At 38.7% G+C, this 1,152,727-nt stretch overlaps 6 protein-coding genes, 1 long non-coding RNA gene, 1 other non-coding gene and 2 pseudogenes across 11 annotated transcripts; 6 read left to right on the forward strand and 4 right to left on the reverse strand.

Annotated features, from left to right (window-relative positions):
• Positions 1–328: 328 nt before the first annotated feature.
• On the forward strand, positions 329–113,563 carry LOC102416591 (melanoma-associated antigen B16). Of its 3 annotated transcripts, XM_044936913.1 has the most exons (4): positions 329–596; positions 817–1,006; positions 102,970–103,198; positions 111,749–113,563. In XM_044936913.1, the coding sequence occupies exon 4, from the start codon at positions 111,780–111,782 to the stop codon at positions 112,842–112,844; it is 1,065 nt and encodes a 354-aa protein (XP_044792848.1). In that variant the 5' UTR covers positions 329–596; positions 817–1,006; positions 102,970–103,198; positions 111,749–111,779; the 3' UTR covers positions 112,845–113,563. The 3 variants fall into 3 exon arrangements, with proteins under 3 accessions (XP_044792848.1, XP_025132421.1, XP_044792850.1); XM_025276636.2 differs by lacking the exon at positions 817–1,006; XM_044936915.1 differs by lacking the exons at positions 329–596; positions 817–1,006 and adding an exon at positions 68,479–68,500.
• A 6,280-nt stretch (positions 113,564–119,843) lies between these two features.
• Positions 119,844–120,959, reverse strand: LOC102389149 (annotated as a pseudogene).
• A 32,945-nt stretch (positions 120,960–153,904) lies between these two features.
• Positions 153,905–156,875, forward strand: LOC112582145 (melanoma-associated antigen B16). The gene is made up of 2 exons (XM_025276396.2): positions 153,905–154,520; positions 155,335–156,875. The coding sequence occupies exon 2, from the start codon at positions 155,926–155,928 to the stop codon at positions 156,361–156,363; it is 438 nt and encodes a 145-aa protein (XP_025132181.2). The 5' UTR covers positions 153,905–154,520; positions 155,335–155,925; the 3' UTR covers positions 156,364–156,875.
• Positions 156,876–238,062: 81,187 nt separating this feature from the next.
• CFAP47 (cilia and flagella associated protein 47) lies at positions 238,063–735,784 on the forward strand. Its single transcript, XM_006066421.4, has 64 exons — positions 238,063–238,340; positions 243,398–243,549; positions 246,667–246,782; positions 252,953–253,091; positions 255,276–255,504; positions 255,931–256,091; positions 258,285–258,406; positions 260,638–260,873; positions 277,178–277,367; positions 278,082–278,295; positions 283,328–283,480; positions 284,141–284,327; positions 284,428–284,524; positions 291,147–291,363; positions 291,657–291,898; positions 296,689–296,819; positions 297,534–297,656; positions 300,575–300,706; positions 304,357–304,434; positions 309,449–309,593; positions 315,640–315,734; positions 339,685–339,826; positions 351,986–352,080; positions 357,365–357,524; positions 363,182–363,377; positions 371,682–371,891; positions 407,585–407,685; positions 412,352–412,477; positions 414,365–414,593; positions 416,512–416,733; positions 433,991–434,072; positions 437,048–437,176; positions 443,541–443,733; positions 463,570–463,667; positions 464,197–464,313; positions 471,370–471,504; positions 476,527–476,642; positions 487,821–487,971; positions 491,377–491,465; positions 503,603–503,689; positions 514,768–514,838; positions 516,128–516,273; positions 527,446–527,554; positions 528,915–529,141; positions 533,444–533,618; positions 564,298–564,494; positions 565,289–565,432; positions 566,013–566,186; positions 573,198–573,309; positions 605,208–605,348; positions 613,068–613,165; positions 620,476–620,651; positions 622,182–622,289; positions 623,404–623,512; positions 628,633–628,737; positions 633,993–634,149; positions 637,653–637,751; positions 675,266–675,425; positions 677,381–677,475; positions 680,956–681,108; positions 693,380–693,551; positions 698,713–698,874; positions 727,636–727,795; positions 735,556–735,784. Exons 1-64 carry the CDS (start codon positions 238,146–238,148, stop codon positions 735,766–735,768), a joined length of 9,495 nt encoding a protein of 3,164 aa, XP_006066483.4. The 5' UTR covers positions 238,063–238,145; the 3' UTR covers positions 735,769–735,784.
• LOC123331958 lies at positions 423,519–424,177 on the forward strand (annotated as a pseudogene).
• A 224,699-nt stretch (positions 735,785–960,483) lies between the features above and the next one.
• Positions 960,484–960,589, reverse strand: LOC112582387. The gene has a single exon (XR_003106926.1). It is a non-coding gene; the product is annotated as a U6 spliceosomal RNA (small nuclear RNA).
• An 89,421-nt stretch (positions 960,590–1,050,010) lies between these two features.
• LOC102390134 (melanoma-associated antigen 10-like) lies at positions 1,050,011–1,051,181 on the reverse strand. Its single transcript, XM_006066438.3, has one exon. It carries the CDS (start codon positions 1,051,145–1,051,147, stop codon positions 1,050,350–1,050,352), a length of 798 nt encoding a protein of 265 aa, XP_006066500.2. The 5' UTR covers positions 1,051,148–1,051,181; the 3' UTR covers positions 1,050,011–1,050,349.
• Positions 1,051,182–1,070,859: 19,678 nt separating this feature from the next.
• Positions 1,070,860–1,122,954, forward strand: LOC123331766. Of its 2 annotated transcripts, none has more exons than XR_006548536.1 (3): positions 1,070,860–1,072,094; positions 1,117,890–1,117,987; positions 1,122,260–1,122,954. It is a non-coding gene; the product is annotated as an uncharacterized LOC123331766 (long non-coding RNA). The 2 variants fall into 2 exon arrangements; XR_006548537.1 differs by lacking the exon at positions 1,122,260–1,122,954 and adding an exon at positions 1,119,162–1,119,800 and having other exon boundaries at positions 1,071,960–1,072,094.
• On the forward strand, positions 1,103,474–1,104,999 carry LOC102412097 (histone H2A-beta, sperm-like). Its single transcript, XM_025276438.3, has one exon. It carries the CDS (start codon positions 1,104,517–1,104,519, stop codon positions 1,104,865–1,104,867), a length of 351 nt encoding a protein of 116 aa, XP_025132223.2. The 5' UTR covers positions 1,103,474–1,104,516; the 3' UTR covers positions 1,104,868–1,104,999.
• A 6,000-nt stretch (positions 1,122,955–1,128,954) lies between the features above and the next one.
• LOC102412410 (SRA stem-loop-interacting RNA-binding protein, mitochondrial-like) lies at positions 1,128,955–1,129,343 on the reverse strand. Its single transcript, XM_044936785.2, has one exon. It carries the CDS (start codon positions 1,129,331–1,129,333, stop codon positions 1,128,998–1,129,000), a length of 336 nt encoding a protein of 111 aa, XP_044792720.1. The 5' UTR covers positions 1,129,334–1,129,343; the 3' UTR covers positions 1,128,955–1,128,997.
• Between the last annotated feature and the right edge of the window lie 23,384 nt (positions 1,129,344–1,152,727).

A 1,152,727-nucleotide genomic window follows, 5' to 3' on the forward strand; every position in this document is an offset into this window, starting at 1 on the left:
AGCAGCAGCATAATATCCATAATGCTCATCCATATTGTTGCCTTTGACAGGATTTTCTTCTGTTTTTAAGGCTGAATATTATTCTACTGTATGTATATACCATATACATTACTGACCGTTTACAGTTGGGCCCCCACAAGGGTTCTCCTGTCTAATGTCCTTCAAGCCAATAGAAGGAGGTGACATTCAGTTCAGAAGCAATGGAAAGCTGTATTCTTTAATTAAAAGGTGGAGAGGTATGAGCCCCTGCTCTTGAGCATGCTCTCCCTGACAGGCCAGGCCATGGGCGGGGCTGCTTTAATGGGATCAGCGAGGAAGGGTCAGAGTTCTCACGTGGCGGAGTGCTCTAGTGCTGGAGATCTCGCGAGATGGAGATCTCTTGAGGAGTTCTTGCAGGATAGCGGTGTTGCTTATGCTCCAGGTCCTAGCGGGCAGCACAGCGTTTCTGCTCACAACCCCGGAACAGGGGTCGGATGCAGCCACCTTGCACTAGAGAACCCTGGTCTGAAGAGCCAAGTGCGGGCTGCATGGGCTCTTCACATGGCACCCTATGAGCAAGAGAAAGAAGACAAAACACAGACGGGAAAAAAAAAAAGGTTAGACCCCATTGTATTGTCTAGATTGTGTTTCCCAGGAATTGTTAATAAGCTTTGCTGGTAACACATCCCTCCTCTGGCCTTTGGTGGGCTCCTTATTGTCAAGCGGCGCTGAGGGACGGTGGTTTGCCTTCTTTAACTGCTTTATACTGATTCATAGCCCGGGGAGAGGAGCGGAGCTTCTCCCCAGCTGCCTTTAGTTATGTTCGATTTTCCTTAGGTCTTAGCCCTGTTTGCGTCTCTGAGCGACCACCCTTGGAAGTTTTATAGATTCTAACCTTTTGGAGACAAAGGACACTCGACAGCTTAAGATACACGCGCAAATGTCAGCAAGAGAAGGATGGTTATTAAGGGGCCCAGGAAAAAGGCAGAAACCAGCAAGGCTGGGGAGGAGCTCTTTGACCCTTCAGGTAAGGCTAGCTGCCTTCTGTTTGCCAAGTTGCTGTTACCAGTGGCTCCTGCACACTTTCTTCAGTCAGGCCACTCACATTGAAGTAAAAGCAACATTGCGTATTGGTCAGTGCACAGACCCCTCCCTTGGCAGCTAACATCCTAAAATCTCTACTGCTGGGTGCAGCATATAAGCTTACTTATCATTCGCTGTTTTTTGGGAAAGGAGTTTTATGTAGGACAGAGTCTCCATGTGTGGTTTGTCCAGATTCCCTGGCTGACCAGTTGACATTGGAGGGCAACAGCCAGTAGATGGGCTTGTGCCCAGGCCATTTTATGCTGACTTTTCCTCCTCTGTGTCTCAGTTATTAAACACTCTGTGGGCAACCTTAACTGGGCAAGAGGTAGAGATATCTGGTTCTATTTCCAGTTTCTGAAGTTTATGCCTGATGTCAGGGACACTTTGAGAAATGAAATATGACCTCAGGATTGTGTCCCCTTCCAAAGACTCCGAGTCAGCTGTTACGTGGATTTGGAGGCATTCCCTAAGGCTCTAGCAATGCCAAAGGGTTTTCTGTTAGTTGCTGATTTCTTTTATCTATTCCAGTTGACAGATTTCTTTCCTGTTGCCTAGATTCCCTTTAGGATCATGTTTTTAAAATGAGTCCATCTTTCTTCCACCCTCTTTTTCATTGGTGGTCCCAGTTGAGTTCATTATCTGGGGGCACTTAATTCCAAGGTCTGAAAATGACACAAACTACATTGTTTCTATTCCCTTTGTCTCTTGCTCTGGGACTTTTAAAAAGACCATGGCCTTTTCTTTCCTGTTAGGAGTACATTGAGGAGGCCAGGTGGGGTCATGGATCCGAAAGATTCCCCTAATCAAATTCAGAAACCCTTCTGGATCTTACCTCCACCCTTACTATGACTTGTGTGGTTATAGAGATCAGAAGTGGTAAATGGATGTGTATACCTGGATGAGTCCTTCTCCATCAGGAAACTGCCTCAAAAGAAGTCCTTTTCCTTGTGGGTTGTTGGGCCCTGGCTGGTAATTAGAAGACCCAGTGACAGGCCAGCTTCTCACATCTCCTAGCAAGCATTGTAGGCAGGCTGTATTACATAGGAAAATTAAACATTTTCATACATGAAAAACTTCCAGTTCTGTAGGATGCACCTTAATTGGATGTGCTTAGGTATGATGGACGTTTGGTTCCCCATACCTTAGATGTTCTGTTTTGAATTCGTTACCAGTTACCAAGGGGGCAGCTGGAGTGATTTGTTGGCACACAAATGCCACGAGATTTGACCCAGATAAGATTTCGAATTCAGGAAATTTGGAACCAGCAAGCAAACTATTAATGGATTCCTCAAGAGACTGAAATAGACATGAAATGTGATAGAGTTGGGGGTCCTCTTTGAATTCATGGTGGCCTGTGCTTGAAATAGTCTGTTCTTCCTCAGTCAGAATGTCCCACAGGAGGATAGACGTGACTGCTTCCAGGCCAGAGTAGCTTAGTGATGTTCGTTTCAGACCACCTTGGTCTTTTAGGGAGTGGCACAGCTGTCTGAGACAGGGCTCTTCTCTTTCCTCCTTTTGGCCAAAGAGAACGAATTTTCAGACTTCTCACTCAGTGAGAAGGACCACTAAAAGCATGAAGGATTCCCATGGGACACTCACCAGATCACTGGAGCAGCTGGTATTTTGTGCAGATATTTTGAGGATAGCCTATGGAACCTTAGGGGTCAATAAAGAATCACCTTGTCTCACAAGCTAAGGGCAGGGGGAGGAGAGGTTGGGCAGTGGGTGTTTCCTGTTCTTGCCAGCAGCTTACTGGGCTTCCCAGTAACGGGGTTCCTGGTTTTGGCAGCAGCTCACAGGGCTCCCCAGCCCACTTCAGAGAAACTAGCACTGACCAGAAGAGGTCAAGTCACTGGTCACCTTCCTTGGGAACCTTTCACACTCTGGTGTCCCCAATGCCTTTTTCCTAAACTCAAATGGAGCATTTTCATTCCATTTTGTCATGTGGTCCTTATTACCTGGTCCTTGTCCTGGTCTCACCTCTTAGCTCACAGGGCTAGCCACTTTCCTTTACCAAACCAAAAGTGACTATGGAGAATGCTACTGTTGACCCCTGGAGGTTGGCAAGGAGAGCAAAAAGCCTTGGTTTGGTTGCCACTGCCTTTTGTACTTGGATTAAGAGGGCAATACTACTGGTGAGACAGTGGGCAAAATGGCCACAATTCCCTTTAGTCCACAGATCCTCACTTTTCCTGGTTGTCTGGCACTGTGGGAAGGCCAGTCAGGGGCAGTGGACTGGGAAGATACACATGAGTTTCCATCTCTAATCCCCAGTAATGACACAGTATGATTCCCTCAAGGGGTTACAGTCCAGATTATTCTGGGAGCTATGCTGCATGCACACCACACCTGACTGTTGAGTTGTTGAGCAGAGTTGCTCTGAATTCTGCCACCATTTTACCCCATCAGAGTGTAGTCAGAGGTCACAGTCAGTCATCCTCACTCAAACCTCCCAAAACCTCTGCCATCCTCCTTCTGGAACCTGGGTGAGCCCAGAGCCTAGCGGATAGCTGCAGGCAAAAAGGCCATGGTCCATCACACCTGGGTCACCAAAATTTGTTAACCTTTCAAGTTAGGTTTCAATAAGAATCCTCCTGCCCTGTGTCACTTGCTCCAACAGAAGGAGACCAAGTTTGGTTCAGAAGCAAAAGAAAGCTTTATTCTTTGATTAAAGAATGGAGATGTGAGCTCTTGCTCCAAAGTGAATGCTCTCCTGAAAAGGGCTGCTCCATAGGGTTCTCACCTGCGGAGGAAAGGCCGAGTCCTTGAGGGTCAGGCACAGCTATTTTCCTCAGGACATTTCAAACTGAAGTGCTGGGTGCTGCATCTCTGCACATGGTATGCCATTGCCATCTTGAATTGAGGTGTCCTATGAGGTACTTCTGCACAAAACATGCCAATTGGGGTATCAGGCACAGAGGTTCTGGACTAGGAGCTCTAATGTGATAGATTAGGATCAAGGCCTCTGCACAGGGCTTCCTGTAGGCAAGTGAAACTAGACTAACTACAAAAGAAGTTAAACTTTATCTTATCACCTAGATTCCATCTTATTTTTCCAGGGACCCAGTGGGCATTACTGATGACATAGTCTCTCTTCATTCATCCACCCAAGGATGTTTCTGTTGTTGCTGGGTGTTGTCTTATTGCTTGCTAGAGATGAGTATTTCTTTCTCTGTGAACAGTGGCCCTTCTTCCTTGACGCTGGGCCTATGTAATAATTGATATTGATAAGCAACAGGGAAGACAGGCCAGGAGTCCCACGAGTAGTGAATGTGGGTGTGCAGCTTCAATTATGTCTTGTTTTTCCACTTCTAAATTAGAGGGATACATGGATGCTAAGTACCTCAGTAACTCAACAGATGTGAGGGTGAGTGTGGATGATGTGTCTTCTGAATCAATCCAGATGGTGTCTTCAACTCAGACTTCTTTCTGTGGTTTCTGAGCCTTTGGCACACTAGAGAGTGGGTGTTCTGTCCTGGAGTAGGAAGTTGGCTCAAGGTATAACTGTTTGCAGATTGGATGCTGAACCCATGAAGATGGCACATGTTCTTAAATTGACTGGGATAATAAGGATGTGTGTAGTGCAACGTAAAAAGCATAATACATTGTCCTGTTGTACACACTCTCACCTCTAAAATGAAGAGCTTAGGGCCTGAGAATGAGATGTTCATTATGACATTCAGGGTGGTAGTTTCACATAGGAATTTTCAAGTTAGATGAGCAGCTTTGTTGCAGGAGAGGGAAATGTCACATCCTGGGACCCGCAGGAGTCCTTAGGACAGACTGCCAAGTGGCTTTGCACAGGAAAGAATTCAAGAGGGAGCCAAAGAAAGGCAAAAAAGAGTTTACTTGATAAAATAGAGGGATACACATTTCATAGGCAGAATACAGACCTTGGAAGGTGAGAGCAACCCCAGGGCATGGGGGTCATCTCAGAAAATGAGAGGGGCCCTAGGGCATGGGGTCACTGGTTTTTATGGGCTGAATAATTTTATATGCTAATGAGTAGAAGGAATATTCTTGCTATTTCAGGGAAGGGCAAGGATTTCCCAGGAATTGGGTCACTGCCCACTTTTTTTGCCTTTTATGGTTCATCTTGGAATTGTCATGGCATAAGGAGGAGTGATCTTGTAGTATTGTAATGAAGGTATAATGAGATAAAAGTCAATGACTGGACTCCTCTCAAAGCCACCTTCGTTTCAGCTGGTTCCAGGTTTTTATTGCATCCCAATAGCTGTGTCCCTTCCTCACTTATCCAGCGTTTGTGTCCTGTCCCTTTCCCTCCTGCCTCATCTGTAGTACTTCGTGTTTCTTCAGTGGAGGCAGAGGTGAGTCTCTACATTTTGAATTAGGGAATTTGAGCTTTAGTACTTTAATTGATTGATAGATTCCTTCACTCAAAAAACACTGATTATATGCCGATTGTGAAACATAGACAATGGGATCAGCATGTGTAGAAAAAGGAAATTAACTACTTTGACAGTTTCACAGGAACTCTGGCAACTTCTGAAAAAAAAAAATGTGTTACTAAAATTCCTACCTTCTTTTTCTTGAGTATTTGGGCATTTTTTTCTGCTCACTTACTTGTACACATCAGTTTAAAAGAGGACAAGGCTACCCCAGCAGGTTTGTTTTTTTTTTTCTTTCAATTAATTAGCTAGTTTTTTTCCTCTGGTGTTCATTAAGAGAGCAGGTATTTTAAACCTCAGACATTTATTTGCAGCATTATTTAGGCTGCTATTTCTATTTTCAGGAAGTTATGATAACCATACTAGACCCAACAGCAGTTCACTACTACTGTTTGATAGTCCATAACCACTCCTAAAACCTTAGGGAGGCCACTGTCTCATTGTGTCTGTGACACAAAGATGTTGTGCTCATCTGATTTCAAACTGTCCTGTCAATTATAATAGCAATTTCTTGATAGTTCTTTTTAATCTGTGTAAGGAGTTTGAAAGTGTTGGTAAGAATGACATTCTGCAACTTAGACACTACCACCTCATGGTATTGGTTCACAAGGGTAAATTGTGCCAAAGAATCTCTGCAATTTCAAATTAGTGATTTTCTTAAGTGAAATTTAATAACAAATGTAGTAACAAAATAATTCATGTTTGCCATTTTCATTCATTTCTAATTTTCTTCCTTTAAAGAATCTTACCTTACATTTATGTCTTCATAAAGATTATTGTCTCTATAATACATCTATATTCTTTAGGTCTAAACATTATTTCTAGTAAAAGGCTAAATAAATTATTAATCTAGTCAAATACACTTTCATTTGATTTTTATATCATAATTAAAATTTGTGTTTAAATGTTAACTAGCGTAAACTCTTGTGCTTATGAAACTTATCTTGAAGTCAAAAGTCACTGGAATGTAATTACAGCACTAAGGCTATTAGCATCCTCAGACCTTGAATGTGATTGCAGTTAGGGTATTAGTAAATAGTGCTAAAGAAATTTTCTTATAAGCTTTATATGTCTTCTTCTGACAAAAACAGAAAACTAAAATCAAGTACAAGAGAACACATTTTAATATTTCTTAGCAGAAAATGGGGAGGGAGATGCTTTTCCTCTCTAATCTGAGCCCTTTACTTTTTGAGACAAGAATTTTTTTTTTTTTTTTCCAATTTATAACTGAATCCTTTTCAGGCATTGCTCGCACCCTCTTGCAGCGTACACATTTTTTATTTTTCTCAAGGACATTACAGTTACAACTTAAAGTTCACCAGAACATACTTCCAAAGGCCAGTATGAACAAGTCTTCAACATGAGAATAAAATTATGTTATCCTAATAAAAATATGAATAAGAATACACAGAACAGCCTGAAGTAATGAACATGAATCGATCAAAATGGTAAAATATTTATAATACAAAATAAGATTATATTTTCCCATAATATGCTGAGGAAAAAAAATATGGTTGAAGATATTATAAAAACTAGTAGTGGGAAAGTGTTAGATAAATATAAGCAATTTAAAACCGTGTGCTAGAAAATATTTCTTAAGTCCTAATATGGAACAAATAATTTGGGAAAAAATGAGTTCAATGTACAAGATATTGTCCCATCATGGATGACACTTGGAAGCATTAACATAGTTATTTAGAAATGTTACCAGTACACCAGACTCAGAAATTTCATTTTCAATTTCTTCTGCAAGTTGACAAATGTATACTACCCTTTTAGTAGTTCCAATGTATACAAAAACCTTTAGAAATTAGGTGGCCCTGGTCAGGATACATCCCTTTTTAAAATCTTCATTTGAAAAACAATTTCTTCTAGTGTGTGAATGTCTAAAGAAAAGCTGAACACACTCAGATCACTAGATTCCCCTTTAAGTGTCAGTCCTTTCAAACATGAAATAGATCTCAACAAGCCCGGAGGGATTGGACCTTCAAAAGTACTAAACTGTCATTTCCTATGTCACCAGACTCCTTTAATTTTATGAATAACAATGGACCATGATTCATTGTTAGCGGTTATTGAATTTAAGTGTAAATGTTTCTTTTACTCTTATAAATCCTGTGTGTAGAAGAAGCATATTTGCTAAGTCATTCAACTTGAATAAAACTGTTTTGTATTAATAATTGTTGTTACTTTGGTCATATGAAGGAAATATCTAAAACACAACTTATATGCTTAAGTAACATGTATTTTGTTCCCAAAGGTACCCATGCCTGTCCCATCACACTGTTGTGTAGAGTACAGTTAAAGAATGTCACCTTCTTTGGCAGATGTATTGGGTAGGGCAAAAAGTTCATTCGGGTTTTCCTTAGCATCTTACAAAAAATCCAAACAAACTTTTTGGCCAACCCAATATTAGTAACAGTTCACACATGTAGGCAGAAAGCATGAGCATTGGGATTGGATTCAGGTCACAAATGTTAGTGCCCCACTTTTATAAAAGAAAAATATAAATTTAGAGGGTATACAAATTAGTTAAATGTATAAAAATGAGTTAAAACATGGCACTGAAACTTGTATAATATCTTATATGAAACGAATCGCCAGTCCAGGTTTGATGCATGATACTGGATGCTCAGGGCTGGTGCACTGAGACGACCCAGAGGGATGGTAAGGGGAGGGAGGTGGGAGGGGTGTTCAGGATGGGGAACATGTGTACACCCGTGGTGGATTCATGTTGATGTATGGCAAAACCAATACAATATTGTAAAGTAATTAGCCTCCAATTAAAATAAATAAATTTATATTTAAAAAATAGTATACCAAATATTGCACTATTTTTAAGTCAGTTATGGTCAATAGTGCTGGCCTATAGAAACAGCAAACTGCAAATTGAAGTAAATCAGAAGATGTTGCAGTATATATTGAAAGATTAGAATCACTAAAAGATAAATTATTTGTATTCTAAGGAGAACACTGATCTGACAGCCTCAAGGACTCTATAGCTAGTCAGAAGGCAGAATACTATTATAGACTCCAGAAACAGCTAAAGTGACAAAGACAGTATCCCTGCCTTATAGAATCATATAATGCAATAAAGTACGAATGGCAAGTAGATAAACTGTTGTGCAGTGAAGAAAGGATGGCAAGAGATTTTCAAGGAAAAGCCCCTCTGAGGAGGCTGTGTTTGAGATGTGCCTTGAAGAATGCTCAGATATTGAATAGGTTAAGTTTGGAGCAAGGAAAATTGTGAATTCTAACAGAAAGGAAAGGCTGTGTAATATAATACATAAAGATGTAAAGATTGTGTAAGCTGTATAAAGCACTTTAAGACAGGGAAATAGGTAAGCATGATGTTTGTTTAGGAAAGAAAAAGTATAATTTGAATCATGCATAAGATAAGAGGGGACAAGTCATGGGTGAAAAAACAAAATGTCAGCAGTTCAGTCGCTCAGTCGTGTCTGACTCTTTGTGACCCCATGAACCACAGCACGCCAGGCCTCCCTGTCCATCACCAACTCCTGGAGTTCACCCAAACCCATGTCCATCGAGTTGATGATGCCATCTAACCATCTCATCCTCTGTCGTCCCCTTCTCCTCCTGCCCTCAGTCTTTCCCAGCATCAGGGTCTTTTCCATTGAGTCAGTTCTTCACATCAGGTGGCCAAAGTATTGGAGTTTCAGCTTCAGCATCAGTCTCTCCAATGAACACCCAGGACTGATCTCCTTTAGAATGGACTGGTTGGATCTCCTTGCAGTCCGAGGGACTCTCAAGAGTCTTCTCTAACACCACAGTTCAAAAACTCCAATTCTTCGGCGCTCAGCTTTCTTTATAGTCCAACTCTCACATCCAAATATGACCACTGGAAAAACCATAGCCTTGACTAGACGGACCTTTGTTGGCAAGGTAAAGTCTTTGCTTTTTAATATGCTGTTTAGATTGGTCATAACTTTCCTTCCAAGGAGTAAGCATCTTTTAATTTCATGGAAAAAGTGTACACAAAAGTGTAGCAGGACCTTATTATGGAGGGCTGGATGGCAGAGGAAAGGACTTGATATGTGAACAAGAATAACAACATGAGTAACAGTTCAGGCAGATCAAACGAAGCCACTGGGGAAAGAAAGTACTTTCCCAGAAAAGACACACTGTAACAAGGTAGACATGATAATTATGTTAAAAACAAATTTGAGTAGGAATAAATTTGAGAAAAAAATCCAAAAGTGTATAGGAATACCAAACAGTAGGACCACACATAAATATAGCCACATGTAAGTTGGAGCCAAAAATATAATGAGGGTCAGGAAAAGGAAAGGTTCTTTCTATCAGTCTATGTAGTGACTAAAATCTCCTGGAAAAGGGTAGAGGGACTGGGGGAGGCTTATTCAGAGCAAAAAAAAAAAAAAAAAATATTGAGGTTGCTGTGAAGTAAGGATTAAGACACACATAGACACTGAATGAACCATCATCTCTCTGCACTTCCACGAAATGAAGATTTTCTATAAATTAAAAGCACACATATAGTCAAAGCTATGGTTTTTACAGTAGTCATGTATGGATGTGAGAGTTGGACCATAAAGAAGGCTGAGTGCCAAGAATTGATGCTTTTGAACTGTGGTGTTGGAGAAGACTCTTAAGAGTCCCTTGGACTGCAAGGAGATCACACCAGTCAATCGTAAAGGAAATCTCCAATACTTTGGCCACCTGATGCGAAGAGCTCACTCATTGGAAAAGACCTGATGCTGAGAAAGATTGAAGGCAGAAGAAGGGGGCAACAGAGGATAAGATGGTTGGATAGCATCACTGACTCAATGGACATAAATTTGAGCAAACTCCAGGAGATAGTGAAGGACAAGGAAGCCGGGCATGCTGCCGTTCATGGAGTCACAAAGAGTCAGACATGACTTAGTAACTGAACAAAAACAGACATTCAAATTAGCAACTGAAAATGATCTGGATCTGGCCTGGGAATGCAAATAGTAAAATGTTAGAGGAGACCTAAAGGGTCTTGTGGAAGGAATGCACTTGATGATGATGTTTGGTAGTAGTTATTGGAGAATAACACTATTCCCTCTGATAATCCAGTATTTCACACATCCTTATAAGCTCCTCTCCTTGTAAAGAAGAGAAGGGCTTGTTCTTTTCTTTTATTTATTTTTTTGGGGGGGCAGTGGTCAATAAGCAGTAAGGTTTACCAAGGCATTTTTAAGTGCCTGGAGAAGGGATTGTTGGTCAAAAATAAATGAATAAGGTAGCTCACCTGCTTCAACAGAGTAGAAAGCTGCTTATGATTATAGTTTAAGGAAAACTAAGAAATATACCAGGACCCCACAGTTTCTCATTAGTATTCTGTGATTCCATAGTTTTCATTAGAGACACTGTTAGGCAACAGACATAGATAGGTAAAAGATTTCAGAGAGGAACAGAATAAAAGAATTTGATTCTTTAGGCTACACTTTTGTAGCCTAAGAATGTTAATTTCAAAATTAAAATCTATGTCCCTGCTTAGCCCTTTGTGATGGACCAGCCTATAGGTCTGATCTAAAGAGTGCTGTTTGGGATGATAGGAAATGTGTTTATTGGGGAAATGGGAAAACTAGTAGCAAAACACTCTGGGCTCAAGCCTGGGGCTAATAAAATTCTTTTGAAACCTGTCTTAGTATACATGACTTAAAATAGATAACAATATAAAAATTATTTCAAAAACCAATCTTTAAAAATATATGAATATATGCAGTTATTTGATAAACGAAAAAAGTTTATCTCAAAGAGAAAATATACTTGATAATTAAGACAATAAAGTGAGTAACCTTGTTAAACTCTTTAAGTGAAAGAACGTTCATAAATTTTCTTTTTTCAATGACAAAAGCAAAAAAATTGACATTTTTGTCACTCCCACATTTAAAAAATGTTAGATCAAGTTTCTCCTAAACATTATTCACATGTGAAATATCTTTCAGAACATAAAATTCCCAGTCTCTCTTTATCCAGAAAAAATGTAGTTGTTTAGATCTTTATTTTTTTTCTCCTAAAGATAGTGTTTTGCTATTGGCCTCATGAAAGACAGAATTACAACAACACATGATGGGGGAGGGGGGAACCTCATAATAGAAAAGATCCTGGAGTCAAAAATCTGATAAACTAGATGTAAGTTCTATTACTACACAGTACCATGACCTTGAATTGGATTTCCTAGGCTTCAGTTTCCTCATTGATAACTAGAAGAGAAGGATGATCATGAGCTTCATGGTGGATTTAATATGCTGTGATTTCATAATGATATCACCAGCTTTCACACTCTATTTGAACTGTAACTAGCAGTACCCATTGATATGCTGTAATTCTAGAGAGGACTCTGTTGATTGCCTTAATGGCCATTCCTCCTTTCTGCTTCACTAATCCCACTTCTTGTGCGTGTATCATTTCCTTTGTCAAAGACTGGTTTTTCCACAGATGTAGTACACAATTCTGGACAATGAGAGAGGCAAGGGAAACTCTGCTTCATGGCCACTGGGGAAGGAGATTTCCTTTATGAATGTCTCTTACTAAAGAGTAACTTCTGTTTGGTTTTCAGAGCCTGTCCCATTTCTGCTTTTTTTTAAAAAAATAATCAACTTAAAATAATCCTTGCACCAAAGAGGCATATTTTGGGATAAATTCTGCTCCCCACACAATGATCAAGCAATTGGGCAGATACTGTTTAGGACTATTCTATCTCTGCCTATATTTACCAAATGAGGGTCTGGGAAACACAATATTCCATCTTTTAGTAACAGAAGCAAGTTGCCACTTCATTAGCTTTCTTTGTAGTTCAAGGTATTTGAAGGTTAACACTTAGGCCATTTACATTAAATGCAAAATGCAAGAATAAATTAAAGCATCCATAGCACAGTTTGAGAAGAATGGGTATTAATTCTCTAAGAGTTGGGTAGAATTCACCTGTGAAGCCATCTGGGCCTGCACTTTTTTTGTTGGGTTTTGTTAAATTACTGATTACTTTTCATTACTGGTAATAGGTCTGTTTGTATTTACTGTTTCTTTCTGGTTCAGTCTTGGGAGACTGTGCATTTCTAGGAGTTGGTCTGTTTTTTCTGAAAGTGAAAAAAAAAGTGAAATTTATATCTTTTCCAATAATCACCTCTTAGATTCATTGATCTTTTTTTGTTCTAACTTTTTAATTTTTCTAATTTATTTTATCCAAGTGTAATTGATTTACAATGTGTTAATTTCTGCTATATGGCAAAGTGATTCAGTTATATATATATACACACATTTTTTATGTGGCTTTTATTATGGCTTACCACAGAATATTGAATATAGTCCCCTGTGCTATACAGTAGGATCTTATAATTTATCCATTGTATATATAACAGTTTTCCTCTGCTAATCTCAAACTCCCAGTTCTTCCCACCCCCCACCACCCTTGGTCTATTCTATTGTGTCTGTGAGACCTTCTGTTTCAGAGAAAAGTTGATTTGTGTCCTATTTTAGATTCTACAATAAGTGATATCATATGGTATATCTTTCTGACTTACTCCATTTAGTGTGATAATCTCTAGGTCCATCCATATTGCTGCAAATGGCATTCCATTTTTTATGGCTAAGTAGTATTCCATTGTATATATGTACCATATCTTTTTTTATCCATTCATCTGTCAGTGAACATTTAGGTTGTTTCCATGTCTTGACGATTGTGAATAGTGCTGCTGTAAACATAGGGATGTGAGCATCCTTTGAATTTTATACACACACACATACATACATACACATACATCCACACCCAGGAGTGGGATTCCTGGATCATATGGAAACTCTATTTTTAGTTTTCTAAGAAACATCCATACTGTTTTGCATAGTGGCTGCACCAATTCATATTCCCACCAACAGTGTAGGAGGGTTCCATTTTCTCTACACCCTCTCCAGCATTTATCATTTGTAGACATTTTAATGATGGACATTCTGACTAGTGTGAGGTGGTACCTTATTGTAGTTTTGATTTGCATTTCTCTAATAATTAGTGATGATGAGCATCTTTACATGAACCTGTTGGGCATTTATATGTCCTCTTTGGAGAATTGTCTATTTAGATCTTCTGCCCATTTTTCAGTTGGATTATTTGGGTTTTTTGTTATTCAGTTGTATGAGTTGAAAACTTGGCTATAGATCAATGAAGCTAATTTTCATTTGTGGTTTATATGATTATTCTTATTGCTTTGAAGTCATATATAGTGTATTAATGATTTTTTTTTGGCCTGAGGAGCTAAAAATTCAAAGATAGCATATAGTGGTTTAACCATTCTTATAAGAACCAAATCCTATCCTTTTTGTAAACAGTTTTTCCAAGCACTTTTGCATCACTTCACTGTCATGATGGCCTCATTATGAATCCTAGTTTATCTGAAAACAAATATTCTTTGAGTGTCTACTATGTATCAGGCACTCTTTGAGGCTCTAGAATTATAGGTAACAATCTCTGTTATCAGGTTGCCAATAGACTAATAAGGAAGGCAGATAAGCAAAGAGTTATACTGCTGCTGCTGCTAAGTCGCTTCAGTCGTGTCCAACTCTGTGTGACCCCATAGACAGCAGCCCATCAGGCTCCCCCATCCCTGGGATTCTCCAGGCAAGAACACTGGAGTGGGTTGCCACTTCCTTCTCCAATGCATGAAAGTGAAAAGTGAAAGTGAAGTTGCTCAGTCATGTCCAACTCTTAGCGACCCTATGGACTGCAGCCTACCAGGCTCCTCTGTCCATGGGATTTTCCAGGCAAGAGTACTGGAGTGGGGTGCCATCGCCTTCTCCGGAAGAGTTAATACTAGTTGTGTGTAAATTCTAAATGACTGACTACATGCAAAGTCCTGTGGGAGCAGAGTGGCAGCATTCCTGAGCTTTGATTTTATCTATGTTATTTATAGGTATGTAACAGATTAACAGAGATTTAGCAATACCCTTTATTATCTTACAGTTTCCTTCTTGGATTAAGAGTCATCTGCTTACAGTCTCACACATTTTCAGTCAAAGCATCAGCCAAATTTACCTAATATATAGAGGATCATTTAAACCTGAAAAATAATATAGAATATTAAATATGTAAAATAAAGTTTAATTTTACACATACAGTTGCACATATATTGTATAGTATTAGGAAATGGCAACCCACTCCAGTCTTCTTGCCTAGAGAATCCAGTGGATGGAAGAGCCTGGTGGGCTGCTATCCATAGGGTCACACGGAGTCAGACACGACTGAAGCAACTTAGCAGCAGCAGCAGTATTAGTAAATCTTGTTTATCTTGTCTTTAGTAACATTTGACTTAACTGAATTTTCCTGTATAGAACTTTGTGAAAAAAATAAACTGCAGTGTGAAAGTGAAAGTTGCTCAGTCGTGTCCAGCTCTTTGCAACCCCATGGACTATACAGTGCATGGAATTCTCCAGGCCAGAATACTGGAATGGGTACCCTTTCCCTTCTCCAGGGGATCTTCCCAACCCAGAGATCAAACCCAGATGCATTGCAGATGGATTCTTTAACAACTGAGCCACAAGGGAAGTCCAGCCATATAGATCCATCCCATAATTGTGGGAGTTTTCCTTTTAATGGATGAGAATTTAGTATTTTTTATTGAAACTTAGCTTGTCACTCTGAATGAGTTTGAATGACCCTAAGAGAAAATTTATGGCCAGCATAAGAGCAGCTATTATTAATTGGCCAGGTGAGAGGATCCCATCTATTAATATCTGAATAGATAGAATAAGACTGAACTCTCATCTAAAATAAATTGCCTATGGGGTATCCAATCAGAGCCCTGGAGAACAGAAATCCACCGAGGTAACCCAAAACTACTAGACACAGATAATTGGCCACAACCCAACAATTGGATTGAGTTTTAAACTAGCATAGAGTTGTGTCTATGATAGAAAATATTTGCTTGATTGGCATAGGTCCAAGGAATCAAGAAAGCATTATAAATGATCATACAAGTCAGATCAGCATCTTGTACAAGCTGTCTACTTCTGATGTCATCGTCTTGTCCTAATGTAGTGGTTTCCTCTGTTTGAGCATTGTTTTAAGGTGAGTTTGAGGTCGGCAGGCCTCTTTATAGACCAATCCAGCTTAGGGGACTTTGGAAGTGGGAGTTAATCCAAGAGTCAATATCCCTTCAATTTCACTGGGTATGAGCTAGTTAAGAGTACCTGGTAGAAAGGTCCTTCCATCCAGGTTGGAGACAGTTTCTTAAATTATGTGTTTTTCCATTCTTGGTTGCAGGTCATGCGTGAGACAACTGATCTTTATCCAAACTGCAGTGTGATCAGTGGTTTAATCAGATGGTTCTGAATCCTCTTGTGTTAATTCATAATATAGCCTTAGAAAAATACTAATGTTAATTTATAGTAGCATAGTAATGAAGTCAGTTTTATTCTTTGAACTAGACAATTGGAATATTAATATTTTACTCCCTAATTTTGCATCAGTCAAAATACAATTACACTTATTTTGACATCTAAATGTATTTAAACATATCTTGATCACATATACTTTGTTTTGGTAGAAAAATTAGGAAAAAGTGAGAATTATAAAATTATATTAATGTCAAGAAATACTGCTGTCAATCTAACGGATTATATTGAATTATAAATACTTATGTAGGAAATATCCACCCTTATGGCAGAAAGTGAAGAGGAACTAAAAAGCCTCTTGATGAAAGTGAAAGTGGAGAGTGAAAAAGTTGGCTTAAAGCACAACATTCAGAAAACGAAGATCATGGCATCCGGTCCCACCACTTCATGGGAAATAGATGGGGAAACAGTGGCAGACTTTATTTTTTGGGGCTCCAAAATCACTGCAGTTGGTGACTGCAGCCATGAAATGAAAAGACGCTTACTCCTTGGAAGGAAAGTTATGACCAACCTATATAACATATTCAAAAACAGAGACATTACTTTGCCAACAAAGGTCCGTCTAGTCAAGGCTATGGTTTTTCCTGTGGTCATGTATGGATGTGAGAGTTGGACTGTGAAGAAGGCTGAGCACCGAAGAATTGATGCTTTTGAACTGTGGTGTTGGAGAAGACTCTTGAGAGTCCCTTGGACTGCAAGGAGGTCCAACCAGTCCATTCTGAAGGAGATCAGCCCTGGGATTTCTTTGGAAGGAATGATACTAAAGCTGAAACTCCAGTACTTTGGCCACCTCATGCGAAGAGTTGACTCATTGGAAAAGACTCTGATGCTGGGAGGGATTGGGGGCAGGTGGAGAAGGGGACGACAGAGGATGAGATGGCTGGATGGCATCACTGACTCAATGGACGTGAGTCTGACTGAACTCCGGGAGTTGGTGATGGACAGGGAGGCCTGGCGTGCTGCGATTCATGGGGTCACAAAGAGTTGGACACAACTGAGTGACTGAACTGAACTGAACTGTTGTAGGAAATATATGTACTAATTTATGTACTGAATTATATTGGTAAGCATATTTTAAAAAGCAATAATGCACTTAAATATATAATCAAATCAATGTCTAAGCCTGCTTAGTCAGTTCTTATTCTAATTAAATGTGCAGTAACTTCTTTGCTCATAAGAACTACATATTGAAACCTGTAAAGTAATTAGGCTTCTATTTGATGGTTTTACATATGTACAGCAGAAACATTTCTACTTAACAAGGAAAGGCCATTGGGTTCATTTTAGCTCTTTGAACTTTCAAGTAATAATCAAATAATTTATTTAAAAGCTCTTTGAAAATAGAAATTGTTCTACAAAACTCTGACTGAGATTCATAGAAACTCTAAAATTAGGGGAAAACATACAAAAGCCCTGAAAATCCATGCTCTCAAATGCTAGAAATTCAAAGAAATTTCCACTCATGCTTTAATCCCAGGGACAGATTGAATGAAGGAACCTGGAGCAGAACCATGACCCAGTCCCTGAGAAACTGTATTCTCTGGGAGGAGGGATTGACACATGCCCCCCACACAAAGCATAAAAACACTGCACAGCACAAAGCCATGTATTGACAAAACACTGGTATTCTGTCCTCACTTGTGGTGCCGGTGTGAACATCTGTGTAGTCCTGAGTTCTAAAGTAGGAAATCAGCCAGCCTTGCTGGGCTTATCTCTATGGGAAAGGTATCTATCTTCAAGTATGGGCATCAGTTATTATCTCTAATAATAATCCCTTGCAGGAGAGGCAAGGGATTCTTGAGCTTTGTCTAGGTTAAGAGAGGGTTCCTGTTTGAGCTGTTTGCTGTGGCCTAACCAGCTCTTTCCCACCAATCTTTGGGCCTGTTTGAGGTAAAACTAGATTCCTCTTTCCCCCATAGATTTCTCTACCAAATCTTTTCTGTCTACATATGTTGATCAGGAACAACTCCATTATGTTCTTTGCTTCTGTGAATTTGACTCTTTTAAATACTTCATATTAGTGGAACTATATAAGATTTATCTTTTTGTGACTGGCTTCTTTCACTTACCATAATGTCCTCAAGGTTTATCCATGTTGTCTTATATCCCAGCATTTCCTTACTTTTTAAGGTTTAATATTTACTTTTATGGTTTTGTTCTTATTTAAGGAACAATATTCCATTGTGTGAATATACACCATGTTCATTATCCATTTATCCATCAGTGGACATTAAGCTTGTTTTCACTTCTTGGCTATCGTGAATATTCCAGTAAACATCGGAGTATAAATACCTCTTTGAGATCTTGGTTTCAATTCTTTTAGATATATCCCACCTAGAAGTGGGATTGTAGAATCAGTGGAAGTTCTATTTTCAGTTTTTTTTGAGAAACCTCCAAACTGCTTTTCATAATGCTGCTGCTGCTGCTAAGTTGCTTCTGTTCTGTCCAACTCTGTGAGACCCTATGGACAGCAGCCCAGCAGGCTCCCCTGTCCATGGGATTCTCCAGGCAAGAACACTGGAGTAGGTTGCCATTTCCTTCTCCTGCTTTCCATAATACCTTATACTTGATGAAAGAACAGTAGTTCATATTTTCCCCAAATACTAGTTTTATAGACCCATGTACTCTTGAATGAAACTATAGAATATGGGGAAAGACTGTTGCAATTTTTAAATTTTGCCATTTCAAATCGAATTCTCAGTAAGTTTAATTTATTATTGTGTTCACTACTCCCAACACAATTTAATAAATTAAATTGGGAAAATAAGTGAAAGAGAAAGAGCATGAACCCTACTCTGAAGGTTGTCACAATCAAGTGAAGAAAGCAAGCTTGTCTATTGATTCCCCATGGGGTAGATGCCCCTTCCACATGGATGAGAAAAGCTTGCTGAGCATGTATCACATTCACAAGAATAAGAAAAATGCCTCTCTTGTTTCGGTGGATGGAGCCTTGTGCTGGGACAACTTTGCCGTCCACAAGATGCCCCTTCTCAGGTATGATCTTTGCTAGTGTACATGGTATCCCAGACTGACAGTTTCTGGAATAGAGGTAAAAATTCATTTATATATAATGGTAGAAATAGGGATAATTGATGAATAAAGGAATTTGATCAAGGAAGATGAATAGAAATTTGCCAATAAAATAATGTGATGGTAAGGGACAGATGTGCTTGGAAGAAGATTGTAAAAAGAGCAGCTAAGCCTGAAATCTCATGGACACTTGAGTGGATAATTCCAAGAGTCATCTGTAAGCAGTGTCAATAAATTGGCTGCATAGATAAGACAAAATGAAATTGAGATCAGATCAGATCAGATCAGTCGCTCAGTCATGTCCCACTCTTTGCGACCCCATGAATCGCAGCACGCCAGGCCTCCCTGTCCATCACCAACTCCCGGAGTTCAGTCAGACTCACGTCCATCGAGTCAGTGATGCCATCCAGCCATCTCATCCACTGCTGTCCCCTTCTCCTCCTGCCCCCAATCCCTCCCAGCATCAGGGTCTTTTCCAATGAGTCAACTCTTCGCATGAGGTGCAGAGACCAGTAAATTATAAGGCAAATAAGTTTTGTTTTACTTAAAGTAGGAACTCAGTGAAAGATATTGATCACAGGGAAATTCTGATTACATCTGTGTTTTAGAAAGGGTCTCTGGAGCCAGTGGTGAAAGTACATTAAAAGTTTGGAGACAGAAATCACAGTCAGGCATACTGGCTAAGAAGCTCTGGCAATCTATCTCTGTTGCCCTTTGGTTTTCCTTCTGCGATTCTGGCAAGGGCCATAATTTGATTACTAGCAGCAGAAACAAGGATGTGAGAAGCAATAGTGAAAAAAGAAGTGACAATAGGAATAGGAAGGACAGAGAAACAGGAACAACTGTAAAGATGAATCTGGATATAAAGATGAATTCTAATGATGATTTGGTTGATATTCACACTTAAAGGAAAGAAAATTTTAATTTACTTGCAGAGCAAATTGTTGGCATTTTAAAAGTAGAAAAAAAAATTTTTTCCCCAAGAAATGTGGCAAGAGTGAGGAGCAGAAGTACTAATTTTATCTCCACAGTGACTTCTGGAGTCTAAGCACAGTTTCCTGATATTTGTTGAGATAATGTCATATAGCACACTACATTTTTATTAAGAAATCCATCTGTATGTTTTTCCATTTAAGTATATATTACCTTCACAAAATGTCTGTGGAATGATCTCTGAGACATGCAGTTAAGATTGTGTTATGTTCAAATGGCTGAATTTCTCACTGCACTCTTAGAAATTTTTTTACCCTCACTGAGTTTTCTGACACATTCCTCTGAGTTAATTATTATTAATTATTCAATTTAAATTATTCTTTTCAAAATAACAGCAATTATTCTGCCCTGGTCATGTTATTGTATAATTTTTTAAAGTCAAATAGTCATCTTGAATGAGTAATGTCTTCTTTCTAGGGTATGCAGTTTACCATTTTATAATTTCAGTTTAGTGCTCTCATTTGCCTATCTAGCTTTCAAACTCATATAATTTGCCTACATAATTCAAACAAATTACAAAACCTGGCATGATCTAGGCTCAAAGTAAAAGAATAAGTAGAATTTCAGATCTGTAAGACAATATGGGTATCTGTCTAGGACAGTATCTTTTTATAGGATTGAAGTTATTTGTGTCTAGAGGACATCCATGACATGTCCAAGGTTACCCAGATAATTAGTTATAGACCTGGGATTAGACCTTTCCTGCCCATTCTGTTTTGTGTCCTTCCTTTCTGGGTCATTAATAGTTGGTCGTCTTGCAAAATTACATGCAGCTGTGCTATCTGAGAATTACCTAGATACATAGAATGAACAAAATGTTTCCTGAGTGTTTCTTAGTTTTTCCCAGGATAATATAATTAAAATAATCATGTACAATAAGAATATGAAATTAAGAGCAGGAAGGAACTTGCACAGATGACTCTAAAAATAGCTCACATGACAAGTGTCTGTTATATTTTAGAGAATTTCATTTCTCTGGCCATGACCTCTAGACTTAGAATTTAAGAAACTTTTTTCCTCAGCATTATTGAGATATAATTGACATATAACATTGAGTTCATTTAAGGTGTATGGTGTGGTGATTTGATAAATTTAAATATTTCAAAATGATTATTACAGTAAGATTAGTTTACACATCTGTCACCTCACATAGTTATAATTGTGTGTGTGTGTTGAAAGCTTTTAAGATATTGAACTATAGTTGATTTACAATATTGTGTTAGTTTCAGGTGTACAGCTTCAGATTATTTTCTATTGTAAGGTATTACAAACTATTGAATGTAGTTCTCTGTGCTATACAGTAAATCCTTGTTGTTTATCTATTTTATATACAATAATGCATATCTGTTGATCCCAAACTCCTAATTTATACCTCCCCTTCCTCTTCCCCCATTGGTAACCATAAGTTTGTTTTCTGTGTGAATCTGTTTATGTTTTGTAAATAAATCAATTTGTATATATATTTTTAGATTCCATATGTAAATGATATCATGTGTTTGTCTTCCTCTGTATGACTTATTTTACCTAGTATGATAATCTCTAGGACTAGCTGCTGTGTTAAGTCATTTCAGTCGTGTCTGACTCTTTGCGACCCTATGGACTGTAGCTAGCCAGGCTCCTCTGTCCGTGGGGTTCTCCAGGCAAGAATTCTGAAGCGGGTTGCCATGCCCTCCTCCAGGGGATCTTCCTGAATGAGAGATTGAACTCGCATCTCTTATGTCTCCTGCATTGGCACACCTTGGAAGCCCTAGGTCTGTCTATGTTGCTTTAAATGGCATTATTTTATTCTTCTTTATGGGCATCTGTATGTCTTCTTAAGAGAAACTTTATTTAGGTCTTCTGACCATTTTTTAATATAGCACAGTATTTTTAACTATAGTCACCATATTGTAATTACATCTTCAGAACTTATTAATCTTATGACTTATAATACTTTTATTACATCTGCATTCTCTTTCAGAAAAGTGGAGAAAAATAATTATATCATGCTACAGGTTATAGTTACCTGAATAACTTCTCTTCTGTGACATAAGCAGAACAAGAATTATTTGTATTTGTGTTGTTTTTATAAAATAAGAGAGCATATTGAAAATGAACAAGTTAGATAAAATAATTTTTAGAGAAATGGTAACACACCATCTGTGTAAGAAATGGAATTGAATGCAGACTAGTTTATTGATATCTTAATAAAAATTGACTAATCAATGACTGGGAAACAGTTGTATTAGAGAAATTGTGGAAATACCAATTTGCTCCCTTTATATAGACAGTCATGGTCTGATACTCATTTGCATGAGGTTGAGAAATTTCAGCTCAGGTTTTATTCAGCCATACACAAAACCGCTGAAAATTATGATAATATTTTAATCACTGAGTCTAATTGCTTAATAATACTATATTTTGGAAAAAAAACTGAATTTTAAATTAAAATAAGGATGCTATGACAATTCAAATAAAACTAATAGAATAGTTTCTTGTTTTCTCAAGCCTCTGCTTTTTTGAGCTGATGATTTTGTCCTCTATTGTAATTACTGTTGAAAGTCTTCCATCATGAGCATTGATTACTCAGCTGTATTTATACTTTAAAAAAAAATGTTTTTTTGTTCCCTGCAAAATACATGGCTGCTTAGGAAATATTCTATATACAGATTTTATAAACTATACTATAGATTTCTTGAAGTAACTGAACTTAATGAAATTATCCTATGGATGTAGACCACTAAATGAATTATAAACAGATACCAATTTGGGAAGAGCGTAAGGAAGCTAGGAATGTGAACTTAAAAATTATTTATCTCTACATTTTCTTCCTACCTGATTTTCAATTTCCACTGTTTCACTTCTTATCTAAGATACACTATTTTGGGATATTTAAAAATAGATTGCATAAAGATATCCATGGAAGACTATGATGTACTTCAGGTGAGTTTCAAGCCCTCTTCAGAGCTGGATTTGATACTCTGTTGATTCTCTAGTAGTTATTTGAATGCCTGTCACAAGCCCATGTAGTTGCAAGATTCTTCACTGTAGGCCCAAACCTAAATTTTTCTAGCCTTTGTTTTCATTGATCCTTTCTAGTCTTGGTCCGTCTAGACCTTTTGTGTCAGAATCTGTATTGCACAAGATCCCCTGGTGATGTGTATGCTCATGAAAGTTTATGAAGCACTGCTCTCAATAAATGGTTCCATTCTATTTAAATGGATCCCTTAAGTACTTAGTGCATGCCTGGAAAAGGGTTAGGTTTCTAATATGTGTTGCTTCAGGTAGTCCTCACCATATCCTTTCTATCATTCCACTTCTAAAGATGTAAGGATTTTAAAAAAAATTTTAAATATATATATATATATATATATATAATTGTTGCAGAGATAAAATGGCAACAAACCTCTCATAGCCTTTACCCAGATTCCAGTGCATGGCCAAGCATTTTTTATGATTATGTTGAAGCACTTCCTAGTCATCACATCATTTTATCCTTAAATAGTGCTGTTTCTAAAACACTAGTTTTGATGCCACCATTATGCCATTACTACTAAAAAATATTTAAGTTATTCCTTAGTATTCTCAAACATCCAGGCATTGTTCATATTTTCATAATTGTCTCATAATTATGTTTGTGTTATTGTTGCCATTTATTTTTAAGTAACTGTTTCAATTAGCATCTAAATAAAGTTCATACATAGTGATTGTATGTTTTGTCTTTTGACTGTCTCTGTCTGCAATATACATTTGGTCGTTCAGATGATCAAAATCTATTTCTCATCGACAGTTCCTGGCTAAGAGCTCCCCAAACCCTTGTAATTTCCTGAAAGATAAGACAGAAGGGGACATCTTTTGTTAAAATATTTAGTTTCGTTCTCAATTTCTCAAAATGCTTCAGAGTCATAAAGGTGAAGTGGACATCTTGTTGTTTGTAATATAGGGAAGGAAAACTTTTTCCCTTTTCCCCTTCTGGGTTCTTTGGCTGATCTAATAATTAAATTGACATAAGACAGAGTAACAGGAAAAACAAAGTTTAATTCTGTATGTACAGGAGCTCATAGAAATATGAGCTAAAATAGTGACTAAAGCAAGTGGCTTTTATACCTTTTAAACAAAGAAACCGTTTTTGGTTTTTGTGTTTTGTTTTTTTTTTTTTTTTTTTTTGTATGTGTGTGAAGAACTGGCAAAGGGATTTGGGCTTTCCTTAGCAAATTAATGAAAAAAGTGTTTGTATAGTCTTCAAGGGCCTTTAATTCCCTATCTCTGGATAAGGATGCCTTTTACCTCTAGGTGCAGAGAAAGTATCTTTCGTTTGTGTGTCTACGTGTGCACTTGTGCTCAGTCATGTCCTTTTATGGGGCACTGTCTATATTTCCTGCTTTCAGTGGGTGGGACTAAGGAGGGTCAGAGTGCCCTTCTTACACTGGGTGTTTCTTGAGTAACTTTAATTCAAAATAATCAATATACCAAATTGGCATATTTGGGGATGGCCTGCTGTGAGCTCTATCAATAACACACCCCTTCACCACAGCCAGGTTAATGTTAATGAGGTGACTTTTGAAAAGCACCTAACGTTGGGGGCTGGTTCCCAGGAGAATCAGTCATGAATAGAGGGATGAAACTTTCAGTCCTATCTCCTGAGTGCGGAGAGAGGCTGGAGGTTGAATTTGTTGCCAGTGGTTAGTAACTTAATTAGTCATGCCAGTGTAATGAAGCCTCCACAAAACCTCCAAAGGACAGAGGTTGATGAGCTTCTGGGTTGGTGAACACGTGGTGATTTGAGGCAAGGGAAGTTCCTGGAGAGAGCTTGGAAGATCCAAGCAATTTTCCCATACTGTGTCCTCTAGACATCTCTTTCATTGGCTGTTCCTGAGTTGTATCTTTTTATAATAAACTGGTAATCTAGCAAGTAAAATGTTTCTCAGAGTTCTGTGAGTCACTCTCGCAAATTAATCCAACCCTAGGAGGGAGTTGGTGGAACCTTTGATCTATAGTCCCAGGTGACAGAAGCATTGACTAGCATCTGCAGTATGTGTGTGTTGGGGAGAATCTTGTGGGACCCTTAGCCTGTGGAATCTGACACTGTCTCCCAGAAGATAGTGTCAGAATTGAGTTAAATTTTAGGATACCCAACTGGTGCCCCAGTATTTGCTTGGTGATGTTGGGGAGGACACCTGCTCCACACATTAGAATTGGTTGTGTGGAATCTAAAAACTCCTTAAAGCCCATTTGATCTCTAGGTTACTGCAAATGAAGGTATTTTTTATTCCAATTTACAAAGGACAAATCTAGAACTCAGAAATGAAGTACATTGCCTGAGATTAAGTAGCTGGTAAATGGCAATGCCAGAATTGAATTCGAGCCTGTCCACTGCCATTAAATCTTCTCTACATCATGTTACTGCCCTTACATTGTCCCCAGTTTTATTTCACTCTCATTTAGCTCTCTGACTTCTTGCCTTTTTCTTAAGTTTTTGTTCTTTCTTTTGTTCATCCACAGATTTTTGTGTGGATTTTTCATATCTCCGCATGTCCATTTAGGGAACCAGGAGTTTAAAGTCTAGTTTCCTGGGAAATCAGACATACCCTGGAATGATGTCAGTACCCTCCAACCAAATGTTACCAAATGAGGGAAAGGGGTTGTGTACGTGTATATGTGTGTGTGTTTTACTTGCTTTCTTGATTGTTCATTAGTTTTAAGCTTGCATTCTTTCAAAGATTATATGTATCGGTAAAGATTCAGTTATTGTTGGTGCCATCCTGGGACCTTTTAAATCCATTCCCATGTTCTGGTTGCATGCAGAGTTTCCTCCACACTATGGCTATATTTATGTCTTACCTTTTCTCCACCTATTTAGGGTATATACATAATGTATATGTTACTGTCATAGGCTGAGTCATTCTCAGCAACTACTTAGTTCTGCCTTTAATATGGAAACATAGTTTTATGACTTACCATAATTTTTCTGATCTTTAAAAAAAGATCGTCTAGTTGTGTTATATATTGCAGAATTCATATATATTGTGCAAGGAACAAGTATGATCCCCTTGCCTTCTACCTTCCTTCCAATAAATGTTTTAGTCTACTTAACTACATCACTGTAGCAGAGTAAGTTAGAGTACATATACATTATATTTCATTTATAGTGCTGAGGGAAGGGAGTAGTCTTCATATAGTCACCAAACCAGCTTCATAGCAAACGTTTCCAGTATGTGATTGGTTTTTTTGGAAGGCATCCTTTTGACTTTATTATACCAGCATGTATGTAATAGAACAACATTTCACCAGTTTTAAAAAGTATTAATTACAGTGCTCTTGTAAAACTTTAATTTTTGTTCTTAAGATTGACATCAAAATTTGGTATATAAATTATTTAATCAGCAAAACTTTTCCATTTCTCAAATGATTAGGAAACCACTATATTCTCAAAATTTATGTGTTCCAAGATTTGAATTCTATTCTGTGTTTTATTTGCTTAATTATTAACCAATAAAGAAGTATTAAATGGTAAAGTTGTGACCAGATGTATAATATTGCCCATTTCATACCCTCTACCTTACCTTAATTAACATTTAGTCAAAGTTTTCTCCACCCTAAAAGCCCCTGAACTTTGGCTTGCCCTCAAATTTAATTAATCATTAAAATGCAAAACATTTCCCCTTAACATCTCATTGTGAGAACTAACTGAGCACATTGAAAAAGACAGCCCTGGTAACTCCCACTTATTCCCCCATTCTCCCTTCAAAAGTTCCAGCTAGCCCTGCTTACCCTCCTCTCGTTAAGAGAAAAGCATTTTTAAATTTGATTTTGAGTCATGTTCAGATCCTAAATTGGAGCATTCTCCCTATTGCAAAACTGTTTTTGAGTAAAGAAAGAAAAGAAAGTGAAAGTAAAGTTGCTCAGTTGTGTCCAACTCTGCGACCCCATGGACGGACTGTAGCTTACCACTCTCCTCTATCCATGGGATTTTCCAGGCAAGAGTACTGGAGCGGGTTGCCATTTGCTTCTCCAGAGGATCTTCCTGACCCAGGGATCGAACCCAGGTCTCCTGCATTGTAGGCAGACGCTTTACTGTCTGAGCCAGCAGGGAAGCCCAGATTTATTTTTATTTGACAATTATTAGCATCTACAACTTGTTATATTTCCATACATTTATTTCTACTCTCCCTGCCTTCTAAATGCCTAATAAAAGCATAATAGTCACTAAATTTTGAGTACATTGATGTTTCTTTGAGAGAACCGTTTGACTAGAATGCATATTTGATATTGTCAATAAAATGCCTCTTCCCTAATTCTTCTTGAATCACTAAATTAGAACTACTGGAAAAGGGTTATCCATTTATCCCTGTTAGTGAAGTTCATGACTGTACTTTTATGTTTTATATCTCCCAAGTCCATCCTGGATAATAATAACGAGGATATAAATGTTCACTGCAGTCACCAATGTTTTTGCTTCCCCTAGTGTTTAATACGGAGAAGGCAATGGCACCCCACTCCAGTCCTTTTGCCTGGAAAATCCTACGGATGGAGGAGCCTGGTAGGCTGCAGTCCATGGGGTTGCAAAGAGTCGGACACGACTGAAGGGACTTCACTTTCACTTTTTACTTTCATGCATTGGAGAAGGATATGGCAACCCACTCCAGTGTTCTTGCCTGGAGAGTCCCAGGGATGGCGGAGCCTGGTGGGCTGCCGTCTATGGGGTCCCACAGAGTTGGACACTACTGAAGCAACTTAGCAGTAGCAGCAGCAGCAGCAACATTTAATAAGGAAGACCTGTTGCTGTATTTGGGATGTGAATTCCTTCAAATCTTGGATGTGGAGCTCAAATTGCTGCTGACTAATAAAGCCAAGGGAAAGGTTTTGGCTTTTGCAGCACAGCAACAGATGTCAGATATGAAGTATGAGCAAAGGTTAATGATAGGCACTGTGGAGAGTGACAGTATCCAAGTGGTCATTGCCCTTCTGAGGTTGACCCAGGTCCTGATGGGCTGAAGAATGAATGATGCACTTAAATTACTCACTCATCAAAAATGTATACACAGCTGTTACCACTTCATCAATACCAATATTTTTGATAGAAAATTTTGAGTTTACACTGAAGGCTTTTTTCTCCAGAAAGCTCTTTTGTTTTTAACCTCACTAATTAATATGGTTGAAACAAATTGTTTTGCTAGGTCACTCAGTCGTATTTGACTGTTTGTGATCTCATAGACTGTAGCCCATCAGTCTCTTCTGTCCAGGGGATTCTCCAGGCAAGAATACTGGAGTGGGTTGCCATGCCCTTCTCCAGGGCATCTTCCCAACCTAGGGATTGAACCCAGGTCTCCCGCCTTGCAGGCAGATTCTTTACCTTCTGAGCCAGCTGGGAATTAGACATTATGGTATGATAGAGTATGGTTCTTATTTCACAATAGTTCTCAATTCTGGCTGTGTATTAGGGTGCCCTAGAGAACTAATACCAGTTCAGTTACCAGAAAAATTCAGTATAATCTCTGGAAAGGGGTGAGTGGGGACATGTTCTAAAAGTTGCCTAGGATATTCTGTTCATCCAGAGAGGATCAATTTTGGGGTCAGATTACCAGGCTGAGAATCCAGACTCTAACACTGTTCAGCTGTGTGACTATGAGCTGATAACTTAAAACTCCTCCAACCTTGATTTTTATATTTATAATAAGGAATGAATGATCATTAATGAAAACTAAGTGAGATAATTATGTAAAATGTTTAGCATAGTACCTGGCATGTATTAAGTACTCTCTAGATGTATGACTTTGTTGTTATTACTGTTATTGTAGACTCTATTATTATAGCTTGATCTCTGTCTCATAACTGAAATAAGGTACAGTTGAATCTCCACAGAGCCACCAAAGCAATTCTTCTGAAATGTAAACCTCTGCACTTTGCTTCTTTTCTTCCCTGAATTTTCCAACTTGTGTCAGAATGAAAACCAGCATCCTTAGATAGTCTTTATGACCCTCCTGATCAATCTCATCCCCTTCCCTGACCTTAGCATCTCCACTGGAGCCCATTTACTCCCATCCCTCCCTGTGCACAGGCCTCCCTGCTGTTCTTCATGTGCCCAAGGAAGGCCTGCTCCCTGTGGTCTGTGTGTGTCTGTCCTTTGCTCCTTTTCCCTGGATATGAGAGGCTGTGTCCCTCAGTTACTTCAGGTCTGCTGGAATGCTACCCTGAGGTTCTGCTTTACTGACGTATTGGAGTATAATTGATTTACAATGTTGTATTAGTTTCAGTTGTACAAGTATCCATTCTATTTCAGATTTTTTTCCTGCATAGGTTATTACAGAGTATTGAGTAGAGTTCCCTATGCTATACCATAGGTCTTTGTTAGTTATCTGTTTTATGTATAGTAGTGTGTATTTGTCAATTCCAATCTCCTAATTTATCCCCCCTTCCCCACTTTTCCCCTTTGGTAACCATAAGTTTATTTTCAAATTCTGTGAGTCTGTCTCTGTTTTCTAAATAAGTTCATTTGTATCATCTTTTTAGATTCTGCATATAAGTGATATCATATGGTTTATGTCTTTCTGACTTAGTATGATAATCTCCTAGTCCATCTATGTTGCTGCAGATGACATTATTTAATTCTTTTTTATGTTTGAGTAATACTCCATTGTGTATACATGGCACATCTTCTTTATCCATTCCTCTGTCAATGGACCTTTAGGTTGCTTCCATGTCTCAGCTATTTTAAATAGTGCTTCAATGAACACTGGGGTCTGTGTATTTTTTTGAATTATCGTTTTCTCTGGATATATGCCTGCCTAGGAGTGGAATTTCTGAATGATGGTAGTCCTATTTTTTAGTTTTTCAAGGAACTTCCATACTGTTCTCCATAGTGGTTTTACCAATTTACATTCCCACCAACAGTGTAAGAGGGTTCCCTTTTCTCCACATCCTCTCTAGCATTTATTGTTTGTAGACTTTTTGGTGATAACCACTATGACAGATGTGAGGTGATACCTCATGGAGTTTTGATTTGCATTTCTTTAATAACTATTGATGTTGGGCATCTTTTCATGTGCCTCTTGGTCATCTGTATGTCTTTTTGGGAGAAATGTCTATTTAGATCTTCTCTCATTTTTTTTAAAGTTAATTAATTTATTTATCTTTGGCTGTGCTGGGTCTTCATCACTGCACATGGACTTTCTTTAGTTGCAGTGAGCAGGGACTACTCTAGTTGTGTGTGGGCTTCTCATTGCTATGGTTTCTCTTGTTGCAGAGCATGGACTCTAGGGTGTATGAGCTTCAGTAACTGTGGTGCATGGGCTCAGTAGTTGTGGTACATGGGCTTAGTTTCCCCGAAGCATGTGGAACCTTCCTGGACCAAAGATTAAACCTGTGTCCCCTGCATTGTCAGGCAGATTTTTAACCACTGGACCACCAGAGGTTTTGGAATTGAGCTACATGAGCTGTTAGTATATTTTGAAGATTAAGCCCTTGTCTGTCACATCATTTGCAAATATTTTCTCCCATCCTGTGGGTTGTCTTTTCATTTTGCTTATGGTTTCCTTTAGGTGTGCAAAAGCTTTTAAGTTTAACTAGGTCCCATTTGTTTATTTTTGCTTTTATTTTCATTACTTGAGGAGGTGGACCCAAAAAGATATTGCTGCAATTTATGTCTTAGTGTTCTGCCTATATTTATCATAGATTAACTGATGATAGTGTGTGGGTTTGTTTCTGGACTTTCTAACCTGTTCCATTGATCTATATTTCTGGTTTTGTGCCAGCACCATGCTGTTTTGATGACTGTAGCTTTGTAGTATAGTCTGAAGTCAGGGAACCTGATTCCTCTAGCTCTGTTTTTCTTTCTCAGTATTGCTTTTGCTCTTTTGTGTCTCCATACAAATTTTAAATTTTTTTGTTCCAGTTCTGTGAAAAATGCCATTGGTAATTTAGTAGGAATTGCATTGAATCTGTAGATTTCCTTGGGCAGTGTGATCATTTTAACAATACTGATTCTTCTAATCCAAGAATGTTGTCTATCTTTCCATCTGTTTGTATTGTCTTCACTTTGTTTCATCAGTGTCTTGCAGTTTTTGGAGTACAGCTCTTTTGCCTCCTTAGGTGGGTTTATTCCTAGGTATTTTATTCTTTTTGATACAATGATAAATGGGATTGTTTCTTTAATCTTTCTTTCTGATCTTTCATTGTTAGTGTCTAGAAATGCAAGAGAGTTCTGTGTATTAATTTTGTATCTTGCAACTTTACTGAATTCGTTGATGAACTCTAGCACTTTTCTGGAGAAGGCAATGACACCCCACTCCAGTACTCTTGCCTGGAAAATCCCATGGATGGAGGAGCCTAGTAGGCTGCAGTCCATGGGGTCGCTAAGAGTCAGACACGACTGAGCGACTTCACTTTCATTTTCACTTTCATGCATTGGAGAAGGAAATGGCAACCCACTCCAGCGTTCTTGCCTGGAGAATCCCAGGGACGGGGGAGCCTGATGGGCTGCCGTCTATGGGGTCGCACAGAGTCGGACACGACTGAAGTGACTTAGCAGCAGCAGCAGCAGCAGCAGCACTTTTCTGATAGCATTTTTAGAGATTTTCTATGTATCGTATCATGTTGTCTGTGAACAGTGACCATTTTAGTTCTTCTTTTATAATTTGGGTTCCTTTTATTTCTTTTTATTTTCTGATTGCTATAGCTAGGACTTCCAAAACTATATTGAATAAAAGTGGTTAAGAGTGGAAATTCTTGTCTTATTCCTGATCTTAGGGGAAATGCTTTCAGTTTTTCACTGTTGAGTACGATGTTGGCTGCAGGTTTGCCATATACAGATTTTATTTTGTTGAGGTAGATGCCCTCTATGCCCACTTTCTGGAGAGTTTGAAGAGTTGTTATCATAAATAGGAGTTGGATTTTGTCAAAAGCTTTTTCTGCACCTGTTGAGATTATCATATGGTTTTTATTCTTCAGTTTGTTAATGTGATATATCACGTTGATTGACTTGTGGCAATTGAATAATCCTTGCATCCCTGGGATAAATCCCACTTTATCATGGTGTATGATCCTTTTGAAGTATTATTGGATTTGGCTTGCTAGTATTTTGTTGAGGAATTTTGTGTCTATGTTCATCAGTGATACTAGCCTGTAATTTTCTTTTTTTGTGTGGTATCTTTGTCTAGTTTTGATATCATGGTGATGGTGGCCTCATAGAATGAATTCAGGAATGTTCTTTCCTCTGCAATTTTTTGGAATAGTTTCAGAAGAATAGGTGTTAAGTCTTCTCTATGGGTCTGATAGAATTTGCCTGTGAAGCCATCTGGTCCTGAAATTTGTTTGCTGGAAGTTTTTAAATCCCAGTTTCAATTTCAGCACCAACTTACATTTTTTTTAAAACAACCCTGCTTCTACCAGCCACCCTCCAAACCCTAAACTTCTCTCAGTTTTCTCTGTAAGTTAGCATTTACCATCCGAGAGTAGTATATTTATATATTTACTCTTTATCTGCAGCAAGGGAATTGGTGAGAAGATAATGTGTTTAGTCAACTCTCATATTACCAGCACTGAGAAAAATGTACACTGTGCCAAAGATAGACAATAAATCTTTGTTTACAGATAAAATAAGTAGTAATTCTAAAAATCCTGCTAATTTAATGTTAGCTTTAATTTAGATAAGTTACAACAAAACCCTTGGCATTGTGGGGATAGTTTCTTTTGCATTTGTGAGAATTCTAGAATAAATACAGGGGAGAATAAAAGCTTCTCAGCCATTAATGATGGCTTTTTAAGAATGTCCCAAAACATCAAGGCCTCGGGTTCTGACGCCCACTTAATTGATTCATCCATTCTGTGCTACTGAGAAGCCGATGGCTCTCTTCAGCTCATATCTAAAAGACGACTTGTGTCATAGAACAGTGCATTTGGGAAGGTTTATGTTCAACTTTTGGTGAACTTTTGCAGTAAAAATGTTCAATGAGTGGCCATTTAAAACTTTAAGCCTATCTTAAGAGTGCTCTCTCACTTTCCTTTTAAATTCATTTTCTTCATTCTTATCTCTTTTCAAGAGATTTTATTGAACTAGAAAATGGTTGAAGGAGATGATTTTGTACAAGGACCAACTTTCTATGATGAATGTACTTACACTGTGAATTTTCTCCCTCTCTCTTTGACCCTCTCCCTGGAACCCAATATGCAGTGAAGTGATGTGAAGTGAAAGTCACTCAGTCATGTCCAACTCTTTGCAACTCCATGGACTATATAGTCCATGGAATTCTCCAGGCCAGAACACTGGAGTGGGTAGCCTTTCTCTTCTCCAGGGGATCTTCCCAACCCAGGGATCGAACCCAGGTCTCCCACATTGCAGGTGGATTCTTTACTAGCTGAGTCATAAGGGAAGCCCAAGAATACTGGAGTGGGTAGCCTATCCCTTCTCCAGCAGATCTTCTCGACCCAGGAATCAACCCAGGGTCTCCTGTATTCCAGGCAGATTCTTTATCAACTGAGCTATGAGAGAAGTATACTTACTGTATTAATTACTTTGTTATTGCATTGATCAAATTATGTTTTATATTGATTTACTTTTACACTTACCTGTACTTCCCACCAGGTTATGAATTCCTGGAAATCTAAAGAGGTTTTTTTTATGTACATTTTGTCTCTCTCACAATGTTTTGTGCATGATATCTGCTCTGTCATTTTTTAACTGAATTGAACATATGCCTGAATAAAAAATGACTTTTTTAACCTAGTTGACTCACACTCTTTGGGCTGAATTTATCTACAGTGTCCCATTTTAGACAGAACTTTGTTGAAATAGATTATGTCTAATGAAGTATTATGCATGGGGGCATTATGTGAGTAATGGTGAATGGAAGTAAAAATGTCTGATCTAGATATGAAGAATTTTGGAGAGCTGTGAAAGGGTGGGAATTAGTTGCTTTTATATATTTATAAAATTGCCATTAGTGAAAGAGGAGTCTCACTCTATACTGCTAATAAGAATATATCTGTTGGGTAGATGTTAAGGAGCACAAGTTTAAACTCAGGAAAGAAAGCACTTTATCAATGCCATTCATCAGTAAAACAGTTTCCTTCCAAGTCATTGGATTCCTCCACACTGAAAACATTAGAGCAAGGAACATTCCACACCTCTTGGTAAGAGTGACTCCATTAGTTCTGTGAAATGTGTTTGTGTTACTTTCCAGTAATTAAATAAAATGTTGGCTTAAGAAATGAATCGATTCAGTCTCTTGGTAGATCTCTTCCCTAAATATTAAGGCCTGAATATATAATGCTTTTTGTGGGGGAAGTAGAAGATAATTAAGATAATTCCATTCTGATTTTACTCTATTTATTTGTGGTCCTTTATCTCTTTATTTTCAATGAGCCGACCCATTGGAAAAGACCCTGGTGCTGGGAAAGATGAGGGCAGGAGGAGAAGAGGGTGACAGAGGATGAGATGGTTGGATGGCATCACTGACTCAGTGGACATAAGTTTGAGCAAATTTCAGGAGATGGTGAAGAACAGGGAGGCCTAGTGTGCTGTAGTCCTTTGGGTTGCAAAGAGTCAGACATGACTTAGTGACTGAACAACAAAAATTCTTTTGAATATCTCAAAGTTGAGGAAGCCTAAGTTTATTTTATACGTGATAGAGGTGAGCCTTCTAGGATATATCAGTATCTCCAGAAAGTCTACATCCCTCATATTTTGGAAATTCAAGCCACATTGACTAAATATCAAGGAGGTAAACTTCAAAGAAAACAGATTATCTTTTAAACAAGGGGTTTGTAATATAATTGAGGAGAGGTTCTACTACCTGAATGCCAGTTATTGAATGATACTTTACATTATAAAAAAGCAACACATGACATCACATTAACCTAAATTATATACTGAATTTAAGTGCTCAATTCTGGTACTAAAATTTGCAGATTTATCTTAAAGAATAGTTATCTGATAAAGACCATAGAGAGATGAGCTCTTGATCTGACAGTGAACTTGGTTACAGAAGTTGTGAATATTTGAGTGATTCATTCATTCAGCAAATATTCTCTACTGTGTGCCAGACTGTGTTATTAGCACTCAGATTACATCAGAGATCAAAACAAAAATCTGTGCCCTGTAGAGCTTAGAGTCTTTACTAAGGGGGATACAGACAATAAACAGTATGCATAATAAAAGGTAAATTTTCTTGTATGTGGTAAGTGATAGAGGCCAGGTGGAAAAAAAAAAAGGAGCAGGGTAAGGTAATGGGGAGTGTCAGGGAGTGAGTATAGTTGGCAATATGATGTAGACTGGTAAGGAGTAATCCTTTAAGAAGATGAGAATGAGGTATATGAAAAAAAGGAGGGAGTTAGATATCTGTTGATAGAATCTTCTAGAAAGAGGGAACAGTTGTGAGATTATCAAAGAGAATGTTATAAGGAGGCCAGTGTGGCATCAGTGGAGTGAACAAAGAGGGAGGAAAGTAAGCGAAATGGTGAGAAAAATAACCAAGCATTGGGTCTTCTAATTTCATGACTGCAGTCACCATCTGCAGTGATTTTAGAGCCCAAGAAGAGAAACTGTCACTACTTTTACCTTTTCATCCTCTATTTGCCATGAAGTAATGGGGCCGGATGCTATGATCTTAGTTTTTTTAATATTTAATTTTAAGCCGGCTCTTTCACTTTCCTCCTTCACCCTCATCAAGAGGCTCTTTAGTTCCTCTTCGCTTTTTGCCATAAGAGTGGTCTCATCTGCATATCTGAGGTTGTTGATGTTTCTTCTGCCTATCTTGATTCCAGCTTGTAACTTATCCAGCCCGGATGGGCTCTATCTATCTATCTGTCTATCTATATGGGCTTCCCTGGTGGCTCAGTGGTAAAGAACCAGCCCTGACAATGCAGGAGATGTGGGTTCAGTCCCTGGGTCAGGAAGATCCCCTAGAGTAGGAAATGGCAGCCCGCTCTAGTATTCTTGCCTGGGAAATCCCATAGACAGAGGAGCCTGGAGGGCTACTGTCCATGGGGTCACAAAAGAGTTGGGCACAACCTAGCAACTATACAACAAAATATACGTGATTAAGTTGTTTAAAACTTATTTCATGATATAATGATTGAAGAAACACAATTAACATTTAAAAAATAAACACTGTAATCCTAAACACATTCCAAACTGACTGAAGATCAAGTAGAGCAGGATGGGACAGGCAGGTGCCAGATGTGGAGCACTCTCTGGCACAGAATTGCTGGTGCCCACATCAGTCAGTGCCCAGTCAAGGTATTAAAGTGCTCATTCTCTACAGTGTTGCCAGAAATGTGTCAACCATTTGGAGAGAAGGGAAAATCCTAAGAAAACCAAATTTAAGAAAGTTAGACCCCACTGTCCTCATACTTGCTCAAGGATCCTCCTGAGGCCAAAGATAAAAAGCTGTGTCTCCTGGCCACAATAAATTACCAGCTTTTAATGAGATATAGTAAAAAAAAAAAACAAAAAAAACAAAAACTGATTACTAAACATATAATACATGGAGGGATGATATTAATGTATGTACAGAAAATATCACTGCTGAAGGAGGGCTGTGGGGCAGTATAGACGAGTATGTTGGATAATTTTACATGATCAGTGTTGGGTTATCAATCACGGCATCTTCACTCACAGCCGTGTGGGCAGTGAAATGTCCCATCATCTGCTCTATGGCCCTCTTGGGCTCTGGCCGCCTCCTAGCCCCAGGAGTCTTCTAGGAACCCTGGGATACTCATTGGCTAATTTTTATGAAAGAAATCAGAAGCTATGGGAGTGACTGAGAAACAGAATACAGCCAGACTTTCCAATACCAAGTAGTAGTGAAACTTCCTGATGGTGATGAAGGATGGACAGAAACATGCAAGGGACCCAGAATAGTGGGTTAGGAGGTAGGGATGACTCTGAAGCCTACTGTTGGTGGTCCTCTACCCATAACAAAAGAGTTGTTAGAAAGACTTCTAGAGCTTAATATGCAATAGCTAAGTGAATGAAAAGACCACAAACTAATCTGTATTTTGTTCTGTCTTCAAAATTCTAGTGTGGATGAGAACAATAAACACCTTCTTATTCCAAGACTTCAGGAAAACAGCTTCAGAAAATAGGAAAAAAGTCTATTGTCTGAGGCATAGAGTGTCCACATGTCTCATTCCAAATGAGACATGCAGTCATCTAGAGGCAGAGTTGAACACAAGCCCTAATAGGCCACTCAATTTGTTCTGAATAGAAGATATGCAGCAAGGCGGCCTTTCAAGGGCAAACGTGCCAGTGTTGCTTCATATCGGTGCAGAAGAGTGGCTCTTATCTTCCACTATGGAATGATGTGACCTAAAATTGATTATAATAATAAATATTTTCTTCCTGTTCATATTTGCTAATTAGTTCTACATTTCCTTAAACAACAGTAAAGGTTCAGTCTCAACTTTGGCACTGACCTGACCATGAGGAGCCATAGAACAAGCAGCTTCAGATTTCACAGGACAGTTGCTCCACATCTTCTAGTGGAATCTGGCTCTTTGTCTCTGATCCATTCAATGAGAGCCTTGAATTATACACCTTTTTCTGGACTGAGCCTACTGAGAAAAATTGGCTGGAGCAAGAACTAGCCTTTCCTCTAGTGAGGGAAGCAAAACATTTGCAATGAGAGCCATGAGGACTTGCATTCCTTACCCAGGCCCCATGTGAGTCACATAGTTGAACCTGGTTAGGTTGATATGGTTTTGGAGCTCATTTTGGTTCTCTAGGCATCGCTCACCCACATTGTAATCTCTCACTCTGGAAACTTCGCAAGTGTCTGACACCCTTAGAACTTCTCCAGAGGACTTGTTCTTAGAATAAGCATGGACACTCACATTTGAGGAGGTTTGACAGTCTGTTAAAAGTTTAGTGGTTTTATCCTTCTCAGGCCAGTTATTTGAGGGATATATTAGCTCCTGCATGCATGACCTTTGATGTGAGTCTTATGTGCAACCTTATCTGACTGAAACAAAGCTGGTATTTCTCATCGTAGAGCTCCACAGAACAAATAGCATCAAAAGATTACAGTGAGGGGCTGTAACTAACTGAGGGCCTTTGGAATTTACCAGGCTTAGAGATTGCTCATCTTTATGGATGGTCAACAGAGAGAACCCAGAAGGGTAGCCAACACAGAGCTTTTCTTTGAACATTGTCATGCACCACATGCTTCCTGGAGCCACAGTCTCATTGAACTGTCTGTGAGAAGGTTTAGTTCTGTGGATTTCATAGCAAAAGATCAGGCATTTCACTGCTACAAACAAGATAGGTCAAAGAACTCTCCCTATGAGTTGAACTTAGGACGAGCAGGCAGCCCTTTATTTCTGGAAGCTTGATGTGAAATCTCCCTTCCATTCACTGCCTCAAAGGAAGAGTATGGATACAGCAGCGCATGGTCCCAGCAACACAGCTATTCCAGTAACAGAAAAGAGCTACAATTCCCTTTTGGGGAAGAGTAAGTTCAGTATTATATACTTTCTTACCAACTGTAGCTTGAATGATCATATCACACATAATCTCTATTATGTACACATCTTCCTTTAAACCAGCTGTAGTCTTAGATGATCTTCCATAACAGGTGTCAGAACTGCTTTAATAAGAGGCAATATCCTATTGTAAACTTCTAGTGGAATACGTAGAACTTGATTATTCACTCTGGTTTTATATTGGATAGATTAGAGTCCGTCTAGAAACCTACTCAGTTTCCTCATTTCTTTCTCATTTTCTGTAGGAATTAGTAAAGAACTAGTCTTCAAGTTATATCTAAGCGAGAAGCTGTCACCCTGAATTTGCAAGGGATATCTCAGCTCAGATCACATATAATAGCTAAAGCTAGGATAAAGCTCATCAAAAAATCCTCATCTCTAAGATACAAGATTGACTCACAATAACTCCAGGCTGGGTAGATTTTCCTTCAGGCAAATCATACAAAAAGAGTATACAGGTATATACAGTCATCCCTGGTGGCTCAGATGGTAAAGAATCTGCCTGCAGTGCAGGAGACCTGGGTTCAATCCCTGGATTGAGAAGATCCCCTGGATTAGGAAATGGCTACCCACTCCAGTATTCTTGCTTGGATAATTCCATGGAAAGAGGAGCCTGGGAAGCTACCATCCATGGGGTCGCAAAGAGTTGGACACGACTGAGCAACTAACACTTCTTTCAAACCTGTCATCCTTTCTCCACACTGGTATATTTTTGCACCCTAAAGTAAACTTTGTAGGATGTTCCTAGGCCTTTCTGCCTATCCACTTCAAGAAGCCTCTGGGACTGCCTAGAGGTTGTACAGACCTTGGGAACACTGTCTTTGCAGGATACATGGCATGTGAATGAGCACACCTCCAGGTCATAGGTTTGTTAAATTAGTCCAACTGTAAGTGGGGTACAATGGCTACATCGAGTAAGACTGGAAACAAAACTTTATGCTAAATCAATGAACTTTTGGCTTTGCTTCAGCCACTAAGAGGGTCTGTGTGGTGACAGTGGCACAGCGGCTGGTCTTTGCTGCAGCTGAGACACATCTTACTGTTCTGGGCTTATGGGTGTGAAAGTTGATGGGGACAGTTCTGGGTTTGCAGTTGGTGTTTCTTACTAGCTCAGCTGGTTCTAAGTTTCAGATCATGTGCAGGAGGTGCCGAGTTGAAATACTTACAAATAGAATCACAAAACCCTAGAATTCTGAGTATCCATTACTGTTTTCAGAATTTCCATTCTCCCTTCATTGCTTCAGACTCCTTTAGCTTACTTCCAAAAAAGAAGTTTGTATTTTGACTTCTGTCAGTCAGTTTTGAACAAGTTGCCTGGTCTGGTTGCTCACCTCCAAAGCAGACTGAAAGCCCTGCAGGTATGCTCAGCTTCTCACTATGATGACTTTTCCAAAGTTGATTCAACATTCTTGATCCCAAATGAGACCTTTTCAGTTTCAAACTCTTTGGTCATTTTAGAAATAACAGCTTCAAAATACTCCTGGACATTTTTCTCATTGCTGATCCAATTCATGGTTTCTGCAATCTAAGCTTTCCAGCAGGCAGCCTACCCTTAGCTACCAAATCCTTAACCTCAACTTAATGTGTATTTTGAGCTGTTAGGTTATCCATGCATATGTGTGCTCAGTCATGTCTGACTCTTTGCTACCTCATGGACTGAAGGCTTCTCTGTCCATGGGATTTTCCAGACAAGAATACTGGAGTGCGTTGCCATTTTCTTCCTCAGGGGATCTTCCCAACCCAGGTGTCAAACCTGCATCTCCTGCATTGGCAGGTGGATTCTTTACCACTGAGCCACCAGAGAAGCTCTGTTAAGTTATCCACAATGGGTCAAAGCCTTGAATTTTCACTAATTTCTTATTTTCTTTGCACCTCATTGCACTTTCTTTTTCAAAAATACACCTTTAAAAAAAAAATACACCTTTTACCGTGCCTTCTGCCTCCTCCATTTCATTGGAGGAGGCAGAAATAAAATTCGTTTTCTGACTTTCATTATTTCTCTTTTAACTGTAGCTTGTTTGTTTTTTCCTATAGGATACGCTGATAGCTCTCTGAATCACACATCTTGTTTTTTGAATTTTGTTTTTGTGGCTTCTAAAACATGGGATGTTTCATGTCCAATGCATCCCTTTTCATAAGACAAGACTTTGTTCTCAAGTCCATATTTTATTTTAGAAGTCTGTTGCTGGTATTCCAAAGTGGAACCTGGAACTTAACCGTCTTTGTTACGGAGACCTCAACCTCACTTTCTATTTGGTTCAAAAGTTCTGTCTGCTTTTCATGACACCTGTGCTTCTGTGAAGCCTTGGCAAAAGTATCCTCAAGCTGAGCTTCCATCTCTTTCCTGAGCATCTTGGATTCAGAGATTTCCTGTTCCATGAAGTCAGTCTTTCACATGGCCACTTGCATCTTTCTCTCTTTGTCATTAAGCTTTCAGAAAGTCTTCTGCTTTTGTAAGCCACACATGCTTTTATCTCTGAGTATTCTCACAGGGTCATCTTTTAGTGCTGATGAGTATCTTTATGGGTTTTTTTGGGGGGAAGGGAGGATGCTTAAGAATTTGAGTGTCTGAAGGTTCAACCAGTTGCTTATGAAAAATCTAATTTTTATTGCCTCATAAGATGTTACTGAGTCTTGGATCTTTATGTCTAGGGGTAGATCTTCATGTTCTTGACAAAAATGTTTACTGTATTCTCAAGCTGTTGATTGAGCCTATTTGAATTAGATACCCATCTTTTAAATAAACACTTTATTCATCTTATTTTTAAATTTCTTTTTCTTGGTTTGAATTTCTGTGGCTCAAAGTAAACAATGTAGAGTCCGTGCAGCCTTGTAACTCCCTATTCAGTTTCAGTTTCTCTTGGTCTAGTTTCATACTCTTCTTTCATCTTCTATTTTTAATTCTTGACTGCTATAGATGTGGCTGTTTTTGTTGGCACTGAAATCAGGGTAATAAACAAGATAAAGAAGCCCCTGCCCTCATAGAGCTTCTGTTCCAGTGCTGATAACACAGAAAACAGCAAATAAATGAATAATATATCACAATCTAAAAAGAAAACTAAATGAGTTCAAGGAGTAAGGGATAGCTCTGTGTGGCGGGCAGATAAGGCATTCTGAAGATATATTTGAGCAGTTGGTTGTTGTGCAATTTAATGAGAATTTCATTCCAAGTGCTATTAACAGTCCCTGGCTAGTTACAATAACTGAGTCAAAGTTTTAATACTGTCATTAATAATAGAATTGAATATTTCAGCTTTCCAAAATGATGTCAGTGGCTACTATAGAGATATGGCCCTTGTACTATGAATAGTTTTGTTGGGTCTACCCTGGGTTATAAGAGATACTATCATAGAGACAGAGTTTGGGTAGGAAGGGAAGAAGGGGCAGAGGCAGAAATGCAATTCATGGGAAGTGAGGAGTGCCTTGGATACCCTCTAAATAATTTACATTGTGTTTTACATTTAATGTTTATTTTTACATTGAAAAATGTGTCTGATTTGGGAATGCACTGAGATCACATGGCTTAAGAGATGCCAGAATGTTGAAATCTCCAATTTCTCACTGTAGTTTCCACAGTAGACAAGGAAGGGAAAGATTACATCCTGAAGGAGCTTATAGTAATCAGAATGAAGTCTTTCTGCCTCCTCCTATGTTATGATAAGTTTACTGCCTGACTGGCACTTTGCCTAGACCTCTCAAGGGACTCAAGTAATATCTCTGGGTGATTATTTTTACTAGAATTCTAAAAATGCCAAAGAAGCCTAATCTTTTCTGATAATTGACCCCAAACCTAGGGTGTTTACTTTTGAAAAGTCAAGAGTTGATTTCAACTGCTTGGTTCTGGTACCATGAAAGTAACCTAACTTCAGAGTGCCTCTGTGTTAAAAATGGTGGAGCTTCCCAGGTAAGCTCAGCAGTAAAGAATCCACCTGCAATGCAGGAGATGAAAGAGACACAGGTTTGATCCCTGGGTCAGGAAGATCCCCTGGAGTCAGAAATGGCACCCACTCCAGTAAGAGGAGCCTGGTGGGCTATACAGTCTGTGGGGTTGCAAAGAGTCGGACATGACTGAGCACAAGCACATGATCTCTGTTAAAATACTGGGTGGGCCACCCAGTACCAACACAATCAAGGGTTCATTGATTGTTCATTAATCAGCAGAGGGGAGGAGAGAACCTGAAGGTTTACCACGAGTTATTTTCTTCATCCCACAAACTTGTAAGATATAGTCATTCTATTGAAAGCAGATTATATAATCCCTACATTTTAGTACTCAGGTTTAAAGTGAATAAATTTAGACCAAAAGAAAAAATTAAGCTGGTTTTTAAGAGAACTAAAGCAGGTTATTGGAAAATAAAATTTAAATGATAGAATTCTAAATTATTGGACTAGATAACATAAAACATATATGGGCTGATTTTTTTCAGATAATAACTGTTTTCCCATTCTAGAGAAGGGGGTCTCAACTTTGGCTGGGCATTGGAATCACCTGGGGAATTTTAAAACTACACATGTCTTCTTGTGACCCCAAAATGCTGATACTAATTATCTGAAGGGTGACCGAAAGCACTGAAGTTTTAAATGCTTCCCAAATGATTATAATGGCAAGCCAAAGTTGAGAATCCTTGCTCTAGAACACTGGTTCTCAAACTTTATCATGCATATGACTTACCTGGAAAGAAAGAAAGTGAAAGTGTAGTCGCTCAGTGTTTGAGACCCCATGGACTATTGCCCACCAGGCTCCTCTGTCCATGGAATTCTCTAGGCAAGAATACTGGAGTGGGTTGCCAGGGCTTGTTAAAACAGATTCTGAGTCCCATGTCCTGAGTTCCTGGTGTAGCAAGTCTTTGGTGGGACCTGTAAATTTGTCTGCTGAGGCTGCTAGTTTGAGGACAGACTTTAAGCATGTTTGCAAGATGGAATTTCAGGTCCTACTCTAGATCTAAGGAATCAACAGTATCTGTATTTTAAAAATATCACTGGATGATTCAGGTTCTCAATAAAGTTAGTGAAGCATGGGGACCTATAAAGACCGAATAAGGAGCAATGCCATCAGGAGATATCCGAATAAACATTTTAGCAGGAAATGACATTAGTACTAGAAATGATGCTGCTGTGGGAATCTTTAGACTCAATACATATGTTTATGACATTAGAGTAGATTTTGTTTCTCCTATTCATGATTCTGTCTTTATATATAAGTACAAAAGCATTATTAACGTTGCCCTTCAAATAACTCCACATTGTGCAATATATAGTCTGCAAATTACAGAGAGAATAGAAACATTATTAGGCTATTTACCTTTTATTCTTTCAACCAACTCTTAGATGAAAGAAGCTAGATCTGAGATCAAGTGTTATTATCTAGTCCAATATTTTGCATCTTTCTAACTTTATCTTAATAAAATTTTATAACAGCTTTAGATGTATGGGAAAGTTTTGGAAATACAGTGTTAAGGAGAGTTTCCATACCACTCACATCCAGTTTCTCCTATTTTTATTGTTGTTGTTCAGTCACTCAGTCATGTCTGACTCTTTACGACCCCATGGACTGTAGCACTCCAGGCTTCCCTGTCCTTCACTATCTCCTGGAGCTTATCTGACATTAGTGTGGCACATTTGTCACAACTAATGAACCTATATGGATATATTATTGCTGACTAAATTTTATACTTTTTCCAGATTGCCTCAGATTTTCCCTAGTGTTGTTTTACTCCTTGAAGATCCTCACTAGGATCCCAGATTATATTTTAGTTATCATGTCTCTTTTGACTCCACTTTATTTTGACAGTTTCTCAGTCTTGACTTATTTTAGATTTGAGTTGACTTTGAGAGTATTGAGGAGTACTTGTCAGGTATTTTGTACGGTGTTCCTCAATTTGGTTTTGTCTACTGTGTTTCTCATTACTGGACTTGAGTTATAGATTTTGGGGTAGAAGACCACTGAGATAAAATACCATTATCATCCTGTCCTATCAAGGGAACTTGCTATCAGTAGGTCTTAATATCACTTAACCTGAGTTATTGTTTATCAGGTTTCTCCACTGAAGTTAATCTCTCATCTCTTTCTGAACTGTACTCTGCTGCTGCTAAGTCGCTTCAGTCGTGTCCGACTCTGTGCGATCCCATAGACTGCAGCCCACCAGGCTCCCCCGTCCTTGGGATTCTCCAGGCAAGAACACTGGAGTGGGTTGCCATTTCCTTCTCCAATGCATGAAAGTGAAAAGTGAAAGGGAAGCTGCTCAGTCGTGTCCAACTCTTAGCGACCCCATGGACTGCAGTCTACCAGGCTCCTCCATCCATGTGATTTTCCAGGCCAAGAGTACTGGAGTGGGGTGCCATTGCCTTCTCCGACTGTACTCTTTGGAATGAGGTTATTATACTGAAAGGTTGCTGTGCTCTTTGGAATGAGGTTATTATACTGAAAGGTTGCTGCTACCTGTGAATGTCCTATGAATGACGCTGGGATCTGTGGCCTATGGAGGAGAGGAATTCGATCCAGGGCCAGTGACGAGGCTTGATCTCTCAGAGCTTTTTGTGTAATAAAGTTTTATTAATGTGTAAAAGAGATAGAGAAAGTTTCTGACATAGACAGAAAGAGTGCCCCCTTGTTAGTTTTTAGCAAGGAATTATATACCTATTTGCATGCTGCTAATTAGAGAAAGGAAGCACCTCAAAACTGAGAGAGTTGCACCAGGCCCCTCACCCACAACATGCATTTTGAGATAACATTGGCACGAGGTGAGTCATCCCTGCCATAAAACAATTGACAAGAATCAAAGAAAGGCAGATTTCCAAGCAAATACAGAGTTCATTAGCATATCTTAAGGAAGACATTTCCATGAGAAAAATGCATTGGTTAGCTAAAGGTTTGAGATAAAGTTAAGTTTGGGCAGAATCAGGTGTCACCATGACAACACAGGATTAGAAGAGAAAAGAAAAAAAAGTCTGTCACTTGCCATTTTATTTCTTCCTGCTGCTTGGGGACCTCTGGCCTCCCTACTCAGGCTATTAGCACTCTCAATACTCTGCCTCCACTTAAGGAACAGGATTTATGTGCTGCCTCTTTGAAGGGCCTGACTATCCACATAAATTATTTGAAATTGTTCTGCAAAGGAGATTTGTCTATTTTCTTCAGTTTACTTATTTTTATTTATCTGATCTTTTATTTATTTATATCACTATAGACTCTTGGATATTTATTTTAAACATTGGATTATGATCTTATACTACCTTTTGTATTTTGTTGCTCAAATTGTTCCAGCTTTATTGACAGCTCTTTCTTTTAACTCCTTTGTTGCTTTGACACATCCTTATCTGTGCTTATTTTTGAGAATTTCCATAATATCTGTCACTACAAGATGGTCCACAGTCATCAGGTATATTTCTTTTCCCAACCCTAGAGTTAGCCATTTCTTCAGGGAATTCTGGTTGCTTTTATAGGCGAATGTTTTTCTTTATTAGAGAATGGGTGCCAAGTTGGCTTATTGCAACTGGGGTGTCAGTGCTTCTGGGCGCTCTCAGCTGACAGAGCAAGGAAATATATGTGTATATACTAACCCCAACCCCCACACACACACCTTTATAAATACTTCTATTTATATCTGTACATGTCTATTTTAAGCTAAAACATGAATTCTTTCTGCTATCTCCAATTCTAACCTAGTACCACATGAGTTATTCTAACTTTTCCCCATTGCTTTTCTGTAGCCTCCCAATCCAACAATAAGAGACCTGTATCTATCATTTTCTATCTATTTAATAGTTAAATTTGGCTTACATGTATAGTTATCTCCAATGTTGGTAACCTCTACCACCATGAGAACCAACTTTATCAACCAATGTTTTTACTGCTGTTACATGATCAGTTTACTAAGAAATGTATAAAATTGTTTTAAGTTGTGAAAATCTGTTACTTACATAGTAAGACTTTGGGGTTTTAATGGATTATGTTCTAAATGAGGGACCAATTAGAAAGACACAGTAAGAATTATATAGGCAATGTTTGGTAGATTAAAGTGAACTAGACTCAGGGATGCTTTTGAACTGACACAAAATTAATACATATTTGCCACCAGTTAAAATCTTGACATACTTCTTCGTTAGGTGGTAACTAACCACTGTCCTCAGTGCCCATACCTGATACCTGGGCTGCATACCCACTCCGTCTAGACTTCATACCTACTCAAGGCCTAGCAACTGAAGGGTTAATGTCTGGCATAGTCAGGATTCTTCAGGATCCTATGCTATTATCTATTTATCTGTGTCCCTTTTACCTTGTAGGACTTATTAGCATTAAAAGCTAACTATTTTGATTGCACAATATGAGAGTTGTGAGTTGTTTCATTTGGGGCAAAATGAGGACTGCAACCCAGGAGACAGCTCTTCAGATAGCTTTGAGAAACTGCTCGAATGAGGCAGGGGGTAAGGTCAGTATATATGAGATTTTGCTGAAGGGGGAAAGTGAAAGTGAAGTCACTCAGTCGCGTCCAGCTCTTTGTGACCCCATGGACTGTAGCCCACCAGGCTCCTCTGTCCATGGGATTCTCCAGGCAAGAATACTGGAGTGGGTTGCCATTTCCTTCTCCAGGGGATCTTCCTAACCCAGGGATCGAACTCAGGTCTCCTGCATTGCAGGCAGATGCTTTAACCTCTGAGCCACCAGGGAAGCAATTCCTGCTGAAGGGGGAGTACATGTTCCTCATGACTAGCAAAAGCTTCTCAAGACTAGTAGAAATCTTCAGGAAAAATATGTGCTCAGTTGCTGAAGGGGGAGTACATGCAATTGAGCACATATTTTTCCTGAAGATTTCTACTAGTCTTGAAAAGCTTTTGTTAGTCATGAGAAACAGTCATCACTGTGAAGGATGTTAGTGCTTTTCTAGATACAAGGTGATATAAGAATTGGGCTCATAAAATCAGCTCCTGAAAGTATCTGTCTGAAGACCTGTCTTGCCAGTTTTTCCCCAAGCACAGAATGCCTCATTTCTGCTCTTCTCCCTGAACTCCTTTCAGGGGGTGTTGAAATTCAGCAGCTGCAGCAGCACAGGTTTTAATTCTTGTAGAGGTAAATGACAAGTGCCATTTGTAGTTGACACTGACTGTCACTCCTTTTCCATATAAAACATGATCGTGATTGCAAAGACATAGTAGTTATATTTCTAATGCTTATATTCCAAGTTATACTCCAAGGAGGAGTGGCCCTACACATTTGCAGATGGCTGGTGTGCAGTAGCTTCAGTGTCATTCACAGCAAAGCTGTCACTCTAATGTCTCCTCTATGAATATATTGGCACACAAACTCTTGCATTGTGTCTGGTTTGGTTACCCACTCTAAACTAATATCAATTACTGCTTTTCCTAATAACGAGTGAGATTTAACAGAATTATTGGATTTTTCTTAAAAATAATTTGACTCAGTCTTATTTATTTTGGAGTTCTGAAGTTAACGTAATACATTATATAATTTTTTTTTTCTGTTTAGAACACATGTAAGAAACCTCTATACTGTTCCCTATAGTAATTGTATCAATTTACATCCCCACCAACAGTATAAGAGGGTTCCCTTTTCTCACACCCTCTCCAGCATTTATTGTTTGTATATTTTTTTAATGGTGGCCATTCTGACAGTGTGAGGTGATACCTCATTGTAGGTTTGATTTGCATTTCTCTAATAGTGATGTTGAGCTTCTTTTCATGACTCTTAGCTGTGTTCTCTTAGGAGAAAAGTCTGTTTAGGTCTTCTGCCCATTTTTTTGTTTGGGTTGTTTGTATTTTTGATATTAAGCTATATATAGCACAGGGCTGGGGGAAGGAAGGTATAGTCTATTTGTAGGACATATATTAAGTTAACCTTAAAAATGCATTGCAATATACATTAGCTGCAGACAAATACAGTTTTATTCCAACTATATGAGGTATCTGCTGCTGCTAAGTCACTTCAGTTGTGTCCGACTCTGTGCGACCCCATAGACAGCCACCCACCAGGCTCCCCCATCCCTGTGATTCTCCAGGCAATAACACTGGAGTGGGTTGCCATTACCCTCTCCAGTGCGTGAAAGTGAAAAGTGAAAGTGAAGTCGCACAGTCGTGTCCAACTCTTAGCGACCCCATGGACTGCAGCCCACCAGGCTCCTCCATCCATGGGATTTCCCAGGCAAGAGTACTGGAGTGGGGTGCCATCGCCTTCTCCGATATGAGGTACCTAGAATAGTCAAATTCATGGAGTCAGAAAGTACAATGATAGATGCCAGGGGCTGGGGAGTTTCAAGGTGGTTAGGGGGGATGGGGAGTTAGTGTTTAATGGGGAGAAGGTTTCAATTTAAGAACGTGAAAAATTCAGGAGATAGATAATGCTGAGAAGAGTTGCACAACAATGTAAATTTGCTTAGTGTAACTGAACTGTACAGTTAAATATGGTTAAAATAGTATGTTTTATATTATGTGACTTTTACCACAGTAAAAAAAACTGTAAAAGATAAAGTGATCCTGTCACCAAAATTTTAAAAAAATGTAAATAGAATTTTGCACATATACTTTAATATGTTACTTAATAGGGAGCTTAAATAATAAAATGTAATTTAGACTTCATTTATTGATATGATAATTAAGTATTCCATTCTGGCTTGAGAGTTAAAGTACTTAAAAGTCTTTATCATAAAAGTGTAGAATATTATATTGATGAGAAATGTATTTTAAAATATGTAACTATGATGTTAAATCTGAGAATGGAAAGCTGTTAGTTATATTTAGTGTTTTTTTATATGGCAGACACATTTTGTCAACCTTGTTATAGAATCATAAAACTTTTGGATGCATAATAAACCTTCTTATGCTGGTCTCATTAATATGTTAAGTCTTTGCCATTCAAATGGTAATTATATTATTTAAAAACTGTCAATGCATACTATCATACTTGTGATGGGTGCATCTGGGCATATTGGGTTGGATTCTAGTACTTATTAAATTATTTTAACACATTATTGACCAGAGACATACTCATACATCTTTTGTTACCCAAATGTTACTGACTGGAAATGTTTCAGTATACACTTACATATAAATCACTGGCCACAGGCGTTAGTTTCTGCAAAAATTGTCTGGTCAATAATGTGTTAAGCATTCCTCTTCTAGATATTTTACAGTTTTTGAAAGAGGAGGAGCCTGCATCACATAGAGGAGACCAGCAGAAAATGAATTTGACCGAGAGTTAATCTACTTGGAATGGCAGGTTTGCAACAGCAGGGTAACTGTAATGTAGGTAAAGCAAGGAAAAAAAAAAAAAAAGACAAATCTGCTTCATTAACTGTACTAAAGCCTTTGTGTGGGTCACAACAAACTGTGGAAAATTCTTTAAAAGATGGGAATACCAGACCACCTTACCTGTCTCCTAAGGTAAGGTTATATTTAACCTTAAGAAATACCTGTCTCCTAAGAAACCTGTATGCAGGACAAGAAGCAACAGTTAAAACTGGACATTGAACAGTGGACTGGTTCAAAATTGGGAAAGGAGTCCTACAAGGCTGTATATTGTCACCCTGCTTATTTAACTTATATGCAGAGTACATCATGCACAATGCCGGGCTGGATAAATCACAAGCTGGAAACAAGATTGCCGGGAGAAATATCAACAACTTCAGATATGCAGATGATACTACTCTAATGGCAGAAAGCTAAGAGGAACTCAAGAGCCTCTTGATGAGGGTAAAAGAGGAGAGTGAAAAGGATGGCTTCAAATCAACATTCAGAAAACCAAGATCATAGCATTTGGTCCCATCTATTTTATGGCAAATAGATGGAGAAAAAGTGGAAACAATGACAGATTTTATTTTCTTGGGCTCCAGAATCACTCTGGATGGTAACTGCAGCCATGAAATTAAAAGAAACTTGCTCCTTGGAAAGAATGCTATGACAAACCTAGACAGCATATTATAAAGCAGAGACATTACTTTGCTAACAAAGATCCATATAGTCAAAGTATGGTTTTTCCAGTAATCATGTACAGATGTGAGAGCTGGACCATAAAGAAGGCTGAGCACCAAAGAATCAGTGCTTTTGAACTGTGATGTTGGAGAAGACTCTTGACAGTCCCTTGGATTGCAAGGAGATCAAACTAGTCAATCCTAAAGGAAATCAACCCTGACTATTCATTGGGAGGTCTGATGCAGAAGCTGAAGCTCTAATACTTTGGCCACAATTAAAAAGAAGTTAGTCTGTAAGTCATGAGCTGCACCTCCTAGTGCCTCTTCAAGGTAGAGTATGTTGTCCAACTATGTGGAATGTTGTCAACTGACTGCTTCTATTTTCCACCTCCTACAAAGTCTATTTCAGCTGCCTGGCCTGAAGTTACATCCTACTCATGCAGCCTCCTGTGACAATTAGCACAGAATTGTACACTTTGAGGGTATCCTTGCTGATAACTACAATGCAGTTTTTTCTGGTGTTTAAAATTTTCCTTAAAAAAGCGTGTCGTGATCTCATCTGCCATCCATTCTTCCATGCATCCTTCCATCCAATTCCATGTAGCATTCAAAACTTCCAAGTAACTTTTATGTGCTGTGTGCTGCTCTCTGCCTTTAAGGAACTTCCAACCAGATGAAAGTAATATGATATTGATGAACAAAGTGACTATGAAGGGAGAGAATACAACTCTATCAGATTGAGGCCATAAAGAGGTACAGATCTAAAAAGTGAAATGAATAGAAATGGAATGGATGGGAAAAAAAGAGTGTGTGTGTGTGTGTGTGTGTGTTTTATAGAATAAATAATAGGATTAATGGCAATGTAGAACATCTAAAATCCTTTGAAGGGAAAGAACTAAAAGCATCATATATGCATGTGCCTAGGCATTCATAGACCAATCTCTGCAGCTGGCTCTAAACATCTCAAAAACTTAATCATAAAAAAAGACCTTCAAGTCTTGATAATGCATCATGTTCTGTTTCTAATCAGTACATGGTTTCAAAAATGGCAGGATTTTTTTCTTGTTGGTTTGTTGTGATTAATGGAGTATTTCTTTTATTTTTTGTTAATAGTATACCATAAATCTAACTAAACTCCTAATTAAAACCCTTGCAGTGGTTAGCAAAACTTCAAAACTTATCATTCAATTTACTGAAACAGGTGTACAAATTGATTTGACTTTATATTCTTTTTGATAGCTCTGTTATTCTCTTGGTAATTGTTAACCTCAGTGTTTATTTAAGGGATTATTTTCCAATTTCCAAGTTCAGCAGTAAATCTTAGCTCGATGGTTTTAATAACCTATTCCCTGTAACTGTGAGAGTCAGTCTTCAACTGTATTTTGTAGCCATTGACCACTTGGATGTTTGTAAACACTCACATCCAACCTTTTTCAGTCTCAGTACTAGACTTAGTGCTATCTTGCAATCATCACGAAAGTTTATAAAAAAAAAAAAAAGGCATCAATTACAGGAATTAAATTCATTTTGCCCCTGCTGAAATGCAAAAGTTAGTTCAGAATTACAATTTTGAGCTTGAAGGTATAGTTGTCGTCCATGCACTTTAAATGATCCTTATCTCAGTCTTGCATAAACTAATGGGTTCCTAGTGTGTTCTATCCTAGACTATATTCCAGCTAAAGAGCACTGGTTTCATGCTTTTCAAGTACTGCAGACACTTTTAACCTCAAACCATTGGGCTTCCCTGGTGGCTCAGAGGTTAAAGCGTCTGCCTGGAATTCAGGAGACCTGGGTTCGATCCCTGGGTCGGGAAGATCCCCTGGAAAAGGAAATGGCAACCCACTCCAGTACTCTTGCCTGGAGAATCCCATGGAGGGAGAAGCCTGCTAGGCTACAGTCCATGGTGTCGCAAAGAGTTGGACATGACTGAGCGACTTCACTTTCACTTTCACTTTCTATACATGACATGGGCTTCCCTTGTGGCTCAGAGGGTCAAGTGTCTGCCTGCAATACAAGAGACCATGGTTTGATCCCTGGGTCAGGAAGATCCCCTGGAGAAGGGAATGGCAACTCACTCCAGTACTTTTGCCTGGAAAATCCCATGGATGGAGAAGCCTGGTAGGCTACAGTCCATGCAGTCACAAAGAGTCAGACATGACTGAGTGACTTCACTTTCACTTTCATACGTGACATTGCTTGCATTTTACCGGGTTCTTTTGCAAAAACATAATGACCAAGTGAAAGTCACTCAGTTGTGTCCAACTCCTTGTGACATGGACTGTATAGTCCATGGAATTTTCCAGGTCAGAATACTGGAGTGGGTAGCTGTTACCTTCTCCAGGGGATCTTCCCAACCCAGGGATGGAACCCAGGTCTCCCACAGTGCAGGTGGATTCTTTACCAGCTGAGCCACAAGGAAAACCCAAGTTACTCTAAATTCAGCAACTCTTTAAAGTAAAAATTCCACTTGATTATTAATAACTATGAAAGTATACATTCACATGTATAAGATCATATTTAAAAACATGTGTTAGGCAAATTATCAGACTGTTTGTACATAAGGCAATACAGAAGCAAAACTGTTTGCTGTGATTCTGCTGCCACTCAGGTTTGTGCAGCCCAGGGATCAGAAACTTTTCAAAGATGTTAGAAATCTGCTAATAATTTTGCCACTGCAAGTCTATAATTGATATTGAGCTGAGATATTTTGGATCCATTTCACTGACCTCTTATTGGAAAGCAACAAAACAGTGCAATACAAACATAATTTGTCTATTTTCCTATCATTGGACTTAAAACCAATGGGAATAGTCTAGGAAAGATTATCTATCTTGAAAAAATTAAATGAGATAAGCTTGCCTTATTCTTTACTTGGCACATGATAGTTCCTGTTATTTATTTCTTTTTTAATGTCCCTTCTAAGTCACTCCTATGTGGTCAGGAATCCCTGAGTAATCATGCCATCTACAAGCATAATCTCTCTGATACTGATGCCAGACCATCTCCTGGCTTCCCAAGCTGCTAGAGTCATTTGTTACAACTTAATTGATCTTTAATAACCCTTTCCTTGGTTAGACATCAATATTTAACTTCAAAGCTACAAATTTATAATAAAAAATCTTCTTTAGCATCACTCTAGTCAATGAGAACACACGTTTCAGAGGCATTTGACTGAATGGGAAATATATTTTCAATAAATGTTTCTATCTGTGGAAGCTCTATTATGACACAGGATCAGTGACCTCCTTTAATAACTCGTGGGCTTCCCTGGTGGCTCAGATGGTAAAGAATCCATCTGCAATGTGGGAGACCTGGGTTCAATCCCTGGGTTGGGAAGATCCCCTGGAAGAGGGCATAGCAACCCACTCCAGTATTCTTGCCTGGAGAACTCCATGGACAGAGGAGCCTGGTGGGCTACAGTTCATGGAGTCACAAAGAGTCAGACACAACCGAGTGATTAAGTACACACAATAACTTGTAAGGTCAGTGCTGACCTTAGCCTGTGCCACTATTTGTTTCTAAAAGCTTCTTCAATAGAATAGCTTGATTCCAGGTATTTTAAGTGTAACTATGATTTCTTTTGTTATGTTCATTAAAAAAAGTCCTAAAATCCAACAGATATAATGGGGATAGTCTATAAATATTGGGCTTCCCGGGTGTCATAGTGGTAAAGAATCCACCTGCCAATGTAGGAGATGCAAGAGACATGGGTTTGATCTCTGGGTAGGGAAGATCCCCTGGAGTAGGAAACGGCAACCCACTCCAGTATTCTTGCCTGGGAAATTCCGTGTACAGGGAGGCCTGGCAGGCTACCGTCCATGGGGTCACAAAGAGTTGGATATGACTGAACACACACACACACACACACACACACACACAATAAATATTACCTAGTCTGTGTTTTAGCTAGATCATAGCTGCCTTAAAATAAAATGCATTTAAATATATGAAGGAATGGTATAATGAAAATGAGCTTACTGTGTTCATGAGTTTATGTCATCACAGTGGGAGTTTTAGCTTTTGGTTACCGGCAGGATACTGATAGATTCACATAATATATTTAATGGCTTTTACCTCTGCTCAGAATTCTTTGGGATTAACCATTAAAGATGTAAGGATGCAAACAGAAGAAAAGCTATTGGATCATATAATTTACAAATAATTTTCAGACAGCTTTATTAGGTATCATAAGGCTGATCGTGTTACCAGAGCAATCTACCATATATCACATTTCTATTCTTTGGGCATGAAGGCAATACTATTTAGTACTGTGTTGAAGTACTCTGTATAGCTTTCTGAATACTTAAAGTTTAAATTTTGCCTTTATATCTCTTTGTAATGATAATTATTTAGAGACAAAGAAAAAAGTTTGTAAATTTAAAGTATACACATAAACTTACATAAAATACATACACATGCATATGGGGTTTTGGCCAAACTTAAACATGTTTGTGTGCATGTGTCACTTCAGTTGTGTCTGACTGTTTCCAACCCTGTCGACTGTAGCTTGCCAGGCTCCTCCGTCTGTGGGATTCTCTAGGCAGGAATACTGGAATGCATTGTCATGCCCTCCTAGGGGATCTTCTTGACCCAGGGATCAAAAGATTGGCAATTTCTCCTTTTTGTCACATTTCTGTCCTAGAAACCCTATTTTGAACCTTACACTATATATAATAGTGTTTATAATACTATTATATAATACATAATGTATATAGTATTTTTCTCCAGGAACACTCTGTTGAAAAAAAAAGTAGTGGTAGATATTAATCAAAGGTAATGTTTCTAAATACTTAAAATAAGCTCTAAGATATCCAGGTTTCTCAAATGTTTTATAAAATTGCAGTTTATGTTTATTTTACTAGATTATTGAGTAACCAGAAACTTACCTGATTCATGTGAAAAATAGCATATAAATTTAAGTTATTGCTAAATGGGTATATATTTCTATACTTGATGAATATCTATGGATCTCTTACGTGATCTAAACAAATAATTCTTTACCCTTATTCTGCTGTGATACAAATCAATGGAAGACTTTCACATATGCAACATACTTCCATGGATTTAGGAAATGTTAGGGTAAACCAAAAAGTCTGTGTTGGGGCACTATGTTAGTTAATGTGTTAGCTAGAAGTAGTATTTTTCATAAATAATGGTGACTTTATGGCCTGTAAATATTAATAACATATATTCTGAGCTATTGCAGTGCCTAGAAGAATAACTATACTCTTTCCCCGCTACCCTCCACCAAAGTAGGTATATTGAAAGATAAAGTGAAAGTCACGTTCTCATCAGGAATATTCGAGCCTGCTTTTATTATTGAAAATAAATGAAAGAAATTAAAACTATGGAACTTCATTCCTCATTAATAACATGACTTGTGATTGAGACATTCTTATGTTTTACAACACCGTGGATGGATGTCATTATAAATATACGTTATTGCAGCAGAAATACAATTTACTCATCCCAACTTAAATATTCTATCTATAGTAAGCATTACGTATTTAAATAAGCAGACTTCCCTGGTACCTCAGCTGGTAAAGAATCCACCTGCAATACAGGAGACCCTGGTTCAATTTCTGGGTTGGGAAGATCCGCTGGAGAAGGGATAGGCTACCCACTCCAGTATTCTTTGGCTTCCCTGGTGGCTCAGTTGGTAAATAATTCACATGCAATGCAGAGACCTGGATTCTATCCCTGGGTTGGGAAGATTCCCTGGAGGAGGACATAGCAACCCCCTCCAGTACTCTTGCCTGGAAAATCCCCATGAACAGAGGAGACTAATGGGCTACAGTCCATGGGGGTCGCAAAGAGATGGACATGACTGAGTGACACACACACGTACATTTAAATAAGGATTAATTAACACTTGTGTGTGAAAGTAATTTTGCATTGAGTATTTGCTGTGAAGTGAAAGTTGCTCAGTTGTGTCCAACTCTCTGTGACCCAATGGACTGTACAGTCCATGGAATTCTCCAGGCCAGAATACTGGACTGGGTAGCCTTTCCCTTCTCCAGGGATCTTCTCAACCCAGGGATTGAACCGAGGTCTCTTGCATTGCAGGAAGATTCTTTACCAGCTGAACTATCAGGGAAGCCCTAGTTATTAAATTGAAAAATATTTTACATAAATGTGAATAGTGCAATCTGCTTTAGAAAGCTTTCTGGAACTTCCCTGGTGGAGCAGTGGATAAGAATCCACCTGCCAATGCAGGGGACATGGGTTCCATCCCTCGTCCAGGAAGATTCCACATGCTGAGGGGCAACTAAGCCTGTGTGCCACAACTACTGAGACCTTGCTCCACAATAACAGAAGCCACCACAATGAGAATCCCATGCAGTGCAAAAAAAGAGTAGCTCTTGCTCACTGCAACTAGAGAAAGCCTACGCACAGCAGACCCAGGACAGCCAAAAAAAAAAAAAAAGGTTTCTGAACGAAATTTGTTTTCTGTAATAACTTTCTTTGAAACATGAACAGTCAATCAAAATCATTCTACTAATTTTATGTTCTTTACCTATGTACTAAACAGATAGTAATAAGCATTTGTTTTGGATGGTGATGCTGGTGGTAGTAAATTTCATAATATAAAGCATTTTCAAAGGATTGACCCAGCATATATTCTTTTCCTTTTCCTATTTATATTTTATTTAGCCCTATAAAATGATTTGTCTATCAATGAAGCAGTGTTAGCAGTGAACGTTCTGGTAACCATTCATTGCCACTGCCGAATTTTGGCCCTGTAATTTTGGTTGACTTGCATTGCAGAGAAAGTTTAGACACAAAATCATTTTGAGACTAGAGATATGTTTCTCAAAACCACATCCTGGAGCCTTGCCCCTTCCTCTCACTCTGATGATATTTCTATGAATTAAAGCCATGTTCAGTTGAATTTCATTTTGAACACAAACATAAATATGTTTAGGGATGGGGAATGTCTCTTTTTTGTCACATTAATATATATGGGAACAGAGCATTAGTTAAGAGCAGAAAGATACAAAGAATATCACAATCTTACACACATATTTTTGGTAGGATATCACAGTACTTTCTATGCTGCTGCTGCTAAGTTGCTTCAGTCGTGTCCGACTCTGTGCGACCCCATAGATGGCAGCCCACCAGGCTCCCCCGTCCCTGGGATTCTCTGGGCAAGAACACTGGAGTGGGTTGCCATTTCCTTCTCCAATGCATGAAAGTGAAAAGTGAAAATGAAAGTGAAGTCACTCAGTCGTATCCGACTCTTAGCGACCCCATGGACTGCAGCCCATCAGGCTCCTCCATCCATGGGATTTTCCAGGCCAGAGTACTGGAGTGGGGTGCCATTGCCTTCTCTGACTTTCTATGCTATTAGAAAGCAATAAAATACTGTAACTGCAAAACACTTTAACACAAATATTTACTATAAAGCTTCAAAATTTCAAACATAGCAAACACCCTCTTGCAACAACACAAGAGAAGACTCTACACATGGACATCACAGATGATCAATACCAAAATCAGATTGATTATATTCTCTGTAGCCAAAGATGGAGAAGCTCTATACAGTCAGCAAAAACAAGTCCAGGAGCTGACTGTGGCTCAGATCATGAACTCCTTATTGCCAAATTCAGACTGAAATTGAAGAAAGTAGGGGAAACCACTAGACCATTCAGATATGATCTAAATGAAATCCCTTATGATTATACAGTGGAAGTGACAAAAAGATTGAATGAATTAGATCTGATAGACAGAGTGCCTGGAGAACTATGGACAGAGGTTTGTGACATAGCACAGAAGGCAGTGTTCAAGATCCACAAGAAAACGAAATGCAAAATGGTAGTCTGAGGAGGCCTTTCAAATAGCTGAGAAAAGAAGAGAAGCTAAAGGCAAAGGAGAAAACGAAAGATATGCCCATTTGAATGCAGAGTTCCAAAGAATACCAAGGAGAGATAAGAAAGACTTCCTCAGTGATCAGTGCAAAGAAATATAGGAAAACAATAGAATGGGAAAGACTACAGATCACTTCAAGAAAATCAGAGATACCAAGGGAACATTTCATGCAAAGATGGGCACAATAAATGACAGAAATGGTATGGACCTAACAGAAGCAGAAGATATTAAGAAGAGGTGGAAAGAATACACAGAAGACCTGTACAAAAAAGATCTTCACGTCCCAGATAACCACGATGGTGTGATCAGTCACCATCCTGGAATGCAAAGTCACTATGAACAAAGCTAGTGGAGGTGATGGGATTCCAGTTGAGCTATTTCAAATCCTAAAAGATGATGCTGTGAAAGTGCTTCACTCAATATGCCAGCAAATTTGGAAAACTGGGCAGTGGCACCAGGACTGGAAAAGGTCAGTTTTCATTCCAATCCCCAAGAAAGGCAGTGCCAAAGAATGTTCAAACTGCCACATAATTGCACTCATCTCACACGCTAGTAAAGTAATGCTCAAAATTCTCTAAGCCAGGCTTCAACAGTACATGAACCATGAACTTTCAGATGTTCAAGCTGGATTTAGAAAAGGCAGAGGAACCAAAGATCAAATTGCCAATGTCCGTTGAATCATCAAAAAAGCACAAGAGTTCCAGAAAATCATCTATTTCTGCTTTATTGACTATGCCAAAGCCTTTGACTGTGTGGATCACGATAAACTGTGGAAAATTCTGAAAGAGATGGGAATACCAGACCAGCCGACCTGCCTCCTGAGAAATCTGTATGCAGGTCAAGAAGCAACAGTTAGAACTGGACATGGAACAATAGACTGGTTCCAAATCAGGAAAGGAGTACGTCAAGGCTATACATTGTCACCTTGCTTCTTTTAACTTATATGCAGGTTACATCATGTGAAATGCCAGGCTGGATGAAGCACAAGCTGGAATCAAGATTGCCGGGAGAAATATCAGTAACCTCAGATATGCAAATGACACCACCCTTATGGCAGAAAGCAAAGAAAAACTAACGAGTCTCTTGATGAAAGTGAAAGAGGAGAGTGAAAAAGTTGGCCTAAAACTCAACATTCAGAAAACTAAGATCATGGCATCTCGTTCCCATCACTTCATGGCAAATAGATGGATAAATAATGGAAACAAGTGAGAGACTTTATTTTCTTGGGCTCCAAAATCACTACAGATGGTGACTGCAGCCATGAAATTAAAAGACGCTTGCTCTTTGGAAGAAAAGCTATGACCAACCTAGACAGCATATTAAAAAGCAGAGACATTACTGTGCCAACAAATGTCCATCTAGTCAAAGCTTTTCTAGTAGTCATGTATGGATGTGAGAGTTGGACCATAAAGAAAGCTGAGTGTCAAAGAATTGATGCTTTTGAACTATAGTGTTGGAGAAGACTCTTGAGAGTCCCTTGGACTGCAAGGAGATCCAACCAGTCCATCCTGAGGGAAATCAGTCCTGAATATTCATTGGAAGGACTGATGCTGAAGCTGAAACTCCAGTACTTTGGCCACCTGATGCGAGTAACAGACTCATGTGAAAAGACCCTGATGCTGGGAAAGATTGAAGGCGGGAGGAGAAGGGGACAACGAAGGATGAGATGATTGGATGGCATCACTGACTCGATGGCAATGAGTTTGAGCTCTGGGAGTTGGTGATGAACTGGGAAGCTTGGCATTCTGCAGTCCAGGGGTTGCAAAGAGTCAGACACGACTGAGTGACTGAACTTTACTGAACATGATTTGGAAAGACAAGGATAAAGGTAGGTTTTTTTCATTAATGATGGGGAAAGACTTACAGATGTAAAATTTGAGTGTTGTTATTTCCCAGTTAATGACTGAGATGATGAATGATGAGACTTTACATACCTTCTCTAATGTGTTACATATACTCATCATATCATTCAGCTTTGAAATCATGATGCTTAAAATCATTATTTGCATTGTATTGGTTATTCTCTACTTTGAACTTAATTTTTTTGTGTGATTTTTTTTTTTCGCCTGTAAAAGATGTTTTTGTTTGTTTGCTTTGTTTTCATAGAAAAGATAGGGCCTTCTTTCCTATAATTTGTTAATGAGGAGAAATGGAAAGTAGAATTAAGAGAGTAATGTGTGCCTAGGCCTGGGGAGAGGGATGTGATATTTATGTATGCATGCAAGTCTGTGTGTGTGTGCATTATAATGGGAAAACAAATGTATTAGTTGAATCAAATTAAACTGCCATTTATGTAATTGGCAATTTCGTGTGCTTCAACCCAATATTTAAACATTCATTTGATGCAAGCAACCTTAGCACTGATGTAATAGTGCCACTACAGCTTCAGGGATATTTCATAATTGTAGAGTCCAGAAGTATCATTTTTTAATATGAGGAAATAGAAGCCCCAAATAACATCATGAGGATATTAAAATACAAGTGAATGAGAGTTACACTATTGTCAGGAAACTTTTGAGTATGCTTTAGTTCAATAAAAAGAAATACATATTTCAAAACCTCTGATACTTTATTATTGACTAAAAAGAATTGTTATACCATCATGAAGAGTTTGAGATGTGCTTAAATATTATAACAATCAGAAACTACTTATTTGGTATTAAACTGATAAACTCATTGAAAGAAAATTTTAATATCGTTATATATTTTGTTTAAAAATTATACAGACATTGGAACAATATAATAACTGAAGTCTTTACAAATAAAATTGAAGTAATCATTTCCATAATAGCATTTTAAAATATTTACTAATTTTTATAGCTCTTAAATTTCATTCAAAAACTGTTCTAATGAAAGTGTTCTGATCTGAAACAGATCTGAATTATCATTCTTTAATTGCTTCCTTGATTATTTATATAAAAAAACTACAAAACATTCTAAGGCAGGGGTCACTAACCTCCAGGCTGCAGACCAGTACCTCCTGTCAGATCAGCAGTGACATTAGATTAGAAATAAAGTGCACAATGAATGTAATTTACATGAATCATCCCCAAACCATCCCCCCTACCCCTGGTCCATGGAAAAATCATCCTCCACGAAATTGGTTCCTGGTGTTAAAAAGGTTGGGAACTGCTGCTCTAAGGCATGGGAATTACAAAGTCAGTGTCTCATAATCCTAGTTTTCTGTATTTAATAGGAGATTGAAAGCATCTATGCTGTGAAAGCGTAATCATTGTAAGTGTATATTTTACTATCATGATATTTGAACTGTCATTCCAACTATAAATCAATGACGTCTATTGTGTACTGATTTATAAACATGATTTTTATCATAGAATCTTTAGCAGAAGTAGCCTCATGATTTTGTTGGATAAACTAACTTGACTCCTATAAAATGAGAACCAACAAGAGATTAATACAATTATTTAGAAATGAAGTTATACAAAAAGGATACATCATATTAAAAATATTAACATAAGAGTAATTGATTTGTACTGAATAAAGATGAGGTGTCTTCATAATTCTCAGTTTCATGTGGCTCTGAAAGACTGCTGTTCTTAATCCCTTGTGTGTGTATGTACTAAGTCACTTCAGATGTGTCCAACTCTTTGCAATCCTATGGACTAGCCCACCAGGTTCCTCTGTCCATGGGATTCTCTAGGCAAGAATACTGGAATGGGTTGCCATGCCCTCCTCCAGGGAATCTTCCCAACCCAGGGATCGTACCTGCATCTCTTATGTCTCCTGCATTGGCAAGCAGGTTCTTAACCACTAGCGCCACCTGGGAAGCCGCTTGGAGAAATTGATTTCCAGTAGTTCTCAACCAGAGGATTATGTACATGACCTGAAATATGTAGAAAAAGGCAATTTCTGGCTGTGTTACTTAAAATCAGATATACTGGTTCTATAAATTTATATTTATAGAATGTGTAGCAAATTTATACACCCACTCCTCATACTGCTATAAAAAGCACCTGGGTTCTTTTCCATCTTCTGATGCTACTGTCTTGCACTGCACTTTTCATTTTGAGGATATGGTTCAATAGTTTTTACTCCTGAGAACCACTGAACTAACTGTTTGGAGGAGCCCTTCCAAAGGGCTTTATGCAACCCAAACATAGAGTGTATACTTCATATGCAGACCATTAAGGGAAAGGTTGATAAGGAAATGGGTATTCACACAATCTCAAAGTCTAATCTACAGGTTAGTTATTAACTACCAAGGGAGAAAGCTAGCTTTAACATGGAGACATCTGGTGGACACCACCATAACAGGTGACCAAATTTAGCATCACAGATAATTTGGCACTCTGATCTGCTGTGCTGCTGCTACACACTAGAACTATACCATAGTACATATTCACTTTTCTTGAAAAAAAATTTACAAAGGTTCGTCTAGTCAAGGCTATGGTTTTTCCAGTGGTCACGTATGGATGTGAGAGTTGGACTGTGAAGAAGGCTGAGTGCCAAAGAATTGATGCTTTTGAACTGTGGTGTTGGAGAAGACTCTTGAGAGTCCTTGGACTGCAAGGAGATCCAACCAGTCCATTCTGAAGGAGATCAGCCCTGGGATTTCTTTGGAAGGAATGATGCTAAAGCTGAAACTCCAGTACTTTGGCCACCTCATGTGAAGAGTTGATTCATTGGAAAAGACTCTGATGCTGGGAGGGATTGGGGGCAGGAGGAGAAGGGGACAGCAGAGGATGAGATGGCTGGATGGCATCACTGACTCGATGGACATGAGTCTGAGTGAACTCTGGGAGTTGGTGATGGACAGGGAGGCCTGGCGTGCTGCGATTCATGGGGTCGCAAAGAGGCGGACACGACTGAGCAACTGAACTGAACTGAACTGAATCATAAAGAGACAACCAGAGATTTCAGACAACTGGCATCAGTTCTTTAAAAATGTCATTGTCATGAAGGACCAAACAAGGCTAGGGGACTGTCCTAGATTAAAGGAGCCTAAAATCAGTGGATGGTCCAAGCTGGAACATTGACATTACTGGGACTTTTGAACATGAACTGCAATTTAGATAATGTTGTTATGTAATTGTTAAATGTGTTGGTTGAAATGTTGTAATTGCTATCATATAGAAGACTTTTTTTTTTCCTTACAAGATGCATGCTGAATAATTAGGGATGTATATGCCTATATGTATGTGAGCATGTGCACATGCACACAGGCAAATACCTTAATAAAATAAATTGTAAATGAAAGAAGACAAAAGAGAGGAAAGGGAAAAGCAGATATGCCAACATGTTAATTGGTGAGCTAATGGAGGATGTGTATGTGTTTCCTGTTCTAGTCTTCAACTCTTGCACAAATATGGAATATTTTAAAGTACAAAGTTGGGGTGGGGTAGGGAGAAGAAATCATTGATAAGATTGGATGGGTCTGAACATGAAAACAATAAAAGCTATATCGTACATTACAGAAATGTCTTTCCACGTATTTTGATATTTGTCATTTGATTTATTAGACTGAAATACCAAGTTTATGTGAGAATCATATGTGAATCAGCATTAGACATAAATTAGCCAGAGTATCTTTTCTATTGTCATATATTATGTATAACATTTGTTAGGATTCAAGAGTACCTTTTTTCTATATAAAACTTCAGACTTTCTGTCTTTGTAAGAATTTATCACGTGCTCTGTAGAAGTACTTGGTCAAGTCAGGTTTGAAAGGATTAGTTTTCCTTTCCTCTGGGGAACATTTAAATAAAATGTGTTTCTTCCTGGGAACCAAAGGAATATTTATAGCTTCCAAAAAGGCTGCTATTTAAACTACTTTTTACTATGAACATATAGAATCACACATGTATTAGAATAGCTAGAAATTATTTGCTTGGGCTCCAAAATCACTGCAGATGGAGACTGCACCCATGAAATTAAAAGGTGATTGCCCCTTGGAAGAAAAGCTAAGACAAACCTAGACAGCGTATTAAAAAGCAGAGACATTACTTTGCCGACAAAAGTCCATCTAGTCAAAGCTCTGATTTTTCCAGTAGTCATGTACGGATGTGAGAGTTGGACCATAAAGCAGGCTGAGCACCAAAGAATTGATGCTTTTGAACTGTGGTGTTGGAGAAGACTCTTGAGAGTCCCTTGGACTGCAAGGAGATCCAACCAGTCCATCCTAAAGGAAATCGGTCCCAAATATTCATTGGAAGGACTGATGCTGAAGCTGAAGCTCCAATACTTTGGCCAGCTGATTCAAAGAGCTGACTCATTAGAAAAGATCCTCATGCTGGGGAAGATTGAGGGCAGGAGGAGAAGGGGACGACAGAGGACGAGATGGTTGGATGGCATCACTGACTCCATGGACATGAGTTTGAGCAAGCTCTGGGAGTTGGTGATAGACAGGGAAGCCTGGTGTGCTGCAGTCCATGAGGTTGCAAAGAGTCAGACATGACTGAGCGACCAAACATCAACAAATAACTAAAATGCATGTTAGTTAATGATAAAATTGAGAAAATAAATTAGTCAAAAAAGGGTTATAAATGTTTACATTCATCATTGTAAGGTTTTATTCAGACTTCCTAAGTTTAAACATCTGTGCAGCCACAGGTCTGAAAACTAACCATTCCCCTGCAGTGACTAAGAACATACCTTTGTTTCAGGCAGGTTCAGCTCAAACCTGGCCCCACTATTTTCCTAATTGTGGAATTTTAAACCGTTAATGACCTTTTCAAAGCCATATTATCAGAAACAAAGTCCATGGAAGATATTAACATCTGCCCTCTAAGACTGTTAAAAGGATTGATAGAAATGAGATAATGTACAGTAGGTACTCAATATTTGGCACAAATAGTACAAGCCCATTATCACCACTTTTAACTACATCCACACCAGCTTGCCCCCTCATTGTCACCAGGATTGTCTTTCCTGATTTATTCCCAGGGGAAACATTCGAAATCATTCATGCTAGAAGTATGTTATTTAAATCCCAGAATGGCATTAAAATTCATGGTGTCATGTACATTTTCATTTTACTGTCACTCTAATACTGAGTAATTTTAAATAAATTTCTTCATACTAATTGTTTTTTCTTCTACATGGCATAGTGAATCCATAAATAGTACTATTTGTTCCTGGTGAGGTACCATAAATTGTCCAACATAGCAGAAAATATTTTTATTTAAATATTTTGCTTAAATTTAGAGTGTTTTTAATTTAATAATATTTATTATAACTTAATGATGGCATTATTATGGTATAATATGTAAATATAAATAAAATATAAATTTAGTTTTCTTTCAGTCAGTTCAGTCACTTAGTCATGTCTAACTCTTGGCAACCCCATGGACTACAGCATGCCAGGCTTCCCTGTCCATCATCAACTCCCAGGGCTTGCTCAAACTTATGTCCTTGAGATGGTGATGCCATCCAACCATCTCATCCTCTATTGTCCCCTTCTCCTCTGGCCTTCAATCTTTCCCAGCATAAGGGTCTTTTCCAATGAGTCAGTTATTCGCATCAGGTGGTCAAAGTATTGGAGTTTCAGCTTCAGCATCAGTCCTTCCAATGAATGTTCAGGACTGATTTCCTTCAGGATGGACTGGTTGGATCTCCTTGCAGTCCAAGGGACACTCAAGAGTCTTCTCCAACATGACAGTTCAAAAGCATCAATTTTTTCGTGCTCAGCCTTCTTTATGGTTCAACTCTCACATCCATAAATGACTACTGGAAAAACCAGAGTTTTGACTAGATGGACCTTTGTTGGCAAAGTAATGTCTCTGTTTTTTAATATGCTGTCTAGGTTTGTGATAACTTTTCTTCCAAGGGGCAATTGTCTAAAAATTGCATGGCTGCAGTCACCATCTGCAGTGATTTTGGAGCCCAAGAAAATAAAGTCTGTCACTGTTTCCATTGTTTCCCCATCTATTTGCCATGAAGTGATGGGACTGGATGCCATGATCTTCGTTTTTTGAGTGTTGAGTTTTAAGCCAGTTTTTTCCAATCTATTCTTTCACTTTCATCAAGAGGCTCTTTAATTCTTCTTTGCTTTCTGCCATAAGGAAGGTGTCATCTGCATATCTGAGGTTCTTGATATTTCTCCCTGCAGTCTTGATTCCAGCTTGTGCTCCATCTAGTCTAGCCTGGCATTTCACATGATGTACTCTGCATATAAGTTCAATAAGAAGGGTGACAGTATACAGCCTTTATGTACTCCTTTCCCAATTTGGAACCAGTCCATTGTTCCATGTCCAGTTCCAACTGTTGCTTCTTGACCTTCATACAGATTTCTCAGGAGGCAGGTAATGTGGTCTGGTATTCCCATCTCTTTAAGAATTTTCCAGTCTGTTATGATTCATACAGTCAAAGGCTTTAGCATAGTGAATAAAGCAGAAATAGATTTTTTTCTGGAACTCTCTTGCTTTTTCTATGATGTTGGCAATTTGATCTTTGGTTCTTCTACCTTTTCTAAATCCAGCTTGAACATCTGGAAGTTTTTGGTTCACAGACTGTTGAAGCCTCGCTTGGCGAATTTTGAGCATTACTTTGCTAGCATGTGAGATGAGTGCAATTGTGTGGTAATTTTGAACATTCTTTGGTATTGACTTTCTTTGCGGTTGGAATGAAAACTGACCTTTTCCAGTCCTGTGGCCACTGCTGAGTTTCCCAAATTTGCTGGCATATTGAGTGTAGCACTTTCACAGCATCATCTTTTAGGATTTGAAATAGTCAGCTAGATTTCCATCACCTCCACTAGCTTTGTTTGTAATGATGCTTCAAAGGCCCACTTGACTTGGCATTCCAGGATGTCTGGCTCTAGGTGAGTGATCACACCAAAGCTGTGCGCTGAGGAATTGATGCTTTTGAACTGTGGTGTTGGAGAAGACTCTTGAGGGTTCCTTGGACTACAAGGAGATCAAACCAGTCTATCCTAAAGGAAATCAGTCCTGAATATTCATTTGAAGGACTGATGCTGAAGTTGAAACTCCAATACTTTGGCCACCTGATGTGAAGAGCTGACTCATTGGAAAAGACCCTGATGCTGGGAAAGTTTGAAGGTGGGAGGAGAAGGGGACGACAGAGGATAAGATGGTTGGATGGCATCACCGACTCAATGGACATGAGTTTGAGTAAGTTCTGGGAGTTGGTGATGGACAGGGAATCTTGGCATGCTGCAGTCCATGGGGTTGCAAAGAGTCAGACACGACTGAGTGACTGAACTGAACATCTTTTTTTGTCCAGCGTTGAGGTCCTTTAATGGACTGGAACCTGGTGGTCCGGAGCCGACCGATAAGAATGTAAAGGAAAGAGTAAGAGGCTGATATTCCTTGGTTTACGCAGAAAGCCAATAAAGCCCTTGGCATGGGGTTGCTCTGTTCACGGAGGCCTCAGACGCCCTCTAGATGAGATGCAGGTGCAGAGCACCTTCTCAGGGGGGTCTTAGAAGCCTGGGCAGGAAAGTCAACTCAGAGGGCCTCTGTGCTCCAAAGAAATAGCCTGAGAGAGAGAGAGAAAGAGAAAGAAATACACGGGGACCAGAGCTCTGATGCAGCAAAGGTGTTTTAATCAACATGGTGTGGGCATATATACTGTAGTTATTCTCAGCAAAGATAAAGATTAAAATTCCAGACTTACAAAGCATAGGCAAGCCATATTAAAGAGAGAGAGAGTTGTAAATAATCACTTTTACCATATGGTCCACAAGAAGGAAGAGGGTACTTATCACCATATAGAAAAACTAATGAAGGAAATGCCTGGATCCCTCAGCCCCGGGAGAGGCTTGCCTCTCCTCTTAATTTCTGAATATTCAGGAATTAATAAGGAACAGAGGATTCCTGAGAGATCCAAAACAGCACACAGGAAGCCTCCTGTTAAATGCTTGCTGACAATTTCCTCTATTTTATTATATTTGTAAAATGAAATTTGATTTGTATCCAGTTGTAGGCACTATGATTAAAATGAATCAAGAGTAACACAAAATTGAGGTAATCTGGAAGCAAGTCCAACCATGGGACCTTCTTCCCAGGGTCGTTGGAGATTTACTGGTAACTACAAATTACATCGAGATTGAAGAATCAAAAGGGAATCATTTCTTAAATAGAGAAATTAAGACAAGTATATAGTTTAAAATTAATACAAGTTACAGTATGTAAAGTCTTATTGTAAATTTCCTATGGCTATAACAAAAGGAAGTGGGACATAGGCCTGTATAAAATATGACTGATTATAGACATAGTTACTATGACCATGACTGGTCCCTGTAAAATGTCCAGTCCAAGTTCCAAGTTTTTCGGTGCTCATAGCCAAAGTGTCCCATTGTTTAGGCCTACTCTGTTTATCGAGGACGATTTGAGGAGGAGGAGGGGCTGCCATTCCACTGTGAAGCCAGCCAAGAAGTCCTTTGTCATGGTAATGTTTCATTAGTAACCTTTTACATAATGTTTTTTGTTCTTTCCCTAAAGTTTCAGTAGTGTAAACATGGTTCACAGTAAATAACCCAAGCAGTTATTTGGGTTATTTATAAATAACCCAAGAAGTCCGAAGGTCTTCTTTTGGAGGCAGGACGAAAACCCAAGTTTGTTGGCTGACGTTTATGGGTAGTTTCCCTGGGCCCCTGCACAAGGGAAGGACTTCATATCCTAAAGAAATGTTAATTAGTTTTCCCTCCTTCCCAGGGTGTGAAGGCCCTTTAATGTACTAGGGAGAAGGCATATGTATAGAATCATTAGCTGAAACAATTGGTCCTCTCTCTGTCCATTCGACCACCTGTAATAGAGGGGGGTTGAGTATTAGTCTGAGCTCGAGCAGGGGGAGGTACAGGCCAAAAGACTGAGCATTGCCAGGAGAATGTATTCAGGACTCTGAGACAATCCCTGTTGAGAGACCAAATTTTCAGCTCAATTAGTAAGGGTTTTTATTTGTCCCCAAGTGGGGAGATCATAGGGGTGATGCCGCCAAGGGTGGTGCTTCCTGGAGATCTTTAGAGCCGCCATGGCCCATATTGGAATTTCTTCCTCCTTGGAAGAATGGAGATGGGACAACAACAGGGTCCTTGTTGTCCCGTCTCCATTTTGAAGGCCGGGGACCCCCTTGGGTCTAATCTTCTGAAGAGGAAGCCTTGTGAGTTCGTTGGATCCATCTGGGGAAATACAAGCATACCCCTTTGCCTGTAAGATTAGTTTCCCAAATTTCTGTTGTTTCGTTAACCCGTCTTGGTACCAAATGGGCAGAGGAGAAGTGTCCTTCAATTCCTCGAAATGCCTTTTTGCTCTCATTAAGATATCTCCCTGTGGTAAGTTTAAAAAATTTAAAACAAATAAAGCTGTATTAACAATAGTTATAGGTTTAGAAAATATGTTGGAATCTAGTAAAGTCTGCTTTAGATAATGAAGACAGTAGTGTTCCTGTGTATTCCCCCTTTTAAAATTTTTTTTATTTGCAACTTTAGCGTGTGATGTGCTCGTTCGACTATGCCTTGTGCCTGTGGATTATAAGGAATACCTGTAATATGTTTAATAGAAAAAGATTGTAAAAATTGTTTAAAGTGTCTAGAAATATAGGCAGGGCCATTGTCTGTTTTTATAGAACTAGGAGTTCCCATTACAACAAAACAAGCTAATAAGTGAGTTATAACGTGTTGTGTAGCCTCACCATGAAGAGGTGTGGCCCAAATAAAAGAAGAATTAGTATCGATACAGACATGCAAGAAAGAAGATAGAGAGAGTTCAGGGAAATGAGTTACATCCATTTGCCATGGTTCATTAGGTTGCAAACTGTGAGGATTAATACCTTGTGCAATGGGTCAAAGATGTAGGGGTCTACAAGTAGAGCAATTACTAATAATTTCTTTAGCCTGGCAGTATGGGATTTTCCATAGCTGGTGTAGGGAGCCAGCATTGTTATGCAACAGAACATGCTGTTCCTCTGGAGTAGCAAAGGAAACCAGTTTATCAGCTTGTTCATTATCATAAGTCATGGGGCCCGGAAGACAAGAACTTGTTCGAATATGTGTAATATAAATGGGAGAATTGAGGTTTCTAACAACAGATTGTAGTTCGAAAAAGAGTTGTTGAATAACAGGTTGATTGGAGTTTATGGTGGAGGTTTCTATATTTTTTAACACAAAAACAGAATATATAGAGTCAGAGAATATATTAATGGGGTAAGGATGTAGGCAAATAACTTAAATAAGAGCATGTAATTCATTTTGTTGAGCAGAATGAAATTTAGTATAAAAGTCTTTATATTCCTTAAGAGACCAGAATGAAGCTTTGGCATTTTCAGTCCCATCTATATAAAAAACCTCGGCCTGTGGTATAGGCTGTGAGCTGATAATGCAAGAAATAATAAATTCAGTATTTTTGAAGAAATTCCACAGCTTACCAGAAGGATAATGAAATGAAATTTCTCCAAAATATTCCAGATATACCAATTTTGAGGAATAGTGGTAGGTGATGGGATTCCAGGTTGTAATACACCCATAGGTTTCATAGATGCATTAACTTTTCTAAGGTCTGTTAGGAGATGCCATTTGTTAGATTTCTTTTTTATAACAAAAATAGAGTTCCAAGGAGAACAAGATTCTTAAATATGCTTTAATTCTAGTTGTGTATCTATAAGTTTCTTAGCCACCTGTAATTTCTTTTTTGTGAGGGGCCACTGCTCTGTCCAAATAGGCTCGTCATTCTTTTAAGTTATTTTAATAATTGTATTGTTTGTTAAATGAGCAGTGGCCCTTAGGAAAAATGTGGAATGTATATCTGAGTTTGCCATATCTTATATCTTTTTATTAAAAGCATATATCTTATCTTTGTTAGCAACTATGAAGTGTCTTGTATATTAGCATTTTATAGATTGGTGAATATATTTATTATATTATATTATAATATATATTCATTATATATATTTATATATATCAATATATTATACATTATATATTTATTAATAGTTTAAAATCTCTTTAGTTTTTCTGTAAGAAAAACTTTTTGTAAGAGGAAATTAATGTTTAGTAATTAATGTTTTAAAATCTTATTTTATTTGGAAATGACCTAGCTATTTAATAAACTTTTATTATTTAGTTTAGTACAACTCTAGAAATTTAAGTTATCTCAAACATAAGAGATTATTTTAGATAGAGTTTTGAGATAAAAACTTTTAGATAAACTCTATCTAAGGCAGTGGCACCCCACTCCAGTACTCTTGCCTGGAAAATCCCATGGATGGAGGAGCCTAGTAGGCTGCAGTCCATGGGGTCGCTAAGAGTCGGACACGACTGAGGGACTTCACTTTCACTTTTCACTTTCATGCATTGGAGAAGGAAATGGCAACCCACTCCAGTGTTCTTGCCTGGAGAATCCCAGGGACGGGGGAGCCTGGTGGGCTGCCGTCTATGGGGTCGCACAGAGTCGGACACGACTGAAGTGGCTTAGCTTACATAAAGAGTTACCTTTTTGTTGACAAATTTAGTTTACCTTAAACCTAGGCATAATAAAAGTATTATATAATGTTGATGACTTAAGACATGTCTTAATTAGATTAGCAAACAATTTTATTTAAATTATATTTATATTTAAATAAACATTATATTTAATATTAAATATTTTTTAGTTCACGTGAATTTGGATTTAAATAGAGCTCATTAACTTCATATTATCTAAAAACAAAGCTGGTATATCGATGGCAGCACTGCCGGATGTTGAGTGTTTCAGGTAAAAGATGGAATTTGCCCCAGGTTTTTGTTGAAGGGGACCTGGGGGGATCCCCTGCTTGGAGTTTCCTGGAATAGGTTTTCCTTCAATGTCAAATTTAGACTTACAATCTTTGGCCCAATGTATTCCTCTACAGCAGCAAGGGCAGATTTTTGGAGGTTTTTTATTTTTATTTTTTCCTTTATTTTTTTTTTTTTTAGCTTTCTTAGGGCAGCCCCTTTTTAAATGGTTCTTATTTCCACTTGTAAAGCATCCTTCATTTCCCTTTCTTAAGGCAGCAACCATTGTTTCAGCTAGCATTTGCATCTTTTGAGTTTCTAATCCTAGATTGCCACAAGCCTTCAAATAATCAATAATAGTCCCTGTCTCACGAATTGGAGCTATGGCTTTTTGACATTCCTGATTTGCATTTTCATAAGCAAGTAATTTCTCTAGTTGCCTTTTGGCTTCTTCTCCAATTACAGTATGGGAAATAGCAGTTTGTAATCTACCTAAAAAATCAGCATACGTTTCATTGGGCCCCTGTAATATTTTAGTATAGCTACCTGTAGGCTCCCCTTGAGGAGTAATTCGATCCCAAGCTTCAAGGGCCACTTTTTTTAATTGTTCATGTAACAAGGGAGGGCACTGTATTTGAGCTTCTATAGCGTCAAATTGTCCTGTGCCAGTTAGCATTTCAAAAGTAATTTGATTTTGAGGAGCGCCAGCTCGAGCATTTCTGTTAGCATGTTCTCTGGCTATATCATGAAACCACATCATCCATTGAAGATATTCTCCTGATTTAAGGAGAGCTTTTATTAAAGTTCGCCAATCATGGGGAATAAAATTTCCAGTAGAGGATGTTATAGAATTTAGAAGTACTTTCGTAAAAGGTGAATGTGGCCCGTACATAGTTATAGCTTTTTTAATTTGTTGCATGTGATAGAAGTTAATACCCTCATATTGAAGCATTATGTGCCCTTGAGCATCAGGATTTCTTAAAATTGGAAAGGCAGAGAAACCATCAGCTTCAGAGACCTGTGATTCAAAGCCAGCAATTCAGAGAGCCTCTGTTGTGAAGGATATTGAGTAGGTAAATTATTGTTATTCAGAAAGGTGTTGTTGGTTTTAATATCAAAAGGTGTCTTAGGGGAGTAGTTGCCAGAATCATTAGGTTCTAGCATGGGAGAGATGTTGGGATTTGTGTCCGCTGGCAGGGGAGGAGTGCTTGGAGCAACCAGGGCAGGGCTTGTAGGAAAATTCTGAAATATTTTATGTTGTTCTAATTGGGCCTTTCATAAGGTATCATCATCTAATTAACATTCATGTAATAAGTGTTCTGCCTGTTGCTGAGTATTAGGAGGGCTAGAATTATCTTGTAATTGCAAAATCATGGCTTCAATACGAGCCCACAGGGGCCAAAAATCTATCAGGATATTTTTTCCCTGTTTGGCGGCACGTTCAGCATTCTCTGTGGCCCAGCGCCAAATTTCTAAATCAAAACTACCTTCTTCAGGGAACCAAGGGTTGCATTCAACCACTGTCTGAAGGCAAGCCTCTATTTGCTGAGGCAAAACTGAAAATCCCTGAACTTTAAATAAATGCTGAAGTAAAGTAGAAAAGTGAAGGGGCTTTCCAGCCGTTTGACCCATGTCTTAGTACTTACCAGCCTCAATAGGCCCTCGAGGTCACTACGTCCAATCTGCCAAGTGTACCAGGCTTGTGTTCGGGCACCACTTGTTGAGGTCCTTTAATGGACTGGAACCTGGTGGTCTGGAGTCAACCAATAAGGAAGTAAAGGAAAGAGTAAGAGGCTGATATTCCTTGGTTTACGCAGAAAGCCAATAAAGCCCTTGCACGGGGCTTGCTCTTTTCACGGAGGCCTCAGGTGCCCTCTCAATAGGGTGAAGGCACAGAGTGCCTTCTCGAGAGGGTCTTAGAAGCCTGGGCAGGAAAGTGAACTCAGAGGGCCTCTGAGAAATAGCCTGAGAGACAGAGAGAGAAAGAGAAAGAAAGACAGGGGGACCAGAGCTCTGATGGAGCAAAGATGTTTTAATCAACATGGTGTGGGCATATATACTATAGTTACTCTCAGCAAAGATAAAGATTAAAATTCCAGACTTAAAAAACATAGCCGATCCATATTAGAGAGAGAGTTGTAAATAATCACTTTTACCATATGGTCCACAAGAAGGAAGAGAGTACTTATCACCGTATAGAAAAACTAACGAAGGAAATGCCTGGATCCCTCAGCCCCAGGAGAGGCTTGAATATTCAGGAATGAATAAGGAACAGAGGATTCCTGAGAGATCCAAAACAGCACACAGGAAGCCTCCTGTTAAATGCTTTCTGACAGTCTGGTTCTGTGTATTCTTGCCACCTCCTCTTAATATCTTCTGCTTATTAGATCCATACTGTTTATGACCTTTATTGTGCCCGTATTTTCATGAAACATTCCCTTATTATCTCTGATTTTCTTGAAAAGATATCTAGTCTTTCCATTCTATTGTTTTCTTCTATTTCTTTGCATTGATCACTGAGGAAGACTTTCTTTTCTCTCCTTGATATTCTTTGGAACTCTGCATTCAGATGGGTATATCTTTCCTTTTCTCCCTTGTCTTTAGTTTTAATATAAACTAAAACACATTTAAAATTAAAATATAATATTAAGGCAAAGAGTATTAGTATTACCACCTGCATGTCCCTTTTCTTTTATAACATTTTTTTAATAATAATCTTACCAATGATGGTGACTGCAGCCATGAAATTAAAAGACGCTTGCTCCTTGGAAGAAAAGTTATGTCCAACCTAGATAGCATATTCAAAAGCAGAGACATTACTTTGCCAACAAAGGTCCGTCTAGTCAAGGCTATGGTTTTTCCAGTGGTCATGTATAGATGTGAGAGTTGGACTGTGAAGAAAGCTGAGCACCAAAGAATTTATGCTTTTGAACTGTGTTGTTGGAGAAGACTCTTGAGAGTCCCTTGGACTGCAAGAAGATCCAACCAGTCCATTCTGAAGGAGATCAGCCCTGGGATTTCTTTGGAAGGACTGATGCTAAAGCTGAAACTCCAGTACTTTGGCCACCTCATGCAAAGAGTTGACTCATTGGAAAAGACTCTGATGCTGGGAGGGGTTGGGGGCAGGAGGAGAAGGGGACGACAGAGGATGAGATGGCTGGATGGCATCACTGACTCGATGGACGTGAGTCTGAGTGAACTCCGGGAGTTGGAGATGGACAGGGAGGCCTGGTGTGCTGTGATTCATGGGGTCGCAAAGAGTTGGACACGACTGAGTGACTGAACTGACTGACTTACCATGTATAAAGTGCCCATGTGACCATGCAATATAACTTGTTAGATTTCTGTATCATGTGCTTCGTGGAAGAATGTGTCAAGTCAGTTTTGTCTATGTTGGTTATGAAACCAAGCAGGACTGTGTGGGGCTCCTGGGCACAGAAACCTTTCTGTGTTCTCCATTCCTTGTTTGTAGGGAACAGACTCCAGCCCCTGTGACCTTCCCAGAGTTTCAAAAGGCAGATTTGAATAACAGCTAATCAGGGAAGGGAAGTGATGCAGGGACAAGGGAGGAGACCCCCTGAGGCCAGATTAAAGGAGTGCAGGTCCTTCTCACACCCTGATCCTTATCAGCAACCATATCCTTGTACCATTGCTATAAAAGTCCTCACCAAATCCCCCTCAATTGGGACACATTTTTTCAGGGCTGAGCCTGTTGTGTCCTCCTTCGCCTGGCAAAGCAATAAAACTATTGTTTTCTGCTTCACCCAAAATTCAGTCTCTGAAATTTGATTTGGCACTAGCTCACAGAGGCTGAGTTTTCAGTCAGCATCAGTTGTTACTACTTTGAGGAACATTTGAAATCAAATGCTATCTTAAACTGATTTTTTATTTCCATTTTTTTTCCTTTAATCCTTTATCATTTTACATCCATTCAGCAGTGCTTCGTCCATTCGTTCATTTGGTAGTTGTCTTGGGTAGCTGCTTATGGATTGTTCCTAAGTGTTGGCAGATTCTGGGTATGTGGTTTATTAAGGGGGCTTCCCAGGTGGCACTAGGGTAAAGAACCTGCCTGCCAGTACAGTAGATATAAGAGCTGTGGGTTCAATTCCTGGATCAGGAAGATCCCCTGGAGGAGGAAATAGCAACCCACTCCAGTATTCTTGCCTCGAGAATCCCATGGACAGAGAAGCCTAGCAGGCTGCAGTCCATGGGGTCACAGAGTCAGACACGACTGTCCTAAGGGAAAAAACAACAAACAGCGGAGTAGGGGAAACAAACAGAGAATCAGTCACCTTGAATAAAAGTGACATTTCAAAGTTCAAGCCTCACCATTATACTGTGGATTCTCAGGAACTGAAATTGCACAATTGAGTTTTTAGACTATCTGAGGCAAGGGAGCTGGACTTTTAAACTCCCATACTACATGAGCATCGGCTTTGACTGAAGGGCACAAAAACTCCCAGGCACTTCAGGCTTTGAACAGCTACAGGAGAACAAGGGAGGTTCTCTGAAGAAGTTTACAGGCATCAGCTTAGGACTGTCAACAAAAATTAACTAGTCAACCTGAGAAAGAAATGAGAATTTTATTCAAGCCAAATTGAGGATTATAACCCAAGAACAGCCTCTCAGAAAGCCCCAAGAACTGTTCCATTGGTTAAAAGTCAAAGCATTCTTAATATTAGTTTTTGAGACAGGAGCTGCACATCAAAGTACTTACTATTGACAGTTTTTACACAATCTAGGGAGTAGTGGATCATGTATCATCCTGGCCCCTTTCAGGATTCAGAAGGAATGCTTTCTTTTGAGGAGTTGTCTTGTTGATGCTAGGAGAATGTTGTTTTTTATGGTTGAGCAGGTATTTTTGCTGATGAGGGAGGTTTGGTCAATGCATAATGCAGAACACAATGCACAGTAGAGGGGAGAGAGGGGCCAGAGGGCAGTGAAATTTTTTTTGTGTTTAAATTTTTCTTAAAAAAAAACATAAATAAATAAATTTTTCTTGTCTTGCCATAAAATATTAATTTTATTTCATGGAAGTAAGATTGTGGAAGCTGGAGGATAGGAGCATTTCACAGGTGATCTGGGCTGAATATTGATAACATTTGCTAGAGTGGTCTTTTTTTCTTTCTGAAGTTGTTAGAACAAAAAAAAATTTTTTTTTTTTGATTCAGTGACAGCATTGGTGATGACACCATAAATAAAATATTTTATTTGATCTAGATAATTATTGGTTAAAAACAGATGCTTAGGTAGTGGAATATTTGGATATTATGTTTAGCATAAATATACTGTAAGCAATACTACTAATTTGTGATGTCAAGGAATTTTAAGCTTTATTTGTAAGGAGAACAACACAGAAAATAGTCACACATATTTATTTTCTATTGCTGCCATACCGAATAAGCATAAGCTCAAGGGCTTAAAATATCCACTTACTGTCTCACAGTTATGTATGTCAGAAGTCCAATATAGCATGACTGGGTTTTCTACTCAGGTCTCACAAACTGAAGTCAAGGAATTAACCAAAACTACAGTGCACCCCACTCCAGTACTCTTGCCTGGAAACTCCCATGGACGGAGGAGCCTGGTGGGCTGCAGTCCCTGGAGTCTCGAAGAGTCGGACAGGACTGAGCGACTTCACTTTCACTTTTCACTTTCATGCATTGGAGAAGGAAATGGCAACCCACTCCAGTGTTCTTGGCTGGAGAATCCCAGGGACGGGGGAGCCTGGTGGGCTGCCGTCTATGGGGTCACACAGAGTCGGACACGACTGAAGTGACTTAGCAGCAGCAGCACAGTGCTTATCTGAGGCTTGGGTAGGTCCTTTTCTAAACACAGTGGTTGTTGTTAGAATTTATTTTCTTTTTGTCAGGGGAGTGTAATCTCCTTGGTTCTGTCTCATCACAACAAAGATTTGAAGCGAGGGACATTAAAGCCCTTGGTGCGTCACAGCTCTTGGACAGTCCATGTTATAGTTCTTGGACAGATCATTTTTATTTCGAAAATAAAGGAAAATACATCCTTGAGGTGTGAGGGCATGCTGACCCAAAAGATACAAAGAGGAGAGAGAGAGAGTGTGTGCATGTGGGGGAGAGAGAGAGACCCCCTGGCCCTTTGGCTCCTCTTTTTATGTGTTTTTTCCTCCCCCTGGGCCTGCCCTACATAAATTGGGCCAGCCAGGAGTGCTGTTTGTCCCACCTGAGGCCCTCACTCTGGTCCTCAGACCTTTCTTTGTTCTATTTTCGTGGGCTTTTCCTTTCCTTGTCTTTTAGCCACTGCCATTCTGGACTCCTGTTTCCTATTCTAACTACATAACATTTTGTTTGTGGAACTTAGGCCTATTTTCTTGTTGGCAGTCAGGCAGGGGTGGCTGTCTGTTGTTAAAGGCCTCCTGCTCACAAGCCATCTTACAAGATGGCATTTTATACCTTCTTCCTTCAGGTTAGCAGGAGTACCTCTTTTCTGACTGCCACACATCCAGAGAAACTCTACTGTTTAGCTTCTCACCTGATTGAGTTAGGCCCACATAGATAGTTTCCATATCTTAAGATAAACTGACTTGTGACTTCAATTACTTCTGTAAAAATCTTTCCCTAGGAGGACATAAATTACTGTTTGATTGAACAACCAGGGGGCTGAAATCTTGGGGGACCATCTTTAGAATACTCCCTGTCACAGTATACAGATACAAATTAATACTCATGGAAATTTGATGTATGTGCTTAGGATGCAGAGAATAGAATGACTGGTTTGATAAAGGGTTTTAAAAACTTTTTTCAGTGTAGTGAATTTTGCACAAAATTTTGAAGAATGTTAAATGTTAAATAGATAATGCACTCTGTAAGGAGGAAATAGCATATATAGGAATATTAAAGAAATAACAGTGTAGTTATATGTAACAAATGTATAGGTTTAATATCCCTGATAACTCCTTGTGTTGTAGCCACGCATTCTGGGAAACAAAGTCACTCAGAAGGACAATGCAGATAGTGGAGTGCAGTTTATTACACCGGCAGGCCCAAGGCAGAGTCTCCTCTTAGCCAAGGACCCTGACCAGTTTTTCTGAAAACCTTATATACCCTAAGTGTACATGCCCAAATCCACCTCCCCAAATTCCCTGAAACTAGTCTGAACAAGGAGAAGGCAATGGCATTCCACTCCAGTACTCTTGCCTGGAAAATCCCATGGACAGAGGAGCCTGGTAGGCTGCAGTCCATGGGGTTGCAAAGAGTTGGACACGGCTGAGCGACTTCACTTTCACTTTTTACTTTCATGCATTGGAGAAGGAAATGGCAACCCACTCCAGTGTTCTTGCCTGGAGAATCCCAGGGATGGGGGAGCCTGGTGGGCTGCCCTCTATGGGGTCGCACAGAGTAGGACACGACTGAAGCGACTTAGCAGCAGCAGCAGCAGTCTAAACAAAGGAAAAGAAAGATACAATCAAAGTTAACCCATGATTCATATGCCTTAAGCCTAGGTTCTGTCTGTTTCCTCCTTCACTTGTATTAGAGATAAGATATTTATCTTAGTTTTGTGAGGAGTGAGTTAAAGTAGTGGTAGGAAGTTGGTGAGATAAATTTAGTTTTTAAATTAATTGATAAAACAAGTTTACATCACTGTTTCTGCAATATGTATACTGACTTTCTCTTTTCTTTCCCACATACAACAATCATATGTGCATGTGCACACAAATGTGGACAGATGCATACATCTGCACACACATACACATTCACTGGTATAGTGTAGTGTAGTGCATGCTTAGTCTTGTCTGACTCTTTGAAACCCTATAGACTGTAGCCCGCCGGGCTCATCTGTCCATGGGATTCTCCAGGCAAGAATACTGGAGTGGGTTGCCATTTCCTCCTCCAGGGGATCTTCCAAACCCAAAAAGAAGTTTCTTAGTCCATTGATTATACATCTATCACAAGGCATCCAGTTGCACAGTCATTCAGTAAACTATTCCAATAAATAAATTGACTCTCTGCTCAGTTAGAAAATTTGTCACTCAGTGGCTGGGCTAATCCACAACTGAAAAAATAGATTATGCTCTTGTGAGGAAAAAGAAGAATGATAGGAATCAAAGGACTGTTCTAAACGAGTAATGTAAACAGAATTTGAAATTTTTATCATGGCAGCAACAAAACTGGAAATATTTGAAAGTTGAATTAAGTTTCTGAAGGGTACCAGAATATGCCACTGCAAAATACACCTCTTTGAAGTAAGAATTGTTTAGAGCTGATTGCTTTGAGAAACTGCAGACACAGGAAAAACCCTGAAAACAGAGTAGAATTTACTCTGTAATGGGAATCTACATTTATAAAAAAAATTTGCATTTTTAAAAAGGAGGCCTTGCTGGAAAGACAGTTCTTATCAGAGATAACTTTTTCACCTGAGAGACTTACCTGCAGGGCTGGGCATCTTTTGTTGACCACACATTTTCTTCTTTTACCTTTTCATGAATTGCCTATCCCCAACCCCCAACAACATTTTTCCTTTGTCTTTAGCTGAAAATGGGATTTAAGGTGGTACCTTGGGCAATTTGAGGTAGCAACTCAGTTTTCCTGATATCTTCTAGGTATACAAGAGGTATACACATTAATAAACTTTTTCCTCTTGTTAATCCATTTTTTATTACAGGGAGTCTTAGCCAAGAATTCAGAAGGATAGGGAGAAAACGATTCAGCATATGCTTCATTCAGCAAAGAACTTATTAATTATCGTCCAAGGATTATGAGGACTGGAATAAAGTCTGGCTCCAAATTAAGGACAAGAGAATGGCAGGGGAAGCAACCATCGGTTAATTGGAAGAGGGCAATGAAACCACTAAAATCTCAGTGATTTTGAAACAGGAGGGAAGGGGCCAGGGCACAACTGTTAAAAGAATAACATAGCCATAGGACATGACAAAAACTGATTAGAACCAACTAGATCCAAGATGGGCTTCCCTTGCAGCTCAGTCGCCTGAAGTGCAGGAGACCTGGCTTCAATCCCTGGATTGGGAAGATCCCCTGGAGAAGGGAATGGTGACCCACTCTAGTATCCTTGCCTGGGAAATCTCATGGACAAAAGAGACTGGTGGGCTGCAGTCCATGGGGTCGCAAAGAGTCGGGCACAACTGAGTAACTAACACTTACTTAGATCCAAGATGGTGGAAGAATCGACATCTAATGGACCTTGAGTTTCATTATATCCTCATTGTTTTACATCAACATACCCACAGGTGACACTACAGTTTCATGGATGAACATAAAAGATCAAAAAGTGGGCAGTGGCCCAATTCCTAGAAATCCCTACCCCTTCCCTCACTTATTAGCCTATGAAATTGTTCACCTCTATACAAACTGATAACCCTCAAACCCTGTGGCCTCTTGCTTTCTGAGATGGCCACACTCTGTGAAGTATGTTTCCCTCTAAATAAATCCACTTCTTACCTATCACGTTGTCTCTAACTGAATTCTTTATACATTGAATTCTTTGAGACATCAAGAACCTGAGATTCATTAAGTCCTGAGACCAGATGTGTGTTTTCAATTAAAAGACCATGGGTTAGAGTTTGAATTTGGGTTGCAGTTTCAAAGTGTTTCAGTCTGGCTAATGTATCTTAGGTCTTAATGTAAATTAGTTAATAGACCAATTACTGTAAAGTTCAGTGGACTGATTTGAGGCTATTGGAGGACAATGGTGAATCAAGGATTGTTTTTGCATCCAGGTCCCTGTGCCTGACACACTGTAAGGCCAAAAAGACATAAACATCTGAGGTTTGAGCAAAGGAAGTGTTGCAGGAAGACAGATCCCTTCCAGGGCCCAGAAGTAGGCTCTTGTCTAACACTTGAAAATGAATTGTTCGAGGAGACACATGCTAACAAAGTAAGAGACTTTATTGGGAAGAGGCTTCTGGGAGGAGGGCAGGAGGGTAACAAAACCCAGGAGAACTACTCTGCCATGTGGCTCACAGTTGCGGGTTTTATGGTAATGGGATTAGTTTCTGGGTTGTCTCTGACCAATCATTCTGACTCAGGGTCCTTCCTGGTGGCACATGTATCACTCAGCCAAGATGGATTCCAGACATAAGGATTCTGGGAGGTTGGTAGGACACATGGACTGGTGTCACCTCTCTGTTTTTGCTCTTTCCTGAATTCTTCTGGTTGGTGGTAGCTGGTTTGTTCTGCATTCCTTACCAGGACCTCCTGTTGTAAGATAATTCATGCAAGTGATTATTATCACATCTGGTTAGGATGGGCACTTTTGGTCAGTGGTTCACCTAACAAAAGGTTTATTGCATGGGGCCAAGCAAGTAGAATGGGCAGCTTGTTCTCAAAAGGCCCAAACTCCCTGAAGGTTTTCAGGGAAGAGTTTTTAAAGGCAGTATTTGGAGTTGTCACCAAACTTAAGTTTTTGTGTGCCCAATGCATGTTGAAGCCAAACAAACTGAAACGTCAAGAGTTTGGAGCAGATAAACGTTTACTGCAGGGCCATGCAAGCAGAATGGGTGACTCATGCCCCCCCCCCCCCCCCCCCCCCCCCCCCCCCCGCCAAGCCCAAACTCCCCCAAGGGTTTCAGGAAAGTGCTTTTAAATGCAATGTGAGAGAGGGGCATCCCCAGGTATGTGATCAACTCATGCACAATTCTCTGATTAATTGATAGTGAGTTCACAGGATGGTGTCACAGGAGTTAAAGTTATTAGTCCTTAGGCTCCAGAAGGTCTGGGGAGCTTTGTCCATATGATCATCAAGTAGTTAAATAGGTGGTGATTTTTAGCATCTGAAAAACTCAGGAAATATGCATAAAATACTATCTTGGTACTTCAGTGAGGAGCTACAGCAGAGGATGTGGGTAGAGTCTGTCTGTTTAGGGAAGACCCCATAGGGTCCTGCTCAGTTACAGGGTGGCTGCTACAGGGTATATGACTTTTTTCTGACTGGTTGATGGTGAGGTAACAGGGTGATAGTCCAGAAATCTCAATCATCAGTCTTCTGGTTCTAGGGTCTCATCATGTAGTTAACATTCTCCACCTGGGTGGGCGCCTTAGTTCCTGCAAAACCCAAAGATACACATCCATCTGTTATGTATATCCCTTGAGAAGGCACTAGGATTCTGTTTTATCTCTGAATTATTGTTTCTGGATTGCTTTTCCTTTGTGTCTGCATTCCCTCACTTCCCCTAATTAGTAACTGCTTGAATCTTCTCTTTGAAACTCTGGGAAGGTCTAGGAGACTAAAGCCTATATCTACAAGCAACAAATGGAGAAACACAGAAAGGTTTCCTTACCCAAAAGAGCTGTGCAGTGTCCTGCTTGGTTTCAGGATGTAAGAAAAACTGTTAGACTGCTTGGTTTCAGGATGTAAGAAAAACTGTTAGACGTCAGTAAAGCCATAGAAGAGACTTAGAATTGGTTGTTTAAAAAGAAGGTCCCAGAAAAATGACTGATTTTATCTGTTGTAATAAGTCTATGTTTCTGTGACCATTCTATTAGTTACATTTTTCTAACCAAATCATATTATCTCATAAAGTACTCATACATTGTAGCTTCCTTAAGAAATCTGAAGTAAAGGTAAAGCAAGAGCAAATAAATTTTGTTGACTAAAAACAAAAAAAATAGATGTCAGACATAAAAAACAAAAACAAAAAACAAATAGACACTGTGTGATGCAGTTGCATGCAGATGTTATGACAGCAAAGGTCAGGAATAACAAGTTTTCAATTTCTTGGCTAATTCTGTAATAAGTAATGTTGACAAGCACTCAATATCCTGAAGATTATTAAAACACTGAGATTGAGTTTAAATGAGTAGTTTTCAATGATTATGCTGTCCTCATATCCATCCCAATGATCATTAAGAAAGAAAAATGTTTTTATGAAGTACCTGAGTTGACTGGTCATGTTTATTATATGATGGATTACTTAGAGTCTTTGGAAACTGGAAGTATGCAAAGAAAAATCAATTAGGTTAACCAAAAGATGCAGATAGCTTATGATTTATTTTGCAATTATGAATGAAAAATGCAATCCATTCCCTGTATAATTTAAAAGCTCATATAGACATTTTCCACTTGGATGACATTTATCATATAACTCGACATGGCTAACATTTGTTATGTTCATGGATTCCTTTTGTTACAAGTCCCAGTTGCATGTCCCCAGCTCATGGCTTCATTCTCAGCTGTGGATACCTTTCCCTCTACATCCATGACACACTTGGTGGGAGTCAGCCTGTTTGGTTCATGTAAGTGATCTATTCTCAAAAAACAGCTCTGCGAAGAATGTAAGTTTTGTTTCCATAAATTACTTCTCAGGGGCCATGGACCTTTAGGACTCCCTTGTTGTTTATTCACTCAGTCGTGTCCAACTCTTTGTGACCCCCAAGGACTGTAGCCCACCAAGCTTCCCTCTGTCCATGAGATTTTCCAGGCAAGAATACTGGAGTGGGTTACCATTTCCTTCTTCAGGGGATCTTCCTGACCTAAGGATCAAACCCGCATCTCCTGCATTAGCAGGCAGATTCCTTACCACTGAGACACCAAGGAAAGCCTTAGGACCTCCTACAGATAGTCAAATCAACAATTTGTTAAATTAATTAGTGCCAAGGTTTTTCTGATCTCTTTGTGTGTCTATCTGTACATGTGTGTATTTATATAGTTGCTATATGTCTATTATATGGCAAACAGGCTAATAACAGTGCCAATCTGAATCTCTACTCCAACACATTATAAATGAGTAGCTGTGGGATACCAGGGAAATTTTTAGTAAAGTAGGAAGGAGTGTGCGACTATAAAGTGATAATACGAGGCAGCTTTGTTTTTTTTTTACCAGTGGACCAGTTCTGTATTTTGAATGTGGTGGGAATTACATGAATTAATACACACACACACACACACACACACACACACACACACACTTTTATTTTAGAACATTTACCTGCTACAGGACATTTTGGTTGTTTCCCATTTTCAGTTATTACAAACAAAGCTGCTGTGAACAATTGTGTGCAGGTTTCTTTGTTAACATAAGATTTCACTTTCTAGGATAAATATCCAATTGTGCTATTTCTGGGTCACATAGTAAGTGTATGTTTAGTTATTTTCTTTAAACTTTCCAACTATTTTTCAAAGTCACTGTACCTGTTGACAGAAATAATCAATGAACCAATCGATCATGGAATTAAAAAGAGTTTTATCTGAGCCAAACTGAAGCCTGAATAGCCCAGGAGACACAGAGTCAAGAAGCACTTAAATTGTGTTCCAGTGGACTACAAAATGGGGGAGTTTATAAAGGCAAAACCCACAAAATTACAGTTTCTCATGAGTTATAGTTGGAGCTGCCAAGCAGTAAGAGTGCTTGTTAAGCAAGAATTGTCTGGGGTATGGAATGGTTGTAGGGTAACATGGTTGTAGAGTTACACAAGGAAGCCTTGAGACCATAAAGTTGAAGCTAGCAGCTGCAAACAGGCAGTATTTTGAGACTAGCTGGTGGTGTCTTTGAGTCTAATACAATCCAGAAAATTCAAGTTTTTAGTGATGCAGGAATGTGTCTGAAAGCACATTCCAAATGGCCACTCAGCTCCATCTTGGGTGCCTGAACCACAGTTGCTCCATTTTGATTTTTAAACGCATTCTTCAAAACAGGCTATTCTAATTAGCTTAAGTTAAAATCATGTATAAACTAGAACAAGTTCCCCATACCTCAATATGTGAAAATGTCTTCCATCAATTCCCACCAGCAGTGTTGAATGATCCAGTTTCTCTGCCTTATTGCCAACATTTGATACTGTTACTTCTCTTTTTATTGATAGCTGTTCTAATAAGTATGTAGTGATATCTCATCATCATCCTTAAATCACATTTACCTGAAACCTAGTGGAGTTGAACTTCTTTTAATGTGCTTATTTACTATCTGTATGTATTTTTTAGTGAAATCATTCTTTAGGTCTATATAAGAAAAAACTCAAAATTTTTCATATTCTTGTGTAAGGAAAACCCCAGTTTGTCCCTACTGTGTGTTTCTTTACTGTGTCCTTTACTAATCACAGAGAACATTTACACTTCTGACATCTTTGATCACCAAATGTTTGGAGGGGTTTTTTTTTTTTTTTACCCCCCTCAAAAAACAATTCTCTGTGACATCAGCTGGGTGTCCTACAATTTAACTAGGACACTACCTGGATAGAGCATCATATCGCACAGATTAAAGTCTCAGTCCCACAAGAGTGCCTGCCCCTCAACTTCAGATGCCAGTGGCAAGCCCAGGCTGTCACTCGTGCTTCTGACTAACTGGCTGTAGTTCAGAGGTTCCCAAGATCCCTTCCTTGCATTTGATTAATTTGCTAAAAGGGCTCACAGAATTCAAGGAACCACTTATTTACACTTACTGGTGTATTAAAGGATATAAACGGTGCAGATAAATAGCCAGATGAAAAGATACATAGGGCAAGGTCTGGAAGGGTCCTGAGTGTAGGTGCTTCTGTTCCCATGGAGTTGGGACCAGTGTGGATGTGCTCTCCAGTCTGGAAGTTCCCTGAACACTGTACTATTGGGAATTTATGAATTCTTACTCATGGAATAAGGATTATTAACTCTATTTACAGCCCTCCTCCCCTCTCTGGAGGATAAGGGGTGGGACTGAAACTTCCAAGCTTCTAATCATGGTTTGGTCTTTCTGGTGACCAGCCACCATCCAGGAGCCCACCTAGACTCACCCCAATAGAACAAAGGATGTTCCCAGTACTCTTCTTATTACTTTGAAATTTACAAGAGTTTTAGCAGTCCTGTGTTAGGGATGGAGTCAAAGACAAATATAACAAGAAATGTTCCTAATATACTTACCACTTAGAAAATTATATCCGTTTTAGGAACTCTGTGCCAGGAACTGGGGGCAGAGGCCAGTATTTATATATATTACTTGATAATGCCTTTTGCCCATTTTCTAATTGTTTCCTTTTAAAAATGGTTTTAGATGTCTTTAGATATTCTCTATATGAATCCTTTGTACATATTTGGTTTGGCAAATATTTCCTTTGGTTTCTATTTTCATTCTCTTGAGAAGATTTTGTATGGATATATATTTTTTTAATTTGATGAAGTCTAATTTATCAATCTTTTATGGATTGTGTTTTTGGTATAATGTCTAAATTCTTTGGTAGACCCCCAAAGCTTGCCCCTATTTTTTCTTCTAGAAGTTTTATAGCTTTACATTTTATATTCCCTATTGGCTCAGATAGTCCAGAATCTGCCTGCAATGCAGAAGACCCATGATAGATCCCTGGGTGGTGAAGATTCCCCGGAGAAGGGAATGGCAGTCTACTCCAGTACTTTTGTCTGGGTAATCCTATGAACAGAGGAGCCTAGAGGGCTACAGTCCATGGGCTTGCAAAGAGTCAACACGACTGAGCAAATTTCACACACAACATTGAATTTATTTTTGTATAAGGTCTGAGGTTTAGGTCAAAATGCATTTTTTTCCTAGTAGATATTCAATTGTTCCAGCACCAGCTTTTAAAAAACCTATCCTTCCTGCATTTAATTGCTTTTGCAACTTTATTGAAAATCAATTTCCCTACTTATATGGGTATATTTCTATGGTCTCTTTTCTGATCTCTTTATCTATATGTCCATCCAGCTACCGATGTCACAGAGTCTTGATTACCACAGCTAATTAATGTCTTGAAATCTGATAAAAGAGATTCCTCCCATTTTTACCCTTTTTAAACATTGTTTTAGCTCTTCTAGTTCAAATTCACTATACATGGAAAAAAATCTTGCTGAAATAGTTATAGGAATTACCTTAAACTAGTTTGTCAATTTAACAAAAATTGAGATTATTACTATATTAGGTCTTTTAATCCATGAACATATTTTATATCACTCCACTTATTTAGATATTCTTTTATTCATTAGTGCTTAGTACTTTTCTGCATACAATGCTTGTGCATATTTTGTTAGATTTATACTTAGGTATTGCATAGCTTTTTTTTTTTTTTTCTGAGTGTCAGTGATATTGCATTTATAGTTTCCATGTGTTCATTACTACTATATAGAAATACAACTGATTTTTGCATATTGATCTCAAAGTCTGCAACCTTGCTGTGGTCACTTGCTAGATCTAGGAGTTGTTTTGTAGGTTTCTTGGGTTTTTTAACATACACAGTCATGACTTCTTCTAAGAGAGACAGTTTTATCTATTCATATATGATCCTTATGACTTTTATTTCTTTTATTACCTTATTGTGCTGGCTAGACATCCTAGTGCTGGTGAGAGTGAACATTCTTGCCTTATTCCTGATCTTACAGAAAAGTCATTCAGTTTTTCACCATTAAATATAATGTTACATTTAAGTATTTTTTACATGCTCATTATCCAGTTGAGAGAATTGAGAAAATTTTTTATATCTTAAGAGTGCTATTATAAATAAGTGCAGAATTTTGTCGGTAGTAATAATTATCATCATCATTATTTTCTGTCTGTATGATATTCTACTATTCATTTCAGACTTTGGTAAATTCTGTCTGTTCTCTGTTTTTCTTTGTCATTCTTACTAGAGATGTGTCAACTTTTTTTTGGTACTTCCAAAAAAACCAAAACAAAACAAAAAAGAACAGTGGGTTTTAGTTTCATTAATTATCTGCATTTTTTGTTTTTTTGTTTATAATTTAATTAAGTTCTGCTCTTATCTTCATCATTTTCTTTTCTTTTTTTTTTGCTTTGAGTTTATTTTGGTCTTCTTTATCTAGGTTCTTGTGGTATGACTTTAAATTACTGATTTGAGACTTTACTGTCTATTTAATTTACTATTATGTACTATATTTTAGTCTCTGCATTGCTTTAACTGTGCCCCACAAATATTGAAGTGTTACATTTTCATTTTTATTTGGTTCAGCATATTTTTAAATTTCTTTTGAGACTTCTTCTCTGACCCATGAATGATTTAAAAGTGTGTTTTTAGTTTCCAAATATTTAGAGTTTTTCTGTTATCCTTGTTATTGATTTCAGTATTGACTCCATGATCATTAGAGAGTATAATGTATATGACTATAGTTATTTTCAATTTGTTAAGGTTTGTTTTCTTTTTTTTCTTTTTTTTTAATTTTCTTTATTAACTAGAATAGGATCTATCTTGGTTGATGTCGTATGAGGTCCTGAAAAGAATATTCACTCTCTTGTTTTTGTGTATAATGTTCTATAAATGTTAGTTAGATTCTATTAATATTAGTTGATGGCTCTTCTATATCCTTGCTGATTTTGTATCTAGTTGTTCTATCATTTGTTGAGAGACAATAGTGTTCAATACTCCTGGTATGTCTTTGTTAAATTAATTAAAAGGAGCATAAGATAAAGGTGCTAAATAGTGAGCAGTGGCGCAACAGCAGACCACAAGAGAAATTGAAACAGAGAAGTTTATTACTCACAGGTCCTGGGGAGAGAACATCCAAGCCTTCAGAGACCACATGGGGAGATCAAGGCAGAGTGCAGACAGAGTCAGAACCTGGGGCACATACCTTTATTAGGGACTGGGGGTAGAATGCTTTGGGTTTTTCAGGCTAAGGCTGGATTAGTCAATTCAAAACAAAAGAGTAAAAGTTATGTGGAGTCTCATCTAAGGCGTATAGAAGCGGGTGACCCAGGGAGGCAGAGGAGACTGTTGATGACAAAGTCTATTGCAGAAGTCATATCACGAACTTAATTTGCTTGTGGCTCTGTGGGATGCTGTCTAGAACATGCACTTGTCTGAGGGGCTAGAATCAGTTTAAGGTCTCTGCAGGCTGCTTGGCTGAACAAAATGGATGCTGAGGCAATAATACCATGGAGTAGCTTAGCTAACCTTTAACAACTCCAAACATAATTATAGATTTATCTATTTTTGTTTTCAATTCTGTTGGTTCTGTTTCACATACTTTTTAGCTATGCACTTTGGTGAATCCACAATGAGCATTGTAGTAGCTTATTGGTAGATTGACCCTAAAACTTTCAGAAAGTAATGTGGTCCTGTCAACACATAGATTTTTGCCTCATAAGATGTATGTCAGACTTTAGAACTACAGAATCATAAAATAATACACTTGCGTTGGTTTTAACTGCTACATTTGTGGATATTTGTTAAAGCAATAAAGTCAAACTAATATGCTAGTATAAGCAATTAGTGCTATAAATTCTTCTAATCACTGCCTTACCTGAATCCCATAGGTTCTGATACATTACATTTTAGTTTTCATTGATTCATTTGAACATACTTAAAAAATTAACCTTAAGAAATCCTGTTTGACCCATATATTCTTTATGGGTATGTTGTTTAATTTCCAATAATTTGAAGATTTTCCTGATGAGTTTGTTATTGATTTATATAATAGTTTCATTCCATTACATTCAGAGAACACACTCTGTGTGATTTCATTCTTTTACCTTTTTAATGTTTCTTTCTTTTTTTTTCTTTCCTTTTTTTTTTTTTTTACACAGGGTATGGTTTAGCTTGTCAATATTCTATGTGTTTGAAAGCAAGGTGTGTTCTGTTGTGTTGGATCATGTTCTATAAAGATTAATTGGATCCCGTTAGATTATAATGCTGTTTAGTTCTATATCCTTTATACTATATTTGTTGTTATTGTTCAGTCACTAAGTCATGTCTGACTGTTTGCAACCCCATGGACTGCAGCATGCCAGGCTCCTCTGTCCTCCACAATCTCCCGGAGTTTGCGCAAACTCATTCATGTCCATTGAGTCTGAGATGCTATCTAATCCTCTCATCTTCTGTGCTCCCCTCACCCCTTCTCCTTTTGCCTCCAATCTTTCTAAGCATCAGGGTCTTTTCCACTGAGTTGACTCTTTGCAATAGGTGGCCAAAGAATTGGAGCTTCAGCTTCAGCATCAGTCTTTCCAATGAATATTCAGGGTTGAATTCCTTTAGGACTGACTGGTTTGATCTCCTTGCTATACGAGGGACTCACAAGAGTCTTCTCCAGCACCACAGTACGAAAGCATCAATTCTTTGGCATTCAGCCTTCACGAGGGTCCAACTCTCACATCTGTACATGGCTACTGGAAAAACCACAGCTTTGATTATACAGACCTTTGTCGGTAAAGTGATGTCTCTGCTTTTTAATATACTGTCTAGGTTTGTTATAGCTTTTCTTCCAAGGAGCAAGCATCTTTTAATTTCATGGCTGCAGTCACCATCTGCAGTGATTTTGGAACCCAAAACCATTACAGTGGTATCATCTATGTATCTGAGGTTATTGATATTTTTCTTGCCAATCTTGATTCCAGCTTGTGAATCATCAAGCCTGGCATTTCACGTGATGTACTCTGCATATAAGTTTAAAAAGCAGGGTGACAATACACAGCCTTGTAACTCCTTTCCCAATTTTGACCCAGTCAGTTGTTCCATGTCTGCATCTAATTGTTGCTTCTTGACCCACATACAGGTTTCTTGGGAGACAGGTTAGGTAGTCTGGTATTCCCATCTCTTTAAGAATTTTCCACAGTGTGTTCTGATCCACACAGTCAAAGGCTTTAGCGCAGTCAATGAAGCAGAAGTAGATATTTTTCTGTAATTCCCTTGCTTTCCTCTATGATCCAGCGAATGTTGGCAATTTGATCTCTGGTTCCTCTGCCTTTTCTAAACCCAGCTTATACATATGGAAGTTCTCAATTCACATACTGCTGAAGCATAGCTTGAAGGATTTAGAGCATAACTACTAGCATATGAAATAGGTGTATGGTAGTTTGAACATTCTTTGGCATAGCCCTTCTTTGGGATTGGAATGATATCTGACCTTTGCCAGTCCTGTGGCCACTGCTGAGTTTCCAAATTTGCTGGCATATTGAGTGCAGCACTTTAACAGCATAATCTTTTAGGATTTGAAATAGCTCAGCTGGAATTCCATCATGTCCACCGGCTTTCTTTATAGTAATGCTTCCTAAGGCCTGCTTGATTTCACACTCCAGGATGTCTGGCTCTAGGTGAGTGATCACACCATCGTGGTTACCCAGGTCATTAAGACTTTTCTTGTATAATTCTGTGTATTCTTGCCACCTCACTTCTTCTTAATATCTAATGTTTCTGTTAGGTCCTTACCATTTCTGTCCTTTATTGTACCATGCCTGCATGAAATGTTACCTTGGTATCTCCAATTTTCTTGAAGAGATCTCTAGTCTTTCCCATTCTATTCTTTTCCTCTGTTTCTTTGCATTATTCATTTAAGAAGGCTTTCTTATCTCTCCTTGCTATTCTTTGGAACTCTGCATTCAGTCGGGTATATCTTTCCCTTTCTCCTTTGCCTTCCACTTCTTTTCTTTCCTCAGCTATTTGTAAAGCCTCCTCAGATAACCACTTTGCCTTCTTGCATTTCTTTTTCTTTGGGATCTTTTCGGTCACTGTCTCCTGTGCAGTGTTACGAACCTCCATCCATAGTTCTACTGGCACTCTGTCTACTAGATCTAATCCCTTGAATCTATTAATTACCTTCACTGTATAATCATAAGGGATTTGATTTAAGTCATACCTGAATAGCCTAGTGGTTTTCCATACTTTCTTCAATTTAACCCTGATTTTTCCAATAAGGAGTTCATGATCTGAGCTACAGTCAGCTCCAGGTCTTGTTATTGCTGACCTTATAGAGCTTCTCCATCTTTGGCTGCAAAGAATATAATCAATCTGATTGCGATATTGACCATCTGGTGATGTCCATGTGTAGAGTTGTCTTTTGTGTTGTTGGAAAAGGGTGTTTGCTTTGAACAATTTGTTGTCTTGACAAAACTCTGTTAGCTTTTGCCCTGCTTCATTCTGTGCTCCAAGGCCAAACTTACCAGTTATTCCAGGTATCTCTGGACTTCCTACATTTGCATTCCAATCCCCTATGATGAAAAGGACATCTTTTTTGGTGTTAGTTCTAGAAGGTCTTGTAGATCTTCATAGAACTGGTCAACTTCAGCTTCTTCAGCATCAGTGGTTGGGGCATAGACTTGAATTACTGTGATCTTGAATGGTTTGCCCTGCAACGAATCTAGATCAGTCTTCGTTTTTGAGATTGCACCCAAGTACTGCATTTCAGACACTCTTGTTGACTCTGAGGGCTACTCCATTTCCTCTAAAGGATTTCTTTCCCACAGTAGTAGATACACTGGTCATGTGAATTAAATTCGCTCATTCCCATCCATTTTAGTTCACTAATGCTCAAGATGTTGATGTTCATTCTCGCCATCTCCTGCTTAACCATGTCCAGTTTACCTTGATTCATGGACCTAACATTCCAGGTTCTTAAGCAATAATGTTCTTTACAGCTTGGGCCTTACTTTCACAACTAGCCACATCCACAACTGAGTGTTGTTTCAGCTTTGGCCCATCAGCTTCATTCCTTCTGGAGCCATTAGTAATTGCCATCAACTCTTCCCCATTAGCATATTGGACACCTGCCGACCTGGGAGGGCTCATCTTCCAGTGTCATACTTTTCTGCCTTTCATACTGTTCATGGGGTTCCTGTGTCAAGAATACTGGAGTGGTTTGCCATTCCCTTCTCCAGTGGACCACGTTTTGTCAAAACTCTTCACTATCACCCATCTGTCTTGGGTGGTTCTACATGTCATGGCTCATAGCTTCATTAAGTTATGCAAGCCTCTTTGCCACAACAAGGTTATGATCCATGAAGGGGATACTGATTTATATCTTCTAAATCCTTGATGAGTTCCTTTCTGTGGTTGCTGTTGATTCCTTAGAGAAAGGTGTTTAAAACCCTGACTATCGTGTAAATTTGTCTGCAAGTCTGTTCAGTTCCCTGAGTTTTTATGTCTTTGAAACTCTTCTTTGAGGGCCTGCATATTAGGATTGTTGTGTCTTTATAATTTCTGTGGTAAGCCCTTGAATACCCTGGACCAGACTGTCACTTCTTTACATCAGGTCTAAGGGGATGATGGTGTAGCCGTTGGTTACTAAAGGGAGCAGCTGCAGGCCCTATGAGGAGCCAAGGTGAGGACACTTCTTCAATAATTGGGAACCAGGCATGCCAGGACTAAGACAGACCAACAGATTAGTCAATACTAGATATCCCATTGTAGGGGTTGTGGCTGACACACCCCTTCACTTTCTTTTTTTTTTTCCTGGTGTTCCAGGGAAGCGAGTGCCTTGGTTTGAAGTGGCAACTTCACAGCAAGGGAAGGGACCAAAGCCTAGTTAATAGTTAAAATGATGATCTTGAATGTGTCCTAAGACTCACTCGAGGGAACAGGGAGCCTGAATGCCAGCCTCTTCTGTCAGTCCAGTATACCTCAGGCAGGGATAAAAGGCCTCATCCCCAAACTCCCTGTGACTTCTGCCCTAGGTATATTAGCTTCTAGGACTTCCATAACAAGTACCACAACTTTGGTGGCTACAATATCCATAAATTTATTCAATCACAGTTCTGGAGGCCAGAGGTTTGAAATCAAGTTGTTAGCAGTGTTGGTTCCTTCTGGAAGCTCTAAGGCAGAACTTACTCTATGCTTTTCTCCTGGCTTCTGGTGGTTTGCCAGAAATCTTTGCCTGCCTCTGATGTCAGATGACCTTTTTCCCCTCTGTGTCTCTTCTATGTCTCTAGTGTCTCTTCTGTGTCTCTATATCCAAATCTTTTTCTCTTTTCTGTTACAAAGATACCAGTCATTGCATTTAAGGCTCACCCTATTCCAGGATGACCCCACCTTAATTTGATCACATTTGCAAGGATCCTGTTTCCAGTTATGGTCACATTCACAGCTAGTGGAGAATAAGACTTGAACACATCTTTTGGGGACACACAATTCAGTCCACTATACCAGAGGCCTTAGGGGGCAGGAGGAAGAACAGCCCTGTGGGTACATAGAATAGCACCCTCAAGGAAACCTGCAAAGATTGTCTTTATTACAACTAAGGAAGTATCTCCCTGTTGAAGATGAGCACACCCTCTACCTTCTTCCTGGTGGACTGGTATTACCTGTTCTCCTGCCCACACTTCTGCCTCATGTCCCTGGCCAGTGTCACCATACCTTGGGAGCAGAGGAGTAAGAAGTTTGGTGAGAAACACCACAAATCCCAAAGTCAGACACCTCCCCTCCTATTTGGGGGGATATTCTCCAGGGCCCCCCTGCTGCTGGCATTCTTAGGAACTTCAGAGAGCCACACCCACTACCATTGTTTCTGCAAGTGCTTCAGCATGAGATCAGATGAAGGTGCCAGGAGCCAAGATGAGAAAAGGATAAGCACCTCTCATATAAGAGCTGACCCAGAGACCTTCTAATGAGGAAGCATAGTACAGTTGACAGTACAGTTCCTGCTGCACAAGTATAAAATAAGAGACCCACTACAAAAGCAGATGTGTTCAAGATTGTCAACAAAAAGCACAAGCACTACTTCCCTGAAATCTTCACGAGCACTTCAAGCTGATTTTTGGCATGAATGTAGAAAAACCACCCCCAGAAGTCATTCCTATGCCTTTGTCAGCAAGTTGGACATAACCCACAAAGGGAGTTTGACTAGTGACAGGGAAATGCAAAGACTGGACTCTTGATGCCTCTCCTGGGTTCGGTCTCCATGAATGGCAGTTATGCCACTGAGGAGGAGATCTTAGGATTCCTGAATAGTGTAGGGGAATATATTGGGAGGAGGCATTTAATTTGAGGGGAGCCCAAGAAACTCCCCACCAGAGATTTGATGCAGGGAAAATACCTGGAGTAGGGGCAGATGACCAGCAGTGATCCTTTACGCTGTGATCATTGGGGTCCAAGAGCCTGGTTGAAACCTGCAAGATAAAAATCCTGGAAGTTTTGGCCAAGGTCAACATTGCTGTCCCAGTGCCTTCCAGTCCTGGTATGAAGAGGCTAGGAGAGAAGAGAAAGAGAGAGCTTGAGCAAGAGTTGCAGCCAGGACTGGCACTACTGCCATGGCCAGTTCAAATTCCAGGGCTATGTCAGTAGCTTTTCCTGCCTCTGGTGAAGTCTGAGGCAGATTCTTCATGTTGTGGATGAAGAATGAATCTTTTTAGTAATGGAGGGCCAAAGTGGGGCTGTAGGTGTCTCTGCATTCCTGTTCTGTGTGGAGAACTTTGTCATTTACCTTTTTTCTTTCTTTCTTTCTTTCTTTCTTTTTTTTTTTAATGTTGTCTTTGTTTTTACAGAAAGTTTATTTAGCATCAGAATCTAAGTTTATGAATGGCATGGATCACAGGTTTGTTGCTGTTTATCAGGCTTAAGAGTCTTGGTATTTTCTTGGAAATAATAAAAAAAAATCACATAGTGAAATAATTAGGATCACAAAATAGAAGGGAAATAAAATAGTTAATTATTGGTTTTTTATATTTTAGTATTTCTTTTAGTAGAAGTAAAGACACAGATGTGCTTAGCTTATTCAAGAATATAGGAGAAATAAAACCATAGTTAATTAACCTTTAGGTCATAAGCCCTTTCATCCTTTAGACATTATTAGGCATCTGTTCTTTAGAAGCCTCCTTATTAGTACAAGGAATGCTACAATAAAGATGGTCCAACCCTTGCCCATGGAACTTTAGAGTCTAGGAACAGCTTTCACATGATGAAGATGGTGAAACACTGCACAAATCAAATAGAACAAAAGGAAGGAGTTAAGCAGGATGAGCTGTAGATGAGAACAGTCAAATATAAATCTCAGAAAGGAAGAAGGTTTGAGGTTTTGGACCTGACTGTTTCTTCAGTGGGAGGTATTTTTTAAGTTAAGTTGGATAGTGGGCTAGATGAGGCTGTCAGTGTTGTGAGCAGAAGCCAGACACTCATATGTATCTTAGAGTTGAGAGACTAAGCCTGAAATGAAAAACTGTTCGTAACAGTTCTTTTGATATTTTAGGTAAGCCAGAGAGAACTTCTACCTGTGACAGTAACAGAAGGTGTCCTGTACTTTGTCCCAGTGCAGCTGAATCTAGTACAAAAGCTAGGTGTTTTATGTATATTGTATAGAGAGAGTTGAGCATGATGGCCACTCGATTTCTTCTGAGGGATTCCTGCCTGCAGTAGTAGATATAATGGTCATCTGAGTTAAATTCACCCATTCCAGTCCATTTCAGTTCGCTGATTCCTAGAATGTTGACATTCACTCTTGCCATCTCTTGTTTGACCACTTCCAATTTGCCTTGATTCATGGACCTGACATTCCAGGTTCCTATGCAATATTGCTCTCTACAGCATCGGACCTTGCTTCTATCACCAGTCACATCCACAGCTGGGTATTCTTTTTGCTTTGGCTCCATCCCTTCATTCTTTCTGGAGTTATTTCTCCACTGATCTCCAGTAGCATATTGGGCACCTACTAACCTGGGGAGTTACTCTTTCAGTATCCTATCATTTTGCCTTTTCATACTGTTCATGGGGTTCTCAAGGAAAGAATACTGAAGTGGTTTGCCATTCCCTTCTCCAGTGGACCACATTCTGTCAGATCTCTCCACCATGACCCTCCCATCTTGGGTTGCCCCACGGGCATGGCTTAGTTTCATTGAGTTAGACAAGGCTGTGGTCCTAGTGTGATTAGATTGACTAGTTTTCTGTGAGTATGGTTACAGTATGGTTTCAATTTAACTCAGATGACCATTATATCTACTACTGCGGGCAGGAATCCCTCAGAAGAAATGGAGTGGCCATCATGGTCAACAAGAGTCCAAAATGCAGTACTTGGATGCAATCTCAAGAACGACAGAATGATCTCTGTTCGTTTCCAAGGCAAACCATTCAATATCACAGTAATCCAAGTCTATGCCCCAACCAGTAACACTGAATAAGCTGAAGTTGAACGGTTCTATGAAGACTTACAAGACCTTTTAGAACTAGCACCCAAAAAAGATGTCCTTTTCATTATAGGGGACTGGAATACAAAAGTAGGAAGTCAAGAAACACCTGGAGTAACAGGCAAATTTGGCCTTGGAATACAGAATGAAGCAGGGCAAAGACTAATAGAGTTTCGCCAAGAAAATGCACTGGTCATAACAAACACCCTCTTCCAACAACACAAGAGAAGACTCTACACGTGGACATCACCAGATGGTCAACACGGAAATCAGATTGATTATATTCTTTGCAGCCAAAGATGAAGAAGCTCTATACAGTCAGCAAAAACAAGACCAGGAGCTGACTGTGGCTCAGACCATGAACTACTTATTGCAAAAATTCAGACTTAAATTGAAGAAAGTAGGGAAAAACCATTAGACCATTCAGGTATGACCTAAATCAAATCCCTTATGATTATACAGTGAAAGTGAGAAATAGATTTAAGGGCCTAGATCTGATAGATAGAGTGCCTGATGAACTATGGAATGAGGTTCGTGACATTGTTCAGGAGACAGGGATCAAGACCATCCCCATGGAACAGAAATGCAAAAAAGCAAAATGGCTGTCTGGGGAGGCCTTACAAATAGCTGTGAAAAGAAGAGAAGTGAAAAAGGAGAAAAGGAAAGATTTAAGCATCTGAATGCAGAGTTCCAAAGAATAGCAAGGAGAGATAAGAACGCCTTCTTCAGCGATCAATGCAAAGAAATAGAGGAAAACAACAGAATGGGAAAGACTAGGGATCTCTTCAAGAAAATCAGAGATACCAAGGGAACATTTCATGCAAAGATGGGCTTGATAAAGGACAGAAATTGTATGGACCTAACAGAAGCAGAAGATATTAAGAAGAGATGGCAAGAATACACAGAAGAACTGTACAAAAAAAGATCTTCACTACCCAGATAATCATGATGGTGTGATCACTGACCTAGAGCCAGACATCCTGGAATGTGAAGTCAAGTGGGCCTTAGAAAGCATCACTACGAACAAAGCTAGTGGAGGTGATGGAATTCCAGTTGAGCTATTCTAAATCCTGAAGGATGATGCTTTGAAAGCGCTGCACTCAAAATGCCAGCAAATTTGGAAAACTCAGCAGTGACCACAGGACTGGAAAAGGTCAGTTTTCATTCTAATCCCAAAGAAAGGCAATGCCAAAGAATGTTCAAACTACCGCACAGTTGCACTCATCTCACAGGCTAGTAAAGTAATGCTCAAAATTCTCCAAGCCAGGCTTCAGCAATACATGAACCATGAACTTCCAGATGTTCAAGCTGGTTTTAGAAAAGGCAGAGGAACCAGCGATCAAATTGCCAACATCTGCTGGATCATGGAAAAAGCAAGAGAGTTCCAGAAAAGCATCTATTTCTGCTTTATTGACTATGCCAAAGCCTTTGACTGTGTGGATCACAATAAACTGTGGAAAATTCTGAAAGAGATGGGAATACCAGACCACCTGATCTGCCTCTTGAGAAATTTGTATGCAGGTCAGGAAGCGACAGTTAGAACTGGACATGGAACAACAGACTGGTTCCAAATAGGAAAAGGAGTTCGTCAAGGCTGTATATTGTCACTCTGCTTATTTAACTTGTATGCAGAGTACATCATGAGAAATGCTGGACTGGAAGAAACACAAGCTGGAATCAAGATTGCCGGGAGAAATATCAATAATCTCAGATATGAAGATGACACCACCCTTATGGCAGAAAGTGAAGAGGAACTGAAAAGCCTATTGATGAAAGTGAAAGTGGAGAGTGAAAAAGTTGGCTTAAAGCTCAACATTCAGAAAATGAAGATCATGGCATCTGGTCCCATCACTTCATGGGAAATAGATGGGGAAACAGTGGAAACAGTGTCAGACTTTATTTTGGGGGGCTCCAAAATCACTACAGATGGTGACTGCAGCCATGAAATTAAAAGACGCTTACTCCTTGGAAGGAAAGTTATGACCAACCTAGATAGCATATTGAAAAGCAGAGACATTACTTTGCCAACAAAGGTTCGTCTAGTCAAGGCTATGGTTTTTCCTGTGGTCATGTATGGATGTGAGAGTTGGACTGTGAAGAAGGCTGAGCGCCGAAGAATTGATGCTTTTGAACTGTGGTGTTGGAGAAGACTCTTAAGAGTCCCTTGGACTGCAAGGAGATCCAGCCAGTCCATCCTAAAGGAGATCAGTCCTGGGTGTTCTTTGGAAGGACTGATGCTGAAGCTGAAACTCCAGTACTTTGGCCACCTCATGCGAAGAGTTGACTCATTGGAAAAGACTCTGATGGTGGGAGGGATTGGGGGCAAGAGGAGAAGGGGACGACAGAGGATGAGATGGCTGGATGGCATCACTGACTTGATGGACGTGGGTCTCAGTGAACTCCGGGAGTTGGTGATGGACAGGGTGGCCTAGCGTGCTGCAATTCATGGGGTTGCAAAGAGTCGGACATGACTGAGTGACTGATCTGATCTGATCTGATACAGAGAGTTTCTGTGGGAAAAAGTCTGTGACTTGATTGAGGTATGATGTGAAAAAGACGCTGGGCCTGCAGTCTTTGTCTTTGGACTGAGAACTAGAGCCTACTGCATTAAAAAGGACATTTGAATTGTTATCTTTTGTAAGTCTACAAATGGCTAGATTTCTGCTTGTGGTGGAATGAATGAAAATAGGTGTGGTTTGGATGGAATGGCAGCTGGGAGGAGTAGAAGACGGTGGCCCTTCACACAAATTTTAGGAGCTGTGAATTGTATCCAAATGGAGAAGACTCTTCACCACTCAAATAATATTTTACTAAATGAAAGTCCTTGTGCCCAACACACAGTGAGGCCAAACAACACCAAAAGGCTGGAGTCTGGAGCAGAGAAAGGCTTATTACAGGGCCTTGCAAGGAAATGTGTGGTGGCTCATGCCTTAAAAATCCAGAAGTCATGGTCTGTCAGATCACACAATCTTCCTGTAAACTCCAACAGCACAAATGTTTTCTTGTCAGGTCATGGTCAGGTTATCCTGTATATTTCAAGCTATAGGCAATATTCTTTTAAAGAAGGTGCAGAGCCAGCATGACTAAGCACAGGCACCAGAGCACAAAAGTTACAGTAAGGTTAAAGTAAAAAGTGAAGTGAAGTAAAGTAAAAGGAACACATCTAATATGGAGTCAGATTTGTTCTTCCCTACCACATTATGTCTTCAAATGGGGGAAGTTGACATTTTACTTGCAAATCAGCATTTTGGTTGATTTACTATTCCATGTCCTTCATGAGCTCTGAGAAATGCATTCACAAACTGTTAATCATCTCAGATATTCCAGGCACTATGATATATGCTTTATATATATTACCTATATTCCAGCAGTCCTAGAATACAGGGCTTATCAAACCCATTTAACAGATGAACAGCCTGAGGCTCATAGAGTTTGGTAATATGCCCATGTTGACAGGGCTAGAATATAACAGAGCTGGGACTAGAAAGGTGATCTGAATTCTTCTAGAACCAACTGTTCTGCTGTCATTTCTTCATAAAAATAGTGCTTTTTCCCCACTTCTCTGCAAAGGCTTTTTTTTTTTTTTAAATCAAGCAACATATACAAGTGGTCTGTTTGGAGACACTCTGTTTGGTTACTTTGGTCTATTTGCCTATGCCTGTGCTCACTTTCACTTTTCACTTTCATGCATTGGAGAAGGAAATGGCAACCCACTCCAGTATTCTTGCCTGGAGAATCCCAGGGATGGGGGAGCCTGGTGGGCTGCCATCTATGGGGTCGTACAGAGTCGGACACGACTGAAACGACTTAGCAGCAGCAGTGCTTATTCCATAAACTCTAAAATGTTAAAAAGTTAAGTTTCTAATCCACTTGGAATTGGAATTTGTGTTAATCCATTTGCAAATGAAATCTGTGTTGTGTGAGGGACAGTTTTATTTCTAAACATCACATTTTGTGTTTAATGTGGATATCAAACTATTGTGTTGTAATTTTTTATTAAACACTGTTCTTTCCCCCCGCTTCTCAATAGTAGCTAACTTTCAATAAACCAGGTTATGTACAATGAGTCTGTTTTGGAACATGCCCATATCTATACCACAAACTCTCATTACTGTCATGTTTTCACAATTCTTAATATAATATCTTTTTTTTCAAGAGTATATTGGCTATTCATAGACTTTTGCAAGTCAATTTAAATTTTAGAATTACTTTGTCAAGGTTTGCACACATACACACATACATAAACATTCACACATAAATTATGTGGCTTCATTGAGAAAGAGACATTATAGTTACTAGTAGATTAAATTTGGGGAAGATGAATATGTTTATGCTTACCTGGTGGCTCAGATGGTGAAGAACCTGCCTGCAACGCAGGAGACCTGGGTTTGATCCCTGGGTTGGGAAAATCCCCTGGAGAAGGGAATGGCTACCTACTCTAGTATTCTTGCCTAGAGAATTCCATGGACAAAGGAGCCTGGTGGGCTACAGTCCATGGGGTCACAAAGAGTTGGACACAACTGAGTGACTAACACTGAATAACATGCTTATAATATTGAATCTTACATAGAAATGCATATAATATTTCTCCATTTAGTTAGGATGTAAGCAATTTCAAGAAATATCTGTATCATTTTTCTGTGGAGTTCTTATACTTATTTTTAGGAATGAGGTATTTATCATTATAGTTTAAAAGTTATTTTTATTTGAATTCACCTTAATACTGTTTGTTGCTACAGAAAAAGGTGCATTTTTATATATTTATCTTATACCTAGAAATTTTGTTTAAAACCATTTTATTACTTTAACAGTTTTTCATTAGTAGATTTACCTCCTACATGCTCTATTGATGTTTAATTATATTAGCATTGTTTTTGTTTTCTGATGCTTATCTCTTTGGTAGCTCTGTTTCACATTACTTTCCTATATAGAATCTTCGTTAAAGAGTAGGCTGGTGGCTCAGACAGTTAAGCGTCTGTCTACAATCCGGGAGACCCAGGTTCGATCCCTGGGTCGGGAAGATCCCCTGGAGAAGGAAATGGCAATCCACTCCAGTACTATTGCCTGAAAAATCCCATGGACAGAGGAGCCTGGTAGGCTACAGTCCATGGGGTCGCAAAGAGTCGGACACAACTGAGTGACTTCACTTCACTTCACCCACTCTAGTATTCTTGGGCTTCCCTTGTGGCTCAGCTGGTAAAGACTCTGCCTGCAATGTGGGAGACCTGGGTTTAATCCCTGGGTTGGGAAGATCCCCTAGAGAAGGAAAAGGCTACCTACTCTAGTATTCTGGTCTGGAGAATTTCAGGGACTGTATATTCCATGGGGTCGCAAACAGTCCGACACCACTGAGTGACGTTCACTTTAAGAATAAAATGATGATAGACATTTTTGATTACTCAATATTAAAAGATGTCAACGTTCCCACAGCCTGGCAAAAGCTTTTGTAAAAACTTCGAGCAAGACCAGCAGCCACGTCCTCTGAAACTGAGCGCATGCGCACAACGCCCACCCAGCTTGCTGGGTGACCCCGGAAGCTATAGGCTGACGTCAGCGGAGGTTATGCCCCCTGATTTTCCGTTGGAACCACAAGGCTGTGAGAGCTTGGATCAGAAGCGCGAAGTCCCACAGTGGAGCCACAGGTGCCGTTAACTGTCAGGTAAGCCTCTAAATGAGGTAAACCTCTAAATGAGTACCAAGGGGACCCCCCTGTCCCAGAACGGAGGGCGCCCACCTAATGAGAACACCAACAGAACCCTGGTAAGGTTCCTGCGCAGGCAGGTTCATGGCTGACCTATCAGTGCTTTCTGTTTGGCCGTCTGAGGTGGTGTCTTTTAGGTGCGGGGCTCAGAGTCCCCGACGTACAGGTCCAAAAACAAACGCCCCTTAGTAAGTTTAAGTTTAGAGGTGACCCGGCCCCACAGAATAGCAGTGAGTCAATGATTCTCGTCAGGGCAATCGGCCCAGGGAGCCTCTTAACCCCTTTACCCGCCCTACCCCCACCCCAACGCCCCACCCCCACCCCTGACACCCCACCCGCCCTATCCCCACCCCGACACCCCACCTGCCCTATCCCCACCCAGACACCACACCTGCCCTACCCCCACCCTGACACCCCACCCGCCCTACCCCCACCTCGAACCCCACCCCCACCCCCGAAACCCTACCCACCCTACCTCCACCCGACACCCCACCCCCACCCCTGTTGCCCCACCCGCCCTACCCCCACCCCGCCACACCCGACACCCCACCCGCCCTACCCCCACACACCCTGCCACCCCCGACACCCCACCTGCCCTACCCCCACCTCGAACCCCACGCCCACCCCCGAAACCCTACCCACCCTACCTCCACCCGGCAGCCCACCCCCACACACCATCTGCCATACCCCCACCCCCACCTGCCCTACCCCACCACCCCACCCCCACCCCGCCACGCTACCACACCCGCCACCCCTGACCCCCAACCCGTCCTACCCCCACGTCGAACCCCACCCCCACCCCCGAAACACCATCCACCCTACGCCCACCTCAAACCCCACCCCCACCCTGACACCCAACCTGCCCTACCTCCACCCGACACCCCCACCCCCACACCCCACCCGCCCTACCCCCACCCCAGACGCCCCACCTGCACTACCCCCATCCCCACCCTGACACCCTGACACCCCACCTGCTGAACCCCACCCCCAGCCGCCCTACCCCCACCCTGACACCCCACCCGCCCTACCTCCACCCGACACCCCACCCCCACACCCCACCCGCCCTACCCCCACCCCCACTGCCGATGCCCCACCCACCCTACCCCCACCCTGACGCCCCACCCACCCTACCCCCACCCTGACACCCCACCCACCCTACCTCCACCCGACATCCCACCCCCACACCCCACCCGCCCTACCCCCACCCTCACCCCCACCCCGATGCCTCAACCGCACTACCCCCACCCCCACCTGACACCCCGCCACCCCAAACACCCCACCTGCCCTACCCCCACCATGAACCCCACCCCCACCCCTGACGCCCCAGCCGCCTTACCCACACCCTGACACCCCACCCGCCCTACCTCCACCTCGACACCCCACCACCACCCCCAACACTCCATCCGCCCTACCCCCACCTTGACACCCCACCCCCACCCCCAATGCCCCACCTGCCCTGACCCCACCCCAACACCTCCCCACCCCACCCGCCCTACCCCACCTCGAACCCCACCCGCCCTACCCCACCTCGAACCCCACCCCCACCCCCGAAAACCCTACCCACCCGCCCTACCCCCACCACGCCACACCCTGACACCCCACCCGCCCTACCCCCACCCTGACACCCTGCCACCCCTGACACCCCACCCGCCCTACCCCCACCTCGATACCCCACCCCCACCCCGATGACCCACCCGCCCTACCCCCACCCCGCCACACCCGACACCCCACCCGCCCTACCTCCACCTCAACACCCCATCCCCAACCCCAACATCCCATCTGCCTTACCCCTACCCCGACACCCCACTCGCCCTACCCCCACCCCGACATCCCACACCCCACCCGCCCTACCCCCACCCTGACACCCTGCCACCCCTGACACCCCACCCGCCCTGCCCCCACCTCGACACCCCACCCCCACCCCCGATGACCCACCCGCCCTACCCCCACCCCGCCACACCCAACACCCCACACCGCCCTATCCCCACCCCGACACCCTGCCACACCCAACACCCCACCCGCCCTACCTCCACCTCAACACCCCATCCCCAACCCCGACAATCCATCTGCCCTTCCCCCACCCCGACACCCCACTCGCCCTATCCCCACCCCGACATCCCACACCCCACCTGCCCTACCCCCACCCTGACACCCAACCCCCACACCCCACCCGGCCTACCCCTACCCTGACACCCCACCCCCAACCCCAATGCCCCTCCCGCCCTACCCCACTCCGACACCCCGCCACACCCTACAACCCACCCGCCCTACCCCCACCCCGACATCCCACACCCCACCTGCCCTACCCCCACCCCGACACCCTACTCGCCCTACCCCCATCCTGACACCCAACCCCCACCCCCACACCTCACCCGCCCTACCCCCACCTCGACACCCCACCCCCACCCCGACACCTCCCCCCCACCCCCAACACCCCACCAGCACACCTCATTCGTACCACCCCACCCTCACGTGCCCACCATGACCCCCAACACCCCACCCACCAATACCACCCTACCCCCACCCCTAGGGGTGTAGGGGTGTAATAGCCTAGGGCTATTAGGGTCACAGGATCCCTCTAAAATTTTAAATAGATTTTGTAAGGCATAGGTGGGGATGCCAACAGATGGCCATAGCCAATTAATATCTCCTAGCAATTTTTGAAAATCATTCAATGTGCATAGAGATTGCATAGAAGTTTGAGTTTTTTGAGGTTTGATTTTAGATTCTTCCAGAATATGTCCTAAATAATTAAAGGGTGCTTTCCATTGAATTTTATCTGGTGCTACAAGCAGGCCATGATTTTGAAGAGTAGTAGTAACTTCATTATATAACTGTTGTAAACAGAGTTCAGATTTCATAGAGAGAAGTATATCATCCATGTAATGAATTATAAACGCAGTAGGATGTTTATCTATAATGGATTGTAATAAAACAGATATGAGATATTGGCAAATGGTAGGGGAGTTCATCATTCCCTGAGGTAGCACCTTCCATTGAAATCTTGTAACAGGAGCCATGTGATTTATAGAAGGAACTGCAAAGGCAAAATGTTTTCTATCTTTAGGGTGCAAAGGTATAGTAAAAAAAACAGTCTTGTAAGTCAATAATAACTCTAGACCATCCTTTTGGTACCATAGAGGGGGAGAGCAATCCGGGTTGTAAGGGCCCCATAGGTAACATGGTATTATTAACATTTCTTGAATCTATCAACATTTGCCATTTTCCTGATTTCATTTTTATTACAAAAACGGGAATTCCATGGGGAAGATGAAGGTTCTATATGAGCTTTTTGTAATTCTTCATTAACTAATTGCGTAAGAGTTGCCAATTTTTCTTTAGTTAGGGGCCATTGAGGTGTCCATACTGGGGTATCAGATTCCCAATCAAGGGGCAGCAGTGTTAACTCAGTGGCCCCCATTAAAAGGGTTCATTTAAAGAAATTGTGGCTTTCGTTTGTTCAAGAAAATCTCTTCCCCATAAATTGATAGGGATATTAGTAATATATGGTTTAAGATAAGCTACAATTTGATCAGGGCCATACACTTGTAAATAGGATGCATTGACAAAAGTTTGTTTGGCATCAGTTTCACCCACTCCTAATAGTCTAGAAGGAGCCATAACCTTACCCCAATCGAGGGGCCATTCTGCAGCTCTAATGATTGAAATGTTAGCTCCGGTATCTAACATGCCTGTGAAATTCTTTCCCCATATGCGTAAAGTAAGCATGGGTTTCTGATGTTCCTTTAATAAGGTGGATAGTGCAGCAGTAAGGTTGGTACTGCCAAAGCCTCCCTGCCGAACTTTATCAGATGCCTTTATTGGTTTAACATATGGCAAAAGTAATAATTGTGCAAAACATTCCCCTTTTTGTAAGTATACATTTCCCATTTTCACAACATTTACCATAACATGTATTTCCCCTTCATAATATTTGTCCATAACACCGGTCAATACCATTAAACCTCTCATTGTGCAGCTAATATGTCCTGCAGGAATCCCGATGAGGACCCCAAATAAATTCTTAGGAATCCTCTGACCCCAGGAGGGAGGGTGTACACAGCATCTACCCTTCTTGTCAGCTCTCCATGTCCTGTCATGAGGTTTTTCTCACTTGCATTTCTGGGGTCTCACACAGATGGGGCCTTATTTGAACTTCAGGACCTTAGGCAGCACATGGCACTGGACACATTACCTACCTGGATTCAGTTTGGGGAATGCATGGGAGGATTGTGGGACTAACCAAGTAATGGCAGAGGGGGCTCCACAGCCCTGAGAGATCCAGGGAGTGAAACAGGCAGAGGCCATCCTTCCTTTCCTTCTCTGAGTCTCAGGAAGGTAAAGATTTATTCTAAATTTTATGTTGCTGTTCAGTCTCTAAGTTGTGTCTGACTCTGTGTGACACCATGGACTGCAGCACGCTAGGCTTCCTGGTCCTCTTACTATCTCCTACACTTTGCTCAAACTCATGTCCCTTGAGTCAGTGATGCTGTCCAACCATTTTGTCCCCTGTAGCCCCATTCTCTACCTTCCATCAATCTTTCCTAGCATCAGGGTCTTTTCCAAGGAGTCTGCTCTTTGCATCAGGTGGTCAAAGTATTGCACTTCAGCTTCAGCATCAGTCCTTCCAATGAATATTCAGGGTTGACTTTTTTTTAGGATTGACTGGCTTGATCACCTTGCAGTCCAAGGGACTCTCGAGAGTCATCTCCAGCACTGCACTTCAAAAGCATCAATTCTTCAGCTCTCAGCCTTCTTTGTGGTCCATTTTTCACGTCTGTACATGAATACTGGAAAAAGCATAACTCTTTACTATATGGACCTTTGTCAGCAAACTGATGTCTCTGCTTTTTAATATGCTATCTAGGTTTGTTACAGCTTTCCTTCCAAGGAGCAAGATCTTTTAATTTCATGGCTGCAGTCGCTGTCCACAGTGATTTTGAAGCACACATATAATCAAAGCTATGGTTTTCCCAGTAGTCATGTAGAGATATGAGAGTTGTACCATAAAGAAGGCTGAGTGCTGAAGAATTGATGCTTTAGAACTGTGGTGCTGGGGAAAACTCTTGAGAGTCCTTTGGACTGCCCAAGGAGATCAAACCAGCCAGTCCTAAAGGAAATCAACCCTGTTGGAAGGACTGATGCTGAAGCTGAAGTGCAATACTTTGACCACCTAATGTGAAGAGCCACCTCCTTGGGAAAGACCGTGACACTGGGAAAGATTGAGGGCAGGGGGAGAAGGGGTATGCAGAGGATGAGATGGTTGGATGGCATCACTGACTCAAGGGACACGAGTTTGAGCAAACTGCGGGAAATAGTGAAGGAGAGGGTAGCTTGGCATGCTGCAGTTCATGGGGTCACAGAGTTGGACACAACTGAGTGACTGAACAGCAGCAACAATTCCAGAACAGCCCATTAACATCAAGCTCGTCTATTCCCCTGTGGCTAAGCATGTGAGATCTCTAGAAAGGTTGAGGTAGAAAGGTTGACCATGTATCAGATAATTTCATCATTTTTAGTTTTAGGAATTTGTGAGCCTTGGTCTGAAAAAGGAAGTTGGTTATCAGAAGGAGGATTCCCAGGTGCTTAAAGTATACACAGTAAGAGCCCAGAGTTATCAGTGAGGAAACATTCACTTCCAGATACATGTGATCCCACAGTGTCCACAGATATTGTCACCCTAGGAAGTTGTGGACAGGGATATCCAGAGGAAATATTCCCTTGCTTCCTCTTTGGAAGTCATGAAAGAATGGGCATCAGGTCAGAAGAGAAGAGGAGTCTTATACAGTGCCAAGAGCAATGTAGGAATTGAATGAGGACTAATGGGGCACACCATTCCAGTGCAGGTGTGATCTCCATGAACTTCACTCTGCCTCTGCATTTAGCCCTTGTAAGCCTGAGGAAAGAGTGGTCAGAATTCCTGCATTCTACTTTAGTCTTCTGAGGGCTCAGGGAAGTGATTTGTGTTTATCTGAGTGGGGTCCTTGGGATTACAAAGGACAGAGTAGAAGGAGTTCCAGAAACTTAAGACACAGATTTAGGACCCAGAGCCTAAGTTACCCTAGGACGGGGTAGAAGGGGGGTGGCAACAAGGATACACTCTTAACCATCAGTCCAGGGAAGCAGACAGGATGATATGCCTCTCCTCTTCCTTCTTGGGCTTTCAGTGAGGAGAGTGTTGGGATATACAGGGCTTAGCACATGAAGTGAGCAAAAGATGAGTCCCAAGGCCTGTTAAGACCAAAGTAAGGTCCCTAAATGAGGTTTGAGGGGCCTGCCAGCCCCAGAACAGAGGGGTCCAGATTATCTTAACCATACTGTCAACACTGGTAAGCCTGCTATGGTGATTGTGTAGGATTCCCCATCCTTTATTTCTCAGTTGTCTCAGTGAATAGATCTCGCTTTTTGAGGGGGTGGGCAGGGATGGCCTTTGGTATCAGAAGGTGATGACTAAGGCTCTGCTGCTAAGCTAAGTCACTTCAGTCGTGTCCGACTCTGTGCGACTCCATAGACGGCAGCCCACCAGGCTTCCCCATCCCTGGGATTCTCCAGGCAAGAACACTGGAGTGGGTTGCCATTTCCTTTTCCAATGCGTAAAAGTGAAAAGTGGAAGTGAAGTCGCTCAGTCGTGTCCAACCCTCAGCGACCCCGTGTACTGCAGCTTTCCAGGCTCCTCCGTCAATGGGATTTTCCAGGCAAGAGTACTGGAGTGGGGTGCCATTACTAGTTGCCAAAGTAAAGCCCCCGAGAAAGGACTGAGAGAGTTTCCCGTCCCAGAAGATAGGAGCCAAAGTCATTTTAGATCTGCTGTCAGCTTTGCGAGGCCCCATGCAAAGCTATCAGACTGAAACATCGCCACATTTACTGCTTAGTGAATTCAGGGTTATGAAGATTGGTTTGTGAACATAATGTGGGATCCCACTACTTGTTATAAGTCAAGGAAAGTATCCTAATTGAGGCTTATGGGGATATCAACTCTAGAACCTTATGATCTCAACAAAACTGTATTTGTCTCATGTTTGGGAACTCTGCATGTCAGATCCTCTTAATACTTCCTCAGAGGTTGCAGGGTCATGACTCTCTAGTGTGAGGAACAACTTCTGGTCATCAGAGGGAAGGATTCTCATACACTGTCAAAATTCAAAGTAAAGACATTTTTTTAAGCAAAGAGCTGACTACCTACTTGAACATAGATGGGACACTCTCATATACCTGTCATGACTTTGTAGTCATTCCCTGGGATGTCCTAGACAAGGCTAGCCGGAAGTCTCATCAGCTCACTTCTAGGGAGGTGGCAGTCATGGTCTGAAGGAGGTGGCACAAATCAGGAGGCAGTACAATAGTCTGTGTGGAGACATAGAGAAAGACACAATGGAATCCAGCCCAGAACATAGGGTTGTCAAAGAGCCCCAGAACTTTATCAGCTTAGGGAACCTGGTCAAAGATCTCACGACAACTTCCCTGCTTTCTTCCTTCTTGGATGGTACAGACAGCTGATGTCCTTGGCCTATGTCCTATATCATATGAGGTCAGCAAAGGAAGGAGACCAGGGTCTGTCACAGTAAGGATGAAGAATAAGGTCTGAGGAGTCAATCCACCCAAGAAAAAAGGGAGCTCCACATTGTCTAGTTCTTATTATTGGCCTAAGGAAGACCTAGTAGAGGTAGTTAGAAAGTGTACTTCCTCAGTTCATCCTGGGCTGACTCTGAAAGATAGGGAACTCTTGGATGCAGACAGATTGGCACCAGTTTGCAGAGTGATCAAGTCTGAGGCCCTGCCAGTAGTCAGGACAAAGACACTGAATACTGAGGGAACACTGACCCCAGTAGAAGAGGGATAACAAAGAGTTCAGCCCTGCACTGTTGTCAGTGCTGAGAGTCTATGGGCAAAGATGTCAAGGGGCTGTGTCCTCTAATTACCCCAATTAGATCTCAGTAGGTCAGGGCTTTGTTCTGAGTGGCAGTGTTATGGCAGCAAGCAGAGATCCCCAGACTTACGTAGATTCAAAGTAACATACCAAGTGAAACTAGGGGGACCACAACACCAACAGAGATAGCATCTACAATTTTAACTTTGTTGTCATCCCTGGGAAATCACAGATTCTGGAGAAGGTACCTCAGCACATCCTCCTCAGTCATTTTAGGGGATGTGACATTAGTTGGTCTTAGGAGAAAAGCCTCATATTTAAGCATGGGAGAAGAGATCCTGGCACAGGCCAAGGTAATGAAACTGAGTGAGAACCAATGGAACCACCCTTTTCAGAAGGGTAATGGTGCTACAGAGACACAATACACCTGCCTATGTGATCCCTGAGAATTTTTAGCCTGGGTTGACTGCCTGGTCCCTGAGGAACATTAAGATTCCTCCTTCATGAGGGACACAGCAGCCAGGAGATCTGTGAGACCCTAAAGCACTGTTAGCAAAAGTCCATTGAAGGCAACTTTTATCTGAGCCAGCACAGTTGAGTATACCAGCTGAGGCCACTCATATCTGCTTTCTTTCCCTTAGGTGGTGATTTCTCACTGCCCACTGCTGCCAAATGCCACCCGTAAGAATCAAACTGTCTAAGCGTCACACGAGTTCACGACGTGCACAGCATCAATCCCATCAAGCCTCCACTCAGTCCCAGAACCTGGAGATGGCACAGCTCTCCAGGGCTCTGGAGGAGACCCATCTCCTCCCCCATCCTCAAATGCCTGGAAATTCGAAGGAGGCTCCTGGTGGTGATAAACCCAGTACTCCTGAGGGTCCTCAGAGTTTCTCTGCATCTTCCATTGGCATCACAGCCTCTGCATCCAGCAAATCAAGTGAGGTCTCCATGAATCAAGGTGAGGAGAATAGTCCAGGCACCTCAGAGGCTGTGCCAGGCTCCTCAGAGGCTGTGCCAGGCACTTCAGAGGCTGTGCCAGATTTCATGAATGTGCCTGTGGATGCCCTAGATAGTAAAATAGCTGTGTTGGTGAATTTCCTGCTGTTCAAGTATCAAATGAAAGAGCCAGTAACAAAAGCAGATATGCTCCAGGTTGTCAATAACGATTGTGAAGTCCATTTTCCTGAGATCCTCCTGAGAGCCTCTGAGCGCATAGAGATGCTCTTTGGCCTTGATCTGAAGGAAGTGGATCCCACCAACCACTGCTATGGCATTTTCATTAAATCAGGTCTCACCTATGATGGCATGATGCATGGTGAAGCAGGCGTGCCCAAGGTCGGCATCCTGATACTTATCCTGGGTGTGATCTTCATGAAGGGCAACTGTGCCACCGAAGAAGAAGTTTGGGAAGTTCTGAATGTGACCGGGCTATATTCTGGGAAGAAGCACTTCATCTTTGGGGAGCCCAAGCAGCTCATCACCGAACATTTCGTGAGGGAAGGATACCTAGAGTTCCGACAGGTGGCCAGCGCTGATCCTGCGCAGTCTGAGTTCCTGTGGGGCCCCAGAGCTCATGCCGAAACCACCAAGATGAAGGTCTTGAAGTTCATCGCCAAGGTTCATGGGACTGACCCAAGTTCTTTCCCATCTCAGTATGAGGAGGCTTTGCAAGAGGAAAAAGAGAAAGCTCAGGCCAGCATTTCAGCCAAGGGTCTCCGCCACTCCAAGGTCTAGTGTCGAGACTAGCAGCTTCTTCCTCAACTAGGGATAGTTTCTTCGTGCATTGTTCAAAGAGGCAGTTAGTATTCATAGAATTTAGATTTGAGGTGAGGCTGAAAGGAGAGCAGTATATATGACCGTGTGTCCCTATTTTGTATGTGTAACATGAAAGTTTATTCTTTTTCATATATACATTATTCGAATGATTCTTTTCATATAGGTTTAATTGCTTTCAAAACTTTATGAGTGATTATTGATGTTGCATTTCATGTTATGATAAGATTTAATTGTAAGAGCTCTTTTGTTTTAGAAATTGTGAATCCATCCATTTTGTTTTGTCATCTGAAACAAGATAACATGATACTGCTGTAGGTGTGCATGTAAATGTGCTAAGTCACTTCATTTGTGTCTGACCGTTTGCGACCCTATGGGCTGTGGCCCACTAGGCTCCTTTGTCCATGGGATTCTCCAGATAAGATTACTGGGATGGGTTGCTGTGCCCTCCTCCAGGGGATCTTCCAGACCAGAGATCAAGCACAAGTCTGCATCTCCTGTATTTCAGGAAGATTCTTCATCTGCTGAGCCACCAGGGAAGCCCACTGCTATAGACATTTCCTTGCAAATGTGAAAGAAACCGACTTTAAGATAGTTGAACTCCAAAGAAAAAATGTTACTGCAATCCTAGTTCTCTTTTCAATGCTTATTTTATAAAGTTAAATGATAAGTACAATGAATTTGCCTCATTCTTTCAAGAATATGTATGAAATGTTCTTATTTAGTTGCTAACTTGTGTCTGACCCTTTTGCAACCCTATGAACAGTAGCCCGCCAGGCTAACTCTGTCCATGGAATTTCCCAGGCAAGAATACTGGAGTGGGTTGCAGTTTCTTTCTCCAGGGAATCGTCCTGACCCAAGGATTGAACCTACTTCTCCTGTGTGGAAGGTGGATTTTTTATATTGCTGAGCCACTGGGGAAGCCCAGTTACCTGTGTGTGGGCGGGGAGCAATTAGGGGTGGAGAATTAGGAGACACCAAGTGTTGGCTGTAAGATAGGATCAAAGATGCATTGTACAACATAGGGAATACAGCCAATACTTTGTAATAACTGAAAATGGAAAGTAACCTTTAAAATTGTATAGAATATTTTTTCAATTGAAATACAATCTTCCTAAAAAGTTTAAAAATAATAGAGTATAATTCTAAAAAATATATAAAAAATAATATTGAAGGACGGGGGAAAAAAAAAACTTTTAAGTCCTTCTGTGGTAATTAATTTTACATGAAACTGAATGGTGGGTCAGATGAGGCTGATGGCATCATGAGCAGGAACAAAACCCTCAGATGATGTGTTTCAAGTGTTAAAACGACAATGTCAAGAGATAAAGTGCTTTTAGCTGTTACTTTTTGATCTCAGGTAAACCAGACAGAAATTCTCACTTGGAGCAGGAACGGAATGTGACCTTCATTCTTGTCCCAGTGCATCTGAACTCATGCACAAACTTAAGTTTTTTTTTTTGTTTGTTTCTTTTGTATATGTGACCTCTAAGGAGTTTCTGAGAAATATAGAAGATACTCCCTTGAGATTAGACACAGAAGCCACTGGGCTAACAGTTGGCCATCACCTAGGAGAGCCAGCACTCACTCCATTCAAAGGGTAATTTAATCAAGCTGTCTTGAGTGTAATTTGGCAAGGGATTTGAGAGCTAAAGTTTTGGTCTGGTTGAAATTAATGTTAAAGTGGGGGAAGGGTTGCATGGGAGGTATAGAGGAGAAAAAAATAATTTTCCCTGTCCCCTTTTAAGTTCTTGGCTGAAACTTCCTTGTAATAAAAGGAGAGATTAATAGGGGGAAAACAAATTAATTTTGTATATATGGGAGCACCACAAAAAATGAGACTCAAAGAAGTAACTCGAGCAGGAAGCTTTTAGACAAATTTGTGAAGCATTGACATGACAAAGGCTTTGGACTAAGTGTAGTTAATGGCCAAGTAGTAACAATGTTTGTTTAGACTGTCTTTTTGGCTCTCAGTTCTCTGTCTCTACTGATACAGATGTCTTCTCTCCTCCTGGTAAGGGAGAGTACATTTCATATTGGAGATTTATCTCCTGCTTTCAGGGGGACAAAGAAGAGCCAACTATTTCTCAAGTACCTTCAATTCAAAATAACCAATATACCAAAGTGGAATTTTGAGGGTGAGATATTGTCATGCCCCTTATCCTGGTGGTTTTTTAAATTTTATTTATTTGTGCCAGATCTTAGTTGTGGCATGTGGGATCTTTTGATTGTTGCATATGGGATCTTTAATTGCAACATGTGAACTCTTAACTGCAGCATGCACAATTTAATTTCCTGACCAGGGATCAGACCCAGATCTTCTGTATGCCCTGGGATCACGGAGTCTTAGCCACTGGATCACCAGGGAAGGCTTCTGGTTGTGCTTTTTAATATTTCACTTACCCACAGTCAACTGTGGTCCTAAATATTAAAATATAAATTAAAAATTTCAGAAATACATGATGCACAAAATTTAAATTGCTTGCAGTTCTGAGTATTGTGATTAAATCTCATTCTGTCCTGCTCCATCCCTCCTGGGACAGGATTCCCTTTGTGCTGCATATTACTCCTTTTAGTCACTTAGTAGACTCCTAGACTGTTATCACATTGACTACTGAAGTTTCACAGTGCTCGTGTTCAAATAAGCCTTATTTTATTTAGTAGCCCAAAGTATAAGATTAGTGATGCTGGCGGGTTTGTGCTGGTTTGTGAGTTGAACTCTAGTATGGGCATGAATGGGAAGAAACATATATATATATGGTTTCAGTCATCTACTGTAAGTAACACACAGAGAAGAAGGACTAATATATTATGAAGCCCTACAAATGGTGACTGGGAGAGATGGAAGAGGTTCATCCTTGACACAATTCTAGGAAATTTCAGTTACATCTAGCTGGGAAGACAGTCCCACTGTCTGATTTGGTCTGATTTGACATACTATATCCCATAGCACTTTATGTTTTCTGAGAAAGCCTATACCTAGACAGTGCATACTCATACACACACATGCACAAAGACAGGTGGGGGGTTAGGATTTGCAGACAACTTAGTCACAGCAATAACTCTCATTCATCAAAGCCCTATGATATGCCAGGCACTGTGCCGTGTGTTTTGTATACTTCATACACATTACAAAAGTCTTATAAAACCAAATTCACATATGAAGATTCTCAGGCTCAAAGAGCCTGTGATTTTTTCTGATTTCATATGTCTAGCCTGTGACAGAGCTGCCCCTAGACCTCTTATCTGAATTCATCCAGAGCGGACTCTACTCCACTCTCCCCAGCCTGAGGCAGACCTTCTGCCTCTTACCTCTCTTCTCACTACCCCTTAGTGCCTCTCAGGATAAAGTAAGAAGAATGTAGTAGCCAGGAACTTAAAGCAGATTTAAAGAATAAAGATTGAAACAAGAAACACAATTTGAGGATTGTCTGTGCGCTTCATCTACCTAAGGTCTTCTATCCCAGCCCCTCAGAGGGTTCCTTGAGAGCCCACTCTGCCCAGAGGCTAGCATTTTATCAGCTCCTGTTCTCTCTGCAATACAGTGTCTATCCCCTGAGTCTTCTCCAGTGCACTTTGTTGTCCAAACTGAAAACTGACCTGCTGGCCAGTTTTTCAGCTCCTCTGTAAGCTATACCTGTTTCCAGTGGAACAAACAGGGCAAAATTCAACAGAACAAATGAAATACAGTTATAATGACTGCTCTGTTGTTCTTCTCTACTCATTCTATCACCCATATCATTTCCAGGTCAGTTTTTCTGTTTGTTTTAGAATACATCTATAATTTTATTACAAAACCATTCTTTTGGCATTAGTTGGTTACAGTGAGAGCAAGATGGCAAGTATGGCAGAGCAGCTCTAATGTAACAACTGCATTCCCTGCTTTCTGAACCGGAGGTAAGTTACTTATATCCTTTCAGTTCAGTTCAGTCCCTCAGTCATGTCCAACTCTTTGTGACCCAATGAATCACAGCACGCCACCCTTCCCTGTCCATCACCAACTCCCAGAGATCATGCAAACTCATGTCCATTGAGTCAGTGATGCCATCCAGCCATCTCATCCTCTGTCGTCCCCTTCTCCTCCTGCCTCCAATCCCTCCCAGCATCAGAGTCTTTTCCAATGAGTCAACTCTTCGCATGAGGTGGCCAAAGTATTGGAGTTTCAGCTTCAGCATCAGTCGCTCCAATCAACACCCAGGACTGATCTCCTTTAGGATGGACTGGTTTGATCTCCTTGCAGTCCAAGGGACTCTCAGGAGTCTTCTCCAACACCACAGTTCAAAAGCATCAATTCTTTGGCACTCAGCTTTCTTCACAGTCCAGCTCTCACATCCATACATGACCACTAGAAAAACCATAGCCTTGACTAGATGGACCTTTGTTGGCAAAGTAATGTCTCTGCTTTTGAATATGCTATCTAGGTTGTTCATAACTTTCCTTCTAAGGAGTAAGTGTCTTTTAATTTCATGGCTGCAATCACCATCTGCAGTGATTTTGGAGCCCCCCAAAATAAAGTATGACACTGTTTCCATTGTTTCCCCATCTATCTGCCATGAAGTGATGGGACCAGGTGCCATGATCTTTGTTTTCTGAATGTTAAGCTTTAAGCCAACTTTTTCACTCTCCTCTTTCACTTTCATCAAGAGGCTTTTTAGTTCCTCTTCACTTTCTGCCATAAGGGTGGTATCATCTGCATATCTGAGGTTATTGATATTTCTCCCGGCAATCTTGATTCCAGCTTGTGCTTCTTCCAGCCCAACATTTCTCATGTTGTACTCTGCATATAACTTAAATAAGCAGGGTTTACAATATACAGCTTTGACGTACTCCTTTTCCTATTTAGAACCAGTCTGTTGTTCTATGTCCAGTTCTAACTGTTAATTCCTGACCTGCATATAGGTTTCTCAAGAGGCAGATCAGGTGGTCTGGTATTCCCATCTCTTTCAGAATTTTCCACAGTTTATTGTGGTCCACATAGTCAAAGGCTTTGGTATAGTCAAAGCAGAAATAGATGTTCTGGAACTCTCTTGCTTTTTCAATGATCCAGCAGATGTTGGCAATTTGTTCTCTGGTTCCTCTGCCTTTTCTAAAACCAGCTGGAATATCTGGAAGTTCACGGTTCACGTACTGCTGAAGCCTGGCTTGGAGAATTTTGAGCAGTACTTTACTAGCGTGTGAGATGAGTGCAGTTGTGTGGTAGTTTGAACATTCTTTGGCATTGCCTTTCTTTGGGATTGGAATGAAAACTGACCTTTTCCAGTCCTGTGGTCACTGCTGAGTTTTCCAAATTTGCTGGCATATTGAGTGCAGCACTTGCACAGCATCATCTTTCAGGATTTGGAATAGCTCAACTGGAATTCCATCACCTCCACTAGCTTTGTTCGTAGTGATGCTTTCTAAGGCCCACTTGACTTCACATTCCAGGATGTCTGGCTCTAGGCGAGGGATCACACCATTATCTGGGTCATGAAGCTCTTTTTTGTACAGTTCTTCTGTGTATTCTTGCCACCTCTGCTTAATATCTTCTGCTTCTGTTAGGTCCATACCATTTCTGTCCTTTATTGAGCCCATCTTTGCATGAAATGTTCCCTTGGTATCTCTAATTTTCTTGAAGAGATCTCTAGTCTTTCCCATTCTGTTGTTTTCCTCTATTTCTTTGCATTGATTGCTGAAGAAGGCTTTCTTATCTCTTCTTGCTATTCTTTAGAACTCTGCATTCAGATGCTTATATCTTTGCTTTTCTCCTTTGCTTTTCACTTTTCTTTTCACAGCTATTTGTAAGGCCTCCCCAGACAGCCATTTTCCTTTTTTGCATTTCTTTTCCATGGGGATCGTCTTGATTCATGTCTCCTGTACAATGTCACGAACCTCTATCCATAGTTCATCAGGCACTCTGCCTATCAGATCTAGTCCCTTAAATCTATTTCTCACTTCAACTGTATAATCTTATGGGATTTGGTTTAGGTCATATCTGAATGGTCTAGTGGTTTTTCCTACTTTCTTCAATTTAAGTCTGAATTTGGCAATAAGGTGTTCATGATCTGAGCCACAGTCAGCTCCTGGTCTTGTTTTTGGTGACTTTATAGGGCTTCTCCATCTTTGGCTACAAAGAATATCATAAATATTATATTGATTATAATATAATTATATTGATTATATTATATATATATTTATTATATATTGGTTATAATATATATTTTGGCTGCACCAAAATAATCAATTTTGGTGTTGACCATCTGGTGATGTCCATGTGTAGAGTCTTCTCTTGTGTTGTTGGAAGAGGGTGTTTGCTATGATCAGTGTGTTCTCTTGGCAAAACTCTGTTAGCCTTTGCCCTGCTTCATTCCGTACTCCAAGGCCAAATTTGCCTGTTACTCCAGGTGTTTCTTGACTTCCTACTTTTGCATTCCAGTCCCCTATAATGAAAAGGACATCTTTTTTGGGTGTTAGTTCTAAAAGGTCTTGTAGGTCTTCATAGAACCATTCAACCTCAGCCTCTTCAGCATTAATGGTTGGGCCATAGGCTTGGATTACCGTGATATTGAATGGTTTGCCTTGGAAACAAACAGAGATCATTCTGTCGTTTTTGAGATTGCTTATATCCTTTACATACCTACAAATATTAACACTGCACATCCTGACACACAAATCATTTAGGGAGGAGTTGATGCTAAGCGGTTAGAGTAAATGTTGATAAGACTACAAAAGTTCCTTTATGGGACTTTCTGCTTCCTCTTCCTCCCCCAAATTCTCTGCTAAAAAAAAAAAAAAATGAAGTTACTTGTAACTAGTCTGAATAGCAGCAGCACCCAAGGAGCACATATTTAGTTCATGTTAAAAAGCAGACCTGTGTGCTGTGTGTTTTACACCACAGGCAAAAGAAATGATCGCTCTAGTTTTTAACTCCTTCATTAGAGTCTCAAAAAATAAAAGCATCCCATCAAGTTCGTGAAGATGGTGTTATTGGTATACATTTGTAGGTGGGTCACTTTCTGTGCTGTGTTTGCTTTGAAGGGATCTTCCAATGCATTTCCAGTATTCCTTTCTTACAGTGTCCTTTTCTTTAGCTAGGATTTCACATAACACTAATGCTTTATTAAGAATGTCCTCCTTGTTGTCACCTTGGTTTTCTAGCATGTCTTCATAGATATCCACCAGAAACGCAATTAGGTAGGGGGAGCTGTGACTTGGTTGTAAGTCAAGTAGTTGATTTAACAGATAGGGGTATTTGGAAAGACCACGATCCTGCAAAATCCTTTTCAAATAATTCCACGCACTTTCATTATGTGGGACTAGTTTGATCATTTCCAAAGTGTACTGGACTTCTCTCTCCAATATAGCATGATCATTGTAGCCCACAGTGTTAAAAATTACAAAATATCTTTGGTTCCAGACAGAGTTATTTCTCATGTGCTCTTTGAGAAGTTGGTCTACATACGGCAGCTCATTATCCGAAAGTTTGAATTCCTGAATAACCCACTGTCTGGTGTTGCCAGGCGTGGTAATTCTTTGCATCCTGAGTAAGAATATCAGCAATAAATTCAAGCTCCTGTGATGGGTCTCTCAGCCATTCCACTAGCACTCGCCTACGATTCCAAACTTGACAGTTTTGGGGCTGCTTCTCAACTACTGCCGAGATGTAGTTCATTTCCTCATGTAGTTCCTTCTGGAGTGACTTTAAGAGAACTCTCCAGAAATGCCACACTGCGTAATTGGCTGAATTTAACTCAGTAGCATCTCTGGTTAATTTAAAAGCCCATTCCCTTCTCTTGTCATGCTGCAGGACAGCCCGGAAATAATCATAGATGTCCTGAAATTTCTCACTATAAATGATCTGGACCACTGGATTAGGGCCATCATTCTACGGCACTGGATCTATATCAGCCCATTCTGCCCTGTCCCTGTACAGGACATAGGTGGGTGAGTCCAGGTTCAGAAACCCATCGTCCATAGTGGACGCCGCCGCCTTTTCCTGCATTGGCTGGGAGGCGGAGGATGCGGCTGGGGCGGCGGCAGCTCCGGCTGACCCGGCTCCCCGCCCTGTGCAGCCTCCTCGACCCCGTGGGCAGACGCCATCTCTGCTCTGCCCTGAGCGGAATCCAGGTCAGTTTTGATGGATTAATTTTCTCTTAATATTATATTCTTCCTTCTCCCCAGTCCTGGTAATATTTGATTTAATGCCAGATGTTGTGAAATTGCAATTTTACCTAATTTACACTTTCCTGTAAGAAAGCTTTTTAAAAATTATTTTCTATTGATGTATGATGTAATATTCGTTTCAGGTTAACTATATACTGATTCAACCTTTACATGCACTGTAAAATGATCACCGCAGTAAGTCTAGTAACTCTCTCGTCCCATAAAAAGTTACTGTAATAGTGTGGACCAAATTCCTTATGCTATATAATACATCACCAGGGCTTACTTATTTTATAACTGGGAGTTTGTATCTCTTAATCCTCTTCACTTATTTTGCCTAACACCCCACCACCTCCATTTTGGCAACCACCCTTTTGTTCTCTGTATTTATGACCCTTTTTATTTTGTTTTTTTAGGTTACATGTATAAATGGAATCCTATATTTATCTTTCTCTGTCTCACAATTTCACTTAGCATAATACTCTTTAGATCCATCCATGTTATCCTAAATGGCAAGATTTCATTTTTTAATGATTGAATAATATTCTCTTGTGTATGCCACGTCATTTTTATCCATTTATCAATTAATGAGCGCTTAGGTTGCTCCCATATCTTGGCTATTGTAGATAATGCTGCAGTAAACATTGATGTGACTGTATCTTTTAGAATTACTGGTTGTGTTTTCTTCGGGTAGATAACCAGAAGTGAAATTGTTGAATGATACAATAGTTCTATTTTCAATTTTGGGGGAAATCTTCATACTTTTTCCCATAGTGGTTGTACCAATTTACAATTCCAACAAATGTCTGAAGTTTTCCTTTTTTTCACATACTCAGCAAGATTTGTTGTTTATTGTCTTTTTGATGATAGCCATTCTGACAAATGGGAGGTGGTTTTTTATTGTGGTTTTTAGTTGCATTTCTCTGATGAATAGCAATATTGAGCATTTTTTCATGTACCTATTAGCAATCTCCATGTCTTCTTTGGAAAAATGTCTATTTGGGTCCACTGCAAATCTTTCACTTGAATGTTGAATTGTGTGAGTTCTTTCTCAATCTTGAATAGTAACCCCATATCAGACATATTATTTGCAAATATCTTCTACCATTTAGTAGGTTTCCTTTTCATTTTGTTGATGATTTCCTTCTCTATGCAGATGCTTTTTAGTTTAATAGAGGAAAAGAATAGAATGGGAAAGACTAGAGATCTCTTTAAGAAAATTAGAGATACCAAGGGAACATTTCATGTAAAGATGGACACAATAAAGGACAGAAATGGTATGGACCTAAGAGAAGCAGAAGATATTGAGAAGAGGTAGCAAGAATACAAAAAAGATCTTCATGTCCCAGATAACCAGGATGGTGTGATCACTCACATAGAGCAGGAAATCCTGGAATGCTAAGTCAAGTGGGCCTTAGGAAGCATCACTACGAACAGAGCTAGTGGAGGTGATGGAATTGCAGGTGAGCTATTTCAAATCCTAAAAGATGATGTTGTGAAAGTACTTCACTCAATATGCCAGCAAATTTGGAAAACTTGGCAGTAGCCACAGGACTGGAAAAGGTCAGTTTTCATTCTAATCCCAAAGAAAGGCAATGCCAAAGAATGTTCAAACTACCACAGAATTACACTCAAAATTCTCCAAGCCCTGCTTCAACAGTGCATGAACCATGAACTTCCAGATATTCAAGCTGGATTTAGAAAAGGCAGAGGAACCAGAGATCAAATTGCCAACATCCATTGGATCATCAAAAAAGCAAGAGAGTTCCAGAAAAACATCTACTTCTGCTTTATTGACCATGCCAAAGCCTTTGACTGTGTTGATCACAGCAAACTATGGAAAATTCTGAAAGAGATGGGAATACCAGACTACCTGACCTGCCTCCTGAGAAATCCATATGCAGATCAGGAAGCAACAGTTAGAATTGGACATGGAACAACAGACTGTTTCCAAATCAAGAAAGGAGTATGTCAAAGCTGTATATTGTCACCCTGCTTACTTAACTTATATGCAGAGTACATCATGTAAAATGCCAAGTTGGATGAAGCACAAGCTGGAATCATGATTGCTGGGAGAAATATCAATAACCTCAGATATGCAGATGACACCACCCTTATGGCAGAAAGTGAAGAAAAACTAAAGAGCCTCTTGATGAAAGTGAAAGAGGAGAGTGAAAAAGATGGCTTAAAACTCAACATTCAGAAAACTAAGACCATGGCATCTGGTCCCATCACTGGCAAATAGATGGAGAAATAATGGAAACTGAGAGACTATTTTTTTGAGCTCCAAAATCACTGCAGATGGTGACTGCAGCCATGATATTAAAAGATGCTTACTCCTTGAAAGAAAAGCTATGACCAACCTAGACAGCATATTAAAAAGCAGAGACATTACTTTGCCAACAGAGGTCCATCTAGTCAAAGCTGTGATTTTTCCAGTAATCATATATGGATGTGAGAGTTGTACTATAAAGAAAGCTGAGCACTGAAAAATTGATGCTTTTGAAATGTGGTGTTGGAGAAGACTCTTGAGAGTCCCTTGGACTGCAAGGAGATCCAGCCAGTCCATTCTAAAGGAAATAGTCCTGAATATTCATTGGAAGTACTGATGTTGAAGCTGAAACTCCAATGCTTCAGCCACCTGATGCGAAGAGCTGACTCATTTGAAAAGACCCTGATGCCAGGAAAGAATGAAGGCAGAAGGAGGAGATGTCAGAGGATGTGATGGTTGGATGGCATCACCAAACCAATGGACATGAGTTTGAGTAAACTCCGGGAGTTGGTGATGGACAGGAAAGCCTGGAGTGCTGTAGTCCATGGGGTCGCAAAGAATCAGACATGACTGAGCGACTGAACTGAGTCCCATTTGGGTTTTTTGTTTTTGTTTGTTTTTCTTTTTTCCCCCCCTTGACTTATGAGATAGGTCCTAAAAATATTGTTAAGACTGATGTTAAAGAATATACTGTTTCCTTCTAGGAGTTTTATGGTTTCAGGTCTTATGTTTAAGTTTTTGGTCCATTTTTTGGTTTTGTATATGGTATGAGAAAGTGATCGAGTTTCATCCTTTTGCATGTAGCTGTTCATTTTTTCCAACAGCATTCATTGAAGATGCTATCTTTTCTCCATTGTATACTCTTTATTCCTTTGTCATAGATTAATTGGGCCTAAAAATGTGGGTTTATTGCTGGGCTCTATTTTGTTGTAGTGAACTATGTATCTTGTTTTTTTGACATGCTATTCTATTTAGATTACTGTAGCTTTGTAGTATAGTTTGAAATAGGGCAGCATGATATTCCAGCATTGTCCTTATTTTTGAAGATGGTTTTAACTATTCAGTGAAATATACATTTACTTTAAATTTCAATACATCAGTATACTCAAGATTTGTTTTGTAATGCTATGAAGCTACTTAGAAACAAAATAATCTTTTCTTTTTCTTTTTGTTTATTTTAGTTACACAGGCTTTCTCTAGTTGCAGCAAGTGGGGACTATTCTTTGTTATGGTGTACAGCTTTCATGTGGTGGCTTCTCTTGTTGCAGAGCATAGGTTCTAGGCTCACGGGCTTCAGGAGTTGCAGCATGTGGCCTCAGTCATTGTGTCCCACAAGCTTAGTTGCTCTGTGGCATGTGGAATCTTCCCAGACCAGGGATTGAGCCTGTGTCCTCTGCATTGGCAGGCTGATTCTTATCTTCTGTACCACCAGGGAAGTCCCCTTTCTGTTCTTGCTTTCAAGTTTTGTTAGTTGGGACCAGAGCAAAATTAGCTATGGCTTAACTCACCACACTACTGAGATAAAACAATTTTCAGTACTCTTGCTGATGCCCCATGAATCCTATTGTTATCACTCTGATAGGAAGTACTCCCTGCCCTGTGTGGGCACCACAGTTCTTTCTCTGTGCAGCGCTGTCCTCTCTGGTACTCTCTCTTAGGAACTGTACCTGAGTAGTCCTTCCCAGACACTTAGCTTCATCTCATCAACTCATAGAGAACTCAGGTTCCACCTGGTCCAGGCAGTAAGCTTGGGAAATTATAGGGTCACATCCTTTGTTTTCCTCTCAGTGATCACTGTCTTTCATGGAATGATGTCCAATATATTGACTATTGTTCTCATATATTTTATCTATTTTTCCATTGTTTCAGACAAGTTGATAAATCTAGTCACAGTTACTCCATCTTCACCACAAGTTGTATTAGTCATAAGTAATATCTAAATAATTACAGCATGCTAATGTCTTAAAAGAGCAAACCAAATTTTTATATGCATTAAAATAAAATTAAGATTCAAAGACTGAGTAAACCTGCAAACACACATACCTATGTAATTTTGTCCTTTTGAGAATTGTAAAGGAAATTAGAAAATATAAGGTTTCTTATTTTAGAGAAGGTAAGATACCTTTAAGATTGGCACTTTTTTCCACTCATCATTATAAGCTCCATATTGATCCCATTTGTAACATGTACACTTGTCTCTTCTTTCTTATTGTGACATAATATCCTGTGATATGTATCACAGTCTTATCCATTCCTAATAAAAGGGAATTTGATTTGCTTCTAGTATTTAGCTATTACAAATTAAGCAGCTATAAAAATTAAGATGCAGATTTTTTGTGTGAGTATAAATTTTTATTTCTCTATGAAAATATACAGTTTGAATATACCTGTTCAAACATAAGTTTACTGTATTAAAAACTTCTGAAAGATTTTCCAGAGAACATGGACTATTTCATATTTCCACCAGTTCCTCCACATCCTCACCCGGACAGGGTAGTTTTAGTATTTTTAAAGCCATTTGCATAGATACGTAATGTTATCTCAGTAGTTTAAGTTTACATTTCCTTAAAGGATATGTAATGTGTTTTCAGATTTTTCATCTGCTTATCTGGTATCCACATGTCCTCTTTGGTAAAGCATGTATTTAGGCCTTATGCCAATTTTTAAATTAGACTCTGTTTATTACCACTGGATTTAGAGAGTTCTTTTTTTTTATTTAGGGAAAAAGCCCTTTTGCAGATATGTGATTTGCAAATATTATCTCCCACTCTATGTATTGCAATTTTCTTTTCTTAATGCTGTTCACAGAGCAAAAATATTTCAGGGTTCATTAAGTCTAATACAGAGATACTTGATTTGATGGATTGAAGTCAAGTATGAGTACTTTTCACAGTGGAGAGGAGGGGCATGCCATGAAGTTGCGGTAAGACTGAAGTCTACAGTATAAGACAGATGATAAGATAGTTTGGAGCATACATTTTAAAGTTCCTCTTCAGCTATTGCAATTGTATCTTAGTACAGTGAATTTCTATTTTTCACTGCAGGAATATGAGGTGGCAACACAGCTGCCATCAAGTATCAATAGCAGCATATCAGGAAAGTATAAAATTTGAACTGCTGGAGGCAGTATGAGTGACTCCAGAGGATGCAATAACCACCTGAAGTCTCTTTAATGGGTGAGAACTGATATTTTATTATTATTATCTTAATAGAATATAAAAGAATGATCTTGAATATAGCGACTAGAATAGGACAGAGAATATCAGAAAGAAACATATATAATAAGGCTAGGTGTTTTTATTATATACATATTCTTATGGATAATGGTCATTTTAAATATTTTTATTTATTTGTTTTGGCTGCACTGGTTCTTGGTTGTGACATGTGGGATCTTCATTGTTGTGGCATGTGGGTTCTTTAGTTTGCAGGATATTTAGTTGTGTCATGTGAACTCTTAGTTGAACAATGCAGGATCTAGTTCCCCGACCAGGGATTGAAACCAAGTCCCCTGCATTTGGAGCATGAAGTCTTAGCCCCTGGACTACCAGTGAAGTCCCAATAATGGTAATTTTAAAAGTCACTACACTAGACAATGCAATGTTGTAAAATGCATGCAAAGTTGCTTCAGTCGTATCCGAGTCTTTGCAACCCCATGAACTGTAGCCCACCAGGCTTCTCTGTCCATAGGATCTTCTAGGCATGAATACTGGACTGGATTGCCATGGCCTTCTCTAGGGTATTTTCCCACCCAGGGATCAAAACCAGGTCTCCCGCATTGCAGGTGGATTCTTTACCATCTGAGCCACCAGGGAAGCCCATAGTGAAAGTGAAGTCGCTCAGTCATGTCCGACTCTTTGCGAGCCCATGGACTGTAGCCTACCAGGCTCCTCTGTCTATGGGATTTTCCAGGCAATAGTACTGGAGTGGGTTGCCATTTCCTTCTCCAGGGGATCTTCCCGACCCAGGGATCGAACCTGGGTCTCCCGCATTGTAGACAGATGCTTTACATTAATGCGTATATATGGAATCTAGAAAAATGGTACAGATGAAGCAACTTTCAGGGCAGGAATAGAGATGCCAGTGTAGAAAACAGACATGTGGACACAGGTGGAGAAGGGGAGAGTGAGACAAACTGGGAGATGAGGATTGATATATATATACACTACCACGTGTAAAATAGAGAGCTAGTGGGAAGCTGCTGTATAGCACAGGGAGCTCAGCTCGGTGCTCTGTGATGACCAAGATGAGTAGGGTTGGCAGGAGGCTCAAAAGGGAGGGTTTACACATATATATGTGTATAGGTATAGTTGTTGTTGTATAGTCACCAAGTTGTGTCTGACTCTGCAACCCTATGGACCAGAGCATGCCTGGCTTCCCTGTACTTTACTATCTCCCAGAGTTTGCTCACACTCATGTGCATTGAGTCAGTGATGGCATCCAACCATCTCATCCTCTGTTACCCTCTTCTCCTCCTGCCCTCAATCATACATACATATAGTTGATATATGTTGTTGTACAGCAGAAACTAACACAACATTGTAAAGCAATTATACTCCAATAAAAATAAAATAAATTTTACATTAAAAAAATGTACAGGCTCACAAAATCCTGTGTATCTGCCTTTTCTATGTAGCAAATACATCTTTGGGTTTCCCAGGTGGCTCAGTAGTAAAGAATCTGCCGCCAATGTGGAGACAGGGCTTTGATACCTGGGTTGGGAAGGTCCCATGGAGAAGGAAATGGCAACCCACTCCAGTATTCTTGCCTGGGAAATCCCATGGACAGAGGAGCTTGGCAGGCTATAGTCCATGGGGTACAAAAGAGTTGGACACGACTTGATGACTAAATAACAACAACAAATACATCTTTAAGCAAGAAGGTCTTTAGGATAGTAAATCTACAGGATAAAAAGAAAGAATAGATCAACATGTTTTTTTCTCTGACAGCCCATCCTTGATCTTAGGGCTCCTGCCTTGTGCTTCAGCTTCTCTACTGTGCTTGGGACCCTGACTCATGCTGTGTAAGAGTTGGGCAAAAATCTCAGCCCATACAGGGAAGGTAATACTATCCACAGCTTATCAGCAGTCAGAACTCCTAACAGAGATCTGAGTAGACCACATGCTCCAGAACTTGAGTCATGAGGAGCAAAGATCTGCCCCTGCTGGTAGTCTGGAAAGGCTGTAGGCTGCTGTGGCTACATACATCTGAGGTGAGAGGTAGCATCTGGGAGGTCTGATGCTCCTTCACAGCTGGAGAAGAGTCCTACTCCTCCCTCTTACTTCTTTTTAAGAGTATTCCTCAGACTTGCCTGTTTTAAGGACAATTAGCACTAGGCAGGGATCTTGGAGGGTCACATCCACCATCACTGCTCCTGCAGCTGTATCATGTACAATAAGTGATTAAGGCACCAACAGAGCCAGGAAGAGAAAAAAAGCACTTTATAAGCTTTCTTGTACAAAGTGAAAGTGAAACTGTTGGTCGCTCAGTTGTGTCCAACTCTTTGCCACCCCATGGATTACAGCCCATCAGGCTCCTCTATACATGGGATTTCCCAGACAAGAATACTGGAGTGGGTTGCCATTCCCTTTTCCAGGGTATCTATCTGACCCAGGGATCAAACCCGTGTCTCCAGCAGTACAGGCACATTCTTTACTGCCTGAGCCACCAGGAAAGCCCATTCTTGTAGAGGCACCCTGTAATTAAGAAAGTGTCTTCTTTAGTACCATTTCTATAGCTGAAATATAAAATGAAAGAGCCTATTATGGAAGCACAAATGCTTTTGAATGTCAACAAAAAGAACAAGCCAGAATGTCAGGCAGAGCTATCTGTCCTTCCTTGGCCACTGCAAGTTCAATGCCAAGGCTAGGAGCGTCTTCCAGAGCTAGGGAAGTCCAGGGGTAGTTTCTTCATGCATTTTTAGAAGAGGAACTTAGTGTTTAATAGAATTTAAGTCTGAGGTGAGAGTGAAAGGAAAACAGTATATAAGCCTGTGTCTTCCTATATTATATGTGTTACTTCAGAATTTATTCTTTTTTTGATGTATATATTATTCAAATATTGTTTCTTAAATATATATTACCATCAGCATCTTCAAGTTTATAAATTACATTGGTCACACATTTCATGCTATAATGACGTTTACAAATAAGAGATTTATTGTTTTGTAAAACAGACTGTGAAACCGTCCATCTTATTTTGTCATCTGGAGTAAGATAACATGGCATTGCTATAGGCTTTTCCTTGTAAATGTGAAAGAAGTCTAAGATAGTTGAGATGAATAGAGAAAAATAGAGAAGAAAATCTAAAAGATATTGAAATCTTGGCTTTCTTATTCCTTTTAGCTCTTGTTCTCTAAAATTAAATGACATGTATATGAATTTGCTTGGCTCTTTCAAGAATGTAAAACAACAAATATTAAGAAATTATACCTTAAGCTCACTGGGTCATTCGTTTCCCAAAGCTTTATTGAATACCTGCTTTTTGAACAGAACGGCCCTAGTAGTGAGAATTTTAGGATTAATGACTCAGGACCTGCCCACAGTGTTTTGATATATGAGCGGTAATCCATTAAGGATGATGGCAGGGTCTTCTAATGCCCAAAGGACAAGTTAAATGAAGGAGTGAGTAGGTCCAGGTGGACAGTCCTATGAGACTGCCAAAGTGTTGATGCAGTTAGGCATGGCAGTTTGGATCTTGAGGAAACTTTAGGTCCTTCAGGAGTTAATTTCACACTAAGCTGCGTGATGGGCCAGATGAGGCTGAGGGCATCATGAGCAGTGAGTAGACCCTCGGATGATATGTCTCCAACTTGAAATCCAGATTTCTAAAGTGGTCAACTTCTGTTAGCTGTTACTTTTGAATCATAGTTAAGAAGAGAGAGATTCTCACCTGGAACAGGAATGGAAAATGATCTGCACTCTTATCCAGTGCACTTGAACACATGCACAAACTAAGTCTTTTATATATATATTATCATCACTAAAGAGTTTTTGAAAATATAGATGATAATCCCTTGAGATAGAATTTGGAACTGACATAATCATAGCAGTAACTCTTAAAAATTTTTTATTTATTTGGCTGTGCCAGGTTTTAGTTGTGACATGCGGGATTTTCAGTCTTCATTGCAGCATGTGGGATCTTTAGTGACGGCTTGTGAACTCTTAGTTGTGACATGAGGGATCTATTTCCCTGACCAGGGATGGAACCCAGGCCCCTGCATTGGGGGTGCGGAGTCTTAGCCATTGAACAATCAGGGACATCCCCATAGTAACTCTTATTCATTAAAGCTTTAAGAAATGCAAGGCACTGTGCCTGCCATGTGCTTTATATACTACATGCACATTCTAACAGTCCTAGAAGACAGGACTTGTAAAACCAAATTTATATAAAAGAAGAGCCTCAGGCTCAAAGAGCTTGTGATTTTTTTCTGATTTCACATGTCTAGTCTGTGACAGAGCTGCCGCTAGACCTCTTCTCTGAACTCATCTGGAATCCACTAGGTTCCACTCTTTCCGGCCTGAGGCAGACCTTCTGCCTCTTACCTTTCTTCTCACTACTCCTTAATGCCTCTCAGGATATATTATAGAAAGAATGTAGCAGCCAATGTCTTAAAACAGGTTTAAAGAATAAAGGTCAAAACAAGAAACAGAATTGGGAGATTGTGGGTTTTATTATTCTAGGGTCTTCTACTTTGGCCCCAGGGCTTCTTGAGAGCTGAGCCTGCCTAGAGAATGGCATTTTTATCACCTCCTGTTCTCTCTGCAATACAGTGTCCTTCCCCTGGGTCTTCTCCATCGCACCTTCTTGTCCAAACTGAAACCTGCCCTGTTGGCCAGCTCTTCAGTCCTTCTCTTGAAAGTTGCACCTGCTCCCAGTGGAACAAACGGCAAAATTCACCTGCTTTCCCCTGACTTGGAACATTCCAGCTCCCTGGTGGTCCCCTCCCTCACCTGTACCTCTATGACAGTAACATCCTGTATCACATAAAAGGTAGCTTTAACATTGAAATTTAGGCCTGACCACCCACTGGGCATCTCCTCCACATTCTCAAAATGTTTTCCTAAAGAGCTGGTGGATATAGTCTAATTTGTCATAGAATATATCAATTTGGTGCATAAAACCTTGAAGTTGCAGAGGAGGTTTTGAAATCCCCTTGATATTTGCAAGATAGAATAGAATTTTAATTTTTTATTTGTTTTTGACACTGGCCACTGCACACACACACACACACACATATGAGCGTACCCATGTGGTCCGTAAGAAAAACTTCCCTCATATGTGATAGTTGAAAACAGATTGTTCTGGGACAGAGTAGGCTGCCCCCAAATACACCTCAATGGTGTATTGATTATTTTGAATTAAAATTACTTAAGAAATCACCAAACCTTGAGGGACATTTTGACCCTCCTCTCTGAAAGCAGGAAATAAATCTCTCATGTGAAAGATACACTCCTTTTATCTTTTATTTAAAGGTAAAAGAGCATCCTCATTGCCAGAGATAGGGAATTCTAGGCAGAGGCCTATGTAAACAACCCTTGTTACTTCTTTAATTTACAACCCAAAGCCCCAGTTCTTGTAAGTTTCTTCACTAACGAAGCACCCAAAGCCTAGAATTCTTGGTCCTGACAGTTCCTCACATGTGTATTGTTTTGTGTCTGAAAAGTATAAAAGTATAAAAGCTGCCTGGCCACTACATAGGTCTCCATGCACATGAATTAAACTTGTTTCTTTTCCTCCTGTTAATCTGCTTTGTGTCACCAGCCATAGAACTCAAGAGTCATGGGGGCAGTGGCGGTGAGGGGGGGGGGTGGTGGATGGAGTGGTAATTTCCCCTTCCTGGAAGAGATCAAAGACCATGGAAATCATTGCAAAGCAAGCATAAGGGTTAACTTCTTAAAGTCCTCAGGTCCTTCCAGGAGGTAAAAAATTGTTTATTGACAGACACACTGTCTTTGGTTAGCAGAAATAAAAAATCCTGGTTTTTCTTTGTGCCTCAGGACACCAGTTCAAGTCTTCAGAATTTGATCAGGCACCAACGGCAAATCCCATGGACGGAGGAGCCTGGTCGGCTGCAGTCCATGGCGTTGCTAGGAGTCGGACACGACAGAGCAACTTCACTTTCACTTTTCACTTTGATGCATTGGAGAAGAAAATGGCAACCCACTCCATTGTTCTTGCCTGGAGAATCCCAGGGACTGGGGAGCCTGGTGGGCTGCCGTCTCTGGGGTCGCACAGAGTCGGACACGACTGAAGCAACTTAGCAGCAGCAGCAGCAACAACAAGAAGAAAATTCACATCCTATTAAGATTTTTTAAAGTTATGGTTTAGGTCAGTGCAGGAAGGTACTACTGAGTGAAGAAGACAAAATCTTCCATCTGATATTTTGCAGGATCCTTTTGAAAATTTGGTGTAAGCCTGTGATTGGAAACAACTGTCACATAGTAGGACCTCAAAAAATTGAGGAATTACAAGGAAATTTGTCCCCTTCAGAAACTCTGCCAGGAAATAAAGAAAGTGGTTATAATAAATTCTACTTGTAGTCTGTTGAGGACCTACTATGTAACAGGTCATAGGGGAGAAAGAGTGTTCATCCATTTCTTGTTTTCCTCACCTTCCTAGGCTCAGGGGAAACTGTATGACCAAGAGCACTTATAGTTAGAAAGATCATGACTAGCCCTTGCCATTGATCTATGAACAGAAGCAATATTTATCATTTTGAGGCCAAAGCATTTGCTATCCAGTTTACCATATATAATCTGTTGTTTTTGCATTCATCTGTAAACATGGAAGTTTTGTGTTTATTTGTGGACCTAGAGGCAGCAAACAACCTGGACTCCAGTATCATGTGTTAGCACAGAATGTCTACCAGTCCACATGGAGACATAAGCTTTTGTTATACTATACTATTCATATTTCAGGTTGTGTCTGTTATATCATTTAGCAGTCACTTTTTCTGGCTAAAACATAGCTATTCATTCTTTTATTAGGCTTATTTAAATATTTTAATCATTTAAATATTTTAAGGTAATTGTGCATATATTCTTTTTGCAAGAAATTCTAACAGTACTGGGGAATCCCAAGTGGTGCAGTGATAAAGAATCCGCCTGCCAATGCAGGAGATACAAGAGACATGGGTTCAATCCCTTGGTCAGGAAAATCCACTGGAGAAGGGAATGGCGACCCACTCCAGTATTCTTCCCTGAAAAATTTCGTGGACAGAGGAGTCTAGCGAACTACAGTCCATGGGGTCTGAAAGAGTCAGACATGACTGAATGACTTGAGCACACACACAGGCTAACAGAACTGATAAATTATAATTATCTTCCTTTAAAACTTAAAAGTTCTTCCACTTCCTCAAAGGTGAATACAAGAAACATCTGATATATAGAATTATAAAGCTGATCATAGTTTTTTTCCTCCCATAATAGATGTACTATAAAAATGTGTTCAGATATTTTTTAATGCATGGGTTCACTGAAGTTTTACTCCTTCATTATTCCTAACCAATGTATATTTTTATTGCAGATATTGTATTTTTCATCTCTTCAGTTGCATTTTGAATCTTTTTATATCTTCTATGTCACTAACAAGTTTAATCTGTCTTCTTCTTTCTTAAAATACAGTTATAATAAATTTTGTGATGTCCTTATCTACTCTTTCTGTCATCTATATCATTTCCAGGTCAATTTTGACTGATGAAATTTCTCCTAGTTATTGGTTATATATTTATATTTCTTTCCATGCTTGGTAATATTAGATTGGATGTCAGACATTGTGAAATTGTGATTTTACTTTCTTCACACCTGTGCAGAGCAAAAATACATCTTTTCACTTTAGTAAATCAGTATTCTCAAGCTCTGTTCTGTAATGCTATTAAGTTAACTTAGAAACAAAATAATATTTTCAGTTCTTGCTTTTAAGCTTTATTAGTTGGGACCAGAGCAGCATGAACTATAGCTTATTTCACCACACTACTTAGACAAAGTTTCCCTTGTAGCTTACAAGGGCTTCCCTTGTAGCTCAGTTGGTAAAGAATCTGCCTGCAAAGGGGGAGACCTGGGTTCAATCCCTGGGTTTGGAAGAACCCCTGGAGAAGGGAAGGGTTTCCCACTTCAGTATTCTGGCCTGGAGAATTCCATGGACGTGTATAGTCCATGGGATCACAAAGAGTTAGACACAACTGAGCAGCTTTCACTTTCACTTCACTTTCACTTAGACAAAACACTTCTGAGTACTCTGGCTGATACCCAATGAATTATATGGTTTATCACTCTGAAAGGAAGTACTCCCAGTCCTGCATGGGCTCCACAGTTCTTTGTGCAATTGTCTTTTGTCCAGTACTCTCTCTTAGGAACTCTAACTGCTCAGTCTTCCCCAGATCCTCAGCTTTATCCCGTCAACTCACAGAGTCTCCATGCTCCACCTAGGTCCATGCAGTAGGTTGGAGAACTTACAGGCTCACACCATTTGTTTCTGTCTTTCAATGATCACTTGTTTTTATGGTCTAATGTTCAACATATTGAATATTATTATCATAATTTATCTGATTTTTAAATTGTTTCAGTTACGTGGATAAATCTGGTCTCAGCTACTACATCTTCACCAGAATCAGAAATTTCATGAGTCATAAGTAACATCTAGATTTTTGGACAATGCAAATACCTTAAAATAACAAAACAACACTTCAAATGCATTAAAATAACAGGATTGAGAGAGAGAGGCAAACCCACAAACACATATGCCTATATAATTTTGTCCTTTGGAGAAGTTTATACAAATGAAATTATACAGTAGATAAGGCTGACTTTTAACACTGGCTTTTTTTTTTTTTTTTCCACTCAGCATGATTTCGTGAGATTGATCCCAGTTGTAATATGTACACTTGTCTCTCTATTATTGTGGTGTAATATCCCATGGTGTGGATAACTGTCTTTTATTCCTCACTGAAGGACATTTAGTTTGTTTCAGGTTTTTGGCTATTACACATAAAGCTTCTACAAGCATTCGGATGCATTTTTGTGTGCACTTGAGTGTGGGTGGCACTAGTGGTGAAGAACCCGCCTGCCAATGCAGAAGACATGAGATGCAGATTCGATCTGAGTTGGAAAGATCCCCTGGAGAAGGGAACAGCCACACACTCCAGTATTCCTGCCTGGAGAATCCATAGATAGAAGGGCCTGGCAGGCTGAAGTCCATAGAGTCACAAAGAGTCAGGCATGACTGAAGCAACTTAGCATGTGTAGATGCACAAGTGTAAGTTTTCATTTCTCATTTAAAGTACATAGCAGGAGCCTGTTCAACATAAGTGCAAGTTAACTTTCTAAGAAACTTCTGATTGATTATTCAGAGATGTTACTGACCCTTTCCAGTTGGGCCCCCACAAGGGGTCCTTCAGCCTGGTGTCACTTGAGCCAACAAGGGAAAAAAAAAAATTGGTTCAGAAGCAAAGCTGACAGTCCAGGCCATGGGCAGGGCTGGTCTATAGAGATCAGCAGGGAGGGGTCGGATTTCTTGCTGGGAGGGGCAGAGTTCTCCTGTGGTGGGCAAATGTGTTCCTCATGCTCCAGATTGCAGTGTAGGTGCAGCGTCTCTGCACATGGCCCTCTGCCGCCATCTTGAATCGAGGCATGAGGTTCAGACTTTTTGCAGCTGGAACTCTGGCCTAAAATGCCAGCTGCAAGGACTCTCCATGAGGCACCATATGAGCAAGGCTGAGTTCAAAGTCTATTTTATGCCAAGGGCACTCATTATCCCCTTTGTCACTTGAGACACAAATACTGGACCATTATTGCTTTGTAGGGATACTGGGAGTCCAAACGTGGGGATTATTTCTTGTGGTAATATCTTAGCCACTTAGAGCCACCATTTCAGTTCTAGCAGGGAATGCTTCCTTCCACCCAGAAAATGTATCTACTCATACTAGCACCAAGAGACAGCTGAAATTGCCTGATACTCTCTGCCTGACTGATACTCTCAACCTTCCAACCAGGATATGTCTCTTCGGTTTCAGTGGGCTTTATCTGGGGGCTCCGGGGAGTATGGTGTTGGAGTTGTTTCTTGTGCAGATGAGGAATGTCTCAATTCTCCAACTGAGAATACTTACCATGTGAAGAGTTACCATGATTTCAACTAACGAATTATATAGGGCTTCTCTCCCATAGTGAGTTCCTTGATGGGCCTCCCTGATGGCTTCACAAGCTCCAGCTGGTGAAAGAGGTCTTGGCCATGTTTTTTAACGAGCCATCCATGACTTCCTATATCTCTAATGAAGCTCCATTTTCAGACTTTGTCTTATTCTCTCTATGTGTAGTTTGGGGAATAATTGGATGGATCTGGCCTTCAAAGTATGAGGGGTTATTGTCAAGTTAGTAGTTCCAGAGCCACTCTTGTGGCAACTGCACCCGCCTTGTTTCCCTTTACTACCTCTGCAGCCCCCTTTTGGTGAGCTCTACAATGAATCACTCGGAGAAGGCAATGGCACCCCACTCCAGTACTCTTGCCTGGAAAATCCCATGGATGGAGGAGCCTGGTAGGCTGCAGTCCATGGGGTCACTAAGCGTCGGATACGACTGAGCAACTTCACTTTCACTTTTCACTTTCATGCATTGGAGAAGGAAATGGCAACCCACTCCAGTGTTCTTGCCTGGAGAATCCCAGGGACGGGGGAGCCTGGTGGGCTGCCATCTATGGGGTCGCACAGAGTCGGACACGACTGAAGTGACTTAGCAGTTAGCACAATGAATCACTGCCATATTTTTTTAAAGCTGTACTACTTCTCAGAGCTTCAGTATGCTTAAGCCATGTTTCACCTGTTTATTCTCTGCAGTAAGCAAACTTCTTTCCTTCCAAATAGCCCCATGTGCCCATAGGCATGTGCATACTGTAAATCTGCGTAAACATTTAAGATCTTCCTTGTCCTGAGCTCTAAGGCTCAGATGAGGACTCTCTCATAAAACTACTCCCTTCTGTGAATCATTCCTCTTCAGCATTCAGGAGAGGCTCACTTCCTAGGTCTGGGTGACTGGAATAGATCACGTCTAGGGTTTCTATTGGAGAAGGCAATGGCCCCCCACTCCAGTACTCTTGCCTGGAAAATCCCATGGATGGAGGAGCCTGGTAGGCTGCAGTCCATGGGGTCACTAAGAGTCGGACACGACTGAGCGACTTCACTTTCACGCATTGGAGAAGGAAATGGCAACCCACTCCAGTATTCTTGCCTGGAGAATCCCAGGGGCGGAGGAGCCTGGTGGCCTGCCATCTATGCGGTCACACAGAGTCGGACACAACTGAAGCAACTTAGCAGCAGCAGCAGCATGGTTTCTATACAGCCATGCTCCAGGGGCCCCGTTTCCGTGGATAGCACAGTGGAAGGATTCAGCATGTAACAGGTTTCTGTGGTAACCACTTATTTGTCTAAAAGCAGAGTCTGAACTCTAATCAACCTTCTAGGGGATAGCCGTTCTGTTCCCTAATAACTTACTAAAGCCTGAAACTGATGTGGAATCCATATAGTGATTGGCTGATTGAACGTTAACTTTTCAGCTTCAAGAGGGTTGTAGTAGCTGCTGGTAGGCAAGGAGGCCATCCTTTAGTGGTTCGATCTAATTATTTAAAGAAAAAAGCAACCACCAAGTAAAGGGTCCTGGATTTTGAGCTAATGCCCCGAGGGTGATTCCTCTTCTCTCCTGAATGTGAAGGTCAAAGGCTTTAGCTAAATCTTGGAGGGCTGGGGCAGGGCCTGAAGTAAATACTTTTTCAGTTCTTGAAAGGCCCCTTCATATTATAACTTCCACTCAAAAGGATCATCATTCTTTCCTTTCAACTTTTCACATAGAGTCCCAGCTATTAGACCATACCAGATGTACCAAAACCCAGCCATCTCCAGGAAATCCCTAAGCTGTCTTGTAATTTTAGAAGTGAGGCTACAAATGGCTCTTTCCTTTCCTGGGGTGGACTTCTCTGACTTTCTATGAGAATGAAGTCTAGGTACTTCACCCTAGTTTGTGATATTTGAGTCTTTATCTTGAATACCTTATATTCTTTATCAGCTAGGTGATTCAGGGTGGTTACAGTATTTTTGTCAAAGGACTCCTAAGTAGGGCTGGTGGTCATAATGTTGCTGACATACTGGCTGCTAAGTCGCTTCAGTTATGTCCGACTCTGTGCGACCCCAGAGATGGCAGCCCACCAGGCTCCCCCGTCCCTGGCATTCTCCAGGCAAGAACACTGGAGTGGGTTGCCATTTCCTTCTCCAATGCATGAAAGTGAGAAGTCAAAGTGAAGTTGCTCAGTCGTGTCCAACTCTTAGCAACCCCATGGACTGCAGCCTACAGGCTCCTCCGTCCATGGGATTTTCCAGGCAAGAGTACTGGAGTGGGGTGCCATTGACATACTGGAGGAGGGTCCTTTTCTCTAGATGTAAGTCTTTTATATGTTTAGCTCAATTTTCCCCAAAGATGGTGGGGGATTTCTGAGCCCCTGGAGCAGGGCTATCCAGAAGTATTATTTTCATTGCCTATTTGAATCCTACCACTTAAAAGCAAACATTTCTTGTGAGTTTTGAGGCTAATGGAATACAGAAGAAGGCATCTTTTAAATCTAATACAAAATACCAGGTCCTGGTGGGTAAAAGAGTGGCCAGCAGGGTGCAGGGATTGGGGACGACTGGATGCATATTCTCAGTGACTTTATTGACTGCTCTGAGGTCCTATACCATCTTACGTTCTCCTTTGGATTTCTTTATGGGAAGAATGGGGTATTACAGGCTGATTGACACACTCTAATAAGGCCCTGGTCAATTAGACCTGTATAACAGGTCTAATAATAAGACTTCTTGACAGAGAAGATACTGGTTTTTAATTGGGCCATGTATGTTGCGATTTTAGATAGATTATCACAGAACTGGCTGCTACAGTTTATCCCCTGGTCTCTGGGCCTAGACCTTGTGATTTACTCCAGGTAAGTCAACTTATCATCTTGTACCCTTTGTCTAAGGGGACAACAATCTCCAGTTTGTCTTTTATTAGGTGGATAGTAGTCCCCAGTTTATGTAATATCTGTCTTCCTAGTAGAGGTATAGGGCATTCAGAGACATACAGGAAGGAATGGGGAAGTGTGTGTTCATCAAATTTACATTCTAATGACTCTATGAATGCCTGTTCTTGGGCCTTCCCTAATACCTCCATAATTTTACAACTCTTGTGACCTAGCATGCCTGATGTGGTGTTTAGAACTGAGTGAGTGGCATGGATCTCAACTAAGAATTTGACAGACTTTCTCCCCATGTCCATTGTCAGCTGGGACTCCTCAAGGATCAGTTGGAGTGTCAGTTTAGGAGCCTCCTGGCCCCATCATTCTTCATCTATTTAGATTCATCTACCTTTGAGGGTAGTGGCCAAGATCTGCCATTTCTGTCTCCCCTCAGGGGCAGTGAGGGCGGTCTGTCTTCCAGTCCCTTGGTGACATATGGTGCACTGATTGGTCCTAGTTTCCTTGGCTTTTGCTATCTTTCAGTGGGATTCCGGGATTACTCACCAAAGTCAAGAGTCTCTGCGGGTGGTTAGTCCAGATTCCCATGCTGACCAGTTGACATTTGAGGGCAACAGCCAGTAGGTAGGCTTACCTCCAGGCCTTTTTATCCTCTAACTTTTTATCCTTTATATCTCAGTTATTGAATACCCAGTAGGCAACCTCAACCAGGCTAAGTGAGGTTTCCAAGAAATAAAATATCATATGATATCACTAATATTAGAATCTAAAGAAATTATACAAGTGAACTTATTTACAAAACAGAAATAGACACACAGACATAAAAAACAAACTTCATTGGTGGCTCAAATGGTAAAGAGTTCACCTGCAATGCAGGAGACCCAGGTTCAATCCCTGGGCCAGGAAGATCCCCTGGAGAAGGGAATGGCAACCCACTCTAGTATTCTTGTCTAGAGAATTCCATGGACACAGGAGCCTGGTGGGCTACAGTTCATGGGGTTGCATAGAGTTGGACACGACTGAGTGACTAACACTTTCACTTTCGTGGTTACCAAAGGGGATGGGGAAAGGGGATAATTGGGAATATGTATTTAACAGATAAACACTGCTATATATAAAGGGTAGTTGCTCAGTCCTGTCCAACTCTTTGCGACCCCACGAACTGGGGCCTACCAGGATCCTCCATCCATGGGATTTTCCAGGCAAGAGTACTGGAGTGGGTTGCCATTTCCTTCTCCAGGGGATCTTCCAGACCCAGGGATTGAACCCGGGTCTCCTGTATTGTAGGCAGATGCTTTACCATCTGAGCTACCAGGGAACTCCAACTCTTTTGTGATGCCATCGACTGTTGCCCACCAGGCTCCTCTTGTCCATGGGATTGCCTAGCCAACAATACTGGAGTGGGTAGCCACTCCCTTCTCCAGGGAATCTTCCTGACCCAAGGATCGAACTTGCATCTTCTGTATTGGCAGGTGCCTTCTCTACCACTAGTGCCACCTGGGAATTCCTGCTATATATAAAAGATTAAAATAAATAAGGACCTGCTGTATACCACAGGGAACTGCATTATCTTATAATAACCCATGATGAAAAAGAGTCTGAAAAAGAATATCTTTGCATAACTTAATCACTTTGCTGTGAAACATCAACTATATTTCATTTCTTTTAAAAAAAAAAGTGGTAAATGGAATGTATACCTGGATGAGTCCTCCTCTACTGGAGAGCTGCCTCAAAGGGAGTACTTTTCCTGGCAGGTTGTTGGGCCCTGGCTTGTAATTAGTCTCTGTGTACTTGCTGGATTGGGTTCTGGGGAATGGGGCTAGTATGATGGGGGCCCCTCAGGCCTGTGGCCTGAATTGGGATTTATGAGGGAACGGAATAGGGAGGGACCAGTAGGAGGAGGGTTAGGGAAGAGATAAAATGGTCCTCAGGGGGAGGGTCAAAGACTGATATTACTTTAGTGGACTAGCTGAACATCCCTTTCAAAGGCCTTCATTCTGATAAAAGGTCATAAAAACCTGGACATTGGGAAATTCATCTCATTTCTTTTTTTCTGTGGCATAGCAGATTCAATTGTAAAATGGTGTTCTAATTAAAAGACCCATTGACAGGCCAGCTTTCCCTATATCCTAGCTAGTATTGGGGTCAGATTGTATTTCATAGGGGGGCCTCCCTGATGGCTCAGACGGTAAAGCATCTGCCTGCAATGCAGGAGATGCTGGTTCGATTCCTGGGTGGGAAGATACCCTGGAGAAGGAAATGGCAATCCATTCCAGCACTCTTGCCTGGAAAACCCCATGGATGGAGGAGCCTGATAGGCTACAGTCCATTCATAGTAAGATAAAGTGTTTTTGAGTCAGGGAGTGATAGCCAAAAAACTTCCAATTCTATGAGATATGCCTTAGCAGGCTATCCTTATGATGGACATTTGGTTCCCTATACCTTAGACGTTCTGTTTTGGATTTGTTTCTAACTACCGAGGGGACAGTTGGAATGATTTCAGTTCAGTTCAGTTCAGTTCAGTCCAGTCGCTCAGTCATGTCCAACTCTTTGTGACCCCATGAACCACAGCAAGCCAGGCCTCCCTGTCCATCACCAACTCCAGGAGTCCACCCAAACCCATGCCCATCAAGTCGGTGATGCCATTCAGCCATCTTATCCTCTGTCGTCCCCTTCTCCTCCTGCCCTCAATCTTCCCCAGCATCAGGATCTTTTCAAACGAGTCAGCTTTTCACATCAGGTGGCCAAAGTATTGGAGTTTCAGCTTCAACATCAGTCCTTCCAATGAACACCCAGGACTGATCTCCTTTAGGATGGACGGGTTGGATCTCCTTGCAGTCCAAGGGACTCTCAAGAGTCTTCTCCAACACCACAGTTCAAAAGCATCAATTCTTCAGCACTCAGCCTTCTTTATGGTCCAACTCTCACATCCATATATGACCACTGGAAAAACCATAGCCTTGACTAGATGGACCTTTGTTGGTGAAGTAATGTCTCTGCTTTTAATATGCTGTCTAGGTTGGTCATAACTTTCCTTCCAAGGAGCAAGCGTCTTTTAATTTCATGGCTGCAATCACCATCTGCAGTGATTTTGGAGCCCAGAAAAATAAAGTCTGACACTGTTTCCCCATCTATTTCCCATGAAGTGATGGGACCAGATGCCATGATCTTAGTTTTCTGAATGTTGATCTTTAAGCCAACTTTTTCACTCTCCCCTTTGACTTTCATCAAGAGGTTCTTTAGTTCTTCTTCACTTTCTGCCATAAGGGTGTTATCATCTGCATATCTGAGGTTATTGATATTTCTCCCAGAAATCTTGATTCCAGCTTGTGCTTCCTCCAGCCCAGCATTTCTCATGATGTACTCTGCATATAAGTTTAATAAGCAGGGTGACAATATACAGCCTTGACGTACTCCTTTCCCGATTTGGAACCAGTCTGTTGTTCCATGTCCAGTTCTAACTGTTGCTTTCTGACCTGCATACAAGTTTCTCAAGAGGCAGGTTAGGTGGTCTGGTATGCCCATCTCTTTCAGAATTTTCCACAGTTTATTGTGATCCACACAGTCAAAGGCTTTGGCATAGTCAATAAAACAGAAATAGATGTTTTTTTCTGGAACTCGCTTGCTTTTTGGATGATCCAGCAGATGTTGGCAATTTGATCTCTGGCTCCTCTGCCTTTTCTAAAACCAGCTTGAACATCTAGAAGCTCACGGTTCACATATTGCTAAAGCCTGGCTTGGAGAATTTTAAGCATTACTTTACTAGCATGTGGGATGAGTGCAATTGTACAGTAGTTTGGAATGATTTGTTGGCATGTAAATAACACAAGATTTGACCCAAATAAGATTTCATGTTCAGGAAATATGGAACTAGTGTCAAACTGTTAGTGGATTCCTCAAAAGACCAAAATAGGAGGCATCCAAATGTCAGACTATGATGTATTAATAACTGGGGGTTCCACTTAAATCTGTGATGGGCTGTGCTTGAGATAGTCCCTCCTTGGTCAGAATATCCCACAGGAGTTTGGACAGGGGTGCCTCCAGGCTAGAGCAGCTTAGCCACCTTAGTTCCAGACCAACTTGGCCCTTGGGGAGTTGCACAGCTATTGAAAGCGAATGTCTTCTCTCTCCTTTCAGCTAAAAAGGAAGAGTTTTCGAAATTCCCCCCAGTTGGGATCTAAAAGCATGAGAGATTCCCATGGGGTACTCACCAGATCATTGGAGTAGCTGGTATTCTGTGCTGATACCCAGCAGGACAGCCTAGAGAACCTCAGTCAGTAAAGAATCACTCAAGGTTCACCTTAGAAGCAGAGGCGGGGAGGAGATTTAGGTGTTGGGTGTTTCCTGCTCTTGCCAGCAGCTCACAGGGCTCTCTAGCCCAGTTCAGAGAAACTAGCACTGACTAGAAGAAGTCAAGTTCCTGGTTGCATATCTATCTTGGGACCATTCACATTTGGGCATCCCTGGTGCCTTTTCCTAAACTCAGATTAAGCATCCTCATTCCCTTTAGTCAAATATTTTTTATTACTTGGGCCTTTTCTCAGTCTCACCCCTTGGCTCATGAAATTGGCCACTTGCCTTTACCAAACTGAGTGTGACTATACAGAGTGCTACTTTTGACCCCTGGGGGTTGGCAAGCAGGGCAAAAAGCCTAAGTGTGGTCCCTACTGCCTTCTACTGGGCTCAAGAGGACAGAGTTACTGGCAGACAGTGGGCAAGACTCCTGTAGCTTCTTGTCCACAGGTCTCCACCATCCGTGGGTGTCCAGTACCTCAGGAAGGCCAGCCAGGCAGATATGTATGAGTTTTAGTTTCTGATCCCCAATGATGCCATGGTATGACTTCTTCAAATGGGTCACAGTCCACATTAACCTGGGGACTACAATATATGCACCCCACACCTGGGTATGGAGTTGCTGGGTACAGTTGCTCTGAATTCAACCAAAGGTTGCTAACATCCTACCCCATCAGAGTGTAGGCAAAGATCAGAATCAGTCATCCTCATGTGAACCTCCCAAAGCCTCCATCGTCCTCCCACTGGAGCCAAGTGAGCCCAGAGCCTAGTAAATAGGTGCAGGCAAAAAGGCCGTGGTCCATCACATCTTGGTTGCCAAAATTTGTTAGCAACGTTTTTGAGTCAGGCCCCAGTAAGGGTGCTCCTGCCCAGAATTACTCATTCCAATAGAAGAAATCTGCATCTGATTGAGAAGCAAAGGAAAGCCTTATATTGTGATCAAAGAATGGAGAGGTGTGAGCTCTTGCTCCAGAGTGCATGCTCTCCTGAAAGATCATCAGCAGGGCTGCTTTATAGGGTTTTTGTCAGCCGGATAAATTCAGGCTGATTATTTTTAAGACACAAAAAACTCACAAAATATTTCTTTTTATCTCCCTCTTTGCTGCCTAAAGAATTTAGATAAAGGGCCTGTTTCTGGAATAGAGCTATTGCCGGAAGTATCTGCAAAAACTATGGGCTAGATGTAAAGGGAGAAACTCAACAGGGCTTAGAGATCAGAGTTGACTCTGTGTTGCATTGTCTCTGCACGGTCCATCAAACATTTATCAAATATATGTTTTCCATCTCCATGTGAATTGCATTCCTTTACTTTGAAGTTCCAAACCACTGCCCTGAATATTCTCAAGAAGCTGAAGATGGCACTTAATGTGAGAGTTTCAATCATTTTAGGAAGTTATTCTATTGTCCTGTGTATATCCCATGTATACATATTATTGAATGTTGATTTTCTTTTATTAATCTGTCTAATGTCTATATAATTCTTAGACCAGACTGAAAAACCTTCAAAAGTAGAGGGAAAATTTTTTTCTCTCTAACATAAGGCAATAGTTCAAGGGAGAACAGTCACCCAGAAATATCCCAAGCCATGATGTTTTGTGTATTCAGTAAGCTCCTTGTTCTTCAGTGAGAATGAAGTTTGAATTTAGCTTTGGGGTGGACAAATCATATGTGTTTAAGTGTTCAACAGAGAACAGATCCCTCAGATATTGTCTCACAGTTGTGAGACTAAAGCCTGAGGTGCAAAATGGGACCTGGTATTTACTCTTGAATCCTAAATAAACTAGAGAGGACCTGTTAACTGACAGAAATAAAGTAGATGTTTTGGGCCTTGTCTTGTTGCATTTGATTGCAGTTTGCAAAGTTATTGTTTTGCATACTCAGTTGTAAACACATGCTATCTTTCATAATAAAGGAAAGGTAACTCCAAAAGAGAAACAAAAGCCCCTAGAGTGGCCTTTGAAAAATTATATGAAGGCTGTCAGAGAGGGAGAAACTTTCTTCTACCTTTCTAGGTTCTCTGGCTGGTCTAAGAATGAAACTGGTGTAAGACAGATTAAAAAGAGGAACGTTTAATAACATGTTCCAAAATAGACACAAGAGAACTAAGTAGCTCCCCAATATGGCTGAAACACATACCTCAAATTCCATCTTCAGCTAAAGACAAAACAGGATGTTAGAGATAGCAGTTAGTCTCTAAAAAGGAAGAAGGCAATTCATATGGATATGCAATAGCAAATATTTGTTAAGCAAATATTTGCTGGTCCACGAAGAGGCATTTGGACACAGAGTTGACTGATGGCTAGGGTCTGCTGGGTTTAACCCATCACATCTAGCCCATAATCTTTACAGATACTCTAGTGATAGCGGTATTCTGGGAACAAGTCCTTTAGCTGAATTTTAGGCAGCTAAGGGGCAGACAAAAAGGAACACTTCCTGACTCTTCTGCCTCTTAAAAATAATCTACCTAGATTAATTCTCATGCTAAAAAGAAACATTTTAGGGTGGAAAATTTTGCTCCCCTACAATGCCTTAAAATCTATTCAAGTAATTCCTATTTGTCAAATAGGATTTCACAATATTATGAGACAGGGAATGTTTTACACTTGCCATTTTTCCTATTTTTGAACAGAAATGCTTATAGCCATTGTTCTATGCCTTTTCCAGTATTATATATATGGTGTCTAAGGGCCACATAATTTGTTCCTTTTATTTCAGGGGTCCACAAAGACAGAAGTATTTGCCCCATTTGGCATACTTAACTATGTACTTTCTAAGAGTCTCATCTGCACATGAGTCTTATTTTGATGATAAGATTTAGATTTTTAATTACTGTTATAGTGGATTCAGATTTGGGGGGATCTTGGGAAAGGGTGAATGTATTTGGCATGAGGAAGAGATTTGGATGTTTGAGTCCAGAGCATAAGTTGTGGTAGACAGAGTGTAAAGGCATCACAACGATCCTGACTTTTTGGTGTTCATACCTCTGTATATTACTTCTCTTGAGTGTGGGCAAGGCCTGTGACTTGCTTCTAACTGATAGAACATGGCACTAATAGATATATCACACCCATGACTATATTTGATGTCCAAGAAGCTGGAATGTTATTCATTTGATTACAGACAACCTGACTCCATTTTGCTGAAAGACTTCTTACACTCTCCTGCTGGCACTGAAGAAGAAATATGCTATGTCAAAAATAAAGCTGTGAAAAGGGTCACATGACCTGGAAATGCAGGTTACCTTTAGAAACCATAAAAACTGATTTATAGAATTAGGAAAAACCAAAAAAAGCTCTTAGTTGTACAGGTAAAAAGAAATGAACTGTGACACCAAACTGAATGAGTTTGGCAGTTGATTTTTCTCCAGTCAAGCCTTCTATTAGAACACAGCTATGTAAACATCATAATTTCAACCAGGAAACAACCTAAAGCAGAGAGGGCAGTTGAGCTATGCTTGGACTACTGATACTAAGAGATAATAAATTTGCATTGGTTTTTTTACTGTTACGTTTGCAGTAATTTGTCACATAACAAAACTAAGCATGATGAGTAGTTTACAATATTTTCCCAGAAATTAACTCTTCATTTTTCTCTTTCTTCATTCCTATATTGCATGTCTCTAATCTAAAGTGGTTACCTTATGACAAGCAGTAATAGGTTCATGTAACTTTTAAAACAAAATGTATGTATTTATTTGGCTTGGTTGGGTCTTAGTTGCTGCATGCGGGCTCTTTTATTATGGCAGGCCAGCTCTAGAGTGCATGCTCAGTAGTTGCAGAGTGCTGGCTTAGTTGTCCCGCGGGATGGTTAAATCTTCCCAGACCAGGATCAGACCTGTGTCTCTTGCACTGAAAGTTAGACTCTTAACCACTGGACCACCAGGGAAGTCCCAGGTTCATATAACTTTTGAGTAAGTAGTTGTTGTTCCTTGACTATAAAGGATGAGTGCAGCTGGAATGAAGTATGTGAAGCAGACAGGGATGGTTGCATGACTTGCTCTGTGCTAGTAAATATCCGTGACTGACATGGTGACCAACATTGTGCTGATTCTCTTCAAGTTCTTCCTCAGTTTAGGGCTGTGTGGACCTATTTCTTGGTCTTCTTCTTGCAGTTATTGTTGTTCAGTCCCTCAGTCTGGTCTGATTCCTTGCAACCCCATGGACTGTATCACACCAGGCATCCTTGTCCTTCACTATCTCCTGGAGTTTGCTCAAACACATGTCCATTGAGTCAATGATGCCATCAAACCATCTCATCCTCTGTCACCCGCTTCTCCTCCTGCCCTCAGTCTTTCCCAGCACTGGGGTCTTTTCCAATGAGTCAGCTCTTTGCTATCAGGAGATCAAAGTAGTGGAGCTTCAGCTTCAGCATCAGTCCTTCCAATGAATATTTGGGTTGATTTCTTTTAGGATTGACTGGTTTGATCTCCTTGCAGCCCAAGGGACTCTCAAGAGTCTTCTCCAGCACCACAGTTCGAAAGCATTGATTCTTCAGTGCTCAGCCTTCTTTATGGTCCAACTCTCACATCTATACATTATTACTGGAAAAACCATATATTTGACAATATGGACCTTTGTCAGCAGAGTGATATCTGTGTTTTTAATATGCTGTCTAGGATTGTCATAGCTTTTCTTCCAAGGAGCAAGCATCTTTTAATTTCCTGGCTGCAGTCACCTGCAGTCACAGTGCCTTTTGAGCCCAAGAAAATAAAGTCTGTCACTGTTTCAATTGTTTCTCCATCTTTTTGCCATGAAGCAATGGTACTGGATGCCATGATCTCAGTTTTCTGAATGTTAAGTTTTAAGCCAGCTTTTCCACTCTCCTCTTTTACCTTCAGCAAGAGGCCCTTTAGTTCCTCTTTGCTTTCTGCCATTAGGGTGGTGTTATATGAGGTTGTTGATATTTCTCCCTGCTTGATTCTGGCTTGTGCTTCATCCAGCCTGGCATTTTGCATGATATACTCTGCATAGAAGTTAAATAAGCAGGGTGACAGTATACAGCCTTGACATACTCCTTTTCCAATTTTGAACTAGTCTGTGGTTCCATGTCTGGTTCTAATTGTTGCTTCTTGACCCACATACAGGTTTCTCAGGAGGCAGGTATGGTGGTCTGATATTCTGATCTCTTTATGAATGTTCTGCAGTTTGTTGTGATCCACATATTCAAAGGCTTTAGCATAGTCAATGAAGCAGAAGTAGATTTTTTTTCTGGAATTTTATTGCCTTTTCTATATCTGTTGGATGTTGGCAATTTGATCCCTGGTTCCTCTGTCTTTTCTAAATCCAGCTTGTATATCTACAAGTTCTTGATTCACATACTGCTGAAGCCTAGCTTGAAGGATTTTGAGCATTACCTTGTTAGCATGTGAAATGAGTACAATTATGCAGTAGTTTGAGCATTCTTTGGCATTGCCTTTCTTTGGGATTGGAATGAAAACTGACCTTGTCCAGTCCTGTGGCCACTGCTGACTTTTCCAAATTTGCTGGCATATTGAGTGCAGCACTTTAACTGCATCATCTTTTAATATTTGAAATAGCTCCATTGGAATTCCATCACCTCCACTAGCTTTGCTTGAAGTACTGTTTCCAAAGGCCCATTTGAATTCACACTGCAAGATGTCTGCTTCCTGCAGAGTATGGTGATAATTTATCTTCTGAAGGAGCCCTTTTACTTGATTCACTAAATCTGCCTGCCCACTGTTCCCATCACATTCAGACACCCTGGCATGGCACTGCATCTAAGTCATATAATGTCCTCTTGATTCTCAGTGAGTCCATAATCAACATGGTTTTCTCTGATAATTCTTCTCTGGAACAATACCATGCAGGTTATAATTATTAGTGATACAGAACAATTCAAATCACTATGGAAGATGCTGTAGTGGGAGGGAAATGAACAGATCATTTGCTCAGACAGCATTCTTTCAGTACAGCCTCAGTCCCAGTTTCCACCTTTTAAAAATGAATGCCCAAGAAGGAAAACTATATGGAGAACTTGGGGAAGAAGATTTGCCAATTCCTCTGCTCCCTTGCTCAGTTCAGTTCAGTTGCTCAGTCATGTCCCATGACTTTGCAACCCCATGAATCGCAGCATGCCAGGCCTCCCTGTCCATCACCAACTCCCAGAGTACCCAAACCCATGTCCATTGTGTCAGTGATGCCATGCACCCATCTCATCTTCTGTCATCCCCTTCTCCTCCTGCCCTCAATCTTCCTCAGCATCAGGGTCTTTTCAAATGAGTCAACTCTTTGCATCAGGTGGCCAAAGTATTGGAGTTTCAGCTTCAGCATCAGTCCATCCAATGAACACCAAGGACTGATATCCTTTAGGATGGACAGGTTGAATCTCCTTGCAGTCCAAGGGACTCTCAAGAGTCTTCTCCAACACCACAGTTCAAAAACATCAATTCTTCAGCACACAGCCTTCTTTATGGTCCAGCTCTCACATCCATACATGACCACTAGAAAAACCATAGCCTTGACTAGATGGACCTTTGTTGGCAAAGTAATATCTCTGCTTTTTAATATGCTATCTAAGTTAGTCATAACTTTCCTTCCAAGGAGTAAGCGTCTTTTAATTTCATGGCTGCAAACACCATATGCAGTGATTTTTGGAGCCCAGAAAAATAAAGTCAGCCACTGTTTCCCCATCTATCTGCCATGAAGTGATGGGACCTGATACCATGATCTTAGTTTTCTGAATGTTGAGCTTTAAGCCAACTTTATCACTCTCCTCTTTCACTTTCATCAAGAGGCTCTTTAGTTCTTCACTTTCTGCCATAAGGATGTTATCATCTGCATATTTGAGGTTATTCATATTTCTTCTAGCAACGTTGATTCCAGCTTGTGCTTCCTCCAGCCCAGCGTTTCTCATGATGTACTCTGCATATAAGTTAAATAAGGAGGGTGACAATATATAGCCTTGACGTACTCCTTTCCCGATTTGGAACCAGTCTGTTGTTCCACGTCCAGTTCTAACTGTTGCTTCCTGATCTGCGTATAGGTTTCTTAAGAGGCAGGTTAGGTGGTCTGGTATTCCCATCTCTTTCAGAATTTCCCACAGTTTATTGTGATCCACACAGTCAAAGGCTTTGGCATAGTCAATAAAGCAGAAATAGATGTTTTTCTGAAACTCTCTTGTTTTTTGGATGATCCAGCGGATGTTGCAATTTGATCTCTGTTTCCTCTGCCTTTTCTAAATCCAGCTTGAACTTCTGGAAGTTTACTGTTCATGCATTGCTGAAGCCTGGCTTGGAGAATTTTGAGCATTACTTTACTAGCATGTGAGATGAGTGCAATTGTGCACTAGTTTGAGCATTCTTTGGCATTGCCTTTCTTGGGATTGGAATGAAAACTGACCTTTTCCATTCCTGTGACCACTGCTGAATTTTCCAGATTTGCTGGCATATTGAGTGCAGTACTTTCACAGCATCATCTTTCAGGATTTGAAATAGCTCAACTGGAATTCCATCACCTCCACTAGCTTTGTTCATAGTGATGCTTCCTAAGGCCCACTTGATTTCACATCCCAGGATGTCTGGCTCCATTGCTCATATCACCTCAATTCTTTCTGTTACTGACCAAATGTATTTCTCTAGACTTTTCATTCTTTATCTACCAGATTTACTGATGCCCTTGATGACTGTTGCTCACTCTCTAGCTGATAGAATATGTTGTTTCTTTATGCTGTCTCTTCTGTTACATAAGATCTATATGGCAGATAATTTTACAAGTATTATCAATTACAAAAGAAAAAATAGAAATGAGTGATAATAGTTATATAATATTATGTAAAATATCAATGCAGAAATTTAGATATTACAAGAGAACACTAGAAATAGGTTATAACAATATCTCAGGATAAACTAATGGCATATAAGGAAAGAGTTCCATCTATAGAAAAATTAATAAAATAAAAACTGAGAGGATAAAAGAATTTTCATTCTACAGCCCATAATGAAGAATGGAAAAATTATAATTATTATCAGAGTGTGAAGATGACCAAACAGGAGCACACAGACATTGGGTATTTTCCTAATGGACATATGAATCATCACCTCTAGAGTGATCTTGCTAAAGAACAAGCATATTGGCCAAAAAATTACTAATCTGATCAGGCTTCTACTTCCAACTCTTGATGACTGTTATGCTGAATGTTCAGTGAACAGGGTTCCTTGTACTCATTTGTGTACTATAGTATAAAAATTTCCATGAGAAATCATTTATTATAAATGTGGGTGTGTGCTAAGTTGTGTCCAGCTCTTTGCAACCCCATGGACTGTAGCCCACTAGGCTGTTCATGGGATTCTCCAGGCAAGAATACTGGAGTGGGTTGCCATTTCCTCCTCCAAGGGATCTTCCCAACCCAGGGATTGAACCTGCATATCTTGTGTCTCCTGCATTGCAGGTAGATTCCTTACCTGTTGAGCTGTCAGTATCGTACCTTTAATTTTGAATATTCAGATGAGATTCTGTTTTTCAGCAAAATATAAATAGCAAAGGAGAACAGTCAGAAAGAGATAATTGTAATCAACAGAAACTGAAACTCTAGGCCTAGACACCTAGATCAGATTAGATTTAGAGGCCAACTATACCATATAATCGTCAAAGCCTTTGACTGTGTGGATCACAATAAACTGTGGAAAATTCTGAAAGACATGGGAATACCAGACCACCTGGCCTGCCTCTTGAGAAATTTGTATGCAGGTCAGGAAGCAACAGTTAGAACTGGACACGGAACAACAGACTGGCTCCAAATAGGACAGGGAGTATGTCAAGGCTGTATATTGTCACCCTGCTTATTTAACTTATGTGCAGAGTACATCATGAGAAACTCTGGGCTGGAAGAAGCATAAGCTGGAATCAAGATTGCCGGGAGAAATATCAATAACCTCAGATATGCAGATTACACCACCCTTATGGCAGAAAGTGCAGAGAAACTAAAAAGCCTCTTGATGAAAGTGAAAGAGGAGAGTGAAAAAGTTGGCTTAAAGCTCAACATTCAGAAAATGAAGATCATGGCATCTGTCCCATCACTTCATGGGAAATAGATGGGGAAACAGTGGAAACAGTGTCAGACTTTATTTTCTTGGGCTCCAAAGTCACTGCAGATGGTGATTGCAGCCATGAAATTAAAAGATGCTTACTCCTTGGAAGGAAAGTTATGACCAACCTAGATAGCATATTAAAAAGCAGAGACATTACTTTGCCAACAAAGGTCCGTCTAGTCAAGGCTATGGTTTTTCCAGGGGTCTTGTATGGATGTGAGAGCTGGACTGTGAAGAAAGCTGAGCGCCGAAGAATTGATGCTTTTGAACTGTGGTGTTGGAGAAGACTCTTGAGAGTCCCTTGGACTGCAAGGAGATTCAACTAGTCCATCCTAAAGAGGGTCAGTCCTGGGTGTTCACTGGAAGGACTGATGCTGAAGCTGAAACTCCAATACTTTGGCCACCTCATGCGAAGAGTTGACTCATTGGAAAAGACTCTGATGCTGGGAGGGATTGGGGACAGGAGGAGAAGAAGGTGAAAGAGGATGAGATGGCTGAATGGCATCACCGACTTGATGGACATGAGTTTGGGTAAACTCTGGGAGTTAGTGATGGACAGGGTGGCCTGGTGTGCTGTGATTCATGGGGTCGCAAAGAGTCGGACACGACTGAGCGACTGAACTGAAATGATACCATATAATCAGGGCTTCCCTGGTGGCTCAGACGGTAAAGTGTCTGCCTACAATGTGGGAGACTTGGGTTCGATCCCTGGGTGGGGAAGATCCTCTGGAGGAGGAAATGGCAACCCATTGCAGTATTCTTGCCTGGAGAATCCCATGCACAGAAGAGCCTGGTGGGCCACAGTCTATGAGGTTGCAAAGAGTTGGACATGACTGAGCGACTAATACACACACACCCAAACACACACCCCCATATAATCAGAGAAAAACTAATTGGCATGTTATGTAAAGTTTTTTTAATCACAAAAAAATTGAAATTACTCCACATAGCAAACAGGTTCTCTTTGATACAAAAACAAGATATATAAGGAGAACCCCCCAAAAGAGTATTTGACCCAAGTCCACTCCATTGTTCCAGAGTGCACTGGAAAACATAAGCAGAGCAATAGCAAAATAAATGAGAAGAAAGATGCAGAAAGAAAGAGAATATTTATCATCTGCATATGATTTCTGATATGCAGTGTCCAATAACCTCAAAGAATCAGGTACTTTCCAAATCATTCATTTCAGTCCCTTCCTAAGAAAGTAAACTTTGTAGAACAGAATGTGTATGGGAGGCTGAGTCAGCCTGGTGAAGAGAAGGAAGACTGTGATTTGTCTCTGACAGCCCAACCCCTGACCTGGTCCCTGACTGCCTCATGCTCCAATTTCCCCATTTCCCATTGAGGATGGAACATGACTCATTCCAAGCAGTGCAGGATTGTGGTAAGAGAACTCATCAAGATTTTGCTGGCATTTCCCAGGAGGCCTTAAGTCATGAAAAACAAGCCAAAAAAGAGAACCCCATGAATGGGAACACAGGAGAAGAACAACAGAGAATGAAGCGGGATCACAGGCAAACGGGCTACTGGCTGCTTTTCATACTAAAAGCTCCAGGCAACGCTGTCTGGCTGAGATATGCCCTCAGTTACTCTAAAGGGTTCTTGGGTAGGACGACCTTGGTATGAGGGTCAAGATGTCAGCTCAACAGAGGGAGGCATCCGGGGCTTGGCAGAACCCAATGTGAGGACTGCATACAATACCCGCAGCCACCTCTGCTCGGAAACAGAGCCAGACAAGTGCCCGCCACTGCTGGTTGCCCTGGGTGACCTCAGGGCAGGGGTCACCAGAAGTCACGCCCCCTGACTTCCGCCTCCCGAGAGCCAGGCTGAGAGTGCTTCGATCTGAGGTGCGGACTCCACTCAGCAGCCAGAGGAGCCACAGGTGCCATCCGGTATCAGGTAAGCCTCTAAGTAAGGACTTAGGGGACCCCCCCCGTCCCAGAAAGGAGGGCACCCAGCTGATGAGAGCTCCATCCCAACCACAGGAAGCACACAGGCAAGTTCAGGCAGAGCTACCACACACTTCCTGTTTAGCAGTCTGATTGAGGTGGCCGCTTTTGTGTGCGGGGCTCGGGGTCCAAAAGTGAAGGCTTCTGAGTGAGTGTTGAGGGGATCCACCCCCCACAGAATAGCAGTAACCACCTGAACCTCAGCCGGGCGATCAGCCCTGGGAGTCCCCGGACAGGGGCGGCCAGAAGTGCTGCTGATTTGCTTGGCCGTTGTAGTCTGAGGGAGTAGAAGCCTTAGTCTGGGGCAAGCAGTGTCATATCGCCACAGGAAGGCATCTCAGGCCACGCAGGAATTCTGATGAGGACCCCCAAGTGAGTTTTTAGGGAATCCCTCTGACCCCAAGACAAAGGGTGTGCACAGCATCTACTCCTCTTGTCAGCTCTCCATGTCCTATCATGAAGTTCTCCTCACTTCCATTTTGGAGTCTCACAGAGATGAAGCCTTGATTGGAGGCCTCAAGCAGTAAATAAAGCGGGCACGTAACCAACCAGAATTCAGTTTGAGGAACAGATGTGAGGATTGTTGCGCTAATCAACCCAAGGCCAGGGGGCTTCCTAGAGCCCTTGCCCTGTTTTCAGTCCTGAGAGGCCCAGGGAATTAGGCAGGCAGCTCCCCTCCCCACTTCCAGCCCCATGTCTCGGGAAGTAAAAAGCCACCATAGTTTAGCATCTGAGGCCACTCATATACACCCTGTTTATCTTAGGTGGTGAATCTCATTGCCCATCCTCCTGTCTACCTACTGCCATCCACAAGAGTCATCATGCCTCGGCATCAGAAGCACGGTCAATGCCGTAAGACCTTCAATAAGTCCCACGGTTGGGAGGTTACGCAGGTATCCAGGACACTGAAGAAGACCAATATACCCTCCCAATCTCTAATGCCTGGTGATTTTCCCAGTACTTCTGAGAGTTGTCAGAATTTCTACTCATCTGTTGCAACCACCACCACCACCTTATTGATCAAATCAGATGAGTTTTCCCCTAGCCAAAATGTAGATTATAGTCTAAGCACCTCACAGGCTATGTCATACCCTGTGAGTATGCCCAGAGATCCTCTAAATGAAGAAGTGGCTTTGTTGGTGAATTTCTTGCTGCTCAAGTATCAAATGAAACAGCCAGTAACAAAAGCTGATATGGTGAAGGTTTTCATCTACAAGTGTGAAGTCCATTTCCCTGATATCCTCCAGAGAGCCTCTGAGTGCATAGGAATTCTCTTTGGCCTTGATCTGAAGGAAGTGGATCCCTTCAACCACTGCTATGTCCTTTTAATTTAATTGGGCCTCACCTATGATGGCATGATGCACGGTGAAGCAGGCGTGCCCAAGACTGGCATCTTGACACTTATCCTGGCTGTGATCTTCATGAAGGGCAACTGTGCCACCGAAGAAGAAGTCTTGGAGGTTCTGAATGTTACCAGGATGTGTTCTGGAAGGAAGTACTTCTTCTTTGGAGAGCTCAAGCAGCTCCTCAGAGATTTCGTGAGGGAAGGATACCTAGAGTTCCAGCACGTGGTCAATGCTGATCGTTGGCAATCTGAGTTCCTGTGGGGCCCCAGAGCTTATGCTGAAACCACCAAGATGAAGATCCTGGAGTTTCTGGCCAAGGTTAATGGGACTGACTCAAGTTCTTTCCCATCTCAGTATGAGGAGGCTTTGGAAGATGAAAAAGAGAAAGCTCAGGCCAGAGTTTCAGCCAATTGTCTCTGCTACTACCGGTTCTTGTATTCAGACTAGCAGCTTCTTCCCCAACTAGGGGAGTCAAGGATAGTTTCTTCATGCATTGTTCAAAGAGGCAGTTAGTGTTCATAAAATTTAGGTCTGAGGTGGGACTGAAAATAAGATAGTATGCATGCCTATGTGTCACCATTTTGTATATGTAACTCAAGAATTTTTTCTGTGTATTATTCAAATATTGTTTCTTTTAATATATATTTAGTTGCCTTCATAATCTTCAAGTTTGTGAATAATGTTGGTTACGGACTTAATCTTACAATGAGACTTAATAGTAAGAATTTTATAAAACAGATTGTAAAACCATCCGTCATCTGTAACAATATAACATGGCATTACTATAGGCATTTACTGGAAATGTGAAGGAAATCAGTATTAAAATAGTTGAGTTCAATAAACAGAGAACATGTAAAAGAATTTCAATCCATGGCCCTCATATCTTTTATTAAATTAAAAATGCTTGAATTTGCTAACATGCTTATAAAATTATAAGAAATAAAGTTCAATCAATTAGATCCTGTTCTCACTGTTTGTTTTTATTTCTTACTTTTATTGAATGTTTGCTCTTTGGAAATCACCATGTTAGTACTGGAGATTGTAGGATAAATAAGATCTAAAACTTCCTCTTATAATTTTTACTTCTAGGATTGACAGTCCGATAATAATAATGGTGGAATGTCTCATAATATCTAACACACAAGCAAAAGGAGTTAGCAGGAGTTTGAGGTATTCCATGTGAGGCTGTCAAGTATAAATGCTCTGGGGCAAGGAAATTTAGGATTTGGGGAAGATGGAATTCATTCTGTGAGAGTTCATTTTAAGTTAAAATTGGATATATAGCAAGATGGACTGATAGAGTGGTAATCAGTGATCAGACCTCCAGATGGTGTGTCTCAGAGTTGAGACTCAAAAGGCAGGAGTGGAAAACTGTTCCTTGCAGTTACTTCGGGGTCATGGTAGAAAGAGAAATCTTTACTGGGGTAGGAATGGAAGTTTTTTCTAATCTTGTCCCTGTGCCAGTTAACATAATTCACAAAGTGAGTCTTACGAATATTGTCTTTAAGGGATTTTTAAGAGATAACAATGAAACTTTCTCTAGGTGAGAAACCACTGGGTTGGCAAATGTTGTCCTGGACTGGGAGAGCCAGAGACTACTCCGTTTAAGGGATATTTAAATAGATTATTTTCTGTGTAAGTTTGCATAGTCTGAGAAATGCTTATGTTTTGATAAATGTGAAATTAATGAAGATAAGGGTGATTTGAATGGAAAAAAAAAAAAAAACTAAGGAGATCCACCCTCTGTCTCTTGATTCATTTCTGTTCTCACTACTTCCTAATGCCTCTTGGGATAAAAAGGACCTGGAATCCAAAGTACTAAAAGCACATATAAAGAAGAAAGGTGAAAATGATAATGAAATACAATTTGGAGATAGTCTAAAGGGCATCATTTACCTAGAATATTGCTATCATTAACCCTGGGGTTCCTTGAGAGCTGACTTTGCCCAGGCGATAGCATTTCCATCTTTTGTGTGTAGGGGTTCAGAATATATCACCCCAGAATATGCCACTTTGGAATATTGATTATTTTGAATTAAAAGTACTTGAGAAACTGTATAGGAGGGACACTGTGACCCCCCCTGAAAGTAGGAGATAAGTCTCTACTGTGAAAGGTACTCTCCCTGTACCAGGAAGGTAGAAGGCATTTTTATAAGAATAAAAAAGGAATTGAGAGCCAAGGAGATGATGTAAAGAAATCTTGTTACTCTTTCACCATTTACTACTTCTAGCCCAAACCCTTCTGCCTTGTCAATTCTTTACAAATTTATTGTTTGTGTAAAAGTTACCAAAGTTTCCTGATTTGATCACTCCTTTGAGTCTCATGTCTTTGTGGGGCTCCTATAACTACGTATATATGTAATTAAATTTGTTTTCTCCCTATTAATCTGTCTTTTTATTACAAGGGATTCTCAGCCAAGAACCTAAAAGGGTAGATGGAAGATTATTTTTATTCCCCTACATGTGCATTATAGCAGCCTTCCCCTGGGTCTACTGTAGTGTGCCCTCATGTCCAAATTGGAGGTCCTTAACCTGCTTACCAGCTCTTCTCTGTATCCTCCTCTGTAGCCTGCACCTTCTCCCAGTGCAACAGCCAAGAATCACCTGCCCTTCCTTTGATTTAAGAGTATTCCAATTCACTGGCACTCCCATTCCTCACCATGGAATCCCTGTTAGCAATATACTATTCCATGTGTAAGATCATTTTGACAGTGAAATTTGGACCTGATCATCACCACTGGGCATCTTCATCACATTCTCAAAATGATTTCCAGATAACCTGGTGAGTAAAGACTGATGTGTGGGCTTCCCTGGTGGCTCAATGTCAAAAAATCTTCCTGTCAATGCAGGAGACATAAGGTTGGATTCCTGTGTCAGGAAGATCCCCTGGATAAAGAAATGGCAACCCACTCCAGTATTCTTGCCTGGGGAATCCCATGGACAGAGAAGCCTGGTGGGCTACAGTTCATGGCGTCGCAAAGGGTTGGACATGACTTAGTGATTAAACAAACGACAAAGTCTAATTTGGCAAAGAATCCACTAGTTGTGGTACTATATTTCCAAGAGATGAGATTTTGGTACTTTCAGTAGAATTTTAATGGTACCTCTTATTTGAGAATAGGGGAAAAAACCCATTTCTTTGATGAGAGTTAATTTTAAGTTACATATGGATGTAAGACAAAATGGGGCTAAGGGAGTGTGAGGGTTATAAGGCTATTGAACATATAAATTGATAAATGAGCTTACCTCGGTGGTTAAAAACCAAAACCTTTCCTATAAGTGATAAATGGGGAAAGACTCTGAAACAAGTAAGCAAACATCTCCAGTATCTAAATTTCTGTAAACTCTGGACTCTTCCTGGGAGGTAGAATATGGTTCCTTAGTATTACATTTGGATGATAGATAAATACATGTATTATGTATTTCTATTACATAGAAGATGGATAGATAATGTAGGGACCGAGAGAGAGTCTTGGTTTTCAATACGTATAACTGCATCTGTGCAGTTGTCCAGGTATTTTCAGTCACATAGCAAATTGTAGAGAATCACAAGTTAAAGTTTTGTCAGTGCACCAGTAGGAAGGAGAAAATTCTCAGTATACTATGATCATGGTGAAAGAAAGTGAAAGTGAAGTCGCTCAGTCATGTCCACTCTTTGCAATCCCATGGACTGTATCCTACCGGGCTCCTCTGTCCATGGGATTTTCCAGGCAATAGTACTGAAGTGGATTGCCATTTCCTTCTCCAGGGGATCTTCCCAACCCAGGGATTGAACCCAGGTCTCCCGAATTGTAGACAGACGCTTTACCATCTGAGCCACCAGGGAAGGATCATAGTGGTTATTGAAGAAAACAGTGCAGAACAATACTTTTGAGTGAAGTATAGGAAGCCCTTCCTGCAGAGATTTACAAAGTCTTTTTGAAACGTGTATGTGACCCTTTATTGGAAAGCACCTGTTACACAGAAAGATCACATATAATTGGAGAACTGCAATGAACATTTGGCTTCCTCAGAAACTCTATCAGCAAATGAAGAGGATCATTGACATAAATTCTAGTAGTTGCTCTCTACTACTGCTGCTGCTGCTGTTAAGTCACTTCAGTTGTGTCCTACTCTGTGTGACCCCATAGATGGCAGCCCACCAGGCTCCCCCGTCCCTGGGATTCTCCAGGCAAGAGTACTGGAGTGGGGTGCTATTGCCTTCTCCACTACTACTGCTACTGCTACTGGGCACCTACTATGTAACAGCATATGAAATAGACTACAAGTGCTCATCTATAACTTGACTTCCTTCCTGGCTTCATGGGAAGGCTATATTGCCCAGTTTGCTTGTTCTTAGAAGGGATCATGTGACTAGCCCCTCTAGCTGAGATATGAGCAGAAGCAATGTTTGTCACAGGACCACACATTTGAGAACCAGTATACCACTAAAATGATTTCTCTTCCATCCACTAGCAAACATGGGGACCTTATGTTAAGATGTGGAAGTACAAGATGGAGGCAGCGTAAATCTCTGGGTTACCTGGTAGCAAAAATTCCTTACCAAATCGATCAGGTTTTATGTGTACAAGAAATAAACTCATTATATTAAGATATTCAGATTTCACCTGTTGCCTATTCCATCAGCTAGCAGAAATTTTATCTGATTCATGCACAACTACTATTTCTGTTGTTAGACTTAAATAATAATAAAGCTAATCATGTATTCTTGGTGCAAAAATTCTAAATATAGGCAAATCATAATCTCTTTCCCACTTAACATGAATACAGGATTTCTCCAAGACAACACATATAGATTGTCTTAACTTTTATAACTGTCCCATAGCATATATTGAGGAGGGCATGGCAACCCACTCCAGTATTCTTGTGTGGAAAATTCCATGGACAGAGGAGCCTGCTGCTGCTGCTGCTAAGTCGCTTCAGTCATGTCCGACTCTGTGCTACCCCATAGACGGCAGCCCACCAGGCTCCCCCGTCCCTGGGATTCTCCAGGCAAGAACACTGGAGTGGGTTGCCAGTTCCTTCTCCAATGCATGAAAGTGAAAAGTGAAAGTGAAGTCGCTCAGTCGTGTCCAACTCTGTGTGACCCCATAGACAGCAGCCTACCAGGCTCCTCCTGTCCATGGGATTTTCCAGGCAAGAGTACTGGAGTGGGGTGCCATTGCCTTCTCCAACAGAGGAGCCTGGTGGGCTGAGCCTGGTGGGCTGTAATCCATAGGTTTGCACAGAGTCGGACATGACTGAGCGACTAAACACAAGCACCATAGCATGTATTGGCATATTTAACCATCTCCCTGGACAGACATATTATTTGTTTCCCATTTGTTACTGTGACTTATAGAACTGAAAGATTTTGAACATGACTTCTTGGGCTAAAGTCTCCTGTTCTGATAGCAAGGTATAAATTGGATTACAGTGGATAGTGTGTTGAGATTGTAAATTTTTATAAATATTGCAGAAATTTCTTCCTCCAAATAATCTAGCAATTCATAGTCCAACAGATTAATGCATGTGATTACCATAAACACTATACTTAAATTACTTTGTAAGTCAAAAGTGCTTAATTTGAAAAGCAAAGATTTGATCAAAATAGCCAGTTGACAGGGGATAGGGACAGACAGGACATTTACACTTAGTGAAGGATAAGGATTCAGGGAAAGAGCAATGAAAGAGACAGCATATAGATCCAAGTCCAGAGAGCCCAGAGCAGGCCGATAGTCAAAGTTCTGAATACACGTGTAGACTGGAGAAAGAACAAGAGGGAGAGGAAGTTGTGAATCTGGGTGGAGAGTCCAAGAGAACTCACATGAATAGACTGGAAAAAATCTCTGAATCACCACTAGCGGCTGGAAATTGTATGACTAAGTGGGGAGTTCTGATGAAAGTATCAGAATTATCTACCATCCTGTGGAATTCCCCCACCTTCTGTTATGTCAAACATAGCTGTCTTTCCTGCATCATTTAACAGTGTTACTGGTGGATTCTGGGAAAGCTACCTGTCTTGACTACTCTGGTTATCCACTGAACCTTTGCCAGTGTACCAAGCTGAGATCTGTCTTGATTCCTGCTGGCAACAGGTATTGTTTTCTGTGTACAGTGAACCCTCTCCACTGAGGTTGGGGCTACATGAATGTTAATGAGTGATGATGGACAGTTGAGATAGGCCAGAAGTACCAGTGAGCAGTGGAAGGCACTATGCAACTGCAAGGAGGAGGAAATTTAAAGGGAGACATCCTAGTACTCGTTTCCTCAGTTTCGCTTCAGATAAAGCACAGGTGTGGACATGTCTCCTGAAATAATCCAGATGGTGTCCCTAACACAGACTGCTTCTTATTTTTCTGAGTTTGTGGTACACCAGAGAGTGGGTATCTTCTGACTATAATCAGTAGTCATATTACCAACAGGTACTGCCTAGGGGACAGGGTTAACCTGAGGTTCAGAGATTTGCAGATTGGATTCAGAGCCTGTGGAAATTGTACTCTTCTATTTTGATATGCAGATACCACCCTTATGGCAGAAAGTGAAGAGGAACTAAAAAGCCTCTTGATGAATGTGAAAGTGGAGAGTGAAAAAGTTGTCTTAAAGCTCAACATTCAGAAGACAAAGATCATGGCATCCGGTCCCATCACTTCATGGCAAATAGATGGGGAAACAGTGGAAACAGTGTCAGACTTTTTTTGGCTCCAAAATCACTGCAGATGGTTATTGCAGCCATGAAATTAAAAGACTTTTACTCCTTGGAAGGAAAGTTATGACCAACCTAGATAGCATATTCGAAAGTAGAGACATTACTTTGCCAACAAAGGTCCGTCTAGTCAAGGCTATGGTTTTTCCAGTGGTCATGTATGGATGTGAGAGTTGGACTGTGAAGAAAGCTGAGCGCCGAAGAATTGATGCTTTTGAACTGTGGTGTTGGAGAAGACTCTTGAGAGTCCCTTGGACTGCAAGAAGATCCAACCAGTCCATTCTGAAGGAGATCAGCCCTGGGATTTCTTTGGAAGGAATGATGCTAAAGCTGAAACTCCTACTTTGGCCACCTCATGCGAAGAGTTGACTCATTGGAAAAGACCCTGATGCTGGGAGGGATTGGGGGCAGGAGGAGAAGGGGATGACAGAGGATGAGATGGTTAGATGGCATCACCAACTTGATGGATGTGAGTCTGAGTGAACTCCGGGAGTTGGTGATGGACAGGGAGGCCTGGTGTGCTGTGATTCATGGGGTCACAAAGAGTCGGACACGACTGAGTGACTGAACTGGACTGACTGATTTTGAACTGACTGTGGGTTATGGGACTGTGAAAAGTCTCATATAAGAAGCATCATATATACTGTTGTAAGCATTCCCAACTCCAAGACATCATTTGAGCCTACAACCATAAAAGACTGTTCAAATAACTATAAATATCATTTATAATGGGAGAACTTTTTTAGTTAGTTTATTTCTAGTGTTTGTTTTAAATAGCAGATAATTTTAATATCTGCAACATGATTTAAGTTGCTAATTTCCATTTTTAGTAAGAAAATCTTAAAAATCATAGTAGACTCAGAGTGAACTATTATTAGTTGATAGGCTTGGAAAAACCATAACCAGCCCCGAGAACTTAAGGAAGCCACCCAGTCTAATTATGTCTAATGGCACAATGGCATGAAGACATTAAATTCATCTGTTCCATCAAGGTTAGTATTTCATGCAGTGATAGAGGTGGATGAGAAAAAGGAAAACTTTTCATGAGAAGGAGAAAAAAAATTGGAGCCTCAATTTCTCTTTGACAATGAAAGACATTTTTAACTACTGGGCTTCTGTGTAAATTTTGATTTAAAGAGAAAAAAATTATAATTGTTCAGTGTTTAGAAAAACAGTATCAGAAAACCACTGAACAACACAATCACTATTTTTTTAGGGCGCAGCATTTTGTATTTCCATTAGTGGCATATACTTACTGAAATACTTTCTCATTTATAATAACTATTTTATGATGTGTTTCTATATTCTAGAGGGTTGGATGAGTTGGTAAGAATGACATGCTGTGACTTAGGCACTATCATTTCATGGTGTTGGTTCACAGGGGCAAACTGTGCCAAACATTTCAGGTGGCAATTTCCAATTAAGTTATTTTTAATAGAATTTGAAATAAATTGATGTTTTATTTCACATTTATTTTTATTTAATTTTTAAAAAAAATTATTGTTTGTTTACAATGTTATATTACTGTCTTCTGTATATCAAAGTGACTCAGTTTTATATTTATATATAATATATATTCTTTTCCATTATGGGTTGTCACAAGATATTGAATATAGTTCCTTGTTCTATACAGTAGAACCTTGTTGTTTATCCATCCTATATATAATAGTTGGCCTCTGTTAATCCCAAACTCCCAGTCCTTTCTTCCCTTACCCCTCCACCCCGACTCCTTGGCATCAGCAATCTGTTCTCTCTATCTGTGAGTCTGTTTTGTAGATATGTTAATTTGTGTCATATTTTAGTTCCATGTATAAGTGAAATCCGGAGAAGGCAATGGCACCCCACTCCAGTACTCTTGCCTGGAAAATCCCATGGACAGAGGAGCCTGTTGGGCTGCAGTCCATGGGGTCACTAAGAGTCGGACACGACTGAGCGACTTCACTTTCACTTTTCACTTTCATGCATTGGAGAAGGAACTGGCAACCCACTCCATTGTTCTTGCCTGGAGAATCCCAGGGACGGGGGAGCCTGGTGGTCTGCTGTCTATGGGGTTGCACAGAGTTGGACACGACTGAAGCAACTTAGCAGCAGCAGCAGCAGCAGATTTTTTGATGATAGCCATTCTGACTGTTATGAGATAAAACCTCATTGTAGTTTTGATCTGCATATCTCTATCTGTATGTCTTCTTTGGAGAAATGTCTATCTATTTATTTAAAAATTTTAATTTTTCCTTCAAAGAAACTCACCCTATATTTGTGAAAGATAAAAGCCATATCTGTCTAATTTCATCTATAGTCTTAAAGTCTAAACATTATTTCTAGTAAAAAGATAAATGGGAAAAGAAAGCATGTTTCCACTTAAATATGCTTTAATTTTATTTTAATATCACAGTTGATATTTAAACATTAGCATTAATATTACTTTTCAAATGATAAAAATTAAATATTAAGAAATACAAATGTATAGATAGCAATAGAGAAGTTATAATATATAACTTAACTGTAATAATACTTAACAGTCTTCTCTAGTCACCCATAAACTTGAACAGGATACTTTGAACTCTTCTGAAGAATTATCTTGAAGTCAAAGCTCTCTGCAATGTAATTGCAGCTTTAGGCCAGTTACCCTAAGGACATGAAGTCTTTAAATAGGATTGAATTTAAAGAATTATCCTAGGAAATGCTGCTGAAAAAAATTTCTAGTAAAGTTTACATGTTTTATTTTAATTAAAATGAAAAAACTCAGGATAAGAAAACACATCTTAATATTTGCTAGCAAAAAATCAGATGTTTGCTTTCTTCTCTTAAACAGATGTTTCCATATGTTTCAAAACTCATCAAAGTTTTTTCACTCTTCTAAACTTTTCACCTAGAAGTAGCAACATATAAGTACTTGTAGTGAACTTGGGCTTATGAAAAAATCTAAAATTCTACTTAAAAATCTAAAACCCTTCCCCTTCTTGGAGAAATATGTGGGCAAACTTTTATATATGGAGACAAAAACATGAACATCAGGATTGGATTTGGGTTACAGATATGGACATCTTAGTTTCAAAGACAAAAAATATAAACTAAAAGGATATACAAATGAATTAAAATATATTTCAAGAGTTAAACATAATATATCGATCCCTGTATTACTTTTAAAATGTCACTAATTGACCGTGACTGAAATGTAGACACAGCAAACAGTGTATTGAGATGAATCACAAGATCTAAGCTTAAGTGTTACAGAGTAAATTATAAGAGGTAAAACATGCATTAGAGTATTCTAAAATAACACTGACCTCAGAGTCTCCAAGGGAGAAGGCAATGGCACCCCACTCCAGTACTCTTGCCTGGAAAATCCCATGGATGGAGGAGCCTGGTGGGCTACAGTCCATGGGGTTGCTAAGAGTCAGACACGACTGAGCGACTTCACTTTCACTTTTCACTTTCATGTACTGGAGAAGGAAATGGCAACCCACTCCGGTGTTCTTGCCTGGAGAATCCCAGAGACGGGGGAGCCTGGTGGGCTGCCGTCTATGGGGTCGCACAGAGTCGAACACGACTGAAGTGACTTAGCAGAGTCTCCAAGACCTCATAAAAGCCAGTCAGATATCAGAGTGACTCAGACACCATCCCTTGCTTTAAAGAAATCTGTAATTAAGAAAAAGAACAATGACAAGTAGACAGACTACTGTATTACTAAGTAAAAAATGATGAAGTATTCAAGCAGAAGCCCAGAGGAGGAAGTGGCATTTGAGATGGGCAATGGAGAATGCTAAAATGTTGAATATATTGTGTTTGGAGCAAGGCAGAAGATACATTCTTTCAGAATGGAAATGTGGTATAAGGCGAGAGGTAAGCATAGTGTTTGTTCAGGAAAGAAGTACCATTTGGGTCATGCATAGGAATAGAGGAGACAAGAAGTGGGTGATGAGACTAAGGGATGCAGTGGTCCACAAGCGAAGCCCAAGGATACTGAAGTGGGTAGCCTATCCCTTCTCCAGCGGATCTTCCCAACCCAGAAATTGAACCAAAGTCTCCTGTGTTGCAGATTGCAGACGATTCTTTACCAACTGAGCTATCGGAGAAGCCCTGTAAATAGTGCTGCAATGAACAAATCAAATTATGGTTTTCTCCAGATATATGCCTAACTAGAAATCAGATTGCTAGATCATATGGTAGCTCTATTTTTAGTTTTTTAAGTAACCTCCATACTGTTCTCCATAGCAGCTGTACCAATTTATATTTGTACCAACAGTGTAAGAGGGTTCCATTTTCTCTATACTTTCTCCAGCATTTATTGTTTGTAGACATTTTGATGATGGCCATTCTGACCAGTGTGATATGATACGTCACTGTAGTTTTGATTTTCATGTTGGAGAAGACTCTTGAGAGTCCCTTGTACTGCAAGGAGATTCAACCAGTCCTAAAGGAGATCAGTCCTGGGTGTTCATTGGAAGGACTGATGCTGAAGCTGAAACTCCAATACTTTGGCCACCTCATGCAAAGAGTTGACTCATTGGAAAAGACCCTGATGCTGGGAGGGATTGGGGGCAGGAGGAGAAGGGGACAACAGAGGATGAGATGGCTGGATGGCATCACTGACTCGATGGACGTGAGTTTGAGTGAACTCTAGGAGTTGGTGATGGACAGGGAGGCCTGGTGTTCTGGGATTCATGGGGTCGCAAAGAGTCAGGCACGACTGAGCAACTGAACTGAACTGAATAATTAGTGATGTTGAACATGTTTTTATATGTTTTTTGGCCATGTGTATACTTCTTGAGAGAAATGTCTATTTAGATCTGTTCATTTTTTGATTGGGTTGTTTTCTTTCTTGATATGGAGCTACATGAACTATTTCTATATTTTGGAGATTAATCCCTTGTTGGTCATTTCATTTGCAAATATGTTCTCCCATTCTGTGGGCTGTCTTTTCATGTTGTTTATGGTTTCCTTTGCTGTATAAAAACTTTTATGTTTAATTAGGTCCAAGTAAATTTTTTTTATTTTCATTATTCTAGAAGGTGGATCCAAAAAGATACTGCTGTAATTTATGTCAAAGAATGTTCTGCCTCTTTTCCTCTAATAATTTTATAATTTCCAGCCTTACATTTAGGCCTTTAATCCATTTTGAGTTTATTTTTGTGTGTGGTATTAGAGAATGTTATAATTTCATTCTTTTTACACATATCTATCTAGTTTTTCCAGCATTGCTGATTGAAGAGATTATCTTTTCTCCATTGTCAAAGGCTTTAGCATTGTCAGTGAAGCAAAAGTAGATGTTTTTCTGGAATTTTCTTGCTTTTTCTGTAATCCAACTGATGTTGGCAATTTGATCTCTGGTTCTTTTGCCTTTTCTAAATCCAGCTTGTGCATCTGGAAGTTCTCAGTTCACATACTATTGAAGCCTAGCTTGAAGGATTTTGAGCATTACCTTGCTAGCATGTGAAATGAATGCAATTTTGAAGTAATTTGAACATTCTTTGGCATTGCTTTTCTTTGGTATTGGAATGAAAACTGACTTCTCCAGTCCTGTGGCCATTGCTGAGTTTTTCAAATTTGGTCGCATATTGAGAGCAACACTTTAGTAGTATTTTCTTTTAGGATTTGAAATAGCTCAACTGGAATTCCATCACTTCCACCAGCTTTGTTCATACTAATGCTCTCTAAGGCCCACTTGATTTCACACTCCAGGATGTCTGGCTCTAAGTGAGTGATCACACCATCGTGGTTATCCGGGTCATTAAGATCTTTTTTGTATAGTTCCTATGTGTATGCTTGCCACCTCTTCTTATTATCTTCTGCTTCTATTAGGTCCATACTGTTTCTGTCCTTTATTTTGCCCATCTTTGCATGAAATGTTCCCTTGGTATCTCTAATTTCCTTGAAGAGATCTCTATTCTTTCCCATTCTGTTGTTTCCCTCTATTTTTTGCATTGATCGCTGAGGAAGGCTTTCTTATTTCTCCTTGCTGTTCTTTAGAACTCTGAATTCAAATGGGTATATCTTTTCCTTTTCTCCTTTGCCTTTCACTTCTCATCTCAGGTATTTTTAAGGCCTCCTCAGACAACCATTTTGCCTTTTTGCATTTCTTTTTCTTGGGGATGATCTTGATCACTGCCTCCTATACAATGTCATAAACCCCATCTGTAGTTCTTCAGGCACTCTGTCTATCAGATCTAATCCCTTGAATCTATTTGTCACTTCCACTGTGTAATCATAAGAAGGTCATACCTGAATTGCCTAGTAGTTTTCCATACTTTTTGCAAACATTTGTTTAGCAAATATTTATTTTTCCATCACCATGTGAATTGCTTGCCTCCCTTTTGAAGGGACCCCTACTTCTCCTTCCATCAGATGGCACATAAAGCCTCAATTGCCTAACTTGTGTTGTGTCTCATTTTTCTGATGGGGTCCCTATATATATGTGATTAAATTTTATTTTTTCCTGTTAATCTGTCTCATGTCAATTTAATTCTTAGACTAGCCAAAATAGCTAGTGGACTTCCCTGGTGGCTCAGATGGTGAAGAATCTGCCTGCAATTTGGGCGACTGAAGTTTGATCCCTGGGTCAGGAAAATCCCCTAGAGAAGGGCATGGTAACCCACTCTAGTATTCTTGCTGGGAGAATTCTATAGACAGAGGTGCCTGGCAGGCTACAGTCCATGTTTGCAAAGAGTCGGACATGACTGAGCAACTAACACAAACAACCAAAATAACCTAGAAAAGGTAGAAGGACATTTCTTCCTCCCCTAATACTTTTTTCAGGCAATTCTCTTGGGAGGGATCCAAACAGTATCACACTAGCTTCCTTCTGCATTTCCCGTATCTAAAGAATGTTCGGGCATCCTGGCCTTATCATTAGTGAAATGTTGTTGGCTCTCCAAGTAACCCTTTTTCTCTCTGTTTATTATATCCTTTCAGACCCTGATAGCTCAGTTGGTTAAAAATCTGCCTGCAATGCAGGAGACCCTGGTTCGATTCCTGGGTCAGGAAGATCCACTGGAGAAGGGATAGACTACCCACTCCAGTATTCTTGGGCTTCCCTTGTGGCTCAGCTGGTAAAGAATCCTCCTGCAATGTGGGAGACCTGGGTTCGATCCCTAGGTTGGGAAGATCCCCTAGAGAAGGGCATGGCAACCCACTCTAGTATTCTGGCCTGGAGAATTCCATGGACTCTATAGTCCATGGGATCACAAAGAGTCAGAGATGACTGAACGACTTTCACTTTCAGACCTTCTAGCCATTGTTTCTAATATTGGGATTTATGACCCCCAGATTCTGGGGAATGTCATATGTAAAGTTCCCTAAATAGTTTATTACAGCCCCTTCTATCACTTGCCTTCATGAGAGATGGGCACAAACAACAGCACACAAATAACTCTCTAAAAGAAACAGTCTCCTCCCCTCTTCAGCTACTACCTTTGTATACCTTTGAATTATATGGTACAATTGTTTGGTTCTTGACTTTTGAGCCCTTAAACAAAACTGAGTCAGAGAGCATCCCATTTCAATGCCTTGCTATGTTATTATATTATTATTCCTATCCCCCACACTGTCCGTGGATAAAGAGTTAAGCTACAAGTATAATTATTGGCAAAACTTTATGTGGCTCATTTAATCTTAATAAATAATGCTCATAATGGTTTTTAATAGTAACAGAAGCTCTCATCTATTTAATTTTCTTTTCCAGACAGTTCAAGGTTCACAGAAAAATTAACAGGAAGATACAGAGATTTTCCAAAATATCTTGCCATCTCATTTATTTAAAACATTTTAGTATTTATCCATGCAGTTCCTTGTTATTATTTATATATCCCAATGATTCAGACAGATACAGTCATAGTTCAGATAGAGTTTTGATTCATTCTATTTGGTGATGATAGGCAGTGTGAATATTAGATAATGGCATCTGATAGTTGGTCTACTTTTACATCCTCCATTTTCCAGGACCCATGATTATTGCCTTGTTAATCAAGGCTTATTGAACCATGCTACTAGTCCACTGGAGGTAGTTGGCCCTTTTGTTCTCACATTCATTTTGTCTCCTTGGCGCTTCTCTGAATTTAGTGCTGAGCTTTCTACTAATCACACCATCCAGCTATTGACTAATGGTCACACTACTGAAATAAAAGTATAAACATAATGCAACAATGTCAGATTACCCATTTCTATTGTCTATGTGCCTTCAAATCTTGAAACATCAATGATAAATATTGAATGCTGAAATTTAAATAAATAATTTATAATGTCTGGAAGAATTACAAACTTCTTTGTAAGTAATGATTACTTTTTGGTTCAATGAAATTGAATTAGACACGTTGAAAGAACACGATGCATACAGATTTAAGACTTCAGCACCACCTTAATTTTAAAAATATATAAAATAACTGAAAGACTAGTGTCACAAACATTGATTGAATATTCTTTGCTTGAGCAAACTGTTTAAAAATGAACACATATTTCATTCAGGAAGTGTGGGGGCATCTTCAGATGGTACATAAAATTAAACATTGTTTTTTGTTGTTCAGTAGCTAAGTCGCGTCGGAGTCTTTGTGACCCTGTGGACTGCTGCACACTTCCCTGTCCTTCACTACCTCCTGGAGTTTGCTCAGACTCTTGTCCATCGAGTCGATGATGCCATCCAACCATCTCATACTCTGCCACCCCCTTCTCCTCCTGCCCTCAATCTTTCCCAGCATTAGGGTCTTTCCAATGAGTTATTACCAAATATACCTACACTCTGCTCCTCTAAAGAAAATAGCAAAGCAGCAGTATTGTTCATTCATAAGAACTACAGCTATTAGCTTTGTGCAAATATAATTTCTGTTTCAGACTGAATTTAAAATCATTATAACTAGGCTCAAACACATCTTTATTAATAATCAAAATAGGAATCATTGCAACCAACACTTTTTGTCAATGAGAAGTAAGTTTGTTTATTCCTATAGTGTAAAAATCTGTGCTTTAGGCTTCAGTGAACTCTTGGAAAGAATTTTCTGCCCCCCTGCTAGTTGTGGAAGTGTTTTCCCTGCAGAAAGTTGTCAGATGCTTGAAGAAGTGGTAGTCAGTTGGCGAGAGGTCAGGTGAATATAGTGGATGAGACAAAACTTCATAGCCCAGTTCATTCAACTTTTGAAGCATTGGTTGTGTGACATGTGGTGTTGTGGAGAAAAGTTGGGCCCTTTCTGTTGACCACTGCTGGCTGCAGGTGTTGCAGTTTTTGGTGCATCCCATCGATTTGCTGAGCCTACTTCTCAGATGTAATGGTTTCGCTGAAATTCAGAAATCTGTAGAGGATCAGATGGGCAGTGGACCACCAAACAGTGACCATGATTGCTTTTTGGTGCAATTTTGGCTTTGGGAAGTTCTTTGGAGCTTCTTCTTGGTCCAACCACTGAGTTGGTCAATGCTGGTTGTCGTATAAAACCCTCTTTTTGTTGCGCATCACAATCTGATCAAGAAAGAGTTCATTGTTGTTGCATAGAAGAGAAGATGACTCTTCAAAATGACAATTTTTCTTTTGATTTTCAGTCAGCTCATGAGGCACCCGCTTATTGAGCTTTTTCACCTATTCAGTTTGCTTCAAGTGTCGGATGACCATAGAATGGTAGACACTGAGTTCTTTGGCAACTTCTCATGTAGTTGTAAGGGATCCACTTCATTGATCCTCTCAGATGGTCGTTGTCAACTTCCAATGGCCGGGCACTCTGCTTCTCATCTTCAAGGGTCTCATCTCCTTTGCAAAACTTCTTGAACCACCACTGCACTGTACATTCATTATCAGTTGTTGCTGTTGTGAGTTGTCTCTGCTTCTTTACAACCCATTTTGAAGTGGAGTAAGAAAATCATTTGAATTTGCTTTTTGTCTAACATCATTTCCCTAATCCAAAATAAATATAAACTAAACAGCAAGTAATGTCATTAGCAGAAAAACAAAGTGAGAAATGTACATTAAAGTGATGCATAATATAACCACATTTATGAATGTACTCCAATATCAAATGGCAAATTTCAACAATGCAAAACTACAGTTACTTTTGCACTAACCTAATATTATTTCATTAAAAATATTGAAGTAGCATAAGGTAAATAGTAATACTTTCTTTTCTTTTGGAACAGTAGTTCTTTGAAGAAACAGTTCAAAATGCCCCAAATGCCAGATTTTGCTAAGACTGTAGTCAAATGAAAGTACTTAGCCTTGTTAGAAATTCCACTTAATATTACAAAATGGTCCATTGTTGCTTTCAGAACCACTACAAGGTTACAGGGTGACAAAATTTCCATTAGCAATCCAATGTAGTAACTGAAGCAAAGGGTCCCAAGAGGACATTATCATAGCCATGATCTATTGAAGAAGACTCTGTTACTAAGGTGTGAAAAAATGTTAATCAGTGAAAAATGTTAATTATAGTGTTAAAAGGCTTTATGCATATACACAAAAATGAGCTACTGGGAACAGAAGGATTAGGATGTGAGCAAGGACTAGCAAGCATTCCAAAGGTCCCTTATTCACATGAGACAGGGTCTCTTTATTAAATAGAGCATATGTATTTTTTTCTTTTGCCACAGTTAAATCACCACGTTATGAATTTTCAAACACAAACTAGATATTTGGTATTTTTTCTTCTTATTGTTATTTTTACTGTGGCTTCCAACAACCATCTTTGTTAAGAATGGAAATTTCTCCAAACAGTAATTGACTGTACCTTGTGTTTTGGGGCAAGTCCACAGAAGGCTCAGGCCTAAGACATTTTGGTTGGTTTTCAGTTCTGCTGCCAGCTCGAACTCTGGTTTTATCACAGTCACCAGCTCATTCATCTTCTGTGACTTTTCAGTGCTGGTATTTTGAGAGTTGGTTTTCTTTGTTTACAAGTAAATGGTCTGCTTAAACTAACTGTAGGTCTGTCACAACGGTAAGCTTGTTAAAAAGGAGATTGTTGTTGCTGTCTAGTCACTCAGTCATGTCTGACTCTGAGATTCCATGGACTGTAGCCCGCCAGGCTCCTCTGTCTATGAAATTTTCCAAGCAAGAGTACTGAAGTGGGTAGCCTTTCAGAAGGATCTTCCCATCCAAAGAATTGAACCCAGGTCTCCCACATTGCAGAGTCTTTACTCTCTGAGCTATCAGGGAGCCACCAGGAAAGCCCCCAAAAGGAGGTTATCAGATGATAAACCCTGAATTTCTAATTTAGGCGATCTTGGGTAAAGCCTCAGTATTGCATCTTAATAAGCATTCTCAAATAATTCTATGCCTGAAGTCTGTGGTGTATATTTTAAGTTAAATTGTTAAATTACTTTAGGTTCTGGCCCTGCACTAATCCTCACATCAGCACCTCCTGAGTTCTAGAGGCATAGTTCAATAACAGAAACCATTTCCTTTACATGTAGATATATCCTAGGTTTAATTTTTTAACCTGGACTCCACTGAATATACTGACAAATTTATTAAAACGTTCCTCTATTTGTGTGCTCTAAATCTCCTTCAGTAATTTTACTCTAAAATGAGCAAGAGGTACAGCTGGTGTTGGCCACAAGGTGACCTGATTTGGGACTTTTCACTTTATGACATAGGCACTATATTTGGTTTTTGGCCATGGAGAAACATTCAGAAAGAACCAATTTTAATATCATTCCTTAACATTTTAAAATGTCCAGTGAACAAAAATTCTGAACCATCTAATATTTTATTTTGTAATGCAGTCCATGGTATCTACATTGTCATCTCTCCAACACACCTGGGCTCTTTAATTAGTACATAGTTAAATGTATTTTAATGGCATGTATATCAAAACTGTTATTATAAAATGTAACTGCAATAGTTCTGTTTATGAGCAAATTTTCCCTAATATATACTACATGGCCTATGTCAAAATAAAGTGACAATGGAGAAGAGAAAAGAGAGAAGGAAGAGAGGGGTTGACTGAGATTTGTTCTGATTCTAGAGAAGAAGTAAGAGAGTTATTTGATCTTGATCTCCAGATGGGAAACTGCAGATTTGTCTCTTATTACTCTCACCTATTTTTCTGCAGAATCTGTGATGAATGAATCTTTGTGTGGGGAGTCACATTTTAAGTGCATAAGAATGCATCAATGGCTTCAGTAAAGATAATAATTATATTAATTTTATATCTGTTAGCCCTTTTATATATTAATCCACATTTTAACCATCAACTTTTTTTTTACAGCTAAACTTGTTTGTAACTTTATTCTCTATTTCCTGCCATTTGTAGATATTCTTGACAATGATAAGCCATAATTTGACCATGACAGTGCCACCTTCCAAATTTGTCTGTCTATATAACATGTCAAATTTTATCCCAGTACCCCCTCATCAAAGATACTATGCTGTTGCGATACTTCGCCAAATAAGATTGACTTATTTAATGTTTATTCTCCTCATAGTATTTTTTTTGAAAGGAGAGACACCCAGAAGATATATTATTCTTTGACATTTTTGATCATTTAACTGAGCTAAAATTTACCTCACCTACAGTATTTTAACTATTTTAAATACACAGTCCAGTGGCTTTGGGTACATTCAAAATATCGTGTAACCATCATCACCATCCAATTCAAGAATATTTTCATCAGCCTGAAAAGACAACCAGCTCAGACAGTAAAGAATCTGCCTGCAATGCAGGAGACCTGGGTTCGATCCCTGGGTCAGGAAGACTCCTGGAGAAGGAAATGGCACCCTGCTCCAGTATTCTTGCCTGGAGAATTCCATGGATGGAGGAACCTGGAGGGCTGCAGTCCATGGGATCACAGAGTCAGACACGACTGAGTGATTCACACTTTCACTTTCATATTCAATAAATGGTCACTCACTATTCTTCCCCTCCCCTCAGCTACTTGTGACCAGTAATCTGTATTCTACATCTGTGAATTTGCCCCTTAGGGACATTTCATATAAACAGAAACATAATTTGGTGTTCTGGATTCTTTTGCTTAGCACACTATCTGCAAAGATGACCCATGCTATAACATGTATCTGTACTTCTTTCCTTGTTATGATTGAATAATATTCCACTGTGGGAATATACCACATTTGTTTATTCATTTACCAGTTGAGTTGTTTTTACTTTTTGACTGTTATACATAATGCTGCTATGAATGTTTTTGTTTGATCCTCTGTTCTCAATTCTCTTGGGTATATACCTAGGCGTGGAGTTTCTGAGTCATATGGAAATTCTCCAGTTAACTTTTTGGAGGAAATTCCAAAATTTGCCAAGCACTTAACCATTTTACATTCCCATCAGCAACGTATTAGTTTTGCAGTTTATCTGCATCCTCACCAGCACCCATTATTTTCCTTTTGTGTTTTTAACTATTGTAGCCACTCAAATGGGTGTGGAGTGGGATCTCATTGTGCTTTCCCCTCAATGACAAGTACTGCTGAGCATTTTTTATGTGTTTTGGGGGGCAATTTGTTCATCTTCTTTGGAGAAATATCTCTTCAAGTCCATTGTTCATGTTTAATTAGCATTTTTGTCTTTTAAAATCAAAAATATTTTATTGGAGTATAGTTGATTTACAATGTTAGTTTCTGCTAATGTAACATTCACATTGTACAGCAACGTGAATCAGTTATACATACATATACCCACTCTTTTTTTAGATTCTTTCCCATATAGGTCATTGCAGAGTATTGAGAAGAGTTTTATGTGCTATACACTAGGTCCTTATTAGATATCTATTTTATATATAGTATTGTGTATATGTCAATCCCAGTCTCCCAATTTATCCCTCTCCTTGTCTTAAATGGCAACCCACTCCATTATTCTTGCCTGGAAAATCCCAGAGACAGAGGAGCCTGATAGGCTACAGTCCATGGGGTCGCAAAGAGTCGGACACTACTGAGCGACTTCACTCACTCACTCACTCACTCACTTGTCTTATCCCCTGGTAACCATAAGATTGTTTTCTACATCTGTAACTCTGTCTTTTTTAAAAATAAATAAGATTTAATTGATATTTTTGTCATTTTAAAATTTGAGGTATAACACAAAAAACTGCACATATTTAATACATACAATTTTATGAGTTAGGATATATGCATACACTTGTGAAACCCCCACCACAATCAAGGTAATAGACATACATATCACTTCCAAAAGTTTCCTTGTGTCTCTTTGAATTGTTTTTTATCATAAGAATATTTAACATGAAATCGACCCTTTTAACAAAATGTTAAGTACACAATACAGTACTGTTGACTATAGCACTATGCCATAGAGAGGATTTCTAGAACAAATTTAACTTAACTGAAATTTTATACACATTGAAAAACAGCTCCCCATTTCCCTCTTAACAATTTTAAATACCTCACAGAAGTGGAACCAAGCAATATAGCATTATTTGTCTTTCTGTGACTGGATTTTGTTGAATTGGGAGTGTTTTTCTTTAATATATCCTGGATGCTAGATCATTATCAAATATATGATTTGCAAATATTTTCTCCCATCCCATGGGTTGTTTTTTCACTCTCTTTATAGTATCCCTTAATGCACAAAAATATGTTCTTTTGATTAAATCAATAGATCCATTTTTATGTAGTTTTCTTTAAGCAGCTTATGCTTTTTTTTTTTTAGTTCTACCAACTTATTGCTACCAACCCTTTTCCCTCCACCCTCATGCACACATGCTCAGTCATGTAACCCCATGGACTGCAGCCCCCCAGGTTCCTCTGTCCATGGACTTTTCCAGGCAAGAATACTGGAGTGGGTTGCCATTTCTTTCTCCAAGTAGGTTGAGCTTTTAGTGTCATATCTAAGAATCCATTGTCAAACCCATTGGCTTAAATGTTAACTTTTTTTTCTAAGAATTTTATAATTTTAGCTATTACCTTAAATTTTTATCTATTTTGAGTTAATTTTTATATGTGTAATGAAGGAAGAGTCTAGCTTCATTCTTTTCCATGTGAATATCAGTTGTCTATCTCAACAACATTGGTTAAAAAGACTATTCTTTCCCCATTGAATTGTCTTGTCACTCTTGTGGAAGATCAACCAGCTATAGATGTATGGCTATTTGTGGACTCCTAAAGGAGATCAGCCCTGGGTGTTCTTTGGAAGGAATGATGCTAAAGCTGAAACTCCAGTACTTTGGCCACCTCATGTGAAGAGTTGACTCATTGGAAAAGACTCTGATGCTGGGAGGGATTGGGGGCAGGAGAAAAAGGGGACAACAGAGGGTGAGATGGCTGGATGGCATCACTGACTCAATGGACATGAGTTTGAGTGGACTCCTGGAGTCGGTGATGGACAGGGAGGTCTGGCATGCTGCGATTCATGGGGTCACAAAGAGTCGGACATGACTGAGCAACTGAACTGAACTGAACTGAATTCTATTCCATTGATCTATATGTTTACTCTATGCCAATAATATATAGTTTTGAAATTGAGAAATATATGTCACCTAATATCATTTTCTTTTCAAGATTATTTTAGCTATTTGGGGTCCATGGTAATTCCACATAAATTTTAAGATCAGCTTGTCCATTTCTGATAAAGAGGCAGTTGGATTTTTGGCACAGATTATATAGAATCTACAGATCAGTTTTGGAGCATATTACCATTTTGCCAGGCTTCAGCAATATGTGAACCGTGAACTTCCAGATGTTCAAGCTGGTTTTATAAAAGGCAGAGAAACCAGAGATCAAATTGCCAACATCTGCTGGATCATGGAAAAAGCAAGAGAGTTCCAGAAAAACATCTATTTCTAATTTATTGACTATGCCAAAGCCTTTGACTGTGTGGATCACAATAAACTGTGGAAAATTCTGAAAGAGATGGGAATACCAGACCACCTGACCTGCCTCCTGATAAACCTGTATGCAGGTCAGGAAGCAACAGTTAGAACTGGACATGGAACAACAAAATGGTTCCAAATAGGAAAAGGAGTACATCAAGGCTGTATATTGTCACCCTCCTTATTTAACTTATATGCAGAGTACATCGTGAGAAACGCTGGACTGGAAGAAGCACAAGCTGGAATCAAGATTGCTGGGAGAAATATCAATAACCTCAGATACGCAGATGACATCACCCTTATGGCAGAAATTGAAGAGGAACTGAAAAGCCTCTTGATGAAAGTAAAAGATGAGAGTGAAAAAGTTGGTTTAAAGCTCAACATTCAGAAAACTAAGATCATGGCATCTGGTCCCATCACTTCATGGGAAATAGATGGGGAAACAGTGGAAACAGTGTCAGACTTTATTTTGGGGGGCTCCAAAGTCACTGCAGATGATGATTGCAGCCATGAAATTAAAAGACACTTACTCCTTGGAAGGAAGCTTATGACCAACCTAGACAGCATATTCAAAAGCAGAAATATTACTTTGCCAACAAAGGTCCATCTAGTCAAGGCTATGGTTTTTCCAGTGGTCATGTATGGATATGAGAGTTGGACTGTGAAGAAAGCCGAGCGCCAAAGAATTGATGCTTTTGAACTGTGGTGTTGGCGAAGATTCTTGAGAGTCCCTTGGACTGCAAGGAGATCCAACCAGTCCATTCTGAAGGAGATCAGTCCTGGGTGTTCTTTGGAAGGACTGATGCTGAAGCTGAAACTCCAATACTTTGGCCACCTCATGCAAAGAGTTGACTCATTGGAAAAGACCCTGATGCTGGGAGGGATTGGGGGCAGGAGGAAAAGGGGACGACAGAGGCTGAGATGGCTGGATGGCATCACTGGCTCAATGGACATGAGTTTGGGTGAACTCCAGGAGTTGGTGATGGACAGGGAGGCCTGGTATGCTGTGATTCATGGGGTCACAAAGAGTCTGACATGACTGAGCGACTGAGCTGAACTGAACTGAACTGAACGATTTTAACAATATTAATCAATGAATATGAGATGTCTTTCTGTTCATTTAGTTCTTTTAGTTCTTTCATTTTTTTCAACACTGTTTGGTTGTACCAGTACAACCAAAGTGTACAATCTGTACACCAAGACTGGGTGTACCAGTCTTGCACATTCATTTTAAACTTATTTCTCAAGTATTTTTTGATTTTCTTATAAATATAATAATTTTCTTGTTTCATTTTAGATTGTTAATTATTATAGAAATAAAATTTATTTTTGTATGTTGATCTTACATACTGCAACTATGTTGAATTCATCTATCATCTTTGACAATCTTTTGGTAAACTCTTTAGGATTCCTCTATATGATATCATGGGCTTCCACCAGTTACCATCTGGTGACTCAGATGGTAAAGAATCTGCCTGCAATGAAGGAGACCTGGGTTTGACCCCTGGCTTGCTTGGGAAGATCTCTTGGAGAAGGGAATGACTACCCACTCCAATATTCTTGCCTGAAGAATTCCATGACTAGAGGAGCCTGGTGGGCTACATCAAGTCATTTGTGTATAGAAATAGTTTCACTTACTACTTTCCAGTTTGTTAATGACTTCCTTTTGATTGCCTCATTTACCTGCCTGAAATTTCCAGTGCACTGTTGAATAGAAATAACAAGATGAACATCCTTATTTTCATTGTGATAGGGGGGGGCAGGGGGGATGGAACGTTCCATCTTTCTCCATTTAATATATTGTTAGCTGTGGATTCTTCAGAGATGTCTTTTACCGATTGAGAACGTTGCATTCTATTCCTATTTTATTGAATTATCAATAAAGGGTATTGGACTTTGTCAAATGTTTCTTCTGCAGCAATTGAAATGACTTTTTTCTCTTTGATTTTTATTAATAAGGTATATTAAATTCATTTTCTTATTAAACCCACCCTTGTAGTCCAGGGATAAATTCTACTTGATCATGGTGTATAATCCTTTCAATATGCTGTTAGATTCAGTTTACAAGTATTATGTTGAGGATTTTTGTATCATATACTTAGGGGACATTGGTTTGTAGTTGTTTGTTTCTAATAATATCTTTATCTGATTTTTGTACCAGAGTAGTGCTGATCTTATAAAATGAGGTTAAAGTAATCACTCCACTATTTTGGGGGAGAATTTGAGAAGCATTGATGTTAGGTCATCTATTTTGTCCTGGGGTTTTCTTTGTTGGAAATTATTTGAATGATGATTTAATCTCTTTACTTGTTATAGATTTATTTATGTTCAGTTAATTTATATCTTTTTTGTGAATGGGCAACTGATGGGGTTCAGGGCAGGCTGCCCTAGAATATGCTACTTTGACATGTAGATTATTTCGAGCTGAAGACTATCAAGGCCCAATAGACCTAAGAAAACCTTTTAAACCTCTCCCTTAACTGCCTAAAAAGAATTCAGAAAAGGAGCTAATACCAGGAAAAAATCTATAACCAGAGGTAACTTTTTACTTTACAAAGACTTATCTGCATCTGCTCTTCTGATCTTTCTGTAAATTGCATTCCTCCCTTTTGAAGTTCCAGATCATTACCCACTTCTCCTTAGCTCAGGATGGTATATACGCCTCAAATGCCTGTCAGAGAGTTTTATATTTTGGGGGCTTTACATACAAAATTTATTTTGTTTCTCTCCTTTTAATCTGTCTTATGTTGATTTAATTATTAGGCCAGCCAAAAATCCTAGAAGGAAAGAAGGGGAAAGTTTTCCTCCCCTACCCAAAGAAAAAATATGATGATTTTAATCTTTGAATTGTCAATAAAAACCTCTACTTTTACTTAGACTATTTAAAAAGTTGACTTGATTTTATCTTGAATAGTCTTATTCTGACCAGAAGGAAATGACTAATAGCCAGTTTGTGACCTTTCTTTTAGATTTGGGAATACCTGAGGGCTTGACCTTTAGTTGGCATCTCTTTATACCATTAACTCCAGGAACTTAGAGGAGTATGCCAGATCTAAGTTATTGAGAACTCAGTTGAGGATTGTGTACTGGGCCAACCACCCATACTTTATTGTCAAGATTGTTTATTGAGTAACGGATATTTATTTTTTACTCCAAGGGTGATGCTTGACTATAAAGAATAAAAACTGAAAGGATCACAGACTTGAAGGCATTCCTGAGTTGAAATGCCCCATGCCCCATCTCTTGTGATCATTTGTGACTTGAGAGTGGAGTGAATAAGACACTGGAAGCTATGCCTTGAGTCAAGCACACTCCACTTTTCAGTTGTGCATTTTGTGTGATTTCCAAATAGTATCACCATAGGTCACTTAATAGAGCTTCCCAGTTGGCACTAGTGGTAAAGAACCTCCCTGCCAATGCAGCAGACCTTAGAGATGTGGGTTCGATTCCTAGGTCAGGAAGATCCCCTAGAGGAGGGTGTGGCAACCCACTCCAGTATTCTTGCCTGGAGATTCCCATGGACAGAGGAGCCTGGCAGGCTACAGTCCATAGTTTTGCAAAGAATCAGACACAACTGAAGCGACTTAGCACAGCACAGGACAGGTCACTTAATATGTATTCATCAACCACAAAGACTGTTTATTTTGGTAAAAAAAAGATTCAATATAATTTTAGATAGTAGGAAAAAGCATTATTACAAAAGTAGTGTTAACAATAATAATGGCTTCATATCAGTGAGAGGAGTGATATTGTTAGAGTCTCCAAAAAAAAAAGCATATTTATTCACCTCAGTGGTGGATGCATTGAGCTTGTAGATCATTCTACATATTCTATGTTTGCCTTTCCATGCTCTATTTCTGCTAAGTATGGAAAAACATTGTCTCACAATTAGGGGTTAATAAGAATGGTGGTTCTGGAAGATAATTCTAGATATTCAAATGAAACATGAAGTGAGGCATTCTATAGAAGTATCTCATGGAAATCTACTATCCAGATTCCATTAGATACTGAGCTGTGATGATAAGCACAATTAACAGAAGGTAAAATAGATCAGGATAGGTAAAATAGATCAGGATAGATAAAATAGAGATAGAGTGGCAAAGATAAGAATAATTTTCGTGTTATTCAATGTTTATTCAGATTCTGTTACCAGAACTTTATTAATCTGTACAAAACCTTTGTATAAAATTTTTAAATGCAGCCCAATCCTCTCAGAAAGGACATAGTCCTGTATTTACAGTTGAAGCTTGAATAACACAAGTTTGAACTGATGGTTCCATTTATATGTGGATTTTTTTCCAATGAATACATACTGTGGTACTACAGGATTCACTGTTGGTTGAATCTGCACATGTGGAACCAGGGGTATAAAGGGCCGATGGTAAAGTCATGTGCAGATTTTCCATTGTGCAGAGGGACAGTGTTGCTCAAGGGTCTGTTGTGCATAGTTTGACCTAATGGTATTTTTGAGGATGCTTTTGAACTGTGGTGTTAGAGAACACTCTTGAGAGTCCCTTGGGCTGCAAGGAGATAAAACCAGTCAATCCTAAAGGAAATCAGTCCTGAATATTCATTGCAAGGACTGATGCTGAAGCTTCAATACTTTGGCCACCTGATGCGAAGAACTGACTCATTGGAAAAGACCCTGATGCTGGGAAAGATTGCAGATGGGAGGAGAAGGGGATGACAGAGGATGAGATGGTTGGATGGCATCACCAAATTGATGGACATGAGTTTGAGTAGGCTCTGGGAGTTGGTGATGGACAGGAAAGCCTGGGGTCGCAAAGAATCAGACACGACTGAGTGATTGAACTGATCTTTGTGCAAAGAAAGATTCATCTGTTCTTCTAAGTCAGGCACGTTTTAAAATAAGTTTATTGACTTAGCAAGTAGTATGTAGGTTAGATAGCAAAATTTATAACCTCAGTTGTGACTGAATGACGTACTGATCAATAAGTTATGCCCATTAAGTATTTAGAGTTTATAACCTATATTTTCACAGAGCAGATGAAAATATGTAACTATTCACAACTTCACTATTTCATTAACACTGAATAGAGAGAATAAAACTGGTTGCCATCTTTTCCCTGTGAATAAGGTTTCAATTGCAGCCTTCCTTATTCACATAAACACCCTTTTCCTTTCTATGCTCATGGCTCGTGCTCTAGCATACGTATCCCAAAGTCTCTTTTCTGTATTGTGAGTTCATTTTTAACTTAATGACAAAAATTCCTCCTCCTATATCATGGACTTTCAATAAGAAATAAAACAAAATGTTGTCAAATAATTCTCTCACATATGTGTACCACACACATACAAACAGGTGTCAGTGTATTTCCACTGGTTTCATCCAGTGAAATGACTGGTAGCATATGTGAATAGTTGTTCTTCTACATTGTATGTTAATAATATTGTGAGACATCTTACAGAGACATTTAAGAAAATGCTTTAACCAATTTCATCTTCTCCAGAATCATATTTTGGAATTGATATTGCAGTATGAGGTCCATATGTTATCATCTTTATTTTATTTTTGCTGCATTTTTATAAACCTCATTATGCCTCTGTAGTTTTTGTCTCATCTCCCTATATTCAGCAACAGAACGCTTCAATTGAATTCTATAAGTCATAATTTAATACAGGTTCTGAGGAAATTTCATTGATTTACCAGAGGAATCCCTTTCCTTTGTTTGAAAGTATCTAACTTTATGATGGAACTGTGCCACTATTTGACAAAACTTTGTAACAGACAATACTTGGAAACAATCAGTCAACGATCTACTTAAACCTGCCTTTCAGATATTTATTGCTATATTCCCTGTCATATTTTTCTTTTCTAACTCCTTCTGTAAAATCATTGTATGTACAGATGCTCTTCTTTAATCATGTGCAGATTTTCCTTTCTATTCATGTTGTAGGTCTATTTACATTTATATTCCAAATTAGAGTGTTTCTATTATCCTTTTTTCATCTCTCTTTTGCTTCAGTGAACAAGTTTTCAGTTATCAGTGTGTGTGTGTTGGGTTTTTTTTGTGTGTGTGAATTTTAGAATACAATGCAAGACAATAGCTGCAATTGAACAATAAAATTTAATAAGCAAAAACAGCCAAATAACACAAAGTCAAATTGGGTGAGACAAGCTATATCCTGTTATCTAAACTATTAGTCAAGGAGAACTGCAAAGGCAGTCCTAAAGGGCATGCATGACCACTAGGAAAGGGATAATTAGAAGCTAAAATGATTTGTGTGAAAATCACAGTATTCCATAGCTTCTTAAAATTACTTATGCAAAAACTTGGATATTTTTAAGGTGTACACCTTTATCCATGAAATTGTCAGTGCAGTCTATGCCATAAACATATCCAACATCCCTAAGAGTTTTCTCCCATCCTCTTTATTTGTAATTATTTTTGTGTGTGATAAGAAAACATAAGTTCTACCCTCTAGCAAAATTTTAAGTATGCAGTACAAATATAGTTAACTACAGGCACTATGTTGTACACAGAATAAGTTTGGTAGAACTTATTCCTCTTGTGTAGCAAATTTTGTACTCTTTTGCTGGGGTCCAGCCCCAGCAGCATCCAGGGGTACCCTCAGGATGACAGCCTAGGCGAAAGGATAGAAAAGCAGAGAGCAGGGCTTGATCTTCCTTGATTAACACAGAAAGCCATAAAGCTCCTGTGTTCCAAGGAGTCATCCTGAAAGAAGAACAGAGAGAGAAAAAGAGGGAAAAGGAAAAAAAAGAACAACACGGGGAGACCAAGCTTCGGTGAGCGAGGCCCATAACTTTATTTTCAAAAGGAACGTTTATACCTTGACTTGTACATAGAGGGAAATGAAAGATGCAAAGTCGTATAGAGTCAGCCCAAACATTACCTCTGTCTTGTCTTTATCAAAACCAGGATTTTTTCTGCATACCTTTCCCATAAACAATGTTGTGTACATTATCTTCTGGCTTTGGAGGCCTGTGGACATTTTATGACCTTTTTTTGATAAAGGCTGCTCAACCAGAAAACTTCTTTTCCCTTGAAGTGTTTTTTCTTTATTTCTCCCAGCCTCAGAAAATACTAAATAAAGTTACATTCTAAGGGAGCAAAGGTGCAGTGGGTCACAACAAAGAAAGAACCAATTAGCTCAAAGGTCTGATGTGGTTAATTCCAAGGCTGCTACTTGTTTTTCTTACATTCCAACTGTGTTAACTAATGCACTCTCAGGTGCACAATGGATAAGGGATATGGGCACTTGGCAGCAAGCATTGGCCCAATAATGAAGGCCTTTACCAGGATGATCTATTCTAATAATTTTTCATCCCTTAAAGGACTCTATGCTCATTAGGACTTTTAGAATGCTTTGGCTTCCTGTGCCTTTCAAGGCTGGGGAGTTGTGATCAATCATGTGTGTTAATTGCAAGAGTATGGATAAACCTGTCAAGCAAGCTAGAATGCCAACAGAGGGGTTAAAATAGAAATATTCCTTTCATGCCCAGGAGACTTATTAACTAAAGCCCTAAGTTGACTTTTTCCAGAGAAAGGTGGTCGGGGATAGCCCCCTGTTAATGTCAGAAGAGTTGATGAAAGGCACAAATTAGTAAGACAGACAGATTTTGGTTTGGGGGTAGATGCTCAAGCAGATTCAGGAGGTCCCTCGAGCCATGATCAGCCTTGCTTGTCATGGCTCTTCCACATGACCTTGTCATGGGTGGGATCTCCCGTGGTGGCTCCCGGCACTCTTTGACTAATACCTCCCCATTTTCCCCTTTCTCCCAGGCTCTAGCAACCACCATACTCTCTGCTTCTATGAGTTTGACTCTTTTAGATTTCTCCTATAAGTTCCTCATGTGGTATTTATTTGTCCTTCTGTATCTGGCTTATTTTGTTTAGTATAATGTTTTCAAGATTCATCCATGTTGCCACAAATGTCATGATATCCTTTTTTATGACTGAATAGTATTCTTGAGTGTAGCACATCCTCTATCCATTTGTCTGTTGATGGACACTAGGTTGTTTCTGTGTCTTGGCTATTGTAAATAGTGCTACAAAGAACATGGGGTGCAGATATCTTTTCAAAATAGTGATTTCATTTCCCTTGGATAACTACCTGTAAGTGAGATTGCTTGATCATATGGTAGTTCAATTTTTAGTTTTTTGAGAAACCAACATACTGTTTTTCATAATGACTGTACTACTTCACATTCCCACCAACAGTGCCTAAGAGTTCCTTTTTATCCACATCTTTACCAACACTTAATGTCTCTTATCTTTTTGATAATACTCATTTTAACAGGTGTGAGGTGATGTCTTATTATTCTAATTGAGTATTTTATATGGTTCACTTTTTCCCCTCCTTTCTTAATATATCAGCTAAACTTTTTTTCTTTAACTTTTTTACTGTTTGCCTTGAATTTACAATATACATTTTTAATTAATCCAGGTCAACTTTCAAATAACACTGTACCATTTCACAGGTAGTGCAGATACATTATAATAATAAAATATTTCTAATTCTTCCCTCTCATCCCCTGTGTTAGGTGAAGAAAAAACAATGTAAAAGTGATTTTTTTTAAAAAAATGAGACTATAGGTTACAATCTGAATGCCCAATGAATGCTTTCCCCCAAAATGAAAGTATGTTAAAAGCTACTTCAAATAAGTAAAACTTTCAATAAATCAAACAGAAAATTGAAGTTAGAATTAATTCTTGGAAAAAAAATTCCCAGATTAAGATAATTTTATGATGATCTGAATGTTGAGCTTTACGTCAACTTTTTCGCTCTTCTTTTTCACTTTCATCAAGAGGCTCTTTAGTTCTTCTTCACATTCTGCCATAAGGGTGGTATCATCTGCATATCTGAGGTTATTGATATTTCTCCCGGCAATCTTGATTCCAGCTTGTGCTTGTTCTAGCCCAGCGTTTCTCATGATGTACTCTGCATATAAGTTAAATAAGCAGGGTGACAATATACAGCCTTGACGTACTCCTTTCTCTATTTGGAACCAGTCTGTTGTTCCATGTCCAGTTCTAACTGTTGCTTCCTGACCTGCATACAGCTGAGCTAAAGTGAAAGTGAAAGTGAAGTCGTTCAGTCGTGTCCGACTCTTTGTGACCCGGTGGACTGTAGCCCACCAGGCTCCTCCATCCATGGGATTCTCCAGGCAAGAATACTGGAGTGGGTTGCCATTTCCTTCTCCAGGGGATCTTCCCGACCCAGGGATCAAATTTAGGTCTCCTGCATTGCAGGCAGACGCTTTAACCTCTGAGCCACCAAGTGTCAAAAAGGAGATAATGTCCCCCAAAGTGACTGGTCCCTGTTCATTGATACTACTATGTATCTACTTTGACCATATGATAGATTTAAGATTGGTATTTTACTTATATAGAAATGTATAGCTTCTAAAATTTGTAGGTTTAAATGGACTTTACTTGCTCTAATTCAACTTTCTCTTTTACAAATGAGAAAACTGATACTCAGTTTTTCATTTCTTGCCTGTCACAAGATGTTCAGAATAAATGAAAAGTACATGAGTATTAAACAATTTATATTTGCAAATTTTTGCTTTTCTTAACAACTCCTTCATAATTTATAGTTTAGCACAAAATAAATATGAAATAGAGTAACACAAATTAAAAAATATTTAATATATGTAAAAGATGATTCCAAATGATGCACTATATTTTATTATATGACACAAAATAAGGTTTCTTGAATATTATAAAATATTCTGAGTTGTTACTACTTGAATGTGAGAAATAAACCCCATTGTACTTATTTTATTTTCTCTAAGAAGAAATTCTAATTCAATTAACTGTCTGTTAAAAAGAATGTGTCTCTTTTCAAAGATCTAACAGAAATATCCAGTAAACAGGTTAATTTTAACAAACCATTTTTTTCTTATCATCAAAATAGTATATACAAACATCTCCTTCAAAATGTTCTTATATATTCAACTACTTTCAAAATATCTTGAAACTTCCTAGCATTCCTAATTAACCCAAATAAGACTTTGGCTGCAGACACGATAGAGGAAAAAGCAGCTTCAGTTTCAAAATAACGTTGTGCATGAGTGCTAAGTCACTTCAGTCGTGTCCAACTCTTTGCGACCCTATGGACTGTAGCCCTCCAGGCTCCTCTGTCCATGGGATTCTCCAGGCAAGAATACTGGAGTGGGTTGCCATGCCCTCCTCCTGGGGATCTTCCCAACCCAGGGATCAAACCCGAGTCTCTTACGTTTCCTTCATTGGCAGTGGATTCTTTACCACTAGTGCCTCCTTTATATCCAAATAAAATAATTGAAACAGAATATTTCTCAGTTAACATTTTCTAGCCAAAATATGGTTTAATCACAATGTACACGCATACACACACACACGCATATGTCCATCTCTTCATAAGACAACCAGTCACCTATCTAGCTAAATCACAGTCACTATAAACATAAGCTTCCCAATCTCTCTAGGATGCAGTTTCTTAGTCTGTAAAATGGGATCAATAAAGTTATCTAGTTTAAAATTGTTGGGATGGCTAAGTGAACCAATGAATGTAAGGCATATAGCAGAGCACCTCATGCCAGGAAAACACTAAATATATTAATATATTAGTGATTATTATTACATGTATTTCTAAAGTTCTTCTAAAATATTTAAGACTCATGATGTTCATCTTCAGAAGTATTTCTCCAAACAGATGCATTATTTGGAGAATTTTTCCCCATTAATCAAAGGAAAACAAAGATTTTATTCATATAAGAATGTTATTTATTGTATAGTAATTCCTCACTGGTTTTTGTGGAGGAATTTTATAAAAAATGAAACAATAAAAAACAATAATATTAATAATAACAGTTATAACAGCAATAATAATAAAATTATAGTAATAACACTTTCCAACATTTTACAGTCTATGATTCCTCACAAAAGCCTTCAAATATATAAAACAAACATTACAAATATCCTGTTACCCTTCCTATCAATGCACACATTTTGTTTTAATAACAAATGAGAAATTTGAGGCTCTAAGAGATAAAGATGAAATTACATGGCAAATTAATAAGGTTAGCACAGAAAATAGAATTTCCATCCAGATTCTGTAACAGTGCTATTTCACTGTTATCTGAAATCTTCCTTCTAATATATTAGAATACAACATTAGGATTAGTCAGAAAATCCTTTTAATTTTGACAATGTTTATAAAATTGTGATATGTATAGATATATAGATATAGATAAAGGTCCCAACCTGCTAGCAGGATTATGAATAAATTACTTCAAAATCAATTTTTTATCACTCATCACACACTATTCCACATAAAATCCACTCCCTTATGAAATTGCATTGCTAATATGTCTTCCTAGTAGTCCATAATTCAGACTATCCATTCTATAGTATTGATTGAATACCTTTTATATGCTGGACACTGTGCTAAGTACTATGGATACAAGGATGAAAGGGGGAGATATGGTTTCTGTTCTCATTATTTAGAATGGATATGGATAATAGAATGGTTAAGTCATAGTGTGGTCAAGGGCCATGACAGAAGAACTGCAGAGCTATGTTTCCCTGGTATTACAGAGCTACAGCAGGGAAACAAAATCCCTACATGCAAAGGCATGAATCTTCTGTATATATATATAGATTATGGTAGGGGAAAATACCTCAGTTATAAGAAAGACCATCAGCAAAAATATAGATGCTAGAAGAATTCAGTGAAGTATAATATGGCCTCAGCACAGAGGGAAAGAGAACCAGAAATGAGAATGAAGCCATTGGCTGGGGCCATGACACTGGGGCCTTGTAGACTTCATCATATAGGCAGTGGGGTTCTGCAGACAGATTTTAGGCCTGGTAATGACAAGACTGGATTTCATTTTAGAAATGCCACTGTGTCCAGAGTGTGAAGGATGGTGTGGGAAATGTGGGGAACATTGTAGATGGCAAAAAAACAGTTTGGAGACTTAGCAGTAATCCTGGAAAGATATCATGGCTGCCTGAATATGGGGAGTTGCAGTGGAGAGGGAGAGAAATGAATGTATTTGGTAGAGATTTAGGAGACAAAAGGGATGGGAATTGTGGACTGGAAGTGGAGTGTGAGCGAGAAGACACTGTTTAGGATGGCACTCAGGTTTCTGGACTGAATACCAGGATGGATAGTACATAGAAACACAGAGTTAGAGTGTTTGAAAGGAGAAGATGATTTTGGAATGGGAGTTCAGTTTGCACCATGTCCTTGAAATGCCTATGGGAATCCAAGGAAAGACATTCATAGATTCCTGAATCTCTGGACTGAGATCTAGGTTGTAGATATAGCCCAGAAATTATAGCTGAAATCATGGAAGGGAGAAGAGAAAAGGAGCTAGGAGACAATACACATTGACACAAAGAATTTAACAGGACAGGTAGAGGACGTGTATCCCATGAGGGATGCTCAGAAAGCATAGTCAGAGGGATGAGAGGAGACCCAAGGCAGTAAGATATGTGGAAGCCCAGAGAGCTTTTGAAGCAAGAATAGTCACAGTATCAAATGCTGCTTATAAGTCCAATTACTAAAGCATATATTCTAACTGCCTCTTTCCTCTGCTAGTTTCCTCTTTCTTCCTGGGAAATAGAGTGGTTAGTTTGATTGATAAATTTGGAAAGAGTAAATTGGGCATGTATGGTCTGAATCGGCCCCCTTTCGTGTCTGGGAATGAGTCTGTTACTGATGAAAGAATTTAAAGGCACTTCTCTCCTTCCTGCTGCCATATCTGGACACTCTCCCAAAGAAGCCTAGACAGAGGCAGAAGTTGAAGGTTAAGAGTAAGCAAGGATTATTGAAATGAGGCCTTTGGGTAAAGTGATTCATTCTATTAGGGGAAGGGTTGGCTTAAGGCAACAGACAGTTCAGCTCCCTGCTTTGTGACAGGAGCCAAAGGACAGATCGTGAGTTTCTATTAGTATTTGGTAGTTAGAAATTCAGAGTATTCCTGCCTGCTGCTGCTGCTGCTAAGTCGCTTCAGTTGTGTCCGACTCTGTGAAACCCCAGAGACGGCAGCCCACCAGGCTCCCCTGTCCCTGGGATTCTCCAGGCAAGAATGCTGGAGTGGGTTGCCATTTCCTTCTCCAATGCATGAAAGTGAAAAGTGAAAGTGAAGTCGCTCAGTCATGTCTGACTCTTTGCCACCCCATGGACTGTAGCCTACCAGGCTCCTCCGTCCATGGGATTTTCCAGGCAAGAGTACTGGAGTGGGTTGCCATTTCCTTCAGTGGTCTTTATTTGTTCTAAAATTTAGAGAAAAAGGCATCCTGAGATTGAAGCAGAAGGGTGAAATAAATTACATAAGAGTGAAATTTGAAGAAACAAGTATAGACAATCAGAGAAAACTGGAAAGAATACAGAGACCTTCTAATCAACACTGAACATTAAGGCCTAGACAATCTACATTCTCAGCAGCTGAGAGACAGTCTGGATTTTCAAAGATCCATGGGTGGAGTTTCACCAGACAATTGTGAATAAAAACTGAACCAAGGAGGTTCAGGTCCATCAAGAGAGATAATAAAGTGATAGTTGCATCTAATTTGACAAGAATAGGGTTAGAAGCAAGGGACTCATAGGTAAGAGAGCTGGCAAAATAGGGATTGCTCAGTGAGAGTGAGAGGACGAGAGTTGGAGTTACAGGTGTGAAGTATCAATGCATGATGTCAGAAGTATAGCAGTTCTAGGGAGAGATGTGGTCTATGATATCGCCATGGAGTTGGTGGTGAAGTAGAACATACATAAGAGACATCAACAGTTAAAAAACTGAGGAAATGTGTTTAAAGTCCTGAAAGTTGCAGTAATCCAGAGCACAGCAGAAATCAGCATAAAGACACAAAGAACAAATGTGCAGTTAGTCTTTCGATGAAAGGAGTGAAGAGACTGAGTTGGTTGAATCCATGAATGAAATTGGTAGAGGCCAGTAGAGTCAGATGGCTTAAGAGAAAATGTAATAGGAGCCTTCAGATAACAGTAGAGGTGTGATAGTCTGAAAGTGGCAATGAGTGGCAATGGAGTTTAAAGGGGAAGCTATAACGACTTCGTGACATAAGGTATCTGAAGTTTGGGAGAAAAAATGCTCACTTCATGAGGAGATGGCATGTGTCTTTGAGGAGCTAGGGAAGGGAGGTGAAAGGGGCTTTCTGTAAAAATTTGAGGAATAAGATGGTTTGCACACACATGTGTATTTATAAGTTGAATAGCTGTGTGTGCCCATAGGTACTGTATAGATAGGTAAGTGTGTACGGATAGGCAGAGATATCCAAAATACTAAAATATTAACTGTGGGTATCTTAGAAAGGTAGTGTTATGATAACTTTACCTCTATAATTTTCTGTAACTTCCAAATGTTTACAAAGAGTGTATACTACTTTTATACCCAGAAAAGAAATGCCAGTTTTTTTTTTTTCCAGTTTATATTTTTTTGAGTCTCTACAGTGATATCATGAACAAGACTGGTTACTTTACCTTCATTGTAAGTAAATCAAAAGTATTTGATTCAGCTGTGGTTTATAAGAGTGAAAGTGAAAGTTGCTCAGTCATGTCCGACTCTCTGCAACCCCAGGGACTATACAGTCCATGGAATTCTCCAGGCCAGAATACTGGAGTGGGTAGCCTTTCCCTTCTCCAGGGGATCTTCTCAACCCAGGGATCGAACCCAGGTCTCCCACATTGGAGGCAGATTCTTTACCAGCTGAGCCACAGGGGAAGATTTTGGTTTACAAGAGGGTATATATGATAAAAGAGGGTGTATATGATAAAGGGCTTCCTTGGTGACTCAGATGGTAAAGAATCTATCTGCAATGCAAAAGACCTGGGTTCGATTCCTGTGTTGGGAAGATCCCCTGGAGAAGGGGATGGCAACCCACTAGTATTCTTGCCTGGAGAATTCCATGGACAGAGTAGCCTGGTGGGCTACAGTTCTTGGGGTTGCAAAGAGTCAGACACAACTGAACGACTAACACTTCAAAAAAAAAATAAAAAGATAAATGCCATTCAAATAGTACAAATCTATATGTACTTGTAAATTACTTAGGGAATATATTACATTTAGTATTTATAATTGCAAAATAGCTCAAATTTTTTGCCTTTTTTGGTTAACCTATTCTTTCTCTTTGCATACTTCTGGTTTCCAAAGCCCTTAATGATTTAAATATGCTAAGCCATCCATCAGACATAAACATAACCAGTACACTTCAGGTAAAAATTATAAAACTATATTTTTTTAACACTAGAATGAAGATGCAGATGCTCTCTAATTAATGAAAACCATTCATTTAAACTCAATCTAGATGTTGTAATTAACTATCTGTAGAGTACTGAGTGCTAATGAACAACAACAGCAGCAACAACAAGTGTGCCTAAGTCCCTGCAAGTGAATATCTTCCACTGACTTCATTATAGCAGAAAAAGATCTTAGAACATGTCTTTAGGCCATCTATGATTTCCCATAAATATTCGCCATGTATAGAAATATATGTCCACTTATCAAAACCATACATTTACATAAATTATTGTCACATCTATCATCTCACATGTTGTGCGTGCTAAGTCGCTTCAGTCATGTCTGACTCTTTGCAACCCTATGGACTGTAGCACGCCAGGCTCCTCTGTCTATGGGATTGTCCAGGCAAGAATACTGGAGTGGGTTGCCATTTCCTCCTCCAGGGGATCTTCCTGACCCAGGGATCAAACCCAGGTCTCCTAAATCTCCTACATTGGCAGGCAGGTTCTTTACCACTAGTGCCACCTGGGAAGCCCCAAAGTGAAAGTGAAAGTCTCTCACTCATGTCCTACTCTTTGCGACCCCATGGACTATACAGTCCATGGAATGCTCCAGGCCAGAATACTGGAGTGGATAGCCTTTCCCTTCTTCAGGGGATCTTCCCAACCCAGGGATCAAACCCAGGTCTCCCGCATTGTAAGCACATTTTTTACCAGCTGAGCCACCAGGCGTTGGATACCCAATAATCTGGTAAGTAAGAAAAGACTACAATTTCTTCAAAACATTTGAGAAATTGGAAAAATCTCTGTTAGGGCCTACTTTCACTATTTCAAACTAATTACCTACAATTAACACCTATCTGTATATATTTTCTTTCCAAGGGACTATATCTATGGAAAAATTTTTTAATCTAGTGTTAACACAGTTTAAAATGTTGTTTCCAGGAATGAATTGTGGCAAAAATAATTTTAAAATTTATCATTTCTTAAACATACTTAAGTTTGAGCCAAATATTTCACATGTGTCTATGTATATGTATACTCTATAATGTTTTTGGCTTAATGTATATAAATAAATATGATTACAAAAAATATACAAGGGCAAAACATAAATATTCAGAAAGAAACACAGATTACTTCAAACAGTAAATAGCGTTGCCTTAGCTCCCAAAGAGTAGAACTTCTGTATATGGTAGATTGCTCTGATAATGCAATCAACCTTATAATACCCAATAAAGCTGAGTTGAAAAGTTATTTGTAAACCATAGGAACCATTAGCTGTTCTCCTGTTTATATCTTTAATGGTTATTTCCAAAGAATTCTGAGCAGAAGCAACAGCCTTTAAACATATTATGTGAATCAACATCCATACCCTGCTGATAACCAAAAGCTGAAACTTCTACTCTTATGGCATGTATCCACATAAACACAGCAAGCTCATTTTCATTAAGCTATTTTTTAGAAATATGTAATGCACTTATTTTAGAAGACAGCCTTGAACTAGCTAAAACATAGACTAGATACTTTTTATAGGTTATTTTCATCTTATCTCTTAGAAAGTTTCAGAATGTCTTCAATGAGCACAAAAGAAGGGGTAGTTAGGTTTTGAAATACCTGGAATCGATGTATTCTAATGTAGGGATTTTTAGAAACAGGTAGTAACACAGACTAATGTCAGAGCTGGCCTTATCAGGAGGCCATCAGCAAGGAGTTAAGATGGAATTCCCTCTGATAGAATCCCTTGTTAAGATGTATTTCCTCAATCATCTGCACAAATATCTGAAATCTCATCATAAAATGTGTGTTCTCATTAGTTAGAGTAATGCTAAAGATGGAATTTTAGTTGACTATAAATTAATAGCTTGAAGGTTAAAAGTGAATACCTAAGCAAGGGAAAAAATGCACCATGATGAGATAAGCACCTGGACTTGAGAAACCAGAAAATTGGCCACTTTCATAATGAGTATGGTTGCAAAGGATTAGTAGCTCAAAAGGAAAGGGAAAAAGTAAATTAAGCATGAACTATGATATACCAAGACATTGACATAAGACACACGCATAAGACATTCTTAGCATATTTAATGCTTAAAGTTGCATGATCTCTTTCAGAATATACCCATCGTATGTAAGTCTAATGTTAGGAAACTAGACAAAGTAATTTGCTTTGTATTGTTTTGTACATATCTAATAAGATGTCAGTGAAATCCATACAAAACATCTCTACTCAATATCAGTAAGTCTTGAAATGGCAAAATTACCAATAGGTTTCCATCATCAATGAGTATGGAGCCCTATGTCTAGGCTGCAGACAAATGAGAGGCAACAGAAATATAGGTACCAGTTGAGGATATCTACATCCTAAGACAGTCACAACAAACAGAAAAATAGTTTGTCCAATACATGTATTTAAACACAAGATTACAAAATGTCAATGCCTGCTCTAATAGTTAACAAAATGAAAATTTTAAGTGCTGATGAATTTAGAGTAACTTTTGGTCCATCTTTTTTCAAACAATGCAGTAAAATGAAAGCATTCTAATACAGTGAAAGTCACTCAGTTGAGTCTGACTCTTTGTGTCCTCATTGATGATACAGTCCATGGAATTCTCTAGGCCAGAATACTATGGTGGAAATTCCCTTCTCTAGGGGATCTTCCCAATCCAGGCATTGAACCTAGGTTTCCCGGATTGCAGGCAGAGTCTTTACCAGCTGAGCCACAAGGGAAGCCCAAGAATACTGGAGTGGGTAGCCTATCCCTTCTCCAGCAGATCTTCCCAACCTAGGAATCAAACCGGGGTCTCCTGCATTGCAGGTGTATTCTTTACCAACTGAGCTGTAAGGGAATCCCATCCTAATTTAGAGGGTCTAGTCAATGGTTTGAAGTTAAAAGTGCTTAAAGGATTTGAAAAACAGGGAACTACTGCTCTTCAGTTTGAATAAATAGTCTAAAATAAAGCACAGTAGGATCCCAGAAGACAGAAGATAAAGATCATTTAGAATAGAATGAAGACAAATGTCATCAGAAGTATTAATGTATTCCTGAACTACCTTTTGCTTTTTAGTAGGAAACAGGTGAATTCAGCTTCTTTCCATTGAGGTTTCTTTCTGTAGACATATCTAGTAGTAACACAAAAGCAGTGCTATGTCTAGCAAGGTTTTGGGAAAGGTCAGGTTCCAATATCTCCAAACAACTATGGACTTGCAGTTTGATACTGATTCCCACAGCTACAAGGGATATGTTTTTTAAGGTCAGGGATGTAACATTTCCTGAACTTGGATACTGGAGAATACAACCCTTATAATAAACTCTGAGGTCAACTACAACCACTGTAATTCTATACCTTCTTCTTCCATAATCAATTTTGTTTATTTGCTTCAACTTGGTTTATTTATTTACAGATATCTGTACTGATGCCCTTTCTTCTTTCTTATTCAACTTGCACTAAATATCTTATTTCTTCCATCTGACCAAAAGCTCCTTAAAATCAAAGACCAGCACAAGATAAATGTATTTGCAAACGTGTCTCAAAAATAGATGAATGGGTAGATAGATGATTGGTTGGAGTCTGACATTGTCATTGAAGATAAATTTCAACTACCAGAAAAGACTGCTTTGTAACCATCAGTGGGTACATGGTGTGTGCATGCTCAGTCATGTATGACTCTTGTGACCTCAAGGACTGCAGGCTCCTCTGTCCATGGAAATTCCCAGGCAAGAATACTGGAGTGGATTGTCATTTCCTACTCCAGGGATCTTCCTAGCCCAGGGATTGAACCTGCGTCCCTTACATCTCTTGCATTGGCAGGCAAATTCTTTACCACAATGCCACCTGAGAGGCGCTGTAACCATCAGTAAGGACCCCAAAAGTATAACATTTAATCCCTAATTGTCACTGATTGAGTTTAGTATAAGCAGAGAGAGTCTGGGGTGTAAGAGGTTTATTAGAGATCAATTTCTGTGTAAGGAATGGAGAAGAAGGAGATTGGGTCAGATGAAGTAATACAGCTACACAGACCTCATAAGGCCTTGACCAATATGACAGGGAGCTCTGGATTGCCATGCAGAATATTTGGCACTGATCTGAACTGTCTGAGCTTCTAAACTCTGACTCAGTCAGGCAGAGGATGCAGGCTTGCGTGGTGGGGTGTAACCTACGGCCAAGTGGCTGAGACACCCACTCTTGACAAATGGAGGCACTCACCTGAAGACAGTCCACATGGGCAGCATGTCCTACCTTGAAGGAGCACTAGAAGGTATAGCGCCATGTCTTCCATACTAATAAACCAATTTTTATCTTGATTTCCAAATCAGAAAAATTTAACAGGTGAGATGATCATCTACTGTACTATTTTTCCTCTACATAAGTCAACCCCAATGATTATGTCACATATCACTCAGCTGTGCTGTGCTTGGTCACTCAGTCATGTCCAACTCTTTGTGACCCCATGGACTGTAGCCTGCCAGGCTCCTCTGTGCCAGGCTCCTCTGTCAGTGGGGATTCTCCAGGCAAGAATACAGGAGTGGGTTGCCATACCCTCCTCCAAGGGATCTTCCCAACCCAGGGATCAAACCCATGTCTCCGGCATTGCAGGCAGATTCTTTACCATCTAAGTCACAAGGGAAGCCCAAGAATACTGGAGTGAGTAGCATGTCCCTTCTCCAAAGGAACTTCATGACCATCTGAGCTACCCAGGAAGCCCTATCACTCAGCTACTACAGTATTATTTGAATGCTTAGTGATTGAGATGGTGTAGCATGGTATTTTAAATGCAGAGTTTAAGAGGAGAAAAAAAATAATGCAAATAGAGAATACTTTTATTCTGAAAGTGAGGGCATGAATAAGTCCTCCGAGTTTCTTCAAATTGACATTCATCTTTGAGTAAAATCCAAGAATTTAAATAATGAAATTTAAGTAGTCTGATGGAATTCTGAAACACTTATTGAAGCATTTTTGTATTGATTTCTTTTCGATTGGAGTGCTGAAAATGTTCACACTATAGGTAAAGGTCAAACTAAATTAAAATATTGCCATTAAATAAAATTAAAGATATTAAAATAAGATAGTTCAATATCCTTAATAAAAGTAATTAAATGAAAAATACATTTAGTTGTATATTGAATACTTATAAATAGAGCCAAATATTTCTTTCAGTTATATCATATTCTATTTTTATTTTTAATCTGAGAGAAGTAGAAAAATTTTTATTTCCTATAACACAATCTTAAAAAAAAAAAACAAAAAACTGAAGTATTGTTGATTTACAATATTGTGTTACTTTCCTGTACTTCAAAGTGATTCAGTTAGGTTGGTGCAAAAGTAATTGTGGTTTCAGACCATGAATTTTAAATCATTATAATTAGGCTTAGACACATCTTTGTTAATCAAAATGGAAGCCATTACAATGAGCACATTTTTGCCAACGAGAAGTTAATTCCTGTAGTGTAAAAAGTCTGTGCTTTGGGATTCCACGAATTCTTGGAAAACATTTTCTGCCTCCTGCTGGTTGCAGAAGTGTTCTCCCTGCAAAAAGTTGTTGAGATGCTTGAAGAAATGGAAATTGGTTGGCGAGAGGTCAGGTATTTGAATTTGGCAGATGAGGCAAAACTTCAGAGCCCACTTTGTTCAACATTTGAAGCACTGGTTATGTGATGTACGCTCTGGGAAGGGAATTGGCTCCTTTCTGTTGACTAATACTGGCTGCAGATGTTGCAGTTTTAGTGGATCTCATCGATTTGCTGAGCATACTTCTCAGATGTGATGGTTTTGCTGGGCTTCAGAAAGCTGTAGTGGATCACATGGGCAGCAGACCACCAAGCAGTGATCATGGTCTTTTTTTGGTACAAATTTGGCTTTAGAAAGTGCTTTGGAGTTTCTTCTTGGTCCAGCCACTGAGCTGGTCATCACTAGTTGTCATATATAATCCACTTTTTGTCGCACATCACAATCCAATTGAGAAATGGTTCACTGTTGCATAGAATAAGAAAAGATGACTCTTCAAAATGCCATTTTTTTAAAATTTCCAGTCAGCTCATGAGGCACCCACTTATTGAGTTTTTTCACCTTTCCAATTTGCTTCAAATGCCAAACAACCATAGAATAGTTGACATTGAGTTCTTGGGCAGCTTCTTGTGTAGTTGTAAGAAGATCAGCTTCAATGATTGCTCTCCATTGGTTGTCACCTTCTGAAGACCAGCCACTATGCTCATCTTCAAGGCCCTCGTCTCCTTTGCAAAACTTCTTGAACCACCACTGCACTATACGTTCATTAGCAGTTCCTGGGCCAAATGCGTTGTTGATACTGTGAGTGGTCTCTGCTGTTTTACAACCCATTTTGAACTCAAATAAGAAAATCGCTCAAATTTGCTTTTTGTCTAACAACTTTTCCATGGTCTAAAATACAGTTTAAATAAACAGCAAATAATAAGTCATTAGCAAAAGATGTAAAGCAAGAGATGTACTTTAAAATGATGTATAACGTAGCCACATTTATTTAAGAATGTATTCCAATATCAAATGGCGAATTTCAACCATGTAAAAACCACAGTTACTTTTGCACCAACCTAAAATATATTTTTTCAGTTTCTTTTCTGTTATAGATTATTGCAAAATATTGAATATAGTTCCCTGTGCTGTATAGCAGGTCCTTGTTGGTTATCTATTTTATATACAGCAGTGTGAGTCTGTTCCTGTTTTGTAAATAAATTCATGTCTTATTTTTTAGATTCTACATTTAAGTGATATCATATATTTGTCTTATTTCACTCAGTATGATAATCTTTAGGTCTATCCATGTTGCTGCAAATGACATTATTTCATTTTCTTTATGACCAAGTGATGTTTTATTGTGTGTGTGTACACACATGTATTTCACGTCTTCTTTATCTCTTCATCTGTTGACAGATACTTAGGTTGCTTCCATGTCTTGGTTATTGAAAGTAGTGCTGCTGTGAAAATTGAGGTGCATATATGTTTTTTAATTAGAGTTTTTGTATTTTCCAGATATATGTCCAGGGGTGGGAGTGCTGGGTCATATTTCTTTTCCATAGTTTCTGCTCCAGTTTAGATTCCCATCAAGAGTGTAGAGAATTCCTTTCTTTACACATCCTCTCCAGCATTTATTATTTGCAGACTTTTTGATGATGGCCATTCTGATGGGTGTGAAATGATACCTCATTATAGTTTTTATTTGCATTTCTCTAATAATTAATGTTGAGCATATTTCTTGTGCCTATTGACCATCTGTATGTCTTTTCCAGAGAAATGTCTGTTGAGGTCTTCTGTCCATTTTTTGATTGTTGTTTTGTTTTTTGGTATTGAGTTGTATGAGTTGTTTGTATATTTTAGAAATTAACCCCTTCTTGGTAGCATTATTTGCAAATATTTTCTCCCAGTCTGTAAGTTGTCTTTTTGTTTCGTTTATGGTTTCCTTTGGGCTTCCCTTGTAGCTCAGTCAGTAAAGAATCTGCCTGCAGTGCAGGAGACATGGGTTTGATCCCTGGGTTGGGAAGATCCCCTGGAGAAGGAAATGGCAACCCACTCCAGTATCCTTGCCTGGAAAATCTCAGGGACAGAGGAGCCTGGTGGGCTACAGTCCATGGGGTGGCAAAGAGTCAGGCGTGACTGAGCAACTAACACTTGTCTTGCAAAAGCTTACACGTTTGATTAAATCATGTTTGTTTATTTTTGCTTTTATTTCTTTTGCATTGCAAAGCTCACCTAAGAAAATATTGCTGTGATTTATGTTTAAGGATGTTTTCTAGGAGTCTTATGCTGTCATGCTTATATTTAAGTCTTCAAACTATTTTGAGTTTTTTTTTTTTTTTAATAAGCATAAAACTTTAGGAGGGATAATTTTTCCTTTATACTTCTAGGTTCTTGGCTGAGCACCACCCCCACCCCAAGACATATTAACAGGAGAAAGACAAAAAGAATTTTAATAAAATGTCTACCTCCTATATACATGGGAGATACCCAGAAAAGTTGGGTAACTTCCTGAACAGCCCAATTCACTGCCTTAAATACCATTTCCAGCTAAAGACAAAGGAAAATGGCAGGAGACGGGGAGACCAGTTATGGGAGGTTACCAAGCCAGGCACAGTAAACTAGGGTAAGGTTGTTGCGCAGATCTAAGTTGGTACTTTTTCCACTGGTAAGACTTTCTAGAGATAAACTTACCTTCTTCCTGGTATAGAGCAGGAGTCACCCTTACAAATGGAGATTTGCCTTGTAAATGTAAATGTCCCTTACAAAAGGGTAGCTCCTACTTGGTTTTCAGAATTCCTCCTTTATCTGCTATTTCTCAAAACAATCAGCTCAAGATAATCCTATGCCAAAGAGACATATTTGGGGTGGCATAGTCTACCATCCTTCAGATTTTAAAAGACCAATAATGGAAGCATGATGTGTTCAAAGAGCATATGCAAGATATGGTGTTCCAAATATTACATCATAAGTAAGCCCAACTATGAAGAATAACAAGTTATTATATGACTCTTTCATATAGAAAAAATAGTGTGAAAATGGCATTTAATATCCTTATTCTGGTATGGGCTATAAACTGTTAAGGGACTAAGGAAGATGCTTTAAATAAAAGATACGTATCAGTATAAACTTCCTCAAAAAGAGAAAGAAAAAAACAAAAAACTTAGTGCTTTTCTCAGCTATTACCTGCTGTCTTACCAGAGCAAAAGAGCAGGAGGAAATAGCTTGGAAAAGCATTGAGGAGAGTTTTTTTAGGAGCCTGGCAGGCTACAGTCCATGAGGTTGTAAGAGTTAGACACCACTGAGTTACTAAACAGCAACAACAAAAAAGTAGCTTGTTGTCAGTGTTCTCAGTGTCTGAGGCTTATTACAGGAGACATTTTGTTTTTTTATGTAGCAGGGTTTCTTAGCTTGAGAATTTTCCAAGCTATATACACCCTAGGTGTTTGGCTTCTGAAACATTGGAGCTATTTAAAAGAGAAATAAGAAGCTCTGAGAACAAGCTTTCCAAGGAGAGTGAAAGTCTATCCACATAAATGCGATTCAAAGAACAGTATCTCAGCATTGGAAGAGGTTGGCGTTTTGGGAAAAACTCGAGATGGGTCATGTGGGGGCTCATAATAAGCCTCCCCCAAATGTGCTACTTTTGCATGGGGGCTATTTTGAGCTAAGGGCTTCCCTGGTGGCTAAGACGGTAAAGAATCTGCCTCCAATGCAGGAGACCCAGGTTAGATCCCTGGGTCAGGAAGATCCCCTGGAGAAGGGAATGACAACTCACTCCAGTATTCTTGTCTGGAGAATCCCATGGACAGAGGAGCCTGGCAGGCTACAGTCCCTGGGGTCGCAAAGAGACAGACATGACTGAGCAATTAATGTAGACACATTTTGAGCTAAAGGCAATTGAGACCTTGTGGGTTCATGAGAAACTACTATCCCTCCCTTAACTACCTAGAATTTAAATTGATAATATCTGCCAGAAAAGAGTTTTTACATGAGATTAATTTCATCTAAGTGACCTCATCTATATGGCCGGACAGATGTCTAATTACCAAACATCTGGTCTGCTTATCACCCTGTGAATGACCCTCCTGTCCTTGGAAGCCCCACCCAGGCCCCTATCTCTTTTCTTAGCTCAGAGTAGTGTATACCTTATTTTAGCTTTCTGTCTCTGAACTTCTTGTGTATGTGGAATTCCCATACTGCAAGATTAAATTTGACTTTCTCTTGTTACTTGTTGTCTTGTCAACTTGATTCTTGGACCAGCCAGAAGAACATAGAAGGGGAGAGGAAAGTTTTTTCCTTCCCGACAGTCATAGCATTCTAGCCCCTGTGGAAATCCAATGAAGGGGCAAGAAAGAAGGGATGAAAAATAAAACCTACCATGGTTAAACTCCTAAAAGCCTGCTTGGTGGCCAGTATAACAGTTTAGTCAAAATGGAGATGAAATATATCAGATCCCTTTTAAGGCAGTATTAATAGCAAAATTTGCATCTATTAATACAATGAAAAGAAAATGGAGCATTTCTGTTTAAAGGGACATCAAGGCTTTGATCATGGCATGAGATAGGTTCACATCACAGCCAGATTAGGAGAGGAGATAATGGCAGAACAGAAGTGTAATCAGTCATCAATGCATGCCAGAGGGAAATGGCATATGCTATGTGATAGCTTGAAGAACAAGGATAGACTCCATCCACCATGTGTAATTGGAAGGAATTTTAAATCAGTTAGAGATCCACAGTTCTCAGTCACAAGGGAAAAGGAGAAAACAAACTCTTTGCTGTGCTATTTATGCCATTATTTTTACCCCCCAGGCTCTTATGATCTGGGAGTGAAATACAAAGTTCTATTCATAATATTGTTGAAATCATGGTTTGAACACAGGCGGGGATGTCATGTAAAAGGATTGGAAATGGATATGATTTAGAGGAACTAGAAAACTGAATTTTAATTTTCAGAAGGAAAATGGTGCTATTGAATGTTGTTAGGTAGAGAATTGGTCTAGTATAAGAGCTTTGGTTTTATTTCCCAAAACAAACATTTGAAACAATTATGCTTCATCTAAAGTGTGCAGATACACAGAAATATTTCTGGTTTCTATGCTTTTTAGAAGAAAATGAATGCTGCAATTTGTAACATGAAAGATAAAGATCCATTGTTCAAACTCCTAAAGTGAATAATAGTTATATGTTAAATAAAAAAGAAATAATATTCGGGATGTTCATCTATGGCAACAGAACAGAGTTTGGTGAGAAAAGGCAACATATGGGTCACTCTATCCTGAATCTAGTACATATCCTTGCCTTGCCATCACTATGGTAACCAAGATAGTTCATTATAACAGCTTCTCCCAGTGCCTCTGCTATCCTATCCTTTGTCCTATTTCTCTAGGACTTCAGCTACCAGACTACTTTTCTGGAAACATACCATAAATCTTCCCGTCTCTTGCTCAAGAACTTGAAACGGTTCCTTAGTGCTTACTAATTTTGGCAAATAAATGACTCGATAATTCCTAATTAATTGTATTCCTCATTTCCTAGCCCCTTCCTTATCTTTATTTCCACCAAATCCATTTCAAAGTTGCTTCCACCTATTCCACTTTTAGGACTGTTTAAAAACTTGCCCAACCTTTTCCCTCCACCTTCCAAATCTTGTCCATGCCTCCCGTTTTCATCAAGCCATCTCTGATAAGCTGTGCTCTTGATACTGTAGGGAAGTAAAGTTTGCTATCCCCAAATATGTCTCTTTGGCTTATAGATTATTTTGAGCTGAAAAGAAATCAAGGCCCAAAAGATGCAGGAAGAACCTTTGACCATCCCCCTACTTGCCTAAAAGAATTTATATAGTGGGCCTGTTCCCAGAAAAGAGCTATCATCAGAGTATCTGCAAAGAACATGAGTTAGGTGTGGTGGGGAAAGTCAACAGGGCCTAGAGCTCAGGGTCCACTCTGTGTCCCAGCAAAGATTTGTTTACCAGATATTTGCTTTTCCATCTCCATCTGAATTGCCTATCTCCTCTTTGAATCCCCAAACCACTACTCTCCAACAGCCTCTTAGTTAAAGATGATATTTAAGGTGAGGATTTCAGCCGCTTTGTAGAGTTACTCAGTTTTCCTGGGTCCCTCCTACAAAAAGCAGATATACATGTTATTCAAGTTGCTTGTTTTTCTTCTTTTAATTCGTCTTTTATTGCAAGGTGGTCTCAGCCAAAAACCTAGAAGGGTAGAGGGAAAATTATTTTCTCCTCTGGTACAAGATACACATAGGAAGATCATTTTTCTGGGCTTTCAGTCCTCACGGGTCTGGCACTTGACTTTTAGCTTCTTCTGTTTTAGTGGTGTTGTGTCTCCAAAGTATAGCTTCCTCATAATTAAAATGAGCATAAGAGCTATTCTCATCTGAGTACATAATGTGACACCGCATGCCTGACAAATAATGAGTGGTCAATAAATGTGCTATTAGTAGCCTATAAATACACAATTGAAAGCATAGTTTTTAAAAGCCTGTTCCAGTAGTTCCTGTCATTGTTAAGGACTCATGGTCAGATAGTGGTGGACTAGGATTCCAACCTGGTCAGACCATCACTAAACCTGTACTCTTTATACATAGGGCAAAAAATTATCTTGCCAGTATTTTATTTTTTTTTTGTAGTTTTTAAAATTGAATTTTGCCTTGTTAATTTCAGTCCATTATTCCAGTCTATCAAGATTTGAATCTTGATTCTCTCATTCATCTATTACGTTAGGTAACCTGCCAAGTTCTCCAGCACCTGCAATTTGAGGTTTAAATTGCAGTTTTTTTCCTTAGCTTTATTGAGATATAATTGACAATTAAAAACTGTATATATTTAACATATACAACATGATATTTTAAAATACACATCCTGTATTGTGAAGTACTACCACAATCAGGCTATTTGACACATCCATCACTTCACATAGTTACCATTTGTGTCTGTGTCTGAATTTAGTAAGAACACTTAAGATTTATTCTCTTAGCAAATTACAAGTACACAGTTCAAGTATACAGTTAGGTATAGTCATCATAGAACCCCAGAACTCATTCATCTTATCACTGAAAGTTTGTACCCTTGACCAACATCTCCCCATTTTCCCCACTCCACTGGCAGCCACCATTCTCGTCTCTGGCTCTATGAGTTTAACTTCTTTAGATTCTACATAGAATACTGAACTGAACTGAACTGAACTGGCTTATTTCACTTACCATAATGTCTTCCAGGTTCATTCATGTTGTCACAATGGCAGGATTTCTTTCTTTTTATGGCTGAATAATATTCCATCATATATCACATTTTCTTTATTCAGTCACTCATCAATAGACACTTAGCTTGAATTGCATTTACTCTGCTTAGCAACAGAATTAAATTCTGAACATTAATAAAGCTCCAATAAAATTCTCTCTTTCTCTCTCTCCAAGCACACAGAGACCCCATACTTAGGCACTCATACACATGCACACAACAAACTAATCACTGAACAATATATGGTATAAGTGACTAAATCTTGGATAATTTATCATTCACAATAATCACAAATTAATTTTATTCTATATTCATGTATGACAAAATTCTGTTTTAGAATCTAACAGATTGAGTTGCTAATAAGTTCCAAAATTATTCAGATATACAGCTAGCACAACATCTCATTTCCTAAGACTAAGTACATATACTTTATACTTGACTTTTCAGACTTAATGTTTCTTCATTGCATTTCCATATATATCCTTAGGTTATTTGTAATATCTCTGTGATTTAGGCATTTGTTCGAGTATCTTAAGATATATGGTAGTGTTTACTTTTGAACATACAGTGATGTTCAAGTGACAATTGCTATGGCCTGAATACATGAACAAGCAATACACTTTCATTTTTTAAATTTTTATTTAAAATTATATGGAAATAATTACAGACACATAAGAAGTTGCAAGAATACTACAGAGGCCTGTGTACCCTTCCTCCCTCCAGCTTCCCATGCAATTAATGACATTACAGGTTCAGATTTCACTAATTTTTTCATGAGTAGATTTGTGGTGTGTGTATGCATATGTGTATGTATATTTTCAGTTCTATGCATTTTTTAAAATGTGTAGATTCATGTAACTACTATTACATTCACGGTACAGGAAAACCCATCATGACAAAGAAATTCCTTTTTACCACCCCATTATAGTCATATTCTTGCCTACATCACTATCCTCTGGCAACCACTAATCAAGTCTTCATCTGTAAAATTTTATCATTTGAAGAGTGTTATATAACTGTAAGCCCAAGCAGTATTTAACTTTTTCTCTGTACCTGTCAGCTTTCCTGGGCTGTGAACTTCTCCAGTATGCTGTCTGGGGCATACAGGAGGCAAAATGAAAATGAAAACCCAGGAGCTCACTTCTGTACTGTTCTTCAAGTCCCAAGGACTCTAACAAATTTGCCTCAGTTTCCCCAACATTTTGGAAGGTCTTTCTGTGTTTGTTTTATGTATTATGTATAGGGATCTTAGCAGAACAGAGAGAAGTAAGTCCAGAATTTGAAGTCCAAGCATGCTTTTAAAAACAAAATTATATGCTGTTTGATTATAGCTCACACACAGAGAATGCATGAAAGGAGAGCTATTAACAGTGGTTGTATCAGAGTACTAAGATTATTCCTCTCTTTTACCAATATTTTACTATGGCACTTAGGTTACTTCAAAGAAGACAGAATTAAGTTCCTTTTTTAAAAACCACTTTATTAAAGTATAATTGATGTAAGAAAACTGCACATATTTTAGTGTATGTAGTTTGATGAGTTTGGACATGTTTATAATATGTTTCAAAAATGTGTTTTATGGTTGATACTGTTTAGTTAGATTCAGTTTTGCTTACTGTCCTTACCACCTGGGTCAACTTCCCTATTTAGCAGCAGCTCATAGCTGATTTTTCTTTTGAGAATGTAGATATATTTAAAGAAGTAACATATTCCATCTTTTCTGGAATGTATCAGTCAAGGTCAGATCAGAGAGGCAGGACAAATAGGAATTAATGTTAAGAGATTTATTGCAAGGAATTTGCTTACACAGTTGTGGGAGTTGGCTTGGCAAGTTTGAGATCTAAAGGGCTGATGTTAGGAAAGGAAGACTGAAACTCTGGAGCCTGAACTGAAGCTGTTGTATGCAGGCAGAATCTATTCTTCTTCAAGGAAGCACCAGCTCTGCGTTCAGATGATTCAATGAGTCTCATCCCAATTATCTTTGATAATCTACCTTATTTACAAATCATCTGATTATGGACTTAAATCACATCTACAAACTACCTTTATAACAATACCTAGATTAATGTTTAGATAAATGGGGACATTAGCCTAGCCAACATGATGCATCCAAAAGACAACACACTAAATAATCTAATACAAAATTTGCTAATAAATATTTTATTTCAAATATTTCAAAGCCAAGTATCAAAACTATATCAGAGAATAGATCAAGTTGCAAATGTTAGTTTAAAATGAAGAATGTTATTTAATCATTATGAGTGTACTAGATGGAGCAGAAATTGAATTCTGGGATAGCATGTTCTGGTTTTAAGATTTAAAAAAAAACAAAACTGGAAAATGATACTGTGAAAAGCACCTGCTAAATTTTCTTTGTAATCAGTAATATTATCTTAGCTATCTTTTTATCAAAATTAGTTAATGCAGTATATTATGTAATCTGTGAAATTTATTATTTTTTAAAATTAATTTTAAAACAACTAAATGAAACATTACATTTAGGAAAATTTTTAAATAATAACATGGTTTTCAGTTAAAAATATAAGATGGAAAATTTTATGCATATGTTATAAACTCAATGCTAATAATAAAATGTTGACTATTACTAAAACTCAGCAATATATTAAAAAATTGTATTTTATTTATGCACAATGTATCTAATCCTCATAACAAACCTATTAGATATTATCATCTACGTATTGGAGATGAGAATTGAAATTCCAGGAGCTTCACTAGCTTTCTGGGATTAAATCTAATCCTTTCCATGTTATATGTTCTGGTACTGATTATCAATTTATTATTCCAAACGCACCATGTTTGGAAAATGAATGTGGGCTCTTTTAAGTATTTTTCGTTTGCTGATACAGAATCTTTGTCAACAGAGGGCGCTAGAGATACACTGCCGAGGAACGTTTTGCTTCTGGGTTCTAGCGTGCTGAATCCTCTGGCTCCTACAACTGACATGGTGTTCTCTGTCATCAGGCTCCTATAGCACAAACACTTTCTCCAGCACCCAGCTCTTGCAGTAGGAGGTGGGCAGCAGCAGCAGCAGCCACCAATAACTTCCCCAGCACCCTCCTTCAAGCAGTTTTGTACCAAGTGTTTCTTATGAGACACTTAACTCTGAACTACTTTTCTCAAGAGGGAAGATTTCCAGTAAGTTTCTGCTAGTGTCCCACCACAGCAAATTCTCTGTCATTCAGTGACCCATGCCTGCACCCTCTGATTCCCAGCCCTACAAGGAGTGGCAACTTCCTGGTGTGCTGTATCTTAGTCTTAGCATTGTGGCTGTTCCTTGTACCTACTATTTCAATATTCTTTAGTTATCTTTCCTTCTTGCCAATGTATCAACATGCCAATCCCACTATAGTAAATGATTCTTTATATTAATCTTTCCCTGTTCAAATTAGTCTCTTGTTTTCTTCTCTGGATTGAATCTAGATTGATACGCATTTGGTACTCGGTAGGGTTTCCCTTGTGGCTCAGATGGTAAAGAGTCTGCCTGCAATGTGGGAGACCCAGGTTTGATCCCTGGGTCAGGAAGATCCCTGAAGAAGGAAATGGCAACACAGTCCAGTATTCTTGCCTGAGCGCCAAAGATTTGATGCTTTTGAACTGTGGTGTTGGAGAAGACTCTTGAGGGTCCCTTGCACTGCAAGGAGGTACAACAAGTCAATCCTAAAGGAGATCAGTCCTGAATATTCATTGGAAGGACTGATGCTGAAGCTGAAACTCCGATAGTTTGGCCACCTGATGTGAAGAACTGACTCATTTGAAAAGACCCTGATGCTGGGAAAGATTGAAGGCGGGAGGAGAAGGGGACGACAGAGGATGAGATGGTTGGATGGCATCACCGACTCGATGGACATGAGTTTGAAAGTAAGTTTGAGTAAGCAGGAGTTGGTGATGGACAGGGAAGCCTGGCGTGCTGCAGTCCATGGGGTCCCAAAGAGTCAGACACGACTGAGCGACTGAACTGACTGATTCTTGCCTGTACAATTCCACGCACAGAGGAGCCTGGAGGACTACAGTCCATAGGGTTACAAAGAGTCGGACATGACTGAGTGACTAACACACACAGTGATCCCAGGAGGCAGATCCTCAAAGATAGTTTAGTTTGATCATTCCTTTGGCCTTGGGTACAATGCTGAGCTCCTTGCCAGTGGGAAACAGGATACTAGTAAAACAGCAAGTGTTGACTTCACAGTTTGTCCAGCTTTCATTTGTGTTTGATTGTGATGAAATGCCAAATGAAACTTGTGCTTTCACGGCCCAGGTGGCTGCTGTATTTGATTATAATGGCAGTAGTGACAACTGAAGGGGCAATGATATGAGATAGATTCTTTTGAGTTCACTGAGTGCTCACAAAGAGAAAATGATCAGAGTTTCCTTGTTAGTCTTAGAAGAAGCTTTTACTTCTGTGATCACAGGGCTGATACTGCTGAAAATCAAGTGCACAATTTCACTGTGTGGGCTGCTGAATCACACTGACCATTAAAGTCAGAGGCTTACAAAGTTTCCCATGTGAAAGTTTGGGCACTGATTGACAAAAACTGAGATCCTGAAACTTGGAGTGAGAACAATTGGTTGCATCTACTTGAAACTGACCCAGCCTTGGACTTTTTCTAAAGCATTCATCACAAAAACTGGGAAGAAAAGCTATGACAAACCTAGACACAGCATATTAAAAAGCAGAGACATTACTTTGCCAACAAAGATCCATCTAGTCAAGGCTATGGTTTTTCCAGTGGTCATGTATGGATGTGAGAGTTGGACCATAAAGAAAGCTGAGCACTGAAGAATTGATGCTTTTGAACTGTGGTGTTGGAGAAGACTCTTGAGAGGTCCTTGGACTGCAAGGAGATCCAAGCAGTCCATTCTAAAGGAGAGCAGTCCTGAATATTCATTGGAAGGACTGATGCTGAAGCTCCATTACTTTGGCCACCTGATGCGAAGAATAGACTCATTGGAAAAGACCCTGAAGCTGGGAAAGATTGAAGGCAGGAGGTGAAGGGGACAACAGGATGAGATGGTTGGATGGCATCACCAACTCGATGGACATGAATTTGAACAAGCTCTGGGAGTTGGTTATGGACAGGGAAGCCTGGCATGCTGCATTCCATGGGGTCACAGAGAGTCAGACATGACTGAGTGACAAACTGAACTGATGGGCAAGAGCCAACAGGCCAGGCTTGGGGGTGTGTATGATAGAAGGGACCACAGGCTACAGACTTTACCTGTAGTGCTCCTGAACATTTTCAGAGACGGAAGGTATCACCTTATAGGATCAATTCCAGGAATTTGTCCCTGGACTAGAAAACTCTGAGAGAGGATCTCTCATGAAGAGAAAAGAGATCTGTCCTCTATAGGACATTTGGAGGAAGAGCCCTGAGGCGAGTAGAGAAATGGAATTAATTAGGAAAAAGGGGTCTTAAGGAAGCCCAGGTAGAAGGGTATTTAAAAATCATAGAAGAGATCAGTGGTATCAAATACCACAGTATCTTCATTAGCAAAGCAGACTGAAAATGATCCCATGGATTTGCCCTTGGGGACTTTTTCAAGAGAGTTTGAGAAGAGAAGAGTAGAGGGTAGAATGAGAGATGAGGAGATAGGGATCCAGACTGTAGTGAATTAACCCGCTGTGAAAATTACTCCCTTTGAGTTTGCCACATTTCTTAAACTGGCATAATAATTCTGAAACACTATTAAGTATTCCCTTCCAGGAGGGAACAAGGTCAGGATGCCTAACATTAACACAAAAATTTGACATAATTCTAAATATTCTAGCCATAAAGAAGAAGAAGGGAAAAAAGAGGAAGAAGAAACAGAAGAGACAGAATGAGAAGAAGAAACATAAGTTTCCATTATATGAGATCAGCAAACTGTTTACTTAGAAAATCTTGAAGAATAACTGAAAATATGCTAGAACTAATCACTTAAATTCAGTAAGAGAACCAGATGCAAGATGAAATACAAATACATCAAGCTGTCTTTGGACTAGAAACAACTAATTAAGACGAATAATGGAAAAATATTTTCATAACACTTACGGATATAATGTGCATGCTTAATCGCTCAGCTGTGTCCAGCTCTTTGTGACCCTTTGGACTGTAGCCTGTCAGTCTCCTCTGTCCATGGGATTTTTCAGGCAAGAATACTGGCGTGGGTTGCCATTTTCTCCTCCACGGGAATCTTTCCAACACAGGAATTGAACCTGTGTCTCCTAGGTCTCCTGCATTGCGGGTGGATTCTTTACCCTCTGAGCCATAAAGATAAATTTAATGGATGAACATGCTTTCTTGAATGGAAAACTCACTATTTTAAATGTATGTTTCCCCAAACTTACACATACATAAGGTTATCCCAATTCAATATCTTAAAGAGCCTTTTTTTTTCTTGAAATAAGAAAAAAAATATTCTATTGTTTATGTTTCATCCAGACAAGTAAATGGGTGAGAAGAGTCAATAAATTTGTATAATGGATATCTTTGGGGTAAGAATTTTTGTACCAAGGAACAAAGAAAAGTCTAGAATTGCTGTAATTCAAGACAAAAAAATAAAATGCCAGGATTTAAATGGACTGATAGATCAAAGGCATATAATTCATATCCTATAAATAGATCTAAGTATATAAAATAATTTAGTATATCATAAAGGAATAATTTTAAATCACTGTAAATACTGAATGTCATTTAATAAATGCTGGGATATCAGAAAAAATTTAAGGAACAAATATTACTAGATACCCACCCTCACAGCCTCTGTAAGAATAGATTTCAATACTTCTCACCATTATAAATGTGTATGCATATGCGTTTCCTCTAAGGAATTAATCATAAGAAAAACATATGGATAAGTATGAAAACAAATGTCAATAAAAAGCAATAGATTGTAGTAATATTATAACACTAAATAGATGGAAACAGCTTAAATGTCCAAAGAAAGAATTGGTAAAATATATTAGGGTATATCTATAAAATTGAGTACTATAGAGCCATCAAAGCAATTAGTTAGTTATGTATGTATAGTCCAACGATAACCGCTATATAGGTAAAGAAAAAAAATAAAACAGTATTAGAGTATATACATATTTTTATAAAAATGTATATATTAGTGTATGTTTGGAAAAAAATCAGAATGCTGAGAGTGATTACACTTAGGTATGATACATAGTGTCTGTGATTTTTGTGCGATTTCTCCCTTACATTTTTTGACATAGATTCCCTGGTAGCCCAGAGGATAAAGCATCTGCCTGCAATGCAGGAGACCCATGTTCGATCCCTGGGTTGGGAAGATCCCCTGGAGAAGGAAATGGCAACCCACTCCAGTACTCTTGCCTAGAAAATTCCATGAATGGAGGATCTTGGTGGGCTACAGTCCATGGGGTCACAAAGAGTCGGACACAGCTGAGCAACTTCACTTGTTCACTTTCATTTATATGAAGTAACAAATTTATTTTATAAATGACAGTAATATTTATATAGAAACCATTTTTGTCCATTAACAGAAGCTGCATTTCAGATTATCTGTAATTAAAATGTTTGTATTAGTTAGATACTGCTGCATAAAAAATTATACCAAAACAGACAATTCTATCGATCATAATTACTCTGGATCAGAGATTTGGGAGCAGCCTAGAGCATCACTTATGGGTTTGGGTCCCCTGTGTGGTCTCTATCAGGACTCAGATTGCAGAGCTTCAGTCATGTGAAGGCTTGACCTGAACTGAAAGACCAGATTCCAAGGTGACTCATTCACATGGCTGGGAAGAAGGTGCTGGCTCCTGGAAAAAGACTTCAGTTTCTCTCCTCATGGGGTTTTCTACAGGGCTGCTATGTGTCCTCAGTATATACCTGCCAGCTTTTCCCACAATTTGTGATCCAAGAGCACAAGGAAGAAGATGCAATGACTATTATGATCTAGCTTGGAAATTACAGCATTGTATCCATAGTATCCCCTAAGTCACAGGTTTGCCCTAGTCAGTATTAGAGGGGATTCCATAAAAGTATGAATATTAGGAAATGAGGATCATTGGGGGCCATCTTGGAAGCTAACATAATTATATTAATAAAAATAAAATATATTTCTAAAAATCATGAGATATAGAATATTTATATTTTACTAGCATAGCAAACTGATGGACTTTGTGCATCAACTGAAATATTAAAAGTGATAATTATAGAGAAAATTTTGAAAAATTAGTATTAGGTAAATAAACATACTTACAAATAAATAAATAGGCTATTAACTACTATTTCGAGTGATCTGTAGACAAAGATTAGGTAATATGAAGACATTCAAATGATTATAGCAGAGGATAGGATTGTTGTTGTTCAGTCACCCATTTGTGTCCAACTCTTTGCAACCCCATGGACTGCAGCACTCCAGGCCTCTCTGTCCCTCACCATCTCCCGAAGTTGGCCTAAGTTCATGTCCATTGCATCAGTGATGCCATCCAGCCATCTCATCTTCTGATGCCCTCTTCTCCTTCTGCCCTCAATCTTTCCCAGCATCAGGGACTTTTCCATTGAGTTGGTTGTTTGCATTGGGTGACCAAAATATTGGAGCTTCAGCCTCATCATCAGTCCTTCCAATGAGTATTCAGGGTTGATTTCCTTCGAGATTGACTGGTGTGATCTCCTTGCAATCCAAGGGACTCTCAGGAATATTCTCCAGCACCACAGTTCAAAGGCATCAAGTTTTTGGTGCTTTGCCTTCTTAATGGTCCAGCTTTCACAACTGTACATGACCACTGGGAAGACCATAGCCTTGACTATATAGAGCTTTGTCGCAAGAGTAACGTCTCTGCTTTTCAACACACTGTCTAGGTTTGTCATAGCTTTCCTGCCAAGAAGCAAATGTCTTCTGATTTCATGGCTGCTGTCACCATCCGCAGTGATTTTAGAGCCCAAGAAGAGGAACTCTGTCACTACTTCCGCCTTTTCCCCTTCTATTCGCCATAAAGTAAAGGGGCCGGATCCATGATCTTAGTTTTTTTTTTTTTTAATATTTAGTTTTAAGCCAGCTTTTTCACTTTCCTCCTTCACCCTCATCAAGAGGCTCTTTAGTTCCTCTTCGCTTTCTGCCATAAGAGTGGTATCATCTGCATATCTGAGGTTGTTGATGTTTCTCCCTCCTATCTTGATTCCAGCTTGTAACTCATCCAGCCCAGAATTTCTCACAATGTGCTCAGCATATAAGTTAAATACACAGGGTGACAACAGACAGCCCTGTCATATTCCTTTCTCAACCCTGAACCAATCAGTTGTTCCATACAGGGTTCTAATTGTTACTTCTCCCACATACAGCTTTTTCAAGAGAGAGGTAAGATGGTCTGGGATTCCCATCTCTTTAAGAGCTTTCCACATTTTATTATGATCTACACAGTCAAAGGCTTTAGCAGTCAGTGAAACAAAGGTAGATGTTTTTCTGGAATTCCCTTGTTTTCTCTATAATCCAATGAACAATGGCAATTTGATCTGTGGTTTCTCTACCTGAGGGTAGAATTATGGGTAGATGAAAATTTTTCTAATTTTTTTTTAATGGTGCACTACGTTTTTTTTAGTAAGACATATTTAAAACAAATAAAATTAGTATTACATTAGAGTTTAAATCATTGAAAATTAATTCTGTTACTTTATAGTTGAAGTAATGAATTAGTAATTTTAAAAATACATTAAAATATTTAAAAATGCAAAATCCTAAAAATCAATGACATATATAGTTTACAAGAAAATCTTACAAACATCAAAGAGCAAACATAACCCAATGAATGATATATATTTAAAAAAACAATATTGAATATGCTTTTACAAAATTTAAGGATTCATTTCTAACAGACTAATAGATTTTTAAAATATGAGTTGGTCTCAATCCCAAAATTCTAGCTGGAAATTTCCTCCCTCACTCCAGGCTCCTTAGAGGAGAATTAATAATTGAGGAATTAGGCAGTCAGAAGAATGAAGAACTATTAGTCTGCCTTGACGCTGGGGGAAGCATGAAGGTGATTATTCTTTCTCTTTCTATTTCTCTGTGTGAGGACTACAGAGGAATTTCATCCCCAAATCTCAACTTTGGAAAGTTATTATCATTTACTAGACCAACTGTTCTAGTGACTGACTTAATTTTCTTATGCATGTGCTAATTTTATTTAAACCTAACACAGATATGTTAAAATTAAGTTTAAAAAAATCAACTCTATAACTCTTCCTTCATGGTTTCTCGGTCAGAGTCTAAAAGTAGGAGGAGGAAAATGAGAAAGAATGACACATATTTAAAAAGTAGGAAAAAGAAGAAGAATAAGCTGACACACCTAAGTCTTAAAGTTCATAACAAGCTTTTATGGTTTCAGAGATACATATACCTAGTGTTGTGCTATACTCATAAATCCCATGCTAACAGCCTGAAAAGTTTTTTTTTTCCTAATAAAATGAAGAGCTAAATAATATAAAGGGAATACTTTGAGCTCCAGTCAAATGTATTGCCTACTGGGCAAAACACTTGAGTTTTCATTTTTGTTTTGATTTAACATGAACTGGTCAATTCCTTCTCTTGTCATATAATTTTTTGGAAATAGTTTGTTCTCCTAACAGCTATAGAAACAAAATATCAGAACACTTATTACTATTTACACAGCTCTTAAAATATGACTGTTGCAATGGAGGAACTACATTTTTATTTCACTCAGTTGTAATTAATTTAAGTGTTCATTTAAATCATTACATATGACTAGTGGCTAACATATAAGGAAACATAACACTATACACTGGCCCAGAAGACATGTGAGTGGCCCACAAGGAAAGGAGGGGCTTGAGTGACTTAAACAAGCCAGTCCAGGCAAGATACCAAATACAACTGCAGTTGTCCACTGCTCTTTTTGATTGTACCCAAACCTGATGCAGCATAGGAAAGGAAAGGTTACAACAAGAAATAAATCAAGTCCTTTATTGCTGATTTCACATTTTTCTGCTATTCAGGTCAATGGAGAGAGCACCTACTGGCTATTTACATTTCCACAAGAAAACAACAGACAACTTACAGCTATCTATAAATATAGTGAAGGACATCTGAAATGACTAGAAACCAGGTAATCAATCTGCCTCACTGGCACAAATTTAGTGACCAAATTCTCACAGGGTGTGCTGTCTCTGCAGGATTTTATATGTTCTTCTCACTGTCTGGCTGAATTACACTCCTATACAAGAAGTAAATCTGCCTTTAAATGCACAACAAAAATCAAATGATTTAGAATTTTGAGTAAAAGTGTGACACTTGCCATACAAAGTATTATGAACAAACACATTGAGTTTATTTTGGTTTTAGATTTCATATATACTATATCCAGATAGCCCAATGGTAACATTTTGATGTGGGTTAGGGAATTCCATAAAACTTACTTATTTGCATTTATTTAAAATTCTGTTTTATTTAAATTTTCTTTAAAATTTAAATTTTGTATTAAGATAACTGTAGAGTCACATGCAATTGTGAGAAATAATACAGAGGTGTCTCCTGTAATATTGTCCTAGTTTTCATCAGTGGTAACATTTTGCAAAACTATAACCAGGATTTTGACATTGATATAATGCATTGATATTATTCAGATTGCCAGTTTTATCCATATTCGTGTGTGTGTGTATTCAGTTCTATATAATTCTATTACCTGTTTAGGTTCACATATCTACCACTACAGTCAAGATATTGAACCATTCCAACATCACAAGGATCCCTTCTCTTGCTTTTTTAGAACCACTTTCAGCTCTCTTCTGCTTTGCCTCATGTCTAACCACTAATATGCCCTCCATTTCTAAAATGTTATCACTTTGTTGTTGTTCAGTCACTAAGTCATGTCCACCTCTTTGTGACCCCATGGACATAGGCACCCCAAGCACACCAGGCTTCCCTGTCCATCACCAACTCCTGGAGCGTACTCAAACTCATGTCCATCGAGTCGGTTATGCTATCCAACCATCTCATCCTCTGTCTCCCTCTTCTCCTTTTGTCTTTAATCTTTCCCAGCATTAGGGTCTTTTCCGGTGAGTTGGTTCTTCGTATCAGGTGGCCAAAGTATTGTAGCTTCAGCTTCAGCATCAGTCCTTCCAATGAGTATTCAGGGTTGATCTACTTTAGGATTAACTGGTTTGATCTTGCTGTTCAAGGGACTCTCAAGACTCCTCCAGCAACACGATTTGAAAGCATCAATTCTTTGGCACTCAGACTTCCTTATGGTCCAGCTCTCACTGGAAAGACCGTAGTTTGGCCTATATGTACCTTTGTCAGCAAAGTGATGTCTTTGCTTTTTAGTATGCTGTCTAGGTTTGTTATAGCTCTTCTTCCAAGAAACAATCGTCTTCTAATTTCATGGCTGCAGTCACCATCTGCGGTGATTTTGGAGCCCAAGAAGAGAAAATCTGTCACTGCTTCCTCTTTTTCCCCTTCTATTTGCCATGAAGTGATGGGACTGGATGCCATGATCTTAGGTTTTTGAATGTTGAGTTTTGAGCCAGCTTTTTCACTCTCCTCTTTCACCCTTATCAAGAGGTTCTTTAGTTCCTCTTCACTTTCTGCTATTAGAGTAGTATATTATCTGTGTATCTGAGGTTGTTGATATTTCTCCTGGCAATCTTGATTCCTGCTTGTAAAACATCACTTTAAAACATATTATAAAAAGGAATCATATGCTATGTAACCTTTTGGGATGGACTTATTTCACTCACCGCAGCCTTCTGAAGATTTTTCCCAAGTTTGTTGTGTATATCAATAGTTTTTTTTTTTTTTCCCCACTGCTGAGTAGCACCCCACTATAAGGATATATCAGAGTTTATTTGCCTGTTGAAGGCATATAGACTGGTTTTAGTTTTTAATTATTATGAATAATGCTAGTATGAGTACTCAGTTATTGTGTGAGCATAGTTTGCATTTCTCTAGAATGAATGCCTATGAGTACAATTGGTTGGTCATATTCAGACACGACTGAAGTGACTTAGCATGCATGCATGCATGGTAGTCACATGTTGAGTTAGTAAGAAAATGCCAAACTGCTCTCCAGAGTAGCTGTACTATTTTGCATTCCCACCAGAAATCTATCATTCAGATGATTCATTTGAATGATTCATTTGATTCAAATGACGCAATGATTCATTTGCTCTACATTTTCACCAGCATTTTTGTGTTGCCGTTATTTTTATTTTAGAAGGTAATCTCTTATCAACCAGCCCACCAGCATATACATATACCATCTTCCTGATACAGTTATATTATAATTTTATTTGGATCAGTATTCTGCTTTTATTATTATTATATCTCAATAAATAGCAATCACATTTAAGCCAAGTAACATTTTGATTTTCATGCAAAGCTTTACATTTTTGCAAGTAATTGAACTTTTACTGTTTTTATTTTGCTTCTATTTGTTCTTCACTAATAATGTATCCTCCCACACCTCCTTCAGTTGTTTAAATGATTTTTCAACACATTCAAATTTGTCAAACACTCCATTTATTCAGTCTTCTTGGAGACATCTGTTGCCTTCTGGCCTTCAATCTGCATTGGTTGCTTACTAGGCCTGTTGCATAGCTATTATCTCCCTGAGGTGTTCCATCACCACTCTCTTAAGTTGGATGCCCTGTTTCCTGAACACTGTTTCTTTTTTCCCTTGGCCTCATTTGAGTACAACATAATTTCTTAGTTTCCTGGGAAAATGGCCTGTGAGGTAAAGTTTTAAGGCCTCAATTGTCAGAAAATACTATCAATTTACCCATGCATTTAATCAGTAGTTTAATTTCAGATATAATATCCCTTATATCTTGAAGCTATTGCTGCAGCATTTTCTAGTAGCCAGTATTCTGCTGAAGAAGACCCAAACCATTTTGATTTCTTGTTCTTTGCATGTGTACCTCCCCTTCCTCCACACCTTTGGAAACTTTTGGAATGTTCTCCTTACTCCTTTTCTTTGAAAATTCCACAGTTTTACCTTGTCATAGATGTGTTTGGATCCATGGTAGTGAGAAATAATGAGACCTTTCAATCAGGAAAATCATATCCTTAAATTCCAGAAAACTGTGTTAAATATGCTTTTGATTATGGGCTTTTTTTTTTATTTTGCTTTTCCTTTTTTTGGAATACCTATTATGTGGCTATTGCACATATTAAAAGTGAAAGTCACTCAATCGTGTCCGACTCTTTGTGACCCGATGACCTATACAGTTCATGGAATTCTCCAGGCCAGAATTCTGGAGTGGGTAGCCTATCCCTTCTCCTGGGGATCTTCCTGACCCAGGAATCAAACCAGGGTCTCCTGCATTGCAGGTGGATTCTTTACCAACTGAGCTATAGGGATGTCTTCTAATCTTTTTTCTGTGTTTTTTTTTTTTTTTCCTTCCTTTTTTTCCATCCCTTAGGCTTCTAAAAGTATGTTCTAGATTAAGGCTAATTAATTAAAGATTAGCAAACTGTGACCCATAATATAGCTTCCCATTTTTCTACATAAAGTTTTACGGGAACCCAGCCACATCCATGGGATTCCCTCGCAGCTCAGTTGGTAAAGAATTTGCCTGCAATATAGGTAGACCTGGGTTCAGTTCCTGGGTCAGGAAGATCCCTTGGAGAAGGAAATAGCAACCCACTCCAGTATTCTTGCCTGGGAAACCCCATGGACCGAGGAGCCTGGTGGGCTACAGTCCATACGGTCGCAAAGAGTTGGACACAACTTGGCGACTAAACCACCAGCCACATCCATTCTGTTATAACTGCATAGTTGAGTTGCAACAGAGACAATATACCTCACAGGCCTAAAATATGTAATATCTGATCATTTAATGCAAAGTTTATTGACATCTTTTATAAGAGATTAATTTTTTCAATTTTGTCTTCCAGATTTTCTATTGAATTTCTCATATATATGTTCATATTTTCAACTTCCATTAATTCTATTTATAACATCCTGTTCTTAATTCATGGCTATAATATTTTCTGTTATCTTTCTAAAGATATTAACATTCTTTTCTCTGTTCTTAAGATTTTATCATCCAGTATGGCCTCTCTGGGAGAAGGCAATGGCACCCCACTCCAGTACTCTTGCCTAGAAAACCCCATGGATGGAGGAGCCTGGTGGGCTGCAGTCCATGGGGTCGCTAAGAGTCAGACATGACTGAGCGACTTTACTTTCACTTTTCACTTTGATGCACTGGAGAAGGAAATGGCAACCCACTCCAGTGTTCTTGCCTGGAGAATCCCAGGGACGGGGGAGCCTGGTGGGCTGCCGTCTATGGGGTCGCACAGAGTCGGACACGACTGAAGCTACTTAGCAGCAGCAGCATGGCCTCTCTTTCCTGTAAGTTGTTTATGCCTTATGTCTTTGGTGTTTGTAATGTCAGCATTTTTCAAATTATGATAGGAGAGTCTTAACCACTTGCTCATATTTAAGACTGAGACATTAAAATGCAATTTCTGTACACATAGATGAATTTTGTAAATTGTGGGCTTTCCAGAACCACAAGCTAGTAAGATTATTTTCTTAGGGATATGCTGTATGCAAAGGTAATGCACAATGGCAGTATTTTCCTTTGGAGTAGTCAGATTCGTTCCATCTTTTATAAACTTGCTGATACTATATCCAAATGAAGTAAGAGGGCTGAGAGATTATAACAGGCTTTAGCACAGTACTCTGCCCTCAACAGTGTCTGGTATCTCTCAATTGGAAAGTCTCTATTTTATACTCCCCTGGAAATAAATATGCAATCTTATGCCTGAATAGGGGTCAGGGTCAATAGATCTAAGTCTTGTAAATCCCTAGATTTAGACAAGTTCATAGATAATATTTTGTTGGCCTGCTTTATTTTACCAAAATTTTTGTTAAATAATTTTTCTACAATGTTAACATTTTTCAAAGTATGTTATCCAGGTTTTAAAATTATAGTTTGTTAAATCTGAGTGATGCTACCATTACCCTTTTAAACCAGAACACATTCAATTCTAAGTATCAGAAAATTCAATGCAAGCAAAATTAACAAATGACATTATTGACTAAAGTAACTAAAAGTCGAGCTATAACATAGACCTAATTTTTATTTGATTCAGTAGATCATAGATTACAATAAATATGTGTAACTTATTTCAGTCCCAGCTTCATGACGCCAAATGCATTTTTAGAATGCCTTTCTTCTTGGTGGCAAAATAGCTAGAGCAGTCATCACATCCACCCACCACACCATCCAAAAGGGAAGAGCAGTGACCCCTTCCAGTAATCCTTTCAAAAATAGCATAGACATTTTACTTTAAGAGGCCTTCAGCAAACCACTGATTGAAACATAATGAATCAAATAGAGTGCTGAACCAATCTTGTCAACTAGGAGACTATCACAGATTAATTGACTTTCCTTGGGATACCTGAATCAGTTGCTTTGGCAAGAAAGTGGGATAATCCTGACAGACTTTCACTCATCACTGCTTGCTCCTAGAGCTTTGGATATGTTCAATCCCTTCCAAACCATGTGATTTTTACACCATGGCACAGTGGGGTAGAAGGAAATGTGGATTTGGCAGAAATGAAGTATTCACTTCCCTCCCCATCTTTCTCCAAATCAACAATTATAGATGAACATTTTAATACCTCTTAGTCAATAATCGATTGGCTAAGTACTTAGAAAGTTGGTAGGAATAAAGAAGCCCTGAGGAATGCTATCAGCCAATTTGTACTAATTGACATTTATAGAACTCTCTACCCAACAACAGCAAACTGCTCATTTTTTTTCATGTGCACATGATATGTTTACCAAAATAGGTCATAGCATGGATCATAAAACAAGTTTTATTCAATTTAAATAATTCTATTCATACAAAGTATGTTCTCTGATCACAATTAAATTAGAAATAAAAAACAAAAGTATGAAAAATCTCAAAATATTTGAAAACTAATATACATAATCCATGTATCAAAAGAGAAATTAGAAAGTATTTTTACCTTTATGGAAATTAAAAAGGAAGAATGTATTATACTTGTGTGATGCAGCTAAAGCCATGTTTAGTGAGAAAATTATATAAAATATTAAATTCCTATATTAGAAAATGTCTCAAAGCAATGTCTTCAGTTTCCTTTTTAAGAAACTAGATAAAGAAAGGCTAATTATCATAAAATAAGCAGAAGAAAGGAAATAATGTCATAACAGAAATCAATGATGTTTAAAACAAAACAAAGAAAATCAGTGAAACTAAAAGCTGGTTATTTAAGATGCTCAATAAAAATAATAAATTTGTATTCAGGCTGAACACAAAAATAGAAAAGACACAAATTTCCAGCGTCAAGAATGAGAGAGGTGGCACCACTACAAACTTTTTGGATATTAATTTGATAAGGAGTTATGATAAATAACTTTATGTTAATAAACTCAATAGCTTATATGAGTATGTATGTTGCTGAAAGACAGAAACTACCAAACGTTCACATAAGAAAAACATTGCCTGAATAACCCTATATCTAGTACATTAATGGAATGTGTAAAGTTTTCTACAGTGAAAACTGCAGGCTAACTTTACTTTCCTGGTGAATTCTCAAACATTTAAAGAAGAAATAAAACCAATATCAATAATACCAATTATGTAAAATCTCTTTCTACAAATTAAAGAGGAGGGAATACTTCTCAATTCATTGTACATGGTCAGCATTAATCTGATACCAAAAATTAGAGAAAGGTACCGTAATAAAGAAATTTATAGGCCAGTATCTCTTATGAACTTACTTATTCCTTCTTTAGCTTTCAGGAAAACATTAATTATCTCTTCAGGGCAGCCTTTGTGATTTCTTTGACTAGCTAAATCTCAATTTATAGTCTTGTAGCAACATATATCTCTTCTTCATTAGACTTATATCAAATATATTTATTTTATGATAACATGTAATTAGAATCTTTCTCCCACACTAGACTCTAAAATTTTGTTAGGATGAGAATGTTCCTAGCCTGCTTTTGAATATTTTTTTTTTCACAATTGTTGAGCAGAATATCAGGCACATAGAAAGTGTTTAGTAACATTAAATATATATATGTTTTAATTAATGAATGACACATTGTTAATGAGATACTGTCACACTCTATTATGCATAGTGGTGATCTTGGGATGTGTATAGAATGGGATGAAGGTAGTGAATAAACTAGGGACATAGCTGGTTGGTTACCATTTTATTAGTTGGGTAATTAAATTCAGTATATTAAGGGCCTGGGATCTCCTTGGTAATATTGATTGGATATGTTTTCTGATACAAGTAACAGAAATCCATACCAACAGGGACTTAAACAAGTGTGAGTTTTCTCACAAAGCATGAACTCTGGAGGTAGTTCATCTGCTATTTCTATTCATGCAATTTCTTCCTGTTCTACATACTTAGTGTATTCATCTTTTTTTCTTTATACTTGTTGATTCATGGCTGAAAGATGACTATTCCATCTTCAATCACTGTACCTCATCTTAAGGCAGGAAGGATGAGGAAGGGTGGCACCACTCAAATTTGGCCCTATCATAAGCAAAACTTTCTCAGAGGCCTCTGTTCTTCTTCCAGACTTTTTCTTAAATGGTATTAACACAAAGTGGTCTCATTAATGAAGCCTAGATACAAGGTAGACTGGAAAATTGATGATCTAAAGAATGTTTGTCATAGTTGCATAGTCTATGACCAATCATCATTTATTTACTAGGGAACTTTATCCAAGCACTGCTTCATCTATTTTTTTTACTTTCTTTCAGCAAAAATTTAGCAATGAAGAAGTTTGTTATCAATTAATAACTATCGGGTAAGCAAATAACAATGTTGGCTACTTTTGCTCAGGTACTGAGTGGGGTTAAATTCCAAAAGGTTTCATGACTTTCACATGGTTGGGTCATGGTAAGGGCAGACAAATATTTTATTCAAAAGTGGTGAGAAAAGGGAAGATGAATTCTTAACCGGATTTGGGTATATAAAATAAATGGCTTAGGTTACTCATGTTAAAAAATCATTTAGTAAGTATATGGTATATGCATACCTTTACTACAATATATTGTCTTAGCCAGCATCAAATAAGCCTATTGTACATCATAAACACTGGTCAAAAATTGCTTGTATTACATTTTATGACCTCTATCCGACACAATAAGACATGACATATGTAACATGTAATTCAAGACAGGAAAATGTAGAAAAAGGTCAATGAGATTTGAGCACTATTTCTGACCATAGTTTGGTGGGCCTGAGCTATAATATATTAAGACCTTAAAATATCTAAGTAGGAACAAAGGCTATTACAATCATATTGTGTGTGAGTGCACTCAGTCATGTCCAACTCTTTGTGACCTCATGGACCCTAGCCCACCAGGCTCCTCTGTCCATGGGATTCTCCAGGCAAGAATACTGGAATGGGTTGCCATTCCCTACTCTAGGGAATCTTCCCAACCCAGGGATCGAACCCACATTTCCTGTATCTCCTGCACTGCAGGCAGATTCTTTACCTGCTAAGCCATTGTGTTAAGTGATTGAATAGTATAATATGTATTTTAATGCATAAGAGTATGTATTAAGACCATATGTTGACATATGTATTAATAATATACTTTCCTGGTGGCTCAGCTGGTAAAGAATCCACCTGCAATGTGGGAGACCTGGGTTTGATCCCTGGGTTGGGAAGGTCCCCTAGAGAAGGGAAGGCTACCCACTCCAGTATTCTGGCCTTGAGAATTCCATGGACTGCATCGTCCATGGGGTCAAAGAGTTGGACACGACTGAGTGACTTACACTTCACTTCACTTAAACATATAATACATGCATATTATAGTGTATCTCTTTATAATGTATAAGAATATATTGATCTCTCCAACTGGTTTTATTCATAGGCTAAGTGGCTAGCTACCTACATAGCATGATTTATGAGATTTTAATAGAATGCTCCTTTTCTACTCTGGCATAGAGGTTATCCTATAGCAAGCAGCATAATGTAATGATTATGGAGAACAAACTCTAGAGCCATACTATCCAGCTACAAATCCTGGCTTTGCTACTTACTAGCATTGTGACCTGGAGCAATGTGTTTAACCATTTTGTGCCTCAGTTTCTTCTACTGTGATGTAGGGAAAATAACAGTACTTCCATGGGGTTTTATGGGAGAATAAAATAATTATTTTTCATAAAGCCTTTAAATAAATGTCTGATACCCAGTACCATATAAGTATTTCTTGAATAAAATTTAAAATATCATTAAATAAATGATAGCAATTATTAAGGTATACAGTCAGTTATTTGGACCTCCTGGTTGAGGTCCATTCCATTACCTACAAATTGGGGTCAAATTCCAATTGAAAGAGCTGGCTTTCATAGGGTGCTTTAGAAAGAGATATTATTTCTTTCCCATTTATGTAGATTGCATCTGGAATATATTTATAAGTGACTTCTCAAGAACACTAATTTCCTGAACTGATTGCATCCATCTGCAGCATCTCATTAAATAAGAATTAAAAGAATGTAGTGAACTCTTGTCTATGCCCTCCCAGTACAATGGACATTTAAGTGGAATAACTCTTTCAGTCCACTGAAATCAAACTTACTAAGTAGGATGATTGTGTATAATCATCCTACTTATTCCCTAGATGTGAATTTACGGTCTGAGAAGACCCCACTTCTGTAGACTTTTAAGTTTATGTCTATGGCTGAAAAATTCCATAATGGGACAGAGGAGGTGAAGGGAGGGAGATCTGGGAATCTCAAGAGACTCATAAGCCAAAGACATGACATGACATACATACTGTTTTTAAAGAATAATGGAACCAATGAAATCAATGAAAATTTATACCTAAATTATTTTAGTGCATGTGCATGCATACAGACACACACACACACACACACACACACACACACACAAACCCAATTCCCAGAACACAACTATTTGTTTCATGTGGAGTGAAAACTTAAGCTAAGTCAATTTCCCATAAAAATATCTCTTCTCCAGCTATTTTTCAGAATTGACAAGTATACTGCCTCCTGTACTCCCAGACAATATTTTAAGTTTCTTTTTCTAAGGTCTTGCTTCCATTCTTTTTGTCATGCTTGAGGATACTCTTCAAGACAGAACAGCTGCTGTGTCCTGTACCTACTCTGAAGACCTTAAGGAGGAACACTGCCATAGGTGATATTTAAAATATTAACTTCTGGTACAGAAAGGTTACCAATCAATCAGAATGGATACAAGTTAAAATGAACCCCTTATGGGTCCATGAAAACTGAAATTTAGTTCCAAATAAATGAATTCCTAACAGCACAAAGGGGATCCAGGCTGTGTTTTTAAACTAGACTCATAATAACTAGGCTTATTATTAGGGAAGATTGCTTTCCTATTTTCTTCCTAAAAGAAGCCACTTTTAGGGCCCCAGGAATCTGACCTGTTCTTTTTTTCCCCCCCTACATGTTGTTCTTGCACTCTATTAATTTTATTCCCAAGGAATTCTGAGCATAAGAATGGAGCCACTTTTTATGAAAAAACAATATTGGTGTATAGTGATTCCATCAGGCTTTCACATAGGGTGCTAGCTCAGTTTTCACACATGGAATTCTCTAGTCAGCCTTACCCATATGGGAGTCGAGGTCTATCTGTTCTTTGGCCCTACAGAAAGGTGTAAACTTCCCTCTTTGCTGTCAGAACTTACCTCTTCCTCTGTATTACGATTATAAATGTTTAAGGACATCGCACTCTTCCACGGGATATGGCTTGGCCCATTAATGAGTTGACCAGTTTAGTCACACCGATCAAAAACTCATTTCCAAAAATCTGGCTTATTCAGTTTTAAATGAAACCATGTGTGGAATATCAGCAGTTCAGAACATAATGTCCTATGGCAAATGCAGTGAAATAACTTGTCAGAAGATTTCCTTCATCATAAGAGAGAGAACATAAGGTTTGACAATATCAAATTGCTATTAACGTGTCTAAACTCTCCCTTTCAATTTCTGTACTCATCATGGACCAGAAACAAAATGTTCATTGACAGGCCCTTCCATGAACCATGCTTTAAAATGCACTATTCAAATATTTTTAATCAGATACTTAGCTAAGAGCATACACACACACACAATTCTCAAGAATAGCACAATATTTTAGGTAAAGGACTGATTTATAGGTAAAAAATTCCATTTTAGGAAGAGGCAGATCCATCTAATTCCCATCACTAAGTACATAAATTAACATCTCATCTTGAAAAAGGACTATTTCATTGGTTCAGAAATTCCCTGAAAAGAGGCTCTCAAATCTGTTTTCATATTGTGGCACACATAGAAAATACTATCTGTAAGTTACTTGAAGATGTGATACACATATATTTCTGTTGAGCACTGGAGATTGAGTGAGAACTAGATTTTAAAGCTTCTGAACTCAGAAACATTTTCTCTTTTTCCAGCAACTTTTTTCTTTCTTATCAGAAATTTTTAAATTATTCTACTTAACATGTACCATAGCATCCCTTCATATTACATCAAGAAAGTCTTGGTATCCTAATTTCTTTTTTATTGTATTAATATAAAAGAAATGTCTGTCATTTGTGAAAATTGCATGCAAATTCGGTTGCAAGAGAGATTATTGAAGGTTAAGCTTGAAAACAAAGAAGAATAAGGAGGAGAAGGGAGAGTGGGATGGTTGGGGAGATGGGGAAGAAGACACAAAGTAAGAAAATTTAGAAAAACTCCTTCATGGAGGGGGGCAGAGGACAGTTTCTGCTATATGCTTAAAAGGTTCAAAAAGATAGTTTATCCAACATTTATCCATATGATGGAATTGGATACAGTACAAGTTATATTTTTTCTAACTATTTAACAGGAACAAAACTTCCTTTTCTCATCCCCATCATCCCATGCCTGTCCCAAAGTTGTAATTGTGGAATTCCTGGTATACTTTAGTCTCAAAAGTGTCCGTTTAAAGACTCACTCTTTATTATGAAAAATCAGCTATTTATAAATTTATGATAGCTTATGGTGAATGGTGTCGGATTTGTGATCTCTGAAGAAGAGAATTTAGTTTCAGGACCAAAGACGAGGCTTGATCACTCAGAGCTTTTGTGTAGCAGAGTTTTATAAAACTCTGTATAAAAATAAAGTATAAAAAGGGACAGAGAAAGCTTCTGACAGACATCAGAAGCGGGCAGAGAGTGCCCCACTGGTTAGTCTTATGAAGGCCTTACATACTTTTTCAGCTGGTTACTAACAATAGAAAGGTCTTACCACACTCACAAGATAAGAAGATTAGTTATAAGATTAGTTCTAACTAGATAAGAAGATTAGTTCTTCCTGTTAAGAAGGAAAAACATTTCCTGGAGCAAGATACATTGTTATTATATAATCATTAGCACAGAGCTTAAGGCCATGGTCCCAGTGATCAGATTGGCTAGTTTTCTGTGATTATGGTTTCAGTGTGTCTGCCCTCTAATGCCCTCTTGCAACACCTACCTTCTTACTTGGGTTTCTCTTGTCTTGGATGTGGGGTATCTCTTCACAGCTGCTCCAGCAGAGCGCAGCTGCTGCACCTTACTTTGGACGAGGTCACCCCTCATGACCTTGAATGTAGAGTAGCTCCTCTTGCTTGCAGCCGCCACTCCTTGGACGTGGGGTTGGATGCTCCTTGGACTCAATGATACTAATATTATAATATTGATTATATTCTTTGCAGTCAAAGATGGAGAAGCTCTATACAGTCAGAAAAAACAAGACCAGGAGCTGACTGTGGCTCAGACCATGAACTCCTTATAGCCAAATTCAGACTTAAATTGAAGTAGGGAAAACCACTAGACCATTCACGTATGACCTAAATCAAATCCCTTATGATTATACAGTGGAAGTGAGAAATAGATTTAAGGGACTAGATCTGATAGACAGAGTACCTGATGAACTATGGATGGAGGTTCATGACATGGTACGGGAGACAGGGATCAAGACCATCCCCATGGAAAAGAAATGCAAAAAAGGAAAATGGCTGTCTGAGGAGGCCTTACAAATAGCTGTGAAAAGAAGGGAAGCGAAAAGCAAAGGAGAAAAGGAAAGATATACCCATTTGAATGCAGAGTTCCAAAGAATAGCAAGAAGAGATAAGAAAGCCTTCCTCAGTGTTCAATGCAAAGAAATAGAGGAAAACAACAGAATGGGAAAGACTAGAGATGTCTTCAAGAAAATTAGAGATAACCAAGGGAACATTTCATGCAAAGATGGGCTTGATAAAGGACAGAAATGGTATGGACCTAACAGAAGCAGAAGATATTAAGAAGAGGTGGCAAGAATACACAGAAGAACTGTACAAAAAAGAGCTTCATGACCCAGATAATCACGATGGTGTGATCATTCACCTAGAGCCAGACATCCTGGAATGTGAAGTCAAGTGGGCCTTAGAAAGCATCACTATGAACAAAGCTAGTGGAGGTGATGGAATTCCAGTTGAGCTATTTCAAATCCTGAAAGACGATGCTGTGAAAGTGCTGCACTCAATATGCCAGCAAATTTGGAAAACTCAGCAGTGGCCACAGGACTGGAAAAGGTCAGTGTTCATTCCAATCCCAAAGAAAGGCAATGCCAAAGAATGCGCAAACTACTGCACAGTTGCACTCATCTCACAAGCTAGTAAAGTAATGCTCAAAATTCTCCAAGCCAGGCTTCAGCAATACGTGAACCGTGAACTTCCAGATGTTCAAGCTGGTTTTAGGAAAGGCAGAAGAACCAGAGATCAAATTGCCAACGTCTGCTGCATCATGGTAAAAGCAAGAGAGTTCCAGAAAAACATCTATTTCTGCTTTATTGACTATGCCAAAGCCTTTGAATGTGTGGATCACAATAAGCTGTGGAAAATTCTGAAAGAGATGGGCATACCAGACCACCTGACCTGCCTCTTGAGAAACCTATATGCAGGTCAGGAAGCAGCAGTTAGAACTGGACATGGAACAACAGACTGGTTCCAAATAGGAAAAGGAATACATAGAGGCTGTATATTGTCAACCTGCTTATTTAACTTCTGTGCAGAGTACATCATGAGAAACGCTGGGCTGGAAGAAGCACAAGCTGGAATCAAGATTGCCGGGAGAAATATCAACAACCTCAGATATGCAGATGACACCACCCTTATGGCAGGTGAAGAGGAACTAAAAAGCTTCTTGATGAAAGTGAAAGAGAAGAGTGAAAAAGTTGGCTTAAAGCTCAACATTCAGAAAACTAAGATCATGGCATCTGGTCCCATCACTTCATGGGAAATAGGGAAACAGTGGTAAAACAGTGTCATACTTTATTTTTCTGGGCTCCAAAATCACTGCAGATGGTGATTGCAGCCATGAAATTAAAAGACGCTTACTCTTTGGAAGGAAAGTTATGACCAACCTAGATAGCATATTCAAAAGCAGAGACATTACTTTGCCAAAAAGGTCCATCTAGTCAAGGCTATGGGTTTTCCTGTGGTCATGTATGGATGTGAGAGTTGGACTGTGAAGAAAGCTGAGAGCCAAGAATTGATGCTTTTGAACTGTGATGTTGGAGAAGACTCTTGAGAGTCCCTTGGACTGCAAGGAGATCCAACCAGTCCATTCTAAAGGAGATCAGTCCTGGGTGTTCTTTGGAAAGACTGATGCTGAGGCTGAGGCTCCAGTACTTTGGCCATCTCACGCGAAGAGTTGACTCATTGGAAAAAACCCTGATGCTGGGAGGGATTGGGGGCCAGAGGAGAAGGGGACGACAGAGGATGAGATGGCTGGATGGCATCACCAACTCGATGCACATGAGTTTGGGTGAACTCCGGGAGTTGGTGATGGACAGGGAGGCCTGGCATGCTGCAATTCATGGGGTCGCAAAGAGTCAGACACGACTGAGCAACTGAAGTGAACTGACAGAGCTTAAGGAAAAACATACCGTTGAGCAAGATTAGTTGTTTTGTCCTATAATCATTAGCTCTGAACTTTAAGAAAATTTGTCTTAAAGATTGTTGTCTTACCAACTCAGAGTTTAAGACAAAATGTCTTAACTAAGATGAAGGAATGTAGAAAAAACAAAAAAGTTCCTCCTTTCACCTCCTCAAGAGCCCCAGACTCCTTTTCAACCTACCTAAGAATAAGCTCTCTGATTTATAGATAAGGAAAGCTTACTGAAAATGAATATATCAAATTATATATACATTGACACATATTTCTTGTTGAACCAGTAATTGAAAAGATTTTTTTCATTACCTGTTTTACAGGTTTTTCCTCCCGTTTGGTTACAGAATGGATTTTTAAATTGTCTCATTCATTTCACCAGTCTCACAAGCCCTTTGGAAACAGATTTTTAAATTGTATTTGAAATAAGTAATACCAAAGGGGTTTGGGGGTTCACTGGGGTCAAACAGGAAATAAAGTATATATAGAGATATAAATGAGTTGAGGAATGAAGGTATCTTAAATCATTTGATGAAAAATACCCTTTCATAATCACCACTTGGAGACTTTTTTTCACATTGATTTCAGTCATCAACTAGTCACATTTATCAGGTCCTGATTGGATGGTGGTTGCATTTTATAGTTCAATAAACATCAGTTTCTTATTGCCCAATAAAATTTGATTCAAAGCCTATACTATGAGACTAGCCCTGTCTAAAGCCCTGGTGCTACATGGTTCACCAATCAAATACTGAACTCAAATAAAAGGACAGAAAGAAATGGCAATTTTTACTTTAGCCAAAGCATAAACTTAAAGGAAGAAATGAGGAAAATGGAATTGAATATGTAGGACAAAGGGAAAGGGCAAAAATGCAGGGTATGTTGGAACTGTGAAAAAGAGTGAAAGATAATTAAAATAATTATTTTTAATAAAAATTTCAAGCAGTTTCCTCTATATATTAAATAATAACAGAGAAATGCAATTATGAATACAAATGGAAGAGAAAAAAATAGGTAAATCAGTGTATGAAACTGATAATGTCTTTGACAGAAGTATTGAATCTCAACAAGAAATTCCCAGGGAAAAAATAAGGGAAAGTGCTATCGAGAGAATTTATGTCCAATTGCTAAGTGCAGCTAATGCAGCACTAAATAAAACTTTTTAGGGACTGTATTTTGTAATTTTTATTGGTAATTATTCATTAAATGATGTAGAGTTTTTCTGGATCAATATATCACTTTTATACCAGGGTACATTTCAGCATCAGCACTGATGCTGAAGCTCCAATACTTTGGACACCTGATGTGAACAGCTGACTCATTGGAAAAGACCCTGATGCTAGGAAAGATTGAAGGCAAAAGGAGAAGAGGGCAGCAGAGGATGAGACAGTTGGATAGCATCACTGATTCAATGGACATGAACTTGGGCGAACTCTGGGAGATGGTGAGGGACAGGGAGGCATGGTGTGCTACAGTCCATGGGGTTGCAACGAGTCAGATACAACTTAGCAACTGAACAACAACAACAATGAACAGTGTTGTATATCTTTCAGTGTGTGTATTTGTCATTATATCTTCTATAAGGAAGGAAGCACACTACTTGTTCAGTCATCAGGCTTCCCTGTCCTTCACTATCTTCTGGAGTTTGCTCAAATTCATGTCCATTGAGTCGGTGATGCTATCTAACCATCTCATCCTCTGCTATCTGTTTTCTCCTCCTGCCTTCAATCTTTCCCAGCATCAGAGTCTTTTCCCATAAGTCAGCTCTTTGCATCAGGTGGCCAAAGTATTGGAGCTTTAGCATTAGTCCTTCCAATGAATATTCAGGGTTGATTCTGTAAGGTTTGACTGCTTTGGTCTCCTTGCAGTCCAAGGGACTCTCAAGAGCCTTCTCCAGTCCAAGGGACTCTCAAGAGCCTTCTCCAGCACCACAATTTTAAAGCATCAATTCTTCAGCACTCAGCCTTCTTTATGGTCCAACTCACATCCGTACATGACTACTGGAAAAACCATACAGATCTTTGATTTCACAGACATTTGTCAGCAAAGTGATGTCTCTGCTTTTTAATACACTGTCTAGGTTTATGCAGGATACATCATGCAGAATGCCAGGCTGGATGAATCACAAGCTGGAATCAATACAGCTGGGAGAAATAACAACAACCTCAGATATTTAACTTTCTTTCCAAGGAGCAAGTGTCTTTTACTTTCAGGCTGCAGTCACCATCTGCAGTGATTTTGGAACCTGAGGAAATACTGTCACTGTTTCCACATTTTCCCCATCTATTTGCTATGAAGTTATGGGACCAGATGCCATGATCTTAATTTTTAAATGTTGAGTTTTAAGCCAGCTTTTTCACTTTCCTCTTTCACCCTCATTAAAAGGCTCTTTAATTCCTCTTCACTTTCTGTCATTAGAGTGGTATCATCTGCATATCTGAGGTTGTTGATATTTCTCCCAGCTGTATTGATTGCAGCTTGTGATTCATCCAGCCTGGCATTTTGCATGATGTATTCTGCATATAAGTTAAATAAGCAGGGAGACAATATACAGCTTTGTCATATTCTTTTCCCAATTTGGAACCAGTCCATTGTTTCATGTCTAGTTATAACTATTGCTTCTTGGCCTGCATACAAGTTTCTCAGGAGACAGGTAAGGTGGTCTGGCATTCCCATCTCTTTAAGAATTTTCCACAGTAAATGGAAATTTATGTAAATGGAAAATGTATATAAATGAATACTGAGGCACAATTAGCAACCTCTGCAATGACATCTGGGTATAGTAAGACACACTTGCTTTTAGTGATAGAGAAACTTGTATCCTTTGACCTGGGTTGGTTAGTTGCTTTATGTCATTCACTATATGCTTTGTGAAAATGGTAATTTTTCTGTTTTATGTTTCTGCCAAGTAATTAATGCTGTTCTACTCTATTCAGACATTAGTCTGGTCAATCTATTCTTATTGGCATGGCTTTTCATTATCGTGAAGAATTTTTTATATGTAACTTTAGTGAATCTCATTGTATACTATCGACTTTTAAATTATTTTATAAACATGATGGTTACCACACTTTTAATACTCTTGTACTTAAGAGAGTTCTTTTTGCCCTCTCACAATAACTCCTGTTTCTTAGTCAATATTCTAACCACTGTAATATATTTTCCTGGATTTCATTCAAACTCTTTTCAAAAAATGGTATGGAACTTTTGAAGATTTTAAATTATTAAAATAATATCTGGTGTTTTCCCTTTGTCATCAAATTTTTTCAGTCCCTTAAAGATGTATAGACACAAACATCCAAAAATTTTACTAGGGATCATTTCATTTACTTCCTCTTGTTATCCCTTGCTTGGTGTTCAGAGATTCTACCCACCAGTAGAGGCTTCCCTGGTGGCTCAGATGGTAAAGAATCCATCTGCAATGCAGGAGACCCTAGTTTGATCGCTGGGTCAGGAAAATCCCCTGGAGGCAGGCATGACAGCCCACTTCAGTATTCTTGCCTGGAGAATCCCATGGACAGAGGAGTCTGGTGGGCTACAGTCCATGGGGTCGCAAAGAGCTGGACACTACTGAGAGACTAACACACACTAACACACACATTCACCATTAGAGTTTCCACTAGTTAAGTATGAATTAGGACTTCTGATTTCTGTTTCATATGGCGAAATTTATAGTTAATTGATAGGAGTTACATTTTTTTCTCTTAAACTAATTCAGAGTAGAAGAATGGCAAGTCTGCAGGGAACATTTAGCATGTCCACTTAATCTTCAAGTCCTAATTTTAGTTAGTTCATCATTAGTATAATGAGGAATAAAATTAAACCTTACTTATAATATATAAAGTGTTCCAGTCAGAGTGCCTACTTTGATTTTTATATAAAAGTCCTGCCAACCATGCTGCCTTGGAAATCTGGCAAAGATGAACACACACATTTCATCCATGATATATAATGAAAATTATTCTCCATGAAGCCTCCATATTAGAAAATTATACACACACACACACAGAAAAGGTACTGTTTATATTTTTTATCACTGTTATGTAAAAATCTCTTGTTATGTTATTTGTCCAACCTTAAAGTAACTACATAATCATGAATAGTTTAAAATTTTGACTAAAAACAGCCTACAATTCACCCAACTACGCCTTCATATGTCCATTATTTGATAATAGAATTTGGATAAGATACTTTGGAGTTAAACACATGATGCACGTGTTAAGAGTACTTTATCTAAAGTTTATATTTAGGGTAGGTTAAAAAAAAAGGTAAAGACTCAAGAAGGTTTAATTATAGTTACTAAGGGCAACAGATTGAGCTGTAGGCTTGGGGAAGTTGGAGAGAGCTATGTGACATTGTTGATGAGAGTTTGAACAGAACAGGGAAACATTGTTCTGCATTTGATTTGCATCACTGTATCTTTAGGATCTATACAGAAGTCTAGACTTGAGACAGTCTGCTTGAGAATGGGCAGTAGGCAATTTTGAGACCTCTTTGGAATTTCCAGTTTTGGCAGAAGTTGATGACAGGGCTTTGTATGGACTATGGTCTTGATTCAGTCAAGTTCCCTGGGCCACTGTTGTCTTCTCTGTACTGTAAAGGTGTCCTGCATAGGGGCTACAAGATACACACCGGATTTGAACTGTGATATCATAGTAGTGATTAGCACAAAAATCCAGGTGTGACTCACATCTCCCACTTGTGAAGTCATAATATAGAAAAATCTGAAAAATTATGCAGGTGCTTTTATTCAGTTCATAAGAATCTGTAAATCACAATGTCCACCACCACTACTTCCACTATTTTCAACTATTGACAATTCCAAGAAATTTTAAAAATTGTCTTTATAGTGAAGTAATAACTTACTGATCATCTTAGAACTGTGAGAATCTTGTAAAACAATTGTGGGAAAGTTTTCTACAAAGATATTTAGGTCCTGAAGGATGAGTAACGGTTTGACCAGGAGATGGAAAGGCTAGTCCATTCAGAGTGAAAGTCATGTGCCATGGCAGTGAGGAAATGAAAGCACCTAATTATAAATAAATTTTTATGTGAGTGGGAAATTCTATATGGTTTTTAAAATAAGGGGTGGAGGGGGAAGCCATTTCTGCACTGCTTGGCTGTAAATTAATAAAGGTCTGTGGAAGAAACTGTTGTGAAGTTATCAGAGGCAATTAAGTCAGGGAAATGGCACTCACCTAATGTTTTGAAACCAAGGACTACCACAGCAGATGAAAGATGAGGAGAGATTATGGATTGGACAGTGTGAATTTAGACCTGTTGGAAAGGTGCTCAGCTAAATAGCCATGAAGATGTTTGATCTGAATCTCCTGAGCAGCGCCTTCTTTCACAAATGAAGAAACTTAAACCTAGACGACTTAAAATTTTTATAGCCTCTCTTCAGTGTGTGGTCCTTGAACCTGCACCATTGGAATCACCTGGAACTGTGTTAGACCCTGACCCAGATCTACTGAAAACAGATTATGAATTTTAACAAAAACCCAGAGGATTGCTAGTAGATTTTTAGAAACACTAGCCTAAGGCAACTGAGCCGGAGTCAGGGGGATCTGGCTGTGTTTCCATCGCCTTCCTCCATTACCGTTACATCTTGTTTAGTACTTGGGCACATACTTTCACTGCTCTTTAAGCTTAATCTTGAGAGGTCTAGGAAAATGCCCGCCCCGCCAGTGGTCTCTTAAAATCCTGCCAGGCTGGGATTTGGGTGACCAAAGCACGTTTTACAGTTACTCTGATGACACCTGGGATACTGGGTACTTTCACCAGAAGCTTGCAGCTTCTGTGAGGTTGCCGACTCGCGCAGCTTGGGCGGCGCCAAAGCCGGCTGGGCTGGAGGAGATCGCGTGGCGTCGGGCGGTTGCCTAGCGACGGCGTCCACGCTAGTCGGTGGTCAAGTCCGCGAAGGTTTGCGGGCTACATAGGGCACGGCCATGGAGACCGAGAGGAGCTCCCTCGTGGCCCGGGACTTGGACACCACAAAGAAGGACATGCAGCTGCGGGTGACCCCGTCGGAAATGAAATTTCGGAACGCGCTGGCAGGGAGGGTCTACCGCCTCCCACTTACCGTACACAATCTCAGCCGAAGCAGCCAAAAAATCCGTTTTCAGGAGCCTGTCAAGCCACAGGTAACACACCCAGGGGAGTTCAGAGCAGGGCCTCAGGAGGGCCTGGGGAGGGTGCGGGCAGAATTGAGCTTCCTGTGAAGCGGTGATTTGGTGGGCTGGCCTGTTTGTTTGTTTCTTTTTTTTTTTTCCCCCTTTTTGCTTGGGTCTGGGAGACAGGGGAGAAAAGTCGATCTGGAATCTCCCAGTTCCTTCATTTGGAGTTTGGGGAAAAAAGGGAAGAGGATTTTATGCGTCTCTCCTCTTTAACAGCCAAGAATCTATGCTTCATAATGTTGTAGAATTATGACAACTTATTCTCTATTAACTCCCCTTTGGGTCATAAAGTGCCTGATTACTCCAGCTACTGTAGGATAGCAGGAAGGTTTATTATTTCATACTGTAACAAACATTTGTTTAGCAACTGCTACAAAATAGAAAGTAGGTGTGAGGCATGTAAAATGGAGACAGTTCTGCCCTCAAAAAACTTAGAAATTAATGAGGGAGGGGACTTCCCTGGTGGTCCAGTAGTTAAGACTCCATGCTTCTACTGCAGGGGTCACAGGTTTGATCCCTGGTGAGATGGCAGCCACCAAAAACAAAACAAAACTAATGAGGGAGTTAGTACAAGTTGAATAATCAGCAAAATTAATGTTCTAAGAGGCTATCCCTATCTTTTCACCTTTCTTTTGATTTAAAAGTTGACAGAACTTCATCTCTGTCACTGTTATTTTAGACTATCTGTGTGAATAAATGGATATTAATTTATTATGATCACATGTTCTCAGGGAGACTTGATATAGGACAGGTGAAGATAATTTTTGATATGTAAGTGATGCATAACTGCATTTTCTCCTGAAATAGTCCTAATAATGATACTGGATGCAGCTGGACTTCTATATACAGATATGGAAAGGTTCACTTAAAATTATGTATGTTTCTAACTACTGTGGGTTGCTGTTAGAAAATGAATACACAGTCCTGTCTTCAGTGTTTGGTTGACTCGTGTGGCCTATGGTTCAGTCAGGCCAGTCTTATGCTCTACTTTTTACACTTAAAAAACTGATGTACTATTTACCTACCCTAAAGTGCACAGAAACTGAAAGTAAAGCTTGATGAATTTTTATATGCATTTATCTCCATTTATCTCCATGTCGGAGAAGGCAATGACACCCCACTCCAGTAATCTTGCCTGGAAAATCCATGGACAGAGGAGCCTGGTAGGCTGCAGTCCATGGGGTTGCTAAGAGTCGGACACGACTGAGCAACTTCACTTTCACTTTTCTCTTTCATGCATTGGAGAAGGAAATGGCAATCCACTCCAGTATTCTTGCCTGGAGAATCCCAGGGACGGCGGAGCCTGGTGGGCTGCCATATATGGGGTCGCACAGAGTTGGACACCACTGAAGCGACTTAGCATAGCATAGCATCTCCATGTAGCTACCACTTAGATCAAATCATAGAATATTTCCAACACTACAGAAGTTTCTCTGTAGTACCTGGAGTAATCACCCCATGGAGGTAGGTGACCACTATACTGACTTGTAATGAACCAGATTAATAGTCAGTTCTTCAGTTTCATATAAATGGAATCATTCTTTATAGATTTTTGTATTTACATGTTTTGACAGTAGTAATGTGTTTATTTTGTAATAAAATCGTACAGAGCCTAACCCTTTAAATCAGGAAGTACCTGATTGCTACAAACACTGTAAAATTAGAGAAATCATTTATTATTTCACTAATTCACTACATATTTATTAAACAATTGAATGTTCATCTGAATATATTTTCTTTTTTTTCTTTTTTTTAATTCTATTTTATTTTAAAAGTCAAGTTGGCAGTAAATCCCAGATGTGGGCAAACACTATTTCATGGATGTCTATGGGGTCACACAGAGTCGGACATGACTGAAGTGACTTAGCAGCAGCAGCAGGAGACACTTTGTATGAGCGGTTTTTGTGCAGTCAGAAGAAAAATAATATATTTTATTTTAGTGTGATTTTTATTTAGAACACAGGTCTTTACATTAGCAAGAGAATGGCCAGACAGGTTTACTAGTTAGAGGCGAAAGCCATGAGCTCGATGTCAGTATGAACTTATATTTGTTGCTAGATCATGATGTGTACTCCTGGACCTTCCTAGGTGTAAAGGGAATTAAGGAAGGGATAGATTAGTAAAAAATATATTAGCTGTCTTGGAGGAAACAAAAAACAGGGTGCTATGTAAAGAGCATTGCCGTCGTCACTATTGTAGTTCCTTAGGAAACAATTCTCTTAACATGCATCAGTGCTTGTTTTCCAGTTTGTTTTCTGAGGTCCACATTACCTACTATTTGCCATATGCAGTGATGTATGCCACCTCCTGTGGGTTGATGTTAGAAAACTAAGACCCAGTCCTATCTTCAGTGTTCTGCTGACTCTTGTGGCCTCTGGTTCTGTCAGGCCAGTCTTTCTTGTCATTGTCCTCTTACCCATGTTAGCTCAGACTTCCTGTTCTTTTGACCCATGTTTTTATTCTTCCCTCCTGTAAGAATCACTGCCTTCCAAATCCTGTCCATCTCTGAGAGTCAAAAGTGAGTTTTCATTTTTCTCAAACAAATCTTCTCTTATCTCCAAGTTCTTTCTCCCCACTGCTGCTGCTTCTGCTAAGTCGCTTCAGTCGTGTCTGACTCTGTGTGACCCCATAGGCGGCAGCCCACCAGGCTCCCCCGTCCCTGGGATTCTCCAGGCAAGAATACTGGCGTGGGTTGACATTTCCTTCTCCAATGCATGCATGCACGCTAAGTCGCTTCAGTCGTGTCTCTTTCTCCCCTCAGTTCAGTTCAGTTCAGTTGTGACCAACCTAGATAGCATATTGAAAAGCAGAGATATTACTTTGCCAAAAAGGTCTGTCTAGTCAAGGCTATGGTTTTTCCAGTGGTCATGTATGCATGTGAGAGTTGGACTGTGAAGAGAGCTGAGCGCCAAAGAATTGATGCTTTTGAACTGTGGTGTTGGAGAAGACTCTTGAGAGTCCCTTGGACTGCAAGGAGATCCAACCAGTCCATTCTAAAGGAGATCAGTCCTGGGATTTCTTTGGAAGGAATGATGCTAAAGCTGAAACTCCAGTACTTTGGCCACCTCATGCGAAGAGTTGACTCATTGGAAAAGACTCTGGTGCTGGGAGGGATTGGGGGCAGGAGGAGAAGGGGACGACAGAGGATGAGATGGCTGGATGGCATCACTGACTCAATGGATGTGAGTTTGAGTGAACTCCGGGAGTTGGTGATGGACAGGGAGGCCTGGCGTGCTGCGATTCATGGGGTCGCAAAGAGTCGGACACGACTACTGGATACTAATTGCATATACAGACATTCATTAGAGTTACTTGTGTCTGCTAAGTGTTACTTTCACCTCAGTGGTCACATGATAAGTTCCTAAGAGTAGGATTGGTGCCTTTGACACCTTTGCAGACCACCCAGAGTGCTCAGACGCTTGTAGTTTGGGTATGTGCTGCTGAAGCACTCCTTGTCCTTCTTTTCTAAAGGAAGATGATCAAACCTGCTATGTGGACTTTCGGCACCCAAAGGCCTATACTTATCCCTTGTTTTTTCAAGTAATTGATGAGGGTTGAAAGTTGGGCTGTGGTAGTTATGAGGTCTCAGAGTTATTGTTTGCTGGAAGGATGACACTTTCAAACCAATTGTATCAACACATCTTTCCAGTACTCTTATTACCCTCATTGCTGGAAAGCACTGCTTGTACTCAGTCTGGCATTAAAAGCCCTGAATAGTTAATTTCAACGTGACCTCCATTGTTACTCATTGAAGCTCTTTGCCCAGCTAGACTAGCTTATTAGCTACCTGCTGAAAGATTATTTTGCTTATTCTTTTCTCTGCATGTGCCTGAGATATTCCTGCCTCCATAGGGAGCATCTTTCTTGCTTCTTCTCTACCCTATACATCCATCCTTTAAACCTGCATTGAATGTGCTCATTCCTAGCCCACAGTTATCATGTTTTCTCTTGGATTTTCATACTTAGGTCTGCATCACTCATATGACACCTGATTAGTCCCTGGCCTAAACATTATGTAATTTTCAAAGGATATATAATATGCTTCTTTTAAGAGATTATATATTCAGGAGTTTCTAGTTGTGGGGAAAGAGCTTAAGTTTTAGAGTCAGATAGATGTATGTTTGAAGTCCTCACTGACCCTCTTGAACCTACAGGCCCTAGTTTCTCATCTCTACACTGGGAGCCTTAATATCAGCCTTACAGGGCTATAGAAGTATATTAAGTGAGCTAATAGTTGTCGAATGCTTGACCTACCAGAAGTACTTAATACATAGAAGTTCTTCTCTTTCCCTCTTCAGGTCTTCCTGGAGTCTAGCAAATGTTTTTCAAGAACAAAAGTAACAAAAGTTCTTTTTCCTTGGTCTATTCCTTTTTGTATTTCCTCCACGTTCTGAAGTCCAAGTCCTCATGCAAAAAGTATATAAAATGCTATATGTATTTATGAATGTATGTGTGCTTGTACATGTATGTTATATATGTATTTAGATTGAATGATATTTTTATTAGATTAGTATTCCCTTTTCCTAGTACCTCATACTTCTAAAGGTGTATGTTGAGTGGCTCAGACGGTAAAGAATCTGCCTGCAATGTGGGAGACCTGGGTTCGATCCCTGGGTTGCAAAGATACCCTGGACGGGGGCATGGCAAACCACTCCAGTATTCTTGCCTCGAGAATCCCCATGAACAGAGGAGCCTGGCAGGCTACAGTGTGTGGGGTTGCAAAGAGTCGGAGATGACTGAGTGACTCAGCACAGCTCTCTTCCCTTTTTTTTTTTTTTTTTCCTGTTTTTTAGTACCTCATACTTCTAAACATATTACATATTTCTCGACTGACTGCATTTTCAGTTTCAGTTCATTTACCATTAAAAGTATATCTGAAGCATATAGAATCATTAGGGCAGAAATATTGCCTGTATCTTAATATATCTCTTGAAATAATGTACACTCCTTACTACAGTTGCTCATATTATTTTCTTAGTAGGAGTTAAGATGTGTAATTATTATTATTTTTTCTTCCACTGAAGTTCAAACTGATTTTGACCAATCTGGATAAATCACTTGCTTCTGGCCTTCAGACAACAGCTATGGTGGAGTATCACCCTGATAAGAATGAAGACATGTGTGACCAACTTCTTATTTCAATAGGAAATAAAACAATAGAGGTCCCTCTAATTGGGTATGTATTGTTCATAATTGAGCCTAACATTTTGAGCATCTTTCAGATGAAAATAAGAGTCATAGTAATATTTTCTATTTTCTCTAATAGGGCTTTTTGTATCTATAGTATCCTTAAACTGAACTTCAAGAACAAATTTTTTAGCAAATTGTAGTGTTCAAAACAAATGAAAGACTAGTTTTCTGGTTTTTATTAAAATCACTTAGAAATATTCAACAATTGCTTGTATTCTTTTATTTCCCTTGAATTCACATCCTATTTTATTTCTGCCATATTTTTTGTACCTTTTGATGCAAGATTTATTTTTAAAATGCTATTTTTACTGTCTCCACAATCATACTTTTCATTCTCACTCCAACAAAATTCTGTCTAACTATCTTCCCCAGCTTTCCAGTGAAGTAGTACTCTTGCCTGGGAAATCCCATGGACGGAGGAGCCTGGTGGGCTGCAGTCCATGGGGTCGCGAAGAGTCGGACATGACTGCGCGACTTCACTTTCACTTTTCACTTTCATGCATTGGAGAAGGAAATGGCAACCCACTCCAGTGTTCTTGCCTGGAGAATCCCAGGGACGGGGGAGCCTGGTGGGCTGCCATCTATGGGGTCGCACAGAGTTGGACACGACTGAAGTGACTTAGCAGTCACATTTTAATATAATTTTAAATTATTGCTGTATTTGCTTCACAGAATTTTAAATAATGCAGACGTTTGGCTTCAAGAAAGTCAAAATGGTGCTCTTCTGAGATTGGCTAAAGAATATGGATTAGTATAATGAATATAATATAGAATTAAATAACTGATTTGGATTAGTATAATGAATATAATATAGAATTAAATAACTGATTTGGAGATTAACTTTAATACAAATAATTTATTTGACCAACACATTGTGCTTTTCATTTTACATTGAAAAAAGTATAGTTCTGTTCATTATAAATTACCTGTTAAAGCTATTATAGAATTTTTAGGTATTTTTAATATATATACATGCACAATTCTTCTTTTTACAGCAAAATATTATTCTATAGGTATTTTCTTTGTTTCTATTTGTCCACCACTAGCAGAATTAATATTGAAATATTAGTATTAGATATAAGCCTTTTAATAGTTTCCCTTGTGTGTTTTTTTTTTTTTCATTTTCATGAACTAAATTTAGATGTCCAATTATTTGGGTTCTCCATGTTGAGAAATTCTGCTTTAGCACAGCATCCCATTTTGCATAGGAATCAAACAGTTGACACATTTTAGGCAAGGAATAAGCTATTCCTTTGCACCATTGGAAGGTATTTATTTAGCTTTTGAGAGCATTTCCAAGTTTGGAGATAACTGGTACTTGATATTAGTGTGTTGGTCATTCATTCCCTTCTCCAGAATTTCCTTCAAGGGTGACCCTTAGATAGGGTTCAACTGGTAACTCATTTTGTAGAGAGCATTTGGAGTCAAGAGGCAATTCTCCCAATAGGTGGCTTGATTCTTTTCATCCTTAGAGGTCAAATGTCTTGACATGTTGTGGTTCATATGGGCCAGAGAATTTTTTTTATACAAGAGGAAGACAAACCAGTAGGAAAGCCAGAGAAACTATTAAATATTACCATATCACCACACCCTTACTCCTTAAACCATGTATATGTGTATGCATGTATGTACATTTATATGTATGTGTATGTGTGAAAGATTTTCAAGAAATTATTAAGAGTCTTTTTCACACCTAGCTAGAGAAAAAGCTTGAAAAAATGTTCAGCTTTTCATTTTATATTGTTTGCATTATTATTCTTTTAGATCTTATAAACTCTTTATTAACACAATTATGTATATACATATAAGTATATTGTAAAGAGATGTACAAGGTCATTGATCTTTTTCTGTTACAAAATTACAGTCTCTTTATGAGAAGAACATGGGTGTTTCTTAGAATATGCAGCATAAACAGGACAGTCCTAGCTGATCTCTGGAATGTTTGTACCTATCCAATAATACAAAAACATGTATAAACACAGATCCCAGAAAGAAGGCCCAGACCATCAATGAGTAACACAGTATTTGTGAATGTTTTCTTCATGTATTTTTATTTGTGAATTTTGTTATGTTTGTATGTATATATGATTGTATGCATGCATGTATGTATTTATATCTTGGAGGTTGTATCCTAAGTGGAGTGAATTAATTCACGTGTCTGGCATATAACCTAAAGATTCAGTAAAGATCTGTTATTACTACATTTATTATTGATGTTGTTGTCATCATTGTTAGGTTTCTAAGGTAATGTATACGAAATCTAACAAAATGGATTCAAGGTTAAGTTCCTCAATGTTATATCTAGATAATTCCTTGGATAAATAAATTAGGCTTTTTAAGTCTTTTGTTTTTCATCTGTAACATAGGAGCCATAGTATTTACCTATCTTTCAGAAAATTTGTTAATATTGAACAGCATATTTTTAATGATGCCTTATAAACTAAACTAGTATCCAGATTAAAAACATATATGTGTATATATATCCTTATGAGACATGTATATAGGATTAGAATGGATTTTTTAAATGCTTATGAAAACATGTGCTACAGATATGCACATGAAAAATCAATTGTATCCTTTTGTTGTTACACCTTTTCTTAGTCTCCAAGTGATATTTTATAGTATCCCACCTTCTTTTATTTCATCAGATATGGCATCATCCAAACGACTTACTTTGTTAAGATAACTGGTACCCTTTTGAAAGAGGGGGCAAAAGAACATATGGTGTATGTATGCCCCCTCCCCTTCTGAGGGGGGTGGGCAAAATAATGTATGGTTTAGGTGGAGATTTCAAGACAGAGTTCCAAGTATGTTTTGAGCTGCAAAAAAAATTGAGATACATGGGTAACCTTTCAAGGTGAGTACTTGGGAGAGTATTCCATGTATTTATGCACAAAATCTGATTTTTAAATTTAAAATGTCTCTCATTATCTTTTTTTGTGTCTTCATTTCACAATTTTGTTTACTGACAAATGTCCCACCAGCAGACCTGTAAGGAAACTGAAGTCTCTTTTAAGGAGTTAAGATAAAAGTCCCTGTGGATTTAACCATGAGATTATAGTTGTTAAAATTCATCATATGGTCCTCTTTTCTCCTCTTCTAGGTTGATTCCATCATGTCAATTGGAAATTGAGCCAGAAGTTGATTTTGGGACATTGGTTCCCAGTAGTAAAGTGTATTGTAAAGAGATTAATATCATTAACCATGGCAGTGTGCCAGGTAAATACTTTCTCTTCTATAAATTAACTTACACTTTTGGAAGAAAATTGATAATGTTTGAAATATATTGTTGTTGTTCTCTCACTCAGTAATGTCCAACTCTTTGTGACCCCATGGACTGCAGCATGCCAGGCTTCCCTGTCCACTATCTCCTGGAGTTTGCTCAAACCCATGTCCATTGAATTGGTGATGCCATCCAACCATTCATGCTCTGTCGTCCCCTTCTCCTCCTGCCTTCAATCTTTCTTGTGCAATTAATGTATTCTCTGATTTACCCTGCTCCTCAAAAATTAGGTCTGTCATTTGGAAAAACTCAAAACTGAAGGTCCTTAAGTAAGATTACTATTTTAGAAACTAATAGGCAATATCAGGAAAGATGAATCTACATCCTTATGATTCTTATTAATATAACTTGACTCAGATGACTGATGACCTCCTTGAGGATAGACATAGAGTGGTATCATAGAAGTGACACAGTCCTTAGAGCTTTCCAGAAATAGAATCAGGGCCCAATGCCTTCCAAGCTGTGTGATCTGAGATGAGTATCTTTAAGAACATTGAACTTAAGATTCCTCATTTATAAACTGACTAATAAAATATACTGTGGTTAATTATGTATGTACCAAAGGCTGTAATATGGTACTTGACTTATCACAGGTACTCAGGAAAGATTTGTTCCTTTTCTCTATCATATTCAACTTTGAATTCACATACTGATCCCTAGCAGGCTTTTACTAACATTTTGTTGAAAGAAAAAGTGCTTCTCTCTTCTCCATGAGATTATTTCTAGAGATTCTTACTGTGATCTAACAGTTTGCGTAAAGGCATGGGGTGTGTGTGTGTGCGTGCGTGCGTGCACGCACACATGTGCTTGTGTCTGCATGACCACACACTCGTCATTGATATATAGTAGGCATACAATCATTTATCCTTTCATTCTCTTGATTGAATGGTCAGCATCTGGGATAAGACTAACATTTTTCTCAAGCTGAGATGAGGACAAGCTCCAGACAGGCAGGACATTTCTCTCTTGAGATTGCTTGTTGGGTACATGAAACAGGTCTTATATCTAAACCTGTCTTATACTAAGTGAGTGCATTCTCTGGGGCTGCTTGAATGAACAGTGGAAATTATTAAGACAAAAGGAAGTCTGATACTTTACTGATTTCTTCCTGGGATATAAACAGATAAAACTGATAATTGTTCCTCACTGAGTGTTACTTATTTCACTTTCCATACTTTGTTTTTTAAATGATTGAATTTCTGAATTCTGTGAGATTGTGAAATATTAGGCTCATTTATGCCTGACTCCAGTGTTAAGGATGAACTCTCTTATGGTGAGTTACTCTGGTCTAAATAGTCCTTTAGATCTGATTATGGAGCAGTGATATGTAATTGATAGAATTTTATTTGTATTATTTTACTTTCCAAAATTTTTCATAACTGTTGTCCATTACAAATTCTTTAATGCTTTGATCATATCCTCTCTTTATTTTAAATTGATTCTAAATTGATTCTAACTTCTAGATTTTATTCTAAAATCTTACCAAATTGTACATTTTTATTACATATAAAAACTCTCTATAAGTAAAAAATATGTTTGAATTTTAATTGACTATTTAATATTACTTTACTTAATAAAAGTACATATATGGACCTGAGTCCATACATTTTAGGAAGAGTAATTCACATTAACTTTTAGTATGTGTGCATGGTATTGTAGTTAATACTATTTTTGGTAAATTATAATTGAGTATTATGAAGTGTTAATTGCCATTACCTTACAAACTGAAGCACATTGTTATCAGTGAAACACATTTTCTTTCTGCTGCCTTTGTCCTTCATTTTTGGAGATGAATATTTTTTTCTACCCTTACCAAAATTGATAGTACGTTTTATATTCACAGTAGCAAGTGCCCATAAAGTGTCATAAAGTCCTCATTACCCATAAGCACAATATATAAATATTCATGAGAATTATGTATTTTCATGAAGAAAAACACTTAAGCAGAAAATAGATTCAGAAACCAAAGATGATTTTAATAAAACTTTCCAAAAGGATTTTATGTGACAAATATTTTATAGTTTTAGAGTCAAAGATTAAGTGTTTACAAATACTCAGTGAAAGTGTTAGTTGCTCAGTCATGTCCTGCTCTTTGCGACCCCTTGGACTGTAGCCAGCCAGGCTCCTCTGTCCATGGAATTCTTCAGGTAAAAATACTGGAGTGGGTTGTCATTCCCTTCTCCAGAGGATCTTCCTGACCCAGGGATTGAACCTGGGTGTCCCACATTGCAGGCAGATTCTTTACCATTCGAACCACCAGCGAAGCCCTTATATATACTTAAGAAAACATCAAAAAGCCACACTCGGCAAGTTCATGACTTATATAGTTGTGTTTTCTCTCTGTGGTACTCTCTCTGAGATAGATACTAGAGTTTATCTATGTAACAACTTCATGATGTTTTATGTTAATAATCTATTGCTGCTGCTGCTGCTGCTGCGTTGCTCTAGTTGTGTCCGACTCTGTGTGACCCCATAGACGGCAGCCCACCAGGCTCCTCCGCCCCTGGGATTCTCCAGGCAAGAACACTGGAGTGGGTTGCCATTTCCTTCTCCAATGCATGAAAGTGAAAAGTGAAAGTGAAGTCGCTCAGTCGTGTCCGACCCTTCGCAACCCCATGGACTGCAGCCCACCAGGCTCCTCCATCCATGGGATTTTCCAGGCAAGAGTACTGGAGTGGGGTGCCATTGCATTCTCTTTAATAATCTATTATGGAGTAACTATCCATGGATTTAGCTGCATGTTGTCAAATACATTTTGTTGTATTGCCTCTTGTAAGAATGTTTGCCTAACTTACCAAGTAGTGCTTATCTTTTCACTTTGAAAAAACATAGTTTAGTCTTTAAGATGTTTCTAATATTAGTATTTTGTGCTTTGGTAAACTCCATTTCTTCGTTTATGTTTTTATTGTTTCTTAGTTTTTAATCATTGAAGATTGAAAAAAAATCTTAGCATTTTTTGAATTGCAATCATTTCCCTCTTCCCCTCTTGAATCTTTGGGTACTTTTTCTACTACCATGTTATTATGTGGAATAGTCTTAAAAGTCCATACAGTGATCTTTACACACTATTTCTGGATTTCAATGGCTACCTTGGTTTATTTTACCGCAAATATATGACCTTTCTCTTGCTCTTAATGCCTGCTGCCTCTCTTCCCCTGATCATCAGCATCATCTCTCTACATCACTGTCTAGAAAAGCCTAGCATCATCTCTAAAGCAGGAAATTTGCTAAATTGGATCAGACCCAGAAGTGGTCCTAAGAACCCTCTCTTACCCAGAGAAGCACGCACTACTTATTCTCAGTGTATTTTTTGTTTGTTTGTTTGTTTTCTTGGAAATCCATGCCATGAGATTTCAACATACTTTTCATGTGTGACACAGCGTTGGGCATATACTAAGCATTCAGTGAGCCTTCATTTAATTGATTTGACCCAGAGTGAGGTCTTCCAGAGTCCAAATCTTGGTTACAGTATTAACTGGCTGGGAGGCCCTGGGCAAATAATTTATACTTCCCGAATATTCATTGCCTCACTTATACATTAGGGATAAACATAGTACCTTCCTTGTATAATTGTGGTGATGATTAATAAAATGCTTAACACACTCTCTGACATATATTAAATGTTCAGTAAATACAGTTGATGTTAGAATTATTCTTTTTCTCCATCTTCCTTAATTCTCTTGTGGACCGCTGTTCCTTTTCTCAGTACATTAGAAGTGAGTGTTCCTTAGCATTTGTCATGAACCCTAATGTTTTCTCAGTCACTCTGCTCTCCCTGGGCAATCACTTCCATTCCTGTTACTTAACCGACGTCTATACAAGACTGCATTTATTTCAGGTTTTTCAGACTTAACACGTCTAAAACTAAACTACTCAACTTCTCCCCCAAAGTTCTCCGTTTCTGTTTTTCATTGAATGTCACCACCATGTAGATGGCCAAGTCAAAAATTTGGCAAAATCCTTGACACCTCCCTCCTTTTCACCCTCTACCCCCTTACTGAGTCAATTATTAAATCATGTCTATCCACATCCTTATGTCAGTAATCCTATTTTTCTTTGTCCCATTGTCACTTTTTTTTTTTACAACAGGTCATCATCTTTTTTTGCCTTATAGTTATATCAACCTAAATTATTTCTCTGAAGTCTCTTCTTATCTGCTTGTAGTTCATTCTCCACACATTGGCCAATTTCATATCTTTAAAAAAATGAAAATTTGATGACAAAAATTCTATCTGTAACATCTTTCCTTCAATGACATCCTTCTCCTAGGATGATGTCCTTGCTCCTGTTGTTAACATTAAAAAAAATAAAACAGTCAAATATTTCATTATTACTGATGGCATTAAAGTTAAATAAGACACAGTTATGTTTGTGTACTCACTATTTTAATATATTTAAAATATTCAATAATGTTCTTTTGTTAGGGGTTGTTCCTGGATAAGCTTTTGGACCATTGACTTTAGACTCAGCCTTAACTGAACTTATATAGTTTTATTTTCTTGGAGAACTGAGTCAATGATACTTGTTTATTTGTAATGGATATAATTTTACAGATTTTTGCTTTATATTATGATAGAAAAAATAAATATTTATGTCCTTACCATGTCTCTAAAAATTATTGGATTAACACATTTTGTTACTGTGAGTTTGTTTACCTTTTTTCATCAGGTCATTTCTGGACTTAAAGTTTTATTATTTTTTTATATTTTCAGTACTTTTATTATGCTAATATTTTCATTATCCTAAGTTAAATGAATAATTTTGGAAAATGTCATCAAATGTGATTTAAAACTGGTAAGTTAGGAATCTTCAAAGTTGTTTATGTGGGCAGAATGCTCATTTGTGTTAATATTGTATAGTGATATCAAAGACACTCACGACTGGCTGCTTCCCATTTGTTGGACATTTTGAACACTGCTTGGTGCTAGGCACTGTGTGGGGTGCCAGGACTACAGAGATGAAAAGGAGATGGTATCTGATATAGACTGCATGCTCTAATATAGGCACCAGACATTACCATAAACTATGGACCATTTCTGCTTTCAGAATAAGAAATACTTGTGCCCTCCTTCTCATATGCTTTTTTATTCTAGAAATTCATTCTTTTCACCCTTTTCCTCTGTGAACTACATTAACTACATAATGAGTAGTAGTGGTGGCTATAAGTATAAGCCCTGTGGTCAGAAACATCCAGGTGAAAATCCCAGCTCTATTAGTTATTAGCTGTAGTAGTCAGCTATTGATGTGGAAGGAGCCATGCCATAATTCTGTAGCTTAAAAAAGCAATATTCTTTCCTGGAGAACTCCATGGACAGAGGACCCTGGCAGTCTACAGGCCATGGGGTTGCAAAGAGTTGGACTAATGCTTTTGTGCACATTAGCAGGAACTTGACTAAACTGGGTTACTCTGCTTCAGGTTGAGGCAGCCAGGCTGATCTGTTACTCACTGCAGGTCTGTGAGTCAGTTGGGTGGCTCTCTCTGCTCCACATTTGCTCCTTATGGGGTATAGGCCAAAGGGACAGCAGTTTCTCAAAAGAAACACTTTCAATGGTAAGAGAGCAGGAGAACATCTGGGGTTGGAGCTGTCTTGTCACTTCTAGCTCCATGCTATTGGCCAAAGTGAATCACATGATCAGGCCCAGTCAAGGGGTAGGAAAACATACTTAATCCATGGGAGTGTGACATTAAGCATGCAGAGAAGATTGAAGAATTGGAGTTGATCATCTAATCTATCATAATAATTGTGTATTTTTGGACAAGTGACTTGACCTATCTATTTCCTTATTTATAAAATGGAGGTAATGCTTGAGCCTGTATCATTGATTTCATTTTGAGGACTAAGTAGAATAATATATGCATAGCTCTTAGCATAAGTGTCTGAGCAAAGTAAGCAGACAGTATATTTTAGCTATTGGTGAGGGTTGAGTCTTAAAACTAGGCTGAAATTTATTGGATGACCCTGGAGACTGGACTTACAATCAAAGCTGTGATTCTTGGTCCACAGTAGACCATATACTCTGTAATGTGTGTCTGTCCCCTACTAAGTGAGTGAATGTTAACATTATAAGGATCCAAATGTAAACCATCTGCTCTCATTCTCCTTAGGTATCTTTAAAACAGAATACCAGGGCCAACTATCCATTGCCATTTTTCCAACCAGTGGTGTTGTGCAGCCCAAGTCATCAGTGGTTATTAAAGTGGATTTCTGTGCAGACCAGCCTGTAGTTGTAAACGAATTGGCAAAGTGAGTATATACTATGGTTCTTAATTCTAGTGTAGTGCTTAATAGTTTCCTGTTTCTCTTTTCATATATGCCTGTTGTCTTTGAATGTATGTTAGCTTCTTTGACTTTGAGTCAGCATTAATTCATTGAGTATCTGCTGTTTGCCAAGTACTAGAGACTGAAAAAATGGGAAGAACTGGAGAATGGCATATGGGTACACCTAGTAGGAGCTCCTAGTTTGAATTTTGTGGGGGTGAGGGAATGGATCAAGAAAGAGCTCCACTAAGGAGGTAGTAGTTGAACAAAACACCTGTTGTTGAGTAGAAATTGGCCAGCAAAGAGCAGTGGTGTGATTTGGGCTGAGTGTGTGTGTGTGCGTGTGCGTGTGTTTGTGTGTAGGAGAGGTGGATATTGGTGATGGGAGAAGGTTAGAGAAATGATTTCAGGCAGAGCAGGTAGAAGATGACTTTCTAGAGGTTAATAGACAGTGTTACACATCTTGAGATCTGAGGCAAAGAGATGGAGGTGAGGAGTGATGAAACCAGAAAAACAGAATGGTGCAGGGTCCAGTTAAGTGCCTTATAGGAAAGCTTTTTTTTTTTTTGCTATACTTCTCAGTTCATTAGCAGGATATGCAGTCAGTATAGTGAGTCACCACTAGTATTAAAACAATGATATAGAAAACATCAGAATGCATCTCACATACTAAGTTCAAATGGCATTTTGTAAAACTTGTTTCATGTGTATGTGTGTATGTGTGTGTGTGTGTGTGTATTTTGCATTGCAGTGTAAAATACATTTCTCACTGAAGGCTACAGCTCAATAAAAAATGTTTGAGAAACAATTGTGAGCCCTGATACAAACTTAGGTTTTATTGTAAAGGCCGTGGAATCTCAGGAAAGTTTTAGGATGGGGTGTCCTAATTAGTTTTCATTTTAGAAAGCTCACATTAATAGCAGTGTACAAAATCAAGGAGTACAGATGTGGAGTGGATAGCCTGACTACAAACTATAATAGTAAGGCAGAAGAGAAATAATGAAGGCCTCAGCTAAGGTACAGATTGAGAATATGGACAGAAGTGTGCAGAATGGAGGTATGTTACGGAGGTAGATTTGACTAGATTTAGTAACTGGTTATAGAAAGACAAAGTAAGAGGAGGTTCAGGTCTGTGGTAGAAGATCTTGACTCCAGTCGTAACGTTGGAATTGATTTGCTTTGCAGAATCCTTTGGAGCCTATTAGATTTACTTATATTGAGTCCCATAAAAAATTTTGGTCTAGGTATATTGCTTTGAGAGTTGTTATTACATAAATTGTAGATGAAGCATGAAGTGTTAAAAATAACTTTGAGAAAGAGAGTAGAGTATAAAAGAGTAGGAGAGAAATAGCATTATTCATGAAATTTACAAAATACTCAAGTCTTAGGAGAATAAGAAGGTAGAGTCTAAATAAGTTGAAGGAAAAGCATGAAAGTATGGTGTCAAGAAAGCTAAGTGAGGGGACATGTGTAAAGACATGCTATGAACCATGCCCAGTGTGACGGAGATAGAGTGTAAGTTAAGGACTTTGGTGATGGCTGTGGTTTGGTCATTGAGTTGTGCTATCTGATGGGGCAAGATTCAAAAGGATTGTGTTTATGCCAGAGAGGGATAAATGTAAGGTAAAGGAAGTTTCAACAGTAAATTCAGATTAGTCTGAAAAATGAAGTTTTATGAGGGGAGATATTCATTTCAGCAAATAAATGGAGTTTTGCCAAGATACTTTGCTTCATAGAGAATTGGGTTATTAGGATGAAGATGAAGTTGGTGAGTGGACTTGTGGAAATGGGATGATTAGAAAAGAATCTCAGAATTCTAGAACTAGAGGTGGCCATATAAATCTTCCTATATAACTCTAGTATTTACAGAATAATTGGTGATATGGAAATATCAATAAATGTTTTTAGGTCAATTCATGCAGTTATTTTCCATCTTTGTTGTTTCCCAGAGACAATAAATTAGGTTGCACATATGCCATTCTACTGTGCAGGTTCAGACAGACAGGAGGACATGACAGTCTCTGTCACATACATGAAAGGAACTTCCCTTAGGTCTTTGAATTTTAATTATAATGTGATTTTATAAAATTTCTGTTTATATAAACATTTAGGAGAAAAAGTGTATAGAATTCTAATTAAAATATATATGTATAATTCATTATCTTGTAGAGTGAGTTTGCAAGATCGTCCAGACATATTCTTGAATATCAGAGCTCATGTGATTGAGCAGATTATTGAATTGTTAAACATAAATAATGATAAAAAGTTGGAATGCATAAGCTTTGGTTCTGTTTTCTTTGGAACGTCCAAGATTGAACGTGCACTTCTGTACAATAATAGCCCAGAACCTATAAACTGGGTAGCCATAATGCAAGATGATTCCACTGGAGAAGAATTGGTAAGTAAATAATGGAACGGAGGAAGATCAGGTATTATGTTTTGAAACAGATTGTTTTGAACTTACTAATAACCAACAAGCTGCTTAATTACTCTAAAAATGTTTTAACGTGAAGATATGATTTCATTTCATGTGTTTCCAAGGGTGACCTCAAAAAGTTTAGTAAATCAACCTGACAATGATAGTAATAGATGGGTATTAATATATCTTAGTGGCTAATTGTGGGGGTTTATGTTCTCATCAATTTTTCAATAGTTCTTTAAGTTTTATGAGGTGCCTTGATCAAATTTACCTATGTTACTTTAAAGACATACATTTTCTCTATATCTAGCCTCTGGAATTTCAATTATTATTTTATGACCACATTTTAAAATAATTTTTGTATATTTGCCTTAATATTCTTTTATTTCTGATTTTATATTACAGGGTACAAATATTAAACAAAGAACAAATGTTGCTTTAAATAATCTCACCTACTTAAGGAAAATAAAGAGCATAGATATTACCACAATTATCTCCTGTGTTCCTAATGAAGGGAGGTTACTACCTTATCAAAAGAGTTTAATTACATTTTGTTTCAGCCCAAAGTAAGCAAAAATTAATTTCATTATGGTGTTATTGATCAATGGAAAGTATATTAATGGTGCATTCATCAGATTGATTTTAATAGTAAAACTTGGCAGAAGGCACAAATTGGATTTTTCTTATTATGGTTCTAAATATTTCTAACACGGTTAACATTATTTCCAATATTTAAAAATGTTTGTAAACACTTTCAGTTCAGTTCAATTCAGTTCAATTCAGTTCAGTCGCTCAGTCGTGTCCGACTCTTTGCAACCCATGAATTGCAGCACGCCAGGCCTCCCTGTCCATCACCAACTCCCAGAGTTCACCCAAACTCATGTCCATCGAGTCGGTGATACCATCCAGCCATCTCATCCTCTGTCGTCCCCTCCTCCTCCTGCCCCCAATCCCTCCCAGCATCAGGGTCTTTTCCAGTGAGTCAACTCTTCGCATGAAGTGGCCAAAGTAAACACTTTATTTTAAATTAAAAATCTCTCCAGACCTTGTGGAAATGAGATGGTGAAAGTTTGGGGTTGCTTTGAATTGTGCCCACAGACCAGTCTGTTCGACCAAGACCTTATTGTCCTTCCAGAAATAGTCACGCAGTGGCTAGGAGCATGGAGTTTGTTGTAGATGCCTTCAGAGAGGATGCAGTGCTCCTGCCAGGGCCAAATACTTAGACTGAATATCAGAAATATTAAGCCTTTAGTAGCTGCTGGGATCAACCACACTTGGTTGCGAAAATTCATACAAATGTTTAGGACTTTTGCCAATGTGTAGTTTTCCCTGTGCTTGGTTTGGTTATTTAGTTTGAAAAATATAATTGACAATGCTGTTTTAAATATACAGTAGCAATTGCAGGTACACTTGAGAGATTGTAGTGTATGACAATAATTGATCCAGTTGTCAGTATGTTGACCTTTGTAAGAAGGCAATGTTTAATGTACTTCTCTCTGTGACAATGGGGTCACTTGGTGATACCAATTGTCTGATGAAGACTGAGTTGTGGTTTAATTTAAGGAGAGTAATAAATCAAGTAATTGTTCTATTTGTACAATCTATAATTGCCTTATTAATCATCCCTTCATGCAGGAAATTTCTTTGGTGAATCTGTAAGATTCTGTTTAATACACAATCTTTGAAATTCTAAATTTCTTTTCATGGCAATATGTTCATTTTATTTGAGAGTCTAGCATGAACTGAGAAATAAATATGATTTGTAGTCTTAAAGCTGTTCTCAATATGCTATTTGAATTCCTATGTAATATTTCACATCAACCTTCTGTGTATATATATGAGTATCCAGTGCTAAAAAGCTGAGCTCTAGGTACGGCAATGGAGAAGGCAATGGCAACCCACTCCAGTACTCTTGCCTGGAAAATCCCATGGACGGAGGACCCTGGTAGGCTGCAGTCCATGGGGTCGCGAGGAGTCGGACAGGACTGAGCGACTTCACTTTCACTTTTCACTTTCATGCATTGGAGAAGGAAATGGCAACCCACTCCAGTGGTCTTGCCTGGAGAATCCCAGGGACGGGGTAGCCTGGTGGGCTGCCCTCTATGGGGTCGCACGGAGTCGAACACGACTGAAGCGACTTAGCAGCAGCAGAAGCAGCAGGTAAGGCTTGTGTCAGGGCACAAGCCTGTGACATAACCCATCTGTGTCTTTGGTCCTACTTCCTTTCTTCTCATCTTTCCTTTGCTTTTCTCCTGTGCCAATATTTGGCTGTTACCAAATCCTATTCTCCAAATTGCCTTTTCTCCTCTAACAAGAATGTGGCTAGAAATATATGCTTAGTTCATGGGAGGACACAGATATGTACCAGAGATTTGCAGTTACACCCGGGTTGTAGGAAGGACCACTATAGAGACTTGAACAGAGACCTTAGTTAGCAATGAAGTTTGCCTGGAAAGAAAATCCTTTACACAAAAAGTGACATTGGAGGCAAGAGTTTGACAGTTTAGTATATTTGAATCCCACTTATCTTGCAAATATCATCATGAACTCAGTGTTTTTGACTTCACATATATGAGTGTGGCCTTCTTTTGCAAGTCTCAGTATCTTGTGTGGGAATTTTGGAAAATGGATCACAGTTATCTTTTTATTGCTGAATTCCATCTGTGTAGATTTAGGTATTGGGTTGATATTCCCTTTTGAGAGATTAATAAAATGTGTCATCTTTGCTTTAGAAATAATTGATTGTAATTTTTTCACAGGCTAATCATTGATGTTCAAAAGAATGATCCTTCACATAGGCAAGACTATGCTGTTTTTTTGAGATTTGAGTCTGTAGCAAGTAAAGATGGGTTTTTGAGAGATGATAATCAGATCATCAAAAGTAAGTGTGAAATGAACATTATGATCAAATATATAGCTGTTTAAATTCTTTAAAAGTTTGGACAGCAATATATGTAGAGGCAATTTAATGAAATGTATAATTATTGATTAGAATGAAAATGCAAACATTCGAAAGACCTTAACATGTCTTCTGTGGAACATTGAGAAAAGTCATCCTCAGAATCATTTATATAGTAATTTTCCAATTTAAAAGTTAAATGACTTAATTATTTTCAGATAACAGTAGATAAACATGGTGATGTAGGATTAAAGAAATAAAATAAAAACAAAAAACAACCTTGTTTCTTTTCTTCGTAAGCCTAGATTTTCTCTTAGAGATTAATATAGGAACAAACGATCTATTTCATTTTTACCAAACCTTTAGCTCTCTTAGAATCTACATAAAGTAACAGTCAAAGAATAAGACCTAGAGTTATAGTATCAATAAATAGGATGCAGTATCTTGTTATAGGATATTCATAAGTGCATGTGCTTTGTAGGTCACATGTAAAAATGCAGTGAACTCTGTACATTTCAGGTAATGTTGGATGAGTTGCAGTGAGTAAAATGGAATTGAAGTTTAGTTTAGCAAGAAAGATCAAAGAGAAAATAAAAATATAGGCAGATGAGTGATGAAATCCAGAAAGATGACCATGGCAAGATAAGAGTCTAGAAGATTTGCGTGTTGGTATGAGTGATGTCATTGAGCAGAGTTGAACAGTGTTCCTAGGGCATAAATTGATTACTCTGTTACTATTTATGCCATAGTTGGTGATACTGAGCTCTGTCTGCTGATCATAGACAGAACATTTATTCTAGGCTTTCAAGTTAATCTAGTTTTCAATGGCTAGAGATAGAGATGCTAGGTTTGCCTTAGAATCTTGGATTGGCTAGTAAGAGTATGGGTGAAGAAATATAAACCCTACTTTTGGCATTCTAGTTATAATACTTTCTCTGCAAAACTATTCTTTCACTCAATCAGAGCCCTCATTTCATAGTGACTACCTTCTTTTCTAGTACTCTATCTCCAAAACTTCATATTTACATTGTTGCTCAGCTTATATTCCATTGTTCATAATTTTAATCACTTTCCCCCAAGTATATGTAAACCTCTTGGCTCAACTCCCACTGTGGCTGAGTGGAAAACCTCTAATCTGATTCAATTCAACTCTCAGCTTACTCCAGGGCTGCACCTCAGAAGCTAATTGGGCCAGTGAAAAACACAAAACCGTTAATCCCAACTGAGTCCTGGTATTTGCCATTACTACTACATTCCTCCACTCATTCACTTTCTCCTGATCTGAGATTAGTATTCACCCAGCTTCTCTTCTCCCCTGACAACCCCAGTCCTTCCTTCTTCATTTTCACTCTAAGCTGACAAATACAATAAGTGACCTAATAAGACATTTCCACTTGGATTTCTACCAGATGTCTCAAAATTAACATGTCCAAAAAGAACTATTGGTTCCCCATAGCCTGTCCCTCCTGAAGTCTTTCCTGCCTCAAAAAATGACTTCATTTCTTACATCACTTCATTCCATTTCATTCCATCACTTCAGTTGCTTATGCCAAAAACCTTAGCATCATCATTTATTGTGTTCAATCTCCAATTCTACTGCAATCAGTCAGCAAATTTTGTTATCTCTACAGTCAAAAGTATATCTTATGTCAGATCTTTTCTTACCATTCTTCTACTACTCTTCTGCAGCCATACTTCATTCCTGAGGGTTTTTTTTTTTCCTTTTTTTTCTTTTCTTCTTTTTTTGAGCATGCCAAGTCATTCCTACATTAGAGTCTTTGTATTTGCTGTTTTCTGTATTTAGAATAGACTTAAAAAAAATTTTTTTCCCATGATTTTCTTCCAGGGTCCTTTATATCTTTGCTCACATCTCCCTATCAATTCTTTTTGGAGTTCCCCATATAAATGAGCATCCTCAAGACATTGTACTCTGTCTTACCTTACTTTACCTATTTATTTTATTGTCAGTGTCACCTCACTAGAATGTAAAATCCATGAGAGCAAGGACATCACCTGTTTTATTCACTACTGTACTCCCAAGGTCTAGAAAAATACTGACACAGAGAAGGCATTCAGTAACTTTGTTGAATGAAAGATTGAATTAGATACCCATGTCTCATCAAGTCTTTCAGATGACACTCTTTGGACTGAGCAAATATATTCTGGGTTCCCAAAACACTTTTAATATTAACAAACTATTATTGCTTTTACAGGTGGCTCATTTCAGAAAATAGAATTAGCCCTGACAGGCTCAGGACTTCCAGTCTTACTACAGTTTGATCCTGGAAGGATTCTTAATTTTGCACCTTGTTTCATGGGTGGACATTCAGAGATTCATTGTGTTATGCAAAATCGATCCAAATCCCTTCCTCTGATGTACCACTTTAAAAAAACTGCACATTTTAAAATTGATCCTCAAAAGGGCAAGATTGATGAAGGATGTATGCAGGTAAGATTATCATTCTATGTTTCACATGCTTTAAATATTTTAAGGTTGACTAAAAAGCCATGCAGAGGATTAAAACCTACATTTGTTGTACCAGTGTTTAGAAAGTTAATCTCTTTTGTGGCCTAGTTATGAATACTTTTGTATTGGTGAAAGTCAAAGTGAAGTCGCTCAGTTGTGTCTGACTCTTTGCGACCCCATGAACTGCAGCCTACCAGGCTCCTCTGTCCATGGGATTTTCCAAGCAAGAGTGCTGGAGTGGGTTGCCATTTCCTTCTGCAGGGGATCTTCCCGACCCAGGAATTGAACCCGGGTCTCCCACATTGCGGGAAGACGCTTTACCGTCTGAGCCACCAGGGAAGCCTGTATTGGTTTGTATCGGTACCTGTACAATATTCGTAATTATTTCTTACCTGCCTTTCATGTGCCAAAAAAAAAACAACAAAAAAACCTGTAGAGAAAGCAAAGAAGTGCAAAACATAGTTCTGCTTCTATGGATTTTTTTTTTTTTTTCTGAGAGAGTATTTATTTATGTGCCCAGGATGTTGACCCCTAAACTTAAATATCCAGCACAGAGCTTTGACCCTCTCTCACGAGGGTGGATCCAGGCATGGTCCTGGAGCCCGTGTCTAGGGCAGTGGAACCCAGGGACCAGAGGCGGGAAGCCTCTGAGCCAGCGGCTGCTAATAGCAGCAAATGGTGAAACGGTGGTGGGAACCAGGCCCTCTTCCCCATCCCAAGAGCTGAGGATGGTTGGCCAAGCTTGAGTGCACACATGTGGGGGAAGTGGAAGTCCAGTGCCATGTGCAGAGGCTGCAGCCTGGTTTCCGGCCCCAGTGCCAGGAGAGAGGTGGTGGCAGCAGTTTTGCCACCAAGAGGCCCAGGTCTATGCACTCCTGTGAGGCGAGGCGGTAGGGGGAAAGCAGGCACTAGAGTCTGAGGACTTGCTGAGAGATGCATCCTCCCAGGCCAGCTCTTAAGAGGCTGATGTGGAAAGCGCCCTGCAACTGCCGTTCATGGGCACCATGCATCGGGGGCACAGTGAGGGGTAGGGCGGGGAGTCGAGGCTGGCGTCAGGAGGCTTGCTGTCATCAGCTGAGTGCAGGGAGAAGTCTTGGCACCGGTGCTGGTAGTTCAGGATTGAGTCATACAGCGCCTCCCGCTGGAGAGGCAGGATCACATCGAACGCCGCTGCCAGGTCGCCACCTGCGGCCCATCCAGGTGGGCGGTGTACCGGGGCTGCTCCCGGATGTTGGCGGCTTGGGTCCAGCTGGCCGCGGCTGCGTGGGCAGTGGATGCGCCACGAGCCCCGGGCGATGAGCGGACCCACGGGGTCGCGCGGTAGCGGAGGGAGCCCGGCGCGGACCCAGCCCGTGCCTCCAGGTGCCTGGCCTGGAACAGCCCGGGGGAATGAACCCAGGACGCCGCCTCCTTCCCTCCAACGTTCTGCCGGGTAAGAAATATTTTAATGCATTACGGAAGCGTAAGACACACACACAAACAGGTCGAGTTCAAGAAGAATGTCAAATGTCTTAAAACAGATCTGTAACAAGGTGATATAGAACCTCCAGCCAGATAGAAAGGTCTGCCAAGATGGCAACGTATGAGCCAGACCATGAAGGTTGAGTTGAATTTTCAAATTGAAAACAAAATGCTTAATTGGCCAAGGCCTTGTAGAACTATCGATGCAGAGCACAGAAGTTGAATGCCAAGACATACCTCTGAGCGCTAAGGACAGCTTGTGGATGTCGGGTTTGCTTTTTCTCACTACTCAGACAGTTCTGTCCCAGACCCTCTGCCACTTGTTTTTTGTTTGTTTTGTTTTAAGTAAACTGTTATTGGAATGTAGCCGCTCTTATTTGTTACCTATTGTCTATAACTGCTTTCATGCTACAAGGGCAGGTTAAATGGTTGTGAGTTGTATGGTTCATAAAGCCTAAATAGTTACTGTCTGATAATTAACAGAAAAAGTTTGCTGAGTCTTGCTCTAAACACCATTAGACAGGAGTGGTTTGTTTCACCTCAGGTTCTTACTTTATCATCTTTCCTCCGATGCATAGTGGTATGGTTCATAAAATTATTGATGGAAGCTTTCTCCCAGTTGCAATCAAGAGCTATAGTATATATGTTTAAATGCATGCAGTTCATATGTATGAGCTTCCCTGGTAGCTCAGCGGTTAAAGCGTCTGCCCGCAATGCGGGAGACCTGGATTCGATCCCTGGGTTGGGAAGATCCCCTGGAGAAGTAAATAGCAACCCACTCCAGTATTCTTGCCTGGAGAATACCATGGAGGGAGGAGCCTGGTGGGTTACAGTCCACTGGGTTGCAAAGAGTCTGACACGACTGAGCGACCTCACTTTCACTTTCATATGTATAACTCTTCCTGCTTCATTAGAATGACACTCCCTCCCCCCCATTTTCAATAGAGCTAATTAGTCTTCAGAGAATAACACATGCTAACCACCTTATGCAAAACATTTTCTTTTTTTTTTTTAAAAAAAAAAAAATTTTTCTTTTAAATGGCTACTTAGACTAAGCACAGCACAGCACAGAGACTTCCTTCAGTCTGTCTCTTGACCTTACCAGCGTAATTCATTTTCTCCAGTAACCTGCATATCTTTCAAAATGTAGCTGATTTTCTCTGATCAGAGAAGCTGGCAAGGATCACAGGAATCTGGTCAATTTTTCTTAGCAGCCAGCTCTGAGTGTTAAAGAGTTTGAAGCTGAAAGACCGATTATCAATTTCCTACAGAAGTGCTTTACATGAGGAAGAGAGAGTGGAGATGGAAGTTGATAAAGACTGTAGTGAGAGGAACAAAATGAGTGAAAGATTTTAAAATAGCAGTGTTTTAGAAAAGATGGAAAATAATAGCCCAAAGAAAATAAAGGCTCTGGTGAATATATAATGTGGGAGCATATATCCTACATCCTTTTGATACTTTACTTTTGCTAGTTGAAATAAGATGTTTCAGAACTTATCGCAGCATCCAACTTCAATTTTGATTAGGATTATCTTAGGAATGGGCCAAGTACCAAGGAAACAGGAAAAATATTAGAGCATGAAATATAGAGGGAAATGATAGTAATAGGCTATTTTTAAGTTTGTGTGTATGTGTGTGTGTGTAAGTCGCTTCAGTCATGTCCGACTCTTTGCGACCCAATGGACTGTAGCCCACCAGGATCCTCTGTCCATGGAATTTTCCAGGCAAGAATGCTAGAGTGGGTTGCCATGACCTTATCCACAGAATATTCCCAACCCAGGTGTTGAACCTGTATCTTATGTCTCCTGCATTGGCAGTCGTGTTCTTTACCACTAGTGCCACCTGTTCAGTTCAGTTCAATCGCTCAGTCATGTCTGACTCTTTGTGACCCCAAAGACTGCAGGATGCCAGGCTTCCCTGTCCATCACCAACACCCTGAGTTTACTCAAACTCATGTCCATCAAGTCGGTGATGCCATCCAACCATCTCATCCTCTGCCATCCCCTTCTCCTCCTGCACTCAATCTTTCCCAGCATCAGGGTCTTTGCAAATGAGTTAGCTCTTTGCATCAAGTAGCCAAAGAATTGGAGTTTCAGCTTCAACATCAGCCTTTCTAATGAATATTCAGGATTGATTTCCTTTAGGATGGACTGGTTGGATCTGCTTCCAGTCCAAGGGACTCTCAAGAGTCTTCTCCAACACCACAGTTCAAAAGCATCAATTCTTCCGCACTCAGCATGCTTTATAGTCCAGCTCTCACATCCATACATGACTACTAGAAAAACCATAGCCTTGACTAGACGGACCTTTGTTGGCAAAGTAATGTCTCTGCTTTTGAATATGCTATCTAGGTTGGTCATCACTTTCCTTCCAAGGAGTAAGTGTCTTTTAATTTCATGGCTGCAGTTACCATATGCAGTGATTTTGGAGCCCCCCAAAATGAAGTCTGCCACTGTTTCCACTGTTTCCCCATCTATTTGCCATAAAGTGATGGGACCGGATACTATGATCTTAGTTTTCTGAATGTTGAGCTTTAAGCCAACTTTTTCACTCTCCTCTTTCACTTTCATCAAGAGGCTCTTTAGTTCTTCTTCACTTTCTGCCATAAGGGTGGTGTCATCTGCATATCTGAGGTTATTGATATTTCTCCCAGCAATCTTGATTCCAGCTTGTGCTTCATCTAGCCAAGCATTTCTCATGATGGACTCTGCATATAAGTTAAATAAGCAGGGTGACAATATACAGCCTTGACGTACTCCTTTTCCTATTTGGAACCAGTCTGTTGTTCCATGTCCAATTCTAACAGTTGCTTCCTGACCTGCATACATATTTCTCAAGAGGCAGGTCAGGTGGTCTGGTATGCCCATCTCTTTCAGAATTTTCCACAGTTTGTGGTGATCCATACAGTCCAGGGCTTTGGCATAGACAATAAAGCAGAAATAGATGATTTTCTGGAACTGTCTTGCTTTTTTGATGATCCAACCAATGTTGGCAATTGGATCTCTGGTCCCTCTGCTTTTTATAAAACCAGCTTGAACATCTGGAAGTTCACAGTTCGCATATTGCTGAAGCCTGGCTTGGAGAATTTTGAGTATTACTTTACTAGCATGTGAGATGAGTGCAGTTGTGTGGTAGTTTGAGCATTCCTTGGCATTGCCTTTCTTTGGGATTGGAATGAAAACTGACCTTTTTCAGTCCTGTGGCCATTGCTACGTTTTCCAAATTTGCTGGCATATTGAGTGCAGCACTTTCACAGCATCATCTTTCAGGATTTGAAATAGCTCAACTGGAATTCCATCATCTCCACTAGCTTTGTTCATAGTGATGCTTCCTAAGGCCCACTTGACTTCACATTCCAGAATGTTTGACTCTAGGTGAGTGATCACACCATTGTGATTATCTGGGTCGTGAAGATCTTTTTTGGATAGTTACTCTCTGTATTCTTGCCACCTCTTCTTAATATCTTCTGCTTCTGTTAGGTCCATACCATTTCTGTCCTTTATTGAGCCCATCTTTGCATGAAGTGTTCCCTTGGCATCTCTAATTTTCTTGAAGGGATCTCTAGTCTTCCCCATTGTATTGTTTTCCTCTATTTCTTTGCATTGATCACTGAGGAAGGCTTTCTTATCTCTCCTTCCTATTCTTTGGAACTCTACATTTAAATGGATATATCTTGTCTTTTCTCCTTTGCTTTTGGCTTCTCGTCTTTTCACAGCTATTTGAAAGGCCTCCTCAGCCAGCCATTTTTATTTTTTGCTTTTCTTTTTCTTGAGATGGTTTTGATCCCTGTCTCCTGTACAGTGTCACAAATCTCTCTCAATAGTTCATCAGGCACTGTATCAGATCTAGTCCCTTTAAATCTATTTCTGACTTCTACTGTAAAATCATAAGGATTTGATTTAGGTCGTACCTGAATGGTCTAGTGGTTTTCCCTAGTTTCTTCAATTTAAGTCTGAATTTGGCAATAAGGAGTTCATGATCTGAGCCACAGTCAGCTCCTGGTCTTGTTTTTGCTGACTGTGTAGAGCTTCTTCACCTTTGGCTGCAAAGAATATAATCAATCTGATTTTGGTGTTGACCATCTGGTGATGTCCATGTGTAGAGTCTTTTCCTGTGTTGCTGGAAGAGGGTTTTTGCTATGACCAGTGCGTTCTCTTGGCAAAACTCTATTAGCCTTTGCCCTGCTTCATTCTGTACTCCAAGGCCAAATTTGCCTGTTACTCCAGGTATTTCTTGACTTCGTACTTTTGCATTCCAGTCCCCTACAATGAAAAGGACATCTTTTTTGGGTGTTAGTTCTAGAAGGTCTTGTTGGTCTTGATAGAACCGTTCAACTTCAGCTTTTTCAGCATTAGTGGTTGGGGTATAGACTTGGATTACCTTGATATTGAATGGTTTGCCTTGGAGATAAACAGAGATCATTATGTCATTTTTGGGATTGCACCCAAGTACTGCATTTCAGACTCTTTTGTTGACTATGATGGCTACTCCGTTTCTTCTAAGGGATTCTTGCACACAGTAGTAGATATAATGGTCATCTGAGTTAAATTCATCCATTCCAGTCCATTTTAGTTCGCTGATTCCTAAAATGTCGAGGTTCACTCTTGCCATCTCCTGTTTGACCACTTCTGATTTGCCTTGATTCATGGACCTAACATTCCAAGTTCCTATACAATATTGCTCTTTGCAGCTTTGGACCTTGCTTCCATCACCAGTCACATCCACAACTGGTGTTGTTTTTGCTTTGGCTTGGTCTCTTCATTCTTTCTCAGAGAAGGTAATGGCACCCCACTCCAATACTCTTGCCTGGAAAATCCCATGGACAGTGGAGCCTGGTGGGCTGCTGTCTATGGGGTTGCACAGAGTTGGACAAACTGAAGTGATTTAGCAGCAGCAGCAGCTTCATTCTTTCTGGAGTTATTTCTCCACTGATCTCCAGTAGCATATTGGGCACCTAGGAACCTCGGGAGTTCATCTATCAGTGTCCTATCTTTTTGCCTTTTCATACTGCTCATGGGGTTCTCAAGGGAAGAATACTGAAGTGGTTTGCCATTCCTTTCTCCAGTGGACCATGTTTTGTCAGAACTCTCTACCATGACCCGTCCATCTTGGGTGGCCCTACATGGCATGGCTCATAGTTTCATTGAATTAGACAAGGCTGTGGTCCATGTGATCAGTTTGGTTAGTTTTCTGTGATTGTGGTTTTCAGTCTATCTGCCCTCTGATGGAGAAGGATAAGAGGCTTATGGAAGCTTCCTGATGAGAGAGACTGACTGAGGTGGAAACTGGGTCTTGTTCTGATGGACAGGGCCATGCTCAGTACATCTTTAATCCAATTTTCTGTTGATGGGTGGAGCTGTGTGTCCTCCCTGCTATTTACCTGGGGCCAAACTATAGTGGGAGGTAATGAAGATAATGGCAACCTCCTTCAAAAGGTCCCATGCACGCACTGCTACACTCAGTGCTCCCTACCCTGCAGCAGGCTACTGCCAACCCACGCCTGCACTGGAGACTCCTGGACACTCACAGGCAAGTCTAGGTCAATCTCTTGTGGGGTCACTGCTCCTTTCCCTGGGTCCTGGTGCACATAAGGTTCTCTTTGTGCCCTCCCAGTTTATTTCCCAGTCCTGTGTAAGTTCTGGTAGCTCTATGATGGGGTTAATGGCGACCTCCTTGAAGAGGGCTTATGCCATACCCAAGTCTGCTGCACCCAGAGCTCCTGCCCCTGCGGCAGTCCACTGCTGACCCATACTTCTACAGGAGATGCTCAAACACAGTTCTGTCTCAGTCTCTGTGGAGTCCCCGGGTCCTAGTGCACACAAGGTTTGTTTGAGCCCTCTGAGCGTCTCTGGCAGGAATAGGGTTTGATTCCAAATGCAAATCCGCCCCTCCTACTGTCTTGCTGGGGCTTCTCCTTTACCCTTGTGCGTGGGGTATCTCCTCACAACCACTCCAGCGAAGTGCAGCCACCTGGGAAGGCTTTTAATTTATGGTAGGAATAAAATTAGTTGCAGTTGATTAGGGATGGGCTGTCCCTAGTGGTTATGTTGAGAAAATATGTAGGATGGCCAACAATTTAAGTGGACGCCATATGAAAATGTTAATTCAGTTTGAGTGTAGAGGGCATATCTGAGTGTTTAGAGAAGATACATGGGTGAGAGTTGATAAATATGTGGGTGAAGAGATAATGAATCACTGTTGAGAAAGGAACATTTAAAGAGGATGTAGTAAAGGGTCTTTCCTTTCATATTACATGAATTTTTTTTCTGTTCACATAGGTTTTTAATTTCTTTAATGCAAGACAGACCTGAAGTATATTTGCCACTTAAATTTTGGTCAGCATATAATCTTCTGGGCATAGAAAGGAATATATACTTGTGTACATCTCTGAAACCAATTTGGAAATTCACATTGAGTGGAACTCCTGGGAACTCCCTATGCTATATAAAATTTTCAAACTCAAAAAATCCCATCAGTTCAGTTCAGTCCAGTCGCTCAGTCGTGTTCGACTCTTTGCGACCCCATGAATCGCAGCACGCCAGGCCTCCCTGTCCATCACCAACTCCTGGAGTTCACTCAGACTCACGTCCATTGAGTCGGTGATGCCATCCAGCCATCTCATCCTCTGTTGTCCCCTTCTCCTCCTGCCCCCAATCCCTTCCAGAGTCAGAGTCTTTTCCAGTGAGTCAACTCTTCGCATGAGGTGGCCAAAGTACTGGAGTTTCAGCTTTAGCATCATTCCTTCCAAAGAAATCCCAGGGCTGATCTCCTTCAGAATGGACTGGTTGGGTCTCCTTGCAGTCCAAGGGACTCTCATAGCTGATAGTTAATTTCCTAACATAATTTTTGGGGCTTCCCTGGTGGCTCAGAGGTTGAAGCGTCTGCCTGCAATGTGGGAGATCTGGGTTTGATCCCTGGGTCAGCCCTCTACATTTGTAGATTTCTTGAGCAGTTATAAGTTTCAAATTAATAAAAAATGAATGTGAGAAATGTAGGGGACACTGGAGAACTATGACTTCCACAGGCTGGTCAACTAGCCTCTAAGTATTTGGAAGTATGGTAAAATTATTATTTTCCTTTAATACCAACTGTATTGAAGCATCATTCACGTACCATAAAATTTACACACTTAAAGTATACAATTCAGTGGTAATTAGTGTATTCACTGAATTGCATGACTATTAGCACTGTCTAATTTCACAATGTTAGCATCACCCCAAAGAGAAACACAGTGTCCTTTAGTGGTCACTCCCCCTGCTCCCCATTCCTCAGCCCCTGGTAACCACTAATCTCATCTATCCCTATAAGTTTTTCCTGTTCTTGACATGTCATATAAATATAGTCATATAGTATGTAGACTTGTTTCTGGTTTCTTTGATTTAGCATAATATCTTCAAGATTCATCAATGTTGAAGTATCAGTACCCCATTGCTTTTTATGGCCAAATCATATCCCATGGTATGGCTATACTACCTTTTGTTTATCTATTCATCAGTTGATAGCCATTTGAATTGTTTCTACCTTTTGGCTGTGGTGAAGAATGCTGCTATAAACATTCATATGGAAGTTTTTATATGCATAAGTTTTCTTATGTATGTAGTTTTTACTATAGAAACAAAGTGTAATAGAACAAAGGGGGAACTTTAAAACTTTGAATACAGATCAAGGTGCTCTGAGGGATGTAGCAGTAAATATACAGTTTATAATTGCCCCAAACATTCCCAGTTTTATGCTCAATGTTATTTGCCCTCAGCTTTATTGAGGTATAATTGACAAATAGGAATAAGGTGCACACTGGTGAAAGAAATCAAAGAGGACACTAATAGATGGAGAAATATACCATGTTCATGGATTAGAAGAATCAATATAGTGAAAATGAGTATACTACCCAAAGCAATCTATAGATTCAATGCAATCCCTATCAAGCTACCAACAGCATTCTTCACAGAGCTAGAACAAATAATTTCACAATTTGTATGGAAATACAAAAAACCTCGAATAGCCAAAGCAATCTTGAGAAAGAAGAATGGAACTGGAGGAATCAACCTGCCTGACTTCAGGCTCTACTACAAAGCCACAGTTATCAAGACAGTATGGTACTGGCACAAAGACAGAAATATAGATCAATGGAACAAAATAGAAAGCCCAGAGATAAATCCACGCCCATATGGACACCTTATCTTTGACAAAGGAGGCAAGAATATACAATGGATTAAAGACAATCTCTTTAACAAGTGGTGCTGGGAAATCTGGTCAACCACTTGTAAAAGAGTGAAACTAGAACACTTTCTAACACCATACACAAAAATAAACTCAAAATGGATTAAAGATCTAAACGTAAGACCAGAAACTATAAAACTCCTAGAGGAGAACATAGGCAAAACACTCTCTGACATACATCACAGCAGGATCCTCTATGACCCACCTCCCAGAATATTGGAAATAAAAGCAAAAATAAACAAATGGGACCTAATTAACCTTAAAAGCTTCTGCACATCAAAGGAAACTATTAGCAAGGTGAAAAGACAGCCTTCAGAATGGGAGAAGATAATAGCAAATGAAGCAACTGACAAACAACTAATCTCAAAAATATACAAGCAACTCCTACAGCTCAACTCCAGAAAAATAAATGACCCAATCAAAAAATGGGCCAAAGAACTAAATAGACATTTCTCCAAAGAAGACATACAGATGGCTAACAAACACATGAAAAGATGCTCAATATCACTCATTATCAGAGAAATGCAAATCAAAACCACTATGAGGTACCATTTCACACCAGTCAGAATGGCTGCAATCCAAAAGTCTACAAATAATAAACGCTGGAGAGGGTGTGGAGAAAAGGGAACCCTCTTACACTGTTGGTGGGAATGCAAACTAGTACAGCCACTATGGAGAACAGTGTGGAGATTCCTTAAACAACTGGAAATAGAACTGCCTTATGATCCAGCAATCCCACTGCTGGGCATACACACTGAGGAAACCAGATGGGAAAGAGACATGTGTACCCCAATGTTCATCGCAGCACTGTTTATAATAGCCAGGACATGGAAGCAACCTAAATGTCCATCAGCAGATGAATGGATAAGAAAGCAGTGGTACATATACACAATGGAGTATTACTCAGCCATTAAAAAGAATACATTTGAATCAGTTCTAATGAGGTGGATGAAACTGGAGCCTATTATACAGAGTGAAGTAAGCCAGAAAGAAAAACAGCAATACAGTATACTAACGCATATATATGGAATTTAGAAAGATGGTAACAATAACCCTGTGTACGAGACAGCAAAAGAGACACTGATGTATAGAACAGTCTTATGGACTCTGTGAGAGAGGGAGAGGGTGGGAAGATTTGGGGGAATGGCATTGAAACATGTAAAATATCATGTATGAAACGAGTTGCCAGTCCAGGTTCGATGCACGGTACTAGATGCTTGGGGCTGGTGCACTGGGACGACCCAGAGGGATGGAATGGGGAGGGAGGAGGGAGGAGGGTTCAGGATGGGGAACACATGTATACCTGTGGTGGATTCATTTTGATATTTGGCAAAACTAATACAATTATGTAAAGTTTAAAAATAAAATTAAAAAAAAAAAAAGAATAAGGTGCACATGGGTTGGGAAGCTCCCCTGGAAGAGGGCATGTCAACCCGCTCCAGTATTCTTGCCTGCAGAAACCCCATGGACAGAGAAGCCTGGTGGGCTGCAGTCCATAGAGTTGCAGAGACAACTGGAGTGACTTAGCATGCATACATGCAAGGTGCACAATTGTTTTGATAAATGTGTACATTGTGAAATGATCAGCACAGTTAATATAATTAACATATTCATCACCTCAAATTTTAAATCTTGTTTTTATGGTGAGAACATATAAGATTTACCCTCTTTGTAAACTGCAGGTATAGTATTGTTCCCTATAGTCATCAATATAGTAGTCAAAATATAGTATTGTTCACTATAGTCATCATGCTGTGCATTAGATCTCCAGAATTGACTCATCTTGAGCTACTGAAACTTTGTACTCTTTTGACCAACATCTCCCTATTTCCATCCCCCTCCACCCCTGGCCCCAGGCAGCCACCATTCTACTCTGTCCTTCCAAGAGTTTGACTATTTTAAACTCACATATATTTCACAGGTAAAATTCATGTAATATTTGTCTTTCTGTGTCTGGCTTGTTTCATTCAGAATAATGTCCTTCAAGTTCATCCATGTTGTCAGCAATGACAGTATTTCCTTCTTTTTTAAGGCTGAATGACATTCCACTGTGTGTGTACTATATCTTCTTTATTCATTCATTGATGAACATTGAGGTTATTTTTGATTCTTGGCTATTGCAAATAATGTTGCAATGAACATGGGAAAGCAGATATTTCTTGGAGATACGGGTATCATTTCCTTTGGATATATGCTTAGAAGGGGGATTCCTGGATCATATGGTAGTTCTATTTCTAATCTTTTTGAGATGTCCTCATACTATTTTCCCTAATTACTTTCTAATTGCTATATCAGTTTACATCCCCACCAACAGCAAACACCAAAAAAGGTTCCTTTTTCTTCATAACCTCAGCAATGTTTGTTATCTGATTTTTTTTGATAAATGACCATTTCAACAGGTGGGATGTAATAGCTCATTGAGGTTTTGATTTGCATTTCCCTGATGATTAGTGATGTTGAGCACCTTCTCTTATACTTTTTGCCATTCATATGTCTTCTTTGGAGAAATGTGTATTCAAGTGCTCTGCCTGATTTTTTTTTTTCTTCATTATAAAATGTTCCATATCTTATTCATTTAATCTCTTTTGATATTTGTGTGGCTTTCAGCATTTTGATATAACCAGAGTGGTTTTCACATTTTTGCTAGTAATATATTAAGAAATTCTTTTCTAGGTTCCATTTTTTCCTTTTTCTTTTTTTTAAATTTATTTTAATATAAATTTATTTATTTTAATTGTAGGCTAATTACTTTACAATATTGTATTGGTTTTTCCATACATCAACATGAGTCTGCCACAGATGTACACGTGTTCCCCATCCTGAACCCCCCTCCCACCTCCATCCCTGTACCATCCCTCTGGGTCATACCAGTGCACCAGCCCCAAGCATCCTGTATCATTCTGCCTGTTTTTTAACTGGGTTATTAGTTTGCTTTTGATTTGTAAGTGTTCCTTATATATTCTCCATATTAACCCTTTATCACATATATGGTTCACAAGTATTTTTTCCCATTCTGTAGGATGTCTCTTCACTATGTGGACTGTTTCTTTTGCCATGCAAAAGCTTTTTAGTTTGATGTAGTCTTGTCTATTTTTCACTTTTGTTGCCTGTGCTTTGGAAGTCTTATCCAAAAAATTGTTCTCAAGACCAAATATGTGATGTTTCATGGCAAAGGAGTTGTGCATAGTTGGACATAGTGATTGATCCTTTGTGTCCGTTGCTGCTGCTGCTGCTAAGTCACTTCAGTCGTGTCTGACTCTGTGTGGCCCCATAGACGGCAGCCCACCAGGCTCCCCCGTCCCTGGGATTCTCCAGGCAAGAACACTGGAGTGGGTTGCCATTTCCTTCTCCAATGCATGAAAGTGAAAAGTGAAAGGGAAGTGGCTCAGTCATGTCTGACTCTTCGAGACCCCATGGACTATAGCCTACCAGGCTCCTCCGCCCATGGGATTTTCCAGGCAAGAGTACTAGAGTGGGGTGCCATCGCCTTCTCCTTGTGTGTGTTACTGAATTCAATTTGATAGTATTTGGTAGAGTTTTGCACATACATTCATAAAAGACATTAGTCTGTAGTTTTCTTGAATGCCTTTTTACATTAGAGTGAAACTGGTATCATGGAAGGAGTTAGAAAATGTTATCTTTAATTTTTGAAATACTTTGTGAAGAATTGGTGCTTATTCTTCTTTAAATGTCCAGTAAAAGTCACCATCAAATCCATCTGATTCTGGACTTCTCTTTGTCAGAAGTTTTCAGATTTCTGTTTCAATCTCTAGTTATCCTATGGCTATTCAGATTTTCTGTTTCTTCTAGAACCATGTTCAGAAGTTTGTGTCTTAGGATTTGTCCATGTCATCTAGGTTATCTAATTGGTTGGCACGTGATTATTTATTGTTTTATTATTCTGTCATACTCCTTTTTATTGATGTAGAGTGGTAGTGATATCCTTTCTTTTATTCCTGATTTTAAGAAATTGAGTTTTTGCTGTTGTTGATTGTGGCCTGGTGAGTCTAGCTCACATTTTTTTCAATATCGTTAATCATTACAAACACATAGTTTCAGGTTTGTTGATTTTCTCCATTGCTTTCTGTTCTCTATTTCATGGTTATTCCTTTCCTTTTGTTTGCTTTGTTTACTTCCTTTTGCTCTTCTTTTTTCTATTTCCTAAAATGGAGGTTAGGTTATTGATGAAAGGCCTTTATCTTTTTTTAATATTGATGCTTACTGCTATAAATCTACTTCTAATCACTTCTTTTGCTGCATCCCATAAGTTTTGGTATGTTTAGTTTTAGTTTTTCTTTATCTCAAAGTTTTCTCTAATTTCTCTTGAAATTTCTTCTTTGACCTATTGGTTACTTAGAAATGTATTATTTAATTTCCACATATTTGTGAGTTTCCTGCATTCTCTTGTCTTTATTTGTTCTTTTAAACAATTTCTATATTGATATGCTCTAGTTTGTGAGATGTTCTCATACTGCCTTTAAGTTTTTAGACATGTTTTTCTTCGGTTTTTTTGAACATATTTATAATAGTTGACTTATTGTCATTGTTTAATAACTCTAACAGTTGTGTTTCCTTGGGACAGTTTCTATTTATTCAGTTCACTTCAGTCACTCAGTCGTGTCCGACTCTTTGTGACCCCATGAATTGCAGCACGCCAGGCCTCCCTGTCCATCACCAACTCCTGGAGTTCACTCTGACTCACGTCCATCGAGTCAGTGATGCCATCCAGCCATCTCATCCTCTGTCATCCCCTTCTCCTCCTGCCCCCAACCCCTCCCAGCATCAGAGTCTTTTCCAATGAGTCAACTCTTCACATGAGGTGGCCAAAGTACTGGAGTTTCAGCTTTAGCATCAGTCCTTCCAAAGAACACCCAGGACTGATCTCCTTTAGAATGGACTGGTTGGATCTCCTTGCAGTCCAAGGGACTCTCAAGAGTCTTCTCCAGCACCACAGTTTAAAAGCATCAATTTATTAGCGCTCAGCTTTCTTCACAGTCCAACTCTCACATCCATACATGACTACTGGAAAAACCATAGCCTTGACTAGACGGACCTTTGTTGGCAAAGTAATGTCTCTGCTTTTGAATATGCTATCTAGGTTTGCTTCTGCTGCTGCTAAGTCGCTTCAGTGGTGTCCGACTCTGTGCAACCCCATAGACGGCAGCCCTCCAGGCTCCCCCGTCCCTGGGATTCTCCAGGCAAGAACACTGGAGTGGGTTGCCATTTCCTTCTCCAATGCATGAAAGTGAAAAGTGAAAGTCAAGTCGCTCAGTCGTGTCTGACTCTTCGCGACCCCATGGACTGCAGCCTACCAGGCTCCTCCGCCCATGGGATTTTCCAGGCAAGAGTACTGGAGTAGGGTGGCATCGCCTCCTCTGTATCTAGGTTTAGGTTGGTACAAAAGTAACTGTGATTTCAGACCATGAATTTTAAATCATTATAACTAGGCTGAAATACATCTTTATTAATCAAAATAGAAATCATTGTGATTAACACATTTTGCCAACGAGAAATAAGTTTGTTTATTCCTGTAGCATAAAAATCCATGCTATGAAATTTGACGAACTCTTGGAAAGCATTTTCTGCCTCCTGCTGTTTGTGGAAGTGTTTTCCCTGCAAAAAGTTTTCAAGATGCCTGGAGAAGTGGTAGTTGGTTGGCAAGAGATCAAGTGAATGTGGCGAATGAGGCTAAACTTTGTAGCCTGATTCATTCAACTTTTGAAGTGTTCGTTGTGCGATATTTTAGGTAATTTTCAACTAGCTGAGAAGTTAATTTTGACAATTTTCCCAGTGTTCTCTTTCTGTTTGTGAAGGAGTAACTTTTTGGAGGCCTTTATTCTGCCATTCTGGAATTATTTCAGTACCATTAATCTTAATTTTTTTCTTAAATAGTTTTCTAATAATGTGTATCTTAAAGATTTGTCAGAGCTGTATATGATGTTTCTAAAGACTTTCATTTCACCATCAATAAACTAGCCTGCCTTAAAATTTTGTAAGCAACATTTTTTATTTGCTTTTTATTTAATCCTAACATTTTTCTGTTTTCTTAATCCATTTCAGCTGCTATAAGAATATACCGTAGACTGCACAGTTTATAAGCAACTGAAATTTATTTCTAATTGTTCTGGAGGCTGGAAATCCCAGATTGGAGTGTTTGCATGGTCAGGTGTGGGCCCTCTTCCTGGGCACAGACTTCTTCTGATATCCTCACATGGTGGAAGGATTAAGGAGCTCTGTGGACCCTCTTTTATAAGGACACTAATCCCATTCAGGCTTCAATCGCCTAATTCTATTTTATAGAGCATTAGAATTTAACATAAGTTTCAGAACTTCCCTGGTGGTTCAGTGGTTAAGACTCCTTACTTCCACTTCAGGGACATGAGTTCAGTCCCTGGTTGTGGAACTAAGATCATGTATGTTGTATGACATGGCAAAAATAGAAAAAGAACAACAACCCAAAACATGAGTTTTAGGGATTCGCAAATATTACCCAGGGATCGAACCCAAGTCTCCTGCATCGCAGGCAGGTTCTTTACCTGCTGAGTCACAAGGGAAGCCCAAAATATTCAGCCTATAGCAATTGATCACTTTTCTTCTGTTTTCAGAATGTGACATGTTCATTCATTCCACATCAAGTTGGAGTCTTTAAAGTGAAGCAATTTATAGAGATTATTGGCTCAGTGGCAGATGAAAATTTGCAGTCTTCATCACTGAAGCCTTTCCATCATATATATTTATATTTTAATAGTGTCTGCAAGCCTTCTACCAAGAAAGTTGTGATGAAAGTTAATCCTGGTATGCTATTAGGGGCACTTATCAACTATTAGTTTACTTTTGGTTACTCTAGGATTATCTTAACACATTAATGTTTAGCTGTGTATATCAAATGTGATCTAATCTAATGCTTCTAAACTTTTGCATGCATCTGGGCCTGTAAAAATATGTCACTGTCTTACATCCCATCATTGATTATTAAGCAGATCTTTGTTGGAGCCCAAATATTTGAATTTCCAGCATGTTTCCAGTAGATGCTGATGCTACCATTTTGAAGATCTCACTTTGACTAGCACTGGTTTGGTGGTATATAAAATTTATTAAATATTTTAATATTTTATTCTTTTACTTTTTTGTATCTATAATATAAACCATTTTGACCATTTCATAGATTTTCTGATTGCTACTGTTTCAACTAATTCTCAGTTATCTCTTATACATTGAACCATACGAAATTGCTGATATTCAGTTCTCTTTATAAAAATTTCAGTTTCATGTGGGACAACCCAGTCCTTCAAGTTATCAGGTTTTAGTATTTTTGCATACATTTTTATCACTTATGCATGCATTATCTTACTAAATTGTTTTATGTAGATCCATTTATTAATTATTTGTATTTTCTGAATTTGCTTAGGGATTTAGTTTTAAGTTGGAAGCAGCACTCTAGTGTAATTGTTAATTCATGGAAGTTCAAAGAAAAAACATGTTTAAACTTAATATTCAATTCTCTAACAGGTATATCCCCTTTGGTCAGTAATCCTGCGGGACAGTTTGTGGTGAAAGACTTGGTGCAGTACAAGGACCATGCACCTGTTGCGATGCTTCAGTCAACCATGACACGCATTCACAATCATAAGATAAATAAAGAGTTATTAAAGGGTGCACTGATAGCCTTTCCCAATGACCGAGCTGCAAGTATCCGGTCTGGAGAAGACCATGAAAATTTCAGGTAATGTACTATATTAAAAACCTGAAATTTTGTAAGACACAATAACCAGCATGACATGCAGAGATCTCATCAGATCCTGCATAATAAATTAGTGATGGTAATAATAATAGTAGTAAAATTTTATTTTCAATTTTTTTTTTACATTGAAGAAGTTGTTGTGGAATGCTACTCTGTTTCCTTCATCTAACCTTTCATCTCTAATGTGAATGGTTTACCCAGTGATTCTTAAAATAGGCTGTTGACAAGTAGAGAAAAATAATAGATATAATCATATTTGGAAATGTATACAGTCCTCAGAATAGTCATGTTGATTAATTATGGCCGAGAGCTTGAATTTATCTAAGATAAAACATTTTAAACTGTGATAAATCAGTCGTTCTCATCTTCATTGTCATTATTGTCTTCATCCTTAGCATCACCTTTGTTCAATCTCCTCAAAGTCACATTTCCAACAACTTTTCCCAAAATGAACTAAAATCTCCCCTGTTATAAGAATTATAAGTCAATGCTTAGTGAGAATAAATTCAGTCATCCTGACATCTTTATTTTAGTCATTAGCTCAGGAATGGTTTTTATATATTTGAGGATGAACTGTACTTCTTTTCTGCATGCTTGTATGTTACTGAACAACTGTCTAAACTTGATCATGTCCCATAAAATTCTTTACTTGTCTCTTTACCTTTGGTGAATCTTTAAGCTCACTTAATTTTACAGTTATTTTCTTAAAATACAATTTGATTTTTTATGCCATGATTGTTTTATTATCCACAATTGGAAAATTCTAAGTTTTTATTAATATATAGTCTATTTTATGATTTTATTTTACAAATTCCATCCATATCAGTCTTTTTCTTTCTGTAGTTGACAAGTACTATAAAACACACAAGCATGAAGATTATGCAGACTCCATTTTAAGTAATTATACAGTATAAGAAAAGGAAAACACGCAAAGATAGCTGTGGAAATAATTTTTAAATGTATTATTTTTGATTATTTCCAATGCTTATATAAATATATCTATATACAGATATAGTGTGTTAATTTAACATTAATACTTTATTGGTAAGGCAGTATTAATCAGATGATCTAAACTCTCAGGATTTTTTTTTTTTTGAGGAAGGCTAATCTAAGCATTTTATATTTATCCCATGGCCATAATTATATTTTTTCTCTCAATTTACTCTTTTCCATACTAACAGAAATACAAAATTTAGTTATTTTCTGGCTAGCAATTAGTAGTGAAAATTCAGGTAATGACATTTTACAGTGTGTTAACTTGGTAATTATAATTGCTATTTTATTTTTTAATGCATTTTACCTTCTCAACTTTTGAGAAGAAAATAAGGTAAGAATTTTGTCTAGTTTTATTTAATGCAGTATATATCTTGTGTTTAGAATAGTGTGTTATAATAGGCACTCAGTAAATATTTCTTTAATGAATGAGGGAAAATGTCTTATTTACATAGTAATTTTTTTTGCCTGTACTTTGCACACTTTAAAAAATCACCTACTCAAAGATTCAGAGGTATTTCTTAAAGTTTATTCTTTAAGGATCTCGTAAGCATTTAGATATGTTAGTCACCAGCATTTGTCACTTCAGGCACCTACTCTACTACTTACTTCTAAGTCCTGCCTTTTCTTCTTGCTACAGACAGAGGGACTTCAGATATAGGAATTATTTCTAGATTCTAAGGTAAAGAATCTACCTGCAATACAGGAGACCTGGGTTCAATCCCTGGGTTAGGAAGACCCCCTGGAGCAGGGCATGGCAACCCACTCCAGTATTCTTGCCTGGAGAATTCCATGGACAGAGGAGCCTGGAAGTCTACAGTCTGTGGGGTTGCAAAGAGTTGGACATGACTGAGCGACTAACACATACAAAGGTAGTTCAAGATCCCAGAGTCTGAAGGGAGATTTAAATATATCAACAACTATCCTTGGAGAAATATCAACAACCTCAGATATGAAGATGGTACCACTCTAATGGCAGAAAACAAAGAGGAACTAAAGAGCCTCTTGATGAGGGTGAAGCAGGAGAGTAAAAAAGCTGGTTTGAAACTCAACATTCAAAACACAAAGATCATGGCAGAGAGTTCCATCACTTCATGGCAAATAGATGCGGAAAATGTGGAAACAGAGACAAATTTTATTTTCCTGGGCTCCAGCATCACTAAAGATGATGACTGCAGCCATGAAATTAAAAGATATTTGCTCCTTGGAAGGAAAGCTATGACAAACCTAGACAGTGTATTAAAAATCAGAGATATCACTTTGCCAACAAAGGTCCATATAGTCAAAGCTATAGTTTTTCCAGTAGTCATGTATGACTGTGAGAGCTGGACGATAAGAAAGCTGAGTGCCAAAGAATTGATGCTTTGGAACTGTAGTGTTGGAGAAGACTCTTGAGAGTCCCTTGGACTGCAAGGAGATCAAACCAGTCAATCCTAAAGGAAATTAACCCTGAGTATTCATTGGGAGGACTGATGCTGAAGCTGAAGCTCCAATACTTCGGCCACCTGATTCGAAGAGCCAACTCATTTGAAAAAACCCTGATGCTGGGAAAAATTGAGGGCAGGAGGAGAAGGGGGCAGCAGAGAATGAGATGGTTGGATGTCATCACCAGTTCAGTGAGCATGAATTTGAGCAAACTTCAGGAGATAGTGGGCTTCCCTGGTGGCTCAGCTGGTAAATAATCCACCTGCAAAGTGGGAGACCTGGGTTTAATCCCTGGGTTGGGAAGATCCACTGGAGAAGGGATAGGCTACCAACTCCGGTATTATTAGGCTTCCCTGGTGACTCAGATGGTAAAGAATGTGCCCATGATTCAGGAGACCTGGGTTTGGTCCCTGGGTGGGAAAGATCCCCTGGAGAAGGGAATGGCTACCCACTCCAGTATTCTGGCTTGGAGAATTCCATGGACTGTATAGTCCAGGTCACAGAGTTGGACACCACTGAGCAACTTTCACTTTCACTTTCCAGGAGATAGTGAAAGGCAGGGAAGCTTGGCATGCTGCAAAGAGTCAGACAGGACTTAGTGACTGAACAGCAACAGTCCTTGAGTAGCAAAGCATTTGTTTCTCTCTTATTGCTTCACTCTCTTAAAGAGTTTAACTCAGTTAAAAAAAGTCTTACTGTAACCACTGAGGAATTATTGAAAACAGGAAGACATATTAGATTAAATTGCATTTGACTGTGTAAGACTACTAGGTTTATACTTATGATTTAATTATTGAGAGTGATAATCTCAATAATTAATAATATTTGCTGAAGACTGAAGTAGCCTAAGGCCAAAGGATATGAATAATTGTACTTCTTGTTTTTATGGAAAATATGTGGTAGGCCAAAGTAAAAGCATGAACACAGTTGAGTGAATATTAGATATTGAGTAGTTTGTAGTTCTTTTTTGGATTTTTTTTCTTTGTATAGGTTTGTTGCTGATGGTTACTTTATAAACTCTGAAATATTAAGAAAGCAGCATTATTTTAAAAAAGGATTCCTTATTCTTTCTATATAATTTTTTTCTGGTTTTGAATACAGTGATCTAAAAGTAATTAACTATTAGGAAACACTAATAAGATTCAGATCTAATTCCATCTGAAACCTCAGTTCAGTTCAGTTGCTCAGTTGTGTCCGACTCTTTGCGACCCCATGAATCGCAGCACTCCAGGACTCCCTGTCCATCACCAACTGCTGGAGTCTACCCAAACCCATGTCCATCGAGTCAATGATGCCATCCAGCCATCTCATCCTCTGTCATCCCCTTCTCCTCCTGCCCCCAATCCCTCCCAGCATCAGGGTCTTTGCCAATGAGTCAACTCTTCACATGAGGTGGCCAAAGTATTGGAGTTTCAGCTTCAACATCAGTCCTTCCAATGAACACCCAGGACTGATCTCCTTTAGAATGGACTGGTTGGATCTCCTTGCAGTCCAAGGGACTCTCAAGAGTCTTCTCCAACATCACAGTTCAAAGGCATCAATTCTTCGGCACTCAGCTTTCTTCACTGTCCAACTCTCACATCCATACATGACCACAGGAAAAACCATAGCCTTGACTAGATGGACCTTTGTTGGCAAAGTAATGTCTCTGCTTTTGAATATGCTATCTAGGTTGGTCATAACTTTCCTTCCAAGGAGTAAGTGTCTTTTAATTTCATGGCTGCAGTCACCATCTGCAGTGATTTTGGAGCCCCCAAAAATAACATCTGCCACTGTCTCCCCATCTATTTCCCATGAAGTGATGGGACCTGATGCCATGATCTTCATTTTCTGAATGTTGAGCTTTAAGCCAACTTTTTCACTTTCCTCCTTCTCTTTCATCAAGGGGCTTTTTAGTTCCTCTTCACTTTCTGCCATAAGGGCAGTGTCATCTGCATATCTGAGGTTATTGATATTTCTCCTGACAATCTTGATTCCAGCTTGTGCTTCTTTCAGCCCAGCATATCTCATGATGTACTCTGCATATAAGTAAATATGCAGGGTGACAATATGCAGCCTTGACGTACTCCTTTTCCTATTTGGAACCAGTCTGTTGTTCCATGTCCAGTTCTAACTGTTGCTTCCTGACCTGCATACAGGTTTCTCAAGAGGCAGGTCAGGTGGTCTGGTATTCCCATCTCTTTCAGAATTTTCCACAGTGTATTGTGATCCACACAGTTAAAGGCTTTGGCATAGTCAATAAAGCAGAAATAGATGTTTTTCTAGAACTCTCTTGCTTTTTCAATGATCCAGCAGATGTTGTAACCTGGAACTGCCCAAATTATTACCTCCTTGACTAATACCCCATGAATAGGTGGTATTACATCCCAATGACCTTAGAGATTTTCTGTCATTAGTTTATGAAGAAAATTAGACATAATTTTAATCCTACATGTAATAATGTCTCCGTATATAATAGGATATGAGGACAATATCAGTCCTGTTCATCAGGCTGTGCCCAGCTCCTGGTATAGGAGGCACTCAATAAAAATACTGATTGAATAAATGTACATGTATAAATATACATAAATATTCACATGACTTCTTCATATTCTAGGACGATTTTCACAAAGATTCCAAGATATAACTATGTGGATCCTGATTTTGCATATACTAAATTTGAAAAAATAGTAAATAAATCTCATGAAAACTATTATGTGGGATACATTAAATTTTTAAGAAATGTCCGCCTGCAGAAAGAAGCACACAGGTAAAGTTCACTTTCTCAAACAATATGAAACAAACAGATCATGGTACCTATAAAGCCAGAATTTTTTTCTTTAGGTTCTTTTTCATGATTTAAAGGATGTGTTTATGTATGAAAATAAGAAAACATTGAACTACTTAAACTGTATTTATTTCCTTTTTTACTTTTGATTTGGGAATGTCTTAGATGGACTTCCCTAGAAGCATATTATGAGACAGAAGTTCCAGCACATGTGATTTTCGGAGGATATTCTTTTGAGAGAAACGTGTACAATGTGAGGAAGCAGGATAGGGCAGGAGAGGGAGCTCAGAACTAATGTGTTTCAAATAAAGTTTATTCTCAGACTGATGCCTGCAGTCTCTTGGGCCTCAGGAACAACAACAGTTGTTGTTCCTGCCTTGAGTCAAAGGAACTTTTGTGCTCCATACCAGTCATTGCCTGTGAACTGTCATTGGGTATGGTAGGGTAGAACTTTCTTGGGGTGGTATTTGAGAATGGGGTCCTCTTAACAGAGGGCAATTTTATGTGGAAAGTGCTTTTTCCTGCTTCAGTGGATCTCAGTGGGTCAGTAACAGCATCTAATATGGGGAATATTTGAATTTACCGATGTATATATTTTCTAAAAGACTTAGCCTCAATTAGTTATTATTATGATTTCCCTAGGAAGCACATGTATTCATATAATGACATAGACATAGGATTACATCCTGCATCTGGTCTAAAATCACCCACTGTCTCAGAAGTGGAAAGGGAAGAGGAGTTACCTTCAACACAGTGTTGGATCAAAAACAACCAATTGCTAAGAACCAGAAATATAGCAGTCAAGGAGACAAAGTCTCTGAGAAGAAAGGCATGTGCAATATTTCACATTTGATTATACCATGATAATTCTTAAAATATCTTTTGCTAGTATTGAACAGTTAATTTTGGAATAATGTGATTTCTCACAGGTTCTTAAAGGACTTAAATCAGACCCATCCACACCCTGTGAAAAACATGATTGCAGCTTAACTTTGACACCAAAGCAAATTTATCAAGTAATTGTTGGTAAGAATCTGTAAAAACTTACTGAAGTCTTTTTAAAAAATAGATTTATGGAAGTATAATTCATATTTCATGAAATTCACCAGGTCAAAGCATGCAAATCAGTGAATTTCAATGAATTTACAGGTTTATTCAGCCATCATCACAATTCCGTTTTTACAATGATGCCATCACCCTCATCACTGTTATGCTGTCACTTCCAGTTCCCACCCCTAGCCCCAGGCAACCAGTAATCAGCTTTCTGTCACTATAGATTTGCCCATTCTGAACATTTCATGTAAAAGGAATCACATAATATGTGGTCTCTCTTACATTACTTCTTTTACTTAGCATAATGTTCGTAAGGTCCATCCCTGTAGTGTTAGGTATAAATATTTTGTTTGTTGTTATGCATAAATAGTATCTCATTTTATTAGGAATGGACTTCCCTGGTGGCTCAACTGGTAAAGAATCTACCTGCAATGCAGGAGACCCTGGTTTGATTCCTGGGTCAGGAAGATACACTGGAGAAGGGATAGGCTATCCTCTCCAGTATTCTTGGGCTTCCCTGGTGGCTCAGCTGGTAAAGAATCTGCCTGCAATGTGGAAGACCTGGGTTTGATCCCTGGGTTGGGAATATTCCCTGGAGTAGGGCATGGCAACCCACTCCAGTATTCTTGCCTGGACAATCCCCATGGACAGAGGAGCGTACAGTCCAAAGAGATGGATATGACTGAGCAACTAAGCACACACACATTTTGTTCACCCATTTACAGTTGATGGACACTGAGCTGTTTCCAGTTTGAGGCTATTGTGAATAATGCTGCTTTAAATAGTCACATGTAATTCTTTGAGTGAACATATGTTTTTATTTCTTTTGGTTAGATTCCTATGAGTAGAATTGCTGACTGGTATGGTAACTGGTTCCACATTGGGAAAGGAGTACATCAAGGCTGTATAGTGTCACCCTGCTTATTTAACTTATATGCAGAGTACATCATGCAAAATGCTGGGCTGGATGAAGCACAAGCTGGAATCAAGATTGCTGGGAGAAATATCAATAATTTCAGATAGATACCACCCTTATGGCAGAAAGTGAAGAACAACTAAAGAGCCTCTTGATGAAAGTGAAAAAGGAGAGTGAAAAGTTGGCTTAAAGCTCAACGTTCAGAGAACTAAGATCATGGCATCCAATCTCATTACTTCATGGCAAAGAGATGGGGAAACAGTGAGATACTTTATTTTGGGAAGCTCCAAAATCACTGCAGATAGTGACTATAGCCATGAAATTAAAAGATGCTTGCTACTTGAAAGAAAAGCTATGATCAACCTAGACCACATATTAAAAAGCAGAGATATTACTTTGCTAACTAAAGTCCATCTAGTCAAAGTTATGGTTTTTCCAGTAGTCATTTATGGAATGTTAGAGTTGGACTGAAAAGAAAGCTGAGTGCCAAAGAATTGATGCTTTTGAACTGTGGTGTTGGAGAAGATTCTTGAGAGTCCCTTGGACTGCAAGGAGATCAAACCAGTCACTCCTAAAGGAAATCAGTCCTGAATATTCATTGGAAGGACTGATATTGAGGCTGAAACTCCAGTACTTTGGCCAGCTGATGTGAACAACTGACTCATTGGAAAAGATCCTGATGCTGGGCAAGATTGAAGGCAGGAGGAGAAGGGGACAACAGACGATGAGATGGTTGGATGGCATCACTGACTGATGGACATGAGTTTGAATAAACTCCGGCAGTTGGTGATGGACAGGGAAGTCTGGAGTGCTGCAGTTCATGGGGTTGCAAAAAGTCAGACATGACTGAGAGACTGAACTGAACTGATGGTAACTTTGTGTGTAACTTTTAATGAAATTGCCAAAACTTGTCTGTAGTGACTGCACTAGGTTGCAATCCCTCCAACAGTTGTTCAGTCACTAAGTTGTGTCATACTCTTTGCGACCCCCTGGACTACAACATACCAGACTCTTCTGTTGTCCACTATCTCACAGTTTGCTCAAATTCATGTCCATTGAGTTGGTGATGCTATCTAACCATCTCATCCTCAGCTGTCCCCTTCTTCTCCTGCTTCAGTCTTTACCAGCATCGGGGTCTTTTCCAATGAGTCCGTTGTTCCTATCAGGTAGCCAAAGTATTGGAGCTTCAATAACCATCTTTCTAATGAATGTGCAGGGTTGATTTCCTTTAGGATTGACTGGTTTAATCTCCTTGCAATGCAAGGGACTCTCAAGAGTGTTCTCCATAACCACAATACAAAAGCATCAATTCTTCGCCTCTCAGCCTTCTTTATGGTCCGACTCTCACATCCGTACATGACTACTGGACGCACCATAGCTTTGACTACGTGGACCTGTGTCAGCAAAGTGAAATCTCTGATTTTTAATACACTGTCTAGGTTTGTCATAACTTTTCTTTCAAGGAGCAAGTGTCTTTTAATTTCATGGATGCAGTGTTTTGGAACCCAAGAAAATAAAGTCTGTCACTGTTTCCATTGTTTCCCCATCTATTTTCCATGAAGTAATGGGACTGGATGTCATCCATGATCTTAGTTTTTTGAATGTTGAGTTTCAAGCCAGCTTTTTCACTCTCTTCTTTCACCCTCATCAAGAGGCTCTTTAGTTCCTCTTTACTTTCTGCCATTAGAGTGGTATCATCGCCATACCAGAGGTTGTTGATATGTATATGAGGGTTGCAGTTTCTCCATGTTTTCATCAACAATTGTTTTTTTCTGTCTTTTTGATTACAGCCAACTAGTGGGTGCAAAATGTTCTCTCATTGTGCTTTTGATTTGCATTTTCTTTTTGACAAAGTGTTGAATATATATTGATGTATTTACTTAGAGATACAACTATTTAAATTGTCTATCTTATCTGGAGAAATGTCTTTCCCCAATTTTTAATTTGGATGTTTGCCTCCTCAGTATAGAGTTTAAGAATCGTTTATGTATTTTGAATACACATCTTTTTTCAGATATGATTTCCAAATATTTTCCTTAAATCTGTGGCTTTTTTTTTTCATTTTCTTAATAATGTTATTTAAAGCACAGCAATTATTAAACAAAATTGAATTAGCTTAATTTTTTCATTTCATTGATCATGCTTTTAATATCATGCCGAACAATCTTTAGCTAGCCCAATTTGCAAATATTTTCTCCTAAACATTTTGTATTGTTAGATCTTATGTTTAGGACTACAATTCCTTTTAATGTTTTTTAAAATCTTTGTTTATGGTAAGAGTTAAGAGTCTAAATTCATATTGTTATATGTGGATATTCAGTTGTCCCAGCACCATTTGTTGAAAATACTATCATTTCTTATTAAATTGCCTTGGCACCTTTTTCAAAAATCAAATGACCAAATATGTCAAGGCTTGTTTCTGGAGTCTTAATTCTGTTCCATTGATCTGTATAGTGGCAGTTCTACACTGTCGGTAAGTAGCTTTCTGATAAGTTTTGAAATCATTGAGTGTAAGTCTTCCAAATTAGCTCATCCTGTTCAGGATTGCTCTGGCAATCCTAAGTATAAATTGAATCTTATTAGCCACACTTTGTCTTTCTTGTTCTTGGATCTCTGTCTTAATATTTCTAGCACACCTCTGTATTATTTGCCTCAACCAGTACTTAAACCTCATGATTCATGGGATGTTGAGGAAGAGTACTGAGGAAGTTCTTGCCTGAGTACTGGAGGATAATTATTACTAGTTAGAGCAATACTCTGGACCCAGGTAACATTCATAAAAGAAGGATCTGGAAGCACCAGTCTGTTTTAAGGTAACTTCCTTACAGAGTAGAGCTTGAGAAAATTATAAGAATATGAAAAATTGTCTATTACCTAATGAGGTAAAATTTACTATATCTGACATCCAAGTAAATATTACAACACATAAAAATAATCAGGGAAATATGAGCCATAATAAATAGAATTATTAACCAGTTAAATCATTAATACTGATACTTATGTTAAAATTATCAGACAATGACACTGAAACTGTATTCCTTTTATTCAAAAAGTTATGCAGAGACATAAAGGATATGCAAAAATGATCCAAAGAATATACAGATTCACCACAATTCCAACCAAAATCCCATCAGGATCTTTTGTAGAAATTGACAGGCTCATTTTAAAATTAACATAGGAATACAAAGTAGTTAGAATAGTCAAAAAAATTTTGGAAAAGGAAAATGTGTTGAAGATAATATACTGCTTGATTTCAAGATATATTAGTAAGCAAAACAGTATGTTATTGGCATAAATATAGACCAATGACTGATACATAAGGTTCAGAAATAGATCTGTGTATATTGGACAACTGCCTTTTGACAAAGGTGCAAATGCAGTATGGTGCAGAAAACCTAGTCTTTGCAATAAATAGTGCTGGGACAGAGAAGTCACAAGCCAAAAAAACAATGACAAAAAAAAACACTTGAATTTGTGGTCATACCTAACGTGATATGCCAAAAGTAAATCAAAATAGATAGATCATTAAGTCATATGCTTCCTTCCTTATAAAAGATATAACAACAAATATGCACATGGAAAGAGATGTACCATTGTTCATTGCTGTTGTTGTTCAGTCACTAAATCATGTCCAGCTCTTTGCGACCCCATGAACTACAGCATGTCAGACCTCCCTGTCCCTCACCATCTCCTGTAATTCATCCAAGTTCATGTCCATTGAATCAGTGATGCCATCCAACCATCTCATCCTCTGCTGCCCTCTTCTCCTTTTGCCTTCAATCTTTCCCAGCATCAGGGTCTTTTCCAATGAGTCAGCTGTTCACATCAGTGGCCAAAGTATTGGAGCTTCAGCTTTAGCAATAGTCCTTCCAATGAGTATTTAGGGTTAATTTCCCTTATGATTGATTGGCTTGATCTCCTTGCAGTCCAAGGGACTCTCAAGCATCTTCTCCAGTACCACAATTCGAAAGCATCAGTTCTTCAGCATTCAGCCTTCTTTACGGTCCAACTCTCACATCCATATACGACTACTGGGAAACTATGGCTTTGACTGTACGGACCTTTGTTGGCAAAGTGATGTGTTTACATTTTAATACACTGTTTAGGCTTTACATGGCCTTCCTTCCAAGAAGCAAGCATCTTCTATTTTTGTGACTGAAGTCACCATCCACAGTGATTTTGGAGCTCAGGAAGAGAAAATTTGTCACTGCTTCCACTTTTTCCCCTTCTATATTTGTCATGAAGTGATAGCACTGGATGCCATGATCTTTGTTTTTTAACATTCATTGTTAGGGAAACAAAATAAAACCAAAATGAGATACTGCTATATAAATCTATTAGAATGGCTAAAAAATTTACCAGTTCAATTGTTGTTGAAGATTTGGGGAAACTGAGACTCTTGTATACTGCTAGTGGGAATGTGAAATTAAATTGGGTTGGCCAAAAAGTTCTTTTGGGTTTTTCCTTAAGATATTATACAAAAGTCAGAACAAACTTTTTGGCCAACTCAATACAACCATTTTGAAGTTTGGCAGTTTCTTATACATTTAAGCACACATCTACCATATTATCCATTCATTATACTCCTAAATATCTAAAGGAAATGAAGGTATATTTTAAATAAAATACTTGTTTGCAAATATTTTAGCATCCTTAATTTTAATAGGCCATACCTGGGAAGAATCCAAGTGGTAACAGGTGATGTGTAAACATTCACCTATAATGGACAGCTGCTGCTGCTGCTAAGTCGCTTCAGTCGTGTCCAACTCTGTGCGACCCCATAGATGGCAGCGCACCAGGCTCCGCCGTCCCTGGGATTCTCCAGGCAAGAGCACTGGAGTGGGTTGCCATTTCCTTCTCCAATGCGTGACAGTGAAAAGTGAAAGTGAAGTCGCTCAGTCATGTCCAACTCTTAGCGACCCCATGGACTACAGCCTATCAGACGCCTCCATCCATGGGATTTTCCAGGCAAGAGTACTGGAGTGGGGTGCCATTGCCTTCTCCGTAATGGACTGCTACTTAGTAATATAAAGGAATAGACTATTGACACATGAAACATCTTAAATGGATCTCCAGAGAACTTTCTGAATGAAAGAAATCAGAGAAAAAAACACACTTTCTGTATTATTCCACTCATATTAAAGTCTGGAAAATGCAACCTGATCTATCGTGACATAAAGCAAATGAGTGGTTGTCTGGAAAGGGGGAATACAGAGGATGGTGGTAGGGAGAAACTATGAAAGGGTACAAGAATAGTTTTTGGAGTTATATAAAAATTTGGGGCATTTAAAGAGAAAAACAAAATTTAAATAATGAGTCATGGGAAAGTTGCCAGTTTCTGTAAATTCTGGATAAGTGAACATAGATGCATTCATGAGAGTGGAGAGTGTGTTGGAGTATGCAAATTTGTGTACTGAGATGAGTTATAATTAGTGTTAGTAATTTTGTCATGTAATTTTCCATATCAGAATCTATTTGAATTTTGGCCAATAACCTCTAGCCATCAAGTTATGAACATCTTTATAAAACACTCTCTTAATAATTTCTGATATTATAGTAAGTATTTTAAGTGCTATTTTAAATGAATTAATTGATCAAAATATAGTGTGAATACTTGCAAAAATAAGTCAATGAATACATTTGTCAGCAATTAAACTTAGTAACTTTTTGTTTTTTCAGGGCCCTCTGTCCTTAACTTTGGTGATGTTTGTGTGAACTCAACAAATACTCATCTACTACATATTATTAATATGCTACCAATTCACATTCTGATCCAATTGGATGTCAATTTGGAAGAACTTAAGAAAACCAGCCAATTTTCATATGTGATTCCACCTACAACTAATACTTATATTTCAGTGATATTTGAATCTCCCACCATTGGAAAATTTTGGAAGTAGGATTTATTTTCAAATTTCTATTTGCTAGAATCAAAAATGTCCTTTTGTGTATTTGCCCCAATTATTTTTGTATATGTCATATTTGGTTCTAAAAGGTAGGAACTATATGTGCAGCAATTCGTGGAATCATATTTCAGTGTAATTACCTTTCATAATTATTTTGATTTATTTTTTTACTAAGAATTGTAGATATCAATCCATAATATATGCATTTTTACATGTACCTGAAGTCTGTCATTCAGTTAAGAGCTGTTATCCATTCATTCTGGATGCTTTTGCTGTGTTACAGGTATTTCACCTTCACAGTGAACAATATGCCTGGTGGACACATCCTAGTGAGGGCAGTTGTCCTGCCAGTAAGACTTCAGCTGTCTTCTAATGAGCTGATACTGAGACAACGAGGCTTCTTGGTGAAAACATGTTTTAGGGGGACGGTTAGGATGTATAATCATCAGAATTACTTTGTCAAATTTGAATGGCAACCGGTAAATACAGGAAAGGGGATGGCATTTTCCATTCATCCAGCTAAAGGTAAGTTTATTCTGTTTGTTTGATTTAGACATTCATTTATTCGTGTGTTCAGGCCTTAGTTATATCTTAAGTGTATACTGTATAAAGGTGCTAAGAATGTATAAGTACATCACATATGATCTTGTGACAATGGGACATTCCTGCCCTCTTAGCTTCCCTGTGTCCTTTCCTCCCCCTCCCTCTCCCTCCCTCTTTATATCTAATTTAGGAATAGTCTTCATTTGAGATCTAAGTAGACTATACTTCAGATCACAAAGGAGTCCTGGCATTTAGAATTCTTGTCTTAGGTGATTTTCCTGGGAAAATCATTTCCAAATCATGACTTTTGTATAACTCTACTGGCACAGTGCTAAAGAATTTACCTACAATACAGGAGATGCAGGAGATGTGGATTTGATCCCTGGTTTGGGAAGATCCCCTGGAGGAGGAAATTGCATCCTACTCCAGTATTCTTGCCTGAAAAATCCCATGGACAGAGGAGCCTAGCAGGCTACATACAGTCCATAGGGTCACAAAGATTCAGACATGACTGAGTGTGCACCAGTGTTGTTAATGGGGAGTGTTATAAACAAGCTTGAGTATTAATTTAAGGGGCTTTGCTGGTGGCTCAGATGGTAAAGAATCTGCTGGTAATGCAGGAGACCCAGGCTCAATCCCTGGGTTGGGAAGATCCCCTGGAGAAAGAAATGGCAACCCACTCCAGTATTCTTGCCTGTAGAATTCCATGGACAGAGGAGCCTGGCAGGCTATACCCCTTGGGATCGCAAAGAGTTGGACACTGAGCGACTGAACACTTTAATACTTCACTTAATTTTAGGGCAGATATATGCAGAGATGGTAACAACAAGTGGAGGAGGAGAACTGTTCTTTTATTATGACTGGAGATCATTGATATAACCATATTTAATCTTTTTATTAATCTGGATAGATTTAGCGCAATCCCAGATTATAATTTATTAAGGATTTGAGATATACTTCCTCTGAATATTCAGCAGATTCATTTGACCAAGCTCTTTTTGTTGTTGTTGTTACTAATGCTGGAAATATTGGGTCCTGCCCCAATCTACGGAGAAGGCGATGGCACCCCACTCCAGTACTCTTGCCTAGAAAATCCCATGGACGGAGGAGCCTGTTAGGCTGCAGTCCATGGGGTCACGAAGAGTCGGACACAACTGAGTGACTTCACTTTCACTTTTCACTTTCATGCATTGAAGAAGGAAATGGCAACCCACTCCAGTGTTCTTGCCTGGAGAATCCCAGGGACGGGGGAGCCTGGCGGGCTGTTGTCTATGGGGTTGCACAGAGTCGGACACGACTAAAGCAACTTAGCAGCAGCAGCCCCGATCTAGAGAAAAGCTGAGTAAATGATCAGAGAAGAAAAAGAAATTATTTCTGAAGATTTCAGAGATTCTAGATAAACCTTCTCCAGTTTTTTTCAGCAGGTGTCAGATGTAGTTATATTATCTGCATTCCAGATATAGGTTTTGATCAAGCATGTGATACGGCACTAAAGGTATCTGAAAAGCACTGCACATAGGCACTTTTCCTTGTATTTCTCCATCCTAGCCACGGTTGAGTGGTTGGGCTTCCCCCTTATGGCTACCATGAAAATGCTGTGACAAAGATTCGTTAGTCAAAAGTGGAATTGCAGTGCAGTGGTAAAAGAATCTGCTTGCCAATGCACAGGATGCAAGAGACACTATTATAGAATTAACAAGTTTTTAACTTAGAGGTTTTCCTGGTGGCTCAGGGGTAAAAATTCCACCTGCCAATGCAAGAGATACAAGTTTGATCACTGAGTCAGGAAGATTCCCTAGAGGAGGAAATGGTAGCCCATTCCAGTATTCTTGCCTGGAGCCTGGTGGGCTATAGTCTATGGGGTCACAGAGAATCAGACACGACTGAGCACACACATACACAAACTTCTCATGGTTTTTAGTGCTATGTTTTACAGAAAAAAATTAATTGCTTTTCTTTGGGTTGCTCATAGCATGTCTTACTTTTTTTTTTTAATCAAAGCAAAACCAAAGACATTTAATTCCAAATACAGTATGAGTAGGCCACGACTGAGCATGCAATGAACAAAAATAACAGACAGTGTTTCTGTGAATTATATCATTAGCCTTTAAGTACTTTTAGTTTTTTTTTAGAACACAAATGCTACAATACTTCAGTGTATTTCATATATTATTGAGGAAAGTATGCATGATTTATACACATAGATTTCTCATATCATTTTCTGTTTAATGCTCAGAATTTTCATAAAATAATTACTCAATTTTATTTTTGCCTCTTTGTATAGATCATTTTATTGAGTCACATTTTTTATGTCCCTTTTGTTATATTACCATCTGAGCCATGGTGGCCCAGAGGTTAAAGCATCTGCCTGCAATGCGGGAGACCTGGTTCGATCCCTGGGTCATGAAGATCCACTGGAGAAGGAAATGGCAACCCACTCCAGTATTCTTGCCTGGAGAATCCCATGGACAGAGGAGCCTGGTGGGCTACAGTCCATGGAGTCGCAAAGAGTCAGACACAACTGAGCGACTTCACTTTCACTTTTGTTATATTGTGTTGGGGAAGAAGACATTTTCTCCTACCCTTAAGTCATGTCTGACTCTTGGTGACCCCATGGCCTCCCTGACGATCACCAACTCCCGGAGTCTACTCAAACTCATCTCCATTGACTTGGTGGTGACATCCAACCATCTCATCCTCTGTCATCCCCTTCTCCTCATGCCTTCAAACTTTCCCAGCATCAGGGTCTTTTCCAGTGAGTCAGCTCTTCGTATCAGGTGGCCAAAGTATTGGAGTTTCAGCTTCAACATCAGTCCTTCCAATGAACACCCAGGACTGATCTCCTTTAGGATGGACTGGTTGGATCTCCTTGCAGTCCAAGGGACTCTCAAGAGTCTTCTCCAACACCACAGTTCAAAAGCATCAATTCTTCGGCACTCAGCTTTCTTTATAGTCCAACTCTCACATCCATACGTGACTACTGGAAAAACTATAGCCTCAATGAGACGGACCTTTGTTGGTAATGTCTCTGCTTTTTAATATGCTGTCTGGGTTGGTCATAACTTTCCTTCCAAGGAGTAAGTGTCTTTTAATTTCATGGCTGCAGTCACCATCTGCAGTGATTTTGGAGCCCAAAAAAATAAAGTCTGACACAGTTTCCACTGTTTCCCCATCTATTTCCCATGAAGTGATGGGACCAGATGCCATGATCTTCGTTTTCTGAATGTTGAGCTTTAAGCCAACTTTTTCACTCTGTTCTTTCACTTTCATCAAGAGGCTCTTTAGTTCTTCACTTTCTGCCATAAGGGTGGTGTCTTCTGCATATCTGAGGTTATTGATATTTCTCCTGGCAATCTTGATTCCAGCTTGTGCTTCCTCCAGCCCAGCATTTCTCATGATGTACTCTGCATATAAGTTAAATAAGCAGGGTGACAATATATAGCCTTGATGTACTCCTTTCCCAATTTGGAACCAGTCTGTTGTTCCATGTTCAGTTCTAACTGTTGCTTCCTGACCTGCATACAGATTTCTCAAGGGGCAGGTCAGGTGGTCTGGTATTCCCATCTCTTTTAGAATTTTCCACAGTTTATTGTGATCCACACAGTCAAAGGCTTTGGCATAGTCAATAAAGCAGAAATAGGTGTTTTTCTGGAAATCTCTTGTTTTTTCAATGATCCAGCAAATGTTGCCAATTTGATCTCTGGTTCCTCTGCCTTTTCTAAAGCTAGCTTGAACATCTGGAAGTTCACAGTTCACATACTGTTGAAGCCTGGCTTGGAGGCTGTTAAGCATTACTAGCATGTGAGTGCAATTAAGAATTAAATTGACAGATTAACAGGAGAAAAGCAAAAGTTTAGTAACATATATTGATGAGAGAGACCCAGGAAAACCCAATAACTTGACAGAGTGGCCAAAATCCTCAGCTTAAATATCATCTTCAACTAAAGGCAAAGTGGATGTTTGAGATAGTGGCTTGGGGCTTCAAAGGAGAGAAAACAAATTCACATGGAGATGGGATAGCAAATGTTTGGGAAACCAATATTCGCTGTGTCATGCAAAGACCAGAATTGAGGAAACTGCCATCATATGTGAGTCAGCCTGACTCAAGGCAAAGTTTGCTGTGATTGTCACTCATCTCTCTGTCCGGTGTCCTGTGCCTTTGAATCTCAGATGATCCTACCTTTCTGAGGGAACAGCTTCTAATTCATTCTTTCCATCAAGTATTATTTTCTTAGTCCAAAGGAGATGATAATTTAACACGTAAAGCAACTCACAGCAAATGTGCCTGATCCCTCCTGGGTTCTAAATCTATTTGAATTACAGAAATGTGTTAGTAAAAACTACACCAGAAGTTACATATCTCGGTATGTGAACATTGAAACAAACAAGCAAAAAGAAGCCTCTTGTTAATGATAATTCCTTCCTTGAAAAAACTGGATGAATGGTGTATTTCAGAGTGGTGAGAAATGTGGAGGGGATGTTTGAATAGGGATCACAAATAATTTTATACCATCTAGATATAAAGTAATTTCTAATCCTAGAGTGTCACTTCATTGATAAATTTTAATTTTTTCTAAATATTACCATATTTTTTATCAAATATTGTGATATGTCTATTAAAGTTAGAGTATAAGGTGTTCCCTGTAGTTTGTTTAATTCAAATAGTTTTTAAATGTCATTATATTTATATGCCAGTTCTTATTTTAGATATTAAAAAATAAATATAATAAAGATGTGGTATAACTTTCTTATTCTCTCTAAATTCTCTGTAGGCACTGTTGAACCATACTCCTCATTGGAATGTGAAGTAACATGGCAGCCGGGTTTTGATTCTCCAGAAAGGGGAGAATTTATTCTTCATATCAGTGAAGGAAACACGCTGAAACTGAAATGTCTTGCACATGTAATGATTTTTATTTTGAGGGCTCTAAATTGGTTGGTATGCGTATGTGTATATGAAAGTGAAAGTGTTAGTCGCTGTCGTGTCTGGCTCTGTGCGTCTCCATGGACTGTAGCCCACAAGGCTCCACTGTCCGTGGAATTCTCCAGGCAAGAATAATGGAGTGGGTTGCCATGTCCTTCTCCAGGGGATCTTCCCTACCCAGGGATCGAACCCAGGTCTCCTGCATTGCAGGCAGATTCTTTACTGTTTGAGCTACCCTGGAAGCCAAACAGCTGTGTGTATATATGCTGCTGCTGCTAAGTCGCTTCCCCACTCTCAGATAAGCAAAGTATGCATTATCAGTATGTTAAGCTCTTTGAGAAGATTTCTAGTAGAAACTTGCCTGGATAATATTTTGACACACACATTATTTCCCACCTTGTACATAGTGGGGTAGGTGATCTCTAATATCCCCTACAGTGACTATTCTACACGATTCTCAGTCATGGATTTACCTCCTCCTTAGAGTTTTCTTGCTTTCCCTGCCTTCTTCAGTTTAGGATTACATTATAAATATTCAATTCTTTTCTCTTAAACACACCATAAAATCTGATAACACTTCATATTTTAGAAATTTCTGTGAAGCTGAAAAAGCTTGAGTTATCTGATGGGGGATTAAAAGAAAACATGTTTACAATTATTTCAATTTCACGTTCTGTCTTTTCTTATTATTAGCTTGGACACCCCAAGGTAACATTTTTAGAGCCACGGATACTCTTTAGCCATAGCCCTCAAGGGCTAACAACTTGGAGGAAAGCCATTCTTCACAATGTAGGACAAAACCATGCTTATTTCAAGGTAATGTAGAATCTTGGAATCTTACTTGAATCAGATCATATTATAACTTGAAATATGTGTTTGCTATGAGTTCTGTGCCATTAATACTTTAGCCTTTATACATTGGCTAATGTTAATATTTTGATTTTTCATATGAGATTTATCTGAATACATTTCATCTATTGTAATACTTTGTCCTTTTAATTTCCCATAAAATTTGCCTCTTTCTGTTTCTCTCTTCCTTAGTCTCTCCTTTTTTTCTGCTCTTACCCCTCTTTTTCTTTCTTTCTGTTATTTTGTTTTATTGGAAAAAAAAAGATGATGTAGAAAAAAATTGAAAAAAAACGTACATTTTTGTTATATTCAGTATATGCTTTTCCTTTTTTCACTCATTTTCACTCTGTCATTAAGACTGTTACGGTAGCAAGTGGGACCTAGATAAAGATCATTCTAAAGATACTCTGTTCATAGTTATTACTCCTGATTTAATTTGTGTGGTGTGTGATATTTAAATTGGGCTTCCCTGGTGGCTCAGATAGTTAAGAATCTGACTGCAATGCAGGAGACCCAGGTTCAATCCCTGGGTTGTGGTGGTGGTTGTTTAAACCAACATTAAAATCTCCTAATAGTGACAGTAGAGGTTAGTATTTGAGAGCTTTCTTTCAAGCTTTATATTTACATGTCTTCTACCCAAACAAGCAAAGGAGAATACCCTTTTCTACTCTGTTGTTCAGAATTAGTTCTTAGATCTTAGGGGGTGTTCTCTCATCCTAAAAATATCTTAACCAATTTCCCTTCAAATTATTCTGACTTAAGGAATGACCAGATCAGATCAGTCGCTCAGTCGTGTCCAACTCTTTGCGACCCCATGAATTGCAGCACACCAGGCCTCCCTGTCCATCACCAACTCCGGGAGTTCACTCAGACTCACGTCCATTGAGTCAGTGATACCATCCAGCCATCTCATCCTCTGTCATCCCCTTCTCCTCTTGCCCCCAATCCCTCCCAGCATCAGGGTTTTTTCCAATGAGTCAACTCTTGGCATGAGGTGGCCAAAGTACTGGAGTTTCAGCTTTAGCATCATTCCTTCCGAAGAAATCCCAGGGCTGATCTCCTTCAGAATGGACTGGTTGGATCTCCTTGCAGTCCAAGGGACTTTCAAGAATCTTCTCCAACACCACAGTTCAAAAGCATCAATTCTTCGGCACTCGGCCTTCTTCACAGTCCAACTCTCACATCCATACATGACCACAGGAAAAACCATAGCCTTGACTAGACGAACCTTTGTTGGCAAAGTAATGTCTCTGCTTTTGAATATGCTATCTAGGTTGGTCATAACTTTCCTTCCAAGGAGTAAGCGTCTTTTAATTTCATGGCTGCAGTCACCATCTGCAGTGATTTTGGAGCCCCCAAAAATAACATCTGCCACTGTTTCCACTGTTTCCCCATCTATTTGCCATGAAGTGATGGGACCGGATGCCATGATCTTCGTTTTCTGAATGATGAGCTTTAAGCCAACTTTTTCACTCTCCTCTTTCACTTTCATCAAGAGGCTTTGTAGTTCCTCTTCACTTTCTGCCATAAGGGTGGTGTCATCTGCATATCTGAGGTTATTGATATTTCTCCTGGCAATCTTGATTCCAGCTTCTGTTTCTTCCAGTCCAGCGTTTCTCATGATGTACTCTGCATATAAGTTAAATAAACAGGGTGATAATATACAGCCTTGATGTACTCCTTTTCCTATTTGGAACCAGTCTGTTGTTCCATGTCCAGTTCTAACTGTTGCTTCGTGACCTGCATACAGGTTTCTCAAGAGGCAGGTCAGGTGGTCTGGTATTCCCATCTCCTTCAGAATTTTCCACAGTTTATTGTGATCCACACAGTCAAAGGCTTTGGCATAGTCAATAAAGCAGAAATAGATGTTTTTCTGGAACTCTCTTTCTTTTTCCATGATCCAGCAGATGTTGGCAATTTTGTCTCTGGCTCCTCTGCCTTTTCTAAAACCAGCTTGAACATCAGGAAGTTCATGGTTCACATATTGCTAAAGCCTGGCTTGGAGAATTTTGAGCATTACTTTATTAGCATGTGACATGAGTGCAACTGTGTGGTAGTTTGAGCATTCTTTGGCATTGCCTTTCTTTGGGATTGGAATGAAAACTGACCTTTTCCAGTCCTGTGGCCACTGCTGAGTTTTCCAGATTTGCTGGCATATTGAGTGCAGCACTTTCACAGCATCATCTTTCAGGATTTGGAATGGCTCAACTGGAATTCCATCACCTCCACTAGCTTTGTTCGTAGTGATGCTTTCTAAGGCCCACTTGACTTCACATTGCAGGAAGTCTGGCTCTAGGTGAGTGATCATACCATCGTGATTATCTGGGTCGTGAAGATCTTTTTTGTACAGTTTTCTGTGTATTCTTGCCATGATAGATAAACCTAAATTAGCTTCTGACAAACCATACCTTAACTCTTTTGGTAAGTTACTTTTTTGAAGGTTGAAATGATATCTTAGACACCAGGCTATGAAGTAAATAATAAAGAAGAGGAGGTTACCTCATCATCTTGCCTTTCCACTAACTTTGCTTTCAGTTTTTTAGGATCAGGGCAAAGGCAAGCTATCAAAATAGTATCTAGAATTTTGGCATCTCTCCAACAGATACATCTCACTCTTTTGTAAGTTTTTCAAAGTCTCAAAACGACTTCATTGTCCTGTTTGAATTGGAAGATGTCACTGCTGAAAGTTCTGTTTGTGGGTTAGGGGTGCAAATCCTTGTTGAACTTCAAAATGTTTGTCTGCTGTTTGAAAATCTATTCAAATCATCTCAAGCCCTGTATCTATAGGTCATCTCTCTATGTAGTGGTGTAGAAGCAAACTATGAAAATTTTGGAATGATAACTTTAAAGGATAATGTCACATTTCTACAAATTTTTGATTATAGGTTTGTGACCAGAGTCTTTTGTCTATGATTCATATTGTTCCATCACAAGGAATCATTCCACTGGGGGGACTAACTGTTCTCAACATCTCCTGTACTCCTACCATTAAAGAAAAATTTGACACAAGAGCAAAGGTATGTTTATGCATATGTGTTCTCACTTCTTATATACGTCTCTATGGATTTGTTTGGTTATGATATTTATAATAGTAGGTATAATGCTCTAAAATGTTGTGTACTTGTTCATTCTTAGAAAGCTTGTTTTAATGGTTTCTTCTAATGGGGATGGGTTTTAATATTATGATACTAAAGAGTAGTTTAAAGCATTTCCTTTGTTTTTCTATTCTAAATTTCTAATTGAGTTAGCTCTAAAGAAGTGCAGTTTGTAAAGATCTAAAAAATAAGCAACCTTATCTATACCATCTGTTGTGAAAATGGTTAGCAGAACTTGACAAGAGGATTTGTAGAAAATATTTTTGATGAAAGTTGCTAATGGAAGTTTCTACTAAGTTGACATGGATACCTTTCATCAATTCCAGGCCTTTTTCACATGAACTTGGAATATTTGACATCTCTAACTTGTGACAAGCCCTCACTAGTCACAAAGCAAAGGATTGTTTTCTCCATGGTATTAAAAGATAACTAAGGAAAAAATAATCAATTTTGGGTGTTAATTCTAAATAGCTTTAATAACTATGGGAATTAGAGATAAATTATATATGAATTTCTTAGTATTTTATGTTCTTGGAATTATGTGAATAAAAAGATACTATCTTGATTTTAAGGATTTCTCTAAGAGTTCATTAAACAGAAAAAAAAAACATGTAAGATGAGTCTGTAATAAATTTTATTTATTAAATAAACTCATGGAATACTCTTCAATTTGATGATCAACTGTGTACATTAACCCACATTAAAAAAATAGCATGTATGCTATCATCAGATCAAAATTAATAGCTTAAGATGTATCCCCCATTTTATCCTTCAATTTCTCATAACTGTTAGTTCTTAAATAACATGTAGCTTAATATAATAAATATCAATTTGCTTGGCCCTGAAATAAATAACCTAATAATTATATCCTACCTTTATAAAGAATTATATACTGAAATGTTTATAAATTACATATTATGATATATGGTCTGATATTTGGACAGAATTTTTTATATTTTTATATGTTTATGGAAAAAGTAAAAAATATAGCCACTAAAATATAGGTTTTACTGAGAGATTAATTGGCACTGTATTTCAAAGAATTATACTGCTTTTACAAAGTTTATCTTTTTAGCATTATAATATAATGAGATTCATTTATTCATCTATTCCCTGGGTATTTATTGGGCATACATTATGTGTTAGGCTCTTCTGTACATGCTAGGAATGTAAAATTGAACAAGATAACTAGAGTCCTTGTTCTCTGAGAGTGTGCAATCTGATGGGGGATGCAAACAACTCAAAATTAAAAGATAGTATGGTAAGTATAATGATGGAGAAATGCAGTAGGCTAAGGGAGTACACAGGAGAGGTTTGCAGCCCAGGCTTAACATGGTCAGGGGCAGTTTCCAAGGGGAAGATGCATCTAAAAGACACCAAAGTTAAAAGTCACCCAGAGGAAAGGGATAGTAGTGGGGTGAAGGAGGAGAAGAAAAAAAAGTACTTAAGGAACCATGATCAGATATAGGAAAGAGCGAGCTATGAGGCAGATATGAAAAAACTTAGTTTAACATGGCTTTATAGATTGAATGATAGTGGAGAAAGATATAAATATTTAGAGACCTGTATAAATTTTAGGTCATACAGGTCCTTATCAACAACTTAGGAACTCAGAATTTTGTTTTAAGAACTAGGAGTCTTTAAGCATGGAGAGTTTCACAATCAGATTTGCATTTTTCAGATATCACTTGGGTTATAGAGTAGCGTTAAACTGGGACTAGTGCAGTTATTAGTCTGGTAATGATGTCCAGGAAGGAGAAGATTGTGTTCTTTGTTAGGAGACAGGATTCTAGACAAATTCTGTCAAATTTAAGAGATGAACATTTAGGGTTTGATGATTGGAAGGGGTCACATATAAGTAAAATAAGTAAGTCAAGAGTTAGATGAACTACATTCAATGAGAAAGAGATTAGAGGATGAGTAGCAGATTTCAGAGGGAAATCATGAGTTTGAAGCACCTTTTGCATCCCTGTGCAGAGATGTCTAATATGTCCAATAAAGAGGCCATTGCTTATGCATATTGGTCTGAAGGCTAAGGATTAATCTTAGAGATGATAGAGATTATTTCTGTTACCCATATAAAGACCAAGAATGAGTGTAAGTGGGCTGAATATATTGATGAGAAGTTAAAATGATAAAGTTTGTAAGAAGTTAAATAAAAAAGGAAATAGAGACAGGTAAATTGGGACTGATCTGGAAAGAAATCACATATCACAGACTTAGATGTCCCTGTGACATGTAACATCCTAGAATTCATGTCTCTGAAAATGGGCAAGAAAACAGGGATGATAGAGGGTTGTGAGAAATAGAGGCATAGATGAGTGTATGATTTCTGGGGCCATGAATTTGTGAGGAGTGAGATCAGTTAGATGAAGTCTTGGGAGATAGAAAGGTCAAGCAAGCAATGAGTGAGGGTAGTGAATGTGTTACGGTAGCCCGGAATTTTTCATGACCCGCGATTGTAGAGGTTAGTAAAAGGGAGCCATGGGGGTTGAGACTTACGTGCAGCATTCATCAGTGAAGCACATACTGATTTGTAATTACTTCTGAAGCATTGGCTTATGCTTCTTATGATTTTAGTCATGTATTTTGTTTATGTACTATATATTCTATAAATAAAATATAGAAATCATGAAGTATTATGAATTAAGCAGTTCAGTTAATAAGACTGTCTAGATGGCACTCTGAAACAATGGTATTTTATGGTTTGTCTATAAACAATGTCACTGATTCTGTTGAAAGAGTGAAAAACATCCATGACTCTTTCTTAATTATAGTATACATTTAGATTTAAATCTTGAAGTTGACTGCTACCAATCTCATGTAGGTAGGGCTTTCAAGGAATGATATTTTCATGCTTCTGAGATTTTGATTAGACAATTATGTGTTCATGTAATCTTCAGGCTTTGTTTTTTAGGAGTTATACACCTAAATTCTTATTTCATTATCTTAATTTTCTTGAAAGAGATTGTTCAGGCAGTTCTTGGTCCACGGTTAGCAACTGCTACTTGCAACCTTTGTGACCTCAAGCCTCAGTTTTCCTCACTTGGAAATTAGGGTATTAAGAAAATACTGAAGATTAAAAAAAAAGATAATGTATTTAGCAGTGTGCTTGGCCTGTATACTCAGCAATTTTTAGCTGCTCTCATTAGAATTATGGTTGTTTCAGATGTTAGTATCTTTCTATGGAAAGAAGCATGGTGTACTTAGTTTCTTACTTGTTTTAATTTTGAATATCCTGTTGAAATTAGGTCAATACAAAAGGCTTACATGGAGTTTGAGGCAGTAATGTCAAGGCAAATGGGTAGAACTCTTCAATCAAATTCACAAGCTGTCACTTAGTCCCATTTGTGGTGGAAGTTTTTAAGAGTTGAAAATTCACTTTTCTTAATTTCAATTCCACATCACAAGAAATGATGACAACTGCCAGAATAAATCTTGTGACATTTATAGTATGTTATGATTATTTAAATCCTAAAATGTTATATAAATGTCAGGTAATATTGTACCTGAGAAGTATATGAGTATATTTTAGTGCGGTTTCTGAAGAATTTTATGTTTCTCCTAAATAGGTTGCTATTCGCTGTGCAAAAGACATAGACCTTAGGATTTGTGGATCTGTTGAGGTTGCTGATGTTGAAATCCATCCGGTAAGTATGTTACCTTTTTGTAGAATCAGTGTATGAGTGTAGTGATTTTTATTGATGTGTCCCTAGTCAGCCCATGTAGGTTAAAAAATTTTATTATATAGTAACGTGATATAGAAATTAATATATGTAATATAAATGTAAGTAATGAAGCAGAGTATTGAACAGATTAAATGAAGGTTTAAGAATTCACCACTGAATTTAAGTATCAGAACAGTACCACAACCATTAAATTATCTGTAGACTTCATCCTGATCCTACCCCTCTTAAGAGATAACTACTTTCCTGAATTTTGTCATTATTATCTCTTTATTTTTTCTAATTGGGTTGCCACATATGTATGAATTCCTTAACTGTTTATTATTTAGTTTAGTTTATTGGTTTCTCAGCTTTATAACAAAGATATATTATCTTTGGTGTGTTACTTTTAATTGAATGTTATGTTTTTAAACTTCATCTTAATTATGTGTAGCTGTATGTTATTCATTATCCCTGCTGCTTAATAATCCATTATGTAGACATACTGTAATTTGTAGACTTGTTTCATTGTCCATTCAGTTAGTGTATCTGTTTTTTTTTTTTTTAATTACAAATACTATAGCTATGAACTTTCCTCATAGCTCAGTTGGTAAAGAATGTGTCTGCAATGCAGGAGACCCAGGTTCGATTCCTGGGTTGGGAAAACCCCCTGGAGAAGGAAATGCTAACCCACTCCAGTATTCTTGCCTAGAAAATTCCGTGGGGTGAGGAGCCTGGCAGGCTACAGTCCATGGGGTCACAAGAGTTGGACACAACTTAGTGACTAAATCACCACCACCACCATAGCTATGAACATTCATGTACATATGTTTAAGGTACTTATGTAAGAGTTTCCCTAGAGGTAGAGTTGCTGAGATTATATATATTTGACTTCACAAGATAATTTCCATGTTTTTTCTCAGGTTTCCATTGTTCCATGTTCCATTGCTCCATAATTTCTTTGTAAGACTTAATATTTGCCAGTCTATTGAGTGTAAAATGGTACCTAACTGTGGTCTTGATTTGCATTTTAAAAAATTTATTTATTTTAAATTTTTGGTTGCTCTGGGTCTTTGTTGCTTTGTGCAGGCTTTCTCTAGTTGCTGCAAATGGGGGGCTGCTCTAGTTATGGCGCTTGGGCTTCTTGTTGCAGTGGCTTCTCTTGTTGTGAAGCATGGCTCTAGGGCATTCAGGCTTCAGTAGTTAAAGCTCATGGACTCAACAGTTGTGCCTCGGAGACTCAGTAGTTGTGACACATGGGCTTAGTTGCTCTGTGACAGTGGAATCTTCCCAGACCAGGGATCAGATCGAACCCCTGTCTCCTGCATGGACAGGTGGATTCTTATTCACTTTGCCACCAGAAAGTTCTGTATTTTCTGAACTATAATCAAATTAATTTTTTGAACTATTGTTCTGTACCCTGATAAAATTCTGTTCTACATTCGGTAGAGTACACATGCATGCTATTTTTCTTTCAGGCCAGACCTTCAGATCTGTTCTTATCTATCCAAAGAAACTTTCCCTGATCCTTTAAAAAGCCCATATGCCCCTCCTTTGTGACATTTATGTTACAAACATCTTAAAATCTGGGAACATGTCCATTGTAGCTGTAGTCATATTATTTTCAGCTTATTTTCCCTTTTGTTTTTCTCTCCCCCATGACTGGTACAATTCAGGTTCTGAACTGCTGGTTGTCTCAGGTAGGGCCTTACCACCAGTCTGGACTTGAACAACGTCACCACAATTTTAGGCTTTAAGTTACAATTTTCTAAACTTTCTTTTATTCAGCGTTGAAGGCATGGTAAGCCCAGACAGACCAACAGATACTAAGCTAGCTTGGCTATGATAATGGTGATTTCTGGAGTATCCAGATTGCTTTTTTTCCATTGCTATGGTGTCCTCCTTTGTACAACATTAGACAAATATGGAGACTTTTAGTACTATATTTCTTTGTGGCAGGCTTTGCATGTTATATTACAACTGAGTAATTCATAGGACTTTACATTAATGTATATTTATCAATATTCCCTAATTATTTTGGATTTTTAAACATTGCTGCCTAGTTACCATTTTAAAACAGTATTCTAGTGTTTCCAGACATTGTTAGCAATATATCTAATAATTATGAGGAGAAGGAAATGGCAACCCACTCCAGTATTCTTGCCTGGAGAATCCCATAGACGGAGGAGCCTGGCGGGCTATAGTCCATGGGGTCGCAAAGAGTCAGACACGACTGAGCAACTGGAGACAGAGAGAGAATGTGTGTCTTAATAACAATTAGGGAATCTTATCCAAATGAGCCTATGGGAAAGACCAGAGTGGGATAAGAGGAATGGTTTGTTGCATATATGAGGCATCAAATTTTTGCTACCTGTTTTGGATTTTACAAATTTCACTTGTAGAACTGAGTTGATATTTTCTGTGCTAAGTTGTTTCAGTCATGTCCGACTCTTTGTGACCCTATGGACTGTAACCTGCCAGGCTCCTCTGTCCATGGGATTTCCCAGGCAAAAACACTGGAGTGGGCTGCCGTGCCTTCCTCCAGAGGATCTTTCTGACTCAGGGATCGAAACTGCATCTCTTACATCTCCCGCATTGGCAGACAGGTTCTTTACCACTAGCACCAACAACTGAAGCAAATAGTGGACAGTTGACTTTAATGCCGTGTTTTTCTCAACATCAGGATACTGTTGTCTCTTTCTCTTTTAATGCTGTATATGATTCTTTTACTAGGAACTATAGGGTATCTATAGTTACTCCACCAGAAGAGGAATCCTGCAGAGTTTTTTTGGTATAGGCGCATGCCTGTCATATAAGTTAAAGTTAAGATACATTCAATTAGCATTCCTATATATTTAAGCTAGATGTCAGATAGATACAAGGCAAAAATGAATGAGACATAAGATTCACTAGGAGACACAGATAAATATACAAATCAATGGATTTGTGATGTCATAATGTAAGTAAACATGAGGAACAGAAGTAGTCTTGAGCAGACTGTAATTAACTGGCTTATCCAGCTGGTGTTTGAAGGATGCATAGTATTTTATCAAGCAATTGCAAGTTAGAGAAGTGTCTTCCTGATAGAAGAGATACCTCGTTTTTCTCCACACCCTCTCCAGCATTTATTACTTGTAGACTTTTGGATCGCAGCCATTCTGACTGGTGTGAAATGGTACCTCATAGTGGTTTGATTTGCATTTCTCTGATAATGAGTGATGTTGAGCGTCTTTTCATGTGTTTGTTAGCCATCTGTATGTCTTCTTTGGAGAAATGTCTATTTAGTTCTTTGGCCCATTTTTTGATTGGGTCATTTATTTTTCTGGAGTTGAGCTGTAGGAGTTGCTTGTATATTCTCGAGATTAGTTGTTTGTCAGTTGCTTCATTCATTTTGATATTTGGCAAAACTAATACAATTATGTAAAGTTTAAAAATAAAATAAAAAAAAAAAAGAAAAGTAAAAAAAAAAAAAAAAAAAAGATGACCAGTGCAAATTCAATGCATGAAGCAGGGCACCCAAAGCTGGTGCTCTGGGACAACCTAGAGAGATAGGGTGGGGAGGGAGGTCGGAGGTTTCAGGATGGAGGGACACATGTATACCATGGCTGATTTATGTTGATGTATGGACTGCAAAGAGATCCAACCAGTCCATCCTAAGGGAGATCAGTCCTGGGTGTTCATTTGTAGGACTGATGTTGAAGCTGAAACTCCAATACTTTGGCCACCTGATGCAAAGAGCTGACTCATTGGAAAAGACCCTGATGCTGGGAAAGATTGAGGGCAGGAGGAGAAGGGGACAACAGAGGATGAGATGGTTGGATGGCATCACTGACTCAATGGACATGGGTTTGGGCGGACTCCGGGAGTTAGTGATGGACAGGGAGGCCTGGCGTGCTGCGGTTCATGGGGTCACAAAGAGTCGGACATGACTGAGAGACTGAACTGAACTGAACTGATGGCAAAAATCATCACAATATTATAAAGTAATTATACTCCAATTAAAATAAATTACTTAATTTTTAAAATTAAAAAAAAAAAAGAAGAGATACCTCGATAAAGACACAGAGGGTAGAAGCGTCAGTAGGTTGGAAATGACAGGTATACAGCTTGCTGAAATACAAAGTGGTAGGGGTGAGAGTAGAGCTCAGTGAGGCTGGAACATGAGGAGGGGGAAGGTCATGGTGAACTTTATGAGCCCTCCTAATGAACTTGACATTGTCCTGTAGATGGAGGAGAATCATCACATTTTAAGACAAGAAGTCATGTGGTCAGATTTTCAATTAGTTTACTTGTGACTTAGTTGTGGAATGGAGAATTAGAGAAAGTCAAAATCTAGAAATGAAATGAAAAGTGACCAGTTGCTAACTTTATATAATTGCAATAAACATAAGAGGTGGAAGAGGCAGAATTAATGGGATTGATAACTGATTACATGCAGGAGAGAGGAAGAAGAAAAATATAATGAATTTGTATAGTTCTCATTTAGTTGCTAAATCATGTCGGATTCTTTTGCGACCCCATAGACTGTAGTCTGCCAGGCTCCTCTGTTCTTGGAATTTCCCAGGCTAGAATACTGGAATGGGTTGCCATTTCCTGCTCCAGGAGATCTTCCCAACCCAGGAATCAAACCTGTGTCTCCTGCATTGGTAGGTAGTTTCTTTACCACTGAGCCTCCTGGGAAGCCCAGTTTTGTAGAGTGTGCCACCGTTAATAATGTCCTTGAAAAACGTAAGAGTGTAATTTTTTATTGAGGTATAATTGACATATAACATTATGTTAGTTTCAGGTGTACAATATGATTCAATATTTTTATATATTGTGAAGTGTTCACCATGGTAAGTCTAGTTATCATCTGTCACCAAGCATAATCTTTTTTTTTTTTCTAGTGATAAGGGCTTTTAAGATCTCGTGTCTTACAGTATAATTTTTAGTTTACATTGTCTTTATTAACTGTTACTCTGCCTTCTATTTATTATTTCTTTTTTTGTTTGTTTTTTAGAATAAATTTAACTTCATTGATACCTACATTGGTTCTACTCAGATTATGCCATTTTTAGTAAAAAACAAAGGTATAACACGTGCCAGAGTAGAGTTTAATCTGAAAGATGCTGATGATTTTTCACTGGATTTTAAAGGCAAATCAGGTACATATTTTATACCATGATGATATTATTATAAAAGTAAAAGAATTTTAAGTTGCTCAAAGAAATAATGTTGAGTACTGTGAAGGGCTGCTGCTGCTAAGTCACTTCAGTTGTGTCCAACCCCACTTCAGTCTGTGCAACCCCAGCAGTTGTTCTTAATATTTTTAAAAGTGCATGCTTTTCTTATATCCTGTAACAAATCTTGGTTCTATTTTTATAAATATACCTGTATTAATATCAGAAGACTGGTAATACATGGCCATTAACTATGCTTACTAATATATATAATAGGTTAAGTATGTTATATATAAGTATATACTATAAATGAAAATAAAATTATTAATTGCTAGTTTTAATTGCTTAAGAATTTTAGGTAAATATTTTAGAGAGCTCTCTCTGTGTGTTTAACTACATATTAGGTATCTTTATGTTAAAATTGTTTGAAAAAATACACTTATAAATATATTTCAATTGTTTACCTCAGGTGTTGTCAAACTAAGATCTACGGGCTAAATCTGGCCTGGCCCCTCTTTTTATAAATAAAGTTTTATTAGAACACAGGCATACTCATTTGTGTGTATATTGTTTATGGATACTTGTATAATGGCAGAGTTGAATAGTTGTGACAGAAACCATATGGCTTGCAAAACCTAAAATATTTACTGTCAAAACCCTTACAGCAAACTGTTCGCCAACCATTGCTTTAGTCATTTTTTATTCAGCACATATTTGTTGAATACCAATTATAGGTCAGATACTAGCTTATGAGTCTATAAAGACAAGACATTTTACTTATTCTCCAAAAGTGAGCAGTAAGTTTATCAGTCAAGGTCTTAGTAATAAATAAATGACTCACTTCAAGCATTTAACTGAAAATTATTTAATGAAGGAATTATGTATGGCCATGGGAACCAAGTTTAAAGGAACTGACAAGGATAGAAGCTGCTTCTACCTCTACCTCAAGGAGCAAAATGAGGCAAGATATCGGAGCCCTATGAGTGGTGAAACTGTAAAAGAGAGGCCATCTGATAAAAGCTGTAATTATTAAAAACATAAAAAATCCTTGCCAGAATTGTAGGTGAGGTAGGGAAAATGTGAGGGCATAAATACCTCCTATCCTCTGATACCTTGCTGGCATCTCCCTGTGGTTGAACCAAATCAGAGGCAGAAGAGCAAGGAGCCTCAATAAATCAATCTGTAGAGGTTAGGACAGAGGAGAGCAGAGAAAGATGGCTGTTGGATCTAAGTGACAAATGAATACCACCTGTATAACACTAGGAGAAAGAGAAATGAAGTATTGGGTTATTACCATATAGTATGGTGGATGCTTCAAGACAAGTCAGTACATGGTGCTAAGTAACATATGTTAAGGGGAACTAGCTGAGAATCAGCACTAGGAAAAATTTCTTGGAGAAATTGATGCCTCATCTGGATTTCGAAGAATGAGGAGCGATACAGAGAAGGGGGCAGAAAAGATGAGCACCAAAGAATTGATGCTTTTGAACTGTGGTGTTGGAGAAGACTCTTGAGAGGTCCTTGGACTGCAAGGAGATCCAACCAGTCCATTCTGAAGGAGATCAGTCCTGGGTGTTCTTTGGGAGGAATGATGCTAAAGCTGAAACTCCAGTACTTTGGCCACCTCATGAGAAGAGTTGACTCATTGGAAAAGACCCTGATGCTGGGAGGGATTGGGGGCAGGAGGAGAAGGGGACGACAGAGGATGAGATGGCTGGATGGCATCACTGACTTGATGGACGTGAGTCTGAGTGAACTCCGGGAGTTGGAGATGGACAGGGAGGCCTGGTGTGCTGCGATTCATGGGGTCGCAAAGAGTCAGACACGACTGAGCGACTGAACTGAAGTGAACTGAAAGGCGTAGATATGAGTCAATATGGCAAGTAGTTGGGAATATCTAGAGTATAGGAGTATAGGAGTACAGGACTAGAGGGGCAAGTGAGACCCAGGTAACTAACGTTCTTTTCTGGACATTTATTCTAGGGGTTGTTGTTGTTTAGTCCCGAAGTTGTTTCCAACTCTTTTGTGACCCATGGACTATAGCTGGCCAGGCTCCTCTGTCCATGGGATTTCCCAGGCAAAAATACTAGAATGGGTTGCTCTTTACTTCTCCAGAGGATCTGCCTGACCCAGGGATCAAACCCACATATCCTGCATTGGCAGGCAGATTCTTTACCACTGAGCCACCAGGGAATCCATTCTAGAGGTTAGACAGTTTGGTTAAAGGATTGATACCTAGGCAATGGTGTGAGTTGGCTTGCCCTTCACTAATTTTCCTTTTGGACTGAAGTTTAAAATAGCCTGGGGAAAAACATGGGTGTGGAAAGGGCAAGACCAGAGACAGGGAGATCAGTTAGGTGTGGTGGCCATACAGGTGAGAAATGATAAGAGCCTGAGCTCAGATTTTGATGTTGGGAAGGAAAGGAGGAGATTTCCAAAGATACTTAGAAATTCTCCGATGTGGTTATCAAGTGGACGTGTGTATTAGGGAAGAGGAAGAAATTTTGGATCATTCCCAGTTTTTGACTGTAAGAGACAGATGTCTGGATGAACAATTCATAGTTGATATAATGCGGGAGCATTAAAAAGCAAGAGACATTACTTTGCCAACAAAGGCAAAGTAATGTCCATATAGTCAAGGCTTGTCCATATAGTCAAGGCTATGGTTTTTCTATTAGTCATGCATGGATGTGAGAGTTGGACCATAAAGAAAGCTGAGTGCCAAAGAATTGATGCTTTCAAACTATGGTGTTGAGAAGACTCTTGAGAGTCCATTGGACTGCAGGGAGATCAAACCAGTCAATCCTAAAGGAGATCAGTCCTGAATATTCATTGGAAGGACTGATGCTGAAGCTGAAGCTCCAATAGTTTGGCCACCTGATGTGAAGAACTGACTCATTGGAAAAGACCCTGATGCTGGAAAAGATTGAAGACAGGAGGAGAGCGGAGAAGGCAATGGCACCCCACTCCAGTACTTTGCCTGGAAAATCCCATGGATGGAGAAGCCTGGTGGGCTGCAGTCCATGGGGTCGCTAAGGGTTGGACATGACTGAGCGACTTCACTTTCACTTTTCACTTTCATGCATTGGAGAAGGAAATGGCAACCCACTCCAGTGTTCTTGCCTGGAGAATCCCAGGGACGGGGAGCCTGGTGGCTGCCGTCTGTGGGGTCACACAGAGTCAGACACGACTGAAGTGACTTAACAGCAGGAGGAGAAGGGGACGACAGAGGATTAGATGGTTGTATGTTGTCACTGATTCAATGGGCATGAGTTTGAGCAAGCTCTGGGATTTAATGATGGACAGGGAAGCCTGGCGTGCTGCAGTCCATGGGGTCTCAGAGTCAGACATGACCAAGCGACTGAACTGAATAATGTGGGAAATGGAATAGGTCTAGGTGAGCATGCTGTTTTTGCAGAGACTGTGAAATAGCCCAGAATGATAACAGTAGACACTAGGAAATCTATATGAATTTTATATTCATTTTTGAAAAATTTGGATGTTGAAACTTTATTTGCTTTAACATTTTTGCTCTGATTGCCTCATATGGTTTCATGCACCTTGTTAATGGTTCACAGACTCTTCCTGTTTATTCTGTAGAGCTACTCAGCAAAGTGCGTTTCTTTCCACAGTTCTGCCTTAGCCCTAGCTCAAACTTCCCTTTTAGGCCACTGCATCTTCTTTTAAAGTGCTTTCCCAGCCTCCAAGCCTTTTTCCCTCACACCTATACCAGAGAGTGATCTCCTTCAAATTAAGATCTTATTCCATCTGAAAAGCTCTGTTGGTTTTCTATTTCCAGTAGCATTGGGTCTTACAGCAGACTGCTGACACAGTCTTAGGATGTACATAAGTTGATCTTGATAATTATTAATAATTTGCAATAAAGTTTATACTTAAAATGTCCAGAAAATACATTTTATTAATATGAGTATGTTAATACATAAACGTCCTTCTGTGACAAAAATTGCAGCTTGTATTAAAAAGAGCCTTGTACCTGTTTGTCTTCTTTACTGTGAGATCATGAGCTCAACGACTACAGTTCCAAATTTTGCTTTCTGCTAGAGATGTCTGATGTAACTCCCTGCACATTGTAGGCACTCAGGAAGTATTTATTGATGCTATGTTGGATTATTGCATTTCATAGTCTATATGTTTATATATATTACAGATAATTTAAGAATATCTGTTTTATTATATTTTATATTTTATATATTTGACATATATAGTCATTCTAGGTGGATATTCTTTGCTGTATAATTTGTATTTTTTTCCCCACACCACAAATATGTTTGTGTTAATTAACACTTAATAGATTTTTTTGGTTCATTTGTCTAATGGTTTTTATATCATACATCAAGTTGAGTGAGATTTTACCTGGATGGAGAAGGGTGGAATGAATTATTTAAGTTTATTTCCAGACAGGAATAATTGAAATTATCGTTCCTTGGATTAATCTGAAATCTTCAGAGAGAAAAAGGGTTTTTAGAATTGTTTAGATGAAGATAGATGTTCCATTGTAGCTAACATTCAGTCTTTAAGAACTTATTTTAGAGGTTTATTTAAATGATTATAATTTTCTACCCTGAAGTTTGTGTTGCTTTTTGACAATTGTCTGTATTTTCACCCAATGCCTTTGTTTTTCAAGTTATGCCATTACATTGAAATGTTTCCTTGTACAAAATTGTGTTTATCTTCTTTGTGAATTCTGTAAGGCATCAGAGGAGGTCTGGCTCTTCCTCTCTCCATTTTTGCTGGAGAGGGAGTCTCAATTCTCTCAGACCTAAGATTCAGTCAGTTATTTGACCTTGACCTTTACACCTTTTTATACTCATCTAAATAAGACTGTGATAACGTTCTTAAGCTTTGGAAATTTTTAAAATAGGTTTACCATCTCTTTTTGCTGATTGAATATATGTCCCACTCTTTGTGACTCCATGGACTGCAGCACACCAGGCTTCCCTGGCCATCACCATCTCCCGGAGTTTGCCCAAGTTTATGTCCATTGAGTCAGTGATGCCATCCAACCATCTCATCCTCTGTCATCCCCTTCTCCTCCTGCCTTCAATCTTTCCCAGTGTCAGGGTCTTTTCCAATGAGTCAGCTGTTCTCATCAGGTGGCTAAAGTATTGGAGCTTTGGCTTCAGCATCAGTCCTTCCAATGAGTATTCAGGGTTGATTTCCTTTAAGATTGACTGGTTTGATCTCCTTGCACTCCAAGGGACTCTCAAGAGTCTTCTTCAGCACCACAGTTCGGAAGCATCAATTTTTTGGCACTCAGCCTTCTTTATGGTTCAGCTCTCACATCTGTACATGACTACTGGAAAGACGATAGCCTTGACTATATGGACCTTTGTTGGCAAAGTGATGTCTTTGCTTTTTAATACACTGTCTAGGTTTGCCATAGCTTTCCTGCCAAGAGGCAGTCATCTAATTTCATGGCTGCAATCACCATCTGCAGTGATTTTAGAGCCTAAGAAGAGGAAATCTGTCACTGCTTCTACCTTTTCCCCTTCTATTTGCTGTAAAGTGATAGAACCAGATGCTATGATCTTAGTTTTTCTTTTTTTTTAATATTGAGTTTTAAGTCATTGTTTTCACTCTCTTTCACCCTTATCAAAAAAGTCTTTTGTTCCTCTTTGTTTTCTGCCATTAAAGTGGTATCATCTGCATATCTGTGGTTGTTGATTTTTCTCCCAGAAATCTTGATTCCAGCTTGTAACTCATCCAGCCTGGCATTTTGCATGATGTGTTCTGCATATATGTGATCTGTTAAATAAACAGAATGGCAATAAACAGCCTTGTACTCCTTTCTCAATTTTGAACCAGTCAGTTGGTCCATATGAGGTTCTAACTGTTGAGATAGCTTAATGAAGCAGCCTTATGCAGCCCTACACAGATGATTCAGCAACTACTTTTTAATTGTTATGAATGTTTTGCTGAGGTTTCTCAAAGTTTCATCTCCACATTTAGCAGTAATACCATAGATATTTATCTGGCATTTTTTAAAAGTGTCTTTTTTCTGGTCTTACAGGGAAATTCACAGACCCTGCGTTTCCTAACATATTTTTCTTGGAGTTAGAGAAAGAGACATCTGTGGAGTGTGGCATAGCATTTTGTCCCAAAGAAGTAAGTTCAGCATTCTATTACTCATATTACTGGAGACCAGTGGAGGTAAAATAATCCTAACTAAGAAGCTATCAAAAGTGGCTAAGCTCTTTTTGTAGTGGATCATTTTCTACTTGTGAGCATGCCTGCGTATATCCTTTTATTCAGTAAAAGGGTTGCTAGTGGGGACTGACTTCATGCTTGCAGTGTATCTCAGGAGGTACAGAGGACACACCCAAGGATTCTATATGGGTTTTTGGTCTCAATTATGCTTTCTGGAAAATTTAAGATATGACATGTTGTGAAGGAGAGCAAAGTTGAAGCTAACCCCCAAATCACTGATATTCGAGCAAGCATGTGCTTTGTGGTTATCTTTGAGTAGGGTGTGCCTGAGGCTGTTGGAACCATCACCTGAAAACACCAAAGACATGCAGTGAAGATTTAAGAGGGGTTGCTATGACAGTGGTTATTGGATAGCATTCCTTGATATTTGGTGATTTAAAAACGTCAACAAAAATAACAAAGGAAGAAAATCAAAGGAAAAAAAAACCTTTCCTAGAATGTGCCCATGAGGAAAGGATACCACTGGAAACGTTTCAGGGACAATCTGTGATATGCTTTTTCTTTGAAGGCAATAGAAGTGCCAAAGAGAGAACTTCTTGCTACCATTATATGGAAAGGCATGTTGCCGTATCCCTCCAAACAAGAATCAAACTGCTTATATGGCAATTACAGTACAAGACTCTTATGTCAAAACATTTTTTTATGTCCCAGCATAACTGGCATGATGCCTTGTACCCAACTGGTATAGATAGAATAAGTGAAAGGAATTAATAACACAATAAGAAGATGTAGTGAATGCTAACAAAGTATATATTTAATGACACATTTCTAAGTAGTGTTACTAAACTACAGAGTTTACTGAGATTAAAATCTTATTTTTGAAGCAATAATAGCTGTTATTTAGCTTTCAGGAGGAAAAAGTTAAGAAACTTGAACGATACATTAAGATTTGAGAAAATGCTAAAGATTAATTTTGCTTTCTTAGTTGCAATACATTAATTGGGATATATGCTGTGGGTACACATATGGGTCACATGGAATTATACTGTCTACAGAGTTCACTATGATCTGTTCTATTTTTTATCAATATATTTTCTTATTAATGGATAATTGCTTTACAGAATTTTGTTTTCTGTCAAACCTCAACATGTATCAGCCATAGGTATATATGTATATATATCCCCTCCCTTTTGAACCTCCCTCCTGTCTCCCACCCCATCCCACCCCTCTAGATGGATACAGAGCCCCTGTTTGAGTTTCCTGAGCCATACAGCAAATTCCCATTGGCTATCTGTTTTACATATGGTAATGTAAGTTTCCATGTTACTCTTTCCACACATCTAACCCTCTCTTCCCCTTGCCCCATGTCCATAAGTCTATTCTATACGTCTGTTTCTCCATTGCTGCCCTGTAAATAAATTCTTCAGTACCATTTTTCTAGATTCTGTATATATATATATTAGAATACGATATTTATCTTTCTCCTTCTGACTCACTTCACTCTGTATAATAGGTTCTAGGTTCATCCACCTCATCAGAACTGACTCAAATGCATTCCTTTTATGGCTGAGTAATATTCCATTGTGTATATGTACCACAACTTCTTTCTCCATTCATTTGTTGATGGACATCTAGGTTGCTTCCATGTTCGAGCTATTGTAAATAGTGCTGCACTAAACAATGGGATACATGTGTCTCTTTCAATTTTGGTTTCCTCAGGGTATATTTCTAGGAGTGGGATTGCTGGGTCATATGGTAGTTTATTCCTAGTTTTTTAAGGAATCTACATACAGTCTTCCATAGTAGCTGTATCAATTTACATTCCCACCAACAGTGCAAGAGTGTTCCCTTTTCCCCACACCCTCTCCAGTATTTATTGTTTGTAGACTTTTTGATGATGACCATTCCGACTGATGTGAGGTGATATCTCATTGTAGTTTTGATTTGTATTTCTCTCATAATGAGCAGTGTTGAGCATCATTTCATATGTTTGTTAGCCAGCTGTATGTCTTCTTTGGAGAAATGTCTGTTTAGGTCTTTTTCCCACTTTTTAATTGGGTTGTTTATTTTTTGGGATTGAGTTGTGTGAGCTGCTTGTATATTTTGGAAATTAATGCTTTATCAGTTGTTTCATTTGCTATTATTTTGTCCCATTCTGAGGGTTGTCTTTTCACCTTGCTTCTAGTTTCCTTTGCTGTGCAAAAGCTTTTAAGTTTAATCAGGTCCCACTTGTTTACTTTTGTTTTTATTTCCATTACTCTAGGAGGTGGGTCATAGAGGATCTTGCTTTAATTTATGTCGAGTGTTCTGCCTATGTTTTCCTCTAAGAGTTTTATAGTTTCTGTTTTTACATTTGGGTCTTTAATCCATTTTGAGTTTATCTTTGTGTAAGGTGTTAGGAAGTGTTCTAATTTCATTTTTTTACATGTAGCTGTCCAGTTTTTTCATCACCATTTATTGAAGAGGCTTTCTTTGCCTCATTGTATATTCTTGCATCCTTTGTCAAAAATAAAGTACCCATAGGAGCATGGGTTTATTTCTGGCCTTTCTATCTTGTTCCATTGGTCTATTTTCTGTTTTTGTGCCAGTACCATACTGTCTTGATGACTTTAGCTTTATAGTATAATCTGAAGTCAGGAAGGTTGATTCCACCAGCTCCATTCTTCTTTCTCAAGACTGCTTTGGCTATTCGGGGTCTTTTGTGTTTCCATATGAATTGTGAATTTTTTTTGCTCTAGTTCTGTGAAAAATGCCATTGGTAATTTGATAGGGGTCACATTGAATCTGTAGATTGCATTTGGTAGTATAGTCATTTTCACAATATTGATTCTTCCTATCCAGGAACATGGAATATCTCTCCATCTGTTTATGTCATCTTTGATTTCTTTCATCAGTGTCTTATACATTTCTGTGTACAGTTCTTTTGCCTCCTTAGGTAAGTTTATTCCTAGATATTTATTTCTTTTTGTTGCAATGGTGAATGGGATTGATTCCTTAATTTCTCTTTCTGATTTTTCATTGTTAGTATATAGAAATGCAAGTGATTTCTGTGTATTGATTGTGTATCCTGCAACTTTGCTAAATTCACTGATTAGCTCAAGTAATTTTCTGATACTATCTTTAGGGTTTTCTATGTACAGTATCATGTCATCTGCAAACAGTGAGAGCTTTGCTTCTTCTCTTCTGATCTGGATTCTTTTTATCTATTTTTCTTTTCTGATTGCTATAGCTAGGACTTCCAGAACTATGTTGAATAGCAGTGGTGAAAGTGGACACCCTTGTCTTCTTTCTGATCTAAGGGAGAATGCTTTTAGTTTTTCACCATTGAGAGTAATCTTTGCTGTAGGCTTATCATATATGGCCTTTACTATGTTGAGATAGGTTCCTTCTATGCCCATTCTTTGAAGAGTTTTAATCGTAAATGGGTGCCAAATTTTGTCAAAGGCTTTTTCTGCATCTATTGAGATTATCATATGGTTTTTATCTTTCAGTTTGTTAATATGATATATCACATTGATTGATTTGCATATATTGAAGAATCCTTGCATCCCTGGAATAAACCCAGCTTGATCATGGTGTATGAGCTTTTTGATGTGTTCCTGAATTCTGATTGCTAAAATTTTGTTGAGGATTTTTGCATCTATGTTCATCAGTGATATTGACCTGTAGTTTTCTTTTCTTGTGTTGTATTTGTCTGGTTTTGGTATCAGCGTGATGGTGGCTGCATAGAATGAGTTTGGAAGTGTTCCTTCCTCTGCAATTTTTTGGAAGAGTTTTAGAAGGATAGGTATTGCTGCTGCTGTTGCTAAGTCGCTTCAGTTGTGTCCAACTCTGTGTGACCCCATAGATGGCAGCCCACCAGGCTCCCCCTTCCTCTTCTCTAAATATTTAATAAAATTATCCCATGAAGCCATCTGGTCCTGAGCATTTGTTTTCTGGGAGATTTTTGAACACAGCTTCAATTTCAGTGCTTGTAATTGGGTTGTTCATAATTTCTATTTCTTCCTGGTTCAATATTAGAAGATTGAACTTTTCTAAGAATCTGTACATTTCTTCCAGGTTGTCCATTTTATTGCCATATAGTTGTTCATAATAGTCTCTTATAATCCTTTGTATTTCTGCATTGTCTGTTGTAACCTCTCCTTTTCCATTCTAATTTTGTTGATTTGATTCTTCTCTCTTTTTTTTTTTTTCTTGATGAGTCTGGCTAAAGGTTTGTCAATCTTCTCGAAGAACTAGCTTTTAGTTTTATTAATCTTTACTATTGTTTTTTTCATTTCTTTTTCATTTATTTCTGCTCCGATCATTATGATTTCTTTCCTTCTACTAATTCTGGGGTGTTTTTGTTCTTTTTCCATTTGCTTTAGGTGTAAAGTTAGGTTGTCTATTCAATGATTTTCTTGTTTCTTGAGGTAGGATTGTATTGCTATAAAATTCCCTCTTAGAACTGCTTTTGCTGCATCCCATAGGTTTTGAATTGTCATGTTTTCATTATCATTTGTTTCTAGAAATTTTTTGATTTCCCTTTTGATTTCTTCAGTAACCTGTTATTTAGAAATGCATTGTTAATCTCCATGTGTTTGTGTTTTTTTCTTGTAATTGATACCTAGTCTTATAGCATTTTGGTCAGGGAAGATGCTTGATATGATTTCAATTTTCTTAAATTTACTGAGGTTTGTTTTGTGACCCAAGATGTGATCTATCCTGGAGAATGTTCCATGTGCACTTGAGAAGGTGTATTCTTCTGCATTTGGATGGAAGGTCCTGAAGATTTCAGGGAGATCCATCTCATCTAATGTATCACTTAAGACTTGTGTTTCTTTATTCATTTTCTGTTTTATTGATCTGTCCATTGGTGTGAGTGGGGTGTTAAAGTCTCCTGCTATTATTGTGTTACTGTCAATTTCTCCTTTTATGTCTTTTAGTGTTTGTCTTATGTATTGAGGTGCTCCTATGTTGGCTACATAGATATTTACAATTGTTATGTCTTCCTCTTGGATTGATCCCTTGACTATTATGTAGTGTCCTTCCTTATCTCTTGTAATCTTCTTTATTTTAAGGTCTATTTTGTCTGATATGAGGATTGCTCCTCCAGCTTTCTTTTGCTTCCCATTTACATGGAATATATTTTTCCCTCCTCTCACTTTCAGTCTATATGTGTCTTTAGGTCTGAAGTGGGTTTCTTGTAGACAGCATGTATATGGGTCTTATTTTTATATCCATTCAGCCAGTCTGTGTCTTTAGATTGGAGCATTTAATCTAATTACATTTAAAGTAATTATTGATATATATGTTCCCATTGCCATTTTCTTAATTGTTTTTTGTTAATTATGTGGATCTTTTCCTTCTCTTCTATTTCTTGACCATCAGTTCAGTTCAGTCGCTCAGTAGTGCCTGATTTTGTGACCCCATGGAGTGCAGCATGCCAGGCTTCCCTGACCATCACCAACTCCTGGAGTTTACTCAAACTCATGTCCATTGAGAGAGCAATGCCATTTAATCATTTCATCCTCTGTCATCCCCTTCTCCCACCTTCACTCTTTCCCAGTATCAGGGTCTTTTCAAATGAGTCAGTTCTTCACATCAGGTGGCGAAAGAATTGGAGTTTCAGCTTCAGCATCAGTCCTTCCAATGAATATTCAGTACTGACTTCCTTTAGGACTGGTTGGATCTTCTTGCAGTCCAAGGGACTCTCAAGAGTCTTCTCCAACACCACAGTTCAAAAGCATCAATTCTTTGGCACTCAGCTTTCTTTATAGTCCAACTCTCACATCCATACATGACTACTGGAAAAACCGTAGCTTTGACTAGATGGACCTTTGTTGGAAAAGTAAAGTCTTTGCTTTTTAATATGCTGTCTAGGTTGGTCATAACTTTTCTTCCAAGGAGCAAGAATCTTTTCATTTCATGACTGCAGTCACCATCTGCAGTGACTTTGGACCCCCCAAAATAGTCTGTCATAAAACCCTTTAACATTTGTTGTAAAGCTAGTTTGATGGTACTGAATTCTTTTAACTTTTGCTTGTCTGAAAAGCTTTTTATTTCTCTATCAATTTTGAATGAGAACCTTGACGGGTATAGTAATCTTGCTTGTAGATTTTTCCTTTTCAGTTCTTTAAATATATCCTGCCATTCCCTTCTGGCCTGCAGTTTCTGCTGAAACATCAGCTGTTAAACGTGTGGGGTTTCCCTTGTATGTTACTTGTTGCTTTTCCCTTGCTGCTTTTAATATTCTTTCTTTGTGTTTAGTCTTCGTTAGTTTGATTAGTATGTATCTTGGCGTGTTTCTCCTTGGGTTTATCCTGTATGGGACTCTTTGCGGCTCTTGGACTTGATTGACTATTTCCTTTTCCATGTTGGGGAAATTTTCAACTATAATCTCTTCAAAAATTTTGTCATACCCTTTATTTTTCTCTTCTTCTTCTGGGACCCCTATAATTTGAATGTTAGTGCATTTGATATTGTCCCAGAGGTCTGTACGATTATCCTCAGTGGTTTTTATTCTTTTTACTTTATTCTGCCCTTCAGAAGTTATTTCTACCATTTTATCTTCCAGCTCACTGATTCATTCTTCTGTTTCAGATATTCTGCTATTGATTCCTTCTAGAGTATTTTTAATTTCAATAATTGTGTTGTTTGTCTCTGTTTGTTTATTCTTTAATTCTTCTAGGTCTTTGTTAATTGATTCTTGCATTTTTCCATTTTGTTTCCAAGGTTTTTGATCATCTTTACTATAATTTTTCTGAATTATTTTTTTGGTAGTTTGCCTATTTCCTCTTCAGTTATTTGGACTTATGTATTTCTAGTTTGTTCCTTCATTTATGTAGTATTTCTCTGCCTTTTCTTTATTTTTTTTTTAACTTGTTGTATTTGAAGTCTCCTTTTCCCAGGATTCAGGGTTGAATTCCTTCTTCCTTTTGGTTTCTGCCCTCCTAAGGTTAGTCCTGTGGTTTGTGTAAGCTTCCTATAGGATAAGATTTGTGCTGAGTGTTTGTTTGTTTTTCCTCTGATGAGCAAGGCTGAGTGAGGTGATGATCCTGTCTGCTGATGATTGGGTTTGTATTTTTGTTTTGTTTGTTGTTTAGATGAGGTGTCCTGCACATGGTGCCTCTGGTGATTGGGTGATGCCAAGTGTTGTATTCAAGTGGTTTCCTTTGTGTAAGTTCTCACTATTTGATACTCCCTAGAGCCACCTCATGTGAAGAGTTGACTCATTGGAAAAGACTCTGATCCTGGGAAGGATTGGGGGCAGGAGGAAAAGGGGACGACAGAGGATGAGATGGCTGGATGGCATCACTGACTCGATGGACGTGAGTCTGAGTGAACTCCGGGAGTTGGTGATGGACAGGGAGGCCTGGCATGCTGCGATTCATGGGGTCGCAAAGAGTCGGACACGACTGAGCCACTGAACTGAACTGAACTCAGTCTTAGAGTCAGTGCTCCCACTCCAAAGGATCAGGGCTGGATCTCTTATGTTAAAAAGTGAATCCATATGTTTCTGACTCCAAGTCACTGGACTGGCAGGAAAGCCACCTGATTTGACAGCAGAACTCACCCCAGGCAGGAAGTATCAGGTACCTGATACTGAAGAAGAGTATCCATATGATGATGAAAGGTTGTTGCTGAACCATGAAAGACTCCAGGATTCTTGGCTTTCAGAGGAAAAGAATTCAATCTGGGGCCAGAGACAAGGCTTGATCACTCAGAGCTTTTGTGTAATAAAGTTTTATTAAAGTATAAAAGAGATAGAGAAAGCTTCTTACATAGACATCAGAAGAGGGCAGAAAGAGTGTCCCCTCACTAATGTTAGCAATGGAGTTATATACTTTTAATTAGTTATTAACAGTGAATCAAAAGAATGTCTGGAGGTTGTACTTACTAGACCCACTCCCATAATTTACATTTTAAGCTAACAGAATTAGCCAGAAGGTTTTTTCCAGAAACTGTCCTCAAGCAGGATACATTATTGTTATATAATCCTAAGGAATGTAGAGGGAAAAAGTTTGTCCTTTCCTCCTCCTTAAGAATTTCAGATCCCTCTCTCCTTGGGGACCTCCAGACTTCTTATCAACCTGCCTAGGAATTGACTCTGTCAATGGGATTTAAGGTGCTGCTGCTGCTGCTAAGTCGCTTCAGTCATGTCCGACTCTATGTGACCCCATAGACAGCAACCCACCAGTCTCCCCCATTCCTGGGATTCTCCAGGCAAGAATACTGGAGTGGGTTGCCATTTCCTTCTCCAATGCATGAAAAATGAAAGTGAAGTCACTCAGTTGTGTCTGACTCTTAGCGACCCCATGGACTGCAGCCTACCAGGCTCCTCCGTCCATGGGATTTTTCAGGCAGGAGTACTGGAGTGGGTTGCCATTGCCTTTTCCGATTTAAGGTGCTAATGCAGGGGAAAAAAGCAGCAGCAGCTCACACGGAGTAGGTACTCAGGTGCGGTCATCACTTGCTTCCTTCCTCCTTCTAGTTCCGGGTATGTGTTTTATTCTGGAGCATGATGCCACATTACTGCTCTGTGTTCCCAGCTTCCATTGTAGCTTGTCAAGGTGTCACTGACATTCTTAAGAGGAAGAATTAATTAGCCTGTCCCTTCTTCATGTTTCATCACAAGGTTGGTTCTGGGTAGCCATGAGATGAGTAGCTCTCCATTCCTGCCTGCCAAAATCTTAGAAGTTTCTGTAGAGGACTTAACTGGATTCAGTCAAATATACTGTCCAGATGGTCTTGACAACACCTACTCTCCCAAGGCTAGGTGTGAGGCAGCATCCAGCCCTGGAAAAGCCAGAGGAACTCCTATCACAAAGACAGAGGACAGGGTCAGACCCTCGGGTTAAGCTGTGGAAATCCGGTGTCAGCCAGCAGTCCTGTTCTAGTTTTGACTAGTATAGGCTACTTTTCTGATATTAAAGAAGATGAAAATTTTTAATTTTACATACATTGTTGCATTATACAACATTATGGTGTATACGATACTATGTTTTATTTCCACAGGTTTACTATATAATATTCATCTATTCAATACATCCATGGACCAATGACATTTAGACAGATATACTGTTTAGCAAGGTTAACCAGAAGAAAGAGAACATCTTTGCTTTTTTTGAAATCATTTTAGGAATAATTTCCTTTGGCCTAATTTAGGCTGTCAGATAATATCAGAATACTAATGTTATTTAGATTTTCCTTTTATCTTTTCAGCAGAGGATTTTGAAGTGCATGGAATATTGTCAAAGTGTTACAATTATTTGTTGAATAACACAATCTGTGACTTTCTTATTTTAGACAGAAGCACAATTAACAAGTTATTTGAAGAGATTCAGAGGATGTTTATCTTCTTAATTTTTGCAGTATTTTAATATCTTTCAAAGCCTGCTCAACTCTCACATTTCCTAACCGTTTGCAAATTTTCTCAGCATCAACTTATATTTCAATCTTGGATATCAATAATGTTCTCCTGATTATTTAAGTCTTTTGTCAAAATTAAATGGGAATTTTAGAAGGCAGAAAGAAAACATAAACAATAAATAAATCCTGATAAATAACAATAACTGCTGCTTGTAGTTTGGAGTATCTTTGTTTCTTCTATCTCTGTAATTATAATGAAATAATACTTCATGAACATTTTTAACCTGTACTGTTTTTAGTGAATGTATTAATTTAAATGTTATGAGTTGCTTTTTGTATTATCAAATATTCTAAGTGCAGTTTAATTTTTAAGGATGATATTTTATGGCTATACTTGTTAGAATTATTAAACTAAGATTTTTTTGCAAACTAATTATTATACTTAAGATTTTTCCATTTTTTGACTTTATAAATGAGTCTATAAGAAATCTCCTTGTTTTCATATTATATGACTTTATAAATGAGTCTATAAGAAATCTCCTTGTTTTCATATTATATGCTTTCATTATATTTTCCTAGAAGTAAAAAAACTGGATCAAACTCTATGTACATATTTTAGACTGTTGATATATGTTGTCAATTTGCTCTTTAAAAAGGTTATACCAATAGTATTAACCACTAGTAACAGAAAATATTGCTTAATTTCTTCTTTCATTGTGCAACTAGGATGCATAAATTATATATATAATTGGTGTATAGTATATATATACAGTGTATATGTAGTGTAGTATATACATCATCAGTGTATATAGTATTCTGCCAGCCCCATAGATGAAAGGTGAATTTTTAAATTGCGTTTAATATTCTTTGATGCCAACATCCACTGGATCACAGAAAAAGCAAGAGAGTTCCATAAAAACATTTACTTCTGCTTCATTGACTATGCCAAAGCCTTTGACTGTGTGGATCACAACAAACTGTGGAAAATTCTTTAAGAGATGGGAATACCAGACCACCTTACCTCCTCCTGAGAAATCTGTATGCAGGCCAAGAAGCAACAGTTAAAACTGGACGTGGAACAATGGACTGGTTCCAAACTGGGAAAGGAATACGTCAAGATTGTATATTGTCACCTTAGTTATTCAACTTATATGCAGAGTACATGATGAGAAATGCGGAGCTGGATGAAGAACAAGCTGGAATCAAGACTGGCGGCAGAAATATCAATAACCTCAGATATGCAGATGACACCACCCTTATGGCAGAAAGTGAAGAGGAATTGAGGAGCCTCTTGATGAAAGTGAAAGAGGAGAATGAAAAAGCTGGCTTAAAACTCAACATTCAGAAAACTAAGAACATGGCATCCGGTCCCATCATTTCATGGCAAATAGATGGGTTAACAATGGAAACAGTGACAGACTTTCTTTTCTTGGGCTCCAAAATCACTGCAGGTGGTGACTGCAGCCATGAAATTAAAAGATGCTTGCTCCTTGGAAGAAAAGCTATGACCAACGTAGACAGAATATTAAAAATCAGAGGCATTACTTTGCTAACAAAGGTCCATCTAGTCAAAGCTATGGTTTTTCCAGTAGGCATGTATGGATCTGAGAGTTGGACCATAAAGAAGGCTGAGTGCCAAAGAATTGATGCTTTGAACTGTGGTGTTGGAGAAGACTCTTAAGAGTCCTTTGGACTGCAAGGAGATCAAACCAAGTCAATCTGGTGGTTTTATTTCCTATAAATATGTACTGAACACTCCACAGTTGGTTAAATCTGTGAATATGGAACCATGAGTATGAAGTTGATTGCAACTTATACATGAAGTTTATACATGAAGCTAGCATGTAACTTTTTGCTTGGTTCCTCTGATCCCTGTGCTGTTCAAGGGTCAACGGAACTGTACATATATATAATATACAGTAGGATTAATACATGCCAAATATAGAGAGAAAAAAAAATATTCTTTGATTCTTCTTGCATAAGACACCATACAGTAGTAATGATTTATTGGCTAACAATTTGACCTGCTTGCTACTATTAATAATGGTAACATTATATTGATTGATTTTTGTATATTATGGACTATAATCCTTTTTATATATTCCTGGATAGCTTCCTAGTATTATCTTTACAAATTTTGCATCCCTATTCATAAGGAATATCGGTCTATAGTTTTCTTTCCTTCAGTTGTCTTTGTCTGGTTTTAGTATCAGGGTAATAGTGACTTCTTAGAATGAGTTGAGAAGAGTTTTCTTCTGTTCTATTTTTGAAACAGTTATGAAGGATTGTTCAGTTCAGTTCAGTCGCTCAGTCGTGTCTGACTCTTTGCGACCCCATGAACCGCAGCATGCCAGGCCTCCCTGTCCATCACCGACTGCCAGAGTCTACCCAAACCCATGTCCATTGAATCAGTGATGCCATCCAGCCATCTCATCCTCTGTCGTCCCCTTCTCCTCTTGCCCCCAATCCCTCCCAGCATCAGAGTCTTTTCCAATGAGTCAACTCTTCGCATGAGGTGGCCAAAGTACTGGAGTTTCAGCTTTAACATCAGTCCTTCCAATGAACACCCAGGACTGATCTCCTTTAGGATGGACTGGTTGGACCTCCTTGCAGTCCAGGGGACTCTCAAGAGTCTTCTCCAACACCACAGTTCAAAAGCATCAATTCTTCGGTGCTCAGTTTTCTTTATAGTCCAACTCTCACATCCATACATGAACACTGGAAAAACCATAGCCTTGACTAGACGGACCTTTGTTGACAAAGTAATGTCTCTGCTTTTGAATATGCTATCTAGGTTGGTCATAACTTTCCTTCCAAGGAGTAAGCGTCTTTTAATTTCATGGCTGCAATCACCATCTGCAGTGATTTTGGAGCCCCCAAAAATAAAATCAGCCACTGTTTCCATGGTTTCTTGCCATGAAGTGATGTGACCGGATGCCATGATCTTAGTTTTCTGAATGTTGAGCTTTAAGCCAACTTTTTCACTCTGTTCTTTCACTTTCATCAAGAGGCTCTTTAGTTCTTCTTCACTTTCTGCCATAAGGGTGGTATCATCTGCATATCTGAGGTTATTTATATTTCTCCTGGCAATCTTGATTCTAGCTTGTGCTTCTTCCAGCCCAGTGTTTCTCATGATGTACTGTGCATATAAGTTAAATAAGCAGGGTGACAATATACAGCCTTGACATACTCCTTTTCCTATTTGGAACCAGTCTGTTGTTCCATGTCCAGTTCTAACTGTTGCTTCCTGACCTGCCTACAGGTTTCTCAAGAGGCAGGTCAGGTGGTCTGTTATTCCCGTCTCCTTCAGAATTTTCCACATTTTATTGTGATCCACACAGTCAAAGGCTGAAGGATTGTATTCTTCTTTAGTGATATATTTCATCATTGAAGTCATCTGGTATTGGGCTTTATCTCTCATCAGTTCAGTTCTGTTCAGTAGCTCAGTCATATCTGACTCTTTGCAACCCCATGGACTGCAGTGTGTCAGGCTTCCCTGTCCATTACCAACTCCTGGAGCTTACTCAAACTCATGTCCATTGAGTTGGTGATGCCATCCAACCATCTCGTCCTCTGTTGTCCCCTTCTCCTCCTATCTTCAATCTTTCCTAGCATCAGGGCCTTTTCCAATGAGTCAGTTCTTCACATCAGGTGGCCAAAATACTGGAGCCTCAGCTTCAGCATCAGTCCTTCCAATGAATGTTCAGGACTGTTTTCCTTTAGGATGGACTGGTTGGATCTCTTTGCAGTCCAAGGGACTCTCGAGTCTTCTCCAACACCACAGTTCAAAAGCATCAATTCTTTTGGCTCTCAGCTTTCTTTATGGTCCAACTCTCACATCCATGCATGACTCCTGGAAAAACCATGTTTTGTCATATGTTTACTAAATAATTCAATCTATTAGCTATATTAAGATTTTATTTTTTTAAATTATAATAGTCCTTTAATTGATAATTACATAGTACTTAGAATTTATAAAGTACCCTCCTGCTGCTACTGCTAAATCACTTCAGTCGTGTCTGACTCTGGGTGACCCCATAGACCGCAGCCCACCAGGCTCCCCCGTCCCTGGGATTCTCCAGGCAAGAACACTTGAGTGGGTTACCATTTCCTTCTCCAATGCAGGAAAGTGAAAAGTGAAAGTGAAGTCGCTCAGTCGTGGCCAACTCTTCACAACCCTGTGGACTGCAGCCTATAGGCTCCTCCGCCCATGGGATTTTCCAGGCAAGAGTACTGGAGTGGGTTGCCATTGCCTTCTCCAAAGTACCCTCCTATCTGATATCAATTTCCATTTGAATCCAATAAGACAAGCATTGAGACCTTAGATTTTTCTCCTTTTTCCAGTTGTAGAAGCTGATGCACAGTGAGTCTAAGGGACTTGTCAAGACTACGTGTTGGTGAGGTATAGAGCTTAGATGTAAATGTTATATTCTCAGCCTCCTGGCCTGTCATGATACCATGTTAGGAATCCAAATATGATGAAGAATACTATATATTTCTGTAGCCTATAGAGAAAAAAATTTCATATACTTTTTTGAGACTTATTACTTTCCTCCTAGTCATTAGCATTCAGAATCTTCAATTTCATAAAGTTGCCTTCATCAAAATGTTAGTGACCATTTTTATATAATCTCTTTTCTGTTCCATTTTGCATATTCATAGGGAGAAATTTGTAGCCATAATTTGTTTGTTTGGCTTCCCTGGTGGCTCAGACAGTAAAGTGTCTGCCTGCAATGCAGGAGACCCGGGTTCAATCCCTGGGTCAGGAAGATCCCCTGGAGAAGGAAATGGCAACCCACTCCAATACTCTTGCCTGGAAAATTTCCATGGACTAAGGAGTCTGGTTGGCTACAGTCCATGGGGTCGCAAAGAGTTGAACATGACTGAGCAACTTCACTTTGTTTCTTCTGGTTGTTGGTGGATAATTATCCGATGCTTAAGCCTTTAATTGAATATACAAGAGTATTTGTAGAAATTTATAAAACCTATAATACAGTGGAAAGAAAGAAAAGTAATGACAGAAATTGTCAGGATTTTGTAGAATATTGGGAAATACTATTGTGAATTAAAAAGATACAAATCTGAACAAGACAACTCAGAAAACCAAATCTATGTCATTGATGTTATGATTTTATTAGTCAGTACAGTATATTTGCCATCCCAGGCCATAAATATGAATATCATTTCTGTGTCAGATCAAATCATACATAATGTTTTGTTTTTAACTTTTGCATATATTTCTCTTAGTAAAAATTTATAGCATCCACAACAAAAAGAGAGTTCCTCTTCTTTCTCATTTTTCAATTCTTTCTTTGTCGGTATTGCTTCTTAGATTTTAGATAGGTTTTACATGATTTTCCTCTGTCTAATGCCCTGCTTAGGATGGGGTCCATTGAATGTTGGTTTAATTTACTATCACTCATTCTGGTATGAACAGATGTTCCTTTAGTATTTATATTTTCTCTTTTGAGAACTTTCTGTTCTGCTGAAAGTATTCTGACTTCCCTTGATAAACTAAGGCCAGGAGTTCTTCCCTACTTTCCCCTGCCCCCAGCTTCATCTTTATTTTAATAGTTTTCTCTTTTCTTCTTCTGAGTGAGTTTCCATGTTTATTTATTGAGATATAATTAACATAAAACATGCATTAGTTTTCAGGGTATGACATGGTATTTTGATATATGTATATATTATGGAATGATTACCACAATAAGTTTAGCTAACATCCATCACCACAAGTAGTTATAATTTCTTTCCTTGTGATGAGAACTTTTTAAAACATTAATTTATTTATTTTAATTGGAGACTAATTACTTTACAATATTGTAGTGGTTTTTGCCATACATTGACATGAATCTGCCATGGGTGTACATGTGTCCCCCATCCTGAATCCCCCTCCTACCTCCCTCCCCATCCCATCCCTCAGGGTCGTCCTAGTGCACCGGCCCTGAGCGCCCTGTCTCATGCATTGAACCTGGACTGGTGATCTGTTTCACATATGGTAATATACATGTTTCAGTGCTATTCTCTCAAATCATCCCACCCTAGCCTTCTCCCACAGAGTCCAAAAGTCTGTTCTTTACATCTGTGTCTCTTTTGCTGTCTCACATATAGGATCATCATTACCATCTTTCTAAATTCCATATATATGCGTTAATATATTGTATTGATGTTTTTCTTTCCGACTTACTTCACTCTGTATAATAGGCTTCAGTTTCGTGCACCTCAGTAGAACTGATTCAAATGCATTCTTTTTAAAAGCTGAGTAATATTCCATTGTGTATATATGAACCACAGCTTTCTTATCCATTTGTCTGCCGATGGACATCTAGGTTGCTTCCATGTCCTGGCTATTGTAAACAGTGCTGCGATGAACACTGGGGTACACGTGTCTCTTTCACTTCTGGTTTCCTCGGTGTGTATGCCCAGCAGTGGGATTGCTGGGTCGTATGGCAGTTCTATTTCCAGTTTTTTAAGGAATCTCCACACTGTTCTCCATAGTGGCTGTACTAGTTTGCATTCCCACCAACAGTGTAAGGAGGGTTTCCTTTTCTCCGCATCCTCTCCAGCATTTATTGTTTGTAGACTTTTTGATAGCAGCCATTCTGACCTGTGTGAGATGGTACCTCATTGTGGCTTTGATTTGCATTTCTCTGGTAATGAGTGATGTTGAGCATCTTTTCATGTTTTTGTTTGCCATCTGTATGTCTTCTTTGGAGAAATGTCTGTGTAGTTCTTTGGCCCAGTTTTTGATTGGATCACTTATTTTTCTGAAATTGAGCTGCAGGAGTTGCTAGTGCATTTTTGAGATTAATTCTTAGTCAGTTGCTTCATTTGCTATTATCTTCTCCCATTCTGAAGGCTGTCTTTTCACCTTGCTTATGGTTTCCTTTGTTGTGCAAAAGCTTTTAAGTTTAATTAGGTCCCATTTGTTTATTTTTGCTTTTATTTCCATTACTCTGGGAGGTGGGTCATAGAAGATCCTGCTGTGATTTATGTCAGAGAGTGTTTTGCCTCTGTTTTCCTCTAGGAGTTTTATAGTTTCTGGTCTTACATTTAGATCTTTAGTGATGAGAACTTTTAAGATGTTCTCTCTTAGCCACTTTCAAGTATACAATACAGTATCATTAACTATAGTCATGTGCTATATGCTGTATCCCCAGGACTCATTTATCTTGTAACTGAAAGTTTGTACCTTTTGACCATCTTCACCCCATTTCAAGGATGAGGGTGATCAAATTTTCTATTTCTTCCTGAGGAATTTTGCCTAAGTCACCTAATTTGGCAGCATGAAATTATTCATAGTGTTCTCTTGGTATTTTTATTTCAGTAAGGCAAATAGTAATTTCCCCTATTTCATTTCTGATTTTAATAAATTATCTCACCTTTTGTCTTAGCCTATGTAAAGGTTTGTCCATTTTGTCTATATTTTTAAGATTCAGCTTTTGGTCAATTTTCTATACTTTTTTATTGTTTATTTTATTTTCACTTTAGCTTTTATTATTTACTTCCTTCTGCTTTGAGTTTAGTTTACTTTTCTTTTTTCTTGTTTTTTTTTTTTTAATTTTTATTGTAGTGTAGTTGATTTACAATGTTGTTAATTATACAGCAAAGTCAATCTGTTATACATATACATATATCCTCTCTTTTTCAGATTCTTTTCCCATATAGACTATTACAGAGTATTGAGTAGAGTTCCCTGTGCTTGCTAGCAATCTGTTAGTTATGTATTTTATGTATAGTAGTGTGTGTGTTAATTCCAATCTTCCAATTAATCCCTTACCCTCTGGTAACCACAAGTTTATTTTCTATGTTTATAACTCTATTTCTGTTTTTATACATAAGTTTATCTGTTGCCTTTTTTAGATTCTACATATAAGCAATATCATATGATATTTGTTTTTCTCTGACTTGCTTTACTCAGTATGACAGTCTTATTCTTGTTTTTCAAGGTAGAAAGTTAGGGTATTGATTTGAGATTTAAAATTTTTATATAGATTTTACAGGCTTTAGATTTCCCTCTAAGCATTGCTTTACTTGTATCTTAAAAGATTTGGTATTTTGTGTTTTCCATTCCTCAGGTTTGCATTTTCTCATATAATTTCTTCTTAAACCTGTGGTTATTTAGGATGTTATTAAATTTCTACATATTTGTGCATTTACCAAACTTCATTGTGTTATTGATTTTTAATATAATTCCATGTGATTAGAGAATATCCTTTGTATTATTTAATTAGATGTAAATTTACTGAAGCTTTATTTATTGTTTTATGACACTCTATGTAGGTTATTTAGCTGTGTTGAGGTAAATCCAAAAGAAATAACTCTAAGAGTTGAAAATGATTACATCTGTATGTGTGTGTGTGTGTGTGTGTGTGCGGTGTGAGTATACAGTGGTGGAGAGAAGGGACTTCTGATTTTCAAAATAAGCTTTGTATGATTATTTTTGTTTTATTTTTGCAAGTATGTACCCTTATAATTTTGATAAAAACAAAAATTCAAAATTAAAAGAAAATAATCCTTTTGTGACAAGTTATTATTTTAAAGCATTCAATTATATCATTCTCTTACCCAGTTCCTGCATCTGTATCTTTCATGTGTACCAATATATGCAGACACACACACACACATACACACATTGTTCAGTAAAGAAAAGAAATGTAAGTTTGACAGTAATTTATAGGTTTTTAAGTATACTGAGATCAAGTTACATCTTTCTTAATAAGTCAGTGTTGTGATTTTATATTTTTATACAGTGGGTATATGTACTATGCTTTTAATGACACCCTTCATCCACAAAAGCATGTAGCTTAATGGTTACTAAAGATTAGAAAAAATACATAATCGGATTTAAATCTGTTACATGATTTTTTGGGAAGATGCATATGCTTGTCAAGTGGCTCATTGGTAAAGAATCTGCTTGCCAATGCAGGAGATGTGGGTCAACAAGATCCCCTGGAGAAGGAAATGGCAGCCCACTCCAGTATTCTTGCCTGGGAAATCCCATGAACAGAGGAGCCTGGTAGACTGCAATCCATGGGGGTCACAAAAGAGTCAGACACGACTTAGTGACTGAACAGCAACAATAAAATATTCAATTTGTCATTTTTTTAGTCCAATTTACTATTTAACACTTTCAACAATTAGAAACTCAGAAATCTATTTCTTTATGTTTGGACCATGACTCTTCAAGGATTCCTAAATTCAGTATGAAATTAAATTATACATATTTATAGTTTTCTGGAGTGCCACACATTGCTTAACATTTTTAATTGTTCTATGTTTACTAGGTAGTTTAAAGGAGATTTACCTAGTGTATCACAGTGTAATTCAGTCCAATAAGAAGAACATAAAAATGCTGCAGAGACAGCACACCCTGTGAGATTTTGCTCACTAAATTTGTGCCAGTGAGGCAGATTGATTATGTGGCTTCCAGCATTTCAGATGTCCTTCACTATATTTATAGCTACTTATAAGTTATGTGTCTTCATGTGTGTGTGTGTGTGTGTGTGTGTAGATATAAATAGCCAGTGGTGCTTTCTTGGCTGACCTATGCAGCAGGAAAATGTGAAATCAGCAGTAAAGGACTTGATTTATTTCTAGTTGTAACCCTTCCTTTCCTACATTGCACCAGGTTTGGATACAGTCAGAACTGCTGATGGACAATTTCTATTTTATTTGGCATCCTTGACTAGACTTGTTTGTTTACACTAAGTCACTCAAGCCCTTCCTTTCCTTATGGGCCACTTATATGTCTTCTGGGCCAGTGTGCAGAGTTGTGCTTCCTTACATGGTAATCACTAGTCATATATATTTACATGAAGCTGAAGTTAATTAAAATTAATTATTTTCTCAGTTAACATAGCCACATTTCAAGTTCTCAGTATCCATATGTGACTGTTAGATAGTATAGAACATTTCCATCATCACAGAAAGTTGTATTTGACTGTGTTAGTATACATCTTTCCTTCTTTTTTATCCTTCCTGTTCCTGCTCTATATTTTCCTGCTTTATATTTTCCCTAAAGCTCTTGAAAATGAGTGAACATTGTTCACTATTTCCACCAACTTTTTTTTTTTTTAATCCACCATCCTTTTTCTGCCTTTCAAGGATATGCAACCTTTGGGTAAACATTTTGTAGTATTTATTCTGGATTTACAGCCATTTTTACAGGAAGGTAAGAAAAATCCTTCAAGTATTAAAAGAGAAGACTTTCGAATGACACCTGCCCCTTTTCTATTCATAAAAATTTTTTCTACCAGTACTGAACAGGAACTAAAATCTTTTCTATATCAGAATATCATTCTTCTCTTGGAAATATGTCTATTTGAATGACAGCTTCTCAGTTCAGTTCAGTCGCTCAGTCGTGTCCGACTCTCTGAGACCCCATGAATCGCAGCACACCAGGCCTCCCTGTCCATCACCAACTCCCAGAGTTCACTCAGACTCACGTCCATTGAGTCAGTGATGCCATCCAGCCATCTCATCCTCTGCCATCCCCTTCTCCTCTTGCCCTCAATCCCTCCCAGCATCAGAGTCTTTTCCAGTGAGTCAACTCTTGGCATGAGGTGGCCAAAGTACTGGAGTTTCAGCTTTAGCATCAGTCCTTCCAAAGAAATCCCAGGGCTGATCTCCTTCAGAATGGACTGTTTGGATCTCCTTGCAGTCCAAGGGACTCTCAAGAGTCTTCTCCAACACCACAGTTCAAAAGCATCAATTCTTCAGTGCTCAGCTTTCTTCACAGTCCAACTCTCACATCCATACATGACCACAGGAAAAACCATAGCCTTGACTAGACGGACCTTTGTTGGCAAAGTAATGTCTCTGCTTTTGAATATGCTATCTAGGTTGGTCATAACTTTTCTTCCGAGGAGTAAGCGTCTTTTAATTTCATGGCTGCAGTCACCATCTGCAGTGATTTTGGAGCCCAAAAAATAAAGTCTGCCACTGTTTCCACTGTTTCCCTATCTATTTCCCATGAGGAAAGTATATAGAATGGCACACATCACAAAACTTTCAGTTTTCCCTCTTCATTAGTTACCTTAGTGGGGTCACAAAGATTAGGACTCATCTTCTTGGTTCTCTTCATGTATCACTGAGTTTTAGTGTAAAAAGTGTTGTAGACTCATAGTTCTGTTGACGTGATAAAACTTACATGAGTGAAAAAATCATGGACCTCTCAATTTTGTAATTACAGGGCTACTTGGGTAAACCCCTTACGTTTTGAGGGGTAAATTCTTTGTAAAGATTTGAGTTAAGAGAGGGCAAGACCAGTATGACTTCCCACCTACACACAGTTGACAATTAAAGAAGGTGGGGATTGGTTCTTAGCTCTGTAAATTCATCACACAGTATTTTAGAAAACATGTTACAGGAAGGGAGAAAGGCCTCATGCTTAAAATAAAAGAGAAGGTTAAGGGCTAAAATCAGTACATTGAATTATCTTGATAATCACTATCACCATCATCAGTGATAGTATCAAACATCTTGAATGAAGCCTACAGTCATGTTCTGTGTTAAACCTCTCCCATCAATGCAGTCTTCCACTCCTACCATCCCTGATTTTGGGACACAACACAGATCCAATGACAGTTAAGACTCAATATCCAGCAACTGTTGGGATTTAATCCATCATGATCACTCTTTACCTTGATCATCCCCGAAAATGGAGCCCTCTGCGTATACACTGCCATTCCTGCTAGCTCTGTGCTCCCTCCCGCCTTTTTTTTTTCTCTTCCCCTCTGCCTTCTAGGATATCTACATTTACATAAGCCCTTGATGTTTTGGGGGATTCCTTTCCCTTCACTATTTCTTCTCGCTATGACCATGGCTATCTCTAGGGCTTTACTTCTTATTTAGCTTTTTCTGTGGATCAGGATGTAGCTCTAGAGGTGAAGTTTTCTGGAAGCCTTGCTCCCTGGGTTGATTTTTCTAGATGGTCTTTGTTACAAATGGCTGCCTCTTTGAACTTTGCATTATGTGAGTTTACCACTCTCTGGACATTGCTACCAGCTGGGTGCATTGCACATTCTGCTCCCTACTCTTCTCATTTTCTGAGTGATCTCAGTGTCCATATGGAGGTCCATCCAGAACCCTGGCCTCTCAGTTCCTTGTCTTCATGTTTCCATTGATTTCCTTTATTCCCCTCAGCTCTTCTATTGGGAACCCATGTCCATCAACCATAATCAGATGACGATGATGGTTTGGGAAACATACTTTTAGATATTACTTGACTTTAAAATGAGTTCATATTATGTTAATTAAAAAAAAGAATAAGATAGTACCTAGTGTTAGGTGCTCAGCTGTGTCTGACTCTGCTACCCCATGGACTGTAACCCACCAGACTCCTCTGTCCATGGAATTCTCCAGGCAAGAACAGTGGAGTGAGTTACCATTTCCTTCCCCATGATAGTACCTAAAAGTAATATAAATACTATTAAAATATGTGTGAGCAAAAGTATTGATATCTGTTAATACGATAAGCAAAAAAATGAAGGAAAAAAAACAGAAGCGGTAAAATATAAATGAGACAAAATATAACTGGTTATTTATAATTAATAATGAGAAATTCCAGGAGAAATAAGATCAAATGAAGTTTTAAGAGCTGGAATATGGAAGGGTAGTATTTGTATGTGAACTCTATCTTTGCTCAGTTTAACCCTTGACATCTGTGTGCTGGTATCACTACAGATGAGTTGCTTGCTCAAAATAAATGAAACATCCATGAAAATAATATATTTTACAGTATTTTTATGCTTTTATAATTATGTTATAAGAACAGATTATTTACAAAAGACTGTGTGATGTGAGATGGTATTGGTAATGAGGTGGTCAGTGTCTTAGTCTGTTCAGACTGCTGTAATGCAGTACCACAGAGTGGTTGATTTATAAGTGACAAAAATTTATTTCTTACAGTTCAGGAGGCTGGATTTCTTAAGATTATGGCACCAGCCTATTAGGGTGAGGGCTCCCTTCTGAGTTGCAACTTCTTGATGTGCCCTCACGGGGTGGAAGAGGCTAAGAATCTCTCTGGAGTGTGATTTTAAATTGCATTTTTCTCATATCTGATGATGTTAAATACATTTTTATACGGTAACATGTCATATGTACATTTTCTTTTCTGAACTCTCTTTTCAAATCTTTTACATAGTTTTTCATTAAGTTTTTCTCTTAATCTTTGTGCGTTATTTATATATTTAGGATGCAAATTGAGTTTTTTCAGAAATAATGTTTTTTGACTAGTAATTTTATTTTTTAACATTATCATTAACAGAACTGTTTAAAATTTGATAAAGTACACTTTAGTTATTTTTTATAGATGATTATTTTGATATTGCACTTAAGAAATATTGTTCTCCTACATTTTCTTCTGCAGAGTTTATAGTTTTAGGCTTTATATTTAGGTCTTTGGTCCATTTTGAATTAATAGGAATTATTTCTAATGTCACTTATTTTTTTATTTTTAAGAATTCTATTTGGACTCATGAAAAATAAGCCAAGTCTTATGGTGAAAAAAAAATGTGCTTTCAATGTTACAAGGCAACTTTTTTTGAAACTGTCTTTTTTGAAACTGCTGTTTTGCAAAATCCATAATATCTCATTAGATATCCTGAACTTATTCATCTGGCATAACTGAAACTGTACCCTTTGACCAACATCTCCCCATATCTTCCTTCCCCCAACCCTTGACAACCACCATGTACTCTCTGCTTCTGAGTTTGACTGTTTTAGATTCCACGTGTAAATGACATCATACATTATTTGTGTTTCTGTGCATGGTTTGTTTCATTTAGTATAATGTCCTTCAGCCCCATCCATGTTGTTGAGAATGGCAGAATTTCCTGCTGCTTTTAAAGTTGAGAAACATTCCATTGTATGTGTGTATCACCTTTACTTTTTTATCCATTCATCCTTTCATGAATATGTGGGCTATTTCCACATCATGACTATTGTGAATAATGTTGTAGTGAAGATAGGAGTGCAGGTAATACTCTTGAGATCCTGATTCCAGTTCCTTTGGCTAAATACTCAAAAGTGATATTGCTGGATAATATGTTAGTTCTGGTAACAGTATTGTACTTTATACTTGAAATTTGCTTAGAGTGTGGATCCTAAGTGTTCTTTCTCTCTCTCTCATACATACATACACACACACACATACACACAGTAACTACATGACGTGATGGATATATTAATAGCCTGATTGTGTTATTTCATTATGTATATCAAATTATCAAGTTGTAAACTTTAAATATGTACAATAAAAAATAGTATAAAATGAAATAGGTGAAGGGAATAAAGAGATACACATCTCCAATTATAAATAAACCACAATAATATAATAATCTACATAAGGAAAATGGTCAATGACATTGTAATAACTTTGTATGGTGACAGTTGATTACTAGACTTAAGGTGCTCATCTCATAATATATGCAAATATCAAATCACTATGTACTACACCTGAAACAACATAATAATATACCCTGTTTTTAAATTCTAAAATATCACAATTTTTATACCAAAAATAGCCAGTTATAATGTATTTTTTGTCTAACAGGTGGCAACGTACAACTTTAGAATTCAAGTTCGAGTTAATTTCTTTGCAGCTTCAGAACTTGACTCTCAATGTCGTTTGTCAGACTCTCATGTGATTCCAAATAGACCACCAGTTCTTCGACCATGTCATATTCAAGCTACTGGTATGTAATATGAAACATTCAACTGATATGCGTATCAACTATTTATTTTTATATAGCTAGAAGTTTAAAAATTATAGCATGATATTCATTTTTTAAAAATAGAAATGCTAGAAAGTAAATTTATTATATGGTTCTTGTGTATGTTTGTGAGTCTGTGAGACTGAATTTTGATAAATAGCATGGATATACTGTCACATGATTTACCTTTGCTTAAAAAATAGGATGTAATTAAAAACAGAGGTCAGGTTAGTACTTTGTTTTTTTGTGTGGGCAATTTAAATGATTATTTCAAAATAGAAATTATTAAAATAAAATACATTTGTTATAAAATAAAATGATGAAAATTTTATTTAAGGGAATGTTTTCCCTCAAAAGAGATGAGTTACCAAAGAACTAAGTACAAGTAAAGAAGGATAATTATTTTAAAATTTTGAATTATTTATTGAATATTTATTTATCCATTTTCTTCAAGTATTCAAATATAAAACTGATGCCCTCTGCAGACTATACTTTTGACTGGCTTAGGCTTGCATTGTATTATGTGCTTAAGTATTTTTCTTGAAAATTTAAGTCTAGTTTATATTATACTGTATTTTGTTTTTATTGTTCTGACATTAGTTGTCTTTAATAATAAGATAGTGATCAGTTAATAATTGTACTTGGCACCGAGTTAGAGAAGCCTCATTAAAGTAGCATATACACTATAGGGATTTATTTCACTCCCATTTAAAATACAGAATTAGTAATTGCACAACTGGTAGAGAAGTTCTATGAAATTAAAAATTTATGCCTTGTTTTAAGATATCTTTTTAGATTAGGCAAATTACTTTAATGAAAAAGAAAATATAATTCACTTATTTTATAAATAAAAATTAATGTATCATCATTAAGGAAAATTGGAAAATGTAGAAACACAGAAAACATCATCTGGAATGTGACTATTTATAATATACCATTATTAATAATTTGGTGTCTCACTCTTCTTTTGTTCCATATTTAGCTTTTATTAGTTGATTTATAGCATAGTGGAGATCTTACTGCCTATGTTAAGTTGAAATCTGATCATCCGATAGAAACTTTACCACTGTCCTAAGTTCTTGTGGGTTTTTTCACTCTGGAAGTTAATGTTCTTGAGTTTTATAATGTTTTCCTAAATTGCTTCCTCAAAAAGCACTTTGCCATTACTTTCCATATTTCTTTTTCTGACTCCTATTGGTTAGATTTTGTACCTCTTTGATTGTATTGTATATTTTAATTATTTTATATATTCTCCCTTAGTGTCCTTTTCCTCATCTTTTTATTTTATTTCCCAGAATTTTTTTTCTGAACTATTTTATCTCTTCAAAAATTATCTTGGTGATTATAAACTAACAGGATTTTCAAACATTTTTTCTTATTGTTTCTTTACTTATGGAGTTTTTAAAAATGAAAGCAATACTTTATGTCTGTAATTATAGTATAAATTATTTGAGCTTTTCTTCAGTTGAGTACATTGTCTCAATTTTTGCTGAAATATTTTTCCTTCATATCTGTCTCCCTCATGTTGAGGAGTTCCTTAAATGTCGATTGAGTCTTGCCTGTTCTCTTATGTTTCTTAGGGAGTCTCACAGTGTTGGCTTCAGCACCAACTGTTATATCTTTTCGTGACAAACTGGATGCCAGTGAATGTTTTAATTTAGAGGGGGAACCAAAATATTAGTATGTGAGACCTTAATCTTGAAGAAGTTTCTCCAGAAAATGTTTCTCTAATAATCTGTATTGGGTAGAATGTAGCTTTGTATAAGCAAAATTTGTTGTTCAGTCACTCAGTCGTGTCCAACATGTTGCAACCCCATGGACTGCAGCATGCCAGGCTTCCCTGTCCTTCACCATCTCCTGGAGCTTGCTCAAACTCATGTTAGTTAAGTCGGTGATGCCATCCAACCATCTCGTCCTCTGTAGTCCCCTTCTCTTCCTGCCTTCAATCTTTCCCAGCATCGGGGCCTTTTCTAATGAGTTAGCTCTTTGCATCAGGTAGCCAAAGTATTGAAGTTTCAGCTTCAGCATCAGTCCTTTCAATGAATATTCAGGACTGGTTTCCTTTAGGATGGACAGGCTTGATATGCTTGCATTCCAAGGGACTCTCAAGAGCCTTCTCTGACACCACAGTTCAAAAGCATCAATTCTTTATCTAATTGATAAAATAGATAAAATTATCTTATATCAATTTTTCTAATTGATAAGTGAAATAGAGATCACTAAAATGTGTCATAATATGGCAAAAGAGTGATTTGTTTTAAAAGATACAACCAGTCTATTACTTTCACTGTTAATCCCCAATTGTCAATTTGAAAATAGGCAGAATATCTTAGCCATTTCTTGTATATGGGCCATAACATTGTCTTTTCCTAAGATTACTCATGACAAGAGTTAGGGGTAACACAGTGATGGAAATTATCTGTGCCTTTCTCTTATTCTACATATCCTAATTTTCTGCCAAGGTATCTATTAATTCTACTGGTAAAATAAAATTGCTTATAAGATATATGAGCTTTTGCATCAGAAATTGGTTTCTTTCCAGGGAGTTATATTGCCATAAACATGTAAGATTCTTTAGTTTTCATTAAGGATTATAAACATCCTCAAGGTAAGTTTCAAAAAGTATAGATTTTTCAACTCTGGTTTCTGGTTCAGCGTATAAGAAGCTTAGAAGTCACCACTCCATCCTTACAGCAAGTTAAAAACCTAAGCAAACTGAAAAATCAACAGATCTTATTAGATCTATAAGAAAAGTGAGATCACAGGGCAAACTCATGCCTCTGAAAATGGAGAGACTCATGGGCAAATACAGAGAATCACAACTTATTGAATGGAACAGAAACTCCAACGTAGAAGTTCCTTTGGGAGTCAATGCCTGGATAAGGAAGCCTGTACTGTAACTGAGGAATTTCTGGAAGTTCAGCATGGACAAGTCTGAGAGCAACAGTGTCTATGGGGCCCTAGTCATACCCCATGGGGCCCCTTTCATACTTTTGTGAATTTTACCTCTAGGAGCTTGACTTGATTCTCTTAAGTGATTATGAGAGAAAAATACCCTCATGTTTCTGGCAAGGGTGAGGAAAAGGAATTTTGAAATATACCAAAGCATTCTGTTCTGCTTAACAAGGTATGCCCTCTGCAGAAACTCGTTGACCAGATCTTGCTGGGGTTTTATCAGAAACTCCCTGATCTCAGGGAAGGGAAATATCCAACTCCAGTCTCCTCTAACCTTCTCTGTGTGAGAAAAGAAATATTAATACTCAACTCAGCCCACTCTAACCATTTAGTCCCAAATTGGTAGTGGTGGTGTGCAGATTGAGAAAGACATGTAAAGTTCATATTCTAGAGACATGGACTCACCAAAAGACTGAGGTCTAATCATAGGATTATAGAATGTTTCTGCCCCCCACAACCTACTACTTTATTACTAAAGGTCTGTTCAGAGCAGTTCCTTTTACCCAGTACATCATATCTAAGAGTCAAGGAAAAATGTATAAGACATACTAAAATGTGAAAAACACAGTTTTTAGAGACAGAACAAGAGTTGAAAACCAAATGCAGTTATGGCATAGATGTTGGAATTATCATATTGAGAATGTAAAATAACTGATTAATATGCTTAGGACTCTAATGGATAAAGTAGACACCATGCAGGAACAGATGGGCAATATAAGCGAAGAGATTAAAATTCTAAGAAAGATCCAGAAGGAATGCTGTGGAGCAAAAACAGTGGAACAAAAATAAAGAATCTCATGAATAGGATTATTAGTGGACTGGATGTGGCTGGGGAAAGAATCTCTGAGCTTGAGGATATCTCAATAGATATCTCCAAAGGAAAGCAAATATTAAAAAAAAAAAAGACTGAAAAAAAAGAGAAAAAAGAACAGACTGAATACTGTGGGACAACTACAAAATATTAATATGTGCATACTTGAAATACCAGAGGGAGAAGAAAAAGTGACAAGAAATATTTGAAACATAATGACTGAGAATTTCCTCCAAATTAATGTCAGACACCAAGCCATAATCCAAAAAGCTCAGAGAATACCACACAGGATGAATGGCAAAAAACAACACTTAGGAATATTACTTTCAAACTGCAAAAAAATCAAAGATTGAAAACATCCTCAGGATGCATGCACCTCAGTGTTCCTTGCAGCACTGTTTACAATAGCCAGGACATGGAAGCAACCTAAATGTTCATCAACAGGGGAATGGATATAAAAGATGTGCTACACACACACACAATGGAATATTACTCAGCCATAAAAGGAGCAAAAGAATGCCATTTGTAGTGACATGGATGGACCTAGAGATTTTCATACAGAGTGAAGTGAGTCAGAAAGAGAAAGACACATTGTATAATTTAATTTATATGTAGAATCTAAAAAAATGGTACACATGACCTTACTTGCAAAGCAGAAATAAATAGAGTCACAGATGTAGAAAACAAACTTACAGTTACTAAGGTGGGAAAAGGGGCTAAGATGAATTGGGAGACTGTAACTGGCATATACAGACTAAAATAGACAATAGAGAACCTGCTGTGTAGTACAGGGAACTCTACTCAGTTCTCTGTTGTAGCCTAGATGGGAAGGGAATCTAAAAAAGAGGGGATATATGTATATAACTCATTCACTTTGCTGAATAGCAGAAGCTAACACAACACAGTAAAGTAACTATACTCCATAAAAATTAATTTTATAAAACTCTAAAGTAATTCAGAGGAAAAGACACCTTAATATACAAAGGAGCAAAGATAAAAGTAACATGTGACTTCTCCTGAGAAACTATGCAAACAAAAAGAGAATGGACGGATTATATAAAGTGTTGAGAGACAGAAAAATACCAACCTAGAATTCTGTACCTTGAGAAATTATCATTCAAAAGTAAAGGAGAATTAAAGCCTTTTACAAACAAACAAAACTTGAGGGGATCTGTTGCCAAAATACCAGTCTTGAAAGAAATTTTTTTAAATTAATAAATTTATTTTAATTAGAGGCTAATTACTTTGCAATATTGTGGTTTTTGCCACACATTGACATGAATCAGCCACAGGTGTTAAAAGTTCTTTAGTGGGAAGAAATATGATATAGGTGAAAAACTTGGATCTATAAAGAAAAGAGCACTGGAAACAAAATAAAGGTAAAATAAGAGTTTTAGCACTGGAAACAAAATAAAGGTAAAATAAGAGTTTTTAGTTTTCATATTCTTAATCTAACATTTAAGTTTATACAGTATAATAGCAGCAGTGTATTTATATGCTTATGTGTACTTATATATAAGTGAAATTAATGACAGTAATGACACAAGCAGTGGTAGAGAGGGATTAAAATTATTTTGTTATTAAAAGGTCCTTGCAGATAAAGACAAATGCTCTGATATCACTTGCATATGGAATATAAAAATAAATAAATATATATTAAAAAAATAGAAACAGACCCACATATATAGAGAATGAGCTAGTGATTACCAGTGGGGAGGGGTGATGTAGAGGTATACGGGTATCTCACGTATGCAAGTCTGGTTCACATTCAAAACTCAATTAACCAGTTTTCTTATCAGTAAAAAAGGACAGTTGATAGCTTCTTTATGTACTTGGCAAAGTGGAAAGCACCATGGAAAGCACTAGTCAAGTAGAAGGTATATTTTAAATTAGCAAACTGTGACTTAAACCAAGGAAATTATAAATATTATAGATACAGCCCCCAAATATCGGTTTTCTCTATTAAGAATATTCCCTAGGAATTTATTCTAAGAAAGGAAACAAAGGAATATATAAAGATATTCATCAGAGCATTACCAATGATGGTGAAATACTGGGAGTAGACTAAATGTCCAGTAATAGGGGATTGGCTAATTAGGTTATTCTTTGACTATGTTAAGGAACGTTATACCTCTATGAAAATTCATGACAGCTTGTTAAATAAGAAAAAGTGCAGATTACAAAACCTATGGTTGGATGGCCCTACTTTTGGGTTATGTCAAAATATATATAGGAAAAAATATATGTAGACAAAACATGAACAGTAATGGTTACTGAGTAGATATAGTATAGGTAATTTTGAGGTGTGATTTTTTCTGTTCTTACAGTTTTCTTTATAACGAACATACAACCAAGTTATTAGAAAAAAACTCACTGTAATCCATGACATTAATGGATTTCCCCAGTTGATCAGTGGTAAAGAACAGTTCTATGAAGTCAAATGCTATGAAGTCAATCCCTTATGACTATACAGTGGAAGTGAGAAATAGATTTAAGGGACTAGATCTGATAGACAGAGTGCCTGAAGAACTATGGAGGGAGGTTCGTGACATTATACCGGAGACAGGAATCAAGACCATCCCCAAGAAAAAGAAATGCAAAAAAGCAAAATGGCTGTCTGAGGAGGCCTTACAAATAGCTGTGAAAAGAAGGGAAGGGAAAAGCAAAGGAGAAAAGGAAGGACACACCCATTTGAATGCAGAGTTCAAAAGAATAGCAAGGAAAGATAAGAAAGCCTTCCTCAGAGATCAATGCAAAGAAATAAAGGAAAACAATGTAATAGGAAAGACTAGAGATCTCTTCAAGAAAATTAAGGATACCAAGGGAACATTTCATGCAAAGATGGGCTCAATAAAGGACAGAAATGGTAGGGACCTAACAGAAGCAGAAGATATTAAGAGGTGGCAAGAATACACAGAAGAACTGTACAAAAAAGATCTTCACAACAAAGATAACTACAATGGCGTGATCATTCAGATAGAGCCAGACATCCTGGAATGTGAAGTCAAATGGGCCTTAGGAAGCATAACTGTGAACAAAGCTAGTGGAGGTGATGGAATTCCAGTTGAGCTATTTCAAATCCTGAAAGATGATGCTGTGAAAGTGCTGCACTCAATATGCCAGCAAATTTGGAAAACTCAGCAGTGGCCTCAGGACTGGAAAAGGTTCATTTTCATTCCAATCCCAAAGAAAGGCAATGCCAAAGAATGCTCAAACTACCACACAATTGCACTCATCTCACACGCTAGTAAAGTAATGCTCAAAATTCTCCAAGCCAGGCTTCAGCAATACGTGAACCATGAACTTCCAGATGTTCAAGCTGGTTTTAGAAAAGGCAGAGGAACCAGAGATCAGATTGCCAACATCCTCTGGATCATGGAAAAAGCAAGAGAGTTCCAGAAAAGCATCTATTTCTGCTTTATTGACTATGCCAAAGCCTTTGACTGTGTGGATCACAATAAACTGTGGAAAATTCTGAAAGGGATGGGCATACCAGACCACCTGACCTGCCTCTTGAGAAACCTGTATGCAGGTCACGAAGCAACAGTTAGAACTGGACATGGAACAACAGACTGGTTCCAAATAGGAAAAGGAGTACATCAAGGCTGTATATTGTCACCCTACTTATTTAACTTCTATGCAGAGTACATCATGAGAAACACTGGGCTGGAAGAAGCACAAGCTGGAGTCAGGATTGCCGGAGAAATATCAATAACCTCAGATATGCAGATGATACCACCCTTATGGCAGAAAGTGAAGAAGAACTAAAGAGCCTCTTGATGAAGGTTTACAAGGAGAGTGAAAAAGTTGGCTTAAAGCTCAACATACAGGAAACTAAAATCGTGGCATCTGGTCCCATCACTTCATGGCAGATTGATGGAGAAACAGTGGCTGACTTTATTTTTCTGGGCTCCAAAATCACTGCAGATGCTGACTGCAACCATGAAATTAAAAGACGCTTGTTCCTTGGAAGGAAAGTTATGACCAACCTAGACAGCATATTGAAAAGGAGAGGCATTACTTTGCCAACAAACGTCCATCTAGTCAAGGCTATGGTTTTTCCAGTGGTCATGTATGGATGTGAGAGTTGGACTATAAAGAAAGCTGGATGCCAAATAATTCATGCTTTTGAACTGTGGTGTTAGAGAAGACTCTTGAGACTCCCTTGGACTGCAAGGAGATCCAACCAGTCCATCCTAAGGAAAATCAGTCCTGAATATTCATTGGAAGGACTGATGCTAAAGCTGAAACTCCAATACTTTGGCCACCTGATGTGAAGAACTGACTTATTGGAAAAGACCCTGATGCTGGGCTTAAAGATTGAGGGCAGGAGGAGAAGGGGATGACAGAGGATGAGTTGGTTGGATGGCATCACTTACTCAATGGACGTGGGTTTGGGTGAACTCCAGGGTTTCATGATGGACAGGGAGGCCTGGTTTGCTGCGGTTCATGGAGTCGCAAAGAGTTGGACACGACTGACCGACTGAACTGAATGGTTTTCTTTATTTAAAAAAAACATACAACTAAATTATTAGAAAAAAACTCAATGTAATCCATGACATTAATGGGTTTCCCCCGTTCCTCAGTGGTAAAGAATCCACCTGCAATGCTGGAGACACAAGAAATGCAGGTTTGGTCTTTGTGTCAGGGATATCCCCTAGAGGAGAGCATTTCAACCCACTTCAATTTTCTTGCCTGGAAAATTCCATGGACAGAGGAGCCTGGCGGGCTGCAGTCCATGGAGTCACAAAGAATCGAATACAACTGAAGTGACTAAGCATGCATGCATGCATCACATTAATAACTTAAAGATAAAAATACCATATGTTCATATCAATAGATGCAGGAAAAAAAGCATTTTACAAAATCCATTACCCATTAAAAAAAAAAAAACAGTAAATGAATGATGGAAAGGAAGTTTCTCTAGTTGATAAAAAATATCTACATAAAAACCTCACAAATAACATTCTTTTTTTTTAATATTGAAGTATAGTTGATTAACAATGGTGTCTTAGTTGCATATGTAAAGCAAAGTGATTAAGTTATACATAGACATGTATCTATTCTTTTTCAAATTGTTTTCCCAATTAGGTTGTTACAGAATATTGAACAGAGTTCCCTGTACTATACAGTAGGTCCTTGTTGGTTATCCATTTTAAGTGTAGCTTGAAGCTTTCTCGTTAAGGTCAGAAACCAGGCTAGGCTATCCCCTCTCACCCCTCTTTCTCAACATTGTATAAGAAGACCTAGGTAATGTAATAAGACAGAAAAAGGATTTGAAAAGTATACAGATTGGGAAGGAAGAACTAAAACTGCCTTTTAGTTCACAGATGACATGATTGTCTGTAGAAAATCTGAGTCAATTAAAAAAAAAAAGCCTCATGGAACTAGTAAGCTATTATAGTAAGGTTTCAGGATACAGGTTACTAAACAAAAGTCAGTTGCTTTTCTGTATGCATGCCCACTCAGTCATGCCCAACTCTTTGCAACCCCATGGACTGTAGCCAGCCAGAGTCCTCTGTTCATTTGATTTTTCAGGCAAGAATACTTAAGTAGGTTGTCATTTCCTCCTCCAAGGGATCTTCCTGACCCAGGAATCAAACTGACGTCTCTTGGGTCTCCTGCATGGCAGGCGGATTCTTTACCACTGAGCCACCTGAGAAAACAAGTAGTGAAAAATGAAATTTAAAGTTAAATACAAAATACCATTTATATTAGCACCCAACAAAAATGAAGTACTTAGGTATAAATTGAACAATATAGTTACAGATCTGTATGAGAACTGTAAAACTCTGGTGAAAGATATCAAAGGAGAATTAAATGGAGCAATCATTCTGTGTTAATGCATGGGAAGACTCAATATTGTCATGTTGGCTGTCCTTCCCAACTTGATCTAGAGATTCAATGCATTCCCAGTCAAAATCTCAGCAAGTTATTTTGTGGATATTGATAGACATGAAAAAAGAAAAGACCCACAATGACCAGTGTGGTATTGAAGGAACAGAACAAAACAGACAGACACTACCTGACTTCAAGACATACTTCAATGGTGCAATAATCAAGAGAGTTTATTGACAAAGCTAGACAAATAGATCAATGGAACAGGAAAGAGCCCAGAAACAGCCCCACATAAATATAGTAAGCTCATCTTTGACAAAGGAACAGAGGCAATACAACTCAGAATAAATCGTCTTTTTTAAAGAATGTAACTGAAAAAGTAGACATCCATAAGTTAAAAAAATGAATCTAGATACAGATTTTATATACTTCACAAAAATTAACTCAAAATGATTACAGACCTAAATGTAAAAGGCAAAACTATAAAACTCATAGAAGATAACATAGGAAAACATCCCTAAAATGACCTTGGGTTTGGCAGTGACCTTTTAGTTACAAGAAAAAAGATATGATCTGTGAAAGAGAGAATTAATAAGCTAGACCTCATAATAATAAAGATTTCTGCTCTGCAAAATATGCTATCAAGATACCAAAATGAAAAGCCACTGACTGGAAGAAAATATTTGCAAAAGACATATCTAATAAAGAACTATTATCCAAAATAAAGAACTCTTTAAATTCAACAGTAAGAAAAACAAACCATTTGAAACCTGGGCCAATGATATGAGCATACAACTTAACCAATGGCAATACACCAAAGGTAGATAAGCATGTGAAAAAATGCTCCACATCATATGTTATCAAGGAAATTAAAATTAAAACAACAGTACGATAGCACTATGCATCTATTAGAATGGCCAAAATCCAGAGCATTGACAATGTTAAATGCTGATGAGGATGTGGACAATAGAACTGGTGTGAATGCAGTTGCTAGTGAGATTGCATTGCTGATGGAATTGAAAGATGGTACTACTACTTTGGAAAACAGTTGGTCATTTGGTGGTTTTTTTCCCAATGCTAAACATATTCTTACCATACAATGTGGCAGATGGCTGTCCTTTGTATTTACCCAAATGAGTTGAAAACTCATATTTACACAAAAATGTGCATGTAAGTTTTTATGGCAACTATGTTAATCATTTCCAAAATTTGGAAGCAACCAAGGTGTTCTTCAGTAGCTGAATGGGTAAACTGCAATATTGAGTTGGCCAAAAAGTTGTTAGAATTTTTGCAGACAATGGAACATTATTTAATGCTAAAAAGAAATGAGCTATCAGGTCATGAAAAGACATGGATGAACCTTAAATGTATAGCACTGAGTGAAATAATCTAATCTCATAAGACTATATGCTGTATCATTCCAACTATATGACATTTTGGAAAATGCAAAACCATGGAGGCAATAAAAAGATCAGTGGCTTCCAAGGATTGTAGTAGAAAGAGACAAATAGGTAGACCACAGAGGATTTGGGGGGCAGTGAATCTCCTCTGTATGAAACAGTAATGCTGGATGTCATTATACATTTGTTCAAACCTATAAAATGTACAACACTATGAATGACCCCTAATGTAAACAGTGAACATTACGTTATAATAATGTATCATTGCAGGTTCCTGTATAATGAATGTACCACTGTGGTAGAGGATGTTGATAATGGAAGAGGCTGTGTGTGTGTGGCAGTGGGGAAGGGGATATAAAGGATATCTCTGTATTTTCTGCACAATTCTGTGAACTAAAATTACTCTAACAATCTATTTAAAAATACAAGAGTTTCCAGCAGATAATAATTCCTTATCTAATGTATTTTTATAGATAATTGTATTCCTGATCTTCCATAGAATAACCGTTTTCTCCCTGGAGCTTTTTGTTTCATGTATGTTTCATGATATGCCATATATATATTTTCCCTTTATTACAATAATTTTTATTTCTGTATTTCTCTTCACTTCTCTACTTCTGCATTGGTCAAACTTTACTGTGGAGATCATTTTAATTTTGTCTACTTTTTGTCCTGAGATAAATATTTAGTATATTTTATGTTCTTTTATTGTCTTAAGGGTACATTTTATATTTACTTGTAATTAACTACCATTACCAAATTGGAACTTATGATAATCCAAGTTATTCCTGAAATGTTTTTAAAAATAATTTTGTTTCCTGGCTGGAAATATAGCAATAGGTAGAAAATTTAAGGTAAAGTAAGAATTATCTGTGAGCTTATGTCATTAATATTTTAACAGTATGTTCCCTGGTGACTCAGATGGTAAAGAATATGCCTGCCAATGCAGGAGGTGTGGGTTTGATCCCTGAGTCGGGAAGATCCCCTGGAGAAGGGAATGGCTACCTACCCCATTATTCTTCCCTGGAGAATTCCATGGACAGAGGATCCTGGCAGGATCCAGTCCTTGAGGTCGCAAAGAGTCAGACACAACTGAGCAACTAACACTTTCACTTTACTTTTACTTTCCTTTCGCAGTGTTGCAAGCACCAGTGACATTATCCAGCACTCATTTTATCTTTGAAATCCCATTACATAGTCTGGATCCTAATAACAGGGTCACAAAAACTCAGGTATGTATAGAGAATTGATGCAGTTTACTTTTTTTTTTTCTGATTATGGTTTTTAGCTTATTAAGATGATTATTCTGAAGCCTGTGTTGTAAGAATATGTGTGTGTGTGTGTATATATATATATATATATATATATAGAGAGAGAGAGAGAGAGAGAGAGAGAGAGCGAGCCTATTTCTCATAAGTAATAATCAAAGTACATAAACACATATAAAGTCATTTATATATTTATATTTTAATGTAAAACTAAAATATAAAATAAATTGAATGGTTATCTGTCTTATACAAATAGAAGCTATGGTTAAAATTCACATGAAATATGTTTCATACAGGTGAGGAAATTAATTGAGAGGCAATAATATAAATTGAAAGAGTCCAGATATAGTCACTTCTATGATAATATGCTCTTTTTTATTAGATATTTCTGCCTTTCTTCTAATTATGAATCCATCTGAAAATATAAAGATATGCATAAGAAAGAAGCTCAGGCATACATTGTAGAAATTTGTATTTGTGGTGCTCCTTTTTTGTCTTCTATATCACTTTTCCTGCATTTGTGAATAGAATCCTTTATATTGTAAAAGACACTTTGCCGATGTATAATGTAATTAAGATTAATGATCCTGAGCACGAAGGATTATCTGAGATTATGCAGGTGGCCCCAGTTTTATCACATGAGAAGTTATAAACAGAGAACTTTTCTTGACTGTGGTCAGAAGTCGTGATGACAGAAGAGCGGTCAGAGAGATGTGATGTTGCTGGTGCAAGGAGGCCACCAGCCAAAGATGCCTGAACTGAGAATGGCAGGAAAACAGATTCTTCTCTAGAGCCTCTGGAAAGTATCACAGTTCCTCTATGATTTTAGTCTTGTGATTTTAGTCTTCTTGATTTTAGTCCAGTGATATTTGCATTGACCTTCTAATCAATAAGACTCTAATGTGACACATTTGTGTTGTTTTAAACCACTGTTTGTGGTAATTTGTTGTGGAAGCAATTAAAAACCTAAAGTAAGCTATATTAGCATCACACAGAATTAACTATAACTATTTTAGAGAAAATTGAAATAAGAATTGGTTAAAATTGGTTGCTTCTGGGAAACAGGAGTGTTGATGAGGAAGAGTTGAGTGGGCCAACTTTTTGATAAGTATATTTTCCCTATTTGTGTAAACTATGTACATGTATCATTATGATGAATTTATAAAGAAAAATAGCACAATGCTACATATACTTGGAGAAGGAAATGGCAACCTACTCTGATGTTCTTGCCTGGTATATCCCACGGACAGAGGAGCCTGGAGGCCTGCAGTCCATGGGGTCATGAGAGTCGGACATGACTTAGCGACTAAACCACCACTTATACTAAATTAATTAACCAATGTTTCTCCCTTGATGAATGCATCAGTTCTATTATTAGGATAGGATATAGAAAGAAGTGGATTGTATTTTGGAGATACCATTTCCTCAAATTCAGAATGAGAAAAATGAGGCATTCACATAACTAGCATGATACCATGCCCACCTTCTGTGTTAAGAAAAGGAAAAAAAAAGATGTTTTCTTTACAAGGTGCAAAGGAACTTCTTTACAGAGTACACAAATATTAGGACTAAATAGATGTCTCAGTACATACAGACATTTCGGAATAAAATTGACTCATTTTTAAAATCCTGATTATTTTAAATCAATCATGCTTTGAAAGAAACAAAGTATGCTATTTTATTGTGGTGATGATTACATAGATCATTCTATACTCTTCAAATTTTGAAGAGCAGGGTTTTTAAAAACCTGGTTGAAGGTTTTATTTTCATAATGATTAGCACTGGAAAGATGAGTCTGCATACAAGTCATGTACATAGCTCCCAGATTCACAGAAACTTCACAAAGACAGTGCAGAGAGATTTGGCATACACTTTACACAACTTTCCCTAGTGTTAACACCTTATACAGCCAGAAAACATTTTTTAACACTAACAAATTAGCATTAGTAAGCTCAACATTCAGAAAATGAAGATCATGGCATCCGGTCCCACTACGTCATGGGAAATAGATGGGGAAACAGTGGAAACAGTGGCAGACTTTATTTTTCTGGGCTCCAAAATCACTGCAGATGGTGACTGCAGCCAGGAAATTAAAAGACGCTTACTCCTTGGAAGAAAAGTTATGACCAACCTAGATAGCATATTTAAAAACAGAGACATTACTTTGCCAACAAAGGTCCATCTAGTCAAGGCTATGGTTTTTCCAGTAGTCATGTATGGATGTGAGAGTTGGACTGTGAAGAAAGCTGAGCACCGAAGAATTGATGCTTTTGAACTGTGGTGTTGAAGAAGACTCTTGAGAGTCCCTTGGACTGCAAGGAGGTCCAACCAGTCCATTCTGAAGGAGATCAGCCCTGGGATTTCTTTGGAAGGACTGATGCTAAAGCTGAAACTCCAGTACTTTGGCCACCTCATGCGAAGAGTTGATTCATTGGAAAAGACTCTGATGCTGGGAGGGATTGGGGGCAGGAGGAGAAGGGGACAATAGAGGATGAGATGGCTGGATGGCATCACTGACTCAATGGACGTGAGTCTGAGTGAACTTCCGGAGTTGGTGATGGACAGGGAGGCCTGGCGTGCTGCGATTCATGGGGTCACAAAGAGTCAGACACGACTGAGCAACTGAAGTGAACTGAACTGAACTGAAAATATTATTAGCTAAACAACAGACTGCATTCGGATTTCACCAGTTATTCACTAAGGGTCTTTTACTGCCCAGGGTCCAATCCAGCATACCATATGGCATTTAGTCTCTTCTATTACATGATAGGTCCTCAAACTTGCTAATATTTTATGACTTTGTTAATTTTAAAGAATACTGGTCTGGTAGTTTTTTTTTTGTTTGTTTTGTTTTTTTTCAGAATGTTCTTTAATTTTGGTTTTTCTTATATTTTTCACCTGACTGGTCTCTGTTCTTATTTTCTATGGACTTTGGGGAAGAAAATGTCACATAGTGAAATGTTCATTTTGTCACATCATGTGAAAGGAGTACATGTTATCAGTAAACACACCGTGTTTCTGTACTGTAAAGCTGGAGAAGCTATTTTTCCCCTTTGCACACTATACTGTGGAAGTGAGTCATCAATTTCAGCCCACACTCAAGGGGTAGGGGTCAAGGTCCATCTTCTGGAGGGGACATTTACGTATATTCTTTGGAATTTTTCTGTAAGAAAGGTTATTCCCTTCCTCCCTCCCTTTATTTATTTGTCAGTATGAACCCACATATATTTATTTCCTACTCTCAGTTTTAATCCAATGTTCATTTTTGTTTATGCTGCTAAAATTGTTCCAACTTTGGCTATTAGAACATCTTTTAGATTGACCCTTTGACGTGCTCTTGTTCTTAGGATTTTTAAACATTTCTCTTACTTTCTATGACTACAAAATGGTCCAGGGCCACTTTTATTTTAGTTGTTCCAGCTCTCGAGTCAACATTTTCTCCAGGAAACCTCAGTGTGTTTTATGGGAGAATGGTATTTAGAAAACAAGGTGTATATACAGGGTGTGCTAGCTGCTGCTGTGGCGTCACGTGTTGTAGGTCCTTTTGGCAGATTGTGCCAGGAAATGTTTGTATGGTAAAAATCCATGAATACACATATATTGCTAATTTTTCTATCTGTCTACCTGCCTATCATCTATTTATATCTACCTGTTCCTGTCTACCTATCTAAACATGAGTTTTAACTTATAGCTCTTACTCTAATCCTGCACCACAAGGTTCATTCCATCTTTCTCCCTTGTTCATTTTTAACTCTTCTCTGACAATGAGAAGTCTGACTCTCTTATTTATAATGTATTTACTTATTTTTTTAACCCTGGTGTACTTAGTAAAGAAGTTTCAGCATTTTTAACCTGTACTCTCACCCCACTCCAGTACTCTTGCCTGGAAAATCCCATGGGCGGAGGAGCCTGGTAGGCTGCAGTCCATGGGGTCGCTAAGAGTCGGACACGACTGAGCGACTTCACTTTCACTTTTCACTTGCATGCATTGGAGAAGGAACTGGCAACCCACTCCAGTGTTCTTGCCTGGAGAATCCCAGGGATGGGGGAGCCTGGTGGGCTGCTGTCTATGGGATTGCACAGACTCGGACACAACTGAAGCAACTTAGCAGCAGCAGTAGCAGCAGCAACCTGTACTCTGTTAGAATTATTAGCATATTTTCCAACTAGAGTACAGTGTTTATAAAGAGTATCTTTTTGTCTTTAGCTTTATATAGTTTCCAGTCAAAACACAATTTTCCAGAATTACGTAGGCCATTCTTTACCCAGTACCTTCAGTGAGGTTATTTCATTCTTTTGTGATATAATTTGTCACAGTCTACAATCCATCCTGGGATTCCTGACATCTTGGTTGATTCCTTTTAATTGTCATATCTTTAAGTCTACTCCTTGCAGTATATAAGTATTTGGCTTTTTGGAAATTGTATAGAAGGGTTTACCACTTCAATGCCATATAGAACAGTTTTATTACACTGAAAAATCTCTCTATAACCCCTTGGCAATTAACTACTGCTCCTTCCACCAACATTTGGCAGCAATTGATTTTATTTTCCATCCACAAAATTTTGCATTTCCAGACTGACAGGTAATTTAATTATACAATATGTAGAGATTTGGACTTAGCATCTTTCACTTAAAATTAAGTAAATATGTAATATTCACTTATGTTTTTACTTGAATTAATATTTTACTTATTTTATCACTGAATTTTATCCTATTTTATGGCTATACTACAGTTTGTTTATGCATTCATTTGTTGATATAAACCATGTTTGTTTCGACTTTGAGTGGTTCGTGATTATGAGCAAAGCCATTGTAAACATTCACATACAGATTTTTGTATAAACATAAATTTTCAATTTACTTAGGAAAATAATTAAAACTAGGTTTAGTGGGTCATTTGGAAAGTGTATGTTTAGCATTATACGAAGCTGTCAAACTGTCTTCCAACATGACTGTACCAATTTGCATTCTACCATCATGAATGAAGGTTCTTGTTACTCTGCATCCTTTCTAGCTAGCATAGCTCCTTTGAGTACTTTCATAGTTGTTAACAGGCTATGGACATATTCATGTACCTCTTTGTTTGCCTAATATTCACTTTTAAAACATTTTATCTGTGATTACCACTTTTAATTGCTTACTTTGTGCATAGGACCATCAAGTTGCTATGGCAATACAAACTAAATTTTAGATTGCATATTGTAATCTTTATAAATTTCTTCTTTTATTTTTTATGTGTGAACAGAATCTGGTCTTACATAATACTTCAAGAAAAGATGTAGAGTGGAATTTGAATATTAGAAATACTGGCAAGCTTTTCAAATATGGTATATTCAAATTTAGCACACTCAGTGGAACTCTGCAACCAAATGAAGAGTGTAATGTTGCTGTAAATTTCTGTCCAAGTAGGTACTTTTTTCCTGTATTTGTTGTTATTTCTACATCAGTTTATCATTCACATATTTTATTTTCCTATGTATATGAAACTTTATATTATTATATGTACTTAAAACAGTTTTAAGAAATTTCTTACTAAAATTTTGTCGTAACTATCATTATAAATGACTCCCTTTGATCCTTTCCTCCTGGTGTTCATGCTGTTATATACTCCCCTCCTACATCAAATAAGGTTAATATATGACTTGTGGGATTTTATGGATGTGATGGTGTCTGACCTCTAAGGGTTTATCAGAAAAGGCATCGCAACCTCTGACTTACATGGATTACTTGCTTTGGGGAAAGCTGGCCAGAATGTTTGTTTATCTATATTTCTACTTTCCTGTTTTTTTTTAATTGCAAAAATATAACTGTACCTTTTAATAATTGGTATGACAGTTTTCTTTCATTAAATATCTATTTGAAAAAAATTTGGAAGCTTTACACATTTAATTTTCTAATGAACTACAGATTATTTTTTCTAGTTTCTAGAAAAAGGCATATAATTGAGTTTTTCCCTTCAAGAATAATATGCTTTTCCAGCAATCAAGGTGTTGTTTTATATGCATCACTGTATAAAGAACAAAAATGTATTTCCCACCTGAATTATCTTGGTACCTTGTTGAAAATCAACTAACCATAAACATGATTCTTTATTTCTCTTGGTCTTAGAGAATGGCTTGTGAAGTATTTTATTCCCTTCATTTCTGTTTTTGTGAAGATTGATATTAATTATTCATGAAATGTTTGGTAAATTCCGCCAATGAAGTTGTTTCGGCTTTGGCTGTTCCATGTGGGAAATGTTTTGATTCCTACTTTGATTCCTTTAAGTATATTCATATTTGTAGTTCATATTTAGTTCATATTTTATATTTCTTCTTATAATTATGATTCTTATAATTACATATTATAATATGTAGTTCATATTTTATATTTCTTCTTTCATCAATTAAAGTAGTTTATATCTTTCTAGAAATTTATCCATTTGTTCTAGGTTATCTAATTTGTTTGTATATAGTTGTACATTGTGTTCTCTTATAATTCATTTATTACATTTCTGTAAAGTGAGCATTTTCCCTTTTTTTTTCATGATTTTTGAATCTTTTCTTTCTTTATTCTTGGTCATTCTTGCTAATGAGTTTTAAAATTTGTTATTTTCAAAGAACAACTTTTGATTGCCTAATTTTTTTCCTGTGCTTAAATTCAATTAATTTCTGTTCTAATATTTATTATTTTCTCTATTCTGCTTTGTTTGGCTGTAATTTTTTTCTTATCTCTTAGGGTGCAAGGTGTTAGGTATTGATTTGAAACATCTTTTTATATATAGACATTTATAGCTATAAATTTCACTCTGAGCACTGATTTAGGTGTATCACATAAATTTTGGCATGTTTTGTTTTCCTTTTAATCTCAAAGTATTTTTTTTTAATTTACCTTACCATTTCTTAACAATTAGTTTTTTGTGGAGTGTGCTGATTAATTCTCATGTATTTGAGAATTTCCCATATTTCACTTTAATATTGAGTTCTATTTTTATTACATTTTTGTTGCAGAACGTAGTTTATATGGTTTTAGTCTTTTTTTAATGGAGTGAAAGTCACTCAGTCATGTCTGAGTCTTTGTGACTCCATGGACTATACAGTCCATGGAATTCTCCAGGCCAGAATACTGGAGTGGGTTGCCGTTCCCTTCTCCACGGGATCTTCCTGACCCAGGAATCAAACAGGGGTCTCCTGCATTGCAGGCAGATTTTTACCAGATCACCTTATACCCTAAAATATGATCTACCCAAGAGAATGTTCCACATACACTTGAGAAGTTTATGTATTTTGATTTTGTTAGAGGAAATGTTCCATAGATGTGTGTTAGGTCTACTTCATTTATAATGTTGTTTAAGTCTTTTTATTCCTTTAGTGATCTACCTACTTGACTTTCCCACAATTGAGAGTGGTGTGTTGAAGTTTTAAAGGGTTTTTATTTAATTATTTATTTCTCCTTTCAATTCTGTCAGATTTTTCTTAAGTACTTTGTGGCTCTGTTAAGTACATATATGTTTATAATTGTTTTATATTCTTGATGGGCTTCCCTGATAGCTCAGTTGAAAAATAATCCGCCTGCAATGCAGGAGACCCTGGTTCAGTTCCTAGATTGGGAGGATCCTCTGGAGAAGGGATAGGCTACCCACTCCAGTATTCTCGGGCTTCCCTTGTGGCTCGGCTGGTAAGGAATCTGCCGGCAATGTGGGAGACCTGGGTTCGATCCCTGAGTTGGGAAGATCCCCTGGAGAAGGCAAAGGCTACCCACTCCAGTATTCTGGCCTGGAGAATTCCATGAACTGTATAGTCCGTGGGGTCAAAAAGAGTTGGACACAACTGAGCAACTTTCACTTCACTTCACTACTTCACATTCCTTCTTGATAGCTTATCCTGTTATTAGTACATATAGCACCCTTATTTGTCTATAGTAGCAATTCTTAATATTTATTTTCTGTTATTGTTGTAGTCACTGCAGTTCTCTTTTAGTTGCTACTTGCATGTATATTATTTCTCTGTCCTTTTACTTTCAACTGAATTGTTTTTTGAATCTAAAAATATCTCCTGTAGATGACATGAATTTGGATTGTTTTTATTTTTATAATTTATTTATTTTTGGCTATGCTGGGTCTTTGTTGCTCTGTGAGCTTTCTGTAGTTGTGGAGTGAGAGATACTCTCCAGTTGCAGTTACATGGGCTTCTCATTGAGGTGGTTTCAGTAGCTGAGGTGTGAGGGCTCAGTAGTTGTGGTTCCTGGGCTCTAGAGCATAGGCTCAATAGTTTTCAGGGAGGCCCTGGATTTTTTTTTTTAATCTAAATTTTACTTATCTCAGCCTTTTTGTTGCTGTATTGAATTACTTTACTTTTACTGATTAATTACTAATGAAGTGAAGGAAAGATTTACATCTTTTTGTTATTTGATTTCTGTATGTCTTTTAGTTTAACATTTTACTTCTCTTATTTCTTTCACAAATTTTGAGGTATTTTCATGGTGATTTTCCTGAAAAATACAACTAACATCTTAGTTTTTAAAATATAATTGAGATAAATACCAAGTTTTTGTCGATAGTATGCAAAAACTTTGCTCCAATATAGCATCCCTGCTTGAAGCTCAACATTCAGAAAACTAAGATCATGGCATCTGGTCCCATCACTTCATGGCAAATCAATGGGGAAACAGTGGAAACAGTGACTGACTTTATTTTTCTGGGCTCCAAAATCACTGCAGATGGTGATTGCAGCCATGAAATTAAAAGACGCTTACTCCTTGGAAGGAAAGTTATGACCAACCTAGACAACATATTAAAAAGCAGAGATGTTATTGTGTCAACAAAGATCTGTCTAGTCAAGGCTATGGTTTTTCTAGTAGTCATGTGAGAGTTGGACTATAAGAAAGCTGAGAGCAGAAGAATTGATGCTTTTGAACTGTGGTGTTGGAGAAGACTCTTGAGAGTCCCTTGGACTGCAAGCATATCAAACCAGTCCATCCTAAAAGAGATCAGTCTTGGGTGTTCATTGGAGGGACTGATGTTGAAGCTGAAACTCCAATACTTTGGCCACCTGATGTGGAGAGCTGACTCATTTGAAAAGACCCTGATGCTGGGAAAGATTGAGGGCAGGAGGAGAAGGGGATGATAGAGGATGAGATGGTTAGTTGGCATCACTGACACAATGGACATGGGTTTGGGTGGACTCCGGGAGTTGGTGATGGACAGGGAGGCCTGGTTTGCTGCAGTTCATGGGGTCGCAAAGAGTCGGACATGACTGAGCAACTGAACTGAACAGGAAGATGCCTCATGCACAGATACCTAGGAAATTAAGTCTAACCAACACTAGTCTATCAGCTAACCCAACCCACTCCCCACCCACGCACCCCATCTGACCCCATGAGATCAGGTTGAGTCTGTATTCTAAAACGACACCTTCTCATAGCTTCTTGCCCTTCCCTATTCTGCTTCCCTCCTTTACCCACAGGTTCCTCTGAGAGCACTCCCTCAGTAAATCACTTGCATCGGGATCTCTCGGACACTACCATATTTTACACTACTGGCAATCTAATACCAGTGATTAGCTATGTTAATAGTAGAAAAGGCAGTATAAGAACCTGTTACTACTTTTAAGGTCTTAAGAATTCATTAAGCTGTGTGTTCTCTCTCAGTAATATTCTGTAAGACAGTGTTGCAGTAAATGTACATCCAGCATACCTTTTATCCTGGCCTTGTATATTCAGTGTAGATTTATAGGTGAGAGAGAAGACATCAGATACTGTGATTAGTAGACTTTAAAAATCTTTTTTATTTTGTATCCCCTCTGTTTAGAACTCTGAAAATATGATAGAAAGCATCAAATATTCCCTGCAATCTAAAGTTTACTTTGTAAAACTTATTAGGTCTCGTTGTATATTTCTGTGAATTTCTTCTTAGTTTCTAATGTGTCTGGTACTAAAAGAAATAGCATAAAAACTAGTCCAGCCAAAGCTACCATCTGTATTTCTATTCAGAGCTTTGCCTTTATGTCCCAAATGAACATTTATATCCAGATGAAGTAGTCTGGATCATTTAGATGGAAATAAGAAAAATTTCCATTTGACTTTTTTTTTCAGTGTGAGACTGAGCCCATGCAGTCAGATCCGTTGGTTCCCTCCATAGGATACAATCCTAACTCTTAAAAAATCAAGCATGCCTATAACACTTTTAAATAAATTACCTCTTAGGTGAGAGAGAAGGCATACCTGGGCTTAAAAACATACATTATTGAAGCCACAGTGGTCTTAGATTATATAAGGAGCCTCATTCTCCATTACCCCAGAAACCTTTAAATTTTCTGAAACCCAGAAATAATCTCAAAGCAGCCCATTCAAAAATCAGAATTCAGTAAGTTTTTGAATTCTAAAATACAACATTGAGTTCATACTCACAAGATCATATTTTTCTGCCTATGAGATTTATGTTTGGAGATTTGAGTCTTAAAAGACATTGGCACCTGTTGTCGGACACCAGCCTGCTGCCTCTGTGCTGAGCCCTTTTCTCCAGCACAAACTGCCTTTCCTCCTGTGAGTTGCCACGTGGTAATTTGCTATCTTTTCCTATGAGGTGAGATTAACCAGTCAATCCTAACAGCCTGTCATAAACCTAAAAATCTGAGAGAAAGCATGTTTGATTCCTCTCAGTATATCCTTTTCTCAGTAGTCCCCTAAGATCCTTACAGCAGTTATCTGACCTCATCTTCGTACTGCCTATATTAAAGAGATGGGTAGCTCCTGTTAAGGCACAGAAAGCAGTTAAAAAATAGAAGTCTTGTTGTACTGTGTCCCCACAGTATATGTATTTTCCGATAATAATGAAAATCTGTTTTAAGGGAACATGCTCTATTTCTACACAGAGTGCTCTTTAAAAGAGTTTTATTTCCGTGACACCTCATTACATGTCTTAAGTTCCTTAGCAGGATAAATTCAGTTTCCAGGTAATCTATTCTGCTCCACTAAACTGTAACTTCATAGTACATCTTAATATTTAGTAAGGTTTAAATTATATAAACTTTTTGCTGTGTGTGTACTAATCTAAAATACTTTAAAAATGTTTTTCTTTCATTAGAACAGCCTAGAGAATACACAGCTGATATCCCTATTCATTTAAATGATCATCCAGTTTGCTATCGAATGTTACATCTGGTTGGAAAGATAAAATCACCCAAGTTATTATTTGTTCCTCCTTTCGTATTTTTTACTCCTGTTCCTTTGGATGTACCAGCTGTGATGGATGTCAACATTTTACCTCAGAACTATTTCAGGTAAACACCTAATGTGAATTTACCACATCTTCTTCAAGTACTTTTTTGTTTCTGTCTGTGTTATACGAGTCATGAGCAATGTCTGACTGTTTCTATAGATGGAGTGAACTTTTAAAATATTTAACTGTATATTTAAATTAAAAATACCCCCCAAGAGCTCATTTAGTTATCTCAGTTTTTAAATTTTCTTATAAAAATTTTTGCTATGTCTAATTTTGTGATTTAAGAAGCAAGCTTAAAACTTCAGTGTATTACTTTTCTTTTACTCCATGACCAATTACCACAGATCTAGTGCCTTTTAAAATATGAATTTGTTCTCAAGTTTCATCGGTGGTCAGTAGTCCCGGTTAGTTTAGTGTTCACTGCTTAAGATCTCGGTAGGCAGAAATCAGGTGTGCACTACAGCAGCGCATCATCTGTGACTCAGTCCTCCTCCAAGTTGGCAGAATTAATCCTTGTAGTTGTAGGACTCCGGCGTCATTTTTTTTTTTTTTTTTTTTTTTGCTGGCTGTTTGCTTGGGCAACTCTCAGCTCTTATGGGCCACCCTCAAGTCCTAGACCGGAGAAGGTGATGGCACCCCACTCCAGTACTCTTGCCTGGAAAGTCCCATGGACGGAGGAGCCTGGTGGGCTGCAGTCCATGGGGTCGCTAAGAGTCAGACACGACTGAGTGACTTCACTTTCACTTTTCACTTTCATGCATTGGAGAAGGAAATGGCAACCCACTCCAGTGTTCTTGCCTGGAGAATCCCAGGGACAGGGGAGCCTAGTGGGCTGCCATCCATGGGGTCGCACAGAGTCGGACACGACTGAAGCAACTTAACAGCAGCAGCAGCAAGCCCTAGACATGTGGTTCCCTTCTTACAACGTGGTATTTAACCCATTCAAAGCCAGAAGTACACCATCTCTTTGACTTTTCTCTCTCACCTGATTAAATTTGATTCACCCATGATTGTCTCCCTTTTGCATACTCAAATTCCATTAGCTAGGGATCGTCATTACATATGGAACTTCCCTTTACCATTGCCATATAGCATAACTTAATCATCAAAGTTTGAGAAGGCGATGGCACCTCACTCTAGTTCTCTTGCCTGGAAAATCCCATGGACGGCGGAGCCTGGTAGGCTGCAGTCCATGGGGTCGCTAAGAGTCAGACACGACTGAACGATTTCACTTTCACTTTTCACTTTCACGCATTGGAGAAGGAAATGGCAACCCACTCCAGTGTTCTTGCCTGGAGAATCCCAGGGATGGGGGAGCCTGGTGGGCTTCCATCTATGGGGTCGCACAGAGTCGGACACGACTGAAGCTACTTAGCAGCAGCAGCAATCATCAAAGTAAGTGTCTCATCATATTTATAGGTTCTGCCACCCAAGGAATGGAAATTATGCAGTTTATACACCAAGGAACAGGACTCTTGGTGGCCATCACAGAATTCTGCCTATCATAGTGCACATGCTATAGAGAAATATCATCTGTTTGCATTTTTAAAAAATTGATAAGCAGCTCAAGCCCCAGTACTCTATTGGACTAGATACATTATGAGTCCTCACATTACGAAACAGAGCTTGTGATTGTGTATGTGTGTGTGTGTGCATGTATAAAACTGTTGGAGTACCGAGAAGTGTGGGAGGCTTCTAAAGGACTGAGAGCAAACCAAAACAATACATACTTATAAGCTGAAACCAGAGTAGGAGCGGTGAACTGGATTAACATACCAAGGGTAGGCTTGTTTTTAAATTTTAAGACAATTTCAAGATAGGAAAACTTAATCTCAGATTCCTGGATTAATCCAGGGACACTGGAAGAGGCTAAAATGATTCCATGTCAGTAAGTCCTTCTATCTTTCAGTAGAAACAAGCAAATCTTCTCTAGATCAGTGGTTCTTAAACTTTGAGATATATATATAATATATATATATATATCACATATATATATTAGCTAGTCTTCCTAGCTAATGGAATTTGAGTATGCAAAAGGAAGACAATCATGGGTGAATCAAATTTAATCAGGTGAGAGAGAAAAGTCAAAGAGATGGTATACTTCTGGCTTTGAATGAGTTAAATACCATGTTGTAAATACCATGTTTTTATATATATATATATATATATATATATATATATCTCAGAATTTTCTGATGGATTTTTCAAAAGCAGAGGTTTTTAGATCCTATATCTAGAATTTATGATTCAGTAAGCCTGGAATGGGATATAGTAATTTGTATTTCTAATAAGTTTCCAAATTATATTGATACTCCTGTTCACAAAGTGAACTGGAATTTCTACTTAAAATGAAGCCATCCTCAATTTTGGCCTATATTTCAGTTTTCACAGATTGCTAACAGCTAGACAGGAGCAGTGTCAAGCATTACAAAACTCACCAGGAGGGAAGACATCATAACTTAGAGTCAGCACAAGCAGTCTTAAGATTTAGACTCTTAAGTAATTCAGATATTGGATTTATCAGATATAAAGTATAAATAATTTGTTAAAAAAATAAAAGATGGCATTATAAAAATTAGTAATTAACATGGGATTCTATAATATAGATTGGAAAATGAACCTAATATAACTTTTAGAAATTTTAAAATAAAGCATGTAAGGTTAAATTTTAAGGGCATCCATTAAACCTAAACATAGAAACAGACAAAACTTCAGTTAACTTTACAAGAGAAACACACTTTTTAAATGAAGGGGAAACTGAACAAAAATGATGGCAAAAACTCGAAATAACTGAGTAATGCAATGGAATGTAAATAAATCGACCAGTTAAAAGACAGAGGCTCATAGAGGGAATAAGAAAAAATTATAACTTCCTATTTTAAAAAGTATTTATGAAATGTAAGGACAAAAAGATTAAAATAAAGTGGGGTTTCTCAACTTCAGAACTCTTGATATTTTGACAATAATAATTCCTTTTTTTTTTATTAAAGTCTCTCCTATACTTTATAGGATATTAAGCAGCCTCCCCCCCCCCAACCCCACAGTTGTGAAAGAAAAAAAAATAATAAAATGTCTCCACACATTGCTACATTTCTCCTTGGGAGCAAAACCATTCCTAGTTGAGAACCACCAAGTTAAAATATTGATTTACATTACATTAAAATAGTGATTATGATCATTTCCATAGATGCAGGGAAAAAAAGAATTTCACAGAATTCAAAAATAATTTATAAAACTCTTAAACAGTAATAAAAGAGAAGTTATTTAAGTTGGCAAAGTTTTCTGTCATAAACCTAGAGGAGACATTATTATGGATATTGGAATATAAATAAATTGCCTTTAAATAAAATAGAAAAGGCAAGGATGCCTATTATCACTGTCTTTCGAACATGTTTTAATAGAGAACCTAGTCCATGCCGGAATTAAGAAAAATAAAATATGTGAGGATAGGAAAATAAGCTTCAGAACCAGCATTATCTGTTGATTAGGAGATTTTCCATATAGGAAATGAAAAGAATTTATACACAGATATTTAAAGCTATGAAGATCATTTATCAAGTTAAACAAATGTAAGTCCAATATTTAAGGTTCAATAGTATTTCAGCACACAACATTTAGAACATGCAACTGTAAAACTACTATCCTTAAAAACATTAACAATTGAAGGTAATAGGAAGAATTGTATGTGACTATATGGATAAAATTATAAATCTTAAATCGAAGAACTCATAAATAAATGAAGATTTACACCATATTCATGAATTGTGATATTCAGGATTTTAGAAAGCACAGTTCTCCACAAATCAACTTAGATTTTTCATGCAACTGCAATAAAAATTCAAATAAAAATTTTCATCAAGATTGACAAGTAAAATTCTAAATCTTATATGGAAAAATCAAGGGTCAAGAATAGCCACACCACCCCTGAAGAAGAAGAAGGTGAGAAAGGCTTGCCTGCCCAAATACCAAGAGTGAATCAATGTCACAGTGGTGCAATGATAGATTAAATGAGCAAAGGAATCCAGTAGACTTGAAAATGGCCCACACATGGACAGATACTGAATATATGACAAAGGCAGTATAGATCTTTGGAGAAAAAAGATTACTATTCAATAAATGGTGCTGAGATAATTAACTGTATAAAATAGTTCAAACTGGATTCCTGTCTACTTAATACATGAAAATTCATTACACATCGATTAAAAGGCAAAATGTAAAAAAAGAAAACAATTTTAATGTCTGTAGCTAGGGAAAGATTTCTTAAACATGACTTAAAATTATGCTAACAGTAAAATAAATAGCTGGTAAGAATTAATCAGAAAAAATACCAAATAACAGAAATGTTGGCAAAAAGTTTCAATAGATATTTCACAGATAAAATATAAAACACATGAAAAAATATACAGTAATTGACCTCTTTGTAAACTTGAAAGTAAGAATTAGTGACTACAGCAAGATATCATTTTGCTTGTCCTAGATAGGCAATCGTTAGGAAGTCAGGCTACCAGTTAGAGTATCAATGAATAAGAACATAGTAGATAATACTATGTAAGGTGTAATATCTGCATATTTCACAGCCCAACATTTCCACTTCACAGTATATACAAGAAAAATTCATCAGGGAAATGCAAATCAAAACCACAATGAGGTATCACCTCATACTTATCAGAATGGCTGTTGTCAAAAAGGCAATGAATAGTAAATGTTGCCAAGGATATGGAGAAAAGGGAACTCTAGTTCACGGTTGGTGGGAGTGGACATTGCTGCAGCCACTAGGGCACACAGCATGTTGGGTCCTCAAAAAATTAAAAATAGAGCTATCATATGATTCAGTAATTCCACATCTGGGTATATATCCAAAGAAAACAAAAATGCTAATTCAAAAAGATACATGCACCCCAGTGTTCATAGCAACATTATTTATAATAGCCAAGGTATGGGAGCAACCTGAGTGCCCATCGATAGACTAATGGATAAAGAAGATGTGTATATATTTTACATATTCAATGGGATATTATTTGGCCATAAAAAAGAATTAAATTTTACCATTCACAGCAAACATGAATGGGCCTGGAACGTATTATGCTTAGTGAAGTAAGTCAGACAAAGACAGATACTGTATCTTTTCACTTATATGTAAAATCTAAAAAATAAAACAAATGAATATAACAAAAGAGAAACAGATTTATAGATACAGAGGAAAAAATAGTGATGGGGAAGGGTCAAGATAAGGGAAGCGGATTAAAAGGTACAAACCACTATGTATAAAATAAATAAGCTACAAAGATATATTTTACAACACAGGAAATATAACTAATATTTTATAATAACATAAGTATTGAATCAGTATGCTGTACATCTGAAAATAATATAACATTGCAAATAAACTATACTTAAAAGAAAAACTCTTGCACATGTGTACTACAAGGTATGTTTGAAATTATTCATAGTTGTATTATTCAGAATAGTGAAATCTGGGAACTACACAAATGTCCAGTGACATGTGAGGGTATAATTAATTTGTGATATATATGCACTTGAATGAATATTCTATATCTGTGATGTGGAGGAATTTTAATAAGACAACTGTATTAGGAATCTTAGAAAACATACTGAGATTAATTAAAAGAAAGTCAAAGAAGGCTGCATATATTGATATCCTGTATATAAAATGGCAAAAAAGGACAATTAAACAAATTTATATTTAAAAATGTATGCCTCTTTATAGATATAAAGTAATAGATGTAAAGAGTGGTCAGTTGACATGTTAAAAATATGTAAATTGTGGGGATTTGTGTACCATTATTTTCGTAAACTACCAAATCTTAGACCCACCTCAGAGCTTCTCTAGTTCAGTACTTTATTTTGCAGTTAATCATTCTGAGATCCAGAGAAAACAAGTTCTGAGTGTGACAGAAATCAATGAAAATCATCAAAGTTGAAAAGCATAGAATGGCCATTGGCTTCTAACATTTGGCTTACAAGATATGATGAGTGCTTACTTGTGCCTCAGGGAATTGCTCTAAATGCCATTTTGTGAGAGAGTATAGTTCTTCAACATTAACTTGGCAACTCTGGGAGTCACAGTTTTTTCAAGATCCAATCTTATAAGTAGATAGTAAACTCTGTTGCTTGAATAGGAAATAAAAATGACTTGAATTATATTGTTCTAGAAATTACTTTTTTTGACAACAAACATTGTCTCATATATGAATTAATCTTTACTCTTTCAGCTTTTGAATTAATGTATAATGGTATCAATTTTAAAACTACTTCAAGTTAAAATCAGAGTCTTAATATGATATAATGAACATGTAAAAGGGACTGTAGCCTTTTCTTATTATATATGCAATAGAACTAATAGTATTAATGACTTATCCAAAGACATTTAGTTAATTAGCAACAGAATTGGACTCAAACCTGATTTATAAACTGCTTTTTCATGTTTTATCCAGTGAACCATATGAGTTTAAACTAGTTCAAGTTGAGAGCTTGTTTTACTTTTTCTAGTTAATTAGCAGAATAATCATTCTAATTAAAATACTAGGGAAATAGGATTCACATTTGATAGCATATCTTATTTGCTATATGAACCTGCATATATAATAAAGCAAAGTAATACAGTGAAATATTTATTGACAGCTAAAAGTTATCAAGTATGAATTAAAATTAGAAGTGAATAATAGGGCTTCCCTGGTGGTCCAGTGGTTAAGAATTCGCCTTGCAATATACAGATGGTGATTGTAGCCATGAAATTAAAAGATGCTTACTCCTTGGAAGGAAAGTTATGACCAGCCTAGACAACATTATTAAAAAGCAGAGACATTACTTTGTCAACAAAGGTCCGTCTAGTTAAGGCTATGGTTTTTCCAGTGGTCATGTATGGATGTGAGAGTTGGACTATAAAGAAAGCTGAGCACCAAAGAATTGATGCTTTTGAACTGTGGTGTTGGAGAAGACTCTTGCGAGTCCCTTGGACTGCAAGGAGATCCAACCAGTCCATCCTAAAGGAGATCAGCCCTGGGTGTTCATTGGAACAACTGATGTTGAAGCTGAAACTCCAATATTAGGCCACCTGATACAAAGAGCTGACTCATTTGAAAAGACCCTGATGCTGGGAAAGATTGAGGGCAGGAGGAGAAGGGGAGACAAAGGATGAGATGGTTGTATGGCATCACCGACTCTATGGACATGGGTTTGGGTGAACTCTGGGAGTTGGTGATGGACAGGAGGCCTGGCGTACTGCAGTTCACGGGGTCACAAAGAGTCTGACACGACTGAGCAACTGAACTGAACTGAATAGGGCTTCCCTGGTGGTCCAGTGATAAAGAATTCACCTTGTAATATACAGGACGCTGGTTTGATCCCTGGTGCTGGAAGATCCCACATGCCGCAGAACAGTTAAGCCCATGTGCCACAAACTACTGAGCCAGTGTGCTAGAACCCACAGGCTGCATTTGTTGAAGCCTGTGCACCCAGAGCACATGCTCTGCAACAAGAGAAACCACCACAATGAGAAGCTCACACACCCCAACTAGAGAGTGGCTCCCACTCTTCACACCTAGAGAAAGCCCACACAGCAACCAAGACCAAGCATAGCTATAAATAAATAAATAAATAAACCTTAAAAAAGAAGTGGGTACTATATACTATGCTATTAAAAATCACAAACACTTTAACCTGGCTAAATTATAGTAAATGAAATATAGTGTATAGTATACTATATAGTATATTAGTATATATAGTATAGTACATATTAGTATAGTATTATTAGGATTAGTATATAGTCTTAGTATAGTATATAGTACATATAGTATATAATGAAATGTATAGTATATAGTATATAATGAAGTATGTGAACATCAAGTATTAATAGAATATTTTAATAGTAATGATTGAAAAATATTCATGTCATATGTACAGTGCTTAACTGTATGCAGATTAAAAATAGGTATGTGTATATGTATTTGTTAGTAATACTTAGTCTACATCCAATGAAGCTTTAGCTTTTAAAGGGATGATTTTTAGTAAATTTTTGTTAGGACATATTTTAGACAATACTGTTTTTATCATGGCTGTGACTAAAAACACATTGTACTTGATCAGGTATTTAAACCCTGTTTTTTAATCCTGAGAGGACAAAATGAATTTTTCATCATCTCATGCAGATTACCATATTATCAATTTTACTTATATTGTGACCAGAAAATGAGAGATGATATAAAAACATATTTAGGAGTTGGGTATGTTATTGTAAATATTTGTTTTAATTTTTCTAATGATTCAAAAAACAGAAGAAAGCACATTTAAACCCAATTACTTGCACATACTTTCAGCTACTTTTTTTTTTAATTTTAAACAGGGATTCAACTTTAAGTGTCCACTTATCCCCAGCAAAGCTTCTTGATGGTCATGAGATTCAACCTCTTTCTGTGAATTTTCCAAAAGACAGAGTCATTGTGGGCTCTTCCATTGGAATTAATGCTGCGCTCACCTGCCGTCTCAGCTTCAAGTCATCTAAACCTGTGTCATTTTTCACCAATGTTCTTTTCTGCGATAGCAAAGATAACTGGTAAGATATTTAAATGTAGATTCCTTTGTATCTGACAGTGAAGAATAATAGGTTTATATTCTACGCTATTATAAAATGTTAAAAAAGACATCTAAAATAATGACTTTGGACATAACCTTTTTTTTTTTAAGTTCCAAATGCAATGTTGCTTTCATGAGAAACAGCATGATGGTGGCTGCCAGCATATACTCTGGGGCTCGGCTGCCTGCATTTGAGTCCTGGCTCTGTTAACTTTGGTGAAGTTAGGTAATCTTCCTAGCCTCTTGGTTCTCTCATCTGTAAAATGGGGATCATAGCAGAACCTGTCTGTTCTCTAATAATGAGAAACTCATTGAGTTAATTATTATTGTGTTATTGTGCAGGAACTGGCACAAAGTAAATGCTAGGGTATTATTTAATGAAAATGAGAAACATCAGCGTAACAAGTTTCCAGACAATATGATTTTGTTACATGTTTCTTTGACAGGTTCAGGAAATTAAAATACACCTTGGTTAAGCCATGTTTCTAGATTTCTTAAGATGTAGGACCAGAAATTTCACTTTTACATTATACCTTGAGATGATTTGACTTGCCAGATGGCAAGTGGTGAATGTATAGAGCAATGACATGTGTTAAAAAAAAAAAAAAAAGTTCATGGTGTAGAGTGAATTGTATACTAAAAATGAGTATGTACTCCATGTGATAATTTATTAACTTTTAGTGATGTCATTATATAGTATATTCATAGTCAAAGGATTGATTCATGCATTAAGAATTAGAAGGGTGAGATACAGATGTACTGAAATGTTGCATCCAAGGAAAAGCATGGCCGGATCCAGGACCTGGCTCATGGAGTTCTGAGCTCCAGCTGCTACGTCCCTTTCTCACATATGTTGATGGATAAAATTACCTAAATTATACCTCTCAGACTATTTTTCTCTTTTCATGCTAGCAGTCCATCTTTTCTTGACATTTAAAAAACAACAGCAGCTTCTTTTAATGGCATTGCTTTAGACTTCTATCAAGAACTGAATTCTAGGCCTCCATCCTGGGATACTTCTGTCTTTTTGTATGTTGCTGACCTTGTTCATAGAAGTTTAACTTTACTTTGCTCTAGTCCACAAATTTGCACTTTGCCAAAAGCATTAAGTAACGTGTACCTTTGAACTCACTAATAAAAATCATGAATAACTTCTCCATGAATGCCTTAAAGGTAATGAAGGCTCAGACTGCATTCACAGGGTGAGGAAAGAAAGAGTTTCAATAAATGCTGTGTGAACTAGATGGCATCTTGGACAGTGGTACAACTGCCTCTAAGAGAGATATGCATAGGTTTCGCTGTTACAGTGTGTTGATGTCTAGTCAGCAACTAAGATGTTAGGAGACCTGAAAACAGCTGCTAGAAAGAGGAGAGTCATATATTTGAACATGATGATTTTCTTGTCTCTTTGTGTTGTACGTTTCCTTTCAGCCTTGAGACTCATTTACTCTCCACTAGATTTCCCCACCCTTTTTCCCTTACCTTAAACTCCATTTCAATCTTCAGCGGGTTTAAGATAAGGTAGAGATTTTAAAACTAATTTAGAAACTTCAAAAATCATACATGGGCTATAAAAGCATTTTCCATATACAAAAAAACATTCCCTGGAACCTTAATACTGGCAAATCCTTTTATTAATGCCCTGTTAACTCCTTATTTGGTTTCCCATAGCGCATATGATCAGCTCTTCATTCTCTTCTTAATTCTCTAAAGCTGTCTTTGCCTTTCTCTCACTATGTAATTTTGATTCTATTCAGATAAATTATGTCTTCTAGTAAGAACTTCCTCAAGAGCCTCCCTTTCACCTCTGACTGTTTGAAATAGATTTGATTCTTTTGGTTCTTTTATTGCTTTTCATCATTCAGTTAAGTTCAGTCTCTCAGTTGTGTCCGACTCTTTGCGATCCCATGGACTGCAGCATGCCAGGCCTCCCTGTCCATCACCAACTCTTGGAGTTTACCCAAACTCGTGTCCATTGAGTTGGTGATGCCATCCAACCATCTTATCCTCTTTTGAACCCTTCTCCTGCCTTCAATCTTTCCCAGCATCATGGTCTTTTCAAATGAGTCAGCTCTTCACATCAGGGGCCAAAGTATTGGAGTTTCAGCTTCAATATCAGTCCTACCAATGAATATTCAGGACTAATTTCCTTTAGGATGGACTGCTTGGATCTCCTTGCAGTCCAAGGGACTCTCAAGAGTCTTCTCCAACACCACAGTTCAAAAGCATCAATTCTTCGGTGCTCAGCTTTCTTTATAGTCCAACTCTCACATCCATACATGACCATTGGAAAAACCATAGCTTTGACTAAATGGACCTTTGTTGACAAAGTAATGTCTCTGCTTTCTAATATGCTATCTAGGTTGGTCATAACTTTCCTTCCAAGGAATAAGCATCTTTTAATTTCATAGCTGTAGTCACCATCTGTAGTGATTTTGGAGCCCCCCAAAATACTCAGCTACTGTTTCCACTGTTTCCCCCTCGATTTGCCATGAAGTGATGGGACCGGATGGCCATGATCTTAGTTTTCTGAATGTTGAGCTTTAAACTAACTTTTTCACTCTCCTCTTTCACTTTCATCAAGAGGCTTTTTAGTTTCTCTTCACCTTCTGCCATAAGGGTGGTGTCATCTGCATATCTGAGGTTATTGATATTTCTCCCAGCAGTCTTGATTCCAGCTTGTGCTTCCTCCAGCCCAGCATTTCTCATGATGTACTCTGCATGTAAGTTCAATAAGCAGGGTGACAATATACAGCCTTGACATATTCTTTTTCCTATTTGGAACCAGTCTGTTGTTCCATGTCCAGTTCTAACTGTTGCTTCCTGACCTGCATACAGATTTCTCAAGAGGCAGGTCAGGTGGTCTGGTATTCCCATCTCTTGAAGAATTTTCCACTGTGATCCACACAGTCAAAGGCTTTGGCATAGTAAATAAAGCAGAAATAGATGTTTTTCTGGAACTCTCTTGCTTTTTCCATGATCCAATGGATGTTGGCAATTTGATCTCTGGTTCCTCTGCCTTTTCTAAACCCAGCTTGAACATCTGGAAGTTCACGGTTCATGTATTGCTGAAGCCTGGCTTGGAGAATTTTGAGCATTACTTTACTAGCGTGTGAGATGAGTGCAATTGTGCGGTAGTTTGAGCATTCTTTGGGATTGGAATGAAAACTGACCTTTTCCAGTCCTGTGGCCACTGCTGAGTTTTCCCAATTTGCTGATATATTGAGTGCAGCACTTTCACAGCATCATCTTTCAGGATTTGAAATAGCTCAACTGGAATTCCATCACCTCCACTAGCTTTGTTCATAGTGATGCTTTCTAAGGCCCACTTGACTTCACATTCCAGGATGTCTGGCTCTAGGTGAGTGATCACACCATCGTGATTATCTGGGTCATGAAGATCTTTTTTGTACAGTTCTTCTGTGTATTCTTGCCACCTCTTCTTAATATCTTTTGCCTCTGTTAGGTCCCTACCATTTCTGCCCTTTATTTAATCCGTCTTTCAGCAGCCATCAATTAACACAGGTCAGATCCCAGGTCATAGGCTAGATGTCATGGAATCCACACAACAGCTCTGAGATGTGGATGCTTTTAGATCTGCATCTCTTTTTTACAAAAGAGATATAAGGCCTATAGTGTGATATAACTTGCTAAAGCTCGCTCATATGTGAGGCGAAAGAGCCAGGAATTTGAAGCAGATTTCTGTTACCAATGATCATGTACTCAGTCACCTTGTTTTAACACCACTTTGACTGTATAGAATTGTATAGAAGTTTTTATGGTAGGTATTCTTTTTTGAGAGTAGCACTGTTGTATGTCATATATAAACTTTACAAAGAATAAGAAATTGAAACTTTGCATTTTCCTCTTATTCTATTCCTTTGCATCGTTCTCTCACTCTCTCATAAACACACACACACACACACACACACACAGGCACATGCACACACCTGTCTTATAAGTACCTATATATAATTATGTTGTTTTTAAGTAAATCGCATTTTAGTTTCTATTTTGCCCTTAAGTACCAAGAAATTTAGTTAATAATTAAAAGTGCATTTTGGGTTACAGGTTTTAAAAAGTCTATATGCTCCTGAATTAGGGAATTGATAAAGAAATATCCATTGAATAGAATATGTTAATGAATATTCCATGTTTGATGATTAGTAATGATAGTAATTCAAGTCTGCTCAGTGAAATTTATGATATCATTCATTTATTTCTATTGATGTGTTAATTTATTGATGAGGCAAAAGTCCATAAATTGTCTCCATAGTTATAGCATGAGTAAAGTGAAAGTTTATAGTTTCACTGAAGAGGTCTGTTTTACAACTACCATCAATAAACAACCCTACAGAAGATATTTACATAAAAATAAATTTATTATATATGGGTCCTGACAAGATTTCATTTTAGATATTTTAGATATTTTAAATTAATAGTGTTTGCAAAAGACTTCAAATCAGTATGTGAAATTGAAACCCAGTATCAAAACAACAGCTAAAGTATGTTCTTTTGAAACTGTACATTTCACAAAAATAAAATTTCAAAATGAAAAACACATTCCTTGTAAAAATTGAAATATCTTCTTTTCCTACAAAAAAAGCATGTGCTTATTATTGAGCAAATATATGTGTTATTTAGAAGTTTATAGTTTAATGTTGGATTTTTGTGTCCATTTTTAGTTACTTTAGTTACTTATATGTTATAAAGAGTGGTTTTTGAGGGAGTCAAGGAACCCAGTAGTAAAATACAGTTCCTTTCCTTGCCGCTATTTGAATTAATGTCTATTTTAGGTTAATATCTTTCTCATGTGCTCATAAATGTTTTTTACTTTCTGACTTTCCTTATTTTTACTTTTGACATATGAAGTAACAATGTAGGGGTGTGTGTGTATATGTTTGTGAGAGAGAATGAAGAAATATATATAATTCTATTAATTATATAAGTAAAATGGCTTATTGAGTATTTAGATTATGTTTTCTGTTTTTTTCCCTGAACTTAACAATTTAGTTTCTGTATTGCCTTTAGGTACTGAGGAATTTAGTTTATAATTATGTTAAGTACATTTTGAGCTAAAAGTCTTAAATAAGCTATACTCTCTAGAATTAGGAGATTAATCAGCACATATCCCCTGAATTGAAAAACAGAAATTTCCTTACATAGATAAGAGTTGTGGAAAGCATTCTGAGAAATAATTCTCCTTGAATGGGGGGTGTTTGTTATATTGTAAGGTTAGTGAACTTCTAAAATGTCTGCTGGTGGCCTCTAAATCTCTTTAAAATGAATTCATTGATATAAAATAACTAAGGGGAAGATACACTTTTATAAATCATAATAAGTGTATAATAACACCTACTTTGGATAAGTGATAAACATTTAATTTGGAACTGGAAAATAAAAAAGTCCAGGTGTTCAGTTTGCACAACCCAATGTCAAGCGTGGTCTTGAACAATCATTGTGAAATTCAGTCACCCAGATATCTTTAACAGTATTAGCAATTAGTCTGACATTGTGAGTAAAGATTTAGTCATTCACTCCTTAATTTAAATATTTATTGAATGTGTACCATGTACCAGATACCTACCAGGCACCATTTAAGCAAGAGGGGTTATGTCAGAAATCACAGCATGATCCCTGCCTTGTGGAGCTTAGAGTTTGGCAGGGGGAAAAGAGACAGTAAACAGTAATCCTGCTAAAGAGTAAGTCTGTGATAAAGGGTAAGTGTGTGATAATTGATGGAGGGCATAGGAAAAAGAATAAGTGCAGGGTAAGTTCACAGGGAAGGCCAGAGAGGGAATGAGTAAATCTCAGTGTGATAAATAAGTTGATAAGGAGAGCTTCCCCTAAGAGGATAGGATCTAAGGAGAGATTTGAAGGACTGAGTGGGGTTAGAAAGATACCTGGGAATATCCTTTCAGATCAAGGGAATGGCTGGTGCAAGATCTTTGAGGTGGGTGCTTACAAGGAGGCAACCTGAGTAGAATGAGCAAGGGGTGAGGAGTTTAGGAGAAGGGACTGGAGAAGTAACACAGCAGTACTGGATCCTGTAGGGCCTTTGAGGTGAATGGTAAGGATTTGGACCTTTACCCTGAATGAAATGAGGAGCCATTGCACAGTAGCCAGTGAAAGAATGCAGTAGCCATACTTCTGAACAGTGATGAGGTCAGTCAGTCATTCTGTACCACCGAAAACTTGAGCTTCCTATATATGTATTTTATTCCCTTTGTTCATGAAAAGGCTTCTTGTTTCTCAGGTTTTTTTTCATTCATTCATTCAGTATTTACAAAGTGAAAAAAGTACACCTGTCTTTCTTCTGGTGGTGGGGTCAGAACAATGCTCCAGAATTCATGGAGCTTCTATTGTAATGGAGAAGACAAAAATTGATAAATAGTATCACAGTTTAATAAGGAAATCATATGAGTTTAATGGGATAGAGAGTAAAGGATACCTTCATGTATTAGACAGATAAGGCATCTCTTAGGATATGATATTTGACCAGATGGTGATATGAAAATTTAATGAAAAAATACTTATGAGGCACTCAGAACAGTCCCTGTTGGTAGTGTGTAACTAAGTAAAGACTTGGCATTTCGTTTAAAATCAGTAGTTTACATTTACAGAATGATCTCAGTGCCTGCTTCAGAGATAAGAGGGTGATTGTGTGAGTGAGTGAAAGTTGCTCAGTTGTATCTAACTCTTTACAATTCCATGGACTATACAATCCATGGAATTTTCCAGGCCAGAATAGTGGAGTGGGTAGCCATTCCCTTCTCCAGGGTATCTTCCCAACCCAGGGATCGAACCCAGCTCTCTTGAATTGTGGGCAGATTCTTTACCGTCTGAGTCACCAGGGAAGCCCAATAATACTGGAGTGGGTAACCTATCCCTTCTCCAGCAGATCTTCTGGACCCAGGAATTGAACTGGGGTCTCCTGCATTGCAGGTGGATTCTTTACCAGCTGAGCTATCAGGGAAGCCCCTTGAGAGTGATTGCATTTCTTCTATTAAGACAGTAATTGAATTCACCCTATTTATAAAAAAATATATTTCTGCTTTATTAATTATGCCAAAGCCTTTGACTGTGTGGTTCACAATAAACTGTGGAAAATTCTTCAAGAGATGGGAATACCAGACCACCTGACCTGCCTCTTGAGAAACCTCTATGCAGGTCAGGAAGCAACAGCTAGAACTGGACATGGAACAACAGACTGGTTCCAAATAGGAAAAGGAGTACATCAAGGCTGTATATTGTCTCCCTGTTTATTTAACTTATATGCAGAGTACATCATGAGAAATGCTGGACTGGAAGAAACACAAGCTGGAATCAGGATTGCCGGGAGAAATATCAATAACCTCAGATATGCAGATGACACCACCCTTATGGCAGAAAGTGAAGAGGAACTAAAAAGCCTCTTAATGAAGGTGAAAGTGGAGAGTGAAAAAGTTGTCTTAAAGCTCAACATTCAGAAAACGAAGATCAACATTCAGAAAATGAAGATCATGGCATCCGGTCCCATCAATTCATGGGAAATAGATGGGGAAACAGTGGAAACAGTGTCAGACTTTATTTTTCTGGGCTCCAAAATCACTGCAGATGGTGACTGCAGCCATGAAATTAAAAGACGCTTACTCCTTGGAAGGAAAGTTATGACCAACCTAGATAGCATATTGAAAAGCAGAGACATTACTTTGCCAACAAAGGTTAGTCTAGTCAAGGCTATGGTTTTTCCTGTGGTCATGTATGGATGTGAGAGTTGGACTGTGAAGAAGGCTGAGCTCCAAAAAATTGATGCTTTTGAACTGTGGCGTTGGAGAAGACTCTTGAGAGTCCCTTGTACTGCAAGGAGATCCAACTAGTCCATTCTTTTTTTTTTTATTTTATTTTATTTTTAAACTTTACATAATTGTATTAGTTTTGCCAAATATCAAAATGAATCCGCCACAGGTATACATGTGTTCCCCATCCTGAACCCTCCTCCCTCCTCCCTCCCCATTCCATCCCTCTGGGTCGTCCCAGTGCACCAGCCCCAAGCATCCAGCATCGTGCATGGAACCTGGACTCAACCAGTCCATTCTGAAGGAGATCAGCCCTGGGATTTCTTTGGAAGGAATGATGCTAAAGCTGAAACTCCAGTACTTTGGCCACCTCATGCGAAGAGTTGACTCATTGGAAAAGACTCTGATGCTGGGAGGGATTGGGGGCAAGAGGAGAAGGGAACGACAGAGGATGAGATGGCTGGATGGCATCACTGACTTGATGGACATGAGTCTGAGTGAACTCTGGAAGTTGGTGATGGACAGGGAGGCCTGGCATGCTGCGATTCATGGGGTCGCAAAGAGTCAGACACGACTGAGCGACTGGTCTGATCTGATCTGGATTCACCCTGGGGTAACAGATAAATCCTCAGCAGACATACAGCAAGAGGGGAAGAAGGGTGTCTGTGTGGGAGGCGGGGTGGGTAGTAGAGAGACAGGAGTTCAGCTCTCATGAGGGTGAGGGAGTCTTTGGATAATATACAAATGATTTATATTGTATTTCAGAATTATTTTTTCCTATATTTAAAAATGTATCTTATCTGGGAATTCACACAGAGATCGAATGGATTAAGAAGTGGCAGAATGGTGTACTCCCCTATTTTGCACTGTGCTTTCCACTCCAGATTGAGGAGAAGGAAACATTATACACTGAAGGAATTTGTAATTATGAGGATGAAGTGTAACCACTTGCTCTTGCTTTGTAAGTCCACTAAATGATACTTCAGACTAAACATAGAATGAAAGGTATGGCTTTGGGTGATTAATTTTATAGAAATACTAAGAATTCCAAAGTGAATAAAGTGAAGTTGCTCAGTCATGTCAGACTCTTTGTGACCCCATGGACTGTAGCCTACCAGGCTCCTCCCTCCATGGGATTCTCCAGGCAAAAGTACTGGACTAGGTTGCCATTTCCTTCTCCAGGGTATCTTCCCAACCCAGGGGTTGAACCCGGGTCTCCCACATTCCAGGCAGACGCTTTAACCTCTGAGCCACCAGGGAAGCCCACGCCAAGGTAAGAGAAACCCAAGTAAGATGGTAGGTGTTGCGAGAGGGCATCATAGGGCAGACACACTGAAACCATAATCACAGAAATCTAGTCAATCTAATCACATGGACCACAGCTTTGTCTAACTCAATGAAACTAAGCCATGCTGTGTGGGACCACCCAAGACAGGCAGGTCATGGTGGAGAGATCTGACAGAATGTGGTCTACTGGAGAAGGAAATGGCAAACCACTTGAGTATTCTTGCCTTGAGAACCCTATGAACAGTATGAAAAGGCAAAATGATAGGATACTGAAAGAGGAACTCCCCAGGTTGGTAGGTGCCCAATATGCTACTGGAGATCAGTGGAGAAATAACTCCAGAAAGAATGAAGGGATGGAGCCAAAGCAAAAACAATACCCTGTTGTGGATGTGACTGGTGATAGAAGCAAGGTCCAATGCTATAAAGAGCAATATTGCATAGGAACCTGGAATGTCAGGTCCATGAATCAAGGCAAATTCGAAGTGGTCAAACAAGAGATGGCAAGAGTGAACATTGACATTCTAGGAATCAGGGAACTAAAATGGACTGGAATGGGTGAATTTAACTCAGATGACCATTATATCTACTACTGTGGGCAGGAATCCCTTAGAATAAAAGGAGTAGCCATCATGGTCAACAAAAGAGTCCGAAATGCAGTACTTGGATGCAATCTCAAAAACAACAGAATGATCTCTGTTCGTTTCCAAGGCAAACCATTCAATATCACAGGAATCCAAGTCTATGGCCCAACCAGTAACGCTGATGAAGCTGAAGTTGAACGGTTCTATGAAGACCTACGAGACCTTTTAGAATTAACACCCAAAAAAGATGTTCTTTTCATTATAGGGGACTGGAATGCAAAAGTAGGAAGTCAAGAAACACCTGGGCTAACAGGCAAATTTGGCCTTGAAATACAGAATGAAGCAGGGCAAAGGATAATAGAGGTTTGCCAAGAGAACACACTGGTCATAGCAAACACCCTCTTCCAACAACACAAGAGAAGACTGTACACATGGACATCACCAGATGGTCAACACTGAAATCAGATAGATTGTATTCTTTGCAGCCAAAGATGGAGAAGCTCTATACAGTCAGCAAAAACAAGACCAGGAGGTGACTGTGGCTCAGATCATGAAATCCTTATTGCCAAATTCAGACTTAAATTGAAGAAGTAGGGAAAACCACTAGACCGTTCAGGTATGACCTAAATCAAATCCCTTATGATTATACAGTGGAAGTGAGAAGTAGATTTAAGGGCCTAGATCTGATAGATAGAGTACCTGATGAACTATGGAATGAGGTTTGTGACATTGTACAGGAGACAGGGATCAAGACCATCCCCATGGAAAATAAATGCAAAAAAGCAAAATGGCTGTCTGGGGAGGCCTTACAAATAGCTGTGAAAAGAAGAGAAGCGAAAAGCAAAGGAGAAAAGCAAAGATATAAGCATCTGAATGCAGAGTTCCAAAGAATAGCAAGAAGAGATAAGAAAGCCTTCCTCAGTGATCAATGCAAAGAAATAGAGGAAAACAACAGAATGGGAAAGACTAGAGATCTCTTCAAGAAAATTAGAGACACCAAGGGAATATTTCATGCAAAGATGGGCTCGATAAAGGACACAAACTTTATGGACCCAACAGAAGCAGAAGATATTAAGAAGAGGGGGCAAGAATACACAGAAGAACTGTACAAAAAAGATCTTCATGACCCAGATAATCATGATGGTCTGATCACTGACCTAGAGCCAGACATCCTGGAATGTGAAGTCAAGTGGGCCTTAGAAAGTATCACTATGAACAAAGCTAGTGGAGGTGATGGAATTCCAGTGGAGCTCTTTCAAATCCTGAAAGATGATGCTGTGAAAGTGCTGCACTCATTATGCCAGCAAATTTGGAAAACTCAGCAGTGGCCACAGGACTGGAAAAGGTCAGTTTTCATTCCAATCCCAAAGAAAGGCAATGCCAAAGAATGCTCAAACTACCACACAATTGCACTCATCTCACACGGTAGTAAAGTAATGCTCAAAATTCTCCAAGCCAGGTTTCAGCAATACGTGAATCTTGAACTTCCAGATGTTCAAGCTGGGTTTAGAAAAGGCAGAGGAACCAGAGATCAAATTGCCAACATCCGCTGGATCATGGAAAAACCAAGAGAGTTCCAGAAAAACATCTATTTCTGCTTTATTGACTATGCCAAAGCCTTTGACTGTGTGGATCACAATAAACTGTGGAAAATTCTGAAAGAGATGGGAATACCAGACCACCTGACCTGCCTTTTGAGAAATCTGTATGCAGGTCAGGAAGCAACAGTTAGAACTGGACATGGAACAACAGACTGGTTCCAAATAGGCAAAGGAGTACATCAAGGCTGTATATTGTCACCCTGCTTATTTAACTTATATGCAGAGTACATCATGAGAAGCACTGGTCTGGAAGAAGCACAAGCTGGAATCAAGATTGCTGGAAGAAATATCAATAACTTCAGATGTGCAGATGACACCACCCTTATGGCAGAAAGTGAAGAGGAACTAAGAAGCCTCTTGATGAAAGTGAAAGAGGAGAGTGAGAAAGTTGGCTTAAAGCTCAACATTCAGAAAACGAAGATCATGGCATCCGGTCCCATCACTTCATGGGAAGTAGATGGGGAAACAGTAGAAACAGTGTCAGACTTTATTTTTGGGGGCTCCAAAATCACTGCAGATGGTGACTGCAGCCATGCAATTAAAAGATGCTTACTCCTTGGAAGGAAAGTTATGACCAACCTAGATAGCATATTTAAAAGCAGAGACATTACTTTGTCAACAAAGGTACATCTAGTCAAGGCTATGTTTTTCCAGTGGTCATGTATGGATGTGAGAGTTGGACTGTGAAGAAAGCTGAGCACCAAAGAATTGATGCTTTTGAACTGTTGTGTTGGAGAAGACTCTTGAGAGTTCCTTGGACTGTGAGGAGATGCATTCTAAAGGAGATCAGCCCTGGGTGTTCTTTGGAAGGAATGATACTAAAGCTGAAACTCCAGTACTTTGGCCACCTTATGCGAAGTGTTGACTCATTGGAAAAGACTCTGATGCTGGGAGGGATTGGGGACAGGAGGAGAAGGGGACGACAGAGGATAAGATGGTTGGATGGCATCACCAACTGAATGTACATGTGTTTGGGTGGACTCTGGTAGTTGGTGATGGACAGGGAGGCATGGCGTGCTGCAATTCATGGGGTTTCACTTAACTGAAGAATTCCAAAAACAATTTGATATTTTCTTATGATTAACCCCAAATATAGGATGTTTACTTTGTAAAATCAATAATTAATTTCAACTGCATGTTTCCAATAACCAGGAAGTTAACCTGAGTTAGCAGTGCCTCATTACTAAAATGGCAAATATTAGTTGTTGTTATTGTTCAGTTGCTCAGTCGTGTCCAATTGCAACCCCATGGACTGCAACACGCCAGGCTTCCCTGTCCTTCACTATCTCCTGGAGTTTGCTCAGACTTATGTCCATTGAGTCAATGCTGCCATCCAACCATCTCGTCCTCTGTCGCCCCCTTCTCCCCCTGTCCTCAATCTTTCCCAGCACCTGGGTCTTTCCCAGTGAGTCTGCTCTTTGCATCAGGTGGCCAAAGGTTCTCCATACATTTTTTAATCTCCTAAATATTTAACATATTCATCATACTCAAAACTGAGTATATCTTCCATCAGTTTTTAGTACCCAAATTTAAGTTCAATAACTTTAAAGCAAAGGAACGGAGAAGGCAATGGCACCCCACTCCAGTACTCTTGCCTGGAAAATCCCATGAATGGAGAAGCCTGGTAGGCTGCAGTCCATAAGAGTCAGACACGACGGAATGACTTCACTTTCTCTTTTCACCTTCATGCATTGGAGAAGGTAATGGCAACCCACTCCAGTGTTCTTGCCTGGAGAATCCCAGGAATGGGGGTGCCTGGTGGGCTGCTGTCTATGGGGTCGCACAGAGTCGGACACGCCTGAAGCGACTTAGCAGCAGCAGAGCAAAGGAAAACATTTCAGCTCTTCTGTAAGAGAGCTAACATGAGTCATTGAAAATGAATAAAAGAAATCTAAATGGCTTATTTATCAAAAAAAATATGTGAATGTGCTATTCAGATATCAGCTGTTTTCTTCTAGAAAGTGGTCCTTTTGTCTGAACACTAGAATCACCTTAGGAGTTTTAAAAACTGCCTATGTGTGCATTCTCAGTTGTGTCCAAGTCTTCATGACCCCATTGACTGTAGCCTGCCAGGCTCTTCTATCCATGGGATTCTCCAGGCAGGAATACTGAAGTGGATTGTCATTTCCTTCTCCAAGGGATCTTCACTACCCAGGGATGGAACCTGTGTCTTCTGCATTGCAGGCAGATTCTTTGCTGCTGGGCCTTTAGCCTCCTTCTAATTCAGAGATTATAATATAATTTTTCTGGAAAGTGGCCTAAGCATTGCAAGTTTAAAAGCTTCCTGATAGCTTATGGTTAACCGTGTTGGATTTGTGATCTCCGAAGAATAAGATTTAGCTTTGTGACAAGGGACCAGGCTTGATTATTCAGAACTTTCATGTGGCAGAAGTTTTATTATAGTGAAAAAGGGCAGAGAAAGCTTCTGAGGAAGAAGAGTGTCCCCCTTGCTAGTCTAATCAAGGCATTATATGCTTTTACCAGACCCACTCCCACAACATACATCTTAGATTAACAAGATTAGAACTAACAATAGAAATCTCTTACCAGACCCACTCCTACAACATAAAATAACACGATTAGTCAGAAGGTTCTTGTTAATAAGGAGAAATATGTCCTTTAGCAAGATAGATTGTTGTTATATAATCATTAGTACAAAGCTTAAGGCAAAGCATACCCTTGAGCAAGATGAGTTTTGTTGTGTAATCATTAGCTCTGGGCTTAAAGAAAATAATGTCTTATGTGACTAGGACAAAGAAATGTAGGAAAAAAAGTTTGTCCTTTTCTCCTCCCTGAGAGCCCCAGACCCCTTTCTCCTCCTCAGGGACCCTGACTTCTTATCAGCCTTACCTAAGAATTAACTCTCTCACCCCCATGTGGTTCTAATTGGAAGCCACAATTGAGAACCCTTGCTCTAGGTTGTCAAACATTACCCTGCATTTGCCTCACTTGCAGGATTTGTTAAAACAGTTTCTGAACCTCATCCCCAGAGTTACTGATTTATTTCAGTCTTGAATGGGGCTTGCAAGTGGCATGTGTACCAGTTTCCCATTTGATGCTGAGGAGAAACTGAGGTTGTTTGAGAGCCAGAATGTCAGGTCCACTCCAGATCTAAGAAATCGGGGGTGGATGGGTGTGTGTGTGTATGTGTGTGTCCAGGTCATTCATGTGCACAGTAAAGCTTGTGAACCACTGGATCTAAAAAGAATGAATAAAGGAAAATCCTATTTAGAAAGACTAAACAGTGGAACACTTCAACATTTATCAGGAAATAAAATTACCACTAGAAAATGGTATTGTTGTGAGATCCTTAGAAAAATACCCATCTTTCTTTTAGAGTAAGTTTGGTTTAGTTTACTAATACATTATTTAACTTAACCTATTTAAGATACCTATATTGTAAAGTATAATGCCAAATTCATAGTGGAGGAAATTGAAGTACTACTATGTTAATCTTTTAGACCTTCACCCATTTGTAGAGTGAGAGAACCAACATTTTGAGATCAAGTCTTGTTATCGCTATCACACAACTTTATTTCCCTTTAACATTTCAAGTTCTAGGACTTTATTGCTGTAACATGGTCTTAGTAAGTAAGTTTACTGAATAGTTTAGTAAGAATACTGAATAAAATTTAGTAATGATACATCATATAGTGATGTATAATTGATTACATGAATAGGAAAATTTTGATGTTTTAATACAAGTTAAACCACAGGTTTTGTTTTAAATGAGAGGCCATTCAGGAATATACATTAGGAATGACACAGGGATATTTGGTAAATGAGGTTGAACTGAAATTAAGACTACTAGTCAGCTTGTATATCCTCACCAGTGTATAAAATATTGAAACAATTTTTGGTTGGTTGGTAACCAGGCACTGTCCTGAGTACTCATGCCCTATACCTGGCCTGCCCTGATAACTCCTACTGGACCTTGGAGCCAGTCAGGACCTAATAACTAAAGAACTAAATGCTGTCATAGTCAGAGTTCTAAGCATCTGGTAGTATTTTGTTTTGGGTCCGTCTCAGTGTGTCAATAATGATACTATTGGCTAGGAATGCTGGAGGCACTCACCTGGTCCCTTAGTACTTATGGTAGCCCCCACAGACATTTCCTCTTTCAGAACCAATATTGTGGCTGGACATGCCTTTTTGGGTCCTCTTGTGGTCCTAAGATATACCTCAGCAACAGCCATCAGGGAACTTTGAAAAAACAAGGTATTTTACTCATAGAGTGTACCTGGCTTGCCTAGGGCCATGCATTGAGGTGGTGGGTAGGTGGAGATGGGGAACAATTGAGCAAAGGCCTGAGTTCTGCCTTTATTAGGATCTTGGGTGGGACACCTAGGGTTTTGCACATTCACTCTTCATTGATGAATTTAAAACATAAGTGCGGGAACTAAAGCTCAGGAGAGGAAAAACTAGTGGTCTGTCTGGTTGGTTATCTAGGTCAACCAGAACTTTCTAAGAAGGAGAATTTCATGGCTGCAGCAGCCTGGCTCTGCATCTCTTGGGAGCATGGCAGTTTATTTATTCCAAATGGATGTCTTCAGAAGGGAATGCCCAACAGTCAACAATTTAATGTGAGGCATTTACATTACAATCAAGCAAGCTCATTGTCAGTCCCTTAAACAACATATTAACATACACCTCCCTTTTAGATTGTATGGTTCATTGATATTAAAAAATGAACATTTTGAAGATCATCCCTATTTTCACATGAAACGTGATTGTCTTTCCAAAGAACATAATTAATGTGGTTCTAACGACAGCAGGATCCGGGTTCCAGTACATTCCCTGTTGGCTGGTGTTCAGAAGGTTCAGTGGTCTTAGCTCTAAAGCTGCCACAGAAGTGTCTGCTCTATGTATTTCTTGGCAGACAAACTTCTGAGTAATGCCTGATTTAGTTGTTCACTTGAAACCAACACAAATTTGTTGTTTTCTTAATCATGAACAAGATATGATTTAGCAAAATTCTTGGCCTTTTCTTAAAAAAAAATTAGTCACAATCATTTGTTTCATGATACAAATTTTAAGGCACTGGGTTATATGTATCTTTGACATTAAAACAAGTGTAATAAGGATTTGCATATATAGATAAATTAATGCATTAATAAGAGTTTAAATGCTAAACTGTAATTTCTCCCTTATTCATTGATATATGTTAGTCATTTCAGTCTAACTTTAGAGATGAACCACCTAGTGTTAATTCCAAATGTATTTAACATTTTGCTGGTGAAGAAATATATTTTAAAATGTGCAGACCTGTTGTTTAAAACTGAGAACATACAGCTCTTAATTATATCAACTCTCTCTATGTACAGTAGAATTTCATCAGTCTTATTATGGGTTAAAAAATATTTTTGATGCATAATAAAGCTAGTTATGCTTACCTCATTAAAGTAATAGGGCATTGACAGTAACTTAAATTGAAATTATGTATTTTTGAAAGCATTCAGTATAATAAACAGGAAATGAGGAATAATGAGATCTGATTCTAATTTACTCAGTGAATAATTTGGTATTTGTGTAAGATGTATTTGGCAACTTTGGGTTGGTTGCTAGTATTTTAAAAAGTTTTATTATCACACCTTTTCCAGAGACATTACTCTTTTCAAAAGAGTAGGAATCTGCATTACATAGAGGAGACCAGCAAAGAATGAGTCAGACCTAGAGGCTTGTGAAGCATTAATGCATTCAGTTTGGCAAGGCCACCTTAGTAACCATAGTGTGAATTCATATCTACTCTTTCTGTGCTTTTCTGGGATATTTGGATATTTAAAATAAGGCTGTAGATGCATATTTAAAATACATATAGAAAGTGATTCACAAACCTTTAAGAGACACTACCAGTTAAGTAGAAGCAGCTTTTGAGGTATTCAGAGCTCCCCTTATGGATTAACAAGAGCAGTATTTAGAATGTGTGTGTTCACCTTTTGGAGACTCCATTCTTAGCATAAACCTGCTGCCCATGGTCAGGTGCCGGGGTCCAGCCCCAGCAGGACCAGGGATACCCTCAGGATGAACGGCATCAGCGAGAGAGTAAAGGAGAGAGAAAGAGGCTGATATTCCTTGGTTTACACAGAAAGCCAATAAAGCCCCAGACACGGGACTTGCTCTGTTCACAGAGGCCACAAGCGCCCTCTCGATGGGGTGAAAACGCAGAGCACTTTCTTGAGAGGGTCTTAGAAGCCAGGGCAGGAAAGTGAACTCAGAGGGCCTCTGCGCTTCAGGGGATCAGCCTGAAAAAGAGAGAGAGAGAGAGAGAGAGAGAGAGAGAGAGAGAGAGAGAATGACAAGGGGAGACTAAGCTTAGGTGGAACAGGGTCTGCAGCTTTATTTTCAAAAGGAGCTTTTATACCCTGAGTTACACATTTCCAGAAATGAAATATGCAGGGTCATGCAGAGTCAGCTCAACATTCCATCAGTTTTACCTTTATCGAAACCAAGACATTTTCTGCATACCTTTTCATAAACAAGGGTCTTAAGTTATGTACATTATCTTCTGGCCCGGAGGCCTGTTGACATTTTATGACCCTTTTCTGATAAAGGTTAGTAAACCAGAAGACTTGTTATTTCCCTTAAAGTGTTTTTTCTTTATTTTTCCAATCTGCATCACCCTCAGAAAGTACTAAATAAAATTACATTTCATGGAGCAAAGGTATAGTGGGTTACAACAAAGAAAGAACTTATTAACTCAAGGTCTTATGTTGCTAATGTCAAGGCTATTACTTATTTTTCCTACATTCCAACTATATTATGGAATACACTCCCAGGCACACCATGGGTAAGGGATGCGGAGACTTGGCGGCAAGCATTGGCTCAACAATGAAACCCTTCATTAGTACTATCTAATAATTTTTCACCCCTCAAAGGGGTCTCTGCTCAATAGGACTTTTAGAATGCTTTAGCTTCCCACACCTTTCATGGTTGGGAAGTTGTGAGCAATCGTGTGCATTAGTTGTATGAGTATGGATAAACCTGCCAAGCAAGTTAGAATGCCAACAGAAGTGTTTGAATTGAAATACTCCTTTCATGCCTGGTAGCCTTACAGGAATAATTAGAGCCCTAAATTGATTTTCTTCAGGGAAAGGTGATCGGGGTTAGCCCCCTGTTAATGTCAGAAGAGTTGGTGAAAGGCATGATATAGTAAACAGTAGACAGACAGACTTTGGTTTCGGGGTAGATGCTCGAGCAGGTCCAGGGAGTCCCTTGAGTCCTGATCCACCTTGCCTGTCAGGTCTCCTCCGCATGACCTTGTCATGGGTGGGATCTCCTGTGCTGGCTCCCGGCAGTCAGGGAACCACCTAGAGTTTTAGCATTGTGGTGGCTGAAAGGCAAGTAGTTGGAAATTTCAAGAGGATTTCAGTAATCATCTAACAGATGAAGCTGAAGGCAGTGTTGAAATATTGCCCTAAACTTTATTTGTTGTGTTTTGGGGGCTAGGTTATGCATGACACCATGTATTTGTCCACCTTTCTTCATGATGTGTGTGTAAATAGAATAGACAGGAAGCAGGGTTGGGGGAATAAAAAATTTATAAGGAGCCATGCTTTGTCCTGAGATAATCATCATTTGTTCCTTATTGCTTGACCTAATCTTAAAGAAGGCTGTTTGTAATGACACCTAAATTCTATGAAGAATGTTATTTTCATGATAGATCTATTAAATCAAATCATAGGATTATAACAGAGTCTCATTGGTAAAGTAGAATGTTTACTTATACTTAGCCAAAACATAGGTATTAACAGATGGGGAAACAGTGGCTGACGTTATTTTTCTGGGCTCCAAAATCACTGCAGATGGTGATTGCAGCCATGAAATTAAAAGATGCTTACTCCTTGGAAGGAAAGCTATGACCAACCTAGACAGCATATTAAAAAGCAGAGATATTACTTTGTCAACAAAGGTCTATCTAGTCAAGGCTATGGTTTTTCCAGTGGTCATGTGTGGATGTGAGAGTTGGACTATAAAGAAAGCTGACACCTAAGAATTGATGCTTTTGAACTGTGGTGTTGGAGAAGACTCTTGAGAGTCCCTTGGAGTGCAAGAAGGTCCAACCAGTCCATCCTAAAGGAGGTCAGTCCTGGGTGTTCATTGGAAGGACTGATGATGAAGCTGAAACTCCAATACTTTGGCCACCTGATGTGAAGAGCTGACTCATTGGAAAAGACCCTGATGCTGGGAAAGATTGAGGGCAGGAGGAGAAGGGGACGACAAAGGATGAGATGGTTGGATGGCATCACTGACTCAATGGACATGGGTTTGGGTGGACTCCGGGAGTTGGTGATGGACAGGGAGGCATGGCGTGCCACGGTGCATGGGGTCGCAAAGGGTCAGACACGACTGAGCGACTGGATTGATTGATAAATAGCCAGGGTATTATTTATTATAAAATAAACCAGGGTGTTATAATAAACTATAAACAGGCTGGGAAAGATTGAAGGCAGGAGGAGAAGGGGACGACAGAGGATATGTTTGGATGGCATTACCGACTTAATGGACATGAGTTTGGGTAAACTCTGGGAGTTGGTGATGGACAGGGAGGCCTGGCGTGCTGTGGTCCATGGGGTTGCAAAGAGTCGGACATGACTGAGTGAGTGAAATGAACTGATAAACAGGAAAATATTCTTAATTATGATTTGTTTGTCATCCACTTGTGGCAAATGGTGGTATTTAAAATTTGTATAGAAATTGCAAAAGCCCCAAACTTCCAAGGTAATACTTACCATGTCATCTCAGATTATTAAAATCATACTGCTTTTAACACTGGGTTGCAGAATAAAAGTTAACCATAGATGATGTGATTTTTGCTCTTTTCTTCCTTTTTATTCTCCACCTCCCCTCTCCCTTCTCTTTGGAGTCAGTGACGGTTGGAGAGCCTCTGCCCTGCTTATAGATTTTTAATTTTGGAAGAAGCTCCAGTGTTTGCCCTTTGTCTCTCCCTTAGTGACTGTGAGCACTTGCCCAGTTGCTGATCTTTTCAGCACTTCTGGAAGTTGGATGCAGTTGACAGAGTCCTCTCCATCTTTTCTTCCTCATACCCTGTCTGACTACTCAGTTCTTCAACTATTTGTAAATATGAATTGATTTATCATGGAACTACCTTAACAGGAATATAATGTTTGATTGCAACATTTACTTTATTCATAGAATATCAGGCATTTAAATAACAAAATGGAATTCCTGCTCATTATAACAATTCACAATAAAAAAGTTAAAAATACCATTAATAGCTTAACTTCTTCACCTTTCAATTTTACGCAGTCACATCATGTGTTAAAATTTTGATATCTTTTCATGTATTACCTTTGGCTATACAAATATATGCAATTCTTATCTATGTATGTATATGTTTATGCATGAATATACATATATAGATGTATTAGTTTTAAGATAACATAATATTATACATATTAATTGTGAGGTTTTCCCCTGTATATGTTACACAATTGAATGGAGTCAGAAGGCAATCTGGGGCTTATGGGCCAACTCTATCATTTTTGACTCCTAGTTTCTGAGGTGGCTTCCTGCTGTAGTCATTTCAAGGCTAATGAAATAGAATGAAGAGAGTATAAGACAAAAGCTTTTAAGTAGATGAACCAGAGCTCATTACCTTTGCTAATCTGTCACTGACACAAACTTAGTCCCGTGGGCTTGGGTACGTGCACATGCAGGTTCCTGTGTGGCAGTGCGTCCTGCTGATACTTGGGAAGGAGTCTCCATTTCTTTGATGAAGAGGATGGCCTCTGGGTGATAGCAGGCTCTACTCCAAGTCATAATGACACTTTCTCCTTTTCAGTACTTTGACAATTTTATTAAATTTTAACTTTTTATGCTTTATAAACGCTTCTTGGTATTCTAATTGCATTTCATACAATCAGGCCCTTTAGGCAATTGCATATTTGGCCTTCTTTACCAGAAGTTTCACAAGACCCACAGGGCTCTGACTCTGGTGCCCTGCAGTCTGGGTAGTTGTTTTAGTAGGGTCTGTAATGGAAGAGGGTGGCAGGAAGGCATGTGGGCCCCAACTTTCCTGAATTTTCCTTTTGCTGCCCAGATATATCCATCCTTTTTGTTGGTATTAAATCCTTGGATTTGTTTTTAAACATACCCTAACTTCTAGGTTTGTCCATTCAACACCAGATTGTTTCAAAGAAGTACACCAATAATTGTATACTGATCTGTTACTAATAAAAAGAAGTTTGTTCAGATACTTCATGGTATGGCAGTTGGGGGTTTTGTCTCTTGACAGCTAAAGGTTGCTTCTTACTGTCTTTGCCCTTTATAATCATAGCTTGGGGATAGCGTGGGGAGATATTTGTGCTAACATTCCCAATTCTTAACTGCCAGCATTGATTCCACATTTGCAAGGAAATTTCCAATCTCTTCAAAATTTGTACTCAGTGGAGGTGATAATTCCATGGTGATAACTTTCAACTACCCCAGCAGTATCAATTTGAAGGCATTTGGTTTACAAGTTGCTTTTTCAATTAATTGTCCTGTTTTGAAGTTTTGTTATGTTTTTTCCTTACTGAAATAATACAGATCAAAGTATATAAAACTAATATTTTAAAAAATCATTGCAAAGTAAACCTTCTTGTATTTACCACTATGGTCAGAAAACACACCACCACTGATGCCTCAGAGATCTCTTGTATCTGTATCCTTCCAGGTCATGCCAAGGCAAATGTTAGTTGCTCAGCTGTGTCTGACCCTGTGACCACATGGACTGTATGTAACCTGCCAGGCTCCTCTGTCCATGGAATTCTCCAGGCAAGAATACCAGAGTGGCTTGCCATTCCCTTCTCCAGGGGATCTTTCTGACCCAGGGTTCAAACTTGGGTGTCTGGTATTGCAGGCAGACTCTTCACCATCTGAGCCTCCAGGGAAAGCCATAACTTTAAATACCATACTGTATCCCCTTGCTTATTAGATATTTGAATAATAGCTATTGCTGAAGATTTGTGATATGTGATATATACAGAGAGTTCATACTAACAAATAAATGCTAGGCATGAGGAAAATTGAATGAGAAGTGCATTTCCCATTTATAGTCAATAGAATTCCAATGAAAACCTCAAAGTTCTGTGCTCTCCAGATGGCTTTATAGATTTAGTGGATATGAAGTCCTTGACTGATCACTCAGTCTTTCCTTACTTGAACAGGGCTGCTTAAATTATGTGTTGAACTACGTGTATCTGTTCTGTCATAACATACACCAAGAGTTTTAGGTTAGCAATTTGTACAGCTTGCTATACCAGGTGATTGTCTCACCTGTTTGAGTTTTCTGATTTAGAAATTAAGATCAAACTGCATTGGTAATTCCCTGGTTGTCCAGTGGTTAGGACACTGAGCTTCCAATGCCAGGGGCATGGGTTCAATGCCTAGTTTAGGAACTAAGATCCTGCAAGCTGCATGGCCAAAGAAAGAAAGGAAAAAAAAAAAAGGGAAAACATGGAACTACACCTCCTAGTGCCCCTTTAAGGAGTGAAGTGAGATTAGCCGACAGCCTCCATTTGTCAGCTTCTACAGGATCTGTCTTAACTTCTTGGTACTACTTGGCCTGGGTTGCACCCCACCAGCTGGCGTCTACTTACTGATTTATTGAGACAGGTTTAGAGGGCCAGGCATTTCAGCCTAAAACTAGAAACTGTGAAGGGCAGTCCAGAACTCCCTGCCCAGTTGGTCAACGCCTCATCAGGCCTGTTCTACATCATCCTATTCTCCACACCCTGCAGCCCTGGAACTTCTTGCTCTCGTCTCCAGCCTGCTTCCTTCCCCTTTCTTATACAGATGCTGATCCTAATAAACCTCTTAAACCCCACAATGTCTTCTTCCAGTAACCCCAACCTATGATAATTAGAGATTGGATATTATGCTTGTGGGGTCTTTTAGTTCAGCTGGATCTTGAATACAGATGTCAGTCACTCCATCCATCTGCCATGTATGCAGGCAAAACTCCGAGTATTTATGTGCTGTGTGGTGGTCTTTGCCTTTAAGGAGCTTAGTTAGATGAAAGAGATAAGTGTTAGGTGACTATAAAACACAGTTAAGCCATTTACTGAACCCTCTACAAGAGAAGTACTTATATTTTACTCCATTTTTGAGAAAGCATAATGCCAAAAGTTACTCTGCATTCAGTAACATTTTGAAGTAAAATTTATTTATTTATTTTGATTTACTATTAGAGCACATACAGAAATCCCTTAGTTCATTTTTTAAAAACAAATGTAAGCATTTGCAGCATAAAAGTTGGGAACCATTTTCATAGATTATGGACACCTCTTAGTAGTTTTAGTGTTCCAAGTCTGTTAATGAAATTGAGGAGATAATCTATGGATGAATTTTATTTACATTTTTGGAAAGGAATAAAGCAGTGCAATTAATATATGTTTTCTATTTTCCTATTACTGGAATTGCATTCAATGGGAGTATTCTGAAAGAGATCATACAACTTTAGAATATTAATGAGAGAAGAGTGTTTTATGCTATACTTAGTGGACTGTAGTTTCTGATTAGTTTACTTTTTCCCTTCCCTCTGGATCATTTCTCTAATGACAGGAGTCCTTAGCGAATACTGACATCTGTAACCACGTTCCCTTTGAAAGCAATACCAAGCTATCTCCTGGTTTCCCAAGCCCTTGTGATCTTTCATCATACCCTAGTTGATCATTAATGAGTGTTCTCTTGCCTAGGTGTTAATATTTAACTTCCAAGCTACTAATTTATAATCAAAAATATTCTTCTGCCTTATGTTTATCTAACCAATGAAAAACACATATCTCATGGTGGGAATTCAAACCTTTGGCCAGATGGTTGGTAAAAGGATTTTTCACAAGGAATTCTATTAGAGAAAGTTCCATCATGACAGAGATGGTCTTCAATTCTGACCAACTCTGATCTTAGTTTGTGTTACTATTTGTTTCTTAAAATCCCTTCCTTAGAATAAATTAATTCCAGATGTTTCAAATCACAAATATCCATTCTTTTCTGTTCAGTTCAGTTCAGTTGCTCAGGTGTGTCCGACTCTTTGTGACCGATTGGACCGCAGCACACCAGGCCTCCCTGTCCATCACCAGCTCCCAGAGTTCACCCAAACCCATGTCCATTGAGTTAGTGATGCCATCCAACCATCTCATACTCTGTCGTCCCCTTCTCCTCCTGCCTTCAATCTTTGCCAGCATCAGGCTCTTTTCCAATGAGTCAGTTCTTCACATCAGGTGGCCAAGTAGTGGAGTTTCAGCTTCAACATCAGTCCCTCCAATGAACACTCAGGACTGGTCTCCTTTAGAATGGACAGGTTGGATCTCCTTGCAGTCCAAGGGACTCTCAAGAGTCTTCTCCAACACCACAGTTCAAAAGCATCAATTCTTCTGCACTCAGCTTTCTTTATGGTCCAACTTTCACATGCATACACGACTACTGGAAAAACCATAGCTTTGACTAGATGGACCTTTGTTGGCAAACTAATGTCTCTGCTTTTTAATATGCTGTCTAGGTTGGTCATAACTTTTCTTCCAAGGAGTAAGCATCTTTTAATTTCATGGCTGCAGTCATCATCTGCAGTGATTTTGGAGCCCCCCCAAAATAAAGTCTGTCACCATTTCCACCGTTTCCCCATCCATTTGCCATGAAGTGATGGGACTAGATGCCATGATCTTAGTTTTCTGAATGTTGAGCTTTAAGCCAACTTTTTCACTCTCCTCTTTCACTTTCATCAAGAGTCTCTTTAGTTCTTCTTTACTTTCTGTCATAAGGGTGGTGTCATCTGCATATCTGAGGTTATTGATATTTCTCCTGGCAATCTTGATTCCAGCTTGTGCTTCCTCCAGCCCAGTGTTTCTCATGATGTACTCTGCATATAAATTAAATAAGCAGGGTGACAATATACAGCCTTGAAGTACTCCTTTTCCTATTTGGAACCAGTCTGTTGTTCCATGTCCAGTTCTAACCATTGCTTCCTAACCTGCATACAGATTTCTCAAGAGGCAGGTCAGGTGGTCTGGTATTGCCATCTGTTTCAGAATTTTCCACAGTTTATTGTGATCCACACAGTTAAAGGGTTTGGCGTAGTCAATAAAGCAGAAATAGATGTTTTTCTGGAACTCTCTTGCTTTTTCAGTGATCCATCAGATGTTGGCAATTTGATCTCTGGTTCCTCTGCCTTTTCCTAAACCAGCTTGAACATCTGGAAGTTCACGGTTCACATATTGCTGAAGTCTGGCTTGGAGAATTTTGAGCATTACTTTACAAGTGTGTGAGATGAGTGCAATTGTGCGGTAGTTTGAGCATTCTTTGGCATTGCCTTTCTTTGGGATTGGAATGAAAACTGACCTTTTCCAGTCCTGTGACCACTGCTGGGTTTTCCAAATTTGCTGGTATATTGAGTGCAGCACTTTCAGAGCATCATCTTTTAGCATTTGAAAGAGCTCAACTGGAATTCCATCAGCTCCACTAGCTTTGTTCTTAGTGATTCTTCCTAAGGCCCACTTGACTTCACATTCCAGGATGTCTGGCTCTAACTGAGTGATGTCACCATCATGATTATCTGGGTCATGAAGATCTTTTTTGTACAGTTCTTCTGTGTATTCTTGCCACCTCTTCTTAATATCTTCTGCTTCTCTTAAGTTCATACCATTTCTGTCCTTTATTGAGCCCATCTTTGCATGAAATGTTCCCTTGGTATCTCTAATTTTCTTGAAGAGATCTCTAGTCTTTCCCATTCTATTGTTTTCCTGTATTTCTTTGTACTGATCACTGATCATTGATATCTTTGCACTGATATCTTTTCTGTTAGGTTCATTAAAAAAACTGTATATGTGTGTATACAATATGTGCATATGTGTGTGTGTGTGTATATGTGTGTGTACATATATATATATATGTGCTTATATATCCCGAAATATTCTAAGAGCTACAGTGAAAATATCCTGAAAAATTCCCTACTCTATTTTTTAGCCAGGTCATGGCTATCTTCTAAACAAAGTGCACTATAGTAGTTTAGAAATTGCTTAATGAAAATGAGCTTATAGTTTTATATGAGTTCATGTCATCATGGAGGGTGTTTGGTTCCATCAGGTTGCAAATGTTGACCTACATAACATATCTAATAGCTGGAGCTTCAGCTCTAAGTGTTTTGGAATTAACCATTAATTATATAAGCATGTAAGTAGCAAAATATCTAATGGTTGACCCAACTTAGAAATAATCTCAACTCAGTTTTATTAGGTATTATTGCAATAATCACATTATAGAGCAGCCACCTTTTTAGCAGTTCTGTTTTTGAAGGGTTACATTACTGGGTTAAAGTAATCTGTATTTCTTTCTGGTTAAAGTTTAAAATTTTTCCTGTGTATTCTTAGAATGTAATAAATTTACATACTTTTGTGAATGTAGACATGGTTTATACATTAATAGTATATATGTGTAACTGAAATATGTCCATATGTAAATATATGTGTTTAATTTTTTCAAACATTTCAGTGCTGACAAATTTTGCTTTTTGCCATAATTCTTTCCTGGAAACCCCATTTTAAATTGTATTAACAACTATAGTATTTTCCCATAAGAACCCTGGATTAAAAATTAAACATAATATATGTATTAACCAAAGTTAATGATCTTGAATTGTAAAAATAGGCCCTAAAGAGAGATTTAAGATTTCCAAAATGGTTTATATCAATTATAAAATTATTTCCAGATTATTGGACAGACTAAAAATGAGATGACTCTTGTATAAAAGAATTAATATATATTTAAAATTTTGCTGAATGGACATATATTTCTAGACTTGATGAATATTTATAGAGCTCTTATGTGTCTAAAGAAGAATTCTCTGCCCTTATCTCATTCTACTGTGATACAAATCAATGGAATACATTTATATGTGAAACATAGCTCTGTGGATTTATGCACATTTAGGTCAAACCTACAGAGAAGGCAATGGCACCCCACTCCAGTACTCTTGCCTGGAAAATCCCATGGACAGAGAAGCCTGGTAGGCTGCAGTCCATGGGGTGGCTAGGAGTCTCGGCCACAACTGAGCGACTTCACTTTCACTTTTCACTTTCATGCATTGGAGAAGGAAATGGCAACCCACTCCAGTGTTCTTGCCTGGAGAATCCCAGGGACAGGGGAGCCTGGTGGGCTGCCGTCTATGGGGTTGCACAGAGTCGGACATGACTGAAGCGACTTAGCCGCAGCAGCAGCAGCTGCCTTGTAGAGAAAGATTTGGACAGACAACCAAGACTGAAAATATGTGCTTCTAAAACCCACACCCTGTCCCTTCTTGCTCTGCTCATCTCTTTGTGAATTAAAAACATGTTCAGTAGGGCTGTTTTTAGAGTGTAAGATCTGCCTATAAATAGTGTGTATATAGGAGCAGATCCTTAGTTAAGATGAGAAGTATATAAATTATATCATAATATTTCTCATGGTGTTTGACATATGGTTGACAGACCATCACAGTACTTCATATGCTGTTGGAAAGTGATAAAGTACTATAATTACTAGGAAATTTATCACAGAGATTTAACATGGAACTTCAGTGTTTCATTTCTAAAATGATTTGGGATGACAAGCATAAGAGTCTCTTATCTTTGCTATTGATTGGGACAGATTTACAGATGTGTAATTAGAGTTTTAATTATCCACCAGCTAACAACCGGATAGATGAATGATCATACTTCCCACACCTTATTTAATGAATTGACGTGGTCACCATGCAATTCAATATAAAAATTGTAATTTGTAAAAATATAATCTGCGTCTTACTTTTGTTGTTGTTGTTGGTTTTATGTGTTTTAGCTTGCAGTGACTTCCTTCCTAGAATCCAGTAGTGTAGAAAATAATCAAAAGGGACTAAGACAATAATGGCTGTTTGGGTATGAGGAAAGGTATATAGTATGTGGTATGTGTGTATGCCTGTGTGTATACATGGACACATGCACTGTATATATAGATTAGATTAAAGGAGACTGATGTATTAGGCTGATTTTATAAAGATGCCAGTATCATAGATGAAAAATTATGAATAGTGGCAGTTTCATTTCAGTCAGTGTAATGTTTAGAGACATTTTTATGATACTTATAGATGTAGTAAAAATCAAATGAATCCAGTGACACTATAGGAATGTCTTGTTCTTAAACTTATAGTATCTGGAGGCATCCTTTTTGTAGTAACAGAAAATAAAGATAAGTCCAAAACAGCATCATAGGAATATTGAAATGAAAGTAAATGAGAATTCCTTTATGATCCTGAAACTTGAGTCAGTTGATATTCCAAAAAAATATATCAATCACAACTCTGGAACTTTATGACTACACTGCAGTATATTTATTCTGTTAATTGATTCTTAAAAACACTTGTACAAAATAATATAATGTGGTATAGTTGAACTAATAACAATATAGAGATACTTTGTAAGTAACATTACAAAGCAGGGCAGTAGAAATAAAGCTATATTGGAAAAAGGATATGACACTCTATAGTAAATTGAGTCCACAAGAAGAAAAGATGAGAATAAGAAATCTAATGTTAATGAAATCTAATATAAAAACCTATATAAATCAATTTTCCTTTCTTCTCAACATCTTTAGAAGACATAAGATTATATAAAACAACAATTATAGCACTAGATTGTTGGATTTTTAACACATAAAGATGTAGTTCTATGTGACAATAAAAAAAAGGAATGGAGCTATATTGCAGCAACATTTCATAATATAGTGGAATTGAATTAGTTTAAATCTGGAGTAGATGCTAAGTTAAGATGCATATTATAATCCTGAAAGCAATCAATAAGAAAATAACTTAAAATGCAGTTAAATATCTTTGAGAAATTAACATGGTATACTAGAAAGAATCCACTTAATGTAGAATAAGGCAATAAAGAAGACACAAAAGAAAACATGTATAAATCATACAGAAAACAAAATAGGAGATATAAACCCCAAAATATTGATAATAACTCTACATGTGAATGTATTAAGCAATCTAATCAAAAGAGAGAAATTGTCAGGCTAAATTTAGAAAAAAAAAAAACTGCAACTATATAGATTCAAAGATATGATAAGGTTGAAATTAAAAGGATGTAAAAAGGTATACCCTGCAATTCACAACTATTAGAGAATTGGAATGGTTATACTAATATTTTTAAAAATAGACTGAACACAATTGCTAAAGAAAAAGATGAGTATTTTATAATGGTAATTATAAATTCTCAATCCATCAGGACCATATAAAAATTATAAACATATAAGTACCTAATAAGTGATCCTTGAAGTCTACAAAACAAATAGATTTTAAAGGAGAAATAAATAATTTAGAAATTTCAAGACCCCAATGTCAATAATGGAGAAAACATCTAGACAAAAAATCTATGAGGATATTAAGGACTTGAAAAGCACCATCAACAAGTGGTCTTAATAGACATCTTTAGAGCATTACCACTTAACAGCAGCAGAAAACACACTTTATTTCAAGTGCATATGTAACATTCTCTAGGCTAGATTAAATGCTAGACTATAAAACAAGTCTCAAGATTTTTTTAAATTTTATTTTGTTTTATTTAGTTTGCCTGCACTGGGTCTTTGTTGCTTTTTCATGGGCTTTCTCTGGTTGCGGCAAGCAGGGGCTAGTCTCTAGTTGTGGTGCACAGGGCTTCTTCTTGTGGTGGCTTCTTTTGTTGCAGAGCACAGGCTCTAAGATGTTTGGCCTTCAGTAATTCCGGCTCATGGGCTCAGTAGTTGCAGCTCGAGGTTTCTAGAATGTGGGCTCAGTGGTTATGGTACACTGGCTTAATTGTCCTGTGGCATGTGGGATCTTCCTGGACCAGAGATCGAACCCATGTCCTCTGCACTGGCAGGCAAATTCTTAACCACTAGACAACCAGGGAAGTCCATGGTCTCAATATTTTTAAACATGATTGAAATCATACAAAATATGAACTCCATCACAATGAAATAAAATTAAAAACACAACAGAAGGAGATGTGGGAATTTCACAAATGTGAGGGAATTAAGCTACATACTCCTAAATAAACTAGAGTCAAAGAACAAATCAAAAGGAAAGTTAAGAAATATTCTGAGATAAGAGAAAATGAAAACATACATCAAAATTTATGGGATACAGCTAAAGCAATACTTGGAAATTTATAGTTTTAAATACCTATATTAAATACTATGAAAGATTTCATATAATAGTCTAACCTTCCACCTTGCACAACTGGGAGAAGCAACTTAAATTCAAATAAAGTAGAAGGAAAGGAATACTTAATCTATATTCTAACAAATTAGATGATTTAGATGAAACTGACAATTTCCTAAAAAAATGAAGACTATCCATACTGTAGAAGAAATAGAAAATCAGAACATTTTATAATTCTTATCAAAAGTTGAATAGTTATTTAAAAATCTTCCCACAAAGAAAAGTCCAGTCCCAAATGGTTTCATTGCAGAATTCTACTGAACATTTAAAAAATCAAGACTAATTCTTCACAAACTCTCATGCACGGTACAGTTTTGAGACTTGGCTCAGTGGTTGTCAACCTTTCGAGCCACTGACCTATCTCCTTGGAGGAGCCTGTCCAGAAGGCTTTACACAACCCAGACAGAGTATATATACTTTGCATGAAAGGTTGATGAGGATGAGATGTCCACATGGTCTCAACATCTCATCCACCAATTACTACTTTTAATTACAAGTAATTATTCTAATTAATTATTTAATATTCAGGATGGGCAAATCCGTGGAGACAGAAAGTAGATTAGTGACTTCTAGGATCTAAGAGAAGGGGCAAATGGGGAATGAATGCTAATGTATATGGGTTTTATTCATGGATGATGAAAATATTTTAAAATTAGGTAGTGGTGATATTATACAACTCTCTAAATATATTAAAAACTACTGCATTACACATCTTAAAACTATGGATTTTATTATATGTAAATTATATTTATATATGATTATATGTAAATTATATTTTTAGAAATACTGCTATAAAAAATGACTACATCTGATGGGCAACACCATATTAAATGACCATATTCAGCATCACAAATAATGAGGAACACTAACCTTCTGTGCTTCCTGATGCAATTAAACTCGAAGCATGCCACAACACATAAGGATTTCTTGCTACAAATGTTTAAATCTTTTCCAGTCATGAGAGGAAAGTCAGAGCAATTCAGACAGCTTGACTCTTTAAAATGTCAGTGCCGTGAAGGAAGGATCAAACAAGGCTCAGGGATTGTCCTGGAATAAAAGAGACAAATTTCAATGACTGATCCCAATTTGGACCCTGGCAATATTGGGACTCTTGAATAAGGACTATAAAGTAGATAATATTCTTGTACTAATGTCAAATGTAATGGTAATAATGACAGAATTGTGATTATATGAAAGAATGCTCTTGCTCTTAGGGGTTATATGCCAATATTTAAAGGTAAATTTGTGTACACATACTTTTTAAGAAAATTAATTGCAAATAAAAACGAAAGAGAGAGAGAAATGTAGCAAAACGGTAATTGATGAACTAGGTACAGGGTATATACACGTGTAAGTTCTTCTGTAAGTTTAGAAGAATTTAAAGTACATAATTGGAAACAGAGGAAATAAATCATTAATGAGAATTATCAGATGAACCTGAAATAACAGAGAAAAAAAATGTGCACTCCGTGCATGACTTTCTATACATTATGGTATTTACTGTTTGATTTATCACAGTAAAATATCAGTAGTTTGTCCATAAAAATTCTGTTTAAAAGAGTGACTCAAGTTTTTCTTAACATATTTTGCATTGTCCCTTAGGGTACAGAAGTACCTTTTGTTTCTGTATACAGCTACAGAATTTCCACCTCTAGAATTTGCATGTGTCCAACAGGAGAATTTGTTTACATCAGTTTTGTAAATGCTGGTTATGGTTTACTTAGAAGCGCATCTGAATTCAAATATTTCTTACTGAGAACCCAGGAAAATATTTATAGCTTTTAAAAAAGGCTCTTATTTAAACCAGTTTTTAATAAGGACTTATGTAATTTAACATTATTAGAATAGCTAGAAGTATTATAGTGTGTGGTTTTTAATGACATAATTGATAAAAACTATTGAAAAACATTTATGTTTATGTTCATCATCACCTATGTGATTTTATGCAGACTTCCCAGCTTTGAGCATCTGTGCAAGACAGATCTGGAAGCTAACCATTCCTACACAGTGGCTAATATCAGAGCTTTGTTTCAGGCAGATTGAATTTGAACTTGGACCCTCTCTGAACAATTATTGACTTTTTCTGGACTTTGCTATTTTAACCAAAGGCTGAGAAAATTAATAATACACATCCTCTGGGACTGTTGAGAGGATTTAGGTAAATTAAATAATGCATGTTAGATGCTCAGCACAGTAGCTGCCACATTTCCACAATGTTCATCAACATCTGCATCGTGTCAACTCTGTTGTTACCACGGATGTCCATCCCAATTTCGGTCCAGTGGAACTGTTCTATTTCACTCATGCCTGAAATTTTCTACTTAAATCCCAGAATAGAATTGAAATCCATAATGTCAGAGTGCCTTTTCATTTCACTGTTACTGTAATATTGAGTATTTTTAGAGTAAATCCTTTACCACACATAGTTCCTGTCTGTGTGCATTGGCATAGAGAATCCATAAATAACACCATTATTCTTTGATAAAATGCCATGAAGTACCCAATTTTCTCAGAAATATTTTTAATATAATGTGTTAGTATTACCAACTGAAAGTCCTTTTTCTGTTTAAATGAATTTTTAATAATATCAATGTATAAAGTGTTCTTGGAGAAGGCAATGGCACCCCCACTCCAGTACTCTTGCCTGGAAAATCCCATGGATGGAGGAGCCTGGTAGGCTGCAGTCCATGGGGTCGCTAAGAGTTGGACACGACTGAGTGACTTCACTTTCACTTTTCCCTTTCACGCATTGGAGAAGGAAATGGCAGCCCACTCCAGTGTTCTTGCCTAGAGAATCCCAGGGACGGGGGAGCCTGGTGGGCTGCTGTCTATGGGGTTGCACAGAGTCAGACACGACTGAAGCGACTTAGCAGCAGCAGCAGCAACTGTATAACTTGTCCAGTTTCTGTATTGCATGCTCCAAGAAGAATGTGGTCAAATGAATTTTGCATATGTTGGTTATTCTTTAAGGAGCATCTGAAATCATATCTTATTATCTCTGACAAACTAGTTTTATAAGGGAAAAACAATTGGTATTTATTCCCATTTCATTCTCATAGTGAAATTTTATTTCAAAATATATTTTCCTTAGTTTTGTACCATTTCATAAATATTTCAAGTGATAGTGCTTCTTTTGTTTGTTCGTTTGGTTAATTGTCATGGGTAGTGTTGTCCACAAGCTAACCTTTAGATGAGACCTCATAGATATGTTATTTATTAGGGAAGAAGTCCCAGAAAAAAAAAAAAAAAAGTAAGGAGGTAAGGGAAGCAGCACCAGGAATCAGTCATCCCAAATAATTATGAAAATTAAGTCCCAACCTCACTTTGATCCCTGGAGTTCTTTGCAGATGAGGTTACCATTGTACAGTTTTTGTGCTATTTGAAGCAAGATTGTCGGACTATCAAACTCCCACACCATACAGGCTTGGGCTGCAGGATTACTCTGAGGACCATAAGCTCCTAAGAACTTTCAGTAGCTCCAGTAGCCCAGTTGTAATTGTCTGAAGAAAGTAACCGTTACCCCACCATGCCCACCCAGAGGATGGGAGTCCAGCACAAAGAACTACTTCCTGGGGGATAAGAACTTAAGGACAGAGCACCCACAGGATTTGCTAGAGTTGTCTTTTTTTCTTTCCTTTTTTTTTTTTTTTCCTCCTTTTATAATGACTGTTAAAGCAAAATTAACATTTTTGGTTCTAAGATAGCAATGATGATGCTGTCTGTTGATAAACTATATTATTTAATCTGAAAAATATCCTTAAACATAGTTGGTCAGTTAGTGGAGTTTTGATTGGTCTCTATACTTGGCATAAATGCATAGTATGTAGAAGTAATGATTCATGCTATTAAGGAATTTAAAGTTTCATTTTAAGAGGGAAATCATGTGGAAAAAGTTACATATAAAAATACAACCTAATCCTGAAGAGGACAATCTAATGCATGTGTTTAGGATGAGGCAAGGGAATGACTAGGGTTGGTTAAACAAGACAATGTTGAATCTGTATATTTTGCATAATATTTTAATACACACTAATTAGTAAAGGTAAAAACAATGCATATGCAGAGCTGAGGTGAAAATCAATTCAATTACATATAACATGTTTATTTTAATGTCCCTTGACAACTCATTATATTTCAGCTACAGATTTTTATTAGTCTCATCCTATTCTATATTTTACTTGCATTCTATATTTAACTTAGATTATAAAATGAGATTTTATCATTTCACCTTGGCCAGTGACCATAATAAGCTAGATAGAAGAGCTAGTTTGATAGCCGATTCAAGAATAAAATTATCTTTATATGCTATAATGCAGAACTGAAACCAATAAAGTGGTATTACAATGATATAGATATAAAATATAGTATTTATATTAAAAAATCAGTTGCACAAGGATAGAGTTGTCACCTAAGCTAGGCCCAGTATCATCTAAGAGTGTTTTGTGACTGGTGAAAATGACAATTTCACAATGCTTTCATAAAATAGAGTATGCAGATTGTGGAAGGTAATATTACTTTGTACTGGTTGAACAGCTTTTACAATATTACTTTCAATTCTCAGACACATTTAAAGGATAAACACAAAACAAAAGAGTGTCTAAAGAGTGGTATGTGAAATATTTAAAGGCCTTGGAGTTGAAAGAACCCTTGAACGTTCTAAATGTTTTTAATATGGAAAAGAGGGCTTAGAGAAGATATAGTGAACTGTATTTAAAATTTGAAGGAATGTAATGGAGATTGTAGGTTGTAGATATGATTTTGTGTTGCCCTGAAATAGAATTTGTGAGGTTACAGTTCTCTAGATATGAAATGAGTTGTTTCTGAGTCATGAGTGTCATGCTGGTCCTCTGAAGCTAGATTCCATTTGTCACAGATTCTGTGAAAGAAGGTGAGTGGATTAACTCTGAGACTCCTGTAACTCTAAAATTTCCTGAATCTGTTTGTGAACCTGCGTAATTACAAGCTGTGTTTTAGTGCACACTTGACAGTGAAATTTGCCATCTCTGCTAAAAGCTTTAAAAGTAAATATTCTTACACCATTAAGCTAGATACAATAGGTAGTTAAGAAAACCAGAGTGTTGATAGAGGAAAGAAAAATGATGACTAATTCATGTCTTGATTATTATAGACATCCAGGATAGTTAAAAATTTTTTTTCATTGTGTTTACTGCATCTGAAGATTTTAATTTACTGAAATGCAATATTTTCACTTTTAGGTTTTCACTTCCAGTTAGTGCAACAGCAGAAAACTGCATGCTTACTATTTATTCATATATGGCAATTCATCTTGATGAGCAAAAAATTATTGTAAAAAATGGTAAGTTGTTATAAATTGGATTTTTCATTCCAATTTCATAATAGAATGACTATTATTTCTTTTTTATTGAAGTATAGTTGATTTACACTGTTGTTTGATTTACACTGTTGTGCCAATATCTGCTGTATGTATTTTATATGTATGCCATATCTCCTTTATCCACTCATCTGTTGATGGACATTTAGGTTGTTTCCATGTCTTGGCTATTGTGAGTAATGCCGCTATGAACATAGGGGTATATGTATCTTTTTGAATTAGTTTCATCTGAGTATCTGCCCAGAAGTGGGATTGCTAGATCACATGGTAATCCTATTTTAGATTTTTGAGGAACCTCCACACTGTTTTCCATAGTGATTGTACCAACTTACACTCCTACTGACAGTGTAGAAGGTCTCTTTCTACACAGCCTCTCCAGCATTTTCAACTGTTAAATTGAGAACAATGGATAGTGTGAACATTTTTTTGTGTATAGATTATTAAAGGCTTAAGTTGCAGCACTGAATTGCAGCTCTTTCTGTTTTCAAGTTTTCTCATCTTCACCACTTGCTTCAAATGTTTACCACTCCTGTGAAACCTATTCAATCTGTTCTGCCTCATTCTTGGGGGACTGAGACTTTTCAGAAGAACTGGAGAACATCTGGCAGGAACACACTGACTTTTCAAGTTCCATACATGCCTTACCCACCATCTCTCCCATCACAAAGCCAAGGAAAGAAGACTCTTTCTTGCCTTAGGCTGTTCCTTTATCTTAATCTCATTGTCCAGGGACTTTATTTAATCAACTAACTTTGCTCACTCTTGCCCTTCAACTTCTGCTTCCCTCTCTTAGCTACTTTGGGTGAGTGTGCAGGATGACAATAGGGAGGAAAGAGAAGACTGTATCCCTTCATTGAACAGGCTTGTTCCCAAAGAGGAAAAAGAGTGAATTCAAGCTATGCTTGCCTATTTACCAATCCAATAAACCACTCTATTTTCCACAGAGAGGAAGACAAATAGCAGAGGAAAGTAGGAAGTTAGATCCATTAAACTGTTGTCACTGCACTACTGAAGAGCAGTTTATACTGTTGACCCACCCTACTCCCCTCATCAGACTCTCAGTTCAGTTCAGTAGCTCAGTCGTGTCCGACTCTTTGCAACCCCGTGAATCGCAGCACGCCAGGCCTCCCTGTCCATCACCAACTCCGAGTTCACTCAATATCACATCCATCGAGTCAGTGATGCCATCCAGCCATCTCATCCTCTGTCGTCCCCTTCTCCTCCTGCCCCCAATCCCTCCCAGCATCAGAGTCTTGTACAATGAGTCAGCTCTTCGCATGAGGTGGCCAAAGTACTGGAGTTTCAGCTTTAGCATCGTTCCTTCCAAAGAACACCCAGGGCTGATCTCCTTCAGAATGGACTGGTTGGATCTCCTTGCAGTCCAAGGAACTCTCAAGAGTCTTCTCCAACACCACAGTTCAAAAGCGTCAGTTCTTCGGTGCTCAGCTTTCTTCACAGTCCAGCTCTCACATCCATACATGACCACAGGAAAAACCATAGCCTTGACTACATGGACCTGTGTTGGCAAAGTAATGTCTCTCTGCTTTTGAATATGCTATCTAGGTTGGTCATAACTTTCCTTCCAAGGAGTAAGCGTCTTTTAATTTCATGGCTGCAGTCACCATCTGCAGTGATTTTGGAGCCCCCAAAAATAAAGTCTGACACTGTTTCCCCTGTTTCCCCATATCTTTCCCATGAAGTGATGGGACCAGATGCCATGATCTTCGTTTTCTGAATGTTGAGCTTTAAGCCAACTTTTCACTCTCCACTTTCATTTTCATCAAGAGGCTTTTTAGTTACTCTTCACTTTCTGCCCTAAGGGTGGTGTCATCTGCATATCTGAGGTGATTGATATTTCTCCCAACAATCTTGATGCCAGCTTGTGCTTCTTCCAACCCAGCGTTTCTCATGATGTACTCTGCATATAAGTTAAATAAGCAGGGTGACAATATACAGCCTTGACATACTCCTTTTCCTATTTGGAACCAGTCTGTTGTTCCATGTCCAGTTCTAGCTGTTGCTTCCTGACCTGCATAGAGGTTTCTCAAGAGGCAGGTCAGGTGGTCTGGTATTCCCATCTCTTGAAGAATTTTCCACAGTTTATTGTGATCCACACAGTCAAAGGCTTTGGCATAGTCAATAAAGCAGAAATAGATGTTTTTCTGGAACTCTCTTGCTTTTTCCATGATCCAGCAGATGTTGGCAATTTGATCTCTGGTTCCTCTGCCTTTTCTAAACCCAGCTTGAACATCTGGAAGTTCACGGTTCACGTATCGCTGAAGCCTGGCTTGGAGAATTTTGAGCATTACTTTACTAGCATGTGAGATGAGTGCAAACTCTCTCTAGGCTTCCAATACCCTGGTGTCTCTCCTTACTGCTCTGATTGTTCCTTCTCAGCACATATGTATTACAAATTTTGCACACATTTTCAGAATTTTTAAGATTTGTCTGACAAATTTTGATGTTATATTCTTCTAATATACTGGATGGATGGGGTGTGAGATATCAAATAAGACAATGTAATAGAAAGAGCAGAGGATGAAAAGTTGCAGAACCTGGGTAGAGATTCTATTTTGTGTTCTCACCTCACCATTTTAGCATTTGCTTTTATCTTTAGTACCCAGATCCTTAAACATCTGTTATTAAACAAAATGTGCTTTATGGGGGAGCAGCATACTACCGGTGTGTTTATAAAAAAAAAAAAGGCTTTTGTGAAGATTCCTAGACTATAAATAACTGGAATGTATTATTATTATTGTCATTTTATTATTATTGGTATTATAACTTATTATTACTTTACCACTTTTTTGTATTTTTCATAATGCCCCTCCCCAAATAATGAGGAATTACTGTACACAATACTGCTATCTCTTTAGAAGGAAAAAAAATGGAGTCTTTGTATTTGTATGATAATTTTTTAAAATAATATATGCATTTGGGTAAACATTACTATAGAAAGATATCATGATTCTTAAATAGTTTAAAATATCTTCAGAAATATGCATGTAGTAATTTATAACATATATTTAGTGCCTTCCAGGCATATGACATTCTGTGCTGAGTGCCTTGTATTTGTTATTTCATTTAGTCTTCCCAACAACCATGGTTCAGTACTCTTATTAATCTCACTTTGCAGATTAAGAAACTGAGTCATAGATGACCAAAATTTGATAATGTTCATATCCAATAAATTTATTTTCTTAATTAAAAAAAATGAGTCATAGGAAGGATGAGCACATTGCTCAGGGAATTCTAACCAAATGTATGAGAACTCAGAGCCTCCATATGTAGCTACTGTGCTCTAGAGAATGATACATTCAGTAAAGGTGAAATCTTAAAACATACTAAGTATACCCAAAAGTAAAGGAGTATGACTTATATGTAATAAAAATTATTAAGTTGTTATACTTAATATGCCAAATAAAAAAGTATCGTATGAATCACTGAGTTTAGTTGAAGTGTCCAGATGTGGGTTTGTACCCCACTAGGAACCTTTTGTAATTTGATGTTGACTTGAAAAGGTACTGTCTAATGCAGTATCATTCTGTCAAAATGAATCATTCTGTCATTGAATTTCCTAAGGCTTCCTTCTATGGAGTCTGCAGTGGCTTAGCATTGTGGATATGTGCATACCTACTGGGCAAAGGTTCTCTGGCAAATTCTGAATGGCTTTGTACTGAAAGGGTGGAAGAAACTTAGTATATACCAGATTATTTATATGTGTTGTTGGCTAAAAAGTAATCCTCAAAACAAACACATGAGTTCAGAGCCCTTGATTTCATTTTATGGATAAAAAACAGATGTTTCAGAGAAGTTGTATAATGTACCCATGGTTTACTAGCTCGGGAGCTGTGATGCTAAGCTTTCATGTTAGATCTTTTTAATTGCACAGGCCATGCTTCTCTGATGGAATAACATTCTGAATATATGTGTTGTATTAAATATTTTATTGTTATATAATATATATTGTATCCTTATATAATATACATACACATATATATGTACATGCATATGTCGATATGTAGGTAGGTAGATATCTGGTAGTAGGTTATATCTGCTTCCTTTTCTTGTTCAGCATTGCCTGTGGTTGTTTGAATTACCATGGTGGCCAAGTATACTGTATGCACAGCAGCTCTAACTGGAATAGAGATCAAAAGCTATACAAAATGGAATCATAACCAAGCAAGGCTTTCATTTCAGAAAATTAACTAGAAATTACTTTCCTTAGTGACAGTCTTTTTATATATGATTTTGAGCACTATATATAATAATTCTAAAAATTGGGTGTAGAAACATTTAAAAGACTATATATACTTGTTTATGCTAAAGTTGAACATTGTTCATTCTCCAATAACTTTGATATATCATAATAATTGCCTTATTAATAAAGTTCATTCAGTTCAGTTCATATCACTCTTTATTTTCTTCTTATTTTACATCTTATTCATGAGTAATGGGAACTTAGATTTTTTATTTTGTAGTGTATGTATGTGTGTATGTATATATATATATACATATTTACTATAATGTTTTTATATATATATATAATTATAAAATTCAGGTTCAGTAATTTGAGAGTGAATTCACAAATGCTTGTTTGACCTACTCTAATCCAATGTGTCATTTGTAGAAAAGGATGTCAGTTCTGTGAAGGCCAAAAGCAAGAGTCTGCTTGCCAGTCGAGAAACTGGCTTGCCCTCTACTGCTCCTAGTAAATTTAGTGATGCTGAGCCTGCAAAGAGAAGATTGTTTGTTGGTATGTAGTAAATACATAGTGTACCTCTCCAGCCCAATCCAAAACATTATCTGTTTAATATTATTTGATGCAAAACTTAGACTTTTTTCAAGTAATAACAAATCCATGAAGAAAGCTGAATTTGTCACTAGTTTTGAGAGGGTCATCTGCTTTGAAGGGCTTCCCTGGTGGCCCAGACAGTAAAGAATCTTCCTGCAATGCAGGAAACCTGGGTTTGATGCCTGAGTTGGGAAGATCCTCTGGAGGAGGAAATGGCTACTCACTCCAGTATTCTTGCCAGGAGAATTCCATGGACAGGGGAGCCTGGCAGGCTACAGTTCATGGGATAGCAAAGAGTCAGACACGACTGAGTGACTAACACTTTCATTTTCTGCTTTGGGTGCTCTTTCCAATGATTTAGAGTAGAAATTCTCTGGTTTTGGCTCATGATATGCTTAATATCTTAAGATTTTTCTCTTAAGCCAAAAGCTATACCAAGCAGTTCCATTTATTAGATTGTTTGGTAGAAAAACCTAGGGTGGTAGTTTATATGATATGAAGCAGATGTTATAGTGGTATTTAACTAAAATGTTAAATATCTGGTAGAGCCCCTGTGAATTTGCTGAGACTGTCTGTACAGATACCCTTTGTACATAATTCACAAACTGCTGAACTAGGGGGGGTTGTTGCCTAATTAGCTTGGTCCAATGTTGCTTAGGAGAAGGCAGTGGCACCCCACTCCAGTACTCTTGCCTGGAAAATCCCATGGAAGGAGGAGCCTGGTAGGCTGCAGTCCATGGGGTCGCTAAGAGTTGGACACGACTGAACGGCTTCACTTTCACTTTTCACTTTCATGCATTGGAGAAGGAAATGGCAACCCACTCCAGTGGTCTTGCCTGGAGAATCCCAGGGATGGGGGAGCCTGGTGGGCTGCCGTCTATGGGGTCGCACAGAGTCGGACATGACTGAACCGACTTAGCAGCAGCAGCAGCTATGTTGCTTGTCTTAGAAATAGATGTACGTGCTAAGTCGCTTCAGTCATGTCTGACTCTTTATGACCCTATGACTGTAGCCCACTAGGCTCCTCTGTCCATGGGATTTTCCAGGCAAGAATACTGGAGTAGGTTGCTATGCCCTCCTCCAGGGGATCTTCCTGGCCCAAGGATTGAATCTGCAGCTCCTGTGGCTCCTGCATTGCAGATAGGTTCTTTACCACTGAGCCACCGGGGAAGAGCCATTGTACACAGATAAATATGTGAACTTGATATTGTTATTTGCAGTTAACTTTTCAAATATTCCTTTCTCTGGGTGTGGATAATATTGAAAATTTTCCCTTAATTGAATGGACCAAGCCAAATTAAATATTGAGAGGTTTTGAAATGAGTGTGTGCTTGTATGATTACATTGGCAGATATTTTTGAAAAATAAAACATGATAAAATCATTTTATATTCTTGAAAATTTCTTTAGCTAGAGCATGTTTTGTTTTATCCAAGTGCTTCACTTGGACAGAAAGTCATTTTGAATCCGAAACCAATTTTTTGTTTTTATAAGTTATTCAGCTAAGGTTTAATTCTGTCTAATAAGTAAAACTGAAGAATTGTCTAAATGTTTTATATATGTAATATAAAATGAAGGTTCCATTTTGGGGAATGTTTAATACACTGTTATGACATGGAGAAAATTTAATAGTTTTCTTTATTGAACATATCTTCTTAAAGTATTTCTGTTGGCCATTTGAAAATAATGTTTAATTTTAAGCTATAGTAAATTGATCAGTGTTTCTTTGAGAACATAGAATTATTTGTAGAATGAGCTCCATTTGTCTACATACAGATAGGTCTAGCTGACAGATTATTTTACCTTATTGTCAAGTAATCCTTTTTATATAAACAAATGTGAATTTTAGGAATGGAAATAATACCTGAAGGATTGAAATCAAGCAAATGTGAAATGCCAAAGACAGACAACAGATCTTTGAAAAAGGAGGCTGAAGACAAGGAATTCTTTTCTCCTAAAGAAGGAACAAGAACATATGACTTCTTTCTGAAGACTGTAAATGCAGCTCAGACCTGGTTCAGTCTCTTCGGTTGGCCTGAAGGACCCCATTCTCTTAATATTCCAGAGACTGTAAGAAGGTAACAGCTATATGTTTCTCTAACATTTCTCTATGTTTGCCTTGTATCATATAAATGTCTGTTTATTGAGATTGTTTGAAGTGAAACTCAATTTTAATTTATTCTAAACTAATAAATTATGAGGAGACGATTAGAAAAGCAAAAGGATGCAAATAGAAATTTTTGAGTATGCATGTGCGTTTTAATTTCTTCAAAACATCCAATGATTTGGGGCAAGCACTGAAAGTCTCTGAACCTCCGTTTCCTCATCTGTGAAATGAGAATGGATGATATGGTCAAGGTATCCTTTTAAACTTGAAAAATTTAGAAACTGTATAAAACAGGATTATTTTAATTCTGTATAAATGAAATTCAGCTGTCTATCAAGAGTATCATCAGGGTGATGGATAGTAAATAGTGTTAGTGAAGAGGGAAGACACAATTTCTTTGATACTATCTCCTGTTTGACAGTATCTTTACCTCTTTCATGTGTTGTTTTATTACTCAGAATGTTTAAAACAGTTAACTGCATTGGTCATATCAAGTCACTTAATTATAGTGTTAATTTTGACAGGAATTTAGGCGCCTCCATTGTTAATACTGGTGTCGTGGTTCTTAGAGTTTTGCTACCTCCTTTTTCATCACTGGGGTAACTGGCTGCCACCATAGGGGCAAGTACTAATCTATATAACTAGATGGGCTGTATTAGAAGTTTTGCATCTATAACAGGCGTGAGCTTGGTTACTCTAACTGTTTAGTTTTCCTATAAGATATCTTTTTCAGTTTTTTAATAAATATTTTCAGCATCATAGATTGAATTACTGATTTATAGACTCAATCATAAATCATCTGACTCCAGGGAAGTTTTTAGAGAAATTATTCCCTAGTTTTCAGTTTTCTGTTTTGTTGTTTTTTCCTACTGAAAAGTGTATCTAGTTTTAGTGTATTCTAATTATTATGTTTTTAATTTTCAGAGAAATCATTGAGCATTTACAATTCATTATGTAATACTTGTAACTAGTAGTAGTATGGTTTGTATGTTTAAGATCTCTATAACTTTAATTTTATATTTTCTTGATTTAGATATTTTACTTTTATGTCTTATAATGAATAAGCTATTAGATAGATTTATTCTTCTCTGCATTTTCTAAATAATGCTGATTGGTTTTCTTTGTGATTTACTTTTCCTTTAAACTTGAATGGTATGCTTAATTATTTTCAGGTCTATAAATTTGTTTCTATCCCACATTGACTGCATCCCAGAATTTTTGCTATTAAGCATTCTCATTTTTGTTGTTTTTGATAGAGCTTATGATTTTAATTTTCAGTTTCTAACATTTTACTATAATATTGATTGCTAATTTGTTGTATGTTATTGCATTCATGTGTCATTATTTACTTGCCTGTTCTCACTAATTGTTGGGCATTTACTTCTGTTATTTTGTTTGGTATTTTCTTAAAAACAATGCCAAGATTGAATGTGTCTGTTTATAGATGGTAGCAAACATTTCTAGATGTTATATAGGAAGGTTCTCAGAGGTGGGATCACTTGATCAAATAATATAAGCCTACCAGGCTCCTCCATCCATGGGATTTTCCAGGCAAGAGTACTAGAGTGGAATTTACTCACACAATTGTAGGTAGTGGGTCTAGAATTTAACCTTTATTCTGTTTTTCGAAAGCCCTTAGCATTTTCTAATCACAATCCAATCTTTCAGACTTGACAGCATCACCATTATATAATGATGTGTGCTTAAAGCAAGTTACTGGAAAGTTCTGGGGTTATTAAGAAAATCTAATTTTTACTCTCAAAAAATAGGTAAATGAAGTGAATTGTATAATTTCTCATTTGATTTTAAATAGAACTGTATTTGGTCATTGAGAATGGTTTTTTATAACATTTTAAGATGTTTTTAATTTTAATATTATTTTCCCATAGGGATGTGTATAAAATACCAGTGTACTCATCAACCCTATTGGCCAAAAAATTTTCCAGACAGAGTGACTTTTCCAAATATAATAAGACCATTTACGATGTGCTGATCCACCTGTGTGGAAAAATGCCACCTGGAATTAATTTAAGTCAGTCTTTACCTGTGGATTACCCTGAAAGGGTGATTCAGCTTCATTGGCAACATTCTTTACTTCTTGACTTTCTCAGGTAAGAGAATGGGTATACTAATTTAAAAATGTCATTATGGCTTGGATGGATAGATAAGTAAGTAGATGGGTGGGTAGATAGATAAACAGACTTTGATATTATTTGTCCTTTTGTAAAATATTTCCTGTTTCTATAATATATATATATATATATTTATATGAAACCCTGTAATATATACCTTAGAGAAGTCATAGAAAATAAGCATTTTATGACCTATTGAATTTATAATCTAAGGCAATCATTCTCAAACTTTATCATGCATCCAAATCATTGACATAGTGTGTTAAGCAGGTTACTGACTCTTTCTCACAGAGTTTATGATGCTAATTTGCATTTATAACACGTTTCCAAATGATACTGATACTTCTGATCTATGACTTCATCTTGAGAATCTTCATGTAAGGCAACTATAGAAATCTGTTGAACTAAAAAAAGGATGAAATCAATAAATGTATTCCTCAGACTACTGTTAGTATAATCTGAAATTCTGGATACTGTGAACTTTTAGTCTGCATATTAAAGTGTTTTAATATTTAAAAAGGTAAGCATATGAAAGGTTCCATAAATGACTGATAGAAAATACCAGAAAAATACTTGTCAGCATAATGTCTATGTTCCTCTGCAAAGATTAAATGGCAAGTGGCTTTCATTAAAAGTCTCAGCGGAATGTTGGTGAATTTATAACACTTCCTCTGCCTATATTTGCAGTATCTTGGTCCACTGGAACTCTCCCCATCCATAGGCAGTGTTACTACTCCAACTTCTATGCTCCTGTAACCACTAAATTACTAACTACCACTAAGTTACCATTTGTTACTTTTAACTATTTATGGGCTTTATGAAATAAATAATATATTTTGAAATATAATATTGTGTTTTTCTATGTTGCTACTTTGTATATGGAATCTACTCCATAGTTGGCCAGAGATGTTCATTCACCTTCTTTGGCAGAGATAGGGGTGGAGGGTAAGAAAAGGAAACTTACAATAGGAATGCAAATGAAAGGTTTGGTGTTCAGTTTTTTTTTTTTTTTTTTTTTAATTTCCAGATAAGAATTTTTCAGTCCCTAGCAATACTATAGTCTTAAAAATTAGATGGTACTGGGCAAAATATTTTTTCTTTGTGTCTTAGGCTCTCACTATCATGTCAGTAACCAAAACTGGCTTAAGTTTCTTGTCGCTTGAAAGGGATATAGGAATTTCAAAGTCACTGAAGGTGACTGAGTTAAAACCCAGGCAATCTGTTATGGAGGCTGACTGAATCAGAGGGACTCCACTGAACAGGCGGAAGAGCAGGAGATGGCTGTTTCTGCAGCCATAGTATTAATGAAAAACATGTGACAACTGGGAAGTGACTGGGGCAGTTATGAGAGACCCTCTTGGTTCTGGGTGGGACTAAGAGGAGAGGTTCAAGATCCCCATCTCAGGCCTCAGCAGCAGATGGCCACATGTCAACTAGGCTCCAGGTGGAGAGGGAGAGGTCATTGCCAAAGAGACTGAGGATCCAGAAAAGTAATGCCACATGCATGCAGGTGTAAGAGTCCCTCTCCCCTACCTCATGGAAGCCCACTTCAGGGCTGACCCACTTTCTGAGAGGCCTTACACAATGTGGAGATCCTTCCTTTATAAAATAATATCAAGTTCAAATTACAAAAATTATATACATAGCTTTAGAAGAAACTCACAAAAGTGAGGCAACCTGAAATTGAAGCTTTATTTGCTCTTCCATGATGCCATCTTGTTGAGGGGATGGGAAGGTCTGAAATTTTGACTGTTTATCCCAAAGAACAGAGTTGCTGTAAAGAGACTGTTCAGGGTAGAAAAGACTAAGATATGTGAAGATCCAAGACTGCATTCCACCCTGTTTCTCTACAACCAGTCTGGGTGGGAGAATGAGAAAGATGCTGTCAGTTAAGGAAAACAGCACATTTATGTGTGACTATATAAATTACTTTGAACACCACAGACTTACTCATGAATCTGTGTATCCCATTACTATGTAAGCATGCTGAGGACAGGAAGCATCTCTGATTCATCTGGCATCTCTAACACCCAGGGTCATTGATAACATGGAATAGATCCAAAGTTCCTTAAATATTTATTTATTAATATTGTCTCTCACAGAGATTTGCTTTTTGAACTTATGTAGTGAAAGAAATAAAACCTTGAAATTGGATCTCAGGACAGTCATAAAACAATATGGAAACTTTTGTGAAATATAAAAATTAGGACTAAAAGGAGAAAAGGTAATGAGTTTGCATTCTAAAAGAAGTATAACCAGTAAGAAAGGGTCAAGTTGGAGAAAGGTAGGGTATATAATACTATGACTGCTGTACTTTGAACACTGTGTATAATGTTAAACCATAAAGTCTTAAAAATAACTTTTAAGGCTCTTATTACATAATATCTGTTAGTCTGCTAAGCCTTTAACAATAGAAATTTGTTTTCTCACTGTTTTGGAACCTTAAAGTACAAGATCAAGGTGTCTGCAAATTGATTCTCTTCTGAGGCCTCTGGCTTGGCTTGCAGACAGACTCCTCCTCTCTATATCCACATGGTCTTTTCTCTGTGTGCACAAGTCCTTGGTGTCTCTCTGTGTGTCTAAACTCCATATTCTTATAAGGACACCAGTCAGATTGTATTAGGCCCAGTCTGAGGGCTTCCTTTTACCTTAATTACCTCTTTAAAGGCCTTAACTCCCAATGCAGTCAACATTCTGAAATACTGAGGGTTAGGGTTTTAACATATGACTTTTGGAAGCACATACTTCAGACCACAATAATATAGTATGATGCTGGGAGCCAGCAAGAGACATTCCACTCGTGACAAAGGTCATGAGGAAGGAGGCTCGGCATACGCAAAGGCGGGATCGAGCCTCGGGAGTGCCCCCGGATATTCTCAAGCATCTACCCCCAAAAAGCCAGAGTCTGCCTACTTTATTGCTTTGTGCTCTCACCTCTGACTTTACTGGGGGCTGTCCCCCACCACCATCTCGCTCTCTCTGTCAAAGAGTTAACTTACAGCTCCAATTAATAAAGTTCTTGGGCAATTAGGAGTGTTTAAATCCAAACCCCTCGATGGCTCTCTAACTCGCCTGACAAGTTTACCCAGACACCTACAGCTATGCATACGATTGTTTACAGTCTCCCAGCCTCGAGAGGCACAGGAAGCTTAAGATATTCAAATAGCTTAGAGCCTCTCAGAGAGTTAGAAACTGTCAGAATAAAACTAGTAAAAGATTTCATTGATGAGCCAATGTTTGTTGCCAAGTTTCCACATCCCCTGAATTGTATCCTTGAATATGTATTAATTAATAGTTGGTATGTAGAAAAAATAAGTAGTGGCCTTGGTGCTAGTAACTTTAGACCCTTAAGGTAATAAATTCTTTCCTTTGTTGTAAACCCATTACACATCCGCCCTATAGGAATGTAATTTTATCTTCGGCAGATGGTGCCAAACCTTAAAATAATTACTCTTAGAAAAAATAAGTCTTTGTTGATAAGTCTTTGTCAAGAGTCATAAAATGTTAATAGGCCTTCTGGCCAGAAGATGATGTAAATCACCTAAACCATTTGTATACGATAAATTTGCAGGAAAGAAACCCTGGTTTTTGATAAGGATCAAAAACTGCTGACTTTGCATCCCCTATTATCCTCTATGTGTAACTTAGGGTATAAAAGACCCTGTTGAAAATAAAGCTCATCAACGCCTTGCTCATCAATGCTTGGTCTCCCCATGTCATTCTTCCCCTTAACCTCCAGCTGAGTCTCTATCTGGAGCGCGGATATCCTCTGCGACCATTTATTTGCCTGGGCTTCTAAGACCCACTCAAGAAGGTGTCTAAGGTGGGGCACCTTCCGCTATTCAAGAGGGCGCCTGCGGCCTCCGTGGTCAGAGCTAACCTGGTGTCATGGGTTATATTGATTTTCCGTGTAAACCAAGCTACTCAGCTTCTTTTCTCCACTGAATTTTCCTACTGAGCTATCCTCATTCTATTACTCTTTATATCTCTAATTAACATTTGAATAGGTCACCTACGCCGTCTCTCCTTCGAATACCCTGGATCAGCCGGGGCTGGACCCTGGCAGTATGTCTTCTATTTTTTTTTTAAATATCCTGTAAGTGAGTATTATATTTTATAATAAATTTATATTTTATATTTGAAATAATATGCTTAAGGTCTTTTGTGTCTGTTATGGAATGAATCATGTCTCCCTAAAGTTCACACTTGTTGAAACCCTAACCCCCAATGTGACTGTGTTTGGAGATAGGGCCTTTTTGATGTAATTATGGTTAATGGTGTCATAAAGGTGGGACCCAAAGCTATCTCTAAGGAAGAAGGGTCTCACCAGAAACAGAACTGGTTGGCACCTTGCTTATTCTTGGAATTCTTGCCTATAGAATTGTGAGAAAATAAATTTCTGTTGTGCAAGAGACCCAGCCTGTGGTATTCTCTTATGATAGCCTGAGTTGACTAATACAGTGCCATAGAGAATGATGCTGAAGCTGAAACTCCAGTACTTTGGCCACCTCATGCGAAGAGTTGACTCATTGGAAAAGACTCTGATGCTGGGAGGGATTGGGGGCAGGAGGAGAAGGGGACGACAGAGGATGAGATGGCTGGATGGCATCACTGACTCGATGGACATGAGTCTAGGTGAACTCCGGGAGTTGGTGATGGACAGGGAGGCCTGGTATGCTGCGATTCATGGGGTCGCAAAGAGTCAGACACGACTGAGCAACTGAACTGCCTGAACTGAACTGAATATCCTTTGATATACTTTAATTTGTTTATATTCAGTAATCATTTTTATAATGTGATTTTCATTGAAAAAATAAACTTTTTTATTTGTAATTTCTATAATATAAAAATATAAAAGCAGAATATAAACATCAGATGTCCTACATTGAAACTGTAAAGTAGGATATCACATAAAATGAAACTACTATAACTGTTACTTTCTAATTTCATTGACTATTTTTTAACTTTGGTTAACATTTTACTGTATTTCCTTCAAGTCAAGTTTATGGGATTTATTTCTTAGTTGAAATTTCCTTCAAAATGTATTTTTTAAATTTTTATTTATTTATTTTATTTTTGGCTGTATTGGGTATTCATTGCCACATGGGCTTTTCTGCAGAGGGCTTCTCTCTAGTTGCAGTGTGTGGACTTCTCATTGAAGTGGCTTCGTTTGTTGCAGAGCATGAGCTCTAGAGCTTATGGGCTTCAGTGGTTGCAGTGCATGGGCTGGGTAGTTGTGGTTCCCAAGCTCTGGAGTATAGACTCACTTGTGACACATGGACTTAGTTGCTCCTAGGTATGTGGAATATTCCCAGACCAGGGATCGAACCTGTGTCTCCTGCATTGGCAGGTGGACCCACCTTGGTGGAGCCACCAAGGAAGCCCCCGCGCTCCACCCCACCTTCCAAACATATTGTAATCCTGCTTGTTTTAAACTTAAACTTTTCCCCATGTTGTTAAAAACTCTTCATAAACCTCACTTGCAATGAGATACCATTGTTTTCAGAACTATTCCCAGTCTGTTGAACTCATTGATTTTTAAAATAAATTGTTCATGTACTAAAAATATATACTTAGAAAAACTAACCCTTTATCCTTTATAAGTAAATTTTATTTCATTTGTGATTTCTCTTTTTTTCTCTTTAAAAATTTATATCAGTATTTCTGAGCAACAGCATAAAGAAGTGATTCTGGAAGAGTACACTGAAGTAGATTAAAAGCATAGACTTTTGAATCAGACAGATGAAGGCTTAAACTGTAAATTTTTTGTACTTTTGTGGCTTTGCATAAGTTATTAATACTTAACGTGTTTAAGATCCAATTTCAGTATCTATAAAATTGATGATGATAATTACTAAATTTCTTTGGTTGATAAAAAGTATTAGAAATAGAGACTTCCCTGGTGGTTCAATGCTAAGACTCCACGCTCCCAATGCAGGGGGCCAGGGTTCGATTCCTGGTCATGAAGCTAGATCCTACATATGGCAACTAAGAGTTCACATGCCAGAACTAAGACCTGGTAGAGCCAAATAAATATTTTTTTTAAGTAATAGAAATAATAAAATGTATATTAGATGACCCATAGTAGATTTTTATTATTAATTTAAATAAATTATGATCTATGGATAATAGATCCATACACCACTCCAGTACTCTTGCCTGGAAAATCCCATGGAAGGAGGAGCCTGGTAGGCTGCAGTCCATGGGGTCGCTAAGAGTCGGCCACGACTGAGCAACTTCACTTTCACATTTCACTTTCATGCATTGGAGAAGGAAATGGCAACCCACTCCAGTGTTCTTGCCTGGAGAATCCCAGGGATGGGGGAGCCTGGTGGGCTGCCGTCTATGGGGTCGCACAGAGTCGGACATGACTGAAGCAACTTAGCTTAGCTTAGCTATGATCTGTGGCTTTGATATGCCAAAATGTTTTCTTAAATTACTGCAGTATGGTAATCATTCATGACATACCATAAAATGACTCTTGTGATATTTCAGGAAATAGAATATTTTAAGAATCTCTTCATCTATTAGAAATAAATGTTTTGTTGAAATAAGAATGCCAGAAGGGACTTCCCTGGCAGTCCAGTGGTTAAGATTTTGCTTTCCAGTGCAAGGGTGTGTGGGCTCAATCCCTGGTTGGGGACCTAAGAACCAAAAGACATAAAGCAGAAGCAATATTGTAACAAATTCAGTAAGGACTTGGTGCACAAGTGCACGTCAAAAAAAATGGTGCACATCCAAAAAAAATCTTTGAGGGGTTCTTTATGGTCTGGCAGCTGAAACTCAGTGCTCGGGTTGCCCCTGCAGTGATGCCCTCTGGTCCCACCGGTACCACTGCTGCTCCCACCCCTTCACTTCTAGGCTGCACAGTGGGCACCCACGACGACAACTACAGCTACCTCTTCAAAGCTGTCCTTATTGGAGATTCTGGTGTTGGAAAGAGTAATCTCCTGTCTCGATTTGCTCAAAATGAGTTTAGTCTTGAAAGCAAGAGCACCATTGGAGTAGAGTTTGCAACAAGAAGCATCCAGGTTGATGGGAAAAAAAATAAAGGTACAGATACAGGACTTGCCAGGGCAAGAACGATACCATGGTACAATATCAGCATACTATTGTGGAGCTGTAGGTGCCTTATTGGTTTATGACATTGCTAAACATCTCACATATGAAAATGTAGAGCGATGGCTAAAAGAACTGAGAGATCATGCTGATAGTAATATTGTTATCATGCTTGTGGGCAATAAGAGCAATTTGTACCATCTCAGGACAGTTCCTGCAGATGCATCAAGAGCTTTTGCAGAAGAAAATGGTTTGTCATTGAGACATCTGCTCTAGACCCTACAAATGTGGAAGCTGGTTTTCAGATAATCTTGACAGAGATATACCACATTGTTTCTCAGAAGCAAATGTCAGACAGATGTGAAAATGACATGTCTCCAGGCAACAATGTGGTTCCTATTCATGTTCCACCAAGCAATGAAAACAAGCCAAAGGTGCAGTGCTGTCAGAACACATAAGGTGTTTCTCTTTTCCCCTAGAAGACTGTGTATAATCCAATTGCCAGGTCTGAGATTTAAATATATTTGTAATTCTTGTGGTCATTTTTGTGTTTATTACTTCCACATACTTATGAATTTTTCCATGTCTTAAGTCTTTTGATTTTAGCTTTATAAAAACATCCATTTGTTCCAAATGACTGCAGCTTTTTTTCATGCTATGGCTTCACTAGCCTTAGTTTAATAAGCTGAATGTTTGGATTCCTCAATTATTGTTTACTTTTCATCATGGAAGCTGTCACTGTAGGACATAAAAGAACTTGATCCCTTGAAGTTCAGACCTATTGGTCTTGATTAAATCAAATTAAGAAGACTGTAGAAATAAGCTATCATTTTGCCACAGAGCAGCTTATAATTAACATACTGTCCTCTCAGTGCAGAGTATATTTCCATAAATCTAAGAATTGTCCTATAAACATAGCAGACTTTTGAGAGCGTATAAATTTTCCATAATTCTGGAAGTCAATTTCTAAAATTCCTTAATAGGGTTATGCAGTTTAGTAAATTTTGTTTTTTAATTTTTGTAAACATCAAAGTTGATTATAGAGGGGCAAACACTTTTTTCTGGAGAAGAATTATCTTAATCAACACAAAAGACTGTGATGATTTCAGTAGTAGCTGGGAACTGGAGAGAATGGTGGAATTCTGCCTGAGGTGCCTCTGTTACAGTAATCAGGCAGCCCAAGTCATTTAACTTATCTAATTTCCCAGCAGTATATAACATGGCATTTTATTGCTCAGGCAATAATGCTCTTAGTATCCGAAGGCAAAATGTTAATTTTGTCTTAAAACCTTCCAGTAAATGCAACCTAGTTTTACCACCATAGCCACCAGCAGGCATGGACAATTATTTTAACAATGCTGATTTTTGAGTTTTGTAGTATATTATGGAATATAGTCCAGTTAAATATCTGGTTTCAGTATGTCTAAAGAATACAAGAGAGGTTAATTTCTGCTCAAGTGGTACCACTTGAAGGCATGCATTCTTTTGGCATGTAAGATGAAATAGTACCTTGAGTTTAAATAGAATGCATTGTACAAACCTGAAAGTTTTCTTCCACTACATTATTGAAATCAATGGAGCAGCTCATTTCTCATTCTGAACTGTGCACACTAATATTTAGTTTTATTTTTTGTGGATAATATTAAGCACTTAACTCTGAAGTGTCTGAAAGTTGTGTCAACTAAATTGATACTGTTCAGGATGGTGGAATATCCCCAAAATATACATGTGTGTGGGCTTGCCTAGATTGCTATGTTTCATAGTTAATCTTCTGTCTTTTGCGGTGCTCTTGACTTGAAGGGTGCACGAAAGGCATTGCTGTCGATTTAGTTTTCCTCTGTAGCCATTTTATTATTTTGGTGTATTGGTTATGAAGATACTACTGCTGCTGCTGCTGCTAACTCGCTTAAGTCGTGTCCGACTCTGTGCGACCCCATAGACGGCAGCCCACCAGGCTCTGCCGTCCCTGGGATTCTCCAGGCAAGAACACTGGAGTGGGTTGCCATGTCCTTCTCCAATGCATGAGAGTGAAAAGTGAAAATGAAGTCGCTCAGTCGTGTCCAACTCCTAGCGACCCCATGGACTGCAGCCCACCAGGCCCCTCCATCCATGGGATTTTCCAGGCAAAAGTACTGGAGTGGGGTGCCATTGCCTCCTCATAAATTGCTCTTTTGTATTTTATGCATGCTCTGTAACTTGATTTTTTTTTAAGTTATTGATTTGGAATATATTCACATTCTAATAAACAGTTACAGGGGACTATTAAAAAAATCTTTAAAAAAAGAATTCCAGAAAACAACTATTTGTCAAAGATGTCTGCCTTTTTTTAAATTTTTAAAAATGTTATTGAAGTATAGTTGATTTACAATGCTGTGTTAATTTCTCCTATACAGCAAAGTGACTCATATATATATATATGCATATATATGTATATTTCATATTCTTTTCCATTATGGTTTATCACAGGATATTGAATATAGTTCCCTGTGATATATAGTAGAACCTTGTTGCTTATCCATTGTATATATGATAGTTTTTATCTACTAATCTCAAACTCCCAATCCTTCCCTCCCTATCCCTGCTTTGGAAAGCACAAGTTTATTCTCTCTGTCTATGAGTATGTTTCTGTTTCATAAATATGTTCATTGTATTTGTCTTTCTCTTTCTCACTTACTTCACTAGTAATGATAATAGGATGATAATCTCTATTTCCATTCATGTATGCTGCAAAGGGCATTATTTCATTCTTTTTAGGGCTTCACTCATAGCTCAGTTGGTAGAGAATCCGCCTATGATGTAGGAGACCCCAGTTCAATTCCTGGGTCAAGACAATCAGCTGGAGAAGGGATAGGCTACCTACTCCAGTATTCTTGGGCTTCCATTGTGGCTCAGCTGGTAAAGAATCTGCCTGCAATGTGGGAGACCTGGGTTCGATCCCTGGGTTGGGAAGATCCTCTGGAGAAGGCAAAGGCTACACCCTCCAGTATTGTGGCCTAGAGAATTCCATGAACTAAGTCCATGGGGTCACAAAGAGTCGGGCATGACTGAGTGACTTTCACTTTCATTCTTTTTATGCCTGACTAATATTCCATTGTGTAAATATATACATATATATATTCCATGTTTTGTTTATTCATCTTTTAATGAACATTTAGGTTGTTTCCATGTTTTGGCTATTGCAAGTAGTGCTACAATGAACACTGGGGCCCATGTACTTTCTTAAATTTAGTTTTGTCTCAATATAGGCTTCCCTCATAGCTCAGTTGGTGAAGAATCTGCCTACAATGCAAAAGACCTGAATTCAATTCCTTGGTCAGGAAGATCCCCTGGGGAAAGAATAGGCTACCCACTCCAGTATTCTTGGGCTTCTCTTGTGGCTCAGCTGGTAAAGAATCCACCTGCAATGTGGGAGACCTGGGTTCGATCCCTGGGTTGGGAAGAACTCTTGGAGAAGGGAAAGGCTACCCACTCCAGTATTCTGGCCTGGAGAATTCCATGGACTACAGTTCATGGGGTCACAAAGAGTCTGATATGACTGAGTGACTTTCACTTTCAGGAATAGGCCCAGGACTAGGATTGCTGGATCATACGGCAGCTTTAGTTTTACTTTTTTAAAGAGCTGTTTTCCATAGTGGGGTTACCAATTTACATTCCCACCATGAATGCAGGAGGGTTCCCTATTCCCCACTCCCTCTCCAGGATTTATTATTTGTAGACTTTTTAACGATGTCCATTCTGACTGGTATGAGGTGATATCTCATTGTAGTTTTGATTTCAGTTAGTTCACTTCAGTCGTTCGTTCAGTCGTGTCCGACTCTTTGCGACCCCATGAATCGCAGCACGCCATGCCTCCCTGTCCATCACCAACTCCCGGAGTTCACACAGACTCACGTCCATCGAGTCAGTGATGCCCTCTAGCCATCTCATCTTCTGTCATCCCTTTATCCTCCTGTCCCCAATCCCTCCCAACATCAGAGTCTTTTCCAATGAGTCAACTCTTCGCATGAGGTGGCCAAAGTACTGGAGTTTCAGCTTTAGCATCATTCCTTCCAAAGAAATCCCAGGCTGATGTCCTTCAGAATGGACTGGTTGGATCTCCTTGCAGTCCAAGGGACTCTCAAGAGTCTTCTCCAACACCACAGTTCAAAAGCATCAATTCTTCGGTGCTCAGCTTTCTTCACAGTCCAACTCTCACATCCATACAAGTTTTGATTTACATTTCTCTAATTCTCAATTAGTGATGATGAGAATCTTTTCAGGTATCTGTTGACCATCTGTACATCTTCTTTGAAGAACTGTCTATTTAGGTCTTCTGCCCATTTTTCAATTGAGGTGTTTTTTTATTATTATTATTTAGTGTTGTTGTTGTTATTGAGTTGTAGGAGTCATTTGTGTATTTTGGAAATTAAGTTTTTGTTTGTCACATCATTTGCAAATATTTTCTTCCAGTCTGTAAGGTTGTTCAAGTGTGTCTTTATTTGGTAAAATGGGAACTTTATTTAAATTTTTTGAGTTTAAAACAGAAAATACATGACTTGTCTTTTAATTTTACCACTTCCTACACTTGGTCCTTGATGATTCATTCAGTAAAAATGCTCTAATTCAATAAGGCAAAAATCATAATGCCATTATTTTAGAAGTTTAGTTTTGCTTTTAAAATCTAATGGAATATTAAATGTGAACCAAAACAACTCTAGATATTTAAATAACTCCTTATTACTTGCACATTATAAAAATCAAAGTTTTCTGATAGCATCATTAAACTCTATGCACTTGTGATCATCATGTTATTCTTGGAGCATTGTTATTGGCACAGCTCCCAGTAGGGTTAACATTAACATGAGTAGTTTCTGTTTTGACAGTTTATGGTATGAGGATGCAGGTATGGAAGAATAATTTTGGCATTAAAGCCAAGGTATTCAAATTTATTGCTCTTTTATCAGCAAATACATGCCTATCAGTATATGTTGGCTGTGATAAAATTCTTCAACATTTAGAGAATGACAGTATAGGTAATAAAATTGGGCCATTAATCCAAGATATGTGTATATGTTTCATTATGGAAATAATGTATTAAAGTTCAGAATAATCATAAATGTTATTAGCCCCCCCATGTAAATTTGATGTCAGCGAGTGAGAACCTTTGTACAACTAAAATTGTGTGTTTTATGTAGTAAATAAGAAAGTAAAATTTTGCAGATTAAATTTTAATAAGTCATTTCAATTAATTTTGTTTTGTTCTACTCAGTGTAAACCCAGAAGAAGATTCACATAGAAAACTTTGCATAAATGTAATCAAATCAATGGAGAGTCAATCCTATAAAACTACTGACCACACATGAAATCTATTGGCAAAAGATAAATATTGTCTTATCAATTGATGAAATTAAGCCTTGCAATATATTAAAAATGAAAAGAATGAAACGAGACTTATACAGAGGAGGAAAACTAATTATCCCTTTACCCCTCTAAGTTTTTCGCTGAACTTCAAGAATAAAAGACAGATTCAGTTCAGTTCAGTCACTCAGTTGTGTCTGACTCTTTGCAACCGCATGAACTGCAGCACGCCAGGCCTCCCTGCCCATCACCAACTCCCAGAGTCCACCCAAACCCATGTCCATTGAGTCGGTGATGCCATCCAACCATCTCATCCTCTGTCATCCCCTTCTCCTCCTGCCTTCAATCTTCCCCAGCATCAGGGTCTTTTCCAATGAGTCAGCTCTTCACGTCGGATGGCCAAACTATTGGAGTTTCAGCTTCAACATCAGTCCTTCCAATGAACACCCAGGACTGATCTCCTTTAGGATAGACTGGTTGGATCTCCTTGCCATCCAAGGGACTCTCAAGAGTTTTCTCCAACACCACAGTTCAAAAGCATCAATTCTTAGGTGTCAGCTTTCTTTATAATCCAGCTCTCACATCTATACATGATTACTGGAAAAACCATAGCCTTGACTAGACGGACCTTTGTTGACAAAGTAATATTTATGCTTTTCAATATGCTATCTAGGTTGGTCATAACTTTCCTTCCAAGGAGTAAGCATCTTTTAATTTCATGGCTGCAATCACCATCTGCAGTGATTTTGGAGCCCAGAAAAATAAAGTCAGCCACTGTTTCCACTGTTTCCCCATCTATTTGCCATGAAGAAAGACAGATTAACATGAGGAAAAAAACCCAGGTTTAATTATGTATGTAAGTAGTATGGTAGCCTCACAAAGTTATGACTCAGAAGGCAGCCAGAATATTGAAATTCATATGCAGTCCTGACCTAAGGTGCTTAAGGGTCTAGGGCTTCAAAGGGTAAGTCAGAGGAGTGGGGGTGGGTGGGATTTACTGGAAGATGAGAGGAGGCAATGTTTGATAAAGAAAGCTTACTCTGCCATACATATGGGTCTCATGGATGCAAAAGTTATCCCTGGTAATAGCTCTCTTCCTGGTACAGTCCCTTTTTCTAATGTAAATTTTGTTTATAAATGTAGATTTCCCTTACAAATGGAGAACTTTTCTCTGTTTTCAGATTTTCTCCTGTCTACAGTTTTTCCAAATAATCACTATGCAAAAGAGGCATATTTTAGCATGGCTTATTCTATTACCCCTCACTTCATAACAGCCTCTATAAAGTGCCGTTAAAGAACAAAGTAGCCAGTGGGAACTTGCTGTATGGCACTGCTGCTACTGCTGCTAAGTCGCTTCAGTCGTGTCCGACTCTGTGCGACCCCATAGACGGCCGCCCACCAGGCTCCCCCGTCCCTGGGATTCTCCAGGCAAGAACACTGGAGTGGGTTGCCATTTCCTTCTCCAATGCATGAAAGTGAGAAGTGAAAGTGAAGTCACTCAGTCGTGTCCGACTCTTAGCAACCCCATGGACTGCAGCCTACCAGGCTCTTCCATCCATGGGATTTTCCAGGCAAGAGTACTGGAGTGGGGTGCCATTGCCTTCTCCGGCTGTATGGCACAGGGAACCCAAAATCAGTGCCCTGTCACAACCTAGAGTGGTGGGGTGGGGAGGGAGGTGGCAGGGAGGTTTAAGAGAGAGGGGGCATGTGTATACCTATGGCTGATTCCTGTTGATGTATAGCAAAAACCATTACAATATTGTAAAGTAATTATCCTCCAATTAAAAATAAAGTAAAATTTAAAAAGAAGAACAATGTTTGGATCATACTTTACTAAATAAATATTTCTATGTTTAAAAAATAAAGCAACAACACAATTCAGCTGAGTAAATTTTAAAGTCCTTACTGCTATGCTAAGTCACATCAGTCTTGTCTGACTCTTAGTGAGCCTATGAGCCTCCCAGGCTCCTTTGTCCATGGGCTTCTCTGGGCAAGAATATTAGAGTGGGTTGCCATGCCCTCCTCCAGGGTACCTTCCCAACCCAGGGATCAAAGCTGTGTCTCCTGCATTTGCAGGTGTGTTCTTTACCATTATTGCCACCTGGGAAGATCTGGCTTTCAGCAATTCATCAGTTAGTCAGCATTCAGACTAGCACAGATAAAGAAGCTCTGAAGAAGTATACAGGGCAAGAGATGTTTATAGGCAGAAGGGGGCAAGAAATCAAGTTGAACTGAGGCAATGAGAGGGAACATAATAAGTCATCCCCAAATGTCCCACTTTGGTATGGGAATTGTTTTGAGCAGATGGCAACTGAGAACCAGCAGACTCATGAAAAGCTTTCTACCTCTCCCTTAACTGCCTAAAAGAATTTAGGTGGGGGGCCTGTACCAGGAAGGGAGCTATTACTAGCAACCACTTTTTACATCAGAAAGCCTGATTTGCATGGCATGGCACAGGTTTGTTTACCAACATTTATACTTCCTATCTTCCTGTGAATTTTTTTCCTCCTCCTTGAAGCCCCAGATCCCTACCTCCTTCTCCTTAACTCAGGTTAGTATGTAAGCCTCAACTGCCTGACTACCTTTGAGTCTTCATGTCTTTGTGGGGCTCCCATAAGGGTTTCCCTTGTAGCTCAGCTGGTAAAGAATCTGCCTGCAATGCTGGAGACCTGGGTTCAGTCCCTGGGTTGGAAAGATCCCCTGGAGAAGGGAAAGGCTACCCACTCCAGTATTCTGGCCTGGAGAATTCCATGGACTCTATAGTCATCCCAACCCGGGGATGAAAGCTGTGTCTCTTGCATTGGCAGGCATGTTCTTTACCACTAGTGCCACCTGGGAAGATCATACTGGCTTTCAGCAATTCATCGGCTAGTCAGCATTCAGTGTAGCACAGAGAAAGGAGCTCTGAAGAGGTATACAGGGCAAGAGATGCTGCAGAGTCAGACACGACTGAGCGACTTTCACTTCACTTCACAGTTATGTAGTTAAATTTGTTTTGTTCCCTGTTAATCTGTTCTATGTCAATTTGATTATTAGACAAGCCGACAAATTTAGAAGGGAAGAAAGAAAAAATTTTCTGCCCTTACAGCAAAAAAAAAAAAAAAAAGATTAGTTATTCCAAGTTAACTTTCCTTTAGGGGAAGCAGGTCTGTCAGGCAAGTGACCTAAGTAGTGCTGATCAGGCGATTCCTGATTGACTGGTTTACAATTCCATTTCTGGGGGGAGCCAAAAGTAATTCAGTCTTGATTTGGTGGCATGAGGTTTAGTATAGGCAGCTCCATTTGGGGCTTGTTGCCTTGCCTTTAACAATGCAAAAATGCATTCTTTAGCCTCAATTTGTTACTGAGGGCCTACTCTCTGGTGAGCACTGGGGAATATTCAGATGAATACCCTGTGGTCTCCCTCTTCAAGCAACTCTCAGTTTAGTGGTTCCCTGATAGTTTTCCTTAGGCTCTCAGTTGCATTTGATAGAAGTGACTATTTTTTCCTCAGATCCTGTCTTGGCTTTGCATGCAAGGAAGTATTACAGTTTCTTCATAAGTCTCTGAGTTGTTGTCTTTGTTTTACCTCTAGGATTTCAACTTATTGGGGCATCATCTCACTGAGTTCTTACATAGGCTTTAGTGTGGCTACTTCTAAGTAGTGGTGTACCATTAAAATTAGATTTTATTTAAACCTATAGTAATTCCAGTGTAATGAAGATTCATAGGAATAATGTAAATGCAGATGGGAAATGAGAAGAGAAGAAATGACATTTATTTTCCAAACAAAGGAGCTTTATGTTTGTAGCATGATTTCTTCCAATAGCTTTTTCTGGCCCTGGGTCACAGCAAACTTGACAACTCTGGAACCATGCTCTCTGCCTCACCTCCCACAAACAGGCCCTACCTCTTTTCATTCATCTGTGTTATCTTCAAGATTTGAGCTTTCAGCATAATCTTTCTGCTTTTTCTTGTCCCCACTTGTCACTAGTTACAGGACTGCAAGCTGCTGAGGGTGTTTATAGAGTTAAATACTAGATCTGGCATTCTCTGTAAAATGCTAATGGTAAATTCTCTGTTAAATGCTTATAGTAAGCAGTGTTCTCTGCTCACTAAATGAGTTAGTGACACCCAAAATCCCACTGAGAAACACTCCTGCTAAAATTATATTAAAGGTCTATAAAGAGGTTCTTGTAATAGTGTACATGCATATGAAGATTTTTGATAAAAGTATTTCAAGAAATGTGACAGTGGAAAAAAATACTATAAAATATTATAAAGTATATACATATATATTCTTTTAAATGTATAAAATAATATAAGTAGATATTTGCCATTTAAGATACTACAAGTTTATATAATCAAAGAGTCTGCAATTTTTGCATATACTCTGGAAAAATAGGCGATGGTTTATGTTATTCTAATATATTCAGGCATATGTGGTGATAGGCATTCAATGAACATAGGGTAACTAATGATCTATCTAATTAATATTGTATTGTGTTCAAACTTTTTGCATGTACTTTTCAGTTTTATAATATTATAACAACAATAAAGCGGTCTTGACAATAGGGTCCAAGTCATATAACTCTCTATGTCCCATTAGCATGTAAATGTGTATGTGTATGGTTATAGACAGTAAGTTATTTCTCATTATTAATTCTCTGAAGGAGACATTATATGCACATTTCATTGGTAAGGGAAGTTTTAAAATTATATAAGTTTTAAATTTTAAAATTAAAATTCAGTACATGTATAAACTATATGACATTGAAGTAATTTCATTAAAGTTCACATGAAAGTGATAGATGGATTGTGAGTATTCTATAATAATTTGTTTTTCCTTTTTTTATTTTAGTGCTCAAGGAGCTTGTATTTCTCATGTACTGCCAGAATTTCTGCTTGAACCGGAAGATTACAAGAAGTGGATTGAAATTAAAGTAAGAGAATTTAATTTCTGAGAAATTATTGAATTCACTATTATTGAATTTAATGGATTTTGGTTTAGAATCCTTGATTTTTTTATTTATGAAATATCCTAAGGATTACGCCTCTCCAGACAGTATGTATGTGTGTGTGTGTATACACACACACATAGACATATATATAATCAGTTCAGTTCAGTCGCTCAGTCATGTCCGACTCTTTGCGACCCCATGAATTGCAGCATGCCAGGCCTCCCTGTCCATCACCAACTCCTGGAGTTCACTCAGACTCACGTCCATCGAGTCAGTGATGCCATCCAGCCATCTCATCCTCTGTCGTCCCCTTCTCCTCCTGCCCTCAATCCCTCCCAGCATCAGAGTCTTTTCCAATGAGTCAGCTCTTTGCATGAGGTGGCCAAAGTACTGGAGTTTCAGCTTTAGCATCAGTCCTTCCAAAGAACACCCAGGGCTGATCTCCTTCAGAATGGACTGGTTGGATCTCCTTGCAGTCCAAGGGACTCTCAAGAGTCTTCTCCAACACCACAGTTCAAAAGCATCAATTCTTCAGCACTCAGCCTTCTTCACAGTCCAACTCTCACATCCATACATGACCACAGGAAAACCATAGCCTTGACTAGACGGACCTTTGTTGGCAAAGTAATGTCTCTGCTTTTGAATATGCTACCTAGGTTGGCCATAACTTTCCTTCCAAGGAGTAAGCATCTTTTAATTTCATGGCTGCAGTCACCATCTGCTGTGATTTTGGAGCCCCCCAAAAAAAGTCTGACACTGTTTCCCCTGTTTCCCCATCTATTTCCCATGAAGTGATGGGACTGGATGCCATGATCTTCGTTTTCTGAATGTTGAGCTTTAAGCCAACTTTTTCACTCTCCACTTTCACTTTCATCAAGAGGCTTTGTATTTCCTCTTCACTTTCTGCCATAATGGTGGTGTTATCTGCATATCTGAGGTTATTGATATTTCTCCTGGCAATCTTGATTCCAGCTTGTGTTTCTTCCAGTCCAGCGTTTCTCATGATGTACTCTGCATATAAGTTAAATAAGCAGGGTGACAATATACAGCCTTGACGAAGTCCCTTTTCCTATTTGGAACCAGTCTGTTGTTCCATGTCCAGTTCTAACTGTTGCTTCCTGACCTGCATATAGGTTTCTCAAGAGGCAGGTCAGGTGGTCTGGTATTCCCATCCCTTTCAGCATTTTCCACAGTTTATTGTGATCCACACAGTCAAAGGCTTTGGCATAGTCAATAAAGCAGAAATAGATGTTTTTCTGGAACTCTCTTGCTTTTTCCATGATCCAATGGATGTTGGCAATTTGATCTCTGGTTCCTCTGCCTTTTCTAAAACCAGCTTGAACATCAGGAAGTTCACGGTTCACGTATTGCTGAAGCCTGGCTTGGAGAATTTTGAGCATTACTTTACTAGCATGTGAGATGAGTGCAACTGTGCGGTAGTTTGAGCATTCTTTGGCATTGCCTTTCTTTGGGATTGGAATGAAAACTGACCTTTTCCAGTCCTGTGGCCACTGCTGAGTTTTCCAGATTTGCTGGCATATTGAGGGCAGCACTTTCACAGCATCATCTTTCAGGATTTGAAAGAGCTCCACTGGAATTCCATCACCTCCACTAGCTTTGTTCATAGGGATGCTTCCTAAGGCCTACTTGACTTCACATTGCAGGATGTCTGGCTCTAGGTCAGTGATCACACCATCGTGATTATCTGGGTCATGAAGATCTTTTTTGTACAGTTCTTCTGTGTATTCTTGCCACCTCTTCTTAATATCTTCTGGTTCTGTTAGGTCCATACCATTTCTGTCCTTTATCGAGCCTATCTTTGCATGAAATATTCCCTTGGTATCTCTAATTTTCTTGAAGAGATCTCTAGTCTTTCCCATTCTGTTGTTTTCCTCTATTTCTTTGCATTGATTGCTGAGGCAGGTTTTCTTATCTCTCCTTGCTATTCTTTGAACTCTGCATTCAGATGCTTATATCTTTCCTTTTCTCCTTTGCTTTTCGCTTCTCTTCTTTTCACAGCTATTTGTAAGGCCTCCCCAGACAGCCATTTTTTATTTGTCTAAAAATCTCTGTGAAGTTCCCATACAAAATAGATTACATAGCTTTCTTAAATATACAGGTGATTGCTTCTTTTAAGGGACTTAGAAATGAAGAATGGTCTGTACTTATGTGAATTTTTTCTTAAAATACATGTTTAGAATATATATCTTTCAAAGAAAATATTGTGTTTTTTTTCCAATTACCTGAAAATTGCCACTTCCCTTCTTAAGTTTTAGTGGAGAATAGGGAGAAATTAAGCAAGATAGTCATTTTTTTGCATATTATGCAATTCATTTTATGGAGACCTATTGAGAAGAGTAATTGTCTTGAGAAGTCTGTAGGCTTTGAGGAAACTCTCTGTTAGTTGTAACACTGTTACTATAGTCGCCACATTATATTAGCACAAGATCCAGAGGCCTGTTCTTCAGCACTCTGCTGAGTTCCAGTGGCTTCATCCAAAGGGTATGGCTCTTTGGGGGTTCAGAATTCAGAATAATTTTGCGTCTATTTGGCATCACCGACTTGATGGACATGAGTTTGAGCAAGCTTCAGGAGTTGGTGATGGACAGGGAAGCCTGGCATGCTGCAGTCCATGGGATTGCAAAGAATCAGACAATACTGAGCGACTGAACTCATTTAACTGCCACTGTTGCCACAGAGTGACCTATCAGGTACAATAAATGAGTAACTCTATGACCTCAAATAGAGGCTGCGAGTTCCAGAAAGCTATCTATGTTGATAGTTTCTGTTACTGGCACATGGAGAGTTGGAAATCTGCATGAATGGGTATCAAGGACATGTAAATGTTTTATAAAAAGAAAATGTGTATATATATATATATATGCTAAGTTATTAAAACTTTGGATTCACATTTCCCTTGCATTGTAATTAATATTTTAATATATTATTTCTTATAGTCTTCCACTACTACCTCAGCCAAGTTTTCCCACATACCTAAGGGAAAGCATTCTGTTGTTATAGATATGACAGATTTTGAAGCCTGGAGTAAACGATCATGGACTGATGTATTCCTTCAGATATACAAGGTAACTGTTTTGGGGTTTTTTTGGTTGATTTATAGGAATAGTGTATTAGTTAAGGTACAGGTAATCCTGCTGTAAAAAATCACAGTGGCCCAAATAAGATAGAATAATTATTTTTCTTTCCCATGAAATTGTGGAGAAGTGGTTTAGAAATAGTAGATGACTCTTCCATCCTCAGTACTGGACTTTTATTTCTGGGTCCATTTCTCAGAACAGGGAAGAGCAGATAAAAGAGTAGAAGACAAGTAAATACCTTTTAAGGATATCATCTGAAAAGGGCATCATTTCCATTTCATGTTCCACTGGGCAGAATTTGGTCATATTGCTGCACCTAACTTCAAGGAAAGTTGAAAAACATAGTCTCAAATTTGTTGTGAAGTGAAGTGAAAGTCGCTCAGTCGTGTCCGACTCTTTTCGACTCCATGGACTATACAGTCCATGGATTTCTCCGGGACTGAACACTGGAGTGGGTAGCCTTTCCCTTCTCCAGGGGATCTTCCCAGTCCAGTGATTGAACCCAGGTCTCCTGCATTGTGGGTGGATTCTTTACCAGCTGAGCCACAAGGGAGGCCCAAGAATACTAGAGTGGGTAGCCTATCCCTTCTCAGTGGATTCCCAACCCAGGAATCGAACCAAGGTCTCCTGCATTGCAGGTGGATTCTTTACCAACTGAGCTATCAGGGAAGCCCCCTAAATTTGATAAGTACAGGCATTTTCTAGTACCTAAAAAAGGAAATATTAAAGAATAGATGTTGGCGAAAATTATAGTATCTGCCTCTAATGCTTAGTTCAGTTCAGTTCAGTCGCTCAGTTGTATCCGACTCTTTGCAACCCCATGAATTGCAGCATGCCGGGCCTCCCTGTCCATCACCAACTCCCAGATTTCACCCAAACTCATGTCCACTGAGTTGGTGATGCCATCCAGCCATCTCATCCTCTGTCATATCCTTCTCCTCCTGCCCCCAATCCCTCCCAGCATCAATCTTTTCCAATGAGTCAACTCTTCACATGAGGTGGCCAAAGTACCGGAGTTTCAGCTTTAGCATCAGTCCTTCCAAAGAAACCCCAGAGCTGATCTCCTTCAGAATGGACTGGTTGGATCTCCTTGCAGTCCAAGGGACTCTCAAGAGTCTTCTCCAACACCACAGTTCAAAAGCATCAATTCTTCGGCACTCAGCTTTCTTCACAGTCCAACTTTCACATCCATACATGACCAGTAATCCCCAGTTTAGAAATGAGGAAAGGTTAACATGCATACATACTTTCTTCCAAGATTACCTGATGTAGTTTTCTGCTTTCTTCCTTATTGTTCTCTACTGGGGAGCAATAGCCCAGGCCCAAGAGCCCAGGTGCCCTCTGGCACTCTGAACTCCTCCACTGCAGCCAGCCCCCTAGGCCTACCCTCTACAGAGTTCGTTGTGCTCTTTGATTCCCAGTTATTCCCCCATCTCTACCTTTTCTTCCCCAAGCAACCTGCCCTGTCTATATTGCTGGATGTCAAGAGGAGAAATCCTGTATTTTTTTTTTTTAGTAATTCCCACAGGAATGATGGGGGTATTAGTGACTCTCACCCAAAGATAGATTTGGAGGGGGAAAAAAAAAGCTATCTTCTTTACTTTCTTAACTCCACACTGCATCATATATAATTTTGTCTACTGATAAAAAGGAGCAACTCCAAAACAGAAAAGCTGCATATAGTTTATGGACAAACTAGTCCTACTCTTGGTTGTAGGCTTCTTTCACTCACCCATTCATTTATTCACTCCCGCATGCATTCATGTGTATGTCTAGTTCATTTAACCCATCTTTCCCTACTAAAAGTCTATGAATTTAGATACCACTTATTACTTGTGAACTCAAAACTTAATAGTGTGCCTGCTACATAGCAGAGGCTCAGCAAATATTTGTTGAATAAATTTATTCAACAGCTATTATGATCCAGGTACTATACTAGACCCTGGGGGTATAAAAGTAAACTTGATATAGCCTGTCTTTTCAAGGATTTTGTGTCCTGGAGTGTGTGAGCAATTAAATAAATACAATTACAAAAAACTATGACAAATGTTATGACAAGGTAAACCCAAAGAACTAAGGATGAGTACACATAGAAAGGAACCTAACTTGCCTGTGCCTTGGAGAAGGTTTCTAGGAAAAAGATGAATTTAAACTGAGCCCTGAACAATGAGGAGGATTTAGTAGGCAAGGTGAGGCATAGGTTAGAGAGAAAGATAATACAATTTGTGTGACAGAGGTAATAGATGAGTTTTATTGGAGGATGGGGCAATAACATTTTTCAAGATAACGGAAATTCAAAGTGGAAATGCCTGGGGTTTGATAGAGCATTGTATATTCTGAGGAATAAACACAGTATGGCTGGGACTAAGAGGAGTAGACTATGAGCACGGTCAGAAAATAGATCGTGGTTGACTTCATAAGTCAAACTAAGGCATCTGAACTTCATGGATTTTAGCACAAGGTCAGTAAAGAAATCTTGAAGGATTTTAAACACAAGATTGACATAATCAGTTTTGCATTCTATAGAAATCACTCTGGTACACTATGGAAACTGGGAATTTTTTTTTAATTATTGAAGTACAGTTGATTGACAATGTTGTGTTAGTTTCAGGTGTACAGCAAAGTGAGATCTATATATATATACACACACATATATATACACACACAGACATACATACACACACATACATGCATACACACACACACACACACACACACACACACATAATTTCTTTTTCAGATTCTTTTCCCTTATAGGTTAGTATACAATATTGAGTATAGTTTCCTGTGCTATATGGTAGGTCCTTGTTGGTTATCTACCTTATGTATAGTTGTGTGTATATGTTAATCCTATCCTAATTTATCCTTCCCCTCCCTCCCCTTTCCCCCTTGGTAACCATAAGCATGTTTTCTATGTCTGTGGCTCTATTTCTGTTCTGAATATAAGTTCATTTATATTATTTGTTTCTTAGATTCCACATATAAACAATATTATCTAATATTCATCTTTCTCTGCCTGACTTCATTTAGCATTATACTCTCTAGGTCCGTCCATGTTGCTGCAAATAGCATTATTTTGTTCTTTTTCATGGCTGAGTAATATTCCATTATGTTTCATATAATATTCCACGTCTTCTTTATCTATTCATCTGTTGATGGACATATATGTTTCCATGTTTTGACCATTGTGACTAGTGATGGTACTGAGAATACTTGAGGTAGTAGGAAAGATGAGAAAAGAGCAGCTTTCATAAATATCAGGCATAAAAATCAGGAATTGGTGAATGACAATAACTTATGGAAGTGAAGGAGACAGAGGGGTCAAAGACCACAGTGAGCTTCTGGCTTGGGTGACTGTGTGGAATTTGTTCCCAGTCACTGAAAGACAAGACAAAGGATGTTAACAGGATTTTGTTCAGGGCAGACAGAGGGACATAGCAAGAGAGCATGATAAATTAATGTTGGTCCTGCTGTATCATGGTGCTATGTGTAATTACCAGGTGGGTTGATCCTTTTGTCTGGAAACTGATCTGAATGGCAGCTGTAGTTGAGATTCTTCACTGATTCAGTGATAGACTCATAGGCATGGATGATTGCCCTGTAGATCATCTGCAGAGCAGTGTTTCTCCATAGATTGTGTCTGAAGCATGTAGCTCTCAGCACTCTATTAAATCAGTCGTGGATTGACAGTTTCACTTTAAAAAAGCAAGCAGTGTTGTTGAGATATTTCACAAGTTAGAAATAGAAGACTGTGGTTTTCACACAAATCCCTTTAGTTTTTAATTGTCTCTTTCCTATAGGTCATACGTGCACTTCAAGAATGCCTTTGTCATTTCTTCTTTGCTAATAGTTTAGATAACAGGATATAGCTTGTCTTAACCAATTTGATTTTATGTCATTTGGTTATTTTTGCTTGTTAAATTTGCATGTTTAGTTGTTGCTATTTCCTTGCATTATATTCCCAATTCACAAAAATGTGTTGATAGCTAAAAAATGGGTCACTGAAGCATAAGAGAGGTGAAAACAATAAGAGAAACACTTAAACTCAGAATGCTCTTCTAAATATAAACTATATTACATAAAGAGGGCTTTTATGTACAATAAAGGATGAATCTGTATGTGCTATAAGAATTGAATGTCATACTTCTACAAAAGAACCTGGAAAATAAAAAGGTGATCAGATGAATAACTGAATAATAAGTTTAATTATACTGTTTATTCAGGAGAAGGCAATGGCACCCCACTCCAGTACTCTTCCCTGGAAAATCCCATGGATGGAGGAGCCTGGTAGGCTGCAATCCATGGGGTCGCTACGAGTTGGACACGACTGAGCGACTTCACTTTCACTTTTCACTTTCATGCACTGGAGAAGGAAATGGCAACCCACTCCAGTGTTCTTGCCTAGAGAATCCCAGGGACGGGGGAGCCTGGTGGGCTGCCGTCTTTGGGGTCGCAACAGAGTCGGACACAACTGAGGTGACTTAGCATAGCATAGCATACTGTTTATTCATTTGTTCCCAGTGTATTATCTGTCAGAAAGGTTTTGTTTTTTTTTTTAATAGTACACAGTTCTGTCAAATATATTGATATTTTTAAACTAAGAGCAATGATTTTTCTGGTTAATTAAACACATTTTCCCCAAACCAATTTAAAATCTCCCTATAATAAAATAGGAATATTTGTTAGTAAAGGAGGCAAGATACCAATTATACCAAAACATTATTCAGAATTATATACCTCTGTAGAAAACAAACAAAAATGGTACAAGGGATCATATTGCTGAAGAGTGTTTTAAATGAGCTTCAGTAAAATATTACTGGCATGAAAGCAAAATTGGTGAAATTATTTTATTAAATAGATTTGCAGGATGGTCCATAATGTCACTGGAATGCAATGTGTTAACACAATTATTCTCACATGCGGTAACAGATATTGCAGTTTATTTGGATATAGCCATGTATAGGGAATATATGAATAACTCTCCACATCTGTAATAAGTATATAGTCACCCCTGGATATTGAAGGGTGATTGATTTTAGGATCCCCTACAGAAACCAAAATGTAAGCATGCTCAAGTCTTTTATATACAGTGGCATGGTATTTGTGTAAAACCCAGGCACGTTCTCATATATACTTTAAATCTCCCATATACTTAAAATTATCTCTAGATTACTTATCATACCTAATGCAATATAAATGCTCTGTAAACTGTTGTGAATACAGTTTAAATGTTATATAAATAGCTGTCAGCATGGGACAAATTGAATTTTTTGCTTTTTGTATTAATAATTTTGAGTATTTTCTATCTGTGTTTGGTTGAATTTAAGGATGTGGAACCCACAATGGGGAACCAGTGGATATGGAGGGTCAACTGTATGTGCAAGAAGTATATGATGGCATTTTCTTCTCTTTACCAGAGAAAGTCCATGCTTTATGTAGAGTGATCTTTTGTTATTTAAAGATTAATTTGTAAGATTCCTAGAGAATGAGTCATTGGTCACAAGAAGAAAAGGTGTTGCAAATGAACTCTTATTCATAGGGAAATGTGGGATTAAAAATATGCCTCTGTCATGAATACAGTGTAAAAGGAAATAGAAAAAAAGTTATGAACACTGTCAAAATAGCACTACTGAATTAAATATTTTTATTGTGACCTCTGTGAATTTAACAGCCTTCTTTCCAATGTTGAGATGTACTAGTTTTGCAGGGAAGGTCACTCTCATGCATTATTCCAATACGAGTGAGATTAAAAATAATATTTTCATAGCACTGATGTTTTTCTGTGTATCCATTTCCATTTTAAATGACTGGCTCAAATGACACATCAAGTTATGCATTCCATGTCCTGGATATGCTGTACATATATCTATAGGATTTGAGATGGTTTTTAATGTGGTACAAATTACTAGGCATTAAGAGTTTGTTTCCAAGGATTTATTTATGTATCTCCTCATCTGACTGTTAATTCCTGTCTCTTAATATCCTTTGTAATAAACTAGTTCTGAGTTCTTTGAGCTGCTCTCACAAATTAATTGAACCCAAAGAAGGGGTTGTTGGAACCTCCAACAGATAGCTCATTAGTCAGAAGCACAGGTGACCTGGGCTTGTGATTGACATCTGAAATGGAGGACAGTCTTATGAGACAGCTCTCTTAACCTGTGGGCACTGATGCACCCTTTGCATAGATGGTGTCAGACTTGAGTTGAACTGTAGGACATCCAGTTGATGCCAGAGAATTGCTTGGTGGTGTCTGTTTACTCTCTGCTTGGTAGTATTTACTCTCTAAATACTAATTTTTATTTTGCCATTCCAGTAGTAAAAATTATCTCTCTCTCTTTTATCCAAATTTCAGGTTCTGGTACTATCCCAAATTGTACCATATAGCATCAATAATCTGCCCCCTGTATATATGCAAAATTCACCAAAAGTCAATGCTTATTTTGCATCCAGCAACATATATTCTGATCCTGAAAGGATTCTGCTTAGCTGGATGAACACAAATTATGAGAACGCCCGACATGTTATTTGGAAAAACTGTCAAAAAGGTGAGATTTTTTTTTTGCTTTAATGATCACAGATTGTAGTCTGAGAATATGGAAGGAGCCATAGAACTGAACGCAGAATCCATGGATTCTAGGCCCGAGTGCAGCATGTATTCTGTTCTACAAGTAGGATGTCCTATAACATTTTCAAAACCAGTTTCCTTACATGTGTCAGGGAGGGGAAAGTTCCTCTCTACTTGTCTTGAATTCCTGTGGCTGGACTAATAATAAAATTAACACAAGACAGATTTAACAGGAGAATAACAAAATTTAATCATGTGCGAAGGTCTCATAGAAATGGGACTTAAAAAGTGGTCAAAGCACAAACCTTTTATACTTTTTAGACAAAGAAGCAATAAATTTGTGAGGAATTGACAGGACAAAGAAACTTAGGCTTTGGGTCCTTAATTAGTGAGGAATCTGAACAGAGTGTGGGTAGAGGCAGGGAGAGCATCTTACACATGAAGGATTTACCTTCTGCTTGCAGGGAGACAAGCGGTGGGGGGATCAAAGTGTCCCTCTTTCATTGGCTGTTTCTTAAGCAATTTGAATTCAGAATAATCAGTATGCATTGAGGCACATTTTGAAACAGCCTGCCCTGGGGCCCAACACATTTAAAATGGAAATAATAAAAGATGCATCTTTAATTTATTTTGAAGAATAAATGATAAAAATTATGTAGAAATGCTCTAGAAATGAAAGATTGCCTTAATAACGCTGATGATATTTTCAACTCTATAAAGTATTAAATTTAGTTGACACTACTGAAACTTTGTATGTTATTAGTTGAGATCAAGCGAAACTTGACTAGACAGTGTCTTACATCTATTTCATTGTGATGGTCATGTTGGAAATCACTAAGTATGAATTTTGAGGAGGTAGGTCATATGGAGAAGGCAATGGCACCCCACTCCAGTACTCTTGCCTGGAAAATCCCATGGATGGAGGAGCCTGGTAGGCCGCAGTCCATGGGGTCGCTAAGAGTCGGACACGACTGAGTGACTTCACTTTCACTTTTCACTTTCATGCATTGGAAAAGGAAATGGCAACCCACTCCAGTGTTCTTGCCTGGAGAATCCCAGGGACGGGGTAGCCTTGTGGGCTGCTGTCTATGGGGTCACACAGAGTTGGACACGACTGAAGTGACTTAGCATAGCAGAGCATATGTCATATAGGTCATATTAGGTCCATATACCAAGACCAAGGCAAGTACGTGATCATAGATAGACCTATTTCAGTGTTCAGGTGGACACTCCCTGGTTCTACTCTTGAGTAATAAGACTTTATACATTTCTTACATTCTTTGAGAGCCTTACATTCTTTGAAATATTTCCAATTGGCTAGTATAGCTGTGCATTCTTTTCTTCATCATAAGCTTTGCTTGTCTTGAGAAAACAACATGTGCACTTTGGTTGTTTCTTTGACTTCCATTCAGCTCCCCTCTTCCAAGTACATACAAACCATTCATATTCAGAATGGGTTTTGTTTTATTTTTTTATACAGAATCCTCAGAGTTTAATCTAAACTTTAGCTAGAAAAGATTAAAAGTGTGATTTAAAATGAGACTTTGAATTACAGTTGCTCCGAACTTAAAGGCATTACTTTGTAAACATAATGACATCAAGGTAGAAGATATATTGATACATTAGTATTAGAGAACAGTAAACATTAATATTTTATTACCTTCCAATTGACATGCTGATAATATCAAGCAATTTCCCTTGAAACTGCAATTTAATAAGATTCACATCTTATAAACATGTATTTGACCTGTTCAAAAATGTAAAAAAAAACAAGGTGTAAATAAATAGTTTGAATACTGAGGAGTAACACTTTAACCATAGTGTTATAAAATATGTATATATATTAGAAATGAATATGTTCTTTTGTTATAAAATTATTATGGTTCTATTTTTACCAACAGAATGGTATACACAAGTTGTTTTCAAGGACTTTGCTGCATTTTTTAGAATAATGCATTATGGACACTGGCCTAGTTCCTGCTTTTTAAAACACTGAGTCTCATGCCTTTGCAAAGCCCTTGTACTTCCTGTTCCCTCTGCTTGGAGCTTTATTTTCTTGGATATCTTCACGATTCCTTTGCCCACTTCACTCAAGATCCTGCTCAAATATCATATTATCTGAGAAGCTTTCCCAATACCCTCTCTAAATTAGTGCCTCCTTCAGTCCTTCTCTTTCTTGCTTCATTCTTCTCAGTGGTGTTGATCCCCAGTAATATATTTTTTTAATTTTATTTTATTTTTAAAATTTACATAATTGTATTAGTTTTGCCAAATATCAAAATGAATCCGCCACAGGTATACATGTGTTCCCCATCCTGAACCCTCCTCCCTCCTCCCTCCCCATACCATCCTTCTGGGTCGTCCCAGTGCACCAGCCCCAAGCATCCAGTATCGTGCATCGAACCTGGACTGGCAACTCGTTTCCCTCCTCCTGGAGAATGTGAGCTTCTTAACAGAAACAGTCTCTTCTGTTTTGTTGTTCACTGCTGCTTTCTCCGAAAATTGCATGGAAAACATAAGATATCAAATACTGTTTGAGAAATTAAATAAATGAATGAAAGAAGGAGAGCATAAAGGGACACACTCAGGTTTTATATATTTCTCTATCCTATTCCAGACAACTGAGTGTATATTAAGCTACTACTGTGTACCTTCTAGAACCAATGCGGGGATCAGATTGAATGGTTGAGTTAGAAGGGAACACTTTCTGAGTTCAGTATGTGAAGTAAAGAAGTGAGGTCACTCAGTCATATCCGACTCTTTGCGACCCCATGGACTGTAGCCTACTAGGCTCCTCCGTCCGCAGGATTTTCAAGGCAAGAAGGCTGGAGTGGGTTGCCATCTGAGTACAGCTCGGCCTGGTTAATAACTGTGGAGGTCCATGAGAAGGAGCTCTGTGAAGGACTCCACTTAGGTTAATTTGGACTGAGAAAAGAGTCATACTCAGTATCCCAGATTTAAAATTTTCAACATTGATGCTCCACTCATCCCCACTCCATTGATAAATTCTCACCATGGTTGCAACTTGGTGCAGTGGTATTGTGGAGGGTAGATGGATAAGGCTACACCTCACACCTTATGATTAAGAAACTCTGAGGGTGGGGCCTAGCAATCTGTATTTTAAAAAACCTGCCATGTGATTCTGATGCACTCTAAGGGATGAAGCAGTTAGGTCATAGTAACACAACAAGCAATCGGCGCTTTTAAATTGTTCATAGAACAGTATTTATTTACCAATTATATTTGAAAAATAAATCCCTTCTATAAACAAATTTCCTTGGAAGTAAATAATGACTCATTGGAAAAGACCCTGATGCTGGGAAAGATTGAAGGCAGGAGGAGAAGGGGACTACAGAGGATAAGATGATTGGATGGCATCACCAACATGCTGGACATGAGTTTGAGAAGGCTCCAGAAGTTGGTGATGGACAGGGAAGCCTTGCATGCTGCAGTCTGTGGGGTCACAGAGTCGGACATGACTGAGCAACTGAACTGAACTGAAATAATGACTGAAAGAAAAAAAAGTGAAAGTCTCTCAGTCATGTCCATCTCTGTCTCTTTGTGACCCTATGGCCTGTAGCTTGCAGGGATCCTCTGTCCATGGAATTCTCCAGGCAAGAATACTAGAGTGGGTTGCCATTCCCTTCTCCAGGGAATCTTTCCAACCCAGGGAACAAATTCAGGTCTCCTGCATTATAGGTAGATTCTTTACTTTCTGAGTCACCACGGAGGCCCCAAAATAATGACTGAAAACTTCCCCATATTAATGTCAGACATCACACCACAGATCCGGGAAGCTCAGGGTAAATGTCCCAAAACATTTATACCTAGGCATATTATATTCAAATTGTAGAAAAATTAAAGAAAACATCTTGAAAAAAAGCCAAAGGAAAAACACCTAACCTGTAGACAGACAAAGATAAGAATTATATCCAACTTCTCAGAAATCATGCATTCAGGAAGAATGTGGAGTGAAATATTTAAACTGAAAAGGAGAAACCTTGCAGAGAATAGATAGTGGGCCTTGCTTACACACTTTTTGGGTAAACTGATCAGTTGGCAGCTTGTAGAGTCAAACTTAAGGACAGTGTGTCCTTGGTCAACCTGATGAGACAACAAATAAAGAGTATTTTAGTTGATTATGGATTTCTCAGAAACTCTTGAGAGTTTAGCATTGGAACTGACATGACAGGTTGTATGCTTATTAGATATCTGCTGTGGTCTTTCTTTCAGTATCTTCACCTCAGGACAGGTCTGCTATATTTCTGTCATTAGTATTAAAAAAAAAAAATCAGTTTATTTAAACAAAACAAAAACCAGCCATTTATTTTACTTCCGTATCCCTCTCTTGTAACCATGTCTGTTTTCTGTGTCCATGAGTTTGTTTTTTGTTATCGTTGTTGTTGTTTTAGATTCTACATACAAGAGAGATCATATGGTATTTGTCTTACTCTGTCTGACTTATTTTATGTATCATAATATCCTCAAGGCCCATCTGTGTTGTGACAAATGGAAAGCTTTCTTTTTTTTTAATGGCTGAATAACATTCCATTTTATGTGTATGTGTGTGTGTGTGTATGCCACAATTTCTTTATTCATTTATCCATTAATGGACATCTAGGTTTTTCCATGTTTTAGATATGATACATAATGCTGCAGTGAACAGCAGAGTGCATATATCTTTTCAAAGTAGTGTTTTCATTTTTTTAGATAAATACCCAGAAGTGAACTTGCTGGACTGTATGATGGTTCTCTTTTTAGCTTTTTTGAGGACCCTGTATATTGTTTTACATAGTGGTTGCGTCAATGTACATTCCTACTAACAGTGCGCCATGATTCCCTTTCTCTACATCCTCACCAACACTTATTATTTCCTGTCTTTTTGATAGTAGCCCTTCTAACAGGTGTGAGGCCATATCTCATTGTAATTTTGATTTGCATTTCACTGATGGTTAGTGATGTTGCCAGGACTGGGTGTTCTCATGATGGTTTTACTACTTTGTTTTTCTACTTTGAAGGGTAAAAAATAGTTTCATCTTGTCATTTGCTTGTTAGCCAGTTGGATTTCCTCTTCTGTGATATACTTATTCATGTACTTTGCCCATTTTTCTATTATTTTGTTTGAATTTTTCTTATCAATTTGTAGCATTCTTTATAACAAAGACTAAACTACAACTATATTTTGTGTATATATGTATATACATATATATATATATACATACATCCCACAGTATTATTTGCTTTATCACTATTCACAGAAAATTCTGCCTTACAAAATGTTTATATTACTATACATTCATGACTAATCGGTGACCTCTCCCTTTCTTTAGAAATTCTCCTGAAATTCAAAGTTACTGACATGTTTTCTTGTATTTGTTTTTTTTAATTTTGTTCTTAGGTCTTATAAGCAATTTGAAATTTTTATAAATAATAGCTAAGAATCTAGTTTTGCTTCTCTGGATTGAGAATGAGATAGTCTAGCATATCTATTCTGGAGAAGGCGATGGCACCCCACTCCAGTACTCTTGCCTGGAAAATCCCATGGACGGAGGAGCCTGGTGGGCTGCCGTCTATGAGGTCGCACAGAGTCGGACACGACTGAGCGACTTCACTTTCACTTTAGTGACGTTGAGCACATATACGTGTTGGTCATCTGTATGCCCTCTTTGGAAAAATATCTATTTAGGTCTCCTGCCCATTTTTCAATGGAATTGTTTGTTTGTTTTTTGCCAAAGACTTGTATGGATTTTTTTTAATATATATATTTTTGATATAAGCCCCTTATCAGATATATGATTTGCAATTATTTTCTCCCATCCAGTAGGTCTCCCATTCAGTCTTTTCATTTTGTTGATGATTTCCTTTGCTGCACTCTCTCATTAGAATTTCTTTGCTATGATGGAATGGAGAGGGATAAGACAAATAGGGATTCTACCTCTTGCTACAGGAAGGCATGTTGGAGAGTAGTGAGTAGTAAAGTTGGAATCAGATGACCTAGAGCCCCAGCCACCTGATAAGCTATGAATATCAGAGTAGTGCTTTAGGATTTCATTCCTCTAGTCTTGGAGAGTCATGCGAGATGGCTGAGCTAGTGACTCCTATGATAAAATAGGCATCTGGTCTGGCAGCAGCAAGTCCATGGATTGAAGTGCACCATAGCCACATGCTTTTGGCCAGGGCACCTGAATTCAGCACTGAAGGCACACTGAGATATCTTAACCCTGGACTTGCTATTAACTTGTCCAAGAGCACATGCTACCAGGCAGTCCATTGGAGTTTCAAAAAAGTTCATTCTCTAATTACAGATGGTTTCTGGGAGCCACTATTTTAAAAAAGAAATAAAAAAGACATGCCCATTCTGTGTTTGAAAATCCCTAACACATGAGGATTTGTTCTAAGTGTAGTGAAAGTCAAAAAGCGTTTTTCAAGTGATAAGTGGACACCTGTCTCATGTATATCAGTGACCTTTTTAGTGCTTGCCAGGAGATAGTGAATTTGCTTTTATACACTCATCCTTCTGCCTTCTGTTCCCAGTAATGCTTTGTGTTATATGTACTTAAGCCCTTTTATCATTAACACTTTAGTTGAGGTTCTTTCATAGATGAACCATATTTTACACCTTAATGATAGTATCTTCTTCAGTGGATCATGCCTATGATCAAGTATCCCCCTATGTCATCCCTTTGGACCCTTTGCTTCAACTGCTACATTTGATTGCTAATGGGAATTTTATCATCCTGTAATCACCTGGTGATTTTGAGAGCAGCAATGGACCATTTTATAGCATAAAGTGTAATTTCTAACAGGACTAAGTACTTTCATTTTGGTACACTTTCAACAAAATCCACAAATTGGAGCATTTTGAATTGTCTGTTCAAAGGAGCTTTGTTCTACAGAATGACGTCTTATTATTTAAGCCATGCTTATTTCAACATTTTTTGATGAAGTAACAATTGTAGGTCTTGTGAATGAAAAATACAATTTTTTATTCTATTTACTTTAGTGGAACAGAGTTATAAGTATGTTTGGCAATAATTGTATTTTATGTACCATGTAAAGGTGCCCCTAATTTCTTTATTTTGTGCTAGTTTAAGTAAACAATACGTGCGTGTATGCTAAGTTACTTCAGTTGTGTCCAACTCTGTGCGACCCTTTGGACTGTAGCCCACAAGGCTCCTCTGCCCATGGGATTTTCCAGACAAGAAAACTGGAGTGAGTTGCCATTTCCTACTCCAGGAGATCTTCCCGACCCAGGGTTGAACCCACATCTCTTATGTCTCCTGCATTGGCAGGCGGGTTCTTTACACTAGCACCACCTGGGAAGCCCAAAGTAAACAATATTCAGTACATATTTGAGAGATTGCATTGGTCTTATAATAATGCTCCCTATTCTTAAAACTAATGTGGTCTTGAGGTCTTAAATTTGTATGTATTGTTGTTTCAAATGTGCTGAATGTTCAACTTCATTAAACCAGAAAACAGTTATTCTTTATGAAGAAGTTTACATTTTTCCCAGACATTCAAATTAGTCCTTTAATATTTAGCATTAAATATTTATCATCACGATGGTGTGATCACTCACCTAGAGCCAGACATCCTGGAATGTGAAGTCAAGTGGGCCTTAGGAAGCATCACTACCAACAAAGCTAGTATAGATGATGGAATTCCAGTTGAGCTATTTCAAATCCTGAAAGTTGACGCTGTGAAAGTGTTACACTCAATATACCAGCAAATTTAGAAAACTCAGCAGTGGCCACAGGACTGGAAAAGGTCAGTTTTCATTCCAATCCCAAAGAAAGGCAATGCAAAAGAATGCTCAAACTACCACACAATTGCACTCATCTCACATGCTAGTAAAGTAATGCTCAAAATTCTCCAAGCCAGGCTTCAGCAATACGTGAACTGTGAACTTCCAGATTTTCAAGCTGGTTTTAGAAAAGGCAGAGGAACCAGAGATCAAATTGCCAACATCCGCTAGATCATGGAAAAAGCAAGAGAGTTCCAGAAAAACATCTATTTCTGCTTTATTGACTATGCCAAAGCCTTTGACTATGTGGATCACAATAAACTATGGAAAATGCTGAAAGGGATGGGAATACCAGACCACCTGACCTGCCTCTTGAGAAACCTGCATGCAGGTCAGAAAGCAACAGTTAGAACTGGACATGGAACAACAAACTGGTTCCAAATAGGGAAAGGAGTACATCAAGGCTGTATATTGTCACCCTGCTTATTTAACTTCTATGTAGAGTACATCATGAGAAACGCTGGGCTGGAAGAAGCACAAGCTGGAATCAAGATTGCCAGGAGATATATCAATAACCTCAGATATGCAGATGACACCACCCTTATGGCAGAAAGTGAAGAGGAACTACAAAGCCTCTTGATAAAAGTGAAAGAGGAGAGTGAAAAAGTTGGCTTAAAGCTCAACATTCAGAAAACGAAGATCATGGCATCCAGTCCCATCACTTTATGGCAAATTGATGGGAAAACAGTGGAAACAGTGGCTGACTTTATTTTTCTGGGCTCCAAAATCACTGCAGATGGTGATTGCAGCCATGAAATTAAAAGACGCTTACTCCTTGGAAGGGAAGTTATGACCAACCTAGACAGCATATTAAAAAGGAGAGACATAACTTTGCCAACAAAGGTCCATCTAGTCAAAGCTATTGTTTTTCCAGTGGTCATGTATGGATGTGAGAGTTGGACTGTGAAGAAAGCTGAGCACCAAAGAATTGATGCTTTTGGACTGTGGTGTTGGAAAAGACTCTTGAGAATCCCTTGGACTGCAAGGAAATCAACCAATCCATCCTAAAGGAGATCAGTCCTGGGTGTTCATTGGAAGGACTAATGTTAAAGCTGAAACTCCAGCACTCTGGCCACCTGATGCAAAGGACTGACTCATTGGAAAAGACCCTGATGCTGGGAAAGATTGAGGGCAGGAGGAGAAGGGGATGACAGAGAATGAAATGGTTGGATGGCATCACCAAGGCCATGGACATGGGTTTGGGTGGACTCCGGAAGTTGGTGATGGACAGGGAGGCCTGGCGTGCTGCAGTTCATGGGGTCGCAAAGAGTCAGCCATGACTGAGCGACTGAACTGAACTGATTTATCATCAATATTGCTAAAATGCACACAGACAATAGAAATGGTATCATATGACATTTTAATGTTTTATCTTGAATGTTTTATTTTGGGAATGTGACAGTCAGTATATATAAGTCATGATTTTAGTGTAAAGCTCAGCACTAAATTCAAAGAAATGTCAAGCAGTTAAACAAATGTGAGAACAAATAGTTAAATCATTTCCAATGGATTAACAGCGTGATTCAATAAATCGATGCAAACTAAGACAATAACCATGTGTCTAGAAAAATGGAGGGTATAAAAATTGCCCAATACCTAGACCACATTCTTCCTCTCTTTTTCATATTCATACCTACTCAGGGTGGTTGCCTTTCAGTCAGAGACCACTAGTTCAACAAATTCCTGTTAATGCTCATTGCAACCAGGGAGACCACACATTATGGAGAATCATGAGCTGTCTCACAGTAAAGGATATTATGAAAGACATTGCAGGATTTGTCCATTAGATAGGTAAACTGGGAAAGGTTCAAGGGATGCATATGTGCTCAGTTGCTCAGTCATGTCTGACTCTGCTACCCCATGGACTGTTGGCTGTCATGCTCCTCTGTCCATGGAATTTTCCAGGCAAGAATACTGGAGTGGGTTGCCATTTTGTTCGTAAGGGGATCTTCTTGACCCAGGGATTGAAACTGCGTGGCCTGTATCTCCTGCATTGGCAGGTATATTCTTTACTACTGCACCACCTGGAAAGCCAAAATGTGTCTCTTTGGAATATTATTTTAAAAGAGTTATCCAATACAATATTGTAAAGTAATTAGCCTCTAATTAAAATAAATAAATTTAAATTAAAAAAAAAGTTATCCATTTGTGAGAAACATTTACCTTTGTAAGGGAACTCTGCATTTGTAAGATTTTCTCCATTTCTATACCAGGAGGAGGAAGGTGACCAAATCTCTGGAAACTTATCAGTGGAAAAGACTTGTTGTTCAGTCACTCAGTCGTGTCTGACTCTTTGCAGCCCCATGGACTGCAGCATGCCAGGTTTCCCTGTCCTTCACTGTTTCCCTGAATTTGCTCAAACTCACCTCCATCAAATCAATGATGCCATCCAACCATCTCATCCTCTGTCACCCTCTTGTCCTCCTGCCTTCAGTTTTTCCCAGCATCAGAATCTTTTCCAGTGAGTTGGCTCTTCACATCAGGTGGCCAAAGCATTACAGCTTCAGCTTGAGCATCAGTCCTTCCAATGAATATTCAGGATTGATTTCCTTTAGGATTGACTGGTTTGATCTCCTTGCAGTCCAAGGCATTCTCAAGAGTCTTCTCCATCACCACAGTTCAAAAGCATCAATTCTTTGGCACTCAGCCTTCTTTATGGTCCAACTCTCACATCCATACATGACTACTTGGAAAACCATAGCTCTGCATTAAAACTTTACCCTTGTTTACTGTGGTTTTCCATGTCACCTCCCAGAACTGACTCTCTCGCCATCCTCTTTTGTCTTTAGCTGAGGATGCTATTTAAGATGAGGGCTTCAGCCATTTTGGTGAGTTTTTTGGGGGGGTCTTTCCCATGTATATATGTAATTTAACTTTTGTTTGATTTTCTGCTATTAATCAGTCATGTCAAATTAATTCTTAACTGAGCCAGAATAATCTATAAGAATAGACAGAAATTTCTACCTCCCCAACAAAGGAAACAGGTATTTGTTTTTACTGTATGTTTTCAGGGACAGTGGAAATCTTATAAATCAGTTACAGTAAATCTCATCCAGTGGAAGAAGACTACAGTGAGGGTAATTCTTTAATTGGCAAAGAAGCAGTGTTCACTCATATTAACCAGGAGAGGGGGATATTGATGTTTCATGGTTTACACCATGAGCTTGTTTTTGTTCTGGGCTTAGGCAGGATTATGAAATGCTCTTGTTTTGTCTCCTTCATCACAGAAGCAGAGTGACCTTGTATGTCAGTGGTGTTCTGTTAGATTGTTTGTGTCCAATAAGAGGATAACGTGACCCAGCTGTGAGTGTCAGCTCTACTCCTACCAGTATCAAAGCCCAGCTGATACTGGGTAAGGTCTCACATTTCAGGGGCTGTTTTTCATCAAAATCACCAAATGAAATAGATTAAAAATTATGCTTGAAACATGACTTCATTTGCAATGAACCATTAGGAGTTGTAAGAAATTATAAATTATTGCAAAAACTGCCACTAATATTTTGCAATATTGTGAATTATAGTAAGAATTATGTTTGGTCTTCCTTCTGGTTTCTAGCACAGAGCTTCTAAAATGCTTGGAATTTCCTAAGTGGAGGGACACAGAAGGGTATCTTTTGTTATGTTAATGAAGTAACTTCTGGAATGCCCGCTAGATCTCCTAAAGGTGGTGCTGGTTGCTTGGGGAACCAACCTTGTGATTGGAGGGCTGGAACCTTCAGTCCCACCCCCTGTCTTCTGGGAGGGGAGAGGACCTGGAGATTGAATTGATCACTAGAGGCTAAGGATTTAATTAAGCATGCCTGTGTAATGAAGCCACCATAAAACTCAAAAGGACAGGGATCAGAGAGTTTCTGGGTTGGTGAATACATAGACTGAGATATGGAGAAAGTAGTCCACTTGGAGAGGGCATGGAAACTCTACCCCTCTTCCCACATACCTTGCCCTGTGCATCTCTTCCATCTGGATGTTCATACATATTCCTTATCATATCCTTTTGTAATAAACTGATAAACATGAGTAAATGTTTCCCTGATATCTGTGATTACTCTAGCTAATAAATTGAACCCGAAGGGGGAAAGGGTCATGGGAACCTCTGATTTATAGCTAGTTGAATAGAAGTACAGGTAGCAACCTGGACATGTGACTGGCATCTAAAGTGAAGGGCAGCCCTGTGAGTCTGAGCATTTTATCTGTCTCTGAGTAGATAGTGTAGGAATTGAGTTGAATTATAGAACACCCAGCTGGACTCCTGAGCATTGCTTGGTGGTGTGGGAACCCTCCTTCCCAACATACATGCACATTCATGTTGGAATTGATCTCAGAACCATTTTACAGTTGTAAATAGCAAGAGCATATATTTTTAAGAGCAGTACTTAACAAGCATCCACCAGGGAAGCCCCAAGAATATTGGAGTGGGTAACCATTCCCTTCTCCAGGGGATCTTCCTGACCCAGGGATCAAACCTGGGTCTCCTGCATTGCAGGCAGATTCTTTACCATCTGAGCCACCAGGGAAGCCCTCCCTAACATTTACTTAGTTTAAATAATCAATATTAAAATGTATCTGCTAATAATTTACAGCTTAACTCTTTATTGTGGCAGTAGAAACTGTAATCCTGTAACTGACTACTGACTTGACTGACTCAGTATTGAGTCAGTATAGTATTGACTAAGGTCTTAAATGTAAAGAACCATGAAATTAGTGTCAAGTCCCTTAAATATGTAAAGGATTGATAAATGACAACATAGAGATAGAACTTTTTTCTTTTTGGAGAGAAGAGAGTTGTTAGTCTTGAATTTGTTGACTTCAGTGAGTGTTCTCTAATTTATTTATATATATATATATTTTTATATATTTATATATATATAAAATAACTTCTTTATTCCTTAGCTGAATGACAGACATATGAATTATTTCCATTTTTGGCTATTATGAATAAAGCCTCTATGGACATTCATATACTAGTCTTTTATAGACATATGCTTCCATTTTTCTGAAGTAAATATTAGAATTGGGGTTTCTGAATCATGTGTTAAGTGTATTTTTAATAATTTATTGAGATATAATTCTAATACCATAAAATTTATCCATTTACAGTGTATGATTCAATAGTTTTCAGTATGTTGATAGATATATGTGCAATTGTTGTCACAGTCTAATTATAGAATATCTTCATCATCCCCCAGTGCATATGGAATGTTCCTATTAGCAGTCACTTCTCACTCCCCCAGCACCAGGAAACTAACCAGGCTACATCTTATCTCTATAGATTTACCTATTCTGGATATTCCCTGTAAATGGAATCATATGACAAATATCTTTGAAGCTGATTTTTCTTTTTTTTACTTATTCCTGGTTCAGACATTTACAGATAATATTCCATTGTATGCCTATATCACATTTTCTTTATCCAGTTTTCATTTAATGACTAGTTGGATTATTTCCATTTTGGGGGCTGTTATTAATAATGCTGCCATGAACATTCATGGAAAGATTTTTATGGACATACATTTTTATTTTACTTGAGTATGACATTGGGCTTCCCTGGTGGCTCAGAGGTTAAAGTGTCTGCCTGCAATGCGGGAGACCTGGGTTCAATCCCTGGGTCGGGAAGATCCCCTGGAGAAGGAAATGGCAACCCACTCCACTATTCTTGCCTGGAGAATCTCATGGATGGAGGAGCCTGGTGGGCTACAGTCCATGGGGTCTCAAAGAGTTGGACACGACTGAGCAACTTCACTCACTCATGACATAGGAGTGGAATCTCTGGATGATATGATAAACTGAAAGTTTGCCATTTGAGAAATTTCTAAAGTGCTGGTACCATTTTACTTTCCCACTATCAGTATGTGAAGGCTCTAATTTGCACACATCCTCACCAACACTTGTAACTGTCTTTTGGACTATAGTCATTAGGTGTGTGTGAAGTGGTATTTTATTTGGGGTGTGAATTGCATTTCTTAGTGATTAATGGTGTTGTGAAGTCAGTATTTTCAATTTGTAATCTTTTTTCTGTAACTTTTTATTTTACTTAAATATGTGATATGATCCTCTTACCCCTAGCCCCACAACTATGTTCTACTAAAATTAGATTGTTTATTTGCCTGCTAGCTCTCCAGTATTGGCATTGTAATAATAAAATTTGGAAAGAATAATACAGAGGAAAAAATTAAGGAAAACATTTGACAAAACGTGACAAAAATAAATATTCAGTGATTAATATTAATATTAAAATATTTTTAAAGAATCAGGAATATTCATAATTGTATAGCATAATAGGGGACTCAGAAAAATGAGAATATATAATAGAATTTAATATACATGTGACATTCCAAAATCTATAATAAATATATTAATTCATTTGGTAAATAGTGCTGGATCAGTTGGCTGATGTTTTGTAATTAAGGTAAAGTTAACTTTGTACTATATGCTATATAACATAAATGAATTCCGGATGTATTAAAAAGTATTAAGTATAAAATCAAAGATTATAAAATAACTTGAAAGAAGTTTATCCAAGTTTGGTATAATCATTTTTAAAAACTGTAACAAGAATGGAAGCATCTAAATATATTATTTGTTTAGCACATATTTAATAAGCATAAGTTGATATGCCCAGGACTGTTATGAGGATTAAAGATGCAACAGAGAACAAAAAAGCCCAAATCCCTTCTAACATGTAAGTTATATTCTAGTAAAAAAAGTCAACTGCCTGGGCCTTGAAAATAAATCTAGTCTCTTAGGTGGCAGGTGAGAATTTTTTGTCATTCCCAATTTCTTCACAAGTTGATTAATTAAAACCCTATTGTCTTTGTGGTTGGAGCTCTTGGTTGCTCACTGAACTAAAAAAATAGTTTAAGAAATAGAATTGTAAGCAGTATATATATATATATATATATATATATATATATATATATATTTGTGTGTATATACGTATATAAAAAATTATACACATATAATTTAGCATTTTTAAAATGCAGAACAAGTTTGTAAATAGATACACATCAGTTTACCATTTTTTACCAGTAATTCTACTTCCATGATTTCCCATTCTGTCATCTTCTGTTCCTAGCCCCGTGATCAGGACAAACTGTCAGTTACCATATCTGATGGTCCAAGAAGAATCAGTGCTTGTGATATCACTGTAATAGGAAGTTAAGGAATGAGGCAGACAGCAATCCATCCTTTTCTGTAATGCTCAGAGTTATCATGTAGATAATTCATTTAGGGGAAGTTCTTAATCTTTTTTCTGCATTTCATAATTTTGGCTGTAACATTATAGGGGACTTCAGACAGTCCCAGACATTAGGTATCTGATATAAATTCTTTTAATGTTTAGCTTTTTTCAAAATGCTCTAAAAAGTTTCACAATTATTATTCATCTCTTTGAAGGAAGGGGGACTCAAGACTATAAAATAGCTAGTATGGGATTTTCAGCCTTGTGGAAGGAAAACATTTTTAAAATAGGACAAAATGAAAAATTCAGCTATCATCTTCTCTTCATTGCAGTGAGCCACAGTTCTAATTGGATATTTGACAAAACCATGATTAATAATAATAATAATAATAGCCAACATTTGTGGTATGCCAATTAAAGGCCTACATTTATGTGTTCATTTAAACTTCAAAGCAAACACCTTGATCAGGTCACTCTTATTACCATTATTAAAAAACAAAGCAGAGAGATTAGCATGTTTTCCTAGAAGAAGTTGTGGTTGGGATTTGAATCTAAGTGGTTTGACTCCAAGGCTCAAGTTAAGTAGCATTGGGTAATGCTGTTTCTTCAAAATATTAATTCTTCAGTAACTTAGATCTGTGTAGTTCTTGCTAATTCTTTTCAGCTATTCAGAGAGATATCTTGTTCTCTTTTTCATCCACAGTAGTGGATTTTCAAATCTGGATACCCATTGGAATCACCTAGGGAACTGAAAATAAAATAAACTTTAAAAAAACCTGATGTCCCCACCTCTGGCCAGTTGACATGGAATTTTTGGATTGTTGCCTGCTCATGTAGCTTTGCAAAACTCTCAAAGTGGTTCTATTGCACAGTGAAGGTTAAAAACTCTAATGTGTACAAATACAGAAACAGGAAATAAGATTAAATAATACAGAAGTACCATATAAAATACTTGTCCACCACAAGAAATAATATTTCCCAATATATATCTCCACTTTAAAAGAAGAAATTTATGAATAAGTTCTGAGGTTTCTCGGTTTTGTTTGGTTGCTACCTGTTTTGATTTTACATAACATTAATAGTCATTGCTCTGACAAGAGAGGTAATTATTACTCTTGTTTCCTCTCACCTTCCTGCCTTAGTATCATCATTTTGTTAGACTTATTATGCCTACATAGTCAGTGCTTATAACACTCATATCCATTCTGTCAGTGTTAGACTGTGTCATTTTAACTGGATTCTCCATTATTAATTATTTTTGACTCAGCTGTTAGATGGTTGGATTTCATAATTATTGTGTTTTTTCTAATTATCATTTCAGGGACTCTGATCTCTGAGTTCTTTTTGTAAACATTTTCATTTTCTTTACATATGGATTGCATCTTGAGTGAGAATCAAACTTGGGAATCACTGTGTTTCTCTGAACTCTAACTCCATTGTGTTATGCCAGCAAAATAGCTTTGGAAAAATTAAGATCAGCTTGCAACTCCTCCCCTATAAGTGAATTGCTTTCTTTGGCTTTAATTTTTTTTTTTTTAATATTCTTAAAGTGAGTGAGATATTCAAGAGTGTGAAACCTGTTCTACAACATTTCCTTAGTAAATTTGGCATATTTTGTATTTTTTGTACTTCTTTTGAAGTGTAAGATATTGGTTGAAACTGAGACATGAAGTGACTTTTTCTAGCCTTCTATTGAGTATAGATAATCTTACATTATACCTGACCTTTTTCATATTTAATCTTAGAGTATATTCCACATTTCTTCATTAACTGTGATATTTACTGTAGGATTATTTTTCAGATTATGTTCATTGTGTTCTGGAATTTACATTCTCTCCTTAGGTTTATAGAAATTTTATGATGAATACTACAGAACTATTTAGATATGTAGATAGATATATATCTGTGTATTTTAATATGATGTTAAATTGATTGTTAACTGTAAACTACACTTGCAGTCCTGGCACAAATTCAATTTTGCCATGATAGCTAAACTTTTTTAATACCTTCCTAGAATTAGCTTACTAATATTTTAATTTTTGCTTCAGTTTACATGAGTGATAATTTATAAATATTTTCTATACATTTTAGGATTTTTTTGTTATAATTTTATGCAAACCTCAGTGATTACTTAAGAAGTCCCACTTATTTAAGAGTTTCTATATTGGTGAAATTGCTTAGTTCCTAAATTTTGCAGAATTTACTGGTAAAACCATCTAGGCCTATTAATTATAAAAGAAATGATTAAAGAACTTAATCAGTTCTTTAATTGTAATAAGATTATTATTTTCTATCTTCCATTGAGATTTTATAACTCATTTAATTACATTAATATCATCTAAAATTTTAAATATATTAACATAATATTATTATTTGTGTCTTTTCCCTTGTATGTAACTGCTATAATTACTTTTTCTTACAGTTGATATTGTTTTCTTAGGCCTTCTTTTATTTTTAATCAATCTTCTCCATAGTAAAGAGCCTTTACTTTCTTTCTAGTTTAATGATGCACTTATATGGAGGTTCTTCAAGTACTGTATATATTATTTCAATCTCAAGTGGCTGGTCTGATAATTATTATATGCAACTGATCTTATAATTAGTGAATATCATATTGTTGAGAGGTCAAAATGATCTATAGATTCAATGTAACCCCAGTGAAAATCCTGCCACACTTTTTTTTTGGTAGATTATCGATAAGTTGACTCTAAAATGCCCATATGAATTTTGGGAGTGATAAAACTTTTCTGTATGGAAATGTGGTGTTGAGTACATGATAATGTATCTTTCAAAATCCTAAGACTCTGTCAAAATCCACAAAGAGTAAGTGTGTGTGTGTGTGTGTGTGTGTATACATATATATATATTTATTTTTTTAATCAACGAACAGATAAATTAGTAATCCAGGATGGAATGCAGACTGTGAGAAATGAATCTAACTGCCTTACAGATGTTTGACAGCCTCACTGAATGTAATGGAGGAGAAAGGAGCTGACTTACCATACCATGATTGCATAGTGTAGAACTAAAAGACCAGTAGACCTATACCTATGCATGTAACTGTGGTTTCTTACAGGAGACAGATTTGCAATTCTGAAAGTAGTTTTTTATGTTTACTGTGGCTGAACAAATAAGTGAATTTCTTTTAAATAGTGAGAGATGGATTTTTCACTGTTGAAAAAAGAAGTTAGAAATAAGCAAAGGGGGATGGTCATCATGAATCCTGTGGTGGTGGATTGTAGTTGGTGGAATTGGAAGTAACAATATAATGCTTAGGTTCTGTTCATTAACTTCTAGTTAAGAAATTTTTAATTAGTTGTTTTCCTCTTGTGAGTGTAATCTTTCATGATAAGATGTTAAACTCTCTCAAGGAAATTTCTATCCCTTCTCTGATAAGGATGGGATGTTTAGAGGACACAGTCTATATATCCATTGCCAACTGACTGTTTCACTATAAGCTAATAAATTGTGTTTTTCAGATTAAAGTTAGAATTGTTTCTAGTTTGTAGAAAAAATGAATTTTGGCTACAAAAGTAAGACCCTTTGTTTTTGTTAAAAGCTGTGAGTGGCAGATAGAAATGGAGAAGTACATTTAGGTTATAATTACTCAGCCAACTAGAAAAGTACATTTACAAATAATTACTTTGGTTGTATCAAATCTTATATCAGACATACAACTATTTATAGCTTTCTGTCAGGAAAAAAAATCATTTGAAAAATATAGTGCAAAATAGTGTTTGCTCTATGTTAGTTGAAAATTCCTAGTGACCTTTGTTTGCTAGACTGATTTTGCAATAACATGCTGTAGAAATCCTAAGGAAATGTTCAGTGTTGTATCATCTCAGATGAAAAAGTACTGGGCACTGTTTCTGTGAAGTATGCAGGACATCTGTGGTTCCTTCCTGAGAAAACTAAGTCTTCCAGATGTAAAACAGTCCTACTTTGTGAAGTTATATACGTGTCATGAACATATCCCATCATGGTTTATTCTTCACAGAAAATGAGAATCAAGGGATTAGAGGAGATTTATGAAGATCACCAATTTTTCCTCTTGTTTTCAGTTAATAAATCATCTCAAACCATTAAGAGATGGTTCTACTAGGCCCTTTTGGAAACATTTTGAAAAAGGAAATGTCACATTCATCATGTCAGTAATTTCTGATGTTTAAATCACCTTTCATTCCTCCCTAATATAGGACAAGTTTGTTTGTTGTTGCTTGTTTTTTCTTACTAAATATCCAGATGCTTTCACTTTTTTTTTCCCCTTGTGTCAGCGTAGTAGTCGTCTCTGTAACTGAAAATTCCTTTTATTATTCCTCCATCTTGTATTATCTTTTATAGGTTATTTCTAGTTTCTTTAAGCCATAAATTCCAAAACCCTTTCACATACTTACCCTACATGTGAAGGAATTTCTGCAACAAATAGTGAAACTGGCACTAAAACTTTAGAGTTACTGGAAACCTCATGCCTTCTGAGCCTCCTTACCCAAGTTGATGATCAAACATTTGAACTGCACAGTGTGTAATTTTGAAATGTCAGATTTTTCTTCCATTATTTCATGGTAGTACATTATTCAAAGTGATTCCAGTGGAAATAAAGGACAGTCTGCAGTTTCCTGTAATACCTTATAGATACATTTCATATTACTAAGCTTCTGAGGTTAGTTTTATGTTTTTTTTTGTTTTTTTTTTTTTCTTTTTCCAAAATATAATGCTTTTTCTTTTCTAAGCAAAGGCAAATCTTTCTTTGACTCTTGCTCAAATTTCCATAAGAGGTATTTTTTAAAAAGTAAAACTGTTATTATATTTACTCTCTCTCTTTTTTGGAACAGGTGTTATTCCCCCTGAGAGATGGATAGTAAATTTTGACAAAGACCTTTTAGACGGCCTTGTTTTTGCAACAGTATTGGGAGCCTATTGTCCATTTTTGGTAAGTCTTTTTTTATGTAGAGTGGTCTTCTTTTATTTAAAGAACATAGAAATTAAAATTTGAAATATTTTCTGCAAACTGATTCTGTTAAATGTTTTAATTTTAAATCATACAATACTTTGGCCACCTGATGGGAAGAACTGACTCATTTGAAAAGAGCCTGATGCTGGGAAAGATTGAAGATGGGAGGAGAAGGGGACGACAGAGGATGAGATGGTTGGATGGCATCACTGACTCAATGGACATGAGTTTGAGTAAACTCTGGGAGTTGGTGATGGACAGGGAAGCCTGGCGTGCTGCAGTCCATGGGGTCACAAAGAGTTGGACACGACTGAGCGACTGAACTGAAGTGAACTGAACCTACATCTGAATGGCTAGCATTCCCTTTTTATTTATTCTTTTATTTTGATTATAATAACCTATTGATTAATGTTAGTATTGAAATGATTGTTTACTGAACTACAGAGAACAATTAAAAAGCAGTTATTTTTATTCTATTAATAAAAAATTTGATTGTTATCTTTTCCAGATTGAGTCTCATTTCATAAACATGTACACACAACCAAAAAGTTCTGAACAGTATCTCCACAATTGCCTGATTGTTGTGAATGTTCTTCGTGAAATTGGCTTTGACATGGACATACAGGTGGGTGCCTTAAAATCACATATTCTATAAATATTTTATTAATTCCTTATTTTTTCCAATTTTTTAAGGTGTGATTGGCAAATAAAACCTGTGTATACTTAGCTTGTACAATGCTATTTTTTAGGATGTACAGGGTGATAATTTAATATATGTTTACCATGTGAAATGATTATCATGATCAAGTGAATTAACACATCAGTATCAACCATCTCACACGTGTTGTGTGCTAAATTGCTTCAGTTGTGTCCAACTCTTTGCAACCCTATAGACTGTAGCCCACCAGGCGTAGTTACCTGTTTTTTGTGATGAGAATGCTTAAGATCTACTCTCTCAGCAAATTTCAAGTACACAGTCCAATATATCACTAACTATAATGACCATACTTTACACTACCTCCCCAGAACTCAGTCATCCTATAAATAATGATTTGTACCCTTTGACTAGCATCTCCCCATTTCCCCTATCTCCATCCCCTGGCTACTACCATTTAATTCTCTGGTTCTTTGAGCATGCCTTTTTAATTCCACATATAGTTGAAATCTAAGGACTTCCCTGGTGCCTTAGATGGTAAAGCATCTGTCTACAATGAGGGAGATCTGGGTTCGATCCCTGGGTCAGGAAGATACCCTGGAGAAGGAAATGGCAACCCACTCCAGTACTATGCCTGGAAAATCCCATGGACGGAGGAGCCTGATAGACTACAGTCCATGGGGTTGCAAAGAGTCAGACACGACTGAGCGACTTCACTCACTTCACTCATAGTTGAAATCATACAAATATTTATCTTTCTGTGTCTGGCTTGCTTCAGGTATCATAATGTCCTCCAGGTTCATTCATATTGTCACAAGTGGCAGGATTTCCTTCTTTTTTATGATTAAATACTATTCCATTGTAAGAATATACCACACTTTATTTATCCATTCATCCGTCAACAGATACTTACGTTGATCCTATTTTTTGGCTTTTGTGAATAATTGTGCAGTTGAATGTAGAATAAGAGATAGCTGTGATGTAACTGATTTTATTTCCTTTGGATATATACCCAGAAGTGGGATTGCCAGACCACATAGTAGTTCTATTTTTAATTTTTTGGGGGGAACCAACATACTATTTTCCATAGTGGCTGCACCAGTTCACATTCCCACCAACAGTGTGCATGTGATCCATTTTCTCCACACCCTTAGCAACCTTTGACATCGCTTGTCTTTTCAATAATAGCCATTCTAACAGGTGTGAGGTGATGTCTCCTCGTGATTTTGATTTACATTTCCCTAGTGGTTAGTGATGTTAAACGGGCTTTTACATATCTGTTGGCCATTTTACATCTTCTTTGGAAAAATGTTAATTGACTCCTTTATAATATTCCTTTGTTCATATATTTTAACTCTAAATTGAAACAGTCTTTTCATGGAATATTGCTAAAATGTGAAAATTGAACTATGACTTCATAGAAATCTACTGGATACTTTTTAATGGTATAATTATGTATATCTGACTGCATAATAAGTAAGTAGTTCTAGTTTTCAAGTCACAGCAGTGCTTTCTTAATATTATCTGAGCCCTAAGAATTAAAGAACAGATTATTTGAATATGAATATAGATGTTATATTGTTTTCCTATTTAGTAGCAAAAAGAAAAATTTTCACCTTAGTCTTAAAATAAATATTAATGTAGAAGTCACAGTGGCAATGTAGCTTTTCATTATGTTTAGACCTCCAAGTTACAATTCCATCTGGCCTTTCTCATTGTTCTCTATAGCGACAATAAAAAACATTATCTGCTTATCATTTTCTGAGCCCTTTGTTACTTCAGAGTAATGAAGCAGTACAATAAATGATTCGTGACTTCTAAGAATATACAAACTCATTGAATTGACAAGATATATGCAAGTTCAATAATAAATGACATTCCACTAATTTAGTTGACAATGTAGGAAAATAATGGAATAAGAATTCAGATAAAAGAAGAGATCAGTGTGATCCAGATTAATCCACCAAAGACTGTGAAGAAAGCAAGACTTATTTTGGGTCTTGAATGGATTTGAGTTGGTAGTGGTAAGAGAGAAAGGTGTTTATTCAGAGGCATAAGCAGACTATAAAATGTAGACAAATGGCATACATTAAGGAAATTATGTGAATAGCCTGACTTAGTTGAAGTTTGGGACTGAAAAAATAGATATAGGCATATATTGGGATCTTGGATATCAGCATAACAATTTAGGAGTTTACTGTGTTGGTGTCATGGGAATAAATGTGATTATTTTTACAGCAGTGGTGAGGATGAACTGAAAGGAAAGGGACTGGAGACAGGGAACACAGAACCAAAAAAATGCCATTTAACTTGGTCAAGTAGCAAAATATTTTCTCTACTCAGTTCATTTTAATGGGGGCTTAAATAATAAACTGATAGAGGAGACATTGTGAGGTTTGCCAGACCTGGTAACCAGCCACAAAAGGACACAAAAAGACCATTACAACAAACTCTGAGTTTTCCATTCTGTGACTCAGAGAGATTGATGACACCAGTGCCCACACGTGGCTTGGTACAAAGTGCTTCCTTGCACCTGCCAAAGAAATGATGCTTCATAATGGCTTGCTTTTTCCTTGTATTAAAGTCATTTACATGTTAAAATCCCTTTGTACCAGGTCTGAAATTTATCTTTTATATTGGTAGAGCTATAAGGAGATACTGTAATCAGGCATTTTGGTCAGAGAGTTCTTTTATAAGACTTTTAAGGATAAACTCTAAATGCTTTATTGTGAAAAAATAAAAGTATTACAGTTCCTGTCAGTTTGACTGATTGAATCTCCTCCATAAAATATGCTGGATAGACCTGCAAGTGATACAGATGTGGTAAAACCACACTCATGCCTTCAAATATGTTAATGACTAATAGTGACTTGTATATGAAAAGATCCAGTACAAAGCAGCCAGTGCATGCCAGGAAGACATAGAAACTGTGGACTGTGGGAATCAAAGGGGAAAGAAATCATTCCGAAAAGGGAACCAGCAAGAGTTGCATGGGGCATTTGGTGTTTAAGGTGACCTTTGAGAATTTGATAAGGGTTTATAGGAAACTTAAAATATCTTTGTTTAGAAAATATAATTCATCTTGCATTGTGATTCTCTCCTTTGCTTTTTGACCCTCTCTGATAAATTGGCTCAAAATGTTTATTTTATTGTGTAGCAAAAAATAGATCCTAAGATTTTAGTATCTACTACATAAAAATGTAGAGAAGATGTCTAAGATTTGATGAATGGAGAAATTAGCAATTAACTTAGCTGATAATTAACAAGATTTTACCAGTCAGCTCCAATTCCCTAACTTTTTATCAGCCCGAATTTACCCACTGCATCAAATGTCAAAGTTCAAAAAAAATCACGCTTAAATTAACTTAACCATAGTGAATTAATACTAATGATTAGCACTGGTTCACATTTGAATACTGTGAAACTTACCACTGGACTTATTTATTAATGTTTGAGTTTTCTATTTATTATGTCGTTCTTTGCAACTGTTGAGTCAGTTCAATAAGTTCTGTGCCAGTGTTATATCATGTGGAATCCTAGCATCTGGAATGTAACTATTATTACATATCCTCCCTTTAGAGCAAAGCTATTGTGCAATTTATTTGAACTCAGCATAGAATGTATTTTTATTCCCTCATGTAGAGACATGGAGATATTTATATATAGATAGATAGATAGGTATAGCTAATACTTAGATTCTGCTACATATAATTCACTGAGTAATGATAGAAGCTAAGGGTGAATAGATATCTAACTTCTCTGAAAAATTTTGTTTCTTTATGTCAACTTGGATGCTTTCAGTCTTAATAACAATTCATGAATAAAAGTATTTTAAAAATAAATTCTATATTTTATATAAGATGAATCAGGCAGTAAAATATTATAGGGATATTTATTAATTTCATCAACAAAATTATCAAAGATTCATTTTTGCTCAGTTCTTCTTAGCCTGTTGGCTTTGTTTTAAGCATGTGCACTAATAACTATAAAGTTCCTACTGAAATTCTTACATAACACCATTATACAGCTATTCTTGGGTCTGGTTGAACAGTACCACTTCTTGTGCTTCTCATTTTCCTTTAGGTAAACTTTCCCAGTGGTCCCACAGCATACATCCCATTGCATATCATTGACCATAATTGCATCTCATGCTTGTAGTTAAACGAGTGTTTGATAAAAGTAATGGAAGAGCCACAAAAATTTGAATTCTTGGTAAAGAAGGGAGAAAAATGCTGTTGGGAAGGCAGTCAGTAGTGTTCTGTGTCAGATTATGGTATGTCTTTGGGTACTACTAGTTTTGATTGGTATCTAGTTTGGAAGCTGGAATATCTTGACATCAGAGCAAATTAAACCCACCATGAAGCTCCAGGACCATCTCATCTCTTCTTGTTACTGATGCAGACACTGAGACCTAGGGAAACCAATTGATTTGGTAAAGATCATGGTACTTTGTGGTAGCAGGATGTGAGTTTAGTTTACTAGATTTTTACTACACCATTTTCCTCTATTATGGCATTACAAAAATTCCCTGTCTTTTGTTAGTTCAGTAGGAAAATATTATCAGGAGAAAAATGGATAAATATAAGTAAAGTTCTTCTAGGTTAGAACCGTGTAGAGAAAGTAATGATTATATCTTTGAAATATATTTCACATGAAAATCTTGTTTTAAATAAACATAACTTATTTTGACATTTGGCTTTTTAAGCCTAGAATTGACTAAAATGTGATTTCTTTAGATTATTTTCATTGAATTTTATCATAAAGCTGAGTGATCTTTTCTCTAGTTTTTCACTCTAATACTCTAATTATCAAATTTTTTCAGTTAAGGTAAACATTTTTTTCATTTCCAAAATACTGCCCCATTACATATTTTTCAAAGATGGACTTTTGGAATAGTTTTATATTGCTACCTGTATATTTTATGCTGTAGTCACTAAAATAGTATTCAGAAGAGTTTTACAGACCTCAGACTTGGGGCCCAGAGTATCCTGCCACTGCTACTGCTGCTAAGTCACTTCAGTCGTGTCCGACTCTGTGCGACCCCATAGACGGCAGCCCACCAGGCTCCCCCGTCCCTGGGATTCTCCAGGCAAGAGCACTGGAATGGGTTGCTATTTCCTCCTCCAATGCATGAAAGTGAAAAGTGAAAGGGAAGTCGCTTAGTCAGGTCCGACTCTTAGCGACCCCATGGACTGCAGCCCACCAGGCTCCTCCGTCCATGGGATTTTCCAGGCAAGAGTACTGGAGTGGGGTGCCATTGCCTTCTCCAATGAATACATTTCCCATCACCATAGAGAGCTCTCTTTGGATCACACCCAGAGGCTGACCAATCATGCAGGGATATATCCTTCACTTTGTGGAAATTAAACTCTGTATTCCATTTTTTAGTTTGTTCTTATGTTGAATGATGATCCTGTATATGTTGACTAACATTGTCTTCAGTGAAGCCATGTGAGATGTCACAATACTGATGAGAAACTTTGGGGTCCTGATATATGTCTCAGTTTTCCTCACATCATACTCACTAGCAGCTTTCAACTCTGCCAAGACTGGCAACTTCTTCCACTTTTCCCCCCTAATAATCCCCTTCCCAGGTACCTTTATTGGTTAGCCTTACTGCTTATTGACAAAACAAGAAAGAATAAACCTTTCTGTTCTTCCAAAGGAAGGAAAGACTATATTTGGGAATGTGTACTAGCAGATGATCAATGGGGTCTCAGTAGTTTCTTATAACTGCTGCCAGATTTCAGAGTCAAGTGCTTTAGTTCCAGATAACCATTGGTATCCTGAGTTCTGGCACTATTTGCATTTCCAGGCCAGGCCCAGATCGTTTTCAGTTGCTAACTTGAATGTGCACCATTAAATCACAGTAGATCTCCAGTTTATGAAAGTGCAGAGAGGTCCCTGTTGACTGACAATGACAGAGATGCTTGTGTGTCAGTGGTGTTTTATGTCTTTGAGTCTTTGCCTCAGACCAATCCCAGTACTTTATTGCTATGAATAATTCTTCCTCACTACCTCTGCCTTTTTCTAGGAGATCATAGGCACAACATATACTGATAGAAATAATCCTTCCTCCTCTGCTCCTGACTTGACATTTTGGGCTCAGTGCCCATTCTGGCTATGTTGATCATCCCTGCTCTTATTCCTCTATAATTCTAGATTTTATCTCAGATATTGGCCAACAACCATCTCTAATTTATCTCATTTATCAGTGTAATTACATTTTCTGCCATACTGTGATTTGTTCTAGGATAAGAACTTCTCCAACCACCTCCCCCCAACCCACCTGATCTGCATGAATTGTTGCACTTGTGTTATTTCTTGTTCCGAAATCAAGTCCCTCTTCCTGGTATCCACACCCTCCTGTAAATGACTGTTGCACTCCTTTGTCTTTTCTTCTACCACTTGTCCCTTCTGATCTTATGTGTGATTCACATTGTACTTTTTCTTTCCCAAATCAATACTATACTCCCTATATCCTTGCCCGAGATTTCTTTACTTTTCTGATAGGATATACCTTTTCCTCACTCCAGATACCAACCTATTTAAAACCCTTCAAGTATTCTTCAAGGCCATCTCATGTGTTACCTCTTCCTTTGGGCTTTTGTTAAAAAAAAGCCTCTTGCCATCTTTTACTTCAGTAGTTTGTCTACTTCTATTATCTTTTACTGCATTATACACTTTAAGTCATGGATGATATTGTAATCACATTTGTCCGTATTTCTCGTGCATAATATTCTTCTGACCTCTAGTATTATTCTGACTAGCTTTTATGGAGTCTTTGAGGCTGTGGGGTCATTATTATATTTATGATATATCTAATTCATCCTCTAACACATAGGTCAAGTTATTCTGATTCACAGCAATATTTTGTTTGCTCATAGCAACATTTCAATGTCATTGTCAATCAATAGCATTTTAAGATGTTTTAAGTAATTCAGCGGCTGATGTACTGGGTTTTAGCTCTTTTAATATATTTTATTTGTATATCCTGTAATTTATAATTCTCTTCTTTGGAACTAGGCTACTGACATCTGTGATCCCAATCCAATCCTGATGCTCATGTTTTGTGTCTACATGTATGAAAGACTTCCTACATATCTCCCCGAGAAAGTGGTGCCTTTTCATTGTGCTCTACATGACACAGTGTTTAGAGAGGTAAGGATATCTTTGAGATCAAAATATATGTGGAATTAAACACTTATGTAGGTTTTAGATATTTCTCTCCCAACCCAAAATGAACAAATATATCAGTATGATAAAATAAGCCTTAACAAATGTTTTTCCTTCTAAACCAAAGGTATAGCACAGTGAAAGGGAGGATTGATTTTTCCTTAATAGTAATCACTAACTACTTGCAATGAAATAATGGTTCTTTTATTCATCTAAAGAATGGAATGGGGAGATAGAAAATGAAAGTTAAGCACTTTGAAGGGCAAATCTTTTAGGAAAGTTGAGATCCATTTCATGTATGAGAGAACTTGATGCTATAAGTAGAAAAATGATCAGAGTATGCTTGGCATTCCTTTAGGGAACCTTACACATCTAGATGGATTTTGTTCAAGTAAGGATGGGTTTCCCAGGTGGCACAGTAGTAACAAATCCACCTACCAATGCAGGAGACATAAGAGACACAGGTCTGTCTGGATCTTGAAGATCCCCTGCAGGAGGAAATGACAACCCAGTCCAGTATTCTTGCTTGGAAAATCCCACAGACAGACGAGTCTAGTCACAAAGAGTCGGAAACAGCTGAGCAACTGAGAACAGCATGCACATATCCAGATGCATTGTGTTCAAAATAAGGATATGGAAAGGGAAGTAATAATGAAAGCACTCCTGATCAGGGTCACCATTAATGCCCACTCAGTCAGTTCAGTTCAGTTCAGACTAAAAGGCTGTATATATGCTGGAGCTGCTAATTGCATAACAGTGATTTTTTTTTTAATATCATGTTTTTTTTCCTTTATTTTTTAACTTTACAATATTGTATTGGTTTTGCCATATATCAACATGAATCCGCCACAGGTATACACATGTTCCCCATCCTGGGAAAAATTGAAAATGAAATTTTAAGTCCTGTGACCATAACAAATCTATATAAATATGTCCATGTTTTGCAAGTATTTTCTTTGATTGAGAAATATATTGCCAGGGATCATCAACCCAACTTTGGTTTTCAAACAATATGTTTCATATGAATACTTGAGAAATATTTTCTAGCATATAGTTTTATTTCTTATATTTGTCTGAGACTTTTCCTTCTATTAGTTTTATGGTTGAACATTTCATGAAATCTCCTTTTTTCTTTCTCTGTACAGTATAGGCTGTTAGAATCTTACTGTGTATAAAAGTTAATTTATCTCTTTGGTCAGATCATTTCTATTCCTTTTCCTCAGGCTGTTTTATGTATTCCTCTTCATATTAAGTTTTTGTTGTTGTTGTTTAGTCACTCAGTCATGTCTGACTCTTGCAACCCCATGGACTGTGGCCCTCCAGGCTCCTCTCTCCATAGGATTTTTCTGGCAAGAATACTGGAATAGATTTCCATTTCATCCCCTAGGAGATATTCCCAATTTGGGGGTTGGGGGTGGGGTGTGTTAATTTTATACTTTCAATGCAAAACATGTCCATATGTAGTCTTCAAAAGTTATGTCCTGGTGATTTGTAGATGTATCCTTTTTGAGAAAATAACAATGTGCCCTCTGACTGTATTAGAGATGGTTAATAAGGATTCAGTTAAAAAGCAGAAAAAACTCAGATACTTGTCTGAGTGTAAAGGGCTCAATTTAGGGAAAAGAAAGCCATTCCTCCTGATTTTCTGTTAGCAAACATTGATATATGATCTTCTTTAAAAAAAAAATTGTTCCTGTTTTTGTTGGAAAAAGAAATAGAAAACTCTTCAGAGAACTTTTTCAACACTATTCACTACAGTAATTCACTAAGTGCAATGCTATTTAAGGGCCTTGGGTACTAACTGGCCTAGAGCTATAATTACAGTGGGGTGGACTTTTGATTTAAGATTCAAATTTCTAAAAAGTTAGAAATGCTTTGCTTAAGCCTGCAGAAGATAGGAGGGGTCTGAATTAGATTTAAACAGTGATTTAATTCATTTGAGTATTATCACTGGTTTTCTAATTCTGTACACATGTTTGAATTTCTTTATGTCATTTGATTATGTTGAAAAAGCTAATTTTTAAACATAGATTTTATTTGTGATGTTAAAAATCAGATTGAATCATTAGAATAGAAACAATTTCTTTTCATATTTAACTCCTTATTGGGAATAATATTCTCACTTTAAGCTTATAGGTGACATTGTACATAGAGCTTTTATTTTTCAGAAATGTAAGGAACATCTTTTGAAGGAAACAATAAAAACTGAATAAAAATGCAAAATAGAACATCAAATACAACAAGCTTTGATTCTAAATTTCATTCAAGAAAATCACTGATCTGGAAATTGCTAAGAATCTATGGCATAGTTTGCCCATATGCATCAACACTATAAATGGCAGTGCCTAAGTAGTGAAATGTCATTGTTGTCAACTTTTTTGACCTCCCAGTATAAAGAAAAATCTCAAGAAATGGCTACTATAATTGAAACAGTATATTTTGTAGCTATATATCACAAATAGAAACAGAATACTGGGACCATGAAACAATACAATGATCAGTGAAAAAATGTCAAGTTCAGTGATCTTCTGAGATACTTTTAAAAGTAATTGAACTATTTTTTTTCCTTTCTGAAACAAAATTTACACAGGAACACAACAGTTAAATAATAGCTGTCATTGCAAAAGGAGAATTGAGGATCCAAGCTTGGTTTCTTTCCTTGAACAGCTTTTTCTTCTCCGTACCATTAACATGACCCCTACATGAAATTCTTGAGTTGGGTGGAATAATCTGACCACAGATGGGCCCAATATTTTTGCATCATTTATTTACTTACTTATTTTTATATAAATGTATTTATATATACATGTTTGTATGTGTATATATGTGTTTATGTCATATATGTGATATATATATATATATATGTGATTATTATATTATATATTTGTTGTATCAGTTCAGTTCAGTCGCTCAGCCATGTCTGACTCTTTGCGACCCCATGGACTGCAGCACACCAGGCCTCCCTGTCCATCACAAACTCCCAGAGCTTACTCAAACTCATGTCCATTGAGCCAGTGATGCCATCCAACCATCTCATCCTCTGTCGTCCCCTTCTCCTCCCACCATCAGTCTTTCCCAGCATCAAGTCTTTTCAAATGAGTCAGTTCTTCCCATCAGGTGGCGAAAATATTGGAGTTTCAGCTTCAGCATCAGTCCTTCCAAAATATTCAGGACTGTTTCCCTTTAGGATGGACTGGTTAGATCTCGTGCAGTACAAGGGACTCTCAAGAGTCTTCTCCAATACCACAGTTCAAAAGCATCTTTATAGTCCAACTATAGTTCCTGCCTAAGTGCCATTGCCCTTTCTGTACTCTAATTTGGCCAAACATCCACCTCTCTCAGATATTTTCTTTCCTCTGGGTCTATACTTTCTATACATCCATACATGACTACTGGAAAAACTAAAGCTTTGACTACATGGACCTTTGTTGACAAAGTAATGTCTTTGCTTTTTAATATGTTGTCTAAGTTGGTCATAACTTTTCTTCCAAGGAGCTAGCGTCTTTTAATTTCATGGTTTCAGTCACCATCTGCAGTGATTTTCGAGCCCAAAAATAATAAAGTCAGCCACTGTTTCCACTGTTTACCCATCTATTTGCCATGAAGTGATGGGACCAGATGCCATGATCTTCGTTTTCTGAATGTTGAGTCTTAAGCCAACTTTTCACTCTCCTCTTTCACTTTCATCAAGAGGCTCTGTAGTTCTTCACTGTCTGCCATAAGGGTGGTGTCATCTGCATATCTGAGGTTATTGATATTTCTCCCGGCAATCTTGATTCCAGCTTGTGCTTCCTCCAGCCCAGTGTTTCTCATGATGTACTCTGCATAGAAGTTAAATAAGCAGGGTAACATAACAAGAATGAGTAGCTACCTTAAGATCTCAAGGCTGATTATGTAAGTTCCAGGACTATAAACCAATAATAGTTCATAGTGAATCTACTATTATTTTCAACATTTCCTTCCAGAAAATGGAAATTAGCTCCCTGTGACTTAAAATCACTAGATCTGTTAATTAATAGTTTAAATGCACACATGCATACATACAAAAATAGGACAGTAGAGTAGTCTTGCCTCCATTGTTACTGAGATCCATAAGCAGGTTATCAACATGAAAGCCCCAAATTTAGGGGTAAACTGAGGGTAGAAGCTCAACATGTTTGTCCTGCTGGTTACAAAAGTTCTTATTGAAATATAAAAGTAGTTAATTTAATCTTTCAACAGATGTCTGCCATATTCTATCTCTGACTATGTTCCTGAACTATGACTATAGTTCCTTACTATAGTTCCTGCCTAAGTGCCATTGCCCTTTCTGTACTCTAATTTGGCCAAACATCTACCTCTCTCAGATATTTTCTTTCCTCTGGGTCTATACTTTCTATAACTTTGTGTCTTTCTAATGTGTATATTTTAAAATCCCCATTGTATTCTGCATAAATACTTACATACTCACATTTCTCATGAAATGCTCTCTAAAAATGAAGTAGCTCATTCTCAAATATTCTCCGTATCTTGACATCAGGAAGGAAGGGGAAGCCAACCCCTAACTCTACTACCACTTCTAGATGAGGCCACCATTGTTTTCAGCCTGGATTTCTGATTCCACTCCTTACAACACTTTCCACACTGAGCAGCCAGAGTAACCTTTTGTAAATTGGAATCTGTTTAAAATTCTTTAAAGGTTTCCCTTTGCAGTGAGATTAAAATCCAAGTTGCTAACTTTGGATTTCAAATCTTTGATGATCAGGTGTTTTTACATCTGTCATTTCCTTGTCTGATAGCGTCTTCTCTTTGCCTACTTCTGAATAAAAGAAGACACACACACACACACACACACACACACAGAGTCTTTAAATACAAACTGCTTTCTTCCAGCTACTATACTAGGGTATATTTTCATCATATATTTTCATGATAAAAATATATGATTCTCTTTGATAAAAATAAGAAATATTAAGTTGTATATCTTTAAAATTCATGATCTCATTTATACTCTCTTCTTCAACATAGATTCAACTGAAAAATCCAAGCTTGAAAAGCTTAGTTTATAGTGCTACAATTGTTGGAAGAGATGCCAGTGACTTCTCCCTCTCCCAAGCAGGGAACACTGTGACAATTTCTGCAGAGTAAGTGTGTTGTTTTTTTCTTTTAATTTTGCTTCATTGAATACATCAACCCTAGAGATTTAATGTGCATTATAATTACAAAAGAATGGTCTGGATTTATTTTTAATAGCTACGTGTATGTAATGAAAAGATCACCATTGCTGATATAGATAAATTATTTATATGTTAGTGAGATTTCTCAACAATTTTATGAAAACAATTCTAACAATATAAAGGAGCTGCTTTTTATGTATGTGTTTATTTTAGTTTATTTTGTATGCATATGGTCCATAGAAAATAACTCTTTAAAGTTCTTTATGTACTACAATTCTGTTTCCTATAGGAAATTGGAACCAGTGTGTGCTAAATATATATTTAGTTGTTTCTAATTATAGAAGCACTATCTGCTCATTGTAAAAAAATTAGAAACTATGAAAATATGAAGAAAAATAAAAGTAAAAGCTAGTAATTTTACCTCAAAGATACCCCCCCAGTGTTGTCATTTTTTTCTATCCCTTTATAATCATTGTATATCAATGTTTGTTGTATGCAGACATGCATACACTCTCCCACATTGTGGTGAAAGTCTGAAAAGTCTCATTTTTACTTGATTCTATTCACATGATACTTGTTTAATGTTTCTACTACTAGTCCATTCCCTAAAATAAGGAACAAATGAAACTCTCAGAGAATAGTCTTAAGAAATTAAATGAGCATAATATATGACTCCTCTTGGATCAACAAATCCTAATTCATATGCCGATAAGTGTTAATGATGGCAGATACTCTTATTATATTAATATAATACTAGGATGATGTGAGAATAGCTGTATCAGTATCACAAGGGTTGACAAATATAATAACCACTAATGGACTTTAACGAGTCCTGAATTTTAGTCATTGCCTTTATATTCAATTATTTTTTTCCTTGTGCAAAGCAACAGATTATAACTACTAATTATCCTTTTGGTTATCTTTTTGGTTTTTGAACTATATATTAACCTGAATTATTTTTAACATTATAGTCTTTATTCTAGTGTGTTAAACACAGAAATAATTGGAACGGGGAGCCAGTTTTAACTGTATTAAAATGCAAAGAAATCCAGTTGCTATACTGCCCTTGGCTGATGTCATCAGCCACTGTTAGTTTTCTTCAGTTGCTGCTCCATGCTAAAGGAGTACATAATTTATAAAATATGACTTTTCATCATTGGGACTACATCCAATTTGAATTAAATATGAGAAAACATTTCTCCACTTACCTGTATCTATATTATAAATCAAATCCCAGAATAAAGCTCCTTGTAAAAACATCCCACTCATCTTCCAAATTATACTTCTTATATATCTGTTATAAAACACAATGTTAGTAATATAGTTCTTTTGGACATTGTCAGAGTACCATTTGTTTTCCCTCAATACTTTGATCATTGAGATCTAGTCTCTGCCCTTCAAATAGGATGCTAATAAGTGAGCGGTGGTGGTGGTTTAGTCGCTAAGTCGTGTTCGACTCTTGCAACCCCATTGACTGTAGCCCGCCAGGCTCCTCTGTCCATGGGATTCTCCAGGCAAGAATAATGGAGTGGGTTATCATTCCCTTCTTCAAACAAGTGAATAATAAGTGAAAAGAATTAAGGTCCCCACCCTACCCCACCCTTTGTTCTTTCATAAACCTAATAGCCTGTTCCAGTGTTTCAAAGCTCTCATTATGTGAAAATTCTTTCAAACAACCACACTAGACCTATGATGTTTTAGGTTAAGACCATTTTTTTTTGGCTTTGCTGTACAGCTTACAGTATCCTCATTCCCTGACGAGGGATCAAACTTAGGTCACAACAATGAAATCACCACTGAACTGCTATGGAATTCCCAAGACCATATGTCTTGTTAGTTTAATTAGCATTTATAGTTTTCATATAAATATGAATATAAATATGAAATCTGTATGCTTCCATTGCTGAAAATTTGTTACAGAAAAGCATTAAAAAAATGAAAATTACCTAGAATTCCATCTGATAAACACATTTATTAGTTGATTTCTTTCTAGTATTTTATATGAATATTATAGCATATGTATAATTAAATATTTACAAAATAAATGTATTATAAATGCAAATGTTAAAGTACTTAATATCTGTTAAATATTTGCTATGTACAAAACCTATAAAATATACACTTTTAGTACCTTTTCATATCTAATCATCCTGGCAGCCATATTAGTGTCCTCCTTTTACAAAAGAAGACATTGGGCATAGAGACATTAAATTACTTACCCAATTTTCCCTGTTCTTAACTTGTGAAATAGAGATTCAAAACCAGCCAATCTAAACCCAGAGTTAAGACTCTTTTTAACTGACACCTGTACATACTGTGTGTGTATATTGTATTCATACAAAGCCCTTGGCATTCAAAGAAAATATAGCTTGAACTGTTTGTAAGAAATCCTACAGATCCATAACATACAATTGCATCAATATTTTGACCATATTTGACTTGTACATATATTCTTGTTGTCAATTTCTTTATCTTTTTAAATCAAAATGTAACTTGCACCTGCTTTAACAATTCAACTATGCAGGAAAGTTTAACGTGCAAAGAAGTCCTTCTCGCCTGATATTCCCATCTCTAGAGATGCACTTCTTGAGTGCCTACTTTTAACTCTTTCAGCTATGTCTAATTTTAATTCTTCCAATGGTTACCTCCGTAAATACAAATAATCTGTATATCCTGCCAATATTTTTGTTTTATCAACCTCAGAAATAGTGTCTTGACATATGGCATGATATTGACATAATATTTTATGATGTTGCTTACTTACCCCTCTAGATGTATCACCCTCCCACTAAACATCACTATTTTTTTTAAACATCACTATTTTTATCTTTTATTCATTACTGTTCCAAGAGTAAAAATTCTTTTTGTAAATATTTCCTTTATATACCATTAGTAGATACAAAGTATCTTTTGACTCCCTTTTAAGTTGAGAAAAATTAATAAATTCTAAAGAAATATGTAAAACCTTTCCTTCAAGTGTATCACATTCTAGACCATGTTACCTTTTGTTCTTATTTGGGCTGATTGCTTTCCAGACCTACTGAAAAGCTGTCAGTATTGGACACTCTGTATTTCTCTTTGTATAGAAACTAATTATATTTCTCTTTCTTAGTGTACTCACTTCTTTATTAAAAAAAAACTTCCTTTATGAAACCGTCTAATAAAAAGTATAGGAGAGGTAAATTTGCCAAAATTTTGATTTTTAAGCATGTTTTTTGACTATCCTTACACTTGATTTAAATTTCGCATCATGTATTTTTCTAAGATGAAAGAGTTTTTCCTTATAGGTTGAGATAATTGTTCCACTTGCCTCATAGTATTCAGTTTTTGTGATACTGTAATTTCTACTATAATTCTGCTTTCCCACACCCCTGGACATTTTTAGGATCTTCCATTGTGTTTTGATATTGTTCCAGAATGAATCAAAAAGGATCTTATATTCACTGTCTGGGAGCACAGTGAGTCCTTTAATTATGAGGGTTTTTTTTTTTAATAAGCTTTGGAAAATTCTCATAAATTACTTTTCATCATTTTCTCTTCTCCATTTTCTCTGTTCTCATTTTCCAGCCTTTGGTTGTTGGATGCTGTTAACTGGATTCTCTATTTATCCTATCTCATCACTCATTTTTCAGCTCACTGTTTTTTCTTTTTTGATCAACATGCCTTCATTTCTGTTTCCTTTAAGAGATAGACAAATAGGTAGGTAAATAGTTAATTCCCTATATATATATATATATATATATATATATATATATATGTAAGAATACTTTGTTTTTCATTGGGTATCTATTTCATAGCATCCCATTGTTAAATTGGAGTTACAACATCTTCATAAATGTCTCTGACTTTTACATTCTGACTTTTATGTTCTCATCTATTACCTATATTATTTTTATTTTCTTTGAGGTCATTTGGTATGTTTTTTTATCTTGGTCTCGTGTTTCATGTGGGAGGATTTATTATAATGACTTGTGATACTTGTTTATTCATTTATATGTAATAATATGGCAGTAGAAAAGTAAATTGTGATTCTGTATGTGGACAGGTTTGTCAATTGGCCAACTTAATTTTAGGGTAAAAACAATTTTGCTTTTATGTCCAGTTGCCTGACATCATACACTGACTTTTGGAAGAGTAAGGTTGTCTGAAACTCATTTTGCCCTCCATTTACATATGTATTTCTGGAAATGGCTTCTCCACAAGTCTATAGGCAGCTTTGTTTCTTTTATTAGCCTCTATGCTGATTCTCTTCAATGATTTCCTTCAACTAGTAGCTTAAAAAAACTTTATTATAATCTTAATGAGATTTATCTTAGAGACAGAGACAGTGAATCTGAGTTTCAGATGTCAGTGTGGCCTAGAACCCTTTTATCATGTCATTTAACAATTAAATACTGAGCTTAAATAGTGACACATACAGATTTTATATCAAGCTTCATTTTTCTTATTTGGAAAATGGAGATCAGAATATTTGCCTATAGTCTTCAGTAATGTAGTTATATAGGGACAACACCTAGGACTGTAACTGGCACTTATAGGAAGCAGTCAGTAAGTATTTGCATTCCTCCTCTAAATTTGAAGTACTATGATTCATAGATGAAAATATATCAAAACTACTCACAAAGGTTTATAATCTGGCAGAGTGTCACACAAGCAAATACATAATAAGGATGTAATTTGATAGTTGTTTTATTTATCATGTGTGTATAAAATGAGAGGAAAATAGGGAAAAATGAAGCACCTCCATGTTCTTAGGAAGGATTCCCAGAAAATGTAATGCTTAATTCTCAATGTATATGAAAACCAGATATTCACTTCTGCAGGTACATTTCAATTTGTAGGTTTCAATGCCATTTTTAGGTGTTTTTAAAAATAACTTTTTAGCTAATTTCAAAGCTTTGGTTTTTACACAGAGGGTTCAGAAAATATTTTATTTAAAAAATCTGTAGGTTTATCATTATCATATATTACCTAATTATCTATGTTGCACCACATCCTATCTTAGAATCTGTCTAAATCATGATTAATAATAGTTTGTTCTGCCAGTTGTGGATTTAAATTCCCTGAGATATGATTTATATAGAAAAGATTAAATGGCTATACCAGCATATAAGCAAACATTTCTGCATCTAACTTGATGACTTTATTTAGCTATAATCATAGAGTGACTGTCATAAAAGTGAAAGTATACTTTTAGAAAACCATTCTGTTTCTTTTTTCCTCATTATTCTCATTGAGCCATCTGGGCACTGACATTGATGTTTCATATATTTATTCCCCATCTCTTCTGAAAGCCAAGTTGAAGTAGTTGATGAGGTACATGTAATATCAAGGAGACCTTTTTTTTTTTTAAATGAGGGGGAGGCAATTGGAAGAAAAAGAAAATAAATGGTAAGACAATTAAGATAAAGTCCATAATTATGATACACATGTCTGGAGACCTAAGACGTATACCTGAAGTCAACAACCAACTTGATTCTGAACTTTCTAACACACTTAGGAAGGCCCTGGTCATTTACATGCTTAAATATGTCTACAAACTTTATAAAAGGAATATCTATACTCAAGACAAGCTCAAAATCTTGATGGTTCTAAAACCAGCTGTGGGCTTCACAAAAAGGATACTGTATTTTTAAATGTTTCATAAAAGTTAAGTATAGTTCCATTAATTTATTTACTAAGTGCGTGTTATTTAGATTATGATCATTCTTTTTATTTATTTCTTTTTGACTGTGCTGGGTCTTTGTTGTGGTGCCTGAGCTTTCTCTACTTGCGGCGAGAAGGAGCTACTCTCTAAGTTGTGGTGCACAGGCTTCTCATTGTGGTGGCCTCTTTTATTGAGGAGCACAGGCTCTAGGGCACATGGGCTTATTAGTTGCAGCATGCAGACAGAGTTGCTGCATGACATGTACAATCTTAGTTCCCTGACCAGGGATTGAGCCTGCATTCCCTGCATTGCAAGGCGGATTCTTATCCACTGGACCACCATGGAAGTCCCATAGATTATGGTCATTCTTGAACTCCTTTTTTCATCATCTTCCACAGAGAGCCAATCCATTACCTAGGCTTACTGATTTTACACAGTATATCTTAAATTTGGCATCCTTTCCTTTATCTACCTCATCAAGCTAATCTCATGTACCTTTAAAAAGCTGAACGGTTGAATGGTTCTATGAAGACCTACCAGGCCTTTTAGAACTAACACCCAAAAAAGATGTCCTTTCATTAGAGGGGACTGGAATGCAAAAGTAGGAAGTCAAAAGACACCTGGAATAACAGGCAAATTTGGCCTTGGAGTACAGAATGCAGCAGGGCAAAGGCTAATAGAGTTTTGCCAAGAGAATGAACACACTGGTCACAGCAAACACCCTCTTCCAACAACACAAGAGAAGACTCTATACATGGACATCACCAGATGGCCAACACTGAAATCAGATTGATTGTATTCTTTGCAGTCAGAGATGGAGAAGGTCTATAGAGTAAGCAAAAACAAGATCGGGAGCTGACTATGGCTCAGATCATGAACTCCTTATTACCAAATTCAGACTTAAATTGAAGAAGTAGGGAAAACCACTAGACCATTCAGGTATGACCTAAATCAAATCCTTTATGATTATACAGTGGAAGTGAGAAATAGATTTAAGGGACTAGATCTGATAGATAGAGTGCCTGATGAACTATGGACAGAGGTTCATGACATTTTAGAGGAGACAGGGATCAAGACCATCCACAAGATAAAGAAATGCAAAAAAGCAAAATGACTGTCTGAGGAGGCCTTACAAATAGCTGTGAAAGGAAGAGAAGCAAAAAGCAAAGGAGAAAAGGGAAGATATACCCATTTGAATGCAGAGTTCCAAAGAATAACAAGGAGAGATAAGAAGGCCTTCCTCAATCATCAATGCAAAGAAAGAGAGGAAAACAATAGAATGGGAAAGACTAGCAGTCTCTTCAAGAAAATTAGAGATACCAAGGGAACATTTCATGCAAAGATGGGCTCAATAAAAGACAGAAATGGTATGGACCTAACAGAAGCAGAAGATATTAAGAAGAGGTGGCAAGAATACACAGAAGAACTGTACAAAAAAGATCTTCATGACCCAGATGATCATGATGGTATGATAACTCACCTAGAGCCAGACATCCTGGAATGTGAAGTCAAGTGGGCCTTAGGAAGCATCACTATGAACAAAGCTAGTGGAGGTGATGGAGTTCCAGTTGAGCTATTTCAAATCCTAAAAGATGATGCTGTGAAAGTGCTGCACTCAATATGTCAGCAAATTTGGAAAAGTCAGCAGTGGCCACAGGACTGGAAAAGGTCAGTTTTCATTCCAGTCCCTAAGAAAGGCAAGGCCAAAGAATGCTCAAACTACTGAACAATTGCACTCATCTCACACGCTAGTAAAGTAATGCTTAAAATTCTCCAAGCCAGGCTTCAGCAATACATGAGCCGTGAACTTCCAGATGTTCAAACTGGTTTTAGAAAAGGCAGAGGAACCAGAAATCAAATTGCCAACATCTGCTGGATCATCAAAAAAGCAAGAGAGTTCCAGAAAGAGCATCTATTTCTGCTTTATTGACTATGCCAAAGCCTTTGACTGTGTGGATCACAATAAACTGTGGAAAATTCTGAAAGAGATGGGAATACCAGACCACCTGACCTGCCTCTTGAGAAACCTATATGCAGGTCAGGAAGCAACAGTTAGAACTGGACATGGAACAACAGACTGGTTCCGAATAGGAAAAGGATTATGACACTGCTGTATATTGTCACTGTGCTTATTTAACTTATATGCAGAGTACATCATGAGAAACGCTGGGCTGGAAGAAGAATAAGTGGGATTGCTGGGAGAAATATCAATAACTTCAGATATGCATATAACACCACTCTTATGGCAGAAAGCGAAGAAGAACTAAAGAGCTTCTTGATGAAAATGAAAGAGGAGAGTGAAAACGTTGGCTTAAAGCTCAACATTCAGAAAACTAAAATCATGGCATCAGTCCCATACAGTGGAAACAGTGTCAGACTTTATTTTTTGGGGCTCCAAAAGCACTGCAGATGGTGATTGCAGCCATGAAATTAAAAGATGCTTACTCCTTGGAAGGAAAGGTATGACCAACCTAGACAGCATATTAAAAAGCAGAGATATTACTTTGCCAACAAAGGTCCATCTAGTCAAGGCTATGGTTTTTCCAGTAGTCATGTATGGATGTGAGAGTTGGACTATAAAGAAAGCTGAGTGCCGAAGAATCGATGCTTTGGAACTGTGGTGTTGGAGAAGACTCTTGAGAGTCCCTTGGACTGCAAGGAGATCCTACCAGTCCATCCTAAAGGAGATCGGTCCTGGGTGTTCATTGGAAGGACCGATGTTCAAGCTGAAACTCCAGCACTTTGGTCACCTGATGCGAAGAGCTGACTCATTTGAAAAGACCCTGATGCTGGGAACGATTGAGGGCAGGAGGAGAAGGGGATGACAGAGGATGAGATGGTTGGATGGCATCACCAATTCAATGGACATGAGTTTGCGTAAACTCCAGGAGTTGGTGATGGACAAGGAGGCCTGGTGTTCTGCAGTTCATGGGGTTGCAAAGAATCAGACATGGCTGAGCAACTGAACTGAAATGATCACCTTTAACCTGGCCTGCTACAATCTATTCCTAAAAGGATTCTTTGCAGCCCATCCTTTATATTAGACTAGCAATAATGTTTTTAACGTAAATTTGGTCATGTTACTCTTTGGCTTGCTGCTGCTGCTGCTGCTAAGTTGCTTCAGTCATGTCCGACTCTGTGCAACCCCATAGATGACAGCCCGCCAGGCTCCCCCGTCCCTGGGATTCTCCAGGCAAGAATACTGGAGTGGTTTCCCATTTCCTTCTCCAGCACATGAAAGTGAAAAGTGAAAGCGAAGTCATTCAGTCGTGTCCGACTTTTCGCAACCCCATGGACTGCAGCCTACCAGGCTCCTCTGTTCTTGGGATTTTCCAGGCAAGAGTACTGGAGTGGGGTGCCATTGCCTTCTTCAACTCTTTGGCTTAAAATATTCTAGTAGCTTCCCATCACCATTGTGATATAGACCGAATATCTCAACATAGCCCACGTGGCCTTTCATGGCTGGCTCTTAACCACATCTTGTATCACTAACACCTTTGCTCTCTAAGCTTCAACACCACTGGCCTTTGATAGATTATTTAAAATCATCAGAAGTCCTCATACTAGAGTACTTGCCTTCTTTCATCCCATGCAAATCCTACCTAACTCATTCTCATCCTCCTAACATATCACTTCCTCTGACCCTTCAGACTGTATCACACTCTCTATTACATGCCCTTATATCACTTCATAGCACATACATAGTTTGTTTTCAAATTTATTTTATTATGACATAATTAATGTCTGCCATGTCATATAAAATGAAAGATCCAGGAGTTCAGGAATAGTGTGTGTTTTTTTTTTTTTTCTAATTATCCCCCAAACCTAAAACAAAGTCTGAAACATTATAAATTTTAATTGAACATATGGCTTTATCTAGTAATGAATTTTTGAATATCTACAAAAATCCTAAATCACAGGCATCCTAACACAGAGTTTGAAAAACACCCAGAAAAAGATTTCAAGGTCAAATATTCTCTTTTCAGTTAAATTTAAGTACATGAGCTTTTTATAATAGTCATGAAAATGTCCTTTTGCAGTAGTTGAGATTAGTGATATTATATCTGAAAAAAATTCTCCCATTCCTGCTAGTTCTGAGTTGTAATTTTCCCTAAAAATCAATTTTGAGAATTTTTCAATTGATTTTGAAAGTCCTCCATTCACTTTACTCTATGCTGCACCCTAAGCTCGCCTATTCAAAAGAGATTCTTCAAAGATTCTGGGGAAGTTAAACCATAGTTTAATGCTGAGAGAAGCTATTGCCATTTCTGTTCCCAACTGTGTGTATCCTAAGGGAAAATGACAGGTGATAGTTTGTGCAAAGAATAACTGTGATATGATGCATAGCGCTAACTATGCTAAAAGTCAGAGAAAAAGCAAAGATAAAAGTCTCCAAGGTTTACCACCTACAGCTGTGGAAAGGTAAGGCAGAAAGATTCAGCCAGTAAAGAAACATTGAGCCCATTTTTCATTCGGAGAGCTCATTACTTACATAAACAGTGAAAGCAAAAGTTACCAGAGGGGCAGATCTCCATGCCCCTTATGCAGAGTGATGCCAAAACAAAAGGGGCCAGAAGACTGCACCATGAAGGGGAGGACACCAGTTGCTGACAGTCAGTTTCATGCTGCAATTAAGCAGTTTTCTAGCCTGTAACACTGTGCTGGAGGGGGCTACGCGGAGTCAATGGGAAACTCTCTGCTAACAGCCTCTCAGCGAAGATAGAGAGGCAAATGAGAAATGTTCTTGTCGCAGTTTTTCCTGAAACTCCATGCTCTCATGTTATGGGAGGATCACAGAACTTTCTGGCAACACTTATAGCCACTGCAGTTAAACTTTGCATATGTATGGCCTGTGTGGTTATGCAAGATTGCCAGGGTGCCATGGCTTAGTCATTCCCCTAAAAACTGGGAAATAAAGTTTCCAAATCCATAGATTCTTTAACTGTTTTACTATGGTTTAAACTAGAAAGTTGAAGATTAAAGGAGATACATGTTTTCTTTATTCTTTCCTTTAATTTTGTCTTTCAAATAAAAATCATGCTACTTATATGCTGTTATTTTGATTTGAGGTTTGAATTTTATTTTCAACCACAGTTTGAAGTATTTTTTTTTAATTTGTCTTTCTCATTTTTTCCTCCATGTAATCAAAAGTCATTGATGTAACTAAGAATGTGCCTAACCAGTAGCCCAGAATGTCCTATAAAATTCACATAAAAAATGCATACGTGATTTCCTATGGCTAACTCTTAGAAAATCAAATACTCGGTAGATAATATATGCATTTGGAAGTTAACTCTAGGTTTTAGAGACTGGATCAATATGTTTTGACTGACAGCAATAACTAGATTATAGGCTTTCTAAAATCTACACCAATCTTAATTTTACTGTAGAAGTGAGTATTTTGCAGGGTGTGTGTACTGGGTATATGTTCTTCACTGATAGATGCTTGTTGTCTTTTTTCATTACAGTAGTTTTTATTTTTATCTTTTGTTAAATAGAAACCAAATTACTATCACTCTGAAATTTACCAGTCGCTTCCTCCATCCTGCTGAAGCTTCACTGCTATTAATTTCAAGACCTAAGAATGGAATAGGAGGCACTACGATGACTTTTGCTCTCAAGGGTGAAGTCCTCAATTTTAAAACCATTGTAAGTAAATCTTACCTCTTTTATGATATATTTTTTGCTTCTCTTCTCAAGCCATGGAGTGTTCCAAGTACAACTGTTCTTCCAAGTTTTATCTCCTGGCAGCTCTTGTTTGAGATCATGTGCATATGCAGACACAGATGTGTACTTACTTACATTTGTGCAGTTTTTGGTTTCTGTATCTCTGATATTTTTGCTTTGATACTCTTTCTTTGGAAATAAGTCTCAATTTTATAATAGAAGTTGAAAGGACTTGTACTTTTAAAATTTTGGTTTTGTTTATTAATTTTGTATGCAATGTTTAAACATTACTTTCAATTTACAGTTATTACAAAATGTTTTATATTCCCTTTGTTGTACAATGCATCCCTGGACCTATCTTACACCCAAGAGTTTGTACCTCCCACCCCTACATTGCCCCTCCCCACTCTCATCACTGTTGCTGCTGCTGCTAAGTCGCTTCAGTCGTGTCCGACTCTGTGCAACCCCATAGACGGCAGCCCACCAGGCTCCCCCGTCCCTGGGATTCTCCAGGCAAGAACACTGGAGTGGGTTGCCATTTCGTTCTCCAATGCATGAAAGTGAAAAGTGAAAGTGAAGTTGCTCAGTCATGTCCGACTCTTAGCGACCCCATGAACTACAGCCTATCAAGCTCCTCCATCCATGGGATTTTCCAGGCAAGAGTACTGGAGTGGGGTGCCATTGCCTTCTCCGACTCTCATCACTCGTAACCATTAATTTGGTCTCTGTATCAGTGAGGCTGTTTCCTTTCTTTATTATATTCACTAGTTGCATTTTTTAGATCTCACATATAAGTGATATCATGCAGTGTTTGTCTCTTTCTGACTTATTTCACTTAGCATAATGCCCATAATGCCTTACCATAATACATCCTGCCCCTGCTAAGTTGCTTCAGTTGTGTCCAACTCTTTGCAACCATATGGACCGTAGCCTTCCAGGTCCTCTTTCCATGGGATTCTCTAGGCAAGAATATTGGAGCAGTTGCCATGCCCTCCTCCAGGGGATCTTCCCTACCCAAGGATCAAACTTGCATCTCTTGTATCTTCTGCATTGGCAATTGGGTTCATTACCACTAGCACCACCTGCAAAGCCCAAGTACATCCATGTTGCTGCAAATGGCTATATATATATATGTGTGTGTGTGTGTGTGTGTGGCTTCACAGGTGGCGCTAGTAATAAAGAATCTACCTGCCAATGCAGGAGACACAAGAAATGTGGGTTCAATCTCTGGGTTGGGAAGATCCTCTGGAGAAGGAAGTGGCCAGCCACTCCAGTATTTTTGCTTGGAAAATCCCATGGACAGAGGAGCTTGGTGTGCTACAGTCCATGGAGTCGCAAAGACTTGGATATGACTAAGCAACTGAGCACACATATACTGACACACATATAAATAAATAAATATTATATATATGTATTACACACACACATACACACACACACACACACACACACACACACACACATACACCCCACATCTTCATTATCCATTCATCTGTTTATGGACACTTAGGTTGCTTCCATATCTTGGCAATTGTAAATAATGCTGCTATGAATGTTGGGGTGCATGTATTTATTCAAATTAGTATCTTCATTTTCTTTGGCTATATGCCCAGAGTGGAATAGCTGGATCATATGGTAGTTCTATTTTTGGTCTTTTGAGAAACCTCCATACTGCTTTCCACAGTGACTGTGGTGATTTACCTTCCCACCAACCGTAAAAGGGTTCCCTTTACTCCACACCCTTGCCAGCATTTGTTATTTGTGTTCTTTTTGATAATGGCCATTCTGACAGATGCTAGATGATATCTCATTGTGGTTTTGATATGCGTTTCTCTTATGATTAGCATCTTCTCATGTGCCTGTTGGCTATCTGCATTTTGAAAAGACTTGTATTGAGTACTGTTTTAAGGTTGTCTTTTTAGGATTATATTTGTGCTTTATATCAAGGAGTCATTCACTATGTGTATAGCAATTTACATGACCTTCTGCCATGGAGACTTGTGATTTAGGTTAAAGCACTCCCTGGGCCTATGTCTGTTTTTTATTTGAATTAAGATTTGGTGATTTACATAGCAAAGAAAATGTTTCTGTTTCTGAGAGGAACATTTATCAATTTATCTTTAGGGTGCTCTGGAGCAAATCCATTACAAAGATAATGCTAAGACCGGCATTTAGTGAGAGGTAATGATGTTCCAGTCAGAGTTCTAAAGTGTTACTACCTCAAAGGATGGGGGAGAAGGATTTTTAAATCTCTGTAAAATAGTTGTGATATTGTTATGATTGACTTTGTGTAGCCATAGTTTGTCTACATATTATTTTCTACCTTGGCTGTATGGCAAAGAAATAAATTTATCTTGCCAGATTTTCATATGGATTATGAAAAATCATAGGTGTGCAGTGGCTTGAGTGGGAGGTAAAGAGAATGACTCTAGAAGGCCACTTTGTGTGAGGAGAGCATTAAGATGCTCACCTGGACAGAATGGCTTATTCAATAAGGACACCCCGAACAGAAAGCACATGTTTGATTGTCACTGAGATACTATTGTGATCTTCTGATTTCCTCCTGAATTCTTACATTTCCTAACCCTCTCACACAAATTCTCTGAAAAAAAAAAACATTGCTTTGCCACGTGTGTTTAAGAGACGTGGATGGATGGTGTTAGCCTGTCATTATGGCTCTGGGGCAGAAAAGCTGACACTTGGATCTTATATGATCTCTGTTTACTTCTCCATTTGGCCACTCATGGTCTTAGACATCAGGAAATAATTGGATAATAATGGAGAAATAAGGTAAGATCCTGATTAGTCTACAAGTGTAGAATTCCTAAAATCTTTTCTTTCATGGAAGTCTTGAGTAATTTAAGTTTTATATTTGTGCTTTTATTACAGTAAAAATATATCAGTACAGCCACTACATTAGAAACACAGGCATGCCACCGTCACACATGTTCCAACACTGATATCACAGATATTCTTGCACTCGCACACCAGTGTGCATATGTGCACACACACCTTCCTCTTCCTTATGTCATATGTATTCAGTGTGTGTATGTGTGTGTGTGTATATATATATATATATGATGGATTAATTTGCAAATGTAAAATCATGCTCAGTCACGAACAAAATGAATTTTAAGGAAATAAATTTAGAAGACAGTATTGTGACAATCATTCAGTTGTTAGCATAGTACTATGGATCAGTGATGAGGTAAAATCTATTTTTATTTTTTCCCACTCAGATTTTGGCAGTATAATGTTTATATAAATTAATATCTCTGAAATGTTTAAATGGACAGGTTTTCAGATACTTTAAGCCTATATTTTATAGTTGAGGATATTCTTTTTTGTTATTATCATATACTATGTTTTATTTCTTTTTTACTTTAGGCAACTATAAAATGCAAATCGCCATGTTATAAATGGAAAGAAGTTACTGTGAAAGTTAAAAATCCCTTCCAAGCTTCTGGGGACTTCAAGTAAGTTATTGTTTTGGTGTAAATTCATTGCAATTAGCCATATCCAGTCTTAAGAGAAGTTATGTAGTTTTCTTAAATGTGAACTGTTTTGAGGAGAAATTTTGCATATTTATATTACTATAAATGTATAAGCATCAGCAGATAAAATAGAACAAATAATGAAGGTAAATCAGTTTCCCTTGAAATGCTGTTTGATCTCTACAAAGCTAATGCTGATTGTGTCAAATTTATTAATTTTGCCAATAAGCTTTATCTTTATTGAAATGTATAGTTCTTTCAATTTCTAAAAATTTATAAGTAATAGACTTTTAAACTTATTATTTCTTCTTATCTGTTAATTTCCAAAAGTGAAATGTTGATTCAAGCAGAAAATTTATTTTCACCTAAAGCATCATGACTAATTAAAACTGCACATCAAATGTTCATTTGTACATCTTTAGATTTAACAACAACAATAACAACAAAATATATTTGGAACAAAAAGACAATAAAATGCTTAAGTTTTATTCAAGGTCCCAAATAGAAAATATCTTTCTATGTATTTACATGTTGAGGGAGAAGATGGATAATTGTACCTTATTGTTGTTGTTTAGCTGCTAATTCGTGCCCCACTCTTCTGCAACCCCATAGACTGTAGCCAGCCAGGCTCCCCTGACCATGGGATTTCCCAGGCAAGAATACTGGAGTGGGTTGCCATTTCCTTCACCAGGGAAACTTCCTGTCCCAGGGATTAAATCAGTGTTTCGTGCATTGGCAGGTGGATTCTTTATCACTGAGCTATCTGGAAAGCCCTTAATGATACCTTGTGCTGCGCTTAGTCACTCAGTCATGTCTGACTTTGCGACCCCATGGACTGTAGCCCGCCAGGTTTCTCTGTCCATGAGGATTCTCCAGGCAAGAATACTGGAATGGGTTGCCATACCCTCCTCCATACCTTACATACTGCTTGAATTATGAACTCTGTTTCTACCAACTTTAAAAGTCAAATTCTTACAGCAATACTTGTGTTGCTTGGAAATTGTATGTATGCTTATTATATTAGTATTTGATAATTTTCAGTTTTTAAATTACTATATATCTAGGCTTTTGGTAATTTCTTATTAACAATATCATTTATTGTTGACAAAACAAAAATTCTTTTGTTAAAACAGTTATTGGTGAATTTATGGTTCCCATCTTCAGTGAGGGAGAATTTTATTTACTATAATTTTATTAAAATGTTATATCAGAATGTAAGGAACAAAAAAAAATCAGAATATATGGCATTAATCCAGTATTAAAATATACCCTTAAATGAACCAAATGACTGACTGCAGTTCTTCAGAGAAAATCAAGATCGAATATGTTAACTCTTATTCTGGTGGTAAAATTGAAAGAAAATCTCAAAGTTCCTGGCATTGGTAGAATATTATAATTGTATGTTTCTCCAAAAATAATAATATGTCATTGTTATTTTATGGTTTGTGTGTATGCATGCGTGCTAAGTCACTTCAGTCATGTCCTACTCTTTGGGACCCTATGGACTATAGCCTGCCAGGCTCCTCTGTCCATGTGATTCTCTAGGCAGAACTACTAGAGTGGGTAGCCATGCCCTCCTCCAGGGAATTTTCCTGTCCCAGGAATCAAACCTGTGGCTCCTACATTGCAGGCAGAATGTTTACCGCTGAGCCATCAGGGAAGCCAATTTTATGATTTATCTCAGATGTAATTAAAATTGTTACTTGTGAGGAATACATGATTTGGTAGAGGACAAGATTATTTGTTGGAGACTTTTGATTCCTTCATCTCTTATGTGAATGTGGCCCTCAAACTTAGGTAATGGGCATATAATCATGAAAATTTAAGGCCACTCACAAAATCTGTAAAATCACTATTTTATGGTAAACATACATTACTTTTAAAGATAAAATGCGATAAAAGAGAATGAGAGGAAATTTAATGCCAAATAATTCACATAGACTATTTTAATGTTATAAACAATAAAACAAATTATCAAGTTTTTCATATTACTTGCAAAAATGATCAGAATTTTATTATGAATAATCTCATATTAAATGTATTTTCAAATACAATTTAAAATTTCAGAAAATTTTCCAAAAAATTGTATGCAGCCCACTGACCAGATTTGTTCCTACTTTATCAAAATTTAACAACACTTTTAGCAAAAAAGGTGACCCAGTCTAAATTTAAACATTTATTTTTTATTGAGATATGCTTGATATACAATATTATATATTCAGAAATGCAATATAGTGATTCACAGTTTTTAAAGGTAATGCTCCATTCATAGTTATTATAAAATATTTGCTCTATTCTCTGTGCTGTAAAACATATACTTATAGTTTACTTATACATAATAGTTTACATTTCTTAATCCCCTATCCGGTGCAGATTTAACAGAGATAGAATTAGCTCTCACACCTCTGTGGACCAGATCTGAAATTCCTCTTTGGCAGAACACAAGTATTTCATGCTGCTACTGCTACTGCTAAGTCACTTCAGTCGTGTCCGACTCTGTGTGACCCTATAGACGGCAGCCCACCAGGCTCCCCCGTCCCTAGGATTCTCCAGGCAAGAACACTGGAGTGGGTTGCCATTTCCTTCTCCAATGCATGAAAGTAAAACCTGAAAGTGAAGTCGCTCAGTCATGTCCAACTCTTAGCAACCCCATGGACTGCAGCCTACCAGGCTCCTCTATCCATGGGATTTTCCAGGCAAGACGACTGGAGTGGGGTGCCATTGCCTTCTTCGTGCTGTATAATGCTTTTTTTACATGTTGTAAAGTTTGGTTTACTAGTATTTGATTGAAGATTTTGCATTTATAACCACAGGATTTACTTTCTTTTCTTGTGATGTATTTATCTGTTTTTTATATCACCAATAATAGCTTTAGAGAAAGATTTGGGAAGTGGTCCTTTCCATTCTATTTTTGGGGAGAATTTGTGAAGGATTGGTATTCATTCTTTTAACGTTTGCTAGAATTCACAACTGAAGCCATCTGTCTCTGAGCTTTGCTTTGTGGGAACTTCAGTTTATTACTAATTCCATCTCTTTACTTGTTATGGCTTAATCAAATTTTCTGTTTCTTCTTGAATCGGTTTGGTCGTTTGTGCCTCTCTAGGAATTTGTATATTTCTTCTAAATTATCTAAGTTGTTGGCATGGAATTTTACATAGCATTCCCTTATAATCTGTGTTTTTTCTTTTTTTTTCTGCAAAAGCAGTTGTGATGGCCCTTCTTCCATCCCTTATTTCAGTAATTTGATTTTTCTCTCCTTTATTCTTGATCAGTGTAGGTAAATATTTGTTAATTTTCTTGATATTTTAAAAGACCCTTCTCCTAGTTTCTTTGATATTTTCTATTATTTTTCTTTATTTAAGAACATTTGTGGTATAATTGATATGGAAAAAACTGTACATTTAAAGTATATAATTTGATGAGTTTGGATGTATACATGTACCATGATGCTACCACAGCAATTAAAGCAATAAGCATCCTCATCACTTCCAAAAGTTTCCTTGTATTCCTTTTTTCTTTTCTATGTTAAGAATTCTTAACATGAGAATTACATTCTTAACAAATGTTTTAGATAGAGCATAATACCACGTTGTTAGGTCTTCCCTGGTGGCTCAGCAATAAAGAATCCACCTGCCAGTGTAGGAGATACAGGTTTGGGAAGATCCCCTGGAGGAGGAAATGGCTATCCACTCTAGTATTCTTGCCTGGAAAATCCCATTGGACAGAGTAGCCTGGTGGGCTACAGTCCATAGGGTCACAAAGTGTTGGACATGATTGAAGTGACTTAGCACACAGGCATGCGTGATTAATGATGTTAAGCATCTTTTCATGTGCCTTTGGCCATCTGTATGTCTTTTTTGGAAAGTGTGTATTCAGGTCTTCTGCCCAGTTTTTAATCAGATTGCTTGTTTCTTTGCTACAGAGTTGTGTGATTGTTATATTTTGGATATTAGCTCCTTTCCAGATAATTGATTTGCAAATATTTTCTCCCATTCAGAAGGTTGCCTTTATATTCGTTGATGGTTTCCTTTGCTGTGCAGAAGCTTTATATTTTGATGTAGTCCCACTTCTTTATTTTTGCTTTTGTTGCTTTTACTTCTGGTGTCAAGACTCAAAATATCACTAAGACCTATATCAAGGAGTTTACATAAGCATGTGTTTTCTTCTAGGAGTTTTATAGTTTTAGGTCTTATGTTCTGATCTTTAATCTGTTTTTGAGTAATTTTTGTGTATGGTATAAAATAGTGGTCTAGTTTCATTCTTTTTACATGTGGCTGATTTGTTTTCTCAGTACCACTTACTGAAGAAACTGTCTTTACCCTCTTGTATATTTTTGGCTCCTTTGTTGTAAATTAATTCATCATATATCTGTGGATTTATTTCTCGGCTCTCAATTCTGTTCCATTGATCTAAGTGTCTGTTTTTGTGCAAATACCATACTGTTTTAATTGCTATAGCTTGATATTATTTGAGATCGGAGAGTGTGACACTTCCAGCTATGTTCACTCACCTTATTTTTCCGATGTTTTTTCTTTTCTTTTTTCCTCTCTTTTGGCTTATTTCATTAAACATGTGTTGGTGCATTTAATTGTGTACCATATATATATGTGATTGTTTATTTTTATTTATTCATTTTTCTCTCTGTTCTTCAGACTGCATAATCTCTATCAGTCTTAAAGTTTGTTAATTCTTCTTTTTCCTACCAATTCAAATCTCCTGAGCCCCTCTAGTGATTTTTTTAAATCTGTTATTGTAGTTTACAAATCCAAAATTTCCATTTGGTTCTTTTTTATTAATTTCATCATCATGCTTTCCTTTACTTCTTTAGTCATAGTTTCCTTAGTTTTTTAAGACATTTACAGTGGCTATTTTGAGTTGGTTTTCTGTTAAATATGATAGCTGATCACTCTATCCAGCAGCTTTTCTTGCATACCTCTTTTATTGTTTCTTTGCTTGTTTCATAATTGTTATGTTGGAAACTGGACAATTTTGAAAATTCTGGTCTCATCTCCCACATGATTTTTAATGTTGTTTGTTTGTTTAATTTTTTACTACATGGCTGGCTTATTTTAGAGATGTTTACTCCCTCTCCCCCTCAAAAAAATGCCTCACATACATAGTGTGAACCTTCTAATATTGCTTCTAGGGGATACAGTCTTGACTATGCCCACAGTCATTCTTGGATAATGATGGTTTTGGCATAGCTTTCTTGACCGTGTCTTTCTGTGTCCACACTTAGCTATTAAATTTCCCTGATTTGAATTCTGTGGAAGGTATAAATTGCTCCTCAGACTAATTCAATCAAAACCAGCTCCTTTGAAATAATAGTCCCTTAGGTCAATGTTTGAGATTTATTCTGTCTCCACAAGGGCTCCTCTCAGTTGTCTCTTTCCCCAGTTTTCTCCAACAAACTAGCAGGATTCCTCCTAATTGCCTTTCACCACAACTGCACTAGTTTTAAGAGCACCCTTGGGTTTATCTTCACTTGTTTTCAAAAATGAAATCAGGTCCTTTGTGAAGAGATTAAGAGCTATATGTATTAAGGTCAGCTTCTCCCTCTAGGTAAAATTTCTGAGCCATGACTGTGTTGGTAGAAAGGGGGACAATGGTAAACTTTTCTTGAAGTAACACCCCCATATTAGCACCTGAATGCTAGGTAGGGTGGGGGGAAGTAGTTTCAGGTCTTCCTGGTTTGCTTCTCCCAGCATAGAACCACCACTTTGTAAGCTAGGGCAATGGTGATTTCACACTCATGCAGAGCTTGTGGTCCATGATTGGGTACTGGGCAGAAGAAGGAAGCCCCTCGGCTCCTCTCAGGCCTGAACATAGCCTCATCTTTCTGAGGCTATGAGAAATGTTGATGTCATACATCTCTCAGAAAGATGGCTCTCCACCTGAGAGCTAGGAAACTAATGTGTCCTCTGTCCCTAGCTGTACTAGTCTGGAGTAGAGTTTCTTTCTTAATTGGGTGGGGAAGAAGGAAGGAGTGAGTAGTCTTGGTTCAAATGCCTCAGACTACATCTTCTCTTTTTTATTGATTGATTTATTATTTTGCCTGTGCTGGGTCTTCGTTGCTTCGTTGTGTGGGCTTTCTCTAGTGGCAGTGAGTGGGGGCTGCTCTCTTGTTGTGGTGTGTGGGCTTCTTATTGCAGTGGTTTCTCTTGTTGCAGCACATGGGCTCTAGAGCATGTCAGCTTCAGTAGTTGTGATGCAGGGGCTTAGTTGCCCAGCAGCATGTGGAATCTTCCTGGACAAGGGATTGAACTCGTGTCCCCTGCATTAGCGGGTAGATTCTTTACCACTGGACCACTGGACTTCCTTACCATTTAGGGAAGTCCTACATCTTTGCTTACTGAATTTAATAATTACTATTGAATAGTTTTGTTTTTTTTTAATTGGCTATATCCCTTTAAGATCATTTCCAGAGAGTTTAAATAGTTGGGTTTTATATTTGAACTCATTTTACTGGAAACTGATCCATGGAGCTCTCATGCTGTCATGCTAAGAGCAGTGTTTGATCTAAGTTCTATTTTGTCTGTTATTAGTATAGCCACTCCAGTTCTCTTGTTGTTACTATTTACATGGTATTTTATTATTCTTCTTTTGTTCCCAATCTGGTTGTGACTTTGAACCAATGTTTGTCTTTTTTCTAGTCTATTTTTTTTTCCATTTTGTCCATCTCTGCCTTTTGATTAGAGAGTTAATCCCATTACTTAATATAATCTCTGATACAGTACAGTTTAGTGTGCCTTTAAAAATTTCATTTCTTTTACTATATGTTTTCTAAAATTTTTCTCCATAGTCATCCTGAAGATTATAATTAGCATGTTAATTTAAACAGTCTAGTTCATATTAGACACCAACTTAATTTTACTGTAAACTTAGAAATTTTGCTTCAATGTATCTCCTTTTCCTAGCCTCTTGTTAATGCTATTATTGTTATACTCATTATATCTTTGTAAGTTATAAGCCCATAAAACAGTTTTATATTTATTGTCTGGTACCGTTTTATTTTAAATCAGAAAGGTTAACAAAAAGGGTACATTGCAAATAAAGTACATTTATAATTTGTTTTATAGAGTTGCCTGTGTAAACTTTATGTATGTTTTTTATTTCATCATGTGGTTTACAGTTCATTTCTAGTGTCCTTTTACTTTAGCCTAAGGAAATTCTGGTAGTATTTTTTTATAGGATAGGTCTGTTAGCAATGAATTCTTTCATTTTTTTATTTGGTAATATTTTAATTTCTTCTTAATTTCTGAAGGATAGTTTTGCTGTATATAGTATACCTTATTGATAATCATGCAGCATGCTGTATACATCATCCCATTGCATTTTGTTCTTTAGGTTTTAAATGGGAATATAATTCTTAATCTTTTTTATCTTTTATTTTAAATTTATTATAATTAGAAGCTAATTACTTTACAATATTATATTGGTTTTGCCATATATCAACATGAATCCGCCACGGGTGTACACGTGTTCCCCATCCTGAACCCCCCTCCCACCTCCCTCCCCATTGAGGAACAAGACAGGTGTTGAGTCAGTTGTCTTCTGCTTCTTACTGTGTCTTGGCCTCTCAATGATTTGACTCTTATTGTCTAGTTATGGATCACCTTGAATTTATCCTGCACAGAATATTTTGTACTTCTTAGATGTGTAAATTAATATTTTTATCAAATTTTGAAAGTTTTCATCATTTATTTCTTCACATTTTCTGTCTGCTGCTTCTTTTTTTTTTTTCTCTTGTCTTTTGAGATTCTGATTAGGCTTACATTTGGCTGTCTGATGGTGTCCCATGGTTCTCTGAGGCTAAATTTTTAATTAACATTAATTTTTCTTCCTTCTTTTTTCTTTCCATTGTTTGAAAGTAATCATTTTATTTGACCTATCTTCAAGTGTACTGGTTTTTTGTCACCTCAAACATGCAGTTGAGTCCCTCTACTGCTTTTCCCTCTATCTCTTCAAGAAAGTTAGAGATACCAAGGGAACATTTCATGCAAAGATGGGCTCAATAAAGGACAGAAATGGTATGGACCTAACAGAAGCAGAATATATTAAGAAGAGGTGACAAGAATACACAGAAGAACTGCACAAAACAGATCTTCACAACCAAGATAATCATGATGGTATGATAACTCACCTAGAACCAGACATCCTGGAATGTGAAGTCAGGTGGGCCTTAGGAAGCATCACTACGAACAAAGCTAGTGGAGGTGATGGAGTTCCAGTTGAGCTATTTCAAATCCTAAAAGATGATGCTGTGAAAGTGCTGCACTCAATATGTCAGCAAATTTGGAAAAGTCAGCAGTGGCCACAGGACTGGAAAAGGTCAGTTTTCATTCCAGTCCCTAAGAAAGGCAAGGCCAAAGAATGCTCAAACTACTGAACAATTGCACTCATCTCACACGCTAGTAAAGTAATGCTTAAAATTCTCCAAGCCAGGCTTCAGCAATACGTGAGCCGTGAACTTCCAGATGTTCAAACTTGCAGCAAGTGGAGGCTACTCTCTAGTTGCGGTGCACAGGCTGCTCATTGTGGTGGCTTCTCTTGTTGAGGAGCACAGGCTCTAGGCACACAGGCTTCAGTAGTTGAAGCATGTAGGCTCAGTAGTTGTGGCTCTCAGGCTTAGTTGTTCCCTGGCATGTGGGATCTTTGAGGACCAGGGTTTGAACCTGTGCCCTTTGCATTAGCAGGTGGATTCTTAAGCACTGGAGTACCAGGGAAGTCCCTGGAAACTTTTCTTGTGTAAACACCATTCAGATTGCTGCAAGCTTTTCTTTAGTTAGCTGCAATTCTGAGAAAGTTAATTTGGACAAATTTTTCCAGTGTTTTTCTTGATTTTATATAGGTGTGAAAATGGTTATTCTAAACCATTCCCTACTTTTGTTTTCCTAGTGGCCTGGTTTTATTATTTAAAATATGTTTTTTGTTTTAGATCTGGACTTGTGCTTCTTACAATGTGATCTCTGAGTCAGCAAAATCACCATCACCTGGGAGCTTATTAGAAAACCAGAATCTCAGGCCCACTCTAATGCAGTTGAATCAGAATCTTCATTGAACAGCATCTCCAGAATATTTATTTGTACATTAATGTTAAAGCAGTGCTGGTATAATTTAAGAGTGGTCAGAGTTTAACCCATAGACAGGCTACTTAAAAAACATCTGGAGAGTTCAGTGGAGCCCATGACAGACTTACTAACTCAGAATTCATACAAACAGAAGCTTGGGAATCTGCATTTTGAACAAGCACTCCAGATGATAATAATGCACATTGAAATGTTAGGACTGCTGATTTAGAAACTGCAGTAATCAAACAGGATCTTTTTCTGTGTTAATGGCAGTATATATTTCATTTTTAAAGTTAATAGATCTATTTTGAGCAAAGTATGTTCATTGTAATTAAGCAGGGACTTTTTAAACAGAAGCATACAGAATACTAGTTTATCTCAAAATAGTACATGTATAGTATGTGAAAAATCTAATATTTATTATGTTGGTTTAGTCTTTTTATTTGTGTATCAAATACTATTATGCCTGTGATTATTTTTTAGTCAGAACAAATTATTACCAAAATAAATTGCCCAATGATTCACCATGGATTTATAGAAATATAAAGAAATGTTATAAATGTTTTCTGCCTCATAATTTTATGAAATTTAAATGAGAATTTAGTGCATGACTTTAAATATAAATTGCTCTCTGGAGAGGATTTATTCCTACATTTGCTTAACTGTAAATTTATATAAGCAGTTCTTCCAGTTTGATGCATAACTTTCATCATTCATAGTTTACATTTTTTTACAGTTAATTTTGTCTTATTTAATACTTTTTAGTATTTAATATTTATAAAATCCTTTACAACCCTTTATGAAGGCATCAGAAATAACAAGTTAAACCAAAAAGACAAAAACTGATAACAGCATTCAAACATTAAGATATATAAATGCATTGCATTTTAGTTTGTTTATGCATGTTCATGAATGGGTGTGTATTTTTAGATTAAAATATTTGATTGATTTTATTACTGATCTATTTTCAACTATCAAGCTAGTATTGTGAGATCTTAATGCTAAGTCACTTCAGTTGTGTCCGACTCTGTGTGACCCCTTAGACGGCAGCCCACCAGGCTCCCCGTCCCTGGGATTCTCCAGGCAAGAACACTGGAGTGGGTTGCCATTTCCTTCTCCAATGCATAAAAGTGAAAAGTGAAAGTGAAAGTGAAGTCGTGTCCGACCCTCAGCGACCCCATGGACTCAGCCTACCAGGCTCCTCCATCCATGGGGTTTTCCAGGCAATAGTACTGGAGTGGGTTGCCATTTCCTTCTCCAGTGCATGAAAGTGAAAAGTGAGAGTGAAGTCGCTCAGTCGTGTCCAACCTTCAGCGACCCCATGGACTGCAGCCTTCCAGGCTCTTCTGTCCATGGGATTTTCCAGGCAAGAATACTGGTGTGGGGTGCCATTGCCTTCTCCGATGAGAACTTAATAACTGTTACATAATAAAAAAGATTTCTGTTAACAAGTTTAGATAAATCTGTTCTTAACAATATTGTACAGATTCAGTTCAACTCTGCAAGAGGAATTAGGCATTCCTGACATGACTCTTCGTGAAATCTTTACCCTGCCACTAGGGTATCATTTCCACACTATTCTCCATTATATTGTGGGCAACCTAAGGCTAGAGTCAGTTCAGTCACTCAGTCGTGTCTGACTCTTTGCGACCCCATGGACTGCAGCATGCCAGGTATCCCTGTCCATCACCAGCTCCCAGAGCCTACTCAAACTCATGTCCATTGCATTCGTGATGCCATCCAACCATCTCATCCTCTGTCATCCCCTTCTCCTCCTGCCTTCAATCTTTCCCAGCATCAGGGTCTTTTCAGTTGAGTCAGTTCTTCACATCAGGTGGCCAAAGTATTGGAGTTTCAGCTTCAGCATCAGCTGTTCCAATGAATATTCAGGACTGATTTCCTTTAGGATTAACTGGTTTGATCTCCTTGCAGTCCAAGGGACTCTCAAGACTCTTGAGAGTCTTCTTCAACACCACAGTTCAAAAGCATCAATTCTTCTACACTTAGCTTTCTTCATAGTCCAACTCTCACATGCATACATGATTACTGGAAAAACCATAGCCTGGACTAAACCAACCTTTGTTGGCAAAGTAATGTCTCTGCTTTCTAATATGCTATCTAGGTTGGTCATAGCTTTTCTTCCAAGGAGCAAGAGTCTTTTAATTTCATGGCTGCAGTCACCATCTGCAGTGACTTGGGAGCCCCCCAAAATAAAGTCTCTCACTGTTTCCATTGTTTCCCCATCTATTTAACCTAAGGCTTGGAAGATAGCATATTCATTTTTGTACTTTGCAGTACTTAGTCCTACACCTAACATGTAATGGGGTCTCCATAACTGTTTCTTGAAGGAATGACCTTTTTTATATAGGAAGGACTGAATTTCTGTTTGATTCCAGATGATAGCATAATTATCAATGCATTGATTTTACTAGGTACCCAAATTTCCTGTCCACTCCTGAGAGATATATTTCTCTTTTCTAGACATAAGATTTTTGTTTTTGTTTAGTGGCTAAGTTGTGTTCAACTCTTTTGTGACCATGGACTGTAGCCCACCAGGCTCCTCTGTCCAAGGGATTTCCCAGGCAAGAATACCGGAGTGGGTTGCCATTCCCTACTTCAGGGCATCTTCCTGACCCTGGGATCAAACCCGCATCTCCTGCATTGGCAGGCAGATTCTTAAGTCCAGATTAGAAATTATTAAGTGTGTATAACTCTGACAGTGTATTAAGGTCAATGTATAATTTCCTCTTTCTTTTTGGAATATAATTTGGTTGGTCATTTTTGCTCTAAGTTTCCTTGTTATGAGAATTCAGTGTTGACTTTACATATAAAAATATCATTTTTTTTACCTGTTTCCATTCAGCATCTTTTATTTCTAACATGTTTTGAATTACTGAATGAGAGCACATGGACTGTTTGAACTGTAATTTATTCTGATTCTAATTATATTTTATGGTAAATGGAAATGATTTAAAGGAAGAATGGTTTGTGGTCATCTGAGTTTTGTTACAGTAGAATTAAAAATAATCATTTTTTCATGTATTTTAGTGTCATTCTGGTGGAATCCTCAACATTTATCTCTTTGCCATCCCAGTTAACTGAAGATGAAGAATCTGTTGACTTCTTGAACCACTGGTAAATTTCTGTTTATGCTCTTGATTATCTCAGGAAAAAATTTGAGAAATTAACATTCAAGTAAATTTGTTACATAATTACACAGTGGTTTTCATTTATTTGAAATATTTATATTATATTATATATATTATTTATATTATTCACACTGTTATTCTCTTTATGTATTACTAGGTTTATGGACATGAAAATTGAATACATATACACTTTATTAAATACAATAGATCCCCATTATTCATGGTACTTATGGTATATAAAATTGCCACAAACAGTTAGTGAGTATTGCACCATTCCTCTGAGAAGAAATCTATATAACCATATATATTGTAACTGTAAATCCTAAAAACAACCCAGCCTGGTAGATTCTGCTTTATTTATTTTACAAGGAGAAAACAAAGTTCAGAAGTGTTAAATGATTTGCCTGAGGCAGTCCCACTGACAGGTGCCAGAGAGGGTTTTAAACCCTGTCCTCCTACCTCAGAGGTAGAACAGCTTGCACTTCTGTACTTCTGTACTGCCCACCACTGTCTCCATCCTCTGCTCATCTAAGCTGGAGAGCAGAAACAAAAAAGCCCAGTGTCACCTTGTCTGACCTCAGCTGGGAACTTGTGTGATCAGCTACTGGAATTTTCCACCACTCTGCACATGCCCACGAACAGCTGGAAAAGTACCAAGAGTATTGACTTTGGGGTTCCAAATCAGTTTTAGTGAGAAGATGAATTTGCAAATTTTGGATTGGTGGATCGTGAAGATTGATTGTATTTAAGCTTATTTGAGTCATGTTATAAAGTCTGTATTTAGTTTAGAAAGGAACTTTGACTTCTCAGTAGAGAAGCAGCCATTTTTTAAAGTTAGATTGCCTTATATGTCTCATCGGCTTTAAACTATAGAATAACTATTTAAAGTGAAGTAGAATAAAACAATGTTATAAAGGTTGAAGAAAGCCAGGCAGGAAGAAAAAAAAATGCAGGTTTCTATTATAGAAGTGCATGTATATGTTGACCTTTACTATGGTGTTAGTTTATTTTATACCATTGATTCTGTGTAGTGCTTGGCAGCATCAGAGTCATCCTTTTAGATGCAAAAACATTCCCAGTGGCAAGGATTTGGCAATGTTGATATCATAGGAATTCCAGTGTTAAATTCATCAGAACCATTAAAGGACTGTGCAGATCTCACTAAGATGAAAATGAATAGTTTGTTTTTCAAAGTGAATTGCATCACAGCCAATTGTTTTAGAAGATCATAAGCATTGCATTTATTATGATATTTGATTTTTTTTCCATTGGTTTATTTTCTGTGAGAAAAATTGATAAGGAGAAAACTTTTGTTTGACTGAATTTGTTTTGTTGGATGCTAATTTCATACTTAACTAAGGCATTCAAAGTCTTCCTTTCTCATTTTGCTTTGTTGTTTTTTTAGTTGCTCAGTTGAATACAACTTTTTGTGACCCCATGTACTGTAGCCTGTCTATGTACTTCTCTATCTATGGGGTTTACCAGGCAAGAACATTGGAATGGGTTTTCATTTCCTTCTTCAGGGGACATTTTGATTTAGTGAACAATAAAATATGAATTAATGCATTGATTTCCAAGGCAGCATTATAAATATCATAGGTATAGAGTATTGTAGGCATTTATGTTAATTTCTTTGTAGTATGAAATGCTACTTTTAAATGCTTAAAAAACTTCACTAAATAGTTCTCCTCCTGAAATTTTTTTTCAATCCCTTGTTTCTTGATCAAGAAGTTGCTTTGTGGTCACAGATTTTGCCTGAATGGCTTTGAAACAATTTCCTCACATTAATTGTGAATAATTTCAGTTCAGTTCATTTCAGTCACTCAGTCATGTCCAACTCTTTACAACCCCACAGACTGCAGCACGCCAGGCTTCCCTATCCATCACCAGCTCTGCTTGCTCAAACTCATGTCTGTAGAGTCGATGATGCCATCCAACCATCTTGTCCTCTGCCATCCCCTTCTCCTCCTGCCCTCAATCTTTCCCAGCATCAGGGTCTTTTCAAATGAGTCAGTTCTTTGCATCAGGTGGCCAAAGTATTGAAGCTTCAGCTTCAGCATCAGTCCTTCCAATGAATACTCAGGACTGATTTCCTTTAAGATGGACTGGTGGGATCTCCTTGCAGTCCAAAGGAATCTCAAGAGTCTTCTCCAATGCCACAGTTCGAAAGCATCAATTCTTTGGCACTCAGCTTTCTTTATGGTCCAACTCTCACATCCATACATGACTACTGGAAAAACCATAGCTTTGCCTAGACAGACCTTTGTGGGCAAAGTAACGTCTCTGCTTTTTAATATGCCGTCTAGGTTGATTATAACTTTTCTTCCAAGGAGCAAGCGTCTTTTAATTTCATGGCTGCAGTCACCATCTGCAGTGATTTTGGAGCCCCAAAAAATAAAGTCTGACACTGTTTCCACTGTTTCCCCATCTATTTCCCATGAAATGATGGGACCAGATGCCATGGTCTTCATTTTTTGAAGTATCTATAGTATTCTAATTAAACTATAGCCAATTCTCAAAGAAATGCTATAGATATCTGTGAGCAGAAGTAACTCAAAGTTAGATCCTTTTAATGAAGAGAAAAAGTGAGTCCACCTTCATAATTTGGAACACAGTTTGGAAATTCTGTATCCAAATTTTACCATGATTTTTTCATACAATGTTCTGAAATGGTTTTATTTAGACCTAACATTCCAGAATTATTAAAGCCATAGATTCTCAAGCTACAGGTAAAGATATCTTTTGTTATGTTATGCTTCTCAAATCAAAAGCAAAATTTAACAAGTATGAAAGCATTTATAATTTAATTTTGAAAAGGAAGGAAACTGGAGATACTCATCCAAAACAATTCCCAGCTCAGCCTGAAGTATCACTTAAGAAGTGTGTCTACCACAGTCTCAAACTTTATTGATCATTGTTTCCCATATAGGCTCTTCCATTTGTTTTTATAACACTCTACTGTCTTAATTCATCTTTCAAATCTTCCTGTGAGAAAAGAAACATAAAGATGCAGTGACATTGAGCACTGGGTCAGGGAGAGCATAGTCAGGCTTCGGCAGATTAGCTCTCAAATAAGAAATTTGCGCTGCTAGTTTCAAGGACTGCACATTTACTCCTGTGCATCTCTGTAAAGACTGTCTCCCAGATCAAAAGCAAGGGCCAGACTTACGAAGGCTAAAGTCACACAGTTTCTCAAGGAAAAGGGCTGGTCTTTGGTATGTCATTTCGGCACTGATATGGACAACTGAGATCCTAATTCATACACTGAGTTGTGATCAAATCGTCTCAAGTTCACCAAAGAGGCTGCTTTTCTGACAATTCAGAACAGATTTATTAGAAGCATTGCTGTAGCTCCTTCTGAGGTCCTGATGGCTTGCTCTGTGGCCTGGTTTCTAGGTCTCATAATCCAATTAGCTTATGGAGATTTTTATTGCTTTATTTATTTTATTTTCAAAAACACTTTTATTGTTCTCCTATGTTATATATGTTACATACGTTAAGTGAACAAAGTATTTAAAAATCTCCATAAGCTAACTAGATTTTTTTTCTTAGAGCTCCTTACAAATATCCTTGTTTTTCCTCTTTTAGTGCACATACTACACTTCCCCACTAATGTTAAAATTCTGCATGAACACATAATTGGCCAATGGCATATGAGAAGTACTGACTGTTTTTTCAGGTGGTAGCTTTAAGACCCAGTGAGTAATTTTTCCTGTCCCCATTCCCTGCTACAATTATTAGAGAGGCACATTTAGGAATGGAGGCCTCCTTCACCAAGGAACTCTGAGTGTATCCTCTCCAACTAGAATGGACATGTTTTGTGAGCAAGAAGTAAACTATTGTGTTAATCCACTGAGATGTAGGGCTGTTAACTATAGCATGACCTAGCACATACTAATGGATGCTCCTCTTCAGAGTCGCTTCAGTTAATGTCTCCCCACATGATAAATAATCTCTTCTCAAATGAGACATAAAGTACTGAAATTATCTTTCAGGTGGCATTAAAAAAATGATTTCCTATTAAAAATTTTTTTAATGTTTCTGTAAACTGCTCTTCTTAAGCAATGGATACATATAAAACAACACATTTGAAACCACATGCATGAGGAAACCATATTCATCACATATTTTGCTTTATGGGAATATGATCCATGAGCACAAGTAAGAGCAGTTAAGAAGTTTTTATCCTAATTAAATCCCAAGGATTATCAGAAAGCATCAGGACAGGAGACTGATTTTAGTCACACTTTAAAATTGAGTGATAGATCAGCAGTGCTCAGAAAGGAGCACTTTGTAAATAATTTCCTTCAGTGATATGACTTGCTATTTTTTCCAGCAGCGTTGAATTATTTATCACTCAATAGATTTTTGCTAAGTGGCACCGCAAGCATTTTTCTTAGTACTGGAGAAGTATTGGGATAAATAAGTCACAGATCTGGCCCTAAAGTTGCCAGCCATCAAGCAGAGAAGAAGAAAAAAATAAATCTACCCAAATGGAGACAGTTGTATAGGGCAGAATGCATTCAGTAGTATGTGTTATACTGAGAAAATAATACACACACACACACACACACACGTGTGCATGTGTTCTATAAGCTGATTGGCAAGGAATATCACTATGTAGATATTTTTGTGATTTATGTGGAAGAGAAGACACTGTTGAAGAAAAATGAGGTCCTAGTAACTTTTTTCCCATGCATGTACCATGTTCTCCTTTATCATGTACAGATTGGGATCTGAAATAATAGTACGATCTGATGGCCAGAATCTGGAACAAGGGGAGAACTCTCCTACAAGTGTAGAAGGATCATGGGAAGAGGGAATAGCAGAAGCTTTTGGGGAATGGGGGATAGAGAGGTGAGGGGAAACCACCAGGGAAGCCCAGAATTACAAGGCATATGGTTATAAATATGGACTACAGGGTCGGCATAGGAAAGTGTGAGTTCAAGTTGAAGAGGTATTGAAGTGTTTACCATTCTACTTTGTACTTATTTCTTATAGAGTTACTTTGCATGGCAGACCACATACTCTGTGAATTTAGGGATTTCATCATTCATCCTTGTTCCTAGAAGAGTTAGGTCCAGATTAGCCACCCAAATGAAAGTAGGTCCTGGTAGAGATATCTTTCTGAGTCCTGATTCTTGCCCAAACCCCACCCCCCCAAAAAAAGCTGGGTTTTGAAGAACCATGATTTAAAAATATTTCATCCTACTACACTGAATAATTAGTAACAGACTTCACCAAGTCTGTAAGGAAAGTAGAGTGACTCAAAAGCCAGATGTATATACTAAGAGTAACAACCTGCCATGATCCTCTTGCTCTAGATTAGGGTTTCATACCTGGTTTTAATGTTTTAATGCTCTTTGGCAGTCTAATGAAGCCTATTCTATTTCAAAAAATAGTGTTTTTACAAGCACATAAATAACAAGGGTTATAGAATGTCTTAATCTCCTTGGGCTACCATAACAAAATACCACAGAATGGGTGGTTTAAACAACAGAAACTTATTTCTCACAGTCCTGGAGACTGGAAAGTCCAAGATGCCAGCAAGTTAAGTTTCACTCTGAGGCCTCTTCTTTTGGCTTATAGGCAGCAGCCATCTCCCTGGGTGCTCACATGACCTCTTCTTCATGCACACATGGGGAGAGAGAGGATGAGCTCACTGGTCTCTCTTCTAATAAGGATGCTAATTCTTTCTTATTAGAGCCTCATCTTTATGGCCTCATTTAACCTTAATTTACCTTACAATATGCCATATCTGGGGCTTCCCTGGTGGCTCAGTGGTTAAGAATCCACCTGAGATGCAGGAGACACAGGAAACATGGGTTTGATCCCTGGGTCAGGAATGTCCCCTGGAGAAGGGCATGGCAACCCACTCTTCTCTTCTTGCCTGGAGAATCCCATGGACAGAGAAGCCTGGTGGGCTACAGGCCATAGGGTCACAAAGAGTTGAACACTCCTCAGGTGACTGAGCAGGCCCACATGCCCTGTCTCCAAACACAATCATTTTGAGAGTTAAGACTTCAACATAGAATTTATGGGTGACACAGTTCAGTCCATAGCACATAGGAAAGTAATAGTCTAGTAGAGTACTGTATCAAAATATTTAAAACTTGTAGTATATTAAAATATATACTTCATTAACACAATGCATAGTAACATCTATTGGGAGAGATAACTACCACGCTTTGAAAGTAGCAGTGAAAATAAATAATAGCTAAATATATGTGCAAGAAGTGAAATGTGATGTAAAGATACTTGTGTACAGCTAATACTACATAATTTAATTTCAATTGCTATTAAGAGTCAGTGGACATAATGGTGGAATTTTTTCCCCCATTTTAATTCACAGATCACTCTCTTTGTATGACAGGTTAGCACCCATCATTTTAGAGACTTCTCAGCTGTTCAGGAGCCAAAGTTGTACAAAAAATATCAAACATTCTATTTTAACTGCCCCCCAGATGGCCATGAGACCTGATTTTGATCAACTCCTGGACACATGGAGGATGGAATGAACCTAAAAATTGATTCTCTTATATTCCCTCATGTGATTCATAAAAACTAGACTTGAACCAGAGAATTTGCTGCTTGATTTGGATGCAGCCCTGAACACCAGCCCAGAAGTATGAAAGATTATAACAAAGATCTTCCTTCCCTGCTGGATAAACTTGAGAAGGAAGTCATTATTGGAGCTGATTTATTCATGCTTTGACTCCCTTGTAGCTCAGGTGGTAAAGAATTCCCCCTGCAATGTGGGAGACCTGGGTTAGATCCCTGGATTGGGAAGATGCCCTGGAGAAGAGAAAGGCTACCCACTCCAGTATTCTGGCCCAGAGAATTCCATGGACTGTATAGTCCATGGGGTCCCAAAGAGTCAGACACGACTGAGTGACTTTCACTGACTAGAAGCAGTTCAATATCATTTTGATTATTTGAGCTTGAAAAGAGCTAATACCACTATTGCAGAGGAAAATAGTGTGCCAACCCTTTCTACCTCATAAGTATTAATAGGTTCCACACCCTGATTTTGACCCATTACTAAATTAGCAGAAATATTCCATTACTTTATGTACAGTGTTTTGTATAATTTTAGCTTCTTTTGATGCTTTTTTTCCTTAAGACCAAGGCTTCCTCTTCCATAACTACATAATCGATAAGCATCTAGGAAAATTATAGTGTGGATTAAGATATAGGGATTAACAAAAATGTAACTGAGTTGTTTCTCTTCTCTTTTGAAGTGTGAAAGATACTCGTTCTATAATCAAAATGAGTTTATCACCACATTTCTAGGGTCAAGAACACTCATTTCAGTTCAGTCACTCAGTTGTGTCCGACTCTTTGCGACCCCATGAATTGCAGCATGCCAGGCCTCCCTGTCCATCACCAACTCCTGGAGTTCACCCAGACTCATGTCCATTGAGTTGGTGATGCCATCCAACCATCTCATCCTCAGTCATCCCCTTCTTCTCCTGCCCTCAATCTTTTCCAGCATTAGGGTCTTTTCCAATGAGTCAGCTCTTCACATCAGGTGGCCAAAGTATTGGAGTTTCAGCTTCAGCATCAGTCCTTCCAATGAACACCCAGGACTGATTTCCTTTAGGATGGACTGGTTGGATCTCCTTTCAGTCCAAGGAATTCTCAAGAGTCTTTTCCAACAACACAGTTCAAAAGCATCAATTCTTAGGTGCTCAGCTTTCTTTATAGTCCAACTCTCACATCCATACATGACTACTGGAAAAACCATTGCCTTGACTAGATGGACCTTTGTTGGCAAAGTAATGTCTCTACTTTTTAATATGCTGTCCAGGTTGGTCATAACTTTCCTTCCAAGGAGTAAGCGTCTTTTAATTTCATGGCTGCAATTGCCACCTGCAGTGATTTTGGAGCCCCCCAAAATAAAGTCAGCCACTGTTTCCACTGTTTCCCCATCTATTTGCCATGAAGTGATGGGACCGGATGCCATGATCTTAGTTTTCTGAATGTTGAGCTTTAAGCCAACTTTTTCACTCTCCTCTTTCACTTTCATCAAGAGGCTCTTTAGTTCCTCTTCACTTTCTGCCATAAGGGTGGTGTCATCTGCATATCTGAGGTTATTGATATTTCTCCCGGCAATCTTGATTCCAGCTTGTGCTTCCTCCAGCCCAGTGTTTGTCATGATATACTCTGAATTTAATAAGCACAGTGGCAATATACAGCCTTGACATACTCCTTTTCGTATTTGGAACCAGTCTGTTGTTCTATGTCCAGTTCTAAGTGTTGCTTCCTGACCTGCATACAAATTTCTCAAGAGGCAGGTCAGGTGGTCTGGTATTCCCATCTCTTGAAGAATTTTCCACAGTTTATTGTCATCCACACTGTCATTGATCAGGTAAAATAGAATTTTCCTTAGCCATATTATTTTATTAAATTATTTTCTTATGTCTCTGAATTAATCATGATAATTATCAGCTTTATGAGCAAGTCCATCAAATTCTTAGGTCTGTAAAATATTTTATCTATTTTTTCGTAAATAATACAGGTAACTCAATTTTTCTGGTTTTGAGACTCTTCTTTGTGGATAAGGCAGTTCTTTGATTTGTTCAAAAGGCACTATCATTAGCTGTTCTCCAACCAAATAGGAAAAGAAAAGAAAAAGGAGATGAAGCCCAAATTGCTCTGCTTTTCTATTCACTACGGGAAAACACACACACACACACACACACACACACACACCCATGACTGAAGGGCTAGTGATTGCAAGTATTGAACAAAATGAGGTTTGGAGATTATCTAAGTATTTTAATCAGACATTCTACCCAGAACTCCATTAGCAAAGAGATGGTGTTGTAGTGGTACATTGAGAAATAAGCATTTTTTTATAGTTCTCTCCACTCTTTGTATAGTCTCTGTTATAAATGCTAAAATATCTATATACTATGTCCATCAGCCTTCAGGTATCTATCAAGTGCTCAAATTATATAAAACTATTAAATGTTCGTGACATTGTACAGGAAACAGGAATCAAGACCATCCCCAAGAAAAAGAAATGCAAAAAAGCAAAATGGCTGTCTGAGGAGGCCTTACAAATAGCTGTGAAATGAAGGGAAGTGAAAAACAAAGGAGAAAAGGAAAGATATACCCATTTGAATGCAGAGTTCCAAAGAACAGCAAGGAGAGATAAGAAAGCCTTCCTCAGTGATCAGTGCAAAGAAATAGAGGGAAACAGTAGAATGGGAAAGACTAGCGATCTTTTCAAGAAAATTAGAGATACCAAGGGAACATTTCATGCAAAGATGGGCTCAATAAAGGACAGAATTGGTATGGACCTAACAGAAACAGAAGATATTAAGAAGAGGTGGCAAGAATACACAGAAGAACTGTACAAAAAAGGTCTTCATGACCCAGATGATCACAATAGTGTGATCACTCACTTAGAGCCAGACATCCTGAAATGTGAAATCGAGTGGGCCTTAGGAAGCATCACTACGAACAAAGCTAGTGGAGGTGACAGAATTCAAGTGGAGCTCTTTCAAATCCTGAAAGATGATGCTGTGAAAGTGCTGCACTCAATATGCCAGCAAATTTGGAAAACTCAGCAGTGGCCACAGGACTGGAAAAGGTATTTTCACTCCAATCCCAAAGAAAGGCAATGGCAAAGAATGCTCAAACTACTGCACAATTGCACTCATCTCACACACTAGTAAAGTAATGCTTAATATTCTCCAAGCCAGGCTTTAGCAATATGTGAACCGTGAAATTCCAGATGTTCAAGCTGGTTTTAGAAAAGGCAGAGGAACCAGAGATCAAATTGCCAACATTCGCTGGATCATGGAAAAAGCAAGAGAGTTCCAGAAAAACATCTATTTCTGCTTTATTGACTATGCCAAAGCCTTTGACTCTGTGGATCACAATAAACTGTGGAAAATTCTGAAAGATGGGAATACCAGACCACCTGACCTGCCTCTTGAGAAACCTATATGCAGGTCAGGAAGCAACAGTTAGAACTGGACGTAGAACAACAGACTGGTTCCAAATAGGAAAAGGAGTATATCAAGGCTGTATATTGTCACCATGCTTATTGAACTTATATGCAGAGTACATCATGAGAAATGCTGGGCTGGAGGAAGCACAAGCTGGAATCAAGATTGCTGGGAGAAATAACAATAACCTCAGATATGCAGATGACACCACCCTTATGGCAGAAACTGAAGAAGAACTAAAGAGCCTCTTGATGAAAGTGAAAGAGGAGAGTAAAAAGGAATGGATATGGTTGGAAGAACATTCCTTAGAAATAGTATATTTTTTACAGCTTAAAATTCATACAAATCACCTGGCAAGGTGAGAAAAAATGAGATTTTTATATTCTCAGAAAAAAATCAAGCAAACAATATCTTAGAGCCCAGACACTAATTGATAGCAAAATAATCATGGATACTAAGAGGAGCAAATTGGAGGAAATTGATGGGTTATGGAAGACATGGAAACTTTCAAGGGAGGCACTTGCTTCAGGCTGTGATTTGCTAATTAATTTGCAGAAATACAACACAAGATTAAACAGCTGTCCAAGTCTCCTTCTACCTGTATGAGAAAGAAGCAAATGTGCAATTAGCTTAGAGAAGATAATTTTTTCAAGTTCTAGAACCATTTTTGGAGAGACTACCTATGTAGTCCTTAGTTGAGACCACCTACTTTGAAATGTCAGGATTTGAGTTTTTATTATTATTATATGTTTACTTCTCTACAGTATTTGTAAGCAAAACAAAATTGTTTTTACCATTTAAAAAAAAAAAAACAGTGGTGAGCTATAGTATTGTAAACTAATTAGCCTCCAATTAAAATTAATTAATTTTTAAAAAGCAGTGGTGAAAATATGGATGATAGTTAGTTTCCTTTTCACATTTTTCTTATTTTTAAAATTTCTAAAACTTTATAAACATAAAAATGATCCATGAAATATGTTTGTGGTTTTCACCTATTACATTGTAGGTGGCCATGATTTTTAAGGAATTTTAAGATTGAATTAAGATATAGAGTATTATTTTTGAGTGTCATTGATGTTGTTTTCCGGTTTCCTTATGACAGTGCTGCTGTGAATAGCAGTGGATGTGATGTTGCTGAGGGCAGTCCCCAGGACCCAAATGCCTTAAAAACCTGTGAGTGCTACAATTACAAATATTTGTTTTCATGTCTTATTTTTATATACTGAGCATAATATGAATGAAATATTCAATAAGTAGTGGTCACAACTAGAGACAGAGCAGCAAGCGCTGAGGCTTGCTGGCCACATGGGAGCCCGAGGTGTTGGTCCTTAGCCTTTTCTGCTCATGATCCTTTGGAAAACTGTTCACATCTTCCTTTTTACTGCTGAGTCTTAGTTTCCTCACCTGTACATTAAATGTATTTCAATAAATGACCTTTATGTTTCTTTTGGCTTATTCTGAACTGTTTAAACCTATTGGAGTGACAGGTATCACCATGTTTAAAATGTTAAGGAGATGACAGATTTACTGTGTTTTATGAAATGACTAACTATACATTTAGAAACTGGATAGAATAATGGACAGAAAAATGTATATGGGGCTGTTGTGGTGCTCTCTAACTACAGAACAAACCACCCCAAATGTAGTGATATTAAACAACAAGAATGCCTTGTATTATTCTCTCTCACACTTCGGGGGTCACTGGCTTCATCTAGGCGACTCTTGCTCGGGGGTCTCTCAGGCAGTTGCAGTCAGATTGACAGTGGGACTGTTTGTTCTGGATGCTGTTCTGATGTGGCCTCTCTGTGTGGCCTAAAGTTTCTTCACAGAATGACAGCTTGGTTCTGAAAGCAAGTGAACCAGGAAAGATAGATGATTACGAAGAAGCTATATTACATTTTCTGACCTCATGTCAGAAGTCACATGGCTTGATTTTGCTGCAATCTAGTATACTCTCCATTGGGATCAAGTCACTAAGACTGGGCCACTATGTCTCCACATTCAAAGCAATATTGAGGGCTTTGTGGATATGTTTTAAAAACTAATAACAACAACAAATAGATATAAATATATACACATACAGGCCTTTATTTCCAGTTTGTTTGTTACATCCTATAATTTGATTCATTACATAGTCCACAAAAAAAGTTGAAGATTCTGGAATGTCCTCTTTGCTGTTTATGTTTTTGTGTATATCCAGACTCATTTTGAATACTAGTCAAGTTCCCTTTGTTTTTTAAGGAATCTTTAATAGAAGGTCATAATTGCACATTTTTTTTATGTTAAGCTTGAATTGGGGTCCCCCATACTTACATTAACAAATGTGTCATCTAATTTTGTGTGCTAATGCTTTGAACATTTTTAAAATTCATCCCCAAACTCTAATCACTAATTGAAACAGCTGCTTTATTTGAACAGCACTTGCAAAATATGTAAACAAGCCCTATTTCATGTTTTGTCAGCAATTAAGTCCAATTTCATCAAAGAGTTCTTTTGCTCTGCACATACTCTTCACCTGGCAGCGAAAGGGACTTCAAACCTGGAGCTCTTCTTCCTCCCTTTTGGCATGCACACACGCTACTGTGTCATCATCCTCAGTAACAGAAAGGTGAGAATGGAAATGGGGTGGGTGCTTTCATTAAGGGCTGGCACTTTAATAGGATAACCAGTACAGGCAACTTGAGGGCAGCTGAAGACTCTATGAATGTAGATAACAATGTTAACCCTCTGGTTGCTAAACAAAGAGCTTATCCTCAAGAATAAGCAAAGAGTTACACTCAGATCAGATCAGATCAGTCACTCAGTCGTGTCCGACTCTTTGCGACCCCATGAATTGCAGCACGCCAGGCCTCCCCGTCCATCACCAGCTCCCGGAGTTCACTCAGACTCATGTCCATCGAGTCAGTGATGCCATCCAGCCATCTCATCCTCTGTTGTCCCCTTCTCCTCCTGCCCCCAATCCCTCCCAGCATCAGAGTCTTGTACAATGAGTCAACTCTTCACATGAGGTGGCCAAAGTACTGGAGTTTCAGCTTTAGCATCATTCCTTCCAAAGAAATCCCAGGGCTGATCTCCTTCAGAATGGACTGGTTGCATCTCCTTGCAGTCCAAGGGACTCGCAAGAGTCTTCTCCAACACCACAGTTCAAAAGCATCAATTCTTTGGTGCTCAGCCTTCTTCACAGTCCAACTCTCACATCCATACATGAGCACAGGAAAAACCATAGCCTTGACTAGACGAACCTTTGTTGGCAAAGTAATGTCTCTGCTTTTGAATATGCTATCTAGGTTGGTCATAACTTTCCTTCCAAGGAGTAAACGTCTTTTAATTTCATGGCTGCACTCACCATCTGCAGTGATTTTGGAGCCCAGAAAAATAAAGTCTGACACTGTTTCCACTGTTTCCCCATCTATTTCCCATGAAGTGATGGGGCCGGATGACATGATCTTCGTTTTCTGAATGTTGAGCTTTAAGCCAACTTTTTCACTCTCCTCTTTCACTTTCATCAGGAGGCTTTTTAGGTCCTCTTCACTTTCTGCCATAAGGGTGGTGTCATCTGCATATCTGAGGTTATTGATATTTCTCCCGGCAATCTTGATTCCAGCTTGTGTTTCTTCCAGCCCAGCGTTTCTCATGATGTACTCTGCATATAACTTCAATAAACAGGGTGAGAGTATACAGCCTTGACGTACTCCTTTTCCTATTTGGAACCAGTCTGTTGTTCCATGTCCAGTTCTGACTGTTGCTTCCTGACCTGCATGCAGGTTTCTCAAGAGGCAGGTCAGGTGGTCTGGTATTCCCATCTCTTTCAGAATTGTCCACAGTTTATTGTGATCCACACAGTCAAAGGCTTTGGCATAGTCAATAAAGCAGAAATAGATGTTTTTCTGGAACTCTCTTGCTTTTTTGATGATCCAGCGGATGTTGGCAATTTGATCTCTGGTTCCTCTGCTTTTTCTAAAACCAGCTTGAACATCAGGAAGTTCACAGTTCGCATATTGCTGAAGCCGGGCTTGGAGAATTTTGAGCATTACTTTACTAGCATGTGAGATGAGTGCAATTGTGTGGTAGTTTGAAAATTATTTGGCATTGCCTTTCTTTGGGATTGCAATGAAAACTGACCTTTTCCTGTCCTGTGGCCACTGCTGAGTTTTCCAAATTTGCTGACATATTGAGTGCAGCACTTTCACAGCATCATCTTTCAGGATTTGGAATAGCTCAACTGGAATTCTATCACCTCCACTAGCTTTGTTATGGCTGTCTGTAAATTTTGTAAGGGCTGGTAAGGAAGTCCCATGGGAAGAGAGTGGAGGCACACCTAACCTGCTGGGACTTCTCTATCAGCTATGAATATTTGCATAACAAGTGACCAAACAGTGCTAGGCTTATAACAATCTGTGTTTGTTATATCACATTTTCCATGGGTCAGAGATCCAGATGTAACCTAGATGGGTTCTCTGTTTTAGGTCTGTCAAGTCTTCAATCAAGGGATCAGCCAGTGCTGTGTTCTCCTTGAAAGCTCAATTGAGGAAGGAGCTGCTTCTAAACTCTCTCAAATTTTTGGCAGAGTTAATTTCATGGTTCTAGGAACCATGCATCTTGCTTCTCTAAAGCCAGGGAAGGAGAGAGACAGAAAGAGGGAGAGAAGGGTGGGAGAAAGGAAAGAGAGACAGAGAGAAAGAAAGAAGACAGGCTTCAGAGGAAACGTTTTATGGCATTATCCCCTTCTGGAAAGACACTACCATGTGTTGATCTGACAAGGGAATTGATAACCCCCAGGAGATAGCCCCAAATGTGGACGGTAAAGAATCTGTCTGCAATACGGGAGACCTGGATTCCATCCCTGGATCCAGAAGATCCCCTGGAGATGGGAATGGCATCCCACTCCAGTTCTTGCCTGGAGAATTCCATGGACAGAGGAGTCTGGCAAGCTACAGTCCATGGGTTCGCAAAGAGTCAGACACAACTGAGCGACTAACACACACACACACACACACACACACATGCACTATATTGAATTCATAGGCAATGAAATAATGGTAACTGGAAAGACGTGTTACATTGACCTGTTGCTTGTAGTATCATTTATACCTGAAAAATAGCATAACCTCTTAAATATGTCAAGAATATTTTAATTTTACAGTGAAAATTACCATTTAGGAAGAAAAAATGCTATTTAATACTAATGATAAATTTTGTTTTTCATTTCCTTTAAAGTTTGATTTAACTGAATTCATCTATATAAAAATTTATTTAAAAAAATAATAACTCTGGTGTGGCCAGTAGTTTAATAAAATATTTCACAATCCCTTTTCAATATCACTTTATAATATAGCCCTAGAAAAATACTAGGTTTAATTCTCAGTAGCCTGGTAAGAATTTGATTTTGTTTTGCTTTGTTTTTTGCTATCAGTTTTTAGCTTTTTTGACCATACTGTGCAGCTTGCGGGATCTTAGTTCCCTGCAGGAATTGAACCTGGGCCTGTTTCTCTGGACTGCTGGGGAGCTCCCACTATTCTTTGAATTGGACTATTTGAATATTAATATTTACTTCCATAAATTTTATCTAAATTAATCAAAATATAATTATACCGAACTTGACATCTGTTTAAAACAGTCCTTTGATTACATATATTTTGTTCTTATCAGAAAGAATATTAAGAAAAACAATAATAATGAATGTATATTGCTATCAGTTGAGAAATAATGCTCCTAATCTAAAGTATTGCATTGAATTACAATTGCTTGAGTGGAGAAATACATCTATTAATTTACATGTTCAATTTTATTGCTAATTATATTTAAAAATGTAATTACACACTTAAATAGATAATCAATCACCCAAGTCCACCTAGTTAGCTCCTTTTCTTATTAAATGTGTGATAACTGCCTTGCCATTAAGAACTACCTATTGAAAACTATGATGTAATTAGGCCCCAGTGTGATAGCTTTCCGTGTGTAAAACAGAAATGTTTCTACTAAAGCTGCTACCAAGGGTCAGCCATTTGTTTCATTTTGGCAGTTCCTTTCAAACTTTCAAATAAAATGAAATGACTTGTGTAATATTTGTTTGAACAGAAAAACAGTTTTGCAAAACTTCCATCAGTGTTCATAAGCCTAAAAATTCATGCTCTTAAGTGCTAGAAATCCAAAGAGATTTCTCTCATGTGTGGACAGGAACAGACTGAATGAGGAAACTAGAGCAGAATCATGACCCAGTCCCTGAGAAAGTGCACTTTCTGGGAGGAGAGGTAGACAGACCCCCAACAGAGCACACAAACACTGCACAGAATAAAGCCATGTGTTGCTACAACCATGGCACTCTGTCTTCACAGTGGTGCCTGTGTGAACAGCTGCTGGGTTCCAGCAGTGGAACTGGGTTCCACAGCTGGAAACCACCCAGCATTTCTGGGATCATCCTTATGAGAGAGGCAGGGGAATCAGCCAGGGATCCTTGACACAGTGCCTGGGTTAAAAGTGCATTCCATTTGTAGCTACTTTCTGTGACCTGACCAGCCCTTTTCCACCAACACATGAGCCTTTTTTGTTGAATCATGCCAGAATCCTCCTCCCTCTGTGTATTTATCTTCTAATCCTTCACTGCCCTTTTTCTGTCTATAAAATTTGGTCAAAACAATCGAAACCAAAATCCTTGCCTTGCTGGCTTGAGGAAGTAGCAGTCAACATCCCTGAACAGCTTATGCAATGCAGATTGGTCCTGTCCTGCACCAGGGCCCCCACACCAAAGAGAGCATCAACCCTGCCACATCAGATCAGAAGTTGAGAGGGCAAGGGTGCCTGCTGCCAGGTAGAAGACCCCACAAGGCCTTCTTGTTGATGTGTGGTTTATAGCAGCTTAGTCTCAGGCTGTGTGTGCCATACCAGTTGTTAAATGTATTGCATGTCACTCTGGCCATCTCCCTTAGATTTGCATAAATAAGTAGAACCCCTCACATGACTTTTTGCACTGTCCCTTGTTTCATTTTGCCTCAGCCTCTCTGTCTCTGCTAATGCAGAAATTAAGCTGGCAGTCTCTGTTATGTGTATGTAATTATTCCATTCAGTGTACAACTTTTTCAATCATAATTAATGTACAGACTTAAATAATACTGATAACAATACTGATTTTGCTTATTTTGCCTTTGCTAGAAAGATAAAAACATTATATTATGCTAAAATCTTTATGTAATTTTACATTTAGGCAAACTAACTTCAGTTTTATGAAAGTTATTTTTATAGTATAATTTGCTAATGGTTTATTCTATTTTCTATGATTTTAAACAGCAAGCTACAATTCATTTGCCCTTTGATTTTCCATTTGATTTGTTACAACTGCATTTTTTTTTTTTTTTACTTTTGGTAACTACACTCCTCCCCACAGGCCAACCCCCTGGCTTGTTCCCTGGGAAACAGAGAGAAAGTGAAATCCCAATTGGCCCATAAACACTTTGAAACATTTATGAACCACAGGATTTCTGCTGGCCATATAGGGGCAGGTTAGGTGAACTTTGAAGTCTCCAACAAAGTGGTGAAAGTGAAAGTCACTCAGTCGTGTCTGACTCTTTGCGACCCCATGGACTATACATTCCATGGAATTCTCCAGGCCAGAATACTGGAGTGGATAGCCTTTCCCTTCTCCAGAAGATCTTTCCAACCCAGGGATTGAACCCAGGTCTCCTGTATTCCAGGTGGATTCTTTACCAGCTGAGCCACCAGGGAAGCACAAGAATACTGGAATGGGTAGCCTATCCCTTCGCCAGGGCATCTTCCCGACCCAGGAATCGAACTGGGTCTCCTGCTTTGCAGGCAGATTCTTTACCAACTGAGCTACCAGGGGAGCCCACCAAAGTGGTAAATGTTCACAAAGATGGACAGAGCTTGAGCCCCTCCACACTACAAGACTTCCTCTGACCTCACCTACCCTACTTCCCCTGTTACTGTGAAACCATCAGCATACATTAAGCACTGCAGCCTTTTTAGAAAAAAATAGAAGAAGAAAATCTGAAAATGAGAATTTTGTGCCCAATGTTAGTTGTTTATTTAGGGGGATCTCCTCTAGGTTCCTTATCAATGATACAACCAGTTATTCTGTAAAGATTCCACATACCTCGGGTACCAAAAGGTTAGCTCCAGGGGACTGAACTTCAAGTGACATGTAGAATATGAGGAAACAGTAATTCCTGTTTTCCCAAATCCATGTTAATTTTATGGACCCTCTCATCCTTTTTTTTTTTTAAATTGAGATATAATTGATAGATAACACTGTATAATTTTGAGATGTATACTGTGTTGGTTTGATACACTTATATGTGGCAATATGATTACTGCTGTCATGTTCTGGTGAAGGATCAATTGTGTCCAATTCTTTGTGACTTCATGGACTGTAGCCTTGCAGGCTCCTCTGTCCATGGAATTCTCCAGGAAAGAGTACTGGAGGGGGTTGCCATTTCCTTCTCCAGGGGATCTTCCTGACCCAGGGGTTGAACCCTGGGTCTCCTGCATTGCAAGCAGACTTTTTACCATCTGAACCACCAGGGAAGCCCTGTTACAGTCATGTTAGCTAATGCATTTATCACGTCATATTGTTTCTTTTTTTGTTGAGAACAATTAAGATCTATTATCTTAGCAACTTGGAAGTTCATGATATACTATTGTTGACTATAATTACTCTGCTGTGCCTTAGATTTCCAGAATTTATTTATCTGCTAGTTACAAGTTTCAAACCCTCTCCTTCTTGAAGAAAACTATAAAATATGGAGTATGGCTTATTGTAAGTTTAAAAATTTGACACCTTCAAGCCGTATTCTAATTAATCTCATTTTATTATTCAGTTCACTCCTCCCAACAGAGTTTAATTCACCAACTATATAAAACCAGTTTTCTAGGCATGGAGAGAGTAAACACACAGAAAGGGTAGGAATACTGAACCCAAGGGAATCACATTTCAGTGGAGAAGACAACTTGCATGAGTCTGGCCCAGCTCACACAGAAACTTAGTGTTAGTTTGAAGTAGGTGCTCCCTCCTGGTTTACGAAAAATGCTTGCTGGACATATGGCACAGTCATGAGAATTAGAAAAATGCGTTTCTTCCTTAAATGGATGCAACCTTATGCTGGGATGACCTTGCCCTCAGTATGATGCCCCTTGCAAGACATACTCTTTGCTTGTATGCATGGTGTCCTAAACATGTCCACTCATTTCTATAACACAGATTGTGACCATTTCTGTAATAGTGGGAAGAATGCATAGCAGAGTCTGGGTTAATTGATTGATAAAGGAGTTTGGTTAAGAAGGATGAGTAGAAATTTGCTAGTAAACAGAGATTGGGCAGAGAAGTATGCTCAGGAGAAGATTCTAAGAACGTGAGGTTGAACTAAGCATGAAACTTCATGAATACTTGAATTGCCAGTTCTGAGAACAGAATGTTGGAAATGACAGAAAATGCCTTGAATGTATAAGTCAGACTAAAAATGAAGAGGGCCCTGAATTTTAACTGGAATAAGAAAGCTGAGTGCCGAAGAATCGATGCTTTTGAACTGGGGTGTTGGAGAAGACTCTTGAGAGTCCCTTGGACTGCAAGGAGATCCAACCAGTCCGTCCTCAAGGAAATTAGTCCTGAATATTCATTGGAAGGACTGATGCTGAAGCTCCGATACTTTGGCCACCTGATGTGAGGAGCTGACTCATTAGAAAAGACCCTGATGCTGGGAAAGATTGAAGGCAGGAAGAGAAGTGGACAACAGAGGATGAGATGGTTGGATGGCATCACCGACTCGATGGACATGAGTTTGAGCAAGCTCTAGGAGTTGGTGATGGACAGGGAAGTGCAGTCTGGTGTGCTGCAGTCCATGGGGTCACAAAGAGTCGGGACACGACTGAGCAACTGAACTGAACTCAATTTATTTTTATTATTGAAAGCAGTAGTCCAATAAAAGCCATATTGAGCATAGGCATGATCTGATTTTATTTTACTTTGGAAAGAATCTCTGGAGGCAAAACAGAAAGTAGACTGAGTTAAAGGCAAACTGGGAGACCAAGAGACTGGCTGGAAGACTTGCAGTCTATTATGCTACTCCATACACATCCATCCTCTACAGCCCTCTGCTTTCCCTTATTATTAATAGCAGTCAAACAGAAGAATGTGAGAAGCAATGGTGAAAGAAGAGGAGATGATATTGAATCTGGGGAAAATAAGGGGATGAGAGCACTGTATATGAAGATCAATCTTACTGGCAATTTCAGTGATGTTCACACCTGCAGAGAAAGCAAATTTTAATTTACTTGCAGAGCAAATTGGTGGGAAAAAAATGTGAATAGAAACTTCTGAAAAATATGGTGATAAAGGCAAAGAGAGATTGTTAAGCTCATTGCCACAGTAGCTTCTGGAGCCTAGGCCCAGCCTAATGTTTATTTGAGAGATTTTTTCCTACAATATATCATGTGTTTTTATTAAACAATCAATTCATATGTTATGCCATTTAAATATATGTTACCTTCTCAAAATGTCTGTGGAATAATCTCTCAGGCATGTAATTAATGTGTTAAAATTATGTTTAAAAAGCTGAACTTTTTAGTGCAAGCATTTAATCTTGTTATATGCCTTCTTCTCACCTTCACTGAGTCTCTTAGCTCAGTCAATCTATGAAAAATAGTAGTTTAAAAGAATGGCACTTATTCTTACTGGTCAGTTTCATGTTATAATTATTACAAAGTCAAATAAATAGTCACAGTCAACGATTGATGATCTCTCTCTAGTATATGGAATTTAACATTTTAAAATTTTAGCTTAGGTCTCACTTGCCTGTTGAGTTATCAAAATAATATAGTATTGTACAGCCAATGCAAATACACAAATTAGAAAAATAGTAACATCTGGGTCCAGTATGAGAGCGTAAGTAGAATTTAAGACCTATGAAACAACATAGGGATTTGATTTTTCTATCTAGAAATGTGTTTTTTCTTTTCTTTTTTAATTTTTTTTTAGGTTGAGGTTGTTTGTATCTGGAGGGCATCCATGACTTGGCCAGGGTTACCCAGCTAATTAGTGGCAGAGCTGGAATTAAAACTTTCCTGCCAATTTAGTGTTGTGTTCTTTCCTTCTGGGTCATTAACAGCTGGTCTTCTTGTAAAATTGCATGAACTGCATTGTTTGAGACCTCCGTTTAACTAGATACAGAAAGAACAAAATATTTTTTGTGAGGGTTTCTTACAATTGACAATGGGCATTGGCATCTTTCTGGAAAATGCAATTTCAAGTAAATATGCAGACTAGAAAATATGTAATAAGAGCATAAAGGAAATTTAACAGGTGACTATTAAGATAGCTTACATTGACAAGTGCCTATTGTGTGTTAGATAATTTCATTTCCCTTGTCACTACCTCTAGACTTGGAATGTAAAGGGCTTCTCTACTTTAAACAGTTCTTTATTGCATTTGTATTATTTGCTGGTCTGATTTTATTTCTAGAAAAATGGAGGGAAATAATTAAATGATACTATAAGTAATTTTTATGAAAAATTTGCTGGAACAGGCATCATTTTCAATTACATTGTTTCTTTTTAATAAAAAAAGAACTTTGAAAGTGAACAAGTTATGTGAAATAATTTTCTGAGAAGTGATATATTGTCTAAGACATAGAGTTAAGTGAAGTTGAATGGAGTCATAGTTATTGATATTTCAAGTGACTAATAAATGGCTAGGAAGATGTTTATCATTTATATTTTAGAAAAATATTCTGTATTTTTGGAAATAGCAGTTTACTCCTTTTGTATTAAATCTCGTGAGTTGGTATTCATTTTCAGGAGTAGACAAGCTATATAGATCTGGTTTCATTCAGGTACACATTGAAAAAAACATACAATTATTATAACTCTATAGTCACCAAGTCTAACTTCTTATGAAGACTATGTTGACACAAATCATCAATAAACAGTCTATAATAGGAATAGAAAAAATTTTGCTTGAGTCTAACTGGTCGCACAGAGTCGGACACAACTGAGCAACTGAACTGAACTGAACTGAGGACTATAGCCTGGAACACAGATTCAAGAGGCACTTGGGTGGTGTTCCCCCAGACTATAAAATGTAGGAGGCTAAAATAGGCAAAAATCAAAAAGGTACATAAGTTGTTTGTGAAGAATTAGTATTGAATCTGGCAAGAAGTAAGGATCTTGCTAAGCAAGGGTTGGTTTGGGGCCCCAAGTGTTTGCACACTTACGAAATCTATAAGAGAAGACCTTTAAGCCATAAGATTGCAGCTGTATTGAGAATGGCTTTCCTGCATTGGAGAAGGAAATGGCAACCCACTCCAGTGTTCTTGTCTGGAGAATCCCAGGGACAGAGAAGCCTGGTTGGCTGCCGTCTATGGGGTCGCACAGAGTCGGACACGACTGAAGCGACTTAGCAGCAGCAGAAGCAGTATTAGTGTTCTTGAGTTTGAAAAGGTTTTAGAAGATTCAAGTTCTCAGTGATGCAGGACTGTCTGAAACTATATCCACAATAGCCACCCACCTGCATTTTGAATGCCTGAACCACAATTACTCCATTTTGATTTTTATTCTTTCTTTAATTATTAAAGCAGATATAAAATTCATGTTTCACAGGCTGTAAGACAGGCTATTCTAGTTAGCATAAAGGTTGAGCCAAATCGTATATAAGCCCAAATGACTTCCCCATAACTCAACAAGTGCAAATTTCTTCTAGTAACTACATTTTAGGTAAAATAACTGATTTTTAGATAAAAATAAACAGAAAAAAGTTAAAAGTAAAATATTAATATTTTGTTTGATGCGTTTGCACTCCAGTTACTGAAAAAAAAAATTCTTTGACTGTACCCTGTGGTTTTGTGGGATCTCAAAACTTTATATCATTAGTATTAATCACTCAGCTGTATGTAGTAACACACATACAAAAAAAATTCAGATTGCTAGCTTGGGTTTATGTTTGAAAAGTACATGTCTACTTAATAAAAATTACTAGATCTTCCACATTTACTAAGATCTTCAGGATTTCCCTGGTGGCTTAGACGGTAAAGTGCCTGTCTACAACGTGGGAGACCCAGGTTCAATTCCTGGGTCAGGAAGATCCCCTGGAGAAGGCAATGGCACCCCACTCCAGTACTCTTACCTGGAAAATCCCATGGACAGAGGAGCCTGGTAGGCTACAGTCCATGGGGTCGCAAAGAGTCGGACACGACTGAAGGACTTCACTTTCACTTTCACTTTCAGGTTATTTACATGCAAATGAAATTTTGCAAGCCTGCTCTCATTCCATTTAAGTGGATCTCTTAAGTGCTTGCTAAGTGCCAGCGAAGGGTTAGAGATTATTCTAAAGATGTGTTTGAGCAAACAACATATACATAAATGATATACAAGTATATTGATCACATAATAAAAATATACCAAAAAATTTAATATCTTAAATAACAAGTGAAATGACAAAAATTGTTGTTACCTCATGTAATCATCACCACATTCTTTACTTTCATTCTCATTTGCTTGAATTGTTTAATTGTTTTAAGCTAGCAGTCTTCCAAGAATATTTATAACTGTTAGGATCAACTGCTGTCAATGCCACCTTGGGACCGTCTTAATCCATCTCTGTGTTCTGGTTGCATGCAAAATTTCTCTCATACTATGGCAGGGCTGTATTTAATCCTTACTTTCTCCACCCATTTAGGATGTATGTTGCTTAGTAATACACCATGCATATTTTTAAAGATTTATCCTAATTTTTTCATGAGCTCTTAAAATTTAATATTATTGTGTGGTTGTGTTATAGATTGGAGAATTAATATATATTTTGGAAGGAAGAGGCATTATCCCTTTGCCTTCCAGATTCTTTCCAGTGGATTCTTCATCTCTGCTTGAGTATAGCTGTTCTCCAGAAGGTAAAGTATTCATGCATTTTATATAATTTCTAATGTTGAAGGATAGTATTGTTCTTCATAGAGTCACCTAAGCACTCTCACAGCACATTTTTCCAATATATAATTACAGTTTCAAAAGCTCCCTTTTAACTTGAATATGTCAGCATCCATGGAATAGAGCACCATTTTAACACTTAAGAAAATGTCAAGGGTGCTTTTTTTTAAATCTTTATTTTAGTCTTCAGATAAATATTGGAATTTGGCATTCAAATATTTACTCAGCAAAGTTTTCCATTTTCCAAGTATTTTGGAAATAGCTACAGTGCCAAATTCTATATATTATAATTTGTTTGTTGTTGTTTTAGTTGCTAAGTCGTGTTTGACTCTAGAGACCTCATGGATTATAGTGTAAAGAATCTGCCTGCCAATGCAGGAGATGCAAAGGATGAGGGTTTGATCCCTGGGTTGGGAAGATTCCCTGGAGTAGGACATGGCAACTCACTGCAGTATTCTTGCATGGGAAATCACATGGACAGGGGATCCTGGCAGGCTGCAGTCTCTGGGATTGCGAAGACTTACAGCCCTCCAAGGATCAAACCTGTGTCTCCTGCATTGGCAGGTGGGTTCTTTACCACTGAGCCACCTGGGAAGCCCTATATGATGTTAATGATATAACCTGTACTTTCACACAGTGTTCTAGTTTAAAGTGTAAAGTTGTTACTGAAAGAAAATTGCAGTTCTTGCCAGTCCTTGAGAGATGTCTTTCTTTACATTTTTTTCTGCTCCTCTTACTTCTAATCACTGATAGGAGAACAATGGTCAATGACTAGAACTCTTTGGAGAGAAAATTATCTTTAATTCCTGAAAACTTACTCTTAAATTACTGACTTAGAACTACTCGAAATGTGTTGCTGTTGTTGTTTAGTCACTCAGTATGTCTGACTCTGCAACCCCATGGACTGCAGCATGCCAGACCTTCCTGTCCATCACCAACTCCCGGATTTCACCCAAACTCATGTCCATTGAGTCGGTGATGCCATCCAACCATCTCATCCCCTGTCGTCCCCTTCTCCTCCTGCCTTCAATCTTTCCCAGCATCAGGGTCTTTTCAAATGAGTCAGTTCTTCGCATCAGGTGGCCAAACTATTGGAGCTTCAGCTTCAGCATCAGTCCATCCAATGAATATTCAGGACTGATTTCCTTTAGTGTTGACTTGTTTGATCTCCTTGCAGTCCAGAAATGTGTTACCTGTTTATTTTTACTCTGATTAATAAAGGCCACAACTGCAGTGTTATATTTCAGACCTCCCAAGTCCACCCTGGATAACAATATCAAGGGCATACATGATCATTGCAATCATGATTGTTTTTGCTTCCCCTAGTGCTTACTAAAGATGATCCAGTTCTGAATTTGAAATGTAAGCTCCACCAAATCTTGGTTGTGGACCTTAAATTGCCACTGACTAATGAAGCCAAGGAAAAGGCCTTGACTTTTGCAGCACAGCACCAGATGTCAAGGATAGAGTATGAGAGAAGGTTGATCACAGGCACTCTGGAGAGCAGTAGCATCCGAGTGGCCATTGCCCTCCTGGGACTGACCGAGATCGAGGTAGGAATGGAAGAAAGAGGACGTGCTGAAATTAGTCTATCTTTTTTTGTTTGTTTGTTTGTTTTTAATATAAATTTATTTATTTTAATTGGAGGCTAATTACTTTACAATATTGTATTGGTTTTGCCATACATCAACATGAATCCACCACAGATATACACGTGTTCCCCATCCCAAACCCCCCTCCCACCTCCCTCCCCGTACCATCCCTCTGGGTCATGTACAGAGATGTTACACTCAATCATAAGAATGTTTCTACATATAAAAATGATGAAAGCTGATTTTCCCCACAAAGACAGCTCTGTAGTTTTTTCTTTTTTACCTCATTAAATAATAAATCTGAAACAAACTGTTGTACTAGGTAATTTTAGGCATTACACTGTGGTGGTTATTTCACAGGAATTTTCAGTTCTCGCTATACATTAGTGGGCCCTGGAGAATTAATGCCAGTGCCCAGACCTCATTCTAGAACACTGAATTGTTCTAGAGAAGGGGGTCAGTGGGAACATGTTCTAAAAGTTGCCTAGGTCATTCTGTTGTTCATCCAGAGAGGATCAATTCTGGGGTCAGATACCAGACTCTAGCACTGTCCAGCTGTGTGACTATGAGCTGGTAACTTGAAATTTCCAGTTTTGATTCTGGGAAACAAAATTCTAGCTTTGATATTTTATATTTGTAATAAGGAAATAATGGTCATTAATAAAAACTGAGATAATTATGTAAAATGCTTAGCATAGTGCCTGGTATATAGCGCTTTCTAGATATATGTCTTTGTTGTTGTTGTTACTATTACTGTAGATTCTTATTATCATAGCTTGACCTTTATCTTATAATTAAAATAAGGTACAGTCAAATCTCCACAGAGCCACCAAAGCAAGTCTTCTGAAATATAAACCTCTGCACTTTGCTCCTTTTCTCCCCTGGCTTTTCCAACTTGTGTCAGAATGAAAGCCACCATCCTTACAATAGTTTTCATGACCCTCCTGGTCATCCTGGTCAGTCCCAACATCTCGACTGAACCATCTTCTTCCCTGACCTCAGCGTCTGCACTGGAGCCCATTCACTCCCATCCCTCCCTGTGCACAGGCCTCCCTGCTGTTCTTCATGTTCCCAAGGAAGGCTTGCTCCCTGTGGCCTGTGCACGTCCATCCTTTGTAGCTTTTCCCTGGACCTTAGAGACTACGCCCCTCTTCAGGTCTGCTGGAAAGCTACCCTGAGGTTCTGCTTTACCGACTTACATTTTTAATAGAATCCCTTACTTCCACCAGCCACTCTCCAAACCCTAAACTCCCTTCACGTTTCTCTTAGCAAAAACTGTCTGAATGCAGAAAATAACTAGAGAAGGGTTGAATGTGCAAGTTTAAGAAAATCAGCTACATCACATCAGAACATATAGACACATCTTTCTCTGCCTTTATACAGGTAGTCATAGTTTTCTTTTCAAGCGTAATTATCACTGTACGCTTGAAATATGATAATGCTAATGCTTTTTGCAGTAAAACGATAAACAAGATTGATTTTTAAAGTACCCTCTCCTTATGTAGTATTTGACACATTTTTCCCCAAATGCTTTTATGTGCACTTTTCAAATTATGTCATTGAATCCATGGAGAAATGGAGAGAAGATAGGATTACACTTGTAATACAAAAAACAGGAAATGACTGAGGCATAAAAAGATCTAAGTTGCCCTAACTGACAGGACAGAGATTACAGCCTAGATCGGGGCAGAGACAAATTTTAAAGCTGGAAAATAAATAAAGCTGAACACTCAGAGACACATAGTACATAGTAAACCTCTTACTTTTACAGACCTGTAAACCAAGACTCCAAAATAGTCAGACAGTAGCCCCAGGTGACACCACTGGTTTGTGACAGATTAGAAATAGGCCTAGGTTCTTACCTCCCAGTCTGTGGCTTGTTTTGTTGCCCTGTATAGCCTCCAGATCATATGTTCATTTCTTAGTTTACTGCCATGAAAATGTATAATGGAATAAATGAAAGTCTACAATCCTCTGTTATAACATAAAATAACTATATAACAAATAAAATCTAAAATTATCCTTGAAATAAATCTGTTTAGAACTAAATCTAATTGAATAAAGGTAATTACTTTTCTGCCAAAGAAAATGACACGTCTAATTTTTTGTTATACAGCCATATGCAATTTGAATCGTTGAAATATTTATAAGGTAATAGCATTATGATGTATCTACTTTATATACTGCAGGAGACGGGATCTTTTGTCAGGAACTTGAATATCTGGCACTTTACACGTAGAACTCATATTGGATTCATATCCTCCTGACCATTAATAAACCAACTCTAATGATATACTCAGTGGTACTAGAAAGATTCAGAGCTTGCAAGGGAGTTACCTAATGTTTTCTATTACCTTCCTCAATTTTATATTTTAAAACTCATACTTTGTACTCTGGGATAAATGGCAAAGAAATTCATTAAAATTTTGAAATTTGACATTTTTAAAAAGGAAATCTGAAAGATCCCCTTGGTGAGGATTCAGTAGGGTAAAGAAAAGGTTTTTGTGTTTGTTAAATAAGTGCACTTCGAATCTTCAAATCATGAAGTAAGTACCTGTCAATACTGTCAAAGAGAAACAAAGGCAGATACTAGGTAAAGCAAGGATGAATTTGTTCAGTAACTGTTGCATCAGGGAGAAGGACCTAGCATGAACTGAACTCAGGAGAGAGAATGTGCTGGAGCCTGAGAAGTGTCAGGGATATACAGAAGTTTACAAGAAGCAGGAGGGTGTTAGTTGGTCATAGTGATCTGGACTTGTTAATTGATGCTTATAAAGAGAAACAAACTTCTGGAATCTTTATGACCAGAGATAGGTAGTGATTCAAGTTAGAACTAAGTACCCTCCTGGCTGGGTGCATTAGCTCCTTGAATTTTTGTATTTCAAAGAGAGGGTTCTGAGGTCCTAGAGAAGACAGTTCTGGGTGGTAGATTTACATCTCTAAAGAAGGGATTTATAATTGCCAGCTTTTTAAAGTAACTGTTCTGAGGTGAGGGGGGAGCCTATGTGCCTATATCAGACTTTGGCTGGAACAAACAGTAAATTATCCTGGCAGCATGGCAGCACTTGTTCTAGTCTCTGTGTGTGTGTACGAGGGAGAGGGGTGGACAAAATCATTTGTGCTCAAAATCTGCATTTTCTATAGGCTAAAGTTGAGGCCTAATTGAGAAGAGGGCTTGGAGGAGCCTAACTAGAGTCTGATCAAGAAGAGAATCTGTATCTGTACATATTATTTTGAATGCCTTGCAGATATAGAAGGCAGATGGTACACTTTGGGGTAAAGAACTAGTTACTGATATGAATAGAAAATTTGTTCATAATAACTAGAAAAATAAACCAAATCAAAACAAAAAAAATAGAAATGAATTAATTTACCTTTCTGCATATACATTATTTTAATTGTCAAAATAAAGTAGGTAGAAAATGTGGCTTTGTGAGAAAAAAGTATTTGTGAATTTTATAAATAACAAACCCAGTGAATGAGATAACTGCCAGAGGAACTAAAACCAATTTTTGTTGAGTAATGGTAGCATGATCACAATCATGATGATGGCAAGGACAACAATGGCAATGATAATGACAGGCAATATTTATTGAATACTTAAAATATGTCCCAAGGACCTGGCATTTGTTTATACTTTAAATATACCAGGGATAGGCAATATGTAATATTATTGCCCTGTTTTGCAAATAAAGACTTTATGGCTTTGATTAATAACCTGGCCAAGCTTACTTAGAATCAGGTTTATAAATGCAGGCAGTCTGGCTTCAAGAAGAGTTGGTGTAACCATTAGACTGTACTACGTGTTTAGCAGTAGAGGGACCAGATTTATATAAGCATATTTTTTTTCTCCAAATTGTCATTAGCAAAAGAGAGGGGACTAAGTGTACTGCTAATAAGAACTAGAGCTGACAGGTAGATGTTAAATAACACAAGGTTCAACTCACGGAGGGAAGTACTTTCTCTAGTGGAGTGTTCACTAATGGAATGATCTCTTCCTGAGACAATGAAATCCTCAATAGTGAAAATATTAGAGCAGGGGACATTGAGTATCTCTCAATAATGGGTGACTCTATTGAGTCTATGAAGCATGTTACTGTTGTCTCATACCAGTTAAACAATAGTATGTCTAAAGAAATGAACAAAGTCAATCTCTTGAGGGATTTCTATTCCCCATATTTGGAGTCTAAGTCTAACACTGTTTTTTCATTTTGGAGTCAACGGGAAAGAGAATTACAGTCTAATTTTACTGTTTATTTGCAGATGTGTATGCTCTTTAATGTTTCAAAGTTGGAGAAGCCAAAGTCCATTTTATACAAAGCAGAACTGAGCCTTCCAGAACATTTTGATATCCCCAAGACAGTCTTCATTCCTCAGGTTCCAGAAACTCAAGTTGAATTGCCTCAATATCAAGGAAATGAATCTGCAGAAAAAACAGGTAACCAGTAATGTTAATGTGTAGACTGCAATATCTAGCACTGGCTTGGGTATTGTGCAATTTTAAAATACAAAGAAGAGATTATCTTAATAGGTTTTTCATAATGTAATTGAAGAGAAGGTGCAACTATATAAATACAAATTGTTGAATGGTACTTTACATTGTAAATAACTGATATACTACATCACAGTAATTTAAATTATGTACTGAATTCAGGTGCCAAATATTGGTACTGAAATTTACTGAAATTTGCCAGCCTGTCTTTGTTAAAGAGTGGTTGTCTGATTAAGACCATAAGTTCTTTTTGAGGAAGGTAATTTCTTGCTGTCACAGTGAACTTGGGTACAGAAATTGCACTGGAGTTGAGGCTTAGATTGGCTCTAAAGGATAGGAAGGATATTGGTAGCAAGAACATTTCAGAGGAGAAAAGTGTCATTTATGAATAATTTATCTTTCATCTGGATAAAGTCCTTTTTCAGTTGAGCACCTACATTTTGTCTCCTTTATTCTGTGTATTTGTGATCAAGCAGGACTATGCCTGGGGCTTCCCAGGTGGCACTAGTGGTAAAGAATTTGCCCACCAATGCAGTAGACTTAAGAGCCTTGGGTTCAAGTTCGATTCCTGGGTCAGGAAGATCCCCTGGGAGGGAGGACATAGCAACCCTCCTGGAGAATTTCATGAACAGAGGAGCCTAGCGGGCTATAGTCCATAGGGTCACAGAGTCAGACATGAATGAAGTGACTTAGCACTCACACAGGACTAAGTGAGATTTAAGAAAATACAAACATTTATATTATTAAATGCAAGTGATAAGATGTAAACAAAGTGACAGAATAATTTAAAGTATTCATTTTTTAAATTTTTAATTGATGTATTTTTGATTTACAATGTTGTGTTACAGCAATACAAGAGAATAAATTATACATATATATATATACATTATTTTCCATTATGATTTATTGTAGGGTACTGAATATAGTTCCCTGTGCTATATAGTAGGATCTTGTTGTTTATCTGTTCTATATATTAAAGAATGGGGGTTACATCTGCCAACCCCAACCTCTCACTCCTTTCCCCCAACCTTGGCAACCACCAGTCTGTTCTCAATGTCCCTGATTCCCTGATTCTGTTTCTGATTCATAGATAGGTTCATTTGTATCATATTTTATATTCCACATACACATGATATGGGCTTCCCTGGTGGCTCAGATGGTAAGGAATTCGCCTGCAATGCATGAGACCTGGTTTTGATCACTGGGTTAGGAAAATCCCCTGGAGAAGGGAATGGCAACCCACTCCAGTATTCTCACCTGGAGAATTCTGTGGACTGAGGAGCCTGGCAGGCTACAGTCCATTGGGTTGCAAAGAGTCAGATATGACTGAGTGACTAACACACGTATGTGATATGGTTTGATATTCATCTTTCTCTTTCTAACTTCACTTAGAATAATAATTCTGGTTGCATCCATGTTGCTGCAAATGGCATTATGTCATTATTTTTTATGGCTGAGTAGTATTTCATTGTATATATATATATAAATTATATATATATATATATATATATATATATCTTCTTTATCACGTTCCTCTGTCAATGGACATTTAGGATGTTCCCATGTCTTGGCTATTGTGAGCAATGCTGCTATGAACATAGCAGGGCATGTATCTTTTTGAATTATAATTTTGTCTCGATATATGCCCAGTAGTAGGATCACTGGATCATATGGTAATTCTAATTTTAGTTTTTTTTGAAGAACCTGCACACTGTTTTTCATAGTGGCTCTACCAACTTACATTCCTACCAGCAGTGTAGGAGAGTTCCCTTTCTCTACACTCTATCCAGCATTTACTGTTTGTAGATGTTTTGATGATGGCCATTCTGACTAGTTTGAGGTGGTACCTCATCGAAGTTTTGATTTGCATTTCTCTAATAATTAGTGATGTTGAGCATCTTTTCATGTGCCTATTGACTGTATGTCTTCTTTGGAGAAATGTCTGTTAAGGTCTCTTGCCCATTTTTTTTTTAATTTTATTTTTTAACTTTACAGTATTGTATTGGTTTTGCCATATATCAACATGAATCCACCACAGGTATACACGTGTTCCCCATCCTGAACCCTCCTCCCTCCTCCCTCCCCGTACCATCCCTCTGAGTCGTCCCAGTGCACCAGCTCCGAGCATCCTGTATCATGCATCGAACCTGGACTGGCGACTCGTTTCATATATGATATTATACATGTTTCAATGCCATTCTCCCAAATCATCCCACCCTCTCCCTCTCCCACAGAGTCCAAAAGACTGTTCTATACATCAGTGTCTCCTTTGCTGTGTCGTATACAGGGTTATTGTTACCATCTTTCTAAATTCCATATATATGCGTTGGTTGTTAGTTTCTTTTTGTTACTGAGTTGTTTGAGCTGTTTATATATTTTGGAGATTAAGCTCTTGCCTGTCACATCATTTATAAATTCTTTCTTTCATTCTTTTGTCTTTTCATTTTGTTTATAGTTTCTTTGCTATGCAAAAGTTCGTAAGTTTGATTAGGTCCCATGTGTTTAATTTTCTTTTTATTTCTGTTGTCTTGGGAGACTAATGTAGGCAAACTGGAGCAGTTTATGTCAGAATATTTTGCCTGTTCTCTGCTAGGAATTTGATTGTGTCATTTCTTCTACTTAAATCTTTAAACCATTTTGACTTTATTCTTGTGTATATAGAAAGGGTGTGTTCTAACCTCATTGATCTACATGCAGCTATCCAGCTTTCCCAACACTACTTGCTGAAGAGACTGTCTTTTCCTATTGTATACTCTTGCCTACTTTGTCAGAAATTAATTGAATGTAAGTGTGTGGGTTTATTTCTGGGCTCTCTATTCTCTTCCATTGACCCCATGTCTGTTTTTGTGCCCATATCATGCTACCTTTGTAGTATTGTCTGAAGTCTGAAAGGGTTATGCCTCCTGCTTTGTTCTTTTTCTTCAAGATTCCTTTGGCAATTCTGGGTCTTTTGTGGTTCCATGAGAATTTTAAGATGATGTGTTCTAGTTTTGTGGAAAGGGTCATGAGTAAGTTGACAGGGATCACATTAAATATGTTTATTGTTTTGGATAGTATGGCCATTTAAAGAGTATTTAATTCTTCCAACCCAAGAGCATGGGTTATTTTCCCATTTTTTTGATTCATTTTCAGTTTCCTTTATTAATGTTTTATAGTTCTCAACATATAAATCTTTCACCTGCTTGATCTGGTTTATTCCCAAATATTTTATTTTTGGTGGTGTGATTTTAAAAGGTATTGCTTTTTTTTTTTTTTTTAACATTCCATTTCTGGAAATTCATTGTTGAGGTAAAGAAAAGCAACCTATTTTTGTATGTTAATCTTTGTATCCGGCTACCTTGCTGAATTTGTTTATCAGTTTTAGTAGTTAATGGTGTGGAGTCTTCAGGTTTTTTATATTTAGTATCATATCATCTGTATGTAATGAAAATTTTTACATTTCCCCTCCAATTTGGATACCTTTTATTTCTTTTTTTCTTTTCTGATTGCTGTGGCTAGGACTTGCAATACTGTTTTGAAGAGAAGTGGTCAGAGTGGGCAGGCTTGTCTTGTTTCAGATTATAGTAGGAACACTTTCATCTTTTCATCATAGAGTATTATATTGGCTGTGGGTTTATTATAAATAGACTTTATTATAATGATATATGTTCTCTCTATACCCACTTTGGTAAGAGTTTTTTTATCATGAGTGGGTATTGAATTTTGTCAATTTTTTTTTCCAATTGAGATGATCATGTGGCTTTTTTTTTTCTTCTTTCTTTTTTGATATGGTATATTACATTGTAATTTGTGTATGTTGAACCATTCTTATGTACTTGTGATGCATGCCATTTGGTCATGGAGTATGATACTTTTTAATGTGTTGTTGGATTTGGTTTGCTAATATTTTGTTGAGAGTTTTCACATCTATATCCATGAAAAATATTGACCTATGATTTTCTTTTTTGATTGTGTCTTTGACTGGTTTTAGTATCAGGGTGATGATGGCTTCATAGAATGCTTTTGGGAGTGTTCCCTCCTCTTCAGTTTTTTGGAAGTGTTTGAGAAGGATCAGTGTAAGTTTTTCTTTGTATGTTTAGTAGAATTTGCCTGTGAAGCCATTTGGTCATGGACTTTGGTTTGCAGGGAGTTTTTTAATTACAAATTCTTTTTCACTTTTAGTGATTGGTCTGTTCAAATGATCTAATTCTTCTTGATTCAATTTTGTTGGCCTAAAGCATTCAATATTCTTTTACATTTTTCTGCCACTTTTTTTCCAAGTTGGTGGATAATAATAGAAATATAATTTCTTGGGCTTTTTATTTGTTATTTTCCTATGGCTTTGTTTTAACTCTAAAATTGTTTCTAAATCTGAAAGGATGATTACAAATGACAAGGAACAGAGTAATCTGTTCACTTTGCCATCCTAGGAGATCTGAGATCCCAGTTTCAAATGCCAAGTGGTCAGGCAGGTAACAAGTATTTATGAATTGGGTCTGGTCTGTGGCAGTAGGGATGATGAGACCTATGACAAACTGAAGAAGAGATGCCCTGTTTACATACTTAAATTTCAAAAGTAAAGATAAGATTCTGAGCTAGATAAAGAAATGTGAGCTTGACTGGCCAGCTCTCAGTTTGAGACCTTTCATGTTAAGTTGTTGTCTTTTTTCTTAATCTTTAATACATTCAGCTTTTCTATGTGCTGCTGCTGCTGCTGCTGCTGCTGCTAAGTTGCTTCAGTCGTGTCCGACTCTATGCGACCCCATAGCCGGCAGCCCACCAGGCTCCCCTGTCCCTGGGATTCTCCAGGCAAGAACACTGGAGTGGGTTGCCATTTCCTCCTCCATGCATGAAAGTGAAAAGTGAAAGTGAAGTCGCTCAGTCGTGTCCAACTCCGTGCTATTACATTTTTAAGTGAAGAATTTATTTTCATAAACATTTTATTCCCTTTTGAGATAACTGGATAAAGCTGTGTGCATTATAAACTTGGCTAGTATTGTCTGTCCAGGCCATTCATTTATTCAGCTATTTATTTAACAACACTATTGAGCATGAATTCCTTTGGGCAAAATAATGAAAATTGCCATTTTCATCCCTTTGAAGAACTAACAGATGAGCAGCCCTTGTAATACAATGGGATAAGTATTGATAGAGAAGTGCTTACATAGAGTATGCTCACAAATATAACCAGAATTAATACAATTGATTATAGGAGATAATTAAAATTTAAAAAGGAATTCATTTTGAGAAAACAGGTAACTAGGATACATAGTATAGACTTGCATGAAACTCACCGTATAGTCTTATGAATACTTTGGCATATTAAGATGCTGTCTAATTATAAATAAGTATGACTGATTTATATTTAAAAGTCTTTCACTCACATATTTTTCTAAGACTAATATTTATCTTTCATATAAACTGTTAACTGTCCATTTTAGTAAGAAGATTATTGTGAAAATTAATAAAAAATAGAACGGCAAACAATTTTAAATAATTGTGCATAAAACTTTTACAATGTAATTAACCAGTGATGGTTCTGCTGCTGCTGCTAAGTCGCTTCAGTCACGTCCGACTCTGTGCGACCCCAAAGACGGCAGCCCACCAGACTCCCCCGTCCCTGGGATTCTCCAGGCAAGAACACTGGAGTGGGTTGCTATTTCCTTCTCCAATGCATGAAAGTGAAAAGTGAAAGTGAAGTCGCTCAGTCGTGTCTGACTCTTAGGGACCCCAGGGACTGCAGCCCTCCAGGCTCCTCCGTCCATGGGATTCTGCAGGCAAGAGCACTGGAGTGGGGCGCCACTGCCTTCTCCGAGTGATGGTTCATGTATAACTTATTTGTCTATGTGGTTGAGTTTTTAGAGGAAGCTCTCAACCCTAATTTCTGTTTTCATTTCCTTCAGCACACATTTAAGTAATGCATGTTTTAACAATCTACATTCTATTTTGAAGCAGTGGACTTGATTAATGAAAAGGAAAAGAATGTAAGTATTTTTATGTTAATAAATAAGCTTCTATTGGAATTTGAAACAAAGAATATTAGATTTAAGGGTTTAGAAAACTTATTTTTTTGAATAGAACAAACCAGATAATTCTGTTTTGTTTTTCTTTTTTCACTTTTCTTCATTTGAATTTGAAGAGAACAAACCAGAGAATTCCTAGGAATAAATAAATTCAAAAACAAAGTTTTTTATGGATGGATTAGAGAAAGAAAGTAATGAGAAGTGTTTATGTGAAGAATGGAAATAGCCTAGTGTTCCTGCTAATTTCAGGAAAGGGGTGAAAGTAATTTCTTGAAGTTTTACTTCTGATGTATTAAAAATGTCTGCCTTCTGCCCTCTCATATTAATGTTGCCTATCAGTCTTTACCTTTTTGAAATTTGTAATGAAAATTCCACAGTTCTGATTACACAGCCATCACCAAAATTATTTAAAATAATCTACTTAAATCCATATTATTTCAGCCCCATCATTTAGAGAAGAATTATGTTTTCCCACTCTACCATTTAACATTGTAATACTTTCATCAGAAGGAAATGAAGCTGTAAGGAAAGTGCGTGTGCATATAGCAGGTACATCAATCTCTATAGATGTAATAGATATGCATATATGACAGTAATTTCCCCTTGAAAAGAAACATCACTTGTCCCATTTCACAGATCTCAGAGATCCTGTGACCCCTTTATGATAGTGGACTGGGGTAGATCTAAATGTTTAGTGAGCACTGACAATATATAAAGCATTGTGACGGTTGGTTTGTATACATTTTCTCATTTAATCCTACTGGTATATATTTATGTCTCAGACCCTTTTTAGGCATTAATTCTTTTATTTGCTAATCTCTATACTCTTGCATTTCTCACAGCAATCTTTACACACTGTTATTAGTCTTTATAAACACCCTCTTCACTCCAAGTCTTTTCCCCATCTCCAGCCTCCACTGGACAAATGACTGCATCTCCTCTCTCGTGGAGGAATAGGAGCTACTTACTCTTCCTTAACCCTCTTATTGTTTTCACCCCAGCCTCTGAACAATAGGAATCTATTCTATCAGCCTTGCTACAGGTATCTATTATCACAGAACCTGTTCTTAGGCTCTTTCTTCTCCATCATTTATCATAGCTCTGTCTTCTCTGAGAGTAGTAGTTCCTTCACTTTTGTCTCTCAAGTGTTCTCAAACTTCAAAACCTAAAGAAATGCATGCTTTTCCCTTGGTAAACATACTTCCCAGTAGAGGGATATGCATTTGCAATTTCTTTTTGTGTGTAACATTCTCAGCTTCTCAAATCTGGCTTGTGCTACCACTGGAGCAAAACAGCTGGTTGCTTTCAACGGACCATTCTCAGTCTACATCTTACAAGATATCTATAGTGTTTAACCTGGATGATTAAGCATCTGTTCTTAGAATTCTAGACACTTGAAATCAAGGTTTTATCCTTGTTTCTTGAATTTCTTCTCCATCCCCTTGACAAGATTTCTTCTTAGTCTCTGTAGTTTCTTCTGTTTACCTCATCAATATGGGACTCTTCAAGACTCTTCTTGCCCTAATGGGACTATTACTACTTTTTACCCCTCCCATAGGGGATTTTATATACACCCATGGTTATAATTACCATTAACGTCATCAATATTTATCTATTCCTGCCCTTTTCCTTCTGTTTTCAACTTACATATTTTTCCATTTTTAATTTATTTTAAATTGAATGATAATTGCTTTATAGTATTGTTCAACTTATATATTCAGAGGCAGACTAGACATGCATACCTAGATATATATGCAAATATATATCCAAGTAGATAGATAGAAAAATCTAGAGGTATATCCCCCAAATTCAAAATGAGTGCATTATTATTCTCCATTTATTTGTTCCTCATTATATAATATTTTTCGTGTCAGATGGTGGGAGTTGATGTGTTTCTTATATTAGAAATCTGGGCACACTACTTGAAGCTTCTTTCTTCTGAGCCCATATATTAAATTCATCTTGTAGTCCTAAAGTTTCTGTTATTTCCTTTTCTTTACTCCCACTTAACATGCAGGTGTTACCATCACTTCACAAATGGGGATATAATCACATGTCTCTCTTCTCTCTTTGGTTCAAATTTAATGAAATAACATATGTTAAGAATTTATATGTTTTATGATATACCTAATAAATATTGGCTATTAGTAATATAATATTCTAAGCTCATCACCCTTAAAGCACTTCACCTCTAGGCATACAAATTATTAAATCTGACCATAAAATATTACTGAAACATTTAGTGATGTTAGATGGTCAGACTTACTCTGACACTAAAAGAGCATAAACTTTATGAATCTTTTTTTTTTCACCCTCCCAGACCCTGTACCTACTTTCGTCTTTGTAATTTTGCATTATTTCTCTTGAAGAACCTCCCTCCCCGCCCCACCCCCGCCCGAATTGTGAAAACCTCAGGCTACAAACCTGGACTTTTCCTTGGTTGTAGATATTGACTTAAAATCTCATCTACTTGTGGTTCTGTGGATATTGAAATTTATGAACACAAAGAATAAAAATGGATCATAAATAGACATAAGGAAGGGGCTTCCCTGGTGGCTCAGTGGTAAAGAATTTACTTGCCAGTGAAGGAGATGCAAGTTCAATTGCTGGGTCAGGAAGATCTCCTGGAGAAGGAACCTGACAACCCACCCCAGTATTCTTGCCTGGGAAATCCAATGGATGGAGGAGCCTGGTGGGCTAAGTCCATGAGGGTGCAAAAGAGTCAGACATGACTTAGAAACTAAACAGTGACAACAAGCAGGAAGACACCAGTGGATCCAGGAGCACTTATCTGAGTCTGCTCCACAATGATGAAGGTCCTATATGTTTTGTGCCACCCGTAAAAACTATGTGCAAGGGCATTCAAAGTGCTCTCGACTGGTTTTGCTGATTGAACACAACCCTCATTCCTAAAGGTGATCACTTCAGTTTCTAGCACTTTGTATTGACCCAATTTCTTCTTCTTTCCCAAGGGGTACATGGCAGACATGTTGGAAGTGCATATTGTAGGAACACCATTTTACTTCTCTCCTTCCCCCATCTAATTCCAGTTTTCCTAATTTTGTAATATTTACCCATTAGCAGTCAAGTAGTTGACAAGCACAGAGAAGGCAATGGCACCCCACTCCAGTACTCTTGCCTGGAAAATCCCATGGATGGAGGAGCCTGGTGGGTTGCAGACCATGGGGTCGCAAATAGTCAGACACGACTGAGTGACTTCACTTTCACTTTTCACATTCATGCATTGGAGAAGGCAATGGCAACCCACTCCAGTGTTCTTGCCTGTAGAATCCCAGGGACGGGGGAGCCTGGTGGGCTACTGTCTATGGGGTCGCGCAGAGTCAGACACGACTGCAGTGACTTAGCAGCAGCAGCAGCAGCAATTCACAAGCATCCACTAAATACTTCCATGACAGTGATCTTATAAAGTGATTGTAAACATATAGTAAACATTTACTAGTAATAACTAACACTATACTATGTAGTTCCACCCATTTTTACAAAAATTAAGTGCATTATTGTAATGCCTAAATTATCCTTCAGTATGAGAAAAACTATAAAATTGTTGCAATAAAAATGGACCTAACATCCTTCTTGAAATTTATTAAGTATAGTTTGAAAAATAAACCCTATATCCTTGCATTATATCAAATAATCACAAATATATTTCAGATAGAATAAAAAATAGATTTCAGGGAAGAACAAGATGGCGGAGGAGTAGGTGGATGTGGAGTACATCTCTCTCCACGGATACATCAGGAATACACCTTCAGACAGAAGTGCATGCAGAACACCAGCTGAGAGAGGACAGGAGTACCTGACCAGAGGAAAAGAATATATATAACCACAAAACTCGGTAGGATGAAGGAACCTGGGGGGAAAAGCAGAAGTGTTAGTAGGACTGGATCTCCCCTCATCGGGTGGGAGAACTGAAGCAGGAGTCCAATCCCCACATTGGGACAATTGTCTGAGTCAGAGGAGAAACATTTAAGGCTGAGAGTGAAACAGCTGATATGTGGCAGCCTAAATGCAACGAGAATCAGACAGTCCTTGCTGAAGCCATACATACCCTAGATAGGGATGAGGGCCCCCTGGAAGGCACAGCAGCTGGGAGCTGGAGTTTGGGGAGTGTGGAGCTATCCCAGGGCGAGGGCTTCTGTTGACTGTGGAGAGACGGATGGAGGGGCTGTGAGGGAGGAGATCGTGATGGGAACAATGGAGGAAAGCTGACAGTCATGGTAGCAAGGCGATACTGCTGAGTCACGCATAGGCAGTGGAGCCATCACCGTAGCCTCTCTCTCCCCACAGGGCCAGCATCCGCAGCTGAACAATAGAGAGGCTGGCCCATCGAATCCCTCATGCACTGAACTACAGAGCAGGACCCTATCCAGGGTGCTCCTTTAAATGCCTGATGCACTGATCTACAGAGTAGGACCCCAGCCAGGGGGGCCCCTCTATGTGCCTGACACACTGAACAACAGAGAAGGACCCCAGGCAAGGGAACCTTCTAAATGCCCAAACGGGCAGAACTAAAGAGAAAGACAGGCCAAAGAGGCCTTCTGATCACCAGCTATAAGAAACTGAAAAAAAGACTGATAGGGCCGTAACTTCTGTGGCAGAGGCAGTCTGTGTCCCTGCACACTTGGCACCACCAGGGTCCCTGCAAGCCAAGCATCTGTGCCACCTTCACGCTCAGTCTCACTGGGGTAGAGCTGCCACAGGCAAAAAAGTCTTACATCTGTGCATGAAGGGTCGCTTCAGATGAGTCCTACTCTTTGCGACCCCCTGGAGGGGGGTTCTCCAGGCAAGAATACTGGAGTGTATTGGTCAATACTGGTTGACCAATCCTTCTAGAGCACTATATTTCCTGCTGCCCAAGCTGCCAACTCCCTTGAGTACCTGGTGCTGCCAGAACCCCTGTGGTCCAAGCAGCTGCACCACCTCCACACCTGGCCCTCACAGGGGTAAACCCAAGTTCTCCAGGGCAGCCTCAGGAGCAAACCCCAGTGGACAACCCACATACAGCAGTGGAAATAAAATCACAGTTGAAATCCAGGAGCAGTCTGGATTATGAAGAAGACCCAAAACCTTCCCACCAGCTGTACAAGCTGCAGATTCAATCCACACGATCAACTAGGTAGACTCTGTGTCTATGGAATATATAAAAGATCATTGAGAACTCCCACAAAAGAAAAAACACTAGTCCAGATAGCTGTGGAATTGGAGGTAAGAACACACAGGAGTAGGACCAGATTAGAATCTGAGCTTCCTCTACAGCAAGTCCAGAGATCAGCACAGTGCTAGAGGGCATGCTAGGGAGGTGAGATGGACTGTGACTGCAAGCAAGGGAAAGGACTCTGAGACCAGTGACTCAAGGAAAACATTTATTATTCATATGTTTTGACTTGCTCTGTAGATTTTTTTGGATTTTTTTTCTCCCCCCTCCACCTCTGTTGTAGTTGTTGATTTTATTGGCACTATGAAATCTAATTAAGCTTTTGAGCTTTTTTTTTCCCTCAGTCACATTTTTTATTGCTGTTACAAACCTCTGCCTCTACGTTGGGCTTTTGCAGGTCTGTGGAGTTTTCCTTTTTTTTCTCTCACTCTTTTTTTAATTTTAATTTTCAACCTATTATTATTTATTATACATTTATTCCTTTGTTTGCTTATCCCACTGTTCTTTTCCCCTTGCAGTTAATCTTTAATGTATATAAATCTTCTGTATCTACCACTGTTTTACTTTGTGTATCTATTCTTTATTTCTTTTCTTTCTTTCCTTTCCTGTCGACATATTTGTTAGCTTTATTTTCATTGCTTTATTCCCCAGTTGGCACCTTACTGTAGTTTTGTTTTCCAGTTTGTGCTTTAGTTAATTTTGTTCTGGCAGATATAATTTTTGGTATCCTTTGTTCGCCAGGTCAGTCTATTGTACTTTATTTTTGTTGGACTGTTTTGATTTTGCTTATGGGTGTATATGTATATGTGTATATTCAGTCACACTTTTTATTGTGGTTATGAACCTCTGCCTCTACTTTGGGCTTCTGCAATTCTGTGGAGTTTTTCTTCCCACACTCCCCCGTTTTCTTTCTTATTCCATTTTTTTCTTTTCTCTGTTTTATAATTCTAATTTTTAATTTTTTAAACCTATTATGTTTTTTCTACATTTACTCCTTTGTTTGCCTTTCCTGCTGTTCTTGCAGTTAATCTTCCTCTTGCAGTTAATCTTCAGTTCAGTTCCGTTCAGTTCAGTCGCTCAGTCGTGTACGACTCTGCGACCCCATGAATCACAGCATGCCAGGCCTCCCTGTCCATCACCAACTCCCAGAGTTCACCCATACTCACATCCATTGAGTCAGTGATGCCATCCAGCCATCCCATCCTCTGTTATCCCCTTCTCCTCCTGCCCCAAATCCCTCCCAGCATCAGAGTCTTTTCCAATGAGTCAACTCTTCGCATGAGGTGGCCAAAGTACTGGAGTTTCAGCTTTAGCATCATTCCTTCCAAAGAACACCCAGGGCTGATCTCCTTCAGAATGGACTGGTTGGATCTCCTTGCAGTCCAAGGGACTCTCAAGAGTCTTCTCCAACACCACAGTTCAAAAGCATCAATCTTCGGCACTTAGCCTTCTTCACAATCCAACTCTCACATCCATACATGACCACAGGAAAAACCATAGCCTTGACTAGACGGACCTTTGTTGACAAAGTAATGTCTCTGCTTTTGAATATGCTATCTAGGTTGGTCATAACTTTCCTTCCAAGGAGTAAGCGCCTTTTAATTTCATGGCTGCAGTCACCATCTGCAGTGATTTTGGAGCCCCCAAAAATAAAGTCTGACACTGTTTCCACTGTTTCCCTATCTATTTCCCATGAAGTGATGGGGCCGGATGCCATGATCTTTGTTTTCTGAATGTTGAGCTTTAAGCCAACGTTTTTACTCTCCTCTTTCACTTTCATCAAGAGGCTCTTTAGTTCCTCTTCACTTTCTGCCATAAGGGTGGTGTCATCTGCATATCTGAGGTTATTGATATTTCTCCCGGCAGTCTTGATTCCAGCTTGTGTTTCTTCCAGTCCAGCATTTCTCATGATGTACTCTGCATATAAATTAAATAAGCAGGGTGACAATATACAGCCTTGACGAACTCCTTTTCCTATATGGAACCAGTCTGTTGTTCCATGTCCAGTTCTAACTGTTGCTTCCTGACCTGCATACAGATTTCTCAAGAGGCAGGTCAGGTGGTCCGGTATTCCCATCTCTTTCAGAATTTTCCACAGTTTATTTTGATGCACACAGTCAAAGGCTTTGGCATAGTCAATAAAGCAGAAATAGATGTTTTTCTGGAACTCTCTTGCTTTTTCCATGATCCAGCGGATGTTGGCAATTTGCTCTCTGGTTCCTCTGCCTTTTATAAAACCAGCTTGAACATCAGGAAGTTCATGGTTCACGTATTGCTGAAGCCTGGCTTGGAGAATTTTGAGCATTACTGTACCAGCATGTGAGATGAGTGCAACTGTGTGGTAGTTTGAGCATTCTTTGGCATTGCCTTTCTTTGGGATTGAAATGAAAACTGACCTTTTTATCTTAATGTATATAAATCTTCTTCATCTACCTCTATTTAACTTTGCATATCTATTTTTTCTTTCTTTTCCGTCCTCTCAACATATTTGTTAGTTTTGTTTTCATTGCTTTATTCACCATTTGACACATTGCTTTAGTTTTGTTTCTCAGTTTGTGCTTTAGTTAGTTTTGTTCTTAACTAGTAAATGTAATTTTTTATTTACTTTGTTTGCTGGGTCAACCTACTCTACTTTATTTTGTTGGACTCTTTTCTCTTTGCTCATCAGTGTGTATGTATATGTGTATATTCTATTATTTTAATTGTTATTTGCCTGTTTTTGTAACTGCTATTTGTTTGGAACTTATCTTTGATTTCTCATTTTTGAATATTTGTTTTAATCTCACTTAATGCCATAACAAACGACTTGTAGAATCTTTGTTCCTAACTAGAGATCAAGCCCTGAGCCTTTGGAGTGGGAACACTGACTCCAACACCCAAGCCTACCAGAGAACTAACCCTAGGGAGTATCAAATAGTGAGAACTCACACAAAGGAAACCACTTGAATACAAGACCCTGCATCACCCAACTGCCAGTAGCACACTGTGCAGGATGCCTCATCTAAACAAGAAACAAAACAAAAATACAAACCCAATCATCAGCAGACAGGATTACCACCTCACTCAGCCTTGCCCATCAGAGGAAAAGCAAACAAACAAACACTCAGCACAAATCTCACCCTATAGAAAGCTTACGCAAACCACTGGACTAACCTTAGGGGGGCAGAAACCAAAAGGAAGAAAGAATTCAACCTTAAAGCCTGGGAAAAAGAGACCTCAAACACAATAAGTTAAAAAAAAAAGCAAAGGCAGAGAAATACTACATAAATGAAGGAACAAACTAGAAATACAGAAGTCCAAATAAATGAGGAAATAGGCAAACTACCTGAAAAAGAATTCAGAATAACAATAGTAAAACTGATCAAAAACCTTGAAAACAAAATGGAGAAAATGCAAGAATCAATTATCAAAAAGCAAGAAGAATTAAAGGATAAACATACAGAGACAAGCAACACAATTACTGAAATTAAAAATACTCCAGAAGGAATCAAGAGCAGAATATCTGAAACAGAGGAACAAATCAGTGATCTGGAAGATAAAATGGTAGAAATAACTTCTGAAGAGCAGAATAAAGTAAAAAGAATGAAAAGAGCTGAGAGTAGTCTCAGAGACCTCTGGGACCATTTCAAATGCACCAACATTCAAATTATAGGGGTCCCTGAAGAAGAAGAGACAAGGAAAGGGTGTGAGAAAATTTTTGAAAAGATTAACTTTAAGATTTCCCCAATGTGGAAAAGGAAATAGTCAATCAAGTCCAAGAGGCGATAAGAGTCCAGTTAAGGAGAAACCCAAGGAGAAACATGCCAAGACACATACTAATCAAACTACTAAAGACTAAACACAAAGAAGGAATTTTAAAAGCAGCAAGGGAGAAACAGGAAGTAACATAAAAGGGAAACCCCATACGCTTAACAGCTGACCTTTCAGCAGAAACTGCAGGCCAGAAGGGAATGGCAGGATATATTTAAAGTACTGAAAGGGAAAAACCTACAACCAAGTTTACTGTATCCAGCAAGGATCTCATTCAAAATTCATGGAGAAATAAAGAGCTTTTCAGACAAGCAAAAGTTAAAAGAATTCAGTACCACCAAACCAGCTTTACAACAAATGTTAAATGGACTTATATAGTCAAGAAATACAAGAGAAGAAAAAAGATCTACAAAATCAACCCCAATTAAGAAAATGTCTATAGGAACATATATATATATATCAATAATTACTTTAAATGTAAATTGATTAAATGCTCCAACCAAAAGACACAGACTGGCTGAAGGGATACAAAAACAAGACCCATATACATGCTGTTTACAAGAAACCTGCTTCAGACCTAAAGACACATATAGACTGAAAGTGAGAGGATGGAAAAATATATTCCATGCAAATGGGAAGCAAAAGGAAGCTGGAGTAGCAATCCCCATATCAGACAAAATAGAACTTAAAGAAGGTTACAAGAGATAAGGAAGGACATTACATAATGATTAAGGAATCAATCCAAGAGGAAGACATGATAATTGTAAATATCTATGCGCCCAACATGGAGACGGCAATGGCACCCCACTCCAGTACTCTTGCCTGGAAAATCCCATGGATGTAAGAGCCTGGAAGGCTGCAGTCCATGGGGTCGCTGAGGGTCGGACACGACTGAGCGACTTCACTTTCACTTTTCACTTTCATGCATTGGAGAAGGAAGTGGCAACCCATTCCAGTGTTCTTGCCTGGAGAATCCCAGAGACAGGGTAGCCTGGTGGGCTGCTATCTATGGGGTTGCACAGAGTCGGACACAACTGAAGCGACTTAGCAGCAGCAGCAGCAGCATGCACCCAACATAGGGGCACCTCAATACATAAGACAAAGACTAGCAGGCATAAACAGAGAAATTGACAGTAACACAATAATAGTAGGAGACTTTAACATCCCATTCACACCAATGGATAGATCAACAAAACAGAAAATTAATAAGGAAACCCAAGTCTTAAATGATACATTAGATGAGATGGATCTCCTTGATATCTTCAGGACATTCCATCCAAATTCAGAATACACCTTCTTCTCAAGTGCACATGGAACATTCTCCAGGATAGACCATGTCTTGGGTCACAAATCAGACCTCAGTAAATTTAAGAAAATTGAAATCGTATCAAGCATCTTCTCCGACCACAACGCTATGAGACTAGATATCAATTACAAGAAAAAAAAAAAAAAAACTGTAAGAAGCACAAACACATGGAGATTAAACAACACGTTTCTAAGTAATCAACAAGTCACTAAAGAAATCAGAAGGGAAATCAAAAAATTACCAGAAACAAATGACAATGAAAACATGAAAGCTCAAAACCGATGGGATGCAGCAAAAGCAGTTCTAAGAGGGAAGTTTATAGCAATACAATCTTACCTCAAGAAACAAGAAAAACATCAAATAGACAACCCAACTTTACACCTAAAACTGGAAAAAGAACACCCCAAAATTAGTGAAGGAAAGAAATAATAAAGATCCAAGCAGAAATAAATGAAAAAGAAATGAAAGAAATAATAGTAATGATTAATAAAACTAATCTGGTTCTTTGAAAAGATAAACAAAACTGACAAGCCTTTAGCCAGACTCATCAAGAAAAAAAGAGAGAAGAATCAAATCAACAAAATTAGAAATGAAAAAGGAGAGGTTATAACAGACAATGCAGAAATACAAAGGATTACAAGACAGTATTATAAACAACTCTAAGGTAATAAATTGGATAACCTGGAAAAAATGGACAGATTCTTAGAAAAGTTCACTCCTCCAAGGCTGAGCCAGGAAGAAATAGAAATTATGAACAATTACAAGTACTGAAATTGAAGCTGTGATCAAAAATCTCCCAAAAAACAAAAGCCCAGGACCAGATGGCTTCACAGGAGAATTCTATCAAACATTTAGAGAAGAGCTAATGCCTATCCTTCTAAAATTCTTTCAAAAAATTTCAGAGGAAGGAACACTTCCAAACCAATTCTACAAGGCCACCATCACCCTGATACCAAAAGCAGACAGACAACACAAGAAAAGAAAACTACAGGCCAATATCACTGATGAACATAGATGCAAAAATCCTCAACAAAATTTTAGCAGAGATCAGCAACACATCAGAAAGTTCATACACCATGATCAAGTCGGGTTTATTCCAGGAATGCAAGGATTCTTCAATATACACAAATCAATCAATGTGAGACACCATATTAACAAATTGAAAGATCAAAACCATATGATCATTGCAATAGATGCAGGAAAAGCCTTTGACAAAATTCGGCACCCATTTTATGATTAAAACTGTTCAAAAAATGGGCATAGAAGAAACTTACCTCAACATAGTAAAGGCCATATATGATAAGCCTACAGCATACATTAGTCTCAGTGGTGAAAAACTGAAAGCATTCCCTTTAAGATCAGGAACAAGACAAGAATGTCCATTTTCACCACTGCTGTTCAACATAGTTCTGGAAGTCCTAGCTAAAGCAATCAGAGAAGAAAAAAATATAAAAGGAATCCAGATTGGAAAAGAAGAAGTAAATTTCTCACTGCAGATGACATGATACTGTACATAGAAAACCCTAAAGATAGTATCAGAAAATTACTAGAGCTAATCAGTGAATTAAGGAAAATTGCAGGATACAATGTTAATACACAGAAATCACTTGTATTTCTATGTACTAACAATGAAAAATCAAAATTAAATTAAGGGATCAATTGCATTCACCATTGCAACAAAAATAATTAAATATCTAGGAATAAACTTACCTAAGGAGACAAAAGAACTGTACTCAGAAAGTTATAAGACACTGATGAAAGCAATCAAAGACAACATAAACAGATGGAGAGATATTCCATGTTCCTGGATAGGAAGAATCAATATTGTGAAAATGACTATACTACCAAATGCAATCTGCAGATTCAGTGCAATCCCTATTAAATTACCAATGGAATTCTTCACAGAGCTAGAACAAAAAATTTCACGATTCATATGGAAACACAAAAGACCCCAAATAGCCAAAGCAGTCTTGAGAAAGAAGAATGGAGCTGGTGGAATCAACCTTCCTGACTTCAGATTATACTACAAAGCTACAGTTATCAAGACAGTATAATACCGGCACAAAAACAGAAATATAGACCAATGAAACAAAATAGAAAGCCCAGAAATAAACCCATGCTCCTATGGGTACCTTATTTTTGAAAAAGAAAGCAAGAATATATAATGGAGCAAAGATCAGATCAGATCAGTCGCTCAGTCGTGTCTGACTCTTTGCGACCCCATGAATTGCAGCACGCCAGGCCTCCCTGTCTATCACCAACTCCCGGAGTTCACTGAGACTCACGTCCATCGAGTCAGTGATGCCACCCAGCCATCTCATCCTCTGGCGTCCCCTTCTCCTCCTGCCCCCAATCCCTCCCAGCATCAGAGTCTTTTCCAATGAGTCAACTCTTCGCATGAGGTGGCCAAAGTACTGGAGTTTCAGCTTTAGCATCATTCCTTCCAAAGAAATCCCAGGGCTGATGTCCTTCAGAATGGACTGGTTGGATCTCCTTGCAGTCCAAGGGACTCTCAAGAGTCTTCTTCAACACCACAGTTCAAAAACATCAATTCTTCGGTGCTCAGCTTTCTTTATAGTCCAACTCTCACTTCCATACATGACTACTGGAAAAACCATAGCCTTGACTTGACAGACCTTTGTTGACAATGTAATGTCTCTGCTTTTAAATATGCTGTCTAGGTTGGTCATAACTTTCCTTCCAAGGAGTAAGCATCTTTTAATTTCATGGCTGCAATCACCATCCGCAGTGATTTGGGAGCCCAGAAAAATAAAGTCAGCCACGGTTTCCACTGTTTCCCCATCTATTTGCCATAAAGTGATGGGACCAGATGCCATGATCTTAATTTTCTGAATGTTGAGCTTTAAGCCAACGTTTTTACTCTCCTCTTTCACTTTCATCAAGAGGCTCTTTAGTTCCTCTTCACTTTCTGCCATAAGGGTGGTGTCATCTGCATATCTGAGGTTATTGATATTTCTCCCGGCAATCTTGATTCCAGCTTGTGTTTCTTCCAGTCCAGCATTTCTCATGATGTACTCTGCATATAAGTTCAATAAGCAGGGTGACAATATACAGCCTTGACGTACTCCTTTTCCTATTTGGAACCAGTCTGTTGTTCCATGTCCAGTTCTAACTGTTGCTTCCTGACCTGCATATAGGTTTCTCAAGAGGCAGGTCAGGTGGTCTGGTATTCCCATCTCTTTCAGAATTGTCCACAGTTTATTGTGATGCATACAGTCAAAGGCTTTGGCCTAGTCAATAAAGCAGAAATAGATGTTTTTCTGGAACTCTTGCTTTTTTGATGATCCAGCGGATGTTGGCAATTTGATTTCTGGGTCCTCTGCCTTTACTAAAACCAGCTTGAACATCTGGAAGTTCACTGGACCAGTTACCTGATTATAATTTAACTTCCCACTTTTGAAAAATCCTAGTCATAACTATTATTTGACTAAAATGCCTTTCTTATCTGGCTGCCTTCCCATACTTGTCCTCGATAGTCAGGCTTTACAGCTTGTTCAGTTATCAGTATGTGTTCTGTCCTAATACTTGAATTTTTGCCAGCTCTAGCTTCTTTCTTTCTACTATGCACCGTGCAGTAATGAGATGTGATTGTATCCTATATTATCCAAGAAAGTATAGTCCAAGTTAAATAATTTGCATAACCAGCTCAAAATAATTATAATATCCACAACTGTGTGTACTTTTTTATTCTTATAGTTTTAATGTAAGATATTTTCAGTTTGATAAATGTCTTACAGTTTTGCCTTTTACTGTTTTATAGTTGTGGAGGACATAAAGCCTGCAAGTAATGAAAAATGTGAACTTTAAGCCATGTCGTATTCTTCCTATTAGCTGTTCAATAGTGGACATATGCTATATGCTGTGCAGCAGTCCACTTAGGAAAGCATTTAATAAAATGCTTTATTAAAAACTTTTCCCCTGATCTAAGTCCTAGAGAATGTACTTTGTATTGGCTTGCTAAAAGTTCATTGAGACTAATTTATACACTTAGTAAATCAATCTATGAGAATTTAAAACTCAACTCTGTTCAAAACATTTTATTTTAGTACAAGACAATTAAAGAAAGTTTAGGGTATTCAGAGTTGAAAATGCAAAACACACAGTTAATTTGCTATCTGCAATCCCTTGCTTCTTTCCCCATGGAGGGGTTAATTAGAAAGTGAAATCTTATTTTAGTTCTTTTCTTTTGGAAATTTTGTCTTCTGAAAAAAGTTATATGAAAAAGACTTCCTGGCAAGCTACAATTCCATGATAGGCTCTCCCCTAATTTTCCATTAAATGATCTGTAAAGACATATAGAAATTCAGAAATTCAATATCAATGGAAAGGAAAGATAAGAGCCATCAATTTGCATAAATCATATGAGGAATTCCCAGTAATTACTGAGCTGATGTGGCCTGATTGAAAAATACATTTATTACCTTCCATAGGCTCATGCTCAATTAAAACATAAATTAGGTATAAAGAGGAAACATTTTAGTCCCATGACCTACCTTTTCCTCAGAAGTTTATTGTCTGCAACCTACCAGAAAACTAGGAAGCTGCCTCCTAATTGCATTCCTCCTGGTACATAGTAGGTGTTTTAAAATATCTTTCTAATGAATGAATACATGTGAAATGCTTTCCAGGGTGATCCTCTATTAACACTTCTTTGTTTCCACCTGTCTTAAGAAAACAAACCCTCTGAACTTAAAATGACTGTAACTGTAGAGGAAAATGTAGAACATCATTCTATCGTAAGCATGTATAGATTTTAGCATGTAGATATGGTGGTGGTGACAGAGATGGGACAGTCCAAGTGATTTTTGGTGCATGTTGTTGGTGGGATTAGAGTTTATTCAATAATAGGAACATTTGTAAACTTTTCTAAGATGTAAATTTTCTCCTAAGTGATTTGAAAAGTGCCAGTGGATATAAGAAAATAGTCCCCCCTACATCTAACACACTGATGCTTGGTCAATACCGAAAATTGACCCAAGGGTATGGATTGAGTTACCTCCACATTTAGATCTAAGAGATTGCTATAAAATGAAAGGGGAGTGAGACCCTGTAAGAGTGACTACTTAGGAAAGATAACCCTCTCCTATTTATGAAAACAAATGAAAGAAGAAAAAACACAGTTGTTTTTTAAATGCTAGAAGATAAAAGAGTGACACCTAAATTCACACTTAAATAGGTTGTTGTGAAACAGTAGAATGGCAAAGACAAGAGAAATTCTGAAGTGAAGAGAAAAAGACATAGTATTTTCAAAGGAACAAAAATTATACGGAAGGCAGAATTACCAACAGAAACAAGAGAAGCCAGAAGACAATGGTATTGTAGTACTGAAGCAAATTAACTGTCAGCCTAGGATTTTAAATCCCAGTAAACTATCACTCAAGAATAAGAATGAAAAATATTTTCAATTCAACAGTAAAATCGGGATAATTTAAAACTCACAGATAGTTGCTAAAAGAACAAAGGAGGACCTACTTATGAATAAAGGAAATTGAATTCAGAAGAAAAACTTGGAATCAAAGAGCAGTGATTAATAAAGTAATCACAAAATAAGATATTAAAATAAATATGTCATTAATCATGATAAATGTAAAAGTTGATACTTTCACAGTGGAAAACAAAATACAGCTTTATGCTGTTTACAAAATTGCCTTATAAAATATCTAAAAATTTATGCCAGGTATTCACTGATCAAAAAGTAGCTGGCAGAACTATAAAATAGGTAGACATTAGAGAATTCTGTGGCGGTCCAGTGGTTAGGACTCAGGGCTTTCCCTCTGGAGATCCAGATTCCATCCTTGGTAGGGAACTAAGAGCCCACAAGCCACATGGTGCTGCCAAAAAAAAAAAAAAAAGGAATAAGTTGACTTTAAGACAAATAATTAATTTAAAAGGGAATACTCCCATGTAGAAAAAAAAAAATTGAAGTTATTTCCATCTAATCACTAATCTGAAATTTTACAAAGCAAAATTTAGCAAATATGGAAGAAAAAATGAACAAATCCACATTTAGAGTAGAAGATTTTATTGTACATCTGTCAATAATTGATAAATCAAGCCAACAGACATTAGTAAGACTCTTCTCGACTTGACCAACACAATAAGATTACATATTCCTCTACCTATTAAACCTATTAATAGCTTGACTGTGCTGGAAATAATGACAGTTCTTGCCATTTACTTATTATAGCAGTTTGATATCCCTCTCTGGTCTTTTCCCTGTGCTTTAGGGCACCTGGGGAAATATGTACATATTGCCTTTCAGTAAAATCTGACAGAGAACTCCATACCAGTCTTTTCTGCTAACAGATAATTAGAAACTTCAAGGGAAGACAAGTCCGATTCTCTCAGCCATTTGGAGTTGGCTAGGAAGGAAGCTCACATGTCATTCTCTTAGCATCCCCCCAAATTTTCCTTCCTCAATTCCAACTTCCTATCCACCTTCCTTTCTTTTTTCCCTTTTTCCCTTTCCTGCTTTCTTCCTATCTCTTTTCTTTCACACTTAAATATTATATTATTTTAGATCTCCCTTGTGATAAAAAAGCAAAGGTAATTAAGCTATCCTCTTTTGAAGTGATAAAATCCATTTTAACCAATATTTAATTTTTTTTACACGACTGAGCGACTTCACCTTCACCTTCACTTTCTTTTCTTTTTTTTTTAATTTAATTTATTTTTTAACTTTACATTTCAAACATCAAATTTGTCAGTAATTAGTGTGGATCTGTATCATTTTCCAAGACCCACCATTCACCATTGCTTGTTTGTTTCCAAGGCAAACCATTCACTATCACGGTAATCCAAGTCTATGCCCCGACCAGTAATGCTGAAGAAGCTGAAGTTGAACGGTTCTATGAAGACCTACAAGACCTTCTAGAACTAATACCCCCCAAAAATGTCCTTTTCATTATAGGGGACTGGAATGCAAAAGTAGGAAGTCAAGAAACACCTGGAGTAACAGGCAATTTGGCCTTGGAGTACAAAACAAAGCAGGACAAAGGCTAATAGAGTTTTGCCAAGAGAACGCACTGGTCATAACAAACACTCTCTTCCAACAATACAAGAGAAGACTCTACACATGGACATCACCAGATGGCCAACACCGAAATCAGATTGATTATATTCTTTGCAGCCAAAGATGGAGAAGCTCTATTCAGTTAGCAAAAACAAGACCGGGAGCTGACTGTGGCTCAGATCATGAACTCCTTATTGACAAATTCAGACTTAAATTAAAGAAAGTGGAGAAAACCCCTAGACCATTCAGGTATGACCTAAATCAAATCCCTTATGATTATACAGTGGAAGTGAGAAATAGATTTAAGGGACTAGATCTGATAGAGTACCTGATGAACAGAGTGTCTGTTGGAGACACTGTACATTGTACAGGAGACAGGGATCAAGACCATCCCCAAGAAAAAAAAAGGCAAAAAAGCAAAATGTCTGTCTGAGGAGGCTTTAAAAATAGCTGTGGAAAGAAGGGAAGCCAAAAGGAAAAATATACCCATTTGAATGCAGAGTTCCAAAAAATAGCAAGGAGAGATAAGAAAGCCTTCCTCAGCAATCAATGCAAAGAAATAGAGGAAAACAATAGAATAGGAAAGACTAGAGATCTCTTCAAGAAAATTAGAGATACCAAGGGAAAATTTCATGCAAAGATGGGCTCAATAAAGGACAGAAATGGTATAGACCTAACAGAAGCAGAAGATATTAAGAAGAGGTGGCAAGAATAGACAGAAGAACTGTACAAAAAAGATCTTCATGACCCAGATAATGACAATGGTATGATCACTCACCTAGAGCCAGACATCCTGGAATGTGAAGTTAAGTGGGCCTTAGGAAGCATCACTACGAACAAAGTTAGTGGAGGTGATGGAATTCCAGTTGAGCTATTCCAAATCCTGAAAGATGATGCTGTGAAAGTGCTGCACACAATATGCCAGAAAATTTGGAAAACTCAGCAGTGGCCGCAGGACTGGAAAAGGTCAGTTTTCATCCTAGTCCCAAAGAAAGGCAGTGCCAAAGAATGCTCAAACTACTGCACAATTGCACTCATCTCACACGCTAGCAAAGTAATGCTCAAAATTCTCCAAGCTAAGCTTCAACAATACGTGAACCATGAACTTCCAGATGTTCAAGCTGGATTTAGAAAAGGCAGAGGACCCAGAGGTCAAATTGCCAATATCCACTGGATCATCAAAAAAGCAAGAGAGTTCCAGAAAAACATCTATTTCTGCTTTATTGACTATGCCAAAGCCTTTGACTGTGTGGATCACAATAAACTGTGAAGAATTCTGAAAGAGATGGGACTACCAGACCACATGACCTGCCTCCTGAGAAATCTGTATGCAGATCAGGAAGCAACAGTTAGAACTGGACATGGAACAACAGACTGGTTCCAAATAGGAAAAGGAGTACAGCAAGGCTGTATATTGTCACCCTGCTTATTTAACTTATATGCAGAGTACATCATGAGAAACGCTGGGCTGGATGAAACACAAGCTGCAATCAAGATTGCCAGGAGAAATATCAATAACCTCAAGATATGCAGATGATACCACCCTTATGGCAGAAAGTGAAGAGGAACTAAAGAGTCTCTTGATGAAAGTGAAAGAGGAGAGTGAAAAAGTTGGCTTAAATGTCAACATTCAGAAAACTAAGATAATGGCATCCGGTCCCATCAATTCACAGCAAATAGGTGGGGAAAAAATGGAAACAGTGACAGATTTTATTTTCTTGGGCTCCAAAATCACTTCAGATGGTGATTGCAGCCATGAAATAAAAAAGACTCTTACTCCTTGGAAGAAAAGTTATGACTATAGACAGCATATTAAAAAGCAGAGACATTACTTTGTCAACCAAGGTCTGTCTAGTCAAGGCTATGGTGTTTCCAGTAGTCAGGTATGGATGTGAGAGTTGGACTGCAAAGAAACCTGAGTGCCGAAGAATTGACACTTTTGAACTGTGGTGTTGGAGAAGACTCTTGAGAGTCCCTTGGACTGCAAGGAGATCCAACCAGTCCATTCCGAAGGAGATCAGTCCTGGGTGTTCTTTGGAAGGACTGATGCTAAAGCTGAAACTCCAATACTTTGGCCACCTGATGTGAAGAGCTGATTCATTTGAAAAGACCCTGTTGCTGGGCAAGATTGAAGGAGAGAGGAGAAGGGGACGACAGAGGATGAGAGGATTGGATGGCATCACTGACTCAATGGACCTGAGTTTGAGTAATCTCCAGGAGTTGGTGATGGACAGGGAAGCCTGGCATGCTGCAGTCCATGGGGTCACAAAGCGTCGGACATCACTAAGTGACTGAACTGAACTGAACTGAGTGTGAGTCTTTATCATTTTGAGTTTTTTGCCCAAGAATCCTCCTGCAATGCGGGAGGCCTGGGTTCGATCCCTGAGTTGAGAAGATCCCCTGGAGGAAGGCATGGCAACCCACTCCAGTATTCTTGCCTGGAATATCCCCATGAACAGAGGAACCTGGCTGCCTACAGTCCACGGGGTTGCAAAGAGTCTGAAACGACTGAGTGACTAAGCACACATAATTACTCATATATTAATTTGCAACAAATAAATATCTGTTTATTATAAGTTCATCTTACAAATGAATTTGTATCATAAATTTATTCAGTCTCTTGATGCCTCATTTTCTGAATTAAGAATTTCTGACTATTGTTTGCTGATTATATACCTATATAATTAGCTATGGAAAATAATGACCAATTTATTATACTTTTAGTCCCTTCCACTTTTCTGATGTACTTGCAAATAATCATGGAATGTTAAAGCAGAAAGAAACCCAAGAGATCAGCTAATCAAATTATATTTTTTAGAGCCTTAATATTCTTCTAAAGTGCTTTGTTTTGTCTATTTGGAGGTTGCAGAAGTGAATGGGAGTTTCTAGCATCTTATTTCAACCAGATTGACTCTAGGTTAATTTGTCTTATGTATTAAGATTCTGTTTTAGGTAATATTCAGACACACTCCCCTCCACCCCCACCCAGCCCCAAGCCAAGAAATGAAATGTTTGGAAGCTACTAATCAAATCTCACTCCTTAGTTTAAATTAGATTAAGAACTTGACTTCAAAAAAAAAAATATATATATATATATATAAGTAGTATTGTATGATATTTGTCTTTCTCTGTCTGACTTACTTCACCTGGTATGATAATCTCTAGATCCATCCATGTTGCTGCAAATGACATTATTTCATTCTTTTTTATGGCTGAGTAGTATTCCATTGTGTGTGTGTGTGTGTGTGTGTGTGTGTGTGTGTGTATACACACCACATCTTCTTTATCTATTCAACTGTTGATGGGCACTTAGGTTGCTTCCCTATCTTGGCTATTGTAAGTAGCATGACTGTGAACACTGGGGTGCATGTATCTTTTCAAATTAGAGTTTTCTCCAGATACATGTCCTTGAGTGGGATTGCTACATCATATGTGCTAGATGCCCATTTTTATGGGTTATTTTAAAAACTGTAGATTACAGACTTCCTCAGTAGCTCAAGTTATATAAAATTAGAGATTTTTTCATTAGAGAGATTCACTCTTTATGTTCCTGTATTTTCTTTAGAAACTATAATCTGATAAATTTAGATATATTTGGTTATCTTTAATTACAGAACCCTGGCAACTCCCATAGTTACTGGAATCACCTGTAAAGAAAAGGCTGCAAGTGAGCTACATTTAGTAGACTAAGGATGGAAGGGACAGGTCTAGATTGTCCCTGACATTTGTATGCCCAAGTCAAAAGTTCAAATGGAATCCCATGTACCAGATATCAAAATTTTAAAATTGTTAAATCAGGCTAACAAAGTTTTAAATAGAATATAATCTATTATTCCACCTTGAGAAATTAAGCTTTTTACCAAACTAGAAGACAGAGTTTGATTTTAGAATTCTTGGTCTCCTTAGAGTTTTGAGTTAGACATGACAACACAGGATAGCTGGGCCCTGGGCATGTGCCCACCCCATTCTCTTTCTTCAACTCTAACATGTATCGTAAGAGGCCTTGTGTACAAATTTGTGGGTATTTTAACCCACATAATCAATCTTGGTCAATATCTTCCCCTTAGTGGCCACCTCTTAGTTATTCTTTAATTCTAGGAGTCTTCCAACAGGAGGATCAACATAGGGAGGAGTCCTGTGCAGGCACTGGAAATGGGATCAAAGCACTTTTAATTGTAAATTGTGACATGCCCTAAACCCAGAACATGGATGGGTCTGGGCTGCACGTGGGCCTGTCCCAGTGGGCCCATGTACTCCATGCACATCCAGAGAGACAGTGCCAGAGGATATTCAGTGTAAGGCCCTAGAAAGCATGAGGTCATGGACAGCAAGCTCTCTTTCCTTGGTCTAAGGGTATGTGTTAGGTTGGAGATCTCTAATAGCAGACACCGAGACCAGGTCTTGAGAGCAGTAGTTTGAGAAGTGATCTCAAGAGCCATAGGTAGGAGTGTGAGAGAGTGAGAGACAGCAAAGAGAAGGAGCCAGTTCAGGGAGTGTTCATGAGCAGTTGCCACTGAGAGCAATTTGGGTTTGGTTGTCCTGGGGCTGTCTATGAGTTTGTGTAGCATTCACTTCACAGTTATTCCAACCAAAGGATAAAGAAGCTGGGTTATTTTGCCACCAGTTTGATACATTATTTGTTGAGGACCACAACTGCAGTCATTAACAGTCACTTCTGGCCTGATGGATTCAAGGATTAAGCACCTTCCTATGAGTAGCGAAAGCCCTCAGGGAGAAAGACCTGTTTTCCATAAAACCATTGGCCTGCAGCAACAATTTAAATGCCAAGGAGACATGGCAGGACATGGATGACATCTGCTACAGAGAAGAATTGGAAAGGACTTTGAGAAAACATGTCCCTAAAAGAGAATGATGTTGAGATGGCACAGTGTAGCCAGTAAAATTTCCAAATTTCTAAATATGAGAAGTCTCTATCTCTGCTATTTCACATCTAAGGAGATGTGGATACTGCTTGATGAATACCTTAATCCACAAGTAGCTTCTTTTTGATAATATATGACAATATTCCTATTCTTTTTCTAGTATGAATTAAATTATTTCAGATGTTTAAGGAAAAGAAATATTATTTTATCAATATGTCTTCAACATTAAAACCATCATTTCCATAAATTCTATTATGAATTTCTTTTTGGACTTGTAAGGGAGAGGGGGTTGCATGGCATATTCCTTAGGGTCTTTGCTTATGAACATTTCATGAGTTGGGAAATACACACTTAAGGATGTCCTTGACTTTCACTTTCAGACTCAGTATCAATAGAAAATGCATATTTTTAGGGAAAAGGAAATAGTGTATAGCATAAAGCTTTTGATAGCAGCTTTATACTTGAACTTGTGCATTTCAATTGTTGTTTACCATGAAATGGCTAGTTATTCTTTATCTTTGATGAAAATAATTCCTGCTGATTAAATTTCATATTCTAAGCAGTTTAATTTTATTTAAATTACCTGAGCTAAATATTTTCATTTCAATCTGTTCATGCAAGAGAAAAGTATGGTTTCTTCCTTTCTGACAATAAAACAACAAATTTTAGTCAAATAATTATCTTTAGTTTGTTCTAATGATGTTGCCACAATTCAAATACTTCTCTCAGAATGAAAGTAATCAATGAACAACAGATAAGATGTGCCTGGAGTCCTTTTTGACAAGAAAAAAAATTTATTCTAACACTATATTTGTACTTGAATAGGACAGAATAAAAATAACAACATTCTGACAGCCTTTGTATCCTCCTTAGACCTGCTGAGTCTCTTGAACTTTGCTTAGATATAATATATATTTCAAGAGTAATCCACTATCGGTGTTTCTTAATATACAACATAAAAATATGACATTTATACATAACATAATATATACCACCAGTCTACTCTGTCCATGGAATTCTCTAGGCAAGAATACTGGAGTGGGTATTCATTCCTTTCTCCTGGGGATCTTCCCAACCCAGGGATTGAACCTGGGTCTCCTGCATTGCAGGCAGATTCTTGACTATCTGAGCCACCAGGCGTGTATTGTATGTTGCTATATATAACAAATAATATACAATATGCAACACACAATGTGTTCTATATAATATGTGATGAATGCTCATGCTCAGTCACTCAGTTGTGTTCGACTCTTTATGACCCCACGAACTGTAGCCTACCAGGCTCCTCTGTCCAGGGGGTTTTCCAGGCAAGAATACTGGAGTGGGTTGCCATTTCCTACTCCAATATGATGAATATATTTTATAGTATGTGTAACACATGCATACACATCCTGAATATGTTTTTAAATGATTTAAAGCAACTAATGTTCTTATAGCAATGACTGGTTTTCTTGGCATATAGACTTCAGTGTATTTGAAAACAAGTTTGCCATTTTTAACATTTGAAGTGTTAAATGTGAGTGAATTAACATTATAGCCAATTAATATAATATGTGTCCAGTCCATTGGTTAATAAGCTTGATTTGTTTTCTTGATTTCAGAGAATTTCCTTCACAGAATTAGGCTTCTAAGTATCTTTTATCACTTGTTTCTTATCTATAACTTAAAAAATTTGACTTTAGCAGTGAAACTTGTATTATATTCTTACAGTGCATCCTACTTTAGGGTTGAGAGATTTTTATAACTATTTTCTCACTTCATGGAGAATAAGAATATGGTGACTTTCAGAGAAATTGTGTTGCTTGGAAGGAAAGAACCAGCATTGATAGCCTGCCCACCATAAGAAATTATATTAGCTATTCTGGTACATATTATAACAAGGTAATGTGAGAAGTATTCATTGGTTATGCCTCTTTTGGCTTCTCTTGGTTTTTAAAAATTACTTCTATTTGCTGGTCAAGTTGTAACTGATTTTGATTGCTGTGGGATAGAGCACTCCTGTGTCATAGAAATGTAGCAGATAATAATGCTTACAAATAGCCCATATATCTCTCAAGTCTCAGCCTCTGTTGACTGAGATAGAATCATGTGTTTGGTTCTGACCATTTAACTATAATGTGTGTTAACTTTGGGCTGAACACTAAAAAGCCCTTGAGCCAATTTTCAGCTCCTCTTCCCCTGACCTGTACACAAAGGAGGAGCAGTGTACCTGGGTCCCTCAGTAGCTTTATGGAGCAGACTTTTCTCTGACCCATGCAGGATATATTCTCTCATTAATAAAAATAAATACATAAATAAACTTGCTTGTAATGCCCAGGAGATTGAGGAGTAGTGTGCTACCTTGTTAGAACCTAGTCTCATCTGGATTATATAATTCAATTAAATACAATACAATAAAATATTCCTTTATCCTAAAATCAATTTTAGGATTTATACCATCAAAATGATTAAACCATTTTTAAATTATTTTGATAGCTGCAGATGGACCTGTTCCAGTCCCTTTGCGATTTGTTCCTCTCGGTCCTGGACGCTACCCTTGCAAAATTTTGTTGACATCAAAGAACGATGTGCGTCTGTATTGCATTGAAGGTGTGGTGAATGAAGAACGTCCAGAGGCCAGATTTGATTTTGAAACACCAGCATTTGAAGCCCTTACCCAGAATATTCCAATTGTAAGTACAAACTTTCTTTTTTCTTTTCTTGGTACTTTCTTTATTCCCACTGCCACTGTCTCAAAGTTTTCTTCAAACCTCTCATCTAAACTAGTACTGATTCCTAATTGCATTGTGTGTGGCCATTTGTTACTCCAATTTGATGTCACAGTTTTATTCCTGAATATAAATGTTATCATATTACTCACCTATTTCTGCTGCATCTCTTTGCTTAAAAAGTTAACTCCAATATCCTTAACCTATCATCAGACTAAGCGGACTCATGGTCTCTCAGATCACTCTGCCCAAATTCAGCTGTGACCTTAACATATGATTAAGATGGGCTCATAGGCACTAAGACCAGTGATTGGCTATTGTTGTTGCTGTTCAGTCGCTCAGTCCTGTCCGACTCTTTGTGACACCATAGACTGCAGCACACCAGGCTTCCCTGTCCTTCACCATCTCCTGGAGCTTGCTCAAATTCATGTCTGTTGAGTCGGTGATGCTATCCAACCATCTCATCCTCTGTTGTCGACTTCTCCTCCTGCCTTCAATCTTTTCCAGCATCAGGCCCTTTTCTAATGAGTTGGCTCTTCTCAGCAGGTGGCCAAAGTATTGGAGCTTCAGCTTCAGCCATCAGTCCTTCAGTGAATATTCAGAGTTGATTTCCTTTAGGTTGACTGGTTTGATCTCCTTGAAGTCCAGGAGACTGGCTATTACTTGGCTATAAGTGAGTGATGATAGTGTAGACAAAGGTAATTTTTAAGGAATATTTTTTACACTGATATGTTTCTATCTTTATTTTCATGGTTTAGAATAATGAAACAAAGAATGAATGGAAATTTCAAGTTACTATAGAAGGAGAATGGTTTCACGGACCTCCTATTTTATATGTCGGACCAGGTGAAACTGTGGATTATCCTCTCACATTCAAACCTATTTGGGAATGTGAGATTATGGTATGAACTCATTGATCTTTTTCCCCCTAGCAATAATATGTCGATAAACCAATGTGATGTTTACCTCTACAATTTATGATAGATTTTCTTGCAGAAAAGTTATATTTTCCATGAATTTGATCATTGGTGTTCCCTCTGCTTGAAACTTTAATAAATGTTTTAATTTGAGGTATAAATATTCTGAAAGTCACATTGTCATAGGCTTCAATATTTATATCTAGGTTAATTTTATGTAAAATGTTTAACAAAGTAAAATCATTGCTTTGTTTTTATTCAGTAAGGAAGTTTATATGTCAGAAAATATTTTAAGTCATATTTCTTTGACAAGTATGTAAACAGCATGAGAATGCCTATTAAACTCTGTCACTTAGTGAAAGTGAAAAGAAATAAAGAGCTTTTCACAGGAAATCCATCTTCATTCATTCAGTAGAAGTATTTATATGTAAACTGGATAAGTCAGTGACTAACACCTTCTTGAAAGCTCATTTCATTAATCAGATTCAAAATTCCTAAGACAGAAGAAATTGTTGACTTCTAACTGTCACTCTTATAGAGCTGAAATTTGACTGATTTGTCACAGGGCAAGCTTATTCTACAAAATGAAGTAGATGGTATGGAGCATATCTTTGACATAAAAGGAATTGGAAAAAGACCCCTGGCCTTGGAACACATCATTGTAGACTGTCAAGTGGGGGAAGTGACAAATAAACCCATAATGGTGCCCAATTATACACGAAGCATCCTAACATTTAAGGTAAGTTTGTTTTTTGTTTTTTTTTTTTAAATATGAAAGTGTTTTCATATTTAAATAGTACATTGAATTGTATGAAATTTAAAAACATCTAATTTTACTTAACTAGGTAAAGCAGTGTGATACAAGGAGATGGTTAGAATTCTTTTCATTAGTCCAACAGGTTTTAAACTGCCATTTCATATAAAGTTGAATTAGCACCAAACAAGTTTTATATCTAAGTGTTAGTATATAATCATAAAACATATTAAAATTTACTTATTTGAGTCATGTGTATTTTTACTTGAAGATATTGTGGCATGATAATGAAATATCTTTTCAAAAAAACTTTTAAACAGCTTTTGAAATGGTAATGTGATATCTGCAGGCATGAAATTTCAAAAGTGTATCCTGTCACTTATCAGTATGAATAATAGTGGGAATATGAAGAAATACATAATTATTTATATCTTTATTTATTATGAGGTTTTATTCTTGACCTTCCTCACTTGATATGTTTAAGCAAATCTGAAAATAAATTTTTCTACTCCCTACTCCCATATTTTCTACAAATTATGTGTTCAATAGGATCCTCAGAGAAGCTTCAAATATCTATCCATCATAGATGCCTGTATCTAGTTTTAGAGGGTGCTTCAGAAGTTTAATAAATTCACTGGGTTTGTTCTCTGCTACTTTTGGTAATCTTGAAAATTATGTGCTTTCATTTTCTTCTTCTTTCCTTACTGGATTACAAATGGAGTGAATATTATGAATGAAAATTTTATTTTCTTACTCCCCTGCTAAAACTCTTCACTGTCATCTCTTGCCATCAGATCTAGTCCATGCTCCTTGAAGTGGCCCATGTGCTTCAAAAGTATGTTTGCTCAGCTTCATCTCTTACCACTCTTGCCTCTAGCCACACTTAGGCCACTGTATACAGTATTTCCTTTTGCTACTATCTAGAAATCTTTATCCAACTCCCTATCTTCCGCTTCTCTGTGCTTAACTCCATTTCATTCTTTAGGGCAAGTATTTATTAGATGCCACTTTTCTGAGAATCTTTATAGATCCCCATAAGCCTGGATTATTAGATGCCTTTCATGTGCTTCTGCAACATTTTTTTTTCTACCTTTCCCACAGTCATGTACATTATATCTTATTGCTATTACCTATTTATTGTTCTCCACCAGATTATTTACTATGAGGAAAGGAACATACGCCCTCCTATCCACACTTTTATACCTAGCATAAATCATAGTGCATAGGTGCTCAGTCATTCATGTCTGATTCTTTTTGACCCCATGGACTATAGCCTGCCAGGCTCTCTCTCCATGCAGTTTTCTCCACAAGAATATTGGAGTGAGTTGCCATGCCCTCTTCCAGGGGATCTTCCCCACCCAGAGACTGAACCCATGTCTCCTTTCTCTCCTGCATTGCAGGTAGATTCTTTACTGCTGAGCTACCTGGGAATGCCGTAAATCATAGTATCAAGCACATAATATTTTTTCCAAGAAGATTTGTTTAATAAACAGATACAAACACAATGGGTGGCATTTCAATTGGAAAGAAAGAGGGAAAGGAAAAAGGAAATAAAAGAAAAGAATAAGAAAATCATGACTATTTAGATTTGCTATAAATAAGGAAAGAAGTCATTTTTCCACCACTCCCTTTCCCTTTCCAGAATTCACTGATGAGCAAGGAATTTCATTTTAAGAGTTTGATGAAAGCAGGTTAAAGAAAATATCTTTTAATATCTTAACATTGGTTGTTGTTATGGCAGAGGTGATGTCTGTAGGTTTTTAAAATTTCATCCTTCAGAATTAATGCATTGATTTTTTTACTGTAGGCTTTTAAAAATAATAAGTATGCTATGTTAACTATGAAAAGTTAATGTATTTTTCTAATTAAATGTAGAAGTAGAATTTTATATAACAAAATTATTCTCACAAGAAATAATAATTAAAGTCTATATTTCTGTTGTTTCAATAGACAAATAAAACTGAAGAATCTAATTACTTTTACCTTTATAATGTAAATTTTCCCTGAGGCCTTTTTCTGTAATTAAAGATGTTACATATTAAATTGTTTAAATATAATTTCATTCAAGTACTAATAATACTGAACATGTATTCTAGTTCTTTTATATTTCTACATTTAAATAACACCAAGAATTATAAAAGAACAAAAACATATTTAAAACCTAAAACACATATTCTTAGAGATATTAGAATAAAGTATCACCTTTCTTTATTTGAAAATCATTATTTTTAATCAGCATGTACTAATGAGCATTATCAATTTGCCATTTCTATTCATTTATTATATTGGAATCATTGCTGGTATTTCAGTGGAAATTCTATTGAGAAACAACTGAGGTGCTGCGAAGGAGAAAGGCTAGACTGGAAACTTTGATCTATAGTGTCAGGTTTCATCTTGCACTTGCTTTGAAACCAGTGACATGCTTCTGATTCTCTGTGCACTCAGGGTTGATTTGCAGTCTCCCCCCACTCCTTCAATACCTTCCTCATTGTTGGACTATTTTTCTTAATTTGTAAGTATTCTCAAAGGTTTTTCATTACAAGATAAAACTTGCCTCTAACAATACCCCTTCAGCTATTACCTTCTATGTTTTTTTGTGATTGCTAAACTTCTTGAAAAAGCATTATTTACATGATGACTTCTTACTTCATGGTGGTCCATTTGTAGCTCCTCTACTCTGTTGAAACTGCAGCCGCAAAGATCATCTGTAATTTTTGTTCAGGAAAAATCAATTATTTTCCCAAATTATCTGCCCTAAAACTCCTTTAATGTTTGGCACTATCTGCCTTCTTAACTTCCCAGGTGGTGCTAGTGGTAAAGGACCCGCCTGCCAATGCAGGAGACATCAGAGGTGGGGGTTCAATCCCTGGGTCAAGAAGATCCCTGGAGGAGAGTGTGGCAACTCACTCCAGTATTCTTGCCTTGAGTATCCCCTGGACAGAGGAGCCTGGCAGGCTGCAGTCCATAGGGTCACAGAGTCAGACACGACTGAAGCAACTTAGCAAGCATGCAGCACACCTTCTTAACACTCTTCACCCTTTATTTTATATCTTTCTATATTCCTCATTTCCATGCCATTTCTTGGTTGTTACTTATCTGGTCCTTTTGTTCCTCTAACCTTCTCATTTCTTTTTAAAGTTCTACCTTCTAAAGCATCCTCATATCTGTACCACATCACACTTGGCAGTTTCTTGGTTTCAGACTATCATTTAGGTACAAGTGGCAAATTTATACTTTTACTCTAGATGTATTAGCTTCAGCCTCTCATTTTTGACTGCTTACTTTATACCTCCACTTTGACAGTCTGCTAACAACTCAAACTCAGTATATTCTTTTAATATCTTTTCCTTTTTCTATTTTTCATTACTGCTAGTATTCTTTTTTATGATGTTTTGAATTTTTAAGCCTTTTTACTATATTAATCTCATTGCTACAAGAATAGTTTGCAATAGAATATTGAGACTTCCCTAATAGGAAAAATAATATAAAAATAATGGAATATAATAAGCGATATAGGTAAAATGCTTTGGCATTTTATCAAAGTGACCAGGTAGTAGGAGATAGTTGTGCAATAAGGAAAACAGGAGACCTGGGACTTACAGAGTAGTGGAGTTTCATAAATCTGTTCCTCCTTAAAAGCAATAAAAACACTGACAAAAACTGTCAAAATGAAATTTTAAATCTTGAAATTAAACAAAGATTTCCAACAATCTGAGGAGTATTTACTCAAGAAAAACTGAATCCTGGTAACAGTGGAGTAATTTGTCGCATTTTGACTTAACCTATTTCTGTCCCCCTCTCTGCTGCTCTGCAGTCTTGCAACCACCGTGGCTATGAAAACTGCAACCTTGCAAACAAAGGAAGAGGCAGACTGAATATGACTCTGCTCACAATTCCCACCCCAGTACATTGTCACAATTTGACCTTTCTCGTTAGGTCTCTAGCAACACCCCTCCCCACGAGTGAGGGATTGTCATCTTTTGACTTGTGTCATATCTTGCTCTGATGAAAAGGACTTATCCTTAGGACACTTGCCAAAAATATTCAGTAGTTTGGCATTGCAGTTGCCTGAAGCGACAAAACCAGTTGGGACCAAATAGAGTTTGACTAAAAACTTGAAGATGTGGGGATTAAGATATGTGCAGTGAATTTCACAATTCTGACATGTCCCTGGATAACATGCAGGCCACATGCATATACAGAGTGGTGTGATTGCCCAGGGAAGGCCTGAGAGGGTGCCAGTTTTTTCATCTCTGGCTGATGGAGAGATGCTGTGTGAGCTGGAAGTTAAGGCTAAGGTAGAGCTGTAAACCACCTAAGTGCTGAAGGTGTGCCGCAACACGTTTGCAGTGCTCCTTGACAAAGGGTAAAAGATTTATTATTTCAGGTATGTGAAAAACTTGTGACAAACTATATGCATACCCTGAAGATATTTGGTTTGGGTTCCAGACCACCACCACAATAAAGCAAAATGACAATGAAGTAAGTCATACAGATTTTTCTTTCCCACTGCATATAAAAGTTATGCTTTATGCTGCACTGCAGCTTCAGTATGCAGTAGAATTGTTTTAAAAGGATGTACATACCTACATTAAAAAATACTTTATTGCTAAAAAATGCCAAGACAATTAGAATAGTAACATCGAAGATCATTGATAACCATAATTATAAAAACAATGAAAATGTATGAAATATTCCAAAAATTATCAAAGTGTGACAAAGTGAGAAAATACTATTGAAAAAATGGCACTTACAGACTTGCTCAATGAAGAGTTGCCATTGTGCTTCAAGTGATATATTGAAGAAAGTGAAAAAACAGTCCACAGAATGAGAGAAAATATTCACATGACCAATATCTGATAAGGGCCTTGTTTCTAGAATATATAAACATCTTTTACAATTTAATAATGAAACAAGTAACACAGTTTTTTAAATGTGTAAAGAGTCTTAACAGTTCTCCCAAAAGTACATGCAAATGAACAATAAACACAGGAAAAGATATTGAACATCATCAATCCTTCAGTTCAGTGGCTCAGTCATGTCTGACTCATTGCTACCCTGTGGACTGCAGCACGCCAGGCCTCCCTGTCCATCACCAACTCCCGGAGTTCACTCAAACTTATGTCCATTGAGTCAGTGATGCCATCCAACCATCTCATCTTCTGCTGTCCCCTTCTCCTCCCGCCTTCAATCTTTCCAGGCATCAGGGTCTTTTCCAATGAGTCAGTTCTTTGCATCAGGTAGCCAAAGTATTGGAGTTTCAGCTTGAACATCAGTCCTTCGAATGAATATTCAGTCCAACCAGTCCTTTAGGAGGGACTGGTTGGATCTCCTTGCAGTCCAAGGAACTCTCAAGAGTCTTCTCCAACAACACAGTTCAAAAGCATCAATTCTTCCGCACTCAGTTTTCTTTATAGTCCAACTCTCACACCTGTACATGACCACTGGAAAAACCATAGCCTTGACTAGACAGACCTTTGATGACAAAGTAACGTCTGTGCTTTTCAATATGCTGTCTAGGTTGGTCATAACTTTCCTTCCAAGGAGTAAGCGTCTTTTAATTTCATGGCTGCAGTCACCATCTGCAGTGATTTTGGAGCCCAGAAAAATAAAGTCAGCCACTGTTTCCACTGTTTCCCCATCTATTTCCCATGAAGTGATGGGACCAGATGCCATGATCTTAGTTTTCTGAATGTTGAGCTTTAAGCCAACGTTTTCACTCTCCACTTTCACTTTCATCAGGAGGCTCTTTAGTTCTTCTTCACTTTCTGCCATAAGGGTGATGTCATCTGCATATATGAGGTTATTGATATTTCTCCTGGCAATCTTGATTTCAGCTTGTGCTTCATCCAGCCCAGTGTTTCTCATGATGTACCTTGCATATAAGTTAAATAAGCAGGGTGACAATATACAACCTTGACATCCTCCTTAATCACAATGAGCTACCACTTCACACTCACTAGGATGACTATTATAAAAATGATATACAAAAACCTTTGAGAGAAGCTGTAGAGAAAATAGGAACCATCATGCATTGTTGGTGGGAAAGAAAAATGGTGCAGCCATTTTGGAGAAGACTTTTGGAAAGCAGTAATTTAAAGATTGGGCATCCTATGTCCCAGCAGTTCCACTCTAAGATATATGTCCTTAAGAAATTAAAACCTATGTGTACTCAAACACTTCTACATGGTTTCATAGCTGCATTATTCATAATAGACAAGAACAGAAACACCCCACATTTTCATCAACTTATGAATGGAGACACAAAATGTGTTTTTTATATGATTTAATGCCATTCATCAGTAAAAAGGAAATGATGTGCTGATAAATGCCACAACATAGGTGAAACTTGAAAACATTATGCTAAGTGAAAAAGAGCTAGTCACAAAAGACCATATACTGTATAATTTATTTTTATGAATTGTTCAGGTTAGGCAAATCTATAGAGGGACAAATTAGATTAGTATTTGCCTGTACAGAATGGTGGATGGGGGCAAGATGAAAGTACTCACTAAGGTGAAAGTTGAATCTAGCCAACAACAGTTATAGTCAGATGCTGCTTAAATATTATATGCTATATTAATATTGATTATATTAATATTTATATACTATATAACATTGATTATATTAATATTTACATACTATATTAATATTGATGTAGAAATTCATTGAAGTGGTTTATCTTTTGTATATCAAATTGCATAAAGAAACTTCTGCATGGCCTGTAAAAGCTACTCTGATTGTATAAACATCAGTGATCTTGCTACCAGTAGCAAAAGAAAATAAACATTTTTCTTGTGTTATATTTTTCCTTAAGTCTCCAATTTTTCTTCTACTATATGTCTATATTTTATGGCTTGCTTTTCACTTAAAAGTGTACAGTTTCAATGAAATATTTAAGTTAAATTTCAGCTTTTTCTATGCTTTAGCTTGTTATACTAATTTCATGGAAATGTTGACATCATGTGATTCCTGTTTTTGGATTCTCTTTTCTAGGTATCTTCAGATCTTCCGATAGTGTGGGGAAACCCAGACATCACCATAGACCCTGATAACACGGTTCCATATATTCTACATGTGTGCCCTTGGAAGCGGGGTATATTCAAAGGTAAGAAAATTGTTAATAAAATATTATTAACTACCATACTGGAAAACATGCATGATGAGAAGAAATTAAAAAGTAATTTACATTTCTTGTTTTTAATAAGTGATCCAGAGGGAAATTTAGTTTTCTATTTAAGTCATTAGCTTTCTAAATAATCAGTGCTTTGGGGCATACATTTCATCTATAGTGCTATACTTTCTTGTCCATTTATTTGAATTTGTAGGGCAAATTCCTGGAAGTAGAAATATTTAGTTAAGGCATTAACATTTAAAATTAGGGTGTGTGTTAGTTGCTCACTTGTGTCTGACTCTTTGCAACCCCATGGACTGTAGCCTCCCAGGCTTCTCTGTCCATGGAATTCTCCAGGCAAGAATGCTGGCTGCTGCTGCTAAGTCACTTCAGTCATGTCCGACTCTGTGCGACCCCATAGACGGCAGCCTACCAGGCTCCCCCGTCCCTGGGATTCTCCAGGCAAGAACACTGGAGTGGGTTGCCATTTCCTTCTCCAATGCATGAAAGTGAAAAGTGAAAGTGAAGTCGCTCAGTCGTATCCGACTCTTAGTGACCCCATGGACTGAAGCCTACCAGGCTCCTTCATCCATGGGATTTTCCAGGCAAGAGTACTGGAGTGGGGTGCCATTGCCTTCTCCAAAGAATGCTGGAGTGGGTAGCTATTCCCTTCTCCAGGGGATCTTCTCAACCCAGGGATCGAACCCGTGTCTCCTTCATTGCAGGCAGATTCTTTACCATCTGAGCCACCAGAGAAGCCCCAAAATTGGAATAAATACTTGCAAATAGTTATACCAATTTATGAGCCAGACAGCGTCCTATGAGAATATTTCTTTATAAGACTAGGTATTTTAAAAACACGTACATATAATATACTTAATTGATACATGAAAAATAGGTTAAAGGCTTTGGTACATGTGAAGTTTTCTTCCTTTTTTTCTAATAAAGCATCCATTTATACAAATTGCCTGATGGTCCCTGAAAAGAGTTGCTTGCTTGGGAATAGGAGTGAGGGATATTCCTACAAACCTTTTGATGGAAGAGGGGTTGGAGGTAAAGAAGAGTAACAGGGAATAACTGAGGAACTGTAATTCATCAAAGGAATAATTGTTGTATTTGGAAGACAATTCAGTGTCCCATGGTGGTTTGATCCTGTTGAGGAAATTGTTAAAATGTTGGTAAATGGATACAGTTTAAAAGTGTAGAAAGCACGTAGAGAGTAGGCTGAATGCCAGTGCTATTAACAAGCAGAAGGGAAATTTCAGAATGGCAACCACTGTGATCCAGTTACTACTGCTGTCGAAGAATATTCTGTGAGTGAAGAGCCAACTCACCCCACCCTCACTCTCTACTTCTAATTGGCTTGACCCTACATGTCACCATAGTCATAGCTGTTAGTATCTTATGAAATCTTCCCATCACTTTTCAGACACTTGACTTTGCAAAGCCCATTATTATTCTCCATGTAATAGGTAGATTTTGAGCTACAGTGAGCCTATTTCAAGCATTTCAATAAAGTAGCATTTTTTGCCATTTTTATGATAATTCAGAAGATTTTAATTGATTTTAAGAAATATAAATTTCAGTTTTTATTCTCATCATCAAATGACAGTCCTAATGATAGCTTTTCCTTAGTTTTAGAATTTTGATTAATGTTTCATAAAGGATAACAAGTCATTCAGAATTGCCATTATTATTTTTGATATAGGTAAGAAATTTGAGTTTTCTGTCCTATAAAAGGCAGTAAGGTCTGCTATGTGTGAGAAGAAACGTAAGAGGAACTTTAAATGGTAGAATGTTGTTGAATTAGGAGTGTTTATGACTCCATTAAGCAAAATAGAGCCACTGATCCATGAATCAGACTCAAAGTTATAGAAGTGGAGCTGAGAAAAATTAAATAATCAGATTTAATATGTCTTTATATAGTCATTTTTGTTGATTTTGGCAGCATTTTAGAAATGCTAAAAATTTCAAAACATATTTTCAAATTTCAAAACATTTTCACTCATCAGATAAGGACTCAGCATGCTGGTTTGAAGGACTTTAGAAGAAATTTGGAAACATTAAAGGCAACTCAGGGCATATTGTTAGGTGAGATGAATTAGTAAATATTGCTGGCTACACAAGAGCCCTTGCAGGCTTCATAATTTTGAAAAATATTTGCAAGACATTTTCATGATTGTGCTTCCCAGGGCGGTCCCTTAGATTTGAATTAATGTTACCATTATGATTTGGACAGGCTGAGACTGTAAGGAAGGCAAACTCCATTTTTATTGATATTACTGTTGGAAGGCTTCTACAACATTTTAAGTAGTGGAGATGTAATTGCTTCTGAACAGTTGTTAATCTGTTGTAATATAAATAAAACTGGACTAAAATTTTCATACATATATGAGAATGTTCCTATTTGTACTGGTTAAAGAAGTATGTCAGTGTCTGTGTGTGTTTGTGTGTATCACTGGTCTTGAAAACTTTGTGCATGTTTTTAGTTCTATACTTAATTATATAAACAGTTATTTGCAAAAGGCCTATAATTTGGAAAGTCTTGATGAGTATAGTAGTTATAAACAAAGCTGACCTTCAACCAGTTACACTTTGTTTGTTAAAATATTTTCACAGATGCTTTTCCTCATATGTTGGCAATCCTTAAGTGTTTGAACTCCACTGTAATGCAACTTTTGAACTCTAGCCTCCACAGCCTATCCCTTTGGCCCCCAGCCTCCCCAATAATTCAGCAAGATTTAAAGGGTTAGCACAAGCCTCAGAATTTGGATCCAGCATTCTTTCTGATTGATCCTGGCTGGAAAATAGGTTTGTTAATTGTTTCAAATATTACTACTGGATACAAAGATAAATATCGTGTGGCTCCTGCCTCCTGGGATTTCGTATCTGGTGGCAGAAATACATATCCATAAATCATCTAGTACAAGGTACACTTTGATATACCACAAGTTTAAACATGGCACTGATAATGGAAAACTTTAACCCTAACAGTGGGAGTCTGAGAGGGTTTCTTAAGGGATAATGGTTTTCATCTGGACCTTAAAGCTGGACCTTTGAGCTGGGACTTATCAGCCAATATGGTGAGCAGAGCAGAGGAAACAACCTTATTGAAAACACAGAAAAGATATTTTCGGTAAGTAATGAATAGCAGGGGTATGTATCTGTGGCAGCCAAAGCAGAGTGACATATAGTTAGAAATATAGGCAGACTTTGTTGTATGGAATTTTTGTTTTAATTCTTACTGCAGTTGCAGCCATTGAAGATTTCTGAGGGGCGTGAGTCAACTGAGTTTTAGAAAGAAAAGTCTAGAGATAATATACAAAACAGATAGGGAGCACAAGACAGGGTGGATAGATCTGAGAGATCATTTAGTGGACTTTAGCAATATTCTGGTTGATCAGTTCTCAATATTAGTTTGTGCCTCTTATACTGAAAGCAGACCCTGAGAGAAGAGTTTAATTGCAAGTAGTTTATTTGAGAGGTGATCACAGAAAGCACACTGGCTGAATGGAGAAGTAAGATGCTAAAGGGAAAAAGTCAGTAAAAGGTAAGATATGTATCAAATTACTGCTGAGACCTGGGGAAACTTATTGGTAGCTTTCTGAGAGAATTGTCAGGCTGAAGGGTAAGAAAATTGAGGTAAACATCCTCTAACTCCTCTCCATCAATCATTAATGTTTGTTCTTAGGGAAGATTACATGACAGTGAATCCCTACTGGAAAAAAGTCATAGGAAACCATTGGTGTGTATGGAAGCTGTCTGCCGAGGGGATTTTCATGGGGCACTGAGTTATATGTGGTATATACTATACTGGGTGTCATGGCATATTGATTGATAGGTAAGAATTTTGAAAAATGGATGGATTTTGAATTATCACAGCAGCCTGAAGTGAGCTACAATCATGTTTCATATGTACCCAGGTGGAGGTTTTAATTTGAATGCCTCTATCGCCATGGAACAAAAAGATAATATTGACCCTTTAAATGAAGATTGAAGGCAGACCAAACAAGTCCAATGATAGTCAGTTAAAAAACAGAAGGAAAATTTCAGGAAAAGTGACAGTGGAAAATGATGCTATAGCGGCTTATGTTTCAAGGGAATCAGATTCTAGGATGGGAGATTAGCGTATACGACATGTATTAGGGACTGTGTTGTCATCAACACTAGTAAACGGAAAGGTAAGAAAGTATAATACTGAGCAGAGGAAAAAGTTGGGTTTCCGGACAGACCAAGTAAAGGCGTTTAGTAAACTCAGTGGGGTCTCTGAAGCTCGGATGGTCCTTTGGAATTGTCCCAAGTTAGGAGAAGGGGACTGGGCCTTTACGCTGCTGTGTTGATTCAGTTCAGTTCAGTCGCTCACTCATGTTTGACTATTTGCGACCCCATGATCCGCAGCTTGCCAGGCCTCCCTGTCCATCATCAATACCCGGAGTCCACCCAAACGCATGTCCATTGAGTCGGTGATGCCATCCAACCATTTCATCCTCTGTCATCCCCTTCTCCTCTTGCCTTCAGTCTTTCCCAGCATCAGGGCCTTTTCAAATGAGTCAGCTCTTCGCATCAGGTGGCCAAAATATTGGAGTTTCAGTTTCAACATCAGTCCTTCCAATGAACACCCAGGACTGGTCTCCTTTAGGATGGACTGGTTGGATCTCCTTGCAGTCCAAGGGACTCTCAAGAGTCTTTTCCAACACCACAGTTCCAAAGCATCGATTCTTCAGCGCTCAACTTTCTTTATAGTCCAACTCTCACATCCATACATGACTACTGGAAAAACCATAGCCTTGACTAGATGGACCTTTGTTGACAAAGTAATGTCTCTGCTTTTTAATATGCTGTCTAGGTTGGTCATAACTTTCCTTCCAAGGAATAAGCGTCTTTTAATTTCATGGCTGCAATCACCATCTGCAGTGATTTTGGAGCCCAGAAAAATAAAGTCAGACAATGTTTCCACTGTTTCCCCATCTGTCTATGGGACTGGATGCCATGATCTTAGTTTTCTGAATGTTTAACTTTAAGCCAACTTTTTCACTCTCCTCTTTCACTTTCATCAAGAGGCTCTTTAGTTCCTCTTCACTTTCTGCCATGAGGGTGGTGTCATCTGCATATCTGAGGTTATTGATATTTCTCCCAGCAATCTTGATTCCAGCTTGTGCTTCTTTCAGCCCAGTGCTTCTCATGATGTACCCTGCATAAAGTTAAATAAGCAGGCTGACAATATACAGCCTTGACATACTCCTTTTCCTATTTGGAACCAGTGTGTTGTTCCATGTCCAGTTCTAACTGTTGCTTCCTGACCTGCATACAGGTTTCTCAAGAGGCAGGTCAGGTGGTCTGGTATTCCCATGTCTTTCAGAATTTTCCGCAGTTTATTGTGATCCACACAGTCAAAGGCTTTGGGCTACCCTGGTAGCTCAGACAGTAAAGTGTCTGCCTACAATGCGGGAGACCTAGGTTCAATCCCTGGGTCAGGAAGATCCCCTGGAGAAGGAAATGGCAACCCACTCCAGTATTCATGCCTGGAAAATCCCATGGACCGAGGAGCCTGGTGGGCTACAATCCATGGGGTCGCAAAGAGTTGGACATGACTGAGCGACTTCACTTCACTTCACTTTAAAGGCTTTGGCATAGTCAATAAAGGAGAAATGTTTTTCTGGAACTCTCTTGCTTTTTTGATGATCCAGCAGATATTGGCAGTTTGATCTCTGGTTCCTCTGCCTTTTCTAAAACCAGCTTGAACACCTGGAAGCTCACAATTCACATATTGCTGAAGCCTGGCTTGGAGAATTTTGAGCATTACTAGCATGTGAGATAAGTGCAATTGTGTGGTAGTTTGAGCATTCTTTGGCATTGTCTTTCTTTGGGATTGGAATGAAAACTGACCTTTTCCAGTCCTGTGGCCACTGCTGAGTTTTCCAAATTTTCTGGCATATTGCGTGCAGCACTTTCACAGCATCATATTTCAGGATTTGGAATAGCTCAACTGGAATTCCATCACCTCCACTAGCTTTGTTTGTAGTGATGCTTCCTAAGCCCCACTTAACATCACATTCCAGAATGTCTAGCTCTAGGTGAGTGGTCACACCATCGTGATCATCTGAGTTGTGAAGATCTTTTTGATACAGTTCTTCTATGTAGTCTTGCCATCTCTTCTTAATATCTTCTGCTTCTTTAGGTCCATACCATTTCTGTTCTTTATTGAGCCCATCTTTGCATGAAATGTTCTCTTGGTATCTCTAATTGTCTTGAGGAGATCTCTAGTCTTTCGCATTCTATTGTTTTCCTCTATTTCTTTGCATTCATCACTGAGGAAGGCTTTCTTATCTCTCCTTGCTATTCTTTGGAACTCTGCCTTCAAATGGGTATATCTTTCCTTTTCTCCTTTGCTTTTCACTTCCCTTCCTTCACAGCTATTTGTAAGGCCTCCTCAGATAGCCACCTTGCTTTTTTGCATTTCTTTTTCTTGGGGATGGTCTTGATTCCTGTCATGAATCATGGGCAATGTCATGAACCTTGTCCATAGTTCATCAGGCACTCTGTGTATAAGATCTAGTTCCTTAAATGTATTCCTCACTTCCACTGTATAATCATAAGGGATTTGATTTAGGTCATACCTGAATGGTCTAGTGGTTTTCTCCACTTTCTTCAATTTCAGTCTGAATTTGGCAATAAGGAGTTCATGATCTGAGCCACAGTTAGTTCCCAGACTTGTTTTTGCTGACTGTATAGAGCTTCTCCATCTTTGGCTGCAAAGAATATAATCAATCTGATTTCGATGTTGACCATCTGGTGATATCCATGTATAGAGTCTTCTCTTGTGTTATTGGAAGAGGGTGTTTGCTATGACTAGTGCATTCTCTTGGCAGAACTCTATTAGCCTTTATCCTGCTTCATTCTGTACTCCAAGGCCAAATTTGCCTGTTACTCCAGGTGTTTCTTGACTTCCTACTTTTGCATTCCAGTCCCCTGTAATGAAAAAGACATCTTTTGGGGGTGTTAGTTCTAGAAGGTCTTGTAGGTCTTCATAGAACTGTTCAACTTCAGCTTCTTCAGCGTTACTGGTCAGGGCATAGACTTGGATTACCATGATATTGAATGGTTTGCCTTGGAAACAAACAGAGATCATTCTGTTGTTTTTGCGATTGCATCCAAGTACTGCATTTCGTACTCTTTTGTTGACTATGATGGCTACTTTCTTCTAAGAGATTCCTGCCCATAGTAGTAGATATAATGGTCATCCAAGTTAAATTCATCCATTCCAGTCCATCTTAGTTCACTGATTCCTAGAATGTCAATGTTCACTCTCGTCATCTCCTGTTTGACCACTTGCAATTTGCCTTGATTCATGCTGTGTTGTTTAGTTATTGAAAAGTGGACTACATGTGGAAGGAGGTTTGACCTTGGAGGAGGCTTGCTTTTTCCACTTAAGTCAATGTCTGAAGAGGGCTTGGCCAGATGGTCATTTACCAGGATCATTCCTAGTAGCAACAGAAATAAGTCCTTCATTCCTGAACATGACTATTGTTGATGCAGCACAGCATTTACCACAATTGCATTTGATGAAGAATGAATATGAAGAGAGAAGGGAGAAAAGAGAGTCAAGTGTACTTGTGATAGTAAGCAACTCTAAGGAAGGTGATAACATTAACTGTGAGAGAGAAGCCATCAGCAGGATGGATTTCCTAGTTAGGGAGGGAAAGCCCATTTCTATCTTGATTTGAAGGTTATCTTTTTGTGTCAATAAATTTCTGGAAAATGGAAAAATATTGAATCAGCCAACCCTAGATATGAAAACATAGACCCTTAAAGGGAAACAGAAGCACAAAATCAAGCAAACAAAACCACCATGTGTAAAGGCAGAAATGTGTTAATGACTTAACACGTTAAGATATAATGGCTTAATTCTCTCCTTAACAACCACAAAATGACCTCTCTGGTCATTAGAATGTAAAAAGCTAATATTACTCTCCATTATTACAGTATTAGTATGTAACAAAATATAGAAATGTAGTAATAGACTGGCTCATTTGTAGTACTGAAATATGCAACTAAATTTCCACTTGCCTCAGGTAGAAACTTGATTTTTTTTTGTACAAGATCAATATTTAGGTGGAGATGATTAGGCCTTCGTGATTAGCATATACTTTAGTAACAGTAATCCTTATATTTATTTTCATTGTAATAGCATAATATGATTCACAAATAAGATTTAAAGATGGCTATAAACATGCATGTTCACAATGTATGTGCTCCTAATATAGCACTAAGAAAAGGAACTTGTAAGGATTAAGGTTATACAGTTTGATGCATACCATTTTTTCTAAGAGTTCACTCCATTTTCTCTTTAATAATCTACATATAGCACATATGTCTCTGGCATAACTTTTCTGAGTTGATTATGAGGATGTCACACTAGTCAGCTCAGTGCACTCCAGCTTTTGAATATCAGCGTCATAATATAACTTTAGAAAGCAGATTTTAATAACAGACAGGTGACTATCTAAATTTGTAGGGATGCCTCTAGGGCCCCCTTTCTGTGAAGAGAAATGAAGAGTTATAAAGCTAAATAATTAATTTGGGGCTTGTGAAATCTGGGCCACAAACCATGCAAGCATGAGCTCTTTGGCAATTTGGTTTTCACATTCCCAGTTATCACCCCAAAAGACAAGACTCCAGGCTTCCACAGAGTAGTCCATATTCCAGAACAGATAGCATCTTCAGTGATGTCTCAGTGCAGTGGATTGCTGCTTTAAAATTTAAAATTTTGTTCTTAGCTTGTATGTGTGTTTAACTTAAAAATTTCATTTGAGAGGGTATTCTCTGAACATCTCTTCCAACATATTATAGAAATGGTGATTGCTGTTTATCTTTAAGCAGCTTTTATCTTGTTAACTTGTGCAGTTGATTTATTTAATGTAAGTATAAGACTTCACAGTGATCACTTATGGATGCCTACTTGTGAGTAACATGCTTTCATCTCCAGGGAAGAAGTCTTTAGAAATCATTACAATTGTTAATGACATTTGGTGGTGGTAGTTTAGTCGCTAAGACATGTCTGACTCTTGTGACCCCATGCACTGTAGCCCGCCAGGCTCCTCTGTCCCTGGGATTTCCCAGACAAGAATACTGGTGTGGGTTGCCATTTCCTTCTCTAAGGGATCTTCCCAACCCAAGAACAGAACCTGTGTCTCCTGCCTTGCAGGCGGATTCTTTACCCACTGAGCCACCAGGGAAAACTATTTGTTTGTGACCAAAAAAGAAAAGGGTGAGATGAGGGAAAAATTTGGATATTGAATATCTTGTCTTTGTCTACAGAGTTGTAGAAGTTCACCAGGATTATTTATTGAACTATGAGTCATTTAAATTTATGAACAAATATTAGGCTGAAATAATTAGGTATGTGAATCATGGCATGGTGGCCTAAAATGATCTCTAAACATTGAACAAAAAGATTTTTACACCTAAAACTAATTTAATGTTATGTGTAGATTTTATCTCAATTGAAAATATATATTAAAGACATTTCATAAACCATTCACTTACAGTGTCAAGTATTTAATTGTTTAGCATACTACATGGACACAGTTCAATACTATTCTTTTTTTATTCCACAGTAGAAAAATAAATGCTGAGAATCCACATTTTAAGATGGTTTCCAGTCATGTTAGTAAATTTAGTCTCTACCCTGAGCATTGGAGATAAAGTAGTCTTAGTCTCTCTTATATCCGTGACCCTTGACAGGCTGATAGCTCCAGAAAGTAGGTAATGATGATAATTTTGAGGTAACCCACAATCACCCTGTATTTTTTTCAATGGCAGCTGAAGGTGCTTTTTCACTTGCTGAAAAGTGATTGTATTTATTCAGTTCAACACATCTGTGAATTATAACTAAGATTTATTTCTGCAAATTTGCAATTCGAAAGTTCTTATGCTGGAATGAGATCTATTATGACATTGGCACAAGAAAGCCTCCTCCAAACGATTGCAAAGAGGTTTTAGTCAGCTTTGCTAAAGACTTTTAAAAATTTCTGTTCAGTGAACTTCTGCTTAATGTCAAAACAAAGTGTTTAATGTGTGCATAACAAAGTTCTTATGTTAGGCCTATGTTTAAACAAGATAGGATTAATTTTTATAGCTGGCGCCCCACTACTCTCTGATATAATACACTATCTAGAGAAAGATGTATTACCAGTTTGAAATACAAATTCAGTTCAAAATTTGATTTCTAATATTGTGTGTGATGAGAAGCCTGCTTGTCATGTGTATATTCAGAATGTGATTCCGAGCAAGAGCAGTGCTATTTAAATTTGCATTTTTTATTTAAAGTCTGGGTAGTGTATTCTTGCTAACTGCCACATTGCAATGGCATAATTGCACATCTTTTACTTTGCTATCTCTTATCTTACTGTTACTGGGTTGCAAAGGGACATGTTCAAAAGGTGCATGTGACTTCAATCTCCAATTACATCGTTCTCTGGTTGGGCAGCCTTGACGGTATACTTAGCGAATCGGATTATCAGATTTTTTTTACGTGTAAAATATAGATAATACTTAAACTTTCAGGGTAGTTATGGGCATAAAATGGAGATATATGAAAAGTGCTCATCTGGTAGGTCTTAAACTAATATTTAGCACCCTTATTTAATATGCTAACTCCATTTTTGAAAATTCTCTAACATGATATGGATATATGGGAGGATTTAGGGCTTCTTTTGTTTCCACTCTCTCCTAGTTGATCTCATTGAAAATGCCAGAGGCGGTTCTATCAAAAGCTTGGCTGAAATAGAATTTGGATCTTGCTGGCTTATTCCCACCAGTGTTGTAGTTAATAGGAGCATAAAAACCGGTTAGATGCCACTGGTATTTCAAAATAAATGCTGGCTGCTGTAAATGCCATAAAGCATTTTCATGCTCTTTTAGGTGAAGGAAATGGTTTGCAAAAACAGGGCCTTGAGGCAGTGCAGAGAGAATGAATTGAGTTTGTTTGGATCCTCTCATGGTCCTCTGGGCTCTCCTCTTAGTTTTCCCTATCTCTGCTTTCCCAGACAGCCTCTGCTCTGATAGCTAATAAAAGCTCTACCTGCCTGAGTGGGATTAACCTGGGTGAGGCTTGTGAACACTAGATATGTCTTCCTGCTCCAACCCCAAAGTCAAAATCAGCATTAACTCTAGTCTCAAGGTCTACTCATATAATTGGCTCGAGATAAATTCATACATGTTAATAGATCAAAGAAGGGGGCAAATCTTGCATTTTCTGCCTTTGCGCAGGATGTTCTGTCCTTTGAGTGCCAGGCTAACACTGGCCTGCAAACCAACACCTGACATGTAGCAGCAGGTATCGGGTTAGTATCAAAGGGAAGAAGTAACACAGTTCAAAAATTATTTCTAAAATATTTTTTAAATTGCTTAGTAGTACAATAAGAGGAGTGCAGTAAAATATGAGTACAAGGAAGATTTACAAACTTGGAGAAAAGCATACATTCGGAAACTTCATCTATTCTGTCAAACTAAGATACTCCTGAGATTCCAGTGTTTGCCTTGGAACCCACATTTAATTGGTACAACATTCACTCATAATCGATGATCATGTATCAGAGACATAGTTCTCCCTGGGAATGCAAGGCAGGCTGTAGATGCTTTCTTGAATATAAGTTCAGGTTGCTCTTGGAAGAAGGCTCTAGTGGCTACTGAATCTACCCTATGATATTCTGGTTAAAAAGTTCATATTTCAATTTTGAACTACTGATATATATAAAATACACCTATATATAGTATATATGCATATACATATACACATATATATCATTGTTATTAAGAAGATAAAACTTTCTCCCTCTTTTCCCCACCTCTCTCCCTCTTACCCTTTCTCCTATGTGTGTATATGTTATGTGTGTGTGTGTGTGTGTGTGTGTGTGTCCTGCTTTACTAGTCAAAAGAATTTGTGTATTTTGTAAGGAGTTATTTACAGTAAAATGAAAATATGATTTAGCAAGTCATGGGCTTTTCTCATGTAAAATTTTTACTGAAGAGTCTCAGAGAGGGGAGTTTATTGTAAAAAATTTATTCATACATTTATATGAAATTTTTCAAATTCAAAGCATCCTTCAAAGAGGCTTTCTAGTATATGAGAAATTAAACATAACCTATTGAAATTAAGAGGGTTAAAGTTTCAGAAATTCCGAAACTTTAAAACCATTTTTTGTCTTTTAATTTTTGCTCTTTTATTGAAGTATACTTGATACACACACACACACACACACACACATATTCTTTTTTAATAATATTTTCCATTATGGTTTATCACAGAATATTGACTATAGTTCCCTGTGCTATGCAATAAAATCTTGTTTATCCATTCCATATATAAGAGCTTATATCTGCTAACCACAAACTCCCATTCTATTCTTCCCCCACCCGCCTCCCCACTGGCAACCATGAGTCTGTTCTCTGTGTATATGAGTTTGTTTCTGTTTCATAGATAGGTTCATTGTGCCATACTTTGGATTCCGCATATAAGTGATATGATATGGTATTTGTCTTTCTCTTTCTGACTTACTTCACTTAATATGATAGTCTCTAGTTCTGTCCATGTTGCTGCAAATGGCATTGTTCTGTTCTTTTTATGACTGAGTAGTATTCCATTGTGTGTGTGTATGTATATGTGTGTGTGTGTGTGTGTATATATATATATATATATATATATATATATATATTATGACTTTTTTTATCCGTTCATCTGTCAGAGGACTTTTAGGTTGTTTTCATGTTTTGGCTATTGTGAATAGTGCTGCAACAAATATTGGGGTGCATGTATCTTGTTGAATTATAGTTTTATCTGGATATATGCCCAGGAGTGGGATGGCTGGATCATATGACAACTCTATTTTTAGTTATTTGAGGCGCCTCCATATTGTTTTCCATAGTGACTGTACCAACTTTTGTTCCCACCAACAGAGTAAGAGGGTTCCCTTTTCTCCACACCCTCTCCAGCATTTATTATTTGTAGACTTTTTAATGGTGGCCATTCTAATTGGTGTGAGGTGGTACCTCACTATAGTTTTGATTTATATTTCTCTAATAATTACTGATGTTGAACATTTTTTTCATGTGCCTGTTGGCTATCTGTATTTAAATATTTTTTTTTCTTAACATGAAACTACTTCAAAAAGTTTTGCAAATCGTGTTGAACACTTGCCTATTGACATTCTGCAGTTTTATAAAATGTGACTGCTCTCTTTTTGCCCTGTGGGTGGGGCCTAAGGATGTTTTTTAATGCCATAATTCATTTTTATCTCATACAGGAATTAATCATAGAAATAAAGTGAAAATAAAATAAAAAATAAATGAAGACTTTTCATGGAGGCTTAAGAAGCCACCTTCACAATGCAGATCAGATCAGATCAGATCAGTTGCTCAGTCTTGTCCGACTCTTTGCGACCCCATGAATCGCAGCACGCCAGGCCTCCATGTCCATCACCAACTATCGGAATTCACTGAGACTCACATCCATCGAGTCAGTGATGCCATCCAGCCATCTCGTCCTCTTCTCCTCCTGCCCCCAATCCCTCCCAGCATCAGAGTCTTTTCCAATGAGTCAGCTCTTCACATGAGGTGGCCAAAGTACTGGAGTTTCAGCTTCAGCATCATTCCTTCCAAAGAAATCCCAGGGCTGATCTCCTTCAGAATGGACTGGTTGGAACTCCTTGCATTCCAAGGGACTCTCAAGAGTCTTCTCAGACACCACAGTTCAAAAGCATCAATACTTCAGTGCTCAGCCTTCTTCACAGTCCAACTCTCACATCCATACATGACCACAGGAAAAACCATAGCCTTGACTAGACGAACCTTTGTTGGCAAAGTAATGTCTCTGCTTTTGAATATGCTATCTAGGTTGGTCATAACTTTCCTTCCAAGGAGTAAGCATCTTTTAATTTCATGGCTGCAGTCACCATTTATAGTGATTTTGGAGCCCAGAAAAATAAAGTCTGACACTGTTTCCACTGTTTCCCCATCTATTTCTCATGAAGTGATGGGGCCGGATGCCATGATCTTTGTTTTCTGAATGTTGAGCTTTAAGCCAACTTTTTCACTCTCCACTTTCACTTTCATCAAGAGGCTTTTGAGTTCCTCTTCACTTTCTGCCATAAGGGTGGTGTCATCTGCATATCTGAGGTTATTGATATTTCTCCCGGCAATCTTGATTCCAGCTTGTGTTTCTTCCAGTCCAGCATTTCTCATGATGTACTCTGCATATAAGTTAAATAAGCAGGGTGACAATATACAGCCTTGACGAACTCCCTTTTCCTATTTGGAACCAGTCTGTTGTTCCATGTCCAGTTCTAACTGTTGCTTCCTTGACCTGCATACAGATTTCTCAAGAGGCAGATCAGGTGGTCTGGTATTCCCATCTCTTTCAGAATTTTCCACAGTTTATTGTGTTGCACACAGTCAAAGGCTTTGGCATAGTCAATAAAGCAGAAATAGATGTTTTTCTGGCACTCTCTTGCTTTTTCCATGATCCAGCAGATGTTGGCAATGTGATCTCTGGTTCCTCTGCCTTTTCTAAAACCAGCTTGAACATCAGGAAGTTCACGGTCACATATTGCTGAAGCCTGGCTTGGAGAATTTTGAGCATTACTTTACTAGCCTGTGAGATGAGTGCAATTGTGCGGTAGTTTGAGCATTCTTTGGCATTGCCTTTCTTTGGGATTGGAATGAAAACTGACCTTTTCCAGTCCTGTGGCCACTGCTGAGTTTTCCAAATTTTCTGGCATATTGAGTGCAGCACTTTTGCAGCATCATCTTTCAGGATTTGGAATAGCTCAACTGGAATTCCATCACCTCCACTAGCTTTGTTTGTAGTGATGCTTTCTAAGGCCCACTTGACTTCACATTGCAGGAAGTCTGGCTCTAGGTGAGTGATCACACCATCGTGATTATCTGGGTCATGAAGATCTTTTTTGTACAGTTCTTCTGTGTATGCTTGCCATCTCTTCTTAATATCTTCTGCTTCTGTTAGGTCCATACCATTTCTGTCCTTTATCGAGTCCATCTTTGCATGAAATGTCCCTTTGGTATCTCTGATTTTCTTGAAGAGATCCCTAGTCTTTCCCATTCTGTTGTTTTCCTCTATTTCTTTACATTGATCATAATGCAGTGAATCTAAACAAATGAGCAAACATTTATATTTGATATCAGAGAAATATACATGACTTTATGGAACAAGAGGAGATGTACATAGATATTTTAGTTAGACAGACAGACAGATATATAAAAGTCTTCTTGCTATTTAAATAGGATGCCTTCATTAATTATCCTGTATTAATTACCTTGCACATGACATTGCCTAGGGCTAGAAAGATACTCATTGGGGCTGTGAATTTAACACATCCTGCTTATACAATACTTCCCATTTGGGGTGACAGTTCTCAGTTTCTGTCAATATCCTGCTTAGAAATGGTGTGTATAATATCTGAAACACACAGTGTATTTTTAACATCTTTGTTGCAGAATGATTGATATACAATAAGTTGTACGTATTCAAAATACAATTTGAGAAGACTTAACGTATGTGTATGGGCTGCTCTGGTGGCTCAGATGGTAAAGAATCTGCCTGCAATGTGGGAGACCTGGGTTTGATTCCTGGGTTGGGAAGATCCCCTGGAGGAGGTCATGGCAACCCATTCCAGTATTCTTGCCTGGAGAATCCCCATGGACAGAGGAGCCTGGTGGGCTACAGTCCGTGGGGTCACAAAGAGTTGGACACAACTGAGTGACTAAGCACAGCACAGCAACATATATATATATATATATATATACACCCATGAATCCATTGATTCAATTCAAAAAATGAATATATTTCACCCCTTAAAGTTTCCTTGTATCCATTTTTAATCTTTTTGCCTCTGCTCTCCTTCTGCCCAATGCCACCCTTGCCCTGGACAACCATTTATCTGTTTTCTGTCACTTTATATGCATCTTACAGCACAGTGTGTGTGTGTGTGTGTGTGTGTGTGTGTATAAAATCACACATTATACACCCTTTTTTGATGTTTTATTTTGTGCATCATAATTATTTTGAGATCCATCCGTACAGTGTATGTTTCAATAGTTTATTCCTTTTATTGCTGAGTAATAGTCCCTAGAATGGATATATCATAGTTTGTTCATCTGTTTACCTATGGATGGACATTTGGGTTTTGGCATGTTGGACTGTGAAGAAGGCTGAGCGCCGAAGAATTGATGCTTTTGAACTGTGGTGTTGGAGAAGACTCTTGAGAGTCCCTTGGACTGCAAGGAGATCCAACCAGTCCATTCTGAAGGAGATCAGCCCTGGAATTTCTTTGGAAGGAATGATGCTAAAGCTGAAACTCCAGTACTTTGGCCACCTCATGCAAAGAGTGGACTCATTGAAAAGACTCTGATGCTCGGAGGGATTGGGGGCAGGAGGAGAAGGGGACGACAGAGGATGAGGTGGCTGGATGGCATCACTGACTCGATGGACGTGAGTCTGAGTGAACTCTGGGAGTTGGTGATGGACAGGGAGGCCTGGTGTGCTGCGATTCATGGGGTTGCAAAGACACGACTGAGTGACTGAACTGAACTGAACTGATGTTGTGCTAATTACATAAAAAGCTAATATGAGAATTCATGTATATGTCTTTCTATGGGCATATACTTTCATTCCTCTTGGGTAAATCACTTATGTATAGAATGACTGGATAACACAGTTATTGAATTTATAACATTTAAAGAAACTGCTAGACAGTTTTTCAAAAAGATTGTTTCTTTTTCCATTCCCACCAGCAGTGTATAAATGTTCCACTTTGTCTACATACTAAAATAGGGATAGTGATTTCAATATTTTCCATTTTAACTTGTGTGTAATGCTATTACAGTGTGGTTTTAATCTGTATTTCCATAATGAATAATAAATAATTTTGAGCATATCTTCTTATGCTTGTTTTGTCTTCCATGTAAAAAGTGAAAACAAAAGCAAAAGTGTTAGTCACTCAGTCGTGTCCAACTCTTTGTGACCCCATGGACTGTAGCCTGCCAGGCTCCTCTGTCAATGGAATTTTCCAGGCAAGAATACTGGACTGGATTGCCATTCCCTTCTCCAGGTTTTCTGACCCAGGGATTCAACCCAGATCTCTGGCACTGCAGGCAAATTCTTTACCATCTGAGCCACCTTGTTATCCATATGCCTTCTTCATTGAAATGCTTTTTCAAGTCTTTTGTTCATGCCCCCATTAAATTGTCTATTTTCTTATTGTTGAATCTTTAGACTTTTTAAAAGTATATTCTAGATATATTCCCTTTATTATATACATGCTTTACAAATTATCTCCCAATATGTAGTTTTCCTCTTAATTTGATTAACAGTATCTATAGAATAGCAAAAGTTTTTATTTTACCCAGCTTTATTGAGGTTTAATTGACAAATTAAATTTGTATGTTCTTAAGATGCAAAATGTGACAATTTGATATACATATATTGTATGAAGTGATTATAGAAGTTTTTAATTTTATTGAAATATAATTTATCAGTTTTTTTTTCTTTTACATTCAGGAAGAACCATGTGGTTTTAATTGCAATCTAGACTATCACTGCTTGCTTCAGTAATGAAATCATAGGTTCTTGCTAAAGTTAAAATATAATTCACCATTCTCTACAACAGAAATCTGAATCCTGTAGATTTTGATAATCCTTTATAATCCTTTCCTGTTTTCTTTAGTTTCCTAATGTACTCGTGTCAGAATGTATTATAGAAAGAGCAGTTTAATTCCATGCACAAAGAAGTGAAGCCTGTAAGACTACCATCAGGACCTTAACTGTCATAGGTTTAAATTAAGAGTTTAGAAAGAGTGGGAGACGAGTTCTTATGCAGTACGGCTGCAGCCCTCAGTTTCTTTATCTCTGTTCTTTATCAGCCACATGATTTTGTTTTTCCACCTTGCCTCTTGGTTCCCTAAGGAGAAATAAAACAAAAGAAAGTGAATCAGAAATAAGAATAAAACAAAGAAAGGAAAATATGACAGAGAAGGAGGAAGAGGGAGAGAATTCCTTAGGCTTTCATCTTTAGTCTCATTGTTCAAAATTTAAAGGGTAGTATGATGTTAGAGACCCACTCCAGTATTCTTGCCTGGGAAATCCCATGGACAGAGGACCCTGGTGGGCTACAGTCCATGGGATTGCAAGAGTTGGATACAACATAGCAAATAAATAACACTGATATTTGAGAAACAGCAATTAAGATTAATTTGATCATGTGTAATATAATGTGCATAGAACAAATACTTATAGAAAAAACTTCTTGACAGTTAATGTGCCTCCAAGAAATTCTCAAGTGAATAAAATTCTAGCTATACAGTGATTTTTCCAAAACAGTTCTCTTCATTAGCGAGAGGGAGTGGTGAAGGTCCATTGGAAGGAGCAGGAAGGATGTGAGGGAACCAAGTGCAAAGAGTAAAAAACCTTGCCAAGTTTAACTGTTGCCATGGAATCTTCCTTTTGCAGGTTTTGTAAGGGATGATATATTTTAGGTGATCAGTGAGCAGTATCTGAGAGTTATCACATTAGGTCAAAATAAGTATTTTCGAGGTATGTGAGTGATTTTTCTGTTTTTCTGATCAAATGCCCATTTATTCCGTGATATTTACACATGGTTTAATGTGCCATTTCCCATATTCTATGTCAGGTAAATACATGTGCCTTTGTCACTTACTAACTCTATGACCTGCAGTAAGTTACCCAGTCTTCTCTATACCCTCAGTTGCTCAGCTTTAAAATAAATTCAGTGAGTAATTAACTCATATTTATGAAAGTGGTTAAATAGGTAATGAATGTGAAGCATTTTGCATTTGCCCAATGCAGAATAATCATTCAGTAAATATTTTTTCATTATTTTCAAAAGAAATTAATGTGAAATTATATTACTCAGTTTATAAATTTGAGTTCGATATTTACATTTTACAAGAGAGTATGAAATTAGAGAAAAATAATTCCTAATTTTTAAAAATGACTTATATACCAGGGGATTTGTTTTATTTACTATTCAAATATTTAGACTGTTTACAAAGGAAAAATAATCCATTTCTCAAAATACAGGTTTGTGCTATTAAAAAACATAATAGCTATAATTATGATTCCTATTAGAATTTTTGTAACACTCATTCAAACTGAAAATCTGTGTTAAATGAATGATGTTGTATTTTAGAGAGTTGCTTTTGTTCACTACTATTATTTCTGTTACACCTATAGTTTTTCCAAAGTAATCTAATAATTTTCCTATCACTCTGATAAACTCAAGCACTGATAATCAAGGTTTTATTTTTGTTCCATTTTGAATTAGTTGGCTTTGGCCAGAAAAGAGGAATACAGGGAACAAATTAATCACATGTACATACATATTGTGGCAAAATATCATCATCATTTGAAATACATATTCTTATCATAATTATTTACTGCATTTTGTTTGAAGGTTCATTACTACCAGTCATGTTGCTGAGTCTACAGTTATTCTTCATAATAAAAGTTTATAAGAAGTTGACCACATATCTCTTCTACCATAGTTAATTAATAACTGAAAATAAAATGCCATTTAAAAATGTGATTGTTAAGAAATAAAACTTATATTGCCAATGAAAAAGTTGTTCACTCTTTAAATCAGTGGTATAATTCCAATATACATTTTTAAAATGTTATTTCAATTAAAACATAAGCTACTAAATAGACCTTTAATTTCTCTTACAGTTCTCTTCATCCATTTCTGTGTTTTTAGATGAATATGTAATTTCTCATTTTGTTATATAACATATGGTCTTACACTAATATAGGACTTTTGAGCTGTTTTTCAAACAGTTGTCAAATTTCTATCTGCTATAGGGTAATAAAAATACAATAATGTTTAAATGGGTATGTTGGAGGAAGAAAAATGTGTCAAGTATATAAACAACTGAAATGAGAAAGAATAGAGGAAGTGTACTTTTAATTCTTGAAATTATTTCATAGTATTTGAAGTAGTGATTATGTTCCTTTATTATTTAGTACACATATTAACATATGTAAGTTTATCCAAATAATGGTTTTATCTAACTGAATTAGTTTTCTTTTCTAATTTTTCTTGCTGGTATACATAAATTTACCCTTTATTCATTCATTCCTTAAATGAATCTCATTTGATTCTGGTATATATTTCTTTTGATATGCTGCTGATTTTCTAGTATTTTATTGAAATTTTTTGAATCAATGTTTATTGGGATATTAGATTTTAGTTTTCTTGTATTGTCTTTGTCTAGTTTTTGTATCATGGCAATGCTGGCCTCCTAGAATGAATTAGAAATTTTTCCCTCCTCCTCAGTATTTTGGAAATGTTAATTCTTCTTTAAATGTTTGGTAGAATTAAACAGTGAAGCCATCTTGTGCTGGGCTTTCTCTGCAGGGAGATTTTGATTACTGATTTAATTTTCTTCCTAATTTTGTGTCTATTCAAGTTTTCTATTATTCATATGTCAGGGAGTGTTTTAGGAAATTGTCCATTTCATTTAAGTTTATCCAATTTTTGGCACATAATTGTTTATAATATTCTCATATATATGCATATAAAATGCTTTTTATTTTGGTAAAAATAATAGTAATATCCTACTTTATTTCCGATTTTATTCATTTGAGTCTTCTCTCTTTTTTCCTAGTCCATCTAGCTAATGATCTCCCACTTCTGTTGATTTTTTCAAAGAACAGACTTTTTGGTTTTTTTTTGTTTGTTTGTTTCCTTTATTTTTCTGTTCTGTGCCGGAGTCCAGCTCCAGCATCCAGGGAATCAGCCTGAAGGGGTGAGCGGTGTCAGCGGACAATGATGTAGCCTCTGACTCATAGTATGGAACTACATGTTTATTTCAAGCTTCAGGTTCTCTTTTATACTTTGACAAAAGCATTAGGTCAGAGGTTTGACATTTTCAGTTTCCCCCACCCAGATTTACTGTCTCCAGAAATCATTGTTGTCCTTCAAACAGAGTTCCTGCTTCAGCGATTCTCTCAGAATCAGCTTTACTATCTATTATCTACTTTCTCTTATGTGTCCTATACTTAACTTGTGATGACATTGTAACTCATGCCACATTCCTCAGTTTATTTATCTTTCTAAATCTGTTTGCCCCTAGCATCTTAAGATCACTACCTCCTAAAAAGGCTTCTAGCTATTCTTAATTATTCCTAAACCCTAAACTCAGCAAACTTCTTTTGCCATAAATATTTCCCTCACAAACAGGTCTCAGATAACAGTCCTTCCCATGGCCTCAAGCTGCAGCCTACGTGCTCATCCTGGGACATTCTTTGTAAAGATCCTTGAACAAATGTCAATGGTTACTTTATAGATTATCTTCTGGGCACAACTGCAGAAGGCTTTGTGCTTTCTCATGTTTCTCTCAAGAACAATAAGCACCTTAACATTCTTTCCAGCCAACTCAACCGAAGAAAGGAAAGAACAAGTCAGAATCACAAGGCCTAACTCCTTCATCCCAGGTCTGTGCCTGTGGGACAAGGAGAGGGGGTTGGGGGCCATGCCTCCATTTTGTCAGTAATGCCTAACACAGCTCCCGACAGTTCTGTATATTATTTCCCTCCATTCTAATTCTTTTTTTTCTTACTGCTAGTCTTGGGTTTAATTTGCTCTTCTTTTTATAGTTCATATAGTGTACAGTTGACCATCTGGTGATGTCCATGTATAGAGTCTTCTCTTGTGTTGTTGGAAGAGGGTGTTTGTTATGACCAGTGCATTTTCTTGGCAAAACTCTATTAGTCTTTGCCCTGCTTCATTCCGTATTCCAAGGCCAGATTTGCCTGTTACTCCAGGTGTTTCTTGACTTCCTACTTTTGCATTCCAGTCCCCTATAATGAAAAGGACATCTTTTTTGGGTGTTAGTTCTAAAAGGTCTTGTAGGTCTTCATAGAACCGTTCAACTTCAGCTTCTTCAGCGTTACTGGTTGGGGCATAGACTTCGATTCCTGTGATATTGAATGGTTTGCCATGGAAACAAACAGAGATCATTCTGGTGTTTTTGAGATTGCATCCAAGGACTGCATTTCAGACTCTTTTGTTGACCATGATGGCCACTCCATTTCTACTGAGGGATTCCTGCCCGCAGTAGTAGATATAATTGTCATCTGAGTTAAAATCACCCATTCCAGTTCATTTCAGTTCGCTGATTCCTAGAATGTCGACATTCACTCCTGCCATCTCTTGTTTGACCACTTCCAATTTGCCTTGATTCATGGACCTGACATTCCAGGTTCCTATGCAATATTGCTCTTTACAGCATCGGACCTTGCTTCTATCACCAGTCACATCCACAGCTGGGTATTGTTTTTGCTTTGGCTCCATCCCTTCATTCTTTCTGGAGTTATATCTCCACTGATCTCCAGTAGCATATAGGGCACCTACTGACCTGGGGAGTTTCTCTTTCAGTATCCAATCATTTTGCCTTTTCATACTGTTCATGGGGTTCTCAAGGCAAGAATACTGAAGTGGCTTGCCCTTCCGTTCTTCAGTGGATGGTCAACACCGAAATCAGATTGATTATATTCTTTGCAGCCAAAGATGGAGAAGCTCTATACAGTCAGCAAAAACAAGACCAGGAGCTGACTGTGGCTCAGACCATGAACGCCTTATTGCCAAATTCAGATTTAAATTGAAGAAAGTAGGGAAAACCACTAGACCATTCAGGTATGACCTAAATCAAATCCCTTATACAGTGGAAGTAAGAAATAGATTTAAGGGCCTAGATCTGATAGCTAGAGTGCCTGATGAACGATGGAATGAGGTTCGTGACATTGTACAGGAGACAGGGATCAAGACCATCCCCATGGAAAAGAAATGCAAAAAAGCAAAATGGCTTTCTGGGGAGGCCTTACAAATAGCTGTGAAAACAAGAAAAGGGAAAAGCAAAGGAGAAAAGGAAAGATATATACATCTGAATGCAGAGTTCCAAAGAATAGCAAGGAGAGATAAGAAACCCTTCTTCAGCAATCAATGCAAAGAAATAGAGGAAAACAACAGAATGGGAAAGACTAGAGATCTCTTCAAGAAAATCAGAGATACCAAAGGAACATTTCATGCAAAGATGGGCTCAATAAAGGATAGAAATGGTATGGACCTAACAGAAGCAGAAGATATTAAGAAGAGATGGCAAGAATACACAGAAGAACTGTACAAAAAAGATCTTCATGACCCAGATAATCACGATGGTGTGATCACTGACCTAGAGCCAGACATCCTGGAATGTGAAGTCAAGTGGGCCTTAGAAAGCATCACTACGAACAAAGCTAGTGGAGGTGATGGAATTCCAGTTGAGCTATTCCAAATCCTGAAAGATGATGCTGCAAAGTGCTGCACTCAGTATGCCAGCAAATTTGGAAAACTCAGCAGTGGACCAGGACTGGAAAAGGTCAGTTTTCATTCCAATCCCAAAGAAAGGCAATGCCAAAGAATGCTCAAACTACCACACAATTGCACTCATCTCACACGCTAATAAAGTAATGCTCAAAATTCTCCAAGCCAGGCTTCAGCAATATGCAAACCGTGAACTTCCTGATGTTCAAGCTGGTTTTAGAAAAGGCAGAGGAACCAGAGATCACATTGCCAACATCTGCTGTATCATGGAAAAAGCAAGAGAGTTCCAGAAAAGCATCTATTTCTGCTTTATTTACTATGCCAAAGCCTTGAACTGTGTGGATCACAATCAACTGTGGAAAATTCTGAAAGAGATGGGAATACCAGACCACCTACCTGATCTGCTTCTTGAGAAATTTGTATGCAGGTCAGGAAGCAACAGTTAGAACTGGACATGGAACAACAGACTGGTTCCAAATAGGCAAAGGAGTACATCAAGGCTGTATATTGTCACCCTGTTTATTTAACTTATAAGCAGAGTACATCATGAGAAATGCTGGACTGGAAGAAACACAAGCTGGAATCAAGATTGCCAGAAGAAATATCAATGACCTCAGATATGCAGATGACACCACCCTTATGGCAGAAAGTGAAGAGGAACTCAAAAGCCTCTTGATGAAAGTGAAAGTGGAGAGTGAAAAAGTTGGCTTAAAGCTCAACATTCAAGAAAACGAAGATCATGGCATCTGGTCCCATCACTTCATGGCAAATAGATGGGGAAACAGTGGAAACAGTGTCAGACTTTATTTTTGGGGGCTCCAAAATCACTGCAGATGGTGATTGCAGCTATGAAATTAAAAGATGCTTACTCCTTGGAAGGAAAGTTATGACCAACCTAGATAGCATATTGAAAAGCAGAGACATTACTTTTCCAACAAAGGTCCGTCTACTCAAGGCTATGGTTTTTCCTGTGGTCATGCATGGATGTGAGAGTTGGACTGTGAAGAAGGCTAAGTGCCAAAGAATTGATGGTTTTGAACTGTGGTGTTGGAGAAGACTCTTGAGAGTCCCTTGGACTGCAAGGAGATGCAACCAGTCCATTCTGAAGGAGATCAGCCCTGGGATTTCTTTGGAAGAAATGATGCTAAAGCTGAAACTCCAGTACTTTGGCCACCTCATGTGAAGAGTTGACTCATTGGAAAAGACTCTGATGCTGGGAGGGATTGGGGGCAAGAGGAGAAGGGACGCCAGAGGATGAGATGGCTGGATGGCATCACTGACTTGATGGATGTGCGTCTCAGTGAACTCCAGGAGTTGGTGATGGACAGGGAGGCCTGGCGTGCTACGATTCATGGGGTTACAAAGAGTCGGACACGACTGTGCAACTGATCTGATCTTATCTGATAGTGTACAGTTAGGTTGTTGTTTTGAGATTATTCGTTTTTTTAATGAAATTGTTTACTGCTGTATATTGCCCTCAGCACTGCTCTTATTGCATCCTTTGCTTTATATACTATGTTTTCATTTTCAGTTTTCTCAAGATATTTCTAATTTTTATTGTGATTTCTTCTTTGAAATATTGTTTGAGTATGTTGTTTAATTTCCAAATTTATATATTTCATTCTTATGTTATTTATAATTTCATTCCATTGTGATGAGTAAAAATACTTTGTTCAGTTTCAGGATTTTAAAAATTAAAAATTATTATTAAGTTTCACTTCATGGTTTGACATATGATCTACCCTAAACATTGTTCCTTATTAATTTGAAAATAATGTGTCTTCTGCTGCTGTTTTGTGGGAAGTTCTATGTAAGTCAGTTAGGTCTAGTTGTTTTATAGTATTGTTCACATCCTCTATTTCTTCTATGTCTTCTGTCTAGTTGTTCTGTCCATTAATGAATGTGGGATATTGAGGTCTCCAGCTATTATTGTAGGATTATCTATTTCTCCTTCTGGTTTTATCAAATTTTTTCTTCATATATTTTGGGCCTCTGTTTTTAGGTGTGTATAGGTCTATAGGTTTTAATCTAATATTGCTATATTGAATCTTTTTTATTTAATAATTGTTACTATTGCAAAATGATCATGTTAAATCTAACCATCAATCAGTGCACACTTAGAATTTTTTTCTTGTATTGAGAACTTTTAAGATTTACTCTCTTAGCAACTTTCTAATATGCAATACAGTATTATTAGCTGTAGTCATCATGCTGTACATTACATTCCCATGACTTATTTTATAACAAGAAATTTGTACCTTTTGACTCCCTTTACCCTTTTCACTAACCCCACCCCCACCCTTTGCCTCTGGCAACCACCAATCTGTACTCTGTATATATAAGCTCATTTTTGTTTGTTTACTGGTTTTTTAGTTAACTGAATCTTTTATTAATATATAGTGCCTTTTTGTTTGTTGTACATTTTTTCGATATCTAATAAATTAATGGTTTCCAAAATACAGTTTAAAATACTAATAAGAGCAGTAAAATAACCCAATTTTAAAAACTGTCAAAAAATCTGGAGCGACACCTCACCAAAGAAAATATTCTGATAGTAAATAAGCGTATGAAAAGGTTTCCAATATCATATGTATTTTTAGGGAACTGCAAATTAAAACAACAATGAGATAACACTACGTACCTATTAGGATGGCTAAATCCAGAAGCCCTGACAATACCAAATGCTGGTAAAGATGTAGAACAGTTGTAATTCTCACTCATTATTGGTGAGAATACAAAATGGTACAGTGGTACAGGTGCTTTAGAAGACAATTTAACAATTCATTACAAAACAAAACATATTCGTAACATGATCCAGTAATCATCAGCTCATTTTGTATTTACCCAAATGAGTTCATACTTAAAAATTACACATGGATGTTTATAACAACTTTATTCATGATCACCAAAATGTGGAGGCAGCCCTAATGTCCTACAGCAAGTGAATAGATACATAGTGGTATATCCATACAATTGGATATTTTTCAGTAATAAAAACAAATGACAAAAAGACTGGACAAAGCTTAAATATATGTTGCTTAGTGAAAGAAGCCAATCTGAAAAGGCCATCTATACAACATTCTGAAGAGACCAGTGGTTGCCAGTTCTGGGGAGGAGAGTTTGCAGGGGAGGGATGAATGAGTGGGATACAGGGTATTGGGGGGGGGTATGAAATTAAAAGATGCTTACTCCTTGGAAGGAAAGTTATGACCAACCTAGATAGCATATTCAAAAGCAGAGACATTACTTTGCCCACAAAGGTCCGTCTAGTCAAGGCTATGGTTTTTCCAGTGGTCATGTATGGATGTGAGAGTTGGACTGTGAAGAAGGCTGAATGCCAAAGAATTGATGCTTTTGAACTGTGGTGTTGGAGAAGACTCTTGAGAGTCCCTTGGACTGCAAGGAGATCCAATCAGTCCATTCTGAAGGAGATCAGCCCTGGGATTTCTTTAGAAGGAATGATGCTAAAGCTGAAACTCCAGTACTTTGGCCACCTCATGTGAAGAGTTGACTCATTGGAAAAGACTCTGATGCTGGGAGGGATTGGGGGCAGGAGGAGAAGGGGACGCCAGAGGATGAGATGGCTGGATGGCATCACTGACTCGATGGACGTGAGTCTGAGTGAACTCTGGGAGTTGGTGATGGACAACGAGGCCTGGCATGCTGCGATTCATGGGGTCGCAAAGAGTCGGACACGACTGAGCGACTGAACTGAACTGAACTGATGAAACTATTCTCTGATACTATAATGGTAGATAGATGAAGGGCTTCCCTTGTGGTTCAGCTGGTAAAGAGTTGGCCTGCAATGTGGGAGACCTGGGTTCGATCCCTGGCTTGGGAAGATCCCCTGGAGAAGGAAAAGGCTATGCATTCCATTATTCTGGCCTGGAGAATTCCATGGACTGTATAGTCCATGGGATCACAAAGAGTTGGACACAACTGAGCGACTTTCACTTTCACTTTCAGATAGATGAAATTATACATTTGTCAAAGTCATAGGATGTACAGCACAAAGAGTGAACCAGAATGTCAGCTATGGACTTTAGTTAATAATGATATATTATTATCAGCTCATCACTTATAAGTAATGTACCACCTAATGCAGGATGTTTATAATAGGGGAAACTACGGGAGGTATATGGGAACTCTCTGTACTTTACACTCATTTTTTGTAAACATTAAACTCTTTAAAAAATAAAATTATTAATTTTAAAAAAGTGTGGACTTTAAATCACAATGCTCATGTTCAAATTCCAGCTGTGTTATTAAATGCTGATTGACCTTGAGCAGGAGAAGGCAATGGCAGCCCACTCCAGTACTCTTGCCTGGAAAATCCCATGGACGGAGGAGCCTGGTAGGCTGCAGTCCATGGGGTCGCTTAGAGTCGGGCACGACTGTGCGACTTCACTTTCACTTTTCACTTTCATGCATTGGAGAAGGAAATGGCAACCCACTCCAGTGTTCTTGCCTGGAGAGTCCCAGGGACAGAGGAGCCTGGTGGGCTGCCGTCTATGGGGTTGCACAGAGTCGGACATGACTGAAGTTACTTAGCAGCAGCAGCAGACCTTGAGCAAGCTACTGAACTTTCTTGTGTCACAGTTTCACTTCTTTAAAATAGGGATAATAATAAGAGTTATTTCATAGGTATGTTTTGGGAAAAGTTGTCAGCTTTTGTAAATCCCTGGAACAATGCCTGGCAGATAGTAAGTCCTACATAAGCATAAACTATGTAGTCATTTAATTCCCAAAACAACTAGCACCATTTTACAAATGAGGTAAGTGACATGTTCAAGGCTAAATTTGCAGTAGTAGAGTCAAGAGTTTGAATCCACATTCTATCAAAAGCCTGATGTTCTTTCCACTATATATCCTGTCTTTCCACAATCTGTTTGTGAGCATATACCAAGCTCCTATGTAAAATAAGAAAGCCATGTTTATAATATGACATGAAGTTTAACTTGTAACTTACGTGCCTTTGTGATATTTCAAAACAAGGGAATTGAAAATAATAAGATAGGAATGATATCAGCAAGATGGCAGAGTAGAAGATCCACCAATTGTATCCCTCTTCAGCACAATCATTTGAAAGCCTTCCAAGGACAAAAGTGCCATTGTGGGGTCCAGGTAGGAGACCACGAAACCCTGGTGGAGTCCAAAACCAAGGAGGACTATTTTGAAAAGGCAGGTTTATGTTCAGATGACATTCTTGCCACCTGTGATCATGGCTACAGACCAGAAAACACCCCTGTGGATTGTTACAGTCCCATTTGACTTTGGTCCTGCCATTAGCATTATCTGCCAAGGAATTTAGCAGAAGTCATACCTGCCCATGCCCTGTATAACAGGCCCACAGAATTCAGTCCCATGTGTGGACCCCGAAGTGGTCCATGACACAGCTTCAGTCCCTCTTAGCCACCACTTCTACCTACCTGGGGACCATCTGGGAGACATGCCTGTCTGTGCCCTTGTGGCAGGCCCTCCAACTTTGGCTCAACTGCAGATCCTGAAATGACCCTGTGATTCAGCTCCAACTACTCTTAGCCATGATCTGGGAACACTCCTACAAGAAGACATGCTTGTCTATATTCGGAGGTATGCCCCATACTATGTTCTGTCTGTACTGTCAGAACTGCTTGCCCAAGGACCTGGTGTTTTAACCACAGATACTGAAAGGTTGTTGCTAAGCCAGGAAAAGACACCAGGATTCTTGGCCTCCGGAGAAGAAGAATTAAATCCGGGGCCAGAGATGAGACTTGATCACTCAGAGCTTTTGTGTAATAAAGTTTTATTAAAGTATAAAGGAGATAGAGAAAGCTTCTGACATAGGCATCAGAAGGGGGCAGAAAGAGTACTCCCTTGCTAGTGTTAGCAGTGGAGTTATATACTCTCAGATGAATCAAAAGAATGTCTGGAGGTTGTAAAGACCTCACCAGACCTACTCCCATAATTTACATTTTAAGATAACAGGAGTAGCCAGAAGGTTTAATCCAAGACTGTCCTCAGGCAGGATGCATTATTGTTATATAATCCTAAGGAATGTAGAGGGAAAAAGTTTGTCCTTTCTTCCTCCTTGAGAATTCCAGACCCCTCTCTCCTTGGGGACCCCTAGACTTCTTATCAACCTGCCTAGAAAATGACTCTCTTAATACCTGTTAAAGTGATCCTATTTAGAATAGGGTCTTTGCAGATATATTCAAATTAAAATGAAATCATGCTGAATTAGGGTGAGCCCTGACCCAATATGACTGTTATCCTTATAAGAAGAGGAAAATAGACACAAGTAGGTACAGGAGAAAACACCATGCAAAGATGAAGGCAGACTGGAATGCTACATCTACAAACCAAGGAATGCCAAGAATTACTGGTAAACAGCAGAAACTAGGAGAGGGACATGGAACAGATCCTCCTCAGAATCTCCAGAAGGAACCAACCCTGTCGGCACCTGGATTTCAAACATGTAGCCTCCAGAACTGTGAGAAAGTAAATACCTGTCCAAGTACCAATTCATATCCATATATATCTTTTAAACACAAATATACACACACACAGACCCACCACATAGAGGTCATATGAGACATAAAGCTCTGTAAATGGCTGCTTTCACTCAGAGTATCATGGATGTGTTTTCAATTCAGATTTCATAGATTTTTTCTTTTCATTAGATGAACAATAATCCAAATAAATGTTTATCTTAATTCATGTAACTAGTCATGCATAGATGGAAATCGAGTTCCTCATTTTTTGTAATTCCAGATAATATTGCAACAGCATCTTTGTAAATATCTCTGCTAGTTTTTTGATGGGGATAATATTTAAGATATAAGCTATTTACAGGATAAAAACTAAACATATATCAAAGGGAATGTAGAACAGTTTGGTGACTGTTGCAAAATTACCCTCCAAAATATGTAGTACCAATTTTTACTCTTACCAACAGTATCTGAGACAGGGGTTGTTACTCAACCCTTATCAATAATTAATATTATCAAAAGTTTTTAAAATTACCAATCTGAAAGAGTAAAGCATTTTTTATTAATTATTGGACTTGTTTTGCAGGACATACAATTTTTGAATCTATATTCCTATGGATTATCTCTAATTTTGATACATGTTATTTTAGCTTTAAATATTGAATTATAGCTTTATCTCCTATTTGCTTTATCTTTAATTCTTTCTAAAGATTTAAATACCAAGACAATATTTTATTCTTTGCCAATTTGAAAGAAGACACTTACTAAACTTGCTTAGAGGAGTGCCAAGATATTGCTTTGATTTTTTCTTAAAAAAATGTATTTATTTTATGCCTTGAATCATTTTTGTGATTTATATAGTGCATTTCATCCAGATTCTGGTGCTGAGCCTAACATGATATTAGTGCTTTTATGTATATATGTGTGTGTGTATGTACACATGCATGTGTGCTAAGTCACTTCAGTCATGTCCAACTCTTTGAGACTCCATGTACTGTAGCCTGCCAGGCTCCTCTGTCCATAGGATTCTCCAGGCAAGAATACTGAAGTGGGTTGCCATGCCCTCCTCCAGGGAGTGTGTATGAAAATAAATGTTAAAAAAGTACATACATTTACACACACACGTACACATTAGATGGAGAGAAGGCTTTTTGGAAATTGGATGTTATTACAGAATGTTTCAAAGAGGGAGAATTGAAGATGCAGACGAGAGTAGGGATAATTACAGCAGCCAGATCCTGGGGTAGACCAGAGTAGATGGAATCCAGTGCACATATCCAGGAGCTGTCCGGATAGGAATGTATCAGTCATTCTTACAAGAGGAAAGCCGGAGGATAAGATCTCCATCGTGGAAGGGTTTGTCAGTGTGGTGGTGGGATTGTGAAGAAATTCTTTCCAGAAAGTGTCCATTTTCTTAGTGAAATAGAAATAAGGTAATCAGCAAGGAATGAGGAGGGAGATGGAAGTGTGGGACATTGAAGGGAAAATAATATTTGAATAATCCTCTAAAGATGAATAAAAAATATGAATATACAAGCTGGTGTTGAGATATCAGGGTCAATTTGTGAATTACTTCCTTATATATTAGGTTCAGTTTAAAAGTTAATACCAGTCTTTTATAAGTCAATTTTATTATAAGAAAATTTTCAGGTAAAGAGTGCGAATTTTTGACACTATTGTTTTTTGAACAAAATTTTGTACTTTGCATATGAAAGGCTTAAAGGAAAGTGCATGCTTAAGATATTGTGTTAAGCAAAATAAACATTTTAATGAGGTAATAAACGAGTGTTACAAATGACTTTAGAAAATATGTAAGAACACTCACTCAAGACCAATATGTTTTCTGAAGGCTGATGCAGTTCTATTATTTACTACATTTTCTTAATTACTATGAGAAAGCTGTTTAAAAATTACCACTTTTAATGGGTATTTAAAATATTTCCTCGAAATTTCTATTAAGTTCTGTCTAATTGTTAGTTTTGAAAACTAAACCCTGGTTAATCTGACATCTTGCATCTATGTGTTGTAGGTACAATTTCATTTTCTGTTGAAAGCAAACATAATGGTGATTCTCAGGATGACTCAGATGAAGATCAAGATACAGATCAAATACCCTTCTATAAGAAATCATTATCAGAACTATCTGACAAGTTTGGTGATGAAAAAGCAGGTAAATTTATTATTATGGAGAGTTTCATGATCAACATTCATAAACCCTCATCATTCATTTGTAAGTCAGTAGCTACTTTACACTCAAAACACATATACAAATGTGTATTTCATGTATCTGTAAGAATTGTATTATTTCAGGATTAACTACATGTTGTTAATTTCTGGATTTGTAGTACAAATGATAGTTTGTACTGCCATTAAAATGAGTAGATTATAATACTTCAGCTTGAAGGCTGCCTACTCTTTCATAAGTGAAGAACTTGACACATATTTCTGTTACTGAACACAAAATTTCAGTCAAATTCTGATAAAATGTTAATGAATATATTATTTTAACAATGTAATGTGTTCCTTTTTTAAATATAGGAAATGATAGCAGTCTGTCTCATATGCAAAAGAAAGTAAATGCTATTGTTTCCTCTTCCCATATTATAAAGCTTCCTTTGAATGTTGTTCAACATCATATCTTTTCAGTAGAAATTTGAAGGAAAATGGGTTTATGGAGAGTTGGAATAGACAGGGCAGATTTCTGAGAGAGTGGGTGAATGAGTTCTCTTATGGGTGAGTAGCAGGGACGTAAGAGAGAAATAGAGAAAAGTGGGTCGACAAGGGCAAAGTTCAACCACAGGCATACCAAAATAGAAATCTTTATTAAATGAGTTTGTGTTTAATCAGGATTCTTCAAAGAAAGAGACACTAATATAATATAATATAATACAGCATGCAATCCAATATAGTATAGTTAAATATAATATAATAATCTATATCTTTATAGAGAGAGACATTTTAAGGAATTGGCTAATATAACTAGGGAGACTGGCAAGTCCAAAATCTATAGGGCAAGCACATCCTTGCGTGCTAAGTTGCTTCAGTCATGTCCGACTCTTTGTGACCCTATGGACTGTAGCCTGCCAGGCTCCTCTGTCCATGGGATTTTCCTGGCAAGAATACTGGAATGGGTGGCCATGCCCTCCTCCAGGGGATCTTCCCGACCCAGGGATTGAACCCATGTCTCTTACATCTCTTACACTGTAAGCAAATTCTTTACCACTGAGCCACCAGGGAAGCAGGGTGGAAAATTAGTAAAAGTTGCTGTTGCAGTCTTGAGTCCAAATTGCCCAGGAAAGACTAGGCAGGCTACAAGCTCTGAGAGGGTTTCCATGTTTCAGGCTTGGCTAAGAATTGCTTCTCTTTCACGTCACTTCAGTCTTTGCTCTTACAGCCTCCAACTGATTGGAGTTGGCACATTCACATAAACAGAGTATTGTGCTTTACTCCAAGTCTACTGATTAAAGTGTTCATGTATCTTCCTACCAACATTTAGACTGGTGTTTAATCGAACAACTGGACACCATAGTCCAGCCCAGTTGATATATAAAATTAACCATCACAGAATACATGAATTAAAAGGGATATCCAGGCACTTATTCAAAACAGTTTAGAAAGAGAACAGCTAGGCCACCACAACAGCTAACTGGGTTTGAAGTGAAAAGAACAGTGTTTTTTAGGGTGGTGATGGGGATAGAGAAATACCCCTAAAGATGGAAAACATTTCAGAGACTAACATTAGATGCTTCTCTTGAGAGAGTAATAGTGTTAATTACTCAGTTGTGTCTGACTCTTTGTGATCCCATGGTCTGCAGCACACCAGGCTCCTCTGTCCAAGGAATTCTCCAGGCAAGAAGAGAGCAGATAGGAAGTGAGAATTGATTCCAAAAATATAACAAGGTTTTCTTGTATCTTGTTTGTATCTTGGGGGTCCTATCTAAGAGATGCCCAAGGGATAGTTTATCAAAGTCTATTGTGGGGGATCCTGGGGGAGTCATGTTAGTAAATTACATTTACTTGTGACTGTGTGGGCTATTTAAAAATTTTTAAATTAAGTTTCAATTATTCAACATAAATTATATAAGAAACATTCTCATATTAAAGTATTTGTGCATATCATCAATTATTTGATTTCAAAAAATATCTTAAAATGAAATCATTGGATCAAAGGGAAAAACAATTCTTAAACATTTTAAACATGTTAAAGCACTCTTCCAATTTTTATCAAATTTCCATTATAATGTATAAGATTGTCTCTTTCAACCTGACCCTTGTTAAAACTGGTTGTTACCATTATTTTTCATATTCCCCTATTTGGAAGCCTAAAAAATTCTTATCTAATTATTTTCATTTCTTCTTTGTCCCAGCTTTACTGAAGTACAGCTGGCTATTAAAAATTATACATATTTAAATTTAAAGTGGACAAATTGATTTGATTTACGTATACATTGTGAAATAATCACCAGAATCAACCTAATTAACATATTTATCATCTCACATAGTTACCACTTTTTTGCAGAAGGTAAAGACACAATCTACCTTCTAACTGAATACTGTCAAAATATGCATACAATTTAAAGTGATCTGACTCATTGGAAAAGACTCTGATGCTGGGAGGGATTGGGGGCAAGAGGAGAAGGGGATGACAGAGGATGAGATGGCTGGATGGCATCACTGACTCGATGGACGTGAGTCTGAGTGAACTCCGGGAGTTGGTGATGGACAGGGAGGCCTGGCGTGCTGCGATTCATGGGGTGGCAAAGAGTCGGACACGACTGAGCGACTGATCAGATCTGATCTGATCTGATATTCAGTATAATGACCTATCAAATCTGAGTGGCATATTTTAAAAATATCTAATATTTAGGTAAGTTTTAGGTTCACAGTAAAACTGAGAGGAAGTTTCAGAGTTTTCCCATATACATCCTGCCCTCAGTCATGGATTGTCTCCACCATCATTAACATCCCCCACCAAAGTAGTACATGTGTCACAATTAATAAACCTGTATACACACACACACACAATCTACCTTCTAGCAAATTTAGAGTATGCACTCTACCCTGTTAACTATAATTGCCTTGTTGTACATCATATCTCCAGAACTTACTCATTTTGCGTAACTGAAAACTTCTCTAATTGCTAAGAAATGTACTGCTGAGCAATCAGTAAGAAAAAGACCAAAGTTATTACAAGGGATGGAAAGGTTAATTCTGTTTCAGTAGGAATATGGAAAGGCCTGTCTGAAGAATTGGGGATAACTGTACATATATTTTTCCTGGTTCTTAATCTGTTTTGCAACCTGTCATCACACAGCTTAGATTTTTAAAATAAAATAATCAATTATATGCACAGATATTTTAATATAAGAATGTTTCCATATGATTTATTATGTTAATTAAAACTTAATTTTTAAATTTGATTTAAAGTGTTTTTGAATAGATATTATCTGCATATAATTTTTTCCCATTTTTGTTGAAAAATAATTGTCATATATCACTGTATAAGTTTAAGGCCATATAGCTTGATGGTTTGATTTACACGTATTGTGAAATGATTACCATCAGTATGTTCAGCTAACATCCATCTTCTCATATAGATACAATAAAAAGAAAAGAAAGATAAAAGGAAAAACAATTTTCTCCTTTTGAAGAAAACTCTTAGAATTTACTCTCTTAGCTTTTCTGTATATCATACAGCAGTGTTAACTGTAGTCATCATGCTGTACATTACCTCCTTAGTACTTAATTATTTTATAACTACAAGTTTATGTCTTTTGACCACCATCCCTCATTTCTCCCTATTCCCGTCTTCCGCCTCTGATAACCACAAGTTTGATTTCTTTTTCTATGAGTTTGGGGTTTTTGTTATTGTTTTGGTTGTTTATTTTAGACTACACATATAATTGAAATCATGAGTATTTTTTTTTCTTTACCTGACTTACTTCACTTATCACAATGCCTTCATAGTGTCCATGTTGTCACAAATGGTAGGGTTTCCCTGTTCTTTATGGCTGAGTAAGATTCCACTGAACGTGTATATTACAACTTCTTTATCCATTCATTCATCAATGATACTTAGGTTGTTTCCATGTGTTGGCTATTATAAATAATATCGCTATGAACATGAAGGTACAGATACATTTTTGAGTTTATATTTTCATTTTCTTTGGATATATTCCCAGAAGTGAGATTGCTGGATCATATGGCAATTCTATTTTTAATCTTTTGAGGATCCTCTGTACTATTTTGCATAGTGGCTATACCAATTTACAATCCCACCAGCAGTGCAAAAGTGTTCCCTTTTCTCCACATCCACAAAAGCATTTGTTATCTCTTGTCTCTTTGATTATGGTCATTCTAACAGGTGTGATATCTCATTGTGGTTTTAATTTTCATTTCCCTAATGACTAGTATTAAATTTAATAGGGAGTATTCTCTGAATGCTATCAAATGTGTATATACAAAGGCACACATATGTATGGATTTATCAATTATATATAATGTGTATATATGCCTATATATGTCCTTATTGATATATTAAACTTGAAATTGTATACAAAAAATAAATACTCTTGGTCATGGGATTATGAATAATTTTTATTTTCTAAAGCTTTTCACTAATTTCTTAAATTGCTATAGTGAATGTTATTAATTTTATAATTAGAAAAGTTTTAATATGTTTAAAGCCTGTAAACAATGTTTAATAATTATTTTTGTTGTTCAGTTCATTAATAAATTATCCCTAATCTCATTGTCACTAACAAATTCATATGCATTGTATGTTTTTAGCTCTATAGAAGTTAAAGTAACTTCATCACAATACTACCTTATATGATAGTCAAAGTAATTACAAAAAGTAGGTGTTCTCGTCCCCATGATAGTTAATTTTACGTGTCAACTTGGCTGGGTCATGGTGCCCAGATATTAGGTTAAACGGTATTCTGGATGTTTCTATAATTGTATTTTGGATGAGAATTGTATTTACATCTTTATACTTTTAAAAAAGATTTCCCTCCATAATGTGGGTGGGTCTTACCTAAGTAGTTGAAGGTCTTCATAGCACAAAGACTGACTTCCGCAGAGTAAAAAAGGAATTCTACCTTTGGACTTGAACTCCAACTCTTCCTGGGTCAACAGTCTGCTGGCCTAACCTGCAGATTTTGGATTTACTGAGCCAATTATTTGAGCCATGCAATACAGTTCAATACATTCAATATAATACAGTGCAATGCATTGCAATGCAATGCAAAATGAAACAGTTTTTCAGAAGAAAGAGACTGAGAACTGCACAAATCTTGGCCCCTTATTACATAGATGAGGAAATTGAGACCCAAAGAGGCTTAGTGATTTACCTAAGTTAATCAAACATGCAGTTCTTGGAATATTTACAACTTGACAATACGAATATGATATGCAAACAGTTAATTGAAACTGGAGGTTATCTTAAACTGTAATCTAGCTCAGCATTGAAGCTTAAAGAATATCAAAGTGAGAAGCTGAACAGTTGAGAACTAATAGAAAGAGCCTGGGTTTGATGCCAGTACCAACCCTGCTACACAGGGCTCTTGTGGCGGACCAGGGTTTTTGGTTTCAGGATTTGGAGGTGAGACTTTGGACATCACTGGCAGCAGAAAGACCTGTATTAATATATATAGGGAACCCAGATGTAAGCATTACTCTCTCACCAGTTCAGTCGCTCAGTCGTGTCCGACTCTTTGCGACCCCATGAATCGCAGCACGCCAGGCCTCCCTGTCCATCACCAACTCCCGGAGTTCACTCAGACTCACGTCCATCGAGTCAGTGATGCCATCCAGCCATCTATCCTCTGCTGTCCCCTTCTCCTCCTGCCCCCAATCCTTCCCAGCATCAGAGGCTTTTCCAATGAGTCAACTCTTCACATGAGGTGGCCAAAGTACTGGAGTTTCAGCTTTAGCATCATTCCTTCCAAAGAAATCCCAGGGCTGATCTCCTTCAGAATGGACTGGTTGGATCTCCTTGCAGTCCAAGGGACTCTCAAGAGTCTTCTCCAACACCACAGTTCAAAAGCATCAATTCTTTGGCACTCAGCCTTCTTCACAGTCCAACTCTCACATCCATACATGACCACTGGAAAAACCATAGCCTTGACTAGGCGGACCTTTGTGGGTCAAGTAATGTCTCTGCTTTTCAATATGCTATCTAGGTTGGTCATAACTTTCCTTCCAAGGAGTAAGCGTCTTTTAATTTCATGGCTGCAATCACCATCTGCAGTGATTTTGGAGCCCAGAAAAATAAAGTCTAACACAGTTTCCCCATCTATTTCCCATGAAGTGATGGGACCAGATGCCATGATCTTCGTTTTCTGAATGTTGAGCTTTAAGCCAACTTTTTCACTCTCCACTTTCACTTTCATCAAGAGGCTTTTGAGTTCCTCTTCACTTTCTGCCATAAGGGTGGTGTCATCTGCATATCTGAGGTTATTGATATTTCTCCTGGCAATCTTGATTCCAGCTTGTGCTTCATCCAGCCCAGTGTTTCTCATGATGTACTCTGCATATAAGTTAAATAAGCAGGGTGACAATATACAGCCTTGACATACCCCTTTTCCTATTTGGAACCAATCTGTTTTTCCATGTCCAGTTCTAACTTTTGCTTCCTGACCTGCATATAGGTTTCTCAAGTGGCAGGTCAGGTGGTCTGGTATTTTCAAAGGTTTATTGTGATCCACACAGTCAAAGGCTTTGCCATAGTCAATAAAGCAGAAATAGATGTTTTTTTGGAACGCTCTTGCTTTTTCGATGATCCAGCAGAAAAAAAAACAAAATTCACCAGAGTAAATTTGAGGATATGATTGGTTTTATTCATTTATTAATTAATCAGATGGCATCCCATGTAGCAAATACAAAGCTGATCTCAAGTTTTATAGAAATGTGGAGGGTGAGGGGATGGACCAGGGGAGTTATTAGCAGAAGAAATGAAAGGATTGTTTCAGGCAAGATTGCCTTGCTAGTGTGCTTTCCTGGTAGCTCAGATGGTGAAGAATCTGCCTGCAGTGCGGGAGACCTGGGTTTGGTCCCTGGGTTGGGAAGATGCCCTGGAGGAGGGCATGCAACCCACTCCAGTCTTCTTGCCTGGAGAATCCCCGTGGACAGATGAGCGTGGCTGGCTCACTAGTGTTGACCATAAAATTGTAAAAAGTCCATTCCTGGGAGAGGTTGAAACTGCAATTAAGTCTTAGTTTACTCTCTCAGAGGCAAGTGGCTCCACCTTGGGCCTATTATTTCTTTCTTCTAGTTCTTCTTTTTCCTTTTCCCCTCCCCACCCTTTCTTTCCCAACTTCTCTTCCTCCTCCTCTCTTTTGTTATTTTTTTAAAAACCATCCATACCCCATTTCAGCTTTCTTTGAGCTAAATTGCTAGGATCCTGTTTAACACTCCCAAGAAATGAGACATTTCATGAACTCTTACTCATTTTTTTCCCTTAAGCTAGATTTGTATGGTACTAGAAATGTACCTTTGTCTATTATAATACCATATTTAGATATGTCTATGTATATTATGTGAATGCTTTGGGGATTAGGGGGCAAAGGGTTAGTTATTTCTTTTGAAATATTAATCCTTAAAAGTAAAACATTCTTATTTTTGTGAAGAACTTAGTGAGTTTACGGGCGCACACATGAGGCAGGACGCTTTCACAGCCCATTCTCATGGCCATGCAGCCTGGGGCTTCTCTTACTGCTCACAAACTGTGTTGAAATCGACTTTTCACCTTCCCCTCAGCTCTTGACAAGTGAGTCCATCATAAAGAATTTGAAAATGGTATCTATTTATGTTTCTCAAAATGTATGTAAAATATGGTGTTCTAAAATGCACACATTAAAATGTGCCATGTTTTTTTTCTTTTTTTCAGATAATGCTATTAACAATTTTCTAATCTGGTATCATATTGAGATCCATAGTGCTCCTGGGCCACCCTTAGAGATTGTTGACATGAAATGTGTTGCACTGGTAAGAGCCCATTAACTGCTCATAGATTCTTCCTTTTTGTAAACAGTTGGAGCTTTTGTTGTACACCTAAATTGCTATTCCTAAAAAATAGTCATATTAAATGAGCATATTGGGATAAATTATTCAAATAATATCAATTTTATTTTAGATCCATTAAGATGCAACTTACATGCTTGTAGAAAAGATTTATTTAAATCAAGTATTTAAGCTTTTGATAAATAATGGTTATTTTAAATATGCAGATTAATTTCTTTATAAAATGATTATTTAGGATCTTCAACTTTTGCTCCAACATAGAAAATAAGAAAATACCTAAAATACTTGGTCTATAAATCAGTTATTTGTTCACCTGATCTCTGGGTAAATCTCCATGGAAGCATAGAAAACAAATAGTTAGACTATTGAAACTCACTCAAGTATCACTTGCAAAAGCTTTGGGGAAAAGTATTTGATGTGCTAGAGTGTTCTCTTTGCCCCTATAGGCAGATGTGCTGTCCTCATTAAATGTTCACTTTCAGCTGAAGTTGGTGAAGGAGGGGAGTCACTTTCGAGTAACTCTGCCCAAATAGGCTATCAATGACAGTGGCCAAGTTACTAAGTTTTCTCTCCTTTCTAATAATGGTAATTTGTTGTTGTTGTTTAGTCACTAAGTCGTGTCCGACTCTATTGTAATCCCATGGACTGTAGCCTGCCAGAGTCCTCTGTCCATGGGATTTACCAGGCAAGAATACTAGAGTGGGTTGCCATTTCCTTCACCAGGGGATCTTCCCTACCCAGGGATTGAACCCATATCTCCTGCATTTACAGGCAGATTCTTTACCTCTGAGCCACCAGGAAAGCCCCTAAGGTAAAAACTTGCTAGCTGTATAACTTTTGAACATGAAGATTTAGTCAGCAGAGACCATATGAATTCTTTTAAATAATCCCATCAAACAAACCTTTGTGAACTTCTTGAAGAACGTGCTTTCTGAATACTTTCAAAGTATACTAAAATGACTGTCCATGCCTATAGAGTTTCCTAACATTTTTGACTGCATTTGCTGTTTTTGCTAAACTTTTGAGAAATACTTTACTTAATCCTTAGATCATCAGTTGTGGCAATGTAGTTTTCAAGACACTCAGCTGCCTCTGATTTTCCATCTGCATTTCATCTTTTGTTACATTCAACCCAATCTTAACACCTTCCCTAGAGATGAGTGAATGGTTAGAATTTCTTTAAATAGGGTTTTTGTAAGAAATATTTACAGCTTTAAGGCACATAAATTTGGTTACTTCTTATAGCAAGTTCCAAAAATCAGGTTATATTTTCAATAAACAAAAATTGGTTCTTAGTAGTCCATTCTCTTTTGTATAAAGTATTTAGGAGTTCTTTCTGTTTGAATCTCTTTTCTTCCAGTTTTACTGAGATATAATTGACACACAGCACTGATACATTTAAGGTGCAGTATTAATACATATTGGTTTGACTTACATGAATCTTGAAAATTTAGTGAACATCCATCATCTTATATAGCTATAAAAGAAAAAGAAAGCTTTTTTTCCCTTGTGCTAAGAACTCTTAAGATGTACTCTCTTTAACGGTTTTTATATATAACATACAGCAGTGTTAATTATCTTTGTCAGGTAGTACATTACAACCCTAACGCTTATTTGTCTTGTAACTAGAAGTTTGAACCTTTTGACCACCTCCATCCAATTTCCCTTCCCACTACTTTCTGACTCTGGTAAACACAAATCTGATCTCTTTTTCTATCATCCTAGGAAAAGTGATGAACACAAACAAAGTCCCTGTTTACATGGCACTAACGTGTTAGTGGAGTTAGATAGGAAACAAAATAGGATTGAAATGGGATATTCTATGTGAAGTTTTTCTGTTATCTTAGATTTTCAAGTGAAATACAAACCTGAAGATTATAGCTACTTTTCCATGCTGTAAAAATTTTGCTATGCCATTTATTACTCACTAAATGTATGTATATGAGGGCATCTCTAGCTGATGTAACAAATTCCATAATTTCAGTGGTTTAACACAAGCAAAGTTTTTAATAATTTTGACAGTCTGGTGCCTTTGCTCCTGGTCAGTGTCTAGCATCCTCCATGTTGAGATCCCAAGAGTCAGAGTCAGGTTCCCCCCGTATAGCAAGTTGATCATCCTTTAGAGACTCAAAGATTTCCGTATATAGGTGGGAATTTCCACTAGTGGCATCAAAGTCACACATATCACCTCCACTCACATACTATTGGAGTGAACTAGTCATACAGCTATGCCTGGGTACAAGAGGATCTAGGAAATGCAACCTCTGGTTGGACAGCCACTCCCAATGATATCTTTATACTATGAAACACAGCACTTAATACTTTACACTTTATACTCTCCAGCACAAAATTTTGCTGGAGAAATGATATTTCTGCCATGTCTAAGTAGATGAGAAATATTTAGCCTATAGCCCACATTCTAGACTTTGTATGCCGTGACCAGAACACAAAGGGAGTGGGAGTGTTTTCTTTAAGGAGTGGAAACTGACAGTTTAATGCCCATTGGATTTTGGTGAGTTCCTGTCCACAGATTGGACCATATATAAAGGGGAAATGGCTAGAGTGAAAGCAGCTACATTTCCACTGATACGTGCTAAGACCTTGTGTGTCTAAATGGATTTTCCTCTGTGGAAGGAGATTGGGCTTGGGCTGTTTTAAAAGATTCAAGGTATATTCTGCTAGAGTGAGAAGAACCCAAAAGAGTCTACATGGCAGTAATGTTAGAAAGTGTGAAAGAAAGGGACCTAGAAAGTCAACTGGAGAAGCGCAACCAGCATCAGTTAATTTGTTCTTTGACCTCTCATCCCATCTATATGCTGTGACCTGATGGAGTCATATTAGCACAGTGATTACAGGAGGAGAGGGAGTCAGAGCAGGCAGTTGAAAAGAACACATCATGTGTACCCTTTTCTTCACAAGCAGTCTGAACAATCACCAGAAAGCCCCAGGAGTAGGGACGAGGTGCCAGGTAGAGAAATCAGGAAAAATATTCATTGGGTATGGGATGTAAGTGTTGATTGATTTTGTACTTCTTTATCTATCTAACAATGAAACTCTCCAGCATTGGGGACCATCCTAAGATAACAACAAGGATCTGGAAAGGGAACTCTCGCCTGGTTTGGAGAGCAGTAATGGGAGAGAGAAACTGTTTTCAGATTATACTCCACTAAGTTTAGTTCATCAGGTGAACCCATTACCATGACAATAAATGAACAAGATGAATTTAGATGGACAAGATGAATTTAGACAGTGATAATTCTCCAAACAAAAATAGCCCAGGGTTTCATTGAGGATGGCACAAAGACTGAAGCAGTGCAACCAGGTAGAGAGATTAACAAATATATAAGTCCTTGGGGCAGAATGAGCTTGGTGGAAAGGGACCTACCAAGGAAGAGCTCAGGCACTCCAGGAACAGGAAAGAAATTATTAGGCTGGATCTTGGACAGAAATGGTAAAGAGATGATTTGTGATTAGAACCATCTTAAGAAATGTTGTTGGGAAATTTGTTGTTGTTCAGTCACTAAGTCCGGTCTGACTCTTTGCGACCCAACTGCAGCACGGCAGGCTTCCCTGTCCTTCACCATCTCCCAGAGTCTGCTCAAACCCATGTCCACTGAGTCAGTGATGCCATCCAACCATCTCATCTCCTGTCACCCCTTTCTCCTCCCGCCCTCAGTCTTTCCCAGCATCAGGGTCTTTTTCAGTGAGTTGACTCTTCACACCAGGTGGCCAAAGTATTAGAGCTTCATCTTCAGCATCAGTATTTCCAATGAATATTCAGGATTGTTTCCCTTTAGGATTGACTGGTTTGATCTCCTTGATGTTCAAGGGACTCTCAAGAGTCTTCTCCAGCACCACAATTTGAAAGCTTCAAGGCTTCAGTGCTCAACCTTCTTTATGGTCCAACTCTCACATCCATACATGACTACTGGAAAAACCATAGCTTTGACTAGATGGACTTTTGTCAGCAAAGTGATGTCTCTGCTTTTGAATATGCTGTCTAGGTTTATCATAGCTTTTCTTCTAAGAAGCAAGCGTCTTTGAATTTCATGGCTGCAGTCACCATCCACAGTGATTTTGAAGCCCAAGAAAATAAAATCTGCCACTGTTTCCACTTTTTCCTTATCTATTTGCCATGAAGTGATGGGACCACATGCCTTGGTCTTAGTTTTTTGAATGTTGAATATTAAACCAGCCTTTTCACTCTCCTCTTTCACCTTCCAGATTAATGTTGACAGTATTTTGGCAGATGGATATTTAATAGAAATTATTTATATGATACCATGTATGAAATGTATCATTTGTGGCTCTTTATCTGTTTAACCTTTGAAGAAAATAATATTCATACCATAATGAAAATTAGAAAGTTTTTTATAGTATTGTTAAATTTGACCTATTTTACCATACTTGGAGTACAGAACAATTAATTGGAAACTTCCGTCATCTTCTTTTTTTTTTTTACTATAATGAGCTATCTTTTTCTATTGAGTTTGTTGTTGTTTTCAAGACAACAAAGAGTTTGGCTGTGGGGTTCTCCAGAGATTGCAGTGCTACTCAGTGCTGGTGGCTCTAAGCAATTGGTGATTGCTTTCTGCAAGACTCCTCTGTAAAGGATTTTGAGGGGTATCCAGACCTACTGGATAAGAGTGAAATGGTCAAGTGATGATACTTGCCATGAATGTGTCAAGGAGGAACTGTGATAGAGGTGCCACTTAACTGCCATCCATAGTTCAGTTGGTAAAGAATCTGCCTGCAATGCAGGAGACCCCAGTTCAATTCCTGGGTCGGGAAGATTCCCTGGAGAATGGATAGGCTACCCACTCTTGGGCTTCCATTGTGGCTCAGCTGGTAAAGAATCTGCCTACAATGCTGGAGACCCAGGTTTTATCGCTGAGTTGGAAAGATCCCCTGGAGAAGGGAAAGGCTACCCATTCCATTATTCTGACCTGGAGAATTCCATGGACTGATAGGATCGCAAAGAGTTGGACACAACTAAGCAACTTTCATTTCACATTTCCTAAGAAGTTTGGCCAACTGTGTAGAATGTCATAACAGATTTCTAACACAAAGTTTCTGTTATATGGCTTGCAATTCAGAGAGACAACAGTAGATTTAAACTGATTTTGCTTTATTTTGTGTTAATAGTTTACATGTGATAAGACATAAAGCAATCACACATCCCAGTACTATTTTTTCCTCTTTAGACTAGAGTTTTCAGTGTACAGGTCTTGAAATGTGACTCGGTTAAAATAAGCATTATTCTTTTTTTTATTTTTTAGAAAAGATGACTAGGATAGGATAGGATAAAGTAGGATAGGAAAGAATATATCATAGAAGTCACAAGTGGTAAGAGTAGGGACTGTTTTGTGAAACTTTTTTTCCCCAGTGGCATGTGTATATGAGCCAATAGTCATATAAAATGGAGTTAGAGCTTAGCATTTTTACTTCTTTGAAGAAGCTGTATCATTGTCTTACAGTGACACTTTCTCTGAAAAATATCTGAGTAATAGACCAGGATAAATATCTAGTCCAAAATGCCTTATTTCAATTTTCTGTCTGAAGACCTTGGCAGAGTGTCTAGGCTATTATATGGTGGTTGGGATTTGTTATCATGACATATTACTTTGGGTTAGTTGTTGATTTGCTTGACTCTCAGAACTTTCTAGGAGGCTGTGTTTTGTAACAGTCTTACAAGTATGTCAGGTTGCCTAGGAAATAGTATAATTTGTGACATAATGCCATTGTTGAGTTTTTTGCATGTTATACTTTATTTCTTCCTTGTTTATAATTATGAGCATGGATATTTTACTGTAGGAGTTTAATGGCCATTTATTTTAGGAATCCATGATTCTAATATCTCCAGAAACTATTGTAAATGACCATTTTCCATTGCATTTATGATTAAGTCTGATTTGTAGTAAATGATATCTACTTTCATCTAGTAATTATAAATTTATATATATATCCTTGATTTCTATCTTTCCTCGACAGATTATGTTTACCACACTAAATGCTACTTCTGTTCCCCGAAAATATAATATTTATCCACTCATTTATTTATACAGAGGTAATCAAGAAAGTGCTGTTCCATGGACAAAGCAGTAATGTCTATCTTGAAGATACATTGTGTGAATAACTCTCTCCCCATCACCACCTGTCCCCACCACGTCCTATAATGTGATTTGATAAATTTCAAAATAGCTCCATGTGCCAAAGAACACCCATTATTGAGCTTTAAATTATGGCTAAAATATCCAACATTCTCCATTTAATTAGGTTAAATCATTATAGACAATTGGCTTTTTGTTAACATTGAGTTATGCCCTGCCTGTTTAATCACCTTTGACACATTTGCTTCAATTAATGGCTTTTACTGTAGTGGAGATCACAGCTGTAATGGGATAAGATAAAAGTCATTGCATAGAGAGCAGACTTGTGGTTGCCAAGTCGGGGGGAGGGGAGACTTGGCAACTGGGGTTAACAGGTACAAACTATTATTATATATAGGATGGATAAACAACGAAGTCCTACTGTATAGCACAGGGAACTATATTCAATATCTCGTGTTAAACTATATGGAAAAGAATATGAAGAAGAATATATATATAACTGACTCACTTTGCCATATAGCAAAAATTAACACAGCATTGTAAATCAACTACACTTAAATAAAATTTTTAGACAAAGATATGTCATTAGCCAAAATGGATCAGAATGAGAATCAGGAAATGTCTTGGAATGTAAAGTGTGCCTTCCAGGCACACTTGGGAGCCAGAACCAGAAAAACTAGACAGAAGGAAGGTAGTCATGTCATCAGCATAATTTGACTTTTTTAGCCCCATCCCAGATCTACTGAATCAGGATCTTTGAGGAAGGGGGCCAGTAATCCATATTTCAGCAACGTCTACAGATGATTCTTAAGATGCTAAAGCCTGATACCACAGCTAGAGGAAACATTGACATACAGACTTCATAATAATAATTGTACTGATGAAAAATATATTTTAAATGTATATAATTTTGAAGTTTCCTGAGTATTTAGCTAGGTGGATCTCTTAGACTATTTGTTTTTGAAAACAATAATTTTATAATTTACCAAGGCTAAGCAAAGAAAATACATAAGAGATTAAAAGAGAGTGAGGTACATTCATTAGTGGACTAAAGAGAAAAATATAAAACAATGGCCTAATGTATAAAAATGTCTTGGTTTTCCATAGGACAAAGACTCTATGCTGAAGGTTAGAGCTAATTACATATTTCTTTTGTAATTCTAGGAGAGTTTTTGTATTGAAGTACCTCTCTTTAATCCAAAAGAGAAAATTATTCACTTCGATGTGCTATTCTCAAGTGCTGCCTTTAGTGGAGTCAATGAACTTGACCTATTTCCACTAGATTCTATCAGCTGTATCATATATTATTCTCCAGCATGTACAGGCTTTATAGAAGAAAGGTATGGTTTGAATGTGGCATTATACTTATTGTTTATCCCTTGAAATTAACCTTTCAAATTATTTCTTTGCATAGTATAATCATTCAGATTACACTTGCTCATAGTTTTAATTTTGTTTAATATCATTCATTGGTAAAATATACTAATTTAGAGTGACCATTGTTTTCTTTAGTGCAAAGATATTATTTATTGGAATATCAAGTTTAATAATGCCTAAATTGCCCCCTATATACTCTCTTTCACCTCACTTTTTGTTAACCATATTTTTCTGGGTATAAAAATTGAGCCAAATGAACATGATTCCATAAGGACTAGGGGTTAAACTTTCAGTATTCTTAATAAAAATTCATTTATATATTCTCAATTAAATGCAAATCACAAACATACACATATTAACAGTGCAATGGCAAGTGTTCTTATGGCATAATTATGAGAAACTTTCTTTGCACTGTTTTCACACACACAGAAACACATAGCCTCTATACTCATAATTAACTCACCTTATGGTAAAATTTCTTTGTTTCAACAGTAACATCCAATTGTTACAGTTTTCAAGATTGTACTTAACTTAATTTTGGTGTGTACAATGCATTCCATTACTAGCTTTTTGCTAATTTATATACTCTTTCAGAGTTAGAATAATTCTTATTTTAATGAATGATGGAGAAACAAACATATTTGCAAAATTGTAAAGGATAAACATTTTTATAATGTAAAGCATGTAAATTAAGGTCATAATGTATATAGAAGACACTATTTTGCTAGATTATCATTAGAAATGTGGGCCCGTCTCCTCTCCCCAGTGTGACTGTAGAGGTATTGTGAGCGCAGACTGAATCTTGGAGTTGGTCAGCTAAACCGTCATTTAAAAGTCATACTTTGGTCTGATACTTACTGCCTGCTCTCTCTGTTATCATTGCTAGAGCATATATTTTACATACATACACACCTAAAATTCCCAGAGTAACCATAAAAGGTAGGAATGAGTGTTCCCATTTTATAAATGGTGAAATTGAAGTTCAGCAAGTTAGGTGACTTGTTCAAGGCTGTACAGATAAAAGATGATAGAGCTGAAATACCGGCCCAGTTTTATTTTTAGACTGTCACATACTCTTTGTCTCCCCAAAGGAGAGCACATACTGATGATAAAGGCAGTTTTCCAGAACTGCATGTCACTTGATAGTCTTCATGTGAAAATCAACTACATCTGATTTAATCACAGTTCAAACACAGGACTCTACTTGTTCTAGCTACTGTAAGATAATCGAATCACCTATGCTTAAGCATTTTACATTGATTCAACAGGTATTTATTAGACAGATATTCATGATAATACTTTTTCTTGAATAAGAAGTGATTTTCTCACCAAAAATGAAAAACAAATCTAAAACAAGAGTAGAATGTGTCACAGAATGATTGTCAAATGTTATATTTGGAACCACCTATTTGGGATTTATTTTCTCTGCCAAATTTATTTTGCATACAAACTAGATCTGCTGACAAGATTTTTTTAATTTTTCTTTCCACCAGCATTGTTTTTCAGCCTGATTTGGGTCTAGAGTTTTGGTATTTACTGAAAATAACTACCGACATTCCAGAAGCAACCATAATGAAAGAAATATATTGTGACCTTGGAAAGTAAGTTCTTTTTAATAGATATTGTTATACTGCAGTTACTCTTTTTAAACAGGACAAACATATATTTTGTTTTATTAATTGTTTTTCTTCTCTAGGGAAGTTTGCTACTTAAACTATCCTGTGGAAAACTTGTGTGAAAAGAAAAACATATCAGGACTTAGGAAGGAGACGCTTTTGTTCCAAGTGATTATTGCAAGGGAGGAAAAGGAACTGTTAAAATAGTTGTCAGGGGACTACTGCAATTCAGAGAATACTTTCCTCTCAGAAATCTACAAGCTACTCAGTATCAAACAGAACAAGCTTTTTTCTTTAACAGGCTAAAGGAGGAGCAAGCAAAGATAACCAGAATCTTTGGAGGGAAAGCTAGACAGGAAGGGGAAATGACTGGTAGGGACTGATAGGAAAAAGGGTTTTTCTGTGGTCAGTTAATTCCCAGGAGAATCTCAGAAGGGAGACAGATTCCACTTTTTTGGCACTTGCTCAGGCTTGGGGACAAGCAGAGTTCAGTGGCCTATCGAAAAGATAGAAGGCTGACTCGAGTTTGCTCAAGGCAAAGCAAGAGGGTAAACAATGGGCAACTGAGAATACTATATCATTTGGTTAATACCATACGCCCTTGAAATATGACCATTTATATTTAGGGGACTGAGTTCCTATTACATGTCTGACGTCAAGTTTAGTGCTGATACATAAGGGTAGTTCAGCTCAGTTCAGAGCAAGTGACTTATTAAGGAGGTATGCTCCCAGTAAGAAATATTAGTAAGAGAATGGGGGAAACAGAATAAGCAAGTGCTGATACATAAGGGTAGTTCAGCTCAGTTCAGAGCAAGTGACTTATTAAGGAGGTATGTTCCCAGTAAGAAATATTAGTAAGAGAATGGGGGAAACAGAATAAGCAAAGGGAAGAAGCTAAGCAAGGCAGTGATTACAGGTGAAATCCCAGACACTGTCTGATCCTTTGGAGAGCTTTGGAGCATAAATCACATCTCAGAATTTGGGTGTTAGAATTTGATCTTTTAGATGGATGCACTTCAACCCATAATAGTCATCGAGTGTGTGAAATTATTATTGAACATTTTATGAACAAGTTCACTAGCTTTGTTTTTCCTTCCAGGGTTGTCACTGAGATGATTTCTTTAGATAATCCTACACATGAAACCTTAGAGTTGCATGCAACAAACAGTAATACTGAAAATTTTGTCCTGGAGATTAAGAGATCACCAGTAAGTATATTCAGAAAGCTGAGTAACCTACCACTACTAGAACATTTTACAGTTCTGATTTTGGCACACCATGGGGCATTAGCAATTGAATTGCAGATGCTATTTTTTTAAATATAACATTGGTGATATATATATATATATATCTATATATATCTATATATATCTCACCAATTTTAATTTATCAATGAAATCAGTATCATGTTCCTATAAATTTTTGAAATTATAATGTATAGGCTAGATTCATGCTCATTTTCACTGATCTCTAAATAAATTGGTTGTGCTTTATTTCTGACCATTTTGGTAACCACCTTTTTCTATAGTTACCTAGTAATATGACTTTCTTTTCCCCTGATTTTAATTAGAGTGCTCTTTTTTTATTTTTCTCTTTTTTCTTTCTTTTTTTTAAAGAAACTTGATTTTTTAGAGAAGGTTCAGTTCAGTTCAGTTCACTTCAATCGCTCAATCGTGTCCGACTCTTTGCGACCCCATGAATCGCAGCACACCAGTCCTCCCTGTCCATCACCATCTCCCGGAGTTCACTCAAACTCACATCCATCGAGTCGGTGATTCCATCCAGCCATCTCATCCTCTGTCATCCCCTTTTCCTCCTGCCCCCAATCCCTTCCAGCATCAGAGTTTTTCCAGTGAGTCAACTCTTCGCATGAGATGGCCAAAGTACTGGAGTTTCAGCTTTAGCATCATTCCTTCCAAAGAACACCCAGGGCTGATCTCCTTCAGAATGGACTGGTTGGATCTCCTTGCAGTCCAAGGGACTCTCAAGAGTCTTCTCCAACACCACAGTTCAAAAGCATCAATTCTTCGGTGCTCAGCTTTCTTCACAGTCCAACTCTCACATCCATACATGACCACTGGAAAAACCATAGCCTTGACTAGACAGACCTTTGTGGGCAAAGTAATGTCTCTGCTTTTCAATATGCCATCTAGGTTGGTCATAACCTTTCTTCCAAGGAGTAAGCGTCTTTTAATTTCATGGCTGCAATCACCATCTGCAGTGATTTTGGAGCACTAGAGAAAGTTAGGTCCACAGCAAAATTAGACAGAAGGTACAGAGATTTCCCATACACAACCTGCCTCCACTCAAGGCACTCATGCACAGTCTCCCCAGCTATTAGTGTCCCCACCAAAATTGTGCATTTTACTGATATGATTTTGATTAATATGATTAGTCTATATAAATCCCAGGGGGGGGCAGTTCTTTTTAGCTTTTCCTTAGTTCCTACCCACCACCCTCTCCCCACAGACAGTGCTGACAGCCTTGCTTCCCTCTCCTTTCTCTGCCTCATTTTCTCATCCTTGGTTCCTGATAAGAGACTGGAGCCATTCACTGGGTCTCCATCCCTCTATCTTCCCCCAGGTAACAAAACAAGAGCTGAAGAATCAGCATCCCTGTCTGTATTTCCAAAGCATACCATACCAAATATATATAGTGAAAGACCAAACCATGCTTTCAAGTAAATTTCAAAATGATAGTTGCAGTAGATTACTTTCTTCAGGGGACCATACAGTAAATTAGGAAACCCTATCAAGTAGATATGGTATTTAGATAAAAGATTTTATTGTTTGCTATTTGACAGTTATTTAACAAATCTACAATTGTGATTTCTCTGTTTATACTTTAATACTTGTCTCTTGTCACTCACTGGTTACCAGCTAATATCATAATATGAAATTAGTTCTTAATTGCCATGGTGTGTCAAATCAGATATTGCTAAGTATTACATTGCTGAAATTGGTGTATATGGTGTAATCTTAGGGAAATTATTTTAAAATGTATGTGTGCGTTTGTGTTGCTTAACACCATATTGTCCATAAATTAAGCAGAATATGATGGTCAGGCTATAGTTTACATAGAACTGAAAACACTCATTAGACAGTGTTGAATTCATATTTTTTGTGTACCTACTTTTACAGAGAGTGTAAACTGTGTTTCAAGGGAAAACAAATGTGTTATATTACAGATACCCCCTTACATCGCATAATGAAAAAGATCGTCTCAACTTTAACATGTCCAGCTATGGCTTTTTAGTCCATTCATTCTTTCATACATTTATCAAATATTATTGAGCACTGAATATGCAATTAATCTTAATATTAGGCAATAACTCAAAAATAAATCTATAGATAATTAAAGTATTATATGTTATAGAATCAATAGGAGCACACATTAATGGTAATGATAATAAATAGAAAGTATATTATATATCTATATAGTTTTTAATGTATATATAACTTTATATACATATATAGATATATATGTATGATTTTATTCCTGTTATTGTTGTATAAGATTCATGTTTACATAGGTGAGGATTTTTAAGTATTGATGATTATCCATAAATGCTTCAATAAGTAAACATAGATTATCAAGTAAAATAATTATATTAAAAACTTACTTTCTTCCACCTATATATTATGAAAAATATCAAAAAGATGCAGAAGTAGAATAATACAGTGCACAGATTTACACCTTCTATCTTGGTTCTTATATTAACAATTTGTTTAATCTTTTCCCTCTCTTTTCTCTCTTACATTTCTTCCTATTCAATTTAAAAGTAAATTGTAGATACTATTTTAACAGTAAATACTTCAGATTATATTTCTTAAGAGCATTGTAGTCTCCATCATCTAGTATCTGGTCCAAATTTCATTTTACCTAACTGTTGGAAGAATATCTTTCCCTCTTGAGCTAGGATCTAGTATAAACTCCAAGATTGGAATTGGTTCTCCTAATGACACTTGTAATAAAATGTTTTTGCTTGAAATGAAATGTTTTTAAGTGTCAGAAAGCTGCTATATTTAGCATATTATGTATATATGTATCCCATTACACTAAACAGGTAGGTTTGTTGCAGTTAAATCCCATCCAACAGTGTTTATCTTTTCCTTGAAACCAGGGGAGATGAATTTTTCAATAAATTTTCTGTGGAGATAAAGGAATTGAGTTATTGGTTTGTTGTGTACACAACCTCAATTTTTGCCACTTGCCTCTGACATATACAAATAGAATTTGAGGCCAGAGAGGTCAAAGTATTTAAACTACATGATTAATAAGTGGTAGAACTAGAGTTTAAAATCTCAATTAATGTAGTATTATATACTTCTACAATGAAATTGATGATTTCTTTTATGTATATATAGGGAGGAGGGAGAGAAATCCTTTTGTCACATTTGCTAAATTGAAAGAACATGTAAAATGCAACTTTTCTAATTTTTTTTACTCAATTCGATTCTGAAATTAAACTCCTTAAATGTGCATTAACTGATAGCATCAACACATTTGAAATATCAGAGGAAGATCCAGCCTGAAATTAAAAAAAAAAATTTGCTGTAGATAAACCACACGTATATATAATAAGGAAGTAATTAGCTCTGTTAATTCATGCAGCCATGAAATTAAAAGATGCTTGCTCCTTGGAAGGAGAGCTATGACAAATCAGAAAAGTGAAAGTGAAAGTCACTCAGTCATGTCTGACTCTTTGCAACCCCATGGAATTCTCCAGGCCAGAATACTGGAGTGGGTAGCTGTTCCCTTCTTCAGGGGATCTTCCCAACCCAGGAATCGAACCCAGGTCTCCCACGTTGCAGGCAGATTCTTTACCAGCTGAGCCACAGGGAAGACCAAGAATACTAGAATGAGTAGCCTATCCCTTCTCCAGCGAATCTTCCTAACCTAGGAATCGAACCAGGGTTTCCTGCATTGCAGGCAGATTCTTTACCAACTGAGCTACCAGGGTAGCCCTTAATAGTGTATTAAAACACAAAGACATCACTTTTCTGACAAAGGTCTGTCTAGTCTAAGCTGTGGTTTTTCCAGTAGTCATGTGTGGATGTGAGAGTTGGCCCATAAAGAAGGCTGAGCACCAAAGAATTGATGCTTTTGAATTATGATGCTGGAGAAGACTCTTGAGAGTCCACTGGACAGTAAGGAGATCAAACCAGTCCATCCTAAAGGAAATCAACCCTGAATATTCATTGGAAGGACTGATGCTGAATCTGAAGCTGCAGTACTTTGGCCACTTGATGTGAAGAGCCGACTCATTGGAAAAGACCCTGATGCTGGGATAGATTGAGGCCAAAAGGAGAAGAGGGTGGCAGAGAATGAGATGGTTAGATAGCAGCACCAACTCAGTGTGTATGAATTTGAGCAAACTTGGGGAGAAGTGAAGGACAGGGAAGTCTGGCATGCTGCAGTTCATGGAGTTGCAAAGAATCCGACACGACTTAACAACTGAACAACAGCAACAAATTAACTCTGTTCTAAAAGTAAGTTTGTATGTTTGTTCATGGTTATTCTCAGAGTTTATTGAACAGTAAATGCTATATCCTATGAAGATTGAAAGACATTGATAAACTGCAAGTTTCCTTTTTCAAAAGTTATCTGGCAAACTATATTAGTGAAAAAATAATTTACTTACTTTTCAAACATATAACATTCATTCAGTTATTCTATAAGTGTTGATAGTAAATGTTACATTATTCACAGTGTAGTTTTTTGATTACTTAATATCTTCAAGTCCTCATTCTATTATGATAGAATTTTTAGCTTCTTTTACAGTCTCTGAAGCAGTAACTCATATACTAATACAATTCAGACTCAAGTTATTCCAGTAGGTCACACCTTGAGGATCTGTGTGAGAGGACAAAGAGGATACTTCATTGTGCACTAAAGAAGAATATCTTACTTCTGCATTTAGACTGAGTTCATTTCTTTTGACCTCGGCAAGGCTACAAGTTAGATTCCCAGTGGTTCAACATGGTTCTTGAAATGGACAATAAGCTATGGGTTCTTAAATAAAATGCACATTTCCGTTATTGGGAATTCCAACTCATCTTAAAAGCTTAATCCTGATTTCCTTTTACAGATCAATGTAGTCATTGTCTTGGGGAAGAACATGGTATATGCATTACTGAACACTGTTTAGTATCTTGGGCTGTTTCACCAATATTTACCAAGCAACCATGCTGAAAATAGTTAATGTGTACAAGGCAACATGTTAACCACACAAGCATCTACATGGCATATATCTAGCACACAAAGATGCCGACTTAAGCAAAAGTATTGATTTTTGTTTCCCTTTCTTGTTTCTTAATTCACACAGCTGATCATACCTCCTAACTCAACCAGAGACGTACCTATTCACTTTCGTCCTTCTGCTCTTGGAAGAGCTAGTCATCAGACTTCTGTCACCTTTCATTGTGCTCAGGTATGATAGAGTATTCTTAGACCAAGACAGGTTAATTAAATTTTAAAGTTAATAAATATGTAAATCTAATTTATCCATTTGACATCTTTGCAAGCAAAACAACTTTATTGTAAATTATTATTTAAATGAACTTTTGAAAATATAGTATACATTATGTATGCACAGGCATTTAAGAAGGCATCTTTAAATTCTTAGATCACTTGAATGAAAGAGAATATAAACCCAGATTTAAAATGTAGGTACAAATGTAAATGCCAAATAGCTAGCATTTATGTTAATTTTCTGACTTGGATTTTATTACTCAAGTTTTCATGAACTTAAATATAAAATTGTATGAAATCTAAATCTTGCAAGTAGTATGTTTTTTCCCACTCTATTTTCATCTGAATAATAATAATTTTTAAAAACAGTAGTTTATTTTTTAACCATTTCGAAACTTGCTACATACCATTCTAAGAATTATTTCAATTCATTGTCACCAGAGTCCTTATGGTAAAAGTATGGTCAACCCCATTTTATGGATCAGTCGGTGGTTGAACCTAGGACATCTTGCTTCAGCCCATCTTCATAACTATTTTTATAGCTACAGGCACACTGCCAAGTCATAACTGTTACTGCCAGTAAGAATTTTACATTATTTGTACGTTTATTATTATTTTTTACTTCTTCAAGTGTTGAGTAGTAAAGTAAGTGGAAGGGTTTGCTTTATATCCAAGGAGCTTAGAAAATCCTGTAATCTGGGAGGGAATGAAATCAGATATAATGCAGAGGTCTCCATATCAGTGAAAGGCTAGTATGTAACTCAAAAAAAGTGAAAGGGAAAGTCACTCAGTCATGTCCGACTCTTTGTGACCCCATGGACTATACAGTCCATGGAATTCTCCAGTCCAGAATACTGGAGTGGGTAGCCTTTCCCTTCACCAGGGGATCTTCCCAACCCAGGGAAACCCAGGTCTCCCACATTACAGGTGGATTCTTTACCAGCTGAGCCACAAGGGAAGCCCAAGTGCCTTCTTTTCCCCCCAAAATGTGTAATTTAGAAAAAAGTTTTTGAGACTATTAAATTGTTTATATGATTACTGACTACTACATGACCTGAAGCAATACAATGGATTATGCTTGACTCTCAAAATATATATATATATTTTTTTCATATATATGTTTTTTTTTTTTCCTGGGCACCATACAGGATCTTAGTTACCCAACCAGGGATCAAACCCATGCCCTCTGCATTGGGAGCATGGAGTCTTAGCCACTGGACTGCCAGGGAAGTCCCATTGAATCAAAAATATTAAAGAAAATAAGCAGTAATCCTTCTTATACAGAATGGAAGGTATGGTAGAGAGATTTTCTTTCACAAAAAATAATTTTAACATGGCTTATCTTTTAGCTCATTGCTTCATAGCAGCGTCAGCCCTTTCATCTTCATTCTTGGAGATAACTTAGTTGCTTGCATTTCTTCTTTTTTTTTTTTAATTTTATTTTATTTTTAAACTTTACATAATTGTATTAGTTTTGCCAAACATCAAAATGAATCTGCCACAGGTATACATGTGTTCCCCATCCTGAACCCTCCTCCCTCCTCCCTCCCCATACCATCCCTCTGGGTCATCCCAGTGCACCAGCCCCAAGCATCCAGTATCGTGCATCGAACCTGGACTGGCAACTCGTTTCATACATGATATTTTACATGTTTCAATGCCATTCTCCCAAATCTTCCCACCCTCTCCCTCTCCCACAGAGTCCATAAGACTGTTCTATACATCAGTGTCTCTTTTGCTGTCTCGTACACAGGGTTATTGTTACCATCTTTCTAAATTCCATATATATACGTTAGTATACTGTATTGGTGTTTTTCTTTCTGGCTTACTTCACTCTGTATAATAAGCTCCAGTTTCATCCACCTCATTAGAACTGATTCAAATGTATTCTTTTTAATGGCTGAGTAATACTCCATTGTGTATATGTACCCCTGCTTTCTTATCCATTCATCTGCTGATGGACATCTAGGTTGCTTCCATGTCCTGGCTATTATAAACAGTGCTGCGATGAACATTGGGGTACACGTGTCTCTTTCCCTTCTGGTTTCCTCAGTGTGTATGCCCAGCAGTGGGATTGCTGGATCATAAGGCAGTTCTATTTCCAGTTTTTTAAGGAATCTCCACACTGTTCTCCATAGTGGCTGTACTAGTTTGCATTCCCACCAACAGTGTAAGAGGGTTCCCTTTTCTCCACACCCTCTCCAGCATTTATTACTTGTAGACTTTTGGATCGCAGCCATTCTGACTGGTGTGAAATGGTACCTCATAGTGGTTTTGATTTGCATTTCTCTGATAATGAGTGATGTTGAGCATCTTTTCATGTGTTTGTTAGCCATCTGTATGTCTTCTTTGGAGAAATGTCTGTTTAGTTCTTTGGCCCATTTTTTGATTGGGTCATTTACTTTTCTGGAGTTGAGCTGTAGGAGTTGCTTGTATATTGTCGAGATTAGTTGTTTGTCAGTTGCTTCATTTGCTATTATCTTCTCCCATTCTGAAGGCTGTCTTTTCACCTTGCTAATAGTTTCCTTTGATGTGCAGAAGCTTTTAAGGTTAATTAGGTCCCATTTGTTTATTTTTGCTTTTATTTCCAATATTCTGGGAGGTGGGTCATAGAGGATCCTGCTGTGATGTATGTCAGAGAGTGTTTTGCCTATGTTCTCCTAAAACTTGCTTTTAATCCTCACTACTAAGACCGCTTGATGAAAGTGAAAGTGGTGAGTGAAAAAGTTGGCTTAAAGCTCAACATTCAGAAAACGAAGATCATGGCATCCGGCCCCATCACTTCATGGGAAATAGATGGGGAAACAATGGAAACAGTGTCAGACTTTATTTTTCTGGGCTCCAAAATCACTGCAGATGGTTACTACAGCCATGAAATTAAAAGACGCTTACTCCTTGGAAGGAAAGTTATGACCAACCTAGATAGCATATTCAAAAGCAGAGATATTACTTTGCCAACAAAGGTCCGTCTAGTCAAGGCTATGGTTTTTCCTGTGGTCATGTATGGATATGAGAGTTGGACTGTGAAGAAGGCTGAGCACCAAAGAATTGATGCTTTTGAACTGTGGTGTTGGAGAAGACTCTTGAGAGTCCCTTGGACTGCAAGGAGATCCAACCAGTCCGTTCTGAAGGAGATCAGCCCTGGGATTTCTTTGGAAGGAATGATGCTGAAGCTGAAACTCCAGTACTTTGGCCACCTCATGCGAAGAGTTGATTCATTGGAAAAGACTCTGATTCTGGGAGGGATTGGGGGCAGGAGTAGAAGGGGACAACAGAGGATGAGATGGCTGGATGGCATCACTGACTCGATGGATGTGTCTGAGTGAACTCCAGGAATTGGTGATAGACAGGGAGGCCTGGCGTGCTGCGATTCATGGGGTCACGAAGAGTCGGACATGACTGAGCGACTGAACTGAACTGAACTAAGACAGCATTTTATGGATTTGTTGTCACCACCCATCCTACTTGGAAAGAATCATAAAGTAAGTTTCCCTCTTTTTATTGGAACTTAAGCTTGAAAACATCTCTGGTTTTAGAGGTGATAAACTAGGACATTGTTAGTCAGTTTCAGTTCAGTCACTCAGTCATGTCTGACTCTTTGTGACCCCATGAACCACAGCATGCCAGGCCTCCCTGTCCATCACCAACTCCCGGAATCCACCCAAACCCATGTCCATGGAGTTGATGATGCCATCCAACCATCTCATCCTCTGTCATCCCCTTCTCCTCCTGCCCTCAATGTTTCCCTGCATCAGGGTCTTTTCCAATGAATCAGCTCTTCGCATGAGGTGGCCAAAGTATTGGAGTTTCAGCTTCAGCATCAGTCCTTCCAATGAATACCCAGGACTGATCTCCTTTAGGATGGACTGGTTGGATCTTCTTGCAGTCCACGAGACTCTGAAGAGTCTTCTCCAACACCATAGTTCAAAAGCATCAATTCTTCAGTGCTCAGCTTTCTTCACAGTCCAACTCTCAGATCCATACATGACCACTGGAAAAACCATAGCCTTGACTAGACAAACCTTTGTTGGCAAAGTAATGTCTCTGTTTTTTAATATGCTGTCTAGGTTGGTCATAACCTTCCTTCCAGGGAGTAAAAGTCTTTTAATTTCATGGCTGCAATCACCATCTGCAGTGATTTTGGAGCCCCAAAAAATAAAATCAGCCACTGTTTCCCCATCTATTTCCCATGAAGTGATGGGACCGGATGCCATGATCTTAGTTTTCTGAATGTTGAGCGTTAAGCCAACTTTTTCACTCTCCTCTTTCACTTTCATCAAGAGGCTCTTTAGTTCTTCTTGTTAGTCAGTTTTTATTTAATGACCTCTTCACTCGTCAGTAACATTAGTAAAGTGTTCAGTGCAAAACAGAGTCTTAAGGGACTTTTATTCTAAATGAATACAAGGATAACATTTTCAAACAGAGGTTTATGAAATGCCAATGAAAAGAGTGGCCACTTTCAGTCTCCTTCACATAATTTTGAGCCATTCTTTCATTTCATGTGATAAGAAAACATAGGCTGTACTAGATAATGGGAATAAATAATATGACAATCGCAGTCATAAAGAATCCAGCTGCCAGTGCAGGAGATGCAGGTTCAATCCCTGGGTCGAGAAGATCCCCTGGAGGAGGAAATGGCAACCTACTCCAGTATTCTTGCCTGGAAAATGCCATGAACAGACAAGTCTGGCAGGCTTACAAAGAGTTGGACACGACTGACAAACTGAGAACACAAGCACACACACAAGTTGTACTCACTTCTTTTAAATGAGACTTCAGTCTATGCCCCACCTTCTTTTCTTTAATGTGATAACCATCTAAAATTCATTTGAAATTCTAATGTTTTGGAAGCTTCATACAATGTTTAGTACCCATTTTGTTAGACAAATTGATTTTTTTAAAAACCTTGAACAGAAATGCATGGTTTTCATTAAGATTTCTTTTATATATTGTTATCAATAACCTATATGTATTGAAATATGTTTAATACTTGAATACTGGTCTTTGGCCTTTTTTTCAGTGTAAAAACATTGATTTTTCAGCAAAATCAAAAGGAATTTGGAAAAGGAAGGAAAGATAAAATGATGCTTGTTAAATATTAACAAAATACTTTTTTTTCTGCCAAAATTTGTATGTGTTCTATATTTATTAAGTGTTACAAATAAAAAATAGGTAATTAGGACATATATGTTATGTATGTCTATCTTTAAACAGTTTAATGAATGGATATTCCTCATCTCCGGAATAGGACTGTTCCCCCAGCCTCACAAAATACAAAAAGTAACTGCATACCTTCATCTTCAGACATCTATTCCTATACCTTTCCAAAATCCCACCAAAGAAGATGTTTTCATTGATATCTTACTAACTGGTAAGTTGTTTTCCTTTTACCTTTCGTATGTTATTTTGTAATTATTATTCTATCACACTTATTCTATCATGGAATCTAAGCATTTTAGAGATAGTAGACACGTTGTAGAGATCCATTAGCTCAACAGCATCATTTTTTAAAGAAAAAACATAAGGTGTAAGAAATGCAATATCATGGCCAAAATCACAGCTCTAAAATGATGGAGCGAGAATCAGTAATTAGGAATCTGTATACCAAGTCAAATTCTCCTAATTTTATCTGGAAACCCAAATATGTAAGTTATTAATAGTAAATTTTTATAGTTCTTATGATATTACTGAAATATATCAATGCTTCTTCTTCAAAACTTTATAAAAATTCTAGTGTTATAATTTTGTTTCCTTTGCCTTTTTTCCATATAAATAGCATAATCAGATTAAATTTTGGCTCCAACCAAGCTTGTTCCTCTTTTTATATCATTTTGAAGATGTATTTTTTTAATTCAGTTTTGTGAAGTGCTTGATCACTTTGTTAAATGACCAAATAATATGAGTCTGAAATAAAGATCAACTATTATACTGTACATTTTATGAAACACATTTTAAATCTAATAATGGACTTTAATAATTTTAACTTTTCAACTATTATTGCCATGTCTGCTAAAGCTACTACTACTACAATGATCCATTTTTATAAAGTTCAATTTCACGGCTAATAGGAACACAAATATTAGGGCTTATGATATAAATAACCAGTTTACTCTACAGAATGGTTACACTGTTGGAATTCATGCTGTCATCACGAGTATATTGCAGTATATTTTCTTGAACCTTGGAAGCCCTGAGTATCAGCATTCTCCTTAACTTCTGTCAATCTGATTGTGGGAAAATTGTATCTTATCCTCATTGTATATTTACTATTTTTTTTTCTTTTTACAAATTTACTATTTTTTTTTAATTCATGCTGAAGCTGAACACTGTCATTTACCTGTTAGAATTCTCATCTTTCCTGATCATCTCTTCCTGCTCTTGGTATGAAGTAATTCAGAAAAATTAAGAACATAATGTCATTTCATGTAAAATGCCCTTATTGATACTTCAACTATAATGAGAAGAGACATGCTGTTTAATAAAACTTGATTGCAGGCTCAAGGAAGTCAGCATTTTAATGCAGAAGAGACTTAAGCATATGTATAAACAGAAGGAAGAAGCCAGGATTGAGCAAAAGTTAAAAATATGTAAAGCTGGTAGGGTTTAACTGATGGGCCAAAGCTCAGAGATAACTGGGATCAGGGTTGAGGTAGAAGGAAGAGCCTTGAACAGGAAGTATGTTTCTACCTTTGAACAGATGATGGTACCTTAAAACAAATGTGAATGTAGATAAAATGTAGGTAGTAGAGGCACTTTGGGATTAAGAGCAATTAGCTTTATATTTTTATCTGCTGAGGAAAAGAGATATAGGAAGAGATTTGAAGAGTGGCACAGTGGGTTGAAATAAATATCTGGAGGGAAAAGAAGATACAGCTGACAAAATTCAAATAAAAAAAGGTATTATATTTGGCTTGGATTGGGAACCATAAATTAAGGTAGGCACCAAGAAAATATGTGTTTGTGAACTTTGTACCAGTTGTCAGGCTTACAATTCCTGGTGTGGGAATACACAAGGCTGATTAATGGAACTTTCCAGGGAATGGAATTTTGAGGGCAGTTGTATCACTATGAGTGTTATAAAAACATATTGGATCAAAATTTTAGCATTAAAATAAAATTAATTTCTTAATTTTGTTTCAGTGTTCTAAATTTTTTTCTTCTATGTGACAAGAAAAAGTAGTAAGCTTGATAATTAAAAATGTATTCTCTTTTTAAAAATTAATTTAAAAGTCTTTAATGTAAACTCACCGTGTCCTGGGAGAATGTTTAGACTTAAAAGTTCTCCCCCTTCTTCCTTCAGCGTGAAGAGACTGGAGACCAAGGAAGATGCTGACCTCTAATATCTTCCTCTCTTCCACTTTCTTCATTACTTTATGAAAAGATTCTTCCTTTCCTTTTCTTAATGATGGAATCTCTCTGTCCTAACTCCCTCACCCTTTCTTCTGTGGACTCTTTTTTTTTTCTAGCTGCCATCTGCATATCTTCTTGTACTCATATTCCTTGGTGACTTGGCATCATGATTTGGCCTGAATTATTGAAGGGCCATATAGAAACATGACTGACAAGAAAAATAAAAATAGCTAACTTATGTGACAAAGATCATAAGAGATTTACTACAAGCAACTATATGCCAATGAAATGGCCACAGTATTTAATTTTTTATTCTGTATAGTTTTGTTGTAAATTTATGTAAAGATGAGTTTCTTAATTTCTAATTAGGATTTCTTAAATTCTAATTTTAATTCAATTTTAGGTTTGCTTTTTCAAACTTTCTAAATTTATTTTTGAATTTGTGAAATATATATTATTCAAAACTCATCTATATAAAATGTTCTACCTAAAGAAATACCATTCCTGTAATTCAGCCATCTACCAATTTCTGAATCAACTATATAGATGGCCATCATCATTTGATTCTGATTTATCCATACTGTGTTTATGTCTGCAAAAATGAGATATTTGAATAAATACATGAATACACACATGGTTCTGTTTCATCCTCTTACACAAAGATAGAATACTGTATGATTTTTTTTACACCTTGCTAACTTTACCCATGTCTGAAATCCTAATAAAATGGCTAATGGACATCTTTCTCATAGATTTTTATGACTTTTAGTACTCAGGTTTTTTTGTTTTTTTGTTTTTGCTACACTATTGATTATATACAACTAGTCTCTAGTACATAAATATTTTCATTATTTCAAATAATTTGCTATACAAATATACCCCATGCATTTTGCTATACAAATAACATCTTTGTATATTTAAGATGTATTTCTAAAAGTAGTATTGATGGGCAAAATGGTAAATATGTATACAATTTTACTGTATGTTACAAAAATCCCCTTCTTACCAGCTGACATCTAGTTCAATATGTTTATGATTATAAATGTAAGTGACGACAAAGACTTTTACTTTTTATACATGGTAGCACTAAAAGCAAGTACTTATTATATAACCCATAAGCACATTTTGAATAATTAATTGATTTTTGTAGTGGTTAGTTTAAATTATTAACATTGCAAAAGTGTGTATTTATGCATGTGTAATTATTAACTACTATAATCTATTTTTAGATGGTGGAGTCAAACATGATCTCTTTAGTATCTTTTAATTTGAATAGTTTAAATGAAAATTCTAAGAATTTATGAGTTGAGTTTATAAGTTGATTTTTGAATACTATAAAGAAAACCATTAATAGTGATGAATATCTGCTTCAGAAATGTCATTTAAATCTCATCTTAAACATACCTTGAAAAATGATTTGAAAATTTCCCATTAAAAGGAAATTTTGATGCTATTTCAGTCTCCACTGGTTTTTGTCCTCTTGAATGTGACATTGAAGTCTATTATCTCTTTATATTTGATTAGGTGAGGAAAAGCCCAAGCATCTTGTCATGGCTCAAATCTGGGACAGCTTCATGGAGGAGACTTCTGCCTTCAAGATTAGTGGTGTGACTCATACAAAAGGTATGGGATTTCTGCCTTTATATTCTGTCATTCTATATGCTGTCACATTTCAGAGATGATAACTATATGTCTTATTGTCTTAATAAATATTTAATGAAAATGAAATATACAAGTTAAAATTTTCACAAATTTTTTAGTACGTTGACAGAAAAATATGGATAATATAACCTTTATGTATAGTCATCACATCTTCACTTTTTCATTCCAATATGCATGAATACAACTTGTAAAAAAATGTTATCTCTGAGATTTTGAATAGTTGAATGTCACATCACTTAATACATAAGTGTGTGAGTCAAAGATTTTGGAAAATTATAAATACCTAGTGTGCTAAAGTTGCTTACACTTACGAAAAATAATTCCATCTTTGCAAAGCTGACAATTCCTTGAAAATGTATTATAGGGTGTGTATATATTAGTCATCCCATTTGGATATTGATGAATAGTAAAAAATTATAAGGCATAAGAAATAATGAAGTTGCTTAAAAATCTAAAGCTCACAAACTATGACTTTGCTTAAAATATTTTTAATTGAAAAAAATAATCTTAATAATTATTGTAAATATGATAAAATACAGATTATCTTAATTAATTTAAAAATAATGGCTAAAATCAGTAAGTACTACTGACATTTAAATATAAGTGAGTTCAAGACTTTCTTTTATTTTTACTCTAGTCATTTATATCAGCATTCTGAATCTTATTAATTTATTTCATTTGATACAACCACTCCATGTTTTAGGTGTTATTCTTATTGAATCAAGGAGATTGCAGTTCAGAAAAATTAACTTACACATCAAAGCAGTTATTTGCTAACAAAGCCAGACTACTATATGTCTGATTTCAGCATCTTTGTTTTCTGATTATTTGCAATATCTTAAAAGAAGTATGAATTGCAGTTCACAAAAGAGAAAGTACAGATAGCCAAACAATGACTAAAAATAAGTTCAAGGTCACTAATATTCAAATAGATGTTAATTAATTGTAGCTATCTAAGTTTTCTTTTTCCTTTCTTTTACAAAAAATTTTTCTGTTTCAATGAAATAGGAACAAATACGGATTGTGTGTGTGTGTGTGTGTGTTTAGTCACTCAGTCATGTCTGACTCTTTGCAACCCCATGGACTATAGCCTTCCAGGTTCCTCTATCCATGAGATTTCTCCTGGCAAGAATGCTGGAATGGGTTACATTTCCTTCTCCACAAATACTGACTAGGGAAGTATAGAGACACAAGAGATGCGTTTTTGGTCCCTGGCTTGAGGAGATCCCCTGGAGAAGGAAATGGCAACCCACTCCAGTTTTTCTTGCCTGGGAAATCCCATGGGCAGGGGAGCCTGGCAGGCTACAGTCCATCGGGTCACAGAGTTGGATGCAACTAAGCATGGATCACCAAATCATTACATAGTTGTTATAGCTTACAGTGATTGATGTCGGATTCATGATTTCTGAAGAAGAGAGTTTAGCTTCAGGATCAGGGACAGGCTTGATCACTCAGAGTTCTTGTGTGACAGAAGTTTTATTACGGTGAAAAAAGACAGAGAAAGCTTCTAACATAGACATCAGAAGGAGGGTGGAGAGTGCCCCCCTCTCTAGTCTCAGCAAGAGAGCTATATACTTTTTCAATTGGTTATTACAATAAATCAAAAGAATGTCTCAAGGTTGTAAAGGTCTTACCAGACCCACTCTCACAACATACAGTTTAAGATGACAAGAAACATGTCCTTGAACAGGATATGTTGTTGTTATATAATCATTGGTACAGAGTTTAAGGCAAAACATATCCTTGAGCAAGATGGGTTGTTTTGTTGTGTAATCATTAACTCTGTCCTTAAAGAAAAAAAGAAAAAATTTACGTGATTAAGATGAAGGGATGTTAAAAAGAAAAAAGTTTGTCCTTTTCTCCTCCTCCTCCCCCTCCGCCCCCACCACTCTTCCTCCCCCGGGACCCCAGACTTCTTATCAGCCTACCTAAGAATTAACTCTCTCAGTTGCTGAAAATCACTTTGTGTAATGTATATAAAGAAGCTTAGAAATTAACACTTTTTTGACACAGTAATTCCATTTCTGATGAGATATTTTCAAGAAATAACCAGAAGATGGATTATTTACTCACAGAGATGTTTGATATTGAGTTATTTATAACAACAAAAAAATTAGCAACCACCTTAATGCCAAATAACAACTTAGTTTTTGTAGTAACTATTTATGTCTGCTTATATTTCAATTTTACTAACCCATTAATATGAGACATTTTCTTCTTTTTTCATTTCTTCAATTGATTTTACACTTTCAAAGCCTTTGTACATTGTAAATAGGTTGAAATTTTATCTCTATTTTCTTTTTTATTCTCCTTTGTTTATAATGTGGAAAGAGTTACAGGTAGGTAGGCATCTTTTTCATTTTCTCCTTTAATTTATCCAGATTTTGGTTTTTATACTATGAAATTACAGTCTAATTTGATCCCCCCTTAAGAGGCAAGATTTCTATCTTTTAATTAAATGATAGTTATTATTTTGTTGTTATTTATTTTTGCAATGTGATGTTCTATATTCAGATCATGTGTACTCTGCTACACAGATCTATATTTCAGGTCTTTTCCCAATGCCATACAGTTTAAATCCTACAGGTTTATGTTTTCTTATTTTATTTCTATTTTCTCATTGTCATTTCAATCATTCCTTTCCTTTTATCATCTCTTTATCCTTCTAGAAAAAAAATTAGAACAACTTATAAAGTTGGGACTTATAAAGTCCCAATAAACAACTGGATTTAAATTACATTAAACCTATAGACAAATTTGAGGGGAACTGCATCTTTATAATATTAAATCTTCTTATCCAAGACCAATCATTTCCTTAATATTTTCAAGTATAGTATTTTTAAATATTAATGAAGTTTATTTTTGCTTGAAATGCTAGACATTAAAGGGAAACCAAATAACAGCTGGTAAGACTAGTATATATTCCTCAGTTGTGAATGTTGCTGCTTCAGTCCATGGTAAGCTTATCTATGCATCATCCCAGTCACAACCTGACTTAACCAACATTTTGATCTTTATAATGACAGAAGGACATGGATAAAAATAATTTTTGCAAATACTCCTCATCACAAATCATATTAGTCCTTTCTAAAATTTTAAGTTCCTTTGAATTTATGAAATCCCTTAGTAAAATTGAGTGAGTGGGTGAATGGGTTGATAGATGGATAGATGGATGGATGGATGGATCGATAGATAGAAACCAAGGCAACAACCCTAGCCATTGAAACTATTTTTTACATTGGAAAAAGATGTTCACATCCATTTCATTCCTCAAAGGAAACATTTTTTTTTCTAGAATTTTTCTTCCTTAGACTGAATTCTATACTAAGCTATAGATGAAAAGGAAAGGGAAAGTCACTCAGTCATGTCCAACTGTTTGCAACTCCATGGACTATACAGTCCATGGAATTCTCTAGGCTAGAATACTGGAGTGGGTAGCCTTTCCCTTCTCCACGGGATCTTCCCAACCCAGGGATCAAACCCAGGTCTCCCGCATTGCAGGCAGATTCTTTACCAGCTGAGCCACAAGCAAAGCTATAGATACTAATAGTTAAATACTTCATTTTGTTTTTAGTAGTTTCACTGTTCTTTTATCTTTCTGTCAAAACTGGTGACAGGAAGTATACAGGAGGAAAAAAAAAAAAACAGGTCTTCCTGTCAGTGGAGAATCTTAACCTGCCAGGTTTTCACTTTGAAACTCATTCTTGTCTACACATCTAATTAGGTCAAGTAACCAAGAATGAGACAAGAGTATAGGTGAATTGTGATCTCAGAAGACATCCTTCTATAATGCTGAAACATGTATAAGAGTTGTATTTTTTTTTCTCTTTTACTAGTAAGTATTCAAATGTCACTGAAGGAAAATCAAGATTAAATTCTTAAGAAAAAAAAATCTTAGCTGGAACATTTTCATGGATCCTCTGACAGTTAAGAAAAAGGGAGGGGGGCATAGATTAGCATTATATATCATACTGTAGCACTAGGAAGTAGGTACAAATCTATATATGTGTGAAGTTAGACCTAGGGCTTTAGGAAGGGAGCCACACTGCGGGAATAGGACATTAGACTTGCAGTGCAAGAATCTGTGTTCTGTTTGTTTGTTTGTTTTCTCCCCCTTGATCATTTGTTTTTTTGTTTGTTTGTTTGTTTTTTACTGTAATGTGGAAAAGGTATGTTAGCTTGAGCTGGTTTCTGTACTCTCTAGACCCTGTTTTGGAAATCAGAAGAAGTAGAAATCAATTTTACCTAATAAGATTTTTTTTTTCCTGATAAGATACTTTTTGAACAAATGCAGTTGTGCATGTGATGAAATGTCTAAACATTAAAATTACGTACAAATATTGGTTATTAGTATTATTTGCATAGGTGAAAACAGGTAAATGCAAAGATGAATTCCTGATTTTCTCAGTTTTAGATGAAATAGGATCTGGCACACTGCCAGTACATGCCAGGAAATATATTTCTGAAAAATGAATAAAGCAATAAATAGCAGTTATTTTTCTTCTGAAAACTTATTTTTAGATGAAACAGTTAGGAGAGAAATGATTTTAATTTTCATCAACTACTCATTGATGAAAGTCTTGTTGCCTTGATCAATACCTTTTCTAGAAGAGGATATATTACAGAATACTAGGTATCTATTTTTATATTCATATTTATGTTTTAAGAGTATCCAACTTTATAGAGTATATCAGGCTTCCCAGTGGCTCAGTGGTGAAGAATCCACTTGCAGTGCAGGACACCTGGGTTCGATCCCTGGATTGGGAAGATCCCCTGGAGGAGGAAATGGCAACCCACTTCAATATTTTGGGCTTCCCTGGTGGCTCAGAGGTTAAAGCGTCTGCCTGCAATGCAGGAGACCTGGGTTCGATCCCTGGGTTGGGAAGATCCCCTGGAGAAGGAAATGGCATCCCACTCCAGTATTGTTGCCTGGAGAATCCCAAGGATGGAGGAGCCTGGTGGGCTACAGTCCATGGGGTCGCAAAGAGTCAGACACGACTGAGCGACTTCACTTTCACTTTCATATTTATATCTAACTATATTAAAAAATAACTCACCCTTGTTTCTCCTTTTGCTATCCCTAATCCTTTATATATTCTGTTCATTCAACATTTTAATTTAAAAACTCAGCAAATTTCTATTATTCATATACCACTTTCACAAATTTTGGCATTTCCTAGTATCACCTATATAATAATTTACCCAATAGTATTTTAGTAGAAAGCAGTGTCACTTGTCATGAGCTGTACAATGTACTCTTTTCCAGGAACTAAACACTTTATATAAATATCAATTCATTTAGTCTTCACAACAGCCCTAGGAGATAGATATCATTAATAGCACTGTGTTAGAGATGAATATACTGAGATGTGTAACTTATGCTGATAAGTTATATCCAGGATCACACTCACAGTATGTGCTGGAACTTGGGTTTGAATGTAGGGCTTGGACTCTTACCCAATTATGCAATTCTGTTTTAAACAGAAGATGGCTATAAAATGTCAGTAAAAATAAAATGAAAACTTTAAATATCTGTCCAAGTTTCACTCAGAAGTATCATAAATGCCAGTCTTGCAAAAAAAAAAAAAAAGTCTTCCTGGAAAGCAGTCTCTGAGAAGGAGGTTGGTGTGCAGGAAGTGTACTAGTGGGCAGTATATGAGGATCTGCAGCACTGGGAGAGAGAGGATGAAACAAAGCTAAACAGAGGGAGGTGAGGACAAAAGTGTCAGCTCACACCTTGGCAAGCATTGAAACAAGGATAGCTCTTCAGAGTCTCCCCAGTTGGAGATGAGGAGGCCAGGATTTTACATCTCATTTCCTCACACCCATCCCTCCCACCCCAACCCCATCAATTCATCATGAAATGTAGTCTAATCCTGGAAAGGAGTTTAACTGGGTCAGGTGACTCTCTTCTGCTGAAGGCAATTCTCCCAAAAAGTTGATATCTAGGTACTGTATATTGGCAGTAATCTTGATAGCTTGAGGCATAAAGTCATAAAGATATATCTTCTTTTTAGTAGAAGCATTATTGTTCACTTTTCTTGATACTTATCTCAATCATTTTAAATATGATAAGATGTCAGAATCAAGGTTCATTTTATTCATTTTTTTGTTATTATTGAGTCGATGACTCGTGTCCTGACTCTTTGTGACCCCATGGAGTGCAGCACGCCAGTCTCCTCTGTCCTTCACTATCTCCTGGAGTTTGCTCAAATTCATGTCCATTAATCAGTGATGCTGTCCAGCCATCTCATCCTCTGTTACCCCCTTCTCTTCCTGTCCTCAATCTTTCCCAGCATCGGTGTCTTTTTCAGTGAGTCAGCTCTTCACACCAGGTGGCCAAAGTATTAGAGCTTCAGCTTCAGCATCAGTCCTTTCAATGAGTATTCAGTGTTGATTCCCTTTAGGATTGACTGGTTTGATCTCTTTACAGTCCAAGGGATTCTCAAGAATCTTTTCCAGCGCTACAATTTGAAAGCAATTCTATTCATTATGTATACATAATTGTCCTATCACCATTTATAGAAAAAGTCATCCTTTCCTTACTTAAATTGCAGTTACACTTTTCTCTTAAATCCATTGACAGAATGCATATGAGTTTTTTTCTGGATTCTGTTCCTTTCTAGTTGTCTGTTCATACGTTTTTGCACCAATACCGTGTATCTCAACTACCATATGGCACATATGGTAATTTTTAATATGTAGCAACATAAACCCTTCCAATTTTTCCTCTTCTTCAGAATTGTCTTAGTTATTCTAGATGCTTTGGACTTTCATAATAATTTCAGAATCAGCTAGTAATTACCAAACACACACAGGAGCACAGATATACACATGTTCCCTCGTGAGGACTTTAATTTAAATGTAATGAAACTATATGTTAATTTGTGAGCAACTGGCATCTTAGAAATACTAAGTTATTGAGTTTTTGAATCCAAGAATATGGTGTTTCTCTTCATCTAATTTATCCAAATGGCTGTCTACTATATTTTTTCAAGATTTATTTAAAAGCCCATCTTATCCCTACTGATTTCACATGCCAACATTATCATATACTAAACTGCCATATGTACTTCAGTTCTTTCTGAATTATCTCTACTATTCCACTGATCTGTCTTTTAGAACCCAAATTACACTGTTTCAATTAGAGAGGCTTTATAATGTGCTTTAGTATGTATTGAAGATAGCTCTGTCATATTGCTCTTCCTTTCTAAGATTTTATTGGCCGTTATTCCCTGTTTATTTATCTGTATGAACCTTATATAAACTTGACTACCTCTAGAGAAAACCTGAGAAAATATTTACTGGAATTATTTTAAAGTTATAATTTAAATTGCAACTTTATATATGTAGAAATAAATGACATTTCTGTGATATTAAATCTTTGTATCAGTGTCATTTTATGTATTTTCACTAGTTCATCAGCTTTGTGCCTTCAAAAACATTTAAATTTTATTTTAAAAATATTTTTACAAGTGTTCTAATGGGCAAATCATGCTTAAAACTAATTTTGATCATCTTTTAAAAATAGTAATAGTATTGGCAATATATCTCATTCTTTTTGACAAGCGCAATAGAAAATATACAGTTTGTTGTCACATAATACAAAATACCTTTATGATTATTTATACTTAATAATTTCTTCCTTATTTTAAGTATAAAAGCTCACTATTATATTTTATCTTATTGCTTCCTAGATAACAAAAAGGCTTTACTGAAAGTAACACTTTTCTCTGCTCAAGAATAAAAAACCTTGAATCATTTTAATGAGAAAGATGAATATAATTAAAAGTGCTCATATAGTGACTATCACATTTCTTTATTACTCATGATATTCCATGATGCAGTGGTAAAAGGATTAGCACACTATTCAAAACATTTTACACAATGTAAATAATTTCTGTAAGGGCTAATTAAATTTTATCTTCAATTTAAAAGAAAAGATTTAGAGCCTCAATTTAGATTGTTGTCTGCAGAGCAATCTCAATGTTAGGGAATCCTACTTTTGGTTAAAGATTGCTAGCAGAAAAGCACATAGAGAAGACACATTTAACCATGTTGCTCTATTTATATTTTTCTTTAAAACATCAGGCCTTTCTTTTTCCACATAATTGTCTATATCTAACTGAAACTAATCAAATATAATTTTAGTCATTTTCATGTAACTTAAAAAATTCTAATTTAGCTTTATTTAAATATAGATGTGTAGGTAGACAGATAAATGTTAGGTAGCATCCCCTTTCTTTGAAAATTAATGTCTCTGTTGTCAACATGATGCCATTCAGTTGACCATTGTAAGAAACCCATTGGGTTCCAGGAAGCAGAACTTTCAGACCTAACATTAGTGTTTACATTTGGCTTCATGTAGATTGTATTTTCATAACTTTTGCCCATTTTAAATGATATTAGGTTGTTTTACATGTGCCATTAATTTGCAAAACTTTTTCATGTCATCAGTTAAAAACCTTTTTTTAATTGAAATACAGTTGATTTACAATATTGTTTCAGTTGTACCAGCAAAGTGATAGTTTATCATAAGATATTGAATATAGTTCCCTATGTACTATAATAAATCTTTGTTGCTTATCTATTTTATGTATAATAGTTTGTATCCATTAATCACATACTTCTAATTTATCCCTCCTCTCCTCCCTTTCTTCCTTGGTAACCCAAAATTTGTTTTCTATGTCTATGCATTTATTTCTGTTCTATATATAGATTCATTTGTATTATTTTTAGATTTCACATGTGATGTCCTTAATATTTTTTTTCTGTCTGACTTACTTCACTAAGTATAATATTCTCTATGTTTATCTATATTGCTGCAAATGACAATATTTCTTTTTGTGGCTGAGCAGCATTCCATTGTGTGTGTGTGTGTGTGTGTGTGTGTGTGCATGCGTGTGTATATATGTCACATCTTCTTAAGCCAATCATCTGTTGTTGGACACTTGGGTTGTTTCCATGTCCTGGTTATTGTAAATAGTGTTCTATGAACACTGGGGTGCATATATCTTTTCAAATTAGAGTTTCTATCTTTTCTGGATATATGCCCAGAAGTGGGATTACTAGATCATATGGAAACTCTATTTTTAGTTTTTTCTAAGGAAATTCTATACTGTTTTCTTAGTGGCCATACCAGTTTACATTCCCACCAGTAGTGTAGGAGAGTTCTCTTTTCTTCACATTCTCTTCAGCATTTATTTGTAGGCTTTTTGATGATGGCTATTCTGACCAGTGTGAAGTGATACCTCATTGTGGTTTTGATTTGCATTTCTCTAATAATTAGTGATCTGAACATCTTTTCACGTGCTTGTTGGCCATCTGCATGTCTTCTCTGGAGAAATGTCTATTTAGATCTTCTGCCTCATTTTTGGTTGGGTCATTTATTTCTTCAGTATTGAGCTGTTTGTATATTTTAGGGATTAATCCCTTGTCAGTCACATCATTTGTATATCTTTTCTCCCATTTCATAGGTTGTCTTTTCATTTTGTTAATAGTTTCCCTTGCAGTACAAGTGCTTTTAAGTTTGATTATGTCTCATTAATTTATTTTGCTTTTATTTATTTTGCCTTGGGAGACTGACATAAGAAAATATTGCTGTAATTTATGTCAGAATGTTTTGCCTATGTTCTCTTCTAGGAATTTTATGATGCCAAGTCTTATATTTAGGCTTTTAAACCATTTGGGGTTTATTTGTGTGTGTGATGCAACTGTGTGTGCTCATTCACAGTTGCTCCGTCATGTCCGACTCTGTGTAACCCTATAGACTACCAGGCTCCTCTGACAATGGAGTTTTCCAGGCAGGAATACTAAAGTGGGTCACTATGACCTCCTCCAGTGGATCTTCTCAACCCAGGGATTGAACCTGCATCTCTTGTGTCTCCTGCAATAGCAGACAGATTCTTTACCATTGAGCCGCTTGGGAAGCCCATATAATGTAAGGAGGTATTCTAATTTCATTGATTTATGTGTAGCTTTCCCAACACCACCTGTTGAAGAGACTGTCTTTCCTCCATTGTGTTTTCTTGTCTCCTTTGTTGTGGATTAATTGATCACAGATGTGTGGATTGGAATTATTTGGGGCTCTCTGCTCTATTACATTGATCTACATGTCTGTTTCGTGTTGAAACCACATTGTGTTGACTACTGTAGCTTTGTAGTATAGTCTGAAGGACTATGCTTCCAACTTTGTTCCTTTTCCTCAGGATTGTTTTGGCAATTCTGGATCTTTTGTTGTTCCATACGAATTTTAGGATTATTTGTTCTACTAGTTCTGTGAAAAATGTCATGGGTGTTTTGATAGGGATTACATTAAATCTATAGATTGCTTTGGGTAGTATGGGCATTTTAATAATATAAAAGTATGAACATTGTCAAACAGTTTTTCTTCATCTGTTGACATAATCATGTAGTTTTGTTGTTTCTTTTGCTGATATGATGTGTAACATTGATTGATTTGTATATGTCAGACCATCCTTGCAAACCTGAATGAATCCAACTTGATCATGGTGTATGATCCTTTTATATGTATTGTTGAATTAATTTTGCTAATGTTTTATTGAGTATTTTTACATCTCTATTCTTGAAAGATATTGGCCTATAATTTTTTTTTCTTTATCTATATCTGGTTTTGGTATTAGGGTGGCTTCATAGAATGGATTTGGAAGTGTTGCCTGCTATTCAATTTAGAAAACATTTTTGATACGTCCCTGGGAGATAACTTCTTTCAATCTATTATTTGTTTATTGTGTTTGATTATAGAATTTTCCCATAGGATTTTTTCTTTTTTTTGCAATTTTATCATTGAATAGCCCTTTCTTTTCTATTCCCTGAGTCACCTGTCTTGGTTAGAAAGATTTTCTCCTTCAAACATTGTGAAAATAGACTACTAATTTTTTTTTCTAACCTCTTGTAGAGTTTTAAAAAATATATTTAAATATGTAATTCATCTAGAACTTATCTTTATATTTAGTGTGCAGGTTTTCCTATTTGTTTTTCCTTTAGCTATATAGCTGTTGTGATCACTTACAAAATAATCCAGTGCTTTCCCAATGAATGGGAACAACATTAATATATAAATTGTATATTATATATTAATTATTTAAATTAATTTAAATCAATAGTTATGTATAAGTTAATTTATATGAAGAAATATTACAATGATTATAATATATTGATGCATATTTGAGATATTAACTCCTTAATATATTTAATATTATATAGTATTTTAGTTGATGCATATGTTAATAAGATAACATATTCATAAATACATACTTCAAGATTTCTTTATGGTCAATCTGTATGTTGTTTCATTACTTTGGTTATAACTAGCCAGTACTTTTTTTAAAATTTGTGATATTTATGGTGTGTATTTATATCTAATATGACTAGTCACTTTCTCTATTCTCAATATGATATAGAAGAAACCAGAAATTTAGATGTTGCTTAAAAATAGCCCATCATCAGTGTATTTGGGAAGTAAGAACAAAATTCTGTCATTGACTTTATTAAACCATCTTTAAACAGTAATTCTTATAGTTTTTTATGTGCTTATGGATAAGTACTTTATTTTTTCTTCTTATATTACCTGTCTATAGTCTTTTGGAGAAGGCAATGGCACCCCACTCCAGTACTCTTGCCTGGAAAATCCCATGGACGGAGGAGCCTGGTAAGCTGCAGTCCATGGGGTTGCTAGGAGTCTCGGCCACGACTGAGCGACTTCACTTTCACTTTTCACTTTCACGCATTGGAGAAGGAAATGGCAACCCACTCCAGTGTTCTTGCCTGGAGAATCCCAGGGACAGAGGAGCCTGGTGGGCTGCCGTCTATGGGGTCGCACAGAGTCGGACACAACTGAAGCGACTTAGTAGCAGCAGCAGCAGCTATAGTCTTTAAATACTGACACATCATTTACTTTAAATGCTTATTTTCACAAAATGGTTTAACAAAATTCTCAAGAGAATTTCGTAGTTCCAACTCAATTATATTATTGCCAGTGAATGAAAGCCAAAATCCTTCTCCAGAATAAAAATATATGGTTTTCCTTGTTTTTATATTATTATAGGTTTTATATAAAGCATTATGCATAATCCTCAAAATGAGAAAGTTTATCTTTAAGCAATGTGAATTATATACCAGTGATGATTTGACAAGATAGTATTCTAATTCAGCATTAATCTAGACAATAAATGTAAAGCCAAAACTCTGTCTCAAAGCATTTTATACATGTAGAGGGATATACAGATTTATAGGATAATAATTTTGCTCTTATTATTGTTGCTACTACTTTCATTATTAATATTGATGTTATTCTAATTTGGAAGTCCTTGCTATGATCAATAGAAGTTCCATACTCAAAGAATTTATATTTTAGAATATAATAGTTGTAAAGATAACAACCATGTTTTCTCAATTATCACTCCCTGGATATTTAGTGAAGTATAAAGCACTAGTATCTTAAAAGAATATATAAATAATTTCTTTCCAGTTAAAGTCCATTTCACCTAGAAATAAAACTGCTACATTTAAAACAGATTTTTACTAATGTGACTTTAGAAAATAAAGATCTACAGAAGAGAAATAGACCAAAATGGATTAAAAATGAGCACTTCTTTAAGTATCACTGTATAAACAAAATTCCATTATCATAAATACCATTAAGAGAAATATGTTTCAGGGAAAGTTTCTTTGTACTAAAATATTTTAATGACCCAGTAAATGGTTCATAGAAATAGTGTTTAGCTGATACAGTTACAATGAACTCAACTCTGCCACCAATTAATATAACCTTAGGCAAGAAACTTCTTCTCGACCTTTTAAGTTTTCTAATTTTAAAAATCTGTCACTTGGCATTTCCATGTTCTGCTCGGTGATGTTTAAATGTTTAGCTTTGGAAAAAAAGCACTGTTCACAGTCAAAAACAATGAAAAGATGGGAAAACTGAAAGGTCATAATTTTTATCCCAAGGGCTTAAGATAAATTGACAGTGACATCCTCTTAGTAGCTTAACCCCCTAAAATTCCACTGGTACTCCAGACAAAACTGGAGTAACTTTGCAAAATTATCCTTTGTGGAACAGACTTAGAGGAGGGGCCTGCAGCTTCTCCGAGAAAGGCATGAAAATATTCCTGGACCCTCTTTTTTATATTGCTATGGAACAAAAGCCTTACCCTTCATGGTGAAGAACAACAAATATTGTTCTTGGAGCGTAGGTAAGTCCTTAGAGCATAGGTAAAAACCCATTTCAGCTAGAGTAAAGTCAGAGGGGAATAAAGAAAAAGAAAAAACTTCTACTCTTGGGGGAGAGCAGGGATTTATGTAAGACATAGGGCAACAGCTAGCAGAAGAACAATAAAAGTAAGAAAATCACATCCCTCAAAACAGAGGATATGGTGAATGCCTGACAATCAAGTTTAATTAGAACCACAGAGAACACTGACCTCACCACATCTACTGCAAGGTTAACAAGCAGCTGTAACACAATAACACTGAACAGTTGCAGGAGGAAGACCCTATGTGAGGTACAGTGCAAAGGGAAGACCAAAAGCTGAGGGTGGAGCAGACATTAAGAAAAACTCTTTGGCAAGCTATCCCCACATGAACAAAGTGTATCACTCTCAGCTAAAAAATATATGAGACAGATGTATATCCCCTTGTCAAATGACAAGGGGAAAATAACACACGTCTCAAGAAACAAATCAATTATTAGACCCAAACTGTGACATCATACGGATGTTCAAACTACCTAAGAAGACATTCAAATTACTATGGCTTTAAGCTTTGAATGGAAAAGATGGACAGGATGACAGATTGAATTAATTTCAGCAGCAGAATGGAAGTTATTTTAAAAAATAACAAAAATGCTAGAAATGAAAATACAGAAGAATGAAAATACATAAACAATGCCTTGATGGATTCATCAGCAGATTTGACACATCGAAAGAGAGAATCTATGATTTTCAAGTTAGGTTAACAGAAATTACAGTAACTTAGAGACAAAGGGAAAATATTAACAAGACAGGAAAAAAGAAAACATTGAAAAGTTGTAGAACAATAACTGACAGCCTAACATGCTTATAATTGCAATTCAAGAAAGCAGAGAGATTGTAAGAATACCACAAATGAAGAAATACTTGAAAAGAGAATAACATTTTTTCCAACCTCGGCAAATCATATTTAAACTGCTAAAAAACAAACAACAAAAAGAAAACCTTGAAGGTAGCCAGATTTTCTTTTTTATAAATTTATTTATTTATTTGTTTTTGGCTGTGCTGGATCTTTGTTGCTGCACAGGCTTTTCTCTAGTTGTGGTGAGCAGAGGCTATTCTAGTTGCCATTGCCGGCTTTTCATTGGAGAGGCTTTTCTTGTTGTAGAGCATGGGCTCTAAGCATGCAGGCTTCAATAGTTGCAGTACACGGGCTCAGTAGTTGTGGCTCCCGGGCCCTAGAGCACAGACTCAGTAGTTGTGGTTCACGGGCTTAGTTGCTTCATGGCATGTGACATCTTCCCAGACCAGGGAGGAATCATATCCATGTCTCCTGCATTGAATAGCAAATCCTTTACCACTGAGCTATAAGAGAAACCCCAGAATTTCTTTTTTTAAAAAAGACATATTATGTAAAGTAGAATAAGGACTTCTGTTCTTAAACCATGCAATCTAGATGATAATGGTATGACATCTTTAGTGATTAAAGAAAAAAATACTGTCAATCTATAATTTCATATCCAGGAAAATACTTATTTAAAATGTAGAATTATGGTTTCTTCAAGTCAATATACAAAAGCCAGTTATATTTTTATATACTGCTGCTAAGTCACTTCAGTCGTGTCCAACTCTGTGCGACCCCAGAGATGGCAGCCCACCAGGCTGCCCTGTCCCTGGGATTCTCCAGGCAAGAACACTGGAGTGGGTTGCCATTTCCTTCTCCAATGCATGAAAGTGAAAAGTGAAAGTGAAGTCGCTCAGTCGTGTCCGACTCTTAGCAACCCCATGGCCTGCAGCCTTCCAGGCTCCTCCTTCCATGGGATTTTCCAGGCAAGAGTACTGGAGTGGGGTGCCATTGCCTTCTCCGATTTTTATATACTAGCAATGGACAATTGGAATTTGACATTAAAAATGTCATTTATAATAACAAAAAGTCCTGCAAGTATTAGGTAAAAATATAAAAAATTATGTATAAGAACTGTATACTGAATAGTGGGAAAAATTGACAAAATAAATCTAATAAAGCTAAATAAATAGGCATGTTCACTGATTGAAGACCAGATATTGTTAAAATGTCACTGATCTCCAATTTGATATATAGATCCAGTATATTTCCAGTCTATTCCTCATCAGACTTTTCTGTAGTTATTGATGAGCTCATTATAAAATGTATATGAAAAGATAAAAGAACTAGAATTTCCAAAATCATTTAGAAGGAAGAACAAAATTATATACAAACTGACAGATTATAAGATATACCTAAAAACTAAATTAATTTATAGTGGCTAAACATAGGCATAGAAATCAAATGAACAGAAGACAAAGCTCATATTTAGATTCAAGCAAATATAATCAAGTGAATGTTTTGGGGTCTGGTCTGAAGAATTACTGAATACATAAATGGTACAAGCCAGGTCCACTGATGGATGAACAGAAGGTGAAAATTCAAAGAGAAAGGGAGTATTTGTACCTTATCAAAGTAATTCCACAAAGTATTTATTAAATACAAAAGGGAGATACTAACTCTACATTGGAAAACCTGGAGGATATCACTTTAACTGATTAATAAAGATTAATATGGCCAGTAATAAAATATATCAACATCATGTATCCCATGATAATTGGACACTGAGAGGGAAAAATAATTTCTCTGATATTATTCCCCAAAATATATTTCCTTAGTCTTATCACTAGAAAATATCAGATAAACTCAAGCTGAGGAGTATTTTATAAAATAGCTTATCAATACTCTTCAAAATGTCAAGGCCATAAAAGACAAGGAAAGGCTGAGTCAGTAACTGAAGGATACTCAAGGAACACAAGATCTAAATGTAATGTATTTGCATATTTCACCTTCACCCACACTCCATTGTTCAAATTAACTTATATTTAATATCAGTGGAGGTGGGAGATATATTTTCCCTACATTAATACAGGAAATATAAAGTATGATCATGATTTTATAATTATAATGAAAAGGAGCGAAGTATCAGGAAAAGTGATCTTTGATCTGTTGACCTCTGTGGCTACCAACCCATTGTTCTTTTCATATTTGAAGAAGAATTCCTAGGAAGAGCTATTTATACTCATTGCCTATACTTCCTTGCTTAAGTTGAGGTATAACTGACATATAACATTATATAAGTTTCAGGTGTAACAACATACTGCTGCTGAGTCGCTTCAGTCGTGTCCAACTCTGTACGACCCCATAGACGGCAGCCCACCAGGCTCCCCCGTCCCTGGGATTCTCCAGGCAAGAACACTGGAGTGGGTTGCCATTTCCTTCTCCAATGCGTGAAAGTGAAAAGTGAAAGTGAAGTCGCTCAGTCGCATCCAACTCCTAGCGACCCCATGGACTGCAGCCCACATTGCAAAAAAATCACCACAATAAGTCTAGTTAACATCTATCATCACACAGTATAATGTTACAAATAAATATTTTTCTTGTGATGAGAGCCTCTAAGATACACTCTGTTTGTTGTTGTTCAGACGCTCAGTTGTGTTCGACCCTTTGCAACTAAATGAACTGCAGCACGCCATGCTTCCCTGTCCTTCACTAGCTCCCAGAGCTTGCTCAAACTCATGTCAGTTGAGTCAGTGATGCCATCCAACCATCTCATCCTCTGTTGTCCCCTTCTCCTCCTGCCTTCAATCTTTCCCAGCATCGGGGTGTTTTCCAATGAGTTGGCTCTTTGCATCAGGTTGCCAAAGTCTTAACAACTTTGAAATATACTGTGAGTTATTTTTAACTATAGTCACCATGATGTACATTACATCCCCATAACTTATTTATTATTAATATTTAGCTGGAAGTTTGTGCCTTTTGACCACCATCCTCAATTTGCTCCCCCATGTGTCTCCAACAACCACCAGTCTTCTCTGTATCTATGAGCTTGTTTTTGTTTTTGACCTCACATACAAGGTCATATGGAGAAGGAAATGGCAACCCACCCCAGTATTCTTGCCTAGAGAATCCTGTGGACAGCGGAGCCTGGTGGGCTGCTGTCCATAGGGTCGCACAGAGTTGGACACTACTGAAGTGACTTAGCGTGCATGCATGCATTGGAGAAGGAAATGGCAACCCACTCCAGTGTTCTTGCCTGGAGAATCCCAGGGACAGAGGAGCCTGGTAGGCTCATTTTAATGGATGTATCCGGAGAAGGCAATGGCACCCCACTCCAGTACTCCTGCCTGGAAAATCCCATGGATGGAGGAGCCTGGTAGGCTGCAGTCCATGGGATCGCTAAGAGTCGGACACAACTGAGCGACTTCACTTTCACTTTTCATTTTCATGCATTGGAGAAGGAAATGGCAACCCACTCCAGTGTTCTTGCCTGGAGAATCCCAGGGACGGAGGAGCCTGGTGGGCTGCCATCTATGGGGTCACACAGAGTCGGACACGACTGAAGCGACTTAGCTGCAGCAGCATGAGATCGTATGATATTACCTTTCTCTGTCTAACTTATTTTACCTAGTGTAATGCACTTGAGATTACTCCATATTGTTTCAAATGGAAAGAATTCAGTCCTTATTAAGGCTACTCTACATATCCCACATTTTCTTTATCCACTCATCAATGGGCACTTAGGGCATTGTGCAGGGTTCCCTTTTGCCTGCATTCTCACCAGCACTTCTTATCTCTTGTCATTTTTGTAATAACCATTCTAACAGGCGTGAGGTTATATCTCATTGTGTTTTTGATTTGCATTTCCTTGATGATTAATGATGTTGAACATCTTTCTATGTACTTGGCTTCTGTATGTATTCTTTGCAAAAATACCTATTCAGATATTCTGTCCATTTTGTGAGCAGATTGTTTTTTTTTTTTTTTTTTTTTGCCATTGAGTGTATGGATTCTTTATGTATTTTGGATATTAATCCCTTATCAAATATATGATTTTCAAATATTTTCTCCTATTCCTTAGGTTGCCATTTCATTTTGTTGATGGTTTCCCTTCCTGTACAGAATATCTCAACTTGTTTTTTTCTCCAATTCTCAAATTCATTTCAGTGAGGATTTAATCTTGACAATTTGACTGAAATTGCTTTTATCTCAGAAATCACGACTCACATGTTTCTTTATCTGTAGGTCAGTGCTATGTCAGTTTATCTCTCAGTAGCATTTGGCATAGTTGACTTTTTTCTCCTTGAAATATTGCATTCACTTGGCTTTAGTTTTCCTTCCATGTCATTGCTCAGTCTTTCTGAATCTTCTTTTTTTTCTCTTGTCTCCTCCTAGAATTCTAGATGTTGGCTTCATTTAGGGCTTTGTCCAGTCTCTTCCCCAGTTATAGTACCTTCCTGGACATTTTTTTTTTTCAGGCTTGTGTGTACCATCTACACATGACCTCTTAATTTATATCTCTAAACTTCCTCCTGAGTTTCAGCTGCCTGTTTTCATCTTCATATGGATATCTTTTAAGTATCTCTTATGAAATATTATTCTTGAATACTTGTCTCATCACCTATGCTAATTTATTCCCCCAATAATTTTTGTTTTGGTTTAGTCAATGGCACCATCATTTGTCCAGTTTATCTTTCCAAAAATCTAGGTATCATCAGTTCAGTTCAGTCACTCAGTCGTGTCCGACTCTGTGACCCCATGGACTGCAGCATGCCAGGCTTTCCTGTCCATCACCAACTCCCGGAGCTTGCTCAAACTCATGCCTATCGAGTTGGTGATGGCATCCAACCATCTCATCCTCTCTTGTCCCCTTCTCCTCCTGCCTTCAATCATTCCTAGCATCAGAGTCTTTTCCAGTGAGTCAGTTCTTCTCATCAGGTGACCAAAGTGTTAGAGCTTCAGCTTCAACATCCGTCCTTCCAATGAATATTCAGGACTGATTTCCTTTAGGATTGACTGATTGGATCTACTTGCATTCCAAGGGACTCTCGAGAGTCTTCTCCAACCCCACAGTTCAAAACATCAATTCTTTGGTGCTCAGCTTTTTTATAGTCCAACTCTCACATCCATACATGACCACTGGAAAAAACCATAGCTTTGACTGGATGGACCTTTGTGAGCAAAGTAATGTCTCTGCTTTTTAATATGCTGTCTAGGTTTGTTATAGCTTTTCTTCCAAGGAGCAAGTGTCTTTTAATTTCATGGCTGCAGTCACCATCTGCAGTGATTTTGGAGCCCCAAAATATAAAGTCTCTCACTGTTTCCCCATCTATTTTCCATGAAGTGATGGGGCCAAATACCATGATCTTAGTTTTCTGAATGTTGAGTTTTAAGCTAACTTTTTCACTCTCCTCTTTCACTTGCATCAAGAGGCTCTTTAATTCTTCACTCTGTGCCATAAGGATGGTGTCTTCTACGTATCTGAGGTTACTAATACTTCCCCCAGCGATCTTGATTCCAGCTTGTGCTTCACTAGCTAGGTATCATACTTTATTCCTTTTATTTTCTCATTGCAAATTTCCAGCCCATGAGTAAATACTGATAGCAAAGCCATAAAAATATATCCCATTTCCAATCATGTTTTACTACCTCCACCACTTTCACCCTAGACTACACTACCTGGACTATTGCAACTGCTTCCTGTATTTCAGTCTTATACCTATTTTCTGACCTCCAAAGAGAAGTCAGAATGATTTCTTATAAAATATAAATTAGATCGTATCACTATGCTATTTAATCCTTCCCATGTTTTCCAGTTCCCCATTAGGAAGTGAGGTCAGAAACCGCCCCCCCACCCCCCACCATTATGCAATCCATGCTTTTCCTTCTGATCTCACCATCTCTACTCTCCCCCACCCTTCAATGAGCTAATGACTACATCAACGTTCTGAGCCAATTCCTATTTAAGCTTTTACATTGCTTACCCTTCTGCTTGGAACACTCTCACTCAAATTCTTATTTAACTTTCTGTAAATCCTTGAAGCCTCCATTAAATGTCACTTCTTTGGAGACATTTTCTCTGAAAGCACTCTCTGCTAATTCTCCCTAAATAATTAACTTGAAATGCATTATGTAACAGTTACCTGTTTATTACTCTTCTTTTTCTCCACTAGAAGTGAAGTACCATGATGCGCAGGATATTTTCTGTCTCATTTCCTACAGTAACCCTGGCAACCAGAATGGTTCCTTGCTCAGGCCACTTAGTTACTGATATTTATTAAGAACTACCATATGCTAAGATCCTGTTCTAAGTTCTGTGGCTATTGCAGGGAGCCAAACTGACAAAAATCTCTGTTCCTGGAATTTACATGCTCATGGAGAGAGACAGATAGTGATAAAATAGGACTGGGGGAGAAAATAGGCAGAAGAAGGCAATAAGGACAGTAATAGTGTTGGAGGTGCAATTTTGAATAGAGTAACTGGAAAAGTCCTTACCGAAGGGATAAAGTGAATGCACAAATTAACCTGCATTGATGGCTATAATAAATTACTGATAGAGTACTAGTTAAGTCCATATCATCTGTGTCTTATGTAAAACCATAGAATATTTAACAAATTTGTGTATTATGATAAACAGGAAGAGAAAGCCAGCATGCTAGAATGCCAACTGTATAATTAATCTCAGTATTCTACAATGTTTGACTGTGGTCTTCAAGACACAATATTGAGGAAATTAGAATGTCCCACATGGGGTTCAAAGCATCAGCATAAATTGAATAACATGCTGTGTGGCTTGGAAGCACACTTTTGGGTTTGGCCTACTTCCTTCTTGATAACATCTTTTGTAGCAAGATATCTACAAATGCAAAATAATTTTCAGCCATAATAATAAGGTGCTTTTCTCAAGTATAAGAATATAGGTAATTGCTGTGAAATATTATGCAATAATTAAATCATACCTGGATAATTTGGGTGTATTAAACATGCTGTCTAGTAAGATGTTAGAATATAGATTATATATATTCTATATAGAATATAGAATATAGATGGAGAATATTTCTTGATGAAGGATCTTTTGCCATAGCTCAGGAAATAGGTAACAAGTATCTGATAAATAACTAGACAGCTCTAGAGCAGAGCTTCATCCAGAGACTGATAGTTCTAAGCAGTGGAACTAGGGGCTCAAACAAGGAAAAACGATCTGATTTTGTTTCACGAAGGAACTGAGTACCATAAGAAATGGGAACTCCTCATCAAATAGGGACTCCTTATCAGATGATGGGCTTCCCTGGTAGCTCAGATGGTAAAGCGTCTGCCTGCAATGCGGGAGATCTGGGTTCAATCCCCAAGTTGGGAAGATGCCCTGGAGAAGGAAATGGCAACCCACTCCAGTACTCTTTCCTGGAAAATTCCATGGATGGAGGAGCCTGGTAGGCTACAGTCCATGGTATCGCAAGGAGTCAGACACGACTGAGCAACTTCACTGGCATCAGATGATGGGTTCAAATGATTGCTGAGAGGCCATCTCCCATAGACTTCCCACATAATGTTGCTACTTTCACTAGGAGATTATAGATGAGAACCATTAAATTAGAACTCAAAGATTCTATCACTCTGTGTTGGTGACATTAATAAAAAATGATCTATATAAGTTTGCTTTTGGAACAATTATGCTAATTTTGATGCTAAGTTTAAAATATTTTCTCTTAAAAAAAAAGGAACCCTTTTTATCTTACATGCTAGAAAAGGCATAAGGACTTCCCTCATAGCTCAGTTGGTAAAGAATTGGCCTGCAATGCAGGAGACCCAGGTTCGATCCCTGAGTTGGAAAGATACCCTGGAGAAGGAAATGACAACCCACTCCAATATTTTTGCCTGGAGAATCCCATAGACAGAGAGCCTGGCAGTCTACGGTCCAAGGGGTTGAAAGAGTAGCTCACGACTTAGCAACTAAACAAGAAAAGGCATAAAAATAAAAATTTAGAATAAAAGTGCTCAAAAGTAAAATGAAAGGTCAATTATATACTTTTCTACTACTTTTGGAAGACAACAGTATATAAGTTAGTGAAATTTTGTTTTGTAAATGAAATATACTCTTTCACATTTTAGTAATCTTATAATGTTTTTATGATGTTGGAATCAAGTGTCAAGTGCCTGTCTTAGGGGAAACATAATAAAACATGCTTAAAATTGGACATTTATTCACATGCATGAGATAGAGAAGAAATCAAGCTAAGACTATTAAAGATCACTGGCACAAAATCCATGGGTATGGAAAAACATAGATATGTTAGCTTCTATGCAAGAGCCTCAAGAGATGGAAACTATGAAGTGTGAAGAGATGTCACAGTGGTGACAACTTCAGCACACTTGAGTCACTTTTGAGAAACTATGCAGTTTTGTAGACTTTGCATTTTTAATTCTTAGACTCTGATATGTGAAAACATGTCTTAAGTCATATGACCTGTTTATGTGTGCTCAGACATGCCCAACTCTTTGCAACCCCATGGGCTATAGCCCACCAGGCTCCTCTGTCCATGGGATTCTCCAGGCAAGAGTACTGGAGTGGGTTGCCATGCCCTTCTCCAGGGGATCTTCCCAACCCAGGGATTGAACCCGCATCTCTTGAGTCTCTTGCATTGGCAGGTGGATTCTTTATCACTAGAGCCAATGGGGAAGCCATTATAAAAAATAAAATTCCTGCTTTATGCTCCATAAATATGAAATCACATATTATGTTTGTTTTATATGAAATATAAAATATATGAAAGATAATATCAGACTCCAGTTGCAGGGTAGGCGTTACATTGTCAGTGAAGTTAATTAAAATCTTCTATCACTCCAAACCTTTGTTTAATTTAAAGCAAAAAATTCCAGAAATAACCTTGGATAAGAAGAGTTTAAAATGAAAATCAATATGCATCTGTCAAATGTAATCAGGGCTCTATCTTGATATGTTAAAAATCCAATTACACATGAACTGAAATTGTTATCATTTATTCTTCTTCTTCTTTTAGCTGACACCCCTATTTATCTTTAAGTCTAAAAGTAAAATCAAATGAATGTAAGTTGTGATGGTCTCCATAAGTAGGAAAGAAGTACACAATCAAATCTCTACTGTCACCAGCTCTGTGAGCAAGTCAGAATTTAATTTTACAAAAGGATTAGATTTCTCTTTTTTCAGTTATCTCATAAAAGAGATATGATGAATACATTTTAGGAAAACATCCCTTCTAGGATTTCCCCATTTTGACCAGGCACAGCTATTCATTACCTTTTGCCACTTGTATTCTTCCTGAATTCTTATAGCTCTAATGGATTGCCTTTCCTGTAGCAAGTGGCATGTTCTAAAATCCCTAACCCCTCAATAACAACAAAGGATGCCATCTTTGGCGTTTATCTATTATCAAATATAAATGTTTCTGGGATCTTTATCACAACTTCTTATCGGGAAGAAACTCATAGGAGGAAAATACAGATGCTAAGACATTTGTCTTGCAGACAAGTGCTTAATTCCTGAGTACGTTAACAAACTCAGCATTGGGCATTAGTTTATTTGTGAGAGCTGAATTTTGAGAATGCTAAGCATGTATATAGCAAAGTATATGTTTATATACTTCAGTCTAGGTATTTAGAGAATGTCAAATAATTAATGGATTATTTTCAAGCCATTATGAAATCCTTACATGCAATGCATATTTGCTAAGTTATCCATTCTTTTCTACCTCTAAAATCTCATCCCCATTGTGTGAGTATGAGATCTTACCACCACCAACTATCTTTCCTTCATCAGGAAGTATATAAGTATATATTTATCCTTCTTAATATCTGTTACCCTGTGAACACCTGTTCTTCCAGGTCATCCTTCATTCTCAACATTCATATCCCCAATGGCAGTGTACATCCCCCACCTTTTTTTTTTTTTTAAACACAACTGTGACTCCTTTCCAAATCCTAAAACTTGGCCACATCATCTTCTAGAATCTGTGGTCTATTGTAAGGAAAATATCCTCTATCCTAAACCTGCTTGGCCTGTTTATCTTCCTTGCTGTTTACTCCCTATGATAAACACAACAAAGACTCTTGGTCATTCCCTCACCCATGACTTATTCTGATGATTCCCCATGTGGCCCTGCATGGCATGCCATGCTTCCTGTTCCTAGGGATAGGCGGCTTTAAAACTTCTTCCTTCATGACAGTCATTTCAGTGTCTGCATGTCTCATCACGCCGCTGCTGCTGTTCAGTCACTGTCATGTCTGACTCTTTGCAACCCCATGGACTGTAGCCCACCAGGCTCCTCTGTCCAGGGGATTTCCCAGGCAAGAATACTGGAGTGGATTGCCATTTCCTCCTCCAGGGGATCTTCTCAACACAGGGATCAGACCTGCATCTCCCGCATTAGCAGGTGGATTCTTTACCATTACACCACGTTGGAAGCCTGTATGTTTCACCATACCTGAATAAAACAAATCCTGGGTACATTTTAAATATAAGTTATATACATTTCATTAAAATTAAACATCGATACCTGTGGAAACTAAGAAGTTGCATATGTATATTGAATTGTCATTTTAAATACCTAAGAAAATTATATGAAGTGATAGACTCAAAAACACTATAAATTAATTAGAATCTAAAATATGTTCAAGTAACCCATGGCAACATCACTGCTGATAACTTAAGGTATTAAAAAAATAAGCCAGCATTGTAAACTATAAACACATAAATTCATCAACTTAGGAGAAATCGATCCATTTCTAGTAAATTCCAAACTACCAAACCTACCAAAGATGAAATGCGGTTTCCAAGCTGGTGCTAGTAGTAAGAGCCCACCTGCCAATGCAGGAGACATAAGAGACGCAGGTTCAATCCCTGGGTCAGGAAGATCACCTGGAGAAGGAAATGATAACCCACTCCAGTATTCTTGCCTGGAGAATCCCATGGAGAGAAGAGCCTGGAGGGCTACAGCCCATAGGGTCACAAAGAGTCGATCACGACTGAAGTGATTTAGCATGGACACACACCAAAAATGAAATAGATAGTATGAGTAGCACTCTATTAAAGAAATTGAATTAATAATTGAGAGGCTTCCAAGGTGAAATCTTTAGGCCAGTGGCCTCACTGGCAAATTCTACCAAACATTTAATGAGGAATTAACACCAATCTTCCTCAAATTCTTCTAAGATAGAGAAGAGAAAAAACCACTTTCCAACTTATTCTATGAGGACAGCATTACTCTGATACAAAAACCAGAAACACGTCACAGTTAAATAAAGCTACAGACTAATAGTATTAATGAAATTAAATACAAAAATCTTCTACAGAATATTAATAAATTGAACCCATCATTATATAACAAAAATATATCCATGAGCAGATGTCATTTATTCCAAACGTAAAGATTAAAGAGCTTCTTGATGAAAGTGAAAGAGGAGAGTGAAAAACTTGGCTTAAAACTCAACATTCAGAAAACTAAGATCATGGCATCCAGTCCTATCACTTCATGGCAAATAGATGGGGAAACAGTGGAAACAGTGTCAGACTTTATTTTTCTGGGCTCCAAAATCACTGCAGATGGCTATTGTGCCATGAAATTAAAAGACGCTTACTTCTTGGAAGGAAAGTTATGACCAACCTAGACAGCATATTAAAAAGCAGAAACATTACTTTGTCAACAAAGGTCCATCTAGTCAAGGCTATGGTTTTTCCAGTAGTCATGTATGGATGTGAGAGTTGGACTATAAAGAAAGCTGAGCACAGAATAATTGATGCTTTTGAACTGTGGTGTTGGAGAACTCTTGCAAGTCCCTTGGACTGCAAGGAGATCCAACCAGTCCATCCTAAAGGAGACCAGTCCTGGGTGTTCATTGGAAGGACTGATGTTGAGGCTTAAACTCCAATACTTTGGCCACCTGATGGGAAGAGCTGACTCATTTGAAAAGACCCTGATGCTGGGAAAAATTGAGGGCATGAGGAGAAGGGGATGACAGAGGATGAGATGGTTGGATGCCATCTCTGACTCAATGGACATGAGTTTGGGTAAACTCCGGGAGTTGGTGATGGACAGAGAGGCCTGATGTGCTGCCTTTTATGGGGTCGCAAAGAGTCAGACATGACTGAGCGACTGAACTGAACTGAACTGAACTGAACGGATGGTTCAGCATTTGAAATTTCCCTGCTAAAAAGACTAAAGGAAAAAAGAAATCTCCAGTCTACCAATACAGAAAAAGCTTTAGAGTAAAAATATTATCAATTTCTTATAAAGCTCTTTACAACCTAGGATTAAAAGGGAACTTCCTCTACCTGACGAAGAGCTTACATGGTAAAACTACAGCTAATGTCACCTTCAGTTGTGAAACACTGAATAGTTTCTCTCTAGAACAAGCAGCAACACAAAGATGTTACTCGCAGCACTTATTTATTGTGCTGTTGGAAGTCCCAGCCAGTGCAATAAGACAAGCACAGAAAATGAAAGACAAAAAGAATGAAAGAAGAAATTGAACTGTCCTTATTTTCATATCAAGCACATAAATTCATCAAATTAGGAGAAATCGATCCATTTCTAGTAAATTCCAAACTACCAAACCTACCAAAGATGAAATGCGGTTTCCAAGCTGGTGCTAGTAGTAAGATCCCAGTAGTAATTTTCTGATTACCAGAAAATCCCTAGGAATCTTTTTTTAAGAAAAAGCTTGTTAGAAGTATTAAGTGAATTCAGCAAGGTCATGATAAATAAGAAAAACACAAAAAATAAATCACTGAATATATAGAAACAAATTTAAATCTAATATTATTTATAATCTCTCCAAATAAGTAAACTGCTGCTGCTGCTAAGTCACTTCAGTCATGTCCGACTCTGTGCGACCCCATAGATGGCAGCCCACCAGGCTCCCCCATCCCTGGGATTCTCCAGGCAAGAACACTACTTAGAAGTAAATCTAACAAAGCACATATAGGATTTGTATGCTTAAAATGACAAAATCAAATGACATTTAAATAAACGGAGAGATACGCTCTGTTCAGGAATTGAAAGACTCAGTATGGCAAAGATGTCAGTTCTATCCTATGTGATTTATAGGTTTCATGCAATTTCTATCAAGATGCTCACACTTTTGGCAAAAATTTACACAGTGCTAACTAAGTAAATAGCTCTTTTAACCAATAACAAATTCCATAAGAGGAAAAATTAATAAGTTGAACATCAAACTAATATATCTTACTCATAAAAGACCATGAGAAGATGATAAAGTGGAAAGCTATAAACTGGGAGAAAATGTTTGCAAACTTCATATGTGACAAAAGGTTAATATCTACAGTATATAAAACATACTGAAAAGTCACTAATAAAAACACAATTTTTAGAAAATGAGCAGAGAATATGAATAAGCATTACACCAGAGAAAATATATTAATGGTTGCAAGCACATGAAAAGGTGTTCAACATCATTAGTCTTTAGAGAAATGCCAAATCAAAACACAAAGAGATTTCACTACAGACTTATCAGAATGGCTAAAATAAAAAATAAGGGCAGTATCAAATGCTAAGAAGGATATCAAGAAACTAGATCACTCATACATTGCTGAGGGGAATGTGAAAGGGTAAGCCACTCTGGAAAATTGTTTGGGTGTTTCTTATCAAAGTAAACATGCAACTACCCTACCATCCAACAGTTACACTCATGAGTATTTATCCCAGAAAAGTCTAAATTTATGTCACATGAAAATATGGGTATGAATGTTTATAGCAGATCTCTTTGTAGTACCCCAAAAAACTTAGATGCCCTTCTACAGGTAAATAGTTAAACAAGTGGTGGTTTATCTATGTGCTCAGTTGCTGTCATGTCTGACTCTTTGTGACCCTATAGACTATGGCCCGCCAGGCTCCTCTGTCCATGGGTTTCTCCAGACAAGAATACTGGAGTGGGTTGCCATGCCCTCCTCCAGGGATCTTCCCAACTCAGAGATCGAACCCGTGTCTCTTATGTCTCTTGCATGGATGAGTGCGTTCTTTACCACTTGTGCCACCTGAGACCACCAAGTAGTATTCAGCACCAGAATGGACGAAGCATTGGTAACTGCAACAACTTGATTGAATATCCAGGAAGTTATTCTGGGTGAAAAAGCCAACCCCTAAATTTATATACTATGTGATTTCATTTATAAAATATTCCAAATGTCACAAAACTTTAAAAATGGAGAATAGTGCTCTAATGATTCAGGGTTAGAGTAGGAAATGAGGTGGGGGTGTGTATAAAAGGCCAAAGGGAAGGATCCTTGTGGTAATGAAACTTCTGTATCTTCACTGTTTCAATGTTAATATTTTAGATTTTGTGTTGTGTTACAGTTTTACAAAATGTTACCATGGTAATAACTGAGTAAAGGATACTTTCATTTCTTACAACCTCATGTTTATAATTATCTCAAATATTTTTGTAATGAATAAGGATTATATCATAATATGAGAGAATAATCAGAAAGATAATGATATATATATACTGTGCTTGATACCTATAATATCTACTTTTTAAAAGATAAAATATGGATCATTTATGTTTATGTGATTGATAATAATCAGAGCTAAGTAAGCATTTAGAAACAAATACATGTATGTTTGTTTCCTTACAAGAGACAATTGCTATGCCTCATGTTGATTTTAGTTAACATATATCATGTAGTTTTGATAGATGAAAACTTACACCTTGTCTTGGAATCCCAGACAAGCCCCCAAGATGATAGCTAACAGTGAGCAGTGCTACCAGATTTGTGGTCTCCAAAGGAGATTAAACTCTGGGACCAAAGACAGTCTCAGTTACTCAAGAGCTTTGTGTAGATTTTATTTAAAGTGAAAGTGACAGAAAAAGCTCTAACATAAACATCAGAAGGGGGCAGGAGAGTACCCACCTCACTAGTTTAAGTGGGGCCTTATATACTTCTCAACTAGCTGCTGAGAATAGATACAAAAATACCTCAAGGCTGTGAGAATTTTGCCCAGACCCTTTCCCATAACATACATCCTGGGATGCCATCAGCACAAGATTAGCCAGAGAGAACAGGTTAACCCAGAGCTCAAGGCTGTGGAAGTTTTTACCCAGACCTTCTCCCGTAATATACATCCAAAGCTAAAAAAAAAAAAAAAAAATGCATATCGTTGAACAAGAGATACTGCTGCCAACGAGGCCTACTTGTCTAAGGCAAAAAAATGTTTAAAAGAAAGAATGTTTACCTCCTCCTCAAAGGGGCCTTAGGCTTGGACTCCTTATCAACCTGCCTAAGTCAACTCTCTCAGTTTGGCAGTCAATACTAAAAATGTTATTTGCAGAAATAATGTGTATTTGAAATTAATGTTGCTGTTTGTAAATTGGAAAATGTCTTTAAGAACTCAGTGTTTAACAGCATTTAATGTGTGCTACTGCCTGACATAAAGCATGGCCAGGTCTCTGGATAATTGTCATGAGTTTTTATTAAATTATGTTAGCAGCTGAGAATAATTTTACATTTTTTGTAAAATTTCCCTTCCTATTATGTCAAATGACCAATTTTCCACACAGATGAACTCAGGTTCCAATCACAGAGAATTGTCATTGTGATTTTTAGCATAAAACAGGTGGATCTGTAAGCTAGTTAATGAAGCTACTGATTTGATTGTAAAACACAAAGCTATAGATTTTATTATGCAAAGATACCTGCCCTTCAGAAAAAAAAATCTCTATAACCTGACATTTAGACCTTCTACCACTAAAATATTTCTATGAAGAGAATGAAAATTGAACTTATTAAAATACTTTGTAAGGTCTGGTCTTATAAAATGGAGTCCGAGGTACACAGTACCATTCCTTTCTGTCATTTTATGTAATTTTCTTGCTTCAGAAATAAAAATAAACATTCTAACAGAGAGAGAACTAAGTTCTTCTTAGGATTTATAGAATTTGATGATATAGAGATGGATAGATGCTGCTGCTGCTAAGTCACTTCAGTCGTGTCCGACTCTGTGTGACCCCATAGACGGCAGCCCACCAGGCTCCCCCGTCCCTGGGATTCTCCAGGCAAGAACACTGGAGTGTGTTGCCATTTCCTTCTCCAATGCATGAAAGTGAAAAGTGAAAGTAAAGTCGCTCAGTCATGTCTGACTCTTAGCGACCCCATGGACTGCAGCCTACCAGGCTCCTCCATCCATGGGATTTTCCAGGCAAGAGTACTGGAGTGGGGTAGATGGATAGATAGAGACAGAGAAATCAGTAAATGAGTGAATGATGAACTTTTGATGAGATATTCTTTTCCTTTAGTAAAATTTCCTACAGTGAATTGAAACCTGGTGACTACTACTAACATTCAACATTTCCTTTCCTTCTTTCATCTAATATTCTTTCTATTTCAATAAGAATATAGAGTCAAATCAGAATCTAATTGTCTGTTTTTTCCATTACATTGGCCAGCCTTATGTTATTTTTATCTATGTGCCTTGCCTCTCTCACCATTACATTAGAAAAGCTCTTTCTGTTCTTAACGGCCAAGCTTCTACTTGTTCACTGACTCCCACATCTGGTCAACTATGCAGAGCTCTCCAGCTCTTTCCTTTTTCTTCTCTGTAACAGTGCTTGTGGGATTGTGCCTATCAGCATAGTTCACATGCCACTGGACCCTGCTCGATACTATATTGTAGCCTGAATGCGAGGGAAGTTTGTGGGAGAATATGCATGCATGCGTTCTCAGTCATGTCTGACTCTTTGTGACCCTGGAATTAGAAATTCTCTAAGCAAGTTCAGTGGCATCCTATGCCTCAGCCTCTGAGATAACATAGAAGGAAATATAATTTCATGTATTAGTTTGCTAGGGCTGTAACAACAAAATCCCATTCTGGGAGGATTAAACAAAATAAAATCATTTTTTCACATTTCTGGAGGCTGGGAGTTCAAAATCAAGGGACCTAGGATATTTTATTCCTTCTAAGGTATGGCTACAGTTCATGAGGTTGCAGAGTCAGACATGACTGAGTGACTAAGCACACACATGGTATCTCTACTTGGCTTGTAGATGCTTGCCTTCTCATGGTGTCCTTACGTGGTCTTTCCTGTGTGTGTTGAGCATCCATGTTGTGCGTCTGTTTGTCAAAATTCCCTTTTTTTTTAAAGGACACCAGTCAGATTTCATTAGAGCCTACCTTAACAGTCTTATTTTAACTTAACCATCTTTTTAAAGGCCTCATCTTTGAATACAATTACATTTGAGATACTGGCAATTGGGCATTCAAGATATGAGTTGAGGAGGAGGACATAACTCAGCCTATACTAGTTGAAAAATCAATGAAAGAACTCTTCTCCACATTTATAATTCTCTTCTGTTTTTTAGTGATAATTTTAAGATTATTAATAAGTCAGTTATTGAAAATATATTCAAGTAAAAAGTACACAGATTTCATGTGTGAAAGTGGTTAATGAAAAGCCACATTCTTGATGACTTGAAATGAAAAATTACATTCTTCTTTAAAATACATCACTAGTAGTAGAAACATGAATGGACCTAGAGATTCTCATACTGAGTAAAGTAAATTAGACAAAGATAAGTATCATATGATATCACTTACATGTGGAATCTAAAATAAAGTAGTACAGATGAACTTATTTACAAAACAAAAACAAACTCACAGACATAGAACACAGACTTATGGTTTCCAAAGTGGAAGATGACGTTGTTGTTGTTGTTCAGTCCCTAAGTTGTGTCCATCTCTTTGCAACCCCATGGACTGCAGCGTGCCAGGGTTCCCTGTCCTTCACCATCTCCCAGAGCTTGCTCAAACTCATGTCCATTGAGTCAGTGATACTATCTCACCATCTCATCCTCTGTCATCCCCTTCTCCTCCTGCCTTCAGTCTTACCCAGTATCAGGGTCTTTTCTAATGAGTTGACCCTTTGCATCAGGTGGCCAAAGTATTGGAGCTTCAGCATCAGTCCTTCCAATGAATATTCAGGATTGATTTCCTTTAGGATTGACTGCTTAGATCTCCTTGCAGTCCAAGGGATTCTCAAGAGTCTTCTCCAACACCACAGTTCAAAAGCATCAATTTTCTTCAACACTCAGCCTTCTTTATGATCCAGCTCTCATATCCATACATGACTACTGGAAAAACCATAGCCTTGACTAGATGGATCTTTGTCGCCAAATGTCTTTGCTTTTTAATATGCTGTCTAGGTTGGTTATAGCTTTTCTTCCAAGGGGCAAGAATCTTTTATTTTGTGTGTGTGTATTTATATTATTTAATATTTATTTCAAGTTATCAAATGTAAAGGGAAAATGTCTGTAAAATCCAGTTGCATCCTGGGTTGCTTATTTTAATTTCATGGCTACAGTCACCATCTGCAGTGATTTTGGAGCCCAAGAAGATAAAGTCTGTCACTGTTTCCATTGTTTCTCCATCTATTTGCCATGAAGTGATGGGACCAGATGCCATGATCTTAGTTTTTTGAATGTTGAGTTTTAAGCCAGCTTTTTCACTCTTCTCTTTAACTTTCATCAAGAAGCTCTTCAGTTCCTCTTCACTTTCTGCAATAAGGATGGTGTCATCTGCATATCTGAGGTTATTGATATTTCTCTGGGCAATCTTGATTCCAGCATATGCTTCATCCAGCTTGGCATGTCACATGATATACTCTGCAAACAAGTTAAATAAGCAAGGTGACATCTTCCTTGATGTGGAAGATGAAAGTGGAAGATGGGGAAGTGATAAATTAAGTTTAGTTAAGTTGCTCAGTCATGTCCGACTCTCTGCAACCCCAGGGACTGCAGCACGCCAGACCTCCCTGTCCATCCTATCTTTTTATCTTTTCATACTGTTCATGGTGTTCTCAAGGCAAGAATACTGAAGTGGTTTGCCATTCCCTTCTCCAGAAGGGATAAATTAGGACTATAGAATTAACAAACATACACTGCCATACATAAAATAAACAAGATCCTTCTGTATAGCACAAGGAGCTCTATTCAATATCTTGTAATAAACTAATGGAATAGAATTGAAAAAAAAAAAAACATAAATATATATGTGTGTGCTAAGTCACCTCAGTCATATCTGACTCTTTGTGACCCTATTACTATAGCCCGCCAGGCTCCTCTGTCCATAGGATTCTCTAGGCAAGAATACCGGAGTGGATTGCCATGCCCTCTTCCAGGGGATCTTCACAACCTGGGGATGGAAACTGCATCTCTTACATCACTTGCATTGGCAGGCAGGTTCTTGACCACTAGCTCTACCTGGGAAGCCCCATAGATAGATAGGTAGATAGATATACATTTATACATATAACTGAATCGCTTTGCTGTATACTTGAAATTAACATGATATTGTAAATCAACTGTACTTCAGTTTAAAAAAATAAATAGACATTTGACAAAAGTATAAATAAATAAATTAAATAAACCACTATAACAAAAGTAATAGTTATCATTTAGGATGCTAGTATGTTTAAATACAGACTTCTTTGGTAGCTCAGTGGTCAAGAACCCACCTACCAGTGTAGGAGACCCAGGTTCAATCCCTGGGTCACGAAGATCCTGTGGAGAAGGAAATGTCAACCCACTCAGTATTCTTGCCTGGGAAATTCCCTGGACATAGGAGCCTGGTGGGCTACAGTCCATGGGGTCAGACATGACTTTAGCAACTAAACAACAACATGTTTAAGTGTCTCTGATTTCCTGACATGGGCTATTTCTAATTCCATGCTAAATGTTAGAAATTATGTTGTAGAGAGTAATAGTGTAATACCACTAAAGTGATTAAAAATTAATCTCCCAAGATGAAATACTTTTATTACTAAAATGAGGATTATGTTCACTTTACACTCTTGAGAAGATTTTCTTCTAAGAAGGCAGGAAACCTCATAGCCATTAAGGCATTATACAGCTTCTATATTTCAAATTGGAGATCAGTGCATAAATATTTCTATTACCTTTAATCTAAAGAGCAGTCAAAATAGCGGAATTAAAATACACTGAATAAAATTTGAAAGCTAATTGCAAGTAGGCCATAGCAGATTTCAAAAGCAAAACAGTAATAGTGATAATACAATGAATGCCATTTTTTTCAATATTTCTCAGATGCTAAGCATAATATTTTATCAGGGTTTCAAAAATTCTGTAAATAATATATACCTCTCTCATAAAGTACATAAAATCACTTATGTGTAGTAAAATATGCATATTTTCCCCAAAATGATTATTAGGGTTTTGAACCTCTAGAATGGTAACTGTAATAGAAAAAGGTAAATCATCTGTAGTTAGTTTGTGTAGTTACTGTATGGAAATAAAGTGAAACACCAAAAGATCAGCTTAGAAAATGTTTTGAGTGCAAAATACATTTTATTAGATTGTGTAATCTACTGAATGTAGTAATCATCATACAATTAGATTTCCCAGTCAGATGATAGAAACAACTGATGTGGTTTCTCCCAGCTTCCTGCTAAACACATATGTAGATATTGAAATGAGCCTCTAGCAACACCAAAAACTAAGACTGGCTGAAAACCTGTTCCAAGAACCTAGAAGCACCTAATATAATGCTCAAATGAAAAAATAAAGGCCCTATCGTTGATCTTGAATCGATCATGAATGGACAAAAATGGCTATTATCCCTAAAGTGTAAATGTAAGATGATCCCATTAAAAGTACTGCTTGCCAGGCCATCCCCTTCTTGGAGTTAACTATTCCTTTGAAATTTGAAAAAAAAAAAATTGTTTTAATGAGCTGAAGGAGGAGACAGTCCTAGCAGAAAATAAAGCATCTATAATTAAAACAACATGGTACTTACACATGATGAGAAATCTAGGGACTGCAGAAAAAGACCTAAATATATATGAAAAGGCCATGAAGGTGGCATTTCCAATCACTGAACTTTTTGTTTTAGTTTTTATTGGAATATAGTGGCTTTACAATGTTGTATTAGTTTTGGGTGTACAGCAAAGTGAATCAACTTTACATATACATATACCCCCTCTTTTTTAGATTTCTATTTAGGTCACCACAGAACACTGAATAGAATTCCCTGTGCTATACAGTCAGTTCTCCTTAGTTATCTATCTTATACATATTATTGTATATAAGTCACTCCCAATTTCCCAATTTACCCCAACCCTGTTCTCCTTGATATTCATAAGTTTGTTCTCTACATTTGTGTTTTTATTTCTGCTTTGCAAGTAAGTTCATCCATATCATTTTTCTGGATTCCATGTATAAGCAATAGTATCCAATATTTGGATAACTAGTCTCATACAGAAAATCAACAACCTTGAATGCATTCTTCATCCCTTACACATGGATAAATTACAAATGGATTGAATATTTAACTATAAGGATAAAAACATATAGATCTTAGAAGGAAACATGAGTCAGATTCTTTATAAGATAGAAATGTGGACGGCTTTCCTGTCTCTGCTCAAAGTATTGCAATGGGAAAACCAAAGGAAATAAAAATTATTTATGAGACATGGAATGAATCTGATAAATTCCCAAAGTTCTTATCAATGCTGAGTTTCAGTCATTTCTTGGAAGTTTATTAACATGATAGTAATTCTTACTATTCAAACATGTAATAATAAAGAAATGTATGGTTAATTCAATAAGAAACTGTGGTTCTACTTGTAGACTGGTATTGGTTTTACTTATAGACTGGTATTAGTTCTTCTTGTAGACTGATGTTCTGCTTGTAGACTGGTGGAAAGTTGTAGCCACAAATAGTCTACTAGATTTTTAATTAAATGGGCTTATTATAGGATTATCTTTAATTTCAAATATTATAAGAAAGCATGATGTTAACAACCAAGTATCCTTTGTATCTTTGTCTTGACTCCTTACACTATCTGAATGTCTGAGTTTATTTTTATTTATTTCTGGTTTATTTCTAATGGGTAATATACTTTTGTAAGAGTGAATGATCATTTTGAAACTTTTCCTTGGAGATTCATGTATGGTTTATTTGACTCAGCTCTGCTGTTTTTATCATATTCCAGCTTTTTATCCTAGCCTATTCTGGCTCTTGCTGTTTTTATTTATTTGAATGCAATGATTCATTGAAAATACAGAACTTTTATAGACAATGTTGAAGATAGAAATTTTTCATATATCTTAGTAAACACCATGGTCTTTCATTGGAACTTTGGGCAAGTTGTTTAACCAAATTGTCTCAATATCTCCATCTTAAATGAGAAACATAATACACTTATTTATGGTGATTTTGGAGAATGAAATGAGATGTCATGTGAAAAATACTTAGCACGGAGCCTGACATATAGTCAACAGTGAATAAATACTAATTAGTAATCATATTGATTATTGGTTATTGTTAAGTGTGATTATACACCTTAGAAAATTTTCATTTCCTGAAGGAATAAAAATAAAAATTTTTAATTTATAAGAATTTTGAGTTGAAATATTTTGTAGAGGGGCCATTTTCTATTTTCTTTTTTGATATTCTTTATAATTTAGTACAGTATTCACAAAATGGCCTTGAATATCTTCAATCTAATAACAAAGAATTAAAAAATATATAGTCAGTAATCCCTCATTTTCTTGTAAAGAGTGTTACTCTTCACAATAAAAGAAGACACCAATCACTTGGAAACCTTCAGTGTTATAAATGGCCAGAAGCTCACTAGTCTTCTAACCTCTCAATACTTGTCCATTGGTAAAGGGTTTTTTTCTAAGTCTCATGACCATCTGTTTCTAGATCTCTTGAGCTGCTACTTAAATATGCAGCTTTGAGACCTCAGCTCAGACTGAACAAATCAGCATCTCTCTAGTTGGGGCTTAGCAAACTCCATATCTAACAATTTTTTTTGCAGGTAGTACTTATGCAAAGCAGAGGCTAAATTTTTTTAATTCATTATAATGTAAGAAAATGTCAGTTTTTCTGTCTTCTGATTTTTACAACCTGAGGTGGATGCCCCTTTCTTTCATGAATACGCTTTAGCTTCCTTCATGGATCAGTTAGAGAAATAAACAGCTTACTGGTAGCCATTTTTGGGCTCCAGGCAGAAATGTGGAGCTCTTATGGTCTAGAAAAAAAATACACAAAAACTTAAAGGTCAGAATTGCTGTACTGTATCTTATGTAAAATACAGTAAGACTTGTAAAGGCTCATAAGTTTTATGGTTCTTTTATCACTCTGGGAAACTTAAGCTAAAACTATCAGCAGTTCTTCAGTTCTTCTGTCCTCTTCAGGAGAAGCTTCTTGCCTCAGGATAAAATGTGTTTTTTAAAAAATTGATGACATTTGAGGAAATTTAGTGAAGCCAGTAAAGTACACTTATAATTTATCATATTTTTTTGTTCAGGAGTGATTTTGAAAAATTTAGATAATCAGTAAGGAGAGGTTACTTTCGTTGTTAAAATTATATTCTAAAATGTTTACCACATTAGAACTTTTTTTTTTTTTTAACAGGAATTGCATTGCCTCCTAAAGGGACTCTGGATATCCAGGTGTTATTTATGCCCCAGGTTATGAAATTACAAAAAACAATGGTCCTTATTCAAATGAGGAAGGCCAGTGGAAAAAGATGGTTTATTGACAATTTTATGGAATTGCACCCAGAGGTGAAAAGGTAACATTTAAATAGGACATTGAAGGAATATGATTTCATTTTGACTGGCATTGATTGATCCAGTTTCTTTTATATGTTATGCAATGTAAAGTTCATGAGGTTATGTTCTCTGAAGTATTGATATGTATATGGTTAGAGGAGGAAAATATATTTGTTATAGGGGGATTGTATATATCATTGCTGATTTTGAAGTTCTGAGTGAGGAACAAGTCAATCTTAAGTATCGTATCAATGAATCACAGTCAGATACAGTCAAATACAAAGCCTCCTTTTTGAGTCTATATCTACAGAACAACCTGGATCAGCCTGTCTGGGCAAAGTATAGGATTTATGCTGATGTACACCAAGTGATGGCACCGTGCCAGGCATATGACATCCTGATGAAATACTGCCATGACTAGGGTGTGCTGTGTCATTGCCAGAGTGCATGTTACTTGTCCCCTCTCTGCTTAGCTGAAATGTAAGCAGACTTCAGTACTGATGCAAAATTTAAATGTTTTCTCTTCTTTTATAATTTAATTAAATAATGGTCTAGAAGCCTTAATTCAAAGGAAATTCTTACTTTGTCTTATGTGTACATATTTCTTCTTCACATTCAAAACCTTCTTTCCTGTAGGCTCATTAATGTCCATTCTGCCAGGATTTCAGCACTCCTGCAGTCAAGACTGCAGATGTAATCTGGGTAAAATGAAAGTGAGGAGGCCATTGTTCAAAAAGTATTAAGAATTTCAAGACATTAAACAAACATGAGTGATTCCAAGTGTGGAGTTCTTGTGCTGTTGAACAAGTCCTATGCTGGTGAAGCTGGTCCTGCCTATTGTGTCTTATGCTCCATCTTTAATAAGAAAAATCTATTTTCAACAACAATCAAAACCATTTTCCAGTATTGCTGTCCTCCTGGTGGTGTCTGATGGACTTTGAATAATTTTACAAATGCCCCTTTTTTTTTTAACTGGTAGCCTCCAAAAGTACCTTCCCCATTACTTTCCGAAGTCCCATACTTAACGGCATTTTTTCTTTTGTGCTTTTCCTATCCAGTTTAGAGTATAATCCATGGAAACTGTATTACCTCTTATTAATCACAGTTTAGTCACATCAGTAAATATTAATACCAGTACAGTCATCCCTCAGTATCCTTGGGGGACGGATTCCAAGACCCCCATGGATACCAAAATCCATTGCTGCTCAAGTCCATTACATAAAACGGCATAGAATTTGCATATAACCTATACACATCCTCCCATATACTTTAAATTACCTCTGCTGCTGTGTTGTGCTCAGTCGTGTCTCTTTTGTGACCCTATGGGCTGTAGCCTGCCAGGCTACTCTGTCCATGGGATTTCCAGGCCAGGATACTGGAGTGGGTTGCAATTTCCTCCTCCAGGAGATTTTCCATACCCAGGGATCGAACTTGTGTCTCCTGCATCTCCTAAATGGGCAGGTGGATTCTTTACCACTAACACCACTTAGGAAGCCCTAAAATCACCTCTGCATTATTATAATGCCTAATACAATGTAAATGCTATGTAAATAGAAGTTTTGGGTTTTTTTTAAACTTTCCAGAATTTCTTTCTTTCTTTTTTTTTTTTTTAATATAATACTTTCAGTTCATGGTTGGTTGAATCTGTGGATTCAGAAACCACAGATATGGAGGGCCAGCTGCTGTACCAACCTTTGAAGGTAGGGAAAAGAGTTCTTCAGTTGTAACTTGGCTCTGGCAATGATTGTACTACAGTTTTCTTAGGGATGATTTCCCAGGGTTTGGTTTGAAATGTTTGTAAAAATCAGCATTTGCAGAAAATGTTTTTTATTTCATACTTAGTTTCTCTCCACCGAAGTTTAAATTTATAAGCTTTGTTTAAAGTATCATTAGGTCACTAAAAATGTGTTATTTTATACTAATACTGAAAGTGTTTATGCTTTTGTTCACTCTTAATAATTTAATTTCTAATCAGGGGTTTGGGACTAGACAGTGAAAAAATCCTAGAAATACGCTGGATATACCCTATTATTGGAGTCCCACAGACATCACCTCCTGAAAGCCCACAGAGTAAGTATATCTTACAGTCAGAGAACACTAGGATTTTAAGGGATCTTAGAGACCCTCTAATCACATCTCTTCTTTGTACATGCAAGAAAATCCGGGTTCAGAGAAAGTAGGTTTAAAGTCACCCAGCTCTGTTGGTGGGAACACTAGGACTGAATCTGGTCTCTTAACAGTAAGTTCAATGATCTTTTCACAAAACTATACCATTTCCTGTTGTTCTTGCTGTTGATGAAACCTACCAATCAGCTAAGATTGAAATAACATCAACTTCAGACCCCTTTATTTAACAGTCTTTGATGTGCTCTGAGCCCTGCACTAGATTTGTAAGATTCCTAGGTACTTGGCTTCTTGGATTACATTTAATCACCGTATTCTGGCTTCTGTGTAACTCATGGGGACGATGATTCCTCTGTTAGTTTTCCTAATACAAATCTTTGATTCTGTTCTCCAAAAACTAGTCAGAATGTACTGTGGAGGGTTCAGGGAGGTTTGCTTTGCCACCACACATGCAACATCAAATCTCTACTCGTAAAATGCCTTTTTCTCAACGACCCCTTTTTTCTTCCACATACTCCAGACTTATCTCAAGTTTCTGTATGTTCTCTTTCCTTAACACTCTTCACTTCTTCTGCATACTTTGATGTTCCCATTTTCTTCCCAGGGTCAGTGTAAGAATTCCTCTTAGATAACCAGCACAATTCCTCTTAGAGAACCATAGGGTGAAATTTAGTATCCCAGCCTCTTACCAGGCTCTAGGCATAGTTCTTCATAAGTAAGAATCACTGAATTGCATAGCAAAGGGATATCTGTTTTCAATCTCCACCTTGAACAACATAAATAAGCTATAAGGAGGCTTGAAATTTTGGATTTTCCTTCTCCCTCCAATACCAGTCTTTGCTAGTGAAAAAGGGCTTGTCTTTACTGGAATAAATTATGTCACCACACTTAGAAGAGAAAATAGCAAGTTTTGCTTGTGAATAACAGCATTTCCCCAGATACACAGGTTATAAAGGAAGAACAAGATTATATATTTCCTTATGGAGTTTAATTTTAAGTGGAGTGAAAATCCACATACCTAACAATTCCTTTGACAATAAATGTCATTTGTTTTACTTGAAGTATTTTTATTCTTGTGTTAAAAAAAAACTATCAACACATAAATATTTCACATACACTAAATTATCTTCAGAATGCTTCACAAACATGTCAAAATATTTTTTTTTATTTCCATCTAGGACATAGTTGTTTGTATACTTTCCATAGAGCTGAGCAGTTTAAAATTTATAATAGTGTTCCAATCAAAGTGATGTAATACAGCCTAGACATTACTCTGTTGGAATTCTAACAGCAGTATTGCTCGTGTCTACTCCAGATACTGTTTTATTTTTTTCCCCCAGATTAAAGATTTAAAGCAGATTTTTAGAAGTCTAAAATAAAGCCTATGAGAAAATAAAAAACATAAATTTCTTGTACCGTTGTCTTCAATAAAGGTTAAATATGCTTCCAAAATATAGACATTTTCTATCAAGTCACTTCTATTAGGAATTTTTTTTTTTTAAAGTAAATGTGAGTTCTGTAAATAGCCTGTGTTATATTAGCACAACCAAGTGAACATCTGTGTTCTGAGCAGATTGTGTAGTAGTTATTAAATCATTTTATCAAAAGTCTAAAACCCATTCTAGTAATTCTTTTTCTCTACAAATGCCCTTGAGAAACAAATGGGTAAGATTTTATAAATAAATATTATTTACTCTCTGTACAGTCCATTCTTCATTCCTAAGAACACATCAGAAATAACCCATTGCTTTCCCTGCTCAACTGCATCACCATCAATGTTTGTTGTTTCATTTTCTTTTTTTCTATGTGTATCTATAACCCAGGTTATTCTCAAGCCCAGGGTACTTTTGTTGCACTGTCAGCCACCTTTTCCCTTTGTGCATTCTAATCCGCTCCTGTCCATTGAGGTAGATAATTGGAAAAGGGCTGCACTCCCTATCACAGTGTAAAGACAATGGAATGTGAATCCATTGTGATTTAGCAATGCTGGTCTTGCTAGGGCACTAATTTCCTAAGGACTTATAGGACAAGACCAGTGACATGATACTAATTGTAACTTTGATCACACTAATTTCTGATTTAATGCTCTAAGACTGAAGCTAATTATAACGAGAAAAGCTTGTACCTTTTCTTCAGCCATTTCAACCCACTTAATTTACACCTAACTTTGTACCCCATTGTACATTTCACATAATTAATTCTAAGTCCAAAATGTTCAGTATCAACCTGTAAATTTAAGAATTAAAATTTATTTTAATTATTTATTTACTGTAGATGTGGTACATATTGCAAAAACACGTAAATCTGCTGACATTATCCAGTTTTGCAGTTCTGATGAACATATTATTATTATCCTTTTTTTCCGTACAGCAGGAGCTAGTACAACATTGTAAAGCACTATATTCTAATAAAATTATTTTAACATATGTTATTAGTGATGCCATAAAAGCATAGAGTAATATATTTCAAAAGCTTTTTTAATATTACAGTTCACTTTTTTATCTCATATTCAGTTTATGTCCTGTGTGCATCTGAACTGATAAAATATAACATTTGATATATTTTAGAGATATATGGACTCTAGTATACATGGCCTCATAATATTATAGAGATAGTGCCAGGATAGTAACATTCCTTTATAAAATTATTAGCTATATATAGATATAATATTTTGGTTACTCACAAGATCACTAACACATCTAAAATTTATATAAGAAAATGTTGGAGTTTAATATATAGAAAGAAATATATAAAGTTACATTAATTTAATGTTGAATGCTGTAAATTAGTATGTAATACTGCTTAATATTATTTAAATAAATAAGTACAGTTTTATTTTTAACTGCTAAATAGTGTATTTTATAAATTTAAGAGCAATTCACACATGGAAATTAAAATATTTTACTTAAATAATTTAAGTACATTTCAAGGTGCATGTAATATTATTTTTAGTTAAATATTAATTAAATTAATATTTTTAGTTCAGGGGATAATAAGACATGTTCCAAAAGTATTGTAAAATAAATATTATAGAACTTTTTAAAAAATATTTGAAAGTATTTGCTGTAGTATTTTTATTTAAGTAAAGCTTGGTATTTACCATAATAAGCTCACAAATAGCTGAAAAATCTAGTCCCTGAATCACATTTCTGCATCTTAATGTAATCTTCTGTACTTTGCTGTGTATCTTCTAGATTTATCTCTTGTCATGCTGTTTTTACATATTATTTAATATTCATGTTGCTGCCAAAATGTCAGTGTATATAGATACTGAATGAGTGTATGTGTGTTAATACCAGATGCAATGACATGCCAAAGTCTGCCAAAGGGATTTCTATTTTTCATAGCATAATTCATTTTTTTCTATCTCAATAACAATCGAATAACCCATTAGTCAAATTAACTGAAAATATTTCTCTCCTGTAGTTGTCATAAAATGTCAGGCCAGGAAGAGGCTAGAAGAGGAGGTGGAAATCTTACTGGATGGAGATTTTTTGGGAGAAAATCCTATCTTAGAGCTGTCAGACTTTACAGTGATTCCAAAAAGAAAATCACATGCATATTATGAAGATATGGAAGGTAAGAAAACACAGTCATGGGGATAAAAAATTATAATAAATAAAAACTCAATTTCCTTAAATTTCAGGTTGCTGATTACTCAGTTACATGAAAATTGATGCCCATTTGTTTCTCATTTACAGTTAGTGCCCAACAAGTGTTATTTTTGTCCTCTTTACATAGTAGTTTTCTGCAAATGACAGTAGTTATGGTCATTAATGGATTTATAAGAATAGATTCAGGTTATGTCATCAGTGAGGAAAGAAAAATTGTAGTAACTGTAATTTTCATTTCTTTCAACTTTAATTTCTTATTCTCTTTTTCTGATTTATGGAATGTGATTAAAGCCATGGCTTGTAGCTTTAAATTTGGAAGAATGACCTTGAATAAAATATTTATTTAAAGAGAAAAATGTACATAAATTAGATTCAATACCCAAATATATTTTGTATAATAATCCCTCTGACATTTGGCATCTTAAACAAGAAATTTCAAAAAGTTAATATGATGGTTTGGCAAAATCAACTCTCAATGATACAAACTTTAGTTTTCAGCCATCTTCCACATGAAATAAAGTAGAAAGCTCCTATTCCCATTGAAAGGGAAATTCCCTTAACAATTGTTTTATTAGTATCAACGGGAGAAATCTTTATGTATTATTTATAAAGGAAAGTAACCACAAAATTAAGTATGAAATGCCTTGCAGAATCAAAATATCTTCTCTAGTTTTCTTATTTTGGTCTATAGTTTTTTACTTTGATCTCACTACTATCATCTCTGGGTCTAATTATTTCAGTGATGAGAGAATGTAAATGAGGTATAACAGAAGGGAGAGTATACAAGAGTATAGAGAGGATATACAGTAGATAGTAAAATAATCTTTACTTTTTTATAGTAACGATTTCTATATTATTAAGTAATAAATTCGCATTTTAAATGATTAAAGATATTTCTGATGAATATGAATAGCAGTCCCTCAGCTCAACTTAGTCCCACTCAGATGGTGTTCAGTTCAGTTCAGTTCAGTTACTCAGTCGTGTCTGACTCTTTGCGACCCCATGAATCACAGCACGCCAGGCCTCTCTGTCCATCAATAACTCCCGGAGTTCACTCAAACTCATGTCCATCGAGTCGGTGATGCCATCCAGCCATCTCATCCTCTGTCGTCCCCTTCTCCGCCTGCCCCCAATCCCTCCCAGCATCACAGTCTTTTCCAATGAGTCAACTCTTCGCATCAGGTGGCCAAAGTACTGGAGTTTCAGCTTCAGCATCATTCCCTCCAAAGAAATCCCAGGGCTGATCTCCTTCAGAATGGACTAGTTGGATCTCCTTGCAGTCCAAGGGACTCTCAAGAGTCTTCTCCAACACCACGGTTCAAAAGCATCAATTCTTCGGTGCTCAGCCTTCTTCACAGTCCAACTCTCAAATCCATACATGACCACAGGAAAAACCATAGCCTTGACTAGATGAACCTTTGTTGGCAAAGTAATGTCTCTGCTTTTGAATATGCTATCTAGGTTGGTCATAACTTTCCTTCCAAGGAGTAAGCATCTTTTAATTTCATGGCTGCAGTCACCATCTGCAGTGATTTTGGAGCCCAGAAAAATAAAGTCTGACACTGTTTCCACTGTTTCCCCATCTATTTGCCATGAAGTGATGGGACCAGATGCCATGATCTTCGTTTTTTGAATGTTGAGCTTTAAGACAACTTTTTCACTCTCTACTTTCACTTTCATCAAGAGGCTTTTTAGTTCCTCTTCACTTTCTCCCATAAGGGTGGTGTCAACTGCATATCTGAGGTTATTGATATTTCTCCTGTCAATCTTGATTCCAGCTTGTGCTTCTTCCAGCCCAGCGTTTCTCATGATGTACTCTGCATATAAGTTAAATAAGCAGGGTGATAATATACAGCCTTGACATACTCCTTTTTTATTTGGAACCAGTCTGTTGTTCCATGTCCAGTTCTAACTGTTGCTTCCTGACCTGCATATAGGTTCTCAAGAGGCAGGTCAGGTGGTCTGGTATTCCCATCTCTTTCAGAGTTTTCTACAGTTTATTGTGATCCACACAGTCAAAGGCTTTGGCGTAGTCAATAAAGCAGAAATAGATGTTTTTCTGGAACTCTCTTGCTTTTTCCATGATCCAGCGTATGTTGGCAATTTGATCTCTTGGTTCCTCTGCCTCTTCTAAAACCAGCTTGAACATCTGGAAGTTCACGGTTCATGTATTTCTGAAGCCTGGCTTGCAGAATTTTGAGCATTACTTTACTAGCATGTGAGATGAGTGCAATTGTGTGGTAGTTTGAGCATTCTTTGGTATTGCCTTTCTTTGGGATTGGGATGAAAACTGACCTTTTCCAGTCCTGTGGCCACTGCTGAGTTTTCCAGATTTGCTGGCATATTGAGTGTAGCACTTTCACAGCATCATCTTTCAGGATTTGAAATAGCTCCACTGGAATTCCATCACCTCCACTAGCTTTGTTCATAGTGATGCTTCCTAAGGCCCCCTTGACTTCACATTCCAGGATGTGTGGCTCTAGGTGCGTGATCACACCATCGTGATTATCTGGGTTGTGAAGCTCCTTTTTCTACAGTTCTTCTGTGTATTCTTGCCACCTCTTCTTAATATCTTCTGCTTCTGTTAGGTCCATACCATTTCTGTCCTTTATCGAGCCCATCTTTGCATGAAATATTCCCTTGGTATCTCTAATTTTCTTGAAGCGATCTCTAGTCTTTTCCATTCTGTTGTTTTCCTCATTTTTTATCTACTAAAATGTTATTCAATCTATGTAAAATAATCCAGAATTACATCCACCATTTGTCCCCTACTGTCATTCCAGTCTCATTTCTCTAGAACATTAACTTGTTATTAACCTGGGTGGGATCACGTGCCACTTGTCTACATTTACCATCTACTTTCCCAGCACGGTCAGCATCTATGAGACAGTCTGCTCTGCCCGGCCTGCCAACTTCCACTCCCTTTTTATGGAAACTACCTCCCAGTCTTGCCACAAGATTCTTAACATAGTTCAGTCATATGCTGTCCTCCTGGCCAAAGTGGGCATATAAGGGAGGTTGGGCTCCCCCAAATCTTCTGTAGTCAAATGCAGGAAGTTTGTTTTTCTTCGTTTGCTGAAGCTGTAATATGTAGTGCTAGGGAGTATTTATTTCTCTACTTTTCTCTGCAGGCCTGCTTTGTCTTCTCTTTGTAGGTCTCCTTTCTCTGTCTGCTCATCGATATACACATGGCTCTGTCATGCTTAACTCTTCCTTTACTTCATGAAACACTTGGTGTCTTCCAAAAAAGATTATTCAAATGGGGGTTCTGTTATTTGCAAATAGGCATTCTAAGAGTAAATATAGAAGAGTCTCTAGAAATAATAAATATTTCTTAAACGGATTGTAAAAATATCAGAATCATCTTCCCCACACACTCTCATTATAAAATTTTTCAGCACTATTTTAAAAGCTGGAGATGGAATTATGAAATGAGTATCTATGTTATATGTACCCAGTGTAGTTCAAAAGATTCAAAAAAATTAGTTGAGATTAACTTATTTTTGGTTTACTGGAAAGTTATGGATAGTATGAAGTATATGAGAGTAAGAGAGAGTAATACTGTCACTAGGTTGCACAATGAGATATTTAATTTTTAAATATATTAATTTACTACTTTTTTCTCCTTGGTTGAATTTTCATTTTTTAATTGAAAAATGCTAACATAATCACAGCCTGCTTAAATTTATAAAAAGTAAAATAAATTTGTATGACAACAGGGGAATTTTCCACTGCAACACCTGTACAGTTACTCTCTGTTTCAAAGAATTATGTATTAATAATGAAATCAGACTGATGTGAACCATTTCCATTTATCTCCAAAAATTATTATGAGTTGGGTACAGATTTTGCTTTAGTGACTCATGTAGTAGCATTGGACAAATGTAGAAAAAGTAATTGTTAAGTAAATGAAATTCTATTGGCTTTTTTTTCTTCAACCAGTAGCCAATATAAAAAAAAAATCTGATTGTTTATGCATATCAGGGATAAGAATATTGGTGTAGATTAACCACAGAATCCAAATGTGTAATACAGTTTCCAATTTCCAGTGATAAATAAATGTGAGTACTTTCTTACTAAAATATAAAACAATTTTAATATGCAGGCAACCTATAATAAGTGTTCCCCAGTGAATGTCCAGTTTCTGACGTGAAAACATTGTTTTGTGTGACATCCTGTTATGCTTCAATGAATTTTAATAGTTTAGTCTTCAAGCTTGATTTTTATTTGAAATCTATCCTGTTGAAGGCAAAATGTTGATGCTTCTATGACATGAAGTAAGGAAGGTAAAGAAATGCTTACATTCAGGACTCATTTTAATATGTTCTTGCTACTTAAATTGTTTAAATCGTACCCTTGTCAGGTTGCAAGCTAAATATATATATATATATAATTCTGATAATAGAAGTTGATTAGATCTTATTACCTGAAAAAAAAAAAAAATCCACTCCCTCCTAGATAAGAATGGTCTATAAGGAGGCTGCCAACATCATTCTGAGAGATTTGAAAGGCGTATAAGGAAAAAGAGTCTCTCTTTTAAATAGCTCTTGAATATACACTTTTTTATATGGCTCATATTTTACTACTTCATTACTTTTCATGATGAAAAATAATGCTTACTGTTGAAAATAACTCTTTGGAAGGTTTGCAGTCTTATCTCTTCCCATCATTCTCTAGTAGCTTTTTCTCTGCTCAATACCACCAAACTCAAGGAAACCATCTTTTTTTTTTTTTTTTCCAAAAGACATTTTAGTTTGTAAACATCTGTTTCTGTTCTGAAGCATGTCTTGCTATACAGAAGTAGGTTTCTTCAGTGACTTCCCTGGTGGCTCAGACGGTAAAGAGTTTTCCTGCAATGTGGAAGACCTGGGTTCGATCCCTGGGTTGGGAAGATCCCCTGGAGGAGGAAATGGCAACCTACTCCAGTATTCTTGCCTGGAGAATCCCATGGATAAAGGAGCCTGGTGGGCTAGAGTGCCTGGGGTCGCAAAGAGTCAGACACGACTGAGCAACTAAGCACAGACACTCAATTTTAATGTTTTTAAACATTAAAAATATTAATGTCTTAATGTCTTTTCTCTGAATATTTGATAAATCAGTTGACCTCTCTCTGGTCTGAGTTCCTTAAAAGCATCTGGTAATTGCTGGATTCCTTTTACTGCCCAATTCCAAAGATGTAACCAAATTGCATGCAGTCTCTGAAAGTCCCCCTGCTTGCTGTTCCCTTCTCACCTATTTCTTTATGAAGGGATGGGGCTGGTCACAAGTCTGAATACTATTTTAGCCTTTATATAAAGGCAAACCAGCTGTTTTCACCTATGTGTGTCATTTGATTATAGTTTACTCAACACATTAAATAGAATCCAAAAGTCATGTTGTTCATGCCATTTTGTACTTCCTATAGTCTCTTAAATCCCTTATGGTGGAAATTAAGGCATTTTACTCTGTTGCTTAAGCTGTGATGGGATTTTAGGTGTTATCATTAATTAACAACCTGTGTTTCTTCATCCAAATTTCTAGTCATCTGAAAAGTAGATGTAGAAATAAGGCAGATGGAGATCAAAAGGTACCTTTATTATAAAGGTGAACTGGAAAATGACTTGGTACTATGGATTCATTTGGGCTTGTCAATACCTTCCACCACAATTGAGTGCATTTACCCCAAACTAGCCAGTTGTATGGGAATAAACAATCAACACACAAAGAAGGAAGAGAAAGTGTGCATGCTGATTGACGATATCAGAAAATAAAGAGAAGGGTCTGCTCATCTGCTCAGGCTTCACTTCTTCACCCAAATTCACTGATCAGATATGTTGTTTTCTCTCAGAGGGCAGAACATGATGAAGGAGACAGATTGATGCTGAGATATTTTTCCCTCCTATACCTTTCCCTTCTAGCAAATGAAAAAGCCTCTCTATGTAAACATGATCAATAGGAAATAAGGATCCCCACCACTGCCTTCCCATTCTTTTCTCTTACTTTTCACCATCTTCTTTCTGAGAGTCCAATAAAACCATCAAACCTCATTTAAATGAAAACACTAGGACTTCTCTATTCTCTTTCTACCCTGACTCCTCACAAACACCATTGAGTTAATGAGGATTGATCACTTTCATATCTTTTTTATTCAACAACAATCTTAGGAACATCTTTGTTGCCAGGTATTATGCTGAGTCCCAGAGATGCCAAAATTAACAAGGCACAGACTGTTGTCAAGGAATTCAAGAAATCATCTATCCAACATGGTAGATTTATGCACCTGTACTACTTAAATCAATTGGTGTTGCCCTACTGGGATATTATACTGCTTTTATTTTTAGACAGTATTTTGAAATGTGACTTCTATAAGACTACAAATTATACCCTGTGGGCAGTATTTCCCCTATAATTGTATTTATTCTTCCTTAGTAACTCTGGTCTCTGCCTTCTCTATGCCTCTCTGGAGATTAGTTCAGTGATTTTCTCTCTGTGGGACTTTTTCTGTGAGAGTAGTTTTGCCATTTAACTGCATAACAAATTCATGCCACTTCCTTTTATATCCCAGGTGTACTATAGCTTGAGGCTGTCTTTCTTTGATTAATCTACTGTCTTTTTCGTGCCTGATTTGCTGATTTGTTTGTCACACTGGTCTCATTTTACGCAAAGGCCAGTCATCTTGTTGCATGATGTTTATGTGACAATGCTCATGTTGGATTTGGTCTGTAATCACAACCAGCTCCAGAGAAGCCTGTCATTGGCCCTCCCATGATCCCACATTGGCCTCTAGACTTGATCCTTCCCTCTGCTTCTCTTCATCTTGCTTTCTCTGCTCAACTCACTCCATTAAGTCTTCTGTCCTAACTACTCTAGTAAGAGTACCATTGACAAGATTGTCAGCCCTATCCAGTATGCCTAATCCAGTGGTCAAATTTGTGCTCTGAGCTTACGTCTCGCTGGTTATCCTTTTTCCATCTCTATTGATGGCTCCTCTTCCTCTGACCGGAATCTCAATGTTTGAGTGAGGGCCAGAACACTCCCTTGCACAGATAATGGCCTGCATACTTCCAGAAGCTGCTGCTGATGGCATCTTCTCAGCAGGTGTGCCACTTGCCAGGCCTGGTATCCTCAGCTGTGACATCTGTACTCAGACAACTTGGGTTCTTCTATTTAATTTCTATACAGCCTTGACAAAATTATTTTACTTCTCTATAAACTCTGTTTCTTCAACTGTAGTATGGAGATAGTATCTATTTCATAGGATTTGTTTTAAGATTAAGTGTAAATGCATAGAATTCTTTAAAGTGCCTGGTTCTCAGTGTGTCATAAGTGTTAGATATTACCATTATTATCATTTAAAGCTCTGGTTGGGCATTTTGTGACAGTGATGTATTAGAGGACCCATCTTCGGTCACTGACAAATGACAGTTCAAGATGGAAACATGATTCTTTCAATGTCATTTGGTGGGTTTTCTCATTAATACATGAAATAATATTGTATCAGAAAGTACAAAAATATGGTACCTAATCTTAAATAGATTCTGAAATTTGGTGCTAAATTGCTAAATGGCTGGATAAAATGTTTATGTTACAAAAAGTTCCTTTATCTTTTATTTCTGGATTCTTGTTTAAAATGAAATGTGTAAGACAAGCATTAGCTATGTTGCCACTTTCTTCCTTTAATTTTCGTTCTGTAGTTTACTGTACTTGCAGTTGTAGCAAAAGAATATGCAGTTATTTTAAGTTAATCAAAATGTTTGGTCTATTAAATGACCTTATGAAAGTGAAGTAAAACATGTAAATTAAATAACCCTTCAAAAAGATATACAATTTTGTAAAAATAATAAGAGTGTGCAGATGGCACATTCTTCATTATCTGTTCAAAGAAAATAGCTTTAGGTGGTTTACCCAATATCCTCTATTTTCTTTGAATACCTTGTTGTCATTATCCTCTTTCAAATTTGTGTTCAATACTCCATTCTTTCCTTCTATGATTATTACATCCTGTCAAGCAAATGTAGATGCCTATTATTAATGAAGAGACAACTATAGAAATTTATGAAAGAACATGAATAACAGTGTTCATTATACTTTGATGTTCACTTCTCATTGAGACATTTTGGTTGGGTTTGCTATGAAGTGTATTTCTTACAGATTAAAATGGTATAAAATACACAGTTTCACAATATATTTTCCAAATAAATCAGTTACAATTCAATACTTTTTGACCATTTATCATGTTTTGTCAAGGGTTTTTAAAAATTACTAATATTCTTCCACATTGAATAAAAATCAATTATTGTCCTGAGAAAATTCACCCACATATCTGGCACCCATGACCACGATAGTGCCCATTGCATGATTTATTGGCATGATGATACAGGCATTAGGTTGCATAATTACACAAGGATGGAAGCATACCCTTCTTATTCAATATAATGACCACTTGCCATACCCAAGTGATTATTACCATTATTGTTTTATAAGACGGTAGATGATAAGTAGATAGATAAACATAGATATATCATACTCTATAATTGTCTGAAATGTGTTTGATTAAATATTTTGTATGTATGTTAAGGGTATGAATACACTACTGAAATGATAAGCTCATGATTTTGGTTACCAGTCAGGACTGCTCCCATGGTCCCCACTTCATTCTTCACAGGGCATTGCTTGAGCTTAATCTCCATCTTCCTCTCACCTTTGTGCAAGTCACCACCTGGCCTGAACTACTGCAGACATCATTACCTTCTCTACTAACTCCCTTTTGCTCACTTTACCATTAAACAAGCACATCATTTCCATATTTAAAATATTCCATAAGTTCTTGCTATTCTTAGAAGTCCCAAATCATCACCATACCCTGCATGGTCTTGCCCATTATGCCCATTTCATCTCTTGGAAATTTCATCCCACTCCCTTTTGCTCCACCTGCTTAAGTTCTTTCCCAAAGAGGCTGAGGTAATTCCCGCTGTGGAAAATTCCCTCATGCTGCTCTGATGCCTAAGAGGCATTTTCTTTGTCTACATGCAGGAGGCCCTTATCAACTTTCTTTTTAACTTTGGTATATTGGTCTCCTCTTCAGGACCTTGGCAGTCAAGTTCCCAGGACCTGAGCTCTCATAGCCTTTTCTGCTTCTCCATAGTAGCTGTTGTCATAGTCATCATTGAAAACCTTGCGGTATCACTGGTAGTTGATTGGCAATTCTTTCCTCCCAGTTATAAGTTCCATGGGGACAAGAACCTTATTTCTAATTTCAAGGAAAGTTTTCAGTTATTATTGACCAAATGAAAAAAGAAATATAAATGATAAGATGTTCAAGCTGGTTTTAGAAAAGGCAAAGGAACCAGACATCAAATTGCCAACATCTGCTGGATCATCGAAAAAGCAAGAGAGTTCCAGAAAAACATCTACTTCTGCTTTATTGACTACGCCAAAGCCTTTGGCTGTGTGGATCACAATAAACTGTGGAAAATTCTGAAAGATATGGGAATACCAGACTACCTGACCTGTCTCTTGAGAAATCTGTATGCAGGTCAGGAAGCAACAGTTAGAACTGGACATGGAAAAACAGACTGGTTCCAAATAGGAAAAGGAGAACATCAAGGCTGTATATTGTCACCCTGCTTATTTAACTTATATGCAGAGTACATCATGAGAAACGCTGGACTGGAAGAAACACAAGCTGGAATCAAGATTGCCGGGAGAAATATCAATAACCTCAGATATGCAGATGACACCACCCTTATGGCAGAAAGTGAAGAGGAACTACAAAGCCTCTTTTAGTGAAAGTGAGGAAATGGTAACCCACTCCAGTGTTCTTACCTGGAGAATCCCAGGGATGGGGGAGCCTGGTGGGCTGCCGTCTATGGGGTCAAACAGAGTCGGACACGACTGAAGCGACTTAGCAGTAGCAGTGAAAGTGAAAGTGGAGAGTGAAAAAGTTGGCTTAAAGCTCAACATTCAGAAAATGAAGATCATGGCATCCAGTCCCATCACTTCATGGGAAATAGATGGGGAAACAGTGGAAACAGTGTCAGACTTTATTTTTCTGGGCTCCAAAATCACTGCAGATGGTGACTACAGCCATGAAATTAAAAGACGCTTACTCCTTGGAAGGAAAGTTATGACCAACCTAGATAGCATATTCAAAAGCAGAGACATTACTTTGCCAACAAAAGTCCATCTAGTCATGGCTATGGTTTTTCCTGTGGTCATGTATGGATGTGAGAGTTGGACTGTGAAGAAGGCTGAGTGCCGGAGAATTGATGCTTTTGAACTGTGGTGTTGGAGAAGACTCTTGAGAGTCCCTTGGACTGCAAGGAGATCCAACCAGTCCATCCTAAAGGAGATCAGCCCTGGGATTTCTTTGGAAGGAATGATGCTAAAGCTGAAACTCCTACTTTGGCCACCTGATGCGAAGAGTTGACTCATTGGAAAAGACTCTGATGCTGGGAGGGTTTGGAGGCAGGAGGAGAAGGGGACGACAGAGGATGAGATGGCTGGGTGGCATCACTGACTCAGTGGACGTGTCTGAGTGAACTCCGGGAGTTGTTGATGGACAGGGAGGCCTGGCGTGCTGTGATTCATGGGGTCGCAAAGAGTAGGACACGACTGAGTGACTGAACTGACTGACATGTATTTAAATGTTTTTTAGAAGTGTGCATTTGTTCTCTCAAAGTCAGGAGCTATATTTGTCATACTTAAGTTCTTTCCCAAAGAGGCTGAGGTAATTCCCACTGTGGAAAATTCCCTCATGCTGCTCTGATGCCTAAGAGGTATTTTCTTTGTCTACATGCAGGTTGCCCTTATCAACTTTCTTTTTAACTTTAATATTTATGGTCTCCTCCTCAGGACCTTAGCAGTCAAGTTCCCAGGACCTGAGCTCTCATAGCCTCTTCTGCTTAATTTTAATCAATTATTTTTAATTAATTTTATACAACAATCAGATGATAACTAATTTACACTGGTCTCACTGACTTAGCTCTGATCAACCCAGTACACATAAAAGTACTATACAGATTCTCTCCAAGTTGGGAACATTGCAAAAAGTATGCTTTTAACTTGATAATATGACTTTTCAAATAAAATGCAGAGACTCTACTTTGTTAGCTTGAAGACACAATGCAGAATGTCAGTTTGTTAGGATTTTGTACCACCTGATTCTATTTTTCTTCCTTATGTGTTCATATCACTATATTCTAGTTAAAACAAGGGAAATATGTCAAGTGTAAAAAGTACTAATATGGTTCCTACTTGCGTGACCCCTGTCCCCTTGCAGATAATCAGGTCTGTGTTTTGTACCAGTGGATCTTCTTAGGATTAGAATTATGACATCTATAGTAACAGATTCCCTACAGGGATTTCAATGCTTCTGAAACTAAATTTAGCTTCTCATTTCCTATCTTGATTCTGACACAGCCATTCCCATAAAGACTTCAATAATTAAGCAGAAACAGATGCAGATCTCAATAGTATTTGCTTTGAAAAATATGTTATTTGAATGCAGTGGAAATTTCATCTCCCATTAAAAACTCTAAAGCTCTTAAATGCTGCTTCTCAGTATGGAGTATGGCTTCCAATGGAACATTTCCATATCCCGTCCCCAGAACGAATCAATATATTAAATGTAGACATATTGATTTTGCTACAACAAAGAATGGTTATCAATAGGAACAATTGCCAATTTGGTCAACAGGATGAAAGCTAGTAATTCAGAAGGTCTGAGATTTATTTTTGTACATAAAAAAAGAAAAAAGATCTTATAAGGTTATGGGTCAGTCTATTATTTTACATTAATAAGATTTACTGAGTACTTATTAAATGTGACTTGGGATTTACTGAGTAATTATTAAATGTGGCTTTCTTTATAAATTATAAGTCTATAAGCTTTTAATATATACAGCATATCATATTGTGTTTATAGTAAATGTTAATAGTAAATGTTATAGTAAATGTTAATTTTTAGTTTCCATTTGTCTATTTCTTATTTTATTAGTCTGAAATTTAAGAATGGTGGGATTAAGGATAGTGGGTGAATTTTTTTCTATATCCATTCATTTATTTAACTCTTAAAAGCATACTGAATACTATTATATACCTGGTAACGCACTAGGTATTACGAACACAAAGCTAAATAACATATACCCTCTCCCTCGCTCTAAATACCTGTGCATGATTAGTGCTGACGTATAATTGATTTTGAATCTATATGTATTTAGTTGAATTAAAATGCATTTAAATCTTGATTTTCTTAGATAAACCTATGAAACGTGAATTTGAATATGGCATTGAATTTGAATCTGAAGATGAAAAGGCTAGTTTGGAATCCTGCTTGGCTATATGTTTGATCAAAAAATCTTATAATGCCAATAAAGAGCAGATAACATTGGTCTTCAGTCTGATATTTACACCAAACAAACCAGTGAGGTAAACCTGCTTTTGCAAACCCTAATTTCTTTAAACAATATTATTACTCTTTTAAACTAAATAATGTGGTCTTTTTCTTTCCATCTTTCTATTTGTCAGTTGCATTACTTCTTTGATGCCATTGAGGTAAATAGATTATTTCTAGCTATCCAGATGTGAAAAGTATTCTGATGAAAAAGAATAGTCCAAATTATTAGAAATCTGAGATAGCCTTCAGGAATTGTGACCTCCCCAAGGTCATTAGGATATGCTATTAGCAAAACAGGGCTGTCTACTTTGAAAAAAAGTTTTTAATTGCAGACTTGGTGCTATACATTGGCAACATGGTATTTCTCCATACTACTTCTCAGAACCAGTTCAAATGATGAAACTGCTGAGTGCCCTCCTTTGCGATTGCTGTCATTACCATTTTACCATTCAAAACCATAGCATTGTACTAAAGGTAAAGTCTAAGAGGGTCATACTGGAGTCTGTGAGAATAGTAAGCTTTGAATATCTGTCCTTTGGAAAACCTCGTCCAGTGTCTTTGTATTTAGTTTTTAGGCAACTGATACTTAGCATCTACACATACTGTATGATAGGTCACATCTGAGACAGGATTTTATGTCTTGATGCAGAGACACTGATTAGAACCACAAATAAGCACAAAATACAGCCTGGCCATGAAAAAACAATTGACAATATTACTTGTGCTTTTAACCATTTCTATAATTTAACTATGCATTCAATGTACCCATGTGTGTATTTAAAGTGGCTTTGAGAATGTAGTCTAATAACTAAAAGATAGCAGGGTCCCCTTCAGGAAGCAGTAATAAAATCAGATTGTAAAAAGAAAGTACATATTAAACATTATTTTCATAATTTTCTATGGGCTTTTTTTTTAAATTTTCTTACTTTTCTATGGGATTCCTTGGTGGCTCAGTGGTAAAGAATCTGCCTGCCAGTCCAAGAGGCACTGGTTTGATCCCTGCATCAGGAAGATCCCCTGGAGAAAGAAATGGCAACCTACTCTAGTATTCTTGCCTGGAGAATTCCATGGACAGAGGAGCCTGGTGGGCTGCAGTCCATGGAATCACAAAGAGTTGGATACAACTTAGTGACTCAACATTTATATGTTAGTGTTTTTCACATTTAGCTTAGTATTATGTTGATTCAGTGACAGGGAAATTACCAGCAAAAACCAGAAGGGGAAAATGTCATCATTAGTGAGTATGGACAGAACCAATGTGAATTTATATTTGTTCCACATTTGGTGAGTTTAGAGCTTCTTGGTGAATATTTGAGAAGCTGATTTAGGACAACTTATATTCATGATTTATAAATTTTTGTGAGTGTCTTGTGGTGTTCTGATGTAGTTTAATAATTCTATTTTATGCACACATACTCATTTGTTTTTGTAATTTCTTCTTCCATATGTATTTGGGATGGTTCACTGCAAGACATACCATTAAATGATTAAAATAAATAAATAAATAAATAAATAAATAAATAAAACCAATAGCTTTAAATTTTGAAAAAAGAACAAGAAAATAATTATACCCAAATCATACTGTTCCTACATAATTTAAGTAAGTATCAAATTTAATTCTTCTCTTCCTGATTGACATGGTAAAAAGTACAACAAAATTTTCATGGGTTTGTTAAAGAAAATATTAACACTGTTGCACAACAGTAAAAACAAGGTAATTTTTCATGTTTATCCTTTCATAGAATAGTGCTGACATAATAAGAGTAATGGTCAGAGCCTTAAATGTGTTTTTACAAAAAATAAAATATAGTAAAAACAAAAATATTATTCCTTAAGACCTTGACCTTTTTTTTTCTTTAGTTTTTTCATTGGAAAAGACCCTGATGCTGGGAAAGATTGAGGGCGGGAGGAGAAGGGGATGACAAAGGATGAGATGGTTGAATGGCATCACTGAGTCAATGGACATGGGTGTGGGTGGACTCCGGGAGTTGGTGATGGAAACGGAGGCCTGGCGTGCTGCAGTTCATGGGGTTGCAAAGAGTCGGACACAACTGAGCGACTGAACTGAACTGAATGGGGCCGGATGCCACGATCTTTGTTTGTTTGTTTGTTTAATATTTAGTTTTAAATCAGCTTTTTCACTCTTCTCATTCACCTCATCAAGAGTTTCTTTAGTTCCTCTTCACTTCTGCCATTAGAGTGGTATCACTCGCATATCTGAGGTTATTCATGTTTCTCCTACCTATCTTGTTTCCAGCCTAGCATTTCTCATAATGTGCTCAGTGTATAAGTTAAATAAACAGGATGACAACAGACAGCCCTATCGTACTCCTTTATCAATCCTGAACCAATCAGTTATTCCATACAGGGTTCTAATTGTTGCTTCTTGACCTCCATACAGGTTTCTCAGGAGACAGGTAAGATGGTCTGGTATTCTCATCTCTTTAAGTGCTTTCGAATTTGTTAATGATCCACACAGTCAAAAGCTGTAGCGTAGTTGATGAAACAGAGGTAGATGGTTTTCTGGAATTCCCTTGCTTTCTCTGTGATCCAGCGAATGTTGGCAATTTGATCTCTGATTCCTGTGCCTTTTCTAAACCCTGCTTGGATGTCTGGAAGTTCTTTGTTCACATAATGCTGAAGCCTAGCATGCAAGATTTTAAGTATGACCTTACTAGCATGGGAGATGAGTACAATTGTCCAATGGTTTGAGCATTCTTTAGTACTACCCTTCTTGGGAACTGGGATGAGGATTGACCTTTTCCAGTCCTGCGGCCACTACTGAGTCTTTCAGAATTGCTCACATACTGAATGCACCACTTTGACAGCATCATTTTTTAGAGTTTTGAATAGCTCTACTGAAATTGCATTGCATCCACTAGCTTTACTGACAGCAGTGCTTCCTAAGACCCACTTGACTTCACACTCCAGAATGTCTGGCTCTGGGTGACTGACCACACCTTTGCGGTTATCTAGTTCATTGAGATCTTTTTCGTGCAGTTCTTCCATGTTTTCTTTCCATTTCTTCTTGATCTCTTCCACTTCTACTAGGTCTCTACTGTTTTTGTCTGTTACTGTGCACATCTTTGGATGAAATGTTCCCTTGATATTTCCAATTTTCCTGAAGAGATCTCTAGTCTTTCCCCTTCTGTTTTCCTCTATTTTTATGCACTGTTCATCAAAGAAGTCCTTCTTATCTCTCCTTGCTGTGCTTTGGAACTCTGCGTTTAGCTGGCTGTAACCTTTCCCTTTCTCCCTTGCTTTTTACTTCTCTTCTTTCTTCAGCCTCCTCAGATAACCACTTTGCCTTCTTGCTTTTCTTTTTCTTTGTAATGGTTTTGCTTCCTTCTGTATAGTATTACGGACCTCCACCCATAGTTCTTCAGGCACACTGTTTATAAATCTAATGCCTTGAATCTATTTGTCACTCTAATGCATATTCATAGGGGATTTGATTTAAGTTTTACCTGGCTGGCCTAGTGGTTTTCCCTGCTTTCTTTCGTTTAAGCCTGAATTTTGCTATGAGAAGCTGATTATCTGCGCCACAGTCAGCTCCAGGTTCTCGTTTTGCTGACTGTATACAGCTTCTCCATCTTTGGCTATAAAGAATATAATCAGTTTGATTTCAGTATTGACCATTTGGTGATGTCTAAGTGTAAAGCTGTCTCTTGTGTTGCTGAAAAAAGGTATTTGCTCTGACCAGTGGATTCTCTTGGCAGAATTCATTTTGAACTGCTTCATTTTGAACTCCAAGGCCAAATTTGCCTGTTACCCCAGGTATCTCTACTCCAAAGCCAAATTTGCCTGTTATTCCAGGTATCTCTTGACTTGCTACTTCTGTATTTCAGTCCCCAATGATGAATAGAACATCTTTTGTTGGTGTTAGTTCTTGGAGGGCTTCTAGGTCTTCCTAGAACTGATCAGCTTTAGCTTCTTCGGCATTAGTGGTAGGGGCATAGACTTGAATTACCGTGGTGCTGAATAACTTGCCTTGGAAACAAACCAAGATCATCCTGTCGTTTATGAGATTGCACCCAAGTACTGCATTTTGGACTCTTTTGTTGTTTATGAGGGCTACTCCATTTTATTGTTACTAGCACTGTATTGAAGGGATATTTTTAAAATTTTGGTACCAGTTTTGTTTTTTTGTTTTTTGTTTTGTTTTTTTTATAGTATAAGGAATGCAGCATTGAACATCCTTATACACATTGCTTCTTGAAATCTTTGAAGTATATCTGAGGGAAATTACTAATAGTGAATTAACTGGTTTAGTGTCTGCACCTTTCAAATTTGATAATATATTATCTAACTGTTCCCCAAATTGCTGAATAATTTCACAGTCCAATTTAAAGAGGCTAAGAGTTCCCAGAACTGTTCTGAAAGATTTATGTAAGAAGATTGTGATTTCTTAGTCCATTCTGACATATGATATGGCTTACAACTATAGAGCTATGTGTTTGAGTTATTTCTACCCGAAGCAAGCAAACACATGAGTAACTATTCTTCACCGTCAGCTACTATGTCTCCACTCTTCTTCAGAGCCAACTGCTTAGAAGGCTATATTTACTGTCTTCATCAATTCAATTGCCATTCAATTACAAGTTATTGTAAAGTGTTCATGATATTTATCAGTTGTAATTTAATTTTTTAAAGTTTCAGTTTAAGTCAGTTTTGGGGGCATTGTAAGTTTTCACAGAAAATATAATTTTTCTATGTGAAGCAAGAGTTCAAAGAACTTTTTTATGATGTTTTAGTTTGAACAGAAAATCCCCTTATGGAATACCTTTTAGTGTAACACTTGGGTCCATTTGCCAACCTCTCCTCAGATTCTTAAGTAATATGATATTCTATGCTGGGTACAGAAAATTTGTAGAGTGAATTCTACATATGTTACTAATTCTTAGTAAGTAACTAGAGAGTAAATGAGATACCCTGTAAAATAATTACCTCAAAGGGAGGGTAATAATAGGGACTCTGACCTACAGAATTATTCCTTAGATGTAAACAGCCCATCCACATCTTTTCTATCTACATTTTTTAAAAGAGTTTAAAGTTTCAGTTTTTGTTGTTTTGTTTTTTTTTACTGAAACCACAGTTTACTTACATTTTCACCTTAGATGTTGACCTGCTATACTGTATCCCCTTTGCTTGTTTTCCTGCAATATCCTTTATAAATCTCTTTTTCTATTCAAGGTCACAAGTTATACTGAAAGTAGAGTGCATGACAAATGGGATCTGGACGTTTCCCATGATGTTGATTGCTACTGAACCTGATGTGGATGAGGTCTTTGATATTGAAGGGGTTGGTTTATTTAAGGAAGCTACTGTTGACTTCAGGCTGACAAGTCAGACAAGGTAATACATCAAGCATATGTGTGTAACTGGTTTTGTGAATGTAATTTATGCTGAACTGGGAAACAGAATTTAAGATGGAAAATTCTATTATGTCATCTTTTTCTGGTTAAGTCAGAAAAGTATTGCCTCTAGAAATCAAAGCTTTATATATTTCATATTTGTTATTTAAAACTTGGAAAATAGAATCCACAAAGTGAATACCAAAGAACAATAAGAACAAGTAAATAGATATTGAAATTTAGAATATTTCTATTTGTTTTTCAAAAGGTGTTTTAATGTATTTTTTCAAAGATAGATAGGAGGTTTCTCAGTAAATTTTAATGGTTTGGGGCTATTAAGTGATTTAACTAGGTAGAGCTGATTAGGTAACCTACATTAAGATTCCATTTTCTGTATTATTCTGCTTAGTCACAGCTATCTTTGTTATAATTGTGATAACATAAGCAGCATGACAGTAATACTTTTACCTTTCTCAGATGTTAAAAAATATTTTACAGCTTTTTTTGAGGTATAACATACTTACCATAAAATTCACCCATTGTCAGTGTACATTTCAATATTTTTTTTAAATGTGCAGAATTTGCAATCATAGCCACATTCTAGGTTTCGAACTCATCCTTCAGTTTTCACTTCAGTCACTCAGTCATGTCCGACTCTTTACGACCCCATGGACTGCACCACTCCAGGCCTCCCTGTCCATTACCAACTCCCAGAGTTTACTCAAACTCATGTTTATTGAATCCGTGATGCCACCCAACCAGCTCATCCTCTGTTGTCCCCTTCTTCTCCCGTCTTCAGTCTTTCCCAGCATCAGGGTCTTTTCAAATGAGTCAGTTCTTTGCATCACGTTGCCAAAGTTTTGGAGTTTCAGCTTCAACATCAGTCCTTCCAATGAATATTCCGGACTGATTTCCTTTAGGATTGACTGGTTGTATCTCCTTGCAGTCCAAGGGATTCTCAAGAGTCTTCTCCAACACCAAGGTTCAAAAGTATCAATTCTTCGGCACTGAGCTTTCTTTATAGTCCAACTCTCACATCCATACAGGACTACTGGAAGTCCTCAGTTAAGTCGCTCAGTAGTCTCCTACTCTTTGCAACCCAATAAATTACAGCATGCCAGGCCTCCCTGTCCATCAACAACTCCCAGAGTTCACCCAAACTCATGTCCATCGAGTCGGTGATGCCATCCAGCCATCTCATCCTCTGTCGTCCCCTTCTCCTCCTGCCCACAATCCCTCCCAGCATCAGGGTCTTTTCCAATGAGTCAACTCTTCACATGAGGAGGCCAAAGTTTCAGCCTCAGCATCAGTCCTTCCAATGAACACCCAGGACTGGTCTCCTTTAGGATGAACTGGTTGGATATCCTTGCAGTCCAAGGGACTCTCAAGAGTATTCTCAAACACCACAGTTCAAAAGCATCAATTCTTTGGCACTCAGCTATCTTCACAGTCCAACTCTCACATTCTTACATGCCCACTGGAAAAACCATAGCCTTGACTAGATGGATCTTTGTTGACAAAGTAATATCTCTGCTTTTTAATATGATGTCTAGGTTGGTCATAACTTTCCTTCCAAGGAGTAAGCGTCTTTTAATTTCATGGCTGCAATCACCATCTGCAGTGATTTTGGAGCCCCAAAAAATAAATTCTGACACTATTTCCTCTGTTTCCCCATCTATTTCCCATGAAGTGATGAGACCAGATGCTATGATCTTCATTTTCTGAATGTTGAGCTTTAAGCCAACTTTTTCACTCTCCTCTCTCACTTTCATCAAGAGGCTTTTTAGTTCCTCTTCACTTTCTGCCATAAGGGTGGTGTCATCTGCATATCTGAGGTTATTGATATTTCTCCTGGCAGTCTTGATTCCAGCTTGTGCTTCTTCCAGCCCAGCATTCCTCACATTTCTCATGATGTACTCTGCATATAAGTTAAATAAGCAGGGTGACAATATACAGCCTTGACGCACTCCTTTTCCTATTTGGAACCAGTCTGTTGTTCCATGTCCACTTCTAACTGTTGCTTCCTGACCTGCATACAGATTTCTCAAGAGGCAGGTCAGGTGGTCTCGTATTCCCATCTCTTTCAGAATTTTCCACAGTTTATTGTGATCCACACAGTCAAAGGCTTTGGCATAGTCAGTAAAGCAGAAATAGATGTTTTTCTGGAACTCTCTTGCTTTTTTGATGATCCAGCAGATGTTGGCAATTTGGTCTCTGGTTCCTCTGCCTTTTCTAAAACCAGCTTGAACATCTGGAAGTTCACAGTTCACATATTGCTGAAGCCAGGTTTGGAGAATTTTGAGCATTACTTTACTAGTGTGTGAGATGAGTGCAATTGTGTGGTAGTTTGAGCATTCTTTGGTATTGCCTTTCTTTGGGATTGGAATGAAAACTGACCTTTTCCAGTCCTGTGGCCACTGCTGAGTGTTCCAAATTTGCTGGCATATTGAGTGCAGCACTTTTACAGCATCATCTTTCAGGATTTGAAATAGCTCAACTGGAAGTCCATCACCTCCACTAGCTTTGTTCATAGTGATGCTTTCTAAGGCCCACTGGACTTCACATTCCAGGATGTCTGGCTCTAGGTGTGTGATCACACCATCATGATTATCTGGGTTGTGAAGATCTTTTTTGTACAGTTCTTCTGTGTATTCTTGCCACCTCTTCTTAATATTTTCTCCTTCTGTTAGGTCCGTACCATTTCTGTCCTTTATTGAGCCCATCTTTGCATGAAATATTCTCTTGGTATCTCTGATTTTCTTGAAGAGATCTCTAGTCTTTCCCATTCTGTTGTTTTCCTCTATTTCTTTGCATTGATCACTGAGGAAGGCTTTCTTATCTCTCTCTGCTATTCTTTGAAACTCTGCATTCACACAGGTATATCTTTCCTTTTCTGCCTTGCTTTTTGCTTCTCTTCTTTTCACGGCTATTTGTAAGGTCTCCTCGGACAGCCATTTTACTTTTTTTGCATTTCTTTTTCTTGGGGACGGTCTTGCTCCCTGTCTCCTGTAAATGTCACGAACCTCTGTCCATAGTTCATCAGGCACTCTGTCTATCAGATCTAATCCCTTGAATCTATTTCTCACGTCCACTGTATAATCGTAAGGGATTTGATTTAGGTCATACCTGAATGGTCTAGTGGTTTCCCCTACTTTCTTCAGTTTAGGTCTGAATCTGCCAATAAGGAGTTCATGATCAAAGAGTTGGACAGTACTGAAGCAACCTAGTACTTAGTTGCTTCAGTACTGTCCAACTGTTTGTGACCCTATGGATTGTAGACCACCAGTCTCCTCTGTCCATGGCATTCTCCAGGCAAGAATACTGGAGTGGGTTTCTATGCCCTCCTCCAGAGGATCTTCCCGACCCAAGGAATGAACCCATATCTCTTATGTCTGCTGCATTGGCAGGTAGATTATTTACCACTAGTACTTCCATGTCCCCCCAGATTTCCCTCAAACCCCTATTCCCACCCCTCATCTCTGGCAACCATTGATATGCTTTCTGTCTCTGTAACCTTGCCTTTTCTGGATATTTTATATAAATAGAATCATTCACTATGTACTGGATTTTTAAAATGGTTTTTATGCAGTTTTAGGTTTCCAAGAAAAGTGAGAGGAAGGCACAGAGATTTCTGTCACCCCCTGCTCCCACACGTGTGTAACCTTCCCCATTATCAACATCACTCACATAAATGGTACATTTTTTAATAAAGTTAGACCTACATTGACACATCATAACCATCCAAAGTTTGTAGTTTCCAATAAGACTCACTTTTGTTGTTGTACATCCTATGAATTTGTCTTAAGTATGATGATATATGGGCTTCTCTGATGGCACAGTGGTAAGGAATCCATCTGCCAATGCAGGAGACTCAGGTTCAATCCCTGAGTCAGGGGTCAGGAAGATCCCCTGGTGGAGGGCATGGCACCCCATTCTAGTATTCTTTCCTGGATAATTTCATGGGCATAGGAGCCTGATGGGTACAATCATGGGGTTGCAATGAGTCGGACACGACTGAGTGATGGAGCCCACACATGATGATATATATGTATGTCATTATAGTATCATGCAGAGAATTTTCACTGCCCTAAAAATCCTCTTTGCTCTCCCTATTTATCTCTCTTACCCCACTTTTGGAAACCACGGATCTTTCTATTGTCTCCATAGCTTTTTTACATAGTCTTTTACAAAATGTCGTGTTGCTGAAATCATATAGTATGCCAGTTCAGTTCAGTTCAGTCATTCGGTCGTGTCTGACTCTTTGCAACCCCATGGACCACAGCACACCAAGCTTCCCTCTCCATCACCAACTCCCAGAGATTGCTTAATTGCCAGGGTCCAGCCCCAGCAGGATCCAGGGGTACCCTCAGGATGACGGCCTAGGCGAAAGGATAGCAAAGCAGAGAACAGGGCTTGATCTTCCTTGATTAACACAGAAAGCCAATAAAGCTCCTGTGTTCCAAGGAGTCATCCTGAAAGAAGAACAGAGAGAGAAAAGGAGGGAAAAGGAAAAAAGAATGACACGGGGAGACCAAGCTTCGGTGAGCGAGGCCCATAACTTTATTTTCAAAAGGAACTTTTATACCTTGACTTGTACATAGAGGGAAATGAAAGATGCAAAGTCATACAGTCAGCCCAAACATTACGTCTGTTTTGTCTTTATCAAAACCAGGATTTTTTCTGCATACCTTTCCCATAAACAATGTTGTGTACATTATCTTCTGGCCTTGGAGGCCTGTGGACATTTTATGACCCTTTTTTGATAAAGGCTGATCAGCCAGAAAACTTGTTTTCCCTTTAAGTGTTTCTTCTTTATTTCTCCCAGCCTCAGAAAGTACTAAACAGAGTTACATTCTCATGGAGCAAAGGTGAAGTGGGTCACAACAAAGAAAGAACCAATTAGCTCAAAGGTCTGATGTGGTTAATTCCAAGGCTGCTACTTGTTTTTCTTACATTCCAACTATGTTAACCAATGCACTCCCAGGTGCACAATGGATAAGGGATATGGGAACTTGGCAGCAAGCATTGGCCCAATAATGAAGCCCTTTACCAGTACTATCTATTCTAATAATTTTTCATCTCTTAAAGGGCTCTATTCTCATTAGGACTTTTAGAATGTTTTGGCTTCCCGTGCCTTTCAAGCTTGGGGAGTTGTGATCAATCATGTGTGTTAATTGCAAGAGTATGGATAAACCTGTCAGGCAAACTAGAATGCCAACAGAGGGGTTAAAATAGAAATATTCCTTTCATGCCCAGGAGACTTATTAACTAAAGCCCTAAGTGGACTTTTTCCAGAGAAAGGTGATTGGGCATAGCCCCCTGTTAATGTCAGAAGAGTTGGTGAAAGGCACAAAGTAGTAAGACAGACAGATTCTCATTTTGGGGTACATGCTCAAGCAGATTCAGGGGGTCCCTTGAGCAATGATCTGCCTTGCTCGACATGGCTCTTCCACATGACCTTGTCATGGGTGGGATCTCCCGTGGTGGCTCCCAGCACTTAATCTCATGTCTATTGAGTCGGTGATGCCATCCAACCATCTTTTCCTCTGTTGTCCCCTTCTCCTCCTGCCTTCAATCTTTCTCAGCATCAGGGTCTTTTCCAGTGAATCAGCTGTTCCCATCAGGTGGCTGAAGTATTGGAGTTTCAGCTTCAGCATGAGTCCTTCCAATGAATTTTCAGGACTGATTGTCTTTAGGATTGACTGGTTTGATCTCCTAGTCCCTGGACTGAGACTCCAAGGGACTTGCAGTCAGCAAGTCTCAGACTAGTATATAGTACATAACCTTTTCAATTGACTTCTTTTACTTAGAAATATGCATTTGAGGTTCATCCATGTCTTTCAATGCCTTGAATAGCTCATTTCTTTTTAGCATTGAATAATATTCCACTATCTGGATATATCAGTACATTTATCCATTCATCTACTGAAGGACATCTTGATTGCTCCTGAGTTTTGGCAATTATTAATAAAGCGGGTATAAACATCTGAGTGAAGATTTTATCGTAGATGTGACTTTTCAGTTCTTTCAAGTAAATACCAAGGAGCATGATTGCTGGATCCTATGGTAAGGGTGGGCTTCCCTGATAGCTCAGTTGTTAAGGAATCTGCCTTCAATGTGAGAGACCTGGGTTCGACCCCTGGGTTTGGGAAGATCCCCTGGAGAAGGGAAAGGCTACCCACTTTATTATTCTGGCCTGGAGAATTCCGTGGACTGTATAGGGGTCACAAAGAGTGTATTTGGTTTTATCAGAAATGACCAAACTGCTTTCCAAAGTCGCTGTACCATTTTGCATCCCCACCAGTAATAAGTGAGAGTTCCTGTTGCTCCACATTCTTCCTGGCACTCAGTAGTACTGGTGTTCTTGATTTCAGCCATTCTAATGAAAGTATAGTGGTACCTCACTGTAGGTAGTTTTAGTTTGCATTTGCCTGATGACATATGGTGTGATGCATCTTTTCAAATGCTTACTTGCCATATGTATATCTTCTTTGCTAAGGTGTCTGATAAGATATTTTGCCCATTCTTAATTGGGTTTTTTGTTTTCTTCTTCTGAGTTTTTACAATTCTTTGTATATTTTGTATAATAATTCTTTATGAGTTATATCTTTTGCAAGTATGTTCCCCCAGTCTGTGCTTGTCTTCTAATTCTCTTGATATTGTTCTTCTTTTAATGAAATCTAGCTTATTATTTATTTCATGGAGACTGTGTCTGTTATTGTATCCAATAAGACACCACCATACTCAGGTCATGTAAGTTTTCTCTTATGTTATCTTCTTGGAGTTTTATAGGGATTTTTTTGTTTGTTTTACATTTAGGTTTATGGTCCATTTTAAGTTAATATTTGTGAGATTTTTAAAGTATGTGTCTTGATAATTATATTTTTTGCATGTGGATGTCGTTATTCCAGCACTGTTTCTTGAAAATACTATCTTTGTTGCATTGTATTGCCTTTGATCCTTCATCAAAGATCAGTTGACTAAATTTATAAGAGTTTCTTTCTGGGCTCTCTATTTTGATCTATTGATCTGTGTGTCTATTCTTTAATAAATACCATATTATGTTAATTATGGTAGCTTTATTGTAAGTCTTCAAGTCAGGTAGTATGAGTACTCCACCTTGGTTCTTGTTTTTCAATACTGAGCTGGCTATTCTGAGTCTTTTGAATCCCTATATAATCCATTTGTTGATATTCATAAGTTAACTTCCTGGGATTTTGTTTGGGATTGCATAGCATCTACAAGTCAAATTGAGAAGGACTGCTATCTTGACAATATTCTTATTGAATATATTCATGAATCTTCTTATTCACGAATATAACATATTTCCCCATTTATTTAGTTGTTACTTACTTTCATTCATCAGAGTTTTGTAGTTTTTCTCATATACATCATGTACATACTAGCGAATTTATACCTAAGTATTTCATTTTGAGAGATGCTAATATAAATGATCTTGGTATTCCATTCCAAATTTCACTTGTTCATTGTTAATGTACAGAAAGCAATTGTATTTTGTACATTAATCTTATATCCTTCAACCTTGCTATAATTGCCTATCAGTTCTAGGGATTTTATTGTAGAGTCTTTGGTGATTTCTACATAGATGATCTATCAACTGCAAATAAAGACAAATTTATGTCTTTCTTCCCAACCTAAATATCTTTTATTTCCTTTTCTGGCTTTACTGCATAAACAAGAATTTGCATATGAGATTGAAAAGAAGTGACGGGAGGAGACATATTTGCTTTTATGTGATCTTAGTGGCCAAGTTAGAAGTTTCTTACCATTAAATATGAGGTTGACAGTAGGATTTTTGTAGACAGTTTTTAGCAAGTTGAGGAAGTACACCTCTATTCCTAATTAACTGATAGTTTTTATCATTAATGGGTGTTGGATTTTATCAAATGCTTTTTCTGTATCTATAGATATAATCATGTACTTTTTTTTCTTTTTAAATCTATTGACATGATGAATTTCATTAATTGATTTTCAAATGTTGAACCAACCCTGCATATCTGGGATAAATCATATTTGATCATGGAAACCCACTTTTTATACTTTTTTGATGCTATTATAATGAAATTGTTTTATTTCTTTTTTCAGATAGTTCACTGTTTTCTTATTGTATGGAAAGCCAACTGATTTATGTATGTGGATTTTGTGTCCTTCAATTTTATTGAATTCAGTTATTCTAACAGTTTTTTGGTGGAGTCTTTCAGAGTTTCTATGTATAGTTAGTCACTCAGTCATGTCCAATTCTTTGTTACCCCATGGACTGTATGTAGCCCATCAGGCTCCTCTGTCCATGGGAATCTCCAGGCAAGAATACTGGAGTGGGTTGCCATTTCCTTCTCCAGGGGATCTTCCTAAGCCAGGGGTCAAACCCAGGTCTCCTGTGTTGCAGGCAGTTTCTATACTGTTAGAGCTACCTGGAATTATGTCATTAGCAAACAGACAGTTTTACTTCTTCCTTTCTGATTTGGATATCTTTTATTTATTTTTCTTGCTTAATTACTCTGGTTCAGACTTCCAGTACTATGTTGAATAGGAATGGTGAGAATGGTCACCCTTGTCTTGTTCCTATCTTAGAGGAAAAGTTTTCAGCCTTTCAACATTAAATATAATGTTAGTTGTGGGCTTGTCATATATGGCCTTTATTATGTTGAGTCACATTCCTTCTAAGTCAGTTTTATTGAGTTTTTATCATGAAAGGATTTTAAATTTTGTCAAATGGTTTTTCTGTAGCTGTTGAAAGTATCATATGATTTTTATCTTTCACTCTATTAATGTGGTGTATCACATTTACTGATTTGTGTATGTTGAACTATCTTTGCATCCCAGGGATAAATCCCACTTCATTTTGGTGTATGAGACTTCTAATGTACTACTGAATTGAGTTTCCTAGTATTTTATTGAGAATTTTCATACCTATATTCATTAGGTCCTTGGAGGAGGAAATGGCAGCCCTCTCCAGTATTCTTGCCTGGAGAATCCCATGGACAGAGGAGCCTGATGGGCTACAGTCCATAGGGTCACAAAGAGTCGGACACGATTGAAGCAACTTAGCATGCACACACACACACATCCATCAGGTATATTGGCTTGCATGTTTCTTTTCTTGAAATGTCTTCATCTGCCTTTGGCATGTGGGTATTGCTGACCTCATAAAATGAGCTTAGGAGTGTCCTCTCCTCTCCAATTTTTTTGAAAAGTTTAAGATTAGCGTTCATTCTTTTAAAAATACTTGGTACAGTTCAGTGATGAAACCATCTTGTCCTGGGCTTTTTTTGTTGGGAGCTAGTAGATTACTAGAAAATCCCATGGACAGAGGAGCCTGGTAGGCTGCAGTCCATGGGGTCGCTAGGAGTCAGACACGACTGAGTGACTTCACTTTCACTTTTCACTTTCATGCACTGGAGAAGGAAATGGCAACCCACTCCAGTGTTCTTGCCTGGAGAATCCCAGGGATGGGGAAGCCTGGTGGGCTGCCATCTATGGGGTCGCACAGAGTCGGACACGACTGAAGTGACTTAGCAGCAGCAGCAGCAGTAGATTACTGATCCAATCTCTTTACTTATTGTGTTGCTGTCTTCTCATTTGAAGTAGTAGTCACCTCCTCCAGTTTTTGCTGACTGTGTTCAGGAGATAAATATCTTCTTTCTGTCCTACTTGAGATTCCAAGGATTTCTGAGACCTTTTCTCTGTGTATTCCTGTTCTACACCTCTACCTCTGTCTCTGGCAGAATACTAAAGCTTGTATGCCTTCTCTTGATCTTGTCAAGCCAGTTCTAATACTGACAAGCCTCCCTTTTGCTTTTCCTAAAGCAATACTAAATGTTCAACTTTGTGGTTTCTTACAACCCCTCAGAGTTGGGCCTGCTTTCTACAGATGCTCACTAGCCATCTGCAAAGGCTCAGTGTTGCTGCTCTTGGGAACTCAGACCAGCCACAGGATGAGGGTGTGTGGGAGTAAGGCACCCAGAGTGTTGGGGATACTTATAGACAAGCTGGGGGAAGTGCAGTAAAGAAGTTTCCATTGTCTCATGGGTGAGCCTTCTTGATAGAGTATGTGATATAGTTAGTAGGTGCCATGTCCATTTAGTGACCTCTAAGAGCCCTATTCTTTGCTCTTCCAGCCACTTTCCAGCAAGGTACTCATTTACAGAGTCTCACTTTCCTCCATGGGAGAAATCACAAGCTGAGAAGTTCTCTCTGGGCACTGAGCTGTGGCACTCTGGGGGAAGGCTCACACTCCTGAAGTGAAATTGTTTTGCTTATGCTATGCAATGTGTCCAGTTTGAATTTTTGTTTGTTTGTTTTGTTCCAGTGGTGTGCTGGGACCTCTCCCCTGGACTCTTGGACTTCTACAAAGACTCTCTGTCTGTCCACTGGTAATTGTCTAAACCAGTGCTCTCCAGGGACAGTTCCAGGACCATGGCCAAAAAGGGCTGGAATTGGTTCAGAGGCTACTTTAGGGTATACAGCCAGAATTGAGTTCCATATGCCTGTCACCCTACACAGGGATGTGTGACTCCTCCCAGGTCCTTGAGCATATGGCACAGATGACATAACCAAAGGCAAATTGAGCTGTGACTAAGTCCTTCAGGGTATGGAGCTGTTTGCCATAGCCACAGTTAGCAAGTCAGCCACCTGGTTGTGGGCCTGCATTATCAAAATGGCTCCCCTCATTCTTAGACTGCACCAGAGTTTCACAATCTCCTACCTAGGTACTTTTGTCCATGGATGGATGTGAAATTATTCTTGTTGTGGAGGATATGGGTGAGGAACATCTTATTCAGTCATCTTGCTGATTTCACTCCTGTTTTGATCTTTATTTTCTAGTTTCTTGAAGTGGGAGTTTAGATTACTAATTGGAGATCTTTTCTTTATTCTGTTGTAAATATTTTTTTGTGATAAATTTCCCTGTGGGTACTGCTTTAGCTGCATTTCACAAACTTTGATCGGTTGTATGTTCATATTCATTTGGTTCTAAATGTATATTTTTATTTCCTTTGAGAGTTCTCATTTGACCTCTGGGTTATTTGATAGAGTACTGTTTTATTTACAGCTGTTTTAGAGGATTTCTGTTGTCTTTCCATTATTGACTTCTAGTCTGATTCTATTCTGGTCACAGAACATACTCCATAAATTCATTTTATATTTATTGAAAAGAATGGATATTATTCTTTTGTTGGCTGGAGTGTTCTACACATATCTGTTAGAGCCTATTGGTTGATCATATTTTTTAATTCCTTTGTTTCCTCACTGATTTTCTGTCCCATTGTTCTCTAAATCGATGAGAGGAGTATTCAAATCCCAGGACATAATTGTGCATTTATTTATTTCTCTTTTAAATTATGTTTTTGCTACATATACTTATGAAGTTCTGATATTTAGTATATGAAAATGTAGGATTCTTATGTCATTTTGTCATATTTACTCTTTGTTATTATATAACATCTCTTTTTGTCTGGTACATATATTAGCTTTGAAGTCTACTTAATCTGATATTTATATAGGCACTCCTGCTTTACTCTTGCTTTTTAAAAAAATGAATATTTTCATGGTATAATGCTTTTCATAGTTTTATTTTCAGTCTACCTATATCACTAAAGGTAAAGTGTATTTTTTACAGACAGCATGTAATTTGATCACCCTTTTAAATTAACTTGACTTCCATTGGTGTACATTTACATCACTAACATCTAAAATAATGATTGATATATTAGGTTTATTTCTACAATTTCATTGTTCATTTTGTTTGTTCATTTTGTTTCTTTCATCTGTTTTCCTTTTCTTGCCTTTGTATTGGTAAACTGAACTGATTTTAAAATCCATTATTATTTATCTATGCTGCTGCTGCTGCTGCTAAGTCGCTTCAGTTGTGTCCAACTCTGTGCGACCCCAGAGACGGCAGCCCACCAGGCTCCCCCATCCCTGGGATTCTCTAGGCAAGAACACTGGAGTGGGTTGCCATTTCCTTCTCCAATGCATGAAAGTGAAAAGTGAAAGTGAAGTCGCTCAGTCGTGTCTGACTCCTAGCAACCCCATGGACTACAGCCTACCAGGCTCCTCCGTCCATGGGATTTTCCAGGCAAGAGTACTGGAATGCGGTGCCATTGCCTTCTCCAATTTATCTACAGTATTTTAAAATACATATCACTGTATAGTTTGTGTTTAATAATTACTTTATTATAATATTCATATGCAACATGTCACAGTCTACTGCTATAGACATTTTGCTACAATAAGGGTAGAAACTTCATTTCCATAGGTTCCTTTATTCCTCTCAATTTTTAAATGTAAAGTCATGACATAAATTGAGTACCATGAATGATGATGTTATAATCTTTGTTTCAGTTGTAAGATATTATAAAAACTCATCAAAAGAAGGATAGTCCATTATGTGCTGTGCTGTGCTTAGTAACTCAGTCGTGTCTGACTCTTTCAACCCCATGGAATTGTAGTCCCCCAGGCTCATGCACTGGAGAAGGAAATGGCAACCCACTCCAGTGTTCTTGCCTGGAGAATCCCAGGGACCGGGGAGCCTGGTGGGCTGCCGTCTATGGGGTTGCACAGAGTCGGACACGACTGAAGTGACTTAGCATAGCATAGGCTCTTCTATCCATGGGGATTCTCCAGACAAGAATATTGGAGTGGGTTGCATGCTCTCCTCCAAGTGATATTCCCAACCCGGGGATCAAACCCAGGTCTCCTGCACTGCAGGCAGATTCTTTACTGTCTGAGCCATTAGGGAAGCCCATACCTAGACCTATTTTTTATCCATTCCTTTTTCTTTCCTCCTGAAGTCTCAGCCTCTTCTTGTTCTAATTTCTTCTTTCTTTTTTCCCTTGAGCTCTTTTTAAAGATTAGCTCTGCTGCTGCTGCTAAGTTGCTAGTGATTGCTGCTACTGCTACTGCTGCTAAGTCGCTTCAGTCGTGTCTGACTCTGTGTGACCCCATAGACGGCAGCCCACCAGGCGCCCCCGTCCCTGGGATTGTCCAGGCAAGAACATTGGAGTGGGTTTCCATTTCCTTCTCCAATAATCTGAGGTTATTCCTTTATTATGGAAGAATACTTTTACCTGATATAGAATTCATGATTCAGAGTTCTTTTCCTTCATCTCTTGAAAAAATATACCACTTCCTTATGGCTTGCTTGGTTTCCAAGGAAAAATGTGCTGTCGTTTGAACTGTTGCTCCCCTATAGGTAACATTTTATTTCTTCCTAGTTTCTTCCAGGATGTTTTACTTAATTTTAGTCTTGAGAAGTTTAATTATGATGAGTTTTGTCATGTAATATCTACTGTCATTATTAGTCTGAGTTCAATGAAGACAGGGACTCAGAGTACCATGGTCAGTCCCAGATATATAAGGGATGCTTGATAAAATGCCCTGAAAGAATGAAAACCCCCAGGCACTTTGGTTATCACTGAATGTAAATTTGCTTTGAAGTACACTTGGAGATGAAACAGAAGCTTGGTGTATTTCTTAGGTTTCTGAAATTTAATGGCACATAGGTTATATCCTGTTTCTTTTGGGTTACCTTTTAAAACTCTTTAAAAGCATTTTTAAAAATTCATTCAGAGTTATTTAAAGTTATTTGTACCCTTATGTACTACATATAACTCTCATATCAATATATTTGACATCTTTTCATAGTAAGTTGTTCATTGTAATAAAAAATTTTAATGAGTTGATCAGCTCCAAATAAACACAGTTATGGGTATCATCAGAGCTCTGCTCTTTTAATAACTTATTAATTATCCTTAACTAATTGGCCTATAAAATTTTCTGAGTTGGTCAATTTTAAAATATTCCCTGTGCAATCAGAAGTGCAAAAGTTAATATCTGTTTATTGGCAGGCAGGAAATTTTAATATAATACCTGTTTACTTTGAGAAAGCTGCTCTTGAGCAGCAAATCAATATTCATTCATCCAGTTTTTTTTTTTCTTTTGATATTTGCTTGGCATTTGTCTTTGCTACCTGTGACTCTGATAAAGTTTTAAGTTTAAAGTCAGAATTCCTTCATTCAGTTTTGTATGTGTATTTGCCTACACATTTGGGCTTTGTCCATGGTCTTTGCTACTACAAATCTGTTTGACATAATCTGAAATACATTTCCCAAATAGGTGAAAATTAACTAAAGGGATGCAACATAGATGCTACCAAAAATATGAGAAAGTGAACAGATTTCATAACCTGTATGAGCCTTTAGTGAGTGAAATTATCTTTCTTCTTTCTTGTTTGTTGTTGTTACTGTTGTTCAGTTGCTCAGATGTGTCCATCTCTTTGTGACTTCAATGGACAGCAGCACCTCAGACTTCCCTGTCCTTCACTATCTCCTGGAGTTTGCTCACATTCACGCCCCTTGAGTCGATGATGCCATCCAACCATCTCATCCTCTGTGGTCCCCTTCTCCTCCTGCCTTCAATCTTTCCCAGCATCGGGGTCTTTTCCAATGGAGTCAGCTCTTCACATCAGGTGGCCAAAGTATTGGAGCTTCACCTTCAGCATCAGTCCTTCCAATGAACATTCAGGATTGATTTCCTTTAGGACTGATGGGTTTAATCTCCTTGCTGTCCAAAGGACTCTCAAGAATCTTCTCCAGCACCACAGTTCAAAAGCATCAGCTCTTCAACAACTCAGAGTTCTTTCTGATCCAACTCTCACATCCACACATGACTAGTAGAAAAACCATAGCTTTGACTATACAGACCGTTGTAGGCAAAGTAATGTCTCTGCTTTTTAAAGACAATCTAGTTTTGTCATCGGAGAAGGCAATGGCAACCCACTCCAGTACTCTTGCCTGGAAAATCCCATGGACAGAGGAGCCTGGTAGGCTGCAGTCCATGGGGTTGCAAAGAGTCAAACACGGCTGAGCGACTTCACCTTCACTTTTCACTTTCATGCACTGGAGAAGGAAATGACAACCCCCTCCAGTGTTCTTGCCTGGAGAATCCCAGGGATGGCAGAGCCTGGTGGGCTGCCGTCTATAGGGTCGCACAGAGTCGGACACGACTGAAGCGACTTAGCAGCAGCAGCAGCAGGTTTGTCATAGCTTTTCTTCCAAGGAGCAAGCTTCTTTTAATTTTATTGCTGCAGTCACCATCTGCAGTGATTTCAGAGCCCTAGAAAAAACAGTCTATCAGTGTTTTCATTTTTTCCCCATCTATTTGCCTTGAAGTGATGGGACCAGATGCCATGATCTTTGTTTTTTAGAATATTGAGTTTTAAGCCAGCTTTTTCACTCTTCTCTTTCCCCTTCATCAAGAGGCTCTTTAGTTTCTCTTCGCTTTCTGCCATCAGGGTGTTGTCTTCTGCATGTCTGAGGTTATTGATGTTTCTCCCAGCAGTCTTGATTCTAGCTTGTGCTTCATCCATCCTGGCAATTTGCATGATTTACTCTGCATATAAGTTAAATAAGCAGGGTAACAGTATACACCTTGATATACTCCTTTCCTAATTTTGAACCAGTGCATTTTTCCATGTCTGGTTCTAACTGTTGACCTGAATACAAGTTTCTAAAGAGACAAGTGAGATGGTCTGGTATTCCCATCTCTTTCAGACTTTTCCAAGTTTGTTGTGATCCACACAGTCAAAGGCTTTGGTGTAGTCAATGAAGCAGAAGTAGATGTTTTTCTGGAATTCCCTTGCTTTTTCTATGATCCAATGGATGTTTGTAATTTGATCTCTGGTTCCTCCGCCTTTTCTAAATCCAGCTTGTACATCTGGAACTTCTCAGTTCACATGCTGTTAAAGCCTAGCTTGAAGGATTTTGAACATTACCTTGCTAGCATGTGATATGAGTTCAATTGTGTAGTAGTTTGAACATTCTTTGGCATTGCCCTTCTTTGGATTGGAATGAAAACTGACCTTTTCCAGTGCTGGCATATTGATTGCAACACTTTAACAGCATCATCTTTGAAATAGCTCAGCTGGAATTCCATCACCTCCACTAGCTGTATGTATAGTAATACTTCCTAAGGCTCAGTTGGCTTCACACTCCTGGATATCTGGTTCTAGGTGAGTTAATCACACCATCATGGTTATCTGGGTCATTAAGACTTTTTTGTACAGTTCTTTTGTGTATTCTTGTCACCTCTTCTTAATCTCTTCTGCTTCTGTTAGGTCCTTGCTACTTGAGATCTCTAGTCTTGCCCATTCTGTTGTTTTCCTCTATTTCTTTGCATTGTTCACTTAAGAAGGCTTTCTTATCTCTCCCTGCTATTCTTTAGAACTCTGCATTCAGATGGGTATATCTTTCCTTTTCTCCTTTGTGTTTTGCTTCTCTTCTTTTCCCAGCCATTTGTAAGGCCTCCTCAGACAACCATTTTTCCTTGTTGCATTTCTTTTTCTTGGGGAAGGTTTTGGTCACCACTTCCTATACAATGTTATTAAACTCTGTCCATAGTTCTTCAGGCATTTTGTCTGTCAGATCTAATCCCTTGACTCTATTTGTCACTTCCACTATATATCATATCAGATCTGATTTAGGTCATACCTGAATGGTCTAGTGGTTCTTCCTACTTTCTTCAATATAAGTCTGAATTTGGTAATAAGGAATTCATGATCTGAGCCACAGTCAGTTCCCAGTCTTGTTTTTGCTGACTATATAGAATTTCTCTATCATCAGCTACAAAGAATATAATCATATTTTGGTATGGACCATCTGGTGATGTCCATGTGTAGAGTCTTGTCGTGTTATTGGAAGAGGCTGTTTGCTATGACCAGTGTGTTCTCTTGGCAAAACTCTGTTAGCCTTTTCTATCCTTCATTCTGTACCCCAAGGCCAAACTTGCCTGTTACTCCAGGTATCTCTTGATTTCTTACTTTTGCGTTCCAGTCCCCTATGATGAAAAGAACATCATTTGGGGGGCCTTTAATAAGTAAAATTTTGTTTCTTCTTTCTTGTTTGTGGAAAATATATAATCCATAGAGTTCATAGTATCTGAACCATTATATTCTGTCCTTGTTGATTTTTTATATTATCCTGCATTTAATTTAATTAAAATGTAGGAACTATAGCATTTGAATTCAAGATAACATAAATTCCATCCTTCATTGCCTCATGTGATTGCTCTGGACAGATAAATTATATAACTTAGTCATTAGTTATAAGATATTATAATTTAAAAATGAGAAAATTTTGGATGATACTCATATAGGAAAACACTCAATAAAGATATAAAATGAAATATGTGAGTTTTCTAGAAGAATTTCATCATGATTATTACTATCTAAATTGAAAGGTAAATCATTTTCATGAATGTACTTTGTCTCTAAATCTAATTGGAAGCTCTGCCTTCATTTAGATAGTTGGAGACATAGGCCAAGGCCCTTGTTTACCATCAGAAGGAAGGATGAACAGGAACATGTTATATCCTATTGAATATCCACATTAATTCAGAAACCAGTATGATTCATTCTTCCACTCTCTTGGGTAATGTCATCTTAGGTTGTGTATACTATGACCATAATAATGTTAATATTTTACACATGTGCTCAGCCTGATATTTTTTCCATGATAAAAGGTCAGGATTATATCTATGTCTCACTTAGCCTTTAAAAAAATATATGAGCTTAGTTCTTACTTTCTTGGTTCCCCTACATTTAGTTAATTCTTCTCCATCCATTTGCAATAGACTTAGATCATTTCCTTATACCTTGAGCTGACCTTTGGAAAAATATAAGATAATTGCAAAGTCAATTTCTTCAGACTACTTTTCAGTTTATTTTTGTGTCTTTACAGGGTATCTTGATTTCTAAAGGTCTTTGACATCATTTTTTATGAATACGACCATAAAACATATGACATGTGTTTCACTCCCTAACACAATAAAATTTGTTCCCTAATGCCCTTGTATTTTTCTATAAGAAAAAAAAGGCAATTATGGCAGTGTATTTGTGTAGAGGAAGCAAAAGAGAAACAACCATTCTGCTTCATTACAGTTATCTGCATTCATTTTTAATTAACATTACAAATGTTCTCTTAGATACTTTCTTTAAAATTAGAAGTATCCAGTATCTTTCATTCTGATATATTTCTGCAAGTACTAAGTTGTAAGAGAGTCTCAACAGAAATGTGAAATATACCTACTTCTTTAGGGTTCAGTATATTTTCCTGGTAGATAAATGCATTTATCATAAGTAATTGTATTTGTCAAGTGCACTCACAATATGAAATAAATTTTGATTCTTATGTCCTGAGGTCTGACAACCGTCTTATATTAAGTAAATGACTTAAAGTTACTAAGAAACCTAAAAATGTCAAAATAATATTTTTTAATGTATAGCTTTTGATTTTGTTCAATTTTGGTTTTGAGGATATAATAATGAACACCTTATACTATGAACACAGGAGGTTTTCTTTTTTTGAGATTTAACAGAAAATTCTACAGATTTGGGTTACATTTCTGTTATAGCTTAATGATTGAGGTTCCCTTAGGAGGCTGCAGTCACATGTTGGCAATATCCAAAGCCATCTTAAGGTTTGATTGCGCTAGCTCATCAAAATGGTTAACAAAACTAGAAGTTAATGCTAGTTATTATCTAATAGTGCAGCTGTTATTGGCTAATGGTGCCTACATGCAGTGTCTCTGTAATATGTGTCTCAAGTAGTTGAATTTTATATACAGTGACTGGTTTCCCACAGTGTGTAGTCCAAAAGAACTACAGAGCATTTTCTGATACAGAACTAGAATTTATGCAGCTTTACTTAGCTACTTCCTATTGGCTACAGGAGAATCACTGTGTTGATTTTGATATGTGAAAGGGACTACCAGTCAGTCAGTTCAGTCACTCAGTCATGTCCGACTCTTTGTGACCCCATGGACTGCAGCACACCAGGCTTCCCTGTCCATCACCAACTCCTGGAGCTTGCTCAAACTCATGACCATCAAGTCAGTGATGCCATCCAACCATCTCATCCTTTGTCATCCCCTTCTCCTCCTGCCTTCAATCTTTCCCAGCATTTAGGGGGACAATTGAAAACTAGCCCATGCCAGTTCTGTCTTTAAATTCATTTTAGTTGTCCCAATGCTGTACTATACTCCTGATTATATCCACTCTATGTTCCATCCCTGGGGGGCTATACCTAAGTAGGCATTAGAAATCTCAGGTCATCCAGATGACCCTTGAAACTTGGGGGAGTGATGTGAGATAGACTGACCTAATGATATTTAGTACTTGACCAGCTTCCCCACAAACCAACTCAATGCTCAACATCTCCTTTTTCTCTCTCATCAAGTGTAAACTAAGTTCTGAAGAGAAATGACTCTGTGCCCTGGTGACTACACATTTTTCTTATTTGCTGGGCATGAGGAGAAGGGAAAAGAGAAGAAAAAAAGCGTGACAAACAATGAGATGGTGGCTATTCTATCTTCTAAATTAAATGATCTCTAAAACGTAAGGCCCACAGGAGAGGAGGAAAGAGAAAAAGGCTTAAGGAAGACTATTTTAAGGAGTACATGTCACTTTGTGTTTTCCTTATTTAAAGGACCAGAGTTTGTCTGGGGGATAATTTAAGTATGATGATTCATACCTAAAATTTGCATTTTAAATACTTTGCATCCTCTGAAGAGTTAGGATAGACACATGATAGAGTTCAAAGTATCAGAACAGCTTATCTATTATTCTTAATGATATTGTTATCTTAAAAACTAAAAATAATGTGTTTCTAGTAAAAAGCTGTGTTTAGTCTGGGACAGTAATGAGCCCACTTTGGTGATTATTCATGATCATCATATTTTTCTTATTCCTTTGTTTGCCTTGCCAAAGAACAACACAGTAAACACAACAGTAAATACACAATAGTAAATATTTGCTTCCTTCCTACTAAATATTTAGCAGAGTAACATTATTTAATTTTCATACAACTACTTAGATATCACTGTCTCCAATTTACCAAAGACACACACACTGTGTCTCCAGTTTACCAAAGACACACACACTCGCACACATACACATCTTTACACAATCACATCAAAGAATGAGTAGTATGTAGTGGGCACAGTGTCCATTTAGATAAGATACCCCAGCTCCTGTCTCCCCTTCTCCAATCCCAACTCAACAGAAAATCTTTGGTCACCTACCTGTCCCAGATTGGAGTCCTGTAAACCTCAGATTCAGGCCATTCTGAATGGTGGTAGGCTAAAGAATATGTCAGACCCCTGAGCTATATTTTCAATATCAATAGCCCTGGGAAAGCTGATTAAAATTTTCTATTACTTTATTTATTATGTATTTATTTTGTGACACTGCATGGCATGTGGGATCTTAGTTCCCCAACCAGGGATCAAACCCTTGCTTCCTGCATTGGAAGCACAGAGTCTTAACTATTGAACCACCAGGAAGTCCCCACAAATCTCTGTTCTTTTAGAAGGTTAAACCCAGCATTAACTTTGGCACATGTAAGCAGAATAGGTGCCCTACTGGATAGTATAATGTAAGAAATGCCACATACAGAAAGGAATAATTTCTATAATTATCTGTCATCAACGTGATGTGAAATTTTCTGATCAGAAACAATGTGAGGATTAAATACAATATATACTGTGAAATGATTCTTCCAATCAATCAATCAATCTTCAGCACGTCACATAATTATCTTTTGGTGTGTGTGGTAAGAACACTAAAGATCTATCTTAGCAGATTTCAACTGTATTATTTATTATTAGCAACTATAGGCTTCATGCTATACATTTGATCTCTAGAATCTATCTTATTAATATAGCTGAAAATTTGTACCCTTTAACCAATATTCCCTATTTCCTCTAACCCCTAGCCCCTGAAAACCATTGTTCTACTCTCTGCTTCTGTGAGTTCAACCTTTTTAGATTCTGTATTTAAGTGACATTGTGCAAAATTTATTTTTCTGTATCTGGCTTATTTTACTTAGTGTAATCTCCTCAGGCTTCATCTGTGTTGTCTCAAATGGCAAGAGTTCCATCTTTTTTATGGCTAAATATTACTCCATTTTGTACATATACCACATTTTCTTTATTCATCTGTAGGCGGACACTTGGGCTATTTCCATGTCTTGGCTATAGTGACTCATGCTATAATAACATGGGGGTGCAGATACATCTTTGAGATACTAATTTCATTTCCTTTAGATATATGCCTATAAGTAGGATTGCTGGATCATATAGTAATTCAATTTTAGTTTTTTGAGGACACTTCATCAAATTTTCCATAATGTCTATACCAAATTTTAAATCCCACCAGCAGTGTTAAGTGGTTTTCTTTATTACACATTCATGCTAACACTTATTTTTTGACTCTGTGATAGTAACAATCCTAACAGATACGAGGTTATATCGCATTGTGATTTTGATGTTCATTTCCCTGATGAATAGTGATATTGAGCACTGCTTTTTGGCCATTTGTATGTCTTCTTTGGGAAAAATATCTTTTGAGGCCCTCTGCCCATTTTTAATAGGATTATTTGTGGGGTTTCTTGCTATTGAGTTCTGTGAGTTCCTTATGTATTTTAGATAATATCCCCCATTAGATACATGATTTGCAAATATTTTCTCCCTGTCCAAAGGTCACCTTTTCATTTGTTTGATTTCTTTTCCTTTGCTGTGCAGAAATTTTTTAGTGTGATATAGTCCTGTTGCTTATTTTTGCTCTTGATTCCAGTGCTTTTGCTGTCATATTTGAAAGGTCTTTTTCATGCTGTTTTATTATTTTTTTTATTTTATTTTATTTTTAAACTTTACATAATTGTATTAGTTTTGCCAAATATCAAAATGAATCCGCCACAGGTATACATGTGTTCCCCATCCTGAACCCTCCTCCCTCCTCCCTCCCCATTCCATCCCTCTGGGTCATCCCAGTGCTATTTTAAATAGGATTGTTTTCTTAATCTCTTTTTCAAATAGTTCATTATTAGTGTATAGTAACGCAACTCATTTTTGTATGTTGATTTTATATCCTGCAACTTTCCTGAATTCACTTATTATGTAAAGTTTTTTTCTGGAATCATTGTACAAATAAAATCAAAGATAATGATCTTAGAGGACAAGCTTAGTCTTTCAATGTTGAATATATTAGCTGTGGACTTTTCATATGTGGCCTTTGTTATGTTGAAGTATTTTCTTTTGTTCCTAGATTGTTGAGTGTTTTTATAATAAAGTGGTGTTAAATTTTGTCAGTTTTTTCCTTGCATATCTTGAGATGATCATGTGTTTTTTATCCTTCATTCTGTTAAAGTGGTTTATCATATTAATTAATTTTCTTATGTGGAACTTTCTTCACATCCTATAGTTAAATCCTATTTATACATGGTGTATAATCCTATTAACACGCCATTGAATTCCATTTGATAGCATTTGTTGAGGATTTTTGCATCTATATTCATCAGGGATATTTGCCAGAGTTTTCTTTTCTTGTAGTGTCTTTTTCGGGCTTTGACATCAGGATAAATTAAGTTTGGAAGTATTTGGAAGAATTCCCTCGTCTTTAATATTTTGGAAGAGTTTGAGATGGATTGACATTAATTCTTCTTTACATATTTGGTAGAATTCACCATCTGTTCCTGGGTGTTTCTTTGTTGGGAGGATTTTGATTACTGATTCAATGTTCTTAATATTCATATGTTCAGATTTTCTGTTTATTCATGATTTTGTCTTCGTAAATCCTTTTTTTCTGGGAATTTATCCGTTTCTTCTCGGTTATACAAATTTTATGTATAATTGTTTATAGCAGTCTCTTCTGGTCATTTTTATTTCTGGGGCATCAATTGTAATGTGTCCTTGTTCATATATGATTTTATACATTTAAGTCTTATGTTTTTTCTTAATCTAGCTAATTTTATTGATTTTGTTATTTTCAAAAAACTCTGACTCAGTTGATTTTTTTCTATTTTTTTTCTTTTGTCTCTTTAATTTCTGCTGTATTTTTTATTTCTTTCTTTCTGCTAACTTTGGGTTGGGTTTTTCTTCATTTTCTTGTTTCTTGAGAAATAGAATTAGATTGTTTGACTTCTTTCTTCTTTATGTAGGCGTTTATCAGTATAAATTTCCATCTTAGTAGTACTTTTGCTGCATTCCATAAGCAATGTTGTGTTTTCATTTTGTCTCAAGATATTTTATAACATCTTCTTGGTTCATTGGTTCAAGATTTGTTTTTTTAATGAAAATTTAATTGTTTAATTTTCATGTATTTGTGTATTTTCCAGTTTTCCATCTGCTATTGATATCTAGTTTCATTCCACTATGGAGGAAAAAGACAACTGGTAAAACTTCAATCTTCTTAAATGTGTTCAGACTTGATTTGTGACCTAACATGAAGTCTGTCCTTGAGAATGTTCCATGTGTACCTGAGAGGAATATGAATGCTGTTGCTATTGAGTGAAATGTTCTGTATATATTCGTTAGAATCATTTGTCTGTAGTGTTGCTCCTTGCTCCTGTCTTCTTTTCTCTTACTGGTCTTCTGTCTAAGTTTTCATTCCATTCAATATTCCATTATTGAAAATGGGGTATTGAAATCTCCTATTATTATTCTATTGCTGTCTATTCCTCCCTTAAGTTCTGTCAATCTTTGGTCTATATATTTAGGTACTCTATTGTTGAGCATATATAGCTATAACTGTATAATTGGTTTTTTGTTCTGGCAAGCTGATTTGATATAAAATCCTTCTTTGTCTTCTTGACAGTTTTTTATTAAGTCTACTTTGCCTCATAGAAGTAAGGCTAGGCATGCTCTTTTGTTTACCATTTTCATGGAATATTCTTTTTTCCCCTTAACTTTCAGCCTATGTGTATCTTTAAACCCAAATTTAGTCTCTTGTAGACGGCACATACTTGGATCTTGTATTTTTATCCTATCAGCCACTGTCTCTTTTGAAGAGAGTTTAATTTATTAATATTTAAAGTAGTTAATGATACAGAGGAACTTACCATTTTGTTTTTTTCAGTATGTCTTACAGCTCTTTTGTGCATCTTTTCTTATCTTGCTATCTTCCTCTGTGTTGTATTGCTTTTTTTTTTTTATAGTAATATGCTTTGGTTCTTTTCTCATTTTCTTTCGGGTATCTTCTGTAGGTGTTTTCTTTGTGGTTACCATGGGACTTACATAAAACATTTTATAAGTTTAACAATCCATTTTAAGCTGATAACAACTTCAATTGCATACAAAATCTCTACACTTCTTTAGTGATGTACAAGTTACACATTTTTTATTGTGTTTCTTTTAATATTTTTTTATAAACTGTTTTTTAACTTTTATGGCACAACTAAGTGATTTATGTTCCACTGTTACAATATTTAGCTTTGTGTATTTTATTTATACTTATTTTTGCCAGTGAACTTTATACTTTCAAATGCTTTTGTGTTGCTATTTACTCTCTTCATTTCAACTTAAAGGACTCCTTCTAGCATGTCTTGTAAAGCAGATCTAGTGGCGATTAACTCCCTTAGCTTTTCTTTGTCAGGGAAAGTATCTATTTCCTTTTTGAAGGACTTTTTTTTTTTTGCTAGATATAGTGTTTTTGGTTGGCAGTTTGTTTTTCACCACTTTGAATATATCATTCCTCTCACTTCAGACTTGCATGGTTTCTGCTGAGAAATCTGTTGGAAGTCTTACAAGAATTCCCTTGTATGTAATAAGTTCGTTTTCTCTTGCTGTTTTCCAATTCTGTTTTTGTCTGTAACTGTTGACATTTTAATTATGTGTCTCATTGTGGAGTTCTTTGATTTCATCCTATTTAGAGCCTTTTGTACTTCATTAATCTGATGTTCATTTTCTTCTCCAGATTTGGGAAGTTTGTGTCCATTATTTCTAAAAATAAGCTTTCTGCTTCTGTTTCTCTCTGTTCCTCCTGAGACTCATAATGTGTATATTAGTCCTCTTGATATTGTTGTGTAAGTCCCTTAGATTTTCTTCACTCTACTTCATTTACTTTTCTTTTTGCTCCTCTTCACATGACTTTTCTTTCAGTTCTCTCATTATTTCTGCTGAATCAAATGGACCTCAACCCTTAGTAAATTTTTCAGTTCAGTTTCTGCATTCTTCAGCTCCAAAATTTGTTTGGTCTTTTTAATATTTTCTGTCTTTTTGTTGAAATTCTCTTTTGGTTCATGCATTGTTTTCCTGATGTTGTTGAACGTCTTCATGACAATTATTTTGAATAATTTGCAAAGTAATTTCTATACCTCCACTTCTTTATGGTACATTTCTGGAGATCTATTTTCTTTCTTTAACAGCATATTTTTTGTTTGTTTGTTTCTTCATTTCCTTTTTAACTTTGTGTTGGTATCGACACATTTGGAAAAATAGCTGCCTTTCCCATTCTTTACAAACTGGCTTAATGCAGGGAAAGATCTTCAACAATCAGTGCAACTAAAGACTTTGGGAGACTTTCAAATCTTTTCTGTTGAATATGTCTTTCTTTGCTCAGTTGGTAAAGAATCCACCTGCAATGTAGGAGACCCTGGTTTGAGTCTTGGGTCAGGAAGATCTGCTAAAACAGGGATAGGCCACCCACTCCAGTATTCTTGGGCTTCCCCTGTGGCTCAGCTAGTAAACAATCTGCCGTCAGTGTGGGAGACCTGGGTTCAATCCCTGGGTTGGGAAGATCCGCTGGAGAAGGGAACGGTTACCCATTCTAGTATTCTGGCCTGAAGAATTCCATGGATTGTGTAGTCCATGGACTTGCAGAGTTGGCCCCGACTGAGTGACTTTCACTTTCACATGTCTTTCTGAACTTGTGTGTGAAGATTACTAATTAGAGGGGCTTGCCAGTTTCTTTTTTCAGTAGTTTGTAATCTCTTCCTCCCTCTGGTGTCTGTCTTTTGTACTATGAGCACTCTGAAGCAGCAGCATATTACCCAGATTTTTTTTTTTTCAGCAGCCTCTAGTCATGTAGTTTGTCAGGTTCTCTCAGTTCCATGAGACAAGCAAGACAAAAAGCAGAACCTTAAGCAGCCTACTAAGAAGCTAGAAATTTGAGTATATGTTCCACTCTCCTTTTTCTGCACTTAGGGAGAGCCTTCTGGGTTATATCAGCTTCTATCTGCCCTACCATAGGACTTCTGCAGCATCAGTACCCTGCCCAGTACTTTTGTGTTCTCAGAAACTACCATGCATCTAGTGTGTATGAGGTCTCATCAGTACTTCAAGATAGGCAAGACAGAAGTCAGTCCCCCAGCAGCTCCATACCCCCATTGTCCAAATGTTGGGTGTCTAGTCTACTCTTCTCTTTTCCTTACCTGGGAGAAGTGGGACCTGAGAATCTCCTCCTAATCTTGTGCTACTGTGCTCAGGAGGGAGAGACTGTGGTGAGAGCCTGCCACGAATTTTCCTAATAGCTTCAGAGTAGCTGACTTTACACTCATCTGGAGGGCAGACGCTCTTAACTGGTTTCAGAATTTCTCACAGTGGAATTTGGTCTGCGTCTTTTTGAATCATTGTCTCCATGGAACTGATCTGGGGCTTTCTATTCTGCCATCTTGCTGACATCACCCCTCAGCATAGTCTGTTTTATACGTTTCTTATTTGTTGGATCATGCATCATTGCCTAGCATTGGTAATAAAATGGTTTAAAACAGTAACAATCATATTGATCAATATGTTAATATTATTAGTCCTTATCAGGTACTTTCCATATGCCAGGAAAGATAATAATCTTTATGGGGATTATCAGTTTAATGGAATGAAAACAGAGGTTCCAAAAAACTAAATTGCCTGAAGTCATGCTCCTACATACAGCTAGGATTTCAGTCTAGGTCATCTCTGTCCATAATCCACTCTCTCATACCACCTGCTGTGAAACTCAATACTCATTTACTGAAAGGATCCCTGAGTCCCAACCTAAATCTCCCATGTCCTCTTTGATGTTTCACTGTTGGATCTTAATTCTAGGAAATTGTTCTTTACCTTCTGCCTGCATCTCCACTGTCAATTGGATTTTCAATTTCTCACAGCCTCCCATGTACTCGGTCTCCCTCCTGCTTTCCTCTACCAAGAAGTTCCTCAACTTCTTTCACAGTATTCATCTCAAATGTAATCTACATTGACTTCAAGATGGTAACTTGAATCTTAAATGTCACTCAGTTCATTTCAGATCGTAGCAGCTCATCTCCAGGCCCAAGAATTTTTAATGAACCTATAAATTACTTACATCTCACTTAGCAAGTAGAAAACTGAAAAGAAGTAAGCAAATATCACATTAGAATAATAGTAAAAACAAGACTTTATGATAGCTGTTGTGGTCAGGCATTTTAGATATTGAGTTATTAGAGATCAAATTGCCAACATCTGCTGGATCATTGAAAAAGCAAGAGAGTTCCAGAGAAACATCTATTTCTGCTTTATTGACTATGCCAAAGCCTTTGACTGTGTGGATCACAATAAACTGTGGAAAATTCTGAAAGAGATGGGAATACCAGACCATCTGACCTGCCTCTCGAGAAACCTATATGCAGGTCAGGAAGCAACAGTTAGAACTGGACATGAAACAATGACTGGTTCCAAATAGGAAAAGGAGTACCTCAAGGCTGTATATTGTCACCCTGCTTATTTAACTTATATGCAGAGTACATCATGAGAAACGCTGGGCTGGAAGAAGCACAAGCTAGAATCAAGACTGCCGGGAGAAATATCAATAACCTCAGATATGCAGATGACACCACCCTTATGGCAGAAAGTGAAGGGGAACTAAAAAGCCTCTTCATGAAAGTGAAAGAGGACAGTGAAAAAGTTGGCTTTAAAGCTCAACATTCAGAAAACGAAGATCATAGCATCTGGTCCCATCACTTCATGGGAAATAGATGGGGAAACAGTGGAAACAGTGTCAGACTTTATTTTTGGAGGCTCCAAAATCACTGCAGATGGTGATTGCAGCCATGAAATTAAAGGATGCTTACTCCTTGGAAGGAAAGTTATGACCAACCTAGACATCATATTAAAAAGCAGAGACATTACTTTGTCAACAAAGGTGTGTCTAGTCAAGGCTATGGTTTTTCCAGTGGTCATGTATGGATGTGAGAGTTGGACTGGGAAGAAAGCTGAGCGCCGAAGAACTGATGCTTTTGAACTGTGGTGTTGGAGAAGACTCTTGAGAGTCCCTTGGACTGCAAGGAGATCCAACCAGTCTATTCTAAAGGACATCAGTCCTGGGTGTTCATTGGAAGGACTGATACTAAAGCTGAAACTCCAATACTTTGGCCACCTGATGCGAAGAGTTGACTCATTGGAAAAGACTCTGATGCTGGGAGGGATTGGGGGCAGGCGGAGAAGGGGACGATGGAGGATGAGATGGCTGGATGGCATCACTGACTCGATGGACAAGAGTTTGAGTAAACTCCAGGAGTTGATGATGGACAGGGAGGCCTGGCATGCTGCAACTCATGGGGTTGCAAAGAGTCGGACACGACTGAGCGACTGAACTGAACTATTTACAAATAATTGAATTTTCATTTGGGACATTGGGTTCTTCCAGTTTTTATAGTAATGGCATTGTATTCTTTGCACACTATAGAAATAAGATATGATTTTAAAAATCTTTAAGATTCCATTTTTGTCACCCCGGAGAGAATGACACTCCAGTAATTTTTTTAAATGCCCAATCACTGTTATTCTGTAAGCATTCCATAAAGTAAAAAGTATCAGACTCATGGCTGTAAAGCACCATTAACGTTTAACTGTAGTCCTATGCAATGGGATATAAGCCAAGCCCTATCCCCAATTTTCATACAGAGAACAAGGCAATGATAAAGTTTTAAACATTGATAATATATTTTTGTTCCAGAAATCCTGAGTCATACATGGCATTCTTCCTACCTGGCAGTGATCCTGAATTTTTTGTAAAACCTCAGATTGGAGAACTTCTTCCTAAAGGAACTCTCATCACTGTGGGTTTTATACCCACAATGTACAGCAGGAAATACAAAGCAACGTTAGCAATACAGGTGAGTTCTAGAAAGGTAATAGTCGAGGATATTTGATGTCACAAAATTCAATGAATGACTTTGGGAAAAAAACTTTCACTCAATGATCAGTGGTAAACATAAATCAGTGGTAAAGATAAAGCAACATTATCTTGCAAAAGTCAACATATTTCAACTGTTTTGCTTGTTTTAATTTCCTTTTGGTAAAAAAAGAAATTTTAAATGTGAAATATAACCCAAATGTTGTTATCATCAATGGAAATAGGAAATTGCTTCTTTTCCACACTGAGGAATTGTGGAAGAGATAAATAATGACTGAAAAGTGATTTGTATAGACATATGATTTCCTATAATAACCTATTCAAAGGCTTTGGGTTTCCCAAGTAGCTCAGAGATAACGAATCTGCCTTCAATGCAGGAGATGCAAAAGTTGCAGGTTAAATCCCTGGGTTGGGAAGATCTCCAGCATAGGAAATGGCAACCTGCTCCAGTATTCTTGCCTGGAAAATTCCCAGGACAAAGAAGCCTGGCAGGCTACAGTCCATGGAGTTGCAAAGAGTAGGACACAACTGAACACCACACCCCTTTATTCAAAGACTTTAGGTGATTTCCAATAGGGATTTTGAAGCCTTTAATTTCAAAGGATAAAGGATAAGGTGTTAGGAAAATGTTAAGGTCTAAAATGAAGAAAATTAAACAAAATAAAATTTATTTTGAATTGAAACAAAATAGTGTGAAATGGGCCATTAATATAAAATAATGTTAAAGTGATCATTTTGTTAAAATTTAAGGTAAATACAACTCTGAAAATTTATTCAGTAAGTAGAATTTCTCCATAAAATTTCCCACATCTGTCCTACTATGAACTTTTGGCCAAAGGTAACCTTCAAGTTATTTTGGAAAAGATGTCTATTCCCACTGTCTTTTTTCAGTAGCAGAGGCATAAGGGAATTGTAGTCATATTTCGAGACACAACTACTGATGCCAAAGTGACTACTAGACTTCTGAATCAGACACTAATTAGGCAGCCCCACTGGCAGAAAAATGTGTTGTTAGTGTTTTAATGAATAGAGAAAAATATTGAATATTGCTTGAGAAGAGCATTTATTTTTCATCTTTTTGAGACCCCTTACAATCCAGGTAATAAAAATATAAAGCATCTGGAGCCTTGCTGCACATAACTATTTCCTGAGTTAATATTTGATTACAATTATGATGTTAATGTGCTTACTTCTTAAAGTGATATTTTAAAGAGAGATTTGTGAATAAAATTATATTCAGTTTATAACATATGGTGGATATTTCTGAAATTAACTATTAATACTTAGGAAGTTTTACCAACAAAATTCTGTTTCTGATTTCCCTGTGAAGACTTGACAATTAAATCACTAGCAGCAGAACTGAAGGGTTTCTGTGAAAGAATAAGTTTATATGGTATCAACTGAGAATATAACATTTTGATTAGTGTGAAGTAGTGTAGTTTGATAAAGTGTATATGGGGAAAATTGAGAAATCACTATTTTGATTTAAGAAATCACTGTTGATCCTATTTCTATTATGGAGAATTTAAAACATGCCCCAAAATGGGGAGAATACTTACTCTCTGTGCACTCATCATCCTACATGAACTCTTATCAACCCAAGGCCAGTCCTGTTTCAAGTATGTTTCCACCCTCTTCCTCACTTCCCATATTATTTTGAAGAAAATCCAAGACTTCCTATTACCTACAAATATTCTCTGTTGATCTCTAAAAGATAAAAATCTTAACCATGATACCATTATCATATCTAAAAATTAATAATAATTCCTTAATACCAGTGCATACTAAATATCCATTTGAAAGTAAAAGTCACTCAGTCATGTCTGGCTCTTTGCGACCCCATGGACTATGCAATCTATGGAATTCTCCAGGCTAGAATACTGGAGTGGGTAGCCTTTCCCTTCTCCAGGGGATCTCCCAACCCAGGGATCGAACCAGGGTCTCCCACATTGCAAGCGGATTCTTTACCAGCTGAGCCACAAGGGAAGCCCAAGAATACTGGAGTGGGTAGCCTATCCCTTTTCCAGCAGATCTGCCCATTTTGTTTATAGTTTCCTTTGCTGGGCAAAAGCTTGTAGATTTGATTAGGCCCCATTTGTTTATTTTTGGTTTTATTTTCATTACTCTAGGAGGTAGATCAAAAAAGATCTTGTTTTGATTTATGTAAAAGTGTTCTGCCTGTGTTTTGCTCTAAGAGTTTTATAGTATCTGACCTTACATCTACGTCTGTAATTCATTTTGAGTGTATTTTTGTGTATCATGTTAAAATGTTCTATTTCTTTTCTTTTATATCAACCTATCCAGTTTTCCCAGCACCACTTATTGAAGAGACTGTCTTTTCTCCAATGTATACTCTTGCCTCCTTTGTCGTAGATTAATTGCCCACGGGTGTGTGGATTTATTTCTGGACTTCCTATTCTGTTCCATTGATCTATATTCCTGTTTTTTGTGCTACTGCTATACTGTTTTGATGACTGTAGCTTTGTTGTATAGTCTGAATTCAGAGAGCATGATTCCTCCAGTTCCATTTTTCTTTCTCAAGATTACTTTTGCTATTTGGAGCCTTCTGTGTGTCTATACAAATTATAAAATTTTTTGTTCTAATTCTGTGAAAAATGCCCTTGGTAGTTTGATAGGGATTGCATTGAATCTGTAGATTGCTTTGGACAGTATAGTCATTTTCACAATATTGACTCTTCCAATCCAAGAACATGGTATATCTCTCCATCTGTTTGTATCATCTTTGATTTCTTTCATCAGTATCATATAGTTTTCTGAGTATAGGTCTTTTGCCTCCTTAGATAGGTTTATTCCTAGGTAGTTTATTTTTTTTTGATGTGATGGTAAATGGGATTTTTTCCTTAATTTATCTTTCTGATCTTTGGTTGTCAGTGTATAGGAATGCAAGAGATTTCTGAGTATCACTTACTGCAAAATTACTTGAATCTTAATTGAAATGTATACAGTAACATTTAGGATTTAAAAGTGTATTTATCTGTAATTATTTTCAGATGGTCTTGTAGATATGTTGGGCAAAAGAACAGATCCTTACATGTAGTTACCATGTGTATCACTAGGTTCTGAATGGGAGAGTACATCCCTTCACATAGTTCACAACTGTGTACCCACTAAGATCGGGCATGGATGCAGGTTCCTTTATGTAGCTCATACATTTGTACCCATAAGTGAGTCACTTATACACATTTATAAGTGTTTATAAGTTTATAAGTGAGTCACTTATAAACATTTACAACCACTTATGCACAATCACCAAAATGTAGCTGTGTTTTTCAAATTGAACATCCTTATATGAAGTAAAATGTTATTTAACCCAGTTGTAGTATGGTTCTTGGTTTGTCAGCTCAACAACAAAGCCAGACTCATTGATTCTGAATACTTAATTACTATGAACTGGATAGAAGGGCCAGTTCAGTACAGTTCAGTCGCTCAGTCATGTCCGACTCTTTGCAACCCCGTGAATTGCAGCATGCCAGGCCTCCCTGTCCATCACCAACTCCCTGAGTTCACTGAGACTCACGTCCATCGAGTCAGTGATGCCATCCAGCCATCTCATCCTCTGTCATCCCCTTTTCCTCCTGCCCCCAATCCATCCCAGCCTCAGAGTCTTTTCCAATGAGTCAACTCCTCATATGAGGTGGCCAAAGTACTGGAGTTTCAGCTTTACCATCATTCCTTCCAAAGAAATTCCAGGGCTGATCTCCTTCAGAATGGACTGGTTGGATCTCCTTGAAGTCCAAGGGACTCTCAAGAGTATTCTCAAACACCACAGTTCAAAATCATCAATTCTTCGGTGCTCAGCCTTCTTCACAGTCCAACTCTCACATCCATACATGACCACTGGAAAAACCATAGCCTTGACTAGACGAACCTTTGTTGGCAAAGTAATGTCTCTGCTTTTGAATATGCTATCTAGGTTGGTCATAACTTTCCTTCCAAGGAGTAAGCGCCTTTTAATTTCATGGCTGCAGTCACCATCTGCAGTGATTTTGGAGCCCCCAAAAATAAAGTCTACACTGTTTCCACTGTTTCCCCATCTATTTCCCATGAAGTGATGAGACCAGATGCCATGATCTTCATTTTCTGAATGTTGAGCTTTAAGCCAACTTTTTCACCTCCACTTTCACTTTCATCAAAAGGCTTTTGAGTTCCTCTTCACTTTCTGCCATAAGGGTGGTGTCATCTGCATATCTGAGGTTATTGATATTTCTCCTGGCAGTCTTGATTCTAGCTTGTGTTTCTTCCAGCCCAGCGTTTCTCATGATGTACTCTGCATATAAGTTAAATAAGCAGGGTGACAATATACAGCCTTGATGAACTCCTTTTCCTATTTGGAACCACTCTGTTGTTCCAAGTCCAGTTCTAACTGTTGCTTCCTGACCTGCATACACATTTCTCAAGAGGCAGATCAGGTGGTCTGGTATTCCCAGCTCTTTCAGAATTTTCCACAGTTTATTGTGATCCACACAGTCAAAGGCTTTGGCATAGTCAGTAAAGCAGAAATAGATGTTTTTCTGGAACTCTCTTGCTTTTTCCATGATCCAGTGGATGTTGGCAATTTGATCTCTGGTTCCTCTGCCTTTTCTAAAACCAGCTTGAACATCAGGAAGTTCACGGTTCACATATTGCTGAAGCCTGGCTTGGAGAATTTTGAGCATTACTTTACTAGCGTGTGAGATGAGTGCAATTGTGTGGTAGTTTGAGTATTCTTTGGCATTGCCTTTCTTTGGGATTGGAATGAAAACTGACCTTTTCCAGTCCTGTGGCCACTGCTGAGTTTTCCAAATTTGCTGGCCTACTGAGTGCAGCACTTTCACAGCATCATCTTCCAGGATTTGAAAGAGCTCAACTGGAATTCCATCACCTCCACTAGCTTTGTTCGTAGTGATGCTTTCTAAGGCCCACTGGACTTCACATTCCAGGATGTCTGGCTCTAGGAGAGTGATCACACCATCGTGATTATCTGGGTCGTGAAGACCTTTTTTGTACAGTTCTTCTGTGTATTCTTGCCATCTCTTCTTAATATCTTCTGCTTCTGTTAGGTCCATACCATTTCTGTCCTTTATCGAGCCCATCTTTGCATGAAATGTTCCCTTGGCATCTCTAATTTTCTTGAAGAGATCTCTAGTCTTTCCCATTCTGTTGTTTTCCTCTATTTCTTTGCATTGATTGCTGAAGAAGGCGTTCTTATCTCTTCTTGCTATTTTTTGGAACTCTGCATCCAGATGCTTATATCTTTGCTTTTATCCTTTGCTTTTTGCTTCTCTTCTTTTCACAGCTATTTGTAAGGCCTCCCCAGACAGCCATTTTTCTTTTTTGCATTTCTTTTCCATGGGGATGGTCTTGATCCCTGCCTCCTGTACAATGTCACAAACCTCAGTCCATAGTTCATCAGGCACTCTATCTATCAGATCTAGGCCCTTAAGTCTATTTCTCACTTCCACTGTATAATCATAAGGGATTTGATTTAGGTCATACCTGAATGGTCTAGTGGTTTTCCCTACTTTCTTCAATTTAAGTCTGAATTTGGCAATAAGGAGTTCATGATCTGAGCCACAGTCAGCTCCTAGTCTTGTTTTTGCTGACTGTGTAGAGCTTCTCCATCTTTGGCTGCAAAGAATATAATCAATCTGATTTTGGTGTTGACCATCTGGTGATGTCCATGTATAGAGTTTTCTTTTGTGTTGTTGGAAGAGGGTGTTTGTTATGACCAGTGCATTTTCTTGGCAAAACTCCGTTAGCGTTTGCCCTGCTTCATTCCGTATTCCAAGGCCAAATTTGCCTGTTACTCCAGGTGTTTCTTGACTTCCTACTTTTGCATTCCAGTCCCCTATAATGCAAAGGACATCTTTTTTGGGTGTTAGTTCTAAAAGGACTTGTAGGTCTTCATAGAACCGTTCAACTTCAGCTTCTTCAGCATTACTGGTTGGGGCATAGACTTGGATTACTGTGATATTGAATGGTTTGCCTTGGAAACGAACAGAGATCATTCTGTCATTTTTGAGATTGCATCCAAGTACTGCATTTCGGACTCTTTTGTTGACCATGATGGCTACTCCATTTCTTGGGAGGGATTCCTGCCCGCAGTAGTAGATATAATGGTCATCTGAGTTAAATTCACCCATTCCAGTCCATTTCAGTTCGCTGATTCCTAGAATGTCGACATTCACTCTTGCCATCTCTTGTTTGACCACTTCTGGTTTGCCTTGATTCATGGACCTGACATTCCAGGTTCCTATGCAATATTGCTCTTTACAGCATCGGACCTTGCTTCTATCACCAGTCACATCCACAGATGGGTATTCTTTTTGCTTTGACTCCATCCCTTCATTCTTTCTGGAGTTATTTCTCCACTGATCTCCAGTAGCATATTGGGCACCTACCAATCTGGGGAGTTCCTCTTTCAGTATCCTATCATTTTGCCTTTTCATACTGTTCATGGGGTTCTCAAGGCAAGAATACTGAAGTGGTTTGCCATTCCTTTCTCCAGTGGACCACATTCTGTCAGATCTTTCCACCATGACCCGCCCATCCTGGGTTGCCCCACGGGCAGGGCTTAGTTTCATTGAGTTAGACAAGGCTGAGGTCCTAGCGTGATTAGATTGACTAGTTTTCTGTGAGTATGGTTTCAGTGTGTCTGCTCTCTGATGCCCTCTTGCAACACCAACCATCTTACTTGGGTTTCTCTTACCTTGGGCATGGGGTATCTCTTCACGGCTGCTCCAGCAAAGCGCAGCCGCTGCTCCTTACCTTGGACGAGGGGTATCTCCTTACCACCGCCCTTCCTGACCTTCAACGTGTGATAGCTCCTCTAGGCCCTCCTGCGCCCGCGCAGCCAGGGCTCCTTGGACGTGGGGTTGGTCCTCCTGGGATAGAAGGGCCAGTTTCAATTAAAACAGGACCATTCCAGATGTGCAAGAAATTCCTGAATTTAACATTCATTGACAGAGATCACATTACATATTAAATCCTGATAATGACTACAGTATTTTCTTGACCTGAACTTCTCTTGAGTGAGTTTTCTGAACATACATGATACAATTCTTATGTGAGGTAGAAGTCCTGGATAAACACAGGTAGCATCAGAAAACTCTGTAAGAGCAATGTGATATAAGTATGAACATAAATGTGCAGAAAATGCTAGACAACCTAATTCAGTATTGTCATTCTGTACAAAAATGCAGAAGAAATGAAGGATTTTTAAGTAAATTCCTGTGTAAGCTGTACTGACTTGGATTTAGATTTTGATTTTCATTAATGAGTTTGCACCATGCTCAATAATTACAGGTAGTTATATTAATGATGTACTTTCATAATCTTAAAAACAGAAGCTTGACATCATACCAGTTGGTTCTATAGCCATATTGAAATTCCCTTAGATAAATCCTGCAAGGTATTATTTCCATTACATATAGTTCATGCTAGGTGATAGTCTCCTGCAAACCAAATAGATGGCTTCACCCACAGGGCAGACCTCTAAGTGTGACTTTTTATTGAATGTTTTTTAATTCATAAAGCCAAATGCATTCCTGAATTTATTTTCCACACTAATCATTTATTTATCAGATTTGTGCCCTTAATGCACAAATGCAGTTTCAGTTTTGTGCCCTTCCCATACCTTACATGGAGAAGAGAGAAGTTGTTAATTTGATAAGTATTTTCTCACATTTTTCTGAGTCCCTGGATATTGTGTATAAAGTCTCTTCCTCTCCTTGTTTCTAGACAGAAGATATGTACTGGTTGTATGAGATCAATGGGTTACCTCAAATTTCCATACTGCCATTGAAAGTAAAGGCCAAAGTTGATGCTCGTAACAAGATGTTTGACAAAAAGCCAGCTCGTCGGCGTAATTTTCTCTATGAAAATGCTCAACTCACAAGAACAGGGGTATCCTCTACGATCAAGGGGGCTCGTTTGATGTTGAACAATAAATAAAAGAAAACTGTTTTTCTCAAAATATTTCTTGGTCTTGCTGCTGCTGCTAAATTGTTTCAGTCATGTCCGACCCTGTGTGACCCCACAGATGGCAGCCCACCAGGCTCCCCCGTCCCTGGGATTCTCCAGGCAAGAACACTGGAGTGGGTTGCCATTCTTGGTGTTAAGTAGAGTTAAATATATTTCAATGATGGTTATTTCATTTTTCAGATATTTCTGAGAACTACTATTTCAAGTATCAATATAATAGAGCTTCTGCATTTTATTTTAAAACTGACTAAATCTATTCTAAATGTTCTATTCTGTTGAACAAAGAATGTTCAAACTATCACATGATTGCACTCATCTCACACACTAGTAAAGTAATATTTAAAATTCTCCAAGCCAGGCTGCAACAGTAGTGAACTGTGAACTTCCAGATGTTCAAGCTGGATTTAGAAAAGGCAGAGGAACCAGAGATCAAATTGCCAACATCCGCTGGATCATCAAAAAAGCAAGAGAGTTCCGGAAAAACATCTGCTTAATTGAATATACCAAAGCCTTTGACTGTGTGGATCACAACAAACTGTGGAAAATTCTTAAAGAGATGGGAATACCAGACCACCTGACCTGCCCCTTGAGAAATCTGTATGCAGGTCAAGCAGCAACAGTTACAACTGGACATGGAACAACAGACTGGTTCTAAATTGAGAAAGAAATATGTCAAGGCTGTATATTGTCACCCTGCTTATTTAACTTATATGCAGAGTACATCATGAGAAACACTGGGCTGGAGGAAACACAAGCTGGAATCAAGATTGCTGGGAGAAATATCAATTACCTCAGATATGCAGATGACACCACCCTTATGGCAGAAAGAGAAGAAGAACTAAAGAGCCTCTTGATGAAAGTGAAAGAGGACATTGAAAAAGTTGACTTAAAACTCAACATTCAGAAAACTAAGATCATGGCATCTGGTCCCATCACTTCATGCAAATAGATGGGGAAACAATGGAAATAGTGACAGATTTTATTTGGGGGGGCTCCAAAATCACTGCAGATTGTGACTGCAGCCATGAAATTAAAAGACTCTTGCTCCTTGGAAGAAAAGCTATGACCAACCTAGACAGCATATTAAAAAGCAGAGCCATTACTTTGCCAACAAAAGTCCGTCTAGTCAAAGCTATGGTTTTTCCAGTTGTCATGTATGGATGTGAGAGTTGGAATATATAGAAAGCTGAGCACTGAAGAATTGATGCTTTTGAACTGTGATGTTCGAGGAGACTCTTGAGAGTCCCTTGGACTGCAAGGAGATCAAACCAGTCAATCCTAAAAGAAATCAGTCCTGAATATTCATTGGAAGGACTGATGCTGAAGCTGAAACTGCAATACTTTGGCCACCTGATGCGAAGAACTGACTCATTTGAAAAGACCCTGATGCTGGGCAAGATTGAAGGCAGAAGGGGAAGGAGACAACAGAAGATGAGATGGTTGGATGGCCTCACCAACTCGATATACATGAGTTTTAGCAAGCTCCGGGAGTTGGTGATGGACAGGGAAGCCTGGCATGCTGCAGTCTATGGGGTTGCAGAGTCGGACACGACTGAGTGACTGAACTGAACTGAAATCTATTCTCTGAATATTTTATACTTAATTTCTAAGTTACATATGTGTTATAAAATGAACTGGTTGCAAATATTGGAATTAGTTTAAAGTACAGGAGTACATTGGTAGTAAAACTGAAAAATGATTTCAACTTATAAATCCATGCACATAAGCATATATACTCCATATGATCCTATACTGAGTCTTAAAGTAATAAAGATATATTTCAAAATGATCCAGACAAAAGGTTATTTTCTTAAAGGAGAATATGTTGTTTGATTCTTATCACTGAGGGGAAATATAATAATAAAGAGCCAATATGGACCATTGTTGGGCTTCCCAGGTGGTTCTAGTGGTTAAAAAAAAAAAAAAAAAAAAACCTGCCTGCCAATGCAGGAGACATAAGAGACATGGTTTCCATCCCTGAGTTGGGAAGATCGCCTGGAGGAGGGCATGGCAGCCCATTCCAGTATTCTTGCCTGGAGCACCCCATGGACAGAGGAGTCGGGCAGGCTACAGTTCATAGGGTCACAAGGAGTCGGACACGACTGAAGCAACTTAGCACACACACATGCTTGCATGGACTATCTTTAAGACAACTTGAGACAAAATGACTGCCTCTACCACAAGTGATTCATGTGATTTTAAACAAGTCACCTTTGTGTGTCCTATTTCCTTTTGTGCAAAATAAAATAATTGTACTAGGAACAAGAGTTGGCATAGTATAGCTAAATCTAGTCTACCACCTGTTTTATGCAAATAATTCTTTTTACATTTTTGATTGGCTGAAAAAAATCAATAGATGAATATTGAATAACACAAGAAGATTACATCAAATTTAAATTTCATTGTCTATAAATAAAATTTGGGGGGAGCCACATTCTTTTTTTTTTTTTTCCTTGGCTGCCCTGGGTCTGAATTGCACACATGGGATCTTCTTTGTAGCATGCAGGATCTTTAGTTGTGGCATGTGAGATCTAGTTCCCAACCGGGGATTGAGCCTGGGCCCCCTGCATTGGGAACTTGGAGTCTTAGCCATTGGACAACTAGTAAAGTCCCTCGTTTTTAATATATTGTCTGTAACTGCTTTTGTAATATAACAGTGAAGTTAAGGGGAAAGAAGCCATATGCTGCAATGTTTAAAATATTTACACTCTGCATGCTGAGGTGTGACAGAAGACAACAAAATTCTGTAAAGCAATTATTCTTCAATAAAATATTTACTCTCTGATACTGTACATAAAAATTTTGGCAATCTCTGTACTAGGCCAGGAATGACCTCTAGGAACCACTGTCAGTGGACTGATCATAATTTCTTTGGATGGCGTTAAGTAGAATTCTGGAGACACATCTATGAGATCAGTTAATCTTGTCTGCAGTTATTGAAGTAGAGGAGAGTGGAAGCTCACATACCCAGATTTGCCATCCTGGAAAGGACAAAAACTAAAATTCTACAAATTTCTAAAAGTCCTTCTTGTTCTCTAGCCCTTGGAAGATGTCTCTTTGAGTACAGAGTCATAGATTATTTGTCTGTTCTTACCTCTGCTGTACTGTTGGATTATTTACATACTTAAATGCAGAGAAGGGCGTGTGAATGAGAACCTGGAGGACATGTTATTATTTCATGTTGTGAATATTTCAAAAATGCTTAAAATGGCGATGCTACATTAGATGCTTCAGATTTAATCCTGGATGTTACCTTCTTCAAAAAAGGTATCTGTAGCTAGAAATGTTAGTGCAGACTATTATTTGTCCAAATGAAAATGTGACAGAAGCAACTCAAGTAGACAAAATGGATTAGTGAATGAAATTCTAAGAATCCAAAGGTGTTAGGGGATTTATGGAGAGGAAACTGTTGCTTTGTATACTTTAGATCATTTCTTAGTCCATCAGTTGTAAATACCAGTGGCTTTTAAAATTCAAAGGGCATCACCCACTCTCACTTCTATTCAACATAGTGTTGGAAGTCCTTGCCATGCAAAAGAAACGAAAAAATAGGTATTCAAATTGAAAGAGAAGAGGTCAAGTTGTCACTGTTTGCAAATGGCATGATTATAGAGAATCCTAAAATCTCCACACAAAAACTATTACTACTAATAAATGAATTCAAGAAGGTAGCAGGATACAAGATTTGCCATCTACTTCTCTAGTTGTTTTTTCTTCATTTTGTAGTCAATATTTTTTTAATGAAGTATACTTGATTACAATGTTGTGTTAATTTCTGCTATACAGCAGAGTGATTCAGATACATTCTTTCTTTTATATATTCTTCTCCATTATGGTTTATCACATGATATTGAATATATTAATAGTTCTCTGTGCTATACATTAGGACCTTAGTTGATGGTGGCTTTATAGAATGCCTTTGGGATTGTCCTCTCCTCCTAGTTTTTTGATCAGGTGGTTTTTGTCTTTTCTTTGGTTGATGTGGTGTATCACATTGATTGATTTGCATATTATGACCCATCCTTGTGAATTTGGGACGAATCCCACTTGGTTGTGGTGTATGATTTTTTTGGTCTTGTTACATTCGGTTTGCTAATATTTTGTGGGGAATTTTCACATCTATATATTAATGAAAGATGTTGGACTGTAATTGCCTGTTTTGGTTGGTGTCTTTGTCTGATTTTGGTATCAGGGTGATGGCAGCTTTGTGGAATGTCTTTAGGAGTGCCCCCTCCTCTTCAGTTGTTTTGGAAGATTTTGAGAAGGATCAGTGTAAGTTCTTCTTTGTATGTTTGATAGAATTTTGCCTGTGAAACCATCTGGTCCTGGACTTTTGTTTGTAGGGAGTTTTTAAATTACAGATTCTACTTCACATCTAGTGATCAGTCTATTTAAATTATCTATTTCTTCTTCTTTTTTTAAGTCTGTTTCTTCTTGATTTAATTTTGGTGGGTGGTATGTTTCTAGAAACTTGTCTGTTTCTTCTAGGTTGTCAAATTTGTTGGCATATAATTGTTCATAGTATTCCCTTATGTTTTTTTGTATTTCTACAGTAGAATACAAGATTGATATAGAGAAATCTGTTGTATTTCTTTAAAGTAATAATAAAGTACCACAAAAAGAAATTGAAAAAAAAAATCCTGTTTAAAATTACATCAAAATAAAATATCTAAGAACAAACATAACCAACAAGTTTAAAGACCTATATGCTGAAAACTATAAAACATTGATAAAAGAACTTGAAGATAATTCAAATAAATGGTAAGATATCCCATGCTCTGGGACTGGAAAAATTAATATTGTTAAAATGGTCATACTACCCAAAGCAAACTACAAATATAATGCAATCCTCATCAAAATACCCATGACATTTTTCACAGAAGTAGTAGAAAAAGTAATCCTAAAACTTATATGGAATGATAAAAGACACAGTGTTGCCAAAGCAAACCTGAAGAAAAAGAACAAAAAGCTAGAGGTAAAACCCTTCCAGACTTCAGATAAGACTACAAAGCAAAAGTAAACAAAACAGCATGGTATTGGCACAAATATATAGGTCAATGGAATACACCAGAGGGCCCAGAAACAAACCCACACACCTATGGTCAATTAACCTGTGACAATGGAGACAAGGATATACAAGGGAGAAAAGACAGTCTCTTCAGCAAATGATGTTGGAAAAGCTGGACAGCTACTTGTAAATCATTGAAATTAGAACACTTTCTCACACCATATACAAAAACTCAAAATGGTTTACAGTCCTACATACAAGACATGTGTGCATTCTCAGTGGTATCCAACCTTTTGCAATTCCCATGTACTATAGCCTGCCAGGCTCCTCTGTCCATGGAATTTTCCAGGCAGGAATACTGGAGTGGAGTGCCATTTTCTTCTCCTGGGGATCTTCCCAACCCAGGAATCAAACCCATGTCTCCTGCATATCCTGCATTGGTAGGCAGATTCTTTACCACAGAGACACCTGGGAACCCCAAATGTAAGACTTGACACCATAGAACTCCTAGAGGAGAACATAGGTCAAAGAGAAGCAAAATTTTCTCTGAAATAAATTATACCAGTATTTTCTTAGATCACTCTCCCAAGGCAAATGCAGTAAAAGCAAAAATAAACAAATGAGAAGTATTCAAATTTAAAAGCTTTGATGCAGCAAAGGAAACCATCAGCAAAAGGAAAAGACAAACCATCAACAAAAGGAAAAGACAAACCATCAACAAAAGGAGAAGTGGACATCAGAGGATGAGATGACTGGATGGCATCACCGTTGCAATGGACATGAACTTGGGCAAACTCCGGGAGATGGTGAGGGACAGGGAGGCCTGGCGTGCTGCAGTCCATGGGGTTGCAAAGACTGAACAACAGCAACTATACACACACACACACACACACACACACATATGTATACATACACACACACACACAAATGAAATATTACCCAGCCATAAGAATGAATTAAATATTGCTATTTGCAGCAACACAGATATTCCTAGATAATATTTTACTTTGTGAAGTAAGTCAGAGAAAGACATACTATATGATATCACTTATATGTGGAATCTAAAAAAAATTGTACATACAAAGCAGAAACAGACTCATAGACATAGAACACAAACTTATGCTCACCAAAGGGGAGAGGGAGGGTGGAAAAATGAGAAGTATGGAATTAAAGAAAACAAACTACTTTACATAAAATAGATAAGCAACAAGGACCTTCCTTATAGCTCAGGGAACTATATTCAATACTTATAATTACCTATGATGGAATATAATCAGAAAAAAATAATTGAATCACTATGCTGTACACCTAAAACCATCACAGTATTATAAATCAACTATACTTCAATTTAAAAAAAAATGAAAGGGCACCAAATCAATTCAGAGACTAGAACAGTTACATGAGGTTTAGGAGGAGTAACAGGATATAGAGCTAACAATGTCCACACAATTCTTTCTTATCTCTAGAGGACACAGAACATGCTGTTGATATTTGTAGCTTCATGTTTAAAAATAACTCTTCAAAAAAATTAAAAGGTTTTACTTGGAGCCTCTTGATCACAGTTTGCTCATTAGTATGTGAATTTCCTGAGGAATAGAATATAAGAGCATTCTGAGATTCTGAAAATTCCATATGAAGTTGACAGTGTATGTTTTAAAATATAGATATGCGGATTTGAAATACATAGGTTCTGTGAACATTGTCCAAGTCGCTCAGTCACTCAGTCATGTCTAACTCTTTGCGACCCCATGGACTGTAGCCTACCAAGCTCCTCCATCCATGAGATTTTTCAGGCAAGAGTACTGGAGTGGGTTGCCATTTCCTTCTCCAGGGGATCTTCCCAATTGAACCCAGGTCTCCCGCATTGCAGGCAGATTCCTTACCCTCTGAGCCACCAGGGAAGCCCAAGTATCTACCAATTCCCTTGTGTGTTTATGCCCTACTTAAGAAACACATGCTGAATAATTGCTCCAAACTAGGTCCTGTACTCTGGACAAGGTGATGGCACCCCATTCCCGTACTCTTCCCTGGAGAATCCCGTGGATGGAGGAGCCTGGTAGGCTGCAGTCCATGGGGTTGCTAAGAGTCGGACACGACTGGGCGACTTCACTTTCACTTTTCACTTTCATGCATTGGAGAAGGAAATGGCAGCCCAGTCCAGTGTTCTTGCCTGGAGAATCCCAGGGACGGGGCAGCCTGGTGGGCTGCCGTCTATGGGGTTGCACAGAATCGGACACAACTGAAGCGACTTAGCAGCAGCAGGTCCTGTACTGAATTCTGAGACATAAAAACAAATGAGCACTGATCAGACCTTTCTGCATGTTCTCCCTGACTGGTGAGGAAGACAGGTGTAAGCAGGTAGTTTCCAGACCACGTGGAAAATGCTGTGATTGAGACCTTGGTATAGAAACAGAGGTGGGGACCTGGCTGGGAAGTAAGGAAAGACTTCACAGAAAACATTGTATTTGACCAGGATACTAATAGAGTTGGAGTCTCCAGATATAGAAGAGGAGTGTGACCTCTCAGACTAGGAGGAGGGACGGGTGCCAAAGTATAAAAAATGTGACAGTACATAACATGTCCAGGAGTAAGCACTGGTTGGAACTCAGGATTGGTGGGTTGGGGATTGATAGAAAATGTGTGAACAAATGTGAGTGGGAGCACATTTGCAGCTCAGGGACTACATGGAGTCAAGGGGTAGGAAGATGGGTTCAAATCTGAATGAACTAGTTTAAGTAAATAAAGGACATTTATTTTGAAATGGCCAGTTAGCAGGTAAATATATTTGTATGGAACTTTTAACATGGGTTTGATTCTGATATAAATTTTGTGACTTATTGGTATAAGTAAAAAGCAAAGCATGATTATGTTTATAAAAAGCTTATAAAAGCAGTGGTTCTTAGTTAATTGTCTCAGTTGATTGCTAAAAATGCAGTTGCAAGGTTCACTCTCCTTCATTTTCTGGGTCATTATTTGAGGCTAAATGCAAGATTCTACACTTTAAGTGTGCTTAGGTGTTTCTAATGTTCACACGTTAAAACAAAATATTCAGTAAGAGAAGAGCACCATGGATATGACTCTAAAAACAAACACTTAAAGAGTAGCAAGCAGAGAGAAGAGGCAGTAATATAAACTGAGAAGTTGGTTAAAGAGAAAAATGTCTAGATCTTACTTCTGACTTTGGGGTATACAATCCATGGATCTTGTCCCCACTGACCCAACCAATCATACAGCAAAGAATAGTTCCTGGAGAACAGACTGGGAAATATAGGGTATTTACCCTGGGAAGGAAAGGCTTAAGCAGGCATTGTGAGGAACCAGGGAAGTTGTGAGTCCTATCCAACCATCTTGTAAACAAAACACATCATTGAAAGATACAAGCAAGGAGAAAAAAAAAAAAAATTCATTCATTTAGGGTCTTTCTTCTAATCAAAATCAAGGACTATAAGGGTTAAAGTGAAGTTGCTCATTCATGTCCAACTCTTTGGGACCCCATGGACTGTAGCCTACCAGGCTTCTCTGTCCATGGGATTTTCTAGGCAAGAATACTGGAGTGGGTTGCCATTTCCTTCTCCGGGGGATCTTCCCAAACCAGGGATCGAACCTGGGTCTCCCGCATTGCAAGCAGACACTTTACCCTCTGAGCCACCAGGGAAGCCCCTCTGTAAGGGTTAGTTTGGTTAGTTTGTGGCAACTTCTTTTAGTCTTTTTATTTCTAGATATATCTACATTTTGCCCTTACTTTGGAATTACACTTTCTCTGGGCATAGAATTCTAAGTTCAAAACTATTTTCCCCTCAGCACTTTGAAGCTATTACCCCATCTATTATGGGCCTTTCTTGTTGATGAGAAATCTGTTGTATGTCAACTTTACCTAAAAGATAAACTGACATTTAGCTTCTAAGTTTTTTTTTCCTTTCATTCTTATTTCCTGAAAATTTCTTTATTATATATCTAGCAATGGGTCTATTATGTTATTTTATTCTTGTTATTCTGCTTGGTACTCAAAGTGTGCTATCATTTTGAATACTTATATCTCTCTTCAATGTTAGAAAATTCTCAACTAATATCAAATATTCCTTCTCTTCCTTGCCTGCATTCTCTATTTTGGAAAGAGATCCCAAGAGCATAGGGCCTGAAGCATGAGTGTAAAGGATCTCAGTAGATCTTGTGATATTTACATCTTGTGCATTGATTTTACCTTTTTTTATCTCTTTACCGTGTGGTAGATGAAGTGTTCAGTGCTATCTTCCAAGTCAGTAATAGTCTTTTCAATGGTGTTCAATTTAGAGTTTATCCTGTCTTTTGATTTTATTGTTTATTTTGATGATATTTTGTATTTCCCATATTTCAGTTTTTCTTATATTCACCTTTGAAATATATGTAACTTCTGATTTAATGTTTTCTTGTTCATTCTTTAATAAGACTTTATCTCTGAGTATCCTAGCCATGCATACTATATAGCATTTGTCAACATAGTCAATAAAATTAACATCATGAGTATATAATTCCTGTTCTGATGTTTATCTTGTTGTCTTTCTCAGCATTAGATCTCTTCATGAATTTTTATTTTTTAAAAAGTTTTAGGCCATGCTACATGGCATGTGGGATCTTAGTTCCCTGACCAGGGATCAAACCTGTGCTCCCTACATTGGAAGTGCAGATTCTAAACCACTGGACCACCAGGGAAGTCCCTCTTCATGCATTTTAGAATGGTAGATCACAGACTTATCTAAAGGGAATATATATTTTTTGACTTACTTTGCATTGTTTTCTCTTTCTTTCACTCTCTCAGCTCTTTCCTCCCTGACAAGACCTTATGAGGCTACTTCCAGGAATGTCCTAGGGCTCTCAGTTGACAAGTAGCTCTCATAATGAAGGCTTGGGCCTCCTACCTGGTGGGATATGAAAGAAATACAGAACTGATTAGTGAGCCTCAGGCAGCTCTGGTTACACTGCCAGCTGCTACTCTGTGTAAATTGCAGCCTCAGGCAGCAGTTTCCAGTATTTTTTCACCCTACCTTTAGAAATCACGGAGAAGGCAATGGCACCCCACTCCAGTACTCTTACCTGGCAAATCCCATGGATGGAGGAGCCTGGTAGGCTGCAGTCCATGGGGTCGCTAAGAGTCGGACACGACTGAGCGCCTTCACTTTCACTTTTCACTTTCATGCATTGGAGGAGGAAATGGCAACCCACTCCAGTGTTCTTTCCTGGAGAATCCCAGGGACGGGGGAGCCTGGTGGGCTGCCATCTATGGGGTCGCACAGAGTCGGACACGACTGAAGCAACTTAGCTTTAGCTTTAGAAATCATAGTCCCTGGATTTAAGCAGTGAAGCCAACTCCTTTTCTCCATTTCACATGAAAAATCTCTAGCCCTTCTTCTTTTTTTTTTTTTTTAATTTTATTTTATTTTTAAACTTTACATAATTGTATTAGTTTTGCCAAATATCAAAATGAATCCACATCCCAAAGAGGGAAACTGCCTGATTTGGAATATAGACCATCAACTCCATTAACTACTCCACCTTTCTATATTGTCTTCTGTATATGAAAATGTCTATCTTGTCTTGTTGTTTAGTGGCTGTTTCCAACTCTTTGCAACCCTGTGGACTGTAACCATGCAGGCTCCTCGGTCCATAGAATTTCCAGGCAATAATACTAGAGTGGGTAGCCATTTTCTTCTCCAGGGGAAGTCTCTTTGATTCTTATTTGTATTTTCTATCCATGATTGTGAAATTTTTAGAGCCAAAGCATATACATCAAAAAAGGAACATAGAGTACCTTTTTCCTAGTGTCTCTGGGTTATTTTTAACTACACATTTTATTAGACTGTTGGAAATAGAATTAATAAAGGAAATCCAATCACTTTCAAGTAGAAATAGCTATGGAATTTCTAGAGACTTAATTATATAGATTATGATCAGTTACTAAAGTTTTATGTTTTTTTCCTCTATTTCAGGAAATACTTAGCTTTATAAAGAGTTATGTAAAACTTTGCAATTCAATCAACTAGTGAAGGATATTGGAACTGGTTCTTTCTCATCAGCTATCAATTGAAAAGAGCCTTGGTCTCTACATTTTAGGATTAGATAAGTAATTTTTATATTTTTCTCTGTCAGATTTAGCATATTCTCAGTGAATACATATCAGATTGTTGGATCTTTATATCTTTACTTATTAATTAACATGTTCCTGAGTAAAACTCTGAAGTACTCTCTGTTGTTAAGCTTTAACACACTGTGTTTTACCCAGTTTTCAAATGAAGGCCTTATCTTTTTAAAATTATATCTGCAAGGAAATAATTCTTTCCTCTTACAAGAAATACTTTACTAAAGTGAAACATTAGCCAGTGGTTTCATTTGTCAGGCAGCATTCTCTATATTGACAGGTTAACAATTAATTATTCAAGTGAACTAAGACTATATTAGGGGCTTCCCAGGTGGCTCAGTGGGTAAAGAATCTGCCTGCAGTGCAGGAGTTGCAGGAACCATGGGTTCAATCCCTAGTTCAGGAAGATCCCCTGGAGGGGGGCTTGGCAAACCCACAACAGTGTTCTTGCCTGGAGAACCCCACAGACAGGGGAGCCTGGCAGGCTACAGTACATGGGGTCGCAAAGGGTCAGACATGACTAAAGCGACTGAGCACGCATACACACAAGACTATATTAATGAATTGTTAATTCACTCTTCTGGATCGCAGCTGAGAACTTTCCCTAATACACCCCAGGTCACTGACCACATGAACCCCAAGTCTCCAGGCAGCCAGCAGGGTCCTGCTCCCTTTGTGTTTCCATCTGCTTGGATTCCAAGGGGGTGAGTCTGAATCAGTTTGTCTGTTACTGGCCTTCCTCCATGATCTGGCTGAGGACATTGCACCATCTTTTCCAATGTTGCTTTTTCTTTTCTCTGCATAAATCAGATCTTCCTCAGTGTTCCAGCCATATTCACACTCTACACCCTGACTCAGCCAGGTCTACATCGGACCTGAAGCTTTCTCATGGTTCTTTGTCTCTCTCTGTCTTACTTTTGCCAACCTTTGCCAACTACTGAGCTCTCCTGTTCCCCGCCATCATGCCAGCCCTGAAGACAGGCGTTTGACAATTTGTGTCCTCTGCTTCTGTCTTATGTTGCATCCCCAAAAGGAAAAAAAATTATATGGTATTTTAGGACAGGCAGTCTGTTTGGGAGTTAGCACCATTAGAGGAGTGAGAAAGTGAGTGAGACCAAATATGAAAGTAGAGGAAGCCAAAAAAATAAAAGATGAAATACTAGTAGGTTTGTTCTGTGTTCAAATGGGGTTCTCTGCAGTCCAGGATAGAAGAATATGCCTCAGAGTTATCCTCCTTGTTTCTCAGAGGGTAGTTTGATCCATGGTTTTCTCCCCAGTTCTCATCTGTCATTGCTAAGGGCTACTCTGTGGGCTTCCCAGGTGGCTCAGTGGTAAAAAAAAAAAAAAAAAAAAATCCACCTGCCAACTCAAGAAACACAGGACAGTTGATTCAATCCCTGGGTTGGGAAGATCTCCTAGAGAAGAAAATGGCAACCCACTCCAGTATTCTTACCTGGGAAATCCCATGGATAGATGAACCTGGTGGGTTGCAGTCCATGGGGTTGCAAAGAGTCAGACACGACTGAGCAACTGAGTATGCACACACAAGGGCTGCTCCATAGGAACATTTACTAAGGGCATTAATTCACATGTGTATGAAAGAAAGCCCTTAGGCAGAAATTTGCAGTGGATCAGGGCTGTTGTACTAGCCAGTGAGTGCTGGAAGAATACAGGAGAGGTACTATAGGAACTGATGAATCACTCCCATCCTCTAATACTTATGTAGTAACTGTTGACATATGTATCACAGAGAAGTGAGGGCATCCCCACTACAGGCATATGCTGTCCAGTCAGTGGTATTTGTGAGACGCCCCCAAGAAGGGGCTCATCCAAAGTTATCTGCTTCACTCATGCCTTTGGTTCTCTCTTACCAGTAGCTTCATCTCTTTCAAAAGACAAATATCACTGGTCTCTAGATTTAAGTCCTCAGTATCCATATTCATCCTCCCATATCACACCACAATCTATTGCAAAAAGAGCATGGAACTCACCTGGGAAAAGCCATCAGATTCTTTCCCTAGGAATTTGGCATTGGGATGGGAGAAGCTCTTTTGATCTTGATCTTTCAGTTAAGTAAATTTGGGAGCCAAGTATAACAATGTCTACAGCAGACAAAACATCAGTAAGGCCCAACTTCAGGTAGAAAAATATAATAAATGTGCAAAAAGAAACAAACTGAAGCTGCTATGATGTATCTTGCTTACTAATACCATTCACTGGTTTGTTCATACCACTGGGGAAGTCCATCTATAAGGTTTATCCTTGGGTTATACCTAAATCCTGATGGGAGAAGGCAGTGGCACCCCACTCCAGTACTCTCTTGCCTGGAGAGCCCCATAGACGGAGGAGCCTGGTAGGCCTCAGTCCATGGGGTCGCTAGGAGTCAGACACGACTAAGCGACTTCACTTTCACTTTTCACTTTCATGCATTGGAGAAGGAAATGGCAACCCACTCCAGTGTTCTTGCCTGGAGAATCCCAGGGACAGGGGGAGCCTGGTGGGCTGCCATCTACAGGGTCGCACAGGGTCGGACATGACTGAAGCGACTTAGCAGCATACCTAAATCATGATAGATTTCTCCTTTATACTTAAACTTCAGGTGCTAATTCTTTACTCTGAGGGTAAAATCCAGATGGATTTCCTTCTGGATCTATTAAAAGAGAAAGCACAAGAACAGTGACATATGGAATAAGGGATATAGAAGGTTGATGGCCTCCACAATTTACCAAGGTCAGACTAAGGTGGGATAAGGGAGATGAGGTATATAACCAGTTATAGAGATTAAATAAATCTATGTGAAAGTGTGTTAGTTGTTCCATTGTGTCCGACTCTTTGCAATCCCATGGACTATAGCCCGCCAGGCTCCTCTGTCCATGGAATTCTCCAGGCAAGAACACTGGAGTGGGCAGCCATTCCCTCCTCTAGGGGCTCTTCCCAACCCGGGGATCGAACCTGGGTCTCCCGCATTGCAGGCAGATTCTTTACCAACTGAACCACAACTTATTTGTTTATCGGAGTCAAGTACGTTTCTTTCATTTTAACATTTTTGTTTGGTAAAATACACAGGGTTTACTATTTTAACCATTAAGTTTACAGTTTAGTGGCATTAACTACATTGACATTGTTCAACTATTAACTCTATCTAGCCTAGAACACTTTTCATCTTTCCAAACTGAAACTATTGAATTGGCCAAAAAGTTCAATCAGATTCCCAGTACATACCCCTTAAACAATAACTCCCTATTCTCCCCTCCCTTCAGCCCCTGGCAACCACCATTATACTTTCTATCTCTATGAATTTGACTACTTTAGAGACCTCAGATAAGCGGAGTCATACAATATTTGTCCTTTTATGGCTAGCTTATTTCACTTAGCCTAGTATCCTCAATGTTCATCCTTATTGTAGCATATGACAGAATTTCCTTCTTTTTATAGCTGAATAATATTCCACTGTGTGTGTATGTGTGTATACATATGCCCCATCTCATTTATCCCTTTACTCACTAATGAATACTTGGGTTGCTTCCACCTTTTGACTGTTGTGAATAATGCTGCTGTGAAAATGGGTATACACAGTCAGAATGGCCATCATTAAAATGTCTACAAATAACAAATGTTGGAGAGGGTGTGGAGAAAAAGGAACCTTCCTACACTGTTGGTGGGAATGTAAATTGGCAGCCAATATAAATGTAAATTGGGCTTCCTGGGTGGCTCAGCTGGTAAAGAAACTGCCTGAGATGCAGGAGACGTGGGTTCAATCCCTGGGTCAGTAAGATCCCCTGGAGAAGGAAATGGCAACCCACTCCAGTATTCTCACCACGGAAATCCTATGGACAGAGGAGCCTAGTTGGCTACAGTCCATAGGGTTGCAAAGAGTCAGACATAAATCAGCACACATACATAATCAACACATAGCCAATATGGGAAACAGTATGGAGGATCCTTAAAAAGTTAAAAATAGAGTTGCCATATAATCCAGCAATCCCACTCCTGGGCATATATCCAGATAAAACTATAATTCAAAGCAACCTTACTTTGTCCATCAACAGAGGAATGGATAAAGAATATGTGGTGTATACAATGGAATGCTCAGTTCAGTTCAGTCGCTCAGTCGTGTCCGACTCTTTGTGACCCCATGAATCGCAGCACGCCAGGCCTCCCTGTCCATCACCAACTCCCGGAGTTCACTCAGACTCACGTCCATCGAGTCGGTGATGCCATCCAGCCATCTCATCCTCTGTCGTCCCCTTCTCCTCCTGCCCCCAATCCCTCCCAGCCTCGGAGTCTTTTCCAATGAGTCAACTCTTTGCATGAGATGGCCAAAGTACTGGAGTTTCAGCTTTAGCATCATTCCTTCCAAAGAAATCCCAGGGCTGATCTCCTTCAGAATGGACTGGTTGGAATGCTACTCAACCATAAAAAGAATGAATGATGCCATTTGCAGCAACACAGATGGACCTAGATATTATCATACTAAGTGAAATAAGTCTGACAGAGACAAATATCATATGACATCACATATGTGGAATCTAAAATAACGACACAAATGAACATATCTATGAAAGAGAAACAGACTCATACACAGAGAATATACCTATGGTTACCCAAGGGAAAAGGGGTGAGGTAAGGATAAATTAGGAGTTTTGGATTAACAAATACACACTACTATATATAAAAATAGATTAACAACAACGTACTACTGTGTAACGCAAAAAACCATATTCAACATCTTGTAATAAGCCTTAATGGAAAAAATTCACATGTAAATGAATCACTTTGCTATATACAAGAAACTAATACAATATGGTAAATCAGCTATACTTCAATTAAAAAAAAAAAGAAAATGGGTGTACAGAGATGTGTTTGAGGCCTTGATTTCAGTTAATGGGTGCATACCTGGAAGTGGAATAGCTGACACATATGGTAATCCTGTTTTTAATTTTTTGAGAAACTGCTACACTATTTTCCTCAGTGTCTGTACCATTTTACAATTGCAACAGAATTCACAAAGGTTGCAGTTTCTGCACATCCTTGCCAATTGAGTTGACAAATGTATGTAGATATCTTTGTTTTATTGCCTTGCAATTAAAAGACGCTTACTCCTTGGAAGAAAAGTTATGACCAACCTAGAGAGCATATTCAAAAGCAGAGACATTACTTTGCCAACAAAGGTCCCTCTAGTCAAGGCTATGGTTTTTCCAGTGGTCATGTGTGGATGTGAAATTTGGACTATGAAGAAGGCTGAGCACCAAAGAATTGATGCTTTTGAACTGTGGTGTTGGAGAAGACTCTTGAGAGTCCCTTGGACTACAAGGAGATCCAACCAGTCCATTCTAAAGGAGATCAGTCTTGGGTGTTCTTTGGAAGGACTGATGCTGAAGCTGAAACTCCAATAGTTTGGCCACCTCATGCAAAGAGTTGACTCATTGGAAAAGACTCTGATACTGGGAGGGATTGGGAGCAGGAGGAAGAGGGGACAACAGAGGACGAGATGGCTGGATGGCATCACCTACTCGATGGACGTGAGTTTGAGTGAACTCTGGGGGTTGGTGATAGACAGGGAGGCCTGGCGTGCTGCAATCCATGGGGTTGCAAAGAGTCAGACACAACTGAGCGACTGAAATGAACTGAACTGAACTGAACCTTCTGATGCCTACACAGTCTGTAATGATACATGTTTCTCAAAAGAGAAATGCTAATCTTCCTATTTTTCATTTTTTTTTTCAATTCATCTTTGTTCAATGCATTTTATGTTCCTCTGTTTATAATCTCATCTTGCTATGAGTTACTTGTACATTTTTAAGGTGCCATTCTGATTCATCTAAAGGGTTTTTAAGAGTACCTCTTTGCATAACATTTTTATGGTAGCTTTCTTACTATATACTCAAAAATTGTTAGTCTACTGGTATCATTTTATCAGTTTAAATGAAGTGTAGCATCCATACTTCCCTTTACCCTCCCTTGTTTATTATATAGTTTTTTAAAAATTTTCCTCTATATGTGTTTAAAACCATATCAAAGAATGTTATAATTTTTTTTCTTCCAACATCAATCATAATTTAGAAAACACCAAAAGAAGAAGGAAAGTCTGTGGCATTTACCCATATGTTTGTTCACTGTATTCTTTCTTCCTTTCTTATGTTCCAATATTCCTGTTTTTATAGTATTCTTTCTGTTTAGAGAAATGTCTCTCATCTTTGGAATCGGTCTCTAGAGGACAAATACCAGTAATTTTCCTTCGTCTAAGAATATCTGTGCTTCCTTTCTGAACAATATTTCCACTGGACATAGGATTCTAGGTTGACATTTCTTTTCTCTCAGCACTAAAAAAAAGTGTCACTTCCTTTTTGCCTCCATACTTTCTAATAAGAAATTTGTTATTTTATTTGTCATTTCTCTGGGCTGCTTTCATGATTTTTTACTCTGTGTTCACTTTTTAGAAGTTCGAGTCTCAAGTGTGTTGTTATGCATTTCTTTGGATTTATCCTATTTAGAATTTTATCAGCTTTTAAAAACTGTTGATGTATGTCTTTTGCCAAATTTTGTAAGTTTTCCTCCATTATTTCTTCAGGTACTTTTTCAGATGTATCCTTTTCAACTTCTCTTTCTGGGTCACTGATGACATGAATATTAGATTTTTGTTATAATCTCATAGATCCCTAAGGCTCTCTTCATTTTTTTTTAATTCTCCATTTCTCTGTTATGCAGATTAGAATTAGAATTGCTCTTTCAGTTCACTAACCCTTCCATTGTGCTGCTGGTGTCCTCCTGATGAGCCAGAGGTGGTGAAGGTCCTATCTCTCCACTACCCTTGTTGCTGCAGTGTGTGGTTAGATGTCCAGACTTTCCATTGGCCTCCCCTGACAGTGTTGAAGGCAGAGCCTTATTACCACCAAGCAGAGATGAGCATGAAAGTCCTGCCCCCTACTCAGCCTTCTCTGATACCAGTCCAGTGGGGGTTTGTGGCACTTTCTTGCAGCCTGGCAAATGTGAGTCTGAATGTCTAGGCTCCCATTTGGGCTGTTAACTACAAATTGGTGCTTTCCAAGAGCATTGCCAACAACCTAACAACACGGGCATTTGCTGTCTGCTTCTGTGAAGATTGAACCCCATGCTGCTATAGCTGTTGACCTTCAATAACACCTGAGGGAGTTCAGGGTGGAATGAGGCACTCTGTGCTCCAGGGAATCTGATGGGACAGGTCTTTAGATAGTTGCATATTTTTTTAGAAATAGATTTTATGATCCCAATTCCTGCATCTCCTCATATCTAGGAAAGCACTAAATCCCTTCCTTCACGGTAACATCAGATCCTTGTGACTAGGAGAAAACCTCTTGTAAAGTAAACGTTTGTTTGCACTGAACTCCCCCTTCACCAAAGCCTATATATATCGACCTTCCCCCACTACCTCTTTGGAGCAGTCTCTCAGAGCTATCTGGGGTGCTGCTTTCTGGGCTGCAGTCCTCATTTTGCCCCAGATAAAACTTAATTCGCAACTCTCAAGTTGTGCATCTGTTTTAGTCAACAGGACTTTACTGGTGAGGGTGAGTTTGAGGCGACAGATTTTTTCCGTAGTATTTGGCTGGAGTAGAGAAGCTATTACGTTTTCTGTCTACTTAGCTGAACTTTTCTGAGTCCTTTCTCTAAAGAGAACAAACTTTGGGAATTCACAGCCATGTTGTGCCTTGAGTTCCAAGGTTATTCTTAGCCCATCTGCCTTCTCTCCATTTTTCAGAGTAGTATACATATTTATACATATATACATATGGATGTGTTTTAGTTGCACTTACTTGGAGGAAAAGGGGTAAATACATTTACACTATCTTCCGAGAAGAGATCTAACTTCATATTCATGTAAATAACTCAAAGAAAAACATAACATGAATACTTCGTTTTCTCCAGCATCGTTGTCATCCATTTATTTCAAAAGGGATTCAGTGCTTTCTATGAAAAGCCAACTTTCAGCATGATTCATACACCCCTTTAGGATTTTTCAACTATCTGCTTCCATCTGGTTAATACCAAAACAGATTCTAAAGTGTAGAGGCTTGAGCTTAGACCCTGTGCTAAGCTTCTGAATGCTGGCCCCTCCACAGTTCCCCAGCACTTGAGGCCAGGAATCTTTTCCTGTTTGGAAATGCCCCTGTCCTACAACCCAGGCTTGGGAAACCCCAAATAGCAGCTCTCACCCCTTCAAGCGGTAGTTGCAACCATTGCTATGAACTGTGTGAAAATATGTCTACTTCACTGTTCTTTAAGAAAAAAATCATTTTATCTTTCCCGATCACAAACTTACAAAAATAGAACAAATGCTTTGATTAAATGAAGCAAAGAATCAAGCATAATATTCATAATTCTATAAGAAAAATGACCTAGTTTTGCCTCAGTATTTATTTGCCTTTTAGAGATTCAATAATTGCACTTTTTTTTTTTTCTGAAGTGACTTCTTGTGCTAAAATAAATGACTGAAGAGTGTCTTATTTCTGACACAGATCACAGTTTGTTGCTAATGGAATGTTAACTGCTTTTTAAGTAACTCTGAATAAATCTGCTGATCCATAAAAGATTCATCTAAAAGGAATTCAATTCATTTTCTGGCTCTACCACTTTCACTGATGTGAAAAATCCTCTTCCATATTCCACTTTATTTCAGCCATTGCAATGCTGAGGGCGGCACCTGGCTTATAAAAGGATATTTTAATTGGGAGAGGTGACACATTTAATCATATGTCAAGGTTACCGTTTAAGAAACAGTCACTCCCCAAAAGAAAAATGATCTTTAAGCATGTCCTCTGGTGTAAAAATTGTCTCCAGAGTATGAAGGTTTACTCCATTCCAGAGATCAGAAATGCAGTACTGAAAGAGAATTCTGAGATTTCCAAAGACAAACAAAACCTGTGACTTCAGCTTCATTCCTGGGATTTAATTCCATTTGATTTTGTATCTGGGGCAACAGAGGATGATGCAAAACTTCAGCAAAAGCAAAATGTAACATCTCAGCAGATGTCTTTGTGGCCTGAATTTTTTCAGTGTCCAGAGCACCTTCCAGCCTTGTGTGCCTTTGTAGAACAGTCCAGCTTGGGTAGAAAATAGTCCCATCCAGAGTATGGTTTTGAAATCAGGGCTGTACCTTTCTTCCAGGTCTGCATATTATTTATCATTCTTTGAACAATCATGTGTCTAAACATAAGGCATATTTTTTAAAAATTATGAAATTAGATATTTATTAGACATTTTTGTAAATTTCAAAAAAAAAAAAAAAAAAAATCTTTCATTAAGCAAAGCTCTCTCTTAGAGTTATACTACAATCTTCCAAGAATAGATACATCTTTGCAGTTACTTAAACAGTAGCTTACAAGGAGTTGTATAAATTGTGCTAACTACATATATGTATGAAGTCGTGTCTGACTCTCGGCAACCTCATGGACTGTAGCCCTCTAGGTTCCTCTGTCTGTGGGCTTCTACCAGGCAAGAACACTGGAGTGGGTAGCATTCCCTACTCCAAGGGATCTTCCTTACCCAGGGATCGAACCCGGGCCGCGTGCACTACAGGCAGATTCTTTCCCATCTGAGCCACCAGGGAAGCCTACATAGATGAATATAGGCTATAAATTGTTTTCAAGTTGTTACCTCTGAGTTTAAGAAAAAAGATAATGAGTTCTATGCTGCTGCTGCTGCTGCTAAGTCGCTTCAGTCGTGTCCGACTCTGTGCGACCCCATAGACGGCAGCCCACCAGGCTCCCCCGTCCCTGGGATTCTCCAGGCAAGAACACTGGGGTGGGTTGCCATTCCTTCTCCAATGCATGAAAGTGAAAAGTGAAAGTGAAGTCACTCAGCCGTGTCCGACTCTTCGAGACCACATGGACTGCAGCCTACCAGGCTCCTCTGTCCATGGGATTTTCCAGGCAAGAGTACTGGAGTGGGGTGCCATTGCTTTCTCTGAATGAGTTTTATGACTGAGTGTCATTTCACAATGAAAAGAGATGATACTAAATCTACATTTCAGCATTACTTGTTCTAGGCCACTATGAGTTAAAATGCTGTCCTTATGGAAGAATTGTGGCTCTTTTATACCTCATATAAGTAGAATCATATAGTTCGTCCACTTTTCTGTTTGGCTTTCTTTCACATAATATTTTGTCTCTGAGATTCATCCACAGTTTTGCATCTATCAGTAGTTTATTCGTTTCTTTGTGAGTTGTATCCCATTATATGACTCATATATATATCACATTATATGAATATATCATTTTCCTTTCACTTGTGATTGGACTTTTGTGTTGCTCCCAAGTTTTGGTCTTTATGTACAAAACTGCCAGGAACATTCCTGTCCATGTTCTTTGGTGCACAGGTGTAAACATTTCTATTGTGTATTCAGCTAAATAAGCTGCTGCTGCTGCTAAGTCTCTTCAGTCGTGTCCAACTCTCTGCGACCCCACAGACGGCAGCCCATCAGGCTCCCCTGTCCCTGGGATTCTCCAGGCAAGAACACTGGAGTGGGTTGCCATTTCCTTCTCCAGCTAAATAAGCTACCCAGACCCAATTTCAATGTGTGCTTCCCCACACCAACAAGCAATTCTCATTATCTAGCAGGGTATCCAAGAAGTCAACTCAATTCTGACACTACCTACCCAGTGATAGAAAGAGATTCCATAGGTAAAGGACTCAGTCCTACAAGACCACCTTCCAGACACACACACAAGCCCAAGTTTGTTACCTGTACTTCTGACAGATCAACTAAAAACTGGAGGACTCAACAACCCTCCAACTGAGAATGCCAATCGGAAGTCCAGGTTGTCATCTGTACTTCTGACTACCTGGCTATAAATCAGAGGTTCCTATGACCCTCTCCTTAAGTTCAATTAACTTGCTAAAACAGCTCGAAGAACTCAGAGAAACATTTTACTTACTGAATTACTGGTTTATTATAAAATAATAATCTAAAAAAACTGAACTTAAAAAAACAGAGAGTAGAATAATAGTTACCAAGTGCTGGAGGGAGGGGGAAAAATGGGGAGATGTATAAGGGCACAAGCTTGCAAGTACTAGATGCATAAGTCCTGGAGACTGAACGTGCAGCATAGTGACTATAGTCAACAATACAGTATTATAAACTTCAAAGGCGCTAAGAGAATAGATCTAATTGTTCTCAACAACAACAAAAAATTATAATTATGTGACGTGATAAAGCTGTCAGCTAACACAACTGTAGTAGTCAGATTGCAATATATAAATGTAGCAAATCAACACATACACCTCAAACTTACACAATGTTACATGTAAATTATATCGCAATAAAATGTATCATAAATTCAATATTTTCATAGATCTTAGATAAAAATAGTTGTCATTTCACAAATTCTCTAAAACCATTCTTTACTATTGCAATGTAGTAAACTTGAAGAAACAGGAATCACATTTTTAAAAATCACAAATCAGTGTTAAGAAAGTATTATAACTCCAAGCTTTATCTCAGACAGCTTTTTCTACGTTTTCTCTTTGTTCTGTGCTAATCACTAAATGTCCAGAGCACCATGTCTATCACATATAGTCAGAGACACATATGACAACACTGCCTAAATCAGTTATATCTCAAAGGTGATAAGTGTTAGAACATTGCAAAGGTTAGCAGTTTAGGGTAAGAACTCATAAGCCATGATCAGGGGCATGTTGTGTAACACACATAAGATGTTTTTATAATTTTGTCTGAGCATTGAGTCATAAATGCATATGTATAATAACACATAATGTATATGCATCTTAACATACAGAGAATTATCTCAAGACACGTGTTACTAATCCTATAAATAAACATTCATATAAAAAGTTCCTTCATTTCCGTTCAGTCACTCAGTTGTGTCTGACTCTTTCCAACCCAATGGACTGCAGCACACCAGGCTTCCCTGTTTATCACCGATTCCTGGAACTTGCTCAAACTCATCTCCATCGAGTCAATGATGCCATCCAACCATCTCATTCTCTGTTGTCCCCTTCTCCTCCTGCCTTCAGTCTTTCCCAGCACTGGAGTCTTTTCCAATGAGTCAGTAGTTCACATTTTTGTTCAAAGTATTGGAGTTCCAGCTTCAGCATCAGTCCTCCAATGAATATTCAGGACTGATTACATTTAGAATTCACTGGTTGGATCTCCTTGTTGTCCAAGGGACTCTCAAGAGTCTTCTCCAACACCACAGTCTGACACTCAGCACTCTTTGTGGTCCAGCTCTCACATCCATACATGACTACTGGAAAGACCATAGCTTTGACTAGATAGACATTTGTTGGCAAGGTAATGTCTCTGCTTCTTAGTCTAGGTTGGTCATAGCTTTTCTTCCAAGGACCAATTGTCTTAATTTCATGGCTACAGTCACCATCTGCAGTGATTTTAGAGACCAAGAAAACAAGTCTCTCACTGTTTCCATTGTTTCATCATCTATTTGCCATGAAGTGATGGGACCGCATGCCATGACCTTAGTTTTCTGAATGTTGAGTTTTAAGCCAGCTTTGTTACTCTCCTCTTTCACTTTCATCAAGAGGCTCTTTAGTTCCTCTTTGCTTTCTGCCATAAGGGTGGTGTCATCTGCATATCTGAGGTTATTGATATTTCTCCTGGCAATCTTGATTCCAGCTTGTGCTTCATCCAGTCCAGCATTCCCCATGATGTACTCTGCATATAAGTTAAATATACAGGGTGCATATAAGTTAACATACAGAGAATTATCTCAAGACACATGTTACTAATATAATAAATAAGCATAAAAAAAGTTCCTTTTTTTATATGACAATATACAACAGGGTGACAATATACAGCCTTGACATATTCCTTTCCCAATTTGGAACCAGTCCATTGTTCCATCTCCGGTTCTAACTGTTGCGTCTTCACCTGCATACAGATTTCTCAGGAGGCAGGTAAGGTGGTCCGGTATTCCCATCTCTTGAAGAAATTTCCACATTTTTTTGTGATCTACACAGGCTTTGGCATAGTCAAAGAAGCAGAAATAGATTATTTCTGGAATTCTCTTTTTAGATGATTAAGCAGATGTTAATCCTTAACAAGGATGTTAATCCTTAATCATCTACAAGACCTTTTAGAACTAACACCCAAAAAAGATGTCCTTTTCATTATAGGGAACTGGAATGCAAAAGTAGGAAGTCAAGAGACACCTGGAGTAACAGGCAAATTTGGTCTTGGAATACGGAATGAAGCAGGGCAAAGACTAATAGAGTTTTGCCAAGAAAATGCACTGGTCATAGCAAACACCCTCTTCCAACAACACAAGAGAAGACTCTACACGTGGACATCACCAGATGGTCAACACTGAAATCAGATTGATTACATTATTTGCAGCCAAAGATAGAGAAGCTCTATACAGTCAGCAAAAACAAGACCAGGAGCTGACTGTGGCTCAGATCATGAACTCCTTATTGCCAAATTCAGACTTAAATTGAAGAAAGTAGGGAAAACCACTAGACCATTCAGGTATGACCTAAATCAAATCCCTTATGATTATACAGTGGAAGTGAGAAATAGATTTAAGGGCCTAGATCTGATAGATAGACTGCCTGATGAACTATGGAATGAGGTTTGTGACATTGTACAGGAGACAGAGATCAAGACCATCCCCATGGAAAAGAAATGCAAAAAAGAAAAATGGCTGTCTGGGGAGGCCTTACAAATAGCTGTGAAAAGAAGAGAGGTGAAAAGCAAAGGAGAAAAGGAAAGATATAAGCATCTGAATGCAGAATTCCAAAGAATAGCAAGAAGAGATAAGAAAGCCTTCCTCAGAGATCAGTGCAAAGAAATAGAGGAAAACAACAGAATGGGAAAGACTAGAGATCTCTTCAAGAAAATTAGAGATACCAAGGGAACATTTCATGCAAAGATGGGCTCGATAAAGGACAGAAATGGTATGGACCTAACAGAAGCAGAAGATATTAAGAAGGGATGGCAAGAATACACAGAAGAACTGTACAAAAAAGATCTTCATGACCCAGATAATCATGATGGTGTGATCACTCACCTAGAGCCACACATCCTGGAATGTGAAGTCAAGTGGGCCTTAGAAAGCATCACTATGAACAAAGCTAGTGGAGGTGATGGAATTCCAGTTGAGCTATTTCAAATCCTGAAAGATGATGCTGTTAAAGTGCTGCACTCAATATGCCAGCAAATTTGGAAAACTCAGCAGTGGCCACAGGACTGGAAAAGGTCAGTTTTCATTCCAATCCCAAAGAAAGGCAATGCCAAAGAATGCTCAAACTACCACACAATTGCACTCATCTCACATGCTAGTAAAGTAATGCTCAAACTTCTCCAAGCCAGGCTTCAGCAATACATGAACCGTGAACTTCCTGATGTTCAAGCTGGTTTTAGAAAAGGCAGAGGAACCAGAGATCAAATTGCCAACATCCTCTGGATCATGGAAAAAGCAAGAGAGTTCCAGAAAAACATCTATTTCTGCTTTATTGACTATGCCAAAGCCTTTGACTGTGTGGATCACAATAAACTGTGGAAAATTCTGAAAGAGATGGTAATACCAGACCACCTGACCTGCCTCTTGAGAAATCTGTATGCAGGTCAAGAAGCAACAGTTAGAACTGGACATGGAACAACAGACTGGTTCCAAATAGGAAAAGGAGTACATCAAGGCTGTATATTGTCACCCTGCTTATTTAACTTATGTGCAGAGTACATCATGAGAAACGCTGGGCTGGAAGAAACACAAGCTGGAATCAAGACTGCCAGGAGAAATATCAATAACCTCACATATGCAGATGACACCACCCTTATGGCAGAAAGTGAAGAGGAACTCAAAAGCCTCTTGATAAAAGTGAAAGTGGAAAGTGAAAAAGTTGGCTTAAAGCTCATCATTCAGAAAACGAAGATCATGGCATCCGGTCCCATCACTTCATGGCAAATAGATGGGGAAACAGTGGAAACAGTGTCAGACTTTATTTTGGGGGGCTCCAAAATCACTACAGATGGTGACTGCAGTCATGAAATTAAAAGACGCTTACTCCTTGGAAGGAAAGTTTTGACCAACCTAGATAGCATATTCAAAAGCAGAGACATTACTTTGCCAACAAAGGTCCCTGTAGTCAAGGCTATGGTTTTTCCTGTGGTCATGTATGGATGTGAGATTTGGACTGTGAAGAAGGCTGAGTGCCGAAGAATTGATGCTTTTGAACTGTGGTGTTGGAGAAGACTCTTGAGAGTCCCTTGGACTGCAAGGAGGTCCAACCAGTCCATTCTGAAGGAGATCAGCCCTGGTATTTCTTTGGAGGGAATGATGCTGAAGCTGAAACACCAGTACTTTGGCCACCTCATGTGAAGAGTTGACTCATTGGAAAAGACTCTGATGCTGGGAGGGATTGGGGGCAGGAGGAGAAGGGGACGGCAGAGGATGAGATGGCTGGATGGCATCACTGACTCGATGGACGTGAGTCTGAGTGAACTCCGGGAGTTGGTGATGGACAGGGAGGCCTGGTGTGCTGCGATTCATGGGGTCGCAAAGAGTTGGACACGACTGAGCAACTGAACTGAACTGAACTGAAGCGGATGTTAGCAATTTGATGTCTGGTTCCTCTGCCTTTTCTAAAGCCAGCTTGAACATCTGGAAGTTCATGGTTCATGTATTTCTGAAGCCTGGCTTGGAGAATTTTGAGCATTACTTCACTAGCATGTGTAATGAGTGCAATTGTGCGGTAGTTTGAGCATTCTTTGGCATTGCCTTTCTTTGGGATTGGAATGAAAACTGACCTTTTCCAGTCCTGTGGCCACTGCTGAGTTTTCCAAATTTGCTGGCATATTGAGTGCAGCACTTTAGCAGAAGCATCTTTCAGGATTTGAAATAGCTCAGCTGGAATTCCATCACCTCCACTAGCTTTGCTGGTAGTGATGCTTCCTAAGGCCCACTTGTCTTTGCATTCCAGGATGTGTGGCTCTAGGTGAGTGATCACACCATCGTGGTTATCTGGATCATTGAGATCTTTTTCATATAGTTCCTCTGTGTATTCTTGCCACCTCTTCTTAATATCTTCTGCTTGTATTAGGTCCATACCGTTTCTGTCCTTTATTGTGCCCATCTTTTCATGAAATGTTCCCTTAGTATATCTAATTTTCTTGAAGAGATCTCTAGTCTTTCCCATTCTGTTGTTTTCCTCTATTTCTTTGCAATGATCACGAAGGATGGCTTTATTATCTCTCCTTTCTATTCTTTGGAACTCGGCGTTCACGTGAATGTATCTTTCCTTTTCTCCTTTGCCTTTCACTTCTTGTCTTTTCTCAGCTATCTGTAAGGCCTTCTCAGACAACTATTTTGCCTTTTTGCATTTCTTCTTCTTGGGGATGGATTTGATCACAGCCCCCTGTACAGTGTTACAAACCTCTGTCCATAGTTCTTCAGGCACTCTATGAGATCTAATCCCTTGAATCTATTTGTCACTTCCACTGTATAATTGCAAGGGATTTGATTTAGGTCATACCTGAATGGCCTGGTTGGTTTTCCCTACTTTCTTCAATTTAAGTCTGAATTTGTTGATAAGGAGTTCATGATCTGAGCCACAGTCAGCTCCTGGTCTTCGGCTGCAGATTTATCAGTCTGATTTTGGTGCTTTCCTGGTGACTCAGATGGTAAAGAATTCCCCTGCAATGAGGGAGACCTGGGTTCAATCCCAGGGTTGGGAAGATCCCCTAGAGGAGGGCATGGCAACCCACTCCTGTATTCTTGTCTGGAGAATAATAATACAAAACAATTTTGTTACATTTTGGTAATTATGAGAATGTCTGTCCCCAGGAGAAAGTGCAGAAAAAAATAAAGTGGTGTGTTAAGAACTCCTTTGCTAAAAAAAAAAAAAAAAAAAATCTTTTGCATGCTCAGTTGCTTTAGTCATGTCTGACTCTTTGCAACCCTATGGACTGTAGCCCACCAGGCTCCTCTGTCCACGAATTCTCCAGGTAAGAATACTAGAGTGGGTTGCCATGCCCTTCTCCAGGGATCTTCCCCACCCAGGGATCAAAACCATGTCTCTTGTGTCTCCTGCATTGGTAGGGGAGTTCTTTACCACTAGTGCCACCTGGGAAGCCCCCAAGAAGTCCTTTAGATGGCCCATTATCAGATGATTGTCCATACACAATAAATTTGTGAGAATTCCTTGTACATTTTGTGTCCATTTTGGTGTCTTTTTAAAATTCTCCAAAATAAGAAGTTTTTAAAAGTCCTTTGAAATTAAAATACTTTGTAAATAGAAAAGGAGACCACTGTAGAGCTGTGGTCTCAGAATGGCCCCTGGAACCAGCAGCATTAGCAGCTGTCTGGGATCTTATTTGAAATGCATAGTCTCCGGTCCCACCTCTGATAATCTGAATCAGCAACTCCTAGGGGGGGAACCTGGCTGCCTGTGGTTTAGCATGCCCCACAGGTGTTCTGATACACCACTAAAAGGTGAAAATCATCCATGTCTTGTTTGTCACTGTTGATGGCGGGTCCCTGATGGAGGCTGGACGCGGTCAATCAGAGCCTCTTTATAACCCGCCCCCACTCCCAGGAGCTACCTCAGGGACGCAGCCTCAGAGCCTAATGTGTTATTGAAACCACCTGCGCAGATAGGCGAAGGCCCTAGTTAAAGCCTCTTGAGATGGCGGGCGGATGAGGAGATCATCTTGCAGCTGCAGGAGAGAAACTTTACATGTAAGTTCCCTTCTTTTTTGTTTTTTAAACCTGCCACCTACCTATCTGAGGTGGTCTTTTTCTGTTTTTGGTTTCTCCTTGCCCTCCCTGGATCTGGACCAGTTTCAAATATTACCCAGGGAACGCCCAAGCTTTGAAACCGACAGTCCAGAAGTTAAGAAATGGGCATTTGAGTCTAGGATCAACTGGTTTTATAACTGCGGACAAGCCACTTACCTAGAGCGTCAGTTTCCTTATCTCCCAATGAGGTCTGAGTTTTATGGTATCCTGAGTCCTTTCTAGTTTGGCTTTTGAGGATGACTGGAACACACAACTTAGGTGAGAAAATGCGGTTTCTGGGGAGCTTGGAACATTATGAACCTTGGTTAACTATGCAAACTGCTAATAATTAAATGGTCGTCTTTAATTAACGGGTTCTTTGTATGTAGCTGGGAGAATTCGTTTTCATCTCCAAATACAGTTTGAAAGTGTAAATATTGTTTCACAAATAGAAAATATTTCATGTTTTTCATTGCAGTATTCACTGGTATTTAGATATTATTAAGTATAGATGACTTGGGGTAATTTACTGCTGCTAAGTCACTTCAGTCGTGTCTGACTCTGTGCGACCCCATACATGGCAGCCCACCAGGCTCCCCCGTCCCTGGGATTCTCCAGGCAAGAACACTGGAATGGGTTGCCATTTCCTTCTCCAATGCGTGAAAGTGAAAAGTCACTTTGGGGTAATTTACTTGTGCCTTTATAGCTTTTCATTCTGTTTGCAGAGGAGGGGTTTAGACTTCCTAGAACACATTTAAGAAACTAACATGTATGCTCTTAATTATAACTATTTATAGATAAGAACTCATTGTGAATGTAAAAAGTGTTTTGTTAAAGGACTTTTAAGCACCAAACCTTTTCACCTGTTCATCCAATGCAACTACCCTCCTCTGGTTCACAAAAAAAGATGTTAAAAATTCCAAGTCATGAAACTTTTGGCCACTCTGAATTATCTTTAGGAAGGGCAGAGATTACATGAATTGTGGGGTCAGAGGTTAAGAATAATGTCTATGAAGCGCCACAGTTAATTGCCAGTATATTCTTGAAGCTGAGCATTTAAAAATAGCATAGTAATGAGGGGAATAAGGCATATTGGACTTGAAATTACATAACTAACCGAGGGCCACCTTGGGAAGCAGGAGAAGCCAGAAGTCCATTTTCTCAGATACCATTGAGCTAAGAGGAAGAAAGCCAAATCTTCCTTTGTTATCCCATCCTGCAACCCAACAGAAGATGGTAACATGTCTGGGGTCCTTGAGGTACCAGGGCAGCTCTTAGTGTTACTGCCTACTCCTTTCAGTCAATATTAAAGGACAATTTAATGGGAGACCGGGAAAGCGTCAAGGTGCTGGAACCTCCCAGTTCAGAGAATACAGTATCCAGGTCTGACAAAAAGATCCATCTTCCTTCTTACAAATCCACAGGAAGCAACTTCCATCCCATCGTGGTCAATTCTTTATAGATTTAAAGTGTCTTGTGGATGAAGGAGATACTTAACTTTAAAAAAAAGTGTGTGTATATATATATATATATATATATATATATCTCCTTGCAGATACTGATATCTATAGGCTGAAATTAAACTTCACAGGGGGCAAATGTAAGCCTTCCAGTGCGTCTACTATGGAGGTTTATAACAAAGGCACAGGTGAGTACTGATGGGCCATAAAGCTGCTTAAATTCTCATGGATACATGAACTAGCAAAGAAGCAAGTCTAGGTGTTTGAACTGGTCGGGGTCTGTAGGTGGGTATTCTTGGAAAATAAAGTAAGAGAGGACAGTGATGTCGGGACTGAATCTGATATATATTTTATTCCCATTCATGCTGAGCATATAGCATTATGAACAGGAGAGTCACAAGAGAAACAGCTAGTCCTGACACATAGCTGACATAGGCCTATTTCATTGGCTCCCTTACAAATTGGAAACAGTTTACAATCATCCTGTAATTCTGCCTGATGACTTCCGCTTTCAGCCAAGAAGGAGGTGACCCTTTTCTTCTAGGTCTTCGGTCTTAAAATGAAAAGTCCTAAACCTGACACAGTAAAATAGTGAAAGAACACTCAGAAAGGCAGAAAGGTGATGAGTTGACTAGGAACCTTGGGACTGGAGGAACAACATGGCAATGATTCCCCTGGTGTATTAGTCTATTCAGGCTGCCCTAACAAAGGACCAGACCAGGTGACTTAACCAACAAATTCATTTTCACAGAATTTTGAAGGCTAGCCATCCAAGATTAAGGTGCCACAAGATGGTTTCTTTTTATTGCTAGTTTTATTGTGGTTAGAAGACTTAACATTTAACATAAGAATTCAAGAACACTTAAAAATGTAAGTGTGAAATACAGTATCATCATCCATAGGTACAATATTGTTCAGCAGATCTCTACAAATTATCCATCTTGCAAAACTGATATTTTATAACTGTTGATTATCAACACTCCATTTACCCCTCTATTCAACCTCCGGAAACCACAATTCTATGGTTTACTGTTTTGGGTTTGGCTATTTTCCATATCTCATATAAGTGAAATCATGTAGTATTTGTCCTTCTGTGACTGGCTTATTTTACTTAGCATAATTACCTTCTGGGTTCATCCATGTTGTCACCTATTACAGAATTTCCTCCTTTTAAAGGCTAAATGGTAGTCTATTAAATGTATATACCACACTTGCTTTATTCATTAATCTCTCTATGGACATTTAGGTTATTTTTACATATTGGCTATTGTAAATAGGCTAAACATGGGTGTGCCAATGCCTCTTTAAGACCCTGATTTCAATTTACTATGGATAAATACCCAGAAGTAGGATGACTGGTTAATATGATTTTTCCAATTTGAACTTTTTGAGGAACCTCCATATTGTTTTCAAAACTCACTGCACCGTTTTGCATTCTCATTATCAGTGTAAAAGTGTTCCAATTGATTCATAACCTCACCAACAATTGTGTTTTGTTCTTTTGACAACATCCATACTAAGAGGTGTGGGGTGATATCCATTGTGGTTTTGATTTGCACTTTCCTGATTAGTGAGGTCAAGCATCTTTTCATATACATGTTGGCCATTCGTATGTTTCTTTGGAGAAATGTCTATTCAGGTTCTTGCTCCATTATAAAGGTAGGTTAATCGATGTTTTGTTTTGTTTTGTTTTGTTTTGTTTTGTTTTTGCTACTGAGTTACAGGAGTTCTTTATATGTTTTGGAAATTAACCCTTTATCAGATACATGGTTTACAAAAAATTTTTTTCCCTTTCCTTAAGTTGGCTTTTCATTCTCTTGATTGTTTCATTTGTTTTATAAAAGCTTTTAGTTTGATGTAGTCTGTCTTGTCTATTTCTGCTTTTGCTCACTGTGCTTCTAGTGTTAGATTTATGATATCATTAGATTGATGTCATGAATCTTTTCCCCTATGTTTTCCTTTAAGAGTTTCATAGCTTCACATATTATATTTAAATCTTTAATCTATTTTGAGTTGATTTTTGCATACGGTGTAAATGAAGGTCTCAATTTTCCTCACTTGCATGTAGATAACCACTTTTACCATCACCGTTAGTTAAAGAGACTAGTCTTTACCTGCTGTGTATTTTTGACACAGATGTCAAAAGATCTGTTGAGCGTATATGCGTGGATTTATTTCTGGGCTCTCTATACTGTTCCATTCATTGGTATGTCCTTATGCCAGTAGTGTACTGTTATGATTGCATGCAGGCTAAGTTGCTTCCGTGGTGTCTGACTCTGTGTGACGCTATGGACTGTAGCCCACAGGCTCCTCTCTGCATGAGATTCTCCAGGCAAAAGTACTGGAGTCTGTTGCCATGTCCTTCCCGACCCAGGGATCAAACCTGTATCTCTTCTGTCTCCTGCACCGGCAGGTGGGTTCTTTACCACTAGCACCACCCGGGAAGCCTAGAGCATTATAACATATATAGAAATCAATAATGTAATCCCTTCAGGTTGAGTCATATTTTTCAAGAATTGTTTTGGCTATTTGAGCTCTTTTGTGGTTCCATATGAATTTTTTTCCCCCTCTGTTTCTGGGGGGAAATGCCATTAAGGATATTGCTAGGAGTTGCATTAAATCTCTAAATCACATTGGGTAGTACAGATATTTTAACAATATTAAGTCTTTAAATCCATGAACACAGGATTATTCATTTGTGTCATTTTAAATTTCTTTCATCAGTGTTTTTTGTTTTAAGTGTACAAGCCCTTCACTTCCTTAATTTTATTATGAAGTATTATGATATTTTTATAAATAAGACTTTTTCTATCTAACTTTTCAGACAGTTTATTAGTGTGTTGAAACAAAATTGGCTTTTGTGTTTTGATTTTTGTATTCTGAAACTTTTCTGAATTCATTTATCAGTTCTAACATCTTTTGTATAGTCTTTGGGGTTTTCTTTATCATATCATCTGCAAACAGGAATAATCTTACTTCTTTCTTTGTAATTTGAATGCCATTTATTTCTCTCCTTACCTAGTTTCTCTGGCTAGGACTTGAATCACTGTGTTGAATAGAAATGACTGGAGTGGGCATCCTTGCCTTGTTTCAGATCTTAGAGGAAAAGCTTTCAGTTTTTCACCACTGAGAATAATGTTGGCTGTGGGCTTTTCACTTAAGGCCTTTGTTATATTGAGGTAGTATCTTTCTATACCTAATTTGTTATTTTTATCATAAAAATGTTGATTTTATTATATGCTTTTTCTGTATCTTTTGAGATTATCATGTGAATTTCATTCTTCATTTTGTGAATGTGGTGTATCACATTTACTGATTTTGATATGCTGAATCATATTTTCATGCCAGGGATAAATCCCCCTTGGTTATGGTATGTAATCCTTTTAAGGTGCTGTTGAATTCAGTTTGCTAGCATTTTGTTGATAAATTTTGCATAAGTATTCATCAGGGATATTGGCTTATCATTATTTTCTTACTGTTTATTTGTCTGGATTTGGTGTCAGGGTAATTCTGGCTTCATAGAATGAATTTGGAAATGTTCCCTCTTCAGTTTTTGGGAAAGTTTGAGAAGGATAAGCATTAATTCTTTTTCCAGATTTATTGAAGTATAATTGGCAAATCATATAAATTGTATATATTTAAGGTGTACAACAGAATAATTTTGTATGTATGTATGTTGTGAAACCACAATCAAGTTAATTAACACATGCATAGACTCACATAGTTATTTTTCTTATTATTTTTCTTTTTTTGGTTTAGTTAGAACACTTAAGACCTACTTTCTTAGCAAATTTCAAGTATACAATACAGTTTTATCAACTGTAGTCATTAATACCTATTTAAACGTTAAGCAAGTTTTGCCAATGTAACCAATCTGGTCCTGGGCATTTTTGGTTGGGACATTTTTAATTTTTAATTTCATTAATTTGAGTCTTCTTTCTTAATCTAGCTAAAAAGTTTTTGTTTTTTTTTTTCAGGAAATGATGGCAGACATCACTTGGTCTATCCCTTCATGTTTTACAGTGGAAATATGTCAGGGGAGGTTGACTTATTGGATGTCAAACAGAGCAGGGCATAAACTTAAATATCTTTATGTGGTCCTGGCTCTACTACAACAAACTATTTATTTTTTAAATTGAGGTATAATTGATTTACAATATGCCAATCTCTGCTGTACAACAAAGTGACTCAGTTATACACATATATACATTTTTAATATTTTCCTCCATAATGGTTTCTCACAGGATATTTAATATAGTTCCCTGTGCAATACATTAGGGCCATGTTGTTTATCCATTCTAAATATGATAGTTTGCCTCTGCCAACCCCAAACTCCCAGTCCATCCCCCCGCCGCCTTGGCAACCACAACTCTATCCTCTATGTGTGAGTCTATTTCTGTTTTTTAGATAGGTTCATTTGTGCCATATTTTATATTCCACATTTAAATGATATCATATGGCTTTTGTCTATTTCTGACTTCACTTAATATGATAATCTCTAGTTGCATTCATGTTGTGGCAAATGGCGTTATTTCATTCTTTTTTATGACCAAGTAATATTCCATTATACCACATCTTCTTTATCCATTCATCTGTCAGTGGACATTTAGATGGTTTCCATGTTTTGGCTATTGTGAACAGTGCTGCTATGAACATCGGGGTTCATGTTCAATCTTGTTGAATTATAGTTTTGTCCAGGTATGTGCCCAGGTATACAGTTGCTAGATCACATGATAATTCTATTTCTAGTTTCCTGAGGAACCTCCATACTGTTTTCCATGGTGGCTTTACCAACTTAGATTCCCACCAACAGTGTGGGAGGGTTTCCTTTCTCCACATCCATATGATGGCCATTCTGACTGAAGTGGTACATCATTGTACTTTTGATTTGCACTTCTCTGGTAATTAGTGATGTCAAGCATCTTTTCATGTGCCTACTGGCTGTCTGTATGTCTTCTTTGGAAAAATGTCTGTTAAGGTCTTTTGCCCATTTTTCAACTGGGTTGTTTGGTTTTTTGTTACTGAGTTGTTCATGTACTTTGTAGATGAAGCCCTTGCCTATTGCATCACTTACTAATACTTTCTTCCATTCTGTTGTCTTTTCATTTTGTTTATGATTTCCTTTGCTGAGCAAAAGCTTTTAAGTTTGATTAGGTCCCATTCATTTGTTTTTATTTCTATTGCCTTGGGAGACCTAAGAAAACATTGGTATAATTTATGTCACAGAACGTTGTGCCTATGTTCTCTTCTAGGAGTTTTATGGTGTTTGTCTTGTGTTTAAGTCTTTAAGCCACCAAAATTGATATTTTTAAAACAGCTGTGATATCATCAGCAGAGGATAACAGTCAAGTCTCCTTGTATTGTTTAACCCAGAATCTTTGCATGTGAGTTGATCTGTGGCAGTGTGAAAGGGGATGGAATTTTTCATACATTTTATGTCAGTTAAATATGACCATGTGTTAGTCCTTAGTCTTGAGATTGACACATAATGGGTGCTCAGTATGTTGTTCTTCTCTGTCATGTATGTTCAGATTTTGCCATTGAATACTCAGCCTGAGGCTGTGGATAATTATTGTTCACACAGACGATGACTGATAAAAGCAAATGCCTTTAGGGTGTTCTCAAGATAGAGTGTCATTTAGTCCTATTTCTCTTGTTTCAACTCCCCCATCCATCTTCATGTCCCTTTTGCTAAGTATCAGGCTACTCTTCATTCTTTCAAACCATCATGCCATCATATACCACCATGATTTTGCAAATCCAATTACCAGTGCCAGAAATGTCTTTCATCCTTGTCCTGCTAATGAGTTGCAATTCTAGAGTCAACTCAAACTTTACCTTCTCAATTAAAAATTTTCTGATTGTCCTTCTCCAAAGGACTGTCCTACTCTGTGCCCCTATTTACCTCAACCATCCTTGTCTCCCTCTGTGCATAGTAAGATCACTGGGCCAAAATGTAACATCACTCGTCTGTCCTTATCTCTTATCTCCTGTGTCACTGATCGTCCTCCATACTCAGCAGATATTTTTAAAAACTTTACATTGACTATATTAATCTGATTCATTAAAAGTCAGCTATGTCTGGGTAGCTGGAAGAATTGTGATACAGATATTTATGATAGAAAACATATACATTGTATGAAAAATTCATTAATTTCACTGGTACCTCAATGGCTAGGTACTAGTGAAATTTTACTTCTGTTTTACCTCAAAAGAAGTAAAATAATCTAAGTGATTCTATATACAACGCAGTTCAAAGAGAGGTGGGAGAGGTGAATATATCAATTAGAGTTAAAATAACACCCAATCATAGCCACCTTTTAATTGTCAGGAGAAGCATATAGGGAGATACCATTTATCTCCTTTTAGATAAAGGAAGATGAGGCCCAAAGCTACACTGCTGGAATATGATAGAACCAAGATTTTAATCAAGATCTCTCTGACTCTGGAATAACATGCTAAAATAATACACTGTTTTGTCCATTTGGACTTCTGAAACAAAACTACCATGGACTACATGGCTTAAGCAACAATTATTTCTCATAGTTCTGAAGACTGGGAAGTCCACAATTAGGTCACTGACAAATTGGGTATCTGGTAACGTCCTCTTCCTGGTTCATAAACAACCATTTTTTTCGTGTTGTCTTCACATGGTAGATTTTGTGGGGATACATATTCTCTCCACAGCACATGCTAACTCCTGAAAAAAAGTGTTCCCAAAAATATTAAGGCAGCTTTACATAAAACAAACAAAGAAGCTAAGTTTGGTCAGAAAAATCTTTGATAAATTGAAAGTTATTCTAATTGCTCACTTAGCTAAAAACCTGATTCTTCTTGGGGATAAAATCTAATGGTAACAGTATGAATCATTGATAATTTCCTCACTTCTGTCATTCAGTTTTGCTGAAACAAGTGTAAGCTATCCATAAAAACTGTTGAGTTCTGGGTGTTCTTCCGGGCACAGTTTTCAGTGTCAGGACCTGGACTGAACTGAGAACTCCAGGGGTCTGCCCTCTCTCTGGTCAGTGTCCTTCTCAGGCCTCCATATACTCTGTCACAGTGCAGTGAGGCCAGGCATGATGAGGGAGTCTCACTCCTGTCCGCAATGATAAACGTAACACCTGTTCTCCAAACTTGCCAATCTGAAAATAGAAACTGCCTTGAGGATCCAATTGAAATCCCAATCCCTACTTAACTATGTTGCCAGGAACTTGCTAAAGTTGTTTTGTTTCTCTAGGCCCTTGGTACAGGCAGGCCTTGGTGATATTGCAGGTTTGACCACAACAGTAAAGCAACTAACACCCCTTTTTTGGGGGAGTGGGGGGAAGTGGTTTCCCAGTGTATATAAAAGTTATGTTTACCCTACACAGTAGTCTATTCAGTTGCAAAAGAGCCATGTCTTAAAAATGTACATACCTGAATTTTTATTTTTGTTTTTTTTTTAATTAAATTTATTTATTTTAATTGGAGGTTAATTACTTTACAATATAGTATTGGTTTTGCCATACATCAACATGAATCCGCCATGGGTGTACACGTGCTCCCCATCCTGAACCCCCCTCCCACCTCCCTCCCCATACCATGCCTCTGGGTCATCCCAGTGCACCAAGTACTTTATTGTTAACCAATGCTAACCATTAGTCTGATAATGCAGGGTTGTAACAAACCTTCAGTATGTAGAAAACACAGTGTCTGTGAAGTGCAGTGAAGCAAAGCTCAATGAAACGAGTAATCCCTGTACAGCTTTAAGCCACTCACCTGTTTAATATTGGCTTTATGTTTAATATTATGATGAAAAGCAGGAAACATAACCAATATATGACACCAGTGTTAATTCCATCTACTTGAAGTCACACTTTTCAGGGTGTCATCTCTATGGAATGTTCTCCACAGGGTTTTGGGAACCTCCGCAGCTAGTGTGTTAATGAAAAGCATTAAGTGAACCCCACTCATTGCATGGAAATTGCTAACAAGCTCTTAACCATTTGCCATGTGGATTTGATATCACTGTTTTTGTTTGTTTGTTTTTTGTTTTTTTTGTCTTGTTTTGTTGTGGTGTAAGTGTGTGTGTGTGTGCTGTTCTCTTAGCCAAAGAGCCTATAATAGACAGGGAACATCACTCATTTCCATACTAGGAATGCATGGTATAGAATTAGAGTCTTCCTTTACAGATAGGACTGTGTATTAGTAAAGGAAATAAGTCAGTGTGGCAGTGGCATAACCCTATGTTATTCAGCCCTACCCTTATCATTTGGCAGTAAGAGTGGGTCACTTTGTTTGGACATATTAAGTGGTTTTCTATGAAATCTGGTATCTAAGCTAACATTAAATGAGAATGAATGGTAGTCTTGCAAACTCTTAAAGCAATGATATAATCAACTAAAGGAGTTAGATCATGTTACAAGTCCTGGGAAAGACACAAGCAGGACAGAGTTCAGTTCAGTCACACAGTCCTGTCTTACTCTTTGCAACCACATGGACTGCAGCACGCCAGGCTTCCCTGTCCATCACCAATACCTGGAGCTTGCTCAGACTCATGTCTATCAAGTCAGTGAGGCCATTCAACCATCTCATCCTCTTTTGTCCACTTTTCCTGCTACCTTTGATCTTTCTCAGCATCAGGGTCTTTTCCAGTGAGTTAGTTCTTCACATCAGGTGGCCAAAGCATTGGAGCTTCAGCATCAGTCCTTCCAATGAATATTCAGGACTGATTTCCTTTAGGATTGACTGGTTTGATCTCCTTGCTATCCAAGGAACTCTCAAGAGTCTTCTCCAACACCACAGTTCACAAGCATCAATTCTTCGGTGCTCAGCCTTCTTCACAGTCCAACTCTCACATCCATACATGACTACTGGAAAAACCATAGCTTTGACTAGATGGACCTAAGTTGGCAAAGTAACGTCTCTACTTTTTAATATGCTAATTTTGTCATAGCGTTTCTAGCAAGGAGCAAGCATCTCTTAATTTCATGGATGCAATCACCATCTGCAGTGATCTTGGAGCCCAAGAAATAAAGTCTATCACTGTTTCCATTGTTTCCCCAACCATTTGCCATGAAGTGATGGGACCAGATGCCATGATCTTAGTTTTTTGAATGTTGAGTTTTAAGTCAACTTTTTCACTCTCCTCTTTCACTTTCATCAAGAGGCTCTTTAGTTCCTCTTCACTCTCTGCCATAAGGGTGGTGTCATCTGCATATCTAAGGTTATTGATATTTCTCCCTGCAAACTTGATTTCAGTTTGTGTTTCATCCAGCCTGGCATTTTGCATGATATACTCTGCATATAAGTTAAATAAGCAAGGTGACAATATACGGCCTTGACGTACTCCTTTGCCAGTTTGGAACCAGTTTGTTGTTGCATGTCCAGTTCTAACTGTTGCTTCTTGACCTGCATACAGATTTCTCAGGAGGCAGGTGAGGTGGTCTGGTATTCCCCTCTCTTTAAGAATTTTCCACAGTTTGTTGTGATCCACACAGTCAAAGGCTTTAGCATAGTCAGTGAAGCAGAAGTAGATATTTTTGAAATTCTCTTGCTTTTTCAATGATGATCATTGATGTTGGCAATTTGATCTCTGGTTCCTCTGCCTTTTCTAAAACCAGCTTGAACATCTGGAAGTTCTTGGTTCATGTACAGTTGAAGCCTAGCTTGGAGAATTTTGAGCATTACTTTGCTAGCATGTGAGATGAGTGCAATTGTGCAGTAGTTTGGACATTCTTTGGCATTGCCTTTCTTTGGGATTGGAATGAAAACTGACCTTTTCCAGTCCTGTGGCCACTGAGTTTTCCAAATTTGTTGGCATATTGAGTGCAGCACTTTAGCAGCAGCATCTTTTAGGATTTGAAATAGCTCACCTGAAATTCCATCACCTCCACTAGCTTTGTTCGTAGTGCTGCTTCCTAAGGCCCACTTGACTTTGCATTCCAGGATGTCTGGCTCTAGGTGAGTGGTCACACCATCGTGATTATCTGGGTCATAAAGATATTTTTTGTGTAGTTCTTCTGTATATTCTTGCCACCTCTTCTTAATATCTTCTGCTTCTGTTAGGTCCATACCATTTCTGTCCTTTATTGTTGACATCTTTTTGTGATATGTTCCCTTGGTCTCTCTAATTTTCTTGAAGAAATCTCTAGTCTTTCCCATTCTATTGTTTGCCTCTATTTCTTTGCATTGATCACTTAGGAGAGATAAGAAAACCTTCCTTGATATTCTCTGGAACTCAGCATTCAGATGAATATATCTTTCCTTTTCTCCTTTGCCTTTCACTTCTTGTCTTTTCTCAGCTGTTTGTAAGGCCTCCTCAGACAACCATTTTGCCTTTTTGCATTTCTTCTTCTTGGGGATGGTTTGATCACCCAAGAATAAGCAAGACAGAGGGCTAACTTAATTGATATTTATCCCAAATCTTAGGAAAATCACTTGATTACCGGGGTCCAGCCCCGGTTGGATCCAGGGTTTCCCTCGGGAGGACGGCATCGGTGACCGAGAGAAATAGAGAAAGAGATAAGGAAAGAATTTTGCAGTCAAGAAAATAGAGGAGAGAAAAGAGGCTGATATTCCTTGGTTTACTCAGAAAGCCAATAAAGCCCCAGCACGGGACTTGCTCTGTTCACGTAGGCGGCAGGCACCCTTTCGAATAGCTGAAAGTGCCCCACCTTAGGCACCTTCTCGAGTGGGTCTTAGAAGCCCAGGCAGGAAAGTGAACACAGAGGGCCCCTGCACTCCAGGGAATCAGCCTGAAAAGGAAAAGGAAAGAGAAAGAACGACATGGGGAGACCAAGCTTTGGTGAGCAAGGCCCACACTTTATTTTCCAAAGTAGTTTTTATACCTTAAGTTGTGCATAGAGGATAATGGCGGGGGTGGGGGTAGGGGGTAGAGTCATGCAAGGTCAGCAGTCCTTGATCCTTATCGAAGCCAGGCTTACTTTCTGCAAACTTATCATATGCAAAAGCTTTAGGTGATTTACATCATCTTCTGGCCAGGAGGCCTGTTAACATTTTATGACCTTTTCTTCATAAAACTTATTTTTCTCTAAAGGTGATTATTCTAAAGTCAGGCACCACCCTCTGAAAGCATTAGATAAAGTTGCATTCCTATAGGGCAAAAGTGTGGTGGGCTATAACAAGAAAAGAAGTAACTCAAGGGTCCAAGGTTACAAACATTAAAGCTACTACTTACATTTCTATACACCAACTATATTAATCAATACACTCCCAGGGACACAGTAGGTAAGGGATATGGAAACTTGGCAGCAAGCATTAGCTCAACAAAGAAATCCTCTACTAGTTCTATTCTAACAATTTTAACTCTCTGAGAAGCTCTGCATTGTTAGAATATCTTAAGCTTCGTGGTTGGGAGGCTGTGAATCTGAACAAACCTGTCAGGCAAGCTAGAAAGTCATCAGAGGGGTTTGAATTGAAACACTCCTATTATGCCCAGGAGACTTATTAACTAGAGTTTTAAGTTGATTTTCTTACAGAGAAAGGTGGTCGGGGATAGCCCCCCGTTAATGTCAGAAGAGTTGGTGAAAGTTGTGAAATAGTAAAACAGACAGATTGTGGTTTTGGGGTAGATGCTGGGCAGGTCCAGGGGGCCTCTCGAGTTCTGATTCGCCTTTGCATGTCAGATCCTCTCCGCATGACCTCTGTCATGGGTGGGAACTCCCGTGCTGGCTCCCGGCACTTGATCATCCATTTACAGCTTCTCCATCAGAAAAATAGTTCCCCAAAATAGATTTTGTAAGCAATTATTTGCTTGATTAGGCTGTAGCATGTCAAATTTGTTGATGCTATGTCCTTCGAATATGCAGTTGAAATCTTAGAAAATAAATGATTTAAACCTAATATAAGCCATCATCTTAGATTGTAATATCTGCTTTGGTCTTAAGTATGCAGAATTCATCAATTTCATATTTTACTATGTATGTGTACCTCGCCACAGAGCCTGTGTAGCACTATCTTAAACTCACTGCACTGTTTCATGCATATGTATCCTTTCTCATCCTGCACTTGCCCCTGATGTCCACCTATCACTTAAAAGTTGATGAATCCTCAGTGTTACCTGTAGCTAATATCTCTCTTCTGATTTTGAAACTCATGTATCCAGTTCTTTAGTTTTACCTCTACCCAGATGTCTGCACAGAAACCTGAAATTCCTCATGTTCAAAATTAAAAAGACAGTTGTTCATGGGTACACACACACTAATACTTAAAAATACATACATGCATATATATGGTTTAACAGAGTCCATGTGTTTTGTAATAGGTCACATGTATTAGAGGGGGCAAGCTACAGAGGAGAACAGAATGGGAGCACAAATGGGGAAAAGGTAAAAATTAAATACACAGGAGAGATTCCTTTCACAGATGGGGAAAGTAAGTGCATTTTATGATGAGACGTCTAATGAGCTAATCAATTTTCTGTACCTGAGATTTGGCCTAGTGGAAAGAGTTGGCAAATACTCTCAGTAAAATGATTAGATATCTGACTTTGCTTAAGACAACATGCATATCCACAGGGCTCTCTTATGGGTGCATAACTGATAATGAAATTAAACTGATAACCCAGTAAGTTCTGCAAGAAAATCTTGTCTTTGATACAGTAACAGCTAGGGGCTCCCAGTTACTCTCTTGGTCTAGGTCCAGTCAAACTCAAGACTATACAGTTATATTGTTACAGAGAAATATAGTTACAATTTTGATATGAATTGTCAAGTCTTTGCTATTGGGGTGAATTGAATAGTGATACTTAGTGATACTGGTGTAGGAGCTGGGGCTGTATGCTCACTCATTGTGGAATATGGTGTCCATGCTATCTACATTCTCCCAGCTCAGAAGGCGGCTATCTAAATCTTGAACTGGCAGGAATCTTATCCTGGCCTGTTCTCAGTTTTGTTAGCAGAGGGTGGGGGAACTCAAGCAGCTTACTGCCTATTCTCCACTAAGAATAAACCCAGAGCTCTCAAAACATTAAAAAATATCTTCTCTATATCACATATAAATTTGCCTTTTTTTTTCTTTTTTTGTTTTACTTTAATATTGATTTTTAATTGGTTGATGATTGGTTTACAGTATTGGTTTGATTATCTTAGTTTCTTTTTATTAGTTTCTCTCCATATCTCAGAATATGAATGTAAGATGTCTCAAGTACTTTTAGGATCAAATCATGGCAGTTATGCCCAGAGAGCCTTACTATCTGATGTTTTCTATCTCAGTTGCTACTTTCCTGTCAAACTTGCTACTCTTTGGTCTGTGTGGAAATAATATTATGAATAAAAGACAGCTAATTTAAATTGATTTTTTAAGGAAATTTGATACCTCATTTATAGGATCTGAAGTTTTAGACTGAGTGAACAAATTGTCAGTCAGTTGATGTGCTCTGTCTGAAATCAAATGTTCCTTTCGTGCTCCTCACACCTAGAGACATTTGGATAAACTTCTTTCATGCAGTAAGCCTATTGATACAGACTATCTCTGTATGATAAAAGAACTTCCAGCTGTCGTCTGAAGCAGTTATCTCTTGTTCCATGTGAAGTCATGGTGAATGAAGAAAAGGACTTAGAAAACTGAATCCATCCCTGTGGTACAGTTAGTTTACCATTCAAGAAATTTATGATTGTGCCAGCACAAAAATAACAAAATAAGAGTGTTGTGGTACCTGTTTCTTCACAGAATTATACTTCTAGAAACAATCTTACATACATCATATGCATGAATATTTATGCCTATATATAGATATGTGTGTAAATATTAACCTGGGTTTATTCTTTTATCTACAGAACTTAGTATTTGATAATATTCTGAGTTATAATTCAGAATATGATTTCTGAAAGCTGAATATGATTTATAAAAGAGCTACACTGCTCTGATTTATAGATATAGCATCATTTTAAATGCATTTTGGGTTGTAGTGTGTCCCCTTTAAGTCCTAACTCTCAGTTCCTCAGACTGTGACCTTATTTGGAAGGAGGACGTTATTAAAGTAGGATGGGTCCCTAATTTAATGTAGTGAGCATGCTCAGCCGTGTCTGACTCTTTGCGACCATTTAGACTGTAGCCCATCAGGCTCCTCTGTCCAAGGGATTTCCCAGACAAGAATACTGGAGTGGGTTGCCATTTCCTCCTCCAGAGGATCTTCCAAAGCCAGGGATCAAACCCACGTCTCCTGCATTGGCAGGCGGATTCTTTACCACTGAGCCACCTGGGAAGCCTGGGTGTCTTTATCAAAGGAAAACCGTGTGAATACAGACATGCATGCACAGAGAGGGTGCATCGTGGGAAGATTGGAGTTAACCTGCCACAAGCTGAGAAGTGCTAGAAGCCAGGGCGGGGTTAGAGGGAGCATAGCCCTACTGGTACCTTGATCTCAGACTTACAGCTTCCAGAACCACGAGGCAAGATATTTCTATTATTTAAGTGACTGCATTCTTGACACTTTGTTACAGCAGCCCTAGCAAAGTAATCCAACTCATCTCTATTTTCCCACTTTCTTTGCTTTTGAAAGAGATGTTGAAATGAATAATATTGTGCCTAAATGGATATTTTCTTCCAACTATTATACAAAACTTACTAAAGTTCACATACAGTACATGCACCTGTTTTAAGGGTAAAATTTAAGAAATTTCAAAAAATTTATATACCATTTTGACCAGCACTTTAATCAAAATATAGAACTTTTCCATTCCCCTAGAAAGTTTGCTGCTGCTGCTGCTAAGTCATATCAGTCGTGTCCGACTCTGTGTGACCCCATAGACAGCAGCCCACCAGGCTCCTCCGTCCCTGGGATTCTCCAGGCAAGAACACTGGAGTGGGTTGCCATTTCCTTCTCCAATGCACAAAAGTGAAAAGTGAAAGTGAAGTCGCTCAGTCGTGTCTAACTCTTAGCAACCCCATGGACTGCAGCGCACTAGGCTCCTCCGTCCATGGGATTTTCCAGGCAAGAGTACTGGAGTGGGGTGCCATCGCCTTCTCCACTAGAAAGTTTACCCATCTTCCATACTCAACCCTTCCTATCTCCTGACTCAGTTAATACCTACTCTGATTTCTTTACCTGTAGATTATGTTTGCCCTTTCTAAAGGCATAAGAGAAACTAGATAGTCTGCACTTTTGTTTGGGGAGTGTATGTGTGTGCATGTGCACATGTGCCTACCTTCCTTCAGTAAACCTGTTTTAGAAATCTTTGTTGCTGTGTGTATCAGTAGTTCATTCCTTTTTATTGTTGTGTAATTTTTCATTATGTGGATATATCATAGTGTATATATCTGTTGATTGACATATGGATTGTTTCCAGATTTAGGATATTAAGAATAGGAATGCTAAGAATATTTATGTTAAAGACTTTATGTAGAAACGTGCTTTCATTTTTCTTAGATGAATAACTAGGAGTGGAATGGCTGGGTTATATAATAGTGTATTTTTAATGTTATGAGAAACTACCAAATTGTTACTGAAAAGTGATTGTCTCTAGCAAAGTATGCAAGTTCCAGTTGCTCCATACCCACACCAATGCTTGATCTTCTGGGAGACTGTAATGGTAACACATGCGGAAAGAAGGCAATGGCACTTCACTCCAGTACTCTTGCCTGGAAAATCCCATGGATGGAGGAGCCTGGTGGGCTGCAGTCCATGGGGTCACTAAGAGTCGGACACGACTGAGCGACTTCCCTTTCACGTTTCACTTTCATGCATTGGAGAAGGAAATGGCAACCCACTCCAGTGTTCTTGCCTGGAGAATCCCAGGGATGGCAGGGCCTGGTGGGCTGCCGTCTATGGGGTCACATAGAGTCAGACACGACTGAAGTAACTTAGTAGTAGTAGTAGTAGTAGTAATAGTAGTAGTGATGTGGAGAAGGCAATGGCACCCCACTCCAGTACTCTTGCCTGGAAAATCCCATGGACGGAGGAGCCTAGAAGGCTGCAGTCCATGGGATCGCTGAGGGTCAGACACGACTGAGCGACTTCCCTTTCACTTTTCACTTTCATGCATTGGAGAAGGAAATGGCAATCCACTCCAGTGTTCTTGCCTGGAGAATTCCAGGGAATTCAGTGTTGGACACGACTGAAGTGACTTAGCAGCAGCAGCAGCAGCAGTAGCAGTGACTAATGATATTGAGTATTTTCACATGGCTTTCTGGTCATTCCTATATATCCTTTTCTGAAGTCTCTTCAAATTTTTCTCCAATTTTGGTTTGTCATTTGTCTAATTGTTTAACTGTAAAATACACAGATGTTTGTTATGTTTATATTATTGAATAATATAAATGATAAGCATATTTCTCTTCAGGATACTAGTCCTTTGTCAAGTGAGTGGTTAGGGAATAATTTCCTCTAGGTTGCAGCTTTGTCTATTAATTTTCTCAACACTTTTCATGAATGAGCAGAAGTTTGCAATTTTGAGGCAGTTACATTTTATGCTTTTTGTATCCTTTGTAAGTAAGATATCTTAAAGTCACAAAGCTGTCAGAGATCAGTTTTTCCGATTTTGTTTCTGCTTTTTTTAATGTTGTAGTTATTTTTAGGTCTGATCTTTTATTGATCTTTTATTTCATTAGTATGAATAATGAATTAAAATTTATTTTCCTCTTCTATGTATCTAAGTCTTCTAGACCATGGTACCATTTATGAAGAACATTATCAGGAACCACATTTTGAATAATTCACAAGTCAGTCACAGGAACCACACATTGAATAATCCCATTTACATGAACTGTCCAGAATAGACAAATCCATAGGGATAGGAGATTACTATATGATGGGTGGAAAGGGTAATAGTGAATGATTGCTGCAAGATTTCTTTCTGGGATGAAAAAACTATTCTAAAATTAATTATTATGATGAGTGACTGAAATAATAACGATGTCCATTCTCATTGAAAAGGAAAAAGAAACCTTTACAAAAGAGAAAGTCTTTTTTCTTTGGAATGGGAAAAAATAAAGGAGACCATATGCATTTCCAGACAAAATATACAGTAATAAAATATGTTTAGTGTGATAAGAAAATGAGGGAGACTGCAGGAGAAAAATAGTTTTAGAAACATGTTGATCATAGGCAATTAGCAGCATTTGGTAGAGATAGAATTGAATGCTTGCGAATTGAAGTTAGAAATCTGATATAACTTATGAAAGGAACACAATATCAATAAATAGAAAATGGTAAATATGTTTTAAAAAATATAGAGAGTAGTAATGAGGGCCTGATTATGTTTGTGGCCTTGCTTTGATTTGGAGCCAGTTCACTTCTGTGACTTTATTCATCAATGAGTGATATGAAAGCAGTAGTAGAGGAAATATGTTATGGAGGTGAGATAAATTTAGAGGTTTGTCAGCAGAAATTCTAGTGAGTGAGGAATTCCTGGGTCATAGCCACACTGAGATGGATGAACTCAGTGTCTAAGTTTGTTTTTGTGGTAATTTACCAAGATTTGGGCTTCCCTCATAGCTCAGCCGGTAAAGAATCTGCCTGCAATGCAGGAGACCTGGGTCCAATTCCTGGGTCAGGAAGATCCCCTGGAGAAGGAAATGACAGTCCACTCCATTACACTTGCCTGGAAAATCCCATAGACAGAGGAACCTGGTGGGCTACAGTCCATGGGTCACAAGAATTGGACACGACTTAATTACTAAACCACCACTAGGTTTGGTGAACAAAGAAAGGAAGGAGAATAACTTAATAGATGCTGTGTTAGTTTTCTTAGAGTTGCTGTAACGAAATCCCACAAGTTGGATGACTTAAAGCAATAGAAATTTGTCTTCTCATAGTTGTGGGGCCTAGAATTCGAAAACCAAGACATTGGCACAGCTATGCTCTAGGAAAGAATCCTCTCTTGACTTTTCCTACCTTCTGGCATTGGTCGGCAATCCTTGGTGTTCCTTGGTTTGTGGATGCGTGACTATAATCTCAGCCTCTATCAGCAGATGGTCTTCCTCCTCCCTGTGTCTCTGACTCTTAAAAGGCCACCAGGATAAGGAAATAAGGATTTAAGGCCCACCCTCATCCAGTATCCCTGTTGGCTTAGTGGTAAAGAATCCATCTGCTAAGCAGGAGACATGTGTTTGATCCCTTGATCAGGAAGATCCCCTGGAAAAGGAGATGGCAACCCACTCTAGTATTCTTGCCTGGGAAATCCCATGGACGAAGGAGCCTGGTGGGCTACAGTCCATAGGATCACAAAGAGTCAGATATGAATGCACAACTAAACAATAACAGCTCACCGAGTATAAACTCTTCTTCCCTGGATTACAATTGGGAAGATCTTATTCCCCAAAAAGGATCAAGCTCTCAGGTAGTGGAAGTTAGGATTTGAATATATCTTTTTAGAAGACATGATTCAATCCAGATTAGGTGCAAGGAAAGTGGGAAATTAAGTTTCTGCTCCTAGACCAAAGAGCAGAAAGCAAAGATGAAGAAAGAAATAGGCAAACAAGAGAAGAAGTAGTTGTGTTTTCTGTAGATAAAGGGAACAACCCAGATCAAGTAAGTATCCCACGTGAACATTTCATTTCTCATGATGAGGATGGCTTGCATACCAGCTCTCCAGCTTGTACTGTCTGTCCTTGTGAATGCTTTCTGACTGCAGTGATGATACTTTTTCCTTCTATACATTGGTCACATTTCCTTATTTCTTAGTAATAACTTTTAAAATGTCATTGTTAAGTGTGACTATCCCCATGATTAAATGCCAATGTTCTTCCTTTGAATATTAAGTGTGTGTAGGTGGCTTCTTGGCTGTGGCCATTTAGTTCCATTATAGTTCTTTGTGCTAATTGCATGGATATTTAAAGAGCTAGTGCAGCTGTGTTCACCAGAGAGGTACAACTCCTTGCTTGACTAACAGAAGAAGAGAAGGGCTTGGTCTGTGGTTATGGATTAAAACAAAGTCACCCCAGGAGACTTCAGTTCCATGCCTAATTAAAGTATCTTTTAGATTTTGCCCTTAAAATATGGATCCAACTACATTCCCAGTACTATTTCCTTCAGACTATCTATGGATGAAGGATACTATAAGCAATTTTTGACTAATGGTCTCACTTAATATTGTTAGTGTTGTCTTTATGTTGTAAGTATCTGTAGGCAGGGGTGGAAAATACTGATAAAAATAGGGATGTATTTCTCATGTCTGTTTTCCCTGGCTCAATGTCCTGTGTATTCCATTGAAAGACTAAGTAACTCCAGAGTATCAGTCAGGAGGCCAGTAGCTACCCCTTGTATTTGGCAAACATTGTTTGGCTTCTACTAATTTTCCCTCCAATTTAATATATCAGGTTGACCTAACACTTGGTATCAAGTGACATATTAACCAGGCTATGCTCATGTGATGGGTATGGTTGCAAAGCTTTTATTCCATCTTCACCAATTTTCTCAAACCTGATTAGATACACAGGCTCAGATATGAGTCAAAAAATAATTTTTTAAAAAACTCTAATAATAATCAAAACACTAAGCTTATCAATGCATAAATTCAAAATTTTTGTTAAGATTTAAATTAGGATAAAGATAGAAAATATGATTTATTTCAGCATCTTTTAAACCTGAGTTTTTAGACTATGTGCTGATATTTTTTTCTCCTAGAGAAATCCAATAGCAAACTACAAGGTGGGTTAATGATGCTGCTGCTGTTAAGTCGCTTCAGTTGTGTCTGACTCTGTGCGACCCCAGAGATGGCAGCCCACCAGGCTCCCCTGTCCCTGGGATTCTCCAGGCAAGAACACTGGAGTGGGTTGCCATTTCCTTCTCCAATGCATGAAAGTAAAACCTGAAAGTGAAGTCGCTCAGTTGTGTCCAACTCTTAGCGACCCCATGGACTGCAGCCTACCAGGCTCCTCCATCCATGGGGTTTTCCAGGCAAGTGTACTGGAGTGGGGTGCCATTGCCTTCTCTGGGGTTAATGATGAAGATAATACAAAATGAGGTTACCGAAAAGTGCCAATGTGGGCTGAGTATGAGACACGTAACTAAGAGGATAGAACAATGTACTTGGACACCAAAATGCTTGCTTCTGAACCCCCACTTCTTCAGATTACAGCTTTGTGACTTTTGACAAGTACCTTAAATATCTTGCCTTAGTTTTCACATCTGTAAAATGGGTGTAACTTATGCCCCACGTCCTGAAGGTGTTACAAGGATTAAATGAGTCATTACATGTAAAGAGTTGATGGTGATTTAAGTGCCTTGGAATTGCTTACTATTATTAAGTTATTATGGCAATAACAATATTGTACCCATTAAATTGCATATTTTGAAACAAGTTTCTATTTTTTTAACCTTAAGGCAAGTTTTAAGTTTTCTTTATGAAGAAAGTATGTGATCTGGACACTTGAGATGGTATAGAATAATCTGGCTATACAACTTTAAAGAGGATTTTTGTCTTCAAATTCCATGGGCACCAGTAAAGTATAGAATAGGAAAGAAAATGCACGCACTTATTAAGCTTTTAAAAAAATCCAGTGGGGACAGATCTGTATATGAATGATATGAACAATAATCTACTTTTGAGAATACCTGAGTATGAGAAAAAGGGCTTGCCCTGATTTTCCTTTTCCTTAGGTAAATCACTGTTTCTTAGTTTTACGATTGATTCTCCACTTCCATTGCTGAATAACCAGTTTACCAATGCAAAGACAAATGCTGAGCACTCAACATGGTGCCATTGTGAGCGAGAGGGCAATGACCTACCAGGCAGTAGTTTGATTACAGTTAATCCCTTACATAATTGAGAGTTCTGCTGGCTTAGAGTATTAGTTCCCCCAGAGCCACAATTCTCCTGGTAATGTGAAAACTGAAATTGCCAAATGACCCATTCAGGATTCAGCATACCAGGTAATTAACAGGCAAAATATTACTCTATTTCCTGTGCTAATTGACCCTGATTATTAGGAGAAAGTAAGGTTGCTACTTCACAGTGGGTTCAAGATAGCTATGTGTTGAGCATGGAATTCAAGCAATTCTCTGAAGAACTTCTTTGTACTTCCATGTAAGGTGTTCAAAATTCGTAATACATAGCAATCTAATGTAGACAGGATCTTTAGGGACTCACATCTTTTAGGAATAAAGGTAAACATCCATGATCAGCTGTGAGCATCATAAAAGTTGAGTAGTGAAAGATGTTATGAACACCTACACTGTGACCAAGTGTAGAAATCAAGGCATTAGGTTGTAAGCAGTTTTTCTGCTTGCTTATCATATATTCATATACATGAACCAACTTACGTCCCCTACCTTCTCATCACATGCCATTTTTACTTCTCTGACTGTTACTTCTGACATTCTTACTTTACTGGCTGTCACTTCTCTAGCACTTTTAATGGTTGCTTAATACTCGGATTCCCTATATTTCTTTCTACTTGAGATGCTGATGGACATAATCATGAATTCATATCTTATGTTGAGAAACAAATAATTTGGATAGTGTTGACTGAAAAAGAAAAAAAAAAAAAGCACAGCCTAAAAGTTGAGAGTTATGTTCTATTTGATGATCTTACTGAGGACTGTAGCCTGGGATTCAGCCTCTCAGATAGCTCTGAGAAACTGCTCCAAAGAGATAAGGGAGGACCCAGGATATAGAGGAGTTTTTGTTGGGGATAAATGCATCATGTAGTTGAACATTCAAAGATTACTGCTAATCACAAATAAACATTTAAAGTTAATTACTGTGGTACTTTTGTATGTGTGAGAAAAGGCATGAGTCTAGACTCATTAAAATTATTCCTTTGATATGCATCCTAACTGTCTAAAGCCAGTATCCAATTGTCCTCTGTCCTGAATGCCCTTCAGAGTGCAACACTGGGGCAGGTGCAGTGGCTGATGACGTTATGGCTGTGATATCCTTTGTTTACTGAAGTAGCAGGTGACATTCTCTGTGTATAAGAGTGAGGAACAAAAGTCATTATATTAAGTCAAAATGACAGTTGAATATTCATTCTTTAGGAAGGCGACACATTGGGGGCTAAAAACTACCTAAAAAATCCAACCCATGATTTTTTTCTAAGCATGGCAGTAGGTTTCTGTTTCTTGAGCACCAAATGAAGTGCTGACTGGCTTTTAGATGGTATATTGTATGAAAATACACATCTTTTAAAATATTTATTTGTTTTTGGTTGTTCTGGGTCTGTGTTGCTACCCACAGGCTTTCCCTAGTTGCAGTGAGTGGGGGTTACTCTTTATTGCTGTGTGGGTTTCTCATTGTGGTGCCTTCTGTTGTTGTAGAGCATGGGCCCTAGGGCACATGGGCTTCAGTAGTTGCAGTGTGTGGGCTCAGTAGTTGTGGCTCGTGAGCTCTAGAGAGCGGGCTCAGTAATTGTGGTGCACGGGCTTGGTTGCTCCGCAGCATGTGGGTTCTTCCTGGATCAGGGATCGAACACATGTCCCCTGCATTGGTGGGCAGATTCTTACCTCTGGACCACCAGGGAAGCCCTGAAAACTATACATCTTTAAATACTAAAATCACACTCAAAACTTTATGAAAGGAAGGTCTGAACTCGGACCAGCCAGTGTATTAGCATATTCATGCTTCTCACCTTATTCCTCTAGGATATGTGTTTATTGGAATGGTTGACTGAATTGCCCACATTGTTTGAACTTCTAGTCTCCTTCTCCTCTTTCTCAATCTTTATCACTATCACTCTCTCTCCTATAAATATAAAAGGTAGATTGTTGTCCATTTCTCCCTTTGGATATGGGGTGTGTGTGTGTGTGTGTGCGCGCACGCAAGCACACATGCACACACTGTTGCTCAGGTGTGTCTGTCTCTTTGCAACCCCATGAATCTGTTACTACTTGCTTAATGTATTTAGCTGTTTTCAGTGTTGGTACACATTTTTTGTGATTATTGTATCTTCTTATTGAATTGACCCCCTCATCATGATAGAATGATATAAGTAGAGCTACCTCTGCTCTGTTGTGGTATCTGCTTTGATGGAATATCTTTTGCCATCCCTTCAGTTTGAGCCTCTGTGTGTCCTTAAAGCTGAAGTGAGTATAATGAAGGCAACATAGAGATGAGTCTTAAATTGTTTGTCCATCCAGCCACTCTGTGCCTTTTGATTGGAAAATTCAGTCAATTAAAATTTAGAGTATTGGTTAATAAGTCATGCTAATGCATCTTATTGTTTCCTGAATGTTTTTATAGTTCTGGTTCTTTTCTTCCTTTCCTGTTGCCTTCCTTTGTAAATTGATGATTATTCTGTAGTGGTATGCTTTGATTCCCTTCTCTGTACATTTTGGGGATCTATTTTAGCTTTTTGCTATTTGTCAATAGTTCCTATGAGGCTTACATAAAACTTATATAGAATAATCTGTTTTATGCTGATAACAATTTAACTTCAAATGCAAACAAAACTCTATCCTTTTGCTGCCTCTTTTAAATTTTACTGTCACTGTTTACATTATTTTATGCTACAGCTCTGATAACATTATTGTAGCTGTAGGTAAAGGATAAAGAATTATAAATGACCTTTATACTACAATTAATTAATACTTCACCATATTACAGTATTATGGTATTCATTATCTGAATATCTTCTTAATTTTACCAGTGTATGGTACATTTTCATATGTTTTAATGTTACTAAATAGCATCCTTTTGCTGCAACTCAAACTACTTTAGCATTTCTTATAAGGCAGATTTAGTGTTGAGGAATTCTCAGCTTATGTTTATTTGGAAGAGTCTTTATTTGGAGTTAAGTCCTGAAGGACAACTTTGCTGAATAAAGTATTGTTGGTTGGCATTTTTTTTCTTTCAGAAGTTTCAATATATCATCCCATTTCTTTTTGCCTTCAAGGTCTCTGTTAGGGAAATCCTTTGATGGCCTATTTGGGGTTCCCTTCTATGAGATTTTTTTCCCCTCTGGCTGCTTTTTAAACTCTTTGTCTTTCAACAGTTTTATTATTGTGTCTTGGAAAAGATCATTTCAGATCAAAAATTTGAGGTCACAGGTTCATGAAGTTGGTTGTTCACATCTCTCTGTGGGTTTGGGAATTTTCTAGCCATTATTTTTTTAAAGGAAACTTTCTACTCCCTTTTCTCCTCCTTCTCCTTTTGGGACTGCAATAGTCCTTGCAGTTTCTTTTGATGGTATCTCATAAGCTGTGTTGGAGAAGGTGATGGCATCCCACTCCAGTACTCTTGCCTGGAAAATCCCATGGATGGAGGAGCCTGGTGGGCTGCAGTCCATGGGGTCGTGAAGAGTCGGACACGACTGAGCAACTTCACTTTCACTTTTCACTTTCATGCATTGGAGAAGGAAATGGCACCCCACTCCAGTATTCTTGCCTGGAGAATCCCAGGGACGGGGGAGCCTGGTGGGCTGCTGTCTATGGGGTTGCACAGAGTCGGACACGACTGAAGCGACTTTGCAGCAGCAGCAGCAGCAGCAGCAGCAGCATAAGCTGTGTAGGCTTTCATCATTCCCTCTCATTGTTTTTCCTTTTTGTACCTCTGATTGGGTAATTTTAATTTCTGTCTTATTTATCACTAATACTATGTTTTGCTTGTCCAGGTCTACGGTTGAAGCTTTGACCTTTTCAGTTCAGTCATTGTATTAAGCTCCAAATTTCCTATTTCATTCTTCTTATGTTTTCTATCTCTTTGTGGAATGTCTTATTTTTTATTGTATGATTTTCTGATATCATTAAATTGTTTATCCATATTCTCTTGTCTCTCTCTGAGCATCTGTAGAATGATTACCTTGAAATCTCTGCTGGATTATTCCCAAATCTCCATTTCTTTGGGACCAATTACTGGAGGTTTACTGTATTCTTTTGGAACACATTTTTAACACATTTCCCTGATTCTTTGTAATCTCTGTAGTCTGTACAGATGTCTGCACATTTGAAGCAGCAGTCACTTCCTCTAGACTTTATAGATTGAATTCAGTAAGAGAAGACTTTCACCTGTGGGTGAGAGCACCCTGGCTCATGCTGTCACCTGAGGTCTAGTGATACAGGGCACCAAGTGCAGAGGTGTGTGGTGACCATGGTCTGAAGAGGGCATGAGGTCTCTGCAGCTCAGGCTGCTGTAGTCCACATCATCAACAACTACATGGATCTAGGTGAGCACTGTGGGTGGATTGCAGTTGCTACAAGTGCCATTAGGGTCTTAATATGTGCCTCCAGGTCTGGTAGTTAGGGACCAGGGCAAATAGCAGTGGTGACTTGAGCCAGTGGTTTTCACACACACAGCTGTGGAGGTCATCTCTAGGTACTTACGTTGTGACAGGGGCCAGTTGCAGACACATTAATAGTGATGGTTTGGGGGCCAGGGCAAGTAGCAAGGGCCTGGGTCCACTATCGGCTCACTGGCTATTGCTGTACTCTCCTATGAATGCACACCATCACCCTGGGGCTTCTCTGGTAGCTCAGATGGTAAAGAATCTACCTGTGATGCAGGAGACCCAGGCTCAATACCTGGGTTGGGAAGATCCTCTGGAGAAGGAAATGGCAACCCACTCCAGTGTTCTTGCCTGGGAAATCCCATGGACAGAACAGCCTGGTGGGCTATAGTCCATGGGGTTGCAAAGGGTTAGACACAACTGAGCAACTGATCTTTTACCACCCTGGGTGTGCATGGCAGTACAGTTCCATGGTAGAAGTTTGGCTCAGTGGCATGCAAGTGTACCACTGGAGGGGCTAGCTACAGGTGGGCATATTGCTGCCAGTCAATGAAAGAAGACAGGGGCTGATCTGAACTGAAAAGCAGCTGCCAGGGCCCTCATTGTCAATGTGTTCTCATATGCTTGTACACTCTCCCTCCAGGCATACACACAGAAGTGGAAGCTGGTGACTAGTGTCAGGCCAGTCATGTGCAAATGCGTGGCTGACAGTGTTAGCACTGGGGGCAGGCCCAGTGGTAGGGTTCAGCCAGGGACCCCAAGGCTGCTGCCTTCACTTTCATAGCTGCTGAAGCCAGATCTGGCTGCCAGTGTGGCTCCCGAGCTCCAATGGATGTGGGGAGGAATTCAGGCAGTTAACATCTTACACTGGCATGGTCGCAGAGACTCTGGATTTCTGCCAGCAGTTTCTAGTCTCCACCTGGAGAGGGGTGGTGTGGGAAAGGAGCCAGGAGGGACTTGGGCACCTGGCATCCACAAACATGGAAGCCTGTGGAGCACGAGCTGGAGAGATTTTCAGGCATCTCTGGTGGTTGTGCTGGCCTTCAGCTTCATAAGTGGTGAAATCTAAGACGTCCCTGGAGGTCCAGGGTTAAGATTTCACCTTCCAAGGCGGGGGTGTGAGTTCAATCCCTGGTCGGGGAGCTAAGATCGCACATGCTTCGCAGTCAAACAACAACAACAACAAAAAACCACATAAAATAGATGTAGTATTGTAACAAATTCAATAAAAACTTTATTTTAAAAATGATCTACTTTTCTTAAAAAATAATAATAAGTGGTGATATCTGAGTTTGTCTGAAGAACAGGTATCTGCAAGTCAGGATCACGCCCGCTGCATGTCAGCTAATGGTGGCTGGCCTCTACTTTCCCTGCTTGTTTTTCGCAGGCTCAGCACCATCTCACCTTTGCCAGCCTGGGTTGAATGAAACCAAAGGATGTTCACACAGAGTCCTGAGAAGCTGGGCAGTCACCCTGTTCTTCCTGTCCTGGCCGGAGGAACTTTTTCTGGCTGCGAAGTTCCTTCCTGACTCTGAACAGTGCCGGCTTGGGGGATGGGATGATACAGACAAGGTGAAATTGTCCTCTTTTCCTTCTTTTGTAATTCGTCTGTTTTTTGGTTCTACTTTGTTGCTCAGACTTCCTAAGTGGACTCTATAAGTCTCTGAGAGTTGTTTTGGTTGGTGCTTAGCTGTTTAGCCATTGATACAGGAGGGGAGGTGGATAAAGCTGGGTTCTCCCATGCTGCCATTTTTCCCCTTGAAATCCTGGAACCACCAAAATTTGCACAGCGTGAGGCAGAGCTGCTTTCTTTAATCACAGTGTTGGCTAGCAATTGGCATTGATCACTTCATTATTCCTTAAATGTGTTATATATGTTATACATGCTAGTTTTTAGTGTACGATGATGATGATAAAAGAAAACAGTCTTGTTTTGTAGCAGCTGCATTTTCCATGTTCCTGCCTCAGTGCCTAGAATGGGAAGCACTGTAAGCTGACCACCATAAGAAACCAATCAGGGTCAATAGCTATGCAATCAAAAAGAGTAGAGAAATACTCTGTTGCCATGTGCTAGTCCCTACCAAGAAGGAATGAAACAAGCATGAAAGGCTATCATTGATCCACACATGATATGGCCTTGGAGATATAGATTTTACTTGTAATGAATATATATGTTCACTTAAATACCAGTTTGAATATAATATGGTTTTAAACATAGAACAGTAGCTCTTTCACCGATGTTCCAAATCAAATCTGTAGTCCTAATTTACATAAACTTTCACTGATTGATGAAAGATAAATTGTTGGGGAATATTTACCTTTCTTCCATAAATTAGAATTGGGAAGACTAATAAAAATTAAATGGGATGGGCAGGATGGAGAAGGGGTTTGAGAACAAATGATACAAATTAATGCAAAAGCCAAGAGGTCAGTTGCAAGTTTGGGTCTAGATTTTGTGGGATCTGAAGATAATGCAATTTGGGGGTGCTTCTATAAGGATAATGATACAGGACTGTGAATACAAAATTAGGCAGGATGTTGAATCATTATTTATAATGAGAAAAAAAATAACAGTACACGTTGGTTTTCTTGGAAATTCAGATTGCTGTCTCTGAGAAAAAATAGGAAATTTGCCAGCAATGCTTCAATAGACTGGTTTCCTGTTGGAAAGCTGGCTTCCTCTCCCCATCTAGAACATTCTACAACTTTCCCAAAATGCCCAGCATTCCCAAGAGTCAGTGCAGTTGAGAGGCCCTGATGATCCTGAAGCCTCATTTGCTTCCTGGGGAATCTACCTCTCATCAGTAATATATTTTATGTCTGATTATATATTTGCTGCACGCCCCTCCCCCTGACCCCAGTGCTTTCCCTCAGGGATCTGTACCCAAGGATCCAGCTCCTAACTCATCTGTCTCTAGGTGATGACAGCGCGGGCATAGGCTACTCCCTGGGAGAGCAAAGAGATAGTTTCAAAAGACCAGGCAGGCTCCTCCCACAGCTCCTCCCCTGACTAAGCACAGAGAGCAGCCAATACAGCCCAGCTACCAAGTTCTCCCTGAAAGGACTCTGCCTGCACATTTAGCACCCAAACATTTCTTTCTGCTACCCCAGAAACTGACTTCTAGCTTGCCTGTCCCTGAGAACAAGAAGGCCTGACAGATGCCAGGCCCTGGAGGCCACTGGGAGCAAAGCAGCAGTTAGAAGGATCTTGGGGGCACACACTCCTTGCCCAGTGCAGGGCAGAGCAAACAGTGACAAACTCCTGATCCAGGCTTTTCCTCTGAGGATCAAAGGAGTTGGACTGCACTGCCGGAACCCTAGTGTTCGCTGCTGCTGTTCAAGGGACCAGTTTCAGTTTTGCCTGTACTAGACCACTAATGGGACCTCTCAGACTCAAGAGGCCAGCGGCTGCTAAGAAGACACTGCTTTGGAGTAGCACAAAGGTTTGAGAAATAGCCCACATCTCTGGCTGAGAGGATTGAGTGTCTTCTCCTGCACAAGACCCATCTGTGAAGACTGGGAGAGGTGATTCTTGTCTAATGTGCAGAACTCAGCACAGTGAAGGCAAAGAAACAGGGAAATACGTTACAAATAAAAGTAAAAGTTAGGACTTTCCTGGTGGTACAGAGGATGAAAGAGTCCACCGGCCAATGCAGGTGGCACAGGTTTGATCCCTGATCTGGGAGGATCCCACATGCCGTAGAGCAACTAAGCCCATGTGCCACAACTACTGCATCCACATGCCCTAGAGCCCATGGTCCACAACAAGAGAAACCACCACAATGAGAAGCCCTGCACACCGCAACTGGAGAGTAGCCCCGGCTCGCTGCAGCTATAAAGCCGGTGTGAAACAATGAAGAGCCAGTGCAACTCAAATTTAATTAAAAAAAAAGAAAAAGGTAGATCTCCAGAAACCAATCCTAATGAAACAGACACATGTAAAACACCTGACTGAGAATTCAGAGTAACATAAAGATGCTCCCTGAAGTCAGGAGACCAATGCCAATGTGTGAACCTAGTGTGTGCATGCCTGTGTATGTGTGCTGTGTGTATAACTCCTACCAAGGAGTGATTTTTTTGTTTTGTTTTAGTTGTTTAACACAAATCCTACATTAGTGCTTTTACAACTTCAGGAGAATGAGATACTCAGTAATAAGGAGGACATTGATATTGTCATAATTAGGTGCCAAGCCAAGTTCTTTGTTTGTATTTACTTATGTGATGCTTACAAGAACCTAATAAGGACAATTCTACCCCCATTTTACACAGGCACAGAGAGCTTTATTAACTTTATGAATATCACAGAGCTAATAAGATGGGAAGTGGAGCTCTGAATACTGTGGGCTTAATTTCAACATTCTACCACCTCACCAGATTGTATCATATATTAATGGGTATGTGGTGTTTGTGACATGGGAGTCCTCAGCTGTAAATGGTTGTTTTTTTACCCGCTGTGGAAGACCATTTATGTCACATTTTATCACAGTAGTTGTAAGAGAATGTGGCTGGAAGTATATTTGCATTTTGATCTCTTGCTAATATGTTTTCTTAGGTTTTTAAATTTTTTTATATTGGATTATAGTTGATTAACAATGTTGTGTTAGTTTCAGGTGTACAGCTGAGTGATTGAGTTATACATATATCTATTATTCTTCAAATTCTTTTCCCATTTAGGCTATTACAGAATAATGAGCAGAGTTCTCTCTGCTATACAGTAGGACCTTGTTGGTTGTCTATTTTAAATATAGCAGTGTGTGTATGTCCATCCCAAACTCTGAATCCAACCACCCCCACCCTTCTCCCTGGTTAACCATAAGTTCATTCTCTAAGTCTGAGTCTATTTCTATATTATAAATAAGTTCATTGGTAGCAATCCTTTTTTAGAGTCTGCATATGAGTGATATTATATGGTATTTATCTTTCTCTGTCTGACTTACTTCACTTAGTATGATCATCTCAAGGTCCATCCATGTTGCTACAAATGGCATTATTTCATTCTTTTTAATGGCAGAGGAGTATTCCATTGTATATGTGTGTGTGTGTGTGTGTGTAGATATATAGATATATAAATATATATACATACACATAACATATATCCACCTGTTGTATACACATATTCTTTATCCATCCATCTGTTGTTTGATATTTAGGTTTCTTCCTTGTCTCGGCTATTATAAATAGTGCTGCAATGAATATTGGAGTACATCTATCCTTTTGAACCATGTTTTCCTCCAGATATATGCCCAGGAGTGGGATTGCTGGATCATATGGTAGCTCTATGTGTAGTTTTTTAAGGAACCTCCATAGTGTTCTCCATAGTGGCTGTACCAACTTACATTCCCACCAATAGTAGAGGAGGGTCCCCTTTTCTCCACACCCTCTCCAGCATTTATTGTTTGTAGACTTTTGGTTAATTGCCATTCTGATTGGTGTGAGGTGATATCTCACTATAGTTTTCATTTACATTTATCACAGGAGGAGAAGGGGACGACAGAGGATGAGATGGCTGGATGGCATCACCGACTCAATGGGTGTGAGTTTGGGTAAACTCTGGGAGCTGGTGATGGACAGGGAGGCCTGGGGTGCTGCGATTCACGGGGTTGCAAAGAGTCAGACATGACTGAGCGACTGAACTGAACTGAATAATTAGCCATGTTGAGCACCTTTTCATGTGCATGTTGGCCATCTGTATGTTTTCTTTGGAGAAGTGTTTATTTAGATCCCTCACCCCATTTTTTGTTTGGATGGTGGTTGTTATTGAGTTGTGTGCTGCTGCTGCTGCTAAGTCGCTTCAGTCGTGTGACCCTGTGCGACCCCATAGACGGCAGCCCACTAGGCTCTGCCGTCCCTGGGATTCTCCAGGCAAGAACACATGTGTGGGTTGCCATTGCCTTCTCCATGAGTTGTGTGAGCAGCTTGTAAATTTTGGAGATTAATGCCTTGTAGGTCCCATCATTTGCAAATACTTTCTCCCATTCTATAGGTCGTCTTTTTGTCTTATTTATGGTTTCCTTTGCTGTGCAAAAGCTTTTGAGTTTAAATGGGTCCCATTTGATTATTTTTGTTTTTATTTACATTTCTCTAGGAAAGATTGAGATATTGCTATGATTTTTGTCAAAGCTCTCTGCTTATCCTTTCCTGTAAGAGTTTTTTAGCATCCAGCCTTACACTTAAGTATTTAGTCCATTTTGAGTTTTATGTGAGTATGATGTTAGAGAATGTTCTAATTTTATTTTTTTGCATTTAACTGTCCAGTTTTTCCAGCATCATTTTTTGAAGAAAACGTCTGTTTTCCATCATATAGTCTTGCCTCATTTGTTGTAGATTAGTTGACCATAGGTGCATGAGTTTATCTCTGGACTTTCTGTTGTGTTCCATTGATCTTTATTTCTGTCTTTGTGCCAGTACCATACTGTTTTGATGATTGTAGCTTTGTAGTATAGTCTGAAATCAGGGGACCTGATTCCTCCAGCTTGAGTTTTATTTTCAAGATTGCTTTGGCTACTTGGGGTCTTTTGTGTCTCCATACACAAGGCGATGGCACCCCACTGCAGTACTCTTGCCTGGAAAATCCCGTGGACGGAGGAGCCTGGTAGGCTGCAGTCAATGGAGTCACTAAGAGTCGGACATGACTCAGAGACTTCACTTTCACTTTTCACTTTCATGCATTGGAGAAGGAAATGGCAACCCACTCCAGTGTTCTTGCCTGGAGCATCCCAGGGACAGGGGAGCCTGTTGGGCTGGCGTCTATGGGGTCGCACAGAGTCGGACATGACTGAAGCAACTTAGCAGCAGCAGCAGCAGCAGCACACATTTTAAAATTGTTTTGTTCTAGTTCTGTGAAAAATGGCATTAGTAATTTGATAGGGATTGCATTGAATCTGTAGATTGCCTTGGGTAGTATAGTCATTTTGACAATATTGATTCTTCCAATTCAAGAACATGGTATATCTTTCTGTTTGTGTACTCTTCAGTTTATTTCATCAGTGTCTTACAGTTTCCTTGCTAATATGTTTTCTAAGAAAACTTCTCCAGCTTGTGTGCCAAGACACAGCCCTGTCTTCATTAGTTTCATTTTTCCTAGTTGCTTTGTGTTTCATGAGGTCAGGAACCATGTCTTCCATTTCCCATCAATGTTCCAGAATCATGGCATGGGCTAGGCTCATAACAAACATTGGTTTATTCACTGCTACTCTTTTATCCTCAAGCCACTACTGATAGTTACCTGTAATTTGCATTCCTTAAGACAAGATAAACTGTGGAAAATTCTGAAGGAGATGGGAATACCAGACCACCTGAGCTGCCTCTGAGAAACCTATATGCAGGTCAGGAAGCAACACTTAGAACTGGACATGGAACAACAGACTGGTTCCAAATAGGAAAAGGAATACCTCAAGGCTGTATATTGTCACCCTGCTTATTTAACTTATATGCAGAGGACATCATGAGAAACGCTGGACTGGAAGAAGCACAAGCTGGAATCAAGATTTCCGGGAGAAATATCAATAACCTCAGATATGCAGATGACGCAACCCTTATGGCAGAAAGTGAAGAGGAACTAAAAAGCCTCTTGATGAAAGTGAAAGAGGAGAGTGAAAAAGTTGGCTTAGAGCTCAACATTCAGAAAATGAAGATCATGGCATCCGGTCCCATCACTTCATGGCAAATAGATGGGGAAACAGTGGAAACAGTGTCAGACTTTATTTTTTTGGGCTCCAAAATCACTGCAGATGGTGACTGCAGCCATGAAATTAAAAGACGCTTACTCCTTGGAAGGAAAGTTATGACCAACCTAGATAGCATATTGAAAAGCAGAGACATTACTTTGCCAACAAAGGTCCGTCTAGTCAAGGCTATGGTTTTTCCTGTGGTCATGTATGGATGTGAGAGTTGGACTATAAAGAAAGCTGAGCACCAAAGAATTGATGCTTTTGAAATGTGGTGTTGGAGAAGATTCTTGAGAGTCCCTTGGACTGCAAGGAGATCCAACCAGTCCATTCTAAAGGAGATCAGTCCTGGGTTTTCTTTGGAAGGAATGATGCTAAAACTGAAACTCCAGTACTTTGGCCACTTCATGGAAAGAGTTGACTCATTGGAAAAGACCCTGATGCTAGAAGGGATTGGGGACAGGAGGAGAAGGGGACGACAGAGGATGAGATGTCTGGATGGCATCACTGACTCAATGGACTTGAGTTTGAGTGAACTCTGGGAGTTGGTGATGGACAGGGAGGCCTGGTGTGCTGCAATTCATGGCGTCACAAAGAGTCAGACACGACTGAGCAACTGAACTGAAGACAATATTTATTGATAGTCCATTATGTGATAGAGACACAACAAGAATAAAACAATTCTGCTGCCATTGTGGAATTTACAGTGTAATAGGAGGAAACATATGTGAACAAGTTATGTAGTGATTTGATATATCAACATATATATGAGGAGTCAATAAATTTAGTTTCAGAGGGAATGGAGTGACCTAATACGGATTTTGACAAGAGAGGTCTGACTCAGTCGTGGAAGTGAAAGAAACTCTTAGGGATTATTTTATCTGGTCACTCATTTTGTAGATAGCAAGTTGGAGTAATGGAGTGTTGAATGGGATTTTGCCTATTAGTCTAGGCTTGGCTTTGAAGAAAAGTAATTGGTTAAAAAAAATTACTTTGAATAAGCTTAACCTCAAGAACGTCTTTCTCTAAACACCATCTTCTTCAAAGGATTTAAAGACAACAGAATCAGGTCTACTTGTTTCGTGTATCTTGTCATGGCGGAATTGGCCAAGACATAGAGACAGGAGGAAAGAGAGTCATGCTGAACAGTTTTTGGAGTGTGCAGGGTGTCCAAAGAAAGGCTCCTTCTTTCTCCTTGCCTTTTTGACTCTCCTTCTAAATCTAAATGATGACAGTGATAGTTCTAAGAGATTTGCTCAAATTTTGATTGAGTCTACAAGAAGGGGAGACTGTGCTCTCTTCATATTTTCTCATCCAGATGTCCTGGTACCATAGCCTAAGGGGAGTCATTATAGTCTTTGGAAGAGTAGGTAGATGGGTGTCCTCTAGAGGTTTATGGCTTAGTGAAGAGAAGGATTGATGCCACTTTCTGATCTAGAGATTTCTGAAGATGGGAGTCTCACTGTAGTGGTGAGCAAGACTTAAAGACCTAAAGAGATCATGGTATAAGAAGGACTTGGGGGAAAATACAAAAGTATCTTCACCCCATCTCAGTTCTCCATAGTCTTTGGAGAAGGAGGCAGTAGCAGTTCCTGTATCTCTGAGAAGAGCTCCAGGGTTTCCCAAGCCACTGACTGGCTAAGCATTGGGATATTCAACCCAGAGAAGGGATTGAGAGTGTGGTGTATGGGCAGGAGGCCAGCAGGAGATAAGGAACACTGCTCTCTAGGGATCCTTGGTTCTGGAGTCTTCCTGGGTAAAGCTGATGTCCACCCTGAGTGTTAACCATACCGCCTACATACCCATAACCACAGACAGAATCAGACCAAACTAGAATGAGACATGTGGCTTCAGTCACCAACAGCTGCATATGAGCTTTTTTGTGCCCTTGATTTTTTTCTCACTGTTCCCAGACCTGTAGGAGCTACACATGTAAGAGTAAGGTAGAAGGAATATTCCAGACCCAGGCCCCACAACACATAGACACATGCATAAAGTGCTACACTAATTGAAGAGGAGTGAGAAGTGGAATAGACCTCACTTTATTTCATCCCGTTCTCCTAGACACACAAAACCAGTGTTAACGGTAAGAGCTTCAAAATAATGTGATATTAGAGCTTTATATAGAATAAAAATTTAATATCCAAAAATAACAGATTTTTGAGGGAGTAGCCCTCAGAGTCAACAAAAGAATCTGAGATGCAGATATGTGGGTGCAATCTCAAAAATGAAAGAATGATCTCTGTTCATTTCTAAGGCAAACCATTCAATATCACGGTAATCCAAGTCTTATGTCCCATCCAGTAACGCTGAAGAAGCTGAGGTTGAACGGTTCTATGAAGACCTACAAGACCTTCTAGAACTAACACCCAAGAAAGACGTCCTTTTAAACATAGGAGACTGGAATGCAAAAATAGGAAGTCAGGAGATACCTGGAGTAACGGGCAAATTTGGCCTTGGAATACAAAATGAAGCAGGGCAAAGGCTAACAGTTTTGCCAAGAGAATGCACTGGTCATAGCAAACACCCTCTTCCAACAACACAAGAGATGACTCTGCACATGGACATCACCAGATGGTCAATACCGAAATCAGATTGATTATATTCCTTGCAGCCAAAGATGGAGAAGCTCTATACAGTCAGCAAAAACAAGACTGGGAGCTAACTGTGGCTCAGATCATGAACTCATTATTGCCAAATTCAGACTGAAATTGAAGAAAATAGGGAAACCACTAGACCGTTCAGGTATGACCTAAATCAAATTCCTTACAATTATACAGTGGAAGTGACAAATTGATTCAAGGGATTAGAGCTGATAGACAGGGTACATGATGAACTATGGACAGCAGTTTGTGACATTGTACAGGGGGCAGTGAGCAAGACCATCCCCAAGAATAACAAATGCAAAAAGGCAAAATGGTTATCTGAGGAGGCCTTACAAATAGCTGAGAAAAGAAGATAAACAAAAGACAAAGAGGAAAAGGAAAGATATATCCCTCTGAATGCAGAGTTCCAAAGAATAGCAAGGAGAGATAAGAAAGCCTTCCTCAGCGATCAATGCAAAGAAATAGATGAAAACAATACAAAGGGAAAGACTAGAGATTTCTTCAAGAACATTAGAGATGCCAAGGGAACATTTCATGAAAAGATGGGCACAATAAAGGACAGAAATGGTATGGACCTAATAGAAGCAGAAGATATTAGGAAGAGGTGGCAAGAATACACAGAAGAACTATACAAAAAGATCTTCATGACCTAGATAACCACGATGGTGTGATCAGTCACCTAGAGCCAGACGTCCTGGAATGCAAAGTCAAGCAGGCCTTAGGAAGCATCACTACGAACAAAGCTAGTGGAGGTGATGCAATTCCAATTGAGCTATTTCAAATCCTAAAGGATGATTCTGTGAAAGTGCTGCACTCAATATGGAAGCAAATTTGGAAAACTCAGCAGTGCCCCCAGGACTGGAAAATGTCAGTTTTCATTCCAATCCCAAAGAAAGGCAGTGCCAAAGAATGTTCAAACTACCACACAATTTTACTCATCTCACACTCTAGCAAAGTAATGCTCAAAATTCTCCAAGCAAGACTTCAACAGTATGTGAACCATGAAATTCCAGATGTTCAAACTGGATTTAGAAAAGCCAGAGGAACCAGAGATCAAATTGAGAACATCAATTGCATCATTGAAAAAGCAAGAGAGTTACAGAAAAACACCTACTTCTGCTTTATTGACTCTGCCAAGGCCTTTGACTGTGTGGATCACAACAAACTGTGGAAAATTCTGAAAGAGATGGGAATACCAGATCACCTGACCTGCCTCTTGAGAAATCTGTATGCAGATCAAGAAGCAACAGTTAGAACTGGACATGGAGCAACAGACTGGTTCCAAATAGGAAAAGGAGTACGTCAAGGCTGTATATTGTCACCCTGCTTATTTAACTTATATGCAGAGTACATCATGCAAAATGCCAGGCTGGAAGAAGCACAAGCTGAAATCAAGATTGCTTGGAGAAATATCAATAACCTCGGATATGCAAATGACCAACCTTTTGGCAGAAAGTGAAGAACTAAAGAGCCTCTTCTCGAAAGTGAAAGACGAGAATGAAAAAGTTGGCTTAAAGCTCAACATTCAGAAAACTAAGATCATGGCATCCGGTCCCATGACTTTATGGCAAATAGATGGGGAAACAGTGGCCGACTTTATTTTTCTGGGCTCCAAAATCACTGCAGATAGTGACTGCAGCCATGAAATTAAAAGACGCTTACTCCTTGGAAGGCAAGTTATGACCAACCTAGACAGCATATTAAAAAGCAGAGACATCACTTTGCCGACAAAAGTCTGTCTAGTCAAAGCTATGGTTTTTCCAGTAGTCATGTATGTGTGTGAGAGTTGGACTATAAAGAAAACTGAGCACCAAAGAATTGATGCTTTTGAAGTGTGGTGTTGGAGAGGACTCTTGAGAGTCCTTTGGGCTGCAAGGAGAGCAAACCAGACAATTCTAAAGGAAATCAGTCCTGAATGTTGTTCATTGGAAGGACTGACGTTGAATCTGAAACTGCAGTACTTTGGCCACCTAATACAAACAACTGACTCATTTGAAAAGACCCTGATGCTGAGCAAGATTGAAAGCAGGAGGAAAAGGGAACAACAGAGGATGAGATGGTTGGATGGCATCACTGATTTCAATGGACATGAGTTTGAGCAGGCTCAGTGAGTTGGTGATGGACAGGGAAGCCTGGCGTGCTGCAGTCCATAGGGTCGCAAAGAGTCGGACATTACTGAGCGACTGAACTGAACTGAACAGCATCTCAGCCAACCCAGTGGTGAGCTGGACTTGTTAGAAGACCCTTGTAATGGGAGGGAATGATCAGGCTTTAGTTTAATAATCTTGCTCTGTACAACCCTTGACTGGGGGCTGCACAGGAAGAGCAAGGCATTTGCCTGTTTTACAATAAGAGACTGAAAAAGGGAGAATTCAAGATTTCATACTTGAAGGTAATTAAAAGAAAGACTATTTCACTTTTTAAAGAGTTCACAGTGATATACCATGGTGGGCGGTGGGAGGCATGGAAACCTTATCACTTATATTGTAAAAAAAAAAAAAAAAAAAAAAATTCCTGGCATATGCTGATAATAAAAACAACAAACTTTTAGATTTTATGATTTTTGTAATAGTGACTCCAGTGACAATGCACTCCCTGCCCTTGGAACAGTCTCTACCAAACCTCCCTGTTGTTACACAGTTGCCAATTGAGACTCCTCCAAAATACATTATGTGGCCTTGGTGATTTGCCCAGAGAAACACGCCTTCTTTTCCTAGGGAAGATAATTTATTTAGGGGTAGATAATTTTGTAGACATTTTATTAATAGAATCCCTGGCTTTGATTTTTAAGTCCTTTATGTTTTTCTTTAAATTAGTTACAGATTTAGGCAGATACAGTGGATCATTGGGATCCTTTGGGAAGCAGACATGGAGAGACATCTGTGAGCACAAGAAGACTATTATGGAGTAATGCTGAAGAGATCTAATTAAAAGAGAGGGAGCAGGATTGGGTAGAGAGAGTCTTAGTCCGCCATAGAGATCTGACAGCATCTCAGCCAATCCAGTGGCGAGCTGGACTTGTTAGAAGACCCTTGTAATGGGAGAGAATGATCAGGCTTTAGTAATCCCACTCTGTACAGCCGTTGATTTGGGGCTGCTCAGGAAGAGCATGGCATCAGCTGGAAAGATGTCATAGTCAGTTCAGGCTGCTATAAAAAAATATAACCCAGACTGAGTGGCTTAAACAACGGATATTTATTTCTCACAACTCTGGAGACTGTTGAAGTCCAAGATCAAGGTTCTGGCAGATCTGTTGTGTGTTGAGGGCCCTCTTCCTCAGTGTTCTTACGTGATGGAGAACAGAAAGAGAGGAAATCATCCCTATTTATTACGTATAACATGGTATATGAGGGCACTATTCCTGTTCCCTAACACCTTAATTTGCCACTGGATGCTGTCAGTCAAGTGTGTCCCTTGTACCTGAATAGCAAGTTCTTTGTTGAAAGGAGATCTAAGGGGTGCGTATCGCTGGTTCCCACACCTCATCACCACATTAAATTTCTGCATCCCCAGCTTTTGTATTAATTTCAAAAGTGTAATAAGTTCTTTGTGATTCCTTATTAAATATTCATCAGTCACTTCTATACAGTCAGGTACCATTTGGACACCCAGCATGTGCAAATGTTAAGAGTAAATCTGGTAAACATGGAACTGGAGGCTTTGTGTGACTTGAGTCACTTCTGTGTTTAATTTCAGCTTCTATTTGAGCAAATAAAGGGTGAATTCCCTAACAAAACAGTATCTTTTTCATCTTCATACGTTCCCATTCCCTTCTCACCCCACACAAAAAAATTACAGAGCCTGGCAGGGTACCTGCAGGGTCATGGTAAATGTTGTATTTAATAGAATGATCACTTTGAGAATGCTTTATCTTCTTCCCTTCCCTTACACTTCATTGTGAGTGCAAACCGCCTCTGTGTCACTTGCTGCTGCTGGTGCTTCTGACTGATTTTTAAATCAATTCGCTTTTTCTGTTTTCTTATTTATGAAAGAGGAAATAAAACTGCCAATAGCACTGGGTAATAAATACTGAGAAGAAATGTATTAGTACAAAAAATTGAGCTGGTATTTTCTGGACCTGCCACTCCAGTGACATCACCAGAAAGGTAATGTTATTTTCAGCACCACATAGAAATGGCTGGGAGCAAGACATGCTACAGATTGAGGGAGTCAGACACTCAAAACTGTGAACACAAATTTAGGGAGGGAAGAACGGAAAGGAGGGAGGTTAGAGAAAAGAATTGTTTACTGAAATTTGAAGCTTGGGAGGCTCCTCGGAGTAAATTTAATGACAGCTTTCACTTTGTCAGCGGACTGAGGATAATTTTACGACTGTGGGATGCTTACAGACAAGATCAGGACATCTAAATAAAACAGGGAGGGCCAAGTGGTAGCTGGGATGCAATGTAAATGCCAGGAATCCTTAGTAGCTGCCAAGAAAGGACATGTCCTTTACAGGCTTTGGAAAAAGGAGCAAATCGTCACCGTTAGCCTACAGCAAACCCTGGTGGTCATCTGCAGGGTAAATCTGATGAGTCATGAGGCTGTCATTAAACCTAAATAAGTGACTGAGAACCAGTAGTTTCAGAGGATGTGGTTTCATCTGCAAAGGTGTCTATGATGGATGCCTTTCTACGCTAGGAGACAGCCCTTGAGTCCTGACTTCCTGAAAGGACCCAGGGAGAGCTGCAAACAGGGAAGCTGAAACTGAGCCACATGGGGGCTTCCTGGAAGGCTCTTTGATACAACTGATTATGATGTTCTGCGGGAGAATTTGCTTATTTCAAGTGCATGATTAATGGGATTATTATTCATAATTAGGAAATGCCCAGGGAGCAAAGAACACAAACAGTGTTCTGACTAACTGTCAGTAATTGTCAGGCACACACTAATAATGCCCAGGAAATGAAAAGGCTCTGGCATTTAAACACAAGTTTATTAAGAATGCCATTTTCTAATAACAATTGAGTGCTATGGGCAGTGTATGTCCTGCTGATTATGTCACCTCAAAGCGCCGTTGCTCACGGCACCCCGTGCACATTGCACAGAGGAGGCCCGTCAGATAGCATTGCTTAATTATGGCCTTTGTAATTAGGCACCTTTGTAAACAACATCCCTCTCTTCTCTTCTCCTTCCTCATCTCTTCCTAAAATCGTATGTACTGCCAGTCCCTTAAGGAAACACAGCATATTAGAGGCACAGAATCTGTTAGCTACCAGCTTAGCCTCTAATGAGAAAGCTTTATAAGGCAAATGAGCTCGATTTTAAGGAAATGGCTTCTCTTCTTGTGTGGGTGGGGAAAATTGTAGAGCTGTTTCTATAGCAGAAAGCTATTATCTCTCTCTCTCTCTCTCTTTTTTTTTTTTTTGTCCTCTTTGCCCCAGCTGATCAAAACACTGCCATGGTCACCATTGCAAATTACTGCCAACTGCAGTGAGCTGGAGAAAGACTCGGGTCAGAGTGAAGGATCGTTTGTAGAAGCAATTAACCAACTTCTCCAGTGGAATATCTTTAGGACTACAGCGATCAGAAAAACCTGGGCATCCCGTTTGGATGTCCAGAGAAATTAGACAACAGTGAGAGATAGGAGATAACAGGCCTCAAACACATGTCACAACTTGCTTCTCCTTGTGAGTGTGCTCTGTGGGATTTTCAAAAGAATGTATAGGTGCAGTGCTGCATGCACATATTTGAGTTTCTGCAGGTATGGGAGGGAACAAGAAAGGAAGGAGGCAGAGTGCGTTGGTGTTGACTAATCCAAAGTAAGGTAAATGCAGAAAGCTAAATGTGGCAATTCAGACTGCAGGAAGAAAGCCCAAATTTTGTGCAAAGTTTGCAAAAAAGGATTATACTTGAGTCTGCCTCAGAATATCTAAAACTACAGTTATGCTTCATAATTTTATCCCCAAGCGGATCGCTCTTGCTCATGCCATGCTCATGCCAAGTTAAAACAGAAAATTAAATGGAATAAAAGTGAAGGTAGCTGAGTCCTACTAGGGCTTCGGGCAAAACAGGTGTCCCTTCAGCATGGCTAGATGGTTGCTGCTCAAAGTATGGGACATGGTCCAGCATGACCTAGGAGCTTCTTAGAAACCCAGAATCTTAGCCTCCCCCTGGAACCACTAAATCAGAGTCTATTTGTTACTAGGGCACTTGCTGAAGTTACCACTGCAGGGTTTTTTGGTTTTTAGCTTTATTTTTTTATTATTTTTTTTTAATTGAAGGATAATTGCTTTACAATATTGCATTGGTTTCAGCCATATATCAACATGAATCAGCCATAGGTATACGCATGTCCCCTTCCTCTTAAACCTCCCTCCCACCTCCCACCCCATCCCATCCCTTTAGGTTGTCACAGAGCACTGGCTTTGGGTTCCCTGTGTCATACACCAAATTCCCACTGGCTATCTGTTTTACATATTGTAATGTATATGTTTCAGTATTACTCTTCCAATCCATCCCTCCTTCTCCTCCCCTACTGTGTCCACAAGTTGGTTCTCTATGTCTGCATCTCCACTGCTGCCCTGCAAATAGGTTCATCAGTACCATCTTTCTAGATTCCATATATATGTGTTAACATACGATATTTGTTTTTCTCTTTTTTACTTACTTCCCTCTGTATAATAGGCTCTAGGTTCATCCACCTTATCAGAACTGACTCAAATGCCTTCCTTTTTATGGCTGAGTAATATTCCACAACTTCTTGATCCATTCATCTATCGATGAACATCTAGATTGCTTCCAGGTGCTATCTATTGTAAATACTGCTGCTGTTTCAATTACGGTTTCCTCAGGGTATACGACCAATAGTGAGATTATTGGGGCATTTGGGAGTTTTATGCCTAGTGTTTTAAGGAATCTCCATAATGTTCTCCACAGTGGCTGTATCAATTTACATTTCCACCAACAGCGCAAGAGTGTTCCCTTTTCTCCACACCTTCTTGAGCATTTACTGTTTGTAAATTTTTTGATGATGGCCATTCTGACTGGTGTGAAGTGATATCTCATTGTAGTTTTGCTTTGCATTTCTCTCATAATGAGCAATGTCAAGCATCTTTTCATGTGTTTATTAGCCGTATATATGTCTTCTTTGGAGAAATGTCTGTTTAGGTTTTCTACCCACTCTTTGGGTTGTTCATTTTTCTGGTATTAAGCTGTATGAGCTGCTTGTATATTTTGGAGACTAATCCTTTATCAGTTGTTTCATTTGCTATTATTTTCTCCCATTCTGAGGGGTTGTCTTTTCACCTTTTTCCACAGGGGTCTGAAAATTACTTTGATCACATTATGGAGAAATGGTTATTAACACACAACAGGTTTTCTTTAAAACTGAAGATTTGTTGTGGAGGGAAATATAAACAGCCTCCAGGAGCCAAATATTAGAGAACATTCCATTCAATAGCAACAGAATACCCAGTCTTATTAAACACACATAGAATATTATCCAGGATACAACATACTTTCAGTTCAGTTCAGTTCAGTTCAGTCGCTCAGTCGTGTCCAACTCTTTGTGACTCCATGAATCACAGCACGCCAGGCCTCCCTGTCCATCACAAACTCCTGGAGTTCACCCAGACCCACGTCCATCAAGTCAGTGATGCCATCCAGCCATCTCATCCTCTGTCGTCCCCTTCTCCTCCTGCCCCCAATCCCTCCCAGCATCAGAGTCTTTTCCAATGAGTCAACTCTTCACATGAGGTGGCCAAAGTACTGCAGTTTCAGCTTTAGCATCATTCCTTCCAAAGAAATCCCAGGGCTGATCTCCTTCAGAATGGACTGGTTGGATCTCCTTGCAGTCCAAGGGACTCCCAAGAGTCTTCTCCAACACCACAGTTCAAAAGCATCAATTCTTCAGTGCTCAGCCTTCTTCCCAGTCCAACTCTCACATCCATACATGACCATTGGAAAAACCATAGCCTTGACTAGCCAGACCTTTGTTGGCAAAGTAATGTCTCTGCTTTTCAATATGCTATCTAGGTTGGTCATAACTTTCCTTCCAAGGAGTAAGCGTCTTTTAATTTCATGGCTGCAGTCACCATCTGTAGTGTTTTTGGAGCCCAGAAAAATAAAGTCTGACACTGTTTCCACTGTTGCCCCATCTATTTGCCATGTGATGGGACCGGATGCCATGATCTTCGTTTTCTGAATGTTGAGCTTTAAGCCAACTTTTTCACTCTCTACTTTCACTTTCATCAAGAGGCTTTTTAGTTCCTCTTCACTTTCTGCCATAAGGGTGGTGTCTTCACAAATTTAAGAAGCTTGAAAATAATACCACCTATCTTTTCCAACCACAGTATACTAAACTAGATGTCAATAATAGGAGGAAAACTGGAAAATTCTGCAGATATGTGGAAATTAAATAATATACACCTGAATGACCAATGGATCAAAGAAGAAATTAAAAGGGAAATTTAAAAAAATACCTTGAGGAAAAACAAAAATGAAAATAACAGCATACCAAAACTTAAGGGATGTTGCAAAAGCAATTCTTGAGGGAAGTTTATAGTGATAAATGCCTATATGAAGAAAAAATAAAGATTTCAAATAACCTAAATCTACAACACAAAGAACTAGAAGAAAAAAATGCTATAATTTATTAGAAAGAAAGAAATAATAAAGATTAGAGCAGAAACAAAGAATAGAAAAATAATGGAAAAGATCAATGCAACTAATGGCTGTTTTTTTGAAAAGGGTAAATAAAATTGATGAACCTTTACTGAGAACCTTGACTAAGCCTTTTTAAGTCACAGTCATAGGAGATTCTTTGTACCTGTAGAGTACAAAGAATCATAAGAGCACTATGGACAATTTTACACTAACAAATTACATAACCTAGAAGAAATTCCAGGAAACATACAACCTACTAACAGTGAATCTTGAAGAAAGAGATAATTGGAGTAGTCCGATAACTAATAAGGAGATCGCTTTGTTGGAAGATTTCTGATTACTAATTCAAAATGTAAAATTCAAAATTCATTTCACAGGTGAATTATGCCAAACATTTGAAGAATTAGCAACAGTCTTCTAAAACTTGTCCAAGAATCTGAAGAAAAAAGAACTCTTCAGACCTCATTTTAAAAGGCCAGCATTTCCTTGATACCAAAACCAGACAAAGACACTACAAGAAAAGAAAATTATAGACCAAAATCCCTGACAAATATAGATATCAAAATCCTCAACAGAATACACTGGCAAATATAATTCAACAATATGTTAAGAGGATCATACACCATGATCAAGTGGGATTTATCACTAAGGTATAAGGTTGTTTCAACAAATGAAAATCAATAAATGTGATACACTACAGTAACAGAATACAGGATAAAATTGTATCACCACAATAGATGCAAAAAAGGGATTTGGCAAAACACAACATTCTTTCATGATTAAAAACATTCAACAAGTTAGATCTAGAAGGAATGTACCTAAACAAAATAAAGGCCACGTGTAACAAGTTCTCAGATAACAACATTCTCAAGAATGAAAAAAATAAAAGCTTTTTCTCTAAGGTCAGGAACAAGACAAGAATGCCCACTCTCGCTTCTGTTCAACATAGTACCAGAAGTCCTAGCCAGAGCAACTAGTCAAGCAAATAAAATAAATGTCAGTCAAATAAAAAATGAAGTAAAATTGTCTCTGGCAGATGATATAATCTATTACATACAACAAACCCTAAAGACTCCACCAAAAATATTGTTAGAACTGATAAGAAATTTAGTAAACTTAAAGGGTACCAAATCAACATACATAAAAAAATCAGTTGCAGGGATTTCCCTGGTGGTGCAGTGGTTAAGACTCCACACTTCCAATGCAGGGGGCGCAGGTTAGATCCCTGGTCAGGGAACTAAGATGCCATACTCCCCGTAGGTGAAAGAAAGGAGAAAGGATTATTCACTTAGTTGTGTCTGACTCTTGGCAATCCCATGGACTGTAACCCACCAGGCTCCTCTGCCCATGGAATTTTCCAGACAAGAATACTGGAGTGGGTAACCATTTCCTTCTCCAGGGGATCTTCATAACCAAGAAGTATAACCCAGGTCTCCTGTATTGCAGGCAGATTCTTTACCATTTGAGCCACCAGGGAAGCCTATGGAATGGCCAAAAATGTTTTTAAAAGATTGAAAACAAAAATCAGTTGTATTTCTATACTCTAACAACAAACTATCTGAAAGGGAAATTAAGGAAGCAATTCCATTTATAAGAACATCAAATATAATAAAATATTGAGGAATAAATTTAACCTAGTTGTTGTATAAGATCTGTATGCTATAAACTATAAGACACTGATAAAAAAAATGAAAAGCACAAACAAATGGAAAGATAGTCTATGTTCTTAGATTAGAAGAATTAATGTTGTTAAAATGACCATACTTTGAAAAGTGAACTAGAGTCAATGCAATCCTTGTCAAAATCCCAATGGCATTTTTCACAGAAACAGAAAGGAACACTCTTTTAAAAAATATGATTTCCATCTATTTTTTTCCAACAGGAATAAATCCTGGACACATTGACACTATTTCTCATTTTTAAGAGCTTTAAGTATTAAGACAGCAGCTAGGTGCAGTAAATAATACTCCCATGATTAGCATTATTTGAAAAATAGTGTGTTCTCATAATCTCATATGTAAGAAAGAATTTCAAGTAACAACCATACAAGCTACAGAATTTAAAAAAAAAATCTTTCTTATTTCTACCTTCTACTTCAGCCTCTAAATTTTTATTTTCAATTGAGTTGAAATTAACTTAGCATCAGGCCTCATAAGGTAGAAATGGAGTCAATGCAGCTTTCTCTATTTTCAGTAGAATGGTGTGAGGTAGGCATGTGTTTCCAGGTTTTCCTACATGCTTTCTCTGAAAACCTACTGGTCCCATTCTGTCTTCTCCCCAGGGGACAAGGATGCCTTTACACTTGTGATGCTTTTTACTGTTCAGAAAAGCAATATTTGAACCCTCAAATAAAAATGAGTTTTAAAAGACAATGAAGAAACAGATGGAAAAAATTAAAGAAATTGTTATCCCTGCATTCCCAGTGGTTCATGTAGTCAGATAATAGCAATTGTTTGAACTAAAATTGCAGGTTGAATGGTTTTACTTAAGGTTTATGAAAAAGATAAATTCTATGGAGAAATTGCTGTGGGAAATTATAGGAATGATTGGTAAAGCAGCAATTACGAGTTCATCCTTTCTAAGATTCCCCGTTCCTATATCCATTAGTCACTTCCTTATGTCCAAAATATCATGAATGAGATATAAAACTTTCTATTAAATGATTAAGTAGAATTCAGATACTCTCAGGAGGGCTTATGCAACTGCTTTATTAATAATTGAAGTCAGGCTACCTCCTGACAGTGGGTCTAAGTAAGGGTAAAGTCGGACAGACTGTAGTTGAATGAGAGGATCATAAATTGTCGAAGAGAGGTCATGAACTCCAGCACATACTTTTTGTTTCACAATTTTACCTGGAACTGCCTGACCACCAAGAAGTATTGAAGACATTTTTCTCAGGGTTATAAAGGCATCATTGTGAAGTAAGCACCAATCCAAATTTACAAGACTTGAGACTCACCAATGGCAATGATATTGAGTGGAGTGGAAGAGAAATGACAGCAAGGCCTGAGGAATTCAAACATTAGGTATGCTGCCCTCTGTAACACATATCTGTATTCATTCCTTTCCTCTTAGCTCATTTATTCTTTTTTCTTGAATATACTACTCCCAACTTGTCAAGGGAAACCCAAAAGTTATCTCAAGATTTAAGAAATGTTGCTTTGTAAATATCTTGCTTATCTGAGTCTATATTGATGAATCAGGTGAAGACATGACTCAGGGAATGCAGAGGCAAAGGCCGAGAAAATGGGGGGGAAATTGCTCCTACAAATGACACTTAAAATACCTAGGTTCAACTATAGAAATATATATTACATCTAATATGATGTGAAGTTCACACTGCCAGTAGGCCAAAGCAGGTGGAACTTCTTCCTTTCAAATATCTTTTAATCTGCAATACATCATGTGAGATCTTTTATTCTTAAGTGACAAAACTCACATTTACTCAAAAAAATTATTATGATTTTGTTCTTCAGTCACTAAGTTGTGTCCAGTTCTTTGTGACTCCATGAACTATAGCACACCAGGCTTCCCAGTCTTTCACTATCTTCCAGAGTTTGCTCAGATTCATGTCCATTGATTTGGTGATAGTATCTAACCATTATGATTTACTCTGGCCTAATGTCCTAGAAGTATATTCCCATCTAGCAGGCTTTAAAAATTTCCCAGTGCAAGACTATTTTCATGAGGTTTCCTCAAAGCAGAACCTGAGACAAGTTTTTTATTTGAAAAATGTTCCTTGGAAACTCTTTAAGGGATAGTGAAATGAGACAAGAGAGGAAGTCATGAATGCTATATTGTTAAGATACTCAGTGTTGCAAACAGTTGGAGCTTAGACCTCTGGCTTGCCCATCACTCCTGCAAGCTGCTTCCTGGAGGGTACCAACACTGCTGGGCATTTTGGTCTGCCCACTGTGAAGGCTGGGCCAGCTCCAGACAGAGTCCTCATGCACCCAGGAGCAAGTGTTTGCAGTAAGCAGCCTTTTGCACTCTGGGGTGAATACCAAGGGTAGAGGATTAGGGACCTAACAGCATCCATTGAGGGGCCCAACTGAGAACACAAAACTTTCATTTACCACCCCAAACAATCCAGACTGCCATGACAGAAATCATTGAAAGTGTCTCTTCTGCAAGGCCAGTCAGTGTGCCAGTCGTGTTTCCCTGTGACAAGTATCACATAAAACGGAGGCCAGATACAATCTCATGCAGAGAGTGTTGGCATTTCAACACTCTTTGACACAGACACACCCATGTAGGAAATCCGCTGCTCAATAAGTATCCCATTGACATCTCAGGGGCTCACTGGGAATTGTCAGTGCGTGACAGTTCTTCGCGGCACACTTAGTGCACCGTGGAAGGTTATTGTTCTGTATCATGGTCCACTGCTTAACACAATCTGTCAACAGCCAGAAGGATGATTTTCTCCCCCAGTGAATCTCTCAGACATAAAACTTGCCCAACATTGTTGTGATTGTCTCTGTAAGTTGATTTTCCCTCAGAATGAAAACAGTGGGGGAAAATAGGTTCTAGCTTTCCCCCCTGAAATAAATCTCACTGGTGATATCAACACATTCCACTCAGATAAAAAAACACTTTGATCTTATTGCTGCAAATATGAGCCATTTGCAATATCGACAGACTTATTTTCTCTGCAGCATAAATATTCTTTTTGGAATATTAACAACAGGTTTGGTAGTATTCCAGTTGCAAAAAAACGTGAGTTTTCTTTCAGTATTGTTATATGAAGGGAGAAGAGTTCATTTATTTCACCACAGGAGTGGCATGGGTTTTCCTTTATTCATGAATCTTATGAAAGGCTAAACTTTTATGATTTTTGTGGATTTGTGATAATTTCATTTAACTTTTGAATTGTGATGCTCTATATGCCATCACTTCATGGGAAATAGATGGGGAAACAGTGAAAACAGTGTCAGACTTTATTTTTCTGGGCTCCAAAATCACTGCAGATGGTGACTGCAGCCATGAAATTAAAAGACACTTACGCCTTGGAAGGAAAGTTATGACCAACCTAGATAGCATGTTGAAAAGCAGAGACATTACTTTGCCAACAAAGGTCCATCTAGTCAAGGCTATGGTTTTTCCAGTGGTCATGTATGGATGTGAGAGTTGGACTGTGAAGAAAGCTGAGTGCTGAAAAATTGATGCTTTTGAACTGTGGTGTTGGAGAAGACTCTTGAGAGTCCCTTGGACTGCAAGGAGATGCAACCAGTCCATTCTGAAGGAGATCAGCCCTGGGATTTCTTTGGAGGGATTGATGCTGAAGCTGAAACTCCAGTACTTTGGCCACCTCATGCGAAGAGTTGACTCATTGGAAAAGACTCTGATGCTGGGAGGGATTGGGGGCAGGAGGAGAAGGGGACGACAGAGGATGAGATGGCTGGATGGCATCACTGACTCGATGGACGTGAGTCTGAGTGAACTCCGGGAGTTGGTGTTGGACAGGGAGGCCAGGCGTGCTGCAATTCATGGGGTGGCAAAGAGTCAGACATGACTGAGTGACTGATCTAATCTGATCTGATCTGATATGGCTCATGAAAACAAAATCTCCACTGTTGACTTCCTGCCTAAATTTCTTAAGAATAACAACATTTTATTCTATAACTATAAAGCAGTTAGCAACTTTATACAAGAACGCCAAGACATACAAATTTTTTTCAAGGTCACAAAGTTTAGTCTATAAAAAGAGGGTAATGGAACTCTATAAGCTTGTTATGAATTTAAGTTGGGTAATGTTTATGAAGAACTGATAAAGTAAGATCTATATAATCTTTATTTTTTAATCTTTATTTTTTAATTTTTATTTTATATTTGAATATAGTTGATTAATACTGTTCATGGGGTTCTCATGGCAAGAATACTGGAGTGGTTTACCATTCCCTCTTGCAGTGGGCCACGTTTTGTCAGAACTCTCTATGACCCATCTGTCTTGGGTGGCCCTGCATGGCATGACTGATAGCTTCATTGAGTTACATAAGCCCCTTCACCTTGACAAGCCTATAATCCACGAAGGGGTTGTTGACTATACTAAAGCCTTTGACTGTGTGGATCACAACAAACTGGAAAATTCTTCAAGAGGTAGAAATACCAGACCACCTTACCTGCCTCCTGCGAAACCTGTATGCAGATCAAGAAGCAACAGTTAGAACCAGACAAGGAACAGTGGACTGGTTCAAAATTGGGGAAGGAGTATGACAAGGCTGTATACTGTCACCCTGCTTATTTAACTTCTATGCAGAGTACATCATGCAAAATGCCGTCCTTGATGAATCATAAGCTGGAATCAACATTGCTGGGAGAAAGATCAACAATCTCAGATATGCAGATGATACCACTTTAATGGCAGAAAGTGAAGAGGAACTCAAGAACCTTTTGATGCGGGTGAAAGAGGAGAGTGAAAAAGCTGGCTTAAAGCTCAACATTCAAACAACTAAGATCATGGCATTCTGTCACATAACTTCATGCCAAATAGAAGGGGAAAAAGTGGAAACAGTGAGAGATTTTGTTTTCTTGGGCTCCAAAATTGCTGTGGATGGTGACTGCAGTCATGAAATTAAAAGACGCTTTCTTCTTGAAAGATATAACAGACCTTCAAGTGTGTGTGCTCAATCATGTCCAACTCTTTGTGACTCCGTACATTGTACCCTGCTAGGCTCCTCTGCCTGTGTAATTTTCTGGACAAGGATACTAGAGTAGTTTGCCATTTCCTACTCCAGGGCATCTTCCTGACCCATGGATCAAACCTGCATCTCCTGCATTGGTAGGCGGATTCTTTACCACTGCAACATCTGGGAAGCCCATGGCAAACCTAGACAGCATATTCAAAATCAGAGACATCACTTTGCCAACAGAGGTCCATATAGTCAAAGCTATGGTTTTTCCAGTAGTCACGTACAGATGTGTGAGTTGGACCATAAAGAAGGCTGAGCACTGAAGAGTTGATTGTTTTGAATTGTGGTGTTGGAGAAGACTCTCAAGAGCCCCTTGGACAAACAAGGAGATCAAACCAGTCAGTCCTAAAGGAAATCAGTCCTGAACATTCATTGGAAGGACTGATGCTTAAGCTCCAATACTTTGGCCAGCTGATATGAAGAGCTGACTCATTGGAAAAGACTGATACTGGGACATACTGAAGGCAAAAGGAGCAGGGGGTGGCAGAGGATAAGATGGTTAGATAACATCACCAACTCAGTGGGCATGAATTTGACCAACCACCACGAGATAGTAAAAGACAAGGAAGCCTGGCGTGCTGCAGTCCACGGGGTCATAGAGTCAGACATGACTTACTTACTGAACAACAACAAGTAGTTGATTAATAGTGCTGTGCTAGTTTCAGTGTGCAGCAGAGTGATTCAGTTATACATATACATATATCTATTTTTCAAGTTCTTTTCCCATTTAGGTTATTACAGAATATTGAGCAGAGTTCCCTGTGCTATACAGTAGGCCCTTGTTGGTTATCTGTTTTAAATATAGCAGTGTGTACTACATGTCCATTTCAAACTCCCATTCTATCCCTCCTCCCCATCCTTCCCCCCAGGTAACTCTAAGTTTATTCTGTAAGTCTTTTGAGTCTGTTTCTGTTTTGTAAATGAGTTCATTTGTATCACTTTTTTAGATCCTGAAAATTTGCAATATCATGTATTTCTCTGTGTGTCTGACTTACTTTGCATAGTATGGTAATTGCAATACTATGTTCCATCTGTGTTGCTGCAAATGGTATTATTTCATTCTTTTTAATGACTGAGTAATATTCCATGATATATATGTACCACATCTTCTTTATCCATTCATTTGTTGATGGACGTTTAGGTTGCTTCCACATCTTAGTTTTTGTAAACAGCGTTGCAATTAACATATATAAATCAGTTTTCTAACAAATATCATATAGTAATATATATATGGAATCTAGAAAAATGGTACTGATGAACCTCTTTGCTGCTGCTGCTGCTAAGTCACTTCTGTTGTGTCCAACTCTGTGCGACCCCATAGATGGCCTCCTACCAGGCTCTTCTGTCCCTGGGATTCTCCAGGCAAGAACACTGGAGTGGGTTGCCATTTCCTTCTCCAATGCATGAAAGTGAAAAGTGAAAGTGAAGTCGCTCAGTCGTGTCCGACTCTTAGCAACCTCATGGACTGCAGCCTACCAGGCTCCTCCGTCCATGGGATTTTCCAGGCAAGAGTACTGGAGTGGGGTGCCATTGCCTTCTCCAGATGAACCTCTTTGCAGGGCAGCAAAAGTGACACAGACATAAAGAACAGACTTGTGGACACAGTGAGGGAAGGAGAGGTTGGGACAATCTGAGAAAGTAGAGTGGAAACATATATATTACCATATGTTAAAATAGAGAGCCAGTGGGAATTTGCTGTATGACACAGGCAGCTCAAATCCAGTGCTGTGTGACAACCTAGAGGGGTGGGAAGTAGGAGGGAGGTTCAAGAGGGGAGGGGAAATATATATACACCTATGGCTGATTCATGTTGATGTACAGCAGGAGCAAACACAATATTGTAAGGTAATTATCCTCCAATTAAAAATTTTAAAAATGATATAAAGCAAAACCTTAAAAAAATGAATAGAACTATAAATAAATAAATCAGTTTTCTTTTTCTTTTTTTCCTTCTCATTTTTATGTTTGCTGCTGCTAAGTCACTTCAGTTGTGTCCGACTCTGTGCGACCCCATAGACAGCAGCCCACCAGGCTCCCCCGTCCCTGGGATTCTCCAAGCAAGAACACTGGAATGGGTTGCCATTTCCTTCTCCAATGCATGAAAGTGAAAAGTGAAAGGGAAGTCGCTCAGTCGTGTCCGACTCTTAGCGACCCCATGGACTGCAGCCTACCAGGCTCCTCTGCCCATGGGATTTTCCAAGCAAGAGTACTGGAATGGGGTGCCATTGCCTTCTCCAATTTTTATGTTTACTTCCCATTAATATTAAATGCAGAAAGAAACTTTGATGTATGTATGAATTAAACATTTATTTTTACATAAGTTGTACAGTTTACAACATTGTTAGAACAAGTCCTAAGGCACTAGATGGTATTTAAAATTGACTTATGAATACTGCCCTTACCTCAGTAGCTGGGTTTGTGGAGTGTTCCAGATTGTGATTCACATTATCCATCTTTGTTTTTTTTTTCTTTTTTAACATTGAATTATAGTTGATTTACATGTGTTTCATGTATATACAGTGAAGATATTTGGTAGTATATTTTCTCAGATTATATATTCCATTTTAGGTTATTACAAGCTACTAATTTCCTGTGTTATACAGTAAATCCTTGTTGCATATCTATTATATATAGTGGTTTGTATCTGTTAATACCATCCTCATTTGTCCCTTCCAGAGCTTTCCCTTTGGGATACCTAAGTTTATTTTCTATGTCTGTGAGTCTGTTTCTGTTTGGTATATAGATTCATTTGTATTATTTGTTTAGATTGCACATATAAGTGATATCATATAGTATTCATCTTTGACTTAACAGAGTATAATATTTTCTCAGTCCATCCATGTTACTGCAAATGCTGATATTTCATTCTGCTTGGCAGAGTAATATTCCATTATGAAAGCCTGGCTTGCTGTGGTCCATGGGGTCACAAAGAGTAGGCACAACTTCTTGACTGAAAAACAACAAAAATATACATATACCATATCTTATTAATCCAGTCTTCTGTTGATCAGTACTTGACTGGTTTCCATGTCTTGACTACTATAAATAGTGCTACTATGGACATTAGGATGCATCTATCTTGGTGTTTTTGTTTTTTCCAGTATAAGCTTAAGAGTGGGATTGTACGATCATATGGTAGGTCTCTTTTTAGTTTTTTAAGGAGCCTCCATCCTGTTCTCCATAGTGACTGCACCAATTGACATTCCCACCCACAGTGTTGGAGGGTTCTCTTTTCTGCACACCCTTTCCAGAATTTATAATTTGTAAACTTTTTGTGATAGACCTTCTGAACTATGTGAGGAGATATCTTACTGTGGTTTCAATTTGCATTTCTCTAATAATTGGTGATATTGAATATCTTTTCATATGCTTGTGTCCATCTGTTTGTCTTCATTGGATAAGTGTATTTTTAGATCTTCTGCCCATTTTTTGATTGAGTTTGTTTTTAATTGAGTTTTATGAGCTGTTATATATTTTTGGATATTAAACTTCCATCAGTCTCATCATTTGCAACTATTTTCTCCTGTTCTATAGGTTGTGTTTTTGTTTTATTTTTGATGGTTTCCTTTGCTGTGCAAAAGCTTTTAAGTTTGATTTGGTTCCATTTGGTTATTTTTTGCTCTTGCTTCTCTTGCCTTGGGAGAATGATCTAAGAAAATATTGCTACAATTTATATCAAAGAATACTTTGCTTATGTTCTCTTCTAGGAGTTTTATGATGTCATGTCTTATATTTAAGTCTTTATGTCATTTTGAGCTTATTTTTGTGCATCATGTCAGGGAGTGTTCTAATTTCATTGATTTATGTGTAGCTGTCCGTCTTTCTCAACACTTCTTGAAGAGACTGTCTTTTCTCCCTCATATATTCTTGCCTCCTTTGTCATAGATTAATTGACCATAGCTGTGTGGATTTATTCCTGGGCTGTCTATTAAGTTCCATTGAACTATAGGTCTATTTTTGTGCCAGTATCATGCTGTTTTGATTACTGTAGCTTTGCAGTATAGTCTTAGGTTTGGGAGAGTATGTCTCCAGCTTTTTGTTCCTTTCCTTAGGCTTATTTTGGCAATTCTGGGTCTTTTTGTGGTTCTATATAAATTTTAAGATTGTTCTACTACTTCTGTGAAAAATGTCATGAGTATTTTGATAGGGGTTGCATTGAATCTGTAGATTGCTTGGGTTGTATGAGAATTTTAACTATTAATTCTTCCAATCAAAAAGCATGATATATCCTTCAAGTTCTTTGATTTATCTTCAGTTTCCTTTATCAATGTTTTATATTGATCATTTTCAACATATAGGTCTCTAACTTCATTGGTTAAGTTTATTCTTTAAGTATTTTATTTCTTGATGCAATTTTAAATGGGATTTTTTTTTGCTTTCTCCAGTATTTTATTATTAGTGTAAAGAAATACAACAGATTTCTGTATATTAATCTTGTATCCTGCTACCCTGTAGAATTGATTTATTCTAATAGGCTTTGTGTGGAGGCTTTAGGGTTCTCTACATACCTTGTCATCTGCAAATAGTGACATTTTTTTCTTGTTCCCTTCCAATTTGCTTACAATTTACTTTTTCCTATTTTGTTGATACAGCTAGGACTTCAACTCCTATACCAAATAGAAATGGTGTGGTGAGTGCACATCCTTGTTTTCCTTCTGAATTTAGGGAGAAGTCTTTCAGCTTTTCACCGTCAAGTGTTATGTGGACTGTGGGTTTGTTGTAAATTGTTTTTACTGTGTTGAGATATGTTCCCTCTATACCCACTGTGGTGAGAGTTTTTTATCATTAATGGACATTGAATATTTTCAAATGTTTTTCTGAATATGTTGAAATGATCATGTGGTTTTCTTTTTTCCTTTGTTACTGTGGTTGGTATATCACATTGATTTTGCTTGTGTTGAGCCATTCTTGTGACCCTGAAATGAATCCAACTTGATCATGATGTACAATCCTTTTCATGTATTGTTCACTTTCGATTACCAAGGTTTTTGGATGTAGGCCAGGAAGCAACAGTTAGAACTGGACATGGAACAACACACTGGTTCCAACAGTCCCATTACTTCATGGCAAATAGATGGGGAAACAGTGAAAACAGTGACAGACTTTAATTTCTTGGGCTCCAAAATCACTGCAGATGATGACTGAATCCATGAAATTAAAAGATGCTTACTCCTTGGAAGGAAAGTTATGACCAACCTAGATAGCATATTCCAAAGCAGAGACATTACTTTGCCAACAAAGGTCCGTCTAGTCAAGGCTATGGTTTTTCCAGTAGTCATGTATGGATGTGAGAGTTGGACTGTGAAGAAAGCTGAGCACCGAAGAATTGATGCTTTTGAACTGTGGTGTTGGAGAAGACTCTTGAGCATCCCTTGGAGTGCAAGGAGATCCAACCAGTCCATCCTAAAGGAGATCAGTCCTGAATATTCATTGGAAGTACTGATGCTGAAGTGGACAACAGAGGATGAGATAGTTGGATGGCATCACCGACTCAATGGACATGAGTTTGAGTAAACTCCGGGAGTTGATGATGGACAGAGAGGCCTGGCGTGCTGCGGTCCATGGGGTCGCAAAGAGTCGGACATGAATGAAGGAATGAACTGAACTGAACTTGGATGTATATACATCAAAGGATGTGCATGTATGCATGCTCAGTTGCTTCAGTAGCATCTGACTTTTTGATCCTATGGACTATAGCCCACCAGGCTCCTCTGTCTATGGGATTCTCCAGGTAAGAGTACTGGAATGAGTTGCCATACCCTCCTGCAGGAGATCTTCTAAACCCAGGGATCAAACCTGCATCTCTTATGTCTCCTGCACTAGCAAGCAGATTCTTTACCACTAATGCCACCTGGAAAGTCCATATATCAAGGGTTTTGGCCTGTAATTTGCTTTTTCTACAGTATCCTTGTCTGCTTTTGGTGTCAGGGTGATAGTGGTTTCATAGAGTGATTTTTGGAGTGTTCACTCCTCCAATTTTTGAAATAGTTTGAGAAGGTCACAAAGTCCTTCTTTGTATGTTTGGTAGAATTCCCCAGTGAAGCCATCTGGTGCTATACTTTGGTTTGCAGGGAGTTTTATATTACAGACTTTATGTCACTTATAGTAACTGGTCTTTTTAAATTATCTGCTGCTTCTTGACTCGGTTTTGGAAGCCTATATGTTTCTAGGAACTTGACTGTTTCTTCTAGGTTATGCAGTTTGTTGATATGTAACTGTTTATAGTTTCTCATGATTCTTTTGTATTTTTGTGGTGTCAATATTTTGCCTTTCATTTCTTACTTTGTTTATTTGGGTCCTCCCTCTTATCTGTGACCGTGACTAGAGGTTTTTAAATTTTTTTTTTTTTCCCCAAGAACCAGCTCTTGGTTTTATTGATCTTTTCTTTTTTCTATCTCTACTTCCTGTCTGATCTTTCTTTCCCTCCTTCTGTTGATTTTGGGTGTTGTTTATTCTTTTTCTAATACTCTTAAGTGGTATGTTAAGTTGTTTGTTTGAGATTTTTCTTGTCTCTTGAAGAAGGCCTGTATCACTATAACCTTTCCTCTTAGGACTGATTTTGCTGCATCCCATAGATTTTGTAAGGTTGTGCTTTCATTTTCATGCATCTCATGGTAATCTATGATTTATTCTTTGATTTCATCATTGACTTGTCATTTTGTTTTGTTCTTTTAGTACCGTGTTGTTTATTCTCCATGTGTTGGTTCTTTTCCTGTTATTCTTTCTGTGGTTGACTTCTAGTTTCATTCTGTTGTGGTCAGAAAAGATGGTTGAAATTATTTCTGTCCTCTTAAACTTGCTGAGGTTTGTTTTGTGACCCAGTGCATGGCCTGTCCTGGAGAACATTACATGCATGCTTGAAAAGAACGTATGCTCTGTTTTTTTTGTTTGTTTGTTGTTTATTTAATTTTTTGGAGGTAGTGTACTGTAGGTATCAATTAAATCCATCTGGCTTATTGTGTCATTTAGAACCTCTGTGCCTTATTCATTGTCTGGATGATTTCCCCACTGATATAAGTGAGGTGTTAATCTTCTATTATTATTCTATTATTGTCAAGTTCTTTCTTTATGTCTGTTAGTATTTATTTTATGTATTTAGGTGTTTCTATATTGGATGTATATATGTTAATTAGTATAACATCCTCTTACTGGATTGATCCCCTTATCATTATATAATGCACTTTTTTGTCTTTTTTTATGACTTTGTTTTTGTTTTAAAGTCTGTTTTGTCTAATATAAGTATTGCTATCCCCACTTTCTTTTGTAATTTCCATTTGTATGAAATATATTTCTATCTCCTCATGTTCAGTCTGAGTATATTTTTTGCCCTGAAGTGAGTGTCTTGTAGGCAGTATCTTGTAGGTTCTTTTTATTTTTTAATCCAGTCTGCCACACTGTATCTTTGGTCAGAGCATTTAGTCCATTGACAGTTAAAGGAATTATGGATAGGTATGTACTTACTGCCATGTAAACTTTGTTTTCCAGTTGGTTTTGTAGTTCTTGTACATTTCTTTTTGTTTTTTGTAACTTGATGTTCTTTTGTTGTGTGCATGAGTTCCTTTCTTTTTTGTTTTTTGTGAATGTGTTGTATGTTTAGATTTGTCATTATCATGGAGTTCAAGTATGCTGACCCATGACAATATCTACTTGCTTTAAACTGATAGTCATGCAAGTTTAAACACATTCTAAAAGATCTACATTTAAATACTCCCCTCCCCCACATTTTGTAGTTTTTATATCCTATTTTACGTCTTCACACTTATCCTTTTGCTGTTAATTGTAGTTAAAATTGCTTTTACAATGTCTTAAGTTTTTTAATCTGTGTTCAGTTCAGTTCAGTCGCTCAGTCATGTCTGACTCTTTGCGACCCCATGAACCGCAGCACGCCAGGCCTCCCTGTCCATCACCAACGCCCAGAGTCCACCCAACCCCTGTCCATTGAGTCGGTGATGCCATCCAACCATCTTATCCTCTGTCATCCCCTTCTCCTCCTGCTCTCAATCTTCCCCAGCATCAGGGTCTTTTCCAGCGAGTCAGTTCTTCACATCAGGTGGCCAAAGTATTGGAGTTTCAGCTTCAACATCAGTCCTTCCAATGAACACCCAGGACTGATCTCCTTTAGGATGGACTGGTTGGATCTCCTTGCAGTCCAAGGAACTCTCAAGAGTCTTATCTGAAACCACAGTTCAAAAGCATCAATTCTTCAGTGCTCAGCTTTCTTCACAGTCCAACTCTCACATCCATACATGACCACGGGCAAAACCATAGCCTTGACTAGATGGACCTTTGTTGACAAAGTGATGTCACTGCTTTTTAATATGCTATCTAGGTTGGTTATAACTTTCCTTCCAAGGAATAAGCATCTTTTAATTTCTGGGCTGCAGTCACCATCTACAGTGATTTTGGAGCCCCCAAAAATAAAAGTCTGACACTGTTTCCCCATCCATTTTTCATGAAGTGATGGGACCGGATCCCATGATCTTAGTTTTCTGAATGTTGAGCTTTAAGCCCACTTTTTCACTCTCCTCTTTCACTTTCATCAAGAGGCTCTTTAGTTCTTCTTCACTTTCTGCCATAAGGGTGGTGTAATCTGCATATCTGAGGTTATTGATATTTCTCCCAGCAATCTTGATTCCAGCTTGTGCTTCTTCCAGCCCAGCATTTCTCATGATGCACTCTGCATATAAGTTAAATAAGCAGGGTGACAATATACAGCCTTGACGAACTCCTTTTCCTATTTGGAACCAGTCTGTTGTTCCATGTCCAGTTCTAACTGTTGCTTCCTGACCTGCATATAGGTTTCTCAAGAGGCAGGTCAGGTGGTCTGGTATTCCCATCTCTTTCAGAATTTTCCACAGTTTATTGTGATCCACACAGTCAAAGGCTTTGGCATAGTCAATAAAGCAAAGATAGATTTTTTTTTTTAACTCTCTTGCTTTTTGGTGATCCAGCAGATGTTGGCAATTTGATCTCTGGTTCCTCTACCTTTTCTAAAACCAGCTTGAACATCTGGAAGTTCACGGTTCATGTATTGCTGAAGCCTGACTTGGAGAATTTTAAGCATCACTTTACTAGCATGTGAGATGAATGCAATTGTATGGTAGTTTGAACATTCTTTGGCATTGCCTTTCTTTGGGATTGGGATGAAAAGTGACCTTTTCCAGTCCTGTGGCCACTGCTGAGGTTTCCAAATTTGCTGGTATATTGAGTGCAGTACTTTCACAGCATCATCTTTCAGGATTTGAAATAGCTCCACTGGAATGTGATGGAACCTCCACTAGCTTTGTTCAAAGTGATGCTTCTTAAGGCCCACTTGACTTCACATTCCAGGATGTCTAGAATTACATTAATCTATGTAGTGGCTTATTAAAGTGATCTTCAGTGCTTTTATATATTTACCTTTTTTATTGTGATTTTTTCCATTTTATCTAGACTCTTGCTTCTTTTCTAGAAGATTCTTCAATATTTCTTTTAGAGTAGGTTTAATATTGATGAATTCTTTTAATTTTTGCTTGTCTAATAAATTATTTATCTCTCTTCTATTCTAAATTATAAACTGGCTGAGTGGAATATCCTAGGTTGCCAAGTTTTCCTTTTCAACACTTTGAATATATCTTACCACTTCCTTCTAGATTGCAAGGATTCTATAGAGAAATCATTTGATAACCTTAGTGGAGTTTCCCTTGTAACTGATTATTGGTTTTCCTTTTCTTGCTGCCTTTAGAATTCTCTCTTTCACTTTTTTTTTTTTTTCCACTTTTGTCATTTTAATTATATGTCCTGGTGTGGGTCTCTTTCAGTTCATTTTGTTTGGGACTCTCTCTGCTTCCTGTTCCTGGATTCATTTCCTTCTTTAGTTTAGGAAGTTTTCAGCCACAATTTCTTCAGCCACAAATACATTTTCAGTCCCCTCTCTGTCTCTTCTCCTTCTGGAACCCCTATAGTGCATAGTTTGACGTGTTTTATATTATCTCATAGGTTTCATATGTTGCTTTCATATTTTTTAATTTGTCTGTGTGTATGCTTTTCTGATTGGGTGATTTCTGTTACTCTATCTTCCAGATCACTTAGTCATTCTTCTGTGTCATTTAGTCTCATGTTCATTGCTTCTAGATGCTTCTAGATTGGTTTTTATCTTGACAGTTAAATTGTCTATTTTTGATTGGTTCATCTTTATCATTTTGAGTTCCTTGTTACAGTGATCTACATTTATATTGATAATCTTTCCTAATACTTTTAACATTTTTTTACTTCCTTTTTGAACCCATTGTCTAGGCTGGTGAGGTCTGTTTCATTATCTGTTCCTTCTCTTGTTCTTTTAAATGGGAGTAGTTCCTTTTCATTTTACTTAACTTGCTCTGTCTCTATGACTTTAGGAGAAACAATTATCTACCATGGTCTTGAAGGGGTGTTTTTATGTAGAGGCATCCCTGTGCAGACTGCATGTCCAGTATTTTTGGTGCAAGGGCAGTTTTCATATGGATGCCAGCCATGTCTTTCCTCAGAGTGTGCTGGCAGTTATCCCTTTTATAAGGGGTATGGTTGATGTGTAGTATCCAGAGCCTGTGCTGGACGTTAGGCAGGACTTCCTCTTTGCTCAGTGACCGTCACCACCCTGTCAGGAACAGAGTATGTTGCCCAGTTGTTGGAGTAGAAACCCGAGGACTAGGTTTTATCAGGCTCCATTGCCCTTGAGTGTGTGTCCTGCCCCAGCAGAGTTGATTGCTGAAGATAGTGAGGCTTAAGCACTCAGAGAGGAAGTATGTGCCACCTGTACAGGCATTTGCAGTTCCTCTCAGAAACAGCCCAGGGTCATATCCTATTCTCTGATCTCTTCAGCCCACATATAGCGCAAGGCTGGGAAAATGGAGTAGGCTGGTGGTTAAGGCATTGTGCCTGCGGGAACTGAGATGGAAATCCTGCTGCCTGAAATCTGGGCTTGTTGTGTAGCAGACTTTTCCCAGGACCTTTCTGCTCCAATGCTAGTGCTAAGCTGCAATGTAGAGTGGGCAGAGCCAGAGCATATTGCTGTAAAAGCTGTATACTCTTGCCCATGGCATGTCTGCCTGAGATTCAGTGCTTAGCCACTGCGTGTTCTTGTGGTCCTGCCCAGTGCACATGCTTACAATGGCCTCAGGTCACATCTGAAGTGCCCTGATCTGTTTCTCCATAGCTAGAACAAATCTTTGCCTTAATCTCACATCAGGCTATGGAGTACCGTGAGCAAGCCTGGGATAGTCACTGCATTGGGAAGTGCAGTGAGGCACAGTGGCCAATGCAAGGCTCTATACACTCTGATTGTAAGCAAGCCAGCACACGTGCACTCCTTGTAAGTTAAGTCTAGGCTTCTTCAGGCCTTCAGTCTGTCTCAGCAGATTTCCCAGCAGGCAGAGGTAGTAGACTCCTCCATGCAGGATCCCAGGATTGGGATGCCCAGACTATGGCTCAACATGCTTACTCCCCAGGGCCAGGGTCCTCCCCTGTGGACCTTCTCTTTCTTATACATTCCACTCAAGAGTGTAGGTCCTGACCTGATGCCTTTTTCCACCCCCCTCATCCTACCATATTTGTTGCACCTTTGGTTTTATGTTTGCCAGTTTCCAGTTTTCCATAATAATTGTTCCACATGTAGACACATTTTCATGTGCATGTGCTACCTCATCCTCCAGTTTTGTGTGCTGATTCCCTCACACACGTACACACAGTCTGTCTTTAAATTGCACGTTAATGGAAAGAAAACTAAAATATGACCTTGGTTGAGTCCCATTCAGTCATTAGTTGGGTATAGGAAGTTAGGAATTCTCTCTTTCTCTTAGTGATCTTGGGTAAATCTGCAAGTTTCCTATAAAATGAAACGATAAATTCACAAAGATCACTTCTGCTTCTACCATTTTATGTTTTTGTACATGTAAGCTTTTGTATTTTGTTTTGGTCTATTAGTCATCTTGGGTTGCCATAACAGTATCACAGACTGAGTGGCTTAAACAGCAGATATTTATTTCTCATGGTCCTGGAGGCTGGAAATCCCAAGGTCAGGGTACCAGCAAGGTAGCTTTCAATTTAAGCCTTCTCTTGGCTTATAGGTGGCCACTATCTCACTGTGTGCTCACATGATATATTTTATGTTCACACACTGAAAGAGCAAGGTCTCTGGTGTTTCTTCTTAAAAGGGCACTAATCAGGTCATGGGAGCCCCATAATCTTACCTTAATTATCTCCCAAAGGCCCCATTTCAAGCTACCACTACATTTTGAATTAGGTCTTCAACATGTGAGTTTTTGAGCAGATATAAAGTTTCTGTCCATCACAGTTTCTCATGTGATTTATTCTGTATCCAGTTCCTAAGCTGCCTCATTTTCTTACTCTGCTTCAATTTATAACTCAATGGATTTGTAACACCCAGTTTATGATGAGCAGCTCTGATCTCTTAGCCACTTGGTATCAAACTGCTCAGTCTTTACATGGGTCTGGTAGCATACCAGGAGCTGATTTTTTTTTTTTTTAAAGATGAACAGTTCTTTGTGGTGTAGAATATGGCTTATTGTCAGAGCTCCAGGGGTCTGTTCTGCAACTCATCTCTTGAACTGGCCATAGATTTCAGAAGTATCATTAACCACATTGAATACCTCTAGTATCATCAGATCTAAGTCATGTGACCCAAGTGTTACTGCAAGTTGTACCTCACACTGGACTTGCTGAAGAACTCTATCTCAAAATACTCCCCACTCAGAACAGTTATGAGTTACCAGATGCATGGATAGCAGCAACATCCCTACATGCAATATGTACACTGAAACAACAAACTATGGTGCTTTGTCCCTAATAGCTTAATATACAGAATGTAGTATTGGTCCATTTCATCATCACTCTCATGGACCTACTCTGCAGTCTTTAGGTCTGCCAGGTAAGAATGCATAGTTCCCAGAGGAGAATAAACTGATGGGGACACATGAAGAATTCCACTGAATTGGAAGGTGCAATTACCACCTTTCACTTCAGATCTCCAGATATCAGAAGGAAAGCAAGCTAGGGATTCCTTAACTGGGTGATGGAATATACCTTGATTACTGTAAGGAGAAAAGATAGTACTGCATTATAGGGGCACAGGCAAGTATACATTGAATCCAGGGGCATCTGTTGATACTTCCATCCCAATAAATTTGTATAAAGGGGCAATTTTAGCAACACCAGCTCAATAAGTGAAAAGCCAATAATGGCACATACCACTTGGAAATGAAGCTCTGGTTCACCCTACTGTTGCAGGAAAGGGGACCCCTTTCAGGGCCTGAAAGTGGGCTCTTGTCTAACACTTGGAAATGAATTGTCTGAGGAGATATGTGCTGACAAAGCAAGAGATTTTAATGGGAAGAGCTGTCCAGGCAGAGAGCAATAGGGTAAGGGAACCAGGAAAACTGCTCTGCCACATGGCTCAGTCTTGGGTTTTATGGTGATGGGATTAGTGTCCAGGTTATCTTTAGCCAGTCATTCTGACCCAGTGTCCTTCCTGGTGGTGCACGCCTTGTTCAGCCAGCGAGGATTCTGGGAGGTGGTCAGACATGTGGTGTCTCATTTTGGCCTTTCCTGAACTCTTCTGGTTGGTGGTGGCTTATTAGTTCTGTGTTCCTTACCAGGACTTCCTGTCATAAAACAACTCATACAAATGGTTACTACGGTGCCTGGCCAGAGTGGGCGGTTTCAGTCAGTGTGCTTCCCCTAACACTACCAGGCAAGCAACCCAGATGAGACTGAGAACTGGCAGTTGATGATGGAAATCTGGAGTAAGGATAGAAGATGATGAATAGCTATTGCAGCTTCAAAGCCAGGTGGAGCAGCAGTCATAAAAGTATTTACATTTTCAGAAAATTATAGCTGATAAGGATTGGCTTTTCACCTTCACTCTCAGAGTGCCAGTAGATTAGAGGAGTACAATCGGGCAACCAGTTTTTGTAGTTTGCCAGATTCTCCTGGACCTATATGACCCCACAACCACTACTTAAAGATTTTTCCCACCTGCTTACTGGATGGCCTCATCTATCATTTTCATGGATACATCTCCTAACACTGCCAGCTGTGTCAGCCTCTCAGGGTAATACTAGGCTTCTCCATGGTCTCAGAGCAGGAGCCACCACAGCTAAAACACCCCAAGGCTACAACCCAGAAAAGCTATTGTGCTTCCCACCCCTTCTTGGTTTATATACTGTCTTGCATCATGGATGAGCAAATCTCACTTTTCTAGTGGTTACCAGGAGGAGCTCAGTAACATACTTGGAGGCTTGGAAAAATAATATTCTGTTAAACTTGAACCAGTGTGATACAGTAAACAAGATTTTTTTAGGTAATTTCTACTCATTTTCTTCTTCACACATATCCTTCGTGTAGCCTCTTAGAGGATGGTCCATGAGATCAAGAAAACAACTACATTTTCTTATGAAGCTGTGGCCAGCTTGGTGATACAACCTTTTACTTTCATTTTCCTTTCTTTGTATGTGTTTTCTTTTTTTTTTTTTTGCCTCAGATCTTCCCCGTCTCATCTTTTGCTTCCATGGGATTTTATTCTCCTCTCACCCCATCCTTAATGAAACATTAGTCTTTGAGTTTTATAAAAAGCTCCATAATCTAGGTAATATGGATACTTAATGAATCTGTGTATGCATGTGGAGGATCATATATAAGAGTGAATCCTGGAAAGATGAAAGATTATTCTTGTGACCAATAATAGGAGGTAAAATATTTTTTAAAAAATCACAAAGAGAAATCAGGGTGATGGGAATTGCATGAAATAGAAGAAAACAGGAACATAAACATCAGGAAAAAGGAAAATTACTCACCAGATTTAAGCATTAAGCGTCCCTTGATGTTTTTCTTAATGGGCAAGGAAGGATAATGAATCTGGAATATGAAATGAAGCATGATGTTGACAGAGAACAAATATGTGCTCCCAGAAGAGACCAGGCTGTCAGGAGTGTCTTCCTTCTTGCTTTTGGCTTTTAAAAAGAATTCCATGCAGATACTAAAACAAAAACAAGGGTGAGGTCTTGGTTATTTATTTGTAAAGTGAGTAAGAAGTAAACAGAATAAAGTAAGTCAAAAATATTTACCATACAATGGTCTTGTGATCTTGGCTCCTTTAGGGTGTTTCTTGTTTATGTGTGTGTTTGTTTAATAAGTCTGTAGGATCCTGGTTTGGGACAACCAGAAACTAATTCCCAAAGTTTTCTTTGGCCGAATCAAGTTGAAAAGTTCTCTGGAGTAGGAGTGCAAATATATCAGTGATTTTCAAACTTCAGTGTGTATATCAGTGAGATTTCAACTTTAGTATGTATCTAAATCATGGTTTTATTAAAACATAATTGGCTGGGTGCCACATGCCAAGTTTCTAACTCAGTAGTTCTAAGGTTCTAGGAGATACAGATATTTCCAAACTGGGGACCAACTATTAGAGGAGTGATATTATATATTAGTCTTGAATATGATCTAAGACATTTTTATGATGTATGACTTCAAGGAAAAATGTAAGGCATTCTCTTCCTTAATATCTGTGAGAGACTATCAGAAGATCACCTGTGAAGTTTAGAATCAAGACTTGGTGGAGAGATTGACATTGGAATATTAAAAGTATTTCCCACTTAGCTTCTTTGAACATTTGAAAAAATTTTAAATAGGTGTTTCATAAATAGTAGCATTGTAATTCTGTATGTAAAATGTCCATGCTACAGCCATTTTTTCTTGCTAATAGGCATAAAGTAAATCATTCTGGAGAACTCTCTTGGTGCATAAGCTGAGATACATTTTTTAAAAACAGCTTTGAGTATAATTGGTATACAAAGCTGCAGATATTTAATATATACTATTTTAGTTTGGAGACAGGTTATACTGTGAAATCATCACCACAAGGTAATAGACATATCTATCTTTGGACTTCCTTCTGTTCCATGGAGGTGAAAAAATGCTGAAGCCTTTTTTTTTTTTTCTTAAGGCAAATCTGATGCCCTCAAGCATTTCTCTGAATACCTGTTGTAAGAAATCAAAGAGGCATTGAAAAATTGCTGTTTGGAATTATCGAATCAAAGCAAGAACAGCTGTATCATAGGGTAGAATTTGTCTTACAATACAGGCTAAATAGGTTATGAGACAGAGGGTTTTTCCATGATTCAAAGGAGTCAGATAAAAATGGAGTAGACCAATGGTGTGTATCTTGACTGCATACTCAAGCTTTTAAAAGCCGAAACCCTGGCCTTATTCCAGATCAATTATATCAGTCTGGAAAAGAGACTCAGACATCAGTGTTTTCTAAGATTCCCAGGTGATTCCTATGAGCAGACAGGTTGAGAACCAGTTGTCTAAAAAGAAAACAGGTTGTTATTCTCATGGAAAATGTTATACAGTCTGTCTCTAGCAGCACCAGAGTGCCACATTGCATGAAGCAAAACAATCTCTGACTCTTTCTGAAAAGACAATTTGTATCTTCTTAAATTAAAGAAGAACTTCATTAAATTCATTGAGACACTCGATAAATGCTGAGAGTGTATTTTCGTTTTCATAATGACCCATAGTTAGTAAAATGATCTATTTGAGGGATTAGGACTGGGAAATGGTGAGGCTTCCTGCTTCAGGTTTTAGGAGTTCCTAGGAATTGAGGGATACAAGAAGTAATGGAAGAAAATCCATGAGAAATGAGAGGAGCTTTGGAGGAAGAGATAGGCCCTTAAACAAACTGTCTAGTTGGAGTGAATCATAGTACAGCAAATGGCCAGGACATTGCACAGGAACCCTGTTGAAATTGATTCATCAGCACCCACTGTCAAGCCCCTAATTTCAAGTCACCTTATGTTGCCTGGGCTCTGGGGCCCACCAAGAATCTCTGAGAAGGACTCATCAGAGCAGCTTTCATTTTACCTAAAGACCTCCAAACAACAGTAATGCATCTTCATGCCTTTAGCTTTCTTGTGGTTCACATCTAAAATCCTTCTTATGGATGCTCCCATCAAAAACTTCAGATTCTATTTCCTAGAAAGGGAAAACAGGTCTTTGACTTAACTGAGAGCTTGTAATGATGACGAGAGAGCCCCACACCTATATTTCGAGCCATCTGTGATGAGGGCAGCATGAGAATCATGAAATCAGGCAAAATCAAAGCACAGTCATTCTCATTTTCCCTTTGTCACCCCTTTGCCTTCCAAAGAAGAAAGTACGGACTTAAGTGGTTGATGACATAGGGGAGAGTTCCTGAGTGAAAGGATAGAAAATCAAGGATCTTAATTTAAGCCAGAAATTAGACTCCAAAAGTAATGCCCCCAAAATGGAAGGGGAACAGGAAAACTAGTGCTGGGAGATCCAGGGTATGGACATAGCTAGAGGCTGTGTGACTAGTGAGGCTGCCTAGAGGAACTGTGTGGCCCTAGGGTTGGTTGATGTGATGTGGTTGGCTTCCAAAAAGGAATATTGTGTCAGAAGAAAGATGTCTACAGGTATAAAAGACACTATATCCTGAGTGTCCTACCTTTTGAGGCAGTGTTGAGCTCTCCCATCTTTTTCTTCATAGTAGAACCTGGTACGATAAAGGACTTCTTCAGTCATTATTACAGTAGTCCCCTACATACAAATGAGTTCCTTTTCCACAAGTGCATTTGTAAGTCCAATTTTTTCATTAAGTCCAACAAAGTTAGCCTATGTACCCAGCTAAACCAATCATCTATAAAGTACAGTACTTAATAGGTTTATAATACTTCTCACACAGTTCAGTTCAGTTCAATCACTCAGTCGTGTCCGACTCTTGGTGACCCCATGGACTGCAACACGCCAGGCCTCCCTGTCCATTGCCAACTCCCAGAGTTTACTCAAACTCATGTCCATTGAGTCGGTGATGCCATCCAACCATCTCATCCCCTGTTGTCCCCTTCTCCTCCTGCCTTCAAATCTTATCCAGCATCAGGGTCTTTTCCAATGAGTCAGTTCTTCCCACCAGGTGGCCCAAGTATTGGAGCTTCAGCTTCAGCATCAGTCCTTCCAATGAATATTCAGGACTGATTTCCTTTAGGATGGACTGGTTGGATCTCCTTGCAGTTCAAGGGATGCTCAAGAGTCTTCTCCAACACCACAGTTGAAAAGCAACAGTTCTTCGGCGCTCAGCTTTCTTTATAGTCCAACTCTCACATCCATACATGATTACTTGAAAAACCATAGCCTTGACTAGACGGAACTTTGTTGGCAAAGGAATGTCTCTTCTTTTTAATATGCTGTCTAGAATGGTCATAACTTTTCTTTCAAGGAGCAAGCCTCTTTTAATTCCATGCCTGCAGTCACCATCTGCAGTGATTTTGGAGCCCCCAAAAATAAAGTCTCTCACTGTTTCCATTGTTTCCACATCTATTTGCCATGAAGTGATGGGACCAGATGCCATGATCTTCGTTTTCTGAATGTTGAGCTTTAAGCAAACTTTTTCACTCTCCACTTTCACTTTCATCAAAAGGCTTTTTAGTTCCTCTTCACTTTCTGCCATAAGGGTGGTGTCATCTGCATATCTGAGGTTATTGATATTTCTCCCAGCAATCTTGATTCCAGCTTGTGCTTCTTCCAGCTCAGGGTTTCTCTTAATGTACTCTGCATATAAGTTAAATAAACAGGGTAACAATATACAGCCTTGATGTACTCCTTTTCCTATTTGGAACCAGTCTGTTGTTTCATGTCCAGGTCTAACTGTTGCTTCTTGACCTGCATACAGATTTCTCAGGAGGCAGGTCAGGTGGTCTGGTATTCCCATCTCTTTCAGAATTTTCCAGGGTTTGTTATGTTCCACACAAAGGCTTTGGCATAGTCAATAAAGCAGAAGTAGATGTTTTTCTGTAACTCTCTTGCTTTTTTGATGATCCAACAGATGTTGGCAATTTGATCTCTGGCTCCTCTGCCTTTTCTAAATCCAGCTTGAACATCTGGAAGTTCATGGTTCATGTACTGTTGAAGCCTGGCTTGGAGAATTTTGAGCATTACTTTACTAGCATGTGAGATGAGTGCAATTGTGGGGTAGTTTGAGCATTCTATCACACAAATATAATACATAAAAAATGAACACAAAAGATAAGACATTTTTAATCTTACAGTATAGTACCTTGAAAAGTAGAGTAGTACAGTACAACAGCTGACATACAGGGGTTGATATCAAGTAAACAGAAAAGAAGAGTTACTGAGTGGAAGAGGGAGAGGGGTGGGAGATGGTAGAGCTGGAAGGATCATTGGCAATAGGAGACAGAATGCAAGCTGCAATGTTACACAGGCCTGACATTGATGGCACAGGTTCTGGTTCCTTGCTGGATTCAATTCTATCTACCCTCTTGCAAAAATGATCCAGTGATGTCTAGGTAGTAGCTCTTGTATTTTTCATTCATCTTCTCATCCTAGAAAGTTCGCAACTTTCAAAGGTTTGTATGTGCTTACTGTACTCAGTGGGTGTTTCATCTCAAAATGTTGGCTCTCTAAAGATTATATGCATTTCCATGCCTGTCCTAAAATTATAGAAGGAAAGCTTCATCTGTTTAAAAGCAATTCTAGCTGCCAAATGCATTATAAATGAATTTTAAGAGGAAAGAAAGCATTTCCCAAATGCTTCTTACTACATCACTTAGGAAGTTGTATCTGTTGATTTTTTTTAAAGAAACATTATTGTTGAATATAAAGATTCATAGCCTCAAGATTATATGTAGAAAATATAATAGAGCAAATAAAAAGGAGTGAAATCATAAGAAGAGCATCACGTCAGTTTAAATCTATAGGAAATAGAGGCTTGAGAAAGAAATCTGAAGGCTAAGAATAAATCACTTCTGAATTATATTTGCAGTAAGTAGAATAAGAAAAGAGATGGCTGAACGTATGATAATATATCACAGAATTAAAAAAATAAACACCTCATCTCAGGTTACTTGAGGTTTTATTTTTGCCCACCATATAGAATGATTTTTTTAAACAAAAATTGATGAACAAACATATGAATTAAAGAAAAATTCCAGACCATGAGTTGGTAAAGTGTTTCAAGGAGAATAGTTCCCAGTTCAGGAGAGTTGGACTGTGAAGAAAGCTGAGCACCAAAGAATTGATGCTTTTGAGCTGTGGTGTTGGAGAAGACTCTTGAGAATCCCTTGGACTGCGAGGAGATCCAACCAGTCCATTCTGAAGGAGATCAGCCCTGGGATTTCTTTGGAAGGAATGATGCTGAAGCTGAAACTCCAGTACTTTGGCCACCACATGCAAAGAGTTGACTCATTGGAAAAGACTCTGATGCTGGGAGGGATTGGGGGCAGGAGGAGAAGGGGACAACAGAGGATGAGATGGCTGGATGGCATCACCGACTCGATGGACGTGAGTTTGAGTGAACTCCGGGAGTTGGTGATGGACAGGGAGGCCTGGTGTGCTGCGATTCATGGGGTTGCAGATTCAGACACAACTGAGTGACTGAACTGAAGGAGGATTATGTTTTTAGAGGACTTGCTAGTTCTTTCCAGATACAGTTTCCTTTTTCTTTTTCGTTGTTTTATTATTTTGGGCTGTGCTGGTTCTTCGTTGTCGGGCAAGCTTTTCTCTAGTTGTGGTGAGCTAGGGCTACTCTTCATTGCAGTACGCAGGCTTCTCATTGCAGTGGCTTCTCTTGTTGTGGAGCACGGGCTGTAGAGCACATAGACTTCGGGAGTTGCAGCTCTCAGGCTCTAGAGCTCTGGCTCAGTAGTTGCGGTGCACGGACTTAGTTGCTGCACAGCATGTGGGATCTTCCCGATCAGGGATCAAACCTGAATCTCCTGCTTTGTCAGGCAGATCCTTTACCACTGAGCCACTGACGGTAAAGCCTGGGTGGTCAGCCTGCCCTTCCCTCTCCCAGTGTTCTGCCACCAACCTATCAGATTAAAAATGCCCCTAAGAACTAAGTGTGAGAATTACTCCAAAAATCAAATTTGTCTATAAAAAATGTTGCTTCATAGAGTAATATGTAATGACATTATGAAAAAAGTTTTAAAGTTCTCTGGAGTATTAGAAAGATGTGGAAATTTGCTGAAAGACTGGATATGTATACATACATTTCCAGTTTTCATTTTGGGAAAGAGAAGAAATTATAAATTTCTATAGACCTATTAGAGTAATGCCAGTAGACAGACAGGCATTATTGTGGATAAATAATATGATTTTAAATTACTGGGCTTTTAAAAGTGAACCCTAATCACAAGTATCTTGCATTGGTTTACTAAGAATAAATTATGAAAAGTCAAAAGTTTTGAAAGACTAGCCAATAAAATGCAGAATATATACTATATTTGGATTTCAAGAAAGTATTAGAATATTTTCTCCTCCTAGGGGAAAAAAGATAGGAAAACTATAGCTAAATTATCATATATGTAGGTGACTCTATAACTGGCTGGTTTATTGTGGCTAAAACATTGCTAAAAAACGATTTGGCCCAGCTGAAACAGAAAAACAACCTGGAGGCATTTCCACAGGCCACCGCCGTGTTCAGTACTTTCCTCTTCATTTATGTCAGTGCTTTGGATGAAATCTTAAAAGGTTTGTTATTTTCGTGTACACGTGACAGTATTTACTGTGAAGCAGGCTTTTATTCCATGGCAGCATGAGTGTGTGCTAAGTTGCTTCAGTTGTGTCCGATTCTGTGCAGCACAGAAACCAAAAAAAAAAAAAAAAAAATTTAAAGCTGGAAAGGTGAAATGGACCTACATATAGTCCTATTTGTATTTATTTATTTGTAACACCTCAGAGAGGTTACACACATGCTAAGAACTGTTTAAGGGTAGAATCGATTGCTTTGAGAAGCAGTGCTTTCTTCTCACATTTGATGGAGTATAATTAGGCTAAAGCCAGCTAGTAGTGGTTGATAATGAGAAAAATCAAGGGCTAACAACACGGCTTAACTAGAGGGCTTTAAGGAATCTTCCAACTCTGAGAATGTTCAATATTTTTGAAGTGCCTGCCATGAGTGGGTCATTATTTCCAAGCCTGTAGTGGATTCAGATGAGCATAGAGCCTTGGCTTTAACCATCTCTCGCTCAGTCTGTTCCATCAGGATGCCGTCAGCTCTGCCTTCACCAGGCACCCAGCGCCTGACCACTGATCAGCATCTCCACTGTCACCAACCTGGTCTAAGCTCATTTCTGGTCTGAACTCCTGAGTTCTTGTCCCTGAAAAGACCCCCCACCTCTTCCCTATGACCTTCAGTCTGATGTCAACAAGGCAGCTTCCTCATTTTTCCTCAGACATTCCAGGCAAGCTCCCAAACTCAGAACTTTGGCTTTTGCTTTACCTGAAATGCTCTTCTGCCAGATGCCTGCCTGGCTCCTTGATCCCTTTCATCCTGTCTCTATTCCGAAGCCCCATCTCATGAGACCTTCCCTGGCCACCCTAACTACAAAGTCAACTCCACATTAACATGTCATGGCTCCTTCTTTGCCTTTTTTTTTCTTTTTAGTGCTAATTACTACTCATTAGGGCTTCCCTGACAGCTCAGTTGGTAAAGAATCCACCTGCAATGAGGGAGACCTGGGTTCGATCCCTGGGTTAGGAAGATCCCCTGGAGAAGGGAAAGGCTACCCACTCCAGTATTCTGGCCTGGAGAATTCCATGGACTGTATAGTCTATGGGGTTGCAAAGAGTCAGACACGACTGAGCGACTTTCACTTTTACTTTCATACTACCTATATTATTTTAAAATCTTGTTTTTGTGTGTATCCCTACTAAGAAGTGCTGTGGTTCTTATGTTCTGTTTTCTACTGTATTCCCAGCGCCCTGCACAGAGTTGGTAATCAATACACGATTGTCAAAGGAATGGAAGAAATGATAAAAGACCTTAATGGCCATCATCAAGAAGTCTACAAATAGTAAATACTGGAAAGGGTGTGGAGAAAAGGGAGCCCTCCTACATTGATAAGAATATAAATCGGTGCCACCACTGTGGAAAACAGTTTGGAAGTTCCTTAAAAAAGTTAAAAATAGAGCTACCACATGATCCAGCAATCCCACTCCTAGGCATATATTCAGCGGGAAAACATGGCTCAAAAGGGTATATGCACCCCGGTGTTCACTGAAGCGCTCTTTACAATAGCCAAGACATGGAAGCAACCTAAATGTCCATTGATATTGGAATGGATAAAGAAGATGTGGGATGTGTATTACACAGTGGAATATTACTCAGCCACAAAAAATGAAATAATGACATTTGCAGCAGCATGGATGGACCTAGAGATTATCATAGTAAGTAAAGTAAGTCATACTAAGAAAGACAAATATCGTATGATATGATTTATGTGTAGAATCAAAAATGATACAAATGAGTTTGTTTATAAAATAGAAACAAACTCACAGACATAGAAAACAAACTTATGGTTACCAAAGGGAAAAAGATGGGAGGGATCAATTTGAGCTTAACAGATACACACTCCTATATACAAAGTAGGTAAGTCAACCATACCTAAAAAAAGGTCCATAATGGAACCAGTCATATTCATTAAGCACTGGTTTGGGGCCTGGCACAGTGCTAAGCACTTTGCATGCTAATGTATTCCTGAGTCCTTGTGACAACTGAGCCCCAGGCAACAGGTGAGCAAATAGAAGTTCAGAGAAGTCAGGTAAGTTGTCCAAGTTCCCCGTGCTAGTCAGTGCTGGGCCATATGATATTCAAGGGTCCGCAGCCCCACTGTTGCTCAACTCACTAAGTCAAAAGCATATCCCAACTTACTCTTCTCATTGCCCTCAGCTTAATCAGAAGGTGAGGCACGTGTCTTCAGGGAGAGCAGGCCTATCAACTGTGATTCTGTTACGAGGGCATTTGAGGGACTGAAGACATTTTCTCAGCATGGATTTGGGAAGTTTTATTGGGTGCTGCATCTCAGGAAGGTCAGGACCTGCGGGTTGCTGTAATAATGAAAACAGCTGCAGGTTGCCATAATAATGAGAACAGCTGCTCACAAACTCATTTCCTGTCTAATAATGATCCCTTCTTTACTTTGTTGGAAACAAATCTGGTAATTTATGATATGGCTGTTATTAATGCTGCTGATTCTTTTTAGACCTATGTCTGATTATTTTTTTTTTCATTTTGAAAGGTAGTTAACCACATTAGAGAAAATTTGGAAAAGATAAAATTTTGAATCACCAACCCAACACAACCTCATTGTCATTTTTATTATTGAGATACAATTCATAAGGTATCAAAATTCATCATTTTAAAGTAGACAATTGAGCGATTTTTTGTATATTCAAAGTATATCTGCAAGGTTCTGCAGTCATCAAAATTATCTGATTCCAGAACATCTTTACCACCTCAATGAGAAACTGTGGTCATTAGCAGCCCCTCCACATTCTCCACTTCTCATAGCCCCTGACAGCCATGAGTCTACTTTCTGTATCTACAGATTTGTCTGTTCTGGACATTTGATTGAATGCACTGGCTTCTTTCACTTAGTATAATATTTTAAAGGTTCATTCATATTTTAGCATATGTCAGTACTTCATTCCTTTTAATTGTCAAATAATATTCCATTATGTGGATATACCACATATTGTTTATCCATTCATCAGTTGGTGGAAATTTTTGTTCTGTCGTTCATTCTGATGATTGTTTTTCAGAGAGCAATTCTAACTCCACCATCTGTTAGCACTTTAGCATTGGAAAAATGTCATAATATTTATGGGATAAAATGAACCTCTTAAGTGTCCAGTGATGCTGCTAAGTCACTTCAGTTATTTTTGAGGATTAAATGAAATAAAGTATGCATATAATCTGGCACATAGGGGCTTCCTAGGAATATTTGTATTTTCCCATAAATTGCATTTTTTTTGTTATGTTGTTCCTTGCCCTGCTCTCCCACAAGGTAGCACTAATCCCAATAAGGCACTCTGAGAGGTTCATTTGGGGCTTCCCAGGTGGTGCCAGTGGTAAAGAATCCACCTGCCAATGCAGGAGACTCAAGAGATGTAGGTTCAATCCCTGGTTCAGGAAGATCCCCTGGAGTATTCTTGCCTGGAGAATCCAATGGACAAAGGAGCCTGGCAGGCTACATTCCATGGGGACACAAAGAGTCAGTCAGACATGACTTGAGCACAGGGGTACATTTAAAATTTTACTTTTCAGAAAATAATACATAACCAGTAGAAAGATAACACTGGTTACTAACCCAAATGACAATCTATTATAAACTCGCTGCTTCTCTGCATTGTTAGGGTTGACACAGGGAGTCTACGTCTCAGTACCAAAACACCATCTGAATTCATGAGCCAGTCTCCCCCACCTACCCTACACTCAGGAATCACCATTCCCAGAACTTACTTATATAAACATGTATGTCCTCTACTCTGTTCAGTTTCCTCAAAAGCTCTGACAGTTCTGTCCCTTCTTAGCTGTATGAACTTTGATGTCTTTGTTTCCTTAGCTGTAAAATACAGATGATAACAGATGTACGTTCATAATTGTTAGGATTAATTGAGCTAATACCTGAAGCACTCCACAACACAGCCAGCAGACTGACTATTCCAGGATGAGCTCCTCAGGCCTTAGGAGAAAATAGAAATATTTGACCAGTTCTTTTTTCTTTTTTAATTGAAGTATAGTTTAATTTACGATATTGTGATAGTTTTAGGTGTAAACCATAGTGATTCTTCAGTTATTTTTTTCTGATTATATTCCATTATAGGTTATTGAAGTGAAGTGATAGGTTATTACGAGCTATTAAAAATAGTTCCCTGTGCTATAATAAGGTCCTTGTTGTTTATCTATGCTATGTACAGTAGTCTGTATCTATTAACCGCATACTCCTGACTTATTCCTCCCCCACCTTTCCCCTTTGTTAACTATTAATTTATTTTTTGTGTCTGTGAGTCTGTTTCTGCTTTGTATATAAATTCAGTTATATCATTTTTTTAGATTACACATATAAGTGACATCATACGACATTTGTCTTTCTCTGTCTTGCTTCTCTAGGTCCATCCATGTTGCTGCACATTGCATTATTTCATTTTTTCTTATGTCTGAGTACTGTTCCATTGTGTGTGTACACACAGACACACACACACATATACACATTATATCTTCTTAAGCCTGTGATCTTTTGGTGGGCACTTGGCTTATTTCCATGTCTTGGCTATTATAAATAGTGCTGCTACAAACATTGGATTGCCTCTATCTTTTCAAATTAGAGTTTTCATCTTTTCTGGATATATGCCTGGGGTGGGATGGCAGGATCATATGATAGCTCATCTAGTTTTTAGGTTTTTTGGGAACCTCCTACTGTTCACCACAGTGGCTGTACCAATTTACATTCCTATCAACAGCGGTGTACCCTTTTCTGCACATCATCTCCAGCATTTATTATTTGTAGACTTTCGATGGTAGACATTCTGACTTGTGTGAGGTGATATCCGATTGTGGTTTTGATTTGCATTTCTGTAATAATTACTGATGTCGAGCATTTTTCCATGTGCCTCTTGGCCATCTTTATGTCTTTGGATAAATGTTTGTTTAGGTCTTCTGCTCATTTTTTTATTGTTTTTTTTTTTTCAGTATTGAATTGTGTGAGCTCTTTGTATCTTTTGGATATTAATCTTTTATTGGTCATATCATTTGCAGATATTTTCTCTCATTCTGTGAGTTGTCTTTCCATGTTGTTGATGCCATATCTATTCTTATTTTTCTTAACAGAAAGGAAATAATTTCCTGCCAAGCCTTTGGACTACTCTCCAATTTTAAATCTCTGTAATAATTTTCCATATTGCCCATCACTAACACTGCACACACACACTATTTGCATTGTATTTGATGCTTCTTGATATTTTTCTGTAATACAAGCTAGATTTTTGCATTAAGAAAATCTATTCCTATTTACTCTTACATAGCCTGCTATTTTTAATATTTAATTTATTATTATTTTAATTTAATAAATGTTATTATGATGAACAAACTTATAGCTAAAGTTTGTGCATGTTAATTATTATCCTCTAAGACTAAATAGCCAGATTTTAAATTTCTTAATCAAAGGGTACATATATTATTTTTTTCAAAGGGAACATACATTTTTTAAGTCTTTTGATGACATATTGTTTAATTGCCTTTCAGAGAGTTTGTATCAATGATCAGCAAATGAGACATTTCATCATCTTTCTCATTCATTATCTACCACAGGAGCAATAAAATATTTGCTAATTTTATAGGCAAAATAATCTAATCATTATATTATTTTGTCATGCTTTATAATTAATAGGTAATGTAACTTTATATGTTGATTGAACTTCTTTTGTATTGATTCTGTCAGGAATTGCCTCTGTATTTTGAATTTTACTTTTCAACTTGGACATTTTCTTTTTTTTTCTAGTGGATATTAAAGAAACTGAATACTGAACTCTTTGTAGTATATCATTCTGACTTTTCTAGAAGCATCAAAGAATAAGCTGGAAACTGATTGGCTGTCTTCTTTCTAGGAATTGTCAATAAGCTCTTTTCAAGACAGAGTGGAGCATGTATAAAGCACTAGTTGGTCAACAATTCTAGATCTGAAAAGAAAATACTTGTTAACAACACAAAGCAAGATAACTTCGATTTCAAGCAATGTTTTCTGAGTGAATTTGGCCTTTACTCTCTTACACTAAAAATACTAAATGCTTTGTTGGTTGCCATGTAGTGTTCTTGGCACTAGTTATCTGTGAGACAGTCAGCCAAGTTTCCTCCCTTTTCTAAACTTAATTCTGGTAGATGCTTTACTTTCTCGTGCACATCCTGCCCTGCTTTATGACATCCCTCTTCTTTGGGTCCTATCCTCACAGGATATTTTTTTAGAATTTTGAGGTCAACACATAATCCAAACTAGTAAGCTTAAGACTATTACTATTTCAAAAACACTCCATTCAGCAAATATTTATTGGACTCCTGTTGTATGGCAGTTTCTATATTATCCCCTCTATGTACTAAATATTCATTTTCATATGGCCATCAAGAAAATAGTCCTTTAAACTCAAAAGACATCAGTTGAATAATTAAGGCAGGCTAGTAAAAGAAATATTCAAATCAGGCAAGGAGACGGGTAGAGAAGGATTGTTGTTGTTGTTCAGTCACTCAGTCATGTCCAACTCTTTGCAACCCTGTGGACTGCAGCATGCCAGGCTTCCCTATCATTCATTATCTCCCGGAGTTTGTTCAAAATCATGACCGTTGAGTCAGTGATGCTATCTAACCATCTCATCCTCTGCTGTCCCCTGCTCCTTTTGCCTTCCATCTTTCCAAGCATCAGGGGCCTTTCCAATGAGTCAGCTCTTTGCATCAGGTGGCCAAACTAAAAGCTTCAGCTTCAGCATCAGTCTTTCCAATGAATATTCAGGGTTGATTTCCTTTCGGATTGACTGGTTTCATCTCCTTGTTGAGGAGGACAAGCTTCTTAAATTATTTTTTAAGCCTCATTATTTGACATTACTCTATTTCACAAGGCTTTGAGAGCCCCTGATGCCATATCTTTTTGAACTGGAAGGCATAATGGCTGTGATCAGTAACAGAAAATGGGATGATCATTTCTAAAGTCACAATCATGTCCTTCCAAAACAAATAGGAGATTCAAGGACTTACCTGGCAGTCCATTGATTAAGACTTAAGACTCCTTATTTCCACTGCAGGGAGTGTGGGTCCTGGTCATAGAACTAAGATCCTGCATGTTGCTCATTGCAGCCAAAAAAAAAAAAAAAAAAAAAAAAAAGAGAGAGAGAGAGAGAGAGAAAGACCTCCAAAACAAACAGGAGATCCAAAACATTCAAATGGCATTTGTTTAAACTGTAATGCTTGCCCAGTATACAAAACAGACAGTTGTTGCCATTGGGATTATTAATCCTGCTTGCTTGAGATATTAACTTGTGGAATCATACTGTTACCAATCAAGTATCCATCTTGAAAATGTCTCCCCTGTGTTGAAATTGGTGGCATATAACTCTGCAGGCTAAACTAATTCTCTTTCCATCTGAGGTTCTAAAATGTACCATACATTAAGGATTCTATCCCAGCTTCCATCCTCATACAAGAGTTGATGAGCCAGGAGTTTTGCAAATAGAGAACAGTACATAAATTGAGTGTTCACTCCATTAATTTCCAATGTTAATAGGATAAAATCTCTCTCAATAAATAAAAGCAATTGTACTCTCTTATAATTGATGCTCAAGAGCTACCAACTTCTTTCATATGGTGAGACTGTAATAAGTGTTGCTTTCAACTTGGGTGTGACACTCTCCTAACTATTTGACATTCAAAAGGTTTTTTGTGTTTGTTTTGCCATTTAACCTCTATTATTTTCTGTCTAGTTCCATAAGAGAATCAAGCCTGGAATGTTGGTATGCAGTTATCAAACTCAAATCCTGTTAAAGCTAAAAAAGAATCCCTGGGTTCCTGACTGGCCTCACATAAATACTCATCTTCACTGTGGTGTTTGTATCACAGACATTTAAAAATAGTGCTTTGGAATCTCTTCCTGGAGATGAAGAACAGTGGTTAATATTATTAACTATTGATTCAATTTTTAAATTTGATGTAGGCCTATTCAAACTGTTGATTTCATCTTATGTAGGTTTTGGCAGATTGTGTGGGTTTCCCAGGTGGCATTAGTGGTAATGAACCTGTCTGCCAGTGCAGGAGACTGAAGAGACATGGGTTCAATCCCTGGGTCAGGAAGATCCCCTGGAGGAGGGTATGGCAGCCCACTCCTGCATTCTTGCCTGGAGAATCCCGTGGACAGAGGAGCCTGGTGGGCTACAATCCATGGGGTCGCAAAGAGTAGAACACAAAATGACTTAGCATCACACGCATGTCTTTCAGTGGATTGGTGCAGTTCATCTATGTTATCAAATTCATGAGCATAGTGTGGTTCATTGTATTCTTTCATTGCTCTTTTAAGAGCCATAAGTTCTGTGGTAATGTCCTTTCTTTGATCTTTGCTACAGTAATTTGTATCCTCTCTTGGCAGAGTAACTATCAGTTTTATCAATCCTTTAAATGATCAGATTTTGGTTTAGTGAATTTTTTATTGTCTTGATTTCTTCTTTAATTACCATTGATTTCTGCTCTGGGTTTTATTATCTCTTTTCTTCTTACTTTGGGTTTAATTTGCTATTCTTTTCCTAGTGTCTTAAAATGGAAACATAATGATTGACTTGTTATCTGTCTTCTTTCTAACATATGAAGTCAGTGCTATAAATTTCCTTCCTGGCATCGCACATATTTTGATAAGTTGTTTTTTCTTTTAGTTCAAAATATCTTTGATTTCTATTGAGATTTCTTGTTCGACCCATGTGCTATTTAAAAATGTGTTGGTTAACCTCCAAGTGTTTGGAAATTTTCTTGTTTTCTTTCTGTTTGCTTTCTAGTTTTACTCCTTTGTGGTTTGAGTAAACTTTATTTGATTTCTATTCCTTTGTATGATTCCCGTTCCCTCCAGTCACTTGTATAATTGCAGTCAATCAATTTTACCTACACATAAGCATATATAACTATATATACATATATTTAGTGATGTATATATGCATATATAATCACATCACATATATTGTGCTATTACTATTTTTAACAAATTATTTTCTGTTAGATAAATAAAAACTTTAAAAATTAAATTATCTTGGGGAACTTCCAAACTGTTTTCTATAGTGGTTGCATCATTTTACATTTCTACCATCAACACTAAGAGTTCCAGTTTCTCTACAACCTTACCACTATTTGCAATTTTCATTTTTTGATAATAGGCATCACAATGGGTGTGAGGTGGTACTTCATTGTAGATTTGATTTGCATTTCCTTAATGATTATAGATGTTTAACATCTTTTCATGTGCTTAATAAACCTTTGTATATATTCTTTGGAGAAATGACTGTTGAAATCCTTTGTCCAGTTGTTCGTTGGTCCTTTTTTGTTGCTGTTGGCAAGTTGTAGGTATTCTTTATATCTTCTGGATATTAGTTTCTTATCAGGTATATATGACTTGCAAACATTTTATCCCATTCTGTGAGTTATCTTTTCACTCTCTTGATACTATCCTTTGCTTCACAATAGTTGTTAACCATGACTGAGTCCAATTTACTTTTATTTTTAGCTTGCTTTGAGTGTCACATTCAAGTTAATCTTTACCAAACCCAGGTGGACTGTGAAGAAGGCTAAGCGCCGAAGAACTGATGCTTTTGAACTGTGGTGTTGGAGAAGACTCTTGAGAGTCCCTTGGACTGCAAGGAGATCCAACCAGTCCATTCTGAAGGAGATCAGCCCTGGGATTTCTTTGGAGGGAATGATGCTGAAGCTGAAACGCCAGTCCTTTGGCCACCTCATGCGAAGAGTTGACTCATTGGAAAAGACTCTGATGCTGGGAGGGATTGGGGGCAGGAGGAGAAGGGGACGACAGAGGATGAGATGGCTGGATGGCATCGCTGACTCGATGGACGTGAGTCTGAGTGAACTCCGGGAGTTGGTGATGGACAGGGAGGCCTGGCGTGCTGCGATTCATGGGGTCTCAGAGAGTCGGACACAACTGAGCGACTGAACTGAACTGAACTGAACTGAATGTCATAAAGATTTCCTCTTGTTTTCTCCTAGGAGTTTTATGACTTTCACTCTTATATTTACTACTTTGATCCATTTTGAGTTGATTTCTGCATGTCATATGAGTCCCACTTCGTTTTCTTGGGTTTTTTTTTTTTTTTTTTGCATGTGAATATCCCATTTTCCCAGCACCATTTGGTTAAAAGACTGTCTTTTCCCTACTTAATGGTCTTAACAGCCTTATCAAAAAATCATTTAACGATATGTGAGAGGATTTATTTCTCAAATTTCTTTTATATTCCATTAATACATATGTCTGTCTTTATGGCAGTACCATGCTATTTTGAATATATAGACTTTTTGTAAGTTTTGAAATTTTGAATTATTGAGTTATCCAAGTTTGTTCTTTCCCAACATTATTTTAGCTACGGTCTCTTCTCTTAAGATTTCATATGAATTTTAGTATGAGTTTTCCTGTTTCTACCAAAAATCATTAGTATTTTGATAATTATGTTAAATCTGTAGATCTCTTTGGGTCATATCGTCATCTTAACAATATTTAGTCTTCCAATCATAACCACAGAGTGTCTTTCTATACATTTATGTCTTCCTCAGTTTCTTTCAGAAATATTCTATAGTTTTAAGCAAATAAGTCTTCAGTTTACTAGATTGTTTATTCCCAAGTATTTCATTATTTTTGATGCTACTGTAAATGGAATTATTTTTCTAATTTTTTTCAAATTATTAGTTGTTAGTATATAGAAACACTACTCATTTTTGTTTCTAGATTTTGTATTTTACAACTTTACTGAACTTATTTATTAGCTTTCATGCCTTTTTATGACATATTTAAGATTTTCTACATGTAAGATTATGTCACTTGAAAAGGGATAATTTTGGTTCTTTCTTCACAACTTACATGCCTTTTATCATTTCTTGCCCTACTGCTGTTGATAGAACTTCCAACTCTTTGTTGAATACCAGTGGCAAAAGTTGGCATATTTGTCTTGTTCCTAATGTTAAGTGAAAGTTTTTCAGTGTCTCACCATTAAGTATAATGTTAGCTATCATTTTTTTGTTTCATATATAACCTTTATCATACTTAAGAAGTTTTTTCTTCTATTTCTTGTTTGAGTGATTTTTCTTTTTTAATCATGAAATGGTGTTGAATTGCATCAATTGTTTTTTTTCCTCAAACTATTGAGATTACCATGTGATTTTTTTTTTAACCTGTATTACATTGATTAAATTTTGTATGGTGAGCCATCCTTGCATTTTCAGAACAAATACTAATTGTTCATGCTTATAATCTTTTTGATAGTACTTGATTAACTATTTTTGCATCATTATTCTTAAAGGGATATAGGTCTGTAGTTTATTTTTTTTATTAATTAATTTATTTATTTGGTTGTCTTTGTTGTTGTGCGTGGGCTTTCTCTAGTTGTGATGAGCAGGGAGCTACCCTTCATTGTGGTACATGGTTTTCTCATTGTGGTGGCTTCTCTTGTTGAAGAGCACAGGCTCTAGGTACACAGGCTCCAGTAGTTGTGGCATATGGGCTCAGTAGTTGTGGTTCACAGGTTTCAGTTGCTCTGTGGTGTGTGGAATCTTCTTGGACCAGGGATCAAACCTATGTCCCTTGCACTGGCAGGCATATTCTTGTCCACTGTACCACCAGGGAAATCCTGTAGCTTTATTTTCTTATCATATCTTTGATTGGCTTTATTATCAGGGTAATGTTATCTTAATAGAATGAGTTAGGAAGTATTCCCTCTTCTCCAGTTTTTAGGAGAGTTTGAAAAGAATTGGTGTTGATTCTTTAAATATTTGATAGAACTCATATTGAAGCCTTCTGTTCCATGACTTTTATTTATTGTAAGGTTTTCATTACTGATTCATCCTTTGTTACTAGCTATTGGTCTGTTCAGGTTTTTCTATTCTTTATACTTCAACCATGGTAAGTGTACTCCTCAGAATTTGTCCATTTAATCTAAATTATCAATCTGTGTAAAAAAGTCTTATAGTATTGTTTTATAATTATTTTTATCCTGTAAGGGTTTCCCTTTTGGCTCAGCTAGTGAAGAATCTGCCTGCAATGCAGCAGACCTGACTTCGATCCCTGGGTTGGGAAGATCTCCCGGAGAAGGGTACAGCTACCTACTCCAGTGTTCTGGCCTAGAGAATTCCATGGACTGTATAGTCTGCAAAGAGTCAGACAGGACTGAGTGACTTTCACTTTCTTTTTTTTTTTTTTTTTAGATTTTATTTTATTTTATTTTTATTTTTTTTATTAATTTTATTTTATTTTTAAACTTTACATAATTGTATTAGTTTTGCCAAATATCAAAATGAATCTGCTTTCACTTTATTCTGTAAAATCAATGTATCTGCAGTCTCAATTTTTATTTTAGTAATTTGTGTCTTCTCTCCCTTTTTCTTACTCAGTGTAGCTAAAATTTTGTTAATTTTGTTGATTTTTTCAAAGAGTTAGTTTTTACTTTCATTGATTTCCTCTGTTTTTTTTTAATTCATTCTATTTATCATCCTACTAATATTTATTGTTTCTTTTCTGTTGCTACTTTTGGGTTTATTTTGCTCTACTTTTTCTAGTTATTTAAAATGTAAGTTTAATTATGGATTTGAGACCTTTCTTTTTACAGCTAGAAATTTCACTTTTAGCACTGCTTGCACTGTATTCCATAAGTTTTTGTGTATTCAGATACTTTCCTTCCTCTCATGCTATTTCTTTTTGTCTAATTGATTTTTAAAATTGTGTTGTTTAACTTCCACTTATGAGTGAATTTTGCAGTTTTCCTTCTGTTACTAATTTCTTGTTTAACTTAATTGTGATCAGAAAAGATGTTTTGTATGATTTCAACCTTTTAAGATGTTAGTTTTGTGGCCAAACATATTGTGTGTACTGGAGAATGTCTCATGTGTACTTGAGAAAAATATATATTTTGCTGCTGTTGTGTGGCCTGTATATGTCAAAAATAGTATTTTAAACATTCAAATTTCAAAATTTTAACTCTATTTTTCTCTTGAGGACTGTTCTCTTCTGCCTCTTTATGCTAAATTATTACTTCATGGTTATTCTGAGCTATATTAAACATTTAGGAAATATCTTAATTCAATACTAGAGCATATTTGCTATTGCCAAACTAATAACATGATATTTGTGCTGTACATTTTCATGATATCTTGTGGGACCACTTCACAGCAGACATACATTTTCACTGAGAATTTTCATCAGGGCTGAGTCAATTTGTGTCTGATATGCTACTTATTACTTAGCCAGATCCTAAAGATTTTAACCTGCAGCATCTGAGCATATCATTGATAACATAAGCTTTCAGAGAAGCTAGAAATGAGAATTCTCTCTCCTGTGATGGTGTGTAAGATCTTGGGGGAAGAATGAGCCTCAATTTGAGGATTTTTCAGCTCAGTAGCTCGAGTGGGAAACTTGATGTTCCCAGATCAGGAGCTGACATCACTAGGTGAACCATGGCATGATGTTTTCAAGGAGCATCACTGATGTGGTTAACAGTGCCCTGGCATTTGAGGAAAGGGAGAATTCAATGACAAAAGGCCATATCGTGACCCTCTGACTTAGAGAAGTAAATATGATTTATACTTCATATTATAAATATGAGTCCACTAAGTTCAGTTTAGTTCAGTCGCTCAGTCGTGTCCGACTCTTTGCGACCCTATGAATCGCATCAAATTCAGGTTCAGGTTACTTCAGCCTTTGTAAACAAAGGAACTGTGGTATTCCTATCAAAAGTCAACACCTAGCTGACAAAGTATCATGATGAAGAATAGATTGTTCAGATGGCTCTCTTTATGCTCTTTCCAGTGACTTCTTAGTGTTGTACTTTTGACTTATACTTAGAATGACCAACCACATCTATTTTTCCAAGAACACAGCTGTTCTTTTCAGGTAGCCAATATATTTCTCAGCCTTAATACAGTCAAGTTACTGTTATTTGACTTAGACTGATGTGCAAAAGATTCTAGAAGGATGAAAACTAACAAGCACACAAAGGGCTTGAAACAAGTAGGGGAAATCACATATTTGAAATCAATCATGACTTTGTCAGACCTTGGCAAATTCTTGTCTTGCTGAATTTTCAATACTCTTTTTTAAAAATTCCAGTTGTAGAATGCACCACACACAATTGCCATAAATTTTAAATTAAAATAAGTAAAAAGTACTTGTTTAACACATTATGGACTAGGGGATCTTTGCAGAAACTAACACCCAGGCCTGAGATTTGTTAAGTAAGTGAATATTTTAAAACTCTGGTCAATAATATTCATGGAAGAAAAGATTTATTGATATGTTTCTGGTCAATAATGTGTTAATACTCACTTAGGAAATCTGTTAAAAATTGCAGTTCCTTGTCCTTACCCTGTTATGGGTTGAATGTTTGTGTCTGCGCAAGTTCACAAAGATGGGGGTCTTTGAAAGATGATTAGGGTTAGATTACATCATGAGAGTGGGATCCTCATCATGGAAATAGTGCCCTTATAAGAAAAGGACAAGAGAGATTCAAAGTTATTCTACATGCCAGGGAAAGGCCATGTGAGCACACAGTTAGAGAAGGCATTTGTTTAAAAGCTAGAAAGTAGGTTTTCACCAAACACCAATTTGGCCAAGAACTTGATCCCCTGGACTTCACAGCATCCAGAACTATGAAAAATAAACTATTGTTTAACCCAACCAGCCTTTGCTAAGTTGTTATAGCAGCTGCAGCTGGCTAAAACACCCCAACCCTTGGTATGTCTGGGACATGATTCCTGGGAAACTTTAGTCTTAAAAAAATTAGCACGTTACTCAGTGTAGATAAACATAAATAACAATGATAATTTTTTTAATCACAGAAAAAACAAATGAGCAGATATTATTTCAGCAGCTTGAAAATACATAAGAGTTCTAACACAAAGCTCTGACTTAGTGTGAATACCACTGGACTTGCTAATGTGCTTTTTCTTGATAATTTATAAATACTTAACAGAAAAACCTAAAATGTATAAATTGTGCCTTTCTAGAAGTAGACTCTATCCGAAGATTCTCTTAGAGAATCCAAATTATTTAGGATGAGCCATATAAGACCACATATGTTCGAATGATTTTGACTTGGCAAATGAAATTTTCTTATGGATGAATTGAACAGCATTTAATATGTCTGAAAAACTTTTAAAATATTTCCAACTCTACTGTCTTCAGGATTCTTCAGAATTCTTACTGTTTTAAAAACTATCAAAATGGACTATGCAGGAAATGTGAGATCCCAGGTTGGAAAGAAATGAATTAAAGCATTTTGTAGGCATGTGTGTGTTGGGGGTGTGGATCATTTAGTAACACAGGATACTTTTTAAATAAATTTTCCAAATGCTACTTGGTCAATGTTATATTGCTTTGAGTCATGTGGTGCTCAAACATTATCTACATTTTTAAAGTTAGAAAAGGAGTGAGAATCAATTCAGAACAACTTAACTAAAGGGCAGTTTTCAAACTAGGCAGTGGTTAGGCATGGATTTCGTATACCTCTATAAAATATGACATAGTTCTCATCTATACATTTTCTAACATACAAGTGGATTCTGTAAGATAATTTCTTCCTTTTTTTTTTTTTTTTTCCTACACAGGTACAGGAAAGCAATCTATCCTCATATGAGTGCCACTTTGAATGTCTGTGGAAATAAATGAGAACTGATTCCATATGGACTCAGGTAAGCACAGCTCCCTCCTGGGAGCTCTCTCTCAACTTCATCTTGTTCAACCCAATAGCACTTTCCTTGGTGACAGAGTTTTGTGAATCCCCGTCCCTGGTGCCAGCTATTGATGTTAAGATCAGACTCTTTTCAGGTAGAGACATCAATGTCCTTGATGCGCCACCTCCCTTCCAGCCTCTCACATGTGCTCAGCTGTCAGCCAGCACTAGGGCTTGTGTCTGTAGTTACCACCCACTACCTGGATAGTTCAAAATGCCAAGCTCTCTCCTCTCCCCAAGTAGCTCAGCAGACCTCTTATAGAGCTCACTTGGGAATCTCTATTTCTGGTTATAAGCATGAGAAAAGATTTGACTTGCTGAGGGAAAAGAATGGGAAGCCAAAAAGTGTAGAATCAGTCAGAACTTGACAATTCATGAATATTCCCTAAATCAAAGTGGGGGTAAGGATCTAACAGCCATGAAATTAAAGGACGCTTACTCCTTGGAAGAAAAGTTATGACCAACCTAGACAGCATATTAAAAAGCAGAGACATTACTTGGCCAACAAATGTCTGTCTAGTCAAAGCTATGGTTTTTCCAGTAGTCATGTATGGATGTGAGAGTTGGACTATAAAGAAAGCTGAGCACTGAAGAATTGATGCTTTTGAAGTGTGGTGTTGGAGAAGACTCTTGAGAGTCCCTTGGAGTGCAAGGAGATCCAACCAGTCCATCCTAAAGGAAATCAGTCCTGAATATTCATCGGAAGGACTGATGTTGAAGCTGAAACCCCAATACTTTGGCCACCTGATGCGAATAACTGACTCATTAGAAAAGACCCTGATGCTGGGAAAGGTTGAAGGCAGGAGAAGAAGGGGACGACAGAGGATGAGATGGTTGGATGGCATCACTGACTCAATGAACATGAATTTGAACAAACTCTGGGAGTTGGTGATGGACAGGGAAACCTGGCATGCTGCAGTCCATGAGGTGGCAAAGACTCAGACATGACTGAACGACTGAACAAGAGGATATTAGGACCTCCTCCAGACGTGTAAAACAACTTCAGGAGAAAATGAAGCCCAAACTGTGCTGTTTGGATTTCAAGTTGCCAGGTAGATCTGCAGTGTCACTTGTTTCTGGGGTAGAGATGTTGGCAGCCCTGGCCCATTTACCCCCGGGAAGATCTCTTCCCAAAGAGAAGATTTTCCACCACAGCCACAGATCACAGCTCTAGTATGGAGGCAGCTGTGAGTCCAAGGAGACTGGGATGACTGTCGGCCTTGGAAGAGGGAGAAATAGTGTGATCTCAAAACTGTTGAGTGGTGATCTCCGTTGGGGCTCAGGGTGTAAATATCCCATCACAATTGTAACCCCTGTCACGTGTGGAGGGTGGTAAATGCTCAATAATTAATTTGAAATAAATGATCCAATGGATCTCCAACTCAAAAAAATTAAATCCTAGTGGCTATTTTGCAATTAGATTTATGTGCAAAAGTTACAACACTGTAGATACAGTACCATTTTTATTTTGGGAGAAGTAGAGATGAATATCTAAAATAAGGTATGAAAATGATCTAAAGATTTCTGTTACCTATGCTTCACCTCTGAGCTGAAATCATATCATTTACATTATAATGAACTTTTTTTTTCTGCAACTGCTTTTTTCAGTTAACCTCTGGGTTTCACTAGGAACAGGCTGATCTGTATTAACAGACAAAATAATATCACATTAGTGTTTAGCTTGTTCTGCTTGTTTTCCTACAAAATTCAGCTCACCATTTGATGTTATTGTTGTTCAGTGGCCAGGTCATGTCCAACTCTTTGTGACCCCATGGACTGCAGAATAGGCCTCCGTCTCTGCCATCATCTCCAGGAGTTTGCCCAAGTTCATGTCCATTTGAATTGGTGATGCTGTCCAGCCATCTCATTCTCTGTCATGCTCTTCTTCTTCTGCCTTCGATCTTTCCCAGCATCAAGGTCTTTTCCAATAAATCAGTTGTTCTTGAGAGGGTAACAGGAAGGAAGGCCAGGGGTCTCCAAACAGAGGAAATAACCTGCAAGTGTCAGACATTTTTATCTCTCTTAAGCGGCAGGAGGAAACAAACTAGCAATATTTTTTTCCTTCTCTATACAAATTTAAAAGGAGGTTTCTCTTAAAATACTGTGTTGCCATAATGACACCTGGTTTCACCTGAAGTTAACTATTCTCAAACCTTGAGATAATCAATGCATTTTTCTTATGGAAATGTTTGTCTTAAGATATGCTAATGTACTATGCATTTACCCCAAATTCTGTCTTCAAGTCGCTTTGCCTAATAGCTCAGAACCTACTTGACAAACCAGTATGTTATACTCAGATATTGTTCCCCTAATCTATGTAAATGAAACTATTTGTATGATAATCTGTCCTTCTACAAGATTCAAGTTAATCATTTTATGGCCCAGGATGAACCATTTGGTGCTAAGATTATCCCAAAATGCATCTTATGGGTGAGGGCCTGGTGCCATTCTCAGTTTTAAGACATTCCTTTCTTTCATTAACAGACTGATAGTGACTATATAATTGGAGAAGGCAATGGCACCCCACTCCAGTACTCTTGCCTGGAAAATCCCATGGATGGAAGAGCCTGGTGGGCTGCCGTCTATGGGGTCGCACACAGTCGGACACGACTGAGCGACTTCCCTTTCACTTTTCACTTTCATGCATTGGAGAAGGAAATGGCAACCCACTCCAGTGTTCTTGCCTGGAGAATCCCAGGGACGGGGGAGCCTTGTGGGCTGCCGTCTATGGGGTCACACAGAGTCGAACATGACTGAAGTGACTTAGTAGTGACTATATAACATCCAACTGAAGACTAGCAAGAGGGTACTCTTTCTGCCCCCTTCTGATGCCTATGTCAAAAGCTTTCTCTATCTCCTTTATACTTTAATAAAACTTTATTACACAAAGCTCTGAGTGATCAAGCCTCATCTCTGGCCCCGGATTAAACTCTTCTCCTCTGGAGGCCAAGAATCCCAGCCTTCTTTTTTCATTCAGCAACAACCTTTCATTCTCATCAGGTAGCCAGAGTATTGGCACTTCAGCTTCAGCATCAGTCCTTCCAATGAACACCTAGGACTGATTTCCTTTAGGATTGACTGGTTGGATCTCCTTGCTGTCCAAGGCACTCTCAAGAGTCTCCTCCAACACCACAGTTCAAAAGCATCAATTCTTCAGCGCTCAGCCCCCTTAATATTCCAATTCTCACATTCATCCATGACTACTGGAAAGACCATAGCCTTGACTATATGGACCTTTGTCAGCATAGTGATGTCTTTGCTTTTTAATACACTGCCTAGGTTTGTCATAGCTTTCTTTCCAAAAAACAATCATCTTCTAATTTCCTGGCTGCAGTCACCATCCACGGTGATGTTAGAGCCCAAGAAGAGGAAATATGTGACTGCTTCCACCTTTTCCCCTTCTGTTTGGCATGAAGTGATGGGACTGGATGCCATGATCTTAGTTTTTTAATGTTGCATTTTAAGCTGCCTTTTTCACTCTCCTCTTTCACCCTTATCAAGAAGCCCTTAGTTCTTCTTCATTTTCTCCTGTTAGAGTGGTACCATCTGCATATCTGAGGCTGTTGATATTTCTCCCAGCAATCTTGATTCCAGCTTGTAAGTCATCTAGCCCAGCATTTTTCATGATGTTCTTGCTCTGCATATAAATTTGAATAAACAGGGTGGCAATATACAGCCTTGAAGTACTCCTTTCTCAATTTTGAACCAGTCAGTTGTTCCATGTAAGATCCTTAGTGTTGATCACCATAACTTCTCTAAAGAAACGACACTTCCATTTCTATAAATATTCATAATTATATTTCCCTATTTATTATGGGATCACTGAAGTCTTAGTCTAGCTGCATTGCACATTATAGGACACAAGTCAAGTCAAGCATTAGGTATGTGTACCAGAATAATTTAAAAATTTGTTAAAAAAAAAATTTATACTATCCCATTTTAAAACAGTTTAAATTAAGAGGGCTCATTTTATTCCTTAATAATTGATATTTACAGAAATTGAAATGCTACTGAAAATTTGGCAACTGGCCCAAGGTCAGTTTTGCAGGTCACACTGTGTTTGTGGGATGCTGCTGCTGCTAAGTCGCTTCAGTTGTGTCCGACTCTGTATGACCCCATAGATGGCAGCCCACCAGGCTTCCCCATCCCTGGGATTCTCCAGGAAAGAACACTGGAGTGGGTTGCCATTTCCTTCTCCAATGCAGGAAAGTGAAAAGTGAAACTGAAGTCGCTCAGTCGTGTCCGACTGTGTGTGACCCCATGGACTGTAGCCCACCAGGATCCTCTGTCCATGGGATTTTCCAGGCAAGAGTACTGGAGTGGGGTGCCAGGATGGATAATATGAATTCACTGCATTGAGAGGTCTAAGGCTGTTAGCTTTCAAAACCTCTCTTAGCAGACAAGTTCAATCAGCATAAAGATCACAGTGAGGCACGAAACTGTTATGTTGCATCAAGCAGGAAAGTAATTTATTCCTTGACATACCTGAAAATGAACAGTGCATTTCTGAGGCATGAGAACATGTATTCTACATTGTAGGCTAAGATTCATTTAGCCTGACCGATAAAGTTTCACTGGGAAGTATGCCTGTTTAGATGGCTTGGGTGTAAAGCTTATGATAATAGAAGGGAATAGAGGATCCTAGGCAGAAGGTAGCCACAATGGGACAAAAATCAGGGATTTCACAGTAAAGAAACCACTGCTATGAAATTATCAAGACCCTTTTCTCTCCTGTCCATGCTGGGGAAGTTTTGCCATTCCATGAGTATTTTTGTCTCTAAATGTACTTTCGATTCTTACAGAAAAAACAAACAAACAAAAAAATTGCATTGTAAAAATCCTTCAAATTACCTCTAAAATTCCTTTGAAGAAAGGCTTAAACTCTTTCCTTTGTGTGTTCTCTCTGTTGAAAATGAACAATACTAGGCATCTTTATTTTTCTCCTTTGCCATTTTCCTGCAGTGAGATTCTTTCCAATTTAATCCTCTCTCATCTGTAATTAGTAGTAGATAACAGCAGTTTGATTTTCTTTCTCTCTCTCTTTTCCATAAACAAAATGATGTGATTAGCAATATGCATTTAGTAATCCATTTAGGAAAATGTGGAATGTGGAAGAATTTGGTTTATTGTCCTGCCTGGCTGCCCTGTACTAGTCCTTCTAGCCCTTACCAATGGGGGAAGATTAAGGCAAAGATAATTCACTTTTGATACTAAAGGGGCCAGAAGGTGTGCTGTGGAATGCAGTTTTCACCTTAAGTAGATCATATTTGTATGGACAAGACCATCGAAATGAAAAGGAAGAGGGGAAGGGCAAGGCAATGAGGAAAAGCCATTTCCCCAGTGTTGAAAGTGATGCCCTGGGAGCCGGAGTCACCAAGAGGCCGCTGGACGATGTGCAGTGGGAAGTGGATTTGCACTGCAAGTGATGCAGATTAGAGAATAAACTAGCAAAGAGGTAATTGCAGCCCAGGATGACAAGTTGACAAGCACAACTGAGAATGTGCAAAGGCACAGATAGCAGCTAGCACAGCGCCTCCACAAGCTGTGGCCAGAGACTCTGAGGCCGGTCCCAGCACGAACTTCTCCAGGCTTGTCCTGTAGCGTCATCTTAGATCCTAACAACTTGCCATAGCTCCATCTTTCCCTCTGGAATTCCTGCCACCACACTAAAAAAAAAACAAAAAACAAAACAAAAAAAAAACATTGCACTTGATAAAGGCCAAGATGAAGCCAGCATCAAGCCTCTTGCTGGACAGCTGACTTTACCTCTCACACACCCCTCTCAGTTGGCAGGTCCAACCAGCCACCAAGTTAAAGACACCTGCCTGCAACACTCATGAGGGAGCCTCAGGGGCTCTGCCCCTTCACCTTTCAACATCCCAGCACATCACACCCGTCTAGACTGGCGAGCGCCACAGAAAACTGCATGTGTCTGCCAAGTGAGAAAGAATAATGAGGAAAGCTCCAGTTAGGGTGAAATGAGCCCTGTTTGCAGCATCAGACAAGTGAGAGTAGAAATCTGTATCCTGCCCCAGGGAGAACTTCCCACACTTACGTCACCGTCCGCTCTGACGTCGTCATTTCATCTGTGTCCCCAGGAGGGCTCCGCTGCACACCGCAGGCCTCTCTTGTGCTCCCACCCATGATTTTCACAACATTTGAATATTAGCACTTCTAATAATGTGTTTAGTTTGCACACAGCTTAGAAATTCATAGCGACGTTAACATCTAAGAGTCTAACACAGGTCTTTTCAAGATTCCAAATGTTTTCATTTGGCTTTCATTTCCTAGGGCAAAAATTGTCTGTTAAACAAAGAATCACATCAAGTATGAAAATAATTAAGATATTTGAACTATAATATATGTATACATTTTTTACATGGTACATAAATGCATATATGTAAGGTATATATTACAAAATACATAAATATGATATATTAAGTATGTATGCATGATATAGAGTAAGTATATAGTAGATACATATCATAGATTTACTATATGTGGGTAATATATGCAAATATTAAAGAGATATATAATATGTATGTACATATTATATATGTTATCCAAATTTTGTCTGGGTGTATGAAAATACCTAAGTAGAGAATTATGTGGCAGGGCAGTGTGAATGATAACAATAACTGTTGATTAGAATAGTACACATTTTTCTTTATAAATCGCCTTTACTTGCTTATTCACATATACATTGAAATATTGCCAACAGACTACCCTCTTCTTAAGGTGAATATTTTGCAAGTTAATTCTCACTCTATTTAGTAAGAACAAAAAATAAAATCAAAATAGTCATCTTCTGTCCCTTACAAATTGGTATAAAACCTCCTCAGTAAGCCCATCATTCCAGTAAGCACAGACAATCTGCTCCTTTAGAGCAATCCTAACTACTGTCATAAGTTCCAATCTTCATTTTGAAATGTCAGAACATATGCTGCTGCCAAGTCGCTTCAGTCGTGTCCAACTCTGTGCAACCCCAGAGACAGCAGCCCACCGGGCTCCCCCGTCCCTGGGATTCTCCAGGCAAGAACACTGGAGATATGAAAGACCCTAAAAAAAGAGGGTCTTACATCTTTGTGGGATGATGTAGTGTGTTGATTCCCACAGATCCCTATAAGAAGGTAGTAAGAATAAGGAAAGAGAGGAAACATTCTTCACTGTAGTCATGACAGCCTAGGAAAAGCCAAGAAGCCAAATGACTGGAACCCAGGGCTTAGACGGAAGGGGCCGTCAGGGAGGGACCAAATCACAGAGAGGGTTCTTACTCAGGTGGCCCTGAGATTGTGCATCCAACTCGGCAGTCAGAGGAGGGGCAACTTGCTCACGATTCAGGACCCTGATCTGCGATACATTGACTCAGGGAAGGCGACATGGAGCCACAGGAGAGATTGCTGCAGCCCTCGTCTGCCTTATCCTCACAGATGGCAGATTAGGCTTCCCGAAGGAAAAGACGGTATCGTTACAGAAGGGAATGGATGCAAGGAGTGAGAATGAAAGAGAATGAGAGAATGATAGTCCTAAATATATATATACATATATATACAGACACACATATGTGTATATTATAGATATATGTGTGTGTTTATATATATGTATACATATAGTGCAAAACATGTTTAGGAAGCCTTTTTTTTTTTTTCCTTTGAATGAAGAGTTACTGTAAGAGCCATTAAATTTATAAAACCAGGGCCTTCATAGTCTTTCTAGAATAAAACCTACTTTTCACTTCAGTAAAGGGGAAAAGTGAGTAGTAAGTGGGGAAGAGGTACAATGGCCATGCATAACCTGAAAGGGCATCAAGGGAGAGGAAGGCCGAGTTGACACTGTCCTGAGTCAGCTCATGGTGACCAAGGCCAAGGACCAGCAGGTGGGAAATGGGGGCGGCTGTGGTCACATCTCCTAGAGCAACTTTATCTGCTTTAAAGAGTGACCAAGTAGTCATAAGTAACCATTAGAAGGATGTATTGTAGAGGGAATTTAAGCTACAGGAAAAAAAAAAAAGTCCTATTCTTATATTACTCCAGGTAACCCATTTATATTTGATATTTAATAAAGATTAGCAGGGCTTCCCAGGTGGCACAGTGATAAAGAACCTGCCTGCCAATGCAGGAGACATAAGAGGCATGGGTTCGATCCCTGGATTGGGAAGGTCCCTTGGAGAAAGGAATGGCTACCCACTCCAGTCTTCTTGCCTAGAGAATCCCATGGACAGAGGAGCTTTACAGTCTACAGTCCATGGGGTCACAAAGAGTTGGACACGACTGAGCAACTGAGCACACATAGAGATTAGTAAGGAATGTTGATCATATTGACACACACAAAAAAAAAATTAAGAATTTTAGCCATAATATTTATCTTTCCTGGAGGACCATGGACATCTGCATGGTCTGCACATCTGTCCAGTTATTCTTAATAGTACATCAATAGCAAGTTATCCATCCAATATTCTGCCATTTAGAGTCTCCTTGGTTAAAGAAAACTTGCTGGGTGCAGACTTAATAGACCATAAATTTAGACCTTATGTAACCAAACATAGCTTTTATTTCTTTCCACAAATTAATTTCTGTCACAGCATATTCTATATCAGGATCTGGTTCTCTCTGATGCAGTAACAATGACACTGTTATTTTTATTACTACTATTACTATTATTATTGCTATTACAATCTTCTCAGTTCCAGATAAGCCTAGTTACTTTGGTGTTTTTTCTCAGTCATTTCAGCTTTAACTCAGAAAAATTCTATACTTGGACTCTTTTTTTTTTTTTTTTCCTTTTGGAATTGATGTTAAATCCTACTCGTTTACACAAACACCAGTGTCACCAGTGAGAAGACAGCATTTTTCTCCATCTTGCTCTATATTCGTCCCATGCTGGAATCTAAAGTGATATAACTCATGCAGTCCAGCCTTTGGATTTGTCTCTGCTCACCCTGCCATCAGCAGAAATTCACAAAATTGGCTGAGCCCCAAAGCCGGTGCAGCGTTCCCTTGAACTAGCTTTAAGACATTTATGGATCTGCCAGCAGTTTCTCTCTAAACTAGTATTCTCTTGAGGTATCACTTGAGCTTTTGGATAGTCTGCTATTTGTTTGAAATCATAGGACCCTTAGGAGGGTAAATGGAAGGTTGTAGGCCATCATCCCTTGCGCCTAGAACATGCCACCCCCCTTTTCTAATCTTGTGCTGTATCTCCATGGTCCTCCAGGAGACCTTGTAGACTTCCCATCTCTCTTTGATTTGTCAAGGGGGCTATTACACATTGAATTGTGTTCCCCCAAAATTCATATGCTGAAGTCCTAATCCTCAGGGATTTTATTTGGAAATAGGGCCTTTGTAGATATGATTAGTGAAGATGGAGACATTAAGATTAGCTGTAATCCAATATGACTGGCATCCTTATAAAAAGGGGGTTTTGGAGACATACACCTATACAGTAAGAATGCCATGTGAAGATGAAGGCAGAGATCAGGGTGATGCTTTTTTATAAACTATAATTGCCAGATTGCCCCCATACTACCTGAAGCTAGAGGAGAGGCTGAGAATAGATGGTCCCCTTCCCTGGTGGCTCAGATGGTAAAGAATCTGCCTGCAGTGCAGGGAGACCCACATTCAAACTCTGACTCAGAAGGATCCCCTGGAGAAGGGAATGGCAACCCACACCAGTATTCTTGCCTGGAGAATCCCATGCACAAAGGAGCCTGGCGGGCTGCAGTCCATGGGGTCGCAGAGTTGAACACAACTGAATGACTGACACACACACACAGCCCCCCCCAGAAGGAACTAACCCTGCTGATACCTTGATCTTGGACTTCTAGTCTCTAGAACTATGAGACAATACAGCTCTGTTGTTTAAGCTACTCAGTTTATGGTACTTAGTTACAGTAGCCCTAGCAGACATATACAGAGGCCTATACTCTATCTTTATAATTCCTAATTAAAAATATTTGTTCCAGTTTCTCACTCATCAAACTCAAAAATGGAGAGAAGGTAGGTTTCATACAATGTGTTTTACATGTTTTCTTCCTTTCTAGAACCTCTTGGAGATCAGAGCATTTCTTGTTCAAGAAACATTGAGTACTTCCTAATGCCAGGCACTCTTTTTAGGCAATGTTACCAAATATGGTGGTAATACAACAGGCAATGTTCATGCTTTGCAGCTCACAGAATATTAGGAGATTATAATAAATGAGTGAACAAATAGTAGAAACTTCCATAGAGAAAAGGGAGTAAAAGGGTAAAAGAATAAAAGGGATGGGAGTTATTTTTATAGGTGGTAAAGACAAAGTCTTTCTGATAAACTGTCACTTGAGAATCTGAGTAAAACAAGAAACAAGCTATGTTGTCATCTAGGTGATAAGCAGAGGAGATAGCACATAACCACAGCTGGTGCCTGTTCAGTGCGTCTTGGGGTGGCGTGTGTGATAGAGTGGCAGATGAGGAATATTGAAAGTACAGTTGGGTAAATACTTGTTTAAATGAATGAGCACACCCAGGAATTGTTTCATTTACTTGTTTGTAACATGTCAGAGTGTTTGTATTTATCACGTGTAACCACAAGACTTAAAACATAAATTCTGTGACTTAAAAAAAAGAAAAAGGCATCATAGACCACTGGTGTCAATCAGTGTCAATATAATATAAAGCATTGGATTTCATCAGTGTTTAGACAAGATGGCAGACATTAACTGGTAGGAGTGAAAGTGGAAGAAATGTGCAAAAATCCACAAAGGTAAAACGGAGTAAAGCAGCTATGATATGGATGAGATGGTGGCATGTCTAATGTATTTTACTTTACAACATTGTATTGGTTTTTCCATACATACATGGAAAAGATATTTTTAACACCCCAGTAATCAAAACAGAAAACATTGTCAGTAATAATTATAAAACAAAAAAAAAATATGTAACAGAAAAACAGAATGACATGTTTATTATTGAAATTTTTATATATCAGATCATATCCAGAAACATGAAATCAGTTCAGTTAGGGAATTGATTTTTTGTTGTTTCAAATCTAAAGAACAAGCCATTTTAGGAGCCTAAATTTGAATAATAAAGATTCAAGTTCATCAAAATAGTTCCTGTGCAAGCCAAAACATTTACTTAACAAGAAAACCATTATACTTTGCAGTTCGCACTATTTTTTCACTGTTTAAAATAATGAAATACTCATGAAAATTCCAACTAGTGGCTTAAAATGACAGAACTGAAGTAACTCAAGTTGTTTTTTTGCTTGGTTACTCACTGTGCCTGCAGTGTTCAGTTTTAATCTCCTGTTCAAATGCAAGAAAAGGCAGTAACAGAGATGAGTGACATGAGCTCTGAATAAAGCAAGCTCACAAAGCTCAGAACATTAGGAACTCTCTCGAACAACACATGTAGTTGAGTCCCTGTTTGTTGAGGGCTACATTTGGGGAGCTATGCCTCCATCTTTGAAAACTGTATAAAAACCAGTTGATAATATGTATGGATTTTTTTCTTCATCTGGTAAAATATTTTATAGTCAACTTGGCTTAAATAGTTTCTTGTCTGAAAATCTCTGAGTAGAAGTATAAGGAAGTAATAGCCCATTCTCTCTCTCAGCTTGTTTTTTTGGTGCTGAATATTTCACAGACTCCTTTATCCATCAGCAGCTTTATAGTGACTGTTCTGTATCAGGTTCTTCACTACTTTCCTATCTTTCTCTTGAGTGTAGACAGATAAGAGGGAAGATGGAGTGACAGCCTTGTTAAAAGGGACCCCTCCAGAGCCCCAGTGTGCCTCTCTAACTTACCTCCTCTCCTGCCAAATTCTTCTTTGTTCTCACAAACAGAAGTAATATCATTAATGGACTAGCTGTTAACCAGACACTAAACAGAATTTCCTTTTCTTAGGCAGGTATCTTGGATTAGGCTAGTGTTACTGATAGCTCAGTTGGTAAAGAGTCCGTCTGCAATGCAGGAGACCGTGGTTCAATTCCTGGGTTGGGAAGATCCTCTGGAGAAAGGATTGGCTACCCACTCCATTATTCTTGGGCTTCCTTTGTGGCTCAGCTGATAAAGAATCCTCCTGCAATGCAGGAAACCTGGATTCAATCCCTGGGTTGGAAAGATCCCCTGGAGAAGGGAAAGGCTACCCACTCCAGTATTCTGGCCTGGAGAATTCCATGAACTGTATACTCCATGGGGTTGCAAAGAGTTGGACACAGCTGAGCACCTTTCACTTTCACTATTAGATATAACGTCCCTAGACTTTTTGGATTCTTGCCCAGGAAACTTGGTTGATAGAGGTCAATGTTTGTATTTTACTGATGACAACGTCTTTTTAACTTTTAAAAGTCATACACTGTTTATGGAGGTTGATGAAATGTTTAGCATCTCAAAATTATTGAATATTGTATGTAAATGATACTTCATGCTGCCATTATGGAAAATGACTATATGTAACTAGATAAAGATAGAAATATTACAAAGGAGATCCATTTAGAAATTCAATGAACTTTAGTAAAATTAAATATAAAGAAAGATATTACAGACAAATGAAATTCAAGACTGAGGCCTACTACTCACAGAATGACTATTAAATAAAATGTAATAGTGAGGTATGCAATACAGGAGTAAATAAAGTAAAGAAAAAAGAAATAACCAGGTCTGTGAAATCAGTAAAGACATTTTCAGCTGGGGAAAATTTCCCAGAAAACTTTCTTTTTTAAACCCCCAGCAGACAGTCTTGTTCATTTTTTCACTAGATAAGTTTTAGATTCATAACAGTATACAAGCTATTCATTTCTTTTTTTTATTATTTTTATTTTTCTTTAATTCATTTCTGATATCAAGAGATGTGATTCAAAACGAACTTGCCAACAACTTTACTGACACTTGTTTTTTCCAGCAGAACATATCAAGGAAAAACATCAGAGGTCATGCATCTTCTTTTTTAGAATTTTTTTAAACCATCTTTATTGAGATACAATGACATACAACATTGTGTAAGTATAAGATGTACAATATGATGCTTTGATAAACATATATATTGTGAAATGATTACCACAATAAGGTTGTTTAATACCTCCATCACCTCACGTAATTACCGCCATTTTGTGGTAAGAATGTTTACAATGCATTTGCTCAGCATTTCAAGTGTATAATGTAGTAACCTTCCTGTACATTAGGCCTCCAGAACTTATTCATCTTACAGCTGCATGCTTGTACCTTTGACCAACATATTCTTATTTCCTACATCCATCAGCCCCCTGGCAACTATATTTTACTCTGTTTCTAAGAGTTCAGCTATTTTAGATTCCTACATATAAGTGAGATCATAAAGTATTTTTTTGTTGTTGTTGTTGTTGTTCTGACTTATTTTATTTAGCATAATGCTCTCCAGGCCCATACATGTCAACACAAATGCCAGGGTTTCCTTCGTTTTCTTGGCTGCATAATATTGCATGTAATATATAAATGTATTGTTTTCTTTATTCATTCATCCATCAGTGGACAGTTAGTGGTCATTTAGGTTATTATCACATCTGGAATATTGTGAGTAATGCTGCACTAAACATGGGAGTGCAGCTATCTCTTCTAGTAGTGATTTCATTTTTTCAGGTGTATGCCCAGATTGTTGATTCAAATGGAAAGTCTTTCTTTAGCTTTTTGAGGAATCTCCATACTGTATTCCAGTGTCTGTAACAATTAACATTCCTACCAGCTGTTTCTAAAGCTATGAAGACTAGTAAGGAAGGTCACAAAATTGAAGGAGGAGTTGAAATCCCCAGGACCCAATTTCAGAGAGCAAGAACCAGTATATGCCAGGACATTCCTGCACTTCATCTATCGTTTCTCTCTGCTCGTTTTACTTGACCACTCTTCAAATAGATTTCTTCTCAGAGAGGAAAATACAAACCCCAGCAGCTGCAGATTTCCACCTTGTCTGCTTTAGGAACTCCAGAGATAAAAGAGCATTTCTTCCCCTATCCTCCTAGCATCTCTCTAGCAAACCAGAAAATGTCTTGGATTGACCTGCTTAGGTCATGAAAACACCCCGTGACTAAGTACTGTTTTCAAGATAGTGTGATAGAATAGTGAGTCAAGGCAAGGAGGCTAGATGATTTTAAAAAGAAAATGCGTAAAGCATGTATCTACTGTGAGTTAGATAATTATATTCCAGCACATGTACCACATTACTATATTAAAAAATGTTTAAAATAGATTCACTATAGTGATGTGGTTAAATAAATTCTGTATTACCTGAATACAGTAAAAAAAAAAATTCAACCATTAAAATTCCTTTTACAGAATGTTTAAGGATGTGAAAAGAGCTCATGATATTATAATGAAAACACAAAGATAAAAAATATTTCTAGAAAACATACCAAAATAATAAAAGTTATCTTTAGAATATAGAACTGTAGTTATTTTATTTTCTTCTTTCCAATTTCAGGTTTTCCAAATTTTCTACACTGATCATTAATTTTATAAAAAAATAATTGTTAAATACATGATAAATATCAGGAAGTAGGACATACTGGCGGATCTTAGGGCTGTCAGATGAGTTTATAGGCCTGGTAGAAAAGCTGTGTGGAAGTACAGTAGTATTGATTTTACTACCATCCTTCCTTCTGGGTCCAAAGGAGTGATTGAAGCTTGGGCTTATAGGAGTGATATGTTTGTGTTTCTTAATAGAAACTGTTATAGGAGTGTATGGGTGTTGCCAGAATCTCTTCTGGAATTACCTGTAAGCTAAACCATCTAAGAATTAATATCCTGTTTGTCACATGTTCAAAAATAAAACCAAATTATCTATGTATATTGACAATGCATGTTCAAGAAAAATTTTATATTCAAATACATTGCATATCTAATGACCGTGCAATCCTGGATCTCATTGCCAAATGGGAATGTTAGGAAGCAATGAACCTGTGTTTTGTTTTATTTTATTCCAGTTTTATTGTGATATAATTGACAAATTAAAATGGTATATATCTAAGGTATACAGTGTTGCAATTTGATAGATATATACATGTGAAATGATTACCAAAGTAAAGGTAATTAACACATCTATCACCTCACATAGTTATCACTTTTTGTGTGTGGTGAAAATATTTAAGATCCACTCTTTTAGAGAATTTCAAATATGCAGTATAGTGTTATTAACTATAGTCACTATGCTGTAGGTTAGTGTTAGTCACTCAGTCGTGCCCAACTCTGCGACCTCATGGACTGCAGTCCACCAGGCTCCTCTGTCCATGAGATTTTCCAGGCAAGGATCCTGGAGTGGGTGGCCATCTCCTTCTCCAGGGGATCTTCCCAACCCAGGGATCGAAACTGGGTCTCCTGCACTGCAGGCAGATTCTTTACTGACTGAGCTACAAGGGAAGCCCATGCTGTAGGTTAGATGCCCAGAACTCATTTATCTCCCAACTGAAAGTTCATACCCTTTGATTGACATCTCTCCATTTCTGTCACCCTCTAGCCTCTAGCAACTCACTTTTCAGCAACTCACTTTTCTACCCTCTCTTTCTATGAGTTTGACTTTTTTTTCAGATTCCATATATAAGTGAGATTATTATAGTATTTGCTTTGTCGTATGCACCAAGAATACACAATGGGAAGTTTATAACTGAAGTTTATACATTTGACCACCTTTATCTGTTTCTGCCTTCACCCATTTTACCCAGTTATAATAAATAAACCCTGGAGAAGTAATTATAGCACAGTGACTGTAGTTAATAATACTGTATAATATGCTTGAAAGTTGCTAAGAGAATAAATTTTTAAAGTTCTCATTGCAAGAAAAATAATTTTGTAGCTATGTATAGTGACAGATGCTAAGTAGACTTATTGTAGTAGTCATTTCACAAAATGTACAAATATTGAATCATTCTGATGTACACCTAAAATGAATATGATGTATTATGTCAGTTATATCTCAATTTTAAGAAAGAACACACAATGGGGAAAGGATAGTCTCTCTAATAAATGTTGTATGGAAGATGGTTTCAGTTCAGTTCAGTCACTTAGTCATGTCCGACTATTTGTGACCCCATGGACTGTAGCACGCCAGGCTTTCCTGTCCATGACCAATTCCTGGAACTTGCTCAAACTCATGTCCATCAAGTCAGTGATTCCATCCAACCATTTCATCCTCTGTTGTCCCCTTCTTCTCCTGCCTTCAACTTTTCCCAGCATCAGGGTCTTTTCCAATGAATCAGTTCTTTGCATCAGGTGGCCAAAGTATTGGAGTTTCAGCTTCAGCATCTGTCCTTCCAATGAATATTCAGGACTGATTTCCTTTAGGATTGACTGGTTTGATCTCCTTTCAGCCCAAAGGACTCCTCAAGAGTCTTCTGCAACACCACAGTTCAACAGCATCAATTCTTCAGCACTCAGCTTTCTTTATGGTCCAACTCGCACATCCATACATGACTCCTGGAAAAACCATAGCTTTGACTAGATGGACCTTTGTTGGCAAAGTAATGTCTCTGCTTTTTAATATGCTAAGTTTGTCATAGCTTTTCTTCCAAGGAGCAAGTGTCTTTTAATTTCATGGCTGCAGTCAACATCTGCAGAGATCTTGGAGTCCTAGAAAATAAAGCCTGTCACTGTTTTCATTGTTTCCCCATCTATTTGCCATGAAGTGATGGGACCGGATGCCAGGATCTTCATTTTCTGAATGTTGACTTTTAAGCCAGCTTTTCAGTCTCCTCTTTAAATTTCATCAAGGGGCTCTTCAGTTCCTCTTTGCTTTCTTCCATAAGGGTGGTGTCATCTGCATATCTGAGGTTATTGATATTTCTCCTGGCAATCTTGATTCCAACTTGTGCTTCATCCAGTCAAGCATTTAGCATGATATGCTCTGCACATAAGTTAAATAACCATGGTGATGATATGCAGGCTTGACTTGGTCCTTTCCCAATTTGGAACCAGTCCATAGTTCCATGTTGGATTCTAACTGTTGCTTCTTGACCTGCATACAGATTTCTCAGGAGGCAGGTCAGGTGGTCTGATATTCCCATCTCTAAGAATTTTCCACAGTTTGTTGTGATCCACACAGTCAAAGGTTTTAGCATAGTCAATGAAGCAGAAGTTTTTCTGGAATTCTCTTGCTTTTTCTATGATCCAACAGACGTTGGCAATTTGATCTCTGGTTCCTCTGCCTTTCCGAAATCCAACTTGAACATCTGGAAGTTGTCGGTTCATGTACTGTTGAAGCCTAGCTTGAAGAATTTTCAGCATTCCTTTGCTAGCATGTGAGATGAGTACAATTGTGTGGTAGTTTGGACCTTCTTTGGCATTGTCTTTCTTTGGGATTGGAAAACTGGAAAACTGACCTTTTCCAGTCCTGTGGCCAATGCTGAGTTTTCCAAATTTGCTGGCCTATTGAGTGCAACACTTTAGCAGCAGCATCTTTTAGCATTTGAAATAGCTCAGCTGGAATTTCATCAACTCCACTAGCTTTGTTCATAGTGATGCTTCCCTCAGGCCCACTTGACTTCAAACTCCAAGATGTCTGGCTCTAGATGAATGATCACACCAGTGTGGTTATCTGGGTCATTAAGATCTTTTTTGTGTTCTTGCCACCTCTTCTTAATATCTTCTGCTTCTGTTAGGTCCATACCATATCTGTTCTTTATTGTGCCCATCTTTTCATGAAATATTCCCTTGGTATCTCTGATTTTCTTGAAGAGATCTGTAGTCTTTCCCATTCTATTGTTCTCCTCTATTTGTTTGCGTTGATCACTGAGGAAAACTTTCTTACCTCTCCTTGCTATTCTTTGTAACTCTGCATTCAGATGGATATATCTTTCCTTTTCTCCTTTGCCTTTTGCTTCTCTTCTTTTCTCAGCTATTTGTAAGGTCTCATCAGAGAACCCAAAATGAGAAAGAATGAAATTGTACCCTTACCATACACCATAGAGGCTTCCCAGGTGGTGCTAGTGGTAAAGAACCCGCCTGCTAATGCCAGAAACACAGGAGACGTGGGATCCATCCCTGGGTCGAAAAGATCCTCTGGAGGAGGACATGGCAACCCACTCCAGTACTCTTGCCTAGAGAATCCCATGGACAGAGGAGGCTGGTAGGCTACAGTCCACGGGGTCGCAAAGTGTTGGGCACAACTGAAGCAACTTAGCACAAATGCATACACAATACACAAAAATCAACTGAAAGTGGATAAAAGACTTTAAGACTCAAAATCATAAAACTCCTAGAAGAAAATGTATGGGAAAAGCTCTTTGACATTGGTCTTAGCAATGAATTTTTGAATATGACACCAAAAACATAGACAGCAGGAGTGAAAATAAACAAGTGAGACTCTGTTAAACTCAAAAGCTTCTGCACAGCAAAAGGAACAGTCAATGAAATGAAAAACCAACCTGCAGAATGGGAGAAAATATTTGCAAATTGTATACCTAATAAGCAATAAACATTTTAAATATCAAGGCCTCATTTATGGAAGTCTTATATTTTCCATTGGGAGAAATAATATAAAACCCCATGAGCTAATACCATAAGGGGAAAGTTACAAAAGCAGGTCAAAGAAATCAGGTTACTCTTCTATCAAACTCAAGAGAGAATTAAAGATGTTCTTAATCCACTAACTATAAAGTACTGATTGTAAATTTGGCAACAACAAGAAATTCACATTTGCTCAACATTGATATATCCATGAATTATAGTGAATTTAGAGAAGGAAGATATTAAGTTTCTCAACTATCTAGTTGAAATTTTTTGAAACTGTGAAAGTCTTAGTCATAAATATGTCTTGTTTCACTAGAAGCTTGGCAGAAATCACAGCCATATATGAGCAAATGAATGTCATAAAAACGAGAGAACATTTAGTGGGAAGATGTGTGTGTGTGTGATGCTAAAACTAAAGGAGTTTTCTTCTTTATTTTGTGAATATTGAAATAATGTTAATAGCTTGTGAATTTATTCTTACTTAGGTCACTAATAATAAGAGAATGTTCCAAACACAGAAAAATGATAATTATTTCTTAGAAATCTGCTTTTTACACCTATTATGTAAAAATTGAAGACATATGAGGATTCAAGCTGAGTTATTCACTACCTCAACTTGGTAGAAAATTGCTACTCCTTCACAACAGTTTAGGTTTTAAAGATCTAGTATAAGATAAAAATGAAATACATCTCAACAACTCTGTAGGGAAAATCGGTCTGTTGTGGAACTCGTTTGATTTGATCCCCTTTAAAGTACAGCTGCCACCCGTCAGTATGATTTTTAATTCATTTATCTTGGTCCTGATTTATGGAACTTTGGCCACAAATTGCAGTGTTTGGGGCCTCGACATCTCACCTTTAAACTTGGAGCATGTGTCTTGTGTTGTGTTTTGTGTTCAGTCATGTCTGACTCTTTGCAACTCCATGGACTGTAGCCTACCAGGCTCCTCTGCACATGGAATTTCCCAGGCAAAAATATTGTAGAGGGTTACCATTACTTACTCCAGGGATTGAACTCATGTCTCTTATGTCTCATGCATTGGCAGGCAGATTCTTTACCACTGTATCACCTGGGAAGCCCAGAGCATATGTCTAGAAAAGAACAAAAATAAAACAAGCAAAAAATCAAAGTAACATAAAACCGCAAACTAAAACATTACCCTGTATCTGTTTTTACTGTCTTAATGTCTCTGAATGCTTCCTTACTTTTCTGGCACATAACCTGTCCCACCTCCCAATGTTTGATATGTGTTGCCACTGTTTAATCATATTTACCCCATAAATCTTTGATAATTAGGTTGACCAGTTTGTTTTCCAAATCTCAGCAATCACTGTCTTTGAATGATCTGTTGAGAACTCGTTCTTCATATATTTTGGCCATTTTTTTCCTATGTTTGTTTTATGTGAAAGGGTAAATCTAGTCCTTAATAATATATCTTGACTGGAAACATAAGTATGGTGCCATTTTTAAAAACATGATCTTTTATGCCTCTTATCTCATTGATAGACTGGTCAGTTCTCTTTAATGTTCTCTGAGGCTCATCCCTCCTTTCTGAAGCTCTCAATTATTTCTGAGTTCAAACCACCTAGAGGAGAACAGCATCCTTCTCACTGACTGTTCCACCCTTTACCTCTCTCTTTGCCAATCTGCCTTAAACAGTAAGGCCCCAGTCAACAATCCTAGCTATCACAAGTAGACAGCAGTGAGTGGTGGCTTGAAGTGGGACCTTGGTTCCCTGCCCAGGAAATGAGCCTGAGGAGCCTGGGTGAAAACCAGGAATCCTATCCACCAGTCCACCAGGGGCTACAGGCTAGAAGCAAAGTGGCCCTGGCTCTTGCTCCCATTGTAAAGTGAATTTCTCAAAGAAGCAAAAACTGTCAAAACAAGTACAGAGTTTATTATTAGAGACACAACACAAAAAGTGGGAGACCACACAGAGAAACAGTTTGTCTATTTTAAGACAGAGCGACACATACCAGGAGAGAAAGAGTGTAGGTGTCCTCCCTATGAGGAGGTGCACACCAGAGAAGGAATTCAAATCACTTATTTAGGGCAGCTCTTCCAGGTCTTTCTTTACCTTTGGCCAATGATCTCACTTCTTTTTCCACACCTGACCTGTCCAAGGTCCCTTTCCAACATGCCAAGATGGAGTCCAGCGCAGAGGCCTATAGGGAGGTTGACACCACCTATTACAGAGTGATGTCCCTCCCTTTTTGATCCCCCAAGGAGCCTTTCTGTGCATATGTAGTCAGGGAGGTCTCTCTGACCTCAAGGATAAGAAATACATGGTCTCTTTATCTTTTATCCAAACTGGACTCAGCTCCTCCTTGGTCCTTCCGTTATCTTTATCTTGGAGTATCTATCCACAGGAGACAAACTCCAGCTGCGTAGCCTGGGGCTTGTCCATCTCCTACCTCACTAACACAAGTTCCAACAGTCACAGTAGAAACAGTGGCCATGGAGGATATGCTTTGGAACAAAGAGGTTTCTCTTGCATTTTTGGTTGGGTCTGTTGATGCAAAATCAGGTGGAGAGTGAAAGAAATCCTTAATAATTGAACCAAGAAAACACCATAGCCTCCTTTTGTTGCATGTTTCAGAGCTTGATAGGTGTGGAATTGCTTAAACGCTCTATATTATAGCTCACTTGTGGTAATATATCAAGCCCTTAAGTTTCCCTGATGTGTGTTTCTTACTGAACATGGTGTCTTTACTTATTTTTCTTCTTCAGATTTAAATAACATAAGCTTAAGAATGTGGAATGGGGTGGGGAAAAGCCAAACACATAATTTTATGAATAAAAGCACTTGAAATTAAACCATCCTGGGGAATTAATTTGCATAGAAAGCTGACATCTACAACTTGATGTGACAAATATATGCCAGTTTTTGACTGACTATGCATTTCTTGTGCATATACATAGGCATGCATATCCTTTTTATATATATAAAAGAAGGTGTTTATAGTATTTGTATTTCTGATATCTAGGGCATTGGGTATTATGTTTTAGATAATCAGTGGATGCTAAATGAAGAAAATAAGTGGATCATTGTGGTCTCATTTTTGTGGCCTCCAGAAGACCAAAGGGATTTTTGAGCAGTTTATATACCAATGATCCATGAATTCATTAGTTTATTCTCACAGGAAAATATTTGAACAACCCAGTGAATATTTGATAGATTCAGTTTCTGGTTTTTTTCATGTGTTCTTTCTTCCAAAAACTGTTTAATAACGAAATTGCTCAGGTAGAAACCACACATTCTAAGGCTTTAAGCTAATGTTGATTCCTAAGCTTCCTTCAAATCAACTTCAGGTATGTCCTGGAAGACTGAGAGAGCATATGTAGATGCAGATATTGGCAACTCTGGTCTCCATGGAAAAGGAGTGAGTTCACTGCAGAGTTTGGTCCATTCTGAACTCCACCAGGGAAAATGAAGGGTTTCTGCCACCCTGCCTGGGAACTGGCCCTCATTCCTTAGTTGAAGAACAGATCATATGGTTAATGCATTTTATACGTGGTGATGTGACAAGGCATAAAGCACTAGAACTACAGGGTTTTTATTTTCAGAGTTACTAAGCCAGTCCCTTTAATAAAGGAAGAGAGAGATACGTCTCTTTGAAACTTGACAGGTTAAGATTTGTTTTCTCATCTTTAACTGTGTCTGGTGTGCTAATGGATGGAGAGACTGAACTCAGAGCTGACAGCCTTGAACATAGCCTCTCACAGAGGCCATCATCAGGCCCTGTTTTAACTACACTGGCTGGCTGGCCAGCGCTTGCAAGGCAAAGCCAAGGGCTCACCTTGGGAGCCATTCAGGTTTCATGTTGGAGTGTTTAGAAAGGGAAGAGCCAGAGGTACATAGACATTTTAAAGGCCACTTCAGATTGTGAACGTACAGAGGGAAATACAGTGTGCCGAGAAGTATAAGTTTTGGTCCTCTCAAATTCTCCACAGCTTTCATGAGAGGGCCATAAGAAAGGAGGGCAGGAAAGGAACGCTGCTCACTAGGCTTTGGCATGAACACTGAGTCCGGAACACCACGCTAGTCTCTGAAAAGAACTCTTGTCAGTCATCCACTTGGGTGCATATCTCTGGTCCATATCTATGATCTAGCAAAAAAAAACAAAACAAAACAAAGGGTGGTCCCTGAAAGATGAAAACTAAGATGTTGTGACTCCAGTTTCAATTATGAAAGCACTTCAGTATGATCTTTAAAGCTCTAGTCTTTCTTAGCCTTGTAGAGAGTATAAAAATCGAGAGGCACTACTGTTAAGTTACCAAGAAAAATCAGTATTCCTGGTGTGGTTTGTAAATGAGGCACATGTTGTCTGTGAGGTGAGGGTGTGAGAAAAGGAAAATAAAAATAATAATAGGTGAAAATGACAGTTTTATTAAGTGCCCTGAGAGCTATCTCAGAGTTGTAGCATTTTTTATAAACAAGTGGACTATAGTGTTGTCAAAATGCAAAGACACACATACCATTCCATGCTTAGATCTGGAGGACAGTATAAAAGCAAAGGGAAATAATTGAGTATAAACTTTGACCGCAAATTAAAAATATTTTAAAGAATAATACAGAGGTCTTTTTCCTTGGGACCGTGGAACCTGCTGACTTAATCAATGCAGATCACAGACAGTTGCTAGGCAATGCCTGTCCCGATGGCAGTCAGGTGATTCTCTTATTCTTTGTAGAAGTCTCTCTGTTTTCTGAGACTGTGTATCACATTTTGTTCTTCAAGAATGCAAAAATACTGCTTTTTAAAAAATCATTTAACACTCTGAAACCTCAAATATATATAGTTTTCTTGAGAATTAAATATGTGTATTCCTGTCAAAACCAGATCATATGGTTTTTAGAAAAGAAGATAAAGTAGAGAAATGTCAATATTGGAGATGTCTTTCCATAAGCCGATTAGGGAAATGGGGATTAACACCGATGCTAATGCAATTTGTGTGCAGAACTCCTTTTAACATATGTCCCTGGCACCCTGCAAAGTCTCGTGGTCTCTAGGGGGCAAGCCTCATTACTCAGTGCATTTTGGAGCGTGGAAGACAGAAATCTAAATGACTATATGAAAACTAACTCTGAAATTGTACTTTGATGTTGAGGATTACCTCATTCTTCCCATAACACCATGCTCATATTTTTTTTATAACATGTCACATTCTTTATTCACTGGTCTATCTCCAGCTGAATGTCAGCTCCCTGAGTTTGATAGTTTTATCCTTGTGCTTCCTGTACTGGTGGAGCCCAGCATCATTTCACACACAGTCTGGGGTATATAAATGTTTGCTGGGAACCAAATTCACTCAGATGCAATTATACTAGCATAAATTTAGTGCAAGCTTAGTTTTATCTCAGCTCTGCCATGAATGTTCTCTTTGGATATAAAATGTTCTTCCTAAAAATATTTTAACTTTGAATTTTAATTTTGTGAATAAACTAGAATACATTATATTTTATATATCTGACTTTGTGGATGCAAATAGCCTAATCTATACATACAAATGTTTGCATTTCTAGTTTTAGCACAAACACATGAAGAGCTTGAAAGTCATCATCCCTGTACTTATAATCAGAAGAAGCTGGACAGACTGGAATGCCTTTTCTTGGACCCATCAAAGAACTAAGGTCACAGGCCATCTTGCTACCCCCAAATCTGAAGAGACAAGCACATCTAGAGAAAGAGAGCCAAGATTTGTTTACCTGGAGAAGCTGATTTTAAAAAAGCAGCAGCAGCAGCCACACATTGGCAATATAAGAAAAGGAAGAGAGTTTATCACTACTGACTGATCCAAGAGTATAGGCATACCTTGGAGTTATCACAGGTTTGGTTCCAGATCACTGCAGTAATGCAAATATCACAAAGTGAGTTGCACAAATTAACTTCTTTTTATTTCCTAGTGCATATAAAAGTTATGCTTATACTATACTGTAGTCCATTAAGTGTGCGATAGCATTATATCTTTTTTTTTTTAAGTACATACCTTAATGTACAAATGCTTTATTGTTGAAAAATGTTAACCATCATCTAACAACACAGGGGTGCTTGGGATACTCCAATAAAGTTCTACACCCTTTTCAGGAAAAAAAAAAAAAAAAAGGCTTGATGACACAAGTAAAAGCATAAGTTGCCAGAACTGATGGGCCCTGGTTCAATTTTATTCCCCAGAAACAGAGTATTAAATTTCATTGTAAGTAAAGCAACAGGAAGCCTTATCTGCTGGTCATACTTATTGGTAGGTTATTTGCAGGGATGTTCTTATGACTTATATTCATCAACTGCTTCTTAGGAACAAGCAGTTTCCACCCTAGCCAGGCACCAGCAGCCTGGTAGTTGGCAGCTGGATAGCATCACATCTACTAGACCGAGAAGGCAATGAGTTTTCTCTGCTTCCCTGTAAGGACCCACAGACACTTGCTGCCATCGGGGGCTGCTGTACTTGGTGTGCAGTGATCAGTAAACCAAGCACTGAAGTCTTGAGTTTTATTCTCCTCACTGCACTCACAAATGATTCATCTTTACACGACCATCTGTAACAAATCAAGAATAAAATAACAGAACCTCACTGCTAACACCACTTGTGATTACCAGGGAGAAAATGGGGATTCACTGGCCACAGGAGATTATACTTAGAGAGCGAGACATGAAAACTGTGAGGCATTTGCAGATTCAGCCTATATGCCCTTGTTTCCTCAGCACAAGCTCCTTGAGGATGTTCCTATGATGCAAAAGTCAATCTCTCACCTCCAACTCAGCCCTTTATGACCTGTTCAAACACCTGCCATGTGGAGAGTCACTCTTTCCATGTGCAGTATCATCATCCGAATGCCTCAGCACACTGCTGCTTACCCTTTCGGATTATCCCCCTTTGGTCAAGCAAACCAAAATGCTATTTCTAGGGTTCTTTTCTTCCCACCATCTAGATTTGTTCCTCATTCTACTACATCTTCCATGGAATTTTTTTTTATTGCTTTAGAGTTCATGGATAATATTTCTTTTGAAAAGATGCCTGTAACAATATTGTAAAGTAATTAGCCTCTAATTAAAATAAATAAATTTATATTAAAAAAAAAGAAAAGATACTTGTAAAGCTCCACATTTCACTTTAGCACCAAATTGACATTATACAAGAAGAGAGAGATCCTCAGTCCATCACATGAAGGAAAATTTAAATGAATGCCATATAAAACATTCTATAACATGGGATAAAACCCTCCCACATGCTAGGGTGGGACATGGTTTTCTTCTTCCTGTGGAGAAGTCAGTTAACAGAATTGACCCAAAGAGATGCCCAGACATAAAACATCACAAGCAAAATGTAGCCGTGGATTTGGGAAGAGAAAACTGCAGGATGCCAACAGTAATTTTAAACCAAGAATATACAGATGATTATGTCCAGATGGAAAAGCAGTTATTTACTCCAAACAGGGCTGCTTTAAACTTTATCTTTGAAAGGTAATAATAGGTGGGTGAATAATAATTGTGAGAAATAGCCTTCCAGGTTATTATTTGAATCCATCCATACCTTTTTGTCTTGCTCAACTAACCTAGGCCAGGGGGAGGCGATTCTCTTCCAAATTTATTTTTGATCTCACAAAATACTTATTAACGTTCAGATCAGACACACAGCTTAGTCATTTGTGCTCTCACTGCAACAAAGGAACCTGGTGGAGGCTGCCAGTCACAAGTGAGCATCTTCCTAGACACAGTGACAGGGGCGGGCTATGTGCCAGGGAGTCAGGGCCTTCTCTGGGATGTGGGCTCTGATCGGCCCCGCTCTGATGGTGAAGCTATGAAGACAAGAGCTATGAGAGCTGGGCTGAAGAACTTGTGGAAGATGGTTTACAGAAGATGAAGGAGACCACCACAGAGAACAGAGCCTGGCAGAGAGAACACCATGGTGCCCCTTGTCTCAGAGGCCTGGCTTCACCACTGGCTACTAGAGTAACATTGGTTACCAAAGTGGATCAAGTCCCTTTGTGCCTAAATTTGTTCAAGTGGAGTTTTGAAGATAATCCCTGACAAGGAACTTTAAGATAAAGCTGTGGACTATATTTTTTTTGTTTTGTCTTGTTTTAATCTTTTGCTTCTAATATAGTATTTGGTGTGGAGAGGAAACTCAAGAATAAAAACATAAAAAATGAAATCAATTGCAAAGGGGCCTCAGATATTGACCTGTGCCTGCTCTTTCTTTAACAAGTCATTGTAAAGTGATATGCTAAATACACTGATAATCTCAGCAAAGCAATAACTTATAAATGGAAATTGGAAATTCCATTTTACAAAAAAAAAGGTCAGATTTACATTCTTTGTTATTTTAGCCACTTTTCACAGAGGATAAGGAAAATCTATAAGACAGGTTTCAACAAGACAATTGGCAAAAAGGTAAACCATCCAGATGAGAAAATGATGTTATGGTGTGGACATTCAGTTCATGGTTTGGTTTGGTTTTTGTTTTGTGTGATGCAGCTTTGCCTTTACTATGTTGTTGATCAGTCGCTAAGTCAGGTCTGACTCTTTGCAATCCCATGACCCGCAGTAGGACAGGATTCCCTGTCCTTCGCTATTTCCCGTAGTTTGTTCAAACTCACGTCCATTGTGTCTGTGGTGCTATCTAACCATCTCATCCTCTGTCACCCCCTTCTCCTCTTGCCCTCAATTTTTCCCAGCATTAGGGTCTTTTCCCATAAGTTGACTCTTTGCATCAGGTGGCCAAACTATTGGAGTTTCAGCTTCAGCATCAGTCCTTCCCATGAATATCAGGACTGATTGCCTTTAGGATGGACTGGTTTGATCTCTTTGCAGTCCAAGGGACTCTCAAGAGTGTTCTCCAACACCACAGTTCAAAAGCATCAATTCTTTGGTGCTCAGCTTTCTATAAAGAAAGAGTTGGTTGGACCATAAGGTCCAGCTCTCGCATCCATACATGACAAATGGAAAAAACCATAGCTTTGACTATACAGACCTTTGCCAGCAAAGTAATGTCTCTGCTTTTTAATATGCTGTCTAGGTTGGTCATAGCTTTTCTTCCAAGGAGCAAGCATCTTTTAATTTCATGGCTGCAGTCACCATCCACAGTGATTTGGGAGCCCAAGAAAATAAAATCTGTCACTGTCCCCACATTTTCCCCATCTATTTCCCATAAAGTGATGGGACCAGATGCCAAGATCTTAGCTTTTCGAATGTTGCATTTTAAGCCAGCCTTTTCACTCTCCTCTTTCATCTTCATCAAGAGGCTCTTTAGTTCCTCTTTGCTTTCTGCCATTAGGGTGGTATCATCTGCATATCTGAGGTTATTGGTATTTCTCCTGGCAATCTTGATTTCAGCTTGTGCTTCATCCAGCCTAACATTTCACATAATATACTCTGTGTGGAAATTAAATAAGCCAGGTAACAGTATACAGCCTTGACATACTCCTTTCCCAATTTGGAACCAGTGCATTCTTCCATGTCTGGTTCTAACTGTTCCTTCTTGTCCTGCATACAGGTTTCTTAGGAGATGGGTAAGGTGATCTGATATTCCTGTCTCTTGAAGAATTTTCCACAGTTTGCTGTGATCCATACAGTCAAAGGCTTTAGCATAGTCAATGAAGCAGGAGTAGTTTTTTTTTTGTTGTTGTTGTTGTTTTTTTTTACATTCCCTTGTTTTTTTCTATGATCCAGTGGATATTGGCAATTTGATCTCTGGTTTGCCTGCCTTTTCTAAACCCAGGTTGTATGTCTTGAAGTTCTCAATTCAGATACTGTTGAAGCATAGCTTGAAGGATTTTGAGCATTACCTTGCTAGCATGCAAAATGAGCACAATTGTATGGTAGTTTAAACATTCTTTGGCATTGGAATGAAAACTGACATTTTCCAGTCCTGTGGCCACTGCTGAGTTTTCCAAATTTGCTGGCATATTGAGTGCGGCACTTTAACAGCATCATCTTTTAGTATTTTAAATAGCTCAGCTGAAATTTCAACACCCCACTAGTTTTGTTCGTAGTAATGCATCCTAAGGCCCACTTAACTTCACATTCCAGGATGTTTGGCTCTAAGTAAGTGACCACACCATCGTGGTTATCTGGGTCATTAAGACCTTTATTCTATAGTTCTTCTGTGTATTCTTGCCACCTCTTCTTATCCCTTCTGCTTTTGTTAGGTCCTTTCCATTTCTGTCCTTTATTGTGCCCATCTTTGAATGAAATATTCCCTTGGTATCTCCCAGTTTTCTTGAAGAGATTGCTAGTTTTTTCCATTCTTTTGTTTTTCTCTATTTATTTGCAGTGTTCACTTAAGAAGGCTTTCTTATCTCTCCTTGCTGTTCTCTGGAACTCTGCATTCATATGGGTGTATCTTCCCTTTCTCCTGTGCCTTTCACTTTTCTTTTCTCAGCCATTTGTAAGGCCTCCTCAGACAATTACTTTGCCTTCTTGCATTTCCTTTTCTTGGAGATGGTTTTGATAATTGCCTCCTATACAGTGTTAACAAACCTCCGTCCATAGTTCTTCAGGCACTCTGTCTACCAGACCTAATTCCATGAATCTATCCATCACCTCCACTACATAATCATAAGGAATTTTATTTAGGTCATACCTTAATAGTCTAGTGGTTTTCTTTACTTTTTTCCCCTACATTTACTAACTGTGGAGGTACATTTTACTATACCCTCCCTAGTTTTAGAATTGGTTTATGCTGAAAGGTAGCAGAGTATGAGTCACTTTAGTCACCCAATCATGTCCATCTCTTTGTGACCCCATGGACTGCAGCACACCAGGCCTCCCTGTCCATCACCAACTCCCACAGTCTACCCAAACTCATGTCCATTGAGTCCGTGATGCCATCCAACCATCTCATTCACTGTCATCCCCTTCTCCTCCTGCTTTCAGTCTGCCTGCATCAGGATCTTTTCAAATGAGTCAGTTCTTCACATCAGGTGGCCAAAGTATTGGAGTTTCAGCTTCAGCATCAGTACTTCCAATGAATATTCAGGACTGATTGCCTTTAGGATGGACTGGGTGGATCTCCTTGTAGTTCAAGGGACTCTCAAGCGTCTTCTCCAACACCACAGTTCAAAAGCATCAATTCTTCGATATTCAGCTTTCTTTATAGTCCAACTTTCACATCCATACATGACTACTGAAAAAACCATAGCTTTGACTAGATGGACCTTTGTTGGCAAAGTAATGTCTCTGCTTTTTAATATGCTGTCTAGGTTGGTCATAATTTTTCTTCCAAGGAGTAAGCGTCTTTTAATTTCATGGCTGCAGTCACCATCTGCAGTGATTTTGAAGCCCAAAGAAATAAAGTCTGTCACTGTTTCCATTGTTTCCCCATCTATTTGCCATGAAGTGATGGGACCAGATGCCATGATCTTAGTTTTCTGAATGTTGAGCTTTAAGCCAACTTTTTCACTCTCCTCTTTCACTTTCATCAAGAGGCTCTTCAGTTCTTCTTCACTTTCTGCCATAAGGGCGGTGTCATCTGCATATCTGAGGTTATTGGCAGAGTATGCCTACCCCAAAATATGCCTCTTTGGCATGAGGATTATTTTGAGCTGCTTATTTTTGAGAAATAGACACAAGAGAAGCTCTGACATCTGAGTAGATTAACCTCTTGCAAGATAAATTTATAAAGCAAATCTCCATTTGCAAGAGTGTCTTTCTCCCTGTCTGTACCAGTAAGAGAAGAATGACCAAAAAAAAAAAAAAAAAAAAAACAAAACTCTAGACACTCTTATTGATGCAGAAGGGGGTGACTCGAATCTGCAAAACAAACATACTCTGGTTAATGTACTTTGCCTGATAACCTCCTATAACTGGCTCCCCCACCCCCACCATGTTTTGCCTTTAGCTGAAAGTGATATTTAAGGTGGTGGCTTGGGCCATTTCAGGAAGTTACTCAGTTTTTTTGGATCTTTCCCATGTGTGTGCTCAGTCATGTGTGACTCTTTGCAATGATTTGTACTGTAAGTCCATGGGATTTTTCAGGCAAGAATACTGGAGTGGGTTGCCATTTCCTTCTCCAGGGGATCTTCTCAACCCAGAGATTGAACCTGCATCTCTTGGTCTCCTGCACTGCTGGTGGATTCTTTACTGCTGAGCCATCAGGGAAGCCACTTTCCCATGTATACAGCAGGTATATGTGTTTTTAAATTTCTGTTGGTTTTTCTCCTATTAATCTTTTATTATAGAAAAGAAACTATAAAGGAAGAGAGAAAATTCTTTTTCTTTCCAAACAATAGATTACTCAGAGCTAATCACTCTGGGTTGGTGTAGCATGAAGAAACAGTTGTGGTTTAGACCAGCATCTGTTGATTGAATCTTCAGAGTTGTGTACTTTTCTTATAAATATTTCTTAAAGAAATTTGAAATCCATTATTCTCAAACATTTGGCAGTGAATGAAAAATTCAAACGACAAAGGAAATGGAAGTAGTGGTAAGTTCAAGGAGAAGAGACAATAAGAGAAATTGTGACACTATACTGGCATAGGAATAAAAGGGAATAGATGAAGTATAAATTTTTTAGGGCTCACTCTAATATGAAAATTTTTTATTAAGACATAACTAAATTTAAAATATTAGTCATTTTTAAGTGTATAGTACAGGTACAGCAGTGTTAACTCTAAGCACGTTGTGCAACAGATCTGTAGAAAATTTTCATTTTGTAAAACTGAAACCACCCATGGAAAGTATTAAAAAGTGAAGTTCAATAGAGTAAAATTTAAAGATCTTACTGGTTTCATTCAGTGATTTGCAAATCAGGCAGCCTTCAGTCTAGCAGATAGGAAGGAGCTCTGAGAAGCTGTACAGAATGGAAGACTTTTTAGGCAGAAAAAGAGTGGGATCAAGGAAGTTATACTAGACCAGGAAAAAAAAAGTGGGCTTATTATTCCAAGGTCACTTTCCTTTAGACAGTAGCAGGGGTCTATTAGGCACATTATCTAACAAGTACTAATTAGGTGATTCATGAGTGACTGGTTTAAGATTCCTTTTTTGGGAGAACTCAAACAGCAATTCAGTTAAGTCTTGGTTTGGTAACATGGGGCTTATGATTAACAACTCCATTTGGGGCACATTGTCTTGATTTTAATGAAAGACAACTCCGTTTTCCCCCATACCCTTAGCTCCTGGCAACTGTGATTCTATTTTTTAAGAATTTAACTAATTTGGATATCACATGTAAGTAGAATCATGCAGTAATTGTCCTCTTGTGACTGGCTTATTTATCTTAGCATAGTATCCACAAGGTTCATCAATATTGTGGCATAGAATGGGATTTTCACTTAAAAAAAAAAAAGTACTTATTTGTGTTTGACTGTGCTGGATCTTCATTGCTACGCATGGCCTCTCTCTAGTTTTGGAGGGCACGGGTTATTCTCTAGTTGTGGTGTGCAGGCTTCTCATTGCGTTGGCTTCTCTTGTTGAGGAGCACAGGCTCTAAAGTGCATGGGCGTCAGAAGTTGCGGCTCCTGGGCTCTAGAGCCTGGGCTCAGTAGTTGTGGCACATGGGCTTAGTTGCTCCACAGCATGTGGGATCTTCCAGAATCAGGAATGAACCCGTGTCCCTTGCATCAGTAGGCTGATTCTTTACTATTGAGCCACCCGAGAAGCCCAATCTTCTCATTTTTAAGGGAGAATAATGTTTCATTGTGTGTATATGACACATTTTTCTGTCTCTCATGGATATCCACCTCTTGGCTATTGAGAATATGCTATAATGAATATGAATGTGCAGATATCTGTTTAAGAACTTGTTTCTAATTCTTTTGCCTGCATACCTAGAAGTGGGATTCCTGGATCACATGAGAATTCTGTTGCTAGTTTTTTCAGGAACCTCCATGTTGTTTTCCATACCCGCTGCACCATTTTACATTCCGACCAACAGTATACAAGGGCTCTGATTTCTCCACATCCTCATCAACATGTTATTTTCTGTGTTTTTGTTTCTGACAGAAGTTCATTGCGCTTCCAAAATACAATTATTTTGAATTATTTGTTGATTAATTCATATATGTCTGTTTCCTTGGGGTCCGTTTCTGGAGATTGATTTACTTATTTTATTTATTTATTTTAGTTGATTGATTTACTTATTTTATTTATTTATTTTAGTTGAGCCATGTTTCCCTGTGTCTTCAAATGCCTTGTTGGTTTTTGCTGGAATTTGGGTTTTGGAAACAAAAAAACATCAAGTTTTCTAGTCTTTATGGACTGGCTTTGTATAGAAAACCTTCACCAGTCAACTTGGCTATCGATTCTAGGGCCCTCCTCAGCATTTTCTGACATTGTGTCTTCTCTTCTGCTTGTTCATGCAATTTCCCAACTATACACATTTTCCGGTTTGTTTTTTAGGGTCTTGTAATGTCATGTTCTCTCCATTGTCTGTTGTGGATCTCTGGGTGTTTTGGTCCTGCAATAAGTTCTACTTTCTTCTCACCAGTGCCCAGGCTTCAAAAGTAAGCTAACTCCCCATCAGCACTCCTAATCAAGGGAGACAGAAGCCAGTCCCTCAGGCAGCCCCTTGAGTGGCTGGAACACTGGCCATACGTTCCACTCTTCTCTTACCCTCCAAAGAAGCATTGAATTCAGTGTTTTCTTCCAGTCACCCCAAGCCATGCTGGCTTTGGAGAATGGCTATCGTGGGTGAAATGCAACAGTTTTTCTTACCCATTTCAATGTGACTGTTCTTGGCTTTACCCTTTCCTGGGGGTACTCAGTCATCTTCACTGGTCTCTGGATTTCTCATAAAGGCTTTCTGGACTATATATTGTTGGTAAGTCAGTTGGAACAAGGTCTGACAGTTCCTATCCTGCCATCTCACTGACATCAGTCCTAAATATCCACTTGTGTTTTATGATAAGGATCAAGTCACTGAGAGAAGAGAAATTCGTTTTATATACTAATTATATAATAATTATAATAGTTGACCCTTATTGCTTACTATGAGCTTGACACCTGGAGTACAGACAGTCCCAGTTTATGGTGGTTCAGCTTAGGACCTTTTGACTTTATGATGGTGCAAAAGCTATACGCATTTTATAGAAACTATACTTTGAAATTTGAATTTTTATATATTTCTCAGACTAGGAATGTGTCCAACAATACTTTCTTGTGATGCCAGACAGTGGGAGCAAGCCAGAGCTCCCAGTCAGCCATGCCATCATGAAGGTGAATCACCAATGCACTCATAATCTTTCTGTACCCATACATCCATTTTCTTTTTTACTTCCAGTATATTATTCAAGAAATTACATGAGTTAGTAGCATGTTCTTATGAAATAGGCTTTCTGTTAGATGATTTTGACTAACTATAGGCTAATGTAAGTGTTCTGGGCATGTTTAAGGTAGGCTAGGGTAAACTCTGATGTTTGGTAGATAAGGTATATTCAATGCATTTTCAGCGTAAGATATTTTTTACTTTTAATGGGTTTATAGGAGCATAACCCCATTGAGTCAAGGAAGATTTGTATGATAAAATTCTCATAACTCTGTCAATGAAGAGTCCACATACTACTTCCCTCTCCCAATTTACCAAATAACAAAACTGAAAAAGATGGTGGCCTAATGGTTCCTTTCCAGTCAGTAGTAGGAATGGGGTGTGCATCAAGGCCATCTAAATCCATGGTCTATGGGTTTAGCAAGCTGCTTCAAAGTCTTTAGTATTTAAAACTGTAGGATTATATAAAAGCCAAAAACAAACAAAAAAGAAAAAAAAACAGGAAGTTATTGAGTTAAGATGAGTTTTATTGTTTCATATCATAGGAAACCCAAAAAGTCACAAGTTAATAAAGTGTTAAATACACATACAGTGCATGTGACATACACACACTGCTGTATCTAAAATAGAAAACTAGTAAGAAACTACTAGGTAGCACAGAGAACTCGACTCAATTCTCTGTAACAACTGATATGGGAATAGAATCTAAAAAAGAGTGGAGATGTATAGATACGTGTGTGTGTGTGTATGTGTGTGTGTGTGTGTGTGTGTATATATATATATATATCACTTTGCTGTACAGCAGGAAGTAGGACAACATGATAAATCAACTATACTCCAATAAAAATTAATTTAAAAAAGAAAAGCTGCAAACTCATTTTGGATAAAGAAAAAACAACAACAACAAGAAAAAACATTTTCAGCAGTTCTTAGACTTTGGGAGAGGAAGAATGTTTAACCTAAAGTTCATTTAAATCTGATAAGTATACCATTCAAAGAGAAGTTGATTTCCATCTATGGAATCATAGTTCAATCTCTGAAGTAATCCCAGATGTCCATTAGAAAAGGCTTAACTGAAATGTATTGCTGCTGCTGCTGCTAAGTCGCTTCAGTCCTGTCCGACTCTGTGCGACCCCATAGACGGCAGCCCACCAGGCTCCCCCGTCCCTGGGATTCTCCAGGCAAGAACACTGGAGTGGGTTGCCATTTCCTTCTCCAATGCATGAAAGTGAAAAGTGAAAGTGAAGTCGCTCAGTCGTGTCCGACTCTTAGCGACCCCATGGACTGCAGCCCACCAGGCTCCTCCATCCATGGGATTTTCCAGGCAAGAGTACTGGAGTGGGGTGTCATTGCCTTCTCCCTGAAATGTATTAACAAGCCCTAAATCTGTTTCGGAGAAGGAAATGGCAACCCACTCCAGTGCTCTTGCCTGGAGAATCCCAGGGACTGGGGAGCCTGGTGGGCTGCCGTCTATGGGGTCGCACAGAGTTGGACACGACTGAAGCGACTTAGCAGCAGCAGCAGCAGAAAATCTGTTTAGTCAAAGGAAACCTCCATGTATGCTCAGGGGTAATTTTCCAAATCCAATCAGATACAGGGATTTATGGCACATTAGCTTCCCTCGGGACAACTTTATGTTCAACCCTGGCAAAACCCAACAAAACCTTACAAGCTGATTCCATCCACCCTCTCACCAGTGTCTCATTCAACTTTGCCATGGTGCACAGTGGTTTGTGGATTTTTATCTCTTCCAGTGCTCAAGATTCAGCTTTGCTTTCTTCTCTTTATTTCAGGTAATAACAATTTGTAAGGCAGATGATGTCAGTAAATTGTCTTCAACTACCTACTTTTTCTATAATACTCATTTTGTTTTCTCTCTCTCTCTTTTTTTTGGGAGGGGGGCGGTTAGCAGTTTTAGCACTTCCTATCAGATGAGGGAGAAAATTGAAGGATATTGGGCAGATATTTTCTTTGATAAAACTTATTCTAAAGTTCCAGTACTTAGAAAAAGTTAACCTCATTTATCATTTTTAATATATTTATTTGTTTATTTTTGGCTGCACTGGGTCTTCATTGCAGCTCATGGGCTTCCCTCTAGTTGTGGCACACAGGCTCAGTAGTTTGCAGCACACAGGCTTAGCTTCCCTGCAGCATGTATGATCTTCTTTCCCTGACCAGGAATCGAATCCACATCCCCCACATAGGAAGGTAGATTCTTAACCACTGGACCACCAGGGAAGTCTCTCTCATATTTTTAAACAGCCAATAAAACTTAAGATAATTCTATTTCATATACACACAAACAAAAGCAGTATTATGTTTCTTGTTTATTAGTCATGGCTTTCTTGGTTATTACTCACCAAGGACTTAACTGATTCATGAGCTAATGGCCCAAAATTAACCCTACCTGTCCATGCCTTCTTCCCTTCCAATCCTTGAAATTAAACTGCATCAAGTAATAATCATTGCTAAAGGTAAAAAATAAAAGATGAAAGCCATTCCCCTGAAGCAGAATTTCTAATAAGCAAAGCATAGATGAGAAAGTAAATTTAAATAGAAGATGCAAAGGCAAGAGAAAAAAAAAAATCAACGCTAGAGCAGTATCTCAGTAGAACTTCAGGTGCAATGATTCTGCTGAGCAGAATCAGGGCTCATTAGTTCTGGGCAAAAGTAAGAATATGCATGAGGGCAAGTAAAGTTGGTTGATTCCTCATAGTATTTCCTATGCTCTCGGCAACCATCACCATTTCACTCCCCTTAAAAAACAAAATGAATGATGTTTTTTACTGGTCCTTGGAAAACTTCCTCTATGCATTGAATATCATTTAATATGTTTTCTTAATCCTCCATGAAATAGTGGAAGGGTATCTATTACTAGTTTTAATATTAGTGAGTAAAACTATGGCTAAGTTACTATTGTTTCTAGGTTACTGAGAGGCCAAGAGAATTCAAGACTTCTGCCCCCTGAAATATTCAGAGGCAATACAAAAATAAAATTAGAATTGTGGATATGTCTACACAATACCAAAATAACAGATGCATTTAGCTAGAAAAACAACACGCACATTTATGGAATGGTATACTCAAACAAATATGAACTGGCAGATTTTTCACATTTTAATTTAATTTGGGTGTTGTGAGGATACAGCTGAAGTGTGACAAAGCTCATGATAGTAATTGAAATTCAGAGCAGTCAATTTTTGAAAACATTTATTGTGTAGATCATCTACACGTATTGTACTTTTTGACACATACTTATTAACAAAATTTGTTTCCTATCACTCATGTCTGTCCTCTTAATGGCCATCACCGCCAAGCATTTCCTATGCCTGAAATACAGCAGAGAGTGAAGTGCCACTAATTTCTGTAGATGTAATAATTTCAGAGCAATGCAGAGAGAGTAATTAGGAGCTTCATTCAGTGTCATGGTGACAGCTTGGGTCTCTTCAACTGTACATAAATCTAAACTAGAGGGAGCGTGTGTGATGTGGAGACAAGAGACCTGGCTTGGGTGATGAGAGGAATTATCTTTGCCCCAGCTCTATCGTCACCTTCATGGAAGGAAATTGGAAACGTCAACTAGCCCTTTTTAGCCTCAGTTCCCTCAATTTCAGAAGGGAGAGAAGGAGGGAAGGAAAGGAAGGAAAGAAATGAACGAGCAGGGACAGAAAGAAATGTGGAAAGGGAAGGAAATAAATGATAAGGGACAGAGGAAAGAAACAATAAGGGAACAAAGGGACACAATTTCTAAAATATGAGTGTTATTACATGTGCCATAGAATTCATATCTCATCTCCTGCTGTCCTCCACCCTTCCACTTAAGCAGAAACATTTCACCGTGTTCATTCATTCAACAAACACCTACCATTTGTAAACATGCCTTGCCCCAGAAAGTCCACAATAAATACCACATGCTGCCTCCATTCAAGGGTTGCAGAGTGCAGTGAGGGGTAAGTATGTAAACAAGACAGTTACGTCACTGTCACTTCTGTGAATAAAACCTGTCACAAAGGGGATGACATTTTTTTCCATTAGAAAGTATTTTTTGTTTTGTTTTGTTTCCTTTTCACACTTTTTAGCTTTCACTTCTTTTGTGTTTTTGGACTTCTCCATTATCTTTAGGCCTCTCTGGATCTCGAGCAGACAGCAAAGTGAATCAGGAGGTAGGCTGTTCCTGGCCAAAGTAGAATTTCCTTATTGTCTTGCCAGGATCACCTTTAATTTTGCAGTTTCATCTTCCAGTTCTTTTTCTGCTTTATTTCTCTGACTATTCCTCCCATTCCCCACCCTGGCCCATTCTCTCATTTTTTCCTTTGGCTGGATGTCAATCTATTGGTGGGCAGCTTGCCCTAATAATCATCCTAACAGGGGGGTTTCTCTTAGTGGTTCTCACCAGCCTTGTCTGGCAGTGCAGGCTGCAGACCTCACCAACACAGATTTCTGGAATCTTTTCTCCACGTTCCCAGGGATTCATGCAAGGAGCCAAGGAAGGATGGTTTGGGCCAATACCCAGGCTCATCCTGTGGATGGACCTAGTGTGCTACATCTGTCCTCTGATTTACCTGCAAAATAATTAAACGACAGACAAATTCTCTCAGTCACCAGAGCTGTAAAGGTCCAAATACTCCTGCCATCTGTGTTCCCTGGAAATTATTGAGTGGCAGATTGTGCTTGGCAGGTATGTTCTGTTCTCCAAACAGGCAGTTATCAATCAGCAAATTCAGTGCCTTCAAACTCAACACTTAGTAAGTAGGCATCACAGCTTATTTTGTAGATGTAGAAGTGTTGGTGTTTCTCTGAGCAGGCTCAGAAATACTTTGGGCATTGTTTTTACATGCTATCCTGCCAAAACCCCAACAGACGAGTAAGGCTCACTTCCTACTCACTGCCAGACTGTATTCCAAAGCCAGGACCAGAAAACAGCCTGTGTGCTGCCTCCAAAGGAAGGCTGTTTCAAGTACTGGAAATAAACACTTGGGTAAATAAGTGCTTACCTAAACTTGACCAACTTGGTCATACACATCTATTGATTCTTTTTGATAGAAACACAACAAGAGCAGCCGAAAGATTTGAAATGAGTGAGAGTTGACTAGCCTCCAAAGCCTCACTTCCAGGTTAAAATAAAAGCAGTCTTCAGATCAGATTCTAGCATATACTCGTTTATTAATTACCCATTACAAGTGTCCATAAAACAATTCAGTCAACTTGGAAGTGGCACCTGCCAAGTGCATTTTGAACAGGCATCTTAGATGATCCTGAAGCACACAATAGTGTTAAAACCACTGCCTCAAGCTGTGCCTACATCAGACCTGATGTCTACCTAAGTTGCCTCCCACTCGATCTTTCTTTTTTCTTTTTTAAAATTGAAGTGTAGTTAATGTACTATGTTGTGTTAATTTTGGGTGTACAGCAAAGTGATTCGGGTATATGTATATATATTTATATATATTAATATTCACATATATGTATTTTTTTTTCAGATTCTTTTCCGTTATAGGCTATTACAAGATTTTAAGTATAGTTCTCTGTGCTATATGGGGCTTCCTTGATAGCTCAGTTAGTAAAGATCTGCCTGCAATGCAGGAGACCCTGGTTCAATTCCTGGGTCAGAAAGATCAGCTGGAGAGGGGATAGGCTACCCACGCCAGCTGGCCCAGAGAATTTCTTGGACTATACAGTCTATGGGGTCGCAAAGAGTTGGACACAACTAAGTGACTTTCACTTTCTGTGTTATACAGTGGGTCCTTGTTGTTTACCTATTTTATGTATGGTAGTGTATACATGTTAATCCTGAACTCCTAATGCATCTCCCTGCCCCTTCCCCCACCTCACCCCGTACATCCCCTTTGGTAACCATAAGTTTGTTTTCTAAATCTGTGAGTCTCCTTCTGTTTTGGAAAAAAGTTCATTTGTATCATTTATTAACATTCCACATATAAGTGGTATATAATACGGTATATACCATCGTATAATATGGTATTTGTCTTTGTATGGTTTACTTCATTTGGTATAATAATCTCTAGGTTTATCCATGTTGATGCAAGTGGCATTATTTCATTCTTATGGCTGAGTAATATTCCATTATGTATGCATGTGTATGTGTGTGTGTGTGTGTGTGTGTGTGTATGTATGTATGTGTGTGTATCTGCTTAATCCATTCATCTGACAGTGGACATTTAGATTGCTTCCATGTCTTGGCTATTATAAATAGTGCTGCTAAAATAAATAAATTTAAATTTTAAAAAATAAATAAATAAATAGTGCTGCTGTAGACATTGAAGTATCTGTATCTTTTTGAATTAGTTTCCTCTGGAGATATGCCTGGGAGTGGGATTGCAGGATCATATGGCAACTCTGTTTTTACTTTTCTAAGAAACCCCCCTACTATTCTCCATAGTGGCTGTGCCAATTTACATTCCCACCAACAGTTGTAGGAGGATTCCCTTTTCTCCATACCCTGTCCAGCATTTATTATTTGTAGACTTTTTTATGATGGCCATTCTGACTGGTGTGAAGTGATACCTCATTGTAGTTTTCATCTGCATTTCTCCAATAATCAGAAATATATAGCATCATTTGATGTGCCTGTTGGCTCTCTGTATGTCTTATTTGGAGATATGTCTGTTTAGGTCTTCTGCCTATTTTTTGATTGGTTTGTTTGTTTTTTGATATTAACCTGTATAAGTTGTTTGCATATTTTAGAAATTAATCCCTTGTTGGTAGCATCATTTACAAATATTTTCTCCTAGTCTGTAGACTGTCTTTTCATTTTGGTTTCCTTTGCTGTGCAAAAGCTTTTAAGTTTAATTAGGTTCCATTTGTTTATTTTTATTTCCATTACACTGAGAAATGGTTCCAAAAATATATTGCTGCAATTTATGCCTAAGAGTGTTTTGCCTATGTTTTCCTCTGGAAGTTTTAGAGTATCTGGTTTTACATTTAGGTCCTTGATCCATTTTGAGTTTCTTTTTGTGTATGGTGTTAGAGAGTGTTCTAATTTCATTCTTTTACATGTAGCTTTAGGATCTGGAAGAGACCAGCAAAAAGCTCCTGGAAGGAATGTCTGGGGAAGGTAATATTTGAGGCTGATTAGATGCGTATTACCCATGCTCTTCAGCTTTGTTTCTTTTACAAAGCATAGAAATTATCTGTGGAGTTTGTTTTTAAATACAGAGGCATAGAACCTAACCCAGGCCTGGTAAACCTGCATGCTTGCTCTAGAAGAGTCGTATGTATTTTGCCAAAGCTCTGTGGTTGATTCTAGTGCAAGCCATGTTTGTGAATCATTGATACTGAGCTGGCTGCATTGACCTAAAGCAAACAGACTGCCAAATCTTTCTCCAGTGAAGATGAATTTATTCAGGATCAGCACAGAATTGCAAGTTGAGGCCTGCACCCGTAGTGAGCCTTGTTCAAGTGCCCACCTGGCAAGGAAAGGTGATGCTTTTATAGAAGGAGAAAGGAAGTTGGGAGAGCCAGTCAACAAATATCCAGGGCTTTTCCTTGGCTGAGTCCTTGCCAAGAAAAAGCATGTCTTTTTCTTTCTACCTGTCAGACTGTAGAGTTCTCGTAGGGCATGAGAGTTTCCTTTTGGTCTCCTATTTAATTGAGGTATCTGGTTTTTTGGTTTTTTTTACAGCTAGAAACCACTTTCTGTTTCTCCTGTCCAAGTTTAGAGCTTCCAGCAACAGGAAAACACTGTACATTTCTGTTCCCAGTGTTGCTATTAATTAGCACTGTGATCTCAGACATGTCACTTAATATATCAGAGCTTTGGTTTTCTTATTAGAAGTCACTTTAAACACAAGCTAAGACAGATATTCTGATAAATTGTTACCAATTTCTATCCCAGTCATTCAAAGGTACAAGTCTTTGTTGCGGGTATGGCTGCTGCTGCTAAGTCGCTTCAGTCGTGTCCGACTCTGTGCGACCCTATAGACGGCAGCCCACCAGGCTCCCCCGTCCCTGGAATTCTCCAGACAATAACACTGGAGTGGGTTGCCATTTCCTTCTCCAATGCATGAAAGTGAAAAGTGAAAGTGAAGTCGCTCAGTCGTGTCCGACTCTTTGCGACCCCATGGACTGCAGCCTACCAGGCTCCTTGGTTCATGGGATTTTCCAGGCAAGAGTTCTGGAGCGAGGTGTCATTGCCTTCTCCATACGGGTATGGCAGGAGGCAATATTTTGACAACAGCCAAGGTTTTTCTTTCTTCTGTTATTTTTAACAATTTTCAGCATGCCACCCAGTTGGGTTGCCAGTATTCCAAGAGTCAGGAAAAGGTTAGCTCCTCTGGGAATTGAAAAAGTTGAGTAAGTTTCTGAGTAGATTTTATAAACTCATAGAACCCACAAGTTGTGAAAACCTGACATTTTCAAATGCCAGTAAACTCAACCTTGAAGTAAGCAGACCTAGAGTTTATGCTATATGCATTTAACTCAAAAGACTGTATGAGGATGTGAGAACAGTTTCCTGCCTATGGGCAGATAAAGAACCCATGCATTTGTCAGAGCTGATCAAGGGAGTTAAATTGTGGATTAAATATTCCAGGGATATGTATCAGGGTTTGGTCCATGTGAGAAATCTAGACAGAGTTAATGGGACCCAACATAAAGAGGGGTTAGTGAAAGGCCCCTGGAGAAGTCACAAAGCCACTCCACCATCTGAAATCTAGAGTAGCAAATGGAAGTGCATGTCCCTCAAAGTAGTAGATCAGAGAGCATCTGAAATGGTATCTTCCCTTCAGAGGGATATAAAAACAAGTAAGAGTGGCCTGGAGACTTTGAACCCTCAAAATGACAGGAAAATGAATGCACATATTAGCTTGCAGTAAAATGGGCATTTGAGAATACAGGCATTTGAGCCACAGAGGTAGTTTATAGATGTCAGTCATTAAAATTGATTAAGATTATAAATCTCAGCCAAAGCCAGCATGGGTTCTTAGTTCTAATATTAAGTTATACATTATCTATCTACCTATCTATGCATCCATCTATTCATTCATTCCAAATGCCAACTTTTTTATAATCCCCCTGGAATACAGATCACTTCAGAACAAATAGAAGGAAAGGGAAAACAAGAAATTAACTGAATGTACCTTGAATTTGAAAGATTAAATTTTCTACCACTGAGTTGAAATGAAAGATAAAGTTCAAAATTTTGTTCAGTTACAGAGGCAAAAAGATAGGGACGTGTTTGCCCTCCTGTGGTTGGTGACTATATCCAATAAATATTTCTCTACCGTAGGACAGTATTGCTTTCCTGATTAGAGATAAATTATTTATCTAATGTATCTACCCTTTGAAGAATATGGTAATTAAGTCTTTGTCCAGAATTTAGTATCCTAAAATAGTGACTATCTGTATGAATAGCAACAAAACAGCTTGTGGTTGGGTAGGTAACAGATTACATCCCCGGCACCCACTGCAATCTGACTTAGACCAATTTGGGTTTTGCCCAACCCTTAGTTTATTTTTGACAGAGAGTGCTGCCCAAAAGTTGGATAAGAATAATTGCTTCCTCTTAAACTTTTCTATCAGGATAACTTAAGTCTTAGAACAAATGCTGCCATATAAACAGACATAGAGTAATCAAACCTTCAGTATCAAGCAGACATAAAACAGTTCATACAGCCTATTATATAGGTTCCATCAAGTCCAGAATTCTTTTCCTCTAGGTACTTCAGCTACCTCCTAGCATGAAAGTGTCGCCCTAGACAGATCCAAAACCATTACAGAGGCTGCGATCTATAAACATTATAGTAATCATCACTATATACCCTCTCAGACTTGTGGTTCTCAAACTTGGGTATACATGGCAATCACCTAGGATGCTTTAAAAACCCTGAATGCCTAGACTGCTCCCCCAAGGATTCTAATTTAATTGTTCTGAGGTGTGGCTTGAGCATTTGAAGCTTTTAAAAAGCATTCCAAGTACATCTAACGTGCAGCCAAATTTATGTTCTTAAACGAGTAGCAAGAGAAATGTTCTTGGGCTCGAATCCAAAGCATAAAGTCTACCAACCTCATTAGATTCTTCAAAACTCTTTGTGGAGAGGTGTACAGTATCTTCCACACTAGATTCAGCCAATCCATAAACCTTAATTACTTTTCATTTCTCCTATGCGAGTCCATTTACGAAAACACATCATTCTAGACAGTGTGCTGATTTCACCAATAAAATTCCATTTCTGGCATTTAATATGTTACTTTGCAAAGTCTAGTTTGTTGAGTGAAAAACAGGGAACAAAGGCACTTTTAGTAGCTGCCTCTTGTGTCTGAATTTCCTCCTTGAGTGCCGGCTGACCACGCTCAGACTGTGCATTGATATCTGAACCTGAGTTAGTGTTGGAACTAGCGTTTTAGATAATACATGTAAAACATGTGTGTGTGTGTTCATCTGTATATGTATATAGAATTCTTTTAAGTAAAATTAGTATATTAAATTATGTAATTTTCAGGTATACATTATAATTAGACATCTGTATACTCTATTAAGATGATGGACACCAAAGGTCTAATTACCATCCATCACCATACATTTGACGCCCTTTATCTATTTTGCCACTTCTCAGCTCCCTCCCGTACTAGTAACCACTCTGTTCCCTGTATCTATGAGTTTGTTCTCTGTATCTATAAGTGAGTTATATCACTTAACACAAAAAAAAACAATTCGTTTATCTTGTATTTTTTTTTTTACATTCCACATATGAATGGAATCATATAGTATCTCTCTGCATTTGACTTATGTCACTTAACACAATATCCATAATGTCGATCCATGTTGTCACAAATGGCAAGAGTTCATTCTTTTTTATGGCCAAGTAGTATTCCATTCTGTCTCTATATAGCACATCTTCTTTATCCATTCATACATTGATGGACATTTAGGCTGTTTCCAAATCTTGGCTATTGTAAATAAAACTGCAATGAACATGGGCAGTGGTGCATATATCTATATCTATTTGAATTAGTATTTTCTTATTCTTCATGTACATACCCAGAAGTAAAATAGCTGGATCAAGTGGTAGTGCTAGTCTTAATTTTTTGAAGATTCTCCATACTGTTTTGCACAATGGCTATACTAATTTACATTCCCACCAACAATGTACTAGAATTCCTTTTTCCACATCCTTTCCAACACTTGTTATTTCTTGTCTTTTTTTGATGATTACCAGTCTAACAGGAATGAGGTACTATCTCATTGTGGCTTTGATTTGCATTTCCCTAGTAGTGATGTTGAGCATCTTTTCACGTGTCTGTTGGCCATTTGGATGTCTTTTTTGGAAAAATGTCTACTTAGATCCTCGGCCCATTTTTTACTCAGGTTGTTTGTCTTTTTGTTGTTGAGTTATATTAGTGCTTTGTATATGTTGAATATTAACTTATAGTCTCACTTCTTTATTTTTGCTTTTATATCCCTTGTCTTTGGAGTCAGATCCACAAAAACATTGCTAAGACTATTGTCACGGTGTTCACTGCCTCTGTTTTCATCTCCAAATTTTATGGTTTCAAATGTTACATTCAAGTTATTTCTTTGTGTATGATGTAAGGTAGTGGTCTAGTTTCATTCTTCTTTGTGGAGCTGTCTAATTTTCCTAACACTACTTATAATTAAAGAGGCTGTCCTTTCTCCATTATATATTCTTGTCTCCTTTGTCATAAAGTAATTGTCCACATATGTGTGAACTTATTTCTGGGCTCTGCAGTCTGTTCCATTGATCTCTGTGTCTGTTTTTATGCCAATACTGTACTTTTTAATTTCTGTCACTTTGTATTAAAGTTTGAAATTAGGAGCGTGATAACATCCAGCTTTGTTCTTTCTCAAGATTGCTTTGGCTATTCAGGATCTTTTGTGATGCCATACAAATGTTAGAATTATTCTAGTTCTGGTAATAATGCCATTGGAATTTTGATAGGGATTGTGGGGAATTTATAGATTACTTTGGGTAGTATGAACATTTTAGTGCTTTTAACTCTTTCAATCCATGAGCATGGAATATCTTTCCATTTTTTTGTATCTTCCTCATTTTCTTGTATAAAATTTTAAATAACCTGTGGATAGTATAACTCAACTAGAGCGAGACATCCTGGAATGTGAAGTCAAGTGGGCCTTAGGAAGCATCACTACAAACAAAGCTAGTGGAAGTGATAGAATTCCAGGTAAGCTATTTTGAATCCTAAAAGATGATGCTGTGAAATTGCTGCACTCATTATGCCAGCAAATTTGGAAAACTCAGCAGTGGCAACAGGACTGGAAAAGGTCAGTTTCATTCCAATCCCAAAGAAAGGCAATGCCAAAGAATGCTCAAACTACCGCACAATTGCACTCATCTCACATGCTAGCAAAGTGATGCTCAAAATTCTCCAAGCCAGGCTTTGACAATACATGATCCATGAACTTCCAGATGTTCAAGCTGGTTTTAGAAAAGGCAGAGGAACCAGAGATCAAATTGCCAACATCCGCTGGATCATGGAAAAAGCAAGAGAGTTCCAGAAAAAAGTCTATTTCTGCTTTATTGACTATGCCAAAGCCTTTGACTGTGTGGATCACAATAAACTGTGGAAAATTCTGAAAGAGATGGGAATACCAGACCACCTGACTTGCCTCCTGAGAAATCTGTAGGCAGGTCAGGAAGCAACAGTTAGAACTGGACATAGAACAACAGACTGGTTCCAAATAGGAAAAGGGGTATGTCAAGGCTGTATATTGTCACCCTATTTATTGAACTTATATGCAGAGTACATCATGAGAAATGCTGCGCTGTATAAGCACAAGCTGGAATCAAGATTGCTGGAAGAAATATCAATAACCTCAGATATGCAGATAACAGCACCCTTATGGCCAAAAGTGAAGAGGAACTAAAGAGCCTTTTGATGAAAGTGAAAGAGGAGAGTGAAAAAGTTGGCTTAAAGCTCAACATTCAGACAACTAAGATCATGGCATCCGTTCCCATCACTTCATGGCAAATAGATGGGGAAACAGTGGCTGACTTTCTTTTTTTGGGCTCCAAAATCACTGCAGTTGGTGACTATAGCCATGAAATTAAAAGATGCTTACTCCTTGGGAAAAAAGTTATGATCAACCTAGACAGCATATTAAAAACCAGAGACATTTCTTTGCCAACAAATGTCCATCTAGTCAAGGCTATGGTTTTTCCAGTAGTCATGTATGGATGTGAGAGTTGAACTATAAAGAAAGCTGAGCATTGAAGAATTGATGCTTTTGAACTGTGGTGTTGGAGAAGACTCTTTCGAGTCCCTTGGACTGCAAGGAGATCCAACCAGTCCATTCTGAAGGAGATCAGCCCTGGGATTTCTTTGGAAGGAATGATGCTAAAGCTGAAACTCCAATACTTTGGCCACCTCATGCGAAGAGCTGACTCATTTGAAAAGACCCTGATGCTGGGAAAGATTGAAGGCGAGAGGAGAAGGGGACGACAGAGGATGAAATGGTTGGATGGCATCACCGACTGTATGGACATGAGTTTGAGTAAACTCTGGGAGTTGGTGATGGACAGGGAGGCCTGGCATCCTGCAGTCCATGAGGTCACAAAGAGTTGGACACAACTGAGCAACTGAACTGACTGACTGAAATAGTATAACACCCCTGCCCACTGTAATCATCTAGGTCACCTAGATCCTGGATACCATTTACAACTCCTTGTTCTGAGAGGGAATATTCTCAACTTCTTCCATTGTAAGTCAATATTTGTTTCTCCCAGGAGACTGCACCTTTCAGCACTTGCTTCATCTCCCTCTCACCTCAACAAAGAAATTTTAATTCTGGTAATAGTAATGCTCAGTCTTTATTTTTTCTGTTGAAAGTTTTTATTTCTATAGTAGTGTTCAATCTTAAATAGGCTTGAGAAAACTGCATAGAGTGTTGTCTTTGGAAAGTGCACTTACAATAGTCTGATTTGAAAACTCAAATCTCTGATCATGCTGTCCTCTATGCAAGAGTTGTGGTCTCTCTTGGTGTTAACTGTCTAACTCAAAAGAAACATAGATAAGGACAACACTCAGGTTGTCTCAATATTATGTTGACCCTATTCCTGAAGTCTCTTAGGGCCTCAGTGACCTCCTAAACCTCACCTTCCATATCACTGACCATGTTTTCTTAATGGTTATAGGTTATTACATAATTTTTGGTTTTGCCTTTTTTTAAGGGAATACAGAGAGTAGGATGCTATGGTATTGATAAAATGAGAGCTTCAGCTGTCATGGAAAAATGCTCTACCACTTCTGTGCTATTGTGATTTATAATAAAAAATACATGTGTGGTTGTTGTCACTGTCTGGTACAAGCTCCTGAAACCCTTAGAATTTCCTAAGTGATGAAAACAATAAAGGTGTCTTCTGTTACATTAATAAGGTAGCCTTTGAACTACTTCACTTGTAGCTTAGCTGGTAAAGATTTTGCCTTCAACACGGGAGACCTGGGTTTGATCCCTGGGTTGGGAAGATCCCCTGGAGAAGGGAAACGCTATACCCACTCCAGTATTCCTGCCTGGAGAATTCCACAGACTGGAACTTCTAGTCTCACCACCCTGACATCTGCTGTGGGAAGAGGGACCAGAGGTTGGATCAATCACCAATGGCTAAGGATTTAGTTAATCCTGCCTGTGCAATAAAGCCTCCATAAAAACCCCCAAAGGATGGAGTTCAGAGAGCTTCTGGGTTGATGAAGACATGGAGGTGCTAGAGAGTGCTGCTTCTGGAGCAGCATGGAATCTCCCCACCCTTTCCCCATACTTTGCCCTGTGCATCACTTCTATCTGGCTGTCCTGAGTTACATCCTTTTATAATAAACTAGTGATACAGTAAATAAAATGTTTCTCTGAGTTCTATGACCTGCTCTAGTAAGTTAATGGAGCCCAAGGAGGGGGTCATTGGAACCTTCAATATATAGCTGGTCAGTCAGAACCACAGGTGATAACCTAGACTTAGCACTGGCATGATTACCAGAAAACTAGTTCACTTCTTAGTGGGTGTCAATCCTAAAGACAAAACCCAGTCAAAGAGCAGGAAAAGGAAGGATTTATTTCTTGCAGCAAGTAAAGAGAATACTGTGGATCTTTCCCAAAGCAGAGTCTCCTCCCCCACCAGAAAAATTGGGGAATTTTTAAGGTAAGGTTATGAGCATATTCATGAAGGGGTTTGGGTGGTGCATACATATTCATGCAGAGGCTTGAGCAGAGAAGAATTCAGCATAGAACCAGGGCAAAGTTTGACAGAGCCCAAGCTTTTAGGTGATTGAAGTCACAAGGGTCAGTAAGGGTCAATATCATCAGTCTTTAAGTTCTGCCTAGTCCAGACTCTCAGTATGTAGTTCACATCCTCCAAAATCACTGTGGACAGTGACTGCAGCCATGAAATTAAAAGATGCTTGCTCCTTGAAAGGAAAGCTATGACAAAGCTAGACAGAGTGTTAAAAACCAGAGACATCACTTTGCTGACAAAGGTCCAGGTAGTCAAAGCTGTGGTTTTTCCAGTAGCTATGTACGGATGTGAGAGTTGGGCCATAAAGAAGGCTGAGCACCGAAAAATCAGTGCTTTCTAAATGTGGTGCTGGAAAAGACTCTTGAGAGTCCCTTGGACAGCAAGGAAATCAAACCAGTCTATCCTAAAAGAAATCAATCCTGAATATTCATTGAAAGGAGTGGTACTAAACTTGAAGTTCCAATACTTTGGCCACCTCATGCAAAGAGCCAACTCTGAAAAAGACCCTGATGCTGGGGAAGACTGAAGGCAAGAGAAAGGGACAACACAGGGCGAGATGGTTGGATGACATCACCAACTCAATGAATATGATTTTGAACAAACTCCGGGAGAGAAGGACAGGGTAACCTGGTATGCTGCAATTCATGAGGTTGCAAAGAGTCCGACACGACTTAGTGACTAAACAACAACAACCTGGATGGGGGCCTTCCTTCCTGCAGAATTCAGAGATATGTATCAGATTGTTCTGTGCATCCCTTGAGAAGAAACTAGAATTCTGTTTTATCACTGAACTCTGATTCTTGATTGCTTTTCCTTTGTTCCCACATTCTATTTTTCCCTTAAGATCTTTAATTGCGAGACCTGTTCAAGGGTGAGTGCTGTGCCCAAGCTTAGATAACAAAATGACTTCGACCAAAGTGTGTTAGTCCCTCAGTCATTCCAACTCTGTGATCCCATGGACTGTACTGTCCATGGAATTCTCCATGCAAGAATACTGGAGTGGGTAGCCATTTCCTTCTCCAGAGGATCTTCCTGACCCAAGGTTTGAACCTGGGTCTCCTATACTACAGGCAGATTATTTACTGTCTGAACCACCAGAGAAGACTTAGACCAAAAGTGACTTCTCTTATGTCAGGAAAGCCATGCCTGCTTCTCTTTCTCTGGGGACTCCCAACTCTATCTGTGTATAGCATCTGCAGGAGTGGGGGTAGTTTTTAAGACTGACCCATAACCTGTGAGTTCTGACACTATCTCCACTTAGTGTCAGAGTTGAGTTAAACTATAGGGCACCCAGCTGGTTTTGGAGAGTTGCTTATTGGTGTGAGGGATTAGTGACCAGAACCTTTAACTCTTCACCCAGGGATCTACTGTGCTTTTTAGCTCAGATGTAGACTCTTACTTCTTCCTGGAAAACCCAGACTTTCAGGTAACACACTTATCCCTTAAGCTGGAACTGTCTTTTCCTTTCTGAGAAGTCTTTTAGTACTTGTTGGAGCAACTCAGAGGTCACATTAGAGGCATTCTGGATATTTTCCCATAGCCATCCTTAGTGTTTTTCCTTATGCTGAGTTGCTGTGTCAGCCCTGGGGATGTGATGGATTAAGCAATGCTCTTCCACTCAGTCTCATTACAACCCATTGTTTGCAAATCAGGAAAGAATTCTGGGGGTCTCCTTGTCTCTCAGAAGGTCCAAGTTTGGCCTCAAGCTAACTCACACCCCTTCCCATCCATTAGTATTAGTCCTTAAGGCAGGCGTATATTGCACAAAAATTCTTTGGAAATGCAAACCAGGCCTCCCTTAGGGTACTACAAATAACTAAAATCATCAAGTCTGGTGTACACTTACATAATTTGGATTGTATTTTGGCACACTTTATTTTCCATTTCCCAATGTGCAAAGGAAGGAAAATAAGCCTGAACATTTATGATAAACTCAGCTACTTCAAACTTTCTGTCCGTAGTATTTAGAGAGGAAATTATGGATTTTAACCCTCATCACCTTTTTTCCTCTGGTATACTTATGCTGTGGATGATGGTATAGTGGAGCAGAATTTGCCACCCCCAATATGTCTCTTTGGTATAAGGACATTTTAAGCTGGTTATTTTCAAGAAAGCAGACACTGGAAAAGTTGTGAAACTTAAGTGTAAGTTATCACTTTTCTAAGAAACATTGACATTTATAAAGAAAGTCTCCATTTGTAAAGATATCTCACTCTGCACCAGAAAGAGATGACTCTAAATCCCTAGAAATTCTTATCACTGGAGAAGACAATGACTTCCATCTGCAGAACAACCTTACCCTTGTTCTTTGTGCTTTTCCTGAAACCCTCTCATAAATGGCTCCCCCACCACTCCTCCACAGTGTCTTTCTTTGCCTTTTGCTGGAGATGATATTTAAGATGCTAGCTTGAACCATTTGAGGGAGATGCTAACTATTGCTGGCCAAAATCTTGGCCTTCTCTGCCCACCAAAGCTGAATCAAAGAATACGGAGACAGAGTATGGAGGAAATAGAAAGGTGACTTTAATTCTCAGCCAGCAGAGAGGGGAACACAGTAGGCTCATGCCCCAAGAACAGTGCCCCCTGCCCTCCCCTCCCCCTCCGCCGCCATGAGTCATCTAGGGGCTTATATAAGGCAAAGGCTTGCAGTCAGGAGTCGGTGATGAGGAGCAAAGTTGACAGAATCTTGATTTCTTCCTCTTGCATTGTTTCAAATACAGTCATAAACTGGCGTCTGTAACGCAATAATTGAGTCTGGCAGTTGGGTGGCTCTTCGGCCTTCTTTCTGATATGTAACTACAAGGGAAAGGGTTGTTGTAAAGGTAAACACCAGATAAGGGATGTATTTAGCATAGAGTCAAAGAAAAGAATGAGAATTGTAGCTCCTGCAGAGTTAGGGGGCAGAAAAGCAAACTTAGTTTCAGACATGCAAAGTTGGGAGCAGAAAGCTGAGCACCGAAGAATTGATGCTTTTGAATTGTGGTGTTGGAGAAGACTCTTTCGAGTCCCTTGGACTGCAAGGAGATCCAACCAGTCCATTCTGAAGGAGATCTTTGGAAGGAATGATGCTAAAGCTGAAACTCCAGTACTTTGGCCACCTCATGCGAAGAGTTGACTCATTGGAAAAGACTCTGATGCTGGGAGGGATTGGGGGCAAGAGGAGAAGGGGATGACAGAGGATGAGATGGCTGGATGGCATCACTGACTCAATGGACATGAGTCTGAGTGAACTCTGGGAGATCGTGATGGACAGGGAGGCCTGGCATGGTGCGATTCATGGGGTCGCAAAGAGTCGAACACGACTGAGCAACTGAACTGAACTGAAAGTAAAAAACTAGGAATGTTCAGGCCTGCTCACTGTTCTCTTTATCTTCTTCATTCTCAGGAAAGGGAAAGAGAGGAACTCATTCCTCTTTTTTTCCTTTTCACTGCAACAGCATCCAGTTTTCCTGTGCATCTCCCATGTAAAGAAGGTATATACTTTATTAAACTTATATTTGTTTTTCTCCTGTTAATCTGTCCTTTATTATAGGGGAGTCTCAGCCAAGAACCTAGAATAGAAGGAAAAAAATTTTTTTTTCTCTCCTACAATAGGAACCTTTATATCATCATATTAGGTTTTATATTTTGTCCCCATCAGTTCCTGTACTCTATGGCCTCTACCAAGATGCCTTTTTTTTTTTTTTAATTAGAGGCTAATTACTTTACAATATTGTATTGGTTTTGCCATACATCAACATGAATCCACCATGGGTGTACACGTGTTCCCAATCCTGAACCCCCCTCCCACCTCCCTCCACATACCATTCCTCTGGGTCATCCCAGTGCGCCAGCCCCAAGCATCCCGTATCCTGCACCAAACCTGGACTGAATTTGTCATCAGTCCCTGAAGACATGCTGATGTCTGCTGTCCGATACCAGAGCTACAAGGAGCATACATCATCTTCCTCATCTAAACACTGAGTCCCTTCACATCCACTGAATGTTCCTCAGACTATCTCCATATCCTTTTAGGTTTACCAGAAATCTTTTGTGGTTTAAAACCTTCAACATTCTCAGATAACCATCCTAGACTGCAAGAAGCTTGGGAATGCAAGCAACTTGGGACAGTCTCAGAATTTCTCCACAATTACACATGCCCTATGGCCATTTCTACTCTGAGGCTGTAGATGCTGGCATGTTGCACTCTTGGAGTTCTAAGTACCAAACAGGATCAATCATATCCGAGATCCTATTTCATCTCAAATTGGGAACTCTGGCTCCATCTAGTGGCATCCCCTTTTGGACCTAAAGCAGTGACGCTCCTTTCCCAGTGGTCTTCTCTTCCAAGGAGTTATATTCCTAGGATAGGAAAGACCAACGCTTTCAACATTATGGATTCTTCCAAACCTACTGTTCAGTGCTTTGGGGCTTACCTGTCTGTGTTCAAAGCAGATACTTTAGAAACCAGAAAAAAATTATTTTTTCAAATGTTACAGTAGACACACCCAAAATAAGGAAAAAATTAATTTTCTGTGATATAAGAAAGGAAAGAAACTTTCCAATGCCTTTTCTTAAAATATATCCTTTAGAAAACTTATATATATATATTTTTTCTGCTCTTCAAGATGTATATAAGGCTTTTGAAAAGCTAAATAATCCTCCTGCCAATTTTACAACCCAGAAAGATATTTTTTAAAGGCCTACAGACATTTCATCGAAACAGAAACATTAAGAAAGATATCACCCCATCTTCTAGTCTCCCTGAGAGTTTGACCTAGGCATTTGATACCAAGTTATAACAATACTTACCTGTTATATAGATATGAGTTCTATTATTTCTTTGGCTAACAGCAATCAGCTAACACAGATGGCCACCTCAATCACCAAGTAAATTAAGGATAAATTTTATGTATAAACTGGCACTACATGTCCTATTTCTTGGGGATTAGTTATCATTTACCCTAAGGACATTTATGTAATGCCTGTATCTGCTGGGCTATATAAGATGGTGAGATTTCTGCCTTTATAATTACTTGAGCTAATCTCTGTAATGCACAGTGCCATCTGACTGATAGCTTATTTAATAATAAAACTGTTCTCTTTCTCTTGTAGTTTCATAGAGAGGTTATCTGAGTTGACATGAAATTTTGTTTCTAATTATTTCCTCAGTACAAAGAGCCCACCTCTTATAATCAAAATCTTTGAATGTCTAGAACATTTTTTCTGAGTTCTTAAAATTCCACAGGAAAGCAGGCATTTTTGATTGTTCGTTGCATGCTGAAATACTATATCTGTTGAATTTTGGTTTCTGGTAATGGTAGGCTAAATTATTTAGATGAATTCTTCCACTGGAAACAGCTCAAAACTTTGGATAAAAGTCTTAAAATAACACTTTGAAAGCATCAGAGAGCAAGACTATGGAAGAAGCCCAGGTCAAAGTTTTACACTAAAATTAGAACCCAAGTAGCTTAACAGAAAAAAGAACACACAATCTCACTTCCCCCTCCCTCACGTCCAAAGACTGAGCTTCCTTTGTTTGGGGAGTCAGATTCTCTGGCTTGAGTAGGGATGAGAGATTACAACTTGATTGTTTTTTCCTTCTTCCCTTCCAGTTTTGTTGAGTGGTCTAATAATTAAATTGACACAAAATAGTTAAACAGGAGAGAAAACCAAACTTAATTGCATGCATGCAGAAGCCTCACAAAGACATGAAGACTCAAACCTCAATCAGGTCGTTGAGGCCTGTATGCCATCCTAAACTTAGGAGAGGGGCTTCCCTTGTGGCTCAGCTTGTAAAGAATCTGCCTGCAATGTGGGAAACCTGGGTTCCATCACTGGGTTGGAAAGATCCCCTGGAGAAGGGAAAGGCTACCCAGTCCAGTATTCTGGCCTGGAGAATTCCATGGGCTGTATAGTCCATGGGGTCCCAAAGAGTTGGACATGACTGAGAGATTTTCACTTTCACTTCTTTTCAAGCTTAGGAGAGGAGGGCAGGGGTCTAGAGCTTCAAAGGGGAGGAAGACACTTCATAAGAAGTTGGGAAGAGCAAGTATTTGGTAAAAAAAATGTTTGCCCTGCCTTGTAGAAAAGCCTTTCTTATGTAAAAAGTTATTGCTGGTAAAGGCTCTCTTCCCAGTTGTTCAGTTGCTCAGTCCTGTCTGACTCTTTGTGACCCCATGGACTGCAGCACACCAGGCTTCCCTGTCCATCACCATCTCCTGGAGCTTGCTAAACTCACGTGCATTGAGTCGGTGATGCCATCCAACCATCTCATCCTCTGTTGTCCCCTACTCCTTTTGCCTTCAATCTTTCTCAGCATCAGGGTCTTTTCTAATGAGTCAGCTCTTTGCATCAGATGACCAAAATATTGGAGCTTCTGCATCAGTTCTTCCAATGAATATTCAGGACTGATTTCCTTTAGGATTGACTGGTTTGATCTCCTTGCAGTCCAAGGAACTCTCAAGAGTCTTCTCCAACACCACAGTTCAAAAGCATCAATTCTTCGGTGCTCAGCCTTCTTTATGGTCCAACTCTCACATCCATACGTGACTATTGGAAAAACCATAGCTTTGACTATGCAGACCTTTGTTGTCAAAGTAATGTCTCTTCTTTTTAATTTGCTGTCTAGGTTTATTATAGCTTTTCTTTCAAGGAGCAAGTGTCTCTTAATTTCATGGCTGCAGTCACCATCTGCAGTGATTTTGAGCCCAGGAAAATACAGTCTGTCACTTTTTCCATTGTTTCCCCATATATTTGCCATGAAGTGATGGGACCAGGCAACCCACTCCAGTACTCTTGCCTAGAAAATCCCATGGATGGAGGAGCCTGGTAGGCTGCAGTCCATGGGGTCGCTAAGAGTCAGGCACGACTGAGCGACTTCACTTTCACTTTTTACTTTCATGCATTGGAGAAGGAATGGCAACCCACTCCAGTGTTCTTGCCTGGAGAATCCCAGGGACGGGGGAGCCTGGTGGGCTGCCGTCTGTGGGGTCACACAGAGTTGGAAACGACTGAAGCGACTTAGCAGCAGATGGGACCAGATACCATGATCTTAGTTTTTTGAATGTTGAGTTTTAAGAGAGCTGTTTCTCTCTCCTTTTTCACTGTCATCAAGTGGCTCTTTAGTCCTCTTTGGTTTCTGCCATAAGGGTGGTGTCATCTGCATATCTGTGGTTATTGTTAAGGACCCTATCTGATTTCTTTTTGGCAATTAAGGAAAAAGTAAACATTTTACATGAGTTTGCTGGATCTCAGTTGTCTTCAGCTCCAAACAGTCCCCATGCCAAACTGGGACATTTTGGGATAATGTACTCTGCTTCCTCTCAAGGGAAGGAAGGATGGAGGGATACAGAAGGACCCAGTACCTGACCAAGCAGGAAAGTCCAGGATCCCAAAGGGTTGCAATCTTAATGTTAAAGTAAACCAGAATTAATTTCATACCCAGAGAATGCAGAAAAGTCGTCTTGATTCTGAGCAGAGTGGGAATAAAAGGGAAAATCAAAAAAATCAAGAACATGGTTATGAACTGACCCTACTGTAAATTAGCTAAGGCCAAAAAAATTTACAGGAGATAAACAGAGTCAGTTCATAAAGATGAAAACCTAATTCATTGAGAAAATTTTAAAAATTAGATATATGGGCAGATAGATGTAAAAGATGCAGAATTATAATGAGAAATGGATAAACTCAGCAATCACTGTGGGATGTTTTAACACACACCTCTTTTGGTAATTATCACACAAAAAAATCAGAGTATAGGAGATTGGAATATCATTAACAAACATAGCTTAATGGTTGTGTGTGTGTGCACACATGTGCATTACTTCACCCAATAACATGATAAACATAATTTTCACTCATACATAGAACCCTTCAAATATTGACTCCAAAGTTTGACAAGCTTAATTTTTATAGCAACAAGCAAAGCAATTTATTGCCATAAAAGTCAAGGAAGGCTTTATTCCAGTAGGGAATTTGGGAGCATGAGGGAGGGGTCGTGATGAATAGGTCAATGGAATAATTATACAGGTGTCCACTTCCAGTGGTCCATGAAACTATGCTTTGATATTTTATGGATTTCATATGTATTTGTTACATTTCACAATAAAGTTTATTTAAAAATGAAGACAAACTCAACCTACAGCCTATTATACAAAGTGAAGTAAGTCAGAAAAAGAAAGACAACTATTGTATGTTAGCACATGTCTTTGGGATCTAGAAAGATGGTACTGATGAACCTATTTACAGGACAGCAAGGGAGATGCAGACATAGAGAACAGACTTGTAGACACAGTGGGGGAAGGAGAGGGCAGGACGAATTGAAAGTAAAGCATGGAAACAGATGCATCATTCAGTTCAGTTCAGTTTAGTTGCTCAGTCCTGTCTGACTCTGCCAACACATGGACTGCAGCACACCAGGCCTCCCTGTCCATCACCAACTCCCGCAGACTACCCAAACTCATGTCCATTGACTCGGTGATGCCATCTAACCATCTCATCCTCTGTCGTCCCCTTCTCCTCCTGCCCTCAATCTTTCCCAGCATCAGGGTCTTTTCAAATGAGTCAGCTCTTCACATCAGGTGGCCAAAGTATTGGAGTTTCAGCTTCAACATCAGTCCTTCCAATGAACACCCAGGACTGATCTCCAATAGGATGGACTGGTTGGATCTCTTTGCAGTCCAAGAGACTCTCAAGAGTCTTCTCCAATACCACAATTCAAAAGCCTCAATTCTTTGGCTCTCAGCTTTCTTTATAGTCCAACTCTCACATCCATACATGACCACTGGAAAAACCATAGCCTTGACTAGATGGACCTTTGTTGGCAAAGTAATGTCTCTGCTTTTTAATATGCTGTCTTGGTTGATCATAACTTTTCTTCCAAGAAGCAAGCATCTTTTAATTTCATGGCTGCAATCACCATCTGCAGTGATTTTGGAGCCCCCATAAAGAAAGTCAGCCACTGTTTCCCCATTTATTTGCCATGAAGTGATGGGACCGGATGCCATGATCTTAGTTTTCTGAATGTTGAGCTTTATGCCAACTTTTTCACTCTCCTCTTTCACTTTCATCAAGAGGCTCTTTAGTTCCTCTTCACTTTCTGCCATAAGGGTGGTGTCATCTGCATATCTGAGGTTATTGATATTTCTCTCAGCAGTCTTGCTTCCAGCTTGTGCCTATCCAGCCCAATGTTTCTCATGATGTACTGTGCATATAAGTTAAATAAACAGGGTGACAATATACAGCCTTGACGTACTCCTTTTCCTATTTGGAACCAGTCTGTTGTTCCATGTCCAGTTCTTACTGTTGCTTCCTGAACTGCATACAGATTTCTCAAAAGGCAGGTCAGGTGGTCTGGTATTCCCAACTCTTTTAGAATTTTCCACAGTTTATTGTGGAATCAGTTTATTGTGATCCACACAGTCAAAGGCTTTGGCATAGTCAACAAAACAGAAATAGATGTTTTTCTGGAACTCTCTTGCTTTTTCAATGATCCAGTGGATGTTGGCAATTTGATCTCTGGTTCCTTTGCCTTTTCTAAAACCAGCTTGAACATCTGGAAGTTCACAGTTCATGTATTGCTGAAGTCTGGCTTGGAGAATTTTGAGCATTACTTTGCTAGCATGTGAGATGAGTGCAATTGTGTGGTAGTTTGAGAATTCTTTGGCATCATTACCATATGTAAAATAGATACCAAGAGAGAATTTGCTGTGTGACACAGGGAGCTCAACCCAGTGTTCTTTGATGACCTAGGGCGGTGGGATGGGGGTGGGAGATGGGAGTGGGGTTCAGGAGGGAGGGGGTATATGTATACCTGTGGACGATTCATGTGATGTATGGCAGAAACCACAATATTGTAAATCAGTTACCCTCAAATTAAAAAAAAAATTAAAGAGTAAATTAAAAAAATGACAATAGTTTTACCATCTTCCCAGGTAATACAGGTCTAGATGCTGCCATTTTAGGTGCTCTTTCACTTTAGAAAAGTTCCTTATTCAGTTTGAATTTCAAATAATCTATAATGGAGAAAATAATATGATTTGGTCTATTTCACTGCTGCTGCTACTAAGTCACTTCAGTCGTGTCCGATTCTGTGCAACCCCATAGACGGCAACCCACCAGGCTCCCCCGTCCCTGGGATTCTCCAGGCAAGAACACTGGAGTGGGTTGCCATTTCCTTCTCCAATGCATGAAAGTGAAAAGTGAAAGTGAAGTCGCGCAGTTGTGTCCGATTCTTTGAGACCCCATGGACTGCAGCCCACCAGAAAATCTCTCTGTCCATGGGATTTTCCAGGCAAGAGTACTGGAGTGGGGTGCCATTGCCTTCTCCGCTCTTTCACTGAGCTGGTAAGAAATACTAGTGAAAGAAAGTATGTGAATTGTCTTCCTAAAATGGTTAAGTAACACATGGCTTTAAACTACTAGTATTTATGTAGATATGGAGAAGGAGCAAAAAAAACAACAAAAATTAGATCTTTTGTGTAAACTGAAGATGAGAATATATTTAGATATATGGTGAAGCATTATGGTATAACAGAAAGAGAAAGATATTTTGAGTTAGGTATAATTACCTGGAAGATTAAGTTTCTGCTGTATTGCCTTCTAGCTCCAGAATCTCCTGCAGTTAACTTTTCTGAGTCTCAGTTTCCTCATCTGTAAAAGGAAATAATCTTGTCTCCCTGATGCTTCATTTACTGTGAAGATTGAGTAGGACACACGTGTAGTGCCTGGGGCACTGTCAGTGCTCTGTCAAAGTCAAGTCTTTCCAATGTGAACATAGTCAAAGCAATGATGAGAATAGAATGTGATTATAGTGTTGATAGAAAATGATCTATTCAGATAAGATTCTCCCCAGCAGGTGAAAAGGAACAGATAAAACTAAATTTCAAAATACTACTACTCTAAATTCCAAGAGTCACTGGAATTTTTTTTTTTTTAAACTTTACATAATTGTATTAGTTTTGCCAAATATCAAAATGAATCCGCACCAAGAGTCACTGGAATTTTTTAACAAAACAGTCCTTAGGTATACCTCTGACCTTTGCTGAAATTTCCTTCATCAGCTTCTTCTAAGATTCATTTCCTTTTCTCTCCTCTGGCTACTGCTGATTTGATAGGAAATATTTTTGCCCAGCAAGTCAGCCTGGAGAAGATTTACACTTGAGCTCTCCAGGGAAGGAATGATGAGAAGGGGATGTGTTTGCAGGCAGCCCCTAGCTCCAGGGGTGTGATTGCCCTGACAGTCACAGATCTGAGTGCAGAACCCCATCTGCAACTAAGAGATCCACAGCCAGCTTCTACCTCAACCTCTGGAACACCTTCTTTTGACTCTGCTCTCTCTCCACCTCTCATTCCCATAAGTGGAGGATTGTCTACGAAAACACACACACCAAACCTGCAAATTTCCTCCATTGCTTCTGTCTTCCATTAGTTTTCCAACCACACCCCATGCACCCTTCATGCCCACCTCCCCTTCCAAAAGGCAAACCAATAAAGAGTCAAATGAAAAAAACCTATACTAAGGTAATTTCTTGATCTGGAATACAGTAGAATACAGAAAGGGATCATGTAAGAAGGAATAGACTATTGTAATAGGGAGAATGCATTCATTTTGAGCTCTGAAAGCCTCTCAAGGCTTAGGCACACAGGGTTTTTCTTTTATGATGATGAATAACCAAGGGCTTCCCGGGTGGCATTATTGATAAAGAACCTGCCTGCCAGTGCAGGAGATGTAAGAGACTCAAGTTTGATCCCTGGGTCAGGAAAATCCCCTGCAGGATCGGAAATGGCAATCCACTCCGGTATTCTTGCCTGGGAAATTCCATGGACAGAGGAGCCTGGCAGACTACAGTCCATAAGGTTGCAAAGAGTCAGACACAACTGAAGGAACTTAGCACACACACAAACAAGGCTAGAAATAAAGAGGTGTGGGGAAGTTTCATGAAAAAGGAAACTGGGCATTGGACCAGAGAATATTTTACCTTGAAGCTATTCTGTACACAGGAGGGGGTTGTATGTTAGCTCAAGCTGAGGATGGGTTAAAGTTCAGGGATCTGGGAAAGTACAGAAGCTTAACCCAAGTCTCATTAACAAGCATTTTGTTCTAATTAGTAGGAAAAATCAGTTTAGCTCATCTTTTTTTTTTTTTTCTTTAATGTTTATATATTTGGCTGCACTGGGTCTTAGCTGCAGCATATGGGATCTAGTTCCCTGATCAGGGATCAAACCCAGGCCCTCTGCATTGGGAGTGCAGAGTCTTAGCCACTGAACCACCAAGGAAGTCCCAGTTTAGTTCATCTTTTATGAGACGAAGAATGAGAATTTGGAAAGTCTGAGTCTGTACTTGTCTTAGAGAAATAAAGGGAATGTCAGGGAATGTTGTGAGTCTTTTCTAAGTCATTTGGGGATGTGTATTTCTCTGTTGTGAACCATTTCTTTGAATATAAATGGGAGAGATTTCTTTAACCATCAGTGTTTTCCAGGAGCACAAGGTTCAGATAAAGTTCAACATTGTTAAAAACAGAGAGTGTAGAAATTTCTTCTCCACTTGAAATTCTCTTTCCCTTTCTGTTCCCAGGGCTAACCAGTTACTAACCTGACAGCCTCTGTCTTGATACCATTACCTAGGATAAGCCTTAGACTCAAAGGGAAAAGCCACACCAGATCCCTAATTCAAACTGCAGGATTTTACATTTACTATTATTCACTGTGGGATGTGATCAAGGCACAATCTAACAATAACTGGTGTTTGGTTGTCATTTCTTCAATAAGCAAGTGCCCAGGGAGTCTTGGGGAAAATCTTGTTTAGAGATGCAGACAGCCTAGCAGACATTGGAACTCGGAGAACTCTCAGCAGGTGATGGACACCAGCCATGAGCTTGGGTTTCTGGTCAGGACACCAGCACTTAGTAAGGAAGTAGCAAGAGTACATATGGCCCCCAAAATCTAAGTGGGGTGGGAGACTCAATATCTATAGGAAGGTAGGGACAAGGATTAAGATAAAACCCAGGTTCCAGCAGGAATGTTAACTCAGTTTTGAGTCCTGGTGACTCGGCTCTTGTTATTCTGTCAGCCGTAGAGCAGGTGTCAAATGGTAGGAGAAAGAGCAAGTAAAGATAGTATAATTGGGCCACAGTCAACGTTGGCTTTGTACTTACCATTCGTGGTAGAAAAAAGAATCTCTATTTTGTTTTGAGATGAATGTGTTAGTATCATAGATGTCTTTCTGCAAACAGGCCCTCAAAGGAGAAATTTAACCTTTGAAATCTTTCTCATGGACAAATAAATTTACATCACTATGTAGTAGATGTGTTACCACATTTACCAAGGACACACATAGATACTGAACTAAACATCAGAGGGCTAGTTGTACTTTACAATTTTGTTGAGTAAATTCAATTTTCTGTCATACATACTCAACAGATGACATTTTCTATAGAAAACAGGTATGAGAAGCCCCTTGTAATTAAAGTCTTGAGGTTAAAGCTTGTATCATACTAGGGATAAAAATAAAACTCTGCAAAAGAAAACAGAATGTTACAAGAGAGATTCTGCCATTTGCAAGAAACTTGGCCAAAAGTCAATTTTATAATGACAAGATAAAAACATGTATATTGAATTGGCACATGTCTAATGCTGTTTATACCTTGTGCTTTAATGATAATTGTTTTGCAAATGTTTGCCAGCCTTCTCTATTATCTTTTCAATAAGTATTAACAGAGGGCCCTGTATTTTGCATTCCCAGAAGCACTTGTATCAAAACCAATTATTTCCTCTAACATTTTCTTATTAAATATTATCAAAATCATTAGTTTATGGTTTTGTTCTAACAAACTAAATCAATATTTGGTGCTTAAACATTTCTAATTCCACATCATATATTCTGAACAGTTTTCTTAAGTATTTTTCAAGTATTATTTTATTTGACCTTCATTAAAACTTTATGAACTAGGGATTCTTATTCCTAGCTTACAGATAAGGAAACTGAGAATTCGAAGTTGCCCAGTTAGCATGTGACAGAGCAGGGATTGGCACCAGGCACTCTGTTTGTAAAACCCCTCAAAGATGTAAGGAAGGGTGGCCCAAGACAGCATGATAGTAGAGTGCAAGGTCCAATTTGCGAAAGTCATTTGTTATACAGTATTCCATATGGAGTTACTCTTGGTAGATCCTTGAATAATGTAGCAGTGCCGCCTATGTACAACAGACCAAATTTAATTCCAGTGGACCTTGGGGTTACCTGGTGAATGACTGATTTTATAAGCAAAATTGCTTCTGGTGCTTTTATCAGTTATGCGTGCTGTGTGCTTCATTTATGTCCAACTCTTTGCAACCCTGTGGACTGTAGCCCACCAGGCTCCTCTGTCCATGGGATTTCCCAGGCAAGAATACTGGAGTGGGTTGCCATTTCCTCCTCCAAGGGATCTTCCCGACCCAGTGATCAAACCCATGTCTTCTGCATTGGGAGGCGGATTCTTTACTGCTGAGCTACCGGGGAAGCCTGATATTTGTTAGCTGACTTACAGAATATTGGGAACTGACGGCATCAGGGCACCAATTCACTGAGTAGCCAGTTTCTTTTCTTGTTGTTGTTGTTGTTGTTGTTGTTGCAGAATTATATCTAGGCTGATTTTCACAGCAAAAATCCCAGGGAGGGGGAAAAAAAAAGAAAACTTGTACCACATAATGACTCAGTAGGATTAAGTGAATGCTTGGCAACTGAGACAATTCATAAGCATCTTTTAATGAGACTGCTCTTTCAAAGACAGCAATGAGGGTTTTCTTTCTTCTTTTAAATTTTAGAATGGATATGTTGCTGACAAATTATATCCCATTTTCCATTGCATTTTTCTGTAATACAAAAGAATGCTTGTGCCAAGATACAATAATATCCCACTTAGGAATGAAACTCACTTTCATTTATTTAAAGAGAAAGATGAGAATTTGAGGATGACATTTGAAGAATACTCTAATTTACCATATGTCAGTTTCTCCAGAAATTTATAGCTTAAAATCTGGGCATAACACAATAGTTCTATCCACTCAGAGAACAAAGGCACTAAGTGATCCTTGAGGGTCCCTCAAAGCCTCTAATTTTATGATTATACTTAATGAAAAGGTAGGTATATAGGAGTATCCACAGTACAGCAAAGGAAGGAACGCAGTGCTGGAAATCTGGAAACTGATATTCTAATTCTAGGATATTTGCATTAACTGAGGAATCAGGAGCAAGCCATGGACTCATCTGACTTAAGTCTCCTATATTCAATATGAGGAAACTGAAGTAAATCATCTCTAAGATGTCTTTAGCTATAAAATTCTACAGGTTCAGTGCATTTGAATCTCATCACATGAATGTGATTTGGGATCAAGTCATTTCTAAGTTACAGTTTTCAAGTTTCAGATCAATAATGTAAATAAAATATAGAAATTCATTTTCTTTACAATGTACATACCTCTACACCTGTTATGTGAATAGAATAACAACCTGTATTTATAGATAAATACAGCTTAGACAACCAAAAGGATATAAAAATGGATTTATACAGCAAATAAACTCAAGTACATGCACCCTGGGAATTATATTCCCATGGGGATGGCAATAATCTAGGGAAAAGAAAACATCTAATACAAATACAAGCACTATCTCTTCCTTAATCCCCAAAGAAAACTCCAGAAATGGTTAAAAGAGTTTTCATCAATATTGTTGGATGTTCAGAGAAATATTTGAATGCCTCAAATAGTGTCCTGCATAAGCTTTTGGATATTCTGAGAGCAAGCCATTTCAGATTTTTGAGAAATCTCCCAAATTAGAACACATACATTTATGAATGCCTGTTTTCAGGATGCTTCCCCAATATCTTGTCATTATAATCCACTGACATTTTCAGGGCCTTCCTTGATCACCTTGAGGGAGTCTAGGCCACCTTGGCATCAATAGCCCCCTGTGGACCACTTTATAAGATAGATGATCAACAGTACTTTCATGTCCTTTCAGGCCAACACTGGCATTATTTGAATGTGCTCTCAACATGAACTCACTTCACACCAGCAGGGCCAAAGTAGCATTAGACTCTGGCTTTAGAAATTCACATCCAGAAATACTTCCTAAAAGAAAAAAAAAATTCAAAATCAAGTAATCTGTTGCTATTGACTGGACTGACCGTATTTCTTCTTGTTCCCTTCTGTATGAAATGCCCTGCCTCACCATCTTGTGTGTCTGGCAAATTCCTATTTACTGTTACTTGCAAGATCAAACATTACCTTTTAGAGGAAGTCTCCCAAATTCCCCCATGTGCAATCAATTGCCTCCTTTCTTATCATTCCATAGCATGCTACACATGGCCTCATTAGAGTACTCATGTGCTGCATAGGTATATACCTCTCCTATTCAAAGTTTGATCAAGGACTGGTCCATCAAGACACATTCCTGGAGGGTGTCAGGGTATCCAGGCTTGATAAAACACCACTGAAAAGAATTGGAATTGGACTGGTGGTTAATTCAGGCTTGCCAAAAACAACTTGCACAAATCATGGTGTACAAACTAGCCTAGCTTGTACTTCAGAGTGGAAATGTAGAAGGGAAGAAGAAAAGGGGGAGAAAATGAAGGAGGAAGAGAAGGAAAAAAGAGAAAAGGAAGAAAGGGGGGAAACCATTGTCAGTTTTTGATATTATATTTGGTGTCACTCAGATGTGATTTCATGGTATAGCACATGCCACTTCTACAACCCTGATATAGTAAGCTCATTGCAATAGTGAACGGATTATTTTTGCTGAAGATCAAATTTTATTATATGAATATAGTTACAAGCTCTTGACCCAAGATGCTTAAAACTTTGTTGTCCATATTTTCTATTTGTCAGTATACTTTTTAATTCACCATAGATTTTCTGATCTCAAGTTCTCCATTTTACTTTCTATTCTTAAGTTTTATTTCTTTTCTTTTTTTAAACTAAATAATCTAAAACCGTATTGCAAGATTTTAGATAAGGTAGTCAAATTGCCAACATTCGTTGGATCTTCAATAAAGCAAGAGTTCCAGAAAAACATCTACTTCTGCTTTATTGATTGTGCCAAAGCCTTTGACTGTGTGGATCACAACAAACTGGAAAATTCTTAAAGAGGTGGGAATACCGGACCACCTGACCTGCCTCCTGAGAAACCTGTATGCAGGTCAAGAAGCAACAGTTACAACTAGACGTGGAACAACGGACTGGTTTCCAAATCAGGAAATGAGCACATCAAGGCTGTATATTGTCACCCTATTTATTTAACTTATATGAAGAGTACATCATGCAAAATGCCAGGCTGGATAAAGCACAAGCTAGAATCAAGATTGCCGGGAGAAATATCAATAACCTCAGATATGCAGATGATACCACCCTTATGGCAGAAAGTGAAGAAGAAGTAAGGAGCCTCTTGTGGAAAGTGAAAGAGGAGAGTGAAAAATTGGCTTAAAACTCAATATTCAGAAAACTAAGATCATGGCATCTGGTCCCATCACTTCATGGCAAATAGAAGGGGAAACAGTGGAAACAGTGACAGGCCTTATTTTTGGGGGGCTCCAAAATCACTGCAGATGGTGACTGCAGCCATGAAATTAAGAGATACTCACTCCTTGGAAGGAAGTTTATGACCAACATAGACAGCATATTAAAAAGCAGAGGCATTACTTTGCCAACAAAGGTCCATCTAGTCAAAGCTCTGGTTTTTCCAGTATGGATGTGAAAGTTGGACTACAAAGAAAGTAAGCGCCAAAGAATTGATGCTTTTGAACTGTGGTGTTGGAGAGGACTTTTGAGAGTCCCTTGGGCTGAAAGGAGCTCAAACCAGTCCATCCTAAAGGCAATCAGTCCTGAATATCCCTTGGAAGAACAGATACTGAAGCTGAAACTCCAATACTTGGGACACCTGATGCAAAGAACTGACTCATTGGAAAAGACCCTGATGCTAGGAAAGATTGAGGGCAGGAGAAGAAGACTACAGAGGATGAGATGGTTGGATAGTATCACCGACTCACACATGAGTTTGAGTAAGTTCCAGGAGTTCGTGATGGACAGGGAAGCCTGGTGTGCTGCAGTCCATGAGGTCGCTAAGTATTGGACATGACTGAGCAACTGAACTGAACTGAACTGAGATAAGGTAGTAACTAAGTCACTCATTCACAGGCAAAAAAAAAAAAAAAGGACTTCATTTGGTATTACTTGATTTCAGAATTTCATATTTCAAATACTTTTGATGAGCATTCCTTTGCAGAGAATTTCAATATTCATTCAGTGGACCATGGGATTGGTATGGAATGTATGTTATTATGATAACAGGTCAGAAAAGCAAGAAAAAAAAAGTGTAATTTAACAAAGTGTATATTTAGGAGAAGTAAATCATTTTATGAAGTTTGACATATTAGTTTATAAAAAAAGAGATAGACATATTTTCAAGTAATCCCTTCATCAGTCTTCTCCCCTAAAGTTAGTCCTTTCTGTGTCATTGTCACATGGGTCATTTTGCCATCTACTTAATAACCTAAGTGGAGTCTTCTCCCACATCACTTGCAATGACTTCTGAGTTAACATTCATATTTTCTGGCTTCATGTTATATCCTGAATACATTGAGACAAGAGTCATGCAGCATTTTTACCAGTGTTTCCTCCACAATATGTGTGTTTTTCTGTCAGAGCTGATCATGAGGATCTGGGGAGGCCATCTGATAACTCCTCTGATTAACGATGTTGCCCCAGGTGTCATTCATTCCTCATTATATTGCATCCCCCTTTGATAGAAAGTTCGACCTGTACAAGGAATTCCTCTGCCTTCTTTTCCTGAACTGGGCTGCTCCAAACAAACTCCCAGATGTTTGCTTTGTTGCCAGCTATTGCTGATGTTGATACTGATGTTGATGATGTCAGCGAGATTTAAGTGCAACAGTGGACAACAATGCGGATATCCAGTGGATAGAAAATAGGACCTATTAGAGAACCAAGGGGATTGTTTGCAGCCATGAGGCAAGCACTGATGTTAACCTCTTCCAGTAGAGTATGCATTTTGTGAAGAGATATTAATAGTAACTTGTTCCATCGTGTCAGACTTGAAGTTTTCCACTAATTTATATATGTTTTAATTTCTCTTGTGAGATAGGTAACAGATTACAGATTACTTATAACTTAAAAAATAAGTTTATAACCAAGGTTTTTACTTCTACCCTGTTCCTAGTCACATGACTCTAAAATTATCCTCTGTCATCAAAGGCAGAATGCTGTAAATTCTTAGACTTATACCAGGGGATGAATGGATGGAAGGGTGGGTGGGTGGATGGATAAATAAAAATAAATATCACACACAATATGATACAATGTGTATCTTTATAGACTCATATATAGTATATCCATACATTACCCATCCATTTTATGAATATTTCCTTTTTCATCTAAACCAAATTGAAGATTGTCTCCTTTATTTATTTTTTTTGAAACTTTTTTATTTGAAATATAATTGCTTTACAATGTTGTCTTAGTTTCTGCTGTACAACACTGTGAATCAACCATATGCATACATACATCCACTCCCTCTTGAGCCTCTCTCCCGCATCCCTGTTCCCCCATCAAGGTCATCACAGAGCACTGAGCTGAGCTCCTTGTGCTATACAGCAGATTCCCACTCTGCTGTGCAGTGCTGAGTCACTCAGTCGTGTCCAAATCTTTGCAACCCCATGGACTGTAGCCCTCCAGGCTCCTCTGTCCTTGCTATTCTCCAGGCAAGAATACTGGAGCGGGTTGCCACGCTCTCCTCCAGGGGATCTTCCTAAGCCAGGAATACATGTATCCCAGTGTTCACTGCACCACTATTTGCAATAGCCAGGACATAGAAGCAGCGTAGCCATCCATTGACAGATGAATGGATAAAGAACATGTGGTACATATATAAAATGGAGTATTATTTTTGGGGGGCTCCAAATCACTGCAGATGGTGACTGCAGCCATGAAATTAAAAGACACTTACTCCTTGGGAAAAAAGTTATGACCAACCTAGACAGCATATTAAAAAGCAGAGACATGGCTTTGTCAGCAAAGGTCCATGTAGTCAAAGCTATAGTTTTTGCAGTAGTCATGTATGGATGTGAGAGTTGCAGTATAAAGAAAGCTGAGCACTGAAGAATTGATGTTTTCGAACTGTGGTGTTGGAGAAGACCCTTGAGAGTCCCTTGGATAGCAAGGAGATCCAACCAGTCCATCCTAAAGGAGATCAGTCCTGAGTGTTCATTAGAAGGACTAATGTTGAAGCTGAAATTCCAATACTTTGGCCACCTGATGCGAAGAACTGACTCATCTGATAAGACCCTGATGCTGGGAAAGATTGAGGAGGAGAAGGGGATGACAGAGGATGAGATGATTGGATGGCATCATTGACTCAATGGACATGAGTCTGGGTAAACTCTGGGAGTTGATGATGGACAGGGAGGCCTGGCATGCTGTAGTCCATGAGGTTGCAAAGAGTCCGACATGACTGAGCGACTGAACTGAACTGAATGCAGCCATAAAAAGGAATGAGATTGAGTCAGTTGCAGTAAGTTATGGTTTCTGAGAAACAAAGTTTCGCAGACTTTGTTCATTCTTTTCAGTAATATTTTCTTCTGTTAATGTGCAGTCATTTACAGTCAGTCCCTTATTTATGAACTTTTATTACCAGATTGGGCTTCCCTGGTAGCTCAGCTGGTAGAGTCCACCTGCAATACAGGAGACCCCGATTCGATTCCTGGGTCGGGAAAATCCCCTAGAGAATGGACAGGCTACCCACTCCAGTATTCCTGGGCTTCCTTGATGGCTCAGCTGATAAAGAATCTGCTTGCAATATGGGAGACCTTGGTTCAATCCCTCGGTTGAGAAGATCCCCTGGAGAAGAGAATTGGCTACCCACTCCAGTATTCTGGCCCAGAGAATTGGATGGACTGTATAGTCCATGGGGTTGCAAAGAGTAGGGCACGACTGAGCAACTTTCACTTTCACTTTTACAACCAGATTGCTGTTACAAGCTATGCTGTAGGAATAATCTTGTACATGTACCGTTTCCCATGAATGCATGCAAGTATATCTTCAGAATAAATTCCTAAATGTGAAATTGCTGATTCCAAGGATATGTGCATTTGAAGTTTTGAGAGTTTTCTCAAATTTGCATTTCCTCCAGTAATTATGAAAGTGCCTTACCCCTACTGCTGCTGCTGCTAAGTCGCTTCAGTCGTGTCCGACTCTGTGCGACTCCAGAGATGGCAGCCCACCAGGCTCCGCTGTCCCTGGGATTCTCCAGGCAAGAACACTGGAGTGCATTGCCATTTCCTTCTCCAAACTATATACTTACAAAAACATCCACTGGTATATTCTTAACCAATGTAGTCCATTTTATTTCCATTTCAAATGTGTACAGAGTTTGAACTGGTTCTTGTTGCTAGCAAGAATGCCAACAGTCTGTGTTCCTCTCTTGCCCACTTGGGGGTATTATTGTTTAGTCAACTAGAAGAAAATATTTTATTTAAATTAAAAATGTTAAAATTAAAACAGAATAAAGGAAGACATCTAAGAAATTCGTCTGGTAGATACTGTTCCTCTCTAAATCAATTGTCTGAGTCAAAGGTCATTTTCAGTTTCCCTATAATATTAAAGTAGCTGAAATGTTTTTTGTAGAATCTGAAATATTTACTTGATAAAATGTTACTAAGTTACTAAAGGATTATGAAATCAATCCTTATTTCCTGTGATTGCTTTCATTCCTCAAATATATGCAATAAACATTTTATATGCACAATATAATATATACACAAATATTTGCCTTTAACAATCTGAATTTGAATCGTATTTGTTGGAAAAATTTGAAAATTAATTGAATCACTAATTGGACAGTTATTTAAACTTAAAAAAAATCAGTGTCTGAATACCTTTCTTGTTTGGGAAGTAGAGGCAGGGGATATGAGAGTACTCAGGAGTGATGAAATCCATTTATAAGGGCCTGGTGACTCCTGAGGTAGTAACAGTGGGTACTCAGTAGCAACACAGTCTGTACCAGCCTCAGCATTTTAAGATTATTATTGCTGAGATATGATCTTACCTATTCCAACCAGTTCCTACCGTTTCTGAACCTGATTCTTTATCCTTCTTGCTGAGTCTATGCTTTCTAAAATTTCTTTTCCTGCTTCAGTGACTCAAAGTTGGTTTTAGCTTTTTCAGACCAAAAATCTTGACTGAAATCAGTAGTAAACAGGCATTTATTTAATTCCTGATTTAACCTGGTTTGAGTTGGTCAGATTAAAATTGGCTTATGTGCAGATATGAACTACCAGACTCTTATAAATAAAAAGCATAGAGATGATGAAATATAGATCAAAACTTGAATGTTCAAGAATAGGTATGATTGTACTTCATATTGAGCCCTATTACGTACCAGTTTACATTGGGAAAGCATTTCAAATCACCAGGCTACGTGATTGCAAGACTAGGGCTCCTGAATGACCTGGTCAGGAGCTGGAGATAAGCATGGCTAGAGCTCAGGGAATCCCTGGGCTGGTGCCGGTTTGCTGATGAGTGGGCTAGGTCCCGACACAGTCAGCTGTGAGGTTGTGGTGATCTTGGGGCTGGTGCCTGCATACTAGCGGGTGAGGTCAGTTCTGGGACCACTGCTGGCCCATCAGTGGGTGCAGCAGGTCCTGTGGTCTCTAACCACAGGGCCCTGGGTGTCCCAGAGTCAGTGTGTCTGCAGTCAGGTGGGCGTGGCCAAGGCTCTGGGGGGTCCTAAGGTTGGTGCCGGTGCACTGATATGTGGGACTGAGTCCTGGGTCCTCTGGTTGACAAGGCCGTGTCCTCAGGTGCCTGAGGGCTCAGGGGGTTCTTAATGCAGCCAACCTGCTGGTGGGTGGGCTCTGTCCCCCCAGTTAGTTGCTTGGCCTGACGTGTCCCAGTACTGGTGCCAAAGGCTGGTGGATGCGTCTGGTGCCAGTACTAATAAGCTAGAGAGACATTTCCAAAATGAAACTTGCCAGTGTCCTTGTGGTATTGCAAGCTTCCCCAAATGGCTGCCCCCTGTGTCTGTGTCCCTAGGTAGTGAGCTCCAATCACCTCCTTCTCTCCAGGAGGGTCTGCAGTTGGGTGTAACCCAGACTCCTTTCAAATGACTGTTTCTGCTCTGAATCCTGGAGCAGATTCTGTGTGTGCCATTTAAGAGTGGAGTTTCTATTTCCCACAACCCTCTGGCTCTCCCAAAAGTAAGCCCCACTGGCCTTCGAAGCCAAACATTCTGGAGGCTCATCTTCCTGGTTCAGGATCCCCGGACTGGGGAGCCCAGATGGGGCTCAGACCCCTTCCTTCTTGGGGAGAACCTACGCATTTGTAATTATCCTCCTGTTTGTGGTTTGCCCACCCAGAAATATGGGTCTTGATTATATCATGTCTCCACCCCTCCTACCCATCTCATTGTGGTTTCTTCTTTGTATCTTTAGTTGTAGAAGATCTTTTAGGTTTCTGATCTTTCTCATTAACAATTGTGAAAAGAGGTATAATTTTGGTACAGCCATGGCAAGAAGTTAGCTCAGGGTCTTCCTATTCTTTGATCTTGGCCACCCTCCTCCTTTCATATCTTTCAGTGCATTTAAATTGTGGTTTTGTCTGCTTGTAAGGTAATTTAATTCTCTTCCATCCATCCAGTCAAGTTTCTCCTAGGTGAAAGTACCAAGAGGGAATAGAAAAAGTTTTCTGGTAATTTAAATACTTGAGAGTGAGTATTATCTCCTATAGGATACATTTGAGGGGAAATGTGATTTCTGTAATTTGCATTTAGATGTATTGACTTTTTTTTTTCCTTCTTGGAGGAACTAAATCAGAACTAAAAAGCATCAGCATAATTTTTCTGTATTAAGAATTATTGGGGCTTTTTCCCTCATAACCCAAAGTCTAAAAGCATTATTATGAACAGCCAGATTTCCTGTTGAATCTATTTATTTTTTATCCTCTTTCTGGGAAATTCATTATACATATGTATCTCTAAGAATATAATTCTCTTTTTAAAAAAAAAGTCTGCAAACAGTGGTTTAAACATATAAAAGGACAGGAAGGAAAGTGAAGTCACTCAGTCGTGTTCAACTCTGTGACCCCATGGACTGTAGCCTGCCAGGCTCCTCCATACATGGGATTTTCCAGGCAGGAATACTGGAGTGGATTGCCATTTCCTTCTCAAGGTTATCTTCCCGACCAAGGGATCGAACCCAGGTCTCCTGCATTGGCAGTTGGACTCTCATCCACTGGACCACCAGAAAAGTGCTCCTTTCCTCCCTTTTCTGAAGGACTTTACATACATCTTGCTAACCACTAGAACTATGTCTCATCTGGCTACCTTGACTACAAGGGTGTCTGAACCAGTGACTTAGTGAGCTTACCAGTCTCTTTAGTAGAGGAAGGCAAGGGAGAGGAATTATAAAAAGCTTTTGAGTAGCCAGTCTACAGTATCTGCAGCCAAGTATTTACCTATTAGAGCAAGTTCAAAGCACTTTGAAAAAATTGATGCCATTAATCAGACTTGCTGGGTTTGTTTTCACATTTGATAGTAGAATTATCTGAATGGATCAAGTCACTTAGTTGTTTTAACATCTGGAAAATTACTTTGAGAAGGACTAATGCCTTTGGAAAAATAACACAGTAGCCGAATTTTTTAATGTACTCAGTTATCTTGGCAAGGAAAAGATTTTATTTTTTTTTTTAATTTTATTTTATTTTTAAACTTTACAAAATTGTATTAGTTTTGCCAAACATCAAAATGAATCCGCCACAGGTATACCTGTGTTCCCCATCCTGAACCCTCCTCCCTCCTCCCTCCCCATACCATCCCTCTGGGTCGTCCCAGTGCACCAGCCCCAAGCATCCAGTATTGTGCATCGAACCTGGACTGGCAACTCGTTTCATACATGATATTTTACATGTTTCAGTGCCATTCTCCCAAATCTTCCCACCCTCTCCCTCTCCCACAGAAAAGATTTTCATATAATTTTGCTGCCCTTTTGGATAGGTGATAAAATTCTCTGGCTCAGATTACAATTTCTTTATATTAAGGGAATTTGTACCAAAAGAAAATGTGTAGTTTTGGTTTTTTTTTAAACAAACCAAGGGTAAATATCAAGTCCCATAATGCTATTCTTTTTAATGAAGCAAAGGTAATTCATTTGAAATTTGGAGGTCATTTAAGACTCCCTGGCCTAGACAATTAGAGTATGATTCTGTGAAATGAATTCATACTTTGGGAATATGGGTACTTTTGGAAGAAAAGCCTAGATTAAATGTCAATCATTACTTTGGAGATGAAATTAAAGTGATATTAGAGAATAATTTTTTTAAAACCCATAGTTTACTTTATTCCATGTTATTTTGCTTTTTATTTACTATTTTATAGATTTATTTTATTTATTGTAGTATTTATTACTTTTTTTTCCAAAAAGCTGTTTCTTTCTTTTTTTTTTTTTTTTAGTTTTAGTTGCTTACTGTGTTGGGATAAGATACACTGGGCTTGTTTCTCTCACTGTGTTGTGTAATGTCACCAAACAGGAGGTTTGCATCGCTGTGTTGTACTCCCCTTGGATATGTCAAACCTGTGGCATGAATTTCTTCTGTCAGTCATGACCAAGAGAACAAATGGGCCTTTGTAAGGCAGATGTACACGCCACACCTCCCCCCAACACACACACACATACTGTCACTGTGTTGAAATCAAAGAGAGTGAGTTATTACAAAACACTTGATATAGAAAGACCAGTTTCTAAAATACTAATATTTCGATGCAGTTCAATTTTTCACCCTTTTAAAAAACAAACCATGTCTGGTAAACAGGGGAGAGGGGTAGCTCTTTCATGTAGATTTTCAGTTAATAAATCAAATGATGGAAATTAAAAATCTCAAGTAGACAAACACCAGGGAATTATCTATCATAGGATGCTAAAATTAGTAGACAAAAGTACAACCAGAAATGGGTTGTTTGCCTAGTCTCAAAGTATCTCCATGCAAGATACATATTAATAAAAAGGGAAAAGGTACCTTCACAGTAAAGGGACTGACAGACACCACCTGAAGTAATGGATCAAGGATAACATCGCCAGTCATGAGACACGCCGTCTTCCTGCTCTTCCTCATGGTCAGATGCAGAGAAGGGCCTGTGTCCCCTCTAACATCCTGGTGGCTCTCTCTGTCACCTTCCCTGTGTGCTCTGGGCTCTCTCACTTCTCCTGCTAAGATGACTCCAACTCCTCTACCTTATAGGTCTATCTAGTCTTGGGGCCATTTCTCTAGGAAATTTCCAGGCGCATCCTTCCTTAAGAAGGCTGAATTAGTGTAATGGAGAAAAAGAAAGAATAAGACACACTGTTGAGCTTCCACAACTTCAGAGCTTGGCCAAGACTACCTAAATATGAGCACATAAATATATGACTGCTGCTGCTGCTGCTAAGTCACTTTAGTCGTGTCCGACTCTGTGCGACCCCATAGACGGCAGCCCATCAGGCTCTCCCATCCCTGGGATTCTCCAGGCAAGAACACTGGAGTGGGTTGCCATTTCCTTCTCCAATGCATGAAAGTGAAAAGTGAAAGTGAAGTTGCTCAGTCGTGTCTGACTCGTAGCGACCTCATGAACTGCAGCCCACCAGGCTCCTCCATCCATGGGATTTTCCAGGCAAGAGTACTGGAGTGGGGTGCCATCGCCTTCTCCAAAATATATGACAGATGTAACTAAGTTCTATGATGTAGGTAGAAACAGTGTCACCAGCCCTGGTGAGCTGGGCCTGGCCAGAATGAGCACTGGCTAGTATTTAGAATCTTGTATCTGTTGCATTCTCAGGGAGGACATGCATCCCTAGATAAGAAGTATTAAGGTTAAAACATATCATAATTAATAGACTGTGGGGCTTTTTTTTTGAGATCCTATCAATTACATTGTACTGACTGTATTACAAAATCAAGAACCAAAGAAAGTCATTCAGATATCTAGACAATGAGTTACAGAAGTCAGGTACTGTTTCCACAAGGGTGGAGGAAATATCTAGAAGAGTATGAGTTAAAGAATGTGAGCAAAGAGAACGAATATAGTACATGGAGAAGGTTACTAATTTGTCTTTGAGGCTGGGAAATGGTGATATAAAAGTTACAAAAGAAGCACGTGTGCTCCTGCTTAGCTGCTCAGTTGTGTCCAGCTCTTTGTGACCCCATGGATGTAGCCCGCTAGACTCCTCTGTGCATGGGATTTCCCAGATTAGAATACTGGAATGGATTACTGTTTCCTCCTCCAACCCAGGGATTGAACACGCATCTTCCGCTGTTACTGTATTGCAGGGGATACTTTAACACTGAGTCACCACAGAAGCACCAAATAAACTCTATTACTGTCTAAATACAATTCCACATTTTTTCTGGAAACCTTAGGTCTGTGTCCTGATCAAATCTTTGTCCTGCTTTACAGCAAATTTTAAAATAAATTTTAATGAGTATCTGGTGCTTTACCTTGTACATATGCTTTTCTTTCATATTATTTTGTGGATTTCTCCATAGTTTTGTGAGATAGGTATGGGAAACACTCTCACTTTATAGACAAGAAGCCTGTCTCAGCAAGGGCTGGTATTTTGTCCCAGTTAACCAGGTCTAGTACACTGGGGACTGAGTTCTTGAACCAAATCTCCTGCTCCAAGAAACCAAGGTTTTCCCACAACACAGTTCAACTAGCTGGGGAAACAAGCTGTCAACAGCTGTTGTCTGAAGGTTTTTGATCTAGCCTCTGTGTTTAAAATTCTTGACTCTCAAGCAAACCCAAAATGAATGATAGAAATTTTTTAGTAAACACCTACTAAAATACAACCTTGAAGGTGATCTCCTAGAATAATGTTAAGGATCAGTTAGGGTGGCTGCCAAAGAGGGGTGGGGGTGGGTAAAATAGGTGAAGGAAGTAAAAAAGGTACAAATTTGCAGTTATAAATAAGTCCTCAAGATGTAACATACAGTATGGTAACTATAGTTCATAATAATGTATTGCATATTTGAAAGTTGCTAAGATAACATAATCATTATGTTGTTATACCTGAAACCAATATATAATGTTATATGTCAGTTATACCTCAATTTAAAAAAAAAAAAGAAAAGAAATGGAGTTTCTGGTAAATGTAAAATAATTCAAATAGCCAAAAAATATAAATTACTACTCAACAAGATATTCTTTACACCTTTATTTAGTCAAATAAAAATACTGTTGCCGAGGGTGAGATGAAAGCACCCAATCATACAGTGGCAGCCTGAAACAAATTAGAACAATTTTATGAATGGTAACTTTACTATTTAAATCAAAAGCCCTAAAATGTTTTGTAATCTTGAACCCTTAAGCCTCAAAGATATTCATTCTCAGGAAATAAATGTTCACTAATATGTACATGCAAGGAGTTCAAGATGGCAGTATTTTTTAAGAGTACAATATTTGGGAACAACCTACACTTTTTAATAATTAGGATTGATTAAATAACTTGTATACATAATTATGAAAAACATTTTAGAGGTGTTAAAAATTGTGTTCTTTAATCACATGGATGAAAATGTTCATCTTGTAATATTAAGCAAGAAAAGTTGAAGCAAACTAACATTTTTCTCAAAGAAAAATGTATGAATGTACCTATGAAGAGTTTAAAGACTAAAAGAGACTAAAGATTTAAAAAAGAATTAATTGGGAGGATTTCTTGCCAAGCCAAAGTCCTTTTCTGTATCCTAAGGGCTTCAGGGAGAGTAACCATCTCTCTCTTCCTCCACCCACTCCCCTCATCTTCCTGCTCAGCACCAATTCTGGATACCACTGGCATTCTGCAGAACCAAGGAGGCTGACAAGTGTGCTATTCTTCCTTCAAGCTGCTAATCACTTTATCAACCTAATTTATATAGTGCATGTCTCTTGCAAATGGTTCTTAGCTGTCTGTTCCTTTTCTTATATTCTCTAGCAAAGACAAGATGCGATTCAGACAGTTCAGTAGATTGTTTTCATGAAGCTGCCACATCTTCAAAGAATGACAAAATGTGCTGCAGCCTCAGAGAGAGGAGAGAACAATATAGAACAGTGACAATGGAACCATACAAATGCCCTTTCAGAGGCTTTCACTCATCAGTCAATACCCACCTCCAGATATAATTCAATTCATAGCTTTGAAACACGTAATTAACCTATACAGCATGTGGTTGGTGAAAACATTTCTCAAAGTGATTTGGCATCATTTTACTTTTTAATATGGTATTTCTGTACCTTCTACTTTTGAGGAAACTGTTGATGTCAGATTTTCTTTTTTTTCAGTTGAAGTATAGTTGCTATACAATATTATGTAAGTTAGAGGTATGCAACATAGTGATTCACAAAATTTAAAGGTTATAGTCCATTTATAATATTGGGTATATTGGCTATATTCCCTGCACTGTACAATATATCCTTATAGCCTATGTATATCTAATAATTTGTACCTTTTCATTCCCTACCTCTATATTGTCTCTTCCCCTCCCTCTCCCCACTGGTAACCACTAGTTTGTTCTCTGTGTAGGAGTTTGCTTCTTTTTTGTTATAGTCACCAGTTTTTTTAGATTCCACATATAAGTGATATCATACAGTATTTGTCTTTCTCTGACTTATTTCACTTAGTGTAATGCCATTCAAGTTCATCTGTGTTTCTGCAAATGGCAAATTTTCATTCCTTTTCCATTTCTTCTCCCTTCATCTGTTCACGGATTCTTAGGTTGCTTCTGTATTGTGACAATTGTAAATAATGCTGCTGTGAACATTGGGGTGCAGGGATCTTTTCAAAATAGTGTTTGTTTGTTTTACATATATACCCAGGAGTGGAATTGTTGAGTCATATGGTAGTTCTATTTTTAGCTTTTTGAGAAACCTCCATACTGTTTTCCACAGTGAATGCACCAATTTATATTCCCACCAACAGTATAAGAGTTTCTTTTCTCTCCAACATTTGTTATTTGCTTTCTGATGATAGCGATTCTGACAAGTGTGAGGCAATATTTCGTTGTGGTTTTGATTTGCATTTGCCTGATGATTAATGATGTTGTGCATCTTTTCATGTGCCTGTTGGCCATCTGTATTTCCTCTGTGGAGAATGTCTATTCAGTTCTTCTTTCTGTTTTTAATCAGGTTGTTTGTTTTTTTCATGTTGAACTGGATGAGCTGTTTATATATGTCGGATGTTAACCCCTTATTGATCATATCATTTGCAAGTATTTTCTCCCATTAGGTAGATTGTCTTTTCATTTTGCTGATGGTTTCCTTTGCTGTGCAAAAGCTTTGGAGTTTAATTAGGTCCCATTTGTTTTTTTTTTTTTTTTGCTTTTATCTCCTTTACTTATTAGTAGAAACAAGAAGAAGCAACAGTAGTGAGTGGGTGTTTAGACTCTAAGTATCAGTGTTTGTGAGGACAATCAGAGAGTTTCCGTCTGGGCAAAGCTACCCTTTGCTAATCTAGTTCTCTGAAAGTGTTGGGACATTAGCTTCTGTGATGGTAAAGATGACTCTTTTACTGACAGTGGTGAAAGCCATGCAGTGGCCCCTGGAAAGAATCATCTTGCCTGCCAACAGCCAACACCAGGGCCACCATTTCCCAGCAACATGCTCTAATAATAGGGTTTTTTTGGTTTTCAACTAGCTGCTGGAAGTCAGCTCTTGGTTGGTAGAGCTGTCTCTCTCAAGTACCAACTCATATAGATGTACACCTCCAACTAAATTGGAACTTTATTCCTTTCATCTCTTCTCTCCTGGGACAATGTGTGACTAATCTGTCATTGGACTAGAGTACTATTTATTTTTCATATTCTTTTCCATTATGATTTGTCACAGGATATTGAACATAGTCCACTGTGCTATACAACAAGACCTTATTTATCCATGCGAATAGTAGTTCACATCTGCTAACCCCAAACTCCCAGTCCTTCCTTCCCTGCTCCTCTCCCCCTTAGCAACCACAAGTCTATTCTCTGTATCTGTGAGTCTATTTTTGTTTTGTAGATATGTTGATTTATGCCATATTTTAGTTTACACATATAATTGATATCATATAGTATTTGTCTTTTTCTGATTGATTTAATATGATCATCTCTGGGTCCATACATGTACCTCAAATGGCATTATTTCATTATGTTTATGGCTGAATAATATTCCATTATATATATGTGCCACATCTTTATCCATCCATCATCGATGGACATCTAGGTTGTTTGTGAATTGTGATGCTATGAACATAAGGGTGTATGTATCTTTTCAAATTGTAGTTTTGTTTGGGTATATACCCTGGAGTGGGATTGCTGGATCATATAACAACTCTATTTTTAACTTTTTGAATAATCTCTATACTGTTTTCCTTAGTACCTGCACCAATTTACATTCCCACCAACAGTGTAGGAGGGTTCCCTTTGTGGAGTTTTATTTCTTTATTGACTCATTAACAGACTTTATCATACATGCCATTGGCTTGTGAAATTATTATGATTCCCATAGTGAATCTGTGTTAAATAAAATGTCAGTAAAGATAATCTCTATCTCAGAGCATAATTTGCCACAAAGCAAAACAGTCGATGTGTTTGATTCCTTGCTGGCAGAATTACCTAAAATATGCATTACCTAAATTACCTAAAATATGCAAATGTCCATTTGTTTTTCTGAAATCTGAAATATTTTGATTTTTAAGTTATATCTGACCAAAAGGTTTTCAGGTAAGAGACTGTGGGCCTTATACACATGCACGCATATGTATGAATTTTATGGGATGTAACTTTAGAAATTTCTAGGTGAAACAGAGATAAACAGGTCTCTTTATTTCTTAGGTCTTTTAATTTTCTCATTTTTTTTCTGTACTCTCTCAAGTGAAATGCAGTATGCAGTGTTTGCAGACATATTTGAATGAGTAACCTCCTCATCAAGGAACATATTCTCTGCCAAGTCATCAACAAAACTTCCAAAGAAAAAACACATAAAGAGACCAGTTATCTTATCCTAACAAGACCAAATGAGACAGTTCTCTCATTTCCAGCACTCACAAAACTACACTTGCAAGGTCATCTATCATGTCCCCATTGCCAAATCCAATGACCGTTATTCAGTCGCCATCTTTCCTCTTGTAATATTTGACATTGCTCATCACCGCCTCCTTGAAACTTTATTTGGTAGCCAGGACACCACACTGTTGTGTTTTATTCCACTACTTCATTTGCTGCTGTTTTTGTCTCACTCATTGGAAAAACAACCTCATCTTAATTTCTAAATGTTGGGATGACTCAGAGTTCACCTCTCAGATTTCTACTTTCTCTGTTTACCCTCTATATGATCTAACTCCCAGGTCCCTAACTTTAAATTCCTATCTATATCTGAAAACTCCCAAACGTGTGTATCTACCCTAAACCTCTGTACTGATATCCAGCTTCATCTACTTTGAGGTTTATTAGGCATCTCAAATTGACCATGTTGAGAAATTCAACTCCCAAATGCCCAGCCCTCATTTTGAGTACCCATTCACCCTAAAGGCAAAAAATTTAATTCAGTAATGACCATGATAGAATATTCTTAGTCCAGTCAAATTTAACTTGAACAACTAAAGGTTTTTGCATAGCCTTCCTTTCTTTTGGGGTGACAAATACGTTCAAGGGTTTATATAAAGTAGTGGCATTAAAAAAAAAAAAAACTCCCACATGTGGATTGCCAGAAGATCTACATGTAGATTTCCTCCAGGGATGGAGGTAGGGGTGGGACTTGACTCATCTTTGGTCCCTGGCAGTCCTGCCATGGTCTCTAGGCTCTATAAGTTCATCCACCAACTCTGTGTCCTCTTTGTCTCTGTCACAAGGTCCGTTACAGACCATTGCCACCTCTCAGTCCTTCTACAGGCCCTTATTGGGAAACTCACAGATGCTATCCCATGAGGAAGATTCTGGGTGTGGTAGGCATCAGTCCAGATCCTTTCTGTTGCCATTTCTCCTCTGAGTGCTGTCTACTTTCTGAATCTTTTAAACCAGTCTCTCTTTTCTAACCATACCATCTCTTTCCTGCGAAGGAAGAAGGAAAATCTCAACCCCTGCCTCCCAACTAAGAGATCCACATTGTCTAACACTACTGTACTCTTCTCTGACTCTCTGTCTTATGCAGACTAAGTTAACTTTGTTTAGTGTCCAGGAAAATTTGTCTTCTCATGCTTTCTATTCATGTTCAGATATATGCTGCAAACTATTTCAGTCATATAAGATTATAGACAACCAATGTACCTCTGTCCAGCTTAGCTGTAAAGCAGCAAAGGTTGAACTGAAAACACCTGATCAATTTGGAGAAATTAGAAACAAACAACCCCTGAATCTCGGACTCAAAGTAGCAAAAGTTTATTTCTCATTCACACGTAATGCTCGGTATGAATTGGCAGGGATGCTGTCTCAGTAAAGTCACTCAGGATTTCAGGCTGATAGAGGCTTCATCTCAGCGTATTGCCTGTCGGATCTTATGCAGAAAAGTCAATTTTCTTTCTTCCTTTCCATGCTTATGCTTCTTTTTTCTCTCTACATTCCCCAGAACTGAAAATAGGATATTGAAATATAGTAGTGATCAAGGATGTGGTTTTCTGTTCCTTGCTTTAAAAAGGAAGGTTTTAGCTAGTCACCATTAGGTGTTAAATTTCTGTTGTGGTTGATAATAGTTTAGATAAGTTTCTTCTTCTTTTTCCAAACTATTGTTTAAGAGTAAATGTAGTTTTTGAAACTTGTAGAGATTTGTTTTGATATTCAAAACCTAATTGATAGTAGTGAAACAATTTTAATCTTGCCTCAGCATTTGGCTCTGTTGCCATTCCTCTGGGGCAAGGAACATGGAATGTCTCAGCCTCCTAGTCTTGTTTTAATGAGGAAGGATGGTGCAGTTCAAATAAAAGGAATTGTCAGAAATGACAGATAAATCAGTTATTATACCAAACTATTATCTTGCAACATGACATTTATGGCATTAGTTTTTTTATTCAAAATTATACTGCTGACATTCATCCTTATTGCATGCAGCTGCTATCCAATGATTTCTGTGTTACTATTTATCAATTTTCCTACTGATAGGTATTTTCAGATTTTTACAACTATGAGAGCTTCAGTGGGCATTCCTGTTTATACCTTATGATGGTGGTGGTGTATGTGTGCAGAACTTTCCTTGGGATATATGATTAGCAGAGAAATTGCTAGTCCCTAGAATATATGAATATTCATCTTTGCAAGATATTGTCACCTGTCTTCCAAAGTGGTTGCAATACTCAATATTTCTTCCAGGAATGTCCAAAAAGAATAAATTCTTTGGGGAAAAAACTCATTCTAAATTAGTTTGGAATTAATCTGTAAATCACAGACCAGTATAGCATCACTTGGCCATCAACTACTGAAGGTGAAGAAGCTATTTATTCTCTGAAATTGAGATTTTTCTTTGACCTTAAGAGCTTTCCTCTTTCTTTGAAGTGTCTTTGACTTTTTCAGTGTAAATTTTTCTTATATGAAGAAAAGGATAAATAACCCAATGGAATTTCTAAAGACATGAACAGGTACTTCACAGAGGAAGAAGCACATAGGAGGAAATTTGTGTAAAAGTGGTCAGTCACGAGTCACAGATCAGTACTAAAATAAGATGCCATTTCATGTCCATTTTATTGATGAAAGTAAGAAACCTGATGATTCAAAATATTGGAGAAGATCTGGATTATTTACAAAAACTAAGAGGAAACCAATTATGAACTGTCTTTTACATTAGCATTCTACGGATTGGCAGATTTATAAGTATTTTTTTATAATTTCTAGAAACATGCCTTAGTGAGGCATAAATATACTTGTTAATATACCCAAATATCTTTAATTCATCTGTAAAAGGAAGCAAAAAGTAGGTAAACCTATGTTCAGTGATTAATGTTTCAGTATTTTATCTCATTTGGAAATGATGTACCTATTCAATGACTTTGTTTTTGTTTAACTGAAAAGTCATGTCCGACTCTTTGCAACCTCATGGACTAGCTCCCCAGGCTCCTCTGACTATGGGATTTCCCAGGCAAGAATACTGGAGTGGATTGCCATCTCCTTCTACAGGGGTCTACCTGATCCAGAGATCAAACCCACATCTCTTGCATCTTCTGCCTTAGTAGGTGGATTCTTTACCACTCCGCCATCTAGGAAGCCCATTCAATGACTATCCATCATTTAATTTAACTTAGCAAAATTTTAATATTCAAGTTTCCAAAAAGATACTTGAAAGCTGTTTTAAAAGTTCACATAGAAACTTTAACTCACATCCATTTAATTATTTTCAACAATTATGTTTAGACCACTAACAAAAACTTCATGAGACATTAGACAAATTCAGTCATCATCCTAGAGTATTTTTTCAGACCAACAAAGCCTGTAAGTGGTAATATGAACTCGTTTGACTAGTAATCCCAGGTCAAATAAAAAGTTATATACTTGCATGATATTCAGTGTTGGTAATTCTAAAGACAGACTTATTTTAATGAAACCAACAAATTTAAAGTAGCTGAAGATTATCCCAGATCATGTAAACTTGAAAAGTATTTGGGTTAGTTTGAAAAATAAGTCTATAAAAATGCTTGTTTCTTCAAATCAGTTAAATAGAGCTCTTTTACAAATTAATTTTACCAGTACCATTCAGGGGTAGGGAAATACATCTACAGCACACACACACTCACACATATACAGATATACATAAGCATATAGACAAACATAAACAGAGATCTTACAGTTTTCATTTACAAATTTTGCCTAAACTAGAACTAGATTTTGGGACAAGGGTGCTTCTGTAGCAGTTAGTATTTTTAAAAATCCCCTCCCTCCTTTTCTTTTTCCTGCAGTCCTCTAGAGCTATATTTTCAATTTTGCAAAAATTTGTAAGAGAAGGGCTGCTGCTGCTGCTTCTAAGTCGCTTCAGTCGTGTCCGACTCTGTGCGACCCCACAGATGGCAGCCCACCAGGCTCCTCCATCCCTGGGATTCTCCAGGCAAGAACACTGGAGTGGTTTGCCATTTCCTTCTCCAATGCATGAAAGGGAAAAGGGAAAGTGACACGACTCTTAGCGACCCTATGGACTACAGCCTACTATACTCCTCCGTCCATGGGATTTTCCAGGCAAGAGTATTGGAGTGGGGTGCCAGGCAGTTGCTCTCAATTCATCAAAAAATTGGGTTGTAGCCTGGAGGTTAAAGTACTAATGCATCCATCCGCCTGTGTTGAAATGCTTCCCTCTGGTTGCATTTAGCTTAGAGGAGTTGGCCTAAAAATTGTCTTTTGCTATCAGATCATGAATATCAGCTTCCAGTTTGGCTAAATTTCTGGTTATAAAGTTATTAAATCCTTTTGAATACTGTTAGGTTTCAGCCTAGATAAGCAATGAATATTTCTGGGAATATTCAAAAACTTCTTGGACTTAAGTGGCATCCCCAAGGCAGGTGCAAAAGCTGTTACCTTCTCAAGATCTACAGTCACTGCTGAAGATAACCCAAAGGAGGAACCGAAGCCTGCATGCATCTCCCTGGCAAGCAGAAAGCCAAGCCAGGTACTAAGGATGTAAAGCAAGAAGACACTAGGCATCCTTGTGAAAGAAAGGATCAGTAAGCAACAGCTCTGGATTTGAAAAGGAGGAGATGTGAAATTTTATTTTCTTCTTTAAACAGGCACACAGACAGAGATGAGGGAGAGCTGACTCTGGTAAAAATTCTTACCTTTCTCTGGTTTCTGCCCGTTTCCCAGGATTCCCTCTGCAGATACAGGGTTTTTGTTGATTATAATTTAACCATTGCTAAACTTGAGGAAGGGCCTATACACGGACCCTCCTTGAGAGGTAGATACAGGGGTGTTGGTAAGGCCATTAACTTGCCATGTTATCAAATGGGGGTCCCACTGCCTGCAACTTACAGAATCTATACTCACAAATAGTAGAAAGGAACAGTGCCTCTCATCAGAATGCCAGCAATCTGGGAAGATGGTAAACTCAGCATCCCCCCAAAACCACCTCTGAAAATTCTGCTTGGCCATGAAACTTTTGTATACCTGTGGCAGATTCGTTTTGGTGTTTGGCAAAACTAATACAGTGTTTCAGGTTTAAAAATAAAATAAAATTGAAAAAAAAAGATAGAAAAGGTATCTGACTATATAAAAAATAAATAAATAAATAAATAAAAGGAAATTGTAAGAGTAATCTCAGTTAATCATTGAGGGCAAGGGTCAGAGACATCTCCATCCCCCACTGTGTGCAGGCTTGTCAACACCTCATGATCTTTCTTTAAATGTTACCTTTTTCACACAGTTTGTTTGCAAAATTACTGAAGAGGAAGTCTAGGGAAAAGATCCGGTCATCTGTTAATTACTATTCTTCATTTCTACTTCTTTGATCTATGGAAAGAACCGACAAGTTAGGCAAGGTATTGTGTGATTAAAACATTTGAAAGGTGTGCTAGAAGTGGAGATGAGGAGAGCATGGGGTGCCAGTTTGAAAGTTAAAATATTGCTTTGCTAAATGACAAAAAGGGGCTTCCTGCTGAGAATGGTTTCCTGTCAAGAGCTGCTTCCAAATCCCCACTTGTCAGACATCATTCCATTTCTATGGGATTAGGGATGAAGGTCTAGCCTCTATAACTTCCTCATGCTGACATGGGGCACTGTATTCTTACAGTGGAATATGTTAACATGAGTCTGTAGCATCTCTTTGCTGACAATTTTAGTTATCTACTTGCAAACACAGGCAATTATTTTGATGCCCATAAAGATACAGATTATTATGTGTGATTTTGTTAATCCCGTTCTCTTGAGGCCAGTTCTTAGAATCGTCCTAGCCATAGATTCAGTATAGCTCAAGATGAAGCATCTTATGTCATAGCTACAGTCTGGTCATCATGCAATTTGTTTTTTTTCCTCTGGTGAAGGTTATAGTATCTGTAAAACAGCTCAGTAGTGTGCATCAGACACTGGGTCCATGATTCTGTTTTCCTAATTATTAACTGCTTGGTTTTGTAGTTGGGTGGGATGAGGGGGGATGCAGGGTTCTGTTCAGTTCCAGGAAGATTCTTGTTTATAGTTTTGTAGTCTCTTCAGAATGGAAAGATGATTAAAACAGAGGATGACTAGAACAAGTACTCAAATAAAAGAGAAGAGGGGGACTAGTAGGGACTGGGTCCATCTCACACAGTCTTTTGTTTTAGATACCTTTATCTTCAGGCTTCCCTGGTGGCTCAGTGGTAAAGAATCCCCTGCCAATGCAGCTCACTCAGGTTTGATACCTGGGTAGGAAAGATCCCTTGGAGGAGGAAAATGCAACCCACTCCAGTATTCTTGCCTGGAAGATCCCATAGACAGAGGAGCCTGGTGGGCTACAGTCCATGGGGTCTCAAAGAGTCGGACATGACTTAGCGACTAAAACAACAACAAAGTCTTTACCTTTAATTTTTTTGAATAGCCTTTGGCAATGAAACTTGCAGTGAAGATTTTTGGAATTTTGAAGCCTTCTGGAGATTCCTGCAGGCCAGTTATTTGGCAAAACTAATACAGTTATGTAAAGTTTAAAAATAAAATAAAATTAAAAAAAATAGATATCTCATCATGTTTGTTTACTTTTAGAACCCTTATTTCCAAATATACTTGTGAAATGAACTTGTCTAATTGGAACATTCTCCATCATGGTCATTGTAATTCTAGGTTGTTGTCAGTCATATTTTGTTATTTTTGTAGATATTTACAGCTTCTGAGACTACTTCTTAGATATAAAATAAGCAAGCATGCCCTAGGTAGTGCACTTGACTCTTTAGAAATGAAAGATCCCATCTCTTTTGCTTAGTCACTCAGTTGTGCCTGACTCTTTGTAACTCCATGGACTGTAGCCCACCAGGCTCCTCTGTCCCTAGGGATTCTCCAGGCAAGAATACTGGAGTGGGTTGCCATGCCCTCCTCTAGGGGATCTTCCCAACCCAGGGATCAAACCTATGTCTCTCACATTGCAGGCAGATACATTTACCATTTGAGCCAGCAAGGAATCTCTTTTAGGTAGCCTTTATCTACACAAAGCAAGACAAACAAGTATGTGCACCTTAACACACCAGCAGTAATTAAGGAAATGTTACCACGTTCTGGACAGTAGAAGGCTGTACATGCTACCAGCAATTCCTAACGTGGACAAAACCAGAAGACACCAGTAAATAGGAACTACAGACTGGAAGTGGAGAAAAAGATTCCAGTGGGGAAAGCGGTTAATTAACTGCGGACTGAATGAAGGTCAAGGGACTTGGCTTCCAGGCGGAACCCTGGGTCAGCTCAAGCTGACTCATCAAGCCCTGGAATGGAAGCTAATTTAGATTGGGGGCTCAATGCAAAGACAGCAGAGCTTAGAATCAAGAGAAACTTACCTACAGCCCTCAGAAACAGCAAGAAAAACAGGGAACTCAGAAGGGGTTCTCAGGTACCATGCCTGTTTCTCGTTGTTCCTGAATGCCATCAGAAGTTCACTTAGGATCCTGATGCTGCCACCAAAAATGTTTCGGAAAAAACTCACATATTGAACTGAATAAATTTAAAAGATTTATGAACAGAGGATGAGATGGTTGGATGACATCACCGACTTGATGGACTTGAGTTTGAGTAAGCTCTGGGAGTTGGTGATGGACAGGGAAGCCTGGCATGTTGCAGTCCATGGGGTCGCAAAGAGTTGGACATGACTGAATGACTGAACTGAACTGAATTTATTGAACAATTCATGAATTGGGCAGCATCTCCTCTAGCCAGTGGCAGGAAACTCCAAAGGGCTGCTGAAAGGGAGAGGTATTTAAAGGCAAGTCATAAACAACAACAACAAAATTATTTCTTATTAGCTCATCTTCTACTGGGGACAAAGGGGTCTTATTAAGTGGGTTACCTCATTGGTGCTGATTGGGAAATTCCCGACTGTCCACTTAGGATCACATTCCTGGGGAAGTTTGTGATTGCAATTAGCTTAGGTATTAAGTCTTGATTTTAGCACGAGGTGACTCTGGGTCCTGTCATTTCTTTTTTTAACGATTCCTATCTGGCAAAAATCTAAAACCTTTGGCTGATGTTAAGAGGACAAAAGTGGCTGCAAGGTTATTTTGCTAGTAAGGTGGAGAGAAAGGGCCGTGACAAGGCAGAATTGAGAGGCAGGCTACATGCTAGATGATGTCCTTTGGTTAGCACCCCCAGGAAAATTAATAAAGGATTGTTGACATGATGTGGACAAAATTAACAATAATGTGAAGGTGAGTTATGTTGGTGAAAAATTAATTGATCTATCTAAGAAAGAAATGGACACTTTTTTCTAGCCAAATTGAGGATTATAATGCAGGAACAGCATCTCAGAAAGCTCTGAGAACTGTTCCACTTGTCAGAACTCCAGGCACAGTTATATACTTTTGTTTTTGGAGACAGGGTTGTACATTAAATGACAGATTACATAATCCAGATCTAAGCCACACTGTGGCCCCTACAAGATCACAGAGGAATGAATGTCATCTTGTAAGGAGTTGTCTTGCTGATACTAGGAGAATAGTGCTTTTTATAATTGAGCAAGTATTTCTGCCAATGAGAGAAGTTTGGTCAACACATAATGCATAACACAATGCACAGTAGAGGGGAGAAAGGAGGTTCTTGACTGAAAAGGAAATTTACAACATGAGAATCGTGAATTAAGTTTTATTGGGGGTAAAATGATGACTGTACCCTGGGAGACAGCATTTTAGATAGTGCTGAGAAACTGCTCCAAAGAGGTAGGGGGAAGGTCAGTATATATGTGGTATTAGTGAAGGGGGAATACATGCAATCAAGGTTTCCAGAAGGTTTCTGCAAGTCATCAAGAGTAACTATCACCATAAAGGATTTTAGTGCTTTCCTAGATAAGAGAAGATACAAGAATTGGGTTCATCAAATCTTCTCTTGAAAATATCTTAACTCTCTGAAGACTGTTCTGCCAGTTTTTCCCAGAGCACAGAGTGCCACATTCCTGGTCTCTGCCCTGAACTCCTTTCGGGGGTGTTAAAGGTTAGCAGGTACAGCAGCTCATGACTTAATCCTTGTAAAGGTAGATGGCAAGTGCCAATTTGTAGTTGACAAGTCCAAAGGGCAGAGAAAAATTTTTATGTTTAAGTTTTTCTTGTCTTGCCATAAAATGTGATTTTTATTTCACAGCATTTATTAAATATCTTATAGGGATCTGTTTGAATGCTTTGACTCCTGGATTACTATAGAATGCAATATAGAAACATCATAATCTCTGGTTTGTTTCTTCTTTGGTTTGTTTTACTAGATTTATATGCATCCTGCTTCAGAATTTTACTGTGTAATTTTTGTGAGGAAAGAAAAATAATTTTCCCTTTACTCTTCATACTTCTTGGCTGAGATCTGCCTCCCAAATAATAAAAGATTAACAGGAGAAGGACAAACAAACTTAATTAACATATATACATCTTGTATGGGCTTCCCTGGTGGTTCAGATGGTAAAGAATCTGCCTGCAATGCAGGAGACCTGGGTTTGATTCCTGGGTTGGGAAGATCCTCTGGAGAAGGGCATGGCAACCCACTCTAGTATTCTTGCCTGGAGAATTCCATGGACAGAGGAGCCTGGTGGGTGGGCTACAGTCCATGGGATTACAAGAGTCAAACATGACTGACCAACTAACACAACTGAGCAACTAACACTTTCACTTTCACTTATACCTCCTATATACATGGGAGATACACAGGAAAATGGAATAGTTCTCCCATACGGGCTAAGCTGTTTAAATAAAACCACCTTCAATAACATCTCTAGCTAAAGAAAAAAAAAGCTGGGGAGAGGGGGAGGTGGGAAGTTATGGGACATTAGTAACAAAAGCACAGTTCAGTTCAGTTGCTCAGTCGTGTCTGACTCTTTGTGACCCCATGAACCACAGCACGCCAGGTCTCCCTATCCATCACCAACTGCAAGAGTCTACCCAAACCCATGTCCATTGAGTCGGTGATGCCATCCAACCATCTCATCCCCTGTTGTCCCCTTCTCCTCCTGCCCTCAATCTTTCCCAGCATCAGGGTCTTTTCCAGTGAGTCAGCTCTTCGCATCAGGTGGCCAAAGTATTGGAGTTTCAGCTTCAGCATCAGTCCTTCCAATGAACACCCAGGACTGATCTCCTTTAGGCTGGACTGGTTGGATCTCCTTGCAGTCCAAGGGACTCTCAAGAGTCTTCTCCAACACCACAGTTCAAAAACATCAGTTCTTCTGCACTCAGCTTTCTTTATAGTCCAACTCTCACATCCATACATGACCACTGGAAAAACCATAGCCTTGACTAGATGGACCTTTGTTCACAAAGCCATGTCTCTGCTTTTTTTTTTTTTTTTTTTTTTTAATTTTATTTTTAAACTTTACATAATTGTATTAGTTTTGCCAAATATCAAAATGAATCCGCCACAGGTATACATGTGTTCCCCATCCTGAACCCTCCTCCCTCCTCCCTCCCCATACCATCCCTCTGGGTCGTCCCAGTGCACCAGCCCCAAGCATCCAGTATCGTGCATCGAACCTGGACTGGCAACTCGTTTCATACATGATATTTTACATTTTTCAATGCCATTCTCCCAAATCTTCCCACCCTCTCCCTCTCTCTCAGAGTCCATAAGACTGTTCTATACATCAGTGTCTCTTTTGCTGTCTCGTACACAGGGTTATTGTTACCATCTTTCTAAATTCCATATATATGCTGTATTGGTGTTTTTCTTTCTGGCTTACTTCACTCTGTATAATAGGCTCCAGTTTCATCCACCTCATTAGAACTGATTCAAATGTATTCTTTTTAATGGCTGAGTAATACTCCATTGTGTATATGTACCCCTGCTTTCTTATCCATTCATCTGCTGGTGGACATCTAGGTTGCTTCCATGTCCTGGCTATTATAAACAGTGCTGCGATGAACACTGGGGTACACGTGTCTCTTTCCCTTCTGGTTTCCTCAGTGTGTATGCCCAGCAGTGGGATTGCTGGATCATAAGGCAGTTCTATTTCCAGTTTTTTAAGGAATCTCCACACTGTTCTCCATAGTGGCTGTACTAGTTTGCATTCCCACCAACAGTGTAAGAGGGTTCCCTTTTCTCCACACCCTCTCCAGCATTTATTACTTGTAGACTTTTGGATCGCAGCCATTCTGACTGGTGTGAAATGGTACCTCATAGTGGTTTTGATTTGCATTTCTCTGATAATGAGTGATATTGAGCATCTTTTCATGGGTTTGTTAGCCATCTGGATGTCTTCTTTGGAGAAATGTCTATTTAGTTCTTTGGCCCATTTTTTGATTGGGTCATTTATTTTTCTGGAGTTGAGCTGTAGGAGTTGCTTGTATATTCTCGAGATTAGTTGTTTGTCAGTTGCTTCATTTGCTATTATCTTCTCCCATTCTGCAGGCTGCCTTTTCACCTTGCTAATAGTTTCCTTTGATGTGCAGAAGCTTTTAAGGTTAATTAGGTCCCATTTGTTTATTTTTGCTTTTATTTCCAATATTCTGGGAGTGGGTCATAGAGGATCCTGCTGTGATGTATGTCAGAGAGTGTTTTGCCTATGTTCTCCTCTAGGAGTTTTATAGTTTCTGGTCTTATGTTGAGATCTTTAATCCATTTTGAGTTTATTTTTGTGTATGGTGTTAGAAAGTGTTCTAGTTTCATTCTTTTACAAGTGGTTGACCAGATTTCCCAGCACCACTTGTTAAAGAGATTGTCTTTAATCCATTGTATATTCTTGCCTCCTTTGTCAAAGATAAGGTGCCCATATGTGCGTGGATTTATCTCTGGGCTTTCTATTTTGTTCCATTGATCTATATTTCTGTCTTTGTGCCAGTACCATACTGTCTTGATAACTGTGGCTTTGTAGTAGAGCCTGAAGTCAGGTAGGTTGATTCCTCCAGTTCCCTTCTTCTTTCTCAAGATTGCTTTGGCTATTCGAGGTTTTTTGTATTTCCATACAAATTGTGAAATTATTTGTTCTAGCTCTGTGAAGAATGCTGTTGGTAGCTTGATAGGGATTGCATTGAATCTATAGATTGCTTTGGGTAGTATACTCATTTTCACTACATTGATTCTTCCAATCCATGAACATGGTATATTTCTCCATCTGTTAGTGTCCTCTTTGATTTCTTTCACCAGTGTTTTATAGTTTTCTATATATAGGTCTTTAGTTTCTTTAGGTAGATATATTCCTAAGTATTTTATTCTTTCCGTTGCAATGGTGAATGGAATTGTTTCCTTAATTTCTCTTTCTGTTTTCTCATTATTAGTGTATAGGAATGCAAGTGATTTCTGTGTGTTGATTTCATGTCTCTGCTTTTTAATATGCTGTCTAGGTTGCTCATAACTTTTCTTTCAAGGAGTAAGCATCTTTTAATTTCATGGCTGCAGTCACCATCTGCAGTGATTTTGGAGCCCCAAAAAAGAAAGTCAGCCACTGTGTCCACTATTTCCCCATCTATGTGCCACAGTAAACAAGGGTAAGGTGTTTCTGCAGACTGAATCTGTAGCCTTCTCCATTGATAAGTGTTTATAGAGATTTGTACTCCCTCTTCTCTTCCTGGTACAGAGAAGGAGACACCCTTACAAATGGAGATTTCCCTTATAAATGTAAATGTCCTTTAAAAAGGATAACTTCTCTTCAGTTTCAGAGCTTTCCCTATGCCTGCTGTTTCTTAAAAACAATCAACATAAAATAATTCTTATGACAAAGAGACATATTTTGGGGTGACAAATGCTGCCCCCCTTTGTTATCAATTTCCATTATTATAATTCACAGTGAGAATGCAGATGAAAATAATTGCTTAGGTAATAAGTAAATCTGATTTCAAAGATTTTAGTCTGAACAAAAAAAGAGTGTTGCTCTTATTTAAAAAAAAAAAAGTAACAGTGTTTATGGAAGTGTGTGGTTGAGGTCCAGGAGAAGTCCAAAACACTATGTTGTATGTATTTGAAGAAAGTGAAACAGCATCCTCCAGAAGGAAAAGAAAAGGATAGATATAGAACTGTACCTTATGTGGCTATTTCATCTATTTGAATTCTACAAATTTAATAATATTCAGTGGATAAAAGGAGGATAGAAAAGAAATTGGAGTTTCAGGAAGAAAGAAATTACCTCTTTGCAAAATATGATAAAACTAATACTTACTAAGCAGAAAAGGTCACAAGAACTTACATGATTTCCTTTTCTACTTAATTAGAAAAGGGCATACTGATATTTGCTTTAGATGGTTGAAGTGTCGGGGGAGTGTGTAATTTCCTTGGTTCTGTCTCATCACAACAAAAATTTGAAGTGACAGACCAGCTCTCGGATAGACCAGTGGTACAGCTCAGTTTTATTTAGAAAATAAAGGAAAATACATCCTCGGAGCATGAGGGCCTTGAAGAGAGAGAGAAGAGAAGAGAGTGAGAGCACGAGAGTGAGAGAGTGGCCCCCAGCCCTTTGGCTCCTCTTTTTATGTTTTTTCTCCTCCCCCTGGGCCTGCCCTATGTAAATTGGGCTAGCCAGGAGTGCTGTTTGTTCTACCTAAGGTACTCAGTCAGGTCCTCGGACCTTCCTTTGTTCTATTTTTGCGGGTTTTTCCCTTCCTTGTCTTTTAGCCACTGCCATTCTGGACTCCTTTTTTCTATTCTAACTACCTAACAGAAGGAAAATAAAGTTGATATTATGGTAGGGAAAACACTTGATTTTTCATCAGCTAATGGGATATTTCTAAAAGCAAGAGAGGACAAGCTAAAGTGTTTTGTTTGGGGCAGTAAATTGTTGACTGAAAACACACACAATATGTAAAATCAGTGAGTTTCAGTTTTATTGAGGGACCATTTGTTGTTCAATCTCTAAGTCATGTCCAGTGTTTTGAGACCCAATAGACTGTAACACACCAGGCTCATCTGTCCTCCACTGTCTCCTGAAGTTTGCTCAAATTCATGTCCATTGAGTCAGTGATTATATCTAACCATCTCATCCTCTGTTCCCCTCTTCTCCTTTTGCCTGCAATCTTTCTCAGCATCAGGATCTTTTCCAATGAGTTGGCTCTTCACATAAGGTGGCCAAATTGGAGCTTCAGCTTCAGCATCAGTCGTTCCAATGAGTATTCAGGGTTGATTTCCTTTAGGAAATTGGATTGACTGGTTTGCTCTCCTTGCAGTCCAAGGGACTCTCAACAGTGTTCTCCAGCACCACCATTCAAAAGCATCATTCTTGAGCATTCAGCCTTCTTTATGGTCTGACTCTCACATCTGTTCATGACTATTGGAAAAACCATAGCTTTGACTATATGGACTTTTGTCAGCAAAGTGACATCTCTGCTTTTTAATACACTAAGTTTGTCATGGGCTTCCCAGGTGGTGCAGTGGTAAGGAATCCGCCTGCCAGTGCAGGAGACGTGAGTTTTATCCATGTATCAGGAAGATCTCCTGGAGTAGGAAATGACAACCCACTCTAGTGTTCTTGCCTGGAAAATTCCATGGACAGAGGAACCTGGCTGGCTATACAGTTCCTGGAGTTGCAAAGTGTCAGACACAACTGAACACATACTCCTATAGGTTTCTCATAGCTTTCCTTCCAAGGAACAAGTGTCTTTTAATTTCATGCCTGCAGTACCATCTGCAGTGATTTGGAGCCCAAGAAAAGAAAATCTGTCACTACTTCCACTTTTCCCCTTCTATATGCCATGAAATGATGAAAGTGGATGTCATGGTATTAGTTTTCTGAATGTTGAGTTTCAGGAGAGCTTTTTTACTCTCCTCTTTCACCCTCACTGAGAGACTCACTAGTTCCTCTTCACTTTCTACCATTTGAGTGATACCATCTGCATATCTGAGGTTATTGATATTTCTCCCGGCAATCTTGATTCCAGCTTGCCAGGATTCATCCAGCCAGCACTTTACATGATGTACTCTGCATATAAGTTAAATAAGCAGGATGACAGTATACACCTTGTCATACTCCTTTCCCAATTTTGAACTAGTCCGTTGTTCCATGTCCAGTTCTGTTGCTTCTTGACCCACATATAGGTAAGGTGGTCTGGTGTTCCCATCTCTTTAAGAATTTTCCAGTTTGTTGTGATCCACACAGTCAAAGGCTTTACTAGAGTCAGTGAAGCAGAATTAGATGTTTTTCTTGAACTCCCTTGCTTTCTCCATGATCCACTGGACCACCAGGGAAGTCCTGTGATGGTTCTGTTTTTAGTTTTCTTGAAAAACCTCAATACTGTTTTCCACAGTGGCTACACCAATTTACATTCTTATCAGCATCTCTCTTATGTTTTTAATGCTTTTAAGGTATATATTGCTGTCTTTTTTTTCCCCTGATGTTGGTGATTTTACCTTCTCTGTTTTTTATCATGATAAAAAATGTTTAGTGTTTATTAATTTATATCAAATATCTGAAAAGACTGTTTTTTTCCTTTTATTCTCTACCAGATGATTGTTTCCTATGTAATTAGAGTCTCTCTTTTTAGTAATTGTGAAATAATATGTTTTCCTTATCTTCTAATGATTGTTAAACAACATAGTTTTTGAGATAGAGTCCTCCCCAGTTTGTAATATATTTCAAGCAATGATAACCTCATATGTATTAATTCAAAGCTCATGTGGCTGTCAAGTTTTCTAAGGAGCTTTATATACATATACAGTAGGCGTCTATCATACAGTCAGAAAGGCTTCAGTTTGGTCTCTAGATGGAGCTCTTAATGACTATTAATATGGACAAATTAACATATTGCAACCTCAGTTTTCTTATCTGAAAAATAGAGATACAACATATTCCTGTTGAGATTATTGAGAGAATTAAGTGAGAGAATATTTCTGAAACTCAGCCTTTTCTAGGTTCATTATAAATGTTGTCTTATCCTACTTTGTTTTGTTTTTTAAATGCAGAAATTGAAGTGCTGAAATTAATAGCCATTACAGGGTAATATATAAATCAGTAATTAAATGAGACTAGACTTCAGATTTCCTAACTCACTGTTGAGCTAAAATTTTTCCACTGGAAAATTGTTTATGAAAGAAGGAAAAAGCAATTGGTCATTTTCAGTATTTGCTCTGAAGTTATTATATAGAGGCTAGTTTTCACCTTTAAGTATTTCATATAAAGCTACTATGCATTTTCCTATTTACATATCATTGTTTTCCAAAACTTTTTGTTTTTCTTTAACATTGCAGTGGAGTGATCTTTAATTCATTTGCCCTTTGATTTCATCTACAAAATTATCTGGGTTCTGTCAGTCCCTACCATTAAGCAAAACACAGCTGCCGTGCAAAAAAATGAAACAACAAACTGATTTATATGTTACCCAGATCAGGTTGCAATTCTCTTTGGCAAAATTACATTTTCGGTTGACCACATCAGTATGCCCCTCGCTTGGCTCTAAGGCATTGTTTTAGGAAGGAACCATTTTGATTCTGAAACACATTAGAAAGGTAGGAAAAGAGTAATATCAGTGCTTTGCTGCCTGGATTCTGCATTTTGTGTTGAGAATTCTATAAAAACATGATTGAATTCTATATTTAATGCAATATTAAAATATTGTAAAATGGTAATAAAAGTAAAACATTAATTCAAATGTATACAAATTGTAGTAGGTTGAATTCTATCAGAAATTACACTGACATACTAACTCATTTTGGGTTCAGCCCTTAGAAGCTCTTCTTTTTGTAACTGTGTATTGATTATAGTTTATAGATTGGAAGTTCTTTTTTAATAAGAAGAGAGGAAGGGAAGGAGAACACAATAAAGCAAGATAGCATGATTATATACAATGGAGTACAAATTAGCCCCTTATCAGAAAATAGAAAACCTCTGACCAAAGGTGGTGGAAATGAATGCTGACCATGAACAGAAAACAGTGACTTGGGGCCATCAGCACAGCTTCACAGACAATAATTTTGGTTGTAAGTGATCTAGGACACAAAGAACTATTGGGAAAGGTAGTACATTTTGAATTGTAGGAAAAGGGACAGATGGATTCAAAGTAAGAGGCACTGTTGGTGCTGGGCTTGTGGCACAGGCCAAATAATTGGGCAGTTTGGAGCATCACAGAGAATTGGTACCAGAGACAGACTCTGAAGCAAAACCTACACAGATCTGCCTTTACTCTGTCTGGAATAATTTTTCATTAATCATTAAAAGGCTGAATGAGACCTATCTATAAAATTATTTAACTTCTATTGTAACTTTGTAAAGTTATTGTCTGTTTTAATCAATGATAGAGAAGTTAATAGTGTGCTACTCTTTAAGGGACATGAACTTGAGCAAACTTCAGGAGATGGTAAGGGATAGGGAGGCCTGGCATGCTGCAGTCCATAGGGTCACAAAGTGTTGGACTCAACTGTGTGACTGAACAACAACTCTTTAAGGAAGTATCTCATCATCAAAGAAGTAACTTACATCACCTGTTAGAGGTAATAGGGAACTTCAAGGAACTACTTAAAAATCAGAATCTAATAGCCATGAAGAAGCTAGGGATATCTTTTATCATGATTGATTTTATGGCCACTTGTCAAAATCTTTTGTTTTATGTTATGTTCATTATAGATTGATTGCCAATGGAAAGATTATTAATATTAGAATTTAATCTAAAACCCTCTTTCTGAAGAATTGTCAATGTATTAATGATAGTACTTAGCAACAAAAAAGGTATAATTTCATAAGACTTTAGAGTTATTCTTAAAAAAGTTTAATCCATCTCCTTCAAATAAGCAGATATGCCCTGAAAGATTAATTAACTTGACCATGGTCATTGAAATGTTACCAAACTCAGATTCAGCTGCCACTTGAAAGCCAGTACTTGAGAGACAAATGTTGGTTGGAAAAGGAAAAGTTACTTTATCCAGGAGGTGGGCAACCTGGGGAGATGGCAGACTCATGTCCCGGAACCAACTCTTAAGATTCTACTTGGCCATAAAAATTTTTAAACGGAAGCTAGTTTCAGTTAGTCATTGAAGTAGGAGTTTATATTCTTTGCCATCTTCCATTGTGCACACACTTGACTTCTTGTTGTCTTTCTTCATGTGCTATCTTGTTCACAGAGTCTGCTCATGGGGTTACTGAGGGGGAAGCTGGGGAAAAGATCTACTCATCCATTAAGTATGTATTCTTCATTCCTACTTCTTCGGTCTAAGAAAGAGACAACAGGTTAGACAAAGCATTGTGTGATCAAAAGATTTGAGAGGTATGCTTGGACTGGACCAGTGAAGCATGGGGGTACCTGGTGTAGAGGTTAAGTTAAAATATAGCTTGATGGAGTCTATTACTGTTAGCTTTTAGGAGCTGCTTACAGATCCCCACTGTCAGACATCATTCCATTTCTATGGACTCAGGGCCAAAGACTGATCTTCTGTAGCTGTTTTAGGCTGAGAAAGGTCATCAAGAACTTTGAGTGGAAGATGTCGACATGGATCCATAGCATCTCCTTGCTGACAACATAAGTTGCCCACAGAATAAGCCACAATTATTTTTATGCCTACGAAGATACAGATTGTTGTGAGCACTAATGTTAATCCCATTCCTTTGAGGCCAGTTGTTGGAATCATGCTAGCCACAGATTTAGTGCAGCTCAAGATGGAGCAGCTTATGTCATGGCTACAGTCTGGTCATCATGCAGTTAGCTTTTTTCCCTCTGGTGGCAGTTATACATGGCTGTAAAACAACTCAGCAATGTGCATCAGACACTGTTGCCTATGTCCTTTAGGAAGGAACCTAAAATTCTGTGACTCTATTGTCCTAATAACTGACTGCTTGAATGTATTCTTTTGTGCCTCAGGGGAGCTGAAAGACTTCAACTTTTCTACAGATAAGAGGCAGGGGACATGGATAGTCCTTTCCACTTGGAATGACCCCTCAGGATTCTGCTCAGTTTGAGAAACAACCTACATTGAAATTAGAGGGAGAATCCACTTCATGTTTCACAATTTCATGTTTCTGGTGTATTTGTTTCCTACCTAAACCATTTCAGTGTCTCAAGTCCTTTTTCACACATTCACACATCAGGAACCAAGGAACTAGGAAGACAAGGACATGTCAATATCATTTAAATCACCTACTGAAAGCAATACATTACAATTATTCCTGTGCATGTGTACAACCATGGGCAAATTAAATTCAGGACACATGGAGCTATGAAAGCAGACAGTGCTAATGGGATTACATTGCATTCGATTACAAGATATTGATATAATCACCCCCAAAACCTTATGGTTAGTTTTAAGGACTAACAAATCAGAGAGAATGTATAGACAGTGTACCTTACTTTCATAAAAAAGTCTATATGAAATTCGATGATTACATCAGAGAATGTGAGAAAGATGCTGGCAGGAAGAAAACACATATAGGCAAACTAAAGACTGTCTAAACAGCCAGATCCCTCAATCACTGGATCTATTTCAAGATGGAAGATTGGGAAATGTTTGCTCTGGCACGTTCACTGGGGCTGCATACCCTTCAAATAATTTTTCGAGGACAGATTGCACCATAGTTTTAAGAGCAACCACAGGGGAGATATTTGTCAATAGCTATCACTAGTTTGCGAATCTACCCTACTTGCAAGCTAAGGAGTTAGTCTGTCACATTTTAATGGATGCTGGCAGGAGACGCAGTACTCCAAGGTCAGAGACAAAGGTCTTTATTACTCAGAACACAGCAGGCAGCATGAGCTTTATATTTGCATCTGTTCCCCTTGTCCCGCAGGTCTCACAGGTTTGGCGTGGAGCATTCCCATAGAGACTGTGCACACAGAGGGTTTGTGTCACAGCTGAGGAACCCTGAGTGTAAGGGACCTAAGTCCTTTACAGGAGCTTGCTGACAGACCTACCTGTTATCTCTATGGTCCTGGGGAGTTGACAAATCTGTCTTCTGACCAAGGAATGAGACACTATCTCTCTCATCTAAGGCTGTTTGCTTATACAAACATCCTTGAAAAAAGAGTCTAGAGCAAAATCTCTCAGTGCCTCTACTCAAAAGACATGCAGAAATGTGAGTGGTCCATGGAAAATTGCTTCCCAACAGGAATCCTGCCATCAGTCACTCAGGAATGTGCCCAGATTGCTCCAAATGAACTTTCCCTCTAATCAGGCACCTTTTCAACTTTGCTGGACCAGAGGACGGGAGGTGACAGCTGGCACCTACCTTTAGGAGCACCCATATAAAAACAATAAGCCTTGAATCCTACATGCTGCCTCACATGCTATAACATTCTGAATGCCCAGGCCCTTCATTTTTACAAATTCCTCATTCAGCACTGACTGATGGAAACAAGAAAGGAAGAAAAGAGGAAAGAAGTTATGATGTAATTATTTTACTGTCCAGTGGCTTTATGAATTTCCTCCCAGGATATTTTTCTGGCTTCCAAGGTAAAGCTGGGGTGTACCACATGTAGTCACACATCGGCCACTTTCCAGAGGAAGGGAGGGAAATTAACCCACTTCTCTGTCTAAAGGGTCTGGGGTGACAGGGTCAGAGACCACAAGGCCAGATAACCACCGAGTCAAACTCTGTCATTTTTTACTGAATTGAATTTAGGGTTTACCCAGTTAGTGCCTTTAACAGGTTCATCATCTGTGCAAGGAGGTAGTAGAGGAAGCAACTTAATGAGCACAGAGCCTCCCCACATAGCTAGGGAACCGGCCCCACCACCATCAACAACAGCCAGATTTGGAGTTGGAGGAAATTCAGAGTTGGAAATAAGTATACCATCCTTAAGACTGTAGTTTACTTGCAGTCCATGGGGTCGCAAAGAGTCAGACATGACTGAGCAACTGAACTGAACTGATCCCACATGTTTGGGCTTCCCTGGTGACTCAGCAGTAAGGAATCTGCCTAACAATGCAGGAGAAGAAGGTTGGATCCCTGGGTTGGTAAGATCCCCTGGAGAAGGAAATGTTAACCCACTTCAGTACTTGTCTGGAAAATCTCGTGGACAGAGGAGCCTGGCAGGCTATAGTCCCTGGGGTTGCAAAAGCGTCAGACGCTACTGAAACACTAACACAACAGCAATCCTACTTATTACCTGGTTTCTGGTTCAAGGATTAAAACTCCTGTTTTCCCATACCTAGTCACTTTTCTACTTAATTATAGAGAAAAATGAAAGAAAATGCAAGTGATAGTAGCTCAGACTCTTTGCGACGCCATGGACTCCTGGGTCCATGGGATTTCCCAGGCAAGAATACTGGTGTGGCGGTTGCAAGGTTGCCATTTCCTTTTCCAGGAGATCTTCACCATCCATGAATTGAACCCGGGTCTCCTGCATTGACAGGCAAATTCTTTACCGATGAACTAGCAGGGAAACCCTAATTGTAGAGAATTTACATGAAAATAAGGCCACTAAGTCCCTGATGGTGGCATGGCATGCCAGTCCCTCCCAGGTATCGAATTGGTGCCCCCTGCAGGGGAAGCGAGAAGTCTCAATCACTGGACTACCAGGGAAGTCCCCTCTGAAAACTCGGCATTTATCATTATAAAGCATAAACAAGCAAGAAAATATTTTATTGTATTTTTACCTGTCCGTGGACAAAGGTTTAGCTGAAATCTCTCCTTTGCCACTGTCCTCATCCAGGGCATGCTTACAATTTTCCTTGTAGCATAAAGGGCAGACAGGGTTAACTGTCGCACCAGATGTTGCCAGTCTTTCATTTAAATTAGCTCTGACATTTCAGGCACAAGCTTGGTGATTTCTGATTTGCCTAATTTCTGTAAGATTTTATTTTAAATAGCAAGCAGGACCTTTTGAAAAACTTTTTTTTTTTAATGCTGTGATCTGGCAGAAATGCATATTTGGTCTCCATGGTAGTTCCTGACTCAGAGCTCCTAAACCCCTTGGGATTGCCTGAACAATAAGAGTAATGGGAGTGTCTTTTGTGATAATAGTTGGTCTTCTGTCCTCAGTGTATGAAACCACTTCAGAATCATAAAGGTGAAATGGGTGCCTTGTTATTCAAAATGAGCTTGTTTCCACAGGCTACTAAGTTAATGGTAATGGTGTGAAAGCACCTTTAGAATGGGGGCTGGTTGCCAGAGGAACCAACTGAGAATAGAAGGTTGGAACTTTCAGTCCCACCCCTTGACTTCCTGACTGGGCTGAATCAATCACCTGGGGCCCGTGACTTAATCACTGCTGCCTCTGTACTGAAGCCCTCTGTCCAAACCGAAAAGGACAGCATTAGGAGAGCTTCCAGCTTGGTAAACACTTGGAGATGTGGGGAGAGTGAGTCGCACCTGAAAAGACCCTGGAAGCTTCGTGTCCCATTCCATACACTTTTCTCTCTGCATCTTGTCCATCTGGCTGTTCCTGAGTTACATCCTCATATGATAAACCAGTGATCTAGTAAGTAAGCTATTTCTCTAAGTTCTGTGAGCCATTCTAGCAAATTAATTGGACCCAAGGAAGGAGGGAGTCATTGGAATATCGGATCTATAGCCAGTCAGAAGCACAGGCGATAACCTGGGTTTGGAACTGGCTTCTGCATTAGGGATGGGAGGGTAGCAGTTTTGTAGTACTGACCCCATAACCCAGGAATCGGATGCTATTTTAAGGTAGGTAGTGTCAGAAGTGGAGAAGGAAATGGCAACCCACTCCAGTGTTCTTGCCTGGAGAATCTCAGGGACAGCGGAGCTTGGTGAGCTGCCGTCTATGGGGTCGCACAGAGTCGGACATGACTGAAGCGACTTAGCAGCAGCAGCAGCAGCAGCAGTGTCAGAAGTGAGTTGAATTGTGGGACACCCAGCTGGTGTCACAGAGAATTGCTTATTGGTGTGAGGAAACCCTCCACACAACCCTGCTCTCCCTGTCCCAAAACGGGTATTGGTGACCAGAATACTTTTTACCTGTAGAGATAAATGCTTTGACTTCATATTTGTGTGTAGAGTGTTCAGAATGATACTGACCTATTTAGCAAAGATGAATGTTCTTCTTAATCTATTAATCTTACTTATAATCTGTTTTACATGTGAAGGTGGAATATATATCACAGTTACCAAGACAGACTAAAGCTAAGCATTCATTCAATTTCCAGTTATGAACTCTGAATTCTGTGAATTCTTTGAAACCTATGTCCCAACTCATTTTAAATTATTCATCTTTACAAATAAGCCTTCACCTTTGTGCTTCATATTGCCAGTGTTTTGGATGAAACAGAAATGGAGAAAGTTGGGTAGAACTATTATGTCAGATTTTTGTCAAATGATAACATTCAGGAATAAGTGATTGAACTGAAGCAGATTTCCTGTGTGGTCTGAGCAATTCCTTTGTGGGTTAATTGCCCCACCTACCTGCAGAAACCAAACTATTAAAGTGAATGTGGGGAATGGGACTGGGTTTTACCAATGTTTCATGGCAACCTTACATCTTGATAGATTGCACCCTATTGACGACTTTTTACATGAGAAAGGTAGGGGAGTCTCTACCCAGGGGCACAGAGTCCTTTAGGGTATGGATTAATGAACTTCTTGGAGTCTCTGTAAGAAATTCTGCTTCAAGGCTACTCAAAATTTATTGAAATGTCAGTCTGTTTTCCAAAAGGCTTAATCATGAGATAAATGCAAATTAAATTCAAATTCCAAATGCAATGACATGCAAAGAGCCTATTTAGAAATCTCTTTTGTGATAGAGATTTGGGGGTGGAGTTTTTTGTTTTAATTTTTTGCTTGTTTCTTCTGTTTTTTTATTTGATGATAACTTTAATAGCTGAATGAATTTCAGCTAGAGTAAAGATTGGTTTACTTTGATTAGCTGAAATCATTGCTAATGACTGACATTGACTGTATTTTCTGTGCTAACAGGACCAGTGGTGGGGTTCAGGGTGGGCCACCCCCAGATGTGTCACTCTGGCATGTGGATTATTTTCAGCTGAAAATAAAGAAGGCCCCAAAGACTCAAGAACCATTTACTTCCTTCTTACAGCCTGAAAAAAACATTTAAAATAGGTGACCTGTCCCAGGAAGGAGCTATCACCTAGACTTATGTGCGTGTGCCTGCTCAGTTGTGTCCAGCTCTTTGTGACCCCCTGGACTGTAGCCCATCAGGCTCTTCTGTCCATGGGATTTCCCTGGCAAGAATACTGGAGTGGGTTGCCATTTCCTCCTCCAGGGGATCTTCCTAACTCAGAGATCAAATCTACATTTGCCACTGAGCCACCTGGGAAGCCCACAGTTATAGAAAACCATAATAAAGTGATAGACAGCGAGAAACCTAGTAAAGCCTATTTGATTGGTGTCCTCTCTGTGTCCCATTGTCTTTGGATACCCAGTAAACATTTGTTTATGAAACATGAACTCATTCCATCTCCCTGTGAATTAGCTTCATTCCCTTTGAGATCTCAGACCTCTACCTCCTTCTCCTTAGTCTAGAAAAAGGACTAAGATTAGGGGACATTCATGCTAAGAATGTTAAAATTACTACACCCCCACCCTCTAGAGTTTAACTGAGTGGGCCTACTGTGAAGCCCAATAATCTTTATTTGGACAGGCATGTTAAGAGATTCTGATGGAGGTTTCCTGTAAGGTACTTTGAGAAAGATGGATTTAATTAGAATTTTTTCTTTTTGAGAATAAACACATTTCACTTTTTGGTGTAAAATAAGGATTTGGGGATTGAATTCTAGTCCAGATTATAAATCTGCTGGAATATAAATTCTTGTGAGGACAGGGATTTTTTTTTTTTTCCCCTGTTCAGTGGCACATGCCCAGCACCTGGAAGAATGACTTTTAATTAGTAGATGCATGCAACCCATTTGTTAACTTAATGAACTCACAGTATAAAGATTGCATTCCCTGAATATCTTCTAACACATGTTATAACCAGAAAGAGTTCGCAAATGAATTTTGAAACAGCAGAAGGGTGCTGTCAAACTGACAGCAGAGGGGTTAGCTCTGAGTCATTGGTACCTCAAACGGGAAATCGGGCTGATAAAGAAAGGCCAGGATGAATAGAGTTACTTGACAATTCTGCTGATATCTAGGCCAATCCTAGTCTCTTTTATTTTTAATTGTAGGATAATGCTTTACAGTGCTGTGTTAGTTTCTGCAGTACCGACAGTGTGAATCAGCTCTAAGTATACATATATCCCTCCCTCTTGAGCCTCCCTCCCCTCCCCTCCCCTCTAGGTCATCACAGAGCACTGAACTGAGCTCCCTGTGCTATTCCACAGGTTCCTACTATCTATTTTACACATGATAGTGTATGTATCTGAGAAGGCAATGGCACCCCACTCCAGTACTCTTGCCTGGAAAATCCCATGGACAGAGGAGCCTGGTGGGCTGTGGTCCATGGGGTCGCTGAGGGTCGAACATGACTGAGCGACTTCACTTTCACTTTTCATTTTTATGCATTGGAGAAGGAAATGGCAACCCACTCCAGTGTTCTTGCCTAGAGAATCCCAGGGATGGGGGAGCCTGGTGGGCTGTCGTCTATGGGGTCGCACAGAGTCGGACATGACTGAAGTGACTTAAGAGAGAGAGTGTATGTATATCAAACCTAATCTTCCAGCTCATTCTCCAAAATATAGAACACTCCCTGAATTTGTGTGTCATCCTTGCACAGGGCCATGCTAATCTTGTCTGTATCGTTCCCGTGTTAGTGTATGGGCTGACCAAGGGAGCATGGGCAATCCTAGTTGTGATCATTGTATTCCTTTCTTATACCTGCTGTAACAAAGTATAAAACTGTGTGGCTTAAACAACAAATGTTTATTTTCTCACAATTCTGGAAGCTTTAAGCCCAAGATCAAGGTGTTAGCAAGGTTCCTTCTGGGGGCTGTGAGGACAAAGCCATCTTATGCCTGTCTTCTTGCTTCTGTTGGTTTGCTGACAGTCTTTGGCATTCCTTAACTGGTAGATCCATGACCCTAACCTCTCCCTTAATGTTTACATGATGTTCTTCCTTTTTCTGTGTTTATCTCTGTTCAATTATGTGTTTCTTTCTTTTTTTTTTTTAAGGACACAATCATATTGGATTAGGGCCCACTTTGATGACCCACCTTCACTTGAATGTCAGCAAAGACCCTATTTCCAAATATGGTCACATTCTCAAGTGCCTTCATCCATTGTCCTTGGCGGCTTTGGGTTGCCCCCCTCTGATGAGAGATATTCTTGGAGCTATAGCATGGGAATCCCAGAAGTCAAGATGAAGTTCTGATGAGGAAATATGTAAGTGAAATTGTAGCTTTCTCCTCCCCTTCCTCCCATATTTTCTGAGCTTTCCCTATGCCTGTTGGAGATACCAGGCCCTTTCCAGATTCTTCTTGGACAGTAAGACCATGGAAATGAATATCGCTTCTACATGACCCTTAGGCAAGCAAAGCTTTTTATTAGAAGAGACAGCTTGTGCACAAGGGAGAAGGAAAAGAGCCAGCTCCCCGAGTAGAAGGGACAAGTTGCTTTTATGACAAAAGGGAGGGCTTGTCTCATGATCACTGATAATTTCTAGAAATTGTCAAGCTTCTTTGATCAGCAATAGGTGACTCTATAGGGAGTACTTCTGTGAGGGGAAAGAAATGAATGATAATTTTCTGCAAGATAACCCAGAAACTGATACGGTTAAAATTTATAGTTGAGCTTCTTGTCTTCTGGCAGCAGGGTATACTCCTTAGTGTAACAGAGATTTTTTTTTTTTTTTTTTTTCTCCTGTCAGCTGGGTTTTTGTTTCTGGGACTCAGACGCCCAGGGCCTTTGTTCTTTAGCTTACACAACCTGTTTTGCCAAGGCCCTTCCCTGGTCCTTTTCCAAAATGGCTCTACTCTTGTCTCTTTCTTTCTTTTTTGTTGTAGTTCAGTCGCTCAGTCGTGTCCAACTCTTTGTGACGCCATGGACTGCAGCATGCTAGGCTTCCTGGTCCCTCATCATCTCTCAGAGCTTGCTCAAACTCATGTCAATTGAGTCAGTGATTCCATCCAACCATCTCATCCTCTGTTATCCCCTTCTCCTGCCTTCAATCTTTCCCAGTATCAGGGTCTTTTCCAATGAGTCAGCTCTTCGAATCAGGTGGCCAAAGCATTGGAGCTTCAGCATCAGTCCTTCCTGTAAATATTCAGGGTTGATTTCCTTTAGGATTGACTGGATGGATCTCCTTGCAGTCCAAGGGACTCTCAGGAGTCTTCTCCAGCCTCACAGTTTGTCTCACAGTTTGTCTCTTTAGGACCTACAATCTCATTTGTTGTGTCAACAGGTGAGTGGGGCCATGGCATCACATGATTTGAGTTCACTACCCCACCTCAGTTCTTTTCAGCTCTGTATGGAATCTTGTGTCCCTTTATTCAGCACCTGAGTGTTCACTCACTTCTATGTTAGGGAAATGAGTGTTAGGGACCTCACCAGATGAGAAAAAAAAATGCCATCTCTTCATGTGCAATTCTACTTTCTACAAGGGCTGCTTCCAGCAAGAACTGCTTCCAAGGGGTTGAAATTGTCCTTTGTAGAGACACCACTTGTTTCTGCCTTAACGCTAGCTAAGGCAGCATGAGTACTCAGTCATGTCTGACTCCTTGCAACCCCATGTACTATAGCCCACCAGGATCCTCTGCTCATGCAATTTTCCAGGCAAGAATACTGGAGTGGTTTGCCATTTCCTCCTCCAGGGGATCTTCCTGACCCAGGGTTTGGACCTGAGCCTCCTGCATTGGCAGGTGGATTCTTTACCACTGAGCCACTTGAGAAGCCCTTAGCTCTAGCATTAGAGAATTGTTACAGGGACGTACAATGGCTCCTTTCAGATGGTCCAGGATCTGGAGCTGTATTCCTTGAAAGCTGCCTATTTTCAGGGGTTGGTGGTATAGAGACTGTAAGCATGGGATTTGGAGTCTAACAAATGGAATGTATAGCAGTGTGTGCTATCATCACAGGGAATTCTCTCCCTCTTCCCCAATTATTTATTTATTTTTCAGAAACAAACTTAGAGTGTTCTTTTAATAATTCAGTTAAACTTTGCGATAATGGAATGTAGCAACACGGTGCTACTGGGAAATGAGTCTTGGGCAATTAGTATAGACCTCAGTTAACAAAATGAGAGTTTAAATATCCATCGAAACAGTCTTTTAGGAGGGATGAGGTGAACAAATGGAATTGCATATGTTCAATGACTTATGTTCATGCAGCTCTGTTCTGATTCTTTCTGAACACATTGACACTAATAAAGATTGTACAGGTGTTCTTCCAGATTTTCCGTGACAGGGACTAGGGCTCCCCTTGGAATATGTAGGATGTCAGAGAGTTTCTCTCTGTTTTACAAAGATCTGTACTGTGCATGAGGCTCCTCTGGGCATCAAAAGCCTCCTGTCAAAGCTTAGTAGTGTTTCTTGTACACTTAAGAAAGAAAAGAGTTTGTGAATGACACAGGGAGCACAAGTAGCTCTAATTTTCGGAAAATAGGGCTTGAACCTTTGTTATTTCATTCCTTTTTTTTTTTTATGTTGCCTGTGCAGGGTCTTGGTTGTGGCACTCAGATCTTTAGTTGGAGCATATGAACTCTTAGTTGCAGCATGTGGGATAGTCCTTGACCAGGGATCGAACCCCAGCCCCCTGCATTGGGAGTGCAGAGTCTTAGCCACAGGACCACCTGGGAAGTCCCTGTCATTTCATTCTTGATAGCTACTTGGGGCAACCACTTACTTTAGGACCATTGTAATCATCCCTTCAGTTCAGTTCAGTTCAGTCGCTCAATCGTGTCCGACTCTTTGCAACCCCATGAATCACAGCACACCAGGCCTCCCTGTCCATCACCAACTCCCGGAGTTCACTCAAACTCATGTCCATCGAGTCAGTGATGCTATCCAGCCATCTCATCCTCTGTCGTCCCCTTCTCCTCCTGCCCCCAATCCCTCCCAGCATCAGGGTCTTTTCCAATGAGTCAGCTCTTCACATGAGGTGGCCAAAGTACTGGAGTTTCAGCTTCAGCATCAGTCCTTCCAATGAACACCCAGGACTGATCTCCTTTAGGATGGACTGGTTGGATCTCCTTGCAGTCCAAGGGACTCTCAAGAGTCTTCTCCAACACCACAGTTCAAAAGCATCAATTCTTTGGTGCTCAGCTTTCTTCACAGTCCAACTCTCACATCCATACATGACTCCTGGAAAAACCATAGCCTTGATTAGACGGACCTTTGTTGGCAAGGTAATGTCTCTGCTTTTCAATACGCTATCTAGGTTGGTCATAACTTTCCTTCCAAGGAGTAAGCGTCTTTTAATTTCATGGCTGCAATCACCATCTGCAGTGATTTTGGAGCCCCCCAAAATAAATTCTGTCACTGTTTCCACTGTTTCCCCATCTATCTGCCATGAAGTGATGGGACCAGATGCCATGATCTTAGTTTTCTCAATGTTGAGCTTTAAGCCAACTTTTTCACTCTCCTCTTTCACTTTCATCAAGAGGCTTTTTAGTTCCTCTTCACTTTCTGCCATAAGGGTGGGGTCATCTGCATATCTGAGGTATCTGCTAAAACTGGTTTCAGGACCCCTGCAGATCCTGAAATGCACACATGCTCAAGTCCTGTACATAAACTGGTATAGCCCAGCTGGCCCTCTCTCCCACAGTTTCTACATCCATAGATAAGGAGGGCCAACCATATACTATGTGTAGGACACTTGATAGTTTACCTGGAAGCTTGTGTTTTGTTTTTTGAGCCCCACAATGAAGTTGAATGCCTGGATTTATTTTCTGATTATTCAAATACAGAAGAGAGCCTTGGAGATTTAAAAGAGCATTTTCATGACACTACTCCCAGTGAGTAGCTGAGCAGACATCAAATACAGATCTTAACCCAATGTAGTACTCTTCTCCCAATAGCAGCTCAAGACTGTTACAACAAAATCCCAAATTTTGACTAGAAAGTTTGGATAGAAAATTCCAGATTATTGCTCATATTTGCATTTGAATGCTTAGATTATGCAGTCAGCAGGTTAATTAATTTTTCTTTGAGATTTGCTTTTAAAATATTTATTTTATTTGCTCTATTATTTTAATATTGGAGTATATTTGTGTTACAGTGTTGTGTTAGTTTCTGCTGTACAGCAAGGTGAATCAGCTATGTGTGTGTCAGTCGCTCAGTCGTGTCCTACTCTTTGCAACCCCATGGATTGTAACCTGCTAGGCTCCTGTGTCCATGGAATCCTCCAGGCAAGAATGCTGGAGAGGGTTGCCATTCCCTCCTCCATGAGATCTTCCCAACCAGGGATGGAACCCAAGTCTTCTGCATTGCAGGCAGATGCTTTATGTCTGATCCACTAGGGAAGCCCTGAATTAGCTATATGTATACATATATCTCTTCCCTCTTGAGCCCCACTCACCCCCCAGGTTAATTTAAAGCAGTGGTTCTCAACGTGTGCTCACTGGATTAGCGGCATCTGCCTCACCTCAAGGCTTGTTGGAAATGTGGATTCTCTGAACCTAACCCAGACCTACTATATCAGAGAGTCTGGGAGTATGACCCAGGAATATGCTGTAAAGCAGGCAATTTTGATGCATGCTATTTGAGACATTCTGACTTAAAGGATATAATCTCACAAAGTCCCTCCCCTCTCTCTTCTTATCCCAAAATGTGGCTTTTAGTTTAAAAGCTTATTCTGATATGTAATAAGGACTTTCTTGTCATTTAGTACATGTTGCTCAGTCCTATCCGACTCTTTGTGACCCCATGGACTATACAGTCCATGGAATTCTCCAGCCCAGAATACTGGAGTGGGTAGCCTTTCCCTTCTCCAGGGGATCTTCGCAACTCAGGGATCGAACCCAGGTCTTCCTCCTTGCAGGCGGATTCTTTACCAGCTGAACCGGTAAGCCCAAGAATACTGGAATGTGTAGCCTATCCCTTCTCCAGCCGATCTTCCCGAGCCAGGAATTGAACTGGGGTCTCCTGTATTGCAGGTGGACTCTTTACCAGCTGAGCCACCAGGGAAGCCCTTTAGTACATCAGGAAAGTTCTTTTCTCTCAGTTAGTGAGAAATAGTCACAAATTCGACCAGGGTATGGATAAGTGAAGAGGGCGAAGGGAAAAATTATGGGTTCAGAGCATAAATTATTCTGGGGGGGGTGTTGGGAGCCTCAAGTCTTGAAACCTCAGAGTTGAGAAAGCAATGAAAAGGAAATACAGGAAGGACTGAATTCTAAATTTTGACACTGCCCAATTTTGTTCAAGATTAATTAATTCTATAACAGTCAGTTGTTTTCCTGAAATGCTATTGTCTTTTTAAATTGATAATTCCAGCCTGTTGGTTCAACCAATCTATTGATCCAATCTGCTAATTTTTTTAAATAATTTTATTTATTTTTGGATGTGCTGGATCTTCGTTTTTTCATGGGCTTTTCTCTAGTTGCAATACACATGCTGTTCAATGCCGTGGCTTCTCTTGTTGCAGAGCGCAGGCTCTAGGGCATGTGAGCTTCAGTAGTTGCTGTTCCCAGGCTCCAGAGCACAGGCTCATCAGTTGTGGTGCCCTTGCTTAGTTGCTCCGTGGCATATGGGAACTTCCTAGACCAGGGACCGAACCTGTGTCTCCTGCTTTGGCAGGTAAGTTCATTTACCACTGAGCCACTAGGCAAGCTCCCAGTCTACTAAGTTTAAACAGTAAAGCAAAAATAGTGAGTGGCTCTCACAGTAGAAATAATTTCTTAAGGAACTAAATCCTCCTTTAACTCTGATTGGGACCTGACTAAGGGGAAGTAAGAAATGCCTGTCTGTTGGATCTGCTGAATGTGTCCAGGCCAGCCGGTAAGTAAAAAGTCTACACATGTAGCTCTTAGGGAGATTCTGTGGCTTTGGGGAACTAATATTGGGGTACAAAGCAATAACCAAGAGTTGATTATATCTTATAAAGCCCAACTTGCACAAAACTTGGATGGAGTGAGCCCTCTGCATGGATGTTTTCCAGTCCTCAACTGTTTCATGGGTATTTGCCAGACAATTTAATGGCAGCAACCAAAAGTTTTATGAGATAGAAATCACTTGCATGATGTTTTCTGTACGTTAAAAAAAAATAAAATTAAAGAAGTGCCATGTATCTGCAAAGCAGTGAAAACCCTTATGCTATTTCCTTTGGTCCCTATTTAGGATAGGATTAGAGTCTAGCTGGCAGGGTACTTTTTACTATTTAAGAAGGTAGCCCTGATTCTGAATCTTCGAAGACATCACTTGCTAGACTTTTGGTGTCTCTAAAGCTAAATGGGAATTATTTAATAAGTAAATTATGTCTGATAATATACTTTTTCATCTTATACGTCTAAGAGAAAACTGAAGCTTTTGTACTCTATTTCTACCCTAAGCGGGGGTACTGCAATGCAGTTCTAATACTAGCTACCTGGAGTCACCATTAGATTCCACAGACTTAAGGGTTCAGTCCTCCATAAGATTATCCTTAATTCAAGCACCAGCAAGCAATTCTCAGGGGCCACTCCATTTCTGAACAATAAGCTGTAAATTTGAGGATTCCCCTAACTTGCTCAGGTTAAATAATTGACTAGAACAACTCAGAGCTCTCTGAAAGCTCTGTTTTAATGGTCATATTTTTATTAAAAAGGGTATAGGTAGGACATGGTTTGGAAGAGTCTAGAATGCAGAATTCCCATACCCTCTACCTATGGAGTAAGGGCTCATGACCCTCCACCCCATACCCTGCATATCAGTGTGTTCACCAGCCAAGAAATTCCTCTTAGCTTTCACCTCCAAAGTTTTTATTGGGGTTTCATTATCTCAGCCAGATTGATTAAATCATTAGCTACAAGACTGAACTCAATCTGCAACCCAATACGTTCCCCAGAGGTTGAATTAGCCCAGAGTTCCAACAGTCTAACCACCTGATGGTTGGTCTTTCTGGTGACCAGCCCCCATCCTGAAGCTACCTAGGGGCCCACCATGAGTCACCTCATTAAGATAGCAAAGACAATCCTATAACTATAGAAATTTCAAGGATTTTTGAAGTTCTATACCAGGAATGGCAAGGGGGAGTGGTAGAGGATGAACCAGATAAATTCTTTATTATACCACACCTTGCTTTAACAAATTTATTTTTCAAAGATGTAGACAAAATTAGAATACTTTTGCTCTAGTCAAATACCCTTAGTTTCACAAGCAGGCTGCATTACTTTCTAGCTCAAAGATCTTAACTCATGACACTGTTATTTGGCAAACCTTTTCATGGCACCTGGGGCTTCCATCATAGCCCAGTTGGTAAAGAATCTGCCTGCAATGCAGGAGACCCTGGTTCGATTCCTGGGTGGGGAAGATCCCCTGGAGAAGGGGAAGGCTACTCACTCCAGTATTCTGGCCTGGAGAATTCCATGGACTATAGTTTTATAGTCCATGGGGTCACAAAGAGTCGGACACAACTGAGCTACTTTCACTTCACTTCACTTCATGGTACCTATTGATGGCAAATGGAAACATAAAAGTTATCAGCAGGTTCTCTCTCTCTTTCCCCTTCTCTGTACTCTCCACTTCTTACTGTTTTCTAGGTCTTCTCATTGTTTCTTATGAATGTAGACTCATGTATCATTTTTCTTCCTTTTCCCGATTTGAGATTTAGCTAACACATTTTGAGATATGAGAAGTAAGAAAAATAATCATTAGATCAGCAGAATAATGGAAAGTGATTTTTTTTTAACCAAACATAAATTAGTTTTAGACTTAAGTGGGAATCATTCCCCATTCAAGTCTACATAATTCATTTATTCAACAAGTTGCTATGATAGCCATGTGCTAAGAATAAAATAGTGATAGAGACAAAGGCCTTTATATCATGGAGTTAATATTCTAGTGGAAAATAGTGGAAAAGAAACAAGTAAGCAAAGGAATGGGCAAGTTCATTCCAGAGAATGATGGCATGCTTAAAAAAAGGATCATGTAAAAACAATGTCTCCTTGGGATGGGACAGGATAATCTACATTGAGTAGGCAAGAAAACTTATTGAAACAGTGGTCTTCACGTAATGGTCTTTGAGTAGAAATTTGAAAGGAATGAGGGGATGAGCCATGGAGAAATCATGGGACAAGCTGTCCCTTTAAAAGGGAATGGAAGTGCAAATAATCTCAGGTAGAAACAAATCTGTGGTGCAGCTCAAGTGATAGGGAATAAAGAAGGGAGATAGTAAGAGGCCAGATCATGTAAAACTAGTCAGATGTTTGGATTCTATTCTGAGTGTGAAAAGAAGCCATTGGATGGCCTTAAGTATTATCTGATTCATGCATTAAAAAGAGCACACCAGCTTGCTGTGCAAATTGGCAAGAATGGAACTAGGGAAACCAGTTAGGAGGCTTTTATATCAATTCAGGCAACAGATTATAGTGACTTGGATTAGGGTCTCATGGTAGAAAGGGAGAGAGTTTGTGGATTAATGGTACCATACTGGTTAGGGAGGTGCCAATTTTTTAAAAATATGTATTGATTTATTAAAGGGTACATACAGTGTCTGCTAAATGGAAATGTCTCTATGGTATCTGCTAGACTAGGGGATAAGCCCTTCAAAATGACAGAGACTAACGTTTTAGAATATTATGTACTATGTGCATATTTACACAACTGATATTATTAAACTATTTCTCAAGCACAGATTTTTAAAAATAATTTGGGTGCCAGTTTTGGAGGAAAAATTTATACACATTAAAAAAAAAAAAACTGCTTTTTTTGAGCCTCATAGCAGTCATCAGTAACATTGTATGCAGCTCCCATCATCCACTCTCCTGCTCACCCTGCTCAATCTCTGAGACTTCCCCCCCATCTTTTTTTCCCATCCCATCTCTTCCATAATCCTGATGATGCCAACGTCCTTGTTAGTAACTGTTCCAGCCTCCTACTTCCTTCACAGGGTGGGGAAGGCAGGGACTGACCATTGCCCCTAAAGGGGTTCACTGGGGACCAAGCTCCAACATAAAGAGGGAGTAATGCTTGTGAAAACTCAGCCTAAAGTCACATGAGCTGCTTGCTTATTTGTTTTATTTTGGAGTGGCCCTGTCTCCTGGTTAATGCATATTGAAAATATGTTTTCTCAGTCAGTGAGATTCTAGAAACTCAATTGCTTGTCATTCTGGACCACATTGCTTCTGTGGTTTTCCAACCAATTGAACTGTGCTGTGAATCACTAGCACAGGATCAGGATGGTGAAATAAATGTTCTATCCAGGTTTTCTAGTTCTATTCCAGCTAGGATCTACATCATCATTTCTTCAGAAAAGTAATTGAGAATTTTTAATAATTAGTTGCATTACAGGGCACAACTCTGAAAAAGATCTGTCTTCCTATGGTTTGGGTTTTACAGATTGTTATTACAAAGCTTGTCCGTGCTGTTGAACATGAACAGAAATTAGCACAGGAGTGCTGAGACAGCAGAATGGAGGAAGAAATGCATTTAGAGCTCCCTGGCAGGAAAGTGATGCCCAGTCTGGTCCAAGTAACCTTGTTGCCTTTTATGGCTATTAATAGGCACTTATCAGTGGCAGGCATAGATTATATATTTTCAAAACTTTATCTGTGAAGTAAATATTCTTATTTATTTGTCAGTGGCTAAAACTAAAAGGAAATGGTAACCCACTCCAGTTTTTTTGCCTGGGAAGTCCCGTGAACAGAAAAGCTTGGTGGGCTTCAGTTCATGGGGTCGCAGAGTCAGACATGACTAAGTGACTAAAGAGCAACAACAAAACTAAGACAGGAAGACGGTAAATAGCTTGCCTGAAATGGTGGGGCTGAAACACAAATCTTGGATTGCTTGAGTCCCAAACTGATGGTTTTAAAACCTCCACTGTATTTCCATACTTGATACTTCTCCCACGTGAAGCTTCCAGCATCAACCCCAAACCCTCAAGATCATTGAGAAAGAATGTACATCTGAACCATGTGCATTTCTCACACTGCTTCACTTGATGTTCTGTATATATTAGGTGCTCTATATCTGATTGTCAAATGAATGAATAATTAACGTTTTTGTAGAACAGAATCTGAATCAGGTCCTGAGAGGTGCCACAGGCTTGTTTGTACATAAAATGGAAAACAGTACCAAAAATTTAAAAATCTCTGTACTTTTTGTCAATGATGTTTTAGTAGTTGTAAATGTAAAGGGGGAATCATTAATTCAGTGAAAGGCAGGAGTATGTTTGGGTTTGTGGAGAGACTATGGCAGCTGAAGGACAGACTCAAAATGTTGCAGCCCTCCTTATCTACCACCTTACAGTGGCCTCATCATGGACAGAGTGCCCCTCCCTGGCCCTTGACTTTCAGCTTGACCTGCTGACTTGCTTTGTCCTACCATGTGTAGACAGATACGAATGAGAGCCATTTCCAAATCTAGACCCGAGAAGGCCTCGTGTGTTTCTGCTTGCCCTCTCACACTTAGAGAATGAGAAAGCTTTCCCCAACCTGGAACCCAAATGAGACACATGGAATAGAGCTGAGTTTCAGGACCCACCCTAGTTTGCCCAATTCCCAGTTGTATGAGCTTTACCATCCAATTTCAGAGCCAGTAAAATAACAATTTCTGTAAAAGCCACCGAGTGTTGTGACAGAGCTAATGAATATCAAAAATATTCCCACTGTTTTCAGAATTAAATGCCAGGGGCTCTAGATCAGCAATATGCTGTACTAACAGATAATGATTTGCTGTCTGTCTCTCACCTTTTGATTCTTTCAAGAGATGACCAGAGCTGAGAAGCTAGGACCTGATTAGCCAAATAAACAACTACAGGTACCCTCTATCTTTCAAGAAGAGCAGCCTCCCTGGGCTAATTCCTTAATGTAGAGATTAGTTCTCTTTTAGCAGTTTGGACTCGGATGCTATAAGAAAATTTCTTGTGTGGTCTATAATTTATTTTAAAATATGTCTTGTGTAATATGTATTTTGTCTGCGTGTATTTGTGTGTGTTAGTTTTCGGTCTACACCTTGGAGATCACTAGTGAGCATCTGAGGCCTCAATTCAAGAGAATTCACTACTGGGCCTTGTTACTTGGCATTTCAGAGTCAATATTCAGAAATTTCAGGCTCTGCCGGGCCCTTCAACTGTCTTCATCTCTTCATCTCTGATCAGCACCAGATGGCTTATTAATTAGTATAATATAAGGAATGATCATAATTGCTGGCTTGAGTGGTTTAAATATGTGTAGATTGGCTAGAAATAATATCTATATTTCTGGCTTTGCATGAATTGGGATAAGAGGTCTAGAGAAGCCAGGATCCTATGCCTTTTAGACTGACCCCCAGGTCTGTGATTATGTCTGATTTTTGAGTGCAGCCACTTTTAGAGGAGTCATTTCTATCTTATGTAGAAACTTGAAGCAAAGTGTTTACTGAATACCTAAAAGGACCAAGTCATGCTTACTTTCTCATAAATGTTGTTTGTATAACAGAATATTATTTATGATTTTTACCATAGCAATTTAGTGGTGAGGTCTTAGGAGAGGAGACCTAGAGAAACTGTTCTGTCTCTCACTATTGGAGTTCACCAATGTTTACCCAAACAATGTAATAATCAGGTACAAATGAATTGTCTTTGCTCAGTTTACAATGGCTTCTTAGAGACTGAGTTAAAAGCCAATGATAAGTTCAGTTCAGTTCAGTCGCTCAGTTGTATCCGACTCTTTGCAATCTCATAGACTGCAACATGCCAGGCTTCCCTGTCCATCACCAACTCCTGGAGTTTACTCAAAGTCTTGTTCATTGAGTCAGTAATACCATCCAACCATTTCATCCTCTGTCATCCCTTTCTCCTCCTGCCTTCAGTCTTTCCCAGCATCAGGGTCTTTTCAAATGATTCAGTTCTTCGCATCAGGTGGCCAAAGTGTTGGAGTTTCAGCTTCAGCATCAGTCCTTCCAATGAAGACCCAGGACTGATCTCCTTTAGGACGGACTGGTTGGATCTCCTTGCTGTCCAAGGGATCTTCTCCAACACTATAGTTCAAAAGCATCAATTCTTTAGTGCTCAGCTTTCTTTATGGTCCAACTCTCACATCCATACATGACTACTGGAAAAACCAGAGCTTTGACTAGATGGACATTTGTTGGCAAAGTAATGTCTCTGCTTTTTAATGTGCTGTCTGCTGCTGCTGCTAAGTCACTTCAGTCGTGTCCGACTCTGTGCGACCCCATCGATGGCAGCCCACCAGGCTCCTCTGTCCCTGGGATTCTCCAGGCAAGAACACTGGAGTGGGTTGCTATTTCCTTCTCCAATGCATGAAAGTGAAAAGTGAAAGGGAAGTCACTCAGTCGTGTCCGACTCTTTGCGACCCCATGGATTGCAGCCTAGGTTGGTCATAACTTTCCTTCCAAGGAGTAAGCGTCTTTTAATTTCATGGCTGCAGTCACCATCTGCAGTGATTTTGGAGCCCCCAAAAATGTAGTCTACCACTGTTTCCACTGTTTCCCCATCTATTTGCAGTGAAATGATGGGACCAGATGCCATGATCTTAGTTTTCTGAATGTTGAGTTTTAACCCAGCTTTTCACTGTCCTCTTTCACTTTCATTAAGAGGCTCTTGAGTTCTTTGCTTTCTGCCATAAGTGTGCTGTCATCTGCATATCTGAGGTTATTGATATTTCTCCTGGAAATTTTGATTCCAGCTTGTGAGTAAATTAATGAGTGGCATATTCTTCTCATGAAATTCATTTAACAACATAAGTATATAATGTGAAAGATAAACAAAGTCAGACACTAGTTTAGGCAGTAAAGATAGATTTTGTGCAGTAATAACTATTGTAATAGGCAAGAAAACAGTGTCTGAACTCAACTCCACCAAAACAGAAGACAGGAGACTGACTATAAAGGCTTGGGTGTGCTAAAGAAAAGACACTGAGAGCATTAAGGGGGGATTTGGTCCATAGGACTAGGCCATCTGGCTTTACTAATTGGTGCTCATCCAGAGGAAAAACGAACTTCTCGCGTTGGTGATAGAGTGGTGAGCAGAGCTGCCTTCCAGAAGAGAGACAAGCTTCTCATACCTTTATGAAGAGACAGTGGTACAAGTTGGAGTAAGGTACGCACTAAAATTAGGACCTTACCCTCCTTGGCAACAGAGACCAAAATTAAAATTCATCTCGTTGAATGTATACATTTCAAAGAAATGGCTCTTAGGACGTTGAGGAGATCATTCTGGGTACTGGAAGATTTATATCTCAAAGGGACAAGGAAAGGATTTATAATTGCACACTTTCTAAAGTAATTGTGAAGGAGGAAAGGAACAGGCCGAGCTGACTCCATCCTGAAAAAGAAGGAAACTCCATCTTACATTCCCAGTGAACTTTGGGCTATAAGCCTGCTTGCATTTTCAGTGAACTTTGGACTATGTGCCTGATAGCCATGGAGATAACATACCTATGACTTAACAGGCCTCCCAGACCAGTAGACACCAGATTCCATACCAAGATTTCCCATCACCAGAAAGAATGCAATAATCCCCTATGTAGTCAACCACCTTTGTAATCTTTATGGCCCCCATTGGTGTAGGCTACAATGTATAACCAGCTGACCCTTCTCATTATGAATCATGGCTATAAACCTGATTGGATCTCCCGTTAACATTTTCCAGGCTAGGTTTAAGGAATTTGGGGATGTGAGCTTGAGCAGGTACACTTAAGGTATATAAGGTTTTCACAAAAGTCGGTAGGGGTCCCTGGCTAAAGAGGAAACTCTGCCTCAGACCTGCGGGTGTAATAAACTGCACTCCACTATCCACACTGTCCTTCTGAGTGAGTTTGCTTCCTGGAGCATTTGATTATAACATTTGGTGCATTGTCCGGGAAGCTCCTCAATTTGAGGAGATAAGTCCCACTTAGGGCTCCTCTGAGGACTTGTGGCTCAGATCTTCTAGAGGGGAGGAAGGTGCCTCGCCCCTCTGGAAAGATTCCATTCCTCAATGCCCAGACCTTTCATGTTGGTGGATAGTGGATGGCAGCAGGGCAACTGAGCACTCAGGTAAGGAGGTTCCCACCCAGCGGGATGGAAGAGGGGCCTGATCAACCCCCTGGGAGGAAACAGGAAGCATGCGGACTGTGACTGTCGCAAAGAGGTGGTATCCACATTGTTCTGAGATAGATTGCTACTGGGCAAATGAGAGAAAGTTTTGGGGAAGCAGGGCTGTGAATGTCACAAAGAAGGTGGTGTCCATGTTGTCTGGGGGTAAACTATTACTGGGCAATTGTGAGGGGGCTTCTAGGGGAAGAAACTTGGTCTTTGTGCGCTTGTATTTTGCCCTCCCAAGGAGATGTCCTACCTGCTGTGAAATTCTTGATCCCCTCAGAATTGCCAGGATAGAAGGAGGGGGATGCATAAGTGAGTACGAATTGACTTTTCCGGACATGGCATGGGACTTGGGATATTTAATCCATCTGTGTTTTCATCAACACCCACTCAAGCCCACCAAGGCAGAATGGACTTTAAAAGTTAAGGGAGAAATAGTCCTGGACCATGTGGTATTCTGGTTCAGCTGTGCCCATTGGTAGGTGAAGACATGCTGACCCCCCTTTTCCCTCTGGGATCTGGCAGGTAAGGCTCTTCTCACCCCAATTAGGAAGGAGACGGAATGGCAATTTAAGTGTTTCATTGAGTGTAAATATCAGAAGTACATAGGGTACTGAGAACTTCGTAGACAGAACAAAAAGGAAAGAAAGAAGATCCGAGAAGGTAAGCAAGATAGGGGGAAGTGAATCTAAGGCAAGTGTATTGGAGTGCATGATTAAAAATTTTAAGAAAGGATTTGGAGGAGACTATGGGATGAAGCAGACCCACATTACTTTGCCAACAAAGGTCCATCTAGTCAAGGCTATGGTTTTTCCAGTGGTCATATATGGATGTGAGTGTTGGACTATAAAGAAGGCTGAGCGCCGAAGAATTGATGCTTTTGAACTGTGGTGTTGGACAAGACTCTTGAGAGTCCCTTGGACTGCAAGGAGATCCAACCAGTCCATCCTAAAGGAGATCAGTCCTGGGTGTTCATTGGAAGGACTGATGTTGAAGCTGAAACTCCAATACTTTGGCCACCTGATGCAAAGAGCTGACTCATTTGAAAAGACCCTGATGCTGGGAAAGATTGAGGGCAAGAGGAGAAGGGGACGACAGAGGATGAGATGGTTGGATGGCATCACCGACTCGATGGACGTGGGTTTGGGTGGACTCCAGGAGTTGGTGATGGACAGGGAGGCCTGGTGTGCTGTGATTCATGGGGTTGCAAAGAGTCGGACACGACTGAGTGACTGAACTGAACTGATGGGGTGAAGATGATGCCTAACCACCTCTGCATACTCTGTGAGGTCAAATGGCCCTCTATGGGATTAGGATGGCCACCAGAGGACACCGTGGACTTACATGCAGTAAAAATAGTTTATGCCATAGTCATCCGAAAGTCTGGACATCCAGATCAATTTCTATATATTGACTCATGGCTAGAGTTAGCTCAAGAACCCCCTCCTTGGATGAGATTCTATATCAAGAAAGGGAAAGGAACAATATCAATGGCACAAAAATTGACTAATGATAAAAAAGAAATTCTGCAGGATTTGGATGGGGGTGACCTGCCCCCTCCCCCATACTGGTTGATGATGCGCCTGTCCCCCAGTGCTCCACCAGGACTAGAGGGCGCCTTAATGCCCAGTCTAGAGCCAGGTGAAGTTCCTGCAGCAGCCAATGCTGCTCTGCCAACTTTCCTCGGAGATTGAAGAGCTGCCATTCTGGCAGGCTCCAGTCCCAGCTGTAGGAGCCTCTGGTCAACACCCCCAGGATTCTTTCTCAGCCGGACCTCCCAAGCTGTAACCGCCCCTCCCGGTGAGTACAGACAAATAGGGGGCAGGAAATACAGGAATTAGACACAGGCTGTGTTCCGCTAAGGAACGGGGGAAAAAAACCTCACTGCAGATGCCCGTCAGAGAGGTACAACAGCCCTCGGTTCAGGACGCAGATGGACACTACCACCAGCCTCCTGTAGCCTATCATTGCCAACCATTTTCTTCTACAGATATATTAAACTGGCAAAAACACACTCCACCATACCCAGGGGAGCCACAAGGTATGATTAGACGAATGGAGACTATTTTTCAAACCTATTGCCCTACACAGGCTGACATAAACCCACTACTAGTCTCCCTTTTCAGCACTGAAGAAAGACACAGGATCCTAACTGAGGCTAGAAAGTGGCTAGGAGAAATGGCACCTGAGGGTACCGTAAACCCACAGCGGTGGGCAGAACTAGCCGCCCCTGGTGAGAGGCCCAATTGTGACTATAACACAGGAAGGAAGGGGCCACTTGGAGAGATTTTGGGCAGCTATTCTACAAGGCCACAAGAGAGGGGTCCAAAAACCTATGAATATGACAAAAACCTATGAATATGATTCAAAGGGAGACTGAATCACCCTCTGAGTTCTACAAAAGACGGTGCGAGGCCTATAGACCTTAAACGCCAATAGATCCAGAGGCCGCTGGATCTCAGATGGTGATAAATGCAGTCTTTGTGTCTCAAGCCTACCCCGATATCAGACACAAGCTTCAAAAGCTGGACGGGGTATTGGCCATGACTAGCTCACAAATAATTGAGATCGCTGATAGGGTATTCAGGAATAGAGACGTGGAGACAAAAAGGGAAGTTTAGAAAAGGCGGAGAGAAGATAATAAGAGGGCAGGCCAGAGGATTGCAGTACTGGCCGCAGCCCTGGGAGGGTCCCTCCTTAGACCTCCCCAGCCCCCTCTGAACCAGAACCAGCCTCACGGCAGGTCCTCTACAAGAAGGCCCGGAGTCGCCCTACAACCAAATCAACGTGCCCAATGCTGAGGCTTCAGCCACTGGAAAAATGAGTGCCCCCAAAATAGCAAGGAAAAGGGTTTAGCATTGGCTGTTATAGGGCTGGCTGGACTAGAGACTGAATTGGGGTGCTGGGGCTCAAAGATGCAGATTCCCGAGAGCCCATGGTAAAATTAAAAGTGGGGGACTAAATTATTGACCTTATGGTGGACACTGGAGTAGAAATGTCAGTGGTGTCCGAACCGGTGGCACCCCTCTCAAAAAAGGCCACTGCTATAGCAGGAGTGACTGGGGAAGACCGTTCTATTCAGGCCATTCTGCCTACCCTGAAAATGTCAGATGGGGGGACACCAAGTGACTCAGGAATTTCTATACATCCCTGAATGCCCAGTACCTTTGTTGGGAAGAGATTTGCTGTCTAAATTAGGGGCACAAGTGATCTTTTCTCCCCACAAAAGACCCACTCTTTGAGTGGGCTCAACCACCTATTTACTGTCTCTCTCGGTAACCCCACAAGATGAATGGAGGTTGCACTATCTCCCGGAAGGGAAGCCGGACGGGCTAAACAGTAGAGAGAGAGAGAGAGAACTCAACAATTCCCTGAGGTCTAGGTGGAAGACAACCCCCCCCTACCCCGCCCAGGCTTGCAAAACAAGCCCCAGTGGCAAAAGAACTCAAACCTGGTGCCACCCCAGTCAGAAAATGTCGGTACCCATTGTCACTAAAGGCTCAAGTGGGCATTTTGTTAGATATAAACAGACTGAAAGAGGTGGGCATCCTGACTGAATTCCAGTCAGCCTGGAACACACTGATCCTACCAGTCAAGAAAGAAGGGGGACAGGACAGGACCTGTGCAGGACCTCAGACTGGCCAATCAGGGTCAGACTGGTGAATCAGGCCACCATGACTCTACATCCCACTGTTCCTAACCCCTATACTTTACTTAGCCTCCTCCCAACCAGTGCTAAGATCTGTACTTATTTAGATCTCAAGGATGCCTTCTGTATGCACCTCAATGTGGTGTCTCAACCCATTTTTACTTTTGAATGGGAAGACCCAGCAGGGGGCACCAAACAACAGTTCACCTGGACTTGCCTCCCACAAGGATTTAAGAATTCCCCAACCATCTTTGGGGAAGCCTTGGCTTCCGACCTGGACTCATTCCAGCCAGAGAGGTTCAGATGCTGTTTGCTTTTGGCTGCCAAGAACAGAGAAGACTGCTGGGAAGGGACCAAGGCTTTACTAGACCTGTTGATAGAGTCTGACTAATGAGTCTTGAAAAAGAAGGCACAGATTCTGCAAAGAGGAGGTAAGATATTTGGGGTTTGTTCTGAGAGGAGGCACGAGGCTGTTAGACCAGTCCAGAAAAGAGGTCATTTTTAGAATCCCACAACCAAGAAACAGACAACAGGTCTGAGAGTTCGTGGGAGCCACTGGGTTTTGTAGGATTTGAATTCTGGGCTGTTCCCAGATGGCCCAGCCGTTATATGAACTCCTAACTGGACCAGAAGGAGATTCACTAAATTGGAATGAGAGACAGCAACAGGCTTTTGAGGAACTAAAGTTGGCAATTACGTCAGCATCTGCTTTGGGTCTGCCAGACCTTGCTAAGCTGTTTACTTTTTATGTGACTGAAGAGGACAAGGTGGCTATGGGCCTGCTGTCCCAGACTATGTGGACGTGGGACAGACCCGTGGCTTCTCAAAACAGCTGGACAGTGTTGCCACTGGGTGGCCGGGATGCTTATGAGCAGTTGCTGTGGTTGCCTTACTGGTCCTGGAGGCAACCAGGCTGACTTTGGGCCAAGACTTGATCATAAAAGTTCCCCATGAGGTCAACACTCTCCTGTGAGGGGACCCCCATAAATGGTTGTCAACATCCCAGATTACTTAATACCAGGGACTGTTATGTGAGAACCCCCATGTTACTATCGAGCCTTGTCAGGCCCTGAATCCGGCCACTCTCCTTCCTGTGCGAGAAAGTGGGCCCTCAAATGATTGCAAAGAAATCCTAGAAGTTTATGCCAGCAGACCTGACTTGAGAGACCAGCTAATTCCGGACCCAGATTTGGTCCTGTACGCCTATGGCACCAGCCTGGTGAAACAAGGACAATGACTGTCGGGATATGCAGTAGTCATGGAAGAAACCATCGTTGAGCCTAGCTCTCTGCCATCACACTGGTCTGCTCAATGGGCCCTCCAGCTGTCAAAAGGTAAGAAGACAAAGGTTTACACAGACTCTACGTGTGCTTTTGCTACTTTGCATGTACATGGGGCTTTATATAAAGAGAGAGGTCTTCTGACAGCCAACGGAAAGGACGTTAAAAACAAGGAGGAAATCTTGACTCTATTAGATGCTGTATGGGAACCTGAAAAGGTAGCAGTGATGCACTCTCAGGGTCACCAAAAGGAAGACACCCCACAAGCATCGGGAAACTGACTAGCAGATAAAGCCGCAAAACACGTGGCTGAGAAATTCGGGGCTGCTGGTGGGGGATCTGTCAGAACCTTTGTACTGTCAAAAATGCCTGAGTTAACTTTGACTCTCCCACAATATACCCCGGCCTAAGACCAGCTAGCTGAAGCAGAAAGGGCCACCCAAAATGAAAAAGGTTGGTGGGAACTGCCGGATGGCAGGTTACTGGTTCCTGAGGCATTAGACCCCACACTGGTGTCTCAGGTTCACCAGGCAACTCACTTGGGACATGAAAAAATGGAAAAATTAATTTGAAAATATTTCTTAATTCTATGACTTTCCTCCTTATGTAGAATGGAATTCCAGAACAGTTCTGCTTGCTCACAGGTCAATGCTGCCCCTGGACATAAATAAAAACCTCCAGGAATACAGTTAAAAGGCACTCTACCCTTTGAACATTTATAAGTGGACTTTGCTGAGATGAAACCCTAATGACACTATCGTTATTTACTGGTATGTTCTTTCAGAGGATGGGTGGAGGCCTTTGCTACCTGAACTAAAAAAGCAAATGAAATGGCTCACTGTCTACTTTGAGAAATAATCCCCAGATTCCGGTTCCCAACCAGTATAGGATCAGACAACGGCCTTGCCTTGTTAATTGACTTAATTCAACAGATATGTAAAGCTCAAATATCAAGTGGATATGGCATATAGGCCCCAGAGTTCTGGAATGGTGGAAAGAACCAACCAAACTCTTAAAGAGACACTTTCAAAATGGATCATAGAGACTGACTAATCAAGGATGGACTTGCTTCTGGCAGCCTTACTCAAATTAAGGGTAACCCCTCATTCCCATGGTTATTCTCCTTATGAAACTGTCTGTGGGAGACCCCCTCCCATAGTAAGATGGTGTTGGCAAGTTGGCCACAGGTAAGGGGGGATAGGATTTCATAGCAGATGGAACAACTGGGTAAGGTGATAAATCAGGTAACTTAAGTTTGTACAATAAAGGGTGCCGTCCCCGCTTGGGAAACAGATTCATGAGTTCATGCCTGGTGATCAGGTGTGGGTCAAGGACTGGAAACACGAATCCTTGGCCCCACATTGGAAGGGTCCATATACTGTTATTCTAACCACACATACAGCAGTTAAAGTTGCAGGTGTCACTCCCTGGATCCACCACACAAGGGTGAAAAGAGCATACCGCACAGACCCAGAGGATGCCGAGTGGACTACGCAAAAGGACACCATTGATCCCCATGAAACCAAAATCATCTTAAAGAAGAGATGAAGCTCTACAATCAACTGCTGCTTCAAGGACTTGCCGGTATTCTCTTGAGACTAGCTATAGTTTCAGCACAAGACAATGTTTTCATTTCATGGGCACATTCCTGTACTGGCTTCCATAAAAAATCTAACTGCTGGGTGTGTGGAGCCATGCCCATGTCTGTCATGGATAGACTCCCGTGGTGGGTATCACCTCTACAGAGGGGTGATATGCCTAGCTTATGTGATTTTTTTGCATCAGGCAAAACAACAAAAATCTTGTATAGAACCTGTAATCACAGCTGCCACTACCCATTGGTGCGATTAAAAGGCCGACGATCTGACAAACAGCCATGGGATGCATTTTAATTATGCTCTTAGCTCAGAAAATGCTTCTCAGTATTACGTGACAGCCAGTAAGTCCAAACAATATTTTGACTAATATTTTGACCAATAACTGATACTTTGACAATTTTACCAGATATAGGGTGAATACATGTGGATTACTCCAGAAAAGGGCCAAGTTGTTATAATTTGCTGGGAACAAGATGTACACAGTATTGGATATAATAACCAAATAATAAATAAAAAGAATTTAAATCCAATAGGCTTTTGACGGACAGAACAGTGCTGTAAGACCTATAAAGTTACTTATGATCCCAGTCAATCCACCCAATGGCCCGGGGCAGACTGGGGACTCAACCCCAGAATCAGGTACATTGCTCCTAACGGCACCCATTGGTTATGTGGGACTAACTTATGGCCTTGGCTGCCCCCAGGATGGAGAGGGAGGTGTACTTTAGTTCTGGCCTTTGCCCATGGAAACATCAGGTCAACAATACAAGAGCCTTTAAATTTACCCTCCCTACAGGCCAGATGGTCACGATCAATTTTCCATTGGTATGTTTATTTGGCTGCTCTATTTGTTCCCTCATTGGGCACTAAGGACATAATGATTAGAGTTGAAGCTCTAATTTCACCCAAAGAGCCCTAAATGACAGCCTAAGAGCTATTCAAGCACTAACTACTGAACAAATACAAATGAGAAAAGTGGTAATTCAAAATAGAATGGCTTTAGACATACTTACAGCCGCTAAAGGAGGGACCTGTGCTATAATCAAAGCTGAATGTTGTGTATATATTCCTGATTTATCTGGCAATATATCAGCCACTCTAGATGACATGAAAGATCAAGTAAAAGCTATGTCTGATGATCTTCCTTTTTAGACTTCTGTTCTATCATGGGTAAAGGGTGATTGGTAGAAAACTATCAACCATGGTTATAGTTGTTCTGTTGATTCTGTTATGTGGACCTTGTATTCTCCAATGTGTTGTTAACTTTGTATCACAGAGGCTGAATTCATTTACCCAAATATATACCAGGAAGCCTAAAATTCAGTATATCCTGATGAGTGATGCTCACACTGGAAGTTGAGAGCATCAGGAGAGGTGAATGAAGGAGGGAAGGAACAGGCTAAGCTGACTGCATCTTGAAAAAGAAGGAAACTCCATCTTACATTCCCAGTGAACTTTGGGCTATAAGCCTGCTTGCATTTTCAGTGAACTTTGGACTATGTGCCTGATAGGCCATAGGTATGTTATCTCCATGGCTAACAGGCCTCCCAGACCAGTAAACACCAGATTCCATACCAGGATTTCCCATCTCCAGAAAGAATGTAATAATCCCCTATGTAGTCAATCACCTTTGTAATCTTTATGGCCCCCTTGGTGTAGGCTACAATGTATAACCAGCTGACCCTTCTGATTATGAATCATGGCTGTAACCCGATTGTATCTCCCTTTAGCATTTTCCAGGCTAGGTTTAAGGAATTTGGGGATGTGGGCTTGAGCAGGTACACTTAAGGTATATAAGGTTTTCACAAAAGTCGTTAGGGGTCCCTGGCTAAAGAGGAAACTCTGCCTTGGACCTGCCTGTGTAATAATCTGCACTCCACTATCCACGCTGTCCTTCTGAATGAGTTTGCTTTCCAGAGCATTTGGCTATAACAGTTGCTCTAAGAGAGGAGTTTACAAGATTGTCTGCCTACTGCCAGGTTTTTGCTGAAACAGTTTCTCTTAACAGTCTAGAGCTTCCTCAGGCAGGCATTTTAAGGGGAGCTGGAATCATCCTAGGGACACGGCCTTAAGCTCTTAGATGCCATGCTAGAGTTTTGTCAGGTTTTTTAGTGCAGGAATTTAAATTGAGTTGTTACGTGTCAAGAGAGTTTTTTGTTTGTTTGTTTCTTTGTTTTTGCAGTTCTCAGTATCAATAAGAATGAATCTCAAAAACATGTTGAGCTCCGTATTATGATATTTTACTGTATATGTGGTTTGACCCAGTTTTTAAAAATGACTAGTTATAAAGAAAGATGTCAAGATAATGGGCAGGTAGATCTATGGCATGCTGGGAATCATTGATTCTCTCTCTTTAGAATTGTAATCCTTGTCCAGAAATGCTCTTTCTTTTCAACCAAATTTTTGACTTCAGGCTGCCACATTCTCATTTTTTAGCTCCTGATTTCTTTTTTGAAGTCCCCAGGAACTTGATTTCTCCTTTTATGTGGGAATGTATTTGCGCTACAGGCAGCATCATTCTCATGGATTAGGAAGGGAAGGACTCCTGCTGAAGATTTGCAATAACAGCTGGCACCTCCCCACCCCCATAACCAAGCCTGGAGCTGGTACAGATTTGACTCAAGTCACATGTATACCTAAGCAAACATATGACTTGTAGCTAGAACTCTTTTTGCTTACAATAAATGTAGTATAAAATTTCCGCATGTTTTCGGATATTGGGTTAAGATAAACAGATTCCTCCATTATCTCATAATATAAAGTCAGGTGACTTATAGTGAGAAATTTATTCTGTTTTTCAAGTAAATGAAAATTCAAATAAGTAAACTCTTAGGCATTTTAAATCATCTTATTTCTGGTTTCAATTTTGAAATACTCAATGTATGAAAAATTGATTTAACTTATTATGTTCCATGCTTTTAACAGCTTGGCCAACTCTCTGCAGGCTTAACTTTTTTTTTTGCTACAACCTTTCCATTATAATATATACTTATTTAAACTTTAGAACTCTAAGTTTTCCTCCTTCAACATTTAGTGTTAAGTGTCAGGACAGCCTGAGCCTGGATGTTTAATCATGTGAGTTTTCTGAGGCCTAAATCTTACAGTCAGATTGGGTTGTATCGATATAGAATATCCAGAAGTGGTATATTTGGTAAGAGGAATCAGATGCTTAATAAGATTATGCTTGAGAGAAGTTAGATCTTCTCCTACTTTAATTTTCAGGTTCTCACAAAATAACAACTAATTCAGATACATTTCTTTTTTGAAATATATGAAAATATATGAAATATTATCCTCTGTACCATGCACTGTATTCAGAGCTTTTCTTTTATCTGCCCTGTTCACATTTGCTTCTTAGGCAACCAGAGTTATTTGGATGTAAATAATCATCTCTAGTTTCTTGCTGTTCTGAGTTTCATGTTGGGAGGTAAAGTCCTTGAATTAACCAGAAGAGGGAGTAGATGAAAGAAGGAAGAGGACTATGATTCGTTCATGGTTTGGTTCTCTTATGGGGGAAAGAAGAGTCATGTTCTTCTGGACACTGCAGCCTGGAAGCCTGGAATTAGGTTCATAGCATATTTGGGAACATCTACCTTATTCTAGTTCAGAGAATGCACTTCTCATTTCATCCTCCTAGGTGATATTGTTAGTGAAAATTGAAACTTGAGCTTATTTCAGTGTTTTCTCTCATCTTTACCTCATAGCCACTATTGCCTTGCCTTCCCAGGTGGCGCTAGTGGTAAAGAACCCGCCTGCCAATGCGGGAGATGCAGGGGAAGTGGGTTCAATCCCTGGATCAGGAAGACCCCCCTGGAGGAGAGCATGGCAACCCACTCCAGTATTCTTGCCTGGAAAATCCCATGGACAGAGGAGCCTGATGGGCTACAGTCCATGGGGTTGCAGAGTTTGACACAACTGAAGTGACTTAACATGCATGCACATACACTATTGCCTTACAGGGTACTGCCCTAGATATCAGAAGAGGGAGAGGCCATTTTCCCCAAAGAACACACTCTCTCTGCCTCAGTGAAGATACTTATCTGGGAATCTATTTTAATGAGAGGAGCAAGCGGCAGGAGGAACTAAAAGACTGAAATAGTTTAATCCAAATGAGGCATGGAGTAATACCTGAAATGACTGTATAAATTATTGAAATCAAACATAAGTTTAAATCAAATTATATATTAAACACAGACATACATATATATCTATGTATATACACTGTAAATATGTGTGGGTGTATATATATGTATAGTATGTATATGTGTGTGTATGTCTATGTGTATATACTGCCATCATCTAAGGAGAAGGTGCAGCTTAGAGAAAGATGAGCAGTTACAAAATAAAAGCCAAAGATGTTCCATTCCTCTATTCATTAAATATATTATATAAAATTTGTAACCTAGCAGTGTTTTCCTTCTTGAATTAATTCTTAATTGCCATCTAGTGCCTTTAATTATATGCCCCCCCCAGACTGAAATCTTACTGAAAGTTTTAGTTTCTAGAAAGATCAAACATATATAGTGTGCATTCAGTAATTAATTTCTGAGTGAATTAACAATTAAGATTAATTCTCTTGATTTCACAAACACAGGAGAACTAAGTTTGAACCACAAGGTCACTGTCGCATGAAGGGAAACGTGGTAGAAATACCTTTACATTCTTCCTTTTATATAATGAATAATGGAAGTCTAGATGGGAGAGAAAGTCTCTACTCTTCTGCATGGCTCCATTACTAAAGGAACACTGCCCCCAAGGTGAAGGATGCTTCCTCAGCACAGGAAAGATGTGAACACCTCAAAGAAGATAAAACATGCAAGCCCAGTAGTCAGACAGCCTTGATTTCAAACTCAGAGAGCCCCTTGGAGCCCTGAGGGTGAGCCTCCATGCAGGGTTTCCATCTTTTAATTTTTTACTTTGTTTTATTTTCCAAGTGTTTTGTTAAGGTATAATTGACATAATAGAATACTAGCTTCAAATATACAACATAATGATTTGATATCTGTATATATTGCAAAATAATCACCACACTGAGTCAAACATAGTCACAACTTTTTTTTCTTGTGATCAGGACTTTTAAGATCTACTCTCTTAGTAACCTTCAAATATGCAATACAGTGTTATTAACTATAGTCACCATGCTTATATTATATCCTCAAGATTTATTTATTTTATAACTGGGAGTTTGTGCCTTTTGACCCCTGTTACTCAATTATCCCACCCGTACTTCATCATCTGTTTTCTGTATCTTTGAGCTTGAGTTATATTTGTTGGTCTTAGGTCCCCCGTATGAGTGAGATCATAGGGTATTTGTCTTTCTCTGACTTAAATATTTTTAACATAATGCCCTCAAGGTCTATTCATGTTATTGCAAATGGTCAGATTTCCTTCTTTTTTAATGGCTGAGTAGTATTTGGGATTCTCATCTTCAGTGAGGAAAGTGAGCAGCGACATCCAGCAGAGCACGAAGTGCTCATGTTGGCTGCAGGCCTGTAAATGAATTAGGCTCAGGAGCTTGGCTGTCTTTGCCTGAGATATCTTTCAAGGAAATAACTGATAAGAAAGTGTAATCATACCCCTCTTCCCTCACCCAATTACCAGAGAGAAAATCGAGTTTTAGCAAGAACATGACAGCTGTAAGTTTTATTATTTATTAAGCATGCAATCAATCATCCAAGGATTTTCATAGAACACAAGAACATGTCTGGAAATTGCATTAATTGAAATGAATCTTGATGTATCTTTGTAAGAGATTAGAAAGCAGGGATTTTATTTTATTGCAGCAGGAAAAGGTATGATTTATAAGTTAGCTGAGCTCTTGAAGCAAGTCCCTTTCTTCCTGTAGGAAGCTAAAGGCCCTTTGATAGTTTTCAGAGAGAACGGACCTTCCACCTAGATCTTATACTGCGTGTGCGTGCTGAGTCAATTCAGTCATGTCTGACTCTTTGTGACCCCATGGACTGTAGCCTGCCAGGCTCCTCTGTCCATTGGATTTCCCAGGCAAGAATACTGGAGTGGGTTGCCATTTCCTTCTCCAGGGGATCTTCCTGACCGGGGGATTGAACCCACATCTCTTGCGTCTCCTGCACTGGCAGGCAGGTTCTTTACCACTAGTGCCACCTGGGAAGCCCAGATTCTATACTATAGCTGATTGTTATCACTTTTGAGTGCTCAGCCATTTCACTATTAGATTCTAATTTGTTCCTTTATAAATCACTTTAAGGTGGACGTGCTGAATAGGAAAACCTAGTAATCCTGTCAAATGTCTGTCAAGAATCTACTACCCGAGACATATGGCCTCCAGCTAATTGAGCATCACTACATTATCAAGGACAGCATCATTAGGGAGAAGGAGAGACTAGGTGTCTAGGGCAAAGTGCTGATCAGCTACAAGCTTCCTGGTTTGATGTTTTCAGTAGGCTACATCAAGAGAAACTTATGGACCTATTCAATTGCACTTCATTAAACAAATCAGGAGGCTTTTTATCAGTTTTGAAGAACACTTTTACATGTTTTCCCAGAAATGAAAGCAGAGTTGTAGCAAAAAGTATGCTATGCTACTGGTAAAGCTGTCAAAACAGATTTTGATGACATTCACATTTTTAAGCCTCTCTGTGGCAAAACATGATTTGTGGGAGGTGAAAGTGTGCATATCATCCTAAGAGTTTTGACAAATAAATAATTTCTCTATTTGACAAACAAATATTTTGAAGGTGCCATTGTTTTTTATTTAGAAACCTTAATTTTGCAAAGAATGTCTTTGAAGAGCATGTAAAAAATAGCTCCATGTCTTTATAGACTGGAAAGATCATAAAAGTCCATGTATTCTCTGCATTTTTAAAGTTGGAAAAAAGGAAATAAAACTTAAATTCTATTTTGGTGGTAGAATCATGAGCAACAGCTGAGAAGGGTGCATTCATAGAGTACTTAACTATGTGCTGGTTGCTCTTCTGTGTGTTTTACATGTATTAACTTCTGCAGATGACAAAACCCTATATGGCAGGCAGTTATCATCATCCTCATGGGAGAAATGAGAAGAGGGAAGCAGAAAGAATGTCTGTAATTTGCCCAAGGTCACACAACGATGAGTTGCAAAACCAAAATTCACACCTACACAGTTTGGTTCCAGATTTTATATTCAAAAAAATTACATTATCCAACCAATTCATTTTGTTTAATATCTTTTTTTGAGGGAAAGCACATGAAAGTTTCAGGTGTTCCATATTCTCACCAATATTTGTATCTTATTTTTTTCTTCCAGTTTTATTGAGATAAAATTGACATACAGCACTGTATAAGTTTAAGGTCTGCAGCATAATGATTTGGCTTACATACATCATGAAATGATTACCACCATAAGTTTATGGAATATCCCTTATCTCAGAAAGGTACAGAATTAAAGAAATAGAAAAAATATTTTTCCTTGTGATGAGAGCTCTTCGGATTTACTGTATACTATCCTGTATACTATAGAGCTGTGGTAGCCATAGTTATCATGTTGTATATTACATCCTTAGCACCTATTTATCTTATAACTGTGGGTTTGTACCTTTTGACCACCTGCATCCAATCCCCTCTCACTCCCCACCCCCTGCCTCTGGTAACCACAAAACTGATCTGTTTTTCTCTCTGTTAACAGTTTTATTTTAATTTTAGTCACTGTGATAGATATATAACAGCATCTGCTATGGTATAAATGTATACTTCCTTGATTATTAATGAGACTGACCATCTTTTCATTTACTTAATGGTGTTGCTGTTTTGTATGTTTTAATTATTGAGTTCTGAAAAACAAGTCAATATCAGGAAAAGCTTTTTCATATGTTTTTCTCTGACTGTATTTTCAATAGATGTCCATTATCAATCCCTTCTATTCTTACTTTGCTGAGAATTTTTTTATCCTGAATTGGTGTTAGAATTCTGTCCATTTTTTTTCCTATATCTATTTAGAGGATCATACAAAATTTTATTTATATCCTGTTAATTTTGTTTATATCCTGAAATACTTTGATTTTCAAATGTGAAACCAACATTGAATTCCTAATATACTCCCAAATTGTTCATGATTTATTACTTTTGTATCTTCCTGGATTCTCTGGATTTTTGCATCAGTGTTCTTGAGACAAGTTAATTTTAATCTGTTTCTTTTTTAACACCTTTTTTTCCTGGTTTTGGCTTAATAGAAATGCTGAATTCTTAAAATGAGTTAATAAGTATTTGCTCATTTTCTATTTTATAGAATTTTGTATTACATTTTCCTTAAATATTTGGTTGAATTTATGAGTGAAATCATCTGGGCCTGGAGTTTGCTGTAAGAAATTTATGAATTCAATGCTTTAATATGTAAAGTCCTATTCAGGTTACCTATTTCTTCTTCAGTGTCCTTTGATAAATATCTCTCAAAGAATTTGTCCATTTCATCCAAGTTTATAAGTTTATTCATGTAAAATTGTTTATAATATCTCCTTTATTCTCCTAATTCTCCTTTATTCCTTTATTTTAATGGTTATAGGATTTGTATTCATAGCCCCTCTGCATTGAAAACACTGTTAATTATATATGTCTATATATACATGTACTATTTCATTTTTTGATCACTTTGGAGATTTATTGATTTATAGATATTTTCAAATGTCATCTTTTGTTTAATTGATTATTCTGTACCACTCTTCTATGTCATTTATTTCAACAGTTATCTTTATCATTCTTTCCTTTTCCTTATTTTGGTTTTATATTTCTCTACTTTTTCTTAAGGTGGAAACTTAGGTCTTTGACTCAAGACTTGTTTTTTTCCAGTATGGAACTTTAATACTATAATTTCCCTCTAAACGTGGCTTTTTCTATATTGCACAGGTTTTGATACTGGTGTATTCACTCTGATTTACTTCAAAGTAGTCTCATTTCTTTTGTGATTTATTATTTGACACATGGGTTATTTAGAATGGTAGTATTTAATAGCTGGGCTTCCCTGGTGGCTCAGTGGTAAAGCACCTACGTGCCAATGCAGGAGACACAAATTCGATTCCTGCATCAGGAAGATCCTCTGGAGAAGGAAATGGCAACATACTCCAGTATTCTTGCTTGGAAAATTCTATGGACAGAGGAGCCTGGTGGGCTGCAGTCATGGTATCGCAGAGTCAGACATGACTGAGCAATGAGCATGCCCTGCATGCGTAAGGAGGGGACAGCGCTGAGGCTGTCATGAGCGCAGAGCCTACCATTTGTCCAGGGGGCTACGATTAGGGATGTAGTTTATCACATAGCCATCCGGGATGAGCCACTTTTCTGCCACCATGTTTTTGAATTTATCCACATTAAATTTAGTAAATCCTCACTTCTTGGAGATGTGGATCTTCTGGTGACCTGGCAACTTGAACTTGGCCCTGCATAGGGACTCAGTCATATGTTCATTGTTCTACAGCTTGCTGCAGATAGATACCACTTGGCAAATGTGGACTCTGGCCACTGTGCCCTGGGGCTTTCCATAGGCATCACACATACCTGTCTGGAGTCTTAGCAGCTCCAGCACAGGACAACATCTTGTTGATGTTGATGACATGAAAGGGGTGGGGCTGCACTCGGATGATGATTTTCTGAGGATTCCACTGTATGTTCCTTGTATCATGAAGTTTCTGTATTGACTGATGGGAATATAAAATGTCCATTACCTTCTGTGAACTCTGGAAATTGTTTGGCTTATTGCTTTCCAGTGGTTCTTCCCTTATTCTTGTGGAGATTTTTTTCCATGTATGCACAAATCAGTTCAGTTCAGTCACTCAGTCGTGGCCGACTGTTTATGACCCCATGGACTGCAGCATGCCAGGCCTCCCTGTCCATCACCAACTCCCGGAGTTTCCTCAAACACATGTCCGTTGAGTTGGTGATGCCATTCAACCATCTCATCCTCTGTTTTCCCCTTTTCCTGCCTTCAATCTTTCTCAGCATCAGGATCTTTTCAAATGAGTCAGTTCTTCACTTGAGGTGGCCAAAATACTGGAGTTTCAGCTTCAGCATCAGTCCTTCCAATGAATATTCAGGACTGATTTCTTTTCGGATGGACTGGTTGGATCTCCTTGCAGTCCAAGGGACTCTCAAGAGTCTTCTCTAACATCACAGTTCAAAAGCATTAGTTCTTCAATGCTCAGCTTTCTTTATAGTCCAACTCTCACATCCATACATGACTACTGGAAAAACCATAGCTTTGACTAAATGGACCTTTGTTGACAAAGTAATGTCTCTGCTTTTTAATATGCTGTCTAGGTTGGTTGTAACTTTTCTTTCAAGGAACTAACGTCTTTTAATTTCATGGCTGCAGTCACCATCTGCAGTGATTTTGGAGCCCCCCAAAATAAATTCTGTCACTGTGTCCACTGTTTCCCCATCTATTTGCCATAAAGTGATGGGACTGGATGCCATGATCTTGGTTTTCTGAATGTTGAATTTTAAGCCAACTTTTTCACTTTCCTCTGTCACTTTCATCAAGAGGCTCTTTAGTTCTTCGTTTCTGCCATAAGGGTGGTGTCATCTGTGTATCTGAGATTATTGATATTTCTCCCGGCAGTCTTGATTCCATCTTGTGCTTCATCCAGCCCAGCATTTCTCATGATATACTCTGCATATAAGTTAAACAAGCAGGGTGACAATCGGTATACATCAAAGATTCACGGGGAATACTCTGCTAAGTTCAAAGGATGAGTTAAAAACAACAGAGCAGAACTCTTTCCCTTTTCTGCTTCCTTCTCTTCAGGACTCTGCCACTGAGATTCTAGCCTACTCAAGCTCTGTAAACTCAGGATTTTTTCTTCTCAACGTTTTTCTCCAGTCACATCACTTGGGTCAGTTTTTTCCCCATCTTTCTCATACTTCAGTCTACTTGGAAACTGCCTATATTTAGCTGGAGCAGTCATAGAGCTTAGTTGACTTGTAATCCTTGGGGATTACAACCTTACACTGTCAAATGACCAGTGTCTTTGTGGGGAAGGAGAAATAATTTCCCCTCCACCTTTTTAAGTTCATGGCTGTGACCTCCCTGCAAAAAAAGACAAATTAACAGAAAAATAAGCAGAACTTTCATAATATGTATACCTCACTACACATAGGAGATATACAGTAAAACTGAGTACTCCCCAGAATGGCCCAAGGCATCACATTAAATACCATCTCGAGCTAAAGACAAAGGAGGATGTCTGGGGGGTGAGCAACCAGTTATGGGACGTTTTCAGGCAAAGCACAGTAAACAAGGGTAAGATTGTTGTACAGATTCGAGTCTTCTGCATTGATATGAGTCTCTGGTGATCTAGAGTCATCTTTCTCCCCTTGGTACAGAGAGGGAGGTAATTTCACAAAAGGAAGCTTCCCTTATAAATATAAATATCTCTTGGCATTGAGGGGCTGTCTATGAGAAATTAATCACTCAATCTAAGAGAGAAGTGGAAAATGTTATTTGAGCCAAATTTGAGGATTTTGACCCAGGAAGAGCATCTTAGAAAGATGTGAGAACTGTTCTGCCCCTTAGAGAACAAAACACTGTTGGAGAAAGGTTTTTGAGACAGGTCTGTGCATCAAATGACATATATTGACAGTTCACATAATCCAAGTCTAAGTGTCATTTCAGTGGGTCGTGTGACCCCTTACAAGATCATTAGGGAACGTTATCTTTTAAGGAATTGTGTTGATGCTAGGTGAGGTAGGTGTTCCTGCTGATGGGGGCGATTTGGTCAATCCATCATGCATAGCACAGTGCACAGTCAGGTGAGAGAGAAGACCAGAGGCAGAGAAGAATTTTTTATGTTTAAATTTTTCTTGTCTTGCTATAAAATATAAATTTTTATTTCACAAGGCAGTATTACAGGGGTAGAGGATTAAGAGGTGCAAACTATTGGGTATAAAATAAGTACAGGGATATATTACACAACAGGGAGAATATAGCCAATATTTTGTAATAACTATAAATGGAGTATAACCTTTAAAATTTTTGAATCACTATATTGTACACCTATAACCTATATAATATGATACATCAACTATACTTCAATAAAAATAAAATAAATGTAAATATCTCTTTAAAAGGATAACTTCTACTGGGTTTTCAGAGCTCCTATGTCGGCTGATTTTTCATTTAATAAAATCATCAAGGTAAAATAATTCTTAGACCAAAGATATACTTTGAGGTGGCATATTCTATTCCTGTTCATCTGAAAACAGTTGTTTGATGTGTTTTGTCTAGTTTTCTAGTTGCTTGAGACGGGAGGGTAATTTCCACAGTAATTAATCATTTTACCAGGTAATTTTATGTTAATGTTCCTGCATTTTATGTTATAATCAAAATTTATTTCAATCTCTTACTTGCTGTGTGACCTTGAATAAATTGCTGAACTTTAATAATCTATTTATGGGACCAGCAGTGTGAATACTAGAGAAATCCATCCCTATTACATTATATAGAATTTTTGTTAATATATGATGATCCTGATAATATACTGAGTTTAAATTCTGGGTTTTTGTCAAGTTAATAAATATTTTTAATCTTTAGTTCATCATCTTTGAAGTAGGTATAAAAATAGTACCTACTTTATAGAATCATTGGAAAAATAAATAAGGTAATATATGTAGAGAACTTAGTTCAGTGCCTGGCATTATCTTGATGCTCAATAAATGGTAGCTTAAATTTTTATTAATTTAATTTTAATGGAATGAATATATTATAAATGGCTTAGTTTGCATTCAGAATGGTATAAGATATTAGAGTTCATTATTCTGCCTCATAATTTTTCAGCATAATTTATTTCTTATAGTAGCAAGATAATTTTTTATTTTATTTCCATAAGGATGCCATTTCAATAAATATTTATTGAAAATGTACCATATATAAAACATTAAACTGGGCACATGGAAAAAGCTAATACTGACCATATATAGTCCATGTCATCAAATATCTTACAACAGTCAATTCTACATTGAAAGAACTCCTCTATTCACAGAAGCACATAACTACCCTCAGCTAGTCTGGAAAAAGATCTTTAATATCATTCTTTACAGTATTTCAAAATTTCATACTGTTTTTATTTTCCCTGCCCCTCATCTGTTATCTGTGGATTCACTTTTTTTCATGACTATTGTAACTTTCAGGAAAGTGAGATCTCTCATTCCTGCCTTAAGCATCTTTGTCTTGACCCAAACTGCCCCTGGCCTTAGAGTACTGTGTTTGTTTCTCCCCGGCACAAAGTCAGTATGTATGTTCTTATCATTTAAACTCTCTTTATTCTTTTCATTTGGAACCCTAGGCCAAGCATATAGTTATTTTTTCCTAAATTTCCTTAAAGAAAAATATGTAAGAAACTCTTTGACAGTCCAAATAGCATATGGTGGGGTGACCAAACTCTGATAATAACCCACCATTCTAAGCTGGTACCTAAAACCTCTGATCAAGGGTGAAGAACTAAAACAGGCATCATATTTCTATAGAATGGAAGGGAGATCCTCCTAATGCTAAAGCTGAAATAGAAAAAAAAAGTTTGAAAACAAACACTGTGCTTCTAGCTAACCTGAAACCACTTCCCTAGAGGAACTTCATAGGAAAGTCTGAGCATATTTTGATCACCAGTGTCATGCTTTTAAGTGTCATTCTCACCCACTCCCAATTCCCTTAGATTTGCAATTTGTTACAGAGGCATTCTGATAATGCATAATAGCATGGATACTTTTGTGTGAAATATACTGTGGGGTTTCCTGTGCTTTGAAAGGCTCAGTTAACCATAATATAACACATTTGGTGACTTCCCTGGTGGCTCAGATGGTAAAACATCTGCCTACAATGCGGGAGACCTGGGTTCAATCCCTGAGTCGGGAAGATCTCCTGGAGAAGGAAATGGCAACCCACTCCAGTATTCTTGCCTGGAGAATCCCATGGATGGAGGAGCCTGGCAGGCTACAGTCCATGGGGTCACAAAGAGTTGGACACGACTGAGCAACTTCACTCTAAAATAATATGGTGGTTCTGTGGATGAAGAAAGTCACCTGCCTTATCACTAAACAAAGAATGTTGGAACCATCAAACCGTCAGCCACTATAGCTGCCTCCACACTGAGGGGATGCAGGATCGGGAGTGGGGAAAGGATACTGGCCCTGGATAGTTAAGGTGCACATCAAAGCAATGACTTCAATGAGTCCAGACTCTTGCATCTTTCCATACACAGGGAAGTCCTAGATTCATTAAATGGAGATGTCTAGTTTTTAATGGTAATCTTTTGATGTTCTGACTACCTGGTGTTTGTTGTCAAGATGCCTATATATCCTGGCTCCTCACTTACCTGTTTGGAACAGTATCTCAGAGTTGTCTGAGAGGCTGCCTCCTGGACTTAAGTCCTCAGTATGTCCCTTAAGTGAAACATAACCCTCACTTTTTACTTTGTGCTTTTTTTTTTTCAGTCGACATTTCCTATGTTTAACTGTACTTTGTTTGAAATTACATGTTCGTTACTATTGTTTTATGAACTTTCTCCTGTCTCTTACTTTGTCATGCTCTGCTGAACCTCCTCATGGGTCATGATTTGACTCTTTTCTTCCCTTATCACCCAGTATTCATATAATACTGAAAATTCTCATCTCTGTCACTGCTCATGCAGTGCTTTGCCTTCTTCTTACACAGACTCTCTGAATACTGCTACTGCCTTACATACCTTTTACTTTTATGAATCTTGTGGGGCAAGACATCTTCCTGTGTCCTTCTAGGTTCTTCTGGCTGTTCTAAGATTTAAATTGACATGATTAACAGAAGAAAATGAAACACAAATTTCATAACATATGTTCATTAGAGAGATCCAGGAAAACTGAGTAACTTGCCAAAATGACCAAAGCTATCACCTGGAGGAGGGCATGGCCACCCACTGCAGTATTCTTGCCTGGAGAATCCCTATGGACAGAGGAGCCTGCTGGGCTACAGTCCATGGGGTCGCAAAGAGCTGGACATGGCTGAGTGACTAAGCACAGCACCTGAAATAGTATCTTTAGCCCAAGACAAAAGAGGATGTTGTGGGTGGTGATTTGGAACTTCAGAGGGGAGGAAGGCAATTCACACAGGTATTAAAAGACAAATGTTTGGTAAACAAATGTTTGCTGTGCCAATGGAGCACAGAGTGGACTGTGATCTCTAGGCCCTGCTATCTCCCCCACCACAACTAGCCTATGATCTTCTCAAATATCTCTGATGATAGCTCCATTCCAGAAACAGACTTGATAAATATTTTAGATGCCTGGGGGAAAGTCAAAGGTTCTTCCTGAGTCTCCTGAATCTTGCTTTCAGCTCAAAATAATCTGCAGGCTGAAGAGGCATTTTGGGGTGCTAACTTTTGTCCTTTTAGAATATGCAGTTATCCAGTTGCTGTCCTGCTAGGAGTAGCCTCCTCTCTGAGTAGTTGTACTTCCAATCTTGCCCATGTGGTCCTGGCTTGCAAGATCCTGCATGCCACCTACATCCCTCGAGGGACTGTTCTGTCATTACACATTGCACCAAGAAGACTTGTCTGGGATTGAGGCTCATCTGTCACTTTAATAAAATCCAGACACTCAGCAGTACACTGCTGGATTTCTTTCTAGCTTTAGCTTCTTGCCTCCAACGATCACTGTAATGAGAGCACTATGTCTCTTAAGTTACAGTGTGCCCCAAACTGGATCATTATATTGAACATATCTCTGGGCTGCCTCTTCTCCAATTTCCCTCTGCTTCAAATATCCAACAAAGTCATCTCCTCAATAACTAAAATCAGCTTCATTTATTTTAGTTTCTGTTTTTTCCCTATTCTGGTCCAGAACACCCTATGATTTCTTAAAAATCTTAAACGCATACACATTTCAGGAAATTAATGGATGGACTGAAGACAAGGATTTATTAATGTCCTTTTTTCCATTCTTAGGCACAGTGCCTAAAAACACCCAGATATTTCCCACAGCATGTGCCATCTTTTACCTAAAGGAGGGTGTCTTCTGTTGTCCAGACAGTCCCGGATCCCTAACGTTTCCCTACTCAGTCACTTACCAGTGGCCCGGTGTAGAGCGAGTAATACTGTGTTATAGCAGGCACTGTTCTACAAAGACATGTTTTGAGGGGTAACCACTGTATTTCTTTGCCTGGAACAAAAATTGTGGGCCAATATATGAACCAACAGGACAGATCTTTTCCAAATCTATGTATGGAGATGCACAAATCAAAAGAACAACCTAACAGAATTCCTAAACAAAGGAGTTTCTAAACCAGCAGATTCGTTGCCATTCATTTTCCCTCTGAGAAGATACTCAGCATATCGTTGAGGAAGAAGCTATGTGATTTGCCCTACTTAGCTTAACAAAAAGAACGTGTTTCCAGGAGAAGGGAAAAATTAACATAGTATTGCCCACAGGCTTTATGATTTATTTGATACTTTCTGTAGGATTTCTTATAACACTATTCATTCAGATCATGCTTAAATATCATGTTCTCCCTGAAACTATTCTATTACTTAATAGAGAAGTGATAGCATCCTCGTTTCATCTTATATCAAAGGGATTCTTATAGTACCTGCCATTCTTAATATGCACCCCTAGAAAACAAGATGTTGCTTCTTTCATTGTAACTCCAATGTGAGCATCAACAGTGATTTAAACATATAAACAACTAAAAGCTGTGACTTTTGAGCCACAAAATCCTATGAAACCTGACTGTATTATTTAGTGTCTGGCTACTTGTTTCCATGGTCCCCAGATTGCACCATACAATATAATGTCATACAGTGTACCATTGAAAGGATAAAATGAAATAGTATAAATAGCTCATTATGTAGCACCTAGTATATGTCCATCAAAAGTCAGTTCCTTCCTTTCTTTCTTAGTAAATATTTATTGAAAAAGTAGGTGAAGTGACTATTCATAAATTATTTCAAGAGGAGCACTGAACTAATTTTTGTTCCTTTGATGAAAAGTAAAGAAAATATTCTTCCCTTTGTCTTGCTTAAAGGGAGATATGCTTTTAGCTTCAGTCAACATTTGCATAAGGTCATTGATACATTTCATACTTAAAAAGAAGTCCCAGATATTTTCGTCAGCTAACACCTACATTGAAAAGAAAGATCTCAAATTATAACCTACCTTTACATCTTAAGAATATAGGAAAAGAAGAGCAAGCTATTGATAATTTATAGGATTATGAGAGTCTGGCTGGTATGAATGGAAACTCATGTCTTCAGTTCTGATGTGCTCAAGCTGGGTACCAGCCTCTAAGAACTCACTGAATCTTAGAACATTCTCCCCTTTATTCCTGCCAGTTTTTCATCACCCTACAGTTCTTTGGTAAGAAGTCACTTCTTCCTAGAAGGCTTCTCTGCTGATTATTCCTTTTGCCGCCTCATAATTCCTACCCATGCCCCATCTCCCCCCTTTGTCTGTTGTTCTGTTTTTTTCTGAGTTCTAGTAAGCTGGTCCATGGAGACTGAAATACATGAGCTCTTGAGCCTCACATGGTTTGGCCAGAGAAATATAGAGGAAAGAGGGTGGAATGTTTCTTTTCAGCTCCCTCCCTGCTCTGGGTGACATTTGAGTCTGTATCCTTCCATTGACTCCAGCTTCTACTGGGGGATCCCTTTCTGACTCCAGCTTCTATTAGGATGGATAACATTATTTTCTCTGTTTTCCCCTTCAGGCATAGGGGTAGCAATTGTCTCCTGCTCTTAATAGTCTCTGGGGTATTTGTTGAATATCTCAACTCTATTAACACATCTATAAGATTTTTCTCTCAACTCTATTAACATATCTATAAGCTATCCTTTCTTTCCAGTGTTTCTGTACCACTTGAATTTTATTCTATTTCTTGTGAGGATCCTATTTTTTTTTTAATATTTATTTATTTGGTTGTGCTGGATCTTAGTTGCAGCACACGGTATCTTTGATCTTCATTGCAGCATGCAGGATCTAGTTCTCTGACCAAGGATGGAACCCGAGTCCCCTCCTTGAGAGCGCAGAATCTTAGTCACTGGACCACCAGGGAAGTCCCTCAGGATCCTAATTGTCTATCTTTTCTAACTCTCTGCTGCTGCTGCTAAGTCGCTTCAGTCCTGTCCGACTCTGTGTGACCCCATGAACTACAGCCTACCAGGCTCCTCCGTCTGTGGGATTTTCCAGGCAAGAGTACTGGAGTGGGGTGCCATTGCCTTCTCTGTTCTAACCCTCTAGACTATGTTAGTTGCTCCTACTATCAGCTCACATCTCACCCTGCACTTCCTTATTATGTCACTTATCACATATTTTTGCAATGATTCCTTTAAACTCTTGGTCTCCTCTTTCAGACTTCGTGAAGGGAGGTCCATGATCTCTATTATCCACTATTTTATTACCAGTACTTATCACAAAATGTGGCATCAGTAAGTAATCATTTAATGAGTTAATTAATGAGTGAGTGATTAGTGAGTATGAGGTTTATTTCTCCCCAGAATAGGTCAGGCTGAAGGTAAACTCTGGAAGGGTAGTAAATTGTCATAAAGAGTAGCTCTGTGACAGATCTTCAAGGAAAGACTGTGGCTCATTTCTTTATACACAGTGCCAAAAAATCAGTTTCCTCCTATCTAAGTTCAAACTCTGGACTACAGGATTTCTAAGGTCCCCTGGAGTCTTCAAAATGTTTATCAGCCAAAAAAGCATTCTCTTTTTACTGAATCTGCCTTTCCAGGCTTATCACAGTCAGAATTGACATTCATGGACTCCTGGTCAGTTTAATGAACTGAGTATTACAATTACATGTCCGCCAATGTGCAGCTCTGCATAAGGCACTGCAGTCTGATGCAGTCTACACTAGTAATGTTGTCATTTGTCTTTGTCTCATGTGCTAGTGTAAACCTTCTATTTTAGGACTGATCACTTCCTCCCAAAGCCTTCTTTAAGAGCCCTCTCTCCTGTATGTCCACTGCCTCTTTTTATATATAGGTGTTCATTTTATTATTATTCTTTAAACAATACATATTTCACATATTCTTCTGTATGATTCTACCTATCACTATTCTCAATTGTAAAATGGGATGTGTATACAAAAAAGAATGTAGCATTTATATAAGAATGTTTCATAATTAACATTTATTAAAGAGCCTGTATTTGATCTTAGTTTTTCCACTGTCTCTTAATTTAGATGGGGAAATAGGACCTTTTTGCAACCACCTCTGTAGGTCTGGAATATTGTGCCTTATGTAATGAAATATTCTATTTACCCTCTGTAATAAAACTTATTTGTCCTCCAGAGCATGGGGTGGTGTTTTGCACCATAGTAAAATAAGATAAATGTAAAAGATAAATGAAATAAACAGGTAAAGCAATAAAGACCTGAACTTGTTAACTTAGTCCCAGAGGCATGCACTTCTTTGTAGGGAGAGAAAGTAAATGTACATTAAGAAAAGGGCATTTGAATGATGGAGCATATTCCCTAGGAGGTAATATGTGTCTTTCTAAAATACAGAGGCATGTGCAAGCCCTTAGATTGCAAATACCTGGTCTTCAACGTTATGCATTGCATAGATTTGGACAATCATACTTAAAAATGAATGCAGAAATAGTTAGAGCAGTAAAACAAACAAACAAAAATAGTCGCTAAATTTTAGGAAGCAGACTATCTGGACAGTAAAGACTATAAACATTCTGTGATTACTGTGTTCATTATGAAAGCTGAAAGGGACTAGTCTTGTACAAAGTAGTGTGAGATGTATTATTTGAGAAATTCTGTAGCCAAATGGGAAATGCAGAATCAGGACAGTGAAAGAAGAGAGTCCAGAGGAAATTTGAGATGGAGGGATCACTTCAGTCATTCGCAGTAACCAACGTTGGTACCACCACCATGATTTATTTCTGTATAAATTGTCAATGTCCTGTAAATCTGTAAGGATATTAATGAACTTTGGTTAACAGAATATAGCTCAATTTATTCCTTTGTTTTCAAACATTTATTCTATCCCCTTTCTCGTCTCGTCTTTATAAAATCCTAACTAAGAATTCATTGGAGGATTATTAAGGAGAAAGACATGAAATGGGTATATAAAAACTAAATCATTTGCCGATTCCCCAAATCTGGCCACTTTAAGTTATGAAATTAGTGTCCTCAGGGAGAGAGGCCCCATTTGGATGATTATTTTCTTTCAGAATAGCCTCTGAATTGGGGCAAGCTGGGGGTAAGGGTGACTCTAGGTCAAATCCCTTTTTTCCACATGTCATGCTTTGTGAAACTGAAATACATTCCCCCCACCCCCTCCCCCACCAAAAAAAACAAAAGCTTCACTCAGTGCCTTTTTCCTTGACCCAAAGATCTCCTAAATATTTATAAATCCAGGTACAAAGATTCCTCATTACTTCACTGACTTCATAGAAGGAAGTGCTTTATTCACAACTCTGTAAAGCAGTAATAATAAGCACTACATCCCATTGGTGAAATTTGTTTATTGATGAATGGAGGTCCTGATGTTGACTTTTCAATTTTTTTTCAGCTCTCCATCTCATCATAAGCAACTTTCCTATGCATTTTATTAAGCAACCATCTGTATCCACATTTAACTCAATAGTACAGCATACATGTCTTATGTAAACCTGGCTAGTTTGGGGGTAGCAGTATTTTATGGGAGTCGTGACTTGAGTTGAGATAGTAATTTCATCCTTTAAGGGTACAAAGCCTCTCTACTGTCCAGGTAAAACCATGGTAAAATGAACAGAAAGACAAAGCTGAAAGAGGTTGTCAGAGGCTCAGCAGGATCTTAAAGACGTCCCAACTGGAAATATCAGAGGAGAAGAAGGAAAGCTGATGCACAGGGAAAAGAAGTCATAGAGGGTAAGGCTGGAAATCCACTAGAAGATCTGGAGTGACCAATGAAATGAGTTTGGATTTGGTGTCTTAGTGGGGGAAAGAGATGAAATCTGATTTATAGGAAATTGCCTATAAATCAGATTTCATGATCAACTGGAAATTGCAGAATCAGACCCTTGAGAAGTAAAAGGATAAGACAAGTTTCCACAAAATGATTCTGGAAGTGCTGTTTGATGGAGGATCTGCTAGAAGCAAGGAGATTAAGTTGGAAGCACTTACCAGGGTTAAGGAAAAAATTGTTATCATGAGCCAAAGATTCATATATGGCCAAGACCCAAGAGAGTCTATCCAAGAAGGAAGGGGACAGTGATTGTCAGAGACCCTGGAGTTCAGCTCTGGAGGAGGGAATTTCACTGAGCAGGTGATCAGTAGTAGGTATTTAAGGACAGGAATTTCAAGCAGGCAACAAAAGACCTGAAAGTCTTGGAGTAAAAAGAGATGACTGAGTTATAATACATCCAGTTAAGAATCCATGTCCATTGTCTTACATCATTGGTTCTTGAGACTCAGAATCATACTGCCTACAAACATGACAGCCAATAAATGCTTGTCATGAGAAAGACGAAGTTGAACTCAAAAAGCTGCTATTTTTTGTTTGAAGGTATCAAAGACCAGGATAATATGAGAAATGAAAAAAAAAAAAGGAAATCATGAAATTGCATATGGTAGAAAGGAATAAATGTCACTGGGAAAAAATAAGTGTTATGTTTCAGAATTTTCACACTGACAGAATAAAATCTTACTGTTTGTGACAACTCGGATGGACCTCATGGGCATTGTGCTAAGTGAAATAAGTCAGACAAAGAAAGACAAATGCCAAATGATTTCACTTATATATGGAATCTTTAAGAAAAAATACAGGCTTATAGGTACAGAGAACAGATTGGTGGTTGCCAGAGGCAGAGGGTGGAAGGTGGGTGAAATGGGCGAAGAGACTCAAAAGGTCCAAACTTCTAGTTATAGAATAAAAAAGTCATACGGACACAATATACAGCAAGGTACTAGAGTTAATAATACTGTATTGCATATTTGAAAGTTGCTAAGAAAGTACATCTCTTTTTGACATTTATTTATTTATGGCTGTGCTGGGTCTTTGTTGCTGTGCATGGGCTTTCTCTAGTTGTGGCAAGCTTTGCTACTCTGTTGCGGTACACCGGTTTCTCATTGTGCTGGCTTCTTCTGTTCCGGAGCACAGGCTCCAGGGCATGCAGGCTTGAGTAGTCGCAGCATGTAGGCTCAGTCGTTGCAGTTCCCAGGCTCTAGAGCACAGTCTCAGTATTTGTGGCGCATGGGCTTAGTTGCTTCACAGGACGTGGGATCTTCCTGGACAAAGGATCAAACTTGTGTCTCTTGCATTGTAAGGCAGATTCTTAACCACAGAACCACCAGGGAAGCCCTGAGACTAGATCTTAAAGGTACTTATCACAAGAAAAAAAAAATTCTGTAACTGTGTATAGTGTCAGATGTTAATTAGACATTGTGGTCATCATTTCACAATATATACAAATATTGAATCATATGTTGTACAGCTGAAACTAATATAATGTTGTATGTCAGTTATACCTTAAAAAAACAAAAGGAAATACCCCCTGCCAAAAATAAATAAATAAATGACAGAGTCTATTATAAAAATGATTCTCCTTCATCTTTCAAAGCATCCTGATTGAACAGGTCTGATTGAGAAAAGTAAGACTTCTAGAGAATAGATAAATTCTGAGTTGAGCCATAGAAAGTTGATTATTATTATTCTCAGTTACACAATGAAAGAATTCTATTTCAAGCAGCAAAGGAGAGAGGAGGGGGTGATGGCAATGTAAAGGGTTTATTAGAGTAAAAGAAGAAGGTATTAATCCAAGTCCTAAGATAAAACATGAACAGTAACATTTCTTAGAGTTTCACTAATGAGTTTTAGAAAAAATCTTTCCAGTACTAACTGTGCCTCTTAGTATTCTGTAATCTTCCTTTACTACCCCAAACTTTTAATAAAAGTCTGCTACAAAGTATAACTTCTAAGAAAAATAGTACTTTGGGAAAACTAAGGATGATTTGTGAACTACATCATGGCATAAGGTGGGTCAGGAAGAGAGTAGCAGTCAGGAAAAACAGTTGAAAATGCTGCAGAAATAAGAAATAGAATCAAAAGAGATAAAAGAAAGTATAGCTCTCCCATTCCCATCTCCACAGGGGAACCCTTGGACGTAATTAGGGCCACATGGAACTTCCATCTGTATCTGCAATGAAGAATTGAGCCATTGTATTTAGCTGTTTAAGAAAGCGTAAAGGTGACTTTAGTAAGCTTGAGACCTTGGGGGTCACAGCAGACACTTGGGGTGCATTTAATGTGTCTGACATAAAGTATCTGACAACTGGAAAATAAGTAAAGATTTCCTTTTAACTAAAGTTAAAATTGACACAGGTTAATCAAAAGACTTTTCTGAATTCACAAAACCTGCTCCAGAATCAGGTCCAAATGCCTACTCTGACTGAGGTCTTTCTTTGCTACAAAATTCTCATTCCAGGCCTAAAGGAAAATTTAGAAAACATGCTCTCGTTTTAAGATCACTTAGAAAACAGGCAAACACTGATCATGATTATAATGTATTTAAATGTCTTATTATATTGGCTATTCTGACTCTTAGTATCTTTTTTCCCATGTGATAAAGTTTAAACAAAACAAGCAAATGAAATAAATTATGATCTAGCAATGAAAACTGAGAGAAACTCTAAATCAATTAATTAAAAATATGGTCTTTGCTCTTATGAAATTGCATTAAACTATAAGACAGGTATATTCTCAAAGAAAAGAGAAAAATATATCTTGCTGCCCTTAAGTGATGCAATTTCAATATAAAGATAATATATAAAAACAAATAATCTTGCTATTAAATATCATCATGTGATAGGTAGAATAATTCATCTGATTATGCATTCCCATCTGACATACTTCAGCTCATCTTAGAGGAATATAATTGCAAAATGTAAAATTTTACATGCCAAGCAGTAATACTCATTCTTCTTTTTTAAAATAAATTAATTTCAGCTTAGTAAATATTCTGTGTCTGCTACATACAGATCACCATGACAAGTACTTGGGGAGATATAAAGTTGAATAATATATGATTCTTGGCCTAAAGAATAAAGGATCAAATATTGTAAGATGAAGCAGAATGTGATAAAGCTCCATTAGAAAAATATTACTTTCTGTGGAAGATCAAAAGAGGCAGAGACATTGTCTAGGTTGATCATCAAAAATGGCTCAATGAAAGAAGAAGCATTTGATCTGTGCTTTGAAAGCCAAAGATGGATAACCAAAGTCTGCCTGTAGAGAGAACAACATAACTACAGACACACAGGCAGAATTTACGGTCAGTTTGGCTGAGGCTTGTTACATGGTAACATGGTAGCTAAGCAGCAAAAAAAGACTATATGCAGAGAGCATGGAAACAAGCTAAGTGTCCCTGAATGGCTAAAGAAGTTGTGATATATATGTGTATGTACACACACACAAAATGGAGTTCTACTCAACCAGAAAAAGAATGAAATCCTGCCATTTGCAACAACATGGATGGAACTTGAAAGTATTATGCTAAGTGAGATAAATCAGACAGAGAAATATAAATGCTGTATGATTTCACTGATATATGGAATTTAAAAAATCAAACAGGAAAAATACTTATAGGTACAGAGAACATATTAGTAACTACTAGAGAGGAAGGCAGTTGGGGGAGGCAGACATGAGTGAAGGGGTCAGCTGTATGGTGATGGATGGTAACTAAGCTTGCAGTGATGATCACTTTGTAGCATATATAGATCTTGAAATATAATGCTTTACACCTGAAACATATAAATTTTGAAAGTTGAAATTTATGATACAGGGCTTTTAAATATCAAGATAAAGAAATGGGAGTCAATTTTGGAAATGACTGGACAACTTTTTAAAGCTTTTGATCAGGGAAATGAAATGGTCAGAACTGTAATTTCAGCACATTGCTTCCCCCCCACCCCCCACCCCATACATTACATCCCCAGGACTTATATATTTTATAAGTGGAAGTTTGTACCTGTTGACTTTACTTTGCATTATCAGCCCATTTTCTTGACAGTGTTGTGGAGCACTACCACTGAAATGCAAGTGTGATAGTGTAAGTGAGAGGTAATGACCTTCTGAGCCAAGGTTCTAATGACAGGTATGCAAAAGGGGATGATGTGCTCTGTGAAGGGGGACTTTCTAATATTTGGCAGCTGATTAGAAGATGGTAAAGGGTGTATGTAACCAATAATACCAAAACTCAAGTGATGTAAAACAACAATAAATCTTACCTCTTACTTTTCCAGAGGACCAAGAATTTGAGAGTGATTTGTCTTGGTGATTCTGACTTGGGATATCTCACAAGATTGTAGACAGTTATCAGCCAAGTCTGCAGTTATCTGAAGACTTGAATTGGGTTGGACCATCCACCCCCAAGGCTTACTTAACATAGATGGCAGGTTGGTACTGACTGTTGGCAGGAGCTTCAGTTCTTCTCCATCTAGACCTCTCTATAGGGCTTAAAACTCAACATTCAAAAAACTAAGATCATGGCATCTGGTCCCATCACTTCATGGCAAATAGATGGGGAAACAATGGAAACAGTGATAGACTTTATTTTGGGGGGCTCCCAAATCACTGCAGATGGTGACTGCAGCCATGAAATTAAAAGACGCTTGCTCTTGGAATAAAAGTTATGACCAACTTTTAGACAGCTTATTAAAAAGCAGAGACGTTAACTTTGCCAACAAAGTTACATCTAGTCAAAGCCATGGTTTTTCCAGTAGTCATGTATGGATGTGAAAGTTGGACTATAAAGAAAGCTGAATGCTGAAGAATTGATGCTTTTGAACTGTGGTGTTGGAGACGACTCTTAAGGGTCCTTTGGACTGCAGGAAGATCCAACCAGCCCATCCTAAAGGAAATCAGTCCTGAATTTTCATTGGAAGGACTGATGCTGAAGCTAAAACTCCAGTACTTTGACCACCTGATGTGAAGAACTGACTCATTGAAAAAGACCCTGATGCTGGGAAAGACTGAAGGTGGGAGGAGAAGGGGATGACAGAGGATGAAATTGTTGGATGGGGTCACTGACTCAATGGACATGAGTTTGAGCAAGCTCCAGGAGTTGGTGATGGACAGGGAAGCCTGGTGTGCTTCAGTCCATGGGGTCGCAAAGAGTCGGACACAACTGAGCCACTGAACTGAACTGATAGGGCTATTTGAGTATCCTCACAACATGGTAGCTAGCTTCCCCTGGAGGGAGTGGTTAAGGAGGCCAAGGCAAACACTGCAGTACTTTTTATAACTAGCTTTAGAAGTCTCACATCATCACTTCTGCAGAATCCTATTTTTCATGTCTGTCAGCCCTAATTCACAGTGGGAAGGCAGTATGCAAAGGTATGGATACGGAAAGAAGATCCTTGGGGAACATCTTGGTGGCTGTCAATCAAAGGGTGTTCTTTGGGAGAAGGAATTCTCTAGTTTATCTCCCAAGATCTTATCTCAGTTTACGACTGATCTGAAAAATGAAAGATGTCTTTGAGCTTTTGAGTTTGTGTAATTGGGAGAATTTTAGTTCTGCCTTTTAATAGAAGAAGGCGGCTAAGAGGAAAGATATATAACTTTGATTTATTTTTACATCTTTTCTTTGAGCAGTGAAATACAGAGAATGTATTTAATTTTAACCCCTCAAATCTCAAAGGTTAATTTAAAGATACAAAATTCAACACATACTCTTCTGTAGTCAGTTCCTTTCAAGGACATGAATTGCATCGGAATAAGATATGTCATGAATCATTGCTTCATTTTTGATGGAACCTAAAAAGGAAGCCCTTCCTTTTCACTGTACTTAAACATCCAATTAAATGTGTCCTTTTTAGAAGAAGAGAATTTTTAATAAGACTCACTTTGGATCCATGGAATTGAGAAAGAAGGGTTTCTATCAGCATATAGTAGTTAATAGTGACAAGAAATTTTCCAAGGTGTATAAAGATTTGCCAGTAGATGCTGAAATATTGAAGATAATTGGAAAAATTTCAGAAGAGCTTAACAACTGTAGTCCTCATGGAGATATAAAGGGGCAAAAGAGATGATTTCAATTGTTGTACTCTATAAAAGCTGACAAATTCCAAAAGAAATCATAACAGACTTGCAGTTGATATAGATGCCTTTTTCTTTGCCATAAACCCAAATCCTTGCTCTCTGACGTCATTTTGTAATTATAACAGATAAGACTGCCTGTGTGTAATCACAGAGCCAGATCCATTTCAGAATGCACAGCCTCAGGGCTCTCTTCGGCTCTGCTGAATCCCTATGGCTGCTATTATTATGCTCTGGATTTAAAGCTTCATTATTCCTTTCATTACTTATTAAAACTGCACATACCACCCAAATGGAGATTGTTAAATGCAGGTGTGAGTGTGCCTATGCAGGAGGATATTACAGCTATCTTGTATCCTATTTCATTCCCTTGAAAAGCATCATGTATGTGTGTTGTTGTAGCATGTGTATAACCTGTTCATTGATACATCATTTTTGAGATTTGCAGGATAGTTTGCTCTATCATCCAGCCATCAACAGTAAATTAAAACTGCCTGAGGGTCCCATTTCCTACCACTCTGTATCCTGGATTAAATGACATAAAAGATTGATTATACTGTAATGCCCTATCTACGAGGGCGGTTTCTTTTATTCATATTAAAATGAACTAAATATTTTAGAACCTAACTGAAGAGTTTTCTGGTTTCTTCTTTTTGCTATAATGTGGTTAGAAAAGTATTTCTTGCAAGATCGAATTAAGCATAGAATGGCTTTCATTTTTTTCTCTCCCGATGATCTGAGCATAAGTGTATGCTTCCTGACCAATCTGTCAGTGGCTACCATGGGGGAAATTTTAGGTGATCCCAATGAATCTTCCAAACGCAGAGGAGTTGAACTAGGATATAGCCAAGTGGTGAAGCACCTGGGAAATGGTTTACACAGGTCACTGGTCTGTCTGAGAGGAAAAGACAAAAGCATTGCTACCTGCATTAAACATAGGGGTTACTGGAATTTTTGAAACCCTACCTTTTCACTGTACTTAAATATCCAACTTCACGTGTCCTCTTTTAGGAGAAGAAATTTTTTAGTAACACTCACGTTGGATTCATGGAATTGAGAAAGAAGGGTTACTATCAGTAGACAGTAGTTAATAGTGATAAGATATTATCCACCTCTATAAATTTACCAGATGAAATGTGGGAATCTTTCTGTGTAATACTTCTGGAGACAGAGAAGGAAGTGTTTTGGACAACATTTGACTCCACTGTGCTTCTCAAATGGTTAAGTTGCACTAAAGATTACTTCTGTGGCTCCTGTCTATCATTCACTTCCCTCCAAATGTGTTCATAGTTCAGAGAGGGAAATATGGGCCACAATTTGGGAAAAGTGATTCAGCTGTTATCCTTTTGATTATTGTGGTTATTGTTATGACATGTATACTATTAGGGGAGTCAAATTTTAAATTGATTTCCTTGGTACATTATGCTTATTTTGCCTTGATTAAGAAGTGCTTCCCTAAAGTCTCAAATATGTGTCCAGTACTTTAGATTTTTAAAAAAATTCATGTTTTAATCTACTTGGACTGTTTTATGGGTAAGGTGTAATGTTTCCAATTTAGTTTTTTTTTTGTTTTTTTTTTTTTTCCTGTGGCATGGAGGATCTTAGTTTCCTAATCTGGGATCGAACCTGTGCCCTCCACGATGGAAGCATTAAGTCTTAACCACTGGCCCCCAGGGAAGTCCTGATTCCAATTTAATTTTATTATTTCATTTGGATAATTTCATATAGATAAATAAGTAACCCATATTACACTGATTAATCTATCTCTGTCACATATATGAAAGTGAAAGTGAAGTCGCTCAGTTGTGTCTGACTCTTTGCGACCCCGTGGACTGTAGCCCACCAGGCTCCTCTATCCATGGGATTCTCCAGGCAAGAATACTGGAGTGGGGTGCCATTTATATAGATCCTATTTATTTCTGTGTATCTTTTTCTACTCTGTATTCTTTGTTGTCTGCATTTCTATTCCTTTGCCAAAACCCACAATGAAATTTTGTGATGTTTTGATAACTGAAAGCGCAGATCTCTGTCGTTATCCTTTTTTCCCTAAAGTTATCTTCATTATTCATTATTAGTCTATTGTTTTTTCAAATAAGTTTTGAATGATTTTCATTAAGCTTCATGGAAAAAAGAAGCTAATGGGATTTTTACTGGAACTGTCTTAAAATTATAGATTAATTGAGAGATAGCAGATATTATATATCATAATATTGTGTCTTCTCATTCTAGAATGTGATATATAATTTATTAAACTCTTCTTAGAACCTTAAAAATGGTAATTTTATCTATTCAATTATCATGCACCATTTGTTGAAGTTATTTATACCTTGTATATTTTTCTGATTTAAGGGTTGAATCTTTGCTTCAACTTTATTAGTAATGAAACTATTACTTTGATTCCCCCCTCCTCTTTTATACTCCTTTGCCTGTCACTAACTAATTTCTAACTTGGGTGAAAGGAATAAGTGTGCTATCCATCAGCAATCTAATACTCTAACATCTTGGACCATTGGTTGGAAGCCTTGAACTGATACTTGGGGAAGATAAGATCCATGCTGCTGACACAGATTTGACAAGGGGCATCAGATTTCAATGTTTTCCTAAGTCATGTGATTTTTTCACCTTGGTGGGGTTTTTAAAAGAATTTTCTTTTTTTTTAATTGGAGTATAGTTGATTTACAATGCTGTGTTAGTTTCAGGTTATAGTAAAGTGAATCAGTTATGTGTATACATATATCCACTCTTTTTTTTTATTTTCAGATCATTGGTTTTTTAATGGCTCAGGCTGGACAAGCCTCAGTAAGCATAGACAACAGAGCTTCATGTTGACCTCACCCTGACCCACATCAGCATAGCTTATAGCCAAGCAGTCCATGCTAACATGAGGATTAAATGACCAAAGAGAAAGCCATTTAGTCCTAGTTAATGCTTCTATCAAAACAAGCTCAGCTTTCCAGGTATTTGAACTTTCCAAGTATTTGTGCATAAAGCCAAAGGAATAAGAGAGAGATTGAGAGAGTGAGAAAGAGATTGAGCGAGTTAGAGAAAGATTGAGAGAGGGAACTTTTGTTATTTTCCCAGCCAGATACATATGCTGAATTTTTTAAACTTCCAGTAGCAGAATCATGAGAGATACAGACCAACGGTATGTGTGTTTCTTGCCAGGCACAGGTAGGTAATGTTTGTTTAGAAGCTCCATATTTTCAGTCCCTCTTAATGTAACTTTGAGCTATATTCATGGCTCATTGTTCATTGCAGTAGAATGAAATAAATTTTAGAAAATGTTAGAGAACAAGATTATGCCTTAGATTTGTCCAATTGGACCCTCTCTTGATATATTGAATGTTCAGTGAATCATCAAGGATGTGGAGGACTATTCATTATAGCTATTCATGTAATGTACCATTACTGTTTTCTATTCTGTTCTATGCTATTCCATTCCATTCCTCGTTAAAATTCTGGTCAGGACTTGCAAGTTGACTTCCTGTCTTACTATCAGCCCTTACCTGAAGCATGAAAAACACTGGACTAGACTCTCAGTGATACAGGATTTCTAATGCAGGTTTTTTAGCCAGTTCCTCAGGAGTTACCTAGATTTTTATTTCTTTTCCAATACTGGTAGTCAATTCTGTGAGCTCTACATAGGATTCCACTAAATTACTTTTCAGTCTCAGCCTAACTCAGTTTCTGCCTGTGACTCAGACCTCAAGAGGCTTCATATCTTTAAATAGAATAATGCTGATGAAATTGGAAATGCAGTTGGTACTTGGATGACTGTTTCTCCTAAAACGAATGCTTAATAAGGACATAAATTTTTATTACATTTGCTAGCATACAACTTTAAGAGGGGGCAAGTGATAGGGTCTGGCAGGCTGATTCAAGCTGTGAAATTCAAGAAGTGAAATAGACATTTGTTAATCCATGAAGTTATTACTACAATGATAATAAAGCAAAATTATTATGAAAAACTCTTCAGAGAATTGATTACAGAAAAAGTTGTTTAAATAACAACCTTATAATTCTGCCTTAAATATGAATATCTGTAAATCTTTAATTTTTCTTAAATGTGTACTGTATCAATTACATGTGTGTTATATACCTAACATATATATAGAGAGAGAGAATGCTTAATGATAGTAATTACATGATTATTATGATTCATTTGTATCATAAGTATCATTGCATAAGTATCGTTTATGCAATACACACAAATAACAGATCCTAACACATGCAAATATTAAAACAAATCCTAACAACAAACTGGATATCTTTTCTACATTCATACTTGCTGCAGTGGTTTCATCAGAGAAGTTATAATCTCATAGCAAGTGAGTATCAGAACCAGGATTTGCTTTGAGGTCTATTTAACTCTAAAGCCTGAAGTCTTTCTATCAATTTAGTGTTTCTCTGGCAATACAAATAGGAAATTGAAGATGAAAAGAAAAAAGTTGACTATTGCCAACTGCTTCCAAGATTCCCTTTGCATTTAAATATTATTTTTCATAATAAGTAATAGAAAATTGCATGTCATCTCTCCATCTGTGCTTCTCAAACTTCAGCTCCCTCTCCTTCCAAGGAAAAGTTCCATTGCCTGTCTAGTTCAGAATCCCATCTAGCTCTGATTTTATTCCTAGGAAGATTTACATTAAGAACTAAATCTCTGAGAGATTCTGACTAGTCCACTGCTACTTCTTTGTAGAAGTTGTTGTTCAGTCTCTCAGTCATGCCCAACTCTTTGCGACCCCATGGACTGCAGCACGCCAGGCTTCCCTGTCCTTCACTATCTCCCGGAGTTTGCTCAAACTCATGTTCATAGAGTCAGTGATGCCATCCAACCATCTCATCCCCTTTTCCTGCTGCCTTCAGTCTTTCCTAGCATCAGGATCTTTTCTAATGTTGGCTCTGTGCATCAGGTGGCCAAAGTACTAGCGCTTTAGCTTCAGCATCAATCCTTCCAGTGAGTATTCAGGGTTGATTTCCTTTAGGATTGACTGGTTTGATCTTGCTGACCAAGGGACTCTCAAGAGTCTTCTATAGCACCAAAGTTTGAAATCATCAATTCTTTGGCACTCAGCCTTCTTTATGGTCCAACTCACGCATCCATACATGACTACTGAAAAAACCATAGCTTTGACTAGATGGACCTTTGTCGGCAAAATGATGTCCCTGCTTCTTAATATGTTGCCTAGGTTTGTCATAACTTTTCTTCCAAGGAGCAAGAGTCTTTTAATTTCATGGCTGCAGTCGCCATCTGTAGTGATTTTGGAGCCCAAGAAAATAAAGTCTGTCGCTGTTTCCATTGTTTCCCCATCTATTTGCCATGAAGTGATGGGACCAGATGCCATAATCTTAGTTTTTTGAATGTTGAGTTTTAAGCCAGCTTTTTCACTCTTCTCTTTCACCTTCATCAAGAAGCTCTTTAGTCCCTCTTCGCTTTCTGCCATAAGGGTGATGTCATCTACATATCTGAAGTTATTGATATTTCATCTGGCAATTTTGATTCCACCTTCAGCTTCATCCAGCCTGGCATTTCACATGATGTACTCTGCATATAAGTTAAATAAGCAGTGTGACGATATACAGCCTCAATGTATTCTTTTCCCAATTTTGAACCAGTGTGTTGTTCCATGTCTGGTTCTAACTGTTGCTTCTTTACCTGCATACTGGTTATAGTGCTGCTTCATAATAAGTAAAACTGCAATACTGAATAAATGTAGCAGAAACTCTGTTAATATGGCCTCCAGTTGTGGCTCAGACAGTTAAGAATCTGTCTGCAATGTAGGAGACCTGGATTTGATCCCTGGGTCAGAAAGATACCCTGGAGAAGGGAATGGCTACTTACTCCAGGATTTTTGCCTGGAGAATTCCATGGACAGAGGAGCCTGGCAGGCTACAGTCCATGGAGTCGCAGAGTCAGACACGACTGAGCAACTAACACACACACAGTGAATATATAATAACAAATCAGTGTAAAGGAAGAACAGATCTGGGATGGACTATCTGTGATAAGCAGATTTACCATTAAACTAATGAAGGTCAATCTTTAGGGCTCTTAACTTGAGCAGGCTACTTTCAACGCTCTACTGGTTATGATGATGTTATATCCTTTTTTTAAGAAGTCCTCCATGCCAAATTATAATAGCTTCATGTTCCACAATATCTAGATTCTCTCCTAGGCAATTTGGACATGATATGGTTATTCCTGCCTCAAATACAAGATCAAGATAAAAAAGGAGTAAAAATTGCAAGGAAATTAATATAGAAAGAAGAGGAGCAATAAAGGGCAAAATGACAGAGTTGTTAAGGAAAGTTTGGGAGTCATTGAGAAATTTCTTGGTACTATTAAGTGAAGCCCAGAGAACATGGAATTACAGACTAAAAAAATATGTGTCTTCCCTTTTCACTTGGGAGTATTCTCTGACAGAAAACTCCCACATGAATCCCCAACACAATAAGCTTCAAATGTACTTAGCTTGTTATTAGAAAGATTGTGCAAAACTCTTAAGGAAATAGAAATGCATGATGCTGTAATTGATAATATTTACCCTACCTGTCAGTTTCTCAACTGAAAATTTTCATTAGACACAAGTTGTGCTATGCTTAGTCACTCAGTCATGTCCGACTTTGCCACCCTTTTGGACTGTAACCCACCAGGCTCCTCTGTCCATAGGATTCTCTAGGCAAGAATACTGGAGTCGGTTGCCATGCTCTTCTCAAGGAGATCTTCCCAATCAATCCCAGGATCGAATCTGCATCTCCAGTGTCTCCTGGGATTCTGTATCTTCTGAGCCATCGGGGAAGCCTTAAGACACTAGACTCTTGGATATTTCAAGAATCACCTTTCAAGGCAGGAGAAAGACTGAATTGGAGAGGAGAGAAGTTCATACATTAGAAATTTATCAGAATAGAAAGGAAAGTTAATCACAGAGAATCTCCATATCTTTAACAGGTATTTAACAGGTTTAGAAGAGTAGGGAGAATTTATGGCCATTTCAAAGGAAAGGTTAATTTCACTCAAAATTGCAATAAAGTGCTTTGAACATATGCAAATGAATGGAGCTAGAGGAGCCTTGAGATATCTCCCTGAAAGGGAAGAGTGTGGGGAAGTAGTGAAAGAGAGATATGGTGACCAGAAGTATAGATGGGTAAAAACTGACTAGATATTCACCAAAACTAGGCACCCTCTTCTTAGGCACCCTGTTGAAACTATATTCCCTAGCTTCCCTGAATCTATTTGGAACCATATAAGAAGTTCTTGCAAATGAAAAGCAGGTGGCAGTAGTATGCTATTTCTGGATAGAGGCATTTAAAAGTGGGTGTGATTCATGTTCAGTCGCCACACTTTCTGCCAACTGGGTAGTGTAATGGCAATCTTGACATCATTTGTTGAGGATATAATTACATAGCATGGAAAGTGATTAGAGACTTACATCACCTTTGCAGAAGAAACATGTGACCAGACTTTGTATGAATGAGAATTAAACTATTATTGTGTTCAACCCCTCAGATTTGTTTGTGACAAGAATGAAGTCTCCAGAGTGGGCCACAGTGCATACAGTGTTGTGTCTACAATCCGTGAATGCATTATATTTTTCCTCGACTGGCTTATTCTCCCATTTTCACACATTTGTCTTCTGTCAACGTACGTATTATAATTTTCTTCAGAATAGGAGCTAAGTACCATATTTCCTCTGGTTCCTAGGAAGTTGTATGGCACAAGGAAATGTCTAGCAATGTTTGTTCCATGAATGAATGAACACATATTTTCCAGTATTTTTCACTGTTTTTTTTTTTTTTGGCTATTTTCCTTTTTTAATCCATGAAAACAACAGATTTATTGGTAGTGGCAGAATCTGGGAGTTAACTCTAGCTTTTGTCACAGACAACTTCTAAAGTACTAAAGAAGCATCAGAATGCATTAATTTGAAAATGTGAAACTAACAGGGAAGACTATAGGCTTAATAGTGATAATTTCTTATTTAATGTGTAAATCACATTTCATTGGAGGCTCCTCAACTAGAAAACTCAGCCCTGGATACCTCATGTGTGACTGAAGATAAAGGTAGTTAGGACATTTTGAACCTAGCACAAATATAGTTGACTTACAATGTTGTGTTACACACACATGTGTGTGTGTTCTAGAATAGAATATATATTTAGATTATTTTCCATTATAGTTTATGTAATAGTTAATGTATAGTTTATGTAATAACCTATAATGGAAAAGAATCTAAATATAGATATATATGAGTATATTGAGAATATATATTGAGAATCTAAATTTTATATATATATATATATATATATATATATATATATATATATATAAAGAGATTGAGTATAGTTCTGTGTTCTATGTAGTAGGTCCTTGTTGATTATCTATTTCATTTATACTACTGTGTATCCTATACTCCTAATTTATCTTCCCACTTCCCTTTGTAAGTTTGTTTTTGAAATCTGAGCCTATTTCTGTTTTTAAAATAAGTTCATTTCTATCATGTTTTAGATTCCACATATAAGTGATATAATATGATATTTGTCTTTATCTGATGTACTGTACTTAGTATGATAATTTCTAGGTTCATCCATGTTGCTGTGAATGACATTATTTCACTCTTTTTTATGGCTGAGTAATATCCCATCGTGTATGTATACCACTTTATCCATTCATGTCAGTGGACAGTTAGGTTGCTTCCCCCTCTTGGCTGTTGAAAATAGTGCTGCTATGAGCATTAGGGTGCATGTATATTTTCCAATTATGGTTTTCTCCAGATATATGCTCAGAAGTGGGATCACTGAATCATATGGTAACTCTGTTTTTATTTTTTTAAGTACTCTCAATACTGTTTTTCATAGTGGGTGCACCAATTTGCATTTTCACCAGCAGTGTAGGAAGGTTTCTTTTTCTCCACATCCTTTCTAACATTTATTATTTGTAGACTTTTTAATGATGGCCATTCTGACCAGTGTGAAATGATACCTCATTGTAGCTTAGATTTGCATTTCTCCAGTAATAAGCAGTGTTAGGGATCTGTTCATATACCTGTTGATTATCTGTATGGCTTCTTTGGAGAAATGTTTATTTAGATATTCTACCCTTTTTTTTATTGTACGAGTTGTTTGTATATTTTGGAAATTAATCCCTTATTGGTCACATCATTTGCAAATATTTTCTCCCATTCTGTTGGTTGTCTTTTAAACTCATTTTCATTAAACAAAAGCTATATTTTTTCCTCTTGTCATCTTTCTCTAATCTGTACTAAATATCTGGTGTTAAATAGAATGACTGACATGGAGCTCCTAAAAATGACCATGTTTGATGTCTGGACTGATAGCAATGACATATTGAGGATTTTTTTTCCTTGTATAAAAGGAAGAACAACAACAGTATTCACACTAAAGTTCTCTCCAGTGTAAGTGATTCCTATATTTAAATACCATTAAATACCATGATCCATCATTTACTTTTTTTAACACTTGCAGGAAGAGTTTAACTTCTCCTAAAAGCTGAAACAAAGAAGCAAAGTGTGTGTGTGTGTGTCTATGTATACACATACCCATATTAATATATATGGACACACACATTTTGTACATATTTAAGCAGCAGATACTATAGGAAGCACAGAGGTTGCAGGGGGTGTAACCAGGGGGTGTACACTGTGTAACTAGCTAATCAGTGTATTGGGAATTAATTAGTGTTCACCCTCTAAGCTAGGAGGTAAGGTGGAAAGTTATGATTAGCCATTCCTGCATAGTTTGGGTAAAACATTCCTGTAACTCTCAGATGAGAAAAAAAAAAAGAAAAAAGGAGGAAAGGAAAACATATAAAGACAGGAATGTGGAGGCAATCCAGTGCAATACTTTCTTCCTGATACTGTTTCTTGCTCATTCATTTCAGTCCAGTGACTATTGCTTTCATGCTTGCTCAGCCCTTCTCTCCCTGACGAAGGCTGCTTGTCTGGTATTGATGATGACCGTGTAGTAGTTCTGACTAATAGTCTCTAGAGCTGTCTCCTTCAAGTCAGGGGTGACAAGTAACATCAGGGAGATGTATCAAGACCGGAGTAGTGGGAGGAAGAAAGATGGATTTGAACACAGAGCAGAGAAAGGGGAGAGTGTTATGAAAAAGGATGTTCACGATGTTAAGGATTGATGGATGTTACAGATCACTGGATTTTAGCCCTGCATCTCCATTTGAGGAAACTGAGACCCACAGGTAATAAAGGGATTGCTGAAGGCCACAAGAATTTCCTAGATTTGATATATATTTCATTACACAGTAACACTGTGGCAGAGAACCATGGTGGTGATCCCATGAAGGTTTCCACATAGACAATGATTCTACCCCTAAGAAAGAGTTTTATTCTTCAGAATATTCTTTTCCAGTGTTCACTCAAATGTTCTTTCTCTTTCCAACTCTCAATGATCAATTTTGAGTAATCCTGCTTAATGGAGCCATCATTCTAAAGGGCTACTTTTGCTTAAGGCACCAGAATGCTACAAAACTGCCTCATTTCTTAACTTTATTTTACTCTTCTAGACTTGAGAAAAAGTGATTTGAAACAAAAACTATTTGTAACTATGGTGATTTTTGGTTGCTTTTGGCTCTCAGAATCACATTAAAATCACATTTAAAAATGTTGTTTTTCAAATACCACTGGAAAACTATGTCTGTGTGAATTAGGTCAGGATCCCACCTCCGGCATCTGTACTACCACGATCATTTCTCTACATTGAGGGCCACAAAACTGGACACAGGTGAAAACTGGGACTCCCAGGCAAACCCCATAGTGCATGGCTTCCTTCTCTATATCTTCCTAATCTGATGAACACAGTTAAGCCTGTTTATTTCCCTTCTTTCAAGATCCAGTGGTTCCAGGGTCTGACAGCTGAATATTTTGACCCTTCTTAGGAAGGGATTACAATCCAATATTTTTTCTATGCCCACTAGGCAAACTCTTGGCTGCTGTTCAGACTCCAGTTCTAATCGAGATTTTGATTCTGACACTTGTTTCCCTCGCTCTTGAATCTGGCCTTTGTTTACCTCTCTGGCTGACAGGATTCTGTGAAAAGGTTACTACATTTCCTTTTATCGGGATCCTTTATCACTAATACATAAACACTTTTAAAACTATGCTGATGGTATTTTTCATCTCAAGATATGGCCCCACTATTCTCTAATTGGAAAGTAGACAGCTGCCCTAGTTGCACTATAATTTCCTGACACTAAATTCTCAAGAGATTTGTTAAATCATTGGGTTTAATTGAAATAGTTGAGTCCTGGTCTAATAATCATGAATTATTTAAAGTGTTCTAAGACCACACATTTACTAGCTGTAAAGGGAAAACAGAGAAACATTCCTGCAATACCAGGATGAAATATGATTTTAAATCAGTGCTAAAATATTCACTAACTTTTATATTTTCATGTTTTATTTCACTGAGTAATTGTTTTAAGAGAATCAACTATTGAAAGTTACTAGAGCACTGAGCATCGTAAGACTTTTTTTTTGCCTCTAACAAATGGATTAGCTAAAGTGTAAATATTGGTATTGTATATGCAGAATAACACACTGTGTATTTACCATGGTTATAAGTAAAACAAAGATGAGAGGCAAGATTTATTCTTTTATAAGTATTTATTTTTATTAATTTATATATTTGGCTGTGCCAGGTCTTAGTTGCAGCATGCAGGATCTTACTTGTGGCATGTGAGATCTAGTTCCCCGACCAGAAACTGAACCTGAGCCCCCTGCATTGGGAGTGTAGAGTCTTAGCCACTGGACCACCAGGGAAGTCCCAAGATTTTTCCTTTTTGAAAAAAAGATGTATGTATTTGTTTTTTGGCTGTGGTGGATCTTTGTTGTCGCCTGGGCTTTCTGTATTTGGGGGAAGCGGCGGGTTCTCTCTGGTTGTGGTGTGCAGGCTTCTCAATGCAGTGGCTTCTCTGGTTGCGGAGCACAGACTCTAGGCGCCTGGACTTCACTAGTTGTGGCGCATGGACTTGGCAGTTCCACCGCATGTGGGATCTTCCTGCCCTGGGGATTGAACCAGTGTCCTTTACATTGCAAGGTGGATTCTTAACCACTGGACCACCAGGAAAACCCTCAAGATTTATTCTTAATATGTTTAGTTTCTGTGAGGATAAGATGAGAATATATTATTTTTTAAAACTTTTTGCATTCATAAAATTTTTTGCATTAATTTTTTTTGCATTTTGATGAAAATTAATTGCTTGAAACATTTGGTAAGGTGTAAACTTTTAGGTAATCTTCCAACATGAAGCCAGAATTTTTAATATTGTATTACAACTTCTGGTATCTCAATCTCACAGCATCTGAAGAGAAACCTGCAGTGCCCATGACTAAACTTTTATAAAATATTCATGAAATGTTGATGATGCTATGAAAAATGACATTTTTATTGTCTAAAACTGAATTGTGATTCCTCTTAAAGACAGCTAAACTTTGTAAAATAAAGAGGCATTTTGGAAAGCCAGTTTTTAAATTCATCAAAAAAAAAACTGAGTATGGAAAGCACTGGGCCAGGGAGTGAGAGAACCCACACGCACACATACACACACACACACACACACACACACACACACTCTAATATCTTTACAGTAGTGAAAAACCTGTAACTGACAGCTTATTTTTTACTTTGGATCACTGTACTCATTTTTCTAGTCCAGTGTTTTTCCAAATGATGACTTAGATGATTACATATTCATTCTATTATCTATTAATTTAAAAATTATTGAAACTGATGATAGGTCAGGTCCCATGATAGCCAATATTTATATTGACTATGTCCTGGTTCGTGTTTATGAGGGTTTTATAGTTCAAAGGAAGAGGCGACTATGTGAATTTACAGCACATGGTAAGTACTATGGGAAGGCTTCTGTAGCAAACACTATGCCTGCTTATCCAACTGATTTCTCTCTATATCTCTTCTTTGTGAATAAACTCTGAGCAGGTAATGGGTAGAGATACCTTGATCTCAGTTAAGGGTCAAATCGAGGATCCAGGCATGGTGCATATTTTATGTTCTTATGGCAGCTGGAACATATTACCATCAATTTGTTGTTCAGTCTCTAAGTCCTGTCTGACTCTTTGCAACCCCATGGATTGCAACACTCCAGGCTTCCCTGTCCTTCACTGTCTCCCAGAGTTTGTTCCAACTCATGTTCATTGAGTCAGTGATGTCATCCATCTCATCCTCCGTCATCCCCTTCTCTCCTACCCTCAATCTTTCCCAGAATCAGGGTCTTTTCCAATGAGTTGGCTGTTCACATCAGGTGGTCAAAGTATTGGAGCTTCAGCATCAGTCCTTCCAGTGAACATTCAGGGTTGATTTCCTTTAGGATTGACCGGTTTGATCTCCTTGCTGTCCAAGGGATTTTCAAGAGCCTTCTCCAATACCACAATTTGAAAACATCATTTCTTTGGTGCTCAGCCTTATTTATGGTCCAACTCTCCACATAACTACAGGAAAAACTAGCTTTCACTATCCACACCTTTGTTGGCAAAGTAATGTCTCTGCTTTTTAATATGGTGTCTAGGTTTGTCATAGCATTTCTTCTAAGGAGCAAGTGTCTTTTAGTTTCATGGCTGCAATCACCATCCACAGTGATTTTGGAGCCCAAGAAAATAGTCTATCACTGTGTTCACTATTTTCCCCATCCATTTGCCATGAAGTGATGGGACCAGATGCCATTACCTTAGTTTTTTGAATGTTGAGTTTTAAGCGAGCCTTTTCACTCTCCTCTTGAACCTTCATCAAGAAGCTCTTTAGTTCCTCTTCGCTTTCTGCCATAATGGTGGTATCATCTGCATATCTGAGGTTATTGTTATTTCTCCTGGCAATCTTGATTCCAGCTTGTGCTTCATCCAGCCTGATATTTCACATGATGTAGTCTGCATATAAGTTAAATAAGCAGTGTGACAATATACAGCCTCGACGTATTCCTTTTCCAATTTGGAACCAGTCTGTTGTTCCATATCTGGTTCTAACTATTGCTTCTTGACTTGCATACACGTTTCTCAGGAGATAGATAAGGTGGTCTGGTATTCCCATCTCTTTAAGAATGTTCCCCAGTTTGTTGTGATCCACACACTTAAAGGCTTTAGCATAGTCAGTGAAGCAGAAGTAGATGTTTTTCTGGAATCCCCTTGCTTTTTCTTTAATCCAATGGATGTTGGCATTTTGATCTCTGGTTCCTGTGCCTTTCCTCAATCCAGCTTGTACACCTGGAAGTTCTCGGTTAATGTGCTGCTGAAGCCTAGCTTAGAGGATTTTGGGCATTACCTTGCTAGCATGTGAAATGAATGTAATTGTGTGGTAGTTTGAATATTCTTCAGCATTGCCCTTCTGTTGGACTGGAATGAAAACTGATCTTTTCCGGTCCTGTGGCCATTGCTGAGTTTTCCAAATTTGCTGCCATACTGAGTGCAGCATTTTAACAGCATCATCTTCCAGTATTTGAAACAGCTCAGCTGGAATTCTATTACCTCCACTAGCTTTGTTTGTCGGAGAAGGCAATGACACCCCACTCCAGTACTCTTGCCTGGAAAATCCCATGGACGGAGGAGCCTGGTAGGCTGCAGTCCATGGGGTCGAGAAGAGTCGGACATGACTACGCAATTTCACTTTCACTCTTCACTTTCATGCATTGGAGAAGGAAATGGCAACCCACTCCAGTGTTCTTGCCTGGAGAATCCCAGGGCCGGCGGAGCCTGGTGGGCTGCCGTCTGTGGGGTCGCAGAGAGTCGGACACGACTGACACGACTTAGCAGCAGCAGCAGCTTTGTTTGTAGTAATGCTTCCTAAGGCCCACTTGAGTTCATACTCCAGGATATCTAATGTGTGAGATAGTTTTAATTCTTCCTTTCCAATTTGGGTTGGCTTTACGCTTCTTTTCCTTTTTTAATTGTTCTGTCTAGGACCTCTAGTACCGTGTTGACTCGATATGGTAAGAGTGTCCATTCTTGCCTTGTCCAGATCATAAGGGGAAACCTTTCAGTTGTTCTACACTGATTATGATATTAGATGTGTGTTTTTCATGTGTGGCTTTTATTCTTTTGTGATAAGTGCCTTTAGTACTTACTTTGTTGAGAGTTTTAATCATGACTGGATGTGGTTTTTTGTCAAATGCTTCTTATGCATCTATTGAGATGATTAAGTGTTTTTTTTCTTTCATTTTGTTAATGTGGTGTATCACATTGAATGATTTTCATTTAAATGATGAGAAGGGATTTAGTTTGGAAGAAAAATAAGTTCAAACTCATTTGGTTGAAACATAGTTCCCCAAGTTGAATTGATACATGATATATTTAGAGTGTGACTCACGCCTGAGACGTAGGTCTAAAATGAAGCCTATAATCCTTAAAACTGAGCAATGTAAGAGTTTGGGATTTTTATAAATCTTAGATATATGGGGAGCTTCCCTGGTGGCTCAGATGGTAAGGAATCTGACTGCAATGAAGGCGACCCGGGTATGATTCCTGAGTCAGGAAGATTCCCTGGAGAATGGAATTGCTACCCACTCCAGTATTCTTGTCTGAAGAATCCCATGGACAGAGGGTTCCGACAAGCTACTGTCCATGGGGTTATAAAAGAGCTGGACATTACTGAGTGACCAACACACACACACACACACACACACATGTGAGGCACTGATTAAATTCTAACTCTACCAGTGTTTTATGTGCAAAATCAAGTTTTATATAGTGAGTGTTCAAGAGAATTGTCAATAAGAAGAATGCTCTTACATCTCCCTCCCCCACTCTGTTTCTGTATTTTCTAACACTGAGTTAAAGAAATGAAAAGTTAGGGATAAAAAGCAGAGTAGTGGGAAATTGCTTTGGCACAGTAAGCGCCTGGGATGATTCAGTGCTTCATCTTAAGTTATGCAAATTTCAGAACTGTATAAATTTGGGAAATAAAGATTTGGCAGAAGTGCTCAGGTTATTGAAGAGTAGAACTGAACTCTTGCTTACTATTTCAGGAATAAGTGGCATATGTAACTCCATCAGAATTTGAGAATATAAGACTAAGACCAGTTACAACACTAAATATTAGAATAGCACGAAGACCACATTGATGGACTTGTGAGAGCTCTTTCAAGGGCTCCTCATCACCTTACTGTGGAATGCAAATCAACAGAAAATGGCATTTCAGCATGCACTCTAGTGAATACTAAATAGCAAAAGCTTCCCAGTTCTGGCAGTGAGTGAGCCACATTGATTCCCCCCCGCCCCCGATTCCACTGGTATGTCTGCCTCTGTGGACTTTCACTGTGTGTGCTAATGTGCACCCCAGGAAGGATGAAAGATATCAGAACCCCTAACTCTGAGAATAGTTTGTGGATAAAGGACATGTACTCTTAGAAACACAGCCCCTAGTAAAAAATCTGACTTAGGAAAATATTGTACCTGCTACAAACTTATATGATATCAAAGTGATTTTGCATTTCTGGAAGTCTGTATTAGGTCAGATCTAGGTTCATTATAGAAACACAAACTGGGACTTCCCAGGCGGTCCAGTGGTTAAGACTCCATGTTTCCAATGCAGGGAGGCAACAGTTCAATCCCTGGTGGGGGAACGAATATCCCACATGTTGTATGGTGTGGTAAAAACAAACAAACAAACACAAGTGTTCATTGCTCAGTTGTGTCCAACTCTTTTCTACCCCATGTTCTATAGCCTGCTAGGCTCCTCTGTCCTTGGAATTCTCCAGGCAAGCATACTGGAGTGGGTTGCCATTTCCTTCTCCAGGGAATCTTTCTGACCCAGGGATCAAACCTTGATCTCTTGCATTGCAGGCGGATTCTTTACCATCTGAGCCACCTGGGAAGCCCTAAACTACTGTTTAAATGATTATGAAGGGATTGTCCTTAACAAGGCTTTTCTAGTTGCAAACTACTGTCTAAAGCAGTGACTCTCAGCCTTGGCAGTACATTGGAATCACATGCAGAGTTTCTAAAACTCTGGTGCCTGGACTCAACCCTTGGGGACTGTGATTTAATGGCATGGATTGTGGCCTTAGCATTCAGATTTTTAACTATTTTCCAAGTGATTCTAATGGGCAGTCAAGGGTCAATACCACTAATGTAAAGAATATGTGCATTAGTTCAAGTCTAGAGAAGGCTTCCTTCCATCCGGTTAGTCACTGTTTATATTTGAAGCCTAGCTCTCTCACACTCACGTTCACATGCTTGATGCTTCCCCAGCTTCTAGTACTGATAGTGTGTATGTGTTTGTGTGTTTAGGGGAGGGGGTGTGTGTAACACCAGAATTTGGGAAGGAGCTAGTCATTTAGAGTTTTTGTTTTGGCAATACAAAACTTGGTTATCTTTTTCTGGAAACCTAAAATGAGCATAGACTATTTCTGAAAATGCTGCCAACAGATGGTCATTTCTTTAGACTATTTATTGTTATAAAACTGAAATTGATTGTCAGGTTGAATAATAAGTAGACTCCCTATTTAAAATACATGATTTGTGATAACATGAAGTTCTTGGTCTACTTCCTGGAATTCACAATCTGGGTGCTCAGCAGACTACAGAGGAAGATATAGTACCCTGCTTGAAAATAAATTCCCATGATGAACTGAAGCTCTTGGAAAAACTCAGTAAATCTGGAAAATTGGTGGAGCTATCTAGGCAGTTTGCCAGTCCCTCTTATGGTATTTAGACTTACACTGCATACAGAAATAACACCAGATGGTCCAATTTCCCATTTGGCTAAAAAGCCATTCAAATTCTTTCCAAAGATAAGGACTTGGTATCCTCAAGCTTGACATGCAGAAAGACAAAATGTGAGATGAGTGTGAAAAAAAAAAAAAACATTGAGAATTTCCCTTAAGGGTGTATTTCTTATGGTACCAAAAAATTGGGAGTTTGCATTGTGATTAAATTGCTAGTATTCATTTGGGTTACCAATGAATGTTGACCAATAATCATTACATTCACCATGTGCTTCTCAATTTAATAGTGAATATCCATTCCTGTCTTTTCCACTAAGTCGGCTCTTTGCATCAGGTGGCCGAATTATTAGAGCTTCACCTTTAGCATCAGTCTTTCCATGAATATTCAGGGTTGATTTCCTTTAGGATTGACTGGTTTGATGACCCTGATGCTGGGAAAGATTGAAGGCAGGCAGAACAGGGTGACAGAGGATGAGATGGTTGGATGACATCACCACTCAATGAACATGAGCTTGAGCAAACTCTGGGAGATAGTGAAGGACAGGGAAGCTCGGTGTCTATTGGAATCGCAAGGAGTCAGACAAGACTTAGCGACTGAACAACAAATCCCTGTCTTACCTCAGCTTCACTTGGCTGCATTGACTAAGGGCCCTCAAATTGTAGGCTCAAATCACATCTGACTTCTAATCTTAATTAGATCTTGGCCAAGCCTGGTAACATATTATCTTCATACTGAGATCTCATCATCATACACCTCAAAGCCTTGCATCTGAGGTGCCAAGGGTTTGCCAAGCTTCAAGCCCCCTACTTTTGAGTTTTGTAGACAAGAGATGGCTTCTACTCCGGTTTTCTGTTTTATATGCTAGTTGGGCTTCCCTGGTGGCACAGATGGTGAAAAATTTGCCTGCAATATAGGAGACCTGTGTTTGATCCCTGGGTTGGAAAGATCCCCTGGAGAAGGGAATGGCAACCCACTCCAGTATTATTGCCTGGAGAATCCCATGGACAGAGGAGCCTGAAGAAGTTTGATTTTAATAAGAAATGATCTTTATAGATAAATTCATCAGAAATCTTTTCCATAAATATATTGTTAAGAAAAGTCTATCTGGACAGATTACTGTTTTTTTCTTTCTTTAAATTGAAGTATATTCGATTTGCAATATTGTGTTAGTTTCAGATGTACAGAAAAGTGATTCAATTCTACATATATATGTATGTACCTATATTTTTTCAATTCTTTTCCATTATAGTTTATTACAAGATAATGAATATAGTTCCCTGTGCTATATAGTAAATCCTTGTTGTTTACCTGTTTTATATATGATAGTGTACATCTTTTAATCTTATACTCCCAATTCATCCCTTCCCCTCTTCCACTGGTAGCTCAGCTGGTTAAGAATATGCCTGCAAAGCAGGAGAACCCCTGCTTTAATTCCTGGGTTTAGAAGATCCCCTGGCTATCTACTCCAGTATTCTGGCCTGAAGAATTTCATGGACTGTATAGTCTTTGGGATTGCAAAGAATCAGACACGACTGAGAGACTTTCACTTTCACTCTTTCCCTTTGGTAATCATAAGTTTGTTTTCTATGTCTGTGAGTTTGTTTCTATTTTGTAAATAAGTGCCTCTGTACTGTTTTTTAAACATAGACATTAATTCTAATCTCTGCTCCTCTTCACAACCTGCCTAACCTCGGTCATTACTGAAGGGATGCTCAGGCCATTCTGGACTCCTGAGGTCTTCTGCAATGTCTCATGGAGGGATGGCCTATAGATAACCATCAGAAGCCTTTGGATAGGCAGATCTGAAAAAGCACTGATGCAGAAGCACCTCACAACAGACCCAATCACCCCTTTCCAGCCCCACCATCAGTCTGTGAAGTTCACAGGGGCAGTATATAGGACTGAAGTTTTTTTTTTTGTTTTTTTGTTGTTGTTGTTTTTATACTGTCCATAATTTACTTCAGGCTTACCCTGGTGGCTCAAGTGATAAAGAATCTGCCTACAATGTGGGAGACCTGGGTTTGATCCCTGGGTTGGGAAGATCCCCTGGAGAAGGAAATGGCAACCCACTCCAATATTCTTGGCCAGAGAAGCCTGGCGGGCTGCAGTCTATGGGGTTGCAAAGAGTCAGATCAGACTGAGTGATTAACATTTCACTTTCATCATTTACTTTAGTTCTTCATTGCTTAGTTTTTCCCTGCTCCTTTTCCCTTCCTCTGCTTAATTCCTTCAAGATATATTCTTGATTTCTTTTTGTCCTTCCAAACTTCTGTTCTATTCTCCTGATTCCTCAATTTTGGCTCATTTTTTTCTTTAGAGACAGCACTCCAGGTATTAGAACTAATAGTATAACACATTGTTTGGCCACCTGATGCGAAGAACTGACTAATTTTAAAAGACCCTGATGCTGGGAAATTTTGGAAGCAGGAGGATAAGGGAAGACAGAGGATGAGATGGTTGGATGGCATCACCGACTCGATGGACATGAGTTTGAGTAAGCTCCGGGAGTTGGTGATGGACAGGGAAGCCTGGCCTGCTACAGTCCATGGGGTCGCTACGAGTCGGACATGACTGAGCGACTTCACTTTCACTTTTCACTTTCATGCATTGGAGAAGGAAATGGCAACCCACTCCAGTTTTCTTGCCTGGAGAATCCCAGAGACGGGGGAGCCTGGTAGGCTGCCGTCTATGGGGTCGCACAGAGTTGGACACGACTGAAGCGACTTAGCAGCAGCAGCAGCAGCATGTTATTAACACTGAATTTTGGGTGGACATGTTGAAGATTAGTCAGAAATTTATATCCAACCCTGGAGTGCTCCTGAATTGCTCTGAGCCAGCACAATTTATCTGAAATGGAAAATGGTTTCAAGATCAAGGCTTGCTGTGCTTTGGTTTAGAGAAAGTCAGAGTCAAGACTTAGACAAGAGACTGGTCGTGAAATGTTAAATAAATATGACTAAATATGGCAGTTGCCTGTTCATGTGGAAGGAAAGAAATTAGAAGGATGGCTTGAGAATTTAGGCTATCACCTTGTGGGTGATTGCTTGAAGACTGTGGGAAGTATATAGATAGGAAATTCTGAATATACTCCTTTTGTTCGAAAATATTCCCTCTGAATACACTGTTTTTTCTCTTTGTGGCAGTCACTGCTGATTATCTTAAAATTTTCATTCTATGAATGATATTACAGTTTAAATAGTTGACATTATCTGTTCACTTATAAATACTTTTGGATTAATGCGAGTGACAGATAGCTGCCAGAAGGAGAGAAAGCCTCCCTCAAAAGAATTAAGTAACTACAATGAGATATCACCTCATTCCCCTTAGAATGGCTACTATCAAAGTTTAAAAAATATGTAAACAGCAAATAACAAGTTTGGGGGAGAATGTGGATGAATGTGACCCTTGTGCACTGTTGGTGGGAATGTAATGGTATAGCAACTTTGGAAAGCCATATGGCAGCTCCTCAAAAAATGTAAAATTGCCATGTGATCCAGCAATTTCATTTCTGGATATATGTTGAGAAAAACTGAAAGCAGGATCTTGGAGAGATATTTACATACCCATGGTAATAGCAGTGCTATTTATAAATTGAAGAGGTGGAGCAACTGATATATGAATAAACAAAATATTGATCCAATGACAGAGAAGGATTACCCCCTCTTACCCTCTTAATGCAGAGTTCCAAAGAATAGCAAGAAGAGATAAGAAAGCCTTCTTCAGCAATCAATGCAAAGAAATAGAGGAAAACAACAGAATGGGAAAGACTAGAGATCTCTTCAAGAAAATTAGAGATACCAAGGGAACATTTTGTGCAAAGATGGGCTCAAGAAAGGACAGAAATGGTATGGACCTAACAGAAGCAGAAGATATTAAGAAGGGATGGCAAGAATACACAGAAGAACTGTACAAAAAAGATCTTCACAACCCAGATAATCACGATGGTGTGATCACTGACCTAGAGCCAGACATCCTGGAATGTGAAGTCAAGTGGGCCTTAGAAAGCATCACTACGAACAAAGCTAGTGGATTTGATGGAATTCCAGTTGAGCTATTTCAAATCCTGAAAGATGATGCTGTGAAAGTGCTGCACTCAATATGCCAGCAAATTTGGAAAACTCAGCAGTGGCCACAGGACTGGAAAAGGTCAGTTTTCATTCCAATCCCAAAGAAAGGCAATGCCAAAGAATGCTCAAACTCCTGCACAATTGCACTCATCTCACACACTAGTAAAGTAATGTTCAAAATTCTCCAAGCCAGGCTTCAGCAATATGTGAACAGTGAACTTCCTGATGTTCAGGCTGGTTTTAGAAAAGGCAGAGGAACCAGAGATCAAATTGCCAACATCCACTGGATCATCAAAAAAGCAAGAGAGTTCCATAAAAACATATATTTCTGCTTTATTGACTATGCCAAAGCCTTTGACTGTGTGGATCACAATAAACTGTGGAAAATTCTGAAAGAGATGGGAATACCAGACCACCTGATCTGCCTCTTGAGAAATTTGTATGCAGGTCAGGAAGCAACAGTTAGAACTGGACATGGAACAACAGACTGGTTCCAAATAGGAAAAGGAGTTCGTCAAGGCTGTATATTGTCACCCTGCTTATTTAACTTATATGCGGAGTACATCATGAGAAATGCTGGGCTGGAAGAAACCCAAGCTGGAATCAAGATTGCCAGGAGAAATATCAATAACCTCAGATATGCAGATGACATCACCCTTATGGCAGAAAGTGAAGAGGAACTCAAAAGCCTCTTGATGAAAGTGAAAGTGGAGAGTGAAAAAGTTGGCTTAAAGCTCAACATTCAGAAAACAAAGATCATGGCATCTGGTCCCATCACTTCATGGGAAATAGATGGGGAAACAGTGGAAACAGTGTCAGACTTTATTTTTCTGGGCTCCAAAATCACTGCAGATGGTGACTGCAGCCATGAAATTAAAAGACACTCCTTGGAAGGAGAGTTATGACCAACCTAGGTAGCATATTCAAAAGCAAAGACATTACTTTGCCAACAAAGGTTCGTCTAGTCAAGGCTATGGTTTTTCCTGTGGTCATGTATGGATGTGAGAGTTGGACTGTGAAGACGGCTGAGCGCCGAAGAATTGATGCTTTTGAACTGTGGTGTTGGAGAAGACTCTTGAGAGTCCCTTGGACTGCAAAGAGATGCAACCAGTCCATTCTGAAGGAGATCAGCCCTGGGATTTCTTTGGATGGAATGATGCTAAAGCTGAAACTCCAGTACTTTGGCCACCTCATGCGAAGAGTTGACTCATTGGAAAAGACTCTGATGCTGGGAGGGATTGGGGGCAAGAGGAGAAGGGAACGACAGAGGATGAGACGCCTGGATGGCATCATGACTCGATGGACATGAGTCTGAGTGAACTCCGGGAGTTGGTGATGGACAGGGAGGCCTGGCGTGCTGTGATTCATGGGGTCGCAAAGAGTCGGACACGACTGAGCAACTGAACTGAACTGAACCCTCTTAATTGGGTTTTTATTTTATTTTTTAAAATTTTTATTGAAGTATAGTTGATTTCTAATATCATGTAAGTTTTAGGTGTGCAGCACAGCAATTTATGTATTTACATTCTTGGAGAATATATGTATTCTTTTTCAGATTATTTTCTCTCATAGGTTATTATCAAATATTGAATATAGTTCCCTGTGCTATACAGTAGGTCCATATTGGTTGTCTATTTTATTCATAATCACGTCTGTGTGTTAACCCCAAACTGCTAATTTGTATCTCGTCCATGCTCCCTTGGATTTTGAAACAGCTGTGAGCCACATGCCTCAAGTTGTGTTTTGATCACATGTGTATGTCAAATGTCCAACACACATGCATACACACATATCCACAATTGAGGCAGCTTAGAGTGGTTAAACTCTGGCTGTGTCTCTAACTATGGGACCTTAGCCCAGTCACCTAATTATTTAAAGTTTCTGTTTCCCCACTTGCAGAATGAAGATAATGGTATGTCTACACAAGGAGTTGGGGGAAGGGTAAATTAATACATCTAAGAGTTAAAACTGATCTGACACAAAAAAGCCCTTAACTCTTATGATAATCATCATCATCATCAGTAGTAATAGTAGTAGTATTTGTGGAGCTAAAAGATTAAAATACATAAAAGAAGAAGTAACTCTTGGTAATGAAGTGATGAGGTTATAGGTACATCTTTTAATTCTGTTTTTAGGCTTTTAGCTTATTTAAGTTCCATAATAATATTGTCTATATAATAATAAAAAAAATCAGTGTGTTACTTTTTTGTTTGTTTTTTGATAACTTTATTTATTTGTATTGGTTGTGCTGGGTCTTTGTTGCTGCATGTAAGCTTTTTCTGGTTTCAGAGAGCAGAGGCTACTCTCTGGTTGTGGTGCACAGGCTTCTCATTGTGGTGTCTTCTCTTGTTGTGGAGCATGGGCTCTAGGGGACACAGGCTTCAGTACTTGTAGCATGTGAGCTCGGTAGTTGGCCCCCAGGCTCTAGAGCACAGGCTCAGTTGCTCAGCAGCATGTGGGGTCTTTCCCAGACCAAGGATTGAACCCTTGTCTCCTGTGTTGGCAGGTAGATTCTTCACTGAGCCACCAGGGAAGCTCCGGTGTGTTATTTTCAAAGGTGCTAACAATTCTGAGGAGTAAGTCATTAAATGAGGAAAAGTTGAAAGTGAAGTCGCTCAGTTGTGTCCGACTCTTTGTGACCCCATGGACTGTAGCCTATCAGGCTCCTCCGTCCATGGGATTTTCCAGGCAAGAGTGCTGGAGTGGATTGCCACTTCCTTCTCCAGGGGATCTTCTCGACCCAGGGATCGAACCCAGGTCTCCCGCATTGCAGGCAGACGCTTTACCGTCTGAGCCACCAGGGAAGCCTGGTGGCTTAAATGAGGAGGTCCTCTTATACCCAGAGTTGGATCTATGATAATACCAAGAGTCTGAATAATCATTTTTAAAGTATTTAATATGTGAATAGTTTCTGCATTGTGGATTGTGTGGAACAGCACAAAGAAAATTATAAAAATCACATAATCTAAAGACAGACACCACTACATTTTTGTTGTAATATAATTCTAGGAGGCTCTTGTGAACCATATGCATCTGGGTTAAGTGTGATGGTAGCTGGGCTACCATATCAGAACTTTCCCAGCCTCCCATCTCCTCAGAAATCTCTCATCCAAGACGCTATGATAGATTCTTCAGGCCAAAGAGGAAAATTATTTCATGCTACCCCTTTCTCGGACATCTTTTTTTTTAAAGTCACTTTCTCCTAATTCCACTTTTCCTCCCTACCTCTCTCTCCCCAACCTTGATACTTCTATCTCTTTAATTTCTTACTTTTTTCTCCTTTCAAGCTAAAGGAATAAGAACATATTATTAAGCAATTAAAATTTTCTCTTCCAGGTATTAAATTAAATTTGAAATATGTTACTGTGACACAGTATCTACAGGTGTGTGTGTGTGAGAGAGAGAGAATTCATTTTAGAGAATTTGTGGAAAACTACATTTTGGTGGTTGGAAAAACTGTCAGATAAACTGAAAAGATTGGTGCTGCTCAAGTGTGGATTTTATAGGTCAGGTCCTTTGAAAAATCTGTCTTCTATTGTAGTGAAATAGAATCTTACCCTAGAAGTATCAGCCTACAGAACCACAAAATATTGGAAGGTGGAACTAAATTGCAGTAGATCAGGTTAAAGGAGGGGCAGGACCCTGCCATACTTCTAATGAACCTCGGAGAGTGTCCTGCTCACTCTGAAACGAGAGTAATAGCTTCTCTTTACCAACAACAAAATGTGTGTAAGAAGAATTCACATTTATGAAGAGGAAGAAGAGAAAATGCATTAGCACTGTGCTGTTTCAAAAGGGAGAAAAAACATTTGATCAGATGATTGATCTCGTCTGTCATAAAAAGCTTTCTTATAAAGAAAAAAAAAAAGAAAAAAAGAATGTCACTCTGTTTCTAATAGCAGAATAGCCAATTTTTCTCATTTCCTGCCTAATGAATTATTTACAGACTCCCTGGAGGCCATTTACACTCCATCTGCACTTGGACAATGCTCCTGAGGAGGGTGCGCTCATTTATGAGACTCTTCCCTGAATTCAGCTATGTTCTCTTCATTTACCCTGTGGAAGCGACCATGTGGAAGTGACCTCAGAGAGGAATGGAGATCCAGTCCCCATACATCTGCCCCTCTGTGATCACAGAGCAACCGGTGGAGTGAATTTTTGCAAGGGGGCCATTATTCGATCCATGAAAATAGATAGAAAAGATAAATCAGGACCAAGAAGAAAGAGCTCTTGTAACTGGCAGCCATGGCTCAGTCTCTTGTGCAGTGTATCTGCTAGTCCTGTTGACATTTCCTGACTTCCCCCCACCCACCCACCCACGATGCCTCCTCCCTAACTGGCTTCTCCAGGCACCAGCACTCTCTGACCTAGTGAACTTCACGAGAAATCAGAGGAGATGGTAGCCTTGAAACTGAGGATACCGCTTTAACATTTTGAGAAATCTTCCAGATGACAAGTCAGTTATTTTTAGGCTTCCTTCTTCCTGAAGGCTTGTACTGAAAACTATTAGTTCATTCACATATGGAGTAGCGGTTTTCCCCTTACAGAAAAGTGCTCTTCTTGCTCTCTGAGGTAGGTAGGAGGAAAGATGTATCTTGAAAGCACAGCAGGCTCCTCCAATCCTCCACCCTCAGTACAGAGATAGACTGGGGGCCTGAAAGTAACAGGAGAGCTGGCAGGCTGGATCCCAATACAACAAGGGTGACATGGAGATCAGCTGCCTCTCAAACTGCATTGTGTTTCTTATTTCATTTTGCTCCAGAGTTAATTTCCCCATTAACACATCAGCTGTGAAAATGTATTTTTAGCTACTTGAGCAACTGCTTGTGGATAGCTTTCCTCATTTTAGAGTGACATATCACTTCCAGTTATTGATTTGATATAGGCACTGAAGTAAAATGTATCTCTGTGGAGTAAAGATGTGATGATGAAACTAAAAGAGAAATATGGCAGCAACATGGTACTTAGCTGGATTAACACATTGCAATAATGAGTTATAGTTCATTATAATTTTCTGAAAACCAAGACCTCCATGGAGGTAAAGGTAGGCACATTGTAATGTGTCTAGAAATGCTAGCTATCTCTTTAGGATTTTATTTTAGAATTGAACATTTCAGTGTAAAAGCAGTCTTTGTTAACCTCATAGCTTCATATCAGTCACTAGTTTTCTTTTTTAAAATATTTCTTTATTTGACTGTGCTGGATCTTAGTTGAGGTATGTGGGATCTAATTCCCAGACCAGGGATCGAACTTGAACCCCCCTGCATTGGGAGCACGGAGCCCCAGCCACTGAACCACCTGGGAAGTCCCTCAGTGAGTGGTTTCTGAATAATAAGTAGCCAAGTTTTGAGATGCTGTCTACAAAGTTTTGTATTTTATGATAAACAATAAGTTCAATAATTTTCTAAAGTCATATTTTTAGACTTACTGAAGTTTATGAGATACCTATAATTACTTTAAAAATATATATTGATATGCATAGTTTAAATAATAATTAAAAATAGAAAAGATTGTGAAACTCATATGTGTAAGAAAAGAGACCACCAACATATTAGATGTCTCATGTGAGTTCATTGCTAACCGTATCCTTCTCTTTCTACTAGTTACCTTCTGTCTCTTGAATTGTCTCCTTGCTTTTCCTTTTGGTTTTATCACATATATATGAAATCATAAAGAACATACTGTTTAATTTAGCCTGAGTGTTATATAATCAGAAGAGAACTAGATTGCCTTTTTTTGTGTGTGTGTGTATCTTATTTGGGATCTTATGTGGGATCTTATTTCCCTGACCAGGGATGGAACCTATGCCCCCTGCAGTGGAAGTGTGGAGCCTTAACCACTGTACAACCAGGGAAGTCCCTGGATGTACCCTTTTATGTCTTCTTTCTTTCAAAATTGAATAGTTTTTAATTGCCTATGTGTATATATGTACATTGAGATAAAAGAAAAACATTGCATGGAAGATACTTTAAAAAGTTGCCAGTTTATCTGAAAAAAAAAAAAGAACATATAAATGATATAGATCTTTCTTTAGTTATATCTCTCTGATTATTTGCCTCTAACAATTCCTTGTTTTGCAAAATTTGCTTATAAAATTCTTTGCAGTTACAGTCTATTTATATTATAGCATAGCTTCTACACTGGCAACTGCCAACTTATTTCATTGTTTTTTCCATCGTAGAGTCATTAATGAGAATATAAATTCAGTGTTAGCATTATCAGCCAGGATACTTGTTGACTGAAAAAAAGTACACAGCCTAAGAGTTGAGAGTGATGTTTTATATGGCAGACAAAAGTGAAGACTTAAGCCCGGATGCAGCATCTCAGATTAACTCTGAGAGGCTGCTCCAAAGAGACAAATAGGAGAGCCAAGATGTATAGGAGTGTTTGCAACAGAGACCAGAGAGTTGGAACATCAAAAGATTACTGTTAACGAAAGAAAACCAGACATCTCAAATTATTTAACTCTTTTCTGTGTTTGAGAAGATACAAGAGCCTGAAAGTGTTAGTCGTTCAGTCGTGTCTGACTCTTTGCAACTCCATGGACTGTAGTCTGCCAGGTTCCTCTGTCCATGGAATTCTCCAGGCAAGAATACTGGAGTGAGTCGCCATTTCCTTTGCGAGGGATCTTCCCGACCCAGGGATCAAACCGCAGGCTCCTACATTGCAGGCAGATTCTTTACCATCTGAGCCACCAGGGAAGCCCATACAAGAGTCTAGTCTCACTGAAATCATTCTTTTGACATGTACCTCCACTATCTAGCACTGTTATCCTGTGTTTTTTCATCCTGAGTCACCTGAGGGTGCACTGTGGTGGAAGTTGCGGTGGCTGCAGTACGTCTGATTATCTGATGACAGGCCCTCTGTTTTCATCCTGAATTCCCTCAGGGCTCACCGTTGTGGGCAGCTGTAGTGGCTGATGGCTGCAATATCCTTTGTTTACTGACATGGCAGGCAGCAGTTTTAGTTCGCATACTGAACATGTACTGGCATAAAGTTCACCATTTTGAGAATTTTTCTTCAAATTTGATATAGGCATAATAGAACTTGTTTTTCCATTCTTTCAAATTGTACTGTACCTATTGATCCACAAATTTTTGTTGTTGTTGTCCACTGACAGAACAGAACATTGTTACCATTTTTAATCCCCTTTTTCTTTAGTGCTTCATATGTTGATTTCACTTGTTCCTATGCTGGAAGAGTATGTAGTAATATCCATGTAAAAGAATCAGATTCTTTAAGCAATGAAATCCATTTTGAAAGATGCTCATGGCAAGTACCATAATTATCCACTTCAAGTCAGAATTTCTTTCCCCTTAGTAGGTAATGTTGTCCCTTTTATGAAAGTCCTTGACACTTAAACGGATAAACTTTTTCACCAGTTCAGTTCAGTTCAGTCACTCAGTCATATCCGACTCTTTTAGACCCCATAAATCACAGCACACCAGGCCTCCCTGTCCATCACCAACTCCCGGAGTTCACTCAAACTCACGTCCATCGAGTCAGTGATGCCATCCAGCCATCTCATCCTCTGTCGTCCCCTTCTCCTCCTGCCCCCAATCCCTCCCAGCATCAGAGTCTTTTCCAATGAGTCAACTCTTCGCATGAGGTGGCCAAAGTACTGGAGTTTCAGCTTTAGCATCATTCCTTCCAAAGAATACCCAGGGCTGATCTCCTTTAGGATGAACTGGTTGGATCTCCTTGCAGTCCAAGGGACTCTCAAGAGTCTTCTCCAACACCACAGTTCAAAAGCATCAATTCTTCGGTGCTCAGCTTTCTTCACAGTCCAACTCTCACATCCATACATGATGTTATATTAACATATTCAACAAGTTCCTTTAAGCAATAGAGTCCTTCAGTAACTCTGGTCTTCTATCACTTTGTAAAATCCTTTTGCAAATGAAATAGTGAGCAAGAAATCAATAGGCTTCCTTCAATAGATAATTTTAAAAGTCAAAACAAATTTGTTTTTTTTTTCATAATTAAAGTTTGAATTCAGTGTTTAAAAAAAGAAAGAAAAAACAACTTGAGGAGCCTTCAATTCTACTTATTAAAGAGAGCCAGTGGATTTTTGAATGAGAAAGAAGAATACTGGTTGCTAGTATAAGCACTAAAATGACTTAATCATTACATTCAATTATTTATTTATTTTTTTGGTGTACGGCTTGTGGGATCTTAGTTCCCTGACCAGGTAACCAGGGATTGAAACTGTCCCCCTTGCAGTGAAAGCACAGAGTCCTAACCACTGGACCACCAGGGAATTCCCAAGTTCAAATTGTATAAATGCTGAAATAAGAGAACGATTATTTCAGTGTCAAAAGAAAGGATATCATACTACTGGAGTAAAATGATGTAGAATATGTGAATTACAGTCAACACTTTTCATAGAATCATTCATGTTCTGCTTCCATTTTGAATAAACTTTGTACCTGTATACAAGTATATGGGGCTTCCCTTGTGGCTCAGCGGTAAAGAATCTGCCTGCCAAATCATGAGACATGGGTTGGCGCCCTGAGACAGGAAGATCCCCTGGAGAAGGAAATGGCAACCCACTCCAGTATTCTTGCCTGGGAAATCCCATGGACAAAAGAGCCTGGTGGGCAACAGTCCATGGAGTTGCAAAAGAGTCAGAAACATCTTAGCAACTGAGCACGAACATGAGCACAAGTAAGTATCCACCAAAATTTATATCATCTCTACAAAAAACAGTACATTTTTCTCATTCACTACAAACTTAAAAATAGTGTCTGTAAAAATCATCTGTTTCCGAAATTACATCTGGAAGAATTGAACTCAGAATAGCAAGCCTTTTTCAAAAGAAAACTATCGCACAAGCCAGGGAAAAAACATTTCCTGCATTGCCGTCACATGCATCTGCAGCCATGCTGTAAAAAGGTTTAGATATTTTAGCGTGGATGATTTAGACTTACCATTTTGATCTTTGATCATCTTTGTAATAGTAAATGGAGCTATTACAGTTTTTATGATTTCACCCAGGCATTCAAAACTTGTTGCAATTTTGAAATCAGGAAATATTTCTGGTAGTACATTCAGTCATTTGAGTTGAAAGACTGATACCTTCCATATATATTGTAGAAAGTCATCCAGCTTCCACTGTGACTATTCTATCTTCTTCATGTGAATTTCTCTTAATCAGTAAAGTATTCCTTAGTTTACTGTTTGACACTGTTTAAAGAATCATACATCTCTCATGCTGAGCTGTAGTCTTTGTTGGTCTGTAACCAACTTTCCACCATTTTCTATATTGAATGGTCAAGTGTATGCTGCACAAATATCTTTGAAAGGACTTCTCATTTAATAAAGGTGCTCTGTTCATAAAACTCATCACAGCTTTTACACTTGTGTCTGGGCATTTCAAGGTTCAAACACATGCAAATAAAAATAAATGAATGCAAACAATGCAAGATTTGTAAAGGCTGAATTTGAAAATCTCAAGGCAAAGTTAGTTGATGTGCCTGTCACTCAAAAGTAAACAAGGGTTAAATGGTTGACAGGGTTGTGAACTTAGGCAGTATAAATAGATTGAACTCAGTATTTAATGCAAAAAGTTGAACTTCATGTTTGCCTAAAGGGATAAGTGTCCTTAAGAGGCTCAGTATTCCAGAACAAAGCCAGAGTCCATCCTATGTAAGGTTTTGGTTAGCTTAGGGATTCAAGGATGGGTGATCATTCAGAAGTGAAAGTGTTTAAGGACGGACAGACTTTCAGGGGGTGATTTTGTTGTCACTAGAGTAAGGCTGCTAAAGACCCACTGACTAGAAGAGTGATTGGCAGATTTTCTGAAGCCTCGTTCTGTCATTGATTTGCTGTCTTTCAGAAACCGATTACTGGAGAGAGGCTGTATTTATGGGCTGATTCTAATGAATGGTGCTTGCCTGTTCACAACTTGGGATTGTCGCAAAACAAACAAACAAACAAAAAAAAACCAAAAAAAAAACAGGCTTTTTCTTTCGTGAAAATTTCCTTTCTCTTTTTAAAACTTTTTATTTTGCATTGGGGTATAGCCAATTAGCAAACAATGCTGTCATAGTTTCAGATGAACAACGAAGGGACTAAGGCATACATATACATGTATCCATTCTTCCCCAAACTCCCTTCCCATCCAGGCTGCCACATAACATTGAGCAGAGTTCCCTGTGCTATACAGTAGGTCCTCGTTGGTTATCCATTTAAAATATAGTAGTATGTATATGTCATCCCAAAGTCCCTAATTTTATCCCTTCCCCTGGGAGGAAGGATGGGGGGAACTTTCTTTTTTTAATTCTAAATACCCTCCCACCACCCCTTATGCTCTTCACTCAGCCAAACCTGCAGGAGAGACCAGGTCTTTATTTGTGGAGGTATGCTTTTCAGCTGCTGCTGCTGCTAAGTCGCTTCAGTCGTGTCCGACTCTGTGTGACCCCATAGATGGCAGCTCACAAGGCTCCCCCGTCCCTGAGATTCTCCAGGCAAGAACACTGGAGTGGGTTGCCATTTCCTTCTCCAATGCATGAAAGTGAAAATTGAACATGAAGTTGTTCAGTCGTGTCCGACTCCTAGCAACCCTATGGACTGCAGCCCATCAGGCTCCTCTGTCCATGGGATTTTCCAGGCAAGAGTACTGGAGTGGGGTGCCATTGCCTTCTCTGGAAAAACATCTCTAACTGCTGAATTTTTGTAACTTATTGGAAAAAACTGAATATAGGACATTTAGGGTATCCTGACAAAGTCAATGTAGAATGCAAGACACAATCACATAGAGGATATGTCCTGTGTGTTCAGAATAGCTGACAGCCCTAGATGAAGTCCACCACTAAGGCAGGGTCTTCTAGCACCGAGCTTCTACAGTAGTGTTCAGGGGGCACACGAGAGTTCTGTGGGCATTAGGGTCCATAGTCCCAAGGGGAAGAACAGGCTGTCGGCTTGCAGCCCCCCTTGACCCAGACTGCTCAGCCTTCCTTATGTGCATGAATTGGATTTCTGGAGAAAGCTTCAGCCAGAATAAGTGGTCTCATGTCAAAAATGCTCATGTCCACTGTCTGGCAGTTAGATTGAACATTCATTATGGAGTGTCAACCTTCAGAGACCTGTGCTCAAAGCTGACTTCAACACCCTGTTCTGTATGTGGAGATAAACTTGAGTTACTGGAGAGCTACTAGCTGACTGAAACAGTCATGACAGCAGATAAGTAAGTATCTAGGGACTGGTGGGGAGTATAAGGTCAAACTTGGACAAGGGTTATCAAGAGTAGAGTCTTAAAGGGGACTCAATCAAGAGTAGAGTCTTAAAGAGGACCCAAGATAGAAGAGGTGAAATTGAGCAATTTGGGTATTTAACTTTATACGCTGCTGCTGCTAAGTCGCTTCAGTCGTGTCTGACTCTTTGCAATCCCATGGACTGTAGCCCGCCAGGCTTCTCTGTCCATGGGATTCTCCAGGTAAGAATACTGGGGTGGGTTGCCATGCCCTCCTCATTTAACTTTATATATAAGGCACAAATACATAGGTATATACAAAGGCATAGATATATGCTTAAAAAAGTAAGCTTAAGGAAACATAGGAAAAGTTTCTCTGATTGGTGGATTTCTGGGTACTTTCCCCTTTGAAGTTCTTCCTGGATTTCTTAAGCTTTTGATTTTAATAAGCTATGTAATTTGTATTTCCTACTGTGTTTTTGGAAGAGAGGATGACATACTATATAGCCTGTGAGTTACTATGTTCACAACACTTGGTTTTATCTAAATTTGTGGCCTTAAATGACCTCTACTAATGCAGCCAAAATGCATCTGCAGCCTGGGCCCCTCCCGAGATAGCCAGGCCCACATTTTCTGCTGTACATCTCCACCTGGACAGTCCGCAGAACCTTAAGTGGCCCACACTGACCTCAACCATCACACCCTTCCTCATCTCTGCTTCTCACTCAAATCACCACCAACTCTCCCTCCTCCTCTATTTCCAATTTCCTCTAGTCTCTATTCTCCAGTGTCAGTTAAGAGGAATAGCTTCAATTCAGTCAGGCAAAATTCTCATTATAGATAGCCCCTCCCCACATACTGTTTCAATATTCACTGACTACCTCAAACTCTCAACTCTGTCTCCTCCTCACCATCCTCAAACAGACAGCTTGAGTTAAGCTGTCTAACACTGGTCTCCTGTTCCCTGCCACTGTCACTCTCTATCAGACTATAGTTAGCTTATGTTCCAGCAGGGACAGTCATGTAGGGTGAGTGTAAGATGAGAGGCTTTCCTCCCAGCAGTTCTCAGCTCCTTCTTATTTCCTTTTGCTTTGTTGATGAAGTGTTTTTCTTCAAGGCAGAAGTTGGTATTTAACCAGAGAAGTAGAAATAATAGAGTGATGCCATATACCCTTTACCCAGTTCCCCTGAAGAGCAGTGTCTTGCAAACCCATAATAACACACCAGGATATTGACACCAATACAGTCAAGGAGCAGAACTTTATCATCATCACCAAGATGCCTCATGTTGTTCTTTTTATATCCGCAACCAACCCCCTGCCACCCACATTCCCTTCTTTTTTTTTTTTTTTAGTTGACACTTTATTTATTTATTGGTTTTGCCATATATCAACATGAATCCGCCACAGGTATACATTCCCTTCTTAATGTCCGACCACCATTAATATGCTTTCCATCTCTGTAACTTTATCATTTTAAAAATTAATATAAATGGAATCATACTCAGCATAATTATTTGGTTATTCATTTGGGTTGTTGCACTTATCAATAGTTTATTCCTATTTATTGCTTGCGCTTAGTCATATCCGACTCTTTGTGACCCCATGGACTGCAGCCCCACAGGCTCGTCTGTCCATGGGAATTCTCCAAGTAAGAATACTGGAGATGGTTGCCATGCCCTCCTCCAGGGGATCTTCCCAACCCAGGGATTGAACCCAGGTCTCCTGCATTGCAAATGGATTCTTTACTGTCTGAGCCACCATGAAAGCCCATGTATTGCTTAGTAGCGTTCAGTAGAAAGGATATACATTAGTTGCTTTAAACTTTGATCCGTTGAAGACACCTAGGGCTTTTCTAGTCTTTGGTTATCATGACTAAATCTCCTATAAATAATTATACGTGATTTTTGTGTGGAAATACGTTTCCATTTCCCAGGAATAAATGCTCAAGAGTGTAATTGCGAGGTTGTATGGTATTTATAATAAACTGCCAAATTCTTTCTGAAAGCAGCCATACCATTTACTTCCCCACTACCAGCGTATGAGTGATCCAGTTTCTCTGCATCCTCACCAGCATTTGGTCACTCTATTTTTTTGTCATTCCAATAGTTGTGTAGTGATAACTCATTGTGGTTTGAATTTGCCTTTCTCTGATGGCTACTGACTTTGAACAGACAAAGATCTGCATCTCCTTGGCATCTTACTTGACATCTGCATGTCCTCCTCAGTAAAATGTCTGCTAATGCTTTTGGCCCATTTTCTTATTGCATTGTTTCTCTCTTGTAGAGTTTGGAGAGTTTTTGTATAGACAAGATGTTAGTTCTTTTTCAGATAATATGGTTTGCAAATATTTTCTTATAGTATATAGTGTTTTCATCTTCTTAAAAGAGCCTTTTACAGGACAGAATATTTTAATTTTGGTGTAAGCCAATTTATGAATTTTTACTTTTATGATTGTGCTTTATAGGTCAACACTGTCAGTCTAACCCTATATCCCGAAATGCTTCTTCTTTTATTTTACCCTAAATCTTGTATCATTTTAAGTTTCAAATTTAAGTCCATGATGTATTTTGAGTTAATTTTATGTTATAAAATATATTTATGTTTATGTGTATAATGTTAGGCTTAAGTCAAGGTTACTTTCTTTTTTTTTTTGCCTATGAATGTCCAAATGCTCCAGCACCATTTGTTGAAAAGGCTGTATTTCCTACATTGAAGTGCTTTTGCAGTTGAGAAAAATAAGTTGAGCATTTCCTTAGGTCAGTTTATTTCTTGGTTCTCTATTCTCTTCTGTTGATATGTTTGTCTATCCCTCTGGCAATACCACACATCCTTGATTACTGTGGCTATATAATGTCTTAAATTCTGATTAACAGATTCCTCCAATGTTGTTCTTCTTTATCAAAATTGTTTTAGCTACTCTAGTTTCTTTATCTTGCTGTGTAACTTTTACAATAAACTTGGTTTGATTTTTATAGTAATTACAATAAGTATATCGTTGGTGAAGAGTTGTCATAATTACTATGTTGAGTCTTCTATTTCTTGGGTATTGTATGCCTCTCCATTTATTTAAATCTTCCTTGATTTCTTTCAGAATTTTAGCCTCATTAGTTATAACCATTCAAGTCCTGTACATGTTTTTGTAAAGGTACATTTAAGTATCTGATGTTTTTTTTCTCATTTTCTAAGTGATTGTAAATAGCATTAAATTTGTAATAGTGGTATCCACAAATGCAGTTGTTTTATATCTGTTTATCTTCTGTCTTATGACTTTGCTGAACACACTTCTTGGCCCAAGGAAGTATTTTACTTTTTTTTTGGTAGATTCCCTGGGATTTTGTATGCAGAAAATCATGTCATCTGCCACCAACAGTGATGGTTTTATTTCTTCTTTCTGGTCTGTCAGCCTTTTATCACCCTTTCTTTCCTTATTCACTGGGTAGTATTTCCAGCATTATGTTGAACAAGAATGTTGAGAGCAGACATCCCTTCCTTGTTCTCAGTGTTAGGGCAAAAGCAGCCTTTCACTGTTTAGTATAATGTTAGCTGTAGATTATTTATTTATTTATTTGTTTTTTGGTAGAAGCTATCGACTTAAAGAAGTTATACTCTAATTCTGTTTTTTTTCTGAGTTTTTATCATGATGGGTGTTGAATTTTTTCAAAAGCTTTTCCTTTATCAATCGTTAGGATCATGTAATTTTTCTTCTTTAGTTGGTTAATATAGTAGGTTTAGCCTGATTGATTTTAAAAGTTTAATTAGTCATGGATCCCTGCATCCCTGCTTTTAGGTCTTTCAACTGACTGAATCAGGCTCACTCAGATTATCCAGAAAAATTTCTCTTAAAGTCAACTAATTAGGGGTTTAAATTACATCTATAAAGTTCTAATTGATGAGTTCTCCAGAAAAGCAGAACCACTGGGAGATTATAGATAGATAGATGGAAAGATAGATAGAAAAAGAGACCAGAGGGAGACAGAGAAGAGAGGGGAGGGGAAGGGAATGGAAAGAAGAAAAAGAGACTTTAAGGAATGGTTCTTGTGATTATGAAAGGTAGGAAGTTTAAAATATTCAAGGTGTACCACCAGGCTGGATACCAAGGAAAGAGCTGATATTTCAGTTCCAGTCCAAAAACTGCCGGCACATTTCCCTCTTGCTCAGGGGAAGTCATTTTTTTGTTGTTGTTTTTTTCAGGCTGATTGGATGCGGGCCACACACATTGTGGATGGCAGTATGCTTTGCTCAAAATCCATCAATTTACATGTTACTCTAAAGCATACACTCATAGAAACATTTAGAATAAGGTTTGACCATGTATCTGAACACCATGGCCCAGCCAAGCTGACACATACAATTGAAACCATAAATTTCACTATCATCAGTAGTGGCACTGTAACACCTACATTAAGTGCTTGATTGAATACATAGGGACTTTGGCCGGGCTATGTTAAGTTTCTGCTTAACCTAATTAGGAAACAGGGCTATTATAAATTAAAATAACTCTATGACAAATGGCAAAACATGATGTCTTTGAGAATGCATTCACATAGATAATTGGTACGAACATGAATTGGTATGGCATTTTTAGAATGAAATTTTAGCAATATTTATAAAAATTGAAAATAATAACACTTTCTACTTGAATATAGGTTACACACAGCTATGTCTTTTAAAAAGTGCATATTTTCCAAAGAATTCATGTTCCAAAATGCTTATTTCAGTACTATTGGTCATAGCATAAAGTGGGAAGCAACTATGTGTCTATCAGTGGAAGAATGGTTAATTTACTGCACACATTCACGGCATGCCTAGGTAGAAGTTACAATGGAAGGTCCTTAATTTTATTAGTTGATCATTTATTAATTCACATAGGCAAGAGGGAGAAGAATATATACATCACTACCCATGTATTTAAAAAATCACAATGTATGTTTATTAAATAAATTTATATGTGAAAAAACCTAGAATCAACTTTAGCACATCAGATTGTTCATAGTGATTAATTCTGGAGAATGGCTGAATTTTTGAGAAATATTCTAAAGAGTGGAATTGTGATTGATTTGTCTTGTTAGAATTTTTTTTCTTTGCAAGAAAGCTCTTTGTACTGTTACCTTAGTAATTGGAATATTTAAATAAGTCTGACAACAGAACTGTGCTACCCTGGTGGTTCAGATGGTAAATAATCTATCTGCAGTGCAGGAGACCCAGGTTCGATCCCAGGGTCAGGAAGATCCTCTGGAGAAGGGAATGAATACCCACTCTAGTATTCTTGCCTGAAAAATCTCATGGAGAGAGGAGCCTGGCGGGCTATAGTCCATAGGGTCGAAAAGGGTCAGACATGACTAAGCGACTAACAGACAACAGCAGAACTAGTAGCTGTTATTCAGTGAGATAAAATTCTCTTAATCTGAAATGTGAATGGCTTAAAACAAGAAGCATTTACACTGCATGTAAAGTGGACGAGGTTGGCAGGGACTCCCTGCTGTCAGTTGAAGTAGAGTTCCAGGTTTCCAACTCTTGTATGTCCACCATCTCAAGTCAGGTTCTCCATGTTTGCTGCCAAATAGACAAAAAAGCATGCAAGTGTCAAACTGGTTCTCATGTGTCTTAGCCTGGAACTGACAAATATCATTACTTAAGCTTCTATTTCAGTGGCAAGGGCTACTCACACAATCCTTTCTAGCTATGCATGTACTTGGCAGTGTAGTATTTCCAGGAATCAAGGAAGTAGAGGAAGCCAGGATATGGGTGAACATTTGCAGTCTCTCCCACAAACTGTTAGATAATCTGTGTTCAATACAGAGCAACTATTATATAATTCATTATGACAGCAACCCTCTTTGTTTCTTGGAGAAGTTTCTGAGAAGTACAAATTCATCTTACAATTAACCAGCTTTTTCAAGAGCCTAAGATGTGATAGGTGCTTTCCAATACAGGATGCCATTTCATTTTCAAAAGGAGCCTGAAAAATATCAGTAGGAAAGGTTCACCCTTCATCACTCAGTAGTACCTCTCTACACTGCTCTTTGAAAGAACCTCTATCATCTCAGTAGCCTGAGCATTTTCTCCTTTCTTTTTGGTGCATGTTCAATATCTTAACTTGGGAGCCCCTCCTACATGTCATCTGACTGAAAATAATGGAACATTTTTATCTGTGAAATGAAAATGTACAGGTGCCAATAGACAACCTGAAAACTAGCATTTTCTTCTGGGGAGTGTCCACAGATAAAAGGCAATGGAAGGATGGTGAATTATTTTTCTTTATTTTATAATCAAAGCTAGCATGACTGCCAAGGAACCATTTTCCACCTTCTAGAAATACTGCAGAATTTGTAGGAATTCAGCTTCTCTATATATTTGCTTATACAGTGATTTCCATGGTGTTTCCTTATCTACCATTTGTGGAAGAGGATTTGATTTTGACCATGTAAGTATTCTCACATATAGGTACTTATGTCCAGTTTCAAAGAAGACACTAGTAAACTCCTAATTCAGATGTCAAGTATTTGTTGCTTAGTCGTGTCCAACTCTTTGTGATCCATGGACTATAGCCTGCCAGGCTCCTCTATCTATGGAATTCTCTAGGTGAGAATACTGGAGTGGGTAGTCATTTCCTTCTCCAGGGGATTTTCATGAGCCAGGGATTAAACTTGGGTCTCCTGCATTGCAGGCAGATTCTTTACCGTCTGAGTTAAGGCTGATTTCAAAAACCCCTTTCTAACTTCAGAGTTACATGCTGGAAACCAGTAGGTTCTGTGCCCAGTCATATTCTACGATCCAGTGTATTTGGAAAATGCCTCGAGTGTGATAAAGATGCCGATGGAGGACGATCACGTTTCTAAAATTCACTGTCCAATGTGAACTCTACAGAGTAAGGGCTGTTGCTCTCAGAGGGATCCCATGATGAGGATCCATCAAGAGATGACTACAGGGAGTTGGAATATTCCATCAGGAAGAAGGCAGATGATTCTGGGCTGTCTATTCCACCGGGAGCAGGACTCAGTGTCCAGAGGAATTAAGAAACAAAAGGTCAAAAAGCTGGGAGGAGTGGGCCTCACGTGGGCAACAGACACTCTCCAATCAGGGGTCTTGTCCCAATTCTGCCACATACAACTCTGCCATACGAACTTGGGCATATTGCCAAGCTCTGTGAGCCTTAGTTTTTTCATCTGTGAAATGGGACTGATAAGCCCTGTGTTGTAGGACTGTTGAAATCCATGTGCTGAATGTAAAACAACTAATGTACTGTCTTTAGTACATTGGGTCTTTAATGATTAGCAGGTATTACTATTATCTTGACCTCAGACCCCAACACCCTCTTTATTGGGATTTATTTATTGAGAAGATGTTAGGGGAAATGCAATACTCTAGGACATGGTATACCAAGTCAGTTAAAAATGGTTATTAGCAAGAAAACCTAAATCAGTTTTCCCCTTTAGAGCATATATTATTTCTGTTTTGGAATTTTGTTAAACTGAATGCACCTCAATGCCCCTAGAATTTGTGTAGAGGAGCACTCCTTCCATTCCCACTCAGCTGCCCTTCTACCCAAACCACCCTTATTTTCATTTATTTTTCCTCTACCAAAAATCTAGATCTCACATTTCTGTTGTTCACTTGCTCAGTCGTGTCCAACTCTGAGATCCCATGGACTGCAGCATGCCGGACTTCCCTGTCCTTTACTATCTCCTGGAGTTCGCTCAAACTCATGTCCATTGAGTCGGTGATGCCATCCAACCATTTCATCCTCTGTTGTCCCCTTCTCCTCCTGCCTTCAATATTTCCCAGCATCAGAGTCTTGAACCCCAAAACAGTATGAAAAGGCAAAAAGATCTCACATAGAGGTTGATAAATTACACTCAAGATAATCTCATTAAAATGTCCTTTGAATGGAGTCGGTTCTGGCTCTCTAAAAGCAGAAAAAACAGTGCCATCCCAGTAGCTGGTGGCACTCCAAAGGAACATCACTCTGTTTCTCAGAAACTCCTTGACAACAGTGTACATAAAACAACTAGTTTGTGTACTGTGTTCAGGTGCACTGCTACAAGAGCACAGGACAAGTTCCATTCCTGCCTGAAGTACAGATTTCTTTGGCTTACCATAATACTATGTTCAGTGCAATAAGTTTCAGGTTATTAGCTTCAGACTCAGATACACTGGAGAGTCTGGCTCCTGCTCACCACTTCCAAGCCTCACCTTGCCCACCCCTCAGCTTCACTGAACCTTCCACTGAAGGACTTATGGTTTCTCAAGGTCCCAGTATGCCTCGTCTCAGGGCATTTAAACTTGACTTCTGTGATATGGATCCTCAATCTTCTCACTCATTTTTCCTTGTCCTTTAGGTCTTAGATGATACCCACCATCATCTTTATGTAACTGCTGCTCCTATATGCTAAAATACTATGGATGGGGGTTGGGTCTTACTTGTCCTAATGTCCTCAGGACTAGTGTGGTGCCTTCTGAAGAGTAGCTGCCCAATTAATGTTTGGAGTTAATGTTCCTTCTACATCTTGAATGAGCTAAGCAAATCCAAATATATGTATTTAATTTTTTTGTAGAACACATTAACAGGGAAAAAACAAGCCAGGAATTGACCATTTTTTACTTTTTATTACTATTTATTGACTCCAACTATCTTACTGCTGCATTCTTAGAAATTTCCAAGGAAATTCCTGGTTTCCATTTATTACAGAATAACAAATCTCCTACTGTTAAATCTGAGGAACAGTAATAGATGTGTAAACAATGTCATTCATAAACTTACATTCTTAACGCTCATAAATCCTCTTGTTAAAAGAAAAAAAAATGAAAAATGCCAAAAAGGTAAATTTCTAATACAGTGAAATATAAGAACACACAGGTTTTATCTACTTTTTCCCCCTAATCCCACTCCAGCCTTCCACTGTTTCAAACATTGACATCCCTTTTCAAGAACAAAGTGCAGAGGCTGCCTCAGTCTTCAGTAAGGGTGGGAGAAACCAGAACTTGCACTGGCCATGGCACTTGTGCCAGCCGTAGCTTCAATTCTGGCTCGGGCTCGCTCTTCCTCATCTCTCAAAGCCTCCTCATACTGAGATGGGAAGCTCTTGGGGTTGGTCCCATGGATCTTAGCCAAAAACTCCAGCAATTTCATCTTGCTGACTTCAGCATGGGCTCTCGGACCCCACAGGAATTCATAGCGAGGGGGATCACTAGTGGGCACCTGCTGGTACTCCAGATACTTTTCCATCACCAAATCACTGGTGATGAGCCTTCTGGGTTCCCCAAAGATGAAATGCTTCCTCCCAGAATATATATCCATCATATTCAGCACTTTCCAGACTTCCTCCTCAGTGGCGCAGTTCCCCTTCATGAAGATCACTCCCAAGATAATTATCAGGAGGCCAGTCTTGGGCATGCCCTGTTGATCACTCAGCATTCCATTGTAGGTGAGATCCAGCTTGTTAGCAAGGGTATAGCTATGGCTGATGGGATCCACTTCCTTCACATCAAGGCCAAAGACCAGCTCCATGCGCTCAGAGGCACTCCTGAGAATCTCAAGGAAGTCATCCTTGTACTCTTTGACAACATTACCAATCATGTCTGCCTTCGTGACTGGCTCTCTCATTTGATACTTTTGCAGCAGGAAACTGATTAGCAGTTCCACCTTTTCATCTAGAAGGTCTATGTGCAAGTTCTCAAGGTCTGGCAGGGATTGCAAAGTGCTCGATTGTTCCATCTCTTCTTGGCTAGTGGAACCCCCATCTGATTTTTCCATCTCTTCCTGGCTGCTGGAACCCTCTGTTGATCTGCTTAATGAGGTGCCTGTGGTGACAGTGGAGGAGAAGGAGGCACTCTGAGGACCCTGGGAAGAACTGGGTGTCCCAGAAATAGAAATGTCCTCCATGGGGTGGGGGATCAGAGAAGAGGAGGAGGAAGAGGAAGCCTCATTCTCAGCCTGTGTTACCCGTGCACCTGCCAGGCCCTGGGTCTCCCTGTGTGCCTAAAAGTATTGCTCATGTGGGAAGCATAGACTCTCCTTATTATCAGTCACAGGTGACAGCTGACAGGAGTGTCATCAAGAGAGTGGGTTAAGAGGGCCCACAGTTTAAGGGAGAGGGGGAGGGTGTGACTGGTCTCAGCTGGTAAACTTTGCCATCACAGCTCTCATGGAGGCTACCTCCACAGGTCTTCCCTGAGGACAGTGCTCTAGAGGGCCTCACAGGACTTCTGTCCTACACCACCTGTTCCATAATAACCTGAAGGAGGAATGGAAAAATTCCTCAGGATGCAGCTGGCCCTCTCAGACTGAAAGCAGGGCAAGGTTGAGGCATGTGGGGTCCCTTGTGTTCAAAGGTGTGTTATCTGCTCAGCCTTCATTAAGGGTCTTCACGTTGACTCAATGCATTGATTGGAACATTTTCTCCTCCTGAACTAGGGCCACCCGCCCCCCTCCTCAGAGTAGGGTAGTTACTTCCCTGAGAACTCCGAGTAGGAAGTCTGAGGATGCCTGAGTGTAATAGATTTATTGAGAGCTGCCCGGGTCTAACAACCGGGGTGGGGATGCGGGGGAGGATGCTGTCTATTCTGGGGTGGGTAGTTCCCTCAGTTCTCACTGAGGGCCCTCACTTTGATCCCTAGAAGGCCCTAGGTCACTTCCCCTCTGTTTTCCTGAGGCCAGGGCTCCCTTGGGACATGTCTCACCTCCCTATATCACCAGGAGTGAAAGTCAAAGGGCACCTCAGACTAAAAGGTATTCTGGGGTTTCCTAGAGATGAGAGCAGGGACGGGGCTCTCATGGATCTTGGCCATTTTTGGATAAGTGGTCCCATAATTTCTCAATGAAGGGCCTCACCGGGACACCTACAGAGCCCGGGAATCTTCCCTCTGGTGACCTATGGACAGGTCTCTACAGGCCTGAGGCTCCCAAAGAGGAGCTCAGCGGCACTACTTCTATCTACCTCCATAGGGCTTTCCAACGCCTACAGCCAGGGTGTGGCTGTTTCTCTTTTCTGAGAGGGACGATACCCTCAGGTCTTCTTCACAAGTCCTCACCTACACCCCTTGCAGGCCTAGGACTCCGCCATAGAGCAAAGTCCTCTTTCCCCTGAGACCACCCTCCCCATACCCACCCCCGGAACAAATGAGTGGGTGCCTCATTCGGACAGTTATTCCAGAGCTCTCTGGGCTGGGGGGCAGGGGCAGGGCTTTCTGGGGGGCCCTTCCTCTCTGGGTGGGCGGCCCCTCAGTCCCCGTTCAGAATCTTTACCTGGACTCTTTGCAGAACCGGAACTTGTCTCTCTTGATTTGTGACCTCTATCCTCAGATGGTGCCCTCACCAGTCTCACTTCCGGAGGGGGAAGTTAGGGGCGTGACTTCCGGCCACGCATATGTGGCGTATCCCTGAGCAGACTAATGAGCGGGGCTATGTGAGACCCCACCCCACCTGTCTATTCTCACTTAATGTCCTCACCTACCTTACAGGATGGAGAAGGCAATGGCACCCCACTCCAGTACTCTTGCCTGGAAAATCCCATGGACGGAGGAGCCTGGTAGGTTGCAGTCCATGGGGTCGCTAGGAGCCGGACACAACTGAGTGACTCCACTTTCACTTTTCACTTGCATGCATTGGAGAAGGAAATGGCAACCCACTCCAGTGTTCTTGCCTAGAGAATCCCATGGACAGCGGAGGCTGGTGGGATGCTGTCTATGGGGTCGCATAGAGTTGGACACGACTGACCGACTTCACTTTCACTTTTCACTTTCATGCATTGGAGAAGGGAATGGCAACCCACTCCAGTGTTCTTGCCTGGAAAATCCCAGGGACCACGGAGCCTGGTGGGCTGCCATCTATGGTGTCGCACCGGGTCGGACATGACTGAAGCGACTTAGCAGCAGCAGCAGCAGGAGAAGGTCAGGGGTTGTACCATCTGGCCACCCCTACTGGAAGCTTCCCAGGGCTAACAGTTGGGACTTGGCTCCGTGAAGCCCTCTTTCTTCTGGGGTGAGTGGCCACATTCAGCCCTCATTCAGGATCCTTCTCTCGGCCACAGTCCTTTTGATTAATTAACTGATCCTTGATTAATATTTCTTACTAATGAAGGGAGTTATCAGTCTGTGCACATCTGTCAAACTGCAACTCTCATAGAGATTGAAATCTGAGTCCCAGACTAGATTTTAGTTGGGGAGGCTGCAGCATAAAACTGTTCAACTTCAGCTTCTTCAGCGTTACTGGTTGGGGCATAGGCTTGGATTACCATGATAATGAAAGGTTGGCCTTGGAAATGAACAGAGACCATTCTGTCGTTTTTGAGATTGCATCCAAGCACTGCATTTTGGACTCTTTTGTTGACCGTGATGACTACTCCATTTCTTCTAAGGGATTCCTGCCCACAGTAGTAGATATAATGATCATCTGAGTTAAATTCACCCATTCCAGTCCATTTTAGTTCGCTGATCCCTAGAATGTCGACGTTCACTCTTGTCATCGCCTGTTTGACCACTTTCAATTTGCCTAGATTCATGGACCTAACATTCCAGGTTCCTATGCAATATTGCTCTTTACAGCATCGGGCCTTGTTTCTATCATGAGTCACATCCACAACTGGGTATTGTTTTTGATTTAGCTCCATCCCTTCATTCTTTCAGGAGTTATTTCTCCACTGATCTCCAGTAGCATATTGGGTACTTATCGACCTTGGGAGTTCCACTTTCAGTATCCTATCATTTCGTCTTTTCATACTGTTCATGGGGTTCTCAAGGCAAGAATACTGAAGTGGTTTGCCATTCCCTCCTCCAGTGGACCACATTCTGTCAGAATGGAACAGAAATGTGAAAAAGCAGAATGGCTGTCTGAGGAGGCCTTACAAATAGCTGTGAAAAGGAGAGAAGTGAAAAGCAAAGGAGAAAAGGAAAGATATAAGCATCTGAATGCAGAGTTCCAAAGAATAGCAAGAAGAGATAAGAAAGCCTTCCTCAGTGATCAATGCAAAGAAATACAGGAAAACAATAAACAGTTGTAAGAGCCAGCATAGGCCCACTAGGTGGATGTAAGTTCTTACTTGACCTCTAATCATTTGGTAAATAATTGAAATAGTAAAGTAGGAACCTTACAAATTGTCATTCTTTGGATGTAGAGCCTGGAGCACAGGGTTGGTGGTGGGGGGGAGGTGATTTGTCAAGGATCACACAGTTTGTGCTACAAGGAGTAATCACAGTGACATCCGCTGTTTCCATCCCTGTACTCAAAATGACTTGGGGCTTCAGAGTGGGTAGTGGAGTGTTTTGCAAGTGATTTGTTCTGATCTGTTGAAAACACTGAAGTGCTCTATGACTGTTTTCTCACTGTAAGAATTCCAAATATGCAGTCATAACAAAATGCTCCCTTGAGAATCCCCTCCCTCATCCCCACCACCATATAACCTTATTATGAGTTTATTCTGAATGGATGGAAATGTGGTCATGACTTACAAAAATGGAACAATAAAGTACATATTATTTTTCAACTCTACCCCCAATTAGTAATGCATCTTGAAGCATATACAATATCAACCTTCAGAGTGGCCCTAAAGTCAGGAAATTCAGATAATTTTATTACTATTTTGCAGATTGACCATGTTCTTGATGACATTTTATATATTTGTCTATATTTCCAGACTGTACAAGACCTTTATATAGATTTAGCATTTTTCTTTATTAAGAAAACTAAAATGACTAAGCTTGTAATTAAAACTCTAATGCATTTTTGTCTGAAAATATTGTATTGAAGTGGCATGCATATTAAGATATATAATTGGTGTTCTAAGTATTGCTCATGAGAATTAGTAGCCTTTCCTTGGGCCATGAGAAATGAGAAACAATAAAATTACAAGGTTAACTATTTCTATACTCTACCTTTTATAGACTTAACCTCTGTATTTCCTGTTCTTGACATATGAGGTCAGCTACATGAAGCCCTGTCAATCACAGTGATTAAATGCCAACCAGCATACTGTGACACTTAGGCAAAAGCTTAAAGTCTCAAGCACAAAGTCCAAGCATGGGTTTTCTATTTGCTCTTTGAAAGCTTATGCTGTGAAGCAATTTCATCACCTAGTCCATCTTGCCTTGGAATCATTTTAGAGCTCTTTGGATGTATTTTATTTACTTGCATTCCTTTTTTGAGGTTGGGATATCAGAGTAAGACAGAATCAAGTTTTTAAAGAAAGCATTTTATTTATCTGGCTGTGTTGGGTCTTAGCTGCAACTTAGTTGCGGGATCTTTCATTTCAGGACGTGGGTTTGGTAGTTGTGGTGCCCATGGCATGTGGGATCTTAGTTTCTGACCAAGGATCAAACCCACATCCCCTGCATTACAAGGCAGAATTCTAACCACTGGATGGCCAGGGAGGTCCCAGAATCAACTTCTTATGTCTTCATTTTATCCTTTTTGTCAACTCTCATGTACTATATCACTAATATAAAATGTTTTCTGTTTCCTATATATTGGGGGTTTTTAGAGACAGAGTAGTGGTTGAGAATGTAGAACTAATGTCATCTGGAATTTTAAAGATTCCATCTTTATTTTATGTAGCATTTGCATCTATACTATGGCTCATCTTAAAGCAAAAGTATTCTAAAATGGGTAAAATTCTGTATTGTACTAATGTGGGGTATTTTAATGCTATAGTAAGCATAATTGTCAATGCCCATGATATATGTTAAGTTAAAAGTTGAAATAGAAGCATTTTGTATAAATGTAACAAGTGGACTTGGAATAATAAATACTATTTTAGTCTCTTAATTCTGTAATTTTTATTTGTGTGTAAAAGCTTTAGATCTACAGAAAAGTTGTGATGATAGTATAGAGATTTTCCATATACATATACTATACCCACTTCCTCTATTGTTAGTATCTTCCATTAGTAGACTATGTTTGTCACAATTAAAGAACCAGTATTAATACATTATTTTCTATAGTCCAGAGATTTTCCATATACATATACTATATCCACTTCCTCTATTGTTAATATCTTCCATTAGTAGGCTATGTTTGTCACAATTAAAGAACCAATATTAATACATTATTTTCTATACTCCATACTTTTTCCCGATTTCCCTAGTTTTTATCTAATGTTCTTTGATAAACTCCTGAGTCCCCTCCAGGAGAGCAATGTTAGATCATGTCTCCTCAAGGTCTTCATTGGCTGTGATAGTTTCTCAGACTTTTTTTATTTTTGACAAACTTGACAGTTTTGAGGAGTACCTTCTCAAGTAATTTTTATAATGTCCCTCAATTGAGATTTGTCTGTTTTCTTATCAATTTTTTTGATTTTAAAAAAAGAATCAGCCTTCAGTTTCATTGATATTTTTTCTCTATTATTTTCATTTTTTTAATTTTGCTGATTTCTGCTCTAATTCTTATTATGCAATTATTATCCTTGCTTTAAGTTTAATTTACTTTACACCTGAAACTAACACAAAATTGTTAATTAGCTATACCTTAAAATAAAATAAAATATTTTAAAGTTTTAATTTGTTCTTTTTTCCTCTTGTTTCCTAAGGTGGAAGCCTAGGTAATTAATTTAGGTCTTTTTTCTGTGCTTATGTATGCATTTTAAGTTATAAATTTCCCTGTGCATTGTTCAATTGTAGCCCACAGATTTTGCTAAGGTAAATAATAAAGGATTATTATTTAATTAATAATCCTTTAAAGACTCTTGAGAGTCTCTTCAGTTCAGTTCAGTTCAGTCGTTCAGTCGTGTCTGATTCTTTGTGACTCCATGAACCGCAGCACACCAGGCCTCCCTGTCCATCACTAATTCCCAGAGTCCACCCAAACTCATGTGCATTGAGTCAGTGATGCCATCTAATTATGTCATCCTCTGTCTTCTCCAACCTATCTTTTCTTTATTTTTGCAAAGGGTAGTGGAAAATGTGTGATTTTTCTCTTGACAAGAAAATATTTCAGTGCACAGTATCTTGCCTGACAGGTTTAGTATTTTCTTCATAAGTGATACAGGAATTTCTATACAACTCTCTTCCATCCTGTTGTGAAGAAAAAAGCAGCAAACTGGGAGGGAAATAGCTTATCACCAGAATGGTAATGTCCAAAGTAAGAGTAATGTCTGAAGGAATAGTAATGTCAGAAGGTTTTCAAACTATGTTGGTTTTTTCCTCCTCCTAACTATCTCCATTTTCTTCTTATAGCTCACAAAATGTAAGGGTTTTTTATGTTAACAGTTATTCTTTGTAGGTGTTTTTTTTTTTTTTTTTTCCTTTCTCTGGATTAAGTCCTATCTCTCCTTAGTTTGTTGCTCTATGTGGTATTTGACTTGTTCAGTTCCTGCCTTTTTGAATCAATAAACTCTTCTTTTAGCCTAGTTAATTCTTTTCTCATTTCATCTACAGTGTCCTTAACTTCCCTGGTGGTACAGTGATTAAAATTCTGTGCTCCCAGTGCAGGGGCCATGGGTTCAATCCTTGGTTGGGGAGCTAAGATCCCACATGCTGCATTCAGTTCAGTTCAGTCACACAGTCGTGTCCAGCTCTTTGTGACCTCATGGACTGCAGCAATTCAGGCCTCCCTGTCCATCACCAACTCCTGGAGTTTTCTCAAACTCATGTCCATTGAGTCGGTGATGCCATCCAACCATCTCATCTTCTGTCGTCCCCTGTTCCTCCTGCCTTCAATCTTTCCCAGCATCAGGGTCTTTTCAAATGAGTCAGTTCTTCGCATCAGGTGGCCAAAGTATTGGAGTTTCAGTTTCAACATCAGTCCTTCCAATGAATATTCAGGACTGATTTCCTTTAGGATTGATTGCTTTGGTCTCCTTGTAGTCTAAGAGACTCTCAAGAGTCTTCTCCAACACTACAGTTCAAAAGCATCAATTATTCAGCTCTCAGCATTCTTTATGATCCATCTTTCACATGCATAATGACTACTAGAAAAACCATAGCTTTGAGTAGAGGGACATTTGTTGGCAAATAATGTCTCTGCTTTTTAATATGCTGTCTAGGGTGGTCACAGCTTTTCTTCCAAGGAGCAAGTGTCTTTTAAAAATTTTTATGACTGCAGTCACCATCTGCAGTAATTTTGGAGCCCGAGAAAATAAAGTCTGTCACTGTTTCCATTGTTTCCCCATCTATTTGCCATGAAGTGATGGGATGATGTCATGATCTTAGCTTTTGGATGTTGATTTGTAAGCCAGCTTTTTCACCCTCCTCTTTCATTTTCATCAGGAAGCTATTTAGTTCCTCTTCGCTTTCTGCCATATGCGTGGTGTCATCTATGTATCTGAGGTTATTGATATTTCTGCTAGCAATCTTGATTCCAGCTTGTGGTTCATCCAGCCCAACATTTCGCATAATGTAGTCTGCATGTAAGTTAAATAAGCAGGTACTCTGCATATAAGTTAAACATGCTGCATGGCGTGACCTAAAAAATAGAAAAAAAGTCCTGCTTCAGGCTGTCACAGTCTAGTTCCTCTGTCTGCACTCTGTTGTCACTGGGCTGTGATGAGGGCACAGATTTTGGTCTGGAAATAACAGGTAACTTGCTGCCATTCACTGTATTTGTTCTTTCCCAAGGTTTTCTTCTCAGATCAGGTGTACTTGTTGAAGAGGCCTAGAAGCTATAGGCTCTGAATCTTCATTTCTGTCCTCTTTTTGTTCTGTTTCTATTGTTGATCCCTTTTTGGCAATTCTCTTGGGCAGCAAGACACTCATTTCTTCCCTTAAACCACTACCTTCTAAGGAAAATTGGTCTAGTTTTTTCTATCCACTCTGAGAATCTCTATATTTTAGTTGGGATGTTTAGACTATTCACATGTAAAGTGTTTATTTATATAGCTAGATTAATATTTACCACCCATGTAACTGATTTCTATGTGTTCTATTTCCTATTTGTTTCTTTCTTCCTCATCATTTTCTGCCTTCTCTGATTTTATTTGGTTCTATTTTATATCCTGTCTCAGCCTATTATTTATATTTATTTAAAAAAATTTTCAGTGCTTGCTCTAGGGTTTAAAATATATTTTTAATTAGTGTAAGTTCACCTTCAGATAACACTCTACTGTTTTACATGTGGCACAGGTACCTTATAACAGAATATTCTCAAATCCTGCCTGCTTTCTCTGTGACCTTGCATGTATTGTTTCACTTACCTATATGATTTAGTCACTGCATACATTTTTTAAGTAGCCATTTATTCATTTGTTTTTTTAGGTAGTCATTCATTTATTTTTTAAATATTAAAAAAAAATTTTTTTTAAGTTTTTGGCTGTACCAGGTCAGCTTTTGTGCGGACATTCTCTATTCGCAGTGAGCAGGGGCTACTCTTTCTTGTGGTGTGGGTGCTTGTCAATGCAGTGGCTTCTCTTGTCCTGGAGCACAGACCCTAGAGTGCAGGCTTCAGTATTGATAGCTTGCAGGCTCTAGAGCACAGGCTCAGTAGTTATGGCTCACAGGCTTAGCTGCTCTGTGGCATGTGGAATCTTCCCAGACCACGGATTGAACCTGTGTTGACTGCATTGGCAGAAAGATTCTTATCCAGTCTGCCACCAGGGAAGTACCCCCCCCATACATTGTTATTATTAATGCTTTAAAGAAGGGTATATTTTAGGCTAAGAAAAGGAAATTAAATTAAGAAAAGGAAAATATTTTATCTTCATTTATTTCTTCTCAGATGCTTTTTTTAATGCAAATCAAATCTTCTGATAAATATACAGGTATATATAGATATACTTTTCTTATACATAAAGATCTTCTCTGAATATTATTGACAGGGCAGGTCTACTGGCAATGATTTGCCACATTTTTTTCCTCTCTGAGAAAGTCTTTATTTTTCCTTTACTTTTGAAGGATACTTTCATCACTTTTCATCACTTTTAAATATTTCATAGCCCTCTCTTGTTGCTTACATGTTTTCTGACAAGAAGTCCACTGTAAGTCTTGTCTTTATTCCTTTATAAATAAGATATTTTATTTTCCTTTTTTCAAATTCATTCTTTTTTTATGTGCAAATTGAATATGATATGTCTAAGTATAGCTTTTTTCCTTGTATTTATCTTGCTTAGTGTTCTCTGAGATTCCCAGATCTATAATTTATCCATCATTATCTGTCATTCATTTTGAGAAGTTCTGAGTAATTATTACTTCAAATATTTCTTTTGCTCCATTTTCTCTTTCTACTCCTTCTGGTACTCTAATTACACGTATGTTACTTTTTCATATTGCCCCACCGTTCTTGGTTATTCTGTTTTGTTTTTTTAATTTTTAAAAAATAAATTGAAATATAGTAGATTTACAGTGTTTTGCCAATCTCTGCTGTATAGCACAGTGACTCAGTTATACACGTGTATACATTCTTTTTTAGAAAAATATTTCTTTTCTTTGCATTTTACTTTGAGAACTTCCTATTGACCCATCTTCAATTTTTTTCCTCAAACATGTGGAATCTACTAATGAGGTAGTTGAGGGCATTTTTAATTTCTGTTTCTGTGTTTTTTGATTTCTGGAATTTGTTTTTCTTAGAGTTTCTATCTTTCTGCTTATATTACAGATCTGTTCTTATATGTTATTTACTTTTTCCATTAAACAACTTAGCATATTACTCAGAGTTATATTAAATTCATTGATAATTCTAATACCTGTGCTGTATCTGAGTATGGTTCTGATGTTTCTTTTGTTTTTTTCAGACTATGGGTTTGTTTTGATATGCTTTGTCCTTTTTTGTTGTTGTTGAAAGGTAGATGTTTGGGTTATAAAATTGTGGTAAAGAGTCTGTTAGTGTGAAGATTTGTTAATCTGGCTCAGAGGAGGGTTGTGATAAATGTTCATGGTGGCTGTGGGTGCTAGAAGCGTCAAATTCCTCTCGTGTCCTTATTTTGGTTCCCCGTCTTGGCTTTGGGGTTTCTCTGTGTACTGTTCCCTGAGCGAGTCTGTTTCTTACAGCTTTTTCAGCTTTTACCCAGAGTTACTATTTTTGCCAAAACCTGGCCTCTGTTCACTGGTGGCAAATTGAAACACAGAGATAGAGTTTTGGGTGAAGTTGAAAGGAGTAGATTTTATTGCCTTGACAGTTAAAGGGGGCCACACAGGCTAATACCCTCAAGGCTGTGTGACTTACCCTGGAGGGGGCAGTAAGGAATTTTATAGTGTTCAAGGAGCAAGGCATGATCAGCTCGTGGAAAATTCTACCATCAGTTGGCATCAAGGTGAAGTTTCAAGTATCATCAGTCTTCCGGTTTCAACCAGTCTACGTTCTGTGTTCTTGGGGTCAGCAGTTTTCATCTGGAGGTGGGTCTGCATCCTTTAAAAACAAGTTAAGAATGTGTCAGGCCTTTATTCATATCTTTCAGGGAACTGGGAGTTGGTTTATGTTGCTAAATGGCAAATATATAGTTTAAATTGTTACCAGTTCCTGAGCCCAACAGCCATTGGATGGTTCTACATCTTCACATTTCCCAATCATTAATTCTTGAGTCAGCATTTTACTTTAAAGACAAGGACACATGGGTTGGTACACAGTATCACTATACTGGAGCCTTGTTGATTTGGTGGTAGGGTGTGGAGGACAGGAAGCATTCTATAACCTGCTGTCAGTCTTTAGAAGGCCTGTGTTTCAGTGCTATGACCTTAACAATGGTTTCTGTCCCTCCTCCAGTGATATATCATTTTTGCCTTTTTTCTACTACTTCGACTTCTTAGACTGCAACATTCCCAATTCATCTCCTTAAAGCTCCCCCCACCCTCTGCCCCCACTAGGTGAGGCCAGGAAAACCATAGGTGACAGATTGGGGAGGGATTTCCTTTTCTAGCCAGGATAAAATTTCAAAATTATGCTATTTCAAAGTATCTTATCCTGGAAAGTAGGCTTTTGTTATAGGAAGATTATGGGGGTATTTACAAACAGTTACTCTCCCCTCCCTCTGCCAAAGCCAAAAGGGTTATTTCTTCATTCTTTACCCTGAGCACTTAGTGTGGTCCTTGGAGGGAAAAAATCCATGATTATGTAAGCAGATCCATGGGGTTGCAGAGTTGGACACCACTTAGTGACTGAACAACAATGTAAGCACATCTTGGCTCCTATACCTGTCTTTCCAGATTTCAGAGTGGCATTTTTCAAAGGTAAAACTAGAACACACACTCAGGCAACCTCAAAGTCCGAGACTCTGCTTCACTAGCCAAAATTTTTAAAAAAGAAGATAGAAAAAAAAAAAAAAAAAAAACCCAAAACCTTGAAATTATAGAGCAGAGCTTAAGGTTCTCTTTGTGGAGCCCAATCTGAAGACAGGAAGGATGAAATGCAGAGAGAAGTGCTGGGGTCCAGCCCGGGTGGATCCAGGGAATTCGAAGCGGGGACAGCGTCCGCGAGGATCAGGAAACAACTGCTTAATTAAACGGTAATTAAGGATATAAAGAGTAATAGAATAAGGATAGCTCAGTGAGGAAATTCAGTGGAGAAAAGAGGCTGAAATAAGGATAGCTCGGTGAGAAAATTTAGTGGAGAAAAGAGGCTGAATAATTCAGCCAGAAGGTAAGAGAAAGAATGACATGGGGAGACCAAGTTTTGGTGTACAAGGCCCGCACTTTATTTTCCAAAGTAGTTTTTATACCTTAAGTTATGCATAGAGGATAATGGGAGAAGGGGTAAAGTCATGCAGTAAGCCAGGCTTTCTTCCTGCAAACTTTCATATGCAAAAGTTTAGGTGATTTGCATCATCTTCTGGCCCGGAGGCCTGTTAACATTTTAAGACCCTTTCTTCAGAAAACTTATTTTTCTCTAAAGGTGATTAGTCAAGCGCCACCCTCCAAAAGCATTAGATAAAGTTGCATTCCTACAGAGCAAAGGTGTGGTGGGCTATAACAAGAAAAAGAATTAACTCAAGGGTCCAAGGTTACAAACATTAAAGCTACTACTTACACCAATTATATTAATCAATACACTGCCAGGGACACAGCAGGTAAGGGATATGGAGACTTAGCAGCAAACATTGGCCCAACAAGTGAAAAACCCTTCACCAATACAATTTCTAATCAATCTTTTAACTGCTCAAAGGAATCTGTATTTAGACAGTTTAGAACATCTCATGCCTCTCACAGTTGGGAGGCTCTGAGCAATCACATGTGGCCGGAAAAACCTATTCAGGCAGGCTAGAGGATTTCCAAAGGAGTTTGTAGGTTGAAACACTGTCACACCCAGGAATTATTAACTCTCTCTTTTTTCAGAGAGAGGTAGTGGGGGACAGCCCCCCGTAAAGTCAGAGGTGTAGGTGAAAGCACAAAGCAGAAAGTAGGCAGACTCTGGTTTTGGGGGTAGATGCTCGAGAATTTCCAGGGAGACTCCTGTGGCTTGATCCCGCCTTTGCGTATGCCAAGCCTCTTTCCTCATGACCTTTGCCACGGGCGGAGCTCGCTCCCCACAGAGAAGGTCCTGTTTCCCCAAATTAGTATAACATGTATCCTTCAGTCAGGGAAGTCAAATATGTTATTCTCCATAGTTGTTTCAAGATTTCCCACTGACCTGTTTTTTCCTCCTAAACACCAAAGATCCAGCTGTTGATTAGATAAATATCACAGGGATTTACATGGTGAAATATAGGAATGCCCTACTTGGATGCTTTAGGCATAAAAGAAGAATTAACTTAATCTGAATGAATTGTTGGAGGATTGAGGTTCTTATAGCAAAGAAAAAGGGCTTTCATAAAAGCTTTTGTATCCTTTCAGAAAGATATAGGGATTACCAAATACATGCAATCCGTAGTGCTCTGCCTAGGTAATCTACTTGCATTGACTTTTCCCATCGTATGGTTAATGTTTTACACAACCTAGTTGCAGCTCTGCTTTTGAATTGTAACATTTCTAAATTTGTTCCATGGGGTGCTTTAAATGCCTTCCAATAGAAGTTGTACATAGATTTTTTTCTCTAATGGCAAAAAGTAAATTTTAAGACCCCAGACTTCATTCCTTCTTGATACAGCTTTCAGGTTTGGCTATGAATAGCCTCAAGGAATTTTATAAAAGCGCTATAAACCCCCAGTTCTGTGTTTAATCTTGCTCTTGCTCTCTGGCAGATTTTACTTTTCATTTATGTTTGATTTCATGTGGGTAACAGTTCTGCTTTAATGAAGGCTGTCTGACTAACGTGTAGTTAAAAGTGAACGAGACCCACAGCACACCTATTAAAATGGTGAAAATCCAAGTCCCACATGCAGCCTGATCCAGGAAGTCTTTGTTCCTGTGAGCCACAGACTTTCCTCCCTGTCCAGAGACCTGGGGGGCTTTGGGGGTGGAGAGGGTGACAAGAGAAGAACAAGGTAAAAGGGACCCAGTCAGGGAAGTAACTTAGTCCCAGATACCTCTATCTGCGTGAGACTCTTCTCACACCAAGACACCAAGGTGGTCAGCATCAGCACAATGGACCTAGTCAGACCAAGCAGCCTGCTGTAGGAGTCTCAGTCTCCTTGAGGTGAGACACTCTACCTCAGGGATGGGGCTTCCTTGGTGGCTCAGTAGTAAAGAATCCACCTGTAATGCAGGAGATGTGGGTTTGATCCCTGGGTCAGGAAGATCCTCTGGAAGAGGAAATGTAACCCACTCCAGTATATTTATATACGTATGTGTTAAGTCACTTCAGTTGTATCTGACTCTGTCAACCCTATGGACTGTAGCCCCCCAGGCTCCCCTGTCCATGGGATTCTCCAGGCAAGGATACTGGAGTGGGTTTCCATGTCCTCCTCCAGGAGATCTTTCTGACCGAGGGATCAAACCTGCATCTCTTATGTCTCTTGCATTGGCAGGTGGGTTCTTTACCACTAGTGCTACCTACACCACATGTTGGATGTGGTATATATACCTTGGATGACATCACCCATTCAATGGACATGAATTTGAGGAAGCTCCGGAGTTGCTGATGGATAGGGAAGCATGGCATGCTGCAGTCCATGGGGTCTCAAAGAGTCGGACATGACCGACCGACTGAACAACAACAAATACCACATCTTCTTTATTCATTCATCTGTTGATGGACATTTAGGTTGCTTCCATAACTGTGCTATTGTAAATAATGCTGCAATGAATTGGGGTGCATGAATCTTTCCAAATTAGAGTTTTTGTCTTTTCTGAATATATACCATGGAATAGAATTGCTAGATCATATGGTAGTTCTAGTTTTAGTTTTTTGAAGGAACATCCATACTGTTTTCTGGAGTGGCTGTGCCAGTTAACATTCTCACCACCAGTGCGCTAGGGGTCTCTTCTCCACATGGTCACCAACACTTATTTGTTTGCTTTTTTGATAATAAGCATTCTTACAGGTATAAGGATTTTACACACATGGCTCAGATGGTGAAGAATCTGCCTGTAACGCAGGAGACCCAGGTTCGATCCCCTGGAGAAGGGAATGGCAACCCACTCCAGTATTCCTGCCTGGAAAATTCCATGGAAAAAGGAGCCTGCCAGACTCCAATCCATGGGGTCACAAAGAGTCAGACATGACTAAGCAGTTACAGGTATGTTGAGAGCTCACTGTGGTTTGATTTGCATTTCCCTGACAATTAGTGATGTTGAGCATCTTTTCATGTGCCTGTTGGCCATCTGTGTGTCTTCCTTGGAAAAACTTCTATCGCAGTCTTCTGCCCAATTTTTAGGTTGTTTGTTTTTTAGATATTGAGTTGTGTGAGAGGTAGTATTTGCTTTGAAATATTTTCAACAAATGCTCACCCGGGAGGCTTTTCCAGCCCTGACAGTTCTGAGGTAGGTGAAGCAAAGGCAAATCTCTGAGCTCATTCCTCAGGAAGCCACAAAACAGGTCAAAATGCACAACCACAACTCTGAGAAAAACGTCTATATTTCTCCCTCTGGCACCAGCAAGCTGAATCAGGAATTCAGGCTGCCATCCACAGAGCTACTGCCTAACCAAGGAATGGGGATGGTAGGCAGGTGGCCTTTTATTCATTAAGCACCTTTTGGTTCTAAGTTTTTAAATTAAATTATAGAGTTCAAAACCAAGTTGATACTGAGGGTTTTTTTTTTTTTTTTTTTTTTTTTGCCAAGGCTTGCTTGTGGAGGGATGGATTTTTAGATTTCTCTGCTCTGTCAACTTCCTGGGACTTCACTCTGATGACATATCAAATGTTTAACAATAGTTATCAATCACTGGAGGGATTGCTCGGGATTTAAAATTTGTTATCAGCTTTTCTAAATCGTCTTCAGCAGGGTTTGTCAACCTTGACACTGTTTACATTGTGATTCTGATAGATAATCCCTTGTAGGATGTTCTCTTGTGAATTGAGGGGGTTTAGCAGCATCTCTCTCCTTTACATGCTAGATGCCCATAGCATTTCCACCATTACCAGTTGGGACAACCAAAAATATCTCCAGGGATTTTATTAACATCACAAGTCTCCTCAGGGAAAAAATGTACCTGGTGGAGAACGACTGCTCCTTAGGGGATGTGATCCTAATCTATGTAAGAAAGCTCTGTAGGTACAAGGATAGGTAGGTTGAGAGATTGATGGATAGTGTGGTTGGTTGAATAATGATCCACCAAAAGATATACACATCCTAATCAATGGAATCAATGGAAGCCGCTAACATTACGTTATATGGTTTAAAAAAAAAAAAAAAAAAAGGACCTTGCAGATGTGATTAAGTTACAGATCTTGAAGTCTTGAGGTGGGGAGATAATTCTTTATTATCTGGGTGAGCCCTAAATGCTATCACATGTTCTTTTAAGAGAGAGGCAAAGACAGATGTAGAAAGATGTAAGAGAGATGTACAAATACAGAGAAAGCCGTGGGAAGACAGAGGTGGAAATTAGGGTTATGATGGCAATCAGCCAAGGAAGGTGGGCAGCCACTAGAATTTGGAGGAGTCAAGAGCAGATTCTCCTCTAGTGTCTCCAGAGGGACTGCAGGCCTGCCCATACCTTGATTGTGGCCCAGAGATACTGAATCTTTATGTGTTGCCTCCAGGGTTTTGAAATAATACATTTCTATTACATTAAGTCATCAAAATTGTGTCAATTTTTTTACAGTAGCCAAAGGAAATCATGGATGGATGGATAGATTGGTAGGCAAGTAGATAGATACACAGGTAGATTGTTGTTGTTGTTTAGTTGCTCTGCTGCTGCTGCTAAGTCGCTTCAGTCGTGTCCGACTCTGTGCGACCCCATAGATAGCAGCTCACCAGGCTCCGCCATCCCTGGGATTCTCCAGGCAAGAACACCGGAGTGGGTTGCCATTTCCTCCAACTCTTTTGTGACCCCATGGACTGTAGCCCGGCAAGCTCCTTTGTCCATGGGATTTCCCAGGCAAGAATACTGGAGTGGGTTGCCATTTCCTTCTCCATGGGATCTTCCTGCCCCAGGGATCAAACTTATGTCTCCTGCACTGGCAGGTAGTTTATTTACCACTGAGCCATCAGGGAAGCCCATATAAAAGTATATATTTAATGTAATATATAAATATGTAAGTCTATATTTAATGAAGTTATATATATAATTTATTTCTATATAAAAATATATAGAAAATTTTATATATGTAATATATTTTTATTTAAAAATAATATCATTATATGTAAAGAAAATTTTGTAATTTTTATATAAAATATATTTATATATAGAAATATATACATACATATAAGATATACATACATGGAGAAGTATATACATTTTCTCTCCATAAATATTTCTCCTTATATGTATTTATATATAGAAATAGATATATCTTTAAATGAGAGCAAGGACAAATGGAGACATCTTAGTTATTATTAACTCAAGGATTATCAGTTCCAGAAAGACTACAAAAAGGAGTAAAGGAAGGGACGGATATCAGAGAGGAGTCTGAAATGATACCCCAGAGGAATACAGGATCCATGAAACTAGTGAAAGTTGCCCTCTAGAGCATATGGAGTGTTATGAGGTGAGTTGGGGTTTGTTCCTCTAAATGAGTAGCACAACCACTTGGGTTGTAGTGGTCAGCTTGGTCAGAACAGAATCACCAGCTTCCATTCTCTTCCCAATCTGCTCCTCTACTGAGCGAGTTTTCTCTCTTTTAGCAAGTTTTCCCTGTTTCATCCACCCAGATTCTCTGGCCAAATTCTAGGAATCATCACTGGTTGTTCTTCCCTCATGACCTAGTAGCCATTCAATTTTTTCCAGCTGAGGGCCCAGATACAGTGGAATAGAGACAAACCCTGTCTGAACTGCAGATGTGCAGAATCTATAATTATTGTTTCACAGCATCAAGTTATGGAGCAGTAACTGATTTAAACACATTCTTTTAATGTATTCTCATTTTAGTGCCTCCTTTCATTCATCAGTAATTTCATTTTCCATCTTCCATTTCATTTTTATTCAATTTCTATCCCACCCTTTAAGACATTGTATTTTATATTTCATTCCAAGTCCCATTTCATCTTTTCCATTTCATCTATTTTTAAATAGTGAATATGTCATAGTCCATTTATTTCCTGCCACTGCATTTTCAGTTCCATTCTGTATTCCTTCCTATTTAATTTCAATTTTGTTCTTTTTCTTAAAAATTTTATTCTATATCCCTTTTCTCATATGATGTTATATTTTTTATTCTGTATGCCATTAAATATTTATTTCCATCCTCCTTTCCATTCCATTTTCCCATTATATTCCATTCAATTTCCATTCAGTTTTCCTTTCCATACCCTCTTCAAGTCCATTTTCTATTCCTCATCTCATTCTAGTTTGCTCTGCAGTCTCATTTCATTCCATTCAGTATTACATTTCAAATTCACCTTATATCCCATATTATTAACATTCCAACTATCATTCCATTCTTTTTTGTATTGTATTTCCAGTTGTTCATCCACTCCACTAAACATACCATTCCATTTTGACAAAATTGTTATAAAAATGACTTTCAGGAGATCAGATTGCTAATATTTTTATCAAAGAATTACGTATGTCATACCAACAATTTCTACCTCTGGGAATTCATCCATAACAATGAAAATCTAGATTATAACAAATTTTATTTAGCAAGAAGGATGTGTGCCTTGCAGTGATGTGTTAGAGGGTAAAAAGTTGAAAACAACACAAATGTTTACAAAATAAGAATGATTGAAGATGTAGGTTTCTTCTCTAAGTGGAATATTTTCTGGTTACCAAGTGGCCTTGTATAAATTTATTTATTGACATGGAAAGTGTGTTTTCTGGGTCTGAATCACAGGTTACAAAATAATTTGTATACATAATTCTACTTTTATAAAACAATAATGAATGGCTGTTCTGCCAACATATACTTGAGCATTTGCAGTAGTTACCTATGGGTGTGTGAAAATTTAGGTGCAAGTTTTCCTTATATTTTCCTCTCTTTTTTTGGGGTTGTAATAATGACTAAAAATAAATGTCTAAATGTTAAACTTGAAGCCCGTGAAACACATTTAGTAGACATCTGTGGCCAAGAATGAATATTAGGTCAAATAAATTAGTATATACTCATCACTAGATAACTGTGTAGCCTATACATATGTTGATATATATACTTAAGGGCTGCTGCTAAGTCGCTTCAGTCGTGTCTGACTCTGTGTGACCCCATAGATGGCTGCCCACCAGGCTTCCCCGTCCCTGGGATTCTTCAGGCAAGAATACTGGAGTGGGTTGCCATTTCCTTCTCCAATGCATGAAAGTGAAGTCACTCAGTCGTTTCCGACTCCTATCGACCCCATGGACTGCAGCCTACCAGGCTCCTTCACCATGGGATTTTCCAGGCAAGAGTACTAGAGTGGGTTGCCCTTGCCTTCTCTGATACTTAAGGGCTGCTGCTGCTGCTGCTACGTCGTTTCAGTTGTGTCCAACTCTGTGTGACCCCATAGACGGCAGCCCACCAGGCTCCCCCGTCCCTGGGATTCTCCAGGCAAGAACACTGGAGTGGATTGCCATTTCCTTCTCCAATGCATGAAAGTGAAAAGTGAAAGTGAAGTCGCTCATTCGTGTCCAACTCTTAGCGACCCCATGGACTGCAGCCTACCAGGCTCCTCCTTCCATGGGATTTTCCAGGCAAGAGTACTGGAGTGGGTTGCCATCGCCTTCTCCCATACTTAAGGGCAGTACCACTCTTTATTTCAGGCAATGCTTGCCTTTGCCTCAAGGAGCCAGGTAGGCCGAAGCAGTCTTCCAGGAAGATGTCTAAAACGCCTTCTGGTGCCAGGGGTCTATGGAGGCAGCAGGGCTGAACATTTCAAGAACAACATGGGCTCCATCCCATTTCTACCCTTTCAGAAACCACGCTCTAACTCTTTAACCCACACCAATTCAGTGTGGGGTAATCCAGATGCCAGGAGGAGTCCCAGGTCTCTCCCATTCGTCGGCTCAGTGTTCTGACCAGACTCCATGAGGATGACCCAGTGAGGGGATTCTTTCTTTCTGACCAGTGTGGTATTTCTTTGAAGTGATTTCTTGACCTTGAGCTACCCAAAGGATGTTGACACGCTGATGTGAGGTCATTCAAATTGTTTATCTCGAGAGCCCCGCCTACCTATACACAATCAAACACACTTTTAGGGGCTATGTTTAAAGACTGAGGAAATTCATGTTACTTAGCATTCCAGGGCAGACCCCAACGTGGTGGTGCACACTTCCGTTTACTGCCAGAAAGATGTGGGTTGGGCTCTAGGGAGATGAGAAGGGTCATGTGATATCCAGCTCACCAATCAGAAACTAAGGTTACACCAAAGTCCGCCCACCTTCTTCCATCGGCTAATCCCGGCTCTACCTGAGATGGTGTTTGCAGGGGAGGACCTCTCTGTTTCTGAGAACCTGGCGTTGTGACTACCTAATTGAGGATGGGGGAAAGAGGAGAGAAGCAGTAGCAGTTTAAATTAATGCAGGGTGAGACGGCCAGTAGCCCTAAGAAGGAGGTATTCTCTGTCACTACCCTTACTAGCAGGACTGGCAACCCAGGTCTTGATGCCCGGATTCCCCCATTCTCAAGTGACCCTCCTGATGCTGAAGCTGATGCTCCAATACTTTTGGCCATCTTATTCAACGAGCCAACTCATTGGAAAAGACCCCGATGCTGGGAAATATTGAAGGCAGGAGGAGAAGGGGAGGACAGAGGATGAGATGGTTGGATGGCATCACTGACTCAAAGGACATGAGTTTGAGCAAGTTCCAGGAAATGGTAAAGGACAAGGAAGCCTGGCGTGCTGCAGTCCATGGGTTGCAAGGAGTATGACACGATTGAACAAGTGACACTTTACCACTGAGCTCAGCTCCTGAAAGCTTCCTTCACCGCTGCCTCCATTTTCATTATCACTGACGGCCCACACCTGCTCTCTCTAAACTCTGCGCAGGTGAAGGAGGTCTGGTCTTCGCAACTGCACGAGTTCTCACTCAGAGCTCAGAGGTACAGAGGCGCAGAAGGGCCAGAATTCACCCCGTGAACCTGGGACCGAAGCTGCTACATCGCCGAGCGTCACTGGCTCAGTCAGCAGACGAGCGCCGACCCTGGTTTAGGGAGAAAGCATGCCAAAAAGCGGCCCCACGGGGAAGAGAGTGCCCAGACCTGGGATCCTCCAGCATGCTCTCTGTTTTTTTGAGCTTCCGGGACTCAGAGGCCTGACTCTTGCTGCCGTTTACTCCAAAACCTCCACCCAGCTGGCGCACTCCTTTCTCAGGCTTCTGTCTGGAGTCCTGCATCCCGGCCAGGCCCTGCTCTCCACGGGTACGACCCCACGCCAGGCCCAGTCCTCCTGAGCCAACACAGGTAAGAACGGTGCTTCACTGCCGCCATTTTCTATCTTGAGTCTTGCTTCCCCCCTAGATTGACTTTAGGAAGGCTCGTCTTCCCCTAGGCACTGGTGGTAATGCCATCTGCATTAGTGCCTCCTCATCCGGGTCTCTCGGCACATTCTCCTTTCATTTTGCTGGGCAGTGAGTGGAAAGCGTCTCCTTAAGGTCTCTTGACCTGAGCCCCTCTCTTCCCTCAGTGGGTTTTCTGTCCGGAAGTGCTCTCCCCTGCCATGATGATGAGTTGGTTCACCTGAGCTTCAACTCCAAGCCTAGTCCTCCTCGAGTTAGGCCAGCCTTGCTGCCTCGACTGGATGCCCCTGAGCCCTGCCTCTCCAAGGGGAGCAGGCCACAAGAGAGAGCACCTACCCCACCCCCTGCTTACTGAGCTGTGATGTCTGTAAGAAACCTCCAAGAAGCCAACTTGGAACAGATACCCATCCACCCACTGCAGTGATCCGGCTGCCTGCTAGTGTTCACCTGTGAGGTTTCCAAGAGTTCTGCTATAGCCACTAACATTCCGAGCAATTTAAAATCCTCTCCTCCCCGTGACTCTAGCAGTTAGCTTTTAATTTTATGTTAACCCTAGATTCCAGCCCCCCACCCCCTGAAAGGGCCTGCCTCTGCTCCTGAGTTGAAATTTCCCTTTTCCAAGTTGCCTTTTTATAGAATGAAATTTTCTTTAAGGGTGTCTCATTCCGATGTTTCCATAATTACAAGTAAAAGTAAACACTTCTTTTGTTCATGTCTTTGGGCATTTACGTTTCTGTGAAGTGCCTATTTATACTCATTCTTTTAAAAATATGCATTATTTATAACCCTTTTTCTGGTTAATGTGGGGCAAATACTTCCAGTTTGTTGTCTAAGTTTTAAAATTTTTTATGGAGCTGAATTTTACAGTTTGTGCTTTTTATATTTTAAGAAATCTTTTACTAATCCTAAAGTATATAAGGTAGTCTTATTTTTTCTCTCTGTGCTCTAAGTCCTACTTTTCACAGAATGTAAACTACCTGAAATTTGCTTCCGTATGATTCCCCTTGTATTCTTTGTTTCCATATGGGTAATCAGTTGCCAAGAAGCATTTAAAAATTACCCTTTTCCCATACTTTAGCACTGTAGCCCTGAAATGGAATAGGTTTAATTGTGAATCTAAGTTTAGACTCTTCCATATATCTGGGTCGTTTGTCTCTATGTGCACTTATACCACACTGTTATAAAAAACTTTGATGTTGTAGGTCAAGTATCTTACTTCATTCTTTTTCAAGAGTGTTTGCATACTATTCACATTTCATAACCCTTTCCTTTTTCATATACATCCTAATATGTATGAAATAGCCCATTGGGGTTTTGTTTGAAATTGTTTTGAAATTACAAATTATTTTGCAAAGTCTGTATTATTGTAATTAGTGAATGTTCATGTCTGTGAAAATAGTGTATTTTATCTAGCGATTTTTGTGTCTCATTGATTATTTTAATACTTTTCCCAGTAGTTTTAGTCTTATGTTTCTAGGTGTGGTTTTCTTTGCATCTGTCTTGCTTGAAGTCTGTAGGAGTTCTTAGTCATGCAGCTTGATATCTTCAGTCAGTTTTGAAAAATTATAGGCAATTATCTCTCCATACAGTGATTTGTTTTTAATAAATGTAAGTGTTGGTTTCCTTTTTTAATGTAATTTTTTATTGTCTCTGAAATTGTTTTATATTTGAAGGATTTAAAAAAAAATGCTACTTAACTCTTTAAAAGGGATGATGAGTCATCATTTATGGCTTTTATTTGAAATGGAGTTATGACCATAACATTTCTATTTGGGCAGTTCATACCCTATTAGTATAGGTGATTTACAGCCGGGACAAGAGAAGTAGAGTTTAACCCAAGGCATCTAGAGAAATGGAAGGGTGATGGAGGTGCCCAGGGTCAAGAAGAAGCAGTGCATTATCAAGTGTGTGAAGGAAAAGGATAACACAGAGGGACTAGGGAGAGCTAGGAGCAAGACTCAGAATCAAGAAAGAAGAAACAGCAGGGGTCAGAGCCCTGAGGTGGGGAGGTCTTGGTTTTTAGAGGAGGAAAAAGTTTGTGTGTTGAGAACATGGGCTTCTCAAGTCTACAAGATAAGGGTGGAAGGGAGCTGGGCAATTATTCAAAGTTAATGATTGGCATGATAAAATGGTCAAATACTAAGTGAAAAAGCATGTTAATAGATAATCTCATGTAAAAAAACAGTTGTGACTGAGTTGTGAGCAGATACGTGTGTATCTGTGTATTTGTGTATGTGCATGGCCAGTTGTATAGACTTAAATGCGGATACACCATGCTGTGAACAGAATATGTATTCACTTGTCCTTTCACTTTGACCATATCATCATTTCTGTGATGAGACTAAATTTACCTGTTTTTCAGAAATTTAAGTTCTGAAAGGATGGTAGGAAACCACATTCAAGTGAGTGAAGTGAAAACAAAAAAAATCAAAAAACCAAAACACTAAAATGAACTCCTTCTCCCATATTTCCCCTCTCTTCTTTTGGCCAGTTTTACATATACTCGGAGTAGATATATTTTTTATTACTGATGTATAATTGTTCTTTCCTGGAGAATCCCATGGACGGAGAACCCTGGTAGACTGCAGTCCATGGGGTCGCACAGAATCAGACACGACTGAAGTGACTTAGCAGCAGCATAATTGATTTACAGTGTTGTCTTAGTTCCTGGTGTATAGCGAAGTGATTCGGTTATACATATATTCAATATATACATTCTTTTTCATATTCTTCACCATCATGGCATATTACAAGATATTGAATATAGTTCCTGTGCTATACACTAGGTGCTTGTTGCTTATCTATTTTAGGTATAGTTATTTATACCTGCCAATGCCAAACCCATGATTTGTCCCTTCCTCCATCCCCTTTACACTTTGGTAACCATAAGTTTGTTTTCTGTGTCTGAAGCTATTTCTGTTTCATAAATAAGTTCATTTATGTCATATTTTAGGTTCCACATATAAATAATATATATTTGTCTTTCTCTTTCTGATTTCATTTATTAATAACATGATAATCTCTAGGTTCTCCTCTCTTTTCTTCTGCTTTTCTGGTGTATGGCAAGTACTGGTATTTGACTGGGTCAAGAAGGGCCATAGTGCTGAGGCCTGTATTTTTGGGGGCCCTACTTGGGCACTCCTCATCTAAATTTCATACCAGAGCTCAGAGTCCACAGGGACAATGGGATAAGGCCCCTGACCTTCTATTACTTTTGTATAAAATATTGTTTTAGTCAAAAATTTCGTTTGGGTTTTTCTGTTACATCTTATGGAAAAACTCAAATGACCTTATTGGCCAGTCCAATATATAAGGTACCCTGATTCTCTAAGGACACTTTCAGAGCCAGCAAGGTCCTATTCGCAAAGTTATTGCTAAGGAAAGAAGAGCTGGGCCTGTGATATGCTTGATCTTGGGCACAAAAGGTGGCCAGGTGGTCACTGTTTTGGGGATCAAGGGATAGACAAAATACCCCCTCATATCCCAGAGACTGGGGAAAGCAATACTTCAAGCCTTAGGTCTGGCTCCTTCCTTCATTGAGCCAGCATTGTAGGTGGAATCAAAGATCTAAGCGTCCTAGTTTATCTCCTGGGCATTTGATTTGCCTAATTGTGGACCTTAACCAAACATCCTTAACTCTGGCCCGCCACACCTAAATTTATATAGCCCCAGTGGGCCACAGGTTCTTCTACCTTCCTTTTGACATTGAGTCCTTCTTATACTCTCTTCTTAAGGAAGTACCAAATACCATCACATGGCAGACCTCCACACTGTAGAATCCAGTGGATACATGTTGGACATCATCTTGCTTGACCTTTGGGCAGCGTTTAATACAATTGGTCACTTCTTGGCCTCTATACATGTCCTTTCTTGATCTTTAGAGACTTCCCTCTTATGTTCACTTCATATTGTCCTGGACCTTCCTCATCTTCCATACTTCTATGTGTTAGAATTCCCAAGGTTTTAGTTTTAGGTCATTTTTTTCCTAGACATATTCACTTTGTAGGGCATCCTATCTAATCTCATTTTTTAAAATGTCATTTCAAATTGGTGAATTGCAAATATGTATGTTCATTTTTACTCATTCCCTGATGCTCCGTTCATACAGCTGCATAATTGTTTTTTTCACTTGAGGTGTGTAATAGGCATCTCAGATGTCACTAATACAGAGAGCTGCCCATTGGCAATATAATACTAGCCACACAATGTAATTAACAATTATCTTGTAGTCAAATTTTTTTTCTAAAAAGAAACATAAAATTCACTTTAATAATGTTTTAAATTCCATCTATTCAAAATATATTTTCCATATAAAAGTAATATAAAAATTACTGATGAGTTATTTTCTATTCCTTTCTACTGAATCATTGAAGTCTGGTACCTATTTTACTCTTCCATTGTATCTCAGTTCTGACTAGCCTAATGTCAAGTGCTCAGTGGCCACATGTGTGGACAGCACACTTTTGGACCTTCTTTCTTTCATCTCTCTTGTCAGTTTCCCCCTGAATTACTTCCAACCCCAGAGTTACTGCTGTCCGTGGAGTCCTGTCCTAGAAGGCAATACTGAGGTACCAGTTCTGAAAGTTCACAGTGGTATTCTGCCCCAGTACCTTTGGTCCTTCTTGAGGTGTGCTCCTTGCCCCTGCCTGCTATGGAAAAGCCAAAACCCTCCCAATTTTAGCTGCTCTTTCCAGTGAGTACCTAGTGACTAGTTTGCGATTCTCTATTATTTTAAAGTTAGATGCTGTGCCATTACTTCTTTTTTTCCCTCACACAGACACTGATATTATGTAGGTAATATGTTTCTTGGTGGTTTGTCCTCATCCACTTGAATTTGGGGATTTGAGCATAATGTTTGTACATTTCCAATTCCGTGAAGTCATCAGCTCTGTTTATTATCAGAGCGTTTTCATCACTGCAAAATGAAATCCATGCCAATTAAGTTAATCCCCATCCTCTCTCTCCTAGGTCCTGGCAAGCACTAATCTGATTTCTGTCTCTCTGGGTTTGCTCATTCTGAATAGTCCATGTAAATGGCATCGCATGACCTTTTGTGTCTAGCTCCTTTCACTTAGCACAGGGTTTTCAGGTTCGTCTAAGTTGTTGCATGAATCAGTACTTCATCCCTTTTTAATGGCTGAATAACATTCCATTGAGCGTCTTAATTTTGTTTATCCATTCATCGGTGGACAGACATTTGGATTGTTTGGACATTTGAACTTTTAGACATTTGTACCAGACGTGTACAAGTTTTTATTTGAACATGTTTTTTTGGTTCTTTGAGATATATATCCAGGAGTACAAATTGTAGGTCATATGTAATTCTATCTTTAACTGCTTGAGGAACCACCAAACTGTTTCCAGAGTGCTGCACCATTTTACATTACCCCAAGAAATGCTATTAGATTTCTATATTCTCTACATCCATGTTAAAGTTTATTACTTCTCTCTCTTTTTTTTTTTTATCTTATAGCCATCCCAATGGATGTGAGATGGTGTCTTAACTCAGTTTTGATTTGTTTTTCCCAAATGACTAAGGAGCTTGAGTATTTTTCATGTGCTCATCGATCATTTGAATATCTTGTGTGGAGAAATGCCTGTTTAAATCCTGTGCCAGTTTTTAAACTGGGTCTTTGTCATTATTTTGTTGTTGTGTTATGAGCATTCATTATATAGTTGGGATGCAGAGACATTATTAAATATATGATTCATGAATAATTTCTCCTCTTCTGTGGGTTATCTTTTCAAACTGTTAGTAACACACTTGCTGGACAAAAGGTTATAATTTTGATGAAGTCCAATTTAATTGCTTTTTCTTTTGTTGCTTGTGCTTTGGTTGTCATGACTAAGAAACCATTACCAAATCCAAGGTCACGAATATTTACTGTTATATTTTCTTTCAGTGTTTTTTAAAAAAATCGATTATGCTAAGAACATTTAAGATGACCTATTTAACAGATTTTTAAGTATGCAATATAGTATTATCTATAAACATAATACTATACAGCATATCTTTACAATGTGTTCACCTTGCGTAACAACAATTTTATACCTGTTGATAAGAAACTCCTCCTTTTTCTGTTTCCCTTCCTAAGCACCTGGCAGTGAACATTCTGTCCTTTGCTTTTTTGAGTTTAACTACTTGAGATTGCTTATTTAAGTGGAAGCATGCAGTTTTTGTCCTTCTGTGACTGGGTTATTTAATTTTGTATAATGTCCTCCATCCATGTTGTTGCATACTACAGGGTTTTGTTCTTTTTTAATGCTGAATTATGTTCCATTGTCTGTACATACCACATTTTTTGTCCCTTCATCCATCAATGGACATTTAAGTTATTTCTACATCTTAGCTATTATGAATAGTCTTCTAATGAGCATTGGAGTGCTAATATCGCTTCTGGCTCCTAATTTTAATTCTTTACAATAAATATCCAAAAGTAGGATTGCTGGATTGTATGGTAGTTTTAATTTTATGTTTTAGAGGAGACTGCATACAGTTCCCATGGAGGCTGCCCCACTTTAAATTCCCACCAAGAGTTTGCTTCACATCCTTGACAACATTTACAGTTTCTTTAAAAAAAAAAAGGACATCCTAATAAATGTAAGATAGTATCTCATAGTGATGATTTTCTTTTTTCTGACGATTATTGATACCGAGCATCTTTCCACATACTCTTGGCTTTCTGTACCTCTTCTTTCAGTTCAGTTCAGTTGCTCAGTCGTGTCTGACTCTTTGCGACCCCATGAATCGCAGGAGAATGTCTTTTCAAGCCCATTTTAAAATCAGGTTATTAGCTTTTTTTTTTTTTTTTTTTTTTTTTTTGGCTATAGAGTTGTGAGAGTTCCTTATACATTTTGGAAATTAACCCCTTATCAGAAAAATGGTTTGCAAATATTTTCTCCAGTTCTCTAGGCTGCTTTTTCATTCTACTGATAATGTCCTTCATTGAACAGAAGCTTTAGTTTGATGTAGTCTCACCTGTTTTTGCTTTTGTTGACATATCTATGAAATTACGGTTAAGACCAGTGTCATGAAGCTTTTCCCCTATGTTTTCTTCTAGGAAATTACAGTTTCAGATCTTCTTACTTTTAAGCAATCATTTCATGGATAGTGTAAGATGAGAGTCTAATTTCATTGTAAGAATTTTCTGGTTTTAGTTTTTATATTTGGGTCTTTGATCCAATTAATATTTTAATGTGTGAGTTAAGAATTTAACTTCATTCTTTAATATATGTCTGTCCAGTTGTCCTTTTGCCATTTGTTAAAGAGAGCATTCTTTCTCCATTGAATGGTCTTGGTACCATAGTCAAAAATCACTTAACTGAAGATGAATAGGTTTATTTCTGGACTGTAAATTCAGCTCAAGTCAGTTCTGCCCTTTCCTTCCTATCTTAATCCTTACTCTATTTATATACCTATCCTTGTGTCAGTGCCACACTGCTTTATTACTGTAGCTTTGTAGTAAGTTTTGAAATTGGGAAATGTGAGTACTTCAACTTTATTCTTCTTCTTCAAGGTATTTTTGGCCATATGGGGTCCCTCAGAATTCCATATTTTAGGGCCAGGTTTTCAACTTCTCATACATAGTCACTGGGATTTTGATAGAACTTACATTGAATCTGTAGATTGCTTTAGGAGTACTGCCTAAATGGTTTTTTTTTTTTTTTTTTTTTTTTGATACTATTATAAATGAAAGTATTTTCTTAGTTTCTTTTGCTATTGTTCAGTGATGGTGCATAAACATACAAATGATTTTTATGTGTTGGCTGTCTACCCTGCAATTTTATTGAGTCTGTTTATTAGGTCTAATCATCTTTTTCTTTAGAGGAGTGGATTTTTCAAGATTTCTTTATGTAAGATCATGTTATTTGCAAAACACAAGTAATCATTTCATTTCTTCTAATTCATATAGCTTTCATTTATTTATTTATGTTTTTGCTTCATTATTCTGGCACAGACTTCTAGTACAGTATTGACATAGCAAAAGCAGACATGGTAGTCTTGATCCTGATCTCATGGGGAAAGCTTTCAGGCTTTTGCCATTGAGTATGCTGTTAACTGTGGGTTTTTCATAAATGCTCTTTACCGTGTGGAGAAGGTTCTTTTCTGTTCCTGGTTTGTTTAGTGGCTGTGGTATTAGAGGATGTAGCCATCATAGGGGAGGACCTTCTCAAAAAATGTGTGACCAGGGCCTGCAGCCAGATTAAGGTAGGATGAAACTGTAGCTTCATAGGTGGAGGTTACAGGCAGCCTAGGAGAGAAGTTGATAGGAAGTGCATGATTAGAGCATATGGAAAGTCAAGGGGAAAATCCAACAGGAAATGCATAGGTTAAAAGTGCAATACTTGGAGGGAACGTTTCTGAGTATGCTTCAATGCACAGTTAAGCCAGCTTAAGTGGGTGCATAGGTGAAGCTTGTGTCCAGCCTAGTTGAGTCAGTGGAGGGAGGTGTGTGTGTAGGGGGGATTGTAGCCTGCTTTGGGGAAGATCTGACAGGAAGTGCAGAGGGAGCCATCCAGCTTAGGAGTGGTTTTAGCAGAAGGTGTATCTGTGGAGGGTAAAGCCAACCTGGGGGATGGGGATGTGGAAGGCGATGTATGGGTGCATGGTGCACTCATTCTTGGACCTGGCAGAAATGCAGAGATTGAGAGAGTATACAACCTAGGGGAGGATATGACAGGAAGTATGTGTGTGTTTTGAATACAGCCAGCCCAGAGGAGGTTCTGCAGAAAACACATGAATGGAGGCAACAGCTAGCCTAGTTGTGTAATGGCAACAAATGGATTGGTCAAAGGAGCATCCAGTCTGGAGAGGGCCTCCACAGACTTTGGATGGGGGAATTGTGTGAAAGCCTATAGGAGGATCTGACAGGAAGTGAATGGATGAAGGGAACATCCAGCCCAGGGGAGGACCTGGCAGAAGATGCATGACTGGAGAAAACACCTTGTTTAGTTGAAGTTTAGTTTAGTCTACTTAGGTGATGCTTGGGAGAGAGCATACAGTCTTCAGGAGGACGAGGCTGGAGAATCCCCAGCAGGAGTAGCATGGGTGCGCAATGTAATCAGTCTTTGGGAGGCCCTATTAGAAACTGCATGGGTGAAGGTTGCAGCCAGCTTTGGGATACATGGCAGGAAGAACATGGGTGGAGAGTGTAGCCAGCCAAGGAAAGAACATGAGAAGATGTGAAGAGAAGAATGAGAAGATGTGCCATTAAAAGATGGCGCATCCAGCTTAGGTGAGCAGTCTAAAGGAGGTGCATGGATGCAAGATGCAGCCAGCCCAGGAGCCAAAGTAATCATTTGGTGCATGAATGTAGGGTGAAGCCATCCTAAGTTAGGACTCCAGAGGAAGAAGTATTTATCCTGTGGGAAATCATGGCATGATGTCCGTTCATGGTAAGGAACATCCATTCTAGAAGGACATGGCTAAAGATGCATGGTTGCATGTTGCAGCCAGCTCATGTGAGGAAATGGCAGGGAGTGCATAAATGCAGAACGCAGCTAGCCTCGAGGAGGATCCTGCTGCAGGTTCATTAGCGGATGGTGCATCCAGTCTAGGAGAGGATTCAGCAGGACGTACGTGGGTGAAAGGCACATTCTTTCAGAGGAAGATGCAGCAGGTTGTGCACGTGGGGAGCATCCAGCCTACAGATGGTTTTGACAAGAGGTGAGTGGATGGATGGTCCAGGCAGCCTAACAGACAGCCTGGCTGAAAGCGCACAGGTCAAGGATACAGACAGATTAGAGAAAGACCCAATGGGAAGGACATGTGTAGAGGGCATATCCCAACTACGGGAGGACTTGGTAGGTGGTGGATGGATGGAGTGTGCAGTGGTCATTCTGGGTATATACTGTGTTTTCAAGTTGGGAGCTGTAAATCCATTGTTTGCTACCCTGAAGTTAGGCTGTGGTATTAGTTGTGAAAAGGACTATAAGATTCTTTCCATTTAAGTTTGAGATGAATCTTTTGAGAATGTCATTTCCAAAGGAGTTTATCCTCTAATTGAAGACTAAAAGAGGTGCGAAGGCAGACTTAACCTGCAGGTGATAAGTATGAGCATACTTAGTTAGTTCTTTAAGTACTTAAGGATGTTTGACTATATTAAGTTTGAGGTATCCAGGTAGAGTAAGACATTCTCATGCGCCTTCTAGTTATTATTTCATGTGTGTGCTCAGTCGCTTCAGTTGTGTCCCATTTGTTGTGACCCTGTGGACTACAGCCATCCAGACTCCTCTGTCCATGGGATTTCCCAGGCAAGAATACTGGAGTGGGTTGTCATTCCCTTCTCCAGGGGATCTTCCCAAACCAGGGATCAAACCTGCGTCTCTTGTGTCTCCTGTATTGCAAGAGGATTCTTTACCACTGAGCCACCTGGGAAATCCTATTATTTCATAAGGAACTGGATTAATTTCCTGTGGCTGCTGTAAAAAATTGCCACAAATTTGGTGGCTTCAAAGAACAAAAGTTTATTCTCTCACAACTCTGAAGTCAGAATCCAAGTGTCAGTGTCAGGAGGGCGGTGGGTGCTCTCTCCAGAGGCTATAGAGAGAAATAGGTCAGACAGAGAAAGTTAATTACTGGATAATTAAAAAAAAATTTTTTTCCAGCTACACTGAGTGCAGGCTTTCTCTAGTCGCAGCAAGTGGGGGCTCCTCTTTGCTGTGGCTTCTCTTGTTGCAGAGCACAGTCTCTAGGCACGTGGGCTTCAATAGTTGCAGCACTCAGGCTTCAGTAGTTGTGGTTCATGGGCTTAGTTGCTCTGTGGCATGTCCCCTGCATTGGCAGTCAGATTCTTATCCACTGCACCACCAGGAAAGTCCTGGATGATCTTAGTTATATGTGTAATCTTTAAAAAGCAAACAAAATGGTGGGCTCATAGAGAACAGATTTGCAGTTGCCTGAGCCAGGGTAAGGGGTGGGCGAAATGGGTGAAGGAGATCAAAAGGTACATATTTCTAGTTATACAATGAACTAACAGATCGTGGGAGTGTAATGTACAGCATGGTGAATATAGTTAATAATACTGTATTCATGTTTGAAAGTAGCTAGGAGGGTGGATCTTGAAAGTGCTTCATCATGAGAAAAAAAGTTGTAACTATGGTAATTGACATTAACCAGATTTATTGTGATCATTGTACAATATATACAAATCTCAAATCACTACATTGTACACATGAAACTAATATAATGTTTGCTAAATTAATTGGTAGTAAAAGAAAAATAATTTTAAAGCAGAATGAAATAGATGAGTTGATCAGTTTGTCATGGAAGGTGACATAGTGGGAGGACTCATGGGTTTCTGGCCTCCATCTACTCTATGGACATGAAGAGACTTTGGGGGCAGAGAAACTGACTTCATATTTTTGTTGGATTCATTTATCTAAAATAACTTGACCCCAGTTTGTCTACTGTCTTTGTTTAAACTGTTTATTCAGCAAGTTTTTTAAATACCAAACATATATCTGCACTATTCTATGCACCAATTCATATGTAAGAGACAGAATCACAAGGATACAAAGGATTGAGATTCACTTTTAGTGTTTCAGAAAAAAATTTAGCCTTTTTCTTTCAGTTCCTAGATATATGCAAGGAAATAGTCCTGTGTTAAGTTAAATCCCAGAGGAGTATATATGAGTTAGTGATGTGGTGAGGAGAGGGAAGAGGGCAGAAGACCCGTGTAGTGAGAAGTAATAATGATTATTTTGATCTTGTATTAAGAGCCTACAACACCCGTCTACTCCTTACAGCAACTCTGTATTTATTGACTATATTTATACATACGAAGAAATGGATGCTCACAGGAAATGAATAATGCATCCTGAAGTGCACAGCTGATAGGCAAACATCTTAAAATTCAAACTGAACCACGTGTCTCATTGCAGCCCAAAATTTAGGGAGATAAATTCCCTCATTTGTTTATGGATAAACTGAAGCTGTGAGTGGTTTCTTTTCTGGCCCAAGATTGAATAGCAAACAAATGGCAAAGCCCAGCTGAGTTGATATAGTCCTTTGGGGGGAAAAAAAAGTGTATTAGGAAGGAATAGGTGATTTCTTTTTTTTTTTAATTTTTTAGTTTGTATTGGAGTATAGCCAATTAATAATGTTGTGATAGTTTTAGGTGCACAGCAGAGCAACACATACACATGTATCCATTTTCCCAGAATAGGGGATTTCTAAAGTGAGTTATTTGGGGGAAGCATTTATGTGAATGATTCAGATGTAGAAAGTCTCTCTCCAAGAAGCTGAGCTAAGGAGAAAGCCCTGTTGTGAGTACAGACACTAAAATGAGTCGGTTAGTGGTTGGAATGGCAAGGTGTGGTCTAATTCCATCCCAAAAGCTTTTTGTATATTCTGAGGGAGGGGAGTTCAAAAATCTGAGACGTTGATAACAGAGTAAGTAGCCTTTGTGTCCACTAGGAAGGTGATTGAAGATCCATTAACATATTATGATTTCTCAGTGTTTGAGAGTGTTCATGGACAGAGGGGGCTTAATCCTTCAGAAGGATATCACTGGGGAAACAATCTAGTGTCTTGTTTTCTCTTTTGCTTTAAACTGGACAGTTTCTGATTTAGTGATTATTTTCTTTAAAATATTTTCAAATATCTTTGTCAACAGAGGGTTTCCAAAATGAATTAGGCCATATATATTAGATCCCTTTCTTTGTAATTGTCTAAGTTGATGAACCAGGAGCTTATGTTCTATGGGTTCAGATTTTTCAAGCATGACATCCTCATGATGTCGAGCCAGAGCCTGAATCCAGAGAGGAGATCTGCCTGCCAGTTTATGTTATGCTTGTATGGTTTCTCTATTAGGGACTTTAGTCTATTAAGAAAACTGGTGACTAAAGCTGGAATTGTATGATCACTTGGGAAGAGACTGAAAACTGTCCTTCCAAAATTGTTAACCTAGGTTGAAAGTTGGAAACAGATTTGTGCCATTGTCTGCATTCTTGTATTTGTGACCAATCAATTTTGAAAGTAAAAGCCAATGTGATAGACAAAGGAAGCTTGTCACCATTTTTAATAGATTTGTGGAAAGATATAATACTATATTGATCCATCAGAATTGTGGGAGTTTTCTCTCCAGGACTTGGAAATGGCAAACCTGAAAGAACAACACTTGTACAGTTTCTTCAAGGACTGACAATTTTATTTCTGCAGTCGAGCCTTTTTATAGGAGCGAGGAACAAAGAGCTTAGAGCATACGGCCAGCAGAGCATGTACAGGGCTAAGATATAATCAGTAAAAGATACTTCAAGGAACAGCGCATTCTTAATGACCCATGTGTTTATCCATGACCCATTTTCTCAAGCAACATCTTTAATGTTTAATCGCTAAATTTTGGCGCCGAGCATAGCCAAAGGCAGGAAATGTTTTTCAGCTATCAGTACATAATGCCTGGTACTTCTGGCCCTTCGCCATTTTCCCATGGACCTTCTCCTTCAAGGCTATTTTGCACTGTGCCTCCCAACATATCCTCCTTTTGTTTTTAGTTTAAGCACGGTAGCTGCTAGTTGGACTCCATCGTAGGAGGCACAGAGTTTTGAGTAGAGACGTCTGTATAGAATTGTGTAGTGCCATACCAGATAGGGTTCCTACTGTAACAATAGATATTAGACTAAGAATGCCAGCAATAATCCATCCTATTATGTGCTTTGACCTCTTTAAGCTATTTTGAGCAAAACTGAGAGAAATACAGAGTCAGTCCATGGTTCTGTTAGGTTAACAGGAAGCCACAAATCAGATCTTTGCTTGACTATTGCAATGTTGACAAAATGATATGAAATAGTATGGTTTAAACATGTATACAAGGCATATGCTATACAGTTAACAATCTTAGCAGAAAGATCTATATCAAAGTTATATACAATAAATATGTACGGGAAGTGCACACAAGATTGGATATAACCTGTACTATTGTATAAAAGGTATAGTTTTGAGGTTTTTAGGTTTTTGCAGTCCCATACACATTGGCAAAGTGCTCCAATGCAGCAGGAATCTTCCACACATGCCATTGCTCAGGTCCTATGGTAGGGGTTCAGACATTGACGTTTTCTCTTTGGCTTCTCTATGGTCATTGATGAGACCCTTCGAGTCAGCTGTGTCACCCGTCGGGGGAGTCTGGTCTCGGGGTCCTTCTCGGTAATGGACATGGCGAAGTGGAACCCAGATTTCTTCTTCATCTGCAACGACAAGACTGTAACCTCTGCCTAGGAGTCATAAGATTCCTGGCAACCATTGATTAAACTGTTTATACCATATTGGTGTGTTGGCTTCTAACGGTTTCTTACTGTTTTCCTCTGCAAAATGTCTGTCTGCACGAGTATCAGAACTATTTTTAGTAAATTTAAAAAATTTAAGGAATAAAGAGTTAAAGATAATAACAATTGAGGGTTCATAGGATAAGAAGTGTATCTTCTCTTCCATATTTTCCCTTATGTGCAATGAAGAAAGGTTCTGTACGTGATCGAATTAAGGCTTGAGTCTTTGAAAAGAGAATATATAATTCTTCATCTAGGTTGTATAAAAAGGCGGTAACAAAATCGGGGAAAAGGGAAGCAAGGTATTTGGAATCAGTATACACATTGAAGGATAATGGTTGAAGAGACAAAAGAGCATATAAAGCATATAATTCAACTCTTTGTATTGAAGAATAGGTAGTAGGTAGTTTCTCTTTGATATTAGGGCTGACAATCCCAGTTATGCCTTTCTTGTTGCCATCAATAAAATAGGTAGGTGCATTTGAAATAGGCTGGGAGGCAATGATATTAGTTACTATAAATTTAGTAAATTATAGGAAGTTCCACAATTTTCTTTTTGGCAAATGGAATGAGATAACATTCTGAAAATCACTTAATGCTATTTGCATGGTCATGTTATTACTGTAAGGTAATTGTAGTTCCTTTTTTGTCAAGGGGACATGTATTGCATATGGATCAAATCCAGTTAAGATTTGTACATGGCTCCATCTTGATACAATTAGTTGCCCTATTTTCTCAATGTATGATATGATTTTTTTGATTGTTTGGTATGCAGATATAACCATATAGCTGTTTTGAGCTATAATTGCAGTAGGTGAATGTTTGGTAGGAAATATATATAAATAAATCGGTTGGGTATGGTCCAGCCGAGTTGGGAAGGATTGCTGAATGCGTTTTTCAACAATTTTTAATTCTTCTTTCACTTCTTTTGTTAGCTGTCTAGGACTATTAGGGTCAGGAGGCCCCTCTAAAATTTTAAATAAATTTTGTAATGCATAGGTGGGAAAGCCAATAGATGGCCAAAGCCAATTAATATCTCCTATCAATTTTTGAAAATCATTTAACGTGCATAGAGAATGCACAGAGATTTGAGTTTTTTGAGGTTTTATCTTAGACTCTTCCATAACATGTCCCAAGTAATTAAAGGGTGCTTTCAATTGAATTTTATCTGGTGCAACAAGCAGGCCATGATTTTGAAGAGTGGTAGTGACTTCGTCATATAACTGTTGTAAACAAAGTTCAGATTCCATGGGGAGTAGTATATCATCCATATAATGAATTATGAAAGCAGTAGGATATTTATCTCTTAACAGGTTGTAATAAAACAGATATGAGATATTGGCAAATGGTAGGAGAGTTCATCATTCCCTGAGGTAAAACCTTCCATTGAAATCTTTTAACAGGAGCCATGTGATTTATAGAAGGAACTGAAAAAGCAAAACATTTTCTATCTTTAGGATGCAAAGGTATAGTAAAAAAGCAGTCTTGTAAATCAATAATAATTACAGACTAGCCTTTCGGTACCATGGACGGGGAAGGCAATCCAGGTTGTAATGGCCCCATAGGAATCATAGTATTATTAACATTTCTTAAATCGATCAACATTCGCCATTTTCTTGATTTCTTTTTTATTACAAAAACGGGAGAATTCCATGGGGAAAATGAAGGCTGTGTATGATTTTTCTGTAATTGCTCATTTACTAATTGTGTGAGAGCTGCCAACTTTTCTTTAGTCAGGGGCCATTGAGGTGTCCATACTGGGGCATCAGATTCCCAATCGAGAGGCAGCAGTGTTAACTCAATGGCCCCCATTAAAAAGGCTCATTTAGAGAGATCGTGGCTTTCGTTTGTTCAAGAAAATCCCTTCCCCACAAATTAATAGGGATACTGGTAATACATGGTTTGATGTAAGCTACAATTTGATCAGGACCATAAACCTGTAAATAGGATGCACTGACGAAAGTTTGTGTAGCATCAGCCTTGCCCACCCCTAACAGTCTGGAAGGAGCCATAGTCTTACCCCATTCAAGGGGCCATTCTTCAGTTCTAATAATGGAAATGTTGGCTCCTGTATCCAACATACCTGTGAAATTTTTCCCCCGTATCTTTAGAGTAAGCATAGGTTTTTGATGCTCCTTTAATAAGGTAGATAGTGCGGCGGTAAGATTAGTGCTACCAAAACCTCCCTGTCTAATTTTATCAGATGCCTTCAATGATTTGACATATGGCAAAAGTAATTGTGCAAAGCGTTCCCCTTTTTGTAGATATACATTTCCTAATTTCACAACATTTACCATGACATGTATCTCTCCTTCATAATCTTCATTCATAACTCCAGTCAACATTATTAAACCTTTCATTGTATAGTTGTTATGTCCCAAAATTAGTCCAACTGTTCCAGATGGGACCGGACCATAATATCCAGTGGGGATTTTATGAGGATTGTATAATTCTATTAATTCCATATAATAAGGACTAGGTATATCAATGCAAGCACTCTTAGATGTAGCTGCTTGCAGTGTCATAATGTTGGGTCCTCCTTTTGTAGTGGGGCTAGAGGATAGCCCCTTTATTAGTTTCCCTGTTGTTTTTGTTGTGCCTCTGGTGTCAATGCATTTCCAATCTTATCGAATTTGGAACAACATTCATTCAACCAATGGAATCCCCTCTTACATTTTGGGCAAACTCCCGGGGGCCTTTTTTTATTAGAAGTATTATTATTTTTAGCTGTCTGCATTGGAGTGTGGCATTGTTTTTTCATATGGCCGGCCTTCCCGCAGTTAAAACATTTAGCAATGGCAGCCTTTTGCACATTAAAAGTTTCTAGTGCTGCTAATTTTGCTCTATGGGACATAGATCCGATATCTCTACAAACTTTCAAATACTCCATAAGAGAACTGGTTTCTCGAATTGGTCTAAGCACGGATCAACATTCCTCATTAGCATTTTTAAAGGCAAGTTGCTTTAAAATAATACTTTGTAAGGTTTCATCTCTGATAGATTTCTCGATGACATCTTTTAATTTCCCTATAAACTGGGCATATTCCTCCTCATGTCCCTGTGTAATCTTGACAAATGAACCATCAGAGTTAACATTATCAACCTTTACCCATGGTCTGCAAGAAATTTCTCTAATGAAATGCAACATCTGAGGGGTAATATTAGCTAATTGCACAGTCATATTGGCCATGGTTCCTGTTCCAGTGAGTATATCATAGGTTAAATTGGCAGGGTTACCACGAGATTGCTGGTCAATCATCATTTATCAGGTCTCATCACCAACCCACATTTGCCATTGAAGTAATTGTTGAGGATTTAGAACCATCTTTGCTACTTGAAAAAAATCATATGGCATCCAGTGATCAGCCCATCCTCTGAGGAATTCTACACAGTAAGGAGAAGTAGGTCCATACAGAGTGCATGCTTTCTTAAAGCTGGACAACATACCAAAATCTAGACCAGCCCAAGCATTCTGGCCTTGGGCAGGCTGATCAAACTGTATTGGGAAAGCAAAAGCATAAGTAGGCATCTCCTGAGGAGGAGTGAAATGGTTAGTACAAGCAAAGTTAGCAACTGCTGTTACAGGTGGAGCAGACAGACTTGGGCTGTCCATTGAATGAAATGACCTCCTCTCTAAGTGGTTTCAGTTTTGACACATCCTGTATACATATGTCTCCAAGCTGTTTTTCTAAGGATTGTGTCTGATTGAGCATAACATTCTTATATTTCAAAGCTCATTGCATATCTTGTTCCTTAAGCCCATATTCATGTAAAGACTGAACAGTCTCCATTTCCAAATCAACATTATGCCCTTCAATTTGTTCTATGACAGCCCATATGAGTGACCATGTAACCCACCATTGAGGGGGAATACGGACTCCTTGCTGATATGCTAGCAAAACATTATTCTTAACCCTTTTCCATATGTCTAGATCGAGCATCCCCTCCTCTGGGAACCACAGATTATGTTCCAGTAAAATATGATAGCAGTCATTCAACTGATCTCTTGAAACATTTACACCATTTTGTTTCAAAAAGTGATGCATTATAGAAATGAAAGGAATCTTACTGCTATGTTGTCCCATCCTGCTTACCTCTTTCTGCAGGGCTTGCTGCTTTGTTCAGTCTTCCTATCAAGTCCCTGTTTGGGGCACCACCTGTAGGAGTTTTCTCTCTGGGAGTTGGAAATGGCAAACCTGAAAGAACAACATTTGGACAGTCTCTGCAAGGACTGACAATTTTATTTCTGCAGTCGAGCCTTTTTATAGGAGCGAGGAACAAAGAGCTTAGAGCATACAGCCAGCAGAGCACGTACAGGGCCAAGATATAATCAGTAAAAGATACTTCAAGGAACAGTGCATTCTTAACGACCCATGTGTTTATCCATGACCCATTTTCTCAAGCAACATCTTTAATGTTTAATCGCTAAATTTTGGCACCGAGCATAGCCAAAGGCAGGAAATGTTTTTCAGCTATCAGTACACAATGCCTGGGTACTTCTGGCCCTTCGCCATTTCCCTGAGGACCTTCTCCTTCAAGGCTATTTTGCACTGTGCCTCCCAAAAAGAATGTCTTCATTTGTGGTGACTCATCTAGCCAAGCCAGAGGGTTCCATCTCCTGGATCCAGGAGATTGACCACTTGGGAAAGGTCAGGAGGTTTGGTGAGCAGGTTCTGAGAAATAGTCTGAAGTGAGTCGAACATCCCTTGTGGTTTGTCCACTGATCCAGAAGATGTTTAACAATGCCATGAATATCAGAGCAAGACTAGGGTTTGAAAATTGCCTTCTCAGTTGGTTAATCTTGGGGCCCTTGAGTGTCTAAAGAGCCCCCAGTAGGAGAAGGGGAGCTTACTACTCAAGTGACTGGAGGGAATTGGGAGACAGAGAGGAAAGAGAAAGGTCTGACAGAGGTGGAGGAGGTTGAATACTTGAAGGGCAACAGAATAAAGGATTCAAGGGCGTTTAAGTTTAGATCAAAATGGTTAAGAAAGAGGGCAAGGAGAAAAGAGGGGTATGATGGGAAGAGAGAGGTCTTAGGAGGCTTTGTGTAATGAAGATAGTCTTTGAAGGAAATAATGGCTTCTGAAGTTGTTTTTTTTTTTTAAGTTTTAAAAAATTATTTAATTTATGATTGCGCTGGATCTTCATTGCTGCTCACAGGCTTTCTCTAGTTGTGTTGTGTGGGCTTCTTATTTGTGGCAGCTCCTTTTGTGGAGTGTGGGCTCTAGAGTGGACAGGCTTCAGTAGTTGTGGCGCACAGGCTTAGTTGCTCCACCGTGTGGGATCTTCCTGGATTGGGAATTGAATCCATGTCCCATGAATTGGCAGGTGGACCACCACCAAACCACTAGATCACCAGGGAAATCCTGAGGAGATTTCTGAAAATATTTATTTATTTGACTGCATTGGGTCTTAGTTGTGGCATGCAGACTCTTAGTTGTGGCATGTGGCTTCTAGTTCCCTGACCAGGGAATGAACCCTGGGCCCTCTGCTTTGGGAGCACAGAGTCTTAGCCACAGGACCACCAGGGAAGTTCATTATGAAGAGATTTTATAGGAGATGGGTTTTTCCGACTCTTTATACTAGATGAAATAAGCAGGACATTGCTTGGGTGAGGTTTTAAAGTGGATCCCCTAGCAATTGAACTGGTTTGGAGAGAACCCAAGATCACCAAAGAGGCTGTTCAAATCTTACATTGTTGGTCAGCAAATGTTTGCCTTTTTTAGAGAAATTAGATGGAATTAAAAGTTGAAATATGGAGCATGTATCCTGTATGAGAGGCACCTGGGGGTTATTGGTGAGTTGGAGGGTAATAAAATTGACACCTGCGAGTGTTAAAACCTTGGTCTTATAAACCCAAGATGTTGTTTCCAGAGAGAGACGTGGGACGGGCCGGGGGTGGGGAGGGAGGGCTGTGTGTGTGTGTGTGTGTGTTCAGGTGTCTTGATTCAGCACCCCTGAAGGCTCAGGGAGTGTGTGTGTGTGTTCAGTTGTCTAGATTAAGCATCCCTGAAGGCTCAGGGAGTGTGTGTGTGTGTGTGTGTGTGTGTGTGTGTTGGTCATTCAGTCGTGTCTGACTCTTTGAGACCCCACAAAATATAGCCCACCAGACTTCTCTGTCCATGGAATTCTCCAGGCAAGAAGACTGGAGTGGATTGCCATTCCCTTCTCCAGAGGAACTTCCCAACCCAGGGATCCAACCCTGGTCTCCTGCATTGCAGGCAGATTCTTTACCATTTGAGCTACAGGGAAGTCCTCAGGGACATTAATCCTGTAAAAATCAGTGGCAGGAGTGGAGCTTTAGCACATTATGTTAATCGAGATAAGCCAGAGAAAGACAAGTACTGTAAGATACCACTTTTATGTAAAATCTGAAAAAAAAATCAAACATTTAAAAAAAGTGAAATGGTAATTACTGGAGGGTGGGGGGCCAGTCAGAGAATAAGATTGATGGTGCTTAAAGATACAGATTTGTAATGAGTACTAAGATAACCACAGAGATTTAATGTATGGTTCATTGAACACAGACAATAATATTGTACTGTAAGTATGTAATATGATAAGTATCATTACAGTGGAAATCATATTATAATATATAAATGTATCAAAATAACAACCTTAAATTTACACAAAGCTACTTGTCACATTTATCCAATTAAAAAAAAAATCATTCGAACTTTTGTTAAAACTGTGATTTCCCATGAAAGATTCAAGGTCATTTACCCCCACTCAGTAACACAAACATGGAAGACAGAAACCATAAAAGTTTGAAAGTCGGGGGAATTAAGGTCAAGTCCTTACTGTATTAAGAAAGACAGATGTCTGGAAGAAGGGACAAGGAGTTGTGACTCCCCACCAGGAATCCTGATTACTCCAGTCACAAAAAGCTTGCACAGAGTCCTGGAGGCCAGCATTATTAACTAGCTGAAAACAGTAGGTCTAAGGTTGCAAGCGCCACTCCATTTGAGTCATGTCACCATATTGACCCTGGTGGCTCAGATGGTTAAGATGGTTAAGAATCCGCCTGCAATGCTGGAGACTGGTTTGATCCCTGGGTTAGAAAGATCCCCTTGAGAAGGGAATGGCTACCTACTCCAGGATTCTTGCCTTGAGAACCCCATGGACAGAGGAGCCTGGTGGGCTGCAGTCCGTGGAGTCACAAAGAGGTGGACACAACTGAGCGACTAACACCATATTGTCAAGGTAAAAAAAGAAAAAAAAAAGTAAGTCTAAAGATTAGTAAGGAAAGATTTTATTAAGAAGTATTGTAATAAAAATATGCTCAAAATCCAAGACAGAAACCTCTCATTGAAGGTATGAATAAGCAGAGTTATTATATGTAGAGACCATGGGAGACACGCTGTGGAAAGAGGCAAAGCATGCTGAAAACTCCTTGGGTGGTTCGTGAGCCTTTATAAACTGTGTTAGACATTGTAAAAATAGAAAATGTTTATTTCTGGGCCTGTGAAGCAGAGATTTGGGCCTGAGATGGAGCAAATTTGAGGGAAATTTATGTAAAGTTTAGGGCCCAGCTCTTGTAGTCAAACCAGCCTAAACTTACTTATATTAGGGACAACATTTCATCAGCCTTGTCCAGAGGGACCTTGAGGGAGGTGCTTGGTTGCAAGCTTTGGTAATAGACTGGCCTAAGGTGCATGTTCAAGGAGCTTCCAACTTAGGGGAAGACCAGAAAGACGTGCAGGAATGTAGGTTGCAGGCATTCTTGGGTAGAATCTTGCAGGAAGGAAATTGGCATAGGGAGTGTCCAGAGTAGGAGATGACTCGGCCACAGGTGCATGGATAGTAGATGCAGACAGCCTAGGGGAGGAAATGGTACGCTTAGCCTAAGTAAAAGTTCCAACCTATGTAAGATATGGCAGAGGGCGTATGACTTGACAAGATATGAGGGGTTGGAGGAAGTATATGCCCTAGAGGACCACTTTGCAGTAGCTGCCTATGTGAAAGGTTGTTGTTGTTTAGTTGCTGAGTTGTATTTGACTCTTTGAGACCCCATGAACTATAGCCCCCCCAGGCTCCTCTGTCCATGGGATTTCCCTTGCAGGAATACTGGAGTGGGCTGCCATTACCTACTCTAGAGGATCTTCCCAACCCAGGGATAGAACCCGAATTTCCTGCATTGCAGGTGAATTCTTTACCTCTGAGCCACCTGGGAAGGCCATGCAAAAGGTACAGCTGGCTTTATGTCACCTCCAATAGGAAGTCCATGAGTGAGGGGAGCATGAAGCCCAGGGTGAGGCATGGCAGGTAGTACATGAATGGAGGGTGCAGCCATCATAGGGAAGCATCTGGTGGAAGTGTGTGGGTGCAGGGTGCAGCCTGTCTTGGGATCACCTGGGAGGAGGTGCTGTAGAGTGTCAGCAGCCTAGGAAAAGGCATAGCAGGAGATGAATCAGTGCAGTCTGTAGCCAGGTTAAGGTAAGACCCAGCCAGAAGTACATGAGAAGGGGGTGCACAAGCAGCTTATTCATAGGATATGGAAGAAGGTGCATGGTTGATGTACCCAGTTGCAGATATGTCCAAACAGGAGAACATTGATGGAGGAGGGAGTATGCAAGATTGTAGAAGAAACACGATAGAGACCTTTGACGAGGGACTACCCTACCTCAGAGAGGACCCAGCAGGAGGCACCTGGCTGTAGAGTGCACGACACTAGGGGAAGATGTTACAGTCTGAAGGTCTGTGTCCCTGAAAATTCATATCCTAATGCCTGATGTGGTGGCATTAGTGAGTGGGACTGTTAGGAGGTGTTTTATGTGTGTGTGTGTGTGTTTTTAAAATACTTATTTGGCTGCATCAGATCCTCATTGTAGCACGTGGGATCTTTGTTGCAGTATGTGGTATTCAGTAGTTTTGGTGCCCAGGCTTAGTTACTCCGCAGCTTGTGGGATCTTAGTTCCCCTGACCAGGGATTGAACCTGCATCCCATGCATTGGAAGGTGGATTCTTAACCACTGGATCACCAGGGAAGTCTGTTTCAGGAGATGTTCAAGCCCTGAGGGGTGGAGCCTCATGAGTGTAATTTATTGCCTTACAAAAGAGGCTCCAGGGACACCCTTTGCCCTTTGGCCACGTGAACATACCATGAGGAGCCTGGGACCTAGGAGAAGGCCCTCACTTGACCATCCCCGTGCTGTGCTATTAAACTTTCAGCCTCCAGAACTGTGGGCAAAACATGCCTGTTGTTCAAAGGCTACTCAAGTCTGTGGTATTTTGTTACAGCATCCCCAAGAGACTGAGGACCTACCTGGCAGGACATGCCTGGATGGAGATTCAGCTGGGGTGGTTGGAGTATGACAGTAGGTGTATCAGTGAAGAAAGTCTAGGGCTAGACTGCAGAATGTGCATAGATAGAGACTGCAGGCAGCCTAGTGTATATTCTGACAGGAAATACATGGATGGGGGAGGTATTCAGCCTAAAGGAGGATTCAGCTGAAATGCATAAATTATTGGTGCAGTCAGCTTAAGAGAGTTCCAACACGAAGTAGCTGGATGAAGGGTGCATCCATCCTAGGTAAGGCCTCACAGGAGGTATATGTATAGAGGGTGCAGGAAACCTAGAGGACATGACAAGAGCTGCTGGAGTAGAAGGAACATCTAGGCTAGGAAAGTATTCTGGAGGACATTCAGATCAGAGTACAAACTGTAAAGGGAAGGACAGGGTAGGAGGTGCATTGGTATAGAATGCAGCCAGCATTGTGGAGGACTTGGCGAGATGTTGGGTTCACAGTTAAGCTAGCCTAGTAGACAACCAGGCAGGAAGTACATAGTTTTAGGGAGCTTCATGCCTAGGGAAGCTTTAAGGGTCTCCCTTATAGCTCAGACAGTAAAGAATCTGCCTGCAATGCAGGGGACCTGGGTTTGATCCCTGGGTCAGGAAGATCTCCTGGAGAAGGGAATGGCAACCCACTCCAGTATTCTTGCCTGGAGAATTCCATGGGCAGAGGAGCCTGCTGGGCTACAGTCCATGGGGTCACAAAGAGTTGGACACGACTGAGTGACTAACACAGACACAGTGCCTAGGGAGAGCATTGATCAACAGTGGGGACAGCCATTCAAGCAGAAGATCTTGTGGAAAGTGCATGGATGAAGGGAGACTCTAGGCTAGGGGAAAATGATAGAGGAGGTACCTTATTGGAAGGAATTAAAAACTTGGAGGAGGATAAGGAAGAATATGTATGCATGAAGGCATCCAGTCTAGGGGAGGATTTGGGACGAGATACATTTGTGGAGATTGCAGCCAACCTAGAGGAAGATCGGGAAGAAGTGAACAGTGAATGGATCATCGAAAATACAGAAAGAGATCGCAGGTGGACCGTGGGTGTAGAATGCCTCTAGTAGGAGATTCATGGATGAAGTTTCGGCTAGTGTAGGGAACATGAGCCCAGAGGATCCATGGGTTATAAGTGTAGCCAGGCTGTGGTAAGACTGGGTTGCATACGCATCATTAGAGGATGCAGCCAGCCTCTGTCAGAAACCAGAAAGATCAGAGAAAAGGGAATATTCAGGCTAGGTGAGATCTTGGTGGCAGGGTCAGGGGGAGGGCGGTGGACGGAATATTAATCCTGTGGCAGATCAGGTAGGTGGTTTATGGGCAAACCATTATCCAGCCAAGTGGTAGACCAGAATGTAGTTCATGGGAGAGGGGAGCAACTAGCCTGGTGGAGAACCTGAGATCCCTGTCAATCAGGAAGTTTATATCTAGCTCAGGGAGAGTCACCAGAAGTGTATGACTGAATCATTTAGCTAGGCTAGGGAGGGCATGGGGGTGAATAGGTGGAGAAAGGATGCAGGCTAGAAGAGTATTCTGGTGAAGGTGTATCCAAGGATGCAGCCAGAATGTGTAGGACATGGCCAGTGGTGCATGAGTTCTGTATGGAGGTGATTATGTGAAAGATCTGGAAGGACACAATGTGTAAAGGCAGCCTGGAGGATGAGTAGGTAAAAGGAGCATGGATGAGATGAACTTTATGCCTAGGGAGGGACTCGGATAGCATTCATGCTTGGTGGGGGTGGGGGAATACCATCCAAAGGAGATCGGGCAGTAAGTGTGTAGGTGGAAAGCATCCAGTCTGGGAGAGGTTTTGGGGGTTCATTAAAGGTGTTTACAGACACCTTAAAGGAGGGCATGGTAAGATCTGCATGGGTGGAGAAAGCGTGAGTCTTGGGCTAAGAATGTGAGAAGGTCCATTATTGTACATTGCTGCCAGCCTAGGGCAAGCACATCGCAGTAGTTGTTTGTGTGCACAGTACAGCCAGCCTAAGGAGGATCATCTGCCATATAGAAGGGTGTAGGTATAGAATGAAGCTAGCTTATAGGATGCCAGCAAGAGATGCATGCTGAAAGGTGTAGCCAGGCTGTTGGAGGATCAGGTAGGATGTGTGTGGCTGGAGGATACTGCCAGCCTGGGTAAAAAATCCACCAAGATGTATATGGAAAGAGGAAGCATCCAGATTAATGTCTTGGCAAGAGATGCAAGGGAAGAGGGAACATAGAGATCATGGTAGGACTATGTGGGCAGATAATGGGTGGAGGGAGCCTAGAGCCAACGGGAAGACCAAAGGTTCATGAGTGGAGATGAAGCCAGCCTAGGATAGGGCATGTCAGGGTACACAGATATGTACACTGCAACCACCCAAGGGGAGGTACTGGAAGATGATCTATGGATGGTGATGACAGCCTTCCAAGAGGCCGAGATACATGGAAGTACATGAGAAGAGGGAATATCCAGCAGAAGGAAGGAAATTGCAAAAAATACATGGGTTGAGAAAACACCCAGCTTATAGTAGAATCAAGTGGGATCAAGTAGGATCATTGGTCAAGGGAGAATCTAGTGGAAGAAGTGGCAATAGTTATAGGATAGGAAGGTTCAGCCAGCTTAGGAGGAAGGCCTGTAGGCAGTGCATGAGAGAAACATGCAGTGAGTCTAAGAGAACCAGCAGGAAGCCCATGAGTGCTTGTGGGGCAGTCATCAGCAGGTGCGTGTATGGAGAGTTCGGAAAGACTAGTCAAGAGGTGCAGTGGGTGGAGGGAGCATGCATCCTAAGGGTGGTAGGGCAGGAAGAAGAAGGCTTGAGGGAGTATTCGAGTCCTTTTAAAGAACCAACAGCATATAAAGCAGTGAATGGAGCAGAAGTTCATGAGAAGAGGTGTAGTATTCAGCCTCAGATAGGATTGGCATTATCACTAGGGCTTCCCAGGTGGTGCTAGTGGTAAAGAACCTGCCTGCCAATGCAGGAGACATAAGAGGAGCCAGTTCCATCCCTGGGTGGGGAAGATCCCTGGAGGAGGGCATGGCAATCCACTCCAATATTCTTGCCTGGAGAATCCCATGGACAGAGGAGCCTTGCAGGCTATGATCTATAGTGTCGCAAAGAGCCGGACATGACTGAGGCGACTTAGCAGGCAGGACTGGCCGGAAGTTCATGTTTGCAGTAAGCAAGCATTCCATGTGAGAGTCTAGCAGGCACTCCATACATGGAAGTTGCAGGCAAATTACTGGAGGGATCAAAAAGATCTGTAAGCATGGAGGGTGCAGCCAGAAGACTGGGCTGGAAGTGCGTGGCTGGAGGAATCTTTAGGAGATTTGTAGATACAGGGCACAGCAAGGAGTCAGCAGAAGGTGAAATGGTGGCTGGTGCACACAGTCTAGAAGGGGAATTGTCAGGTGGTGCCTGCACTAGGGGCGGGCAGTCTGTCTAGGGGAGGAACAGACCAGCAGTGCATAGATGGAAGGAACACATAGTCCAGGAAAGCACATGGCAGGAAGCACATGGCTGAAGAGAGTATCTACTGTAGGGGAGGTCTTCCCAGGAGTTGCAAAGGTGGAGTGTGCAGGAAGTATGGCAGCCTATCTGGCTGCCAAGTCATGGGTAGTAGGAGCAGCCAGTATAAGGAGGACCCAGCAGGAAATGCATGAATCAGGGTGTCACCCAGGTTTGGCGAAGATGACGCAGCATGGAAATAGGTGAAGGGAGCAGCTGGCCTAAGGGGTGACATTAAAAAAGCGAATGAGAGGAGGGTGCAGACAGCCTCTAGGAAGAGTCAGCAAGACGTGCGTGGGTCCAGGGAGCATCCATCCTAGGGTTGGACACAGTCAACGTTAGTTGGGTGCAGCCAGTCTAGGAAGGACCCAGAAGGAAGTATATGGATCGAAGGCAGCCATGTAAAGAGGACCTACGTGTCTAGAGGACTCAGTCAGCCTGGGGAAGGACTAGGCAGAAAGAGCTTGGGCAGGAGGAGTGGACAGCAGACAGGAGGACGTTTTAAGAAATGCATAAATGAAGGCGGCATCCAGTCTGGGGAGGCTCAGGAAGGGATGTTTGTATACTTATGGCTGATTAACAGTTGTTGTACTGCAGAAACTGTTACATTGAAAAGCAGTTATCCTCTGCTTGAAAATAAAAAAAGAAAATATCCAGTCTAGGATGAGACTCACTTACCCTGGTGAGGACTGAGCAGGAGGCTCATGGGTGAGGGGTGTCACCAGACTCATGGAGGACACAGAAGGTATGGAGTTTTAGTGACTTTCTCACCTAGGGGAGGGATAAGAAAACATACACAATTGGACAAAGGTGAAGCCATCCTAAGGTAGAATCCGGCAGGAGGTGTGTGGCTGTAGTGACCATCTAGCTGAGAGGAGGATATGGCAGGGTGTGTGTGGCTGAGGATGTGTAGCATGTGTTATGTGGTACAGGGTGGAGCCGACGTGGGCAAGCCATTAGGAAGTACATGGTCGGAGAGAAAAATCAAGCCTAGACAAGGATTTAGCAGGTGGTGCGTGAAAAGAGGGAGCAGGGAGGTTAAAGGAAGACTCGACAGAAAGTGCATCAGTGGATGGTTACACTAGCCCAAGGGGGCCATGGCGAGTGCTTCCCAGTTGAAGTGCATAGTCAACCTAGATGAGGAAAAGGCAGGAGGTGCAGGGGTAGAGGGAGCATCCATCCCAAGAGAAGCAGAAGCTGGGCGAGCAGTGGAGCTGCCTCCTACAGGATAAACTGACAATACATGCAGCCAGAGAGGTTGTGTCCAGCCTGCGGGAGAAGTAAGGAGGAGGAGCATCATCAGTGCAGAAAGCAGCCATTGTAAGGAAGGATGTGGCCGGAAGAGCAGGAGAGTTGATTTCAACTAGTCTAGAGGAAGATTCAGAAGGAGATGCAAAGATGGAGGTTTCAGCCAGTCTAGAGGAGGAATAGGCTGGAAGTGCATGAATGGAGGCAGCATTCTGTTGAGGGGCAGACTGACAGCAGGTGCCCAGATGGAGGCTGCAGCCAACTGTTGGTCATACTTGTTAGGTGAGGCATGGGTGGAGGTTACAGCCAGCCCAGGGTAGGACTCAGGAGGAGGAGCATGGGAGGGTGGGCATCCACTTAGGCGACAGGGCACCTGGAGGTGCGTGGCTGGAAGGTGCAGCTAAGGGAGGGCTCGGTTCTAAGTGCATCATGGTAGGGCAGGATCCAGCAGGTACTCCATGAGTTCAGAGAGCAAGTGAACCTTAAGAAGGTAAGTGCAGAGGATGGGGATACTTCTGCCTAGAGGAGGACGTGGAAGGAAGTGGATGGTGGAGTCTGCATCTGTCCTAGAGGAAAATATGGTGAGAAGTGCAGGTGTGAAAGGTGCAGCTGGCCTCAGGGAGGGCATGGCAGGAGGTGCAGTCCATCAGCCTAGGGAGGAATCTGCCAGGAGGGCCAGGAGTAGAGAGAGTGTCCCACCTAAGGCAGAGTTGAATATGGATAGAGGGGAAGCCAGCCTCAAGGATTCACCAGTAGGCACCCATGTAAACATGAATGGTAGTAGCAAGGCTATCTGTTAAGCAAAAGGACAATACAGTATTTCATAAACTCAGTTTTAAATAAACACAAATCCTTAGGACTTACATAAGTGTATCCGACTCTTTGCAACCCCCTGGATGGTAGCCCACCAGGCTCCTGTCCATGGGATTTTCCAGGCAAGAATACTGGAGTGGGTTGCCATTTCCTTCTCCAATATATTTTTAATTTCACATATATATTATTTTGTATATTTTTAATAGTGTATTTAAAAGGTCAGAAATTCAGTTTCCTTATTTTAGGAAATTTTAGGAATAGTCAATATATGTAAGCAAGTGTTTAAATATGCCAGTCAGAACTGAGCCCCATTAATTTCAGATAATTTATAATCTATGTTAATACTATGTAGAGGTAGGAAAGCTTTATGTACACAGAGTTTGTGAAAGCATTTCTGAATTACAGGCACAGATATACAGGCAGAGAGAAATAGAGCTTATAGCTTCAATTCTACAATTTCAGCCATAGGTCAAGTATAAACATAGAAACAGTAAGCCTCCCAGAGGACATGAACTTGTTCATTAATTTGAGCTCAAAAATAGACAAAAAAGACGGATGAACCAGGTTCTATGTTGTTTCTCACCCAGTGAGAACTAGATCTCTACAAACTGTCAATCTAGAGAGAGCTTCAAATGGTCAGATCATAAATAAAAAGTCTCACCACATGACCAAACAGTTGTACTTTTAGGTATATACATAAGAAGATTGAAGCCAGGGACTTCTCTGGCAGTCCAGTGGTTAAGACGTCTCCTTCCAATGCAGGGGGTATGGGTTTGATCCCTGGTCAGGAAGCTAAGATCCCACATGCCTTGTGGCCAAAAAAACCCAAAACAAATAAAAAACAGAAGCAGTATTATAACAAATTCAATATTTTAAAATACTAAAAAAAGAAAACCTTAAAAATCTGCATTTAAAAAAAAAAAAATTGAAGTCATGTGTTAACAGAAGAGCTTTTACATAAATGTTTATAGTGGCATTATTTTTAATAGCCAAAAGTAATTCACATGTCTATCAGTTGGTGAATGGAAAAACCAAAAATATGATATATATATATATACACACACACACACACTGTGCCTAGTCACTCAATCATGAGTGACTCAATCATATCTAACTCTTTGCAATCCCATGGACTGCAGCCCGCCAGGCTCCTCTGACCATGGGGATTCTCTAGGCAAGAATACTGAAGTGGGTTGCCATGCTCTCCTCCAGGGGATCTTCCCAACCCAGGGATCGAACCCAGGTCTCCCCCACTGTGGATTCTTTACCAGCTGAGCTATCAGGGAAGCCCATGTATATATAAATACACACACACACACACACTCATACATATACACACATATGTACACAGAGACACACACACACACACATATATATATGCTATGCTACTGCTGCTAAGTTGCTTCTTAGTCGTGTCCGACTCTGTGCGACCCCATAGACGGCAGTCCACCAGGCCCCGCCATCCCTGGGATTCTCCAGGCAAGAACACTGGAGTGGGTTGCCATTTCCTCCTCCAATGCATGAAAGTGAAAAGGGAAAGTGAAGTCGCTCAGTCATGTCCGACTCTTAGTGACCCCATGGACTGCAGCCTACCAGGCTCCTCCTTCCATGGGATTTTCCAGGCAAGAGTACTGGAGTGGGATGCCATTGCCTTCTCCCATATGCACTATGCTATGCTAAGTCACTTCAGTCATGTCCAACTCTGTGTGACCCCACAGACGGCAGCCCACCAGGCTCCCCCGCCCCTGGGATTCTCCAGGCGAGAACACTGGAGTGGGTTGCCATTTCCTTCTCCAATGCATGAAAGTGAAAATTGAAAGTGAAGTCACTTAGTCGTGTACAACTCTTAGTGACCCCATGGACTGCAGCCTACCAGACTCCTCCATCCATGGGATTTTCCAGGCGAGAGTACTGGAGTGGGGTGCCATTGCCTTCTCCGATATATATATATAATGGACTGTTTTTCAGCTATAAAAATTTCTGAAGTACTGATACCTGCTATAATGTGGATGAACCTTGAAAATGTGCTACATGAAAGAAATAAGATACACACTGCCCCATATTATATGAGTCCATTTATATAAAATGTCTAGTATAGGCCAACCCATAGAGACAGGAAGTAGAGTGTTTGCCAGGGCTTGTGGGGATTGAGGAATAAGGCCTTACTGCTTAATGGGTTTGGAATTTCTTTGGGGGTTAAAGAAACTATCCTGGAATTTGAACAGATATTTTCACAACATCATGAATGTATTTGTAACAAAAACACTGAATTACTACTCTTAAAATTGCTGAAATGGTGAATTTTATGTTACATGGACTTCACCTTAACAAAAAAATACAAGGAAAACTAAAAACCAGATTACCAACCATGACTATCAATAGCAGGAAATAGCTTATTAGCTGTAAAGGAGCCAAAAACACAATAGATATATTAAATCAGTAGAGAGGAAAACAAAAATTACAAAAAGAGTCAATGATGTGTTACTGATATGTTGAATTCACATTGGAGAGCCAGGAAAAGACATGTCTGGGCTTTAAATTTTCATGTAGTTTACATCTCTGTCATTGAAGTCACATGGCCATGATAGGTGGAACAATTGGACATATGGGTGTGTCTTCCAAAACAAAGATAATTATCAAATAAGTATAAAATCCTGACACTTACCTAGATAGGAACATGTATTAAAGCATTTATCACATAAGGAAATGGGCAGATGTTATAACTAGTTGACAAGAGAAACCAAAGAATGGAAAAGTAATATTGATCAGAAATAGTAGGATAAATACATTAATAGAGGCCAGATTGTTTGATTGCTGTATGAAAAGGAAATTGAGCCTTGAGCAAAGGTTGTATCAGTGACCTACAGGCTTCCAAAAGGATGTAAAAGGGCTCAAAGATGATGTAAGACTGGAATGAAATAACCCAGAGTTGTGTTTTACAGACATAGATTAGTTTTTCATTGAAACACATTTTTAGCTAGAATGTTGTAGTCTGACAGAAAGTTAAAACTTCCCTTCAAGAGATGGTCTTTTCAACAGAGAGACCAGATTTCCTATCAGCCATTTCTAGGCCAGTCCTGGTCAGGGCCAATTGGCTACTGATGACATCACAAAGCCTGAGCTGTCACAAAGGCAGCTCCCTGAGCAATAAGAGACCTGAGCAAGGGGACACAGCCAGCAGAGAGACACTGGCATCTCAGGAGGCCCCAGCCAGAGGTATCATCAGTCTGAGCTGATAGAGGCAGCATCCAGCCGACACCATGTCTCCGGGAAGACACCTCTGGAACCGCCGTCGCAGCAGGAGACACTCCCTCTCCCGTTCCACCAGGGCCGGGCTGCAGTTCCCTGTGAGCCACGTGGACCGCCTCCTGCGAAGTCAGTTCACCAACCACCTGAGCTCAGCGACGCCCGTGTTCCTGACCGCAGTCCTTGAGTACCTGATAGCCAACATCCTGGACCAGGCGGGGAAGGAGGCCTGCACCAACCACAAGGTGTGCATCGGCCCGGAGCACGTGCAGATGGCGCTGATCAACAATGAGAATCTCCGCCGCCTCTTCCAGCCCCGTGCCTTCTCTCAGCCTGAAGCTTCACCACCCGCTCCTGAGAATTAGGGATGCCCAGGCCCCTGAGTCCAGCCACACCTCATCAGTAGCTTCATCTCGCCCCAGACTGCCCACAGAGGAGGGAGGCCTGGTCTTCTGCCCTTAGCGCTGCTATTAAAGTGTTCATGGCTGTGCTTGTAACTGCTTGCTTTCTGTCATTTGTCCTTGAGGTGTCTGGGTGACATGGGGTGGCAGGGGGGTCCTCTCATGAGGGATGGAGGGGTGGAGTGGGTGGTTAGGGAGGGATGCTGGAATCCTGAAATCGGGGAGCAGTTTCCGATGGTGACAGTATGGGGTGTGGTCCTGGGGGGAGTCGCTGGCTGAGGTTGCGGGGCAGGACTTCCTCACTGGCTCTGAAGGAGTCCAGACCAGGGAGGTTGGGAGGTTGGCGCGCAGAGGGCCTCTTGAATTCCCCGAAGGATGGTGGTAATGGGGGAGGGGCTGAAAACCGTGAGGGAAGAGCCTAAGGCTTTATTCCTGATGGGGAACATCTAAAAGTGGGAGGTGAAGCCAAGGGGAGTGATTGAAGAGGATGGTAGAGCAGTCAGTGTGAACTTAATGGGGCAGGACTTTTCCATGAAGATTGAAGAGTGATGGGGAAACCATAAAGAAACACACATAAGAGGAATTATGGCCATGTTGAGTTCATGTATTATTTTACCATCTCATTCCAAAAAAGGGACTTGAGACGGGGCTTCTTAGCCAGTGCTGTGACACTCTCTGTGGACGTTCACCAGATGCCGAAGGGCCCCCCGCTGCTGCTCCTGGCCTGTCATACAGGACTGGGCAGAGGCTGCCCAGCTGGCTTCAACAGTGGGGTCAGTGGACCTGGGTTCGCCATCCCAGTTCACCACTTTCTGGCTGTGTGATCTTGGACATCCGTCTGTTTCCTGTGAGCAGCAGCTTCCTCATCTGTAAAACAGGGATAATCAGAGTTCCTCCATCTTGGGGTTTTCCCAGAGATGAAGTCACCATGTGCCTATAAACTGTGACTTAACACAGAGCCTGGCACAGGCCACACCCTTAACAGATGGCTGCCTGTGTCTCCCTCCCCAGCTGCTTGGACAGGTCCCCCAAGGGGCGGCCAGGCCTGGTTCTCATGTGATTGCTGGATGCTTGGGCCTCTGGCTGTGAGAACCCTGGCCTGGCCTGCTGCACCTTGTGGGGGTAGAGTGCTGTGCAGAGGAGGAAGCCAGGGCTACATCTGGGAACCACACAGTCTTCACCTTGGTTCCCTCTCTGCTCCCCTCTGTCTAGTGACACCCTCTATCTCCCTCCTTCCTCTACTGATGGAAGCTTGGCACTGGCTTAGCCTCTGCCGGAGTGTCTGACAGTAACGGTGTCTGGTGTGCATAGAGCTTGGTGAAGTAGGTGCTTGTTTAATCCAAGAAACATTTCTTGACAACTGGTGCTCATTCAGCCAAATATTAACAGATGCTTCACTGTCAAGATGTTCACTGCACAGATTTGTGGGTTATTACAAGAGCCATGAAACCCTCCTGGCCTTAACCAAGCCCCTCTCACTCTCTTATTTTTAATAGCTGAGTAATATTCCATAGTATATATGCACCATGTCTTTATCTATTACTCTCAGTGAACATTCAGGTTGCTTCCATGACCTGGCTGTTGTAAATAATGCAGCGATGAACATTGAGGTGCAGGTATCGTTATTATTTTTTGTGTGTGTAGCCCCAGGTTATTTTTATTTATTTATGTTTGCTTCTTTTAAAAAATTTATTTATTTTTATTTTTTATTTTAATTGGAGGCTAATTACAATTGAATTCGGAAAAGGTAATGCACCCCACTCCAGTACTTTTGCCTAGAAAATCCCATGGACGGAGGAGCCTGGTGGGCTGCAGTCCATTGGGTCGCTCGAGTCGGACACGACTAAGTGACTTCACTTTCACTTTTCACTTTCATGCATTGGAGAAGGAAATGGCAACCCACTCCAGTGTTCTTGCCTGGAGAATCCCAGGGACGGGGAAGCCTGGTGGGCTGCCGTCTATGGGGTCGCACAGAGTCAGACACGACTGAGGTGACTTAGCAGTAGCAGCAGTAGCAGGATTGTTGGATCATATGACAGTTCTATTTTTAGTTTTAAAGAACCTCTATGCTGTTCTCCATAATGATTATACCAATTTACATTCTTACCAACAATGTGGGGGAGTTCCCTTTTCTTTACACCTTCCCTAGCATTTATTTCTTGTAAATTCTTTGATAATGTCCATTTTGACCTTCTGACTGGCGTGAGGTGATACCTCATTGTAGTTTTGATTTGCATTTCTCTAATAATTAGTGGTCTTGAGCATGTTTTCATGTGCTTTTTGGCCACCTATATGTCTTCTTTGAACAAAGGTCTATTTAGATCTTCTGCCCACTTTGATTGTTTTTTGTTTGTTTGTTTGTTTTGACAATGAGCTACATGAACTGTTTGTATAGTTTAGAAATTAAACTCCTGTTGGTTGCTTCATTTGCAAATATTTCCCCTTATTCTTTATGTTGTGTTTTTCTTTGGTTTATGGTTTCCTTTGCTGTGCAGAGCTTTGAAGTTAAATTAGATCTCATTTGTTAATTTTTGTTTTTATTTTCATTATTCTAGGAGGTGAATTGAAAAAGATTGGTTCAACTTATGTCAGAGTGTCCTGCCTATTTTCCTCTAAGAGTTTTATAGTATCCAGCCTTAAATTTATGTTTATAATCCATTTTGAGTTTAATTTTGTGTATTAGTATTCTGATTTTATTCTCTTACATGTAGATATCTACTTTCCCAGCACCACTTAATAAAGAGACTGTCTTTTCTCCATTGTGTATTCTTGCCTCCTTTGTCATAGATTAATTGACTATAGGTGCAAATCTTCATGTTTTAATCTTCCAGTATCCACAGGCTTCCCTGGTTCTTGAGTTAGACAGGCCCTGCAGTCATGTGGCTATGACTCTTTAGAACGGGCCTTTGTGGTGCCAAATTAGAATTTTTAAATGGGGGACCATGTAGTAACCTCTAATACATTCTTTCCTAGAGCATTAATTGCAGAGTGAAAGCTCACAGTTCTAATCTGGAGAACAGATGTGTTTGCTAGTCCTACACAGGTGTTTTTTTTTAAAGAAAATTATCTGCTAGCATTTGAAACCTAATGACTTTTTACGTGAATAAAGGTCTTGGCAGAGGGAGCATTGGTGGAAATGCTATAAGCTAGTTGAGAATCTAGCAGGAGCTGCACAGGTGCTTGAAGCAGGCAGCCTAGGTAAGGCCTCACCAGGAAGTTCCTGAGTGGAGGATGCAAACTTTCTAGGGGAGAGCCGTCCGAGGATGGCACATGCATAGAAGGTACAGCCATTCTGGAGGCTGATGGATTAGAAAGTGAATGGAAAGACAAAGACACCTGCCAAGAGGAACATTTGGCAGGAGTTGCACGAGTGAAAGAATATCCGTTCTGTGGTAAGACCTGGAAGGCTATGCATGAGTGTAGGGAGCACCTAACCTACAGAAGACTTCTAAACTGTGCAGGCATCAGGGCAAAGCAGCATGATGATATAGTCAACACAAAGTGTAGTAGTGGTGGATGTAGTTAACCCTGGGCTTCAGTAGTTGTGGTGCATGGGCTTAGTTGCCCTGTGGCATGTGGAATCTTCCCGGACCAGGGATTGAACCTGTGTCTTCTGCATTGGCAGGTGGATTCTTAACCACTGGACCACCAGGGAAGCCTTTGCACAAGGTTCTTAAGTGGAGGGTGTAGATAACCTTCAGTAAGGTCCTCCAGGAAATGCCAGGGAGGAAGGACTATTCAGAGGAGTAAGACTCAGTAGGACATAAACAGTGGCTGGAACATCAACCCAAGGGGAAGATGCAGAAGGAAGTGTGTGGAAAGGCATAGCACTTAGTCAGTGGGAGGAGTGGACAGGAGGGTGCATGGGTGAAATAGCCCTCCTAGGCAAGGATCCTGTAAGATTGTGTAAGTCAAGGATTCAGACAGCCTGAGGGAAGAGTCAGCAAGAGAGGTGTTAGAGGGGAGTGTATAGAGAAGCTGGGGGCTCTGATAGGGAATGTGTGGTCTGTAGGGCCATGCAGCTCAGGGGTGTTCTCAGAAGGAGGTTCCTGAGTAGCAGGCTGTAATAAATTAAAAACTATTTTTTATATTTTTCCAATTGCTGATGGACATCTTGGAATCCTTAGGCTGTGCCAGTGGCCCAAGGTAGTTGACATCTCACCTCCCCAGGGTCTTTGTGAGCATGAAGAAATCTTATTACAAGTCTTCAACCACAAGCTGCAGCCTGTTTCACTTTCTGCCGAGTAGGAGTGTCCCCCTCTAGTTACTTCTCACTTTTGAAGTGATAACAGTCCCAGGTCCTCTCTTACTCTCTCTCAACTTCTCCCTGAACATGACATTGTGTGCCATCGGGCCTCCTGTTCACTGGGGAACTCTGAGTACAAGTCTCTTTCAAAAGGCAGTTGTCTCCATGTCTGTTCCCTTACCAAAATGTGATCAAAACAAACCTTGAGTGTATTTTAAAACAGATGGTACAGTGAGCAGGTTGATTTGGTGACAGGGGTAACGTGGTGTTTGGGTTTACTAACTGAATTCATCAGATGGCAGATACTGTGTGGGAAGGCACTGCTGGCTGTTGGCCAGCTTGTGCTTCAGTGGCTTTGTGTTGCGTTGTGTTGGTCTGGTATCTCTCTGGTTCTTCAGTTTGTGTTATAGCAGAGCTCAGAAAGCTGAGTCGTCCCTGAGCAGCTCCCTAGCTCAGGATGCCATGGTGTGGGCAGAGTGGTCTTCAGTTGGCTCTTCAACTCTTTTTTCTTAGTTTATTTTTTATCGAAGTGGAAGGCGAAGAAGAACTAAAGAGCCTCCTGATGAAAGTGAAAGAAGAGAGTGAACAAGTTGGCTTAAAGCTCAACATTCAGAAAACTAAGATCATGGCATCCAGTCCCATCACTTCATGGCAAATAGATGGGGAAACAGTGGAAACAGTGACAGGCTTTAATTTTGGGGGGGCTTCAAACTGTCAGGAGTGAACAAGAAATTGAGATAGAGAGTTGAAGTTTCGTAAAGGTAGAAATGGACTTCTCTGGTGGCTCAGATGGTAAAGATTCTGCCTGCAATGCAGGAGACCCAGGTTCGATCCCTGGCTCAGGAATATCCCCTGGAGAAGAAAATGGCAACCCACTCCAGTATTCTTTCCTGGAGAATTTCATGAACAGAGGAGCTAGAAATACAAACCATCTTAAAGGACTTTGTACAGAGCCTTCAGGCAAAGGGCACATACTGGCTTAGTAAGAGTCTTTACTACAGGCCCCACACTCTGGCTCATAGTCTAAGAAATGAGGCAGTCAGTGGGAATAACTAGAGGTCCTCAGGTTCTCTGAGATAAGTTTTGACTTCAAGTTGGACTCCTCCCTGTCCTCTCTAGATAGATTCGCCCCTGTACTCAGCACACCGGTCAAATAGATAAAAGTGCCACTGGTCAGCCAGATCAGAAGAGCTCCTAGAAAATGACTGTGTGAAATGAACCTCTGCTATTACTACAGTGGACTTTTATGGCCTGGGAATGGGCTCACTCTAGCATAGCCACAATCCCTGATGACCAATGATAAATGGCAAACAGCAGAAGAAGGCAAAGCATTATTACACAAAATTGGCATGGTTGGGTGGCTTTATTACTTTGTCAAAAACTCTGACCCTGCAGATCATAAAGTCATTTCAAATCCAGAGTCTGCCCTCCTTGACCCACAATCCAAGGAACTTATCCCCCCTTGGAAAGCTGCCTTTCTTTCTCTCATGGCTCAGCCCACACAATTCAGCAAGCCCGGGAGGGAATAGCTGTCCCAGTTGACTTGAGAGCAGCTAACCCACCAACAAGCAAGTTTTAGTTGATCAGAGCCTGGACTGGCTTGACCTGCTATGCCAGTTTTTCCTCTGGGCAACCTCCTCTGCTTCCTGAGCGTCTCCCTCAGGGAGCCCCATCTGAATCTCTCTTTGGGTATCAGTGAGTAATGGTAGTTCACCAAGATCTCATAGCTGGATGGCGAGTTCAAAAACTGAAACTCCAGAAAGGAAGCATTTCTTTTCTTTTTTAAGAAAAATTACTTTATTGAAGTACAGTTGATTTCCACTGTTGTGTTAATTTCTGCTGTACAGCAGAGTGATTCAGTAAAACACATACATACATTCATTCTCATATTCTCTCCACTATGGTTTATCACAGGATATTGAATATAGTTCCCTGTGCTATACAGTAGGATATTATTGTTTATCCATCCTATATATAATAGTTCACATATGCTAATCCCAAAGTCCCACTCCATCCTTCTCCCACACCTCTTCCTGCCTTGGCAACCACAAGTCTGTTTTCTGTTTGTGAGTCTGTTTTTCAGATAGGTTCACTTGTGTTATATTTCAGATTCCACATATAAGTGGTATCATGCAGTATTTGTCTTTCTCTTTCTGAATTATTTCACTTAGTCTGATCATCTTAAAGTCCATCCATGTTATTCCCATTGCTATTATTTCATTCGTTTTATGGCTGAGTAATATTCCATCGTATATGTGTATCACATCTTCCTTATCCATTCATCTGTTGATGGACATTTAGATTGTCTCCATGTCTTGGCTATTGTCAATAGTGCTGATATGAACCTTGGGGTGAATGTATCTTTTTGAATTGTAATTTTGTTCTGTTGTATATGCCCAGGAGTGGGATCGCTGGATCATATGCTAACTCTATTTTTGGTTTCTTGGGGAACCTCCATTCTGTTTTCTATAGTGGCTGCACCAATTTACACGCCCATCAACAGTGTAAGAGGGTTTCCTTTCCTAGGAAAGAAGGCATTTTCTTTTCTTTTTTTTTTTTCCTTTTTGGGCTGTGCTGCACAGCTTATGGGATCTTAGTTCCACGACCAGAGATTGAACCCAGGCCCATGGCAATGAAAGCACTGAGTCTTAACCACTGGACCACCAGGGAATTCTCAAGGAGGCATTTCTTAATTTAGGACCTTTTCCTAATTCACAGTCAGCTTCTGCAGAGAAACCTCGAGCCTCTCAAGTATCGTCCCCAGACAATCCTATCTATTGGCAACTTGTTCCATCTATAAAATTCAACAATTAAAAAAACCTGCTAGATGTCTTAGGCACTCACATAGGAATGAGTTCCCTTTGTTGGATGGATAGAGGAGGCCGCACTCAACCAGAGGGAGACACCATCAGTTCCTAGTTCTAGGGCCCCTTATGCCCCCACGCCCTGCTCTCACCTGACCTTCTGCAGTAGCAGTCACCTAAGTACCTCCCCTAGAATGATGGCAACTCTCTGGAGCTTGTCCCACTGCCTAGGGCTTGTCACACATAAACTGCTCTGAGGGACCACTGGATCCTGCAAAATAACCAACTTTCCTGGCCCTTTTTGATACTGGGGCACAGGTCATAGTTATTCCTCCCATTTCAAAAACTAAGGTGACTCAGTTAAATCAAGGGCATATCAAATGTGGGGCACATAGGTCCCACTTGATATTATGATCAGGTCTATCATATTAACTACATTTCCAATGCTAGTCACCACCTCTGTCTCTGGTCCATCTAGTCATAGGTATGGACACCATTATGGGAAGTTTCTTAAAGGGGAACAAGGGAAAATCGGCAGTACTTCTGTTGGGACTTGCTTGGTGGGAGCCTGTGGACTTTCCACCTCATTAAGATTATCAGTATGTCTCAGGACAAGCTACAACTAGGTCTGGCTGGAAATAGGCTGCCATTACTTCAGGTCTTTTTAAGGCTGACACTGTGGTTCCTATCATCTGCCCTGTTAATAGCCCTGTCTGGCCAGAGTTAATGGCAGACAAATTAAGATGTATGACTACTCATTCTAGATGACCTACATCTCAATGCAGTTGTTCTGTTCATCAAGGCACCTTTTTTTTTTTAAATCATTGTTGCAATTATGAATGACATGAAGACTACACATAGTGATCCCTCCACAGGGCAGACAGGAAGACCAGTTGGAGTGGGCATTGTGAAGGGGGCAAAGAAGAACCTTTCGCCCTCAGTGTAGTGGAGCAAGGACATGATGTGAACAGGGCCAGGAGGATGACTGGCCATCCATCAGTGCATTGGTTTATCCTGGCAGTGAATATGAATAGGGGACGTGCCCCATGAGTGCAGTGGGGTAAGAAAGAAAGCAATATGTATGAATAGGACAAAGAGGAGTCGTCATGTGCAATTAGTGCCCTGGGGCTCGTTGGTAGATGTGATTGGGAGAAATGGAGCTTGCACAATCAGTGTACTGGTTTTGTAGTTAAAGGATGTGAACAGAGCAAAGAAAGGAGCTGTGTGTTGCAAGGGAGACGGAATGTGAACAAGGCCAAGAGGAGGTGCCCCGTCCCAGGAGCAGAATGCCAGAACTAGACAAAGGATATAGATGGGGAGAGAGCAGGCCCGTGCTTTCAGTCCTAGTGGAGAAACTAGGTAGGAGCACGTGACCAGGCCAATGAGGAGGACTCCCTGCACTGTCAGAGCATTAATGGGGCAGATTGTGAATGAGGCGAAAAGAAATTGAACAGGGTATATGAGCAAGGCAGTGAGGATGGGTCTCTCATATCCCTGTAGTGATGCACTTGGCCGGGGATATAAAAAGGGCCAAGGAAAAGGGGCTCCCATCGTCAGTTCATTGGAGCAACTGGACAGAGGCTACGCATGCAGTCAGTAGGAGTAGTACTGTTCCTTAAATACAATGGGTCTCCAGCCTGGGCGTGTGTGTGAGTAGGAGAGGAGAAGCCCCACCCCAGATGCATTGGTGAAGTGAATCCGCGGAGAGGTGCTCCCCTGATTGTTTGGCGAACTGCACCTGGGCAGGAGGAGAGATGATCGGGCCAGTCAGTAAGACGCCTGTACTGTCAATGCAATGGAGTAACTGCAGAGGATGTGGACAGGCAAGGAGGAAGAACCCTGCTCTGTCAGAGCAGTGAGGTGATGGGGAATGGAGGAGGGTCTGCAATTAATCAGTGATGCGATGTCACTTGAGCTTTCTGAAAGGGGCAGAGATGAGAAGCCCCAAATATGGGCGTGGCATCGGGGGCACCTGCACCATATCAGTTCCTGGATGGAAGAGGTGTACAGGAAGCGAGACACATGCTCATACCAGCAGTATGGGGGTGACTCTGAACAGGGAACGTGACCATGGCAAAGAAAACAGGCCCAGCATCATCCGTGTGGTGGTGTAAATGACGAAGCATGTGATGGGCACAAGGAGAACGAAGCTCCCTCTCCCATCAGTACTGAATACTGTGCAGGGTGTGCTAACGGGGTCATGGGGAAGAACTCTGGATCACTGCATCAGTGTGATGGTGTAAACGCACAGGATATGGGATTGGAGCAAAGCGAATAGGGCCTGCAGCTACAGACGATGATGCAAGTTTATAGGCGATGTGAGAAAGACCCAGCATCTCTCACAAGAGGGGAATGGGAACAGGGCCCAGGGCACAGCAGTGTGAGCTGGGCATAGAGGATGAGCCCTGACCCATAACCAGCGGTGTGACTTGGCCAAGAATATTAATGAGGCAATAGAAGAACCCCTACCCACTGTGGAGGGTTAGCTGGACCGGGGATGTGACCTGGGGATATGATGCATTCTGGCTGCATCAGTACAGTGATGTCATTGAGCAGAGTATTCTCATGGAGCAAAGAAGGAGCCCTGCCCCATCCATGTGCTGCTGTAACTCACCAGAGTTTTCTGTGTAAAGAACAGTAGCCCTGTATACTGTAACTGTAATAGCATCAGTGGACAGAGGAAGTGAACAGGACAAAGACGATCAGGAACCACCCACGAGTACCATGAAGTACCTGGGCAGGAATGTGAACATGGCAAATAGAAAGAGCCCCACACACTTGGTGCAGTGGGACAACTGAACTACAAAAGTGAACAGGGAAAGAGAATGATCTCTGGTCTGTCGGTGCAGAGATGGGACACACGAGGGAGGTGAGAAGGGCAGAGAGGAGAAGAGGAGGTCCTCGCTTCCTCTGTGAGGATGTGAACAGACCACACAGGAGAATCTTCACACCCTTAGTACCGAGGTGGAAGTTGACAGGCTCTGAACAAAGCAAACCACGAGTTCACTGATGAAATGGGGCAGGGCTGCGTGACCGAGGTCAGGAGGAGGAGCCCCGCAAACCTAGCACACTGGTTTCACTACACGGGCTGTAAGCAGGAGAAAACCAGCGTGTAGTGTTTCCTGGGCTGGTGATGTGAACAGGGTGGAGGAAAGCATGGCTAGTGCCACGGGGTGAGTGCCCAGTTGATCCCATTAAGCAAAGAGCAATCCTCCCAGCATCATCACCTTGGAGTGCTCAGACGGGTGTAGGAACGAAGGAGGTGCTCCACACTTCAGTGTAACTGGCCGGGGTGTGAACAGGTAAGAGGAGACCCTGGCACACAGGGAAGGGAGGCTAGGATAAGCATCCCCATGTCCTCTGCACGACTGTGTGAATGAATGAGCAAGGAGTGTGAAGAGAGCAAAGGGCGAGAGCCCGCCCCCTGCCAACTCAGGCACTTGGCTTGGTCAGAGGGGAGACCAGGGCATGACCAGCACATCCAGACTGATTGCGATGGTGGGTCCAGACCTGGTGTGACCAGGGCACAGAGGATGGGGGGCCCTCAGTGCACGGGGGACCAATCCTGGGTAAAACCCACACAACCGCTGCCTTTAAGTACCACCCCGGGGCGTGAGTGAGGTGCACGAGAGGAGGTGGACCACCAGGGCTGTGTGTAACTTCGGAGGGGAGGTGGCAGTGCAAAGAGGAGGACCCGGACGCATCAGTGCCGGGGTCTTGACAGGGAACACTTATGGGGCAATCAGAGCCCCTTAATGTCAGTACCACGGGGAGACAGGGCTGGGTATGGAAGCAAGCAGCCAGGAGGAGGCCCGCCTGTCTGCGCATGCGGAGGAGTCACTGGGAGGCGCCTACCCACCGGCTCTGACCTGCTGGATCCTGCCCTTGGACCCCCAGACCCCTGGGAGGAAGCCGGGATATGAGGCTGATGCAGGCAGGGCAATCCCCTCCCGAGTCAGTAAGGGCTGCAGCGCTGCTCTGTGGTTCCCCCCAGGAATTACAAGTTCGCCTTCCAGACGGTGAGATTTACAGTCACACTGTCAGAAAGCATTTCATCTGCAGGTGATCTGCTTCCCAGGGCGTGAGGTGATCTGACCTACACCACTGAGATAGTTCATGAAAACCATTCTCCTGCCGCCCTGCTCAGAGCCTGTCATGAATCTCCTAACGTATAGCACTGAACACTCTGAAAGCTGAGCTCTTAAATCTTCAAACCTGGGAACTGTCCAAGATACATACCCTGATACAAACAAGCACCATGGTTACACTCTGGAATACTAGGTAACTAACGTGGGAACCAAGTCAATGACCCACAGCTAGTCCAGCCAAGTGACAAAGCTCCATCCTGGACTTTCTGGCAGCCTTGACAAACTGCACTTCAGCAGAAAAGAGACTGGATCACCAGGCAACTCTGCGCACAGCTGGCACCTTACTGACATTTCTGCAGCCGTGGCCAGGAACTCAATGGGCTGTGAACACGGATTATCCCTTCACCCCAGAAGCGATCCCTGCGGGCCGAGCTGCAGGAAGTTAGCGGAATGATACGTGGAAAGTACCCCATTCCTGGCTGCTGCTCCGTCTGCTGTGGGGCTGGAGGGGCTGCCTTGAGGTCAAGGTTGTGGACCTGACACTGGGGAGAAGCACCGCATTCTCCATGGAGCCCGCTCTTTGGCCAGCTGTCTGGCCAGCTGTACTGAGAGTACATGGCTGTGCTACATTAAATGTGCCAAAGTTAAATTGGAAAGGATAAGCCAAATCAATTGCAGTGCCTGGAAACGCTCATCTTTTAAACATATTTCCAGGGTGGGGGAAGTTCAGTGAGGAAAGGAGAATTAGTTTGGGGGATGGAGCAGGTTAACCCTAAGGAGTGTGGGCAGGGCCCCCTGGAACAGTTGTGCAGTTTGTGGGCTTCACAGAGTGCTCGGTCATGGGGGTGAGGTGGGGACACTGACATCTACCCTTGATGCTCCTCTTCTCGTGCAAAACTCCCCAGCCCCCCTGCATGTGCCTGAGTGGACACTGCTTTCTGAGTTCTCTTCTCACAAGGGGAAGCACTGTTGAGTGAGATGGGAGCTTTTACTGTTCATTCTTCTACAGACAAGATGCTTAGGCACCGAAACAGAGGCTGGCCTGGCCCTTCAGCTGTCTGCTCTGGCTGCCCTCCCGGGGTCCTCCCACCGTGACCGCCTCTCACTGAGGCGACAGGGAGCCACGCGCACCCCAACCCTGCGAAACAGCAGCCTCTCACCTCCGGGCTTCTGCCCATGCCTACCCCTGTGGGCTCTGTGACATCACCGGCCCTCAAGGACGTTCTGTAGTAGCAGAGCCCACTCTGCGCGGTCAGGCATCTGGAGAGCTGGAGGGATCGGTCCTGGGCGGCTGCCCTCAGCCATCCCCGGGCAGAGAGACCTCCAAGGTGCCCATGCCACACTGGCTCCCTGGGGTCCCAGCGGGACAGAGCTCTGTAGCTTCGTGGTCCATCCTGATGTGGCTGGTCACGTTCAGTCAAAAACTGCAGGAGGTACACTCCTTCTCCTGCGTGCATAGCCATCCTGGTGGTCCTGGCACCCTGAAGGGCCACACTCAACAATCCCACAAAACTAGAAGCGCTGGCTCCAAAGGTCTTCCCAGGGCAGAAGGCTGGTCACACTCTCAGGGAAAACTCTCTTCGAACAACTGCTCTCTGCAGCCCACTGACGTCTGTGTACAAACCCATCATGATCAGACAGAGACTTCTCTCTCATCAGTGCTTTTCAGTCCCACTCTTCAGGCCTGACCGACTTGAGGAACTTAAACAAAAGCCAGACCAGGAAACACTACTTAGAGAGAAGTTGACCTTCACCTGTGTATACTTTGCCTCATGACTTCCCTTTCATCCTTTAAGTAAGTTGAGTTACTTTTCCCCCCAACTCATCCTATTGTCTGTCTAATTACAGGTACAGTCAGTTCACACTACAGAACCGCTTCCAGAAGACTTTGGATTTCGTAAGAGGTACCACCAGTGGGGACCTTTGGGAAACTTGTAATTTCCCAGGTAAGTTCCATTCATTTATAAATTGATAGTACAAACATGTGTGAAGTATTTAATATGTACCAGGCACTGTTCGAGGTATCGTGCATGATTCACAGACACAATCCCTTTGTGAAGTTTATACTCAGGTAAGAGTTAGACCTTAATAAATAACTCTACTTGCGTCACAGTGCACGTCATAAATTAGAGAAATAAAGTTAAAATCTCAACTTGATGAAAGATCCTTGATGTTTTACTGCAAACCACAGTCAACCTTTTCAAATGTTTGTTTTCAGCATATATTTGGAAAGGAGGGACTGTTGAACCAAAGTATTTTTTTTAATTATTTTTCAAAAATTAAATACGTTGAAATTTGAATTGCTAACGTTTGCAGTATTTTTAAACCATATCTACAGTAATTATTCAGATTTACTTATATTTAGTTGATTTCCACATTCACCTTCAGGAATTCTACTATGTACTTCTATTTCAAAGATTTTATTTTGATTAAATTTTTGAATGTTGATGAATCCTTTCAGAGAGGGTGGAATCTTCAGAGTGTATATATAATTAAATTGATTTCTGTGGCTTTCACATAAGACTTGATATGGAGTTATTGAGTCAAACACAACTTTTTCCCTTTACCGGTATTATGTTCTGTTCTTTTATCTCCTGTTACTCTGACATTCAGGAAAAGCCTGATTTTGTGCCTTTAAGGCAAATACTCTCTTTTCTTCCCTGAAAGTCCATGGCATTCTTAATGTTTGAAATTCAAAATGCCAACCACTCATATTCAGATATTGAACAAGTTTTGTTAATTTTGTTTTGATCCTGACAAGACCTTTTCATCTGAAGATTAACATTTTTCTTCAGCTTCTGAAAACTCTATTGTCTTCTCTAAATATTGCTGTTACATTTGTTCAGGAATTTTCTTTCAAGCATGCCAATAATCCGTATATTAGATCTCCATTATCTGTATTTAATGTCTTTAAGACTCTCATGCTCTACTGACTGAGGTAGCCGTGCGGCTTGTATGTAATAGCTTTAATTCTCTGCTTTTACTACCTGGTTTTTGTTTTCTGCTACTGCATAGCTTATAGGATAAACATGTGTGTTTATACTTTGAATAGTCTCGTGTATGCTATGAAGATAGCCATGGTGCATCACTGCTCAGTGAAATTTCTTGCCTTTGTTCAAGATTTCTTCAGTTGATAAATGACTCACAAGAATGACTCTTTGAAGTACAGTGAGTGCCCTGGTAAAAGCAGGAGTGTCCAAAGCAGTTAATGTGATGGGCAGCCATCTTTCCCTCCCTCTTCGTGTGCAATCCCAGAAAAATTTGGGCACCTCAGAAAAAGAGACAATGTTTCCTAGTTCTCTTATTTTGTACAACTATGGCAGTGCCAACCAAATTTCCTTTGATGTGAAACTAAGTTGCTTCCGATGGAGATGGCTGAGCATAAAGCTGCTGTGGAAAGTGAATAAGTTACTGAAAGTAAAATACTTGGGACAAAGCCTGATGCCTGATGAGCACTCTGCATTCTCAGAAGGCAGATTCTCCATCCTGTCACAATGGGTAGACTTTGTGGGAAGCACCTGATGACTGTGAAGCATGGAAAACCAGAGAACGCTTCATTCATGTCATGGCTTGGGCCTGCAGGGTAAGGGCCAAACCGCCTGAGTGTTGTCCCCTCTAAGTCACTTTCTGACTGTGTGGCCCCGGGGAGGTTAGTTGTCATGTCTGGACTCTGTATGAACCCAGAGGCTTCATACACATGGATCTGCTCTGTAAACCTGAGTTCTCATTCTCAAGTTCCTGTGGTTCCAAATCGTCTTCCATGAGAACTCGTTACCCTGTAGTCCACTACCTTGACCCTGCCTGACAGATGAGCTGTGGTTCTCGCAGGCGGCACTTAAAAGAGGGCCTTTTTGAATTGTGACCTCGTGGTCATGAACTGTGTGAGTCCTATAGCGACCAGGTGTCAGGTTTACATGGAGGTGCCCTTGCAAGCACAGGAGTGGGGCAGTTCTCATCAGGTGCCAGCTTGTTACAGGTGCTCAGGCCTGGTGGTGACATGATAACTTAGGGGCCATCTGGTCACTGCAGGGACATAGCAGCAGTACACCCGCCTCATCCAAGTTCTTTCAGCCTACTTTTTGTTTTTAAACTAATAGACTTTATTCTTTTGAACAGATTGAGATTTACAGATAAATTGAGCAGAAAGTAGAGTCCCATATACCCTCCTAACACAATCCACAGTTTCCTTAAACGTGCATTGATGCAGTACATTTGTTAAAATTGATAAGCCAATATTGATGCATTATTATTAGCTAAATCCATAGTTTACACTAGAGTTGTCTTTTTATGTGCAAAATTCTCTGCATTTTGACAGATGTATAATGACATGTGTCTGTCATTATATTATCTTACAGAATAGTTTCATTGCCTTAAAAATCCTCAGTGCTCTGCCTTTTTATCCCACCCCTGGCTGAACTTTTTTTTTTTTTTTTGGCTATCTCCATAATTTTGTGTTTTCTACAGTGTCATTTAGTTGGAATAATTCAGTACATAGCCTTTTCAGATTATTTTTTCACTATATACAATAATATATGTTTAAGCTTCCTCCATATGTTTTCATGGCTTGATCACTCATTTCCTTTTTTGCTGAATAATACTCCATCCAAACTGTGGACACACCACAGTTTATTCATAAATTTCATTTATTAAAGGAAATCTTGATTACTTTGAAGTGTGCAGTACCGTATTATTTGTTGGCACTATGTGATAGATAGACTCGATGAATAAGTTCTAGAGCTCGATTGTACATCTTAGCAATGTCTTTTGCAGGGTGCTCAAACTCTGGGGTGGTTCTTATCAGGAGCTAGAGGAGGAGGCAAAAGGGAGTTGCTCAATGAGTATAGCGTTTCACTTTTATAAGATAAAAAATTTCCGGACGTCTGTTCCACAACAGTATAGATTTAACACTACTGAACTGTACACTTAAAACAGGTTAAGATGGTTAACTTCATGATATATTTTACCACAATAAAAGTAAACTTGCCAGAATTGCATTGAATCTGTAAATCAAATTGGAAAGACCTAATATCTTGACAGTATCAAGTGTTCCTTCTCATGTACCTACGTTTTTCCATTTGCTTAGATCTTCTTTATCACAGATTTGTAGTTTTCCTCACATAGATCTTGTACACATTTTGTTAAATTTATACTTAAGCATTTATTTTTATTTCATGCTAAAATAAAAATCTTGCATCCTGAAACCTTATTCTAATCACTTAATACTTCCAGGAGTTTTTGTTGTTTTTGATTCTTTGGAATTTTTTTACATAGAAAAGCATGTCATCTACAAATAGTCACTGTTATCTCTTCCCAAATCTGTACAATTTTATTGTGTTGGCTTCCCTGGTGGCTCAGTGGTAAAGAACCTGCCTGCAGTTCAGGAGATGCAGGGGGTTCAATCCCTGGGTGGGGAAGATTCCCTGGAGGAGGAAATGGCAACCCACTCCAGTATTCTTGCCTGGGAAATCCCATGGACAGAGGAGCCTGGCAGGCTACAGTCCATGCATGGGGTCACAGAGTTGGATATGACTTAGGGACTGAAAAACAACATTCCAACGTTAAGAGTGCCTTTTCATGTTTTATTCCAGCGTGATCTATGACTTCTAGTACAATGATCAATAGAAGTAATAAAAGTAGACATTCTTGCCTTGATGCTTGATCTTAGTTGGGAAGCAACTAGTTTCTCACCACTCAGTGTCCTGTTAGTTGTAGTTTTTAATAGATGATATCTTTAAAGCTAGACAATATTAGTTTTCAGAGTTTTTTTTTTTTTTTTCATCAAGAGGGTGTTGAGGTTTTGTCAGATGCTTTTTCTGCATCTATTGATACAATCATATAATTTTTCTTCTTGAGCCTCTTGATTTAGTGAATTATGTTAACTACTTATTGAGCAGAGATGTATCAACATGTCTTTTGTTACCTGAACATTATTGACCAGAGACTTTTCGGTATTAACTTATGTAGGAAATCACTGGCCACAGGCATTAGTTTCTACAAAAATCCCACAGTCAACAATGTGTTACAGATTATCAAATATTGAACCAGCCTTGTACACCAGGAGTAAGTTCTACTTAGTCATGGTGTATAACACTTTTTATTCATTGTTGGATTTGATTTGCTAGTGTTTTGTAGAGGAACTTTGAATTGTACATTCATGAGAGAGATTAGATTATAGTTATTCCTTTCTTGTAATATCTTTGCTTTTATCTTTTTATTAGGATAATTCTGGCATCGTCAAGTCATGTTTGACTCTCTGAGACCTCATGGACTGTAGCCCTCCAGGTTACTGTCCTTCACTATCTCCCGGGGTTTGGTCAAACTCATGTCCATTGAGTTGAAGGCCCTACGTGCTAATAACTGTCACTTTAGGGCTCAGGATTTCAACATATGAATATGGGGATATTATAAGCATTCAGTCTGTAATAGGAGGTTTCCAGCTATCTTTCTGTTATTGATTTCTAGCCTAATTCCATTATGATCTGATAGTATACTTCGTATAGTTTTTAGTCTTTTAAATTTGTTCAGGTGTTTATGCAATCAAATGCATCTTGATGAGTGTTCTATGTGATTGAGAGGAATATATAAAGGCATACCTCATCTTATTGTGCTTTGCTTTATTGTACTTCCTATATATTGCATGTATTACAAACTGATGGTTTGTACCAGCCCTGTGTTACGCAAGTCTATCATTTTTCCAATAACATTTGCTCACTGTATGTCAGTGTCACATACTGGTATTCTCACAAGATTTCCTATGTTTTTGTTATATGTTATGGTAATCTGGGATCTTTGATATTACTGTTGCAAAAAGATTTTGACCTACTGAAGGCTAAGATAATGGTTAGCATTTTTTATCAATAAAGCATTTTTAAATCAGGGTATGTACATTATTTTGACATAATGCTATTGCACACTTATTAATAGATTACAGTATATTGTAAACATAATTTTTATGTGCACTGGGAAACCAAAAAATTAATGTGACTCATTTTCTTAAGATATTCATTTCATTTTGGTGGTTTGATTCTGAATCCACGGTATCTCCAAGGTATGCCGGAGATTTGCTGTTGCTGGATGAAGTATTGTATAAATGTCAGTCAGATCCAGTGTATTAATGAAGTTGTGCACGTCATTAATTATTGTGTGTCTTCCTGGTGGACCTGTCCATTTCTGATAGAGTAGTATTGAAGTCTCCAACTATAATTGTGGATTCATGTATTTCTCCTTGCAGTTCTATCATTTTCTTTGCCTCATATGTTTTGATGCCCTGTTGTTAGGCAGATATTTATGTATTTTTGTAGAACTGAGTCCTTTATCAATGTGTGAAAGTGAAGTTGCCCAGTCGTGTCTGACTCTTTGTGACCCCATGGACTGTAGCCTGCCAGGCTCCTCTGTCCGTTGGATTTTCCAGGCAAGAATACTGGAGTGGGGTGCCAATTCTTTCTCCGGGGATCTTTCAGACACGGCTCTAATGCCTCTCTTTATCCCTCATAACATCCCTTACTCTTGTGAAGACTAGCAAAGTAATCTTCTCCCCTCTCGGCTCGGCCCCGCCCCTCCGCCCCTCTCGGCCCCGCCCCCCCGCCCCTCTCGGCCCCGCCCCCCCGCCCCTCTCGGCCCCGCCCCCCCGCCCCTCTCGGCCCCGCCCGGCCCGACCCCGCTCGGCCCCTCTCGGCCCCTCTCAGCCCCACTCGGCCCCTCTGGGCCCCGCCCCTCGGCCCCGCTCGGCCCCTCTCGGCCCCACTCGGCCCCGCTCGGCCCCTCTGGGCCCCGCCCCTCGGCTCGGCCCCGCCCCTCTCGGCCCCTCTCGGCCCCTCTCGGCCCCTCTCGGCCCCTCTCGGCCCCTCTCGGCCCCACTCGGCCCCACTCGGCCCCTCTGGGCCCTGCCCCTCGGCCCAGCTCGGCCCCGCCCCTCGGCCCAGCTCGGCCCCGCCCCCCGCGGCCCCCCTCGGCTCCGCCCCGCCCCGCTCGGCCCCGCCCGGCCCCTTCCCTCTCGGCCCCCGCCCGGCCCCTCCCCTTTCGGCCCCCGCCTGGCCCGGCCCCGCTCGGCCCCTCTGGGGCCCGGTCGGCTCGGCCCCGCTCGGCCCCGCCCGACTCGGCCCCGCTCGGCCCCGCCCCTCTCGGCCCCGCCCGGCTCGGCCCCGCCCCGCTCGGCCCCGCTCGGCCTCTCTCGGCCCCTCTCGGCCCCGCCCCTCTCTGCCCCGCCCGGCCCCTCTAGGCCCCGCCCCGTTCCGCCCCGCTCGGCTCCTCTAGGCCCCGCTCCTCGGCTCCACTCGGCCCCTCTCGGCCCGGCCCCGCTCGGCCTCTCTCGGCCCCGCCCGGCCCTGCTCGGCCCGGCTCGGACCCGCTCGGACCCGCTCGGACCCGCTCGGACCCGCCCGGTCCCCCTCGGCCCCGACCCTCTCGGCCCCGCTCGGCCCCGCCCCGCTCGGTCCCTCTTGGGCCCTCTTGGCCCCTCTCGGCCCCTCAAGAAAATTCAAATGCTAGACCACTAAGCTAAGGAAACAGGGACCTTAGCGAACACGATAAACTTATAGTCGTTACAAAAGTAGTTTAGAAAAGTCACTATACATACTATAAACCACTATAAATGTGAAGTTGCTCAGTCGTGTCCGACTCTTTGCGACCTCATGGACTGTAGCCTACCAGGCTTCTCTGTCCATGGGGTTTTCCAGGCAAGAGTTCTGGAGTGGTTTGCCATTTCCTTCTCCAGGGAATCTTCCCATCCCAGGGATCGAACCCAGGTCTCATGCATTGTAAGCAGATGCTTTACCGTCTGAGCCACCAGGGATGATCCCATATATCACTATGCTGCTGCTGCTGCTAAGTCGCTTCAGTCGTGTCCGACTCTGTGCAACACTGTGGACTGCAGCCTGCCAGGCTCCTCTGTCCATGGAATTCTCCCAGTGAGAATACTGGAGCGGGTTGCCATGCCCTTCTCCAGGTGATCTCCCGACCCAGGCATAGAACTCAGGTCTCTTACATCTAGCTTCATTGGCAGGCGTTAGCAGGTGGGTTCTTTACCACTAACTAGCACCACCTGGGAAGCCCATATATGTGTGCTTAGTCACTCAGTCGTGTCTGACTCTTTGTGACCCCATGGACAGCAGCCCGCCAGGGTCCTCTGTCCATGGGATTCTCCAGGCAAGAATACTGGAATGGGTTGCCATGCCCTTTTCCAGGGGATCTTCCCAACCCAGGGATTGAACCCAGGTCTCCCATATTGCAGGTGGATTCTTTGCTGTCTGAGCCACCAGGGAAGCCCAAATACTAATTTTTTAAAAATAGTGCTCGATCATTTAAAATCTTTAAGAATCCGTAAGTAATTTCAAAATTGGTAAAAGTTGCCTAATCAATATATTAAAATGTGCCAGAAGTTATCTTCTCTCAACTCAAACAGATATCCAATGTTAGATATGTTTGATATATCATGTATATCAAATCGGAGAAGGCAATGGCACCCCACTGCAGTACTCTTGCCTGGAAAATCCCATGGAAGGAGGAGCCTGGAAGGCTGCAGTCCATGGGGTCGCTGAGGGTCGGACACAACTGAGCGACTTCATTTTCACTTTTCACTTTCATGCATTGGAGAAGAAAATGGCAACCCACTCCAGTGTTCTTGCCTGGAGAATCCCAGGGACGGGGGAGCCTGGTGGGCTGCCGTCTATGGGGTCGCCCAGAGTCAAACACGACTGAAGTGACTTAGTAGTAGTAGTAGTATATCAAAAGCACAGATATTAATAGAGTTTCCTGAAGAACCTGAAACACCAAGAAACATGAAGAAATCTAACAAATATTTTATCCCTGTTATGAGCCTAAAAAATAAAACTGTCCCAGTTTTAAATGGGTATGCATAAAAATTCTAAAATGGTGATGATTATGTGCCATATGAAAAACAAGCAGTTTGGTTAATAATAACAGCAAAAATAAGTCACATAAAATAGTATGTACATGGATCACAACAATACAATAAGCTACATGCATTTATCTTAAAACTAGAAAAGAATAGACAACCGTCATTCTTATAAAATGATGCTTTTACAGTATCACCAAAAAGTAAAAAAATTAAAGTAAATGAGTAGTAAAGTTTTTCAGGGTTTCAGAGACAAAAAATTTTGATATTTTCATATTTTATGGAAATTTTTTTTGGCCATGCCACAGGCTTGTGGAATCTTGGTTCCCTGACCAGGGACTAAACCCAGGCCACGGCAGTGAAAGCTCTGAGTCCCAACCACTGGATTGCCAAGGAATTCTCTTACGGGATTTTGAAAACTTATGTTCAATAAAATGCTCCATTGATGCAGATATGAACTATGCAATTCATTCAGATACCATTTACTAATTTCTTACTACGTGCCAAGCACTTTTACCTATGGAAATGCAAGTAGAAAGATGAGTAAGATATGGACTCTGTATGATAAAATTTTAATGATCTTAAAAAGCAGTTATAAAACAGAAAGTAATTATTTGAAGGATAAAGAATTTAGCCTTATGCTTGAAGATGGTAGAATGCTAATTCTCTATCAAATGTTTAATAAAAACTCAAGTACGTCTGGTCCTATTTAAATCATTTGGAGATATTATGTTTGTTTTACCTCCAGGTCACAAAGAATAAGCTTTTATATAGTGTATTGCTCCTATAATAGTTTAAACTTCAAGTTGTTCCTACAGGTAAACTTGCATGGTGGGGTCACAGTATAATAAACCAAGAGGAAGATAAGGCTGCTCTTCGACAGAAGTTGGGAGATGGTATTATTCCTTTGCAGATTTAAAAGCTCATGCAGTTGATTACATTGTTATTATCAATGTAATCAAGACAGACTGTCTTGTGTTTGGCTTATTTTTGTTATCACTTCATTATATACGTATTAGTATTTTCCTAAGGAGAAATGAATACAATGCTCCCCAAACCCACTGTATCTTTTTCATGGTTATATTGTCAGCAACTGCTATGATTCCCAGTATATAGTTCAGTAACTACTCACTGAATGAATAGCAAGTCAGTACTAAAATTCAGAATCCTGCCTCAATGTTTCACACTATATTTTCTGGGGGAAAATAGTGTAGTCAAGTGAAGAGTAGAATTAATGTAAAATACTCATATTTTAAAAGCCCATATATAGTAGTATGTATATGTTAATCCCAACCCATATGTTAATCCCAACCTCCTAATTTATCCCTCCCACTCTTCTTTCCCTTTGGTTGCCACAAAGGAAAACTTCACCACCTGTCCCAACACTGCAAGAACACCAGCGGTTTGGGCGAGTTTATCCAGTTACTCTTTTAGGACTTGACTTCCAGTATAGATGCTGTGACACATGACACAATTGGGTGAGAGATAGTTGGCCTCTTTGCTCTACCCCGGCCCCATTTGTATGAACTCAGTTAACAGAGAAGGGGGAATCAGTGAATGGTCATCGGCAATATCATAAAGAATGGTATTATCTAAGGAGATGTTAGCCAAGAGATGTCTTTCGGCTCTAAGATGCTGTTTTCATTCAGCTGTTGTCTGCTTCACTGATCATGTGGTAGACCCTTTTGGGCCCTTTGGCATCCTGTTAAGAGTGTTGCTTCATGACATTCAGGAGCAACAAAGCAGACATAGGACCCACTGACAGGCAGGGGGCACAAGTAGATTACTCCTATCAGCTTCATTTCTACTGTTAGCATAGGCCCCTTGCTCTTTTTGCCAGAGTTGTATGAATAATTTTGCTTTACTTAACCACAGTGAAAAACCTCCTGGTTTTATTTTTTTAACTATATAATAACTTTAATTATTTATTTTTAATTGGAGGATAATTGCTTTACAATGTTGGGTTGGTTCTTGATGAAAGCGAAAGAGGAGAGTGAAAAAATTGGTTTAAAACTCAGCATTCAGAAAACTAAGATCATGGCATCTGGTCCCATCACTTCATGGCAAATAGATGTGGGAAAAATGGAAACAGTGACGGACTTTATTTTGGGGGGCTCCAAAATCACTGCAGATGGTGACTGCAGCCATGAAATTAAAAAGACACTTGCTCCTTCGAAGAAAAGTTATGACCAACCTAGACAGCATATTAAAATGCAGAGACATTACTGTACCAACAAAGGTCTGTCTAGTCAAAGCTATGATTTTTCCAGTGGTCATGTATGAAAGTGACAGTTGGACTATAAAGAAAGCTGAGCGCCGAAGAATTGATATTTTTGAACTGTAGTGTTACAGAAGACTTTTGGGAGTCCCTTGGACTGCAAGGAGATCCAACCAGTCAATCATAAAGGAAATCATTCCTGAATATTCATTGGAAGGACCACTGCCGAAGCTGAAACTCCAGTACTTTGACCACCTGATGCAAAGAACTGACTCACTGAAAAAGACCCTGATGCTGGGAAAGATTGAAGGTGGGAGAAGGGGATGACAGAGGATGAGATGGTTGGATGGTGTCACTGACTCAATGGACATGAGTTTGAGTGAACTCCGGGAGTTGGTGATGGACAGGGACGCCTGGCATGCTGCAGTCCATGGGGTCGCAAAGAGTCGGACATGACTGAGCGACTGAACTGAACTGAACTGATTGTGTTGGTTTCAGCCATATATCAACATGAATCAACCATAGGTATATGCATGTCCCCTCCGTCTTGAACCTCCCTCCCACCTCCCACCCCTCTATGTTGTTACAGAGCATCGGATTTGAGCTCCCTGCGTCCTACAGCAAATTTCCACTGGCTGTCTAATTTTATACATGGTAATGCATATGTTTCAGTGCTACTCTCTCAATTCGTCCCACCCTCTCCTTCCCCCACTGAGTCTACAAGTCTCTTCTCTGCATCTCCATTGCTGTCTTGCAGATAAATTAATCAGTGCCGTCTTTCTAGATTCCATATATATATATACGTTAATATGCAATATTTGTCTTTCTCTTTCTTTTTTTTATTTTTCCTCTTTTATTTACTTTATTCAGTAGGCAGTGAGGGTCTCAAAAATCTTTCTCTTCATCAGATGTTTGGTCTCCTTGTAAAGCTTTGGGTTTTTGAGGTTGAACATGGAGCTTTACTCTATCAATAACATGATTTTCCTGTTGTAGTGCATTGTGAAGTTCTTCTTCTGAAGAAAAGTGAATCCAACTCATACCTTTGTGAAAGCCAATCTCTTTGTCAAAAGGAACAGTGCATTTTCGTACATGGCCAAATTGTGCAAAGTGTTCTCTCAGCTCACTTGAGGCCGCCGTCCAGGGAATTTTTCTGACAAATGCAACCGACTGGCCGATGTTTGTACACAGCGACATAGCACCCCTCGCTGCCGAAGCCGCCATCTTTAGGCCGAGGAACCTGTCTTTCTCTTTCTGACTTGCTTCACTGTGTATAGTAGGCTTTAGGTTCATCCACCTCATTAGAACTGACTCAGATACATTCCTTTTTAGGACTGTGAAGTATTCCAGTGTGTATATGTATCACAACTTCCTTATACATTCATTTGTTGATAGACATCTACATTGCTTCCTTGTCCTGGCTATTGTAAATAGTGCTGCAATGAACAAGTGTCTCACTGGTAAAGAACGCACATGCTAATGCAGGAGGTGCAAGAGACACAGGTTTGATCCCTGAGTCAGCAAGATCTCCTGGAGGAGGAAATGGCAACCCACTCCAGTATTCTTGCTTGGGGAATGGCATAGACAGAGGAGTCTGGTGGGCTACAGCCCATGGGATCACAGAGACACAGACAGGACTGAGCACACACACACGCACACACACAGACACAGAAAATTGGGGTACACGTGTCTTTTTTAATTATCATTTCCTTGGTATATGCTCAGTAGCAGGATTGTTGGGTAGTATGGTAGTTTAATTCCTAGTTTTTTAAGGAATCTCCATACTCTTCTCCATGGTGACCATGTCAATTTGCATTCTCATCAACATTGCAAGAGGGTTCCCTTTCTTCCACACCCTCTCCAGCATTTGTTGTTTCTGACTGATTTTTTAAAATGTACTATTCACTGTTAAAAAAAAAAATGTACTATTCAAATTAGGTTTAAAGAAAAGGCAGAGTGCATATTTGCCAAAATCTGCAACAGATGAATGATAGATAATGGATGATGTTTATGAAGTCTGTGTTATCTGTGTGAATCTTCACTTGTGCCAATATAGTTTCCACTTTGCACATTCCTTAATTGCCTGTCTTGTGTGGCATAGCAAACCAATAGAAGGTAAGAGGCTAGTAACATATGTACTTTTAAAAACCTGACAATATTAACTGTGTAGACAGTAAGACTGTAGAAATTTTCCTTCAGATTAGGACAAACTTCCAATATTTGTGTGATTTCATTTCTTGGAGCCATTTTATTAATAGAGTATGTCTCTAGGACCCGTGGTGCTTTTTCAGAACTCATTAGCCAAAGAAGAATGCATTTCACTCACAGCCCTGGGGAATCCTGTCTGTGTTCTGTGACACTTCAAGTACATTATTGTCCTGTCACCTTAGGTGTCTGTTGCCAAATTCCTTAATCTTCAATTGATCAATTGCTGAAGAAAAAAATGTGTTACGCAGGCCCTGTGGTTGAGGAATGGAGACATTAGAGCAGACAGAAGCAGTGTGTTTGAAATGTTGTTTTCTTTGTTCAGAAATTTTAAATGCCAATTCCAGAAACAAAATGAAGCGAAGTCAAAGAAAATTAAACCATGATGCTCGTGATGTAACTTGGGGCATTTTGAGCCCATGATCCTGTGATTTGGCCTTGTTTTATGAGTCCAACTGGATTGATACTGCCATGCTGCTGCTTTCAAAAACCACTCTTTCTTTTCCTTTATAGTTGTAGCATATTGCGACCTAAGGTGAGGAGTATACGGGTTTAAGGTATAATTTTACACAGGTGAGTCTCCTGCTTTTTCCTTTTTGGCCTACTGGTTTGCTACAGTTTCCTTTTAATTAATTTACAGATTTCAAGATGCGTTTTGTTTATTAGCAACAGATCCCAATTTGTATTGTGTACCCTACAGGCCAACAGTCCAGTGCAAAACAGTACAAGGGCCTGTAATTCATTCCACCTCTTATTGTGCTCATGTTCTGCATGGCTGTGTCTAGAGTCCTTTAGCACCAACACAACTCGTCTACACTGTCCACTAACACAAGTGCACCAGCCTCTTCTCCCTGCTAATGTATCAGCCCCAAGGACAGGTGAATTCTAATTAAGTTGAACATTCCTTGCTAGCATGAGCCTCTAAATCCTCCAGCACAGAAGCTGAGGCATGAAATAGACAGAAGTGATGAAATAGACAGGTGGTTTATGTGGTCCACTGGAGAAGGGAATGGCAAACCACTTCAGTATTCTTGCCTTGAGAACCCCATGAACAGTATGAAAAGGCAAAATGATAGGATACTGAAAGAGAAACTCCCCAGGTCAGTAGGTGCCCAATAACTCCAGAAAGAATGAAGGGATGCAGCCAAAGCAAAAACAATACCCAGCTGTGGATGTGACTGGTGATAGAAGCAAGGTCCGATGCTGTAAAGAGCAATATTGCATAGGAACCTGGAATGTCAGGTCCATGAATCAAGGCAAATTGGAAGTGGTCAAACAAGAGATGGCAAGACTGAATGTCGACATTCTAGGAATCAGCGAACTGAAATGGACTGGAATGGGTGAATTTAACTCAGATGACCATTATATCTACTACTGCGGGCAGGAATCCCTCAGAAGAAATGGAGTGACCATCATGGTCAACAAAAGAGTCTGAAATGCAGTACTTGGATGCAATCTCAAAAACGACAGAATGATCTCTGTTCGTTTCCAAGGCAAACCATTCAGTATCACAGTAATCCAAGTCTATGGCCCAACCAGAAACACTGAAGAAGCTGAAGTTGAACAGTTCTATGAAGACCTACAAGACCTTTTAGAACTAACACCCCAAAAAGATGTCTTTTTCATTATAGGGGACTGGAATGCAAAAGTAGGAAGTCAAGAAACACCTGGAGTAACAGGCAAATTTGGCCTTGGAGTACAGAATGAAGCAGGGCAAAGACTGATAGAGTTTTGCCAAGAAAATGCACTGGTCATAACAAACACCCTCTTCCAACAACACAAGAGAAGACTCTATACATGGACATGACCAGATGGTCAACACTGAAATCAGATTGATTATATTCTTTGCAGCCAAAGATGGAGAAGCTCTATACAGTCAGCAAAAACAAGACCAGGAGCTGACTGTGGCTCAGACCATGAACTCCTCATTGCCAAATTCAGACTTAAATTGAAGAAAGTAGGGGAAACCACTAGACCATTCATATATGACCTAAATCAAATCCCTTGTGATTATACAGTGGAAGTGAGAAATAGATTTAAGGGCCTAGATCTGATAGATAGAGTGCCTGATGAACTATGGAATGAGGTTCGTGACATTGTACAGGAGACAGGGATCAAGACCATTCCCATAAAAAAGAAATGCAAAAAAGCAAAATGGCTGTCTGGGGAGGCCTTACAAATAGCTGTGAAAAGAAGAGAAGTGAAAAGCAAAGGAGAAAAGGAAAGATATAAACATCTGAATGCAGAGTTCCAAAGAATAGCAAGAAGAGATAAGAAAGCCTTCCTCAGCGATCAATGCAAAGAAATAGAGGAAAACAACAGAATGGGAAAGACTAGAGATCTCTTCAAGAACATCAGAGATACCAAAGGAACATTTCATGCAAAGATGAGCTCGATAAAGGACAGAAATGGTATGGACCTAACAGAAGCAGAAGATATTAAGAAGAGATGGCAAGAATACACAGAAGAACTGTACAAAAAAGATCTTCATGACCCAGATAATCACGATGGTGTGATCACTGACCTAGAGCCAGACATCCTGGAATGTGAAGTCAAGTGGGCCTTAGAAAGCATCACTACGAACAAAGCTAGTGGAGGTGATGGAATTCCAGTTGAGCTATTCCAAATCCTGAAAGATGATGCTGTGAAAGTGCTGTACTCAATATGCCAGCAAATTTGGAAAACTCAGCTGTGGCCACAACTGGAAAAAGTCAGTTTTCATTCCAATCCCAAAGAAAGGCAATGCCAAAGAATGCTCAAACTACCGCACAGTTGCACTCATCTCACATGCTAGTAAAGTAATGCTCAAAATTCTCCAAGCCAGGCTTCAGCAATATGTGAACCGTGAACTTCCTGATGTTCAAGCTAGTTTTAGAAAAGGCAGAGGAACCAGAGATCAAATTGCCAACATCCGCTGGATCATGGAAAAAGCAAGAGAGTTCCAGAAAAACATCTATTTCTCCTTTATTGACTATGCCAAAGCCTTTGACTATGTGGATCACAATAAACTGTGGAAAATTCTTCAAGAGATGGGAATACCAGACCACCTGATCTGCCTCTTGAGAAATTTGTATGCAGGTCAGGAAGCAACAGTTAGAACTGGACATGGAACAACAGACTGGTTCCAAATAGGAAAAGGAGTTCGTCAAGGCTGTATATTGTCACCCTGTTTATTTAACTTATATGCAGAGTACATCATGCGAAATGCTGGGCTGGAAAAAGCACAAGCTGGAATCAAGATTAACAGGAGAAATATCAATCACCTCAGATATGCAGATGACACCACCCTTATGGCAGAAAGTGAAGAGGAACTAAAAAGCCTCCTGATGAAAGTGAAAGTGGAGAGTGAAAAGGTTGGCTTAAAGCTCAACATTCAGAAAACGAAGATCATGGCATCCGGTCCCACCACTTCATGTGAAATAGATGGGGAAACAGTGGAAACAGTGTCAGAGTTTATTTTTCTGGGCTCCAAAATCACTACAGATGGTGACTGCAGCCATGAAATTAAAAGACGTTTACTCCTTGGAAGGAAAGTTATGACCAACCTAGATAGCATATTCAAAAGCAGAAACATTACTTTGCCAACAAAAGTTCGTCTAGTCAAGGCTATGGTTTTTCCTGTGGTCATGTATGGATGTGAGAGTTGGACTGTGAAGAAGGCTGAGCGCCAAAGAATTGATGCTTTTGAACTGTGATGTTGGAGAAGACTCTTGAGAGTCCCTTGGACTGCAAGGAGATCCAACCAGTCCATTCTGAAGGAGATCAGCCCTGGGATTTCTTTGGAAGGAATGATGCCAAAGCTGAAACTCCAGTACTTTGGCCACCTCATGGGAAGAGTTGATTCATTGGAAAAGACTCTGATGCTGGGAGGGATTGGGGGCAAGAGGAGAAGGGGACGACAGAGGATGAAATGGCTGGATGGCATCACTGACTTGATGGACGTGAGTCTGGGTGAACTCTGGGAGTTGGTAATGGACAGGGAGGCCTGGCGTGCTGCGATTCATGGGGTCGCAAAGAGTCAGACACGACTGAGTGACTGATCTGATCTGATCTTATATGCTAAGCTGTGTGCAACTCTTGTGACCCCATGGACTGTGGCCTACCAGGCTCCTCAGTCCATGAGATTTTCCAGGCAAGGATATTGGAGTGGGCTGCCATTTCCTTCTCCAGGGGATCTTTCCCACCCAGGGATCGAACCTGCATCTCCTGCATTGCGGGCAGTTTCTAGCATTGCAAATGGATTCTTTACTGCTGAGCCACCTGGGAAGCCCATGATACATATTGTCGACCAAATATCTCACCTGGGAAATACGGCAGTTGTATTGATCCCAAGAACTTGAATAAGGTGTTCTTAGTGGTTTGTGACTGTAGGACAGAGAATAAGTGTTAATTGTCACTTGTTTGCTAAAGTTTTATCTTGAACAGCAACATTAGAGAGAGGGGGAGCAGCTTACTATGCTTTTCATTGATCTGCATAATAAATAACTATCAAGTATAAGCAGTTTGAATGGTTTTTGGATAGTACAGAGCTCTGATTTAGTCTTAAAATTATTCTTCTTGCTGTTAATGTTGAGTAAATCAGGTATTACATTCCCTTGTTACTATCTCTTGCCTAGTCCTAGATTCCATTTGAACCATTTGTCATATCCATGATCTAAGTGACCCTTCTTTGCATTTCAAGTGCGAACATTTTCATAGGGTTTTAAGGCTCTACCCTTCCCCTATGAAGAGCTGCTAGACAGTGGCAATTAATTAAATTGTCTCTGAACATCAAGCGTCCTGAAAACAGGATGCAGTCTTTGTGCAATTCCTGGTAAATGCAGAGTTAGAAAGGCCAAACCGCTTGACCTCAAAGCACTTTCTGTGGCCTTGTGGCTCCAACTAAATAGACAGTCCCCATTTGTAAAGCACAAGCTGAGGGTAAAACCTCCAGTCACCGTTTCAGTTGCTTAGACATCAAGCACTGCAATATGGGCCTGATTCTCTTCTACTTTTAGTAGGTGTCAGCACCAAAGAGACCTCTGACACCCTTCCCCAGACCCCTGCAATCACAGCAGAGAATTTAGTTGTTGTTTCCGTATCTAAGTAGAAAACCCATGGAGACCTACAAATCAGGGATAGAGAAACTCACTAAGTGGAGCCTTCCTTCCTGCATTTTTACCCGAGTCAGGACAGTAGAAGTGATTGAGGCAAACCATACACACTCATTCAGAATGTTCTCCCGATTTTATAGTTTCAGTGTTTAATGTCAGTCCAGAGGTGTGGCTTAACTCAAACCCTGTTTGATTAAAAAGAACATAAAGTTTTAACAATTACAAATCAAAAGAAGAGTGATTAGCTTAAGCTGTTCCAACGGTACTGACAGATGACAGTATATAAAAATGGATTTATGACTTCCAGTTTTGGTTGTAGGTCTTTAGGGATTTCTCTTCAATTCAGTTAGTAGCACTAAAACCCTCTTTTGTGTACAAGCCAGATGCTATCCTTGTCACTTCCCCACTAGTTGACAAGTTCCCTTTAACAGTGAAGCCTGTACTTGGTGACATTTCCCAATAATTCCCCATTAAAGCCACCTGACACCTGTCTTTTTTTCCCTTAGATTTGACTGTTGGTTGTCTTTAGAACTGTGCTGCATTTGCGCTCAGTCTGGTTGGTGGTCCATTTATAATGCAAAGCAATGTTCTTGACTTTCTATGAAGCATGAATATAAAGAGGGAGAAGATGCTGTGAAGAGGCTGAGAGGAAAGAGAGGAAGTAGCTTTCAGGGAAAGAGAAGCTGGGGATCCTGCTTGCTTGAAGCCCAATGGCTCTGAACTTCCTGAAGCAAATGTACAGCGTATAATCAAGTGTGATTTCTCCTGATTCTCTCAGAAGTAATTAGGCAGTACCTCCTCACCCAAGACCTCTACTTAATTATAGAAGTGTCTGGTAAAGAGGTATTTGCATATCTTCAAGTCATATTATGTCATGAGGACATTTGAACTGATGAAAATTGACATTTACTAGGAAATAAAAATGCATCACATTGAAACCAGGAGTCATGAGAAACTCACAGCTGCAAGTTTGGGCACCTATTTTAATTGATGAGACACAGCGGCTCTGCCTCGTGAAGCAAATCAGAGTGTGAAGTAGGAATATAAATATGCAGAGGTCAGAACATCGCCGCAGAGGCAAAGCTCCCGACACTGTTTGGTTCAGGTCCCCTGACTGCCAGCTCCAGATTTTGTCTTCTCTTAACTCTTCTCTCTACTCTTCTCTCATCCCTCAGGATTTATGAATCAGGATTTAGAGGAAAAGACTTCTTTCACTATCTGTCTCTTGCTCTCTCGCTCTTCGCTGTTTTACTTTTGCTGTGTTTTACTTCTGTTACTTTTACTTCTGTTACTAGAGAAGTACCACCAAGTGGTTACAGTGGCAATGATTTTTGGACAGAAGAGAGGCACAGAGAAAGAAGCCATGGTGCAGTTGATTCTCAGGAACATACTATCATTTCACATGACTGTGTTTGCCTTCTAGTAATTACTAAGAGCAGCTCTTACAATTACAGTAATAACCGCTGCTCACTGTATGCCAAGCATTGTCCTATGCCCTTGACATGAGTTCATTCATCTGATCCTTACAGAAATGCTCTGAACTAGCTGCTTTTTTTATGTTCATATTAATGCTTAGGGAACAGGGCCTAAGTGATGGAATAAGTTGTTCAAGATTACCCAGTTTGTAAATCGAATTCAGAGTTTGAAATTAACCAACCTAATTGCAGAGGCTGAGCTCTAAAGAGTGAACTTTTGTTGTTGTTACTTCTCCTTTATGTTATTTGTGCACACATTATCATAAATCTATACCATTATATGTGTTTCTTTGGTGGTGGTGAATTTAAAGTGTCTCTAGTCAATTAATAAGGCAATGGCACCCCACTCCAGTACTCTTGCCTGGAAAATCCCATGGATGGAGGAGCCTGGTAGGCTGCAGTCCATGGGGTCGCTAAGAGTCAGGCACGACTGAGCGACTTCACTTTGACTTTTCACTTTCATGCATTGGAGAAGGAAATGGCAACCCACTCCAGTGTTCTTACCTGGAGAATCCCAGGGACGGGGGAGCCTGGTGGGCTGCTGTCTATGGGGTCACACAGAGTCAGACACGACTGAAGCGACTTAGCAGCAGCAGCAGTCAATAAATAAAAGTAACTATAAATTTCTCTGGGATAAAGATGGGTACAGTTAGTACATTTAAATTAAACATCACAAAGAACCTTTTCCTACTGTTTTCTCTACTTTTATTGGTCATATGTAAAGTGTTTTTCAGTGTTCCGATTTAGAGCTCCGGGCTTCCCAGGTGGCACTAGTGGTAAAGAACCTGCCTGCCAATGCAGGAGACAGAGATGTGGGTTCCATCCCTGGGTTGGGAAGACCCCTGAAGAAGGAAATGGCAACCCACTCCAGTATTTTGCCTGGAAATTCCCATGAACAGAGGAGCCTGCTGGGTTACAGTCCATGGGGTTGCAAAGAGTGAGACATGACTGAGCAACTAACAGTTTTCCATTGTCAACTTTCCTTTTGGATTCTAACCATCTGTATGTCACAGTAGTGTCCAGAACAGGTGCATGAAAGATATGCTTTCCTGCAGTGCTGATGAGAGTCATACAGCCTATCTGGACTGGGAAGAGCAGCCAGCCAGGAAAACACCCACCATTTGCTGCTTAAACTACCACAGAATTGCACTCATCTCACACGCTAGTAAAGTAATGCTTAAAATTCTCCAAGCCAGGCTTCAGCAATATGTGAACCGTGAACTTCCTGATGTTCAAGCTGGTTTTAGAAAAGGCAGAGGAACCAGAGATCAAATTGCCAACATCTGCTGGATCATGGAAAAAGCAAGAGAGTTCCAGAAAAACATCTATTTCTGCTTTATTGACTATGCCAAAGCCTTTGACTGTGTGGATCACAATAAACTGTGGAAAATTCTTCAAGAGATGGGAATACCAGACCACCTGATCTGCCTCTTGAGAAATTTGTATGCAGGTCAGGAAGCAACAGTTAGAACTGGACATGGAACAACAGACTGGTTCCAAATAGGAAAAGGAGTTCGTCAAGGCTGTATATTGTCACCCTGTTTATTTAACTTATATGCAGAGTACATCATGAGAAACGCTGGACTGGAAGAAACACAAGCTGGAATCAAGATTGCTGGGAGAAATATCAATAACCTCAGATACGCAGATGACACCACCCTTATGGCAGAAAGTGAAGAGGAAGTAAAAAGCCTCTTGATGAAGGTGAAAGTGGAGAGTGAAAATGTTGGCTTAAAGCTCAACATTCAGAAAACGAAGATCATGGCATCTGGTCCCATCACTTCATGGGAAATAGATGGGGAAACGTGGAAACAGTGTCAGAGTTTATTTTTCTGGGGTCCAAAATCACTGCAGATGGTGACTGCAGCCATGAAATTAAAAGACGCTTACTCCTTGGAAGGAAAGTTATGACCAACCTAGATAGCATATTCAAAAGCAGAAACATTACTTTGCCAACAAAGGTTCGTCTAGTCAAGGCTATGGTTTTTCCTGTGGTCATGTATGGATGTGAGAGTTGGACTGTGAAGAAGGCTGAGCACCGAATGATTGATGCTTTTGAACTGGTGTTGGAGAAGACTCTTGAGAGTCCCTTGGACTGCAAGGAGATCCAACCAGTCCATTCTGAAGGAGATCAGCCCTGGGATCACTTTGGAAGGAATGATGCTAAAGCTGAAACTCCAGTACTTTGGCCACCTCATGGGAAGAGTTGACTCATTGGAAAAGACTCTGATGCTGGGAGGGATTGGGGGCAGGAGGAGAAGGGGACGACAGAGGATGAGATGGCTGGATGGCATCACTGACTCAATGGACGTGAGTTTGAGTGAACTCCGGGAGTTGGTGATGGACAGGGAGGCCTGGCGTGCTGCGATTCATGGGGTTGCAAAGAGTCGGACACGACTGAGTGACTGATCTGATCGTTTCCCTACATGTCCCAGCAGTCACCCTCTTCCTCTGTTGTATTTGCACATGCAGACGTATACATTTTCTCCAGATGTATCCAGCTAATTTGCATGGTGACTTTTCCAAATTGTCTTCGCTGTGTTAATGTTAACTGGTGCAAAGGGTTCTTTGAGAATCCGTCCCATGTGTGATCAAATTTCTCTTTGGGGGGACATACCTACATTAAGATGCCTGGCGAAGGAAGAAGGTGAATAAGCCTTGGGCAAACACATTAGTACCTAGTGACATACATGGATCAAGCTTTTGGTAGTTTTAAAAATATTCAATTTAATGTCAAAGACAAATGTCCAGTTTCTTGCTAATCTTAACTGTGACTATGTGAATAAAAAACCTTACCTTTTCTTTAAAAATAGACTTTAAAATCAATTTTACATTCATAGCAAAATTGAGCAGAAGGTAGAGTTTTCCCATATACCCAGATTTCCACAAATGCAGAGCCTCCTCATTGTCAACATGCCCCAGCAGAGGGGCACATGATGAACTTACATTGACACATCATCATCCAGAGTTCATAGTTTACATTAGCGTTTGCTCCTTGTGTTGTGAATTCTATAAATTTGCACAAGTGAATTATGAATCCACCATTATAGCATCATGCCAAGTAGTTTCATGGCCCTAACCTAAAAATTTTCAGTGCTCTGCCTTTTCAATATTTTCTCCCTCCTAAACCCTGGCAACCACTGTCTCCACTTTTGTGTCTTTTCCAGCATGTCAGAGTTGGAATCATACAGTATGTACCCTGCTCAGAGTGACTTCTTTCACTTAGCGATTGGCAGCTAAGGTTCTTCCTTGTCTTCCTGGATTGATAACTCATTGCTTTTCAGTCCTGAATCATATTCCATTATTGGTAATGCAGCACGGTATCCATTCACCTGCTGAAGGACATCTTTATTGTTTTCCAAGTTTGGGTAATTATGTATAAAACTGTTATATCCATGTATGTGCAGTCTTCTGTATGAACAAGATTTTTTAACAACTTTGGGTAAATACTAAGGAATGTGATTGCTGGATCCTATGTTAAGAATATGTTTAATTTTGTAAGAAACTGCCAAACTGTCTTCCAACAGCAATGAATGAGAGCTACTGTTTTGTTCCATATCCTCCCAAGCATCAGTTCAGTCTCAGTTGTGTCCGACTCTTTGCGACCCCATGGACTGCAGCACTCCAGGCCTCCTTGTCCATCACCAACTCCCGGAGTTTACTCAGACTCATGTCCATTGAGTCCATGATGCCATCCAACCATCTCATCCTCTGTCATCTCCTGCTTCTCCCACCTTCAATCTTTCCCAGCATCAGGGTCTTTTGCAATGAGTCAGTTCTTTGCATCAGGTTGCCAAAGTATTGGAGTTTAAGCTTCAGCATCAGTTCTTCCAGTGAATATTCTGTACTGATTTCCTTTAGAATGGATTGGCTGGATCTCTTTGCAGTCCAAGGGACTCTCAAGAGTCTTCTCCAGCACCACAGTTCAAAAGCTTTAATTCTTCTGCACTCAGCTTTCTTTATAGTCCAACTCTCACATGCATACATGACTACTGGAAAAACCATAGCTTTGACTAGACAGACCTTTGTTGGCAAAGTCATGTCTCTGGTTTTTAATATGCTGTCTAGGTTGGTCATAGCTTTCCTTCCAAGGAGTAAGCGTCTTTTAATTTCATGGCGGCAATCACCATCTGCAGTGATTTTTGGAGCTCAAAAAAATAAAGTCTGTCATAACTATAAATATTTTAGTTATGAGAAAATATATATAACATTCAATTTACCAACTTAATCATTTACGTGTGCAGTTGAGTGGTGTTAAGTGTACGTTCATTTTGTGAGTTAATTACAGTTAATGTCCAACACTCTTTCATCTTGTAAAACTAAAAAATCTGTATCTTTCTTTCCTTGATTCTGGTTTAATTTCATTGTGGTTTGAGAGCAGGTATTGGTTTCTATTTTTAAAACTTGGTTATGGTGTGTTTTGTGACTGAGAATGTGGTGTATTTTGTTGACTATTTCCTTTGAGCTTGAGAAGGTGATTCTTCTGTTGTTGGATCTGTAGTAATCTGTGGATGTCTGTGCTGTGCATTTGACTGATGGTGTTTGTTGAGTTAACCATGTCCTCACTGCTTTTCTGCCTGTTGGATTGGCCAGTTCTAGTGCAGGGGTGTAGAAATGTCAGATTAGAACCATAGTGTCATCTATTTCTCCTTGTAGTTCTATCAGTTTTTGCTTTCTGTATTTTGATGCAGTGTGCTCTTGTTAGGGCATAGACACCAATGGTAGTTATGTCTTTTGGGAGAATTGCCCCCTTATTCATTATTAGTGCCCCTCTATAGCCCTGATAACTTTGTTCTGAAGCCTGCTCTTTCTGAAACTAGTACAGCTCTTCCCATTTTGTTTTGATTAGTAGCTGCATGGTATATCTTTCTCCATCGATTTCTTTTTCTGCCCAGCTTTATTACGATATGACTGGAAAATAAAAACATAAAGTTATGTATATTTAAGGCATATGGAATGACATCAACAAGATGATGAAATAAGAAGCACTTTACTCGTGTTCTCCCACAGCAGCAATAATTTGGCAGCCGGAGACAGGCACACTGACTTCAGCCTGATTGTAGAGTCTGTGGTAGCCCTGTGGCTTGGTTCCAGCCCTGCCCAGTTATGTTCTGGGAGCAGTCCTGCCCACCCAGGGACCTGAGGGGAGACATGTCTGTCAGTGCCCCTAGGAGTCGGCTCACTGACCTCCCATTACAGCTGCGGAGCCTGAAGTGTCTCTGGGACTTCACTTGGGCCTGTCTCAACTGCAGTGTGGGCGCAGCCCTGCTGTCCCAGGGTCTGGATGGGAGACAAGCCTCTCCAGGCTTCCGGAGGCAGGGGTACCTGTTAGGTCTCCCTGCAGATCCTGACGAGCCTTGTGTTCTGGCTCCATCTCACTGAACAGTGCGATGGTCAGCCCTGCCCAGCCACGAACCTAGTAGGAGGCATGTGTGTCTGTGCGACTGGGAGCAGGCCTGCCCGTCTCTGCCCCATCTGTGGATCCTGCAGCAGCCCTGTGACTTGGTTCCAGCCCCTGTAGTCCAGGCTGGTCCTGTCTCCCCGAGGACATGCTCAGTTCTCCAGAGGGAGCCCCTCAGGGCACCAGTGAGAGACATATATTATTCACACACCTGGTAACAGGCCTGTCATCTGCAGATGCCACTGTGGGTCCTGAACAGGACACTGTCCCAGTGCCAGCTCTTCTGACCAAGTTTCTGCAGGGAGAGCTGCTTGCCTTGGGGCCAGACAAGATCCCCATAAGCTCAAGTCCCTAGTTACAGGCCCACTAGTGGTGGATCCCACTATAGGCTAAGTGAACCAGCTCCAGTCCCATTCGACTGTGATCCTGGAACCAGGTTTGATACCCCAGGGTCCAACAAGAGAAGGTCTTTACCTACTGGAACCAGTCTGTACATTCTAGAAGAGATGATTGCAACTTCAGATGCACACATAACAATGTGAGACTACACGGATCAAAAAGAAACAGGTAGACATGACTACAGTCGAGCTAATTAACATATCCATCATGTCATATGGTTATCATCTCTTTTCTTTTGTAGTGAGGACACCTGAGATCTACTTTCTTAGGAAATTTCACTTATACAGTACAGTACTATTATTTATATCATTATGCTCCACAATAGATCTTCAGAAGCTAGCATCCTTCATAACTGAAACTTTAAATCCTTTGCCCGACATCTCACCATCTCTCCCACTGCCAGACCCTGGCATCCGTCCATTTACTTTTATTGAACATGTGTCTTTATATTTAAAGTAGGTTTCCTGTAGCCAAAATATAGTTGAATCTTGTTTCTTCTTCTGCTCTGACATCTGTCTTTTAATTGATACATTTAGACGTGGATATTCAAGCGATTGATTTAATTGCACACTTATCACCTACTTACTTGCTACTGTCTCCTATTTTTGCCTTCTACTGTTTTTCTGCCCTTTGTGGTTTTAATGGAGCATTTTATGTGATTCCAGTTTCTCCCCTTTGTTAGCATATCAGCTTTACTTCTTTTACTTTTTTAAAGTGGGTTTCCTAGACTTTGAAGTGTATGTTTACAATTAATTTATATCCACTTTCAAATAATATTATACCATTTCATGGGTGGTTTGCGTACCTTATAAAAACACGAAAATCCTAATTCCTCCCTACCGTCCTGAGTATCATTGCTGTCAATTCAGTTTACTTATGTAGAAGCCTACATACTCAGAGACATTGTTGCTCTTGTTATTTTGAACAAATTGTTACTTATTAGCACAATTAAGGATAATAAAACTTGAAGTTTTAATTTTACCTTCACTTATTCCTTCTCTGATGTTCTTCCTTTTTTATGTAGATCTGAGTTTTTGCCCTGTGTTACTGTTATTTTCCTTCTCTCTAAAGAACTTCTTTAATATTTCTTGGAAGGCAGGTATACAGCCAACAGATGCCCTCAGGTTTTGTTTGAGAAAATCTTTATTTTCTTCACTTTTGAAGGATGTTTTCTCAGGGTACAACATTCTAGGTTGATAAGTTTTTTTTTTTCTTTTTATAAACACTTTAAATATTTCACCCTACTCTTTTCCTTGTTTGCATGGTTTCTGAGAAGAAGTCAGATATAACTCATATTTTTGTTCCTCTGGAGGCAAAGATATTTTCATCACTTCTGGATTCCTTGAGGACTTTTTTCTTTATTTTTTATTTTCTGTAGTTAAAGATACACATAAAGGGGTTGTGAATTTAGCAGAAAATGTCATCCAGCAAAAATCCCTCATGATGACTATATCATGTCTTTTTACCAGTATCTGCTCTGTAGTCTCTACTTTCATAAAAAAACAAATTTGTGTTTTCTCTGCTAAAAACACATGCCTATACGTTTTAAAATTACATTGCTGGCCAGGCATTTTAAATATTCTTTCATTTATTCAATCAGTGTTTATTATACAGTTTTGTATTCCTAGGTGAAAGGTAAACCTTGCTCTTTATTTCCCCTTCTGGGGTGTAAAGTCAAGAGACAGTGGATTTTTATACCAAGATATACTCCTTAGAGTTATTTCATAGGCCAGAAGTGTTCAATAAATATTCTCTTAATGAATAAATATACCAAAATCTATTCTGATCACAAAAAACATTCTAATTTTTTCCTAAATTTATGTAATCCATATCCTCTTTAAGTAGACTTCCTTAAATATAATTCATAATTCAAAGAGACTTTCTTACATATAAATAGGGGATTCTAACTGAACTCAGGAAATAACAAATAGAAATGAGAATGAAATGTTGCCAAGATTTTCTTTGAATTGAGATATCTGAAGAGGTAGACATTAACTTAGTCAGGTGCTGAATACTTTAGAAAAGGGAATAAAGTCTCTAAAGTGTGTTGGGTTTAATTGTCCCCTAAAGAATAAAAACTTTATATTCTCTCTTCCTGTACTTCTCCTGCCATTTGCAACTTGGTGGTTTCTAACACTGATTAGTGTAGCAGAGAGGACTAAGCACTCATAATTGTTTAAACAGTTAGAATGGCCCAGCAGATGTGATTAGTGTGTGGACACAATTTCCTTTGTTAACCGTTTTGCAAAGAGTTCCAGTGGCCCCCAGGGTGCTGGCACTCCATCTTCCTAATTAACAAGGGCCAGCAGCCTAATGTCTCACATGACAATAGGAAGGCCTGGTGGAATATGCTAGGTTTTCTACTAATCAGCATTTTAGACAAAAAATAAAATGGTAATAGAGAATGTTTCACTGGTTTATTCTAAAGGTGTATATTAATATTTGTAATAAGATAATCAGACCCTTTGGAAAGATAAAGCCACAATAAACAGTGCTGGAAACTGAAGCCACTTCCAAAACAGTATGGTAGTCAAGATGCAGTTATGTTTCTTGGGGAAAAGTGCAAGCTTTAAGGAATAATGTAAAATTGTTTTAAAAATTGTATTAAGGGAAATCAATGTTGAGTAGGTAAAGCCGAGATTGTTCATGAAAAAGAGGTGCAGCCTAAACTGTTGTTCAAACTACCCAGTGTGAAAGAGGTCACGTCAGACCTCCAGCTCACCTGAGATATATGTGTGCTTCCTCAAATTAAACACCTCCCCAAACAAAAGCTATAAATAAAAAAGCTTTCAGGATATGTATTACAGGAGCATGGCAGTGGAATTTGATCTTTTCTATTTGAAGTGTGTGCACTTTCACATACACGAGCTATTTGAGGAAAGGCATTTTAAACTAGATCTGTTTAAACTGCCCTTGCCTTCTACAATCCATTAGACCTGAATTACATAGGCTTTCAGTCATTTGATGACTGAGTTTTGTATGAGGAAATGGCCGATGTCAAAAGGAGAGTGACAGGGACAGTTTTTATAACCTGTTTTAGAAGAAGAAATGTGGTTAATTTGAAGCTGCAAAAAGACTTCCTGTGACAGAGTGCAAATTGCATCCAATTGAAGTAAATACCCTGTATACACAGTGAAAAAGGAAAGTAAATGGGAAATTGTAGCCTGGGCACTTAACCGTATCCAAAAGAAACCACCAGTCTTTAGAAAGAGCTATTTAGTCAAGCAATTCCAAAGGCTGTAATATTCTTCTTGTTTTGTTTGCTACCTTTGGCTAAGATCCTCTGGAAAATAAACGAAAGGGAATTTTAGAGAGCACTTCCCTAGGTATTCCTAAGAGAAGAACTACCTTCTCTAAGTTCTCTGTAAACATCATAGAATAAAGCATATGTCTCTTCATCGTCTCAGAATGATGTTTGATTTGAATCTTTTCTGTCTTTATTAAAACTGTGTGATATTTGCCATCACTGTGTAGGTCTGGTCATGTGAGGTTCACACCTCAGAAATGGTTTATTTACTTTCAAATACAGTATCTATGGGGCTTCACTGGTGGCTCAGATGGTAAAGACTCTGCCCACAATACGGGAGGCTCGGGTTTGATCCCTGGGTCAGGAAGATCTCCTGGAGGAGGAAATGGCAAACCACTCCAGTATTCTTGCCTGGGAAATCCCATGGACAGAGGAGCTTGGTGGGCTACAATCCATGGGGTCGCTAAGAGTTGGACATAACTGAGCAAATAGCATACACACATACAGTATCTATAATTTAAGGAGCTGAGTGGAATTAGTGCCTCAGTAAACTAAGATTTCTGTATCATCTAGTGGAACCTAATTCAGTCAATCATGCTTTTTAGTACTCATTATAAAAATATTGAATGCATAATGTTCATCTTTCCTGGGCTGCCCTGAGATCTTTCATCAGTTTTACCCCCTCCTACCACACATGAGCCAGATGTACAGTGGAGCAGTTCCCTCTGAAAGAGATCTAGAAACTAGCCGAAAACCTACACATAGGCCACTGAGGAAATACCCACACTGCAATGGATAAGAAAGGCTGACATAAACTCTGGCCATAAACCCCACCTTCTGCACATGCCATACAATCAGAGGGAACCCCTAACTCCCAGCTTCTACCTGAGAAGCAATGAGTTTGGTAGCCACATGTAGCCCTCCACCTTTTTAGCCTGCTGCCCAAAGGCTGGGCCCTCAAAACACCCAGTTCTGAAAGTGAATAAGCTTGTGTCCATGAGACTGCAAGGCTATACCCAACAATGAAGCAGTTCTTAGTGGCCAAGAGAACACTCACCATGTTTCTGTCTTTGGGGCACAGTGCAGAGGGAGCAGACAAAAAAAGCCTATCTCCCAGTCTTTGCCTGAAAGAAATAAAGGCTGCTGCCTGAGTGTCAGACTTCTTATTTAGCATTCATCTAGGAGCTAGCCATGATCTTTCATGGAGACCAGAGAAGCCCTGGACACATCCCCTGCCTTCTCGCTCCAGCCCACTTCAAATCACCAAAGTTTGTACCCTACCTTTTGTATCAACTGCCCAAAGGGTGAGTCCCTGTATCACTTGGCTCTGATCGCCAAGCTGGCTTGCATTTAAGAGTCCCACAGGATGGTAGCAAATAAGAAGTTCTTAATGGGTGAAGGAGACACCCCCACCCATGTCTATAAACCTAGGCAGAGAACAGAAGGAACAGGCAAAAAAGCCCATCTCCCAGTGTCTCTCTGGAAGGGGGTGACCTTCATACTTTCCCAGCTGCTGCTTGAGAGTCTTGCTTCTAATAGCCTGTATCTAGGTGCTGACTCTGATCCCCTCCTTTGGGGCTCTGACAAGCCTTGGCACAGCATCAGCTATAAGAAACCACCACAACCAAGAAGGTGGCTGGTACAGTCACAAGGGTTGGGACTGGAATTCTATCACCTCTACCAGCTTTGTTTATAGTGATGCTTTCTACAAAGACACAAAGCTGGGTTCTCGGGCTGAGCTGATTGATCGAGTTCGTCTTCTACATGAGACCATGCTGGCAAGACTGTTTTATCTAATGCACAGAAACCAACAAAGAATGAAAATGAAGGGATGGAAAAAAAAATGTTTCATCCAAGTGAAAATCAAAAGAATGCAGAAATAGCTATACTTACATCAAATAATATAGACTTTAAGTCTCAGACTGTAACAACAGACAAAGAGTGTCATTATTGTGATAAAGAGATCAGTTTGTCAAGAGAATATAAAATTTTAAAATATTTATGCTATGTTCCAAACAGGTGGCTCAGATGGTAAAGAATCAACCTGCTGTGTGGGAGACCTGAGTTCAATCCCTGGGTTGGGAAATTCCCCTGGAGAAGGGAATGGCAACCCACTCCAGTATTCTTGCCTGGAGAATCCCATGGACAGAGGAGTCTGCTGGGCTACAATCCATGGGATTGCAAAGAGTCGTGCACAACTGAGCAACTAACACAAATATAGGTACAAGTATATTAAGCAAATATTAACAGATCCTAAGGGAAAAAGATGTCCTTTTCATTATAGGGGACTGGAATGCAAAAGTAGGAAGTCAAGAAACACCTGGCTGCTGCTGCTGCTAAGTTGCTTCAGTCATGTTTGACTCTGTGCGACCCCATAGACGTCTGGCAGCCCACCAGGTTCCCCCGTCCCTGGGATTCTCCAGGCAAGAACACTGGAGTGGGTTGCCATTTCCTTCTCCAGAGCATGAAAGTGAAAAGTGAAAGTGAAGTCGCTCAGTCGTGTCCGACTCTCAGCGACCCCATCGACTGCAGCCTACCAGGCTCCTCCATCCATGGGATTTTCCAGGCAAGAGTACTGGAGTGGGGTGCCATTGCCTTCTCCAAAGAAACACCTGGAATAACAGGCAAATTTGGCGTTTGGAGTACAGAATGAAGCAGGGCAAAGGCTAATACCATTCTGCCAAGAGAACACACTGGTCATAGCAAACAACCCTCTTCCAACAACACAAGAGAAGACTCTACACATGAACATCACCAGATGGTCGACACTGAAATCAGATTGATTATATTCTTTGCAGCCGAAGATGAAGAAGCTCTATACAGTCAGCAAAAACAAGACCGGGAGTTGATTGTGGTTCAGATCATGAATTCCTTATTGCCAAATTCAGACTGAAATTGAAGAAAGTGGAGAAAACCTCTAGACCATTCAGGTATGACTTAAATCAAATCCTTTATGATTATACAGTGGAAGTGAGAAATAGATTTAAGGGACTAGATCTGATAGAGTGCTTGATGAACTATGGACGGAGGTTCGTGACATTGTACATGAGACAGGAATCAAGACAATCCCCAAGAAAAAGAAATGCAAAAAAGCAAAATGGCTGTCTGAGGCCATTTTCACAAATAGCTGTGAAAAGAAGGGAAGCAAAAAGCAAACGGGAAAAGGAAAGATATACTCATTTGAATGCAGAGTTCCAAAAGATAGCAAGGAGAGATAAGAAAGCCTTCCTCAGCAATCAATGCAAAGAAATAGAGGAAAACAACAGAATGGGAAAGACTAGAGCTCTCTTCAAGAAAACTAGAGATACCAAGGGAACATTTTATGCCAAGATGGGCTCAATAAAGGACAGAAATGGTAGGGACCTAACAGAAGCAGAAGATATTAAGAAGAGGTGGCAAGAATACATAGAAGAACTGTACAAAAAAGATCTTCATGACCCAGATAATCACGATGGTGTGATCACTGACCTAGAGCCAGACATCCTGAAGTGTGAAGTCAAGTGGGCCTTAGAAAGCATCACTACAAACAAAGCTGGTGGAGGTGATGGAATTCCATTTGAACTATTTCAAATCCTAAAAGATGATGCTGTGAAAGTGCTACACTCAGTATGCCAGCAAATTTGGAAAACTCAGCTGTGGCCACAGGACTGGAAAAAGGTCAGTTTTCATTCCAATCCCAAAGAAAGGCAATGCCAAAGAATGCTCAAACTACTGCACAGTTGCACTCATCTCACATGCTAGTAAAGTAATGCTTAAAATTCTCCAAGCCAGGCTTCAGCAATATGTGAACTGTGAACTTCCAGATGTTCAAGCTGGTTTTAGAAAAGGCAGAGGAACCAGAGATCATATTGCCAACATCTGCTGGATCATCGAAAAAGCAAAAGAGTTCCAGAAAAACATCTATCTCTGCTTTATTGACTATGCCAAAGCCTTTGACTGTGTGGATCACAATAAACTGTGGAAATTCTGAAAGAGATGGGAATACCAGACCACCTGACCTGCCTCTTGAGAAATTTGTATGCAGGTCAGGAAGCATCAGGTAGAACTGGACATGGAACAACAGACTGGTTCCAGATAGGAAAAGGAGTACGTCAAGGCTGTATATCATCACCCTGCTTATTTAACTTATATGCAGAGTACATCATGAGAAACGCTGGGCTGGAAGAAGCACAAGCTGGAATCAAGATTGCCAGGAGAAATATCAATAACCTCAGATATGCAGATGACACTGCCCTTATGGCAGAAAGTGAAGAACTAAAGAGCCTCTTGATGAAAGTGAAAGAGAAGAGTGAAAATGTTGGCTTAAAGCTCAACATTCAGAAAACTAAGATCATGGCATCTGGTCCCATCACTTCATGGCAAGTAGATGAGGAAACAGTGGAAACAATGTCTGACTTTATTTTTCTGGGCTCCAAAATCACTGCAGATGTGACTGCAGCCATGAAATTAAAAGATGCTTACTCCTTGGAAGGAAAGTTATGAGGAACCTAGACAGCATATTGGAGAAGGGAATGGCACCCCACTCCAATACTCTTGTCTGGAAAATCCCATGGACGGAGGAGCCTGGTAGGCTGCAGTCCATGAGGTTGCTAAGAATCGGACACGACTGAGCTACTTCACTTTGACTTTTCACATTCATGCATTGGAGAAGGAAATGACAATACACTCCAGTATTCTTGTCTAGAGAATCCCAGAGACGGGGGAGCCTGGTGGGCTGCCGTCTGTGGGGTCACATAGAGTCAGACATGACTGAACTGACTTAGCAGCAGCAGCAGCAGCATACAGCATATTAAAAACCAGAGACATGACTTTGACAACAAAAGTCCGTCTAGTCAAGGCTATGGCTTTTCCAGTAGTCATGTATGGATGTGAGAGTTGATCTATAAAGAAAGCTGAGCACAGAAGAATTGATGCTTTTAAACTGTGGTGTTGGAGAAGACTCTTGAGAGTCCCTCAGACTGTGAGGAGATCCAACCAGTCCATCCTAAAGGAGATCAGTCCTGCGTGTTCATTGGAAGGACTGATGTTGAAGCTGAAACTCCAATACTTTGGCCACCTGATGCGAAGAGCTGACTCATTGGGAAAGACCCTGATGCTGGGAAAGATTGACGGCAGGAGGAGAAGGGGACGACAGAGGATGAGATGGTTGGATGGCATCACCGACTCAATGGACATGGCTTTGGGTGGACTCTGGGAGTTGATGATGGACAGGGAGGCCTGGCATGCTGTGACTCATGGCGTCGCAAGGAGTCGGACAGGACTGAGCGACTGAATTAAACTGAAGGGAAAAATAGACAGCAATACAGTAATAGCAAGGGAATTCAGTATCCTACTTTCAACAATGGATAGATCATCTAAACAAAAGAACAAATAAATGTACAAAAATAGATTTTTAAAAAAATTGATATATAGTTGATGTACAATATTATGTAAGTTACAAGTATACAACATAGTGATTCACAATTTTTGAAGGTTACATTCCATTTACAATTATTATAAACTATTACTAGAGTCCCTTTTTTGGTACAGTATATCCTTGCAGCTTATCTGTTTTAGACATAATAGTTTGTACCTCTTAATCTCTTACTCCTGTATAGTACCTCCCTCCCTTCCTTCTCTCCATTGGTAAGCCCTAGTTTGTACTCTATATCTGTGAACCTGTTTCCTTTTTGTTATATTTACTAGTTTGTTTTATTTTTTTATATGCCACATGTTCATGATATCATATAGTATGTGTCTTTGTCTGAGTTATTTCACTTAGCATAATGCCATCCATAATACAATGCATCTGTGTTGCTGCAGATGGCAAACTTTCATTCTTTTTTTGGTAGAGTAGTATTCCATTATGTGTGAGTCTGTGTGTACTGTGAGTCTAGCAATCAGTTTCAAAAAACTAACTGGAAAACTCACAAATATGGGGAAATTAAATAACAGACTCCTGAATAGTCAATGAATCAATAAAGAGCTCAATAATCAAAAGTTATCAGACAAATGGAAAAACAAAAGACCAAAATTTGTGCTGTATAGCAATTAGCAGCAGGAAGGGAATTATCAGGATCAGAGCAGAAATAAATGAAATAGAGACTAATAATGCAATAGAAAAGATTATGAAAACTAAGAGACAGTTTTTTAAAATATAGATAAAATTTGACAAACTTTTAGCTGGACTTACCAAGAAAAATAGAGAACTCAAAATTATAAATGCATTTCATTTTTAATTGAAGTATAGTAGATTTAGTGTTTCAGGTGTACTGCAAGGTGATTCTGCTGCTGCTGCTGCTAAGTCGCTTCAGTTGTGTCCGACTCTGTGTGACCCCATAGAGCAGCCCACCAGGCTCGTCTGTCCCTGGGATTCTCCAGGCAAGAATACTGGAGTGGGTTGCCATTTCCTTCTCCAACACATGAAAGTGAAAAGTGAAAGTGAAGTCGCTCATTCGTGTCTGACTCTTCATGACCCCATGGACTGCAGCCCACCAGGCTCCTCCGTCCATGGGATTTTTCCAGGCAAGAGTTACTGGAGTGGGGTGACATTGCCTCCTCTGTGAGGATAGAGACTGTACCTTTTTTTTTTTTTTTTTTTTTTTTTTTTTTTTACTTTACAATATTGTATTGGTTTTGCCATACATCAACATGCATCTGCCACGGGTGTACACATGTTCCCTATCCTGAACCCCCCTCCCACCTCCCTCCCCATACCATCCCTCTGGGTCATCCCAGTGCACCAGCCCCAAGCTTCCTGTACCTTTTTTCCTGTTTCCCTGGCTTGCAATAACAACAGCATTCCCGTGGGGAAAGCAG

This window comes from Bubalus bubalis, chromosome X, assembly GCF_019923935.1.
Source record: "Bubalus bubalis isolate 160015118507 breed Murrah chromosome X, NDDB_SH_1, whole genome shotgun sequence".
In the NCBI taxonomy this organism is placed as follows: domain Eukaryota; kingdom Metazoa; phylum Chordata; class Mammalia; order Artiodactyla; family Bovidae; genus Bubalus; species Bubalus bubalis.

What these genes read in the sequence shown, in the direction of transcription:
- LOC112582145 (XM_025276396.2), top strand. Translation starts at nt 155,926, where the DNA reads ATGATGCACGGTGAAGCAGGCGTGCCCAAGACTGGCATCTTGACACTT.
- CFAP47 (XM_006066421.4), top strand. Translation starts at nt 238,146, where the DNA reads ATGGAGACCGAGAGGAGCTCCCTCGTGGCCCGGGACTTGGACACCACA. An exon ending in AGAAGTGGATTGAAATTAAA is followed by an intron (nt 434,073 to 437,047) that starts GTAAGAGAATTT and finishes TATTTCTTATAG; the next exon opens with TCTTCCACTACTACCTCAGC. An exon ending in ATATTATGAAGATATGGAAG is followed by an intron (nt 681,109 to 693,379) that starts GTAAGAAAACAC and finishes TGATTTTCTTAG; the next exon opens with ATAAACCTATGAAACGTGAA.
- LOC102416591 (XM_044936913.1), top strand. Translation starts at nt 111,780, where the DNA reads ATGCCACCCGTAAGAATCAAACTGTCTAAGCGTCACACGAGTTCACGA.
- LOC102390134 (XM_006066438.3), bottom strand. Translation starts at nt 1,051,147, where the DNA reads ATGGAAAAATCAGATGGGGGTTCCACTAGCCAAGAAGAGATGGAACAA.
- LOC102412410 (XM_044936785.2), bottom strand. Translation starts at nt 1,129,333, where the DNA reads ATGGCGGCTTCGGCAGCGAGGGGTGCTATGTCGCTGTGTACAAACATC.
- LOC102412097 (XM_025276438.3), top strand. Translation starts at nt 1,104,517, where the DNA reads ATGTCTCCGGGAAGACACCTCTGGAACCGCCGTCGCAGCAGGAGACAC.